Source organism: Bombyx mori, chromosome 4 (genome assembly GCF_030269925.1).
Source record: "Bombyx mori chromosome 4, ASM3026992v2".
NCBI lineage: Eukaryota > Metazoa > Arthropoda > Insecta > Lepidoptera > Bombycidae > Bombyx > Bombyx mori.
This window is the reverse complement of record NC_085110.1, coordinates 3643884-4548410: the sequence shown is the minus strand read 5'-3', so window position 1 is coordinate 4548410 and position 904527 is coordinate 3643884. Positions and strand designations below refer to the sequence as shown.

Here is a 904527-nt window from a genome sequence, read left to right as displayed (position 1 = left end):
GAAACGATTCAACAAAAAATCGAGAGGGTTCAAATATTACAATACATCACAATGTAAACCCCTAAGGTTAAGGGTTGTCAATGAACCCTTCATTAGGGCTTAAAAATCGCAAGCACGTGGACGAATAAACATTTCGTTTTTTATTATTTATATTCTGAGCTCTAAGCTTCTAGGGGTGGAGTATAAAATCCTGCGCTTCGGGGAAATAACCGATCAATGTCAAAAAGAAAAAATGTCGCATCAATTATTTCGTTTTTACAAAATGTTTTTAATTAAAAAGAAACAGGGGGGCTGATTTTTTTTTACTAGTTTATCTTTCTCTGATCTGTTTTAATTTTTAGTATTCAATTTATTTTTCCTTCAAGTCTAAAATGGAACACACCCTTACGCAGTATCCATTAAGAAATTGACATACCTATCAATTTTACATACATTTGTTTTTTAAAAGACTACTAACCTACGTAAAAATAACTATGAAGACAGTATAATGAAGGTTAAACAGTTTTTGCTACCATCTGAATAGTTAAAAGACTATTCAAGACCTATTTTAGATTAAGCACTTTAAAATTCATTATCATTAAAATTAAATGCTTACAAAATAACCCTTCGCCGTAACCATAAACAGGCATCTATCAGTACTAGTGGTCCCGCAGCAGTCGAGATTCGACTATAATTAATTGAAATTATAAATTTGAACATCATCATGGTCCTATTGTTGAAGACTATTTACTTCTATAATCACAAATTTCGCCAAAACTACACTATAGACAAATAATATTTAAGATAAACAATATTAAATTATTCTCAATTTGACCACAGACTTTAAACAATAACAAAAGTTTGACAATAAACGAAGAGTATAATTATACATATATAGGTAGGTATGTGTGTGTCAAATACATGGTAGTTGATGTGAGTAATGTTTTTTTTTGATTTAATGTATTATTAATGCATAAATTAAAAGAAAAATGCATTCCTTGCACTCCTTCTCTATATTCTATGTATATAAGTGTGGGAAATTTCATACTCCTCCGTCCGCGCAATTTTCCTAAAAAGGGGTACAAAGTTTTTGCTTCACGTATTAATATACATTGATCATTCAGTGGTACATGCGAAGTGTGTTCGCTAAGTAAGTACATCTCAGTGTAGGTGACCGATCCCAAAACCCATAGATAGCTCCTGGCTTATTTTAGTTGGTCCTTTTTTAATTCCCTCTACCTAATCCGTAGCCTAACGTACTATCTCAAATACGCGCGGACGGAAAATTCTATTTTACAACAGTCTTAGACTCCTATAAAGATCAAGGGCACTTATAAAATGCTTTGTTCGGTTCGGTTTGAACTTACCATATTTGAGGTTCCGGGCTGGCTACAGCCAGACAACAAATACAAACAATGATAATGGCAATGTGTCTACAACATCGTAACCGAGAGGTTCTCGTATCGAAATATCTTGAGCACTAGAGTTTCGCAAAATCTACTAATTACCAATTCATGTAGCTTTTCATATCTGTATGGTTTTTCTTATATTACATTTCCTTAAAATTTCCAATTTCCCTGTGATGACGAGACGTGCCCTATTTATAGATCAACATGCTAAACTGAATTCATTGCTATTTACTAAAGTAAAACTATTTGGGGTTTCATCCATTCATACATGTAGTAGAGGCTTGGATTTATCACAAAATGCTCTTAAAAATCCCACATCATAATTATTTTTATTTTTTCAAACGCATCTTGTATTAAGCTGATTTTCAACAATAACTTTATCGTCTTCATTAATAGTAGTAGTAATGCTTTCTATCCCCATATTTTAGCTCCTTGTCTATTGGCTATATTTCACAAACGAGAAACAGTTTATCGGACTCTTTATAACCTACTCGTATATCTGCGGATATCTCACGATTATCAAACTTTAGTGCGTTAGTGCTTTAACAGGAAAAGGGTTTCATTGGCCTTATTTACATCTGTATCTTGAAAATTTCTTATCGACAAGAGCGGTTTTGAGCCGCGACTTGAGAATTAATAGATAAAGCATGACCTATGCGAGCGGACGACATTTTTATCTGGATCAGCAGTTTGAAGCCCATTTGAATTTAAGGGGAGGTTTTCCAAAAAAAAAAGACGCTCTCAATATGAGATATGTAGTTTTTGAAATTGTCTACGTTACGAAATGACTAAGAACAACTAATATCCGTACTGCAGAAAATGTATATTATGAACTGTAGACAGTATATGAAAATAAAGACTAACATCGGTGCTTTGCACAGACGGACAGATAAATGGGCTCAACACCTCCCAGGTGCTAATGTCGCCACTCACGTTGAGACATGAGGTTGACGTCTCAAGTTCTTTGTATAAAGACTGTCCCGTCCCCCTCCATCGAATCGGAACACACGACTCCTGTGGCAGATTATGGGGAGAATATGATGGATTTCAGTGTCAGGTACATATCGACGGGAGAAAGCGAAAATGTCGTAACTTGCATTTTGAGTTAAATCACTTTTTACCATATTATGTTATAGATATGGTTCTGGTTTATAATGGGTTTTTCAAGTTACGATAATTCCTCTTTCTTCCGTTGAGAAATAAATACTATTTCTTTAATAAATCGATTTCTTTCTGCCGTATAAGTAGGTAGGTCAGTGGTCTTATCCAGGTCATGCTTCTTTTAAATTTGCTTTATAGATGTCAATTAATTCAATAAGAATATATGTCAATAAGGCGTCATAACTGAAATCATTACGTTCTTTATGGTGATCTAAGATTTTCAGATGGAGACTTGGGTGAGCGGGTCAATGACTCGCGATTGAGCATAGCCTAAATGTGCTGTTATTTATGTGATATCTAAAAATACAAGTACCTGTGTATTGTTATGCGCAGTCAGGGCGGCATGCAAATTCGGTGCTTTGATCTCAGCGCCCCGCGTCACCACTCCGCTGAAGTGCGCTTTCAAACATTAGTCTTTATTCGTTTGTAGCTGGATTCTTTGGCACGATAGGGATGGGTGGCTTTAATTGTCCCAATTGAATTTATTATTTGGATGTACGTATCTGATTTTCAATTCCTGTGTTGTAGCTTTTTGATCTGAAATCATGATTTATTCAGCTCTATCTCTATCTAGAAGCTATTGTTATGGATATCCATGACCATATATGCTACGCTATGTCGTCGTGGCCTAAAGGATAAGACGTCCTGGCATTCGTGTTGAGCGATGCACCGGTGTTTGAATCCCGCAGGCGGGTACCAATTTTTCTAACGAAATATGAATGAGTACTCAACAAATGTTCATGATTGACTTCCACGGTGAAGGAACAACATCGTGTAGTAAGAATTAATCCCGCAAAATTATAATTTGTGTAATTACTGGTGGTAGGACCTCTTGTGAGTCCGCATGGGTAGGTACCAGGACCTTGCCTATTTCTGCCGTGAAGCAGTAATGCATTTCGGTTTGAAGGGCGGGGTAGCTGTTGTAATAATACTGAGACCTTAGAACTTATATCTCATGGTAGGTGGTGGTATTTACGTTGTAGATGTCTATAGGTTCCGGTAACCGCTTAACACCAGGTGGGCTGCGAGCTCGTCCACATAAGCAATAAAAAAAATTTTAGAAGTACGACCACGTCCCTCTCTCTACAATTATGAATCTGTAGGGTAAGCTTAGTACAATATACAATACATACATGGTGTTTCGATTAATTCAATGCTCTATAGCAGCTTAATATTCAAATAAATAGGATAACGCGAATCTTGCAGTTTTCGGTAGCTAAATTCGTCCTAGAAAAACTAACTGACAACCCTAACTAAAAACCTAAAGTAGGTATGTGTATAAAAAACGCTGCCTGAGTCTAGACTCAAGACGAGTGCTCTTTATAATCTGTTTGATGAATGAGATACCTTGAAAATTCCAGAAACATAATTAGACGCAATGGTTCTGAATTTAATCTTGTAAACAATAACATACATATATACATACATACTATATAGGTAGGTATATAGTCGTGTCACGTATTATTTGTGTGTGCTTTAGTTGTATATTTAAATCTTTTATTTCTAGCGTTATAACGATTTAGTTTGGTAGCGATCGGACAATGTCTAATCGAAGATAGTCCAGCAAAGCGGACTGGGTTTAACTAGTAAGTTAATAAAACACAGTTCAAAAATCTAACGTACGACCCCGTATTAACAAAGGTTGAATAAATTGAATAAATCCGTGTTTAATTAGCGAGAAGAATGCATTATGATGACTCTAATGAGTGTTCGGGATATGTTAATGACAGTGTCGGAGGGTCATAAAGCATGGGTGGTCGCGAGCCTCATTGTACAACAAAATGACTATATTAATAAATATACAAGTAATAACGCGCAGTCGGTTTTCGTTTGGAGATTTTTATGATCTGTACCTTTTAAACAGTTTAGTTGGATTAGTATAGTTATAGTGATTTTGTGAAAATTTTTAAGTGTAGGAATAGTAGGTATAGAATATACCTAAATTTATTTTTTGTTGTGTCTCAATTAATAATATCAACGAACAAATGTGAAAAGTACATCCGGATTTAATGATAAATTTAGGATTTTGTTTTAATGAACCTGTGGCAAAGTGGTTAATAATTCTGACTGCTGGACTTAGGACTCGTACATTCTGTTTCCATTTGGGTCAAAGATTCGTGTGACGAGAAAATAAGTTTGCTTTATGTTTGGGTGTTTAATATCTAAATACATAGCCATTATATCATAAAAGGTCTAATAGCTTTCAACAGACAGACAGACAAATTTCTATCTTTGAAGAAGTCATTGATGACGGTTCTTGGTTTTTACGTATTGTGTTTTGTGATTGATTAGGAATCTAACAGAACGGTCATGTTATTGTCACAGTACAGTAATTACCTTATACATAATATATAGTACTAGTATATAGTACTAGTAGATAGTACTCGCATATAGTTCTAGTATATAGTACTTGTACCTAAAAATCCGTTTTTTCAAACTAATAATGGTCTTCAAACAAATACATTTTAAGTCGAATCAACCTTCGCCTTAACCTATACGTATCAAACATGTAAATGCTAATGATAATAAAATAATTTGTTTTGACAGCAACACCACAGTGTAAGTACGTTTATAGGTTGTGGCAACACCGTAATTTTATTCACGATGAGAACATAGATTATATTATTCTTATTTCTGCTGGGATGTAATAGCATGTTCCGGTTGGATGCGTGGGATATTTGCTGTTACAATAAATCTGAGGTTTTATGGTGCAATATGAATATTGCCTCATCTCTAGCTATTGACATAATCTTCGTTACCTTCGCTACTTTTTTAAATGTAGGACCTTTTATGAGTCCGCATGGGTAGGTACCACCTGCCTATTTCTGCCGTGAAGCAGTAATGCGTTTCGGTTTGAAGGGTGGGGCAGCCGTTGTAACTATACTGAGACTTTAGAACTCATATCTCAAGGTGGGGGCGGCATTTACGTTGTAGATGTCTATGGACTCCAGTAACGATTTGACACTAGGCGGGCTGTGAGCTAGTCCACCCATCTAAGCAAAAATAAATACCTTTATGGACTGGTTGCAATACACCCTGCTTTTATTGTATGTAGTTCATATATTCATCAAGGGTACAATACCGAGCACCCTATATAAGACATTACGACCTCAGATTTAGAAACTCCGCGACTGCACCGCATCCATCTTCGGGCAATTTTATACAATGATCTGTAAGTGCAGTGTAATTTTTTTTATAAAACGACGCTTTACAAAACTGATTTTTCTTCTTACCTAATAGCTAGTTGGTTAAGGGGCTATTCCAGCTACACACAGACTAGTAGATGATCTCAGGGGCTCAAGTTGAGAGAGTCTGCTAACATTGGCCCCAGCAAGAGCAATGCTTCGATAAATCCAGCGAAAATATCCACCGAGAAACTCTGTGAATTATGTCTATGGACTAGTTGAACTCTGGAGGAGGGCGACCGGTACTTGAAGAGCCAAAAAGCAGCGAAATTGGATCCGGGAGAATGGCCGACTAAGGTGTTGTTACCCTTCGACATTTGAATATTGCGTTAACCGTCGGACTAATTGTATTGTATTATTGTAAATAATATAACAGACAGTTAAAAAACGCGGGACTAAGCCGTATCAAGTAGCTTTGATTATTTCTACGACTAGCAAAGGGAACACTAAACCTTACTCCTGCTGACTCGTTTTTAAATAAAAAAATCATATATTATTATGTACATTGAATTCTAAGAGTAGCCGCATTGGTAATTACAATACTATAGAACCGATTCTAATTTGAAATTTTGGAATTTTGAAATGGATATTTTAAATGTCAATAAAAATACGAATATAATTGGGCAAATAGATATTAAGAGAAATTTGATGTTTAGTTTACAGCCGGTACGATTAGTATTGGATGTGTGTCTAACCTATAATTTAAACCTATACATTTCGTTCCGCTAAGCTGCAGAATTGTATACTGGCTTAAGCAGTGGAAAACTAAGGAAGGAGAGGAAATCGCTTTAGGCTAGTCTAAACACAAAAATAATTTTACAGTAAGCTGTTCCACGCGATGACACAACAAACAGACGTTCCATATCTAACGCCTAGCTCCGTGCTAAAATTTTCTCTTCTGTACACTTTATCTTTGACTCCGATGGATCACCTCAATGAGGCTGGACTGTAATATATTTTGTTGATTAAAAATCAGAAATACCATTTAATTGACAAGTCTATTTACAAATGTATGCGATTGACATGCAGTAGAACATTGAGACGTATAAGCCTGCACATCTTTTCGCATCAATCACAGATATGCTTGTATTTGTTCAGTGTCAATTTAATTGCTTCATCGGTGTTCAAAAGTTTATTTTTTAAAGAACAGTCTGGAATTGATATTAAACTCTGTGTATCGAAACTTTGACATTAAGACTGTGGCAACATGCTCGCAGCAGTTGTAATTTTCTATCATTACAGATTAGTCCGAGAAGGCATCGTTACCCGGTAACACAGATTAGGGTGTGCCAGGGATGTCAGATAATCACAACAGTAAGAGCGAAGTAACGACATTCTTTTGTTTTTATTTGTTTAAAGAAACGGTAGCGTTGTCTTGCCGATCTCTGACGCGAATCAGTCAAATGGGCTGGTTTTAAGCTAAAAATAGTCGTGGTAGAATCAACGACCTCATGTCTCAAGCTGGGTGACGAAATTCATGTTGTGATTTTCATGGGCTTCGATAATTTTACTACATATTATGCGTCAGATCATAGACCCAAATACGCAATTAAATTAAAAAAATATATTATTTTGTCATAATTACCAATAGCATATAGTGTGATGATACAAATATATTTCATACCATTAGAACCTTTCTTTAATACATTAGCATTAAATTAACAATAAGACGTTGAATTTCTAAAAGTCAATCAAAATATATCCGTACATAAGAAACGTATACAGATTATAAATTTTCATAGCCGTTCCGAAACTCACACAAACAAGATAGATCGTTAAATTATTTTATCATAAACATTAGCATGGTTATTATGACGTTCTGGTAATATTGTGACGGTATCTCCTCATACACGGTGAATGAGAATTCTCATAAAGCAATGCTAATTATGCTAAATATCGTGGACGTCTTTCTCGCAGGCCCAATTAGAAAATTTTAGGGCTCTATATAAAGGACTGTAAATCAGTGTATGGTCGAAAATTGTGTTAGGGTTGTCAAATGTTTTTGTCAGTATAGTATTTAATTAAATTACTTTTACGATGCAATCTCGTATTTTTATTGTCTTTATCTGTAGTCATAAAATATTATTCAGTATTTAAAATGGCGGGAACAATACAATGAAATTAAAAAATGCGAGATTAAGCAGTAAAATTAGTTTTAATTAGGTATATATAATAGGTTTTTACTGGTGGTAGGAGAGTCCGTACGGGTAGGTGCCACCTCCCTGCCTATTTCAACCGTGAAGCAGTAATGTGTTTCGGTTTGAAGGGTGAGGCAGCCGTTGTAACTATACTGAAACCTTAGAACTCATATCTCAAGGTGGGTGGCGTATTTACGTTGTAGATACCTATGGGCTCCAGTAACCACTTAACACCAGGTGGGCTGTGAGCTCGTCCACCCATGTATGTATTTAGGGAATTTTGATCAAGCGGCGACCTCCAACGGACTGTCGATTATAGTAACAAAAAAAGTGGTATCCAGTCATTCAGTTTGTAGATAGCAAAAACTTGACATTATTATTGACCTACACAACAGGTCTTCGGCCGTAAATATTATATAGAAAGTAACCTAAGTAATTTTATCATTCGAAACAAAAAAAATCATGTGTTCAACTTCAATGACAATCATACGTCGAACCATTTCGATTACAAGCGTGGCAACCACGGCACCTCGAGCTATTAATACTGCGGTCCCTTAGCCGAGGCACACACAGGCACACACAGGCACACACAGGCACGGCTCGAGATCTCGTTAGCATGTGTACGCGACATTTCACATGGGCTAATTGCGAGCATTTAGCCATCTTGATAAACTGCCCGCACTCCCGTCTGGAACGCATCGATATTTCAAAGAATAGAAACATTTAAAATAGCAAAAACTTTTTTTGATTTCGTCATTAGGCCTCTGATCTGATTTATAATATGAAACAGCTTATTAAATAAATACTTCAATCTAAGTTTATCACGTATCGAAAATAGTATACGAGAAAATGAAAATTACTTTTGGTCCGTTCCCTTTTTTTATTGTTTATATATATTAACAAACTCATGGTCCATCTGGTGTTAAGTGGTCACCGGAGCTCATAGACATCGACAACGTAAATTCCGGCACCCAGCTTGAGACATGAGTCCTAAGACTCAATTTTTACAGTACAACATCTGCCTCACCCTTTAAACGGAAACCCATAAATAAATAAGCAGTGTGGTAGACGGTAGTACCTTTTGAAGTATATGTTTAGGTAAAACTTGTTAGTAATGAATTCAACAGTACTATATATGAGTTCAGCTTCATCTACGCGAGCTCAAATACTGTAGGTGTTTACATTACAAGGAAGGTTTTTAGCGTACGATTTGCGTGATAAAATTGACGCGCGAGTCATTAAATTAATAAGGTGGGTAGTCTGGTGGTAGGACCTCTTTTGAGTCCGCACGGGTAGGTACCACCGCTCTGCTTATTTCTGCCGTGAAGCAGTAATGCGTTTCGGTTTGAAGGATGAGGTAGCCGTTGTAACTATACTGAGACCTTACAACTTATATCTCAGGGTGGGTGGCGCATTTACGTTTTATGGGCTCCAGTAACCACTTTACACTAGGTGGGCCGTGACCTCGTCCATCCATCTAAGCTATAAAAAAACAGTCACGTTTTGTGCATTACAGTGACTGGACATAGGGCGTACAGCAAGCTGGCACAGATAGGTATAGGTATTTTGCTTATTTCTGACGCGAAACATTCAAACGCTGGTATGGAGAATAGAAAAGGATGGGCTAACCGTTGTACAATTCAACTAGGACTTCGAATTCTGCTCTCGAAATGTCTAGGTTCTGGTAACTTTTTAATATGTCCAGTTGACGAGCTCACACGCATATGTAGCGCAAATAAATTACATGATTAAATACAATATGTTCGTATAAGAGCATCTAGTGTCAGGGAGAAATGTTTTCAAGTTTCTATATCGAATCTTATCATCAACTGTAGGTATTGTGGTTTTTAAATGGAATCTCTTGACAGATTACTTCAGCGCTGTGACATGTGGCTACAAAGAATCTAGTTCACTGTAGGCATAATGATTTGGCAATCGCATTCGCAATGCTATTAGGAAAAGAAAAAAAACACTTGATAATAAATTCTTTTTTATGGCATTTTATGATCTGGTAACTAAGACCTTTAAGTCAAGTCTTATTTTAATGATGAAAATGATAATATGAAGTGAAATGAAATGAAGTTGATTAATATGAAAAATGGCATGAAATGAAATGAAATGAGATGACATGATATGTAATGAAATATAATCTCAGTAAAATGGTGGTCGTTTACCATATATGTGCACTTTCACATATACTAAACAGTTAATAAACCACCGTTATTACGCATTTAAACATAAAGAAACACTAAATAGACAAAATAAAACAGATCATACAACTTCACTCCTTGCGTTCCCGCCAAAAAGTCGCCATATTAAATTCTGAACAACACTTAACCCATCTGCATTACATACTCATTCCGATCTAGTATCGCATCGATCGATTCAGTTACATTAGCATTCCGAACACTGTGCGAAGCACCACGATAATTGAAACACGCATTTAAAACATCGTACGCTTATTAAGCGAGTATTTTCCGAGTCATTTTTATTGCTCCGTATTTAGTTTGATAATCGGTGGATTTGTATTATTTATCTGTGGGCCCTTAATGCTTTATGGGCGGCAAATCATTAAGATACGGTCTTTCTTTTGGTAATTGCTTTTAGTGTCGTTCTGACTTCGATACAGCTTCTAGAATTCGAGACATTAGCAAAATTCGAATCACATCGACCATGAAAATAATGATTTTTTTTCTTAGCTCACCTTACTATCTACGCAACTATTTTACTTAAATATCAAATCACTTAAGTATCAGTTTATTCAAAGTAAACAAAATAAATAAGTTAATATTGTATTTAAAACGTGTGTTTTTATTGTAACTATTATATTAGAGACTTTATAATTATCAAATTAAAGTTTTTGCAACGAAAAACGCAAGCATGTGAAAAATTACAGTTGTAGCAAACCGACCGGTACGTCACTCTCGCGGCCGTATGCCCGCTCGCTATACATAGTTAGTATCTATGTCAATCTTGTAACAGTGTATAATCTATGTTCCGGGCGCTTCCGTTTTGAGTGGGAATAGCGTGCGCCCGCGTCTAAATGTAATTATTGTTTAAAATTGAAAATTGTTTGTGATAAAGGAAGATTAAAATTCGAAATTCGATATTGGTGACTAACCCATAGTTTTAAATACCCCTGAGATCTACCCCTCACTATATCTGGCTGCCCAACGTTTCCTAATTTTTTTCTTGCTTGGACTAACAAAATGGCGCGCACGCTTTTGTGAAAAATTTGCTAACTATTGTATGCTGTTGGTGCTTAATTGTAAAGAATGCCTTTAACTAGAAATCAAGATCGCCAGCAACGTCGCGAAGACGACGTTATTCCTGCTGCAGATGCAAATGCCAACGAAAATCACGAGGAGCATGACAGCCCCCATGATCGCCTCCACGCCGAATCACGTAGCAACAATTCTACGTTCAACTTGGATGATGTTTCAGCGTTGATGGCCTCGCTGCAACGTTCGCAGGCCGAAACATTTAAGAACATTATGTCGTACGTGATGGAACAAAGATCGTCGACTCCGGCACCTCCGCCGATGCCCCCAGTGAACGTAGATGGTACCTTGGCGCGTTGCAGAGCTTCTTTCAGCGGTGCACCTGGTGAATCTGTTGAGGCCTTTATAGATGCAATTGAAAGCTATACAGAATGCGTTCAAGTATCTGACGCTAACATCATACGAGGCCTAGCCATGCTTTTGTCTGCTGACGCAGCTACGTGGTGGCTAGGATTAAAGCATCACATCTCCACTTGGAACGAAGCCAAAGAAAATTTAATATATGCATATGGCACCCGCCTTCCACCACATAGAATATATTTGGAAATATTTGCTTCCCCGCAGGATAAAGAAAACACAGACAAGTTTGTTGCTCGTATTCGTGCGCTTATGGCAAAGCTACCGCGGGATGATATTGCTGAAAAAGTACAACTTGATATGATATACGGGTTGCTTCATAATAGAATACGCACAAGATTGCGCCGTGAAGAAATCACATCTTTCAATTCATTATTAAACCATGCTCGGAATATAGAAGATTCGATAGAGGAGACTCAATCGAGACCAGTGTCGTCCACTAGTGGTGTCCGTTCGATCCGTGCCCAGCCGGCCCCGGCTGCGAGTCGGCCTGAACCGTGCGCCGCTCGTGCGAGTGCCCCGGCGCCGCGCGCGTGCTTTCCAAACTCCGCCGCGGCCGTCGTGCCCGCCACCGCTGTGCCTGTCGCTGTCGCCCAGCCTACCGTTGCCACGCCTGCCGCTGCTGTGCCAGGTTCTGCAGAGCAATTCGTGACCACGAAGAAACAGCGTCCAGTGTGCTCCTACTGCAAACGGTTTGGACATGCACGGGAACAGTGCCGTAAGTTAAACAACCGCGGTGAGCAAAGTCAATCTAACTTTTCCGAGGGTGTGCAAAATGACAATAATGCGTTTTATAGTGTTCAGTGTAATGTTAATAATACTAACACAATTAGTTCTAATTTACCTGTTCAGAATGCAATGTATGATGTTAAGCAGCATGACAAAAATAATTTTCTGAGTAATTTTGAATGTCAAAATTTTTGTAACCGGGATGCAAATATTAATTATGCTACCATTAACAGAGGCCCTACTTCCAGAAAATCTTATTTTCATGCCTGTAATGATTCTGTGTCAAAGAATATTAACTGTAATTGCACTAGTAATAATGAGATGCCAACCTTTTGTGATTCTCATGTTTTATATAATCAGGATGTTCGGACAAAGTGTAAAAATTTAAATATTTGTTATAACCAGGGAACTAGACCTAAATGTAAGAACTCAATTTTACCTTATAATCAAATAATTGAACCAAATTGTAATAATTTAAAATTTTCAACTAACCATGACTGTGACACAAAAGGCAGTAAGTGTAATTTTGGAAAAATTAACGAATGTGTGGAAATTGATAATTGTTTGAATTTTAATTATTGTACATGTGAGGGAAGTGTTGTAGCGTCCATGTACGACCGTGAGAGTGATGATAGGTATTTGCATTTACGGCCTATTTTCAAAATTCAAGTTCTCGGTAAACAGGGTACTGCACTTATAGATACAGCAGCTAAGCATTGTATTGCTGGTCACACGCTGTATGCTCTCCTTCTGCATAAGGGTCACCCTCTTACTCCCTCCACTAGGCGAGTCAAACTTGCTGATGGGTATGTTCGGAATATGGATGTATTGACAACCATATTACCAGTGAGGTTAGAACACATAGTGATTAACATTCCATTTATAATCTTCCCTGATTCTAATGATAATGAAACTCTATTGGGTATTGATTTTATTAATGCTGCCAAAGTTATTATTGATTTTCATCGTCATGAATGGTATTTTAGTACTGATGCTAAGGTGCATTATAAATTACTTTTTGAACCTATGTCTCGTGGTGTGTGCATAGCTTCTGCTAACATGCTTCGGGATGATGAAGGCATGCACTTGCAATCAGCTGAGCGCCAAGCATTATCTGAGTTCCTTATTCGGCATGAAAGTATTTTTACAGCAGGGGGAGGTCCGACACCATTCATAGAACATTGCATAGACACCGGAGATCACCCCCCGATAGCTGTGCCGCCCTATCGCCTTAACCCTTCCAAGAAGGAGACGATGAAGAATGAAATAGAGAAGATGCTGGCAGATGACATCATTGAAGAGTGCGAATCCGCCTGGTGCTCTCCTGCATTGATGATACCGAAGTCCAATGGTAATGTAAGATTCTGCGTGGATTACAGGCGCTTAAATGAAGTAACCAAATCGGATACTTACCCACTCCCACGCATTGATGATCTTCTCCAGAGTACGAAGAAGAATTGTTACATGACCACAATAGACCTTCGTTCTTCATATTGGCAAGTTATGGTCCGAGAAGCAGACAGAGACAAAACAGCTTTTGTCTGCCCCCTAGGCACTTACCGTTTTAAAAGAATGCCGTTCGGCTTGAAGAATGCGCCGGCGACTTTCCAAAGGCTTATTGATCGTCTACGCTCCTGTGCTGCTTTGAAGGATGTTACAGTACTTGCTTATCTAGACGATTTGTTAATTATTTCAGAAGGATTCCAGCAACACCTACAAGATCTGGAAGCTGTTTTTGGACGTTTGTCTGAATTTAAACTTCACGTAAACAGAGAGAAGTGCACTTTTGCCAAAGAAAGGGTCCGTTATCTGGGCCACGTCATCACTCCAGACGGTGTGTCTCCTGACCCTGAGAAGGTCAGTGCTGTCCTTAATATGCTGGAACCATCTAACCTAAAACATTTAAGAACTTTTCTCCAAACATGCTCTTGGTTCAGGAAGTTTATTCCAAACTTTTCAAAGATAGCAGAACCGCTTACTCGACTAACCAAGAAGAATTACACATGGAGCTGGGGACCTGAACAAACACAGGCATTCAAAGAATTGAAGCGTCTGCTGACCACGGCGCCCGTACTTGTTCAAGCGAATTTTAAACAACCCTTAGTACTGCGTACTGACGCGAGCAACTATGCACTTGGCGCAGTTTTAGCTCAAGGGGAAGGCAAGGACGAAAGACCTATCGAGTATGCTAGCCGCCTACTCACCGCAGCGGAGCGCAACTACTCTACTACAGAACGGGAAGCGCTTGCTGTAGTCTGGGCCGTGGAGCGTTTCAGGCCATACCTCGACGGCCAACCAATTATTATAGGCAGTGACCACCAACCCTTGCGTTGGTTGCTTTCTTTAAAGTCTCCTGCTGGTAGGTTGGTCCGTTGGGCGCTTAAACTCCAAGAATTTGACATCAGACTCGAGTACACCCCAGGAAAAGCTAACGTTGTCGCTGACACGTTAAGTAGACCGATCTGTTCCAACGAAACACAAAATAACTGCGGCATCTGTTCTGTCATTTGCGACCTGCCCACCAAGTCACCTACCCAGTTACGTCAAGACCAGTTGACTGATCCGGAAATACAGAAGATCGTCACAGAACTGGAAGGAGTGGATGAACTTGCTGCTAAAAGATGGTCAGAAAGAGGATTTCTAATGGAACAAGGTGTTTTATATCGACTTAATCCGGATTCTGATGCCGAGGCCCCACAATTAGTCATTCCTGCCCATCAAGTGACCGACGTTCTCAAAGAGCTTCACGATGCCCCTACCGCTGGACATGCAGGAATTGACCGGACTTACCAACAAGTCTCATGTCTGTTCTACTTCACAGGAATGAGAAGAATCATAACCGACTATGTAAAGGCATGTATCCATTGTCAACGCTATAAGGCTGCTAATACCAAGCCTCCAGGTCTATTGCAGACGCCGGTGATGAACCAGCGCAACGAGGTCTTGGCAGTTGATCTTTTCGGCCCGTTACCACCTGGAAAACAGGGGGAGCGTTGGATCTTGCTAATAGAAGATACTGCTACGAGGTGGACAGAACTTTTCCCATTGAAGGAAGCTACTGCTGAGGCGTGTGCACATGTCCTCATAGAGGAGTATTTTATGAGGTTCGGTCTTCCACGCCGACTAGTTTCTGATAATGGCGTACAATTTATTTCGGCAGTCATGCGTCAATGCATGTCCATCCTGGGGATAAAGCAAAACCTTATCCCTCTCTATCACCCAGAAGCAAACCCCGCCGAACGTAAAAACAGAGATCTTAAGACTTTATTAGCACAACTCGTGGAATGTGACCACACTTCCTGGCCAAACATGTTACCAGTGATTCGATTCGCTCTTAATAACGCTAAATGTCGCACCACAGGTATGTCACCTGCTTACTTGTCATTTGGCAGAGAGATGAGGTCCCCCACAGAAGTCGCCCATGACCTTCGTGCTGTTCTAGACAAAGATAACTTTGTTCCCCAAATAACTCCCTATCTCAGGAAATTTGTTAACTCCTTTTCAGCGGTGCGCGAACGTGTAGAGACGCTTCAAGATAAAGCTAAAGGGTATGCTGATCGTTCGAGACGGCCCATTGAAACATTCAACGAAGGTGACATGGTTCTCATCAAATCACATGTCCTCAGTAAGAGCGCTAATGGCCTTACTTCTAAGTTTGTTCCAAAACGCGATGGTCCGTATCGCATCGTTAAAAAGGTCAGCCCTACTACTTACCACGTCGCGCATGTTGACAAACCTGATGAAGTTTTAGGGAAATATCATGTGAACGATCTCACTCTATACCGTGAGAATCAGAGTGATGCTCTTCCGCGGCCGGTGATGCCTAAAAAGAAACGTGGTCGTCCCCCAAATAATGTTAAAACAGATTCTCGAGTTCCAGGGCATATGACGACACGGCATGCTGAACCATGTGCTGAAGCTCCACGTCTTTCTCCCGCAGCTGGTGGTATGGTTGGTCTTGCGCCTGTCCCTCAGCCCAGTAGTAATGAGATGCTAGTCCAGGAGCGAGGGCGTCCTCCAGGACTAGAGGGGGAGTATGTAGCAAACCGACCGGTACGTCACTCTCGCGGCCGTATGCCCGCTCGCTATACATAGTTAGTATCTATGTCAATCTTGTAACAGTGTATAATCTATGTTCCGGGCGCTTCCGTTTTGAGTGGGAATAGCGTGCGCCCGCGTCTAAATGTAATTATTGTTTAAAATTGAAAATTGTTTGTGATAAAGGAAGATTAAAATTCGAAATTCGATATTGGTGACTAACCCATAGTTTTAAATACCCCTGAGATCTACCCCTCACTATACAGTTGTATAATAATTGGCTTGTAATCGATTTGTATTAACATACACTACACGGGCGTGGTTTGTATAGACTTTTTTATAGCCCTTTTAGGCAGACGAGCATACCTGATGGTGAATGGTTACCGTCGCCCATGGAAGTGAGCATTGCCAGGGGCAGAGGTAAGCTGCTGCCTACCGTTATCATTCAGTTTATATTCCGACGGGATTGTCCAAAAAAGTTTCTCTAAGGCATGACTTAGTAGAGGAATATCAATGTGTACGTTTCCTAAGATTTGCGGGATCAAATACCTATGAATATTTGACCAGTAAGCGCTTACCAGTAAACGGGATTGAATAATTTGAAAGGATTTTAAGTGAGTGCGGGCCGCGTGAGCGAACACTACACTTGCATAGGTCATGACGGGGCGTATGCAAGTTTTGTAGAGTGTCACCTTATTTCTAAGGGACATTTTACTTCGCCTGCATAACATCGGGTAGAGACGTCCTAGAATGAAGGCGGCACGGTCGCGTACCGTCTTGATGTGAGGGCGGAATGTCATCCTACTGTCGAGGGTGACGCCTAAATATTTGACCTTCGGGGCCCACGGTATGGGCTGGTCGAACATCGTAGTTTCTTGCCAATTCTTCTCAGGACGGAGGCTAGTTCTTGTGAATTGGCGGTAGTTCTTTTGACGTTCAACAAGTATGTACTTTCATTTATGTTGAATAAAATTTTTTTGATTTGATTTGATTTGATTTCTTCAACTCTATGGAGCCTCTTGGTATTTAATACCAAGGCTGATATAGTCTACATATCAAAAGTCAAGCACTTTTTTAACAATGTGCTACTATTTGATAGTATAAAAACACAATAACTTTGACCAAAAATGTTATTTTCGATTTTAAGCCGAACATTTATTCAGAAAGCAAGCCTCATAAAAATCTTTTAAACAACTACTATTACTAATGTTTAATCTATTTGATGTTAACATAGTACGTTCGAGTTTCACACGGTTAGTAAAATAAAAAGTGAAGACGCTTCGGATTCTCTTCTAGTCAATTAGTTGAAATTATTCGGAATGTTACCGAGTGACCACCGGATTCCGTGGACCTGTGATTTATTGCGTCTGCGGGAACCACGCGTGTGTTTGGACATTGTTGTTGTTACTCCGTTCTCGAGTTTTGTTCGTGACATAACAAAAACCGTTTTTGACTTTTAATTATTATCTTTAAGGCCTGTAACTTCTTTGCTTCGGCTTAGGGGTACCAAAGGTGGCTTTGAGATATTTAATTAGATAGCACTTTTAGCATTTAATTTTTATTATTAGACCATTAGCATTTAATAAATAAAAATTAGCGGTATCCAGTGGCTTGGCTCTGCCCCTGGCATTGCTGAAGTCCATGGGCGACGGTAACCACTCACCATCAGGTGGGCCGTCTGCTCGTCTGCCTACAAGGGTAATAAATTTTTTTTTATTCATTATTATAAACCTAATATGTCAATCAATATTTACAGCGTATTTTGTACGTTATTTTGTAAAAGACAACAAAGGATGTACACACATCGACTGTTTCTTACTTACTTTTGACGTTTACTATCAATTTGACATGTATCTATGTATCCACTTTTTTTTATTGCCTTTGTAGGCAGACGAGCGTACGGCCCACCTGATGGTAAGTGGTTACCGTCGCCCATGGACTTCAGCAATGCCAGGAGCAGAGCCAAGCCGCTGCCTACTGCTAAAATCGTAATGAAGTCTTTTTAAATAATGTTTTACGTTTTCGTTACAGATTTAAACTGAAAATTTAATAAGCTCTGTTGATTATTTGAACCTTGATGGAACGAAAAGGCGACACTAAAACTAGACAAACATGTATAGGTATATAATACAGGATTGCGCTTGCGAGAGAGTGAGATAGCATACTTCTAAAAGTTTCACTCGAGCTGCAAACTTTTGGTTTATTAGGTATATTATATGGATGAACCCGCATAATAAAAGCTATCCCATCCGCAAACTGAAACACAGAGCTGGTTTACGCTCGTCACTATCTTTAAATCGTCTACTTCTGATAGCTATACACTAATATTGTGTCATTGAGTTGGTCTGATCAATCTAGAACCATAGGTAAAGGACTGGCTATAAGTAAACGCATCGAAATTGGATTCAATCGTAAGCATCACATAGTTCGCGGGCTTGAATTCTCAATTACCTACCTATTTAACGCGGAAGTAACCTGGTCTGGTAAAAAGTAAAACATTCCGGTGGTAGATTCTGCAAAGCGCTGCTTTGCTAGGGCTAGTGTAAGCAAATTCTTTCAGGTTGAGCCCGTGAGCTCACCTACACGTCCGGGCGTAGCTGAAATAGCCCCTTAGGCTACCAGCGAACAGGTGTGGTAGGACCTTTTGTGAGTCCGCACGGGTAGGTAACACCACCCCGCCTATTTCTGCCGTGAAGCAGCAATGCGTTTCGGTTTGAAAGGTGGGGCAGCCGTTGTAACTATACTTGAGATCTTAGAACCTATATCTCAAGGTGGGTGGCGTATTTACGTTGAAGATGTCTATGGGCTCCAGTGACCATTTAAAACCAGGTGGGCTGTGAGCTCGTCCACCCATCTAAGCAATAAAAAAAGTTTGAGTCAATCTTCTGAGACTTACAGATACACTGCACACAATTATTCGAACTTTTGTTCAAATTCGAATAGCAATATCAACGTCAAAGAATTGAACATAATAATTAATGAATTTTACAAGCGGTCATCAAATTCTAAATCGAGCAATCGCAGATGGGACAGTAGGTGATTTGTCAGCGGCGTATCGATAATATCGATGCATTGATATATTTATCATGTTAATCGATCTAATTTCGTCAGCTCGCCCGTGAGCGATGGACGCCGCCTGTGGGAACGCCACCGCGGCTGCGCAGTCATTCTGTAACATATACCGTATAGTTCAGAACGGACAAGTCTCTCCACTAAATAAATAACATAATTTATTTAAAAACTAACATGATCAAATCGTATGTTGAAGGTTTTTAAGAAGGTGTTGAAGGCTCGTAGGAGGAAGGTTAATTCTACTATACTAACAACAGTAAAATTCTGCTTCAATAAACGACATGCGAAGTTATAGATGACAGCGATGATTCGACGGTAATCGTCCACGGCTCCTCTAATTACTCAGTTTTCTAAGTATATATGTTTTTTTTTATTGCTTAGATGGGTGGACGAGCTTACAGCCCGACAGGTGTTAAGTGGTTACTGGAGCCCATAGACATATACAGCGTAAATGCGCCACCCACCTTGGGATATAAGGTCTAAGGTCTCAGTGTAGTTACAACGGCTGCCTCACCCTTCAAACCGAAACTCATTACTACTTCACGGCAGAAATTGGCAGGGTGGTGGTACCTACCCGCGCGTACTCACAAGAGTCCTACTGGTCCTACCATCAGTATGCTATGTTACTGTATTTTTTTTTGTACAAAAAATGGAATGGTATAGTTTTTTTTGGAGTTTATTGGAGTTTACTCCTTTAGAATCGATTTACATATATAGGCCCGGGGTATGAAAATTATGGGGACCAAAATCGTACTAGCATGTCACACGAAATGCGTTATGCGCCTGATTGCGCATGTCACACGAAATGCGCGCCGGGCTGCTGCGCCGGCAGTCCGCCACAAAGCCTCGTACTGATCGCGCGTTTCTCTCATTATTGTATTTTCATATATTTGTTAGTCGTTTGTTTTGTGTCTCGTTAATTTGTTAATAATCTGTAGTGTATCGTGTTGTCGTAATATAGAATTTTTTATATCCAGTAAACTCCAGTCGTGCGTCGGAGCGGACACACACACTTTTTATTTTGTTAAAGTGAAAACGTAGTAATACGCGTTCCAATTATTCTGTGGCGCACCTTTGTCTCTGAGAAGTCAAACGTTAATAGGTAAAAAATAGTATGGACAAAAAATTTAAATTCTCTGATTTAATTTTAGTATTGCGACCACCAGCGAGAGATCCGCCTAGACATGAGAATATTTGGATTGTAGTTTAATTACCTCCCATTGTGGGTGATTCGACTCTATTGTGCTTCACCACGATGACTCTAGCTTAGAGCTTTATCTAAAACAAATTATACTCTTTAAATATCCTTATAATGACTTTTTAAAGTTCACTGACATCGATTCGTTGAATAGACCAATAGTTAATCTATTAGTGATTTCATATTTTAATTTAGGTGTGAGTCATAAAGTTTTTCCAACAAGTTCGATTGTAAATTAACTATAAAGGAAATGACTTATCGATTTCAATTAATTAAATGCTTGAGTCGTGATTCGGTAGTTTTTTTTTTGCAACACTATGTGCGTTCTTAAATTAAATATTTTGTTTTAATTGTGAATTTCAAACGAACCTAAGAAGTATTTTGAAATTCGAAAACGACACGAACAAAACAATCTTGCTCGGTTTTCAGACAAAACAATTCGCTCAAACAAAAGCCAGAGTTCTAGCTAGCTGTTGCGAAATTGTTTAGCGTCGAGAAATTTTCGAACCGGGAAGGCAGGAATTCGAAATTGAAAAAGAGGGAAACACGATGTTGAAACTTGAGAATTTTGAACAGCGGAATTTAATATTAAATTAAATATTTATTATCAATTTAATACAAGTTTATTTCGTTTCGAGAGGAATAGCTGTTTATATTAATTCCAAATGAGGTTTAAACATTAAAGTATTTGTGTGTAAAAAAGATCCTGGTACATAGTTATTTTTTTTGGAACGAAGTTCCTTATGGGACGATGCAGAGGGGTACTCTAACCGGGAAAAAACGTCCGTAACGTAAGATTTTTATTATTTATGTATAGTCTGAGTATGATGGCTATACAGTGTCTAATGTATAGACTACGTGATCTACGTCATATAGATAACTGTTTCTTTGTATATTATTATTATATATATTTTTATAAATCATTGTGAATAAAATAAAGTTGATAACTTTGTAAAGTAGTTTTAATTTATCAATAAAAAAATCATAATAAAAAATGAATAGAACATAAAATTAACATTTTTATAATAAAGATTTTCCTTCCTATCTGGTGTCCCACGACACCACACATCTTTTTTTTTTATTTATTAGGCACACAATATCAATCACAAGCCAAAAAGATACATAAAAAACACAAGTAAAAAGAAACAAAATCTGGCTTGCAACATAGGCCATGTGCGCACGACTAAGCAAGACAAAATGCTGAGTTTGTACACAATGGTTCTTACATCTATATGACAAAACAACACGATAACGAAATTTTATAAATTTTATTCACAATATACAATTAAACAACAACAACAACACAGTAAAAAGTATTTCGAAATATTACCTCGTAATTACCTCGCGTTTGATTCGCCGAAAGCCATACAGCACATTGCGGGTTTTTCTTTTACATTGGACTTTTCAAAAGACGGGAAAATGTATGGGGGGCGGGGAAGGGAGCGGGGGCGGTGGGCGTGAAAGGGCGGTGCCTCGTGTCCCTACTCTACCATCGGATACGTGTTTTATAACACTTTACAGAACATTACGCAATCGACTCGCTTATTGATTGAGAGACACTTTTGTGATTCCTGTCAACGAAATTCGATACTTGTATTCCAATTGGTCGGTAAGTTGAACATGCGAGTCGTTAATATCTGCACAGCCAAACAAAATTTCGTTCATATTAATATGTGATAATAGTTTTTTTTATTGCTTAGTTGGGTGGACGAGCTCGCAGCCCACCTGGTGTTAAGTGGTTACTGGAGCCCATAGACATCTACAACGTAAATGCGCCACCCACCTTGAGATATAAGTTCTAAGGTCTCAGTATAGTTACAAGCCGCCCTTCAAGCCGAAACGCATTACTGCTTCACGTCAGAAATAGGCAGTGCGGTGGTACCTACCCGCGCGTACTCACAAGAGGTCCTACCACCAGTATAATTCACTTCTGTAAATGTAGGTAAATCTGAACATATCGTATCAGAACAAATTATCTGTTTAATATTTCCGAGGTTAGACAAAAAAAGAAAAGTTAGACATCATTATTTCTCCTATTATTATTAAAAATATTCCTTATCTAGACTAATGGGTAATTTACATTTAACATAAACGAAAAAACAAGATATTAAATTGGAGATAAAATGAACACTAAGAATGTCAATCCCAATTTTTATTATCTATGTTAAGAGTACAGACCATAAAATATTTCATAAACATTCGCTTTTTTAAATACTTAAAAACATAGACCAATAGAGTAGTAACAACTGGCTACCGAAAAATAAGCCGTGTATTTAAAAAAAATATCTAGATTTATTGTAAATGTAATTGATGTATGCACGTGCGATGATGCGTAAAACGTAACGTACAATTTTCGATTTCAAGTCCAGCGCGTAAAAATAAATAAATAAAAAAGTATAGATTAATAAAATACGATAAAACGCGAATAATTTTCCAATAGCAGAGAGCGTCAAAATCACTTTGTCTCAAACGTCAATTTTAACTTCTAAGATGTAACTTAAGTCTTACTGATAAGTAATCGTCATTGAAACAAAATTACTCGAACCTTAATATTAACGCTTTAAGATTCAAATTCGTTTGAAAAATAACGTAAAACTAAACTGATGCAAATGAATATTATGCTTCTACAACGTCTTTACTGTTAATGCAATAAAGTTGAAGGTCTCATGAATTATTTCTTAGGTATGATTGTGTATGGGATTGACGTGTCGATCGGTACTTGAATGATTATTAATAATCATGTCAATTCAGCGCCCGTGAGAAATATTTTAAAACGAACTCTACTATTAATTTAATTGGGAATTATTTAATAGTAAGGATTCACTCACTGATCGTCAATACTAGTTTTATTCTGTGGCTTTGCTTCTGACACTTCTTTATTACGACTGTTTACTTGGATAAACTTTATATGAAATTTAAAAAAACTGTTCTAGATTTAAATAGGCAAACCAAATAATAAAAGAAAAATATATTTTCTTAATTGTTGTTTTTTTTATAACGTTAAAGCTGGTTAATGGATACTAAGTAAAATTCAAAATCGGTTGACATAGAAATTAGGTAATTAGGTAATCCTTGGTGTTCAATTTCTGAACGTCAAAGTGTCAGCGAGTGACGTGTCGGTGATTATATTAGTCGAATTTCGTAAGTATCATAAGATTTGTATGTAATTGAAGAAAAAAACATGTATTGAAATTTGAAATGGAAGTTAAATTTTTTTACAATTACAATTTTTGTGAAAAGCTTGTCTTGTCTCTAATTTTTCCGCTCTTTCTCTTCCACGGATAAGGAATAACATCGTGTCCGAAAAATAAAACCCGGTAAAAATATAATTTGCGTAAGTACTGGTGGTATGGAGTCTTGTGGGCCCCCACAAATAGGTACTACCACTGTGTTCTACTGTAAAGCTGTGAAAGAGCTCGTGTCTTAAGGTGAGTGGCGGCGCATACATTGTTGATGTCTATGGGCTTCGGCAACCGCTTAACACCGGGTGTATCATGAGCTCGTCCACCCTCCGAGCCATAAAAATAATAATAATCGTTTGATTCGTTAAGTGTCGGTTCGTTCCTTTTTATAATTAATGGAATTACATTTTTAAGGTAATGTGAGAGTGCGCTGAGTCATCGTAATATTAGCTGTCGTGGTTTTTTCTATAATTCTTGTAAGACGTAAGTGAGAATTGGTAATATTGTTGTTGTTTTTTCTTTTCATCAGTATAAGGCAAAGGGTTATAAGTGTATCAGGTAACGCCTTAACAATTCTTTGCAGGTCCATACTTCTATAATCTGTTATAATCTATATATATAATCTATAATCTGTTATAAAGCACTTTTAGCCAGTATTATTTGGAGTAACTATTTGGTATAATATTACAGCCTTTGGGATTTACTGTTTATCTTTTTTTTAGAATTGAAACTTTTTTTCCTACCTATGCTGATAGCCTTGAGAGGCTATTTCAGCTATACCCTAATGTGTAGGTGAGCTCACGGGGTTCAAGCCGGAAATATTGCTAACACTGGCCCTAGCAATAGCAGTGCTTCGCAGAATTTTCCACCGGATCGGAAACGCGACCCACTAAGAAGATCCGGCGTGAAACTCAGTGGGTTTGAAACTATACATGTTATACTTCAACTAGTAACTGTATCCGAATTTCATGTTTTAATAATCACCACTAACTAACCAACCGCGAGACCTACTATTGGTATCTCTTACTGGTGGTAGCACGTTTTGTGAGATCGCACGGGTATGTACCACTATCCTGTCTATTCCTGCCGTAGAGTAGTAATGCGTTTCGGCTTGAAGGGTGGGACAGCCGTTGTACTGTAAAAACGGAGATCTTAGAACTCATGTCTCGTGGTGGGTGGCGACATTTACGTTGTAGATGTCTATGGGCTCCGGTAACCACTTAACAAAGATGGACCGTAAAAAGTTCCTATATAGGGACAAATTAGTTACGAAACGAAGAAAAAATAATCTTTTTCCGTTCTTGGAAAAAATTGTTAAAAAACGTTCATCTAAAACTCAAGATAGAGACATTATTCTGTGATATTCTGTGCGTATTTAATAATACGTTTGTAAACACATGCCCATCACGGGTTCCGAGTGTGGCGAAGCGATCGCATTCCGATCAAATTGCTAATCAGATAACAATCTCTGGATCATTATTGCACGTGATGAAAATTTCGGAATTTATTTGTCGATTTCGGATGCGGCATATTCATGAACAATAAATTCGTGTTGTGTTTTTCAGCTTTTAGTTTTGCTTTGGGGTCGTTAATTTATATTAAAGTGTTTTTATTTTTGTCAACAACTTAAAATAAAACAATACTACTACAATAATACTAACAATAAAAAATTGACAATAACAACTGCCGGCATAGGCTGATTTATTCTTTGAACCACCACTTAAAAAAATTCACAAAATAGAATAAAAATAACAAGCATCAGTTTAATTCATTTTGCCTAGTTTTAACAATTTGATAAACACATTCAACTTCTAATTTTGCCGTTATGAATTTTGTAATTATTTCGTGACTATAATACGATTATAATAATATATATCAGCAGATACGAAATAACATGAATATATGAAATAAATGCAATATTATAAGTTTCCGATTATTATTTATACCGCGTCCATGATTTTGATTATAAGCTCCATGTAACAGAAGCGAAATTCGATCGAGAAAAATAAGGCGGCGCAAAGATTACAGGCTGCCCTCTTGTAATTTGCACCCAAAATTAATTTATTAAACTTTGTCTGCGGACCCACGGACTTGCTGCATGCAATACGTATGCATACGTAATGATTTGTTTAAAAAAAAATCAAAACCAATATTTGAGAATTTTCATTTAAATTTACCTACCCACACCTAAATAAGTAATTGAAAAATAGTAAAATATCTATGTTGTATAGCCCTTTACTGCTGAGCTTATTTTCATATGGTTGGCAGAAATTACTAAACGATTGATTGCAAAAAAGTACCTTATTAAAAAATTTAACTTTGAAAAAAATATAAAAATCAATGCTAAATTAACAGCAACAGTTCTAAATTGTTATTTAAGATTGTTATTAACTTACGTCATACGTGTGCGCCCCGTACAGGTCGATACCTAATAAGTATATTCAAACTGCGCAATAGTCGGTATTCCGATGCTCCGCACTTTATACGCGTTAATAGAGAGTTGATCTATCGACGGTTCGCGCTGAAAGGGTTAAAAGCTAAAAACCACGCTTAAATAACACACTGAACTAGCATTTAAATTCATCTTTTGTTTATCCTATTGATACTGGTCAAGATGTTAGAGCGAAGTTACGTAATTATTATTACTAGTGGTCCCCAGGTAGTCGAAATTCGACTATAATTAATTGAAAGTATAAGTTTGTACACTATTATGATTCTATTGTTAAAGGCTAATAAACTTCTATAATCATAAATTTCGCAAAGACTAGGTACCTACACTTTAGATTAGACAATATTAATAACGACAAACCATATTTAATCTATTCTCAATTTGACCACAGATTATAAGCAATAAAAAAAGTTTGACAATAAGCAAATAGTATGCATGTGTGTCAAATATATGGTAGTGTTAGTAATGTTTTTTTTTAATTGATTTAATGTATTTTTTATGCTTAATTTAAAAAAAAAAAAACATTTTGCACTCATTCTCTATAAGTGTAGGAAATTTCATACTCCTCCGTCCGCGCAACTTTCGTAAAAAGGGTTACAAAGTTTTTGCTTCACGTATTAATATATATATAGTTATGTTGGCATCTTTCCCTAGCTATTCGCTGGTAACCTATGAGGCTATTTCAGCTACGCCCTGACCGGTAAATGAGCTCAATCCGAATCCGTCAATAAAAACCAAATGTCAGATAAGGCATTTTGTCGAATGTCCATTGACTAGATATATTTATCTTTGTCCATTCATAAACATTGAGGGCAATGAACAATAACAATGAACTTAAAGATTGCAATGAGATGATGAGAATATATAAGATGAATGAGAATTGATTTTCCTGTATTTTTTATAATGGCAAACGAGTTATGTTTCCTGGCCCATTGATGACGATTTGATATTTTGAAACTTTTAAATACAGGTTGAAAGGAGAAATAAAGATTTCTAAAATTGTACCCATTAAGAGAGCTGAATTTAATATTTATTTTAGGTAAAACCATGGGTTCGTTCCATCACTAACATTATTACTTATGTGAAATTTAATAACGTGGTGACGTCAGATATGAACTTAACACTATTTTTAAGGATTTTTCATGATCGTGTAATAAAAACCAAACTCACTGTATTCATTTATTTAGTACTAGCTAACCCGGTTTGTTTTTATATAATTCCGAGATTTTTTATATTTTCTCACCTTTTAAACCTTCCCTGGACTTCCACGAATAATTCAAGACCAAAATTAGCCAAATCGGTCCAGCCGTTCTCGAGTTTTAGCGAGACTAACGAACAGCAATTCATTTTTATATATAGAGATAATCTTGTGAATCCGCACCGGTAGACTTAAGGACCTATTTCTACCGTTCGACTGTCATTACGAAAACCGTAGGCACAGAATTTAACATTACGTTATGGTATTATATTCGACCGCCTAGAAGATATAAGTAAAACCTTTGTAGCGGTTTGTGCAAAGCCGTATTCGAATTCATTAAGTCAGCTTCATTTTGGATTCACTAAATTTGAATTATTTAGCCGACGTTTACTAAGTTGTCTCCAAGCATTGTAGACAGCTACTTTTTCCTACCTATTCTAGTAACTTCGATGGGTTATTCTAGATTAGCCGAGCTAGTAGGTGAGCTCTCGGGACTCAAACTGAGACTGTTGCTAGCACTGGCCCTAGCAAGAGCAGTGCTTCGCAGAATCTACTACCGGATCGGAAACGCGACTCACTGAGCAGATCCGGCGAGAAACTCAGTGGGCTGTATCTATGGGTTAATTTACTCACCGAGCCCTTCGTCGCAAGCGGCGGGTTGGGCGAGGACGGTGACCGGTGTTTGTGGTACCTAAAAGCACCGTTAATGCATCGGGAGGTTCGGTAATGACGTCTTTAGGGCAGACAGCTATTGCAAATGTTACCTTTGATGATGTCGCGTCTGTTGCATTATCAGTTATAAATATTAGGCTTATCTCGCATACGTTTTTAGATCGCTTATCACTGCGCTATGCTCACGTAACAAGAAGACCCTTCCGCTTCGTTTTACGTCTTTAACTTATTTAATTGTATCGATTATAATTCATGCTTATCATAACGACGTCCACCGGCTATCTGCCTTCAAAATATTTGTAAGTTTTCATTCAGTTTTAATACGACCGTTAACGCCATTAAGCGTTTTTAGTTCCACGTTCAATTTTATCATTCATAAGTTGTTTTCGTAATAAATTTATAATTTTAGAGCCGCCCTAGCGATGTGGTCTAGCCTTCGTTTATAAATTTTATCATTTAACGCCTCGATCACGTGCCGCACACTCGGCACTAAACCTACACGATTTACTCTCAAAATCACATTAATGTCAGGCTGAGTTCGGAACTTCTGCTTTGTGTAAAGTGCATTGATAATAATCTGGTTCATTCTCAGGCGGGGGAAAGAGACGGGTATGCGATTCGGTAACGGCGCGACAGGGAGAGGTGACGCTGAATAGAAACATCAAAATTTTACAGCGTTTTTATTACGTAGATGTTTACGTGTTGCGTCCGGTTCGCCTGCAGTAAGTAGGCGTTTATCCGAATGCTAACGTAAAAAAAAAAAAAAAATTGTATTTCGAATGCTCGAGACTATTCCGGATATTAAATAGATACACGGGCGTTAATTATATTAACGTGTGAAAACATTTATGTAATCGAATTTTAACGTGTTTGAATTAATCTTAATATATATTTTTTTTCCGTCTGTTTTATTGATTCTTTGCGGTCGTTATGAGCGACGAAATGAATTTGTTTTATGACGTGTTATGGAAATACGTACGCTTTTGAGTGGAGTTAATTTATTGGCGCGAATTGTCTGTTTGTTCTAATAGATTGGGTGGTATGTTTTACTGATGGCGTTACAAGCTTGCAGGAGTACTTATCGCATATATTTTTGTGTCGTGATGTCCATGAGCACCATTTACGTGATGGTATTCAAGGCTTTTGGCAATAACTTAACAACAGATGGGCCGCGATCTCTTTCAATCATCTTAAAAAAAATTGGTAGCTATTTCCTTTCATTAATAATAGCGAATTACTTTTATACAAAATCTAGGAAATAACATAGAAATGATTAAATTTATATTACTTTAAGTAAGTTTTATCTTCAAATGAATTTGAAGTATATGAAGATAAAATTGCACAAGTGTCGTGGAGCACTGCTGGTGTAGTGGTATCATGCAAGATTCCCATTCTTGCGACCCGGGTTCGATTCCCGGGCAGTGCATTCTTTTTGTCATTAATTTAGAAACAACCACTTCTTAAATTACAATAATATTCAAAACCGATTTACGTAAAAACACTGAAAACCTTTTTTTTTACTAAATTGTTTTCAAGTAAATTATCAAAAGAATCTCAACGTAACGAAATTCTTTGAATTTCGGGGACAAAGCGAACGCGGTAGGTATTGGGGACATTAAGCGCCAAAATTCTCATGTGAAAATATTTCTTGGGTCCCTGGGAATGGGGCGGGTATGCGAAGCCGCTTGCTCTGAACGTTTCGGCTGAGTCACCGATGAAGTCATTCAAAGGTTTCATTTAATATAATGTAATTAAAACATGATATGTATTTGCAGCTGAGAAGCATTGAGTAGAACTCAAATTTACGTTGCAAGCTACGTGATAGTGAATCTTTCTCTGTAGGAAGGTATGGCTCAAATAATGATCAGTAGCTACCGTCGCTTCCGGTCATCGTTCTCGTCGAACCCGTCGCTCGCGACGAAGGGCTCGGCGAGTAAATTAACCCTCAGACACAGCCCACTGAGTTTCTCGCCGGATCTTCTCAGTGGGTCGCGTGTCCGATCCGGTGGTAGATTCTGCGAAGCACGGCTCTTGCTACGGTTCGTGTTAGCAACGTCATCAGGCTTGAGCCCCATGAGCTCACCTACTAATTCGGCGAATCGAGAATAACCCCTCGAGATTACTAGAATAGGTATCAGAAAACGTTGCTAGTGGAACTCGCGAGGCCACGGGGAACAAATAAGCCCTTTTGTTTATGAGGAGTTGATCCGTTACATCATCATACAAATCTGAATCTTATTTTGTATATTCATTGTTACATAATTCAAATACTTAAAATAATACATACCTACTTGTTTCTGTGAAGCACTTTTTAACCTACAATCAAAGGTTACAATGAAAATGATTCAGACGCTTACTTTTTGTAAAGTGATTCACCGGAACGAATAGTGTATCCGGGAAAACCGGGACCAAGCATTCAGAATCCAAGTTGAGTTAAATGAATAATGCTGTTCTGATAAATTCGAGATGTGACTCATAAATGAATGATAAACTCACTCGTCTCAATTAAAAGTACTCCAAGAATTGTCCTTTATCACGAAGAAAATTCGAGATAAAGAGAAGAGAAGAGAGAAGAGAGAAGAGAAGAGAGAAGAGAGAAGAGAGAAGAGAGAAGAGAGAAGAGAGAAGAGAGAAGAGAGAAGAGAGAAGAGAGAAGAGAGAAGAGAGAAGAGAGAAGAGAGAAGAGAGAAGAGAGAAGAGAGAAGAGAGAAGAGAGAAGAGAGAAGAGAGAAGAGAGAAGAGAGAAGAGAGAAGAGAAAGAGAAAGAGAAAGAGAAATTCGGAAATTTTATTGTGAATACATTAATGAAAACGAAAACGAAAATGGCAACTCGTCACGAATTTAGCAAATAATTTTAATTTACATTTTTTTTTTATTGCTTAGATGGGTGCACGAGCTCACAGCCCACCTGGTGTTAAGCGGTTACTGGAGCCCATAGACATCTACAACGTAAATGCGCCACCTACCTTGAGATATCAGTTCTAAGATCTCAGTTTAGTTGCAGTTTAGTTTAGTTAGTAACACGAATGCACCGGACGTCTTATCCTTTAGGCCACGACGACTTCAATATGTAGTTTTTGTCTTGATTTATCAATCCTACATTCCTTCAGATAGTTCGAGTCTCCCTCCTTTGGGTCTACAGAGGGACTGCGATTCCCTCTGCGTTTTCACGGTACCTTCCACGGTGAGTGCTCTGAGAATTTATTCGAGACAATCCCTTCACTTCGTTCATCATCGAACCGCCTGCTACCGAAGCAGAGTTCATACATGCTCTCTGACGCCGCTGCATTCATAGTGCGTTTCAGTGATCGCTTCTGCCACTGGCTGAAATGAACTTATATCTAGAATGTTTGACATGTGTGTGACGACATGTTTTCTATGACATATCCTCCTTCAAACAGGGTTTGATTAGAGTCCTCAGGGTAGGGCTGCGGTTTGCCTTCCTCCTAGCATAACCAACGTCCATGAGCGACGGTAACCACTCACCATCAGGTATGCCGTATGATGATTCATCTATCAAAATTAAAAAGTCCAAATGCAAAAAAAATATTTACAAAAGCAGCTTTATGTACGTGCCTGTACTTAACAATAATTTAATGATATTGAGAACTGAAATAATATTTCAATAATATTTCAGTTTCGTTAACTCCGATGTAACGTTATTAAAAAACGTTCATTTCAATCAGTAAGAGTCTTACGAAACATCCGTGAAAATATCGGGTTGCCAATTATACAAACGTGAAATACCAATTAACAAAATGAACACCGTAATACTCAGTCTCAGTGGGTCAACAGCAACCATTGTTTAAATACAACTAATTAAGTATCTCATTTCACCGCGAAAGGGGACTAATAAAATATTATGTTATTAGGAAATTATTGTTAACTTCGTTTACTGACCTGCAGTTAAACGCGACTCGTGTTATTCACAGACGTTTGCTTAGCGTGGATATTACTTTTAAATTATTGTGAAGGATTTGAATCCTTAAAGTATATGTAAATCCCTTTGAAGATTATGAAACGAATTGAGTATGACTATACTCCTGGAAAGAAAATCGAATAGTTTAGCACGTATCAGTTTTTGTATAATATGCAAGCGTGAACTTAGGACGTATGGTGCCTACAATGGTACACTGAGTTTTTCCCCGGATCTTCTCAGTGGGTCGCGATTCCGATCCGGTTGTAGATTCTATGAAGCTCACGAAGCCTCTTGCTAGGGCTAGTGTTAGCAAATTTTCTCAGGTTGAGCCCGTAAGCACACTTACCCGTCCGCCCGTAGCTGGAATGGCCCCTTAGGCTACTAACGACTAGTTAGGGGATTAAAAACAATCAACGATGAAGGAATGAAGGAAGAATACCGTCAAGTCAAATTAGAATCTGGATAATTGATAAACTCGCGTAATCACTTGTCTGACATTTTGAGCCTCCACGCGCCGAGATGAAGCTGTCATCCAGTTTGTAGGTAGAGACTGTTGAGAGAGCCGTTATTATATTAAGTTCACTTGAGACTCCTACCTTTTTTTATTGCTTAGATGGGTGGACGAGCTCACAGCCCACCTCGTGTTAAGTGGTTACTGGAGCCCATAGATATCCACAACGTAAATTCCCCACCCACCTTGAGATATAAGTTCTAAGGTCTCAAGTATAGTTACAATGGCTACCTCACCCTTCAAACCGAAAAGAATTACTGCTTCACGATATGTCTCATGTCTCATGCGATGACATTCAAGCTTGCAGTGTACATTGTCACATCACACAGAGGGCAATGAGTCAGTCTACACATTAATTTCAATAAAATATTTTTTTTAAATTTGATTCTTGATGATAATACTATATTACAATATTTTTGTAATAACGGTAAAAGTACTTTATTACGATACCAGCATTATTACAGTGCATTGATTAGAGAATGAAAAAAAGCATATTAGGTATAAAGTAAATGGTTTAAATACTTGAACTTTTTTTTCATTAAGTTTTCAAATTAATTATTATATTAAAATTTAAATTTCTTAAAAAATTATTGAAATAATGTGTATTTTTGTAAATTAAAATTTTTAATGTGTGCCTTTATAATCCTTTCGATGCTTAAACCGCGAGGCCAAATAAATTAAAACTTAAACATATTAGTCAAAAGAACTCATAATTATTTAGTTTGGTAATACATAATATCCATGTTAAGTCCACCAGTCATAATGAAACAATATGTCGTAAATGTTTATCACGCGTTGTGAATGATCGTTTTTAAGGGGCACTAATTATTTCCACATTTCTGGTCCAACTGAACTTCACAATTGATTTGTTTTCGATTTCCATACTTTAGCTCATATTTGTGGATCGTTTAATCGTTTTTTTTTTTAAATATTATATGAATTTTGTTAATTACTTACGTTTATTTTGCGTATTAAAAGTATTCGGTAAGAATTTTGACAATAACTTAATTTTAATAGTCAGCGCGTCTTTAATTTTTTTAATGTTTGAACATGTTAAAGAATATGCAGTGAGTGAACATGGCTTGTCGCTACTAATTGATAAAATTACAATCAACATTCAGGAGCGTTAAACCAGGATTTTTTGAGAGTGACTCCATCGGGAATTAAATCCGCCCCCTATAGGTCTAGGGTCACTAACCAATAGACCAACCGGGCGTTCGAATATCGTTTCACACGCGTCATTAAAAGTCACAATTCATTAAAATCGTCAAGCTATGACTTCAATAGGGATGTCGATCTATTGCAAGACATTATCGATTATCGACATCTAAGATCACTATCGTAGATTCTTGCAGAGTCACTTGGCTCGGGTGGCATCACGTCTCTTTGTGTTACAGCCATCTAGTACGTTTAAGCGTTTAATATATGGAATTTAATTTCTAAAACGAGTTTCGAGTAAAACGTTCAAGATGTTCGCTCCTCGTGCTGGTCGTTGTGTCGTTTCGTTTTTGTGTATAGCTTATGACATTACTCGTAAGTTGAAAGCTAATCAAAATGTTTTAATCGATGACGCGATAACGTTAGTGATGTGAAATGGGGGTTTATATCGATAAAATAATATTTTTTAGGGATTACAGCTGATAGAGTCATGTTCAAAAAAAACATTTACATAGATATGTTCTTGGCCCCTGAAATATAGTAAATTTCTAGAATCAGGGTTTCGAAGATTTTACTATCCATATTTATTACAAATATTAGAACTCAGACTACCGGACTGAACAACAAGCATTGCTCAACCCAGCAATTAAAGCTTATAGGTAGCATTAACGTTTGCTTCAAAAACGTATCGACTTTATTTTTGAAACTAACTTCATTAATTTTTTTTTTATGATTTAAATATTACTGGTGGCATGAAGGCCTTTCCAGTTTCACCAGGACAGGTGGGCGAGAAAGGCTCAGCCACGAGGGGTAGGATTTGCTAACAACTTCCCGAGCGCCTCCGAAGGAGACCTAAAAACTCAAGAACAATTGCTTCGCGAATGAATCTACTACCGGATCGGAATCGCGACCCACTGAGAAGATCCGGCGAGAAACTCAGCGGGCTGATGCATGGGTTAGGTTGCACGTCGACCTCTATGTCGAGTTCGACGAGTACGGTTACCGGGATCTCTAAGCCTGCTCCTAGTATTAGAGCTGAAGGCTTTAATGCAAAGGTTATTGGATCTGATGGATCCGTAAGGACGTGGCATTAAATAATCTCGGTGAGTGAAGACCATATTCTTTTCTTCATTAAATTTAATGTAAAAATTTGGGTCAAACATTTTAACTCTGTATTTAAAAAGTCTACTTTTATTAGGACGTGTTCGTATTTATTAACGACATACACCTAGATGAATCTTCATTGAATCATAAAGTTATTTTACGCCTTGACAATACATCCATCACAAAGACTTACAAAGTATTTACAACTAAAGTTGATTTAATGCAATTCGTATAAATACGTCAGTCCACTTAACGTGATAATAAAAGTGAGAATATCGATAAAACGCATTACCCGTCCGTTACGTCACTAAAGGTGAATGAATTCCTAGCATCGCTCAATTGATTTGTTAGATATTTCTCGTTGACTGACCGATCTCTAATTGATATTCTAAAACACACTGGCACGGTTCCGGCAGGACCACCTAAATTGTATTTTATTATTTACCAAAAAAAACTAATCTCAATCCTAACCATTAAAGTTAATCATTAAAATGATTGTATCATTAAAACGTAATGGAAAGGTCAGAATATATTCACCCAAACTGAATACATGCCATAATCTTATTTTATAATGTGTGTTTTTTTCAGTTCGCTTATAAACACTTATTTGACAGTTAATGATTCCTTCACTATTTATTTTTTGCATATTTTATGATGGTGTGCTTTATATAGTTGAGAATCTCATTTAACCATGTTATATTTTATTTAAAGTAGATTTTTAATTAATCACTTTAGCTAATTGTCTACGATAATTCAAATAAACACGGTTATCTTTACTAGCATATGACGTCACTGCTTATAAATACGGTGTTTTAATACTATTGAAGCTTGGATCTTATCCGTGCAGATTTATGTCTATCATATTGTTATTTCAATGGCTCCTTAAATACATACTTACATAGGCCTTCGATAATATGTCTGCACAAAAAACAGCAAAACATCAAAACCTTAAATTATATCTTCAACTCATGAGACATTTATCATATTATTATGAAGCTTCATTGAAAGTAAAAAATAAAAGCTATAATAGAATGCAAATGTTAGTTTTACTACTCTTGGAAGTTAAGACAAAAAAGAAAGCACAAAAGCTCGAGGTCCAACAACGAAAGCGTTTTAACTGCACCACTCGAAAGCTCTTATTTGTGTTATTCTACTGAAGTGCCCCAAGTGGTCTACTCAAATACGTTCAAATCACAATATTGTTATGGAATTCTTTTGATATGATACTTTGAACGATTTTAGAGACTTAGCTAGTCTTGACTATACAATTTTTTATTGATGATACTTGACTATACAACTTTACAATGGCCACTTTAAGGAAAAAAGTCTGTTGTCCAAAAAATACTTGTATTACATGATGACGGTACAGGCTATCGTTCAATATATGCGGGAACATCCCTGGTCTCCTTAAGCCTTTTTTGCTAGTGGTAGGACGTCTTGTGAGTCCGCACGGGTAGGTACTACCATCCTGCCTATTTCTGTCGTGAAGCAGTAATGCGTTTCGGTTTGAAGGGTAGGGCAGCCGTTGTAACTATAATAAGACCTTAGAACTCATATCTCAAGGTGGGTGGCAGCATTTACGTTGTAGACGTCTATAGGCTCCGGTAACCACTTAACACCAGGTGGGCTGTGAGCTCGTCCATCCATCTATGCAGTAAAAAAAGTCGTTAAAGTTGCTTCTCCAACATCTTATTTTTTTCTTGAACATCATCTCTTCCTCCCCCTAAGTCATGATACTGAGATATACCCCATCCTATAATTCCAGATAGATGATATAATATTAAAATTTGTTTAAACTATTTGAAAATTACCCTTCGTTTTAAAAGGTTCCTGTTATATTAAAATGCATAATATGTATATTGAAAGTAATCTTCACAATTTGAAGTCGTCGTGGTCTAACGGATAAGACGTCCGGTGCATACGTGTTGAGCGATGCACCGGTGTTCGAATCTCAGGCGGGTACCAAATTTTTCTAATGAAATACGTACTCAGCAAATGTTCACGATTGACTTTAACGGTGAAGGAATAACATCGTGTACGAAAAATAAAATTCGCAAAATTATAATTTGCGTAATTACTGGTGGTAGGACCTCTTGTGATGCCGCGCAGGGTGGGTACCACCACCCTGCATATTTCTGTCGTGAAACAGTAATGCGTTTCGGTTTGAAGGGTGGGGCGTGTACGTTGTGGATGTCTATGGGCTCCAGTAACCACTTAATACCAGGTGGGCTGAGAACTCGTCCACCCATGTAAGCAATAAAAAAAATCTATCCAAACCCTTTCACCTTCGACTCTTTCACACAAAATCATTAATTCTGCGCGGCACTTTATAATTCTTTGTAAAACACTATATATATGTAGTAGATTATTTTTTATAGGAACACAATTAACGGATAATATCGGACAATATGCATGCATCTTTTAGATAAAAAAAGGTTTATGAAACAAACGTGTTGCTGGTTCAGTAGATGTACAAAAAAAGTACCTACAATACAACACATACAATGAATATAAATGCATATTAATAAATCAATTCTTCAATATCACCAAGAGTCCTGCAAGGTATCTCTCGTTGGCCTCATTACAATTTACAAAAGCACTATCCGTCCTAAAATACGAAAAAGTAACATTTTAATAAAATGCAAATAATCATTTTATCACGTCCGTCAAACAATCGTATACGCTTTTGTTGGAGCGCTTTGAAGTATCCGTGACGACCGCAGCTTTTCCTTTTGAACCTGATCTGATGCTGTAAACAGTTTAGTTGAACTAATAATAATAATTTAGGCCGGCAGTACGATAAGTGTTATTACGTTGTCAGGAGATTATGACGGAATCGTTATTTTAAAAGTACCCTCGCACGCATGGCTATTGCTATTGCTATTGCTAAGCAACTACAAGAGATATTACTTTCATTTGTTGATATGTTGCTTCTATGCCCTCTACAAATATATTACCTCCACGTGCATTTAGAACCGCGTATGTGGCCAATGTGGCAAATATGGCGTAAAATATGTAGATGCGTGAATTATATATGTACGAAAAACGAGAGAGGCAGAGTAAGAGAGAGAGATTATATTGAATTAATTGTTATCTTGTAAATATAATAGCAAAAACGTTAGTCGACCACACGGAGACCGTAGAGCTGGTGGTAAGACCTCTTGTGAGTCCGCGCGGGTAGGTACCACCACCTCGCCTATTTCTGCCGTGAAGCAGTAATGCGTTTCGGTTTGAAGGGTGGGGCAGCCGTTGTAACTATAGTGAGACCTTAGAACTTATATCTCAAGGTGGGTGGCGCATTTACGTTATAGATGTCTATGGGCTCGAGTAACCACTTAACACCAGATGAGCTGTGAGCTCGTCCATCCACCTAAGCAATAAAAAGAAAAAAAAAGCAATAGAGAAAAAAAACACTAGCCTTATCAAAAGCAGTGCTTCGCTGAATCTACTACCGGATCGGGCTCGCGACCGACTGAGAAGATCCAGCGAGAAACTCAGTGGGCTGTGTCTATTGATTAGTTCGCTCGACGAGAGAGCTCGACGACGACGGTGTCCGGTGTTTGAGAGGCCTAAAAGCAGCGAGAGTGAATCTAGGGGATCCAACATAAAATGTTTCGAGCGGCTTTGCATTGACCCGTTGCGGTAGGATAAGGGGAACTAGAGTTAGCGGACTTCATCGAAATCATAGCTTGAAGATCGATGCCTACCTTCAAATATGACGCTTAAATTGTCGAAGAAAATTGAGAAAATCAGGCCGATGTCTTTCCTATATTAATCACAATAATTGAACCAATTTTATTGTATACTAGCGACCCGCCCTCACTTCGCTTCGGGAACATTAAATTTTATTATTAATAATAGCTTCACCCCGCGGCGTCACCCGCGGTACGACAATAACCGCGCGTGACGCCGCGGGACTAGCTAGTCTAGCCTAAGCTACTCCTTATATCATCAGCTACCTATCAGTGAAAGTCCCGTCAAAATCGGTAGAGCCGTTCCAGAGATTAGCCGGAACCAGCAGACAGACAGACGGACAAATATTGTAAAAAATGTTATTTTGGTGTATGTATCGTCGTATATATATGTATTCATATGCATGTAGTAAAAAGCGGCTATTTTAATATTACAAACAGACACTCCAATTCTATTTATATGTATAAATTTCAATGCCGCAATGACATAAAACCGTCTCAATCTTTTTCCCCGTTTAAATTGGTTAATATATTCAACACAAATTTCATCGTGCACGATCACCAGAACTGAAACAAATTCAATAAAACGCTGCAAAATCCGTGTAGAGTAATAAATACAAAATTTGTTTATAATTAAGAACGCTTCTTACTTTAAAAGTGTAATAAAAGGCGCCTATTACTCTGCGATTGTTTTATTTGAGTAAACTTGTTCAATGATTTTGTATGTTTACTTTATAATGATGTATGCAGTCGGCGGTTGGTCGGCGATAAATCAGAGCGAATAAGTCGATCTAGAACTAATCGAAGTGGGCTTTACAAATAGGAGGGAGATATGAATTCAGTCTGTTTGTTGCACGTTAAAATATAATACGACTAAGAAACGAGAGATGTATATTTCTGAGCACAATAAGGTCCGGTTTTAAATGAAAATAGCTATAGTAAATGGCGTATTCAAAAAAAAAATTAAGATATTTTCGTGGTAGGCCTAAAATTGTGTCCATATAAAAAAAAAATTAATTCATTTGACGGTTTTCCTTTGTGCTAAAAATTGGTTAGTTTGTATTTAAATACACATTCATATTTAGTTTCGTTTAAAAATTATCCACTGAAATATGTAAATGTCATATCACGAAGACGTGTTGCAGCGTCAGGTGTAAGTACACGAGGCTTGTTTGTTTAACACAATTAGAGTTTCGCACGTGTAGTCTAATTATAGAATGATCCGGCGCTCCTCACTGTCCATCACTAATCAGGGAATGTCTGGTTCGTATTAGATCTGCCCTAACCAAAACTAAACAGCTTTGCATCCGGACCGATTATGCATTTCTCTTTTAAATCGTTCTATTTAAAACCCATGCGGGACCCGAGTGACACATTGACACGTATTCAATTAATTACACCGTGTAACTGGATTGTCGATTAATGAACCGCGTAGCGGCGACAATTTATCGTATCGCCCACACGTGTCTGCATATTGCCGTATCCCCACCGTTATTGTTAATCACGCGAAGCCTAATCCGCTAAAATCTTAGCCAAAATAGCGCGAAAATCGGTTTTGCGCTGCGCGTGCGGCGGGGTGGGCCCAGGTGAGCGTCAGTCCGCGCCGCGATCTCCCGCCGAAAGGGATCCGTGTACGTGACACGCCGCGAAATTTCGATAGCGTTTTGAAAATCGTCGATTCGTTTTCTTTGTAAAAAGAATTTTAAGAAAAAGAAAAAAACGAACAAAAATCGACAGGTTTCGTTGTTAAGGAAAGAAAAAAATGAGATATCTTCGCCTCGACGACTAGGAGTACGGTTATGGTTGTAGATAAAAGGCAGTGATGTCTGACAAGAGATGCGGCCTGTCGTTATCGCCGCTTGTCTGCTGCTTCTCGCGCCCATCACGGATTCCTGGTGGTAAGTTTCTTAAGATACAGCACCATCCATACTTTAGTTTCAGCATATTTAATTGACAAAGTAGGTATTGATTTACCGTTACATTACATCGTTCATTAACCGTTCCAAACTATTTTTAAATCTGAATATCAGAGATTTTAAAAGTTTTAATCGCATATGTGCACTTGAGCTAATGAAGATGAAAAATTAAAATTTGACATGTTCTCACATAAAATAAATTAAATCAGTTTACCGTACTTCGTCAATTACGAAACTTAATTGCTTTCGTCAAAGCACTACCGGCGTTTAAAATCATCTAAACGCAATGAAAAGGAAAGTGATGATGACATCATTTCGTTTCCATACTTGGGTATATACATCCATTATATATGTTTCTAAATAAAGACTGAATATAATCGTTTTATACTTTAATAACACGCTTGTTCTGTTTTCCGCTTCGAAATGTATTAAAAATATATACTTTTTAAGGAATTATATTTACTGGCCGGCTTTAAGCGGAAAGGTATGTTGAAAATTTATTACTTTCATTTTCATGGAATTTTGTGCGTTTAGAACCGCGTGCGTGGGTCAAATAGATTCATGAATAGAGGGAAAGAAGAGAGAGAGATTAAATGGATTTAATTATCTATACTAATATTATAAAGAGGAAAGTTTTGTTTGTTTGTTTGTATTGAATAGGCTCCGAAACTACTGAACTGATTTGAAAAATTCTTTCACTGTTTGGAAGCTACACTATTTCCGAGTGACAGGCTATAATCTTTATTGAAAAAAATTAGGGATCCTGACTAAAACTCCAATAATGTAACCCAAGGTGTAAAAAAATTACCTAAAATATTCTTTACATCGCGTGCCCTGTGAAAACTATTGATGATAGGATAAAATAATGTATTAGGGCTTTGTAGAACACATCATTATTTACAAAAAGTGCCGCGACAGCATATGTCTAACTGTTATAGTTATGCCGTAATAAGTATTCTTTTATTTTAATAAAATAAAACAACGTCAAATATCATTGAAATTTTTGTTAAAGACTCGAGCGGAGCCGGAGTGGGCCGCTTGTTATGTTATAAAAACACGATTCGAAAATTATTTGATCTAATTAATTTTTAATTTACACCAGATCTCTATTATTATTTTCAAAGCGGAATTCACATATTAATGTCCGGAGCTGAATCACTCAGGTGTGCCTCTCACCCATCTTAAAGCCAATAACATGGAAATTCATAATATGAAAACATTAAAAAACTTACTTAACGAACTATCATCATGTTTTCTAATAATCCAGGAGGTATTAATTTCGCGAGAATATGGGCATTTTATCTCGCTAATTAAGAGAGCTGTACAAAAAGCCTCGATAGTCTTATCTTTACTGCAAAACGCCGCTTCTCGACTCGTGTTTGTGGATTAATTGATTTTTGCATATTTCGGCTCCACGGTCGATCAAACGGCGCATAAATTAATACACATTAATAGAAACAAGTATCACGAGAGCAGATCTAATTTGATGAACAGTCGTAATTTCAATATAATTTCGACCTCAAACCGTGGCCCGCGGCATATACTATGCTTTCTCTTCTATGAATTCCGGTAAATACTCAAGAGTACATGAGACGCCCATAGTTAAAAACAATATTAAATTCGAATATAACTTAAATTTCACAACGAAGAACTGGACGGAACAGGACAGAACTTGATTTTCAAAAGTTGACTGAACGTAATTTCATTACATGTGACGTCATTTGGGGCCACAATAAACGACAAGTGTGATCGGTGGTTACAAAATGCAAGATTTTATTTGGCGATATAGAACACCAATCCCAATTGTATTATTGGTTATTTATTGTTAATTTATAAATATTTTATTGAAAAAAGCGACTGGAATTACACTTTATCTATACTAACTGCTAGCTTTAGTAGTTCAATGACAGTGGATCGAAGGGTGTTAAGGGTGGTTCGTATCTTAAGTACGGGGTGTTAAATCTTACAAGCGTGCCTACCATTGTTTTCAATTCTGCCTCGGGACCTTTACACAAGTGAAACTGTATACAAGTGTACTTGGTATTCATCATAAAACACAAGATAATTAACAGATGTCTTAATCTCGCTAACGACATTTTTAATAATAATCTGAATAAATACAAGTTACGAATTACAACATTTGAACCCTCGGTGTATCGAGCAATTACACCCGCTCTCTGGAAAATTCTTCCCTTTATCGTTACTTCAAAACAAGCAAAAAATCTTGAGCATATTTCGTAGGGTATACAATCTATTATCATCATCTCTGGTTTGCAAAATGAATTCTATCGATAATAAATCGATTTAGCACCTGTTTAAATCGCCGATTATTTCGATTGCTTCGTCTAAACGGATTATAAATGCTATTTAAACGTAACGAATAGACAATGGGTAAATCATTGCGTTGTACACAACGAGATGCCGAAACGGTTTTTCGATCGATTGGATACGCCGTATTTTACGCGAAAACCGGCAAAATTAAAGTCTTTCACGAATGAGATGCGCGGTAAACTAGATTATCTACACGGTATTATTAGCTATGCCTTTTTTTTTGTAAAAAATTTACATCCTAATCTGAATTGGTTTTTTAATTTACTTACTTGACGTGAATTCATTTTAAATGTAAATAGGCTGTAGCCTGAAAGTATGGTACAGCAAAGTAACTGTAAAAAACTATAAGATATATATATTCTTTTGTATTTTATCTTGTATATTTTTAGTATTTATTTGTATTTAATCGTATGTAAGTTTATCTTAAATGGTATTTATTTTTCACATGTGTATTTAAGTATATATTTTTATGTAAGTTTATTAAGATATAGCACTGTCCAGTTAACTTATTCCTCTCCCTGCAAGGTTGCCTGGAAGAGATCGCTTTCAGCGATAAGGCCGCCGATTTATATACCGACTTTTGTTTTATTACTTTACTGTGTACATATTAAGGTGTTAAATAAATAAAGAGTTATTATTATTATTATTATTCTTTTTTATTGCCCTTGTAGGCAGACGAGCACATGGCCCACCTGATGGTGAGTGGTTACCGTCGCCCATGGACTCCAGCAATGCCAGGGGCAGAGCCAAGCCGCTGCCTACCACTTAATACTCTCCACAAGCCTCGTTTGAAGAAGGACATGTCATAGCACTCGGGAAACACCGTGGAGGGGAGCTCATATATAGGTTGTATTGAAACAGTTGTCAAATATGACGCGTATAAGACATAGCGATATGTACATAGCGCCAGAAAGGAAGGTGACAATCTGGAAAAGCTGCTAGTAACAGGCAAGGTATGCGGAGGAAGGCCCAGAGGCAGAACTCCAATGCGCTGGTCGGACCAGATACGCTCCACTTTCAATACTTCAGTCCACGTTGCTATCCGCACAGCCGAGGATAGGCAGGAATGGCGCAGGATAATCCAGGAGAAAGTTGTTAGAGGAGGCCACGACCCTCAGCATTGAGGATTATCGACGCAAGGACGAGGAAGACGAGGACGAGAAGTGGCGTCCAGAATTAAAAAATCAATTGTATTTTGCACCCGTCGCTTGCGACGAAGGGCTCGGCAATTAAATTAACCCATAGACACAGCCCACTGAGTTTGTCGCCGGATCTTCTCAGTAGGTCGCGTTTCCGTTTCGGCGGTAGATTCTACGAAGCACTGCTTTTGTTAGGGTTAGTTTTAACAACGTCGTCAGGTTTCAGCCCTGTGAGCAAGGCTACCAGCAAAAAAATAAAGTATTTTGCAATGGCTTCTTACCTTACCTTCATTAACGTGTTGAGATATAGCACGGGAGTACCAGCCATCTACGAATTCTGAAGTCATCAATGAGAATGTATATTTTTTGTGGTATGCGTGCGATATACTTGTAGACAACCATTCTGCCTGTTTCGACGGCGAAGCAGTCATATATTGCTGTTATTTATGGGTGCCGGTAACCACTTAGTTCCAGGAAGGTTGTGAGTACATTTTACGCCCATGTTCCTACATTTCCTATTTACATAAAAGTCTTTGAGGAATTGTTTTTTGATGATCAGGTCATTTCGTTTTTACCATCTCACCGCCCTTTACCGAAGAGGATTTTATTTATACCACCCAGAGCCTTTGCGTTCATCCATAGTGCCTTACAAGATATCTTTTTCCTCACGTAGCATAAAACTACTAGGTAATGAACTTTCTCCGCGGTGATTTCAGTGACCTGACTATGCCCCTGGGATTTCTGACGGTCATTTCTGTTTTTTTTGTTTCTTTTTTCCTACCTATTCGCTGGTATTCTAATGAAGTCGTCTAGGTCGGATATGTAATTAGCAGCGGCCACAATAAAAGGGTGTCGCGCCGTTTTGTCGAGCTAGCGTTCTGACGCTACCTTATGATACTGACGTCTCGGTCCTATATTAAGATCGTCGATCATGAAGGTCGACATTCCTTATGTACCACGATGCTCTGACGGCTATCCTGCAGAAGCGGGATTGGATGATCTGGAGAGGGTCATATGGAGATGGTCAGGGACATATGTCATGATGATGTCCATGAGCGACGGTAATCGTTCTGGTGTTGGTCTAGGAAATAAAAAAGAAATATAAATACATTCGTGTATGCTATTCGACTTAAGTCAGCATTGCGTCTCTTTGCTATCTATTTGATGTTGACCAGAAATAAAATATTCGATAAGCAAAATCTTTTTTAATAATAAATACACACGTCCAGCCAACGTTTCACGCGTGCGTACCTACTCTACATTTTTTTTTATAAAACCCAATATGATAAGAATAGATTTATTGCTATGTGCAATTAAGATATCAATTTGTTGTGCCTAATCTACTTAAGTGTACATAGTTTTTGATCACGAATCAAACTCAAAATTAACATATTATCTACTACAACGGAAATTATCATTTTATTCACATTTATTATTGTAATCGCTATACCAACTTTACGAGCTGTTTCATTCTAAGCATCAGTGGAAGTTTGTTGAATTTAAAATGGTTGGATATGGTCAGCTTGGATTAGCTGTTTCGCTTAAACAGATAAGTCTAAGCATAAAAGCTATTTTACGTATATGTTTTTTATTTATTGCTTAGATGGTGGACGAGCTCACGGCTCACCTGGTGTTAAGTGGTTACCGGAGCCCATAGGCACTACAACGTAAATGCTGCTACCTACCTTGAGATATGAGTTCGAAGGTCTCAGTTTTTACAGTACAGTTTTTACGGTAGGTTACAGTAGTTTTGACGGCCTACCTCCAACTTAACGGCCGTCTGGTGTAGTGGTAAGTAACATGGTCACTACACAAGGGGGTCGCGGGTTCGAATCCTGCCAAGGGGAGATATTTGTATGATAAATATAAATGTCTTTTCCAGGGTTATGGATGTATATTAAATATTAAATATATGTATGTGTATAATAAAAATCTTACATTTATTTCCGTTATCTGGTACCTGTAACACAAGTTCTTTACGAACTTATCACGGGGCCAGTTAACGTGGCGTGATTGTTAGTAAATATTTATTGTTTATTTATTTATTATTATTAATAGTGGATAAACATTGTGCCGCAAATCGCATTTTCAAAATGACTAAGCTTATTTCTTTTTTTTTCACTTTGACAGTTGACATCTTACGATGCCATTGTTGCCAGTGTCAAATTTATTAAAAATACATATCTATGCATGCATAATCTGTTATATGAAAAGTGATATGAAGCGTGAGCTGAAATGAAATAAATTCTCCGTAAAATTGTGGTTATTTAATGAGACTTAAGTGGAATTTTTTGAGAGAATCCGAGAAAACAGGTTCGGTGACTTAGTTCCATTTTCCCAATTCATGTACTTTCACGGATGCTGAATACTCAATAAACAACTGTTATTACACATTTAAACCTGAAGAAACACTAAATTAAGAAAATAAAACGATTCATATAACCTCGCTCCGTTCCCGCCAAAATACCGTTTGTTTTTTTATTGCCTTGCTCGTGCAATAACTTGATACTTTGTATACTTGTCTCTTAGTAGTTACAACAATATAATATTAAATTTTGATGTTACTACGTATTTTCTAGAAAATTCTATTTCGAAAGCAATCCACGCGGATTCTTAATTCGAGAACAAAACGTTCATTAGCAGGACGACACGGAGACGCGCTAAAATTCACGCGCACACACAAAAAAAGCCAAAGAAGCATCTCCGGCCCGAGAGCTGAAACACAAAAAAGTAATTACCCACATAATAATAAAGCTTTCGACGTGAAAGCGTCCATAATCGTTGCGCTTTCCGACCATAATAATAAATTAGCAGTGCCGCGCATAAATCACACGAACATGAAATTCAATAAAGTCATATACGACGTGAACCTCCAGTGAGACGGCTTCAATTAACAATTAATCAAACCGGCCCTATAGGTTCGTGATCAATATTAAATTTATAATGATCCAGTTTGTATTGTCAATGAGATTTCATATATTAAACACCTATATTGGACTGATATTTTCCTTTCCCTCAACGTTAATACATGAGAAGACATGGATATACAATCCCGGCCTTCTGTTGATGCTTATAAATGTAAAATGTTAATATGTACAACGTAAATTTTATCTATATATATAAAATTCTCGTGTCACAATGTTCGTTCCCATACTACTCCGAAACCGCTTGACCGATTCTCATGAAATTTTTTATGCATATTCAGTAAGCCTGAGAATCGGCTACTATCTATTTTTCATACCCCTAATCACTTAGGGGTATGAAAAATAGATAGTAGCCGTGTCCACCCCTAACATATTTTTTTTTATTTGGACATTTTTGTTTTTTGTTTTAATGAGGTATTATGTGGTTGAATGAGGTTTTGTTATTTTTATTATATATTCCCTCATCGTTCACAGCACTACATACCTCTTTCACTAATTTACCACATCCTTACACACTTACAATAAGTTAGTTTTTTTTTCTACACTAGAAATTCCCTAGAAATCTTATATATGGCAAAACAATGTTTGCGGGGTCAGCTAGTATTCTATAAATATGTAACAGAGTTATGCTGATTTGTTGGCATACATATTGAGAGAGCTTGGTATTATCACCCGTATGAGTTCTTATCACGCATCCTTGACTTTCAGTAGTAAAAAATAAAGGTATGTATATTATTAATTTTTCATTTTCAATTTGGCGTTTTTAAGATTAGAATAGTTTAAGTTTAGTAAGCGCTTTAGCAGATTACGGTGCCAGCAAGATGTTATTTCGTAGCATTTCTATTAATACGCTTTTTTTGTACGGGACGAAATTTAAAATTGCTTTGATCAAATTTCTTGTGAGCTAGACAATTGTAAATTTGAGCACTGCTCAGGAAATGATAATATAAAAATATAAAAGAATAAGAAAGGTCATACCTTATATTGAGTTGAGCAATTGTAATAAGCAGCACACTTTTGAAAATAAAACCTTTTTGGAATATCTTGTTTATTATTCAGGTGATTTTGCGGGAAAAAAAATTGTTTCATTTAACATTTCAAACAACATCAGGGTTCGGCCTTTGTTATTAAGATTTTGGCTGCATAGGCAATTTCAATTACCGGATCAATGGACGAAACTGACTAAATGTATTTACCTAATATTTTTCACACGGTTGTAATAAAAGCCTATGACTATGAGTATATGATTATAATTTTTTGCTAATAATCTAACATATTTAGGAAGACTGACACAGAAATAGGAAGAGTGGTGGTACCCACCTTTGACGCCCTACCACCAGTAATTAAGCAAATTATATTTTTTTGCTGATTAGATTTTTATTACACGATGCTATTTTTTCGCCGTGTAACTTAATCCTGAACATTTGCTATGTACACATTTCATTACAAAAATTTGTACCTGCTCTTGGATTCGAACATCGGTACAGTCGCATCGCTCGATACGAATACACCGGCCATCGTATCCTTTAGGCCACGATGACTACAAAACTTCGATAGATACAAAAAAGCACAGTAACGAGAAATCCGTCTTCCAAACTCAAAGTAACTCGAATTAAATTTTACAATATCTGAATCAAAACTAAAGGATCAAGTTTTTAATTTTAGCTATTATACCTAAACGCTTTTTGTTGAGCGCTAAAAATGAAGCTCGATTTAAATAATTTTAGGTTGCAGTCCAAATTATAGTCATTAATGGTACAGTAATAAATTGTTTGACCTAGATTTTGATTTAAGAGTATGTATTTTTATCCAAATTTAAAATGTCCGAAAATCTTTGTTTTATTCTGGAAATATGGAGGCTTCTTACCATCAACATACTCGTACAGACGTCCATTGCTGGATGTAGGTCTGGTCTATGGTTCCCCATGATGGCAGATCCCGCACTGCGCCCGTCCAGGGGACCGCCGTGACCTTGAACAGGTCCACTTTTTATGCTATTCACCGATTAACTTGATCGAATACAGAGAGCTGCTTTAGGAGTTAAAATCGCCCGTTTTTTTTTCGAGTTTTTCGACACGAGATATTTTGAAACAAAATATTCAAAACTGGGGTTAGTGAAATTCATAGATTTCCAACCTGATGTTGATCGATGATTGATGATCAATACCCGCGAACTGGAGAGAACCTGGCAGGTATAGTGTAGTATAACTCTTGACTTCGGAAGCACAAAATGTTGTTTTTATTATTATTGTTTATTGCCCTTGTAGGCAGTCGAGCATATGGCCCAACTGATGGTAAGTGGTTACTGTCACCCATGGACTTCAGCAATGCCAGGGGCAGAGCCAAGCCGCTGCCTACCGTTTAATACTCTCCACAAGCTTCGTTTGAAGAAGGACAGGTCATAGCGCTCGGGAAACACCGTGGAGGGGAGCTCATTCCATAGCCGGATGGTTCGTGGCAAAAAAGACCTCTGGAAACGTACTGTGGATGACCGCAGTGGCTCCGAGTAATATGGATGAACCCTACTCCGGTGGCGGGCGGTTCGATGGTGAAAACGAGATGATGGTATCATCTCGAATAATTCCTCACTAGAGATAGAGCGGTTTGTCTGTCACCCTGCCTATTTTTGCCGTAAAGCGGTAATGCGTTTCGGTTTGATCACGTCTCAGGTGGGTCGCTGCATTTAAATACGTTGTTGATGTCTATGGATCCGCTAACCTTAACTTCAGCCGGTTTGTAAGCTCGTTCACTCATATAAGTAAGAAAGTTTTCTAAATATTTGCGGGCTCCGTCTTTGTACAGAACTTAAAATATGCTTTAACTAATTCGAAGCTCACCTTTAACGAAGGTCCCTCGTCTTATGCGACGGACCCCAAAAAACAGAACGTTACGTCAGCATCTATCATTATAAGACTTCTTGTTTAAAATATCTCCGATACCATGATATCTTTGGATACTGAGTACGCAATACCAGCCAGTTCCTTTCAAACGAATATATGCGAGTTTTCGAATGGAGATGAACATTAAATGTCGTCGCAGACATCAAGAATTCGCTAATTAATTAAATTAACATAATTGTATCGATGCAATAAGCCCTAAATGATTGCACGTTGATAAGAATACCGGTAAGCCGGTTTAGTAATTGGCAAAGATTAAGATCCAAAGCGTATTTTTGGGGCGAAACATTTTAACCTAACAATATCGATATGTCTCAAATGTTTTTGTGATATTCTGTATTTTAATTGCTTGTTTTTTTTAGTGATGTGCGTACATGGGTGAATGAACTTATGGCCTACTTTGTGTTAAGTGATTATCGAGAAAATAAAGCTTATATTCCTAATGCCGTGCCTCAACTTGAGGTCAAAAGTTGTATTACTAAACGTCTATGTTATCTTTCAAACCGAAATGCATGGTAGCTTCATGGCAGAGATAATATGAAGGTATATATCTATCTTTTTGTGCTTACCTTGTCCTATCATTGAAATAACCAACGTCTTTTAATAGAATTTTGGGTTGCAGTGAATTTTCTCGCAGTTTGACGGGTCATTGCTTCAGGTGTGAGTAATTTTAATTATCAATATCCTATTAGGTGCGGCGTATCTATTAAGTAAGCAAGTGGTTAACTTCGCACACGGACATCATCAAAGCCAGCACAGCCAAAATTTTGAATACTGTTGAGGACTTTACTCAAACCGCGTTTGATGAAAAGACACGTCATAGCGTTCGGGAAATATTGCGGAGGGGAGTTCATTCCATAACCGGATGGTACGTGTCAAAAAATGTCTCTGCAAACGGACTGCCGATGAACACAACGGTTCAAATGTTATGAATGACATCTGCTCCAAAAAAGGAAGTTATAGGTTCATATCGATACAATTACTGGTGATAGGACCTCATGTGAGTCCGCACGGGTAGGTACCACCACCCTGCCAATTTCTGCCGTGAAGCAGTAACGCGTTTCGGCTTGAAGGGTGGGGCAGCCGTTGTAACTATACTGAGACCTTACAACTTATATCTCAAGGTGGGTGGTGCATTTACGTTGTGGATGTCTATGGGTTCCAGTAACCTCTTAACACCGGGTGGACTGTGAGCTCGTCCAACCATCTAAGCAATAAAAAAATAAAAACGTTACACTTCTCCTGTGTGTTTGAGTGGGGATTCTCTATCCCGTTCTCGCAAATCTCCTTCATGTCAACTCTTGTATTTGTCAAAATTTTGTATCCTCTATTTATCGCGATTTTTAACCGTAAAACTCGTCGAAAATATCTATCTGCTATTCGAATGTTGTAATTTAAAAAAGAAATCATGTCGTTACATTTGACATGTTTAGGTTTTATTATAATTCCATTATATTCTGACAAAATAGTATCTCGTTAATGGATAGTTGACTTTGATTCAACATCTCGAATGATTTACGATGCAATTAATTTATTTACTTCACATTCAGTTACTGAATACATTATTTTGTTAAGCGGAAGACTCGTGCTAATATTGAATATTGTTTTTTTAAATCGTTTTCTTATTTTATGATACCATTTCCTACAACGCAAAAATTATTTTTATTAATCGGGTGGATAGACTGTGGATAGATGTAAGCTCAGTGAAATCGCAATTGTAATATATTTTATATGTATTATACATTGTTTTTTTTTTGGATTTGAGACTTTGATGGTGCTCTTTCTCGACCTGGGTCCCTAAAGAAGCTTTTGCAGATTTACCAGGACGGATAGGAAAACTCTAAGGCTCAGCTGAGGGTTGGTATCACCTCCTCCGCAATAGGCCTATTAACTCAATGACAGCTGTTTCGATTACTCTTCGATTAGTTCGACAAGCCTGAGTACTATGGCTTTGGTCAATGATCAGAATGTATATAGGACCTCACTCGTGGCTGATGTGCAATCCGGTTCAGGGAGTAAATCTTTTTGCCTCCTTATCAGGTGGGTTGTCGTGTTAATCATTGAAGTCAGTCCTGACATATAATTGTAAAAAAAAAGAACAGTCTCTTAGGACTCATATAGAGGTCATAGCCTAACCACGTTATACTTCACATATAAGAAAGCACCGGGTGTATAGCTTTGTCTAGTTAAACACAAAACTAAGAACAATACCTGAAAAAAATGTTTAGTTGTGAAATGTTTTCTTTTTTTTACATTTAGAAATATTTTTCACAGAAACTTTTTTAAAATCTTCGTGCTATTAAGAGAGATTCTCTTTCAAGAACAGATGATTGTTTGAAAAAAATAATTTGAGCGGCAAAATGTGATAATTACCGGAAAGTAAGTTATTATCACACGATTTAATTACAAACATTTCTCGTATTTAATTTTGATATGCACAATTATTATGCTAAAGCGAAAAGGTAACTGCTATGCACTAATCATCAACACTCACTTGCTGTGATTACTATCGTTCTAAATAGCTCAATAAATACATCTTCTTGTTCTTGACGAGTAGAAGAGTTCACGGGCTACTTGGTATTAACAAGACACCAGGTCACAAGAACCACAGACCAAAGAGTATTGTAATAATTTAATTTTTTAATTGTGGTAGGACCTCTTGTGAGTCCGCGCGGATAGGTACCACCACCCTGCCTATTTCTGCCGTGAAGCAGTAATGCGTTTCGGTTTGAAGGGCGGAGCAGCCGTTGTAACTATACTTGAGACCTTAGAACTTATATCTCAAGGTGGGTGGCACATTTACGTCGTAGATGTCTATAGGCTTCAGTAACCACTTAACACCAGGTGGGCTGTTAGTTCGTCCACCCATAATAATAGTAGTAAGCAGAATTTTGAGCTCACATGTCGTGGTCTTCCAACCTGTCTGTGTCTGCCACGAAGCAGTAATGGTATTTACATTGTGGTACTTAAGGACTCCAAACAGACGGATCGTGAGTCTACCTATAGATATGAAAACCTATATACCATTATGAAAATTAAGCTTTTTAATACAACAAAAAAATTACTGTTCCTTAATGAAACGACTATAGAAGAGGTAATATCCGTTTTTGTAACTGTTAGTACAATCACAACACTCGGATTCCGGTTCAGTCAATGACGACTATATAACTTGATAGATACGATTCACCACTATTAGGGATGTGCGGATATCAAGCTATTTGTTGCGCTATTTTATCCGGAATAGGAAAAGAAACAAAGTATTTTATAAGTATTAAAGACAGAGTATTAAAAAAAAAGAACGTATGCCAATTAAATTTATGAATAAATTCATTATTGGTTTTAAGTTATTAAATTAATACAAATTGGTTGTATTATTTGTAGTAGAAGACAATAGCAATTTTGAGGCAATATTAATTTAGTTGCAATCAAATACCTATTATTTAAACACGTTAAACAAAATAAAAATCACAAGAGCAACACACACACACAAATTTTCAAAATAATTACAAATAAATATATTTGATGTTTGTAATAAATATATGTAAGCTTGAGGGTAGATATTATCTTGTTGAACACCAAGTAAAACGATGTCACTATTTGATTCCTGATTTAATCAACAATATGTTATCTTAACAATTCACTTTAACACTTGTCCAACTTTAACCAGTACGTACAACAGTCACTGAATCACACAACGTAACGAGGATATAGTAAGTGCACCAGGCAAGCGCAGTCCAACGAATGTTCATTTCAAGGCACGTTCCGCCTTTTTATACTAGCCGGCGCAGCTGGCTTATGAGTCACTTCTGTTGCAGCTGTTGTTTACGAGTGGAACGACACGGCCGGCGCGCCTGGCTTGTGTGAGTCACTCCTATTGCACGTGCTATATAACATAAATATCGTTAACGCCGTCACGGCCATACTGACGTGCGCTCGTCCTCGTGCGCGCATTCTTATGGTATGTCTGTGAACAACAAACGTGTTCGTTCATCCTGACATTAACGGATGCAACTTAAAACGTGGTCTATGATATTAACAATCTAGTACGGTTCGGTTCGCATAATTCTTCAGAAAATCCTATACTGGCTATAAATAACCTTCAGACTGCTTACATACCTGGGCCAGTTCATTTAAAACTCTTCAGGTATGTAAGTATGTCCCTTTTAACTTAGACCGGAATTGTTATCCCTTCAGTTTTTCGAACTGGACCGGATAATGCTAGACCGAATCGCAATCCCTGTAGCTAATTGTTGTGGCTAATCTGGATGAAAATCCCTATAGCCAAGCCATTGGACCGGACAGACCCTTCAATGACTTCACACTTTCTTTTTTTTTTTCCTCTTTTTTTTTTGCTAGTCCGGATTAACATCTCTCTAGCCACATACAATTCTCTTTTTTTTTCTTTTTTTTTTTTTTTTTTTAATCTGCGTGTACGGTAGCGTTTGTTAAAACATTTCTTAAACCAGAACATTTATACGGAATTTCTTCAGAAATAGTGCGAGACCGACCATCGTTTTCTACATTTCCAACACCTGCACCTGAGGTGCCTGAGCTTACAGACATTGTATCACTACCCACAGACTATGTTTGCTGTATCGCTATTTGCGGACAAAAATGTCGCTTCTATTGTCAGTGATAGAGTCGTCATCATTAAGATCAGTTTCATGAACAAGATTAATTAACCCATCTGTGTACGCCGTCACGTCATCGTCACTATAATTTTCAGAAATTTCCAGTAGGCCTGACGGGCCTCGAGGTGTTTCACGTAAGTTTTCATGGGGAAATTTGTACACTCTATTAGAACTATTTACATGTCTCAATTTATACCTATCGTTTTCCAAAACTGCAGTAATGTTGAAGGGACCTTTACATTTTCGGTCAACTTACGAAAACAAAATCCCCAGCGGAAAAGAGTTTGACTTTAGCTTTGCCTCGACTAAACCAAGCTTCTGTTTGTGCCCTTTTTTATGTTTTCGCCGGTCTCCGACCGTGCTAAATCGAGATCTAATCTAGAGGGATTATCACTCTGTTGAAACTTTAGATATTTCAAGTGAACTACCCTGAACGGCAAACGTCTATTCTATTGAAGTAAACCCTGTTACTCGACAACGTGCACTATTAAGGGCGAGTTGAATATCCCCTAAGTGCTCTTGCCATCATGATTGGTCTAAGTTACTTTCAGATCAAAGAGTGACTTGTTCATGAAACCGCTTACCATTGAATAAATTACTATGACTTTGTTTTATAAGACTACATTCTGACCCTGAATGGAACATAAAGGGGAAGCCAAAACCACTTATCTGTAACACACTGAAGCTCTGGAACACACGTTGACGTCTCTGGTTGGACCTGCCACAGCACCTGGAGCAGTGTCGTTTTTCTTCTTGTAGCGCATGGAACACCCAGAAGCTACATGGCTCGCATCACCGCACACGTAACAGCCGACTTGCAGGCGAGAGCCGGGCGCCCACGGATGAGGAGGTTGTTCAGGTTTTGCAGGCTGTATTTTTGTGAGGCAAGTAGTAGCTCGAGCCTTAAGCGAATGTGTGAGAGTCAAAATTAAATCGACACCATCCAATACTTCAACTACTTTAAACGGCCCTTTAAACTTCGTATCTAATTTCGTTTGATTATGCTCTTCGTATTAATGTGTGGACGAGCTCACAGCCCACCTTGTGCTAAGTGGTTACTGGAACCCATAGACATCCACAGCGCAAACGCACCACACACCTTGAGATAGAAGTTCTAAGGTCTCAGCATAGTTACAACCGCTGCCCCACCCTTCAAACCGAAATACACCACCGCTTCACGGCAGAAATAGGCAGGGTGATGGTACCCGTGCGGTCGATGGCACTATACGGAGCACCCGTCTTGTGCCACGTCCTTACCCACGAGAACGTCGCCGCGCTGCGACGCCGGCAGCGCGCGATCGCAGTTATTCAATGATACCTCACAGTCTCCTACGAGGCGGCGCGCCCTAGCGCAAGTGCAGCCGGAGCGTGGGGGCTCCAATATCGGCAGTCCGTGCTGGAGGCGTGGTCTCGTCGTTTGGCGGACCCGTCAGCCGGCCTCCGTACCGTCGAGGCGATCTCCCGGTTCTCGCGGACTGGGTGGGCCGCGACCGCGGAAGTCTCACCTCCGGCTACCTGTGCAGACTCACAAGACATTTTACCACCATGCAAACTTCTTACCGCAACAAATCTTACCAGCCACCACGCAAACTACAATTTTACGGGTTCCACCTCTCTTACACGATGTTACTCCCACACTGAGGAAGCCAACCGCAAACACTTGTCAAGCACGCACAAGCACGCACTTCACCGGAAAAACCTGCATCCGCCAGCGGAACCCGAACACCGCCGCATCGCCAGACACGAACGCACCGGACGTCTTATCTTACAGGTCACGACGACTTCAGATGTGTCAATTTTTCTTCCCCACGGAAACTTGCTTGCTTTCTTGTTTGCTTGCTTGCTGGAGCCCGAAGTCATCGAACGTGTAGTTTTATTGGTATTGAATCGAGTAGATTCTAAAATTTCAGCGACAATTCACAGTCTCATGTCCTGGTTTACTGTACTAGTGCCATGTAACTCTAGCAGTAGTCATTGGCTTAAAAACGATTCGTGTCGGAACTACCCACTCGTCATGACAGATCCATTATTGCGATCGAAGTTTCACTTGAGATTTGCACTTGCCTTAATTTCTTGCAATAGCTTGTTACGTGTTGTATTTCCGTTAGTAAATGCCATGTGATGAAGTCGACAGTCAAACTGGGCAACATGAGCCAGAACGTAAGATGTGACGATTTCTTCGTGGCTCAGATCTTCCATCGAGGTAACAGAGACGTTATTACACGACTTACGTATGCTGCATTCACGCTCTTGTGGCGTACCACTACTAGTATTCTGATCTGCATCATGTTTTTTTTTGCTGTACTTCGAACATGTTCAAACACGTCACGCCAGTGAGAGTAGAGTCCTGATCTCACTTCTGATGTAAGCTTGAGGGTAGATATTATCTTGTTGAACACCAAGTAAAACGATGTCACTATTTGATTCCTGATTTAATCAACAATATGTTATCTTAACAATTCACTTTAACACTTGTCCAACTTTAACCAGTACGTACAACAGTCACTGAATCACACAACGTAACGAGGATATAGTAAGTGCACCAGGCAAGCGCAGTCCAACGAATGTTCATTTCAAGGCACGTTCCGCCTTTTTATACTAGCCGGCGCAGCTGGCTTATGAGTCACTTCTGTTGCAGCTGTTGTTTACGAGTGGAACGACACGGCCGGCGCGCCTGGCTTGTGTGAGTCACTCCTATTGCACGTGCTATATAACATAAATATCGTTAACGCCGTCATATATTTATGCACGTACCGTCTTAATTGATTGTATTGTATTGAGATTAATATCGATTCATTTAATTTTATTAGTGGCTGGTTTTCTAATTTGGGTGAACAGCTTAAATTTAAAAAAAAATCGTGGGCAGTAATGACTTATTTTGACATCCATTACATCGAAACAGTCTACGTTGTTTTAAAAGTGTTACAATTTTTTTTTTAATTCATGTGAGTGACTGTCATTACGTCACCATTTCGGATTTTTTTTTCATTTAAAAAAAAAATGTTTTGCGGATAATTTGTACGTTTTAAATTAAAAATATCGCCAGCCCTATTGCCCATCATTTAATTGGGAAAACACATCCGTGTACAAATAATTGGTACGAACATGAATTTCGAGATTCAACTACATCTCCGCCAAGTCGATGAAGTTGATTTGTTTATGATACCGCATGTTGGCGTTGTTAGTAGTAATAAGATTCGAACTCATTGTGAAATGTAACACTTTTTTTTTTCGAACGAAATGTTTACGATACAAGAATGAACTCTGTTGAACTTTTCTGTGCCAGACTTACCGTGAAATGTGCGGTCTGACATAAACATTACCATTAATTACTGCTAGAGCTTATTATTTCGGCTATAAGCTAAGGAGGCGAGGTGACGTGAAGCTTTGAAATGTCAAAGCATTTGTCACATCGAGAATTATAGTCGCCACTGATCTTTCGTTGTATAAAATTTAATAGATATTATAAATCATCAAGTATTTTATGTTTAATATTTATGACACTTGTTTGTTAAGCACAAAAATTTGCAGTACCTCCTCCTTATACACATTGCTCGTCCTTATAAAATTTAGATTCACTGTATTCCAATTTTAATTTTGAAAATAGCGCGTTTAAGACTTCAGAGCACTAAATAGAACATAAATAAAACCTTTTTTCTTTTCTATATTAATTTATTCTATTGTAAATCTTTACGCATAGCAACATTGATACCGTATCTCCAAAACTGGTTAGTCTATCCACGTTAAAGAGTATGACGCAGAATACACAAATTATGATGTTAAGCAGATCGAATCTCAACACGCGAGAGTTTAGTTTTAATTGGCATTTTGTTTATTATTTAACTTTCAATCACTTTCAATAACAATTGCGTGATCTCTTAGTTCAACGCGATTTTCAGACAAATCCATTGGAGCTTTTTCCAATGAACTCTCGTTACGTAATGTTTTAATTAATCTACGCCTCTGCAGGTGATACCGGAAGCTTGATTTGTTAGTATTGTATTTAAAAAAAACAGTAATGTTTTATCTCTGAAATGTATTAATAAAATCATGTTTTGCTTATAAGCGCGTAAGGTTTTATTGAACAAATTTTCAGCCCCAAAAATTACCGACTGTCACCTGTGGCTTCGCTCACGTGGTCAAGGAAATCTGTTGGTGTAGTTTTCCGTGAGAATTAGATTTTTTTTCGAGATAAATGGTAGTCATGTCATTGACTTGACCTAATACTATCACTTTAAAATCATCTCAATCCATTGTTTCGCTTCAATGTGAAAGAAGCAAAAACAAACACACTTTCACATTTAATTACTGGTGGTAGGACCTCTTGTGAGTCCGCACGGGTAGGTACCACCACCCTGCCTATTTCTGCCGTGAAGCAGTAATGCGTTTCGGTCTGAAGGGCGGGGCAGCCGTTGTAATTATACTGAGACCTTAGAACTTATATATCAGGGTGGGTGGCGCATTTACGTTGTAGATTTCTATGGGCTCCAGTAACCGCTTAACAACAAGTGGGCTGTGAGCTCGCCGACTCACAAAAGCAACAAAAAAAAATCATTTTTGGATTGGATAACCATGCCCGAAAATCTCTAAATAGGTAATTCTAATATTTTTAGCATGAAAGGCGGATTACTCCACAAGTATTGTAGTTAGTGAGTAGTGGGACACAAACTTGAATACAGCCACCCACCTTGAGACATGAGGTCAAATTCTCAATTACCAGCCGTCCTCCTGTTCATAACTGCTCTCTATATCATCAGATAATTCGTTGAAATAAAATACAGAATATCACATGATTGTTTATTATTCCATAGTGGTTTTGAGATCAATACAAGATGCATCTATAGAGTAAATAAAAATAAATATGTTTACGAGTATTGCATTATTTATTTCTCACACTAAAAGGGACTTAATAAAAACTTCTATCAGGAAATAGTTTATTACGTTTCTCGTAGATCTTATAATTTTTACATACACATATAGTATACCTATGTCATATTCACAATTCTGAAGGGTTACGTTGTTAGTACATATACATATACATATGTGTATAAATTTTATTAAATTCCCTGTAATCACTGTCGTCAGTTTTAGTTTCACATGAACGTCGTTTGGAAGTAGTAAAATTGGATGACCTTATACCACAAATGTTCAAGCCTCTAAGTGCAATTGTGTATTTTAAAACATTAATAAATATAAAAAGAAAAAACATAATTCACAGTCTTTAAATATAAAAATAGCCACCCGATATAAGTAGCTAATACATATATATAGATTTGCCTCTTAGTTTCAATGAAACATATTCATTTTGTTGCATAAACTACCAGACGAGGATAATTGCAATCAAATCACATCATATAAATAAGAACATAATACGTGTTTGCTTTAAGGCTGATATGAACAGAATGATCGTAAGTACTACCGGTTTCCAAGTTAGTAATGAATGAAGAAATATAGGTAAAGACTACTACTGTTAAGAATGGTGGAGAAATAAAAAGAAATATGTGTGTGTGTGCAAGTCACACACGGTAGAAGTGAAACTTTTAAAAAATAAGAATAATCGCAATGGAGCAGCCTCACCCTGAGGGAACCGCCTGTATGATCACGGTATTCCTACACCAGGTAAGTAGGATTTAGCAAGAGAAATACGAGAACGTCTATCAACTGTGTAACATATCGTCACCGCGATTCAGGAATTGTTGAATTTACGTGCAGTGACATCTGTTGATAACAAACTAAATAGAAATAAAAGTATCTCAGGGCGCTCCGAGAGCCACGACATCACGACGTCAAAAACACACTGAACTAGTCGGGGACGCGAGACCGTGTGGAGCGCTTCGTGATTTGTCGGCGCCGCTCAGAGCCGCTTCGGCAAGCCAATCGCGGCACACTTATTTTTTCGTTTCGTTTCAGTTCATTTCATCGAGTTTGAAAACACAACGATTCTAAAGAAGTTTCACTTCAAAAGGTATCAATCGTATACCGGGAAGACAGTAAGCGTGCAAGATCATCTAGCTCCCAATCATACAAAAATAGAATTATAATGTTTTTACGAACAAAAAAAAATGTTTAATTTGACCCGTGTGGCATAGTTCCAACCATTTAGCACCGCGCCGTGAGTAGAGCGATGCCCCGTCTCCGCGCGCGACCGCCCGCACATGTTTGCGGTGCGCTTAGCGACGCACCGCTAACTGCATGTCGCTCTGTCATAGAATATTTAATAAAATAGAACTCGACTAGTTTTACTGCCTCAATTTTGAATGTAGAATTTTCATATGGCTTCAGTGACTGTTGTAATCACTTGCAAGATAGCCGTAGGAGTATCGTGGTTCTTAAGGAATGCTTATCTCCATGATGGCCTGAACTTTGAATCAATCAGTAAGTAAATACAGTCGGCCTCAATGCGCCACTTTGAGAAATCGGCACGACACGAAAACCTTCTTGTCGTGGCCGCCGGAAATTACTTACCCTATCCTGTGGACTGAATGGTAAACAGTCAACGTCGCCCTAAACACGTCATTACGAGTCCTCCCGATTCATTAACAGTGCTTTTAGGTACCTCAAGCACCGGTCACCGTCCTTGCCAAGCCTGTCGCTTGCGATGAAGGGCTCGGCGAGTAAATTAACCCACAGACACAGCCCACTGAGTTTCTCACCGGATTTTCTCAGTGGGTCGCGTTTCCAATCCGGTAGTAGATTCTGCGAAGCACTGCTGTTGCTAGGACCAGTGTTAGCAACACCTCCGGCTCAACCCCGAGAGCTCACCTACACGCTAGGGTAACGCTGATATAACCTGTCAAGGCTATCAGCATATGTAAGAAAAAAAGTAATCACTTGCGCAATTTAACCATTTATTACTATGAGTTTGTATAAGCTCCTTGAACGACTACTTAACTTTTTAGATAAGGTGCTAAACTTTTTTAAAGTACTGTATTATTTTTATGGCCTGCACATTTTAAACGTTCAGTTTTTTTGAAAAGTAGTTTGTGACATTCACGGTGTGATGCTTAGGAGCTCTAGTACCCAGTTATAATCAGCTTGGTCTTAAGATTATCATTTGGGGCAGCAATTCCCAATCTGTGATACGTGTGCTGGTGTGGGCACGCGAGGTCCATTGGGGACACATGAAAATTATATTAATAATAGCGGAAATACTAAGTTAAAACAGTTAATGTACTAGTTGTGGTTTAAATTAACTTTATAATTAATAACTCACATAATAGTAACCAACCAAACGACAGACCTTAAAAGAAATGAGACTTTTTAGAAACAGGTATGGAGTTATTAGTGAAGGGATAAAATAGTTATAAATGAAAGAAAATTAAAAAAAGGTTGGGAAGCACTGTTAAAAGGCAATCAAAAATAAATACGAACGATTTAGGGGCAATTTATATATTTAATTTTATTCCCGAACGAAATCCTCATTACCATATTATCACTAGAGACCATGCTTATAAATCTTTCTGTATCACATTTAAAAGAGTTAAATCGCCTGTTTCCGAAATAGGACCTCCGGAAACCTTTTAAAGGTGTTTATAAAACACAATGAATTTAAGCATGAATAAAATAAGGGATCGATTTATTTATTTTTTCAAAATCTCAAATTGATCGTAAGGATCATGTCCACATTATATACTTTAAATGGAGAAGCGTTTATGCTATATACATATTCATAAAGAAAACTTACGAAGAATCCTTAATGCCATCTGATTCCACGAGTGTCACTTCTGTTTCGACATTCACTCTATGAACCAGCAACGACGCACAAACTGAACGTCATTGTATGTAGAGCTTCACCAATTATCGCATCCCGCTGCCGGAGGAAATGAAACAGTGGCGCTGAAACGATGCCAGAAAAGTCACGATTTTCACAAAATCATTACGCAAATAAAATATCATTTTCATGAAATCATCTGAACCTAGTGCTGAAGTAAAAGTCAAATGCGTCATTTTTTTTTTATTGCTTAGATGGGTGGAGGAGCTCGCTGCCTGGTGTTACGTGGTTGGTTGCCAGAGCTCATTGACATCTACAACGAAAATCACTCACCTTGAGATATAAGTTCTAAGGTCTTAACAACGGCTGCCCCACACTTCAAACCGAAACGAATTACTGCTTCACAGTAGAAATAGGCAGGGTGGTGGTACCTACCCGTGCGGACTCACAAGACGTCCTACCACCAGTACGCTTGACCAACGAATCATGAATTTTGAAACAACAATTTAATCATCGTATTTTTAAACCTATTTTATTTAGTAGCAACACGTATTGTTTTTGTCTTTGCAATAACTACGATATTAATATAAACTATAAACCTTATATAGCCTTCTCTCGGAAATAAATGCGACTAAGTACGTAATAAAACTTACATATAACAACAAAGTTCAACTACAAACTTTTCGAGTCTACAACATCAAAGCTTTTAGTACGGTGACAATAAACATTGAAAAGACGCTCAATTTATAAAACGGCCAGGGTAAACTCGGGTATACGAGCGACGAGGCTTTCGAAAGCGTAAAAACCCTTTACAATGCGTACGCGACCATTTCAGACCCAATTTTAACGAGAATGCAAACACAGTTCGGCCGCGCAGTCGCCATGAGCGACCATGATGCGCCCGCTAAAATCTTGCGACAACATACATAAACTTTTAAAAGTGTTTACTCTAATACAGTGTGACAGAGTTATCTAGTCTGAGTTGCGGACTATTGACAAAAGCCAGAACAACTTTAGTTTTACGCTATGCGTGTACCTTGTCCGATTGGAATAAAGTTTAAAATCGGTCTTTCTGTTGTCCCTTTCTTGTTAGTGGATAGGTAATGGTAATGATGTTTACAGTTAAGTCGTCATATAGTTGCTAATCGCACCGAACTCGCGCGTTAGCGCCTCGCCCGGTGTCCGCAAACATTGTCATTCATTGTCACCCTTGAATGATGAGTAGTCCTTCTTGACTATTTCGAAACATCTACAGGGATGGTATCGAAAATAATTAAGAAACAATATAAGGAGCTATTAATAGTTGATACTCTTCGAGATTGTTTTGTGTTTTTTATTAACGTAATAATAAACGTTGTTGGTTTGATAAAATATTTTTGTAATGAAATACAATAAAAAAACTAAATGAATAGTAAATTGTGAAGAGTCCAGTACTGTCTTTATAATCCAAAAATTTCATCTCTCAAAATTTTCTGATCAATTTCATCTTAATAATTAGCAAAGGAATAAGATGGAATAAGTATATAAGATGTCACTGTATCTAAGAAGGCAGGGAGAATATGCCCAAGCAGAGGGGATCTCCCCGAAGCCCAAGCCGTGCCTCGTGAGGGGGACACGAGGACCCAGCAAGTATCACCTTCTCTCTCACGCACATGATTTCCAATAGTCACGTTGTCCATAACTTTTTATTTATTGTTAAGTTATTGCCGGAACCCATAGACTTCACAGCGTGAATGTCACCATCAACCTTATGAGATAAGGTCTAGATTTCAATGGTATATGACAACGCGTGACTGCTTCGCGACAGAAACAGGCAGGCTAGTGATACACACGACGTGTTGGCTAACAAAACGCTCTACGATGAGTAACTTCGTAAACAAAGCGGGTATAGGTTTATAACAATTTATAATACTGCATTTTGCAGTCCTTTTTATTTCACGATCATTATTAACGCTATTAGATTTGAAAAGCGTCTAATTATTATTTTTTGGATATTTTTTTTCTCAAACATGTGCTTTTCGTATTTTTGGTATTTTACATTGTCTCGTTTATCTAGTGGTTTTCTGACCTTTGTTACTTTACCGACATCGCGTCGGGGTCAAATTGGGGTCGAGGTCACTTCGTTCTTAAAGATAATATTTGTTAAACGAGTTTAAAGCATACTTATTCTCTCTTCGTCGTGTTTCCGCTAAGCGAGAAGTCTTCTTCTAATTTGTTTTTTATTTTATTTTGTTTATATAAGGAATTTAATCCACTTTTTTTCTTTTTTTTTCTACCTATACTGATAGCCTTGAGAGACTATATCAGCATTACCCTAGCATATAGATGATGCCGACCGAGAGGACTGGTGGCATCGATGACTGGTGGTCGTGGCGCCGACGACCGCCAGTCCGGCGTCCCGAGGGGGAGGGTGATGGGAGAGATGTGCTCCGCACTAAACGCTTCACTTTCCCTCCTTTTCCTTTTCATGAGTTCTGTCTCATGCGAAGTTTGGATGCTGGTTGTTGAGCGACAGGAGGTTTTAGTCGGTTCAACTCCGACATACCCCGTCCTCTATCCCCAGTGGAGGGCGGAAGTTCGGCGATTTCCTCATACAAAAAAAAAAGCGTATAGATGAGCTCTCGGTTCCCAAACCGGAGGCTTTAATAAACGTCCCTATTCTGTTCCTACAAATATTAAATCAATACTTTCCCAATCCGATAATTCGTTATCAATATTTATTTAGTTTATAGTAAGCGCTAGACCTGTCGGAGCCATTTCGCATATGACGAGACATTCAGTTGCGCTCGTGCCAACTGTTGTTTCAGTTGTTGACATAGGTCATGGTTAGAGGCGGTCGTCTCTCCTTCACGGCTCTATCTAATTTAAACTAGAGTCGCGCTATAAAAATAAATCGTTAAATGAATATGCATTTGGTTCTTAAAATGCGTATTGAATGAATATTGTGGCGGTGGTACAGCGTGTTGTTTTTTGTTTATTCGTTAAATAAATATGCAGGCTGATTTAACGTCATATTACTTGATTAACTTACTGGATGCATTACTTTGAGGATTGGAACTGAAATGATCAAAGCTTGGTGCGGTCGATACTGTCTACAGAGGAGGTCATCAGCTGCTGGCTTTAGACTTTGATTTAACGAATGAACCAAATATGAACTAATTATGTATCAATATTTAGCCTACTAAATATAAACAGTATTCGGCGTATCTTGAAGTGATTATGCCATTTCTTCGTCGACCTAAAGTCGTCGTGGCCTAACGGATAAGACGTCCGGTGCATTCGTGTTGAGTGATGCACCAGTGTTCGAATCTCCGGCGGGTACCAATTTTTCTAATGACATACGTACTCAACAAATGTTCACGATTTAATTCCATGGTGAAGGAATAACATCGTGTAATAAAAATGAAACCCGCAAAATTATAATTTGCGAAATTACTGGTGGTAGGACCTCTTGTGAGTCCGCGTGGGTGGGTACCACCACCTGCCTGTTTCTGCCGTGAAGTAGCAAAGCGTTTCAGTTTGAAGGATGGGGCAGCCATTGTAATTATACTTGAGACACAAATACCAGCTTCTTCCATTTGACTCCATACAGAAGAGGGCCGTTCGGATTGTCGATAATCCCATCCTCACGGATCGTTTGGGACCTCTGGGTCTGCGGAGGGACTTCGGTTCCCTCTGTATTTTGTACCGTATGTTCCATGGAGAGTGCTCTGAGGAGTTGTTCGAGATGATACCGGCATCTCGTTTTTACCATCGCACCGCCCGCCACCGGAATAGAGTTCATCCATGCTACCTGGAGCCACTGCGGTCATCCACAGTGCGTTTCCAGAGGTCGTTTTTGCCACGTACCATCCGGCTATGGAATGAGCTCCCCTCCACGGTGTTTCCCGAGCGCTATGACATGTCCTTCTTCAAACGAGGCTTGTGGAGAGTATTAAGCGGTAGGCAGCGGCTTGGCTCTGCCCCTGGCATTGCTGAAGTCCATGGGTAAAATAACATTTCGAAATTGGTTAAATAGAAAAATATATGAAAGTCTCTATGAATATATTGCAACATATATTATTTTTTAAATAATTTGTAGTCGAGATTATTTGTTGTTTGGATATTGTGTATGTATAATAATGTGATTGTCATTAGTATTACAATTTTATTAATTTGCATGAAAGCTGTTCTTAACGGATGATCTCTTATAACATTACCATAGTGACCGACTTTAAGGAAACGTAACATATGTATCAGTCGACTGGGCTGTGAATCTACTGAGGTCTTTTAGCAATGTTAACTCAGTTAAGAAATGTGTTATCTAGGTAGCCATCGCTACGAAGTTGCAGATAACCGGCGGTAGGACCTCTCATGAGTCCGCACGGGTAGATACCACCACCCCGCCGTTATAACTATACTGAGACCTTAGAACTTTTATCTCAAGGTTACTGGTGCATTGGTTAGGTGGCGCATTTACGTTGTAGATGTCAATGGGCTCCAGTAACCAATTAACACCAGGTGGGCTGTGAGCTCGTCCACTCGTCTCAGCAAAAAGAAAGATAAACTTTTTACATTATCATTGATTACGGAGTACGATGAAAAAAAAAAAATAGAACGCGTGGGGTCATTAAAACTTGCCTTTAAAAATGTTTTTAAATATTTTCTTCTAAATGTGTTTGTAGCTGTTAAGGATATAGCCGCTGATGTGTTCAGATACAAGCCAGTCACGTAGAGAATGCCCGACAAATAAAGTCATATAGAGCTTAAGAAATCTTTTTATAAATCTGACACGTTTAGATCAGCTAGCGAATTCGCGAAACTGATCAAAATAACTAGTTTATGTAAAAGTACAACTGAACTGACTTAATAACAAAAAGTTATAATTTTTATTTAATTATCACAACATGTGTCCTAAAAACTAATTTTAATTTAATTTAAGTCTTGAAAAATATTTAATGTGAAGCACTTTTAAAGCTAACTCATACTTAATTTCAAATAAGTTAACATTTTATTAAGATGCATAGTTAAAAGGGATATTTTATTAGCTCAAGACTGATGGGACGTCGCGTCTTTGAGATGCCAGAATAAATATCAGTTATGAGTTGAATAGGATTATAATTTATCAATGTACCCTTCGTTTGGCTTTAAATACCTACAGGATATACATATTTTGTCACAAGTTTATCGATCTATAGGTATATATATAAAAATGAATTGCTGTTCGTTAGTCTCGCTAAAACTCGAGAACGGCTGGACCGATTTGGCTAATTTTGGTCTTGAATTATTTTGTGGAAGTCCAGAGAAGGTTTAAAAGGTAGATAAATATGAAAATCCTTGGAATTAAATAAAACTAACAATTTCGTTTTTCCTTTGATATGTCCCCCGTCGGACGGATTCCTTTTGTTTGTTTTAAGTTTATTTTATACAAAAGTTTAGGTCTTTTGTTTATCGATTGAGGCACTACGAAGTCTGCCGGGTCAGCTAGTATATCATAAATTACTTACCAGGCTACCGAAGTCTTACAGAGAAAACAATGTTGTTTTTAAAATGTTTTACTCCTTTTTGGGTACTCGTCTATCTATCCCATCAACCGATTCTTGCGTGCTTACAAAGTGCGCTTCTGCTTGTATTTATTCGAATTAATTAATTATAATTTTCATTTTATAGTACTGTTCTATCACTGCGGAATTCGGCTTAGGTACGAATTTACTTTTTAAAAATTGGAGCCCGATTTTGCTACGAATATAGGCAGGTACTGTGGCTTTATCCTCGCGATCCATTAACGGTGCTTTTCGGTACCTCAAGCACCGTCACCGTTCTCGCCTAACCAATCGCTTGCGATGAAGGACTCGGCGAGTAAATTAACCCACACAGCCCACTGAGTTTCGCACCGGATCTTCTCCGTGGTTCGCGTTTCCGAACCTGTAGTAGATTTTGCGAAGAACTGCTCTTGCTAGGGCCAGTGTTAGCCACACTACCGGTGTGAGCCCCGTGGGCTCACCTACTCTCCCGGTTACGCTGACATAGCCTCCCAAGACTATCGCCTTAGGTAGGAAAGGAAAAAAACTGTGGCTTTACTCGTTACAGGAATACGCCGGGCGTCCCAACTCTACAGAGGTTACGAAACTATCAATTTCACCCACTTATATTGAACATTCGTCACGTTTTCTTAGTATTCTAATCTTCATTAAAATCACTTCCTCTCACCGTTGAGCTGCGTCTCTCACACCAGATGCTGCTTTGAAGAATAATTAATTGACATACAACTTATCACGGATAATTTATACGTCTGGATACGTAGAGGTGTGTCGCCATCTTGGCAGTAGTCCACCGGAAAGCGGCCAATTCAAAAATCAACTCAAACATGACGTAATAAGATCTGTTTTTCATTAAAAGAACTTAACAGTTCGCTTCGACGGTTGGTTAGCGAGAAACACCTAAACACTGGCCAAAATAAATGTGAAACCGTTCTGTGACGTATTTCACAATATTCACCCGTTGATGTTTGACAAATACATTCGGATCGCGAATATATCGAACAAATATACTAAAATAGGCTGCGACTATAGTTAGAACGTGCTAAAATCTATGAAAAGACGTATTAATTCGTACGTACCAATCCCGCCCACGTTCGGATACCTCGAGTTTCTTTAGACTCATATTCCGTTAATTTATTGTAATGAAGTTGTAATGGTGAAATACAAATGGCTTAAACAGAAAAATAAACAAAACGGATACCATTTGCCGTGCATTCGGTGATTTATAGCTGTTTTTTTTCTAATAGGTACTATTAATATGATATTCAGTCGTCCTGTTCGTGTGTGTGAATGCTTTATGATAAAGGTCAACATTCTCGACAAAGAAAAACATAGGGGACAGAACTCGTAAAACAAACAATGTTTATAGCGTTTCCTATCATTGCGAATTCTCAGTTCATTCATAAGATTGTTTCGAGGCGGTTCTAAGGAGGCTCGGAGTCGACTCATTACAAAAGCTTACATTAGTTGAATCAATCGAGTCGCGAGTGACGGTTGAATGCGTTCGACTTGTCACCCAGCGACGTCTGTCCTCGGCGTTTGGACTTTCGACCACAATTTATGGACACGCTGGAGCATTTTCACTTGAACAAATACACATTTATCTCATTAGTTTAGTTTTTTTTTTTAAGTTATTTCACAAACGTATTCTCTTTCAGATTCTAAATTACAATCGACGATCTTTTAAATTACGAATTAAAATCACAAATGTACAATTCAGAATGTATGCTCAAAATTTTCATGGGCCATAGCAATCTAGAATGTTATGAAACGCGTTAAACGTAATGTAAACATCGCGTACCAATCTGCGGGGTTAATAAAATCATTCCGATGTTGTAAAGTTGTAATTCAGGGGAGCTGCTCCGCCGTAACTCACCCGCTCCTCGACATTAACTGTTGTATTCGAATTTTTTAACGTTGTAGTTAAAACCCGAAGGTCGTTTCGTAGTTTTAGTTTGAATACATGAATTATTTTCGTATACCTGGAGAGCTCTGTTCGGTTAGTCATGCAGGAGGCAAGTTGTTTTCTCGATCATAAAAATTGTAAAGTCGTTAAATCTTTGTTGATATCTGAAGAACAGGAACACTCAATCATCTTTTCCTCGCATCGTATTTCATTAAATTTAAAAGGTAATAGAAGCGCTCGTCCAAACACGTCTGCGCTGATCGGTCATTTGGAATACTGCTGTTTAGCTAAAAGATACTCGTTAAAATTTTGGCTGTAAAAACGTGCGCGCAAAACACACGTGAGCGACGCCTTGTTTATTAATAGGCAAATTTATCCGACGTTCAGAATTAACGTAAATAGTCCTAGATAAAAACTGCAGAATGCCGTGGGACCGTGTGAATTTAATTCGTTAATAAACATTCCCTGTAAACTAGGCTGGGTCAAACATTACAAACAAATACATTGGCAAGGGATGCGAACGAATCATTTCGACTGAATCGTCGAAGGATACAAATAATCAAAGATACGGTTTGATAAACACGGTCAATAAACAGCCTTCGATTAGACAAATGAAGATCGATCGAATCTCGAAACTGAGACACGTTCGACGTATCGTTTAACTGGAAATTAATTCAGATAATAGAGCTTTATAAATCATTTCAAAACAGTGTTGAAGTGAATCAATCGGAGAGACCCGGTTCTCGGAACGTATTCTGCAGACGCGTCTAAATCTGTTCGAACTAGCTTTGCACTCGATTGTCTGACAATGAACTCTTATCGAGTAAACAATCGATCAATCGCCGCGACCTGGCGATGTGCTGTCGACGGGCACCATGCAACACCGTAAATCGATACTTGTATAGAAGTACAACACTACTGATGTTGTGTCAGTACGACTTTATGACAGTAACATTACGAAATCTCACATGCGAATGAATCGATCTATTTCAAATTCTCAATGAAATTGATTGTTTCATACTAATATAAAAATCAGTGGTTTTACGGATGTTCCGTTATAACTACTAAACCATGCATCCGATTGACTTGAGACTTATCCATGTAGAAAATACATGTACTTAATGGATAGGCTAATATTTATATGAATGTTGGACTCCCTACACCAGTTGCGAGGGTGTTAATGATGAGAATCTTTGTGGGGCTGAGAAATAATAATGTTAATTGTAAATGCCCAGCGAAGCTGACGGGTACAGTACAGGTATTATATAAATTATTGTAAACAAAAACGAGATTAATGAAAATTAGTTTTCTATTTCATTGTCACGGATTAATTTTTGGTTAAATACTTAATGATTATTAATGAATTATTCTATTTAACGTGATTCAAGAAAACATTTGATTTGTTTTATTAAAACGCGTTTTTCATTGCAGGGCGTCCGGTAGCGCTGTGATCCTGGATCCTCGCATGGTGTGCAAGAAAAATCGTAGGACACGAGGTAGACTGGCTCAGATCTGCAGAAATGAAACCGGCTTGGTGAAGGAGATCACTAAGGGCGTAACCTTGGGAGCCACCGAGTGCGCCCATCAGTTCAGGAGCCGCCGCTGGAACTGTACTACGCAGAGGCGGAGCATGAGGAAAATATTAATGAGAGGTATTTTTTTTGCCATAAATAGGCATAGGAATGTGGACAACATGTCCTTCTTCAAATGAGGCTTGCGGAGAGTACTTAATGGTATGTAGTGGCTTGACTCTGCCCCTGACATTGGCGACGGTGACCACTTACCATCAGGTGGGCCGTATGCTCGTCTGCCTACAAAGGCAATAAAAAAAGGTATTTTTTTGCTATAAATAGGCATAAGAATGTGGGCGATATGTCCTTCTTCAAACGAGGCTTGCGGAGAATATTTAATGGTAGGCAGCGGCTTGACTCTGCCCCTGGCATTGTTGACGTCCATGAGCGACGGTGACCACTTACCATCAGGTGAGCCGTATGCTCGTCTGCCTATACAGGCAATAAAAAAAAAAGGAAAATACCACCTAGCTGAATATAAGCGTGCGTCTTAACACAATAAGCCGAAGTTCCGATTTCCTTTATTCTTTTCTTGAAGGATAATGGACACGCGATTGCTTCGCGGTAAACGTATATAGAATTATGATAAATACAGTTACACGCTTTGAACATATTAGGAAATTCAACAAATCTTCTTACTTTAGCTCCAACTAATTTGATGGCTTAGGCCAGCATCGTTATTAGAACAGGTAAATTTTAAGTTAAGCTAAGTTCTACAAGTCAACACTTAATCAAATTTCCTTGTGAAGTGTATTAAAATTGTATTTATGATAGTACATTCAAGGCTACACATTGTTACAGAGAATGGCCATTCTTCAAATCCCGGTCATATATAATTAAAACAAAAATCTAAATGCAGCAATATATCACGGGACGTCAATTAAAGCCCATTAAAACCCAACACACAATAAGTTGGGAGCGAGTTTTATTATCTGCGAACCATTAGCTCAGTGAATCACAACATTTATTGAAACGTGAATTCTATTTACGATCCTTCGACACAAGCGTTCGACAATCAATAGAAATTTTATCGAAACGACCGCGATGAGTTCATCAACATTTAAGATACAGTAAAATGCGGGATCAGGTCTGCTACCTGCCGCCTTTATTAGTTGTCGTACAAAAGAATGCAAAACGTGTTAAATCGCACAGATCGGTATCGGGACCTAATTCGATTAGACCGACAGAGTTGATTTTATGCGAGCCCTCGTTTATCTAAATGCACACGTTTAGGGATGTCTAATTTATCGATACTAATAATGTGATATTGATAAAACATCACATTATGAATATTCATTATTTGAAATTAAAAAAGGGTGCGTGTACTTATATACGCACGTAAGAAGTTATACTTAATTTTTATTAAATTTATTTCTTTTTTTTAATTTAAATTTTAATCAATTTGTAAAAAAAAACGATTAAACAACTTCCTCAAACAAGCATATTGGATATCCCTTTTCTTGACATCGTATAAATTCGGTAATTCTCGGTACGGTTCGGAAAGTTCACCTATATTCAAACTCGCCAAGTTACGTCAGCCGTATTGTAATGAGCGATTTAGTGGGCAACTTCATTCTGTTAATTTTGTGTCACGGTGCGCGCGCATCGTAAAATTTCACTCTCATAAATTTTTCATAACGCGCCTAAAGAAGGATAACTTCAAAATTTTGCTTCTATGTTACATTACATACATACATATTACATATTATATTAGTTTTATAGTAATTACTAAACAAACCTCGCGCGCATGGCTGGAATAAAAAAAAAACATTCAACGTTCGATCTCTTCATAAATATGACATTGCGTAATTAATAAATAATTAAGTGTTCATTATTATGAAGGCTATGAAATTTGATTTACGTCCGTTTTTTATTAGCCTCGATCGTGCTTATGAATGTATGAAGGTTCGAAATGAAATGCCATTACAATAATTCAACACCTACACTCGATATCGACATAGGGCCAGCACTACGAGCCGATCATTCGTCGACTCCGAGCATTCATTACGGATTCATTAGCGTAAATTAAGTGGTATTTGTCAAAATCTCGTGAGCACACAAAATATTTATGAACCGAACCACCCCGGGGTATTTGGAGCATTCCTCAATAACTCATTCGCGACCGTGCCCACACCTTTTTGGGAGCGGACTTTATAAAAATAAATAAAAAATAAACCCAAATTGTTTATTACATATATACACCTATAAAATATACTGTCGGAAATTACAAGTCAGCGTTTATTTTTATGACTAATTTTGGCATCGACAGCCGTTTTGCTAATGTAAAAATACATTAATTATGTATTTTATTAGTGGGTACGATAGCTTAATTTGAGGCTTTGTTTTGTTCTTGATCCCCATTTGGCAAAATAACATCGCATCATCGTTTTATTTCTTTAGTTTATACTTTAAGGATTACAATACATTTTCGAGATAAGTATGTCGTCTTAATACCAATTTAATTATTTAAGTTGATTGCGTGCGTAGGCGGTGGGGTCCTTCGGAAGGGAGAAGGAAAAAGAGGTACGGTCAACAAATTAGGTTAAAAGGCTATAAATTGATGCGAACGGCAGTGGGTGGCGCGGCTGAAACGTACGACGAATCTGAATTAGTCCCAGATTTTATCACTTCATGACAAGAAGTAACAAAAAGCATAGGATGTGCTTTTTTTTTTTGTAAATGAAATTAGCATTATCGTGATTAGCGTATAGAGCCTCTGAGTCTGCTAAGAGACTTAGATGTTTTGTAGCGTATGTTTCATGGGAAGTGTTCTGATTATTTCGAGATGATTCCCTCTACATCCTGTTGATCCTTTTACGATTCGGTTCTAGAATGAATTCCCATACACGGATTTTCCTGTAACGTGTCCTTCTTCAAGCAATGCTTGTGAAGAATACTCAGCGACGGCTACAAAGCCCATATAAAATATCAACTTTTTTTTTTCTCGTACTTATGCTGATAGCCTTGAGAGGCTATTTCAGCTTCATAACATGTAGGTGAACTCACGGAGCCCAAACCGAAAGTGTTGCTAACATTGACCCTAGCAAGAGCAGTACTTCGCAGAATCTATCATCGGATCGGAAACGAGACCCACTGAGAAGATCCGGCGAGAAACTCAGTGGGCTGTGTCTGTGGGTTAATTCGCTCGTCGAGCCCTTCGTCGCAAGCGACGGGTTCGACAAGGACGGTGACCGGTGCTTGTGGTACCTAAAAGCACCGTTAATGGATCGGGAGGATCCGTAATGACGTGTTAGAAATCAACATTTCCCTATAAAGTTAGTAACGATAAACTTGCATCTACAACCAAGCCACGAATTTGTATTTCGAAACCTTTGATCGAATTAACCAGTTAACAAAAAGTAAACAATATTGTCAAAATAAAAACTCTTTTTTTTTCAATAATCCAAAATTAATTACACGTATATATGTATATACCAAAAAAAATCAGCCTGTATCAATATACATATGGAAAAAAGATCATCGTTAATCGGTCCCTTTCATTAGTAAGTCGGTGCATTCTTCGCTTCGTTTTTTTTTATATGTGTCAAATCTTTATCAACAAAAAAGGACTTTATTCTTATTTAAATTTCTTTATCAGTAACCGTCCGATTACCGGTGAGCTAAATTATATTTCACTTATCCACTTAATGATTTCCATGTGATGTCCGTTCTCTGTGTAATGATTTAATGACACAGAGCGTGTGAAATTTTAATGACGACTACGTACCTCTAAAAAAAAGAACATCAATAATATTATAGTATTTATGTGAAAAAATAATGATGACGACTTCTAAAAAAAGAACATCAATTCATATAATACAATAAATACGGTATCTCTAAAAATACAGTGATTAAAAAAACTTTTATATAGATGAGTAATCATAGTAATATAATTCTTCAGTTTCAACAGTAAATTAATGTCAATGTTCAATCAAAACAAAGAGGTCCGTACGTAAACTTTAAGTGTAACGATATCAAATCGTAAATACCTCGACACCTTATCTGACTAGCGTCGACGGCTAGGTTGATTTTCACTTAAACAAAACAGCCTAATTAAGCTATAAACAAAGCCACAAACACGAACTCCCAAAATATTGGGATCCAAGGCCCTATACTAATCTCGTAGGGCCATTAACTGTCGGCGGGTCGCCGCGAGGAGTCCGCAGAGGCTCGTAAAGATTACCACACGATAACCTGACTACTGGACCCACGAGACCTCACACATGCCCCGAGAGGCGCACATAAATACCCAAGAATGGCTTCATATCGACAAAAAACTCGGCGATAAATTTGGCGCCCCTCAACACGTAAATGTTCTTAATTATAGTGTAACATCCGGGGCGCGCGTCGTATCTAATCTGTATTCTTACGGCCGATGCCCGTCCAGGCTCTGAGATTCGAGAAATCGACACTCATTTATCGATATATATGATTGACTTCGGCAACTCACTGATTCAGCTCATTAAAAAACTCTCGAAACTTGACTTAATTGCTTAATGGAAGCTCGTAGCTGACACTGTTCGAATGACGTGTCAACTGGTACCTATTGAACATCGACACGTGAATTTTAATACACTCGTGTACTGAGCAAATGTAAAGACGTATTAAAATAAAATAAAACGTGTGGCACTCGGAAACTGCCGCGGTAAAGCTATTGCATAGCATTTTTTATCAACTTATGCAATTATAATTAGACAATGATAATTTAATATTAAAACAATAATAAAACAAGACCACGCTATAATAAACATTAATAAAAGCAAAACCTTAACTGTCCCCTTCACACTCATAACCTAGACCACGCGAGAGAGAGATGGGCAGACTTTTCATGATGCGCATGACGTCACGCCACGCGCTTATTCACAAACACTACACAAGCGCAACGTGTGAATGTGTTGAACGCGAGCTACATGGTAGGCGGAGTGAGGGGTGTTAGGTTTTTTTCGTTACGGAATTTCATGATTCGGTCCTCACGCTCAAGGCCCGCGATAAAAGCTATGCAATAGCTTAATATCGTGTTAATAAATCCTTGAAATCCGCGCTTTATTTTATTATAGTCTTCACGTGTCTGACAAACGATCGCACTGCCCCGTATAAGGAAGAGTTACATATTTATAAGCGCTTTATACAGAACATGTCAGCTCTGCTTGTGTACGGTAGAATAAACAATAGCTCTTGTTATTTGAAAGTCCAAAAATCGAGCGAGTAATCGACATCTCAACCGCCAAAACGTTTTAAAGGTATCGGTATTTTTTTTTACTTTTACTCATTACACAATCTTTCTGTATTATCATACCATAATACAATAAATTTTGTTGTGACGTCACTTTTCTACGCACCGGTTTCAAAGTAAAATATTTTACTGGCACCTAATGGAGTTTTTGACTTTGTAAATGTTTCGGAACTAATCAACTTTTTTTTGTGTGTTTAATTGAGGAAAATAAAGGAAGTCGTTTTGCTCGGTATTCCACTCGCTTGACCGATTGCGGCGTGTCACATACGAAATTACCGAGCCTGGCAGCATTTTATTATATCTTCAGTTCCACGACAAGAAATACAATTTTAATTGGGTCTAGTTCGTTTCTTGGCTTGACATTAAGTCTTTCGGAATTTACTAATCTCCGTAAGTACTTATGGTATTTACTGGGATTAGGCACGTCTAAGTAACACCATCCCATTTCTGCCGCGAATTTATACGTTCAAGTCTGAAAGTAAACTAATATATTGCAATAATCGAAACTATAATAAAATAATCGAATCAATGATCCGTTGTCTCAAAATTGGTGGCTTCGCGTTCTAATAGGTACCTACCGTATATCGCTATGTACATCAGCTGGGTGGCTTTTATAACCAAAAACAAAAAAGCTATTCTTGTTTAACATACATAATATAACCCACTTCATAATTGGAATAAATTAAATTTTCTGTGGTGTCATTCTAAAGTTAATTTTGTCGTCAATGAATCGCGTAACTGTTGTAATATTTCCAAATGGACACGTAACGTTACCCTTGTCGTGGCCATCCTTCCACGTTAATTAAGCGTTAAGTAGTAAAACAAAAGCTAACTGCACGAAGAGGCCGGTAAAATTTTCCGTTGCACCGATGAATGCATTGACAGAGCTAATTATTCTCATTAAACCGGCACAATCCATTCAAATTAGCCATCGGACGTAGTTGAATAAAGTACTGAGTGAAGTATTGAATGACGCTCGGCCCCTTCCGGTGGGTGGTTGATGTCACAACACGCAAAAGCGCGTCGCGGACTCACGGCACCGCATAATGAACCGCTTACTCGCATTAGCTTAAGAAATTGACAAGTGAACAATAGCGAGCGCGAGGGAAAAACGAACGCGCTAACTACAGAAAGAGCCGGACAGTGTCGTATCGTATTACGAACGTAAAATATCCGGGGCAACGGAATGAGAAACGACCGCTTCGTTTAAATGGTGGGTACCATTTAAAAGGGGCTTGTGGAGAGTAATAAGCGGTAGGCAGCGGCTTGGCTCTGCCCCTGGCATTGCTGAAGTCCATGGGCGACGGTAACCACTCACCATCAGGTGGGCCGTATGCTCGTCTGACTACAAGGGCAATAAAAAAATAAAAAAAATATCCCTGGTACGGGTTCTCTCGGGCGAGTTCGCGTGCGCTCGGTAGCGTGAGAAAGCTCTTTATTCGGCGTCCGCTGCCCTGGGTTTCGACGTCCATAAATCAGAACCACGCTCGTATATCGGGCACGGGGTCCACAATGGCCCCGCGCTGACATCCCTGACATTGACGCAATTGCTCGCATGCGCCTGCGCTCCAAGTCGACAGCCAACGTTACCGCCACCCTCCCCTCCCCTCTCCCAGCGCACTACCTACGTCGGCCTGTATTTATAGCGCTAAATATTTAAATTAATCAGATGAGATAAAACGTTCGAGTTCGTGGACATTCCGATGCGGTCGTCTCGACATCTCGATGTATTGTCTTTTCGTTCAAGAGGTAAAACCACGTCTCTGGCTATCTTTGTAATGTACGTTATCCGATATTATTATCGGCGTATATCAATGAAATCATCTGTAAATATGTATCATATCATTGGTAATCATCAGTACTAATATAATAAAGAGGCAAGGTTTGATTGTTTGTTTGTACTGAATTGGCTCCGAAACTATTGAACCGATTTAAAAAATTATTTCACTGTTGGCAAGCTACACTATCCCCGGGTAACATAGGCTATATTTATTATATTTCCAAAAAAATTTGGTTCCTCACTAAAACTCTAATAATGTAACCCAATGTGTAAAAAAAAGTTGCAAATGTATCTGGGCTCCAGTAACCACTTAACATCAGGTGGGCCGTGAGCTCGTCCACCCATCTATGCAATAAAACAAACAAAATGCAGTGTGACGTCGCGCCACGCGCTTATTCACAAACACTACACAAGCGCAACGTGTGAATGTGTTGAACGCGAGCTACATGGTAGGCGGAGTTGGGGTGTTAGGTTTTTTTCGTTACGGAATTTCATGATTTCGGGCTCAAGGCCCGCGTTAAAATCTATGCAATAGCTTAAAAATTACCTAAAATTCTTTACATCGCGTGTGCTACTACCCAAGCGAAGCCGGGACGGGCCGCTAGTAAATAATAAATCCATAAGTATGGATTTATTATTTACTAATAATACGGATAAGTATCCGTGGCAACAAATACATAATATGTAGCAATACTAGTTTTATCGAGAGTGTTAAAAACAAAAATTCTGTCGCGTTTATAAATACGAACATCTCACTGATTGCGAACTACTTTCTCGATCCTATCAAAAGAGACGCTATCGAAATATAATTACATTGAATTTCCGGGCAATAACACTTTTATGCGTCCTTCTCGTAGTAATTATCGGGCAATCTAAGTTTTAATACGCCATCACGAGTACGATTTAATTAGTGCAATTTGACATATTAAATATCGAATGTATACGTTTATTGATATTTTAGTGGCGGAATATATACAAGAGCGGCTCCTTCTTAACGTAAGCGGTAATAAAGGCTGTTATGAGCGTTTTACGAGCGGCCCGGAGTCCCAGGACGTAGGTAGCGGGTACGACATACATGTTTACGACCCGGCCCTGTCCGACATACGATACTCGCACGAGGCAATTGTCGCGTGTTTCACTCGACATGAGCAACGAGGACGGACGGACAACGTGGAGGAATTTCGCTGGGACGTCGCGATAGCTGTTAGTTTTCTCCGTCGCGCGAAATCGGATATTTTCCGACAAATCATTCGCGGTGACTAGGATATGTAACGTTTTGATTTACGGCCCTCGTGCGGACAGAACGTCGTGCTTCTTCCGAAATCGAAAGCCGGCAGCGAAAGTTTTTCTCGATAACTTCAACTTGACAAATACGACGCGAATCCCGGACCTAACTACGTTCGAAACAAACTCTATCGCGAGAGACCGCAATGTAAAACCAACAAAAAGAAACCTACCTTCATTTTGCACGCAATGACAATCTTCGTTATGGTAATAAGTCGTTCTTTTTTAATGAGCATCGTCGATAATACAAAATCATGTGTTTATTAAGCGCACCGGCTGTGTACAGATCGGGCGAGCGCTCGCATCCATCTCAAATCTAAAATTCCTGAACAGAAGTGCGTGAACAGTTAATTTAAAGTCGCCTCAGACGACGACTCCGATCCGTATCGAGAAGCGAGTTTCAGTTTATCAGTATCTAGCGGGAACGTCCGTTCGATATGCGATGTGTTACAATTGTTAAGATGTAGCGTAATCCAAAAAGGAATAAACCATAAGTCATCTACAACTTAGCACCACTAATCAACTACTATTTTATTAATACATAATTAACATTATTTTTGTAAATAAGAAGGCCAGATAAAAACAACAACTTTCACTGGATTCTAAGACGATCGACCTCAAAAAAGAATATTATTATCGAAGGCATTTTAGAGACAAGACTTATAGCCATAAATATAATGTGACTAAGCAGAAGAATGAAAGACGTGATCATACTTGCCCATTTTCAGATATAAGGGGGGTCTGATTATTATAATACAACTGTTGACCTACTTTTGTAACTAGAGCGTGTCATAGATTCTTGACAAGAATAGGAGATTGTTCTACCAGTGCCAATATTTCCAAATGTGTGGGTGAAACCAACCCACCCATGCGGGCTTAGAAGACGTCCTAAGCTCAGTATCGCTTTAAAGCGATAATGATTTCTATTTATATAACTGTCAAAACCTACATCTTGTTTGAAAAATCTCATTTTTCTCGTGCCTTGTGCCAGTTCGTTATAAATAAAATTAAAATTGCAAAATTCTCAGCAATTTCACATATGGGCTTGAGATGATCGCGCGTCCGCCCGCGTTATCTTCTCAATTTGACGTGTCCCGAAGGCATCCTCGCGAAGGTATATCAACATAATTTATGGGATTATTACTAGTGATTAATGTTTAAACGACTACTTATAGCACTTGAATATTATACTAGTTCTACGGCCGCTAATCGATATCTCGAATGCATTTCGAAGCTAGTAAATATTGTATGTAATCGATGCGGATACTATTCTATTCATCCCTAAGCTCTTATTCAGAAGCGCAGTTCGAAAATACCAGATGTGAAGTGATGAAATGCAAACGTTTTCAATTAATCGTATTAAAAAGCTCACCAAACTATCTTTAATACTCAAATCTCATAATCAAGACAGCGAACTCAACAGGCAATAGATCAGTGCTCAATCGCTTTAACGAGCAAAAAGAATCCTATGCTGTCAGCAAACTAGACTCAAGATAATTAATTACGTATTTCCTTCCATAACTGATCGCATGGCCATCTCTTCGACATTCATATTCGTGTCGTATGCTACGTCTCAATAAAGTACAGACATTATGCTCGCGGCCGCTAATACAAAATCAGGTTCCAACTATTCACGAGAAAATCGTTGGCAGCATTTTCATGAGATGCCCACGTAGCTACCGCACGTGCGAGTGATTGACTGGAGCTGAGTGGCGGAACGACTTCCAAGTATTTTGATCTCGCAAAAACCTCGAGTTATTGAAGTCCTGCAAGTTTCAAGTGTGAATCGATTTGATTCCATCGGTTTTATTGATCGATCGACAATTTCACTGAATAATTCAAAGGACACGAATACCGAATTCCAGAAGCTCTCGTGGCATCGGACGCAAAAAAGGACAGTTCCGACGCACCAAAATATTGGCGGCGGTCGACGTCGGGCGGACTGCGAAGCTTAACATATTTTGAGGTAAATGTCCGATAAAAAAACAATATATACAAAGTTTCGGTGATGAGAACGTCATGTCCTCCGTTCCCAACGACATATTTCGAGTCGGGACCGAGTTTTGCGATAATTACAGCGCATAACACGGGTGGAGCGCTCGGAATGCGCGGCTCTGAGCTCACCGCCGCGGATTTATAATGACGAGCGAGTGTCGCGGCTGCGGTGCTCTATCGACAGCGCAACGTCGCAGAAAAACTGCGGCATGCGCAGGGCGGGCCCGTTCCCAAGCTGCAGCCGAGCCTCCCACTCCCTCGGCATTCCTCAGACCGATAGCGAAAAATCTTAAAATTGGCATTCCTTTCATAAAATCAGAGGACGAACGCTCAACAGAAATTCGACCAGAAATACCTATAAAAATTGCTCGTCGACGGGCTGTGACGAGACGTAATTACGGATCCGAATCTGGCCTGGATGGGTGTGCACTCTCGCTTTTTTGTCGCACGTCAATTATATAAATTGTTCGTGCAATAAATTTTGCTGTATCTCTTTGGACGGGTGGCGGGTTGGCGGGATGGCGGGAATGCGGCGAAGATATGCCCGTCGCAGTGCATACGGGCCCAATTAGCATGGGATCGATAGGCACGGCCGATGCCGATCTCCTGTCAACTGCTCCGCATTGCGCAAGCACACCGCTTATCTAATCTCGTACATAATGAACGTTCATCACACGTACTACCGTAGATGAACAGTATAAATCTTAAGTTAATACTTAATAGTAAAGTAGTAGTAATGATGCTCATTATATTTAAATATGTGTACCGGTTTCAAAGACCTTCACCTCATTTCTGTATCGAAAAATCTTATCACTCTTAGCCACTTGGCGATAATGTGTTTCAGTTTTAAGGGGAAGATTTTCAAGGGGGATATTTGTTCAATTCACTTGAATCTGAAGTCTTCATGTCCTAAAGGATGAAACATGTATCGAGCGACTTTTCCCAGACTCAAATCATTTGTTCACGAACAACTTCCACGATTCAAGAATAACATTCTACAGCAAAACAATTAAAGCTTCGATATTTATTATAAGACCTAATTTACTGGAGTGGGGTAGATTATGAAGTCCGCAAGAGAGATACCGCCAATGGGCCTATGTCTGTCGCGAAATAGTCATGCATTCAGTTTTGGAGACAGCCAATGCCCCCTAGGGCACCAACTATCGCATTTGTGAGCCTATATCTAGACTTCATTCATCAAAAGCCAATTCTAAAAATATTAAATGAACTGAATAATATGATACTATGTTTTGAAATGTATCAGGTCATCGACCCGCTTTAACAAAGCGTGGATGATGTCCAACGCATATTCAGCGAGAGAATGGTGCAGCAATTTTCACATTATACATGCACTGTGAATATTCATCAGACATCAGTTGACCTGCCATTAATTGTTATAGCCAGGTGCCTGTTAAGACGTGACACACTGCTCTTTGGGTTGTACAATACCTTAATATATTATGCATTGTATTAAGCAGATCAGAAACTCAATTGTGGGAACTAGTACTCAACAAGTATTTGACTCTCTTTACACGACGTGCTAGCCAACTCTCTTTAGAACTTTTCGAATTACTTAGCATCAGCTGGATGATAAGCTCGTACATTGAAAGCAATAAAATATAAAACTTGTAGAGTTCCCACATTTGGAGCTAAAGATCGAGCACGTATAATATTTTTTTTTTAAATACCATATACAGAAGATTTTTTTTTTTAGATTATACAAGGAGAGTTTACTCTTAGCCATTGTAAAATTATCGACAGTGTTATTGGATTACAGTTAAACAGCAATTGGTAGGCAGCGGCTTGGCTCTGCCCCTGGCATTGTTGAAGTCCATGGGCGACGGTAACCACTCACCATCAGGTGGGCCGTATGCTCGTCTGACTACAAGGGCAATAAAAAAAAGTTTCAATTATCAAGTTTCAATTCAAGCTTCAAAAATGGTCGAATCAACCTTTTTTTTATGGCTTAGATGGATAGACGAGCTCACAGCCCACCTGGTGTTAAGTTGTTATTGGAGCCCCTAGACTTCTACAACGTAAATGCCCCACCCACCTTGATATATAAGTTCTAAGGTCTCAGTATAGTTACAACAGCTGCCTCACCCTTCAAACCGAAACGCATTACTGCTTCACGGCAGAAATAGGCGTGGTGGTGGTACCTTACCGTGCGGACTCACAAGAGGTCCACCACCACCAGTAACCTAATCAGAACATGCTTTTACGCCAATACGTACATACATAATTACGAGCATCAGATAAAAAGATCTAGTCAGTTAAGATAATTAGGGTACTGGTACTAAAGACGATTTTCAAGAATAATCAGTAGCTGGAGGAAGCCTGGATAGCACGCTCCCGTCTTCTGATTAATAACCGAACAAACCATAAATGTTATGAAACAAAAATCAGGGGTCAACGAATTCACGGCCTATATGATCTTGACGTATCGTGTTAGATCCTTTAGCCTATACCTAAGCCTTTGGTCGCGTTGTTGCGCCACATGAGCGCCGTTCACGAAGCCCGTATTTCACATCAAAATGTTTATGGATGGGACCTTCGATTCGTGAAGCCCATAGACGTTTATTACGAGGCCCGTGTGAATATTGATTTTTAGGTCAACAGCTTCACATTGTGTTCGAGTACGTTTACGCTTTATGTTTCGTTTGGCTCGTTTCAGTTCTAAGCCCTCAGATGACCGCACCGAATCCGACGCGTCGATAAAGTCGGCGCGATGCGTGAAATAGTCTGTATTGTTTTGCGGGATGAACATTGTAAGCGTGTGTACCGTATAAGCTAATAAAATGTAGCAGTTATTCTAAATGATTATATCCCATGTATGTAACTTCATTAAATAGTTTTTCTTAATATATATTTCGTCTTTTATTTGTGAGGGCGTACGGGTCGGTTTTCGGCCACGTTTACCGCGAAGCAGTAATGCATTCGAGTTTTATGGCGATGCAGCCGTTACATAATTGAAGCTTAGCGTAGCGACCTTCACGTGATGATATCTATAAGCTTCTGTGACCAGGTGGGTCGTGAGCTTGTGTAGTAATAAAAAAAGTTCAAACTAAAGATGAATCAATCGCGTATCATGCCAATCAGCCCTTGAAAACTCTTAATAAAATATAGGCCAACTACATTAGTTGCATTTTTAAAACAGATACGAGAGAAACTGGTTTCGTGAACGCCATAACAGCGGCTGGTGTCACCTTCTCCATCACAAGAGCTTGTACTGCTGGGTCTCTTCTGGAATGCTCCTGCGAAAAGGTATTACTATCCTTCCCTATACTATCCGTATACTATAGAATACTATCCCAGTATATAGTCTGTAATACGCAAATCTCACTTTTAATATACAATTTCCTTTTATAAATTCCCGTCGCAAGTTCTGTTCCATCTCCTTTTATCTGAATTATTATAAAAACGTATATTATCACGATTGTTCATAAAAATGAAGAAACCGTCAAATGAGATTGGTAAATTTAGAATTTCACTGTAATTAAAACTTCTATAAGGGCATACCAAAACCTCGTCGTGGTCATGATCCGGTGGACCCACCGCCGACACAAGAGTCCAAGAACAAATGGCAATGGGGCGGATGCAGTGACAACGTACGGTTTGGCCTCAAGAAGTCCAGAGAATTCATGGACAGTCGCTACAGGAAACGGAGCGACATTAAAACTCTCATCAAACTACACAACCACAACGCTGGGAGGTTGGTTAGTAAATTTTTTGGTAGACGTCAACTTGTCAACCACAACCAAAATAGGTATATTTTCAGGAAGTTCTGCTGATTATTTTTCTCGATTTCTGGTCGTAACAAAATAAAAGTCGTATAAACGTAAAAAGTCTTTCATGAAGTATTTACTTGCAATCACAGAGTTTAAGTACAATGTTACAAATTATCTCTAGATGCCCTTCGGGGGATCCTCTCGACTAATAGTAAAGAAAGAGTTCTGCTCAAATTGTATTTTATGGTGAATAGATGATGACATAATCATCTCATACATAGTTTATTTCTTAAAACATCAATAATATAGGTATATATTTATACGTTACCATAGATGGTCCAAGTAATATGTAACAGCAACTATTTTCTTCGACAGGCCATTAAGAACAATATGAAGATAGAGTGTAAATGCCACGGACTTTCCGGTTCCTGTACCTTAAGGACTTGCTGGTGGAGAATGCCTACATTCAGGGAAGTAGGAGATAGACTGCGTGACAGATTTGAAGGTGCCGCTAAGGTGACTGATTAATGGAGTCTTTCCTAATTGTTTTTTTTTGTAATTCATTCGGCCTATTGACGTTTCATAATCAAGCAAAAATGGCGGAATTAGAAATAGATTAGAATGAAATATCGCACATACAATGATTATAACTGGAATAAATAAATAAGATCCTTTTACATGGACGACAACGAATATATTTGCCATAATAATTACAACGGTATGTTTATTGGTTTACTTTCTTAGTCCCGATGGATCTAAATATACCTATATGCACAATTGTAATTTATGATCTTTTATCCAGAAAATTGAAGCATGTTCTAGTTATTGCGAATACAAAATTAACACGGATGAAAGCAAGAATAACGTCTAGTATGAATTTTTCCATTATTGGTGTATTTCTCTGTAAACAGTTCAGCGGCCCTCATTATTGTTACGAGATAGGATTAATTTAGTACATATCGCTATGACATGGGCAGACGAACTCACAGGCTATCTGGTCTAAAGTGGTTACCAATTAATCATTGGAGCATTTACGGCTTAAATCATCTAACTTGTCAAACTATTTCGCTGCATATTTTTAGTAGTCTTTGTGTGATGAACGACAAATACCAAACGAATAAGCATAAAATTGAAATGAAATCGGATTTCAGTAATAAAATACATGCGTAATACATTTTTGTACTAAATATTATTTATTAGGTCTACAAATTTTTACCTCACCATTTTTACATTTTTTTTTAACTCACAATTTACTAGAAGTTAATACATCGTTTTTGTATCAGGTGATTGCCAGCAACGACGGTGACAGCTTCATGCCAGAGAGCCCGAGCATAAAGAAGCCAGGCAAGAAAGACATTATCTACTCAGAAGAGTCGCCGGACTTTTGTGCGCCAAATTTGAAGACCGGCTCTCTAGGCACCCAGGGAAGACAGTGCAATATCAGCTCTGCCGGCACCGACGGTTGTGATCAAATGTGCTGCCGACGAGGCTACGTGGAAACAACCATTAACGAAACGGAGAACTGCAACTGCCAATTCAAATGGTGCTGCGAAGTTATATGTGAAACATGCAACGTAAAACGAAACATACAAACATGCCTTTAATGTGATAGATAATTATGTATTTAATGTTTATTATTTTTATTAAACAAATTATAATCCCATTTCTTTTGGTTTACCCTCTCAATCTGATTAGCCGTGATATAACTAAAAAAATGTCATTCAATAATGATTAATATCATCATCATTACTGTGACTTTGATAATCAGAATCTTCCGATACCGGAGTATGTGTTTCGTCGGAAAAATTTATATATAGTTCTTTTTTCTTCCCTTTTTTGTTGGAATTAACTTTTTTTATAATAGGCTTAAGTTGTTTATATACTTTAACGGTTTTATTAACACTGGTAATATCATTCAAGGGCTTTTCTTGCTTATTTAATGTAGTTCCATGGAAAAAAAGCTTTCTGCATTCATCCAGGCTTGGTGTTTTCTTCGAAATGATGGAGTTGTACAACATTTTTAGTTTAAGGACATCGCCACTACTTAGACCATTATTTTCGGTACTTTGTGATTTCAAATTTTTGTCCTGAGGAAAAATGAACTGCTACTGATTTCTCGAAAACAATTAATATAAGCTGACTGAGGTGATTAATTTATTAACAAACATTACCTTAATTCGAATAGTTGCTTTTCCGTTGGCAGAATGTTTATGAGTGTCGAAGTGACTGGCACTTTCAAAATCATAATCAGCTTTATGAAATAGCCAATCCTTATCGTTAACTTTATTAAACAGGTATCTTTTATCTGAAATTTGCGAACAAGAATCTAATGAACTTAACCGTTCATAAAAATGATTATGGCATTCGGAATTTGTGCCTTGCAACGTTCGGAAACACTAATGTTCTACTCAAATTGGTTTTATGCGAGAGTCTGTTTTTGTGGAACCCTCGTCGCTGCCACAATAGAGGTTACCTCCCGATCCGATGTTACGATGTCCAACTTTTCTAATCAAACGCATGACTACGTCTAGGTACAAGTAGATAGAACAATGGTACTTCCAAAACCACAAAAGAACACATACAAGTGATATTATTATTGAAAAATTCTGCAGGCTTGATTATTGAATTCGTAGTGATCATATTTTAGGTACGTTTTTATTCAGAAAATTGGTATATACCCTCAATATCCAACCCTGTCATGTTTCAACCGTTCAAAATACACATTTCCATTACACTTAACATTACACACTACACGCGTACACTTAACATTACACATAAACTATGAATGTACTACGGACTAGGACCCTGGTGGATAGTTAGTGGTTTCCTAAAGCCTTTCACAAATTTTATTATCCTCAACTATAACGAAGAGAGTGTAATGCTTTAGTTTACCTGGATTTATATTATCAGTCACAACTTCGATATATTTATCTCGATCTGGTGCGTTATGCTGAGCTGGAACCCCAAGAATGGACAACACAGCTTCTGCTAAATCATTTTTTGTGGACAAACAGTCATATCCGAGTGTTACGTGCTGGGAAAAATTTATGAACCGTTTGAATTCACATCATGTTTTCAATTTTAATTAAGGAACATTAAATGTAAAATAGCTTACTTAGCTTAAAATAGCAATTATTTAGAGATAATTCTGGAAATGAGCTGAAGTTCCAAGGACGTGTAAGTTGTGAAGGCTATGAGCACTGTTATGCATAAGGGGATAATAATCGAATAATTCGTGTGCAAAATCTTGCGGTAAATTTGAGATTATCCTAATTTTACCAAAGTATATAAAACATTCTGACTCACTTGTACTCCTTTAGTTGTAAAATTGCTTACTGAATGATCACCACAACCCAAAAGCCCTTGTCGGTTGACGAAGAAAACCCATCTAGTGTCGTTATCAGACGGGGGACTTGGTAATTCAATAAAGTTAATCTGTGTTAGACTGTTTACGTCATTGAGGAAATTGCGTATTCGATCTCGAAGAACTTTGTCTGCGTGATTTAAAATCGGAATAAAGATTAACAACAAACACCGGACTTATTTGTGGACTGGCTAAATGGAAAACATTTCATAATCAACCATAGCTAGAGATCCACTGCTGAATATAGATACTTCACAGCGGCATACAAATTCGCATACACAATACGGTTGGAAAGAAATTGCTCTCAACGCGTTCTTAGTATATGTTCCAGAAAGATCCACTATTAAAGACAAAAGAGGTTGCAAAGGTCACAGGAACAAAAAGGAATGTCACCATGAAATTAAAATATGTACTCATAAAACTGTTCCATTAACAGGTTTGTTCAAATGGATCAGTATTTTCTGTTGATATTATTTTAGAATTGCATACTTCGGGTTTTTTTATTCTATTTTGAAGTCTGCTTCCCAAGCGATTCTGCTGACGCAACAAAAATACCTATTTGTCAAGAAAATCTAAGAATACTCTTCTGGATTTGTAACTTTTAAAAAATAGGATCATGTCACTGGTCTAATTAGGAAAATTTAAAAAAAAGTTGCTCTAGTATTTTTTATGATAAATTGAAATAAGTTTGTAAGAATTAAATGTATCCTACTTTTTTTTTAATAATTAGGTGAGCACCTCCAATTTCGGAGTTTGTTAATGAAAAGTTAGGGAATGAAAAAATACCTTTATATGAATCAACATCAATCAAATAGGGAATCACTCCCTGTGGCCAGATTTTGAATTGCTTCATCTCCGCATCTGTCAGATTCAAACCTAGTTCTTTGGAACCGATTTCTTCATCGCTATCAGGCTGATTGTCAGGCTGCTCTTGGGAAATTACAACTAATTGATTTGTCGCAGGCAAATGAAGAGGTTTTATCAATTCAATGTTTCCGAATTTCTTATCCTTAGAAGCCGCTGTAAAAGCACTTCTTCAGTAAACAAGTTATAAAACAAGAAACCTCGTCATGCCAACCCTAATAACATTCAAATACGTAACGTCAAAACTACTTCGTACTACTTCGAATGAATATAGTAGCTCTTTGAAAAATTAACACGTTATTTCGGATCCTCCCGATCCACTAACGGTGCTTTTAGGCGCCTCAAGCACCGGTCATCGTTCTCGTCGAAACCGTCGCTCGCGACGAATGGCTCGACGAGTAAATTAACCCACAGACACAGCCCACTGAGTTTCTCGCCGGATCTTCTCAGTGGGTTGCGTTTCCAATCCAGTGGTAGATTCTGCGAAGCACGGCTCTTGCTAGGGTTCGTGTTAGCAACGTCGTCCGGTTTGAGCCCCGTGAGTTAAGGTTACGCTGAAATAGCCTCTCAAGGCTATCAGCATAGGTAGGATAAAAAAAAATTAAGAAGAAGTTTACAAAACTCTGAATGTAATTTATTCGTTTACAGAACCAGAAAGTAAACGAAGTAGACTTTTCTAAACTAAGATCTCGTTTTTAAAAAGCTTTTGATTTTATAGTACTCCTATCTGGAAGTATTTGATTCTCTGACGAGTGGACGACCCAGCGGGAGTTAACTGGTTAACCGAACTTATAGACATCATAGGATCATGTCACTTGATGACTTCATGCAATCTGACCGAAGCATGTGACTGCGTCGCGGCAGAAAAAAACAGCTATAATACGGTACCAACTTATAATACGCCATATCAAAAGCAAGGCTTGTAGGTAGCGGCTTGGCTCTGCCCCTGGCATTGCTGAAGTCCATGGGCGACGGTAACCACTCACCATCAGGTGGGCCGTATGCTCGTCTGCCTACAAAGGCAATAAAAAAAATAAAAAATAAAAATGCCAATTACGGCCTGTTTGACAATACGCTTTTTAAAATGGCCTCGTTTTTCGCATGTCTCCCCGCGTCCGCATTACAAAACTTCAGATAAATTCGTAAAATTTTTCAATCACATTCCCCTAATAAAGGCAAAAGACGCTGCAAAGTTCGCAGGAACAAAGAAGGATGTCATATTCATCGTCAAAATATCTACTCATAAGATTGATGGGCTTAGATTTAGTAGAAACAGTTGACGGTTATCTGAATTGGAAAACAAAAATATTCGATCGTACAAATAAAACACTAAAACACAATTAACGTCCAAGAAACCTACCGGTTCGATAAAGTGAAATTATTGTACAGAGGCGAAACAAACGTGTCGAGTCACAAAACATTTTTTATCAAACTGAAATATGTTATAAAAATGGAATTATCATAAAAAACTAAATTACATCCAGATAACGTTTTATACCATAGAATTTCAACAAGTTTATGTTTTTGCTGGCAAATTTTTCAAACATTATTTTCAAATAGCTTGCTTCAACGTGCGGCTTCGCGCGTTTAAATGTAGAAAAAAGAATTCCGTAGTATGTTTTGTAAGTTTTATGGCGATCGGTGGATTTGTTAAGACGTGAATGCCGTTAGAAACAATTAAAATTACTTTCGCATCTCTAATGTTATTTGTATAATATGTTGAAGTCGTCGTGGCCTAAAGGATAAGACGCCCGGTGCATTCGTATTTTCAATTCAATTTTTCTAATGAAATACGTACTCAACAAATGTTCACGATTGACTTCCACGGTGAAGGAATAACATCGTGTAATAAAAATCAAACCCGCAAAAATTATAATTTGCGTAATCACTGGTGGTAGGACCTCTTGGGAGTCCGCACGGGTAGGTATCACCACTCCGCCTATTTCCGCCGTGAAGCAGTAATGCGTTTCGGTTCGAAGGGTGGGGGTAGCCGTTGTAACTATACTGAGACCTTAGAACTTATAATATATCTCGAGGTGGGTGGCGCATTTACGTTGTAGATGTCTATGGGCTCCAGTAACCACTTAACACCAGGTGGGCTGTGAGCTCGTCCATCCATCAATGCAATAAAAAAATAAAATAAAAAATAATAATAAAGCACGGATTATACATTGCATTGTACTTTGTGATACCATGAAATGTTACGACACAATCAAACGCGTGCTTTCTTTATGCGTATAATTAGGAAAGTACTGTGAGCTCGATTGGCATCGACTTACTTTTCTAGTTTATGGATATATCTAACTGGGACTATTCTTAAAAATAAAATTTGGTGAATGCCCATAGAATAAAATAATAAAAATATATTTTTTGCGCCGCACGCAATGTAACACAATTATAAAATAGCTCACGCGTGGGGTTAACGACCTCCAGAGAACACGGGGCACCTATGTTTTCGTTCCGATGCGGGTCTACGAACCTTCAACACATTAAAACCAAATAGGTAAAGCTCAGTAAATCCATACATATAAGTGCTGTAGTTAATAGCCTTTTTCGATTTCGGGGATTGTCTCCTTGCACTTCCAATAACAGCGAAAGACTGCTTCGTATCATGAGCGCGTCCACCCCCCCAAAAGACACTAAGTTTTTTTTTCCTACTTATGTTGATAGCCTTGAGAGGCTATTTCAGCTTTACCCTAGCGCGTAGATGAGCTCTCAGAGCTCAAACCGGAGTTGTTGCTAACACTGGCCCTAGTAAGAGCAGTGCTTCGCAGAATCTACCACCGGATCGGAAACGCGACACACTGAGAAGATCCGGCGGGAAACTCAGTGGGCTGAGACATTAAGGAAAAGTCTTAACTGTATTGAAATAAAGTCTATATCTACCATTACACGAAACGAAACGAAATAAAACGGTTCTTTATCTCAATCACAAGCCAAACAAACATTTCAATCAAAAAACTATATGAACTCAAAACCATAGGTATGACCAAATCGATGGGGTTTTGTACGGATGCAATTCAAACTACTTGTACTGTTAAATCTCGTGTTTTATCATCATTACATTATTTCCGACCGTTTCTAATACTACCGTCTATTTTAACACAATAATCAAATGTCGAACACTAACAAACACCTTCACTGATCGAAAACAAACACAATAAAGTATAATATTATTGTTTAATATATACTATATTGCCAGATCCCTGCATGTCTTAGATTTAAAATTGGACCCGATAGGTGGTGCTGCAATCGGGTTCTAGGAATTATTTTCAAGGCAAAGCAATGTGCAATGCGTATTGAATTCGTCAACACAAAATAATTGTGGTAATATTTTATCTAAATATTTATGTATGTGGTATGCACTGCATCAAAATAACTTCTCTTTATAAAAGGGAAACGTTTCAGGACTTCACTATAAAAATGTGCAGGACAAAGGACAAAGCAATTAAGGTGGTAGCTATCATACATACAACACAAGATATTTGACAGATGCCTGAATCTCGCTTACGACATTTTCAAGATAAGCTTGCATATATGTATACAAGTTCCGAACAACATCATTCGGACCGTCGGTCTATCGAGCAAATATCCCCCGCTCTGTGAAGAACAGTGAAGATTTTTTTATTGCCCTTGTAGACAGACGAGCACACGGCCCGCCGGATGGTGAGTGGTTACCGTTGCCCATGGACTTCAGCAAAGCCAGGAGCAGAGCCAAGACGCTGCCTACCGCAACATCTTCCCTTTGTCGTGAATCTCCCACATACTTTTTTTTTATTACAATTTTTTTATTATTAAACTACTGAAAATTTTCTCATGCATATATTAAATACAGTATAATTTTTAAACGGACCATTAAAGAGATCGTGTGTGTGAAAAATTATTCATGCTACTTCGAACTTCAGGCACGCGATTCTTATCGATTATGACACATTTCTGAGTTTATAAACATAAATTTTCCTTTGGAGCCGATATCCGTGAGAACGTAGCTCGAGGCCCATCCGACCACCAACACCGGTCGAGTTTTCACCTACATACCGTTTCCATACAATATTAAACCTTAAAACAATCAAAACAACTGCCGTTTTCCTTGTGACGCTCCTTGGAATATAAACGATGAAGACATAAAATTATATTTTTGCAATACACAGCAGGACTCTGATAGTTTTTTTTCTCTTCTTCTGAATCTATTAAGTGCAATTAAATTGTGGTCGATTATGGAAAATTGTTTTCATATACATATATATGTACTGCTATTAGATATTTTAGTACTTCTGTTTTTTTAATACACGATGTAATTTTTTTCATCTTGGATAGAATTCGCGAAAATTTATCGAGTATGTATTTCATTGGAAATATTGGTATGCTAGCCTACGAGATTCGAACACAGGTCCTCTCGTATCGCTCGTTACGACTGTGAACCGGACGTCTTAATATTTAGTCCACGACGACGAATAAATCATATCATGGCATACTTTTATTTTTATTACAACGTAATGCCACCATCTACCTACTTTGAGATACGAGTGCTAAGGTCTCAGTTTTAACCGTACAACGGCTGCCTCACCCTTCAAACCGAAACGCATTACTGCTTCACGGCAGAAATAGGCAAGGTGGTGGTGCCTACCCGTGCGAACTCACAAGACGTCCTATCACCAGTAGGACCAATACGAAGCATTTCCTCAAGCTTTGCAGAGGTCAGCGCAATGATACACTAAAGACCGCTTTGCAAGAATTTCGAGGACGTCATACCTTAAACTTTAAAGCTTAAAAGATAAAATGCCAGTTATATTCGCGTCAAGCGATAGTACTATGCTGGTATTCAAATCCTGGAGGCAGGTACTACTCTTATAAGGAAATGGTAACTACTAAGTCTTTTTTTATTGCTAAGATGGGTGGACGAGCTCACAGCCCACTGGAGCCCATAGACATCTACGACGCAAATGCGCCACCCACCTTGAGATATAAGTTCTAAGGTCTCAAGTATAGTTACAACGGCTGCCCCACCCTTCAAACCGAAACGCATTACTACTTCACGACAAATCTGAACGACAATTTGTCTGTCTGCACAAGAAGAGCCGCGGTACGTAAGGAAAGGCGACGTCTTGTGATGTTCACCATTATTCGAACTTATGACCACGACCATTCTGCCAAGAGTGCAAATGACTGAGAAGGCGACTACTTAACGCCGAGGGAGCCATTTTTTTTATTGCCCTTGTAGGCAAACGAGCATACGGTGCACCTGCTGGTGAGTGGTTACCGTCGTCCATGGATTTCAGCAATGCCAGGGGCAGAGCCAAGTCACTGCCTACCGCAACCTCCCAAGCCGTGACCTCAATCACCCATTTATCCTGTGGAAACACTGCAACTGGCCTCTGCTCTCAGCCCAATACGACTACCCAAAACCAAGGATGCTCTATTCCAGTACTGTCACAGAAATTATGGGAATGGAATTTCGGAAGGAGGATTAGAAGAGCAGAGGCTTCACACTCAAAAGACTGAATGGTGGCGACATTCACATTGTGGGCTCCGATAACCACATAATCACCAATCAAGAGCTCATTCACCTGAATATCATCACCATGATCATCTCGACTTATAGCTGTCCACTGCTGAAACTAGACCTCTCCAATCTATCTCCAATGCGTCCGGTTCGCTGTCACCTGCATCCAACGTGTCCCAGCGATTTACACTAGGTCGGCAGTTTATCTGGTGTCCGTCCCAGACTGCGCTTGCTAATACGTGGTCTCCATTCAAGGATCTTTCTGCCCCATCGGTCGTCCGACCTTCATATTCATTTCATTCTTCACCTGTTTATCCATTAAAAAATATAGATGTCGGGCGGTTTGTTCGTGTATACAGGGGATTTCAGGGGCGATAAATCGATCTAGGTTTTTTTTTATCGCTTAGATGGATGGACGTGCTCACAGGCCACCTGGTGTCAAGTGGTTACCGAAGCCCATAGACATCTACAACGTAAATGCGCCACTCACCATGAGATATAAGTTCTAAGGTCTCACGTATAGTTACAACGGCTGCCCCACCCTTCAAACCGAAACGCATTACTACTAGCTACGAGTTATTTTCAGAAAATGTTGTTTTATTCGTGTTTTCAATTACCAACTTTATCGATAATCAACTTAAACATAAACTTACTTTTTTTTATTGAAAGAAATTAACAAATAATATAATATCAATATGTAATTCGTATTTAAATATAATTTCTAAAAAATGCAATTTATCAAAAAAAAAAAATATCGAGCAAAGCTCATCCTCTCGTATAGTTATAGAAGCTAAGCTTAGAAGTAGGGAACGGCATCCTCGGAGATATTGAAATTAAAAATTAAAGCACTGAAAATGTAGGGTAGATAGAAAATTAAACGATGAGACGTTGTGTGATCAATTTTTTGTATTTTTAGTAACAACTAATCAATAATTAATTATAAATACATACACTAATGTACAACCAAAGAATTCAGTGAGGCTTTTTACATTTGAAACGACGTCACTCGACGTATTTCATTACTAAAAAGAGGTACTTACATATTTTGTTTTTCTTAAAGAACAATAGGAATTGAGATTCAGTTGAGTTCAGCTGACTTTGTTTTTATCAACTAACATTAACAATTTTTAAAAAAATCTAAAAATGACATAAATAATTTAAAAAATCAAATAATGAATATTTACACACGTAAAAATTAAGTTAAGATTTTTACAATGGCAATACTATTTTGAGTAGTGTTAAAAATGTTTACTTAAAAACTGTCACAGGTAAAAAAATGATTTCGATCGTTTAAAATGGCACCAATTAATTAATTAATTAATTAAATTATCATCGTTTAAACTTGTGTAAACGTTAAAACAATTATCACATTACAAGGCCGTTAGTTTAAAATCTCCAAAAAATGGCATCTACAAATCCAGTCATGGATATTACGTACCTACTACGAAAATTAATAAAAGTATAATTCAGTCTTTTCAATTCGACGCGGTATTAAAATTACAAGTACTTCAGTGTTGCCAATAGAATAAATAAAAAAAATATTTAAAAACCAAATTCTCATTCCGAAACTGTCAAGCGTGAAATTTTCTTAATTTATTAAGTACTCGAATACCTGCTTTTTTAAAACACCGATAGTTTAAATATCGGATTCTCGTTAAAACTAATTCGATTTACTTAAAAAAAAGCGTTCTCTTTTAAAGTAAAACAGTATAAATAATGTTTTCAATAAATATATGAATACAGACTTAACGTTAAGTACTTCCTCGCCGTGTATCATGATAGCTCAGAATTAGCCTAACTAGTAATAATACTTAAGTTCTAAATACGCTATATCACATATGAAGTATCATTCACGTTCATACGATGAACATTGTTTTCACCCTTCATTCGCAAACTGTCGAATCTGGAATGTCAAGATCACGTGAAAGTAGCTGAGCGAAGTCGGAGTGTGGCCCGAGGGCTCGCGACGAAAGGGTTAAGCATTCAGATGGTAAACATTTTTGTTATCTCCAAGTCAACAGTTTGCCATACTAATTTCCTTAGTACAATATAATAAAAATAAAAAAGCGTAGAAAAAATAACGTTACTTAAATGTAACACATGCGTTTTTATTTAAAAACTAAAATATATGCATAGTTTTGTTTTGGATGCGATACTTATAAAATGTACAAGGGCTGAAGAGGGCGAGGTCGCGTGCGTTGCTATCTCGGAATATCGAACGCAACACGCATACAATATTATACGTATAATACTGATTGTTTAATTCGCTTAATATTTAATTAAAATTCTCGAGAACGTTTATCTCGTAATGTGGGACACTTTTACGATGGCGCTACTTACTTACCGATAAGGGCCGAACGCAACCTCCGCGCGCGAACACCCAAGAAGACACTTTATGCAAATGCAATTAAGCCACATATTCCGTTAACCGTTAATATGAAATTACAATTACAAGATAATTTCGCTGTTGATTCTCAAAACAGTTAGGCGACCGGGCACTCGACACGAACGTCCATAAAAATATAAGGTATTTATAAAACTAATGTAGTTATTAGCCCTCTCTTGTATTGCAAACATAATCGTAGAAGTCAACTTTTGAACGATATCAAACAATACCATTGAAAGTTTTAGTTGGTGTACGTAGCTTAGTGTCTCGTCGGGTCGTTCAGTAATTGTCTACAAATTGTAAAGTTATCGTACTTTGTACATGTAATTAACTACCGACCGCGAGGGGAAACAAACAAGTCCAATTAGTTACCAAAGCGCCGTGATCGCTCGCCGTAAATAAATCGTACTTAAACTGGCCTCATCAATTTCCCAACGACAGTGTCCACGAAAATAACTTTATTAGATCACATGTTCGCACTTAATAGCCAAATAAATTAACCGAACGAATAGCTAGATCACTTTATTTTCACGCCGGATCAATTATCGCGTAAGAAAGAACAAAATAAACATCGGTACAGAACTATTTACATAAGTCAACATGAAATACGTATTCGACGACTCCGATGGATGAAAAAGCGAAGTGATTATGTACAGGGTCCGTTATCTGGCTTCGGATGCTGGGACGGGTCCGCGTTCGACTCGGGTCACAGTCACAAACGGCAACACTAGAGTTTGTTCCGTCGCTTCCATCTAGCGCTCACCTATAAACACGTGTGCACCACTTTTTCCGTACGACACAGTTTGCACTTGACCTCGCAACACCAATGGAACGTGCAGTTGCATCTCTCAACCACGAACATCGTGTTTGTCTTGTAGCCGCGGCCGCAGCACATCAGGTCGCAGCCGTCCACGCCGATGCTAGTGTCGTTGCAGGCGCGGCCGTGCGTGCCGGGGATGCCTAGACGCGGATTCTTTTCGCAGAATCCCGGCGACGATTCCAGGTAGACGAGGTCTTTGACCCCGGGCGACTTGTGGTCCGGATTGTGCGGCCGCAACTGGAACCGGTACCGGTCTTTGCGCGGCACCCGGTGCGGCGCCGCCTCGTTGCGCTGCGCCGGCGTCTCGAGCTCCGCCTTCGACAGCATCACGCGTGACGCGCCATCGAACCGGTCCTTCAGCGAGTCACCCACCGACCTGAAGCTCGGCAGCCTCATCCAGCAAGTCTTCACGGTGCACGAGCCTGACATGCCGTGGCACTTGCACTCCTGCTTCATCTCCGTTTGCACGTGCTGCAACAGAACTACATCTTCAGCATAGGGTCACAGCTAATTAATTCTATCGTTGACGGGGGTCTATAATGATGTCCAAATATCTTTAAATTCCTTCGATAAAAGTCGATACTGTGTGATCGATGATCTCTTAAGCGCACCCCGTCGATCGCATCTCACGATCGAGCAAATTGTTACAAATCGTGAAGAGGTGGGCCGGTCGTCACCGCACGTGGACCGATCATAAATCATGCCACAGAGACATCCATCATTCTAAGAAGGTAGATAAATGACGCGAGCATGGAAACAGTAAATATTTTCCTACGAGCGAGTCCAAGCGATTCGTAGAACCTCGCCGACGATATTTATTCATGTACATGTAGATAGGCGGCCACGCCACGGTCTAGTGTCCAAATATGTGTTAAACAATCGATGGAATGCCGTGAATATTCATCAGGTGGACACCCAGCGCGCCCGTCGTGACAGGAATTAAGCACTCGCTTTAGTGATGCGTCCGGGTGGCTCGAGGCAGCCGACATCCTTTTTTGATGAATTTAGGGAAGGAGCAAGCGTTGGATATGCAAATGTGGGTGTACGGTGGGAGGGCGAGTTGTGCGAGCGCGGCGAATGGGTGCTGGATGCGTAGTCGCCGCGCGAGGGGCCGAGCCGCCCGACGCATAATTAATATCACACTCGAACAACACGTCAACTGGTCGACGATCGATCGCCATCCGTAAACTTGACTATCGATAACAATGCAAGTCATTGGCCTGACAGAAGATCACTTTGACAGTTACAGGAATTCATCGTCTGTGTAGTAGTTTTGTTACTAACATAGACGAATGGCTAGGAGTCCGCCTGATGAAAAATAGTGGCTGGAGGCGCACGAATATATACTTTTTTTTATTATTGCTTAGATGGGTGGACGAGCTCACAGCCCACCTGGTGTTAAGTGGTTACTGGAGCTTATGAACATCTACTATGTAAATGCGCCATCCACCTTGAGATATAAGTTCTAAGGTCTCAATATAGTTACAACGGCTGCCCCGCCCTTCAAACCGAAATGCATTCACGACAGAAATAGGCAGGGCGGTGGTACCTACCCGTGCGGACTCACAAGAGGTCTTACCACCAGTAAGATAAATATACTTTAAGAAGAATGGGATTTGCGGACATATCCAGTCACACGAAGAGTTATCAAGGAAAAAGAAGAGCGGATTATCTGGCGAAGTAAACAGGAGAGAGTAACAGTAGGTACACTTACCGCTCTGCCGGCTTCGTTGTTGTGCAGGTTCATTTTCTCCCTTAGAGTCTTGCCTCGTTCTCCGGTATCAACGAACTCCCTGCTGAAGCGAAATCCGAAGCCGATGTTGTCGCTGCAGCCGCCCCACTTCCAGACGCGCACGTTGGCCGCGGCCGCCGACCGGGTTCTGTGCGGCACGCGGTCGATGTGCGAATAGTCGCACGTGCACGATTCTATGGAGCCCTCGGCGCAGGCGCGGGCCACGGAGTGGGTTACTCCGGCGCTCGTTATAGCGTAGATGAAGGCGGTCTCACGGCAACCTATCATAAAGAAAAAAACAACATTTATAGAAATTAATTTAGACATTACAAAATAAATTGTAGTGCCGTCTACAACGTTACCATTCTAAGGCACATTTCACACAATTACACTTCTTTACTTTTATTGGTTAGATGGGTGGACGAGCTCACAGCCCACCTGGTGTTAAGTGGTTACTGGAGCCCATAGACCACTTGGTGGTAGGACCTCTTGTGAGCCCGCGCGGGTAGGTACCACCGCCCTGCCTATTTCTGCCGTGAAGCAGTAATGCGTTTCGGTTTGAAGGGTGGGGCAGCCGTTGTAACTATACTGAGATCTTAGAACTTATATCTCAAGGTGGATGGCGCATTTACGTTGTAGATGTCTATGGGCTCCAGTAACCACTTAACACCAGGCGGGCTGTGAGCTCGCTCATCCATCTAAAAAATAAAAAATAAAACATCCACAACGTAAATGCGCCACCTACCTTTAGATATAAGTTCTAAAGTCTCAAGTATAATTACAACGGCTGCCCCACCATTCAAACCGAAACGCATTACTGCTTCGCACCAGAAATAGGCAGGGTGGTGGTACCTGTATTGTATTGAATTGATTGAGTGGTTTTTTGTTTTAAATCATTCATATCAGTTACGAGCCCCGGGCCGTCGCTGGTTTCTTATATTGATCAACCAAAGTCAGTTTAGTAATAACGCTATCATTAAACCAATTTATTAAGTTTGGTTATAAATATTATACTTCAGTTTGGCATGTGTGGTATTCGTATAATTAAATCGTCCCAACGACGAAGGGGTCCGTATTTTAATCACATTTTATTATTGCTCCGGGTACAAGGGATAAAAAATCTGAGCAGTTTAAAATATTTTAGGTATTGTAATTTAGAAACGCGAAACATTCGAGCTCATCAGCGAATTGAAATCGGAGGGATCGAGTTGATTTCGATTTTTTTGCATTTTTTTTTCAATCAAGAACAACAACATTATAACCCGAGATTGTTTACGTACGAAAAATATTACTTAAATCCACAGATATAAAAACAAAGTTTTTATTTTTGTATCGCGTATATGTGTGGACGAGCTCACAGTCCACCTGGTGTTATTTTGTTACTGGAGCCCATAGTTAGTATAGTTACAACGGCTGCCCCACCCTTCAAACCGAAACGCACTACTGCTTCACGGCAGAAATAGGCAGGGCGGTGGTACCTACCCGTGCGGACTAACAAGAGGTCCTACGACCAGTAATATTGGCTATTAAGCGTGGCTAGCCCCCAATCTGTGCTTATATCCTATTAGCCGAGCTTGGAGGTATTCTTTATTTTTAATATTCACTAGAAGAGCTTAACTCCTCATAAGACTCTCGAAAGCGAAAACATAAAACTTAAATGGAAATTGTACTACAACAAGAAAGTAAGTTTTTAATTGGCGACCCGAGATATCGTAGCAATCAGCGCTGGCAGTCATTCATACATCTCTCACGGACGAATACATAAATCCGGTACTCGCTTCCCGTATCGAATACTATAAATAATTAATGGTCCGGCATTAGAATCAAATACTCATAAAATACAATTAAAAGAGAGAGGGTATATCTCACAGATTGAAAATAAAAGAACTGACTCTTACCTACACGAGAGATTATAAATTCGATCATTACAATTGGGACGGCGGGCGCATCGACTTCTTCTAAATATCGATTTAATGACTTTTGTACTTCGACGATTAATATCGAGCGATTCTCTATTCAAAACAAGATCAGCGAGACTTCATAGTGAAACATAAATAGGAATCTTTCGCACAGTTGATATCGATAATTTCATCGAACCGTATACGCGCCGATAACGATTCGATCTTGGACATTGTATTTTAACGGCACACAGCTTTAATAGCTTGTTCAGTGTGTTATGATCCGGCGTGGGGGTCAAGGCAATGATTGAATTCCTCGAGCGTCATTAAGCCGTTTATGAACGCTTATAAACGATATGAAAGTAAAAAAAAAAACGAAATCGATAATCGCGTGTCACTTCTCGTACTTATGTCAGTCGTTTAAGAACGAAGTGCTTCTCGCATCCTCGGTGGGCTCCCGACCACCGCGCTTAGCCGTTTTATCGAATTCGAATTATTTTAACATACCCCGCTGTCGAATTAAAAATAATACCGGGCCGTATTTGTTGTTATTTATAATAATAATATGTGGAACGAACCCAGCGCCAGGTTTATTAAAGGACTCAATAAGCAAATGAAATCATTTTTTTATTGAGATGTCATCGTGCACTGATATAAATTACGTGCCGGTGCCGCGGACCCGCTCGCTCTCCGATTCGCTTTTTGTGCTTCCATTTGGGATGTTATACAAAAGTATTTTATTCAGCAATTACTTTAGACGTTCGACCGGGAATTTTAATGTCAATTCCGACATCATTCATTGCTCGGACTAAATTAATTCATGGTACGGATACAGGCATACTGAATCTCAGAATCCGTACATTTATCTTAAATAATTGCCTGGAAATGTTGCCTCGCATTAACCGTAGCGAATAGGCGCTGCCCAATTAAATGTGGCACGTGCTGAAAACATTCGTGAAATTAATATTCAAATATAATGTCATCGTGTGGATGTTGAAGCATTGACTTTAATATCGCAATTAAAAAGAAACGCAGTTCTTACAAGAATGGTTTCGTAATAACTAGAAAGTTATTTAACTAAAAATACAATAAAAACAATACAAAATTTGCTTTATGAATTAAAAAAAAAAACGAATCATTATTATGTTTATTCCGTTTCAATTTTGTTTGCCGATTGAAAAATCAGTCGTAGTAATGGCGTAGTAAATCCTGTCAGGCTTCACGGGTATCTGTTTTATGAGCGAGGCCGTCCTGGGGCTGACCAGGTGGTCTGTACCACGTGCTGCGTCGCCGTGCACGTCTTCATACGCACCTAACTGTCTACATGTGTCTCTTAACAAATGTCAATGAGCCCGCTGTGAATTTAACATAGCTACTTTAACTTTATCCGATCGATCTAATCTAACGGTTCTCTATGGTACGATCCATTCGATATATAAACGGGTGGATATAATTTTTAATTGGTCTGTGAAAGATGAGCTCTTGATGATTCACTACGAAACATTACCATTTACGTACGGCGTTCGATCAGTAGTGATATTGTCTCGATTAAAATAATAAAAACCATTCGATTAACTACGAATAATCGCATCGATATTTCACGGGTTCGCTCGACGCTCGATTCCCGGGACAACAAAGCCGATTGTCGCGTTATGCGGATAAATCGCGACGTAGAAAAATTATGACAGATGGAGGAGGCTTCGTCCGAGAGGGCATATTAGTCACGGCACAAAATAAAATGTGAATTCCCAACGCGGGACTAATTAAGCACGAACAACACTAATCTGACACCGACCTCTTATACAAATAACCTAAGTTTCCGACAAACAACGCCCGAGTATAATGTACATCATTAAGACCTATTATTTTATTAAGGCAATTCAATCCTATCGAATCGCAGTCAAATAAGAACAAACATGAGTAATGTGGATCTATAAAAGTAAATTATTATTATAACTGATAATAAAGTGCCGTCCGTGGATTATCTGTGCAGATAATAAACGATCACGAGTGAGTTTACAACGCGAACTCCGAACGATAATTCCATTCTGCCGGATTGGCGGTTAAGGTGAGGCGTTGTGAATTTATAAAAGTCAAAAACTCGTAAATTTCGGAGTGAACGTTCGCAAACCGAACCGAATAAGACTTAATCACTATTGACATTTGACGAACATCTGGTCCCTCCGAGAAAACCATTAAAATAATTCAAAATACTGTGTTATACTAATTAAATATGTTCTTGTCCCGCGCATTGAGTCATCACGCCCCGGACGATTTTACGAAAGATTAATTTGAAGATTTGACTTATACGAGAGCATTTCGCCTCTCTCACTTATTATTTATGAAGACTTGCATTATTCAAATTTGATGAGACGTGATTACTCAAAACAATCATAAATCACGAGTTTATATTACGACGTTTGGCCGGTTTAGGAACTGCCCTGGCTGGGCTTTATCGTTATAATAATACTATGAAGCCATTCGCGTCTTGTTATACAGATTCAAACACGTCTTTTACGAGAACGTAATGACTTTTATCTACTCGAACAAAAGCGTTTCTGTTTTTAAAACGGTCATTTAAATGGTTTTTTTTATAATTAAATAAAAAGGTAAGAGTCTAAGTACATTCGAGAGAACGAAGTTAAAGGTAATTTCGCAGTAAAAGTGCTTCAGTATCGAAGCAACGAAAGCTATAATTCATTTTCGTTATGCCATGTATGGGTGATAATTTCTCATTGGAGTCTGAGTCCCGAGGCTTCTACGACAATTCGGAATTACGTCGGTCGTATATCACTCATTGTGAGTGGCACAAAGCGCTCCTCGCTACCACCGCTACCAGCCACCGCTACGACACTCATTCACACAATGGACAGAGACATTTGTTTTCAAAACTAAACAAAAAAAAAAACACCAATAATAATCAGAATTTCGAGGCAACTTCAAACAATAAAGGACGTACTTAAAATACAGAATCTGTCAATAAATACGATCGCGAGTGGCCGACGTACGGTTTAATAGTCTCATTACAGCTTCTCGATATTGGCGTTATCTCAAAAACGAATTCGAACCCCACAAAACCCAAAACGCTTATCTAATTGAGCATTAAATATTTCGTCGAGGGCATTTTATATCGGCTTTATTTTGGGTGTCGATCGTTTTATATTTTTTATCCACCCACATCGCGGCGCAGGTTTCTTGGGGGCGCGCACGGTACGCACCTAAAACAGGAAATATTTTGAGAAAAGGTCTAATTTTATCGGGCGAGTTACCTGCCGTTAGGAGCCGTGTTAGGCGTAAACCCGGCTTCCGTGGAGCTGGTGCAGCGGTATCGCTAAACTACTCCGCAGGAGGCCTCGCCGCGGGATCTCGGACCATATATTTTTCTATTCTCGGGTCGACAATGACGCGTCGGATAATGGCCTCACTATTGTGCCGTTGTCATCGTTTGTGTTAATACGATCCTTGAGGTTTAGACCACAATGAAATGGAGTCATTTCGAGGACGTGTCAATGGTGTGTCAACGTGTAAATTAGTAATTATTCGTGTCCCATCCGGGGGGGCTTTGTGTTTCGTTCTCGTGATCACGCTTTGAGACATTCATGTTTTTTTTTTTCATTCTTTTTCAAACTGATGAGTTTCGAAATCGTATCTGCAAAGTTTTCTTTCTTTAAGCGTGTACCGTTTTGACGTCCGTGTAAAAACTGTAATCTCCGTTTTATTACGTAACAAACGTACGTAATTGCAACGTATTAAGGACGTCGATGTACGCGTGAGTGTCTGTATGTTTGTGTGCGCGCCGCATAATTCGCCCGCCCAGCGGGCCTGCCCTTAATAAAGCAATATGCTCTAAATGTACGCGCATATAACATAAATTTCGCGTTCGTGCTCTTTTTATCATGCGAAATTATTACGATGGTGGTCCGTAAGTTCCCTTGTGCTATATCTGGCTTTTAATTTAGAAAAAATGTTTCTCCGCTTTATAGTTTGTATGCACGGGTCAAATATCAATATTTATTTTTTGCTCTAGGCGTTTACTTTTACGACGGCTTCATATTTCAATGTGTGTGCGAGTTCATATTGCACTCGCACGAAGAAAAAATATGTTTGACTTACGGAAGACGATTATACGACCGGACCGGACCGTCCTGGGGCCAAATATCGGATTTGGTCATTAAAACCTATGATGTTCGAGTCGTAAATAAGCAGAATTATAATGTAAACATGCTTTTTTTTTTTTGATAATAATTATCTTGATTTCTTTATTCCGATCGCCTCGAGCTAAATGTAGATTTGCCCTCAAATGTTTTATTTACGAGAAATGATATAATGTAATGTGATGCGACTTTTTTTTTCGTGAATATTCATATAGATACGAGAGCCGCAATTAACGGATGCTCTTCCTAAGACATTCATAATTCAACAATCATAAATTCACGTCGGTCACCGAAAGAAACGAGAAATGAGTCGGTATCTTTACACAGCGATAGGCTGTCGTATATAACCCGTGGCGGACCGCAAGCATAACAGTGTGGCCGGCCTAATAGAAACGTCTTACGGAAAGGTCGCTTGCACAATTCATTAACATTGGAAACGGCCGGGGTCAATAACCGGAGCGTCGGTGAGCCAGCCACCGGCTCAGCACACAGTCCAGATATAATGCCGAATTCGAAATGAGATCGAATTAGAACAAGATACGGGAGCGAACCCTCTTAATTTCCACGATAACCCTCTAATGCATGCGTCGACCGCGCGACCTAACTAACATCCACGTGAAAGCTTTTCGTTATTTATTAAAGCGTACATCTCTATTACGTTCGTATCGTTGCAACGTTTGTTTAATATATAAACAAATGGAAGTTTAAAAAAAAAAAAACACAGAGTCGAAATGCAAAACTTTTTTTTTTTTTTTTCATTTTAATGTCATACCGTTTCTCGTTGTGAACAGATGTTCGCGAACTTATAATAAGGCGTATCGCGTACAAAGAATCGAAATCGGACACCGGAGATAGGGCGGCTCCGATTCGTATTGCAAAATTACATTTGCCATTCGAGAAGTTGATTGTTAATCAATTTCGTACCTTATTGTTGTGATTAAAACGATTAAAACTAAATTTTTTCAAAGATCAATTTAAAACCTTAAAAACATTTTAATTCGAATGCTCACCTTTGTAAGGTCTTATTTTAGTTCACAGATGTGTATGCTAATAACGCGTATTACTACCCGTAATGAATAGTACGAATCAACAAACACCCATATTTATGTTTGGTCTTTGAGAGGAACTGTTCTGATATTATATTATGTCTCGATTCTATTGAATTGATTCCGGTTAACGTATTGTGAAGCTAATGGATGTCTATTTGCAGATCGATCGCTGCTGATAACGATCTATATTCATTTAAAGCATCTAAATGGATCAGGCGTTTGCGCAAATTGATGCTTTCGTATCGCAAGTTGCCTTAGAAGCGCAATAAATAAGTGTAAGGGGTAATTTAGATTGCCCCGCACGATACAGGCCTAATTCTGTACAAAATTGAAACATTATCATTAAATTCTATTAAGATTCGTGTGGCATCTCTGGGCTGGCTTGTTTTTTCAAAGAACACTTTTAGATAATGAAAAAAAGCAAAGAGAGTCATCGATGAATCGGATCCCAAACGTCACTCGGTCGCATGTAATTGATCCAGGATGTTTTATCTTGATGAGCCCTTTTATATGTGCCCCCGACGCGCTACCCTCCTGTTCAATACAGATAAAATCTTTTAAAAAGGGTTGCCAACTAAAGATATCACTTAATTTGTAGCCACTCTTTGTGACTGGTTTTAACGATTTATACAAAATGTTCGTTTATTTTTTTTTTTTCGTCTTCCCTGACGTTCCTTTTTGCAAGGCTACCTACCCGGTAAACGTTCGATTTTTAAAAGATTAGTTCCTTTAACGTCTCGATGCTTTGTAATCTGTCGTCAGTATTTTCGGCCAGCATTATCTTTAAAAGATTTTTTTTTCCACAAATCGAATTTGGAACAAACGATTGACGCGTGCATAAACTATTATAAATGTTTAATATTTTTTTTGCTCAAAGACAATGTGTTTAGAATTTTTATGGAATTATTGAAAACTCACCTCTATCCACAATTTTTCCGAACAAGTTCTTGCCCCTTAGAAAGTTTCTCGTGGAGCAGTTCCATCTTCTATACTTGAATTGGTGTTGACACTCCGCGACCGCCATACTGGCGCCCTTGGCGACTGCGGCCAAAACTCCTGGGTTCTCTCTGGCCAATCTTCTTTGTTTTCTTCTTAGCGTAGCGTGAACCGCCGGGTCCATGAACAGTACTCCAGGTGAGACCGGTGATAGATTATTTGGTTCTCCAGCTTTGGCAATCCCCCTTGAAGCAAAAAAGGAAAAATTGCAAACAAAAATCTTAAAAAGTAAACCGAAAACGTATCTCGTATGACGCGACAAAGTTAGCTTTTGTCACTGTCTCGAAACACAATGCCTGTTAAAGGGTATCCTAAGGAAACAAATAAATAAACATATCCCGATCGCCACTTAAGGCAATGGGTGCAACTCAAAATGAAATGCTCATTTGGAAAGGCAAAGACAACAAACAGTTGACGACCGAACTGTCAATCCGCAGACGTTTAGATAAATATTTGCGTCGCGCATTAATCCTGGAGGACCGAGCGCGGACAAACACGGCCCGAGACGGATCGGGATCGCGGCCTGTTGACTCGGCGCAGCTCACTATGCCGCCTAAAATAAAAAGTTCCCGCGCACTCTCGCGGTCAGGCCCGCGTTCCGAACGCTCGACATCATATTACTTTTCTATTTGCTTTCCTTTGTGGTCGAGTGTTACGTAAATATGGACGCGTTCGTCGGAAATTTTTACTTCCTTCGTAAATTCATGGAGGATATATTGTTTTGAGAATTTCGATGTTAAACCGGTCAAACGTCGCGATACGTCAGCGGTCGTTAATACGCACAGGTGTTAGTGACAACATTATATAGATAAAAGATACGATTTAAATTGAGTTATTAATAACTATTAAAAGAAATTAAACTGATAGCGTGAATAAAATTATAAATTGCGTCATACGTGTGGGTGAAGGATCGGTGGCGTTTTTCGTCAAATAATGTCATTTATTTATAAATAGATTAGCGGAGTTATTAGCCGCTTCCATATAAGGCAACATTAAGGTGACAAGGAATTTTGAAATTAGTGTACGCGAATACAATAATCGCTATACGTTTAAGACAAGCGAATAATATCTGAATTTTGGATGTGGTTTATTAACAAAACCTGTGTGGCCAGACGATGTTTGTGTATTCTAAAGGAATAAACATAAAAAAAAACGAGATAAACCACTTCATTTGTCATTATTGCACATTATCTTTCAAGCTTTTAGTATTAATTGACTCGTTATTTGAACTATTCGTTAGGGGAAGTCATTTTATTTCAAACGACAATCTAACTCTGACAACACCGCGTAATAATTTAACATCGGCCCGGCGTTTTGATGGGCCGACTGACACATATACGCATGTTTTATTAGCGATAAATTAATTTTCAATTTAAAATCATAGTCGAGCATATTGTCCGGTTGACCCGAGTCCGTCCGTGGGTGCCACAAATTAAAAGCCCTGTCATATTAACGCCCACGAGAGCTTTGAAACAAAAACCGAGAGAGCTGTATTTGCCCGTCCACAACATAAGTTCCTTTGCACTTGTCACGTTAGTAGGAAACCAAACAATGGTTCAAGATACGAACTGCCCGAGACAAAATCCTGAATTGCCTTCGCGAGCAAACGCTATGTTTGCCCAGCGATAAACCCCGTGTGAATGTGTCAAAATAACAAATGCTCTGTTTCGGTTCTTGCGTCGTTTTATTCGTCGCTAATTAACGAACGTTTCAAGAGACTAATGGACGTTTGACACAACGAGATACTGTTTGACTGCGCTAAACCAGCCCGGCTCGATTCGGCCTCGCGGAGTTTGTTCACGGGCGAATTCGTTGGGCGTGTGCGGAATACAAAGCGGACCTTTATTTTAATTTGTTGTGAGGCGTCAAAATATCAAAGCGACTGTTCCAGTAACGTATGAGCCTCGCATTACTCGCGTTCGTATCGAACGACGTGCTATTTTAAAGTGGCGTCCGTTATCAGACAGATCGTGACGCCGGCACGCGATTTCGTCCGTAATGTAATATGGAGAACAAGTGATGAATACGAATTAGCTGAGGTGTGGCGGATTTCTTTTAGCCGGAGGCTGTATGTATGATTTTATGGCCAGGTCGTCCCACATCGTTTTTGCCCGTGGGCTCACTAGATCAGTAGGTTCCGGGTCGATTGTCAAATCGAGGTATATTTCATAATAATCTTTAGTATTCATTAAACCTTTAAATATATAGTGACATAGTTAATTGTGTTGTTGACTATTGAGCTGCCTTAGTCTAGAATACTCTAGAAAATAATAAGTAATTAAGTCTTACTATCAACTTTGTTGGGAATGTCTTGACCTTTTCCCGCGAGGAGTGCAAATCTGAACATGTGAAATAATAGAACAAGCAGTATGTAGTGGATTGGGTTTTCGAAATATTTTATTTGGACAGCATTAGGACCTTTTTCTTTTGTTTCATATAAAGGGTTGTGTGTTTTATTTAAAGGGCAATAAAACTTATTACCTAGTTCATAGATTTTGTTTGTTTCCAAGAAAACAGTTGACTCTCGTGTTACGTTAGGATCACACACAGGTGGACTAATAATAACCTCGTCGAATCTTCACTCGGACAATATAGTAATTATTTTTATAATTGAATAATGAAGACCTAAGAAAAATTGAGTGGCTCCTCTTCAGTCACAAAACTCTGCTAATCAATAAAGCGCCTACGACAACATTATCATGTTAAAAGAATTTAAAGTATTCCTATCGCAAACACATACATTTATTTTTAACATTACAAAAAATGAATCTAAATTTCGATTTGTCGTTGACAATTCTTCGACAATTTTTAAAACGCCTGTAATTGATTTCAAATAATCATGTTTATTTTAAAATAGATTGATTTGATTTAGATCTTCAGTCTCATCTACATGTGTATTGTGTCGTCAATAAATTCAATTGTTATTTGAATCTGATTTACCCTCAGTGTAGTCAATAAGTAATTTAAAATAACTAGTCTGACTTTATTATATTGAATTTAAGGCCTGTTTTAAAAAGTCTAACATTCGACTGGAAACTTTTTTACTTTGACGGCAATCAAAAGTAAACTTGTAAAAGCTAATCAACGATGATCGTTTTGAGTTAATTAAGCTTTCGATTTTTGGCATTTAAATCTAAAAACGGTTAACGTTAAAAGTTTATTAAATAAAGTTGTTTAATATTAATTGCCGATTAGCATGTTAATTCTTTTTGAAAATTGAATCTCAAGCGATAAGACACATTTGAGTGGTGTTAACCGCTTTATATTTACCGAGATCGGTAGCGTTTCGTCTTTACGAATTATTATTGGAAATAGGTGACGATGTCAAAACCGAATCGTTTTTATTTCAAAATTATGTCTTTCTCATTTCCGTTTCGTTTTGGGGTTAACTGTTGGGAATAGGGAGATAATTTCTTCTTTAGCTGTCTCTTTGAAGAGCCGTAGGCGCGATTAGAAGCACCGACATTTTAGTGTCGAGTTTATGTACAATTTGCATTTTAAACGTGAATAAAAAAAACGAGATCGAAATGCAAAAGTATATCATTTAATAGCTATTGAAGTTAGACGAGCATACCGCTCATCTGAAGGAAGCGATTACCAGCGGTCAGCGGTTTACCAGTGGTAGGACCTCTTGTGAGTCCGCACGGGTAGGTACCATCACCCTGTCTATTTTTGCCGTGAAGCAGTAATGCGTTTCGGTTTGAAGGGTGGGGCAGCCGTTGTAACTATACTTGAGACCTTAGAACTTGTATCTCAAGGTGAGTGGCGCGTCTACGTTGTAGATGTCTATGAGCTCCAGTAACTACTTAACACCAGGTGGTCTGTGAGCTCGTCCACTGATCTAAGCAAAAACAAAAACACCGATTAAGGACGTCAGCAAAAGTCAAGTATAGCAGTCAGACTAAACCTTTTTTTATATAGGATTGAGGGACTATTTGTGGCTTGGAGGACTTTCCAGTTTTATCAGCACAGGTGGGTGAGCAAAGGCTCGGCCAGGAGGGGTGGGATTTGCTAACAGCTGTCCGAGCGCCTCCAAAGGAGACCTAACAACTCAAGAGCAGCTGCTTCGCGAATGAATCTACTACCGGATCGGAATCGCGACCCGCTGAGAAGATCCGGCGAGAAACTCAGCGGGCTGATTTTTAGGTTAAGTGATATGACAAACTTTTTGCCGAGTTCGACGAGTACGGTTACCGAATATATACCAAACCTCTATGTATTGAAGAGCAAAGAATTACCTTATTTATTAGCAATTCATTAATTTATTTTATCAATGCAAATAATAATTATGCAATTTAAAGTATTAAAATTTGTATAGCAAGAATTAGTGTAGATAAATTTTAATGGATGTTTCTTCAATGTAAAGTATCAAAAATATTGGGTACAAATCGTGACCCGGTATTTTTTTTTTCAATTCTGATATTTCAATCTGTTTTAATCGTAACTAATCTGAAAAATTAAAGTATGTAAAATTAATCAATTAATTCAAAATTAAAAGTGTTTACTTGGTTGAATTCGATTAATTAATTTAATGCTATCTTACAGATACGTTGCCCGTTTAAAATACATTTTAAACAGATTTTTATTATTCATTTTGATATTTCTCCTGATGAACTTATCGTGATCTCGTTTATCTAACCCCTTGATAAGTGTTCGGATGAAATAAATATGATAATATTAATCTATATATATAAAAATGAATTGCTGTTCGTTAGTCTCGCTAAAACTCGAGAACGGCTAGACCGATTTGGCTAATTTTGGTCTTGAATTATTTGTGGAAAGTCCAGAGAAGATTTAAAAGGTAGATAAATGAATGAAAATGTTCGGAATTAAATAAAAATAACAATTTTGTTTTCCCTTTGATGTGTCCCCCGTCGGATGGATTCCTTTTGTTTGTTTTAAGTTTATTTTATACAAAAGTTTAGATCTTTTATTTATCGACTGAGGCACTACGAAGTCTGCTGGGTCAGCTAGTTTAAAATAAAATTTGTTCCTAGCTTACGTGTCCGACGGATAAGTGAAGTTCATTTTAAATCATCCTTTAGGCTTCAATAAATACAATTGTTGCTTTATAGTGCATGCAACATGTTAAGTTAATTTTATGTGGTAGCTGCTTATGGTATTTCATTTATTTTATAAATTTTACCGAAAACAAGGCGCTATTATTGTGTGCCGTCGGCAAAACCTTCACCGCGCAGACGTACGTAAATTTATTTTTAAATAATACATTCAAACACTTTCAAATTCTATTAAACACTTCGTAGAATAAAACAAAGTCGCTTTCTCTGTCCCTATATCCCTATGTATGCTTAAATTTTTTAAAACTACGCAACGGATTTTGATGCGGTTTTTTTTAATAGATAGAGTGATTGAAGAGGAAGGTTTATATGTATAATAACATCCATTAAATAGTGGAGAAATCAATAATAAATTACAGTTTCCGAAGCGAAGCGAGGGCGGGTCGCTAGTATAAAAACAAAATAAAAACAAATCATAATGATTATTAAACATCTCAAACATGATTATCTAAATGTTTTAGTGAGAACGAGCTATGTTCCGCTGTGGACTATCGTAAAATAGAATATGATAAACACATTAGATTTATTGAAATAACCAACAATTAACACGTGCTAAGGCGTTAGTAGATATTAGTATATGGCATTAGTATTTTGAAACTACTTTACTACTTACTACTATAATAATATTACTCAACAGTATAAAGGACACAAAGAGGAGAAGCTTACAGATTAGTATTTTCTTCGATATTCGCGAGGCGTACATATATAATTAAAACTGCCTTAGTCATCCGTGGCCACGAAAACTGTAAACTATTCGAAACGTCGCAAGCAATGACAGTAAAAGGATATTTTTTACTGGGGGTAGGACCTCTTGTGAGTCCGCGCGGATAGGTACCACCTCCCTGCCTATTTCTGCCGTGAAGCAGTAACGCGTTCCGGTTTGAAGGGTGGGGCAGCCGTTGTAACTATACTGAGACCTTAGAACTTATATCTCAAGGTGGGTGGCGCATTTACGTCGCAGATCGCTATGGGCTCCAGTAATCATTTAACATCGGTAGGCAGCGGCTTGGCTCTGCCCCTGGCATTGCTGAAGTCCATGGGCGACGGTAACCACTCACCATCAGGTGGGCTGTAAGCTCGTCCACCCACCTAAGCAAGAAAAAATAAAGAATTCCCGTAAATTTGGTTTTAATTACACGTACAGATTTTCAATTACAATTATTTTTTCCGCTTGTGTCTTAAACAAAAAGGCAAAATTTAAATAGCTATCAAAACTGCTAAACATACCTCAATCTCATTACGTTATAAGTGCCAACGGTTTTTTACCTTAAATTAATTAAATACGAACACATTTGAAGAGCATATTTATATAATGCAATGGGCACGCGCCTCCCCTTGTTTACAAAGATAAAGCTTTTAAATATATTTTGTTTTATTACAGCGCTACCAAAAAAAAAACACGATAATTTTAGAAGCGGATTCCCAATTTAATTCGAAATAAATTTAGTACATTTAAAATATTAAATTCAGTTATTATTTAGAAAATCAATTGGGTAATTTGTTCTCCACAAAATTCTCAAATTATAATTTGTTAAATCAAATCATTTGTTTGATTTCGTGCACGATTATATTTATACTAATTTATGAGCTGTTAAGTGAATCTTTCGGTGTTTCAAATTCTGTATAATATTATACTTTTACCGAATCCATATTGGTAGAAATAACTTTATTATAGACATTAAATTTGATTTACAAACACCGCTCTGAATTTATTTCGAATAGAATAAATTAAGAATTGAGAGACAATTTAATTAATTGGATCGGGTATTTATTTTAAATTCTTTAATCAGGTTAATTCTTAATAATTAGTTACTTGGCTTGTACGGTTGATTACTTTTAAATTGTATAAATTACGTAGTAGAGAAAAAAATGTTAATTACATCTCATTTACAATTTCTTACAATTCATTCCTAATTAATGATTATCTCGTGATCTTACCTAAGTCGTAGGTATTTATGAAGTTTTATATATTTGCATAATTCACTTGATACTATCATATACTAGTTGTGACCGCGGCTATGCTTGCTTTACTTGTAAAACAAAATCGTACGTGTGGTTTTTGCTTGGTGTTCGAACAAACAAAAATACATACGAAAAAACGGCACATATATAATTAAGAATATGTACAATACTATTGTAGATATTTCTTCCTGTGTGCATTCAACGTACAGACATATCTCTGTCATATTTTTTTTGTTATGAAGATATTTCCTATGCACACTACTTCAACATACAGACAGACAGAGATACTGATACATTTTTTCTGTTACTAATAATAAGATAACTAGGAGATAAATTACAGAAGCATTTCCGACGCTTTCCAGCTGTAATTAAGTTTATACATTAAAACTAGTGACACGAATTTGTTATGTAGACCTGTATGGTGCTATAAATAACGCCATTTGCAAGTCAATATATTGTACCGGAGCTTTTGATTTTGTATATAACGTTAAATGCAAGCTTTTAGTTTATTCGTTTAGTATGATCCCGAAAGAGCTTTCAAACAAGAACGCTATTAACTTTGTGTTTATATTTACTGGTGGTAGGACCTCTTGTGAGTCCGCGCGGGTAGGTACCACCACCCTACTTATTTCTGCCGTGAGGCAGTAATGCGTTTCGGTTTGAAGGGTGGGGCAGCCGTTGTAACTATACTTGAGAACTTAGAACTTATATCTCAAGGTGGCTGGCGTATTTACGTCGTAAATGTCTATGGGCTCCAGTAACCACTTAACAGCAGGTGGACTGTGAGCTCGTCCACCCAGCACAGCAATAAAAAAAAATTGTAGTATCGAATTTATTATAATCGAATTAATTCTAATAGATTACAAGCTCTATAGCTCAGGGATTAGGTACGTGGCATACCGGGAGCGGCGTTGCAGCTTCCGCAAATAAATATTTGAGGGCCCGTCGCTCAAACTCTGACACCAGTATAGGCAGAGAGATGTGATAACTGAACTGTTCTAGTAAGGTGACCGCGCGAGATAGCTGAGTTGATAAGTTTACATCTACATGTATCTATATATATATAAATGAATTGCTGTTCGTTAGTCTCGCTAAAACTCGAGAACGGCTGGACCGATTTGGCTAATTTTGGTCTTGAATTATTAGTGGAAGTGTAGAGAAGGTTTAAAAGGTAGATAAATATGAAAATGCTCGGAATTAAATAAAAATAGCAATTTTGTTAGCAAGTCTGCCGGGTCAGCTAGTTGAAAATAAAACTAACTCTTCATATTATGTGCATTTTTTTTAACTATTAGACCCGCAGTAGTCGAAGTTCGACTATAATTAATTGAAATTATAAGTTTGAACATTGTTATGGTTTTATTATCAAAGACTATTATACTTTTATAGTTACAGATTTCGCTAAGACTACACTATAGACAAATAATAATATAGATAAATAATAATAACTTATTCTCAATTTGACCACGGACTTTAAGCAATAACAAGTTTCACAATAAACAAAGAGTATATATGTGTGTCCGTCACATACATGGTTTTTTTTTATTGCTTAGATGGGTGGACGAGCTCATAGCCCACCTGTGTTAAATGGTTACTTGAGCCCATAGACATCTACAGCGTAAATGCGCCACCCACCTTGAGATATAAGTTCTAAGGTCTCAGTATAGGTAGTGTGTGTAATGTTTTCTTTCTTGATTTAATGTATTTTTAAAGCATAATTTAAAAAAAAAATATAACATTCTGCACTCCTTCTCTATATTCTTTATAAGTGTAGGAAATTTCATACTCCTCCGTCCGCGCGATTTTCGTAAAAAGGGGTACAAAGTTTTTGCTTCACATATTATTAAATAGATAATTGTCCTAAATTTCGAAATTCGAATTCAATTTGTGCACATAAAAATACCTAAGAATTTTTTTGTGGGAAATACATGAACACAGATTATCGATCGATTAATTGTAGAAGAAGAAGAAAAGTACTATAAGCAAATCCTTGAAAGATTTACGACTAACAATATCTACAACGGAGCTCGTAATGAGAAAGAAAATCTATCACTTTCATTAAAAATCTTAAGAGCCCTCCGATGCGTATTCAATTAAATCCTATACACAAACAGCACTCGAAGAATTTCGAACATTAACCACGAGAGCGTATTAAAGTTTAGTGCGCTATTATCGAAGGCGCACGAGATCGTTCGCGCATATCATAATAGTCCGCTAATTATCGATACAAATGTGAGAAGAACATCAAAATCTGGCCAACACTGTTGTGAGACAATGAACGTTGTTGCACGCGGAAGACGCTTATTGCGATGTCGAAGGCTCTCAAAACTGGCAATATTATATTGCTGTTAGAATTTTATGTCGGACGCTTAATGTTTTAAGTGTTGCGTTAGTTGAGAAGTACTTATGAGTTTTAACGTTGCGAATGAATACCTATTCCAATTTCAAATTTAAATTTTAGATGCAATTCAAATCGAGCTTCGAATGAAAATTCTTTATTCAAATTGTAATTCTAAATTAACTATTGTATAGTGCATTTTTTTATTAGTCTTTCGTTCGATACGACTTAATTTAAGATAAGTTTTAATAATAATGATAGTTTGTAACTAAGAATATAGCGGTTTGATACATTTTGCGCTAGTTTTGAGATATTGAAGTCACGTGTTCCGAAAAGAGGTCATGTGCTACAAATTCACTCAAATTTTATAATAGTACAAGTGTTTTAACGATACTATAAACTGGATTTGGAGAATAATTTACATGATTTTATAGTGACTAGTAGTTATGTCTGTAGGTTGTAAGGTAGTAAACACATTAGGCTAACGCTGTCGGCACTTTTTTCCCGACAAAACAACGTAATTGATGTGAACTTCGTGCAATAAACAAGTTACATTGAGACAGTTTAGTGTTTTCTTTTTTTTAAAGAGCTATAACTCACCACCACATGCTTCCTCGTCCCCTCCGAGGCTTGGTGCCAGCGGTGTCGCACCTCAAACACAAAACAGTTATCACTAACAGCCACAGACACTTCATTCTGCAATGCGATGGGCGGACCCGCGGAGGATCACATGAGCGCGACCTGGCAAGGCACGGCTACGTCTGCCGGCCAGCGGGCTCGCGTCCGAGGCGGAGTCGCCAGTGGTGGGAGGCCTACCTGCCTCAACGCCCGATTGGTCTCGCCACTTCTATTATTTTCTGTTTTTTTTTTTTTTTTTTTCCTTCGGTAATCTCTGCCGTGTTTAGGTCATTAGGTTGGAGTTACGTTCGGTGTCTGCATTAGATAATTCCGCGTTAAGCCTATCACGTTCGTCGCCAAACGTTTCGGTTGTAACGTGATAACGCTGCGGACGGATACGTTCGATGACGACTTTCACTCGGTATTTAAAAATGAATTAAATCAATTAAATGTTGCCGTTCGTTGCTAGATGTTTTCTACTAAAATGGTAGAAACCTGTACCTGCTCGTACAGGGTAAATCGATTCCATGATCATATAGTTAGGAGAAAAAAAAAACATTCAAAAGATCGGCGGCATTTTATCTTCATTAACTGCGGCCACAACACGTCATTACGGAATAAAGAAACACACGTGTCCGCTTATAAAAGGGCTTAAGTGCGCGGGTTTACGTACGACCGTGAATTTCCTAGAACGAATTGTTATAGCCTTGAGACAATACAAAGATAACAAAGTTGCGGTACACAAAATCTAGAGTGCGTTCAACTTGAGAAATAGTATTTTATTCTAAAATGGTCCGTTTATCATATAATTATCCTATCGCAATCCGATAGTATTCATTGGTTAAGTAAAGAAATGTTCCAAAGCAAAGTATGAATGAAATAATTTTTAACACACTTCATACGTAACCTGTTGAATGCTAAGTTACCGACATTTACTACAACTTCTTTATAGCTCACAGAAAATATAAGTATATCTTACTTTTATTTTTAATTAGTATCGCATTCCCAAATTAAGATAGGTATGAATGATAAAATACCAAGAAAATGTTCTATATTCAAAATTGTGAGAGTGCATGATTCAGCAAGTTCGCGGCGTGGTGGGAGGGGCGGCGGCGACCAATCAGCGCTCGGCAAGCCTGCGCCCGCGCTTCCATACACGTGCAGTACTTGCCACGCGGCCGTATCAAACGGATCAATAAAAGCTAAAATTCACTCAATACAATTCGAAAACCGAAAGCCGTTTTAATTTTAAATTTCTAAACTTCGAAGGTTTCATTCTTTATTTAAAATTAGAATTGATGTATGTCTATTATTTTACGATGTAATTTTAAGCAATAACTGTAGGTATGTGTAATCCAAAAGAAAAAACTACAAACATAAGTCTATCTCATTGAATAAACTATGAATCTAAAAATTTAATTTTCAACAAAAAAATTAACTTCTACGAAATAATTGAAAAGTTACTAATTAAAATTACGAACCAAAATAAAAATAAGTTAACAAACTGTTTCAAATAACTACAAGTGTTATGAGAATTAATATTCAAATTCGGAAACAATTATTATACAAATATGTAAAGAATCCAAACTAAGCTAAAATAAGCCGTAGGTATGTATATTAAACGTGATGTTTGAATTAACATCGGTATGAGTTTTAGAACTCTTTACAAAGACATCAACGCGAGTCATACAAGCACCAATAAGCCATAGCTGTAAGTTCCTTGCACGTAATTTAATGTGTGTAACCTAACCCATGCATCAGCCCGCTGAGTTTCTCGCCGGATCTTCTCAGCGGGTCGCGGTTCCGATCCGGTAGTAGATACATTCGTGAAGCAGTTGCTCTTGAGTTGTTAGGTCTCCTTCGGAGGCGCTCGAGCTGCTGTTAGCAAATCCCACCCCTCCTGGCTGAGCCTTTGCTCGCCCACCCATCCTGGTGAAACTGGAAAGTCCTCCAAGCCACAAATAGTCCCTCAATCCTATATAAAAAAAGGTTTATTATGACTATACTATACATTATGACTATACTGCTATACTTGGCTTTTGCTGATGTCCTTAATCGGTGTTTTTGTTTTTGCTTAGATCAGTGGACGAGCTTGTGGCCCACCAGTAAACTCTCAATCATAAAAAAACGTAATTTAATGTTCATTGCTGCTTCAGTATAAAGCTAATTTCGCTACACGCAATAAAACGCCTATTTGTCGTGACGAATCTAAATTAATATTAAAATGTGATTGTTTGGATGTTTATTATTTGGATGGTTTGGAATTTTGGATGGGGACCTAGTTAGTGGTATGTCAATTAACGCCGCGCACCGCGGTCTTCATATACTGACCAATGGGTTCGAAATCCAAATCGTCGTGGGGATCCCCATTTCTTACATACAACAATGCTCGGACAGTTGTTCTTTAAAAGCGCTCTTGTATTTTTATGGGATGTTATGTGCGTCTAGGCCGCGATACTGAAAACCACTGGTAGACCTTTTGGAAAAATACGAATCTTATAAAGGGTCACAGTGAGGCACTGCTCTTGATAGGGCTATTACTAACAATTCTAGAGATTGAGCCACATGAACTCAACTACCGAAGAATAGTAGAATAGCCCCTTAGGTTACCAGTGATTAGGTACTGATGGTAGGACGTTTTGAGAGTCCGCACGGGTAGGTTACCTGCCTATTTCGGCCGTAAAGCAGTAATACGTTTCGGTTTGAAGGGTGGGGCAGCCGTTGTAACTATACTGAGATCTTAGAAGCTATATCTCAAGGTGGGTGGCGCATTTACGCTGTAGATGTCTATAGGCTCCAGTAACCACTTAACACCAGGTGGGCTGTGAGCTCGTTCACCCATCAAAGCAATAAATAAAAAATAGGTATCACCACGCCCATTCCTGCCGTAACGTAGTAATACGTTTCGGTGAGTTTCTCGCCGGATCTTTTCAGTGGGTCGCGTTTCCGATCCGGTGGTAGATTCTGCGAAGCACGGCTCTTGCCAACAACTTGTTGCCTGCCAGTGTTAGCAACAGACCCGGTTTGAGCCCCGTGAGCTCACCACCTAGACGTCAAGGAGAAGCTAATATAGCCTCTCAAGGCTATCAGCATAGGTAGGAAAAAAAATCTAAGGGTGGGGCAGCCGTTGTTCTGTAAAACTGAGACCTTAGAACTCATATCTCAGAGTGGGTGGCAACATTTACGTTGTAGATGTCTATGGGCTCCGATAACCACGTAATACCAGGTGGACCGTAAGGTCATCCACTCTTGTACGTAAGCAATAAAAAAAGATAGTAAATACAAAACAATCCTTTCGCAAATCGGATGCACTGTCTCAAAACAATAATGTCTTTATTTATTAATTCATTTCGTAATTTCCGAAGCTTCTACTCCTTCGAGCCGCATCAGTTGTCAATAATGAAACTTTATGTATTGCCGATCGTTTTTCGATTTTCCTTTTTTTATTTATTGCTGAGATGGATGGACCAGCTCACAGCCCACCTGATGCTAAGTGGTTTACCCACCATTCAAACCGAAACCCATTACTGCTTCACGGCAGAAATAGGAAGAGTGGTGGTACCTACCAGCGCGGACTCACAAGAGGTCCTACCACCAGTAATTACGCAAATTATAATTTGATTTTTATTACACGATGTTATTCGTTCACCGTGGAGGTCAATCGTGAACATTTGTTGAGTACGTATTTCATTAGAAAAGTTGGTACCCGCCTGAGATTCGAACACCGGTGCATCGCTCAACACGAATGCACTGGACGTCCTATCCTTTAGGCCACGACGACTTCAAATACCTATAAATGTCTTCGTATCGTGTCGTTTCTAAAAGATTAGTCGTCCGGTTCACTCCGAACAATTAAGCGACCTGACCAGTGTTCGATTCTTGCGAGCACTCGAGGGGTACTTATGCAAGTTCACATCACGCTTGCAAGCCATTTTGTAGAGCATACGTTCCTAATTTGTATTCATGAATAACTGCAGCGATTAAGGAATTAACAATAACAGCGTGCAACAAAACATAACCAACAAAATTATAAATTTGCGTGGATGTTTGCTGTAGGATGTCTTATGAATTCGGACGGGTAGATATAGGTACCACCATCCAATCTTATTCTGCTTTAGAAAGAGATGAATTTAAAATGCAGCTTAGACAATACTGACTTCGCTATAAGTCTCGAGGTGGGTGGCGGCGTTCATGTTGCGTTATCTGTGGACTCTAGTACCACTTAGCACCAGATGAACCGTCATCCAACCAATTAGCGCAATAAAAAAGAAGTCAAGCTCTCAAGGGTTATGCTACAAGGAAAATCAATTTCTGAACATCTGTTTCGTACGCGGATATCCTGGTTAGTTCAACCCCATGCAACACATGCGCGGCACATGCGCAAAACGACACGTGCCCGCTTCTTGGCACTTCACTTTTAAGTGCTTGCTTGAACATTAATCTTTAAGTTTGACGTGCCGCGTTGTTTTGAACATTTTTGTTGTTCTGTAAAATTAAAAGAAAAAGTCATCATAATGGAATAAAAAAATATCTCTATTTTGCTGAATTACTGGTATGTACATGTTAAATCACATAAAATAAAATTGACGTTGTGGCCTAGAGGATAAAACACTCTGTGTACATACTCGTACCGAGCGATGCGACTCTGCCGATGTTCAAATCCAGCAGGCAGGTAACAATTTTTCTTTTGACTAAAATTTTATACGAAAATGTTTTTACTCGTTAATCTATATACCTATATAAAAATGAATTGCTGTTAGTTTGTCTCGCTAAAACCCGAGAACGGCTGGGCCGATTTGGCTAATTTTGGTCTTGAATTATTTGTGAAAGTGCAGGGAAGGCTTAAAAGTTTCGATAAGTATGAAAATGCTCGGAATTAAATATAAAAATAACAATTTTGTTTTCCCTTTGTCGGACGGATTCCTTTTTTGTTTTAAGTTTATTTTATACAAAAGTTTAGGTCTTTTATTTATCGATTGAGGCACTACGAAGTCTGCCGGGTCAGCTAGTTTAAAATAGAATTTTTGCACATAGCAGATTTTGGTTTAACAGCGACGATATGCACTTATAACGTATGTGTAACAATATCCTGAAGGCATTAACAGACCGTTATGACTGTCGGTACTTGAACCATTGTACCATGGTTCACTTGCGGACTAAATAATAATAATAATAATGGTTGGTTCGAAGTAAACATCGGTTGAATGGAATATTTGAAATGTATTCAACGGATAATTACTTTTAATAAATGTATCTTTTTTATTTGATTGGTTTTGTTAATTTTGAGTATGTTTCAATGATACTATGTACACATATGAACTTATTGTTGTCTGAAATAAAATAAATCATTCAAATCATTCATTCATCATTCGTTCAATATGCAAACGAGTTTCACTATGAACGAATAACATCGAGTATTAGTAGAAATGAAATCCAGAAAATGTATGTATAATAAACTGGTAAAGCCTACACAAGCAAATGCCGCTTTGCCTGTTCCTACCGCAAGGCAGTGGTATGTTCTGATTTGAAGGTTGGAATAGCTCCAATACAAACAATAGAGACTTTAATCTCATTAATATTTTTCATTGCCATTTGAAACCACATCTCAAGAAATTACTGGTGGTACGACCTCTTTTGAGTCCGCACGGGTAGATACCACTACCCTGTAACTATACTGAGACCTCAGAACTCATATCTCAAGGTAGGTAGCGGCATTTACGTTGTATATGTAACCACTTAACACCAGGTGGGCCGTGAGCTTGTCCACCCATCTATGCAATAAAAGAAGAACAAAATTCGATTGTGCTCAAGACAAACTATAAAGATGTCATTATTAAACATAAATCGGTCTACCAGTGCGAGATGTACATGGATAGGAAGATGTTAGATATATAGACAATTAAAAACATTTAGGTACTATTGCATCAATAAACAAACCCAGCTTGTGTTTAAGAGATCCTCCAACAAAACCCGGTAAAAAATTCCTAACAAGAAAAACATTTTAAACGCTTCTGTCTGTTAATGGTATTGTTTCACGCCAATAATTATCGCTTGATATCTGGTATTCATAGCCAATACGAAGATCTAAAAATTGAACCTGCAAGGGCTCTTCGTAGACTGAAACAGAAAAGTAAACAATGAGGCCCGTGAAATCTTTGTTGCAGTATCCTTGAACTAAATTCTATGGTTTGAATTTGAACGTACTGTCATTTTTGAAGCTCCCCAAACAAAGGCGATACTTTTAATGTCACAATTGGAAAGATTTTGCATGAATTGTGGGCTTTTATACGTTGTATTAAAACTAATTATATATCAATACATTCGTTTGAATAACACTATCTAATTCCACATTAAATGATTCAATTATTATTAACAATTAAGTATTAAGTAACTCAGTTAAGACAATATCTAATTCTGAAAATAATATTATCTACCTAATAATATCTGAAAATAATTCTCTTATATTTGCTTGTCCAAACCACTGAATCGATTTTGAGGAAATTCTGTATGGTAAATGTTGTAGGCGAAAAACTAGTGTTGAATATTTAATATATCTGTTCGTATGATCGTCTGCCTATAAAAGCAATAAAAAAAGTAACTAAAAAAAGTAATCTCCTCATATATATACATGTGATTTATAAATTATTCAGAAATTAAATTTAAAGCACATTTGAGTCACCATCATCATAACAAGCCTTGCGCCTAATTAAACCTAGGACGCAAAATTAAGCCTAGGGCGGGCCTTAGTCTGGTCCAGTAGTAAGACTACACAGTAGGACTACACAGTCCAGTCCAATAGTTCAGTCTCTCCAGTTTCCCCGTTCATGGCTTGCTGCTTCCACTTTTCGACACAAACTCCTTTGAAGTTTTACTTTACGTCATTAAACTAAATCAGAGAACATCTGAGTTTGGGCCTGCCATGACTTCTACGGACATCCAGTTCGCCTCATTGTAGTTATTTCGGCATTTTGGTCTAATTAAATGACATTATTTGATTACATGACACTAATAAATCGCTCTAACAGTATACCTACCAGTTGTGTCAATTAGGTAAGGTCTATTCATACTAAGCTGCTTAAGACGCAATGCAAACCTTCCAAATAACCTAGTTTACAACACAAACAACAACAACAACAAAAACAGGAAAACAACAGTCTACCGCTAAAAATAAACCGAACCTTATCTAAGAAACTTTGTCTCACCTTTCCATCCTTCGCTTATCTCTTAAGAAACTCAAATATAACTAAGACAATGCACAACCTACAAATAAGTTCTATAAACTGGCATGAATAATCGACCCTGAACCTTAAAACGTTTCAAGGGAACATCAGCTTTATATTAACTAAAAATAGAGCGTAAATTAATAAGTGCAGCTCGATATCCAACACCAGTACTTGCTCATTGTATCTTTATTGCTCAGAGCGAGCGTAAATATTAAGGTTTTATTGTATTTACGAATAGGCACGGCCGTATTGTAACGCGTGAGTGTGGTCGCCTCCCATAGTGTGATCAGAAAAAATCCATCCGCCCCTTAACAAAAGTTTTATGGCCACGACACTAATAAGTAGTAGCTGGTCATTTTCCTCCGGGAATTGTGAAGGCACCGCCAAATTCAACACTCTTTACGGACGGGAGCTGATGATTTATCTGTGACTGGCATCTTGCATTGTGTTGCGTTAATAAAGTGATCAGTAATGAAATATCTTGTCATGGTCATTCAATCCTTTCGTCATTTCATGCCCTGTATTCGATCTTATATACTGTTTTCGATTTAATTTTTTTTTTCAGTTTATTAATATTTCATTTCCGAGCCCTTTGAAACTGGCATATTACACATTAATTTGTCTCAAACAGTCTCATGGGGCGTTTGAAGATTATTTTTTTCTGTCATTAAAATTTCAACGTCACGGAGGTCTTCAACAATTCATCTCGGACCGTGAGACAATCCGAGCTCGCACATAAACAATCAGCGGAGATGAAGCTACGAATTCATTCCGAATCATCGGTCGGCCGACTAATGGCCAGCGAACATTGTTTTCTGCTCCGCAAAAACCACAGAAAAAAAAATTGAGACATCGAAATTCTTGTCCGCATTTAGAAGCGATAAAATCACCGCCCCCTGTTTCATAGAACTAGTGACATTTAGAAATGTTTCGTTTAAAAATATCTATCAAGCATGCTTTAAAAAATAGATGTTCCTAATAAATCTAAATACAATCTCAAAATCTACGAACCTAAGATTTAATTTGATATCTATATTTTAAATGATGTATGTGTAAAGTATGTATGTATATATTTAGCTGTTTCTATTACCAATTCCAGATATTTTTGACGTGACAACGTCTTATAATTCGATGGAGCCGGCTGCACGCACGAAATTTTCTTTTGAAAAATGAAACCATTCCATCAGTATTTTCTTATGACGTTGTCACGTTCAACTATCATCAGTAAACCGACTTTACAGACAACCGATTTTTTTTCTGCATGCCATTGAGTATTAATTATTTGCACACAACTCCTGCCATACTAATTTTTTAAAGTTTGAATATGTCAACATTACATATTAAATACGTCCGCTATAAATTCACAGAGGTTTAAGTCAATCAATTCAATTGATAAAATGCTACCTGCCGAAACAAAAAAATTAATAACAATTCATGTCCGTTTCTGTGCATTCGTAAGACTGCGCTCAAAATGATATATCGTGCGGTCATCTAGACTAATATCGTTTTAATAATCATAGGTTAGTCATTCAGAATGCTACGTTACACAAAAAAGCGTGATCCTTATTTTATGAAAATATGCAATGAAAAAATGCGTAATGATTATATTAGTATTAGATACAGACGGTTTTTCGTTTTTTTGTAACTATTAATGGTCAGATGATCTGATAACCTCATTCTCGTTTTATTAGATGCAAGATATCCAGATCTAAATACTCCTCGCAGAGTGACTATTTCTACGGCAGCCTGTATTCTCCAACAGTCGTGTCACTGCACACTTTGATGGCGGATACGAATGGTAGGACCACTTGTCAATCCGTGCGGTACCATCGCCCTGCCTATTTTTGCCGTGAAGCAGTAATGCGTTTCGGTTTTAAGGGTGGGGCAGCCGTTGTAACAATACTTGAGACCTTAGAACTTATATCTCAAGGTGGGTGGCGCATTTACGTCGTAGATGTCTATGGGTTCCAGTAACCACTTAGCACCAAGTGGGCTGTGAGCTCGTCCGCCCATCTAAGCAATAAATAAAAACATCCCACACTTTGCTCTGAAATACTTCGCTTTTATGTAACTTTTGCGATTTTGATCCGGCAATAGATTAGGCGAACACTGCTCTTGCTTGGACCAGTGTTGACAATTCTCAAAGGTTGAGTTAGTGAGTTCAGTTCACCTTTTTTTTATGATTGAAACATTACTGGTGGCCCGAAGGCCTTTCCAGTTTCACCAGGACAGGTGGGCGAGCAAATCCTCAGCCAGGAGGGGTGGGATTTGCTAACAACTGCCCGAGCGCCTCCGAAGGAGACCTAACAACTCAAGAGCAATTGCTTCGCGAATGAATCTACTACCGGATCAGAATCGCGACCCGCTTAGAAAATCCGGCGAGAAACTCAGCGGGCTACTGCTCTTGCTTGGACCAGTGTTAACAATTCTCAAAGGTTGAGTTAGTTAGTTCAGTTCACCTACCGTCCGTACCTAAGTAGGTGGAATATCCCCTAAACTACCCGCGGTTAGATAGGGAAAAAATGTAAATTTTATTTCAGAGCATTTTACACTTTATTATTTGGTTATAGATTATTAAAGAGCTTACAAAGGTAATCCACATTTAAATACGTAAAAGCAAAGCAGTTTCGCGCCTTTTTCTTTTCTATTTGTCAACCGATTTTCTTTTACTTCTATTTAAATTGGTAACAATAAATATTTCAGACACAAATTACTTCCCGCCTTAATTTCTTTTTTTTATCACAGATAACTTATTACACAAAAGGAGCTTAAACCCCAATTTTTTAGTGAAATCATATTCGAATTCGCTTTAACCATCGCCCATCTAGCTTGCTCTCTAGTAATTAGTTATGGAACATGAAAATACGGTTCAAAGCCAACTAAAGTTTCGCTTTCATTGCACGCCAGGCACGGCAAAAACCATAAACTAGTTCTAGATAATTGCCACCGAAGCGATTCAAGGTCGCGGCCTTCCACATCCAACTCGAAAACGTAGTGAGAAAGCTATTCATGGTACATTTGTAGCAAAACAGAGCTCGATAGCAGTAAATATATTGAAGTTTATTCACAAATGCTTCTTATCGACAATCCTTCGGATAAATAAATAATAACTATACGAGTTTTTTCTTAAAAAAAATCTCTTTCCCTTCAACTGCGTGTATTGATACGTAGTTTTAAAAATAATTAAAGAATAAAAACGATAATTAATTAAAACAGCCATACGCAGCTCTTCTGAGAATACTTACTCGAATACAGCATTTTAATATTTGAACGAAAACAAAGGTAATCGAATTATTAGTCAGTTAATCAAAAAATGGATTGAAGCAAAAATTTATCAGATCATATCATCATCATCATCATCATCATCATGCTTTCCTAGTACCCTCTGCTGGGGTGTAGGGCTCGAATCAAATTTTTCCATTTATATCTATTATCTCCATTATATGATTTATATCAGATCATATAATGGAGATAATAGATGATAAACGCAATGGGAAACTTTAGTAATTCATTCGTCAAGCCACCTAAAGGCAGAGGACCACACGCGCCTCCAATCGCACGCTTAGAAGTTGTTTTACTCAAACATATTATGCACAATGAACACCTGAAGCTTCTGTAATAAAATTCTCACGAGATGAAACGTCAAGGGGCGTCAAGGGAGGCGCGCCCTCAGAGGGCAAGCCACAGCAACAATAAAGTAATTGATCCGTCAAGCGCCTCGCGGCCAGACCACACCGCCGACTCCTAAACACGTTATTTTGCGATGCCCCATAACACTGCAGACCTCTGAAATTATAGACTCGCATTGGTATTTAATGAAAGAGAAACTATGGGAATCGGATGATGTTCTGTTGAAACTGCACACTAAAAAGATGTTATCACGCTTTTACGGGAAGCAAATTACGAAATCTATATATTAATACGTGAAGCAAAAACTTTGTATCCCTTTTTACGAAAATTGCGCGGACGGAGGAGTATGAAATTTTCCACACTTATAGAGAATATAGAGAAGAAGTGCACAATGCTAATATTTTTTTTAAAATAATGCATAAAAGATACATTAAATCAATAAAGAAAACATTACACACACTACATACCATGTATTTGACGCACACACGCATGCATACTATTTATTGTCAAACTTTTGTTCTTGAAGTCTGTTGTCAAATTGAGATTAAATATTGTTTGTCTTTGTTAATATTTTTATAGTGTAGTCTTGGCGAAATTTGTGATTATAAAAGTATAAAATACAATCATAATAGTGTACAAACTTACAATTCCAATTAATTATAGTCGAATTTCGACTACTGCGGGACCTCTAGTATAAGTAAATAATTGATTAAATTTGTTCAATGTGTCTCGCGAAACACGAAAGAAATGTTAATTTAAAAGCAGCCAAGACCGGATATAATTTCAGTGAAATAGAAACTTTTGAGCATATTCTAATGAGTAAATAACGTTTTCGGTACATATCTAATGGAATCGTTTATCTATGAAGCGGTCGCTCGGCAAGTCGCGGTAACAACAGAAACACATTTTAATATAATTAAGACGCGTCCGACTTCGCGCCGACCGCCTCACGAAATTTATTACACACGACCATTGAACGCGTTAAAATGTTGCCGTATTACTTTCAAATTAATATGTACATAAATATAAATCATACAAATAGGAATAATATTAATTTATTCATTTGGATCGGTCGATTTTTTTTTATCAGGGAAACAACACTGTTCTTCGTTTTATTTTAATACTTACGTTCGATTTTTTACTGTTATTGATTGATTAATATTTATTGTGAATCGATAATGTTAAGTTTTTTTTTTTTTTATTGCTTATATGGCTGGACGAGCTCACAGCCCACCTGGTGTTAAGTGGTTACTGGAGCCCATAGACATCCACGACGTAAATGCGCCACCCACCTTGAGATATAAGTTCTAAGGTCTCAAGTATAGTTACAACGGCTGCCTCACCCTTCAAACCGAAACGCATTACTGCTTCAGGGTAGAAATAGGCAAGGCGGTGGTACCTACCCGCGCGGACTCACAAGAGGTCCTACCACCAGTAATTACGCAAATTCTAATTTTGCGGGTTTCATTTTTATTACACGATGTTATTCCTTCACCGTGGAAGTCAATCGTGAATATTTGTTGAGTACGTATTTCATTAGAAAAATTGGTACTCGCCTGGGATTCGAACACCGGTGCATCGCTCAACACGAATGCACCGGACGTCTTATCCTTTAGGCCACGATGACTTCCAAAGTTGACATAATTATATCGAACGAAATATGCTTCTAACTCCTTTATCTGCAAATCTTGTAGGTTGTATAATGACATCTTTTGTTTATCACTCATAGCATATAGAAATGCTATTTTGGAATATTTTTAAGGTGATTTAGGTCCGATTTGTATTATTAAATTTTAAAGAGGAAGTAGATATCACTATACACATGTGCGTATTGTGCTGAATTTTGGTTTCTTTTTTAAACTTAAATTTATAAATTTCTCCTTTTTTTCCTTTATTCACTTATATGTGTTATATGTTATATGTGTCACTTATATCACTTCTCTACTTATATGTGATTTTGATGGTGGAAACTTGTTAGGTTATTGTTTTAGCTATTTTTTAATACATTATATGTTTGTTTTGTACTGTTGGTTTCCCAAATAAATAGATAAATACAAATCGTTGTCGTTGTGGGACTTATTACGTCTTTTTGAATGTACCCCGACTAAAACTTAATAGTCGCCCACAAAAACTAACCACAGTAATATAATCGTCAAATAAACTGATATTACGTTTCATCGCACTAATAATAGTGAGGATCAGACTTAATGAAGTCAGTCAGCATAAGTAGGAAAAAAAAAATTTAGTCAGTTAAAAAGTAGAATTTTACGCTAATAACATCGTTAAACTACTTTTTAATATTATCGTAAATTTCTTAAGTTCGCCACCCAAGCGAGTTTTGCGGTATTTCCGATTACCGAAAACCGATATAATTAAACCTTAAAATTTCGTTACAGAAATTAGCATAAATTATGATCTTATCCGCAACCGCATCCGAAATTAGGTAGGCATTAATTGCGTGTGGTCACTACTTTGCTAAATGTCTCACCCAAATCAGTAAATAATCACGTATTACATATGAATACCGAAAACAAAAAAATGGACCACCCATTATATGAAGACAAATCCATTTTAGTTAATTCGATATTCGAAACAATATTTTGTAAGTATAGATTGCATTTCTTGTTTATAACAATTATGTGACGTATCTGTGCTCAGCGATTTGTTCCAATTTTGAAATATCGAAATTGAGGCGTTATGATTTGGCGCCAAGTTGAAAAAAATCAACAGCATTAACAAAGATATCAAAACCTTCAATCGGGGCACCGCCGCCTCTCAGGAACTAATAGCCCGAGAGAGCAAAGCTTGAGAGAGCGACAATATCTCACTTTCGAGCGTGTGAATCTTTGATTTTCGGGCGGGGATTGGAAAAGAAAAAAAAAGACAAGATGGCCGCCATTGATGAAATGTATCGAAATTTTAGTGTGGGAGCCGTCGCAACTCTAAAGTAATAATATGTCGGTCTTTCATAATACCCCGCTTTATTATACGGCTCTAAACATACTTGATATTACTTAATTTGTAAATGAAATTTTACGAATGACCTCTTACAATTTTCTTGTAAAAGAAAACCGCCATTATTTTAACAAATCTACAAATTAGAACAAATCTTATCTTCTATTTAACTTGAATGATCACAACAAACAATAAACACATGCCAAATAAAATCTATTATGTATAGAAATAAAAATTTACAAATTTACTAGCGTTTACAAACACATAAACCCGTGTGCGTGGCTCTCGGTAAGTTAGAGACCGCTAATTAAATTTTTATTCGACACAAAAACAAGATGGAGGTCGTAAAACGAACGAAGGAAGGCCAACAAATCCGACAAAGCTATCTGAGTTTTGACAAACCAAATGAGGCCATATCAAGTCCCTCAATTTACTTTTACAACACGCTGTTGCCTACTGGAGGTGTCGTGTACCGCCCTCGTAAAACCGAAGTTCCATTTCGTAATTCAAAGATAATATTTAATTGAACTTCCCAGATATTAAGAATATCTCTTGAAATTTACTAAGCCTTCGAAACATAAAATAGTACATTTAAATTATTCATCCGTAGATAATGTAAAAAAGTTCATAGTCCGGTTCATATTTAGTTTCCTGTTACCAAATAAGGAAAATTGTTTACTTATTTTGGATATTTATTCTATTTCCGACTATATATGTATGTATTTGAAACATGGTTGTATTTAACATTTTTTAGCAGCAGCTTCGCTCTTAAATGAAGACCCGGTTTCATCTTTGACACAAAAAGTAGACTATATACTTTCCCCAGGTACAAACTATTTTTTGATTGAATTTAGTCACAATTTATTCAGTAATTAGGGTTTGAAGATATAAGAGTGTAAACGTAAATTCTATAAATTTTTAAATAATAGCTTTTTTCCCTTTAGTCCCTATTCTGATCCAAACGACTGTTTGTCTACCTATGAAAAATCATTTAGTAGATTGGGAAAGTGCACGAACAAACAAATTGACAGACAGAAAGTAATTCCAAAAATCACTGGTTTATGTTCTATTATTATTCTTTTTTAATAATGATCCCTTTCTATCCGTTCTTTTCATCCCATCACATCTTCTCATCCCGAAATCCATAGTGTCTCATTACGAAAGCGTTTGACCAGTGTGTGTTACCAATGATAACCTACGTCATTGTAGACAGCGGCTTGGCTCTGCCCCTGGGATTGCTGAAGTCCATGAACGACGGTAACCACTCACCATCAGGTGGGAGGTGGGGCGTGTGCTCGTCTGCCTACAAGGGCAATAAAAAACAAGTTAATGAGACGCGGTCTCTGATAATGGCCCTCAACAGAAGACTCACTCAAGGAGAAGGCTATACTCCGAATTTCCGGGCGAGGTTGAATCAGGAATGAGGAGATTTTCCCAAGAACTAAAGTAGCTAACATAGCTTCAAGGATTGTGTGCTTGTAATGGCATTCGTCAAGGTATATTGCTCGAAGAATAAATGCCCGATGGGGCCAAAAATTCTTGAGTGGCGACTGCGCACTGGAAAACGCAGCCAAAGCAGAACTCCCACGAGGTGGACTGACGACCTCCTAAAAGACGCGGAAAGCCGCTGGTCTCGGATTGTCCAGGGCCGATGTTTATGGCGAGCTTTGGGGTAAACCTGTGTCCAGCAATGGACATCTTTGGGCTGATACTGATGATGACAGCATATGGTATTAATAGACTGCTGCTAACATTACAAAGCGGTAAGTGACCAACCTCAAACCTACACCTCGAACACTCGATACAGCCAAGCCACTCTTCCTCATAAAAGTAAATGTTTATCTATATGTTATCTTAAATCCGTCGATTAGAAAAAATATATTATACTATATTTCAAAAACAAAATATTATCACTTTATAATCACTAGAATGTTTTAGTAAGAGATTCAGTCCGATCGTAAACTTATCCGTTTTATTGATGTCCTACTTATTTGTAAATGTATTTAATGTCCGCTAATAAATAGTTACGGTGTGGACATACGACTTTTTTATTACGCTATATACGTGATCTTTGTTTAATACTGCTGATTTATGTTTTCATTTCAAGACACTTTATTAATTTTATGTGATTTCTTTGAACGCTATAAAATATAACGTTTTCAATGGTGTTAAATTTTTATGGACATTTTTTTTGTAATAATATAGGTATAGGATTAAATTACTAAGGCATTAGTAATGTTATTAAAATTATGTTTATTTATATCAATCGGCTTAAATTCCACTTTAAAGCATAGGATACCGATTGTTACAATACAATTTAACTGAGCGATTTCTTTGTGATTGCTACTGAATTGCTTTTGCTATTGATTACTATTGATATTGATTGTTTGAAGGGTAGAGCAGTCGTAATATATGCACTGACGTACAAATATACCTGGAGTTAACGCATTTAGCAAAAATAGCTTTTAAATGTATTCAGAAATAAAGAGCATTAAAAAACATTTGACGGCCCAAGTCTCTTGCTATCAAAAATATACATTAATAGAAGTACAACACTCAGGCACATGAAATCTACAATACACAGGACTACATAGTCACTGTATTAAAAATTGTTCTTTTATAAACATAGGCAGCTGATCTATACCCAAAGCCTATCGGTCTTAAGTGGCTTAGACCAGTGGTGCCCAAACTAGGGTTCGCGAACCCTGTGGGGGCGGTCAGAAGATTGTTAGGGACCGCCAACATGATAAAGAATTATATTGTGAAAACCAATAAGTAATTGTATTAAAAACTAAAACACAGGTCGATAGGAGATATTGTATGTCCACACCAGATATCACCATGCTGCATCGTCTGATATAAGTGCATCATCTTTTGGTTTTTTTTTCCTACCTATTCGCTGGTGGCTTAAGAGGATATTCCAGCTAGGCCCGGATGATGGGTAGGTGGGCTCACGGGTCCAACGTTAGAGAATTGGCTAACACTAGCCCTAACAAGAGCAGTGCTTCGCAGAATTTACCACCGGATCGGAATCGCGACCCACTGAGAAGATCCGGCGAGAAACACAGTGTGCTGTGTCTTATTTTTTTTAGACCATCACTTCGTGATGACATTATCTCCAGATATGACCTACGAAATCAAGGAACAGGGTCAATGTAGATTCCCGTAGGAATTTGATATTTTTTCAAGTTAAAAAGTAGCCTGCTTGCTGACTTAGTACTATCAGTTTAAAAAAATGACAATCTCTTGGTCCGTTTCGACGTGAAAGAAGGACAAACAGACAAACGAATACAATTTCACATTTATAATATTAGTATGGATTGTTATATCTATATAAAGGGGAATGCCCACTCTCCATAGTGTGCTAGGCCCAAGGTGGACATCAAATATTACTATAAAAATGGACTGATTTAAATTCTTAAATGTATTAGATATCTAAAAAATATATTGAAATTGACGCCACTATTATAAAAAATATAATAAAAATAAAAACTCGTTTTGAGGTTAATTTTCTATATAAATACTTCAAGAACTTTTCTTTTTTTAATGTTTAAGATGTTCCTAATGTATTTTTATCCAATTGTAGTTATTAAGGTATAAAAAACACACATACTTCTTTAAATATCTATATTTTTTTCATCTTCATACACAATTAGTAAATCATCTAAAAATAGCACAGGAGAGCATATACACGGTTTTAAATCTCGGTCAGGTTAAACCCCAATTCACACAATGTTTTTCAGTCGTAGTATGAAACGTTATTGATAAAAGCAAAATAAATCGAAGAAAAATCAAAACACATCCATTTTGAACGCAAGCACAAGCAGCGAGCGAAGTGTCAGTCAGTCAGATTAAAATCAGTGTTGTCAGTATAAAGAAAAATAATTACATGAAATTCATATATCGATCATTTTTTTAAATAACCGATAATTGATTTATTTCTTAATCTTTTTTTTATGAGTACCCATTATTTTTTATTTTTTATGTTTTTGTTTTAGTTGTACATATTTAAATAACAATACAAGTTAAGTTTTTTTTTTCTTGCTTAGATGGGTGGACGGTCTCACAGCCACCCTGGTGTTAAGTGGTTACTGGAGCCCACAAACATCTACAACGTAAATGCGCCACCCACCTTGAGATATAAGTTCTAAGGTCTCAAGTATAGTAAGAAGTTAAAGTCCAATGGGTATGTCTTTAATGTTATTTTATGTGCTTATAATCGATTAAAATCGATTGATTAATGATAATACTTAAAATGATTTATTTATATGTTTTTTTTTTATATATGTACTTAAAAAGCTTACTTAATACTGGCAATATTTTTCCCGCAAAAATAAAAATCTTGTTTTTTCAACAGAGTTACTTTTTTTAAACTACTTATTATAAACTGTAGTGGCGCTTATTTGGAAGAAAGTAAATGCATATTTATTTATGACAAAATAAATACACTAAGTATTTTTTCTCTAATCTATTGTCCGCTTTGGGCCTGAAATGGGCATTCCCCTTTGGCCAACAAGTAGAAGAGTATTTATTCACAAGATTGGGCTCGAAACTGACACGCGTTATTTATATCACAGTAACATTTCTGTATTCTACGTGAAATATACAGCTGCGCGTTGTAAAAAAAATAAATAGTAAATATGCTTTTAATTTAGAAGAATTTCCTGTTTTAGGGTGTAAACTAAAAACGGTAAAATCGTACACATTTACGACGGAACCTCGAAACAATGGACCAATATTTGGTTGTTTATTACATTATTACGGCCGCAAATAGAGTAGTCTAGTAAAAAACATTTGGCGAATAATAAAATGTTTATAGCTCTACGCCTTCTGTTGTTCGAGTACTCGAAAAGGAAGGATTAAAATTCGCGGACCCAACACTTTTATTGTACAATACAAAACTTTCTATGGAAACTTGAAAAAAAAAAAAATACTGCATAAAACTTACCTTTAAAAATTACAAAAGACCTATTTTATTCATTTACACACCCAAATAGTGAAGACCAAACAAAAGATTCGTGGAAAATACATGAGATAAGGAATCATTGTTTTGTACAAACGGGAACGGGCGGTGTCTTTGTGATATGAACCGACAATGGGAAAAATTAAGTTAATCCTTTTAAAGAGCCCAAAACAAACGCCCGTGATGATTGATGCCTGCTTCGAAAGAAACGTCACATCACGTAGATCACGTAGGTAAACACTCTACAAAACTTGCATACGCCCCGTCATGACGTATGTAAGCGTAGTGTTCGCTCACGCGACCCGCACCAACTTGAAACCCCTTCAAGTTATTCAATCCCGTTTTTGCAGGATAGCCGTCAGATCACCATGGTTCCTAAGGAACGTGGATCTCCATGATGACCTGGAGCTTGTCTCAGTCAGTAAGTATCTACAGTCAGCATCATTGCGCCACTTTAAGAAGGCGGCACGACATGAGAACCCTCTTGTCGTGGCCGCTGGGAACTACATACCCGATCCTGTAGACCGAATGGTAAATAGTCGACGTTGCCCAAAACACGTCATTACGGATCCTCCCGATCCATTAACGGTGCTTTTAGGTACCACAAGCACCGGTCACCGTCCTCGTCGAACACGTCGCTTGCGAAGAAGGGCTCGACGAGCAAATTAACCCATAGACACAGCCCACTGAGCTTCTCGCCGGATATTCTCAGTGAGTCGCATTTCCGATCCGGGGGTAGATTCTGCGAAGCACTGCTCTTGCTAGGGCCAGTGTTAGCAACACTTCGGTTTGAGCCCCGTGAGCTCACCTACACGTCAAGGAGAAGCTGATATAGCCTCTCAAGGCTATTAGCATAGGTAGGAAAAAAAAGACCGCAAATAAATCAAAATTATTGTCGAAAAGCAAAACCTTTGAAGTCGGTAGCGAATTAGACGAATAATCTATTAATGTACAATGTACATACCTGTATAATTACTTTTAGGTGTACTTGGCCAGATAAACAAATATACCACGTGGTGTTCGGCGCTGTTAAAGTCTATAGTTATGACGAAGTGAAATAGTGCTTAGACCTTGACGCACAGCTTTTTATGGACAACGACCTTGCTCTTCAAATAGGAACGCATGATTTCTTTACGGCAGAAATGGCCAAGGACGTAGTCACAAAGCGGAAAATTGTATATCGAAAGGTGAAATGTTATTTGGTTTAAACGACATTTCGCTTAATGCGCGACATTTCTTTTTTTTTATTGCTTAGATGGGTGGACGAGCTCACAGCCCACCTGGTGTTAAGTGGTTACTGGAGTCCATAGACATCTACAACGTAAGTGCGTCACCCACTTTGAGATATAAGTTCTAAGGTCTCAATATAGTTACAATGGCTGCCCCACCCTTCAATCCGAAACGCATGACTGCTTCACGGCAGAAATAGGCAGAGCGGTGGTACCTACCCGCGCGGACTCACAAGAGGTCCTACCACCACTAAAAAATTTCGATTTTTTTTTTATTGCTTAGATGGGTGGACGATCTCACAGCCCACCTGGTGTTAAATGGTTACTGGAGCCCATAGACATCTACAACGTAAATGCGCCGCCCACCTTGACATATAAGTTCTAAGGTCTCAGTATAGTTACAACGGCTGCCCCACCCTTCAAACCGAAACGCATGACTGCTTCACGGCAGAAATAGGCAGGGCGGTGGTACCTACCCGCGCGGACTCACAAGAGGTCCTACCACCAGTAAAAAAATTCGATTAATACGCGATATTTCGCTTATACGCGACATTTATCTTTGTAATTAAACATGTGTTTTATTTGGTTTAGCATCAACAACTCGATGTTTTTAATTGAACTTCAATTAAGTTTACTCCGTTGAGCTGAAGAAGTTTTTTTGTTAGACATGATATTTTCTCCAAATTTAAACTTTTTAAATGGCTCTCCTGTAAAGTTGCAAAAATGTCGCTTAAACCAAACAGCCGTTCAATCCTTGTAATAATATATCTGTATATAAACAGGCAAAGACAGAAAGAAGGCTTACGTTGCATTATGTCGTTTGGTAATCAACCCATTTTCTTTCTATTTTGTATTTTGAGTTTTATACGCATACACGAGCCTTAGTGTTTAATGGCATTTTTTTTTATTGCTTAGATGGGTGGACGAGCTCAAAGCCCACCTGGTGTTAAGGGGTTACTGGAGCTCATACACATCTACAAGGTAAATGCGCCACCCATCTTGAGATATAAGTTCTAAGGTCTCAGTATAGTTACAACGGCTACCCCACCCTTCAAACTGAAACGCATTAATACTTTACGGCAGAAATAGGCAGGGTGGGGGTACCTTTTTTTTTTTTTTTTTTCGTATAGAGGCCCGAGCCTCCTACGAGGTCCCCGCGCAAAAGGGGCGCGCGGGGTATGTGAGACTCAACGATCTGCATAGTGTTGTGAGCAGACCGCGGGCCCAAGGATTTTAGGACCCACCCACTAAACGACTCCCCTGCACTCTTACACCCGACGTCCGATCCCCTCCGAGGTCAGAACCCGGATGAGGTAGGGGGGCTACCGCGGTCAACACTACAACCAGACGGCGCGGCTCACCCCAAGGACGCCCAGCCGACGGAGCCTTCGAGGCGAATCGAAGGCTCTGAAACGTCGGCCGTCTCGGTACGGCAGCCCGTCGGGCCGCCAAGGGTGGTGGTACCTACCCGTTGAAATCAGTCCAGTTTTTTTTCAATATTTTTATATTTTATAGCCTTTCTTTCACCCCTCAATATATTTTGTGTAATTGTAGGAAATTATGCTTTAATATTTTTGAGACCATGAAATGAATCGGACGTTGAAAGCCTGAATCTGTTAGCTCTTCTAAAGTTGTTTTGTTACTGAAATGTAAGGTAGTGCTATAAAAATTTTAATAGATTCGGTTACCTCGGTGGGTGTTTTACAATTCTCGAGCAACGAACAAAAGGATACCAGTCTAAACACGTACCTACGAAACAAAGATTTCTGTAAAATATTCTATCACAAATATTCTGAATTTCGAACGCTCTTTAAAATTATTTTAATAAATACGTCTTTATTTTATTCTTTATGCACGCATTATGAAGACAGCCGCCAGCGAACAATAAACATTTGAAGCATTTGAAGAAAATATATATTTGTTTTAAATAACCCACACAAGATTATCAGACTCCATAAATATCACCACGTGCATACCTACTCCTACCTTGGGCGTTGAGGTCTGTATCTTTATTATATAGAAACTATCAGCCCGCTCCGGCTCCGCTCGGTTCCTTAACAAAAATTTCAACGATATTAAAATTTTACGTTGTTTTATTTTTTATAAATAAAAGAACCCTTATTGCGGCATAACTATAATAGTCAGACATATGCTGTCGCGACACATTTTATAAATAATAATGTTTTCTACAAAGTCGTAGTACATTATTTTATTCTATCATCAATAGTTTTCGCAGGGCACGCGATGTAAAGAATATTATAGGTAATTTTTTTACACCTTGGGTTACATTATTGAAGTTTTGGTAGGGATCCCTAATTTTTTTCAAAAAAGATTATAGCCTATGTCATTCGGGAATAGTGTAGCTTCCAAACAGTGAAAGAATTTTTCAAATTGGTTCAGCAGTTTCGGAGCCTATTCAATACAAACAAACAAACAAATTTTTCCTCTTTATAATGTTATTATAATTATAAAGAGGAAAAATTAATATTATTATTATTATTATTATTATTATTATATTATAGTATAGATTACGGAAGTTACTAGCTACGAATGATTAGCCAAGGCTGACCGGAGATACGCGAGCTTCTCCATCACTGTGTAAAGTTCCTCGCAGTACACATCCATAGTAATGCTGATGCCATTTGGTAAGAAACTGTTATGAATTATAAACCGTCACTAAATTACTAAATAGTGACCGTGATTTTTTGGGGTATTTTCTTTTGAGACATTGCTTAAGTCCTGAACAAGGGTGTAACCAGACCACTTAGGACTGTCAAAAAAAAAAATTTCGTCACAAATAATAATGCGGTTCAAAATCACAAATCAAATTACGCAACACAAGGTTTAGTTCATGCGGCACTTACCTAACAATCTTATTTACCTTACGAATTTGACGTAAATGGACCAATATTGTTTTGATGTTAACGTTGAAAACTGCCACTAACTCATGGGTAGATTGGGTAACGTCAGCGTCTACTATCCGCTTTTAATTGGTCGTTGTTGATTTTACTTTTCGGGCATTTTTAGATCAAAATTTCCAGGTCGGAAGCGTGCAAACTAATTACGGAGTCCACTCCTTAGAGGTTATAGAAGATATAGGATTAATGTAGTAAGCCTTTTCTGCGACCTTGGTACCGCGACGAAACCCATATTCCGTTATTATCGTCTCGATATTGATGAAAAGGATACAAAAGTAACGAAAACAAAACAGTAATCAATAAAACAATGACTGAATTCGAACATTGAATTCTAAATTTTTTAAATTAAATTCATTTGAATTTAGAATTTATTGCCTTTAAAATGGTCAGTATTGTAAAATGGCAACTTCATAGGTAAAGACCTGTTAAAATATTACAAATAAAACTATTTTTTATTTATTTCTTAGATGGGTGGACGAGCTCACAGCCCACCTGGTGTTATGTGGTTACTGAAGCCCATAGACATCTACAACGTAAATGCGCCACCCACCTCGAGATATAAGTTCTAAGATCTCAGTATAGTTACAACGGCTGTTCCACTCTTCAAACCGAAACGCATTACTGCTTCACGGCAGAAATAGGCATGGCGGTGGTACCTACCCGCGCGGACTCACAAGAGGTCCTACCACCAGTATCTTATCACCAATCTTGTGCTAGCAGTAATTATGATCTTCGATCGTTAAAAAACCACTTATATGTATTTGCAATTTAGCATTCTAACAGAAGCGATGTCTTACCTGCCACAACAAAAAAATATCTAAATCGCGCTATCGACGATTTTAAGAAAATCTGACTCAAGTAAAGTTCCGAACAACATCTTTTGGACCCTCGGTCAAAAATCTTTTCTTTATCATCATCACCATAGCTTTTAATCTACTGCTCGATATTAACCTTTCCCAATTTACAGCAATGAGCCTCGACAACAGCTCTCCTCATTCGTATCTTTCCGGCCAACCTTTGCCAATACCGCCACATCTTAATACCTCCACGCAATTGTTTAACCAAACACTAATAGCCCTCAACTCTAAAGGGTGGTCCGTTTCCCTTCATCGCACCCGCTCCAACACCTTGATTAGTCAATGACCGCACCATTCAATTCAATCTTCATAAAAATTCCCGACGAACAAATTTAAAAGCAATTAATCGAGATAAACCCGAAACTCCGATATTATTTGAGAATAAGACTATTTGTAGACAAAAAAAAAAAAAACAATAATGTTAACAACTTAGATCACGGCCTCACGCATCAGGTAGGTATTGGAATACCAATATTAATAGAGACGTTCCTTTATTTAAATTAAAAAAAAGAAAAAAAGAACACGACTCAAATTTTACAATTAATCTTTGGAACACACGGAGAGCGTGATAATTGCCTACTCATTTTGGCGTTGTCGAGATCGGGACCCGAACAAAAAATAACACAATTTTAACAAATTAAGCGACAAAATCGCCACTTTTCGGTGTAAATTATGGTATTTACTATTATTTTGTTGAGGTTATTGATGGCTGATGGCCTTTAGGCTTTCTTAGGGAAGTTTCGAGACTACAATAGTATTATTGCTTGATTTCGATAGAAAATCGAAATGAAAGCAACATTTGGATTGAAAATAAATATAGTCCTAACATAGATATTCGATATACATCATCATCATTCATCATTATCCTGCCCTTCTCCCAGTCACCTGGGGTCGGCGCAACATGTTTTCTCCTTCCATACTCTTCTATTATATACCATTTCTTCGCTCACTCCCCTCTTACCCATATCGTCTTTCACACAATCTATCCATTTCTTCTTAGGTCTACCTCTTCATCTATATCCTTCCACATTCATAGTTAACACTCTCGTACCAACCTCATTTTCATTTCGTCTCATCACATGTCCATACCATCCCAAACGCGCATTCCTCGGCTTCTCTGTCACAGGTGCCACTTTCAGACTTCCTCTAACATATTCATTTCGTATTCTATCCATTCTCGTTACTCCACACATCCATCGCAACATTCGCATCTCTGCTGCATGCAATCGCCTTTCGCCTCTCGATATATTCGATATACGTAAACAATATATATATTTTTTATAAGAAATGACAATTTCTAGAATAATTCGATTTAATGTACCTAATATCTGGAAAGCAAAATTTATTATACTTCTATGATGCTCTTTTTGTTGGAGCATTACATATAAATACAATAATTAAAGTCTTAATCGTGTAAATAAGAATTTATTTGATTGAACCGTAGCTCTAATTTACTTATATCACAATAATCATTTGCTTCATCATTATGGGTCGCAAGAACTTTATAAGTTATCACGAGAGGTTTTAAAACACTTGATACAGCAATTACACTTTTTTTTATTTATCAAATTGCTAAAAATCTAGAATACAATTACACATATAAAAGTACATTTTGTAAACATAAACGCATATTGAAAGCAATCCGAAATAAAAACATTACCTTCCTTAAACATTCCTTAAACTTTTTTTTTCTTGTTAATGCACTGTCGATTGTACCTATAATTGAGGTGACATCTGCCATGAACTTTCGTTAATTGTTCAATGTTTTGTATCGATGATCACTTTGTTGGTGCAACTTAAGAAATAAATAAATAAACATGAATCGCTTTAAGATTTCATTCAATAACAACAAAGGCTAAGCCCATCACTACAAGACCACAATTTCTCAGATGGAAATTAGATGAGCGTTTCGAATAGGGCCGCGGGCTCGTAGGAATTCCGCCGGGAAACTATTCTTGATATCCACGTCTCGTTCTGACTGCGGTCAAAAGACAGAGACGCATCGCAAGAATGAATTTATTAAAACATCAACGTGTAGAGATATCATTACAGACGCGCCAGCCCAGATCCACTTTCACGCTGCCAGTAGATGAATAGACAATTAAAGTGAATTGTGTTATGTAAACATTTTATTGCTTCGATTGTCATTGTTATATTCAAGGCGGTAGGTATAGGTAGTGGAAAATTTGTTGAAGATAGTGTATGTAAATATCTATATATTAATACGTGAAGCAAAAACTTTGTATCCCTTTTTACGAAAATTACGCAGACGGAGGAGTATGAAATTTTACACACTTATAGAGAATATAGAGAAGAAGTCATTGGAAGAAGTAAACAATGCTAATATTTTTTTAAAATAATGCATGAAAGATACATTAAATCAATAAAGAAAACATTACACACACTACATACCATGTATTTGACGCACACACGCTTACATACTATTTATTGTCAAACTTTTGTTCTTGACGTCTGTTGTCAAATTGAGAATAGATTACATATTATTTGTCTTTGTTAATTTTTTTTATAGTGTAGTCTTGGCGAAATTTGTGATTAAAGAAGTATAAAATACAATCATAATAGTGTACAAACTTACAATTCCAATTAATTATAGTCGAATTTCGACTATTGCGGGACCTCTAGTTTAGGGAAATTCGTCAAAGCCGTTAATAATTTCTAACTATTTGGATTCCCTTGTTTGTACAATAAATGGGTGGTCTGTTAACGTCTGTTAAAGTTTTATTATAACAATAAAAAGATAAACAATATTCACAATACTTTATCTACAACATGAAAGTAAAACGAATGTAAAATACATTTTAAATATAGTTAAAAAATCAGGAAAAATTAAACTAAAACAACTTAATGCACGGATTCTCGCGAAAAACACAACAAACACCATTTAATTTTATATGTACATTAAAAAAAAAAACCTTTAAAATCGAGTGCTATTACATTGAAACATCTCATTACAAGTCATTACTCTGTCAGTCAGTTTCGGTACATCATAACAGCAATATCCTGTCCATTCATGTCAAAAATTAGGAATTTCGACAATTATGTCTCACCTCCCACGCGAGGCCGTGAAAAAAACATGCACCCGGCACATCGGAGATTTTCTCAAAGGAGCTGTAGTCTTATTTGTTATGGAGTCCAAGTCATAAGATTTAATAGTCTTTCGAGAAAATTGGGGTATTTGACCCCGGCGTGCTTAAGCTATTACTTTCCGTAATACGTATTTCTAAAACCATCCTGTAAATCTCTTATCCAGTGATTAAGGTTTCAGGCTTAAGATCACACAAGCCAGCCAGCACTAACTGCACTCAAATTGCAACGTACACGAATCATTACCGACCCATCGTCTAAGTCTGTCGCGAATCAACCGTGCGAACTTCTACTATGAATACATGAATAATGAATACATAATGTATCTAATGTAGCTATGACCCAATGTATCTAATGTCGTATTCATATAGTCCCGCCTAATGGCCCCAGTAGCCAAATAGGCTGTGAATTTTTATTTTATTTTTTATTGCTTTCGATAGGCAGACGAGCTTACGGCTCATCTGATGGGAAATGATAACCGTCGCCCATAGACATCCAAACTACATCAGTGACTCAGATGCGCTGCCTATCCTGGCCTGGATGGGCAACCTTATGTATGTTACACCGGCTATCCTGTCCTTCAGACCGGAACACAGTATTACTGTTTTGCGGCAGAAATAGACAGGACAGTGGTACCAACCCGGGCGGGCTTCTACACAGAACCCTACCACCAGATCTGCGGTCTAAAACTACCGACTTGTGTAATGTGGCATAAATTGATCAATATTGTTGATGTTTTAGGCCCTTCCAGCACCGGTCACCAGGACGGTGAACTTATCAATTACCACGCCGAGTTCGACACGCAAACTAACCCTTAGACACAGCTCACTGAGTTTCTCGTCAGATCTTCTCAGCGGGTCGCGATTCCGATCCGGTGGTAGATTCTACGAAGCACTGCTTAAGCTTAAGCTACCAGCGAATTCGTCGGTTGTATCCTTCACACATTGTAAAATCTATTTAGATACATGCACAACAACTGTTTACTCATCAATTTATCTCCAATTCAGTATATTATTATGACAATGGTCAGAATAAGGAGATAGTCGACGACGGGACGAAATGGCACAATATCGTGAAACGAGAGGCCACGACCCTCAGAAATGAGAAGCGAGACTTGAGGAGGAGTTTGATAGAACTCGAGTACACAAATTTTCAGCGGTTTTCTTAGAGTAATTAATATCAATAAAATTGAGATTAAAACAGTTCCGGAGGTTAAAATGTTCTTATATGATGCATTATTATACATAGTTGATTGAAAAATACACACAAAAACTAAAAAAACTAGCTAGGTTTTTGAGGTGAATCGAGTCACGTATGGCGACAATAGAGTTTTTCGATAGGGGTTTAGTTGTTAGGTAGGTACTTACCTTTCGGTAATTAGCTTTTCAATATCTTTAATCAGTTAGAAACCTCTGATGACTAAATTAGATTATTTAATATCCATAAACACTAAATAAAAGTCCTTTTCAATTCAACAAATTTAAATCTCACAAAGGCATTGTAACAGCCCAGATCTGTCCCTACTCTACCCCTAGTCCCTATTCCCCCAATCTAGGGTTGTTAGTGAAGATTTACAAACAAATAAAGTGGTACGGAAAATCTACACTCAAAACGCTTCTATCTCTATACTTGAGCCAAAGGTAAATTAGTAGCTTTTTTTATCATATTCCCTTTTGTTGCTTTTGTACGAAGCTAGCGCCGGCTCGAAACAGGCCGAAGGGTATTCTAAGGCGTACCCTCTAAAGGGCGTCGGTTACATTATAATATTTATTTTCGTTTTATTCATCTCCTGACACGTAAATAAATGATGTTCGGCATATTTTTGCGATTTCGCGCTTTCACGGTGGCGGCCATTGTTACTGTATGATAATAAATTTAACTTTAAGGTTACTGTGGAAAATTATGAGGAATGAAAAAGGTTTGCGTTAAAATTCGGACCCTGAGTTATCTGTTTTGAGTTAAACATTTGACGGCATATCGACAACTGTTATATTTTATATCACTAAATTGGATGTCAAAATATATTCTGAAACGATTTAATCTCAACAATTAATTATTAATAATTCATTTTATAAAGAAAACACGTGCCTTTTAACCAATAAATAAATAAAAGAAACAAAGATAATGTTTAAGTAATACCTTTTTTGTGTCAAGTATTACCCAATGTTTTAATCCTCAACATCTTACAAAATTTGATCAATTCAATTTAGAAGCATGCTCTTTTACACCGAAAGTGGATGACAAGAGATGAAAATCGGCTCAGAGGTACAAATCGAGAGATTATCCATAGACTAGTGTGGGCTGATGATGGTGAAATAATTCTTCAATGCAATCCGCCGATTTTGAAGAGGGTAAAAAGCTTCTAGTGACATATAAAATGTACTTTGAATTCTTGATATATAATAAATTTGCATTGCGGAAACAGCGAATAATGCTATGAAAATTAATTATGTAAAAATAAGATAATTATTGAAAATGAATAGAAAAGTGCATATTAATACATCGGGTAATAGAATTAAGCCTCGAAAATAATTTTCAAATTTAGCAAAAAGTTTGACCCCGACGTGATTTGAACACGCAACCTTCTGATCTGGAGTCAGACGCGCTACCGTTGCGCCACGGAGTCCCTGCTGTTAATGTGCATAAATTAGCAATCTATCTTTAATTTCACTTACTTCAACCACAATTGAATATTATTATGTAATTTCGAAAAGGGCACATCTCTGAAAATGTTAAATGTTCAGGAAATGAAAAAAACTGATTATTTTCTAAAGCAGTATAAAATTGAAAATATTAACTTTTGAATATATATTTTGGTGTTAATTAGCAATTGAAAACTACTGGAATTATTATAAAATGGGTGTAGGTAAGCCTCAAAACTACATGTATATGAAAAAATGTATTTAACAAAATATGCGACATGTGCCCTTTTCGAAATTGCATATTCAATTGAAATTGTTATCAAAAAAGTGTTGACTTAAAATGATAAGCAGCAATTTTACTGCACATCTAACATTGTTGAAGCGGCTGAGACATCCAATAACCACTTTTCATAGGGCGGGCGAAAATTTGCGTATTTTTGATGCCAAAAATAATTCTGTCAACTCTTCATTAATAATTCCTTTCGTTCTTGTTGTATATCGGTTATAAAATGGCCTATCCGTTCCTCCCTTATCTTCCCGTGGGAGAACTCTAATGCCAAATAACTGCAATGTAGCTATAGCCTGCTAGAATAGACCACGTGCGACAGTTCAGCATTACCTCCTACGACGGTTAGCCAAGGCCATTTCCATGAATGAGTCTTTCATAATAGACACTAATTCCGTTAATGGTCCAAAATGGGGTAACCTATGAATGAGTAGGTATATCGAGAACAATACTTTCTCGAGTACGTCTGCTTAGAGTTGTAGGAGCTGGCGCCAGAGTTTATTGCGCTATTTTGTTCTACAGTGGGTCAGTAATGTACCTAATTCTGAGCCGAAGCATTGTGTTAAAACAGCCGCTATTTTTTGACGGTCATTTATTTCACTTTCTCATCGGTTTTTTTTTGTTTTTTTTTCCTGCCTATTCTAGTAACCTCGATGAGTTATTCCAAATTCACCCAGCTAGCAGATGAGCTCACGGGGCTCAACCCGGGAGTGTTGCTAACACTGGCCCTAGTAAGAGCAAGGCTTCGCAGAATCTACCACTGGATCGGAAGCACGACCCACTGAGAAGATAAGGCGAGAAACTTAGTGGGCTGTGTCTGTGGGTTAATTTACTCGTAGAGCCCTTCGTCGCAAGCGACGGGTTCGGCAAGGACGTTGACCGGTGCTTGAGGTACCTAAAAGCACTGTTAATGGATCGGGAGAATCCGTATGAGGTGCTTAGGGCGACGTCGACTATTTACCATTCGGTCCACCGGATCGAGTAAGATGACGGTTTTTTTAAGTGTAAGAAAATGCAGTCCTTAATATTTTGTAAGCCACCAAAGTCAAAAGTACGACCTTCAACGAATACCTTTCGATTATCATCAACAGTCTGCTGAAGATCGCGAAAAACAGATATGGGCAGCGCAATACCGACCACTATGTGCAGAAGTAAACGTCCGTGGGCTGATGATGATGATTATGATTCAATGGGGTTTTTAAGCCATACATTAAATTAAATGCTTATGACATTTTATGCTTCGATTTTGACTTTTAAATTCGATATTTGATTTAAGCATACAGGTAATAAATACAAATTAACAACTCAATTCCAAAGGAACCATAGTCCAATTTGGGGAAGATCCGACTAATGAAAGCACTCTCAATATTAGTTTTAATGGCTTTTTCAAACTAGTCTGAAATGTTTTTACCTAAAGACCTCTCACTTCTCGAAAGTCCGGCCAAACATTATAAGCCTTAAATATATCAAATTCTTTAGCTTCCATACTTATCGCAGAATTGGAAAAATGTGGACTAAAGCCATTTTTTTTAACTTAAATTACGAGGATCGAGCAGACAACGACTTGTCATATTTCACATCAAAAAAATTTAACGGACTGTTATTCAAGATATTTAAACCGCCAAATAAAGTCGGGAGTGAAAGCTTTATCATCAGAATCGGTGTGTCAAAATGTTGTGCAAATGAAATAGCGGTCTCGGTAAAGAGTTTCGTGAAAAATTCGTCCGGACCCAGCGATGGTCGATAACTTGCGATCGAGAAGTGAAATCAACCGCATATTACAGTTGATTTACATTCAAATGTTTGATATTACGATTCGCATGGACGGAAGATAATTATTGAAGCGAGTCGTTTGTAAGACGAATACGCGTTGAAGTTAAAGAAAATCCACATAACTTATAATAGTTCATTGTGCAATTTTCTCTAAATCTTTTTTGGTCATCGATGCCGCTATTTCGGATATTTTAACCATTATTAATAATGCACGGTTGCAGGATATGTGTGATATTGCCTCGGATAAAAGTTAACTGATTTCGAAATAACTTATTTTCGATTACGATAAAGAGATCCCTTATATTTTCGATACTTTCCGCATATAAAGTAATGTGGTATTTTTTGCAAGTCATAGTTTCATACGTTTGTATGAGAAATTATTCTCCATGAACTCCAACAAGGACTTAGACTAGAGGATTTGTGGTGTCCGTATGTAATTTAATATAAAGTTATTATTTACTACTTTATGTGAAATTATATATCGTTTTTTTTTTTAATATTAGTGTATCCAACAATAGCTCTTAGATTCATCGTATATAATTTAAGCGTTAATACCTCATGTATTACTCTTACGTCTTACTTCCATGTTAATCGTAGCTGTCATCAGCAGAGCGAGCCACTTGTAATGCTATATTTTAATTTCTCAAGTGGCAACGGTAAAGCAAACAAACTGCCACAGTGGCCCGCGACGAGTATTAATGATAATATTTTAATTGGCATTAAGACTCAAGTGTTTTAAAATAAATAAAAAAGCTTAATATATTTACTTTGTTCTGTTTATATTTAGTACGGTGCGTGTGAAGTGAAGGGAATAAATAATTACGGGCTATAATTAATTAAAATTAAGTATTAGTGTTGATAGTAAAAGTATTGAATTGATATTTATAACGGACGGCGCTAGGTCGGCTGTTAGCAAACCCCCGACCTCTTGGCTGAGGCTTTGCTCGCTCACTTGTACTGGTGAATCTGAGAAGGACTCCGAGCCACCAGTAATCCTTCATTTATAACAAAAAACGCCAGTAGCTGGTTAATAAAAGATACCCTTTCCCTAATTGTAGCATAAAAAATTTGAAGTACCAATATCAGACCATTCACTAATATTATACGACAATAAAAATATCTTTAACTTAATCCCGTGATACATAGCTACAAACCGCGATAGCTGAGTAAAAAACCTTCGCACTTATTCTAACACACTTCGAATAATATAGTTAGTTATTAAAGACCAACTATTAAATATATTTAAAGAGATTAATACCGAGATAAACGTCGCGTTTCGTTAATGTAAAATAAAACACAAAACACATTCGCACGCACACTTACTTTTTATAAATGATATTGTTAATTGAAAAGATTTATCAATGTATGGGAGAAACATTAATTAAGAGATGCTTTTTACATAGATAATTTAAAGGTGTATAAAGAAGTCTGTATTCGTATTTTGTGTATATTTATCTTGTATTTATATAGTACTAGTGGACCCGGCGAACTTTGTTCCACCACACAGTTTGTTTCAAACACATCAATCGGTCAACTTCAAAATTCTACTATAATTAACCATAGAATATATTATTACGTTTAGCTGTCAGTTGCGTTTTGTTATTCCATATCAGTTGCGTTTTGTTATACCAAGTTTTATGTCACGTCCCATGGGAACGTGATAAAAAGTATCCTATGTCCTTCTCCTGGTTCTAAGCTACCTCCTCACCAATTTTCAGCCAAATCAGTTCAGCCGTTCTTGAGTTATAAATAGTGTAACTAACACGACTTTATTTTATATATATAGATTTCATAGTATTAGTTTATATTATATAGTATATATATATTATATAGTATAGTAGTTTATATATATATTATATAGTATTTGAGATAAAAGAATAAAGTGAGTGCGTTTTGTGTTTTTATCAGCGAATTTCAACCTATGTATTTCTTGTATTTGATCAGAGTTATATCTTATCACATGCCCTACGTATTTCAAACGTCTTATATAAACACAGAATACAGCTACAGCTTGAAGCGACTAGTTTCAGGATCCTTGAAAGAAGTTAAATTAGTCTTGGATCATAGGACATAATCAAAAGGGAAAATATTGGTCATTACGTTGACTTTGATTTGTATGTACCATAAAAAATACTTTAGAACTTAAACGCGATTTGCTACTTTTATATTATTAAAGTAAAGGCCGATAAACGAAGTTTTATCGCCAGTACATACCTGACATAATTATTATTACAGTAACGACTAAAGGCCGATAATTGAAAATTTGAAGTCGTCGTGGCCTAAAGGATAAGACGTCCGGTGCATTCGTATCTAGCGATGCAACGGTGTTCGAATCCCGCAGGCGGGTACCAATTTTTGTAATGAAATACGTACTTAACAAATCTTCACGTAATAAAAATCAAACCCGCAAAATTATATTATAATTTGCGTAATTACTGGTGGTAGGACCTCTTGTGAGTCCGCACGGGGGTAAGTACTACCGCTCTGCCTATTTCTGCCGTGAAGCAGTAATGCGTTTCGGCTTGAAGGGTGGGGCGGCCGTTGTAACTATGCGTTGTAGATGTCTATGAGTCCCAGTAACCACTTAACACCAAGTGGGTTGAGAGCTCGTCCACCCATATAAGCAATAAAAAAAAATTAAAAACATTAAATCGCCATTACATACCTGACATAATTATTATTACAGTAACGACAAATGAAAAAACAAAAATGTATTTGTCAATTCTCGCAACAATGCACAAGTTTATGTGACACAAAAACTAGTCAATCGACCCTCCAGTTGATTGACGAACACTGTGCCTGTATCAGTTCCTAACCCGTCCGGTGCTGTCAATCCGATCTCGTTGACAATGTGAAAAAGACCCAACACCTTGACGGTTAAGCCGGTGGTGCAATGCACAAGTGAATTGCCTCTAAAAGTTTTTTTTCTCATCGCTGTATTTGCTTCGCGAAGTTTACAAGCGACAACGTGGAATTTGCCGCCCACTTTGACAAGACATTTTGACACATGACAAGATTTTACTGGTGGTAGGACCTCCTGTGAGTCCGCGCGGGTAGGTACCACCGCCCCCTGCCTATTTCTGCCGTGAAGCAGTAATGCGTTTCGGTTTGAAGGGCGGGGCAGCCGTTGTAACTATATGGGTGGCACATTTACGTTGTAGATGTCTATGGGCTCCAGTAACCACTTAACACCAGGTGGGCTGTGAGCTCGTCCAACCATGTAAGCAATAAAAAAAAAAAGTTTTCATTTTTTTAACAAATGAATGGCTTGCCATACGAATTATATGAATTTTAAATATGGTGTAAAAGCTAATTAATGTAAATTATCTATAATAAAAATCAAATATTTACGTTAAAACGCAACTGCAAATATATTTCTACATTCCAGGGTCTCCGTTGTGATAAAAACTCACTTTACAGCCTTATTTGTTCGTTTTAATCGTATTAAATAGTCAGTTTCGTTAATTTTAAAGCTTTTTTATCTTTTTCGTGAGCAATTAAAGGGAACCTCAATAAAATCAGCATTACATTTTCCTTATTAAGACAAACACATTTCAAAAAATAGGAAAACTAATTGTCGAAACTTACCTTGTAAGATAAGTTCTAAGGCTCAGCTTTACAGAAACGCTTGACTGCTTCACGGCAGAAATAGCCATAGTTGTGGTACTTACCAGTGCAGGCTCGCGTACCTACCCTACACGTTTAATTTTTACGGAATTTGAATACCGGCACAGTCGCGTCATTCGATACGGATGCACTAGACGTCTTATCTTTTAAGCCACGACGACTTCGAAGTACATCGGCAGCTCGTTTTTCCTTACTTCAGCTTTTTTATAGCACTACTAGCTGCACCCGCGGCTTCGTCCACATCAAAACTAAATTTTATTTTAAAATGTTTAGAAGATTCAGGAAACTGACTACGTAAGATAATTTTAGGTGAACATACCTCTTCTTCTTCTTTTTCTCCACCTTATCCGACTAGGTGGGGCCTACACTTTATCTCACAGCAATTTTTTCTCTTATATCAGCCGTCATCTCAACACTCACTCCTCTCTCTCTCATATCGTCATTCACACACTCCATCCATATCTTCTTCGGTCGACCTCTTCCCCGTTCTTCGCCGATCGTTTAGGTGAACATACATATACGCATATAGTGTCCTTTGTGTATATACTTATATATATGGCACAGTAACAATATTTCGCAAATCTTTTAAAGTCAATATAGTTGATTCTGCGAAGCACTGCTCTTGATAGTGCCAGAGTTAACAAATTCTCTCAACCTGAGCCCTTGAGTTCACCTAGCCATCAGCGAGAATCTGTCCGCCTCTTAGACTCTCAGCAAATAGGTAGGGGGAAGAAACGAAAAAAAAACACCTGTAAATTAATAATAACAATGAAACTCTTTTAACGCTTGGACCACACGATCTTCTCTACGGGTGTCCTTAAGAAATGTGTCGAATGTGCAGACTGTGGGGTGTTAAATAATACATTAAATTACGTAACGTTAAGAAACATGTTCACAAAACTAAAATGTTATGATAATTAGGTGAACTACTGTTTTTTTTATTAAGCTTACAACGGTACACAAAGCTTAAACTTCAAGAAGTTAACAAAACGACTATAAATACGCATATAGTGCGTTCTGTTGAGTCATAATGTAATATAAATTATTTAATATGTTAAAATCAATAGATAAACCATATTTTTTAAATTGGCATTTGACATCTAACGTAAACTCTTTTACGAATTCTTCGTTCGAAGCTATAAAAAAAAAACTGTGAACTATAACTCAATTTGAAAATGACTCAACCGGTTGCTTCGAATGAAGAGATTAATATTATTAACAAAACGGCTGCGACCAGTCAGGCGTCATTCCCGATTATCAACGGGCATCAGCCGTGGTTCGCTTTTAATTAAATAATCAAAAATGCTGTACTGCATTCGGTGGGTGAATGTCGCGCGGACAAAGCTATGTTACAGAATTTCGAATACAGAACTTTTATTGGAAATTTCTAGAAAAAGATACATGCGTAATTTTTTACGTTTACAATATAGAATATGGAGAAAGAGTGCAGAATATTAATATTTTTTTAAATTATGCATAAAAAATACATTAAATCGATAAAAAAAACATTACATACACTAGGTACCGTGTATTTGACACACACACGCATGCATACTATTTATTTATTGTCAAACTTTTCTTATTGCTTAAAGTCTGTTGTCAAATAGAGAATTTGAGATATCTGTGATTAAATAATTATAATAGTATTTGACAATAGAACCATATTAGTGTACAAACTTATAATTTCGATTAATTATAGTCAAATTTCGACTACCGGGGGACCACTAGTTATTATTAATATAACAAATTTATCTCGGCGACTCGGTGGCGCATTAGTTAGCGGCCCTGGCTGTTGAGCCGAAGTTCGTGGGCTCGATTCCCACATCGGGCAAACATTTGTGTGATGAACATGTTTGAGAGAGAGAGAGAGGGAGAATGCTTTAATGTACACAAAAAAAAGTAAAACATTAAATGCAAAAAATAACAATTGGCGATCTTTATCGTTAAGGGCGATCTCTTCTAGAAAACCATCAGGCGGTTTGTTTGCTCTTTGTCTGTTTAATATCTACATATGTAAGTATATATTGTAGGAAGTATGTAGGCAGAGGCAAGATGACCGTATGTCAACTGTCCAAAAAAGAAAACCAAAACAATTGGACTCCGAGCTCTTATTCTACTCATATCAGAACCAGAGGACGGGGCAACGTAAAGCCGCCGTCTCCAGAAACATGTCTTGTCGGATCCTCCAATCCACTCTCGATGCTTTTAGCCTCTTCAAGCACCGATCACCATCGCCGTCGAACTGATCCATATACACAACCCAGTGAGCTTCTCTCCGATCCGGTGGTAGGTTCTGTGAAAAACTGCTCATGTTAGCAAATTCTCACAGCTTGAGCCCGTAAGCTCACCTACCCGTCCGATCGTAACTGGAATAGCCCATTAGGCTACCAACTAAGAAGTAAGGAAAATAGCACCGATCGACTTACGTAGAAATGAGAATATTGCTTCTCGAGACGTTTAAAGAAATCGAACAACATTAAAATCTATATCATAAGTATGTATTTTATTGTCAAATTGAGACATAAATAAACGAAATATCTTTAGCTACACTGAGTCAAGTTCAAACTCAAACGACCGGCTGAGTGGGCGCATCTTCTTTTGTCCGTCGATAATTACACGCATCATGGAATACATAAAAAGGGGGAATTAACTGTAAACATCTTCGCAAACAAATACTTGTGTAAAAATTGCTCCTAACACCATTGTGTAAGGATTAAGCGCGTTAATACTTATTCACGGTACAGGTAAGTGAGCTCTCGAAGCGAGGTCTTAAACATATAATTGGCAAGATTCGTTTTGGGAAGCGGCGAAACGTAATCTTTTGTAATACATACGTACCGAAAACGTATATTGATCTATTTAAAAGATTAAAGACGTGTTATACAAACGCCATGTAAGTAAAACTATTTTGCCTAAATAAAAAAATAAAAAAGTGAACAAGTATGCAGTTGATATTTTTTTTTTAAAAACATATTATTAATGATGTAACAGCATTTTACTTAAGTGAAGTTGATGAATTTAATTAATCTGATGAAATATTTGCGTATGTAGGTAAGTATTGTAAATGATAATCAATCTTATGATCAACGTTAACAAATCCAATTCCTATTGAATCCGATTCCAAAACGACATTATTATTAGTGGATCATCAATAGTAGATTATAAATCAAAATAATAGCTTTCAATGTGGTCTTAGTATGTAAATTTTCAATTTTGTCTTTTCAAGAATAGAAACATGATAGAAATTTATTATCATATTGCCTTAAAAAACATATTAAAAAGAAAGTTTTGTATTTAAAAAAAGTACTGGTAAAAGTGAAATATTTATAACGCCTTACACAATTACTGTAAGCTAATTTCGTATTTACTAAGAACTGGACCCAACCACTGCCACAGAGAAGACAAACAAATTACAAATGTTATACCTATCTCACTTTTACCGGCTTAATAATCACAAATTGTCCATGGATAATTGATTACATTATGTTCAAGGGAACTCACTTTTTACCGAAGAACGGCCCTAAAGGATTAAAATGCACTAAGTATTCATCTTTCGTATTACTAACAAAAACTCATGTTATTAGGAAGCTGGAAACCTCACACATCGTTTGGTAGAAAATGTCTTTGCAGCATTGGTCACTTTGTAAATCAACGAATCGGAAAATTGCGGACATTAACTCGTTTCATTACTTCCGTAACAATAGGCACGAAGTGGCATTTTGTATTCGTGCCTTTAAAGTTTTCAACCCTATTGTGTTTAAATATTCCACTTCTAACAATTACTTACTACCGTCCGTGTTGTTTGATCGACTTGTATAGCGTCTCCTTCTAACAACTTGTTCTATTTGAGAGATAGATGCTCTATGCTTTCAGCGTCTTTGAACTAAATTACCTAAAACACTATCAGTTTTCAACAGTCCTTCTACATATTGACAGCCAAGTATAAACAGTACTTTCTGCCACATGTCTCTCTTCACATGATGACTGCGAAGATTTTTCCGTAGGCACTAGAGAGACAATACCAGTAACAGTCAGAATAAGCTATCGAGAACAATGTCCAACGCGTGGTTCACATGCTAGTCTTCCTGTAAGGCATCAAAAATAATGTCGAATGGTTATCTATCGGGGTCCATAAGCATTACGATATGAATCGATCCGCCTGATCGTATGTCGTCATAAATGCTCCATGGTAGGTAATAAGGTCACATTGAGAGCCCGTGTAGGTAGGTACCACCAGCCTCATTGGTACTACTGCCACTAGAGAAATAAAAAACCTTTAAATGCTTTTGCCTATGGATACATCGATATGTGAATACAATGAAGGCTAGCTAAAGCATAGAGTCGTTTGGTGCGGCAGGGCCCTAAAAAAATCCTTGGGCTCGCGGTCTGCTTCCAACATTTGTAGATCGTCAAGTCCCACATATCAGGAGTGCTCCGTGCGCGTATAAGATTCGACACCAGCCCGAAAAAAAAAGAAAAGGTTAGCTAAACCATTGACTGTGCTGACATAGCCGATCCTGCGGACCAAATGGTAAACAGTCGACGTCGCCCAAAACACGTCATTTCGGATCCTCTTGATCCTCTAACGGTGCTTTTAGGTACCTCAAGCACCAGTCATCGTTCTCGTCGAACCCGTCGCTTGCGACGAAGGGCTCGGCGGGTAAATTAACCCGCAGACACAGCCCACTGAGTTTCTAGCCAGATCTTCTCAGTCGGTCGCGCTTCCGATCCGGTGGTAGATTCTGCAAAGCACGGCTCTTGCTAGGGTCAGGTATGAGCCCCGTGAGCTGACCTACATACGTTAGGGTGAAGCTGAAATAGCCTCTCAAGGCTATTAGCATAGGTAGGAAAAAAAAAAGAAATATAAAAAACCTCTGAATGCTTTTGTCTATGGACACATCGATCTATGGATACAATGAAGGTTAGCTAAAGCATGGAGTCGTTTGGTGCGGCAGAGCCTTAAAAATATCCTGGAGCCCGCGGTCTGCTCCCAACATTTGTAGATCGTCAAGTCTCACATATCTCGAGTGCTCCAAGCGCGTATAAGATTCGGCCCCAACCCGAAAAAAAAAGAAAAGGTTAGCTAAAGCATTGAATGTGCTCAACTACATAGCCGATCCTGCGGACCAAATGGTAAAGAGTCGACGTCGCCCAAAGCACGTCATTTCGGATCCTCCTGATCCTCTAACGGTGCTTTTAGGTACCTCAAGCACCAGTCATCGTTCTCGTCGAACCCGTCGCTTGCGACGAAGGGCTTGGCGGGTAAATTAACCCACAGACACAGCCCACTGAGTTTCTCGCCGGATCTTCTTAGTGGCTCGCGCTTCCGATCCGGTGGTAGATTCTGCGAAGTATGGTTCTTGCTAGGGTTCGTGTTAGCAACGTCGTCAGGTTTGAGCCTCGTAAGCTCACTTACTAGTTAAGGTTACGCTGATATGGTCTCTCTAGACCACCAGCTTAGGTAGGAAAAAAAGAAAGAATATGCTGTCTATATACCTTAGAAGCGACTTAAAAGCATTATTTCGGTCATCCGTATATGGTTTTTATGAAGTAAAAAAATCTTATACATAAATATCATACGTTTCATCATCACACGTAATGACAACATTAGAGAAAAACCAATAAAACAGATGTATGCTAATTTAACGCGTACCTACGAAAAAAACGACTTTTAATAATAGGTATCTAATGGAAGACAAATTGTCAGTTCTTTATTTTTTTTCCTCCGAAATTATGTCTTATCAGTGATCGTCGGTGATAAAGTTCTCATTTTTTTAAAAGGTAGTTGAAATCAATAAGTGATCATCGACATCACGAGACACCGGTGCTACCTGATGCGTGTGATGCGATATGCATAATTTCATGTTATTTTACATAATGAATTAAACAGACTTCTCCTTGACTGAGTAGTTTTAAAAAAAAAACATACCCAAATCATGTTCGGGTTCCGCAGACGATCAACTAAGGACTTGTCTTCTCAGGTGCTCCGTATTTATCCACAAAGTTTTTTGTTACATATTTAATTTCACCACTGAACCCCGGTATTTTTTTTTTCTTTCATACAAACTATACCCTGACCATTGCCAGCACAATTAAAAATAAACTAGCCAATTCAGTCAAGGCAATTGATTTTCATAAATATAGATGTCTACTCAAATCTTGTTGCACTCCCAAATTATATACAGGGTGTAAAGAATTCGTTGCCGTCTTTTTCTTATTTACTTTTATAAATGAATTTTAAATTAAGTTGATGACGTATTCTTTTAATTATTTAAATTATTTTTACTACAATCCTGAATAAATATTTTTGTAGGTACCTTTTTATTGCTTTATTTTATAAGGTTATTGACGGATAAACCACCTGTTTTTTACTTTTTACGGGAAGCCATACACACGAACAACGTATACACCACCACCCACTTTGAGATAGGTATGAGTCCTAAAAGCCTCAGTCCTATAGTACAACGTAATGACCTGAATCGACACACAAGATGCCTTACCACTAATAATTACGCTAATTAGAACTATTGCGGGTTTAATTTCTATCGCAATAGGTAGTGGAAATAATTCGTCAATATGTCCTACTAAGTGCTGATTTTACTGACACAGTCGTGTCGATACGAACTTACAAAGCGTCTTATCCTTTAGGCAACTATGACTTTGATACACGCAGGAAACGAAGGAAGGTATTTTATTTACATCTTTTTATTGACATTGTAGGTAGTAGAGGATACGGCTTACCTTATTGTGAGTGGTTACCGTGGCTCATGGAGGTCAGCCATGCCAGCACAGTCAAGCAGCACCCTCCAATGAGTACTAATTTTTTTTGCTTAGATAGCTGGACGATCTCACAGCCCACCTGGTGTAAAGTACCTGAGTAAAGTTATTGGAGCCCATAGACATCTACAACGTAAATGCGACACCCACCTTGAGATATAAGTTCTAAGGTCTCAGTGCAGCTACGACGGCTGTCCCACCCTTCAAACCGAAACGCATTACTGCTTCACGACAGAAATAGGCGGGGTGGTGGTACCTACCCGTGCGGACTCACAAGAGGTCCTACCACCAGTAAACCAGTAAGCTCCTCGCTTGAAGAAAGATACGTCATGGCCCTCAGAAAACACCGTGGAGGGGAGTTCATTCGGAAGCCGGATTTCTATAGTTGGTTGCGTAAAAACTGCGACATTGTACTACCGATTCAACTTAATTGTACTCAAACAGACAACAAAAATCAGAATATTTAATAGTCCGTATTAAACATGACAACACCATAGCGTTTTGTGATGTTTCAGACATTAAGCATTTACTGCACGCAGGAGCCAGTCACCGTCGTCGCCCTAGACACGTCCTTACGGATCCATCAGATCCATCAGATTAGCTCTAACGCTAGGAGTAGGCTTAGGGACCCCGATAATCGTACTAGTCTAACTCGGCAAAGAGTTCGATATGCAACCTAACAAATACATTATTCCGCTGAGTTTCTCGCCGGATCTTCCCAGCGGGTCGCGATTCCGATCCGGTGGTAGATTCATTCACGAAGCAGCTGCTTTTGAGTTTTTAGGTCTCTTTTAGCTCACTCGGGCAGCTGTTAGCAAATTCCATCCGTCTTGGCTCGCCCACCTGTCCTAGTGAAACTGGAAAAAACTTAGGGCCACCAGCAATCCGTCCTTCCCAAAAAATGCAAAAAACACTATAATATGATCTGAAACACCGCAATATACTGGGAAGTGTATTTTATTTAAGTGATCTACCAAAATCGAGGAGAACGTGTAACCCTAATACAAATAGCTAAATTAAAAAAAAAAATACGAGTGAGTACCTACTAATTTTACGTCTCCATTGACGATAGCGGCAGCTTTATCTGTCTTAAAGTAAATCTGACGTTATTCGTGTTTCATTCAAGTGATAATCGAATTCACAGGGTGTTCTGTTATTATTAATATTCAAGTTTTTTTTTCCCTACATATGCGCTGGTAGTCTAAGAGGCTATTGCAGCTACTCCCGGACGGGTAGGTGAGCTCACGGGCTCAACCTAAAAGAATTTGCTGACACTAGCCCTAGCAAGCACAGTGCTTCGCAGAATCTATCCGTAGGCAGCGACTTGGTTCTGCCCCTGGCATTGCTGAAGTCCATGGGCGACGGTAACCACTCACCATTAGGCGGGCCGTATGCTCGTCTGCCTGCTCGGGCAATAAAAAAACATTAACATATCAATGAATTAAAGAAAAAGAAAAGAATCTACCACCGGATCGGAATCGCGGCCCATTGAGAAGATCCGGCGAGAAACTCAGTGGGCTCAAATTTAAGTTTTCATTTAAGGAGCTTAGTATAAGGCTTGTTGTGTAGGCAGCAACTTCGGAACTATGAGCGAAATGTGCACCCTCAATTCTGTTTACCTTGACTTAGTTTAAGAATGTACTGGAATTCCTATTTAATTAAAATTAATTTTAAAAGGATTGGAGCAACACTGCTATAGTAAATGTCCACATTTGCCCGTTGAAATTACCAGTGCCAAGGACGCTAGTGATGGGGCGTGTTGTGATAGGAAGCAATGGGCTTAAAGGATGGGGCCGTTGCTATAGAAGGTGGCCAGAGGAAGGTGGTAATTTATGTTGCTAATCTCTATGGCCTCCGATAACAACTTATCACCAGGTGGACCATGAAATCAATTACCCGTCCACACGATTAAAAAAAAACAGGTGCTAACAATTTCTTATTTGACCAAGAGTCTTGACGCTTTCAAGAACTTCATAATTTTTTTTTTTATTTTTTTTATTTATAACTTCTTATACTAGAAAGTATAAAGGCGGACTTAATGCCATAGGCATTCTCTAACAGTCTACCTTAGGGGAGTGCAGAGATGAAGCTTGGTAGGTGTAGTGTGAAGGGGATATTACTTAAACATATATTATGTGTATATATAACATACATAATACATAGTACTTAAATAAATACATATACATAAATATATAGATATATATAAATATATACATATAAAAACATATATAAACAAATATTATCAATTAGATGACTGCTAACTCTCTGAGAAACAGTTCTCGAACCTTCGTCTTAAACGCTTCACGTGTAGTGGCCGACCTTATTTTGAGTGGGAGCGCATTCCATAGAAGAATAGACTGAATTGTGAATGAAGAATGTAAAAAGTCAGAACTATGTGGAGGACAGCGAAGAAGAAGATTGTGAGATGAACGAAGATTTCGGCTGTGGTCAGACCCTAAGTATTGAAAGGAATTAGTTAAATAAGCAGGTGGATTTGGTGAGTGCAACAAAGAGTAAAGAGTACTGAGAGCACGCAAGCTACGGCGTTGAGGAATGGGGAGCCATTTGAGTTGGGAGCGATAAGAAGATACGTGATCGTATTTCCGAAGATTATAAATAAATCGAATGCAGTTATTGAGAAGCCGGTTGAGTTTATTGAGTAGATCTGCATTCAGGTCAAAGTAGCACACATCACCATAGTCGATCATGGGGAAGACCAAAGTTTGAACGAGCATTGTCTTGGTCTCGGGCGGAAGGAAATTCTTCAGGCGGTAAAGCATACGGAGTGTAAGTGTAACTCGCTGACACACGGAAATGACCTGGGCTCGCCAACTCAGGCTGGAGTCAATAAGTAGGCCTAGGTCCTTTACAACTGAACACCAGTTGATGGTTGAGCCATCATATATAACCGATGGGACATATGCCATATCCAACCGATACAACAAGCGTTGACTTCCAACAATAATAGCCTGACATTTGGCGGGATTCACGCTTATGCCGAAACTGTCAGACCAGGATTTAATGTAGGACAGGTCGTTATTTATTTTACCAACTGCCGAAGACACACTATCGACTCCAGCCTGAGCATAAAGCTGCAAATCATCGGCATATAGATGGTACGCACATTGAAGATTATCGGTAATGAGATTAATAAAAATTGAAAATAGTAGAGGAGAAAGAATGCCGCCTTGAGGAACGCCAGAGTGCAGATCACACCAACTAGAAGAAGACTCGTCCATGTGTATCGACTGCTGACGACCTCGAAGATAGGACGAGAACCAATCCAATGCTCCAGATGAAATCCTAAAATGGGAGAGAATGGATAAGAGGATGTCGTGATTGACGTTATTAAAAGCGTTTGAGAAGTCTATCAGAACCAATACCGTAACCTTTGTGTCCTCCATACCTGCTCTAATATCGCCAATCACTTTAAGGAGTGCGGTAGTAGATTTACTACTACTAGTGGTAGTTAGTACCTCTTGTGAGTCCGCACGGGTAGTACCACCACCCTGCCTATTTCTGCCGTGAAGCAGTAATGCGTTTCGGTTTGAAGGGTGGGCCAGCCGATAAAACTATACTGACACTTCAGAAATCATAACTCAAGGTGGATAGCAGCATTTACGTCGTAGATGTCTATGGGCTCCAGCAACCACCTGTTCCAGCTTTAGAATTAAAAAAGTCTTATTAATTGCGAAAATTACAATAAAATTTTACGAAAACCACATTTATTATTTCTTGTGTAGGTTATTCCAGAGAGAAAGAAGCAAAGAAAGAGAAGATAATAAAAACAGTTTTTCTTTCATTTCCAACTTCCAATACATTATAACAATACGCTGAATGACACAGTTGACGAACACGATCCAAACATGAAAGTTTGCGTTTAAAAAAAAACCCAAAACAATGTTCAGCATTTAATTAGGATGTGAACGCGACCATTATAAATAATAAACGATAAAGAATATTGTTTTACGACTGGATATTGACTCGAATGTAACATTATTTTGATTGGTATTGTCTCTCTCGGACGATAGCCAGCCCCTACTTGCGAAACGCGATTCAAATTTTATACATTTTAAGATGATAATGCTCGTCGTTTTTTTAATCATAATTAAGTCAGCGAAAAAATAATAATTTATTATTAAACTAATACAATGTTTGGAGTACGTTAGGTATTTTTCGAAAATGTTTATATTATGTATTTACAGTACAAAAATTCTGCTTATCGGTACGGCAAAGAAATCAAACGATCCGATTAGAAAAGTTAGGATAGCCGTTTATTTATTTTTTTATTTTTTTATTGCCCTTGTAGGCAATCGAGCATACGACCCATCTGATGGTGAGTGGTTACCGTCGCTCATGGACTTCAGCAATGCCAGGGGCAGAACCAAGCCGCTGCCTACCGCTTAATACTCTCCACAAGCCTCGTTTGAAGAAGAACAGGTCATAGCGCTCTGATGAGACTTTACGCCCACACATCAAATAAGCATTCACGACTTAACCTAACCTAATCTATCTTAAGAAGGGGGGAGGGAGAGAGGAGATCAGTAATACAGGTCTTTGAACCTAGTACAGACTTCAGCTCTTTCAAAGGCTTACAAAATAAATTATAAGGTTAATTTCTATTTGTATTTGTATTTGTACTACATCTTTAAGAGAGAAATAAATAAATTAAATCATTATCGTCATAACCTATCATCTCATCCTATCTGAAATAATAGGAAAACTAAATAATCCATCGACCCCAAAAGCTTGCCAACGTATTTCTGGACTAATTATTTACTTATTCTCATTGCTTTAATAGGCATACGGGAATGGCCAACCTGGTTGTGAGTATTACCGTCAGCAATACCAATGGAATAGTCAAGTCACTGCCTAATATCAAATGCCAATCCAATCCTTAAAAAACATTTACTCCAATTTACAATCGAGTTGAAACCGATGGTAGCAAGTGGCGCGTCGTAGGGTCAATAAATAAATAAATCTCGACTGAATCGTTCTTTTTGATATTATTTTTCATTAATATCGTAATTACTTGAGTTGCCTTCGAAAACAAACCGCAATTTTGTGGTCCGCCTTAATCGTTTATGGGTCTATTATAGGCGTCATAATAACATGTATGCGGTTTTTTAAGTCCACTAATACTGTATTCGTGTGTTAGTCATTCATTAGTTAATCGTTGTTGAAGGGAAATTTTTATGAAGATATGTTTTTTTGAGCGATTCAAGAGGATTCTGTGATGAGTCACTTCTGTATCCGAGGAGATAGGGTACGGGTTTTGAAACTGCTTTAAATTGTAATCGTAGGACGTTCCTGATTGGGTTTTTGATCGCCCCTGCGGCGTTGTGGTCATTTGCCTTAACTATTGCTCCCATCCTCGAATAGCTATTGCAACCCAGAGTCTTTTTTTGTGATTGAGGGTTTACTGGTGCCCCGCAGACCTTTTAAGTTTCACAAGGACAGATGGGCGAGCAAAGGCTTAACCAGAAGGGGCAAGATTTGCTAACAGCTACCCGAGCGCCTCCAAGGGAGACATAACAACTCAAGAGTAGCTGCTACGCGAATGAATCTACTACCGATTCGCAATCGCGACCCGCTGAGGAGATCCGGCGAGAAACTCTACGGGCTGATGTTTTGGTTAGGTTGCACGTCGAACTCTTTGCCGAGTTCGACGAGTACGGTTTCCGGGGTCTCTACTCCTACTGTTAGAGCGGAAGACGTCTAATGCAAGGGTTATTGGATCTGATGGATCCGTAATGACGTGTCTACGGCGACGACGGTGACTGATTATCTGATTATCGATCTAGATTCGACCTCTGGGCTCGATTGAAAATAAGTAATTAACTAAGTTAAGGATATTCAATTCAAGTTCTTGATCAACAACTTCTTGTCAGGTACAAGGAAATCGTGAATTGGGGCTTTGAACTTTGTTGTTTTAAACTTTTTTTAGCATGTCATGAATCTATGTACATATGTAGTTCTTACAACAGAATTCTCCCAACTTGGAGACGTAAATTTAACTTGAAAATTTGCTCAAGTATCAAACACGTATGACAATACAATAAGTCTATAATACTTGGGACAGCCATTTACTTCGTAAAATCAATTGTCTACTTACGCTCATAGTTTAATTTAAACAAAGCCGATAATATTATTATGTGTGAGTGCGTATGTGTGACACTCTTTCTCTAACTTTATATTTGCTGTCCAAAATTTCTATTGCTATAAACATAAATCTCAACATTATTTGTGTATAAATAATATTTATGATGAGTTTATTAGGTGGGTACAGCACTTCACGCGTGTAATATTTCACGATCGACATGCATCGAATCGATTTTATCTTGTGCGTCTCAATCCGATGCAGAATGCTGTCGAATTAAATTTAAATGAACATCGGGAATTTCGTTTTGATGATGCCAAAAGACTTCCATCCTTTATTTTGGATACACATAAATGATCTCGGTCCAATTAATATATGACGTAGCTGTGTTTTTTAATTCGCTTTTATTAGCCTTGAACTGTATCTGACTATGTACCTAATGTAATAAATAAAATTGAACTTCATTTTCAAGAACTTCTAAACGTCCAGTAAATAAAAAAAAATGCTCACATATAGGGGACGTAATATATAAATACTATTATAACTTATATGTAACTAGCTGGAGCCCGTTGTAGTCGTCGTGGCCTAAAGGATAAGACGTCGGGTGCATTCGTATCGAACGATGCAACGGTGTTCGAATCCCGCAGGTGGGTTACCAATTTTCCTAATGAAATACGTACTTTACAAATATTCACGATTGACTTCCACGGTGAAGGAATAGCATCGTGTAATGAAAATAAAACCCACAAAATTATAATATGCGTAATTACTGGTGGTAGGACCTCTTGTGAGTCCGCACGGGTAGGTATCACCACCCTGCCTATTTCTGCCGTGAAACAATAATGCTTTTCGGTTCGGTGGGGCAGCCGTTGTAATTATACTGAGACCTTAGAAGAACTTATATCTCAAGATAGGTGGCGCATTTACGTTGTAGATGTCCATGAACTCCAGTAACCACTTAACAACATGTGGGCTGTGAGCTCGTGCACACAACTAAGCAATAAAAAAATAAAAAAAGCTTCGGTTCACCTAAAAAGCCTACGATTTTTAGTTCATTTATTAAAAAACCTTTTTTTATTCATTTAAAATCGACATATTATTATGATGGTTCTAGAGACTAAAATCATTACAACTAGCGCCACCTATCCGACATTAACGTAACTATGTTTGTCGGAGTGGTAACTTCGCCCTTTAAGTTTGTGCAAAGTTTCATATCAATTAGGTTAACGGTTCTCGAGTTTTAGGTGAACATATTATATACATACACCCATATGTCTTCTTTTATTTACATAGATTTATATTATTAACTGGGCCGGAATGACGAGGGTAAAAAACATCACTTCTAAATCGGGCTTCGGCTATTCAAATTTGTTCTTGTAGTTTTTCAAGTATATGTGTTTATTTATTGCTTCTAGACGGACCGAAAGCATAAGGCTAATTAAAAAAAAAACACTTCACGCATTCGGAGACCGAATATCAACCTTTTTCGAGAAAACACATTTAAATCGAAACAATGTCTATTCTATTCGCAATAACACATAAAAAAGCTATAAGCCTAGTAATAGCTTTACTTGGATGAAGTTTTTATTGAATACCTTTATAAGATTTCTGAAATATTCGTGGTTTCATGGAAAAGATGTTTAATGTACTCAGTTGGACAGCTACAGCACGTTTCCGTCCTTGGACACCTATAAATAGTTAACTTATTATTACTTAGAATAGTATCACCTCTTCCGTAAGTAACATACCTAAATGGTAATTTAGAGATTCACTGGAATATGTTTTTTTTTCTACCTAAGCTGATAGGCTTGAGAGGTTATGTCAGGGTAGCCCTGACAAGTAGGTGAGCTCACGGGGTTCAAACCTGACGACGTTGCTAACACTACCCTAGCAAGAATAGTGCTTCGCAAAATCTACCACCGGATCGGAAACGTTATGATACGGTTTCCAAGTCTCAACTACTTCACACCAGGTGGACGATGAGCCAGTTTACCCGTAATAAAAAAAATATTTTATTCATTATTCTAAGTAGTATTGTATCTAATCCAATAATACTTCTCAAAAATTCTATAATTTAAAAAATATTCACAAAAGTTCATAATTAAATTTTTTGTTCTACTACTAACGTCATCTATTAATTTTTTCAAGAACTAAAATCTTCAAAAACAGATTGGCGTTGATTGTTCCGTTTGAAAATCGAGATGTTTTTCAAACGACTAAGCAAATTCTATCCTCAACAACTACTAGATGGCGCTGTATTAAAAAAAATTTTATAAGCGAAGATTGATTGTGATAACATAGCATGGTTATTTATTGATTTATGCAAGTACATAATATTTATATAATTTATAAATAAAAAATCGACCGTAAAACATGTTCCACGGGATTTTGCGAAGCGAGGTAAGCCGGCGTTAAGTGCGTTAAGTTGTCAATTTTAAGACATAGGAGCTCCCACAAAACATAGGAAATGTTCATGTCCCTCCTGTTGTTAAGATGCTACCTTAGCACACAGTCGTATTACTCGATTCTAACACACCGGACATCCTTAGCGGCATCACGACCTTTTGCTAATATTGTTAAAATTGACCTTTAAATACATTGCAAAAACGGTTACCCTACATCGTGTTTGATGCACAAAAACATTACTAATTAAAATACAAATTGCTTAATTATAATACAAACTATAAAAAGCACATTTCGCAATAAAGTGAAGATGAGATCAGGACGCGCATCAGAAGCGGACCTAGGTCACAAGTCGAGGGAATGCTCTATACTCATTCTACTACGTAACACGACAGCTGGAAAACGAATCCATTGAAATCTAAAGTTACTTCCATAATTTATTTGACAATCCATTAAGCTAATTACATACATTCACCAACCTTATTTACACGTGAATATTTCCGCTTCTTTAACACAAGTATCGCACTCAACGAAACAACAATTCACCATCCTGCATTTGCACCGCGACGTCACATTCTTCTTGGTAGTCAAATAGCCCCTCCCGCAACACAGCGTGGCACAATTATGTCTGTTCTTACACGTTCTACCTTTGGTCCAAACGCACAGATTTGGAGTCTTCTGCAGATAAACCAGGTATTTCTCGTCAGATTTCATTTTCTTCTTAGCTTGCGGTGTTATAGCTCTTTTGGTCGTGTAATTCAATAGCTTCTTCTTCACGGCATGATGGTAGTGCTTCTTTAACAATCCCATGGCAGAGTTGAACGGCCCCAGTCGCTTCCAGCAAGTCTTCGTTGTGCAGGAACCGGAAAAACCGTGGCATTTACACACCTCCCTCATCTGCTCTCCGATGGAGTCAACACCAATCATCACATCTTGTTTTAATGTTTCAGCGATTTGGTCGTTGCCGGCGTGATTGAAATCCAGAAAGTTCTTCATCATTCTCTTGCCTTGCTTGAAGTCGTCGCCGCACCCGTTGACTTTCCATGTGGTGTTCTTTCTGTAGCTACCGACGCATGAGCAGCTCTTCAGCTCTCCGGAAGCGCAGGCTTTCGCGACCGCATGAGTCAACGATGCCGCCAGCAGGGCGTGAATGAAAGCGGTCTCTCTATAGATTTTGTTAAAAATTCTCTTTTTCGCCTTCCCATTGTATATTAGTGAACAGTTCCATCTGTCGTACTGGAAGCTCTCTTCGCAGGCGCTGATGGCCTGTTTCTTCGCGTTCGTCAAAATCTCGAAAAATTTCTTTTCTCTCGTACAGATTTTCGCTTGTCGTTTCGAGGCTATAAACAATTTACATGAACCCGGGTAGATTATGTTCGAGCGATCACTGAAAAGAGCTTCAATCGTCTTTTGTAGAATTGGTTGCGATCTGAAAATCGTATAAAAGCTTAAGCGGAATTCTGTAATCGGGATTGGCGGGCTTCGAGACAATCGAATGAAACATAAAATAAATTCAATTTATAAACAGATTTAGTTCTCGTTTTAAATTCACTCGGATTGTTCGTTAAGAATAAATTTTCAGAAAGGAAACAAGGTTCACATATTTCAAAGTATCTAATGAAATCGAAATTTTGAATTTTTATATAATTTTATGTAACTAAATAGTGATCATAAAATTATAGCTCACCCATTAACATTTTTCGTGGCTGGTATAGAAACGGCACACAAAATCAACAACGATAGAACATTACTACCACGCATATTTATCTATAGTATTCTTCATAATTTTTAAAACGATAACAAAGAATTTCACTTCTATACACCTAAGGTGCTCACGGCACATGCATGCAATTTGCAAATGAGCCATACTAATTGACAGCAAGGGTGCAGTCGATAGGTTATCGAGAAATAGGTGGGTCTCCGCCAAAAATGGTCACGGAAAATCTACGAATCAATGTTAACAAAGAGCTTCGTCATTTCAACAAACAACGGATAAACTGAAAATAAAACAATGCGTCTATCTGCCCGTGGAATTTGTAGATAAAAGGCAAAATATTCAATTGACTAAATAATGCCAAAAAAGACATTTAATTATGTAATTAACTATTTGATTTGCAATTTTTTTATATTGCCTTTATAGGCTGACGAGCCTGCGGCCCACTTGATGGAGTGGAGTGGTCACACTCGGGCAAGGATGTCAGCAATTTCCGAAGAATAGTCAAGCCCCTGCCAATCGCTCAGTACTTACCACAAAAATTCGCTGGAGGAAAGACAAATCTTAGCGCTCAGGAAACACAGTGAAGGAACTACAAAGCGAGTTGGTATGTGGCAAAAAAGACATTTGGAAACTCATTTTGTTCCACACAGAGGTTCCAGGTAGAGTGAATAAACCCCGCTCCGGTGGCCGGCGCTGTGATTCTAAAAACGAAATACCTAATTGGTTTCCTCTCTAACATTTCCTCGGAGTACTCCCCATAGATATAGTACAAAAAATAGGCAAATCCGAAGTCCCTCCGTGGACAAGAGGTTCCCAAAGATCTGTGATATTTGGAAATTCTAACAAGACCCAAATACTGTCTACGTCTCTAGCCTATTCTCAGCCTAGACTTGACGGTCTTATCAAATGCCAAACTAAAAAGGTTCACAGATCCAAACTAGAGTTTTCAGCTACTTTACAGATACTAAACGCATCCATACGAAACAAGCACAAATAAAACATAAACATTGAATATCAAATATCTTGAACAAAGAAAATGACTATAACCGGGAACCCCTTCAGATAAATAGCAATTAAACCAGCGAGGTGATACCTACTTGTATGTATGTACCGTATTTAAATCAAAATAAATCAAGTTAATTGAAGTTAAAATAAGTAACATTAGGAACCGCTATCCGAAAGTAAAAAAATCTATAAACTAGGACCACCGGGCTCCGAGTTCGGAATAAAGTTCCTTCCACAATGTTTCTGTTCAATGGTTATTCCTATTCAAGCCAGGTTTATGGAGAGTCCTCAGTGGTAGGCAACGGCTTGGCAGTGGTCCCTGGTATTACTGATGTCCATGAGCGCCGGTAAGTGCTCGCCATAATAAGGGCCGAATACTCGTCTGCTTACAAAGAAAAAAAAAACATTGATTTTGAACGTAAATGAATATCAGGTCTTTACCTACGAAATTTTAGGTTTTGATCACGACCCGTGGAGTTTGTTAAAAAGGCGTGTCAAGGACTATAAAAGAATGTGGATATTACATTATTTGCGTATGCCGTTATGTAAAAAGCTTAATCTAGTTAGTCCAGAACTTTATGTCATAGTCATACCTAGTGACCTAGTCCCTCACATCGACCTGCATCAAAGCGCTTTGTAGACTCACTTTCCTACCTAGACACGCCAAGTTTCGTAAGTAACGTTATTTCTGGTAAGCTATTTCCACAATCATTAACTTGAAATCTGTCTGCATAACATGACATATTGAATATTAATTTTTAAAACGCTCTAAAATAAGATAATGGATGATAAACAAATAAGTATGTAGCGCTAATGGAAATCTTTCGTGGCTCTGGAATGACTGGTTCTGCGCGGATCGATACGGAACGACGCGCCGCTCCGCAAATAGTGAAGTTTATAGCACATGTCTTTGTACATCCAGCATACAGTATTACTGTTTAGAGCATTCCTACTTTTAATTACACTCATTTGTTAAGCGAACCGACGTATTTAAATTAAAAATGGACTTAGATATTAATTAGATATTAAGTCTGGTTTTCGAGTTTTCATCTTTAATGCCTTAAATACGGTCGACCTTGCCAAGGTCATAAAAAAGGCAACTATCGTTAAGGACTCTTTTCAAAGCAGGTCTGAAGTAGGACATGTCACAACGTTCCTGAAATGCCTTGGAGCGAAATTAGTTCCACAGACGAAAGTTACGTGGCAAAAGATTTTTATTTTTTTATTGCTTAGTTGGATAGACGAGCTCACAGCCCACCTGGTGTTAAGTGGTTACTGGAGCCCATAGACATCTATAACGTAAATGCGCCACCCACCTTGAGATATAAGTTCTAAGGTCTCAGTATAGTTATAAGGGCTACCCCACCCTTCAAAACTTAACGCATTACTGCTTCACGGCAGAAATGGACGGGGAGGGTGGTACCTACCCGTGCGGACCCACAAGAGGTCCTACCACCAGTAAAAACACATATACATAGGTCCCAAATATATTAAAATCAGGTTCCAAATATATTAAAATCATAACTACCCTCCCTTAAAAACTGATGTTCCCTCACTAGTAGAGTAAGCAATAGACTACCGTAAGTAAGACTACCGTAAGTAAGACTACCGTAGTGACTGTAGCTAGTACTTTAATGACCAAATCAATTTCCACAACTAATTTAACAAATCTTATATTTTTAATAACGTTCTGTTTAATTAGTGTCTCCCTCTAATTATTCTGTTGTTGTCATAATATTTACGTTATCACTGAGTATCAAAATGTATACCTACTCAACTAAAGCACTAATTATATGCAGAACATTTTTATGCTTGAAAATAATAGTAGAGGTCCCGCAGTAGTCGAAATTCGACTATAATTAATTGAAATTGTAATTCACTATTATGATTGTATTTTATACTTCTATAATCACAAATTTTGCCAAGATTACACTATAAAAAATATTAACAGAGACAAACAATATTTAATCTATTCTAAATTTGACAACAGACGCCAAGAACAAAAGTTTGACAATAAATAGTATGCATGCGTGTGTGCGTCAAATACATGGTACGTAGTGTGTGTAATGTTTTCTTTATTGATATAATGTATCTTTTATACATTATCTAAAAAAAATATTAGCATTGTGCACTTCTTCTCTGTATTCTCTATAAGTGTGGAAAATTTCATACTTCTCCGTCCGCGCAATTTTCGTAAAAAGGGATACAAAGTTTTTGCTTAACGTATTAATATATAGATATAACTGTCTCCATTTGAAAAGTATCCGAAAACAGAACTCACATTCCCAATTCGAAAAATGACATTGTCCTAACAAAACGCCCGCACACCGCACATTCATTTCCATTCGTCTTTATTGTGTTCATTTTGTTGTTACGATACACACGTGTATAACGTGGAACATGCAACACAATGTGCACATAGCTTTACAATGGAGCTATTGTTCACACAGCGGGAGGTATTCTAATAACTTTTAATGGATGCAACTTTTGAGCTCATACCGTTGGATTAAGAAGGAAATAGATGCGAGAGAATCAGATATTAAAATCTATATATTATTTTAATTAAAGACTTTTCATATTGTGGCTGCTATGTATATGAAAGTTTAATAGAGACTATTTTAAATATTATAACGTTATGAAAAGTCCTTTACGACAAATCAGCGATTTTGTTGATTAAATTCTGACACAGAAATTTAAGTCAAGGGAACTTAGCCCACTGAGTTTCTCGCCGGATCTTCTCAGTGGTTCAAGTTTCCGATCCGGTGGAAGATTCTGCGAAGCACTGTTCTTACCAGGGCCAGTATTAGCAACATTCCCGATTTGAGCCCCGTGAGCTCACCTACACGTCAACGAGAAGCTGAAATAGCCTCTCAAGGCTATCAGCATAGGTAGGAGAAAAAAATTGGTTGACTGTAAAGTCGGTTTACTGACGATAGTATAACGTCATAAGAAAATACTGATGGAATGGTTCATTTTTCAAAAGAAAATTTTAATTTTATTTGTTTGATAGATATTTTGTATGGACAATTGACACCACATTCACTTTCCACTGAACTTCATACTTGACGAAAACATGTAAATGTATTATTGTATAGCAGCTGTCCACGCGGATGCATCGCTCACTCAAGTAGGAGAGAGACAGATGTCGAACGCTGCCGAACGCGGAGGCCGATTGTGCCTTTTTGTCGCTCGTTGCGCGCTCTCGCTTGCACTTCAAGCCTTAAATGGAACGCCTCAATAAGTCATGTTTTTTCGTGCGTGCAGCCGGCTCCATCGAATTATAAGACGTTGTCACGTCAAAAAAGGAACTTTTTATCAAATGATTATCTGATAAAACTTGTCGTCTATTATTCATTACTTCCTTTTCGAGTGATACATTCTCGTTTACTGGTGGCATGTCGTACTGAAAGCCACACTAGTAAATAGCACCGACCTTGGGTTTTCTGCGGAACAGCTATGCCTCTAGTTTTAAGAGTGGGGCAGCCGTTAGAGTTTATATCCTAATGTAGGTGGTGGCATTTACGTTATAGATGTCTATGGGCTCCGATAACGACCTAACACCAGGTGAGCCATGAGCCTAATACACCTAAACAATAAAAATAAAAAACTCATCGTTTTTTTTTACGTTCATTGCATACCGGTAACATTTTGAATTGTCTACGTCTACGAACTAGTCTCGTGCGACCTTCTTTGACCGCTGAAATGAATAGGAAAAACCTTATTCTGTCGAGAGCTATTCACGTCCGCACCTGCATTAAGCATTCCCAATGGCCAAGCGTACCCTGAAAACGTGACCTAGATTCAGAAACAGGTTTCAGCAACATCGAAATCAGTTTCTGTCAGTTAAAACGCTGAAATATATGGACCGCAGTATCGTGGATCAGTTTTTATTGATAATTATTTCGCTTTGTTAAGCTTTGTTAGTTTTAAGATTAGATTTAAAGGTTCCTGTTGACTAATTATATGTATAATATTAAAAACATTGTTTTCTGAACAATGGTATTTCTATACTAATATTATAAAGAGGAAAGATTTGTTTGTTTGTTTGTTTCGAATAGGCTCCGAAACTACTGGACCGATTTGAAAAAATATTTTTCCATTAGAAGCCGACATTGTCCCTGATGAACATAGGCTACTTTTTTTATTATTATATTTTTTTTTTTTTTTTTGTTTTCATGTGTGTTTTAATGTTTCCGAAGCGAAGCGAGAGCGGGTCGCTAGTTATCTATATATTGAATTGCTGTTCGTTAGTCTCGCTAAAACTCGAGAACGGCTGGACCGATTTGACTAATTTTGGTCTTGAAATATTTGTGGAAGTCCAGAGAAGGTAGTTAAAAGGTAGATAAATATGAAAATGCTCAGAATTAAATAAAAATAACAATTTTGTTTTTTCTTTGATGTGTATGATTTAAGTTTATTTCATACAAAACTTTAGGTCTTTTATTTATAGATTGAGGCACTACGAAGTCTGCCGGGTCAGCTAGTTTCAAATAAAAAAAATTACTTAAAAAAAAATTTCTCGTCGTTTCTCTTTCGTCTAAAATGGCGTCTGAGCTTTTTCTTTTAAATATTGAGGCGACCTCTATACCAGTCTATACTAATCAGTTCTGAATCGACCGTGTGTCTCAATGTCTTTATTGTGATATCTACGTGCTTTGGTAAAGACTTAAAAACCGGATCGGTGTGAGTTGTTAAGTAACAAGCATTTTAAACAGTCAGCGTCTTATCGATGCTTAATACAACAGATAAACATGCCGTAAATTTAAAACGTATATTGAAAATCGATTTCGATACTTATATACATTAATTTAGATTTAGATTTTAGAAATTTGGTCATTAATTTAACTTAACAACGGAATCAATCCGGAAGTATATATATATATATTATATATAGCCTGTCGAACAAAAATAAAACTAAACTAGCTCACGGACGTCGAAAATATCGATGAACATATAGCTACACAGAACCTCCTCCTTTTTTTGAATTCGGTTAAATATACTTCACAATTAGCTGTTTCGGAAATTCATCATGCGAATCTCTTAGGACGTTAAAAAGTCTAATTGGGCTACTAAGGAAACTAAGATCGATCACAACTCATAACTTATAATGAACGAGACTCGAGTATTAAGGCGGAGTCTCACAAACCCAAGGCTCGAGAAAATATTGCACGAAAGAGACCGTTATGCCAGTTCATTTTTTTTCCCTACCTATACTGAGATTATGAGAAAGTGGAGGAATTTATATACTTGGGGTCGCTGATCTCTAACAGTGGTAACTGCGAAGAAGAAATCGGACGCCGTATCGGGATGGGTAAAAGTGGCATGACTAGCCTCGATAAAATCTGGATAGACCGTAATATTCGCCGAGTAACTAAGATGCGTCTGGTTCGTACGTTGGTCTTCTCTATCTTCCTGTACGGGGTGGAGACTTGGTGTCTCAGGAAAAAGGAACGCAAAAAGATTGAGGCGTTTGAAATGTATTGCTGGAGAAAGCTGCTACGCATTCCTTGGACAGCTATGAGAACCAATGTCTCCATCCTCGAAGAGCTGAAGGTCACCAAGCGCCTGCTGACTATGTGCCAGGAAAGGATCCGGAGTTTCTTTGGGCACATAATGCGATCCTCATTGCACAGCCTAGAGAAACTCACAACTCTCGGACAAATGGAGGGGAAGCGCGCTAGAGGAAGAGCGCCAGCTAGATGGGTTGACCAACTCAAGGAGGTGACTGGAGGCCAGATATGGGGAGCGGTACATATGGCGCAGAACCGGACCGAGTGGAGAAGATTGACATACAGTCACGATCCTCAGCATTGAGGGAACGACCAGAAAGAAGAAGAATACTGATAGCCTTGAGAGACTAATACAGCTTTGCCCTAACACGTAGGTGAGCTCACGGGACTCAAGCCGGAGTGTTGCTAACACTGGCCCTAGCAAGGGCAGTGCTTTGCAGAATCTACCACCGGATCGGAAACGCGACCCACTGAGAAGATCCGGCGCGAAACTCAGCGGGCTAGAAACTCAGTGGGCTCCTCCAGTTCATGAGAGCTACTCGTAGTATAGAACGTAAACTTTACATGTATAGTTAATATGTTAGTAACCGCTCTTCTCAAGTCCCGGCCAACACAGCGTTTTATGTCTTTCAATCTATGTCTTTCAATGCAAAAGATATATGCGATATAAATCTACCAAAGGAAAAACGCTTCAATGATTGGAATATCTATCTAATCTCCTTCGGTATTTCAATGAGCCGCTCTTTTCTGCCTTTGATTAGAATAAACAAAAATCATTACGATGTTTCCAAAATGTATATAATTTGTTGTTAATTAAATTCAAGCTGAACGTTCGATTCCTTAGTCGTATCAAATTTCGAACCTTGTGTTATTACGCTTGACAAATAAATTAATGTTTTTTTTAATGATTAATATTTTCTCATTACAAATATTTTTTTTTAAATTTGACTATTAAAAACTTGACTTATAAATTAAAGACACGCTTCGCTATGACCATTGTTAAAGACGCTTAACAACCTTACATAAATTTAAATAAACCAAAACATTAGTTGAATCATAAAAACGTTTGTGTTCCTAGTACCAGAGTGTGTGAGAGCCTTAAATGAGGGAAACGAGAGGGAATTGCTCACGCAACGCTTAACTAGAATTGTTTCGAAACAAGGTTTGATTTCCTGGAAAATTTATTATTTAAATTTCTTTGTTAACGGAACCCAATATGAATAACCTAAATTTTTTTTAAAAGTTGGAACTTAAAATTGCCGCGGCAGAACTAAGCAGGTAATATTCATCCATCAGTAGAAAGTAATGGCAGTTTTAAGTAGCCTATTTGAGATTACGGACTGCTACGCCTGACTTATTCCCCGTTGGGACAAACGTACTCTTGAGTGGAGACCGGGAATTAGCAAACCTAGTTAAATACAAACAAACATGCTCACAAGGCTTTCACTGGTGGTAGGACCTCTTGTGAGTCCGCGCGGGTAGGCACCACCACCCTGCCTATTTCTGCCGTGACGCAGTAACGTGTTTCGGTTTGAAGGGTGGGACAGCCGTTGCAACTATACTTGAGACCTTAGAACTTGTATCTCAAGGTGGATGCCGCGTTTACGTTGTACATGTCCAGTAGCTGACCAAACAGCACCAGGTGGGCTGTGAGCTCGTCCACCCATCGAAGCAACAAAAAAAAGGCTAATACTCATGTAATAATAATAAAATAGCTTTTTACAGTAGGCCAACATAAGATAAGTATAATCTTCAAACAAAGTCGCACAACTGCAATGATGAGTTGCTTTATTTATTGAACGTTTGTTCTGTGAGGGTGAAAAGCGTGCCGGTGCTAAGGACATTGACCCCTGGCGCGGGACCGACTGGGCTACAAAGGTCTAAGGCTAACATTCGCTCCCCTGTAAACAAAATACTCCAAGAATACATGTTATGGTCGTAATCAGTAGTGTTGGGATTGATTGTTATTTGTGCACTAGTGAAATCCGGTAACGTTTTGCTATTACTGACGCTGATTGTACGAAAAACATCGATTTCTTCGAACCAATCGGAACTGTCGTACGTTGAGGGTATTATGATAGAAACTTTTCTTGAAATGTCTACAGCAACTGTGCTAAGTTTGTAATTATATTATTGATATATTTTGATGTGAAACATCTATAGGCGTACGTAAACTCGATTGCAGACGTGGCGACGCATTTTTTATTTATTTTTTATTTTGCTTAGATGGGCGGACGAGCTCACAGCCCACCTCATATTAAGCAGTAACTGGAGCCCATAGACATCTAAAACGTAAATGCGCCACCCACCTTGAGATATAAGTTCTAAGGTCTCAGTATAGTTACAACGTTAGTATAGTTCAAGCCGAAACGCATTACTGCTTCACGGCAGAAATAGGCGGGGTGGTGGTACCCGGTAAAAAAGACGTGGCGACGCGTCGACATGCACAAGCGACTTTTTCTTAGTATTAATATTTTATTTTTCATTTTGTCACATGAATTTCCTATCGTAAACATTATTTTTATGCATCTGTACCTGTACAAAATAATATCAATGTTTCACATCTGCCCGCCTTTACGCGCTAGCTAATATTTATTTATTTTTAATACTTATAATATTTTTATAAAAAAAAAACTAATATTTTTATATAGTTCTGCTAGACTTTAAAAATAAAATAATATTTAAACTAAAACTTTAAGCTTCATCAGTAAAAGCAAACATCTCTCGCGTCTCACTAATAACTATTAACAAATGTACTTTCTCATACTTAGTTCAGTGTTAACAAAATACATATACAATTAAATATATACAGAATCGATACACAATAATGGAACATCACATTAATAATTAAGTCACTAATAGCTTGGAGAAGGTGTTCCATTCTGCATGTCGATTCAAAGAAGTTTAAAAAATAAATAAATTTAATAAAATTTGTTCACACTTAAATGACGTTGAAACTATACAGGTAAAAACAAGATTTAAAGAAAAGGTTCGCCTACACAGCGATTGAAAATTAACACTTAACGGGCTACGACCCGACTAGACAGGCAACGCCCGACAATAAACATCCTCTTACCAAATAATAATCGTTATCAAGATGTTTCAACAAAATGTTTCGTGAGATTTTCTCTATTTTAGATTCGTTAATAACTTCGTGAAATGCTATCAAATCCATACTGCAAGTACTTACCTACTAAAATTATAAAAGTGTAAGAATGTTTGTTTGTGTGTTGGTTTATCCTTCTTTCGTGAAATTAACTCCCTTTTATCCCGAAAACATATTTCATTCCCAAGGGAAACTGTTTTATTATCTTTAGAAAAACTACATGACACTTTTCCTTGCCAACGCGGGTGAAGTCATTAATATACTCTCTCAGGCTAGCGCTCGAGAATTCGCCTACCGACCCGACAATGCTGGAATAACCCTTTTTTTGGTGAAGACGAAATCGCCGGACTTCCGCCCTCCACTAGGGATGGTGGGTAGGGTATGTCGGAGTCGAACCGACTGAAACCTCCTGTCGCTCAACAACTCACGTCGGAACCTCGCATGAGACAGAACTCATGAAAAGGCAAAGGTGGGAAAGTGAAGCGCTTAGTGGGGTAGCACATCTCTCCCTTGGGACGCCGGACCGGCGGTCGTCGGCGCCACGACCACCAGTTCTCTGATCGGCAGGCTATCCGAAACCCGCCTAAATGGCACCGGTTAAAATGGGTTATCCTACGGGATACCCTGCTGGGTCAGAACCAGCGTGGGTTGAGGATAGTCGGCCTTTCATCCCCCCGATGCTCTTGCTTAAAACGCGTGCAGAACAGCTTGCACGTCCTCTTCTTAGGCCCCCCTCGCCGGTCCCAAGACCGACATATGAGGGGGGCCTGAAACACTTATAGGGCCAGGGCTTGGGCGAGATTCGCCTCCCTGGCCCCCACTCGAAAGCGGCGGGCTTGTGCGTCTCTCACGCGCCCCGCCGCCTCCTTCTGCAAGATGGTGCACTCGTAGAAGTCGAGCATCGCCTTCCATGATTCGTCGCCGCCGAGTATCGATGCCACAGCACTCGGCAACGACAAGTCGTTTCCTATTTTTGCGACGTAGTCACGGCGCCACCCCTCCCGTGCGGGTCAGACGACGAACGTATGCTCCGTCGTGTCCAAGTCGCAACCACAATGGTGGCACTCTGCCGTCGTCTCGGCTACGATCCGGTGCAGGAACTCACCGAAGCATCCATGCCCAGAGAGAAACTGCCTATTTTTATCTCTGATTTCTCGATTTAAATAACAGTACACATGTTGGGTTTGGTATAAACGTCAATTCACCTACAAAAAATCATTAAACATGCAGTTAATAAATTTTATAAAGGATAAAATGTTAGTGATAAAATCCTCCATCCCACAATGTGGTTTGAGCCGCTTTATGAGGACACTAGACTTTGAAGTGAAGTTGAGGCTGAGTTTTCTAAGTACTCTCTGTATTATGTCGTTATAGAACCATTCTTTTTTGTTAAAGCATATCTTTTGTCTAAAGATATTTATGATCGACTAACTTGTGTATAATATAACTAGAATGTATTGATTTAGAAGTTTAATTAATATATTGAATATGTTGATCCACTTTCTGCTTTGAATCTAGCGCATATTAGTTGTAACGTGTTGAAACTAAGGTCCCAAAAGAACAGGCGTTAAAATCTAAGGGTTCTATAAAAGTATTCCTCAAGACATCATATTATATTTTTATCGAAAAAGAACCAACTAAACTTTTTACTGTTACATTAACAAAATTGACCTAAGCCAGTGATGTAAACGTTACGTTGTCTATACTAATATTATAAAGAGGAAATATTTGTTTGTTTGTTTGTATTGAATAGGCTCTGAAACTACTGAATCGATTTGAAAAATTCTTTCACTGTTTGGAAGCACCGCTATTCCCGAGTGACATAAATCTTTTTTGAAAAAAACTAGGGATCCTTACTAAAACTCCAATAAGGTAAGCCAAGGTGTAAAAAAATTGCCTAAAATATTCTTTACATTGCGTGCCCTGCGAAAACTATTGATGATAGAATAAAATAATGTATTACGACTATGTAGAACACATTATTATTTACAAAAAGTGTTGCAACAGCATATGTCTGACTATTATAGTTATACCGTAATAAGTGTTCTTTTATTTAAAAAAATAAAACAACGCCAAATATCGTTAAAATTTCTGTTAAAGACCCGAGCGGAGCCGGAGCGGGCCGCTTGTTAATTATAAAGCGTTATGGGTAATCATTAATATATGGATCGTGCGAGCTTGAGATTCGAAGACGTATCGGGATAGCAAAAAGTGCCATGTCTCAGCTTGATAGCATCTAGTCCGATAGAAACATCTCCATTAAAACCAAGCGTAAACTTGTAACAAGTCTTGTGTTTTCTGTTTTCTTATATGGGGCGGAGACATGGACTCTGAAGAAAGCTGATCGAAGTCAGATCGACGCGTTTGAGATGTGGTGCTGGAGGAAAATGCTGCCGATTCCCTGGACGGCGCATCGGACAAACGCATCAACCCTGGAAGAACTAGGCGTCTCCTTAAGACTCTCCACCATTTGCCTACGTAGGATTTTAGAGTTTTTCGGTCACGTTGCGAGGAAAAAAGGTGACAATCTCGAAAGACTTCTCATCACCGGCAAAGTGGAAGAAAAGAGGCGTAGTATAGGGGGCGTAGTCCCATGCGCTGGTCTGATCAGATTAAGACGACTTTGGAATCCAGCATCAATGTCGCTATCCACTGCGCGGAGGACAGAAGTGAATGGAGGAACATAGTCCTAACAAAAGTGCTCAGTAAAGGTCACGACCCTCAGAACTGAGGAATACGAGGCACGGAGGAGGATGGGTAATCAATACACCTTATACACGTAAGGAATGCATGTTTGCTAATTAGACGAGGAAATAGATATACACATAATAATCACTTTTAATATATTGTATTGTACAAAGTTTAATCGTTTGATCAATAGACAGACATGTACTCGTTGACGAGTAAGATGTACTTTAACAAATTTATTATTACTAGAGGTCCCGCAGTAGTCGAAATTCGACTATAATTAATTGGAATTGTAAGTTTTTACACTATTATGATTGTATTTTATACTACTATAATCACAAATTTCACCAAGGCTACACTGATTTTTTTTTTAATAAAGACAAACAATATTTAATCTGTTCTCAATTTGACAACAGACGTCAAGAACAAAAGTTTGACAATAAATAGTATGCATGCGTGTGTGCGTCAAATACAGGGTATGTAGTGTGTGTAATGTTTTCTTTATTGATTTAATGTATCTTTTATGCATTATTTAAAAAAAATATTAGCATTGTGCACTTCTTCTCTGTATTCTCTATAAGTGAAGAAAATTTCATACTCCTCCGTCCGCACAATTTTCGTAAAAAGGGATACAAAATTTTTGCTTCACGTATTAATATATAGATATTGTAAACAAATATAAGGGACACAGTTTGATTCCGTCAAATACCGTTAAATGTCTGTTTTTTTTTATTTGTACTCATTTAGCTTACGTTACGGCCCATTCAATAACAAGTTTCAATAAACGCAATGAAATTATTTGTGTGTTATATCGTGTTCTGTTACAATTTTGATATACGAGACTTTGATTTCGCTTCTAAAAGTGGATGGAATTAATGATATGATGTCTACATCCGTCGTGGTTCCGTAAAAAATGAATAACAAGTGGGCTATGAACTATTCTGGGCATTTCGAGCAAAATTGTCAAGAGCAATTCAGCTTTTGTGTAGATTCATAAACCCACAATGAGGGTAGTTGATCTAAATCCAAACCACTGAATATTTTGAGAGTCAATTTTGACTTCTGACATTCAATAAGTCTTGGAAACGGCGATAAACATTCAAGAGGTTATATTGCAAATGTTTGTTTTTTTTTTACATAAAAAATGAATATTCTCTTTCTAATTACTGTTCTTTTTCTTTTTATTGCCCTTGTAGGCAGACGAGCAAAGGACATGTCATAGCGCTCGGGAAACACCGTGGAGGGGAGCTCATTCCATAGCCGGATGGTACGTGGCAAAAAAGACCTCTGGAAACGCACTGTGGATGACCGCAGTGGCTCCAGGTAGTATGAATGAACTCTACTCCGGTGGCGGGCGGTGCGATGGTAAAAACGAGATGCCGGTATCATCTCGAACAATTCCTCAGAGCACTCCTCATGGAACATACGGTACAAAATACAGAGGGAACCGAAGTCCCGCCGCAGACCCAGAGGTTCCAAACGATCCGTGAGAATGGGATTATATGTTCTCGAAAATTACATAAAGTTAAAGAAAATGAAATGCAAAATGAACAAGAACACTCCAGTTATCTACTTATCTCTGCAATGTACCATTAATTAAAAGACGTTTCTGGTAATTTCGAAAAACTTCTAAGAAATTAAACACCAACTCGAAACATACTTATTTCGAAGCCAATAAGTTTTTCACACGACAAAAAGGACAATTCCTTTTTCAACTGCCGATTTATTTTTAAACTGTTTTTCCTCATTGGAATTACGATTTTGTTTTAGTTGACAGCTTTGTCCTTTCGCCGTTTTCTTTTTGTTTTTGTTTAGCTTAATATAATTAAAACGAGAGTAAGCCGTAAAAATAGTACTTAATTGTGTCTACGACTCGTAAACATCTAGAACAGTGATTCTCAACCACTGTGCCGCGGTACTTTTGTGTGCCGCCAAATTTAAAAAGTGTGCCGCCAAATTTTGCAAATATATAATAATGTTAATATTATTAAATTGTATCATTTAAAAAGAAAAATATTTTTAACATGAATATACCTATATATTGAAATCCACAAAAAAATAAATTATTTTATTATTTGCTTTGCAACGCGGTTTTTCTTAGTGCCAAATTGTGATGAAGCGGCGTGCATAGCAATAGGAATATGACTCAAGTCGGCGCACACTTGCCACTTCTGCGTACAAAACGTGTTGTTTTAGTGATAGTTGGGATTCACAAGGTGTTGCATAGTAGTTACTGCACATTTTCTTTCGTTAAAATTGGCAAATGTATGTAATTCGATAGTAAGTAAATAATTTTTATCTTTTTATTTGTGTACCGCCAAATTTTGAAATCGTTAAATATGTGTCGCAACAAAAAAAAGGTTGAGAATCACTGATCTAGAAAGATACGATTTTATTAAAGTTATCTGGCGTCCGTGATGTCCATTGTACTTACATCCTAGATCCTACGACATAGGATATATACCGTCATACTGACAAAAGGGATGATACAAAATTGGCGTGAAGACCTCGCTAGTCGTAACGTGGGCAGACAACCAATAAGGTGGACTGATGACCTGGTCAAAATAGCCGATAAGGACAGGATGCGAAAATCAAGAGACCGAAAAGAATTGAGTGGATATGAAGAGACTCAGACCGTGAAGAGACTCAGCATTGGGTTGAAGAAGAGAGAGATCCTATCTAAAGTACTTCGTAAATCTTTTTATTGAGTGGATCGGTGAAAGAGCGATCGACTCACTTGCTGTCTCAACGTGAATTGAGCCGTCTACTCCAAGACATGAAGTTGAAATCTCAATCATAATGCCTCATGATTGCTTCACGGCAGCAACAGACAAGACCCATACGAGCTTATAAAACGGTATTCTACCTACCCGAATGACGGTTTGTGATCGCAATATGCTCTTATTCAGAGAGTGCTACTGTTCATAGTCCGGTGAATTCCTTAATCGCCTTAGACGTTGCCCAGGGGAAAAGCCAGCTGGTCTTATTCTAAACCCCTCGTAGCGTACAACTTTCCGAATTAAAAGTACTCATAATTATTCTCTGAAAAAATTCTCTGAAACGAAAACCTTATCACACTGTCAAATAAAATAGGCATCTGACTTATAATTAAAAAAACCTAACTTATTCAAAGTCTACTTACCAATGAAACTTCCATTTATCAGGCCTGTCGTTTTAAGGATTATATAATACAGCCACCCACACCAGCCAGTGCCATTAGAATATTACCATTACATCTAATATAAAATACAAAGAAACTTTTATCCACCCACGTATTTTCGTTTCGGAGTCTCCGGATTAATTCCAGTTTTACGCAGATCATTATTTTATTTTTACAACTAGCTTTTGCCCGTGACTTCGTCCGCATGGAATAGTTATTTTGGCATAACACAAAATTTTACCCGCCTCTTCATTTACGTAGAAAGTGAAAATATTTAAAAAAAACACCTTCACAAATAATGCTTTATTTTAGAATAAATTTGGTTAGCATAAAAAACGTTATACTGAGCCAACCTTTAAATATAGACATATGCTGTCGCGGACTTTTTTTTAAGCTTTTAAAGGGGAATAATTTTGTCATACATTATTTTAGCGTAACTTTGATCGTTTTCGCAGCGCACGCAACGGAACCTGTCAAAAGGGAAATTTTGAAACATTCTTTATTGGTGCTCCGCTTGCATTGATCTTAGCGTGATATTATATAGCCTATAGCCTTTCTCAATAACTGAGCTATCTGACACCGAAAGAATTTTTCAAATCGGACCAGTAGTTCCTGAGATTAGCGCGTTCAAACAAACAAACTCTTCAGCTATATAATATTAGTATAGATAGAACAATCAGATTTTTCAATTTTTCTTCACACTTCTTACCTCAAGCTTGTCTAATATCGGTTAAAATAAACGTATAGATTATTATCTCAAAATATGTTTGACCAAAATTTTCCATGTTGAAATTGGTGTGAATACCCAATCAACGAACACTGTGTTTACAATGTCAAATTGAATATTGTGTTTTAAAGTTTGGCTCCGAGGAATAAATTCAGCGTCTTCAGTTGAAAAATGAAGGTGCTGATAACGCATGCGTGCGGAGCGCAGACTGTTTTCCAAAAGCCAGAACTGAGCCTCTAGAACAGGCAAGCGATCGCGTCCCCCGCAGTTTCTGGTTTACCAAACGAATGCTTTGTTTCTGCGTTTGGATTTAGTTAAAATTAAAATACTATCAGTTGATAATAAAGTGGAACAACATAGAATTTTGTGTGCTGTGAACTTTAGATCGCGATTTTGAAGATGCAGCCTCTTTGATCTGGTTGGTGAGTGCATTAAATACATTCTGTCACTTATTCAATACCACAAAATTTACAATTTTTAAGGATAAAAATCGTTCGAAGAACAAACCGTTCAGCTGAAGCCGTAATTCATGAACGTACAAAAATAAATATAGGAAGCATTTATTGTAAGGCCGCTTTCCTCGACCGAGAAGCCGGAGTAATTCATAGCAGAAGCCCCTGTGCGCTCTCACCTCAGTCAATAATATATTACCAACTAGGACAACATCGGAATGGAATAATCTTTTTGACGAATAAATCCGATTTAATTACATGTTATTAAACACTGATAATAAATAGTGCCGAATCTCTGAGCAACATGATATTGTATACGTATTGGCCTGCATATTCTTACCTTATATTTTTCAACTAAATTTTTGTCAACATCAGCACCTATCCCATAAAAATAGTTTGTGGTAGTCATTTACTGCACAGTGTAAATACCATCAAACCATCAGTTGAGACATCAGGTTGCAGTGTCCATTGTATAGTTTCACTGATGTTCATTACAAACTGGATGCATGAATTGTTTGAGGGAGATATAGGCAAAGCTATCCGGACCTCCCGGACTCATAGCACGCCCCGTCAACTTCAATTATGCACAGTCTATATTCGTAATGACTTCATTGTAATACACGACGTTTTAATTTTAGTGGCGGTAGGGCTTACATGAAAGCCCGTATAAGTAGGTCCCACCAGCTTGACTGCTTCTGCCGTGAAGCAATAATGCGTTTCGGTTTGAAACGTGGGTCAGATGTTGTACCTTAAACCTGAGGCCCTTGAGAGAGAAAACCGAGACTGATGTGGCGTTGTGGATGTCTCTGGCCCTTGGTAACCGTTTAACAAAAGGTTGGCCGTGAGTTAAAAAAAACTAAGTCGTTCCTTACCTTGGAAAACATTCGTGAACAAATAGATACGTATACATGTACTTAACATCAGTGCCTTCAGAGTTTGAACCTCAGTATATTCACACAACATCAAACGGACCGGACCCTTTATCAGTTAGGCCGCGATTGATATCTCGAATAACCATTTAAATCATCGTGAAACGAGTCGATATTAATCACTTGGAATATGGTTTGAAGAAAATATGATGAGACATCTTTAATTATTTAGTGAATTTACAGAGAAGATGAGCGATTAAAGTAAACTATAGTAACTTATCATTCTTATATCTCAAGGTGGGTAGCGCATTTACGTTGTAGATGTCTATGAGCTCCAGTAACCACTTAACACCAGGTGAGCTGTGAGCTCGTCTACCCATCTAAGTAATAAAAAAAGGATAACTTTGTCGGGCGTGTTATCCATGGAATTCGCAACATCTGCCTCCAACACCACATTTTAAAAGCGTCGATCTTTGCCCTCTCATTTCTTGTCGTCCAGCTTGGACGATATCGTCTATCGTTGGCTTTAACAAAATATTGTATTACTATGGGTGAAACTAGTTAAGAGCTTCATCATCTATGTCTCTCTTTATTTCATTAATAAGTAGATATAGTAAAATAATAATAATATACATGTTCTTTTTTCCCATAAGGGACATAGATGGCCAACTTAAACGAACAAACACTATGAGATATGAACCGTTTGCTTTTACTATATTTAAAATTCTTTGTCCAAGTGTAATTAGCCCACTGAGTTTTTTGCTGGATCTTCTGAGTGGGTCTCGATTCGGATCCGGTGGTAGACTCTGCGAAACTACTCTTGCTAGGGCTAGTGTTAGCAAATTCTTTCAGGCTGGGCCCATAAGCTCACCTATCCGTCCGGGCGTAGTTGGAATAGCCCCTTAGGGTTCCAGCGAATAGGTAGGCAAGAAAAAAAAAAGTGTAGCAGATCTATGGAGTACCCTGTCTATTAACTTATAGCGCAGACGAATAAATAATTAAACTTTTATTGCTGTTTTCATGTTTTTTCGAAGCAAATCGTGGAAACAGTTCGCGAAGCCGTCTTATTTATGTATTTTATTTAAAAAAATATTATTAGCTAGTGGGATTCGAACCTCGACATAATTGTACTGTTTATTTATATTATACCCACTCTCTTAAAGTCTAGGTAAGCTAGAGTTGTTTACTGCCCACAATAATATGACATGTTTTTTAAACTACATATGCTGATAGCCTTGAGAGGCTATTTTAGCTTTACCCTAAGGTCTAGGTGAGCTCACGGGGCTTAAGCCAGGAGTGTTGGTAACACTAGCCCTAGCAAGAGCAGTGCTTCGGAGAATCTACCACCAGGTCGGAAACGCGACCCACTGAGAAGATCTGGCGTCGTGACGGATAAGGCGTCCGGTGCATTCGTGTTGAGCGATGCAACGGTGTTCGAATCTCAGGCGGGTAACAATATTTCTAATGAAATAAGTACTCAACAAATGTTCACGATTGACTTCCACAGTGAAGGAATAAAATCGTGTAATAAAAATGAAACCCGCAAAATTATAATTTTTGTAATTACTGGTGGTAGGACCTCTTGTGAGTCCGCGCGAATAGGTACCAACACCCTGCCTATTTTTGCTGTCAAGCAGTAATGCGTTTCGGTTTGAAGGGTGGGGCAGCCGTTGTAACTATACTTGAGACCTTAGAACTTATATCTCAAGGTGGGTGGCGCATTTACGTTGTGGATGTCTATGGGCTCCAGTAGCTACTTAACACCAGGTGGGCCGTGAGCTCGTCCACTCATCTAAGCAATAAAAAAAGGCTGTGTCTTTGGGCTAATTTACTCGTCGAGCCCTTCGCCGCAGGCGACGGGTTTGGCGAGAACGATGACCGGGGATAATACGACATAAACTGGCGGGTCTTACACATTTAGTAAACGTCAGAATGAAGAAACAAATTATCCCGAAGCTATCATACATTATACTTTATTTTTTGGCAATTAAAATTACTGTCAAATATTTTTATGAATTTAATTATTTTCTTTATTACTATTTCAAATAGGTTAAGCGGACCTCATAATTATGAGACAGTCAGGATTTGAACAAGCCTGCCTTAGACCTCTACGGATATTCCATAAAAGGCCGTAACGATACTAAAAAGCAGTGAATGGTGTCGTTGTATTTAAAGAAGCTTTAACCTTTTTTCACTAAAAACTCCTAAAATGAACCAAAAGAGCAGCGTTTATATGTCCTGATGAATAACTTCAATAACAAACAACTCTTTAAAGTTCTCAGTTATCTATGCTTATAGTTCTGCTTGATAACCCTGTAGTTTCAAGTGTATAATCTATGCCTGTAGTATTGTTTAAAAATTCGATCTCCACTCATGTCAAAATAGTCTTTAAATGTCATTCAACGAAATACCCGTGAACACGTATACTATTCTGTTATGATAATATCAAATAAAAAACTCTGTCTCTCTCCCGAAAGAACATGAGTAAAGCTATAAGTGTACAATAATAAGAAATGTATTTTATGAAATATGTGTACATATTATTATCTTTACCTCTAAGACACGTGAGCTAATATTTTTCTATCTAGAAATATGTCATTATTTCTTCTGCTATGTCTTATATGACTTGATAAGTATAATTAATATCAATAATGGGAAAACCAGAATTTCTTTTGGAGGCATATTTATTTGGATGTCTTTAATTGATATCAAAAATGTTTATCTACTTCTTGTAACAATAAACTTAGCATTTTGATGACTATCTTCTTTTTCTTCTTCTTCTTCGTGCTCTCATCCAACACTATTTTAAAGTCTTCGTGGTCTAAAGGATAAGACGTCCGGTGCATTCGTATCTAGCGATGCACCGGCGTCCGAATCCCGCAGGCGGGTACCAATTTTTCTAATGAAATACGTAGTTAAAAATGCTCACGATTAATTTCCACGGTAAAGGAATAACATCGTGTAATAAAAATCAAACCCGCAAAATTATATTTTGCGCAATTACTAGTGGTAGGACCTCTTGTGAGTCCACACGGGTAGGTACCACCACCCTTTCTATTTCTGCCGTGAAGCAGTAATGCGTTTCGGTTTGAAGAGTGGGGTAGCCGTTGTAACTATACTGAGACCTTAAAACTTATATTTCAAGGTGGGTGGCGCATTAACGTTATAGATGTCTATGGGCTCCAGTAACCACTTAACACCAGGTGGGCTGTGAGCTCGTCCACAAAAAAATGGGGGATGGGCGCAGCATGCTCTCTTGTCATGCTGCATAGGTATTTGGCATAAGTTTTACGACCGTCCGCCTGTCTAATGTCAATCCTATATATTATTGTTATGGATTACAAGATTAGAGTATTTTCACAATTTACCTAAATAAATCGTTTTGAATGACATCCGAGATCCTAAATTTCAAGTATTTTCTATATGTAATCGATCTATTAGGATTGTTTCAAGACACTAAGAAGTTGTGATAAGGGTCGACATTGTTACGTCAAAAACGACATTGAAATTGAAGTACGAAATTCTTCAAGAAACGTTAACTATAGCCGGTCAATTAATCATTTTAATTCGTCATACTCCATGTATCGGTATTAAGCAATGCAAATAGGAACCTGTAGACAGCGTGTGTTTTGATTTAAAAGAAAACCATCATGTTGACGACCCATAGAATACGATTCCCGGTAATAGCTACTCGTATCAAGCGATGCGAGAAAATTCGACCGACTTTTACGCTGAGGGAATAACATCGTATAAAACCTACTAGCTTTAGGGCATCTTGTAAGGCCGCGCGGATAAGTTTGGATGTTGCCTATTTTTGCCGCGGAGCATTCATGTATAACATATCAGTTCGGAGGATGGTATGTCGTTATATTATACTAAAAATGTCGGGTAAAAATTACTAGCTTTAGGGCATCCTGTAAGCTCGCACGGATAAGTTAGGATGTTACCCATTTCTGCCGTGAAGCAGCCGTGGATACCATTTCGGTCCGGAGAATGGTATGCCGCTATATTCGATTCAGACTTCAACATTCGACAAAGTGGGAGAGAGAATTCATCTTTAGAGATGCTTAAAGGCTTCGATAACCAATCAATCCGGTTCTGGACAGTTAGCTCAATCTATGCAAAAAAACCTATGAGTTTTACCTTATTTTATTTTTTATGGAAGTCGTCGTGGCCTAACGGATAAGACGTCCGGTGCGTTCGTGTTGAGTGATGCACCGGTGTTCGAATCTCAGGCGGGTACCAATTTTTCTAATGAAATTCGTAGTCAACAAATGTTCACTATTGATTTCCACGGTGAAGGAATAATAACATCGTGTAATAAAAATGAAACCCGCAAAATTATAATTTGCGTAATTACTGGTGGTAGGACCTCTTGTGAGTCCGCGCGGGTGGGTACCACCACTCTGCCTATTTCTGCCGTGAAGAAGTAATGCGTTTCGGTTTGAAGGGTGGGGGAGCCGTTGTAACTATACTTGAGACCTTAGAACTTATATCTCAAGGTGGGTGGCGCATTTACGTCGTAGATGTCTATGGGCTCCAGTAACTACTTAACACCAGGTGGGCTGTGAGTTCGTCCTCCCAACTGTCCAGTCCAAAAAATTCCCTATTTCATTCGAAACTCGTTCGAGAAAAAAGATTTCTAGAGCTGTCTTTCGACCCTAAAACGTACCAGAAATCCGCTATGTCGATCTCTCTTGAAAAGCCCGCCCGACACCGAAGGTTCATGAAAATCAAATAACTGTACAGCTTTCTTCCGAGCGAGTGATTTTTTTTTGTTCATTTTACACTGCCATGTTTGTCGGGCATCTGAATTGGGACTTCAAACATTTCAATACAAACGCTAAATTTATAAAGAAAGGCCCGATCCTTAATTTTACATTGAGCAAACGGTAATTATGTTAGCAGAAAGCTAATTGAGATGTCTTATTAATTATTAAAATTTACAAATTTATTCTTGAAACATGTTCCCGTTAATTTATTATTCATGTTTCGTGACTATTTTTTTTTTTGTTGCTTGACTAACGAACGCTCGGCTTCTGTTGTTAAATGGTTACGAAAGCCTTAAATACGACTACCCATGTGAATGCTTTTTTATGATTGAAGTAATACTGGTGGCCCGAAGGCCTTTCCAGTTTCACTAGGACAGGTGAGCGAGCAATGCTTAGCCAGGAGGGGTGGGATTTACTAACAGCTGCCCGAATGCCTCCGAAGAAGACCTAACAACTCAAGAGTAGCTGCTTCGCGAATGAATCTACTACCGAATCGGAATCGCGACCCGCTGAGAAGATCCGGCGAGAAACTCAGCGGGCTGATGCACGGGTTAGGTTGCACGTCGAACTCTTTGCCGAGTTCGACGAATACGGTTACCGGGGTCTCTATTCCTAGTGTTAGAGTTGAAGGTATCTAATGCAAGAGTTACTGGATCTGATGGATTTGTAAGGACGTGTAATGTGAACGCTGACACTCATCTTGAAATATAACTGCTTTGCGCTAAAAGGGAGCGTATCTGTTCCTGACCTTATTAAAAAAAATTATGTATTCGAGTTTGATTTTTGCTACACGATCCTATTACTAGATTGTGGAAGTCGTTCGTGAACACAAATTATTAGGTACATTTGTTTTAAAAAATTGGTACATGCCTTACTACAAGTACTTGCAAAGTCGCCGTCGCCCAAATCATGTATTGTCGGACCCCTGGGATCCACTTTCGATCTAGCTACTCTTGAATTGTTAGGTCTCCCTTGGAGGCTCTCGGGGAGCTGTTAGCAAATCCTCCCCTTCTGGCTGAGCCCTTGCTCGCCCAACTGTCCTTGTGAAACTTTAAAGGCGTCCGGGCCTCACTCAATCATAAAAACAAAATCCATTTTCGGTGTTTTTAGGCTCCTCGAGCACCGGTCACTGTCCTCCTCGATCTCGTCGATTACGGCGAAGAGTTCGGAGAGCGAACTAACCCATAGACACAGCCCACTGAGTTTCTCGACGGATCTTTTCAGTGGGTCGCGATTCCGATCTGGTGGTAGATTCTGCGAAGCACTGCTATTGCTAGGCCTAGTGTAAGCAAATTCACTCAGGTTGAGCCCGTGAGCTCGCCTACCCGTCTGGGCGTAGCTGGAATAGCACATTAGACTACTAGCGAAATAGTTAGGTAAAAAAAGCACAACGGGTGCATTATTCTGTAGGCCACGAAGATTTTAATTAAGCTACGTTAAGATACGCGGTCAAAATTCCAATAACTTTTCTTTTTTTAATGACAGATTTAAATTGAAACAGAGCTAGCTATAAAGTGAGTCGATCTTCTTTCCAGATATGATGTACCTATTGAAGCTCAGCGAGCCTAGTCCAAGAAACATCATTGTGATTCAGAATTACTGCTTTTATATTGCAAATGGATTGGATATATAAGAATTGAACCATTTTTTTTAATGTATAATTTATTACTTATATTTATTTCATTACTTATTTGTATCTGAGAACTTCGTTGAACAATTAAAGTTAGGTAAGGCAAAAACGTTTCAATCTGTGTTAGACAATCTTGTGGAATCCCACAAGTAGCTTATAAAAATAAGTGAGTAGTTACGGCACTTGGCTTGTTCTAATTCTTGATGTCTGCTTTTTTTCCTATTTAATCAATTTTTACACCTTTACGGTTTAATTCCGCTTTTCGAATACTTTACAGAATTCACGATAGCGATTATACGACTTGCAAAGTTGTTTGTTTTTTGTTTCTTTTTTTTAATTTATAACTAGGACTATTAATTAAAGAAATGAAATTAAAATTAGGATGTTCGCCTAATGATCGAATTTCGATAACACTAATTGACACTTCAAGATTGAGACGTATTTTCTACGCAACATTTTCTCTTTGATTTTATTGTGATTTTGAAAAAAAAAACTGGACTGATTCCATATACATATATTGCCAGTAAACATTAAGGCTCGTGTATGCCTATCAAGCACAAAACACAAAATACAAAAAAGAAAATCTGGTGAAAACTAAATGACAAAATGGCACGTAAGCTTTGCCTCTTTATATACAGATTTATTATTACGAGGGGTGATTAGGATATTTGGCTTAAGCGACATTTTATCAATTTCACTTAAAAGACATAAAAAAATTTGAATTTGGAAAAAAAAATCATACCAAAAATACTTCTTCTGCTACTTCAATGGGGTAAAATTAATTGAAGTTCAATTATAAACATCGAATTGTTAATACTGATACCATATAAAACGGACCTTTAATTCCAAAGTTAAATGTCGTGTATTAAGCGAAATGTCGCTTTTTTTTATTGCTTTGATAGGTGGACGAGCTCACAGCCCGCCTGGTGTTAAGTGATTACTGGAGCCCATAGACATCTACGACGTAAATGCGCCACCCACCTTGAGATATAAGTTCTAAGGTCTCAGTGTAGTTACAACGGCTGCCCCACCTTTCATACCAAAACGCATTACTGCTTCACGGCAGAAATAGGCGGGGTGGTGGTACCTATCCGTGCGGACTCACAAGAGGTCCTACCACCAGTAAAGACCAATCACCAATCGATTAGTACATTTGAAGCTTTTTGATATTTGTGTCCGACAAACATATTGTAGAGCAAAGAAAATATGATATGTGTCCACTTAAGCTGAATACACCATGAATACTTTCATTAAGTGATGTTGACACATTCCCTATCCCCCTCATATTGAATTCATTAGCTAATTGAATTGCGAGCCAAAATCTGGTGAGCTCATTTATGCTAATCACCACTGATCGTTCATAGATTGTAGCACACATCAATGCCTCAGTTTCAAAGGGTAATAAGTTTAGGGTAATAAGGTAAAAATTTACAAAACGATCATTAGACTTGTCGTGCTGTTTGGATCTGAATGCTGGGCGACGAAAGTAAACCATGAAAGAGGAGTGGTGTGCGTGCGGTAGAAATTCGAATGTTGAGATGGATGTGTGAAGTGACAAGAACGGACAAGATAAAGAATGAGTATATGAGAGGAAGTGTGAAAGTAGCCCCGGTAGTCAACAAATTAAAGAGCGGACGGTTAGCGTGGTATGGACATGTGATGCGTAGAGAGAAGATGCATGTGACTAGGAGATGTATGGAAATGAGAGTGCAAGGTAGAGGAGGAAGAAGTCGACCGAAGAAGACATGTATGGAGCGTGTGATTGACGTCGTTCTCGTCGAACCCGTCTCTTGCGACGAAGGGCTCGGCGAGTAAATTAGCCCGCAGACACAACCCACTGAGTTTCTCGCCGGATCTTCTCAGTGGGTCGCGTTTCCGATCCGATGGTAGATTCTGCGAAGCACTGCTTCTGTTAGGGTTCGTGTTAGCGACGTCGTCCCCCGGTTTGAGCCCCGTGAGCTCACCTCTGACATGCAATTGAATTAGATACGTGGTGTGCGTGCCTAGAATAGCATCACCCCCTCCGGGTAATGGCTATAGCGTTATCGCCAATTATGCCTATTACTGGATTAAACAATTTACCTCCGAGAACACTGAGGCACTACTATATAAATATACACACACACACACATGCAAGTACACCCAACACCCACACACTTATCTTTGCATGTTGATTCATGTCCGTTGATTTATTTATGGGCTGAGTTCGTCCACATTGTGTGTGCGATTTTAGTTAGAGCGGAGTCTCCTGACACAGGCTGCCAATTTATTTTACAACCCAATTAAATCTTACCCCTTATGTCTCAGGGGAGTAGAACTAGAACTAAATAAGCCTATGAATCGTTGTCTTCAATAATTCTTGTCAACAAAAATGTTAAGTTGAAACAACTTTTTGCGAAGATAGCTTTTTTGTAAAGATTTCATTTTCCCATGTTGTGTACTTTCACAGATGCTCACACACACACACAGGATCACTTAATGGATCACGATTATTTTTACCTGAATTGTTATTTAAAAACTGAAGAAACTCTAAATTAAAAAAATAAGCAGTCACACAAATTAGCACCTTATTAGTCTTATTACTTTTTTTTTTAATTAGTCTTATTACTTTATTAAATACTAGAGATGTTATCCGCATAAGCTTTGTAATTCAGAAGGAATTAAGCACTTTGTAAGAGTGAGTGAGTAGCCTACGAGTATTTTTTTTCCTTTTTCTTGACTTACAGTAGCGGTATATTCAATTTGAGAAGTTGTAATCAAGGATAACCGACCTTCGATGTCGTGAAATATTTCAAAGGACCGATTTTGTTTTTCTATTAGCTCACAAAATTAAATGACATCCTGAAATGTGGCGTTTCATTAAAAAATCTATACATATATAAAAATGAATTTCGGTTCATTAGATTTGGCTAATTTTGATCTTGAATTATTTGTGGAAGTCCAGAGAAAGTTTTAAAGATAGATAAATATGAAAATGCTCGGAATTAAATAAAAATAACAATTTTGTTTTCCCTTTGATGTGTCCTCCGTCGGACGGATTCCTTTTGTTTGTTTTAAGTTTATTTTATACAAAAGTGTAGGTCTTTTATTTCTCGATTGAGGCACTACGAAATCTGCCGGGTCAACTAGTAATTCAATAAATTTATACATATAAAAAATTTACAATATAATCTAATATAATCCACTCGAAAACAGATAAATGTAAATCCTATTTACACGTAACTACCCTCAGGACATCTGGTTCGAGATCACCTACCCCCTCGTGACTAGAATCTTAGGCGTCTAGACTCTAGACATTTATCGCGAAGTCTAGACGAGCAACGCACGTGCTTTTTAGTCTGAAACTAGCATTAGGAAAAACGAACTGGTGGCTCTCAAACTTTCATTTTAAATTATCATTTATGATTATGTGAGCAGTGTTACACACAGCATGGCAGGTACAAGTGAATACGAGTAAGTACCATCGACTGACTCGAATTAATATGCAGTCAGACGTTATATTGCTTAAATCAATAAATAAATATTTAGAATATATGTTAAATTATTAAGAATTATTGCCTAACTCTGAATACTAATATACTATACTATTATAATAATTAAATTTAGAAATAAATACAAGAACAAAGAGATGTTCTCCGCAGTTACGATATTGGATCTCGAATCTTGGATCTTTCAATGAACAATTATTAATATGCGAGAATAAAGTCAACAAAATATGTAGTCGGTAAATGAACAACGTTGTCTATGAATTTGACTATTAATTAATTTCGATCTTATTTGTAAATAGCTTTTGCCCGCGACTTCGTCCGCGTGGAATAGTTCACAAATAATTTTGTATTTCAGAACAAATTTGGTTAGCATAAAAAACGTTATAGTGAGCCAACCTTAACATATAGACGTATACTGTCGCGGACTTTTTTTTAGATCTTTTAAAGGGGAACTATTCTGTCATACATTATTTAAGCGAAACTTTAACCGTTTCTGCAGCGCACGCAGCGGAAACTCTCAAGCCTATATATAGCCTTCCTCGATAAATGGGCTATCTAAAACTCAAAAGAATTTTTCAAATCGGACCAGTAGTTCCTGAGAGTAGCGCGTTCAAACAAACAAACTCTTCAGCTTTATAATATTAGTATAGATATTAATAGTTGTTAGTAAGCACAGTTATACAGAAAATTAAGTGAACAAAAGTAGAAGGAGTTAAGGGGCGACTTCGAAGTACATATCATCACAGTGCTTCCCAACACGTAACATGGAAAACTATTTAATGATGTGAAATGCTATTTCATCTGCTAATTCTTGATGTATCGTCTAATTGTTAGGAAAGGTTCTCGTAAAAAGAACACACCTTGAGTTTCCGCACAACCTTCACAATTATTGTAAAACTGTATTAAGAATCGGTGATACAGCCGAGCTTATTTTAAAGCGTATATTTCAATAAAACTTGCAGGCGTTGAGAAGCCAAGGAATAAAATATATTTTCGTGTAATTTGAACTTTCACTGGTGGTAGAACCTCTTGTGAGTCCGCACGGGTAGGTACCACCACCCCGCCTATTTCTGCCGTGAAGCAGTAATGCGTTTCGGCTTGAAGGATGGGGTAGCCATTGTAACTATACTGAGACCTCAGAACTTATATTTCAAGGTGGGTGGCGCATTTACATCGTAGATGTCTATGGGCTGGGAATGAACGAAATATATAATCTATGCATCTATAGGTATACAATAACTTTTGCAACGTTGACAATAAAACTGTAGTTGTATTATAAAATATTTATGCACATTGAAATTTTATTTACCGAGAAGATTGCCATTATTAAATGAAACTAATTATAAATCACTGATTTTCATATTTTCTCTGTGTGTGAATATATAGACGTAAGAAAGCGGAATTGTCGTAATTTGAAAAATGTAACTTTACACCAGAGCCATAAAACTAACGGGACTAGAGATAGAAAGTTGAAAATTGATAGGTGTTTATATAATCTAAAGCTTATCTAATTAAATTATATTATTATAAATATACTTCGGTTCCCTCTGTATTTGGTACCGCATGTTCCATGGGGAGTGCTCTGAGGAATTGTTCGAGGTTATACCAACGTCTCGTTTTTACCATCGCACCGCCCGCCACCGGAATAAAGTCCATCCATACTACCTGGAGCCACTGCGGTCATCCACAGTGCGTTTCCAGAGATCTTTTTTGCCACGTACCATCCGGCTATAGAATGAGCTCCCCTCCACGGTGTTTCCCGAGCGCTATGACATGTCCTTCTTCAAACGAGGCTTGTGGAGAGTATTAAGCGGTAGGCAGCGGCTTGGCTCTGCCCTTGGCATTGCTGAAGTCCATGGGCGACGGTAACCACTCACCATCAGGTGGGCCGTATGCTCGTCTGCCTACAAAGGCAATAAAAAATAAATAAATACAAATTTTCAATTTTCTATCTCTAAAAATATAATTAGAGTTGTGAATTTTTTAAATAGCTAGTGATAATCTAATGTTGGGTATGTCAAGTTTCTCTTTACACTCTTAAAACTGGTATACAAAGTGGTATTTTATAAAAACAAACATAATCAACGTAATTTTTGTAGCCTAGATGGTTACAGGGCCAGCCTAGTGCTAACACCAGGCTGGCCGTGGTAACCGGAGCCCATAGACATCTACAACGTAAATGCCGCCGCCCACCTCGAGACATGAGTTGTAAGGTTTCAGTTTTAACATCACATTTCCAAATATATCTAGAACATTTCCTACACATATAAAATTGTTAGAACGCATCCAATATTTATAATATTGTGTATATACATAAGTAATATTATGTTTTTAATATTGCTTGCCTATTATTATTTTTTTATTGCTTTGAAGTGTGGACAAGCTCACAGCCCACCTGGTGTTAAGTGGTCACTAGAGCCCATAGACATCTACGACGTAAATGCGCCACCCACCTTGAGATATTAGTTCTAAGGTCTCAATATAGTTACAACGGCTACCCCGCCCTTCAAACCGAAACACATTGGTGCTTCACGGCAGAAATAGGCGGGGTGGTGGTCCCTACCCGTGCGGACTCACAAGACGTCCTACCACTAGTAAACATAACATAAAATTTTCTGTGCAAATAAATACATACCCGGCCTGATGATACGGTCGCCAACCAGTCCTATGCGCAAAACTATCGCTATCGAAGACTATACTCACTTGTTTGAAGAATCTACATAATTTATAGCTAAATGAGGTTTTCAGTGATAAAGACGCACAAGTTCAAACGCTGCGTACACAAACTAGCCCTTCAAATTAAAGTCAGTCGTAAACGAGCTTCTGGCTACGAATGAATAGAAGAAAACCACTTTTTTTTTTATTACTTAGATGGGTGGACGAGCTCACAGCCCACCTGGTGTTAAGTGGTTACTGGAGCCCATAGACATCTACAACGTAAATGCGCCACCCACCTTGAGATATAAGTTCTAAGGTCTCAGTATAGTTACAACGGCTACCCCACCCTTCGAACCGAAACGCATTACTGCTTCACGGCGGAAATAGGCGGGGTGGTGGTACCTACCCGTGCGGACTCCCAAGAGGTCCTACCACCAGTGAAAAATTTAAGCTTTGCGTCTCTGAAATTAAGGTCAAGTGTATATAAGCATATACAGTTATTTACGACGTAATGTCTAAATGCAATCAACTTAAATGGGAATGTAACGTAAAAGCGAATATTGAGTTATTTGCGACGAATCGCCCTCAAATGGCAAATAAAACGCTTGCAAATTTAATCAGAATTTGTCAACCGCTAGCCTGTTATTGGTATTAATGGCGTATAACGCTTTTATTGCTTCATAGTCATAATGTGAACTTGTTGAAAATGTTGTGGTATTCATTTTTATATTGGAAAGTTATAGTTTAAAGAAATTTGATTTAATTCGACAGTGATATTATTATACATATTTATTATACAAACTTAAAAACATTTTTGGAACGAAGTTCCTTACGGCAGGCTTGGAGGGGATAGGGATTTTGCTGCGCGACCGAACTGAAAAAAATGTGATAGTAAAACCGTAAGAAAAAATCCGTGGAAAAAAGTGCGTCGAATAAAACCGTTAAATGAGACGTGCGCAGGCGCGACAGTCGCATACACAAGCGAGTAGTGTATAATACCTTTCTCTTTCTCCCTCTTTCTTTTCGTTCTCTCATCCATTCTCTTTCTATTTTACGTAATTTATTATTTCCTAAAATACTGAATTTCCTAAATACTTTCCTATACTTAAATAAAAACTAATCAGCAAAATTTAAGAGAAAAATCAAGAAAACCTACATAAAATTGAGCACGTTTTTTTTTTTGCAAATTGTGTCGATTCTTCATTAGCCGAAGGAACTTCGTTCCTACCTGGTGTCCCACGACACCACATTTTGTTTTTTTATTATTTATTTACGGCTATCGGTTACACGCCCTTATAGCTTATATTAAACTTAATTTTTACGTATGGAGTATGTCAAAATTACAATATTCTAATAAATGAAAGACGATATGAATTTTGATTAATTTGAGTCACTAATCAATTTGGATGAAATAAAAAGAAACGAGACGAGACGAGATGAAATAAAGTAGTCTCAATAAAATGGTGGCTAGACTGACGGCAAAACCGAAACGCATTGCTGCTTCACGGCTGAAATAAGCAGGGTGGTGTACCTACCCGTCCGTACTTACAAGAGGTCCTACCACCAGTAAAAATGTCCATGGTATAATATATAAATAAAAAGTTCTTTGAAATTGAAAGTTAATTTTTACAAACCAGGGTTCCTAAAATACTACCAGAGTACAATAATTACATCGACTCTTAGATTTTTTTATCAAAATCCTAATTGTTCGAAATCCCAAAAATGTTATTTTTATGGTTAGCGTTTTTTTTTTTTAGAGAAATTCAAATGTCGAGTTGAGTTTTTCCAGAAAACGTCTCCTCGTAAACCGTTTTCGCAATACAAGAATTACATTATTTCGTTCTTACAAGTCTATGCCAATCATGTTTGTACGATGAACGGACGCCTACACTATTATTTGTACTACAAGTCTGTATTCACAAATGTAATTTTCTAAATTTCCATTAGGGTTCACTTGTTGACTTCGAGCTGCGGATTAAATGAGCCTCATTCATGGTTCATCTAAATCAGGCTTTTGATACGCTTGATAAGATTCAAATACATCCTTTCTGGAGTAGACGGCTAAAATGGCTCACGATTCACCTTATGTTAAGTGCTTACCGAAGCCTAAGATGGTCACCTAAAAGGTGATCTTGAAATTTGAGGTTAAAATCTCAATTTTCTTGCACAACTACTGTCCGACCCTGTGAATTTTACTGGTGGTAGGACCTCTTGTGAGTCCGCGCGGTTAGGTACCACCATCCTGCCTATTTCTGCCATGTAGTAATGCGTTTCGGTTTGAAGGGTGAGGCAGCCGTTGTAACTATAAGTATACTTGAGACCTTAGAATTTATATCTCAAGGTGGGTGGCGCATTTACGTCGTAGATGTCTATGGGCTACAGTAACCACTTAACACCAGGTGGGCTGTGAGCTCGTCCACCCATCTAAGCAATAAAAAAAAAATAAAAAAATAGAAATGTCTTTATAGACAACTAGTGACCCGCCCTCGCTTCTCTTCGGAAACATTAAAACACACATGAAACCAAAAAAAAAAAAATTAAAAAAAGTAGCCTATGTTCATCAGGGACAATGTCGGCTTCTAATGGAAAAAGAATTTTTCAAATCGGTCCAGTAGTTTCGGAGCCTATTCGAAACAAACAAACAAACAAATCTTTCTTTTTTTTTTTTTTTTTTTTTTTTATGATTGAAGGATTACTGGTGGCCCGGAGGCCTTTCCAGTTTCACCAGGACAGGTGGGCGAGCAAAAGCTCAGCCAGGAGGGGTGGGATTTGCTAACAGCTACCCGAGCGCCTCCGAAGGAGACCTAACAGCTCAAGAGCAGCTGTTTCGCGAATGAATCTACTACCGGATCGGAATCGCGACCCGCTGAGAAGATCCGGCGAGAAACTCAGCGAGCTGAATCATGGGTTAGGTTGCACGGCGAACTCTTTGTCGAGTTCGACGAGTACGGTTACCGAGGTCCCTAAGCCTGCTCCTAGAGCTGAAGGCGTCTAGTGCGAAGGTTATTGGATCTGATGGATCCGTAAGGACGTGTCTAGGGCGTCGACGGTGACTGGCTCCTGCATGATCAGGATTCGGGGAGTAGTCAGCGGCGGCTACGATAAGGCGATTATCATGACGCATAGCCTTATCGAAGTACCGTTCCGACGCTGACTTCATGTATTTCTGTATAGATTCGAGGCCCAGGTCGTCGTGTAGGTCAACGTTCCTCACGAACCACGGAGCTCCGACGGCTAACCTGCAAAAGCGGGATTGTAGAGATTGAAGGGTGTCTATGTGCGTGCGGGCCGCGTGAGCGAACACCACACTCGCGTAAGTCATGACGGGCCTTATGCAAGTTTTGTAAAGTGTCACCTTGTTCCGAAGGGACATTTTACTCCGCTTACAAATCATGGGGTAGAGTCTACCGAGAATAAACGCGGCACGGTCACGGACTGATTTTATATGCGGGCGGAATGTCATCGATGCATCCAGGGTAACGCCCAGGTACTTGACCTTCCTGGCCCAGGGTATGGATTGACTAAAGAGAGTAATCGGGGGTGTGAGATTCCTCCTCCTAATACGGGAGGAAATCCGTGTGGAGCTTCCCCTCTGAAAGAGCACCGCAGTACTTTTCGCTGGGTTGATGTCTATGCGCCATTTTCGGAACCACTGTCCTAGGGCTAGGGCTGCGCTCTGAAGCTTCTTCGCGATTAGGGACTTGTTTCTACTGGAATAGTAAACAGTCGTGTCGTCGGCGAATAAAGCTAAATGGGTCGGCGGCGACCGGGGAATATCGTTAACGAATAAGCTAAATAGGAGGGGTGAGAGGACAGAGCCTTGCGGGACTCCAGCTGTGAGAGGTCGTGGGGAGGAGCGGGTTCCCTCGACTCGATATCGAAAAGAGCGGTTCGACAAGAAGTCCCGTATGATGAGCACGAGACTATCCGGCACACCCATGTTGAATAGTTTGAAAATCAAACCGTTGTGCCAGACTTTGTCGAACGCTTTTGCGACGTCGAAGAAGAGAGCTCCCGTGTATAACGGTTTTGGTCGATTAAGCCCCACAAGAATGTGCTCCGTGAGGCGGTGCACCTGTTGAACGCATGAGTGATTTGTACGGAATCCGAATTGTTCATCGATGAGAATGCCCTTGGATGAGACGAAGTCTCTGAGGCGTTTGTAGAGCAGACGCTCATACAGTTTGCCTAGAGACATGAGGAGGCTAATCGGGCGGTAGCTCGTCGGATGATTTTTTGGTTTACCGGGTTTATGTATGCCGATAACGTCCGCTTCTTTCCACACCGCGGGAAAGATACAGTTCGCCATAGCGGCATTGAAAATAGATGCCAACATCACGATGAGTTGGACGGGTAGAAGTTTAATAACGCGGTTGGATATACCGTCGGAACCGGGAGCCTTGCGAGGACGTAGGTCTTTGATCAAGTCTTTAACTTCCATCGGGGTGACGGGTGGTAACACATCAGAGGGTGGCAAGGAGGCTCTGCGTTCTACCTCACTGTCTACTAATTCTACATGCACAGGGTCCACGGATTGAGTGCTGGGCGTGCACTGGGTTTGCAATGTATCGGCCAGCAGCTCTGCTTTTTCGTCATCATCGAACGCCGTGAGTCGGCCTGAGGGGCCTACGAGGGGGGGCATAGTTACTACCGTATCCGATTTGAGAGTACGAGCTAAGCGGTAGTAAGACCTTTGGGAGGGCGCGAGTCCTTCTAAGAAATCAGACCATCTGGCATCTCGGACTTCGGCGATGCGAGACTTTACGTCGCGTTGTAGGGCACGCATTCGAATACGATTTTCCGCGGTAGGATACCTGTCGTAGGCGCGTATCGAGGCGTTCTTAGCTCTAAGGAGTTCCCTAATATCGTCGGACAATTTGAAGCGGTGAAGGAAGTCCTCCGCTACAACTTGTTTCGATGACCTATCTAATGTCGAGGTGATGTGTGACGTTAAGATGTCTATGGCTTCAGCGGTATCCTGAGGAGACGGGGTAGAGTCCGGGCTAAACGGTAGCGATGGTGGATCAGATTCAGCCAGGCTGATGCCCAGCGTGTGCCAATCCACCACAGTCCTCGTGACGGGAACGGAATCGGGAGCGCGACCGAGCTTCATAACGACGGGACGGTGGTCTGAATCTAACTCTGAAACTACTTCGATCGAGTGTAAGCGCAGAGTTACGTTTTTTAATAACGCTATGTCGAGTATATCCGGGCGATGCGCGATATTTAGCGGGTAGTGAGTCGGGATTAGCGGAGCGACGATATCGAAGGCGAGATTATCGACTAACGCGTCAAGCCGCCTGCCATTCGGGGTTGTGGTGTGTGAGTTCCACCTGATGTGTTTACAATTTAGGTCGCCCGCCAGAATGACAGAGCTCCCTATGCCGAGCAGCGCCTCGATATCACTGCTTAGAACGATCTTATCCGGTGGAAGATAAACGGACGCGATAACGATCGGCGCGTGTCCCGTCAGTGAGATTCGGCACACTGATGCTTCGATATTAGCGAGCGCGGGAGGATCGAGCGGGACGCAATGCAGGGCTCTTCTATAGTAAATGACGGTACCACCACCACGAGCAGAGAGCCTGTCGTTCCTGACCATGTTATAGTTCGCGATTTTAGGGTCACGGCGCGCGGGCTTAAGTAGGGTCTCCTGCACTAAAAAGATATCAATTTGATGGTCACGCAAAAAGTCAGAAACCTGATCACGCTGATTTGCGAGACCGTAAGCGTTAAAAAATCCTATCGTTACGGATAGGGGCTTTATTCTACTTATATACGCCATTGATTACCGGCGGAGTGAGGGGAGGACGTACGTATTTAATGACGCGTATACGTCGGCGTATTCTTGCACAACGGCGATAAAGTGTTGTGCAGTGGAGGCAGAGCGAATGGCGTCGCCCAAAGCGTTAACGCGCTCAAAGTTGATCGACTGAAAGAAGTCGATCGCTAAAGCGAGATTGTCGGACGCGGTCGGAGGGCAAGTCGCGGGAGAGGGACGAGTCGCGGGGGCGGGACGAATCGCGGAGGAGGGAGTTGTAGCCGTGTTCATGTACGGCAGCGGTTTCGCCCAGGCCGAGACACTGGGCACCGGCGCCGGAACGAACGCTGGCTTAGCCTGCGACACAGAGGGTGCCGAGGCTTTGATGTCTGGGCCGGAAGCTCGGAGGCGGTTTTGGCGGGCGACGCGGCGATTTATTTTCGGGGCTCGGGGGCATCCGCGGTAATTTGCGGGGTGACCCTGTGTTCGACACAGGACGCAGCTAGGCGGTTCTGTCGCGGTTTTTTGATCGCGAGTGCATAGGGCCGTGGCGTGATCGCCTAAGCACTTGACGCATCGGGGGCGCGCGTGACAGTTACGGGAAGAATGCCCGTATAATTGGCAGTTATGGCACTGGCTAGGTGTGCCTTTCTTGTGTGGGGTTTCGACTGCGATTCCGGAAAGGCTACAGACCGTTCGGATGTTGAATATTTGCTTACCCTCGGGGGTAGGCTGGAGGGCGACGAGAACCATATTATATGGCTCCCTTCCGCGGCCTGTGTGCATGCGGTGTACGGAGTTAACCGGTAGGCCTTGTTCGAGAAGGTCGGCCTTGACGAGCTCGGCATCCAACTCTTTAGGGATGCCACGTATAACGGCACGGAGTTCGCGCTCCTCCTGGAGCGTATATGTGTGGAAACTTATACGCTCCTTACGGAGGTAAGAAGAGAGGGCCCTATGGTCGTCGGATGTTTGAACCTTAATTTGAATGCCGTTCGCGAGGTTACGGGCATTCGTAAAATTGATATTTTTGGCCTTAAGGGCCAGGGAAACTCGTTCCCAAGCTGCCTTCTCTTGAAGGATTACCGGGGGAGGGGTCTGGGCTTTATTTTGTGCCACCGGACGCGGCGACGGAGTGGCACGGGCTGGAGGCGCAACGGGAGTCTGAGGGCGGGGGCGCGACGCGTTCGCGGCTTTGCTAATTTTAGCGGCCGCGGGAGCTCGAGACTCCGCGGCACGCTTCTTACCCTTTTGCACCAGGGTGAATCCATCCGTCGATGAGGCGGGAGCGAGGTCGACCTCCATCTCCGAGTCAGAGTCGGAGGACGAGGAGGCGGGCGCAGGTGACCTACGAGTAGGTGTTTTCGACGGCGCGACGGAGGCAGCGGATGATCGCGCTGCTGGAACGGTGACCACGGCGGACGACGCAGCAGTTTTACTCGCCAGTATAGGCGACGCGGGAACGGCAGGCACGACGGAGGCTGCGGTGCTCGATGCAGAAGCTTTGCACGCAGGTACAGGCGACGCAGGAGCAGCGAGCTCGGTGGAGTCCACGAGAGGGCTCGCAGTGTGATCGGCCTTGAAGGCCTGAAACTCGGAAGTGAGCTTTGGGTAGCGAAGCCGGAGAAATTCCGCAAATACAGCGTCCATGATGTCTACGTGCCCAGGTGGGGCTACCCTGGGTCTTAGAAAACACTCGCCTTGCGGCGAGGCCCCAACTTCTCGGACCTGAGCGGTTCTATTGAACACAGGTGGCGATGCGGCACGATTACTGCAGGACAAAGAAAAATCACAACAAAACGGAAATAGCAAAAAGAAACAAACCAATTAAACACTTCCAGGAAGACAGTTTGTCGGCAGATGTACCACGAACACAGAAATAACAAAAGGAAACAAAACAAATAAAAACTTCCAGGAAGAGCACTTAGTCGGCAGATGTACCACGAACACAGGCCGCGCGAACAATGGCCGGGCTAACAAAAGCCGGGCGAACAAAGGCCGGGCGATCGAGTGGTCGATGAGCACGTCCGCGCGTGACGGGTGCCTCTATCGGAATATCAATGGATTGACAAATCTTTCCTCTTTATAATATTAGTATAGAAAACGACAGTAGTTAACACAATTCCAAACTTGACGAATAATAACGCCCTAGTCATCCACGTGACCATGAAAACTGGACAGAAACGTCGGAAATTACATATACATATATAATAACAGTAAATAAAATCAAAATTTAACCGTAAAACTAGTTTTAATTATGTTGATATAATAATTGGCTTCTAATTACGAAAATGACAATAGGATTAGAAAATAAAATAAGAAACAGCACAGAGATTTCAGATTTTGTGAAACGTTATCAGTTACCAAATTTAATTTAAAAGTTCAAAGGGATCAACGCTGCTACAGTGTCTTAATTAATGTTCCGTGACGTAAGCGGTCCTAGATTACGTTCTGATTGACCCGAACATCAAACGATTATTTTCCTTAATATTCTCAACAATGTTTATTACAAAAAAAAAAGGAAATTTAGCAATAACGTATCCGTAATTTTATAAGTTTCTGGCGTTTGAATTTTATAATTATTATTTTTAAACTATTGCATAGCTTTTATCGCGGTCCTTGAGCGCGGCGACCGAATCATGAAATTCCGTAACGAAAAAAACCTAACACCCCTCACTCCGCCTATCATGTAGCTCGCGTTCAACGCATTCACACGTTGCGCTTGTGTAGTGTTTGTGAATAAGCGCGTGGCGTGACGTCACACTGCATGCGCATCATGAAAAGTCTGCCCATCTCTCTCTCGCGCGGTCTAGCTTATGAGTGTGAAGGGGACAGTTAATGTTTTGCTTTTATTAATGTTTAATATAGCGTGGTCTTGTTTTATTATTGTTTTAATATTAAATAATCATGGTTGTTTTTTATTTTCTTATTTTAAAAAATGGAACCCTAAAATTTTGGCGATGTTACAGTTTAATCGAAAGCTTTCTAATAAAATTGAATTCCTAATAAAACTTTGTATTTTTTTTTCTATACATGTAAAGAATTATACAAGGTTCAGCTAATTCTGTTGGAATAAATTAGGAAATTACTCGGAATTAAAGGGATTTTAAAAATATTTATTTGTGCCTCAGATCACTACTGGGTTTTTGGTGTGTAGGATATACCTAACGCTATGTATCAAATAGTGGACTGTCAATTTGGTAAGTAATAATCAGTTTTTATCTTCCTACCTAAGCCAAAATTGACGCATGAATTGAGGCAGAAATGTACAGAATGGCGGTACGTTAAAGTACGAAATTACAATATTATACGCCATAATACTAATGAATAGTAGATTAGCACAATCAACACCGCCAGTAACGAATCAGTATAAGCGTAAGGGATTATACAAGTTACTTCATAAGCAAATCTCATTTGCGGCATCACTAACCGACTTAGTAGATCCCAATTGAAACAATTATAAGATCCTGAGTCAAAAGTTCAATTATAATTTAGAAATGTTTTCGTTGACTATTTATTGACTACGTATTAACTACTGTTTTTTTTAATTTAATCATAATATTAGTTAGTAAATATATTTTTTTCTGTCCATAAGATATTCAATTTTAAATACCTACTCTTAGCCGAGCTTAAAAAATGTGATCTTCGTTAAAGTCATCGTCTATGACCTTTGTAACTTATTCAAACAGGTCGGGAATTGAAAATGTACATTAGTCAATTTTTATAACTTCTGTTCAATATTGCTTTTTTTTGAGCTATTGCATAGCTTTTATAGCGAGCTTTGAGCGCGGCGATCGAATCAAGAAATTACGTAACGAAAATAAAACCTAACACCCCCACTCCGCCTACCATATAGCTCGCGTTCAACACATTCACACGTTGCGCTTGTGTAATGTTTGTGAATAAGCGTGCGGCGTGACGTCGCACTGCATGCGCATCATGAAAACTCTGTCCATCTCTCTTTCGCGCGGTCTAGCTTATGAGTGTGAAGAGGACAGTTAATGTTTTGCTTTTGTTAATATTTATAAATACATATAGCGTGGTCTTATTTTGTGATTGTTTTAATATTAAATTATTCTTGTCTAAAATTATAATTGCATAAGTTGATAAAAAATTGTATACAATAGCTTTACAGCGGCAGTTCACGAGTGCCACACGTTTGTTTTAATTCAGATTATATTATATTGTATTTCAGAAATGATTGAACATATTCCAGGATTATTACCACAATCGAAAGCAAGCATGCAAGATAATTCCGTCCCCTCATAACACATAGCAAGCACGTTCACATCAAACTGGTACATTTCCAGCTCAGTGACGCGTGACATTTCAATCGTACTATAGGCATCATGGTTATACAGACATGCATGGTTAGACAATAAGAACAACATAATATATCAACTGTTTTCTGTATTTCAGTTCATATTAGAACGTTTTTTTTTTTTTTTTATTGCCTTTGTAGGCAGACGGGCATACGGCCCACTTGATGGTGAGTGGTTACCGTCGCCCATGGACTTCAGCAATGCCAGGGGCAGAGCCAAGCCGCTGCCTACCGCTTAATACTCTCCATAAGCCTCGTTTGAAGAAGGACATATCATAGCGTTATACCTAACGGATGTTCATATTTACTTCTATTAAAGTTGTATAGTCGGTGTTGAGAACGACTCGGTGTTGTTAATTCTAAACATATTTACTGACAGTGCTGTTTTCTAAAAAATCGATTAGTAACACTTAGACAAAACGCTATCGTGAAATTACATATCGTATAGCTTATTAATTAAATGGTTAAAATACTTACTCAAGTAGGATTTTTTTTTTTTTGTCAGTAGGAAATCGCCGACTTCCGCCCTTTTCTGGGGATACTGGGCGGGGTATGTCAGAGTCGAACTGACTAAAACCTCCTGTCGCTCAACAACCAACGTCCAAACCTCGCATGAGACAGAACTCATGACAAGGCAAAGGGGGGAAAGGGAAGCGTTTAGTGCGGAGCACATCTCTCCCATCACCCTCCCCCTCGGAACGCCGGACTGGGGGTCGTCGGCGCCACGACCACCAGCCCTCTCGGTCGGCAGACTGTCCGAAGCCCGCCTAGATGGCGCCGGTTAGAGTGGGTACTCAAGTAGGATAATCAAAAACTATTTGGTAGAAACGAGAATAGTATTTTTATGGTTAGATTTTTTTTGTATTCCAGATACCATTTGAGACATTTGTTACTGGTGGTAGGACCTCTTATGAGTCCGTCCGGGTAGGTATCACCACCCTGCCTATTTCTGCCGTGAGCAGTAATGCGTTTCGGTTTGAAGGGTGGGGCAGCCGTTGTAACTATGTATACTGAGACCTAAGAACTGATATCTCAAGATGGGTGGCGCATTTACGTCGTAGATGTCTATGGGCTCCAGTAGCCACTTAACAACAGGTGGGCTGTGAGCTCGTCCACCTAACTAAGCAATAAAAAATAAAAATAAAAAAAGACTGATCGATCAAATAAGTCACAAACTTTCCTCCTGAACAACTCCTTGGAAAAGAAAACAAATTATATTACAGCGAACGATATTTTTTTTATCCTGTTATTCGTAGAGTTCCTTACATGCGTGCGTGGTTCGTAACTTTTAAAAGGGTATTTCCTTGTTCTAGTGACGGCTATTCCAAGGTTTTAACATTTACCACATAGTGTTGGTATCCCTAATTAAAACAATACTTTTCATTTTTACTAGTTACCCGACATACGTTGGCAAGTTCAAATTTCATTATATTTGCTCGTGATCACTTTGAAAACTTGTGAATTTTGTAGTTTGGTTGTGTTCAGCTATGAATTTTTCAATTTAAAAAGACAATTCAAATATCTGTTAATTTATTTTTCTTACAAACTTTATTCGGACTACACATACATACATAAGGAATATAATAAAATAATATAATAGATACATTAAGTAGATACAGGTCACAAAAACATAAATAAAAAACAAGCCTAAACTTAGTTTTCTATTAAGTATAATTTTTTTCTCAATAAGCTTTTCATACACACACAATGCTTCTACTTATTAACTAATAGCAAAAGTACTAAGATATTTATTTGCATTCACTAAAGATTCTTGTTAGTGTTTATGTTTTTTTCTATATTATATAAGTCCGAAATAATTATTCACAAAAAAAAAACAAAATCTTGAGTATAATGTAAATTACGTTAACCACATAATTCTGCGAATTAATCTCTATTTAACCTTCGTTAACTATCAGAACCTCAATGAATAATGGAATAACCACATCTTCATTACACTTCCCGGCATTAATCAATGGGCTTATGAATAAAAGTCTTAGCTTCGGAATAATGAAGTTTTTATTACGGTAAATATAGTTAACCGGTAGGCTGGTTTTCGATCGGGCAGAAGGCCCCCTCCCGGCTTCTGCAGGGGCCAGTTGAGTATCGAGCGCCCTCGAACCCGTAGGATTAGTTAGATTCTATTGGTTTATAAGCAACATGTAAAACTAAAACTAAATACTCACGGCTTTATTCATAATAAAACACTTATCGAAAATAAGGTGTTTGTTAAAACATTATATAATTATAAAATGCGAGGACGAAAGGACGAAAAGGACGAAGCGTGTTGCGGATAATAATGTACTTTTAGGTTATTAAAATAATATTTTGTGCAAATGATTGGAAATAAATAAAATTGGAGTGGGTTTTATAAAATTGTTATAAGACTGTCAAAGAATTCATAATTGTTCAATAGAGCTATCACGCTTATTAAGCGTATTGTAAGCGTTAAATTTCAAGTTACGAGGTTTGTGGAGAGTACTTAACGGTAGGCATCGCTTTGGCTCTGCCCCTAGCATTCAAGTCCATGGGCGACGGTAACCACTCACCATCAGCTGGGCCGTACGCACGTCTGCCCACAAGAGCAATAAAAAAAAGTAAATTATATATTATAGTATATTATAGTTATTAAATTACATACAGATTTTATTATAATCTTATAATAACTCTACTTTTATAAATACCTACATAGCTGTCAATGAACTATTAATGACATTTGATGTCAATCACTCTATTGCATTTTTACTATCTGCTTGCAATTCCTGCGTGTTTTTTTGAATTTGTTTCCGAGTTTTTCAAACTATTTATATTTAATCTATAAATGTATAGATGTTTTTTCGTTGCTTAAAAAAAATTACTTTGACTAAAGTTTGTATATTTTGGCTTATCTGCAAAGTTTAAAATATTTTTAACCGTTAACGAAAAACGAGGAGGTTCTGAAATCTATAGCTAGGTCAACCGAAGCTGGTGCTTCTTGTCAGGTTCCATTTAAATTTTCTCAAAATTTAGTAGTATTTGATAACAGTTAATAATGTATTTTAATCGAGTTTCTATTGAGGTTATATTTTATATCTTACTGATCCTGATCAGCATATTAGGGGTAATTAAATTATTGTATCGTCATAGACTGATACGTGATTTTTTTTAGTTAACTAGTCGAATTTCTTAATATTGCGTTTAAAAAAATTATCTATAATATTGATCTGTGGATAGGTATACATCTACATCTATAGAAATATATATCGGTTTGCAGTCTGTAGATATACACAGGAGAAGAAAATAAAAGTGCGTTTCAAAAAATTTATCGAGTATATTCAACTCTTTAATGTCGTGATTAATTTTCATTGTTCCAACACACCATTATTTATTTTTTTCGTTTCGTCTGACTTTTGATGGACAATTGCAGCCAGGGTTGCAGCCTTTTAGAAAATAAAACTTGAAGTAGTCGTTCGGTGAGAAGACCATTCGAGTCGATTCCTAATTGACGTAAAAAATATATTTTCTTATTATTTTGTTACTAGGCAAAGGGGTATGAACAAACACAGCCTAAGCGCTTTCATCAAAATGGGATACGACTAATCGACGAATCGCCTGTCGTGCAAAGTCGTGGAGATCCATCACACTACGTAATTTTGGACTCGTCTAATACGCCTATTTCTGCCGTGAAGCAGTAATGCGTTTCGGTTTGAAGGGTGGGGCAGCCGTTGTAACTAAACCGAGACCTTAGAACTTATGTCTCAAGGTGTGTGGTGCATTTACGTTGTAGTTATATATGAGCTCCAGTAACCACTTAACACCAGATGGGCTGTGTGCTCGTCCACACATCTAAGCAATAAAAAAAAACTCAGTCTACCATAGTCCAGTGTACCCACAACGCTTCGCACCGCCAGATCTGGAAGCGCATCGCCCGGAAGGCGAAAACATTAGGAACCTAACAAATGCTACATGTACATCGTCAGCTCAACCACCACCACTTCTTGTGAACTAAGAAGAATTTCTTAAAAACCACGAACACAGTGCCGAACGTGATTGAAAGGCATAAATTATAAAATCACATGACTGATAAGTAATTCCTCGTTTTCCATGACCCAGTGCTTGCCGGTTGAACGACCCGGTTCCTAGTCACGTGAAGACCGCTTAGGACATTCGTAATTCATTAATTATTTAAAATGCAATATTTATGTTACAGTAACTAGACGACCTTGTCGCAGCCGGTTTAAAAATAGCAGAATATCCATGGAAACATTTTATGTTAATGTTGTCAGATCAAACAAAAGATATTATTAAAAATAAAAACTCTTCATTCCCTACAAATAGAAGCTTTCTCAGAAACATTAGATAATTACCTCTCTACTAATGAAAAAGGGTTATACAGTTTACTTTAAATTAAGTTCTCGAACATTCCCAGCGGTCTTAGAAAAACTCATTAATCTTCATAAAATTAGATTGTAGTAAGGGTTTTATGATTAGAGATATTTATGGATTTTTTGCCAAATCAATGCCGTGTATATAGGAAAGTATTTTTCTTTTTATTGCTTAGACGGGTGAACGAGCTCATAGCTCACCTGGTGTTAAGTGGTTACCGAAACTGGCAGACAAAACGTGAATACGAGATCGATATCTCAATCGTTTAGTAATTACGCATATTAAGACTTTTACAGATTTCGTTTTTCCTTCATATTAGAAGTAATTAGTGAAGAAGCGTTAAGTACGTATTTCATTAGAAAAATTTGTATTTGCCTGCGGGATTTGAACACTGAATTATATAAAATAAAAGGGTTTCCGTAAAGAATAGAGTCAAAGCTTAACGTCATAATCATTAACTTATAAATTATGCATTCATACTAACCAATTATAATTAAGGACAAAACTAACTTTTTACGCGACTGACATGATTTTATATTCGACACGAACAGTAGCTCCAGAGTCTTTCGCGAATATTCGTTAAGCACGGTACTGATTAGATTGACTGATTTTAATTTGCCAAACAACTGCATAATAATTAATTACTATATTCAATCTTAAAAAACAATTTTAAATATAAATGTTATTAATAAAAAATAAAAAATTGACGACTTTTTTTTTTATTTCGAATTTCTAGACTTGAGTTTTTTATATATTTTATTTGGCCAACGCAATCTCGGCATAAAGTTTCAGAAACCGCCGTCATTAAAAACAAAACATTTATCATTATTTTATTATTGTTGCGTTTTTTTGTTCTTTTGATTTGCGAATAAATAATTATTACTTAATTAAAAAACAAAAATATTTAGATTTTTGTGTTTCAGTCCGGTATAAAACTTAATATTATTGATCCATTATACCTAATAAGATGTATTATACCGACATGTAGCAAGCATTAAACACTGTCAACGATCCAGGATTAAGGAGTATAATAATTGAATTAATTGATGAATTATTCTTTTAATTTAAGTGAGTGTAATTATATAATCGATCATTAAAAAAAGGAAATAGTGATGGTGCTCAAAAGTGTGGGTTTTGATAATTATTTATACAAAAAGATATCCGAGGACCATACTCGAAACAAGTAAGTAGTAGTCGTTTATCTTTAAGTACTCTTTAATATATATTTAGATAATAGGTCCTTTCGCAAAAGAAAATAAATAATAGTTTAAAAAAACTAAAAATATTATATCCTGAATTTTATTGTAAAAAAAGCGTGAGCCCACGCTTTTATACAATAAAATCATATTTTCTTACACTATTTTTAATTCAAATATATAAAAAAATATTTTCAATTTTTTTGTTGGATTTTCTATAAAAGCGTATTTAATTTAAACAATTTTTTTTTCATTTTTTAGCTGAATTTCAATTTTTTTTTCTAATTTCAAAAAAATACCTCTGAATCAGTCGGTAACTTATCCGAGAAATAGGTGATCGGCGCGCCTGGTAGTTTCCCTTCTTGGTCTTGACGCAGACACGCCGGGTCTCAGGAAAACAAAAAATCGCTAATACTGATTATCCTAATAAGGATAACGGATCAAACTGTTTAAAATATTGAATTGTCATCGCTCCTTAATAAGTATGCGAAATTTCGAGTTAATCCGATGTTTTGAAGGGGTCAAAATCATGTTCAAAGATTCCGTTACATACTAACATACGTATGAAGCTAATAAAAGCGTATTAAAAAACGATTTAAACTCTCAATAATGATTAGATAAGTATTCGCATTCAACCGATTTCAACCTATGAATATAATTCTGGTCGTGAATTAAGACAAACGTATGTTTTTAAAAAAGATTTACTCAATATTCGCAGTAATAAATTTCGAGCAAAGTTTGAAGTTTTTAACGTGATATTATGAAATTTGAGAGTCACAGCGAACTTCTGCGATAAATCAGATTTAAATTATTTGTCACAACTGGTCACAACACTGTACATGAAGTAAAATAATTTTTCATGCTAAAAATATCATAGTAGCGTTGACGTTCGATAAAGTATTATTTCCTTCAATGATAATATCCTTCAGTTGGACTACGTCACGTCATTACGGATCCTCCCGATCAATTAACGGTGATTTTAGGTACCACAAGCACCGGTCACCGTCCTCATCGAACCCGTCGCGTCGCTTGCGACGAAGGGCTCGACGAGCGAATTAACCCATAGACACAGCCCACTGAGTTTCTCGCCGGATCTTCTTAGTGGATCGCGTTTCCGATCCGGTGGTAGATTGTGCGAAGCACTGCTCTTGCTAGGGTTCGTGTTAGCATCACTCCAGTTTGAGCCCCGTGAGCTCACCTACCCTGGTCGGATCTAGCAAGAGAAGCACTCGGTGGTAGTCTGTACCGTGCAGTCCATGCCACCCATGATCGGGCGCATTGGAAGTACATCGCATGTGGTCGCGATCCTCAGTAGTGAGGGAACGATATAGAAGAAGAAGAGCTCACCTACTGGCTAAGGTTACGCTGAAATAGCCTCTCAAGGCTAGGCTTAGGCTAAGCTTAGGTAGAAAAAAAAATGGACTACGAATCATCCAGGAAATTTGCTCAGTGCTCGGAGACTAGGTGAACCAGGATTGAGGACTCCTCCTCTCTCCTGACCGAGCGAACGCTTCAAGAAGTACCTACAGCTGAGCCGACAGCATCACTGTGGCTACGGCTTGGGTGCGTCTGTTTTTGAAGGATATATGAAATGAACATTGAAATCAGTTCTTATAACCAACGCACTCCGAAGAGTAGACTTATCTTGTTAACGTCTGGATTGTACGACTGAGATCCGTTCAACTCATCGATACGTAAAGATATTTTACAGTTTGGATTTGACAGTAGAAGACATCTATCGAAAATGCGATTTTATACAATAAAAAAGTATTTAGTAAAACTTTGTATAGTAACCCCATCACGTGACGTTAAGGTATGCTTTGTAACAATCCATTAAAACCATAGTGATTTAGGTAAATTAAATTTGGTCTTCTGGGAAAATACATAATAGGTTGATAAAAATAAAAATCATATTGAGCTAAGCAATCTATTTGATCTGTAGATTAAACGTACCATAATATCTGAGAGGCCACTGGTGTGGGGTGTGACTGCGAGAGAGGAAACAGGAGGGAGTCGAGCCCGTAGTCAAGAGACGCGGGCTGACCACCACGGACATGACCCCAATTTGTGCCACACTACGTCATCATAACTGCGAAGGAGCATAGATGAAGAGAAGATGATGGAACACCCCATCTTTTCCCATAGTTGTCGTAAACAGAAAATAAGGGATTCACCAGAGAATACATACCTTAACTATATATTTAATGAAATTACAAGAACTGCTTGTGATAAATACCTGGTGACTTTTAATTTCGCATTCGACATGAATATTTCAAATCTTCTACGGGTTCTTGAATTGTCAACGTCCTTGTTTCAAACGATTATTTAAGATTACGACTCGGTTAATGAAATGGAGATTCTAAAACTTAATTCGTGCACAGATATTTGATTAAGAAGCGGGCAGCTTTTGATCACGTTTCGCGGTTAATACTATTAGGCTTGAATATTAATTTTATTCACGCTCCGGTTCTGAAACTGCTTTTCACTGTTGTCTATTGTACGAAAACATAGTTTAATTATTATTAAGCACTGACAATAAAGTAATATCTATCTAAATATTTAAAAATGAATTGTTGTTCGTTAGTCTCACTAAAACTAGAGAACGGCTGGACCGATTTGGCTAATTTTGGTCTTGAATTATTTGTGGAAGTCCAGGGAAGGTTTAAAAGGTAGATAAATATGAAAATGCTCGAAATGGAATAAAAATAACAATTTTGTTTTTTTTCCTTTGACGTGTCCCCCGTCGGACGGATTCCTTTTGTTTGATTTAAGTTTATTTTATACCAAAGTTTATGTCTTTTATTTATCGATTGAGGCACTACGAAGTCTGCCGGGTCAGCTAGTACACAATAAATAATCTAAAGAAATAATTAAATAATGTTATGAAATTTTATTAGGTATTATTTCAATTAAACTAATCCATACGAGGAATGATAGGAACAAAAAACTGATATCTAAATAATTCCAATAGAAATCGATCATTGATATCGTTTTATGCGAGTCCCTAGTTTGTTTGTATATCGTGTTATATCCCTCTCGATTTTGTTGGAATCTCTTTTTCAACGAAAGAGAGTTTTTTAATAACATAGCCCGACGCAAACCCAACTCAATTCTCAATAGTTAGTCGGTTTTGTCAAATTTACTCTTTGCCTCAGATAAGTGATTCAATTTATGTTCACTCCAAATTACATTTCCAAGTAAACCGGAGACCGTAATTTAAACTATAAAAGTTAAATCCTTATTTTTCCAAGTAAAACTCGGATTCAATCTTTGCCGACGCCGGGAGAAGTTTCCTAGATCTGTAACTTTATTTATCGACTGAACTTTTCCATAATAATATAGCAGCGAGCTTGGTCTATTTTTGGTTTTCCTTAACTGCATCTGAAATCACATAGTGTAATCTGTAAACTTTATGGAAATGAGAAAAGATAAATCGTTTCCTAAGCAATAGATTGAGGATTGGCTTTTACCTAGTATTGAAGATGTTCATACGGACTCTATTTACCGTCCATTGGGAAGTTAACTCGTCAATCTGATCGGTTGACATCTTAATACTGTGCAGGCAATGGTTATGTTTTCCAGATGAATGTTTAATGGGCTCCTATGAGTATTCCCACACTGTAATAACACTCATATTTTAAAGTAGTGTTTGGGAATGAAAAATAAAAAATCTTCATAAAGGTTGAGATCCTTATGAAAAACAATAATTATACTTTGTATTAACAATAAAACCTCTAAAAGCATTGCATTCGTATCCAGCGATACATCAGTGTTCGAATGCCACTGGCAAGTACCAATTTTTCTAATGAAGTACGTATTTAACAAATGTTCACGATTGACTTCCACGGTGAAGGAATAACAAGATGTAGTAAAAATCAAACCCGCAAAATTATAATTTGCGCAATTGCTGGTGGTAGGACTTCTTATGAGTCCGCACGGGTAGGTACCATCACCCTGCCTATTTCTGCCGTGAAGCACTAATGTGACCTTAGTACTTATATCTCAAGGTAGGTGGCGGCATTTACGTTATATATGTGTATGGGCTCCAGTAACCGCTTAACACCAGGTGGGCCGTGAGCTCGTCCACCCAACTAATCAATAAAAAATATATGTAGAAATGATGATGAACCACTGATTGGAAAAGCAGGCATTTCATGTTTCATCAAAAAATTTCGAACTGTGGTAACGGGAGCGCAGGGAATTAATTACCAACTTTGAGATGATGCTTATTCGTAGACATAAACATATTTTTATCCACATATGTAGAGGAGTATTTTACTATACAATATAATAATTATAAATATATTGAAAGCAGCAATACATTGCAGCTGAAAGTAAGTATTGTACTTTTTGACGAAGCATGTTGCTGATAACTCTATTTCTGTAATCTGACGAAGCGTGTTGCGGATAATAACATTTCACACTGTATCGAATAATCAGATTTAAGAATTTGAATAATTATAATATATAATTTTACATTGTGATCATTTAATTTCATGTATATTTAAAATATTTTGTAGAACATCTGAAAATTTTTCCTGACATCCAATTTAACAATTTGTCCAATTGTACAAATTTCCTGTTGCCCACAGACCTTGGAACATGGAGACGAGAGCTGATGATGAGGAAGCCCCGACCGACCCAGCAGCCAGGAAACAAACGTATCACGATTACACAGAGCAAGATTTTGAAGGTAAATTTGATATGCTGGTTGGTGTTAAGAGACATTTTTTGCAGAAACCAAAGCACCTATTTTCCTCTTTATATTTTCATAGGTTTCTTCCAGTCGTGGGCTCAAGCCTGACGATGTTGCTAAAACGAACCCTACCAAGAGCCGTGCTTACGAAGAGCTCGGCGAGTAAATTAACACACAGACACAGCCCACTGAGTTTCTCGCCGGATCTTCTCAGTGGTCGCGTTTCCGATCCGGTGGTAGATTCTGCGAAACACTGCTGTTGCTAGGGTTCGTGTTAGCAACATCGTCAGGTTTGAGCCCCGTGAGCTCACCTACTAGTTAAGGTTACGCTTATATGATATCTCTAGACACTCATTTAGGTAGGGAAAAAAAGACATAATTAAAACTACTTTTGTGAATTCAGTCGTGCAATATTTTTTTATAGCTCGTATGGGTGGACGAGCTCTCAGCCCACCTGGTGCCAAGTGACCACTGGAGCTCATAGACATCTACAACGTAAATGCGCCACCCACCTTGAGATATAAGTTCCAAGGTGTCGAATATACCTAGTTAGTTACAACGGCTGCCCCACTCTTCAAACCGAAACGTATTACTGCTTATTATATATATAAAAAGTATATTATTATATATACAAAATACGTTCCTCATGCCTCATCACAAGTAAATACTTTTTTGGGTGCTTGCTTTTTATTATTCCTCCATTACTGCTACTGTGGAAGTCGCGGGAACATGTACGGAATTGATACCTTGACTGCGCATGAGGACTTAACTAGGGCATATGTCGAGTTACACCGAAAATATCACACCTAAAAAAAAACAAAAAAAAATATTTGAAATTTTCAATTTAACAATTTCCTAAGCTCCAAAGGTCCGGCTCCTATTAAGCAAGTACTCTATTAACGAAATCTTGTTTTGCATTAACATTCAGCCGACAACGTTTGGAACAATCGAAGCATTTATAAGGATTCCTTTTAAATGGAAATATAATAATATATTGTATGTACCAGCGCTGGTTTCGATGCGAGTCACGTCTTGAGGGGGGGAAATGGTTGTAGATGCTCTATACCTGTGATAATTTTTGAAGTCTAAATCTAGAGAATTAGAAGGAAAATTGCAGTTTTATAGTGAAATGTATTTTATCGGACTGTGTTTGGGCTTATTTTTTATTATCGCAACTAAACTACTTTCGTCTTTTATTTACAGTTGCAGCAATGTTTTTTAATCAACAAATCTAATAACAAGATTTATTTATAGTTCAATATTGGTTAGCGTGGTTTTTAAGGTTTGCTTACTCTTTTATTGCATAGATACGTGAACGAGCTTACATTCCACCCGATGTAAAGTGGTTATCAGAACCTACAGAGATCACATGAGAAACACAAACCCGAAGTCTCACAAGCAAACAAACTACAGTTACGTTTATAAAAGTTTCAGGGAGCTTTTTTTTTTATTGCTTAGATGGGTGGACGATCTCACAGCCCACTTGGTGGTAAGTGATTACTAGAGCCCATAGACATTTACAACGTAAATGCGCCACCCACCTTGAGATATAAGTTCTAAGGTCTCCAGTATAGTTACAACGGCTGCCCCACCCTTCAAGCCGAAACGCATTACTGCTTCACGGTAGATATAGGCAGGGTGGTGGTACCTACCCGCGCGGACTCTTAATAGATCCTACCAGTCGTCGTGGCCTAAAGGATAAGACGTCCGGTGCATTCATATGAAGCGATGCACCGATGTTCGAATCCCGCAGGCGGGTACCAATTTTTCTAATGAAATACGTACTCAACAAATGTTCGCGATTTACTTCCACGGTGAAGGAATAACATCGTGTAATAAAAATCAAACCCGCAAAATTATAATTTGCGTAATCACTGGTGGTAGGACCTCTTGGGTGTCCGCACGGGTAGGTACCACCACCCCGCCTATTTCCGCCGTGAAGCAGTAATGCGTTTCGGTTCGAAGGGTGGGGTAGCCGTTGTAACTATACTGAACCCTAAGAACTTATATCTCGAGGTGGATGACGCATTTACGTTGTAGATGTCTATGGGCTCCAGTAACCACTTAACATCAGGTGGGCTGTGAGCTCGTCCATCCATCTAACCAATAAAAAATAATTAGAGTAGTAGATCCAAGTCTGCAGTACGCTGTAGCACGTAGGCGGGCAGGATCGACCGGTGAAACACTACCCTCTCACAGAAAATCAGCGTGAAGTGGGGGCCTCCTAGAGGCCACCGCGTTTCGACTGGTGAGTGAGAGTCCCGGCGCCCTAATCCCTCTACCTCGGGGCCCAAATAGCAACTGGCACTTTCATTATACTACACGTATCGCAACAGATTTTCTAGGGACTGTTGCGTTGCGTGTGGGAATGAGTATCAGTTGGCCCCTTCCTGTCTTTTTATTCCCTGTCCCACAATTCCTCACCCTCTGTGACCTTTCTCCTTCCCTTTCCTTCCCCACCCCTTATGCTATTTTTGATTTTTGTGATGGCGACGAGTGATACAAATAAAATACCCCAGGAGAGTACCAGTCTCTTAGAGTCTGGAGAATCCCTCTCTGAGCGAGAGCGAGAGATGCTATCCTCTCGCTCTGGCTCAGGCTGCCCATCGTATTCTGGGGGGGCACATCAAGCGTCGTTTATCACAGCTGCTGGGTGCAAACTGAGCCCAATAACGAGGAAGTCCCCCTCCACTTTAGCAGTGGATTTTTCTAACATCAAGGGACTCGAACTTAAATGCCGTCCACCACCATCTCGAGACGGAGAGGCCAGATTTGCTTTTCCTGACGGAGACGCAGATTTCCTCCCCAACTGACACTTCATATCTAAAGTACCCGGCCTATAGCTTGGAGCATATTTTTGTGCCACGCGCAGGCGTGTGTGTGTACGTCAAGGAGAGAATTTGTTACCGTAGGCTCAGCAGTCTTGAAGGCAGAGACCTGTCGACCCTTTGGGTGCGCGTCGATTGTGAGGATCACATTCGCGTCTACGCGTGCCTTTACAGGTCTCATAGCGGAAATTCGGAAATTGACCGGCTCTTCGAGCACCTGCAGGTGTCCACTGACAAAATACTTGAGCAGATTCCTACCGCAGAAATTGTGGTTTTGGGCGACTTTAATGCCCACCACTCTGACTGGCTTGGGTCAACACGTACTGACCATGCGGGAAGGTCTGCTCACGATTTTGCCATTGCCAATGGTCTGACGCAGATGGTACCTTCTCCCACACGTGTGCCGGATGTGGAAGACCATTCGCCTTCCTTATTGGACCTTCTGCTGACCTCTCGCCCCGAACCCATTCGGGTATGGGTCGATGCTCCTCTCGGGTCATCGGACCATTGCCTAGTTCGGAGCGTGGTGCCTCTCACCGTCTCGTCGCAACCACTTCCATCTGGTAGACGACGTGTTTGGCACTACAGGTCGGCAGACTGGGACGGGATGCGCTCTTTCTTTGCATCCTACCCATGGGGGCAGATTTGCTTCAAGTCAGAGGATCCTAGCACCTGCGCTGACTCGGTTGTCGGCGTCGTGCTGCAGGGCATGGAATTGTTTGTTCCTAGCTCAGCGGTACCCGTCGGTGGCAGGTCTCGGCCCTGGTTTGGTGGGTCCTGCCGTGACGCACATCGTCGCAAGCGGGAATGCTACCAGGCTTGGGCTAGGGCAAAGGCCGCTAAGGATGTAAACTCTGACTCACTCAAGAAGAAGTACAACTCTGCTTCCAGGTGCTTTAAGAGGCAAATTGCATTGGCAAAATCAAATTACGTTGGGAGAATTGGCGAGAGACTGGCACGCCTGCCATCTGGCTCTCGTGCGTTCTGGTCTCTCGCCAAGGCTGTCCAGGGTAATTTCTGTCGGTCGACGCTTCCACCTTTGCGCGGGGAGGATGGTTCATTGGCCTATTCCGCAAGGGAGAAAGCCGATCTTCTTGGCTCTATCTTTGCGGAAAACTCGACTCTTGACGACAGGGGGAACACTCCTCCTACCATCCCGAGGTGTGAAACCACAATGGCGGACGTCCGCTTCACACAGTGTGCTGTGCGGAAAGCACTATTCAGACACTCTTATGTCCTCGGCGTTGTCCCACATTCATGGAAGACGGCTCTAGTACACCCGATCCCTAAAAAAGGCGATCGCTCAGATCCGTCCAACTACAGGCCTATCGCTATCACCTCCTTACTCTCCAAAATTATGGAATCCATAATCAACCGCCAGCTCATGGGCTACCTGGAAGAGCACCAGCTGATCAGCGACCGCCAATATGGCTTCCGCAAAGGCCGATCAGCTGGTGATCTTTTGGCTTTACTAACTCACCGTTGGGCGCAGGCGGTTGAGAGTAGGGGTGAGGCACTAGGCGTTAGTTTGGACATTGCGAAAGCTTTCGATCGGGTTTGGCATAAAGCCCTACTATCGAAGCTTCCTTCCTATGGGCTTCCTGAGAGACTTTGTAGGTGGATCGGCAGTTTCCTTGCGGAACGGAGAGTTAAAGTCGTCGTAGACGGCTCATGCTCGGACCCCCGGACCGTAAATGCTGGTGTTCCCCAAGGCTGCGTGTTATCCCCGACATTGTTCATTCTGCATATCAATGATTTATTGCATACCAGTGGCATTCATTGCTATGCGGATGACAGTACCGTGGATGCTCTGTATTTCGGCCGCAGCAATATCTCTCGGGATCACGTCGATGAGTGTCGGAACAAACTTGTGTCTGAAGTCGAATCATCCCTTATGAAGATTTCCGATTGGGGGGGACTAAATCTAGTCCAGTTTAACCCTTCTAAGACTCAAGTTTGCGCGTTTACCGCTAAAAAAGCCCCCTTTGTCACATCGCCACTCTTCGGAAACACTCACCTTTGTGCCAAGCCGAACATGGGCATTCTGGGCGTAGACATTTCGAGTGTTGTCCAGTTTGGCGGTCATTTGGAGAGCAAGGCTAAAATGGCCTCCAAAAAACTCGGAGTACTCAACAGGGCCAAACAGTACTTCAAGCCGGCTCACCGCCTTAAGCTGTATAAGGCGCAGGTGAGGCCTCACATGGAGTATTGTTGCCACCTTTGGGCCGGGGCTCCGGGTTATCAGCTATCTCCATTTGACCGAATCCAACGTAGGGCATCTCGGATTGTCGACGATCCTGAACTTGCCGATCGGCTAGATCCTTTGGCACTGCGTAGGGATCTATCTTCCCTATGCATACTTTACAGAATCTACAATGGGGAGTGTTCCGAGGAGTTGTTCAATTTAATAGAAGCCGCTGATTTTCGCAACCGATCGTCTCGCCAGAACTATCATCCGCACCATCTGGATGGTTGGCGTTCCACTACAATGCGTTTTAAAAACAGTTTTCTGCCACGCACAGTAAATCTCTGGAATTCGTTGCCATCAGCGGTCTTCCCCAACAACTGCGACATTGGGTTATTTAAGAAAAGAGCATATTCTTATCTGAAGGGTAGGCAACGCACTGGCGCAAACGCTGGTGACCGTGGGCGGCGGTGAATCACTTACCATCAGGTTTCCATTTCCGCCTCGATCAAACTGTCACTGAATTACCTAGCGTCGTGGAGGGAACGGTTCCAACTGCAACATAATTAGGTCAGGGGGACGGCACTAGGTTCGTTCGAGACTTATCGATATTTTAATTCTATCAATTACTCGATAAATGAGATTCGCTCGCGTCATTCAGTGCCGCTACAATTAGAACACAGAGCTGGAATTATGGTATATAAAGGCTTTTTAATTTATATTTTTAATCAATTAAGCTTTCGATATAAGTTGTCCACTACTTTCGCTATCAAATTAACAAGATATACATGATATCCAAGATGAATTGATATACAAGATTCCACACAGCTCGATTTTTATTTTTTATTGCTTAGATGGGTGGACGAGCTCACAGCCCACCTGTTGTTAAGTGGTTACTGGAGCCCATAGACATCTGCAATGTCTATGCGCCACCCACCTTGAGATATAAGTTCTAAGGTCTCAGTAAAGTTCCAACGGCTGCCCCACCCTTCAGACCGAAACGCATTACTGCTTCACGGCAGAAATAGGTAAGGCGGTGGTACCTACCCGCGCGGACTCACAAGAGGTCCTACCACCAGTCGATTGCATTCCACATTGAAGAAAAGATAGAAACATGTTATTTCTTGAGTCCATATTCACTTCGTAGTTTGAGGATTCTGGAACCATTCGGAATGGAGACGCGAAGGCATCCGAAATGCATCCACATGAAAGTCTCTAGATATAGTGGGCAGATGTTGTATACAGGGACTATCTGTATTTAGCCTTAAAAGACTGATGCATTCAATCAATTTCGAGTGGGTTGAGTGGGGTGAGAAGAGCATGCATACAAATTTTTTTTAAACAATATAAATTTAAAATTCTTCATCGAAAGATTTGACTTTTTATTTTTATGAATGAAAGATTACTGGTGGCCCGGAGGCCTTTCCAGTTTCACCATTTGACTAAGGATTGTGTTCAAAAAAAACAAAACATTATGAGACTCGACATATTTTAACATAGACTTAATTGAAAAACATATAGTAGTTTAAGGATAGCTTACTACAGGATACTTTAGTCATAATGGTTCACGTCGAAAGTCCTTTGAATGCTTTACTTAAACAGACCATTTTATGTTGTCTAAATAAACTATTAAGCGAAAGTAGTTCTTATTACATCCGGATAGCAAAGAAAAATCATTCTCAATTCATATCGCAAGATTTGACCTTGAACTAGTTCAAGGTCAAACGCGTCACTTGCCATTTTTTCGTTTGTTTGTCTATACTAATATTATAAAGAGGAAAGATTTGTTTGTTTGTTTGTTTCGAATAGGCTCCGAAACTACTGGACCGATTTGAAAAATTCTTTTTCCATTAGAAGCCGACATTGTCCCTGATGAACATAGGCTACATTTTTAAAAAAAAATTTTTTTTTTTTTTGTTTCATTTGTGTTTTAATGTTTCCGAAGCGAAGCGAGGGCGGGTCGCTAGTTTACAATAATCTTGAGCGACGGTAATTGTGTGGAGTTACTGTTAAGTGCAGGTCGTTGACAATGTCAAGAAATAATTTCAAGTGCTGTTCTTAACTCAAATAATTAAACAATTAATTTATTTAAAGATTGCAATGACTCGATTATGACATAACATCGATCGTTTTAAGTCATTCAAATGAACTAATTCGAAATAGTTCGAATCAAATTAGTGTATCAGTATGACATTATATTGTATTATTAATGTTTGATATGACGTCAGTTGTTGAGGAGAGAGAAATAATTGTATCGATATGTGGACATTTTCAAAAAACCAACCCTAATATCTCGTGAAAAAACTAGAACAGTAGATTGTTCAATATTTATATTGGAACGAGATTATTTATCATATTCATTATTTACTTAAGGTCTAACTGAGAGAATGATATCGCTAAAACACTACTATTCACAAGTGGAGTATTACCAAGTAAGAACAGGGCGTAAAAAAATAGGCTGTACTACGGTAGAATCCGCTGAAGAAAAAAAAACGTGTGGCACTCGGGAATTACCGCGATAAAGCTATTGCATAGCATTTTTTATCAACTTATGCGATTATAATTAGACAATGATAATTTAATATTAAAACAATAATAAAACAAGACCACGCTATATTAAACATTAATAAAAGCAAAACCTTAGCTGTCCCCTTCACACTCATAAGCTAGACCGCGCGAGAGAGAGATGGACAGACTTTTCATGATGCGCATGCAGTGTAACGTCACGCCACTCGCTTATTCACAAACACTACACAAGCGCAACGTGTGAATGTGTTGAACGCGAGCTACATGGTAGGCAGAGTGAGAGATGTTAGGTTTTATTCGTTACGGAATTTCATGATTCGGTCGCTGCACTCAAGGCCCGCGATAAAAGCTGTGCAATAGCTTAAAAATATATTTTTCTATACTAAGAATAGGTATAACAAAACATTGATCGTATTACATAGCAAAATGATTAAGTCATTTTACCGACAGTCGACCGTTAATATATCAGAACGTATCCTCACATCGTAAATGATGTTTAAATTTACAAGAATTCTAGACACAAAAGTAATGATCACAATATCCATCACAAAAAATCAATCAATAAATTTGAATTCACCTAAACTACGTAGCTTATAGACAATTATATAAATCAAAATTAGTTCTGAAGTCGTTGCGAAACCTCACATTTTCATCAAAAACTCATTTCGGATTTTCATAAAAACCACAACATTTGCATTTATCTATCTATGTACGAGTCACAAAGCTTTTAATTATAAAGTTTTTAATGGAACCACGAAATTAGACGGCGATATATTAATAATGCATGCTGTTAGAATCGACTTCAACATATTTATCAATATATATTTTTTGTTCTTCTGAAGGAAAATGAAAATTCGGTAAGTCTGCGTGTAAAATATTCGCCACCGGAAAATAATTTTCTTTTATTACATAAAATGTACGTTTATTGATTCCAATAGTGATATAGGGATTCACTCGTTTTTTTTTTTTGATATAGGTGGACGATCTCACAGCCCACCTGGTGTTAAGTGGTTACTGTAGCCCATAGACATCTACAACGTCAATGTGTAGTGATTAGGTAGTTTTCTGTTGAGGAAAAAAACGTATAGGTGTGTCGTTGAACAATTTTGTATCGAAGTATTCTTTAAAAATAATTTCAGTGAAACGAGACTTTGTACAGCGTTTTACGACAAAAGGGGCCACAGGCTTTTGACTTTCCTACCTGAAGGGACCAATAACAAAGTCAATAGCGCGCGTAATCTAGTTAACTATCCAACGCTTTATTTAACATTTTGCCTACAATATTCATTTTGAGTAAGAGAAGTTTTTTTAATTACTATAGTTTATTGTCAACCACTGAAGACCGATCACCGTCCGCTATGACCGATAATTATGTTATGACCGATAATTATATGAACGGTCTAGTAGGTATTTTATTCAGTTTTCGCGAAAACTAAACATTTTTAAATACTTTTACGGCTTAATCTAGCGTTTTTTATTGTCATTATTTCAGACCTTTCCAATGCTTCAGTTTTCGTGGTATTAATCGAAATTTAAATGTCGTGCTAACTAACTATTGTCACATTCCGTGCGTGCCGCCAAATTGATAAAAAGCGAGATCTTCGATTCCTTAAAACAATGAATATAAGCTTCTTGTTTTTTATTGCCCGCGTAGGCAGACGAGCATACGGCCCACCTGATCGTAAGTGGTTACCGCCGCTCATGGACTTCGGTGGTACCAGGGGCAGAGCCAAGCCGCTGCCTACCGTTAAAGCCGCTCTTAAATTTGAAGATATAAAACCGTTAAACAACACAGTCAATTTTGAATCCAAAAATGTAATATATAAAAATATCGTCTAAATATAGTAAGAATTGCCGTCTAAAACATTTGTAAAACCTACGTCTTTTATCCTCTTACGGTGGAAGCTTCTTCAAAGTCAGCTTTTAAGGTTAAGTACATACTGACCTTCTGTATACGATAGAAGCTTGCCTTGTAAATAGGCTACCGCGAAAGGGACTTGTTTTTGAAGAGCTGCGTCGGGTCATGATCAGTGAAATTTGTTTATTATACTTTAGATGTTTAATTGGGTGTGTGGTAGAACGGTACCGCATAATCTTTGAATCGATTTCAAACAAATGAGATGGACTTGAGAATCCGAGGCAGCGTTCACAGAGTAGAATACTGCGATCACCGATCAGCCATTACTGGTGGTAGGGCGTATTGTAAGCCCTCACGGGTAGGTCCAGCATTCAGCCTAAATCAACCGTGAAGCAGTAATGTGTTCTAGTTTGAATCTATCGGGTCGTCGCGTCTCCTCACGGGGGCGCGGGATGGCACTCGGGGATTCCCTTCTGCCCGGGCTTGTAACTCCCTGCCTATCGAGGCAGAGGTCATGAGCTGCAGGCTTAAGTAATGTTCTCTCTTCTCTCTTCTTCTTCTTTTGAGAAAAGGGACACCTGAAGAAAGAGCCATTCATAAGGGGCCTTCTGTGAGCTCGAACCGGTAGGTGACACCAGCCTACCTATTTCTGCCGCGAAGTAGTAATGTGTTCCAGTTCGATGGAAAGGGTGGCTGTTTAGTATAGAACTGAGACATAGAACTTATACCTTGAGACATAATTCTCAAGTGGCTGGTGGCATACACTTTGATGTCTACGGGCTCCGCTAAATACTCAGCTCGTTGGCTTTAGCATAAAATATAATATATTAATTTAAAAAAATATTCTTTTAAAAAAACTCATGTTATCAATTTAATGCTGAAGACACATTTTTTTTAGTAAGCGATAATTATCTCTTGTCTAAAGCAGCGCTTAAAATAGATAAGAAATTCGTTTCCTCTTAAAACTGAAAAGAATATTTTTTTCAGACTTACAGAGATCTGTCTCTTTTATCTCATTTATTCAAACATCATTACTTACATTCGAATAAAAAATTAAAAATCTGATTATTAATTTTTGTAAACCTAAAACATTTTTAATTAATTTAACAAATACCAACTTAAAAGTTCTTGCTATTCTCAACCATTTCATTAAACGGCTTATGAGCTTTAAAGCCCATGTTTGTGTAGTCTACAAAGGTACTAAGCTTACTCAATTTAATAGCGTAGACTCGATGTTTCAAAGGCGAACGTAAATTCCGTATGACACAGTAAACATGATAATAGAAAAAGTAATTTTAGCTCCAATTACGCGAAAGTAACATTGTCATTACCGGAATACGGCCTATATTACATTGTATTGTGGTTAGCGCATTACATTTTTTGCTTTTCTCAAGGTTTTATACAATCGTTTGTAGAATAGGTAGGTATACCAATAAATACACAAAGACAAAACAATTCGGTAGCAAATTCTGCTCTGTTTGTTAACCGATTTTTTTTTATTTTTATTAATAGCTATTGATGATTTTTAGTGCTATGAATAATTATAAAATATTCGTTTTTTTTTAAATACAAAACGCTACCAATTAACTTGCGTAAAAAGAAAAGTTATTTTTAAATAATATATAAAATGGTGTACGTAAAATGAATCCAAATCTTCAGGCGTCAGTGATTACGGTCGAATTTGAATAATTCAATGAACACTGGTAAGTAAAGAAGACTAATTTCACTTTTTTGTGCCATAGTTGGGTTCAAAATTATTTACGTTTTTGCTGTCATCAGATTAAGTTGAAATACTGTATCTATATTGCTTCTACAACTATGTAATAATTGATGAATCTAGTCGGACGGAGGAGTAAGAAGCCAGTCAGTGAGTGACCATTTAACAGTAACACTTGCCTTTTTGGGTTTGATTCATGCTTAATAATAAGGACTCACTTTAGAATTTCTCTCTTTAAAATGCTCGTCCCCGAGTACTCCACTAGAACTATAAGAGAGATAAGATAAACTAGCTGACCTGGCAGACTTCGTAGTGCCTTAATCGATAAATAAAAGACCTAAACTTTTGTATAAAATAAACTTAAAACAAATAAAAGGAATCCGACGGACTGGGGACACATCAAAGGAAAAACAAAATGGTTATTTTTATTTAATTCCGAGCATTTTCATATTTATCTAACTTTTAAACCTTTTCTGGACTTCCACAAATAATTCATAACCAAAATTAACCAAATCGGTCCAGCCGTTCTCGAGTTTTAGCGAGACTAACGAACAGCAATTCACTTTTATATATATAGATAGAAGATAGATAGTATCTTAGTATTCAGAGTTAGTCAATAATCCTTAATAATTTAGTATATATATAGATAACGTATTGTATTTTCCCTACAGATGAGCTTCAACTTGTCCAGAAAATCGCGATATTGCAAAATGCTAATTCTCTGCATATATCGACGCCATGTCGCTATTATGACCTTGTTGGGGAATATTGAAGAATATATATTCTTATGAAGTTTCTTTTTTGCTTACCCATTCCTTGGTAGCCTAAAGGGGTATTCCAGCTATCCTGGGGCTGGTAGATGAGCTCACGGAGCTCAACCTGAAGTAATTTACTAATACTGACCGAAAAGCAATACTTCCACAGTACAGTACCACCGGATCAAAATCGCGACCCATTGAGAAAATCCGGCAAGAAACTTAGTGGATTGTAGATGAATACTTTTTCTTATTCGCCAACATTATTATTCTAAGATGTTGACTAACAAGAACGGTTTTGTATTGAATTAAAATGTAATAATTCCTCAAGAAGACAGCACGGGCGAACTGTTTCTGGTGGCAGTCCCAGTTCATCGGAGCCTATAGACGTCACAACGTTAATGCCGCCAAAACTTGAGAAATGAGGTCTAAGCCGCGGATGTATGGTATAATGGCTGTCTTATATTTCAAAGCGCATTACTACTTCGCGGCAGAAATAGTTAAGCTGCTTTTCAGTACAGATAGGGAGGGTGGTGATGCCTGCCCGTGTGGCTCTACAAGACTCCCAACCACCAATTAGCATACGTTTCCGTGAAACATACAACACAAAAACACTCACAAAACCAAATTTACTACGTTGACCCAGTTTTACAAATATGTAGCAAAAACACATTTTAAAAGGACACCACACATAATCGATTACATGTAAATTTATAGCAGCGGGCGCGACCGGATCACGTGTATTCACATCTCAATATAGATGACACACCGGTCGGATCGATCCGAATTTCCTTCCTAGCGAACACTCGTTTTCAATTAAACTGGATCAACTATAATTAAGTGGCCGGATTGAAAACGTTAAAATCGATAATGTCATTAAAAATACTTTCACAGTTTCCTCTTTGTTTATTTTTCCCTACCTTTTTTTATTGCTTAGATGAGTGGACGAGCAGCCCACCTGGTGTTAGGTGGTTACTGGAGCCCATAGACATCTACGACGTAAATACGCCACCCACCTTGAAATATCAGTTCTAAGGTCTCAGTATAGTTAAAACGGCTGCCCCGCCCTTCAAACCGAAACGCATTACTTCTTCACGGCAGAAATAGGCAGGGTGGTGGTACCTACTCTATTCCTCTAACGGCCGTTTTCAATAACGTATCTGAGTTTTCGGATAGATAGCTATCTCCGAATATCAGCAAGAGCGTATCTGTCCTTAGTTTGCGTTTCACAATCACGGATAAGTGCTATCTCTCTTTAACCAACAGTAGATAGCTTCTTCCCTCCGATTTATCCGAGCCTCTTGATACGTTTCGTTCTACTACAAATACGAAACAACATCAGGATCAAGACTTATTTTATTTTATTCTAAATTATAACTATAATTTAACCAGCATATTGTAGACTATCATAAACACATTTGTTTATAACAAAAAGTAATAAAAACATATGTAGATTTTTTTAAATTGGACGTATTGCTATTTTTATCCTAGTCGAAATTATGAAACGAAACGTTTTGACAGTCCGTTTGCCAATATGCAGTGATCAGTTTCTTTTGTTTGTTTTTCTATTGTTTATCTACTATATTAGATGATGACTTACCTCCAAAACGCTTTAAAACTTTCGTTTATAATTCTAAGTGTGTTTATAATTAAAGAGCTACAGTGAAATAAAATGAATTCTGTAAGTATCTATGAACTACATTGATAATAATAATTTTACTTTGAAAACTTTGAGTTCAAGTTTAGAAAATATATCTTTTTCAGTCAAGAAAGGCAGCACCCATGACAAAAGATGAGACGATGATTCTAGCAGAACTTGTGGCGGCGAAAAAACATTTCAATAATAAGGCAACAAATGCCAGAAACAATAAATTGAAGGAACAGGCTTGGCAAACCCTTGTAAATGATTTTAATTCGTCGATTCGTCGTTTCCCACGAACTCCATCGCAGCTTCGACTAAAATGGGAAAATTTAAAGAACGCTACGGCAACATAAGAAACAACCTTAGTAAGGTTAGTATAATTAGTTGATTGTTTGTCTCTAATAACACATTGATAAACATGATTTTTTCTTCAGGTTGCCGTAGTATTTGAAATAATTATGCTCTTTGTTACAGGCTGGAGGTGGTAAGGATTGCAGATGAAATTTTGGATAAAGCATGCACATTGTTGTAGGTCACATATAATATTTTTAACACTTTTACAGCCAAGCGGAAACAAGATGGAAGAAAAGAAATGCAAGGCTAGCATAGGGACAATGCATTAGCAGAATATCTAATAGCAAAAAAGAGACTTGACTTGGAAAATAAAGAAAAGGAGATTGTTGTAGCAAAAGTTAAGTTAGATTTAGATAATTTAAAAAATTAAAAATTACTTAAAAGGAATATTAAATTTCATAAATTAAGTAGGCAATAATAATTTTATGTTAGATAGTTTTTTAAGTATATGTACAAATTCTAAATTAAATATCTTGCATGTACTAACTACCATGTAATTATCATTTTGGAAAATAAAAAATAGTCAAATTATCTTTGGAGTTTATTTTATAAATTATCTTTGGAAGCAATTATTTATAAGTACATAGTTGTATTTCAGATGTAAGTTTTGAAAATTTGTTACGAACAATTATATTATTTTCCTGTAATGTATCTGCGACTGAAATTTCTGATTCTAATTCCTCTAAATTCATACTTCTGACGATATTATGCAGCATGGCAGCTATAATAACAGCTTGCATATTTTCTAGTTTTAATCTACTTTTCAATGATGTACAGGGAGTCTTCTTTTACAAACACCAATGCATCTGAAAATTATACATTATTCGCTTAAATTATTTTACAATACAGTATAACAAGCTCTTAACTAAAAAAAAAGATTACCTCTCTATAGTATTTCTTGTTTTAATATGTGATTCATTTTAAATCGTTCCGATTGAGTATGTGGGTTAATTAATCACGTTAAAAGATAGGGTTGTGGGGATATCCTCTATCGGCAAGCAAATAGCAATTTCCAAGTCCACCTTGTTATCAATGTTCTCTTGATATGTATATAATTTATTATAATAGTGTCATATTAAATTCATATAAACACCTAAATATATAATATAAATAAATAAAAATATAATAATAATATATAATAATAATAATATAAATAAGGTAATATAAATAAGAAATACCTTTTCAATCGGAATGGTTAATTATAGTTGTATCATGAGTAGACCCAAGCAACAACATTTTGAAACATCAATGATGCATTGCACACAAATTACACATTCAAAATACTCTTTTTCTATTTCTAAATTCCTCTCCTATATTTGAATCTGTAACACAAATATAAAATGTAGAGGTATCAGTGTGTAATAAGAATGAAGGTAAATAGCCTACCAGGTTATTGTATTAGTATATGAATGTTATTTAGGGCACCATGGGAATCCAGCAGTATTATAGAATTCCTGTTGAGTGTGATTTTGTAAAACAACAAAAATTAGGTATAATTTTGCTATTGCTACAAACAAATATAAGTTGTAATAACGAGTACTTTTATGGTTAAAATTTATCTTACCTTTTTGACGTTACACTCAAATATGGTCTCATTAAATTAATCAATTCATTCACAACACCTTTGCTCAGAAATCTATAGTCAAATTCGTAATTATTGATCTTCGCCATGTAATTCAGACGATCTTTATTTTCCTAACCATATGATATCGGCCTCACTATCACTATCTGCATCACAATCCATTATCATTTGAAATAATTCCATATCACTATCATCACTGCTACAATATGCCAATATGAAGAGAAACAATTATTAAATTATAGCGATTTACTTTCGAAAGATAAACATGTAACCGGCCGATTTTGACAGATAAGCGAATGCCCATACTAGAGATAGCGCCGCCTACCGGAGAGTTACTTAAAACTCATATTGAAACGGAAGTAAGCACGATTTGTATGAGCGTTCTATCTTTAGCAGGCTATCCGTCCTCCCGACGATGGATAGATAAATCCGATAGGAACTGCTGCCCGTCGATAGGTTATTGGAACGTAAGTAAGGACAAAAATATAGATTTGTCTATCTTTAGTAACCGAAACTAGGGATAGATAGGTTATTGAAAACGGCCGTAAAACAGTGAACGGAAAACATATACATCTGGTCGGGTAGTAGCTAGGATTTTATTATAAATATGTTGATGTGTGTACGCAACGTAGACGTCTGCCGTGATCAATATAAGTTTTTAAGACTACAATAAACAACATATCAATGGCAGATCTGGTCAATTACTTTCAAAATTTTATTTTTTTAGTATTTTCAAAATTGTCTGCCACAAAGTAAACCGCGCGATAACGGTCTGCCATTCTTATTTTCCGATAATAATAATCATATATTTTCAAATTTCAAAACGGCAGACGTGGTCAAATGGATTTAAAGTCCGTCAAAAATCGATACCTGTCCTACCTGAGCGCTCGGCCCGTCGGCCACTTTGAGCTTAGTGAGTCCCCACCTCATGCATGGTAGGTATAGGGGTCTCAATGTACAAAAATTCAGGTCTGGTCAAATACATACAGGTATTCGCCCACGGGCTCTTGGGCTATTAGGTTAAGGCACTATTTGAGTTTTTCCCGGACGGGTAGGTGAGCTCACTGGCTCAGTCTGAGAGGATTTGCTAACACTAGCCACAGCAAGAGCAGTGCTTCGCAGAATTGACCACCGGAATTTCGTTATCACTAGACATTCCGATGTTTCAGATCTATACTAATATTATAGAGGAAAGATTTGTTTGTTTGTTTGTTTCGAATAGGCTCCGAAACTACTGGACCGATTTGAAAAATTCTTTTTCCATTAGAAGCCGACATTGTCCCTGATGAACATAGGCTACTTTTTTTATTTCTTTTTTTATTTTTTATTTTGGTTTCATGTGTGTTTTAATGTTTCCGAAGCGAAGCGAGGGCGGGTCGCTAGTATTTCATATTATCGGTGGTCACGCTCTCTAATAAGATTTTATTTCTCTACAACTTAAGCTGGACTTGAAACTCACTTATCGAAGTTCAAAAAGAAAAACTTCAGCGTTGCTTCTTTATTTACTTATAGTCAACGTAAGTTGCTTTAAACCAGAACAAGACGTCTAAATTGAATATCAAGAAAGCTGGCTGAATTCTTATTAATTTGTATTTATATTTATAATCCTATTTTATCTTTCTGAATATTTGATCTTTCCTATGTTTTACCTAGGTTTTACCATACAATTACGAAATGTTTTGAAGGTCATAAAAGAGCATAGGTATTATTAATCGACCATACATATTTAGGAAATGTAATGAAAATTAAAACCTTGGTTTGAACAAAAGATTGTCCATTTTATTTGGTCGGGCCTTTGAAATTCATGGATTCGTGAATAGAATGCAAATCGTGATCGACGAACTCCATTCACCCGGACGAGAGGAAGACTACAAATTTACTGCTTAATTCAGTATCAGACATGCCTTTGAAATTATTAAACTTTATCACCAAACATGAGGTACAAAAATAGGTATTGCGGGAATAGCCAATAAGGTTTTTTTATTATTTAATAGTTAGATTACGAAACTTAGATTTTTTTTATTGCTTAGATTGGTGGACGACGTCACAGCCCACCTGGTGTTAAGTGGTTACTGGAGCCCATAGACATCTACGACGTAAATGCGCCACCCACCTTGAGATAGAAGTTCTATGGTCTCAGTATAGTTACAACGGCTGCCCCACCCTTCAAACCGAAACGCATTACTGCTTCACGGCAGAAATAGTCAGGGTGGTGGTATCTACCCGTGCGGACTCACAAGAGGTCCTACCACCAATAAGATTAGATCCTTAGATAGATCCTTAGACCTATAGAGAAGAGAGAAAGAAACTTTAGAAACTTAGATCCTACCCGGTTTTTACGGAGCTCATAGACACCACAACATGACTGCCACCACCCAACTTGAGACATGAGGTTTAAGTCTGTTTTTTATAGTACAACAGCTATCGCATCCTTCAAATAGCTTTGTGGATGCTGTGCCTTTGCATTACTACTTCACGGCAGAAATAGGCAGAATGGTGGTGCCTACTCGTGTGGGTTCATAACACGCCCTACCGGCGGTCAGAGCAGCATGTCCTCTTATCACGCTACATAAGGATTTGGCGTGAGTTTTACGACCTGCCGCCTGCAGGACGACATTATATCTCCAGTAGTATTTATATATCCATCGAAGATTCATGGCTACGTGCAACAAAGAATAACTTTTTCTCTTTCTTCTATGTTTGACGTTCCTTTTACTCGATCCACTTTTAGTTCTATGATATGCGTTTTATTATAATAAACATTTATGTTACAATTTAGATTTTCAAATACCAAATTAAATCGTAACCAATCCAGTAGATAAGTTATGACTGGGTCGAAATTTGAGTGAAGACTTCCTTCAACTATCATGCACTTTCGCTGCTTTGGCCTATGTTGTTTATCGATTGTTTCTCTTCCATTTTTATATCATTTGTTTGTTTGTATACCATTTGTTTTTCCTAACGCACCATTCCAGAGCGTCGAAAATCTCCCTTTTATCGGTCAATCATGAGATATAACCGAAGCGATATATAAATATTACTGAATAAAAACTTTTTCACATCTATTCCGATGTTGCTTAGTTGAGTAGACGAGCTCACGGCCCACCTGCTGATGTTAAGCGGTTACCAGAGCCCATAGACATCTACAACGCAAATGCCGCCACCCAACTTGAGATATGATTTCTAAGTTCTCAGTTTTAACAGTACAACGGCAGCCCCACCCTTCGAACCGAAACGCATTACTGCTAGACGGCAGAAATAGTCAGGGTGGTGGTACCTACCCGTGCGGACTCACAAGAGGTCCTACCACCAGTAAAATTTCTATTAGACAAAAATGTATCTTTGTTCTCAGGCCATCGAGCCCACACAGTGTTTGTGGGTGTACACGTGCCCGCCCGCAGACACTCCCACAGGAAACACAAACACCACCACCGCAACGGGGAGAAGGAGAGCGAGAAACCAGGTAACCAAATAAATTAACGCAAATAAATAGCATACAAGCAAACGTATCTGCGACGTTATGCTCTATAAATTATATGATTTTTATTGCCCTGGTAGGCAGACGAGCATACGGCACACATGATGATGAGTGGTTACAGTCGCTCATGGACATCAGCAATGCCAGGTGTAGAGCCAAAACGCTGCCCATGCTAATTATATTAATATGATGTCATGTTAATATTAGAAGAACATGTTTGATAATTTATTTTTGAACAAACTTTTATATAAATAACTTTATGTTTGAAGAAACTGTAATTTATTTATTGAATTCACCATTAGAGAGATGTGTGATTGAGGTTTACCATTTTCGCTTTTAAGACCACGATGGTAACCGATGGTAACCGATGAAAGGCGATTGCATGCAGCAGAGATGCGAATGTTGCGATGGATGTGTGAAGTAGCGAGAATGGATAGAATACGGAATGAATATGTTAGAGGAAGTCTGAAAATGGCACCTGTGACAGAGAAGCTGAGAAGTGCGCGTTTAGGATGGTATGGATATGTGATGAGACGAAATGAAAGTGAGGTTGGTAAGAGAGTATTTTCTATGAATGTGGAAGGATATAGAGGAAGAGGTAAACCTAAGAAGAAATGGATGGATTGCGTGAAAGACGATATGGGTAAGAGGGGAGTGAGCGAAGAAATGGTATATGATAGAAGAATATGGAAGGAGAAAACATGTTTGCGCTGACCCCAGGTGACTGGGAGAAGGGCAAGATAATGAAGATGGTAACCGATGGTAAGTACCACAGCCCTGCCTATTTCTACCGCGACGGCTTGACGGGTGGAAAATTCGGTATATACTATACAATGAAGACTTGACCTAATGACTCAATATAAGTTTTTATAAAAAATAAAGAGTAAGGCAGCCTCCTGTCTATTTTTTTGAATGTCTTTTTATAAGTATTTAATCTTCATTAAGAGTGTACGATTGGTTTTGGACAACCACCGTAGATTTATTGCCAAAGGGCTGCCAACAAATTTCCCAATTTTACAAATTCATTGAATTAAATATGAGTTCTCCGTTTCCAAATTCACTGAACATCATGGATGAACTCCCACAAACACAATTGGCTTTTTGAAGAAAACAAATTTGGTATGCGGTTTCCGTTTTCCCATTACGTAATTTTTGCCTTTGATTGCGCAAAAAAAAAGAAAACATTCTATACAAATAAAAAGTTTTTCTACTTTTTTATATGCATATGAGTTTTTGTATTTTCTTTTTCGTATTCTGTATACTCGTAGTATTTGGTTGTTGAAACTTTATTGAGTAATAACGGTGATCAAATTCGTTCTTCAATGAAGGTTCTTGACGCCCTCACGGTATGACGGATAATGTAGAATTGTTTCTTTAAATAAGTAAATTATTTTATATTATGTATTTAGGGACGGTTCCAAAGCACGGCCAGCATTATCTATTATCTCTATATATAAAAATGAATTGCTGTTCGTTAGTCTCGCTAAAACTCGAGAACGGCTGGACCGATTTGGCTAATTTTGGTCTTGAATTATTTGTGAAAGTTCAGAGAAGGTTTAAAAGGTAGATAAATATGAAAATGCTCGGAATTAAATAAAAATAACAATTTTCTTTTTTTTATCGATTAAGGCACTACGAAGTCTGCCGGGTCAGCTAGTTCAGCTATAATAATTCGTAACCAAAAATATTTTGGAGAAAAATGGTTTTTCTCCTCTCATCCACTACAGAATTTTATTCTAATATGTGTTTTTCTATATGCTTCCGGGTCTTAAATACAGGGTAGGGCCAAACAGAAGCCAGTTGCCAGTTATACCAGTTTTATAGTTATTAAAAATGTACTTTGGTACTAGCTCAGTGTGGAGCACGAACGACTTCCACGCTTAACTGTCTTATAATAAAATCAAACCAAAACATAATCTAGAAATTAATTATTACTGAAATGAGCCCAAATTACCGATGTTCGAATCTCGTGCTTGTTTCTAGATCGAAGCGTAGACGGAAGGGTGGAATTACTGTTATGACAAATTTCAAAATGGCGTCTCGTGTTAAGTGACGTTTCTTGATATTCATAGATTACCTACAATTAAAAAATAAAGATCTCAAATACCATTGATATCCTTAGGGCCCCCGATAATGTCTCGCGTCAGAAGATTGAGCGTTACGGACGACGGAGAAACATGTAAGAATTAGAAAGATTAACATCAGCTGCCGTTTCTTCTAAGCCCTCTTATGCTTTAAACTGTCATTCCATTGTTATGATCTTTCAAGGATTTCGACGACTTCATTCGTGACATACGCATGTTATTCACCCTGTTTCGCTTATGATTCCATAGATGTTGCTCTAGATTTTGGTTGGAATTTACACACATTTTCTGTACTTGCATTGTTCTCCTTACGTAATGATTTTTAAAGTTTGAACCGACGATTGAATTAAACAACTCATAAACTTAATAATTCAAGATTTGACGCCGGGTAAATGTGTTATTGGTTGAATTTCTTTGCACTTTAAATTTTATAGTGTCATTTATTTCTGATATCTTCCTGAGGGTATAATTTAGAGAAAAAAAAACACTTCTGTATTCCAGTGACTCCACCAGCACAGAGAGTGCAGTTCATACTTGGCGAGGATGTCGATGATAGCACACTTGAATCTCATCCTTTATTTTCCGAAATGGAAGAATTGGTCAAAGAGGGTGACGAACTGGAATGGAAAGAGACAGCTCGATGGATCAAATTCGAAGAAGACGTCGAAGAAGGGGGCAATCGTTGGTCTAAGCCACACGTTGCCACTTTATCATTGCATTCGCTTTTCGAACTCCGCAGCCTGATCCTAAACGGCTCTGTTATACTGGATATGGAAGCTAGTTCACTAGAACAGGTAGCGGATAATGTATTGAACAGCATGGTGAACGATGGGTCGCTTGGATATGACTCTAGAGAAAAAGTTAAGGATGCACTGCTAAGACGTCACAGACATCAACACGAAAGACGAAACCATAACATGTCTAGGCTACCTCTAATTAGATCGCTGGCCGACATTGGCCGCAATCACTCCTCTTGTAAAAGTAAGTTTCTTTGATTAATAAAATAAATATGTCTTAGTTTCATTAACTTATATTTGTTTTACGATTTCTTTTTTTAAATTAATATGGAAGGTATTGTGGGGTGAACTCAGATTTTCAGGATGGTGGCTCTCGACGCTCCAGTTCGAGGAGTTGTCGAGGGTCCACCTCATCACCTCACACGGCTCTACTCCAGGCAGCCGACGAAAGAGGCTGCTACCTAGCTGTTCCAGGTTAGCTAAGCGTGAAAATGGCAAAAACTGTGTGAATATTGGCTCACTCAATTCACAGCCTCGGTTCTCACAATGATAGAAGTGCACCCACTTGGCTAATATAAATTTTGTAAATATTATAATTGTAAATATTTGTTTGAAGATGGTTTAATATAATACGTAAGATTATGTATGTTCGGACGGATTTAATTTGAAAACTTCTTGAATATTGGTCTTTATATTACAGTGGAAGAAGGCGGTACAGGAAGTGGAAATTCTCACAAAGGAGAATTCAGTCGTTTCCTAGGCATCCCTAACGCGGGTAACCGCTTATCCTCTTCGATGTTCTTTCTTTTGTATTGTTTAATTGTTTATTTTGCATTTTGCCATCCAATTCAGTACCTATCAGTTTCAGTACTGCTTTTTCTGTCTACGATTCGTGAAATTATAGGTGTAATTTCAAAATTATTTTCTTCAGTCCCAATTCAATACAATAATCCGTTATTGAAATCTGCATTACATTTGTATCGTGATATAAATATCATCATAATGCTATTGTGTACGTTTGTATGATAATTTAACAAGCTTGGTTAACATTTTTTTGCACTTTTAAGCCAGCGACTAAATGTTATGTTTCTGCTTCTGTTGCGGTTTTATGAAACTCAAGTTTATGTTTTAGGTGGTGCCAGCGACGAAGGCATGGTAAAGAGTCCAAGCAGCGTTTCAATGAATCGCCATCAGAGTACAGGCGATCTCCACTTGAACGGAGATATAAATCATAAGTGTAATTTAAATTTTATGAGAAAAATTCCACCAGGAGCGGAGGCCTCCAATATCTTAGTTGGAGAAGTCGATTTCCTTGAAAAAACATTATCAGCATTCGTAAGACTTAAAACCGGGACCATCATGGGTGATTTAACAGAAGTACCAGTCCCGACCAGGTTTATGTTCGTTCTATTAGGACCACCAAACAGCAATTCGAGTTTTCATGAAATCGGCCGTGCTATGGCCACATTGATGTCCGATGAAATATTTCACGAAGTCGCTTACCGAGCTAAAAAGAGGGATCATTTATTAGCTGGCATAGATGAATTTCTCGATGCTGTCACAGTTTTACCACCAGGTGAGTGGGACCCGGCCATCCGTATAGAACCACCAGCAGCTATACCCTCGCAAGATCCTCGGAAACGTCCTAATGATAATCCTAAAGATGAATTAGACGAAGAAGAAGAGGAGCAAAAGCAAAGAGAAGAGTCAGGATTAGCAAGAACAGGACGATTATTCGGTGGCCTAATAAATGATCTTAAAAGAAAAATGCCATGGTATTGGTCGGACTTCAAAGACGCTTTAGCTCTACAATGCATTGCCTCGTGGATATTTTTGTATTTTGCATGTCTATCACCCATAATAACTTTTGGCGGACTACTTGGCGAGGCGACTGGAAAGAATATGGCAGCAATGGAGTCTTTGGTATCGGGATTTGTCTGTGGAATGGGCTATGGTTTCTTTTCCGGACAACCGTTAACGATTTTGGGCTCGACGGGGCCCGTATTGGTTTTTGAAACGATTGTATTTGAATTTTGCAGACAAATAGGTTGGAATTATATGTCGTTTAGATTTTGCATTGGGACGTGGATCACGGTTATTTTGATCATATTGGTCGCGATCGACGCAAGTGCGCTTGTTTGTTACATAACAAGATTTACAGAGGAAAATTTTGCCACATTAATAGCCTTCATTTTCATTTATAAGGTAAATAGTCTGATAACAGATTACTGACGGGCACTTAGCTATATAGAACTTATACCTAGGCCCTGAATACCAAAGATCTGTAAATGCGCTAAAATGGCCTATCAATTACTTTTATATTATGTGTTTGACACGAAATTCATATTATCTCTTATAATATATATTAATTCTGAAAAATAAAAAAGATATTTTTGGTCTATGACTGGCTGTATTTTTAAATTTAGCTTGCTTAGGTATGAGAAACAAAAGAACAAATTGAGGATCCGAATCAAACTAGTGTGTTTTCCTTTCTCCGACGTTTTTATTCCAACTCCTCTGATAAAACAGGATAAATTATTACGCTATTAATAATAAAGACGTTTATTACAGGCAGTTGAAAACGTTATATCTATAGGAAAGAAATATCCTATGAAGACACGCGCCGACGAAGGCTTCAATTACGAGTGCTATTGTTTACCAACCAATTATTCTAGAGTACCGGAGCAATTTAATTGGTCCACTGTTGATAAGGAGTCTTGTCAGGTACATGTAGTAATTACTTATTACGCAATCCAGTACAACTTACCACAATAATAGGAAAAAATATAGAACTTGCATTAGAAAGAAAAATAGAAGAGTAGTATTATATTTTAATGTTGCTTCGTGCAGCGCATCAACATCAAGAATACAATAAAAAAATGTTTTTCAGTTAAACAATGGAACGCTAACGGGAGAAGGATGCCATACAAAGGAATATGTACCAGACGTTTTTCTGATGTCCATAATACTGTTTCTAGGAACGTTCACAATTTCAATTATATTAAAGGACTTTAAAAACTCACTATTCTTTCCATCGAAGGTACGTTTAGAGATTTACTCCAGTGTTTTTTTTTTCAAATGTATTCACTGATTAAAGCCTCATTGTTTCAGATAAGACAGGTCATAAGCGACTTTTCAGTTATTATTGCTATATTATCAATGTCATTCTTGGATTATAAAGTTGGGGTCAAAACTCCCAAACTCGAAGTACCATCCGAATTAAAGCCAACGTTGCCCACGAGAGATTGGGTTATTACACCATTCAATGGAAACCCGATATGGTCAGCCTTGGCAGCCTTACTGCCCGCTCTATTGGGCACCATACTTATTTTCATGGACCAACAAATAACTGCTGTTATCGTGAATCGTAAAGAGAACAAACTGAAGAAAGGCTGCGGCTACCATTTGGATTTATTCGTTTTGGCCATATTAATACAAATCTGTTCCGTTATGGGTTTGCCGTGGTTCGTAGCGGCCACGGTTCTTAGCATTAATCATGTGAATTCATTGAAAGTTGAATCGGAGTGTGCGGCTCCCGGAGAAAAGCCGCAATTTCTAGGAGTCAGAGAGCAAAGAGTTACCCATATACTGATTTTCTTGACCATAGGCTGCTCGGTTGTATTGACACCGGTTTTAAGGAACATTCCCATGCCGGTACTTTTTGGAGTCTTCTTGTATATGGGTGTAGCGTCACTAAAAGGCTTACAATTTTTCGATCGGATTCTGATAATGTTTATGCCTCAAAAATACCAGCCAGACCACATGTTTTTAAGACAGGTATGTTTAGCTGAAGTGATAATATGTACGCGAAAGAATATCGCATCGAAATTTACTATAAATATATGAATGTTCTAGGTGCCTATACGACGCGTCCATCTTTTTACCGCAGTACAATTAACCTGCCTCGTTTGCTTGTGGGTAATAAAATCTTTCTCTCTGACGTCGATTTTATTCCCTTTAATGTTGGTCGTTATGATTGGAATAAGAAAGTCATTAGACTGCTTCTTTACGAGGAGGGAACTGAAAATACTGGACGACGTGATGCCGGAAATGACAAAGCGAAATCAGGACGAGCTGCGAGAACTTGGCGATGCTGAGGTGGGATGGCATGCAAAACTATTACGTCTTTGCCATCGATATTAATTCCAAGCATTTCCAAAAATCATGTACTCACTTTTATTATCGCACTATCACAGTTTCGTGTTTATGTTTTTGTAGTTGTATGTAGTGATGTTTTTGTCGCAAAATAAATATCATTCGCGTATTATTACCGTTTTTTATTTTCATCCAATCGCTTATATTCCTTAATTTCAAGTTAGATTCTTAATTTTTGTCTTCATTTATCTTTAAACCATTACAAAGTAATGTCGTAAAGCTTTGCTATGATTTCAAATGTCCTATGTACTTTAAAAGTTTCTTAGGGTAATTCCTTGTAGGAATCAAATAAGAGCAATCCTCCAGCATACCAAGAAAACCTACAGATACCACTTATTAATGGAAATATTATGAACATACCGCTCACCTCTATCAATATCTCAGAGGAGGTAAACAAAACTGGTATATGGAAACAAGTTAATAGCAATAATAAGAGTCGTAACGATCATAAGAATAAATCCGGAAAGAAAAAGTAAGTATTTTTAATGTGTTTGATATTTTAAGGGGTCATAATCTTCGTCCAGTTTACTGTCGAATAAATAGGCAGAAAAGAAATAAAGTGGTAAATAAACTAATTAGTTCAGGCAACGGAACAACGCTTCCGCCCACTGATATGATACCAAGTGTCTTTCTCTCAGGAGTACACGTAACAAGCGATGTGATAGTGCCTATGTTTTATCCCGCAAGCAAATACCAATTTTGCTAATCAAATACGTACTTAGCACTCGTTCATGAATTACATCCACGTTGGAAGAATAGTGTTAAACCGGCAAGAAATTTAATTTCAGTAATTACTATACAACTGAGCTTAAGTCTCAAAATGGGCGGTGACATTCAGTAATCAAAATCTTAAGTGCATTAAGAAAATGAACGTTATCTACAAAACTAAGGACGCGAATGTCTTGCTATCTTTATAGATAGGCTGAAATACCAAACCGTACACAACAAGGTGAAGTTTCAAACCACCGCTTCACGCAACTAATATTTTGAATTATTATTTCAGTAATAAACACAAAAAAAATATGTCGAAAAATGCACAAACGGAAATCGAAAGGAGACTGTCCGTAATGGACGAAGTCGAAGAAGACGATCCATCGGTTAAGGTGTGCGTCATTGACACCAAATTTTAACGAGCATGTATAGATCTCGTCAACGACTATTATAAGGTTCCACTGCATGTTTAATAATTAGTTTAAATGAGTTTTACGCGCATGGAATTCACTTTTTAAACTGTAATATTTCATGACATACTTAATAGTGTTATGGTTTAATACTGTTATGATTTGAATAATTTTGTTTATATCAATTTGGTAATTGGTTAAAACTGTAGCTAACCTAATATTAATGCAATGTTAGACGTGTTTGTGATTTTCGCTTTTTTACACATTCTAACCTACTTAATTTAAATTGTTAATTTAAGTTAAAATTAATAATATCATAATTTTTTGTTTTATTTGTCCATAAAATCTAATGCAATATTTAATAATTAATTTAAAATTTTATTTTAGATAGATATAGTTTTAGAAGTAAGTTAATATTTGTTTATAAAAATTTAAGCGGCTAAAATTAATTTTACCACTTAGTATTTTGTTTTGGTGTAAAGACATCCGTTCGGGTGTGGTGTATTATTATTGTATTTTTACCTATCCTTAGGTTTGCATGTTAGTATGGACGTAAATACCTTGAGAATACTTGAGAAATTAAAATGACCGACATTTCTGAAGTTTTGAGCTTAGAAAAATAACTTTAACGTTTCAAATTCAATGTAAACATGGAATTTAAGACTCATTACATTGACATTAAAGGTCCAATATCAAATAATCCCAATTTTTTAATTAACCATATTAAATTGTAATCGTTTCTAGATACTTGAGCATTATCAGGAAATGATTTCTATAAATAATATCTAAAAATTTAGGTTTTGATCTGATGTAGTACAAAGAAATTAAAAACTACAGACAGGTTAATTTTGTACGAACATCTGAACCGCCAGAAATGAGTCATTTGCATGAAATTGTAAATATTAAGTTTAGCTTACATTACTAGTATCAAGAATCGTGTTAACGCATTGAAAGTTGTCCTCTTTTTTTAAATTGTCATTTATTTTGTTACTGGCAATAATAATGGGCATTGTTTAAGCAATCTCGTTTGCCCTTACAATGAAAAAAAAAAGATGTGTATTTATATTTACGTGACAATTTGAATGTATTCGTCGTCTGAACATTTCCAGAGCGATATTGTAAGGCGCAAGGACTCGTGGAGCGGTGGAATCAAAAAGAGTGAATCTGGAAAAAATAATACGTCTGCCGAAACCTCGGTGTAACACCGTTTCGAAGTCTAAAAGGTTTAGTTTTATTATGGCCAAATTTATTTCCTACCGTCTTTTATAGAATCAGATTATAATTTTTTGTGGCTTATACCGGTGGACGAGCTCACAACCCGCCTGGTGTTAAGTGGTTACTGGAGCCCATAGACATTTACGACGTAAATGCGCCACCCACCTTGAGATTTAAGTTCTAAGGTCTCAAGTATAGTTACAACGGCTGCCCCGCCCTTCAAACCGAAACGCGTTACTGCTACGCGGCAGAATTAGGCAGGGCGGTGGTACCTACCCGTGCGGACTCACAAGAGGTCCTACCACCAGTAAAGTATTTGTGTATACTTTATTTTTAAATATCGGTGTTAGTTTCAGAACATAGTTGTTAATATTTAGTATAATAGGAATATCGTAGATTATAAAAATTACTACTAAGCACCTCTGTACTGTTATAGATGTCTAGTCAGTACCAGGTCCGTCTTTTCCACTGGCCACTATGGCCCAAGACCTGAAGATCCTTGAAGGCATCTAATTATGAATGAGACCGAGGAAAAGGACCTTATGTGCCTGTGGTAGATTGTGCACTAACCCTTTTGCATTCGCATGATGTTAATTAAAAGTCATGTGTCATTAGAGACTCAATTATCTCCAAGTTCCAGCGCCTCCAATAGGTTTTAGCTATAGGTAGGTATTTTGTAATAAATGTATAACTGTATTATCTAAGTAGGAGGCCCTGTTAGTTACTCGCAAAAAAAAAGTGCCAAATATAGCAGCAGTCTCTACGTATTAGAACATAATGTGTGATGTAGGTTAGCAAAATCATAAGACGTATTGTTTGTATTCAGAAAAACGACAGTTCGTTATAAATAGGAATTATAAAAATGTGCTATTTTTTCTTATCTAAATGGAAAGCAAAACCAGACGGTCAATATGTGTGTCTTGGGTGAAGAAAAAGCATATAACAATATACCAGTCAATTAGGAATTAAAAAATTACCAATTATTTTTCGATTAAATACCTCTAAAGAAAATCTGATCTTCAAGTCAGTCAAGATTTATACGTTAAAAATTATAAATTCGACATTTTTTTTTTTATTATAGACAAGAATGTGCACAGAGTATCTACCAACGTGTATTCTATGACCGATTTGCTTCATAGATCACTTTGGTTTTTGGCGGGAACGCGAGGAGTGAAGTTGTGTGATTTATTTTATTTTGTCTGTTTAGTGTTTCTTAAGGTTTAAATGTGTAATAACGGTGGTTTATTAACTGTTTAATATCTGTGAAAGTGCACAAATGTGGGAAAATGAAACAAAGCCGCTGGACGTCACTTCTCGGGATCCTCCAAAAAGTCCAATGAAAAAGTCTCAGTAAATGACCACCATTTTACTGAGATTATATTTCACCCCATATCATCTCATCTCATTTCATTTGATTTCATCCCAGTTGATGAATGTCTCAAATTAATCATCTTCATTTCATTTCATCATTTTTCATAAAAATAAGAATATAATATAAATTAAAATAAGACATGGACTAAAGGTCTTAGTTACCAGGTCATAAAATCCCCTTTAAAAAAATCGATCGCTTTGAAATATGCAGATAGATTAATAATTGAAGAGAAAACGCACTCGACAATGAGTGTCGCAATCGTTTATAGAAATCGGTAATGTTAAGTTGTTGCCTTCCGTTGAGAAACCTCGTCAGGGGTTGTTTGATCTAATGTGATGACATCATAACACTTGTTCTATGGAAGAATGTATATTCAAAACTGAGAACGATACAGGACATAAAATAATTCTAGAAAATTGGAAAGAATTGTACTTGTGTCCAGTTTGTATGATTTTTAATAGGTAGACACATTTATTTGTATTAAATCATAGTAAGTAACTCAAAATATTGATAGTTTAAATGTATGTTTTATGGTACTGTCTTATTTGTTAATCTTTAAAAACATGTAAGTGTTTATTTTGTAACGATTTAAAATCCAAAGACAAAATTAGTTTTTAAAATTACGTTTCGATCTAAAATTTAGCCTAATAATGAATCTACGTAAACTGTCAATTTACAAAAACAAAATTAAACTTTCGATTATCTAAATAAAATTAGGTATGATTAGTTACATCTTATTTACATATAAAGCATGGCGTGTAGACGTAAGAACTGTCTTACTGTCTTATATTAGAGACATGTTGAAATAGTGTCCCGCTGTAAGTGGCAAATTACAACTCAGAAAGCCATGATATGATACGGATGTAGCAGCTATAAAGCGAGTGATGTATTAAAAAAAAAAATCTTCATTTTCAAGGCGCTATTTTTGAAATTGCACCTCTTGCTACAGTGGCGCCACCCTAATTGGTCACTTTTATAGTAGAAAGTGCTGTGTACCTCTACCCGATATACTATAAACCAAGACTAGAATTTAGTGAAGTAGTCGTAATTAAGCATTTTGAATCAATTATACCATTTATTATGTTATCATTGGTCGGTTAAAGTTAATCATCAATGTTTGTACCTGGCTGTATGTTTGTTACGGATTTGTATCGTTTTTATTGATATTAAATGTGGTGTGTTAACGAAAGTGCTTTTATTTATTTCAATTTATATATTGGTGCATTTTGACGACTGAGTCGTGAACTCGATTGATATTTCGGGCATTCCTTATGATGTACAGATATGTATTTGTCTGGGTATCTAATTCCTTTTTTTTTCGTTGATATCCTATGGGGCTATTTTAACTTCTCACGGACCGATAGGTGAGCTCACGGGCTCAAGCTGAGAGAATTTGCTACCACTAGTCCTAGCAAGACCATTGTTTAGCAGAATCTACCACCGGATCGGAATCGCAACCCACTGAGAAAATCCGGCGTGAAACTCAGTGGGCTGTGTCTGTGGGTTAGTACGCACATCGATCTTTTAGCATGTCGCACTAACAACCAACGCGGACTCATTTTTTAATGAATCATTACGGACACGTTGAATACAAATAGAGGTTTTACCTTCCATTTAACTCCAGTTAATTGCAAAAGTTTCAACCTCAAGATCACGAAAAAAACAAAAATAAAACAATAACATCGTAATTAGGTAGTTCTTGTTATAAATAAATCTTAATAATAATAATAATAATTTACAAAATCATTTTTCTACGGGCGTTAATTTTTCTTTTTCTTCTGGTCTGGTAGCAGCCCCATTTCCTCTTGGTGCTTCCTGATCAGTTGCTCCTGCACGTCCGGTAGACAAGGCGAGTACCGGCTGTACTCCATACTGAACTCTCCTTTACCTTGAGTCATTGACCTGGGTAGACGATTTGTATTAAGAGAAACAACATAAAATATGGGCATCGATTTGACTGTGACCCTGGCATTGATGACGTCCATGAGCGACGGTAACCGCTTACCATTAGTTGGGCCGTATGCTCGTCCCCATACAAAGGCAATTGAAGATACAACTTTGTGTAATAAAACTGGTGGTAGGACCTTTTGAGTCCGCACGGGTAGGTACCACCACCCTGCCTATTTCTGCCGTGAAGCAGAAATGCGTTTCGGTTTGAAGGGTAGAGCAGCCGTTGTAACTATACTGAGACCTTAGAACTTATATCTCAAGGTGGGTGGCGCATTTACGTTGTAGATGTCTATGGGCTCCAGTAACCACTTAACACCAAGTGGGCTGTGAGCTCATCCAGCCATCAAAGCAATAAAAAATAAAATAAAAAAAAACTATGCGTAATTACTTCACATGACTGCTTAGCAACAGAAATAGTCCGGATGGTGGTAGTTAGTTACTCTTGAGAGCTTGCAATAGCCCCATCACCATTAAATACGCCTTGTAAAATAATACCAGTACCAGCTCAAGTGATTCCGTTGTGTAAGGAGTGTGGCGACTCACCTATCCGCCACTACTTGGGCAACCGCCTTACAATGACGACAAAATCGCTGTTGCTTGTGATTTTAGGCCATCATACGCTATTGTCGCAAAAACACGTTCGGTTTTTTTTTATTCCTACCTAAGCTGATTGTCTTGACAGACCATTTCAGCATAGCCTTAACTAGTAGGTGAGCTCACGGGGCTCAAACCTGACGTCGTTACTAACACTAGCCCTAGCAAGAGTCGTGCTACGCAGAATCTACCACCGGATCGCAATCGCGACCCACTGAGAAGATCCGGCGAGAAACTCAGTGGGCTGTGTCTGTGGGTCGAGTTCGACGAGAACGATGACCGGTGCTTGAGGTGATCCGTAATGACGTGTTTTAGGCGACGTCGACTGTTTACCATTCAGTCCGCAAGATCAGGAACGAACCTTCGGAGATACTTCGACAGCGCATCGACAATCTTGGAAACTGCGGGCAGTACACATTTCGGTACGTCTGCCGTGCTGTGCGCTATTGCTCACCTATCATCATACTGAGTTACTTAAGTACTATACTAGTATATATATATTTTTTTTTAATGCTTATATGGGTAGACGAGCTCACGGCCCACCTGGTGTTAAGTGGTTAGCGGGGCCTATAGACATCTACAGCGTAAATACAGCCACCAGCTTTGAGATATCTAAAGTCTCAGTATAGTTACAACGGCTGCCCCGCCCTTCAAACCCCTTCCCTTTGTCATATGACGATACTTTCAACGTACCTCAGTTCTCCGGCGTATCCGAACATGTTGTTGAGAGGAACCTCGGCGTAGATGGAGGTCCAGCCCTCGGCCCCCTCGGTCCCGGTGATGATGCCGCCGCGTTTGTTGAGCTGCCCGACCACCGTGCCGTGGAACTCGTCCGGCAACGTTACTTCAACGAACATGACCGGTTCGAGTATCTGCCACGCTCCCACGTCGAAAACTGAAAGCGACAATGCAAAATTAAATGAAAAATTCCCTTTATAGTCCAGTCATTTTAGGCCAAATTAAGGGCATTTTTTTTTATTGCCTACAGCCTACCTGGTGTTAAGTGGTTACTGGAGCCCATAGACATCTACAACGTAAATGCGCCACCCACCTTGAGATATAAGTTCTAAGGTCTCAAGTATAGTTACAACGGCTGCCCTACCCTGCAAACCTACTGGTGGTACCTACCCGCGCGGACTCACAAGAGGTCCTACCACCATTAAAGGTAAGGTAAGGTGGTGAGGTATATCTCGGAAAATCTATCGATTTGGTGACCTTTGACCCCTGACTTTAAAACTTGTGACCATCTAATTATATGTGAATTTTGAGAACTGTTTTAGGATGCCAAAATACAATTTTTTATGTGGTAATAATATACTGGGTATGTCGATTTTCCGAGGTCAAGCCCCTATAATGACTGGACTATTATTTGAGAAGTCGGACGGGTTGTCAGTCGACTCGGCCAGCCGGAGCCCGTAGGCTTCAGTATGAGTTTGAAGATATAATAGCATGGATAACATCCTACGATTTGAAACGGAATGTTTTCGGTAGGCAGCGGCTTGGCTCTGCCCCTGACATTGCTGAAGTCAATGGGCGACGGCAACCACTCACCATTAGGTGGGCCGTACGCTCGCCTGCCTACAAGGGCAATAAAAAAAAACCATTGCTAGCAAAAAACTATAGAACATTTTATGTATCTCTATGGATTCTATAATGTGTCAAATATCATACGTTATCTGTGCTGACAAAAACAACAGATAATATAAAAATAAAAGAAGGTACAAAATAATTAAAATTCTTAGATATTTTTGACTAAGTTCTAGCTTCATAGTGGAAATGATAGGACATACAGGATTATAGGGTCTTAACATATATTATGAAAACTTATAGAAACCTCATGAATACTTCAGCTAGCTTCTAGCTATAAATAATCGCTGAACATACACAGCGGGATATATGTGAAAACTCTTGGGAGGCTTGAAGATAATCTAGTCGGCTTTATTTAAAAGTTGTCAACGATATCGGTCATCCTATTAAATAAAGACATCTTGGAATCATATAAATCTCTTACCATCCTTGACGGCCCCCTTAGCTGCCAAGAAGAATGCCAGCTCACTGGAGTCCACAATGTGGTGGGCTCCGTCCTGAAGCCTGAACTTCACACCGGAGACCTTGTGCCCGGACAGGTAGCCCTTCTCGCATGTATCCAGGAAACCTCTTTCAACACCCGGCACGAACTGCTTGGGAATGTTCGTACCCACAGTTTCATCAACGAATTCGAGTACTGAAACATATTTTTATTTTTTATTGCTTAGATGGGTGGACGAGCTCACGGCCCACTTGATGTTAAGTGGTTACCGGAGCCCATAGACATCTAAAACGTAAATGCCGCCACCCACCTTGAGATGTGAGTTGTAAAGGTCTTACTTTTAACAGTACAACAGCTGTTTTCTTCAAACCCACAGAAATAGGCGGGGGGGTGGTACCTACCCGTGCGGATTCACCAGACGTACTACCACCAGTTTTTAATTTTACTAAAAATATTTTATTGGTGCTAGAGCGTATTGAGACCCGGCGCGGGTAGGTACCACCACCCTGCCTATATCTGCCGTGAAGCAGTAATGCGTTCCAGTTTGTTGAAAAGCGGTAACAGTGGATATCTGGCTCTATGTCCCTAATTACGAGAGCAAATTAATGTTACTGGTCAAAGATAACGCAAGTCGGTCCATACCTGTGTTTTGGTGAGGAGGTAAAGGTTCTATGATGCCGCTGACTCGTGCGTACTGGCCAGCTCCGCCCGACTGTTTCTTATGTAAATAGTCGAAAGCGCAAGGCGAAATCAGCGTCTCCCTGCAAATTTAATTGCAAACATTAGCCAACAAATATAATAGTGGCTTGAAGATCGCTAAAATTTCATCAGGACAGATGGGAGAGCACCTGCTCTGCCGGGAGGGGTGGGATTTCCTAACAGCTGCCCGAGCGCCTTCACAGGAGACCTTACGGCTCAAGGGCAACTGCTTCGCAAATGCATTTAGTAGCGGATCGGAATCGCAACTCGGTGAAAATCCGGCGAGAAACTCAGCTCAATTATTTAAACCAGTATAAAATAAGTGAGACGAGTTTTATAAATTTAGGGAAGTGACTAGTTTTCTATTCATGACGAAAGTAAACTAGAAGTAAATAATGGTAGCATATTTGAAACCCAGGCGAGTACCAACACCCTACACACACAGATTAATATATTTACGTCTCTTAAAAAAATACTTAAATCCTAAAATGTATTTTTATTAAATATTTATTAAATACTAGCTGACCCGGCAGACTTCATAGTGCCTCAATCGATACATAAAAAACCTAAACTTTTGTATAAAATAAACTTAAATCAAACAAAAGGAATCCGTCCGACGAGGGGCACATCAATGGGAAAACAAAATTGTTATTTTTATTTAATTCCAAGTATTTTCATATTTATCTACCTTTTAAACCTTCTCTGGACTTCCACAAATAATTCAAGACCAAAATTAGCCAAATCGGTCCAGCCGTTCTCGAGTTTTAGCAAGACTAACGAACAGCAATTCATTTTTATATATATAGATAGAAGATAGATTCAGTAACACTCACCTGAAAGCAACCTTGGGTTTCCCAAGTTCGACCGGACAGTTGTATTCTCTCTCCATTCTTTGAGCATAGATCTCAAGATGGAGTTCGCCCATACCGGACACTATAGTTTCCTTATTGTCGGAGTCGTAATGAAATTGGAAAGTGGGATCTTCTTTTGTGAATCTTAAAAGAATAAAACGGTAAATTAATGTTAATGATGTTCAATCAATAGAACCAACTAATATTATTTTGAAGCACAGATAAACATCATCCGATTACCACTTTAGATCAGGCGGGCTGACCCGTAGGCAGCGGCTTGACTCTGCCCCTGGCATTTGCTGAAGTCCATGGGCAACGGTAACCAATCACCATCAGGTGGGCCGTAAGCAGACGAGCATGTCTAACTAAATTATGAATAATATGTTCCATTCAGATTAGATCAGGTTTGGGTAACGGAAATTATTCTAAGATCAAAAATATAATACTGACCTAGCAACAGCCTTAGAAAAGTTATCTCTGTCTTTATTTTGCTTCGGTTTGATGGACATGGACACGACTGGGTCAGGAACATGTATGGACTCCATTGCGAGCTGCAGTTTGGCATCGTTCACGAATGTGTCTCCCGAAGCGCAGTCCACACCGAACAACGCGAATATATCACCGGCCAGGACCTCGTTAACCTCTTCCATGTTGTTCGAGTGCATGCGGACTAAACGTGATATTTTTACCTAAAAAAATTACGTGTTTTAGGAAACATGCAACCGATCGCTTTAAAAGGAAGGATTCGCTTCATCGATCGAGTATTTTCGCACGTGGTTTGTGATGGTTTAATTGTTCGGTGTGGTTTGTGATAGTTTAATTGTTCGTTTCGGTTTGAAGGATGGAGTAGCCATTGTACTGTAAAACTGAGGCTTAGAACTCATGTCTCAAGGTGGGTGGTGGAGCCATTTACGTTTTTGGATTTGGTGGGCCATGAGATGATCCACCCATCTAAGCAATAAAAAAAAAAGTAATTTAATATTTTCAATTCAAACCTTTTTGTAAGTCCTGGCGTTGAATATATGGTCACCTCTCTTCAACATCCCTTGATAACACCTCAAGTATGTGAGTTGACCAAATTTGCTCACTTCCAACTTGAATGCCAAACCAACAAATGGTTTCTTATTATCCCTAGTCGGATCCAACACTATGGTTTGGCCTTCACCATCTTTGCTTTCATTTAACAAGGCAGTGTTTTCTACTTCTCCTGGATGCGGTAGATATGTGAGCACAGCATCCAGTAAGGGTTGAATTCCCTTATTCTTTAGAGCTGTACCCAGAAGCACTGGAGTGAATGCTCGTTTTAATGTGGAACGCCGTAATGCTTGCTTGAGATCATTGACTGTCGGAGTTTTCTCTTCTAGGAATAACTCTCCTATAAAATATTTAATCACTATTAGCACTAGATATTTAAGAGATGCAACATAAAATAAATTATATTAGCAAATGTATTTGTAGGTATATACGACAAAGGGAAGATCTTCCACCGAGCAGGTGTTATTGCTCGGTAGACCGACGGTCCGAATGGTGTTGTTCGGAACTTGTATATATGCGCTTTATCTTGAAAATGTCGTAAGCGAGATTCAGGCATCTGTCAATTATCTTGCGTTGTATGATGGCTACCCGCCACATATTGATTCAATTTAAATAATTTAGGTACTTTTTATGCAAATATATACATGATAATATTTACCCAATGTTTCATCTACATTTGAAAGATGTTCAATCAATTCATGTCTCCTTTCCTTAACTTCGGTTCTACGATCTTGTGGAATCTCATCGAGCCGCACATGCTCGCCATATTCACCATCAAAATATATAGCTTTCTCCTCAACAAGGTCCAAAATTCCTTGACACTCTTTTTCTAAGCCAATTGGTAGATGTATAAATGCAGCATTATGTTTTAATTTTGAACGCATTTGTTTCAGTACTCTGAAATTTATTTTAATCATTTATTCAAACTTATCCTACATATGCTATAGAATATGTTTTAATCTTCTATCTTATATTTAATTGAATGCTGCTATGTAATCTATGTGTTACTCATTGTCCATCTAACAGAGTGTATATATAAAGAATAGGTGCCTAAAGAGCTGAATTATAAGCATCCTAATGCTTGGTTCAGTTTCATAAATTACATTTTTGGAGACAGTCACCTTGAGTCCAACCAGGTATTAAGTCAGGTCCATACCAAATAAACAGTGTAATCTTTTTAACCTAACCAATATACTTATGCCTTATATATAAATATACATAGATGTTGTATTGTGAAAACTTCTAATACTGAGTTTGTAGGCAACATAGACTTTGAAAATCTTCGAATTAGTTTGAATAGAAAAATATAAGCGAAGTAATAACAATGATTTTTTTTTTTTTTTATTGCTTAGATGTGTGGACGAGCTCACAGCCCACCTGGTGTTAAGTGGTTAGTGGAGCCCATAGACATCTACAACGTAAATGCGCCACACACCTTGAGATATAGTTCTAAGGTCTCAGTATAGTCACAACGGCTGCCCCACCCTTCAAACCGAAACGCATTACTGCTTCACGGCAGAAATAGGCGGGGCGGTGGTACCTACCCGTACGGACTCACAAGAGGTCCTACCACCAGTAATTATGCAAATTATAGTTTTGCGGGTTTGATTTTTACTGCACTAATTTCTTAATTTCATATTGTTTTCAATAACTACATACCTTTCTGGATTAGCTCCTAATCTGTCCAGTTTATTGATAAATGCAAGACATGGTACATTATACCGTTTCATTTGTCTGTTGACTGTTAAAGTTTGGCTCTGAACACCACCTACAGAACACAACACCAATATCGCCCCATCTAAAACTCTTAATGCTCTTTCTACTTCTACTGTGAAATCTACATGTCCTGGAGTATCAATAATGTTAATGTTATGTTCCTTCCAAATAGTGTATGTTGCAGCAGACTGTATTGTAATTCCTCTTTGACGTTCCAACTCCATTGAGTCCATAACAGCACCAACATTGTCTTTACCTTTAACCTGATTAAGATTTTCAAGATAATCAATGAAATTACTTTTCGAAAATTAACACATTACATCAAAATTATGTTTTGTTAACATTTTCACTGTACTGGTTCATTCATAAAATAAAATAAATATATACAACAACATTCTGAGATCATTTGAGATACATCACGTTTTCTACAACCAGATTAAGACATTTGAGTAATCGAGTAATAATGAAATGTGAAATTAGATGTTATTGTCTCCACAGTGCGCATCAAACCGCATTATTGCACCATCAGTTCAGTCCGCTCAGCGGATTTTGCAGATGACGCGCTTGTGTGCATGTCAATTAATTTAATTAAATTAATATTAATTAACTATACTGTAACTACGCAACTAACCTCGTGCATTTGGTCTATTCGTCCAGTATAGAACAAAATACGTTCAGTGAGTGTTGTCTTTCCAGAGTCTATGTGAGCTGATATACCAATATTTCGAATATTTTCCAATGGTTTGTGTTCTGCATATTTGACATGTGATGAATATTTCTGTAACTAGATATACAATATTTTTTGGTGAATAGATAAACGGAAAATACATAGCGGAGAAAACATGTCAAAATTTCACAGAAAATAAATCAAGTTAGGATTTAGTGTTTCTTTCAGGTTTCAAGAGTCATGGGCATAATTAAAACAATAGACAATTAAAAACAAATTTTCTTACGGTCTTACTTCAACCGTCTTGCTACTACTTTCTACTTTAACACTCTGTTATTGTTATGGTGTATTTATGGCTCAAGGTATGCACTGCATTATAGTATTGCTTACATGTGCGAGATGAGGTGAAGTGAGGCAACTTTTTGGCTTTTCACTTTATTACTTATATGTTTTATCCATGAAGCAGTTTACATCTCATGCTGCTAAATAGTAATTGGAGCATCTAGACAGCACAATTAGTGCTTAAAATACAGTGCTTACTAAAATGAGCTTACTGGATCATAATATGAGCTCACATGCCGACAGATAAAACGATCGAAACATTATGCACTCATGGGAAAAAATATTTTTACAGCGACTCTAGAGAAGCTATTTCCTATGCCATATATAAGTTTGAGAAACACATGCCAAATGTATTTTTATCCAGGGTAGTTCATAGCTTAAAACAGAAACCAAAAATTACGTAAATGTGCCGGATGATATTATTTCCTATAGTATCATAAAATTAATGATTACCTCAATTTGAAATACACTCGATTTTTTTGTATTTTTAAGCGCATTTATTAAACGAAATGCATAAGAAATTGTCATTTTAAAATATTATATTATAAATAATTCTAATTTTATTATCACAGTTCAGTGGATTTTTAGGTTATACAATTCTAAAGTAATTGCACTGTAAATAAATGTCAATTGTCAATGTCACATATACATTACTGTCATTTTGTTTAATTCTTATGTTGGTGCCCATGCCTTCTGACGATAGCGTCAATTTTTTGGTCAATCAATTCTCGATTACTGGAAATAAAATTATGAATGGATTTTCTTTTTCTTGATTAAATAAATTCTAATAGTTGTTAATTAGTTAAATGTTAAATATAGTAAAAATAGTATAGCGTATATAAAAGTTTTGAAGTCGTCGCGTCGTGCCCTAAAGGTTATAACACTTGGAAATACATACATAACAAATATTCACGGTTGTCTATTAAGGCGAAGAAATGATATCATGCATTAAAAATAAAGCCTGCTAAATTATAGCTTGCGTAATAATTGGTTGTAGGGCCAAGCATTGTTTCGTTTCATTTTGGGGAAGCAACCGTTGTACTGTAAAAACTAAGACTTTAGAAATAATGTCTAAAGTAGATGGCGACATTTGCGTTGTTGATGTCTATGGGGCCCCGATAAACATTTAACACCAGGTGGGTTGGAGCTCGTCTACCTATCAAATCAATAAAAAAAAATCTAATAACATATAAAATCAAATAAAATATAGAATAAATAAAGTATATGTTCAAAATTAGACCGCTTTAATATTGAACGAATAAATCTGAAGTTGGTGCGATACAATTTGCGCTTAGCCAACTTACAGAAAAAAGAAAAAGCTGAAAACAGTTTTCTGTTTTAGTTTAAAAAGAATATGGCCGTGTTAGGGCCGTGTGTGAGTGGAAATATGAACGGGCAAAGTAATATCCATAGTCAGTTAACAAAATCATTAGAAAGAATTTTGGAAGATGCGTACCTTAGTGGTGAATTAAAATTAAGTGGACGTAAACTTAGAGATTTTCCGAAACCTGTGAAATATGACTTGAGTGATACAGTTGTTGCTGGTAAGTCGAAGTTTTATAAATAAATGCTGGTGCATTTCTGTGTTTATTAATTTATTTTGGGCCGGTTTTACGTATAGACGACGTAGAAGAGAGCTTAAGAATCATAAAAATGTTTTATTTTTGTATACCGGCATGCGTATCGGCGACGCTATCTTTATTTGTCATCAAATCGATCGGTACCTGTGATAGCCTAGCGCAGATAGGTAATAAGATTTCCGGTCTGTATACCTATTACTGACTGCATATAATGTTTCCGAGAAACATAAAATACGATATTAAGATTACGTAGTTGCGCTGATAACAGTGAGAGAATATTTTATTTACGTTTCTTTAGATGTACACATGTGTTTTTGTTTTTCGATAACTTTGAGTGGGTTTTTATTTTATTGCTTCAAACTGTACTGAAAATGTTTACATGTGAACACAATACCACCACTCTCTGTCCTAGTTAGCCAAATTAGAAAAATGTTTTATTTTCGTTTTGAACTAAGATTCGCGGATAGGACGTTGACCTTTTTGAGTCTGCTAGTTACTGTTGTTGAGAACACTTAAGAATAGGCTAAACTAGATGAAGTGTTATTTTCTTTAATAAATGATATAATTAGAAGAAAAAGACACTTGTAACTGTAGTAAACAACATCTTTGTAAGCACACACTCATCATTTTATTTCCATACTATTCTTAGGGGTCTAGTGGAGCAGAGTTCTAAATACGGTGTTTATTTGTATATAAATATCTTAACAAACTTTGATTACTTTGATTTATTCACCCACATGAATACATACAGAAGAAATAAACAAATTGAACTTACTGTTTTAACTGTGGCTCCTTGGGATTAAAATCTTAAGTGCTGTGTGGTAAACACATCTTAAAGCATGTGTTAATGAACTCATTTATAGTTTTGCCCAGTCAAGTGGTTACTGTTTGGACAATAGATGATCAATTTATAAGTCTTAATATATATATTTTTTTTATTGCTTAGATGGGTGGACGACCTCACAGCCCACCTGGTGTTAAGTGGTTACTGGAGCCCATAGACATCTACGACGTAAATGCGCCACCCACCTTGAGATATAAAATAAATAATTAATTTAAATATACAAAATTAACTTACCCCAGTCTTGGTAGTTAGAAATCATGAGGAGAGAGTAGTTTGACTGTGCCGTGAAATTGACGATGTCCATAATCAATAGTAAACACAATGAGTTAAGATTTGGATGAGAATCAAAATTAAAGGTGCACCAATTCAGACAGTATAGATTACAGAACAGATTTTAGTGAGGATAATTAAATAGGACTAACATCTCTAATCTATCTTAAGCAAATAATGCAATGAATTTAATTATTAAGTTGTTGCCAATCAATCCGAAGGCTTATAGCAATCAATATATTTGAAATATTTTCTATTTGATAAATTGCACATTAATCAGAAGATTTGTATGAGATTCAAATACTTGTTTTATTTCTACTCAGCAGACCAACAAAGGATCCACCAATATTATATTATATGAATGTTGCCACTGTTTGTATACAAGGTTGATAATTCAATCATATTGTAATACTGGCCATTCCATTTTTTATGTATTTGTTATATAATTTGTCAATCACTATTATCTGCGTCAAGCCAAGCTACTATTCTAAAATACTTACTACTTACTATTCTGAAATACCTGCTGCCTACTATTTTAAAATATCCTGGTCATACATGTTCTCAGTGATAAAACACCAAGAAAAATTTAATTTGTTTTAATTTTTAAATGGAAAGGAGCATTTTACGACTTTGGATATGGCCATGTTTGTGTAAAAAACTCACGAATTTCATCATTATTATTCCATTGATATATAAATCTTCAATGTACTTGTAAAGAAATATTACTTTCGAAGAATGACGATTAATTGATGGTTTAATAAACCATCAATCAATCGTCATTCAAATACCGGGAGTTTAAACGGTTACTACGACATAAACGCCTGTAGGTAAACAAGTAATTAGAGCCGCAATAACAGTAAAAAGAACGCCACCTGATTCCAAAGAATCGTTAACAGGTAGGTCTGTTTCTACGTTTTTAAAATTAATAAAAATTTAGCTATACCATTCGTAATATCTTTCCGTACAAACATTTTACTTTGTACTGGTGGTAGGACCTCTTGTGAGTCCGTGCGGGTAGGTACCACCACCCTGCCTATTTCTGCCGTGAAGCAGTAATGCGTTTCGGTTTGAAGGGTGGGTCAGCTGTTATAACTATACTGAAATCTTAGAACTTATATCTCAAGGTGGGTGGCGCATTTACGTTGCAGATGTCTATGGGCTCCAGTAACCACTGAACAGGCTGTGAGCTCGTCCATTCATCTAACAATAAAAATAAAAAACTAGCTTCGGTCGTCGATTCTTTAATTTGAATCTTGGTTATTTCACTTCCAAACGACGAGTGGCGCAGTCTAGTCGCAAATAGACTCAAATGACCCATTTAAATCAGTTTTCTTTATAACACGTATACGAAAGAATTATCGAAAGAATCCAATGGCCTAAAAAAATTGTAACTTAGTAACCAGACTTGGTGTTTAAGCTAGAACTATTACTAGCAAATGATAAACAGGATCCTGCGTATTCTATCACAACATGAAAGTGGTGTCGCGGTATGAGTGGTATAAATATACCGTATATAATCACAAAATCTTGTTTCTAATTTACGCTAATATAGGTAATAAAAAAATCGTAATAATTTACGCTAATTTTGCGCTGGCATATTTTACTAAATGTTCGAAAATTAAATTTACGCAAACGGAATGAATAAGGTTCGTTCCATTTGTATTTTCTAGATCTGAAGACCAATCAAGCTACGATGACGAGGCGTTGCTTAAAATCAGAAAACCATAAATTAGCAAAACATCTACAATAACAAAATGATGAACTGAAAAACCAATGTATAATTTTTGTTATAGTTTTCCTCTAATGTTACTATGACCACTCTAAAGTATTTTATATGAGAAGACATTTTATATTACCCATAGTAATAGAAGCTTAACCTATAATTATGTAATACTCTATCCCGTGGTCCAAGTTGCTTTAAACAATTTATTCCGGAAATTTCTAGACTGTACACTTATGTACGTAACTAATTGACTCTTAATGCACAACAGTACGTCGTGCCGCGGTGATGTAAAGTAAGCTCGCAAATGTATTTCCGGCTTTATCCTCGTGTGAATCTTGTACTTGTGACCTTAATAATATGAACCTTGCTAAGTAATTAATTGTTTTGTTAGCACAACACTGGTTGATGTCATAATATCCTTTTAGAGATGTATCATGTATCTGAGTAATAATAGCATTTTAATTAGATTAGTATTTAGTTTATTATTGATTTAAATGAGATTTGCGTTTTAGCTGGCTTCGACATTTGGCTTTCCTGTCCTGGTGAAACTGGAAAGGCCTTCGGGCCACCAGTAATACTTGAAGCATAAAAAAAAGTAAAAATTTGACTTTACTAATAATTGAAATTCACGCTATACCCCTTTCCTCTAAAGGAATTATAGGCATCACCAATATTTTTAGAAACGCAAATATGTACATTTAATTACTAATAGATTGTGGACTGCTTCGAACTCGCCCAGAGAGGCGTTGCAACAATACTATTTCCTCATAAATTCCATTATACCAATATGCTGATGGGTTCGCGAGACGAGTTTACGGCCTATATGATTTTAAATGGTTACCGGAGTCCGGTATACATTACAAACTGAAAGCCGCCAAATTGATTAAAAAATCATAGTAATTTTTTTTTTTAATGCTCTGAAATAATTTGTAGTCAACTTTTTAAAATCATGTAAAATCAATTTATTAAAGTTCTACTAATCATAAAAGCATTCGTCAGATGAAAAAACCCAAAAATAAAATGCCACTATCACAATACAACTTCCACACGTGACAGAGTAGACAAAAAATGAGATGATACAGTGTTAAACGACCTGTCATTTAAAAATTGTCCGTTATTCGTCGTCTATGTGTTACAATCACATGTGAAACGATGAAAGCACATTATTTTTTATCTGTTTGTGTTTATCGCACTATCTAGATTAGGATTAATCATTTAGGTCTCGCGTTCTAGTGCTGATTTCTCGATAAATATAACTTTTAGGTATTTATTGTACCATATGCGTCTGTTTATTTATTAAATTTGAATCTAGAATAATAATTCCATATTACAAGTGAGTCGACTATTATCAAAGCCGGCAATCTGACTTTTGGACAATGATTGGTAAATCAGAAAAACGAATTATTGACTTTGTATTCCATTGGCAGTCACAAAACTCTTCGGAACGACATCTTAGATAAATAACAGGTTAACTATTAACCTTTATTTAATGCAGATTTTGAACCGTATTCTTTGAAGGAGACGATTATATTCAAATCAATCTGTATTGACATATCAATAATTTTTTTTTGTCCAAATGCACAGATTGCCACCTTTGATAATAGACGACTCAAGTAATGTTTTATTTTACAGATGACCATAATAGTTTTTATAGTGCACCTTATGTTGCAAAGGACTAAATATTTATTTTCCTGTATTGCTAATAGTTAAACTATGTAGGTAGTTTCCCAGCAGTCGATGTCGCTATCGTTAGAGGCAAGCTTAAGTATGAACTATATAAATTTAATATTTTATTTGTTTGTAACGCTTGGTTATCTTGGTTATTTTTTTATTTATTTAGATGGGTGGACAAGCTCTCAGCCCACCTGCTGTTAAGTGGTTACCGGAGCCCATGAACATCTACAACGTAAATGCGCTACCTACCTTGAGATATAAGTTCTAAGGTCTCAAGTATAGTTACAACGGCTGCCCCACCTTTCAAACCGAAACGCATTACTGCTTCACGGCTGAAATAAGCGGGATGGTGGGACCTACATGTGCGAACTCACAAGAGGTCCTACCACCAGTAAAAGATCTACCATAGAACTATTTTTAGAATAAAATTTATTGAAATAACTATAAACTACAGTTCAAGGTGAAACCCCAACAAACAGTCCAAAAAAAAACACGATGTATAAAGGCGACTGATTGTTGGGGAACATAAGATCCGACTTTATGGTTTTGATTTCGAGAAATACATAGGTACGTGGCAAATGACAGGTGCACAGGTGCACAAATGTGCTCACTCGAGCGTCACTGCTCCGGATACAGGGGGGGACGATAACGCCACCAGGTAATTCCATTTCAATCGCTCCCAAAACAATTTAAAACCTTATGCCACTAAGTTTAAGGTTCAAAAAATGATGGCGCAGCAACGATAGCATTAGACACAGTGCAACGTAAAAATGCCCGTTGCCTATTCAAACGTTGACAACGATACAAGTAGAATAATTAACGTGGGCGGATGTGTTTAAAAAAAAAACAAACAAATCCGGTTATCATTTTAATTCTTATCACTTAAATAAATAAAAACAATATGTGTGTAAACGCAGTATCGTTTGACCGCATTATTACGCTCCGTGTCAACTTTATAAAATCCTCAATATAGCCTCACATTTTCCGAGTCGTTGGCTCATTAGCCTCGCCCTACTCGTGATCAATAAACATATATTTAGAACAGGTCACTCTGGATAGAATATGCATGAATAAAGTTTTATGCAGTCATATGTGGAGTCACTCCATAGTTTTGGCGAACATTGTTCTAATGCCATAAATCATTCGTATTCGAACCTCATTGTCGATTCTACGCTGTCATGCATACTAAGTATTATAACCCGACCAATGATTGAGGTATATGAAACGTTAGTACGAACGTTGAAGGTTGTAGTAACGTGGAAATGATGGGGTGCTTTGAAGCCCTATTTCACATTGTTATTCAAGTGAAGAGCTACTTCCTCTGAGTAACCAAGGTCTGTCTCAACGTGCTTCTAAAATTTACGTTGTTGTAAAAAAAATGTAGGACCATCCCGCGGTCGGTGTCTCGTTTGGAATTCCGTTGAAAATACAGCTTTATGACCTATGTTACGCGTGTTGCGAAGAGTAAATGAATTTTTAAAAACGTCCGTTACATGCATTGTTGAATAAAGGCCGAGCCGAAACGGAAACAGTTACTACGTATTCATATGAATATATTTTAACATTAAATGATTTTCGTAAATTTGGCAACATAATAAATAACATACCGGCAACAATGAGTTTTGCATTATAATAATGCGTTAATATGAATTCATCACTGTCAATTGGTTAAAGTAAAAGTAACAGACAATAAAACGGTTATCCAGTAACATAGAGATTTCTAAAATCGCGTGCAAGTGATCTCGTGGGAAGTTCATTTGATTCAGTAATAAATTTTTTCACTAAATCCGACATAATATTCGGCTTTGGCAAAGCTGAAGTTATTTTGATTAACTTGGTACAAAGCGTGGTTTATATTAGTCATCATGGTGTCGTATCTCTATGAAACTATTTTTCCTTGCTGCAGTTAAAAACAGCTTATTATTATGGGAATTTTGAGTTTTTTTTGTCTACGATTTTCTTACCAGTACCGAATTATGCTCCATTGGTACTACGATTATTTGTATTTGTATTCTTTTCAATATTCTGCTTATTACTATGACTTGTCCTAGTAATTTTGATTCGCTTCTTGTATATTCTTTCACTTATAATTATTGTGTATACAGAATCAACAAAAGCAATAAAATACTCGGCATGTATATGAAAATAACTATTAGTTTCATAATTGTAATTGTCACTTAAATAAAAGACTAAAATGAATGTATAAGTAACTCAATTAATTAATTTTTGTTAATTACCAGATAGTTGTAGTTCCATATCATTCTACCTTAATGGGTATGTCCGTCTAATTTACATTTGTTCACGAAAGTTTGCCGAAATGAAACTAAATTTCACGCACGCGTATGGAATGAATTACTGGTGGTAGGACCTCTTGTGAGTCCGCGCGGGTAGGTACCACCGCCCTGCCTATTTCTGCCGTGAAGCAGTAATGCGTTTCGGTTTGAAGGGTGGGGCAGCCGTTGTAACTATATTGAGATCATAGCACTTATATCTCAAGGTGGGTGGCGCATTTACGTTATAGATGTCTATTGGCTCCAGTAACCACTTAATACCAAGTGGGCCGTGAGCTCGTCCACCCATCTAAGCAATAAAAAAAAAAAAAAAACTGGGTAAAATTTTTTTTTCACTCATACGATTATAGCTAAGTAGATCTAACTAGAGGTTGTCATTTGGGGTCATCGAACCTTCATGGAAAAAAATTGAAATAAGGATTATACGTGTGCATGTAATGCATAATGCAAAAAGAACTATTGAATGGTAAAGTGGCATTAACTCATATCGCTGAACATCATGCGAACTAGAGATGAGTCGGATTTATTAGAACAGACCCGAGTATTAGGTATTTAACGAGATTAGGCTGCACCTAATCCCATTTTGTCAATGTGTATAATCCACCTGTTCCACCTAATCTTCTTATAACATAAAATCGGATGTTCAGCATACGCTCCCACCTGTTCCTGCGCTATCTCACTCACTTTATCACTTACACGTTACAACGTATCTCACAATTCCAAAATACCTAATCCTAATCATTCCAATAATGATCCAACGATCACATTAATCAAATCCTAGTAACAAACTCAGAACTTGAGATTAGGAATAGGCAGATTGAGATTGCTTGCTAAGTTAAGTATTGGTTGTGAAAGAGATTAGGAAGATTATGTGGATTAGGTATTTGGATTAGATATTTCTTAAGATTAGGAACAGGTGGACCTAGTATCTGATTTACCTAGTACGACCCATATCTAATGCGAACAGCATTAATTGTGGCAAAATTGAATTTGAGCAATTTAATTCTTGGGAATGGACATATGTGAGTCGACTATTATCAAAGCCGGCAATGTGACTTTTGGACAATTATTGGTAAGTCAGAAAAACGAATTATTGACTTTGTATTCCATTGGTAGTCACAAAACTCTTCTGACGACATCTTAGATAAATAACAGGTTAAGTATTAACCTTTATTTAATGCAGATTTTGAATCGTATTCTTTGAAGGAGACGATTATATTCAAATCAATCTGTATCGCCATATCAATAACATTTTTTTGTCCAAATACACAGATTGCCACCTTTGATAATAGACCACTCATGTATCCTTCCTACAATTGTGCAGTATTTACGTATACGTACGTACCCTACTTACAATTATGCAGCATTTTGCTGTATTGTAGAATCCTACTATACTAGATTTCTAATCGTGACTTCATCTACCTACCTATTTAGGCTAATAAAAAACTGATGATTTCCATCCTTAAATTTTAAATCTAGTTGTCAGCGTCATATAAAATTGCGTAGTGTATTATTTATTCTTTTACTCCAATACCTTGTGTAACCAGACGAAAATGGCGACTACGAAATAAAAACATTGAATGTAGGTTTTTCGAAGTGTTCCTTCTCTTAAATATCAATCATATAACTACACGCCGTCGTCGTTCGTACCCTATTTTAGCGACCCCCTCATCACGCCCTTTGCCTCTCACTGCATCGAATGCGGCCTCTGCACCGCCACTGACCCAAATCGTAGACGTTCATTCAATATATTATTATGTTGTATTTTCATTAGTTTATAATGAATATGTTATACAGTAGAGGAACTTAATAGGTGTGGCTATGTGACTAATTTGACCAATTTTCAGTTAAGATTGAATAAAACCAAAAGTATCTCAGCTTGGTAGGCAGCGGCTTGGCTCTGCTCCTGGCATTGCTGAAGTCCATGGGCGACGGTAACCACTTAACATCAGGTGGGCCGTACGCTCGTCTGCCTACAAAGGCAATAAAAAAAAGCTAAATTATATTAAACCGTCCACACAATAATAATATATGTACGTATTGTTTTATAAACGTTTGAACAGTTTTTGAAAACCGTTAAGTACCGTAATTTTTTATTTTTTATTTATTGCTTAGATGGTTGGACGAGCTCACAGCCCACCTGGTGTTAAGTGGTTACTTGAGCCCATAGACATCTACAACGTAAATGCGCCACCCACCTTGAGATATAAGTTCTAAGATCTCAGTATAGTTACATTGCTTTTATTTTCGTTGTTTCGCCCTGCATGAATCTGAAAATGAATAACCTAAACGAATTTAATCTAAAACTTGAAAACAAAGATAACATTAATGTCGTTATTAGACGAAATATTACATACAAAATAATAATTTAGCGAGTTGAATTTTAAATAGGTGTTAACCACACACTTTAATTTTATCTTGACGCAATCTATCAATAGCCTCGATAAGTACCTTAGAGCTGCCCGCCGCTTTCATGCTCTAGCCCTTGCGCTTACGTAATCGTGTTTTATGTTCTGCATCGCTCGAACAGCCTCTTGTGTGGCTTTCATCAACGTTAAACGCGTTGTCGATTATTAAATCAGATTAAAAAGCGGTGCTTCGCAGTTTCGTTAGCCTCAATAAAAGCTCTTGTAAATAAAAATTACTATTACATTGCTTCTTGGAATGTTTAACTTGTTAAATTTAGTAAATCAGTATACGTGGATAATAAGGAAAATAATGCAAACCAAACAGTGGCAACAATTCCCTTAAAGAATCATTTTCAGGCAGTAAACGGGGATTGCCAGCGTAGAGCAGTTATTTCGCTTGGTGACAAGCAAGAACAGATCTGCTTATTTATGGTTAAAGTATTGTATTGGGATAGCATCGTGAAGAAGAAAGGGGCTGCCGATCTAATAGTGTGGATAATGGATACCATCGCTCAGAAACATCGCATTAATAGCGGTATAGATAAATCCCTGGTAGTCAATCACCTATCATCAATGTTTTTAAAACTCAAACGAGGTTATCGTTTCTTTGAATTCATTATTTCTGTTGTATCAATTAAATTTAGGGGTCAATGTTCTCTGCAGAACGAATGAAGTTACCTGTAGTATAAATAAGTGAATCTCGACGACGCGTGTAAAGTAAAGCTAAATATGCGCAGTTATAGAACGATTCTTAGTGCATTGATGGTATTATATCGCCTCTGATATGGTAACAATAATGTTATTGTACTATGTTGCAACTCTATCGAATAAGCGCCTCACGAACGTGCAGAACAAAAGCAAACATCTCTAAATGGAACAAAGTATCTGTTTGCTTTTTTAGCTTACATCTTCCTAATCTTTAACCGATTTTGATACCGTATCAAAATCGGTTAAATCACTAGTAGAATAACCGATAAACGGTTTTCGTATATAATTTTAAAACGTTTTTGACAAAATCACTGAACTATGACACTATACTGGTGGCAGAACGTCTTGTGAGTCCTCACGGGTAGATACCACCACCCTGCCTATTTCTACCGTGAAACAGTAATGCCTTTCGGTTTGAAAGGCGGGGCAGCCGTTGTACTGTTAAAAAAAAGAGACTACGAGTACAACTCAGGTCTCAAAGTGGGTGGCGGCGTTTACATTATAGATTTCTATGAGCTCCGGTAATCACTTAACACCAAGTGGGCCATGAGCTCGTCCATCCATCTAAGCAACATAAACAATAAAATAAAAAACATAATATCAAAGAAAAATTAGACACGTACACGTACAGATTAAAACACTTAGCAAATCTGAAAAAAAAGTTGTCCACGCGGGCGTAGCTCCCGACAGAAAGCTCTAATACAAACATAACTAAATCATTTTATTTATTAAAAGAAAACAGTATGGACTTAAGATTGTTACGGTTAAATTGCCAAGTCTAAATATACAATAGAACAAAAACCGCGTATAATGTTGTTGTAGTTAATTTCAGGCTAATTTTAGAATAATGTATTCGGGTCACCAACACATTCACATTATGGGGTCACATTATGGGGGTTGATTGCTTCCCGCTTCCGTAGGTTTAACCCGCGATTCCCTACAAGTAACCCCTGGGTGGTGCAAAACGGGAGCCGAATACATAATCGGTGGTAGGACTTGTCCGACTGGCTGGCGACCACCCTCCAACTAGAGTCCGCCGCCAAATAGCCTAGCTGTGTTCCGGCGTGTGGGTTGGAGAGCCAGTGTTATTCCTACCCTTTCCTCTTCCTTGTTGGGGGTGAATCTTGGCGATACCTGGAACATGCGGAGCAGACGTGCGTGTGAGCTCGCGGGACGTGATTGTTTGACGGGGGTATAGGGAGACCCAGTGAAACGGTGTTCGCCGCCGCCCGCCGGTCAGTTGGGGACCTGAACCCGGGTGTCACTACTAAACTCCGCCCCGGGAAGCTGTCCCGCCAACCGGTGTAAAATCCTGTCGTGCGGTCGTCGTGCCGGAGTCGGAGACCGGAGTGGATCCCGGCGATCGCACGCAGGGTGGACTGGGGGCCCTTCCATGCCCTGCGTCGGTCGCTCACGCAACCCGTGGTCGAGCACGTACTGTGCTCCGTGCTTTATTCAGGTATTGTCACGATTTCGCCTCGAACATCCTACCCCGCCCAATCCCACTCTCCAAATAAAAAAAAATGAAAGTTCGAAAAAGGAAAAGGGTTTTGTCGGCGACTCCCCATTCCACATTTAATGTGGATTTCAGCAATGTAAGGGGTCTACATAGCAACCTCGACGCCGTACACCACCATCTTGAGACGGCGCAGCCTGCCCTTCTTTTTCTGACGGAGACGCAGATATCTGCTCCGGATGATACTTCGTACCTTGAATACCCCGGCTACGTATTGGAGCACAACTTCCTGCGTAAAGCCGGGGTGTGTGTATTCGTCCGGGCTGATGTCTGTTGTCGCCGTCTACGAAGTCTCGAACAACGGGACCTGTCCCTCTTGTGGCTGCGCGTAGATCACGGGGGCTGTACCCGAGTCTACGCGTGCCTGTACAGGTCCCACAGCAGTGATGCAGGTTCAGCTCTGATAGAGCATGTGCAAGAGGGGACTAACCGCGTGCTTGAGCAGTACCCATCTGCGGAGGTGGTGGTTCTTGGAGACTTTAACGCTCATCACCAAGAGTGGTTGGGGTCCAGAACCACTGACCTCCCGGGTCGGACTGCCTACGATTTCGCCTTGGCCTACGGCCTCTCCCAGCTGGTGACACAGCCCACCCGTGTCCCAGATATTGAGGGGCACGAGCCTTCTCTGTTGGACCTTCTGCTGACCACTGATCCAGCCGGATACAGTGTGGTGGTCGACGCTCCACTTGGATCGTCTGATCACTGCCTTATCCGTGCTGCCACACCACTCTCTCGTCCTAGTCGTCGAACGACGACCAGGTATCGAAGAGTTTGGCAGTATTTGTCAGCAGATTGGGATGGATTGCGTGAGTTTTACGCATCCTACCCATGGGGGCGGTTCTGCTTTTCCTCTGCTGATCCTGACGTCTGTGCGGACCGTCTTAAAGACGTGGTGCTCCAGGGGATGGAATTGTTTATTCCCTCCTCTGAAGTGCCCGTTGGGGGTCGCAGCAGACCCTGGTATAACAATGCCAGCAGGGATGCTGCACACCTCAAGCGGTCCGCATACGTTGCATGGGATGATGCTAGGAGACGTCGGCTTCGCCTCGAACTCGACTGTGGACGACGGGGGTGCCACACCACCGAACATCCTCCGGTGTGATAGTTCCCTGCCGGAGATCTGCTTTACACAGTGTGCAGTCAGGCGGGAACTCCGACTCCTGGACGTCCATAAGTCGAGCGGGCCAGACGGCATCCCTGCAGTGGTTCTGAAAACGTGCGCCCCTGAGCTGACGCCTGCGCTAACGCGTTTGTATCGCCTCTCTTATTGCGCTAACAGGGTTCCGTCTTCATGGAAGACTGCCCACGTCCACCCTATCCCCAAGAAGGGTGACCGGTCGGACCCATCGAGCTACAGGCCTATCGCGATAACTTCCTTGCTTTCCAAGGTGATGGAGCGAATAATTAATATACAACTCCTGAAGTATCTGGAGGATCGCCAGCTGATCAGTGACCGACAGTACGGTTTCCGTCACGGTCGCTCAGCTGGCGATCTTCTTGTATACCTTACTCACAGGTGGGCTGAAGCCTTGGAGAGCAAGGGCGAGGCTCTTGCTGTGAGCCTTGATATTGCGAAGGCCTTCGACAGGGTCTGGCATAGGGCACTTCTGTCGAAGCTACCATCTTACGGAATCCCCGAGGGTCTCTGCAAGTGGATCGCTAGCTTTTTGGATGGGCGGAGCATCACGGTCGTTGTAGACGGTGACTGTTCTGATACCATGACCATTAACGCTGGCGTTCCACAAGGTTCGGTGCTCTCCCCCACGCTTTTCATCCTGTATATCAATGACATGCTGTCTATTGATGGCATGCATTGCTATGCGGATGACAGCACGGGGGATGCGCGATATATCGGCCATCAGAGTCTCTCTCGGAGCGTGGTGCAAGAGAGACGATCAAAGCTTGTGTCTGAAGTGGAGAACTCTCTGGGGCGAGTCTCCAAATGGGGTGAATTGAACTTGGTTCAATTCAACCCGTTAAAGACACAAGTTTGCGCGTTCACTGCGAAGAAGGACCCCTTTGTCATGGCGCCGCAATTCCAAGGAGTATCCCTGCAACCTTCCGAGAGTATTGGGATACTTGGGGTCGACATTTCGAGCGATGTCCAGTTTCGGAGTCATTTGGAAGGCAAAGCCAAGTTGGCGTCCAAAATGCTGGGAGTCCTCAACAGAGCGAAGCGGTACTTCACGCCTGGACAAAGGCTTTTGCTTTATAAAGCACAAGTCCGGCCTCGCATGGAGTACTGCTCCCATCTCTGGGCCGGGGCTCCCAAATACCAGCTTCTTCCATTTGACTCCATACAGAGGAGGGCCGTTCGGATTGTCGATAATCCCGGTCTCACGGATCGTTTGGAACCTCTGGGTCTGCGGAGGGACTTCGGTTCCCTCTGTATTTTGTACCGTATGTTCCATGGGGAGTGCTCTGAGGAATTGTTCGAGATGATACCGGCATCTCGTTTTTACCATCGCACCGCCCGCCACCGGAGTAGAGTTCATCCATACTACCTGGAGCCACTGCGGTCATCCACAGTGCGTTTCCAGAGGTCTTTTTTGCCACGTACCATCCGGCTATGGAATGAGCTCCCCTCCACGGTGTTTCCCGAGCGCTATGACATGTCCTTCTTCAAACGAGGCTTGTGGAGAGTATTAAGCGGTAGGCAGCGGCTTGGCTCTGCCCCTGGCATTGCTGAAGTCCATGGGCGACGGTAACCACTCACCATCAGGTGGGCCGTATGCTCGTCTGCCTACAAGGGCAATAAAAAAAAAAAAAAAAAAAAAAAACATTCATGTTATGTACACACGTCAATTTGTTATGCTCCTTAGAAATGTGTCTTGCACGTGTTTTGTAAACGTTACGTACCTATGTAACGAAAAAGTAGTGTAAATTGAAAGTAATATCGCCTTTTCGCATTAAAAGTGTACAATTTCCAAAAATATTCGAAATTGACTTAATATGCGGAATCATTTGGTATCACCAGTATTCTTCTCAAAAATACTGTCAAAAGAGCCTAGTTTAGTTTTTTTTTTTTTTAATTTACCTATATTTTGATTACTATTAACAAAATTAATACATAATTTTATCTTACTTTAAAAGACAGATAATGTAACTGGTAAAAAATAAAAAATAAATGTTGCAAAGATGATTAATATTTAAAATATTATATGTTAAACCTTTAAAACGCTCTCCTGTAAAATTAGTAAGATTTGAGATTGGACAGTTTTAATGCGAGAAGACGATATGTGCATTCAAAAATATTTCAACTACTTGTGTTAGATGTCAATCTAAAAATATCAACGCAGTCGCGTGCATCTCTCGTCAGTCTTAAAGTGTTGCGCGATCGTATTCTGTATCATTAGCGGAGGGGAGTCCGCACGTGCCCCACTATGGATTCAAATTGACTCCAAACAAAACGATCACAAGGAAACACGATAAGGATGTTCTTACTTTTAATCACGCATTCAAATCACGCATGGCCAACATTTAAAGCGTATTAATATAATAAATAAACCTAGAAGAGGTCTTAAAGGTCAAAAATCGACAAATTCGGATTCGAAGCGACAGTATGAGCCTGGAACAACTGGTTCTTCGTTATATTTATCGAAATTGCTCGTGTCATGAAGCGATTTACATTTCGGCACAAAAGGCGGAGTTACTTTACAGTTGAGAATGGCGTCCCATTCGATGCCCTTGAACCACTTGTGATTCTTGAAATCCAAAACACTGTTCTTCATGACGCCGTAACGCTTAGTTATGTCTACCTGCAGGGTGTTCCGGATTAGGTCTCGCAGATCCGTACTGAAACTAGACGGACATCGGTATCTACCGGCTACGATGCTCTCGTAAGTCTTCATCGGTTCGTTTGAATAAAACGGAGGGTATCCCGCATTCATTTCGAACATTAGTACACCGAAAGACCACCAATCAACTGAAAAACCATAGCCCCTACTAAGGATTAATTCGGGTGCTAAATATTCCGGTGTTCCGCACAGAGTCCACGTTCTCCCGCGCATTACTTTGCAAAATCCGAAATCTGTTATTTTCAGATAACCATTCCTGTCGATTAATATATTTTCAGGCTTCAAATCTCTATAGACAAGATTACAGAAATGAAGATATTCTAAAGCCAAAATGACCTGGCTAGCGTAAAATTTCGCAAGTGTTTCTTCAAATTTTTTCATTCGACGCAGATGGGTAAACATTTCACCGCCTGGCACGAAAGGCATTATGAAATAGATGTAACTGTTGTCCTTGAAGCTAAACTCCATCGAGACGGTAAAAGGAAATCTAATAGCTTCAAGAACTCGCTTTTCGTAAAGTGTGTGCTCGACCTGTTTCATCTTTACAATGTTTTCTTTTTCTAGAACTTTCATTGCGTATAATCTATTATTCTTCGTGTGCTTCAACAAAAACACCCTACCGAATGCACCCGTGCCAAGAGTCTTGATGCGCTCCAACTCCGAAAATTCTATTGAGTATTTCGGTTTTTGGCACCAGCGTTCGTCAAATTCACTTTTTAATTGTTTCAAGTACGTCACATACTGCTGTTGCTGTTGTTCAGAATATCCGTCGTTTATTGATGTGGTCGTGTTCTGTGAATCTGTTCTAAGAGACAATTCCTTAGAGGCATAAGTTTTACGAGAAAACATTTTTTCCAGTTGTTTTACGAGCAAAGCCTACTAGATGTATCTATAGTTTGTTATTTTTGGTAAAAATACTTCTTTGTCACAAAAACAAGGTGCGCGCAGTGTGTAGGGGAGAAGAGGGTTTGACGAACCCGGTGAGGGTGTGTTGAAACAGCTGTGTTTTGGGGTGTACCCCGCCAGTCAGTCGCCGTACCGACTTGTGAGTATTGATCAGACAGGCACGTGTCTCTGTGTAATTTACCAATTTCGCTCCGTGGTGTAATATGTCAAGTTGTACTGAATATCTCTTAGGTTACGAATGTATTTAGCACTTAGACATAAATATTATGATGACTAGGTCGATAGGTATGCCTCGCCTGAAGTCACACCTAACCAATAAACAGTAGATGTTTCCACGAACCTGAATTGGGTTAATTTAACTATCTGACAAACAACGGATTTTATTTCTCTAATATTCTTGAAAGTTATTGTATAAATTTAATTTTAATTGAAGAATTATCTGAAAAACAATGGACTTTATTTGCTCTTATACTTTTGAAAAGCTATTGTATAAATTTAATTTTAATTTCGGCTCATTCAAATTCAACTCGAACGAATTAATTTAACAATAGTAAATACAACCCCAGAATCTTAACCTTTTGAAACTATAAAGCCTTTTGACCCTCAAATTCTCAAACCTTAGCTAAGGAACGGTTAACTCGATAAACGCTCTTATAAAACCATTAACTATTTTAGCTGAGAATTTTATCGAATACTAGCAGAACGCCCCGGCTTTGCTTGGGAAGTAGCGCACGCGATGTAAAGAATGTTAGGTAATTTTGTTACACATTGGGTTACATTATTGGAGTTTCAGTAAGGATCCCTATTTTTTTTGAAAATATAATAAATATAGCCTATATCACCCGGGGATAGCGTAGCTTTCCAACAGTCAAATATTTTTTTAAATCGGTTCAGTAGTTTCGGAGCCTATTCAATACAAAGAAAGAAACTAATCTTTCCTCTTTATAATATTAGTATAGAAAAGCCAACGCCTTTACAGCTTGTTGCCATACCGTTATCGGGGGCACTCGTACGACAGACCAATTTTATAAAATGACGCATGCATCTATGTTACGCGTTACGAATTCTTGGAATAGGATCATTTTTTACATATTTGGTTCCGTTGTTGCAATCTCTATACATACACGCTTTCCTGTTTTAATAAGCTGTTATAAGATAACGACGTGCATTCCGCCACCCACCTTGAGACCCGATTTTTTTATTTAAATTTATTACTTAGATAGATGGACGAACTGACGTCCCACTTTGAGTTAACTGGTTACCAGAGTCCATAGATATCTACAACGTAAATTATACAATCCAATATAAGACATAAGTTCTAAGTCTCAGTTTTATGGTACAACGGCTTTCCGACCCTTCAAACCCAAACGCATTACTGCTTCACTGCAGATATACAGAATGGTACCTATCAGCGCGGGCTTGCATACCTCCCTACAACCAGTAAAAATACTAGGAAATTTCAAATTGTATGTTATACTCAATTCCCTTCATTCAAACCAGAATGTATGGCTACTTCACGCAGTAATAGACTAATAATGGTGAACTACCCGTGCGGACTTAGAACACTTCCTACCACCACCACCATCATCATCATCATCAACAGCCCACAGTTGTCCACTACTGGACATAGGCCTCTCCCAATCCACACCACTGAGCCCGGTCTGCGGTTCTCCTCATCCACTTCTTGCCGGCCACCGTTCGGAGGTAATCGCACCACCTAGCCAGGGGCGTCCACCACCTAGAATTACGCAAATTTAAATCGCAATATTTTTGCGAGTTTAATTTTCGAACACGTCACCCTTAAAACGAGTACACCGGGCATTTTATTTTTTAGACTAACACTACTTCTTATTTTAAATTTATAATATAATTATTAAGAACACTATTCTTACATACGATCACGTAATTGAATTACGTCATTCTGAACGTTATTAACCAATAACCAAACCAATTTGATTATTTTAAATTAATTTCAACCATTTGATATATAAATTCTGTAATAGTTTCATTGTCAAATAAAAGAATGTCTTTAAATTTTCGTCTGCTATCTAGACAGTTACGATACTTCATTCAATAAATTAGATGATTCAGTGTGGCCAAACAATATGGACGGTTTGCAGTGAAGGTTGAGAAGATGGCTTGCGTCCTGTGTTGTAAATTATTTAGCAATCACATTGACTACATCAATGGACGTTTCTTAAATATGTAACATTTATTTCTAGCTTTCTCCGTGACCTAATCGCTCAAACTGTATCGCACGAGTCACGATACATTACGTGACGATTTTTGAATTATTGCGCTTTGAATAGTCTTGATAGGAATTTCGTTCGAGATTTATTAGCACATAAGATAAATATGTATGTTTACTGTATAGCTCAAATGCAAATTGTGGTATGTTACGACTCGTTTTTTTTTTATGATTCAAGTCAAGGTTGTGGAGGCCCGCAGTCCGCATCGCGTGTCGTCGATTTGGCAGATAACCAGAGATTATCTCTATTCGCGAATTTATATATACCATTGAAAACATTCGTCACATTGAGTTAATGAAGGGACATAGAATAAAAATATTCTACGTCTAAGTTTTACTGGTGGTAGGACGTCTTGTGAGTCCGCACGGGTAGGTACCACAACCCTGCCTATTTCTGCCGTAATGCGTTTCGGTTTGAAGAGTGGGGCAGCCGTTGTAACTATACTTGATAGGTGGGTGGCGCATTTACGTTGTAGATGTCTATGGGCTCCAGTAACCACTTAACATCAGGTGGGCCGTGAGCTCGTCCGACCATCCAAGCAATAAAAAAAGTGTAATTTTGTTGTTACGGGACATACTAATTTTTTGTTAGGAAGGTTGTCCGAAATAGGTCACTTTGGGAAGGTATGTCTTGAACGAGCTTGTTACCGACGGCTAGGCCACGTGCTACTGTGGCGGTTATTTTTCGAGGACGCTGAGCATTGTCGAAAAAAAAACTACTGAAAACCAGTTACGAACGTAAAGAGCGTCAGAGCTAGGAGCGATAAACTTTAATCACTTGCTAATTTTGTGCGTACTGAATTATATTTTGAAACTGGGAACTCGGAATAGTGAAAGTAAATTAAAATTAGTTTTTTTTGTGTGTGTGTGTGTGTTGAGAACCAAACGAATTGAGTTATTGACTGAAATAGCGTATGTTTCTGAGAAAATATCTTATCTCCAGTTACCACTTTTATTTTATATGCAAGCATATTGTGAGCATTGTATGTAGTTTTCAATGTAGTAGCTGTAAAGCCGTTAAACCTTGTTTGATAGTGAAATTTGGAAAGGAAGGTTGAGTATTTGAATATGATTTTTTGATGTTCGGTAAACCTTACAACAACACAATATGATGATGAATATGCTTGTAGAATTATAATGTAAGTATAAATAATATTTTCGGTGAACTAGGTAAACTCATTGTTAAACGCATTGTAATTTTATGTTCAACAAGCACGTGTATATTATATAATAATCTAGTGTTTTGATTAATATCAAAAACATGAGCCCTTTAACGAAAATACATAATATATGTTATACACTAAGACGTGGATAGATATATGAAGACGTGGACTTTGGCAATATCATTGGCGATTTTTATTTCGTCAGAAAGTAAATTCGGCTCACGCTACACACGAGGTTTCAGTTGCATTCGAATAATGGCTATCCGTACCCGTCAACTTTTTTTTTTATTTTTTTATTTTGTGATTGAAAGATTACTGGTGGCCCGAAGGCCTTTCCAGTTTCACCAGGACAGGTGGGCGAGCAAATGCTCAGGCAAGAGGGGTGGGATTTGCTAACAACTGCCCGAGCGCCTCCGAAGGAGACCTAACAACTCAAGAGCAATTGCTTCGCGAATGAATATACTGCCGGGTGGCGATTCCGATCCGGTAGTAGATTCATTCGCGAATGCCATTTACTACCATCTACCCTTAAACTCTGTATGAGAGACTGTTTTGCTACAGAAATAAGCAAGGTGGCGGTACCGAACCGTGCGAACTTACAACATGCCCCATGATCATAAGGAATCTATATCGTGATGTCTATAAAAATAAAATTGTTTATTGGATTGGAGCGCAACATCACTTGAAAACGGCCAGATTGATTGGAAAATTAAAAAAACCTCTCAAACATATTTATTGATATTTGGACAGGTCGATATTTATTGATATTTGGTAGGCAGCGGCTTGGCTCTGCCCCTGGCATTGCTGAAGTCCATGGGCGACGGTAACCACTCACCATCAGGTGGGCCGTATGCCCGTCTGCTTACAAAGGCAATAAAAAAAAAAAAAGGTCGTCTATGGTAATATTATGCAATAAGTATCTTAAACATCAGCCCGTTGAGTTTCTCGCCGGATTTTCTCAGCGGGTCGCGATTGCAGTCCGGTAGTAGATTCATTCGCGAAGCGGCTACTCTTGAGTTGTTAGGTCTCCCTTGGAGGCGCTCTGGTAGCTGTTTAATAATCTATTAATAAACAAATTCTACAGAATGGCAACTTGTTCAAAATTTCTCCACATAGAACAAGCAGTAGTTAGATTAAATAATTTACCATAGTCGCCGACATGCATGTTTAGAATAAATTTGGTAGGCACGTGTGATCTATAAACCTATACGCAATATTATATGGCAAAAAATAAAGGATTATCTGCAATTGTTGCATTGCTCTCAATGTAAACGTTGAAGAAAAAAAAATCATGTACAATGAAACTATAAGGGCTATTTTAATGTCTTAAAAATGGTAAGCATAGAGAATCCCGAATAAGATGAGAATTAAAATCAATAGTGTTAACCCGAAGGCTTTCATGCAAATTTACGCAGCAGACACTTATAGAAGTTATGATAGTGGTAGGCAGTGTGAGCTATTTACAGACTTTGATGTATTAACGCTTCATGGTCATTGCGCAGCGTCGAATGCCCTTTATATGACCATACCCTACCCTGGGCTATATCTACATCAACTGAAATTATCTCGCCTCACATCTAAAAGCCATTCCGATAATAACTCGCATATATTATTCAGTAAAGAAAAATGTACACGTACACTTTCGTTCACAAAATAATTGGACACTAAGACTTACTAGTCAGACGGCTAATTATAAATACTAGTGGTCCCGCAGTATGTAGTCGAAATTCGACTATAATTAATTGGAATACTCATAGTTTGAACATTATAATGGTTCCATTGTCAAAGACTATTTACTATACTTCTATAATCAAAGATTTCGCCAAAATATAGACAAATAATATTAAAGATAAAAAATATTGACCTATTCTCAATTTGACCACAGACTTTAAGCAATAACAAAAGTTTGACAGTAAATAAAGAGTATATATATGTGTGTGTGTGTGTGTGTCAAATACATGGTAGTGTGTGTAATGTTTTATTTATTGATTTAATGTATTATTAAAGCATAGTTAAAAAAAAATTAGCATTTTGCACTCCTTCACTACATTCTTTATAAGTGTGGGAAATTTCATACTCCTCCGTCCGCGCAATTTTCGTAAAAGGAGTTTTTGTTTAACGTATTAATATGTAGATTAATTCAACAAGGTTTTTTTTTAAATACCATCTGAATAACATTCAATATATTGTTGCATACAAAGAACAGAATAGAGTTAACTTTTTTTTTTTTTATTGCTTAGAAGGGTGGACGAGCTCACAGCCCACCTGGTGGTAAGTGGTTACTGGAGCCTATAGACATTTACAACGTAAATGCGCCACCCACCTTGAGATATAAGTTCTAAGATCTCAGTATAGAGTTACAACGGCTGCCCTACCCTTCAAACGAAACGCATTACTGCTTCACGGCAAAAATAGGCAGGGCGGTGGTACCTACCCGTGCGGACTCACAAGAGGTCCTACCACCAGTAATTACGCAAATTATAATTTTGCGGGTTTGATTTCTATTACACGATGTTATTCCTTCACCGTGGAAGTCAATCGTGAACATATTTTGTATCTACTACAATTATCAATATCCATGCAATTATTGGTGCCAATTTGTGACGGTCGTTCGTTTCAATTCGATTGGACAGCTCGTCTCCGCGATGACATAATTCGTAACTGCACGCTATTTTGTTCTTGAAAGTATTTTTGTTTTTCTGTGTTCAATACGATCGTGTCTATTTGGTCTACTAACCTTTGATGTGACTCGATTTGGTCGAGATGCCTACGTGATATTTTACGCATTTATTAACAACATTGCACGCTAATTACGTAAATTATATCACACGGTGTAATGCTCCGACGGGTTTAGCTCTAATGGAAAGCTTTATTATGATAAATTTATTATAATATTTACCCCAAGATGAGATATTTGCATGCATGAAAGTGACTTAGTAATGCTCGGAATTTTAACGGTTCATTATTATAATATCATGCAAGATCTTATATCGCCAGCTTTATCTTATAATTGTAATTTTTCTAAATACATATAATAAAACAGTTTCCCGTGGAACTGAGATGTTTCTTTAGTATAAAAGGGTAATATAGCCTATGTTACTCTGCTGACCTAAAACTATCCCTTTTACCCATCTACGTTAAAAAATATAGATGTGAAGCTCTTAAACGATCATCAGAATTTTTTCATCAGAATAAAAACTATACTCTAATACATTAGAAAACTATTGACCATCCCATATTTCTAAAATCTCTCTAAAAAGTAACATTCCAGAAAAACGACTGATAAGTTGCTCTGAAAATTTATCAGTTCAACCCAATTGGTATTCTTAAAAAAAACTGTTTACAAATGTAGTTGCTTATGTATTCATCGTGGATTACTGCAACGATTGAAAGGGCCACACGCTCAGCTGTGTATCAACCTTCGGTTGCTCAGGCCCTGACTCACGGCCTCGCAACCAGTATTTATGACATCCACCGGAAACTTTAAAGCCTGTAATTTAAACCGGGACTCTGTGTTGGCATTTTAAAATCAGTCTCGTCGGTATTGTGTTTTTATTTGCACAAATCGTCGCTGTCAAATCAAAATCTGCTATGTGCAAAAAGTCTATTTTGAACTAACGAGTAAAAACATTCTCTTATAAATATTTATATGAAGGTGAATTTTTAAGAACTAGGTATATCAAATGAAAGCTATAGATTAAAGCTACAGACACATAACAATTTTTTATACGGTGGATAGGGCTGTGAACTATACGAAAAGGTCAAAAAGTAAAAATCTCAAAAAGGGCACATAGCAGGTTTTGGTTTGACAACGACTAAATACACTTTTACTGATGGTAGGACCTCTTGTGAGTCCGCGCGGGTAGGTACCACTACCCTGCCTATTTCTGCCGTGAAGCAGTAATGCGTTTCGGTTTGAAGGGTGGGGCAGTCGTAGCTATACTTGAGACTTTAGAACTTGTCTCAAGGTGGGTGGCGCATTTACGTCGTAAATGTCTATGGGCTCCAGTAACCACTTTGGGATGTGAGCTCGTCCATCATCTAACCAATAAAAAAAATATACAAATTATAGTACACATTTGAATAACATTCCTGCCCGATTTTAGTTTGACTTAAACTTTCATCAAGACTTAAGTAGCTTTATTGTTGAAGAGACGACGTCGCTTTTCGTTATGTTCGGAAAAAGCCTTTTGTGTAGCCCACACTGCCACTGACATTTTCAGGAAAAACCTTTCTCGTTCACGTCTCAACTTTGATGACTATTGTTTTGCAGACTGTAGGACGCCATCTTGATATTGTTTCTATACTTCGCTAATATGAATGTAAGATGCTGTTATGTAACTTTTCTTTATTGATTATGAACTAAATGTTTGTCAACAATTTATTACTGTATTAATAATCGATTTATTAAACATTATTATATTATGTTGTAATTTTTTTTGAAGTCATGCGGCCTTCGATATATACATAAGAGTACATATATCTAAGAATCTTACTAATGTTAAAAAATAATATATGGTAGATATAGTTAAAATCATAAATCATAATATAATATAATAGAATTATGTGTCATTCCCATGGTAAGCTGCTTAAAGTGTCCTATGGATTCTTCATTTGTTTTTCTATGGTCGGGTTACATTTCAAAGAACCATTACTATGATTTAGTTATTAAATAATATTTATATGATATTAGTTAATTATTATATGTAGAAAAGATAATGTAAATGAGTAAACGAACTTCTGCAATACTTCTGGTCTTATCAACGTGACTGAAAATACAGTTTTTTTTTTTTATTGCTTAGGTGTGTGGACGAGCTCACAGCCCACCTGGTGTTAAATGGTTACTGGAGCCCATAGACATCTACATCGTAAATGCGCCACACACCTTGAGATATAGTTCTAAGGTCTCCGTATAGTTACAACGGCTGCCCTACCCTTCAAACCGAAACGCATTACTGCTTCACGGCAGAAATAGGCGGGGCGGTGGTACCTACCCGTGCGGACTCACAGGAGGTCCTACCACCAGTGTAATATATTGTGAAATTCGTCGCCCATCTTAAGACATGAGGCCTCAATTGAATTTAAATAACGGGCATACTTACGTGTCTTTCCACAACATGGCTGATCAACAGAAAGCAGTTAGGTTGATATTTCCGACGTTTTTTCACTCAGTTTATGAAATAACATTAAAACGAACTTGTCTTGATAAGTAATTGTTATGTTAATAATTTCACAATCAAACTGAGTCATAAATCACAAAAACGCCAATTGGTATTGTGAATAATTGTTTTCATGAGAATAACATTAAATAAAATACACGATGTTGTATTTATGATTAGATTAAGAAAATCAATTTAATCAACGCGTGCCTTATAAACACACAATTTAAACACAATGACGGATTATAAGCCATTGTTTCATATTCTTAACTTTAATTTTCTTTATTACATATTTTATGTAAACACGTGTTTGAATTTTTTTGTAGATTGGTTAATAATAATTAAGTATAGTCGTGATGTTTCATTCATAAGATCTTTAGAAATTTAATTGTTGGTTAAATACTTTGTTATTTCTTTTTCTTATATACTTTATTATTCTCTCTCAATATGCGTTTGGGTGGCGCCCTGGATGGCTTAGATTCACAAATCAGCCCGGCAGATGGCGCTGCTGTCGGTATCTAGGATATTTATCTATACTGCAACTAAACGGCTGGATCAATTTGAATTTTTGTATATGCATTCACTCATTCATTTCATTCATTTTGTGTATGCAGGATAACGTCTGTGGGGTCCGCTAGTGTATTATAAATTAAGTGACGTCTATTTTTTTGACCGAAATTTAATTGTGTACTGCCACACAAGCTACTAACTTATCATAGCTCTATTACACTGCAACAACGTGGTCTAAAACTCTTTAGGTGGCGAAGTTACGTACAGCAATACTCGTATTACGCGCTAAGGCAATTATCTAACAAGCGGTCAGGCCTGCTGTGCTAGTATTATTAAATAAAAAGTCCCACCGCGTTCCTCTTTTAAGGCGTGTTTCACAACGCTACTTACTTGTTCTATTTAATTCTCTATCTTTTCTAATTAATGTGTTCTATTAATGTTTAATGAATTCAATCGATTTGGATGCTTTTGTCAAAGTTCAAAATTTCAAATGTTGAATCGTATATCAAACATACATAATTATTGTGGATAGACAACTACCTTATTCTTTTAAGAGTAGGACTTATGGAAATACCTCTTTTTTGTGGCTTGTATCGTATGTTTATAAGCACACCTGAGGAAGCGCTTAAAATTATCCCGTCATATTATTCACACACTACATGAGACCATGTAGATTTAAACTTTGTATACCAAGTCGAGACGCAGGTGTCTATTTTCACACCTAGTAGCTACATTTTCAATTTGTATTATAAAATTAATTTATTGCAAAACTGTACCACCATATATTTCAAAACTGGCTCTAGATCGTATTCTGAAGTCTGTGGTCGGCTGCAACGAGGCGACTAAACCGCATTAGTAATCACATCTTAGCTGATGTCAACGAACTTCATCTTATTTGCATAGAGCCTTGCACATAAATATGCACTCTAGTGATTAGAATCCAGTTTTTCGTTTTGCTGATGCACATTTTATTTATGTTTAATGAGAACTAAGTGTAGTAAAATTGTGGTTGATGCAAAAGACGATTGTACTTATGTAGTTGAGAATTGACGTTATTGCAGAGATTGTCCTGAAGCGGAGTTTTAGATAATGCCTTAACCGACTCGTGTTCGAGTTTTAAAAATGATGAAACTATGAGGCTGCGATTATGGGATTGACTGCGTGTTCAACGTACCGTTATTAGGTTATAGTTTACGCCTGAATAAAACACATTGTGAATTTTCCGTACGAGTATACCTCTGTTAAGAGCGATAATATTTTTTAAGTAGATCGATTTATTTATCGAGTGGACGTATCTTTTAAAACAAAATGCTTTCTGTTGACATTTAAATTCAAATAATATTGATTTAAATATTTTTTAAAAATCTTTAATAATGTGAAACTAGTTGAAACAGTTTCTGTACTATTTATATTTATTACATTTTTGTGCTGAAAATGGAAGAACATTTTTAATACTTTGTCTTTGAAACTCCCTACAAATTTCAATATTCATGAAAGGTTGTACAAACTAACTACACTTGCGAGTTTAATTTTCCGATGGGATTAAATTTTTTTCCCTTCTTGTTTCAGATTTATCAAAGAATCGGTTCAGTGAAGTGCCAGATGAACTCACGACATACGTTTATTTAGAAAAGTTACTTTTATCACAAAATGTTATCAAAAGCATCCCGGATGGCGTCGGCGGCCTGCAGTCCCTTACATATTTGGATCTCAGGTAATAAAACGATTTATGATTCCCTTAATTTTATTTCATTAAATGCTATTTACAAGCAATGTATGTTTTATAGAAGACTAACCTGTATAAGTAACTAAATATGATAGACCTTCTAAAATAGTTATTAGATTAATTTATTAACAGCGGCTGCTGAATAATTGGCGTTACATAAAACTTGCATAAGTTCCATTTTAACGTTGATCTTTAGTTCTTCTCGTACCGATTTTAAATGTGGTAGTAAGGACATTAGAAACATTTTGTCTGAATCATCGTTATCGTATTTCGGCACGTCCACGTTCGCGAATGCAAATTCCTCTGTCGTTGGTTTGTTTGTTTTAGAATCTGTCCTCATTGAATTTGCTTCGGTTCCGTCATTGGAATCGTCTCTCTGGTCTTGTGGATCATTTTCACCAATTTCGACTACATCCTCATCCGACGTACGGTCTTCGTATTTGATAACTTTAATTTTCTTTCTAGGTCTCCATACTTTACTTTTTGTATCTTCTTCCGATTCGCTTGAAGCGTTTTCACTGTTTCGCTTTTTTACTTCCCTCAGCTCTTGGTTCTTTAAGAGGAACTGTAATTTTTTTGCGTAAATGTATGGCCTTCTTCCCTTGTTTGGATTCGACAAGTATTTGTGAAAACAATCCTTGATGCTCTTCCATTTCTTTTGTAGTTGAATTTCTGAAAGAAATATTGAAAAATTAGGTTATGTGATGTCGCCAACCTACTTTCAGATATAAGGTCAAAGCCTTGTATTTGTATATGTCATTGACGCATAACAGCTGCAGGGAGAAATAGGCAGGATGGTAGTACGAACCCATGCAAGCATACAATAAGACATACCACCAAGAATTAAACTCACAAGATTTATAAATTTTCGCAAACAGTTGGTTGCTAATTGAGCTATTATATTATGTACTATGTAATAATTTATATCCCATAATTCATTTCGTTGCACTAATTTAGGTATTCAGTATAAAATCTTGTCTTTGTGTTGATTTAAAAGAAAGAATAAACACATCATCAGCAAAAACATTCCGAAATACTGCACAAATAATTTAAGTACATACTGTAAGCAATATTAAAGAAATGACATTTCTCATCTGAACTAATGATAATAGGTAATAAATAATGATTTGTAAATGAACTAGTGGTCCCGCAGTAGTCGAAATTCGACTATAATTAATTGAAATTATAAGTTACAACATTATTGTGGTCCTATTGTTACAGATTTCGCCAAGATACAAATAAACAATACTAACCTATTTTCAATTTGACTACAGACTTTGAGCAATAACAAAAGTTTGACAATACTTCAGTGCAATAAACAAAGAGTATATGTGTGTGCCAAATACATGGTAGTGTGTGTAATGTTTTCTTTATTGATTTAATGTATCTTTTATGCATTATTTAAAAAAATATTAGCATTGTACACTTCTTCTCTATATTCTCTATAAGTGTGGAAAATTTCATACTCCTCGTCCGCGCAATTTTCGTAAAAAGGTATACAAAGTATTTGCTTCACGTATTAATATATAGATAAAGCAAACAAAATCTCACAGAAGCCACGTTGTGTTATGTACTCGTACTACAAATCATAAATTAGTAAGTACAGTCGCGACGTTTTTACGGGAGTTGTTTAACTGATAACATACAATAAACCCGATAACAAAATAACACTATCTTGTTGGACAGAAACGCAAGAGCAATTTAGATCCAATGTTAATAAACCTGTAAGTTTTTTTAAAATTCTAATGAGACTAAGTACAAAATTGAATTATGTTTTGAAAAAAATTGGAAATTATATCCTCAAACATTACCACTAACGTTGGGTGACAGGTTTAATAAGGTGTAGTATATATATTTTATGTAGACTATTGTATGCTTGAAGTATATGGTATATCTATAATATACACCTTGACGTTCTACCACCACGCTGGTGGTCTTGTAAGCCTGCACGGGTAGGTACCACAACCCTGCCCATTTCTGCCGTAAAGCAGTAATCGTTTCGGTTTGAAGAGTTGAGTAGCCGATGTACTGTAAAACTGAGACCTTAGAACTCATTATTGTGTTAAGATGGGTTGCGGCATTTACATCGTAAATGTCTATGGGCTCCGGTAACCACACATGCATCTCGTTTTTACCATCGCACCGCCCGCCACCGGAGTAGAGTTCATCCATACTACCTGGAGCCACTGCGGTCATCCACAGTGCGTTTCCAGAGATCTTTTTTGCCACGTACCATCCGGCTATGGAATGAGCTCCCCTCCACGGTGTTTCCTGAGCGCTATGACATGTCCTTCTTCAAACGAGGCTTGTGGAGAGTATTAAGCGGTAGGCAGCGGCTTGGCTCTGCCCCTGGCATTGCTGAAGTCCATGGGCGACGGTAACCACTCACCATCAGGTGGGCCGTATGCTCGTCTGCCTACAAGGGCAATAAAAAAAAAAAAAAAAAAAAAAACTTGTCACCAGGTGAGCAGCAAGTTCGTCCAGCCACATGAGTAGTAAAAAAAACCAGCAAAAGTAGGGGGAGGGGCGTGTTTGTCTCACATACCCCGCGCGCCCCTTTTGCGCGGGGACCTCGTAGGAGGTTCGGCCCTCTACCCGAAAAAAAGAAAAAAAAAAGGGGGGCGTGTTTGTTCGCAATCATGTAAATTACTGAGTTTGAGTATTATTTCACGTTGGTTGTCCTTTACCATAGAAATCCTGCAACTGTTTAACATCAGGTAAAACCGGGATTTTGGTATTTATAGAGATATATAATAAGTACTAATAACTTGATTATTTCGAAAATCGCTAAAAATATGTACATATCTTGCATATAAACCGAAGAAAAACAACAGAATGAATAAACAAAATGAAGAATTAAGCACTATAGAAACAAAACAGGTAGTTATAAAACATTGATACCGAGTTCGCGCATTTCCATTTTTGTTAATTTGACGTTGCATTCCATCAGTTCTTTTACAATGTCGTTCCACAATTTGTAACGTATGTTTCTTATTTTATAGTCAGCATGATCGTAATCCCAAATTCCGGGGCGTTTCTCCACTTCTTCTATGAGTTTTTCTGGATCATATTCGAATTGCATTTTGATTAGTTAAACGAACACTTATAAGACGCGGCGTGCGAACGCGGCAGTGTACACGAGCGGGCCGACGTCGGGCGACTGAAGAGCGGCGGGGGAACGCGGCGTTTAGTTTCATTATGGCCGCGTTTGTGGTGCCCAAGCTTTGAAGATTTTTTGCGATAAAATTTCACTTCTGTTAATTTGTATGAAAATATTTATGTTTTTGATACTGAAGTAAACTTAAACGGTAGAAACGTCTAAAATTTACCATTTTAAAGTCGTCTTACTTTCGGTGACATTATTAAATTAACTTTGGTATTATCACTACATAGTATAAAACAAAGTCGGTTTCTCTGTCTCTATATCCCTATGTATGCTTAAATCTTTAAAACTACATAACGGATTTTGATGCCGTTTTTTTTAATAGAGTGATTGAAGAGCAAGGTTCATATGTATAATAACATCCATTAAATAGTGGAGAAATCAATAATAAATTACAGTTTCCGAAGCGAAGCGAGGGCGGGGGGTCGCTAGTTGCTTATATATTTTTAGCTTAAGCGTAGTTTGTCGTTAATTATGATTTGCATAATTATTATTTCACGGCCTGTTTAATCTCAAGCCATTACTGGAGGGTACCGTTATAACAGAGTAGGTGTGAACTGGACACTGGTAGAAATCGATATTATCGGACGGGATAAGAGAATAGAGGAAGAATTAAATAAGAAAATTAGTTGATGATACTAGAATATTTCTACGTACTAACACAATTTCAACAATTTTTACCTATTAAATGGAGTTGAAACACACTGGTTGCACATCGGTAGCTCTAAACATTAGCTGAATATACTACATATTAACAAAATGGGATCCTGTGTGTCTAAAACAGTACTCATGTGTCGGCATGTATGTATATAAATAATCATGTTATTTTGTATCAATGAATTTTATATAATCACTTCAACTCCAAAGTGAATGTATTATATTATTTTCAAATTGAATATGACCATCGTTAGTACAAAAAAAAAAGATCATGCAGATTTTGTAAATGAATAATTATTAATTTTGTCCACGCTTTAAAGAAACGTTGTGCACCGTAATCAGACGGGCGTGTCGGGTGGTACCGGGGTTATCGAGCGGCGGCGTCGAAGCGCGCGGCCCGAGGGGGAAACGAAACGCGCCGGTTTCTGGCACATTCTGTCGGAGCACACGACACGGTCGTGTTTGAAGACGAACTTCACACGTGGAGTCACGCTTCGAGGAACGCGATTTAGTTCTGTTGTTGTTTGTTTTTTTCTTTTTTCTTTTTCTTTTTTTAATGTTGTGGCTTAATTTTTCGGTGGTGATCTTGAAACGTGAAAATTAAATATTTTTACTATTATATATTCACATAATTAAAACACTGCAATATATTCTTTATCGGATTGTTTAAATACATAATTTAGACATAGAGAACAATTTATTTGTTAAAATTTAATGAGTTGAATCCAATGACCCATCAAACATGTAACCTATTTCTCACAATTGAAATTCTTTAACGTTATCATCACATTCTTGAACTTGATGATCTGGAAAATACGGTTAAAATATGGCGTGCCATCTAAGCAAAAGGTAAATTGCTGATACTCGAGTACATATATAATATGTATGTCTATCTTCATGGCAGTTGGTAGCCAACATACTGGCGTCCTAGAATTGCTGGTGTCCATGGGCGATGATAACCATTTACTGTCGGCTGGACCGTATAGTTGCTTGCAAAGACAATAAAAAGCCACACCCGAAGCCATCGACGCTGTGGCACGTACTTATTTTCGTTGCGAAGCACACATGCGTTCCGGTTTAAAGGCGCGAACAAATTTAATGTTAAACAATAGTGACTTCGATCTCATGTCGCTAGTAAGGTGATGGCAATTAAATGGTCGTCGAGTCTATCGCATCAGTGTGCTTAGTGCGAGTTTTTTAACGTTCTCGATAAGCGATTTAGCGTAAAAGTTAACGCAACTTTGTATGGAGTTGGAACGTTTGCCGCTAGGGGCGCTGTTTCAACTGCATAGAAACTTGAGTTAACTTTTACGCTATCGAGAACGTTAAATAACTCGCACTAAGCACACCGGTGACTTCTGAACACCGCGAACCGTGAGCCCGTCCATTCATCTAATGTACAAAAAGAATACTTTGGACATAGTGTCAAAATCACAATTGGTATGATTAACTTGTAACTTTTGGAATTTATTGATTTGAGGTAGAAATACGTAGAACTGTGGTACTACTGCTTCGTGCATTCGACTGTTTAGGAAACAATATGTTATGTATATAGGTGTTTACCGTAACCCACTCTTCTCTCGCCGCCATTTTTTTTGCCTAGATGGGTGGACGAGCTCACCTGGTGTTAAGTGTTTACTGGAGCCCATAGACATCTACAACGTAAATGCGCCGACCACCTTGAGATATAAGTTCTAAAGTCTCAGTATTGTTACAACGGTTGCCCCACCCTTCAAACCGAAACGCATTACTGCTTCACGGTAGAAATAGGCAGGCCATCATAAGGTAGCTCAAGTTGAGTCTCGTGAGCTCGCCTACTGGTCCGATTAAACGAGAATAGCCCCTCCGGGCTACTGGTAAGTAGGTAGGAAAAAAAAGCAGGTCATAAACGCCGCCACAATTCATATTTTGATAAACATCACCACATTTAATAATAACAGTAAAAAAAACTGTGCTATACCTTAGAACTTGTATCTCAAGGTGGGTGGCAGGATTTATTTTGTAGATGTCTATGGGCTCCGGTAGCCACTAAACACGTGAGCTCGTCCACCCATCTAGGCAATAAAAATAAAATAAAAAATAAAAACTTAATTTTAGTAGTAAATGAAGCATTCTTTGTGAATCGTAAATGAAGTCTTTTAGCGATTTGTGGGAATCCTCCGTTGGAAAGGTCACTGTCACTCAAAACCGTCGCTCTGTAGCTTGATGAATAAAGTCATTCGGTTGTTTTGTTAATGGACGCTTTGTATACGGCCTATAAAGAAAAGTAATCGTTAAATTCCAAATTACTTTGTCGCTTGAATGACGTTCGGCAGTCGTGTAGAGACTTTTATTTTAATTACAGGCTTAAGGTTACAAAATGTTTATTAGACGAATAAATAAAAAAATCAAATAATATCGGAGCTGGTTCGGTAAATAGTAAATCTATGGCACAAGAATATTATTTTCGAACAAAATGATATGCTTATAAATGGAAAAAATAATATTTTGAAAGTTCCCAGCTGGTGAGCTCTACCCATGATTTAAATTACAGATATTGTAACAATAATAACCATGAACACATTTATCAAGAAAAAAGTAAAACTCACCTTACAATATAAGTGGAAAAAATAGAGAGAGTATATTTTAATAATTAACATTGAAAAACACTCAACAGGCAGGTATAATTGTAAAATAGGCGGTCTTATCATTTGGAAAACCTTTTTTATTTATAGGAATTCTAAAAAAGATACAGCAGGTATGTTGCGGTGTACTATTATAACCTAATATTTAGAGTGATCTATCAAAATATACCAAACAATTAATTCATTTTTCCATTTTCTATTTTTATTTCTATCACTTTCCTTTTTAATTAATCTATTTTGTTTTTAACAATATTTAATTATTTTACACCAGATAAACAAATAATGTGCCTTAAAAATGCACCACTCCAACTCTTCGCGAGATTATCGTAAAAAGCGACTAAGCATTACTGGTGGGTGGTGCGTATTGTGAACCTTTATACCTTTGTACCACAGTACTGCCAATTCCTGCTGCTTGGCAATCATGAGTTCCGTTTTGAAGATTGGTACCGCCGTTTTACTATACAATTGAGACTTCCAACTTGGATCACGAGGTGGGTGGCGATATTCGTGTTGTGACGTCTGTGAGCTCCAGTGACTAATTAAGACCGGTATATCTTTAATTCGGCCACTGATCTTATATCTGTCGCGATCGTGATCTTAGATCGATATTATAATAAAAAAATTAAAAAAACTCCTATCGTTAGTACTGGAAATATGTGGTACTGTGGTGGTACCCAACTGTGCAGCTTTAAAATTGGGGCCCATTTGCCAGTAAAATTAGTGGTTTCACAAGGAAACAAGCACCAAGCTACGACTGTTAATCTGAGGTATTTAATATGTATTTGCAATTTTGTTTTCTATATAGACATGTACATAATACCGACCAAATTTGTTCATTTGATGTCTTAAATCAAAAAATTCTTATCACAGCTGTCTAACCACACCAAAACACGTAACGCATAATATTTGTATAACCACGTTACAAGTAAAAATAAGCTCTACCATATTACTATAAGATTGATAACGAGGAAAAATGTATATTTAGGACGATATAAAGATCAGTGGGGTGGGGTGAATGAACCGAGATGTCATGGCCGCGAGGATTGGTTTCAGCAGTCGTGATACTAAACGAATACGTATAATAAAAAGAACTTTATGGGGATTTTTTTACTGGTGGTAGTGACTCATGTGAGTCCGCATGGGTAGGTACCACCGCTCTGCCTGTTTCTGCCGTGAAGCAATAATGCGTTTCGGTTTGAAGGGTGGGACAGCCATTGTAACGATACTGAGACCTTAAAACTTATATCTCATGGTGGGTGGCGCATTTACATTGTAGATGTCTATGGGCTCCAGTAACCACTTAAAACCAGGTGGGCTGTGAGCTCGTCCACCCATCTAAGCAATAAAATAAATAAAAAAGTTTCGGTTTGAAGGGTGGGGTAGCCGTTGTAACGATACTGAGACCTTAAAACTTATATCTCATGGTGGGTGGCGCATTTACGTTGTAGATGTCCAGTAACCACTTAAAACCAGGTGGGCTGTAAACTCGTTCACTCATCTAAGCAATAAATAAATAAAAAAATTGCGCTAATTCTCTGTATACTTTTTATTAAGATCTCTTAATAAAATTTAAGTTGCTTCTTTCGCTTACCGTATGGATCGTTTTCTGTTTACCTCGATCCAAAGTCGTAGATACGTTTTACTTTCTGCTTGCAGTGATACTGTGGTAAAACACGCACGTGGGTAAAGTGATAAGTGCTTGACAAAAGAACCGTTACGCGGTTTAGGAATTAGAATGCACGTATGTACTTTCAATTAGTACTGTGGTGGTGACGCTGTAAATAATCTGAATATAAATATGCAAAGACAAAAGGTTCTGTACTTTTTTACTTTTCTTTTTATCAATCGATTTTCTTTTTTTTTATATTTGGTTAGGAGTTTTAAGGTTTTCAGTAAAGTAAATCTTTAAGGATCAATAGATATGGTCGATAGTTCGACAATCGAACAAACACTGGTGATTGGTAATTGTTTTACCTACTTTAGTGTTTTACATTATAATTTATTTAGATTAGTTTTAGTTACATTTGTACTCGTCGCCGCATTAGTAAACAAATTGCACATTTATTGAGTATGTCTAAGAGAACGTAATTAACTTACAATTTGTCTTTTTTTTATTACGTTAGAACACGATCCACATCGTCTTAAATAAATATCGATCAATACCTGTACTCCACCGACAAGCTTGAAACTTTAGGCGCCAGTCTCAATATTATTGTGATAGCGGCTATCCTAATCCTGCTAATCGGAAACGCATACGCTTTATGGCACAAATAGGCCAAACGAAGGTTCCTTCACGTGCGGGTAATTCATTCAACTCGATGGAATACCCTCATTTCCGTTGGATTAGATACGAAAAACAAGCACATTTCCTACTAATATTAATTTGTTAAAAATTAATTCATTTTAACTAGTTCATGTCTATAGATTCAATCTAAAACGAAGTTGGTGAGCGGTGCACGACACCCGCGCCGCACGACCCGCCTCATGTCAGGCGTCAGTTGATTTACATTTGTACATATTTAACTACCTCTTTTTTTTTCTACCTAAGCTGATAGATAGCCTTGAGAGGCTATTTCAGCGTAACCTTAAGTAGTAGGTGAGCTCACGGGGCTCAAACCTGACGACGTTGCTAACACGAACCCTAGCAAGAGCCGTGCTTCGCAGAATCTACCGCCGGATCGGAAACGCGACCCACTGAGAAGATCCGGCGAGAAACTCGGTGGGCTGTGTCTGTGGGTTAATTTACTCGTCGAGCCCTTCGTCACAAGCGACGGGTTCGCCGAGAACGATGACCGGTGCTTGAGGTACCTAAAAGCACCGTTAGTGGATCGGGATGATCCGAAATGACGTGTTTTGGGCGACGTCGACTACTTTCCATTCTGTCCGCAGGATCGGGAATGTAGTTACCGGCGGCCACGATGAGAGGGTTCTCGTCTCGAAATGGTCTACTTTGATATTAATGTTGTGTACCATCGACACTAAAACATTTTCAAGAACGTTTTAACGTCAAAAACATTTTAATGTAAGGACCTACATTCATTATTTTTTTGTATGAATCAATAAAAATACTTCACAAAATATATTGTTAGTATATTATTTGACAAAAAACGAAAGCCTTTCGAACACCCACACACTTTTGCTTTCGAGTGTCCGATTTCATCTGCAAAGCAGTAACGCAAACGTTTGCCACGAAATCTTTCTCATATGAATATCTAACTGTGTTACATAAACATTTGAAGAATCTGTTCATTACATAGCCCAGTTATTAAAAATAATGTTTGTAAAATGGAATAGAAGAATGACTTGTCTGTATATATTTAGTTGATTAATTGTTGAGTAAGAGAAACTCTTATAATTGAGAAATAGTAATTAAAGGTTGTTGTAAGAATATGGATTAAGATAATATTTTTATTTTTAATTTTTTTTATTGCCTTTGTAGGCAGACGAGCATACGGCCCACCTGATGGTGAGTGGTTACCGTCGCCCATGGACTTCAGCAATGCCAGGGGCAGAGCCAAGCCGCTGCCTACCGCTAAATAATAGGCGGTTAGTTTGTTATACGGCTACTGAAGCTCATACACGCATAATAATATCAGCTCATATTAGGATCCGAAGATCACATGACTGGATGATGGACACAACACTAAAAACACCAGAATGGTTCGCCTTTTTGTCATTTCTCCATCATTGGTTTTAGTTAGATTAGAAGCGGTTGACTAAGTATTCGCATTTTTCAGTTGAGAAAATCAGGTCGACTATGTCATCTGACTGCTACTGTGGGTGGTTTGTGTTAATAAAAAAAAACATTTAAAGAAAACTGGCATCTGACCAGATGCAACCACGACATGGTCTATTAAAATCACCTCAATCTTGTAAAATATTCGCAAAATCGTGAACATATATGCAAGTACATAATTACTTAGAAAAATTGTTTATTCTTTCGTGAACACTTTTAAATATGGAGCTGCGATCTTCTTAATAAATAAAAAACGAATTTAAATAATAACTTTTTGGTTTTATAATAATTCATTTCAACTTATACGCTTTTACGAATAAATTATTATTATAATTATATGTATGTACCTACAAAGCGTTTCTTCACATATCGCTGTTGCTATCGGAAAGCCAACAATACTTTTACGAAATATAAATAAATAATATGAACTCATAATTTCTTTATCTTGTTGTATTATTTAAGCAGAATAACGCAATATATCTATTTGTTATGTATGTTATAATGCGTGAATCTTTAAAACTATTGCTATTGTAATATGTGTTTTTTTATAATAATTACGTGACAAAATAGACTACAGTTATTAATTCTAAATTTTAAATTTTGTAATTACATTGTTCTGTTGACAAATATATTCATAATATTTGTTTACGTTTATAAGGGCTTAGTATGATATGTTACAGGAAAAATACTATTATAAATATATTGGTAAGGTATAGTTGCTCAATTGATAAATGGCCACGTCCCAGCATGGCAGGGCCCCATCTCTTCCCGCGGGTGTCGTAAAGGACCATGGGGTCCAGCGGAGAATGGGCAGTGACATTCACTGAGTATTATTATATCAACTAACTGCGATCGCTAACTGCTAATTATTGGTAGAGGCGATGTAGTAAACCGGCACGAGTGTGTGCCGCAAGCTTGCGTTTTTTTTGTCGCGAATCAGCCATGTTTAGAATACAATTGAGACATCGACTCATTTGTCAAGGTGGGTTTTTTTATTGCTTAGGTTTGTGAACGAGCACACGGCCCACCTGGTGTTAAGTGGTTACCGGAGTCCATAGATATATAAATCGTAAAAGCCGCCACTCACCTTGAGATATGAGGTCCAAGGTCTCAGTATAGTTACAACGGCTGCCCCACTCTTCCAACCGAAACGAAATACTGCTTCACGGCAGAAATAGGCAAGGTGGTGGTGTCTACCCGTGCTGACTCACAAGAGGTTCTACCACCAGTAATTACACAAATTAAAATTTTGCGGGTTTGATTTTTATTACACGATGTTATTCCTTCACCGTGGAAGTCAATCGAGAACAATTGTTAAGTACGTATTTCATTGTTTGACGGCATTCACGCTGTGATATCTGCGTTATCTGGTGATAGAGCCATATGGGCTCTTCTTGTAACCACTTAACACCAGATAAACCGTGAACTAATTAACTTATTTTTGCAATAAAAAGTCATAGGAAGCCTTTGATTTTGCGTTATTCAATATCTTAAACAAAGGACGCAAGTATTTCATTGTTAAATGCTTTGTTTCTTCGTTCCAATAGAAAATATATGCAGGATGCATCAGATCCGTTAAGTATCCGGAGTAGGACTGAGTCAGAAACTTATAATATACTAGCGGCCCGCTCCGGCTCCGCTCGGGTCTTTAACAAAAATTTCAACGATATTTGACTTTGTTTTATTTTTAAAATAAAAGAACACTTATTGCGGCATAACTATAATAGTTAGACATATGCTGTCGCGACACTTTTTATAAATAATAATGTGTTCTACAAAGTCGTAGTACATTATTTTATTCTATCATCAATAATTTTCGCAGGGCACGCGATGTAAAGAATATTTTAGGTAATTTTTGTACACCTTGGGTTACATTATTGTAGTTTTAGTAAGAATCCCTAAATTTTTTTAAAAAAGATTATTGCCTTTGTTACTCGGGAATAGTGTAGCTTCCAAACAGTGAAAGATTTTTTTCAAATCGGTTCAGTAGTTTCGGAGCCTATTCAATACAAACAAACAAACAAATCTTTCCTCTTTATAATATTAAGTATAGACTAGTAATCAATATGCATTACCTACGTAGAACGTAAGGGATTTTTTTTAAATTCCGCTGTTAAATATTTTTGCGTTATAATATTATTTCGTTGGTTTTAAAACTTGGAGATGTATGGAAATGGTAGTGCAAGGTAGAGGGGGAAGAGGTCGACCGAAGAAGACATGGATGGAGTGTGTGAATGACGATATGAGAGAGAGGAGTGAGTGTTGAGATGACGGCAGATAGAAGAGAATGGAAGAGAAAAATTAGCTGTGCCGACCCCACCTAGTGGGATAAGGTGGAGAAAAAGAAGAAGGTTTTAAAACTTTATGGAAAGATTGTTGCATCTAAGTAGCGTCTTCGGAAAAGATGAAATGAATTAACAAGATCAAAGTCAATCCGCAGACAAGTTGATTCAAAATTTATTATTATTTGAAAACAGCAAAACTCGGATTAATTGAATATGCCCATTCTGAGTATTAATAAACATGATACCGAATGCTTACGGTGCGTACTTGAAAGACACACTTGAACTTGATACAGTAAGTACACGGTTGACCGACAGTGACATTGTGTTAGGGTTTGTACGCGTTTGTTACATAAGCATTTTTTGTAGATTTATGAAAATTATTCTTACTAAGTAACGCTGAGTAATTATTATTCAAAGGTGCATAGAACTAAGATGATCGATTAAAAGACCGTTTTAATAATAATTTGCCAAATTTCAGATTGAAAGTCGTAGGTACAAGTACATAGATAAACTATCAATTATTATTTTAATTTTATTGCCCTTGTAGGCATACGAGCATACGGCCTGATCGTGAGTGATTACCGTCGCCCATGGACTTCAGCAATGTCAGGGACAGAGCCAAACCGCTGCCTGCCATTAAGTACTCTCCACAAGCCTCGTTTGAAGAAGTACATGTCATAGCGTACGAGAAACAGCGTGGAGGGGAGCTCATTCCAAAGCAAAAGTACGTGGCGAAATAGATCTCTTCCACGTACCATCCGGCTATGGAATGAGCTCCCCTCCACGCTGTTTCCCGAGCGCTATGACATGTCCTTCTTTAAAAAAGGCTTGTGGAGAGTATTAAGCGGTAGGCAGCGGCTTGGCTCTGCCCTTGGAATTTGGGCCGTATGCTCGTCTGCCTACAAGAGCAATAAAAAAAACCCACTGTGGATGAAAGCAGTGGGTCCAGGTAGTATGGATGAACTCTACTCTTGTGGCGGGCGGTGCGTTGTTAAAAAGGAGATAATGGTATCATCTTAACCAATTCCAAAAAAAAATCAACATCAACAATGTTAGTACAATGGTAGACGCGCTTTAAGCGTCCGTCCGGCCATTCTGAGCGCACGCACCGTGACGGCTATCAACCGACGCATGCGCATGACACACGATCAGGGGGGCGACTTTCGAAAAAATGGAACGCATCACAACAATGGCGAAATTGTGCAACTCAATTGGTTGAATACGAAATCGCGTCCGCAGTCCACACATCACGATCGATTTTGTGACGAAACCACGCGTGTCGCACGAAAAAATTCCTCGATCGCGCTAATGACATTTTTGCGTTCGAATTACGAAAATGATAGTTTCCGTTAATTTTTTTTTAATCAAAATAGCTTAATGCAAAAGGAATTGAACATAAGAGCAGTTATTGAAGAAGTTGATGTAACAGAACATGCTCTAATCAAAACGCCACTGTAGTTTTAAATCAGTTTCGGTAATTACTTGCTCTAACATAGACAATGCAATTTATTTTGATCTAACACCGTCATTGATACAACTATAGACTAATATTATTAATACTTAGTAAAATAAACAATACAACGCTTAATTAATAGAAGACAGGAAAAATAAGAATTAAACAAAGGGTAGGCTCATTAAGAAATCGATAATATCCACTTAAAACCCCCCGAAGTGTGAGTAATTGACTAGAAAATTTATACACATATGGAAACATTGACGTGTGAATTAATTTGGTGTGATCATTCTTAGTACAAGGAAACAAATTACAAAATAAATTTTGTAGTAATACAGAGAAAAGCATCCATTTTTTAGTATGCTTAGTAATTCGTCCTCTATATAATTTTTATAGTTTTTACTTTAATTACAACTGTACCGAACAGATATAAAATAAATAGTGCTAAATAAAATTCGATTTGAAATAGTTTGCTCTGTAGTTAACAAAATAAGTTATTGTAATTTCACTCAATTTTAGATTTTTTGAAGTGTGCTATATTAATTTGTAACATGCCATTCTTAATGTTGCATATGCCTTCTTTACACGGATAAAATTGAAAAAGTAATGCTTACCTTTTTAACGTTATTTAGTGTATTGCTAAACTATAGGAGACTCTTAAGGATTATGTTAGGTTTTACGTAATTCCGTAGACCAGTTTTACGTCTATCCACCGGCAATGTTCATTATCCAATAAGAATATCCAATGTCTGTGACCAACTATGTCGTGTCTAGAATTGCATTAAAATAGCTAACCTACAATGAATAGTTATTTCTATAAGCTTACGACGGCAGATTACTATGCGTTGTTAATGTTGTGCGTCGCTCGTGCCATAAAAGTGCCACGTTCACTGCCAACTGAACTGAAATTACTAAACTAATATATAATACAAATTATAATATGTACGTAGGTATTAGTAGGTAATGAAATTATATGGTGCGATCGTTCAAATATGCAATCGACATTAATATCTATAGATACATTTTACGGTAAGCAGCGGCTTGGCTCTGCCCCTGGCATTGCTGAGATACATACGGCGACAGTAACCACTTACCATCAGGTGGGCCGTATGCTTACCTGCCTACAAGGACAATTAAAAAAAAACATTAATTAAGCAAGTATTACATTGGTATGAATTGGAATGGCAAATCAGAAGAAATTGTGCTAATTTAATTTATAAAAGAGGCTACAGTTTCGCATTGATAGCAGACCAAGTTATTGAAAATTATAGTTATATAGATTTATTGTCTCACAACAATAATAACTTACAGAGAATCATTCACAGTAAGCTCGCATTAGATATTTTGAGTATATATGAGTTTGTAATGGGAAAACCGGTGAGCCCTCGTCTAAAGGGGACTTACGACCCTCGACATCAATAAAATCGGGTACGCCGCGGCGCCGTATGTTGCCAGCGTGTCCAGTAATTCGACGTGGGCGTGTACACACGGTCGAGGTTACACGACGACTCAATATAAAGTTTACTGTGTTTGTCTAGGACCGAGGCTATATCGAAATTGATGTGATATAGTAAATTGCGCGGCTATTTAGGGTTCCGCACCCAAACGGCAAAAACAGACTATTGGAAAACGCCCGTACGTCACATCTATTCTTCTCTGAGACTGGAGACAACTTCAGTTGTGCTCCTCGTGTCTGAGGGCTGTGGCCATCTCCATCCATGAGAATTGTCGTCGTGATATTGAGCCTTCTCGTCCCGTATGCTTTGTGCGAGTTTTTAACTTCTCGATCACGTAAAAGTTAACTTAAATCTGTATGGAGTTGGAACAGCGTCCCAGCGGCAAACGTAGGGGAAGTTCTGTTAAACTCACACTAAGCACAAAATCCTCGGCTACTCTGAAAGCATCATAGACGGTCGCATTTGACTGCGTCCGAGTGATCTTTTGCCGTATACTTTTCCAGTAACCACCAGTTTGTGTTTTTTTTCCTACCTAATTTCTAATAACTTCGAAGGGTTATTCTAGATTCACCGAGCTAGTAGGTGAGCTCATGGGGCTCAAACCTGACAATATTGCTAACACGAACCCTAGCAAGTGCTTCGCAGAAGCCACCGGATCGGAAACGCGACCCACTGAGATGATCCGGCGAGAAACTCAGTGGTCTGTGTTTGTTTGTTAATTTACTCGCCGAGCCCTTCGCCGCAAGCGAGTTCGACGTGAACGATGACCGGTGCTTGGTGTACCAAAAGCACCGTTAGTGGATCGGGACGATCCGAGATGACGTGTTTTGGGCGACGTCAACCAGTTTGTGTAGATTATTTCCGTCTTTCCTGACAATGCGTCTCTAGTGTGCTGTCACGAAAAAAGGGTAGATAGCAGCAACATTACTTGAGACAAAAGATACCGATCTCGAACAGTTGCAACTGCAATTCCATACAAAAAATTAGCGCGATTTTAAAATAACAAAAAAACGCCTCCATTATGTAGTGATGTAACTTGTAGACTTCATTAAGTTACTGGTTGAAAATCGTCGTAGAAAGCTTATTTACATTGCACTTTGTCACTTGAGTTGCGAAATCGACACTCAACAGTCTCGACCGTTCGAGTGGTCGTTAAATTTAACGGACAAGAATCTGAAATGATGTTCGAGAATTCAATGCGGTTATTTATTGAAGCTTCAATAGTTAAAATACTTGAGAAAAACTAAAATGAAAGCGTTAGTTTTGTTTCGATCGTAACAACAAGTAAATGGCAGCGGTACCCGTCATCGTCTTTAAATGACGTCACGACACGGATACAATCCTTTTGGGAATGAGTGATAGTCACCAGGGACAAATACGGGAAGAATATGGTGGATGACCAGAGCAATGCCGATTGTATTCAGATCGAAGCCGGTACTGCGGCTTGCATTATCCAATCACGCCGAACGACGTAATTTTTCACCATCGTTATTGTTTACCCTTGAAATTCGAAATTGCTACTTGGGACTATAGTTTATTCCAAGGCGTGCAGGTCTCTCCATCTGGAGATCGAAATGATGGACCCGCGTCTTATCCATAACGTAAAGATAAACTAACTATAGGTCATACTTTAGGATACTATAGGAAAGGTCACACTTTAATTCGTAACTGTATTTTGTTTTTTTTTTCTTCAGAACGAGAATCATATCCCAATGCATCTACATAATCTAAACATATAGCCTTTAAATTATGTAACCTCTCTGAATGCTCGAAGTTTTTTTTTGTACTTTTCATCATACATAGGATTTCAAGTGATTGCCCTAAATAATTTATTATAATCAAATAAAAATAAAAATGTTGTGTGATGAAAAATACAAAATGAAAGTACCCTCGATAGGTTATACCGATATGTTTGTGCCTCATAGAACTTTTTAAACATCCTCACGCACTGGCTAAAGTAAGTAAATAAGTATGAGTTACTAGCAACAATGAGTAACCTTAATGCTTTTGATAAATTATACTAAATTTCGCAAACATCTGCGTTATGAATAATCCGCCGAGAGTGTTCTCGATCACGTTCGATGGCCTGCCGATAACGAAAGATACATCTTTAAGTGGATTCAAGGGGGTTTATATTGAATGACTACGTCAGTAATAATCTCGTGAAGCTGGTTTCGGTAAATCGCTTTGGAAATTTAGTGACGTGTTATTTTAAACTTAACGTGCAGCTGCTCACTGTTATGTACTATAAACTCATATTTGATGAAACCAGGTGTACAGTAAAAAATAATTGATCGAAATGATATTTTTTTTACTGTAGGCAGACGAGCATACGGCCCGCCTGATGGTGAGTGATTACCGTCGCTCATGGACTTCAGCAATGCCAGGGACAGAGCCAAGCCGCTGCCTACCGCTTAATACTCTCCACATGCCTCTTTTGACGAAGGACATGTCATAGCGCTCGGGAAACACCGTGGAGGGGAGCTTATTCCATAGCCGGATGGCTAAAGTGGAAACGCACTGCGGATGACCGCTCCAAGTAGTATGGATGAACTCTACTCCGGTGGCGGGCGGTGCGATGGTAAAAACGAGATGATGGTATCATCTCGAATAATTCCTCAGAGCACTCCCACACATATCCATGACCGTTTTGGTTTATTCAATAATGCTACATTATTCAAGCCCGTAATACATATGTATTTTTATACTGAAGCATGTCAATCCATTTCAACGAAAGAAAAACTGCTCTATCGAATTTAAAAAATATGTAAACCTATCTTCAGTTACCTTAGTGCATTGACCTTTATTGATTCTGCCTTGTTGTGATTGAAGCGAGTTTCAAAGGAACATGTCTAGGCGTCTAGACGGCAAAAAACGTACGTCTTACGGGAATGTAGCCGTCTGAGAGTACCTTTAGCAACGGGAGTTGTTCCAGCACTAATTAAATTAGATATTCAAACACAATGAAGGCTGGCGACTGGAAATTAATTTGGTAATTTGGTAGTCTGGAAAGTTTGAATTGTAACTCAAGCAATATTGAATTCAAATAATTCTATATTAACCTTTTTTTTTGAATACGTCTTTATGTAGCACGGTTAATAATGGGTTTAACCCTGTAGTGTCTTTAGTATTGGTTAAATTTGGCAGCTTAATTGTACTAACGACTGTCCTCGTGGCCTAAGGGATAAGACGTCCGGTGCATTCGTGTTGAGCGATGCATCAGTGTTCGAATACCGCAGTCGGGTACCAATTTTTCTAATGAAATACGTACTCAACAAATGTTCTCGATTGACTTCCACGGTGAAGGAATAACATCGTGTAATAAAAATAAACCCGCAAAATTATAATTTGCGTAATTACTGGTGATAGGACCTCTTGTGAGCCGCGCGGCTAGGGACCACCGCCCTACCTATTTCTGCCGTGAAGCAGTAATGCGTTTCGGTTTGAAGGGTGGGGCAGCCAATACTTGAGACCTTAGAACTTATATCTCAAGGTGGGTGGGGCATTTACGTCGTAGATGTCTATGCTCCAGTAACCACTTAACACCAGGTGGGCTGTGAGCTGGTCCACCCCTCTAAGTAATAAAAAAAATCAGAGGTGTCAAGGGACACCCGGATGGAACGAAGTTCCTTTCGATTAATTAGTGAAGGAATTGTAATTTTTTTTTTTAAGTTATAATAATAAATTACGGCATTATTAAGAAGAAAAAAACAATACTATGAACTAAATTACTATTGTTGAAACGCTATCTCGAGAAACTACTAATTACGCGGACCAATCGGATACGAGCAATGTCACGCGATAAGCGCATACACGTTGATTGGTCAGAATGACGGATCTAAAAAGTGTCGTGACAACTTTTCGTAAGAATTTTTTCCGTCTAGCCCCCTTTAACAATGCGCGATAAGGAACTTCGTTCAAAAAAAACGTAGATTATTATTAGACTGCTTCGCCACACCTAGCTGTATCTGCTCAAAACACGCCCTACCACCGTTAAGGAAAGATTTAAATACACATAAAAAATTACTAGTGAAATGGCACATCTTCAATGGTTCAGGAATTCATCATTCCAATTATTGACGCTCTAATTCCCCGATCATGTGGAGTGCATTCAGTGAAAACATGGACGAAAAACATTCATTCGTTCCGCCACAACGTTCACACGGCTCGGTTATACACAAACGTTACTGTTTATAAGTGTTCACTTGGCACGCGCTCTCCTACTATTAGGTTAAGCGACGAACGATTTATGTTCGCGGCGATCTAATTACACGCAATCTTCGTTCAAAGTAGGTTTCGTTACAGAAATAGTGTATAACAGTCGATCTGTTTGATACATGATGTATTTGTTTACTCGTCGGTTCGTTGACTTCTTGTACGGGATTATGTCAGCGATCATTCTAAATTTTTATTTATTGCTTAATTTTCTTTTGTTTTTTTCTTACCTAAGCTGGTGTAGCCTTGAGAGGCTATTCCAGCGTAACCTTAACTAGCAGGTGAGCTCACGGGGCTCAAACCTGACGACGTTGCTAACAGGAACCCTAGCAAGAGCCGTGCTTCGCAGAATCTACCACCGGATCGGAAACGCGACCCACTGAGAAGATCCGGAGAGAAACTCAGTGGGCTGTGTCTGAGGGTCAATTTACTCGTCGAGCCCCTCGTCGCAAGCGACGGGTTCGACGAGAACGGTGACCGGATTGCTTACTAGCGACCCGCCCTCGCTTCGCTTCGGAAACTGTAATTTATTATTGATTTCTTCACTATTTAATGGATGTTATAATACATATAAACCTTCCTATTCAATCACTCTATCTATTAAAAAAAACCGCATCACAATCCGTTGCGTAGTTTTAAAGATTTAAGCATACATAGGGATATATAGGGATTGTAGTCGTCGTGGCCTAACGGATAAGACGTCCGGTGCATTCGTGTTGAAGCGATGCACCGGTGTTCGAATCCCGCAGGCGGGTACCAATTTTTCAAATGAAATACGTACTCAACAAATGTTCACGATTGACTTCCACGGTGAAGGAATAACATCGTGTAATAAAAATGAAACCCGCAAAATTATAATTTGCGTAATTACTGGTGGTAGGACCTCTTGTAAGTCCGCGCGGGTGGGTACCACCACCCTGCCTATTTCTGCCGTGAAGCAGTAATGCGTTTCGGTTTGAAGGGTGGGGCAGCCGTCGTAACTACACTTGAGACCTTAGAACTTGTATCTCAAGGTGGGTGGCGCATTCACGTTGTGGATGTCTATGGGCTCCAGTAACCACTTAACACCAGGTGGGCTGTGAGCTCGTCCACCCATCAAAGCTATAAAAAAAAATAGGGACAGAGAAAGCGATTTTGTTTTATACTATGTAGTGATATAGTCGGACGAGCTTACGGACCTGGTGCTAAGTAGTTAGTGGAGCCCATAGACATCTACAACGTAAATGCCGCCATGCCCGTCACCCACCTTGAGATATGAGTTTTAAGGTCTCAGTATAGTTACAACGGCTGCCCCACCCTTCAAACCGAAACGAATTGCTGCTTCACGGCAGAAATAAGCAGGGTGGTGGTACCTACCGGTGTGGACTCAAAAGATGTCCTACCACCAGGAAAATTTGTAGGGTAGGTATAAAGTAACTTGGGTAGAGTAACTTATTTCATTTTCGCAAAGCAGTTATTTCTCCTCATAATCAGTCCTGTTTGGAAGACAGGATAGCCATTATACATTACGACTGAAACTTTTATAACCTTATGTCTCAAGGTGGGCCTAGGCGTTCGCTTTTTATGTGTGGGCGCCGATAACCAGCTAATACTCTGAATGGTCTAAGAAGCTGTTTGAGATTGTTCCATCTTCTCTTTTTTAACATAGTATTTTCCTGCTAAGTACCTTCCGGCTTTGGAATAAACTTCGGTGTTTTTTGAGCGATATGACATACCTTCTTCAAACGAAGCTTACGGAGAGTACTTTGCGGTAGTTGGCGGCTTCGCTGTGCCCGTGCCCGTGCCGTCTGTCGACAAGAGCAATAAAAATAGCAGCAAGTAGGCAGTGAGATCCGCCGTCTGCCTATAAATAGACCAATATATTTTAAAAGGTTTTAATGATAATCTAGGAAATGCCCAATTTTAATGTCGCTTGTGTGGATGAGGTTGAAAAACGAGAAATCTTGCATTATATAATAGAAATGAGCCTTGAATACCTTGCGATAGTTTTGGGTATAATTTAATATTATACCGGAAATTAAATGATATACGATTTCATCTTACCTTTTTGGCCTCTTTACAGTTCGAATCAACTGACAGAATTACCGCGTGAGGTGTGTCAGATGCCACTGCAAGTCCTCCTCGTGCAAGACAACTTGCTCACCACGCTTCCCAAGGAGATCGGTAAGATGACGTCACTGGCTGAACTGGACGCCTCCAGCAACAGGCTGACGCAGGTTCCGATGACCCTCGGAGATTGTTCAGGTCTGCGAGCGCTCGACCTCAGTAATAATCAGCTGGGATTGCTTCCGTTGCGTGAGTATACGTGTTTTACATTGTGAAATGTGTATTTGTAATTCTAATTACATTTGTTCGCTATGTTGCTCATCGCATCGTTGATCTAGTGGTAGGTCTAGTTTTTTTTTTTAAAGTAAGAACGAATTGAATTGATACTCAGCAGTATACTAATTGAGATACATCGTCTTAATTTAGATGAGAAGAACGTCACTAACCGAATCTTTGACTGAATTCCACTTGACCGTCTGGTTTTTTTTTTATAAATAAATATTTACTAACAATCACGCCACGTTAACTGTGTCCCGTGATAAGTTCGTAAAGAACTGTGGTACGGGCTTAATAACCTAACAGAGTTAGTATCTGTGAGAATATTTTTGGTATTCGAGAATTGCGTGTATTTATTATAAACTCATGTGTATTTCCGGTATTCATAGCATAAAAGAAAATTTTTTTTTTTAGCTTTTAAATGTGGATCGTTTTTGGAATGAGTATTTGTTTATATACACATCCTATGTTGATGTGACTTATAGAACGTAAAATGATGTCGTATAGACAAATAACTTAAAGTAATTGATTAATTTTGTGGATCTGTTAAAATGTTTGGTTTTCTATAAAGAATACATAAAAAATGTGCTGAGTTATCAGTATATGTTTTATTCACATTTAATTTATGGTCCATTAATTCGTATCGTTATTTTTTTTTGGCCCAAACTTTGTCTAACCTGGACAACCCTAATATCCTCGTAGATAGTTGTTGATAAGTTTATTAAACCACTGTAGGGGCGTACCTTAGAGTTGGTATTATCGTTTATCCAATTTTTACCAAAGTGTAGGTTCAATATTAAGAATATCCTGTAATAATCTATCTATAAATATGCATAAATATATTGCTTGTTTGGTCTCAATGCGTTTCTGAAGTAATGGATTTGACTGTGATGGAACTTGAGACAGTTGTAGTTTGCAGTATAGAGTATGTTTCTGTCACAATCTACGTATGATAGGGTGATGTGCTTGTGATTTTAAGGAATAATGGCTTTTCCATACAATTAGCACTAGTCACATCGGAGCGTGATTTAGTTTTACGTTCATATAATAACAAACAGGAATAAATTATGTATTCTAACATGATAAATAAATAGAACTGGGAAATATTGCCTTGGTTTACCACAAGTTAATGACGTAATCTATAGTCTATATAGGCTAGTCTTTTTTTTGTGTCTTTCAAACAAAACCGTCTGAAGTAATTGTATTGTATATTATAATCGTTAAAATTCTCCATATTTGTATGGCTTCGGGCTAGGAATTGCTTAGACTATAGGTATTTTTATTGCTATAAAGATCCACCTAAATCGGCTACATGAGTTGGAGTATTAAATTGTGAAGGTCGCTGGTTCTTCTTCTTCTTCTTCTTCCAGTGCCTCTTCAATCCTGAAGGTTGGCCGTTAGCTTTCTATATTCGTTTTTATCTGCAGCCAGCCGGAACAGCTGTTCGACGGAGGCCATACCGGTCCACTCCCGGATATTCCGGAGCCATGATTTCTTTCTTCGCCCAGCACGTCTCTTTCCGTCCACTTTGCCCATAATTATCAGCTGGAGCAGCATGTATCGATCGTTCCTGAGCACGTGGCCGAGATACTCTATCTTGCGCTTTTTGATAGCAGGCAGCATTTTCCGGGACATATGAACGCGCTGAAGCACGGTTTCGTTCCTGACCCTCTGCGTCCAACCAATGCGTAACATGCGACGGTAGCACCACATCTCGAATGCCTGTAGGCGTCTTGTAGTGTCCTCTTTCAGGGTCCACGTTTCGCAACCATACATGACGATAGGCCAGATAAAGCACATGAGTAGCCTGACTCGGAGCTTTATATTCAGTTGACGACAGCAAAGAACTTTCCTCATTTTATTAAAAGAGGCTCGAGCAGTTTCTATCCGGGTCTTGATTTCTTGATCAGATTCCCATGCTTCGTTTACCCAAGCCCCTAAATACTTGTACTGTCGTACCCGCTCTAGTTGTTTCCCAGCTACAGATACGCTTGAACTCAAATCCGGGTTTCTTGAGACTACCATGAACTTGGTCTTGCTTATGTTTATCGACAACCCGGCTTCTTCGCTGCACTCATTAACCTTATTCACAATTGCTTGCAAATCGGCTTCCGATGCTGCAATAAGGATAGTGTGTCCGCATAACGCAAGTTGTTAACGACCCTGCCGTTGATTCCTATTCCCACTTCAAGATTTTCAAGAGCTTTTGACATCACAGCCTCTGAGTAGATGTTAAAAAGCAACGGGGATAAGACACACCCCTGCCGGACCCCACGACAGATCTCAACTTGGTCGGTTTCCTCATTTTCGACTCTTATCGTAGCCACCTGCTTCTCGTACAGGTTGCGGATGATTCTGACGTCCTTACCATCTAGACCAATGTCACATAAAAGGCTAAAAAGTTGATGATGTTTAACTCGGTCAAATGCCTTTTCGTAGTCTATGAAGCACAAAAAGACATCAGTTTGCATGTCTCTGCATTTCTGTACGAGAACGTTGAGAGCGAAAAGAGCTTCTCTGGTGCCAACACCAGATCGAAATCCAAATTGGCTATCGCCCAGTTGTTCATCACATTTTGGCCGTATTCTGTTCTGTATGATGTTCAAGAATACTTTTAGGACATTGCTCATCAGACTAATCATACGATACTCTCCACATTTTTTGGCATTTTGCTTCTTGGGTATCGTGATGAATGTGGATTTTAGCCAGTCACTAGGAAGATTGCCTGTTTCGTAGATGTTGTTGAAGAACTGTGTGAGAACGTCCAGTTGATCTTCTTCCAGCAACTTTAGTATTTCGATCGGTATATTATCAGGACCCGGTGATTTACCTGTTTTAGCAGCTTTCAAGGCCCGCAAAACCTCAGATCGCAACATAGCTGGACCAGTCCGATCAGTGATCGGTGAAATGTTCCTCGATGAGTCCGCAAACATCTCTGCAACATAGTCACACCACACTCTCTTTTTGCCATCGGTGTCAAGAATGAGGTTCCCACCTGCATCGGTCAGAGTATTCATTGATTTCCGTCTATGACCAACCATTTCCTTGATGTGCTTGTGCGCATTGAAGCTGTCATGTTTACGAAGGAGATCTTCCAAGTGCGCGCACTTATTGCTGTAGTAATCATTTGGCTTTCGCAATCTCTTTTCGAATGGTGACATCGATTTGCTTATACATTACTGGATTTGTACCCTTAAATTGCCTCCTGTCTTCCATAAGCTGCAAAATTGAATCTGTCTGATGGCGTGGTGCTCCCTGCTAGACAACGAACGAGGCTCTGGCGACCGAGCAATGGCGGTATACCCATACTCCTGATCAGGAAACTGGTTGGAAGAGGCCTCAGCAGCCTTGAGATCTAAATAATCTCAAAAAGGTTGGTGCAGAAGGCAACGGGAAACCACTGCACTAAATTCCCTAGTAGTTAGCTTCACGGTCGCTGGTTACCTTATGATATAAGAACAAAGTCACAGGTGCCTTAATGAAATGCCGTTTGTCTACTCTTCCAACTGAAAAGCATGATTACTTCGTGGTAGCAATGGAGGCTATAACCGCGGGCTGTACACCGTGCCCATCAGTGCTTTAAGACATAAATTAGATCAGAAAATGATATGGATATACGAGTATTTGTGGTTTATTATTGATCTGACTGAATTTTATCTCGGCCCGTCTGCTTTTAACACACTTTTTCATATACATCATAATGTGAATACCATCAACAAGACATCGAAAGATAAATTTTTTGAAGTTGTTTTACTGGCGAAACTGAAACGGCATCAACTAGATATTGAAAGCTCAACTTTTTTGAAGTTGTTTTATTCGCGAAACTGAAACGAATGACCACTTCGCGGCAGAAATAAGCAGGATTGTGGAGCCTATCCTGTTGGCCTCAAAATAAATTTAACCAGTAATTACGCAAATCTGTGAATTTTTACGCCTCCCCATTTTTTATAGCATGGTGCTAGTCATCGTGGAAGTTGTTAGTGAAAATGTGCTAAAACGTATTTATTTCATAAGAAAGGAAATATTTCCAAACTAAATATTATAAGTACTTCTGATCTTACACTTTGGTCATTTAACTAAGAACTTTTTTTAATTTCTCTCATTCAGGCAGACGCGCATACGGCCAACCTGATGGTGAGTGGCTACCGTCGCCCATGGACGCCAGCAATTCCAGGGGCAGAGCCAAGCCGCTGCCTACCGTTTAACTTAAATTGGAGATCGACCTAACAGCTGCAGAAAATAGAAAAAAACTACAAATTTATCGATAAACTTATTACGATTAACTTATTACGATATACTATTATGGGGAGATTTTACAGGTATAAAAAAAATACGTGTCCTATAATTTCGTTAATACGTAATTCGTCTTTACAGAAATAACATACTTGCGTCTCGAATATTTGGACGTTAGCTGCAATTGCATATCGTCTCTGCCTCTGGAACTTCGGAACATGGACACGCTGGTCACCCTTAATCTGGAGAACAATCCTCTTGTTTCGCCACCCACCACTGTGAGTACTGTTTATCTCATACCGCCAATACTGGTTGAACTGTGTGAACGATTCTTTACGAACAATGTAAATACGAGGAATTCAGCGCATAAGGGAAACATATTTATACATCTTGCGGGTAAAACAGCGCGATTTTTTTTTTATTGCCTAGATTGGTGAACTTTTTTTTATTGATTAGATGGGTGGACGAGCTCACAGCCAATCTGGTGTTATGTGGTTATAGGAGCCTATAAACATCTACAACGTAAATGGCGCCACTTACCTTGAGATATAAGTTCTTAGGTCCCAGTATAGTTACAAAGGCTGCCCTTCAAACCGAAACGGAATTAAAAGAATACCTCAAGTAAATATGCAATTTATAATTTTCGAAGTTAGAAGAGCCGCGATTCGTGTAAACAATGATGCCTTCATACTACATAATTATAATTAGAACAAAATTAGACTGTACTTAATCCTTTTAGTGCTGAACTTATTTTCACATACTTTTCAGAAAACTACAAAGGATTTTTGAAAAAAGTACCTTTAAAAAACTTAAACTTTAAAAGTTTTTACTAAAAAACAATGTCAAATTCACAGCAAAATGAATTTAAATGGTTATTTATTGAATGTTATTTACTTATTAAAATCTTTGTACATGCGCACGCTAAGACACATATGTACGGTCGATACCTAATAAAATAATTTAACTGGGCAATAGTCGGTATTCCGACGCTCCGCACTTTCCACACATAAATAAGAGAGTCGATCTATCGACGGTTCGCGCTCTAAGAGTCGGAAATTCTTAAACTCACATTAATGTGCAGATACGCCAACCTTTGCGTGTTCCCACACTTGATTTGTTATTGTAATGACAAAAAAGAATTTTGTAAAGACGGCAGTCAAATCAATGTCACTTGAGTTTTTGTTTCAAACGAAACATTTCATAACAATGAACAAATATGATCGGAAAACAATATCTTGGTGTACCACAAGCCAGTGGCCTATCGTTACGTTTGTCGCTTACTTATCAGTCTGAAACGAATTTTATAATTAGTTTAATTTTTTAGCGGCCACCTATAATATATATAAAATATGTGTATAATATTTATTCAAAGAAGGAAATAAAAATTTAGTACATGTATGTACTCATCATTTTATTCAAATTTTTATATTATCATCGAATGAGTAAAACACGATTCTTTTTTTTTTTTTGTTATTGCTTAGATGGGTGGACGTGCTCACGGCCCACCTGATGTTAAGTGATTACCGGAGCCCATAGAGATCTACAACGTAAATGCCGCCACCCACCTTGAGACATGAGTTGTAAGGTCTCAGTTTTAACAGTACAACAGCTGCTCCGCCCTTTAAACCGAAACGCATTACTGCTTCACGCCAGAAATAGGCAGGGTGAAAAATAAACAAATGCTCACAGTTAGGTACCAACACTCTGCCTATTTTAGCCGCGAAGCACTAATGCGTTTCGGCTTGTTCGCTGGGTCAGTCGTTATATTAAACACAATTGAGATTCAGTCCTCATATCACAAGGCGGATGGCGGCCTTTACGTAGTGAGGTCCATTGGCTTCGCTAACGGTCTAACACCAGGTGTTAAAAAAAAACTGAAGCACTTTTTCGTTTTGACTATTGTGAAGTTTTTTTTTTCCTACCTGGCTGAGAGTCTTGAGAGGCTATTTCAGCGTAAGAGCTGTTTGTTAGCACTACCCGCATGCGACCTTCCGTACATTGATGGTACATATAAACCAAACCAACCTTGCTTAAAGTGTCGTTACATTCAGTGTATCTATATATTAATACGTGAAGAAAAACTTTGTATCCCTTTTTACGAAAATTGCGCGGACGGAGGAGTATGAAATTTTCCACACTTATAGAGAATATAGAGAAGAAGTGCACAATGCTAATTTTTTTTTAATAATGCATAAAAGATACATTAAATCAATAAAGAAAACATTACACACACTACATACCATGTATTTGACGCACACACGCATGCATACTATTTATTGTCAAACTTTTATTCTTGACGTCTGTTGTCAAATTGAGAATAGATTAAATATTGTTTGTCTTTGTTAATATTTTTTATAGTGTAGTCTTGGCGAAATTTGTGATTATAGAAGTATAAAATACAATTATAATAGTGTACAAACTTACAATTCCAATTAATGATAGTCGAATTTCGACTACTGCGGGACCTCTAGTTCATAGTAAATTTACTTTAGACACTTTATACGAGGATGACATCTTTTTCAACCAACTCCATCAGACGTACTATGTATGCAGAATAACTGGTTTAATTTGTTTTTAAATCGTTTGACCATTAAGGCAATTAGTTTCTCGTTATCTTTTATAAAAATAAAATAACGTTTTAAATTTGAGTCGTAAGAAATGTCAGTTTATGTTCCAAGTAAATCTTCTGTGTGGGAAGAATCATCAAATGTCACCTCCTCTGTATTGCGCAATCGCTTTAGAGAGTATCTTTTGTTTTGCTTATAGCATAGATGTTATAGATTGTGATTGTAGAATGTCTCATGACACCTGATCCGATATCAACTACATATTTTTGCAGCGAAACAGTAATGTGTTCTGTTTTGAAAGGGTCAATTGAGTAATCACTGAAGTCTTCAAACAAAGTGTTCTTCTGTCTAAGAAAATTTATGTATGATCTGATGATATTAAGTGGTTACCGGTACCCATACACATCAAAAACGTAAACGCCGCATTGCCACGTGAGTTTTAAGTCTCAGTTTTTACCGTACACCGGCTGCCCTACCCTACGAACCGAAACGCATTACTGCTTCACGGCAGAAATAGGCAGGGTGGTGGTTACCTACCCGCACGGGTTCACAAGACGCCCTACCACCAGCATTATAAAATTTTGTTAATAATTCGATTTACAGGTATGCATGCGCGGGCGCGTGCACATCTTCAAATATTTAGAGAACATGGCGAACAAAGACACGTTGCCCTCGCACAAGAGAGTCGAAGAGACCCGGTGGTCGACCAAACATAACTCGTACGTTATCAGCTCGCCCACCCAGAACGTAACGCATCAGATCACCTCCGGCAACGCTACTATAGACTGCCTCAGGCATAAGCCGCGACACGTCGTGGACAGCGGCTACTGTACAGACGGAGTTGATAAACGGTGGTCGAATGATGGTGAGTCCTTTATTCTTCTTTTTTTATTTATTGCTTTTAATGGGTGGACGAGCTCACAGCCCACCTGGTGTTAAGTGGTTAGTGGAGCCCATAGACATGTACAACGTAAATGCGTCACCCACCTTGAGATATGAGTTCTAAGGTCTCAGTATAGTTACAACGGCTGCCCCACCCTTCAAACCGAAACGCATTACTGCTTCACGGAAGAAATAGGCAGGGTAGTGGTATCTACCTGTGCGGACTCACAAGAGGTCCTACCACTGGTAATTACGCAAATTATCAAATCGTGAACATTTATTAAGTACGTATTTCATTAGAAAAATTGGTACCCGCCTGCGAGATTCGAACACCGGTGCATCGCTACATACGAATGCACCGGACGACTTATCCCTTAGGCCACGACAACTTCTAAATCTTCGACTTGTACGACTTCTTCTTCTTCTGCACTCGAATGTTCTAGGCTTATAGCGTTGATGTGTTCTTTGGTTTAAACGAATCGAAGACAGCTACACATTTGGACTGCGGATTGAGTACTTCTAACGATGCCGGAAACTACTCAACACAGCTGAACTTTAATATCGCAAACAAAGAAGTTCTTACAATAATAATCTAATTTAAAAAAGGAATAAATTTGATATTAAATTAAATTAAATAATAAATTGTTCAAAATATTACATCCTACCTTCTAGAACAGAGAAAATAGCTTTAAATGAAATCAGTTTGATTATGACACGTCACTGATATTGTTTCACTATGACGTCATTAATTGATCGTTTTCCGTGAGACTGCGGCAGTAGCCAAGCCGAAATATCTTTCGTCTGTTATTATAGCATTTAACAGAAAACACGGACTTTGTCCATACAAATGAATTCCTGTTTTCCTCCGGAAAATAAACTAACAGTTTTTTCGTTACTATTAGAAAAATTGTTATTATAAAATATTATCCACCATTTTTGACATTTTTTGTCACCCTAAACATTTGTAAGGAAACACAACATTAAAGCAAAGCCAGCATTAAACATACATGCTGGTTTTTAAATTAGCGTACAAGAGATGTTGTGATCTAAAAAGCTTTCAGGATTATCTTAAGACATCAAAACTATAATTTACAAATTCCCCCGCTTCCAATTCCCAACATGTTGTTGCTGTCCCTGAACTTAGTGTCATAAAATAAGTGATGCGATGACATTTTTATTACCGGAAACTATACGAAATTGGCACCGTTATATGAGACCGCATATTGGGTACGAATTCATTAATGACATTTTATGGGTTTGTTATAGTGTGAAACATGGCCTATTATTCGTTCGAGCCTAAAGCAGTGACTAAGTGTGCTGTTAATGGAAGTGGAAATGAGAATTAAATTTAATAGAAAAATCTAAAATTTTTCCTAATGTAGTATTGATACTGTTTTTTGTTGTAATTTCAAATGCATTCAAAAATACCGCACTTGTGACAAACTTTGAAACAATCAAACCTAAGTTTGAATATAACTTATGTTTGAATGAGTAGAGTGATTCACGTCACTTTACACGTAATTCATCGGATCCGACCGATCCACTAACGGTGCCTTTAGATACCTCAAGCACCGGTCACCGTTGTCGAACACGTCACTTGCGGCGAAGGGTTCGTCGAGTAAATTAACCCATAAACACAGCCGACTGAGCTTCTTGCCGGATCTTCTCAGTGGGTCGCGTTTCCGATCCATTGGTAGATTCTGCAAAGCAATGCTCTTGCTAGGGCTAGTGTTAACAACGTCCTCAGGTTAGAGCCCCGTGAGCTCACCAACTCGCTCGGTTAGGCTGGCACAGTCTCTAAAGCGGGGGTTCTCAAACTTATTTTGTATACTGCCCACTTTGAGAATAAATTCTTTTTAGCGCCCCCATTTTTTTTCACCTACTTAAAAACCACTATAGCCAGAGCTCAGTCGGGGTCTAAGAGTCCTCCTAGATGAATTTACAAATCGCCTCCCAAGCTTCTACACAGTGCCCCTAATTTTTTTCTGGGTCTCTTACCGCCCCCCTTTAGGCCTGCAGCGCCCACAGGGCGTTATCGCTCACTTTGGGAAAGGCTGCACTAAAGGCTACCAGCTTAGGTTGGGTAAAACAATGACTTGTTTAAATCTGATAATCTGCATTCTAATTCGGGATGTGATCGATGCTCGATAGCCGGCGGCGAGGCAGGCGGCGGATCCGGTCGCTCGACGCCGAGCACCCCATCGACGCTGTCTCCGGGGGCCGCCCTCTCTCGGGCGCAATCCCTCTCCAGCGAGACTCCTTTGGCGAACCCCTCGCCTTTGCTCTCCGGGTGAGTTCAAATGCTTAACAGGGCAACGACGGGTAATATAAGTATGCTTTAAACTTAAATGCGTTCCGAATTATTTTAGCATAACAAATGGCTTTCACACATAAACTATAGTTGACGCATTTCAGTTCGGCACACTCTTATGACGTGCTATGTAATAAATGTAAGGGTTATTGTGGTGAACTTTTTTTATTGTAGACTTGAATGCAATTTATTGCTGTAGTGTTTAAGGTTATTATTTAAAATTTAAATGTGAAAATTATGTAGTTAACTTACTCTTGAAGCTGTTGATGATTTTTAGTATTCAAAAATAGGCATGTTGACTGATTTTTAAATATCTTGTTTTTGTCTCGTGGAAATGTTAAATATAAATGGGAGCATGCAATATAATAAAAAAAAAAATGTATTGAAATAAGAAGGTCATAAGTTTTTTTAATTTTGTGTTAGACAGAGAGGACATTACAGTGACTAGTAATGACGATCTGGGAGGCGTACGACAAAGGCAAGATCTTCCACTGAGTAGGTGAAATTGCTCGGTAGATAGACGATCCCATTATTGTTATTCGTAACTTGTATAATATATAATACTAGCTGACCCGGCAAACATTGTTTTGCCATATATAAGATTTCTTTGGAATTTCTAGTGTAGAAAAAAAACCTAACTTATTGTAAGTTTGTAAGTATGTTGTAAATGAGTGAAAGAGGCATGTAGCGCTGTGAACGATGAGCGAATATATAATAAAAATAACAAAACCTCATTCAACCACATAATACCTCATTATAACAAAAAAAAAATGTCCAAATAAAAAAAATATGTTAGGGGTTGACAACCCTAATCACTTAGGGGTATGAGAAATAAATAGTAGCCGATTCTCAGGCTTACTGAATATGCATAAAAAATTTCATGAGAATCGGTCAAGCGGTTTCGGAGGAGTATGAGAACGAACATTGTGACACGAGAATTTTATATATTAGATGTACAAGCTTATCTTGAAAATGTCGTAAGCGAGATTCAGGCATCTGTGTTGTGTGATGGCTACTGCCACAAACAACATTATAACAAAAGTGTGTCCCAAAAACATTCTAATCCTAATATTCGCTTCAGGGAAAAGGACAGACCATCCGTTCTCAATAAATTTCAAATTTTGAAAAGTTTATATCTTAGAACCCAATTGACCAATGGTAGATTTATATGTACATAAGAAATCAGTCAACTGTCCTATATTTTGTTTTCTAGTTGAAAACTATTAGTTTTTATTAACTAATATCTTTATACATCCTGGAGATTAATGTTTAGATTATAATAGATATATTTTAACATGGGTTACATTAATTATTTGTAGTTGGCACTCAGTCAAAATGTAGTTACATCCCCAAACCATTATGTATGTTTAGATGAATTTAGTAATATTATGCTTATTTATTGATTTATTTTTTCTAATATTACTCTATTGGATTGGCTGAAGCAGAGGTAAAGAGATCTTCTAGATACCTTCACTATCATCACGAAATCCTTTGGTTTTATTTTATTTTTTATATCATACCCTATTTTATTAACCCGGTGTTGTCCCTTCCAGCTGTCGCATATCACCCGAAGGGAACATTTCTAACTGTGAAGATAAGAGTAAAATAGCTCATCAACAAACCTACAGGTACACCATACAAACGCACGTATCATATTCGCACACTTATACTAAATGTGTGAACATCCCAAGCCTTGGTTTTGTATACTAATTATATGTTGTTACAATTCATTGGATGATAATTGTAGAGTTTTTTTTTTTAATTCTTACTAAACCTTTGGGCTCTGGGTATATATATTTTTAGGTGTTCACTTATTCGACTTATGAATGTTATCTTAACTGAGTAAATTTAATATAAATAAGTGTCCGCATATAAATTTGTGTTCAATAAATAATTGCTCCAATCGCTTGTGTCTCTTGAGTTATATGAATATATTATAATTGATGTTTGTTCATGTAGAGGAAAATATATATGTCAACTAACTTACATGATTAGTATGCGAAATGTGGTTAATTTATTTATTTACTAACCGAAGGTACTAAGATAATCCATTGGTCTTGCACGAGTCTCATATATATGCACGTTTCATGTGTACTATTTAAAATAAATTAAATAAGAAAATGATCCATAATTTTTTTAGTTAACTATTCAACTTTTTTTTATTTTTTTTTTATTGCTTAGATGTGTGGACGAGCTCACAGCCCACCTGGTGTTAAGTGGTTACTGGAGCCCATAGACATCTACAACGTAAATGCGCCACACACCTTGAGATATAGTTCTAAGGTCTCAGTATAGTCACAACGGCTGCCCCACCCTTCAAACCGAAACGCATTACTGCTTCACGGCAGAAATAGGCGGGGCGGTGGTACCTACCCGCGCGGACTCACAAGAGGTCCTACCACCAGTAACAGTTAACTGCAGCCTTATTTTCGATTTCTTTAACGAATTGTGAGATTTAAAGTTTTTACAATATTTTATTCAAAATAAATTGAAAAGCAATCAGAAAAATGATATTTTTACTAACAGATTAATTATCTGAAACATGAATAAAACAATGAAAATTTAAAAGCTTCGTAACTCACCATCGACTTAAAACTTTCTTTTCAGACAATACAAAGAAGCCCTAAGACAGCAACGCCAGCAAGACATATACCGTCCCCGCACAGAACAGTCCTCCCCCGAGTCGGATTCCCCCCACCACCTCAGCCCCCTCCATCACAATTCCTCTCCCCATCCCCCGATAAACGGCTTTGGCAACACCTCCCCGAACCTCTACCGATCGATTTCTTCCAATTCCAGTGCTTCCCCGAACGCCTCACAAGTGCCAAACTCGCCCCTCTTGCACTCGACCCCGCGGCGGTACCAAAACGGAAGCACCGATAAACAGGAAGAGAACAAAAGGCCAGTCCAGAAGGTGGTACCCTCCAGGAACGTTGCCAAAGTGTCCGCCGTCAATGGCAATGCGGATTACAATCGCGTGAACGGTCAGCTCGAAGCTTACGTGAAACCCAGCTCGCCCACCAAGTCTCCAACGAACACTTTAGGCTACAATAGCTTAGGGAAGTCCAGTATACCGAGGCAAGTGAACGGAGACAGCGTCAAGTCGGTCACGACTTCCGTAACGCAAGTGAGAGGCATGATACCGCAGCCCGTAGGCAAGATGGCGTGGAACAAAGAGACCAGCGCTGAGAAGTTAAGTTTCACCATGAAGAGGGAGTTCGATAAGCAGAAGGAGGAGTCGGATCTGATAGAACAGTTGAGGACGGTGAGTGGATTCCACTTTCAAAATCAATATGCTTTAAGGTCATTGAACATATCCAATATTTTCCAGTTCATCTATTCCGGCTGTGCACTCATATAGAGATTGCAAAGCCAAGACCAATAAAATTAAATGTATTTTTTTATCTCAAGACTCCAGTCAGGATATTAAAGCCAAAGTAATAAAACTATTGTGTCCTCATCTTAGTTAACTAGACCTCTGGAATTTTGTGAAAATTTACGTTGAAAGGTTCCGTAACAGAAATAGATAGATAGAATTTTCTTTATTATACACCAAAAAAATAAATAAATAATGCGATACATTAAATAAAAAAAAGTACGATTGGCGGTCTTATCGCTAAGAGCGATCTCTTCCAGACAACCATCAGGTGGACAAGAATCGTTAGAAACGAATTACGCGCGTTGTACCAATTTAGTAAAATATATACACACACGCATACATGCATGCACGCACGCACGCACGCACGCACACACACACACACACAACACACATAATATTATTGATTAGATTTGATATTTACAGATAATAGAGAGCCGACTGAAGATGTCGCTACCGGAGCAGATAGCGCCAGTACTCGCGGACGGCGTCGTCCTGTGCCACCTCGCCAACCACGTGAAGCCGCGGGCCGTGGCTTCCGTGCACGTGCCTTCACCGGCACAGGTAATATAATCGAATTCTATAAAATAGTAATCGCCCAGTAGTTAGTCGAAATTCGACCATAATCAATCGAAATTATAAGCTTGAACATCATTATGGTTCTATTGTCAAAGACTACGTCTATAATCAGATTTAGCCAAGGTTACACTATAGACAAATAATATTAAAGACAAACAATATTAATCTATTCTCAATTTGACCATAGACTTAGATAGAGACTAGACCATAGACTAACAATAACAAAAGTTTGAAAACAAACAAAGAGTATACTGAGTGTTAGGAGACCGCTTCCGAAAACTAAGACAGACGATAGTACAAGTGACACTTTGATGATGGGACGGGAAAAAAACATATTTTTAAAACTTTTTATTAGCATTGTTTACGCTCCATGATGTTAGTATAGCTAAATGATGATAGTTTCATAAAAAATACATTACTTTACTTAAAAAAAAAAAAAGCAATGAAACACAAAATCAAAAACAGCTGATGCTCGGGTCAACGAACGCCCGGGCGCGGTGCTGATATCGCGCTCCCCAAAAATTTACAACTTTGTAGGTACAAAATTTGCGCAATTTTCGTAAAAAGGGGTACAAAGTTTTTGCTTCACATATTAATATGTATATAGATAGTTAAAATTAATAAACTTTATTAATGTTTCACACAACTATGGTGTCAGAGTTTGTTAAATTTCAGTTTTAACATAATGATTCTTCTTTCAGCCCAAATTGACAATGGCAAGATGTAGGAGGAACGTAGACAATTTTATCGAGGCCTGTCGGAAAATTGGCGTCGAAGAGGTATGTTATGTAGAATATAATTTTGTGCTTATGAAAATTATAAGTACGTGTTTTTCAAAGATTACACTATTTACTGTGTGTATTAACAATAAAAATCCGATATACGTTTGCATCTTTCCGTGTATGACGTCATTGGTCGATGTACCGCTACATCGATGGTAGAGTGACTTGATTTATAAGTCGCTTATAAGCTTCGTAATGATGTATCGACGGGAGTGTCCCTCCGATATTGTGTGGAAGTATTGAACTGGGGCCGTCGGGTCGGGGGGCGGGGGGAGGGCGGCAGCTAGATGACCGAGTGCGGTGTGTTGCAGACGGAGCTGTGCGACGCGCGGGACGTGTGCGCGGGGGAGGGGCTGGCGCGCCTGGCCGCCGCCGTGCGCGCGCTGCACTCGCTCGCCCCCCCGCCGCCCGACCCCCCCGCCCCCCACCACGTCGCCCCCTACGCGCGCGACGAACTCGTCCGCTACGACAGAGAAAAGATGAAGCTCGCTTTAAAGGACAACCTGAACGAACAATTCGAGCCGCTGACCGAAGATAAGGAACGATTCTATTATACTTGCCTCTGTCTAGGCACGTTTTTCGTGTCGACATTAATATTGATCTTGTATCCCCTGTAGATGTAGATTTAACGCGGACATAAATGTAGTAGCTTGATTTCTCGTAGTGTTTGTCGTTTATTTTGAAGACAAAAGCAACGTATTGTAGTACCCTGTGAAAGAAATATTTACTTATACAAAATGAGATACTTAACTTAATAAAAATTAAATTGGTTGAGGAAAACATCACGACATTCAACATAGTGAAGAAGTTTTTAAGGAAATGTATTAGGATTGAAACGACGCTGTGTTGAACGGAGCTTACAAATATTTGCCTTTGGTCGCAGTCTGACTGTGCCTTGCGGTCTGAAATGAAATTTTGAGGCCGCGCACGCGCCTTGTCTTTTGAGGCTGAATAAATGGAATTTGTTGGATGTGTACGGAACCGTCTGAATGTTGAATGAAAATGTTGCTTGCAAAAAAAAAAAAGAATTTTGAAGTTCGGAATGAACTGTGTGAAGTTTGTAGTGTTTTGTTTTTGAGATTTCGTTTAGATCATAAAAAGAAAAACGGATTTTATTCTGTAGAACACGTTCGTAATTTCAACAGTGATTACAAAAAAATCTGAAAATTAATTCGAAGATTCATTTTGTAAGAAATAATATTGATGAATGATTGTGCATTAAAACGGGGATTCCCCAAGAGTCGAACGGGATCAATTTTAATAGATAATCGAGTGAATATTAAAACGAACTTAAATGAAATGCTTAGTAAAGATCATATATTCGAACATCTGTTTTTCTTTTTCTTTTTATGAACTGATTGATACTAAAGAAACCCGCCTTGTAAATTATATCTTAGTTACCGAAAATGTATTAATTCGTCTGTTTAATTGATTCCATTGTTTTGAAGTTCATTCCTTTGTGGGTGCATTTAAAATTATTTTAGAATTTAAGTTTTAGGAGCGTTGATTATTTCCCGACAAGGTTGTACAGAACCCAGATAAGGTGAGAAGCATAAATTATGTTTTTTAAAGTCATTTTTGTCTTCTGTTTTTCGGTTCACAAGACTAATTTTAGATAACTTATTTTTAGTAATGCTATCCTAAAAATTGGCAGCATTTTATATAGTAGATTAATACCAGCTACAATATGAAATACCGAAATTATGAATATGCCGTCTTATGCCTGTAATATGTAATGTTATCACCGATAATGATCAATAATATTTAATTATTTATTAACACAAAAATAAATTTGGAATCATTGACTTAGTCATTTCGAATTCCCCTGAATGCTAAGATTTACACAATTGAAATTATGCTAATAAATTAAAATGCCTTTGGTTAATGCTAATAAATTAAAGGTTATTAAAATCGAAAACAATTTCTGCATTATCCATTTTATTATTGCTTTTTAATGGAATCCCTATACTTCAAGAGACGTATTTCTAATTTATAATATTTAATAGTGAAAGCTTAAGACAATGAAACTTTATATTAGACTAGCTGACCCGGCAGACTTCGTAGTGCCTCAATCGATAAATAAAAGACCTAAACTTTTGCATAAAATAAACTTAAAACAAACAAAAGAATCCGTCCGACGGGGGACACATCAAAGGGAAAACAAAATTGTAATTTTTATTCAATTCCAAGCATTTTCATATTTATCTATCTTCTCTGGACTTCCACAAATAATTCAAGACCAAAATTAACCAGATCGGTCCAGCCGTTCTCGAGTTTTAGCGAGACTAATGAACAGCAATTAATTTTTATATAATATATAGATAATAATGACGTTTCACAAGATGGCGGCGCGTTGTTTCCGATTTTGGTCACATTCAAAGCAACCAGTGTAATCTGTAGACCTTGTCTGGTAATGAATTTGGCTCTCTGTTCGCCACTAGGATATGATTAGTGTGGTTTTGTTGTGTTTTTGTAATAATTTGAGTTTTTTTTTATTATTATTATTATTAGTGAAGTCATAAAAATCAGTGCCTTTGCGCATTAAATTATTCCACAAATCGAAATCACAAGACTGGGTGTTGTAGCGTTTGTAAAACTTTTGAAATTCGGTGTGTACGTATATTTAATGATTGGTGTTTTGTACGTAAGTAACTTTGAACATTATCCCCTTTTTTATTCGAATATGATCTTCATATATTGCCATTAAATAAAATCACAATAATAATAGTAGGTATTTATGAGCATCAAATAAAATTTAGTATGATCAGAGGAATTATTCAAATCTCCACTAATTATTAAAAATTAAAAATAAGACATATTCTTCACTTCGAAGACATTTGAAAGACAAATTGTACTGACTTGATATTTCTTAAAATATATTACTTTGTCTTTATTAAACTCTTTCGGTTGAAACTTGTGCTGGTTTCATTTTGCCGAAGGACATTCATACTTAATTTTTGCGTAGTAAAGCTTATTATTATGTAGACGTTGGTCGTTTAGATCCTTTATTTCGTAGATCTCAGTTTTTTTTTTTGTTGCGTTTGTTTATTATTTGCTCGGATTTTTTATTTAATTTAAAACAGTAGTTGATTAGTATTTTGTTGTAAATTCTATAACATTTTTCGTAATATTTAATTTAGGGTAAGAGACACATTATAAATGTTTTTTTTAGTGCACCAGTGTAATTTAAATATATTTTATTCAACTAATAACGTACTTGAAACAAACTGATTTTTTCTTCTGATTATTATATATGGTGGTAACATTTGTAAAATAAAATTAATTATTCATAATGTTGGAAAATTTAAAAATATTTCAACTAAAATCTTTGAAGTGAAATTTTAAAGACATGGTTTTTTATTTTTGCTTGAACAGTTTTCTTTATATTTCGTTAGTTTGATATTGGTATTAGTTTACGGCTATCAACTACGTATTTAACTATACAAGGTGTGAATACGTTGACAAAGAATCTATAATTAAAAGAAATGTAATCGTTTCGACTGACAAATACGGTCGCTCATTCATATTTTAACATTTAATTAAATTTTACCAATAAATTTTAACAAAAAAAAAAAAAAAACAGCGCAGTATTGTATATGCTTGCAATATGTCAACTTATTTGCGCCTTGCTTATACGTAATATAGATGTTACGGTAAATGTTTGTACACTCTTGGGAAATATACACTTTTATCGGTAAATGTGCACATTTACCAAAAAGGTTAGGTATATGTGAACTGAATATAATGTATATGTACATTTCCTGGCAAATTTGTACTCTTGCCTTCACGTTTTGGTAAATGTATACTCTTACCTACATGTTTTAAAAAAAGTTGGATTACAAATAATTTAATAACGTAGTTGCAATAAAAAAATATTTATTTAAATAAACATAATACAAAAGGCTTTAATAACGAAAATTATTTTAGTTAAAAAATGTAAATGACAAACAAAACATACTTTTCTTTGCATAATATTTAATATGTCGTAGGTTAGGTTAGGTTGTAGTGTGTGTACGCGCATGCGCACCCCATTACTAGCATTTGAGATTTCGTATTTTGTATATGCCATGCTCACATTTACCAAAACGACATGGCCATTGTCAATTCAATGTACACTTCCCTTCTTTGAAATTGTAAATGTTAGTTGAATGCACATTACCCAAACGAGGAAGCAAATGTGCACATTTACCGGAAAATGTGTACATTTGCCGCAATATCTACTTTTACCGTAACATATACATACTGACATGACAGAATAACTGTCAATGTCAACATAAAAATCCAAAGAAAACGAAACAATAGAGATAAACTAACTGTCAACTGTGTTTTGTACATTCAATTTAAAAAAGAGATTTTTCCATTTTGTAACGTAGAAGTAAGAAAATAAACAAAAGCGACTTTAAAATTCTGCTGACATCTTCAGAACACGCACTACATGTATTCAAAGCACTATTTATAAATATAAAAACAATGATATATTGAGATAATAAAAATACTATTTTAACATAATATAATTACAAAATATATTATCTTATGAAATAAGATCTGTAATGCCTTAAACGTGACGTCATATCGTTATTGTATTACTAATACAAAAATAAAAGTGAATAAATTATGAGATCCTCTAGCAAACAATAGACAAGAATAAAATGTAACTCTATATTGAAACAAACAAAAATAAATGAACAACAATAAGCGCTTGGACAGAAGTTTATATTTTCATGTCGAAAATATAATCAAAAAATTTGGTTAATTCATCTATTTTTTTACAATTGGTTGAACATTACCAAATGTAAAAAATAGATTAATTAAATAAAATGAATATCTAATGGTGAATATTCCACTAGATATTCGTTTGATTCCTATGTCATATTGGTTTTGGTAACTATCGTAATTTTTTTAGAATTGAATACAATTTTTATTAAACTAGTAATCATTAGATTGGAGTGATATAAGTGAGTCGACTATTATCAAAGCCGGCAATGTGACTTTTGGACAATTATTGGTAAATCAGAAAAACGAATTATTGACTTTGTATTCCATTGGCAGTCACAAAACTCTTCTGAACGACATCTTAGATAAATAACAGGTTAAGTATTAACCTTTATTTAATGCAGGTTTTGAACCGTATTCTTTGAAGGAGACGATTATATTGAAATCAATCTGTATTGACATATCAATAAAAATTTTTTTTTTCCAAATGCACAGATTGCCACCTTTGATAATAGACGACTCAAGTATAGTTTTAGTAAATATACGAATACGGAGGCTTGTACGACACAAAAATACATTTGTGGCGGTCTGAGCAAAAGTAACCTAACCCACAATTTTTCATATTCGTGCTTATATGTATTGCAGATTTATTTAAAACATAAATTTTCAAAGCAAAACCGGCCTATCCCTATTTTGACACCTAGATAACGGATGGCTTGTGAACATTATTTTGCGCGTATTGTTTTTGCCTACGAAGCAGTGTAAAAGTAACTTCGAACCTCATTATCTCCATGGTAAGATTAGGCCACTTTTGCGCTGACAGCCTCATTTTTAACTTTACATTAAAACGTAGTATTCCTAAAAGAGGCCAACACATAATTATTTTATGAATATAAAGTCATATCTATGAATACAAGACTTGGATTCAAATTCTATCATAAACATATATGTATTTACATTGATATTTTTAGCATTCCAAAGATGTTTTTAAATGTAAATGATGGCTCTGTACATAATTTTAGTTATTTATTTTGCATTTTATATGTTTAATGCATTTGTCAATATACATTGCAGTGATAATCATCACGGTTCGGTTAACTGATAATTAAACATGTGTCAACTGTATTTATTAAATCTCTTATCTGAGGATGTATTGCCCGATAATTAGGATAATAAAAATATGTATATTGTCATGTAAACAGAACACATTAGTGTCGATAAACATTGATAACTCACTCACTCAAACAGTTCTTGTAGAGCTAATTGATTGCCACAAAAGATTTATGTTGCCTTCTATATTAAATACCAGACCAAATATACGATCCTTTATTTACAATGATACAGCAATTAGAATTGGCTGAAAATGTATTATAAATATTCCATTACATTTTTGTATAGTTACACACAATCCTGTTATTAGTAAACAGAATTTATTTATTAATGTAACATATATTTTTTTTACAATTAGTTTTTGGGCTTTTTTTATATACTTAACACATGTTGGGCATATCCTTAATTCACTAGAGACACACACAAAAACAATATTATTACAATCATCGTGGCATTACACTCACGATAAGAAATAGACAGGATTATTAATATTATAGTCAAATCTAGTTTCATATTCCGAACAAGCAGAATCAATTAAAGGTATATATATATAAGTTTCTTCCTCCCAGTGGAATTTATGGACATTTTTTGTGGCTAACAGGAATTTGTAAAATGCATTTTCAACATTGGAATTGTGGCAGCTGATCAATAAAAATTGTATATTGTATTGTAATTTTGTTAATAATATTTTTCAGAGCTTTTTAAGTTTAAGCTTATTCTGAGCTTTAAAGTATTGTACAATTCTAATCTAATTAACCTAGTAGTTTTATTAAATATGATTAATATATTGATTGCAGCTTATAGCGTAATATGTTTTTAGATTTGTGGTGCTTGGGTACTTATTCGTTTATAGTATTTAAAACGATTTTTTCACTTTTGTTGCAACAACATTCATTAAGGAATTAGTAATAAAATGTGTAATCAAGTTAGTTTTCAAGTGCTTTCAATTTTCGAGGCTTTTAGAGGGACTCCCCCAAACTAAGACAGTCGTGTCAGTGTTGTGTTTTTTTTTTAAATTAAAGTTTGTATTATTAACTTGAAACCAAGTTATACAGTTCTTGCCATTTTAGAAAAAAGATATGTCACAGTTTATGGTTAATTGAATAAGTAAAGTCATTTCTAAAAACTATGATTTTATGATAAAGATTTTGTTTGGGAAAGAAAATCTTAATCGTCCCACATTACATAAAATACGTACTAGTACATGTATAATTATAAAGGTTTCGTTGTTTATAAAAATAAAAATAAAATCTTATTGGCAACACTGCTGTTTTATTATCGTTTGAAGTTTGAACTAGTCACAAAATTGCGATCTACAATGGTTCGTTTTTATTTTGGTTAAATGTGTTACTTAAGTAGGTACCAAAGAAAAATATCACCAAGCTTTAGTCTCTAGAATTAAGTTTTTTTTATTTTTATTGCCCTAGTAGGCAGAAGAGCGTACAGCCCACCTGATGGTGAGTGTTTACCGTCGCCCATGGACTTCATCAATTCCAGGAGCAGAGCCAAGCCGCTGCTCTACCGTTGAGTAGGTATAAGTTTTATTGAGCTCTTTAACCTGCCTATTTCTGCCGTGAAGCAGTAATGTGTTTCGGTGTGAGGCAGCCTTTGTAACTATACTGAGATCTTAGAACTTACATCTCAAGGTGGGTGGCGCATTTACGTTGTGGATGTCTATGGGCTCCAGTAACCACTTAACACCAGGTGGACTGTGAGCTCGTGTTATTAGCAATAAAAAAAAACGGAATCCAAAAGTAGTGCCGTGACTTCATTACTGGCGCCAATTAAATGTGACTAATCATGAAAATTTTTATGTTGTCTTTACACAGAAACTGATGTGTTGCGCTGCCGACGTCTTGGAAGGTAAGGGTACCGTGCAAGTGGCCATCACGGTGTGCGAGTTGGTGCGGAGGCACGCGGCGGCTCGTGTCGCGCTGCCCACATAGCGACAGAAGCTGGCGCTCGCTCCGGAATCAGCTCTCGTGCTGTAGCGGGACCGAGGTTGCTCTAACATTGACGTGAGGACAATCATTCTTGGTTTCAATGCAAGAAAGAACCAACCCAACTAACAGTGTGCTTAGTGCGATTTTTTTAACGTTCTCGATAGCGTAAAAGTTAACCCAATTTTGTATGCAGTTGGTACAGCGCCCCTAGCGGCGAACTTAGGCAAACGATCCGGTTCCATACAAATTGGATCTAACTTTTACGCTATAGAGAACGTTAAAAACTCGCACTAAGCACACAGATCGTACAGTAAATATCGTCTTCTCGCATTTAAACTGTATAATCTCAAAGCTTGCAAAATTTTACAGGAGACTGTTTTAAAGGTTTATTATTAACATATGATATTTTTAATATTTATCATCTTTGCAACATTTATTTTTTAGTTTTTACGAGTTGCATTATCTGTCTTTTAAAAGTAAGATAAAATTATGTATTAATTTTGTTAATAGTAGTCAAAATATAGGTAAATAAAAAAAAAAACTAAAACTAAACTTCGCTCTTTTGACAGTATTTATGCGAAAAATACTGGTGATACCAAATGGTTCCGCATATTAACTCAATTTCGAATATTTTTGGAAATATGTAGTACACTTTTAATGCGAAAAGACGATATGTCGTGATCAATGATGAGAATGGAATATGGAAATGTTGAAGCGTGTTTTGTGCGTACGATTGGGTAGCTTTGAGGGTTATCATTCAAATATTTATTTCTAATGATGAATTAGTCAAAAACGATTATCCCGAAGCTGAAGTCACGATTTGAAGGACTGTTTTGATGTGGTCAACACTTTCGGCTAGTGTTGTTGATTGGATCTTTCTTGCATAACCACGACCAACGGAAAGTGTTTTTGTTTTTTTTGTTTTGTGTGATAGCGTATGTTTAAATACGCCTTATATTGGCGATTTCACTTTAAGATTTTATGAATGTAGTACTTATAGTTAATATGATAATTATTAGTTAATATAGTGTACATATATTACTATAATATATTTTGATTACTTTGGTACGTGAATATGTAGATTTCACATTAAACTCCTTTGCATTAAGGATTTGAGGTTTAGGTAGGTTTCTAATCTCTCATAGAAGAATTATAGAATTGTAATAAATTTGAAAAGAAAAAAAAAACGTTCGAAAGAGTTTTCGTACCGATTGGATAATAATTTGTTTCACTTAGAAACAAAAATCTGGTAGGATCGGTACGACAAGTTTTTTCTTTAAAATATTTTACTACTCTAGATCCATATTGATTTAGGTCGATTTTTCTGTACTAAATGATTATAGAGTCGTTGTTACCTTATCCATATTCGGTAATTTTCTCTTTCAACATTATCTTTTACGAACTATAATAGAAGTAAATGCATATGTTTAAGTCTTGCACTTTGTCAATTGTTTGCGAATGAATTTAGTGACGGGGTGACTGATATGTGTTAAAAAAAATCTAATCGATTACGTAAAAGTGTTTAAAAATATTCGCATCAAATTATAGTACGGATCATCAAATATTTATTACATCTTGTAATGGAACAGGAATTTAAACCTTAATAACCTTTATACAATGTTAAATGATTGATGATGCTTAATTTAAAAGAAATATACACAACTGACAATAATTAATTCCGGTGAGGAAGGAAAATTACCTTTTGAATTCGATTGTATCCACCCGTAACATGACCGAAGTGCCTCACTTTTCGCATAATGTTCTAACTGTTACGATTATAGACGCAAGGGCGGATCCAGCTTTGGCGCCAGGAGGGGGTCACATAGTCAAATTTAGATGCGTTCGTTCCCAAACGTTTGCCATTATACAAAGTTATTATATTATATTAAATTAATTAAATATTGAAGGTATGTAGTTACATAAAATCTGTATGGTGACAAAATATATAAATAAAATCATTATATTCAATTAGTGGTCCACCTAAGTCCTGGACCCAGCCCAGGGGGTGGTCATGACCCCCGTGACCCTCCCCCTGGATCCGCCATTGTATAGACGCAATTAGACTTTTTTCTAAATTAAATTTAACCAAGTTGATGTTGGTTGTTCTTGTGAAGCGTTGGCTCTTTGAACTTCCCGTTCTTAATATTAAAATCGGAGAATTTTTTAAGTTCAATTAATTAGTGCATAATTTAAAGTAGAAGTTTAATAGGACTTATACGAACTCAGGATTTGAAGCGTGTGAAAGGATTTGGTTGAGGTAGTTACTCATTATAGAGAAAGTATATTTTTAATAACAATTTGTTATATATACATAGGACTAGCTGATAAGAATCTTCGTACTCAAATGACAAAAGTTCATTTTGAAATATCGTAAAAAAAAAAGTAATTTTAATAATCCCTTTGTAAAATCACTAGTGAAGTCACAATCGATTATAAACGAATAAATGGAGTTAGAATAAGATGTGGAGTCGTTTTAAAATCGTCATCAATTTTTTGTCATTACAAATTTTCGACCAAATTCCTAGTACCTATACTTACAATTTATTGAAATCCACACTATTCATGTGGTGAATTTAGGGGTACCAACGTTAATGGAATGTGATTTATTGTACCATAGTTATTAGGGCTGTGCTACAAGTAAATTAATTAATAGCTGTAGGAATTATAGAGGCGGCCATGACACTTAAAAATATATAACTTCCTTAATAGAGCATGGTTATTTCCGTGTCTCAATTCTCACTACGCGAGTGAAATTAAAACAATCAATTTAATCTAAAACGTGTGCCATAGAACGAACAAATAATTTAGATTTTTTCATCTCTTTTTTTTTTCAATAATTTTGTATATTTGAATGCCAATGAAAACTATTGTTTACATGTCTATTATTATTTTCAAATATTTTTCTAAGATACATTGTATCAATACGACCGACTTATAATATAAATTAAGTGAGACTGTCTTGTCGTTTGTAATGAACTCAGCGTTTCAATGAAATTCATAATACACCTACCTACTTCTGGTACACACAAGGCTCTTTACAATTTGAACACAAACCACTGTTGATTTTATAAGAACTTGCAAAAAAGAAATTATACAATTATTAAAATCAATACGATACTATAATCTTCAATACGTGTTTTTTTATTGCGTTTCTTATTTAATTAGTTTGAAAGTGTGCGCAGTGAGCGATCTCTTCAAAATTTGTCATGAAAAATGGCATTCGCATTGTTTGTCGCGATTTTTTTTTCGATTAATGTAAATAAAATTTAGTCATTGATATCATAACCACCGAATTTCGGACTTGAAAAAAAGAAAAAAAAAATGTAATTCAATACTCATTTTTTAAGTGTTAATTAGGATGATTAATTTTCGTTCTCGTAATCTTTAAGGTGTAGTCAATTTTTTTGTAAGCTATTCTTTTAAATATCTCTATATTCTTTTAATAGTTACAAAAATAATAGGTACGTAACTGTGTGATTATTAATTTTAATTTATTTAATAATATTATTAAGGCCTCGTTTTTCAATAACGAAATTCGATTCTCTTTACTTAGTATTATGTTCGTCAATTGTTTATTTTATCAAATAGGGTGAGCAACAATAGCCTTTATTACAATGTGCGTATGGTTTTGAACTGGTAAAATTTTATCGATATTAATATTATAGAATTGTTTTGTATCGATAATATTCCAATAATCGCAATTCAAATTATTTGCAAAGCATTGTAAACGTTTATATAGTTTTATTATATTTTATAAAGTATAGTATAAATATAGTACCTAGTATAATTATACCATATGTAATTATACTAGTATATTATATATTATAATTTTATTGATTTAATGATGAATAGGGCTTGTAATATTTGTAATATTATGTTACCCTAAGTTATAGTTGCTCTATATCGTATGCTCCTCGTGTACGTACCAAGGGCATATATAAAAAAAAGTTCAAGAGGAACTTTGTTTAACATGTTATTATATGTAATTGATTTGTCATAAATATTTTTTTTTGGTTGCTGTCTCTAGGTGAGGTTTAGTAAAAATAAATACACAATTACAAAATAGTAAAAAAAGGACTGCGCAGCCAAAAAAAAAAACTAAAACGGTAAAAAATATAGTGTCATATTGGATATAATATAGGCATAACATATGACAATAGTTAATAGGCAATTTTGTCGGTTGATTTTAGTTTTTAAATTTCGTTTGATATTATTACGAGTATTTTTCAATGACATCCTTGCAAACATATTTGCGATTGGTTGATATTTAAGAACAAAAGAATCATTATTGTCGTAAAGGATGAAGTTACGTATGATCTTTAAATAATTTAAGTTTTGTTTATACATATATGTATATAAATAGTAAAAAAAAAACAAGCAATTTATTTCAGAATAAAAAATAGGTTCCTGTAAACAAAATATTATTTAGTTAATAGTTTTTCAATAAACTTTATTGATACTCGAGTTTGATCAAACTTTAATTGGTTTTGAACAATATTTTTGTTGCAATTTTCTTAGGTAAAGAAATTAGTGTATGCAGTCTTTGTCTCATTCAAAGATGTTGTGCCAAAGACTATGGGTTGAGGGGTTTTTATTATAAAAAAAAAACATATACTTAATGAATGATTATTCAAATTTATAATGCACTGGTCTCTTAATTGTAAGCGTGATGTAGCAATATCGTACACGTGTTTATATGTAGATAAATATGAAAATTATACATTTTCGAAATATCAATCTTGTTTTTAATACCCTTTATTTAATGGACGGCCTAGGTAATGGCTTGCCTGGTATTGAATGATGTTTTTCTCTGGGTTATATGGTGTAACGACTGTACCACACTTTAAATCGGAACGTATATGTAATGATGATATGATCATAATATTGCTACCCAAGTACTCGGTACACATAGGTACTACTTGTAATTCCGCGTTTGGAATTATTTGGAACTTTATATGTCGTAATATCGAATAGGTAAAAATATACGAAGTACACAAAAGTTCGTTCGATAACCAAGGTTAACTATTAACAAGAGCAGGGGACAGGATAGATTAATACTAATATACAAGAGTGAAGATCAGACTTCAAGCACCAGTCACCGCCCTGTCGCTTGCGACGAAGGGCTCGACGAGTAAATTAACCCATAGACCCGACCCACTGAGTTTCTCGCCGGATCTTCTCAGTGGGTCGCGTTTCCGATCCGGTGTTAGATTCTGTGAAGCACTACTCTTGCTAGGGCCAGTGTTAGTAACACTTCCGGCTTGAGCACCGTTAGCTCACCTACACGTCAAGGAGGAGCTGAAATAATCTCTCAAGGCTATCAGCACAGGTAGGAAAAAGAAAAAGAAAGAAGATCGGTATCTAAGCCTTAAGCTAGTGTTAGAGCTGAAGCTGAAGCTGAATGCAAGAGTCAATAGATCTGATGGATCCATAAGGTCGTGACCAGGATTCTCTGAGAGCTAGACCAAGATGCCGCGATCGCCAACTGATCTTTAGTGGTGGTAGGGCGTATTGCGAGTCCTCACGGGTAGATACCAACCACCATACTGTCCCATGTCTGCCGTAATGCAAACATGCGTTTTGATTTGAAGCATAGATCAACGGCTATAAAATGATAATTGAGATATCGACTTGATTCAGCATTCAAGTTATAATATCTATTGGTTGCTTCTGTAATCACTCAAGATCAGATGAATTATGAGATTATTGACCATTTAGCATTTTTTACATTATAAACGATTATTTATAAAAGCGTTTTAAAATAAATAAAATTATAGGATAATTACTGGCACCCTGCAAATATGTATTTATTGTAGATTAATGAATAAAAATATAAAAAAAATATTCTTAAAGTCTATCGGGAGTTCTAACGTAGGAAATATTCATTCCCGAAAATCCATATACACATTAAAAAAAGCTACGTGAAGCGGAACAACGTCAGCCCACGCGCACTCTAGTTGAGTTTTGCATTATATTTACAAAATTTGCTCTATAATTTCTAAAACAATTACGTATTATCGTCGCCTAGATTGTCAACAGATTGTCAGTTTGCTGCGTTAGAACGAGGTCTATGGTTAGAATATAACGTATCTATTTTCAATTTTGATTTGTTGAAACTTCAACACAGGATTAGGTATAACTCATGTATACATATTCTAAGTCCATAAATATATAGAGAATTAAAGACAAAAGTTTCGTACCACAATCTCCAATGCTTGTCAACTAATTTTCTTCTTTATTTCGATTATGATCGGTATTCGATCATTTGGCGAACACTAGTAATCGGAAAGAGGCGTTTCCTTGTTACAAAAATACTTCAAGCATATCAAATGTAGCAAACGCAATCGATTTTGCAGTTGGTTGCACAATTTCATCAAAACATTTTTATTCGTATCGGTTTACTTGCAAAGCATATATATATATTAATACGTGAAGCAAAAACTTTGTATCCCTTTTTACGAAAATTACGCGGACGGAGGAGTATGAAATTTTCCACACTTATAGAGAATATAGAGAAGAAGTGCACAATGCTAATATTTTTTTTAAATAATGCATAAAAGATACATTAAATCAATAAAGAAAACATTACACACACTACATACCATGTATTTGACGCACACACGCATGCATACTATTTATTGTCAAACTTTTGTTCTTGACGTCTGTTGTCAAATTGAGAATAGATTAAATATTGTTTGTCTTTGTTAATATTTTTTATAGTATAGTCTTGGCGAAATATGTGATTATAGAAGTATGAAATACAATCATAATAGAGTACAAACTTACAATTCCAATGAATTATAGTCGAATTTCGACTACTGCGGGACCTCTAGTATATTTAGATATCAAAAATAATGTACCTACGTAATTGAAAGCAGTCTTTTGACATTATACTAATAGGGCAAAACAGCTCATCGTCCGGTTATTAAATTCATTATCACACACTTTCGAAGCAGGATCTTAATAATATTGGTAAACAATTATTATCTTTTAGAGCGCACGAATGATTTGCGACAAGAAAGAGCAAGATGGCGTTTCCTATCCGTGTAGGCCGTAATTCAAAACCCGAACTTTCCCGAACCGATCTTTTTTTATTGCCTAGGTCGGTGGAAGAGCTCAGGACCTACCTTATATTATTAGGCTACCGAAGCCTTAAAGACTTTAACTATAAATGGTATATGTCATATTATTTTCGTATTAAATTCCTTCTTCAAACGAGGCTCTGAGAGTACTTAATGGTAGGTAGCACCCACTGAGTTTCTCGCCGGATCTTACGAGGGTCGTGACTACAATCCGGCGGTAGACTCTGCGAAGCACTGCGGTTGCAAGGGCTAGTATTAGCAAATTCTCTCAGGTTGAGCCCGTGAGCTCTCTTACTCGTCCGGGCGTAGCTGAAATAGACCCTTAGGCTACCAGAGAATAGATAGGGAAAAAAGGTAGGTAGCGGCTTGGCTCAGGGCCTGGCATTGCTGACGTCCATGGGCGACGGTAACCACTCACCATCAAGTGGGCCGTATGCAATTAAATCAAACCCGCAAAATTATAATTTTCGTAATTACTGGTGGTAGGACCTCTTGTGAGTCTGCGCGGGTAGGTACCACCGCCCTGTCTATTTCTGCCGTGAAGCAGTAATGCGTTTCGGTTTGAAGGGTGGGGCAGCCGTTGTAACTATACTTGAGACTTTAGAACTTAAATCTCAAGGTGGGTGGCGCATTTACGTTGTAGATGTCTATGATAAATATCGATATCTCCAGTAACCACTTAACACCAGGTGGGCTGTGAGCTCGTCCACCCATCTAAGCAATAAAAAAAATGCTCGTCTGCCTACAAGGGCAATAAAAAAAATCGGATGACGTTATATGCTGAATGGACTTGTCAAACTAATTCGGGTAGATAGATATACGAGTATTTATGCTTTATTTCCTAGTGCATCTTTTAATACTCGATGTGAATGTCGATTTTATGAGGAGCTCTCGGTACCATTAACAGCAACGCGATAGACCGTGAAAAAGTTATTACGTCTTTTAACTATTCCATTGTGTGTATTTCCTAAAATAAAACGAGCAATCATTATTCGGTAGTTATTAAAAATAAACAAAAAATATTTGACTGGTCGAAAGCGGAAATAGCCAAACAAAAGCGAGACATTAATACGTGTTTGCTGTAAAGTTGCCAGTAATGATATCGTGGCAGTGATTCAAGCAGAAGGCGTGGCGCTGTAATCGGCCGACGATGACTAGCAGGGTGCGACCACGCCCTTACACTCGGGGTGTGCCGTCGTGATACACACAACCAGACAGTTACATTGATCTATTTCTAGAATGACGGCGGCGGTTGGTAATTTATATATTCTATTTACAATCGCTTTTTTGTACCTACCAAAAATACTACGCTATTTTTAACGGATTATGCACAAACATCAAGGATATAAATCCTAGTGCTTTGGGCATATTTCGGGCAGATTAGTACAATTTTCATTTTTGTTTCTGCTTAGAAGGCATTATCCGTTTAAAGAGTAAGAAATATATATTATGTACCTCTAATGTAACGGAGGCTTCGACCTCATGACTCTGGGATCCCCATTTACATTACAATAAAAATCAATTTCAGAAGCTATATTGTAATGAGATAACCTGACTTATAATTTATTTGCTTCGTCACCAAAAAACACATTACATCACAAATCAATTGTAATTTACTTAATGAAATTATGTAGGACGATTGGCTCTATGAAAACACTTTTTCATAATTGTTTGTTACGTAGTGAAAAACACATGGAATTTTTTAATTCAAATTATTGCAATAGCACTATTCCAGCTATTCCTGTGGATGTCTTAAAAGGGGATTAAGGGATTCATTCTTCTTCGAACCCGTCGCTTCCCGCGGAGGGCTCGGCGAGTAAATAAACCCATAGACACAGCCCACTGAGTTTCTCGGGATCTTCTCAGTGGGTCTCGTTTCCGATCTCCGAACCGACACTCCGGTTTGAGGCCCGTGAGCTCACCTACACACGTTAGGGTGAAGCTGAAATAGCCTCTCAAGGCTATGAGCAAAGGTAGGAAAAAAAAGAACGGGGCTCGAACCTGACGATGTTGCTAGCACTTACCCTAGCAAGAGCAGTGCTTCGCAGAATCTACCACCGGATCGGAAACGCGACCCACTCAGAAGATCCGGCGAGAAACTCAGTGGGGGAGCCCCGTGAGCTCACCTACTTGATAGGGTTACGCTGAAATGGTCTTTCAAGACCATCAGCTTAGGTGGGAAAAAAGAAAAAAAAGGGATTCCCCGGAAAATGGACTGCATTCTTTTGAATTATTAGTATACTAGCATGCTACTGTGGCAGGCATTCACGGTGGTTGGGGCATATTATAAACTTATTGTGCCTATTTCTGCCGCGAGACAGTCCTGCGTTCCGGTATAAAAGATAGACCAGCTGTTAATACAAATTAAGACTTTGACCCTATGTTTTGTTTAATGTTGTAATTTATTAAGTTTTTGTTAATATATTCCCTTGTTGAAGTGAAACTTCCTTATCGGCGTTGGAAAAAAATTTACCGTCACATTTTTCGGTTACGCGTCACATTTTTCCGTTACGCGCCATCTTTTTCTTGCCCCTACCACGGTTGGTTCAGACGAAGAGTACTTTCACTTTCTCCAACGGAGTAGGGATAGCATTAATGTTTCACTTCTTACGTGTGTACACTAGTACACGCACACATTTTTAATATATTCCCTTGAATATTGTTTTACTGTCACTACATAGTATTATATAAAACAAAGTCGCTTTCTCTGTCCCTATATCCCTATGTATGCTTAAATCTTTAAAACTACGCAACAGATTAAGAAGCGGTTTAGAGTGATTAAAGAGGAAGGTTTATATGTATAATAACATCCATTAAATAGTGGACAAATCAATAATAAATTACAGCTTCCGAATCGATGCGAGGGCGGGTCGTTAGTAACCTATATATTTATATATGTATGTATATGTAAATATACCTATAGTGACACTTGTATATGGTATATGGTATTTACGTATTTTTGTGTATGTATTTGTATTTTAATTTATATATCAATGAACTTACCATTATTTATTATGCACCCTTTGGGTGACCGCTAGATGATTTCTTAGGCATTAAGTCCGCCAATGCAAATATTACATTAAATGTAATAAATAAGTAAAAATGTTTCAAACTGAGTGGTGGCATTCCTTAAGATATCTTAAGATATCTATAGGCTCAGGTAACAGCTTCACACGGAATGGATTATGACCTAATCCTCTCATTTATATTATAAAAAGTTTATTTTTGTCATTAAAATCTCGTTAACGATAACTGAACACGGCTATTGCTGGACAAACATTTGTTTTACCATCAAATTCACTGAACCGTTAAAATAAAGGAACCCAGTCGTTTCATCAATTCAATCAATACACTTTAACAAACAAAGTAAACCTTCCAAACAAACGGGCATTGTTGATTTTACGCCGAGTACGAATTTCCATCAATTTCTTTTCAAAGATCACCATCCTTGTTTAAAGTTAATTAATTAGACCTCAACAATGGAGCCCGGTTTTATATTGTCTGCGACCGGTAACGATGTTACAGCTTTCGTGATAATGAAGCATGCGTTTTGTTGGTAAATCGAGCGGAAAATTGCTATTCCCCCAAAGCGTGTGTTGAATGAAGAGGGTCGCTTAGTCTCGGAGGTTGGAGCTAATCGGCAGACATATTTAAATGTTTTAACGGAAAATTTACAACACGAATTATCTTTGCTCATTCTTAATTTTGAACTGGGCCGTTTTAAATCGGTGGGTATGTTGAGAGAGCTCAGTGCTCTTATTGGTTTGTGCTGGGTGATTTTATAAACAAGGTCCCAAGGTAGCTTTTGGGGTTCTGTAGCGGTTTAGCATTCTCTAACCACTAACGATCAGATGTATCATAATTTTGTCTATCATTGAGAATAATTGCCGAAGAATCTGAAAAAATCTAAAGCTCTCCCACATTCTCCTTCCAATATATGAAATTTTTAGGATATATTAATTGAAAACTTATTTTTAAGTCAATAAAATGTATGTTATTTAGGAATACTGCAGTTGTGTTTATCAATATCTTTAGATATAGGTATTTCCATTTGTAAACTTAGAAATTTTGGCGTACTAATGTGATCTTTTATAGAATAATTTAATATTCTACTGTCTACTTTTAAAATATAATTTGCCAAGTATTTTCTGAAGTTGTCCATGTCATTTCAAATCCTGTCAATTTCACTCTTAAAAATTCTAATGTTTTTATACATGTTGTAAAGACCCAGTTAAATTAATAATTTAATTAATTTTCTATAAAAGAATATTCTCAGTACCCCCAAAGTGATCAATAAGAGTAATTCTTGAAACAGTATTCATAGTTGTAGGTAAACCCAACTGTTACAAGCCGTTGCTGCTTTTAGTATCAAACAACAAAACTTTAGATTATGATAAATACAATTCATTTCACAAACGTACCGTTCTTAAATTTATATTTAAAACGACTTTGTTAACTATAGAATGTCTCACAGAGGCCGTAAATTCACAAAATTATGTACTATATTCTGAATACATTAGGGCATGATCTGAATATCTTTCGACTTTGTAGATTTGAAACGATAACAGCATGGGTGTCGCGCATAGTGTCAGTAGGTGTTGCGTAGGGTAACCATTATGTATTGGAAGAAAATTGACGAATACAAAACTCTTGTTCACCATCCAGGCGATTCGATTGTGGAATGCACTGCAGGTCGCACGTTAAACTCTTGAGTTTGACGAGAATGGTGACGATTCACAACGCCTCCAAAACACATGCATGAAATTTCCTCCAATAGAGTTTAACACTATGAATAAATATACTTAGATTAAATGAATGGAGGGATCTACTCAAACAATTCTTCACAGCACTCCCCAGGCTAAATACGATAAAAACACAGAGAGAATTAGATATTAATAGATTAATCGATTATAAAATGTGATTATAAACAAATTTATGTACATTATGGTTACAATCGCCTGCCACGCAGCATGGAGTCACACGCGTCGACTCCCGCGGTCGTCATTACCATACGTGGGCCGTCGCGACAATTGAATTAATATTACAACAATATTCATACTTGTTGATATTAAAACATAACTATAATTCATTATTTACTAAGACTTCCCGCTGGATTTCGTGTTTATATAATTTGAACAGATATTTCAGTTTTATCGAGTCACCAGATTTTTTATTTATTTTTTAAGTATGGCAATAGTCTTGCAATGATATTATTGCCAATATCGCTTTTATAAATATCTTAAACAATTAAATGTACCAGTATATTATTAATGTACTTAATATAAATAAATATAAAAAATAGATATAAGAAATGAAAAGACAAAATGAGATGCTACCTTAATTGATGAGGTGCTTGAGGTAAGTAGATGTCTCAGTTACCGCGGAGACTGACGTCGTTGGTCGTCGACTATCGCCTCGACGACCCGTCGGTCGGGCGTCCTCGGGGTGGCGCCGCGTGTCTGGTTGTAGTGTTGACCGCGGGAACTCCCCTACTCTGAACGGGTTCTGACCCCGGACGGAGATCGGACGTCGGGTGTAAGAGTGCAGGGGAGTCGTTTAGTGGGTGGGCCCTAAAATCCTTGGGCCCGCGATCTGCTCTCAACACCTGCAGATCGTTGAGTCTCACATACCCCGCGCGCCCCCTAGGCGCGGGGACCTCGTAGGAGGTTCGGCCCCCGGCCCGAGAAAAAAAAAAAAAAAAAAGTAGATGTCTCAGCTGCATTACTGTACCGTACCGTAATGTTCAAATGGTTTTTCTAAGATGGTTTCGTGGTAGAAAAGTATTTTGATGAGTACAGGATCTAACAGTTCTCAGGTTCTCATTACTTTGAGATATTTTTCATTATAGACGGGTGATAGATACCTACTTTGGTGAAAGAGCCCAAGTATTAATTTATTATTTTCAATACTTACCTACGGAAATGTTCGTAAATTTGACTAGAATCCTTGTAAGTCAAACTTTTACACATATGAGCGTTTTTTTCAACGATAGTAGACATCTACGTACAACTACGTATGTAGTACAATGTGCTTCGTGCGAGTTTTTTAACTTCTCGATCGCGTGAAAGTTAACTCAAATTTGTATGGAGTTGGAACAGCTTCCCTTTGTTTGCCGCTAGGGGCGCCGTTAACTCCATACATTTTTCCCTACTTAATCGTTGGTAGCCTAAGAGACTATTCCAATTCCCGCGGACCGGTAGGTGAGCTCACGGGCTCGACCTGAGAGAATTGCCAACACTAGCCCTAGCAAGAGCAGCGTTGAATCCACTACCGGATCGGAATCGCGACCCACTCAGAAGATCCGGCGAGAAACTTAGTGAGTAACTCCATACAACTCATACAAATTTGAGTTAACTTTTACGCGATCGAGAAGTTAAAAAACTCGTACTGAGTACACTTAGCGGCACGGACAGTAGGTGTCGCGACACAGAGGTGGGCGTTAGTTCATGCTGCGAGACACGAGACCAGTCGATACACGAGCCGCACATACCTTACCGAGTTCCTAAATAACTCAGCTTAAAGTTCGCTTGACTATGAATATATTTAACGTTACGAGTAAAGCGCAAGTGGCATTAATCTTTTTAATTTAATGTGCATGCTCGTATGATACAAAAACTTTATAAAAAGATTATTGACAATTGGGATTTAGTGACGGACTACCGTAGACACAATAATCAGGGATTTTTTTCTTCTTATTTTTTAAGTATGGCAATTGGCTTCTTGCGATGCCATTGTTGCCAGTGTCGAGATTAATATCTTTAGTGATAAAATATTCACATATATGTACGTATTCTTACTTGACCAATTATATGGAGCGAGGTGAGATGAAGTCGATTTATTTTGATACTGTAATCAATTGAGATGAGATGGGATGACATAAAATCTTAGTAAAATTGTGGTTATCTATTGAGACATAACGACTTTTTGAAAGAATTCGAGAAAGCACTCCCAGTGGCTTTGTGTTATTTTCCCACACTTGTGCACTTTCACAGCTTTGCTAAACCACCGTTATTACACATTTAAGCTTGGAGATTCACTAAATTAACAAAATAAATAGGCAGCGGCTTCGCTCCTCCCCTGGCATTGTTGAAGTCCATTAACGACGTTAACCATTCACCATCAGGTGGAAGGTATGCTCGTATAAAAAAAAAGAATGGAGACATATTCATTGCTTGCGCTGCCGCCAAAAACTCATTCCTACATTTAGTCTTTGCCGAATGTATTTTATCGTCCTAATTTATTTGTAGGCACAGGATTGCGCTCTTAACAAAACAAAATAGTTTGGTCGTATGAAAAATCTTATCAGCCCCAAATCGTTAAAATAAATAAAAAAGAAAAAAAAACACCCCATTTCACCAATCAAGACGCTACAAACGTAAAACCATAAAACAGAACATCATAATAAGCATTACATTAGTCGTATTTGCATTGAGTCAATTTAAATGTGCTTGTCTGCATGTTTGTTTTCCCTTTGCTTGAAATATGGCGGACATAAATAACGCTTGCCCGGGGCTATTCCAATTACGAATCGTGGCCATTTGAGTTCTTTGGTTACGCTCGGAAAATGTAAATAAATTACTTTTTCTAGTTATATTTCTTTTTGTGTTTAAGCTATCTATTATATTGAATGTGTTATAATAATTACCGAAGCTAATTATACCTCATAGAGGTAATTGTAAGTTTTAGTTGAGTTAAATAACAAACGGTCCGACAAGAAGATAAATTGTATCAAAAACAGCTCAGAACAATTAATTAAAAACTAATTAAAAAAATAACTAAACTATAATTATTCTATAAAACATTTTATCAAAAATAAGTATTAACAAAGTGTTTTTTTATGTATGTAAAAGAGGCAGACGCTTCAGGTTGCTTATTTTTGTTAGATTACATATGACCGAAAAATAAAATTTATACAATTTAGAATATATATAATACTTATGTATTTTTTCATTGGTCCTTAAGCGTCTACATAAAATGACGATTTTGAAATTCAATTTTGAAAAATGTTTACCGTGATGGTGAAAACGATAGTACGATAAATAGTCAGCATACAGGACATCACTAACAATATATCCTCAATATAATTTTACAATTTTAATACTAAATATGTGTACTTATGGACACACCAACGAATACGGATTCGTCGTAAACTACCGTCAAATATTTAAATCAAACGTCATTTTAACGATATCCAATATGAAACAAATAAATAAGTTTAATTAAACATTAAAATTATGCTCTAGCAAACATTCAGTATGCAATACCAATTTAGAATAATAAATTACGTTATTTATACGTTGTCGTTATATATAATAGGGAGTTGATCATTTATTTTAGCTTGTCACATTGTTACCAGTCGTAGAAATAAACAGGGTGGGATTTGGAAGTACGCTCTTGATTATTCGGTAAAATACCGTGGCTCAAAGAAATATCTTATGACAGTTTGTTGATGTCGCCCTAGACACGTCATTATGAATCCTTCTGATCCATTAACGGGTCTTTTAGGTACCTCAAGCACTGGATACCGTCCTCGCCGAACCCGTCGCTTGCGACGAAGATTCCAGCGAGTAAATTAACCCACAGACACAGCCCACTGAGTTTCTGGCCGGATCTTCTCAGTGGGTCGCGTTTCCGATCCGGTGGCATATTCTGCGAAGCGTTGCTCTTGCTAGGGCCCTACTTGCCTTGCCTACTACTGGCCCGACACACTAGAGAAGCTGAAATAGCGATAGGAAAAAAATAATGACATTTTTTCTTATTCACTGCGTTAGGCAAACGCTTTTGGCTGTAGTTCTGTATAAACCAGAGTGTAAATATGGCCGCCTATTCTGTTGTGTGTTATGACATCGTAACATTTAGGGAATTTCTCCGTTTTTTTTTTGTATATTCATCGGTTTACGCGAGTCGGACCACATGACATGATTAAAATTACTTAAAACTACTTTTGCGATTTCATCTTGCGTTTTTTATTGTTCTTACACTATTTTCGAAATTTAGAATACTTTATGACTCTGGACCGACAGCTGCCACCTTTGTTTAATTCTGCCGTAAAGCAGTTCGCATTGTGACATTTGTCGAGCGAATACTAATTGGGCCGTCTCAAATCTCAGCTAATAAAATAAAAACTAGTATTATTAGCAAGAATTTAATAATAACTGGGGACAATTATTCTAATAATGATTCTAAATTAGTATTCCCTGTAGTACGGAAGATGCTAGAAATTCGATTCAAAGATGCTAGATGGAGAAGCTAATGGTCACTGGCAAAGTGGATAAAAGAAGACCATGAGGTAGAGACCCGACATGTTGGACTGACCAGACCCGCACTACTCTCGACATCACAGTTCACGATGCTCTACACTCGGTGGCAGATAGGAGCAAATGGCGTAGAATGATCCAGAATAAACTCTTGTTGCGAGGAGGTGGTTACGACCCTCAGTATTGAGGAAACCGAAGCGAAGAAGTAGTACGGATATCAGAGACTGGTATAATGCTGGTATTGTAATTTTATTATTATTATTTGATTGCATTTCTGGTCTGTTCCGTAATGATAGCGCGTCAGTGCAGGCCGGCTCCTGACTGATAACTTACCTAATTGATTGACTGACTTATGAGTTGAACGAACAAAAAACCGAATTAACTAACTGTACACGCCCATGCTTATTAAACCCTTTTAGCGTACGTTTCAGCCTAACTAATTGAGCGTAGAGAGGTTAATTTCTTATGGACGATAATTTATTATTGTTTTATGCAAATGCACGATGGGCGCGATGGGCCGGTTTTTTGAAAATAATTAAATTCGTTTACCGCCCCGGGGTTGGATAGTTGAAATACTGTTTGTTAATGTTTTATGTGATTAGGCTGTTAGAGTTTTTTTTTTTTTAAATTAAATATTTGCCTCGAGGTCAGGTATGGAAAGTAATTTTTCTGATTTAATAATAAGATGTGTGTGTACATATTTAGTATTGCTGGTTATCTGTTGAATTTTTTATTATTTTACATTATGTCATTGTTTTTACTAATAGCAAGGGGCATTTAGAAGTATGTTGGTAGAAGAATCATGTAGGGCTATGAAAATTGTCACGTTTGTAAAGGTTCTAATAACCACTTTATATCAAGTGGGTTTTATACCATCTCTATTTATGCATAACAAAAAAAAAACATATGAAGCGATGGAAATGAAAAAGAAATTTTCGTGACGTGATATGTTAAATAAAATAAATATGTTAAATAAGTTTTACTGGTGGTAGGACCTCTTGTGAATTCGCGCGGGTGGGTACCACCGCCCTGCCTGTTTCTATCCTTGGCATTGCTGAAGTCCATTAGTGACGGTAACCACTCACCATCAGGTGGGCCGTATGCTCACTCGTCTGCCTACAAGGGCAATAAAAAAAAAATAAAAAAAAAATTAAATTGTTTAACACCAAAAGTGTATTTTTCGTATTCAACGACCATTGCCTTGTTACCGATAACTCGCTAGCGTTACTTGAGTATCATTACCCTTACAAACTCAATCATCGCATTCCCCCGGGGTCCCGCGAACCGGACACATCCTTCGCAATCAAAGGACGCACGAGGGCCGGGCGGCGCCGATGCGAAATAAATTCACACACAGATAACGAGCTGCCTCTCTTAACAATTAATTCTACAAACAAACGTAATATATTGTGGTTAAGAATCAATACTAAAACGATGGTATTGACGGCGGACTATAACTCACTTGAAATAATTCAAAATTATTTATCGTATCGCCGCGTCTAAAGTGCCTCGAGTGTGTTTGTGTTGTTCAATTAGATTTGTGATTGTTATTAATGTGTGGTCACTACACAAGGGGGTCGCGGGTTCGGATCCCGCCAAGGGAAGATATTTGTATGATAAATATAAATCTCTTTCCAGGGTTATGGGTGTAAATTAAATATATGTATGTGTATAATAAAAATATTATATTTATTTCCGTTATCTGGTACTTGTAACACAAGTTCTTTACGAACTTAGCACGGGACCAGTTAACGTGGCGTGATTGTTAGTAAATATTTATTTATTTATTAATCGTCACTATATTAGTTTTTCGACTCGTACTCCTTATGAATGTTGTAACTAAACGGTTTGCTTGATCGATACCCACAGACATAGCACACTGAGTTTCTCGCCTGATCTTCTCAGTGGGTCGCGTTTCCGATCCGGTGGTAGATTCTGCGAAGCACTGCTCTTGCTAGGGTCAGTGTTAGCAACTCTCCGGTTAGAGCCCCGTGAGCTCACCTACACATGCTAGGGTAAGCTGACATAGCCTCTCAAGGCTATCAGCATAGGTAGGAATAAAAAAAAAAAAATTGATCGATGTCGCTTATTTGGTCGTGTGATTCTTGTTTGCCTAAAAGAAAAGTATGTTCAGGTCGTATATAAGCGGGTTCGATGCCTATCTGTAATCTATCAATTCAAAATCATCCCGGTAACCGTACTCGTCGAACTCGACAAAGAGTTCGACGTGCAACCTAACCCATGCATCAGCTCGCTGAGTTTCTCGCCGGATCTTCTCAGCGGGTCGCGATTCCGATCCGGTAGTAGATTCATTCGCGAAACAGCTGCTTTTGAGTTGCTAGGTCTCCTTTGGAGGCGCTCGGGCAGCTGTTAGCAAATCCCACCCCTCTTGGCTGAGCCTTTGCTCGCCGAACTGTCCTGGTCAAACTGGAAAGGCATCTGGGCCACCAGTAATCCTTGAATCCTAAAAAAAAAGTTCACAATCACAGTGACCTTGGTCTTTCGTCTTCTGCATCATCTGCTTCCGAGCTGAAATAGCTGGAGCAGAGGGAACTCTCAGCAGACGTCTTACTCTCTGATAGGTTTTTACTAAAAGTTACAAAAAAAGGGACAACAAACAAACAAAAATTTACTGGTGGTAGGATGTCTTGTGACTCCGGGTAGGTATCACCACCCTACCTATTTCTGCCGTGAAGCAGTAATGCGATTCGGTTTGAAGGGTAGGACAGCCGTTGTACTGTTAAAAGTGAGACCTTAAAAATCATGTCTCACAGTGGGTGGCGATTTACGTTGTAGATGTCTGTGGGCTCCAGTAACCGCTAAACATTAGATGGGCTGTGAGCTCGTCCACCCATCTAAACAATAAATAAAAATAATAACAATTTTAGACATTACGCATTGTTGAATATAATTCGATTAGTGTCAGATGCAAATTAATGGATGTGCTCTTAGTTTGTGCCTTAAAGCAATTGTTCGTTCCATTTTAAAAGGATATAGATGAATATAATATGGTCGATAATGGTGACATACATTGATGTTCAAGGAGATGACATCTGCTATGTTCGTACATATTGTTACCTAATAAATTAAATTTGGATAATTATTAAAAAAAGGAATTGAGAGTAGTGGACTTTGAATGTCGGTTTATAAGACTTTTTCGATTTAATTTACTAGGAATTGTAAGTTGAAATACACAGAAAAAGTCATGTCACCATTATCGACAAGACCATCTATATAATCACATAGGAGCTATAGAGCGCTGAACAAATTTACTATAAAGAAATATAGTTTCTTTACATATATATGAGTATAATATGTGGTGCTTCAAGAGATAATTTTGAACAGTTGTTACCGCGATCGATTGCGCAGCGGGATGTGAACAATTAATAATTTATTTAATGAGGTGTCCAATGAATGGCCCGGCGCCAATCACAACCGCCTCCGGTGAAACGATATCATTATCTACGTAATAAATGAATTCTTTTTTGTTGGCGCTATCAGAATCTTTTTCTAGGGAGATTTTCTTCAAGTTTAAGTATAGAAGGTACCTATTAATAGTTGTTATGTACCCTGATTATTGTCTACCATGTTTAACGGACACGTGAAAACTGCTCTATCGATCATAGATACTAATGTGTTTAGATCATGAAACTTGAATTTTAAAATAAATTTATTTCTAATTAATTTTTTCTTAATACACAGTGTATTCAATATTTTCTCACTAGGTAAATCAAAGAACAGACGTCATTTATTTATTTTTTTATATTTTTCGTAGGACGAGCTCACAGCCCACCTAGTGTAAAGTGATTACTGGGCCCCATAGACATCTACAGCGTAAATGCGCCACCCAATATATGTTGTAAGGTCTCAGTATATTTACAACGGCTACGCGGCTGCCCCTCCCTTCAAATCGAAGCGCATTACTGCTTCACGGCTGAAATAGGCAGGGCCGATGTGGTTTATATAAACCGAACTGGCTACTTACTTAATTCTTATATACCTAGTAAATATTTCCTAAAACCAACAATATGTCCAAAAACATCATTCTGTTGTATATTTTACACTGTAATGTTCTATTAGTGAATGATTATAGAAATAAAAAAGCGTATTATAACCTTAATGGTAACCTTCATTTACAAAATTTCACTTAAATGAACCTAAGAAATTATATTAAAAAAAAACAAATCTCACGGTCCATCCAAAAGGTTTTCTAAAGAAAGAAAACATGATTGTTAATTTTCATCCGTAATAAAATAAATAATTTGTCATTTTAATTAACATAACGAATCGGAACATCAGAAATGCACATTTAAAAACAAAAGCGTTCTTCTAATTAGGCGACATAATGCGAGTTTTGGCTGATTACAAATTTAATGAGAAATTCAAAAGTTTCAAACATTGCCTTATTACGATAATTTTAAAGGCAAAAGTCGGATATCTATGTTTTTCTTATACGTAAAACGTTTTTGTTATATTTAATAGTGCGACAAGGCGGGGCACTCATTACAGCAAACAAATCAATATAATAAGGCCATAAAACCGTAGTTTGTTCCCATTGTAATGTAATTTCGTTGATTGGCCTTTATGGCTCCTTTGATAGTTACAAATTTGTTTATGGCACCGGCATGTTTATTGGAAGGATTGCCTAATTTTTTTGGAGCGACATTTCGGGTATTGAAATGCAACGTTGTTCTGTGTTATATAATTTTAATACCTTGTGTGATGTCGTGTGTATATAACGCTTTCTTCTTCATTAATTTTTTATATAGGTAACAGTATTATTATGAAGGACTAAGCAAACGTTTCAGTATATTGATGAAATATGTCCTTTTAATTAAAATTCCAATTAAAAAAAAAGAAAAAATATATAATTTGCTAAACTCAAATATATAACGATTGGTTGGTCTAATACTGGTGTGCACGTCACTCCGCAGATGCCGGATCAGCGCCGCAGTATCGATTGTTTGGTTACTGTTAAGCATTGCGGAGCCTTTTTCTTCCTATCTATGCTGATAGCCTTGAGAGGCTATTTCAGCTTCACCCTAACAAGTGTTGGTAACACTGACCCTAGCAAGAGCCGTGCTTCGCAGAATCTACCACCGGATCGGAAATGAGACCCACTGAGAAGATCTGGCGAGAAACTCAGTGGGCTGTGTCTGTGGGTTAATTCGCTCGTCGAGTCCTTCGTCGCAAGCGACGGGTTCGACGAGGACGGTGACCGGTGCTTGTGATGCCTAAAAGCACCCTTAATGGATCGGGATTGCTGAGCCGGTAACCCTTTCCAAGCCTTTCTTATTTTTATTTTATTTTTTGTACCTAATTTATGTTTGGAATAAATGTTTATTATTATTGTTACTATTATTTTAATTGCCTTACCACTTTATAAAGGAAATTGTCTTAAAATATACCAATTATCTATACTTATTCCAGCTATAATTATATATTCAGTTCTATTTATTTAATCACTTACATGCTCGATTGTAAAAGAGAATGATATTTATATATAACAATGAAATGACATTTAAATTTGAACTAGGGACTGCGTTAACGAAAAACAATATTCATTGACTAGTTTACTATCACTACATAGTATAAAACAATGTCGCTTTGTTTGTCCTTATATCTGTCTGTCCCTATGTATGCTTAAATCTTTGAAACTACGCAACGGATTTTGATGCGTTTTTTTTAATAGATAGAGTGATTGAAGAGGAAGGTTTATATGTATAATAACATCCATTTAATAGTGGAGAAATCAATAATAAATTACAGTTTCCGAAGCGGAGCGAGGGCGGGTCGCTAGTTGAACATAAATACGAGTGTCATTTGTTACTAATAGGGAACATTCTGAGTACGCATGTACTTATAGGTACCATTGTTCAGTTATTCCTGCTGCGAAACACTCATCTATACTAATATTATAAAGCTAAAGAGTTTGTTTGTTTGAACGCGCTAATCAAAGGAACTACCGGTCCGATTTGAAAAACTCGTTCAGTGTTAGATAGCTCATTTATCGAGAAAGACTATAACGTCACGCTAAGACCAATACAAACGGGTGCACCAATAAAGAATGTTGCGAAATCGGTGTTTTTTTTCTTTTAGAGAGCTTCCGCTGCGTGCGCTGCGGAGACGGTTAAAGTTTCGCTAAAATAATGTATGATAGAATTGTTCCCGCTTAAGACATCTAAAAAAAATTCATTACTTGTGGTAGGACCTCATGTGAGTCCGCACGGGTAGGTACCACCACCCCGCCTATTTCTGCCGTGAAGCGGTAATGCGTTTCGGTTTGAAGGGTGGGGCAGCCGTTGTAACTATACTGAGACCTTACAACATATCTCAAGGTGGGTGGCGCATTTACGTTGTAAATGTCTCTGGGCTCCAGTAACCACTTAACACCAGATGGGCTGTGAGCTCGTCCACAAATCTAAGCAATAAAAAAAATGCTCGTCTGCCTACAAGAGCAATAAAAAAATCGTACGTCGTTATATTCTGCATGGGCATGTCAAACTAATTCGGTTACATATACGAGCATTTATGATTTATTTCCTAGTGCATCTTATGCATTATCATATCACGAGCCCACATTGATACGCGCAATAATTCAAATGCTGACTCAGGATATCTAAAGGTTGCCGCCTAATGTCTATAAACCCACCCACACGCCATCAGATGAACCGGTGAATATAAAAGAAACAAAAAAAAAGCATTTTAAAATTATATTAAAAGAACTAATTATCAAAATGTTAACAAAACGATGCACATCATTAATTGAAGTCAGGTGATTACTTTAACGCCACATAAGAAACATTGTACAATATACGCAGACGTGACCTTTTTCGTTTCGTTCTTTCTTACTTGAACTCGCTAAAAAGAATAAAGGCGACCTCGGAAGTATTTTATATTGAGTAAAAATGTTTTCAAGCGAAGCAATTGTATAAGTTAAAATTGCTACGATGTGACTCCATAAAATTTTATTAACCAATTTAATGTGTTTATTACTTTTTTCCATTTAATTCTAGACGTAATTCAAGTGTCCCTACAGGTAATTATGAGGAGTTTTAATCAGTTAAAATTGTTTCTTAATCTTTATGTGTTTAAATAAAACGGAAGGCTGGAACAATCGTACGTAATTTTTAGTATAATTCTAAATGTATTTCTCAGAAGTTCAAAGTCTAGTTTAATATAAAAATAGCCCTTATTTTAATTCGTGCATATCTTTCTCGGCGTTTCGAAGTCTAAGCTACAATTAAACTTATAATATCTTAAATTTAGATAATTAGAAATATATTTTTCTTATATTGCAAGAATGAGCGATTGAACGCCGCGATTCACTTTGAAGCTTGAGGTCTACATTTCAATTGTTTTATAAAATGACTATCCCACTCTTCAAACCGAAACGCATGGCTGCTTGGCGGTAGAAATTGCAGGATGATGGTACCAACATAATATATTTGTATATTTATCCATATGCAGCTTATAAATTCTAAAAATTCCACTAAGGCAGTAAAAAATGTTTCTCGCCCACAAATTAATGAAATTCTCCTAACTACGAAAATGCTTAGACCACAACGTACATATTTAAAATTTTATTTTTCTAGTGTTGTTTTCTTTAGCAAAAAAAATTACTAACAATATAAAAAAATATTATACAAACTTCGACTTTTAATTGCGACCTCCATAAAAATATTAGAAATAGGAATGCTATCAGTGTTCGTAATCAATTAACTTACATCAATTAAATTTCACATGTAGACTATCAAATGATCCTGGTACGCCTCGAAGTATTAATGCGACGCAACTCCCGTGCATCCCTCGGCCAAGAATGTAATTAACGGAACACCAATAAAAATAATTGGAAACAAAAAACATACCGCTCACGGGCGCCATTTATTATTTTGATTACCCTTGTTACTGTTATGGGGTGTTCGAGTTTTCCAACAGGCAACTCAGCGTTCTGTAATTCGTATAACAGAGGGATGGTTGCGACACGGTGTCACTGTGTGTCGACTGTTAATGTGACGTTTTATTGTTCCCGTTTACGGCTCTTGTTTGTTCCCGCCGACGATGCGTGACGTGCCGAACGACGTCGGAGAGTGACGGGCGTCCGCGTGAGCGGGAATTGTTTGGAGGTGTGACGTTTAAGCCGTTGCGAAATCAGAGCCGTTTTGATTATGTAAATTATTAGATAAAAACGTATATTATTACTTATTGTTTCGATCTTTCGAATCGCGTATGGAGTAATGTTGTCTCCGATTATTTTAGTCTTTTATATACATAGTATAAACTGCCTGTTAAACATAATATTTGTTCTGATTTAGTCACGCCGCCGCGCCTTGGGGCTTCAAAAGATTTTATATGTAGCGAGCTTTGTAGTATTCAAAAGTGAATTCATAATAGCGATGACACTAGATGTACCTATACAATATTTACACTGGCGCATGTCTCGCGATAGAGTAATCTTTTTAAACCTCGTAGGGGCGGTCTTTAGTTTTATGATTTAATAACCATTTTAAATATTGAATTTAAAGAAGACGCAAAGATACCATGAATTACAGCAAATATATTTACGAACTTTTTAAACATTGTTTTATTAGCTAACCTTGCTAATCTTTGTAACGAATACTTAAAATTTTTACTAACTTCAAGATATCCCATTAACAATAATATTACGCCGGTAAAAGCAGCGCCATTATTGTCGAATAGCAGAAACAAATATTAAAAGAACTAGTAAAATCGAGAACGCTCGAGAATTGCAACGCCATCTATTATCAAATAACGGAAAAACATATCGAAGCGCCTTAGGCCTTTCCGAGAATGTTCTCAATATTTCTATTTTTTATTTTTTATTCCTACCTATTCTGATAGCCTTGAGAGGCTATTTAAGCTTCTCCTTAACGTGTAGGTGAGCTCACGGGGCTCAAACCGAGAGTGTTGCTATCACTGGCCCTAGCAAGAGCAGTGCTTCGCAGAATCTAGCACCGAATCAGAAACGCGACCCACTGAGAAGATCCGGCGAGAAACTCAGTGGGCTGTGTGTGTCTATGGATTAATTTACTCGTCGAACCCTTCATCGCAGTCGACGGGTTCGGCGAGGACGGTAACCGGTGCTTGAGGTACCTAAAAGCTCCGTTAATGGATCGGGATGATCCGTAAAGATGTGCTTAGGGCGACGTCCACTGTTTACCATTCGGTCTTCAGGATCGGGTATGTAATTCCCGGCAGCCACGACAAGAGGGTTTTCATGTCGCGCCGCCTTCGCAAAGTGGCACAATGATGCCAACTGTAGATATTTACTGATTGAGTCAAGCTCCAGGTCATCAGGGAGATCCACGTTCCTCAGGAACTTTGATAATTCTAGGGTTGTCGTATTGACTAGCATTGCAGAGATGACACGGGGGCAGTTAGTAAGAGGTTCTACTCGAAGTGAAACAGCTAACGGATCTCCAGAAGCGAAGCGGAAGAAGTGAATTACGAGATGTAAAGTGTTCTGTAAGTGTTTTAAGTGTTTTAAGTGTTTATTAAATAGAGTTTTTACTTGTACTTCGGTGGAAGTTTTAATTATCCCGAACTCCAGTGCGTAACAATACGATAATTTCAGTTCTGTGCGATAATACAAAGTAATAATCCAGGATCACCAGTAGTAAGTATAGTATAAATAAATATATCGCTTTACTAATACAGGGTGTTTTTTTAGTATTAAAAATAAATTTACAATTTAATTATTTATTAGTATGGTTATTGTGCTGAATAATGTAATGTTTTTTTCATTTTTTCACATTTTTTATTTATATACTGCAATATAATAAGAATAGAAAACACGACATCAAACCGTAAAAGTAGTTTTAATTATGTTTACGAATCGCGAAAACCGATAAAAGTACTACTATGCTTTTTTTTTGTTTTGTCTCATTTGAATCAGACTGTAATTCAAAAATAGATTCGAATTGTTTTAAGCTTTTACTACTATTTACACCGGAAACATTTCAATCTTCAGGCTATTAAATGAATCCGATCCAGTAGTAGGTTTAGTAAAAAACAAAGGTGGTAGGACCTCTTACTACTACTACTGAGCTGGCGCTATGACCCCGAACAGTTAGTACAGCCTAGCTAGCTGCCGGCTAAGTCCGATGGGCTCGCTGACCAAAGTAGGGTGTGGTCCTCCTGCATTTCGGGGGTTATGCAAGGGGCTGACAACCCCTTCATCTAAAAAAACTTTTGTTACGAAACCGACAAGAAAACAGTAGGACCTCTTGAGAGTTTTTTTTTATTGCTTCGATGGGTGGACGATCTCACAGCCTACCTGGTGCTAAGTGGCTTCCGAAGCCCATAAACATGTACGATGTAGATGTCGCCACCCACCTTGAGATATGAGTTCTAAGGTCTCAGTTTTTACAGTACAACGGCTGCCCCACCCTTCAAGCCGTAACGCACTACTGCTTCACGGCAGAATAGGCAGGGTGGTGGTACCTACCCGTGTGTGTGTCGTCGTCGTGGCCTAAAGGATAAAGACGTCCGGCGCATTCGTATTGAGCGACGCACCGGTGTTCGAAACCCAGGCGAGTGCCAATTTATAATAACTTATTATAATATTTGTAATATATTATATAACTTATATATTATAAATTATTCGCACTCTTCAATCTACCCGTGACAATAGCGATTTCAAAAGCATCGAAATAGCAAGAAACCGTAAAGTAATAATGCTTTTGGTTAAAAATATCTTTAATCATTACTCAAGGGTAGTTAAACAAATTAATAAGTACGATCACATTCACATCAATACCTGTTTGTGTACCATTTATTTTTACACGCGGTACACGCTATGTACAGCAAATATTCTTAAAATTTCCGTTATGTTTTTTTTTATTGCTTAGATGGGTGGACGAGCTCACAGTCCAGCTGGTGTTAAATGGGTACTGGAGCCCATAGACATCTACAACGTAAATGCGCTACCCACCTTGAGATATCAGTTCTAAGGTCTCAAGTATTGTTACAAAAGCTGCCTCACCCTTCGAACCGAAACGCATTACTGATTCACGGCAAAAATACGCAAGGTGGTGGTACCTACCCGCGCGGACTCACAAGAGGTCCTACCACCAGTATAGATGTGTATGATTATGATGATGTGATTATGTAGACGTTACTAATAAAAAATCAGGCACCGGTGAGATTCGAACTCACGATCTCCTGTTTACTAGACAGGCGCTTTAACGATTTAAGCCACGGCCCGACGCGGACTGTCCTTAGAATTTTCGATCAACATCTATCCAACTTTTTTCTCTTTTAATTCATTTGTGGTCGTAGCCATCACACAGCACGAAGATATTTGACAGATGCCTGAATCTCGCTTACAACATTTTCACGATAGACTTGCATAGGTATACAAGTTCCGAACAACGCCCCAATCATCGTTCCCGTCGAACCCGTCGCTGCGACGAAGGGCTATAATTGAAGTAATAATTGTTAATAGCAAGTTTGTTACTACGAGTATATCAGACTAAGATTCCATACAAAGTTTTTGATGTACTAGGATTTATTTTGTTCAAAGTAATAGAATGATGACGGAATATATAAATGTTTATATAATGATTAAATACATATTGGTAGTATCATCATCATCATTAGCCTGTATCTCTCCACTGCTGGATGTCGGCCTCTCCCATAGTCCGCCACAATGAACGATCCTCCGCCTTCTGCATCCAATCTTTCCCAGCATATCGCCGCAAGTCATCGGTCCAACGGGCAAGGGGACGCCTAACGCTGCGCTTACCGGTACGTGGTCTCTAGTCCAGAACGTCTGCTCCATCGGCCATCGGTTCTGCGACACGTATGTCCGGCCCATTGCCATTTCAGCTTGCTAATCTTTAGGACTATGTCGGTTACTTTGGTTCTTTGACGGATTTCCTTATTTCAGACACTCGATCCATCAAAGAAACTCCGAGCATACACCATTCCATAGCACGCTGAGCGACTTTGTACTTACGGACCAAACCTACTGTCAATGTCCACGTTTCAGAGCCATATCTCATGACCACCGATTTGTAGTATAATACTTATTAATAGGCCGCAGTTTTGCTGTGCCTTTGGCATTGTTGTAGTCCATGCCGAACGCTTGCTGGCCTTTAATACATAAGGAATTAAAAGAAAATATTATGGATTAATCTGACAACATGGGCATATCCCATTAAGCATAAAATTTGGATAGCTTAGATAGATAGATATTCGAGAATATAAAAAATAACTGATTTTTGACCTCATTCGGGTTTGGATCAATCACGATCTATATTAGTTATTAATTAAATCCAAACCTAATACAACATTGTACCATCGAGTCATTATAGGTTATAATAACGAATATTACAACTGCAATAATCGGTATTACAGTGTAATTGCGCTGAGCTATGATTGCTTTATTAAGAAGGCCATTAGCGACCCGCGATGATTTTTATTGATGTTATTACATACATACTCTCCAGAATGTGTTCGCTGACAAGATTGTACGTGCCCTAAGATTTATTGTTCGGCGCGAGGTTTCTGCTGATGAGTGCAAATAAAATGTTCAAATGAGTATGAAGTTGATAGCTGAAAATTGTGATGTTTTACAACTTTAAAACAAAAACGAATGAAAAATGATCTTATTAATGTAATACATCGTAGTTGAAAATAGTTAAATGTTTAGCCTAAGAAAGAACAGAAACTCTAATTGTTCTACACACTTACACGGATATTTATTTTACCTTCACACGCAAATAGTTTAATTCACAACATGCAAAAGAACTATAAAAGGAATATCTCTGCCAGTCTCGGTAATCAGATTCACAAACTTAATTTAGACAAACTTAATGACTTGTTTTCATTTGGAAATAGTATTATAAAATAATCGAAATCAAAACATTTTAATTGAAGCATTTAAAGAATTTACAACTGGTTTGGAATGCAGTTGTTTCATTATTGAAAAAAAAATCCCCAAGAATCTTAGGATTTTCTCTTTTTAGAAAAACTATCAATCTGATTGTTTTTTTTTATTGTTCAGAACCTTTTCTTTGAGTGAACCGATTTTGTTGATTCTATTATATTTTTTAAACCCGCTGCTTCTCGTGTGGTCCTATCCCAATTATTATCAAGATATACAACACGAGTAGTTTATGAATTATCATACGCTATTGAATTCATTGCTTTTGAATACATTGATGATATAATCATCTTATTTCTTCTTCAAACTCAAAAATCTTTTCGTTAAAAATTTGCATTTTCTAATATAGGTATGTACACCGACATGCGACATATAAAGTTTTTTACTATATCTACCAAATTGTACAAAAGCATGATTCAAACTGCAACAGGTGAACATTACTGAGCATTTCATAAGGATTCAGTATTGTTCCTTGAGAGTTGGAACACAATGTCAATTCTACATGATTCTCTTATTTAATTAGTCGCTAACTGCAGCGTGTGCTATTAAGGTACTTTTAATTTTAAAATTACCAAAGCTAAGGTCCAAAATGGCATGGAGATTTTGATGATATAGCTATAATAAATAATGTATGATACATCCTTGCATGGCAGCAAAGTTCATCTCTACTAATTAGATTAATTGTTCTCATCTGTAGATGCATGCACATTTACAGCGATTTTTGAGATATATATCGTGCTCAGATTATCGAAACACATGTCCATATTCAAGCAAAGATTGAAGGGATCTTTAATGGGCCGATAGTCACTTAGGATGAGATGGGGTGTATGATTTGATATTGTGCTTTTTCGGAATAAGGCGAGCAGAATCTCGCTGTGTTTCTGAAAGTGCAATGAAATTGCAACATAGTATTTATCAACATCACTAAAAAAAGCCGTGACAAATGTAAGCGTTGTAAACCAAACCAGCAATTTTGGATACAAAGTTGCGTGCTGTTTTTGACAGGTCGTTTGAAAATTCATGATTAGCTATGTTATTATGAACTAGCTCACTTTGCAGTTTTATTTGCTCTTTAAATTATACGTTGTGAATACGGCATTATAAGAAAACTAGCTGCACCCGCGGCTTCGCTGGGAACAACATACAATTTTATATTAAACACTAGCGACTCGCCCTCGCTTCGCTTCGGAAACATTAAAACACACATGAAACCAAAAAAATTGAAAACATAGGCTACATTTTTAAAAAAAAAAAAAAATTTTTTTATTTTTAATGTTAATTTCTATTTAATTATTAATTAATATCTAAAAATTTAATTGTTAATTTCGCATAAGTGATTTTTTTTTTATCAAGAATACTCTGCTTATATCAAAGCCATGGGCCAGCCATTACAAATACAATTAAGATTCGATCATGTGACTCAAGACCACTGACAGCACTCACGCGGTGAGGCCCGTGCTCCGTTAACCCCTTAGAGCTAGGTAGCAGTAAGCCGGTTTACTTATCAAAGGTCAAAAGCTGTGTTTTTTACTACTCAATACAGCCTGTAGCAATTAATTTATTTTTATGCTTCTAACGATAGAGTATACAGTTTATTTTGCTAATGCTGAAAAAAATGAATTGCTGTTCGTTAGTCTCGCTAAAACTCGAGAACGGCTGGACCGATTCGGCTAATTTTGGTCTTGAATTATTTGTGGAAGTACAAAGGTTTAAAATGTAGATAAATATGAAAATGCTCGTAATTAAATAAAAATAACAATTTTGTTTTTCCTTTGATGTGTCCCCCGTCGGACGGATTTCTTTTGTTTGTTTTAAGTTTATTTTATACAAAAGTTTAGGTCTTTTATTTATCGATTGAGGCACTACGAAGTCTGCCGGGTCAGGTCAATAGATACGAGAGCTCGATTCTAATCGCCTCGTGTTTCTGTGGAAAATCTCAATACAGTTCTAGGCGTTTATCGATACACCAATAAACATAACTCAAAACTCTAATAAAGCTATGCGATGTGATAGCGAACGCAGTAAACAAGACATCAATGGGAACACAATCTGTGGGGCGGCTTAATGTTTGTGGGCACGCGATCTGAACTTGTAGTTTCAGACCGTATGTATATGATGACAAACAGAAATGATAGTCGACGGGTGGCCTTATACCTACCTACTTAATTATTGAGAATGCGCGGACGTATTTTCGAAGTTTTGGTCTTCCCTTACCATCTAATCGAGCAGAGTTCATTGCTAACTAGAATCACTGCGATCTATATTTTGACGTGACAAAGTCTTATAATTCGATGGATCCGGCTGCACGCACGAAACATGACTCATGTGGCGTTACCTCGCTCTGACGCGTTCCATTTAAGGCTTGAAGTGCAAGCGAGAGCGCGCAACGAGCGACAAAGAGGCCTAAAAAGGAGAGCACAATCGGCCTCCGCGTTCGGCAGCGTTCGACATCTGTCTCTCTCCTACTTGAGTGAGCGATGCATCCGCGTGGGCAGCTGCTATACAATAATACATTTACATGTTTTCGTCAAGTATGAAGTTCAGTGAAAAGTGAATGTGGTGTAATATATCTATCTATCCATACAAAATATCTATCAAACAAATAAAATTAATATTTTATTTTGAAAAATGAAACCATTCCATCAGTATTTTCTTATGACGTTCAACTATCGTCAGTAAGCTGCGGCCCGCACCAACTTGAAACCCCTTCAGGTTATACAATCCCGATTCTGCAGGATAGCCGTCGGAGCACCATGGTTCCAGAGGAACGTGGACCTCCACGATGACCTGGAGCTCGACCCCGTCAGTAAGTATCTACAGTCGGCATCGCTACGCCACTTTGAGAAGACGGCACGACATGAGAACCCTCTTGTCGTGGCCGCCGGAAACTACATACCCGATCCTGTAGACCGATTGGTAAACCGTCGACGTCGCCCAAAGCACGTCATCACGGATCCTCCTGATCCATTAACGGTGCTTTTAGGCAATACAAGCACTGGTCACCGTCCTCGTCGAACCCGTCGCTTGCGACGAAGGGCTCGATGAGCGAATTAACCCACAGACACAGCCCACTGAGTTTCTCGCCGGATCTTCTCAGTGGGTCGCGCTTCCGATCCGGTGGTAGATTCTGCGAAGCACTGCTCTTGCTAGGGCGGTGTTAGCAATTCTCCGGTTTGAGCCCCGTGAGCTCACCTACACAAGCTAGGGTACGCTGAAATAGCCTCTCAAGGCTATCAGCATAGGTAGGAAAAAAAAAAAAAAAAAGTCAGTAAGCCGACTTTACAGACAACCGATTTTTTAAATGTTGGTACAGCATCTTGTGAGCCATTACGAGCATAATTACCCCTCTGTCTCATCTTGCTCGAGTTCTATCTCGGTCAGGGATCTGGTGTTGGTCAAGAGTGCAGAAGAGTCGTTTAGTGGGTGGGCATTTAACATCTTCGGTCACCGAATACCAGATATTAGGCACGCTATCTTGATGCGGGATCTCGGAAAGGTTATTTCTGTCGCGAAGGAGTCCTGCCGTGAGCTCGTTCGGCAATGAGGTAATAAATTAATAAAAAACACTGCGTTTCCAGATATACTAGGTTCAGGAATGAATTAGGATATTTCAGCTATTATCCTTAATAATGCTTGACGCCGAGGAGCAACGGTGATCCCTCAACATCAGGTAGATGGTAGGTATGCTATTTTGCAGTCGCAGGGAATAAAACTTGAACTAACTTAAATGATTATTATAATATTAAATCTATCTTAGACTAGAGCATGGATTTTGCCTTCAGCAATTAAATCTTAGAACACCCTTTAAGTGTATAATATATATCATTAATTAACTATAACATGTTCGGATTGAAACAACCAGTATTGAAAATGAAATAGTTAACTACCCGCATAAGTTTTTGAATAGTGTAAAGTAAAACGAAAGCCTTCAGATGATATTAAAGATGAAATTGTGACATTTTCAACGGAAACCTAGAATTAATAAACAATATCAGGACTTTTTGGCGGGAACGCGAGGAGTGAAGTTGTGTGATTTGTTTTATTTTGTCTATTTAGTGTTTCTTCAGGTTTAAATGTGTATTATCGGTGGTTTATTAACTGTTTAATATCTGTGAAAGTGCACAGAAGGGAAAATGAAACAAAGCCGCTGAACGTAACTTCTCGGGATCCTCCAAAAAGCCCACTGAAAAAAACTCAGTAAATGACCACCATTTTACTGAGATTATAATATTTCATCCCATATCATCCCATCTCATTTCATTTAATTTCATCACAGTTGATTAATGTCTCAAATTAATCATATTCATTTCATTTCATTCCATGTTATCATTTTTCATAAAAATAAGAATATAAATTAAAATAAGACATGACTTAAAGGTCTTAGTTACCAGCTCATAAAATCCCTTAAAAAAAACAATATCAACAATGAAGCGATTAGCTTCACAAACGACGCTTAAGAATCAGCTGTTTAACTTTCACCACCCTTTACAAACTCCGGCCTAAGTGAAAGCCGTCGTGTCTCACAATTACGCCGAATTGATTGACATGCCATTCTTTGTTTAACCGACTTTGTCCTTACACTGTTATAATTGTTGTAATTCAAAAACGAGCTGGCATTTCACGAACGCAAGTGCGAACTAGTTCAACAGCATTTTTTCCCGTTTTTGAAAAGGTCGTGTGAGACGCATGTAAGTTTAACAAAAAATCATATTAAGAGCATCATATCTTTGATGTTATCACGCGAATTCGACTCGTACCACAATGAAATAAGAATTATGCCTAAAACAATTCCGGAGTAGGTACATCTTGCGATGCGCAGAAATGATCTTCTCATAATTGCATTAACTTAATTAACACTCGCGCATGTTGCATTTAAGAGTGATAATTGTTTCGCTGGAGAAACCATTTTTCTTTTCAAATTGCCTTGTTTCTTTTCGGAAGTAGCTGACGAGCCGTGTCGAAATATCCAGCTTGTTAAATAGAATGTTTCAATTACGATGATCGTTATTTAACTTTGGAGGTATCGATAAAAGGAAGGATTTCTACCGAGCGGATAGAATTGCTCTGTACGCGATGCTCGTTAGTGGGAATCAGGAATCCGACATTCAGGAATCTTCTGTTCTTAGCTATCGTTATAAAACTGTAATGACCATTATAATTGCGAAGGAGTCTTTATAATTTGTCCTTCTTTTAGACAGCAACAAAACAACAAGTCGGCCTTTTTGGTTTATTGGATTGATTGGATTGGCCAGAGAATGATGTAGATTTCTTTTATTCGGAAAGAATACAGTTCACATATTATTACTGGTGGTAGGAACTGTTCTGAGTCCGCACGGGTAGATACCACACCACCCTACCTATTTCTGCCGTGAAGCAGTAATACGCTTCGGTTTGAAGGGCAGGGCAGCCGTTGTAACTATACTTGAGACCTTAGAACTTATATCTCAAGATGGGTGGCGCATTTACGTTGTATATGTCAATGGGCTCCAGTAACCAATACGTGGCTGTGAGCTCGTCCACCCATCTAAGCAATAAAAAAAAGTCTGGTTATAACAGAGTTATCAGCCTTCATATTGTTATTTAATTATTTTTATGTCTGAGGGATGGCTGGTGGCACGGATGTCTTTCCAGTTTCACCAGGACAAGTGGGCGAGCAAGGGCTCAGCCAGAAGAGGTGGGATTTGCTAAGAGCTACCCGAGCGCCTCCAAAGGAGACCTTATAATTCCAGAGTAGCTGCTTCGCGAATGAATCTACTACCGGATCGGACGATTTAAGTCTACGACATGAGTGTTTTGGTAGAGCAAAAAAGATTTTTTTATTGCTTTGATAGGTGGACGAGCTCACAGCCCACCTGGTGTTAAGTGGTTACTGGAGCCCATGGACATCTACAACATAAATGCGCCATCCACCTTGAGATATAAGTTCTAAGATCTCAGTATACTTACAACGGCATCCCCACCCTTCAAACCGAAACGCATTACTGCTTCATGGCAGAAATAGGCAGGGCAGTGGTACCTACCCGCGCGGACTCACAAGAAGTCCTACCACCAGTAATTTTTTTTTTAAATCAATTTGTCCAAGTGCGGTAATTCCGCTCCAAGTGACCGTGTTTCCTGGTGCCACCGGTCGTGTTTTGTGTTCGCGAGCGCGATTCACACCTCGTACCCCGCGCGCCGTGCCGAAGTGCACTCGGTTCATTTCGTGAGCAAGCTCCGTGAAACGATAGGGTTGCTAAAGCGTTCGATTTTAATACCGTTTTTTTTAATCTTCTATATCGGAATTAGCGTAAACTGCGATAAGATGGGTAGCTTCTGGGAATAATGCGAATTATCTAGTAGCAAGTGATAACTGCTGTTCAAATTCCACAGACAGGTACCAGTTTTTATAAGGAAACGCGTGAGTTCGTACTTATGTTCACGAACAAGTTTCGTGATACAGCAATAACATTGTGTAACAAAAAAAATTCTAGTTAAAATTAAATAAAAATCCGTAAAATTTGAAAAATTATAATTAAATTCTGAATAAATTTCTGATCGCAGAACGCATTATCAAACCGCAATTGTAGGTCCTTGCAACCTGCCTATTTCTGCTGCGAAGCAGTAATCCGTTCCGAGTTGAAGGGCGGGACGTTTATTCAAAATTATTGAGACTTCGATTTTATGCATGTCTCAAGACGGCTAATGACAGGCACGTTGTCTTGTCTATATTTTCTAGTATGAACTTAATACCAGGTGGGCAAGGAGTCATTATACCTATGATCGCAATAAATTAAAAAAAACTTTGCATTCAACTAATACATTTCAAAATTTTATTCGCATATTTACAGCACCGTTCTGTAAGAATGAGTTTATTTCCATTCCCGTTTCTGGGACGGGTTATAGCTTAGCCATTAGATGAGCGCATATGGTTCATTCAAATCGTGTTTTTTTTTAAATCTTCAATATGTCATCGAAAAAAAAAAAGTGAAAAATATATGTGATCGATAAAAAAAAATAAAGTCCCTGGCGACCCTAATGAAAATCGATTTATTATTGTTCTGTTTTTGTACACAATAGACACCGGTTCGCGTTCTCTAGTGCGGAAAACCGAATTATTTGGTTTCGTCTCCATTTCAGTGTCAAAACCACTTTTAGTGTAATTCACTGCTTTCATTAAAGTCACGTTGACACGAATAAAGTCTGTTCGGATCAAATTCACTCTGATATTTATTTAAATGTCACTCATGTCTGGTGGACAGGTAGTTCAAGCGCACGCGATCGTCTGATCTGTTTCGATTTGGATTGCGTTCCATAGAAAATATCGATTAGTATTTTTTTTTTATTGCTTAGATGGTTGGATGAGCTCACAGCCCACCTGGTGTTAAGTGGTTACTGGAGCCCATGTACATCCACAACGTAAATGCGCCACCCACCTCGAGATATAAGTTCTAAGGTCTGAGTATAGTTACAACGGCTGCCCCACCCTTCAAACCGAAACGCATTACTGCTTCACGGCAGAAATAGGCAGGGCGGTGATACCCACCCGCGCAGACTCACAAGAGGTCCTACCACCAGTAAACCTTGTTGTTTAAACATTATACGGATATTGAAACGCCTGTGATCTAAAGATCGAATGATGCGATGCTATGCCGATGGTCAGGAATAAATTTACCTAAATTAATTAATTAACACGTTCATAAAAGACGATTCCATGTTATATAAGCATTATATGATATAGCAAAATTGATATCCGCATAATCGTGATTTGTCATGAGCTCGCACGGGTAGACCTACTACCACCCACATAAGACCACTTCTACAAAAAACTGCACGATAATGAAAAAGATTAGGGATAATCCAAGCTGAGCCATTGTCTAGTATTAAACGCGATGTAAACAAAGGTATCTTAAGCCGCGCTTTGTCTCACTCAATTGTGTTTGGAATTTACTACCTACGTAACACAACGCTAATCTTTATTCCGCGATCAAAATTTTAATGCATAAATGAACAAAAAATCATAAACAATTGGCACATTCACAAAAAAAATAGCAACTCAATTAAAAAACAAATAAAATTCGATTGAATTTAGGAAGTAATACAATGATTGACGTTGTCCGAATTATTAAGTTTTTGTTGTCCGTGATTGCATTTACTGGTTATTTTGTGTCATTTACTTAACCTGTTATCGATCTGATACCGCTTCGATTCGATTATTATGATCCTAATTGTTGTGAAGCAGAAATAAATAAATTTCAAACGATTACGTTCTCTAAGCCTCTAACGCAAAGCTTAGAATCGATTGTTCAGGTATTTGCTATCGGAACACTTAAATTTGTAATCGATTTGTGTAATGACATTGTTATACCCAATAATCAGAATCGACTATTTGAAAGTTGAAATCGTTTATTTTTTTCGGTTTTCCTTCTGGTTCGTCATATAGATAATCGAATTCATTCAATCAAATTAGTTGCACGTATAAGTTCGATTATAATTTTGTTTTTAAAAGAAAATAAAGGAAATTAGATAATCTTTCGTGCAATTTTTTTAATAATAAACTAAAAATTGGAATAAAAAAGATGTGTGGTGTCGTGGGACACCGGATAAGAACGAAGTTCCTTATTATAAAAGTATTAATTTTAAGTTATATTCGAGGTTTAAAGAATATAATTATTCGGGTATACATTTTTTATTACGTTTTTTTATAAAAAAAAAACAAAACTACATTACAAAGTTATCAACTTTATTTTATTCACAATTATTTATAAAAAATATATAATAATAATATACAAAGAAACAGCTATTTATATGAATAATAATAATAATAACCGTCACACGTAGACTATACATTAGACACTGTAGGTATAGCCATCATATTAAGGCTATACATAAATAATAAAAATCTTACGTTACGGACGTTTTCTCCCGGTTAGGGTACCCCTCCGCATCGTCCCATAAGGAACTTCGTTCCAAAACAAAAATTTGCTATCACAGCACTTCAAAGGACTGACAAGATTTTGTGCAATTCCAAACTGAAATTGAAATTGCGAATGTACGTAATAAGAAAGCAGATACCGTCTACGTGCCGCTATTTAGAGCTAAAACGGGGCAAGCGCGAATTGGAAATCAAAACAACCATCGATACACAATCAAATCGAATCGAAACCTTAGCGTCGTGATCGATAACATACCATCCGATTATCGAAATCACGAGCATTTGTGTGTAATATTATTACACGTATTGTGCAACAGTCGAGCGCTATAGAGTCGAGAATCTATGACGAGACGAGACGATATCTGAATTTGAATCTTATTCCAAATTATTTGAATCGAAATACCGCCGATTTATCTGTCAGAATATAAAATGATACTTCAGTGTTTCCGCGCTTAAGGCGAATATACGCTGCGAATATAACTATTTCTTTGGATTATATTAAATTACGATCGAGCCGTGAAAATCGTCCCGTAATGTGTCGGTGAGATTATCGATCCGTGGGACTGAAGGAACGTATCATTTGCCTTCGATCCGGGCCCCACCTAAGTGTACATAATGGACCACAATTTTTGAATTAGCCGTTACAATATTACATTGATTCTTTTGTTTTTACAAATGAATTACGTCTGCCTTTGTTCTTAGTGTGGTCGCTTATGAGACCGAAACGAGCCTATTCGGTACGCAAGTGTTAGTTTATGATTGTTTTAATACAATTAGATTTAGTCTAATCATATTGTATAATAGATCCTTTCTTTCGTAAACGATAAATGTAGTAGAATCGTAAGTGCCTTCGTACAGATTCAAAACCAAATCGTATACCAATCCGGTGTCAATCTGGTGCCAATTAGTTAAGAAAATAAGTTTCTTATAAAACAAAAATAAGTTCTATTTGTGTTTAAAGTAAAAATACTAAAAGTCATTCGATCTTTAAATTTCCCTTTCAACACACACATTCTTAAGACTTCGATTTATAAATATTACTTATTATTTATCAACTAATAAAACTATTGAAATTGAAATTCATTAACATTTGTTAATGGTTAAGTTAACATAACTTACATTCCAACCTAACTAAACTCACAGACTAACAGCTTAAAGAGTGAGGATCAAAAATTTTTAATTCTTATCCAGATCTTTTTCTTAATGTTAGGTATGAGCTTTGAAAGGATTTTTGAAGTATTACGAAATTTCTTTTTTTATAAAAAAAAGTTAAATGTATTTTATGTATATCACAGAGCAACGTGTACAAAGGCGGGTTTTACTAATTAACGAGATGAGTTCCAGGAAACCACAGCACACGCCACGCAGTTGTAAGAAGGAAAAAGTGTAATAAACTTAGGACATTAATAAAGTACATACTATTATTGACTCATTGTCAATATACCTAATAATGTTCAGCTATATAATTATATGTATGTAGTATGTATCAACATTCATAATACACTCGGTGGTGCCGTAGTAAGCGCTACTGGTGGTAGGACCTCTTGTGAGTCCGCGCGGGTAGGTACCACCACCCTACCTATTTCTGCCGTGAAGCAGTAATGCGTTTCGGTTTGAAGGGTAGGGCAGCCGTTGTAACAATACTGAGACCTTAAAACTTTATCGCAAGGTGGGTGGCGGATTTACGTGTCTAAGCAATAAAAAAAAAATCTATTTATTAGTACAATATTAGTATTAGTATTGTAATATTAGTGTTGTCTATTATTGTCTAAGTTTAAACAAATAGTTTCCGATGTAGGTGTATAAATAGCCTAAACTCTAGTTTGTGTGAAACTAAATATAGATACCGCTAACAGCGGGTGCCATTATCATCAGTTAAAACGACATTACGGCAGGGACACGCTCACTTGCCTCACTCGACACACTAATATTATAAAGCATATGTAATTTACCTAAAAATATTCAGATATAATACTGCTTGTGGGTTCTCGATGGTAATTGTGTTCGTTTTTTGTTTTTAAATGAGAAGCTGTGGAAGCTCTTTTACTGAGCTTATTCTACGGAAATGTGGCAAAGTTAACGCTGACGCCATCTTTGAGATAATAGCCTGTAGACTAGGAATGAAAACGCGGTAGAATTAGACGGTACATAATCTATGAGTAAATATAGTTTATTATTTCGATGCTTGCTTTTTTATATGTGTTACTATTTCATCGTGAAAATCAATCTTCGGTGTTAGGTAGCTTATACCATGAAATGTTTTGTTTTTAATTTTCCTGAATATTTTCCTGTTATATGTTTTAAAGTAAAATGGCACAGAAACACGGATTTGTTAAATGTTTCTTAATTTTACTGAATTTTTTGTTATTTTGAATCATTTTTAACTGAGGGATGTTTTATGACAAACGTCTGTAAACAATTACAGTGTAATTCTAAATAATAATAATAAATAAATAAATATTTAGCAACAATCACGCCACGTTAACTGGTCCCGTGGTAAGTTCGTAAAGAACTTGTGTTACAGGTACCAGATAACGGAAATAAATGTAAGATTTTTATTATACACATACATATATTTAAGATACATCCATAACCCTTGAAAAGAAATTTATATTTATCATACAAATATCTTCCCTTGGCGGGATTCGAACCCGCGACCCCCTTGAGTAGTGACCGTGTCACTTACCACTACACCAGACGGCCGTTAATTATAATTTTATATCAAGTCAGGGGATTTTTTATGATATTTTTCTGTTTTAATTGGAAAATTTTCAGCGATTTCAGTGATGTCGAGCTAAATCTGGCTCCACAGTATCAAGTTATATAGTATCCACACACCTAACCTCTACCTAAATCTGGTCTTCTCTCGCTATTGGGGATATATACTCCTTATATGAACCGATGTGTGTTCATTTCTAACTGGTGGTAGGACCTCTTGTGAGTCCGCGCGAGTGGGTACCACCACCCTGCCTATTTCCGCCGTGAAGCAGTAATGCGTTTCGGTTAGAAGGGTGGGGCAGCCGTTTTAACTATACTTGAGACCTTAGAACTTATATCTCAAGGTGGGTGGCGCATTTACGTCGTAAATGTCTATGGGTTCCAGTAACCACTTAACGCCAGGTGGGCTGTGAGCTCGTCCACCCATCTAGCAACAAAAAAATAAAATAAAATAAAACTTATTCTATCTGTCAAAGAGACTAAATTATTCAAATGCCATTGGACTTTGATTTTACCTTTCAAGTTTCAAATTTTAGTGTACATTAATTAGCTTATCACTAACTAGATGATGAGCTTGTTTGTTCAAAATAATACAACATATTTCCATGCACATAATAAAAAGTGTAGTTACCGGCATTCTTTCAAAATTCAGCGTCTTCTCCTATTTTGATTCTCTAAAGTATTACGTTAAGATAAATGTTTAAACATTTATCAACGCGTCGCAGAACCCAAAAATATTTAGAATATAGAAAAACGTTAGTTGGCACAACTAATGTCAGTGTAATGAGGCTCTTATCTGACTAATTAAAAGTCGATTTAGCGTGCGAGTCGCTTTCTAACGGTGCACGGAGTGACACATGCAAAGTGGAATCCTTTTTACTATATGATTAATGGTTTTTGTCACAGCCCTGAATAATTAACTGCGTCGAGTTGTAGGACTGGGGTGACGTGAATTGTAGTCATTGCTCAATGTTATAAGACAAATTAATACTTGGCTGTCTAAAGTTTTTTGACATAAAAAAGCAGACGAACTTACGGACTTTAGTAGAATGTATCCGTGATAAACTAAAAATGCACCTGAATTCGTAAAACGAGAATATCACAGTCGAAATTAGACAGTAAATGTAATATTATCGACACGTGTGAACTTAAGAAAATAGTTTGAGCTCTGAACGTAAATTGCAATGGGACTTCACGATTCAAAATGCTTTGCCGCGATAAAGACAAGCGCTTAAACGCGCGAGCCCAAATAATGTCGTGGAATTTAATCAGTTTGAATCTTGAGCCCAATCTCTTGTTGCTACTAGGTCTTAATTGTGAATTATATCGATTTCATTCAATTTCAAAGCTAAATTCTTTGCACAGTGGCCAGTAACTAGAATTAGGTGACGCTATTGTTCGTACAATTATATTCTAAAGCGGTTCGTTAATGACAAGATCGTTACTTCAACTGAAAACAATAAATCTTTCCCACCGCACGCCCGTGGAACCTAATCAAAATCGTCCGTCACATAAAAAGTTTATTTTACCGAACAAACACGGTCGGAGCGAAACGGATCCGTTCGTTCGAGCCAACAGAGTTTGTTTAGTACCAGACTGAATCCGTCCAAAAAGAGGAATCGTGAATTGAATCCCTCCTTGTCCCGCTCTAGATAGCGTATCTATAAGCGATTGTATTTAATGTTTACTTTACATTGCTCTTTATTAGGATAGAGAGCATCATGAAGGCTTATCATTCCCGATCCTGCGGACAGAATGGAAAGCAGTCGACGTCGTCCCAATTACGTCATTTCGGATCCTTCCGATCTACTAACGGTGCTTTTAGGTACTTTAAGCACCGGTCATCGTTCTCGTCGAACCTGTCGGTTGCGACGAAGGGCTCGACGAGTAAATTAACCCTCAGACACAGCCCACTGAGTTTCTCGCTGGATCTTCTCAGTGGGTCGCGTGTCCGATCCGGTGGTAGATTCTGCGAAGCACGGCTCTTGCTAGTGTTCGTGTTAGCAACGTCGTCAGGCTTGAGCCCCGTGAGCTCACCTACTAGTTAAGGCGACGCTGAAATAGCCTCTAAAGGCTATCAGCTTAGGTAGGAAAAAAAAGAAGGCTTAGGAGAGGTTTCTTTGATGACTAGTGACGACAAAGTGGAAAAAGACTTCCAGACTGATGTAGTGGAAGATGCTTTTTACATTATGATGAAGTGTGCGCGGAACGATGATTTGAGACAACAATTATTTGCAAAATATACAGATTTTCGACAAGTTGGAGGTGTAAATTGCGTATTAGCCTTTCCGGAATCCGAAATGGCTAAGTCACTTTATAAAATAGTTTTGGTGGGCATTCAAAGACGATAAAAGTTTCAGATATTTTGTTACTCTATTTTGTTGCACAATGGAGTGGCATATTCACTAGGTGAATAAACTCCTTCCAGGCTGTGTCATAGGTTTAATAGACAGGTCAGATGAAAACTGTGCTAGATTACCCTAATAATGTACAAAAATAATAACTGTACTGCTAAATAATTGGGCGTGTAACGCAGAAATGTACTTAGAAATTTCAATCGCTGTGTCTCAAGCTATCAAACGAAAGAAGCAATGTATCACTATCCAATCGAACGCCACGCTACCAATAATTTCAATTGCATCGTCAGAGGATGTGAAAAACGCCGTCATCACGAGCGGTTCTCGTTCGAAAAATACCCGTGGTAATAGTGTTTGTTCGTCGATTTCGTCTGTTTTTGATTGTAACTCGATTTGCTTTTTGTTCGAGTCACACAAAAGCCTGTAAATTTCGTTAGGTACCGCCGGTCGTGGTCTGGTACGTCGCGTCGTGATACGGTTTTCGGGTGATACACGATTTCACCGTGTAACATCAATTATGACGTCATTAGAACTAATATTTAGGGTCAGGTTCGTATCGGTTCAGGCCTAACGGCAGTCTCTTTGCTTTTGTTTGTGTATTTTAATTTAATAAAACTTTTTTATTGTAGTGGACAAACTTGTGGTACGTCAATAAAAATATCTAAATGTGATTGTAGGTTTTGTATTAGGCAGCATATATACGTATAAACAGCTTTTTAATCGAAGACCCAAACTTCCTCTTACAATAAAAATGGGAAAACGAAATAATTAAACCGTTCTTTTGTTTTATAAACGAACAATAAAATCATCGATTAATTCGGACCAGACTAGCGCCAAACACGAGACAAGAAACCGAGTGAACGTCCCATGTAATTTATTTTAAATTAAGATCGTAAAAGGAGAAAAAAAAAACGGAAATCAGTGACTATAAAGTCGGGTCCGATTGTCACATCCGGAGCGAGGCGACATGACCGACGGACCTGACAAGATTGAGTATGAATAGGCTATTGAAGGTTCCGTGCAAAATCTATACCTATCTATCTCCATATAAATCTCTTATTTGTTTTAAGGTAACTTCGGTATATTTATAAAAAGTATAGATAGATATCGCTGCTAGGAACTTTTTTGTCTACCTATCTCCAGTAGCCTCAAAGGGCTATTCTGGCTTCACCCTGACTATCAGGCAAACTCGCAGAGGTCGCCCCGAAAGTTTGCTAGCGTCCGCCCTAGAAATAACAGCGCTTCGCGGAATCTACATTTGAGATATTTCATTTTTAAATTTTGGGTATCCTCATGTGTGACATTGACATGGCGGTGACATTGCTGATAAAAGAAAATTTACCGTAGCACCCAAATTAGATCTAAGAACTATTTAGTCGTTTAGTGTTTTAAAATCTCTCATGTAATTATCGCATATAATTATCGATTATTGATCGAGGGCAGAATGAACTGTTACATTTAAATCTCTTGCTCATTTGACAGAATTAGCTAATTAAATTATTATTCATTCCATGACGACGAAACAAGACCAATTTCGCAAAAGCGACATTTAAATATCCGCCTACCTCATCCTTAACAAGTCTTAAAATCCAGATATTGCCTTCAAACCAATGATAAAATAGATTTTCTTTTTAATTTTGGATCTAACGGATGATCTGACCTTTTTTTTTTTTTTTTGTTAGGAGGAAATCGCCAGACTCCCACCCTCCACTGGGGATGGAGGGTGGGGCATGTCGGAGTCGAACCGACTAAAACCTCCTGTCGCTCAACAACCAACGTCCAACCCTCGCATGAGACAGAACTCATGAAAAGGCAAGGGGAGGAGAGTGAAGCGTTTAGTGCGGAGCACATCTCTCCCATCACCCTCCCCCTCGGGACGCCGGGCCAGCGATCGTCGGCGCCACGACCACCAGCCCTCTCGGTCGGCAGGCTGTCCGAAGCCCGCCTAGATGGCGCCGGTTTGAATAGGTTATCCTACGAAATACCCCGCTGGGTCAGAACCAGCGTGGGTCGAGGATAGCCGGCCTTCCATCACCCGGATGCTCTTGCGTAAAACGCGTGCAGAGCAGCTTGCACGTCGTCTTCTTAGGCCCCCTTCGCCGGGCCCCAGACCGACATATGAGGGGGACCCGAAACACTTAGAGGGCCAGGGCTAGGGCGAGATCCGCCTCCCTGGCCCCCGCTCGACGGCGGCGGGCTTGTGCGTCTCTCACGCGCCCCGCCGCCTCCTTCTGCGAGATGGTGCACTCGCAGAAGTCGAGCATCGCCTTCCACGACTCGTCGTTGCCGAGCATCGATGCCACAACACTCGGCAACGACAAGTCGTTTCCTATTTTTGCGACAAGGACACGGCGCCACCCCTCCCATGCGGGGCAGGCAACGAGCGTGTGCTCCGCCGTGTCCAAGTCGCAACCACAATGGTAACACTCTGCCGTCGGCTCGGCTCCGATCCGGTGCAGGAACTCACCGAAGCAACCATGCCCAGTGAGCACCTGCGTGAGCCGGAAAGTGAGGCGTCCTCTGTCACGATTCACCCAATCCACAAGAACCGGGCGAATCGCCTCGACGGTCCTACGACCAGCCGAAGGATCGGCCAGCCGCCTGGACCATGACTCCAGCACGGACCGCCGAGATTGGGCCCTCCGCGCTCTGACCACACTGGGGCTGGGACGCGCCACGCCCCGGGTTCGAAGGTTAGCCCGCCACTGATAGTCAGCGGCGAGCGCCTCCGCCTCCAGGACCCAAGGCGGCGTCCCAGCCAGTACACACGCCGCCTCAAAAGAGATGGTGCGATAACCACGGATGACCCTGACCGCGATGGTGCGTTGCGGCCGTTGCAGCAACTTCGCTACCCCCACGGCCAGGGACTGGCCCCACACGGGTGCTCCGTATAGGGCCATTGACCGCACCACCCCCGTATAGAGACGGCGCGTCACCTGGTCAGGCCCCCCGATGTTGGGAAGAAGCCGGCTTAACGCGCCGGCCACCCCCAACAAACGAGGGACCAGGTGCTGAAAGTGAGCACGGAAGGTCCAACGACTGTCCAGAATGAGGCCGAGGTACTTTAACTGCACCCCGACCCCGATCCGGACGCCTCCAACCACGATATGGGCATCGACAGGTGGCACTCTCCGGGGCCTGTGGAACCACATGGCCTCGGATTTACTGAGCGCCACGTCGAGGCCCAATCTCCTGATTTTGCCGACGACATGCGCTACCCCAGCGGTGGCAAGACGAGCAGACTCAGCAAAGCTCCCTCCCCGGGCCACGACCAGCGTGTCGTCTGCGTAACATATTACGCTTAGGCCCGGGAGGAGGGCACCCCTCAGCACCCAGTCATACCCGATATTCCACAAAAGAGGGCCGAGTACCGACCCCTGTGGAACACCGCGCACGACCGGGAACCGATGTACGACCCCACCGTGTCCGGTACACGTGACCGATCTGTCCTCCAAGTAGGAGCCGACCAGCCGGCGAAGGTAGAGGGGCACTCCGTGTCTTTCCAGCGCCCCCCCTATCACGGACCAGGGCAGGGTGTTAAACGCATTGGCGATGTCGAGCGACACCGCCAAGGCCACCCCACCCCCACAGACGGCCTCCTCCGAGAGGGCCCGCACGCGAAGGATCGCGTCCACCGTTGAGCGGCCCTCTCGGAAGCCATACTGCTCCGCCGACAGATCGGGTCCCACCCCGATCAGATGCTGGATGATGCGGGCTGCCAGAATGCGTTCCAGCAGTTTGCCCACCTCATCCAACAACACGATGGGACGGTACCCGGCGGCAGTATCCGCCGGGCGCCCCTCCTTTCTCAACAGCACAAGTCTGCCCGTCCTCCACGATGAAGGAAACCGTCCCGACTCGAGGCAGGAGTTATAAAGCCTCAAGAGTCGGTCCCCTAGGGCACCAAGAGCCAAGGCCCAAACCCGGCCATGGATGCCGTCCGGGCCAGGTGCAGTGTCCTTTGCGCACATTTTGCGTACTGCCACACGGAGCTCCGCCCCTGTTATATGGGGCACCTCAGCAGGGGCGACGCCGTCGTACTCCGGCGGCGCGCCCATAGCGGGAGCGACAAATCCCCCCTGCTCCTGCGGGAACAGTGCCGAGACGATGTCCCGCAGCTGCTGAGGCTGGAGACGCTCTGTGATTGGGGGGGCCCATGGGCGCATTTTATTGCGCACCATATGATAGGGCCGCCCCCACGGATCCTCATCCAGCGTCTCCAGGAGACTCTCCATGTGTTGGTCCTTGGCTCTTCTGATGGCCAGCTGCAACGCCCTCTGTGCGACGCGAAATGCGCCGTACAGCTGGGCCTCTACCACCGCGAACGCCACCGGATCGTTGCGCCGCGGCAGGCAACGGCGGCGATGCCTCGCGCACTGGCGCCTCGCCCGAACGCACTCCACGCGGAGTTGCGCGATTTCGGGCGACCACCAGTACACTTGGCGATTGGGAGGTCGAGGGCTAATCCGGGGCATCGACACGTCACAGATGCGACGCATCGTGTCCCGGAACCACCCCGCTTCGTCCTCGACCTCAACTGGGTGTGAACGCATGGGCGCCCACGCCGCCACCGTAGAGGCTTCCATCAGGAGCTCCTTATTCAGGCGCTTCAGTGCCCACTTGGGGAATGACCGGGACGCACCACGGAGGTGGTCCACGTGGACGTCCGCGACTGCGGAGCGGGCGGAGAGATCAAACCGAATATATCGGTGATCTGACAGTGTCTCCGCCCCCTCCAAAACTCTCCAGTCGCGGATACGACGTGCGATGGCCGGGCTTGCGAACGTAACGTCCACAATAGACTCGCCCTGCCACCGCACGCACGTCGCAACCGACCCTCTATTCAACAAATAGAGGCCGGTCACGTTCGCCCACCTCTCCAACAGCCTACCACGAGCGTCCGAGCGGGGGGAGCCCCATGCGACAGACTTCGCGTTGAGGTCCCCCGCAAGAATCACTGGACGAGGAGCGAGGCGGCGAGCAATCGCCCCGATCCCGCCCAGGAAATGCCCGAACTCGACAGTAGGCCTATTCGGAGAGAAGTACGCCCCGATCACGACGGTCCCTTCCAGCTGCACCGCGACGAACCCTTGGCCCTTGGTCACCATCGCCAAGGGGGGGATCGTCGCGTCTCTTCTTATGACTATGGCCGCCAGGCCGCTATCGTCCCCGAACCAGCAATCATTTGCCGGGGGAACGAAGTACGGCTCGGCGACCACAGCCACGTCTATGGACCACTCCGCCATGCTCTGAGACAGCATGTCCTGAGCTCTGGCGGAGTGGTTCAGGTTTCCTTGGAGGAAGCGATAGGTGCGGTCCATTACTGTTGAACCACATCCATCGCCCCCTCCTCTTCACCGCTGCCCCCACCCTCCGGCACCGGCGCCGCAGTGGGGATTGCAACATTGGCCAGTGCTCCTCTGGCCAACCTTCTCTTCTGCCGGCGCCTTGATTTTCGGCGCCGGTTGCGTTCAGTATTAACACTGGACGGGAAGCAAGCCTTGCCTCCCGCCCGGTGGTTTGCCCTACGCCCGGCCGCAGCGCACAGAGCGCAGTGCGGGGCGGCCGTGCAGGACGCCGCTTTATGACCCGGTTGGCCGCAGCGGAAACATAGACCGCTGCGGTCAACTAAGCTGGTGCACTTAGCGAGACCGTGCCCGGTGCTAAAGCACCGGAGGCATCGCCAGGCACGTGGTTCTTGGAGACGCACGTGGGCCGCTATCCAGCCCACGCGCAGTCTCCCCGGATCCCCCATTGACCTTCCCGGCGGAGGAGTGGCCAAGGAAGTGGCTGCCTCCACAGGGCAGCGCGCCCACGCTGACCTAGCTCCGGAGTACCCTGAGCGAAGTTCGCCCACGGTCACGCTCTCCAAGGCACATCCACCTTGGGCGGCTATCGCAGCTGCCACCTCCTCCTTGGTGGCACAGTCGTCCAGGCCGGTGATCCTGATCTCGGCCATCCTCACCGGCCTGTGCACGCGCACCTCATTCTCCGGCAGCGCCACGCGGAGCGTCGCCACGAGTCTGTCTGCGACACCAGAACTATCCGTACCGGGACACTCCAGCAGCTTCGCTCCATTGGCGGTATGCCGGAAGCGGAGGCCTTCCTCTGCCCCAATTTCCGCTAAGTTGACGGCCGCGCGCGCCTGGGCCATCACCTCATTATAGGTGAGGCCCTTTTCGGCGGCGGCTGGCAGCAACGTCACTACGACGGCAGCCGACCGCGCTGCGCGCGTCTTCTTCTTCTTGGCGTTCTGCTTCTTGTTGGTGGCCGGTGCTCGACCCTCGCGAGGAGCAGCCACGGCCACCAGCTCTGTGCTTCGGGCTGCAGCGGTCAGCGCTCGACCCCCTCTGGGAGCTGCCGGAGCCTCTGTCTTTTGCCTACCTTTCTTGCCCCGCTTCACCACTTCCGTCCAGCCCTCGTCCATGCTTGACGGGGGAGGAGGAAGGGGACGGGGCTGGGATTTCAGGGCAGGATTCTGGGCACCCGTACCCCTGTTATTTTCATTGCGGCCTCCACGTCGTGCCAACCTTGTGGATGGGATGGGGATGGAGGTCGGCCGGGCGGCCTGGCCCCGCGGGACGGCGGCGTTTGTTGGCACCGGGACAGAGTCCCCGGAGCCAATGGAGGAGCGGAGTATCTTCTCGAGGCTGGCAAAGTGCTTGCCAACCTCAACCGCCACCGCCCGCGAAATGCAGGCCACCATTTCCTCTCTGCTTGGGAGGGAGTGGTCTACTTCTTCCGTCCCAGCAGCCATGTTGTATGGCCTCTGTGACCCCGCAGCACGCGAGGGCGAAAGAGGCGGCTCTGCAGGCCTGGGCCGCGGTAGCGCTGGCCACTCATCCACCATCCTCGCCAGTGGCGAACGGATGTCCTCAGCCCGCGCTGGCGTAGGGTTTATCTTTCCTCTACGTGCAGATGCAGGGGCGGCCGATATCCGCGGAGGTGGCGCAGGCCTTAGCTCAACCCTTCGTGAAGGGCGAGGGATCGCAGGAGTAAGCGCCAGCGGAACAGGGGCCTCGGAGGTGGGCTCTGGCATGGGTGCCACCACACTCATCGCGGACCGCAAGTGCACAGTAGTATCCATCGCCCCCGCGGGGGGCCCAGCGCGTGCCAGCGCGGGCCTCGACAACAGGGGAGTCCCTCCCCGCAAGGCCGGGGTGTCTCCCGGGATGCGACTCTCTCTGGAGTCAAACTGAGAGACGTGACCTTTGCTCTCCACCTCTCGGCTCGCTACCAAGTCATGGAGCTTGGACATGGTGGGGATCAGCCTCGTTTTAACCATAGCGGCTGCCTCCCGGAGCCTTTTCCGGTAACTGCTGCCTGGCTCGGCGCCCTTGGCAGCCACAGTCGACAGCAGCTTACCTAAATTAACAAGCGCAAGGTCGAGGTCCCGGAACGTCTCGTCCCCGCTAGCCAGGGACGCAGCCGACGTCGACATCGACTCCACCGACGTCGCCGGTGACACCGCGCCCCTCCTCCTTACTGGTGCCCACTGGGGAGCAGGCATCGCGTCTTCCGACGCAGCAGCAGACCCCGAAACCACCGGAGTCACCTCCTCGATGGCCATCGTCTTTTCCGGCACCTCAGTGCCGGAGGATGACGCGCTGCCGTCATTGGAAGTTGGCAATGGTGTTTTTCTTCGCCCCCTCTTTTTCCCCACCGATGGTCTGGTGGGGTTGATTGCACCCGAGTCGCTGGCGAGCGCAGAGCGCATCGAGCCGGCGATCGGGGAGCACCTCGGTTCGACGGGAATTCCGCTGCCCGTCGCACAGCCTCCTTCATCCTGACAATTGTTGCCCCCCCCAGAATACGTGGGGCAGCGTGCTTCCACTGAGGTGGAAGCACGGAGGGATTCTCCACCCGACTCGCGGGCGGTACCCTCCTGGGGTACTAACTTTGCACAATTGTCCATCATGTCTATGAATTCCTTTTTTATTAACCAGGGGTTTGGTCCCCTGGGATCTACGACACCCTCGGGACTGGAAACCCTCCAGCCATACATCCCATCGCCGGGTGTCGAGCTTGGGATTGGGGCATTTTTGAAGAGGTTTGCATCCTCGCGGCTTCGACCAGTAAAGGCAGAAGCCCCCGTTCCCCATGACTGGGGTTTACGGTTTGGCCGACGGTGGCCGAAGCCTGTCCATCGCCCACAACGCGGTGCGGAGCCACGCCGGCGAACCGGTACCTCCCATATCTGGAAGGCTTTCCCCTGTAGCCGAAGCCGGGGACATGGCAACCCGCAGCCGGAAGACACAAAAGTGCCGCTGGCTCATCAGGCTCCCGAGAGCCAATCCCTCATCCCCAGAATGGCACCCTTTGCCAGTGCAAAGGGCGTGGAGAGGGTCCCTCGCTCTCTCTTAAGGTAGCCCCCGCAGAATGCAGAGGCGGCCGAGGAGAGCTGGGTGCAGTTCTCTTTGTCGCGGCGTCCCACACAGATTCCTCTGCACGCGATTTTAGGGACGCACGCTTAAGCCCCACCGCCACGACAAGGCGGAACTGCATTCGGTGGGGATGATCTGACCTAATATACATGGCGACGAAGTAGTCGCTTTTTTATTTTTAGTTAAATGCGATTTCTTTTGTTTTTATTGTTACTAATTGTGTTTGCATGAGCGCTCGATTCCAACCTAAAGACAATAAATAATAATATGGAATATTCCAAAAGTGGATAAACAATAATAAAAGACTTACTTAATTGCTTTTTCTGTACAATATTAAGAAAACAACATTTAAAGCCTTTATTTTCCACATATTATTTTAGACAGTATTCTTGAATTAAATAAAAGTGAACTCGTCTTTTTTCTCAACGACAGAGAGGTTCAATCAATCTATGAAAAAAAAAACATTTTTAAAAAAAGAAACTAAAAAGGTTTTATATAAATTTTACAAAAAAAAAAAAAAACTGTTCGCTTAACGTGATATCCGATGCTTTATTCGAAATATAAAGGTGAAGTTGATACCAATGGATGTCACAAATGGTAAGCGATAGCACTGAAACAGCCAATCAATCGTGCCTTTTTCTTGGGTATTCACGTACCGATTTGGGTAGCACTAATTTGACGTTTTGGACCCTAAAGCTCATCTCGTGTTAACCGCAAACGAACGCTAATCGACATCGGAGGATCGTAACTTATAATTTCACGACTGGTTCCGCAGCACAGCCTGTCATTTGCATGTAGGAAACGGGCTATTCCTTACGATTTACAATATCACGCCAAACTATGGTATTTATCGACTATTCCAGTATAGAGGAAATTTGTTTTGACGTTTTCAAATTTGATCGAGGTAAATTGTGATTTCTTGGTGAGATTTTTTTTCTTAGTGGAAATGCTTCTTGTGCTTTTAGTGAAATAAGCTGATGGTTAATGACCATAATGATCTCCTCAGCGATCGAGGACATAGTTTTATAGAATTTCGGTATTTTTCGGTAGGCAGCGGCTTGGCTGTGCCCCTGGCATTGCTGATGTCCATGGGCGACTTTAACCACTCATCATCAGGTGGGCCGTATACCCGTATGTCTCCTCCTCCTCCTTGCGTCGATTTCCTCCTTACTGAGGGTCGTGGTCATAGCCTTGAAACAGTTTATTTTTTATAGAGCACCGCCATCTGTTCCTATCTGCAGCTGAGTGCAGAGCATTGTGCACTGTGGTATCCATGGCTGCACGAATCTGGTCCGTCCAACGGGTCGGGTTCCTGCCTCTTGGTCACTTGCCCTCGATCTTTCCAGTGACCATCAATTTCTCCAAGTTGTCACTGTCTTTCCCGTATGTCTACAAGGGCAATAAAAAGAGTGCTGTGCTTAAATCACAGTGTGAGAAAAAAAATCAGTGGACGAACAGTGAATCTTCTAACGCCATTAAATAATGTAGATTGCTTCATTCAAACCGACATCAATGAAATTCAGTCATATATACAGTTGCCGCGCAATTAAAATTTAATATTAATTGCATAAAATTGCAACGAACGCGCCCTTTTTAAAAGAATTCCTTTGAACTAATTCATAAAACATATTTGTCATTTAATTCCACAACGTTCGTGTGGTTATAATCTATCGTTTCATCATTGTAATAATAAAATCAGATCAGTTTTTATGACATCCGCATCAAAAGTCAATTACCGTTATTGCAATAACTGCGAACGGTGACCGGCGGAAGCGCGTAATTTTTCCTAACACGTCCGTTTCCTGTCGGGACAGAAATACGAAAATATTTAATTTGAGATAGGAAAAAAAAAAAAAATTTAAAAAAAAAACGTATTCCCCCTAACTGAATTTACACGAATCGGGCTACTAACGACAGTAAAATAACAATTACGACGACACAGATCTCTATCTACGTAATAAGGTGCGCGTACAAATTTCATGTTGGCACGTAATTGCGGCGGGCAGTTTTATTGTGTTATTTACACAAATAAAAACGTTTATTTTTACATTTTCCCAAAATTAAATATCGGCCAATTTCGTGTCTGGAGCAAGAATATTACGTTGTTAGTTATAATTTCGTGTGATTTCGGGCGGCAACGTAAGCGGACTGTTAATATTTTATTTTGTTAGTTAGTTTGGTATAAGTGCTCGTGTGTAATTACACGTGGGAGTTTGTTTTTCGGTAATCAGTTCTTTATAATTTGCGATCCGTTTTACGAACAAATTATTCACGTGAAGTCACCGTGATGTTTGTGTGGTCCATTAAATAGCTGAATTGGAACTTGATTTAGTTTTTTGTTTGTTTGTTAAACAGCTCCTACTATACTAGCCGGCTTTTGGGTAGCTTTGAATAGTTCAATATTATTGAGAAAATCAATGAGTACCAAAGTCCTACCTGTGTAGGTAATGAGAGTTTCATTCATCTCACCCTGAGCTGAATGTAGAACAAATTTGAAAATTTGACATATATTGTCTCAAAAGATAATGAATAGTAAGTAGCAAATAGAGGATGAAGATGTCCAATAATCAGGCTAAAGTAGGAAATTACAGTTTTACTTCATTAGATTACATCTCAGAATGAAGTAAAAGCCTAGAAATGATAATATGTATTGATGTAGGTAGATTAGTACCTACATACTCCATGAAAAAGTTAAGAGTGGTGTGTTCAAAGATCCTGTCACATAAGTATAAAAAGTTAATATGGTTGGCTCCGTTCGACTTATTCGATGTCCATATTTAATTCAAGCAACATTATTCGGTAGTATTGTTGATTTTTGGGTAATATTTTGATTAAGCTGTTTTGGCATATCAATGCGATGGTCATGCGCTTTGAATTCACCGCCCTGGGATGTCTAATCAAATTTCTCCACTTGCAAGGTTTATTCAGCACGTTCCACTGCTTTTTTTGTTTTTTAGACCAATAACCGAGCAAACGGCTTCTGATGTTGAATGGTCACTGAACCACATAAACATTATGAATCACGCGTTGAATTTAATGAATGATAATAAATAACTGGGAACAAATCACACACGGTCGTCCGGTTCTAATTTAGGATTCCCTGTCTTACAGGACTGACATAGATGGTCATTTACGTTTTTTAAATAAATAGATATATAGACCATAAGCACGCAGACCATAAAAAAAATTTTCATTACACGAATATTTATTTACCTGATATCGGAATCGAACCCACGATCATGTCGCAACGCTCAGAGGGACTTCTGCACCACCGAGTCAGTCAACTTGAAGTCTATGCTTCAAATGTATTATGATTCCAGCATATCATGATTCTGCATATGATATCAGCATATCATAATTCAATAGCATCTATCATCCACAACATATATTTGATAAATATGCGACAGGTGTATGATAGAATTTTGGAAAGGAAAAAAGTATTTGCCTACTTGTCTAAGTAGTTGGGACGCAATTATTCAGTCAAATTCGCATTAAAAATCACGGCTTGGATTATTTATGAGCTGCCTTTCTTTACACGGTAATTTTCTTTTGTATGCTCTTACGAAATTACTTTGTAAACGTTATTGTGTTTAGAACAACAATCCGTAAAGATATTTTGTATCATTATACTATTGTAATTTAGGATTCTGCGCCAAATGTTGTTTTAATGGTCTTAATTATGATACATTGGGCCCGTGAGAGTTAATTGTTTCGGTAACGGCGGATCGTTGCGTTGCGTTTTAGTTCTTTGTTATTGTCTTCAGAATTTTTAAAAAATTTATTTTTTCTATTTTTTGAAGATTTTGACGATTTTTTTATTACTGAAAATTCGAGATAATCGAGAAAATATCGAGAACTCTTCAAGACCAAACAATCGTGATAAGAATCCCTTAAGTAATAGGGTTTATAAAGCTATTGTAAATGTATTCTAGAAAAAAACCTACAGGATTTTAGAATGTTTGTTGGTGTCTGGGAAACAACATTTATTTTTCTGTAAGGGTGGTCCAAGTTCATTTTTAAAACGTGCTTAATTGAGGGATTAGAAAAGAGCAACAAATAAGAGGTACTAAAAAAAGTTAAGGACTTATTTTCAGGATACGGTAACGCGAAAGGTTATTATGGAATTACTTAAATACCAATATGCTTTGTTTGGATTTCCTTGAAAAAGTACAAGGTTTCGAGGATAAAATAATAATTGTATGTTTTATGTTTGGATTATGGCTATCAACAAACAGCACAGAAAACGGTTTGTTAAATCAGAGTTTTCTTAATTTCTAACCTAAAAAATATTATGGTAGAAATTCAATCCATTTAGTTTTACTCCATTATTTTATAATAGTCACGAATGAAATCTGAAAAATACAATTGTGGTAAGATTAATGGGAATTATGGAAAAAAATAACAAGTTATCTTTCACTGTCAGTTGAGAACACGTTTAAGATTATAATATCGTAATTGGAATCACATAAAATTTATAATCCCCTGAGTATTAATATGTCTTACAAAGCTATGCCGCTAACTAAGTTGCAGGCGGTTTGAGAGTCTAGATCGGTTTATAGCCTTAGGTGCAATTAGAGGGAAGATACCGACGATTCACAAATAAACGCTACCTCGAGGGCTAAGCTCGCAACGTTTCATAGCATTTAATTGAGGCCCTAATGTTCGTCTATAAATTATTTATTACAAGAGAAACATGCACTAGGTAAAGTTTCTAATCTATACCTATATAACTATATACAAAAATGAATTGCTGTTCGTTAGTCTAGCTAAAACTCGAGAACGGCTGGACGGATTTGGTTAATTTCGGTCTTGAATTATTTGTGGAAGTCCAAAGAAGGTTTAAAAGGTAGATAAATATGAAAACGCTCGGAATTAAATTAAAATAACAATTTTGTTTTTCCTTTGATGTGTGGGGACGTCGGACGGATTTCTTTTGTTTATTTTAAGTTTATTTTATACAAAAGTTTAGGTTTTTTATTTACCGATTGAGGCACTACGAAGTCTGCCGGGTCAGTTAGTTTTAATAATTATTTAGCTAAATTAACTTTCAACTCATAGTACATACTAGATATATTACTATTGTTAATGTTGTAGTTATAAATTTAAAAATTAGTAAAGAAAGAGATTATTGCTTTCTAGGTAAAAAGGCAAAGCCATGACCAAACTGGTCGGGGTTGGGTAATTATCGAAGTTGATAGGAAACTCAATTTCGCTGCTTTGTGACATGGGATTTAAATTTCACCTGCCTTGGTACAGTGGCTATCATATCCTTTGAGCCGAAATACATGTTTGCTTCTCGTGACTTTTCTGCCGTGAAGCAGTAATGCGTTTCGGTTTGAAGGGTGGGGCAGCCGTTGTAACTATACCTACTTGAGACCTTAGAACTGATATCTCAAGATGGGTGTTGCATTTACGTCGTAGATGTCTATGGGCTCCAGTAACCACTTAACACTAGGTGGGCTGTGAGCCAGTCCGTCCAACTAAGCAATGAAAAAAAATAAAAAAAACTAGAGGTAGGTTATTTTGACGACATCAAAGACAAAAATTTGAAATAAAAAGTACAGTTCTAAGTTGGTTTCTATCGTTATTTATGTAATAGTGGTTCTTTTCGGAACTTGTAACAATTTAATTATACAACTAATAATTATATTCCAAGATTATTATTGAAATAAATTATTTTAACTACGAATGCGTAATGTAATTTTTACTCATATTCTCAAGGCAGTATTTTCTGATTAATAGGAACTTATCGACATCATCTGAATACGATCGAAGTTGTATATTACTAAAGTCAGATCTTGAAAAACTTTTCGAAAGTCATCGGAATTGTCTAGATATTTCTGATTCCAAATAAGTATACTATTTTTTTTTTCAGGGTCTTTTAGTTTTTAGTGTTTTTTCGAATTACACGAGGAGCCGCATTTTTATTATCCTTTAAAATCCAACATTGTATCAAATCTTAGTATCCTAATCTAAGTATCCTATGATGGTACACGTACTAATTAGGATCAATTCTGTTTTTACAATCTTAATAGTACTAAATAATATATTAACTGTCTTGTCACTAGAACATTTTCTTACAAATTTGATCTTAAAAGCTTAGCATCAGATTTACAACATATTTTAACAAATTTGATCTCGCCATGACAACGGAGATAGGAGATGTACATAACTTAAAAATTAAATTTCTGGTCAAGTACAACGAATATTGTAAGGTGATGTTAACTATTAAACATAATATTATTATTAAATTGCAGAAACTATGTTAATGTTGCGGCTTGTACGGTTGATAGAGTAGTGATCTAATATTTTAATGTAATTCCTAAATCCTTTAAAGTCCACAACAATTAATGAAATGGGAAACTATATCGAGAGGTGAAAGGATATTTGTTTTAATTGACATAAGGCTTAATATGCGATTATATTTATCTTTGTACATAATTAAATGTCTGTTTTATATGGTATAAGCATCAACGTAGATGTTTTTAATTGAACTTTAATTATGTTTACCTCATTCAAATAGCTGAAGAAGTTTTTTTTGTTATGATATTTTTTTCTAGTTTCAAACTTTAATGGCTCTCCGGTAAAGCTGCAAATATGTCGCTTAACCCGTCGATACTTCACTTCTACTGCTTGATACAAAAAAATGTTACCATCTTTTTATAATACGAACGAAATAGGAAATTTGCCCACTGAGTTTTTCGCCGGATCTTCTCAGTGGGTCACGTTTCCGATCCGGTGGTAGATTCTACGAAGCACTGCTCTTGCTAGGGCCAGTATTAGCAGCACTCTGGTTTGAGCCCCGTGAGCTCACCTACACGTTAGGGCGAAGCTGAAAAAGCCTCTCAAGGCTCAGCATAGGTAGGGGAAAAAAGAAAAAAAAAAGGAAATAAAAAACGCAAGCGCTTCAATTAAAATTAAATTATGAAAATAAACTCTATAAGCTTTTAGCATACTTAATTGAAGCAGCCGCAGTCGACAGTTAGGCTTTTGACACGACAGACAAACGCATATATCGTGACTCGGGCCAGTAAAATCGGCTTGTTGATAAAGACAATTAGCGGTATCGAAGTAGGAGCCCGTGTCTCTGATTTAGGCCCACCCTCGTGCCGAGCGCCATATCGGTGCGGCGCTATTGGCCGGCCCTCCTCGGAGGTGTGGTCTGTGCCCGGTTGGTTTTTTTTGGCATATGCTTCGTAGCGTTGCGTAGGCGATCGCTCACGGCTCCAGCTTTATTCTCTATCAGCCGCTTGGAGGCGTCGGTGTGTTGTATTTTATTACGTTGTTGCATTACGGATCGTCACGGGGTATCATGTAAATTATTGTGGTCATTATTTGACGACAATTTATTCACGTGCTCACTAACTTTCGTCTCGTGTTCGTTGAGTTGAGTTTTATATTCGGTGTTTTTTTCGTTGTGAATTGTGCGAGGTAAGTTCGTTTTCAATTAACATTACGGTATGGTTTAACGTTTAATTAAATTTTCCTGATTGAGTGTTAATTAAAAATGGCGAATTTTATTTTCAAAATTGACTTTCGACTTTTAAATTTGTTAATTTGAAATTAAATTTAAATACCTTAGTTTTTATTTAGCTTCATTATTTTTTTATGATTAAAATAACAAATTTGATTTGGTCTGGTTTGATTCCGAGTAACAAACATTACAGTCCACGATTGTATCGATTATGCATAATTCTTAATTAAGTGTAATAATTTTTACTAACTACGCTTAGGCCTAAATGTCTCAGACAAAAAGTGACTACAAATAAAATGCTAGTATAAACTTTAATTGTTATTAAGAGTGAGTTAAATAAACTATTCTCTCGTGTTCGCCCACAAAAACGAATAAACAGCTCATCTACAAGTTGATGAGCTTAAATTTTTAAATAAATTACCGAACGCGATGCCTCCTGCCGACACCCTAATTATTCACAACAATTAACTATTAAAATAATGTCATTATTTTAATGAACCGAGGTACAAAATCCATTAATCAACTCCGAAAACGGTCTTATTTTGACGGGCTCCCATCATATTTTTTGGGAGTCGAAAAAAAAGCCTTAATACCTGATATTTCAAAAGGCATTTGCATAATTAGGTGAACTTTATAGCTTTATTGAATTAGGGGCGATGTCAGGCTCAAAATTGAAAACTGCGGGGTTCCTTGTGTTGTTAATTTTGTTTACAACTTTTATTATAGTAAATTTTGAATGTTACAACCCGTATCTTTGCCTCTATGAGCGTTAGACGGATAACAATAGCGTATGAATGTTATTGATCTTCGCTTTATACGATTTTAGATGGACATATATCGTTTCTTGATGGTTTTAAGCGTGAACGCACATGTTCTTTTTCATGTTTATCACCGACGTACGTTGTAAATAAGACGATTTTTTTTTTAAATTATGTTAAAGCGGTTTTATTGTCTTATTTGCATTTAGGTTTTTTTTTTTTAATAGATTCTATAATTTTTTTAAGTCGCGCGTCAGTCGGCATCGACAGCTGTTTTTGTGATTAACTTTAGTTTCTGAAAAGTAATTTGTTGAGTGTTGCTAGTAAAATTAATGATATATTTGAAAAAAAAAAAAGTATTGAAATCGATTTTTTTTTAATAGAGTACGATCAATGTAAGATTATGAAACTGTAGAGTTTTGAAAATCATTCCTCTGTCTAAGAGTACCTACTTGGCAAGAATTAATTAATCTGCAAAACGGAATTAACTTAGGCACAAGGTTACATTGTTTAATCATTATACATAGTAATATTATATAAAGTGTGTTTGTTTGTCTTTCTTTAATGTCGAAACGAAGCAACGAATTAACATGATGTTTATAAAAGTGATGGCGCCAAATCAGAAGACTGATATAGGCTATCTTTTATACCGAAAAAACCATTTCAATCCCATGTGAAATTACACTGATACTTTTCCTTGACCACATGAGCAAAGCCGCGAGTAGGAGCTAGTTATTATTTATATTATATTATATTGTTCTGTATTATATTAATATATTACCACATTCATCTAAAGCCCAGATTATAGCACGTTTACCATTATTTAGCGTGGAATAGCGTGTAATAATATTAAATAAATAGTCGGATAAATAAATTTACCCAAATGTTTTTTTATTGCTTAGATGGGTGGACGAGCTCACAGCCCATCTGGTGTTAAGTGGTTACTGGAGGCCATAGACATCTACAACATTAATGCGCCGCCCATCTCGAGATATAAGTTTTAAGCACGGAATAGTTAACTTATTTATCTATTCCGTGGTTTTAAGGTCTCAATACAGTTACAACGGCAGCCTCACCCTTCAAACCAAAACGCATTACTGCTTCAGAGGCAGGGTGCTGGTACCTACGCGCGCGAACTCACAATCCTACCACCAGTAATTACGCATTTTATAATTTTGCGGGTTTGATTTTTCTTACACGATGCTATTCCTTCACCGTGGAAGTCAATCGTGAACATTTGTTAAGTACGTATTTCATTAGGAAAATTGGTACCCGCCTGCGGGATTCGAACACCGGTGCATCGCTAAATACGAATGCACCGGACGTCTTATCCTTTAGGCCACGACGACTTCAAGTAATAGTTTAGCCATAAAAAAATTTCAGTGCAGGCTTCTTGCTGTAAGTTTCGAAACTGATTTTTTTATATTAACTTTAACAGGTGCATACGGCGCAATTGTTTTTAAATACTTATCAGCGCTCACAGACATCAGAACCTGAATACCCCTTGAATCATTAGTCATAAGACATTGACGGTCTCCAATTTTACTCTATAAATTACAAATGATTTATGTAATTGTTATCCTATTGAAAAACCACTTAAATCCTGTCTATCAGACGGATTGTGGGCTGCACTGCTTTGGCGCGCTGCGTGATACCACCATCCCACAAACGTATTTATGCCGCGAACCAAGAATGTCATAAAACACAGTATTACTTTCATCATTATTAAATTCAACTTTTGCCTAACACGTTTGCATTGAATTAAAACTAATTTGACGGCATGATCTCGTATTTATTAGTGTTATTATATTATTATTTGTTTTATTGCATATACGGATGGACGGCCTACCTAGTGGTGGTTACTGGAGCCCATAGACATCTACAATGTAAATGCCGCAACTCACCTTGAGATATGATTTCTAAGTATGTATGATACAACGGATGCCCCACCCTTTAAACCGAAACGTATTACTGCTTCACGGCATAAATATGCGGGGTGGTGGTACCTAGCCTTGCGGATTCACAAGAAGTCCTATGTTGTGTTTGTTATGTAGTAGTCCGTGACTACGGAGGTTGTAGGGTGGGGCGGGGGATGTGATCTACGTCAGATGAGTTGTTAGCTTGTCTTTCGACGCAATGAAAGCGTGGTCGTTTTAATTTTGATTAGCCACCAGTAAAACTTAATTTAAAAAATCTAAATTGCGAATCGACTAATTTTTCTAATGTATTATTTTATTTCAACCGTATAGACCGTTTATATAAAACCCAAAATATCCACATAAAATTTTGTTTCAATTACGTTCCCTCATAATTCATTAAGGGTCCGTCCAAGTCAATTTGTATACTCAACACGACAATTCCCTTTCACACTAAATTCTGATATCTTTATTACCCTTTCGTGTGATCTCACGTCCATTGCATCAATGTACATTAAATTGAGTTCTCACATCACAATAGACTTCGGAACGAGTGGTTTTAACCGATTTTTTACTAAAGGGTTGGCCGATCTCAATTCGATTAAATTCACCACCGGAATAGACCCGCGCCGATGAACTCAGCTCGGGTACTTCCTTAGAAGGTCACGGGTCTTGGTAAACCGGTCTTGCAAGCCCTTGTGATGACTTGCGGATGCCTCCGAAACGCGGGCAGCATTGTTGATTGTATTAGACTTAATTAGATCTTAATTAACATTCTGGTTTCTCATTACACGCTACTCTGGGTAGTAGCCGGGTGATAGGCAAGTCGACTTGTATCTAGTTCGTTGGTATCTTGATTGCATTTTTTTAATATTCAGACGTTGTAATTAGGGTTCATGAATATATGAATGTTAAGATAAATATCATTTGAAATAGATGAAGTAATCATGAAATATTTTTACGATGGTGCATTCACTGTATGCGAATACTGATAGAATGCGCAATACCGAAATCCGCAGAAGAACTGGTTTGACTGACATAGCCAAAGTGATTGCTCGGAAAAAGTGGAAGTGGGCCAACCACATATGCCGCACTAACAATCGATGGGACACAAAAGTACTGAAGTGGAGACCTCGTACTGGACGTCGTAACGTGGGTAGGCAGCCAACGAGGTGACCTGGTCAAAGTGGTTGGTAGAGACTGGGTGAGAAAGACAAGAAACCGAAGAGAATGGGGTGCATTCGAAGAGACCTACACTCATCATTGGGTGGACACGGGTTGAAGAAGAGAAGAGACTCGCTGTGGTATAGACACCGACAGTAGGAATTAATTTCTGTTATTTTTTTTAATCATCTAGAAGTAAGAAACATCAATTAATGTTAGAAAAACAGAAGCGTTTGCTTGTGAGCATAATGAAAAGCAAACAATGAACCGAAATAATATTTCTGGGCTACAAATAAAATTTTAATTTCACAAATATCTGTTGAATTCTGGACTTTAAAACTAAGGATTTGGGAAGGCTGATGTTATCAGGTAGCCGACAGCAATCACTCAAGGGGACGCATGAGTCAGACGCCAGTGACTCTTATCTAAAGCTTAAGCGATATAATCCGAGACACCATTAACACTTAGCTCGATGCTCTAATGGACAAAAACGCTTAATCCCTCGAATTCTCAGAGCTGATGATAAACTGCGAAACGAACAAAAATATTTTTAGGTAAAAAGAGGTTCAGACGGAAATGTTCGAAAGTACTGGTTTTTTTTTGTTTTGAATTTTTTAAACACCTTTAATACGTTTGCAGCTTATGCAGGAGTATTGAAAGATGCAGGCTTGTAGCTAAGGAGTATTCTTTCTTTCTGCACGGCATAAATGGTTCCATACATATCAAAGCCAAACATGACTCATGTGGGCTATTTAATCGTGACTTTAAAAAGAGCCCGTAGCAAATATATCACAAATTTCCAATGATATCCAAATTTGACGTCACAGTTCTTGTCTATAATTAGGTTAGCTCACGAAGTTTTTAGACAAAAGGTCCACCAATTAATAGCACAAGATTTTCATTTGTTCAATCTGCCCTATTATTTGGTAAACCATTTTGTTCTGCTGCAAGAAAAATCCTATTGTTAAACTCGTCTTTAGTAGGTAAGTCCATATAATTATCCCATTTTTATCTTAGATTAATTTCTCCGTACAGTAAAGAACTAATATATGTATATGTATGCAATTTGAATTATTTTTATTGGCGCGAATGAACTGGTTTTATTTGAAAATTCCACATTCCGCGTTGCAAGTGCTTTATTTTATATCGAGACCAAATAGGCATTGATTGGGTGTGATTTATTTTTTGTGGAGTTTCCTTGTCGCGATTATTGATGAAAAACTTCTCGTTAATAGTTAAGTAAGCGCTGCATAGAAATAATTCAAACATAAGGCGATGTGCCGCCATGGTAGTATGCTTGATCCACTAGGCGTCTCAGCGGCTCATATCGCTTCTATAATCTTCTCTCTCTCTCTCTCTCGCCCTCTCTCTCTCTTTCTCTCTTCCCAGAAATTTATCCCACATGGTGGTGGGGTCAGCTTTCCTCACTTTACTCCTCCACTTCGCTCTGTCTTCGACATCCTCATAAGCAACATTGCATTCCCTTTTGTCCTTCAGCACTACATCTATCGCTTCTATAATCTTATTAGGTATATTATAATTATCCAACGAATTACGATTAGAAACTTTTTGTTTTCATTAATCAATTTCTACGTTAATATTGGTTTTAATCATATCATACTTTAAGCATAGGTGTTACAGCTGCCCCGACCATTGCAACAGGTACATTCAGCTAAACCGAGCACTCGTCTACTTCTGATGCTACGACAACGATGACTAATAATAAGCGTAATTAAAAAAATATACCGCTTAAAACATTTCACCACTAGTTTGTAACCCGAATGCATCAAATCATTAACAGCACGGATAGCACTAGTGCTTAACATCGATTGGTTTACCATTTAGCAAAGAAATTAGCTGAGCTCAAATAAGCATTTTTTATTCAAATAACTCAATCAATCAGCCGATCGCTTCATTAAATACATGGGTATAACTCTATCGGGTCTTGTTCATCGCGTTGTTATTTAGCAGACGTTACAAGCTATGAATACGTGCGCGTTTAAATTTTTATTTGGCTTCAGTAAAACATGCACGCATCGCAGTTAAGTGAATCGGTTTTTTTTTCTGTCTCCTACCTATCCTAGTAAACTCGAGGGGTAATACTAAGTTTATCTAAAGTATAGGCGAGCTCAGGGTGCTCAGCCTGGCGAATTTGCAATTGGCAGTGCTTCGCTGAATCTACCACTGGATCGGAATCGCGACCCACATTGAAAATCCGGTGAGAAACTCAGTAGGCTGTTTCTGTAAGCTGAATCGATCGAGATCGTCCATAGAGATGACTTAGCACTTAAAACTAAATTAGCACTTGATTCGAGAGCCGTAAAAGTCAAAATCGAATATACACATCGAATATTAGCCCGACGAAGTGCCAAGCTCGTAAACAACATTAGCTATTCCATAAGCCCTTACGTTTGAAGCGGTTAAGTCTGACTTTACTACTTTTTACAGGGGGCATAACGACCTGAACTATTCAATAGCGTATTAAATTATAGCGATCTTTGCTAATATTTATGGCACGAGAATTAAATGAAACAATATATCGTACACGATCGTTCCACTTGACGTTGTCCCGATAATTGAATTATTAATTAATTCAGTTGCTTAGACTTTATTTCGAGCCGCGTTGATTGTCTGTCGAACGGCGTTGCGGAATGAAAGTTGCTTTTCTTAAATTAGTCGGTAATAGAGCAAAAACTTGAGTTTATTTAGCGGGGGCAAATGAACTCGAGACCGCTAGTTCGGAGGTAAAAAATTTGGTTCAACAATGCATCGATTACTCGGTCGGCAGAGTCGATCAATGGATAATATCCTCCAATATTCACAGTTCGATCGGCGAAGCGTTAACTCTACACCGTGATAGCTTTATTTAATTTACACGATTTTTTCTTTAATTTGCAAATAGGAAATACCAGACCGTGGCGGTGGCTAATTCGTTTTTTCCACGAAATGGTTCGAGCTCAAATTTCTCTGTATTCTGTGTTTGTTTTCAATCGCAAAAACACAAATAGTTACTACAGTTTTTATTTCAGTAACGTTTCATAACGAACTAAAATCTTAAAAATATCATGCAATTTGAACAATTCATTGATATTGAACGTTTCTAAAATAAAACAAGATTAATTAAAATTAAAATTTACAAAACTAGACAAGCTTTTATTAAAAGAATGCTAACGATTTAATTTAATTTATAAATTCTTAAAAAAAAATGTGTATTAAAATATTCCTTTCTTTTAACTCGAAGATATTGATTTAAACAGACTTAATTAACAAAAAAATATAGTTAAATTTTGCAGTATATTTTAAAACTTTGTGGTCGCAAACAATGCAGCGCTCGAGGTTGCGGAGGTCAATCGAACATTCCGCATTCATTGACAATAATTAAAATAAGCGCGAAATTAAGCCATGAAAACACTTTCAATCGTGTCTACAGCTCTTGAAAACCAACCAATTTATTTGCGTGCGGGTCAGTCGCAACAGGTACCTGCGGCTGTTCGCCTCGCGGATGGATCTGGACTGCCCAATAATGCAACACTGGACATGTGCGCATGTTGGAGCCAAACCAGCCTTTAGGTTAAGGTAGTTTTGATGCTAATTTTGAGTTTTTGTTTTATTATTATTATTACTAGATGATGACCGGTTTTTTTTTTATAACGCCATCTTATTGTGTCTTTAGAGCGGTTAGTTGCCCTCAATTAAGAAAAATAGTATTATTATTCGCCAATAGATGTCGGGAAAAGTTGATTATTTAAAACACGAATAAAACAACATTTTCTGAAAATAAATCGTAGCTAGATCGATTTATCGCCCCCGAAATCCCCTGTATACTAAATTTTATGAAAATCGTTGGAGCCGTTTCCGAGATTCAGATTATACCTATATACAAGAATTGCTCGTTTAAAGGTATAAGATTATTATTTGATTTATTGTTTTTTTATTTTATTATAATTATTATTATGAATGTAATATGGATGCAAAATCTGAAGTAAATGAAATTAAAAAAAATACAAAAATATTGTAGACCGAACAAAATGTAGTAGTACTAAACGTTTCAGTACAATTATTACCGGCGCGTGCGGCAGATGGTCTTCCGCAGGTGTTGCGGTGTCACGCTCCGTGGACCTTCGCAAACTACGGTTCTACGATCATATCTAATCGTTCGTCAACTGTAGCAGAATCGATTTATTCTTTGTTTTAGATTAGAACAATCGATTCGAAAGTCGGCTCGTAGTAATTTGGCACCTGTGAGAAATAATCAAATTTTCGCTGAGATTGTGCATACAGGATGCGGAAAAATTTTACCTTATTTTTTTTTATTGATTAGATTGGTGGACGAGCTCACAGCCCACACGATTGTTAAGTGGTTACTGGAACCCATAGACATGTATAACGTAAATGCGCCACCCACCTTGAAATATAAGTTCTAAGGTCTCAGTATAGTTACAACGGCTGCCCCACCCTTCAAACTGAAACGCATCACTGCTTCACGGCAGAAATAGGCGGGGCGGTAAACCACCAGTAAAAAAATTAATAAATTTCTCAAGGTCGGTAACAGTATTCAATTCATGATAATAAATAGTAAGGATTATCTTTTTATTAATGTTGTACACTTATATGCCATAAGATGCGCGCTGGCGAGATCCTTTTTATTTCTATCTTGCAATCGATTAGCTGTCACTCTTATCGGCAAAATTATGAATCGTTTTACAGAAACAAAAATGTCTTCTATTTAAATTAGAATTTTTTATCTTTAACCAGCTCAAATAAATAATACATGCGGTTTAAGGTAAAATCACGCTTAGGTAAATAGCAAATTGAATTGATAATTATTTTCACTTTTTTTTATCCTGTTAATACTGGTCAGGATATCGGAGCGTAGTTATAAAATTAATGTATTGACATTAATCCTTTAAATTTTCAAATAAATCAGATGTTTAAATATTCTGTAAAATAGAAACAAACATGGTATGTGGGTAGACAAGCTAAGCCAAGAATAAAAAAGAAAGATGTTTTCAATTCAGGTTTGCTCCAAACAGTCTGCTTATAAACACAAATAACTATTCACTGTCTACACAGATTGCCACAACACGGTGCAGTGTATTTCAATAGCGATATGTTCACGAAGCAACCAATTATTGTTTTCCCTTATCTATTCGCCTCCTTAGGCCTGGCCATCCTAGCTAAGCGCGGACGGATAGGTGAGCTCACGGGCTCAACCTGAGAGAATTTCCTTACATTAGCCCTAACAAGAGCAGTGCTTCGCTGAATTTACCACCGAATCGGAATCGCTACCCACTGAGAAGATCCAGTGAGGAACTCAGTGGGCTGTATCTATGGAAGACAATGATGAAACCGTATCGCCTTAGTCAATAATCTTAGGGCCTGTGCACACCACGTTTTTTAAACGCGCCGTCGACGCGCGTTTTAGAAACGCCCATCGACAGACAGAGTCGTTTGTATCGATTCAAACGCGCGACACTGATGCAACCGCTAGCGTGCGCGCCTTCCCTGCGGGCGGGGTTTCCCCCGCAACGAGGGAAGTGTGAATCTACGCTAGTATTAATCGAGCAATTTGGTGCACCGCACGTCTTTGGAACAAAAAAATGGAGTCTTTCGACGCAGAAAGCTTCATAACTGAAATTCAAAACCAGCCAATATTGTGGAATTCACGATTGCCGGATTATTCGAATAAAGTGTTAAAGAATACTTGTAATCGGTAATTTTTCTTCTTCCTTTTTTTTTAAATTAATAACAAAGCGCATGCAATCAATACTCTCGACCGACGCCATTTTGCTACTGTCGATAAGGTTCTGCTTAAAAACGCAAAATGCCAGCACGTTTTCTATCGATACACACGTGCGTCTGTATCGATTCAAACGCCTATTTGCATTTATACAGGTGTGCAAAGGTCTACGGGCTAAGTCTGACAAGCGTGCGTATCGCGTCAGTATCGCTAATAACGCGCGTCGACGGCGCCTTTAAAAAACGTGGTGTGCACAGGCCATTATTATAGTTGCGCGTCACTGCTTCAATTCGATATTGGAAACTCCAAACTTTTAGATAAGTCGCGCAAATTAGTGACTGTTTTTCTATTAGCTATTATGATTAATTAGTTTGTAATTAATTACTATCCGCTATTTTTTAGGTTTAGTTGACGGGTGTATTCGATTTTTGAATAGTGTAATAATATAGGCAGAATAAATTCCTTCTGAATTATCTAAAGTGATATTTTTTTTATTGCCCGAGCAGGCAGACGAGCATACGGCCCACCTGATGGCAAGTGGTTACCGTCGCTCATGGACGTCAGCAATGCCAGGGGCAGAGCCAAGCCGCTGCCTATCTAATTAATTAATTACAAACCTATGGATTTAAAGACGAAAACCTACTAACCACCTGTAATTTATATTGAGACAAACGATCATATTTTCCAATACTTAAAATCCACCAATGCCGTCTTTACCATAAGGGCACACGGGGCCCGTGCCCAGGGCCCTCATTCTCAGGGGGCCCCTAAGGACCGACAATTTCTCTCACACATTTATTCTCAAAACATTTTTGTCGGGCACATTACACTTTTTTCACAAATCAGTAATCTTATCAGAAGGTACTTACAAGACATATATTACGCCATTATATCGATGACTGCGCCTATTCCTACTGTACTAATTAATAATATTTCCGAACGCATCCTACCTAATTTACTAAGTATACCATCTAGCGATCGTAACCAAAAAACCAGCAGCACTAATATCATTTTGACATATTATTATTATATCATACCGTATTTGATTACCTATAATAAATGGTCATACTCAGTAAAAAAATGTTATTATAATTCGCTTTTTTTACTTTCCAAAAGGGCCTCAAATTCTTGTGTGCCCAAGGGCCCCAGCCTAATTTAAGACGTCCCTGAAATCCACAGCCACAATAAGTAGATTCAATCATAAAAACAAGGGAACTTGAATAGATGCAGTGAATGACAAATTACATCCAAACTTTATGAATGCAGTTTACTTAATGAAAACACAATAAAGAATTATTGAAGGATTAACATTTTTTTCCTTAAGAATTCGTAAAGACACTAACAAGGTATTGTTTGATTCGTCACAAAAATAGCATTCAAGACCTTTTTTAATAAACAAATAGATAAGACAGCCATCGCTTTGCTTAAAATATATTTTTAAGAGTTCTTGTTTTGTAATCTACATTGTAAATACATATACGTATATCTTGACTTTTTGGCGGGAACGTGAGGAGTGAAGTTGTGTGATTTGTTTTATTTTATCTATTTAGTGTTTCTTCGGGTTTAAATGTATAATAATGGTGGTTTATTAACTGTTTAATATCTGTGAAAGTGCACAAATGTGGGAAAATGAAACAAAGCCGCTGGACGTAACTTCTCGGGATCCTCCAAAAAGTCCATTGAAAATTTTTTAGTAAATGACCACCATTTTACTGAGATTATATTTCATCCCATTTCATTTCATTTAATTTCATCCCAGTTAATTAATGTCTCAAATTAATCATCTTCATTGCATTTCAGTCCATAATAATCATTTTTCTAAAAAAATATGGATATAAATTAAAATAAGACATGACTTAAGGGTCTCACTTACCAGGTCATAAAATCCTTTAAAAAAAAACGTATATCTTTCTGATGTACTGAAAATATATCGTCTGAAACCTTCGATTTCTTGGTTAATAAGCACATACGAATATGCGGGGTGACAATTATTTATTAGTGTGCTGATATAACAAGATTTACCGCTCTTTATACCTACGTATTTATGGTATGTGTATTCGTATTCTGTATGTTTTAAAATGTTATTTATTAGTGGCTTGTAAAGATGTTTGCCCAATGATCGATATTCTACCATAATCTTGGGACCACAAGATGTAAATTTATCTAATATATTTTCATTTTCAGTTTTTGTATTGTAAATGACAATCTAGAAAATTTTCGATTCTTTTTATTGCCAATACTAAAAGTAAATACCTACTGAGCAAAAGAAAAGGTTCACAAACAGAGTAGAAAATGGCACTCATTATTTTTTCTAGCTCATTTCTTCATTTACTGTTGGTAGGACCTCTTGTGAGTCCGCACGGGTAAGTACCACCACCCTGCCTATTTCTGCCGTGAAGCAATAATGCGTTTCGGTTTGAAGGGCGGGGGACCGTTGTAACTATACCGATACCTTAGAACTTATATCTCAAGGTGGGTGGCGCATTTACGTTGTAGATGTCTATGGGCTCTAGTAACCACTCAACACCAGGTGGGCTGTGAGTTCGTCCACACAACTAAGCAATAATAAATAAAAACATACAGATTTTAATTATTTTTCTGATATTCGTGAGTAGGTTACCCATTTGGTTTTTTCTCGCTTTTCTCAAAGCCTATAGATACCTCAAGGTTTTGAGTGTCAAAACTCTTCATTGTGTTGTTGAATGTCTTCAATCCACCCTTCAAATCTGGCGTAGGACTGTTTCGCTTCCGAAATAGGCAGGTTAGTGGTACCTATCTATGCGACGCGCCCTAATGAGTGAAATTACGAATTGGGCTTATCCTTTCAGCTGTTCTCTTGGTTATCTGGTTTTTAGCGCATACTTTGGTAATTTTTACGTGTTTTGTTGCCAATAAATCGTTTAATCAACGTGAAATTAGACCGTACACTTTTTTTTAGATTATCGAGTGCTTAGAAAAACTTACTCGCTAATATTTTGAATCGGCTTAAAGTTAAATTAATTTAAAAATAATACGCACGGAAGAGCGAGCGAGCCGTTTTAATTATATACCGTTTAATTTCCACTAAAAAGTAATTAACCACTTGTTTAATTGGATCTCTAAAGTTAATTAACTGTGCTAATTGTTTTTCGGGTAAAACTAATTGGTTTAGTTAACGGGTTTGTCAAATTAATGATAAATTTTATTTCTTAGAATGACAGGCTAGTGTTTTATTGTTTAATTAGTTTCAAGACGAATTTGAATATGATGGCGGAAACGCTGGCGTCACTCGCTTCTTATAACGTCAACATTATAAATACCACATATTTTCTTGTTGGTACAGGGGTACCAAATCTAATTGTTTATAATATTCTTGATTATCCCGATAAATGTAATAAATGAGTCAAAATCCCCATAGGGTAAAACACAGTAGAAAAAAGTTTGTTTTGAGAAAAAACTAAATATCATATTTTCTTATTCATTTGTTGTCACTGAACAAAAATAATATGAGAATGAATGCGTTTTTTATTTCTCTTTTGTACTTCACTGGCTTATTAATTATTTTCTTGTTGAGTAAACTTTATTATAAAAAAAAACGCCTGAAACGTCTACCGCTTTTCATATCTTGTTTCGTATCAAATCTAGAGTTGTAAATTGCCAGCGATATCACATAATTGCATTAAATATCTACGCAACGAATCAGCCGGCTGTGACGGAACTGTTTTTGTGTCTTTGCGAAAACATCCAAGTTTCATATATGACTTTTTGTCGTGCAAGAAGGTGTTTTAATACTTTTACTATTTAATAAGCTTTGTACTTATAAAGTGCATTGTTCGTTTTACAAATATTTAATGAGTCTTTTAATTTATTCTTATTATTGTTTGGGTATTAATAATAAAGCTATTATTGCGGTTTAACTGTTCGCAAGTGGTAATTTTAGCTAATAGGTCAGATTGAAATCAATCTTATGAAATCGTATTTAGGTAATTCCAACAAAAATGAATGAGCTATCTAAATCCGCGTAATATTTGTGTTTAGTGCGAGTTTTTTAACTTCTGCCTATCAGCAAACGAAGCAACTCTATACAATTTCGAGTTAACTTTCACGCGATCGAGAAGTTAAAAACTGAAACGGAGGTGGGAGTGAGAAGCGTCGCCCGCGTGTCACGAAGCATTGTATCCCGCGCATCTATTCCCAATCATGTTAGTTACATTGCGTGCGGTTATATGCACTAATGCAGTTTTTATAAAATAACATTTATACACACACAAAAGATGTAGTGGCGGATTTTATTGCCTAAAGTCATCTTAAACAGTCAACCAAATATGATGTTGAAAATACTTTGGTAAGCGTTTTGTTATTAATTTTTCAAATCAAATTTGAATGGATTTAGTTAAAATTTATGTAATATCAACAAATTATATTAATTTATATTAATAAATAATCTTATATATAAAATTCTCGTGGCACAATGCTAGTTACCACACTCCTCTGAAACGGTCTGACCGATTTTTATGAAATTTTATATGCATGTTCAGTAGGTCTGAGAATCGGCTACTATCTATTTTTCATACCCCTAAGTGATAAAGGTTGTCCACCCCTAACATTTATTTTTTGGGCATTTTTTTTTGTTATAATAAGGCCATTAGGTATGTGGTTGAATGAGGTTTTGTTATTTTTATATTCCCTCATCGTTCACAGCGCTACATGTCTCTTTCACTCATTTACCACATCCATACACACTTACAATAAGTTAGTTTTTTTTTGTCTACACTAGAAATTCTCTAGAAATCTTATATATAGCAAAACAACGTTTGCCGGGTCAGGTCATATTCATCAATTTATATATAACAATATATATACACATCAGTTTTAAGGCGCGTATGAAATCGCGGTCCCACCACGCTCGTGTAATATATTAATAACACAATTAAATAAGGCGGATGTTTGTTCGTTGCCATTTAGATGGGTTACCGCGATAGAAAGCTTAATTGTGCTTGACGTTTATATATACAGGACTCAGCAGAGCCGCTTTCACAATTGTTATATTAACATAAACATTATTATCAGCCATTGCTTTTTTTTTTTTAAATGTAATTCTTTAACGTTCTTTTATCTAACAATTATCTTTATTACACGGTAATCGAGAAACAAATGCAATTTTAACATTTATTTTCATTGTAATAACGTTTTTAAACAAAACAACTAACTTTATCGTAGTAATTGTAATAAATGAAATTGATACATAAACAGTGAGGAATAAAATTCTTGATTACATTTTTTTTCGTTTGATACTATTTATTTCTGTATTGACTTGTTTTTATTAATAAAAAAACCTCTATATCGCATAATAACAAATAGATTAAAATGATTGTAATCAATTATTTGGAAAAAAAAACCAAGTATTTGTTGCTAAGCTAAAATGAAACGTAAAGATTGAGTTTACCATGAATTGCTTGCTAACTTCATCGTGTCATCGTTTCTTAATTGCTTTGTGAAATATCAGATTATTCGGATGACCTTGATCATGCTATATAAATAAGTAGCCAGTTGAAGTCGTCGTGGCCTAAAGGATAAGACATCCGGTGCATTCGTGTGTAGCGATGCACCGGTGTTCGAATTCCGCAGGCGGGTACCAATTTTTCTAATGAAATACGTACTCAACAAATGTTCACGATTGACTTCCACGGTGAAGGAATAACATCGTGTAATAAAAATCAAACCCGCAGAATTATAATTTGCGTAATCACTGGTGGTAGGACCTCTTGGGAGTCCGCACGGGTAGGTACCACCACCCCGCCTATTTCCGCCGTGAAGCAGTAATGCGTTTCGGTTCGAAGGGTGGAGTAGCCGTTGTAACTATACTGAGATCTTAGAACTTATATCTCAAGGTGGGTGGCGCATTTACGTTGTAGATGTCTATGGGCTCCAGTAACCACTTAACACCAGGTGGGCTGTGAGCTCGTCCACCCATCTAAGCAATAAACAATAAAAAAAGTGTGCACTGGATTCCACAAGACGTTTTGATACTACAATCATACACACATACTCTTCATTTCGCGTGCCTCTATTCTGAGGGTCATGACACGTTCGGGGAATAATTTTCTGTTTGATGATGCTCATTAAAAGTTGAATTGACTTGAAGCGACCTTTTGATGAGATTGCGAAATTTAGTTTTTTTTTCGTTGTCAAACATATAGGTAAATCAATCAACTGCTTCAACCTCTATCTTGGCAATGGTAGCGAAAAATTCCAGTAGACTACGTATACGGATACGGATCATGGTTGAGTTTATTTTCATGCCTTATTTAAAAATATTCATAAATAGACGCATTACACCTTAATACAATAGATGTATTTATAGTTTTAAGATAACTACCATGGCAAGTTTTGCAGTAAAGCATATTATTAGTCCTTAGGAAACATTTTTTAAATAGCGAACATTAACATTTAAAAAATACAAAAAAAACCATGCCGCCTAATTTTTTTATTGGCTCGTCTCAAAAGTTTGGATCTTTTTGGATGTATGTAACAACTTTAATAGGTACATTGCGTTTAGTGCACGAATAAATATAATTTTAATACATAGCTGGGGTTATGTTCTAAAAGCATTTTAGTAAATAATCCTATTTTCTCTTCCGGCAGTGAAATAATGGGAGTATCAGAGCCCGGTTCTTCAACAACTCCCGAATTATCTTTGGACCATGAGAGGCCAGGATCAGGCAGCGGTCCTGATGATGAGGACATCCCCAGAAGGAAGCAGAGGCGATACAGGACGACATTCACTAGTTATCAATTGGATGAACTGGAGAAGGCTTTCGGAAGAACACATTATCCTGACGTCTTTACTAGGTGGGTTATTTGAGTTGAAAGTGTCTTAATAATTAATATTTATTTATTATAACGGAATTGAATTGTTTCTTAATTGATAAAATAAACTTTAGTTTTAGTCATGTCGACGCTTGAAAGGCAAACGTGACTAAGCGACAATTCGTGAACTTTACAGTAGACTAATTTAAAGTTAAATTCCTGAAAAAAAATATATTTTAAAGAATCTAGCTGTAGGATTGAATTTATTTTAATAGACCTAGGATATTTTGTTTGCGCATTGATTATGGTTATTGCCTATCATTTCTGTATAAAGCAGTTATTGTCGCTTAGTCACGTTTGCCTTTCAAGCGTCGATGTGTTAAATTACATAATTGCTATTACTTTTGTGTAACTCCATGGTTGATGCCTAGTAGACTAGTTTTCTTTGCAAATTAAATTCAACATGTAAAAGTCTAACCCTTCGCTCAGTAATCATAATTGTATTTTATCAACGATTTTCTTTTGTTACAGAGAAGAGCTAGCTCTAAAGATAGGGTTGACTGAAGCCCGAATCCAGGTAAGATATTCACTACTAACGTTGTAAACAGAATTGTATTATAACAGTATAACAAAACAAGCTTTTGTCCGTACTCATGATAAATGAAATGATCATTAATCATTCAAGAGCACATGTAGGTATTACCATTCGGCCTAGTTCTGTTGCGCACCCTGTATTCCAATTCAAAGGGTGAGCGAAACTTTGACTTCAGTTCTCAAGATAAGTAGCAACGTTCACGCTGTGATGTCTACTGTCTATAGGTTACTGAAGTTAAGTATTTACTGAACAGTGGGTGCGCCATTACTATGTATATCTACTCATGAACCGCTTCCATTGCATCTTCGGATCCCTGCCGCGCTATTTTGGCCTTAACATTTTTAACACGAGTCCGTCAAGCGTGCCAAAATCGAGCTAATGCATAGACACATTTCTCGTTTCATCCAAGATCATCATGAACTACATCTTTTTTTTTTTATTGCTTAGATGGGTGGACGAGCTTACAGCCCACCTGGGGTTCGGTAGTTACTGGAGCCCATAGACATCTACGACCTACATGCGTCGCGCACCTTGAAGTTTTAAGATATCATGTATAGTTACAACGGCTGTCCCACCCTTCCAGCCGAAACGCATTACTGCTTCACGGCAGAAATAGGCAGGGTGGTGGTACCTACCCGCGCGGACTCACAAGAGGTCCTATCACCAGTAAAATCTACATTATCCATGGTATAAGACAAAAACCGATAGCGCCGGGACTGAGTCAGTTTCGTGTTAGGCGAGGGCTTAGTGTATACTGTTGGCTTAGACACCTCTTGAAATACCAAGAATTTGGCTCAGTCACAAAGCTGCAAAGAAAGACCAAAAAAATTAACAAAAGATCACATCACAATTTGAAATAATTCCACAAATAGCACGAGTGGCATATCAAATCAAATCAAATCAAAAAAAAATTATTCAACATAAATGAAAGTACATACTTGTTGAACGTCAAAAGAACTACCGCCAATTCACAAGAACTAGCCTCCGTCCTGAGAAGAATTGGCAAGAAACTCAGCGGGCATGTTTTTTTTTTTTTAAATATGAAATTATTATTTTATTTTTAATGCATGTACTTGCAATGCATTATTTTAATGCATGTACCTACATATTTTATAAAATTATACCCAAATTATTTATAAAAGTATTCCCTGTTTTTTCATATAGGTAGCAGAATTCCGTAAATGAAACATCTTATGATGACTCGCAAATGACAGACTTTGACATTGATGGAAAAAAAAATTTGACCACACATGCACCGCTTCTGTTTATTCAATTCCTATTGAATTTTGTTGCAGATTTTTCTTGTTCGCTTTAAATCATCCATATTAAAGAACGAATATACTATTTACATGTTTACCGAAGTCTTTCGTTGAATAAATATTAAACGACTGTAAAAAGTCAAGAAGCGTCAGAAAATCGCACTTTGTGGCCCCCCGCTGTAGAAAGGTTGGGGTCGCAATGGGCGCGTATTTTAACCAGTTTAATTTATTTCGTTACTTGTTCTTGAGAATGAAAAGAGTCTTCTTCGTAATTGTAAACACGTGACAAAGCATGCGATAGATTTTAGCTGGCGTTGATGTAAGTGTCATCCATCATCAATGCTAAAATTTACTTAGGTTGAGCGAATTTTAGTCACATGCGCTGTACATTGGTTCCGACAAATAATTAAGATTTGACAAAATCCAAATACTCGATAAAAAAAAAAAAAATGTATGGTGAGCGAAATCATAGAAATAAAATAAAAAGATCCTAACCTTAATATAAGGGATGGTCAAAGCTCATCTAACAAACTGGACTCTTCTGATCTCGATAATGAAGACCCCAGTCAAACAAACAATAAGCCAGACTTCAAGATACTGTTAGCTTGTTCTGTGTGAAATAAAATGTAATCGACTGACGAAATTTTTATCGAAAAACACACTGTAATTGACAGCGATTTGACACTGTCCCTGGTATTGCTGACGTCCATTACCGACGGTAACCATTCACCAGTCGATCGTATGATCTGCCTGCAAGGGTTATTATAAAAAATCAGCACGAATATTAGTCGAATTGTAAAGTAGTCGAACCGTTGGAAGAAACATAATGACAATAAAAAGCTCAGGATCAAATCGTAAAAGAAGATTCATATACAAGTATCCAACTTGACCACGTAATACTTTACGAATACTTTCGAATCGGTGGAAATAATGTAATGACAATAAAAAATGCCGAATCAAATTGTAAAAGAAGTTTCAATTATGAAATTTAGATCGTTATCATTAAGAGAAGCTTCGTTTATAAAGTCGATTAATTGACTCGATAGCTGGCAACTTCGTTCTCTAAATCACACAGACCCTGACATGATTAATCTACAGAAATACAGTTCAATGTTTATCCAACAAACGTATTCCTGTCGTAATTTTCATGGTTATTACCATACTTCATTGTTTTAAAATTAGTGTTTATTACTACATGGCTCACGGTCATAAACAAAAAAAATATTACCCAGTGAGACAATACCAAAAATTTGTTTGCAGTGTAATTTATTAATGTTTTAATTAAAAACATTATAAAGCCAGCTTTTATGGAGTCGTCAATGTTTTTACCAAGTCCCTTCTACGTATTAATTAAAAAGAAAAAGTTATGTGACGCGATAAGTTAATTAAGCACGCCTTCGATGCAGCCAGTAAAAATAGAAACAATTTTACCTGAGAATGTTGCGCGAATTTACTTCAAATGCTTATGTTGGGCGCTTGTGTTTTTACACGTTTTTGAAGAATATTACCTATGAAATGTGTGAATGTACTGATAATTAATTTGAATCAATAACACGATAAGTTTGAAGAATTTTTGTATGGAAGTTCGATTGTTTTTATTTTGTTTTTTATGTATTAGCGGTGGTAGAGAGTATTGTGAGCCAAAATAGATGGGTCGCCACAGAGCAATCTATGCGTTCTGGTTGATCAGTGACGTGGCGTGTAACCTCTTTGACAGGACGTACGACCAACAATGACTAGACATAGACTAAGACAGAGATTTGACAGGTGTGATTTAGCGAGACCGGAAAAAACAAAGGAAAGAACACGACGGTGCTCGCCGGTCACCGTCCTCGCCGAACCCGTCGCTTGCGACGAAGAGCTCGACGAGTAAATTAACTCATAGATACAGCCCACTGAGTTTCTCGCCGGATCTTCTCAGTGAGTCGCGTTTCCAACCCGGTGATAGATTCTACGAAGCACTGCTGAAATTAACCATATGTTTTAAAACAATTTTGTTATGCAAATTTAGACTTTATGTTATAAAGTTTATAACAAAAAGTCCCTTTATTTGCTACTTTTAAGAATAAAACATCAATCCCTTAAAATTGCAGTATGCTAAAATAAAAAAAATGTACTTGAGATGCAACTACGTATGATCTGTTTCTTAGATTAAATAACGATAGAAATCTTATCCGACAATGACATTACCAAACTTAATCGAACGCATAATTATATCTTGAAAGCGATTGTAATACACTAATCAACTATTTCATAAACGCCTTCATTGCGACGCTATCCAAAATAAGTTACTTGTGTTTGTTCAGTAAAAGTATATCTCATACCGATATATTGCCTGAAAAACGGGTCACGTGAACTTCGTTCGAAAGACATAAAAGCTTTAAAAAATAATCATCTACTGATTTCGCCGATGACTTCGGTAACGAAGATTAAAACGATTAATATCCGTCATTAAGACATTAAATTATGGTCACAGAAAGCCGTTAAAATTCCGCGAAGACGGTATATGAGACGCTGCTTAAGGATGGCAATGTAATTTTTATTTTCTTTCACAAAAACAATTATATCGACGATTGAAAGGCAAACGTGACTAAGCGACAGTGCGTGAACTTTACAGTAGACCAATTTAAAGTTGAAATACCTGAAAAAAAATTCTATTTTAACGAATCTAGCTGTAGGATTGAAATGATTTTAATAGACCTAGAAATATATATTTTTTGCGGATCGAATGTGGTTATTGCCTATCATTTATGTATAAAGCAGTTATTGTCGCTTAGTCACTTTTGGATTTCAAGCGTCGATATAAAAAAAAGGAATGATGTGCTTGTGTATCGTCTTGCTAGTAGTGCGAATCATTGACTATTAATGTCCGTTAATCGACATACTATCGGATGAAACAATTAGTTCAATTGAAACAGGACATTCTTAGGGTTCCATTTCAAGTTCTTTTATTTACATATGGTAGGATGATTTGTGAGCTCACTGATACCTGTGCGACCATCTTGCGTGTTATTGGAGTTAGGTGATCCTGCCTTTCGGATTGGGTCACTTATTCTACAATACAATTAAGACTTCGTGCTCATGTCTTGTGTTAGGGGTTATTACTCACGATGTCCATATTCCTTGGTAAACATACGAACGTCGTGAGCTTGACTATCATCTAGAGTAGGGTTACGTGAATTTTTTATTTATTTATCGTATGGCATTTGTTTACACTGCGTGGTTATAATTTAAGTTTACAGTTTTTGAAATAATCGATAGCTTCCTCTGTTACATTTTTGAGATCTTCCACTTGGCCTGCGAATTTCGTTAGTTCGTGAAAATGATATTGATAATGGTTATATAGATACTGAGGGGTTAAACCAGTTACCTAAAATAAATTCAAAATATTATTATATATTATTAATTTATTTTATTAGAGTATTAATTATATTATTAATATATAAAATTTTAAATGTTGTCTCCAATAAGCGCTATAAAATTATCCTTAACTAAATCAAACTAATAACTTCCTAAGGTGCTAAACTATGCGCGTTCGGTTCGTAAAAGTAGATTCGTTTGTATACCGCTTATCTAAGTTTATGTCTGTTAAGAGAAACGAGACCTATTTTAGGAGTACATCTGGAGTTATCAGATGAATAGGTATTCATAATGAAAGAAAAAAGTTTGGGAAGCACTGATCTAGCTAGCAAACTTGTACCTAACTGCTCGATATTCAAACACATGACTAAGAACGAATCAGTCGGCGCTCATTTACATTTTGAGTTTGAGAAATGACGGGTGGGTCGCGTTTCCTATCCGGCGGTAGATTCTGCGAAGCACTGCTCTCGCTAGGGCCAGTGATAGCAACGCTTCTGGTTTGATCCCCGAGAGCTCACCTACACGCTAGGGTAAAGCTGAAATAGCCTCTCAAAGCTATCAGAAAAGGTGGGAAAAAAGCAATTTCTACTTCGTGGCAGATATAGAATCAGATAAATGATAAGTACATGAGTAGACTAAAGATGAGTAGAGGCCCTAATATTAGTAAAAATGTATTATTTATACGTCAGTGTGAATTGAATTATTTATGTCTTCGGCGAAATGCTTATATTATTTATTTTTATTTATTTTTCACGAATAATCCAATGTCAGGTGGAAAATATGTCGCCTCACAAAGGTTTCCCACGTTCACCCGCTTACAACACGGTACTTAATTAACTTTCGGAACATTAAGTATGTCAATATAACTTCGACTTAACGACAAAAGAAACGTTAATGGTCACTCAATCACTATACAAGAAGACGTTTTCATTAAACAAAAGCGAAATTGGTAAAACTGCTTCATTCCGTATATTTATTTCTTCATTCATATTTATTATTTGCTTTTAAGGTGTACGTTTTGTTTTAAAAAAAAAAAAACTTTCGTAACGATAACTGAAAGAAGTTACTGGTGGTAGGACCTCATGTGAGTCCGCACGGGTAGGTACCACCACCCCGCCTATTTCTGCCGTGAAGCAGTAATGCGTTTCGGCTTGAAGGGTGGGGCAGCCGTTGTAACTATACTGAGACCTTACAACTTATATCTCAAGGTGGGGGGCGCATTTACGTTGTAAATGTCTATGGGCTCCAGTAACCACTTAGCACCAGGTGGGCTGTGAGCTCGTCCACTCATCTACGCAATAAAAAAAAAAAGAAAAAAGAAAAAGAAGAGTCATTGTGCATACTGTAAATATATTTTTTCAAATTTTAACTGTCAACGAAGACCATTATAATTGGAACTGTTGAATTGCGATATTTAATAGGTTGATATCGATAATTATTTTAAACTATGTCAAAATGTGTTATTCAAACTAGTTAGTTGAAAGGGCTGTGTTCCTTAATTGGCCAACACAAAGCTTTAAGTGACAGATTATCGTTTTTATATTTACGATTGAACGACGTCATAGGATGTAGTTCAGTAAAACAACTGCTACATATAATTAATATTAATTAAAAACAGCAGGCAAATTTTTTTTATTACCGTAAAATTCAAAGTAAAAGTGACGCGAATAACTCGAGTCAAAGGCGTATAAAATATGTTCAGTTAAAAAGTTCATAAAATAATGTGAACTATATGTAATTTTGTTAATTAAATAACGTATTTCATAATTCAGAGGTTAATCGAAAATACTATGTCAGATTTATGTGCAACATTAACGTATCAATAAATTAAATGAATATGCAGAGGAAAGAGAGAGAAAATACAACAATATGTACAAATAAGTTCACTTACTGTTAGCAGGACCTCTTGTGGGTCCGCACGGGCGGGTGCCACCACCCCGCCTATTTCTGCCGTGAAGTAATAATGCGTTTCGGTTTGAAGGGTGGGGCAGCCATTTGTAACTACACTGAGACCTTAGAACTTGTACCTCAAGGTGGTTGGGGCATTTACGTTGTAGATGCCTATAGGCTCCAGTAACCACTTAACATCAGGTGGGCTGTGGGCTCGTCCACCTACCTAAGCAATAAAAAAAAACACTTAATGAAAATCGCATTCACTCAGGAAACTAATTTGTTGCTAAAGGTGTGGTTCCAAAATCGGCGGGCGAAATGGCGGAAACAAGAAAAGGTTGGGCCACAAGCGCATCCGTACAGCGGGTACTTGAACGGTGTGCAACCGCTGCCGACATCCGCGCCGCTGCCAACGGCACCACACCCGCTCTCACAGCTGGGATTCGGTCTTAGGAAACCATTCGACACCGCATTAGCGTCGTTCAGGTGAGTTCGACAATAACTGAATTCTATAATTCTTTAAATCGTCGCCATGTATTAACTTTATCACAGCTACGTACTTCTTGAATCTTTCACTTTATCAACGAAGGTTAACTGGATGAGAATGCCTGTGTGGCGTTCAGTTCGCTTATGTATAATATTTTTGTGCAATAAAGAATTTTCAATCAATCAATCAATTATTATTTATTCGTAGCAATCAATGCATAACAAATCTATTTTATTTTAAAACTAGCGACCCGCCCTCACTTCGCTTCGGAAACTGTAATTTATTATTGATTTCTCCACTATTTGATGGATGTGATTATACATATAAACCTTCCTCTTCAATCACTCTATCTATTAAAAAAAAACTGCATCAAAATCCGTTGCGTAGTTTTAAAGATTTAAGCATACATAGGGGTATAGGGACAGAGAAAGCGCCTTTGTTTTATACTATATAGTGATTAAAATGATATGTTTGTTCGTAATTATTGTGACCGTACTGTACATGTGACTGTATGTTTATTTTTAATGCCAATATATTTTTTGTTTTTCAACAGGTACGCTAATTCCCAACTATTCGGGACGCAATACTTGCCACCACTCTCGCGACCACTATTCGGAGCCCCCTTATACCCGACATCGCACGCACATTTTCATTCCTTATTCGTGAATCTAACAGCTCATGACTCCCTTCGTCTTTCCGAAGACAGCAGACTCTCGGCTGAACATTCTCGATCGTCGCCTGAAAATATGCGGCCCAGTGAATCGTTTCAAGCAGCGACGAGATCGAATCGTTCGCCGTCGATATCTCCCCCTATATCGCCTGGTAGTGAGTCGTTGCCTTTACAGCCCGCAATGGACGATGTAAGAAGTTCGAGTATCGCCGCGTTGAGATTGGCAGCACGGGAGCACGAATTGAGATTAGAATTGTTGAGACAAAGAGCAGATTTGATTTGCTGAATATAAAAATGGCATATTGTTTGCGAAAACATTGTGAAGTAATGTAATTAAAAAATATTACTCTAATTAAGTATAATGTGTAAGATAAATTTTAGAATTTTCATTGTCATTGTATAATTTTCATTTTAACATTAGTATCCAAATTTTGTATTATTAAGTGTATTGAGGCATCCTATTATTTGTATTTTTAGATTACATACCCGTCCAAAATAATAAATTTATTTTTAAATGTAAATATTAATGTAAATTTTTATCAATAAATATTATTGTTCAGAATACTTTGTTTCAGTTTAAAGAAATCAATTTTTTTTTTCGAATTCCGCTACGCTTTATCTGTTGTTTTAAAAATATACATAAAATTAAAATAAAGAGATTTGCAACTGTTTGTTTCAAAAATATTTAATACTGTGCTCCCTTTGATTATTGACTTTACATTATTTTGCGGCTGATTGAATATATGAATTACACCAATTATTGGTGGTAGGACCTCTTGTGAGCCCGCGCGGATAGGTACCACCACCCTGCTTATTTCTGCCGTGAAGCAGTAATTAATGCGTTTCGGTTTGAAAAGTGGGGCAGCCGTTGTAACTATACTGAGATCTTAGAACTTATATCTCAAGGTTTACAAGGTCTTTCGTTTTAAAAAGCACAGTATAAATCGATTGACAGTTAACCTATCTATTATAACTAGTGGTCCCCCAGTAGTCGAAATCCGACTATATTTGATTGAAATTATAAGTTCGAACATTATTATGGCTGTATTGTCAAAGACTATTCTTCTACGAATAATCATAAATTTCGTCAAGGCTTACTATAGAAATATCAGAATAATAATTAAAGACAAACAATATCCTTTGTCAGTTAGACTAACAAAAAACAAAAGAGTATATATGCGTGTATGTGTCATACATGGTAGTGTGTGTAATGTTTTTCTTATTGATTTTATACATTTTTAATGAATAATTAAAAAAAAATTAACATTCTGCACTCCTTCTCTATACTGGGTATTAGGAGACCGCCCCCGAAAACGAAAATAGACGATAGTACTAATGACACCTTTGATGATGGGATGGGAAAAAATACGATCCTGACTTAAAAAAAACATATTTTTAAAAATGTAATGTTTAATTTTTAAAAATAATTAGCATAATTTACGCTCCATCAGGTTAGTACAGCTAAATGAAACTATAGTTTCATAAAAAATACATTACTTTACTAAAAAAAAAAACCAGCAATGAAACACAAAATCAAAAACAGCTGATGCTCGGGTCAACGATCGCACGGGCGCGGCGCGGCGCAGACTCGCGCGATCGCACAAATACTTCTTTACAACATTTGTCTAAATAACACCATCATCAAAGGTGTCATTGGTACTATTGTCTGTCTTCGTTTTCGGTCTCCTAACACCCAGTATAAACTATAAGTTTGGGAAATTTCATACTCCTCCGTCTGCGTAATTTTCGTATAAAGGGATACAAAGTTTTTGCTTCACGTATCTATTTTTTTTTTATTGGTTAGTTGGGTGCACGAGCTCACAGCCCACCTGGTGTTAAGTGGTTACTGGAGCCCATATACATCTACAACGTAAATGCGCCACCCACCTTGAGATATAAGTTCTAAGATCTCAGTATAGTTACAACGGCTGCCCTACCCTTCACACCGAAACGCATTACTGCTTCACGGCAGAAATAGGCAGGGCAGTGGTACCTACCCGCACGGACTCACAAGAGGTCCTACCACCAGTAAAAACTATATATATTTATATGAATTGGTGTTCGTTAGTCGAGCCAAAACTCGAGAACGGCTGGACCGATTTGGCTAATTTTGGTCTTGAATTATTTGTGGAAGTCCAGAGAAGGTTTAAAAAGTAGATAAATATCAAATGCTCGGAATTAAATAAATACAAACAATTTTGTTTTTCCTTTGACGTGTCGCCCGTCGGTCGGATTCTTTTCTTTGTTTTAAGTTTATTTTATACAAAAGTTTAGGTCTTTCATTTATCGATTGAGGCACTACGAAGTCTGCCGGATCAGCTAGTTAATATATAAATTCGTTGTGTTGACACCGTACATCAGTGTTATAGACGCAAGATGAGTCACACACAATGATCGTCAGGCTTATGGCTTATGTTAGTCACCGTGCCAAGGCCGGTGAAGGGACGGTACGTGCCGCAATTATACCCTGTGACCTAGGGCCCAGCTCACCGCAGCGGTCTTATAATAAGCCTAAATTACACCTAGATTAGGATTCAAAATTATATAATTTGCTTGAATAATTGACGTTTCAATGATACGGGTTTTTAATGGTTTCTGAAGATTGATGTTCGGCTCATTTGATTGACTTCGGTGGTAGATTATCATACAGTTCTGGTGGGATGGTGGGATTGTCGCCCGTGAAGCTTAGCGATAACAGGGGTACAGCAAAACCGCGGTCAGCCATGAGGATTCCACTCAAATCGCGTCTGAATATAGACATGTCATGCAGAGGTCGTTATCTTATTCCTAAATAAAATCTAAAATGTACAATAATATTCATTTCATAATTACAAATATGTATTTAATATGTGCATTTGTAGTCGCAAAGTTGTTAAAAAATAATACACCGTAATATTTATATATGTACACAATATCTATTACCGTTTATTAAAATACACAATTTTATTTTACCGTAAAACAAAAAATAAGTGAAGTGAATTTAGCGCATATTTCTTTTTGGAAGTTGTTTCATAGAAAAAGTAAAACATTGAGCTATTTTCTTAAAGATAGCAAGCTAATAAAGGGCCTTTTTGTTTTAAAGTTTAAAATCGCATTATAAAATATTTTAATTTTTTTTTTATTACGTAAACTGGAGGTGCTCATCGACATCATGTCTTAAATTCGATCACTTATCTTTTGACATGTGACTGAAAAGTAAATTGAAATATGTGGGGTTGTCTTACCATTCAAACCAAAACTAATGATTGCTTCACGTGGTACCTACTAGTGCAGGCTTACATTATATCCTACCAACAGTAAATGCCATTTGACAGTCGCATTATGCTAGTATAATATTCAGAGGATGCTGTTGCCCATTCTCCGGTGTATCAGCCTAGTAATAGATAAGCTGGTGCTATTCTGCGCCGACAACACAAAGCCAGTCGTCGCTGCAAAAAGTAAATCAAACTCACGTCAAAAAACAAGTAACACTGTCCACAGGGTATACAAACTCATTTAAATTCAGTTACAGAAATGATTCACAACAGAGAAAGCAATCACTAAAACACCATTATCCTTTACGACAATCAAGAACGCATAAAAGGGTCCTTTTTAAAATTATATTTAATAAACATCGAAATTTTATTAGTATTTATTTGACAAACAATTACACGCATCCTTTGTGATGATAATGGCAGTTATCATAATATTTTACGAGGTACGCCGGCACGGATTTAGAGGTGTGACCACGCGACATTCAACAACTATCGATAAGTTGAATCAGAATGAAACTTCTGAATTTCTGTGCCTTTTCAAGTTTATTTACAGAAATAGTAGTAACAATAATGTATAATTAAATCTCCTCTGTGCTATTTGAGAAAAAAAGTGAACAGTAAATAAAATAGCGGGATTTTAGACGTCCTCCTTTCTTCCGCATTATTCTGTCACTCTAAGCGATGTCCAAGTTTCATCAGGAAATTTCAAATCGATAATGCACCAAGAAAGTCACTGAAAATAAATAGTAAAACACGGTAGGTGATTTTTTTGTAGAATTTAAATTTATTTCCTAGTATTATTATATAACACATGTAACAGTTTAAATTATGTACAATTTTACTTACAACAATAACGAATCATTTCTAGAACTTTGTTGAATATTTACATGTTTTTGTTTCAATGTACCTACTAAGTTCTAGTTAGTTTTAATCTAAGGTTTATTTAAATGAGAGTACACATTCCTTTGGTCCTATGGCATTTAGTTTGCCCGTGCACAATTTTTTTTTTTATCGCTTAGATGGGTGGACGAGCTCACAGCCCACCTGGTGTGAAGTGGTTACTGGAGCCCATGGACATCTACAACGTAAATGCGCCACCCACCTTGAGATATAAGCTCTAAGATCTCAGTATAGTTACAACGGCTGCCCCACCCTTCAGACCGAAACGCATTACTGCTTCACGGCAGTAATAGGCAGGGCGGTGGTACCTACCCGCGCGGATTCACAAGAGGTCCTACCACCAGTGAAAAATATATATATATAATAAATATATATATCGGATAATATTACGGTACAATAGTATCATATAAATAAATTCGATTATTGCAATCTCTAATCAAACAAAAATTTTATTGTCTCGCATGCCCGTTGGCCAGCTCGGACGCTGGCGCTTGGTTAACTTTTATTCACCGATCTTTAGGTATCCAAGTTTATGGCGTATCATAAATAACACGCACGAATAAAGACGTTTTGTGTTCTGAATGCGAAGTTAAAGTCATTCTGTTTGAATTCCTATTAACTAAAACGTCCACGCGACTCCGTTTGTTGATATTTATAATATTATATATTTACATATTCATTAGCAAATTGGTTCGAATTTTTTTCGATTTAAACTCTCCGCGTTTTGAGTATTCAATTTGAAACTGCACAACTTTTGTTGAACGGCAATAATAATATTTCATTAACTCCGTAGGACTTGAACCATTTCACAGCAAACAATATTTATATGTTGGTATCAAACTTCTATTAGACAATTAGGAAGGTACGAGGCAAACTGAAGTATTAGGTAATATTTTTACGAAATAATTTCCAGCTATACTCATAGTATATTATAATAATAATATAGCCTTTTATTCAGATCCATATTACAACTATATGACTAAATATAATATATAGAAAACTTGAATTTTATTTAAACTTTAATCTAGCCTATTATTTGAATGTTTCTTATTTTCTGCAGATCTGTTTGCCAATCGACAAAGGCCTCCTCCAACCTTTTCCACTCATGTCTTTCTTGAGCCACTCTGTTCCACGTGACGCCTGCCACTTGTCTTATGTTGTCATTTAATTCTATAAGATTTTCTTCATTCTTCAGCGTGAGTACGTTAAGAGCTGCGACGTATATTTTTGTGTCTTTGTAGTTGTTTTTTTTTGTATTGTTGGAGGGTTATGGTCTTTATCCCCCACGAGGACCAGTCGGCTTGGGCATAGTATATTATATGTTACGGTAAAAGTAGATATTGCGGCAAATGTACACATTTTTCGGTAAATGTGCACATTTGCCTCCTCGTTTGGGTAATGTGCATTCAACTAACATTTACAATTTCAAAGAAGGGAAATGTATATTGAATTCATAATTATCATGTCGTTTTGGTAAATGTGAGCATGGCATACAAAATACGAAATCGCAAGTTCTAGTAATGTGGTGCGCATGCGCAAGCGCATCGTTATACTGTAAAACAGAGATTTAGAACTCATGTCTCAAGATGGGCGGCGGTATTGACGTGAGTGATGCTTATGGATTCTGGTGACACACCAATCGAGGCGTAAGACACTTCGCCCAACTTCGCAAAAAAAATTTGTATATTAATGGTAAAAATAAGTAATTAAGTTTTATTTTCAATCGATTGAATCGGAACATGAAAACATTAGAAAAAATCGATTTTTTTAAATTTACTAATATCATTTTGTAAAAAAAAAAATCGCGCCAATTATTCGATAATCTCAAGAGCCCTGTAGAAAATATCCATTAAATCCAGCAGGGAATTTTCCTGCATTTACGACGAACAAACTGCCTAATAGAGAGATATCTCACCAAATAACATTACAGATACAACGAAGAAAGCTTATTGCAAATACACAAAAGATCGAAATTGAATTTACGTAAGATTTTATATTTGTATATTGTTAATGTTTGTTTTAATTCGAGTTCTTTTTTTTTTATTGCCTCTGTAGGCAGACGAGCGTACGGCTTTACCGTCGCCCATGGACTTCAGCAATGCCAGGAGCAGAGCCAAGCCGCTGCCTACTGTGTTGAATCACATTGGGTTGATTTAGGTGTCACGTATTAAATATATATGGGTTTACGTTCTCGATGTAATAATATATTTATGTAGTTGATTCAATTAAATCCGTGTAAAGCCACCGCAAAGACTCTGTAAAATAAGACAACTTTATTATGAACTTTAAGTACAGGCAGTAAGGCTGTACTGCGATTATAATTTATTACTAGGATTTTTTTAATTTTTTTTTTTACTTTCTCAAATTAACTTAGTAAATTTTTTTAGTCGATAAACTTTTACGTCTTCATTTATTTGAAACACGTTTGTTTGATCTATTTTGATCATGATACGATTTTAACTTTTTGTGATGAGATGCGACACGATACAGATGTATTTTCTTTAAGAGTTTGCATCCAAAACATAATTGATTAGTATACAAATACGGCAAAGACGAAAATTAATTGCAATTTTCTAAATTAAGGTCTAGGAAGCAAACTGTATACATTTGGATAGACTATATGACGTTTATCTAATTAATTAAGCTAGATTAAACTATTATAATGGTACTCAGATGTTACAGAATTATTATTATAAAATTTTTTTTATTGAACGATTTTGAAACTTAAGTTCTAAGTGATTACCAAACCCTTTAGACGTTTCAACATGAATACCATCGCACAACATAAGATATATTTTAATATACTAAGCTTGACTTATAAGTTTAACTATGAATATTTTTTTTTCTCTTGATAACATTGTTTCACAATAAATTCGAAGTCGCGGAAGTAACGTAAATTACCTAATAGAATCTTTAATTATTTTACGAACCGGTTTCTCAAACGAAGATGCCTCAAACATCGGCAAAATCCACCAGAACACGAGACGATGAAGCTATTACGTTTTTTTTTTTTTTTTTTTAAATTATAAACACTAATAATAACCAATTAAATTCAAAACTAATAGCTTTAATGCATTAACTACAATATAACTTGGTACCAATTAATCGTAAAATTATTTATAACACACACACTGACATAAATTTTTATTGCACTATACATTGATTAGTATAACGAGCCAGTCCGACTATTTGATGACCGAATTAACATTTTATAGAAATTAATCGATTCCGTATATATATATCGATTATACTATCGTGTAATAAACGTCTCGTTATGGCTAATGGTAACATATGTTCATTGTGTTCGAAACGGGAACTATACAATGTAATTTTCTATTTATTTTTAATCAGTTTTTTTTTGGGTAATGAAATGATATTGCATTTCTCGTTATGATATGGACGCGATTATCGATATTATAGTGATGCATCGATTATCCGGGATCGACGGTACGTTTCTAATTTTTTTTTCTTTTTACTTTGAGATTAAGTTCGACTGTTTATAGAATTTTGAGTGAACATCTTTCTTTCACAGATTATGCATGAATTGAAATTTATATAAAAAAAAACATTAATAAGTAATTAAAGTTCAAATGAAATTATATAGTGTTCTCTTTAAAAAGAGCTGAACGATCGATTATGAATAAATTAAGAAAACAATGCAAAACCGCCGTCGCCCCAAAACATATCTTGTCGCATCCCCCGGATCCACTCTCGATGCTTTCAGGACCCTCAAGCAAGGACAAAGAGTCCAACGAGCGAATTAACCCATCATAGCCGACAGAGTTTCTCGCCGGATCTTCTTTCTGGTCGCGATTCCGATCCGGTGGTAGATTCTGCGAAGTACTGCTCTTGCTAGGGCTTGTGTTCCTCTCAAGTTGAGTCCGTGAGCTCACTTACCTATCCGGGTGTAGCTGGAATATCCTTATAAGCTACCAGCGAATAAGTAGGGGGGGAAAAATTCAGAAATTAATTTGAGTTTATTCACAATTTTATTTAATTTGGATTGACTCCCTACCTCCCTTTTTACATGTTACATTTATGTTAATTTCAGAGACTAGAGAGACTTCACGGTTTGAATGATGCTACAGGTATTTCTGAGAGGAAGAGGACCTAAAGAGGACCTAATTAATACACACGGCTTAACCGCTTTTTAGAGCCTTAAAACCGGATAACGCGAATCGCTTCCTGAAGAAGAAACACAATATTAGTATTTAAGCCGTACTGTATCGTAATACCTAGCTGGCTAATAGATGTAACATAATTCTAATGGGTCCCCCATTTAAGATGGACAGCGTCCTGTAACATCTAGAGGCTCTGGCTACCGAATTTCAATAGCATTTTTAGAATAACCTTTTTTTTGTGGTAGGACGTCTTGTGAGTACGCACGGGTTGGTACCCCTACTCTACCTATTTCTGCCCTGAAGATGTAATGCTTTTCGGATTGAAGGGTAGAGCAGCCGTTCTACTCTAAAAACGGAGATCTTAGAACTTATGTCTTAAGGTAGAACGATCGGCATTTATGTAGTAAATGTCTATGGGCTCCGGTAACCATTTAACAGCTACTACCTAATAATACCTATTATATCTACTGCCTAATAATATCAGTACCTAAATAATACTTAAAAATCGCAACTCCTCAAAATAAATGCGTAAATTTCATAACATCGTTGTCGCGTGCAGCTTCCGCTCAATATCGTTTGCCGTCCTCAAAATTATGAATAAACAAAAAAAAAAAAAAAAAAACGATTACTCACAATCAAGCCGGAGTCAGAAAAACTTTCGGAGGGCGACGTCGGCAACTCGCGGCTCAGACGTCTTCGGCCAAATTAAAACTAATTTATGTTGATTGAATCCATAATAGAAAAACATCATACCAGAACGAAGTTCGAATTGCGTTCCCAAACAAGACTTATTAATGTTGTCTTAGAATTCCTTGGATAGCGCCCCGCGTCCGGGATATTATTTGAATTTCGAACCTCTGTCTGAGGATTTTTATGAATAATGACATTTATGATTTCCAATTTCGAAATTACTCGTGGCCACGATTTTCTTTTTTATGCGTACCTATTTTCAAACTAATTAAAAGAGGTTATTTTCAATATTCAGTTCTTATTACTGTTAAGGTTAGATAGAGTGATAGTTGTAAATCCTTTTGTAATTTAATCAGTTTTGCTTCACAAAACCAAAACCTTTCGATTCTATCTCTAATCGAAGAAAAACACTGTATATTTAACAATCGCGGCCAACATCATTTTTGTTTGGAAAGGACAAAAACTGTGTCCTTATGAGTATAGTTTGAGATTTCGTCCCAATGTGTCAAAGTGGGTGGTAGCATTCACATTGTGAACTCTACAGTAACTTAACCTTACCGGTAGCCACTAAACATCGGATGAGCCGGGTATTGGGCCAAACACCAGAAGAATCTATATTTATTTAAACTTAGTAACGCAAAATATGAGCATTGCAATTCGTTCATAAAAACTGACGATTCAAGATTAAGGTGAACCAACAGCGTAGAAGTCCTTAATTGTTTTTCCTTTGTTTATTTATGTGTGCATAGAATACTAATGCAGTAAATTTATCTTAACATAAAAATCCTAATATGTTATTTTTATCGCTACGATGCCATATTGTATTCGCACAGTAAATACCTTACCATAGTGACTATTTTGGCGGCGAAATATTCATGCGTCTCAGTTTTAATGGTACGACAATCATTTTTGTAATACGTGCGAACTTTTTTTTCTTTCGAGCAGGGAGCCAAACCTCGTACAGGGCTCCCGCGCTTAGGGGGCACGTGCGCGGTCTGCGGGCCCAAAGATTCTATTTAGGGCCATACCCACTAAATGACTCTTGCACTCTTTCGCCCGACTTCCGATCTTCGTCCGAGGTCAGAACCCAAGCAGAGTAGGGGGTTTCCCGCGTTCAACACTTTAACCAGACTAATGGCGTCATCGCGAGGACGCGCGCCCGACGGATCCTTGAGGCGATCGTCGACGACCAAGGACGCCAGTTTCCATAGAACGGCGGCCTGCCGGATCTGAATGCGGTGAACCGATGACCGACTGCTCTTCTAGAATACGTCCGGGATACGACGACGGCCTTGGCCGCAGACCGTGGTCGCTGCCGTCAGATTCTACCTCCATTTTTTTTTGCTCGAATGGGTGGACGAGCTCACAGCCCACCTGGTGTTAAATGGTTACTGGAGCCCATAGACAACTACAACGTAAATGCGCCAACCACTTTGAGATATAAGTTCTAAAGTCTCAAGTAAAGTCACAACGGCTGCCCCACCCTTCGAACCGAAACGCATTATTGCTTCACGGCAGAAATAAGCAGGGCGGTGGTACCTACCCGCGCGGACTCACAAGTGGTCCTACCACCAGTAAAAAACCAGAGCCACTAGAGTAACGTGCGCCGCAACCTCAACCCCCTGAGACTGCCTCTGATAAGACGTATAACCTAGCCCATAGACACAGCCCACTCAGTTTCTCGCTTCTCAGTGGGACGCGATTACGTAGATTCAGCGTATCACTTTCGCTTTTGCTATTGTTAGAAACTCCACCCAGGCTGAACCCCGTGAGCTCATCTACCAGTCCGCGCGTAGTTGAACAGCCCCTCAAGCTACGAACGATTAGGCAGGGAAAAAGTATTAACAATGTCATTGAATATTCGAGAAAGCGACTCAAGGTGAGCGGCGGTAGTCACAGCATGACGTCTATTCACGAAGCGTGCCATGAACTAGGCGGCCTACTAACGGGACTAAAAAAACATATTACAATCTCCTAATCTGTCACATAGAATAAATCGAACAAAACCACGATGATTTAAATATTGATTCGCGTACGTTTCATCAAAGAAATCAAATCGAAACACTTCTATCCTTTTTTCAGGAGACTTTCTGAAAATGTGATTCATATTACAGAGAACAAAATAAAATGAAACACGTCAAATAACGAACGAAAATAGTCATATCTGCCTCGTAGCATGATTCGGGATATAGTCTTTATTTGCAGCGCGATAAACTAAAAATTCCTAAAACGATATATTATTACCTCGTGATAATCGGTTGTTATTTTTTTTATTAAAATTAAATACGGTATAGCATTCCATTAGCAGTTCGAAGGCACGCTTAGAAGTAGACGACAAAACGCAAAAGCCATTAAAAAATACAATTTAAAATTTTCGAAATCGGAACGACCAGATGTTTGCAAATGGCGTCTAGACGTTCCATAACATCATTTTTCGAGCAAAAGTTTCCAACTATATGTTAACCTTTTTTTTTTATCGAGCTTCGTTTGATTCGATTGTAGGCGTTTTTATCGTTCCAATACGCGAAATCATCGAAACTTCAAACATAAAAAGCAAGCAAAATTTTTCAGTCCTATGGTTATGTGGCTGTAACCTCATTTGTTCTGACAGACTCCTGTGCGAACTAACGCCAGGTAAGCTTCAACCGTGAACTTAGAAAAATATTTCCAGCGGCCATTTACTGGTGGTAGGACGACGTCTTGTGAGTCCGCACGGGTAGGTACCACCGCCCTGCCTATTTCTGCCGTGAAGCAGTAATGAGTTTCGGTTTGTAGGGTGGGGCAGCCATTGTATCTATACTGAGACCTTTGGACGCATATTTTTTTTTGTTTTTTTTTTTGTTTTTTTTTATTGCCCTTGTAGGCAGACGAGCATACGGCCCACCTGATGGTGAATGGTTACCGTTGCCCATGGACTTCAGCAATGCCAGGGGCAGAGCCAAGCCGCTGCCTACCGCTCTCAAGGTGGGTGGCGGTATTTACGTTGCAGATGTCCACGGGCTCCGGTAACCACTTAACACCAGGTGGGCCCTGAGCTCATCTCCCCATCTAAGTAATAAAAAATAAAATAAAATATAAGAAGATCTACAAGAGTGCCTTTTGAATCATTTGTACAAACACACAGAACGAAACTGCTACATCTTATTTTACACGTAACAAAAGCAATCAAATGTCTAAGTAGAAAAGCAAACGTCTCGAGGCGATAGCACTATTGAAATCGATGGACTGATTTTATGGCAGCATCTCAATCGCAATCACCTTCATTTCAAAGAAATGAATAAAACATGACTTCATCTTCCTAGTTTTGAAGAACCTTTAGAATTAACTGGTGTTCTGAAAAATAAATCTTAAATTATCGACACGAATTGTAAATTGATTTAGTTTCACTCAATTGTATAATAAATAAAAATTTATCGGGGTGATCGTAACAGTATTCTAATGAATTACGATTGCTAAACTGTTCAACAATGGATCCGCGGATGGAAATTGGTGCGGTCGGGTGCGCGGAAGTCGCGTGCGATCGCAACCGAACCCAACCAATCATTGTCGTAACGACTGACTTACATCGAGCCGCGAATAGATTGGACATGACCGATTCTCAATCGTGTGTTGTAGGTAATTTTGTTCCTATGTCATCGATCGTACTCACCAGACCTTGCGCCTGAGATATAATATATACTTTTTTCCAAAGTTTGGAAAATTTCTTGAAAGGAAAAAGGTACACGAGAGGGAGTATAAAATGCCATTGATGAATTGGTTCACTCCCCTGCACCTGGCTTCTTCAAGAAGGGTAGGCAGGTAAAGGTAAGACATGGCGAAGCTGCTCAGGGCTTTCTTCAAAGCTATAGTGAACTTTCTAGTCTGAAGCTATTCACAAAAACTATCTCCCGAAACACAGTGAAAGAACAAACAATCCAAAAGACATGTTAATCGCTCTAACAACGATTTTATGAAACCTTTCCTAAATACAAGCTATGAGGAACAACACTGGACTGTTGGGGTATTGTTTTTGTACAGGTGTAACCCACGACATGAATATCTATGAATATAGAGCAATAACATTATGTAAATAAATAAATAAACTTCTATCGTACCAAAGTCTCCTCCGTATTATCGTAACTGAATGTACATATAAACCGCAATAGGATATTCTGTTTGTCTATCCATCCGAGACAATTACAGTTTAGATCTGTTGTTAAAGCCATTATAAATGTTAAACACCGATATTATTGCAATAGAAATCGTTATGCAAACAACATCTCGTGATTGTTTTCTAAGACAATTTTTTATTCAAAATTATCTCAATTGCGTATACAAAAATTACTGTTTAGAGTTTAACGATCAAAGTTGCAATAGAATAATGGTATTATGAAAGTCAATAACTACATTCCAAAGTTTTGTCCTTTTCTGGGTTTTGGAAAAAAGTCAAACGTCAAATGTAGGGTTGAGCGTAGCAATAATTTTTAAAAGTCTTGTATTTATTATTTTTCAATACGTTCGATTTTGCATCCATATTACATAATTTGACAACCAGTTAACAGAAAAGAGATATAAATATTCTAAATTCATCTAAAGTATATTTTTTAATGTTATATATTTTTATAAATTCACGACATCCGATTAACTTGGAAATTTTATACGTATCAATAATTCATGACAATACTTACAATAATACATTATTACATTATCCTAATATTTTTACCATCTCCCGTTTCAGGCTAAAATCACCAAGATAATAATGATTATTTGAATTTTTTTGGTTTGTTTTTCTTAGTTAAGTGTATTGTTGTTTATAAACTATGTTCATTTTGTTTAAATTAAATTGTAATAACCGAACGAATCTACCATATCGGAATTGTCGTAAAAATACGCAGTATGGCGGTACACACCTTGCGAGTTTAGTAATTACGCAAAGGGGAATGCCCACTCTCCATAGTGTGCTAGGCCCAAGGTGGACATCAAATATTACTATAAAAATGGACTGATTCAAATTCTTAAATGTATTAGATATCTAAAAAATATATTGAAATTGACGCCACTATTATAAAAAATATAATAAAAATAAAAACTCGTTTTGAGTTTAATTTTCTATACAAATACTTCAAGAACTTTTCTTTTTTTAATGTTTAAGATGTTCCTAATGTATTTTTATCCAGTTGTAGTTATTAAGGTATAAAAAACACATATACTTCTTTAAATATCTATATTTTCTTCATCTTCATACACAATTAGTAAATCATCTAAAAATAGCACAGGAGAGCATATACACGGTTTTAAATCTCGGTCAGGTTAAAACCACAATTCACACAATGTTTTTCAATCGTAGTATGAAACGTTATTGATAAAAGCAAAATAAATCGAAGAAAAATCAAAACACATCCATTTTGAACGCAAGCACAAGCAGCAAGCGAAGTGTCAGTCAGTCAGATTAAAATCAGTGTTGTCAGTATAAAGAAAAATAACTACATGAAATTCATATATCGATCATTTTTTTAAATAACGGATAATTGATTTATTTCCTTTTTTTTTTTTTACGAGTACACATTATTGTTTATTTTTTATGTTTTTGGTTTTGTTGTACATATTTAAATAACAATACAAGTGAAGTTTTTTTTTATTGCTTAGATGGGTGGACGATCTCACAGCCACCCTGGTGTTAAGTGGTTACTGGAGCCCACAAACATCTACAACGTAAATGCGCCACCCACCTTGAGATATAAGTTCTAAGGTCTTAAGTATAGTAACAAGTTAAAGTCCAATGGGTATGTCTTTGATGTTATTTTATGTGCTTAAAATCGATTAAAATCGATTGATTAATGATAATACTTAAAAATGATTTATTTATATGTTTTTTTTATATACTTAAAATGTTTACTTAATACGTAAAAGGTTTTGATGCTGGCAATATTTTTCCCGCAAAAATAAAAATCTTGTTTTTTTCAACAGTTACTTTTTTTAAACTACTTATTGTAAACTATAGTGGCGCTTATTTGGAAGAAAGTAAATGCATATTTATTTATGACAAAATTAATGCACTAAGTATTTTCTCTCTAATCTATTGTCCGCTTTGGGCCTGAAATGGGCATTCCCCTTTATGTTTCTCCTCGAATTTGATTTTACAAACGCGATGTTATTGTCATTCCATACATTAGTATGTAAAAATATACAAATATAAAAGAAAACAAAATATGTAATATAAAACTGGGTCACGTCTAAGTATAGTGAGGATAGGTACCGCCGCCACCGCGCTTATTTCTGCCGCGAAGCAGTAATGCGTTCCGTTTGAAATGGTGGAAAATCGTTGTACCCGAGACTTAGTACCCATGTCTCAAGGTGGATGGTGGAATTAACGTTGTTGATGTCTGTGGGCTCCGTTAACCACTTACCATCAGGCGGGCCGTGAGCTCGTTCATACTTTTAAGCAAAAAAAAAATGAACAGCTTATGGACAATACAGAAGTCCCAAAAGCATTTTGTGGGCCAACCAAAATGCCAAGGAGGATTGGATCTTGGATCTTGGAGGTGGCACTACGCTGTGTATGGTCTGAAAGTAAATCTGTTAGCAATCCGGAGTAAATGGCAGTTCAAGAGCTTATGACTAATTAGACTGAAGAGAGGTCCAAAATGATCAGGAAAACTCCTCGCGCTTATACTAACAAATGAGCCGCGAAATTGCTGCTCATCTAAAAAATACGTTCTGTAAAGGTGTGCCTCTATCGACACCGTTGTGTCAAGATCTGTTATATACACTCCAATGGAAAATTTACAAGTGGAATTAATGATTAAGATAAGCAGGTAAAGTTTGCGGTTGGCTCGGTTTGTCGTCTTACCATTAACCTGCGGTCAGAACTTTGAACTGTGACATGTAATTACAGATATTAGACGACCTCCGCGGTCCCCGGAATGTTTAAGATTAAAAAATACACTATGGAAATTATGATTTCGTGGTTTGACTCTGTGGGAATGTTATGTTACGTAAGTAAGAAGTAATCTGTGAAAAATAATTCTTAGTGATTACATCTCATCTGTAATTTATAGCCTCCTTAGTCTACGTAGGATTCTTTTTAGATCGGAACCGACTTAAAAACAAAAAGTTGCCGAAAATGCTATGTGATGAGAAGCCAAGAACCATTTGACTATGGTATTATAACAATACACAATCTGATAGACGTCTTGTGATCAGCGGCTTGACATCAACTATCGCCTCGTCGATCGGTCTTCCTTGGCGCTGCAAGTGTTGACCGTGGGAACCCCCCTACTCTGCTCGGGTTCTGACACCGGGTGGAGATGTCGAGTGAGAGACTGCATGGGGAGCCGTTTTGTGGGTAGTGCCCTAAAAATTCCCTGGGCTCGCAGGTGTCAAGACCCATATACCACGCGTGCTTCCTAGGTGCGTAAGCCTCATGAATGAGGTTCGGTCCCCTGCCTGAAAAAAAGGTAACTTAAGAAAAAAAAAAGCTTCCTAAATTAAGAACCCCCGTAGTGTCGAAATTTTGTTTCGAAGTGCTTTTTCAGATAATTCTAGTTCACCTTTAGAATAGCAAAGTTTTTGAATAAAATCTATCAATTTATCAATTACCCTTTAAACACCAGAAAGTAATGATTCATCCAGAAATTGTCAAAATGCATTGATAATTGGGCAATATATATGTACATAACATATTTTTATCCAATTGTCCAATTATCGTTATAAGCTTTATATTAATATTTAAATAAAATTTTGTTATACCATATGATAGCGTTGCGTGTCGTTTTTATGATTTTATACATAAGCACCAACAAATTAATGGAAAGTTTAGAGGAATGTATTCAATTTAGCATTTCGTTTCTAATGTTTTCCATAGCCGTAATCAATTTCAAAATTAACTTTTAAAATTAATTAAAGAGTACAAGGTCGGTAGCCGGGCTGGGCGTGGTCCCGACATCCGACTACATAATTACTAAATCCAACATCACTGTTCCGTTCGTCCTGTTGTTTCGCAAATCATCGTAGCTTATTAATTCAAACTAAATACCATCAACAGCACAAGTGATTTTAATATAACTTTCGTATATGATAGCCCATCGTCAACTCTTACACAACAGTCCTTTTTGCTATTACCCTGTTCGAAACATGAGATGTTAGATCACGGCGTTGGATCTGTCGTAGAAACATATTTTGTCCGCTATAGGATGTAGGGAAAAGTGGGGGAAACACGAAAGCGGGGTAATACCGAATTCAATGGTTTTAATATGTTAGAAAGAAAAGGCCATATTTTACTTGCCGCCATTTCGGAGATCACGCCACTATTAGTGCCAGTCAACAAACAACAAGGGAGACGCGGATGCACTATGTATATGGTGAATGAGAAAATCATTACTTTTACTTGTTCTGAATTTATTATCGAATCAATATTTTATATTTGGCTATTTCAAAACAGCTTAAAAAATCACGACACAATTTAACAGGCTTTTTCTTCTTAGTCGCACACTTCATTGCTGAAAGTTGTGTCATTGCAAGACCTGCGTGGCTCTTTGTACAATCATCTTCCATTTTGTTCGGCTTCCTTTAGGGCGGTTGTGACAGAGACTCCGGTGAGCGCGGTTACTTAATCTGCCCAACGGCTTGGTGACCAGCCGGGGGTCTTTTTCCTTCTACCTTGCCCATCACAATCAATTTTTCAAGGTCTGATTGCCGTCGAGCACTGAGACCAAAGTAAGTAAGATATTTCTGGAAACTGGTCGTAGACAGTCTCGTTTTTACACGTTTTAACAGACATTGCCTCAGAATGTTCGATTGCTCATAAAGTCAAATACTTTTCGTGCGGACGATACCTTTGCACAGAGCAATGTAAATTGAATTAGTGGGCGTGCAGTTACAGAGTTGTCCGTACTACACCAATCATTTGTATTAATGAACACGACTGTACGGGAACACGGGAGCGTCCTACATGATATTTGATTTTTACTATACGAACTTAAACCTCCTTTTATAATAAAAATATGATTGCCTGAAGAATTGAGGCTGTTACGTAACGTGGTTCTATCAAGTCCGGTTCGTTCGTTCTTTGTCGTATCGCTCGTGTCAGAGCGTTCGTGGTCGTCATTTGGTATCATTGGTGGTAGAACCTCTTGTGAGTCCGCACGGGTAGGTACAACACAACTCCGCCTATTTCGGCTGTGAAGCAGTAATGCGTTTCGGTTTGAAGGGCGGGGCTACCGTTGTAACTATACTGAGACCTTAGGACTCATATCTCAAGGTGGGTGGCGGCATTTACGTTGTAGATGTCTATGGGCTCCGGTAGCCCTTTAATACCAGGTCGGCTGTGAGCACGCCCTTGTTAGTAAAACGTTTATATTAATTGAATTTTGTACAACAGTCAGTTTTTCGAGGTTAAATCGTGATGGTCTACCCTCATTCTTTTGCTAAGTACGAATTGCGCCATCAGACCTTGCTAAAATATTTTGCTGATTAATAATCTCTTAACGAATCCAACCGTTGCGTTCCGGTTACCTTAACGGCGCCTTCTCACAAGCGGTCTCGTTTGAAACAAAACCGCCCTGATTGCTCAAGAATGACTTGCACCAGACTATAGATCGATGCTCGTGAAATTACACGTAGCACATTGCAGATGGTTCAGTATAATAAAGCGTTGGAAATTGACGGTATTTCGCAATTTTCGCGGTATTAAATCGATTTTGGGGATCTTTTGTAGTCTTAATTACTAGAATTTTGCTTAATAATTACTAGATTTCCTTGAAGAATATTATTGTCTTGTTTGCGGACGACTAAAATATACCCGGACGATGTTTAAATATCCTAACTACCTTCCAATAACATTTACATTTCCTTACATGCATTTGAGGCTATATTCTTACTTTTTTTTTTCCTACCTAAGCTGAGAGCCTTGAGAGGTTATTTCAGCGTAACCTTAACTAGTAGGTGAGCTCACGGGGCTCAAACCTGACGACGTTGCTAACACGAACCCTAGCAAGAGCCGTGCTTCGCAGAATCTCCCACCGGATCGGAAACGCGACCCACTGAGAAGATCCGGCGAGGTACTCAGTTATGTGTCTGAGGGTTAGATATATTCTTACAGATGTGAGGTAAGTCTATACGCTGTATAGGCTCACATCTCAAGGTGATGACGTTATATACGTTTTGAAGTCTATTGGCTTGGGTAACTATTGAACGTTAAGTATAACATTATAAGCTCATTTACTATTCAATCAAACAAATTTAAAAAAAACATGTACACAGAAAGAACTAAGTTGAAGGTCTGTTGTTTGACTTGAAGTTTCATCTTCACGATTAGTAGTCGCTTTTTATGTTTAAAATATTTTTGATTCAATTAATTTATTCAAATTTAATATTAAAAAAATATTATTTTAGTGAACGAATTCTTTAATAGAGATTATCTCTTTACTGACTAAAGTCACCAAAGCCCTTCGATAGATCAAAATGATTTGTTTTATTATTGTTTTCGCATATTTATCTATAATATAATATTTGTTTACAAAACCGCGTGGGATTGAAGTTATGCTCTATACAACAACAGTACTGAATCTTTTGTTAGTCCTTAGCAGCTTAGACCTTTTCTAGTTCTGGTATTGGTTATTCGATATACGTATACCTAATATTAATTTATCATTCTAAATACATAACTATACTATACATAACTAATTTGAAGTCGTCGTGGCCTAAAAGATAAGACGTCCGGTGCATTCGTGTTGAAGCGATGCACCGGTGTTCGAATCCCGCAGGCGGGTACCAATTTTTCTAATGAAATACGTACTTAACAAATGTTCACGATTGACTTCCACGGTAAAGGAATAACATCGTGTAATAAAAGTGAAACCCGCAAAATTATAATTTGCGTAATTACTGGTGGTAGGACCTGTTGTGAGTCCCGGTCGTGGACGAGCTTGCAGCGCGCACTCTGCGTGCTGTGGGTCTCGTCTGCGGGGGAGTTGCTGGACTTCGACCGGGCGCGTCCGTAGGTGGCGGATCACGGGCCTCTGGGCAATAGTCACAGGGGCATCGCTCCTTCTCTCTCGTTGTGTTACGGCGGGAGAGATTGAGCGACGCGGACCAAAACCAGCATCGGGGGTTACACGCTCTCCTCCCCCTTCACTTGCTGAAGGGTGGTTCTCGTGGAGATGCGAGGGCCTCCACTTTTTCCCTCTTTTCCTTGTTGTTTTATTGTTTTGTTCACACTGTCCTTTGGTTATTTTTATTTATTTATTAATTTAATTTAAGTTTCAATCTGTCTCTTTCTCTTCTTTTGTTTCCGTTCATTGTTTTATTTTACACGCTTTTCTATTCTTCTTCTCCTGTGGTTTTATTTTGATTTTATTTGGTTTTATTTTTATCTTCTTTCCTTTTATACCCAATTCTAAGCTCTGACACCCGGCGAGGGAATGAATGGCTGGTGGGCGACCAGTCGCTAGGGTGTCCCAGGGAACCGAACCCTGGGTTAAAAAATATATAAAAAAGAAATAAATGTAATGGCTAGTTTTAAAAAGATACTACCCCAGGAGGGTACCTCCCGCTCCGCGGGGGGAGAATCCCTCCGTGCGGCCGACTCGTCGGACGCACGTTGCCCCACGTACTCTGGGGGGGGCAAAAACTGCCTAGACGTCAGGTCCGGGAAGGACGGAGTTCAGAGGAAGATGTCCGAGAAGGACCTTGAAGTAAGCTCCTTAAGAGCCAATGTCGTGTCAGACGATGACATGGCCACAGTCGGTTCGGCCCAATCGTCGACCCGCTCGTCGCCGACACGACGACAGCGGAAAAGGGTCCTTAATATAAGCTCAGACGGGTTGAGCAGCAGCTCCGGTTCGGAGGCCCAGGGCCCGTCAGTTGCGAAGCCCAGAGCCGTGACGCCATCAAAGCGTGGAAGGGGACGCCCTCCGACCACGAGGCAGTGCGTTGGCATGGCTGCTGCCAGGAAGGCGTGCCTTAGGGCCCAAAGAGAGGAGAGGGAGTTCACAGAGAGCGCGCGCACCACGCGCCAGAAGAAGAGAGCGGCTGAGGGATCTGTCCCTAAGCCTGATGCCGAGCGTAGGCTCCATCAGAGTGCTGAGGTGGCTCTGACTGTGGCCGCGAAATCTAGTAGCCCGAAGGGCACGTATGTGCGTGCATTGAAGGAGTTGGCGGCCACCGTCAAGGAGGCCACGGAGGACCTTGTGGGCCGCACCGCAACTGAAGAGGCTGAAAGGCTGCGTGCGATCAACGCCAAGCAGGAGCAGGAGATCCTACAGCTTCGCAAGGAGCTTGATGAAATTAGGAGGGAGCTGGCTACGGTCTCGCAGGTGCTAGGAAATGCACCAGCCGCAGCCCCGGCCCCAAACACCGAAGAAGAAGAGGAGGAGTTGCGCCTCCAGCGCATTATGCGAGCTGTCGGCACGATGCTCGACGCTCGCTTTGCGGGGCTAGAGGGACGGCTTCTACCGGAGCCGCGAATGCGACCACCGCTAGCGGCGGACAGGCGGAAGAGCCGCGAAAAATCACCGGACCCTCCTATGGTCGTAGACGCTACACTGAATTCGGCACCATTATTGAAACCAGTGCCATCTACAACATCGGCGAAAAAGAGGATACGAGGCCCCAGAAGAAAAGCCACTGCGCAAGTGGCTCCACCTGGAACGCCCACCCTCCTCCCGGCTCCAGCTTCCTTGATCGAGAGCTGGTCAACGGTCACCCGTAGGGGCACTCGGCCGAGGGAGGGAGCAGTGAGGACGGTTCCAGTGGTAGCACCCGCTGAAGCGGGAAAGAAAAACCCGTCCTCTGCAAAGAGGAAAGAGAAGATGCTGCGTCCTCCGCGCTCTCAAGCTGTTGTGCTGAAGCTGCAGCCGGAGGCTGTAGAAAGAGGACTCACATACCGCAGCGTACTCGCCGAAGCGAGAGCCAAGGTGGACCCCGGGGCACTCGGAATCCCCATCCAGCGCATCCGGTCTGCAGTGACTGGGGCCAAGGTGTTGGTAGTGGAAGGTGCTGATCAGAGCGCCAAGGCTGATCTCCTGGCCCAAAAGCTTCGTGAGGTTCTGTCCGCGGAGGGGGTCATCGTGACCCGGCCAGTGACGACTGCAGCCATCCGCATCAGCGGGCTGGATGACTCCTTGACGCCGGAGGAAGTAGCCGCTGAGCTCGCCCGGATTGGCGAATGCACTCTTGAAGCGGTGAAGATCGGAGAGATCAAGTCTGGCCCAAGTGGGATGGGTCAGGTGTTGGTTCGGTTGCCCGTCGCTGCCGCGACGAAGGTCCTCGCCGTACCGAAATTGAGGGTCGGTTGGAGCGTGCTCCGCGCTCATCTGCTAGAGGCTAAGAAGCTACAGTGCTTCCGATGCCATGAGCTAGGGCACGTGAGCGCTCGATGTCCGTCGTCGGTCGACCGCAGCCGTGATTGTTACCGGTGCGGCCAGACCGGCCACGTAGCGTCCGGCTGCTCTCTAGCGCCACACTGTGCTGTATGTGCCTCTGCCGGCAGACCGGCGGATCACGTCTCCGGGAGCAAGGCTTGTGCCAAGTCCCCGAGACCGAGACCTAGAAGAGGAGCTTCCGCTGCGCTTGAGAATGCGCGGAGGCAGCCCGGTACGGCTATGGAGACATCGAATGACGCCCTGTTATGACAGGTGTCCTTCGATTCCTGCAGGGGAATCTCAATCACTCTGCCAGAGCTCAGGACCTTTTGTTCCAGAGCATGGCAGAGGGGTTGACCCATCTTGCGGTGGTCGCCGAGCCGTATCGGGTTCCTTCGAGCCCCGATTGGGCAGCCGATTTGGAGGGCCGAGTGGCTATCATCCGACGTTGTTGTGTAGGTGCTCCGCCCAGGTTCGACGTTGTCGAGAGAGGTTGCGGCTTTGTTGCTGTCCTCTGGGCCGAGGTATTCATATTGGGAGTGTACTTCTCCCCAAACAGGACGCTCGCCGAGTTTGAGGTTTTTCTCAGCGAGCTCAGCCGCGTCGTTGGGAGGTCGCACTCCCAACGGATACTCGTTCTCGGGGACCTCAACGCCAAGTCATTGGCTTGGGGATCCTCGAGGACGTGCCCCAGAGGTAGGGCGGTGGAGGAGTGGCTGGTCGGAAGCGGTCTTCTCGTCCTCAATCGTGGCGCAGAACTCACGTGCGTGCGACGTTTGGGCGGGTCCGTGGTTGACGTTACATTTGCCACGCCCGACGTGGCGAATCGCGTACGCGGTTGGGCCGTGATGGTCGGCGAGGAGACGCTCTCCGACCACCGCTACATTCGTTTCGGTGTCGCAGTGCCTCCGGCGGAGTCTATCCAGGGCTCTTCCTTGCTCTGCGGTGGCGGCGCGGGGGGTCCTCGTTGGGCCCAGAAGCGCCTCAACGTCGAGAGGTTGTGTGAGGCGGCTGTAGTCCAGGCATGGCGTCTTGACTCGCTTGGTGAGCCAGCAGACGTGTGCGAGGGGGTGGAGCATCTGCGCGAGGCGATGTCGCGGGTGTGCGACGCCGCTATGCCTCGCATTAGAGCCCTCGCTCCTAAACGCAGAGTCCACTGGTGGACTGAGGAGATCGCTAGCCAGCGCCGGTTGTGCGACGTCAGTCGTCGCGCATACCAACGGTATCGACGTCGAAGAACGCACCGGGACCCCGATGAGGAGGACCGACTGTACGAGGTGTACAGGATGGCCATAAGGGCCCTGCGCGTGGCTATCGGGGAGGCGAAGGAGGCTGCTTGGAACGACCTACTAGCTTCGCTCGACTGTGATCCGTGGGGGCGGCCCTACAGGCTGGCGCGCAATGTGCTCCGCCCTTGGGCCCCCCCCGCAACCAGCACCCTGCCGCCGGAGACATTGCAGCGGGTAGTCGGGGGTCTGTTTCCGGATTTTACCGGGACGGCCTTCGTCCCCCCTGTGATGACGACGATGCGGGTTGCTGATGGCGGGGAGCCTGCGGACGTTTCGCAGGCGGAGTTTGAATCGGCTGTGCAGAGGATGCGGGCGAAGCGCACGGCTCCCGGTCCCGATGGGATCTCGTCCCGAGCGTGGGCGCTCGCCTTGACGGGCGATGGTTTGGGGCCTGCCCTCCGAAGGCTGTTCAGCCGGTGCCTCCGTGAGGGCAGGTTCCCAGAGCCATGGAGGACTGGTCGGCTCGTCCTTATTCCTAAGGAGGGTCGGCCACGTGACGAACCGAACGGGTACCGCCCAATCGTCGTGCTGGACGAGGCCGGTAAGCTCTTCGAGCGCGTCATCGCTAATCGCCTTGTCCAGCACCTGGAAAACGTTGGGCCTGATTTGGCTCCTAACCAATACGGTTTCCGGAGGGGTCGCTCGACCGTGGACGCGGTCTTGCGTGTCCGCCATCTCTCCGATTGTGCGTGCTCCGAGGGGGGCGTGTTGTTGGCTGTGTCGATTGACATCGCCAACGCCTTCAACACGATCCCCTGGAGCACGATCGTGGAATCACTTCGGTTTCACCGCATCCCCAATAGTCTCCGCACCCTGATAGAGGACTACCTCTCAGGGCGGAGCGTGATTTTCCCCGAGAGAAGAGGATGGGGACGAAAAACGGTGTCGTGCGGGGTCCCACAGGGGTCGGTATTGGGACCACTCCTGTGGGACATCGGTTTCGACTGGGTCCTCCGCGGTGCTGGCCTGCGTGGCGTCGACGTGGTGTGCTATGCCGACGACACGTTGGTGACGGCTCGCGGAGCTGACTACAGGACCGCAGCGATCCTTGCAACGGCGGCGGTCTCCACCGTCGTTAGCCGCATTCGGAGACTAGGTCTTGAGGTGGCCCTCCACAAGTCTGAGGCCGTATGCTTTCACCCGGTTCGGAGAGGACCCCCTCCGGGCGCGACGCTCATAGTCGGTGGAGTATCGATCGCTGTCCAGCCGAAGCTCAAATATTTGGGCATCGTGCTGGACAGTCGATGGCGCTTCGACCACCATTTTGGTGAGTTGATTCCGAGGCTACTGGGCATGGCAGGTGCGTTAGTCCGTCTTCTGCCCAACGTTGGTGGTTGCAGCGTCGGTGTCCGACGCCTGTACCTGGGGGTCGTGCGCAGTATGGCCTTGTATGGCGCTCCCGTGTGGTCGCCCACACTCTCCGCACGCAATGCGGCGCTGCTGCTCCGAGCTCAGCGGGCGCTCGCGGTGAGGGTCATCAGGGGGTACCGTACGATCTCCCGAGAGGTCGCCTGTGCCCTCGCTGGTTCCCTTCCTTGGGATCTCGAGGCCGAGGTATTGGCTACGGTATACCGGCGCAGGACACAGTCCCTGGGTCGGGGACGGACACCCGGCCTGTCGGCTGTCAGTCGGTGGAGGCGTGCTGCGCGTCATCTGGCGTACGCTAAATGGAGGGAGCGGTTGCTGGAGGAACTTCATCAAACCTCAGCCACCCGCCGGCGCACTCTCGAGGCCCTGGTGCCCGTGCTGGAGACATGGTCAGATCGGCGACACGGCGTGCTCTCCTTCCGCCTTACGCAGGTCCTCTCGGGGCATGGCTGCTTCGGGAGGTACCTGTGGAGGGTTTGCAGGAGAGAGCCACATCCGGGTTGTCACCAGTGCGGGCATCCGGATGATGACGCTCAGCACGCACTCGAAGCGTGCCCGCGTTGGGAGCACCCGCGGCGAGATCTCATCGCGGTGCTGGGGAGGGACCTCTCCTTGCGGGCTGTCATTGCCCGCATGCTAGAGGACGAGAGTTCGTGGGGGGCCATGGCCAGATTTTGCGACCTGGTCATGGCGTTCCGCGAGGCTGAGGAGCGCGAAAGGGAGTGGAATCCCTCTTCGGCTCCTCAGCGAAGAAGGCGGGGTGGGCGACGCGGGCACGATGCTCCCGTTAATCTCCCGTAGGGACTGTTGGGTACTGGGTGCGGGGGCGCCCGGTGCTCTGCTGTCGGTTCCGTGGTGAGGCGGCGCAAGGTGGCTCCTATGCGCCACTCACGGTGTCTCCTGAGACGACGTCCTGTGGGATCTTCTCGGGGATTGGATCCCGTCCTATTGTCAGGATGGGTACCGGCGACGGCGAGCCTGCGGCGCGCATTGTGCGGTACCGTAGGTTTCGTGGAGTCGGAGTGGTGGAGCTCGATGGGGTTTAGTCGGTAGTCGGTTTTGCGGGGCGGGTCCTGCGTGGTAGACGCCGCGCAGCGCCTCGCGCGCCTTTCTCAAGGCGTAGTCTCCCGGTAGGAATTGGAAGAAGAGGAGGACTTTGGTCTTCCTCTTCTCCCTCTTCTTCTCTGGAGGCGCCGGAGTCCGACATAACCCGGTCTATTACCCCTCTCGACCGGGTATCCGTAAATGGATTCCCCAGCGTTAAAAAAAAAAAAAAAAAAAAAAAAAAAAAGGACCTGTTGTGAGTCCGCGCGAGTAGGTACCACTGCCCTGCCTATTTCTGCCGTGAAGCACCAGTAATTACGCAAAGTTATAAATTTTGTAAGTTTTTTTTTAATATACATAGATATTTAGGTCGATCATGAATATCATTCTCAACAACAACAACCACTTCAAAATTTTTTTTACACTTCATTATTGATTTCAATTTTTGTTTAGAGGTAACCGAAGCCCATGGTCAACACAACGTGAACGGCGCTAACCGTGTTGAGACGTGAGTCCGACGTCTTAAAGAATATTAATCGCATCAGCTAGCATCGGTTAGGTTGTGAACTTGTCTGTCCGCCGCACAAAAAAGGAAAAACAGCTCGTTAGCATAAAAAGTTCAAACGAAGCATCCAAAAGCTCCTGCCTACTCCCAAAAAGCTTTAATAAACATTCGATGGCGTATCAGTTGCAGAGAGATTCGAACCGCTAATCTATTTATTGATTCAATAGTAGCGCTCGGTACTTACTATTTACATTTTAGGGTTGTCTCTTGTTTTGAAAAAAATATTTATTGACTTCAGTGCAAAAAATTGGATGCATTCACTCAGAGAGGCGTTTGTTTCTTTTTTCGTTTGGTACTATTTGCTCGCTTGAGGAACTGATTATATCGAAAATTAGTATAAAAATATATTCACAGTTATTTTGATTCCTTGTTGCCATATATTAAAATTATAGGGCTCGTAACCTTGAGGCGTCTGGTTGATGCTCCAATTGATATGATATGACAGCTTTTCCACCCTCAAAACCGGGAGGAACGGCTGATTCGGGGTAGAAATACCGAGGATGTTGGTAATTACCCGAGCGCACTTACAATACGCCCCTCCATTTATAAACACTAGATCTTTACCTATTAAGTTGCCTTTTTACAATACTGGCCAATTTTAAATGTAATCGATATATGACTCGCAATAAATTCTAAATTCAAATGAATTACATCGTGAAAATATGGAATTCTAAATTTAAAATTAGTTAATTGTTTATATGATTAGTGTTTTGTTTTCACTACATTTGCATTTTTTTCATCAACATAGACACGATAAAAATAAGAGTTCCGTCGCAATATAAATGCCGCACAAACGGCTCATGATATGTACGGAGTGAACGTTAAAAACGAACGCACGACTCTGTATAGATTTAAACGCTCTTAAAAATGAACCCCGTGGTCGCCCAAAAACCAAAGTCAAGAATGACGAATTCAAGGCGATAGTGGAAGCTGACGATATTCAATCCACTGCTGAGTTAGCAGCAGCTTTGAACGTTAGCATCAAAACAATTCTTATTTGCGTCAAACATTTGCAATACGTGTGTATGCGGGTGTACTGTGAAGATGTTCGCGAATCTCCAGCAAACCATTGCTCATCCATGCTGCTTTTAAACAACAGTGCTATACCTCATACGACACAACAGACAGTATCTAAGCCACAAGAGGAAGGATTCAAAAGGAACTAGGGTTGGAAGTTTTGCATAATCCATCGTACTCATCAGAATTTGCGCCGACAGACTTTTCCAAAGTTTGGACAATATTTTGGAAGGTAAAAAATATAATACCAGAAAGGCAAAATGCTTTTGAAGAGCTTGTTGACTGCCGTCCACCCGATTTCTTCAAGAAGGGCATTGATAAATTACCACTACGCCGGCAGCATGAGTACATATTTTGTTTTATAGAAATTAAATATATTTATTAATAATGACTTTAACTTTCTGTACATTAAATGGCAATTTCGTAGGTAAAGTTCAATATATGAAACATGATAACATTTAAGGAAAGAGGAGTATAAAAAGAGGGCATCATAGCTGAAAATTTTGCGCCATTGACTTGAAGAGTTCAAATATTTTGTTTTAACAAATGAGGTCAAAGATTAAAGTCATCTAAATAATCCCAGACAATCGCAATCACCTAAATAATCTGGCTCTCAACAATCTGCTACCAGAGGATCCTCAGCTACTTCGATCACCTTGCCTGCCGACAGCCGCATAACTTAGACAAAGTTATTTTGACGGCCAAGGTGGAAGGAAAGAAACCACGCGGCCGATCACCTAGCCACTGGTATGAGCAAACAACTACACTAACTGGGCTGCAAGTCGCAACCTCCTTATGAAAAGCCGTAGACCGGACGAGGTGGAAACACCTCACGAGACAGGCCACGGTCAAGTTTCAAGGACACGACCTTCAGTAATGAAGAAAGCGACGAAGAAGAAATAATCGCCAATCTTCATTTAAAGATGATACTTGAAGAGAGAAAGAGTTTATTCAAAACCAAAAAACATGTTATTATTTCTAGAAATTTCAGTGCACAAAAATATTTGTAGTAATTAAATAGCAACCCTAGCACAATCTAACAGTAGTACAAAATGAAAACTTCCCTTTGTAGTCGTACCGCAGCATGTAACTAATGTAAACGATGACTCCACATTTTGTTCAATGGACAAATTCTTGTGCCCGCCTACTCGTGTTAGGTAAAATTGTACATTCTTCATGGTCGCTCTACAGAAGCCTCGGCACGGAGGTGTTTATTCTTGTTTTGTTGGTATGTTTGTTGTGTTGATTGAAAATTTTCGAATTTAGCTTAGGGATGCTCCATGTACCTTTTAAGTCTTCCATTCATTTATGAGGGTTTTTCGTATATCTTCATCGAATACGAGCGTATAAATAGATTACAAATATTAACTAAATATATTATGTTTAAAAAATTTAAAAACATGTTTTTAGTTCGCCGAGCTATAAAGTAGAAAACAATTTTCGAATATTAAAAATTCGTTCTATTAAGATGGTTTACTGCTATATTATAATTAAAAAAAATTTCAATTATTTACAATAAGAATAAAGTTATCAACAACATAATTAATTTGTTTGTAGTTTTATAATTCATTGGATTCGAAATCCCATCCAACACAGAAATATTTAACTTTATCAGTCTGAAACCGCGAACCGTAGCTCACACGTGAGACATTAAAATTGGTTCGAAATTTAATTTATCCAAATGATTCAAACTTGCTCGCGCATCAGATTCCGTCGCTCTGAAACCAAGCGGCCGTTTCCCGGGTATACTTTTTCAATTCCAGCCCATAAATCTAAGTTTAAAAAGGCTTGTAAAGACTCTTCCACCCTTTTTGTCTCCCGTAATGAGTGGATTACCATACAAATAGAAACGGTTCGGGCCGGTGTATAATTGAGTTCGGCGCCCCGCTGCCTCGGTCGCTTTGTGAGGGCCGCGCACGGATCGTCCGACTAGCAATTTATTTATGTACGATGATTACTTCACAAATATTGGTCGATGGTGATTAAATGCGCTGTTATTTGTTTATTATTGTCAGGCGAGAATAGTACTGGAGAGTTGGGGTGACTAGAATTAGTCGGTTCAAAATTGTGATGGTAAAATACTTTACTTTACTTTATGACCTGACTGTAATCAATTGTTATAATTAAGGCAGCGTTTTATCAACCTCCATGGGTAGCACAAGCCTAAATTTTTCTGCAGCGAAATAAGCCAGCGTTCTGGTTTAAAAGGTATCAAAATGAGAGTCACGAACTGGATTAGATTTCACATAGTCAAGCCGTATGTTATGGAATCTTTTAAAACTTCTAGATTTACGGCTTTTTGTTATGTCCCCTGTTTTGATACCTGCGACTCGTAAAGTGCTTAACAATTCTATGAATTGTTTAACATGATTCGACATCTCCTAAGCCATAGCTAAACCCGCTACTGGCGTATTTTCTGTCCTTGCTAGTATCAATGTGTTGGTCATTATTGCCATATCAGATATTGTTTTATCAACTGCCGTCCATGGTCAACGAATAGCCAATCCATTTAGGTATTTTCTCGGCATATGCCATCATATCCTTCTCAATAGCAGCTACTAAAGAGTTGTCGATGAGCTGTGATTTCTATGATATAATTCTTCTTTCTCTTGCTCTTATCCCACATTCGCTCGGCGCGGTATGTCGTCTTTTTTTTCTTATTTTAACTATCATATTATGATGCATAGGGTTTTGCATGCATTTCAATACCCTCAGACACAGCCCACTGAGTTTCTCGCCGGATCTTCTCAGTGGGTCGCGTTTCCGATCCAGTGTTATAATTCTGCGAAGCACGGCTCTTGCTAGGGTTCGTGTTAGCAACGTCGTCAGGTTTGAGCCCCGTGAGCTCACCTACTAGTTAAGGTTACGCTGAAATAGCCTCTCAAGGCTCTCTGCTTAGGTAGGAAAAAAAAAGCATTTCACGACCAGGCCGCCTGCTCGATGTTACCGCCCCTTGGCAATGCCATCGTTTGCGTAAGACGGTAGCCAGAAGAAATCAGCAACGTGAAGATATAGGTCGGTCTCATCCCAAGCTAGAAACCGCACGGCTTGTATAAATAATAGAGGTAAAAAAAAACTCTTCCACTAATAAAACGACATCAGTTAACATTGTAAGCTCTTCGCAGATTCATACCTTATTAAAACAAGCTTCATGTGAGACCTTAATAAGGACACGACTAACCGGGTAAGCTTGTGAACGCGATTTTACTTTTCTATATATGTCGTAGCGCTCGTAAATTGCGGTTAAGTTCCGATCGATGGTAAATGGTGACCGCCGCGGGCAGCAACGCGATTTATGTTATAAGCATTCGTTGAATGTTATTTATATTGTTGTTTTAATTAATATTGCGGTTCGCTTGCTTTGTAATTGAATTCACGTGTAATATTCGACTAACATCTATACGGTTCGTTGATAGAGTATCATTCTAATTATAGTTTTTATTTATTTATTCATTTAAAACCGTAATGCCTATTGGATTTTAGTATTGAGTTATCTGTTGTATTTTATTAATTACTGTATTTGGGCAAGCAATTTCATCGGATAATTAGATTATTTTAATTTTTGAAATTTCCAAACGTTTTAATGAATGTAAAATTTACTTTCACCGCTATATTATAATAAGAACTATAAAGTGAATATTTAAAAGAGCATCATTTGAGGAAGTAATATTTTTAACTTAACACCAAATTAAGGTTAGCTGCGGGTGATCCACTCGTTTATCTTCGATGAAAGAAGATTTTTTGTATTATAAGCAATCGCTTCTATTGACCAGTACGACCATTGCTTAAATAATTGATCCCAACATTGAATTTTTTGAGTCAAAATAAATACTAGGCATCACGTAAAATATTTGTGTGTCAAATAATTTAGCAGCTACAGGATTGAGTGCTGGGCGTATACATACTATCTAATACATCTTTAAATTATCTAATGCACCTACTTCTTTGTCCACATCAACTGTAGGCAACATTTATAATTCTTTAATATCTATTTGTTTGTTTAGCTCAATCAACTCTACTATCCGTTCTGTGCGATTGTGTTTTACTGAAAAATTGAAAGCCTAGATACTAAATTGAGCATTTCCGGATTAGGGTTGCACGTAGGTATTGTGTTATAATGAAAAGCTATAATAAAAAATAGAAGGTGTAAAATATAGAGAATACCTAAGTGTAATAGATGTTTTATTAATTAATTAATTCGGAAATAATTTGAATAAGCCAGTAATCTTACCATAATCATCCTTGTGATCTAAAAACAAAAATTTCAAAGACTTTCTTGACGAATGATAAATGATATAGAATGACATATTATATACAGATTAAATGATGAGAGCATTGACAGGGATTACCGCATTGTATTTTTAAATTGTTACTAATAGAGCCATCTAAACGGATATATGTAAAAGACGTGTAAAACAACTCACATTAAAAACTATAATATAATTCATTTGATAAAATAAAACAATTATAAGTAATAATACACAATTTATAACAAGTGTAAATGATTTATAATAAAACACACACCGAAACATAGATACCAAATAAATACAATTACAGAACGAAGCCGAGACTTACCCTCCAGCACAAACGTACATTCAAATTAAAAATCTAAAGCGGACACTATCTTTAAACGCAATTACAGCTCATCAATTGAAAAAATCGTATGCGTTGTGTCGGTAAAAAAGAACTTGCGATTGCAATTAGTTCGGTGATGCAGCGTGGGCGGGAGGCTCCGCCTTGGAGGCGTGAGGAGGGCCGCCGGAGTGCGCCGCACAGGAGGGAACGCGGCCAGTCGCCCTCGCAATCGCGGAGTCAACGCGCGCTGAACGTTCACATCGCGAATAAAGCGCGAATAGTCACACAAAATTCGGATACCGTTTGCCAAAAAAAAAAAAACTCACAGTTGTTTTTTGTTTCTTTTTGACACCTGTCAAATGAGTGAACGCTTTGTGACTGTATTGTGCAAGTGAGATCGAAAGTGTCTGGCGCGAGAAGAAAGCTCCGCGATACGACGATGACAATTGATTAAGCTATAATAAAATTTTGATTTTTTTGTAATCAAAATATAAAGTTCCATTATTTTGAAATGCATTCTGATTGCGATGCGTCCCGACTACTGTTCTTAGTTTAAAAATGTCAAAGGAAAACAGAAAGACATGTATGCGTTTATGTAGCGTTCTTCTGAACGTAAGTGCGTGTGAATATGGACTTGACGACTCGTCGCGGGGATATGTTGGACGGAGCCGTCCCGGAATCTATATCAATGAACGGTTCGGATCAGTGCCGAGATATTGTGAACGGACCCCAGAGCGGTAGTGACGTCACCGGTGTCACCGCCGACGTGCAGGTCCCTAGGAAGATTAACTCTTTCAGTATACGGAACTTGGTTGGCGGAGAGGACTCGAATCAGACAGCCGACGGAAACGTGACCGTAAATGATGGTAGGTACAGTCTATTTTAAAATTTTTATTCGATTTTTTTTTATTGTCCTAGTAAGCAGACGAGCACACGGCCCACCTGATGGTGAGTGGTTACCGTCGCCCATGGACTTCAGCAATGCCAGGGGCAGAGCCGAGCCGCTGCCTACCTTACTTACTGCCTGCCTTACATAAGAACGGATAATTATTTCCTTTTTTCTTACTTTTCGAATATTGCACTTATTTGTTTCACTAGCAGATGAGTCGAACGAGCTTAAGGTAGTCTAGCTAGTGGCCCTTAAGTTAACGCTGTTACTGAGCTTATAGCCATCATAACAGCGCGCGGTAAAAAACGGCTTGGTGTGCCCCTGATATTGCTGTCGTCCATGAGTGACGGTAACCAATGACTATCAGATGGGCCGTGTGCTCTTCTGTCTGTCTACAAGGGCAATAAAAATACCATAGTGTATTCCGACGCTCAACACATGATATCTAAATCTTAATTGTGTTGTATATATCCGCGCGGCTTTGCATGCTTTTTGTATCAAAATAGACAAAGAAAACAGCTAAGTACCATTTCCTCCTGTTTCTTTTGCAGCTTTCCTTTTTTTTCTGTTTTTGTTTAGTAATTAATTATTGACGAGCTTTGGTAGTTTTTTTTTTGTCAATAACAAAGCGATACAAGAAATGGGATATGTGAAATTAGTGTTCTTATATTTATTTTAAGCACAGTAGCAGTTTTATGCGTGTTTGTTTTTGAGGATCGGTCGAGCATATTCTGGATTTTTTTTTTTTTGCTTAGATTGATGGACGAGCTCACAGCCCACCTGATGTTAAGTGGTTACTGGAGCCCATAAACATCTACAACGTAAATGCGCCACCCACCTCGAGATATAAGTTCTAAGGTCTCACTATAGTTACAACGGCTACCCCACCCTTGGAACCGAAACGCATTACTGCTTTTTTTTTTTTTTTTTTTTTTTTATTGCCCTTGTAGGCAGACGAGCATACGGCCCACCTGATGGTGAGTGGTTACCGTCGCCCATGGACTTCAGCAATGCCAGGGGCAGAGCCAAGCCGCTGCCTACCGCTTAATACTCTCCACAAGCCTCGTTTGAAGAAGGACATGTCATAGCGCTCGGGAAACACCGTGGAGGGGAGCTCATTCCATAGCCGGATGGTACGTGGCAAAAAAGACCTCTGGAAACGCACTGTGGATGACCGCAGTGGCTCCAGGTAGTATGGATGAACTCTACTCCGGTGGCGGGCGGTGCGATGGTAAAAACGAGATGCCGGTATCATCTCGAACAATTCCTCAGAGCACTCCCCATGGAACATACGGTACAAAATACAGAGGGAACCGAAGTCCCTCCGCAGACCCAGAGGTTCCAAACGATCCGTGAGACCGGGATTATCGACAATCCGAACGGCCCTCCTCTGTATGGAGTCAAATGGAAGAAGCTGGTATTTGGGAGCCCCGGCCCAGAGATGGGAGCAGTACTCCACGCGAGGCCGGACTTGTGCTTTATAAAGCAAAAGCCTTTGTCCAGGCGTGAAGTACCGCTTCGCTCTGTTGAGGACTCCCAGCATTTTGGACGCCAACTTGGCTTTGCCTTCCAAATGACTCCGAAACTGGACATCCCTCGAAATGTCGACCCCAAGTATCCCAATACTCTCGGAAGGTTGCAGGGATACTCCTTGGAATTGCGGCGCCATGACAAAGGGGTCCTTCTTCGCAGTGAACGCGCAAACTTGTGTCTTTAACGGGTTGAATTGAACCAAGTTCAATTCACCCCATTTGGAGACTCGCCCCAGAGAGTTCTCCACTTCAGACACAAGTTTTGATCGTCTCTCTTGCACCACGCTCCGAGAGAGACTCTGATGGCCGATATATCGCGCATCCCCCGTGCTGTCATCCGCATAGCAATGCATGCCATCAATAGACAGCATGTCATTGATATACAGGATGAAAAGCGTGGGGGAGAGCACCGAACCTTGTGGAACGCCAGCGTTAATGGTCATGGTATCAGAACAGTCACCGTCTACAACGACCGTGATGCTCCGCCCATCCAAAAAGCTAGCGATCCACTTGCAGAGACCCTCGGGGATTCCGTAAGATGGTAGCTTCGACAGAAGTGCCCTTTTTTTTTTTTTTTTTTTTTTTTTATGATTGAAGGATTACTGGTGGCCCGAAGGCCTTTCCAGTTTCACCAGGACAGGTGGGCGAGCAAAGGCTCAGCCAGGAGGGGTGGGATTTGCTAACAACTGCCCGAGCGCCTCCGAAGGAGACCTAACAACTCAAGAGCAATTGTTTCGCGAATGAATCTACTACCGGATCGGAATCGCGACCCGCTGAGAAGATCCGGCGAGAAACTCAGCGGGCTGATGCATGGGTTAGGTTGCACGGCGAACTCTTTGTCGAGTTCGACGAGTACGGTTACCGGGGTCCCTAAGCCTGCCCCTAGTATTAGAGCTGAAGGCATCTAATGCAAAGGTTATTGGATCTGATGGATCCGTAAGGACGTGTCTAGGGCGTCGACGGTGACTGGCTCCTGCATGATCAGGATTCGGGGAGTAGTCAGCGGCGGCAACGATAAGGCGATTATCATGACGCATAGCCTTATCGAAGTATCGTTCCGACGCTGACTTCATGTATTTCCGAATTGATTCGAGGCCCAGGTCGTCGTGTAGGTCAACGTTCCTCACGAACCACGGAGCCCCGACAGCTAACCTGCAAAAGCGGGATTGTAGGGATTGGAGGGTGTCTATGTGTGTGCGGGCCGCGTGAGCGAACACCACACTCGCGTAAGTCATGACGGGCCTTATGCAAGTTTTGTAAAGTGTCACCTTGTTCCGAAGGGACATTTTACTCCGCTTACAGATCATGGGGTAGAGTCTACCGAGAATAAACGCGGCACGGTCACGGACTGATTTTATATGCGGGCGGAATGTCATCGATGCGTCCAGGGTAACGCCCAGGTACTTGACCTTCCTGGCCCAGGGTATTGATTGACTAAAGAGAGTAATCGGGGGTGTGAGATTCCTCCTCCTAATACGGGAGGAAATCCGTGTGGAGCTTCCCCTCTGAAATAGCACCGCAGTACTTTTCGCTGGGTTGATGTCTATGCGCCATTTTCGGAACCACTGTCCTAGGGCTAGGGCTGCGCTCTGAAGCTTCTTCGCGATTAGAAGTGCCCTATGCCAGACCCTGTCGAAGGCCTTCGCAATATCAAGGCTCACAGCAAGAGCCTCGCCCTTGCTCTCCAAGGCTTCAGCCCACCTGTGAGTAAGGTATACAAGAAGATCGCCAGCTGAGCGACCGTGACGGAAACCGTACTGTCGGTCACTGATCAGCTGGCGATCCTCCAGATACTTCAGGAGTTGTATATTAATTATTCGCTCCATCACCTTGGAAAGCAAGGAAGTTATCGCGATAGGCCTGTAGCTCGATGGGTCCGACCGGTCACCCTTCTTGGGGATAGGGTGGACGTGGGCAGTCTTCCATGAAGACGGAACCCTGTTAGCGCAATAAGAGAGGCGATACAAACGCGTTAGCGCAGGCGTCAGCTCAGGGGCGCACGTTTTCAGAACCACTGCAGGGATGCCGTCTGGCCCTCTCGACTTATGGACGTCCAGGAGTCGGAGTTCCCGCCTGACTGCACACTGTGTAAAGCAGATCTCCGGCAGGGAACTATCACACCGGAGGATGTTCGGTGGTGTGGCACCCCCGTCGTCCACAGTCGAGTTCGAGGCGAAGAGTTTGACCAGAAGGTCAGCCTTCTCTTTCGCACTATGGGCCAGACTGTCATCGGACTTGCGTAGTGGTGGGAGACTAGACCTGCAAAAGTTACCTTCTGCAGCTTTGGCGAGCGACCAAAAAGCACGGCTCCCAGAGGGATAGCTCTTCAGTCGCTCGCCAATTCTAGCAACGTGCTCCGATTTCGCCCTGGCAATAACCTTCTTGTAGGACCTGGAAGCGGCGTTATATTTCCGCCTTTCCTCTGAGATGTTAGGATCCCGACGTCTCCTAGCATCATCCCATGCAACGTATGCGGACCGCTTGAGGTGTGCAGCATCCCTGCTGGCATTGTTATACCAGGGTCTGCTGCGACCCCCAACGGGCACTTCAGAGGAGGGAATAAACAATTCCATCCCCTGGAGCACCACGTCTTTAAGACGGTCCGCACAGACGTCAGGATCAGCAGAGGAAAAGCAGAACCGCCCCCATGGGTAGGATGCGTAAAACTCACGCAATCCATCCCAATCTGCTGACAAATACTGCCAAACTCTTCGATACCTGGTCGTCGTTCGACGACTAGGACGAGAGAGTGGTGTGGCAGCACGGATAAGGCAGTGATCAGACGATCCAAGTGGAGCGTCGACCACCACACTGTATCCGGCTGGATCGGTGGTCAGCAGAAGGTCCAACAGAGAAGGCTCGTGCCCCTCAATATCTGGGACACGGGTGGGCTGTGTCACCAGCTGGGAGAGGCCGTAGGCCAAGGCGAAATCGTAGGCAGTCCGACCCGGGAGGTCAGTGGTTCTGGACCCCAACCACTCTTGGTGATGAGCGTTAAAGTCTCCAAGAACCACCACCTCCGCAGATGGGTACTGCTCAAGCACGCGGTTAGTCCCCTCTTGCACATGCTCTATCAGAGCTGAACCTGCATCACTGCTGTGGGACCTGTACAGGCACGCGTAGACTCGGGTACAGCCCCCGTGATCTACGCGCAGCCACAAGAGGGACAGGTCCCGTTGTTCGAGGCTTCGTAGACGGCGACAACAGACATCAGCCCGGACGAATACACACACCCCGGCTTTACGCAGGAAGTTGTGCTCCAATACGTAGCCGGGGTATTCAAGGTACGAAGTATCATCCGGAGCAGATATCTGCGTCTCCGTCAGAAAAAGAAGGGCAGGCTGCGCCGTCTCAAGATGGTGGTGTACGGCGTCGAGGTTGCTATGTAGCATTACTGCTTCACGGCGGAAATAGGCGGGGTGGTGGTACCTACCCGTGCGGACTCCCAAGAGGTCCTACCACCAGTGATTACGCAAATTATAATTATAGATAAAATAATATAATAATATAATAAGATAAAATAATAGATCGATGCTGGTGCTGACATAACACCTTCTAGTAGTATTTTTCTTTCTCTATATCTGTTAAAGTTTTTCAATGAATATCTCTATAGATGATGTTTCTTCAGTTTGAACACATTCTCGATACAAGTGAACTTTGTGTTAACGAATCTTAATCTTGAGGAATCAGTGATTAAAGTTGAATTTCGATCGTTTTGGGCGAATATCAGCCAATTTAAAACAACGTTCAAAAATTGTCAAGTTGTCACTACCGATTTTGATACCATTAAATTTTGACATATTACAGATTCCTAATATAAATGTGATATATTTGTTTGTTTTTTTTTTATTTAATTAATTTAATGTCATTAGATCAGACACATATTGCATGTAGAATTGACGAGTAGTTATAGTCTTATAAATATTTAAATACGTGTTCTGTAAATTCTCTGAGGAACAGTCTGAGGAATTAACTATTTTTCTAAAATTTTGCTCGTCCACATTAATTAATTTTAATAAAATTTTGCAAATCATATTTATATTACGAGATATGTATTCCGAAATGCAAATAAACTCTTTTCGCAGTTCGAACATTAAACTCGATTCAAATTATTATTGAAAGGAAAGGCAGCGATTGTACTATAGAATTGACACTTAGAACTCATCATGTATCAAGGCGGCATTTATTTACCTTGCCGATGTCAATGAGTTCCGATCCCTTAACACCAGCTGTGAGCTCGTTCACTAACCTACTGTCATGTGTCCTAGTTTGTAGAAAGTAATTGTAAAATAAAAATGGGACTTCGATCTTATGTATTAAAGTGGATTTGTGATCTCTACTTAATTCGTAATATTTTTTTGTGTATCTCAGGAATGTGGACAAGATAGGACTATCATAACAAATTACATTATTATTTTTGCAACGTTTCGGTCTTTTATTAGACCTTCATCAGGCATCTGAAAATTACACATATTGATAACCAACAATATAAAAAAATGTTTCCAAAATCAAAAATAGTAATTAACTAATTTAGCGGCTTTGTTGATTTGTATTAGTTTCTGATGTCTAAGGCAATTGTGCAGTGTAGGATAGTGATTGTTTAAATTCATAGTATGGTAAATATGGTAGTGTCGACAATTGTTGTTTTTTTATATTGTTGGTTATCAATATGTGTAATTTTCAGATGCCTGATGAAGGTCTAATAAAAGACCGAAACGTTGCAAAAATAATAATGTAATTTGTTATGATAGTCCTATCTTGTCCACATTCCTGAGATACACAAAAAAATATTTTATAATAATTATGGACGAAAATATTGATAATATTAATTCGTAATGGTTACCCACAAACTTAATTCAGTGGATCGCGGGGTCATCCGCCAACCTAAGCCAATAAGCCAAGCCTGAAAAAAACTGTGGATCCACCCGTCTATCAGCATACGATCGTTTTTATTGCCTTCTACTTAATTAAAAATATTAACCCAGACATTTCGTAAAATTAATAAACTTTAATTGGTTGTGTCGTAAAAAAATAACGTTTTTCAATACATTATCTTATATTAATATTAATTATAAATATTATTTATTATGAGAAAACGTTTGAAAATTTTAATTTAACATATATATTTATGTTTTAGTAGTTTTGTATGTATTAAAACAGCTAGCCACACGGCCTGCTCACTCTAACCGGCGCTATATAGGCGGGCTCCGGATAGCCTGCCGACCGAGAGGGCTGGTGGTCGTGGCGCCGACGACCGCCAGTCCGGCGTCCCGAGGGGGAGGGTGATGGGAGAGATGTGCTCCGCACTAAACACTTCGCTTTCCCCCCTTTGCCTTTTCATGAGTTCTGTCTCATGTGAGGTTTGGACGTTGGTTGTTGAGCGACAGGAGGTTTTAGTCGGTTCGACTCCGACATGCTCCGCCCGCCGTCCCCAGTGGAGGGCGGAAGTCCGGCGATTTCCTCCTGACAAAAAAAAAAAAAAAAGCCACACGGCCTGACTTCGCACGGATACATTAAGGGAGAAACTACATAGCTGATGTAATTAATCGAAGTTATAGATGAATAGTGTCACTCCCGGATCCCGGGATGGCTTTGTCCGGAACAGAGCTAGCTACCTTTCCGGGACGAAAATTCCGGATACACTACGCACACAATTCAGTTCGCCACATTCACAGTAGTATCCTCTTAAAGGCACACTGGCATCCACCAGTACACTGGTACTGATACCACTGGTACACAGGTACACTTCCATAATTGAATTATTAATCAATAAAGGATATATAAAAACTTTGCCTCTTATACAATATACAGGTAAACCAATAAGGCACCCTCATAGATGAACCTCATGTGTCAAATAATAATACTTAGATTTTAATTCGTTTTCTTCTATTAAGAAAGTTTAATTGATACATTGCTTAGAATAAAAATCGATTTTTCTCAACTTAAAAGTAATATAGCATATTTAAACTATTTAGAAGATAATATATTCAGGGAAGTCGTAAGAAAATTGATTGCGAGATCTCGAAAAACTAGCGAATGATGACGATTAGCATCAACTGTCATTAAGTATCATAGACCTTAGATTGGCCAATTAAAATAATCTACTAAATACAGGCTAATATATGAGGAACAAAAGTTATCATGAGTTGAACAGTCCTTTTTCTCTGTGTGTCCTCAGCGCGGACATCTCCTAGAAAGGGAAAGAGAAACATTGATTTTATTCCACTTCCATACGAAATACCAAAGCAAAGTCCTGATATCCTAACCCCTTGATCGCATTTACCTTTATTGTATAGTATGGACTCCGGTAACCACTTACTGGTGATAGGACCTCTTGTGAGTCCGCGCGGTTAGGTACCACCATTCTGCCTCTTTCTGCCGTGAAGCAGTAATGCGTTTCGGTTTGAAGGGTGTGGCAGCCGTTGTAACTATACTTGAGACCTTAGAACTTGTATCTCAAGGTGGGTGGCGCATTTACGTCGTAGATGTCTATGGGCTCCAGTAACCACTTAACACCAGGTGGGCTGTAAGCTCGTCCGCCCATCTAAGCATTAAAAAAAAACTTAATATCAGGGGGACCGGCTCATTCATGCATCTAAGCAATATCTAAATAAAAACCGGCATGCATTCAAAGGAAGTTTAAAAAGAAGATTCCGGAGTAAATACAATATAATAATTATTATGGATATCTAAAGGTATTGAGGTTCCGAACAAGCGAAAAGACACGACCGCCCAGCCCATTTCTGCCGCGAGGAAGTCATGCCTTCCGGTTCAAATACAATACAATTGAGATTTCGGCCGTCATGTCTGAAGATGGGTGACATCATTCATGTTCTATGCCCTCTAATGCCCACTTAAGGTAGATCGTCAGATCATATACCAATCGAGAATAATAAACTCAAATCTTCAAACGTCAATATGAAAACATAATTTAAAAAACCTTTTTTTTTCTTCCAAATTAAATTAATCGAATATTATAATCAGATTATTAATGAAGCGAACAATCAATTATTCGTATATTTCGAATTATGAATAATATCGTAATCTGACATCAACATAACTAGCATATAATTACAAGGAAATAAAAACCGGTCGTCATAATATTGATTATATAGTTTTTCGTATAAATTATATGCCATAAACAAGTATGGCGGTGTGATGACGTCATTTGCTAATTGTAAACAATGTTTCCAGGTTTCAGTTACACTTGTCGATTCAATGATGGTATTTTTTACGCTTTTATTCTTGCAATAATAATCTAATTTAAAAATTTAATAATGTTTATACAAAGAAAACAAACACAGGAAAATAAATGCGCGTGTAGTTTATCATTTATCTATTTAAATTTATTGACGTAATAATAGTATTAAAAATACATATATAAAATACTACTGTGTCAAGAAAGCCCCGGGAAAAGATTAATAATCCAAAAAATATTAGGTATTCATCCTAAATTTATTTTATGACCTTTAAAGTATGCTCCTTAAGAAACAATACACTTACGCCAAAAAACATCCTTTATATCTTCTATCGAATACTTGTAGTAATAGTAGTCTAGTAGTGGTCTATCGAACAGTCGAGGCCAGGAAGTGGTAATCTGAGTTTAGGAAAAAGAAAGATGTTGGCTGGAGTCATATCTGGCAAGAATACACCATTTAAAGGTACTGCTTATTTAAAAATGAAATATTATGCAAACCTCATAAAGGAGACCAAATTGGAGATTTGGCAGTGAACAAAAAACTTGAACAAAATTGTGACATAATAAATTCAACTAAATTTTTCCCTAAAAAGCAGTGACTAAATCTTCTACCGATTTCTCCACAGAAGATCTTTCGCCGTTCTTGCTCTGTAAATTGTCGATCTGTACGTTGTTGTTGGAAATTGATCTATATCTATAAGTATACTAATATTATAAAGCTGAAGAGTTTGTTTGTTTGAACGCGCTAATCTCAGGAACTACTGGTCCAATTTGAATAATTCTTTCAGTGTTAGATAGCCCATTTATTGAGGAAGGCTATTACATTATATAGCCTATAACATCACGCTAAGACCAATACGAATGGAGCACCAATAAAGAATGTTGCAATGTTGTTGTGAATGTTTTTTTCCTTTTGATAGCTTCCACTGCGTGCGCTGCGGTAACGGTTAAAGTTTCGCTAAAGTAATGTATGAGACAATTGTTCCCCTTTAAAAGATCTAAAAAAAGTCCGCGACAGCATATGTCTGTATGTTAAGGTTAACTCATTATAACGTTTTTTATGCTAACCAAATTTGTTTTGTGAACTATTCCACGCGGACGACGTCGCGGGCAAAAGCTAGTATTTTCTAAAAACGTATCTTGAAAATGTCGTTAACGCTTTTTTAGATTTTTGTCAAATAGGCTTTATTAACATCTAATGCTACCCCTACACAACTATTGCTTATACATTACGATTACACGTAATGATTATACAGTAGTGCGATAACTTTTATGCATCAGAAGATGTATAATTATATTTTATTTTAATTATACCGTTGAATTCGAGCTACAGCTCATTCTTTTGTCACGTTGCGTGTAGGGCTGTACACATTTTTCGGTAAAATGCACATAATTAATTGCGATTTTAAAATTTGTCGCTTAAGAATAAGTGGCACTACCACCTGTCTCCATTTTCTGAAACGATTTCATTGCAACCCTCATTACGTTTGGAACGACAGTAGTGCAACTGTAATATGGTAATGTAATACGTCTGATAATTTGTACTACCCTCAAATTTTTCTTTTTTTTATTGTATTTTATTAACGATTATCAGCCGTGTGTTATTCCTACCTATCCTTACAGGCCTTGTTTGCAACATGACGTCACACAGTTCTAGGGGAGTAAAGAACCATGCAAGGGAATCCAATTCAAAACTGGCAAGTTAAAAAAACTATAGATGACCAACCCTTTTTCAAGTCGCGTATGCCTGACATATTACGATGTTCTAACAACTTCTAAATTCTACTGCGAACCCAGTGCTCTTCTAATTTAAAAAACAAAAATGTTAAAAGGCTCTCAAAAATGATTCTGATTTTTTATTCAGGAGGATATTTTCGAATTTTCGCTTTCGCATCGGGGCAATAAGCGAGACATTTTGTAATTGAACTGACTAAGCGCGATCTCTCAACGGCCCGCGCCTTAGACCCGGGTGAAGGAGAACCCAACCGTCGTGGGCGGTATGGAAGCAAGAGAATGCCTTTCTCCCGCCACCTCACCCCGACCCAGGGAACACCGAAGTGACGCACATCAGCCACGACCACTCTGAAACCACCACCATTCCATGACCGCTATTCAAAACCCATATAGATGGGACTTCCAACTTGTACCACACAGCTACGACACTAAGCAGCCACAAGACCGAACCGATGCAATGAGGAAATGTTTCCGCTCCTAGCATTTGGGACAGACTGAGAACGTGATATAGCATGTCTAAGTAGAATCCACAGAGATGACACTGCCGTTGGATCAAAGTAGGTACTTCCTAAAGCAATCGCAGATAGCCAGTACCTGCATGCCATTCACTCAGTCCCCTAGGGCCAAGTATCGAGCCTCGAAAATTACCTGCCTTTGTTCGCATGACGCTAGAACGGGGACGCAATACGCTAAGGTCCAATGTAAGGCAGCTCATCCATGGTAATCAGCAACGTTCGCCCCTGAGAAACAAGTTGATGTCCCCGATGACACGCTTGCGGCGTCAAAGAAGATGGTGCATTAATCTCAATAGTCCTGACCGTGACAAGTTGCGGCCGCCGCAGCAGATTCGCTACTCTCACTGATAGCTTCGTATAGGGTCATCGACCGCACCACCCCATGTAGAGATGACGCGTTACTTAGTGAGACCCCCAGTGTCGGAAGAAGCTGAACTAATTCGCTGACAGTCCCAACAGCCAGGTTGATGCTAACCCTTAAAACATTAAGGATGTGTTTTAATTATTTATTGTATGTATTGAGTACAATTCGGTATACCACGCCAGCTTCTCGAGCGGCTAACCCCGCAACAATACAATTCTTAGTAAGCTCTTAATGCATATCTATTTATTTTTGACGAGTTCGTATCCTCTTTGATTCTGCACGCTTAACCCATTAAATTAGTAGGAAAAAAAAGTAAGACAAACAGAAAAAATATTTCGGAAAATTTAATTCAATCTCATCAATATTTCGACTCGCACCACTGTAAATTTATATTAATGCACTTTTACGGCGTCGGCTCTGTAAACCGTACAAAGTTGGCGACAATTAAAATAATACGCTTCTCGGTACGCCCGAGCCTATTATTAGGATTGTAATAAACCGTAATTTGTGCTCTTTCAATACCTGCATGCGCTAATTAACGTTTATTTGTGGCTTGATTGCTCCGTGATACGCAGTTTCTTGAAATGAAATTAAATAAAACAGTTTTTTGCGTGGCTTTTGTTTTAAGGGCATTTTTGACGGGCAGTTGATATGCATATGGATAGTCTTAAGATTCGCTGTAGATGATAGCAGCAACGAACTGTCGTGACAAGCGCTCACAAACTCTACCGCATTGAGATAAGGGTTATAATACTTCATACTGAATACAAAATCGGCCCGCAACATAATTAGACAAAAAGAATTTGATATAATAATGATTTTAATCTTTTAATAAATGTATCTTTTTTATTTGATCGGTTTTGTTAATTTTAAGTATGTTTCAATGATACTATGTACACATATGGACTTATTGTTGTCTGAAATAAAATAAATCATTCATTCATTCTATGACCGAATAGTATAAATTTTATGGATATGATTTGATTACACGCTCTTCACACCATCGCATATATATATTTTGTGAACATAATGCAGGCAAACATATCATTGGAAAAAATGAATAGTTATATCAGAATAAAACAATGTCATACTCGGTAAGCTTCTTACTTAATACGTAAATAATAATAATATTTATATTTGTCATTTGCTAAAATGAAAAAAAAAAAAACTGTCTGAATTTCTTATCTCTCGCATTATTTTCAATCGTAAGCTTAAGTAGCCCACGATATTGAATATCTAATAAAAAATATATAACAAGCTTTTTAGTTGAATCGCAAAAATGTGAATGTGGTCTGTTAATGCAATAAGTCATAGATAACAGAAGTGATCTTGTGAAGTGGAGCAATTATCACTCATTCGTCATTCGCCTTTACTAGATTCGTATAAGGCAGGGATGTAATTATTTCAAAAAACTAACTTCTATCCTTACACGGTTCTGTATTAATAACTAAATAAAAATAATAATAATATTGGATGGTTCGAAGTAAGTATCAGTTGAATGGAATATTTTATATGTATTCTGTAACTGATAATTATTTTTAATAAAGTATTTTTATTTGATTTGTTTTGGTAATTTTAGGTATGTTTCAATGATACTATGTACATGTCGGCGTTACGCCAGGATCACTTCGATAAAGCGGCACGACACGAGAACCCTCTCATCGTGGCCGCTGGTAACTACATTCCCGGTCCTGCGGAAAGAATGGAAAGTAGTCAACGTCGCCCCAAACACGTCATCTCGGATCCTCCCGATCCACTAACGGTGCTTTTAGGTACTTCAAGCACCGGTCACCGTTCTGGTCGAACCCGTCGCTTGCGACGAAGGGCTCGACGCGTATATTAACCCACAGACACAGCCCACTGAGTTTCTCGCCGGATCTTCTCAGTGGGTCGCGTTTCCGATCCGGTGGTAGATTCTGCGAAGCACGGCTTCGTATGTAACGTTTTTCGTATGTAACGGTGCATCGCTACATACGAATGCACCGGACGTCTTATCCTTTAGGACACGACGAATTCACATGTTCGTGATACTACATTCGATAATGTTCATTAGAAAGCCTTGATTGGTTGCACTCAATTGTAGCCCTTTACTCTATATTCGATAGATATTCACGGTCTACAAGATACTCCCCTAATAATTATAATAAATTAACAAAATTGAATTATACGTATCATTCGTTCGAAGTAAAAAAAAACCGCGAATTCAATAAAATGCGTGCTATTATATAGTGACGTGTCTGGCATAATATCGATGTTTTAATTTATCGATTATGCGATACTGGCGACCCGTTCGTGAGTGCGTTTATGGAACGCAGATGTTCAAAGAGTTTGCATTAATTTTTGCCTCTGGCAACGTTTTCCGGTACCACGTTTTTTTCATGCCCAAGTAGATGAATTTAAAAAACAAAATTAAAATTCGATTACAAAAATAACAATATTATCAATATCTTTTATCTGTCTTAATTTAAATTAATATTGATATTTGTAGGTTTCGTCACGTAAAATGCACTGCACTCACTTTATTTCTGCAACTTGAGACTTCCGAAGTAAACACTAAATGCTGAAGACAGGATATTAACTATCAACTTCGCGCACTATGCTATTTATCACAATTGTAGCACGTATCATAAAACACTATAAAGTTTGAGGTCGTCGTGGCCTAACGGATAAGACGTCCGGTGCATTCGTGTTGAGCGATGCACCGGTATTCGAATCTCAGGGGGGTACCAATTTTTCTAATGAAATACGTACTCAACAAATGTTCACGATTTACTTCCACGGTGAACGAATAACATCGTGTAATAAAAATCAAACCCGCAAAATTATAATTTGCGTAATTATTGGTGGTAGGACCTCTTGTGAGTCCGCGCGGGTGGGTACCACCAACCTGCCTATTTCTGCCGTGAAGCAGTAATGTGTTTCGGTTTGAAGGGTGGGGCAGCCGTTATAACTACACTTGAGACCATAGAACTTATTTCTCAAGGTGGGTGGCGCATTTGCGTTGTGGATGTCTATGGGCTCCAGTAACCACTTAACACCAGGTGGGCTGTGAGCTCGTCCACCCATCTAAGCAATAAAGAAAAAAGTCAATTGGGAATGCAAGAAACAGAAGCTCTCCCGATATAGTTACTGATAGCCCAATAGAGAACAAAGCAATTAATTCGAGTGTCCACCCTAAATTACCGTATCGTAATCTTTTAGCTGCATGACGCTTCAGTAGACAAGCTTCGTTTACTCTACCGTAGTTAAGAAGATGAAAAAATATAAAATTTTATAGAAGATTAATATTTATTTTATGTTATACCGAAACTTTAGTTGAGAAATTTTAATTTGGATTTTTTACTTATTTCTTCAGAAATGGTAAACTTCACAAATAAACTTTCAACTTCTAATACAAAGTGCATAAAAGTTAGGGGTAGAATTTTGGAAACGGGCCACGTACGTGTACGTATAAATAAAAGCATCTATAAGAAATTTTAAGCCCTCAGACACAGCCCACTGAGTTTCTCGCCGGACCTTCTCAATGGGTCGCGTTTCCGATCCGGTGGTAGATTCTGCGAAGCACGGCTCTTGTTCGTGTTAGCAACGTCATCAGGTTTGAGCCCCGTGAGCTCACCTACTAGTTAAGACGACGCTGATATAGCCTCTGAAGCCTATCAGTTCAGGTAGGAAAAAAAAATTAAGGTTTTCCCAAATCTAACTACAATAGCTTTACCAAACAATAGCTTAATGTTCGTTAATCAACTAAAAAAATACAGACAATCATAGTTTCGGAAAACTACTTCGAATTAATTTATTCAGAATACAAAAAAACGAGTCGCGGACATAATTAGTTTACCTTTGTCAAGAAACATAAACATATTTTTTGGTTTTTGCCATTTTAAACGCATTTTGTAAACAAGAATTTATTAAAGGTTTTGCGCATCGTAAATACTATACTAACAATTTTTATCGTAAACCGTTGATTAAATTACTTTTATAATTACTTTTTCACTTGGACATGAGAATGCAGTCGTATTTGTTTCCTGGAAACATTCTTGAATTGTTTCTGCATTTGCAACACATGCAGAAACCGTTATTAACGTATAAATATTAAAAAAAAACATTTAATGTCTTTAAAATACCTTCTAACATATATTATTGCTTTTACGAAGTTTCCAGAAATTTGGAAATTTCTCCATCCTTCCCTATTCCTGAACAAACAAAAATTTTATCCGGATTCCGAACTCGGGACCACCAAGGTCTCCGCTTAATCTCCTTTAACTACGAAACTTATGTTTTACTAACATATTTTCAAGGAATCCACACTTAAAATCCTTTTAAATTAACGCGACAATCTCTTTTAAACTTTAGCTCGTTAACTATCGCCACGTAATTTACTATCGAGCCGAAGGCACGCGAGAAATCCGAAACATTCAAATGTGAAAAATAAAAGCATGATATTCAGAAATCTTGACTCCAAATAAAGTGCTGATAACTTAACAAATGACTGATGTTTCTGGAATTTAAAACATGACTTTTGTCGCACATAAATGAAAGCTTTAAGTTCATGGACTTAGAGTTTAATTTCGTTTGCGATTCTTGTGTTTTCCTAAAGGTTGACAAGGATATAAAAGGATTTAAGAGTGAGAGTTATCACGGGGACCCATTTGGAGCGCACGCGCCGGTCCACAGACTGACAAACGAAAAAAAGGAAAGGACTCATAAAAAGAATAAGCTGTCCCTTGTGTGATGGTAGAACTTCTGTAGTGCTTACTATTAACGGTTGAAAATTTCCAATTACTATCATGTTGTAAAAATATTGGGTAAAAACTACAAAAAAACTATGAAAGTTCCAGAAGCAAGTTTAGGACCTGGGGGAGTTGAATAAAGAAATACTTCAATAAAATTGTATGGGCTGTTTGGCGAAAAGTATCTTTTTTGATTCAGGAAAACAAATACCTTTTTTTTTTTATTGCTTAGATGGATAGACGAGCTCACAGCCCACCTGATGTTAAGTGGTTACTGGAGCCCATAGACATCTACAACGTAAATGCGCCACCCACCTCGAGATATAAGTTCTAAGGTCTCAGTATAGTTACGACGGCTACTCCACCCTTCGAACCGAAACGCATTACTGCTTCACGGCGGAAATGGGCGGGGTGGTGGTACCTACCCGTGCGGACTCCCAAGAGGTACTTGGGAGTCCTCTACTTTTAGTACTATGTATGTAATATTAGTATGATTTATTAGGAAAACCCTTGCTGTTGACACACTTTCCGAAAATAATAATATTATATTAATCAAAATTACTTAGTTTTCTAAACTGAATTTGTTAATTCAGTGTTTTTTTCTAGTATAAACGAGGAAAAAGTAAATTAGCATTTACTTGTAAAAATAATTGTAGTTTCTAAATCTTATAACGACCGTGAAATATGAACGTGAATATTTCATCATCTGACTTGAAGATTGTGGTCCTTTTTATAAAACAAATTTATCTGCTTACATTTTAACATTAGGCGGGTAACGATACTGAACCTCGTAAATCAAATAAAAACATCACTTTATAATAAGTAAAGTGATTATTTATCATTAAAACCTAAATTTAACATATCGACGCTTGAAAGGCAAACGTGACTAAGCGACAATGCGTGAACTTTACAGTAGACTAATTTAAAGTTGAAATACCTGAAAACAAAATTTATTTTAACGAATCCAGCTGTAGTAGAATCTAGCTAGTAGCTGTAGGATTGAAATAATTTTAATAGATCTAGAAATATATTTTTTTTGCGCATCGAATATGATTATTATTGCCTATCATTTATGTACAAAGCAGTTATTGTCGCTTAGTCACTTTTGCCTTTCAAGCGTCGATATGCTGATCTTGCTATTAATCCTATAAAGAAACAAGATAGAGATAATATCTTCAAAGATATCTTATATTCAAAATGTGCAAGAAACGGGTGCTGCATTTCGGATCTAAGAAAATTGAGAATATTTTTATAGATTTCGATCCATCAAATCCTATACAATTAAGAATTTTCGCTGTTTTAGACATATTGCCATTTCTTGGCATCCCTTAAAGCATATTATTAAATACTAGTCACGAAGCTTTGCGGGTAATTTGCTAGATAATTACTTGCCTTATCTGTCTAATTAAAACACCATTTGGCACACATATACCGTATTGTTATTGTCACTTTGTTCTGATGTTATCTACGCGTGATACTCGGTTGCGTTTCCTAGTTTATTATTATGAGAATTAAAATCATTAAGCTTGCTCTGGATAGACATAGCTAATACTGTGCATCTATAGCGCTTAAAAATACGCAAGAGCATATGGGAGATAATGTTTGGGAAGTGGTACTTACGGTTTTGGAATAATGCGAAGTCGTCGTGGCCTAAAGGATAAAACGTCTGGTGCATTCTTGTTGAGCGATGCACTAGTGTTCGAATCTCAGGTGGGTACCAATTTTTCTAATGAAATACGTACTCAACAAACGTTCGCGATTGACTTCCACGGTGAAGGAATAACATCGTGTAATAAAAATCAAACCCGCAAAACTATTATATAATTTGCGTAATTACTGGTGGTAGGACTTCTTGTGAGTCTGCGCGGGTAGGTACCACCACCCTGCCTATTTCTGCCGTGAAGCAGTAATGCGTTTCGGTTTGAAGGATGGGGCAGGCGTTGTAACTATACTGAGACCTTATAACTTATATCTTAAAGTGGGTGGTGCATTTACGTTCTATGTCTATGGGCTCCAGTAACCACTTAACACCAGGTGGGCTGAGAGCTTGTCCACCCATCTAAGCAATAAAAATAAGAATAAAAATTACCGTTTTAGACAGATGGGCCGTTCTCCGAATCTTCGAAAATCTACGAAAATACGCGATTTTTGTGTACGCTAAAGAGTCTAGCTTCTTCTGGAAGCCTCTTTAATCTTTCGACCATCTCTGCTTCCACAGTACTAGATATGAAGCCCAGTTATTAGTCACCTACGTCTATACAAGCTCTGCTCAGAAGAATAAATAAGTGTTTATTATGTAGCCTACAACCGGTGATAGTACCAACCCTTATTATTATCTTTTGTTCTTATACTTGAAATGGTCGTTCGATTAACACTTGGTATTCCAGTGTGATCTGATACCAGCAGCTTTTTGTGTATTTTGTGTATGTGTGGCTTTTACTGCGTTTATTGTCGTGATGTTTTTACATTGTAACCAATAAATAAGCCGATTGTTTTATGCAATTAACACATTTCAATTTAACAACCTTAAGTGTTAATTTCTCGACTTTTTTTAGGTTTTCGCAAAAATGTTCTATCATACCAAGTATCACGTCATGGTATTTAAGCTTTCAGAAAAAAAAAAAATTGTAGTTTTTCTTTTTACCAGCTATTTCTCAATCATTACATACAATTAATCTATTTAGCATAATAGAACAAAATGTAACACTAAAGCAGTTCATTCATGCATACAACTTTGTTTATTATCTTGTATTTCATTTTTATACCTACTGAATAAATTGTACCTCAAGACTGAAAGTTCAGCTCTAAGTGCTGGTATTTTCCCTAATTGCTTCATTCAGCAATTTTCTTACTCTTTTAAATAAATAAATATTATTTTTCTTGTAATTCATTCACGGTTTTTTGGATCTTCCTCTAGGCCCATTCACATTTACGTTTTACACTCACATTTAGATATTTTTTACCTTGCCTCATTACCCTTGCATCAGCAAACCTCAATACATCAGTGAGATGTTATTATGATGTCCTAAATTTAGAAGCATTTGTAAAGATACCTGAAGAAAATCACAATAGTTGCCAAATGCTTCTAAAATATTTTAACTACATTTGTGAATAAAAAGAACAAGGTTTTTGCTATTGCAAACCATAAATAAGCAGAAGAATTACAAAACGCTTAATCTCCTTTGTCATTTACATAATGAACACCTAAAGTAACAATCGTTGGAGCTTCCCCTAAAGAGAAGCCATGATCCGTAGCTTACCTGCCGAAATGTAGGGTCTATAATTCAAATCAATTTATGCTGCCTCGGTAAACGCATGACACTGTCCAATTTCACCCTTTTTATGTAATTGCATGCACATTAGACCATCGGCTGTCCAACTCACACAACATTCATTTAGCCCTTCTGTCATCTGTGTATCATTATATCCAGTTCAATATGAATTACAAAAGAAGTAGAGAGTGGTATTATATTTTTCTTTCCTGCAGTAGATAAGCAGGTAAGTGCTGTACGTTGGGGTGGGTCTTTAACATCATCGGTCACCGAGTACCACATATCCCGCGCGCTTCCTGGATTAAGGAACCTGGAGGAGGTTCGGCCCTCCGCCGAAAAAAGGTAATGTATGGTGCTTTTAGTATCAAGATGTTTTCTTTCGCAGCCACGGAATGTGGTGTCTAAGTCTTCATTACTGCTATGCGACTTTCACAGCAAAAAGCAGATGTAATGCGACTTTTTATCGAATTTAATTTATTTCAATAATATTTATAGAACTAATATGTACATATATAATATGAGATTAATAAAATAACTACATACCTAAGTTGCGCTGTGCCACTTGCTTTAAAATTAGAATCCACAATTTTAGGTTAGATTAAGTTATACGGGTTTTAAAATTTTTGAAAATACTAAATTACGTATCGAGCTAGGTATCAATGAAAAAAAGAAGTATCTTCCGTTTTACGCGCTACCAAATTCTCGTGTACAAAACGATTACAATCACTAATATTATTAAGAACTACTAAAGCCACGTTACAGGAGAACAACGTCCTTTTACCCTTTCGTTAAGACACGACACGACTAATAATTAGCCTACCATTAAGCCACACGCATCGCGGTGACCAAATGGGTATATTTTTTGCCGGACTGCCAAATTGCCCGACCGGGAACCGAGCTTGTGCATATTAAAACCACATTAGTACCCGTAATACTGTAGTTAATATCGACCATTATTGACGTGTGTGAGACTTTACGACTGTTGTTTGTTATATTGACACGTTCTTAGCGAACCTACTTAGCTGAAACTTGTTAAACTGAACTCCCCTTATATCTTTGTTCTTCGAATTCTTTTCGCTGTTAAATCTTGTTTATGTTTTTTATTCTATGCAGATGTGCGTCTTTTAATCGATTCAATTGATGATGGCACTCCATGGAAAGCTTCTGGCGTCAAACTGAGAACTGACGATGGTCATACGTTTTTTATTTCAACAATCAAGAGCATTTCTAGTTCAATGTAATTCCCACTTTGGGCAAAAATATACGTATCTCTCTCTAGTTATAAGAGTAGAGAATCGCAGATTTGGGCTAGAAGATCGTGTGTGATTTGTTTCGAATTATTTATTTTATATAATATTCTACTATCACGATAATGGACACAGTAAAACTAGGAGAAGAACTCATTGGGAAAGAAAAAAAATGAGGAGTTGAAAATGCTGATTAACAGTACGTTAATATTTGTTTTAAACTTTTATCTGTTCGAATAATTTGCCTTTTCCTCGTTGCTCGCTGCTAAGCAATAGTGTGCATTATACCTATTACATATCTATAGGTATCTATGAAACATTACCTATTCTTTTATAACTGATTCTTTTGAGTACCCACCCCTATCCCAGTTCTCTATGATGTATAGTGGCGTCTTAGGTGTGTACGGCTCTTAGATTGAACTTATTTAATTGCTGATGGAACTGATTTTGAGTTTTTTTTATTTTATTTTATTGCTTAGATGGATGGACGAGCTCACAGCCCACCTGGTGTTAAGTGGTTACTGGAGCCCATAGACATCTACAACGTAAATGCGCCACCCACCTCGAGATATAAGTTCTAAGATCTCAGTATAGTTACACCGGCTACCCCACCCTTCGAACCGAAACGCATTACTGCTTCACGGCGGAAATAGGCGGGGTGGTGGTACCTACCCGTGCGGACTCCCAAGAGGTCCTACCACCAGTGGAACACCTTTTAAAAATAACGTTTAAATACTTTTATACCATAAATTTTGTAAACATACAAATATTTTTTTAAATAAAAGAATACAAATTTTATTTTATCCAAATCCATTATATTTAGTCCATAATACATTTTCGTGACATACACTCGTCAACGTGACATAAATAAATGGCTTCAAAGCGTTTCCTTACCATGAAACAACAAAACGTAACAACCTCATTAGTGCGGAATACTTTTACAATGATCACACAGTAAATATTAGATTACCACAAATTACACTAGACAATAAATGAGGCAATACAATTTGTTTAGCGTTATCTGTACGATCGACCAAAAGTAAAGGTTAGTAGAATGAATGTATTGGTACAATCGTTGACAAAATAAATGAAAAATATTTCTAATGTATTTTATTTAGTACACTCTTGGGAGAACGCCTGGCATTTTTTCATTGAATGGAAGAAAAACCTTGTTGTGTGAATTATCCTTTTGAGTGCTCTCTTGGTGCTTTTAGATATTCCAAGTACTAGTCACTGTTCTCTTCGAGCTTGTGGAGAAGTTAATTTGCACGTGGAAAGAAATCGACTTGCAATTTAACCGATAGCCACACACTCTGAGTTCCCCTTCGAATCTTCTCAGTAGGTCGCCACTCTGATCCGATTAGATTCGAGTGGATTCAGTGAAGCACTGCTCTTGCTTGAGCATATATTAGCAAATTATTTCAAGATGAGAACTTACCACTCAGAATAAAGTTATTAGAGTGAAGTATATATTAATACCCCTCGAGACTAGTGGCAGATAGGAATACTAAAAACAAATGTGTGTGTGTGTGTGTGTAGTACTTTTGATTTATCAAACGCATATAACTCTGTTAGATACTAGATACATTAAGGACCACGGCTCCTGGAACTGGACTGTAGATTTTTGTACTGAGAAATAGATATTGATTCGATATATCTAGATTAATTTTGTCAACATTTCCAGTGGTGTAAACGATGGAATAATATTCGAAGACAACAGATCCAAATACTCACTAAAAACCTAGTTTAATTCATTTATGATACGCGAACTTATTGAAAATTAAATTGTTTAATGTTTTTTGCAACATCCAATGTCATTGAGTTGTATGCGTTTTCATACTAAAAACATCCATTTTTCAATTACTTATTCTCATATTTCATCAGATTCCGATGGTTTGCACTTATCGAAAAACTGGTGGCCTAATATTGAAGACGAAACCCCAAGCCACTACAAACTGTAGTAACTCAAGATACTCATAGCCTAACAACTTCGTGAGTGAGTGTACAAAACTAATAAGGAATAGTTACCGAAAACATTTGTATTACCTGACATTATTGGATTAATGTTCGAACGAAATTGCTCAATAAAAACTCACTACTAACGTTCGTAAACTCACAATCAAATTATTGGCTACGTTGATGGATGTCTTCATACGATTCGGTAAAAACTATATCAATCATTATCGTGAAATTTCGTGTTTGTATTACGCAATTATCGAGATTAGTGAGTTTGTTTATACGTTTTTAACGTGTCAATAGTTGTGTGCTTTATAAATGCTTCGTGCTAGCCCATATAGACACAGCCCATTGAATTTTTCGCCGGCTCTTTTCAGTGGGTCACGATTCAGATCCAATAGTGGATTCAGCGAAGCACTGCTCTTGCTAGTTGGAATAGACCCTTAGGCTACCAATGATTAGGTAGGGAAAAATACTTCTTAAATATATACGTTGGATGTGTCAGCGTTTAGATATCCCAATCGAATTTAGGATTACTCTTTAATCAGTTATTTCGGTCTGAGCTAGTTCCTTTTATAATTTACCACAAGCGTCTTACTAGTGTGGTGACTGTGAAAATGTATCCTTTAATCGAATGTTGAAATAAATAAAAATGACTTGAACCGAGTCTTGAACTTAAAAAAATTCCGATCGACAAAATAAACTTTTAGAAAATGGAACATATTTTTAACTAAACTATATTCTTCTTTATGACATATTTATCTGTTTCTGTCGCTAAGCATACCTGTGGGACAATCATTGTACAATACAATTGGGATTTCTACATAATAATATGGTCCAAGATTGTAGTAACTGTCGCAGTTCCTGGAATATATTATGCCATTTCCTGTTTCTGAACGGTCTAACACCGGCCAGTCTACCAAATAAAATGCAATTGCCATCCTATTGGGGATTTATAATCTGAACTTAAGAAGAGAAAGAAGAAATATACAAATAGGCTGGATCTTATCATAAATCATATTAAATATTCTGTTAAGATCTTGAATTATCTCCAATCACGTACGGTATTAGGCCTACATCAGTGACCCTATGCACCATGCGATGTTTATGTGCTTCGCTAATCACTTCAGATCAAGGCAACTTTAGATTCTTCCACCAATTTATCTAGACGAATAAAAAATCACAAATAGCATTGTGTGAGGCCAACCAACTGACCCCTGTTTTTCGATTTTGTTCTAGATTCGAAAACGTCCCATTGAATTGTAGTTCCAGTTACCAAAGAACTTGAGAATTTGTAATTCGTTTCGCCTGTTTTATTCTGAGGATATCAATTGTATTCATAACTTTAATCATTCAAAAGAGAAATCAAGATGTCTACTAGCACTGGTAGCGTAAGGATAGTGAATTATTAATTTTTGACGTTTCAAATACTTTAAAGTTTACGTGGTCGTGGACAACTCAACGTAACATCGGAAATATTATTATAAAATAACAATAAAAACGCAAGATTAAACCGTAAAAGTATTTTTAATTATATCGACGAGTTTCGAAAGCCGAACACAAAAGAAAATAGTTGACTTAATATAAATCGATAAGTTGAATAAAATCGATATCTAATTCTATCATGCAATTCGCCATAGTTGATGTTGACAAAAACTCGATCAATAGTCTGATTCCGCGAAATAAAAATCGAGAATATTGCCAGTACCCGTCTGGTTCGTGGCTCGTGTCGCTCCTGGCCGCTTCGCTTCATTTCCTTTGCCTCAATGGTAAATTCGAATCGGCCGCAAACGACAATCTTTGTTTTTCGAGCTATTTCGTTTCCCGTTGCGACAATAATTGTTGAACTAAACGAGAGTTCAATAAACTCCCCAGTCACCGCGATCTACATTTTCAAATTTTCTCGGTGACTTGATAGTTTTAGAGACGACCAACGAAAGAAATTCACAAAAACCTTAATGAGCGCTTTTCGTTTCGCCCTAACCGCTTTTTATTGTGCCTAAAATTAAATTTTCGGCAAGTTACCGGAACCGACCCGTTAGATTAGGAAAAATTCGATCGCGTCAATTTCGTAGACAAAGATGTACAAAACAGAAACAACGCAGAACCAATTTGGTCATAACGAATTTATGAGTTAACAGATTTTCACAATAGCGCTAAATAAATCCCTTGGAAGCCGAGCGGAAACAATGAGACGCCCAATATCAGTGTAATTTCATAGTTGATCCGTCAACAATATCAGAATCTCGGGTGCTGATGAAAAAAGGTGATTCGGTGTTGTTATTAGGGTGGTGCAGCGGAGATCGGATCGGGTCGAATCGATTTGGCGTCTCGGCGTGACATTTGTTTAGTGAAACGGCAGCGATGCAGGTGAGCGGTTGCACGGACGTACTTTTGGATTTACCTTAACATCGGATTTGAAACAAGCACCTGGAAATATAAATAATTTTTATTTAGATTCTACTATTATTGCATATGGATTTGACTTCGACCAATTCAAAACATCGGAGAAGTGGCTTAGGCCGTATGACCGAGAATAATAAGACATGACAACAATAAGACAAGACATGGCTTCGGCCTTTAAAACTACCAAAATTCTCCAATTATTACCAAGAACAAGACCTGGCTGTATGGACTAAGGTCCTTTGCCTTTCCCATTAGGGATAAATTTGATATCATCATCATCAGCAGGTGAGCGGGAAAGAACACCAACGAACTAAACGTCACGCCCCAACCCATCTTACATTACATCTACGTTCCGCTGTTTTTACTGTTCTCGTAGGTAGACGAGCCGACGGCTGATGATGAATGATTAACATCATTTGTAGCCATCACCGATGCAATGGGGGCCAGCGAGGCTACTGACTTTTTATTTATTGCTTAACGAGCACGAACGAGCTCACGGGCCACCTGGTGTTAAGCGGTTACTGGAGCTCATAGACATCTACAACGTAAATGCGCCACCCACCTTGAGATATAAGTTCTAAGGTCTCAGTATAGTTACAACGGCTGCCCCACCCTTCAAACCGAAACGCATTACTGCTTCACGGCAGAAATAGGCAGGGTGGTGGTACCTGCCCATGCGGACTCACAAGAGGTCCTACCACCAGTGGAACTTTCCCGAAGGATTGGAATTTTGTTTGAAAATGAATATATATTCAAACACTCTGAAAATAACCACTTATGTTTCCAGATACGTCCTTTTGGGGCGCTTTTGCAATTTAGTTGGACGCCTTGAACTTTGCAATGTGCTTTTAATTCGTGCTTAAATTTTGGATCGAGTTTTTCTTAGTAACAATGATGAATTTAAATTGAAAATTCGAGAAACATTCACCGTTATTTTGAAATTAGATAAAAACATGATTGCATTCATGGCTTTCGCTCTGGTCGAGTAAAAAACACTCACATCCTAAGATCAAAATCTAAATAATCAAATACATCAATACGTGATGTAATCAATGTCAAGACATTTATAATAGGTCTAGAGCTGCAGTTATTTCGATATTATAAACCTTAATTTGAGATGATGACGATAAAGGTAATTACATCCTGCCTTATGATAATTCTGTTGTTTGAATTTGTTAATGTTATATGTGTGCTATAATTAAGAAAATTATTTACACCACTAATAGTTTGCGCGCGATGGACACGACTGATAGGGAAGCTACAAGAAGGTACTGTTACGGGGTGGATCCAGGAGGATTTAAAAAGATTTAAAAAAGGAAACTATGACTGACACTGAGTTAATTTTATAAAAGAAACAGTACAAACGATGTGTGTTTCCGTTACTCAAGCCAAATCTGTTCCGCCGGGCTTTAGTATATTTTTTTCCTGCCTATGCTGATAGCCTTGAGAGGCTATATCAGCTTCGTCCTAACGTGTAGGTGAGCTCATCGGGCTCAAACCGGAGCGGTGCTAGCATTGGCCCTAGAAAGAACAGTGCTTCGCAGAATCTACCACCGGATCGGAAACGCGACCCACTGAGAAGATCTGGCGAGTAATTCAGTGGGCTGTGTCTGTGGGTTAATTCGCTCGTCGAGCCCTTCGTCGCAAGCGACGTGTTCGACGAGAACGGTGACCGGTGCTTGTGGTACCTAGAAGCACCGTTAATGGATCAGGACGATCCGTAATGACGTGTTTTGGGCGACGTCGAGACGCTTTATCAATAAATCGTCTTTAAATATAGAAACGATGCATTCAATAATGCCTTCTTCTTCTTCTTCTTCTTCCAGTGCCTCTTCAATCCTGAAGGTTGGCCGTTAGCTTCCTGTATTCCTTTCTGTCAGCAGCCAGCCGGAACAGCTGTTCGACGGAGGCAATACCGGTCCACTCCCGGATATTCATAATATTCATATAACATAAATAATAATGCCTTGGTCTGCATTATTATTTATGTTGCGTTATTATTGAGGGGCATGTGTAACTGTACCTCTGTGATTTTAATGACTTTTAATGTACGAACCAATTCACATAATCCGTGTTAGGTATTCATAAAATAACATCACCTCGCCAATCATGACAAACTATTGTTGTGGTTTGAATAGATACGTATATTAATATGACGTATTAAATATATTCACAATCGAGTTGACAGTCTCGACTTCCGGACCACACCGTTCGATGGTGAGACTGTGTTATTAAGTAACAGAATCGCTGTTGTCGCCGGCACGTTTTGTCAACTCGGGAATAATTTCCAAAATTACGTATACAGTTTTGTTAGCGAAAAATGATTCTTAAAACATGACCCGTAAAGCTTAGGTCAGTTTCGACGATCGCAAACGAAATCATCTATCTTTTTCTACCTGTAATTCACGCCACAGACACGAAAAAAACGTCAAAGCTACTGGCGCCTTATCATTAGCGACTTCCTAAAAAGGGGCATATTTTTTGCAACGTTCACCGGCTCTCGCAAAGGAACAACAACCTGACAAATTGTACCAACAAACAATGCGAAACGGACACAATCCTAGACAAAGAAAATTTTGTTTAGCATAATCACGAAAACGGATTTACGTAAGCAAGTACCTAATCCTTTCTCGGTAAAAGCTTTTTTGGGATAAATATCAACAATGGCTAATACAAATCGAGGTTTAACTTCGCTTTCGTTAAGCCCGTCTTTATTTCGAATACCGGGTAATTTCTAAACGAGTGGTCCGTTGCATAGAAATTTAAATTAAATTTTGCTACTGTGGCCGCTACTTACGGTTCGGTAAACATCTATTTATCTTCTCTCTAATAACATAAGGAACGAGAAATCGTACGTACGTGAATATTAATAGTATACGATGACAAGTCATTAAAATCCTTTTAAAACTTATCGATACATTATCCAATATAAGGACCGAGTCGCACGTCACACGTCAAGGAAACCACCGAAAATAAATTAGTAAATGTGCATAAAGTAATCGCGTTCGTGACTCGATCGACATCAGACCCGGATTTGTAACAAACAACACTACGCGTTTTTATCGATGGTTTTTTTTTTTTAGATCGGTGAAGCAACTCACAGCCCACCTGGTGTCAAGTGGTTACTGGAGCCCATAGACAACTACAATGTAAATGCGCCACCCACCTTGAAATATAAGTTCTAAGGTCTCAATGCTTACAACGGCTGCCCCACCCTTCAAACCAGAAAGCATTACTGCATCACGGCAGAAATAGGCTGAGCGGTGGTACTTATCCGTGCGGACTCAAAAAAGGTCCTACCACCAATAATCGGATTCAGCTCTGCGAAATATTGACTTTAATATAAGAAATAGTTTGTAGGAATTTCCTGTTTGATACGCGCTATCGATCGATACCTAGATGCCTACTTCTGGTTAATAAGGCGCAGTCGATCACAAAATAAATTTCAATTAGTATTAGAAATCGTTCTACGTGAAGAAATTGCAAGACTAGGTGCTCGATTGGTAGATAAAAAAATGAATTTAAATAAACCGTATAGAAATTTGCGGACCACTATGTACTTGATAATGAATAACTGAATTACACATTAAAAAACTGTAGAGTCGAAATACTAAATTTTTAAATGAAAGAATTTTGTTTTTTTTTTAAAACGGGACGACATAAATTCAAATGTGTTAAATTCAAAATCAATAACGTCACAAGCATACAATGTAACATGAAATGCAATTTTCAGCTTTAAATCAAGGTCGATAAGTCGGTACCAGTTTATTATATTCAATTGCGAATGAACGGCGCGGCGCCTTAAGCTGACCACATGTGCTAAGATGCTCTTATGTACGAGACGTAAAAACCAACTTCTCAGAATTGAATGTGTTCTTGTAATTGCTTACAATGTTCCCATAATTTGCTATATCAATTAAGACATTAAAAATGGTTGTTTATCTAGCGGACCGGCTCGATTCGTGATCGCTAAGCTCACGAAAGCTATTAATTGAATATTGCTAATAATCAATCGGCACCCGTGCACAATTACACTAAATTTCGTTGCCGTACTGTACAACTGTTATAATAACATTGGTACGTATTAATCTATTTATATAAAAATGAATTGCTGTTCGTTGGTCTCGCTAAAACTCGAGAACGGCTAGACCGATTTGGCTAATTTTGATCTTGAATTATTTGTGGAAATCCAGAGAAGATTTAAAAGGTAGATAATTAAGAAAATGCTCGGAATTAAATAAAAATAACAATTTTGTTTTCCCTTTGATATGTCGCCCGTCGGACAGATTGCTTTTGTTTGTTTTAAATTGATTTTATACCTAAGTTTAGGTCTTTTCTTTATCGATTGAGGCACTGCGAAGTCTGCCGGGTCAGCTAGTTTATTGATAAAATTTAATCGGGACTAATTTAGAATTGGATAGGTGGGGTATTTGTGAGCGGCAGGCGGAGTTGTGTGACGCGCGCTTTGCCGAGGCTATTGGCCGTCGTCCCACCGGGGCGGAGTCTGGGATCCATGTTTTTATTTGAATTATGGATGAGGTATGCTTCGTCGTCTTTCGAAACCAGTTGTGAGTGCCGCAGCCTCGCACCCGCTCGCTTCTCCCCTTGTAATTAATTGATGTTTTCATTTAATAGCTTGCTCGGTAATTAGTTGTTAATATCTGAAAATGTGCACGTAAAGTTTTATCGCGCTTGGTGATATTATATGTTGTTCCTGCAGCTACCGGACTGTGAGTATCTAGTTCTAAAATTATTACATCTAGATTCCATTAGAATTATTATTATGTAGTAAATTTAATTATTGTTTCATCATAAGTTAGGTTATAATGTCGATTACAGATATATTTCATTTTTTATCCGTCTTGAACAAAAAATAATTCCTTTTTTGTTATTTGACGCATCAGTCATTGGGAACGGCCTTTTAATAATTAGAAATGGAAGATTCGTATTAAAAAATCCGTAGATAAAATTTATAAATAAGATCTGATCCAGCCATTCAATTTTATTAAGTAGAAAGTTAAAAGTATTAATAATTAATTAGATGGTTTAATTAGAACTGTTATACTCATTAGAATTTGCCGTCGGCAAAATTATGTTCGCGTTTTTTCTTTAATTTAATTAATTTCGAATAATTACTTGTACCCAATCCTCAGAACAGATTTTGTGAATATAATTACGTTATGAATAGACATTTTATTCATTTGTAATTGACTGCTTTACTAATTTAGATCTAAAATTACGTAACACAGTAATGGATAAATTAGACCAATGCAAACAAATACAGGTTTCCAATTAGAAAACTGTTTATATAAAGTTTTATTTGAAAACAAATTTGTAAGACTTGATGCTTTAAGCCAGTTTAAGCGGATGACAACGTGGTAGAAAAAGATACTGAATTTATGCGTGTGTCTTTTTTTTTATAATTTTGTATACTAAATTTAAATCGTTATTACAATAGATTTAGCCTGCTTTTATTGATAGGCTATTTATTATATTATTATATATTTTAATAGTATAACCAATATCTGGCCAAATCAGACCAAGCGTTGCTCTAAGTATTTGTAAATAAATCATTGATATATCAAATTATTTTGTTTAATTTTTTTGATACGGATCGCGTGCTATCCGATACTCTCGCCGAACCCGTCGCCTTCGACGAAGGGTTCGGCGAGTAAATTAACCCACAGACACAGCCAACTGAGTTTCTCGCCGGATCTTCTAAGTGGCTCGCGTTTCCGATCCGGTTGTAGATTCTGCGAAGCACTGCTCTTGCTAGAGCTAAGGTTAGCAACGTCACCAGGTTAGAGCCCCGTGACCTCACCTAGTCGCTTGGTGAATCTAGTATGACCCTTCGAGGTCGCTAGAATCGGTAGTAAAAAAAGCTTCCCATCGAACATTTTTTGTGGGTTTTTTTTTATTTATGTCGATATATAGCCCTATCTTATAATTTTTTCAGTGATACCAGCCTCTAGCTAACTACTCCTCATAATTCGGCTTCGACAATAAGATCCTTATAATTTACTATACCTTATACTTTGTAACTGAAATTTCTAAATTTATCTTCTATGTTCACTTTCTACACATATGTGATTTTGATTATGGAAACATATTTGGTTATTGTTTAGCTATTTTTTTTAAATATTGTATATTTGTATTGTGCTGTTTGTTTCCCAAATAAATAAATACAACTTACTAACTTAAAAAAAGTGTCTTTGGTGCTTTACTAGTAAAAAATACTACACCCAAGAATTTTTGACGTTTGGATCCAACTAACCGCTTGTGATAAATCTTTAAGGCAAATTAAGTCGCCACCCACATTTGACATGCGGTCCAATTTTCAATTTTATTTTACATTGCGTAGTGACGGCGACAGGTGATCGAGCTTACGGCCTATCTCCTGTTAAGTGGTTATCAGAGCCCATTAACATAGAAATGTGAACGCCACCTTGAGATGCAAGACAAACTTTTATTATATCTAACATAATGGTTATTTCACTCTTCAAAAACAGATCGCATTACTGCTTCACGGTAGACATAGGGCTGGTGATACCTACCCGTGTGGGCTCACACGAGGCAAACATCAGTAATCACGCAAATTATATTTTTGCGGGCTTGATTTAATTACGCAATGTCAATTATATTGTATATGAAAACCATGCCGGCATCCATATCGGAATACATCTACAGCCAAGCACTAGAAAAATCACCACATTGATACATATGTAGGCTTGAGGGTAGACATTATCTTGTTGAACACCAAGTAAAACGATGTCACTTTTTGGTTCCTGATTTAATCAACAATATGTTATCTTAACAATTCACTTTAACACTTGTCCAACTTTAACCAGTACGTACAACAGTCACTGAATCACACAACGTAACAAGGATATAGTAAGTGCACCAGGCAAGCGCAGTCCAACGAATGTTCATTTCAAGGCACGTTCCGCCTTTTTATACTAGCCGGCGCAGCTGGCTTATGAGTCACCTCTGTTGCAGCTGTTGTTTACGAGTGGAACGACACGGCCGGCGCACCTGGTTTGTGTGAGTCACTCCTATTGCACGTGCTATATAACATAAATATCGTTAACGCCGTCACGGCCATACTGACGTGCGCTCGTCCTCGTGCGCGCATCCTTATGGTATGTCTGTGAACAACAAACGTGTTCGTTCATCCTGACATTAACGGATACAACATAAAACGTGGTCTATGATATTAACAATCTAGTACGGTTCGGTTCGCATAATTCTTCAGAAAATCCTATACTGGCTATAAATAACCTTCAGACTGCTTACATACCTGGGCCAGTTCATTTGAAACTCTTCAGGTATGTAAGTATGTCCCTTTTAACTTTTTTCGAACTGGACCGGATAATGCTAGACCGAATCGCAATCCCTGTAGCTAATTCTTGTGGCTAATCTGGATGAAAATCCCTATAGCCAAGCCATTGGACCGGACAGACCCTTCAATGACTTCACACTTTCTTTTTTCTTTTTTTTCTCTTTTTTTTTTTTTGCTAGTCCGGATTAACATCTCTCTAGCCACATACAATTCTAATCTGCGTGTACGGTAGCGTTTGTTAAAACATTTCTTAAACCAGAACATTTATACGGAATTTCTTCAGAAATAGTGCGAGACCGACCATCGTTTTCTACATTACCTACACCTGCAACTGAGGTGCCTGAGCTTACAGACATTGTATCACTACCCACAGACTATGTTTGCTGTATCGCTATTTGCGGACAAAAATGTCGCTTCTATTGTCAGTGATAGAGTCGTCATCATTAAGATCAGTTTCATGACCAAGATTAATTAACCCATCTGTGTACGCCGTCACGTCATCGTCACTATAATTTTCAGAAATTTCTAGTAGGCCTGATGGGCCTCGAGGTATTTCACGTAAGTTTTCATGGGGAAATTTGTACATCTATTAGAACTATTTACATGTCTCAATTTATACCTATCGTTTTCCAAAACTGCAGTAATGTTGAAGGGACCTTTACATTTTCGGTCAACTTACGAAAACAAAATCCCCAGCGGAAAAGAGTTTGACTTTAGCTTTGCCTCGACTAAACCAAGCTTCTGTTTGTGCCTTTTTTTTTATGTTTTCGCCAGTCTTCGACCGTGCTAAATCAAGATCTAATCTAGAGGGATTACTCTGTTGAAACTTTAAGATATTTCAAGTGAACTACCCTGAACGGCAAACATCTATTCTATTGGAGTAAACCCTGTTACTAGACAACGTGCACTATTAAGGGCGAGTTGAATATCCCCTAAGTGCTCTTGCCATCAGGATTGGACTAAGTTACTTTCAGATCAATGAGTGACTTGTTCATGAAACCGCTTACCATTGAATAAATTACTATGACTTTGTTTTATAAGACTACATTCTGACCCTGAATGGAACATAAAGGGGAAGCCAAAACCACTTATCTGTAACACACTGAAGCTCTGGAACACACGTTGACGTCTCTGGTTGAACCTGCCACAGCACCTGGAGCAGTGTCGTTTTTCTTCTTGTAGCGCATGGAACACCCAGAAGCTACATGGCTCGCATCACCGCACACGTAACAGCCGACTTGCAGGCGAGAGCCGGGCGCCCACGGATGAGGAGGTTGTTCAGGTTTTGCAGGCTGTATTTTTGTGAGGCAAGTAGCAGCTCGAGCCTTAAGCGAATGTGTGAGAGTCAAAATTAAATCGACACCATCCAATACTTCAACTACTTTAAACGGCCCTTTAAACTTCGTATCTAATTTCGTTTGATTATGCTCTTCGTATTAATGTGTGGACGAGCTCACAGCCCACCTTGTGTTAAGTGGTTACTGGAACCCATAGACATCCACAGCGTAAACGCACCACACACCTTGAGATAGAAATTCTAAGGTCTCAGTATAGTTACAACCGCTGTCCCACCCTTCAAACCGAAATACACCACTGCTTCACGGCAGAAATAGGCAGGGTGATGGTACCCGTGCGGTCGATGGCACTATACGGAGCACCCGTCTGGTGCCACGTCCTTACCCACGAGAACGTCGCCGCGCTGCGACGCCGGCAGCGCGCGATCGCAGTTATTCAATGATACCTCACAGTCTCCTACGAGGCGGCGCGCCCTAGCGCAAGTGCAGCCAGAGCGTGGGGGCTCCAATATCGGCAGTCCGTGCTGGAGGCGTGGTCTCGTCGTTTGGCGGACCCGTCAGCCGGCCTCCGTACCGTCGAGGCGATCTGCCCGGTTCTCGCGGACTGGGTGGGCCGCGACCGCGGAAGTCTCACCTCCGGCTACCTGTGCAGACTCACAAGACATTTTACCACCATGCAAACTTCTTACCGCAACAAATCTTACCAGCCACCACGCAAACTACAATTTTACGGGTTCCACCTCTCTTACACGATGTTACTCCCACACTGAGGAAGCCAACCGCGAACACTTGTCAAGCACGCACAAGCACGCACAAGCACGCACTTCACCGGAAAAACCTGCATCCGCCAGCGGAACCCGAACACCGCCGCATCGCCAGACACGAACGCACCGGACGTCTTATCTTACAGGTCACGACGACTTCAGATGTGTCAATTTTTCTTCCCCACGGAAACTTGCTTGCTTGTTTGCTTGCTTGCTGGAGCCCGAAGTCATCGAACGTGTAGTGTTATTGGTATTGAATCGAGTAGATTCTAAAATTTCAGCGACAATTCACAGTCTCATGTCCTGGTTTACTGTACTAGTGCCATGTAACTCTAGCAGTAGTCATTGGCTTAAAAACGATTCGTGTCGGAACTACCCACTCGTCATGACAGATCCATTATTGCGATCGAAGTTTCACTTGAGATTTGCACTTGCCTTAATTTCTTGCAATAGCTTGTTACGTGTTGTATTTCCGTTAGTAAATGCCATGTGATAAGTCGAGAGTCAACTGGGCAACATGAGCCAGAACGTAAGATGTGACGATTTCTTCGTGGCTCAGATCTTCCATCGAGGTAACAGAGACGTTATTACACGACTTACGTATGCTGCATTGACGCTCTTGTGGCATACCACTACTAGTATTCTGATCTGCATCATGTTTTTTTGCTGTACTTCGAACATGTTCAAACACGTCACGCCAGTGAGAGTAGAGTCCTGATCTCACTTCTGATGTAGGCTTGAGGGTAGACATTATCTTGTTGAACACCAAGTAAAACGATGTCACTTTTTGGTTCCTGATTTAATCAACAATATGTTATCTTAACAATTCACTTTAACACTTGTCCAACTTTAACCAGTACGTACAACAGTCACTGAATCACACAACGTAACAAGGATATAGTAAGTGCACCAGGCAAGCGCAGTCCAACGAATGTTCATTTCAAGGCACGTTCCGCCTTTTTATACTAGCCGGCGCAGCTGGCTTATGAGTCACCTCTGTTGCAGCTGTTGTTTACGAGTGGAACGACACGGCCGGCGCACCTGGTTTGTGTGAGTCACTCCTATTGCACGTGCTATATAACATAAATATCGTTAACGCCGTCACATACATGGGTTAGTTCAATTCGGGACACAAAAAAACTGTGTGCCAAATGTTTAGGTCAACAAAAGTACTATTTCTGATCATCCGATCCTAGAACAGTCGCATTACAAGTTAACTTCTCAATAGTCAATACTTTAAGTGAACTCGACGCCATCCACCACAATAAAAAACACTTCTCAATAGGAGGCCTGGGTGCAAACATTAGTTGTGACGGCTCGTGCAAAAATGAGATGCGAAGAAGGATCGGAATGGCAAAGGGGGCCATGGCGTAAATTAATAAGATATGAAAGGATAAAAACATCTCCCTGAAAACCAAGAGCAATCTTGTACGCAGTTTAGTTTTCTCCAGATTCTTGTATAGCGCAGAGGCCTGGACCATGAAGAAAGCCGATCGCGACCGAATTGATGCATTTGAGATGTGCTGCTGGCGAAAGATGCTAGGAATTCCCTGGACAGCACGTCGCACCAACGTGTCGATCCTCCAAGAACTCCAGATAAAGACGAGGCTTTCTACCATCTTCCTACGTAGAGTTCTGGAATACTTTGGCCACATTATAAGAAATGATAACGGCAGGTTGGAGAAGCTAATGGTGACTGGCAAGGTGGACGGAAGAAGACCACGAGGTAGAGGCCCGACACGTTGGACTGACCAGATCCGCACTACCCTCGACATCACAGTTCACGATGCTCTACACTTGGCGGCAGGTAAAAGCAAATAGCGTGGAATGATCCGGAATAAACTCTTGTTGCGAGGAGGTGGTCACGACCCTCAGTATTGAGGAATCCAAAGCACGAAGAAGAAGGAGGTTCCATGGAGAGCATCGAATGTGTTCTCTGAGCGAATATATCTGCTAATGTGTATGTATATTCTTCAAAAGAACTCGTAATAAATCCTAGAGCTGGATGTCTTTAATTAAAATAAAAAGTCGCTTAATAAAATATTATAAAATTAAAATATAATTAATTAAATTTGCTACTGTATTGTATATTATACGTAACGTTATTTACAAACATTCACAAATCTTTTTTAACGTTTTGAATTAAAATTTAATCTAAGATTGTTTTTCTATTTAAATCAATGAAGTATAGACAATCAACTTAATTATTATATAACTCGAAAACATTTTAGTGCAGGGATAAATTGAAATGATTAAAACGTAAAAATATTTCACAGAAACCAATCAATTAAATGCACATTTCGTCGTCCGTTCGTTTTTGTGGACCGTCCCGAATTCAAACTATTCCTCTTTTTTATTTAATCCTTTCCGAAGAATCCTTCGTTCCGAGGAAATTGATTGGACAATTAAATAATTAGACATATTCAATTCAATAATGCGTTGTCTTTATATTAAGAATTTTTTCTTCATTATTTCTTCGTTTATTTTATTTGACTTCGGTACTATTGAATGTAGTGTATTCTTGAAACAGATTCTAATAGAAAATTAGAAAAATAAATACATAATTTTAAATGCCGTATTACTCTATTTTTATAAAGTGGACCAGTTAGTTATCTCAGCCAATATGATAATTTACTACACTCTGTTAACTATTATTAAATTAAAAATAAATACTAATTTATATATACATATATAAAAATAAATCGCTGTTCGTTAGTCTCGCTAAAACTCGAGAACGGCTGGACCGATTTGGCTAATTTTGGACTTCAATTATTTGTGGAAGTTCAGAGAAGGTTTAAAAGTTTGATAAATATGAAAATGCTCGGAATTAAATAAAAATAACAATTTTGTTTTCTCTTTGATGTGTCTCCCGTCGGACGGATTCCTTTTGTTTCTTTTAAGTTTAATTTATACATAAGTTTAGGTTTTTTATTTATCGATTGGGGCACTACGAAGTCTGCGGGGTCAGCTAGTTAACAATATTTTTTGGTAAACCCGCAATGTATGTCGAAGGTGGATGCTCCGTGGCATGTTCCGTATCGCTTGAGGCCGTTGACTTCACGCGTCAGCTAACTTCTAACTGTATTGCATTGCGTGCAACGCTTTGCTGCTACCCGCGACGGCCCATTCGGGTAGATACCACCGTCCTGTATCCAGCCAATCGAGCCGTTATAAATTACGATTGAGTTTTAAATTACAATAATTGACTTTTCAACTTCATGTCTTAACATGGGTGACGTCATACCCGTTTTTAATGTTATTGTGTCAGTCATCACGAACTGTTTTTTTAATACAAAAAAAAAAAAACATTCCACATTCAACGGGCCCAAACTATGATATATTCTGTACCTACAGGATCATACGCACGGATGTAACGGGCATGCTCTAGTACAGACAGACCCCGAATAGCAAATATCTTTCAGCTAAATTCAAGTTCCAATGTCAATAAAGATACATACTCCGATCGTGATTTTAACTCGGAGCCCATTGTACAAAATTCGGGGTCATTAACAACAAGACCAAGCAGGCCTCTTTTTGAAGGCCTAATTCCATTTTAATCATAGACAAATACGATACATACTCAATTTATTGCCGATACAAAAAATCTTCAATATCAAAAAGTTTTAAAGTAGTAAAGTTTAATTAAAAAGTTAGTTAAATTTTAAAGAATTATAAATTTGATTTTTATTCAATAAGCTGTATGTTAAATATGTCATCTGCGTCATTCAATTTTCTATTTCTAAACAACACAATATTACTTAAGTGAACAATAAAAAATATCGAAACGCTATTATGCCATGCTCCCAATCAGGAGAACAAGCATTAACAATCCCTACACAGCCCGAAAAAGGGTTAAATGCGGTTATGTGGCGCACGTAACTTGAATAATACAGATAACCTTAAAATGCGTGTAGTAGGTTAGAAAAACAATCAAAAGACGGTACCGCTTGTACACAGAATGTGGTATGTCTCTCTTCACTTTAATAACGATGGTAGTTCGACATAACGAATGTTTTTGTGACCATTTGTTACCCGTTTTTCTTCAATCGCAAATGATCGTTTGACATCTTGACTTGTTTTGTTACACGTTGTTTCTTTAATGACTAGGACTACTAATAAATTTATAGGTTTTTTTTGGTTGTTGTTTTAATTATTTTCCAAAAGCTGAACATGTGGCGTTAAATTTGAAAAGGCCTCTCTATTGCTACTCGAGTAACCCTGCACTCAGTATTATTGTATATTCTTTATTACCACAAAATTACCTAAATTATTACCGCTTGGTAAATCTTACTTCTTCTTTTACCTACTTAATTTGATTATTTACCTATTAATTTACTCATATGACAGTAAACTTTACGTAAGTTTACTTAAAGATTCCGATTGGAACATCATTAAAGCACTAAACACACCAGCACTAAAAAAAAATTGTTTTTAATAACAGGAAAACATACTGTTCTCTCTACTCGAGTATTTCAATATTTCGGAGCCCTGAATTACAACCGATAGTCCTGTTTACGTACAGAACTAAAGACAAGAAACAAAAACGGATCAGGCAAAATGAAAAGAAGCGACGAATACACGACAGACAACCTAACGTATTTGATAAGCTCGTTGACTTTTTGGGGCCGACGTAATTTGTCGAAGGCGCCTAAGATAAAAGCGGCAATTCGGTCGTATAGACCGGTGGTATTTCTGTGGAATGCCAGCCCGTGGTCAAATCAGGGTTGACACGCTAACAACGAATACCAAGTTTGTGTTACGACAATACAACAAAAAAAAAACGTCAAATTTGTAACATTGTGCAAATGTTCGACTTATTGCACTAAAGCAATTATAATTAGTAGTGTTATTTCTTTGGTTGGTATCTTGAGTTAATCGGTATCGGCTTAAGCATACAGATACGATTTTGTTTTGGGATGAAAGTGGAGCTGGGTGAAGCTATTAGACATAGTTAAATTAGGCATATGTTTTGTAAGTATAAATCTGTGGTAGAAGCATCAGCGTAGTTGAATTAGATATCATATGGGAGCCCGTACGCGCAAAACTATCCTAGTGAAACTGTTAAAGCCTTCGGTATCTTAAATTTATTTTAGAATAAAATATTGTTCATAAATTTTAATGCTCAAATTAACCCCATTGTGCAAACGCTGACGTCTATATGTAAATTTGTCAAATATCATATTTAAGAGAAGCAGTAGTATTACAACTATCTAGGCTGTTAAAAACAAAAAATACCATGAATATTTCTGTCGCAAATCATCTATGAGCTATCCATAAAGGCTGTCTTACTTTTGCAAGACTGCTGAAGAAACAAACAGCATAGTAGTAACAATAGTTGCTTTCGTGGAATATGAATCCAGACGTAGTTCTTGACGTGACAACGTCTTATAATTCGATGGGGCCGGCTGCACGCATGAAAAAACATGACTCATGCGGCGTTACCTCGCTCTGAGGCGTTCCATTTAAGGCTTGAAGTGCAAGCGAGAGCGCGCAACGAGCGACAAAGAAGTACAATCGGCCTCCGCGTTCGGCAGCGTTCGACATCTGTCTCTCTCCTACTTGAGTGAGTGATGCATCCGCGTGGACAGCTGCTGTACAATAATACATTTATATGTTTTCGTCAAGTATTAAGTTCAGTGAAAAGTGAATGTGGTGTGAATTGTTTATAGCAACGATAATTGCGATAATTGAAAAATGAAACCATTCCATCAGTATTGTCTTATGACGTTGTCACGTTCAACTATCGTCAGTAAACCGACTTTACAGATAACCGATATTTTTATGATTGAAGATTTACTGGTGGCCCTGAGGCCTTTCCAGTCTCACCAGCACAGGTTCCAGACCAAGGGACATTCCTCGATGTGATCACGCCAGGTGTCTTATTTTTTTGGGCGTTGTCGCGGATGCGTAAGCGCTATTATCACTAAAAATCGACGCTTCATTAATATTATAAATATCAAAATGTGTCTGTTTGTTTGATTTTGTTTTTCCTTTCTTTCACATTGAAGCGAAGCAACGTATTGATGTGAATTTTTTTAGAGATAGTTTAATTCCGCATAGTTATATTATTGGCTTAATAACTTATCCCGATCAAACATCGCATTCCCACGGCAAACTACACAGAAACTTTTCCTTGACCACGAACCATGGATAAAACAGCAAGTAATATATGTTATTACTATACAACTAGCCTAGACAAGAAGAAAAAATCTCTCGTCTCGATCGATTGTACTACTTGTATATCTAAACTTATAACTAAAAAAAAAATACACATTTAGAAAATATAATAAAATACGTTCAACCATGGCTATATTTTAATATGTATATAATATATTTTAAATCCAAACAAGATAATATCCGAAGGTATTTAGTCTAATCTAATATTAAACTTACACGTGTTATGGAAATATGATATCTTTATGTCATAATCCCGCTGGCTAATTCAATTTAAAATAATTTAGCAATGTAAATTTAACATAATCTAAATTGCTGATATGTGTTATTGGTGATTTTTCGTTTCCTAAACTACAAACACGCTTTAGGTAGATAGAGCAAGTCGTATCAATATCACGAATTCATCTAAAACTTGTTCTTGAAAGCTAATCGCTTTTTTTTTTCCTACCTAAGCTGGTAGCCTAGAGAGGCTATTCCAGCGTAACCGTAACTAGTAGGTGAGCTCACGGGGCTCAAACCTGACGACGATGCTAACACGAACCCTAGCAAGAGTCGTGCTTCCCAGAATCTACCACCGGATCGGAAACGCTACCCACTGAGAAGATCCGGCGAGAAACTCAGTGGGCTGTGTCTGAGAGTTAATTTACTCGACGAGCCCTTCGTCGCAAGCGACGGGTTCGACGCGGAACGGTGACCGGTGCTTGAAGTACCTAGAAGCATCGTTAGTGAATCGGGAGGATCCGAGATGACATGTTTTGGGCGACGTCGACTGCTTTCCATTCTTTCCGCAGGATCGGGAATGGCTAATCGTATTGAATCACGCAACTATTTGTTTTTTAATAACTAGTACTGATTATTAGTCTATTAAAATGGTTATAGATGAATCCCCTATGTCTTTTAACGTCGTTTCCTTTGCTATTTGCCATCAGAGAAAGTTCATCCCTATGTTCAGGAATCGCTATATTAATCCACAGCGCCTATCCTGAGACGATTTCTTGTATAATTTGGCTTTGAGAAGAACTCCTAGTCTCGAAGTTTTGGTAGCGTCATGTCCTTTACGAGTTTTGAAAAAAAGGCTTTTTTTTTATTGCTTAGATGGATGGACGAGCTCACAGCCCACCTAATGTTAAGTGGTTACTGGAGCCCAGAGACATCTACAACGTAAATGCGCCACCCACCTTGAGATATAAGTTCTAAGGTCTCAGTATAGTTACTACGGCTACCCCACCCTTCGAACCGAAACGCATTACTGCTTCACGGCGGAGATGGGCGGGGTGGTGGTACCTACCCGTGCGGACTCCCAAGAGGTCCTACCACCAGTGATTACGCAATTTATAATTTAGCGGGTTTGATTTTTATTACACGATGCTATTCCTTTACCGTAGAAGTCAATCGTGAACATTTGTTGAGTACGTATTTCATTAGAAAAATTGATACCCGCCTGCGGGATTCGAACACCGGTGCATCGGTTCATACGAATGCACCGGATGCCACGACGACTTTAGTTGTAGATAGCGATTCACAGAAACGTGAACAGATACACCCAAATACCGAGTAAAATTATTTGATCAAAATACTGACTCCCACCAAAAATATAACTAGGATCGCCTGGTATGATAATCAACGTCACTAACTAATTAGCGAAGTAAGTAAAATATTAAAATTTTACGTCAGTCTTCAAATTGATAGTCACATAGTGCTTATCTTTAAAATCTGTTTAAAACTAAATGGTTTGTGAGCTTGTCCGACATCTATACTAAATAATATATAAATCCACAGTGTTTTTTCCTTTTTTTTCCCTACCTATGCTGATAGCCTTGATAGGCTATTTCAGCTTCACCCTAACGTTTGTAGGTGAGCTCACGGGGCTCAACTGGAGAGTTGCTAACACTGACCCTAGCAAGAGCAGTGCTTCGCAGAATCTACCACCAGATCGGAAACGTGACCCACTGAGAAGATCCGGCGAGAAACTCAGTGGGCAGGTTTTTACGGATGTTCCGTTATAACTACTGAACCATGCATCCAATTGACTTGAAATCTGGTATGCATGTAGAAAATACATGTACTTAATGGATAGTCTAAGACTTATATGAGTGTTGGACTCCCTAATAATAATGACAATAAATAATAATGTTAATTTTAAATGCCCAGCGAAGCGGACGAGTACGGCTAGTTAATAATAAATATTTAATGTAGACACACTTGCATCTTCATATGATACCTATACAAAAGCATTGAAAATTATAATAGCTTGTAGGATATCTGACTTCGTATCTGATTAACGCAATCCCGTTTTTTCACTATATCACAATACTCAGGAAATATTTTACTAATCCTAAACGTGTATGTACATACCTGCTGAATTTGTCGTATGTAGACTAACTTATCGTCGCGGTCGCCGGAACCCTTTTACTGGCCGACACCGCTAATAAATCTCCAAATATCTGTCAAGACGTGCCATGTTGCGGTTTTGCTTAGAGATGAGAACAAAACTCAGACTATCGACTATATTGTCGATGTTTCTAAATTAAATTCTCGCGAATCACGACGCGACTTTTTATAAGAAGTTTTTTTTTTTTTTAATACAATCTTTACTATAAAGATTAATTAAAAAAATTTACCAGAACAGCAAACTAAAATTTAAAAATATTTATTAACTATTGTCAACCAAAACACATCCACTGCTGGATGTACACTTCCGCCAAGGATCATTATAACGACCGTTCGTTAGCTATCGATATCAAAAAACGAAATAGTATAAAAAATAATCAAAACATCGATAGTAACAGCTATCCCACATCTCTAATCGACCAAAACAAAAATCTCTTTCGTATTCATTGAGAATATTAATAACTCTGATAGTGATTTTGCATATTGAGGTTCTGACGCATTTAAACTAATGGATAGAACAGAGATAACCAACTCAAAGGACTCTTAAATGTACTTTATACGTTATAGAGGAGGATAACGACTAATTATTTTATTTTTATTTACAAATCTATTTACAGACATTTTAACACGGTTACAAAAGTGATATATTTAAAAAAAAAACTGCGTCTTCGGACGTAACAAATTATATTATTGTAAAACGTTCAATAGCAATAGCAATTTAATTCAATCAGAACTGTAAAAACTCGCAGGATCTATGTTCTCGGGAAGCCCACTGAGTTTCTCGCCGGATCTTCTCAGCGGGTCGCGTTTCCGATCCTGTGGTAGATTCTGCGAAGCACGGCTCTTACTAGGGTTCGTGTTAGCAACGTCGTCAAGTTTGAGCCCCGTGAGCTCACCTACAAGCCCGGCGAATCTAGAATAACCCCTCGAAGTTACTAGAATAGGTAAGGAAAAAAAAGTTCTCGGGAAACAGGGAATGCCGGGTATGCCCGTTATTTACAAAGACAAACCATTGCAGTACCTTTTTCGTCATTGTTGGTCAAACAATTTTTTTTGTTAAGACTCTATCAACGATCCTTGCAATATTATGAAAAAATTATAATATGGAAATACTTTTGTTCCATTTTTACAAGAGAAAAATTTAAATAACAAAAGAAAACACATAGTATGAAAAATACAATTGATAAAATTATTAATAACCACTACTTAATTTAAAATGTCATGAAAGGTGAAAATGTGTCGTTTTAAGAATAAATAAAACTAGACTATACATACATATACGAGTATAATAAAACTGTACTATAAGTAATAGCTCTTTTTCTTTGCTTTTTTTCCCTACTTATGCTGATAGCCTTGAGAGCCTATTTCGGCTTCTCCTTGACGTGTAGGCGAGCTCACGGGGCTCAAACCGGGAGTGCTGCTAACACTTGCCCTAGGAAGAGCAGTGCTTCGCAGAATCTGCCACCGGATCGGAAACGCGACCCACTGAGAAGATCCGGCGAGAAACTCAGTGGGCTGTGTCTATGGGTTAATGGGGACGGTGATTGGGATGCTACTCTAGTTTTTATGTCCTCGTTTCTCAGGCTGGTAGACTAGCAGGTTTGCATGCCCTATGCCATTAACAATACCTTTTGAATACTTTTTGAATAGATTATCATAGCTCTCGAAAATCCACAAATCCGTTATAATTTTTTTTATTATATAACGCCATTGATGTCTTATAACGTATACGACGACATTTTAATTTTTTCTCCCCAAAAATCGGATGCCTTTCATAACAGTTCAGCTGCTTCAACAAGATATTATCAAATTATGCTCACAATGAACAAAAACTTACATGTCGAAGCGCAGACGATGGCGGGCATTGTTCACGGATTTTAAAAATCATCCATAATTAAATGGAATTCGGTTTTTACGTATACTGCCATTTTGCAATGATATAAATTCCTGAATTCTAATTTAAGTTCGTTTTTTTTTTTAAAAAGAACGTATTACCACCCTGCCCGATCGATGAAGCTGTTCAATATTGAAAAGCCATAACTGTCGAAAGTAAATGAAGATCTGACAATATCTTATGGCGCTTACGATGTTCTCAAAGCGAGTTCTTTAGAGCTGTTTGAGACTGTCTGTACCCGGTAAAAAGTTGTCGGCATGAAGTACCCGGTTCTGGGAACGAGGCAGGGTGTCCGCTGACCATTGCGCAGTGAATTTCGGAATTTAAATCTAAACAAGGCATCGGCGCCATCATTGTTTTACGAAAAAGGGGAAAGATATGTTCCTTGAAAAAAACGTTGTAATTAAAAATGTTTTACGGACATAGCATATTATTTTAGAGAATTTTTCAATAAAACACCTATTAGTCTTGATGCGTGGAAATAAAAAAATTGTACTTTTTTATTGCAATTTTTGAGAAAGTTCTTACACACCTATTTGGATAAAACGTCCATCAATATTATGTAATTTACTGACGATATTGCCGTTTAGCAAACAGAAAGCTAAAGTTTTACAAACAATTTTTATTACTCTATATCAAATTATGGACCTATGGTATCGATGCATCTCTGCCAGCGCAGTGATCTATTTTCAATGCCCTTCTAGAAGAAGTCCAGTATAAGGAAGTAAAAAAAAAACTTTTTTTTTATTGCTTAGATGGTTGGACGACCTCACAATCCACCTGGTGTTAAGTGGTTACTGGAGCCCATAGACATCTACAACGTAAATGCGCCACCCACCTTGAGATATAAGTTCTAAGTTCTCAGTATAGTTACAACGGCTACCCCACCCTTCAAACCCTTCTTCGAAGGCATTTTGTACTGCATCTCGGGTATTGAATTTTTTTCTTCCAAGAAGTGGTCCAAGCTTTGGAAAAAGTACAAATCTATCGGCGCAAGGTCTAATGAGATGAGTTCGAGCGTTGTCGTGTAGGAGCAGCAAGATTAGAGATTAGCGAGCTTCTCTATCATTGTGTCCAATGCCACTCCTACTACATATTCACCAACAGATGTCTGACAGCGGCTTTAACCGACTTCAAAAAGGTCTAGCTTCTCAATTCGGCTGTACTTATTCATGATTACTACCTCAGAGCATAAGCATTTATAAAACGTGTTAGATTTTTAAATGACATAATTTCAGTTAAGATATTTCATCGGAATTAGTTCAGTATGTACATAAAGTACTTTTAAATCAATATAACTTAAAAAAAATCCAAATCCGAATAGTACTTTTAAATCAATATAAAAGAAAAAAAATGCTGAATCTATAATACATAATTCACTTTTTAATGAATTTTAGTGATGCATTTTACTGATAACCTCGGCGTTGTAATTTTAAATTATAATCGGTCAGACTTTGGGCTTATTATTGACCGTTTGGCCTTATTACCATCAAAATCTCTGTACCTTCTGACAAGAAAATCTGAGAGCTTCACAAAACATTTCAGTTGACAACAAACTTCAATCACACACAACACACACAAGGGCATAAAACAATTTATTCTCGTACTACATTTATTTTGCCCGAGCACTAATAATGATTTGATTGTGGGCCCGAGGTTTATAAGTAAAGAGAATTACCAAGAAATTGTTTATTTAATTAAGTTGAAGCAATCAACGTGCCACTGCAATGTTGTAATTACGTCTATCCATAAATAAATCTCGATTTTCTGTTTACCATTTTATTTTTGTTCGATCTTCGTACTTTTTACCCGACTGCGGCGAAGTCAATGGAAGATTGGGATTTTAGTAATGTATTTTGGTCTATTCCTTCTTTACTTTGACCATCTACTTTTAGCTCTGTTAGATCTTCAATATTGATGGTAACGTCTACTCCGATGCTTAATGTATCGACTTTTGCATTAAGCCCCTGATGTTTCTTCGTTTTATGTTTTCGTAATAGCCTCTCAATTTATTAGGTCTGTCCTATTACCTTGGGGATTATTTTAATCAGTTTTTTGTCTATGTTACCCACTGGACCAAATTTTATCCAACAATTAAGATCACTGCGAACAGCGGATCCATAATAACCAACGATTTGTTGGAAGAAAATAATTAAAAATCTTCTTGTCATAAGTAATACGTATAACGATACACGGAGGCGTTGTTGTCCCGTGGGATAATCAGCTTACATCGCCAACATCAAGGGCATTGATTTATTAATTTCGGCCTTTCTGCTAGAACTTGATGCTACACTTACTTTTGTTATTCGATAAAAGCGGACCGACACATGGGTCGGCGTCCCACACAACCGGATCCAATGAACCATATACTTACATCTTCTGACCTACCTTTCAAAGTAGCGAGTATGATTGCTTCGCAGAAAAACAAAAACAGAATCGTTGTACATAACATTTGTCAGTAAATCATTATTAAAATATTTTGCGTGTCATAGAATCTAATATAAAGTCTCGATAGTTTTAATAATTGATTCATAAACCGGCTTAATGTCAATAGGTTCTTTGCATTATTGCCAACGCAAAGTTCATCACCTTGATATTGGTAAAACCCTTGATATTGGCAGAAAGGCTATTAGTAATATAACTTTTAATAAGCTGAGAGCTTTGAGAGGCTATTTCAGCGTAACCTTAACTAGTAGGTGAGCTCACGGAGCTCAAACCTGACGACGTTGCTAACACGAACCCTAGCAAGAACCGTGCTTCGAAGAATCTACCACCGGATCGGAAACGCGACCCACTGAAAAGATCCGGCGAGAAACTCAGTGGGCTGTGTCTGTGGGTTAATTTACGCGTCGAGCCATCGGTTCGATGAGAACGATGAACGGAGTAATATAACGTTTATGCTATTTAAAATTCCAATCGCAACGCGTACAGCGGCATTATCTTTTTAATAATTCAATTAAGATGTTCATCGCGGTCATCAGTAGCTTTTCTAGATGATCCTTAACCAGATATCGATTGAATAAAAAAGTTTAATTTAAAAATAAGATAAACAATGATTCCGATGAAAGGCCAACAAGAAGTCAAAGATACCTGTTCTAATGAAGATGCGATATACGGGAGCGTTCCGATCGCGTGACAAAAAGTGGATGCTGCACGTTATCTGACCCGATCGCGGCGCGGTGACAAAAATGTTATTAGTATGTTAGATCAAGATAAACCAAATGAATATTTGTTCCGTGTTAAGTGTTAACTTGATTTGTTGGGTCTTGATTTGAGACGTAGCTCGAAGTTTAAGAGATCGCTACTGCTCTTGATAAACATTTACATACAATTGGTTTTGCCAACACAATTTCTTTTGACAAAATTAAATACCAACGCCAAGTAATTCACTACGTATACGTTACTTTTCTCGAAAACATTAGCCGATGAGATATGAATGCCCGTTTTCGACCAAAAACCTAACTCCTTTGGATCGGCGGCACGTAATGGCTGCTAAAACAAAAACGGGTCGGGCCCTTTGTATAATTAGTCCCGTTCAGGACCCGACAACGTATCGACCTACATTCCTTTAGACCTTTCAATACGGCAATTTTGTAACGTAATGTCATTTGATGACTCTATTTAGAAATGTTAATTAACTTACCTCATTGCGCATGATTGCCTTTCATATTTGTTTATTATAACCTCTATAATTATTATTATTATTATTATATCTATAATTAGTATTACTTTTACGGCTTAATCTCAAATTTATTACCGGTCACCGTCCTCGTCGAACCCGTCGCTTGCGACGAAGGGCTCGACGAGCGAATTAATCCATAGACACAGCCCACCGAGTTTCTCGCCGGATCTACACAGGATCTCTTCTCCGGATCGGAAACGCGGGCCGCGTGGTGGTAGATTCTGCGAAGCACTGCTCTAGCTAGGGTCAGTGTTAGCAACACTCCGGTTTGAGCCCCGTGAGCTCACCTACACATGTTAGGGTGAACTCTCAAGGCTATCAGTATAGGTAGGAAAAAAAAAAGTTTATTATATTCATTCTACATATTATTTTTTAACGCTTCAAATATTAACAGTAACCACCACGGACGATAATGAAAAAAATAAACTATAAACGTTTAAGTAATTACGTCTGCGACTTTCTAAACCTGAAACTACTGATTTCTGATTATTTATTGTCCCATTTTAATTTCATTAGTGTTGAATACACTGAGAGCTGTTATTCTATAATATGTTCGTTTTATACTTGTTATTTATGTACGTGAGATCGTTAATTAGGGCTATTACACACACGATTGCTATAAAGAACTACGCTACAATAAGCTTCATTAATAAATTCCTATCAATAACACATAGTTTATTACATAAATTATAAACGCATTTCAAACTCACAAAATGCAAAATCCTTACTTTTTTTAAAAAACATAAATCTCCGTATAATGAAAACATTTCCAACATTACGCAGATACTTCAAAAAATTCTAAAATTCCGTAATCCAAGTAAAGTTTGATTGGATTTTTATGTTGAACCGAATACCAACTATACGATTTCGTTCAATTGGAACTAATTGAACTCAAATTCTCGTGGTATATTCTGAGAAGACTGTCATGGCGGGTCGATACTGAACGGTGGGTAGACATGGAACTTACATGAGTTATCGTGATCCGTTAAAACGTTGGAAGTCGCGTGCTGAACTCAGAAATCGCGGTTTCGTCACAATACACAAGCGGACGCGATTAATCTAATTTAAATAAAACATCAAATCAATTGTTCATACGTTCCTAAATTCGATTTTCATTCATCATGTATTTTATGAGGCAATAGAATATTCTTCTTCTTCTTAGTCGAATACTTCATTGCTGAAGGTCGTGTCCATGAATGCCCTTCGTGGCTCTTTGTACCATCAGCTTCCATTTGCTTCGGTTTTAAAATATTAATGCAGCGTAATTCTAGCCCAATATACGTGATGCAAAGTATATTTAAAGGCAAAAATGCATAATCATTTGCCAAGCATGTGATAATAAAATTAAAGCTACTTTACCGGATTAATATTGATCTATTTTAATTTAATTTTTATTTTTTATTTTTTTTTATTGCTTAGATTGGTGGACGAGCTCACAGTCCACCTGTTGTTGAGTGGCTACTGGAACCCATAGACATCCACAACGTAAATGCGCCACCCAGCTTGAAATATAAGTTCTAAGGTCTCAGTATAGTTACTTAGCCCACTGAGTTTCTTGCCGGATTTTCTCAGTGAGTCACGTTTCCGATCCGGTGGTAGATTCTGCGAAGCACTGCTCTTGCTAGAGTCAATGTTAGCAACTCTCCGGTTGAGCCCCGCGAGCTCACCTACATACGTCAGGGTGAAGCTGAAATAGCCTCTCAAGGCTATCAGCATAGGTAGGGGAAAAAAAATAGTTACAACAGCTGCCCCACCCTTCAAACCGAAACGCATTACTGCTTCACGGCAAAAATAGGCAGGGCGGTGGTACCCACCCGCGTGGACTCACAAGAGGTCCCACCACCAGTAATTATACCATTTTTAATTTAAATTTTACCATTTCCGATGTTTCGTGTTTCGAATACTTTACAGGTTTCGTGGTCACTGGACGACTGAGTTATAAAAACAGTTTATGAGTCGCGAAAACTGAATAAAATTCTTGTACAATTGTATTTCGTGAAGGCGGCGCATTTACGTTGTAGATGTCTATGGACTCCAGTAACCACTTAACACGAGGTGGGCTGTGAGCTCGTCCATCCATCTAAGCAATAAAAAAAAAGGCTTCAACTTAATTGCTATTTCATTCTCTTATTTAAAACTAAGACAGAGCTGGTGAAGATCTTTCTACACCACACAGACCTTTAACTTTTATTGATTGTTTTTATTACCATGTGTCCAGACTTCACTATTTTTTTTTTTGAGTTTAATCATTTTTTTGTACCAAAATTAAACAACTATCGATACCTACGATTTTTCACTTTTTCTTTTCTTCTTCTTCACCGTTAGTAGATCGGGAGGATCCGAAATGACGTGTTTAGGGCGACGTCGACTGTTTATATACTTATATAATACGGTCCGCAGGATCGGGTATGTAGCTACCGGCGGCTACGACAAGAGGGTTTCCGTGTCGTGCCGCTTTCTTGAAATGGTGCATTGATGCCGACTGAAAATACTGATTGATTGAGTCAAGCTCCATGTCGTCATGGAGGTTCATGCTTTTCATAAATCATGGTACTCCAACGGCTATCCTGCAAAAACGGGATTGAATGTTTTGAAAAAGTTTCGAGTCATGACTGGGCGTATGCAAGTTTTCTGGGGTGTCAGCTTATACGAAGGGACAATTTCTTGCTAATCATCGGATAGAGGCGTGCTAATACGAACGCGGCTCAGTCGCGTACTGTCTTGATGTGGGGAGCGAAATGTCAACCCCTGTCGAGGGTGACGCCTAGGTAATTAATATTCGAGGCCCACGGTATGGACTGGTCGAAAGTGGATAGGGCGATTGGCGCGCCTGTCAGGTAGTGGATTTTCCCCCAACAACGGATTGTGGAACGCAGATGAGGAAGGAGATGTGTGGTGAATCGAGTTACTTAATTATGTTTACATATTTCAAAACAAAACCCAGAATACAATATACTGCTGCTATGTTATGAATTACATTTACATTTATTTACATTAGATTACACATTAAAAAATTTAAGAAAAATTTATGCACTCTTAAAAATAAAAATTGTTTGTGGATCGTCCCAAAACCTTTTTTTTATGATTGAAAGATTACTGGTGGCCCGGAGGCCTTTCCAACTTCACCAGGACAGGTGGGCGAGCAAAGGCTCAGCCAGGAGGGGTGGGATTTGCTAACAACTGCCCGAGCGCCTCCGAAGGAGACCTAACAACTTTTATTTTATGATTGAAGGATTACTGGTGGCCCGGAGGCCTTTCCAGTTTCACCAGGACAGGTGGGCGAGCAAAGGCTGAGCCAGGAGGGGTGGGATTTGCTAACAGCTACCCGAGCGCCTCCGAAGGAGACCTAACAGCTCAAGAGCAGCTGCTTCGCGAATGAATCTACTACCGGATCGGAATCGCGACCCGCTGAGAAGATCCGGCGAGAAACTCAGCGAGCTGATTCATAGGTTAGGTTGCACGGCGAACTCTTTGTCGAGTTCGACGAGTATGGTTACCGGGGTCCCTAAGCCTGCTTATAGTATTAGAGCTGAAGGCGTCTAATGCAAAGGTTATTGGATCTGATGGATCCGTAAGGACGTGTCTAGGGCGTCGACGGTGACTGGCTCCTGCATGATCAGGATTCGGGGAGTAGTCAGCGGCGGCTACGATAAGGCGATTACCATGACGCATAGCCTTATCGAACGTCCCAAAACCACGCGGGTATTCAATGTTTAAGTTTCCGTCACCATTTCGTTACAAGCTCTCACAGCTTGCACCACACTTTCGAGTGTACAGTCAGAGTCCGCGGAAACAAGCAATTTCCTTGTCCATTATAATTGATTGGTGTAATTGCGAACGGATTCTTTGCCGAAGCGGCTACGTAAGCCGACGACTTATTACGTGTCGAATGTAATTACGTGTTTCCACTGAACTAGGCTTTATGGAAAGAATAATGTGTGTCCTCTGTATTTAGTTTTATGGTTGGGATTGTTGTAATTCATCGTGAACAGTTAATGATTGATAATTTGCCTCGATGTGACAATTTATTATTGTTTTAAACTTATTTCTTAGCAGAGGCCTCTCATAAAACGAGTCGATGTTATAATTAAAACTACTTTTACGATTCTCGCGATCGTCCGTGAGTGACCATGCAATAGAAACTACATACTTAATAAAATGAAAAACATCACACGGGATTAAGCGGTAAAAGCAATTTTAATCATGTCTTTAGATTGACTTTGTTTAATAAAACGCTTTTATTATTTACATATTATTTAATTACTATAATTTGTTATGTTAGTTACTAATTTTTTTTATTACTTAAATGTGTGGACGAACTCACAGCCCACCTGGTGCTAAGTGGCTACTGGAGCCCATAGACATCTACAACGTAAATGCGCCACACGCCTTGAGATATAAGTTCTAAGGTCTCAGTATAGTTACAACGGCTACCCCACCCTTCAAACCGAAACGCATTACTGCTTAACGGCAGAAATAGGCGGGGCGGTGGTACCTACCCGTGCATGGTGCGGACTCACAAGAGGCCCTACCACCAGTAATTACGCAAATTATAATTTTGCGGGTTTGATTTTTATTACACGATGTTATTCCTTCACCGTGAGAGTCAATCGTGAACATTTGATAAGTACATATATTTCATTAGAAAAAATTGGTACCCGCCTGCGAGATTCGAACACCGGTGCATCGCAAGATACGAATGCACCGGACATCTTATTCTTTAGGCCACGATGACTTCCTAAGTACCTACTTCTGCGAATTTAAAAAAAATGCAGGTTCGATTGTTTTTCCAACGTCTCCGCGATTTCTCACGAGTGCGCTTACGTAATTGTGAGAGAATTTAATGGGATGCGCTCTGAGCCCCAAGCAAGTCAGCTTAATCACAATTTCATTCATATAATTAACACGCTATATCCAGCTTCTTATACAACCATTGTAGGCACAACAGAATCGTATTGATGCACGCTGACAACGAGACGTCAAAATATGCTATTGTTAATCAAGTTGAATTACATAGTTCCTAGAACATTTATTGTGGATACACCATATTTTTTCTGTCGACTATAATGGCTTGCAACGCTTGAAGAAGGAAACGGTATGGAAATACTTGAAAAGAATTTTTTGTTTTCAATTTTATAAGTCACTCAAATTCAAGAAAAATAGGTGGGCCATCTAGAAATTTCTAAAGGATCTTCTCAGCCGGTCGGAATTCCGATCCAGTAGTAAATGCATTCGCGATGCAGCTGCCCTTGAGCTGTTAGGTCTTGGGCAGCTGTTAGTAAATAGCAATAGTGTATCTATCCCACTCCCTCCTCGCTGATCCCGTGCTCGCCTACCTGACCAGTGAAACTAGAAAGCCATAAGGGCCGGTAATCTTTTTTTCCGAAGAAAAATGATGTGTGGTGTCGTGGTACACCGGATAGGAACGAAGTTCCTTATTATAAAAATACTAATTTTAAGTTCTATTTCAAGTATAAAGAAAAAAAAACTGGAGGTTTCACAACAACCCACGATCATTCGGTAACGTGCGAACTTATTGTGGTACACTTCATTCACGGTTGTTTGCATAAGAGTTAGTGTATTGCGCAAACGAACGCTCTGAGATCGTGGTCAATGAATGATAAAAAAATATGTTATTTTTTGTACGTTATTACAAAGTTATGTCATAGACTGTGTGCATTACTAATTTGTACGTTATTACAAAGTTAAGTCGTACACTGTGTGCATTACTAATAAAAATCTTACGTGACGGACGTTTTTTCCCGGTTAGGTTACCCCTCCGCACCGTCCCATTAGGAACTTCATTCCAAAAAATATTGAAATGTATACGTAATAATATTTAGTACAAATGCAATTACTAATATTTCCGAGATGTGTCAGACAATCAAAATAAACGTCAGGATATTACGCGCCGCTAGGACATTCTACTTAATGTCTTTTAATACCTTGACCTTAAAAATTGTCGGGAAAATAACGATCAAACTCCTCCACCGCTCAGGTTAGAAAGAGATGGAAAACGCAGGTACCTACGTCATACAGCAAGGCTTCAACAAAAACTTCGTAAAACCGTAATTATGGTTAGGCTCTCGTTAAAAATACAACAACAACAATGACCACGTCATTTTAACGATAACTAGAGTACTGGGTGAACAGTAGAACTAAATGGCCGGATAGGTTTGAGGTATGAAACAAGAGGGCACTTATTAATTCGATTTAAGGTTAAGATTCTTTAAAGGTCACATTCGTATTTTGGCAAATTGGACATTCAACCTTGTGGATTTGGGTACTTTTTTCTCTGAACTGGACAAAATCGCGTAATAGTAAGTGTTAGTAATATGAATGTCTTAGAAAGTATAAATAGAACAAATCACTAATAAAATCCCGCTCAAATGCAATGTTTTGTCACTTACTATAAAATTAAATACTATAATAGTATCGATTTCTATTGCAATTCAATATGACAAAGCGTATCACAGAATGTACCTACTTACAATGAGAACCATTGCTTATGATTCAATTCTAAAACCATCTTCAGAATTCCGTAGCTATATTCTAAATAGTATTTTGGTATTCTTGTCAAATGCCATATATCACATCCATTTTGCCCGTAAAATATTGGCCAAAACGAAGGTGACAAGGTCAACGAACTTGTATAATATGAGACGTCATCTGTCACCTGTCTTTGCTTCAGATTCCGTTAGCAACTTCAGCTGAACTTTGTAAAGCTTAATCTGTTACTATTTTTTCTTCTGAAAGTGTTAACTTACATCATAATATATGGGCCATACTAACATATCTGTATAAATTTTCAATTGGTTTTTTTTTTATTGCTTGGATGAGTGGATGAGCTCACAGCCCACCTGATGTTAAGTGGTTACTGGAGCCCATAGACATCTACAACGTAAATGCGCCACTCACCTTGAGATATAAGTTCTAAGGTCTCAAGTATAGTTACCACGGTTGCCCCACCCTTCAAACCGAAGCGCATTACTGCTTCACGGCAGAAATAGGCAGGGTGGTGGTACCTACCCGTGCGGACTTACAAGAGGTCCTACCACCAGTAATTACGCAAATTATAATTTTGTGGGTTTCATTTTTATTACACGATGTTATTCCTTCACCGTGGAAGTCAATCGTGAACAATTGTTGAGTACGTATTTCGTTAGAAAAATTGGTACCCGCCTGAGATTCGAACATCGGTGCATCGCCTCTACATGTATGCACCAGACGTCTTATCCATTAGGCCACGATGACTCCAATTTCGGAATTTTAGGACATTTCTCACTCTGGAATTTCGGCGATGCAGTTCGCCATGTTTTGAAGATTTAATATTAGTTTAATTTCTATTTACAGATGTTTTTGAGAAATACTATTATTTTCCTAGATTTCAAAATGTTAAATTTACCCTGATGCATAATCTGAATTTTTTATAAATCAGTTCAATAAACTGTTGATATATTCCTAATCAGTTCCATTTTCCAATAAATCGCGCGATTCGATTGCTTTTGCTTCTTCCAACAACTGCTTGTACACAGATAAAGCCAACCGCCCGCCAAAACTTTGGTCTAAATTAACTATTTTAAATTTTTAGGAAAACCCCTCATTGAGGGAAATCAGACGGATTCAATTTTGAGTTTAAACATTGAACGAGCTTAACTGAAGACACAGCTTTCCACAACTCACCATATATTTCCAGTTTTGTTTGATTGAGGTGCAAATTTAAAACACTTTCAAAGTCGGTACAACGTAAAAATGCTATATGGAACCAGTCAAAATCGAGTACAATCGGTCACATAGTGCTAAACGATTTCTTGTATTATTTTGCATAAACATGCACAAACAAGCTAACAGATTACCTCGTGTTATGGCAAGGTTTATTATATAGTTGGCATCTGAAATGTACCATAATATTCCATGGGAGTGCTATGAGAAATGGTTTGAGATAATCCGCTCATCTTATTTTTACCTGTTTTTTGGGCCGGGGTCGAACCTCCTACACGGTCCCCACGCCTAGAGGGCGCTCGCAGGCTGTGGGACTGGACAGTCCGCAGATGTCGAGAGTGGACCGCGGGCCAAAGAATGGTATTTAGAGCCATACCCACTAATGGACACCCTTGCCCAAGCCTCGCCCAAGCGTCTGAACCCCCAAGGTCAGAACCCGGATAGGGTAAAGGGGCTGCCACGGTCAACACTGCAACCAGACGCGTAACTCACCCTAAAGATGCCCGGCAGACAGAGCCTTCGACGCGAATCAAAGGCTCTGGATGTCGACCATCTCGGTACCCGCCTCGCACCGCTACTACCCAGAACTACGGCCTTCATCCACAGTGCGTCTCCCAAGATCTTCTTTGCCACTACCCAGTTTTGATTGTAATGTTCCAATGCTATCTTTTTAAATGTGCCAACATCAAAGTCAGTCTTTTAGACCTTTTGACACTGAGTAAGCGTGATTTTTTTATTCGGTTTGGAGATCTGGATTGCAACAATTACTTTTTTTCCTACCTAAGCTTGAGAGGCTATGTCAGCGTAACCGGGCGAGTAGGTGAGTTCACGGGGCTCAAACCAAGAGTGTTGCTAGCACTAGCCCTAGCAAGAGCCGTGCTTCGCAGAATCTACCACCGGATCAGAAACGCGACCCACTGAGAAGATCTGGCGAGAAACTCAGTAGACTGTGTCTATGGATTAATTTACTCGTCGAGCCCTTCGTCGCAAGCGAAGGGTTCAGCGAGGACGGTGACCGGTGCTTGAGGTACTTGAAAGTACCATTAATGGATCGGGAGGATGCGTAATGACGTGAGCAATTACTGTTAAAAAGGCACACCACCAATGAATTCGACTTTCAACTTTACATTTTTTTTTTTTTTTTTTTTATTGCCTTTGTAGGCAGACGGGCATACGGCCCACCTGATGGTGAGTGGTTACCGTCGCCCATGGACTTCAGCAATGCCAGGGGCAGAGCCAAGCCGCTGCCTACAAAGCCTACATGCCTACATGACCTACCTATATGACCTATGTACTTGACCTGCCTACATGACCTATGTACTTAGTCCGTGTTTTTTAACGTTTTCGAAAGCGATTCGAACGCTTGCCTACATTTGCCGCTAGGGGCGCTGCACCAACTCCAAATTTGAGTTAACTTTTACTAAGCACCTTGCTGAAAAATTCGATCACCATGTCACGTCTTTAATAGAAATCATTTAAAAAAATAAGTTCGCAATGAAATGCATTCTTCAAATTATTTTCCATGTGACTGTAACATAAATGATAAATTGAAAACATTTGTATGCTTGCTTGTACACAAACAAAACCACCGTTGAGTAATGTTCGTGGCTGATGCTGGCTGATGCGATTAACTTCACTCTGTATTGACAGGCGAGATTATGTGCACTTTAATAAAGGGCAGTTTACACACAATACTATAATTTAAATAAACATAATTTATTAATAATAGAATATAAAAAATATAAGCCTGCTGTCCATATGTTTACAGTGCTTTTTTTACTTGGAAATGGAAAGCAGAAAACATCGTACGTTATAAAAAAACAGTTTTTACTGGTGGTAGGACATCTTGTGAGTCCGCGCGGGTGGGTACCACCACCCTGCCTATTTCTGCCGTGAAGCAGTAATGCGTTTCGGATTGAAGGGTGGGGCAGCCGTTGTAACTTACTTGAGACCTTAGAACTTATATCTCAAGGTGGGTGGCGCATTTACGTTGTGGATGTCTATAGTCTCCAGTAACCACTTAACACCAGGTGGGCTGTGAGCTCGTCCACCTATCTAAGCAATAAAAAATAAATAAATAAAAAGTATCAAGTAAGTAGGAAATACAAACTCGTTTAATTGTTTTTTTATAAATACCTAAGACCATTTATTTGTCATTATAGGACTTATTGCGTTGTAATATTCCGCGATTAGGTTAACACTAAAAGATCACTGATTTCGTAGATGCGTCATGCAATTTTAAAATCGTAAGTGGCAAAATGATAAATATTTTCCTGGAATAAAAACACAAATCTTGATTCATTTTGTGTTAAAATTTATCAAAAAAATTTCGGAAGTAAATTACCCAAAATTAATTGTTCTGTGAATTTTGTTGATAAAATTACATGTTTTAGTTTTTATTTATTTCATTCTTATAGGTCCCCACTTGACGTATACCCGTAGGTAAGCCTATTATTATTTCTAAGTAAAGAGCAAATCGAAGTGAAACGGCTTGATAGATAGATGAGGAATAGCATCATCATCATCATCAGCCTTTAGCAGTCCACTAGTCCACTGCTAGACTCCTCTCCACTCCAACTGCACATCACTAAACACGATCCTCGGCTTCTCTCATCCAGCAATAGAACTGTTGTAAGTTGCAATACAATAAGACAAACAAACATGTCCAGCCCTAAACACGTCATTACGGATCCTCCCGATCCATTAACGGCGCTTTTAGATACCACAAGCACCGGTCACCGTCCTCGTCGAACCCGTCGCTTGCGACGAAGGACTCGGCGAGCGAATTAACCCATAGACACAGCCCACTGAGTTTCTCGCCGGATCTACTTAGTGGGTCGCGTTTCCGATCCGGTGGTAGATTCTGCGAAGCACTGCTCTTCCTAGGGCCAGTGCTAGCAACACTCCCGGTTAGAGCCCCGTGAGCTCACCTACGCGTCAAGGAGAAGCTGAAATAGCCTCTCAAGGCTATCAGCATAGGTAGAGAATTAAAATATGTCCACAAATTTCAACTTATATTTTGTTTATGACAGCAACATATACATATTTCCAAAAGTTATACTATGTATCATATAAGTAGGATGGATTTCACATATTTTAACGGTAGGTGGTTAAAATGGAAATAAACTTGAGAAACAGCTTATTTATCAGCAAAAAATACCATCGCCACCTACATACAGATCGTGAGATTTCCTTGAAATTTTAACAAAATCATTTGACGAACGATTATATTTTATCCGTCAAAATCTTTAGTTATTAACACTCGGATTATTTTGAACTAGATAATAAAACATTACTGAGTAATCACTTATCTAAACGATAATACAGTTACAGATTATTAAAACATTTTCCTAAAACTGTCCACGCCAATATGCGCGGCGCCAATTTATCGCGGCTTTCCGAGAATTCACTTCGAATGACTTCACTAATCTCTCGTTGACGCGAAATAAATTACTTCTTAATAAATCGCATTAAGATATCTATTGACTGTACAAATAGCTGGGGTAAGTCAGCCTGTCGCGAAGGCCACCCTCATAGCGACTGGCAAGGCATCCGTCCCTATCGCACTCATGTGGCTCGCTGTACGAGTGAACGTAATCACAGTAAATGGTTTTAGACTCCGCATTGGATATCCGAGTGTTATCGGGTCCTCTCAGTAAGATTTATGCGCGTCATAAGCTTGACGCATGTAGACTGATAATAGACTAAACGCATCAGGAGCATAAAAACTTCTGTCACGGACAATTGTAAATCTTACTACTAAAGTTTTATGAGCACTAGAATTTTAATTGAATATGCAATTTCGAAAAGGGCACATGTCGCATATTTTGTCGAATACGTTTTTTCATATACATGTAGTTTTGAGGCTTACCTACACTCATTTTATAATAATTCCAGTAATTTTCAATTGCTAATTAACACTAAAATATATCTCAAAAGTTAATATTTTAAATTTTACACTGCTTTACAAAATAATCTGTTTTTTTAATTTCCTGAACATTTTACATTTTCAGAAATGTGCCCTTTTCGAAATTGCATATTCAATTGAAATTGACTTTATTAACATGAACCTTGTTCAATAATCGACTAAAATTAACCGGCTACCAGACTCTATAGATTATAGCCCTACTTCCACCACCCACCTCGAGCCAGCGGCTTGGCTCGAGGTATTGCCTTGGCATTGCTGAAGTCCATGGGCGACGGTAACCACTCACCGAGATAGCCTTGAGCGGTCTCTATGAGACATAACGGACTGGAATAATAATAATTCATTCTTAAGCAGATTGTAAATATTATCAACAAAATGATATTGAAAAAATTCGTTTGATACAACCATGCACCATGAGAAATAGTGACTTTAAATTGTTAGTTCTTATTGACTAGTGCAGAATTATTATGCGTGTTCCAATATTAGAGATTAACCTTATTAAAAAATATTAAAACACAATAGTAGCCATGCTCGAATGAACAACGACTGTATTGTTACACAAAACTGCACTTACTTGTAGAGGAATGATCTCGTAATTACTGGTGTTCACGACGAAGGCGCGAAGGGCGATATTTGCTTGCAATTAGTGCCCGCACGAGAATGTACGGACGCGTAATTTATGGTTATGCGTAGGGCTGTAACTAGGAACATGCGAAAATATGCGAATTGTAAATTATGGAGATAACACGCTCGTCGCCCGTCGCTATCGTACGTTCTTCTCGTGCTTGATGTCATGCCAGACTATGTTTGTGCAAACAATGTGTTTATTTCTAAAATTTAAATATTTACGTAAGAATAAATATATACAGGCTTGATCATGGTTGAAAAGCACGCATTTTCATGACAAATGATTGGGATATTACATTTTCTTTATCTGCTCTTATTCATTCGATTTTCCTCTTAAACAATGCACTTTTATTTATTTCGCCCAATAGAGGCGTGTCGTTTTTGGGTAAATTTTACGGCATTTCCATTCTGAAAGCCATTTAAGATTTTAAATGTACTAAAATATCACTTTAACAACCCTATGTGCGGAGCAGCGAAGCAAGGTTAGCCCGCAGCTCCGTTCACTGACATTTCCGGAGTCACACGAATGCATTGTCCACACCCAGTTTGTCCGTTGAACAAAAAATGATCCCTGTGCGTTTTTACTTATAATTTATCCTTTTATTTATAGCCTCGAAATAATAAGAAGCGTTTCGTTCTTTAAAAATGTTCACCATCCATTAGAGGATGTATTTTATTTATACTCTTTTTGGTGTACGACTGTATTGGATGTATCTGACATAGACCTCACTTGTCCTATTTAGGTATATCTTTCTAATACCGCATCCAGTCATAGCGCAGCTGGAATAGCCCTTTATCCTACCAGCAAATAGACAGGGGGAAAAGATAACGCAAATTATACGTCAACGTTTAAAGGATAGTTGAATTGTTAAATCATGTTTTTAAATTCTTCCACAAACGAATAGTTTCTGCTATAGTGTAAAATTCCGGAGTTCTTTGTTACCACTGACAACTATTGGCTGGCTTTTAGCTATTACTGGCTCATTTAGTCTTAAGTGGTCGGCCTACTACTTGAGGGCACAATTGTATTTTACAAGGCATGTCCTCGTCGTCATGCCATGTCAGGCATGCATTCCTTGACTGCTTTGTGACATGGGCAGAATGATGACATCCAACATCGTGAGCTTATCGCATTGGTTGTCGTTTTTCTTCTTCTTATTCTTATCCCACATTATGTGGGGTCTTCGCAGCGTATTCTCTTATATTTAATTTTATGCTGTATAGGGATTTGCCATAAGTTTTACGGTCGGCCGCCTACCTAACATCAACTATCCATATATTAATTGCAATGAGCCGTAGGTAGAGACTTTTTCTATTTCTTCTTTTAATCTTTCTTTTATTTCATCTGTTTTTCGTTCTATAACCTGAAATTTACTATCATAAACATTTAAACTAAAATTTAGATATAAAAATATCAAATCATATCAAAAATTCGTTTTTTTGTATTTCCTAATTAGGTATTGTTTGTTACATATTGTTATTACTACTACAAACGACTTGGAAGTTCCAAATTCTCATTAAATAAGACCTTGGACGTCCGCGACTTCTAAAACTATAAAATATTCGGAATGCAAAAAAATTTAATTACCTCTGTATCTCAAAAGATATAAAAAAAATCAGAAGAATACCAGTATCCAATAGTAGAACGGAGTTTTCGATTATGGGGAACTGAGTCGTATTTTTGAATGAAAGTATCTTAATCACAATTAAAAGTAATTTTAAGATTTAAAATTGTGTTTTCTTATTCTTCGTCGTATTCGTCTCTGCCGTACTCTATTAAATTATGTCTACTACTCGGAAAACAACCATAGAAAATACTATGTTCCTTATAACATTCGGAGCTGCGAAATCCAATTCCGAAACCTGGTATCGATCACTAATCCGGATCTTTACCTATTTAATCCGCGGAGAATATCGATTGTCCGTTATTTCATTCATCCCATCCCTAGAGTATCTTACAAGGTTGGCCCGCAGCTGGCATAGACTGACATTTCCGCGCTCGCACCACATTTAAATTGCAAGTGCCCACGCCTACTTAGTCTAATGTGATAAAAATGCCATTTCATACTCACTCGAACTGTGTACGTAATGGAACATAAAATTTTATGTTGTATGAAACACATATTGATGAGTTTAAACGCACGTTTTTTTTTTCTGGTCGAGTGATTAATTTTATTTGGTTATTATCTGTTTTGTGCTTTGTTAGGTGACAGGTATAAGGTAAATAAACAGTTAATTTGCCGCTGAGACACTTAGGGCTTTATTAATAAACGCATTATCATCTCTTTTGCTTTGACATTTGGTTTCATACATTATCGAAATAGCGTAAATTAAGATTCTAAAAATTAAACTAAAATGTGGTTTCTGATTTCTGCTGGTAAAGGGAATGCGATCGCTATGGGTATTACTGTAGTATTTTCTTCGATTTTCGAGAGTCTTAAGTAATTATAACCACCTTTAAGTTAGTTTGTCTCATGTTTCTTATTTTTCACTATATTATTTGCGACGTTTTCAATAGGTACTTTACAGTTTTAACTAACCATCATTGGCTTGAAGATTAGTCATAAAAGCCCTCACCTCGGGTCTCCAAATAGTCTATTAACTCTGATAACCAGTTAACAACAGTCGAGCACATCTACGCTTCTAGAACAAAAAAGTTTTTAAAGGTAGAACCAAATCTTTTGCTACTAAAATTTTGACATGATTTTTTTTTTAATGATCCAAACAACTGAACTACGGTTAATCAAATAAAGCATCAATGATATTTATTTTAATGATTATGGAGGATTGATAATTATTAAAGAATAATTTGTTCATAAACGCGTTTAACAATATAGAGACACTGATGGTAAGAAGATCCAGTAAAAACAAATCATAAATGTGAATTTCAAATGAAAAACTGCAAACCGAAAACCGCTCACGCCCACTTGATCTCGCACCGAACTACGAATTAGTTTTAAACTAACAACGACCTTATTACCATTCTCCGGTAGTTACAATTACGTTCATGGCGTTTAAGCCTTTTTAGGATGCCCCTTCTGATGTTTTTCTTTATTGCTAAGATCGGTGGACGAGTTCACGATCCACCTGGTTGTTAAGTGGTTACTGGAGCCCATAGACATCTACAACGCAAATGCGCCACCCGCCTTGAGATATAAGTTCTAAGGTTTCAGTCTAGTTACAACGGCTGCCCCACCCTTCAAGTCGAAACGCATTACTGCTTCACGGCAGAAATACGCAGGGTGGTGGTACTTACATGTGCGGACTCACAAGAGCACCTACCACCAGTAATTATGGAAATAAAAATTTTGTGGGTTTTATTTTTATTACACGATGTTATTCCTTCACGTTGAAGTTAATCGTGAATATATAGGTATTATATTAAGTACGTATTTCATTTAAAAAATTGGTACCCGTCTGCGGGATTCGAACACCGTTACATCGCTAGATACGACGTCTTATCCTTTAGGCCACGACGACTTCACCCTATAGACATCAACCAGTTTAATGCGGCCGCCCACCGGAAGACATAAGTTCTAAGTCTCCGTTTTTACGGTACAACGGCTGCCTCACCCTTTAAGCCGAAACGCATTACTGCTTCACTGGAGAATTAGACAGGGTGGTGGTACATACCCGTACAAACTCACTGGACGCCCCATCACCAGATGCACATACTTTCATTAGTAATAAATCATAAAATATGAAATACATTTGATGCACATAGCTTTTACGGCATGAAAAACATAACAAATACGAGGCGCCTTGGATATTTCATGCGTACGATACATTTAGCGTATATTCGCCAGGAATTCGCTTGCATTGCATAGAAGGCGGAACCTTTATGTGTCCATATCAAGAGTTACAAAATGATGAAAAAACTTAAATAAAATACATTAAAACAACACCACAATTAATCATTATTAACATAACGAATAAAGATATAAAAACAATGCTATCTGCTAAAGACCTGTACAAAAAACAACAATTTATTTGACTTTACAATAAAATTCCACCCAGAGGAATTCCCGTACAAAAATAAAGTACATATACATTTTTAAAATTAACCTTTGGTGATAATAATCGGAAATATCAACATGTACCGTTTAGTAAAAATTATGGACATTCGTGATAGTTCAAAGGGGCTACCTTTTTTTTTTTTAATAATACTACACTTCTCACAATTATTTTAGCAATACAAAGAAACCCGATTATTTTTCTTATAATTGTGCTAATTACTTTTCGAAGTTTATCAGGGAGCACAATCACTTCCCTAGTGGAATGAGAATTTTTCCGAGAAGCTTTTTTTGGTCTGGAATTCTGATCTTTTAAAGACTCGTAGCTAATTGATTAGAAGGTGGAATGCAATTCTGTGCATTCGACCATGTTCGCGACATAACCAAAGATGGAAGGAACTAAGGGGTGAATAGTGATTTAGGTTTTTGGTTATTTATTGACTAAAAAAGTGAATCCAGTATTAAATAGTCACTGGAGCCCATAAATGAAGGACCAATCAGCAAAACAGTTATGCATTCATAACATTAATTTATACTTTTCCATACCAATATTAGAAATGTGAAACTTAATATTATGTTTGTTGATCTTTATATGTTTAAGTCATCGTGGCCTAAAGGATAAGACGTCCGGTACATTCGTATCTAGCGATGCACCGGTGTTCGAATCCCGCAAGCGGGTGGTACCAAATTTTCTAATTAAATACGTACTTAACAAATGTTCACGATTGACTTCCACGGTGAAGGAAGGTTTTAAATCGACTAAAATTAACCGGCTACCAGACTCTATAGATTATAGCCCTACTTCCACCACCCACCTCGAGCCAGCGGCTTGGCTCGAGGTATTGCCTTGGCATTGCTGAAGTCCATGGGCGACGGTAACCACTCACCGAGATAGCCTTGAGCGGTCTCTATGAGACATAACGGACTGGAATAATAATAATTCATTCTTAAGCAGATTGTAAATATTATCAACAAAATGATATTGAAAAAATTCGTTTGATACAACCATGCACCATGAGAAATAGTGACTTTAAATTGTTAGTTCTTATTGACTAGTGCAGAATTATTATGCGTGTTCCAATATTAGAGATTAACCTTATTAAAAAATATTAAAACACAATAGTAGCCATGCTCGAATGAACAACGACTGTATTGTTACACAAAACTGCACTTACTTGTAGAGGAATGATCTCGTAATTACTGGTGTTCACGACGAAGGCGCGAAGGGCGATATTTGCTTGCAATTAGTGCCCGCACGAGAATGTACGGACGCGTAATTTATGGTTATGCGTAGGGCTGTAACTAGGAACATGCGAAAATATGCGAATTGTAAATTATGGAGATAACACGCTCGTCGCCCGTCGCTATCGTACGTTCTTCTCGTGCTTGATGTCATGCCAGACTATGTTTGTGCAAACAATGTGTTTATTTCTAAAATTTAAATATTTACGTAAGAATAAATATATACAGGCTTGATCATGGTTGAAAAGCACGCATTTTCATGACAAATGATTGGGATATTACATTTTCTTTATCTGCTCTTATTCATTCGATTTTCCTCTTAAACAATGCACTTTTATTTATTTCGCCCAATAGAGGCGTGTCGTTTTTGGGTAAATTTTACGGCATTTCCATTCTGAAAGCCATTTAAGATTTTAAATGTACTAAAATATCACTTTAACAACCCTATGTGCGGAGCAGCGAAGCAAGGTTAGCCCGCAGCTCCGTTCACTGACATTTCCGGAGTCACACGAATGCATTGTCCACACCCAGTTTGTCCGTTGAACAAAAAATGATCCCTGTGCGTTTTTACTTATAATTTATCCTTTTATTTATAGCCTCGAAATAATAAGAAGCGTTTCGTTCTTTAAAAATGTTCACCATCCATTAGAGGATGTATTTTATTTATACTCTTTTTGGTGTACGACTGTATTGGATGTATCTGACATAGACCTCACTTGTCCTATTTAGGTATATCTTTCTAATACCGCATCCAGTCATAGCGCAGCTGGAATAGCCCTTTATCCTACCAGCAAATAGACAGGGGGAAAAGATAACGCAAATTATACGTCAACGTTTAAAGGATAGTTGAATTGTTAAATCATGTTTTTAAATTCTTCCACAAACGAATAGTTTCTGCTATAGTGTAAAATTCCGGAGTTCTTTGTTACCACTGACAACTATTGGCTGGCTTTTAGCTATTACTGGCTCATTTAGTCTTAAGTGGTCGGCCTACTACTTGAGGGCACAATTGTATTTTACAAGGCATGTCCTCGTCGTCATGCCATGTCAGGCATGCATTCCTTGACTGCTTTGTGACATGGGCAGAATGATGACATCCAACATCGTGAGCTTATCGCATTGGTTGTCGTTTTTCTTCTTCTTATTCTTATCCCACATTATGTGGGGTCTTCGCAGCGTATTCTCTTATATTTAATTTTATGCTGTATAGGGATTTGCCATAAGTTTTACGGTCGGCCGCCTACCTAACATCAACTATCCATATATTAATTGCAATGAGCCGTAGGTAGAGACTTTTTCTATTTCTTCTTTTAATCTTTCTTTTATTTCATCTGTTTTTCGTTCTATAACCTGAAATTTACTATCATAAACATTTAAACTAAAATTTAGATATAAAAATATCAAATCATATCAAAAATTCGTTTTTTTGTATTTCCTAATTAGGTATTGTTTGTTACATATTGTTATTACTACTACAAACGACTTGGAAGTTCCAAATTCTCATTAAATAAGACCTTGGACGTCCGCGACTTCTAAAACTATAAAATATTCGGAATGCAAAAAAATTTAATTACCTCTGTATCTCAAAAGATATAAAAAAAATCAGAAGAATACCAGTATCCAATAGTAGAACGGAGTTTTCGATTATGGGGAACTGAGTCGTATTTTTGAATGAAAGTATCTTAATCACAATTAAAAGTAATTTTAAGATTTAAAATTGTGTTTTCTTATTCTTCGTCGTATTCGTCTCTGCCGTACTCTATTAAATTATGTCTACTACTCGGAAAACAACCATAGAAAATACTATGTTCCTTATAACATTCGGAGCTGCGAAATCCAATTCCGAAACCTGGTATCGATCACTAATCCGGATCTTTACCTATTTAATCCGCGGAGAATATCGATTGTCCGTTATTTCATTCATCCCATCCCTAGAGTATCTTACAAGGTTGGCCCGCAGCTGGCATAGACTGACATTTCCGCGCTCGCACCACATTTAAATTGCAAGTGCCCACGCCTACTTAGTCTAATGTGATAAAAATGCCATTTCATACTCACTCGAACTGTGTACGTAATGGAACATAAAATTTTATGTTGTATGAAACACATATTGATGAGTTTAAACGCACGTTTTTTTTTTCTGGTCGAGTGATTAATTTTATTTGGTTATTATCTGTTTTGTGCTTTGTTAGGTGACAGGTATAAGGTAAATAAACAGTTAATTTGCCGCTGAGACACTTAGGGCTTTATTAATAAACGCATTATCATCTCTTTTGCTTTGACATTTGGTTTCATACATTATCGAAATAGCGTAAATTAAGATTCTAAAAATTAAACTAAAATGTGGTTTCTGATTTCTGCTGGTAAAGGGAATGCGATCGCTATGGGTATTACTGTAGTATTTTCTTCGATTTTCGAGAGTCTTAAGTAATTATAACCACCTTTAAGTTAGTTTGTCTCATGTTTCTTATTTTTCACTATATTATTTGCGACGTTTTCAATAGGTACTTTACAGTTTTAACTAACCATCATTGGCTTGAAGATTAGTCATAAAAGCCCTCACCTCGGGTCTCCAAATAGTCTATTAACTCTGATAACCAGTTAACAACAGTCGAGCACATCTACGCTTCTAGAACAAAAAAGTTTTTAAAGGTAGAACCAAATCTTTTGCTACTAAAATTTTGACATGATTTTTTTTTTAATGATCCAAACAACTGAACTACGGTTAATCAAATAAAGCATCAATGATATTTATTTTAATGATTATGGAGGATTGATAATTATTAAAGAATAATTTGTTCATAAACGCGTTTAACAATATAGAGACACTGATGGTAAGAAGATCCAGTAAAAACAAATCATAAATGTGAATTTCAAATGAAAAACTGCAAACCGAAAACCGCTCACGCCCACTTGATCTCGCACCGAACTACGAATTAGTTTTAAACTAACAACGACCTTATTACCATTCTCCGGTAGTTACAATTACGTTCATGGCGTTTAAGCCTTTTTAGGATGCCCCTTCTGATGTTTTTCTTTATTGCTAAGATCGGTGGACGAGTTCACGATCCACCTGGTTGTTAAGTGGTTACTGGAGCCCATAGACATCTACAACGCAAATGCGCCACCCGCCTTGAGATATAAGTTCTAAGGTTTCAGTCTAGTTACAACGGCTGCCCCACCCTTAAAGTCGAAACGCATTACTGCTTCACGGCAGAAATACGCAGGGTGGTGGTACTTACATGTGCGGACTCACAAGAGCACCTACCACCAGTAATTATGGAAATAAAAATTTTGTGGGTTTTATTTTTATTACACGATGTTATTCCTTCACGTTGAAGTTAATCGTGAATATATAGGTATTATATTAAGTACGTATTTCATTTAAAAAATTGGTACCCGTCTGCGGGATTCGAACACCGTTACATCGCTAGATACGACGTCTTATCCTTTAGGCCACGACGACTTCACCCTATAGACATCAACCAGTTTAATGCGGCCGCCCACCGGAAGACATAAGTTCTAAGTCTCCGTTTTTACGGTACAACGGCTGCCTCACCCTTTAAGCCGAAACGCATTACTGCTTCACTGGAGAATTAGACAGGGTGGTGGTACATACCCGTACAAACTCACTGGACGCCCCATCACCAGATGCACATACTTTCATTAGTAATAAATCATAAAATATGAAATACATTTGATGCACATAGCTTTTACGGCATGAAAAACATAACAAATACGAGGCGCCTTGGATATTTCATGCGTACGATACATTTAGCGTATATTCGCCAGGAATTCGCTTGCATTGCATAGAAGGCGGAACCTTTATGTGTCCATATCAAGAGTTACAAAATGATGAAAAAACTTAAATAAAATACATTAAAACAACACCACAATTAATCATTATTAACATAACGAATAAAGATATAAAAACAATGCTATCTGCTAAAGACCTGTACAAAAAACAACAATTTATTTGACTTTACAATAAAATTCCACCCAGAGGAATTCCCGTACAAAAATAAAGTACATATACATTTTTAAAATTAACCTTTGGTGATAATAATCGGAAATATCAACATGTACCGTTTAGTAAAAATTATGGACATTCGTGATAGTTCAAAGGGGCTACCTTTTTTTTTTTTAATAATACTACACTTCTCACAATTATTTTAGCAATACAAAGAAACCCGATTATTTTTCTTATAATTGTGCTAATTACTTTTCGAAGTTTATCAGGGAGCACAATCACTTCCCTAGTGGAATGAGAATTTTTCCGAGAAGCTTTTTTTGGTCTGGAATTCTGATCTTTTAAAGACTCGTAGCTAATTGATTAGAAGGTGGAATGCAATTCTGTGCATTCGACCATGATCGCGACATAACCAAAGATGGAAGGAACTAAGGGGTGAATAGTGATTTAGGTTTTTGGTTATTTATTGACTAAAAAAGTGAATCCAGTATTAAATAGTCACTGGAGCCCATAAATGAAGGACCAATCAGCAAAACAGTTATGCATTCATAACATTAATTTATACTTTTCCATACCAATATTAGAAATGTGAAACTTAATATTATGTTTGTTGATCTTTATATGTTTAAGTCATCGTGGCCTAAAGGATAAGACGTCCGGTACATTCGTATCTAGCGATGCACCGGTGTTCGAATCCCGCAAGCGGGTGGTACCAAATTTTCTAATTAAATACGTACTTAACAAATGTTCACGATTGACTTCCACGGTGAAGGAATAACATCGTGTAATAAAAATCAAACCCGCTAAATTATAATTTGCGCAATTACTGGTGGTAGGAATTCGCGTGAGTACGCACGGGTATGTACCTCCACCCTGCCTATTTCTGCCGTGAAGCAATAATGCGTTTCGACTTGAAGGGTGGGGCAGCCGTTGTAACTATACTAAGAACTTATATCTCAAGGTGAGTGGCGCATTTACATTGTAGATATGTCTATGGGCTCCAGTAACTACTTAACACCAGGTGGGCTATAAAAAATTAATCTCTCACAAATGATCATCAGACTTAATGCAATTGTATACACAAATAGTTTATTACCATTTCCTGTGTCGAACACGCGCACTCACGTCAAAATCGTCAATTACCACCAAGAGTTGGACGAGTGAACTAATCCACAGACACAGCTAAGTTTCTCGCCGGATGTCGTGATTCCGATCCGGTAGTAGATTCTGCGAAGCGCTGCTCTTTTTACACGCTTTATATTATCTTCACTTGTATGTAGTTTGTAACTGACTCCTTTAGACGCGATTTTGACCCACTTTAAACAGCCAGGTTGCATTCAAACGTTGTAGATTTATCGAGGTCCGATGACAATAAACTAATTTGATAAAATTATTCCATTATGCAATTTGCAAAATAAGATTTTTGCCAATTTACATAATTAAGGCTTGTATTAGCAAATTCCCTCTGATTGAGTCCGTGTGCTCACTAACCGGTCCGTACGACACTGAAATAGCCACTTAGGTGACCATTACACCTGCATAGTTTTACAGGTACGAAATACGTAGATTTTATGAATTACAATTTTGAATTTCTCATTATTATTATTTTTATTGTATATATATGGGTGGACGAGCTCACAGCCCACCTGGTGTTAAGTAGTTACTGGAGCCCATAGACATCTACAACGTAAATGCGCCACCCACCTGAGATATAAGTTCTAAGGTCTCAAGCAAGGGCGGATTCAGCTTTGGCGCCAGGAGGGGGTCACATAGTCAAAATTTCGATGCGCTCGTTCCCAAACGCTTGCCATCATACAAAGTTATTATATTATATTAAATAAATTAAATCTTGAAGGTATGTAGTTACATTAAATCTGTATAGTGACAAAATATATAAATAAAATCATTATGTTCAATTAGTGGTTCACCTAAGTCCTGGAACCAGCTCAGGGGGGGGGGGGGGGGTCATGACCCCATGACCCCCCCACTGGATCCGCCGTTGGTCTCAAGCATAGTTACAACGGCTGCCCCACCCTTCAAACCGAAACGCATTACTGATTCACGGCAGAAATAGACAGGGCGGTGGTACCTACCCGCGCGGACTCACAAGAGGTCCTACCACCAGTAAATCGAATGACATACGAATGACCTTTAAAAAATCGCCCATATCAAAAAGCAGTCATGTTTATTTCTATACAATATGTAGAACTGAAATACGCCATGCGTCATCATGATACTGAAAATGTAAAACACGCCAAAATGCAATATATTAGCGCCAATTCTTGTAATTAAATAGTCAAATACAGATATTAACGAAAAGTCACGTGGTCTAGCTAGAAGTACCAGCTTTTTTTTTTCCCTACCTAAGCTGGTAGCCTTGAGAGGCTATTCCAGCGTAACCTTAACTAGTAGGCGAGCTCACGGGGCTCAAACCTGACGACGTTGCTAACACGAACCCTAGCAAGAGCCGTGCTTCGCAGAATCTACCACCGGATAGGAAACGCGACCCACTGAGAAGATCCGGCGAGAAACTCAGTGGGCTGTGTCTGAGAAGCTCCAGCATTAACTGTGCCAATTAAAATCAATCGGACGAGTGATGGAGAAACACAGACTACAAATTGATTAGATACGCGATTTAAAAGTCGCCAAAATGCTGTCTCAAATCAGCAGTTCTCCGTAATTATGGCTTACTTTTTTATCTATCATTCAATCGGGTTACGTTTCATTTCAGACTACGTAAATTGAAGGGGCTACGACACGATTTCGCAATTTCAAAAGGGTAATCGTCAATTGTGATGAGACACGCGAATTCTGTGTTAAATTATTTTCACTTTAATAACTTTAACGTGTTACTTTCTATAATAAGCTATTTAGCTAACGTAAATAACGTGATAAGAACACTAAACAAGAAGCTCATGCCTCATAATTATCTATAACTAGCGGACCCGGCGAACTTTGTTCCGCCACGCAGTTTGTTTTAAACACGTCAACTTCAAAATTCTACTTTATTTGACCATAGAATATATTACGTTTAGCTGTCAGTTCCGTTTTGTTATTCCATATCAGTTGCGTTTTGTTATACCACGTTTTATGTCACGTCCCACGGAAATGTGATAAAAAGTATCCTATGTCCTTTTCCTGGTTCTAAGCTAACTCCTCACCAATTTTCAGCCAAATCAGTTCAGTCATTCTTGAGTTATAAATAGTGTAACTAACACGACTTTCTTTTATATATAGGTATATATAGATTACGCGATTATAATTTAAATTGATCAAAACGAAAAAATAATAATTGCATTTGTACTTTTAATCGATTAAAAAAGTCTAAGCGCGTATATTTCTCTATTCCTCTAACCTTTACAGACCATATTGAAATCGATAACATCAATTTGTACTTCTCAATAAAAGAACTTTGCACAACGATTTTATTTTTACTATATAACCTCAAAGTGAAAAGTTAATTAAGTATTAGACGATCGAATTTAAATAATAATTAAATAGAGTAGAACGTTGCCCAATACAGTTACAGGCTCCAATTTGTCGCATTAACTTATTAAAAACTAGCTTAGTTGCAAGCTTCGAACTGCTTGTAAAAAGTACACCTTTTCTTTATTTATTCGACGATTATCCTACACATTTAAGGTCAAAATTTACATACCTACGTTTGTTCTGTTGTTGTTGTTATTGTATTTATTTTTTTTACCGTCTATTGACCCTCGTAAAATTACTATGAACATACATTTGTGATTGCAACATAAATTGTGGTCAGCAATTGATTAATGTTTTTACCAACAATAGTCTTGATAAAATCGGGTTATTGCAAGCAACGGACCGCAATTAGCGTTCATTGAATTATTTTTTTTAATTTAGTGCTAGTACACACGCACCGCTCAATTCTATTTCCTTTCATTCGTACGTGTGTATTATGGTTTTAAATATTCATTAGCGTTTCTAATAACTTTTCTCGGAAATTATTTGCGGTCGATGTGTATTTTAACGTTATAATTTAACATCAGTCCGCTTTGTTTTATGGTTTTAATTGTTTTTTTTTTTCATTTCCTTCGAAATGAATCGTAAACACGCTTCCATAAAACAGCGGCAGTTAAATGATTGATGTGTATCAGAACAGAATCAATTTGGTGTTTGTATTACATTGCTTTCATTTTTATGAAATCTCGACTCGACTTCACTTAAACCAGGCTTTCCCAAAGAGGGCGATAACGCCCCCTTGTAGACGCTGCAGGCCTAAAGGGGGGCGGTAAGAGACATAAAAAAATTGAGGTGTTGTGTAGAGGCTTAGGAGGCGATTTGTAATTTCATCTAGGAAGACTCTTAGACACCGACTGAGTTCTCGCTATAGTGGTTTTTGAAGTAGGTGAAAAAATGGGGGCGTTAAAAAATAATTTATTCTCAAAGAGGACAGTAGACAAAAAAAGTTTGGGAACCACTGACTTAGACGGTCACATGAACTCAACCCACTTTTCTGAAGCCGATACCAGTACCGCCACCGTCACTGTTCGGATTTTTTGATTACATTTGAGTTTTTTGATACAATACCGTTTTATATATATTAAGCTGCGTTATCGTTTATTTCGATAACCATTACTTGCTGTGTTACATATTTAAAAGTAATTCGTCCTTAAAATATCTTAAATTTATGTCGAGTAATATGTCTTAAAGTAAGTAGTGACATCGCGATGTTGTGTCCATCGGCCAGTTTAGCTCCAGATTGGTCAAAGACAAAATATTATCGACGCTTGAAAGGCAAACGTGACTAAGCGACAATGCGTGAACTTTACAGTAGACTAATTTAAAGTTGAAATACCTGAAAATAACTCTATTTTAACGAATCTAGCTGTAGGGTTGAAATGATTTTAATAGACCTAGAAATATATTTTTTTTTGCGCATCGAATATGGTTATTGCCTATCATTTATGTATAAAGCAGTTATTGTCGCTTAGTCACGTTTGCCTTTCAAGCGTCGCTATGGAAAACTAAAACGTAGATAGAGGACTTTAAAAAAAAACTTCCATCGTGCTGATTATGGTTTTTGTTAAAATATATTCAAACCACGAAACAAAACTAATTATAGGTTCGGCTGTAATTACTTGTTAAGATCTTATTAAACCAAACTATCATACTATAATTAAAACTAAGTTTACGCTTTGAGTTCGCGACCACGAAAACTGTAAAATATTAACGCGAGATTAAACCGTAAAAACGTAAAATTTTAATTGCGACTGATGAAAACCTATAGTCTAGTGAAATAGTCTAGTAGCAAAACCTTCGCACACTCACTCTGCTTCTATTCTCTATTTTACTTATGGTAGGACCGCTTGCCAGTCCGCACGGGTAGGTACCACCCACCCTGCCTGTTTCTGTCGTGAAGCAGTAATACGTTTCGGTTTGAAGGGTGGGAAAGCCGTTGTAATTATACTGTGACCTTAGAACTATTATCTCAAGGTGGGTGGCGGCATTTACGTTGTAGACATCTATGGGCTCCGGTAACCACTTAACACTAGGTGGGCCGTGAGCTCGTTCACCCATCTAAGAAATAAAAAATAAAAATAAAATCACTCTACGAGATGAAAGAACATAATATTAATAAAAATGTCATAAAAAACTGCATTAATCCCACAATGGCGCCATTCGAACTGTCGGCACCGTAAAAGCGATCAGATTGTTCATTATCTTTGACAATGCCGCCAATAACACCTCGAATATACCTAAAAGCGGTGAACAGCAATGATGTCTAATCAGCAATCGGTTTCGGTAGCCCGTTTGTACTCGCTAATTAATGTAGGATAACATCTAATCTAGAAAATATAATTATATCGTGATTCAAGTCTATTAGATTTGTGTGAGATATACAATTCGCCTGCATTAGGTAGCTTACCCGATAATCAGTTAGTGTACACGGATATTTTGAAGTAAACTTGTTTTCTTTTTAGTTTTTGTGCCGTATTTCAAAACTGAACTGTAAGTATTAATGATTATCCTACAATTTTGCTTAATCAGGTTGTTGTTTAGATTTCACAGTCAATCCTATCTCAAAAAGAATATAAACTTGATATTTTTCAATTATCTTGACTTGAAAGAGAAGAAATGGTGCCGAAATACTGTACATATTTAGATATGATAGTGAATAAATGTATGTAAGAAGATGAAATTGCAAAAAGGAACATTTAAAAGTGTGCAAAATTCATTTCTAACTCCAAACTTCAACAACGAATCATTTTACTAATTAAATTGTCCCACTAAATTTCAAATAAACTGATTAACTTTTTAAATTGCTGCTTTATTTGGATTCTAATAAATTTCATAAAAACCTCACAATTAATACGGCCTAAGGCGCACCATGAAAATAGATATGTGATTTTCAACTCTAAGTGAATTGCAAACAGACATTGTCTTAAAGTTGGTACCTATCTATCATTCTTTCAGCCCACGTTCGTGGTCTATTAGAATGTATTTACAATTAATTAATAATTTAAAGAATTTATGTCGTATTTACGAAACCAATAAGACGAGACACGATGCGATGGTTGAAATAAATATATTTTTCATAAAAAAAATATATAATATACATATTTCAAACATCTGATGTCACAGCTGAGCCCGGTCTTGCTAAATTGGTTATTAAAAAAAAATATTTCACCTAAAATACAATTTTGTTTTTTTTTTGTATAAACTTCATGATAGTTTGTCTACAGAAAATTCTTAACTGACAGCGCTTAGAGGTCATCTATGCACTCCTAAAGGTCAGACTTGAAGATAATAGCTGCAAACCATTAACATATTTTAGATTTCGACCTGTCATATCCTAGATCGCTGTTCAAACAGGGCTACGACGGCCTTAGATGACCTTAGATGACCTTTGTGTTATTGAGTGCATATTTTTATGTCGTTTGGATAGACATGCTCACGGCTGTCTTGTGTTTGTTAAAGCCTTTTTTACCCTTAAGTTCGTGTTTGAGGTCTTACTTGTAATACATTATACTAGAAGAGCGCCGCGGTTTTACACTCATTAAAAATTTTACAATTGTAATTTAAATAAAATATATATTTGAGATGATGAAATCATATCGTTTTTACTATCACACCGCGCGCTACCAGAATAGAGTTCATCCATACTACCTAAAACCACTTCGTTTATCCACAGTGCGCTCCCAGAGATCTTTTTTGGTACATACCATTCGGCTTTGGTATGAGCTCCCCTCTACGAGCGCCATGACGAGTCTTCTTCAAACGAGGCTTCTGGAGAGTACTTAACGATAGGCAACGACTTGACTCTGCCCCTGGCATTGCTGTCGTCCATGAGCGACGGTAACCACTCACCATCAACTGGGCTGTATGCTCGTCTACCTACTATGTCAATAAAAATATACGTTGCATACCGGAGCTGTAGTTGAGTTGAGTTGCTTGTGTCATTCCCTGATTTATAAAATACAGGTCGATTAGTCTATACAAATTTGTTCCAGCAATCTGTTAATGAAAAAAAAAATTCCTACCTAAGCTGATGGTCTAGAGCAGCGGTCGGGGAACCGGGGTAAATTACCCCAAACGGGGTAAAATTAAATTTTGGGGGGTAAAAATGAAACTTTTGTGAGTAAAAAGTATATATTGAAGTGAAACTTCTTTAGAATCGTTAAATTTTTAGTTATTGTTTTCTTTTCAAAATCATCATGGTGGCTATAATATAAAAAGAAGCGATTTCGGTTTTTTTTTGTTCTTCGCCATGGGGTAATATCAACTTACACAAAAATATTTTGGGGTAATAATTAAATAAGTTCCCCGACCGCTGGTCTAGAGAGACCATATCAGCGTCACCGGACTAGTAGGTGAGCTCACGGAGCTCTAACCCGACGATGTTGCTAATAAGTGCTTCGCAGAATCTACCACCGGATCGGCCACGCGACCCACTGAGAAGATCCGGCGAGAAACTCAGTGGGCTATTGAAACAGAGTTGTTATTTTAACGAATATACCCGGCGTTTCCCTAGTTTATAACATTTACCGTATTAAAAACCTGTCCTGTCCTATTTATGAACATTTTTGCGTCATCGACCACTTTCATATAAATCTACACATAAATAAAACAATAGATTTTTTTTATTGCTTAGATGGGTGGACGAGCTCACAGTCCACCTGGTGTTAAGTGGTTATCGGAGCCAATAGACATCTACAACGTAAATGTGCCACCCACCATGAGATATAAGTTCTAAGGTCTCAGTATAATTACAACTGCTGCCCCACCCTTCAAACCGAAACGCATTACTGCTTCACGGCAGAAATAACCGGGGTGGTGGGATGTTATTCCTTCACCGTGCAAGTCAATCGTGAACATTTGATAAGTACGTATTTCATTAGAAATAATTTATACCCGCCTGCGGGATTCGAACACCGGTGCATCGCTCAACACAAATGCACCGGACGTCTTATCCTTTTGGCCACGACGACTTCAAAATCTAAATCCGATGTTTTTGCTAGTGTGTCTTCTACCTTCCCTGTAATTTCAAAAGAATAATTATCCCCGACCGTTTCATTGCCAATTTATCGAGACAGCCAGTCACATTGCGCTCTAGATATTATTTCTAGATTATAAAACAGGTTCTTAATTGTGTCCTCGAATCAATGTCGTCATTAAAAAAGTCTGATAGATACTATCTTCGTTAATCAGCAGTAACAATCACTTCGCGCAAGAAAGTCCTATGCGATGTTTTGGTCACCACCCGAATCCGTGTCGATTCAAGACAGATAGATCGCTTTTGATAACGTTTTATTGCTTTAAATTAAAAGTAGTTTTTTTTTTTATGTTTTAATTATGAAACTATTAATTCGTTCGCGTTTAAAGATATTGTGACGTTTAAATTTACAAATACCTACTCGACGAACGTATTTTATTTAAATTTAAATACCGATGCTCGCACCTGGCCTTTGCTTCGTACTCATGACAAGTAGATAATTTTTAAATGTATTAATGAAACTCATCAGCATTGTAATAGGCAGTGTATTTGTTAAGAAAATGTTTTTTTTTAAGGGATTTTATGACCTGGTAACTAAGACCTTTAGGTCAAGTCTTATTTTCATTTGTATCCTTATTTTTATGAAAAACGATAATATGGAGTGAAATGAAATGAAGATGATTAATTTGAGACATTAATCAACTGAGATGAAATTAAATGAAATGAGATGAGATGATATGGGGTGAAATATAATCTCAGTAAAATGGTGGTCATTTGGTGGTCTGAGATTTTTTCAGTGGACTTTTTGGAGGATCCCGAGAAGCTACGTCCAGCGGTTTTGTTTCATTTTCCCATATTTGTGCACTTTCACAGATAATAAACAGTTAATAAACCATCGTTATTACACATTTAAACCTGAAGAAACACTAAATAGACAAAATAAAACAAATCACACAACTTCACTCCTCACGTTCCCGCCAAAAAGTCCTTATGAAAATGCAGTTTTGTAGACACATTATACAAATAATAATAGGGGTTAAAGTTTGAAATTGCCGTTTTATTGTAATAGGTACTTCGAATCGACATCGAACCTTCATGGTCTGAGATTTTTGAGTGAAACTTGTTTCAAATGGTACATATGAGGTTCTTCTTTTAAAAAAATGTGCAACATTCGATTATCGACTTTCAACAAAAACGGACAAGAAAAACGGATACTTCGAAAATTCGAGTGATTTTTGAACACGAAAAAACACGCGGAACTAACGCTGCAGAAACAGCTCGCAATATCAATGTTGCGTTTGGAGAGGGGACTGTTAATGAACGCATCGTGCGATTTTGGTTTAAACTCTTTCTTGATGAAAATTTTGATTTGAAGGACGAACCACGTTGAAGAAGTCATGTGAATAACAATGAATTGAAACAGATAGTGGAAGCCGATTCGAGCCAAACTACCCAGGAATTAGAGGCATGGCTTAACGTAACTTTACCAACAATATTGACTCATTTGAAATCAATAAATTAAAAAAATACGAAAAATAGGTGCCTCATGATTTGACTGATCTGCAGAAAGAAAGGCATTTTGAAACTTGTGTTGCCTTATCGAATCGATCTGTATCGATTCACGAGTCGGGGCTGCTTCGCTGCAAGTTTTGCTATCCTTGTTCGGAGTTCGGCACAGTAGAAATCTGCCGGTATTGCTTGACCAAATCGGAGAAGGCTATAGTGTATAGTAATAGCACCATGTTGAGGCTGAAGCCTTTTTTTTGGTAAGCTTTGCTTTAGGACACTGTTGCGATGTTTGACCTGGGGTCAGCCATTGGATTTCTGTAAATGAAGGAGTATTGGATCGAAATTCAATTATAACTTGGACTTTGGTGGCGGCATTTACACTGTGATGTTTATTGACTCCCACAAACGCAAAACACCAGGCGATTCTTTCGGGCATCTAAACATTATAGCAAGACAAGTCAGAAATTACGTACCAAATTAGTTCAAATCGTAAAAAGGATTCGAAAACAAAAAAAGGACTTACAAAATGATTAGGCCTAATTACATTACTGACTGTAATTAACCCGCACGTATCGACCTTTGTTTTATTACGAATAAATACAAATTTACCATTACAGTTGCTATAAAGAAACCTCGCGAAAATGTACCTTAATACTTCGGTCACAAAAGCTATACGTTTCAAATGAATTAAAAATTCAATTTGGTGCAGTAGATGTCTTGGGTCGAGATAAGTCGGCATGTTATTAAGGCATACGATAGAAATAACAGCGATTTGTTAATTTTATATCCTACGCCTCTGTGCGTAGACGACGACAGTTCACTTATAAGTCGGACACGTGCAATAGATAATAAAAATTAAAACATAAATAGTTTATCTGAATACACCAGTAAGCAGCGGCTTGGCTGTGCCCGTCGCACTAGTGATGTCTGAAGTAGAGACTACTTATCACCAGTGTGCTCAACTGGCAATAAAAAATTGATCTGTGCTATTTTACACTAGCTTTTGCCCGCGACTTCGTCCGCGTGGAATAGTTACTTTGGCATAACGCTAAATTTTACCCGCCTCTTCATTTACGTAGAAAGTGAAAATATTTTTGAATAATAGAGAAGGTTAAGGAGCTATTTAAGGTGCCAAAATCACGCTTTTTAACCGACCTCAAAAGAGGAAGTTATCAATTCGACCATAATTTTTTACGTATGTATGTTCATAGATTTCTCGAGAATGCTTGAACCGATTCTGATAATTCTTTTTTCTTTTTTTTTTGTTGGAAAGGATAGACTTCCCAATGGTCTTGTAATCATCAAGATTTGATGATGGGATCCTGGAGAAATCCAGAAAAATCTATAATTGTCAAAGCCTACCTTGAAGTGATTTGGGTGTTTCAATGTTGTAATGAATAACGTTTTTATTTGGATAGGAATTAATATCATCTTTATAAAATCATCTTCAAAAATAATGTTTTATTTTAGAACAAATTTGTTTAACATAAAAACGTTATAGTGAGCCAACCTTAATATATAGACATATGCTGTCGCAGGCTTTTTTTAGATCTTTTAAAGGGAAACAATTCTTTAATACATTACTTTTGCGAAACTTTAACCGTTTCTGCAACGCACGCAGTGGAAGCTCTCAAAAGGAAAAAAAAACGATTTTGCAACATTATTTATTGGTGCTCCGTTTGTATTGGTCTTAGCGCCTTCCTCAGTAAATGGGCTATCTAACACAGGAAGATTTTTTGCAAATTGGACCAGTAGTTCCTGAGATTAGCGCGATCAAACAAACAAACTCTTCAGCTTTATAATGTTAGTATAGATGTGACGAATCCCACGTGGCAATGGTCCAAATTTTTTTTCCATCAAATTTTTACTTCCGTATCTCACTAACTATGTGATTTTAATTGGTTACCCGTGTCGATAGATATTACAACTTGATTACGAGCGAATAAACCTTGATACATGATGTTAAAGTCCTATATTATGTTGTTTAACGCCATAGCAAATAATAACTGAACGTGGTTCACAATATTGTGATCTTCCACTTCTCTTGGCCCTTATCCTATCACGTGTGGTCGGTGCGGCACTTCCAACTTCTTCCATTCAGGCCTATCATACGTCATCCCTGCACTCACATCCTTCCCTTACATATCCTCCTTCACACATATCATCCAAGTCTTTATATGACACCCCTTTCTTACATAACCGTCAACTTTCATACCCAAGGTTTTTTTGGCCACATGATCATACCCACATGCCCGTACCACGATAACCTGGCATACACTCTTTATGAATTTACACTCTTTTAACTTTATACTCTTTTTACTTCTTTTTTTTGGGTGAAACAAAAGGCTTTTAATTTTTTTTATTTATTTAACGTTATACTCTTTTCGACTTGGTGGTGCAGTAGTCACTGTTGTGCCGAGGGTCGTGGGTTCGATTCCCACATCCACATAGCGTAATGAACAGGTTCTTTTGCTTCTTTGTCTGGGTGCTTACTATTTATACATGTATATATTTAAACGTATATAAGTATGTTTGTCAGTATCTAGTACTCATAACACAGGGAGCCCTAAATTGAGGTCGGATGAACGTGTTTGATTATTTCTCAGCTATTTATTATGATTATTTACTTTCTGTGTCACCGGCGTTACTTTCAGACTTTCCTCTTATATACTAATTTCTATTCACAATATTGTGTTTTCAAATTTAAATTCTCATTAATCTTATCAGACTATTATTTAACGATAACAAGTTTTGAATTCTGTGTAAGGACATCAAATACATTGAACTGGTGGAAATACGCATCCATGACTGATGATCCATATTTCGCTACATCGTTTTTAGGATTCTATGCCTCAGAAAGAAAAAAACGCAGCCTATATACGATCCCAACCCATATCCACCTATGTGTCTCTGATGACAGTTTTAAATGAGAAAAGTAGTTTGAAAATTGAAAAAGTTGAAACACAGAATAAATATTAAGGATCAATCACAGTTCCGTGTGAAAAAATTAAAGTTTCCAATTCAAATCGATTTGCCATCTATATTAGTATTTTATCTCGCAAACTAACTCCAAACAATACCTACTTTTTTTTTTTGCTCACCTATGCAATAACCTTCCACTCCGAAACCTATAGAATACTTTCCCTTACCCAGAAATCATGAGTTTCACTAACAAACCAAAAAATTAAGAGACAAATCCATTTATAATTTTTATCATTTCGCTAATATTAAGTCTTTATCTACGAAATTGCCGTTCAGTATACCTAAAGTGATTCTTTATAAAAAAAAATCCTTTCAATCAGAATATTCGTATATAGAGTATCTCTTGGAGAAGCCGGAAGATTTACGGGAGCCAATAAATTCATCAAAGGTATTTTGTACTGTCTCTCGTATTTTTCCCAAATTTTGGAAGAAGGAGAAGCCTAACATAAAACTTCCAACCCTACCTCCTGTAGCTTATAGACTGTCTGTTTTGTCGTATGAGGTCTAGCGTTGTCTTGTAGGACCAGAAAGGACTTACTCGAATTTTATCGTATCCATATTGATGAAAAAGATATTTATGAATGTTATGAAACAACTACTCGATAAACAAATGACTGAATTCGAAAACAAGATTCCATATTTTAAAATCCAATTCATTTGAATTTTAAATTAATTGCCAGCCATACAAAAAATACGTTTCATATAGCCAGTATTGTAAACTGGCAACTTCATAGGTTCAAGACTTATTATCGCCGGTATTCGCGGACCATGATTAAAATGTTTACGGTTTATCCACGCCTTCATTTAATTAGTTTCATGATATTACTGCAAATTAAAAAAAAGGTAATTAAAATGTGATAATTATTATAAAAAACGAAATTACACCGTAATATTTTCTTCATTCATACTTTTCCTCGTCGCGTTTATTCGATGATCCATAATATTCCAGTTACAAATGAATCAAGGATGCAACCTAACAATCTAGAAATTAATAGATAACAGTTATCATTTATTCTCTTATCGCATTTGTCATCTTATCGTTCGGATCTAAACTATTATTATATTATATATATTAGATCCGATACGATTTGCTAATTTAATTTGTATATCAATTTCGAATTGAACTCACAGACTTTATCGTCCATTAGATTTTTATCGATTTTACAGTCGATATAAACGGCGGTGGTAATCGCGAAACAGTGCGAAATTGAAGATCACTATCGATTCTCCAATTATGTCGTGATCCAGATTTTTTTTAATTTTTTTTTATTGCTTTGATGTGTGGACGAGCTCACAGCCCACCTGGTGTTAAGTGGTTACTGGAGCCCATGGATATCTACAACGTAAATGCGCCACCCACCTTGAGATATAAGTTCTAAGATCTCAGTATAGTTACAACGGCTACCCCACCCTTCAAACCGGAACGCATTACTGCTTCACGGCAGAAATAGGCAGGGCGGTGGTATCTACCCGTGCGGACTCCGCATAAAGAAATAGGGTTAAATTTCGTCGCGCATTATTTCAGATCCAGTGTACTTTCGCCGCATTTAAGTCGTAATTATGAGAAAAATTCGTGCCCTGCACACAATCCCCAGTTCTATCATTTTTAATTACTTTCGTCTAAATACAATCTTACCGTTCCACTCTGAAGCGGTTGAAACCGATCGTTTTAAACCTATTTCATAATTATATTTTATATTCTGTTTTTGGTCCTTTTCAATCTGGTCTTGGAAAAGGCCATAGGACTATTACTAGGCTTCTGCAGGACACAGTTGATATCTGGGTTGGCTTAGATGGATATAAACAATATCATGGTGTGATCTTAAGTCTGACGTTATGCAAGGTGCTTTCTTTTTCATTTCTCATTTATTATTTTCAATTATTACACGCTTACTTCAACACGCTCCATATTAAACGCTTTGCCTTTCCCATACACATTTGCCCTAATGGACAAATAATTATTTTGCTCCACCTCACCGGCTCAAGTTTATGTAGCATAGAGCCCATTTTGCACTCACTCTGGTTAGGTATTTTATCATTAGATATTATATTTTAAGTTTTTAATCAGTAAAAACTGGAATACCTGTTAAATACAGAGAATACTCGATATTAAAATACCAATAGCTACATCTACTCGCCAACTTATCGTGACCCGCAATATAAATGGCGCTTTTGCGTTATGTTTGTCTGTCCATAGTTGGAAAACAGTTGTGTATTATAGATTTGACACTTCGAATTCATGTCTACATATGGGTTTTTGAGCTTTTGTGGGCTCCTGTTGTAACTTACAATTAATGAGCCGTAAGAAGTCATTTGCCCAACTAGAGTAATAAAAAAAAAGATGGTCAGTAACAAGCTGTGATGTATTAAACATTCCCATATAATCTATGTTAACCTACCTAATGCAATCGTAGTTGTAATCCTATATAAACTAAGTGTGTATCAAATAAATCAGAGTATTATTCGGACTCTCGTTGGTTTGATTACAAATAAATACCTCCGACGCAACACCTTATATGGCGACCCTGCCAGGAACTAATTGGTCTGGGCATGAATAAACCTTAACGCAGAAATCTGTTCCTAAATAAGAGTAACGTAAGGGAAAAAAAGGGTGCGTGCACTTATGTACGCGCGTAAGAAGTTATAGTATATTTTTATTAAATTTATTTCTTTTTTTTTAAATATTAAATAATTAATATTTAACGTTAATAATTTAATAATATTTAGTATGAATTATATTAAATAATAATTTTGTCAATTATATTACTGAAAAATGAATGCTAATAACACTTTTTTTACGAGTGTACATGCGCGAATGTTCACCTGCGGCTATATTCAGACTCACCAAGTTACGTCGGTCGTATTGTAAGAGCGATTTAGTGGGCAACTTCATTCTGTTAATTTTGTGTCACGGTGCGCGCGCATCGTAAAATTTCATTCTTATAAATTTTTCATAACGCGCCTAAAGAAGTATAACTTCAAAAACAGACAGTTCGTTTTTTGTAGATTTGTTTATTTTTAGATCCTAACTGCTGCCCTTCAATGATTAGGAAATATGCAAGAACCCTATTCGACCTTACTTCGAACGCCTGCCTAGGTTTGGTCTCGTTAGCATAGTTCAATATATTATTCTGACGTCTCGAAGATTATAAGCCCGCTCCCGTTCCCTCGAGATCAATGATCCCGCGCATTCGATGACTTTTAATTGCATTACATTGCGCGCGAACAAAAAAATATTAATTCGATTTAAATATCAAATGTAATATTAGTGTCACCTAGCGAGGAATCATCATAGATTCGTAAAAAGTAAAAAGCCTGGCGTGAAAATACTCCCCTGTGGTACGTCAAAAGCGAAACTGATTCTCGAGATAATAATTTGCGATGAAACTTTCTTAAAATACATTATCAGTTGTTATCGTCGATAATGGCGCCATTAATCAAATTCGCTTCTCGTCCTTGACTGTCATTACCGTTTACTTTATACCAAACAGAATTCTAGTTTTATAAATGTAAGCTTTGTGTTGACGTTGACGTTGACAGAACCATTAATATTTGGGTATGTAGGTAGGTATCAGAAAAATATTCAACCATTTTTAATAAAACTCCTTGTGAATTAGCTTAATTATAAAAGTAAAAAGGACGATTCAAATTTGAATATAAGAACAGTAAAGCATGAACATTTAATTGTCGATTCTCTGTTTTAGGTTAGTACATAGTTATTTCATTAGTTGATATTTGTTAAGTAAAAGTTTAACTGTATTTAATAAAAAAACTCTGTTTTAGATGAATCACATAGTGTTTTGTTTTAAGAAGAAAGATAATAGATAATCTTATAAATCGACAATTCATATACCTACATGTAAGAAAAAAAAATATTAACCGATAAAATGGAGAAATTAAGATTTGAATTTATTATAAAAGCCAAAACCGGATGATAATAAGACAAATATTTATGCCATAACCTCCATTACTGATACACAGAACCAAACTTTTCTCGTACCTAGAGAGTATCAATCAATGCATTTACACAAAGAAATATTAAAGCATGAAATATTTGACAAAATAAAAAAATCTCTACAGAAAAGGCACGATAAAAGACAGGTTTTGGATAACATTAACCAAGGAAATGAAATCAATATATTTAGATGATGATAACTTACAATTTGATGGGTTTTTACTTGCAAAATTAGAACAAAGTCATGAGTCATCATCAACAGAACCAACCCTATTAAAAAAAACAGAAAATAAGACAAGATTATTAGCAGAATTTTCAATAGAGAAGTTTTCAAGAAATACAACAAATGTTAAGCAATGGTTAAATACTTTTGAAAGTGAATGTGAACGTTTACAAATAGACACAGATATACAAAAAGTAGAAATTCTAAGATTACTATTGGAAGATACTTGTAAAGATTGGTACGCCTCAATGATTATTAAACATACTATAGATTCAGATTGGTGTGTATGGAAGAAAAGTTTAAGTGATACATTTGCTGATAAAGGCTGGTCTCCAATCAGGTACGCTATGAATTTTAAATACATACAAGGATCAATTTTAGAATATGCTCTTAAAAAAGAGAGACTTTTACTAGAAATAAACAAATCAATAGATACACTAACCCTGATTTATTTAATTGCCACCGGTCTACAAAACTTCATAATGGATAGAATAGACAGAGAAAGCCTTAAAGAAGTAAATGACTTATTTAACTGCATTAGAGGACTAGAAGGTTTAACAAGGAAAAATGACACAAAGAAAAACTTAAGCACTGGAAGCAAATACAATAAACAAGAAATAAAACAAACTGAAAAAAAAATCATGCAGGATTTGTGAGAATAAAGGAAAATTAAATAGATTTCATCCAGAAAATGTTTGCTGGTTTAACTATGAAAAAAACGACAATTGATGACAAAAATCATAGTTCTAATTCAATATTAAAAGTTGAACTGAGTAATGAATATTCGCTTCCTTAATTATTCAAGTAAAAATATTAAAATTAAATATCAATAAAATAAAAATTACAATACTAATTAAATGATTTTGACGCATGATTATGGAAAAATAATGAGAATACGAACGAATTAAGAGAAGAATTTTATAATCGTAAATGCATATACTTATAAAGCTCTCTGAGTGAATACGTAAATAATAAGTATGCTAGAATAGGATCGGAATAGTTTTCCTGGGAATTAAATCCCGTCGATGCGGCTTAGTAGTAGTTGATTATGTGGGGCAGGTCTTAGTAATTGGAAAAAGAGGAGGAGGATTGGAAAAAGAGGAGGAGGACCTCAATCTTTCGCTTCTTCCTCTTCTACTCAGGAGGTGCCGGATTCCGACATGACCCGGTCTGTTGCCCCACCTCAAACCGTTAAAATAGAAAGAGAAAAGAAAATCTTAATAGTTTAGTTTTTTTTCTTACCTAATAGTTGGTAGCCTTAGGGGCCATTCCAACTTCGCGAATAAATGTGAGAGAATTGCTAACACTAGCCCTAGCAAGAGCAGTGCTTCGTTGAAAATTACTACCAAATCGGAATCGCGACCCACTGAGAAGATCCGGCGAGAAACTCAGTGGGTTAATAGTTTAAATCAGTTTTAAATTCATAGTTAAAACTGAGACCTTAGAACTCATGTCTCAAGGTGGGTGGCGGCATTTACGTTGTAGATGTCTGATGTCTATGGGCTCCGGTAACCATTTAACATCAGGTGGGCCGTGAGCTCGTCCACCGTCTAAGCAATAAAATAAAAATTAAATTCAAAAGACTAATATTCGTAATGCGTGTGAATCAAAACAGCATTTCCTGTTTTAGTTTTATACATACGTACATATGTGGACAACAAAAACAAATTTAATTAATTACTCTCATTCATTATCTCAAACTTAAGTCATAACAGAAACAGTTATAGCCGAGACTATGATAAAATCATAAAATAACACATAATCATTAAAATCCTTATCGTATTTGACACAGCGTAATATCTGTGATGAATACATTTCATTCATAAAATAACCGCCATACTGGGTGCTGTGTTATCCAAGTGCTTCTAACATTCGTGCTGACTTCAAATTGTTTTCGCGAAAATGTGAGTCATATTTCGATTCGCCGTAAAGTTGTTTTTTGATTATTTTATTGGCCAGTTATATCGCTCCCATATTAACGGGGTAAGGTTGTCATATCGCGTTTCCTTGATAAAGCCAGACTTATAGAGAGTTACAGAAGATAACAGTTTGATTTACAAACAATGTAAAAAACTTGTTAGATACATATAAAAAAAATTATTAACACATTACAAGTTTTTTTATTTCAAAATTACATTAACTACTCAAACGCAGCGAAGTAAAAAAGCTCGCTTTAAGCCTGGCCTGGGTGCCAACACGCGAGTCAGCGACTCGAACCGTATGTGGTCAGCATCACCTTGGACTACGTGAAAGCTATGACCACCTCTTCCTTACCGCGTTTAGAGCTTTTATGAACAAGAACATGTCAGCAAAACAGCATTTCACAGCTAGTAACATGTGTGTGTATGTGTGTGTGTGTGTGTGTGTGTGTATTGTGGCGTGACTTCTGGACACGCACTCTAAATGATTCAGAAGGTTCCAGATAGTGTATGAACCCCAATGGTAAAACAGTACAACCTAAAGGGTTCCTCAGAGCTTATCTGACTCGTAATCTCAAAGACGCAACGGCTCCAAACCAATCAAGCTAAAACCATTACATCGAATTCTCCTTAATAGGAAGGATTATCTCTCATTTCCCTAACTCCTCTTCATACTGGGATATGAGCAACTAACTATACCCTAGACATTAATTAACCCCTCTACTAGTACAAGCGTGTCATAAAAAAATCATAATCTCCGATAATTATAATCATTTATAAACTAATTGAATTAATGAATGAAATCGATGTTAGCTAATTACATGAGAACGTAATGGCGTGACGGGTACTGTTTTAAGTGATCAGTCTGTTTAATTAACACATTCTTACGTCTTAGGGTTAATAAAGGTTATGCGCACAGTATTATTCTTCTAGACGGGTTCTAGACGAATTGAGTCCACGTGATGGATATCGGCACCCACTTTAAAATTAAAGCAAACTTTCAGTTATATTGTATGATGAGCTATTTCGCAGTACTAATATGCACGAACAGCCTCAAAATTAGTAATAATTGTGAAAAGTAACAATTATAATTAGACAACAATAATTTAATATTAAAACAATAATAACATAAGACCACGCTATATTTATAAATATTAACAAGAGCAAAACATTAACTGTTCCCTTCACACTCATAAGCTAGACAGTGCGAGAGAGAGATGGGTAGACTTCTCATGATGCGCATGCAGTGCGACGTCACGCCGCGCGTTTATTCACAAACTACAAAAGCGCAACGTGTGAATGTGTTGAACGCGAGCTACATGGTAGGCGGAGTGGGGGTGTTAGGTTTTATTTTCGTTACGGAATTTCTTGATTCGGTCGCCGCACTCAAAGCCCTAAAGATAAAAGCTATGCAATAGCTTGACAACTAACTAAATGTATTACTTAAGAGCGTTTCGTGTCAGATATCAATTATATCCATAATTATATTCTAACTGTACGTCTAATCGTTTGTCGTTTAATTAGTTAACGTAATTAAACCGTTGTGGCGTTCGTATTGTATAGGAGTAATTGTCTGCTATTATACAGCCGATTGAATAATAAATTGAATGTTGAGCAGAAGTCACGAATTTAAAACTATTCACATTTGTTTAAGATAAATTACATACAAAAACGCTACTAAAATACTTCCCCGTCTTTTTAATAATATAGAATTAATGGAACCACTGAATAAAACTATTTGTATTGAACATTTAAAGTTACTTAATTCAACATCATGGGACTTTTCTTTAAGTTTTAAATGCAACGGAATAAACTGGAGTAAAATAAGCACGACGAAATACTCATAAATGTGTACTGTTGTGTACTGATGCGTATGTACTGAAAAAATTACGAATTTTATAAACAACTTTTTAATGTTTTCTTACAGATTATTATAACGAGCAGTCTTACCAGAAGTACTCAAGCATGGGCATATCGGAGGTGCCCAAAGACGATTCCCCCCGGACCACTCCCGATCTATCTCGTACTGATCAGTCGCCTTCAGAACGACCACATCCAGGCTCCGTGGACAGCGATGATGCTGACGAATTTGCCCCGAAAAGGAAACAAAGGCGTTACAGAACCACCTTCACTAGTTTTCAACTTGAAGAGCTGGAGAAAGCGTTTTCTAGAACCCATTATCCAGATGTATTTACGAGGTAGGTAACAAATAGCAGAACTTAATATACAAGACTAATCTAGTTGTACCAAATGTAATTTGAGAATTCCCTAAAACGAATACTAGCCGATACTTGAAAGGCAAACATGACTAAGCGACAATGCGTGAACTTTACAGTAGACTAATTTAAAGTTGAAATACCTGAAAAAAATTATATTTTAACGAATCTAGTTGGAGGATTGAAATTATTTTAATTGACCTAGAAATATATTTTTTTTGCGCATCGAATATGGTTATTGCCTATCTATCATTTATGTACAAAGCAGTTATTGTCGCTTAGTCACGTTTGCCTTTCAAGCGTCGAAGTGTATTAATGATGATCCCTAACATTGGACAGTTGAAATCACAAAAAATCGTGTTCGAGAAACTAACATATTTTGCACAGCAAGTAATGTAATGCATATAAAAATAAGCTAACGTTTAGGTCATCGCTCTCGTGTTGAAGTACGTCAACGGCCTTCGTTTTTCATTGCGGGTTAATCAAATATTTACTACTTGAAATAAATGTGGATATTTACGACTAATATTTGTAGCTTTATTGTCCCATTTTAGAGATTTATTTCTTTATTTTTAGTCTTCTTACAAATTAACAGTATAACCAAAACATTTGTGAGGTATTAACAATATTAGCTTAAAGTAATTTCTAGCAACAGCTATAAATGGGTGCAGCAGTGATGGGAAGCTGTTACACTGTATTTAATGTAATTACGGGTTAAAGTACAAAGATGTCCTTTTGACCACGACATGCAACATTCAATAAAAATAATAACGGGGCAGTTTACTTACCACTTTTATCACATTCTCACCCCATCTAGACTCTGTGTTTGCGTTTACAACGTTTGTGGCACATTGAAAAATTTTATTCATAGCCCGGATATCATATTGAAACGGGCGTCCCTAAAAAAATGTTCAATAGTATTTCAATCGCAAATCCATATCATCGTATTATTTTAATTAAAAAAAGTGACTAATACGCAATCATAATATCACGTAATAAATTAAAAAAATAAGGTTATCCCTTTATTAAACTTATCTTAACGAAAAATAATTGAAACGATCACCGCAGTGAAAAGTAAATAATAAGATAAAACAATATTTTATTATCAAAGTAATAAAAATACACACTAAATAATCGTTAACGGATCATTTTGAACAATGTTTTCGCACACTACAACGCGTGTGTGCTATGACCACTCACTTATTAGAAGAAAACAGTAAGGGCGCGATCCCAAAATAATTCAAAAATCTAAATCAATTCGGTTAATAGGTACTACGACATCCAATCCATGTCTGGTCTCATAAAAAACGGCTTATTAATGAAAACAAATTAAAGTCAACTCAGACATAAGGATGTTTCATCGAGTTTAAATCACACGCCCAACGGAGCGCACAAAATTAGTAAATAATTTACGTCAATTTTAAATATAATGTGCGCAATACAAAATCTATGGCAACAACCGCTTTACAGGTCAAATCAAACGTAGGTGCTTATCTTTCTAACTAGTCGAATTAAATTATTTTAAGAGTAATGTTTAAAGAAAACAAGGGTAGAATTCTATTCATACAAATCTATACGCCTGTTTTTTCCCCGGATAGTGATGCTAGAGCCAATAGTTTATACCGTAGGGACTATTTTTTAACGTGTCACATTTCTTGGATTGGAAGCCTATTTGATGCCCACAAAACATTTTAAGAATAAAACATAATAATGGAATTTTTCAACACAATGTTCATTAACAATTTTCATGACGTCGGATTAACTTCAAAATTTGCTCACGTACCAAAAACTGATTACTGTAAAAAAAATCTTATTCATGTTATCCCAAAATTTTGACCAGGATCAGCAGAAACATAAAAAAATATGTTTTCATTTGTATTTCGATTAATTTATGATAAAGCGTCTTTGAAAACGACCTTTTTGTGACGCTTTTCGAGCGACACTTCGGTTTCAACGAAATTCAAATAATCTAAACTCTATACTAATTTTTAAATCTACAGTGGATTTTACGGATGTTCCTTTATAACTACTGAACCATGCATCCGATTGACTTGAAACTTGGTATCCATGTAGAAAATATATGTACTTAATGGATAGGTTAATATTTATATGAGTGTTGGACTCCCTACCCCAGTTACAGGGGCGTTAATGATGAGAATCTTTGTGGGGGTGAGAAATAATAATGTTAATTTTAAATGCCCAGCGAAGCGGACGGGTACAGCTAGTAACTGATAAAGAAGATACGCAATTGAAAGGGCAGTATTCAAATCGAGTTCCTCTCAAATTCAAATTCTCAATATCTCCTTACCTATCTCAGACAAAATCAGGAACTAAAACTAGTCATTCTGGTCATCGCTTTATCAACGAACGGATTACATTGATCTCTTTAATTTAATACTTTTTAATATGATGATACGGATAATGTGACGCCTTATACGATAATAGGAATTAAGTAAATTAATTGTTTCCGATGAAGGTAAGACTATGTTTATCTTTCTTTATTTATTTATTCTAAAATCCCTAACAAGATAAGCTAAGACGGATGTTCGATCGCTTTTTATTGGGCAAAAGTGATGGGCTTAGTTTAAATTCCAGCTTGATTATATTGACAGTTCTAAAATCCAGTATTCAATTATATATTAATTAATTTATTATTATTATGATATTACAAATAAAATAATCATATCCATGTTCGTTTTTTGAAATTCAAATTTAATACCGGATTTAAACGAATTACCGAATAAAATTGTCACCTACCTACAATTTGCGAGAGTTCAACAGTTCACTGACCCCAGGAATAGACGTGTTAACATGAACACCGCTGTGCACCGCGAGACCTGAGTCTTAATTGTATTGGAAAATCTTTTAAAACGAAATAGGCAATTTCTTTGCTAACAACGAAAGAAAATCAATTAAAAATGTAATATCATCAAATCGCTCAGTAAAGTTTTTTTTGTTACAGGGAGGAGTTGGCAATGAAGATAGGATTGACTGAAGCTCGAATTCAGGTAGACATATTTAAATTGACCTACAAAAAAAATATTCCACACGTTTACATTCAGTACGTCAAGCACGAAAATTCATCGAATTCGTAATCTTATACCTTTAAACGAGCAATTATTGTATACTTATATAACATGAATCTCGGAAACGGCTGCAACGATTTTTATAAAATTTAGTATTCAGGGGATTTCGGAAGCGATAAATCGATCTAGCTACGATTTATTTTCAGAAAATGTTGTTTTATTCGTGTTTTCAATAATCAACTCTTCCCGACATCTATTGGCGAATATACTATTTTTCTTAATTGGGGGCAACTAACCGCTTTAAAGACACAACAAGATGGCGTTATCAAAAAAAAAATCATCTATTGTAAATGAATCGAGTTCTCGATACGAAAACGGTTCATTACATTAGATGGTAGTACTCGATACTCGGTAGCCTTCGAGATTTACGTTATCGTTTGTCAAAACAATTTTCGTGTTATCGATTATTATGAGTATAAGTTTCGAGTTTCGAGAACTTGACGAATCAATTGCAAAACGAAAGTAATTAAATATGGCCGTAGCCATCATACAACGCCAGATGTTTGATATTTTTAACCCTTTTAGTGCTGAGCAGAGCCTCTAAGGGTTAAGATTGTTTTGTTGTATTGGAAGTCTGCACCGGTAGCTAGCTACTATCACTGAGCCTATGTCACTTCGACAAAGCGGCACGACACGAGAACCCCCTCATCGTGGCCGCCGGTAGCTACATTCCCGATCCTGCGGACAGAATGGAAAGCAGTCGACGTCACCCAAAAGTCGCTCAAGCGACGGTCATCGTTCTCGTCGAACCCGTCGCTTGCGACGAAGAGCTCGACGAGAAAATTAACCCACAGACACGGCCCACTGAGTTTCTCGTCGGATCTTCTCAGTGGGTCGCATTTCCGATCCGGTGGTAAATTCTGCAACGCTCGACTCTTACTAGGGTTCGTGTTAGCAACGTCGTCAGGTTTGAGCCCCGTGAGCTCACCTACAAGCTCGGCGAATCTAGAAAAGGCCCTCAAGGTTATTAGAATAGGTAGGAAAAAAATTAATGATTTTTAATCACCAAATAAATATTATAAATTATTATTTTCTACACATTTCACAGCGCATAATGTCATAAGTTATAAATTTTTGAGTTTTATTGCATTGTCTATGGTTAGATCTTCGCTTACTCTAGCTAATGTTTTTTTTAAAGGGTACGAACATGCACTTTAAAATTTCTCGAATATATTGCTAATACTCTTTACAAAACATAATCCGTTTAGGAATTACACGATAAACCAATTAATCATTAATTATCTTAATCAATAAATATTACTATTCATCAAATTCTTCACGAAGTATTAGAATCGCTAGTAGGTAAGTGCAAATTATCAATTAATCCTCTGTAATTTTTCGTTCTTATTTAATAAGCCTGTTAATAACAAAAATACCTATTATTAATAGAATTGAAGGCCAAACAAACAACATGACGTATGATACATCGATTACTTTTTTTTTATGAATGCGTAAGGGATTACTAGTGGCCCGGAGGCCTTTCCAGCTTCACAAGGGCAGGTGGGCTAGCAACGGCTTAGCTAGGAGGGGTAATCGATTCCGTTACATAAGACGGACATAATTTTTTTATATAGTCTCAAAACTTGTAGTCACTTTTATTTGGCGCCATTTCTGGTATAGACCTAATCGATAATGTATGAAAAAAAAGAACTTCAATATAATTTTCACACCTTCACTAACGCTATACAATTTTCATTCGGATTAATTGAATGACCCTGTTTAAGAAGTTACTAGATGATGACCGAGCTTTGCTTGGTTTTTTTTTTTTTTTGATAACGCCATCTTGTTTTGTCTTTAAAGCTGTTAGCTGCCCTCAATTACGAAAAATAGTATTATTATTCGCCAATAGATGTCGGGAAGAGTTGATTATTGAAAACACGAATAAAACAACATTTTCTGAAAATAAATCGTAGCTAGATCGATTTATCGCCCTCGAAATCCCCTGTAGGTATACTAAATTTTATGAAAATCGTTGGAGCCGTTTCCGAGATTCAAGATTATATATATAAAAGAATTGCTCGTTTAAAGGTATAAGATAAGATAAGATAGAATAAGATAGAAAATTAGCGACGGCTCCACGAGTTTTTTAAAAAAAAAATTCTTTTGGACAAATGTCGTAAAATAAACAATTAAATTTAACAGTAATTTATGTAATCACAACGATTATACTATTATGTATTTCGATTAGTGTACGTGAGAAAAAAAAAGATACTAGAAATAGCCGTGAGAATGCGTACATGAATAGAGGTTACGTCAAGGAAACAAAGGGAACGAAAAAATAGAATAAAGTTAGAATTTAAACGATATTTTGTATTAGGAAGCGGATTTAAAAAACAAAAAGTATATTACTAACAATAGGTTATTTCTATGTAAATTTTACGTTATTTTTAAACTATATTTTCAAGGAAACAACTAGGCAACCGTAATACGAGGGCTGCACTAAAAGTATCGGAAATGGAATATTTCCACTGTTCCTGTCATATTAAAATCATTTTAATTGAAAACTCCTTGGTTTTAAAAATCGAATACCATTTATTTATTTAAAAAAAGATTCTCGGTCTTGTCACGAGGTTTTGTCAAACTTGTTTAGTTGTTGAGAAAATGGAATTGACTCGAGAAAATTCAAGAGCGATGATTTATTATGACTTTCGAAGTGGTTTAACACAAAAACAGTGTGTTGACCGGATGATTTCTGCATTTGGTGATGAAGCCCCATCCAAAACCACAATTTATCGCTGGTTTGCTGAGTTTCAACGTGGACGTGTCAAGCTCAGTGATGATCACCGTCAAGGTCGTCCAAAAACTGCAGTCACCCAAGAAAACGTTGATGCTGTGCGTAAGCTGATTGAGGAAGATCGACATGTGACATACCGCGAAATTCAGGCAACTTTAGACATTGGCATGAGTCAAATACAAATAATCTTGCATGAACAATTAGGTGTAAAAAAGTTGTTTTCCCGATGGATACCGCATTCGCTCTGTGAAGAGCAAAAAGCGGCTCGCGTTACTTGGTGCGTCAGAACTCTCGAAAGATTCCACGCAGGATCCTCAAATGCTGTATCCAACATTGTATCAGGTGACGAATCCTGGATATACGCGTACGAACCCGAAACAAAAAACCAGTCACGAGTTTGGGTGTTCGAAAATGAGTTAAAGCCAACAAAAATTGTTCGTTCACGGAGTGTTGCAAAAAAAATGGTGGCCACGTTTGTCTCCAAAACCGGCCATGTTACGACTATTCCTCTTGAGAGACAAAGAACGGTTAATGCAGAATGGTATGCTAGCATTTGTTTGCCACAGGTCGTTTCTGAACTCCGTAAAGAGAACTGCAACCGCCACATCATCCTCCATCACGACAATGCGAGTTCTCACACCGCGCACAGAACAAAAGAGTTTTTAGAGCAAGAAAACATAGAATTATTAGACCATCCGCCGTACAACCCCGACCTAAGCCCTAATGATTTCTATACTTTCCCTAAAATAAAGAATAAATTGCGTGGACAGAGATTTTCATCACCTGAAGAAGCTGTTGACGCCTACAAAACGGCCATTTTGGAGACCCCAACTTCCGAATGGAATGGTTGCTTCAATGATTGGTTCCATCGTATGGAAAAATGTGTCAAATTTCGCGGAGAATACTTCGAAAAGCCATAAATACATTTTTAAATAGTAATGTTGTGTCACTTCGTTAATTCCCGAAATGTTCAGTGCCGTCTATGTACTAGGTATGCGAATTCCAGTTTAAAAGAACAGAATATGACTGATCGAACTATAAATACTTTCAATAAAAATTGTTCTCTTGTACCGCAGAAACAATTAATTATATTCCCGTGGCCCGATCTCGATGACTATACAGCTATAAAGTAGCTTAAGCTAAACGGAAAACATGATTCAATTACTAAACTGAGCATAAATATAGCATAAATATATATAGTAATACTAGCGACCCGCCCTCGCTTCGCTTCGGACACTTTAATTTATTATTGATCTTATTGAATTTTCTTTTCTTACATATTCCTAAGACTGTTTATTTCACCTATTAGCTGATTTTAATTGTATTAAATTGCGTGATGCAAAATAATATAGTGTGATCGTATTAATGTCTACTATGTTTTTTCATTGCTCTCAATTTTATTACTTACATCCTAAATAATATGTCGTATTTGCTGTTGGGATTTCTTTTTTCGAACTAGGAAAAAAAAGCAAATTCTTTAAATAGGGATGGTAATATGTCGTATTGTGATCGCACAAGGGCAGGTTTTATTGTGCTACGTCTACGTGAGCTCTAGCTCGGGGACTACCTGGTATTATTTGACTACCCTAGCCTATAAACAACACAGCGTGAATGCCGCCACTCACCTTGAAACATGAGGTCGAAGTCCTGTACGTTTTGTATAGCAGCTGACCCATTACTCAAATCGGATATGGAAAGTAAAGCTAAGGAGCATGCATGCTCTCTGTAATGAAGAAGCGTCGAAAAGCGACCAATTAGAGTGGCGCTGACATAGTAAGTGGTAACCGTATTCGTCGAACTCGACAAAGAGTTCGACGTGCAACCTCAGCTCAGTGCTCAGCTCGCTGAGTTTCTCGCCGGATTTTCTCAGTGGGTCGCGATTTCGATCCGGTAGTAGATTCATTCGCGAAGCAGCTGCTCTTGAGTTGACGCTCGGGCAGCTGTTAGAAATTCCCACCCCTCCTGGCTGAGCCTTTGCACGACCATCTGTCCTGGTGAAACTGGAAGAGCCAAAAGGGCGGTTGCCCTTCCTTCCTAAAAAAAAGTACCCTCCATAAAACCGGAATGCATGAATGCTCTGCATTAGAAGTATCCAGATTCGATCATAGTGTACCTACGCTTTACCATGACTGAGATTCCAATATCCCCCTGTGTACATTTTTTATTGTTTTATCATTCTTCTTCTTCTTTATTTTTTTCCTCCGGTTTGTGCATTAGCCAGCCTTAAATAATAAGATTTTTATAAAACGCCGTTTTAATTATTTACAGAATATGAATAATAAAAAACGAAGGAAACTAATCCCGACATTAACGTAAATGATTAAAAAGAATTAAATTTATAAAATATAATATAATCTCAGTAAAATGGTTGTCATTTACTGAGACTTTTTCAGTGTACTTTTTGGAGGATCCCGAGAAGTTACGTTCAGCGGCTTTGTTCCATTTTCCCACATTTGTGCAATTTCACAGATACTAAACAGTTAATGAAACACAGTTATTACGCATTTAAACGAGAAGAAACACTAAATAGACAAAATAAAACAAATCACACAACTTCACTCCTCGCATTCCCGCCAAAAAGCCCCATTTACTATTGTAAATAATGCGAAGTTAAATAATTTTATAAATAAGTTACATAGACTCAACGAATAGAGAAAAGCCTAAACAAAATAGTTATTAGTATTAAATTAAAAACTTAGGCAAGCAAAGGATTCTCATTCGAACGATGCGGGCCTATTTCTCAAAGGCTTGTTTATTAAATGGGTTTATTAGCAATTTTCTTGTATCATTACCGGTTCGCTCGATCAAACGATGGAGCGATAAAATCGCGCTTGTTATGCCGTTTTATTCTGAAGCGGAACTTAAATTTTATTAAACTACTTATATTAAGATCCTGCCTGCCGTTTGCGCCCGAATAATTTGCAAATTAGTTCTAGTGTACCGCGAAATTGTAAACATATCATGAACTGGATTTTTAATAGCAATTAATTGTATTTTTAGAAGCGAAGAACATTTTATTTATGATTTCATTCCAATTTTTGTAATAAAACGAAAACGAAAAAAATTATCGAATAATAATCTGAATATATTAAATTCCATGTTTTCTTCCCTCGAAAACTCTTTAAGCCGCAGACATTTATCGTCTGCCGTTCTATGCAATAAAATATATGCATATCAAACAAAACGTGGCAAAATGATTTCTTGAAATAATGTAAATATCTTTCGCAAAGGAAAAGTTTACTACAATAACGAATGGCTCAAATTTAAAAAAAAAAATCATATTAGGTTGTATGACTTTAGCGGGGTGTTCCGGGACACCAGCGGCACCGTCTGGGCGGCCTGACGGGCTGCCGTACAGGGACGGCTGACGTTTCAGAGCCTTCGATTCGTCTCGAAGGCTCCGTCTGCGCTGCGCTGTCTGGTTGCAGTGTTGACCGCAGTAACCCCCCTACCTTATCCGGGTTCTGACCTCGGAGGGGATCGGATCGAATTTGTATTGGAAACAACAGTCTAAAAAACAGGGATACATGACTCGCAGACGTCAATGTCGCGCAGTGAGCAGAATAATAAGCTTTACGAATTGATCAATGTGAAAAATAACATAATTCTAGACCTATTTAGCGTGATAAAGGGCTCTGCTAATTAAAACTTATGCTAACAGATCCGACGAGAACATGTTTAATGAAACAAAGAAATAATCCGAATAAGAATGCCTCGATTACAACTCGCTTCGTGATTTAGGACTACATTAGTCTTTGCATGTCGCAAAAACGTAAACAGAATATTCATTATCGATCCACCGTGCGTCATTTTAGCGGCCTCTAGTAGCGAGCTCGACCGCTCCAGCCATTATTCCTTAATGTAAGACTCTGTTAAGCCATTAAGCACGGCACCTTTTTTTTTTTTTTCGGGTAGAGGGCCGAACCTCCTACGAGGTCCCCGCGCCTAGGGGGCGCGCGGGGTATGTGAGACTTAACGATCTGCAGGTGTTGAGAGCAGATCGCGGGCCCAAGGATTTTAGGGCCCACCCACTAAACGACTCCCCTGCACTCTTACACCCGACGTCCGATCTCCGTCCGGGGTCAGAACCTGGACAGAGTAGGGGGGTTCCCGCGGTCAACACTACAACCAGACACGCGGCGCCACCCCGAGGACGCCCGACCGACGGGTCGTCGAGGCGATAGTCGACAACCAACGACGTCGGTCTCCGCGGTACGGCGGCCCTACCAGGCCGCCCGGGCGGTGCCGCTGGTGTTCCGGGATACCCCGCTGGGCCAGAACCAGCCTGCCAGGTCGGAACGCGATACACCGCCGACCGGGTTGCTCTTCAACAGTATGTTCGGCGACGACAGCGACGACGAAAATGCGGACCGCATCGCAGTCCGCAGCCGCCGACGCGCCGTCCCGTCCTCCTGGTGCCAGCGCGCTAGAGTGACGGTAGCGTGCGGCGCAGCCTCAACCCCCTTAGGTCGCCCCGTGACCATCACCGGGAGGAGACTGCCTCCTCATAGGGGCTGGAGCTGGACAAACGCCCTCCTCCGACCCCCGGCTCGACGGCGGCGGCACGGCGCCGAGAGGGAAGAAGAGCTCTCCCTCTCCCGTTCCGCCGCCTCCTTCTGCGAGATGGTGGACTCGCAGAAGTCGAGCATCGCCTGCCAGGACTCGTCGCTGCCGAGCATCGTAGCCACGACGGTCGGAAGCGACAAGTCCGGTCCTATTTTTGCAACGAGGACGCGGCGCTGCTCCGCGAAAGCGGTGCAGTACGCGAGCGTGTGCTCCGCCGTGTCCTCGTTGCAGCCACTGCAGTGGTGGCACTTCGGCGTCGGCTCCCTCCGGGCGACGAGGTGTAGGTAGCGACCGAAACAGCCGTGTCCCGTGAGCACCTGCGTCGCTCGGAAGGTGAGACGTCCTCGGTCGCGATTCACCCAGTCCGAGAGGACCGGGCGGATCGCCTCGACGGTCCGTCGCCCGTAGGCGGGGTTCGCCAGGCGGCGAGACCACGCCTCGAGCACGGCACGCCGAGATTGAAGCTTCCGCGCTCGAACTTCCGCCGCGCCGGGACGCGGCTCCCCCCTGGAGCGGAGATCGCATCGCCACGCGTAATCCGCAGCGAGCGCCTCCGCTTCCAGGTCCCAGGGAGGCGTCCCAGCTAGCACGCACGCCGCCTCGAACGAGACGGTACGGTATCCACGAACCGCCCTGACCGCAATCGCGCGTTGCGGACGTCGCAACGCCGCAACGTTGTCGCGGGTCAGGGCGTGGCACCACACGGGAGCCCCGTACAGTGCCATCGACCGCACCACCCCCGTGTAGAGGCGGCGCACCACCACGTCAGGCCCCCCGACGTTCGGCAACAGCCGACTCAGCGAGCCGGCGGCCGCCATCAGTCGGGGACCTAATCTTTCAAAGTGAGCGCGAAAGCTCCAACGACCGTCCAGTACGAGACCGAGGTACCGCAGCCCGGTTGCCTCGATCTCGACGCGAACGCCTCCGATCACGAGGTGGGCCCCCTGAGGCGGCGCTCTCCGGGCCCCGTGAAACAACAGGGCCTGGGATTTATCAAGCGCCACCTCCAGACCCAACCGTCGGATCCTGCCGATGACGAAGGCCACCCCCGCGCAGGAAAGACGGGCAGACTCTCGCAAGTCCCTCCCCCGGGCCACGACCAAAGTGTCGTCCGCGTAGCAAACTACGCTCAGACCCGGGAGAGGAGTGCTTAGGGTGCCACGCAAGACCCAGTCGTAGCCGATGTTCCACAAGAGAGGGCCAAGGACCGACCCCTGTGGAACACCGCGCTGGACGGGGAAGCGGAGCACCGTCCCACCGTGCCCGGTGCACACGACCGACCTATCCTCGAGGTAGGACCCGATCAGCCGACGGAGATACGCAGGGACGCCGTGATACTGCAGCGCCCCCGCGATCACCGACCAGGGCAGGGTGTTGAACGCATTGGCGATGTCCAGGGACACCGCCAGTGCAACCCCGCCCCGGCTGACAGCCTCATCAGAGAGGGCGCGCACGCGCATCACCGCGTCAATGGTCGAGCGGCCCTCCCTGAATCCGAACTGCTCCGCTGACAGATCAGGACCCACTCCCGTCAGGTGCTGGACGATGCGGGCGGCCACCACTCGCTCGAGCAGTTTTCCCGCCTCGTCCAGCAACACGATGGGACGATACCCCGCAGGTGAGTCCGCAGGGCGTCCCTCCTTCCTTAGCAGAACAAGTCTGCCCGTCTTCCACTGCTTTGGAAACCGCCCCGACTCGAGGCAGGCTTCAAAGAGCCGCACGAGCCGGTCCCCAAGGGCACCGAAGGCCAAATCCCAAACCCGACCGTGAACACCGTCAGGGCCGGGGGCCGCGTCTTTCCTCCGCATCCTCGACACGGCCGCACGCATCTCCTGCTCCGATATGCTCGGAGGGACCACCTCAGCAGGGGCATCACCGCTCGCGTCAAGGCGTGGCGGCACGCCCATGAAGGGGGGCTCAAAGTCCCTCTCCATCCGCGGGAATAGCCCGGAGACAATATCCCGCAGCTGCTGAGGCTGGAGACGCTCCGTCACCGGGAGCGCCCACGGTCGCAATTTCTTGCGTACCGTCTGGTACGGGCGCCCCCAGGGATCCTGATCGAGCGTCTCCAGGAGCGTCTTCATGCTCTGAGACTTGGCCTCGCCGATGGCCCGCCGCAGAGCCTCCTGCTTCTCACGGCAGTCGGCATGTAAGCGGGCCGCCACCTCCGCGAAATCCATACCGCGAAGACGGCGACGGCGGTGGCGGGCGTTTCGGCGGCGTGCCCGCACGCACTCCTCTCTGAGGAGTGCGATCTCGGGCGTCCACCAATACGCACCGCCACGTGGGGCGCGGCCACTGACCCGGGGCATCGCAGCATCGCAGACGCGACGCATCGTACCCCGGAACCAATCGGCCTCCGACTCCACGTCCACTAGACGCGCGGGCATCGGCGCCCACGCGGCCACTGTGGCCGCCTCCACCGCGAGCACCTTATTCAGGCGCTTCAGTGCCCATCGTGGGAATGATCGGGGAGCGCTACGCGGGAGCTCCTCCTCACCGCGGGCGTCTTCGGCCGGCGCATTCAACGAAGTGGAAACGGAGAGCTCAAATCGAACAAACCGATGGTCCGAGAGCGTCTCCGCCCCCTCGAGAACACGCCAGCCACGGACACGGCGTGCGGCGGACGGAGACGCGAACGACACGTCCACGTGTGATTCCCCGTTCCACCGCACGCAGGTCGCGACCGAACCTCTGTTCAGAAGACAGAGACCGGTCGCGAAAGCCCACTCCGACAGGAACTCGCCGCGCGAGTCCGTGCGGGGGGAGCCCCACGCTGTACATTTAGCGTTGAGGTCCCCCGCCAGTATCACCGGGCGAGACTCGAAGCGATGAACCAACGCCTCGAGCCCACCCAGGAACCGTTCGAACTCAGCGAGACTCCTGTTCGGAGAGAAGTACACCCCGATCACGACGGTTTCATTGACCCTAACTACGACGTACCCGGATCCCCTGGCCACCATTCCAAGGGGGGGTAGCGCCGCTGACTGTCGCATCACGATCGCCACGGAGCCATCAACATCTCCGGCCCAGGAATCCTCCCGGTCGGGAGGTACGAAGTATGGCTCCGCAACGATCGCGATGTCGATGAACCACTCCGCCATGGTGTGGACGAGGAGATCCTGCGCCCTGGCGGAGTGGTTCACGTTCGCTTGGAGGAAGCGATGGACGTGATCCATTATTGAGGTGTCACGTCCATCGCTCCCTCGTCTTCCGTCCCACCTTGCGGCCCGACGGCCGCGGCGGGAACTGACTGGCCGGCTGCTTTATACGCAGCCGGCTCTTCCTCTGCTATCTTCTTCTTTTTCCCGCCACGCCTCCTCTTTGTGGAGGAGGGGGCGGAAAGACAGGCCGGGCCCCCAGCCCGATGATCGGCCCGCCGCTTCGCCGCGTCGCATAGCACGCAGTGTGGCGCGGCGGCTGCGCAGGAGACCGCTTTGTGTCCGGGCTGGCCGCAGCGGAAACAAAGCCCGCTGCGGTCCACGGCCGATGGGCACCTGGCGAGGCCGTGCCCGGTGCCGAAGCACCGGAGGCATCGCCAGGGGCGGGCCTTCTGTAACTGCACGTGGGCCATCACCCAGCCCACGCGCAGCCTCCCTGGTGAGTCGGCGGGCCGACCTTGTGGAGGCGTAGCCAGGAGCGTGGCCGCCTGCATAGGGCAACGCGCCCACGCAGTGAAGGCTCCAGAGTAAGAGCTTCGCAGCTCTCCCACCCTGACCTGCGTGAGGGCGCAATTGCCCTGCGATGCAATGGCAGCGGCCACTTCCTCCTTTGTGGCGCATTCATCCAGGCCCGTCACTTTGACTTCTGCCATTTTGACGGGCCTGTCTATACGCACCACTTCTGGGTCCGGCAGGATTTCACGGAGCCGGGTTGCTAGCTTATCCGCGGCCGCACTGGTGTTGGCACCAGGACACTCCAGCAACCGGGCCCCGTTGGCGGTGTGCCGGACTCGGAGGCCACCCTCCACGCCCATAGCATCCACGTCGACGCTAGCGCGCGCCCGGGCCATGACCTCCCCATAAGTGAGGCCCTTTTCCTTGGCAGCCGGCAGCAGCTCCAATACGACAGCCGCCGACCGCGGAGCGCGCGGTTTTCTTGCCTTGCGCCCTCCCTTTCTTTTCCCTTCAGTTGCTGCTCGACCCACTACCTGGGGAGCCTTGACTGTCGGGACGGGACGGGGGTTAGGTACGTCTTGCGCCCTCCTTCGACCCCGCTTCACTACCGTCGTCCAGGCTGCGTCCATGTTGGACGGGGCGGGAGGCAATGGACGGGGCTGGGGGTGTTGCGCTGGCTGGGCGGCATTCACACACCCCTTTGGATTGTTGCGGCTTCTGCCAGGCCCCGCCTTCGCAGGCTGGGGCGGGACAGAAGCAGCAGCCTGAGGCCTCGCAGGCTGGGCGGGTATTCGTCGCCCAGCAGTCTTGGACCGTGTAGCCAGTTTGGCCGCAGTGGCGTTCGCGGGCGCCGGTGCAGCCGCGGTCTTAGGCGTTAGTGATACCTGCGCTGGCTGCTCGTGTGCCAGCGGTGGCCTCGCACGCACCACTGTAGAGGTGCGAGCCTCAAGAATGGCTAGGCGCCTCTTGAGGTCTTCGATCTCCTTATCTTTTTCCGCCACTATAGCCTCTTGCACTTGGGGCGGTGGTGGTGGGGAAACCGAACTGCCCCGCTGTCTCCTTACACCATCAATGGCCACACGCATTGCGGCCATCTCCTCCCGCAACTTTACACTCTCCGCCCGAAGCTCTGCATTCTCACTCTGAACGCAGGCGTACAAAGCCTGTAGGCTCTCCAGCTGCGACCGCAGGCCAGCTGTTTCCTCCGTGGCCGTGCGCTGGAGAAATGCCTCTAGGAGCCTACCCATGGCAGTGACCACGCAATTCAGGGCATGCACGTACGTGCCCTTTAAGGAGCCTGATTTGCTCGCCACCTTGGAGACAATATCCAGAGAGATATCGAAGATTTTGTGCAGGTCAGTGGGTTCAGTCTCCATAAGGGAGCGGCACAACCGCTCAACCTCTCCCTCCCTGCCTCGTTCGGCCTTCCCACAACGGGTTCTCCCGCCTCGCAGCGAGCCGGCTGCCAATCCGCCGCAGGTTATCCGAACATCCTGTTCTTTGGCGGACGACGCCGCAACAGTCGCCGGTCCTTCCTCGACCGCCAAAAACTTGGCGGGCGCGGGTTCAATTTCCGAGGAGTCGGAGGGAGCGGAAGTCACTGGTCGCTTGACCGTCTTCCGCTTCCTCCGAGTTTTCGCATCAGCGTTGGCTCTGCTGGCGAGCCGTCCGGTAGTATTCCGGAGCAAAAGCGGCGACTCTCGACCACTCGACGCGTAGCCCCTCGCAGAGCTTCGCGTCGAGCGCAGTGAGAGTGCACTGTCGCAACGCTCAGGGTGCACGAATAGATCGTTTTCGCGGCTCGTGCTGCCGCCTCCTTCCTCTAGGCAATTGTTGCCCCCCCCAGAATACGAGGGGCAGCGTGCCTCCGATTGCTCGGAGGCACGGAGGGATTCTCCTCCCGCTGAGCGGGAGGTACCCTCCTGGGGTAATACTGTTTCGCAATTGTCCATGTTCATTTTTTTTCCTTTCTTATTTAACCAGGGGTGAGGTCCCCTGGGATCAGGTGATGCCCTCGGGACTGGACTCCCTCCAGCCATTCATCCCTTCGCCGGGCATCGGAGCTTGGGATTGGGGTATTTTTTATAGAGGTTTACGTCCTCGCGACCCCGTGCCTTGCGGCAGCGGCCACCGCCCCCCACTCAGTGAGGATTACGGGTTGGTCGGCAGCCCACCGGGTGCACAGGGCAACTCGGCAGACCACCGCCCGACGCTCGAAACGAGCGACCACGAAGCCACGCCGGCGAACCGGTACCCCCCATATCTGGGGGGCGTTCCCCTGTAGCCAAAGCCGGGGACATAGCAACCAGCGGTCAGCAGCTGCGAAAATGCAGCGCTGACTCACTTCCACGATTACGGGGCACAGGGTGCCACCGCTCACGGCAGGCCGGCGAACCAGTGCCGTCGGAAGCTGCGATCTCCAGAAGGAGCACTCTTCACTTAGTGAAGAGTGTGGAGAGCGCAGTCCTTCCGCTCCTCCTAGTGCTGATTTTGGTCCGCGTCATCCGATCTCTTTCGTTGCAAAGCCTATCTAAGCTATCCTAAACCTAACCCTAAACCTAGGACCTTAACCTACATCTAACCTAATCATATACCTAGGACCTTAATCTACATCTAAACCTAACCCTATACCTAGGACCTAAACCTAAGAATCCTTGCAACGAAAAAGATCGGACGATACCTCTGGGAATGTCGCCCAGAGGATCCCGTTATCCGCCACCTACGGACGCGCCACGGTGGAAGTCCAGCAAAACTCCCCCACAGACGGAGCCCCCGGCCACGCAGAGTGCGCACCGGGGGGCCCGCCCAGGTCCCGGGAAATTAAGCACGGCACCTGGGCCAAGGCGGTGTCTTTTTGTCCAACATCCACCAACATGTTTGCTTCCAATTACACATTAAACATTCTGGTAGTCATATCGGTAATGACCATTGAAGGAACGAAAGAATGTTTAACAAAAAACGTTTTTACGTCGGCAGCTTTAAAGACTAAAATGGTACGCGTATTACTTATACAGAACGACATTTACAGAAACGAGCTTCGTACTTTTTACATCGATACGTTTATCATAAGTGAATTAATTTAAATTGCCATAAAATAACAGTTTACATAATGACCGGACAGTTTCGTGAGTTATATTTTTGAAGTCATAAATATTGTATTTCATAAATATTTTATGGTTTTAATATCTTGGGTTACAAATCGAGTTTTGCGAATCGAGTTAACATTGTAATGTGAATTTTTTAAATGCTTAATTAAGCTTAGTATAGTAAGCGGCACGTAAGTTGGCAAGGTTTTCGTGTAGTAGGGGGGTAATGTCGCGCATAGTGCACATTGCAACAAAAAAATGGTCACCTTTATTGCCCGCATATAATTTTATTTTATTTTATTAATTTTTTTATTTGCCATAATTTATTTTGAAGCCTGTGTGTTTAGAAGAAAGTTAAAGAAAAGAGAGGAATTCGTGAAGTGTATTAGGTGTTATAAATAAAATATAATTAAAAGTTAAGAAGTTTATTTAAAAAAATATACTTAATATTAAAAATTATGTGTCGCCGTCGTCACTATCATTTTCTCATAATGCTACCCTTGGATTAAATTTATGGTAGCACCTGAGCTAGTGGAAGGAGTTGGCTCCTCATCGTCGACATAACGAAGAGTCGCTGTCGTCACTGGCGTAAATAATAAAACGCTCAGTGACTGAATCGACTATATGGTCATTGGTATTTGGTCCTGGCATTGCAAACAACACTCGTAACAAAAACTAAATTTAAAACAATAATAACAACTTGTTACAAAAACTCAATATAAACAAAGGGTTCCTACAACTTAGTAGGCGCATGTGTAACCGGGAGCGAACGGAACGTGGACGTGGTGCGGGAGGGCAGGGTTGACTGACTCACCAATCGCGCGCTTGGAACGGTGCTACGTCTTTCCCCGCGTCCCGCTTGACAACCAAAAAGACCTAAAAAACGACTTCTGCGCATCTAGCGGCTCTTGCCAAGTTACGTGCCGGGGACTATAATATACGTAGGGATGACGTGACGTTTGAATTCAATCACCGATCTCGGAAACATACACAAGCTACAATTAAGAAATTCATTTTAAATTCAACATCAGTCAATTACCGATGCGGTTCGTTTGAAGTAATCAAAGAGAAACATAGAAAGGTTGTGTAATCTAATGCTACAAACGTATACGGATCTATATACAATTAACAACATCTTATTTCTATTTTAATGTTTATCCAAATGTTAATTCACATTCCGTCATTGTTCTTGACTACTTCAATTTTAATATTCAATGGTTTAATGTGTAATTAACCTAAAAATTATCTGAGCATGCGGCATTAACACGTAATAATCACAAGATATAAAGACAAATCTAAATATCTATTACGAAAATTGGATACCTTTGCCTTTTGTCGATTACTGTTACTGGTGGTAGGAACTCTTGTGAGTCCGCACGGGTAGGTACCACCACCCCGCCTATTTCTGCCGTAAAGCAATAATGCGTTTCGGTTTGAAGAGTGGGGTAGCCGTTATAACTATACTGAGACCTTAGAACTTATATCTCAAGGTGGGTGGTGCATTTACGTTGTAGATGTCTATGGGCTTCAGTAACCACTTAACACCGGGTAGGCTGTGAGCTCATCCATCCATCAAAGTAATAAAAAATAAAAAAAATATATTTTATTTTTTACCTATTTTTTAAGCAACGTTTTTGTTTGTAATTTTTTTTTATAACGGAACCCAATGACATAGTTATTATTAATTAACTTAAAAACTACACAACAAGACTATAAATCATTTTCTAATAAAATCACCAAGATTTTACGAGAATTTGATGACATCCGGTTCGGAAAATAAAAGTCATTGATTAATAAGACAAGACAATTCCTATTCTCCTTTATTTATGAGGTATGTGTAGTTGTTCAACAAACTATATGTGGCGACAAAAACACGAATGTTTCTAGCAAACAACAGGTGCCCACTTTATAAAGTATAATGTAAAAATGACTCTATTAACTGCATACCAATAATTTATTGATACGTTACATTAATTACTAAAATAAATTATTGCTGTATATTTTAATTGAAAACTAAACAATTCGAGAGATTGAAGATAAATGTTTAAAATAATAGATACCAATTTAAAAACAAATACGTATTTTATTATCTTAAAAAGTAATTACGTTTTGTTGTAAGTAAAGTTTTGAAATTAACACTAATTGTATAAAAACACTAGAACGATTACTGGAAAATAAATTCAATATCATTTTAAAATGTAAGGTAGCACCACTTTTAATTAAAACGGAATAAATATACATAATAATAATCAGAAACTAGAGACTGGAATTTTTTTAAGTTGACTTCTGTAGGAAATAGTCATTTTTTCTTTAGCAATGAATTAAAAGTAGATAAAGAACGTGTTTTATTAATGAAGTGGGCATCATCATCTCACTGCTGGACATAGATATATCCCAACTAACGCCACTGATCCTGGTCTACGGCTCTCCTCGTCCTTTGCTTGCCAGATGTCATTGACATTGACAAAAATATGGCATTGACAAATAAATATGTATATATATATAATTTAAATCTCCAAAACGGCTCCAACGATTTTCATAAAATTTAGTAGACAGGGGGGATATTCGGGAGCGATAAATCGATCTAGCTACGATTTATTTTCAGATAATGTTGTTTTATTCTTGTTTTCAATAATCAACTTTATCGATAATCAACTTTATGACTTTTCCCGACATCTACTGGCGAATAATAATACTATTATTCTTTATTGAGAGCAACTAACTGCTTTAAAGACACAGTAACACTAAAGCTACTTCAGCAGATAGCGTTGTTAAGCCACCCGAAGCCAATGAGCGTTTGGTTTAAGGTTAGACCAAGAAAATGACTTGTTTATTTATATTATTTATGTATTTTTAACTCACGTGTTCACTTAAGCATGCCTAAGCGATCTTGGAATATTTAATCATTTTATCATTATGTGTTAATTTGTATTTAAATATAATTTCAAAAAAACACAATTTATCAAACAAAAAAAAACCGAGCAAAGCTCGGTCATCACCTAGTAAATATCTATACATATAAATAAAATTGGTGAATCTGTTTGTAATAATAGCCGCTTTTTACTACATGCATATGAATATATATAAGGTACATACACCAAAATAACATTTTTTACAATTTTTGTCTGGCTGTGTGTGTGTTTTTTTTTTTTTTTTTGTGTGTCTGTTTGTTCCGGCTAATCTCTGGAACGGCTGGACCGATTTTGATGAAATTTGCACTGATAGGTAGCTAAAGATATAAGGAGTAACTAGACTAGCTTTGAGTCTCGCGGCGTCATCCACGGTACAATAACCGCGGATTACATCGTGGGACTCAGCTATCAATAATAAAATTTTATGTTTCCGAAGCGAAGCGAGGGCGGGTCGCTAGTAATAAATAAGACATTTTGAAATTTACTGACTTTGTGTACTTCTCTTCGCAGGTCTGGTTCCAGAATCGACGGGCGAAGTGGAGGAAACAGGAAAAAGTTGGCCCCCAGGGACACCCCTACAATCCTTACTTGAGCGCTACGGGAGCCGCCCCACCCGCCTCCGTGGTCGCCTCCATGCCGAACCCCTTCACACAACTAGGGTTTGGTTTCAGGAAGCCCTTCGATACAAACGCTTTAGCTTCGTTTAGGTGAGTAGATATGTGAATATGTATGTGAATATAAGAGTATATGATAGAGATTATATATGGATATATGTGTAAATTTTATATTATTATCATGATATAATATTGTGTACGCCGTTTATGTGATTATATATATACCGTGTATGTGTTTATATATGTATGAAGTATTATTATCAGTTTGGTTATTTTCACATTAAGTTATGCACCTACCCCAGGATTCTCTACACAACCCTTGGTTGACTGGTAGAGAATGCCTCAGGCCTTAAGTCCGCCATTGTACTTCTGTGCATTAAGTTAAATAATTAAATAAATAGATGTACAACGCATCGGCGACAATATTTATGTCTAGTTTTATAAAGTTAACAAGGCTGGGAAAGCCGTTATACAATTAAGAGTTCCACGTCTCAAAGTGGGTAGCGACATTGACGCTTCGGAGCCTGTCAGCTTCGGTAATGATTTAACCCAGATGAGACGCGGACTTGTCTATGTAGTAAGTAGATATCGTACAACGATACGATTCTTACTGGTGGTAGGGCCTGTTGTGAGCCCGCACGGGTAGGCACCAACCACCACCCCGCCTATTTCTGCCGTGAAGCAGTAATGCGTTTCGGTTTGAAGGGAGGAACAGCCGTTGTAACTATACTGAGACCTTAGAACTTATATCTGAAGGTGGGTAACGCATTTACGTTGTATATGTCTATGGGCTCCAATAACCACAACACCAGGTGGGCTGTGAAATCGTCCACCCATCTAAGCAATAAAAAAAATACCTTTCAAATTTATCAGACCGTTATGATACAGAACACATTTATTGGTTATATCAGACTACATGGCACGCCAAAGAGTTGAGAGATAATACTCCTATAATATTTAACTTTTGAAGCAGTTTGAAAACGCCCGTAAATTCGACCATGTCATTAGTTAATAATTTATAAACAAAAGTAATAGTCAACCTAAAACAAATGTGTTTCCAACAGGTATGCTGGGGGTCCAGTACTTGGAGCTCAGTATCTCGGTGCACCACTTCCACGACCACCAATGTTCAGCGCCCCACTCTATACGAGTTCCCCCCCATTTCATTCCCTCCTCGCGGGTTTAGCTCCTCCCCGACAATCTCCCGATCCGCCTCCTGTTTCTCCTCCTATATCTCCGGGCAGCGAGTCTCCTCCTAACCAGCCTCCGGTTCAAGAAGTGGAGAGAAGAAGCTCGAGCATCGCAGCCCTGAGGATGGCGGCTCGGGAGCACGAATTAAGATTAGAGATATTGAGGCAGCGACATCATAGCGACCTCATAAGTTGAGTTTGACTGTTATCCTAACATGGAAGACCAATTTTAACGAATACCCAGGTCTTAATTAGCCAGATCTGCGATTTAATATAGGAGAAGACTGTTGGTTTTGGTTTTGATTTTTAGTATTGAGAATTCTTACCGACAACGTTATGTTTCCTGTTATAATCAATAGGTAATTATTAGAACACAAATTAGGCAGACACTACTTAAGTTTTCCGTGGTTTATCAGCGAATATGATGCAAATTCAGCCGCCTTAATAAGTTCCAGCTAAGTAGACTGACCAATCACTTGGCATTCGTAATCTGTAATTGACTTAAGCACTTAACAACCAGTCAGCTTATTAATATACGTTAAAACAGTTGAAACTTGTTTTACAGATTTGTATAGTAGAAAACATACTTCGTCTTCTCGCATTAAAAGTGTATAATCTCAAAACTTACTAATTTTACAGTGTTTTGAAGGTTTAACATGTTATATTTTTAATATTAATCATATCTGCAATATTAATTTTTAAATTTTACCAGTTACATTATCTGTCTTTTAAAGGTAAGATAAAATTATGTATTAATTTTTTTAATAGTAGTCAAAACATAGGTAAATTAAAAAAAAAATTTAAAACTAAACTACGTTCTTTTGCCAGTATTTATGACAAAAACACTAGTGATACCAAATGTTTACGCATATTAACTCAAATTCGAATATTTTTGGAAATTGTACACTTTTAATGCGAAAAAGCGACTTGAGGAACTGGAAAAAAAGTTTTTTTTAATTCTTCAACCTCCTTGGGACGTGCGGTGGGTTTGTTTCTAGCTTAACCCGAGTTAACAAACTTAAGCGGCAAACTTCACTCAGAGTACACGTTTGTAACTTCACGCATTTAACTATGTCATTTAAGTTACATTACGGCCCTATTTTTTTAAATTCATAATATTAAATTAATTTGATTTTTCTTACAATTTTAAATCAAACGATAAAATCGATCAGTATTTTCACGGTTTGTCTTAAGACCACAGCATTGAGTTTTTGAAAAACGAATATATGTATATTTTTTTTCAGAAATTTTATAGGCGAAGGAATCTTTATCTAATCGGACTTATTTTGTTTTTAAACGGCTGGGATATAATAATTCGTTTTGTAATTAAATAGAAAGAAAAAAAACATCAAAATCTTTTAGCATTGAAGAAACTATCGTAAGATCATTAGATATTATCGAAAATAAAAGATATTATGAACACAAACGCCGGCGCTAATGGATTTAATAATTTTGTTATCAAGATGCCTATCGGATCGTGTTAAAACATAGAAATGGGATCGTTGAAAAATGAACTTTATTGCCACTATTCCTTTGCGATTCAACGTCCAGTGTATAAAGTCCGAGACTATAATAAAACAGACAGCATATTATTTTTCTTTGACGTAGTTTTAAGAAATTGTTTTAATTGTTTTTAATTTGTATACGTAGGAAGTGAAAACACACTTATCGTTTGAACAGTGTCTCAACAACGACATCGGGGCCTGAATTCAGGTTTGAACTAACCTTGACACGATTTTTAGTGACCAATAGTCATTTGAACGTATGTGTAAAAAAAAATCGACACTTAATTTTATACAATACTAGCTGACCTGACCCGGCAGACTTCGTAGTGCCTCAATCGATAAATAAAAGACCCAAACTTTTGTATAAAAATAAACTTAAAACAAACAAAAGGAATCCGTCCGACGGGGGGGGACATCAAAGGAAAAACAAAATTGTTATTTTTATTTAAATCCGAGCATTTTCATATTTATTTACCTTTTAAACCTTCTCTGAACTTCCACAAATAATTTAGGACCAAAATTAGTCAAATCGGACCAGCCGTTCTCGAGTTTTAGCGAGACTAACGAACAGCAATTCATTTTTATATACATAGATAGATGTCAAAATTACTTTACAAATACTCATTCGTTTTGTTAACAAAATATAAAGTTGTACGAATGTAAATATATGAACAATATATTATTATGAAAATAATACTCTCCCAAACAATTTCCGAAAAGTATGAACAGAAAGAGATTTTCAAATATATTTTCCAGAAAACGAACGAATTAATTTATGCTATTATTATTCATCAATCGATTTCCTTTGTAATTCAATTTACACATTGATATTAAGATGGTATTTGTAATAATTCATACTTAATATTCTAATAGAACAAATGGAGGAAGATTCTCAATTTACACGCTTTAACAAGAAAAAGTGGTATTCACTTCCAACGTTGCTAATTACGTTGTATATATTACTTACGAATCCGTCCAATACTACATAAATTGCCTTATTTGTTATTTATTGTAATTATAAGTCGGTAAACAAGCTATTATATTAAGTTTTTATTTTTATTTGGTAATTCTCAAGCATCATCCGGTGCCTTTGTATGTATTTAAACGTCGCATGATTTTTAAGGAATAAAGATGTTGACAATAAATATTGGTAAAGTTTCATTCAATATCTTCAAATAGACACGGGGTAAGCATGGTCTCGTACAAATTCAATAAAAATTACAGAGTTTTATATCTTCAAAAATACTTTATAAACATTCACAGTTTAAATCACATTCACTATTATTTGACAGAGTTGGCGACATTAAAACGCAGTTGCGAGCACCATGATCATAAGTACAATCTCATGGTAAGAAATGGTTAAATAACAGTAGTAGTATGTAACACAAAAACTGTACGTAAAATTCACTAATTCGTTTCACAGATCTTGAACAAGACAATTATTGCACTAGGAGCAAAATAGAAAGAGAAAAGAAAATCTTAATAGTTTAGTTCTTTTTTCCTACCTAATCGTTGGTAGACTAAGGGGCTATTCCAACTTCGCGCGTACTAGTAGATGAGCTTACGGGTTCAACCTGAGAGAAGTTGCCAACACTAACCATAGCAAGAATAGTGCTTTGCAGAATCTACCACCGGATCGGAATCGCGACCATCTGAGAAGATCCGGCGAGAAACTCAGTGGGCGGTTTGTGCAGGGATGCGCGCTGTCAATACGAGCGCGTAGAGAAAGTGTAATGGTGTAAGGATTAGAAATAATTTGTATTATGAGCTCGCTCGTTGGACCGGACATACGTGTCGCAAAACCGATGGCTGATGGAGCAGACGTATTCTGGACTAGACACCACGTACCGGTAAGCACAGCGTTGGGCGTCCCTTTACCAGTTGGGCCAATGACTTGCGGAGATTGGCTGCGAAAGGCGGAGGATCGTTTATTGTGGCGGACTACGGGGGAGGCCTACATCCAGCAGTGGAGAGATACAGGCCGATGATGATGAGCTCGCTCGGGACTACCAATACCAATCTGTCAATATCGAACGCAAATCTATCACGCGTTCCGAAACGGAGATTGGCTCTACAGTTACGCAAAAGTATTGAATTACGACAAAAGTCAGGTCTTTTTTATTTTTATTTATTGCCCTGGTAGGCAGACGAGCATACGGCCCACCTGATGGTGAGTGGTAACCATCGCTCGTGGACTAAAGCAATGCCAGGGGCAGAGCCAAGCCGCTGCCTACCGCATAATACTCTCCACAAGCCTCATTTGAAGAAGGACATGTCATAGCGCTGGGGAAACACCGTGGATGGGAGCTCATTCCAAAGCCGGATGGTACGTGGCAACGTAAGGTAAGGTAGACCTTTCATTTCGGTACATAGTAAGGGAGTCGAGGATTTTCGAGGAAGCTTTAATATAATTACACATAAAAACAATTTTCATTTTTTACCCCAAATATAATTTTAATGGGTTCTGTATATAAGGCTTCCAACTTCAGTACTTGAAAGCTTGTTAGGACATACAATTCGGCCGTGCCCTGATATCTCAAGGCAGCATACATGTTGTAACATCTATCTGCCTCTGGTAGCCATTTACCACCAGGTGGACCGTTCGTCTTTCTAGTGAAAAAAAATAAATCTAACGAAATGGAATTACCTAAAAAAAAAAAACACACACACACACACAAACACACACACATCAAAACCGACGGGCGTAATGATCGTTTCTTAATTACTTAAATTTAAACAGGAAGAAGCGAACAGCCAACGACCATCAATCAAATATTTTTATTACATCTGCTAAGCATCGTTCATCTGAACGTGGAAACATTCATTAATAATTTAATCGTATCTAATTAAAATGCTATTCAATAAACTGGTCAGGTCAGAGCGTTATTGGTCAGAAATTATGATTGAACATTAATTATTAAAAAAAATAAAAAAATAAAAAAAAATCAATTACATATTTGCTAACGAACGAACAACCGTGACTCACGATCGGGATTCGATTCTGTTACGTATTTAAATTAATAATAAATATTATAAATTGTTTTTCAATTCTAACTAACGATACCCGGTCACGTTTCGTTGTGAATATCTTATTTTTTCAAACTACATGCACAGTAATAGGTATAACCGAAACTTTCCCTTAATGTGCCTTATATTAACCGTACCGTAATTACAGGTGGTAGGGCGTATTGTGAGTCCGCACGGGTAGGTGCCATCACCCCGCCTATTTCTTCCGTGAAGCAGTAATGCGTTTCGGTTTGAAGGGTGGGGCAGTCGTTGTGACTATACTGAGACCTTAGAACACATATCTCAGGGTTAGTGGCGCATTTACGTTGTAGATGTCTATGGAGTCCGGTAACAACTTAACACTAGGTGGGCCGTGAGCATATCCACCCATCTAAGCAAAAAAAGCTTAAGATCTCAAGGTCAGCTGCTTCACGAATACGTCTACTACCGGATCGCGATCGCGACCCACTGAGAAGATTTGGTGAGAAACTCACCGGGCTGATGTATGGAAAAAATAAACTTATAACTTAAGTACAATATGCGGACTTATTGCTGAAAGCGATCTCTTCCGGTCAACCTTTGGACGGAGATAGTTTTGGAAGTAGGGGTGTTTACCGTAATCTAAGGACATAACAAAAATACTTACATAATTACAAAATCTATATAAATAAACAAATTCATATATACAAATAATTATAAACATGGCCACTAAAATACACTTATATCCAATATAATACATCTATACTAATATATAAATCTACAGTGGTTTTTACGGATGTTCCGTTATAACTACTGAACCGTGCATCCGATTGACTTAAAACTTGGTATCCATGTAGAAAATACATGTACTTAATGGATAGGCTAATATTTCTATTAGTGTTGGACTCCCTAATAATAATGACAATAAATAATAAAGTTAATGCCCAACGAAGCGAGCGAGTACGGCTAGTATTATATAATATGACAATGGCTTTGTTGTCACAGATTTTAACAAAAACAAAAACAAGGCGCATCGGTTTGCCTCAGTACAAAATTAAACCTTCACCGTGGAAGTCATTCGTAAATTGTCTTTAAACAAAAAAAAAAAAGGAATCACGTATGTTCATCAAAATAATCAGTTGATTTTTACCTTTAAAATAAATTGGTTTCATTATCAGATATTTTATTAATGAAAAATAAATACCGACCGGGTTAATTCAATTGTAATCGAATTTTTATCCTCTGAAACTCATCTGTGTGGGAACGCCCACAGCCGTCGGCCTTGTGTATGGAACAAGTTATAAGCGATATATACATACATATATGTATATTATATGAAAATTAACAAAAAGTTGCAAACAAAACAATTGAAGGCATGAAATCAATGCGAAAAACCTTATAATGATCACTAAATAACTATAAGACTGTGTGACACAAAACTCAAAAAACATCCCAACGGCTTTTTTTTTATTGTCGGAATTATATTACACGTCATGAAGTTTTAACTATATAAATCATTAAGGTTGTATATAAATTATAATATATAATTTTTATGACGAATAATCTTTGAAGATATAAATAAAAACCCACGCAGACGAATTCTTAGACACATCTAGTACATAATCTAAGATATCAAGATACGCCTAAATAACACACAATATTAGTTATCATTAATTAACAAACGCTCATCAAGAAAATATTTATATTCTTATTACTTCGACCGATTCACAAAACTTAGTTTTTAATTCGTTTATCATTTCATAGGTTGGATCTCCGCTAAATTTAATTATAAACCTCACAAAAAACCATAACACTAATAAAAGTTAATTCATATTTAAGAAATTAGCATGTTAGCGTCCAGTCTAGATAACTATAAGTCATGCAACTTTGTAAATTGAATTCCCTAAATAAAAGTTAGTTGACCGATTTTCTAAGCAAATGTGTCCTTATACTAATCTCCGTAATTGACAAGGAGCACATAATTAAATGGAATACATTAAAAAATATATCAGATTAATAACTGATTCCTGATTTAATGATGAACACTGATTCATTATACGCATCATTGAGTATATCTCCTAACTTGAATCCTCCATCCAGATTCAGATAGTTGACATTCCCACAATATCAAAGAAAACCTTTCTAAATTGTACACGAAATTGAATTAGGAAACAATTAGATTTATGCATCTAAAAACAGTTTTGACTTAATAATACTCATGTTGAATATTTTTTTTAAAACAAATTGTTCCTTGTTCCAGGCTTACTCGTATTAATTAAAAAATAAACAATAATTTAACAGAACAATTAATCAGTGAGATTGAATACTCACTAGCCGGCTGTAAAGCAGTCGAATGAGTTTTAAGCACTACACAAAGTTCTATCAAAGAGAATCTATGATTTACAGTCATTTTGCAAACAAGTAATGACATAAAACTATATGACCACTACTGTACATTGTGTTTTTTTTTATAATTTTTTATTGCTTATACGGATGGACGAGCTCATGGCCAACCTCATCTTAAATGATTACTGGAGCCCATAGACATCTACAACGTTAATTCCGCCACCCACCTTGAGATATAGGTTCTAAGGTCTCAGTGTAGTTACAACGGCTGCCTCACCCTTCAAACCGAAGCGCATTACTGCTTCACGGCAGAAATAGGTAGGGTTGTCGTACCTACCCGTGCGGACTCACAAGACATCCTACCACCAGTAAAAAATCGTAAGTATCGTAAACGGTCGCACCATTTTTATTTTTATTTTTTTTTATTGCTTAGATGTGTGGACGAGCTCACAGCCCACCTGATGTTAAGTGGTTACTGGAGCCCATAGACATCTACAACGTAAATGCGCCACCCACCTTGAGATATAAGTTGTAAGGTCTCAGTATAGTTACAAAAAGGAAGCATATAAGCACTTTCCTTACGAATTTCGATACACTGTAGAAACGCAGAACAAGAAAACCGGTCAGATTTTAGAACGACATTTTGCTGAATTTATGCTATTATTTTATTGTTAAATTTTGAGAAACAATCTTGGAATCGATATTTTCGTGGCAATTCTTATATTTGAGAATACATTGTATTTTAGTGTTATTAATGGTATTTGTGAATACATTGATTAAGTAACTCTCAATAAAAACTAGAACACAAAATATGACATTAAAATTATTTAGAAAAATAATTTCGCTGTGATATAATTATAATGTAAATATATAAAAGCACTTTCCGTGTTTTCCCACCTATATTTACGTAAACCATTGAAGTAGGTACTTCTGAACTTTCCAAAAAAATATTTTACTAAATGTGGTATATTATACAAAGAGTATAAGGCGATTTCGATATTTCCAAGACCAGGGAGCCCATAGATTCCACGCAGCTCACCTTGAAACGTGATCGAAGGCCCATTTACATCGGAATAATTGTAAATTGGAATATGATGTACTATTGATTTCTCCACTATTTAATGGATGTTATTATACATATTAATACACCTTCCTCTTTAATCACTGTATCTATTAAAAAAAACTGCATCAACATCCGTTGCGTTTTAAAGATTTAAGCATACATAGGGACAGACAGATATAGGGACAGAGAAAGCGACTTTGTTTTATACTATGTAGTGAAGCGGAATTATACAAATCTAAAAAATACAATACACTTATGAATTAAGAAATCCCGGCCTAATCGTTAATCGGGTTATTCTATCTACTCACGGACCGGTAGGTGAGCTCATGGGCTCAAGCTGACAGTATTGCTAACACTGATTCTAACAAGAACAGTGCTTCGCTGAATCTACCACCGGATCGGAATTGCGACCCACTGATAAAATCCGGAAGAAACTCAATGGACTCCTATTTACGCTGATGGTACTACTATACTGTGCATTTAAGCTCAGTTTCAAACGCTAACGCTATTATATTGGATTAAGTAAACTGCCATCGCTAGTTTTTTTTTTCCTACCTATGCTGATAGCCTTGAGAGGCTATTTCAGCTTCGCCCTAACATATGTAGGTGAGCTCACGGGGCTCAAACCGGAGTGTTGCCAACACTGACCCTAGCAAGAGCAGTGCTTCGCAGAATCTAACACCAGATCGGAAACGCGACCCAGTGAGAAGATCCGGCGATAAAAAGCGCTTGGGGACGCCGTTGCTTGGACCGCAAGAATATCTTATTTCTCAACATCAATACGTACATAATACCGTTGCTTAAAAACCAGAAGCGTACTGAACCAATGTACCAGGTCACCATCACCGCAAAGGAGGTAGAACACGAACTAATTAAACAAACTCGATAACGGGCATTCTCGTTAGCGCCGGCACGCCCACAGTTAATCAATTCTCATTTTTTATTAATCGACGAACATTATTAAATACAAACTTGGTGTCTAGACTTTGGAACATAAATTAAGTTATCATGTGTATTATTAATATATATTTATGATAAAATTGAAAATAGGCTAAAAATGATGTCTATAAAGACTATAAAAAGTAATAGACGACGAGCATACAACCCCCCTCACGGTGAGTGCCTACCGTAGCTCATGTCCGTCAGCAATGCCAGGGTCAAGACGCTGCTTAGCTTTTTTAGGGGCAGTCATTGTAACTATACTTGAGACCTTAGAGCTTACATCTCAATGTGGGTGGCGCATTTACGTTGTAGATGTTTATGGGCTCCAGTAACCACTTAACACCAGGTGGGCTGTGAGCTCGTCCACCCATCTAAGCAATAAAACAAAAGAAAAAAAGTTGAATCATACCTATTGTAAATATTTCCTGTAGTGTCTACGAACTCAGAGTCAGTGAAAACAGTTAGGTACTACACGTAAAAACGGCCCTGACCTCGTAACGAATCCTGTTTAACCTTCGTCTTTTGTCTAACTGTAGAATCCGAGCGACCAATTAACAAAAGAACTCCATCAATTAACAACGAATTAAAAACATATAAATTTAATTGTTCGCAAAACGTTTTATTGTTTTTAAAATCAATAATGGCCGTTTTGCCGATTCGTTACGTGCTATCATTACATTCGCAATGTCTTGATTCAATGATGCCCGTGGTATATGAAAATGTTTTATTAATCGAATTATCATTGTTGTTATCTGAACAGCGAGTTATGATGGATAGCTGGCTGATTGAAAATGAGAACTGAAATTAAAATTGTACGTATTTTTTTGACAGCCTTAGAAACGGCTGCCCAGCCTTCGAGTCGAAACACATTACTGCTTCACGGCAGAAATAGGCTGGGCGGTGGTACCTACCCGTGCGGACTCACAAGAGGTCCTACCACCAGTAATTACGCAAATTATAATTTTGCAGATTTGATTTTTATTACACGATGTTAGATACTCACGACCAGCTAATGTTATATTACGTAACATCCGTTACATTGTTATGCTAAATATGCTTAATATGCAAAATTATCTTGTAAATACCGTCGGCGCGATTCAGAATTTTGCCGCATGCTTTTTATTGTAAAATAACGCTACACGTTCCAATCTGAAATGTAAATTAGGTGTTATTATTTTACAGTTGACTCGTCGCCTCATGTCTCAAGGTGGTCAGCGGCTTCTCGTAGCGGAGTCTACAGGCTTTTAATCATAAAACACGTACACGAAAAATAACCGCTTGTAAAGCAGAGATTAAAAATAAATTAACCAATCTCAGCAACATTGAAACGACTGTGTTACGCGATCATACGGATACAAACGATCGATAATCCGGCCGGAGCGCTCCCGATGGATATTCATCAATCAAAGCTATTACCAATGAGGATCAAGAAGCGCCACAATGATTTATCAACTGCAGCAGCACCCACGCAATTAAGAAACGAGATCACGATTACGATTTCTTGAGAGAAAAAAAGTTTTGAGAAAAAGATTTATTGTTTTCTTTGTATGTGTGTTGCTTATGAGTATATAAATGTGAATAGTAGTTTTTATTTATTTCTTTCATAGGTGGGCGAGATCAAGACCCGCCTGGTGTTAAGTGGTTAGCACTGCACATAGACATCTACAACGTAAATGCCGCCACCCACCTTGAAAGATGAGTTCTAAGCTCTCAGTTCTAACAGTACAACGGCTGCCCCACCCTTCAAACCGAAACGCATTACCTACTGCTTCACGGCAGAAAGAGGTAGGGTGGTGGTACCTACCCATGCCGAATCACAAGACGTCCTAGCACCAATAATTACGCAAAATATAATTTTGCGGGTTTCATTCTTATTACAGGATGTTATTCCTTAACCGTGAAAGTCAATCGTAAACATGTGTTATGTACGAATTTCATTAGAAAAATTGCCTACGGGATTCGAACACCGGTGCATCGCAAGATACGAATGCACCGGACGTATTATACTTTAGGCCACGTACACTTCATACTAATTGTACTAATTGTTGTATAGATGGTACATATCCTGCCTATTTCTGACGCGAAACAGTCATACATTCAGAACTGACGTTTTTGATGGGCGTTTAAAAGTACAGTTGAGACTGGCAGCGTGTCTCAAGATGAGTGTCACTTTATTATACTTATACGCTCCGTTAATAAAAATCAAGTAGACGGTGAGTTCACATAGTGCAATACCAAACTGAAGCAAGATAAATGACAGATTCAGCTGTATTGACATGCTTCCAAATAATTCGTTGTGATCGATCCAATCGAACGAATACACAAATAATCCAATCAAAAGTAAGCTTCTGTTTTGGCGACACTGAGAATTTTTTATTTATATCTCTCTAGTACAGGCACACCGTAACCCATTGAGTTTCTGGCCGAATCTTCTCACTGGGTTGCAATTCCAATCCGGTGGTAGATTCTGCGAAGCATTACTTTTGCTAGGGCTAGTGTTAGCAAATTCTCTCGGGTTAAGCTCGTGAGTTCAACTACTGGTCAGCGAGAAGCTGAAATAGCCCTTAAGCTAGGGGAATAGCTAGGGGGAAAAAGACAAGCCGTAATTTTTTTTATATCTCCAAAGTACAGACCCTGTTAATTTTATAACAATATAGATAGAACTTTTTTAAAGTGATTTTATGACCTGGTAACGAAGACCTTTAAGTCATGTCTTATTTTAATTTATATTCTTATTTTTATGAAAAATGATAAAATGGAGTGAAATGAAATGAAAATGATTAATTTGAGACGTTAATCAACTGGTATGAAATTAAATGAAATGAGATGATATGAAATGAAATATAATCTTAGTAAAATGGTGGTCATTTACTAAGATTTTTTCAGTGGACTTTTTGGAGGACCCCGAGAAGTTGCGTCCAGCGGCTTTGTTTCATTTTCCCACATTTGTGCACTTTCACAGATATTAAACAGTTAATAAACCACCGTTATTACACATTTAAACCTGAAGAAACACTAAATAGACAAAATAAAACAAATCACACAACTTCACTCCTCGCGTTCCCGCCAAAAAGTCCTATAGATAGAACTAAATTAAAATTAACACAGATTATACGAATAAAAGTCACATGCAAAACTGAACAAGTTAAAAACAAACATGATTACCTATCGCCTACCTCCGGTCGTCCTGCAATAAATCAGAACAAAATACATTAATACTGGACCCGAAATTAAAATAATAAATTAGCCTTCATATTTCACGTTAATAAATATAGTTCGTCAGGAAACCAACACACAAAAACGTTTAGACAACACTACAAATATGTATATAAGCTAGGCGCATCCTGCGGATCCGCTCAAATTTGATTTTCGATTATATAAAAAAGATATATTTAAAACAATTGTACTCGGTTGCAAAAGTGAGATTTTATTGATCATTATTCAACTTCCTAAGGTTTAGCTATGCACCGTTGGAGCTTAATCATTAAGCTTTAATGACAACAAATCAAAATATGTCTACTAGTTTTTGCAATATATCTTAATATATAATATACCTAGTCAGGTCATAAATTCTGTCACATTTTTAATGTAAAATAATTGAAACAAGTTTATTCATTATGTAACCATTCATATACCAAAATGAACTTAACAAAACATAGATTCTTATGACACTAAAGTTTATTCAAAATGACCTCCGTGATTTTGAATACAGGCCTTCAATCTGCGCGGCCAGTCGTCTATCGCAGCACGAACGAGGTCCATGTCAATATCGGGGGCTGCCTTAATCAAGGATGTCTTGAGTGATTCCAAATTGGGATGAGGCTTTGAGCACACCTTTTCCTCCAAGTGTTGCCATATCTTGTAATCTAACGGATTCAAATCTGGACTGGAGGGCCAGTCTTCGTGCCGGATGAAGTCGATTTCACGCGCCGCCAGCCAGTCTTGTGTGCTCTTCGCTCTATGAGCTGGCGCCGAATCTTGTTGGAATACCCAGTGCCTGTTATTGAACATGGTATGAGAAACAGGTTCCAGAAGGTTCGTCAGGACTGTATTTTGATACACAACTGCATTCGTTTTTACATCTTTCTCACAAAAATGTACCTCTGTTAAGCCCCAATAAGAAACTCCCAACCATACCATGAGCGAGGATGGAAAATGACCTCGTTGGACACGCGGAATACGGTTGCTCGCTTCTTCACTACTGTGTGCGTACACCTTATCATTTTGTTTGTTGTAGCTCTCTTCTACGGTAAAAAATTTTTCATCCGAAAAAAGAATTTCCCGATATTTTTTTCCCGCGTACCGCTTCAACAAAGCGCGGCATCTCTTCAGTCTCAGGTCCATTAGACGAGCATTCAACGATGTCCTGTTTTTCTTCGATATGCCCGAAGCCCTAAGTCTTCATTTAACACCCTTTTCACCGTGGTTCTGCTTAACCCCATCTGAAGGGCCAACAGTTTCTGCTTACGTTTGGGATTTCTTTGAATTCGCGCCTTCACAGCTTTTATCACTGCTGGAGTCCTAACAGACCGAGGGCGACCCCTTCTTGACCTGTCATCTACACTAGAGTCTTCATTGTATCGTTTGATGGTACGATAAACGAATCTTTTGGTTATATTCAAATTTTTCAGTATGTTAAAAATTTGAATTGGCACGTAACCGCAACGATGCAACGCAATAACTGCAACACGGTCTTCTTTAAGCGTCCACTCCATATTTAAAAATGAGTAAAATTCTAAAAGTATACATTTTTATTTTCATGAACAATTCGAAATTCGAATTCAATAAACTTTTTTGTGGCCAGCATTCTAAAAGAAAAGTTTTTACTGTGTGACAATACTTATGACCTGACTAGTTATGTATGTGTATTTCATGTAACAAAATTATTTTTCTCCAATTATTTGGTAATATAGAGCAATTTTTATATACAGGTAACTCTCCTATAACGCGGTATTTTACAACACGATAACTATATATTTGTTTTATATTATTTAGGAAATCACACTATGCGCTATGAAGAAAAAATATATGGGAATAATCGAAATTTTACTGCTTATTTTTTATTTATAAGAGGTAAAAAAAGTACATACAGGCATAATAGTAGAGATGTTTAATTTTTTTTTCCTACCTAAGCTGATGGTCTTGAGAGACCATTTCAGCGTAGCCTTAACTAGTAGATGAGCTCAAGAGGCTCAAACCTGACGACGTTGCTAACACTAACCCTGGCAAGAGTAGTGAATCGCAGAATCTACCACCGGATCGGAAACGCGACCCACTAAGAAGATCCGGCGAGAAACTCAGTGGACACACTGACTTCTAATCTTATATGTATAACACGATTTCACACAACACGGGACTTTGTAGGAACGAATATACCGTGTTATAGTACTATTATTGATCGAAGGTGTAATAGGAAGAGTTTAACCAGTGTCTTATCTCTTCATTCTACACAGCAGAAGAAAGAATGTTATTATGCAAATAAAACACTTGTTATTCTTGCGTTAAATAACTATTACCTATATTCGGAATATAAGTCATGCAGTATTTCTAAATGCATATTATACACAGCATACATAGACTTACGTATTGCATATGTAAAGGATGGTTTTATATAAATTTGATATAAAATGAAACTTCTTCAGCAACTTTTGAGCATTATATACATTTTAAGTTACAAACAATCTGCTGCTTATCTAGAGGGAGGAATCCTTTTTTCCTGTTTTGAGGAAACATGTATTTGATCTCACAGGATCCTGGCGAGGGAAAATCATTCCAGAGCCTGGTTGTACATACGCGGCAAAAATCCTCTCAAGAGATGCACTATTGATGAACGCATTGGTTCCAAGTAATTAGGCCCCACCTATCCTGGTGGTACTGGAAAGGTTTCCGGGAAACCAGTAATCCTTCATTTCTAAAAAAGTAATGAAGACGAAGTAATTAAGATGATTCTACTGGTGGTAGGACCTCTTGTGAGCCCGCGCACCACCACCCTGCCTATTTCTGCCGTGAAGCAGTAATGCGTTTCGGTTTAAAGGGTGGGGCAGCCGTTGTACCTATACTTGAGACCTTAGAAGTTATATCTCAAGGTGGGTGGCGCATTTATGTCATAGATGTCTACGGGCTCCAGTAACCACTTAACACCAGGCGGGCTGTAAGCTCGTCCACCCAACTAAACAATAAAAAAATAAAATAAAATAAATGTTCATCGGCTGTTCATCGGCTCCGCAACTTACACATTATTTTATGCACAAACACTATCGCCGACTTTACAAATAAATGCTTTTAAGCAAGCGAAGCCACGACTTATAGCTCGTTAATGTTATATTTTTGTTTTAACATCCAATCATATGAGTTTCGAATACATTCAACCTATTCTTTCGTTCGGGGGTGAGTTTTGTGAACTAATTAATGATTTATTCCCGGACGGAATATAGGGTTGACGAAATGGAAATATATTGAAATTAAATACTTAAATATCTATCTACGGGTAAAATTATATTATTACATTATTTAACGGCCGTCTGGTGTAGTGGTAAGTGACATGATCACTACACAAGGGGGTCGCGGTTTGGAATCCCGCCAAGGGAAGGTATTTGTATGATAAATATAAAGGAATGTCTTTTCCAGGGTTATGGATGTATCTTAAATATATGTATGTGTATAATAAAAACCTTATCTTTTATTTCCGTTATCTGGTACCTGTAACACAAGTTCTTTACGAACTTATCACGGGACCAGTTAACGTGGTGTGATTGTTAGGAAATATTTATTGATTATTTATTTATTTATATTCTGCACAATACCATTTCTCATCACACTTTAACATTTTGATAAGAACGGAGTCATAGAAGCTGCGGTGAACTATGAATCTAGGAATTTTTAGGTGTCCTAACCTATTTTAATTTACAAAAAGATCATCCCTATTATATAATATCACTGACATACTTTTCGTATGGACGGAAGTTGCATTCGTTGCGGGCGGATCAAAATCCTGTGTTGGAGCTATGGAGTATGGAAGTGAGTTGAACCCAACCTAATTCGTAAATTATAATTCTCTAAACTAATTCTTTATTTGGCAGCCCTGTTTCCATCCGTCCCACAGGATCCCAGCGGGAGCCAAAACCGTTTTTCATGGCTCAACGGACCACGCCCTACAAAATAAACTCAACTTTGTATTTTTGTTAGTTTTACTGGAATATTAAGGAGCTAACAATTAGGTACTATCGTCAACGAAAAGAACTCATTTACCTGAAACATTAAATTTCATTTTCTTAGGTTATGACTAGTCGCAAACATAATTAAAACAAAATTTACAGAGGACCGCGAAAACGAAAATTGTATTGGATTCGTAAGAAATAATAAGCAAAAGATTAACCCGTAAAAATACTTTTAATTATAATCGAACGAAGTCATAAAAAATAAGTATTTTAATTGCCTACTATGATTTATTTTTTGTCTTAAGGTTATATAACGTGTGAACGCTACTCTCAATAAAACTGTTCAATTTACATTGATGTTACCAAATCTATTTAATTAATTTTATTGCAAAACAAAGTACTCTTACATAAATCAAAAACAATCGAAATTGGTAACGATATCATCGCATTATCATAAAACATGCTCACAAATGAACATAAGACTCATACTATACACACACATTACTAATATTATTATACTGGATAATTTTAAATATCCCTAAGTATATATTGAATTGTTCAGTCGTTTTCTGCATAGTGCAATCCGTAACTGGATTTTTTTCGGGACATTAATATAACTTTATTAATCACTAGCGACTCGCCCTCGCTTCGCTTCGGAAACATTAAAACACACATGAAACCAACAAAATAAAAATAAATAAAAAAATAAAAAAAGTAGCCTATGTTCATCAGGGACAATGTCGGCTTCTAATGGAAAAAGAATTTTTCAAATCGGTCCAGTAGTTTCGGAGCCTATTCGAAACAAACAAACAAACAAATCTTTCCTCTTTATAATATTAGTATAGATAACATAAATCATGGACGTTTTATCGCATCGTAAGCACTGCATAATGCTTCGCGGTCTATTGGCCATCGAGGATCTTTCAATCTTATAAAACAGGCCGTAAAACCTCGTTTACCTTAATTTTATTACCTAAACTCACTTCATATTACACAATTTCAATGTAGCGAACAATAATTAAACATGACCGCTAAGTTTTACAACTGTGTTTATTGTCCTACAAAGCACTAAACATTAATTTGCATAGGTACGCCATTTTAAATTTTAAATGCCGCTTTAATCGTCCGTTAGGATTGAAACCGACATTTTCCTTAATTTAATGCACTATAAATGTTTATTTTATTACCGAGAAAATCTGTTATTATCTAAGCATAGCGTATTTTATGCATCTCAGAATGTTTTGATCAAGACATTTCCTAATTAGACACTCAACTGATTCGATTATTCGGTATATATTTTTGTATAACCTAAATGTAAGTATGTATAACCTAACCTATCAAAGAATTAGGAAATTTAAAATGTATTCTAATTAGTATTTAAGGGAAGGATTGTTCATCGCTGCAGCGCTTAAGACAAAAAACTCCAAGGTCTAATGAGGATGATGGTATCACAACCTTTCCATCACCTTACAATTTGACACCAAAGCAAATTTCACCATTTCAGCTCGAGCCATTTATCTCTCGCTAAATACGTTTCAGAGACCACTAATTCCTGGAATCTTAAACTTCTTCGCTACAAAGAAGGGAAGTCTGACCACCATTCTAATCTATCCGTACGGCTTAACTACGCCTAATTACTATCTACCATTGAGTAGTGCAAAAGACCGTCCGCCACAGTTGCAAATTAAAATTCTACAAAGCTTAATTAACAAAAAACAAAAATACTTAACTCGTTACCCGCGACTACATATTAACTATTGGCTTATAAAATCCGATAAACGAACAAAATAGGTACCCCACACGCAAGATACATTGTAAAACCAAATAAAAATTATTTTTTTGTTCATAAGAAACGTCTAAAAACATTCAATTAACGTATATATTACACAAAATGTCATATTTCAAAATTAAAAAGGTAGAGAGATAAACGCTTAGAAAGGTTCAAACGAGAATGAGTCAACATGTCGTGGTCAGTAATAAAGGTCTGATTAGGCTGATGTCACGCCGATAAAGGCAATAAAGACGAAAATTGAAAAGGTTGCTTCATTAAAAATACTATATTTTACAATTTTTAAACGGACAGGTGAACCCTATGGTGATTTGAATGGTGACCATGCGTTTTCAGTTTAATACCAACTTTATTTTTATTTTTTTATTTCAACATAATATAACTGTTTACATGGTTTATATACGAACAATATTCCAAAACATTACATCATAAGTAATGATTATAATACCAGCTTTGAGAATTTATAAATTAAACTAAGAACTTAAACAAACACTCAATAGTACATTGTGCACCAAGAGAGAAAAGTTGGACATCGGCTCGGGTGGCAATTTTACACGCGGGAGGAAATGTCCAACTTTTCTCCCGCGGTGCACATACTATTTTTTTTCATGCCAGGCTGAAAGTTCGTGGAGGACCGAGCCGGGGTCCAGGGGCGAAGCCCTGGACGGGATAGGGGGGACGGAGCCCCCCTGTACTCATAAAAAAAACAATTTAACTGTTTTTTTAATTTTTAAATAAACTACTACTAATTGAATAAGAACTGTCTAATGAACTCATGTTTGTTTAATACTTCACTATTAAATTTTATTGCCTTTTGTTTATTTCACTTTTACACTAAACACAGTATTGCAAATTATCCGAGCACAACAATGGCGATGAATTTTAGGTGCGTGAGAGCAGACGTAGACACTAACGCGCATGCGCACTTGTACGCATGCGCGTTAGTGTCATGGAGAAAAAGTTACACTTTCTTACCTGCACAGCGGGAGGAAAAATTACACTTTCTTCCCTGTACAGCGGGTCGAAAACCGAACTTTCGGCGTAGGTAGGAGAAAAAAGTAATTCTCCTGCAAATTTTTATAATTTACACGAATATTGAATACTAACCAAAATCGAGTCCCGAAATAAATGAAATAAAAAAAAATTGATTTCGTCAACCTAACCACAATAAGACCATCGAAAATACTGGACACAAGAGTTTATCGTCGACGCCGAAGCTCCCCGCTGCGATGATCTAATGAAATAAACTGAAAATCAACACGCGGCCAGGACCGCCTCTCTTTTGTGACGCGGCCGCGCGGCCCCAATGCAATTAACGCTCGAATTTATGTAGACCTGTCCCTAAATTAATCGAACGATGCGTGGTAACGCTATTGTTTTTACGAGACGATTCGTTTATTTAACGAACGTCTGAATTTCTGTGCGGTATTTCAAAATGTCGGACGAAACTTTTGTGGGGACTCTTGCGTATGTGCATAAATCTGAATAACAGAAGGATAAGACGTTCAATGCATTCGTGTTGAGCGATGCACCGGTGTTCGAATCTCAAGCGGGTACCAATTTTTCTAATGAAATACGTACTCAACAAATGTTCACGATTGACTTCCATGGTGAAGGAATAACATCGTGTAATAAAATCAAACCCGTAAGAGTTATAATTTGCCTAACTACTGATGGTAGGACATCTTGTGAGTCCGCACTTGTAGGTACCACCAACCCCGCCTATTTCTGCCGTGAAGCATTAATGCATTTCGGTTTGAAGGGGCAGCCGTTGTAACTATACTTGAGACCTTAGAACTTGTATCTCAAGATGGGTGACGCATTTAAGTTATAGATGTCTATGGGCTCCAGTAATCACTGAACACTAGGTGGGCTGTGAGCTCGTCCACCCATCTAAGCAAAAAATAAAAAAAAGTGTTATGCGAAAAGAGCCAACGGAAGAGCGGAGTTATGTTTATATTGCCAATTAAAGTATTCCATACTAGGCATATTGTTAGAACTGATTCACATACAATTTTTAATATTTATTATTGTATTAGTTTAGTCTTTAGTAGATGATCTGCTTAGTATTTCATAACCAGACGATACAATAGTGGTGTCCTTCGAGAAAGTGCTGACTCTTGCCGTGTGACGCAGACAAGAGACTTCCTACTTTATGCTGCGTGATTATCAGAGACAACAGACCACACAAACGGACACTACAACCCATATTAAGACATCTCTCAATTATAATTTGGCGATTCAAGATGCTACCCGGACTTGCTCGTCCACATATTTCTGTACGACGTTCTTCTTTTTTCCTACCTAAGGATAGCCTTGAGAGACTATTTCAGCGTAACCCTAACTAGTAGGTGAGCTCGCGGGGCTCAAACCCGACGACGTTGCTAACACAAACCCTAGCAAGAGCCGTGCTTCGCAGAATCTACCACGGGATCGGAAACGCGACCCTCTGAGAAGATCCGGCGAGAAACTCAGTGGGCTGTGTCTGTGGGTTAATTTACTTGTCAAGCCCTTCGTCGTAAGCGACGCGTTCGACGAGAGCGGTGACTGGTGCTTGAGGTAACTAGAAGCACCGTTAGTGGATCCGGAGGATCCGAAATGACGTGTCTTGGGCGACGTCGACTGCTTTCCATTCTGTCCGCAGAATCGGGAATATAGTTAACGGCGGCCACGATGAGAGGGTTCTCGTGTCGTGCCGCTTTATCGAAGTGGTCGGGGTGCTGAAAATACAGATAGGTATTCGTTTTTGTGATGCTGTTACTTGTCATCTTAAAATTGACGTTAGTTTTTATGTTGTGGCGTGGTCTATGGACTCCAATAAACACTTAACCGTACCAACTGCGAGCTCTTCTAGCCCTATATTATGCTATAATTAAAATAATAAATCTCAAAAAACTGATAAGTCCGAAGGTTCAATCAACGTTTTTTATTGCTATGAATGATTTCATTATAATCTAATTTTCTTTTTTTTAATAATTTAAATACATATGTGCTTTTTATTAATAGACACATTTTTTATTAATTACATACTCCGAAGAAACAACCATAAGTTGTTATACAAGAATTACGATGTTCGTTGATTTAAAAAAAAGGTAACAAATCAAATTAAATGGAAGACTTATTAAAGACTAGCTGAGTCCCGCGATGCTACCCGCGCTTATTGTCGTACCGCGGGTGACGCCGCGGAGCGAAGCTATTCTAAAAAAAGTAGCCTAAGCTACTCCTGATATCATCAGTTACCTATCAGTGAAAGTACCGTCAAATTCGGTTCCAGAGATAAGCCGGAACAAACAGACAGACAGACAGACAAAAATTATAAAAAATGTTATGTTATATATATTCATATGTATGTAATAAAAAGCGGTTATTTCAATATTACAAACAGACACTCCAATTTTATTTATATGTATAGATGTATAATGTTGAGTAAACCCTATTTTCTCTCTTTTTACCATTCAGTTTCAGTTTATCTACAAATAATCGGTATCTATTAATTCGATACAAGTCGCTCGCTGCCTACAACATTCACAACCTAAACAGACAACCAGAAACAAAACACAAAACAATTCTAATTTAAATTTTAATATCGATTTAGTGATGTTAATAAGTGCTATATATCACTCGCTAGGAGCTCTCGGCTACCATACAATAGTATTCGACGATAAAGTTGATTGAATTAGTTGTATCCATCATGTAAATGGGGCTCTGACCTTTTTTGGCGCGTCTTTTCTATAATCGGATGTTTGATGAATTGTATTTCGTTCTATATTTAAATGTGATAATTTATTTTTTTATTACTACATAGTTTGGAGTAAAGGAATGAAGGGAAGATCTTCCACCGACCGCTAAATTTTGGTTGGTAAAACGACAATTCATATTTAGAACTTTTTTTTTATTGCTTTGATGCTTAGGGTAGACGAACTGACAGCCCACCTGGTGTTAAGTGGTTACTGGAGCCCATAGACATCTACGACGTAAATACGCCACCCACCTTGAGATATGAGTTCTAAGGTCTCAGTATAGTTACAACGGCTACCCCACCCTTCAAACGGAAACGCATTACTGCTTCACGGCAGAAATAGGCGGGGTGGTGGTACCTATCCGCGCGGACTCACAAGAGGTCCTGCCACCAGTAATTACGCAAATTATAATTTTGCGAGTTTGATTTTTATTACACGATGTTATTCCTTCACCGTGGAAGTCAATCGTGAACACTTGTACAAACTGAAGCAAACATTCCTAGAAAATGTCGTTAGCGCGATTCAGCTTTTTACATTCCATAACAGCCACCGCTAATTACCTAGAACTGAATTTTTTATTCAATATATTCGTATTAATTTTGTTAATATAATATGTATTTTTCTAACATACAATCCTTGTTATTATACAGAACTGTACTTTAACGACATGGTTAAACATCTTTTGAAAATATAAACAATTACCAAAAATTATTAGGTACGTTTTGGTAATGGACCAGAACTGTGCCAGAAAATATTAGTACTACAGACAGCAAAATAGCTCAATCAACTGCCTTATCGCTACTCTATAGCATTGTAATAATAACACGGGATCTTTAATTTTAATGAGTTCCCGATATTTCGATACACTATATTGCAAACGCCACGATCACGGGTAGACAGTTTGTCATTAAAACTAGAAATCGTAACCCATAGTAAATCACGGTGTTTATAATGTATATAAGCTTGAAATAGTTGTAAAATCTGTCCTTTAAATACCTAATTGACAGATACACAAATATATACCTAATCCACAGATTCACAGAGTAATTAATACTAGTAGATACCTAATCCACAGAGCATCAACACTTTAGCAATAGGGGTGCGTTTTCTCAGCGGGACTCCTATGGAACCTAAGACGAACTATAGACAAAATCGATTATGATTCGCAGGTGCAAATAATGATATTTCAACAACAACAAAAAAACGTAGCAGGTGCCTTTTATTCTGATGGTGTTATTAAATGCTTTCCTATAGAAAATTTATTTTTTAGCTTCAGTTGTAAATTTAACGGCACAAGATTCTTTATTAGGATTGGCACGAATTAAATGAAAGATGGCTGGCGTATTGTAAAATAATAATGGGAAACGAAATATTGTATGATTTATGTTCCTTATGCTTAATTTTTTTTTCGCTGTCGTCACATACTGATTGGCTACCGGAGTCAGATGGCATTGCAACGTGGAACCTCCCTCCTCATCTTGAGACATGAGTCGAAATCTCAATTGTAAAATCGGAGTTCCGCGGTAAAAAAAATGTCCTATTGAAAGACACCAACCATTACAAAAAAAACATTCTTAAATATTGAAACGCAAAAATTATAATCGAGTGATATTTAGGCAAACAAAAACAAAATCACCGATTATTGTTTATATTATTTAAGAGATCTCCGTAATAAATTTTAAATAGACGAAAATTAAAGATGAAAAATAGCTTTCGGAATGATTTTAACGTCAATATGAGCAGAAAAAACAACGCCACTGGTAGAATTAATAACAATAGCTGCAGGATTTTTAAGTTCATAATGATTTACAGCTCATATGAATTTATAAGGGTTTTTATGTTATTTCCTTTTGATTTATTGTTTTTTGTAACACTATCCGTTTCGAAGCTGTTTTACTGTCTACTTTTATAACTGATGCTAGAATAAAAAATAACATTCGTACATTTTATTACTGGTATTATATTACTGGTGGTAGGACCTCTTGTGAGTCCGCACGGGTAGGTACCACCGCCCCGCCTATTTCTGCCGTGAAGCAGTAATGCGTTTCGGATTGAAGGGTGGGGCAGCCGTTGTAACTATACTTGAGACCTTAGAATAGACCTTAGAACTTATGTCTCAAGGTGGGAGGCACATTTACGTTGTAGATGTCTATGGGCTCCAGTAACCACTTAAAACCAGGTGGGCTGTGAGGCTGCACACCCATCGAAACAATAAAAAAAAAATTCACCGTCACTTCGATTATTTTTATATTTTTTTACTTATTAAAATGCCTTTAATTTTGTTGTAAACTGTTTTTGGATGTGCATTGTACAAAAATTAAAAATTATGTTGTAGTCACTTACGTTTTGAATAAATTACAATCATAATTTGTTGATTGATTAATTATCAATCCGTAAATTTGGAATTGGTTGTTATTTGCCGTATTCAATGTTTTTTCTCGACTCTATTATAATTATTCCAATTATTATCCAATTAAAAAGAATTGGATTTTAGAAGCTAAAAATTTCCTTTTAGCTGAACAAAGTTTAAGGGATTATAGTTATGATGAATAATTTACTTTGACCTTAGGTAAGTGATAAATAAGAATTACACAAATATAACCTCAAATCTTAGCAATATTTACAGTGGGTTCAATTGTGATACAATGACTAGAATCTTCGTCGCCACACAACTAAACTGATCTGTTTTACGAGAAGCGCCTGAAGAAGTACAAATTCAACATATCACGATACGATTCTCGTTAGCGACAGTCTTCGTACAACCTCGGAGAGTACATATTTAAAAACATTCCCATTGCATTTCGTGCGAAATTGTAAATATTGCCAATCGATACGTTACTACGTGAAAACGCTCGCATTCCGCCTGTAATTGGTTCACGTCACACTCGTTTCTACATCCAAACGCGATAATTGGACGATTTGACTGTTCGAAAACGTGATGGCGAAAGACGGACGTACGACTTTAGGCCTTCTACAATCTGTCAGATTTCCACACGTGCCTCGAGCATTCTAAGCCTTTGAACAGGTATAAAACAAGATAGGAGTATAGTTACATTGTACGGTACACTTGGTATTCATTATTCATTTTTATTCCTTTTGCCTAGTAAAAAGATCATCTAATAACAATGTTTGATTGGCTCATTAAGAGTTTTGCTACATAGTAGGCTTGAACAATACAATGATCAATAATGAAAATGATTAATTAGTTTCATCCTTTGTCTAAAGTTAAAAGGTTACGTTCTTATTCAGACCAAAGCAGACCAGTAATGGCTTAAAACGAAATCGCATGTCCTACCTTAATAAAAGAGAATTCTATTATTACGGCCGCCACCACCAATACTACTAATTCTGCTACTGCTACAACTACTACTACCAGAACAATCAACACCATCACCAACATCCACTACTACAACTATTGCCGCCGCTACTGCTACTACTGCTACTACTGCTACTACTGCTACTACTGCTACTATTGCTATTACTGCTACTATTACAGATAGATGATTAATAGCAACTCCAAATTAGTTTCCTCTGATTAACAACCTGAGAACCCATAGGAGTATGGGCTCGACCCGGTCGTAGGAGTATCATGTTCTACTAAAGTTTCAATTGTACCTCTAAAGATACACTACTCACGGAGCCTACTACTAAAACTTATTTCTAGAAATCTCAGTACAATTAGTCGAACTCAGTATTAACATCTATGAGTGATAGCACGCCGTGGGCGCTCGTCTTCTAGGCCACTTCTAATGACCTCTCACCGACGCAACCAACTTAAAGCAGACTGTACTATAAGACAATTTAGACAGTTCCGAGTGTGTTGGTCGTATTAACTGGCTGCCCTATTCATTTGCGTTGTTAAAATGATTGACACATTCAATTAGCGAGGTGACCAACGGACCTCCCAACACGGCTCTTGGCTATTAACTTGCCCGTTTTTATTTGAACTCTCTAATTGCAATATTTTCCGTATTCAACCATACTTTCAAGTAAACACGAAGGTCGATTTATATTGGTTCCTGTTGAAGGGAGGGTCATCGAATTGTCTTGAGGTTTCACTGTTGTTTTCTGCAATTAGTGAAGGCATAGCGTGTCTTTGATTTAATAGGTCTTTCAGCATCGTTCAATGTTTGTAATTTTGATGGACGAGGCGTATTAATAATTAGGTTTTCAAACAAAGCCAAGGGGAACGAAATATTTTACCTTATCTAATTATAGATGTAAGAGTTTAGCTCTGTTCTGGTATAGTTTTATTACTACGTTTTTGTTACCGATAGCTTAGGGAAATACTTTGTTTTTTATTTTTTAACATGTATTATTTCCTGCCTTTTCGATAGGGAGTCGCGGTAGTTGAGCCTTAAATGTGGTTGGTATTTAACATAGATTACACAGACAATACTAGCTTCTATTTTATACATATTTTATCTATATTAACGATTTTATTACTGAAGAAACGCGGTCTCGTTCCACGAAATATGTAAGTATGGCGCCAGAAATCCGGAGATGTGGTATCCAAAAATCAAATAAAATCTAGGAAAGGTTTCTGTCTTAGTACCATCAAGTAACAAAAAATGGTGCCCGAGCAATTTCAGAAGATCGATGCTTTTCATTCGATAAATGATAATCACATCATCAAAACAAAGGTTATGTATGATACTTTTTACATAATTATGTATATTACTTTTCGGCGGGAACGCGAGAAGTGAAGTTGTGTGATTTGTTATATTTTGTCTATTTAGTGTTTCTTCATGTTTAAATGTGTAATAACGGTGGTTTATTAACTGTTTAATATCTGTGAAAATACACAAATGTAGGAAAATGAAACAAAGCCGCTGGACGTAAATTCTGGGGATCCTCTAAAAAGTCCACAGAAAAAATCTCAATAAATGATCACGATTTTACTGAGATTATATTTCGTCCCATATCATCCCATCTCATTTCATTTAATTTCATCCCAGTTGATTAATGTCTCAAATTAATCATCTTCATCTCATTTCATTTCACTCCATATTATCATTTTTCATTAAAAAAAGAAATATAAACTAAAATAAGACATGACCTAAAGGTCTTAGTTACCAATTGATAAAATCCCCAAAAAAAAAATATGCATATGCAAAATAAACGTCAGTATGGACATTGCGTGTTTGTCATTTAGCGTATGAAGTTACTCGTTGGACTATGAAAGATATTTCCAAATTACATAAATTAAAATTATACTACCTCTGGATGTCACTGTTGTCTCACCAAATTTTTTTCACGCAAAACCGACAAGTAACTAAATCTTGTAACAAATACTATATCATGTATTGACACGAAAGCTTCAATCTTCGACAAGACTCTTCAATCCACGTCTTTTATCACATAAAACCGTTACGAATTTCAAAAGCTACGTATAAACAAACTTGAATCTTCATTGAATTAAATGTAGTTCGTTTTTTACAGACGTTTCTAGGGGCACAAAGGGATCGTGCAGAGACTAATCTAAGCGACACTAATGAAGTCGTATCTCGGACTTGTCCGTGAATTCCACCGGTTTTTATACCATGCGGCAATTATACATGATAATAGCGAAGGGTAATAGCCGTCTGGCATAGATTCGTTCGACGTAGATGTCAATTACCGTGTGCTTAGTGCGAGTTTTTTAACGTTCTCGATAGCGGAAAAGTTAACTCAAATTTGTATGGAACTGGAACGTTTGCCTACGTTTGGCGCTGTACCAACTGCAAACATATTTGAGTTAACTTTTACGCTATCGAGAACGTTAAAAAACTCGCACTAAGCACACTGATCTGAAAATTTACTATCTTAAATGATTGTTAGTCTTGGTACATCTGAATTGGGTCTGATTTATGGGTGTTAGGACGTCTTGTGGGCTCATACGATTAGATATCACCAGCCTGCCTATTTCTGCCGTGAACCAGTAACGCATTCCGGGTTTGAAGAGTGAGAAAGCCGTTGAAACTGAAAAAACTGAGACTTAGAACTCAAGTCTCAAAGTGGATGGCAGCTTTTACGTTGTTAACGTCTATAGGCTGCGGTGACTTAGCATCAGACGAGCCGTAAGCTCGTCCTCTTATTTTAGCAATAAAAAAAATTAGGTAAATCATGTAACACTGTCGTTGAACGCCATCGCTTTTGTGTATTAACGAAAAATACAACAATTTGTTGAACAATTTGTCTTATTCATACACCGGAATGTATTACACAAGATAATATTTTGAATTCCTATTTAATAATGTAATATTAAAGGCAACTTACATTACCTACAATTTTAATCAAAAACTCGTCGTGGCGCAAAAAATTGTTTTGTATCTTGTAATATGTATATATGTATTATATGAAATTTTTACTGTATGCACTAGGTTTGTGTTCCTAATTCTTCTTTTCTTGTGCGGGAAGAGATTTCAACATGAAATAAGTAGTGCCCTTGTACTCTGTATCCTTATTGTCGTGTTTCTTCTAACAGCTGTGTATACAAAATATATAAAATAAAATAAATAAATTCTGGTATCCGAAACGGTCTCTCAATTAAAGTTGCACATCTATCAAGCTCTATTCTATAACTGTAATTATGAGTGAGATGTCCGATCCCTCAGCGGGAGTAGATTGTAGCAACATGACACAGCTACCACACATACCGCCTACAGAAATTCATTATTACATTTTCTATTTGAAAATATTATATAATTCTTTAATTGCTATAAACGTCAGCACTCCGATAATTGCTATAAAAGTATGACAAATTCGAGTATTTAGCTCTCTACGATAACATCTGTATTCGATTCAATAAGATGGCATCGTAATTTATTTGTAGCTTGCATTCCGTTTTTGCGTAATATAAATCGTTTACCAAGGAAAGTTCTAGACTATATAATCGACGCTATGGCTGATATTCCAAATTTAAGATGGATGAAATAAAGTAGTAGGTACCACTATGTTGTTCGAGTCATATAATAAACGATTGTTGTCTAAAAGTTATTGTTTGATTCCTCATAACTATTCTCTTTTTAAAATCAGATGATGGACAAAGATAAAAGGTTCTGAAACGGTTTAAGCATTGTAATTTAAAATAATTTTAGGACTTAATTATTTTCAATTTCAATATTAGGAATGTTTCTCGAAAAAGAACGGACGTAGACAATAATATTGTTTTTTTTTTGCATTAGACAATGAGTAGTCGGCATAAAGATCAATAGAGGAGCGGGCGTCGCGCAAATTAGTATCAAGTGAACACAGGAAGCATCCGCTAGCTACCACAAAACAATTGCGCATCGCAATACATATAACATGTGCATACACAATGAAATTGGGACTTTGATCTCATATCTCAAAATGGGGGTAGCATTGACGTCGTCATGTCTGTGGGCCTCTGTAATCAGAGCACCCGAGGGACTGAGCAGGTTTACAAAGACAAAAGATAATCGTAAAGTTATTGAATGAAGGATCGTTTTACGATTACCAAACTCGAATAAATGTTCCTCTGTCTTAGAATAACAAAGCCCATGAAAGCGTCATAAACAATCTATATATTAATATGTGAAGCAAAAACTTTGTATCCCTTTTTACGAAAATTGCGCGGACGGAGGAGTATGAAATTTTCCACACTTATAGAGAATATAGAGAAGAAGTGCACAATGCTAATATTTTTTTAAAATAATGCATAAAAGACACATTAAATCAATAAAGAAAACATTACACACACTACATATCATGTATTTGACGCACACGCGCATGCATACTATTTATTGTCAAAATTTTGTTCTTGGCGTCTGTTGTCAAATTGAGAATATGTAGATTAAATATTGTTTGTCTTTGTTAATATTTTTGGAGTTTACTCCTTTAGAATCGATTTACATATATAGGCCCGGGGTATGAAAATTATGGGGACCAAAATCGTACTAGCATGTCACACGAAATGCGTTATGCGCCTGATTGCGCATGTCACACGAAATGCGTTATCGCAGGTGACGCCGGGCTGCTGCGCCGGCAGTCCGCCACAAAGCCTCGTACTGATCGCGCGTTTCTCTCATTATTGTATTTTCATATATTTGTTAGTCGTTTGTTTTGTGTCTCGTTAATTTGTTAATAATCTGTAGTGTATCGTGTTGTCGTAATATAGAACTATTTCTCGTATTGTTTCGTTTAATTTTTTATATCCAGTAAACTCCAGTCGTGCGTCGGAGCGGACACACACACTTTTTTTTTTGGAGTTTACTCCTTTAGAATCGATTTACATATATAGGCCCGGGGTATGAAAATTATGGGGACCAAAATCGTACTAGCATGTCACACGAAATGCGTTATGCGCCTGATTGCGCATGTCACGCGAAATGCGTTATCGCAGGTGACGCCGGGCTGCTGCGCCGGCAGTCCGCCACAAAGCCTCGTACTGATCGCGCGTTTCTCTCATTATTGTATTTTCATATATTTGTTAGTCGTTTGTTTTGTGTCTCGTTAATTTGTTAATAATCTGTAGTGTATCGTGTTGTCGTAATATAGAACTATTTCTCGTATTGTTTCGTTTAATTTTTTATATCCAGTAAACTCCAGTCGTGCGTCGGAGCGGACACACACACTTTTTTTTTTAATGAGGTCCACCCGGCCTTAGGTGGTTACTGGAAACCACAAATATCAGAAAATGAAGCCCCCCATCTTGGAACGTCAGGTCTAAGTTTCAATTGTAAATAAGGGCTGTACCGACTAAACAAACCGAAACACGTGACATCTTCGCGACAGAAAAAGATATAGTGGTACTTACTACCCGCGCATGCTTACAATACCCAATACGCCTCAAGGGCGGATCCAGGGGGGGGGTCATGACCCCCCCCCCTGGATCCAGCTGGTTCCAGGACCTAGGTGGACCACATATTCAACATAATGATTTTAGGACCACGGTTATGGAATATAAATAAGCTGCCTCATTCCGGGCGTGATAGTGCTTCTCTGGATTTCTTCAAGAGAAGATGACAATATGTACGTGTATATGTACAAGTTATTATGTGTTAAGTTTTTCAAGTGTACAATAATGAATAAATATTTTTAAGTACAGTACTTACATTAATAAAATACCTACTTTTTACTTGTATCTATTGTTATCAAAATTAAATTATAAGTTCTTGACTTGATCATGACTATGTGACCCCCTCCTGGCACCAAAGCTGGATCCGCCCTTGATACGACTAGCTTTTTCTTCATGCAAATAGTGATTTTTCCTAAAACAAACGTGAATTGTAATGACACATTAATGGATAAGTAATACTCCTTGTGTATACGTATCGCGAGACGCGTTAATGTCGATCTTCAAAATCGTAACGTAACTAATGTAAATTCCTAATCGACTCACACGACGAAAGTCGTCGTGGCCTAACAGATAAGACGTCCGGTGCATACGTGTTGAGCGATGCACCGGTGTTCGAATCTCAGGCGGGTACCAAGTTTTCTAATGAAATACGTACTCAACAAATGTTCACGATTGATTTCCACGGCGAAGGAATAACATCGTGTAATAAAAATGAAACCCGCAAAATTATAATTTGCTTAATTACTGGTGGTAGGACCTCTTGTGAGTCCGCGCGGATGGGTACCGCCACCCTGCCTATTTCTGCCGTGAAGCAATAATGCGTTTCGGTTTGAAGGGTGGGGCAGCCGTTGTAACTTACTTGAGACCTTAGAACTTATATCTCAAGGTGGGTGGCGCATTTACGTTGTGGATGTCTATGGGCTCCAGTAACCACTTAACACCAGGTGGGCTGTGAGCTCGTCCACCCATCTAAGCAACAAAAAAAAAAAAAAAATATATTAAGAAATCGTAAAAAAAAATCAAACACATCGTAGGCTTCCGAATAAGGAGATCTGTTGTTGAAATATCATTCATAGTAACAATAAACAGTATTATGAACAATGTCTCTTAAACCTGTATTTGTGACTCGGATTGGAAGGATCGTACCTCACTGAAGTGTCGTATCTCGGAGATCAATGCCCCCGTCTGAGTGATTGAATGAGAAACAAAATTATAGGTTGTACGAACGGCTCATTAAGCGCCCGAGACTTTTGAGGAAACTGACATTTAAATAATTATTTACCGCGAATTAGGGTACCGGGTAACAATCAACGTTCTCGTAACATCAATGAAATGAATTTTATTATTGTCATTTTAATAGATAGAACTTCTTGGGTGAGCCAGGAATGAGAAAACTGTAATTTAAAGCGCTAGATAATAAAATGTTTTCTAATTCCAACATGTCCTTTGTTAAAGTAAGCGACAACTACAATACTAAAATTCGTTTCGGGGAAACGTAAGGAATCGTCCCAATTGTTTCTTCAAAATGCCACGGGCGGCTCTCACCAAACTCTTTTTGCACGCCGATCGCTTATTGTTTTTTTTTTAAGATTACAGCGAAAAATCGCTGGATCATAATTCTACGTGCTAGAACTGTGGTGTATATGAGTCGACTATTATCAAAGCCGGCAATGTGCCTTTTGGACAATTATTGGTAAATCAGAAAAACGAATTATTGACTTTGTATTCCATTGGCAGTCACAAAACTCTTCTGAACGACATCTTAGATAAATAACAGGTTAAGTATTAACCTTCATTTAATGCAGGTTTTGAACCGTATTCTTTGAAGGAGACGATTATATTCAAATCAATCTGTATTGACATATCAATAACATTTTTTTGTCCAAATGCACAGATTGCCACCTTTGATAATAGACGACTCATATATGAGAACTAAGCTCGAATAAAAACGCCTAGGCCGACACCCGAGCATCGGGTCCTTCACAACTTACTAATGCTTTCGCGAACTAGGCAGTTAAGTTCCGCTTCATTTCCGTTTCTTACGTCTGGATAAAAATGCGCCGTCACCGCGCCGTAGCTCCTCTGTTTTTGGATATAATCTATGGCAGCCTCGCTGTTATGGCGACGCTGTCACGTAGGTACATTTTGACTTTTTGGCGGGAACGCGAGGAGTGAACTTGTGTGATTTGTTTTATTTTGTCTATTTAGTGTTTCTTCGGGTTTAAATGTGTAATAATGGTGGTTTATTAACCGTTTAATATCTGTGAAAGTGCACAAATGTGGGAAAATGAAACAAAGCCGCTGGACGTAACTTCTCGGGATCCTCCAAAAAGTCCACTGAAAAATCTTAGTAAATGACCACCATTTTACTGAGATTAGATTTCATCTCATATCATCTCATTTAATTTCATCCTAGTTGATTAATGTCTCAAATTAATCATTTTCATTTCATTTCACTCCATAATATCATTTTTCATAAAATTAAGAATATAGATTAAAATAAGACATGACTTAAAGGTCTCAGTTACCAGGTCATAAAATCTTAAAAAAAAAAAAAAGTAGATACATTTATTAATACATTAGGTACATACATACTAGTCGCAATTTACGTAGTAACTATTATACTAATTTCTGGTCTCAATACGAGCGTAGACTATATTCAAACACTATAATATACGCATTAAGTTTATGTAGCATGATTTTTTTACCTTCATAGGCGGCCAATCTAATCTCAAGCAGTCAGAGTTCATGAATACGAATAATGTCAGGTACATAACAAAACTGCTACCTACCGCTTAGACCTTTGCTCATCGTCTGAGTACACGTGGCTTACTTTTTTTTATTGCCCATGTAGGCAGACAAGCATACGGCCCACCTAATGGTGAGTGGTTACCGTCGCCCATGGACTTCAGCAATGCCAGGGGCAGAGCCAAGCCGCTGCCTACCGTACCGTACGTTTGGGGAACAATGAAAAAAAAACTAAATTCATTAAAAATCGGATAGTTTGTATCGGAATATTTGGTGAGATTGTAGCCGCATTTAACAAAAAAAATACTGGCAATAAATAGAACGTAGATGAAATACCAAATTCAATTCGAAATTCGCGGGGCATCGCATTCCGCATACAGAACGCGCGAACACAAGTAAACGTCAAGATATGATTACAATGATGAGTGTATCACTTAAAAACAAAGATTAAAATATTACCCGTCGACGCAGCGGGTGAAAAAATTAATAAGAAAACATATTCAGTGCCAATTACAAAGTTCCAACAAACATTAACAACAAATTGAACTCCCGACTTTATAATAGCTTCAACTGGTTTAGGGCTGAACGAAATTTCGAATTCTAAGTTTAAAATCACAAAGAAAATGGCGCCAAAAAATAATAACAAGACTGCTTCATTATAGAAACAGACAAAGTATGGTACAGATGTTATTTAATCCTAAAAATGTTATTTTGGTCAGTAATGTCAGGGACAAAGCGAAGTCGCTACCTACGGAAAAAATCCGACTCACATTCCTACCACCCTCCATATTTGACGCTTTTGTGTTGATTACATCTTGCAAATATTACATTAGATGTCGAATAATGTTTAAGCAAAATGATTTTTAACTGTTATTGCGTAGTTGGTTCAATGAGGTCGTCGACCGGTGTGCTTAGTTTAAGTTTTTTAAGGATCTCTTTTTTTTTATTGCTTAGATGGATGGACGAGCTCACAGCCCACCTGGTGTTAAGTGGTTACTGAAGCCCATAGATATCTACAATGTAATTGTGCCACCGACCTTGAGATATAAGTTAGCGGTGGACAGCGACTTGGCTCTGCCCCTGGCATTGCTGAAGTCCATGGGCGACGGTAACCACTCACCATCAGGTGGGCCGTATGCTCGTCTGCCTACAAGGGCAATAAAAAAAAAAAAAAAAAAAGTTCTAAGATCTCAGTATAGTTACAACGGCTACCCCACTTTTCGAACCGAAACGCATTACTGCTTCACGGCGGAAATAGGCGGGGTGGTGGTACCTACCCGTGCGGACTCCCAAGAGGTCCTACCACCAGTGATTACGCAAATTATAATTTTGCGGGTTTGATTTTTATTACACGATGTTATTCGTTCACCGTGGAAGTCAATCGTGAACATTTGTTGAGTACGTATTTCATTAGAAAAATTGGTACCCGCCTGAGATTCGAATACCGGTGCATCGCGCTCAACACGAATGCACCGGACGTCTTATCCGTTAGGCCACGACGACACTATATAGCTCTGATGCTGATGGCGCCATGGTTCCTGCGATACTGGATAGCGTATGCGTAGCGTTTGATCGTTGTATGGAGTTGGAACGTTTGCCTACGTTTTCCGCTAAGGGCCCTGTTCTCACTGCATACAAATTTGACTTAACTTTTACGCTATCGAGAACGTTAAAAAACTCGCACTAATCACACTGGTATTAGGATTAACCAAAACCCATTAACATAGAGCTGTGAACACTACCACCAATCTTGAGTTATGAGATGGAAGTCCAATTGTATTGTATATCTATAACGACGGAACGTCACGAAATGAAACTTCACGGTAAAAATAGGCAGCAATTCGTATCCAAAATCTCATAAAAAAGCATGAAATTCATAAATTTCTTAAATAATTGACAAGTTAGATTTATGATCTTGAGTCTTTAAGTCTGGTGATTTGATTGAGTAAGAGAGATAGCGATAGGTTTCCCCTACCCACGCATTATTTATCAATGTAATGTGTGAGATATTTTCTCACACACGCATTTTTTTAAACACATAAAAATTGAATCAAAAATGTTTTTTTTTATTAGATTAATTTATGAGATTAGAGATTAGATGGGTGGATGAGATCACAGCCCACCTGGTTTAAGTGGTTACTGGAGCCCATAGACATCTACAACGTAAATGCACCACCCACCTTGAGATGTAAGCTCTAAGGTTTCAGTATAGTTATAACGGCTGCCCCGCCCTTCAAACCGAAACGCATTACAGCTTCACGGCAGAAATAGGCAGGGTGGGGTACCTACCCGCGCGGACTCACAAGAAGTCCTACCACCAGTAGAGGTCCTACCACCAAATGTTTAAAATAATTACTAAATAATTGCTAGATATTTGAGGTTGAATTATTATTTTTATATTAATGTTCGCCTAATGATTGAAATTCGACCATAATCAATGACAACTCATAATTTAGATTAGTAATATATTCGTAGATTGATTTATTATGATAAAATAGGTATATTAGTGATGTAGATTAGTTGACAGTGGTTTGGCTGGTGCCCCTGACATTGCTGACGTCCTTGAGTGACGACGGCCACTCACAATCAGATAGCCCGTATGCTTGTCTGCCTACTAGGGCAATAAAAAAGTAACAATAAAAAAAAAATAGATCCATTTTTCGTATTTAATATAACTACTATTAAGTTACGTCATTGATATTTAGGTAGAAGAAAAAAAACTGATAATTATGTTCATTGGTAACACTTCTCAGTCTTATACGTGCTTGTCAGAGTGATCGTGGTCATCATTCCGGTAACACTGAATGAACATCATTAATATTGAACATAATAACTACTGAAGTAAAAAGAGATTTTCCCTTTTTTTAGTTGACAAATGAAGATTGTACCTAACAGTTTTGAATTCGCCTATTTATAGACAGTCTTAATGATACATGACTATGGTTCGAGAATACGAAAATAATTAAGCTGCAGTCATGCTCAAAGCGACGAGAACGTCCGACGTTAACAAGACAAACGATGATGAGCTTAATCATCTCAAATTACCACAGCACACAGCGCTAAAAGCACGCGACAGTGGCAATTTCATTAATTCCATATCTTGACTTGCAAATAATAATAATTCAACGTCAGTACTACATCTAGACAGCCCTACGATCGTGTTATGAAAGGTAATTACTAGTGGGTAGCACAAAATCCGGTAGTTAATTATCCTAAATTGTATAATGACGGTGCGGCAGTTCGCGACGCGTAATTGCCGGCCCGAGGTGCTCCGGGCCTTCGCCCCCTGCCGCACCTCTCGAGAATGCGGCGTTTAAAAATAACTGCTGCAAGTACATTATCTAGAAAGTGATATTGAATAGATGTGTTTTTCTACTTTTATTAAATTTATATACTCTTTGTTTATTAATACACAAAATATTATTTTAATAACCTAAAAGTACACGCACAGTATCGGCAACACGCTTCGTCAGATTACAGAAATAGAGTTATCAGCAACATGCTTCGTCAAAAAATACAATACTTACGTTCAGCTACAAGCGTCGTCATAAGTAACATATCGGTGCGTTTCCAGAGATCTTTTTTGCCACGTACCATCCGGCTATGGAATGAGCTCCCCTCCACGGTGTTTCCCGAGCGCTATGACATGTCCTTCTTCAAACGAGGCTTATGGAGAGTATTAAGCGGTAGGCAGCGGCTTGGCTCTGCCCCTGGCATTGCTGAAGTCCATGGGCGACGGTAACCACTCACCATCAGGTGGGCCGTATGCCCGTCTGCCTACAAAGGCAATAAAAAAAAAAAAAAAAAAAAAAGGTTTATTAAATTATGTCAATTTCTTATAATGAGTACCTATACCTTCCTCTTTATATAAAAACAATAAGAAAAACCACTGCTTTTGATGACCAAAAATATTTCTGATTCTAAATGACAATAGAATATTTTAATAGCTGGTAACAGACTGTGTACAAGCTAGTTGTTGTGCATGGCGTTTTTAGATTGGACAAGTTTGCTCGGCTCACGGTCCAAGACCACATCTCAAATACCATGATTTTGGGTCTATCTCTCTTTAGTTTCGTCCAAATTCAACTGTATAGAGCAAGACTGAAAAGAACTAGCCTCACTTTTGTGTTACTAAATGTACTTTAATCTTTCCGTAGCTTCGCGAGTTTGGAGAGTAGCTAAAAATAATAAGAAGACTTAGTCATTTCGAATTCTAAACCAAACTACCAAAAGATCAAAGCCAATAACATAATCGTTATATTTCAAACGACTCGTTACGAACAGCTTATAACTCACAATTACACGATTGGCACTGATAAGATAAAATCCAGTGTGAAATGACCGACGATCTATTAAAACAATTTGCATTTAAAATTGCCACATAAACCAGTGTCGCGAGTATCGGCGACAAGTTTCAAACTAATTTATGACTTATTACGTTTGCATAAAACCATCGAGATGTCTGCATGGTTTTATTTCCAATATTTAATCCAACTTATACGATTTAAACATAGACCTTACATCTCAATTTGTCTATGGGCTCCGAATAACCACACTTAAGGCGAAGTAAGCGCTAATCCAATAAATAAATAAACATTTTTACTGTCATGCCAAACGCATTTCACTAAAATACCGGTATCCGTATGTATAATCCGTAATTCAAACATGCAAATTTCTTTCACACGCGACACATAGAATACCTTTTTGTTAGGCAAATGAGATGACCCTTGCAACCCTGGGAACATCTACAAATCGACTGTTATTATTTTTATTTATGAACCAAAGATAGATACGATCAACTATTTGTTTGGTTAAAATGTAACATGCTTCATTCTTTACATATTAAAAAAATTACGCCCATGAAACCGCAGGGCGCGTCTAGTAGGCTAAAACCCTAGCCCAGGCTAATGGAGCGGAAAAAAATCCTCACTATTACAATGAACGACACGTAATTGATCCGGCGATCGTCCGCATCGGTCAGCTATCGCCCGAAGCGTCATCTACGACATGATCTACAACAAATGCGATGTATGACGTGCGAAGTATACAATTATCTACTTATTAATAGTTCCAGTTCAGTGTATCATACCAGCTGTTATACTGTAGGTGGATACGTTTCTTGGTAATGAAAGGCTAAATGATAATAACATTATTGTATTATCGCTTATTGATCGCTTCGTTAGTCTAAAAGTTCGTAGCCCGGACTGTAACACGTCATTGAGTCGAAATCAATTCAATTGTCAAATTATTTGTTAAAGACCTTCAGATTTCTGTTTTAGTGAACTATAAAATATTAATCAATTAACACTATTGAATTTAATTACGAGCTAATTTAATTGTATCATTATTAAAGAACGGATAAATCAATAATAATTAAGTTAACAATTAAATTATCCGATTCAGTCATTGTAGAGACTAAAGTACACAAAAGCACAGACTACCGGTAGGGTTGGGTTGGTAATTGAGAAAAATATTATGCTATTCCGAACGAGTAATGAGATTTTATCCCCTGATAAATAACCCGACTTATCAGTATCGGCTTACGACCGATAATCTCTCTCTCTGACCTAAAAATTTTTCTATAAATGATGTATCTAGTATAAACGAATATAATTTAGAAAAAAAAAACTCTTTTGTCTAGTCTCTTATTTTATTACAAAAAAAAACCACTACATTTATTTCCAATCTATCAACTCGGATAGTATCTTTATAGAAAAAAGGCATTTTTAACGCCTATTACAATTACTTTATATTTAGGTATAGTCATCATTATTTTAATCGATACAGTAACGAAATTGCCCGCGTTTAACATTACCGGGCCCATAAAACCTTATTGCAAGCACTTCCATTATCCTTCATAAGCGAAAGGACCTTATAAAGAGTGGCGTAAGTTATCAGCTCCCAAGGCCTATGGTTTATGATCACTTAGCTTAAGGATTGGTTTATACTGAAAGAAGTATAATTAAAGCTATAGCCACATATCTGGAGTTAACATTAACAAAATATGTTCACGATTGACTTCCACGGTGAAGGAATAACATCGTGTAGTAATAATCAAACCCGTAAATTTATAATTTGCGTAATTATGTCTCAAGGTGGGTGGCGCATTTACGTCGTAGATGTCTATGGGATCCAGTAACCACATAACACCAGGTGGACTGTGAGCTCGTCCACCCATCTAAGCAATAAGAAAGAAAATAATATATTTATATTAGTACATATGTACATATTATTATGTCTGTTTCTGGTTCCCAGAGTACAGGGAATCCTGGTTTGAAAAAATGACCGTGCGTGAGTTTTCCCCGGCAACTATATATAGCGACTGATACAAGCCGATCATCTTTCACGATTTGAATAATGATAGTAAAACAGGTGAAATATTCTATCATAGCTTCCAATCTATCTACTATCCCTAAAAATCATTCCTTAAATTCAGCTTTGAGATTTTCTAATATCGAATACTTATCTGACAGCACAGTCTCAAATAGAAAGATTTGTTGTTGCATTAGCGTAGCGATTCACTGGATAACCACCTCCATTTGAGGTTACGCTAAGAAAACGGCACGTAATTCGAAAGCATCTAAAGCTACCGAGGCTGAATTGGCCACGCTTATGGAAACTAATAGAATTAAGTGAAGCACCATTTAACGTATGAAACCTGCAATACTTGTATTAGTACATTTTATTACTTTACACCACTTTAATAGTGAAAATACTGGTGGGTTCGTGTGATCGGGAAATGTGTCTATTTCAAGCAACAATTAGTTTAGGCTAGCTACATGTTTTGACAATATAGTCGTATTGTTTTAAAGAAATGCGCTCACACCATATTACCCTCTCATCTTTATTAATTTAAGCTTACGTACTTTGGATATTTTTCGGGATAATTGTTTTACAGTAGAATCCTAAAATACTGACGAGCTTTTTCTTTTTTCTTCCTACCTATACGCTGGTAGCTTAAGAGGCTATTCCAGCTCCACCCGTACGAGTTGGTGAGCCCGTGATCTCAACTTGTGAAAATTTACTAACTCTAGACCTAGCAAGAGCAGTGCTTCGCAGAATCTACCACCGGATCGGAATCGCGACCCACTGAGAAGTGTCGGCGAGAAACTCAGGAACCAGTGATATTACATCGCAATATCAGTGTGTTTAGTGAGAGTTTTTTAACGTTCTCGATAGCGTAAAAGTTACCTGAAATTTGTATGCAGCTGGAACAGTGCCCCTAGCGGCAAGCATAGGCAAACGTTCCAACTCCATAAAAAATTTACTTAACTTTTACGCTATCGAGAACGTTAAAAAACTCGCACTAAGCACACTGGACGTTACATTACACTTGTACATAAAATGAATAGGAGTACGTAAGGAAAAACTTGTTAAAGAAAACAAAAGAAAAACTGATATAAATTCTGCTCCAGTATCTGGATAACGTAATATGTTTATCAATTAAAACCAGCCTTACATAATGTACTTTAATATCTAGTTCAAGATGTCCATGATTTTAGTTTGTTTTTGATTCGTTTTTGTTCGATAGTATTACATAACTACATACAGCATTATATAAAAGAGCGATAATAGTTTGCGTAGTGTCATCGTCGAAATTAAAATATACCAGAACAGGTAGAACAATTGTAAAATAATAAAAATGTCGCTAGCTAATCAACGCTCTAGGGCGATGTAGAGATGTGTGAGGTGGAAGTGGCTCATTACCTATGATTTGTTTCTAAATACATATAGGTGAATCATTTTAACCGGATGTACTTTCGTAGTAATTTGTATGTAAGCCAAACTAGGATTTGTTCTGCGAATAAAAAATGGATAAGCAAAATCGTAGCAACCGAATCACACTGATTTTTGTGTCTTCCACTGAATTTTGCCATAAAAAAATTATGATGGCTTATTTAGGCGTTTGTTGTCTGTGAGTGAAATTACAGTGTACAATTACACTGAGTAATTCAATTAAAACTGTTGAATATGAGAGAATTAGGAACGGATCATGGAATGGATGGATAAATACGAAGGAGGTGGCTCTTCCAAAAAGTTAATTGAAGTCTCTAAAATTCCCGCCATTTTACTGACAAGATTATTATTACTATTTTCATGTTTTTTGGCCTGGTAACAATGCTCTATCTTTTCAGAATAAGCCATAAAGTTATTAAGAATTAGCCACAATTCAATTTCAAATACAAAATCTTCTTTTAAAAAAAAAACGGCTTCATGTGAACTTCAGTTTTATAAAATCTGTTATTGTAATTTTTGCATACTTTGATAAATGAAATAGACAGAATTAAATGCAATTTATTGCTTTATCTGTAATTTATTTTTTACTGGTGGTAGGACCTCTGTGAGTCCGCGCGGGTAGGTACCACCGCCCTGCCTATTTCTGCCGTGAAGCAGTAATGCGTTTCGGTTTGAAGGGTGGGGCAGCCGTTGTAACTATAATGAGATCTTAGAACTTATATCTCAAGGTGGGTGGCGCATTTACGTTGTTGATGTCCATGGGCTCCAGTAACCACTTTACACCAGGTGGGCTGTGAGCTCGTCCACCGACCTAAGCAACAAAAAAAAAAAAAAAAACAATTGGAATGAACCTAAATGAGATGTAATCAGTCGAAACATTTGCCTAAGTTTTCCACTAGGGACGCTGTTCCATCTGCATACAAATTTGAGTTAACTTTTACGCTATCGAGAACGTTAAAAAAAAGCACACTGGAGAGAGTTTATGTTCATGTGGGCCCGTGATCGAACACTACATTTGCGTAAGTCATGACGGGACGTATGCAAATTTTGTAGAGTGTCACCTTGTTACGAAGGGACAATTTCCTTGCGCTTGCAAATCAGGGGGTAGAGTCGACCAAGTAGGAACACGGTGTTTGGTCGCGGACTGTCCTAATACGGGGACGAAATGTCATCCCTCTGTCGATGGTGATGCCTAGGTACTTAGCTATGTATGGGCTGGCTAATACTTTTCACGCGGGAATGAAATTAGTGCGCCTTATTCGAGACGAGATACTGGTGTCGGGAGGGTGACCCCTTTTGAAGGGCACGGTTGTGCTTTTTGTGGGGTTGATGTCGATGCGCCACTTCCAGAAACACTGTCCTAAATTGATGGCCGCGATTTGGAATTCTTTGTTATGTCTGAGAGATTACTTGTGGCCCGGAGGCCTTTTCAGTTTTACCAGGACAGGTGGACGAGCAAGGGCTCAGCCGATGTGGAGCTTACTGTGGATGAACGACATCTTACTACTCGAGTAGTAGATGGTCGTGTCATCGGTGAAGATAGCTAACTGGTTCACTGGTGGTTTACAGTTTTAGCTCGCATTTATCATTATCATGCATCCGTAAACACGAAAACTGTAAAACGCCTATTCAAAAGCTCTAACTTAGCGATATCTAAAAGAGAATCAACTGTAAGATTAACTCTAATCATGTTTGTCGAAAAAACTGAAGAAAATATGTAGGGATTATGTGCTATATACTTAACCAGAAATTGATAATCCTGTATTATAAAAAACGAATTTATATAATAACTTATTATAAATTCAATAAGCGTTAGACTTAAAAGAACATTAGAAACAACTCGCTCGACAGATTACTGATCGTCGTAATTTGATTAAAAATTCCCAAAAAAAAAAAAGCAGCAACCGCCAAATTACACGTCAGCGCAACGGCAGCCTAATTTCAATTTTATTTATAGTTATTTTTTCCGCTTCACAAAATATATTCCCCGGCTACGGTCGTTTTTAGTTAGATAAAAGAGCGTCGCGTTCATATGTTTTTGAATTGGAGTAAAAAGGTTATTACCGCTTCAACTTTTCTTTGGCAAATTAGTTAATATAGTTAAAACATTGTGTTTGTTATTGTTTTGAATTTAACATTTAAATTAGTTTTTTTTTTTAAATATAAGTCTGGAAAATACTATCATTTTATAAACATTTTGAATTAGTCCAGCTATAGTGAGACCCATGTCTAGCAGCCGACGTCTGTAGATTTATAAGATGTAATATGATGGGAGATTATAGAGTGAAGCACTACTATAAAGTAACAAAGTTCTTTCTTCTTCGAACACGTAAACGAACAGACATACTCACTTTTATGCTTTGTATTAGTGTACAATTTTCGCAGAATTAACCCGACACACCCGTGATTATGGTAATACACGTTATTTTGATTAAAACTCACGAAAACCAATACTTAAGTGTTATCAAACCATTAACGATTGAAATGGATTATAAAAAAATAGTGTATATGGTATTTCAGACGGATCACTCTCTCTCATTTTGTTTCTAATTTTATAAAAAATCGTTATGGGTTACTTATTAAACTTATTTAATATTTATTTAATCTACGCTTTAAATATTAAGTATACATAAATACAGATTTGATTTTTAATATTTATTTAAAAAAACAAGTTTACGTAACGGATAGATGTTTTCTAGAAAAGTTTTTATTTATTTTTTGCTAAATACTTAAATACATTTAAATAGCCTCGTAACTCTGAAATAAATGAAGTCAATGACTATGAAGACTACACTATAGAAAAATATTAATAAAAACAAACAATATTTAATCTATTCTCAATTTGACCACAGACGTCAAGAACAAAAATTTGTCAAATACATGGTAGTGTGTGTAATGTTTTCATGTTTTCTTTATTGATTTAATATATCTTTTATGCATTATTTTAAAAAAATATTAGCATTGTGCACTGCTTCTCTATATTCTCTATAAGTGTGGAAAATTTCATACTCCTCCGTCCGCGCAATTTTCGTAAAAAGGGATAAAAAGTTTTTGCTTCGCGTATTAATATAAAGATGTAACATAAATTCACTATGTGCCTTAGTACAATTTCTCATCATGTCCACTATTCATTATGAACGTATTTAAAAATAAATAACATCTTATTGCTAAATTAAACTGCGCGTAGATTGCAAAATCTCATTTTTTGCTGTGACAATTTATCCGAGAGTTATATCTTGAGCTAGAACGTGTAATTTCAGCAATTATTGCTTCCCAAATATTTTTTAGTGCCAGATACCTCAAAATGAACTTTATCACTATAAGAATAAGAATTGATATGATCGTATATTACATTGTGGATGTTATACCAGGTAACACTTTATTATACATTTGCATAATATAATTACAAGCACTTTTCATCCCGTACAGCATACTTAAAAGATGATGGACAATTACTTAGAACACGAATCATTTAAAAATCCTTATGAGACGAAAATGATGGAGTTAGTAAAAATCAGCAAACTCATAAATAATATAAGAGATTATATTCTTGCACAACTAAAATTCGATTTTTAGAACTGGTATAAGCGAGGAGCACATAAAAGGCCTTAATAGCAGTAGTATAGTATTAAATATTGCTCAAACATGGGACTATCCCTGCTTATATGAGCAACTAAAATATATTTCTTTATCTGTGCATCTAAAATGTACATAAATTTAGAGAAAGAATATTTTTTCATATTATAAACCTACATAACTTGTTTGCTAAGTGTTTATCCTGTCTATTAATTAAATAAGTCAGGACTTTTCCGCTCTTCAAGCCTTTTTTTACCACCTAAAAGCTGGTAGTCTAATGGGCTATACCAGTTACGGAACGGTACGGACCGGACGGTAGGTGAGCTCGCGGGCTCAATCCGAGGAAGTTTGCTAACACTAGCCCTAACAAGAGGCAATGCTTCACTGAAACTACCACCGAATCGGAATGGCTCTCCAAACCAGAACGCCAATCCATAGGATCTTTTGGAGATTTTACGACGAAAGGGAAGATCTTCCACCGAGCGGGTGATATTTGCTCGGTAGACCGACGGTCCCGCCACATCTAACATGTGCTTGATCACCGCTAGAAAACTCAGAACAGTTATTAAGGAAGTACTAGCTTGAGGTGGCCTGGATTTAGCTTCATGCTTTCTAAACTCTCTCTACATACTATAAACAGTTCTTTGAGATCAAATCGTCTGTTTACTTATTTGTTAAACGGACTATTTCGATATCCTTATGGCGGCGTGCTTCTATTCCACAGTTGAACACTATGAAATTGAAGGTTTTTTTTTTTGCTTGGATGGGTGGACGAGCTCACAGCCCACCCGGAGTTAAGTGGTTACTGGAGCCCATAGACATCCACAACATAAATGCGCCACCAACCTTGAGATATAAGTTCTAAGGTCTCAAGTGTAGTTACAAGTGTAGTTCTCAAGTGAAATTAATGCTATTGAAAACTAAGAACATTAGAAGTCCTAAAAGATTGTTGAAATACAATAAAATCTAAATAACTAAAGTGGTAGGACCTCTTGTGAGTCCGCACGGGTAGATACCACCATCCCGCCTATTTCCGCCGTGAAGCAGTAATGCGTTTCGGTTTGAAGGGTGGATGGAGTAGCCGTTGTAACTATACTGAGACCTTAGAACTTATATCTCAAGGTGGGTGGCGCATTTACGTTGTAGATATCTATGGGCTCCAGTAACCACTTAACACCAGGTAGGCTGTAAGCTCGTCCAACCACATAAGCAATAAAAAAAAAAAAACAGGGATTTGTCTGGCTATAACCAAACTCTCAACAAAAATTTTCGTATGGATATTATAATTTGCGTCACGACTCCTGAGAGGGGTTTCTTTTCCTAGGTTAAAAGATAGATAGGGTCTAGGAAACACGAATTTCATATCTGCACCCCCTAAGGTAGACTGTCAGAGAATGCCTGTGGCATTAAGTCCGCCTTTATACTGTCTATTATATAAAGTTATAAATAAATAAAGAAATTTTCTAATACCATCTAATTTTTAAAGGCTATTTTCTTCCAGCAAACTCCTTGCCTTGCATATATTGACATGATGCTCAATTATCTATTAACGAGCTTTACCCACAATTAGTGGCCGTTCTTCGTAATTTAAATTTTATGACATAAAATAGTACCCGCCGTGGTTATCAACATTACATTGATGTATTCACACGTGGCAAATTTATACTCTATTGCAGGTTTCGATGCCTAGGTATATCTTTATTACTGTTGTAAAATATGTGTAGAAATACTCGTAAAAGTACGCCAGACAATGAGGATATTTGCAAAGTAAATTTTCCATTAGAAGATTAGAAAAGTTAGATTATTACGATCGCGACGGTCCCTCACTTCCACTCAAAAGATTTGGAGTGTTGTTTGTTAAGAAAGATATAAAATTCCATTGAAGGTTTTTATTAAATTGTCTATTATTTCTATTTATTTAATCGAAAGTTTACTTCTACTGCCTAGAATTTCACGGATGTTTTTCATGTAATTGCTTTGTTGGGTGAAAGCAACTTCAACGGAAACTTCTGATGAAAGCACAAGCTTAATGCCTTGTCCTTGAAACTTGAAAACCAAACACATGACTGCTTCTCGCCAAATACACACAGGCTTTTGGAACCTATCAATGCCGGCTTACAATATAGCCTCCCAATTACTGGAATTACCCATATCATTAGCGAAAAGCATAAAACGGCAATGCATTATATATTTATAAACAAATTTTTCGTAAAGGGTCAAAAGAGCAGGTATATTGATGCATATTTTTATTAACATGAGGCTAATAACTACCCTGTATGTACATACTTGCATAGGAATATTTAAGGGTCCATCATCATTTTCAAATTAACTATTTTTACAAAGGTAAATTAGCTTGTTACGATCTAATTTAATACTCCGAAGATCATGGAAGGTTCAATCAAACTACTGAGACCATCGTTGAAACATTAGCAAAACCACAAATTACCCGTAAGGGCAGTGTTGCGGGTATCCGATGAAGCAATTTGAGGCAATCAAATGACAATAGCTCTCGGGTTTATCCCAATTATAAGCACCGGTGTTCTTTAATCTATGGTATAGTTCTGCGCAGTAGCTAATTAGAACCAACGAACGTATTAAATTTCATTTACATTATATTATTAAGTAATTGCGGGCAGCTGGTGCATTCGTATTTACGTAATTATGTCGTATTGACTTGAATATTTCTGAGTAAAAGAAAAATATTGTAGCGGATGAAAAAAATAATTGCGTTAGGACTGAGGTGTTTTTTTATTATTGAAATAAGCGGTCACTCGATTTCTTGCTAGTTAATAATAATAATTACTTTCCGAGGTTGAAAACTTTTTCTGTGGGCAATTTTTAAAAACAACTTTGTTTTTTAAAGTAGCCTCCCGTCAACAACGTAGCAATTCCGGAATATTCCAACAAAATTACGAGAGTTTCAGAACTATTGGCATTGACATAGCGATGTTTAATATCGTCGTTTAGAAGATAAAGTTCAATTAAAGCTTCCAAAATATTACTAGTCGTTGAGAGATCGAAGCGGTTTACTGCCGCTCCCATCTTCTGTGTAAGATTTACTTCCATAGAACTTAAGAAAGCCAGATCATCTTGATCCCAAAAAAATCATTTGAGATCTCTAAATCGTGACGTCGGTGACGTGAGTGACGTCAGTACTTACCTACTCTGTGGAATAGGGACGATTCCTTTATTTGATTGTTTATATATTAATTGAAACGCAAAAGTAAAGACTATTTAAAAAAACACCTTTTGAAAACAGCATTCAATTAAAATTTAATTGTATATAACTAGTCAGGTCATAAGTATTGTCACATAGTAAAAACTTTTCTTTTAGAATGCTGGCCACAAAAAAGTTTATTGAATTCGAATTTCGAATTGTTCATGAAAATAAAAATGTATACTTTTAGAATTTTACTCATTTTTAAATATGGAGTGGACGCTTAAAGAAGACCGTGTTGCAGTTATTGCGTTGCATCGTTGCGGTTACGCGCCAATTCAAATTTTTAACATACTGAAAAATTTGAATATAACCAAAAGATTCGTTTATCGTACCATCAAACGAAACAATGAAGACTCTAGTGTAGATGACAGGTCAAGAAGTGGTCGCCCTCGGTCGGTTAGGACTCTAGCAGTGATAAAAGCTGTGAAGGCGCGAATTCAAAGAAATCCCAAACGTAAGCAGAAACTGTTGTCCCTTCAGATGGGGTTAAACAGAACCACGGTGAAAAGGGTGTTAAATGAAGACTTAGGGCTTCGGGCATATCGAAAAAAAACAGGACATCGTTTGAATGCTCGTCTAATGGACCTGAGACTGAAGAGATGCCGCGCTTTGTTGAAGCGGTACGCGGGAAAAAAATATCGGGAAATTCTTTTTTCGGATGAAAAATTTTTTACCGTAGAAGAGAGCTACAACAAACAAAATGATAAGGTGTACGCACACAGTAGTGAAGAAGCGAGCAACCGTATTCCGCGTGTCCAACGAGGTCATTTTCCATCCTCGCTCATGGTATGGTTGGGAGTTTCTTATTGGGGCTTAACCGAGGTACATTTTTGTGAGAAAGGTGTAAAAACGAATGCAGTTGTGTATCAAAATACAGTCCTGACGAACCTTGTGGAACCTGTTTCTCATACCATGTTCAATAACAGGCACTGGGTATTCTAATAAGATTCGGCGCCAGCTCATAGAGCGAAGAGCACACAAGACTGGCTGGCGGCGCGTGAAATCGACTTCATCCGGCACGAAGACTGGCCCTCCTCCAGTCCAGATTTGAATCCGTTAGATTACAAGATATGGTAACACTTGGAGGAAAAGGCGTGCTCAAAGCCTCATCCCAATTTGGAGTCACTCAAGACATCCTTGATTAAGGCAGCCGCCGATATTGACATGGACCTCGTTCGTGCTGCGATAGACGACTGGCCGCGCAGATTGAAGGCCTGTATTCAAAATCACGGAGGTCATTTTGAATAAACTTTAGTGTCATAAGAATCTATGTTTTGTTAAGTTCATTTTGGTATATGAATGATTACATAATGAATAAACTTGTTTCAATTATTTTACATTAAACATGTGACAGAATTTATGACCTGACTAGGTACATAGTAATACTTATTTTAATATTCAAAAATTCAATTTGTTTAAAGGACTGGTGCCCTCAATTACAATTATTGTCTGAATTGTGGTTAATCAAAATTTCACGGGACTCGGCGAGACTGCGTTTTTTTTTACCTAAGCTGATGGTCTTCGTGGTAATATATCGATGATCTTCAGAGAGCATTTCAGCATAACCGGGCGAGTAGGTGAGCTCACAGGGCCCAAACCTGATGTTGTTGCTAACGAAACCTCAGCAAGAGCCGTGCTTCGCAGAATCTACCACCGGATCGGAAACGCGACCGACTGAGAAGATCTGGCGAGAAACTCAGTGGGCTGTGTCTGTAGGTTAATTTACTTGCCGAGCCCTTTGTCTTAAGCGACGGGTTCGACGCGAACGATGACCGGTCGTTTTTGCATACCTATTTACCAGTAGCCTCGAGTGGATAATCTAGCTTCACCTTGACTAACAGGCGAGCTCGTGGGGTCAACCTTGAAGTGTTTAATAATATCTGCTCTAGCATGAGCAATGCTTCGCTGAATCTACCACTAGGTCGGAACCGCGACCCACTGAGAAGTTCCGGCGAGAAACTCAAAATTTATTCCACAGCAAGCATTCAGAGGAAAATTTATATTTATGATTGATAATTAGCTTCATTGCATTTCCCCAATACCATGATGCTAAGTAAGATTTCAGGTCTTTCGATCTTAAAAGGGTTTAGCCGTAATAAATAAGACAACGACCGCACGTTCCAAAAAAAATAGATACATTCATATTTTTTTTATTGCTCTTATAGGCAGATGAACATGCGGCCCACCTGATGATGAGTGGGTACCGTCGCCCATCGACTTCAGCAATGCCAGGGCCGGCACCAAGCCGCTGCCTACCGTTAAGTACTCTCCACAAGCCTTGTTTGAAGAAGGATGTCATACCGCTCGGGAAATACCGTGGAGGGGAGCTCATTCCAAAGCCGGATGGCACGTGGCAAAAAAGATCTCTGGAAACGCACTGTGGATGAACGTAATGGCTCCAGGTATATGGATGAACTCTACTACGATGGCGGGCGGTGCAATGGTAAAAAGGAGATGAGGGTATCATCTCAATTCCTCAGAGCACTCCCCATGGAACATATTTACAAGTAATTATGTACAAGTATTTGTTTATTTATTTTATAACTATGAGCTCCAGGAAAATTGGTGGTAGGACCTCTTGTGAGTCCGCGCGGGTGGGTACCACCACCCTGCCTATTTCTGCCGTGAAGCAGTAATGCGTTTCGGTTTGAAGGGTGGGGCAGCCGTCGTTACTATACTTGAGACCTTAGAACTTGTATCTCAATGTGGGTGGCGCATTTACGTTGTGGATGTCTATGGGCTCCAGTAATCACTTAACATCAGTTGGGCTGTGAGCTCGTCCACCCATCTAAGCAATAAAAAATAAAAAAAATAAAAAAAATTATGCTTGATTTTAAACCACTCATCAGCTTGTTAATCTAGTTGCAACTGTACAACAACCACATGTCTGGCAGGAGAATGTGAAGATTGAAGATTTGTTATGATTTTTTTTAGTTTATAGTTTTAAAGTATAGTAACATATAAATTAATTGTGAAATTAAACAACAAAACAATATGACCAAATCATTTTTAATACCATACAAAAAAACTAGTTGTTTTGTTTCGCTTCTTTCGCGTTCTGAAGAGCCTGAGTCAAATACAATTTCGCTAGACTCTGACTACAGAACTGGCTTATATGTTGGCTGTATGTGTCTATTTGTCCGGCTACGATCATAGGATTCAACCTTGGCGGGACTGGATGAGGTTTAAAGAGTTTGTTCACGTCTTCTTCTGGCAACGGGGTCTCATCTTTAGCAGCCCTAGCAGCATTTTCCTGTGCCCTCTTCACCATCCAACGATGCTTGTCTTGTTGCTGCCTGACCACCAGCTGTTGGTACCTATTGAACTTGATCGCTTCTTGATTCAGTTCATCAACACGTTCCATGAGACTGCGAAGTTGTCCTGTAATTAAATCAATTTTATTGTTATGATGATAAATACAATATTTTTAAATAAAGTGGGCCCTTAGATGCCCTTAAATTGTAAAATCAGATCAACATTAAAATTCATTAAACAAAATCAATAGTTTTACACAAAATGAAGAGAAAAATGCTATGTAATGTTTTCTACTAAATATTATAACATGAAATAATAAAGAAAAACCTCTCTGTAGATTGTTTATGATGACCAACATATAGATATGAACATTTAAGTAAAGGAAGAAACATAATCTTCAGGCTCTTAAGAGCCACCTCATATTAACATAAGGGAATCGAAGTTTTAATGACATTGGATGGATGTTTATCTGTACCCTTTAAGAGGACACTTTCTTAGTAGAATTAATAAGCAAGATGATAGTGAAAGCTCACCTGCTTAAAATTGTCTATTGCCATTCCTCCACATAGTAAAAATTACAAGTTTAATATAGCAGTTAGGAAACAACTACTGGGAAAAGTAGTAGCTTCAGATTGCAGCAAAGGAATCAACCCATAATTGATGTAGTCAGATGTAGCCTAAATCTTGAAAGCTTTTCTGATAATTGTATACCATAGTAAAATTAAACAAACCTTCGAGAACAGATGCAGTACCCAGATCCAAAAACTTGGATCCTTCCTCTTCAGGTATCATCTCGGTGAGCTCAGAGATCATTATGTTAGTTAATGGAGAGTTCCGGATAACAATTGGCACTTCAATGAATAGATTTTCATAGCCAATCTTCAGGTTACGTAGTGCTTCCGGAGTGTAATCGCCTTCCTTGTACATAGCAATAGCCTGTAAAGTAAGTATTAACCTCAATTTTACATATATTCTTATTCATACATGAACACCCAACTATACATAATGTTTTCACAATATAAATATAAAAAAAAAACAACAATAATTTACTTGCTTGTTGATGAGCATATTGTGAGTCCAAGTTACTATTATTTCTGCACGTAATAATAATGTGTTTAAGGATTGAGAACAGTCTTACATCTTAAGACATGTGTATAAGAACATACATTACCATCCTCTTTATATTTGCTGGGAATCATACATTCATTCTGGTTTAATGGTGAGACATCAAATATATTTTTTTTTATTATTTTTATTGCCTTTGTAGGCAGACGAGCATACGGCCCACCTGATGGTGAGTGGTTACCATCGCCCATGGACTTCAGCAATGCCAAGGGCAGAGCCAAGCCGCTGCCTACCGCTTAATGCACTCATGTTGTGATATCTGCAGGTTGCATGGACCACTTAGATAGTATCCCCATAAAAAACATTTAAAATATCTCAAAAATATAGATTCTGCCATTCACTTAGCATTAACAAGTGATAACTTCACTAAATATACGTAATATAAATAAATAAAATAGCTCAACTTCAGAAATTAGTTCTGTCATAAAGCTCAATTAACAACATTAGCACTTTAAAATGTGTATAGTTATGAGAGCTTAATTACCTGAGGTGTCAAACGATAGGCCTTCAAAGTCAAGAATCCTCTGGCTGATTTCTTTGTATCGTAAATCACAACAACACTCTCCTCAATAGAGGTCTGATAGTGATATTGTGACTCTAATAACGAAAGGCTTAGAAAATTGCCTACATCTGCACTCTGGTACCTGAAGAAAGATATGAGGTATAAGAAAAAAGAAAGTTCTGCTGTTCTAATTTAAAATATTGTATGACATATTTTGACATACTATAAAACAATTTTCAATATTAATTACCATCCAACATGAAAATGATCAACATTGACTCTTCGAAGCCTCCTCATCATGTCCAACTGGTATTCCTCCTCATCCATGGTGTCGTCATGCTTTGGAAATGGGAAGCAGTTGGTAATCTCCAGACGGTTCTCAACGACCAAACCAAGGAGAGCTCCCTGAGCCACCTCCATGTTGCTGCATGATTCTTCATGACAGTGTTTCACTATTTTCATCACTGCCTAAAATAAAAAGCACAAATATATTATAAAAGTGGGAGCAGATCTGTCATTTCAAATGCTTGAGTTAGTTCGATGAGGATTTGTTTGATTACCACATATTAAACTGTTTTACCACTACTTTAAGCATGTTTCAACTAAATAACTTCAGAGAGGATATTATTCAAGGCAAGTTAAAATACACTTTAATGTGTAACAAGTTTAACAAAACAAATTAATACCTACCCATCCCTAATAAATTATTGCTATATTAACTTTCTGTGTATGTGTAGGAAATCAATCAGCTTGCTATTTGCAATCAATCAGAACAAAAACTAATCTCAATCATTTACAGTTAGGAAACTATAAAATTATCAGTAAATAGTAGTATAGTATATAACAAAAAATGACTTCACATATACTATCAAGATCTAAACTTTGTAATGAAGCATAGTTTAAAACACTAATTATATAGTTCAGAGAAAATTTAATGTTTTAGATGTACAGTTAGGTGAGATCATCCTCCTATTTCAATGACCCCCGGGCTCAGGGCAAATGTCCCAAAACAGTCAATGACTCAACAACGTTTATATGTTGTAAACAGAAATAAAAAACCTTTGTAGTCTTTTATTTTCTTTTTATATCGAAAGTTTTTTGGTTCATAGAATCCTATAGAAATTAACATAACGAATTATTCAAGGTTTGGTGAATTGTCAACGTTTGCCCGATTTATTTAAAAAGAAACGAGAGCACAAAATTGAAAACATAACCTATACAATTATCTTTATTATTGCAACGGCAACCTATTTTATTGTAATCTAAGATCTCCTAAAATCATACAACACGAATCATGTTCCAGATCATAATAATCCACCTTAATTGACGATGTTTACTTCTATATATTAATTAAATGGTAAAAATACATGACGTGTCGAGGCACGAACTTTCACAAAGTTTTTAATTTAAAACCTACAGTTGACGTCCGTCTCAGAGAACCTATCTAAACTTTAATTTTAAATTTACTTACCAGTCCATCGCACTGAACATATTGGATCGTCGCTTCATTTTCAGGAGCGCGTCTAGCTGAACCAGCACGGCTCGCCATTTTTAATTCACAAGAGAACGTTTGATTTGATTACATTTTAGTGTAGCTCTCCAAATCGACTATCAATAGCTATCGATAATTGTAATCGATACCTTATTTGCAATCGACACTATACGACAGATTAGCCTTTAAAAATACTACCACGAATATCACATCTCGATTAAACTTAAACACTGTTGGAACTATATACCAGTTTTTACAAATTTCTGGGTTTTAAAAAGAGTAGGTATACGAAGACATACACACGCTAATGAGATTAATATAGTAGTTTTTATATCCCAGTTACAATGCAATAAATAAGTGCCGTAATTTTGCGTATTGTACTATGGATCACAATGATAGTTAATCCTAATGTTTACGGTATAAATGTAAAACAATTAATGCATTATGATCTTGTAAATATTCTTTAACAAATCCATTTTTAGTAATGATAAAAATTAAGGTTTAAAAGATTTTTTATTTATATGATAAATCTCAAATGTTGTTCAATCTTTTTCTATTATCCATGTATAAATTGTATTACATTCTTACAGATTTTGAATTAAAAAAAATACTATAAAGTTAAGTGATATGGCTCGAATTACACTTATAGACGTGAGGTCTCATTATTTGCTTTAATAAGGAAGTGGTATCAATTCGCGTTATCGCTGTATTTATATTTTACCGTTCGTCAATTTGTAATTAATCGTTTATTTATTAGGTTGTACCTTATGGAACATTTTGTTAACTTACGACTTTTGCTTAAGACTCTCGCTCTACAAAGCACAGGTCCGGCCTCGTGTGGAGTACTACTCCGACCTCTGGGCCGGGCTCCCAAAAACCAGCTACTTCCATTTGACTCTATACAGAAGAGAGCCGTTCGGGGGCTCCCAAATACCAGCTTCTTCCATTTGACTCCATACAGAGGAGGGCCGTTCGGATTGTCGATAATCCCATTCTCACGGATCGTTTGGAACCTCTGTGTCTGCGGAGGGACTTGGGTTCACTCTGTTATTTTGCACCGTATGTTCCATGGGGAGTGCTCTAAGGAATTGTTAGACATGAAACCATCATCTCGTTTTTACCATCACACCGCCCGCCACCGGAATAGAGTTCATCCATAATTCCTGGAACTACTGCGGTCATCCACAGGGCGTTTCCAGAGATCTTTTTGCCACGTACCGTCCGGCTTTGGAATAAGCTCCCCTCCACGGTGTTTCCCGACAACTATAACAACGCCTTCTTCAAACGAAGCTTGTGGAGAGTATAAACTGGTTGGCAGCGGCCTGGCTCTGCCCCTGGCTCTATCCATGGACGACAGTAACCACTCACCATCACATGGGCCGTGTGCTCGTCTACCTACAAGGGCAATAAAAAAAACAAAGCTTAGAACTATGTGGTGAAAAAATTTGTTCCTGTTGTGCAGAATTGATTATTTCAAAGCTTAAAACGAATCTTTTACTAATTAATTTTCTATTGTTTTGCTTGGCTCGATGAGTAAATTTTACCCTACAGACACAGCCCACTGAGTTTCTCACCGAATCTTCTCAGTGGGTCGCATTTCCGATCCGGTGGTAGATTCTGCGAAGCACGGCTCTTGCTAGGATTCATGTTAGCAACGTCGTTAGGTTTGAGCCCCTTGAGCTCACCTACTAGTTAAGGTTACGCTGATATGGTCTCACTAGAGGCTAGACCATCAGCTTAGGTAGGAAAAAAAAAGAGATCGTTTAGAGCCTAGCTACCGGGCAATTATAGCAGCTCCGCGGAAGATCTGCCCTATAACGTTACCCACAAAGATTATACAGACAGAAAATACAATAATAACAATTACAGTTTTAATACCTATTAAATGTATTATCTGTATTCACAGCAGTACACATACCTAATTTTATTCGTGAATGCAATTTTGCTTAAAGGTATCGTTACCAGGCCATAAAATCAAAAAAAAAAGGATACAATTACATATCTCAATACATAAATATATGTATGTATGTACATAGTGTAATCAAAATCGTTTTTAATTACTTTATCCATAAATGTTGTGGAAATTTTGCTTGAAGTCATTAATATCTATGATGTTGTGGCAATTCAAAATGTTTTGGCATCATAAACTTATTTTTGATTCTAAAAATACTTTGGCTCTGTGATCTGTTTCGTTCATTAAATTGAGTTTTGTTAATTAAATTAGTGTTAAACAAACACCTACTTATCAATTTAAGAAAACTTGATTAAATAATGAGTCAGCATAAGTTTTGGAAAGGAGTGACTCCCCTAAACGTGCCGACGTCTCAACAAGTACCTGATAAAGTTGTTAAATTGTGCTCATTAGATACAAATTTTATTGTGTTAGGAAACGACCATGGCATCTATTATTGCGAAAATGCAGACGATTCTTTGAATTTTAAAAGGGTGAGCGGTATTTCAGCACTGGACATATCATATCATAATGGCATACTATATATCATAGACACGCACGGGCGCCTATTTAAAACAAATTGTAGCTTTAAAAATAAAGAAGAAATTGTAGTAAAGGAAGACTCTAAATGCTGCCCCCACGGGTTCAGGAGCTCAAGTTACAAAGTCAAATTTCGGACTGTTGTAGCTAATGATTTTGGTCAACTATTTATTAGTAGTGATGGGCAGTTATGGGGCTCTGGAGCTATGCCCCAAATATCACTAGATTCTAATAGTATTAAGAAGATACCGTTCTTTGAAGGAAGAACTGTATACAGTGCCTCCATTGGTCAAAACTTTGCTGCTGTGATAGCAAGGAAAAATGTTAAACAGTCTGATAACTGCGATACAGACAGTGAAAATGATGAAGAAGAAGTGTTCGCAACTAATTGTTCACAGTGCCAGACTATCATAGGCCTTGCATCTCCTGCATCTGTGCCGTCCTTTTCTGAAACCTGTCCATTAGGTGTTCATATAAGTAAATCAAGTGAAGACTCAAGTAGTACTACTGCTCCACCTACAGATTTTCATATTGATGCTTACAGTTATACTGAAGATTCTAGTCCCTCTTCGGAGGAATCAAAAATAGCACAAAACATTATACAAACTACTGAAACATTAACTGAAAGAAAATGTGATGAATTAATTAATACAGAAAATGGTGATGGCTCAGATAAAGATAGTGATACAACTGAAGCCGATGCAGAAAAGATTAATAATATATTCATGAATGCTGATGCGGCAAGACAGTTTTTAAGTCGACAATTATCATGGGTGTCAGCTGGTGAAGATTATTTAGTGGAATATACAGAAAAACCTACAAGAATCATAAAAGAGAATGTTTCAAATCTCACTAATTTTGTCTATGAAGGTGTTAAAACTGTAGGTGATAAAGTTGCAACACTTTCGAGGCATGTCAGTGGTAGTAGCGAAAACAATGAGACAGTAGAACAACTATCAAGAAATCAGAACGAAGAAACCAAGTCCCTCATGTACAGCTGCACTTCAAACTGTAATGTAGATGATCTGCAGTTTTCCACCAGCACTATTAGTAGTGAAAAAGAGTTTGAAGAAGCCAGAAAAAAAGAGACTATTAAGAACATGTCTAAACTAGGAAGGAATATTTTAGCTACAGAATTATGGACTTGGGGTGACATAAGTTATGGACAGTTAGGAATTGGTGACACAGTCAAAAGGGTTAAACCAATGATTGTCATGAGTTTATCGGGGTTTGGGCTACAAAAAGTTTCTTGTGGGAGTTTGCATTGTTCTACGCTCACGCTCGATGGACGAATGTTTGCTTGGGGATACAATCATTACCATCAATTAAGCTTCGGTTCAAGAGAAGATAAAAGTGGACCACAACAATTTACAGAAAACTCAGAGAGCGATAGAATTAGGGATGTCATTGCTGCTGATCATCATACTCTAGTCTACACGCACAATGAGAATATATTATACATGGGCAAACACACAGATGGTTTCACAGAATCTGTTGTGAATTTAAATCCTAGTTTGTTAGAGGAAGATAGTGAGAAATCTCCAAGCATGGTGACTATAAAAATTACAGAGCCACAACACCATACAAGTAAACCCCAAAATCTGTGTTATCACTGGAGAATCTTATCTTCAGGTAATATTAGTTATTGCTCAGTAGAAAACTCAAAGAAAAATCCACAGTTCCAAGACTTATCTATTGCTCAAAGATATCTAGAAGAAATGTTACTGATTTATCAAAATCTTATTAAGGTTTTTTTGAAGAAAAGTAAAGCAATTACTGCACATTCCAATGTTTATGAAACAGTATGTGATATTTTTGGTGACATATTGAATGTCACAGCTTTAAATGTATTATCAGTTTGGCAGTATGCAGAAAAACATATAAATGAATGTGATATATCATTGATTAAAAATTTAGAAGAGTTTATTTTTTTGTATAGAAAGTATTATGTAGCTGTAAGCAATTTAATTGTTATTGGTGGTTTCACCCAAATCAATAGTGTTATTGATGTCCCAACGAGTATTTATAATTTATTTAGTGATCAACTTCCTTCGAACAAACAGAAAAATAGTAAAAAGACATCAGAAGCCATAATAGGTCTTGCCTTTGTGCAACCATTAACAAGATTAAGTTCATACAAATGTATAACTCAATCTATATTGAGACATAAAACCAAGAGAAAAAAAGGCGAAATTGTATTAAAGATTGAAGAAAGATTAAATAAAGTTGTTTCATCATTTGATTCATTAATAGAAGAGCAAGAAAAAAAACGTAAAGAAGCGGAAGTTACGAAATTATTTTGGGAAACAATTGGTAAAAGTTTGGAGCAATATAGAGCTCCAGAACGACGATTAATAAGAGAATCAAAATCTCGACCTATATATCTAGTCAATCCTGGAAGATTTTCATCACATTGGTTCATTTTATTTAATGACATATTTGTTCATGTTAGTGGTAGCTCACCTAGTGTGCACCCCCTTCAAACCCTGTGGGTCGAGTCTGTCATACATTCTGATCCATCACAATACATAATCCAACTTACTACTCCAGAAGAAGTTATATCAGTGTCAACAGTTACCGAGCAAGAGAAAACTGAATGGATACAAGCTCTGAATAATTCCATAAGAATAATTTTGAACAAAGAATCTGTATTTAAACTACCCTCAATAAGATCAGCAAGTTATACATTCTCAAGTAAAAGCACATTTTTTAAAGATTCGAAATACATTGGTAGATGGTTAGATGGTAAAGTACATGGAAACGGTAAAGTAGAATGGTCAGATGGCAAGCAGTACATTGGACAATTTCAACTAAATACTCTATGTGGCCATGGAAAAATGGAAATACCTGGTGTAGGTAAGGAATACAAATATGAATTATCAAATATTTTTTACCTACACTTTTATTACAATCTTTAAATTAATTTCAGGGATTTATGAAGGCCAGTGGAAAGATAACTTACAGAATGGCTACGGTAAAATGAAGTATTGCTCGGGTGACATATATGAGGGATATTTCAAAGACGGTCAGCCTCATGGACATGGTATTAAAAAGCAAGGAGATTTCACATCTTCATCTGCAACTATTTACACTGGAGAATGGGTTAACGGGGCAAGACAAGGCTACGGTGTCATGGACGACATTGGAAAAGGAGAAAAATATTTAGGAAATTGGAGTGACAACAAGAAACACGGATGTGGGTTGATCGTGACTTTGGACGGAATATATTACGAAGGTTTATTTACGCAAGATGTGTTGACGGTGAGTGCCTGTATATGTATTAAAATATTTAACATACAAACACAAATATTGTCTCCAGTAATACATTCTTTCACAAGGCCACAATAGTCTAAGTAAATTTGAAATTTTTTGTGATTACATTAAAATTGTTTTGTTTATTTTCTGATAATTAGTAAAACTTTTAGGGTCATGGGGTTATGGTGTTTGAAGACGGTACACATTACGAAGGCGAATTCAGATCTGCTGGTGTATTTTCTGGTAAAGGAGTTCTCACATTTTCTAGTGGGGATAAGATAGAAGGTTCATTGAGCGGGGCTTGGACTGAGGGAGTTAAAATATCGAATGCCACCATGCATATGAACGTATCGAATCCTGTGTTGCCAGCTAATCCCAAACCTAAGTATGTTATTAAAACTATTTACAACAAAATATAAATGAAAAAAAAGTATGTTACCAGTAGTTTATGAGTTATATTAAATCTTCGAGCTTTTTGCTGTTATTGCATTAAATTATTTGCTGTTCATAAATTACACATTCAAAAAAAACGTAAATAAACCTAATAGATTCTTATTATTTTCTAAATTAATTAATATTATTACGAATTGTTTTAAACTATCTTCGTTATGTACATTATAGACGAGTTTGACATTCGACTGGTTCTTATAACGAAATTCACTCTCAATGAGTTCCCGATATTTCAGGAGTTGTTGCGAGTGCCGTGATCACGGATTGATTGAAGACGGCGGCTGTCTGTCCTCTTTCCAGTCCGTTTTCGTGTTATCCGTTAAACCCTCATAGACACAACACGTTGCGTTTCTCGTCGAATCTTCTATGTTTTATATATATATATATATATAATAAATAAATAAATATTTACTAACAATCACGCCACGTTAACTGGTCCCGTGCTAAGTTCGTAAAGAACTTGTGTTGCAGGTACCAGATAACGGAAATAAATGTAAGATACTATTATACACATACATATTATGTTTAATATTTAATATACATCCATAACCCTGGAAAAGACATTTATATTTATCATAGAAATACCTTCCCTTGGCGGGATTCGAACCCGCGACCCCCTTGTGTAGTGACCATGTCACTTACCGCTACACCAGATGGCCGTTAGGGTCGCGATTCTAATCCGGCTCTCTTACTAGGGCAGATGTTGGCAAATTCTCCCGGATTCTGCCCCTTGAGCTCGCCCTCTAGTCAAGGTTAAGCCAAAATAGCCCGACGCAAATGCAAATCTAATATAGTGTTTTCTTTGCAGTTCATTCGGAAAATTAAGCGTAGCACCAAACCAGAAATGGAACGCTCTATTCCGCCAGTGCTTCCAATGCTTGGGTATATCAGACGCGGTGCTAACACCCACCGGTAATCATTTTGCCCACGGACCATCGGGTCCAACGGTGGACAACGTGAAGATATGGCAAAACGTTGCGGTAGCGATATCCTCTTCCCATAAAGAGGGAATGAAAACGAGCCTTAAAAGGAATAAAAGCACTGATCTTGAAAAATCTGTGGATTGTTTGGAAGTCATACCAAAGTTTGGACAAGATACTTTGAATTTAGACGAATATACGGAATTGAAGCAGTATTTGTACAATGTAAGTTCAATTTTGTTACACTAGATGGTTATGTCATCAGTGACTTCACCTGAGTGGCCCATTCCAATCTCATAGGAGATTTGCTGTACCCGCCCGCTTCGCTGAGCATTTAAAATTTACATTATTATTTCTCACCCCCACAAAGATTCTCATCATTAACGCCCCCGCAACTGGTGTAGGGAGTCCAACACTCATATAAATATTAGCCTATCCATTAATTACATGTATTTTCTACATGGATACCAAGTTTCAAGTCAATCGGATGCATGGTTCAGTAGTTATAACGGAACATCCGTAAAAACCACTGTAGATTTATAAATTAGTATAGATTCAGACATTGACCCAAAAGACAATTGAGACCAATGTTTTGTTGTCTATGGACTCTGGTCGTTTAAAAACATCGGAAAGTTGAAAGATCATCTGACTATCCAATCAAACTAATAAAATTTTAAATTTTATTAAAGATTGAAAGTTTCTGAATGCGTTCACTGATTAATTTTGTAATTTTGTAATACCAACAGGCTTGCGAGTCCTCTCACCATCCGCTGGGGCAGCTGGTTCTGGGCTTGACGAACGCATTCAACACGACGTACGGAGGCGTCCGTGTACATCCGCTACTTCTCAGTCATGCGGTCAAAGAACTCAAAAGTATAACCGCGAGGCTCTACCAAGTGGTGAGGCTTCTGTTCCCAGCCCTACCCTCAGAGAATGCCGATCTAGTCTTGCCGTATAAGACCCAAGAGAACGACGATGAAGTTGAAAACGATAGCAATCCTATTCACGGGTGAGTTATATTGAAGTACTTGAGACACCACATCCGGTGATTCTGTTTCCTTTACCCCACCCTCGTCAACTTTAATAGATTCCTAATGTTGAGTAAACCATTATTAGTGGAACGCACCCTGCGTTCCACTAATAATGGTTTTGAAAACGCCGCTAATTTTCTCAACGATTACTTCGACAAGAGACCACCACCTTTTTAGATGGGTCGTCGTGAGCTTCGCGTGAGCGTAAGTCATGACGTCATAAGTGACGTTTCCGCCACGACCGCGATCGTTTTGTAGAACGACTAAAGAGCATTTTGATCGTTGTTGGCGCTTAGTGGACCGCACCCATTATTGCACGTTTCAACCCAAAGAAACGATAAATTACGAAAATCGTTGTTTTTTTTTTAAGGGATTTTATGACCTGGTTACTTAATTTATATTTATTTATTTTATATATTCTTATTTTTATGAAAAATGAATGAAATGAAATGAGATGAAATGAAGATGATTAATTTGAGACATTAATCAACTGGGATGAAATTAAATGAAATGAGATTAGATGATATGGGATGAAATGTAATCTTAGTAAAATGGTGGTCATTTACTGAGATTTTTTCAGTGGACTTTTTGGAGGATTCCGAGAAGTTGCGTCCAACGGCTTTGTTTCGTTTTCCCACATTTGTGCACTTTCACAGATATTAAACAGTTAATAAACCACCGTTATTACACATTTAAGCCACTAAATAGACAAAATAAAACAAATCACACAACTTCAGTCCTCGCGTTCCTGCCAAAAAGTCTCATAAGAAAATCGAACAGGTCATATATTTGACTACCCGCGTTTCTGCGAAATTGTGTATTTATATCAGACTCCTACGTATTCCCGTAGTGAAGTGGTATCGGCAGCTGCATTGCTTCAGCCAACGTTGTTGCCTCGTGTGCACCCGGCTCTATTCGTGCTGTATGCGTTACACAACAAGAGAGAAGACGACATGTACTGGAGGAGGCTGCTGAAATGGAACAAACAGCCGGATATCACTCTGATGGCCTTCCTCGGGATCGATCAGTGAGTATCGATCTATCTGTTATTGCAGTACGTGGATGAACAATATTTTATACACAACTAGCGACCCGCCCTCGCTTCGCTTCGGAAACTGTAATTTATTATTTATTTTTCCTCTATTTAATGGGTGTTATTATACATATTATAAACCTTCCTTTTCAATCACTCTATCTATTTTTAAAAAAAAACCATCAAAATCCGTTGCGTAGTTTTAAAGATTTAAGCATACATAGGGATATAGGGACAGAGAAAGCGACTTTGTTTTATACTATGTAGTGATTTACTAACTATAAATTTAGCTAAAAAATACCTGTTTCTATTGAGCAGGACAAAAAATATGTCATGTTTCAAGATTTTGGAATCTGTTTCCAATTTAAATTAATTAGTAAGGCAAAGGAGTCAGTCACACTCTTGCAATTACAAATTTAATAAAACAACTAGACTATACCCTATATATCAAAAGACGTTAACGTTTTAATTAGTAACGTATTCAATTTGGTGCATTAAAACTATAATGATTTTAGGGTCCACTGCTGTGGTTAGGAAACACGACGTGAATACCCACACCTACTTTAAGGCATGAGGTCGACATCTCACTTGTGTGTATAGGGACCTTACAGACCTTGAAGCTTTTAGGCAGCGGCTTGGTTCTGCCCCTGGCATTGCTGAAGTCCATGGGCGCCGGTAACCACTCACCATCAGGTGGGCTGTGCGCTCGTCTGCCTACAAGGGCAATAAAGAAAAAAAAACAAAAAAAATTGAGGGGTCAATATTATTTCGCCTTCGCGGCAGAAATGGTCAAAACGGTGATACCTTCCCGTGCAGACGTTACTTTAAGCCCTACCACCAATGTTTTGATAGTGAAAATGAAAAAAACAAGCCTGAAAGTAAAAACAAATTATTAGTTTCCTAATTGAGTGAATTTTTTTCAGGAAATTCTGGGTGAGTTACTCGTCGCAAAACAATCAGTCACCTCCTTACTCTCCGATGAAGGATCAACACTTTCAAGAGGCAGTAGAAACGCTTCAGCAATTGAAGACCACTTTCTCGCCGATCGAGAAACTCCTCGTCATAAGGAATACATTTCAGAAGATGACCAGCGCCGTCCAACAAGAATTAGGTAAGGCTTAGGTCACTTGTTTGAAGGCATCAACTGAAGAACTAATGACTTAATTGATGATACGCCCGGTGTTTTCTTATATAGTGCTGTGACTCTTCTAAGTAAATACGTACCTAACACTACTTTATTAACGTGACATTTTTATTGATGGTAGGACGTGTTGTGAGTCCGCACGGGTAGGTACCACCCTGCCTATTTCTGCCGTGAAGGAGTAATGCGTTCCGGTTTGAAGGGTGGGGTAGCCGTTGTAACTATACTGAGACCTTAGAACTTATATCTCAAGGTAAGTGGCGGCATTAGCGTTGTAGATATCCATGGACTCCAGTAACAACTTAACACAAGGTGGGCAGTCAGCTCGTCCACCCATCTAAGCAATAAAAAATAAATAGCACATTTGTATAATTGTCTGGTTGTAAAGCGCATTGTGAGTCCGCGCGGGTAGGTATCACCGCCCCGTCTATTTCTGTCGTGAAGCAGTAATTCGTTTCGGTTTAATGTGTGGGGCAGTCGTTGTACTGTAAAGCTGAGACTTAGAACTCATATTTCAAGGTGGACGGCGGCATTTACATTGTAGATGTCTCTGGGCTCCGGTGACCCATACAGGCAACAATAAAAATCCCAAATGAAGCTTTTAGAAATGAAGCTTTTAGAGGCATTCAGAGAGGCATCTCATTAACTCGCAGCCTAAATCTTCTTACCCTCATTGTTATTTCATTCGAGTTTCAAATCGCACACAATCTTGCTAAAGAAGTTTTAATATCAAAATCGTATACTGGTATAGTTGTAATGTAATGTTTGTTAACCGTTTATCACCAGGAGGTTATTTGCTCTTTTCTCTACGCTGACGATACATTAGCTCGTTTCTCCACGCTGACGATATATTAGATCGTTTCCCTACGCTGACGATACATTAAGCTCGTTTCCCTACGCTGACGGTACATCATCCCCAGGTCAAAACTACCTATGGACCATGGACGAGCTGTTCCCGGTCTTCCATTTCGTGGTGGTCCGCTCCAGGATCCTGCAGCTCGGCTCCGAAATACATTTCGTTGAGGACTTCCTCGAGCCGGGCATGCAGCATGGGGAACTCGGCCTTATGTTCACCACTTTAAAGGTGAGTTTCGCTCGATTTGCTTACTCGATTCTCGTCTAATTCTAGTATTTAAAATCGGTTTGCGGGAGCCTTAGCAAATGCGACCTCGATAGATTCGTATGAGTTAGTATATTATCCGTAGAGTATATTATAGCAGTCGTGAGTCAAATATTGATGACGTATGCTGGTATCTAATGAACGTAATTGGATAATTGGATGTGTGTGCGTGCATGCGTGTGTGCGTGCATGCGTGGGTGTGCGTGCATGCATATGAATGCATATGAGTGCGTGCATGCAGGTATTTTCATCTTCATCACTGCTGTCAGCGCTCAGAGTATTATTAATTCATTTTCAATAATATTTTCTATTCTCACATCTCGTTTAAAATCTTGTAAAATTATTCTATGTTTTCTCTACGACTTTTCTTCAGTCTTCTGTAGTGACTTCCGCACACGCAGTTTGTAGCAGAGTCATCATTTTAGCAGTACTGAATGGTGGTTCAGTATTGTTCCGCGCTGCATGACCCTTTATTTGTGCCCAAATAAGCTCGATGGCGTTATACTGGCAATGGTAGGGAGGCAATCGAATAACTTCATGTCCATGATCTAGGGTCAGTTCATCGATTACATAGCGGAGCTTGGACGGCTTAGTTGCTTTTACCAGATTTAACAACTCAAATTTTAATAAAGTTGGACTTGGATCCACACCATTTCTTATCAGCCACGAGACAATTTCTCGCTTTTTATTTGCTTGAGTTGGTAGTTTATCAACTTAACTAATTTATCACCCGTTTAGTATTAAAGTTGAATGAATGAAAATATCGTGTAATAAAAATGAAACCCGCAAAATTATAATTTGCGTAATTACTGGTAGTAGGACCTCTTGTGAGTCCGCGCGGGTAGGTACCACCACACTGCCTATTTCTGCCGTGAAGCAGTAATGCGTTTCGGTTTGAAGGGCGGGGCAGCCGTTGTAACTATACTGAGACTTTAGAACTGATGGTGGCGCATTTACGTCTTAGATGTCTATGGGCTCCAGTAACCACTTAACACCAGGTGGGCTGTGAGCTCGTCCACCTACCTAAGCAACAAAAAAAAATTAAAAAAAAAATCGTGTAAAAAAAATCAAACACATCGTAGGCTTCCGAAGGAGATCGGTTGTTGAAATATCATTCATAGTAACAATAAACAGTATTATGTAAAAATTGTTCAATTTCAGGCCTGCTACTTCCAGATACTTCAAGAGAAGATGTCGATGAATTAGTAAAATATTTAGTGTTTTTTTCGGTTTTCGCGACCCGTAGACACAATTAAGACTATTCTTAAGGCTTAATCTCGCATTTATTATTTTCATTTTATCGTTTTTAAACGTAAATTAACAGTGGCAAATTTTAAGAAAATATTTTTATTCTCAAACTAGACGGTAGTCGACAATATTCAATTATCGACGAATAACACTTGAGACGAAAGATGTTTTCGCAGAACGCGAGGAGACGCGTCGTAGACGTTCCGATAATAGCTATTTGGGAACTTGTATATATTATGCAAGCTTATCTTGAAATTGTCGTTAGCGAGATTCAGTTATCTGTCAGTTATCTGTCTGTTATTTTGTGTTCTATGATGGTTACCATCACATTAGAATAGTAGGAAAACACCTCAGACGACCATGACCAAGAAAACTGTAAAGTATACTATATTATAAGTATAATATACGCGAGATTAAACCGTAAATATAGTTTTAATTATATCATAAAATATAGATTTAGATGTAGATTATGTAATCAAATGATCTCCTAGTTGGTATTGCGTTGTATGTACATAAATAATATAATTATATATTCTAATGAATTCTTTTGAATTAATATTCACAGGATAAAAAAATTAACGTCCCTATATAGACAGACGTGCTTGTTGCAAATTTAATTTAAAAAATATACATATAATTTGTGCTCTGTGACAAAAAAATGTGACATCACATCAAATCGGTAAATTTTCAATATGGTATTATTATTATTTCACATAGTCAAAAAAATCAATATATTTTTTTATGAAATTAATTTTAATAAGATAGACGGAATTTATTACTGTTATCTTTGAAGCTACTATTGAGATTAGCTTGGAAGCAAAATTTTAACATACCCCAATATATAATAATTTAATTATGTATAATGTAGCTGTGTGTTGGAACTTTGTATAGGAATATGTAGATGAACTCGCCTCACAGATAGCTTAAAATAATAAAATAAAAACTATTTATGTTTCAATATATATTTTTTATATTTCACGACATTAGGTCTATAACCATTGGCGTCTATATTTAATTTCTTTCATACGGATCCTTAAGTGTTTTCGTTTTACTGAAAATAAATATTAGATTAAATAATTAAAGGAATCTTATTGACGCATGAATAAGGCATCTATTTTTTTTTGTTACATGGACTCATGGTGCACCCGATGCTAAGTTGTTAGTGGACACTATAATTTTTTTACTGGTGCCAGGATATCTTGTGAGTCCGCGCGGGTAGGTACCACCGCCCTGCCTATGTCAGCCGTTGACGTGTAATATTTTTTTTTGTTTTTTGTTATCAAACTTATTTTGTATTATAACTCAAATGTATTCGTGGGTAATTAATTATTTATTACAATTATGAAACTAAAGTTTTTTTTAGTAATTTAAGTAGCTTTAACATTAAAACGATTGTACAAAATTCAATATCAAACGACGAAAAAACGTTTTGCTGTAGTCAAATTATAATACGTAGTTACGTTTTTTTAATAAATTAAATTTGATTATCGATTAAATAATCTTATGCTTTAACTATAATTAAGTGTTATTTATTTATATTATTGAGATGTTTATTTTTGTACCTGTAATTAATGGAATGTTATTTAATATAACTAATATATTATTGTTTATATTACATTCAAATTCATTATAGTGATATTGGTATTCTAATGTTCAAATCATTAATCCCACCTCTAAAATATTGATTCCGATTCCAATAAACTTTTTGTTTTGTTATAGTAAGCCGGCACGTAAGTTGGCAAGGTTTTGGTGTAGTGGGGGTAATGTCGCGCATAGTGCACATTGTAACAAAAAATGGTCACTTTTATTGCCCGTATATAATTTAATTTAATTAAATTAAATTTTTTATTTGCCTCAGTGACTGCATCGACTATATGGTCATTGATATTTGGTCCTGGTATTGCAAACAAATTTAAAACAATAATAACAACTCGTAACAAAAACTCAATATAAACAAAGGGTTCCTACAACTTTAGTAGGCGCATGTGTAACCGGGAGCGAACGGAACGTGGACGCGGTGCGGGAGGGGAGGGTCGACTGACTCACCAATCGCGCGCTCGGAATGGTGCTACGTCTTTCCCCGCATCCCGCTTGACAACCAAAGAGACCTAAAAAACGACTTCTGCGCATCTAACGACTCTTGCCAAGTTACGTGCCGGGGACTATATGTAGCTTTCACCTAAAGTATGCGTCTCATTCAATATGGACGATGAAGATAAATTTTCTGATTCAATTTTATATTGTAGATATTAAGTAACATGAAAAGGTTTTAATGCCAAAAAAAGATACGAGTTTATAATATTTACGCTGAGATATGCGCGATTGGCTTATGGCGTTAGTGACGTCATCGCCTCGTTTGGACGTCACAGAAAAAGTTTGTTGTTATTAGCTGATCGTGATACCTTCATCGCCAGGAGACTGCTTTTTCAGCTGCTCTAGTTATTAAGCCTAATCTCAGCTTCAAAACTTGGACTAAAATGGCGGTGTTATCGGTACCACGGATAGATTTGTTGTATTTTAAACGTATGTATTTATATGCTATCAAAAGTAATATTATGTATTTAAAAACTTTTCAAAGTTTAATAAATATTGCAAATAACGGTATCTACGTGGTTTTATTTTTTTATTCTATTATTATATGTTTTTCATTGTGTTGGTTAGCACGCTGATTTAAAAAATGGTGATCAATTGGCATTTCAAATAAAAAGGTTAGGTTTAATTAAAAAAAAAGCACTTTGAATTCATCATTATTTGTTTTATGACTAAAAAAAATTATGGGTGTTTTGTCAATCGACATATTAGAATACATGGCTTTAAACGTAAAAAGGTGAATTTGCTAAGCCAAGTAGGTATGTAATTTCGTTAATAATAGAGTGAGTTCTTTGGGCTCATCTCAAAACTGGTTTCCACTGGAACATAGTAATGTAAAAAATTACTCTCTTTTACTGGTGGTAGGATCTCTTGTGAGTCCGCACGGGTAGGTACCACCGCCCTGCCTATTTCTGCCGTGAAGCAGTAATGCGTTTCGGTTTGAAGGGCGGGGCAGCCGTTGTAACTATACTGAGACCTTAGAACATATCTCAAGATGGGTGACGCATTTACGTTGTAGATGTCTATGGGCTCCAGTAACAACTTAACGCCAGGTAGGCTGTGAGCTCGTCCACCCATCTAAGCAATAAAAAATGATTAGATTTTATTAATTAAACCAAATGTCGTGCAGTGCAAAAATTAATACAAAATAATATCATGATAATAAAAAAAGCTATTTTTTTGTCCTACCTAAGCTAGTAACCTCAAAGGGCTATCTTAGCTTCACCGGACGTGTAGGCTAGCTCATGGGACTCAGCCTGACAGTTTTGCTAACATTAGCCTTAGCAAGAAAAAAGCCAGATCAAACCAAAAAAGTAGTTTTAGTTAGGTCCACAACTCTGGAAAATCGAAGAAAATGACTTTATTTTTTATTGTATAGACGGATGGACGAGCTCACAGCCCACCTGGTATTAAGTGGTTACCGGAGCCCATAGACATCTATAACGTAAATGCGCCACCCACCTTGAGATATAAGTTCTAAGGTCTCAAGTATAGTTACAACGGCTACCCCACCCTTCAAACCGAAACGCATTACTGCTTCACGGCAGATACAGGTAGGGTGGTGGTACCGACCCGTGCGGACTCACAAGAGGTCTTTTAGGAGACAACTTTACGAAAACATGTTTTATCACCACATACAACATTTCTTGTTTATCAGAACTGCCTTTACTTGCTCTTTCGATTAGTGGAAATGTAAAAAAAACAAAACATAAATTATTAAGGCTATTTATTTTCATTCCTATAAAATAACATTACCAAATGTCTCTTTTGTACAACATGATATCAAAAATGTACACCGTTATATAAATTTTGTCATCATCAAACGTTATCCAGCTAGCTAATCTCCAATCAATCTATTTACCGTTTGTTTTAACACGAAAATACATTTATCTCATCTGTCTCTTTCTCTGTAAAAACTTATATACTTTTATTTATTTAAAACAGACCGCGTGAAAACGTATCGTAAAATCTCCAATAAAACTTTTGAACATCAGTGAATCGGCTAACATTTCAATTATCCGATTATCGTAGCCTATTACGACAATTCTTTCTTTAATACAGCATATAATATTCTTAGATATATAAATAAAAAACCACAAATTTTAATGACGTGACCATTGTTACGTAGAATATTAGTAAAAAAAGGGTGCGTGTGCGTGTATTATGTACGCGCGTAAGAAGTTATACTTTATTTTTATTAAATTAATTTCTTTTTTTTTATTTAAACTTTAATCATTTTGAAAAAAAGTTCACCTGCGGCTATATTCAGGCTCGCCAAGTTACGTCGGTCGTATTGTAATGAGCGATTTAGTGGGCAACTTCATTTCTGTTAATTTTGTGTCACGGTGCGTGCGCATCGTAAAATTCCATTCTCATCAATTTTTCATAACGCGCCTAAAGATGTATAACTTCAAAAACCCTTCCTAACACTAATAATATAAACCGTCCGGTGTACTTGTATTTCTTCACGTATGGCCTTCTGTGACGACTATGAAATATTATGTGCATATAAGTCGTCTTCCAATAAAATATATGATAACGAATGCTGAACAACAAACATATAGTAACATTTTATCCAATTATTATATGATTATGATGAATAAACGACAATTGGAAATTTTACGATACGCTTACTTAAAAATCCTGTACAATATCTACAATAGAATATTACTGTTATTATATACTAGATCTTTAAAGGAACAAACAAAATTTGTTTCTAATTTTCGAATTAAGTATTTTTCTTTGTTTATTGCACTGGGACCACATCGAAATAGAACGATAAACAAATTTCGCATTCAAAACATCAAACAATAATATAATAAATTTAATAAAAGCTACGTTATTAATTAGTTTTTCGCTTACAAAATGTCAATGACAATCACGAATTTATATAAAAAATATTAAATCGATTTTCATTATTACTATCAAATTTTCAGTTTTAAGTTTTATATATATTTATTAACATCAAATTTTATACTTAAGAGGCAAGAAAACTGTATAACCGATCCGTTTTTTTTAACAATACAAAGATATGCGCTAGGTACAGCGAAAGCACAACCCTCAAATTATTAATGCGTAATTTAATTTAGAATTAATCTGCCCCGATGTGTCTGCGTGAACATTTTGGATGGAAGTCTAATTAGACACAAAATCAGAGTATACAATTCCTTACTTGAATTTTGCTTGTATATTTTCTGTTACAAACACCTGGGATCAAACTTAATGCGATGAAACTTACTCAATACATACTATTAATTCCTTCTATTTGCAGAGAAATCTATTTAATGTTTTTGTTGATTATTTGACGGTAGTCGTCGCAATTTTTTATTGTTGAAAAGTTAACACGTTAGTCGCCCGTGAGAACCGAATAATATCCTGAAACTCGGAAATCGTAGAGAATAATTTGCCCTAGTTTAATAGTATATTTTAAAAGTGCTTTTCATTAGTATAGTCTAAGTTTTTGAAAAAGAAATCGGTAATAGAAATCGGTTATCGATATTTTTAACAAAAATTTGAGAGTTTTTAATCTCGAAAACACATTTACCAGTACAAAACAATGATTATTACTTTTTATAAAATTTTAGTGGGTAGTACGAATAACGAAAGCAACTCAGAAAATAAAGGTTTGAATGTCAACAATTATAAAATGAAAATAAGTAAACGCGAGATACTAAGCCTTATAGTAGTTCTGAAAATATGTATAATTTTTAAAAGAAGTGTAAACGCTGCCCCAAAAACTTGCTAAATATTCTTACTTTAAATTCGTGAATCTTCAAATAAAACAACTATTCACCAAAACACAAACTTCAACAAATCAAGCTTTTTTTCAAATTAGATTAGGATTCATTGGGATTATTTATTGCCTTTCAATCTCTTTCCGTCGATAGAAGTTAACATTAACATCCTTAGTCGCATATAAATACGATTTAAAATTCTATGCCAATCGTTCCACGGCAAAATTTCTATTATTTCTTTATCTAATCTACGCTGACCCCAGGCGGAACTTCGAACAACGAAATATTAAAAACACATAAAACAATGAAACGCGTATATAAAAACAAATCACCAATTAATATACATAAATGTAATATAATCTAATAATGTAAATAAGATATTACAAATTAATAGTTATTCAATAACATCGAATCAGAAAAATACTTTAGCAAAAAAAAAAACTCAAACGAACACCGCTATGTACAGTCGTATAGAAAATTCAAATTAAATAATGTTCTTTACAAAATATCGAAAAATTGACAATTATTATTGCAGGTTTTTTTTTCAAGAACTATATTCAAACATTAAAAAATAAAACGGACGATATTAATTTCATAAACAACACTTAAAAACGTGTCAGCGTTAATAATACATTAATGTAAATTATTTTCTAACATCCATTATTTAATTCAATACTTACGGACAACGCAAGAAACGTAAAAAGAACTCAACGCATATAATATTACTATAACAAACTACCTACCTAAAAAATTTTAATCTTATAAAATAAATGCACTACAGTGGGCCTATGGTGGTAAGTCGTATAATCTTAAGCTTCTGGAAGATTCGTTCATATACACACAGACGGGCGCCTTTGTCATGGCGGCCCGCATACATGGGTAGTTTTCCAATTACAGAGCATAATGCGACTCAGTGACGCACGATGCCGAATTATGCTGAAGCTTAATTGAAACGTGAATTAGTTTTCAAATGCATCAGCAGATTGCGCTAAGTTAGCACAGTTTTAATTAACATTGATTATTTCTAAGAAACTACGACGAAACGAAAGCCTTACAATTTTTTTCAACATTAAATAATATTACTAACGATAATATAAACAAAATTTCGATCAATGCCAACTTAAAGAAAAGACACTTGTCAATTTTCTGTCACTGAGTCGGTATCGATTGCGAGTATCACGCGAGAGCAGTAGTTTTGAGAGTGCTCGATTGTACGAAGCGTTGCTGTAGTTGGAACATTCAACGTTGAGCATTATGCCGCATAATGCGCTCTTGTGCTGTCATTGGAAAACTACCTGTATTACGCAAACGTTATCGCCAAGGCACCTATCTGAATTCGAACAACGGATTGAAACGCAATATGATTGTGTTAAATAATATATTTACTAACAAAATATGTTTTTTTGTTTTTGTTTTACAGTAATTTCAAGAGCAGCATGAACGAATCTTGACATCGACAAAAATATTGTTTTTCATTTAATAAATTAAAACATTTATTAACCTGATATGATCATCGTGGACTAAATGCGAGATCCGAGGACCGCGTTTTGATTTCATTCATCCTTACTACGGCGACACTTTTAAACCGCAGACAGAAAAAAACAGAGACGACACAAATTCATCGAAACAATTATGAAAATTTAATAGAAAAATCGATGAGAACAATTCAACTTTACTGGCAGGCTTGCATTTCTTATACATTTCAAAAATATTAACCTCTAAAAATCTCCAAGTTATCACCTGACACCAATCTCATTCGACGAGCCGCCATTTTTAATCGCTCGGACGTAACGACGCAATCAAACTATCGAATCTAACCTCCCGATAAAACTGCAATATTGATAATAAAAAGTTTTATCTATATATATATAAATGAATTGCTGTTCGTTAGTGTCGCTAAAACTCGAGAACGGCTGGACCGATTTGGCTAATTTTGGTCTTGAATTATTTGTGGAAGTCCAGGGAAGGTTTAAAAGGTAGATAAATATGAAAATGCTCGGAATTAAATAAAAATAACAATTTTGTTTTTCCTTTTTGTTTGTTTTAAGTTTATTTTATACAAAAGTTTAGGTATTTTATTTGTCGATTGAGGCACTACGAAGTCTGCCGGGTCAGCTAGTTTAAAAAAAAGTAATGAATATTATTTAAAGCGTCGCCGTCAACAAAATTCGGTCTAGATAACGCTGCAATCACCTAAACTAGATTCGGATGCGTTCGCAGTACGCGCACGCGACGCACTCACTATTGTGCGCGCGGAACTAGTTGGCCACGCCTTCTATGTGAGCGGCGGGACGGAGAGGCGGGGGGGGGGGGGGGCGATTTTTTAAATAGTTACCGATGCCTATGGACATCACAACCGAATCCCGTCACCGTAAGACATGAGTTTCAATTCTATTGTATAACTGTTACGGTTACGGTTACCCTTCGAACCAGTGCGGCTGACTGCTTCATCGCAGATGTAAACAGCATGGTAGTACTTATCCATGCCAGCTTTTTCCCTACCTATGCTGATAGCCTTGAGCTATTTCAGCTTCACCCAAACATGTAGGTGAGCTCGCGGGGCTCAAGCCGGAGTGTCGCTAACACTGACCCTAGCAAGAGCAGTGCTTCGCAGAATCTACCACCGGAGGGGGCGCTTGCTGTCATTACTGATATGAGATTAATTTGATACTATGATGGACGAAATCAATATAAACTTACAAGTTGATTCTGAATCAGAGTTCAGAATCAAGTAATTCCGATTACACGTCAGAGTAATTTCATATATGTTAATAAAATAATTTCATATATTATTCAAATATGTCAGAATAATTTCATATACTTAATTTGTTTTTGGTTTATTTTACTATTAATTACAATACAATTAGATAAGTGCAATATAAACTTTTAAGACTTCAATTGTTTTTTATTCATTTATTTATTTTATTTAGTCATCACTGTCTAATGTCAGGTGCGTTACGAGCAATAGGCAACCCGCCCCCTCACCCCTGTCGCCACATAAGGCGCCACCAACTAGCACCAACGCGCACAGTATGAACAACAAACACGCAAGCCGCGTAAATAATATACCTTAATGTCGATAAACTAGTGAAATCCTTTTAGAAGATTTTCATCGTATTAAGTTAATGGACAAAAAAAAACAACTTATGTACATAATCAATAATCGAAATAGATGATGTTAATTTAAGACTAAAAACATTGATTAAAATTAAAATAGTACAAAATCGATTTCGCTCAACCTCCGACCGAACACACCTGTGGTGACACAACATGGGGTGGCGCGATTTGTAAAATATCGATATTAATATTTTTTCAATTCATTGACCCTCCCTCATTACGCGGCACGTAAAACAACTGAACACGACGGAGCCTATTGTAAATGTTCATTTTATATCGATACGTATTAAACTATTTCAACTATTGAACGGGTTCTTACTACGATTTTTAAATTTATCGACCTTTCGATATTGCGAGCGCCGTGGTCACATGTAAGCCGAAGATTGCGGGCAGATTATTAAGAACAGATAAATCTGTCTACCCTCCAACTATTCAGTTTTTAAATGTTACCACTGGAACTCGATAGCTCGCCCGACAATATACCCTCATCGCTATCGATAAGTTTGCCGAATACATATCGAGAACCGTTAAAGGTCGTTAAACATCAAAATCGTAGTAAGAATGCGTTGAACGTGTTATATTGTACACTTTGTACTTTATAAATCGAATTACAATGCGTATGATTGACGGAGGGAAACTCGTAGACAAATGAGCTTTCCGCACTATGAAATAAGTATCGATTGTGTTCGTTTCAATTTTTTTGTAAAATATAGATCAAGGGATCCCGGACAGACCATAGACGTAAAAGCCACCGTCCAGCTCGAGACATAAGATCTAACTCGCGTTTGTGTCGTAACACTGTCATTTCAAACAACTTTTCATTACGACAACAACAAAAAGCGGAAAAATATATATCGCGGAATCAAAAAATATTTTAACCCAACATCAACCATTGTTACAAATTCAGTGTTTAGTAGTACTAGAACGTCATAGCCATTTAAAAAAAAAAAGATATTAAAAAAAGATATTATCAATGTGAAACGTGCACTAGTCCAATATTCTTCACAAGTAATGTTCGTCACATATAGAATTTATCAAACTGCTTAACTAATACTGAAAGCACCAATCCGTTTTATTTAATTATTATTTTTATATATTAATTCCTCATATTACATTCGTACATAAGAGCGTTATTCGTGGATCGATTTGTGTACATTGTACATTGTAGGTATTTTTTTTTATATCATATCATATTTAAATAGTAATATGTAACTTATTCGTATGCCTTTAAAATAGAATTTACGACAATCGATGTTTTAAAACTCGTTGATTACAAAAAGAAAAACAGATATAGGTTTATTAAAATATGGTACATTATATTTTATTTAATCGTGTAAAATGGCATCAAACATTACAAAGCTAGTTTTAATACTGAGTTGATAATTTATTGTATTTTTATATGTTCATATTTAAATATTTCAAAAGTGCTTTACTTTCCAAATAACGAAAAAAAAAATTAATAAATAAAAAGTTACTTGAAATCTCGTTCTCTATTACAATCACCCGTGTTTGGAATCTTAAACTTATAATTATTAATTAGTTATTAAAAAAAACAACTCATATGACACAAATGATTGACTCATTATTGTCATCAATGATTTTTACTTAAGAGAAACAATTATAATAAATTGATATTACTCAAGGTATGTACACAATAAAGCTACAATTATAATTACAAACGCATACGGATTACGTCTAGTGTGCACAAACCTTATTCGATTCAATGTTACACTGGTTTTTTTCAACTGGATTCTTAGAGCGTCTAAATCAGGTTTCTGTTTGATTTATTGTAAGCGAACAGAATTACTCATAATATCACTACTAATTAATTGGTAGATTTGTGGAAAAAAAACCATGTAACATTATCGATAAAAGCGAGCCCTACTCTATTCCCACATTAAGTGCTGTATCGATTTTCGCTTAAACAACGAATTGTAAAATCTATTTACACAATAATATATTATTTAAAAACGGTATTTTAAAATCTATACCATGATTTGTCGGCTTCCGTACATTCCTTAATTAAAATATTTACACGTTTTGTTTTCGCTATTGTTCGATATTAGTGTACAATAACAGTCGTTTCATATTTAGAATTCGTGATAGCTTTTATCGTTTCGTTCGAAATAAAACGGCGGTGTCGAGAGTTACAATTCGATAACTCACTTCTATACAATAAAAAAAAACAAATCATATTATCGATTATTGTCGAATATTGTTAATTAAAAAAAACCGCAATGAAATAAAAAAAATACGAGTCGCATTTTCTGATGACCGTCCAGCTTTCAAGAGCCTCGACAAGCAGATAGATAGCTAAGCCTTAATATTTTAAACAGCTCAATGCTCGAGGCGATTTTCCGATCAGTTATAATCTAAATCGATTGCATACAGGACGGACCGTTATCGATACATAAAAAAAAACAAAAGAGTATTTGGGTCGTACGGTTTGCTCATATCCTAACTTACTTCGTATTTGATCCCGAGCAAACTACACTGCGGTTAAACAAAACAAACAGAAAAAACCAACATCAATATAGGGATGTACCGTGAAAAACTATCGATACGTAAAAAAAAAAAACAATACGACAAAACAACATCACACATCCATCATATAGAACGCTTACGATCTAAAAAATACCTAATACGTAATATAGGTACGAATAACGTCCTCACTATCCAGAAGGCAAAATTGGCACTTAAGACGTAGTTCGCTCCCCGCTTCGCGGCGTCGAGGGCCAGGAGGAGGGCGGCGACGCGACCGCGCGGAGGCCGCGGCTATGTGCTCGGCGAGTTGTTCTGCGTCGGGTTGTACGGGTGGTTCGAGTTGCGCAAGACAGTGTACACGCTCTCCACTTTGCTCAGCTTCTCGAAGAACGGGATCAGGTCGAGCAGCTCAGAATCTGTCATGTCGTCGAACCAGGACGCGACAGGCACCTGTGACGAAACGAACATCACGTTTTAACAGTCCGCATGGGTAGATACCACCACCCTGTATAATTCTGCCGTGAAGCAGTAGCGTGTTTCGGTTTAAAGGGTGCGGTAGCCGTTGTAACTATACTGAGACCTTAGAACTTATTTCTCAAGGTGGGTGGCGGCATTTACGTAGATGTTTATGGGCTCCGGTAACCACTTAACACCAGGTGAGCTTTAAGCTCGTCTAACCATCTAAGCAACAAAAATAAAAAAAGCACACCGACGACTCGTTTATATCGACTTTCAAAAATTATTTTTAGCCGACTGAGAATTTTTGTACCCAAAATTGAACAAAGTACTCATAAAAGCGTCATCATCATTCTCCTGCCCTTCTCCCAGTCATCTGGGCTCGGCGCTAAATATTCACTCCCTTGTTATCCATCAATTTTTTCTTAGCTCTACCTCGAGTACTCATGTACTCATAAAGGCATGTGAGCATGAATACGTACAGCATTATCCGGGTGGAATATGTAAGAAGCGGGCGAGTTGTCGACGATGACGACCCGCCGCAGGTCCCGCCCGAGGCTGTTCAGGTCCTTGACGTAGTTGCCGCGGTGGAACACGCAGCTGTCGCGGAACAGCCGCGCGCGGAATACGCCCCATCTTTGAACACAAGGCACACAGCAACGATACTCAAAAGTTTTATTCCTGGAATATTTTTGAAGTAAAACTTATTTAGACTACGCGTTAAGAGTAAGATTTAACTCGCGATAGATTCGTTACGGCTAGAGAGAAAAGATACACATTAGGAAGAGCGAGAGTGAGAAAATAGACAGTGTCTCGTGAACTCGACCGTGGAGGGAGGGGATTTCCTGTATTGCACGTAATATAACACAAATACAAATAAATGGGTCAACAGTCGGAGGCATACCAACTGCGTGTTACATCGTCACTACCACGATCGAAAAATAAAATTACACACAAATCAAAAAAAACACTATACGTACGGTGCCGTATATTGTGAACCTACACAGATAGCTACCACCAATCTGCCTTTTTAGCTGCTAAACGGTCAAGCGTACGATTTTGAAAAATAGGACAATAAAATAGAGAGTTTGAACTGATATGCCTCAACGTTAGTAATGGTATTGGGAAGTATCAACAATGAGGGACGCTTCCCAAATCTATCGTTGCCGGTAGACGAGCCATCCTTGACTACTATCTTCTTCTGGGTCGTGTCTAGTTTGAAATGATGCTCACTCCATTCCATATACTTACTTACTTAACTAAACTCCATATTATTATTAGAAGAGCGCAGGGATTAAACCTAAACTTTCCTATTAGTAGACCAAGCTTCGGTGGCGTGTTAAACTTGACCTTTCACTTACTGAACGGTATTATAATTTATACGATAGGTCACGGACAAGTGATAGAAAACGGGGTAGAGGGTGAAACGGTCACTAACGTAACGCGTTTTTTATTTTTAAAATCTGGACGGCTCAACCTATATATTTATTTTACTATACTTTATGTCTAGGATATTATTGTATAGGTATCATTATAATTGTATTGAACAACACATGACGAACATTCAGTATTTTATTTGTAACTATATTTTTCTTAATACACGAAAATCGAACGCCTTCGTAATATTTTTTTAAGGGATTTTATGACCTGGTAACCTTTAGTCAAGTCTTATTTTAATTTTAATGAACACTTTTTTATATGAAAAATTATGGAATGAAATGAAGTTGATTAATATGAAACATGGCATGAAATGAAATGAGATAATATGGGATGAAATATAATCTCAGTAAAATGGTGGTCATTTACTAAGACTTTTTCAGTGTACTTTTTGGAGGATCCCGAGAAGTTACGTTCAGCGGCTCTGTTTCATTTTCCCACATTTGCCCACTTTCACAGATACTAAACAGTTAATAAATATAGTTTTTATTGCCACAGAATAAGCAACAGGCCGTAGAATTCAATAAAATAATCTATTGATAAAGTAACAACGAGATCGTGTACACAGTTTAGATGTGTCGATCGGGTCGATATTTGCACATCCCAAATGCCCCTAAAAATTTTTTTAGCAATACAATTTATTTGTGTTTATATCGTTTCGCCTTGGCACTATTGATATTTATTCAAGCACTGATGTTGATGTCGAATAGATGGGTAAACGTTGCATCACAAATAATGAATAACACAACTAGTATTCGTTTGATGTGAATGAACAATGAGTTTCCCGCAGTACCACGCGGCTCAACGTAAGCCATCGTCATGGTTTTTGCATTGCAATAATTATACTGAGCGTCGCTGTTCTTAATTACAAAACGTTACAAATTATTATTATTTTTCATGAATCAGGTTTTTTTATTGCTTAGATGGATGGACGAGCTCACAGCCCACCTGATGTTAAGTGTTTACTGGAGCCCATAGACATATACAACGTAAATGCGCCACCCATCTTGAGATATAAGTTCTAAGGTCTCAGTATAGTTACAACGGCTACCCCACCCTTCGAACCGAAACGCATTACTGCTTCACGGCGGAAATAGGCAGGGTGGTGGTACCTACCCGTGCGGACTCCCAAGAGGTCCTACCACCAGTGAAAAAGGTGACGGGAGGTCATGATAAAGAAGTCCTCTTTTGATTACCGCTAAAGCGCTCGTCTGGTATCAGTAAATCAACAGCAACATAGTAGTTAGAACAAAATGACTCTAAGCTAATATCTTTGAATCACAAAATTTTTAAAATCATGTTCATTATTTAGATTATTAAATCACTGCCATTTATGTTAAATTTGCGGTACAATGACCCGATATGTAGTAAAATTTCATCAAACTAAATACTAGACCAAGTGTGAGAACTGAATACAATACAACTGATATTTAGGTTTATATTATATTATAAGCCTATTGTTATATGTCAAAATTACGCTTTTTGAGGGAACTCTCGATTTTAATGCCCATCAAATTATTGTAGCGGGATCTTTACATGGAATCAGTTCTTACCGTTAGAAACAACAAATCTCAAAAAATTACATAAATTGGACGACAAGAAATAAACGCAATACTTACATACATTTTTCTTTAAGTTATCGTACGAACTTACGATATTTATTTTCATTTATGTATTAATAGAACAGTCATTAAAAATGAGGTTCATCGTAATTTTAATATCCCATATTTAACAAATTGATCCATTTCATAAAAATCGTAGTCTAAATCTTGTCGATTTTTTTTGCGTGTTTTTTTAAAGTGCCAATCTTCATATTAGTTTTTTGTTTTTTTGTTTTTTTTTATTGCCATTGTAGGCCGACGAGCATACGGTCTACCTGATGGTAAGTGGTCACCGTCGCTAATGGACGTCAGCAATGCCAGGGGCAGAGCCAAGCCGCTGCCTACCATTAAGTACTCTCCGCAAGCCTCGTTTGAAGATGGGCATGTCATAGCGCTTGGAAAACACCGTGGAGGGGAGTTCATTCCAAAGCCGGATGGTACGTGGCAGAAAAGATCTTTGGAAATGCACTGTCGATGAACGCAGCGGTTCCAGTTAATCCAGTTGAGTCCATTTGGAGTGATTTTTGGTTTTACATCATGACAAGGTTTGGACCTAACACTCACTGTTTTTAGAAAGTTCAGGAATATAGTTATCTCTTTCTAACTCACCGGTCCAGTAGATCGGCGACAGGATCGGCGTACTTCGCCAATGACGCGGTGAACAAAACGCACTCGTAAAGCTCGCCACACCGCCGCAGGAACTCGTCGACATGCGGCCTCTTCAGAACGTAAACTTGATGGACCGCACCGTCGATTTCTACAGGCACCACGAAATCTGCATTGTTTATAGGCTGGAAAAAAAAAAATTTTTTTTAATTAATATGAACACAGAAACGCCGAGAGGAACATGAACAATGTTCCTAGACTCACTTTAGTTCTGGCCTAGCGACGTGTTATAGGATGTGGCTGCATGAGCTTCAGACGGCCTGACGATACAGAGGACCGGTCTGTTGAATGATCCTATTGTAACGTTTGATTTTAAATAAAGAAACATATTTTAAATCATATTCTTTTTTTTTATTGCTTAGATGGGTGGACGAGCTCACAGCCCACCTGGTATTAAGTGGTTACTGGAGCCCATAGACATCTACAACGTAAATGCGCTACCCACCTTGAGATTTAAGTTCTAAGATCTCAGTATAGTTACAATAGTATAGTATAATAACAATAGTTACATTAATCGTTTTTATTTCATTATTTTTAAGAACTAATTAGTTAAATTACAGAACGATTTACGAATTATTTTAAATCTGTTAGTAGTAGTAGATAGCTTGGGGAATTCTAAGCATCATAAATGTATGAAACAAATGTTATTATCATCATCGCTGCTTCGTAATGCGTAAGTACATAGAGACTAGAGTGTGACTCACGTGACAATTATTCGAATCTTTCAAAATTATTGTGGGGAACCTTCGTAACTACCCACCATTATGGATGAAAAATCGTTCCAAACTATGTCGATCATTTAGCGTTTAGGTGACACAAATCAATGTCGATATTAAATTTAAAGTTGTTTAAGGTATATTTAACAGCCCAATACTCTTGACCTTCAAATATGACGTAACTTTTATGACTATTTACTCTGACTGCATTTTCTTATGAAAAACTTTTGAGAGGATCCGACTTAAAAATCTCAGTGTTGTGGTTATAGTTTTTTCTTCGTGCATAACTATTGGAAAACTTCTTTTTAAACGTGCGAAGGTCACTTAACTTGATTTTAATATTAGACGATAATTAAAAGCAAAAGTAAATTCTAATTTAGTTCGTCATTAATTATCGATAACAAACATTCGCATTCAATATGACCCCAAACATTTGTGAGAAATAAATATTTTGATTACATTACCATTTAATTATTATTGATAACATTAAAATTAGTTATTACAATTTTGCCAGTGATCTTTGAGAAATCGATTTAAATTCCTGAATAAAGTAAATTAATTTATTATTCAAAATAGATTTCAAAAGTCGATATAAATCGTCACTAATTTACCGTTACTTTTCGAATGTTGTTTCGATCAAGCAATACGTAAAGCAAATTTAAAAGGTCGCGTGGCTAAATATATATGACGATATCGATTTGCTTGGCGTGTTCATATCGAGTGATGCTATCTCTATCCGGGTCCAAATCTTACGACGGGTACCGATTTACCAAAGTCAACTAAGTGTCACACTTTATCGGACTTCAACGATCAACGAAAAACACGGTGGCAGAAAGACAAAACCCGCACGATTTATAACTTATGAGATGAGTAATATAAAAAAAATCTAAATTGGTGGGTATGTTTATTTTTTTCTAAATTAAAATGATTTGTGACCGTGACGTCAACACCGAACAGGTACGTGCTATCATCAACTGCCACTAAAATTGGCGTGACTCGCTGACACGAGACTTCAAAACGGGTAATGGAAACAGCTCAGGGTACACTTTCACCTGTCCAACAATGGATCGTAAAACAATGCAAGAACGCTACAACACATCCACGTTTGGACTGGTGCTATGGGAAACTAAATTCACTGGCACACGAACGACATTGCCACGAAAAGTTTCGAACGATAGAAAAGTTATAAAAAAAAAAAAAGTTTGTTTGTTCTTAGTTAATGATGTTTGCGCTTGAACATTTTTATCCGAGAAATTCTTTGTAGCTACTGGACGTATTAAGAACCCGCACGGTTGTGAACCACCTATTTCTGTCGAGAAGTTGTCATGCGTTTCAGTTTGAAGGGTGGTCCAGGTCAAGTCTCGAGAAGAATTAACGCTCTGTGGGCTCGGGTAACTATTTAGCAGGTCAGCCGTAGGGTCATTCCGCTACATAACGGTCCAACCTTAAAATCAAAACGGATAATTGCTTAGCGGCATAAATAGGCCGAACGAACTGGTCACCACTCGCGCACACGATGGCTGATGATCGCTGTTGATATAATACATAGGATACGGTAAAACGTCTTAGTCGTTTTTTAAAACACCTATAGACAGATAGTAGAGTGCTAATCTAGGGCGATGTAGCGCGTAGCCATCATAGAACACAAGATATTTGACAGATGCCTTAATCTCGCTAACGACATTTTCAAGATAAACTTGCAAGTTCCCAAACAACAACATTCGGACCGTCCGTCTACCGAGAAGTTTCACCCGCTCGATGGAAGACCTATCTACCCTTTGTCGTTAACTATCAAACCCGACACAAACACCCCCTCAATCAATAAATCGTTCAACGCATCATCGAAATTATGGACTGCAAACTCAGTTCGATTAAAACAAAAAACAAATTAGCTCTCAATTTAACTCATATAAAATAGCATTTATAAATGCTTAATATATTGCCTTCAACGTTCAGATAAAAAAGAACAAAATTACAATAGGTAGACGGAATCAAAAGCATTGTACGACTAAATATAAAAATACCTGCATAATTAATAAATTAATATTTTGCATAAGACCTTCTTATACGTAAGTGGAGGAGTTTCCAAGTTACAATTTTAATAGCACGACAATGCTATAATGTAAGTAATATTTCATCACGAATCCCCCTCAAGGAATTCGAGTAAAATAAATGACGTTATAGAAAATAATAGCGGGTACTTAAAACACAATTCTAACGCCGCAAAAACATTCACCCTTGATATTTAGGCAGTAAAAATAAATTATTCGCAAAATAAATATTTATGGAGCCTATTTTATACAACAGTCTAATTCGTACAACCTCGATGCCAACAAAAGCTCCAAGTGCCAGATACAAAGCATAATACGAACGAACGCTGATTCCCGATTGTGTATTCAAGGTCGAAGCCTTGACACATGCGAACGGCTAACCAAAAACGAGTTCACCATAATAAGTTAATAATGATAACATTCATAACATATGGCGGCAACGTGTTAATGAAATATTATTCGCAAAATCTTCAAATATTTTTTTTCTCTTCTTAGTATTCTATTTTGATTAAAATAAAATGACGTATTTCGACCGAACTACCAGAAGATTTAAGATTCTAATTGCCATTGACGAGCTTTCAGCCAATCATTGAGCAGTTCACGGAGTCCCCAAAAATTATTCTGAAAAACTAAGTGACATCCCTAAAACAGAACTCCAAAAATATTCGACATGATATTAAGAAGATTCAACAATCTGTAGTCAAAAGTAAACTGTTTCACTATATACCGTACCGATATTGATTTCTATGCTGATCTATTCGTCCATGCCATGAATCTCTGATATTAAAATTACAATAATAACGCCGTAAACAAGTATAATAAAATTATAATATAATAGTTATGTTGTCAATGCGTAAGCACACTGTCATTGTGAACGGTATTTACTATGTGTAATTATGTTATTTAATATCGGATATACTCGTATATGTAGTGAATCAGTTTTTATTTGTCGTCGAAACATTGTGACCTAGTTGTTGTGATCCACTCTACATGCAAAATTTCATAATCTCTCATCAGTGATTATTATGAAATAGTGAGACACGACCAGTCAGATTGGACTATGATAAAATATGATATATCTTAATTTGTTGAAGCTACAAGAGTTACAAGAGCACGTTGACAATACCGCGACCGAAACAATTATTTAAATACCTCCAACCGTTATCGTAAAGGCCTATCCCTAAATAAGTACAATATTTATAACTAACTCGTCTCCAAATCCTTTACTTGATTACTCGTACATCATGTTTTTGAGCGCGGTCGATGCCACTGTTTTGACTATTTCTGTTGCAAATCAGGACACTCCGTTTCAAATTGGAACAACAAACTAATCTAATCGATTTTAATCTGTTCTCGATTAATCGAGATGAAATTTTGAGAGCATGCGCCATTCAGATGACGTTACAAAACTAGACGAGGTGGTTTGGTGTTGAATTTGGAAGGTAACTTTGTGTACTTCTCGATTACCTACGAGGAACTCATTGTCCTTGGTTTTATCTGAACGAGTACCATTCATAAACCGTGTCATTAATTTTTTGAAACGCCAATTCAAATTATTACTACCAGTGATAAGGGTCTTACATAGTATTTGAAAGTAATAACAACGTTAGTCAAGTGAACGGTGATGGCGAAACGAATTCTATCTATCCAAGTACTCAGAACTAGAACGCTGGCTATAATTTACAATCTACAACTTTTCGATTACGAACCAATCTAGCGACTATAAAAAAACAAGCGTACCGTATAAATTCCAATGTATTTTTGGGTAACTATAAAAAAATCAAGATATTACTGGGAAATGACGAAAAACATTCGTAAGCTTATTCTGAAAATGCGAAAATGTCTTTTTCAATTTTTCAAAAGTACTCAATAATTTAAAGCTAACATTTTAAGTTTTAAAGTATATTATATCAAATATTCAAAGAAATTAAAAACGAAAAAGATCAACTTAGCGGACATTGCTTTTATAACATTCAAAATATCTACTATTAATTATTATCGTGATTTGTTGTCATTAACTTTTATTTGTTTCAATTAACAACATGACGTCTTTTAAGCTAGTGGAACTCCCCAGCCGCTGTTTGAGAATCAATCGATCCATGAACGGGCGCACGTTTGTTTACAATATGAGTCACGCCAGAAAAAAACCAGTTGAAGCGTAAAAACAACGAATTAGTTGAGACAAAAAAAAATGCAGGCATGTGTAAATAGTAACTAATGGTTAATATAAAACAGCTTCTTAAATGGAATGTAACATATATTTTGCATATTATTTTTAGTAATTTAGTAGATGTATCGATCGATAAGACATTGGACAGTCGATAGCCATTTAAAAATATACATCACCGTTTTTTTTAATTGATTTTATTCTTTATGCTAAAGGCAGCCTAAGGTCTACCGTAAGGGCTTCTAACGTCACTTTGTGATGTCTGCTGTGGACCAGGCCTACGTCTAATAACTTAAGTTATAAATGTTTAGTGATAGTAAAAATTTAACCACCTTTCTGTTCACAGATTTTCTTTTGTTTTGTTTAGTAGCTTAAATCCGTAAATTGAGTAGGGTTATCAACATATTGTATTAGAATATTTAAAAGAAAAACCTGTCGATTTTTCGTAGGGGTGACAAAAAATACTGTATCCTAGTACACAAACACTTATGCTCGAAGTAAAAATGTCTCGCAATAAAACATCGCAGTACACATTTGCAAGAACGTACGAAGGTTTTAAAAAGGGGAAGTAAAAATAATAATAATAAATCAAAAATCCGTCTTTATTTTTCAAAAATTAATTCTAACGTATTTATATTTATATAAGAATACAATGTATCAGACCGGGTATTTTTTTAAATCTCATTGCTTGCTACGGTTCGCTTAAATTTAATTTTGCGGCAAAAAACATATACTACAAGAAGGATACGAAAAACACTGTACGACCTTGTTGTTTAAATTTCATGTCAGTTTTCTGTGTTTTGTCTTCTCCTAATCGGAGAACACATCTCGTGTTTCCAAAATCGTTTTGTTTGCAAACACTGTATGTAACTGCTCATATCCGACCCAAGCGACTGGGCTTAATAATATCTTGTCGGATCCCCCAGATCCACTATCGGTGCTTTTAGGCTCTTCTGTTACCCATCCGAGACCCTTAGGCTACCAGCGAATAGATGACGAAAAAAAAAAAACGCGACGCACTTTCGGTCAACGTATCAATTATTAAGTGTTTTAGGCCAGCACTTAAGAAATGTAAAAAAAAAATATGAGAGACGTTAAATGACAGATATTGAAAATTCCTAATTTAAATTTCAACCGCTATTTTTTTTTGCTTTTCATTCAATTTTAATGAGAGCCACTATCTTGTTACTATTTTAAATAACTGTCAGTATATTGGTTTTTGTTATTTATCTAACCACAAATTATGTAGTTCGCGTTGGCCGATAGCGGCATATCGGAGGACAGGAAGGCATGGCAGTGTATTTAAGTGACGTAACCGCACGACACAGCGTATTTGAAAGGCTTCAACTGCATGGGACAAACTCCAAACGTTATATCGTTTCATTGCGTAAGCTTTTAAAAAATTATACGTTTTTTTATGCTTTTAAGACTACGTCATATGTGGGCTGCGACAATCATTTCGTGGTATCTACATATATGTGGGATCGTTCATGAGTAAAAGTGGGATGAATATAGCCAAATTCTTTATTTTACTTCACAATCACCTAGTACACGTCTTTCTAAAACTATTCCTTTTTTCGAACTACCCTCTCTAACCTTAAACTATTATCTCTTTCTGAACCTAATAGAATGTTGCAATTGCAACAGGCACAAAATAAATATTAAAAAAAAAAACTGAAAAAACGTAATAAAAATAACACTCCCCACATATATATTCTGTAAAGTATGAGACATGAGTTATTCTTCTTTTTCTACACCTTATCCCACTAGGTGGGGTCGGCACAACTAATTTTTCTCTTCCATTCTCTTCTATCAGCCATCATCTCAACACTCTCTCTCTCATATCGTCATTCATATCCATCCATGTCTTCTTCGGTCAACCTCTTCCCCCTCTACCTTGCACTACCATTTCCATACGTCTCCTTGTCACATGCATCTTCTGTCAAGTATGAGACATGAGTTGAAGTCACAATTGTATTGTATAAGAGCTGTCTCATACTTCAAGTCAAAATTAAAGACTGTTTCGATACATAGGCATGGGTGTACCGCCCCGTGCCAGGGGGATCGGGGTGATTTCAGTTTATGACACCTTTTTTTTATTGCTTAGATGGTTGGGCGAGCTCAAAGACCACCTGGTGTTAAGTGGTTACTGGAGCCCATAGACATCTACAAGGTAAATGAGCCACACACCTTGAGATATGTTCTAAGGACTTCGTATAGTTACAACGGCTGCCCCACGCTTTAAATCGAAACGCATTACTGCTTCACGGCAAAAATGGGCAGGGTGGTGGTGGTGGTGATGGTAGGTACCCGTGCTCACAAGAGGTCCTACCACCAGTAATTACGCAAATTTAAATTTAACGTGTTTGATTTTTATTACACGATGTTATTCCTTCACCGTGGAAGTCAATCGTGAACATTTGTTATGTATGTATTTCATTAGAAAAAATGGTACCCGCCTGCGGGATTCGAATACCGTTGCATCGAGTGCACCGGACGTCTTATCCTTTAGGCCACGACCACTCAAATTACTTCGAAAGTAATTCGAAAACACGTGTAATGTTGCAGTTGTACATGTGTCGATAAATAACCCGGCATAGACTATACACTCGAAACGATTCGGGCGTCTCTCCAGTTGGGCTACAACCGCTTCAGAACGGAACTACACAGAAGATATCGATCGGAACTTACGCGACATTTATAGCTACTCTTCTAATATCACAGAAAACAGCTTTCATTCGATATTTATAACGCTGACACGTTTTTCCACTATTAAGAGCAACCATATGAAAAGTGAACTCGAATTCCAAATACAATTGTTTTTTATTTCAAATGTAAATTGCACGAAACCGCGAATCTGTATACTGTCACTTAATAAATTTTAATTAAAAATAGTGTAAAAAAATATATGATTTTATTGTAAAAAAGCGTGGGGTGCTTTTCAGGTATCATCAAAATAACCCTTCTACTCATATCTGTTCATAAAATATTTATAACTACTGATACCATGCACCTCACGCTTTTTTTTACAGTGAAATCCTTTTTCTTACACCATTTTTAATTCAAATTAATTAAAATTTATTTTCTATTTTTTAGTTGGATTTTCTATAAAAGCGTATTTTGTTAGTTTTTTTAAACTATTATTTATTTTTCATTTTTTAGTTTCATTTCAATTTATACAATTTTTTTTTTTCAATATTTTTTAGAATTGAATTGTCGTCAGTCCTTAATAAGTATAACAAATTTCGAGTTAATCCGACGTCTTGAAGGATGTCAAAATCATGTTCAAAGATTCCGTTACAAACATACATTTGTCTGAAGCTAATAAAAGCGTATTAAAAACACATTCCACGACACGAACTATTGAAACTTTCAAATCTTTTATTATAATCGCAACTGTTACAGTTTTATTGTTAGACAGAACCCTTCGACCGGCGCCGCGGCGCCCGTTCCACGCTCCAATTCCCAAACTGAAAAGTTAATAAAGCACAGGTCTCCGTAACCGGAAAACATTTGTCGTGATCCACAATATTTAGCCAAATAATAAAGGTAACAACTATATAATATTATATATGAGGCCGTCAGCGCAAAAATGGCCTAAGCTTACCATAGTTAGTATGGAGATATCGAGGTAACACTGCTTCGTAGGCAAAAACAATACGCGCGAAAATAATGTTTACAAAGCCATCTGTTATCTATTGCTGAAACTAGGGATAGGCCGGTTTTGCGTCAAAATTTATTTTGTTTCAAATAAATTGCAATTTAGAAGCACCAATTTTGAAAAATTGTGGGTTAGGCCATTTTGGCCATCACGCTGATGGCCTCATATGAAAAACTATGTCACCTAATCTTAATCTTCTTATGTATAGGTGGTAGGAGGTATTATCACCTCGGGACGGGTAGGTACCATAATCCTGCCAGTTTCGGCAGCGGAAAACAAACATGTTTTCCTGTTTCAACGGTAGATAACGTACGTAATGTATTATTTATGATGTAATATAATATTAAACAATTGAAGCTTTCATGTCACGTGTCAAAGTGAGTGTTGGGTTCACGCTGAGATGTCTACAGGCTCCGATAACCAATTAATACATGGCGGGTCATGACCTTGTCTGCCTATCTAGAGCAATAAAAATGTTATCTATTATTTAACCAAAAATCGCTTAATCGAGAACTCTGTAGTTAACCGATTAAAAGGCTTGATTAAATAATTAATTAGATTTTTTTCTTAATTAGGCGGATTTGCCTGAATATCTCTAAAATTCCCAACGTCCATAACCGATGGTGACCACACATCTTCAGCTGAGCCGTATGCTCGTAAAAACAATGTCACGTCACAATCTCAATCGCTAATTTAGCGATATTACGGACACATTCTTTTACTATGGTAGCCGAAGAAACGGTCAGTTTTATGATTGAGTATCACGCGAATTTCGATCTTATAGCTACGACAAATTACGATTAGGCACTGATTGGCTAGTTTTGGCTTTCGCGCGCTATTAATGTTTTATTTTTACGGTCAATCTGTTGTGGCCATTAATTTTATGTGACTATCGCGACTTTCTTTATCATTCGTAACATTTCGATATTTTAATGTTTCTTGTTATGTCAGGTCCTGGGCAGACTATAGACGTATGATATATTTTTTTTCTTTTAAATTATCTATATTACCTTATGTAACAGACGCGTTATCTCCATGATACTTATAGATAAGTATCAATTTTATATTTAAACGCTACGTAGAGTGAACACAGTAAAGTTATAGTCGATGTTACGGCTAGTACATTATTGTGATTAACAACACACGGATAATTGCATGTATTATTCCAAAAGAATTCCAAGTTCAAAGACGATCGTTCCTCCGCATAACATTTTTCAATGAAAATTGCAACACGTTTCGCGTTCGTAAATCAAAACATAACATGTCATTGTCTTCAGGTAATCCACTGCATTTTCAAGGTTATTTCGATACCAATGAATTACGAACGATAAAAGATATACCTTATCTATCGTGTTAGCACAGAGCGATAAAAGAATTACGATACGAAATTCTTACATCAATATAAATTAAAAACCATTCTATATAAATACAAAAGAAGAAAACAATTGAGAGGCACTTATCAAGGCAGTCTATGAACATTTTGTTATTTGAAAAAAAAATGCAAAGCTTTTTTTTTATTACCCTTGTAGGCAGACGAGCATACGGCCCACATGATGCTGAGTGGTTACCGTCGCCCATGGACTTCAGCAATGCGAGGGGAAAACCAAGCCGCTGCCTACCGCTGGCTTAATATTGCCTTCCTCAAAGCACTGCAACTCATGTTTAAATGATTCCTAAACTAGTCTACAAAGGTTGGTAAAAAATAGATTTTGGATGAGAAATAATAATAAAAAATACCTATTGTTAACCTATTATTTAAATACTCGTATTTACGAGATACTAATTGGCTTGATATGTTAATTATATTTAGAAATTAGAGCCACATATGAATGACTTAATGCCTCAATTAAAGCTGGTGGAGCAGATCAAATAAATATATTCTAAAGTATCCTATTAATCAACTTCACTTTCTACCAAATGTCATAGTAAATATACAATCAACCAATCTCTATTATTGGAAAAGCACTTCAAGAAAATGAGAAATTATAATGACCACCTATAATACCTACCCGTGCAGACTCACAAGAGGTCCTACCACCAGTAATAAAAGTGTAGAAAGGACTTGGTGTACAACAGTAGTTTATTGCTACGAACAGTATTAGAACAACGGATGTTGCTGTACGTAAACTATTATTAGTACATTGAGCTTTAAACCTTTTGAAAACATTTATTGTAGTTTTATGTATACACACTAATGCTACTTTTATGTACTCATAGATAATTTTTTCACAAATTTATAAAAAATGAAATATGTAAATCTTGCCAAAGACATTGTTTTGCATGAGAAGTAAAAAAATACACTCAAAGCAATCCTTTGAATAACACGGGAGAAAAACTTAATATTTAACTAGTTGAATCCAAATTGAGCAACGCAATAAATTATGATGGTATTGTCTAACAGCTGACACTGAGTCATATATGAAAACTATTAAATGAGTGTTTAATTAAGACACCCTAATAAGCACAACAATGTATGGACTTCTTCCTCAATATTGAATTGTAGCCTTGGATAGTAACTAAAAACAGGACTGAGGATTGAAAAATTCATAACTTTTTTTAATTAGTGTGGTAAGTTATAAGAAGTTGGAAAGTATAAATAGAGAACATTCTGAAAGTCAAAATAACAATGAAGCCATGGGCAGACACATACTTATACCAATGAAACTGAGAACCAAAAAATTTTAATATAATTCAGTACATAAGTATCACACACATTTGCCTAACTTCCCAGGCAATAAAATTATCGACGAATGATGAGAAATGTTATTACCCATTTGACTATAAGTGATTTTATCTATAACTTTAATATTCACCTATTGGTTTTCTATGTTCCGCTAACATATAATCAATACAGAAATCTTGTTATTACAATTAATTTTATGTTATTGCCTTTGGACAGAATTTTTTATGTATCAGCTATTCAAACAAAATGTCTAAGCACTACACAAAGGTTTGATATTTAAAATTCAGATGGAATCTTAATTTCATACAAATGGCTTTCCACACTCCATAAATCGCCATCGCTGTTTAGACCAATTTGTATTACATTGATTTTTAATTTTTTTTAAAGATGAAGTACAGTTTAATACCTTTTTTTGGTAGTGATTATTCTATTTTGTATACAAATGTTGAAAAATTCAACTTGTTTTGCCACAGAGATTCTGAAAAAGTTATTAGTTTTGACTTACCTTGAATGAGCTGTGCACTAATGTTTCATCCAAATCAATAACCATACACTTTTTATGCATGTCCTGGTGTCTCACTGGCGGTAACAGAGGTCTGGGGGCATGTTCAGACATGACCAGCAAGGGCGGAGAAGCCCTGCCGTCGATACTATTGGTGCCATTGCCTCCGGGAGGTCCCTTGCCTCGGCCACCGCGCCAACAGCACAGCAACGATCGCAAGAAGCCGCCTGTCCCGCTAGATTTCTTCCCACCCAAAGGGGTCGACCCCGAAACTGGGGTGCCGTCACCCTCATTATGCTGCACACCAGGGGATGAACCTAAAACGATCATCACATATCATCACTTGAACTTGTTACTGCACAAGCCGTCGTACGATCACTTATAGATAATTGGCATTTCAGTAAAGACTCAAGGTTGCGGTAGACACAACTGCACGTTCCAATTTGTTTACTTCAAACAACACTCACGCGAAACACAAAATGTACTCGGCCAATCATCTATTCTTCCATGAAGTATAAATAAATCACGATCAATAAATATTTACGAATCCTGAAGAGAACACTTTATGCTGTAATTCTAAGCTAGTTAGTAACAGGTGTAATTCAGTTGGGATTTACCTCTATCGGGTCCATAATTGTTTAATTGTTCGTCATCCCGTGACACCTGAGTTATAATGGACGATGCGTCCATTTATACATTTGTTTTTGGCCTTAATACAAACGGCGACAGAGTTTCTGTAAAATTTTAACACCATAAAACTATTTTTTATCTCCCTTCTATTTTACAAAATGGCAGGCTCTTGGCGATGGCAAATACCAACTTCAAATGCAGCCAACGTATAAAATTACTTCGTTACTACATCTCTCTCAAACTAGTGTATTTTAAGTAATTAAAAAGAGAAAGCAAGATTTTCTCTGTTGGTACTCTAGTTGCTAGGTATTTACCTAAACTTTCAAGCGCTACAACTCTACAAAACAACTATCGAGTGTCAAATGTCAAAACGATTTTCTCAACCTTTTTACGTTCTTTTCCAAAGCTATGCTACTTGCGTGGCTGACGCACAAACCGTGCAGGCCAAGAAATGGGAGAAAAAAAATAAAAAAAAATAGCTATGCTACCTGGGCTCTCAGTAGTCTGTGGTTGAAGTTTTTGGCGGGAACACGAAGAACGAAGTTGTATTTATATTATTTTTTTTATAATTATATTTTCTAGTTAGTGAATTCTCCATCGCCATTGTGCCACAAGTAAACCTACTTTAAGGACTCTGATTCATGAGTCTCGTCCAGATTCAATATAATATATCTCTACCGGACCCATCGCTCTCATAAAAAAAAATGTGTGTATCATTGAGTGCGCGAATGTAATTAATTACTTATTTAATTATTAATACTAAGTAATTACTAATTACAAGTCCTATTATGAATCATATTATATATATATTTTTTTTTATTGCTTAGATGGGTGGACGAGCTCACAGCCCACCTGATATTAAGTGGTTACTGGAGCCCATAGACATCTACAACGTAAATGCGCCACCCACCTTGAGATATAAGTTGTAAGGTCTCAGTATAGTTACAACGGCTGCCCCACCCTTCAAACCGAAACGCATTACTGCTTCACGGCAGAAATAGGCAGGGCGGTGGTACCTACCCGCGCGGACTCCCAAGAGGTCCTACCACCAGTGATTACGCAAATTATAATTTTGCGGGTTTGATTTTTATTACACGATGTTATTCCTTCACCGTGGAAGTCAATCATGAACATTTGTTGAGTACGTATTTCATTAAAAAAAATATGGAGGGTAGAGGTAAGTAGAACCGTCTCTATGTGAAAAAGTATTCGTTAAAATCTGTTAGATAAGGGTGGCACTACATTAGCACCGAGGTAAATTTAAAAAAAGGCGCTAAAAGTTATTAGAATAAGATAGAGAAATAAGAAAGGGTGAAAGAACTGTAAGCAACACAAAATCACAAAAAGTATTTTATTTAAAGCTGCTAAGAAAATGCAATCGAAGTAACAGTAATCGACAGTAAAATTGTTAAGTTATATTATTGAAATTAGTTTGGACTACGTAAACATGTGAGGTCTTGTATATTACACTGTCACTAATTACTCTAGTCATTAAATATATTAAATTTTCAAACTCGGCATACTTCAATGAGTTAACAACTGCTCAATTCATATCATACCCTGTGCCTATGCTAGCGCCATTCTCGAGGATTTTTGAACTGTTATTTAGTGGTGAAAGTGGGACACTTTTTTGAAAGTTCTCCCATATGGATATGAGACGGTTCTCCTTACCTCTACCCTCCAGCTCAATGAATTTGGCACCCATTTTTTTTCCGATTTTTTTTATATTTAATTATTTGTTAAAGATAAAAATAAAGATATCTAGTAAGAGGGGCCCACTTAAGGGTGATCATTTGTTTAATTAATTATAAATTAATAAAAGACGAACAAACAATTTTTACAAACGACGAACAAATAATTAAAAATAAAAACAATCCGAAAATAAAAAAAAGGAGGCCAAATTCAGTGAGCCCTACCCTCCGTAGTATCATAGGTTTTAATCACTGAAGTAGGAAACCTAGGTCTATGGTTTTAATGCTTTTTTCTTGCTAGCCTGTGCTTGTCTTGTCACTGTCAACAGCACAGAATCATAGACTGACACAGGATTTAAGGTTGTCGACAACATAGATTAACATACATTTAATAAAAAAAACATTAAGCTAAAGAACACGAGAGTACTACAGATATTTGTTTATTGAATTAAAATTCAAGAAAAATTTCTGAGATTTGACTACTAGGACGATACACTGTTATTATAGTTTGTGAAGATAACTCAAAAGCAAAACGCCAGAGACACATTTTTGTATTCTTTTGGATTGTGTATAAGTTGAATCGTATTATTTAACTAGGCTTGTAGCTCTGCTGAAAATGTCGAAAAGTGATCCAGGTCCACTGCCCAGTAGGTGGTTGAATTGCCCGAGAAAGTGTACATCTTTAATAGCCCAATCGTTTTTAGCCTTTAAAACACCATTGGGCACAAAATTCAATGAAAAAGTGCCCGAAAAGTGTCGTTTTACGCCTAAAATGATTTTCGACTTCTCTAAAAGTATTAAGGTAAAAAGAGATTACTCAAGTTAATATAACAATTAAGACTAGTTAATTTTATATTTGCATAAAAATAACAATAATATCATAAATTAAATTTGAGACTCAAAAATATACGAATATATACGAGTCATTGTATCTCATAAAATTCATTTACAATTTTGTACACGCAACTTTTGAGCATGCGGTAACATTTTTCATATCGTCTAGAAAAAAAAATTGTTTTCTTTTAGAAAAAAATAGGTTTATGGATTGATCTCACAAATACAAGCAGATTTTACGATAAAGGGGAGATAGAGGAAATGGACTGTAAATATATGAAAATACAATGCAAAGGTCACGGAGAGGCACCGAGTGAAGACCAAATAAGGTTTGATGCAGTGTTATAATATTTATAATATACAATAATTATAAATTATACATTTCAGTCAATGTGAATAATAAATACAATAAGTATTCATTATGAAAAATTATAGACATTTGGTTAACAGATTGGATGTGAATTACAAAGTGAAAAATATATTTACAAGTTTGTTTGTTGTGTTTCATATAATCATTGACATATAATGGTGTTATGATGTGATGTTTAAAGAATCAAAATAACTAAATGCAAAAAAATAGATTTAAAAAAAATATCCCTGTTACTGGTTTAATGCCATGCTTCATGTAATTGGTACTTGTGTTAGAAAAGAGGAATACAGTGTGTTGATTAATAAAAATTAGTCTTATTTTGTTAGTGTTTGAAACCAGACAATGAAGTTAAAACGCCTTATTGGATTCAGGGTCTTCATACACACTGTCAAGAACTTTATGAAGAAAAAACCTCTTGAGCTCATAGCTGTTCACTGCACACATGGATTTAACAGAACCGGTTTCTTGATTGTGTCTTTCATGGTTCAAGAAATGGACTGTAGTATTGAAGCTGCCTTAAAAGAGTTTAATACAAAAAGGTAAATATATTTTATGGTCTTGCTTTCAATGAAATGTATGTGTTTTGAAAATAAAATTAATGTGTGTAAATTTTCATTAACCATTCTCAAATTACATCACAAAATTAATAGGAATAAGCTTGCATTTCCTTTGGCTCTAAATTGAGAAAATAAGAACTATGTTTTTTTTGATTGAGTAGCCTGTGAATGAGCATATGACCCACTAGGTGTTAAGTGGTTAGAAAAGCCCACAAACACCACTGCTGTTACTGCTAAGTACCTGCCCCTGGATTATTCAGTTTGCTGTGCTGTATTTATGTTTAAATCTCTTTGTTTTCAAGTAAAAATATAAAAAAAATATCATGGCCATTGAGAAGCCCGTGTGCATGTCTGCTTAAAATGATAGTAAAAAGAAATACAGCTTAAAGTTCACACAACTTGTATCAATGTAATCGTATTTAATTTTCAAGTCAGTGTCAAAGTAGTGGTATTCAGGTTATTGTTTGCTTGGGCTAAAAAAATTTGGCTTTGTTTGATTTGCAGACCTCCAGGAATATACAAGCAAGATTACCTCACTGAATTGTTCAAACTATATGGAGATGTTGAAGATACTCCAATGGCTCCTGCAAGACCTGACTGGTGCAATGGTAAGCACAAAAACAACGTAGGTGAAATAGGCCAGACAATCTCAATTAGATCAATTTCATTGTTCATGTGGTCAACACATTGTTGACTACTGCTGTATATAAAAAAATTACTAATGCTTACATTTTATTACTTCCACATCCAATTAAGAAATAATAGCCGGTGACATGATGTAAATTTTTAGGTAATATTGCTGGTCAATGATGTGTAAAGTGCTTTCAGAAAACCATAGACTGTCTCTTATGTATTGTATAATCATTGTCCCATCTATCACTAAACGCAACTGCTTCACTGTGATTGCCAATTAACAATTAGCATTGTGTCAGCCAATATGAATATATCTTATAAATTGATCCATTGTGCAATTAACCATGGAATTAATAATCTCAAATTACAGAAATAGAAGAAGAAGAATCTGATGATGACAACCCGAGTGCTACACAGGATACATCAGAGTAAGTTCTTGTTATTCCTTAGGTAAATTTTTATATTTATTAATATCTAGTCAAACCTGACCATATTCCGCTGTGATTGGTATACAAGAATAATAACTGTTTGTTAAAATTGTTCACGTCGGTCATTGGTCGTACTTGAACTTTCAGGTAGTAACTCTTGGTACGAACACATTCCATTGCCTCATAAAACTGGGTAGGGTACTTACTGCTGAAGCCAGTTACTAATAGGTCTTCTTAATTGCTATAGATGACTAATAGAGCTCACGAGCTACTTCCGTGTTATGAAGTTAGCGGTATGGTCTCACTCTTTAAACGGGACTGTATGACCACATTATCTTTGTACCTAAGCAAGCAAGCTCAATTACCAAAGCTTATGAGCACACTTTCTTAACTATGAATCGAGTTCGTTTGTGAATGAGAGCAACCCTTGAATCACCTGAGGCCTCACAGACAACACGTAGAAAACCTGTTCATACGATCACTTATTGTACAATAAAACAATTAATATATTTTCTTCCAGATGTAGCGACAGGAAACAGAAGAAAGGTAAACACAATAACATTATAAAGAAGGACTTTATGCCCGGCGTTAAGAATGTTGTTCCATTTGAGATTCAACCTCGAGTGAGTGAGATACAAAAGAAAGCACAGAAGTTCTGCCACTGGAAGAGCAAAGGCTTCCCCGGCTCGCAGCCCGTGTCGATGAACATGAACAACCTGTCGCTACTCAAGAAGCCGTACAGGGTCTCATGGAAAGCAGACGGCTTCAGGTAACTGATTGTTTGATATTGCAATAATAAAAGATAATGTAGTAGACGTGTAGACAAGATCATGGTCCTCTCTGTGTCGAGAGCAATCACTGGAGCCCATGGGTATCAACACGAGAATCTACCGTGTACCTTGAGACGTGAGGTCGAATTTTCAATTACGCAAACAAAACAGGGTGTCTGTGTACAATTTTTAACAAAAATAAATTCGCTTTACTATGGAAGATGGTAGGACGTCTTGCGAGTCTGCACACGTAGGTACCACAACCATGCCTATTTCTGCCGTGAAGCAGTAATGCGTAACTATACTAAAACCTTAAAACTCATATCTCAAGGTGGGTGTCGGCATTAGCGTTGCAGATGTCTATGGGCTCCGGTAACCACTTAACACCATTTGGGCCGTGAGCTCGTCCACCCATCTAAGCAATAATAAAAATAAAAAGTACCAAGCTCCACTTCCACATGTATTTCTCCTCAGATATATGATGTTAATAGACGGCGAAGACGAAGTGTACTTTTTGGACAGAGACAACTACGTATTCAAAGTTCACGGCCTCAAGTTTCTACATAAATCCGATCTGACGCATCACCTCAAGGACACTCTGCTCGATGGTGTGAGTAAAACATCACTTTTGTTTTTGTGATTCACATCAAAAAGTCCTGCGGTCATTGTTATGGCAATTCCAACCGAGCACTCACGATCAAAGTGACATGTGCCCAGAATGAAACCGGTAACCTCTTGATTATGTGGTATTATAATAGTTTTTTCCAATGCGTTTCGGTTTGAAGGGTGGGGCAGCCGTTGTACTGTTACAAGTGAGACCTTAGAATTCATGTCTCAAGGTTGGTGGCGGCGTTTACGTTGTAGATGCCAATGGGCTCCGGTAACCACTCAACACCAGGTGGGCCGTCAGCTTGTCCACCCATCTAAGCAATAAAAATAAAAAAATTACCTTTTTTGTGCCACGCCCCACTGTAACATTTTTCAAACTTTTATGCCCCCTAAACATATTTTTTGATATTAAAAAAATTATTTGTTCACTTGAAACATAAATGATAGGTTTTATGAAGAAATCACTATGAAATTTTTATCAGAACATAGTAAGTAATATGTATTTCAAAACATATAATAAAAAACTAAAATTCATATTCAAAATAATTTTAATACATATATTCTATATTAATTTAGTGCGATTGTCCCCCATAATTATCAAATTGCCTCTTTGTGAGGCGTGGGCCCCACGTTGGGAAACACCGCACTAGAATAAGATTTTTTTTTTTGTTAGGGGAGTTCACGGCCACCTGTTGTTAAGTGGTCACCGGAGCCCATAGACATCTACAACGTAAAGGCTGCCACCCACCTTGAGATATGAGTTCACATGATTGTTTTATAGAAATAGACAGGGGGGGCGTCTAAGCGGAGCTTTGGCGCTATGGGACCTCACTAGTTTGTTATGTCTGTCTGTCCGCATTGTATTCATAGAACATTGTCACTCTAGGAGATGGTCATAGACAAGCAGAACGGCATTGAAACGCCGAGGTACTTGTGTTATGACATCATAGCCTTCGAGAACGAAGACATCGGAAAAGCTGAATTCTACCCGACAAGACTGAACTACATAAGTGAAGAAATCATCAATCCCAGGTAGGGAGAGGGAGGGGGCGGGTCATGGCGTGCTCTTTGTGAAGAGTCGATGGACGTGGCTTCTAGAGTTCCCCCAAATCCTCAGCAGAGACATTTAAAATTCTTGTATCTTATAGTTTAGTTTGGTGGACGGGCTCACCGTCGGTAAGTGGAAAAAAAATGAAGAATACAGTTCCCATATTGATTCTTACCAAGAATATTGATAGAACCATTTTTTATTTTTATTGCCTAGATGGTTGTACGAGCTCACAGCCCACCTGGTGTTAAGTGGTTACTGGAGCCCATAGACATCTACAACGTAAATGCGCCACCCACCTTGAGACATAAGTTCTAAGGTCTCAGTATAGTTACAACGGCTGCCCCGTCCTTCAAACCGAAACGCATTACTGCTTCACGGCAGAAATAGGCGAAGTGGTGGTACCTACCCGTACGGACTCACAAGAGGTCCTACCACCGGTAATCTGCATATAATTAGATAATAGTATATAGTTTCTGTGAGAAGCGAAATTTTGGTGGACTTTCACCAACGCTTACTAGACCGTGGTGCGTAGATCAAATATTATTTCTACGTACGGAATACATAAAAAAAATGTTCTGTGAAAAATGATATGAAGCGAATTGAGACTGTGGCGGTAACCATCATACAATACAAGATATTTGACAGATGCCTGAATCTCGCTTACGACATTTTCAAGATAAGCTTGCATATATACAAGTTCCGAACAACAACATTCTACCGTCTACCGAGCAATATCACCCTCTCGGTGGAAGATCTTCCCTCCGTTGTTAGGTCTACCCAACAAGACTTTAATCAATTGAGATGAAATAAAATAAAATGAAATAAAGTTTCAGTGAAATTTTGGCTAGTTATTTACTGAGATTATTTCAGTGGATATTTCGGAAGAACCCGAGAAGTCACGTCCCAAGACTTTTATTTAATTATACTCCACTTGTACACTTTCGCAGATGTTAAAATAAACCACCTTTATTACACGTTAAAACTTTTAGAAACACTAAAATAAAAATAAATGTATACAGTGTGTATAAAAAAATAATAATATTATTGTATACATTAACAAACTAAAGTATACAATAATATTATTATTTTTTTATTTCTCAAAAAGAAATATACCTACCACAGAACTCTCTACAACACCCTTCGTTGACTGGTAGAGAATGCATCAGGCATTATGCACCTTTGTACATAAAGTTGAATAAATAAATAAATATAAAACAATTCACACAACTTGGCTTCTCGCATTCCGCCAAATAGTTTTAGAATAGGAATGCCAATCCCGTGTTGCCAATGTTTCAAAAGACACATACAAGTTCACTGTTGCAGGATACGGGCAATGACCAAAGGCTTAATAAGGAGAGAGAAGGAGCCATTCGGTGTGAGACGAAAAGAGTTTTGGGACATCACGATGTCGAGGCAACTACTCGGCGAGAAGTTCGCCAGGCAACTCCTCCACGAACCAGACGGGCTCATATTTCAGCCCTCTCTTGAGGTCTGTCAATATTATATTATTGTTGCCCTGAAGTTTTGAAGGTTGACGTATCAGCGTCGTACATTGCGCGCTGAATTGAAATGCCCTTGAAAAATTGTCATTATAATTAAAAATATTCTCCCTTAACTTACAAAAGTTAATGCAACTGAATTTTGATCTGGTTAATAATAAAATTTCATGTTTCCGAAGCGAAGCGGGGGCGGGTCGGTAGTACTAAATAAAATAAAATGTATTATTTTCTTTTCAGCCGTACATCGCTGGCACCTGCGACAAAGTGCTGAAATGGAAACCCGGTCACATGAACAGTTTAGATTTTCTGCTCAAAATCGACACTGAAAGCGGAGTGGGGTAATTATATTATATGAGACTGTAGTTTGTAGCCGGGTGAGGAGACGACCTCGGGACCGGACCCTTCGTGGCGCGAATATAGATTACACATTTTGAAGTCGTCGTGGCCTAAAGGATAACACGTCCGGTGCATTCGTGTTGAGCGATGCACCGGTGTTCGAATCCCGCAGGCGAGTATCAATTTTACGTACTTGACAGATGTTCACGATTGACTTCCACGGTGAAGGAATAACATCATGTAATAAAAATCAAACCCGCAAAATTATAATTTGCGTAATTACTGATGGTAGGACCTCTTGTGAGTGCGCACGGGTAGGTACCACCGCCCTGCCCATTTCTGCCGTGAAGCAATAATGCGTTTCGGTTTGAAAGGTGGGGCAGCCGCTGTAACTATACTGAGACCTTAGAACTTATATCTCAAGGTGGGTGACGCATTTACGTCGTAGATGTCTATGGGCTCCATTAACAACTTAACACCAGGTGGGCTGTGAGCTCGTCCACCCATCTAAGCAATAAATAAAAAAAAATATTATAATTTTTGAACCCTGCAAATTTATTATCCTAAAACTCTTCGCATTTTTTACTATAACTAAGTACCTTATACCATATAAATAAATTTAAAGATGCGAATGAATTTGGGATGAATATAAATTATTCCGAACAAAACTGTCTCCGCTTCGTTCTGTTTCCAGTGTGCTCAGTGCGAGTTTTTTAACTTCTCGAACTCCCTAAAAATTTGAGTTAACTTTTACGCGGTCGAGAACGTTAAAAAACTCTCACTAAGGACACAGTAAAACAATATGAACGTGCCTTCGAACACGTGTGCTTCTCGTATTTCAGTATCGTTAGGAAAAAAATTGGACTATTGTACGTTGGACAGTGCTCGAACCCATGGGACACAATAAAGCTGACGAAAGAATTAAAAAATTATGACAACAAGATAATAGAATGTAAGTTCGAGAATAATCAGTGGGTGTTCATGCGAGAGCGGACGGACAAGTCCTTCCCCAACAGCCAGAACACGGCCATGGGTGAGTCCACGCGCTTATCTACGAGGGCGGGATGATAAGTAACTAGCCTCTACTATTTAAAAAATGAAACTTTAAAAAATATATATGTCATTTTTAAATTCGTATCTCTGGCTACCTATGTTCTAAATTTGAATTTGGTGGTGTGAAAATTTTATTGATTTTTTGTCATTTGAAAATATATTTCGTCAAGTGTTTTCAAAATGGATAAAATTGAACAAAGAGCGGTGATAAAGTTTCTTCATATGAAGGGCATGAAGGGGAAAGATATCTATAACGAGTTAAATAATGCTTAGGGTGAATGTGCTCCTTCTTATGCCACAGTAAAAAACTGGGGGGCTGAGTTTAAACGCGGTGGTACATGTGTCCAAGATGAAGCCCGCCCCGGACGTCCAAAAAGCGTCACGACTCCGGAAATGGTCGTGAAAGTACATGATATGGTTTTAACAGATCGACGATGGAAGTTATCTGAAACAGCTGATACTACAGGTATCTCAAAAGACCGGGTACATCATATCCTAAATGAGGAATTAAATATGAAAAAGTCATCGGCCCGTTGGGTGCCGCGATTGCTTACGCACGATCAAAAGAGGATTCGGGTGCAAAAGTCAAAAGAATGTCTGGACCGTTTCAGAGTAATAATGCCGATTTTTTACGTCGATTTGTAACAACAGATGAAACATGGGTTCGTTATTATACGCCAGAATCAAAAATTCAATCAAAACAGGACACAATCGCGATGCCCGGCTCCAAAAAAGTCATGGCTGTAAAGTCGGCTGGAAAAGTGATGGCTTCCGTCTTTTGGGATGCAGATGGGATCTTGATGATAGTTTACCTTCCTAAAGGTCAAACGATTAATGGAGAATACTACGCTAATCTTCTAGATAATTTTCATCAGTGTATTCAGCAAAAACGACCAGATTTGGCGAAAAATAAATCATCTTCCGCCAAGACAGCGCTAGGGTTCACACATGTGTTAAAGCCATGGCAAAAATCAACGAATTGAAGTATGATTTGCTGTCCCACCCACCTTATTCGCCTGATATAGCGCCATCAGACTTCCACTTACTCCCTAAGCTCAAAACTTTTTTGGGCGGACAGAAATTTATCACAAATGATGAAGTCATAGCCGCTGTAGAGGAGTATTTTGCAGGCCTCGAAAGAAATCATTTTATGGAAGGCATTACTGTTTTAGAATGAAGATGGAATAAGTGCGTAGAGGTTCACGAAGACTAGGTCGAAAAATAAAATTAATTTTATCACGAAAAGTGAAGTGTTTTATTGTTAGGCTAGTTACTTATCATCCCGCCCTTGTATCTATTATTAATACGTGAAGCAAAAACTTTGTACCCCTTTTTACGAAAATTACGCGGACGGAGGAGTATGAAATTTCCCACACTTATAAAGAATATAGAAAAGGAGTGCAGAATGTTATTTTTTTTTAATTATGCACAAAAAATACGTAAAATCAATAAAAAAAACATTACACACACTATCATGTATTTCACATACACACGCATGCATACTATTTCTTTATTGTCAAACTTTTCTTATTGCTTAAGGTCTTTTTTTCTTTCAGCCGTTTGGGAATCGATCAAGAACCCCGTCACTAAAGAGATTCTGCTGCATTACATCGACAAAAAGAGATTCATTAATGACGGATCCGAATCCGGTGCGCCGCCCAGCAAAATGGCTCGCACCATGTCCGATCAATAGAAGCGCTGATCGCATTAACGAACACCAACTATAGTAGAGTTATTTGTCCGTGGAGTTTGGGTCATAAAAAATCGGAGCGGTGAAGCGAGTATTTCGCTCTCTCTTTCACTCACGAGCCTTATGGACGGGCATAGTGATGCGCATTATTGTTGTCGATAGTGTATTTAGTTTTGTCATTTTGTGGGTTAGTAATAAAAATGAAAGAAAAAACACTAATCGAACACTTACACAAGATATCGCCGCAGCAAGTTAACGAGAATGGCAGAAATGAACACTTTGTAACTTTTCGAGATCTATTCTTATTTCAATGAAAAATTTTAACACATTGTTGATAACAACACGTGCAAATATTATTTTGAATAAATTCTGCCGTTTTGATACAAAACAAAGGTGTAGCCACTGTGTCACTAAAGAAATTCAGAGAACGAATGCATAAAACACATTACTCTTCGACATAATGTACTATAATTTGCAGGTAAGTACAAATGACTCATAACATAACAATATCTCACCACCCTTCGTATACCACCCCACCGCCGTGTACCTGCCTTCGATAACTCATTCGTTTTTATTGATAACGACGTTGCGCCCGCGCAACATGGTCGCCGCCCTAGCCGGGCTATGTTTTATGACCCAAACTGCACGGACAAAATAATTATACTATAACCAACCGCTTCTAGTTTTGTTTCGCTACATAAATGAAACTACATTTTGTAAATAGCTGTAAAAAAAGAAAAAACCGATTCACTAAAACGATTAAGTGGTAAATGTTATAAATAAAAAGTTTGGGAGTTAATGTCTATGGTCTATAATCTAGACTCTAATGGCCTACACTAGATTTAAAGTCATCGTTCTCGGACTCGATAAGGGAATTATTCCGTATTCAAATAATTAAGGTGATTGACAAGTTCACGGCCTACCGAGTGTTGAGTGGTTACTGGAGCTTATAGACATCACTACGTGAGCGCCATCGGCCACCTTGAGATATGAGGTCTGAGTCTCAATGGTGTAGTATAACGGCTGTCCGACCATTTTAACCAGAACAGCAGGGCGGTGATACCTGCCTATGCGGGCCAACAAGACATCCTACCATCAGTAACTACGGAAATTATATTTTTTGCAAGTTTTATTTTAAAGATTTTATTCTTTCATTGCGGAAGACGTTCGCGAACATGAATTATATATGGTATTTCAGTGGAAATATTGAAAAATTTGTCAATGGGATTTGACCACCCGCTGGATACTATAAGACTCTGCGTCTTTTGCTTTAGGTCAGGACTAATTTCAAACATTTTATTAATTCATATTTTGTGGACCAGCAATGTATATTAAAGTTTTCGGAGGCATGACCAACGCACTTTCTAAATGTTTTCCATTGCGTGCAGTACAAAATAACTTTATAAGTTAAAAAAAATAGTGGACTTAGTTGTATCTTTTATCTTAGGTTTATCTTTTATATTTTTGTTCATAATGCTACAATGGGTCATTGAAGAGTCAGTTAAAGTAGAATTAATATCGATTTTGAGATATTTCAGAAGTGTCTTCTGACTTAATACTTTTGGTATTACCATTTTATGTTTACCTCAGTGCGTACATAATGTATAATAATGTGATTATGTATTAAAGTTAATGATGCTATTTATTTAACCGTGCTATAAATATAATATTAATCGCTTCAGTTCGGTTTGTCGCTTTAATGCTTCGTTGTCCATAGTGATTTAAATAAGATATTCATGGTTGTAATTGCGATTCAAAAAAATCATTTATCGTTACAATAACATAGTCGGAAATCTGTGTGAAACACAGTTATTTGAATTCACTACGTTAAAATCACAACGATTACGACGAACTTCGTCACTCCTAATTAATCGGTGATCTTTTAAATAATCATAAATTGTTTTGTTTGTGAAAAAATAAAATTGTTTCCTTTTTAGTGTAGCTAACTAACTTTACTAAATGTAATGAATAATGAGTGAAAAATGTTATTAAATGATTAGAAACAAGGTTATGTGAACGAAACAAAATTATAAATATAATTTTCATTTATTATAAAATAGTATAAATAAAAAATAAAATAAAATAGCTTTATAATTTTATTATTTCTACTAACTACAGCCGGCCCTGCATTCAATAAATTCAGTAAACTTTATAAATTACTAGACGTCTTTGAAATGTACTGCCATCTATTTTCACCATCGTTATTAACACACTTAACTTTGCATTCTTTAACTAATTTGGTCAAGTGGTGATTTACATTATATGCAGCTGCTGGCCACAAGTGTTCTGGTGTCTCGGTGTATATTATTTTCACTAAATCCATTTCATTTAGATTTTTATCAGAATTTGTTTTCAAAGCTTCTAATATTTGTTCTTCTCTTTGATTTCTGTGAGCTATATAATATTCAATTTTTTCAACGGGTTCCTGAAAATGTATTAAAATTTCAGTCTCATAACCTTAACCCAATATTCTTCACAACATAGTATAAAACAAAGTCGCTTTCTCTGTCCCTATATCCCTATGTATGCTTAAATCTTTAAAACTACACAACGGATTTTGATGCGGTTTTTTTAAAAGATAGAGTGATTGAAAAGGAAGGTTTATATGTATAATAACATCCATTAAATAGTGGAGAAATCAATAATAAATTACAGTTTCCGAAGCGAAGCGAGGGCGGGTCGCTAGTATAGTATGTAAGAAAAACGTATTCACGTTTTAGTAAAGAACATTACATAAATATTATTTATAAAAGGGCACAATTATACCTTTACTATATTCCCATGACCAGGGTAAATAATGTTTGGTTTTAAGTCCAATATTTTTTGCAGACTTTTCATATAGGTGTATAAGTCTTCAAACACAGCTGTCCCCTCTCCTAATATGCAATCGCCACTGAATAAAATGTTTTCTTCCAGACATGTCAACACTATGTGGTCAGTTGTGTGTCCTGGAGTATGATGCACTTTGACTGTAGCTCCTTCTACTTTAATTTCTTGTCCGTCTCTAAGCCATTCTATTGGAATAGATGCTGGTAGTTCATTATCAGCAGAATCTTCTGAACTCTTCTTGTGCTTCCATATTATGGGATTTTCTATGAAATATTCAATTAGATAGTGTGTGACATATTATTCATATTTATACCTATATTGCTTAATTACATTTGAGTTTTTTATTTTATTAAATACTGTATTAGCTATATTGTTGCTCCTGTTCACCTGCCCACCTGATGTAAAATGATCACTGGAGTCCACAGACATGACATTGAAATTGGTCTTGGTATGAGGACTGAGACAGCCAGTGCAATAATATGAAAAATCTAATTTGCGTAATTACTGATGGTAGGTCGTCTTGTGAGGTAGCATGGGCAGGTATCCTGCCTATTTAGCCTTCTACCGTGAAGCAGTAATGCATTTGGGTTTGAAGGATCAGTTAGCTGTCTACTGCAGAAACAGTCTAAAGATGGGTAGAGGGTTTTACTTTATTGATATCTACAGGCTCTAGTAAACACTTAACAATAGTTGGGTTGTGAGCTCATTCACTCATCTAATGCATAAATAATAAAAGTAAATTCATGGGAAAAGTTGTGTTCCTGAAACCACACTCATGAAACCACACTCGTCTTTGTACAATCAGCCTGAGGGTTGTGACTACTTCCATCAATGACTTTATTGTACTCACAATGAGCCATCTCATCCTGTCTTCAGCTACTCTGAGAGCATCTAGCCTCAGTGACCACTCATAAGCTGTCACAAATAGTCAATATAAATTTATATATAACTATATGAACAATTTATCTTCTTACACATCACATTGATAACGCATAATTGATTTTTTATGAGTGATATTAGAGATTAATAAGTCTTCAAATGGAATAAATTTATTTTTTAAATTTTATTGATAATATATCGTTATTTCTTCAGGATATACTCACTTGCTATAGTTTTGTATATGTTCTCGACACCACCAACATGGTCATGGTGCCAGTGAGTGAGAACAATATGTTCTATGTTAGCTTTTTCAGAGTTCACAACATCTGATAAATGTTTCTGGTACTCGGGTATATTGTTGTCTCCAGTGTCAACTAAGATTCGACTAAATATATTCATAAATAAGAGATGTGTAATTGCTAATATGTAATTAAAAAATCTCTTTAATGAGTGATGGGAAAAGAACTACTAAAATTTTATTTAGTCCACTGTTCAACTTCTAGTCTATTGTATGAAATGGTACCATACATATTCTCAACAAATTAATTAAAAGATTGACAACAATTAGATATTAGCCATAAAAATTAATTTGCAAGAATAAACGAAAATAAATACAAACTTTTTACCGGAACCAATGAGATACGTGTTTGTGCCTTGAAGAGTCATTGGACCTGGATTACAACCGAGAATCCTAATAATAGATGTGGATAATTTAGTTACTGGTGGAATAACAGCAGCCATAGTGGAAAACGGCTAAGTTCTCTACAATAAATGAAAAAAAAGTGAGTATGTACACTGTGCACTTGTTATCTAATCAATTTAGACATAGCCGTATCCGTATTAATATAATGAGTCTTTTTTCAAATTATTTAGTAAACATTACAAGTATGTTTAAATTACTGTAACGAAATTTCCTCTTCAATTGCTAGTATAATGTAAAAGTTAGTATCACATTTCAAACAAAGAGCAAAAAAAGATAACGCCTGGATAAATAAATGCTTACCTAAAACTTTAAATTTATGAAAATTTTAAATCCCCTCAGTTTCTTTGGTTGATAGAATTTAAATCATATATAATCTATGATTTAAATTTCATGGTATTATCTATGATTTAATTACAGAAATAGATATGACCTAAAGGTCTCTGTTACCAGGTCATAAAAAAAAAACCTAAACCGTATTTAATAGTGTAATATGTACCGTACTTACACACCTGCCTACCTATGTTCAAAATAAGTATTTCTTTTAATACAAATCATGGTTACATAAATTAGTGGCAAGAATATAAAGTGTACTATTATTAACTTTGTTACATAGAGCGTTGATTTGACCAATATCGCAGTGAACAGAGCGGAGTTCATACTCACCTCTACTTTATTTAATTCTATTTTCTTTCATTCCTCTATGAATATCATTTCAATAATAGATCAGACATGACAACCTGCAAAATAATTTATTTATTTCCCTTATGACTATACTTCCCTTTTCTTGACCAAACAAAGAAAAAAACTGTCAGTCTTGAGTCTTGACACAACTTGACACACTGTTGTCAATGTTGTCATTAAATTTGATTTGACTGAAGGCAAAATCTGTGTGAAACTTTTTCAGCAAGAAATATGGCTGGTGCACTGACAAGAGTGATTCAGGGCACAAAACCACATTTGGGTAAGTTGTCCATCTACTTTCAGTCATATACGTTACGTAAGTGATCAGGAAGTAATGATTAAAATTTGTAAAAATGGTGTCATTGTTGTATTGCTTTCACGTATATTAGTTTCTTACATAATTTTGACAATTTTGACATCTTATTTTAGGCATTATTGGGCCTTTGGCAATTAATGTCAACAATGTACCGGTGCGCTTCCAGCAGACCCAGGCGCCTTCAAAAGACAAGTATGGACCGCTGGCCGATAGCGATCGGGTTTTCACAAACTTGTATGGTCGACATGAATGGAGGTTGAAGGGTGCTCTCGCCCGAGGGGACTGGTATTTGACGAAGGAGATTTTACTGAAAGGAACCGACTGGATCGTTAGTGAGTGCTAAGTTATGCTATTGGATAGACCAAGGGTCGGTAACCTTTTGAGTCGGAAGAGCCAAAAATGACAATTTTCAAAATTTTTAAGCTTTTAAAGAGCCACAAAATGTTTTCTTGCCTACAATAATAACCATTCTTGCAGAAATAAAAAAAAAAGAATGTAATTATTTATAAGAAAAATATCTATTTATATATATAAGTAGTATTTTTTTTACAACAAATTAGTTTAATATATATGGTATCATTAGATAATCACTTATTATTTTAAGTAACAAATGAAAACAAACATTTACTTACAACAATGGGCTTTAACCCTTGGTAGTCGATTCAGAACAATTTTTTAAATGTTTTTTTTTTAAATAAATAATATTTGCGTATGGAACTAAAGAGCCGAATTTCTATATCCAAAGAGATGTGGCTCATGAGGCACAGGTGGCCGGTCCCTGTGATAGACTTAGGTCTTAGTGCTCGAGCTTAAGATTTTGCAGTGATTTAGTTGGTTACTATAAAAATATAACTCTTTCGTATTATATATAGCATTTCATCATATGAAATTGATTTCATTTGTGATTTTTTATAATATATCTGCAATTTATTTCATTTATGAACTTTTATAAAATGTCTTGCCTTCTTGTCGCAACTACAATCATCTGTTTTTGTTGATATATCGAGAAAAATGAATCTAAATGATAAAATGGAACCTTATGGTTTGTCTAGTTTATGTATCCATTTTTTAGAAACTTTCTTTCAGCAAGTTTAGCCTTAGTTTTGAAAAATGGGAATACTTTTGGGGTGTGTGAAATTAGATCAAATCCTTAACTTAGGCTGAACTTTAGTAAAGTTGTCAGTAAACGGTCTTAAGGATCCAAAAAAATTATTAGTATGTAACTATACAAATAATATATAATATACAAATAATATATTTCAAGGTCTACAGCAACAATGTCAGATAGGGCAACAAATTTTCATATTTAAAAATAAAGTTGAGAATCTAGTAATATTTTAACCATAAGCACTATTTTTTTTTATGATCGTATATACTTAAATGACTATAAAATTTTAGATGAAATGAAAACATCTGGCCTTCGAGGCAGGGGAGGAGCAGGTTTTCCAACAGGAATGAAGTGGTCATTCATGAACAAGCCATCAGATGGCCGTCCAAAATATCTCGTGGTGAATGCTGATGAGGGTGAACCTGGTACTTGTAAAGACAGGGAGATTATGCGTCACGACCCCCACAAACTGGTGGAAGGATGTCTAATTGCTGGCCGAGCCATGGGTGCACAAGCAGCATACATTTACATCAGAGGTGAATTCTACAATGAAGCAAGCAATTTGCAAGTTGCTATTGCTGAGGTAAATTTGGTTAACTATTTTGTTTAACACAAAAAAGTTGTTTCTATATTTTAAATACACAAAAAAATTTTTTTTTAAACCACCAATTGATTAAACTTGAAACATTTTATTTCAAAATAAAGGCTTTAACAGTAATTTAAGTTAATGATAGGTGGAGTAAACTTATGTGTGTCTGTTTAATCCTGTAACTACTGTATCAATTATGACAGAATTTGTATGGGCGAGTAGTGAATTTCTTAAATAATGGCTTAAGCTACTTTTATCCAAAAAATGTTGAAACTTCTTAGGGGTGTATGTAGTATATGTATTCACGTAACAATAAAAATATAGACCACTAACGGCTGATGATTTCACAATTCACTTTTTCCAAATGTCACACACACTGCAGCAACGTCTATCGCTAGTATAGCGCTCAGCTTGTGGTACAATTACCAGGTAGGCGGGAGAAATTTTAAACCCCAAATTAGAAAAAAAAAGATCTACCAACTTGATTGAACTATGATTTTTTTCACAACAAAATGTATTTTAAATAATACATAATATCAAGGTTAGGAAAATGCCAATACTCAATTACTCTCACTACATTCTATTCTTTATATTCCATTACAGGCTTACCAAGCCGGTCTCATTGGTAAGAACTCTTGTGGTTCTGGTTATGACTTTGATATATTCGTACACCGCGGTGCCGGCGCATACATCTGTGGTGAGGAGACAGCTCTCATTGAGTCCATTGAGGGCAAACAAGGCAAGCCGAGGCTCAAACCTCCTTTCCCCGCTGACGTGGGTTTGTTCGGTTGTCCCACCACTGTCAACAATGTAGAAACAATCGCGGTAGCGCCCGTAAGTAATAATAATAATAGTTGTAGTTTGTTTTGTTAAAATTTTTAATGACTAAGACTGCCATTCCACAGCCTGACAGCCACCAATATTTAACTTTGTTATTAAATCATTTACTAGCTGATCCGGCAGACTTCGTAGTGCCTCAATCGAGAGATAAAAGAACGAAACTTTTGTATAAAATAAACTTAAAACAAACAAAAGGAATCCGTCCTACGGGGACACATCAAAGGAAAAATAAAATTGTTATTTTTATTTAATTCCGAGCATTTTCATATTTATCTACCTTTTAAATCTTCTCTGGACTTCCACAAATAATTCAAGACCATAATTAGCCATATCGGTCCAGCCGTTCTCGAGTTTTAGCGAGACTAACGAACAGCAATTCATTTATATATATATAGATAAAGCCTTGGGGTGAAAGAGGCAAGTGTGGGAGCATTCCATTTCCCCTTTGGGAGTGTTCCGAGGAATTGTCACGGTCACTTCATCACCATTTTATCTAAGCTAAATATATGATTGCAGACGATCTGTAGGCGTGGCGGCAAGTGGTTCGCATCGTTCGGGCGCCAACGTAACTCTGGCACGAAGCTGTTCAATATATCGGGTCACGTGAACACGCCGTGCACCGTGGAGGAGGAGATGAGCATCCCGCTCAAGGAGCTCATTGAGAGGCACGCGGGCGGAGTCACCGGCGGCTGGGACAACCTGCTCGCCATCATACCAGGAGGCTCCTCGACCCCGCTCATACCCAAGAAGTGAGTGCACTTCAATACTGGTGGTAGGACCTCTTGAGTCCGCGCGGGTAGGTACCACCACCCTGACTATTTCTGCCGTGAAGTAGTAATGCGTTTCGGTTTGAAGGGTGGGGCAGCCGTTGTAACTATACTTGAGACCTTAGAACTTATATCACAAGGTGGGTGGCGCATTTACGTTGTAGATGTCTATGGGCTCCAGTAACCACTTAATACCAGGTGGGCTGTAAGCTCGTCCACCCAGCTAAGCAATTTTTTATTTTATTTTATTTTAGCATTTTTATTATTTGTAATTGTTAGGATTGTAATTTAAGATGAATTCAAATTGTTGTGTTTTTGTGATTCGTAGCGTCTGCGAGACAGTGTTGATGGACTTCGACGGTCTAGTAGCCGCGCAGACCTCCCTGGGCACGGCGGCCATCATTGTCATGGACAAGTCAACTGACATCGTGAAGGCGATCGCTCGACTCATCATGTTCTACAAGCACGAGTCCTGCGGCCAGTGCACTCCTTGCCGCGAAGGTGTCTCCTGGATGAACAAGATTATATACAGGTGGGAATTTTTTCATGAAAATATCGACTAAGTATTTATTACTAAGACTCGTAATGTCGGTTGTTCGAATTTAATTGGTGAATAATTTTTTTATGCAGATTCGTCGATGGTAATGCTTCACCGAAAGAAATCGACATGCTGTGGGAAATTTCGAAACAAATCGAAGGTACGAAATTTTTTTTTATATATTAAGAATGTTTTGCAAAAAAAGGCTGGATGGCGTCAAAAGTTCAAATTAGTTATCAATAACATTTAAAATTAATAAAATTTTACAACACGATGTATCTAATGCACATGGGTATTGTGCCTACTATTAAATGCTAGTTATGGTTTTTTTTTAAATATTGCGAAAATTAGTGTGATTTTACTATTGGTATGGTTTGAGGTCATAGAAGTTAGTTTCATCGTCCTATTTAAACCATAAAGCAATTATTCCAAAGAATTTGTAGTCTAATATCTGTGGCACATGTTACATTATCCAATACGATTGGGCATAGTTGCACAAATTTGTTGAAACAGGATTTTTTTGTATCTAATGGACGAACTCGAAAATCAAAGAATAATAACGTGTAATAAAGTGAAATCACCTCATATGTCAAGGAGGTTGGCGGTATTCACATTTTGATATAATATTTAATAAGCGAATAAAGTAAATAAACTAATCTCATATACCTGACTAGCAACCCGCCCTCGCTTCGCTTCGGAAACTGTAATTTATTATTGATTTCTCCACTATTTAATGAACGTTATTATACATATAAACCTTCCTCTTCAATCACTATCTATTAAAAAAACCGCATCAAAATCCGTTGCGTAGTTTTAAAGATTTAAGCATACATAGGGACATATGAGTCGACTATTATCAAAGCCGGCAATCTGACTTTTGGACAATGATTGGTAAATCAGAAAAACGAATTATTGACTTTGTATTCCATTGGCAGTCACAAAACTCTTCGGAACGACATCTTAGATAAATAACAGGTTAACTATTAACCTTTATTTAATGCAGGTTTTGAACCGTATTCTTTGAAGGAGACGATTATATTCAAATCAATCTGTATTGACATATCAATAAAATTTTTTTGTCCAAATGCACAGATTGCCACCTTTGATAATAGACGACTCATATATAGGGACAGACGAGCGAAAGCGACCTTGTTCTACACTATGTAGTGATAAATACATACATACTTAAATCATGTTACATAAATAATACATGTGCTGCCATCTATTATCACCATATACATTAATTAGTATGTTATGAACATTTAAATATTGTGAAATATTTACTTTTAAATAGAGCTACCAAACTTAACCTTTTAAATTACAATTAACAGTAACTTAGCTAAATTAATGACTAAAGTACATAATATTTTTAAAACTATTATAATTAGGTTGTATTATCACTCGCACGTAGGTATGTCAAACTCAAACAGTACAATTACACTATAATAATATAATTAAATGTTATTGTTTTGATTTTTTTTGTATTGCTTAGATGGGCGGACGATCTCACAGCCCACCTTGTGTTAAGTGGTTACTGGAGCCCATAGACATCTACAACGCAAATGCGCCACCCACCTTGAGATATAAGTTCTATGGTCTCAAGTATAGTTAGAACGGCTGCCAGACCCTTCAAACCACTTAAATCAGGTGGGCTGTGAGCTCGTCCACACATCTAAGCAATAAGAAAAAAGATGAGTTATTTTTATCAGTGCTTGATTTTACTGCCTATTAATTATTGAAATCGATTCTCGGGAAGGAATGTCTAAAACTCGAATTGATTAAATGTTTATTTGAGCAGGGCACACGATCTGCGCTCTGGGCGACGGAGCCGCGTGGCCGGTGCAGGGACTCATACGTCACTTCCGGCCCGAGCTCGAGCGACGCATGCAGGAGTACTCGGCCGCGCACGGGCCGAGCAAAGCCGAGCGCCTGTACTAGTAGTGCAATACGCGCCGAACGTCAACTCTTCACTTTGAGAGTATCGAAGGAACCATTGTACAGAGAAAGATGCAGCGAGATCATTTTAGTGTAATAATAAACGGCGATCTATGAATAAATCTTTTTTTTGTTAATTGTTTTATTTGTACCCTAAAAATGTCCTACGGAATTATTTAGTAATGTGTGACCTGTGAGTCCGCCCCTCAATCTGCGCCGGTAAATAATATTTCGTAATCCAGTGTGCTTAGTGAGAGTTTTAACGTTCTCGATAGCGTAAAAGTTAGCTCATATTTGTATGGAATGGAATCGTTTGCCTACGCTTGCCGTTAGGGGCGCTGTTCCGACAGCATACAAAATTGGGTTAACTTTTACGCTATCGAGAACGTTAAAAAACTCGCACTAAGCACACTGTATTACAATGGAAGATAATTATGATATTTTCTTTAGAAATATAAAATAAAAAGTTTAACATTGATAAATCTTTATAAGGTTGTTTCTGTAATCGTAAAAAAAGTATTCCAAAGCCTAGTGCATATTATAAAATATTGAAGAAATAATAATTTTATTTAACATTATGCCATCGGCGCGGCGATGTGTATTGCCAGAGCATTGCTAGACTCGAATTATCGTATTTTATATTTAAATGTACAACTTATGTCTTTCCATTTTTGACAATAAAGACTATCATCAAATGATGGATGGGATACTTTAATGAATAAAAATGGTACTTCTGTCTCTGGGCTCTAGGGAGTATTATTTTGTGGTAGCCCCGACATGGGAGAAGAGCTGTTTCTGCTTAGTGCCCTTGTCTACAGTAGCCCACTGAGTTTCTCGCTGGATCTTCTCAGTAGGTCGCGTTCCCGATCCGGTGATAGTTTCTACGAAGCACTGCTTTTGCTATAGCCAGTGTTAGCAACACCTGGTTAAAGCTCCGAGAGCTTATCTACACGCTAGGGTAACGCTGATATAGCTTCTCAAGGCTATCAGCATAGGTAGAAAAAAAAAGGCTAGAGAGTTTTTAAAAATTCGTTGCAATGGTGGTACAACGTGTTGTAAGCGGCACACGGGTAGATTCTATCAATCTACCGAAAATTAATGTTCTTCTAGATATGTAAATGAATTTTTTTATTTACAATTTGGTATTTGCACGACAACTTTTGTGTTGCACTGTATTAAAGTTTAATTTATTATTCGAATTTATCATTACATAAATATGAACAAATAATAAAAACACAGAAGTGCGTCATTTAAAAAAAGTGCTATTATCACATCGACTTTCATAAAAAACAAATAATACTATTAGAACATTTGAATGTCTAATACAAATATTAAGCACCTAACTACACTTTAGTTGCTAAAGATGTGCTGACAGGCACACAATCGTAGCTAGTATTCATCGGACCACACATGATGATGTGAATGACCTGATGACAGGAGATCGAAATGTCAAATTTATTGCAGTTTCTCGTGCCTATGAACGCATTTTGTAACTATTTTTATATAGATACTCGTTTTTATGTCACGTGATTCCATGAAAAAATAGCTTCGTTTTTTTTATTTTTTTTATTGTATTGGAGTAGAGCATCAGGAGGATACCCCCTAGGACTTATTCCATACCCCAACCGGTATTCTGAAGCTTCTCACTTATGTTTTTTTTTATAGCTTAGATGGGTGGACGAGCTCACAGCCCACCTGGTGTTAAGTGGTTACTGGAGCCCATAGACATCTATAACGTAAATGCGCCACCCACCTTCAGATATAAGTTCGAAGGTCTCAAGTATAGTTACAACGGCTGCCCCACCCTTCAAACCAAAACGCATTACTGCTTCACGGCAGAATTTTTTTTTAACTTGTCTGCGGATTTTAACTACGGAATGGTCAAATCCCTCGATACGAGTGCACTGGACATCTTATTCTTTAGGCTGCGACGACTTCACTATGAATTAGGGACAGGGTATAACGTAGGTATTCAGAATTAAAGCACTTTTGTAATATTTTTTCAATTATTTAATTCCCTCTATCATTCTTGCTTTTTTTTTTACGATTATCCTTAAATTATCTTAAGTCTATTTACAATTGGTATAAATTAGAGTAGTTAAAGTATATTTTACATCGTATCGCTACTATTGTACAGTACTTTTTCAACAAAGACTGACCGAATTTTTGAAACTGAACCCAGAGACGTAAATTAAAAAAAAAAACAAAGTAAAATGATTAAAAAAACACGAATGATGTTAACAATACAATAAAAAAAAAACGTATGAGTCCGTTAAATGATTGCAAAATAAACGTAACTGATCATGAACATAATTAACAAAGAATGAAAAAATCACAAAAAAAAAACTCAACACTAGGTACCGTGTAGAGATAATGATTTAAGATAACTAATGCCGCCATAGCGCCTTCACTATTCAAACAACAATAAATTAAGTTTATTTATTTATTTATCCATTTATTTAATTAAATACATGGCACTGACCGCTTACTGTTACCATTCTAGGTACCTGGTGATGTGTAGGTTACAATGTATACAATGATTTGCAACAGAATAATAATTTCGAACGTTGAATCGCCGATTAATCAACAACGTTTATATAAATTAAGAAAAAAAACCAAAAACATTAATATTTAATTTAAAAAAAATTATATAAACCTAAGATGATGGAAGCAACTGTAACGTTGTGAAAACAAAAGAACTAAGTATCACTTCTGCGCGCAACAACATAATGGCAATCGAGTATAATCGCTAAATAACATCGGTGGAGATCATAATTACACGACATAACTATATATAAATTACAAAATATACATAGGTAATTTACCTAATACTAGAACGACAACTTCAATGCAATATACCCATTTATATTGATGTGAAATTGTAAGGATCGCGTCGCGCTCGCGAGACCAGCGATGATGTGACGCAGGAGCCGACAGAGGGCTCCACGTGGACGGGGGGCGGCCCCTTCGCACTACCGCCGGGGGACGCGAGCCGCGGCGGTTCTCAACCATCGTTCGAGCTTCCACTTAATAAATAGAGAGGAGCAGTCGCGGGCCAGCCGCTCTGGCGCTCCATCGCGGGAGACCAGGGTCATTGTTAACAGTTCAATAAAAGGTTTATGTTTTGTAATCATCGAATAAATTAAATATCTCCCGTCAAGGTGAAAACACGAAAAGTACCCTGGTTGACCCTAATTCATAAATACAGCCCGTTCGTTTGTATCTTCACGTGGCTTGTCGGGGCGGGTCGTGGCGTGGCGTGGCGGGGCGTCACTAGAGACAGTCGGGCACGAGGCGGTCGAGCGCGGCGGCGGCGCGCGGCGGCAGCTCGTTGCGGGGGTCCCGCGCCAGCCAGGGGTGTCGCAGCACCGCCGCCGCGCTCAGCCGCTCGCCCGCCTCCCGACGGAGCAACGACCTGATCAGGCACTTGCCGCGCGACGACAAACACTCCGGCACCACGAAGAAGCCCCGCGATATCTTCGCGAACAGCGACGCGTGCTCGGAGTCGTTGAACGGATACCTGTAACGGACGAGTTTACGTTAGTTATGTTGAGAAGTATTTATTAGTTGTGTGATCGATTTAAACAAGGACAGTATCGGATATCATCGAGCGCATATAAGAGAACACTTCATACTATTATAAGTCTTCAATTTTTTTAGAAAATTGTGATAACTTCGCATAAATAGGGCGATATCTACTAGACTGCCTACTAGAATAAAGGCAATATTCGTCTTTCGAGTGCGAAACTTATAATGGATTAACTTAATTAAAAGGGCGGTCGTTAAAAAAAGATCCCCCAATTATCTTCCGCGTTTAAAAAACGATGAGATGTACGGAAAATGCTTATCTTTTACAAAAAGGAAACAACATTAACGTCGAGATTCCGGTGTCTCGCTTCGATTCGGCCCTTATCTATTTCTCTGATCACTCATGGAAGGCACATGTGCGAAAACAAAAAACCCAGGTAAGACGTAGGAACCCTTCCGGCGACAGGTGATGCCGCCGATTGGGGCCGAATCCGGACTTTCGAATGTAAATTACGGGTGCGAGTCAGAAAAAAGCAGAAAACAAAGGATCGCGAGCGGCAGGTGCGGGCGGGGTCGGCAACGTCTTCGCCACATGACCGCGGCAGGTGCGGCGAAGATTTCACGAGCCTCATTTATATGTGTGTTATATAATTGTGAGCCGTTGGCGCGTAACGGCCGACAGGTGATCCACCCCCCCGCCGACGTCGCCAACGGTCGCCGCGACCCTTCGCTTTGTGATCTCGAAAAACGGTAAGTCCCACGCTCGGCAGGTGAAGACGCCCACCCTGCACCCTTAATTATGCACGTTGGATTACACTAACCCACATATTGGTAGAGTAGGGAAATTAAATTATGCAACCTGTCTCGCTGGTGTTGGAAGGGGCGAATTCTGTTTCATAGGACACTACGCTATGATTGGTAAGATATGGATGCGTACCTTCCGACGAGCATGGTGTAGAGTATGACGCCGAGCGACCACATATCGGCGGCCTTGCCCGAATACGTTCTGTGCGCTTTGAGGATCTCGGGCGACACGTAGGCGGGACACCCTCGCTTATCTTGAAGTAAATCTTCCTCCGGATCGTCGAGGACGACCGCGTCTTCTAATGATTCTAATTTTAGAGTCGTCCTGTAACAAAAAGAAAGACAAATTAGTGTTTTTGCAGGCATTTTTTTAAATTAACAACAACATCCTGTTTCCCTGAATTCCTCATGTATAAATTAATCTGGACTTAGGAGCGTGCGTTTAAGCCGACTCTATTAAGAGTTTCATTCGGATTTTCAATCAATCGTCATCCTTAATAGTTTTTAAAGGGTGCTTGTGATTATGACATTAGGTGTTAACTAGCTTTCAAGCACGAACATTAAGATACCGCTTCACCAAAAAGGCTCTCGGGTGCATTGCGATTTTATTATGTTTACTCAAAGCAACAAAGTGCCGAGCGCGTTGCAAAACGTTATCTGCATTTGTCGCATGCGGTGTGTATGCAACAATAATGTCATGTAAATAATTACAGAACGAAACGTAAAGCTGCATCGTGATGCAATTGGTTTTTGTTTCATCATGGTGCGGGCTTTGGGCGCACCGTGCGCGACCTCGTGTTCCACAGTATGGCCGCATCGTTACGAAATTTATTTAATGCACGCTTCGAAACTGTACCACCAGCCCTGTCTTGTAACCTAACGTGATCTAAGAAAACATCGGCTACCGTTGCAGACCATGAACTACGGTGTATTGTAAGAGCAAAGAAAACCAAAAATGTTTATGTTTCTGGCTATGAATGAAAACACCGCTGAATGGACGGGTTCCGGTGACTAAAAAAAAATATAACGCTCGATATTTTTAGATCGGTCCGTGTCTTCGGGAGGTGGACGTTCTGCGTTCACAGGTGCTTCAAGTTTATTATGAGACCTAAGATAGATGTTATGAAACATGACGTGTGTGTAATGTGAGTTTCAATGCGTCCGTTTCAAAACTGAAAGCAATATTACAGGTTTCAAACAAATACTTACAACACCTACTCGTTGCGGCCTCTGCTGTTTGACAAACGGCTGTGAGTGCACGCAATAATTGACGAAGCCAAGTGCAAAGACTCCAAAACGAATTAATACGTTTATTAATTGAAATGCAATTTCGAAAAGGGCACATGTTGCATATTTTGTCAAATACGTTATTTCATGTACATGTAGTTTTGAGGCTTACCTACACCCATTTTATAATAATTCCAGTAATTTTCAATTGCTAATTAACACTAAAATATATCTCAAAAGATAATATTTTAAATTTTACACCGCTTTAGAAAATAATCAGGTTTTTTCATTTCCTGAACATTTTACATTTTCAGAGATGTGCCCTTTTCGAAATTGCATATTCAGTTACAAGATAAACAACGATAAATATATTTTACGTCGCGTCGTGACAATATGGAGCGGCTGGCTACTGCTAAAGGTTACTCTCGTTAAGACTGTCGCAACGACTTGTTAGTTATCCGACGAGAAATTTCATGCGAACGCTTTCGATACTGTTTGGAGCTTTCGATTTGTAACGCAACGACGCCGTTCGCGACTGGGCACGTGCTTCGACCGCCCACTGATCGCTTTGTGCCGCAATTAGGATTTAAATGCGAGATTTTTATGATGAATCAAAGGTCGCCATTGTCCTGGGAGCCAAGATTTTTCGTAATTAACAGTGAACGGTACCCGGCCGGTGCGTCGTCCTCGTGCCCATTTAGGTCTCGCCGCCGCGTAACTGATCCTAATTAAATCCCTACAACGACAAGGCTAAGTGCGATGCCTGCAGTTGCAATCGATTCTAATTTCGCAACGTGTAAATAAGTTATACAGTGTCGTAATTCGGTCGGAAGGTTGGCCGGATTTCCGAGCGTGTTCCGAGCGGTGGCCTCCAAGGATTCTCGGCGGTGTCTCGGACGCGAGCCACGGTTCTGGCGAAAGGACAACCGACTAATTTACGCAATGCCGCATTACGCGTGAACAGTGTGCGCTTAGTGCGAGTTTTTTAACGTTCCCGATAGCGTAAAAGTTAAATTAATTTTGTATCCAGTCGGAACAGCGCCCCTAGCGGCAAACATATGCAAACGATCCCGTTCCGTACAAATATAAGCTAACTTTTACGCTATCGAGAACGTACAAAAAAACTCGCACTAAGCACACAGGGCTCCGATTCGAGGTTCGTTTCGTCTCGATAACTCACACGCCGCGTTGGCGTTCACTCTAAGGATAAGTCTTATATCGAATTCGATCGTGAGCTCATGACGTACCAGAAATTTTAACAGTCTCTATTACTAAACTGACTCACGTTCGCAGCTTCGCAACTCGTGTTAACGAAATATTTTGACGAAATTACACGTTTCTAAGTGTGTAACGTGCGCTATAACATTTCTTGGTCAAGTTTGAATCGAGATGCTATTACAATAGTTATAATAGCGGAGAACGTTAAATCAAAATCGATTTTATTAGACATATAATGTTATTGTTTGTTAATTCGAGACATCGACCGGTAGTATCGGTCTTAGTGTGGGAGAATCGCCCACAATTAGCGGGATGCGGCCTAATTGTTTCGCAATCGCCGTCATTGCTCAACTCAACCCTGACAATTTCGTAACAAACAATGGCGGTCGCAGCGCAGATGCACCACACATGCATGCACTTCCTGCTCGACTTTATATCGGCGCGTGACGTAAATTCTTGTGCAATAGCGAGGGAAGTCTTCGCAGCGCGGATCACATACGAACCGATCTGATGTGTCAGTTCGAACGCGAATTGCGAAAGGCCGTATTTTAATAGCTATGTCAACAATGTACAATTGAATGTTTGCTGTGATATTGGTCGTTCTCGAACTCCATGGTGCGGCGGTGCGTTAGTCATAGGTTTTGTAAGCCGCATTGTAGGGACGCGTGTGATGTCGCAAGCGCACTGCTCGGTTGCCACACAACAGAGATGCCGCCGGGATACGTTGGGAAACCATCCCGACCATGTCCAATTATATGTCTGTTCGGATGGCGCAACGCCGCTCTAATATATTAAAAACGTACATTATTGTTCATAAACATGTACTCAGAGTTTTTTTTTTTGTAAATAACAAAAACTCGTCAAGGTTTTTATTTATTTATTAACGTAACATTAAAATTTTGTGCTACGTTATCGCGGAAACATATATGTTTTATACAAATAAATTGCTTTTGGATTTACGTACTTAATGCCTATAGTTAGCTAGACTGTGGCACAGTTCACTTTATCAGCGCCGCGCGATAAAGCAATTCGAGCCCAGTTTTGAAACTAGCGCCTGGGCTGCTTGCGAAAACGCTAATATGAGGCATCGATTGCGAAATTTATTTTAGTTTTAATTTCGAACACAATCGAACTTATTGCGGTGTGACGCGGCGTGCGCCTGTGACATTTGCGGCATCACGCCGATGAAGTAAGGATATCGAGTAGCGCAACCCGACTGCGGGCCGTATTTGGAAGGCGGGCGACGTCCGCACACCGGCGGCTGTGTGTCACAACGCCGTGGATTATGAGTCGCGTTGCGATATGGCGTGTTGCAAGTTCGGGCGGCGGTCCAAGCGCCGCCGAAATAATCCTGTGTTGCAACGCACAGACTGCGGAACGGGCGCCACTCCAGAGTCCGTTGCGCAAATCGCCTTCGGGCCGTGCATCGCGTCTACGTATTGCAGTCGATGGCGCGCATTGACGTTCACGAATCGTGCCCTACCGTTCGATGACCCGCGATCGAAATGCGTGAATTGCGCAATCGAAGAAAGCAAAAACCATCCGAAATCACGCTGAATTCCGATTCGAGTTGCAATTACACAGTTACGTGCGAACGCGGTAAATCTGACGAGCGGTCGACTTTCTAACGGCGGGGTCGGTGTACGCGGCCGTGTGTCGCAATAATTTCTCCGAGCGTCGCGAACGAAGAAAGCGCGATCCCGGAGGCGTTTTGCAATCGCACGCCGCTGACACTGACGCGGCAGATGGAGATGCCGGTAGAAAGCGTTCGTCGACCCGCGACACCAATCGGCCCGACCGCAATACGCCACTTACAGCAGATGCGTTAACGAGATTCCTGGATTCTCTTGAGACCGCAAAGGCACGAGTCATTACGGTAGTGTTCTGCGTGTGATTGGGCAAGTGGGCCTAGGCTTGCGCAAGCGCCGATAACCGTGTCGCATGTCACACTCGTGAAACACTTCCGTTCGTTGACTCCTTCCCGATATAAATGCGTTGTCCGTTTCGAAATACTTTCGCCGCCCGACATAACGCACGTGTGTTGCCACCGAGCCGTGTAAGACCACCCGTTCCAAACCTACCCTTCATCTTCACCGGCAAATTATTGGAAAATCTGCAGTAAATGTTGAAGTTCCGCCTCATGTCATAGCAGTTGCGTTAAACGTTATCTCATTCGTTACAAATTTTGTAAACATTTTTTTTCCTGTTAACACAACAATAAAGTTATGACCGTTGATTTTTTTTTTTGTTGTTGTAAAAGATTGCACCAGGATTCGTAACGCGACCGGCTCACCGGCATGTTTTCGTATTCACTTTCATAATTACGTTACGTTTCAGACCGACTTTCCAGAGTTTAGAAATAGCGAGTAAAAAGCTGGAGCTCCCACATCGGGGGGACGGGTAATCGCACATCACAGGCGTTACGGCACACCGTTGCGTATGGCAAAAAGTGCGATCATTACGCGACGCTCTCGCGATTGGTTGCAAACAGAACTCTTTAAATGACGACAGCGTGATTTAGTTCGCTCTTATGTAATCACGTACTGAGCTACGGCGGGCAGGGTTTATCGGGCGCATTGTGTGCAGCACCTGGCGACAGGTGTGCGGGAGCTTGTTTTGCAGACGCGACGTCGTTCGAAAAGAGCAGCTGATTTGTCGCCCAGCAGATGCGGTCTAGATCGGTCGAGAAATAAAGAGAATCAACATCCGCCACTCCCGCACAGTTTCCGCCGCCGCATACGCTCGACCGGAATAATCCACGTTTGTTTCGTTCTGCAAATGCTTGGCCCTTTTTTCTGTGCGGAAGTGCAAAGAGGGCGAGATGAATACGCTGGCTTTGTTTGAATATTTAAAGCTTCATAATTGGATTTCCTCCAACGGGATGATTGTCGTAAGGGAATGCAATAAGCGAATGTAAGTAGAACGACGATTAATCACGAAAGCTGGGCCGGTCGGTCGGTCGGATCGACGCAAGAGCTTGCGATATGTAGCTAGTTGAGTATTGCAAACCGCAGGCAAAGCAATAGCGGGCCGCATTACCGAAACGGTTGGTAAACAGTATTGAATCTTGCGAACCGATGACGCAAATATATGGAAAACAGTAATGAGACAAAGCTTTGTTTTACAGCTGATTTATATGCGCGCTGACGGGCCAAGGTATCCGAAATGACTGTGGTAATCCTTACGGCGTTTTGTAATGCCGTACGAAGGATTTGCAAAAGCGATTTGCAAATACGCCGCAGTGCATTACCGAGCGCCCCTCGTGCTCCATTTCATAATGAGATTTGCACAATTCTCGGTACTTAGATTCGCTTCATGGCCATATATTACGATTAGTTTTCATTTAACAGAACCAATGTTGTTAATCCTAGAAATAAATACATATTACTTTCTCGTGGGATCTTCTCAATGGGTCGCGATTCCGATCCGGTAGTAGATTCAGCGAAGCCCTGCTCTTGTTAGGATTAGTGTTAGCAATTCCTTCAGAGACCGTGAGCTGACTAACGGTTCGCGCGAAGTTGGAATACCAGGCTACCAACGATTAGGTAGGGACAACAAAAAAAACAAAGATATAACATCGTCGATTTGTCAACGTTTTAAACAGACAATAAGCACAATGCGCTCATACGTAAGTACAAAAGGCAGGAAAGAATGACGCGGGACAGTTTCGAGAACTCAGAATAAATGATGTTGCGATTTAGACTTACGAAATGCATTTTGCTCCGTGATTGCGCGAACGCGTGGGACGACAAAATGGGATTAATCATGTTTACGTTTCGGCTAAACTGTACCTAATGCTGATTCAGCCTTATTCTTAAAAGAAAATTTTCGCAAAAAACTTGCCAAATTTGGCAATACGTTCCGGAGATAACTATTAATGTCCTGATAAATATTTTGAATAAGCCGTAGAGCGCAGACGACAGGTAACAAGTGTTTATCGCAAAAAAAAAAAAACTGTATCAATATTTTATTTCTTATCTTATCAATGGAAAGAAGACCTGAAAAACATTCACGGTTTGTTTGTTTGAATTTTTAAGCAAATATTTTGTAACACGAAAATGAAGCTTCATATTATGGCTTGGGATCTTGCGAAAATATTCGATTTGTTAACGAACTCGCCAATATTCACATTTATACAGAACTTGTTCATTAATCACCGTATATTGTTGAGTAAGTTCTCGTATTAAAACTTGGACTTTTTAGGAAACTTAGAAACATAACATGAGACGCTAAAATTTGTTTGATTATATTGCATCGGATTATTTTTATTACTATAATACATAATATAATGGAAAGAAACAAAACAAAAAAAAATTTTAATTTGTTTACATACTATTAAATGCGATAACACAGAAAATTATAATTAGCCGATACTAAGTTATAATGCACTTCAGACTTGTATACGTGTGTACTTATATACTACGAATGATTTAATCGATAAAAAAAACGATATAGTGAAATAGCCTGTATTCTTTTAGCGAACAATAAAACCCTAACAATATGTTTAGGCTCTCAGCGTAAGTACACTTGCGTATCGCGATCATTATCGGTACACAATCGTTAGAGGAAGGAACGAAGCTGGGGTCCGTGCGATCCATTGACGTTTTACCTAGGTATGCACGATCGAAGCGATAAGACACGTATGCTGTTCACTGCGCGCTCATAAAGCAGAATTATATTCGATGACGTCACGATACATTGGCTCGTCAGCGGACACTCCGAAAGCCTGTGCCTCATTTAGGTAAACGTAATATTTTATGACATTGGAGAAAGTTGACAGCTGTCACTAGTCGCACTAGTAAGTAGCAAGGGGACCGCCTTACGAGATTCCCGCATCGCAAAAACACGCTGTAAAACGTGTTTCGAACGTAAACAGAACGAGGAAAACGTAAGTTATGCGAATAGTGTATTTTCGAAGTTTGTAAATAAACATTGTAATAAAAAAAAACAAAAATATCGGCGAGTCCTGAACTCGTTTGTACCGTTGCTTCCCTGAAACGGCTCCGAATGAGTCGAACGCAAACGAGTTCCGATCGGTATCGATTACACGGAGAAATTTACAATTTCACGTGCGCACGAATCGCCCACCGCGGCTCACGTAGTTCACGTATCGATATCAAATCGTTGTAATTGTTGCTAATCGATATCGTAAAAGTTCAGAGGCCTTTCGAATGAAGAATTTCAACCACCGTACGATTGTGTGAATCGTGAACGTGGATCGCATACGGTCCGAGCGATCGCGGTTGATAAACAAACGGGCTTCTAAGATTCGCGGACGTTGCCCTTTGTGCTTTCATCGCGCGAGGATTACACAGTCTAGATGTATGGATGGGTTGGTTACGCGAACCCACCGCTTCCAGGCTCCGCTATGTGGGACACGAAACAGTGGTGCTTTCACATCGGTTCGTATACCGTTCGGCAAAATGTTTCTAGGTCGATGAAAGTATCGTCGCTACGACGAGTGAACGCGGCAGCCACATACCAAGCCATGATGCATCAGACACCAATATTTTCTATCTGTTCATTGGCTTAACGGCTGTCAATCGTAAAGCATGCTTGCTTCGCGACTTAAATTCTCAAAGACGCTCGACTTTAGAGATGTGGAAATGTTTGGTCGATTATGCCCGACAAATGTTCTAGAACATAGTTAGATAGAGTATGTGATAAATGTAAAAATAAATGAGCTCTCAATGTTGCGAGATGACGAGGCACGTAGTAGGTGGTAATACTGTATACAACATATTAATTTTTTTGTTTGCGTTTTGACTGTGATACGATGAGATCATTAAAGGATCAATGTTCGCTGCCACAAATACCGAAGCAGTGAACAACATACCTACTCAGGAGTGCGGGTCGGCGAGGCCGTTAACCTCGCGGTGTTTTTTTTTTTGTTTTCTCTCAATAAACGAAATAACGCAATTTGGAAAGTGCGGAAATGGTATTTTCTAAACCGAATCACACGGCCAGTTATTATATCACTTTCAGGCTATCTCGTTCACGGATGCAACCAGGGGGGGAGAGGTCAGTGAACTTGCGAAACTCACCTGCCGCAGACGAGGGGAGCGCAATTAATTTTAGTGACGTAACCGAAAGAAAGCACGGAAACTGTTGAAATTAATGAATCGATATCCATCCGATCAGAAATTACAATTAGATTTTGAAATTGGAATCCGGCTCATTCTAAATTCGAATGGATGGAAGTCGGCTTGCACAACAACGGCGACGCAGCGGAAGAGAGTGCGGTCCAAACAGCACATTGCGGTGATGCAATAAAGAAAGTGCGGAACTGAAGTAGGTTTTCTAACGCGGTGAACGTACTCGGCCATTAGCATTGTATCATTCACGCTCGCAGGCTTTGATGGAGAGGCTCGGCGGACGATGACCTCAACGGTGTCAGAGGGGGCGTGCCCGTTTTTAGCGATGATCATGATACAATTTGCATCTGGTATCGTAAAGCGAGCTAAACTATGCCATGACATCAGTGGGGATGCGTTACACAGCGGTCCGGCGACGTTACATCAAACTGTTGCTGTATTGGAGAATGCAATGGGGTTAGGTAATGAGTGTTGTCACACTTGTTTGTTGCAATTACTTATTTTTACGTAATTCGTGTAGTCAAAGTAAATGTTAATAAATTTTTTTTAATTTGTGCACATAATAGTTCACAATTTAAAAACGAGTTTTTGGAGGGTACTCGTCGAATAACTCAACTTTATACAGTTAATGTTTTTTTTTATTGACACTGAAATTAAATTTGATTCGCTTAAAAAAACGTATGAATAAATTAAATTAACAAAAAGAAAAAAAAACTCGCTAATATAGATATATCAGGTTGGGTGAGTGCGGCTGCGGCACGCGGGGCTTCGCGTTGACAATGAATGGCAAAGCACCGTTGTACTTGACCCAGTATTCCGACCGTCACGACCGGCCGGTGCAATGTTGACGTTCGATTGATGGCATGCATGAGACTCTGACTGCCCCAACAATAATCACTTCTCACGTTAAAACGCTGCGTAATCATTATATTTCGTGCATAATAAAATTAGCCGGCCAGATGAACAGCGATGGTTTTGATAACTCCGACATTGACGCACTGACCTAGTTGGCTGAGCTCGGTCGATTTCTTTGCGCCAACCGAATAATGTATTAGTGTTCGGTTTACCGCCCTATCGGATTCCGTGGATCGTTATGATCTCACTCCCGAAATTCGATCGATGCGTTCATTTATAGTTCACCAATTGAATCGTTCATTAGTTCATTAGTCAAACACAAAACCACGACGAATTATTTTATCTGTACACGTTTAGGGCGCACCGCCCGTAGGTACGAGTTGATGTTGAAATGCATACAAAGTATCTCGCAAGCGTTTTCCGATACACATTTGTTAGCTGCTAGATGTTGGAGTATAATATTTGTGTCATTGCGCAAGGTCACACCTGCGGTACCACACCGGTCGTGTAGTACCGGATAGCTTTCGGACTGTATTTTTATTCTCATTTTAAATATCATTATGTATTTTTACAAAAAAAAAAGCGTAATCGAATTGTAAACAAGAAATGTTTAGTTAAAGCGGCTGCAGCGCTTGAGGCAGCGGCGACCGGCGGCCGACAAGCGCACTCGTAATCATCCAAGTGGGTTAAGGTTCTACCAAGGATTTATTGCGGCAAGTCTCCGCTCCGAAACGCCGAGCGTTGGTTACTATGAGCTAACTGCACGCCCGGTTCCGCTGCATTTATCCATTAACAAACTTTTGTAATTCGAACGTTTTAATATATTCGCTGCGCCATGTAGAGTTTAAAGCGTCTCCCTTTAAACTCTGGATTGGTGTGATTTTTTGCGTTCTTCACGATGACCATTGCATTCACTGTCAGTGACAGGTAAGATGGGCGGACAAAGCCGGCGACATCTTTTGTTTAATTAGTGCGACACAAACAAATGTAACTTGATCAGTAGGGGTGTCCCTTTGTGATCCGTCAGGCCCCAGAGAGTGCTGCGTGCGCATTCGCCGAAAACAAACGGGTAAATAGTTTCAAAACGATCCAGATGTATTTCAAAAGCGGTAACACACAAACTGTTTAGCAATTGCACGGTCGAATATTACGAAACTCGTATCGTATCGCAGCGTCCGGACCACTCGATTAATTGTTCCTATCCTATAGCGTTCGATTCTTTTGTTTTACGATACACATACGCTGTATGTAGCTGCTGAGCTCTTGAAAGTCCCCGTGAACGTTGTTTTGTTTACATCAATCGTGATTTGCATATCGATTTTCTTAACGATTATTCGAATTTTTTTTAAACAATCGTAATTATCGTTCGAGTGGTCTGACAACTTTTGGCAATATATCGTTGCTTATTTAAAACTTTGACCTCGGATTATTGGACTATTTGAATAGTGTCATGAAAACGCGGCATTCATTTATGACCGTTTTAAAAATGTGCGTTGGTGGATGTTATATTTTGCGGTGTCACGGTGTCGAATGAGCAATGTGTCCTTCCGATCCACTAACGGCGCTTTTAGGTACCTCAAGCACCGGTCATCGTTCTCGTCGAACCCGTCGCTTGCGACGAACGGCTCGGCGAGTAAACTAACCCACAGACACAGCCCACTGAGTTTCTCACCGGATCTTCTCAGTGGGTCGCGTTTCCGATCCGGCGGTAGATTCTGCGAAGCACTGCTCTTGCCAGGGTCAGTGTAAGCAATTTTGCCAATTTGAGCCCCGTGAGCTACTCGTCCGGTAACGCTGATATAACCTCTCAAGGCTATCAGTAAAGGTAGGCAAAAAAAAAGCCATATGATGGATGCGAGCACCATATGAGCTGTAGCTTGTATAGATGTGCAGGCGGCGTGGCAGATGTGCGAGCGCGCATTGTCCGCACAACAAAGGCAGGTAGGTAGAAATACTCTACACATTAACGCACCGTGTGCTCCGTGTCACTTTTTCATATCAAGATACGCGTTTTACGTAAAAATCCCCAAAAAAAAAAAACCTTTAATCCGTCCGAAGCAGATGGTCGAGCACATGTCCACACCAAAAAAAATATTAACGTATTGATTTTATACCAACAATGCGTTCGAGTTTTGGGTTCGAAACGAAACGAGAACACCACGGTGCGTAAATACAGTGAATTAATTACAATAGTTTCCATTTATTGCGAAAGAGAGAAAACGGTTTTCGATCCCAGTTATCAGAATTAATAGCGGCGTAAGTCAATTTACTCGCGTTCGCGTAACATCCTGACGCATTCGGAGCCGCGCTGAGGTTACATCGGACTGCTAACAATATAATAAAAACGGACCAACATCTGCCGCGGACGAATATAACAAAAACAAAGGCTCGCTCGTGAAAAGGCTAGGTAGGGATTACGAATGTCGAAGAAAGGAACGTTCGAAAAAAACGGCAAATATTGACCTCGCGGCAGATGTCGAAACCCAAACTACGGGCTGGCTGTGACTGCATTTGAATAAACACCGCCTCTTGATACCAACTAAACTCTGTTGACCTTACTATGTATCGAATATCAAACGATGCCAGTGTTGAGTGCATAGAGTCGTCATCAGGTGTCCAAACAGACTCTACATTATTTATGTACTACTCAAAGATATGATGTATTGAATTAAGGAAAAAAAAGACTTGTGAGAAACAAGATTAGAATAAAACTTCGAATTATAGCAGAATTGTTTTTTTTTTTTTCTATAAAATTTATGAGAGTAATGAAAAACGATTGCAACAAAAAAATATATAAAGAGGAAAGATTTGTTTTTGTATTGAATAGGCTCCGAAACTACTGAACCGATTTGAAAAATTCTTTCACTGTTTGGAAGCTACATTATTCCCGAGTGACATAGTCTATAATATTTTTTGAAAAAAATTTAGTATCCTTACTATAACTCCAGTAATGTAACCCAAGGTGTAAAAAAAATTCCTAAAATATTCTTTACATCGCATGCCCTGCGAAAACTATTCATGATAGAATAAAATAATGTACTACGACTTTATAGAACACATTACTATTCACAAATAGTGTCGCGACAGCATATGTCCAACTATTATAGTTATTCCGCAATAAGTGTTATTTTATTTTTAAAAGTAAAACAACGCTAAATATCGTTGAAATTTTTGTTAAAGACCCGAACGGAGCCGGACCGGCTGGCATACATATATACGGCGACTTTCTGAATGCACCCGGGAACACGAAAAAGTACCTTATTTTCAATTCGGAGTGCTATTATTAAAGATGACAGACAGGTCACCGGTAAGAAGTTCATTGTTCGTAATGCGAACGTCGAACACGTGCGTCCACAGGTAAAGATCTCGCATGTGCAATTCATTGTTACCAAAACCTTCTTTTTTTTCGGTACGAATGTTTGCACAATGCTCGGTATCTTCCAGCACCGACCCATCATCGATTCGGTTACTGAAGGTACGTATTATAAATCACGCGTAGGAGGGGGACGACAATGGCTGTATTTGTTTACTTGCACATCTGTTCGAGACAGGGACGGGATTGGCAACAAAAACGCTTGTATTGTCGCTGCGTCAGGTAATTGTTGAAAGATTAACCCGATACGGTGCGACAATGCAATTAGAATAGGACACCTTTGGGTTCTATCCGAACGTTTGAACTTCAAGAGAGAAGTGAGTGATACAGTATGCTTAGTGCGAGTTTTTTAACGTTCTCGATGGCGTAAAAGTTAGCCCAGTTTTGTATGCAGTTGGAACAGCGCCCCTAGCGGCAAACGTAGGCAAACGATCACATTCCATACACAAATATAAGCTAACTTTTACGCTATCGAGAACGTTAAAAAACTCGCACTAAGCACACTGTCTGTCATACAGTAACGTGCGCAGTATTGCGGCATAAGTTCGACCTTACATATCGTTATCAACGCGTGATAACGAGATTGTTTGTGACCTTTAAATGTTGATTAGACGTCTTTATTTTCGTGATAACAGACAGACCAATGACCGTTCGGGATCCCGAATTCGAAACATTATCGGTATTCAGCTCCCGTTGCGTTTCCGTGGGGAGAAATTAATTCGACATTGATGTACAATCGACCGGATGTGAAGGCCCCGGAAGTGGATCGAGAAATGGAACTGCAAAAATACACACCAGATGGCTATTGGTGCAGCGATGTGAAAGAAAAAAAATATATAATTGATTTAAAAATTATGTAAACAGACTTTGTGAACGCCATGCGGAGGACGATCGACTTCAATTTTATTAACTTAATGATTTTTTTTGTATTTGGACTACATCCTATTTTAAATTTAGCGCTTCATAATTAATTACATTCGTATTAGTAATGCATAATGTGTATAAAATTTTATTTCATCAGCACGTGTATTATTGAGCCGATTTTCCTTATACAATTTCATAAAATTTTGTTAATTCGTTTATACATCACGCATCCGATATCAGAATTTTAATATTTATAATGAACAAAGCTATTCGCGAGACCTGAATAATATTAAAATATTAATAAGCGATACGTTTTACGTTTTTAAATATCAGGCGATCGCGTTTAGTAAGAACTGATTGATGACAATGAATCAAAATTATTCCATTAAAAGAACGTGACTATTGTTTTAGTAAGAAACTGCTGCATTTCGATTTCGCTGCAATACTGATACAGAGTCACGTAGCTCTGTATGAAAATCGCGCTAAACGTCTTTTGTTCGAGCTCAGCTGTTTAGTATAAGTTAGCTATTGTTGTCGTCTGCCTTCTTCAAATATCAGACAAGGATGTCACGTGTTGTGCGTGTGTGTGTTTGTGTGTGATAAGAAACGTTGAATCAGTAATTGGAACGGTTCGTTCCTGGTTGGGCGGCGTTCGCTTGGAAGGCGGAAGACAAGCGCTTGCGCAACTGACATTGAACCGAGGCGGTCTTCGATTCGAGGCCACGGAACGCCTGAATTTAAATGTGCCTCGTTGATGATTTAATGTCAGTTAATGTTATCTGGAAAGTTTAATCGACGGTTTTCCTCATACGCCACGTTTTCGCTGCGAACGAGTGACGTAGGTACACGAGGAAGCTTCAATACGTACCAATTCAGGATGACATAAAGTGTTTCTCGAGCAAAAAGATGTGTCGTAACAATACGCGGAAGCTATAAAAGATTGTTTGAATTTAAGACGAAAACATTCGGTGTTTTTGATTTTACCATCCTGTTTGTTGTTTTTAAAATACTCTGTAGATTTTCAACATCTACACGTTTCGCAATAAATTTATTATTAACGTAAGTAATCAACCAAATGACGCTTGATTTGGATGAGGCAATGCGCTGACGTCACCCGTAAGAAAATTTGCAAGTGCCGGTGTTAATTTCAAAAGTCCACCGCAATGTCACCTCCGCCGTGTCATTCACTACTCTGAAGGTGAACAAATTCAATAACGTTTTATGTACAATTAAGTCAGCCATTATGATATTTACGAGAACGAAAGACGGGTAATGCATTTTAAGTAGTCACGGGTGGATTAGAATCGTTCGATACGTCATTTCGGATCCGCCCGATCAACTGACGGTGCTTTTAGGTACCTCAAGCACCGGTCATCGTTCTTGTCGAACCCGTCTCTTACGACGAAGGGCTCGGCGAGCAAATTAACCTACAGACACAGCCCACTGAGTTTCTCGCCGGATCTTCTCAGTGGGTCGCGTTTCCGATTCGATGGTAGATTCTGCGAAGCACGGCTCATGCTAGGGTTCGTGTTAGCAACGTCGTCAGGTTTAAGCCCCGTGAGCTCACCTAATGGTTAAGGTTACGCTGAAACAGCCTCTCAAGGCTTAAAAGCATAGGTAGGAAAAAAAATAGTTCGAAAATCGACTAGTGCGTGTCGATCGGTAATGCTTGGTGCATCGGTGTCGGCGGTGTCGTAAGTTCGGTCCGCGCGGCCTAGTCCGGTGTCCGCCCGTCCTTGGCCAAGGCACCTATCGATACAACGGTCCAGCGGAGCGGCCGCGGCGCGACCGTGCGTAACCGCTTCCGCTCACGTCACTGTTCATAAGCTTCGACTACACAGAAACTCGTACGACTTCAGCGATCGATAAATCACGGAGTCTAGTTGCGTCACGACGCGGGGGTTGTTTCCCGGGTGACGTCAGCGCTACGTAGCCCGTAGTCCGTGGTCGTAGCAACAGCGACGGACGCCGCGGGGCACGTGTATAGCCTGAAAAGCCTTTGTTATCGTCGCGTGGGAGTCGAAATACGTCAAACGCGTAGGGCCCACTTAACTGCGGCAGTGGGCGTACACGTTTCGCTAATTTTCTTCTTTCAGCGAATTGCGAATGATGTTTGGATGGTTTCGTTTTGTATTTAAATTGTTTATTAACTTTTACGGGTTTCGCTTACGTAAATTTCATAGGCACACGAACGATTTCATATTGAATTTAAAAATTACTTAAACATCATCGGTTACGTGTTTTCTTTTATAGAATTTCAAGTGCGTCTGAACTGAACGCGTACTGGATGTTGTGCTTATGTGTGTACACACTGGATTACATAATTGCGTCGCGTATATCGCGGATGGAGTTCGTTCGTACCTACTGCGCAAAATGGAAACGAAATCTGTTCAAACACAGCTCGTGTAGCGCAAAACAAGAAGCGAATACATAGTATCTTTACAATAGATATGTTATTTACATGTGGCGTCGTGTTTTAAATACATCGATGACTTCACATCTATATCTATACTGACGCAGCTGAACAACGAGCAAGCAAATGGAAATTTGCGATATACACGTTACATAAAGAACATCTATGAACGTCGATTGTTTATTAATGCAAACGTTTATATTTCAATATCACGAGTTACAGAAGAATCCGAACGGATAGGCGTTTGTTTGTGTCCGCATCGGGCTCACTTCAAATAAATTAATACCTATATATTTATTTCTCTTATAACAATAAACATGCAAATGCAGTTACGTAACAACAACAAAAATACTACATGTATTGTTTGTCGTTTTCGGATTGTGTAATCGGTGACCGCGAACTAAGGTCGGATACGTTCTCATATTTTATTATACGTATTCTTAAATCTTGCGCGCGAGGCCAGAACCACGAAAAGACTACAGTTTCGCAACAAGGCGAACGCGTTTCAATGTCATTTCGTGTTATCCCTGTCTTGTTCAGGGCTCACTTTTTTCCCTACCTATTTGTTGGTAGCTTACGTTTGGACGGGTAGGTGAGCTTACGGGCTCAACCTGAGAGAATTTGTTAACACTAGCCCTAGTAAGAGCGGTACTTCGCAGAGTCTACCACCGGATCGGAATCGCGTCCCACTGAAAAGATCCGGTGAGAAACTCAGTGTCTACGGACTAGTTCGCTCGTCGAACTCTTGGAATCCGGGGAATCCGAGAAGACACGTTTTGGGCGACGCCGCCGGTGGATTTGCGTTGCCTTGTCACGGTCAGATAAAGGGGCTAACCGTGTTTTAAACTCGCGCACGCTGTTTTATTATCGATCACTAGCCGCACCCGTGGATTCGTTCGAGAGGATTTAAGTTTTTTTTTGTGCTTCGGAGCAATCAAATGATGAAGAGTTCGAAGTGAAACAAAACCTATAATATTAGTCCGCTGAATTACTCGCCGATCCCGATTGTGAATCGGCAATAGATAAACGCATTCCCGAAGCAGCTGCCCTTGATTGCTGCTATTTACGTGGGCGCTCGGGCAGTTGTTAGCAATTCTTGACATTACCTACATGAAATGAAGATGTAGTTTTTTTTTTTATTAAAAAAAGAAAGTCTAAAATTTTTCTACGAGTAGTAGTTTTTGTGTGATGTCTGCACAACGACATACCTCTATTTGTTTATCAAAGATACCAAAAGTCTGTTTAACTTCATAACAAACAAAATTAATTTTATATTTACGACATTATTACCTAGTTTAATATTACAAAAAAATACAACGTCACACCAAGAGTTTTGTTCGTAACAAATGCGAAACCGACTTGAGAAGACGTGTTTTTGTTTACGAGCAGTTCAACACTTCTTCAAACAATTGCGCGTCAATGTCAAGAATGTCGCAAGTGCAAAGCTCTCGCCAGCCAGTCGCTAAGGGCGAGCGTACACGACTCAATCGACGTCGTCCAAAAAGTATAATTGCGAACTCAATGACGTTCCGAGTCCAAAATTTCGACATCCGAGTGATGAATGTCATATTGAAATTGGTACGAGAGTTATTAGCGTTGTTTTTTTTTATTGCTTAGATGGTTGGACGAGCTCACAGCCCACCTGATGTTAAATGGTTACTGGAGCCCATAGACATCTATAACGTAAATGCGCCACCCACCTCGAGATATAAGTTCTAAGGTCTCAGCATAGTCACAACGGCTACCCCACCCTTCAAACCGAAACGCATTACTGCTTCACGGTAGAAATAGGCAAGGTGGTGGTACCTACCCGTGCGGACTCACAAGAGGTCCTGCCACCAGTAATTACGGTACAGTACGGTACAGTACTCACGTGCAGTGTTTTGGCACGTTTGTGATGGACGGGTGTTGTAAGCCCGTTTGCAACTGTACGCCTGCGTTTGCGTCATTTCCTCTCGTCGACCGTGAACCGTGTTACGTCAGCGGCAAAATTTCCTATCAACGGTTTCTAAACGATTTTAATCTATAACAGAATCGCCCCCGCTTCCAGACCCCGCCAGAAACATTCCACGCTTGGTCAATCGATAAAGCCATTATGTTATAAGTGCGTAACAACGGTAAGTCCTGCCTGCCCGCTGAGATAAAGCATAATGACAAAGATTTAAGGAAATTCATACGTATGACATTAGGCTCACAAATAGCTCATTAGACGAACGGGTAATGACTCAATCTGAATTACTATTGTATAAATGTTTCTGAATTCTAAGGATCGTTTAGGGAAATACTATTTAAAAAAAATATTTGCCCTTCGAAGCATTTTATAATAATTGCTCATTCTCGTCTTTCGAGAAATATGAACGCGTCATGTTGAAGGAAAATAATTGTAAGGAAACTCTTGTGAGTCGAAGTTACTACGAGTAATTGTGACATAAAAGTAAGTGTGGTTGAATATATTTTATTTACTTATTGCGGTCAACGCTTTTAAAAGTAGTTCCTTCATTATAAAACGGAAGTCTTTCGGACATGTGGTACGTGCCTATTTTATTAAGATACAGACGACTGTCCAGTGCTAAATATGGTTAAAAGTTATATTGTCGTTAGGGCTATCCTTCTTTTTAATAAAAAAACATTTTAAGACGCGCAGAACGGGGTGTTCTCGACATAAAGTATTTTTAGTAGCTCACACATCCCTATCTTAAGACTGAGAGTTAATCGTTATTCCGGCCACCGACCGACCGGTTTGACTTTTCTTTTTTTAAGTCTCGACGAAAGGCGGGGAGTAAAAATGGAAATTAGCGAAGCAGCGGTTCAGGGTTGCCACGACAACGCGCTCTTTGATTAATTGAACCTCCAGGGTTACACCTACGATTTCGTCTTGTCCTTTTATTTTAAGAGAGCGTGGGTTTCGTGTTTTTCATGAAACACAAAAACGTAATTGAAGGATACATTCTTATTTTAGGATATCTAATAATTTTGTTTGTTTACCGCCTCCGCGAATATTTTGCGCACAGCACTTTCGGTGTGGGTGGAGAACCAACGAATGCATGAAATTTTTCTTGATTAATCAAACATATCGTTCGCATTCGGCTTAAGCTGTTATTTTTGGTCGAACAACTAATATGAAAAGATTTTAGATTGATAGGCAAATCTCGAGGCTGTCTCCTAAATAAAGAGTCGCCGAGCAACTAAAGTCGGTGTACGTCCAAGCAAAAGGCCAATAGCACGAAGTAGGGTTGTGTCTCTTCTCAAAAGCTTGACAAATTTCTTTCGGTAAGCTCGGGGTCAGTATACTGAATCATAAAGCGTTTAACATCGAATTGAATGAGATTTCGCTCTTCGAACCTCGAGTGTTCGCTTTCGCTCGAACATTGTTCGGTTTCTGTCGAATTGTTTCTTTTTGCGCACACAAACGTAAAACCGGTCCTGGTTTATATATATTCTTTCTTTGTTTTTCATCCGCGAATTCAATCGAGCCTTGAACGCAGTATTATCCCGCTAATTAATATATGTACGTGTTACGTAGTGTTGTTGTTGTGGTAAAGCGTAAAACAAACTTTTTTGTATAATATTTCTTTTGTTTCTCTTGTGCTACTAGTTAAGTAAATATTTTCGAACGCCCCTCGTTTATTTCTGTAACTAAAATTACCTGTGATTTACTGGTGAAGCTGCATTTTAGGGGACTTATTTAGGAATTCCATTACGTTTATTTTTAGGTACAAATAGGGCTCGATATATTTCGGTACGAGGGTTCGAGGCTAGTGACCCGATATAAATTTCCTATGATTCATCCCCGTACCCTCTCTATTGTCGCCCTATGTTTTTTGTGCCCTTACGATGACGTCACCGGTTGCACAGTCACTCCTATTGTATGCACTCTACCATCCGGGAGATGATTCATCGGTGCTCACGTTGAGTCTTATGTAAACTACTTTTTTTAAAGTAGTCAAATATTTATCACGCTACGTAATGATAACAATTGTTTTTCAAAGCGTTCAATTCGGTTAATCATACTCTTCGTCGAGTTCAATGCACTCATTTGCGTTCTGTTTTCGATAGCAGCGATAAGGGTGACTTTTTCAACGTCTTTATAAAAAAACATGTATATTTTATAACAAAGAAATCATCTTGAACGTAAGTGTAATTTGGGAACATTGAATTGTTTTAGTTTCCTTCGATAGAACTTCCATATTGATGTTTAATGTATCATTCGGTCACTGACCTTCGCAACGCGGATGCGCCTGATGGGATGCAAGTTTTCGGTTCCGTAACGACGTAAGAAACATTCTCGGAGCCGGCTCTAAAGTGCAACGCAATAAAACAGAATAAAAACAGCGACTCCGTACAAGATCAAATAACTCACGTTGCTTAGTCGAGGTTCGTTGCAAAAATATCTTTTTTTATTTTATTTTTTTATTGCTTAGATGGGTGGACGAGCTCACAGCCCACCTGATGTTAAGTGGTTACTGGAGTCCATAGACATCTACAACGTAAATGCGCCGCTCAACTTGAGATATAAGTTCTAAGGTCTCAGTATAGTTAGAACGGCTGCCCTACCATTCAAACCGAAACGCATTACTGCTTCACAAGAAGTCCTACCATCAGTAAAAATTCTAATTCTAATGAAACATTATTAATATAATGGTCATCAGTGTGTATTTTCGGTCGTCGATTCAGTCTTGGACGTGGCTCCATTTGCCGCGCGCGGTCATGTATGAAGGTACTTGAGAGGGCAGGTCATGAGGCGTGCTGAGCCCTATTTAATAGACGGCACGTGCGTTTTTTTTTCTGGCACGCCGGTGAATGCACCCGCCTCTCCGGGGGGACATGGTCGCGTGCGCTCATCTTCTGTTACGTGTTTTTGCATGTATTCGTCTTTTGTTTTCTGACGGTGGCGAGAAGGTTACGAGTATTCTCACCTCTAACGCATTCAAGTCTTCGAAGCCACGACACGGTGACTCACACGGTGATATCACGGACGAGACACCGTTGTTTTCCGTGAGCAATGGAAGGCGAACTGATTAACTTTAATCGTTGATTAAGTCGAGAATTTAATTTGGGGACGGCGACGACACGGACGCATACAAAACGAAATCGTTAAGTCGATCGATTTGCATTGACATTGACGTTTTATCGACTAATGGTTGTCCGCCGAGGATTCCTTTTGTTTGTGGTCAGAGAAGGCACCAGATCCCACGGTCCACTTGATAGCGAGTGGCTTCAGACTTGAAGTTCAGTGCAAAAGCGAAGGCTTAATATCACATATAAACTGGTAGAGAATATTTTCGTATTTCAGAATTTCGGTAACGCCATAGAAGGATTCATAGCTAAACTACCTGACATAGGTTTGGGAAATAGATTTACATCAATCGGTGGTAATATGTGATCGTTTGAAATAATTCCTAAGAGCATTGCCTAATCGGTGCAAATCAGAAAGAGAGAGAATGATTATTTATTAAAAAATATTCTTTCGTCTAGTCCGACAGATGGCGGTCATTGATGATAAATGCAAGGTCCCCTGCGATAGAGTTCTTAGAGCGAGTATTTTAACGTTCTCGATAGCGTAAAAGTTAACTCAAATTTGTATGCATTTGGATCAGCGCCCCTAGGGGCAAACTTAGGCAAACGTTTCAACTCCACTAAGCACACAGAGCAGTCTTAAACGACATTTGATTAGAAGATAATGTCAAATGATTTAAGGAGTATATTTGGTTTTGTAATAGCTACGTGTAGTTTAGTTGCGGAGATGTAGGCAAACCGAGCGTGTCACAACACGCGGGCGGCCGTATCTGCGGATAAGTGCGCCGTTACGCAAATCCGCAGATATGTCGGCGCTGCGCGGGCGCGCCGCTTGCACAAGGTTTCGCAGACCTTTGTTTTACGCAACCGGATCAATCTAATAGCTAGTAGCCGAGCGTTTTCTCAGCTGTGCGCCCGATATCGAGATACAACAATACATAATGCTTAATCTATTTCAATGCTTTTTATTGATTAGGATCAAGCAGATCTGTGTGCTTAGTGCGAGTTTTTTAACGTTTTCGATAGCGTAAAAGTTAACTCTAATTTGTATGGAGTTGGATCAGCGCCCCTAGCGGCAAACGCAGGCAAACATTCCTATTCCATACAAATTTGAGTTTACTTTTACGCTATCGAGAGCGTTAAAAAACTCGCACTAAGCACACAGGTCACGTGGGCTAGAAGTACTAGCTTTTTCCGCGGCGCCACTCGATCTAATATTAAAAAAAAAATATCGCGGCAATAGTACTTTCTTACTGGATGAAAAGTCTATGTTTTTCTCTGTACCCCTGACAATGTGCATTGAGAATTTTATGATAATCGGTTAAGTATCGGTGAGACGTTAAAGCTTAATAAACAAACGAACTAAAATTTTCATTAATAATATTAAGTATGATTTAAAGCAACTTTATTAATGTCTGGGTTTTATTTGAACTATATCATATTTTTTAATTTAATTCATGACGAGAGAAAGTAACAGACTTATAATATCGATCTGTTTTGCTGACGGTACATTGTAAAACGTCATTTTACACGCAGAGCAATGCACATCCCGACGTCCGGTAGTTGTATCCGGTGCTTTGATTTCGCTTAAAAAGGTGCGACCCTGTCTATTTATAGTCTCCATACGAAGATTCATGTTGACTCGACTACGCGAACCAATATACATATTTTTAGTGTGCATAAAATGTGTAGGCGCAAACAACGCTATACCGCTCCAGTTCAAGCAAAATTAAAAATTATAGTTGTCTGATTTTCTTTTAGTTAATGGTTTTTTTTATTGCTTAGGTGGGTGGACGAGCTCACAGCCCACCTGATGTTAAGTGGTTACTGGAGCCCATGGATATCTATAACGTACATGTGCCACCCACCTTGAGATATATAAGTTCTAAGATCTCAGTATAGTTACAACGGCTGCCCCATCCTTCAAACCGAAACGCATTACTGCTTCACGACAGAAATAGGCAGGGCGGTGGTACCTATCCGCGCGGACTCACAAAAGGTCCTACCACCAGTAAAAACTAGCAAATCACGATTTGGCTTTTCGCTACGGCATGTACACACACCGATATGAGTGAATGTATCGATCGTTGTGCAGTTGCAGCGGTGGTTCCGCACGAGCGCGAGGGCGTCGGCGGCTGCGGCGTCGGGCTCCCGCGACATTGGCACAGTTGCGCGCGACCTCAGCGCGCCGCGAGCGAGGCCGCGGACAAACGCCCCAAAACCAGAGCCCACTGCGCTTGAATTCCGGCACGTCTGAATCATACAATAAATTAGCGCTTCGTGTTCGGTCATTTCTCTGGCACGGACGACCACGCCCGCGCTAAACATCACCAGCACGTGCCAACTGCGCAGTTCAACGTAGATAATCAACGAAACAATTTCCATTACGAAAAGCAAACAATGACACGAAGTACTGCTAGTTATACAACTGGCGAGGCTGACGTACGGAGCCTTATTTTCGAGCGCCCGGTATTATGCAAATATATCGCAGTAATGTGGCAGCCTCTTGCACCATGAAACTTTAGCAACTGCGTTTCAAAACGTTTTCAAAATAGTCTACGTAGGCGCGCAGGTAAAAGCGTCAGCCGAGTTGAGTGCTATGGAGATTTAAGCGATCTCATAGCGGCATTATTATCGGCATTACTTATATGGAGCGTTGCGAGCAGGGTTCTAAATATTTATGGATATATATTGATAATGAACGTCGGCTCTTCGATCGAAGTCAAAATTGGAATGGAGCAGTCGGTGTCCGGGTCGGTATGCGACGCGGCGGCGTCTGCCGGGTAGCGAAGCATGCGTCTATCGCAGACCAATTTGGCACATCCGCCGTCGAGCGCCAACGCACTGACCACCGTAAATATCTCGTCCCGTTAATGCGGCAGACACGCGAATACCGAACGCACAACATCGAGTTACATTCGTCTCTAAACGAGTACAGAGTCGGGTTTTGCAGGAATCCACCCGACCGGTTTTCGAAAAATAAAAATCTTTCGACGACCGAGCTTAGCTAGGATCATCGTCCGCAGAGCACGATTTAAGGTCCGATGCACCGTCTGTGTCGTTGTTGTTCGCGCAAAACTGAAAATTGCATTACCGAAAACATATTTCATTGTTATTTGTTGGTAGGAATACGAGCGATTTGGCTTCTGAATGCCGACATTACGCAAAAACTGGTTTGCTTTGTTACCTGGAGCGGACCGGAGGGTTATTTTAGCGAATGGTGGGCGGGATCGGTGACGAAATGGGTTCGAACAATGCAAACACGACAGTTTCATACCTGACAAAGTTAAAAGGAATCGTATCTTCAAATGTTAAACGAGGCACCGGTGTGTCTGGTGTCTCTGATTCATAGAAAAAAAAATTTAAGATAAAATTATGTTTTAAGACCATTACTCAGAGAATGGCTAAATTTGTCGCGTGAATGTATTTCCGCTCCGTAGCCTCGCAGGATCCTGACGGCATCGCCGAAATTACGAATGCATTATTCGCACAATGATAGTTTACAGTCAAACATCCGGCTTTCTGTCATTAATTCTGTGACGTCACCGACTTCCTGATGAGTACACATTTATCGTATGTTTTGTTATCAAATATCGTGTTAATTTAACGCGGTAATCTTTGTTATGTCGTATTTTATATAGTTTTTTTTGGAACGCGTATAAATTAATCGCCTTTTTTAAATCTCTATGGGAACATGCAAACGGTTTTATCGTTTGGGTTTGACTCTCCAAGGTCCGCGGCCGGAAATGTCAAATGTGAGATTTCTCTTGACGCATCACACACTTAATACTTTTTTATCGTTCACAAAAAATACACACGACATTTAGAAAGTATTGTATATAACAGAACATCAACTATTAAAACTATTCAAGCTTCAAAAGTTGAATTTTATACAAAGGCGGAATGAGTTTATAAAAAAAATTCAGTACTTAACTAAAATCTGTTGTCATTCATTTATATAACTGTGCTACTGTATAATATAGTAGTATATTATATATGAAAATGTATAGTTGCTTTGTGAAACCGTTCAAATATTCTAGCGGGCTCAATTAAAACAGCGTGTAGCAGCAGCATAAGCGAAATCCTAGGCAAAGCATCAAGGAGATCGCGGAATCAATATCCATTTTCTCGTTGCGTTTGACGAGAGCGCGGGTTTTATCGCGCACCCCCCGCCGGATGACTCGAATTTATAATCAGAGGGTGCTTTACGTCGAGACGTGAGAACGGAGGTCGAAGGGCGGGACACTTGATCATATTGCACCTTCCCACAAACTATTCTCACGGCTGCAAACAACAGCTGTCTTAAAAAAACTGACCACTGGCGTATCCGAATAATCATTAGGATTCGTAAGGGTTGAGAGCGAGGTCAGCTGCTCCTTATGTAAATGACGAAGCACCTGAATAATCAGTTAGACGATAGCGTCTGGGAATCTTTCACGAAAGTTATGAAGGTTAGGATGAATGCGGCCGCTGGGCATCTTGACTCGACCGTCATTTCCGTCCCACGAACACGTGCCCGAACTGGAAACGCATCTGCAATTTCCTGTTCAGTTAGCTAACCGTCAACTCAGATACGACGTTGGCGAATTCGCATCCCATTTACCTAATAGCTCGGCCGTTTGCGAAGTGTCCACCGGCGGATGTCGGTAAAAACAATGCGATTTCGTATTCACAACGAAAAATTTCGTAAGTTAAATTATTTTCTTAAAATGCATTACCTACCGATTCCGTGTAGACGTTTGTTCGTAAAAGTTTAAGCTTTGACGTTTAAAAGTTTTCTGCGTTTGAAAACAAAATGTAAAACATTCCGGCTTTGAGCGGAAAGGCTTCTCGAGTGGCGGTTTTCGTGTTTGCTACTTCGCAAAGGGAATGTAAGCAAAAGTTTTTTTTTTTTTACAATTGAAGCACGGCCGCAGAGCTTCGGGTTCCGCAACGCTTTTCACAACACTCGCTTTGATGCGACGTTCAAAAGAGTATCAAATTTTACCTTCCCTCCTCCTATTCTACTCAAAGCGGACTGAATTGATAGCGTTGCAGCAACGTAGACTCAGTTTCTGTTCAAATTTCGTTATGTATTTTGTAATTTGTATTAGACAGCGGTTCAGCGAACGCTCCAAAGGCATGACGACGGGCTGAGACGTGTAATGTCACCAGGGGACGATTGGTTGATAAGGTCAATGAAACCATTACGACGGTGCGCAGGCGTACTCACTGAAAATCGTCTTTGAGACGTCAAGGATAATCTAGTGTGAGGTCGAAATTACGTTGACCCGTTCGATAAAATGAAGGTCGAATGTTCAGTGAGAGTTTAGAAAAGCAAATGTATTTTATAAATTTAGGGTTCGTCAGCGCTCAGCACAGGTGAATATGAAAATGACTTTGGATCCTAAAGGAATGTGTTTGTTGCGTGTCAGGGGTGCATAATGTGCTGGGATCACCTGATGGTGTAAGGGTGAGGCAGGTACCCGCATGGCAGGGTCATGGGGGTCGGAGAAGCTCGTGCGGGCCGGCGGACGCGGAGTCAGTGCCGCAGACCCTTGACCTGATTGCGGTGCGCACAGTATTGTACGCAGCAATGGCAGCGTTCGCCTTGAATCGCTTACATTGCCGGAGATATTCGCAACAATGGAGGCCAGATAACGTTACAAAAGTTTGAAAATCCGCCAATTCCTATCCGTCGACGTATTTAATAAAGGCGTTTTGCAACGCTTTTTGTGCGTTTCTTTGTTGATTTGTAGCATGTGTATTCGTAAAATTATTTTATACATTTTAATTAATTTGTTATAACGTTAAGGATATTCATGCATGCAGCAGAGATGCGAATTTTGCGATGGATGTGTGGAGTAACGAGAATGGATAGAATACGAAATGAATATGTCAGAGGTAGTCTGAAAGTGGCACCTGTGACAGAGAAGCTGAGAAGTGCGCGTTTGGGATGGTATGGACATGTGATGAGACGAAATGAAAATGAGGCTGGTAAGAGATTGTTAACTATGAATGTGGAAGGATATAGAGGAAGAGGTAGACCTAAGAAGAAATGGATGAATTGCGTGAAATACAATATGGGTAAGAGGGGAGTGAGCGAAGAAATGGTATATGATAGAAGAATATGGAAGGTGAATGTTGCGCCGACCCCAGATAACTGAGAGAAGGGCAGGAGAATGATGTTAAGGATATTCATGGTTGCTTGATATTCAGTTGAAAATAGAAATAAATATGTAGGTATTGAATGAAGTGTGATTAGAATGTACTCATTCGCGGCTTGAATGTATTTTATTTACTTTTACTCCGCGATATCGGTATCACGCACGAAGGAAACGCATTGCTACATCTCTAACACAAAGATCACTTCCGTTTCCTGTTCGACCTTTTTATTCGTAGATAGATATTTTCTCACGAAGCCCGGATAAGAAAAAATAGGGAAGAAATCATTGAATAGACCCGATCGACTGTTAAAGATATCAGAACCTGCGGAGTCGTTTCGTTATTTTGCACAATAAGTGATTCGTGGTTATTCGAGTTACCTGCTGTAAATAAAATAAAACGTTATATTCTAAACATCAACTGACTTACCGTTGTGGGTCTGCGAAGACGAACTTCCTTAATTTGAGATCTCTTAATACGATGCCCTGTTCGTGGCACGCCGCTACCGTTTCGGCCATTTGTCTGAAGAGTCTTCGGGCTTCGTGCTCTCTTAGCCTTTTCCTCGCCCGAACGTATGAATGTAGATCTGAATGCGACCGAGGGAAGATCAGGTACACCCTCTTATCGCCGACTAGGACTTCGTGAATAGGATTGACGTGCGGATGCCCGTCGAGACGGTAATGTGCTTGTAGTAAACTGCTGCAGTCTCGGGACACAACCTGTGGACAAATGAGTTTGAATCAAATAAACGATTTTTACTGACTTCAATAAAGGAGGAGGTTCTAAATTCGCTGTTTTTTAGGTTATTTTCTTGGTGAATCGATTTTTATTATTTAAAAGCTAATGCTCGGACCGGTAGTTTAAGAGTTACTCTTAATAATGCATATAATTCACTTCGACTATATTAATCATATTTTATTTCCTCGAAGTCGGTTTACCTTTTTGCAATAAGTTAGTAGGCATCATGACTGTATCATCGTCATGTTGATGATATGTATGAGCGAGTTTAACGGTGAGTGTAAGGCGGAAAGGTCGTATAGTACCAAGGTGACTTCCGGATATCCTTCCTTCCTCGATGCTCATCCAATGCTACCAACATTCAACCGTGTCTGATACTTAAAACATTCCATTAATTATATTTTCCTGGATTCCGTGAAAGCGCTTCGTATAAATTATGAAATGGATAACTCAAAGAGTTTATATTAGATCATCCTTTTCAAATTGGAAGCACTGTAATAAAAATTACGTCCTCGCAGTTTTAAACAGATCCAAAGGGGTCCGTATCAAAGAGACTGCGATTTAAAAGGGCTTAGTCTAATGTGAATAACGAGATTGAAACATTTTAGTGAATAGAAACGTCCGACCCTCCGCGAATCGTTTGAACACAATACTATGGTGACGACAAACTAGAAATCAAACGAAACAGACATTGCAGTAATATACTTAAGTAGTTTTCGACATTGAACAGACTAAGCTGACAGCGCTAAGCTTTCTAAAAGTTCGCCCGGGGCAGTGTCGAGGTAGATCAGATCCGAACCGTTATACGAACTGACTCGATCTGCGTACTGAAACAAAAGCGAGTCAACGACTTTGCGAACGCGGAATCCGCCTCTAATCCTCCGACTCACAAAACGGATGACGAATCACGTCGGGGCGGGCCTTCCAACATTTCTTTTCGACACGCAACTTATTAATAGCGATATATGGTTATTTTAGCGCAATCACCCCAGACTCGTTGACGCTATTTTTATTTCGTATGGGCGTTTAGACGCGCAAATAAATGTGACCCAGTTGCGTCGTTTCGGTTTGCGAAAACACGATGAGATATCGATAAGAGTTTGCCATGTTGACGGAGCACTTGATAGTGTTTAGCGTCGAACGTGGTTTACGGGAGCTAACCTACATAACGTTATCGGATATTTGTTTAATCGCAAAATGTCTGTTGCAAAATATTTAGGCAAACCTGCACTAGTTTCGTAAATAGTATACATACGTTTCACACAACCTATGTATATGATGAACATTACTATCGATATTTCATTCGAGTGTTTAACACAACATAGCACGGTTTACTTAAAATACCTAATCAATAGTAAGTGTAGCGTGAAATTAGGCCATTTTTTTTACTAAAATACGAGTTACAAATTTTATTATATTATGATAAAATATTAAAATACAAAATGATACGGTATGCGCATACGTAGTGTTCAACAAACGATTTTATTAGTTTGGTCCGGTATGGTTTACGATTTTGTTGTATTCATCGACGCTGGCGGCTGTGGTTACGCAGCAATGAATGCGAACCGAAGCGCTCGCTCCGTTATCTAGTGGGGGAACTGAAGAGAGGGGGCCCCTAGCCTCGATGTGACATTCGACGATCAGTGTTATCAACTCGTCTATTTCACAATGTCAATGAGAAGGTCACACCTATTTTCGGCGCGACCTGATGCCGACCACGTGTACTCTGACGCCACCGTCATTTTGAACAAAATCTGGACTATCCGTAAAATTCGCTCAAGAATAGAGATGAGATCGTTAATCGAGTATTAGGTATGAATACAGCCGTCGCGTCAGTCGTTCAGCGGGTGTTGTAAATACGTTTAGCAACGATCAAGTTGCCACACTTTAACCTTGCCAAGTTCTCACGAGGGAAGTGCCTATTCTGCGCCTTGACAATACGTGTGTATAGACCTTTGTTTGTGGCACTACATATCCTGCAGTGGCCTAAACCACTTTAGCTAGCTTGAATTGTTCGTAATAACGACTTTTCGGACCAGTTTCGTTGTACAATCTCGTACTCGTGATTCATTAGAATATTATCTACCTATTAGAGTTACGAATGCGAACCGCAGAGTTGTGACCGCTTTATTATTGTAGCATTTAGCGCTTAGTTACCGTTAAATAAATAGCCGTTATTGTCATCGATTGCGAAAGTCGACACATGACATTGTCAAAACGGCGATGGCTGTGGCCTACAAGTGCGATCGAGCAGCGCGCGGAGGCCATGACATATAAAGTATGACATCGGTCTGAACATGATGCTACGAACAATGCGCGCGAGATTGACTGAAAAACGCTGTTGCTACTTAATTAACCAGTAATTGAGGTGCTTTATTCGTAAATTAAAGAAACATTTTACGACGCGTTACGTGATTAAACTTGTACATTGTAGATAAAGTATTTTTGTTGTTACGTCACATAATTGTTGGATCTATTAATCAATTATTTTTAAAACATTAACAGGATAATAATGAAACGTATTTCTCCGATTGACTTTTCGAGTAGAACATTTCTTATCATTTCGCTGTTTAACAGGCGTTCAAAAGGGACACGACATGTGGGTATATTGACAATTTCGCTTATCGCGACATGGGGTCCGAATCCCGTGGGATAATCGGAACCCTTTAAACTGTTCAAAATCACAGTTTAGTGAGAAAGTCGAATGTACTGTATAGCTATAAATTAATTCGTGTAACAAGAGACAAATAGGTCGCACAGAAGAGATTACGCACTGTATCAATGAAACAAAACTGCGCAAGTGGTTTTGAAACGTCGGCATAATTTCGAAACGATACACGTTACGTATCCTAGCAGTGTCGCGAGGCTGTAATGGATCGTTCTCTTTTGTCATCCGTGGTCAAAGAATAAAAGAATGATTTTTCGAATTTGAATTTTTCGTTCGCTCTCTCTCTCTCTCTCTCTCTTTCTCTCTCGAATTACGTAATTCTAGACGTAAGTGCTTCTGTGGATGCTCTATACTGGTCTATGCACATGGAATAAAGTCAGTCAATGCCCTCCCTGTACATGAAACTAGTTTGGCGAGTACGTTCTCGTAGGCAGGGATTTTTATCGCAATATTATCTGCATTGCACTGCGAGATGCAAATATTACGGAGTCTACAAGTACACAAGTGTACATGACTTTATATAGCATGTCTAATATAGATACATGAAGAAACTTATTAGTTTTGTAATGTAATAATACTAATTTAATAATAATTTACAAAATTATTCTCTGAACCGATGTCTTTTTTTTATATTTACATACATAAAATAAGCACAAACTTGAATATTTATGTTATCGTAGTACGTTAATTGGATAAAACGTTTGTGAGCCTTTGAAACTGGTTAAAACAAGCATCATTTATTTTAACCGCACATTCTCAAAATATCTTTAAAAACTTTGCGCGTCATTGACGATTATTCGACCGAAGGCCAACAGGGGATCTAGGCTATGAATTAAATAAAAAAAAACTGGAATGTCTGGATATGCAGGTGAATGCGTTTAATAACGCTAAATTTGAAGGTACTTTAGGATTAATGATTTGTCGGGCGTCTACTAATACTCACCTTGCATACATATTCCTCTTGGGTACGCACGTCTACACACCGACATAACGAGGAACCTTCGACTTGTTCCAGCAGGAGGTACTTCTCGGCAACGAGAGCTGCTTGGAATTGATGTTGGGTTGGTGCGGGACTGGGTGGCGCCGGGCTCGGTGGCGCCGCGGACAGCCGCTCCTGCAGCCCTGGGGACTGCGCTCGGTCTTCAGCTTTACTGCTCTCTCCTGTACTGGGCACCGGCATCGTCACCGCCGGCTTGCTCAGCCGCAACGGCCATAACAACGAGGGTGATCCGGGATCCATCACAACACACAAACACTGTCACGTTCCACTCGTGTTCACAAAACACTAGCACAAACACAATACTAATAAGGAACTATGATGAGATGAACATGATCTGTAACAAACCGAAAAAGCGACATTACAACATTTGAAATGATTCCGTCTAGGGGAAATTACGAACAAACTACGAACCTTGAAATGATTCGTCCTGAGTGGATATCGTACCAAAATTTGACTGTCCGTATTGACTCGTAAGTCTCTTTTTGTTTAAGATGAATTACAAGTGATTCCCTGTAATTCAAATACGGATAGACGGGCCAATATTTTGGGCCGGTGTCCGCTCGGGTTGAAGTGAAACTAAACGAACACACGTCTTATGTTCACTAACGCCATTGCGAGACTGACAGCGACGCTTACCAAAACCCGGGACCGGCAACCGATCCAATGTCCAATGTCGACACACAGTCAGCTTGCGTAGTACGAGCAACGCCACGCATTTTATAAACGTACTGATCCTCATATAGCTATCTCTGTCTATCTTTATATGAGAAGCTTTGAAAGAAAAGGAAAGAATGAGACCATTCATTTACGTTTGGAAATGCAATGGCAAAGACGCGCGATATTTCAATATTTTTCACAAGACTAGGTAATAAATGCTTTTATTTGATTAATTTTATGTATTTTTAATTAGAACCAAGGTTATAATGGCAGTAATGTGAATACATTCACAGTTTTGCTTGCAAACTTGCAATTTTGTTTCAAACTCTGACTAATTTCAATTTATTTGTAGCTACAGGGAAATAAGCAATCTTATAAATAGAATTGCTTTTTCTTCAAGGTGACGTATAAGAATATTCGCGTGACGTGTGAGAATTTCATGTTTTTCCTAATTTGGTTTCAGTTTACATGATAACAGTCTGATCGGCTTTTAATCTGAAGATACCGATATGCTCAAGTAATTACGCTTTTATAGCCTAATATATTTTTTCTTATTATACTTTGCGAATATTATACGACCTCGGTTTCTTGGAGCTACCATTAGAAATTCCCATCTCTTCGTGGACACTAATACTGTTTCCATACCTGCAAGTCCACTTGTCCTGTCTTAATAATAATATGGCAGTGTCAAACCTACCATGACATCAGACACGTGGCCGGGCGTAAAACTGTAAATCAAACTATAGTATAAGTATGTGGTGCAATAGACAATTTACTAATGGCCATATTAACATAATGGCCAGAAACCTACAAGAATATTTGCTGAAAATTAAAATTGTACAATTCTGTACGAAAGAATTACCACAAAACGATTTCTAAAACGTTTTCTAATTAAATAGTATTTTGTTTTTCTCGTTACATAAGAGGAGTTCCTGTAATCGTACTTCTCAAACGACCTTCAGCGTGTAGTAACTTTGTTGTTAGTTTAAAATCATTGCACAACATTTAGGTTTACGAGAAGGAAATATTACAGTTGTTTCAAACCCATGATGAGAATCAAATTACAAAGTAATTAGGTAATTCGATATACTAAGTACATATTTGCTTCTTATAATAATTTGTTTTATTCTTGGCAACATTTTTAGTTCTTTTACGATACAAAGTGTTATTATCTATTATCTATCTTCTTCTTCTATCTTCTATATTATATATAAAAATGAATTGTTGTTTGTTAGTCTCGCTAAAACTCGAGAACGACTGGACCGCTTTGGCTAATTTTGGTCTTGAATTATTTGTGGAAGTCCAGAGAAGGTTTAAAAGGTAGATAAATATGAAAATGCTCGAAATTAAATAAAAATAACAATTTTGTTTTTCCTTTGATGTGTCCCCCGTCGGACGGATTCCTTTTGTTTGTTTTATGTTTATTTTATACGAAAGTTTAGATCTTTTATTTATCGATTGAGGCACTACGAAGTCTGCCGGGTCAGCTAGTGCTAAATAAAAATAAAAATATTAAAAAGATCTTAGTAAACTTAACAATAAAAACGAAACAGCATGAGCCAAGTGTGAATTTGTGTTTTGTAGACATTTAATTTCTTCACTTGCATCCGATATTTGCAATATCTCGATTGAAGTTTAATTTATGATAAAAAATAGAAGGAAACGCCATTATCAGCCGTAAACACATTCACGTTTTATCTCTATCACGTTAAAAGTTGAAGTGTGAATCGTTAGTGGTTCATTTAAGGTTCCGTACTCACTATATGGTAAATACGCTTTTTTATTATATGTTGACCGACCTCTATTTATAGATGTAACAGGATCGTCAATATAATTTTCGCCTACTTCTAATGTCCGATTTTACACACTCGGTAATTTAAATTTGTCTTTGGTATTGATTGGTCAGTTGTTTGCTAAAGAATGACCTGTTCAGTGAAGTAGGTATGGTTTCATTAAATAAAATATAAATAATGTGCTGCTGACTGCAATATTTGCGTTGTTATTACAATAACTATAAGATATTAACTGAAATTAAAAGTAGGTAAATTAATGTATTTATCGTGAACAACATTCAATGTCTGTTTAATTGAAGCTATCGATAATCGTATCGATATATTAATATGTAACGAGAGTAGACTAATTCTTCTTATACAGAAGCGGGAAATTTCTTTATAATAATAATAATATCATAAACATCAGAAATAAGTACACTTGGTTGTTTGTAACAAAATCAAGCAAACAATTCTAGAAGGATTTTGATGAAATTTCGCACAATGATAGCTTGTAATCTGAAGGTAGAACAAATTTTATCATGATTATTAAAATTATCCACGCAAATCAGATATATCCGGTATATCTTCTATTGTAGTATAAATGCGGCAATATTTTGGTCGGCTTGGGATTTTACCTAATTGATTACTCGATTACTCATTGATTCCTTGCCTCGTGCTTTTCAACATACAGACGAGTAGAGATAGAGTGACAGAGAATGACTGAAGCAACTCTTTACATCAGAAAAATTGCTACGTGCTTCTTAAGGCGGACCAAAGTTCAACATACAGACGAGTAGAGATAGAGTGACAGAGAATGACTGAAGCAACTCTTTACATCAGAAAAATTGCTACGTGCTTCTTAAGGCGGACCAAAGTGAGATACACGTCAAATATGAAATGAAAATGGCGTACGATCACGTTCTAATTACATAAGGTGACACGTAATTCGTGATGCAGCGGAACCCTGATTATAAACATCGTGATAATGTCTGGTAACATCACGTGCCGTTTTTTATCGTGGTTAAATATAAATCAATGGCTGAATTATTATAATGATATGACATTACCGCTAGAAATACATTTTTTTATTTTTTTTATTGTATATATGGGTGGACGAGCTCACAGCGCAACTGGTGTTAAGTGGTTACCGGAGCCCATAGACATCTGTGACGTAAATGCCGCCACCCACCTTGAGATTAGAGTTCTAAGGTCTCAGTATACTTACAGCGGCTGTCCCACCCTTCAAACCAAAACGCATTAGGTACTGCTTCACGGTCGAAATAGGAAGGGTGCGAAACAGCATGAGCCAAGTGTGAATTTGTGTTTTGTAGACATTTAATTTCTTCACTTGCATCCGATATTTGCAATATCTCGATTGAAGTTTAATTTATGATAAAAAATAGAAGGAAACGCCATTATCAGCCGTAAACACATTCACGTTTTATCTCTATCACGTTAAAAGTTGAAGTGTGAATCGTTAGTGGTTCATTTAAGGTTCCGTACTCACTATATGGTAAATACGCTTTTTTATTATATGTTGACCGACCTCTATTTATAGATGTAACAGGATCGTCTTTGGTATTGGTCAGTTGTTTGCTAAAGAATGGCTTGTTCAGTGAAGTAGGTATGGTTTCATTAAATTAAATAAAAACAATTTTCTGCTGACTGCAGTATTTGCATTGTCTTTATTACAATAAGATATTAACTAAAATTAAAAGTAGGTAAATTAATGTATTTATCGTGAACAACATTCAATGTCTGTTTAATTGAAGATATCGATAATCGTATCGATAAATGAATACGTAACGAGAGTAGATAATTCTTCTTATACAGAAGCGGGAAATTTCTTTATAATAATATCATAAACATCAGAAATAAGTACACTTAGGTATTTGTTACAAAATCAAGCAAACAATTCTAGAAGGATTTTGATGAAATTTCGCACAATGATAGCTTGTAATTTGAGGGTGGAACAAATCTTATCATGATTATTAAAGTTATCCACGCAAATCAGATATATCCGGTATATCTTCTATTGTATTATAAATACGGCAATATTTTGGTCGGTTTGGGATTTTACCTAATTGATTGTTCAATTACTCATTGATTACTTGCCTCGTGCTTTTCAACATACAGACGAGTAGAGATAGAGTGACAGAGAATGACTGAAGCAACTCTTTACATCAGAAAAATGCAACGTGCTTCTTAAGGCGGACCAAAGTGAGATACACGTCAAATATGAATTGAAAATGGCGTACGATCACGTTCTAATTACATAAGGTGACACGTAATTCGTGATGCAGCGGAACCCTGATTATAAACATCGTGATAATGTCTGGTAACATCACGTGCCGCTTTTTATCGTGGTTAAATATAAATCAATGGCTGAATTATTATAATGATATGGCATTACCGCTAGAAATATCTTTTTTATTTTTTTTATTGTATATATGGGTGGACGAGCTCACAGCGCAACTGGTGTTAAGTGGTTACCGGAGCAAAAATCTATGACGTAAATGCCGCCATCTACCTTGAGATATGAGTTCTAAGGTCTCAGTATACTTACAACGACTGTTCCACCCTTCAAACCAAAACGCATTAGGTACTGCTTCACGGTCGAAATAGGAAGGGTGGTGGTACCTACCTGTGCGAACTCACAAGAGGTCCTACCACTAATAATGACGCAAACTATAATTTTGCGGGTTTGAATTTTATTACACGATATTATCCCTTCACCGTGGAAGTCAATCGTGAACATTGGTTAAGTACGTATTTCATTAGGAAAATTGTTACTTGCCTGCGGGATTCGAACACCGTTGCATCGCAAGATACGAATGCACCGGACGTCTTATCCTTTAGACCACGACGACTTAATTTGTTCAGAAGCACCTGCATCATGAGAACCCTAAGAAAGAATACAGCCTGTTGGTATACAACGAGAAACTCTTCAGCGTAAGAGTCGACAGATCGCAATGGCTAACTTTACAAAACATACTTTTACTTCAGATTCCAATGCTATTTAGTTTGGTGGGGGGTCGACAGCCCTGTTCGAACGGTGGTGGAAGCTTTATTATTTGAAAGGCAGGACAGCTGCTCTGTAATATAGTTGAGACTTCGACCTATGTTCCAAGGTAACTGGTGGTGTCTGAGAAGCTTCTCTCGAACAGACGCGTTGTTATAATATCGCTTAACCTTCTAGAAAGGACTCGAAACTGCGACCCGTTATCTTCGTTCATTCATTCCGATGCTCACCAATTCGAAACGCGGACCGAGTTCATTAGATAGGTATAGAGATAGAGCGGCCGTCTGCCAGGCCATGCGGGCTTTGGTCGCGCCAATGAAACCATCACTCGATTTGCTCGAACACAAAAAAGACCCCTATCAACCAATTAAAGAACACACTTTTCTATTTATCTAATATTTAAACTTATCACTACATAATTACAATGCTCCTAAATCGACATCCAGTAGTCGAGAAGTTTAAACAAAATCATTGTTCTATGAGACGTAAATAGGAGTCCCAGATATATTTGATCTTGATAAAGCGGCGCTTTTTCAAGGAATTGAACAGAAAAGGGTCAATCTAAAATTGAAAATCATTTTTCTTTATTTCTACCTAACCTGATAGATAGCCTTGAGAGGCTATGCCAGCGTAACCGAGCGAGTAGGTGAGCTCACGAGGCTCAAACCGGGAGTGTTGTTAACACTGGCCCTAGCAAGAACAGTGCTTCGCAGAATCTATCACCGGATCGGATACGCGACCCATTGAAAAGATCCGGCGAGAAACTCAGTGAAAAACTCTGATGAAAATATTTTTTTAATTTTTTTAATGCTTAGATGGATGGACGAACTCACCTGGTGTTAAGTGGTTACTGGAGCCCATAGACATCTACAACGTAAATGCGCCACCCACCTTGAGATATAAGCTCTAAAGTCTCCGGTATAGTTACAACGGCTGCCATATCCTAAACGCATTACTGCTTCACGGCAGAAATAGGCAGGGTGGTGGTACCTATCCGCGCGGACACCTACCCGTGCGGACTTACCTACTTGTTACTGTCTTACATGTTAATGTTGCTGCTTAGCTATTAACTCGAAGATAAAGCTCTAATTTTATTTTTATAATTATTTTGTCAACAAACATTTTAGTATTTAAGTGTTTTTTTTTAAATACATTTACAAGACTCCGCATAGGACTGTCCAAAAGATTAGCTAATTGCACAATTTCTACCTTAATTATGAAAACCGTGTTCAGTAATGACTCTTAAGACAATTGGTAATGAGCTAACCGTATTTTTATATGAGTCAGGGCATTCAAAGATCCCTTGTGCGATGCGTCAGTAATGTGCTAAATTATTGTAACAAATATCTCGTTCGTCATTATCTGACGTGATTTTATTACACGGATTTTTTCTAATGTATTATAGTGGTGATATGTTTTCTCTCTTATCCTGCTCTGGGTTTTTTCTCGTTTCGATTGACTACCTAGTATTCCAAATTGCTTTTAAATTGATAATTCATGGCTTAACGAAAGAAGAAGTACGAGCCTGCGGTTTTTACGACAACTCAGCCGGCGTGAAATCGTGCATCCAAGTTTTTCAGTATCGTCATTCAAGATTGCTTTGTTTTAAGCAATCATTTCAGTTCACTTTGTATGAACCAAAGTGTCTATTCTAAACATATTCGATATAATTTGAGTCCATATTACTTAGTTATGACTGTCGATCGTTAATTGTATGAAATAAAAATCGATGCCTTGAAACTGTTTCCTTTCTATCTATGGTATTTTGATGATACAACGTTAGAAAATTTCTCTGGAGTTCTAACAACGACTGTACCAAGTTTCATAACAATCTGATGAACAACTAAGGGACGAATATAGGTTAAACATACATTTTTATTTATGTAGTCACCATTACTCGTGGTAATGCATTAGTAATGCAACAGCCAAAACGCTGACTGATTGCGATATTTTTATTCCGACCATATTAGTCATGTTTGGCAGGGTTCAGTGTGGCAACCTTGAAAAGCTCGTGTACACAGGTAAGGTTGAGTGAAAGAGGCCAAATAAACCTACTTGTTAGATGACCCAAATACACTCTACAATCCAAGGCATAAGCTCTAATGGTACATGGTACGAGAAGCTACAATTTCAGGGCAGAGGTCGCGACCCTTACTTTCTCCAGTGAGGAAACGATGCCAAAAGAAGTGGTATCGTTCATTGTAATTGCGCGACCACTTCCACCAACATTTATAAATTAAACACAATTGGTGGTAAGACCTCTTGTGAGTCCGCGCGGGTAGGTACCACCACCCTGCCTATTTCTACCGTGAAGCAGTAATGCGTTTCAGTTTGAAGGGCGGGGTAGCCGTTGTCACTATACTGAGACCTTAGAACTGACATCTAAAGGTGGGTGGCGCATTTAGGTCGTAGATATCTATGGGCTCCAGTAACTTAACACCAGGTGGGCTGTGAGATCGTCCACCTATCTAAGCAATAAAAAAAACAAAATTAAAAGACGTCTCTGTGTGTCTTCGTCAAGTGATGACCTAGAATTGAATAGTAATGTAATGCGTCAGGGAAATGATTTTTTATCGATACATAATACTGGGATCAGGGGAATAGATTCTGACAACGAAGACAACAATTCAAAATCAATTATCACGCGGTCTTCGGGTTTTCGAAGGAGCGCACCCAAGCAAGACATTGCGGATCCGCGAAATTTGTTCTCACTAAGCGAAAATGTACTTTTAACTTAAGGAATAGAGTTTTTTTTTTGTTTAAGTAAGGCATTGCCGTTTCCAATTCAGAAACGACTTCCCGCTTTCCGACATTCCCACATTCTGTTCAGTGGACTCACTTAAAAATACCTATGTTGAAACAAGGAAAAACTTTCATGAATTACAATACAGTTTCACGATTATCGCGAGAATTTAAACCGTATGTCATGATAGAATAATGTTTTTTTAAAATTGTTGCTATAGACAAACAGTATCACCCACGGCTACATTATGGATTCACTTCTCTTACTTTTATTTAGGCTATTCGCCCACTTTAAAAGTTAACCATTAGTTGCGTCTTCAGCTCAATTAAAATGTACAAGACTATTAACAACACAAAGTTGCTTATCAATTTATCAATCATTACTGTATTCTATCATCAATAGTTTTCGCAAGGCATGCGATGTAAAGAACATTTTAGGTGGTTTTTTACACCTTGGGTTACATTATTGGAGTTTTAGTAGCGGTCCCTACCTTTTTTCAAAAAATATTATAGCCTATGTCACTCGGAAATACTGTAGCTCCTAAACAGTGAAAGAATTTTTCAAATCGGTTTAGTAGTTTGGAAGCCGTTCGAAACAAACAAATCTTTCCTCGTTATAATATTAGTATAGATTCGTATTTCAGTACAAATTAAAACATGATGTTCGTAAAAGAAATGACGTTAATGCATAAAGAAGACCTCTATAAATTCCTTCTTTATCGATTCAATTAAGACTAATCAATGAAATTAGATTAATTGGGAGACCTCTGATTGCGTTCACGGAATAAAACTCACCCGAAATATTGTATAAACGAGGAAAATCAAGCACTCAATAGGACACATGAAGCGGAAACGATGCGGCCGCGAGATAACGGCGAGTACATCCAAAGAAGACAATATCGCTATTGTCCGTTCACCTACATTTAAGCGCCGGCACCAATTTATAATAGTCATATTTATTTTTCAATTACTTTATCTATGGGTTTAATTCGGTGTGTTTTACCAATAATAATGTACAGCGGTGATGTTAGCCCACTGAGTTTCTCGCTGATCTTCTTAGTGGGTCGTGATTCCGATCCGGCGGTAGATTCATCCGCGGAGCAGCTGCCCTCGAGTTGTTAGGTCTCCTTCGGAGGCGCTCGGGCAGCTCTTAGCTAATACCACCCGTCCTGGCTAAGCCTTTGCTCGCCCACCTGTCCTGGTGAAACTAGAAAGGCCTCCAGGTCACCAGTAAGCCTTCAATTATAAAAAAAAGTCAATGCGTAAAGTAGGCTTTTTTTCTTTTGTTTAGGTAGGGACCTATTCGCTGGTTGAATCTCAACGTGAGACTTAGTGCTATTGAAGAACGGTGTCAGTCGTTCACCAAACACGAATCGGAGATTTTTTCTTTTTTTTATTGGCCTTGTAGGCAGACGAGCATACGGCTCTACCTGATGGTGAGTGGTTATCGTCGCCCATGGACTTCACCAATGCCAGGGGCAAAGCCAAGCCGCTGCCTACCGCTTAATACTCTCCACAAGCCTCGTTTGAAGAAGGACATGTCACAGCGCTCGGGAAGCACCGCGGAGCTCATTCCATAGCCGGATGGTACGTGGCAAAAAATACCTCTGGAAACGCACTGTGGATGACCGTAGTGGCTCCAGATAGTACGAATGAATTCTACTCCGGTGGCGGGCGGTGCGATGGTAAAAACGAGATGATGGTATCATCTTGAATAATTCCTCAGAGTACTTACTCCCCATAGAACATACGGTACAAAATACAGAGGGAACCGAAATCCTTCCGCAGACCCAGAGGTTCTAAACGATCCGTGAGAACGAGATTAAAATCAGCTCAACAACTTCATTGATAGATCGTTTTGTTACTAATTTGCCGTTATGGAAGCTTGGTATGGAAACAAAGGCGTTTTAATTGTAAAACAGCTTTTACGGCTTAATCTCGCACTTTTTATTGTCAGTATATTATTACCACCGATGTTTCGAATATTTTACAGTTCTGACAAAGACGATTAAAAACACGATATTCAACCCTAAAGTAGTTCTAATTGTGTCTAGACTCGCGAATACCGATAAAAATACTATAAGGGCATTCTAGCTCAAAAAATCTAGCAAAACATTTGATAATAATTATGTATAATTAAGTACATTAGCATTATTGATTCACAGCAGCCGACTTAAGATTATTTGTTTTGATTTGAATTTTATTTCTCATACTAGATATTTTAATTAAATTGTAAATTAACCAATTCGAAGTCATGTTTTAGCATTCAATGTTTGAATATTGTTGAGCAATAATTGTGGTAAATTGTGAAAAATCTTTTATATTGTGTAATATTGTGATCGAGCATTGAAACTTGTTTTCAATAAAATCGATTGTATATTCGATTATATTTAAAATGTTACTATGATTTAAATTACTAAAGCTGTATTTAATGTTATATTTTTAGACCTACATTCAAGCACACTTATTTCTGAAATATCTAATTTTTTAAACGTTTCTTTCAGATTTATTGCTGTTGTATTGAGCTGAATGGCTGGCGTTTATTATTTATCTTTTTGTTACTGGTGGTAGGACAAACTCTTGTGTAGTTAGGTAGTTAAGGTAGGTACCACCACCCTGCCTAGCCTATTTCTACCGTGAAGTAGCAATGCGTTTCGGTTTGAAGAGTGGGGCAGCCGTTGTAATTGTACTGAGACCTTAAAACTTATATCTCAAAGTGGGTGGCGCATTTGCGTTGTAGATGTCTATGGACTCCAGTTACCACTTAACACCAGGTGGGCTGTGAGATCGTCCAACCAAGTTAGCAATAAAAAAAAATTATTGGTTAACAAACGGCAAATACATTATTTTTAAACAGCCTATAAAAATGAGGGTGCAAAAACTTTTAATTTATGCTGTAGTGACACTGCTACGTTCCGTGACTGTGACCAAAGTAGGTATTCATTTTAAACAAACAATTATGTTGAACCCGCGCGCTATCTATCGTACTGTGATTGTGTTGTATTACAACATGAAATATCCAACTGTACTAAGCTTAAATTCAATTGGATGATGAATGAATGCTTAAAACACGAACAAGACGTGAGATAGACTAAAATTCTTATTATTCTCTATATTACCTATTCAATTGCAAAAGTCTCATAATTGCAAAAGTTTTACTGGTGGTGGAGGAATAATATCGGCATATGTGGCACGGTGAAGGAATAATATCGTGTAATAAAATTGAAAGCTGCAAAATTATAGTTTGCGTCATTACTAGTGGTAGGACCTCTTGTGAGTCCAGACGGGTAGATACCACCGCCTTGCCCATTTCTGCCGTGAAGCAGTAATGCGTTTCGGTTTGAAGGGTGGGGCAGCCGTTGTAACTATACTTGAGACCTTAGAACTTATATCTCAAGGTGGGTGGCGCATTTACGTTGTAGATGTCTATGAGCTCCAGTAACCACTCAACATCAGGTGGGCTGTGAGCTCGTACACCCATTTAAGCAATAAAAAAAAAGGTCGAAAAATTAAAAGAGCAGTGAATTTCAATATCTTTAGTTACTAATTGAAGTTCGTAACACAGCTTTAAAAGTAAAGTTACAGCTCTAATTTTATATTTAAAAGACTGTGGGTAGCAGTCACCGACGATAATGTCAAACGCAGAAAACCCAAATTAAAATAAGGATAATGAACATTAAAGATTTTTGTTTTCATTATACAATTGAGTAATTAGGGGTCGCCTGACGTCTTCAGACCGCTGAAACCATGCGCGTCGTAGATGGTAATGACGTCATGAACGTTACCAAATCTTCGCGTGCCATAACAGGAAAATGGGACACTTTTTTCCGTTTCGTTTTCGTCATTGGTCATTTACCTTTTAAAAAAAAATGGAACGCACATTTTGTTTGCGGGTTGAGGGGCTACACCGAAAAAAGTGTGACAATGAAAACACGATACCAATGTGCTTACTGCGAGTTTTTTAACGTTCTCGATAGCGTAAAAGTTAACTCAAATTTGTGTGCAGTTGGAACAGCATCTCTAGCGGCAAACGTAGGCAAACGTTCCAACTCTATACAAATTTGAGTTAACTTTTACGATATCGAGAACTTTACAAAACTCGCACTAGGCACACAGAAAACCGACATGTTTTTGCTCAGTAATTTCATAACACTACTACTACACTAACACGGTTTAAGAATTAGCCAAATATATTTTCATGGCAAAAATGGTGGCTGCCTGCAGGATTCGAACACTGACATATTCGCATCGCTTCATATAACTACACCGGACGCCTTATTCAATTGGCCACGACGACTTCATTCGATTACCACAGTGCTGAGAACTATCAACATCATCATTCTTTCTTATTACCCTCTGCTGGGGTGTAGGGCTCGAATCAAATCCTTCCATTTACATCAGAACGAACTGAACCTGAACTATAGATTCCTAAATTTAAATATATTTGCCTCAGTTGTAGTAGATGTTTAAAGTATATTAATTTGCCGTGGATTCTACGTTTAAGGCACTACACATCCGAAGCACGTCCTAATTCTCACAGAATCCTTAAAACGAGATATCCCCGTTAAGTGATACAGTAAACAAATTTACACTTTTTACATTTGACCCTATACGTAATCTGGTGCGAAGGGTATACCTAGGAACCAGTTCAAAAGGAAGTTTGGTCAGTAGCCAAAACAAACAGACGGATTTTTTTTTGGTGTTAAATGACGTCGCAGGCATCGGAATTGGATTGTGTTAACGAGCGGAGCAACGAAATATCTTGTTTGCACTGAATTATTGTACGTACAACGATCCTTTGCGTCAATAGTTAATGCACATTACATTCAATACAGCTTAGTCATATACGTGATAATGAGTATTTGTTTGGGGTATAGATAACAGAAGAAAATCTTCCACAGAAATTGCTCGGAATTTCACCTGGAAATTGTTCGGTTTTAGCGCTATTGTTCACGTTTTTCGTTAGCTCGATTCAAACATCTGTCAAATATCTTGTGTTCTTTAATAGTCATTAAAGACTTTATGGATTTAAAGAATTGTCTATCAAATCCAGAAGTCTAGAATTTCTAGTAACATAGACTTTCCATTTTAGCAGCATAATAGTCAATAGGGTTCAATGTTAATCTCGTACTAATGTAATTTTAATTTCACAATACTGACACAACTTTGGGGTTTTTCTCAAAGTGCAAAATTTTCCATGTTTCTTTACCTAATCGACAACAGAAACCAATTGTCATGCCAGCCATTTTACTTGTGTTCCGTATTATCTCTTCTAGCAATATATTATTAAAACAATATATTTGTATATAAATCAATGCGTATGTCTGTATATTCCTTATCGAATCAAAAACGGCGGGATCGATTTCGAAAAAAATATGTCTTCAGATGGGCAGACCGTAGATATGGGATCAAAGTCATATTAAAGATCGGCCAGAAAAATGAACCTGGTTAGACTATTTGTTGGGGTCTGGGTTTGCATATAACAAACAATAAATTAATAGAAGCGGTTAAATTGCTACTTTAATTTATGTATTTCGTCAATCTTATGATTTTCGTGGTCACCTTCATTTTGTATATATACGACGGTCTGTGATTCTATTAAGATTAAGCTATCCCAATTGGCGTTTTTTGTGGCGAGCGTAGGGCGCACAAAGGCGGTTTGTTTGCATAACACCGCGGTGACTCAACACAGGACGATGGTCCCTCCACGTCAGTCAAGAGAACGTTCCCAGTTTTTTTTGTTTTGCATTATATTAGCTTCACCGAACGTGTAAGCGAGCTCATGGAGCTCAGACTGAAAGAATTTGTTAGCACTAAAACTACCTAGCAAGAGTAGTGCCTCGCTGAATCGGAATCGTCCCAGTTAATGAAACACTAGATCCAATATTTATCGGCATAATATCAAAAGATACCATTTCACTGATCTATGCTCTTTTTTATAGACGGCCGAACGAGCTCACAGCTCACGCGGTGTTAAGTGGCTACCGGAGCCCTCAGCCACCATAACGTAAATATCCTCCTCCTTGAGCCTTGAGGTCTATCTTTCAAGTGTACAGTAATATACATATGAGCACTCAAACTTCTACAAAATTTATAGATTTTTTTCATTTTCGATCACGCAAATTCTGCCCGAATCCCGGGTTGAGTTGACCCATCATCATTCACCTAACGGTGAACCTAATATTTGCCTACAAAAGCTTAAAAGATCATCATATTTTCATAAAATATAGTTAGTATGTTATATATAATTAAATATATCGCACTTTTAGCATGATAGAGATGCAATTCGAAATTTTTGGATTTCGACTTTAATTCAAAGATGAACCTAGAACGACCCTTTTCAGTGATCTTAATGATCAAATGACCAAAAGTAGCTTATAAAGGGATAAACGTATATTTCACTCCGTCTCGTTCCTCTATGCCTTTTCGGTTTGAAAATTTTAATCGAAGTTTTCCAAAAAAATTACGTACATAACATAACACGGTCCTATTAAAACACGGTAACGAGATTTTTCTTTAATATTATTAAAAAAAATACAAAGCAATATGAACACACAATATATATGGGGGAATAACCGAAATTTTACCTAGTTGTTTTTTTAAAAGTTAAAAAATACATACGGGCTTAGGTAGTTGAAATGTTTAATTTATAAAAATTACTCTTCTTTTTCTACTTGCTTCTAGTCTCATATAACACGGGTTCGCACAACACGGGACGTCGTAGGAACGCATCTACCGTGCTTAAAGGAGGGTTACCTGTACTTACTAAGTGTATTCGGTCATTACTTTAAAAATGTTTTATATTGTACACTTTTCCCCTTTGATATATTACTAGTGGGCTGCTCCGGCTCCGCTCGGGTCTTTAACAAAAATTTCAACGATATTTGACGTTATTTTATTTTTTTTAATAAAAGAACACTTATTGCGGCATAACTATAATACCTAGTTAGATAAATGAAAATGTGTTCTACAAAATCGTAGTACATTATTTTATTCTATCATCAATAGTTTTCGCAGGGCACGCGATGTAAAGAATATTTTAGGTAATTTTTTTACACCTTGGGTTACATTATTGGAGTTTTAGTAAGGATCCCAAATTTTTTTTTCAAAAAAGATTATAGCCTATGTCACCCGGGAATAGTGTAGCTTCCAAACAGTGAAAGAATTTTTCAAATCGGTTCAGTAGTTCCGGAGCCTATTCAATACAAACAAAGAAATCTTTCCTCTTTATAATATTAGTATATAAATATAGATATACATAGATTATGTTATTTTAAATGTATTCTTTTTTTTATATAGCTGTGCGCAATAAATACATGAGAAATATAAATAATTTAAAACTGAGTGGACTCCATTGTAGTCTAATTTGATTGTTTATCAGCTTAACCAAGGGAATTCCGTCATCGGTGTGCACCGCACGTATTGCTAGCAGTGTTTAAAATAAACTTAGATGTCGCCAAGCATTTCTATAGCACACCTCGTTCGTTCAAGACCACAAAAACTGTGAATTACCTATTTGAGACCTCGGAAAAAAATGCTCGCAAAATTAAACCTCAAAAGTAATTTGAATTTCGTTTTAAAATTTGGAAAAACTATATAGAATACTAGGCATTATGTACACAAATTCCTTGTTTTTGGATAATTTTGTATGAACCAAATATTAGTGATCATTGATAGACTGAAATAAAAAATATGAAATATATTATGATAATAATATGATATCGTTTGCTATTTGAAAATCTGAATTCTAATGTTAATGTTTATAATAATACAATACGAATCATAGAACTAAAAACGGATGAAGTCAAAAAGACACCTAACGAAGGAACAGAAAAAAGTCCCTTTGATATGGTACGTTGTAATGGGTAAAGTCAAGCAGGCAGCCGGTCGTAAAACTCATGTTAAATCTCATGTAGCATGATAAGAGAACGTGCTGCGTCGATTCTACGTAATGTGGGATAAAGGCACTTCTTCTTGACTGAAAGGCCTAGTCTTGGTTACGTTCCCGGTCGAAGTCATTATCTTAATTAAATACATTAAGTATCTGCGGTTTGGTAGACATTTATTTTGCCTTATACCAAATCTACCCTAGACTTCTCGAGTTAATACTACTTCTTTCATATGAATAGCACCGCCTCATTTTTCCTAAACTAACCGTGATTAAAGGATTCATCAGAGAATGAGCTGCAACTTTCTGTCAGTATCATGCACCAAATCGCATTTGATGGTTGTAGGGCATGTTCTAAGCCCGCACGGGTAGGTCTTTTTTTATTACCTAAATCTTTAGTAGTCTCGAGGGGCTATTCAGGCTTCGCTGTTGTTTTGGAAGAGAGGTTGTTAATATCTGTCCTAGCGAGTGCTTTGCTGAATCTACCACCGGATCGGAATCGCGACCCACTGAGTAGATCCGGCGAGAAACTCAATGGGCTGTGCCTGTTTGTTAAGCACGAGTAGGCACCACCATCCTGCTTGTTTGACTTGTTTCTGCCGCGAACTATCCATATATCCTGGTTTGTGGTACAGCTGCTATAAAAATAATTCAGATTTCGATCACCTGTCTCAAGGTGATTGGTGACATTCACATTGCCATGATTATAGGCTTCGGTAACAACTTGGGCCGTCAAATATCCAACTTTGTTGAGGGTCAGCCTTCTCCTGATCAGCGTTTATTGTTACCGTCTCCTGAACAAGATGTTGCCATTATATTCGACAACGTGGATATCCCACCAACTAAAGCTTATAAACGAAATCAGAGTGTCAGTCACTTGTGTCAAGAATAACATGGCTTATCCATAGTTGTGATTCAACGTTTTTACCGGAATTTTTAATAGCCCATAAGATATTTGTCAACGTGATATTCAAATTACTTCCTCATTACATAATTCATTTATCACAGTGTCATGTTTTTATTCATAATAATATGGACCGTTTGCTGGAAACTTCGGGGAATAAAAAATGAGATCATCTGATAGACCAGAATTAGGAACTACATAGTACTTAAGAAATAGACGTAGGCATGGTAAGGGAATGAGTATCCGGTAACACAGCTCACTTTTTGTAGAAGATAAGCTTAGGAAGAACTACAAATACACCGGTTTTCAAGCAGTTTAGAAACTACGAACCCTCGAATTAAACTCACGCAATATCTTAAGCCGAAAATGAGATCGTAATAATATTCTAAGGAGCCTTTCATATCTACGTGTTTATGTAACAACGACCCTTGTTTTCGTTCACTAATCTCAACTATCGTTCCGTTCAACTCATCTATTATAGTCACGTTTTCCTTATAGATTGTTTACGAATCATTCGAACCAATAATTTAAAGATAGATATTCGACGTAGAAGTAAAAAACTTTGTTCGATTTTTTGTGAAATTTTCCTGTAAACATAAAGACATGTGCATATAAATGGCCACTGCGGATTTAATCTTTTGGGGAATACTTCTAGTAATAATCGAAGTCGTCGTGGCCTAAAGGATAAGACGCCTCGTGGCATTCGTATCGAGCGATGTGTCGGTGTCGATATTGGAATATCGCAGGCACCAAGTTTCCTAATGAAATACGTCCTTAACACATGTTCACGAATCACTTCCACGATGAAGGAATAACTATTAAGTAAGGCGTCTTGTGAGCCAATGGCGGTGACATTTACGTTTGTCGATGTTTATGGGCTCCGTTAACCACTTAACACCAGGACCCTGAGATCTTTCAACTTCTTCTTCCTCTTCTTCTTTCTGGCGTTTTCACGGCTTATTGCCAGGGTTCGCTTTTCAAGTTAAACACTTCCATCTAAACTTAAACTTGCACCTATTTGAGCAATTCACCTGTGTGGTAGGACCTCTTGTGAGTCCGCACGGGTAGGTACCACCGCGCTGTCTTTTTCTGCCGTGAAGCAGTAATGCGTTTCGGCTTGAAGGGTGGGGCAGAACTTATATCTCAAGATGGGTGGCGCATTTACGTTGTAAATGTCTATGGGCTTCAGTAACCACTTAACACCAGGTGGCCTGTGAGATCGTCCACCATCCAAAAATAGTCAGTAGGATAAATATAATCAATTTGTAAATCACACAGCACAGTACTTACTTACGCTAACTCACGTGGATTCGCAGTACATACCTACCTCTTAAATTGTTTTTAATGTTATTTATTTGTACGTGACACGAAGTACGTTTGCGATTGCTCACATTGGACCCTTTTTGCAATTTAACAACAATGCTCACGCTGCACGCGTAGGCTCAATGTTATCCAATAAATTATGCATGAAGGAAATCATAATTTCATGTGGAACCTTATGTTTTAATGCGGCATTCAATTAATGAAACATCGTGTACAATTTAAATGCAGACAGTATACTAATCCGTTTTATAAATTACTAGCTGACCCGGCAAACATTGTTTTGCCTTATATAAGATTTCTACGGAATTTCTAGTGTAGAAAAAAAAACTAACTTATTTTAAGTGTGTAAGGATGTGGTAAATGAGTAAAAGAGGTATGTAGTGCTGTGAACGATGAGGGAATATATAATAAAAATAACAAAACCTTATTCAACCACATAATACCTCATTATAACAAAAATAAATGTCCAAATAAAAAAAAAATATGTTAGGGGTGGACAACCCTAATCACTTAGGGGTATGAAAAATAGATAGTAGCCGATTCTCAGGCTTACTGAATATGCATAAAAAAATTCATGAGAATCGGTCAAGCGGTTTCGGAGGAGTATGGGAACGAACATTATATATATATTATTTATATATTAGATTAAATATGTACATGGATAACGTGATTCTCGCATTGAATTGCTATACCAGCAATATGCAGTATGCACATGTCTTAAATCCGTAAAGTTCATGAGCCGTAATTGCTAACGGTAATCTGTGCTTTCTTAGAAAATCTCATTGCATTGTCAAGTAGTTTTTAATCACTTTGATTCTAGGAACGATCGCAATGAGAGATCCATGTTTTTTGTACTAAACATGAATTGGGTACAGGAAAGAAAATTTGATTTAGAACTTTTTTATTTATTTTTTATTGCTTAGTTGGGTGGACGAGCTCACAGCCCATCTGGTGTTAAGTGGTTGTTGGAGCCCATAGACATCTACGACGCAAATGCGACACCCACCTTGAGATATAAGTTCTAAGGTCTCAGTATAGTTACAACGGCTGCCCCACCCTTCGAACCGAAACGCATTACTTCTTCACGGCAGAAATAGGTGGGGCGGTGGTACCTACCCGTGCGGACTCACAAGAGGTCCTACCACCAGTAAGAACACATCAGTCTTTATCTTGTCGACGTTCCTACGATTTATGCTGCTACCTGCATTCATTCAGGAGTTTAGGGTCGCGTATTTTACGGTTCTGCTTTTGGATTAGCCGCTTTGTAATAAATGTGTAGCTACTGGAGTTAACAATCAACGAGTTATACCTACAATGAAAACGGTTCATTTAGAATTGTTATTAATATTCTCACTTAACTTTAACGGCTATTGTCCCAACACGCGGCCTTTCTCTGTAAACTACCTACCTAACAAGTCATTGTTACTTATGACAGATCATCGTCCTTAAGTTATATTATAGTTTACAAATACGCCACTCCGAATTTCGTCAGCGATGACTCAGAGCGGACGAAGAACGAGGGTGACAATGATTTTCGATTACAATTCTTTTCCATGTAATTTAATAATTTTTTATAAAGTTATTAGAGTACAAGCGTTACAAATGTGTTTTCGGATTATCTTTTTAAACATGTGAATTATTAAAAAAAAAAAAAACTTTTATTTGATACATCATAGGCTCATAGTGTGCTAGTATTACAAAGAACTGTTCTAATAAATAAAAATAAAATTATTAAATTAAAGTAAATCATATCAAGTTATTGCGTTCAAAGCATGTGGTCCGATAGATATTGGCAATGCCAATGTTCTGTACTGCTAAAAATTAAAAATGATCATTTGTTTGTTGATCTCATTTTTTAGTTTGTAGGCAGACGAGCAGACGGCCCGATAGTGAGTGTTTACTGTTGATCATAGATATCAGTAACGTCAGCGGCACAGTCAGGCCGCTGTCACTTTGTACTGTCTGCAAATCCTCGTTTGATGCAGGGTATATTATAGTGCTCAGGAAATACAGAAGAGGGAAGTTCATTCCAAGTCGGACGATACGTGGCAAAAAAGTACTTTTTAAATGCATTTTGATCTTGTCCATACTTGCACGCCTCGTCATCTTGTACGCAATCCCGAAATTGACCTTGAAAATATTAGTTATTGAAAGTAGTATGGAAGCTTTTGACAAAATACATAAATGTGCCAGCCAGATTGGTGTCGTGCCATGGATACCGATTCTGTTAAAAACCATTTTCCTAATCTCAGTCACCGCAGCCCGGTCTCTCATTGTTTAAATCTCAACAAAACTTAGTCAGCGCTCGTAAATTCCAACACTAATATTGGGATTAATTACAACATTCATTAGCTATTTTAAGGACGTCATCGCCGAGTGCCTTACAAAAGTCCTTTACGTCATCATCTCGGTTATATTACTTTTAGTAGATGGTATTTTTAAAACAAAAACATAAGTTTCAACATGTTTTGAATGCTCAACGGCGCGGCGGCGACACATAATTTATCAGGCTATATTTTTATGTGTAGAGTCTGGGCGTTTACAAATTGCTTGATCGCCCGAAACTTCGGCCTTTGAAAGTTTACATCTTAATAATTTACCATAAACACACTATATATTTATAGCATTAAAATTAGCGTGTTAGGTTTTATTAAGAATAACCTAAAGTGTCACTTATTTAATCAAAGGTATGCTAAATATATTCAATATTTGAAAAGCTTGTTGATTTTGACGAAATCTTGTATAATTTCAACCCTGGGAAAGAATATAGGCTACCTTTCAATCACGGGACTTCACACATACAAGTATATAAAGTACACGCAGGCGAAGCAGCGGGCCGAAGACTATCCTTATTCAAATGTCCTGATATAAATTTTGGTCGCCCTACATGAATCCCGCCTCATGTTCCTACTGTCTCACTTCGTATTAGTCAGATTCCCGTTCGCAAGAACTTGACTTGTTTGTACTTGATAGAAATGACACACCCTAGTATGTTTTCACCACTATTGAGTAAAATGATGTAATTATTTTTTTTTGCCGCAAACAATACCATACATGAATTCTGATTATTATTAAAAGTGGTGAAATGATGAATTAAAAAACTGGGAGTGTTGAATCATTATCGAATTGAAGTTAATTTTTTGCTGAGACATTTATAATTAGTTCAAAGACATGACAACATGAATGCCGACACTCACTGTAGGAGATTAAGCCTATATAAAATTCTATAGTATATGTATGGTATTGTTTGCGGCAAAAAAAATAATTACATCATTTTACTCAATAGTGGTGAAAACATACTAGGGTGTGTCATTTCTATCAAGTACAAACAAGTCAAGTTCTTGCGAACGCATTATTGCTTTGCGGCGTAAATAGGCAGAATGGTGGTGGTACCTATCCGTGCAGACTCACAAGACGTCCTACCAATAATAATTACAATAATTTTGCGGGTTTGATTTTTATTACACGATGCTATCATCCTTCACCGTGGAAGTCAATCATGAATATTTGTTAGTCACGTATTGCATTAGAAAATTGTAATTAAGTAAATTATGATGATTATTATTATTATTATCTATAGATTTACATTTTCTTTAATATAATTTGAGCTACATACATACATTTTAAAAGAGAACGTCTCTATTTCAATAGTTAAAAAGTTTAGCTACAAAAAATAGCTGCCAACCCTACTCACGCTACTTAAAAAAACTTTTAACACAATTAGTCCTGATACGTGTTTTTTGTTAACCTTTTTCTTTCGTCTATATTTTTCAATTTTGGGTTTCATTTAAAAGGAGACATGGCATTATCGAAACATAGAAGATAACGATATTATTATCGATTCATAATCGATAACTAAAGTGTTTTGTTTTATTGAGAGTCCGGTAAATCAATGAAGGAATCGCCTAATGAAAGCTTTGCCAATTCTGTTTACTTATTCTACAATGTTATAAAGATGATTGCCAATATAAAAACATTAATCGGTAAACGTATTGATAATTACTAATGTGAATGGTCTCTTTCGAACGGAAAATTTTATTTTTTAATTGATTACAATATTGAATGCGAGAAATTTAGGGTAATATTTCATTACACAATAGGTATAAGATCTTCTTATAACTATTTCACATCTAGTCTAGATTTCAAGACCTCAAGAAGGGACAAAAATCTTAAGCGAAAACGAACAATAACGATTTTTGTATAAACAAAATCGAGGCGTGAAAGGATATTTTTTGTTTAAGCGTCATTTTTGCAACTTTACTGGAGAGCCGCCATTTAAAATTTAAGTTTTGGAAAAAATATCATAACAGAAAAAAACTTCTTCAGCTCTATATAAACGGAGTAAACTTAATTGAAGTTCAATTAGAAAAATCGAACTGTTGATATGCTAATACCAAATAAAACGCAACTTTAATTACAAACTTAAATCACGAATTATGCTAACTGTAGCTTAAACCAAATTGCCTTTCACCGCTCGAAATAAAATTTTGAACTTTTAAATTCATTAAATAATTGAATTGATACTTTGACCCACAGATCTTTTTTTTTTTTTATTGCTTTTGTAGGCAGACGGGCATACGGTCCACCTGATGGTGAGTGGTTACCGTCGCCCATGGACTTCAGCAATGCCAGGGGCAGAGCCAAGCCGCTGCCTACCGCTTAATACTCTCCACAAGCCTCGTTTGAAGAAGGACATGTCATAGCGCACGGGAAACACCGTGGAGGGGAGCTCATTCCATAGCCGGATGGTACGTGGCAAAAAAGATCTCTGGAAACGCACTGTGGATGACCGCAGTGGCTCCAGGTAGTATGGATGAACTCTACTCCGGTAGCGGGCGGTGCGATGGTAAAAACCAGATCACCCCCAACTTTGACCCCCGCTTAAGATGCAAACACACCACGATGGGAAAAAATACAATTTTTTTTCGCGATTTTAATTAAATTTTTATTTATGCAGAAATTATACGGAAAGTACTTTTTAATTATGAATTAAAGTAAGCGAATTATTTTATACAGACACATTGATAAGCAGATACGAATATTACAAGTCATGTTATACGATATAGCGTAATGAGTGTTTATTTGAATAAATAAATAATAACTCAGGAAATGTAACTGCGCTCTAAAAATGACACAGCGAAAGTCGTGTCCAAGTAGGCGGGGCTTAAAAGCCATGTCCAACGTGACATTAGTCGGATATTCTGCTTGCAAGCGAGCACACCTCTTATCTCGATTTACCATTTTTCTGTCAATAATCATGCCAGCGTGTGTGGTGAAGTGGTGCAGGAGTCATTCAAGGCTAAATTGCCCAGGGATCACTTTTCACTAGTTAGTAGTAGCAAAATTATAATTATATTTAATGATTTGCAAATATGTTATAACTAGCGACCCGCCCTCGCTTCGCTTCGGAAACTGTAATTTATTATTGATTTCTCCACTATTTAATGGATGTTATGATACATATACCTAAACCTTCCTCTTCAATCACTCTATCTATTAAAAAAAACCGCATCAAAATCCATTGCGTAGTTTTAAAGATTAAAGGATATATAGGGACAGACAGATATAGGAACAGAGACAGCGACTTTGTTTTATACTATGTAGTGATAGCAAACAGAGATAGTTAACGCTATGCAGAATGAAGTCAGTAAATTTTTGATTGTATTTTTATCTTCTTGTTGAAATATTGAAAAATATATCGATTAAATATTTTTTATTATAAAATAGGTTTATTTATTTTGATACTTTTATAACGATAATGTATTTTGCATAATTTGTTTTCTTTTAGTTTTCCTGCTGATGCAATTCGGCAAAAGAAGTGGATAGCTGCAGTGAAGTTGGAAAGACAGGAATATGACTGGATGCCTGTGAAAACTAGCAGAGTATGCTCTATTCATTTTGATAAAAAAGATTTTTACAAATCATTAAAAGGTTATACAATGTTACACAAAACTGCAGTACCAGTTTGTACAGTTAGTACTTACTGTTTTATTATTAAAGTAATTATATTTATTATGTAATCTGAAATGAAACTGTTTTTTTTTACGCAGATGATTCGTTTTGAAGAAACGCCAACATCTTCAAGGAATAGTACCGAAAATGAAAACAACAATAATGAAAGATTACAATCGGTGTGTAATGCCGATCCGGCTTTTTAGACTTGTAGGAATTACTATAGTATTGAAAATAATAAGTTCATTGTTTAGTCGAATTAAAGAATGTTTAATTTTTTAGGTTGATGAAAATTCACTTTTTGCAAATTTTAAAGTGGGTGATTTACCTGAGCAGTTCACTAAAACAAATACTGCAGAACCTCAAGCGCATAAGGCACAAAAACTTAAATTGGTAAGGTTTGACTGTTATTTTTTACACCTAATCTTTTGGTTCGATATTTTTATTTTAACTATATATACGTATCTATTTTAAATAAAGACCATCTTTCCCAGATTTAATGTAAATTGATCATCTATGTTGTTTTCAGGAGAATAAAATCGTCACTGAATATAACGAAGGCGCTGCAGAGGAATCAAGAAAAAAAAATTTTGAAAATAATCTTGTTTCAAACGAAGTCCATACTTTTGAAGAAAGAGTTTTATGCGTTACGCCGATAAATATACCATCATCAGATATTGAATCTGAACTGAATACACCTAGAACACACATGTTAAAACATGAACTACGAAAAAAATCTTTTTTTTTTTTTTTGTGATTGAAGGATTACTCGTGGCCCGGAGGCCTTTCCAGTTTCACCAGGACAGGTGGGCGAGCAAAGGCTCAGCCAGGAGGGGTGGGATTTGCTAACAGCTGCCCGAGCGCCTCCGAAGGAGACCTAACAACTCAAGAGTAGCTGCTTCGCGAATGAATCTACTACCGGATCGGAATCGCGACCCGCTGAGAAGATCCGGCGAGAAACTCAGCGAGCTGATTCATGGGTTAGGTTGCACGGCGAACTCTTTGTCGAGTTCGACGAGTACGGTTACCGAGGTCCCTAAGCCTGCTCCTAGAGCTGAAGGCGTCTAGTGCAAAGGTTATTGGATCTGATGGATCCGTAAGGACGTGTCTAGGGCGTCGACGGTGACTGGCTCCTGCATGCTCAGGATTCGGGGAGTAGTCAGCGGCGGCTACGATAAGGCGATTATCATGACGCATAGGCTTATCGAAGTACCGTTCCGACGCTGACTTCATGTATTTCTGTATAGATTCGAGGCCCAGGTCGTCGTGTAGGTCAACGTTCCTCACGAACCACGGAGCTCCGACGGCTATCCTGCAAAAGCGGGATTGTAGAGATTGAAGGGTGTCTATGTGTGTGCGGGCCGCGTGAGCGAACACCACACTCGCGTAAGTCATGACGGGCCTTATGCAAGTTTTGTAAAGTGTCCCCTTGTTCCGAAGGGACATTTTACTCCGCTTACAGATCATGGGGTAGAGTCTACCGAGAATAAACGCGGCACGGTCACGGACTGATTTTATATGCGGGCGGAATGTCATCGATGCATCCAGGGTAACGCCCAGGTACTTGACCTTCCTGGCCCAGGGTATGGATTGACTAAAGAGAGTAATCGGGGGTGTGAGATTCCTCCTCCTAATACGAGAGGAAATCCGTGTGGAGCTTCCCCTCTGAAATAGCACCGCAGTACTTTTCGCTGGGTTGATGTCTATGCGCCATTTTCGGAACCACTGTCCTAGGCCTAGGGCTGCGCTCTGAAGCTTCTTCGCGATTAGGGACTTGTTTCTACTGGAATAGTAAACAGTCGTGTCGTCGGCGAATAAAGCTAAATGGGTCGGCGGCGACCGGGGAATATCGTTAACGAATAAGCTAAATAGGAGGGGTGAAAGGACAGAGCCTTGCGGGACTCCAGCTGTGAGAGGTCGTGGGGAGGAGCGGGTTCCCTCGACTCGATATCGAAAAGAGCGGTTCGACAAGAAGTCCCGTATGATGAGCACGAGACTATCCGGCACACCCATGTTGAATAGTTTGAAAATCAAACCGTTGTGCCAGACTTTGTCGAACGCTTTTGCGACGTCGAAGAAGAGAGCTCCCGTGTATAACGGTTTTGGTCGATTAAGCCCCACAAGAATGTGCTCCGTGAGGCGGTGCACCTGTTGAACGCATGAGTGATTTGTACGGAATCCGAATTGTTCATCGATGAGAATGCCCTTGGATGAGACGAAGTCTCTGAGGCGTTTGTAGAGCAGACGCTCATACAGTTTGCCTAGAGACATGAGGAGACTAATCGGGCGGTAGCTCGTCGGATGATTTTTTGGTTTACCGGGTTTATGTATGCCGATAACGTCCGCTTCTTTCCACACCGCGGGAAAGATACAGTTCGCCATAGCGGCATTGAAAATAGATGCCAACATCACGATGAGTTGGACGGGTAGAAGTTTAATAACGCGGTTGGATATACCGTCGGAACCGGGAGCCTTGCGAGGACGTAGGTCTTTGATCAAGTCTTTAACTTCCATCGGGGTGACGGGTGGTAACGCATCCGAGGGTGGCAAGGAGGCTCTGCGTTCTACCTCACTGTCTACTAATTCTACATGAACAGGGTCCACGGATTGAGTGCTGGGCGTGCACTGGGTTTGCAATGTATCGGCCAGCAACTCTGCTTTTTCGTCATCATCAAACGCCGCGAGTCGGCCTGAGGGGCCTACGAGGGGGGGCATAGTTACTACTGTATCCGATTTGAGAGTACGAGCTATGCGGTAGTAAGACCTTTGGGAGGGCGCGAGTCCTTCTAAGAAATCAGACCATCTGGCATCTCGGACTTCGGCGATGCGAGACTTTACGTCGCGTTGTAGGGCACGCATTCGAATACGATTTTCCGCGGTAGGATACCTGTCGTAGGCGCGTATTGAGGCGTTCTTAGCTCTAAGGAGTTCCCTAATATCATCGGACAATTTGAAGCGGTGAAGGAAGTCCTCCGCTACAACTTGTTTCGATGATCTATCTAATGTTGAGGTGATGTGTTACGTTAAGATGTCTATGGCTTCAGCGGTATCCTGAGGAGACGGGGTAGAGTCCGGGTTAAACGGGAGCGATGGTGGATCAGATTCAGCCAGGCTGATGCCCAGCGTGTGCCAATCCACCACAGTCCTCGTGACGGGAACGGAGTCGGGAGCGCGACCGAGCTTCATAACGACGGGACGGTGGTCTGAATCTAACTCTGAAACTACTTCGATCGAGTGTAAGCTCAGAGTTACGTTTTTTAATAACGCTATGTCGAGTATATCCGGGCGATGCGCGATATTTAGCGGGTAGTGAGTCGGGGTTAGCGGAGCGACGATATCGAAGGCGAGATCATCAACTAACGCGTCAAGTCGCCTGCCATTCGGGGTTGTGGTGTGTGAGTTCCACCTGATGTGTTTACAATTTAGGTCGCCCGCCAGAATGACAGAGCTTCCCATGCCGAGCAGCGCCTCGATATCACTGCTTAGAACGATCTTATCCCGTGGAAGATAAACGGACGCGAAAACGATCGGCGGTGTCCCGTCAGTGAGATTCGGCACACTGATGCTTCGATATTAGCGAGCGCGGGAGGATCGAGCGGGACGCAATGCAGGGCTCTTCTATAGTAAATGACGGTACCACCACCACGAGCAGAGAGCCTGTCGTTCCTGATCATGTTATAGTTCGCGATTTTAGGGTCACGGCGCGCGGGCTTAAGTAGGGTCTCCTGCACTTGATTTGCGAGACCGTAAGCGTTAAAAAATCCTATCGTTACGGATAGGGGCTTTATTCTACTTATATACGCCATTGATTACCGGCGGAGTGATGGGAGGACGTACGTATTTAATGACGCGTATACGTCGGCGTATTCTTGCACAACGGCGATAAAGTGTTGTGCAGTGGAGGCAGCGCGAATGGCGTCGCCCAAAGCGTTAACGCGCTCAAAGTTGATCGACTGAAAGGAGTCGATCGCTAAAGCGAGATTGTCGGACGCGGTCGGAGTAAAAAAAAAAAAAAAAACTATTTTGGCAGTGAAACGACTATCACAGATCAGAAATCTAGAACGCAGAAATAAAAGATTAGTTTTGAAGAATATTTCACTTAATATGTTATCCCAATTGAAGAAAAATGGATTTGACAATACTGCAGAAAATATTGCATTGAATGAATATTCTGATGATATCGTTTTAGCTCTACAAAGGAAAAAGTCAAAAGATGGACGAAGTATCATAAAGTTTACACCAGCCATTAAAAGATTCACTTTAACGCTAAACCATTATTCACCAGCAGGATACAAATATGTGAGACGACAGTTGCTTTCATCTCTTCCTCATCCGTCAACCTTATCTAAATGGTACCAATCCATGGATGGAAAGCCAGCATTTACCGAAGAAGCATTCGCAGCTTTCAAGTTAAAGTACTCTAGATACTAAATAGTGGGCACATTTGCAGAAACTCAAAAATGTCCAAGATAATATTGGATTGCATTTTGGGAATAAGTATAAAATCGGCATATAGAGTTCCGAAATAATATAATGAACGTGAAACTAGCGACTCAAACTTTAAGTCAAAGTGTAGCTGATGCGATTAAGTTTTGTTCGCAGCAATGGCATGTTTAATGCCCGATTTTCAAGACACACATGCAACTGTTATCTTTTCAGAAACGTTTAATAACCTCTTTGATATACTAAATGCAAGATCACTTTCTGAACACGGGTTTAAACACCCTTTTTCGGATGAACAAAAAGAAAAACTATACAATATTCTGGATCTAAGCGAAAAATATATTAAAAATCACCAAATCAATGTGCAGTCCAAAAAAACTCCAAACCGTAAATGGACAAAGAGTAACGGTATATACCAACTCTTTAAAACCATTGACGAAACTCAGTCTATAATGGATTTCTAGGTCTTCTTATTTGTATTTCAAGTTTTAAATTACTTTTTGCTCGCTTAGTAGAGGCACAAATATTGAAATTTATTTTACCTTATAAATTTAGCCAAGATCATCTTGAATATATTTTTTTTGGATTGATCCGCATTCGCGGTCGTTGCAACAATAACCCAAACGCCTGTCAATTTACGGGAATATATAAAAATAATTGAATGAACTTGAACCTCAGCTCTAAATTCACAGGCAACAGCATTATCATTGGAGGATATTCCAATTCTAAACTGCTCTTCGATAATCAATAAGACCATTCCGCTAGTTACTCTACTGCAGCAGGTGAGAGTAAAAATTGAGAGAAAAAAAGAAGAAGAAAATTGCATGGTGCAAACATGCTGGATGCTAAAATTCAATTGCCAGAAACAGTGGAGCAAATTGTAGGCTATAACATTCGGCTTTCGCAATTCGGCTTTGTAACCTGAAAACTGCAAGCAAAAATCAACTGTCCAGAATGCTTATCATTACTACCTGCTAATGAAAAATTGTATTTTCACAAGCTGATTAGCTTGAAAGATTTCGGTGGACTCTCGTATCCATCTGTGATGTTGTATAAAATATGCACACGCACAGAAACACTAATAAGAAAAATAATAAAAATACATGATAACGGAAAATCACTTACTCGAGCAAGTAATCTGTCAGTAATATCTACGCAGTGTTTTTCTAAAATAATTGGCAATGAAGATATTCTGCGCTAAAAAACAGTCACCAGACAAATAATGACCATTTCATTTTTTTTATAAAATGTGTAAGCGTTGAATTTCTCAGAATCCGTCTTCACTACATTACGAAAAAAGATTCTTTTTTAATGTCTTCCAGGCAAAAACGTAATAAATTAATTATATTTCGACGGACATAGAGTTCATTACAAAAAGAAAAACAAATATATAAACATTATACAATTATATTGTTTTATTATTAACTTTGTCTGGTCTACTTATTACATAACATTGTCCACGTTGCTATGACTCTGCTGTCATAGCTGACATTGCAGCAAGCGCATGAACCAATCCCTGCTTTCGTTTTGAATTCAAACCAAACACAACCAATGTCTATTTCTAACCTCGGTTTTGATTGGTTTTTGCTTCATACGTCATTTTGGTTTCTAGTCGGCCCACTTTTTGTGTGAAATTTGTTCCGAGTTAGACCTCCTGACTTATTGTTTATCCACAGATTCGGTAGAATCTGGCGCCAAGTTCCGTTTAAAAATCCCGTTGTAAACGGAGCGTCAGACTACCGACTGTGTTTACTGTGAGCAGAACAGTTTTTTGAAGTTGCGAAATTTTATTTAATTCTACGGTACTTCTGGTTCCTAAATTGTATATTATATCAATCACTCACAACTTTATTTTACTGATATTAACTAGTTATATCAATTACAATAATTAATCTACTTGAAATTATTAATTTTATCACCACAAACTATGGCTCGCTCAAAAATTTCGATCCTGACTTTTTTCGATGTAAAAAGTGACATGCCACAGACTATAAATATTCGAGAATGGTAATCTACGGCCGCCAGGGTGCGCTGGAATTATTCCTATTTGTAATGGATTTTATGACCTGGTAACTGAGACCTTTAAGTCATGTCTTATTTTAATTTATATTCATATTTTTATGAAAAATGATATTATGGAGTGAAATGAAATGTGATATTATGGAGTGAAATGAAATGAAGATGATTAATTTGAGACATTAATCAAAAGGGATGAAATGAAATGAGATGAGATGATATGGAATGAAATATAATCTCAGTAAAATGGTGGTGGTCATTTACTAAGATCTCAGTGGACTTTTTGGAGGAAACCGAGAAGTTACGTACAGCGGCTTTGTTTCATTTTCCCACGTTTGTGCACTTTCACAGATATTAAACAGTTAATAAACCACTATTATTACACATTTAAACCCGAAGAAACACTAAATAGACAAATTAAAACAAATCACACAACTTCACACCTCGCGTTCCCGCCAAAAAGTCATTATTCCTACATAAACTGTAGCTTCAAGGGGATAGTTTGCAGTTCTTATTGAACGGTTTATACATTAAATAACGTTATTGTTGTTACTGTTAGTATTTTAGTTTAAGTACTGCCGAAGCAAATACTGTTGTTACTGTTGGAGAAACAATTTTGTTTTGTAATGTAATACCGAAATACTTTACGAGATGGCGTTACAAAAAATCCCTTCCCAAAACTATAAAACCGTTGTGATTGTCTACGATAATAAATAATATAATAACTAATATTTATAATATTTATTATTATAGGTGATTGTTTAAGATGCTATGAATATTTCGGTTTTGATTTCATCAAAATAACTTGAACTTTACTACTGAATTCCGATGAAAATTCTAATTAAGGCTGAGTTAAGTTCAGCTTTTTATTTAAGCCTCTTACTGTAGTTTTTAAATTACATTTATGCGGATTGATGTTTCAAGGCTTTCAGATTTTAATTTTAAATTTTGAAATAATTAAGAACAGCGTCATCTACCCTTCACATTTGAAACAAAATTTAATTCGGTTTAAATTTGTAAAAGTTGATGTTGATTATTATTACACTGTAACGCAGCGTTCCGTTTCGCGGGGCAACAGCAGCCAAAGGGAATGTGACTCAGGTCCGTGCCGCGACGACCCACCCCGCGCTAACCGCGCCCGCGCATCTGTTGCATCATTCGCACCCCCAATTATGGCAATTAGTGCGCGCCAGACTTTGAAGCGGAATACACGCGTCCCCGGTCGATACCGGAACTGACAACCCGAGAGTCTCATGCCAGTCGGGCACCTAAAATTAAACTGGCAGCCCAAGCGCGGGCCCTTTAACTAGTATTTCGGAGTGAATCTACGTAATTACGACACGTACTCGTCGTCAGTCACGGCGTCAATCCGATTTTCAAGACGTTGAAGAAGAAATTGGTTCAACCGCGGGACCGACGCCAACATTTACCGCAAACACCATGGCGTCATTACAAGAAAGTCAAATGGCAGCATTCGAACGCCTACTCGACCGAGTTTTTGAGCATAAAACTCAACTCGAATCATCAGCAACACCGACGTCGGAGCCGACATCGCCGCCTTCCTCGACGCCCGCTCACCATTCTGGGAACTTCGCGTCATGCACGGCGCGGTTCAGCGGAGCGCCCGGCGACTCACTCGACGGTTTCCTTGACGCGGTCGAATCATACAAAGATTGTGCTGACGTAGGACACGCCATCGCGTTACGAGGACTCTCGATGTTACTAACCGGAAATGAAGCCGTGTGGTGGCAAGGCGTTAAAGCTAGCATCACTTCCTGGGACGACGCTTTATCATCGTTACGAAGCGCTTTCGGTGATTGCAGACCGCCCCATCGAGTCTACTTAGAGCTCTTCAAAATGTCGCAAGGACAAAGAGAGAAGACGGAGATCTTCGTTGCCAGAGCACGAGCCCTGCTAGCTCAACTCCCACCTGGTGACCTTAATGAGAAAGTTCAAATTGATATGCTTTACGGCCTTCTACACCGTCGTGTTCGTAAAAGATTAAGAAGAGACGAAATAACTTCATACGACACGTTATTAAAGAAAACGCGCCATATCGAGGACTCCATCTACGAGACCAGTCCGCCTGAATTTATTCATCATCCTCAGCGAGCGACGCCACGTTCATCGGGTAGTACCGTAGGCGAAGTTCCCGCCGGTGCTTCGACTTCGGCGCGGATGACGCCGCGGAAAATATTCAACTCGGGCGCCGCTGGCGGCCCGCCACGCGACGACAGCGCTGCGCCGAGCACCGTTCGAGTCCCCGCGCCTCGCTACACGAACACTGATAATGTATCATCTACGTCGATTGTTAAAAGACTGTTCTGTGTTTATTGCAAAAAGTACGGACATATTCGTGATGAGTGTTTAAAATTAGCGTCAAAAACGAAATTCGACAACGAAAATACGCAAGCTGTATCCTCGTGTTACGGGTGTGGTACCAAAGTTGTTACTCGGTCTCAGTGTACAAAGTGTAACGCAAGTTATTACGCCTTCGACGCTGCACGGACCCGATCAGTCACATCCGATTTACCTATTGGTAAAGTAAATACACAGCTGTCAAGTTCAGTGAACTCTATTCATCGCGACAGCTCGTTGCATACAGCTTGCACTTCAAACACCGTAAAGTCGTCCATTTATATTAATAATCGTAAACAATGTTTTGTTGATAATGAAAATAATTATTATCCTACCGATTTTAAGGCGATTCTTCCTCCGCGCTTTTTCGGTACTGATAACAAGGTTAGACTTCAAAATTATTCTAGACTTAATCATAATATAAACAATAATATTAGTTCTAGGAATAGGCCCCTGATGCGTTACTCGAGTGGTACCGAACCAAAACATAGTTATTCCGAGGTACCAAGTGGCCGCGATAGGGTGACCATGATGAACGAAAATAGGGTGACCATGGAAAACGTCGGACATTTTTCGACAATTAATTCTAATGTGAAAAGTGTTGCCCAGAGTAACTCTACTGAGCACCAGGTTAGGTTAAGACCAATTTTAAGTGTTCAAATGTTAGGTATACGAGGTAATGCTTTGTTGGATACGGGAGCTAAGAGTAGCGTTGCCGGAGCGTTGCTTTATGAATTGCTGTTAAAGCATAACCATCCGTGTGAGGAAACCAGGCGTCGGGTGAGGCTTGCAGACGGTTCCGCGCGCACCCGCCGAGTTTTGCTCACTACTCTAGAAGTAAGGATAAGTCCCGAAAGGTCAGTAACTCTTGAATTTACTGTTTTTCCAGATGCTCAAAATAATGAAACTTTGCTTGGCATGGATTTTTTGGTGGCAGCAGGTATTGTGCTTGACTTTGCTTCATCCACTTGGCATTTTTCGGGAAAACGGGTTACCTATCCAATTGAATATGAGTGCTCTAAGCCATGCATGTTTGCTTCTACTGCTAACTTCCTGCGTGATGATAAGGGTTCTATGCTTGGCTCCGATGAACGACAGCAGCTATCACATTTATTGCAGGAGAATGGAGACATCTTTAGGGTGGGGGGAGCCCCAACCCTTTACGCCGAGCACCACATTGATACCGGTGATCATCCGCCTATATCGGTACCGCCGTATAGGCTCACTCCTGTGCTTCAACAGCGAGGAGAGGTTCTCGCAATCGATTTGTTCGGGCCACTGCCAGAAGGAGAGCAGGGGGAGCGATGGGTACTCCTGGTAGAGGATGTAGCTACAAGATGGGTAGAACTCTACGCACTTGTTGATGCCACCGCCGTGGCTTGCTCCCGAGTCCTACTGGAAGAGTATTTCCTTCGTTATGGCTTGCTTATGCGTCTAGGGGTGTAACACGTAAGTTCATGCCACGACGGGATGGCCCGCATCGCGTAGTAAATATAGTTAGTCCTACAACGTACTTCATAGCAGACTTGTCAAACAATGTCATCGGCAAGTATCACACCGCAGATTTAACCCACTCTCCGTCAAATTCAAGTACGGATCCAATTATGCCAAAGAGGCAGAGAGGAAGGCCGCGTCTTCAGACTAACAGTCCCAAGTTGGACTCGGGACGCGTTCCCAACTTGGAGGGGGAGTATGTAACGCAGCGTTCCGTTTCGCGGGGCAACAGCAGCCAAAGAGAATGTGACTGAGGTCCGTGCCGCGACGACCCACCCCGCGCTACCCGCGCCCGCGCATCTGTTGCATCATTCGCACCCCCAATTATGGCAATTAGTGCGCGCCAGACTTTGAAGCGGAATACACGCGTCCCCGGTCGATACCGGAACTGACAACCCGAGAGTCTCATGCCAGTCGGGCACCTAACATTAAAACACTAATTAATTGAGCGTTTCATTAGCTTTTAAGCTGAGTGACTATTTATAATTTATTTTTATTAAGTAATAAATGAGCAAAAAATAATACTTAACAAAAAGATATGAAATCCGAACAAAAACAGTTTCACTGTAAAAAATTGCGCCAAGTCCACGTTTATAAAACTCATCTCAATAACATTTGCACTTTACAAAAAAAAGAAGACTTCAATAGCTTTCATTCTCTACAAAAATATGTGAAATACAAAAAAATACCAAGAAACCGTCATAAAGATGAAAAAATTAAAAATAAATTGTTGAAAATTTTAAAATAAAAAAATAAAAATTTTATCGTACTTGGCGCGCGTCATTGAGTACCCCAAATTTTTCAGGATAAATGAACATCCTTTCAATGTTTAGAAATTTATAAGTAGGTCAACCTATGAAATGCATAAATGTAATTAATGAATTATTATTTCATAATAAGTTTTACAAAAGTTAAGTAAAATCGACATCTCATACGTATGTTATTTGAATTTTTTTCATTTCCCACTCATCTTTTATGATTTGAACTAAACACCCTCTCGTGTTCGCTTATACAAATACAAACTACTTACGAGTCGATACGTATGTATACGTTGGCTCCAAAACATTTGAAAAAATTCTCAAAGATGTTTTTCAAAGGGTAGAAAAGAATAATAAAGTTTCAGCTGAATCTAAAGGGGTCGGACGCAAAAGTGGTCGATTTGGCATATAATAGCCCATAGGTATATAGTGAGAGCTGTTGAAAATTACCGTAGTTCTGTCTCAATTTCTCATAAAACGCTAACAAGAGCGAAAAAGACAACCTGGGTAACTTTTTCAGCTTTCACTGTATATTAAAGCAAAATGGTTTTTTTCTCGGGTTGAAATTCTTCCGAAAAATTTTGGGGTACTCAATGACGCGCGCCAAGCACGATAAAATTTTTATTTTTTTATTTTTAAATTTTCAACAATTTTTTTTTAATTTTTTCATCTTTATGACGGTTTCTTGGTATTTTTTTGTATTTCACATATTTTTGTAGAGAATGAAAGCTATTGAAGTCTTCTTTTTTTTGTAAAGTGCAAATGTTATTGAGATGAGTTTTATAAACGTGGACTTGGCGCAATTTTTTACAGTGAAACTGTTTTTGTTCGGATTCGTAGAACACACGCGTAAATTATCGTGTTCACCTTTTTATTAAAGTCAGGTTTTTGGTGAACGTCTTTCTATGAAAATTCTTGACAGCTCTAAAAACGATTTACTGATATTCACGTAGAAATTTGATTTGTCAAAAGGATTAGCAAAGACTAGAAGTCTAACAAAGACTATTAAATTTACGGAGAAGGCAAATTTTAATTATTATTTCAATTTTAAGAATAGGTTTTTTACTTGTTACATTTATTTCGCATTCATTCGTATTTTAAACTAGCGACCCGCCCTCGCTTCGCTTCGCAAACATTAAATTTTATTATTGATAGCAGAGTCCCGCGATGTTACCCGCGGTTATTGTCGTACCACGGGCAGGGACGTCTTAAACTAGGATGGGGCCCTTGGGCACACAAGAATTTGAGGCCCTTTTGGAAAGTAAAAAAAGCGAATTATAATAACATTTTTGAAGTGAAACTTCTTTATCGGCGTTGGAAAAAAATTTACCGTCACATTTTTCGGTTACGCGTCACATTTTTCCGTTACGCGCCATCTTTTTCTTCACCATTCATTGTTGCCGTACACAAGTGAAGGTGCCTCTTTACTCGGTAACAATAATTATAAAATACCGATGATTTTAAGTGGAGATTTTAATGTAAATTTTGCATCGGAAAATTCTTTGAAGCTAGTTGAATTTCTGAAAGATAAATTGAATTTATCCATGAAAAACAGTCCTCAAACGTCAACAACAAGATCTGGCACTACAATTGATGGAGTTTTTACTCGGTCACTAAATTTCGTGGAATGTAAACCATATATTTCATATTTCAGTTACCATAAGCCATTAATTACAAAAATATATAATGACAATGACAATGATAGTAATAATTCTATTACAATTAATGAAATGCTGTAATAATCTTAGTAGCAAAAAGGTAAAGTGAAATAATTGTATTATTTGTATTCATGTCTATGATAATAAAATCCTTTTGTTTAAACTTTATCTAATTTAACTTTATTTAACCAATTTCTAGAAAGTTGAATGTAGATCATTTTTCGAAAAATAAGGCCATAAACAAGTTTCACTTCTTACGTGTGTACACTAGTACACGCACACATTTTTTTTTACTGAGTATGACCATTTATTATAGGTAATCAAATACAGTATGATATAATATGTCATTAATGATATTAGAATGCTGCTGGTTTTTTGGTTACGATTTCGATAACGGTTTCATTCGGGATTTCTGTTGAGCAAAATCTTCTATTATAGGCATAGTATATGCCATGTGATTACTGATTTGTGAAAAATGTGCCGGACAAAAATGTTTTGAGAATAAACGTGTGAGAGAAATTGTCGGTCTTTCGGGGCCCCCTGAGAATGGGGGCCCTGGGCACGGGCCCCGTGTGCCCTTATGGTAAAGCCGGTATTGACCACGGGTGAAGCCGCGGGGTGAAGCTAGTCTAAAAAAAGTAGTTTAAGTTACTCCTTATATCATCAGCTGCATATCAGTGAAAGTCCCGTCAAAATCGGTCCAGCCGTTCCAGAGATTAGCCGGAACAAACAGACAGACAAAAATTGTAAAAAATGCTATTTTGGTGTATGTACCATTCATATGCATGTATTAAAAAGCGGTTATTTCAATATTACAAACAGACACTCCAATTTTATTTATATCTATAGATATATAATATTTTGCACCTTGACATACGAGGTTAGTCTTAATTATATAGTATAAGTATTCCAGCCCTCTAAGGGTGGATTCGACCAAACTTAAATTTATACTCGAGTAACTATACGAGGAATAACCTATTCCATGATTTTAATCTCGAGTAAATCCATAGTCGTTTTTCCACGTATACTTGCGCTAGGAATAACAATACGCGAATAGCAGAGTGAATGGTGAACAAAAATAAAATCCGGCAAATAAATGTTGTTGTTCAACGGCATAGTGTAAGAGCATACAAATCGTCAACTCGATTTTGCCGTATTTTAATGTGAAAAAGTAGCTGTTGTGAAAGATATCCAGCTGTCAAACGTATTATTTTTATTTGTTGTTTGTTTGAGGGAATTGTCAAGTTTTGTCGTGTGGTTTTATCTTTTTTCGTTTAAACGTTGCATTATACAATGCCAGACTATTAATAGTAATTTTGTGCATTGCGTTGACTTGAAATTAAAACAGAATAAATATTTATGAAATGACAGAAATCAGATGTTGGACTGACTGACGCCATTACTTTATTCTAGGAATAGCTCCGTTATTCCGTGCGAAAGGGCGGTATAGTAACAATTCCCGAATAGGCCCACTATTCTTAGAATTGTAGATGGTAAAACGTAAAATTGATTTACTCTCGATTAACTGACGAGTTATTCTAAGAATAAGATTTACTCTTGTTTGGTCGAATCGACCCTTAATCGTAAAGCATAACAGCTTCGCCGCAGAAACAAGCAGGGTGATGGTATTTATCCGTCCGTGCTTGCAAATACGTCCTGCTTACCAGAGAAGTGTGTCTACAAAAGCAAGTATGTATGTTTAAACGTCATGGAATCTTCTTCAATTTATTTTCCACTGAATTAACAATACTCGTTTAACAAACTCGGAAATTCCTGTAATTTTGATGATAGCACATCATTTTATATAGTTAAGATGGCACGTCTAGTTTGTGGAGTAAGTCACGAAGCGCGTTCTTTAAATTTAAAAACACAAATTTAAGGTAGTATATATAAATTTAATAGACACTATAGTAGAATTATTTCGTCCGTGCCGTTTGGGTCATAAAACATAGCCAGGCTAGGGCGGCGAGCATGTTGCACGGGCGCAACGCCATTATCGATAAAAACAAATGAGTCATCGAAGGGTGGTGAGACATTGTTATGTTGTGAGTCATTTGTTTTACCTACCTGCAAATTATAGTACAATGTTGAAGAAAAATGTGATTTTCTGCATTCCCTCTCTGAATTTTTTTTAGTGACACAATGGCTACTCCTTTGTTTTGTACCAAAACGGCAGAATTTATTCAAATATTTTGCTTTTTGGCAAAAATATACGCGCACAAGCACGCGTTATTATCAACAATGTGTTAAAATTTTTCACTGAAATGAGAATAGATTCCGAAAAGTTAAAAAGTGTTAATTTCTGCCGTTCTCGTTAACTTGCTGCGGCGATGTGGTGTAAGTGTTCGATTGGTGATTTTTTCTTTCATTTTTATCACTAACCCACAAAATGACAAACCTAAATACACTATCGATAACGCTTATCGACAACAATAATACGCATCACTATGCCTGTCCATAAGGCTCGTGAGTGGAAGAGAGAGCCAAATACTCGCTGCACCGCTCCGATTTTTTATGACCCAAACTGCACGGACAAAATAATTCTACTATAGTCGTTAAGAAAAGTTAATTTAAAAAGTTTTTATAAGAATAAGTATTGAAATTTGTTCTTAACTTAGAATATCAATACCCCATTTTTTATGCATGACAGCATTATTGACAATATCACTTTATGGTTTCTTCTTGGTTTTTTAAATTTTTTTCGAATCGTTGTATCCGCATTTATTTGATTTGTTTTATATATTTCATTTTAATCTTGCTAGAAAGGTAGTAAAAACGCAATTTCCAAATTCTAAACGCGCGGACAGAAAAATAAATAATTAGACCACACGTTGAGCAGATGTCAATCCAGATACCATTTAAGGTCTATTGCTTAAAACCTATTTAGGGCGCGCCTCGTTGGGACCGGTCGCCCTTGAGTACTGTCGCGAAGGAGTAAAAAGCAAGGTGGTGCCTTTTGCAATATGTCAATTGTAGGTGCATACGGCCATCATACGGCATACGGCTGTGTACCGTGTTTGCTTCACAACGTTTTAGGTACGTTATTTTGAGTCTAGAAGATTCTAGAATTTTCTAGATTTACGACGTATATGTCGGCGTTACACCAGGGTTTTCACACATACGGTCTTTTACAATGAAAATACAATAGAATTCTATAAAACTTTAACATTACTTGTTTACAAGAAAAAGCCATGTCTTAATTGTTCAGTGGTTCTTACACAATTAGCCATTTTGTGATGGTTGTAGTAACTACAACTTCTTTTATACAAACAAATGTATTACTGCGAAACAATTCACAAAATATGGCTTAATATTCACAATAAATATTTTAGTGATTTATACATGACTCTGACATTAATTTATTTTACATAATTAAATTATTTTTAATTATTATTTAAAAACTAACATTGTTATTAACCAGCCTAATAATAGATGGCGCCAACAACATCATTGCATAACAATTACAATAATTAATTAAATTATTACTGTTAATTATAATATAAATTATAATTATTATTAATATTTATGTTTTATTCATATTTAATTATTTATACACTCATTTGTGTTTTTAAACAATGATATACACATCAAACATATTCTGAACGTTTTCACATCAAAACAGTGTCTGCTAATTATTAGATACTAGCGACCCGCCCTCGCTTCGCTTTGGAAACATTAAAACACACATGAAACCAAAAAAAAAAAAAAATTTAAAAAAAGTATCCTATGTTCATCAGGGACAATGTCGGCTTCTAATGGAAAAAGAATTTTTCAAATCGGTCCAGTAGTTTCGGAGCCTATTCGAAACAAACAAACAAACAAATCTTTCCTCTTTATAATATTAGTATAGATGGTAGAATAACAGTTTCATCTTGCTAATAATAAATAAATATTAATATAGAATAAACTAAACTATATATTATTATGTTAGTTATTGCCAATAGTGGCGTTTGCGCCCATATACCTATATACGAGAACATTTTCTTTTTGTTTTTAACCGACCCATGAGAAGGTTCTCCGTCTATACTCTATATGTTTCGTTACTCTATTACTGTCTGTTATGTAAATGAGGAACTGACGCAAGTAGGTACGAGAAACAACTGTACGAAGTAGATAGCTGTACAAAGTAATGTCAATGTCAATTCCTTGCGCAGCAGTTTTACAATATGATAATAATATTTGTATAATATTACAAGTTATGCTCAAGGTTTCTTGCAAAATCCAAATTATGAATTGATTTACATTATATAGTAAGAACTACAATTAGTATTTACACAGAGAGTGCAAAAAAAATACATTTTACTCAACAACACAACTCAACTTTTTTTTTTAAATAGGTATGCTCAGAGAATTCATAAAAAAAAAATGTGTGCGTGTACTAGTGTACACACGTAAGAAGTGAAACTTCTTTATGGCCTTATTTTTCGAAAAATGATCTACATGCAACTTTCTAGAAATTGGTTAAATAAAGTTAAATTAGATAAAGTTTAAACAAAAGGATTTTATTATCATAGACATGAATACAAAAAAGTTAAATTAGATAAAGTTTAAACAAAAGGATTTTATTATCATAGACATGAATACAAAAAAGATGGCGCGTAACGGAAAAATGTGACGCGTAACCGAAAAATGTGACGGTAAATTTTTTTCCAACGCCGATAAAGAAGTTTCACTTCAAAAACTCTTTGCGAGTGTTCAATTTGACTATGCGTGACGTAAATGATTTCAAGGTTATTGATACATATTTTGAACAAAATCCCGAATTCCGCAAGTTTGTGGTTACGACGAGGAAAATTTGTGTATTTTTATTAGGTACTAAAAAGAATAGAAGGCAATTTATTTAGATATTTTCATTCGAAGAAAAGACTACGGAAATTATTTAGGAATGATATTCCCCTCTATGGGAAAGCATAAAATTTTGCGCCAGAGTCTCTTCTATATTGTTCCCTCACTACTGAGGATCGCGACCATATGTGACGTGGACCACTTCCACTGTGTTCGATCATGGGTGGCACGGACCGCATGGTACAGACTACCACCAAGTGCTTCTCTTACTAGACCTGACTATCTGGCTGGTGTTCTGCCCAGGGCGCGCTTGCCCTCTATACGACTAGTAGTAGTATAGTAGTATGTGGCTTAAAAAGGAATATCATATGTAAAAGGAATATCATGGTGTAATTAAAATTTAAACTCGCAAAAATAAAAATATTCAGAATTACTAGTAGTAGGGCATCGTGTCAGCCCGCACCGGTACCACCACCACCATTTCGGCCGTGAAGCAGTACTGCGTTTTATTTTGAAGGATAGGGCAATCGTAGTTCTGTAAAAACTGAGACCTTAGAGCTCATGTCCAAAGATGGGTAGTGGCATTTGCATTGTAGCTGTCTATCGGATCCGTTAACCGATTAAAACCAGGTGGGCCGTGACTTCGTCCACCCATCTAAGCAATAAATAAAATAAATAAACTATACCGATGCTTTCGAACTGAGGGCCAGGATAATTATCTCATCGGAATGTTTCGGGTATTCTCCGTATGACGATGTGAGGACCTCAAGAAAACTTAAGCCACTTTGTCTCTCGAAAGAATACTATATCAGTTCTCGTGCTCTGTAGCCCCTGGGCTACTAGCGGTCCCTCCATGAAATAGTTTCCTCATTCAATCGTATCCCACTCCTAACTCTCCATACGCATGTTCCATTTCTATTTTAAATGAATCAAAGCTTAAACTTAAAGAAAAGCTTAAATTACTTTAATTTACTGAAAAATAGTTTTAATTGAACGAATATCCTGCCAATTTCTACCACGAAGCGGTCATTATTCATTATGGCTTAAAAGGTGTAACGGTAGTTTTAGAATTATTGAGCATTCAACTTTGTGTTTTAATTTGGGTCACCGCGCTCATATTGTTTATGAATCCCGGCATCCACCTTGAGACATGACTTTTGAGTCTTAGTTCTATAGCACAATGACCGCCCCACCCTTCAAAATGGAACGTTTTACTGTTTCGCTAAACGAATAAGCAGGTTGCTGGTACCTACTCGTGCGGACTCACAAGACGCCATAATAACAGTAAGATTTTAATTATTTATAAGAACCGACGAACTATTCGAATGAGCTGCTGCCAAGTAACCGTTGCTTGTAGACATAATATAGTGAGAGTCGTCACCCGCTTTCAGATATGGGTTCGAAATCTCTATTAGGTATACGTAAGAAATCGCATTTTTATATTAAAATATAAAAGCCATAAGACAATTCACAGAACTAACTACTTAAGATAATTTTAGGTGAACATATATGTATACACACATACATTCTCTTTAATATAGGTACATATATGGATTCCATATTAAGACCAGCCCATTGAGTTTCTCGCCGGATCTTCTCAGTGGGTCGCATTTCCGATCCGGTGGCAGATTCTGCGAAGCACTGCTCTTGCTCGGGCTAGTCTTAGCAACGTCCTCAGGCATAACCTTCTAAGGTTACCAGCATATGTAAGGAAAAGAAAACAATTCGAGCGATCATTCAAAAGATAATCACTGCCACCAATGTTCGTCGGAGTGGTTATATCGCCCTTTATATGTGTGCAAAGTTTCATATCAATTAATTGGGCTAACGGTTCTCGAGTTTTATTTAGGTGAACACATATACATTCTCTTTTATATTTAAACAGATAAACGACGTGCGTTCCACTATTCATATCGGAAAGTACGTGTGCTTCTCGACGGTAATAGGCAGGAAGGTTAGGTACTTACTGCCTATAAACTCAGGGTGATAACGATCCGTCTTTGATCCGTCTTTACTGGAAATTTAATTGAACATCTTTCACGATAATCTTTTTGTTTAGGACAAATATAAACTCAAAGGATTTGTGAACACTGCTTAGAGATATCTGTGATCTTTCTTTTTGGGCATCCAATCTTTACTTTTATTATATGAAAAATAATTTGATTTGAAATTTACTTTCGGTGGACTGGAAGATATGTTCGTGGCGTACTGTTTTGACACGGCTCAGCAAACACATTGCCGTGGGGTCGAAACCAAAGCCGGCCTTAATTATGCAAATAAATCATTATGCTTATGAACCTGCTCATGAATAGGCCGTTGACTAGGTCGTGCCTTACTTACCACGATCGTCTGATTGAAGTAATTCGCTTTTGTGCCATTGACAGTAAAACACGTTTAATTATTTAATAAGTATGAAATGATTTTCTACTACCCACTTCGTTCATTAATCATCTAATTAGCAGGAAGACAATACCACAATGTACAATAGGGTTATGCAGGTATGTCATCTTTTACGGTTTATTCTGGGATTTATTATTATTTTGCTTTTGGTAGAGCGTGTCGTGAGTCTGCACCGGTAGGTACAGACTCACGACAGAGAGTCTGTATCTACCGGTACCTTACAGAGAGCAGTAATTTCGTTTTTCGGTTTGAGGGATGGGGCAACCGTTGTGCTATAAAAACTGAATTAGAACTCCCTAGTCTAGTCTAGTGTCATGGTCGGTGGCGGTATTTAAGCTGCTGATGTCTATCAACTCCTTTTTTTCCCTACCTATGCTGATAGCCTTGAGAGGCTATATCAGCTTCTTGACGTGTAGGTGAACTCATGGGGCTCAAACCGGGTGTGTTGCTGACACTGGCCCTAGCAAGAGCAGTGCTTCGCAAAATCTACCACCGGATCGGAAACACGACCCACTGAGAAGATACGGCGAGAAACTCAGTGGGCTGTGTCTATGGGTTAATTCGCTCGTCGAGCCCTGACCGGACGGTGACCGGTATCAGCTCCGGTAGCTGCTTAACACTAAGTGAGTACTAAGCTCATTTAAACTCATTTAAACAAAACCAAAATACAATTTAAAAAATATATACATATAGTCATTTACGTATATCAATATTTGTCGATAGTTAGTTAGCATTATATTCAAATGTGGATAGATAACACCTTAGGTATTTGTGGCCACGAAACCTAAATAATTCGAAACGTCAAAAAATTATAATGGCGGGATTAAAGCATAAAACATTTTTTAAAGAAATCTACGACTCGCTAAAACCGCAGAAAATACTAGATATACTATCTTTACAGGTCTCCACAAATTTCTTAGCTAGAACTTTTTTTAATTGCATTTCTATTGCACAATTACAAGAAACGCGTCAAAATGCATATCGATTTCATTTTGTTTAAAGAGTTGTGGGATGTCAGGGCTTACAGTATTAGTGTATACAGTCCGTCTCCTCAATTCATTAAACCAATAATAATATGACTTTTTCGTCAACAAAATTAATAAATTTTAAAATTGTGGGCAAGGCTTACGTTATTCTATCAATTATTTATTAATTAAGAACAAACTAAGTGCTTTTCGGAATGTCATTAGCAATTCCATCGATTTAGCTCAAGGGCCCAGTCAACTAGAAATGTTCAAAGCAACACGATCTATGCAAAAATACGAAGGCTAACTAACAGTAATTTGATGTAAATTTAAATGTATTTGTGTCGTTACTCCAAGCTAAACCTATTTCAATTAAAGTCGTCGACCTTAATTAGAGAATAAATTTTGTATCAAATAATATTGTAAAGCAATACAAAATCCAGCTGTGTGGGTGTATTATAAAAGCGTTGGTTTTTTCCTTTTGCCTGCTTTCTTTGTTGATAGTCGTGAGTATTCATGAACACGCGAGATATTGTGAACGTAATTGAAGTGCTCGAAAGAAAATCCACTATAAAAAGCACTAGTAGATAATAATTTCAAAGGTAAAAATATAACATTTTTGCCGAAAATATTATTAAATGAAGAAAGTGCCTTTTGGAAATTTACTTCTTAAGAATAACAGAATACGTTACATACCTGAAAATAATATCCAGAATTACAATGGCATCTAAAGAATGACAAAGAGAATACAGTATAGTTCTAAGCTGACACGCATAATTTTTTTTAAATTATGAATTTTTTATACACTGTTAAGACAAGATAAAGCGTGTGTCGTATTGATGCTGTACTATTTTTAGAATTATCGTTTAAACTCAATGCTTAATTATTTTCTCAGGGATGCCTAAAAGAGGAATGGAAAGGATCTTTTTTTTTTTAGAGCATCTAAGAGGCAAACGAGCAAGACAGGTCACCTGATGGTAAGTGATTCACCGCCGCCCACGGTCACCAGCAATCTGCATAAATATACCAGGATCTGCATAAATATACTAGAGAGCAATGAATCCGGGTCACTTAAAAAACTTATAAATCTCGGAAACTAAGAACGGTAGCTTAATGAAATAAATTGTGTTTAGTAGACAATTAAATACTCCTTAAATTAAAGTATTAAAACGAGGAGGAAATACAAAATATTAAAATTCAAGAAAATCATATTGTTGTACAAAAATGTCATGTTTCCTATTTTTGTTTTAAGGCGAGATCAGCAATTTTTTTTTTAGTTATATAATTTTTAATAAATAAAATGTAGTGACTTATACATTTTATTATTTTCGTTATACATATTGTTTATTAAACACCGTTTATTATATGAAGCTAGCATTCTTAGTTTCCGAGATTTATAGGTTTCTTTAGGTGATCCGAATTCATTGCTCTCGAGTATAGAAATTATTGACAATGAAAATTAATAATTAAGTGAAACTCTAATAAGACGTCAGAAACCGAAGGACTGCATTAAAGTTTGCGTCTTAATATAACAGATGTTGGTGCCACGTGTATAAGTTTTGTTGTTTATGTTCATACTAAGACAATCCTTCGGTTTTGCATATTCGAAATTTATATTTTACTAGCTGACCCGGCAAACTTCGTAGTGCCTCAATCGATAGTTAAAAGACCTAAGATTTTTGATAAAATAAACTTAAAACAAACAAAAGGAATCCGTCCGACGGGGGACACTTCAAAGGGAAAACAAAATTGTTATTTTAATTTAATTCCGAGCATTTTCATATTTATCTAGTTTTCAAACCTTCCCATGGACTTCTATAAATAATTCAAGACCAAAATTAGCCAAATCGGTCCAGCCGTTCTCGAGTTTTAGCGAGACTAACGAACAGCAATTCATTTTTATATATAGAGATAAAATAATGGAACACGTATTTCTGTTATTAGCGAGTAATTTTTCGGATCAAAAAGCACTTAAGTTTAAGTAGATCGTTAAGATCGATTAAGATCCGTCGCTTCGATGCCAGAGAGATAAACCAATAACCAAATTTTTGTATTTCTGCACACTCTAACAAATTTTATAATATGTATCCTTCTTCTTTTTTCAATTTGGCAAACGGTTTCTTGCGAAGCCGTTAATGTCAGCATTAAGTTTAAGCAAATCTTCATTTATTAGGACATACTTTGCTTTATTTAAAGTAACATGGAACAAGACGAGACGAAATGAAATGAAATAACGTCCCAGTCAAGTGATGGGAAGTGTGTCTGAACGTGCACAAAAAATATGCGATGTGATTTTTGGCGTCACTGTTTTTACGTCGCGACGCGGAGGTCTATCAATGAAATCATATCTTCTCACAAGCAAGTCAAACAGAAGGCTAGGTCTGATTTGAAGTAAGTACGTAAAACATATTATTGGATGTATTCGACGGCTCATGTTTATCTCCTAGAGTACATATAACTTTTATGCCAAATTAAGTTGCCATACATATACCCACATAAATACAGTAGTGAAGCTTATATTTTTTGAAGTTTAAGTCTGTTTGTCGTATTGCTTATTTAAATATCCGCGGTGACAGGGATCAATAGTCGAGACTCCTACGGAGTTTTGGTTGTAATCGTCAAAACTGTAACATCAGATAATAAAACTTTCACACAAAGGGATCTCTCGTCACGGTAGGCCGAACGTTACTCATCGCTGGTCGCCGGGAACCGTAAACGAACCGGAATGCGCCTGGCAACATCGGGAACGAACTGATTTAAAAATGTAATAATAATTCTTCTTTCCTTTTGCGGGCCTACTGGAAGAGATTTCAGCATGAAATAAGTAGTGCCCTTGTACTCTGTATCCTTATTGACGTGTCTTTTCTAACAGCTGTGTGTACAAAATATATTAAATAAAAAAAAAATAAAAAAAATATTGTTTATGTTGTCTGTGATAATTTCAAAGGTTCACCCTTTACATTTATTTGAAATATGAATAGCCTTTAATATTTTACGTTCAGGTATATAAACTATATATAAAATAGTTTGTTCGCTAGACAGACGTGCTACACGACCCGCTGGATCTAAAGTGGTCACTGGAGCCCTTGGACAATAACGCGAATGTTGCTGCAAACCTTGACAAATTGGATCTTAATTTTTTTTTCTGTAGCTATTGTAATCAATAAAGAACAATGTACCCATTTATAAAAACATCAATAACAAAAAAAAGTGAAATTGTTCAAGTCAATACATTATAATCTAAATCTTGATGTGCAGGTGATCGTTGTCGAATTTCGATCATTGGGCGAATAATAGTAAAAATTTATTTAAGAAGCTAATCTTACACAAACGGTGGTTTATTAACTGTTTGGCATTTGTGGCAGTGCACAAGTATAGGAAACTGAAACAAATTTACTGGACGCGACGCTTGAAAGGCAAACGTGACTAAGCGACAATGCGTGAACTTTACAGTAGACTAATTTAAAGTTGAAATACCTGAACATAAAATTTATTTTAACGAATCTAGCTGAAGTAGAATCTAGCTAGTAGCTGTAGGATTGAAATGATTTTAATAGACCTAGAAATATATTTTTTTGCGCATCGAATATGGTTATTTACCTATCATTTATGTACAAAGCAGTTATTGTCGCTTAGTCACTTTTGCCTTTCAAGCGTCGGGACGTTACTTCTCGGGCTCTTCAAAAAAGTCTTAGACAAAAATCACTATTTTATTGAGATTTTATTTCGCTCCATCTCATCTCGTTTCATTTCATTTCATCCCAATTGATTAAACTCTGAATTTACCAACTTCATCTGAATTCTTTTCATATAATTTTTCCAGAACAAAAAATAGAACATTCGTATCTATTTAATTGAAAGTTGTTTATAAACTCGACATCGGCAACAATGGCGTCACTAGAAGCCAATTTTCCAATGTAATATTTTTGTGTATTGATAATGTGACAAGTAATTAATTTTACATCAAATTTTGATGACGTCTTCACGAAAATTGTTTAAGCCTACCTATTTTTACTTTAATATCGTGTACAAAATGTGAGATAAGACGTTCCTACTTAGTTACGTTAACTCCGGAACGAATGCTCGAGAAAGTGTACCGAGATTCGAAGTACTTTTTATTAAGTTTTCGTGGCATACTTTCTATGTTTAACAAACCCCAGTCCGAGCCGAGGATTCTTACGATAGTTTTTTGTTTGATTCTTCTCATTGAAGTCGAGCCTCTTTTCGTTACAGTTATGTAATACTTTAGTCATCATTATTTATTAGAGGATTTCTTACGGATTTTTTTTATTGCATAGATGGGTGGGCGAACTCACAGCCCATCTGGGGTTAGATGATTACCGGAGCCCATAGACATCTACAACGTAAATGCCGCCACCCACCTTGAGATATGAGTTCTAAGGTCTCAGTATAGTTACAACGGCTGCCCTACCTTTCAAACCGAAACGCATTACTTCTACACGGCAGATATAGGAGAGCTTGGAATTTAGTACCTCTGAGTCTACGGAGGGACTCCGGTTCTCTTTTTTTCCTACCTATTAGTACTAGTAACTTCAAGAGGTTATGTTAGCTTCATCGAACGTGTAGGCGAGCTCGTAGGGCTCAGCCTAAGTTCCCTTTGTGTTCTGGCAAGTTCCATGGTGAGTGCCCCCAGAAATAGCTTATAACGGATTCTATCATCTCATCTAGAACCACTGCTTTCATCCACAGTGCGTTTCACACCAGGTGGGCTGTGAGCTCGTACACGCATCTAAGAAAAAAAAAAGTATTAGTAAAGATTTATGTAATTGTCTACCAAGTGAATTTTAAATACGAACACAATGTTGTTGTACCAACATAAAATTATCCGGCGCGTCCATCTTGAAAGAAGGTGTGACGACAACATTTCACGGTAGGCTGCGGTTTGACCGCACCCCTGACATTGCCAATGTCTGTGAGTAACTAGTTACCAAACATTAAATGAAATACACGGTCCGTTGCTTAGTCATCGTAGATTGAACTAAGACGTTCATCAGACGAACATTTCTTTGCGATCTACAAGATAAGTTTTTGTTCATTTTTTTTTTATTGCGTAGATCGCTGGACCAGCTCACAGCCTACCTGGTGTTAAGTGGTTACTGGAGCCCATAGACATCTACAACGTAAATGCGCCACCCATCTTGAGATATAAGTTCTAAGGTCTCAAGTTACAACGGCTGCCCCACCCTTCAAACCGAAACGCATTACTGCTTCACGGCAGAAATAGGAGGGGTGGTGGTACCTACCCGCGCGAAATCACAAGTGGTCCTATTACCAGTTCTACAATGATAAGTGCGATGACAAACTATAAGTCTTGATGCCCAAGGACATATGTATCGCAAATTAGTAACCGTGAGTATCGCGCGTTACAGAATCCTATAGCTGTCCAGTCATTCAAACAGGAAAGCATGAGTTATCAGTCTTCTTTTCTTTTTTCCTACCTTTTCTAGTAACCTCGTGGGGTTATTCTAGATTCACCGAGCTAGTAGGTGAGCTCACGGGGCTCAAACCGGGAGTGTTGTTAACACTGGCCAAACTGGGAGTGTTGTTAACACTGGCCCTAGCAAGAGCAGTGCTTCGCAGAATCTGCCACCGGATCGGAAACGCGACCACTGAGAATATCCGGCGAGAAACTATGTGTCTATGGGTTAATTTGCTCGTCGAACCCTTCGTCGCGAGCGACGGGTTCGACGAGGACGATGACCAGTGCTTGTGCACCTACCTAAAAGCACCGTTAATGGATCGGGAGGATCCGTAACGACGTCACGACGTGTAATATTTTGACATAACACACTGTTTAAATCAAAAACTGTGAAGTAGACAACAAATATACACGTGCTCTGCAGCAATCAAAGTAATTATTTGCCCGATAAATGGTATTGTTTTATTTGTTGTAAAGCTATCTCATAATATTTACTCGTGTCTGATTGTTTCTTTGTGAGCGCACGTGATAATAATCACGTATCGCCGACGTTAGCGATGTAATTCAATCGATTTTGTCCATCCATCTAAGCAATAAAGTGTCCACCCATCTAAGCAATAAAAAAAAAGAACTCCACGAGACTTATTTAAAAAAAGACTTTAGTCGTTTAAAATTAAGTACGTTCAAACCAACGGTTAAGCGGGCTTTTTCAAAACAGTCAATAATGACACCGCACAGTGAATCATAATTGAAAAAATAATAATACTTGATCAAGTATCTTGCGTACATCGAAGTCGATTGATACACCAGCTATTATTCAAGCACACGCCCGGAAGTACTTATCGAACGGAAATAGGTACTTTTACTGTCTTTTACCGTTCACGAATTGTTGGGTTGCGACACAGATGATAAGAAGTAATTAATTGTTTAATAGGTGCCCGCAATAGTCTGTATCGGAATTCTGTTGATTGTTTTGTTATCGCTTCTCGAGGAAATACCGTGGGAAATACCGCTGAACTAAATGAAGGGAATTTAAAAAAAAAAACCGTTTTTCGGCAATTACGTAGGTACCTATTTGTTTTTTATGGTTACATTTTTTTACAATGCGATTGCTTAGCATCTAGCTGGTGGAGAGCATGAGCTTGTATTCCTCAAGATCAAAACAATTTGCACACTAAAAAGTTAATATAGCTATTGAAATTGAACTCATGAACGGTACTTTGGAAAAAGCACAGATGAAAAAAAAAAATTATATGACTCTTCTACGAAATAAGCCCAGAATATTATTTATCTTATAGTCTCGTGATAATGTTGTATTCAACAGTAATTACGTTAAGTTTTAAAAGTATTTATTCAGATTAGGCCAACTAGTAGCAAAGTCACTAGTTTGATAAGAGTGAATCATTCGCTTTGACGACAACGCGTGAATAAAAGTAAAATACATTTAGTAAATTAACGATTTTTCTTTTTTTTCTGTTAAATCAGTTATACTTGTGCCTACTTCATTTTTTATTGCCTTCCGATAAACCTGACCAGACCATATTTATAGTCGTTTTAAAGAAAAAAAAAATAATTGCGATGTCTTTACTCCTTATGATCCTTTATTAGTGAAATCAACTTTAAAAACGTTTTGATTTAACTAGTGTTCATCAATTGGTCTAATTTGGTTATAAAAATATATATAAAATTTACCATTTGACGATGGTGATGATGATGATCAATAGCTTTATTTAGCTAATTTTACTTAGATAACATCAGCAATTCGTTAACAACTTAAAAATACGGCTAACAAGCCGAGGAAGAGGGATCACTGAACTAATATTTAGTCTGCCTATCTAAATGTGTGTTCGCCCAACAATGGAACTTAGAATTTAATCATTGACAATTCCAGATTTATAAAAAATGTAAACAGAAAAAGAATTGAGAAGAAAATTAGTAAAAACGATTCGGTATTTTTGAAAGAAAAAAAAAGGCGCACAATTCGTAATTATTATTTTAAGTTTGTTATTACACAAAATTTAGTCACGAGAATCCGCTGGATGCGGGATGTGCAGGACCTGAGTTCAGCAGTGGACGGCTCTGAGCTGATGATGATTATACGAAAATGTATTTTATCTATGTTGGTATCTATGGCAAACACCTAGACACAGAGCGGGTGAAATCTTATTAGTGCGTGGTGCGCCATACTAATTCTATACGGAAACTCACTTGCCCGGAAGAGACAGATATTGCTTGCTTATCTTGTTCGAAATCCTAATATATTAGGATATCTAAATATGTATATTCATAAGCCTATTTATTTTACTTTTTACATGTAGATAGTTCTAGATATTCTAGATATTTCGATCATCGTCTACCAGGTGGTCAATTTGATAGTAAAAGGAAATATTATTGTATTTTACCATTAAATTAACTACTTGAACGCCTATTTATAAAACTAACACGGAATATCCTAGGACGTATTTACCGAAAGATAAATATGAACATGAGTGTTAGTTTAAGGAAACCAAATATTTGGTTTGATATATCCGGAATCCAATTCAGTGCAATCAATTGTAACTAATTAACGAGCTATTATTTGTATTTCCTATCATCGTCCAGCATAAGCCCGGCGGGAAGATGCTATCCGTTCTAGGTTACTAGATGTGACATCAGTTTAACATCTGAATTGAGCACTCAACTTTAGATTTTAAGATTGGAGGCAACACTTACACTTAGAGTTTCTTATAGCACCATACGTGTAATGAGCTGGTTTATCCATAGACCTACCGACACAAAGAGAAAAAAACACAAATTCCAAATGTGAAATATTTTTATCAAAAAGAGACGTATCTTGCCCGAGGATCTTCGATCAACAGTTACTATTGTTGATCGAAGCCGAGGATTAAACCGAGGCAAATACAGTAAAACTTATTACTACGGGCGGAAAGTCTAAAGTTAATCACAATTAATATTTGGTTCTACCAATACACTAATAACCAAAACACTAGGTAAAAATAGTATGTACTTAAAATTCGGACGTTGGATTTTTTTGTAAGAAGATTTGGGTCCGTGTTTTTTAATGTTTTATTTTAACACCTTTTTATAAGTTTTATGTTTAAGTATTAATTTTAGTTATTATTGTTCACTCATTTGCTGTGGTAATGGTGGAAATTTGTTTTTAACCTATTTTTAATATTCTAACTGGACGCGTTGGTCTGTTAATATCCTAAATAAAAAAATAAAAATAACAATGCGTCTACTATTCACTGTCAAAGTTTACAATGAAAAATTCACCAGATCACAAAATGATTAGTTTTTGTTATTAAGTTTTTTTTTTAATACCTCTTCGAACTGATAAAATGAACAAATTTTATTTCAACGACTTCATTTGGCAATGCGTTTCAGTAACACGTTTCATAAGAGTGAAATTGATAATAGCCCGCCAGATGGCAATGCCAGGCCGACAACGGCTGTCAAGGTTGCAACCGTTCCATGCAACTCCTTAAGAGGTCAAGCTTCAGGTGCATGCAATAAAGAGCGTTCTAACTTTCAATTTATTTAAATGTAATTTTTTTTGCGTGCCTTTAATTAAAATTTTTGGCAAGCCTGCCGCAGCCTACTGTAGCAACTACATTAAATATTATTAAATATTCCAATTGTCTTTTATAACGATCACGTTTTTAAATTGCCGCCTGCAAAAATGTATATTATTGTGTAGTGTTTTTTTTTGGTAATTTGGAAATTTCATTTTGTGTTGAAAAGTCAATTTTTGTAGTAAGGTAGCTTTTCACCTCGCGAGGTCATCGCTTTTTTAGGGGTAGTTAGGGGTATTTAAGGGGTAACGACTTTTCCAATTTCACTAGGACAGGTGGACTCAGCCAGGAGGAATGGGATTTGCTAACGGCTGCCCAAGTGGCTCTAGAAGAGACCTAACAGATCAAGAGTAGCTGCTTCGCAATGCATCTACCACCGGATCGGAAGCTCACCCGGTAAGAAAAAACTGAGCAAGGTCAGGTGTATACTAGGTTAAGTTGCACGTCGAGCTCTTTGCCGAGTTCTACAGCTATTTGGTACAACTTTAACCTTTACCCTTTACATTTTACAACTTGACGAGTGAAATTTCTAAAAAAAAAAAACTTAGTACAAAGCTTAGAATACAAAATTGTGTCAATTTTTTAAGTTTGCAACCACAGCGGCTTAAGTGCACATGAATCAGTCAGTCAGGACAAGCAAAATAATATTTATGGATAAAAAATGTTGCCTTCACTTTTGCAATTTATTCCTACCCATCCCTAATTAGGGGTAAAGTATTTATAATGAAAGCATGCACGGGACCATCCTACTCGTTTGTGCTGCCAATTATTAGTGTAATTTGGTATCTGGTAAATAAGATAGTATTACAATATTATTGGATCGGGCACAAGTACGCTCATCGGCGGTGCATGTCCAGAGATCTTTTTTGGCACGTATCTTCTGACTGCGAAATGAACTCTCCTTCACCGTGCTTCACGAGCCCCATGACTTCATTCTTCAAACTAGCCTTATGGAGAGTACTTACCGGTAAGCATCGACTTGGTTGTGGTTCTGACATTGCTGATGTCCATGAGCGACGTCAATAACTGACCACCAGGTGGCCTTATGCTCGTCCGTCTGCAAAAGCCATAAAAAATGCAAAGTTTATAGGTAATGAAAACTCTGATTCCGGTGGAGAGTAATATAGCGACATCTATCGGCCATGCCGTGAAAACCGGAGGCTTTTCTGATTGTTGTGTGAGCACCGGTATTTCCGGTATTGTTTAATGAGTGTATTGTTATAAAATTATGTATACATTTGGAAAAGTGCATAAATGTTGAGAAATGAATTAAAATAGCCAAACATAGTTCCTCGAGTTTTTTCAAAAAGTTCACATAAGTCTCAGTAAATTCCTTTTACTGGAACCTTTTTATTTTTCATTTTATATCGATTCATTTCATTTAATTTTATTCAGTTTTATCCAGGCTGATGATACAATTCCAGAGAATTCAAATTCATTTCATTCCGCCCCATTTCATTTTTTATTTAGGTACCAAAATTTAAATTTTAATATAAAAATTACTTTGTGCATGTATGTATGTATTTATTAATCATTTATGATTATTATACATTGACATAAGCTCGACGCTGGGTTCATAAGGGGGATCCCATCATTGGGATCGCAAGAGGATAATGATTGATTGCCATACTGAAAAAAAGATAAGAAGTCAGGTAGTTAAAAAACCGAGATAGGGAATTTAAATTACTTCGTATTTGCATAATTATTTCTAAAGAAGATAGAAATTTAATAAGATGTAATTAAAAAAATTATATCTAAGAGCGCTCCGCGCTATCGCTATCGCGATTTATAACACCTAGACAGAAATGAAGTTTCTGTGTAAGCCCGAAAGTATTTTAAAATATTTGTGATATTAGGGGAAACGATAGTCCAAACAGCTTTCTTAGAAGAAATTATTTCATATGGGGTCCCACATGAAATAATTTGATACTTGAGAACTCCGGCCCATGGAGCCTTGCTCCACGCGAGACTGATCATATTAATTACAGAACTATATAATATCATGGACCTGTCTTTGATCATGCGTAATCTACTATTTCATACTGTTGAATATCCCTTGCATTTGAGAAACCAAGTTGGCATGGCAGCACTACTAGCAGTTAAACTAATAATTTCCTACATTAAATTTAGAACAACCACATTATTATCAAAGTAATTCACTAATAAAGTACGATACTTGGGGAAAAACTAGACACAAGCGCTGCTTCACTTTAATAATGTTTACTCATTTTTGTGCATGATTTAATACCCTTTACTATGTCACATGCCTGTCAAGATCAAAGAATAAAACAAAACTGTGTTTATGGTATTCAAATTGACAACGACATTAAAAAAATATTTGGAGTATTGTCTATGTTTTCTGACCACCATGGCGAGTACATCGAGGTCTGTTTTTCTGTGTTATTTTATTTATATTAGCTTTAAACCGAGACTTAGTTCATTTATACAAAGCCGATAAGCAATACGATAGATATTCGTGATGAGTAAGTTGGTGATAGTACTTAAGTGGTGTTTAAAATCGCGTTAAAATAGCATACGATTTCTACTTGTTAGATTGTGAACCTACTTTTGTTTGTGTTTTTAGAATTGAGGCGAATAAAGTGGTTTGCTATGCTCACCCTGATGCGCCCCTTATCGAGGATTACAGAGCGGGTGATATGATATGTTCTGAATGCGGTTTGGTGGTCGGAGACAGGTAAGTTAGTACCTTTATTTGCGAAACAAAACGTTGGAACGCGCGCGCTATTCTACTGTCATGTCGTAACAACAACTTCAATAGCGACGCATTTGATTTCTATATTTCGAGGTCGGTATATAATCAATTTGTACTGTGAATATCATTCACATTAATGTTACGGGAATTCTTTAAGAATATTATGAAGTTCACGGAGGCTAAGTGAACTTTCTGAAGTAACAGTGAACAGAATATTTAATACACAAAACGCATTTTTCGTGCTTTGAAAAATTTTGGAGTTGATACATAAAAATGACAAAAGAAACATTCTAAATTGCTACATTCTTAGTAAAAAAATTCTTACCTTGCAGAGTCATAGACGTCGGTTCGGAGTGGCGTACTTTTAGCAATGAGAAGTCTGGAGTAGATCCGTCTCGTGTTGGTGGTCCTGAAAACCCACTTTTATCTGGAGGTGATTTGTCAACTATCATTGGGCCAGGACGAGGAGATGCATCATTTGACAGCTTTGGAGTTTCCAAATATCAAAATAGAAGAAACATAAGCAGCACAGATAGAGCCTTAATCAATGCATTCCGAGAAATCAACACAATGGCGGATAGAATTAATCTTCCAAAAACTATTGTGGACAGAGCAAACAATCTTTTTAAACAGGTAAATTTAGTACTCTAGTATCCAAACATCTAAATATGTTACTCTTTTGTGCCATAAAATAGTATTATCCCATCTTTCCCATAGCTATCCTAAATCAACCAAGAGATTCAGCATTCTGTCGATATGGCATCATATTGAGATTGCCAACAGAAAAACTTGTTATTTTTTATGAATTGATCGTTTATTTTATTATTTTTATTATTTATTTATGTTATGTACTGATTCTTGCATATTAATGTATATTGGCTAAGTTAACATTTAAGTCGTTCTCTGTTGGTTGATGCAGAAAAGAAAGTATGTGCATTGATTGTTATACTATATTTACTATGTATAAACTAAGTATGTTTATTAGACAAACCTAGGATTACATAACAATATCTATATTTTAATACATACATACATAGAGTATTATAATACATAAATATGAAAATGTTTCACATCTCATTTGAGATTAAGCACTTTTGTATGTGTTCTCTCTTTTAAGCTGGTGAATTCAAATGAATAGCACCTCAAATTCTAAAGGTTTTTTTTTATTTTTCAATACAATACCTATTTGGAAGCAGAAATGTTCAAGACAATTCAATAGTCACACTAAAATTTGAAAGGATAACAAAAAAAAAACCTCTAATAAAAGTAGAATTTAATTTTCTTAGGTAAAATTCCTACTAGGTTGAATTTTAAAAATTAGATTTTTCATTGCATTGCATTCCATCATATTGCAGGTTCACGACGGTAAAAACTTGAAGGGTCGTGCCAATGATGCTATAGCTTCAGCTTGCCTCTACATTGCTTGTCGTCAAGAAGGTGTGCCACGTACATTTAAAGAGATCTGTGCCGTCAGCAAGATAAGTAAAAAAGAAATAGGAAGGTGTTTCAAATTGATTCTGAAAGCACTGGAGACTTCAGTTGATCTCATTACAACAGCAGATTTTATGTCTCGGTTTTGCTCGAATTTGGGTCTGCCAAATTCAGTGCAACGCGCAGCTACACATATCGCAAGGAAAGCTGGAGAGCTGGACATAGTGTCTGGAAGAAGTCCTATTTCAGTTGCTGCAGCTGCCATTTATATGGCTTCACAGGTATATTAATAAATTTATTACTATTCTACTATAACCTATTCTTCATCATTGTAGGCTTAAGGAATTAATGACAATAATGAAATATTTAATTCAATTTGTAATTGACATTTTAATATCCTCAATATTGAAAACATGATTGCTTCATGTCATAAATGGGCAGGATTCCTACTGTAAATATGCAAATTGACACAATTTTGTGTATTTGATTTTTATCAAGCATTGTACATCCCCTTTATTGTGGAAGTCACTCGTGACCACATGTTTATATAGATATTATATACATTTTATTACTATTTCAGGCATCAGAAGACAAACGCAGTCAGAAAGAGATCGGCGATATTGCTGGTGTTGCGGACGTTACGATCCGACAGTCTTACAAATTGATGTATCCATCCGCAGCAAGACTGTTCCCTGAAGATTTCAAATTCGCAACTCCTATTGAATTCCTACCACAGATGTAGACTACATGTTTTTGTACTATTAGAATTGCTTTAAAATGTATGTGAGCAGTCTGAAAAATCTTGTAAGTTTTCTTAATGTTATAGTTTGTTAATATGTCCTAACTGGATGACTCTTCTTGAGAAGAATTCTCATAAAGATATGCCCCCTTAAATAAGTATGTTATTCACATATTTTATACTGATCAGTTAGATCACTAATGATACTGTCATAATATGAATAATAATATGTCATACTCATCCTTGTCTACCTTCTTAATGAGGTAATTCAGTGTATTGATTACAGGAGTATATATACCGATAATGAGTGATACAAATACTATTCCAACATTGGCTGCAGAACTGCAAAGATATTTTCTAGAATTCGAGCTAATAAGAATTAATTAAATAACATTGGTGCTTTTGTACATTACAATATTTAGTTAGCAATGTCCTGACTACTGCGTTTTTACATAACTATTGATTAATTTTAAAAAGTGATATATAACTCAACTCACCATGCACTTTTGCAGCCCCCTTCATATTAGAAAACTATTATTTCTTCAATAAAATATAAGTAGTTTTTGTTTATTCTAAGGACTCAAACTCATATAGAGGGCTGAACGGCTATTTGTTTTAAGGGACATTTCGCTTAATACCCGACATTTACCTATGTAATTAAAGATCCGTTTTATTTGGTATTGGCATCATCAACAATTCGATGTTTTAGAACTTTAATTTAGTTTACTCCATTCAAATAGCCGAAGACGTTTTTTTGTTATGATATTTTTTCCAAATTTTAAACGTTAAGTGGCTCTCCTGTAAAATTGCAAATATGTCGCTTAAACCACATAGCTTTTCACCCCTCAATCGTGTTTTCAAGCTTGTAAATTCCAAGAGCATAAGGTGTCATGAAAACTTGGAAAAAAATTATCATCATAACTTACCAACTTCAAATGTTCAGTATAATCTATGAGGCGAATGTCTATAAATTTTTTGGTTTACAAATAATACCGTTGCGTTATTTCGAATTTTGGAAATCGTTTATTAGTAATTGTGAATGCAAAAATGAGCATGTGATAAGTAAAGAATAGGGTAAGCGTATATTATGTAGTGTGAATGTGGAATAGATGTAACGCCATTACCAGTTTAGGAGTTGAACTGGGTACAGATCGCACAAACATTTGATTGTACATTCTGTGGAAAATTAATACCAAGCATAGCTCAGAGAATAAGAAAATACAGATTACAATAGACCAACAAACTAAAAGTAATAACATGTGAGTGAACAATGGATGATCTTATCGCAAACTCCTTTCATGCAGTTCGCAGCCATAAAAAATGTCACAACTAAATAATAATATCATTAATAATTACTCACCCACAAAGTTGTAATTTTCGTAATTGATAATTTCTTCAAAAAATTTAAATTCAATTATAGAAAGTTTTTTTTTTTTTAAACCAACAAGTACTTAGGCAATTGTTGATTTGGCTTTAAAGTAAAGAAAAATAATGTACCGCTTTATTTTGTTCATTTAATGTACAAAATTGAGGGTAGCCAACAAAAGTTCCTTAGGATTGTATGTATGTAAGGCCAAGATTTTGGGACATGAAACGGAATAAATACTATAATACTATAATTATACATATAATATAAAGTATTCTATTAATGTAAATGTATGTATATTTTTAATCTTGTTATAATATCAAGGATGCCTGCGTATTATTATTGTTATCGATGTAAAACTAGTTTTTAAGAATATAATTTTCGATAGAAGTTTTTGAAGCGGTGTTTTTGAAGACAGCACGTTTTGTTATTCCACTTGACAGGGTTAGTTAATATTTAGCTCTGTAAATTTAATACCCGTTTCCACTATGTCAGTTTTGCCGTCTCACATGGCTGTGATCGGTTTCTGGCTGATCAATTTGAATCTGAAGTTTGGATCTAAAGAAAACAGTGCTTTGTAAGTTGATCGAATATTTTGTCACTGCAGAGCCGATCGGAATACCAGGCCGGCAATGGAACTTGAACAATTAAACACGTGTCAACGACCTCGCTGTTTATGTTGATTTCATTAACACTACATCGTTCTCACTTCACTTAGTATACCGGCATTGTCAAACCAAAATCTGCTATGTGCAGTTTTTGAGATTTTTACTTTTTGACCTTTTCGTATAGTTCACAGCCCTATCTACCGTATAAAAAAAAACTGTTATGTGTCTATAGCTTTAATATTTTTCTGTAGCTTTCATTTGATATAGTTAAAAAATCATCTTCATATAAAACTTTTACAAAATGTTTTTACTCGTTAATTCAAAATAGAGTTTTTGCACGTAGCAGATTTTGGTTTGACAGCGACGTACTTTGTAACTGCGGAAGTCATATTAAACCCTAATGGTATACTAGCGCCATTGCTTGGTCCTTTAAGCCTGATACTTTGATCTTCATTACTTACCTCAATCTTCCATACTTCGGCTTCGTTCTGTACCGAGACGTCGTACCACAATTATATTTTCAGTTATTAAAGATTAAAGTTAGAACTTAGGTAGTTAACCGACCAGCAATGGACAGGATACGGCAATGGAATAGTTTAGTGTCATGTAACAATAGTATTACATAAAATATTGATCATATTTTTTCTTCTATGGAGCTTAGAACATATTTATGTAACTTCAATTAGGGTCGCCGGGACGATCAAACAGATTCAGAAACAAAATTATTTCATTATTATGGCGTACTTATCGCTACTCAGATGGGGTCTTATCTGATTCCGCGCGAAATTTAAATTTAATCGTGTTCCAAAAAAAGATTAGTTATTTTTTTATTTCGGTGATTTTTTTTAATCAATCTTGTTAGCAATCACGAAATATACTACTGCATGTATCACAGACAATTATTTGAACTTTTTTTTTTTCATTTAGTCTTCTCCGGAATTTGTTTCATGTTTATTGACGGCTGTAACTTTGACATTTTTCGTTTCTAAGTTTACTACTTTAATGACAAATGACTTGAGGTTTAAATGATTTGAAAAAGGAAAATTTATCTGTTGACGAACGAAAAGAGGTTTGTTTCTGCTTCGTAATTTATACGAAACGTTTGCTTTTAAGGTAAAGTTTTACTTTGTGATTTTTCTTTATAGCTTAAGGCGACGACGTATTAATAAACTTAATGTAAACGTTTTTTTTTTTGTAAAAATACCAATAAAGTATGTTTAATTTAAGCATAACGTTTGTTTTATTGCCGAGATGTGTTGTACAACGAAATCGAGATCAATTTATTCGTCAATTTTTTTTGTAGATCTATAAAATTCGTATACAAGGAAAAATATATATAGTTACAAATACCTTCTTTTTTTTTAAATATCTACTAATTGATGTCAATTACACCTAGGATTTTTATAAGCTAAGTTGGTACGTGAACGGTATTAGATTAGGGAGCAATATACAATAGGCAGCACCTGTAACATTGAAGAAAGGCCATAATTGTCGTGGACGGTGTCCTGCAGTGGATTGTAGGTCATCTGCTTAATGAGGCCATAAAATGAGAGGCAGCAGCCAAGCAAGCGGCCCAACTGTGTGCTTAATTCGAGGTTTTTAACGTTCCCGATAGCGTAACAGTTAACTCAAATTTGTATGGAGTTGGAACGTTGGCAACGTTGGTGCTGGCAACGTTGGCGCTGTTCCAACTACATACTTTGAGTTAACTTTTACGCTATTGAGAACGTTCAAAAACTCGCAGCACCCTGAAGTTTAGCATTTAAATCGACGCAGCGTCACAGCTGCCATTGGATATAAGATCGAAATATCGATTGCTTTATTTGGTGTCTCCCGTAAACAACTCAATCTTATAACCGCTACCCGATAACAAGTAATTAAAACGTAAATTTCTTGAGATACCAGCTCAAGTGCCTTAGCAGAGACGTGTCTGCATTACACGTTCAATTATCGTTTACATCCACAAAGCCTTAATATCGATGTCAGAAGAAATGAGTTATGAACTATATCAATTCGTTATTTGCTTTTTATTGCTGCCAATGATCTTACATCCCATCCCACCTGATGACATGTGAGACGACACACAATTGCTTCGTAATGGAACGCCTAAATGTTATGCCCCAGAGATAAGAACATTTTAGGTACCTGTGTACGTATTTATGTAATAAATTGCTTACAAATACACAGTTGTTTACAAACACAACGGGCATCTTACTTACCAAGCCGGGGACGAATACGCTGCGATAAAGCTTAATGAGAGATATTACCAATATTTTCGAGCATAAAGAAAGTCTGTTGCCGTAACATTTTAAACGGAAGCCGCGGGGTGCATTCGCAGAGAGGTAGTTAGGATAAATATGTGGGGACTTTAATTGTTTTGTTTTATAAATGCAACTATTGCTTTCTTCCTCCTAATTAACAGGTTTTACGTTCGACATCCCTTTAGGAATACAACAGACGGTTTAAGAGGATTTAATAATAATTTAGGAGGTATACACAGGGATTACACGATTAGAGCTTCTAAAATACGGACCGGCGAGAATTTCAGGAAAGATTTACATGCGTAAACATGTTTTGCAACTTAATATCTTGTTTGTCGCTTGATTTCAAGGAGATAATCCTATAGTTTTCTTTATGTTTTCAAAATATATAGTTGTAAATCTCAGCCAAACAAAGCCTAACAACTGTATTTATTATCTGCTCATTTTTATGACGGTACTTAAGTAAGATTATCTATCTATCTCTTAGGTTTATGGCATTCCCTGAACAAAAATGAATGACAATTTAGATTAAATCGTCTAAATGACATAATAATATTATGTACATACATATAAATATATAATATATATAAATATCTATAAAATATCTATAATCTAATATAATATATATATAATATCATCGCACCTCCCGCCATCGGAGCAGAGTTCATCCATATTATCTGGAACCGCTGCGTTCATCGACAGTGCGTTTCCAAAGATCTTTTTTGCCACGTACCATCCGGCTTTGGAATGAACTCCCCTCCACGGTGTTTTCCGAGCGCTATGACATGTCCTTCTTCAAACGAGGCTTGCGGAGAGTTCTTTATGGTAGGCAGCGGCTTGGCTCTGCCCCTGGCATTGCTGACGTCCATGAGCGACGGTGACCACTTACCATCAGGTGGGCCGTATGGGCGGTGGTACCTACCCGTGCGGACTCACAAGAGGTCCTACCACCAGTAATTACGCAAATTATCATTTTGCGGATTTGTTTTTGAAGTGAAACTTCCTTATCGGCGTTGGAAAAAAATTTTATGATAATAAAATCCTTTTGTTTAAACTTTATCTAATTTAACTTTTTTGTATTCATGTCTATGATAATAAAATCCTTTTGTTTAAACTTTATCTAATTTAACTTTATTTAACCAATTTCTAGAAAGTTGCATGTAGATCATTTTTCGAAAAATAAGGCCATAAATAAGTTTCACTTCTTACGTGTGTACACTAGTACACGCACACATTTTTTTAATTACACGATGTTATTCCTTCACCGTGGAAGTCAATCGTGAACAATGTTAAGTATTTAACTCTTAATAAAGTAAAGTATTTATAAAAAACATTTTGTACCTTAAAGCCAAGAAAACAATACGTAATTTACACTAATATTTCTCAAGCAATAGATTTTACAATGGCTTCCAATTTTAATCTAAATGACATTACACCATTTTAACGTGATTTACGGGCGACAGTGACGACGAATATTTTATTACGGTTTTATTCTTTTTACCAAGTTACTGTGATGTTTGTGGAACCATCAAAGTAAGAACCGTAACACATAATTATGTTTTTTATTAACGACGACCACGACTATACACGTAATGTAACGACACGATAATGCGGGATTTACATTACGAAATTAGTGTCATGCATGTTGAGCTCAGTTTCACGAAAGTAGTTTCGATATATGCGAAAGTAATTTCGTTAAAAAAATAGTGCCGCGAAATCCACAGTATCGCAGTAACCATAGCGCCTTCAGCATCAAAGCTATAATTTGCTATATTCAATGTAGCTAAAGAAATGCTTATATATCTATAAACTTAAAAAAATACTATCAAGAAAATAGAAAGTTGGTAGATTCGAGGATGGTCAACAAGAAGGCATTTAGGTGCAATGAAGTTAGTCTCTGAATTAGCAGATGAAGATCCTGAGAGTTATAAAAACTATTTTCGAATGAGTGAAGATAATTTTGATTTTTTACTGTAGGTGTTTCGGGTCCCAGAGACACCCTTGTCGCTGATATTCATTAATTAAGATCTATATTTTTTTCTGTACTCTTCTTTTAATATAAGGATGCCTTCAACAGTGCGGTTGTTTTTGTTCGGGCTTCATGTTTACTGGTGGAAGACCTTTTCTCAGTCCGCACTGGTAGGTACCATCACCCCGCCTATTTCTGCCGTGAAGCAATAATGCGTTTCGGTTTGAAGGGCGGGGCAGCCGTTGTAACTATATTGAGACCTTAGAACTTATATCTCAAGGTAGGTTACGTTGTAGATGTACATGGGCTTCAGTAACCACTTAACACCAGGCGGGCTGTGAGCTCGTCCACCCATCTAAGCATAAAAAAAATAAAAAACAGTATTTACATTATTATCTTTCGTACTATGTACATTTTTATTTGTTTATGGCCAATGAAGAGTCTATTTTCTGGTGGTAGGGCTCATTGCGACCCGGCCGGGAACAGTCTTTCAATTTAATTACCGTTTTATTAATTGTGACTCAATCACGGAGGCTTTGAGAGACGTTGGTTTATAATTAATTGAATTAAAGACGAAGGTTTGTGTAAGGACAGTTGGCACATTGTTACAGTTTTCTCACAGACACAGCTTGCTGAGTCTCTTGCTAGATCTTCTGAGTGCGCCGCGATTCCGATTCGGTGGTAGATTCTGCGAAGCACTGCTCTTGCTAGGGCTAGTGTTAGCAAATTCTCTCAGGTTAAGCTCGTGAGCTCACTTAACAATTCGAGCGTAGCTGAAATAACCCATTAGACTACTAGCGAACAGGTAGGGAAAAACTAAAAGTTTTTGAAGTTATACTTCTTTAGGCGCGTTATGAAAAATTGATGAGAGTGAAATTTTACGATGCGCGCGCACCGTGACACAAAATTAACAGAATGAAGTTGCCCACTAAATCGCTCATTACAATACGACCGACGTAACTAGGCGAGTCTGAATACCTATAGCCGCAGGGGAACTTTCCGAACCGTACCGAGAATTACCGAATTTATACGATGTCAAGAAAAGGGATGTCCAATATGCGTGTTTGAGGATGTTGTTTAATCGATTTTTTTTCAAATTGATTCAAATTTAAATAAAAAAAGAAATAAATTTAATTAAAAATAAAGTATAGGTAACTTCTTACGCGCGTACATACATACGTACACGCACCCTTTTTTTAAATCATATACTTTAATTTTGTTGTTGTTAAAGTCAAAATGATGATTTAGATTAGTCATAAAAGAAGCTGGTTCAAAGATGTAATCAAAATGCAGTTTGAAAACTAACTAATTTATCAACAATGCTGTCTAAAATAGCTTGGTGATAAAAAAAAAATCTTATACTTTTCATAGACTTTTCATAGTCATCCGGTGCTCGCAGGGTGTCGAAACCTGTAGGAAAACCGAATACCTTACCGAATACATTATCCCGTTTCTAGACACGAAATCGAAGTCCCAAACTTTCAAACCAGAACGCTACACTAGAACTAGCCGGCTTGCTTGTATTTATCAATGTCAGCAGTAAATACTCAGAGAATTCTGTTAACCATTACTCTTAGCCATGTATTACGTCAACTATGAGATAAGTTGAAGTGGTGCTATTCCAGACGCGAGAGGCTCAAAAAGGTCTACTAAAAATATGTTGTTATAAACACGAAATATGTACTTATGTTTTTTTATATTTTTTTATTGCTTACATGGTTGGACGAGCTCACAGCCCACCTGGTGTTAAGTGGTGACTGAAGCCCATAGACATTTACAACGTATACGCCACCCACCTTGAGATATAAGTTCTAAGGTCTCAGTATAGTTACAACGGCTGCCCCACCCTTCAAGCCGAAACGCATTACTGCTTCACGGCAGAAATAGGCAGGGTGGTGGTACCTACCCGTGCGGACTCACAAGAGGTCCTACCACCAGTAATTACGCAAATTATAATTTTGCGGGTTCGATTTTTATTACACGATGTTATTATATTATATAATCCGTTTTACCTTTTTCTCTTAGATTAAAAATTAAAAACTTCAAAAATGTTGTTCTTTATTTATAGACTGCGGGCTTTACTAAAAGCACGATCAATTTGCCACGGTTTTTCCGCTACGTGCTACGAAAAAGCTACGACACTTCGAACAATACTGACAAACAATTCAAACATTACGTTCAGTATCGGTCCAACTCTCGTACGGGAGGGTTGTGTCGCTCTGCACGATCCACGCGTTTCCGTATTTACGTACGCGGCATTTCTAATTGAAATCCAATTAAAATACAATGACCCAGTGGCGTTGCGACTTGATAATAGGATAATCGTTGTTCAGTAACGTAATATGTAGTGTTTAGTTGATTGAAAATGTGTTCAGAGGATGTGAGTTCGGAATGATGTTGAGAGAATCCCGATGGCGTTTAGGATTGATGCTCCTGTGCTTTTACACAGTCGATGGATTAATTGGTAATTAATATGAATGTATAGTTAATATTAAAAAAATGTGAGACTCAATAACTCAGTCAAGCAAAAAAATGGCGATGCGGATTTGGATAAATTTTCGTACAAACATATATTTTAAATTGAGTTACCTACTTTACATATTTTTAATGTGATAAATGACACATTATTATCCCGGGCAACGCCGGCTACGTATGGCTTAATGAATACGATGCGTTGCATTATTTTTTAATTATAAATTTTACACGAGTGAATCCGTAAGGAATTCTTAGTATATCTTATTTAAATTAATTGGGAATCACTTTTGAGGTTATTGTTTGTTAAATGCATTAGTGTCTTGTATTGTCGTGCGTGCTTGTAACGACATTGGTAAGATTGAGAAGTATAGACATTAACATTGCTATAAATCGAATTAACGTGGAGGCTCTCATTATGAGTAGTCCGTTTTTTTTTCTTTCTTTATTAGAACCATACACCTATTAGGTTAAGTCGGCTAGGAGTCCGTTTAAAGTTTTATTTGAAGCTAATGAATGATCTTGATCAACTCGTTTGAGTAACGTTTTCCTGTGGCGGGAGTCTGTCTCTTCAACAAAGATGTTTGTCATTCGAGAGCTGGGTGTATTTCTCTTTGTCTGTACGTAGTACGTCTCTGGTACGTAAAAATAAGAAATAAAACGTGGTTTTGATGGTGATACGAATATTTATTAAGTTTACTGAGTTAACGAATGCTCAAGGATATTTATTCTGAAATGTATTACATAACATTAGTGACAGTTGCGTTAGTTTTAAGCCTGGGTGCATATTGTACGCTTCTCTGTCCGGCTTGTTTCCGGCGCGTGTCTGGAAACTTTCTGCGTGTGTTCTTTTTTAGAAAAGACCGCTTTGCAGATAGACTTTAAGGTTGTTTACTTATCTACGCGATTGGAAAAACAAGAGTCCTCAGCCGCAGGTTTTTTTTCCTTAGTAGGTGATCTAGTGAGACCATATCAGCGTAACCTTAAGTAGTAGGTGAGCTCACGGGGCTCAAGCCTGACGATGTTGCTAACACGAACCCTAGCAAGAGCCGTGCTTTGTAGAATCTACCACCGGATCAAAACGCGACCCACTGAGAAGATTCGGCGAGAAACCCAGTGGGCTGTGTCTGTGAGTTAATTTACTCGCCGAGCCCTTCGCCGCAAGTGACGGGTTCGACGAAAACGATAACCGGAGGTTTGGTAGTTTTTTTTTTAGCGTTGCTCACGATCGAGGAGTGTGATCACTAATCATCAGGCCCTAAGCTCCTCTCACTTCGAAGGAACAATAAAAACACATTACTAAAACTCAAGTGGCCGTCAAACCAATCTAACTTCCAGTTCGATTTCGATTCCCTAGGTGGCTAATTTTCGCAATCTACCCAAACCACACCCACACGCGACCACACATAATCACTGAATCAAATTACGCTTTCGTGTATCAATTATGCGAATGACAAAGTTATTAACCGTGACATAATAGTTAGTAGAACAAAGTTTTTCTGCGAGAAGTAGACGACATTCAAAACAACGTGGGCAATGTCTATGTCAATGTCAAAGTCTAAGCAATAAAATAATATTTAAAAAAACTCATGACATTGTATCATGTTATCTATATCTATACTAATACTTACTTAATATTATAAAGAGGAAAGATTTGTTTGTTTGTTTGTTTCGAATAGGCTCCGAAACTACTGGACCGATTTCAATAATTCTTTTTCCATTAGAAGCCGACATTATCCCTGATGAATATAGGCTACTTTTAAAAAAAAAAAAAAAAATTTATTTTTTTGGTTTCATGTGTGTTTTAATGTTTCCGAAGCGAAACGAGGGCGGGTCGCTAGTTGGTGGTATAAAAGTGTTAGAATAAATAGTTTTTCATTATTTATGTAAAATATAAATCGTTTTGGCAAAGCACGTATCGGTACTCGAAATAAGATAAGCAATTTCTCTATTATTTTAAATTCTCGGACAGTTTATCCTTACAAATGTCTCAGCAACAAAGGGCTATTTGCCCTGTCGCCTTAAAGGAATCAAGGTCGTTTGTAACTTAAAAAACATACCGAGTGATTTATATTATACTATTTGCTATTTGCTTTAGTAATCAATAATCAATATCGAACTCTCTTCGACATAGAATTATCTTTTCTTCAATTAATAAAATTGGATTAACAAAAAAAAGTCTTACCCCTGATTGCTAAATCATTTGAAATGCACGGATTTGTTTAAGCGTCTATTACAAATTGATGGTATTACTCGTATGTAAGACTGACACATTTGCTATTTATTGATGCAGTTTTCAAAATATTTCTGCTCATTTAGGAACGAATTGCTTACGTACCAATCGTACTTAAGTAATAATTCACCTGTCCGCGGGTCTGATCTGGTAAAGACGCTCACCGGCCTGCCAATAACCGGGTCTATAAAGACCGCCGAGGATAGAAAGACGTAAGGAAGTATAGTGCATCGAGTGGTGATCATTTTAAACTAAACACGACCTTCAGCAATAAAGAGACCGACTCACCGACCGACCGCAAAATTATAATTTGCGTTATTACTGGTGGTAGGACCTCTTGTGAGTCCGCGCGGGTAGGTACCACCGCCCTGCCTATTTCTGCCGTGAAGCAGTAATGCGTTTCGGTTTGAAGGGCGGGGAAGCCGTTGTAACTATACTTGAGACCTTAGAACTTATATCTCAAGATGGGTGGCGCATTTACGTTGTAGATGTCTATGGGCTGCAGGAACCATTAAACACTAGGTGGGCTGTGAGCTCGTCTACCCAGCTAAGCAATGAAAAAAAAAACAGACGGAGAAGAATAATTCTTGCCTAAACTTCGATTCCCGTCTCCTTAGCAGAAACGCATTTACATTTGACAGGCGCGGAATATTCCCGAACTCTCTTGCCTAGTTGTCGAGTTTACTCTGCTCCGAGATTAGTTGGAGAGACAGCGCGCTGACAAATTTATGTTAAACGCGTTATTGTTGGGTCGCATTTAGTACTGCGCTTAGCTATAATTAACTATAATAGTGGTCCCATGGTAGTCGAAATTCGACTATAATTAATTGAAATTATAAGTTTAACACTGTTATGAGTCTATTGTCAATTTTAGCTTCTATAATCACAGATTCCACCAAGACTACCACTTTGGACAAATATTAATAAAGACAAACAATATTCAATCTATTCTCGATTTGGCCCTAAACTTTAAGCAATAAGAAAAGTTTGACAATAACATAGAGTATATATGCGTGTGTGTGTCAAATACACGGTAGTGTGTGTAATGTTTTTATGATTGATTTAATGTATTTTTTGTGTATAGGTAATTTAAAAAAATATTAACATTCTGCATTCCTTCTCTAAGTTCTCTAAAAGTGTGAGAAATTTCATACTCCTCCGTCCGCGCAATTTTCGTAAAAAGGGGTACAAAGTTTCTGCTACACGTATTAATATATAGATTTAGATAATATCATTATAATATTGTTTGTAAATGGTTAGCGTAAGACACAAAATCTAAATGAAGATAATGCAATGATATTTAATATTCTAGTCTAGTCTGGATGCATGACCCATCGTTGTGGCGAGGCTTGGGGAGCTAACTCTATGTCCTGCAGTGGACGTCTGTGGGCTGGAAGATAAATTGTGCGGTATTTTTTTATTATTTTGTTTGCATATATGGTTGAACGATCTCACAGCCCATATACATGGGCTCCGGAAACCACTTAACAATCAAGGTGGGTCAAGGTGGGTCACTTAACAATCATTTGTTCATAAATGCGCCACCCACCTTGAGATATGAGTTCTAAGGTCTCAGTATAGTTACAACGACTGCCCCACCCTTCAAACCGAAACGTATAACTGCTTCACGGCAGAAATAGGCAGGGTGGTGGTACCTACCCGTGCGGACTCACAAGAGGTCCTACAATCAGTAATATATAAAAATACTAGCGACCCGCCCTCGCTTCGCTTCGGAAACATTAAAACACACATGAAACCATAAAAATAAAATAAAAAAAAATAAAAAAAGTAGCCTATGTTCATCAGGGACAATGTCGGCTTCTAATGGAAAAAGAATTTTTCAAATCGGTCCAGTAGTTTCGGAGCCTATTCGAAACAAACAAATCTTTCCTCTTTATAATATTATAGTATAGATTCGATATTAATGAAAAGTAAAATTTTGCAGACACTGATCACACTTCGATTGCGCAACTTTAGCATCGTTTCCTCTTGTTCGCTTAGCTGAAGCGACTTTAATGAGAACGAAAGCTAAATTAGTGAGCTTGTTTTCGGAGCACATTCGTAAAAACCGGTTTTATTTATAAAATATTAATTTTTTTCAAAGAGAATGTTGCCATTTTTTTTAAGGTGATGGTACCTACCTGTGCGGACACACAAGAGGTCCTACCACCAGTAAATTAAATTAAATGTTTTTTTTTCTGTATTCGCTTAACTCAAATGAAAATGCTTATCTGAGGCCGATCATCGTGAGGCGTTTAGAGCATCATCTGCTGTTTTTTCTTTTCTTTTTTTTAAGTAATGTATTAGAAGAGTATTGAGTTGTAAATATGTTTTTTCAGTAGATAGATTATCACACTGTCTAGTGTTAAGTGGTGATCCATAAATATTACAACGGTGCCACCACCCCCCAACCTTGAGACACGAGGTCAAATTCACAATTGTACTGGATTAGAGCGAGGACACTGTAATTCTAGTACATCTTTTTTTTTTGTAGGCTCAGGTTTTTAGGTAAACGGTTCAAATACAGTTTCCACTCATTAGATACGAGTTAAACAAATAAAATTGCACAAAATTAAAAGACAACTATTTTTAATTTAGGCCTTACGATTTAAGATTGATCCTTAACAAATAGAAAGACCTCAAGCGTACATTTACTTGGGCTCTTTTTTTCCTAGCTATTCTAGTAACCTTGAGGGATTATAATAGATTAGCCGAACAAGTAGGTGAGCTCACGGGGTTCTAAGCTGACGACGTTGCTAACACTAGCCCTAGCAAGAGTAGTGTTTCGCAGTATCTACATCGGATCGGAAACGCGACCCACTGAGAAGATCCGGCAAGAAACTCAGTGGGCTGTGTCTATGGGTTAATTTACTCGCCGAGCCCTTTGTCGTAAGAAACGTGTTCGACGAGAATGGTGACTGGACCTTACTTTACTTGGGCCATTTTGAAAGTATCATCGTAATTTCTTTTTTTTTTAATCAACCATTGACACCGGAGTAGTTTTTTAAGATGCTAGCGATTACCCCTAAAATACTTTGTATAACAGGGCACGTTGCTGTGTGACGTGACCTTTACACCAGCGTCTGCTTAAGGTCGGGAGACGACAGATCTACCTGTACCCGGAAACATAGGAGCTCTTGATTGAGATTATTTACGAGCGCACTGTCTGTTTAAAAAATTACGTTTGATTGTTCCCCTGGCGTTTGTGACGTCCATGAGCAACACTAACCGCTTAATAACATAGTGCTTAGTGCGAGTTTTTTAACGTTCTCGATAGCGTAAAAGTTAGCTTATATTTGTATAGAATGTGATCGTTTGCCTACGTTTGCCGCTAGGGGCGCTGTTCCAACTGCATACAAAAATGGGTTAACTTTTACGCTTTCGAGAACGTTATAAAACTCGCACTAAGCACACAGGTGGACTGTTCATTCGTCTGTCATCCATGGAATTAACAATAACAGAATTAAAGATATTTGAAATTCAATAGTTTGTCAGATCAAGCTCTAAAACGCCAAATTTCAAACATAATGTTGCTAGTTGTTAAAATTTTTAGATAAATAAAATAAATTAAATTACTTTTAAATTAAAATGGCGATTGCATGCAGCAGAGATGCGAATGTTGCGATGGATGTGTGGAGTAACGAGAATGGATAGAATACGGAATTAATATGTTAGAGGAAGTCTGAAAGTGACACTTGTGACAGAGAAGCTGAGAAGTGCGCGTTTGGGATGGTATGAACATGTGATGAGACGAAATGAAAATGAGGTTGGTAAGAGAGTGTTAACTATGAATGTGGACGGATATGAAGAGGAAGAGGTAGACCTAAGAAGAAATGGATGGATTGCGTGAAAGACAGGGTAAGAAGGGACTGAGCGAAGAAATGGTATATGATAGAAGAGTAGGTATGGAAGGAGAAAACATGTTGCTCCGACCCCAGGTGACTGGGAGAAGAGCAGGAGAATGATGAATGATGACTTTTAAATTATAACTTCAGTTTCTATGACAGCTGTATAACAAAGAAACATCATTATTTCATCACACCGTGATCCCATAAAAAACACAATACATAAACTTTTCTCCCTACAAACTAACTAATATACAAATCATAGGCACAGCTTTCATTTAAAAAAAAAATATCCCATTGGCTAAGCGGCCTTCTGTCGGGGTTTTATGCGAAATTATCGTGTGCGAATTTCACCCTCGGGGGATGAATGCTAAGGGTGAGACGTTCGATATGTCGCTAACTATTATGTTCCGAAATTGATTATGAGGTTGATTTATTTTGAGGTTGTAAAGTTTGTTACACAAATTCTTACAACGTTTTGGAACGAAGTTCCTCATGGGACGATGCGGAAAGGTACCCTAACTGAGAAAAAACGTCCGTAGCGTAAGATTAGTAATGCACACAATGTACGACTTAACTTTGTAATAACGTAAAAAAAAACATATTTTTTTATTATTCATTGACTACGATCTCAGAGCGTTCGTTTGCGCAATACACTAACTCTTATGCAAATAACCGTGAATGAAGTGTACCACAATATGTTCGCACGTTACTGAATGACGTATCGTGGGTTGTTGCGAAACCTCCAGTTTTATTTTCTTTATACCTCGAATAGAACTTAAAATTAATATTTTTACAATAAGAAACTTCGTCCCTATCCGGTGTCCCACGACACCACACATCTTTTTTTAAATTTCTGCTTGGGATGTGTTTATCCCAAATTATAACTACATAATATTTAAATTATGCTATGTCAAAAAATTATACTTCTATAGTTCACATAAATAATAGGAGGATCTTCTGAAAAGGTATATAATCTTTAACTATTTTCACGTATAAAATTAAAACAGGTAATTTTCATAAATTAATAAATATGTAATTAAATTAGGACTGAAGAATTTCGATATACATTTCAGTATTTTCAAGGCGATTTTTTTTTGCTTATGTGGCCGGACGAGCTCACGTCCCACCTGGTATTCAGTGGTCACCGGAGCTCATAGACATCTACAACGTAAATGCCGGCACCTATCTTGTGACATGAAGTCTCAATCTTTACAGTACAACGGCCTACCCACTCGTCAATCCGAAACGCATTACTGCTTCATGCACAATGCAAATTGCACACGTATCAAGGATCGATGCAAATACAAGTATATTATAATTTTGTCGTCATTAATAATTCCTATGATCATCAGGTTGGAAATAATGAAGATTTATTTACATTTTTTGACTTCATTATTTTTGTTTTTAAACAATATTATATATTATCTATTCCGTAAACAAAAACATTTCAAACATCTTTTGATCAAGAAACTGTTTCTTTCTACCTTTGAAATAAATGACTTTGCTTTAACTTAAAGTTCAAAATCGCTTAATTTACTTATATATATATTTTTTTTTTAATTTTTTTTTTATTGCTAGATGAGTGGACGAGCTCACAGCCCACCTGATGTTAAGTGGTTACTGGAGCCCATAGACATTTACGATGTAAATGCGCCACCCACCTTGAGATATAAGTTCTAAGGTCTCAAGTATAGTTACAACGGCTGCCCCACCCTTCAAACCGAAACGCATTACTGCTTCACGGCAGAAATAGGCAGTGTGGTGGTACCTACCCCTGCGGACTCACAAGAGGTCCTACCACCAGTATTTTTCACGGTGCGATCGTATTAATGTGAATGTTGTTTATTAAAGTTATCGAAATCTGTAATTTAATTATAATGAACTGTTTTTAATTCTTAATGCAACATTAATTTTATTTTTATAACAAACAGATTTGTGGTTTTTTGTCACTGAAAATTTAATGGGTAATTTCCTTATTGTGTTTTTTAAGTCATTTTAGAAATTCTAATAAGTTCATTCATTGACTGTCAATAATTTTTTTGTATTGTTTTACTAAATTTAATTACGTATATTCAAAAATCTATTTTATACCATACGTTTTGTATCAATTTTATTTTACAGCGTCTTATTATTTTAACAGTTTTATTGTATACGTAAATACAATTTAAGGTGACAGGCAATTTATCAGTAGCGAATAGGGTTGTCGAGGTGCGATAGAGTGCCCGTACACAAGGCAATGTTGCCAGCGGTGTAACGATTGATTAATCGTTTCACATTTCGATTTTGTACTAGAACGTTTGATAACGATTATCACCATTTACTTTTATGGGTCAACCATTAGCTTTTACGACACGTACTTAAGTTAGGAACGCGGTGCGATGAACGATTGTATAAGAAAATATTGTAAGTAAATTCACGAATACGTATTTTTTATTCGAGATATTATTGATGTAGTATTCATTATCGTTTGTGAAACTTTTCTGAAATTTCTAACCTTAAATTTCAAGTCAATTTCTTTAAATTTAAATTTGTCAAAAATATTCTCGCCTAATCACTTAAACGAGAGAACTGTAAAGTATTAATAAAATTTAAACAGATATACGGTTAGGTGATACTGAAAATCGTTCCTAAAATAAAGCTGGAACCAAAGTTTGTAAGACTGGCCTACAGCAATCATTTTGGTAAACAGAAAATAACAAACCGCTCCACGTACGAATATCCCGGTCCTATTTCTTGCCAATTATTGAATTTAATTTCCATTTCTATGTACCTAAACGTTGTTTCGTACGTGACCTGAAATATAAAGTGAAAGGTCCTCGGAAAATTAGGAAATCTGTCAAGTCCATGTTATTATAATTGAGATTTCACATCCGCCAGGGTCGCTGTTCCAACTCCATACAAATTTGAGTTATTTTTACGCGATCGAGAAGTTAAAAAACTCGCACTAAGCACACTGATATTCGGTACGTCTGTTTCAATACACACTACAAATTTCACTCCTTTACATATATGTATGTAAAAAGCGCGTGTATTTTCACGCATGATCCTTTCAATTCAGAGGCCGTGTTAGGTCAGGCAGTTAAAATAAATATTTAACGCTGGGGCTCCCGAGTGATCTCCCATGGGTCTGTAACTGGGGGACGTAAATTTGGACTTGTACTTTGAAATGCAATAATTTAACGGGTTGTAATTAATATGTAATTTAAAAGATAGGTTGTTTCTGTTGTCAAAAGAACAGTATCGCATTGAACAGTATATTCCCTCATAATTATTTATTATAAAAAATATGTGTTTGAGTACAGCGTGAGTTAGCAAGATACAATTATTGTTGTTCGCAATTTACGATCATCATTGCCATATTATAGTATTTGTTAATTCTGTAAAAGGAAGCATACTGTTCTTTCGGAAGGCAACTTGCGGGGACTGTGTATTAATGAAAAAAAAAAAGCGTTAATTAAGAAGGAAGTGGATAATCCATTATTCGCTGAAAAAATTCATAACATGTACAATTTTCAAAGGAAAAAATTATGAATAAGCAATTTCAAAGCAGCCGTTCTTATCATGGAACATCACTGGGTCAACGGCGCGTTCACTCGGATCCCGACGATCCGACATTACTACGAGTATATTACATTTAACCTTACGTAATATATTCAGTAGTCTTTTGGTAAAAATATCTCGATAACCGTAATATTAAGTGCTAATATATTCGTCTGTCAAAATTATATTAGCAAATTATGTTGGCTAATAATTTAGTGCGAAACTCTGACCAGGAGAATCAGAACAAAAAAATCTTCCCTTTTTGCGAGTCATAGACAAAATGCAGACTACTTTTACGATTGAAGCTCGCGTTTACTGTATTCATTTTATTAATTAGGACGTTTCGAACATATTAAATTTTTCATTGTCACTAAAAAGTCTAAGGTGCTATTCGTCGGTATATGAATATTGTGCTGATCTAATCTTATTTACAATTATTAATTCATCGTTTCTTGGCCGACTTCTTTCTTTTCAAGGAAAATTATGGGAAATGTCAGTAGCAAAATACGTATACGGTAGGCAGCGGCTTGGCTTTGCCTCTGGCATTGCTGAAGTCCATGGGCGACGGTAACCACTCACCTTCAGGTGGGCCGTATGCACGTCTGCCTACAAGGGCAACAAAAAAAATACTAGAAAAAACGTAATAAAAAAATGAGACGACGACATGGTTCAATATTTGTTTATGTATAATGGAAACAGATCTATCGTCCCTTCTCTAGACTAGAGTGTAAGAGGGTGGAACCCTCGACGTATTTGTACAAAGAATTGATTCGTACAGCTTCCCTGAGGTATCTACAAGTGAGTAGCTTGTGTTGACGCTTATTGTTCTCAGGAGTCCTGGCAGACGCAATACGAAATCACTGTACATACGTAGGATTTTATTTCCTGTCACTTAAGTGTATTGCAACGACAAGTGATTAAAATGCAAACTATTGATAATTCTGCGTATGTCAGTTTGAAGCAAATAGCTCACTTGGTTGAACAAAAAACGTAATTTGTGAAAGTCTCTATCGCTATGAAGAAAGAAAAATACAAATTTATATGCAGCGCCTAAAAGAAACTCTAGGCTGTATGATTAAAAAAAAAGTAATCTATCTTCTATCTATCCATATATATAAAAATGAATTGCTGTTCGTTAGTCTCGCTAAAACTATAGAACGGCTGGACCGATTTGGCTAATTTTGGTCTTGAATTATTTGTGGAAGTCCAGAGAAGGTTTAAAAGGTAAATAAATATAAAAATTCTCGGAATTTAATAAAAATAACAATTTTCTTTTTCCTTTGATGTCTCCCCGTCGGTCTTTTATTTATCGATTGAGGCACTACGAAGTCTGCCGGGTCAGCTAGTCGTAAATAAAAAAATCATAAATGTACTTGGGTATTTTTTTATTTTCGGCACTGACAACATTTCGTTTTTGAAAAAAACATTCAGTAAAGTTCTCGAATACTATCAACAAAATAAAAATATTCAACTTTACTGTTTGTGTAGTATGGAACGTAATATAAGCAACAGTGATTATTAAGTTAGTTAGCTTGTTCACATTGATTGTATTTAATTTCGTGTCATTATAAGGGTTTGTCTGAAACTATTGAAGTAATTGGACCGCTTTGCCGCTTACAAATATCTCGTAATGAGTAGAGGCAACACAGGGGCTTCGAACACTACCTAAAATTAAGAGATTCCTTTAAGTCAATCTAAAAGCGTCCTTAACACAAGGTCACAAAGTCTTTATAAATAAAAATCTGCAATATGTAGATGTCATGAAGCCACTTTTGTTTGACCTTTAATTTTCCTCGATTCTGGCCAGTCGCCAACTAAATCAAAAGGATTGGCGGATCAATAGACACTGGTGCATCCAAACAGAGTTGTTTTGAACGGTTGTCATGGCAACTGTTAATCTGTCTCGCGAATATAGGGTGTATGTGAGAGTGAAATGATTATATGTATTTCACGTGTGTTAGAAAGAGAGAGGCGCGGTGGGGTAGAATGATGCAGTGCGCATTTGCGTTCGCGCTCGGTTAAATTGGATTAGTGCGCCTTTTGGATGCATGAGCGATCGACGAAGAGAACATTCTAGCGATCTGCGATATTTGTATCAATAAAAAACAACATGATCAAAAATTTTAGTAGAAATCACAATATATAGATGTGTTTCCAGAGAGCAACTTTCCCTCATACTACTCGTCTATGGAAAGAACTCCATCGTATTTCCCGAACGCAATAACCTATCCTTCCTCAAATGAGAGAAAAGTGCTTCAACGGTTCGACTCCGCTCCTGGCAATGCTGATGTCCGCGAATAGAGTATTCGTAGTAGTAGTAGTAGAGAGAGAGTAGAAAAGAGTCTAGTATTGCTGTAAAATTCCTTTGGGCTTCGTAGCATTTCGGCTTACACTGTGCTAGTGCCACACGGTGTTCATATGTAGATTCCACATCATAAATCTTACTATCGAGAAGTTCCAATTGTATTAGAACAAGAACACACAGGAGTCTAGATGGGTATTAATATATCAATACGCGAAGCAAAAACTTTGTACCACTTTTTACGAAAATTGCGTGGACATAGGACTATAAACTTTCCCACACTTATAGAGAATATAGAGAAGAAGTGCAGAATGTTAATATTTTTTAATTGTGCATAAAAAATAAAAAATTAATATTACACACACTAGCATGTATTTGATGCAACACATATTTGTTATTGCTTTTGTTATTTTTTAAAGTCTGTGGTCAAATTGAGAATAGATAATTAATGTTTGTCTTTAATATTATTTGACTATAGTGTATGTAGTCTTGGCGAAATCTGTGATTAGAAGTATAATAAATAGCCTTTGACAATACAACCATAATAATGTTCAAACTTAAAATTTCAATTAATTACAGTCGACAATTTTTTTTTTTTCTTATCTCGTTTATGAACAAAAAGTCAAATCAAAATAATTTAACATAACTCAACCCACCCAGTAGAACAGATCTTCCAACGCGCTTGAAGGAGGCACAGTCCCCAAGATACTGGCTACGTTGCCTCGTTGGACAGCCAGACTCACTCACTGTGCAAAGTACCAGCCAGCCTTAGTATCATGTGTAGCCTCCTTCAAGCGTTTGGAAATTTCTGTTAAAAATTTCTTTGCTTCAGGGCCCCAAGGGCCCATCGTCTCAACCCTAGTTACTAATTTGTTGTTGCTAATTCTCCTAGAATCGAAACAAATCTCTCGGTTCTTTATCTCGCGTGTCTTTCTTATAAAAGAGCGTAAGTTCGAAACTAGTCACTCAAGCAGGCTTTAATCGATGAAAGTTTGAAAACAATTAACGATTTTGTCCACCAATTCGAATTAAACGTTGAGAACTTAGAAGCTATGATTTTCCCGTGTGTTATAGGTACCGGAATAAAATATTAGGCAAGACAATCTAGTATTTTATTCGGTTTTCGTCAGTGAAAATTAAACATAATTAATATTAGCTTTAAGGTTGAATGTTGCGTATTTTTATTTTCTCTAACGTTTCGAATATTTTATTTTTTGTGGCCACGTGGATGACTAATATAGTATCCGTCGATATTTGAATATTGTGCAAATTACCGTTTATTTTCATTCTGTCAAAAAAAAAGTCTGACGATTCGTACTGTCCCTATTGCGGTTGGTGCATGGTACTCTGTCTCTGACAGATAATAAGTACTGCCTTATTTGGCCGTGTACATTGCCATTCGCCGTCTACGGATTTGTCCTTGATTTAGTTATTATTCACGATGGTAATTTAATTAGTTCAGTCTCCATATTTATAGTTTACTAGCTGACCCGGCAAACGTTGTTTTGCCATATATAAGATTTCGAGGGAATTTCTAGTGCAGAAAAAAATAAAAAATAAAACCTCATTCAACAACATAATGCCTTTTTATAACAAAAAAAAATTGTCCAAAAAATAAAAAAATAATGCTAGGGGTGGACAGCCCTTATCACTTAGGGGTATGAAAAATAGATAGTAACCTATTCTCAGACCTACTGAACATGCATATAAAATTTCATAAGAATTGGTCAAACCGTTTCAGAGAAGTATGGTAACTAACATTGTGACACGAGAATTTTATGTATTCTCCTCCTCGAATCGTGTTCCTCATGTCTGAGGGTCGTGACCACCATCACCCATGAGCTTCAATCTTAAGATGTTTTTCCACTTTACCCTGTCCACGGCGTCATGTAGCGCGCTGTACACTGTACTGTCCAAAGTGGTGCGGATCTGATCGGACCAACGAGTCGGGCTGCGGCCTCTAGATCTGTTGCCTTCAACTTTATATATAAATTACTAAAAAAATCACCCATCGTAAGGTGATTTTTTTAGTAGTAATAAATTCCTGTATCCTATACTTCGGTTTCATTCCTGAGTCCTAACCACATAGAACGTCGGTCATTCATACATTTGCATTTTTTTCATTTAATCAGACGTCAATGTTACTATAAATGAACTGTGCATATTGATTGAAGTTTGTCACAATTTTGTGTCGTCTTTAAATACAAACGCTTATTTGGTTTAAACGTTAATAAATAAACGAATGAAATTTCTATATTAAAATTTTATACGAAGTTTACGTTCGCAAACACGTTTCGACTACGTAATGAAGCCGAAAAAGCAACGCGAACGAATGTAACAATGCCGCGCGCATTAACTATGCAACGTACAGGGACGGAATCGGAAAACGATAAATATAAAGCACCTACTCACTTGTTTGTTGTGACTTTTATATATTTTTTAAGGAATTTTATGACCTGGTAACTGAGACCTTTAAGTCATGTCTTATTTTAATTTATATTCATATTTTTATGAAAAATGATATTATGGAGTGAAATGAAATGAAGATGATTAATTTGAGACATTAATCAACTGTGATGAAATTAAATGAGATGATACGGGATGAAATATAATCTCAGTAAAATGGTGGTTATTTACTAAGATTTTTCAGTGGACTTTTTGGAGGATCCCGAGAAGTTACGTCCAGCGGCTTTATTTCATTTCCCCACATTTGTGCACTTTCACAGATATTAAACAGTTAATAAACCACCATTGTTACACATTTAAACCCGAAGAAACACTAAATAGACAAAATAAAACAAATCACACAACTTCACTCCTCGCGTTCCCGCCAAAAAGTCACTTTTATATTTTTCTTTTATATTTATCTTTTGCAGACAGCACGGGCTTATGTTTTAGGGGTCGACGTACTATTTCTGTCATCGGTCATCTGTAAATGAAGCGGAATATTTTAAACAAATATGTGAAGTTAAAAACATAGATAATACACATAAACTATATTTTTTTCCCTACCTATGCCTTGAGAGGCTATTTCAGCTTCTCTTTGACGTGTGGCTAAGCTCACGGGGCTCAAACCGTAGTGTTGCTAACAATGGCCCTAGCAAGAGCAGTGTTTCGCAGAATCTAGCACCGAATCGGAAACGCGTGCCACTGAGAAGTTCCGACGAGAAACTCAATGGGCTGTGTCTGTGGGTTAATTCGCTCGTCGAGCCCTTCGTACCTAAAAGCATCGTTAATGGATCGGGAGGATCCGTAATGAAACTTCATCTAGCAATCGCGAACGATAAGCTACACAAAAAACAATACAAACATGAATACAGAATACAAAAAAAGGTGAATAGCTAGATCATGGAGCTCATTAGAAAGAAATACTTTGCACAAATATAAGGGGGTCAATACAATTTAATTTGGTCCTAATTCCGTTACTAGCAAGGGCCGGCGTGTTAGAATGTAGGAGTGTTGAATTATGCAGGCTACATGAGAATGAGCATTTTACGTGTAAATCCCGCCATGTCCCTTCTCCTACCTATTATGGGTTTCCTATACCTACCTAGTATCCCGTTATTAATGGACAAATGATGGAATTATTATGATATAAAACATCACTTAAAATTTGATTAAGTTCATTATGGCTTTTTTGATAATTTCTTCTAATCCTTTCTTAAGATGGTTAATTTTTAATTTCATTTCGTTGAGGTGGAAAACTTGCTTGTTCTTACAAAAAGAAAACATCGGTTTTTGTGAAACAGACACGTAACAAAAAAAAAAAAAATGTCCTACATGTTTGAAGGATGTTTAAATTAATTATTAATAAATAATAGTTTAAAACCAAAAAAAACACGCTTTTATAGAAAATCCAACTAAAAAATAGAAAATAAATGTTAATAAATTTGAATTGAAAAATAGTGTAAGATAAAATGATTTTATTGTAAAAAAAGCGTGGGGTGCGAAAAGACTTTTTCTCCAACGTATTAAAATATCAATGATATATTCTATCCTATATAAAACAATCCTAGCAGTCAAATACCAATTAGTATTTCTGTTATCATGAACGATACAGTTTTAAAATAGCACCATATTAAATAACCTAGAAACATTTTTGAAGTATGTATATTGAAAACTCCTTTGATAGAAAATTAAAAAAAAAAAGTCGAACAATACAGAAAAAGGTTTGATGAAAAATGAGGATCCACTTATGTTCAGTAGGCGACTTAAATCATTACATAATCGCGTCACACCTAAAGTAATAATACTTATCATGAAGGTCTTTAATTAAGTCGAGCTCTCTAATAAAGCTTTAAACTTTTTCGTTCGTGAAACACGACGCGGAGAAGCTTTCAAAAAGAAATAAAGTTTGTTCGGTTGAAACAAATTTCGTATCCCAAGTTTCGTCTCTAAAAAGCTCGTACAAGTTTGATGCGAGATTGTATTGTTTTAAAGTTTTCATTTTATTTTGTATATCTTGAAGAGGAACATAACAATTTTTATTTTTCTTAGAAAAACTGATAAAAAGTCTCTTAGTTTTAATTTCCTTGAAGCATGAATATCTATGGAATAACATTATTTTTTAAAGATTTGAGGTTTTTTTTTTATGGAATACGTTGGTATACGTAGCAAAGTCACAAAAATAAGGTTATTTCTTTATAGGATAAATGAGAGCGATCTGATTCTAAGCGGTTACCGGAGTCTATTAATATTTAATGTGAGATAGAAAATTGCAGCGCATTGTGAAAACGGCTTTACCGTCATACGCGACAGTCATTGGCAAGATGGTGATAAAACAACGACACCTTGATAGGCAGTGCGTAAATAAATTGGGCTAATGAATAAAAGTGTATTTTTTTTTAATTGCCCTAGCAGGCACACGAGGACGCGGCCTACCTGATGATAAGTGGATACCGTTGCTCATGGACGTCAGCAATGCCAGGGGCAGGGCCAAGCCGCTGCCTACCGCTAAAAGTGTTTTTATTTTTTATTGCTTAGATGTGTGGGCAAGCTCACAGCCCACCTGGTGTTAAGTGGTTACTGGAGCCCATAGACATCTACAACGTAAATGCGCCACCCAGCTTGAGATATAACTTTCAAACCGAAACGCATTACTGCTTCACGGCAGAAATAGGCGGGGTGGTGGTACCTACCCGTGCGGACTCACAAGAGGTCCTACCACCAGTAAGTGTATATTAAAAATAAACAAATTCACGTGTCGTTACAGAGATCGTGGAGGAGCAACAATGTCAAGATTTTGGCTTCCGGCTGACGTGCCGCGAGCTAGACTCGCACATCGCCATCCTCGAGGCCTACTACACCGCCATGGAAGACTACGGCTGGCCCAACACGACCCGCGAGAGACTCGTTATCAGAACCGAAAACGACTCCGAGCTGGACCAAGTGCACGTGTACATTAGCCCACAGCACAACGGAGTGTACGAGCAGACGAACATTACAAGACCTCACAGGCTCGCGAATGCTACCCTCGAATTTAACGATACGTCTCTCTGGAACGATAGTCTGTTGTTATTTAATGACACCGTCGACGTATTTGGCGAGTTCGTGAACGATAGTGACAATTGCGATGCGGTTTCGTTCCGTCGGAGCTACGCCAGTTGGCGTGAAGGCGACAAACTCCGACGCGCGTCGTTCAGAAACGCATCCGTGAATCTCAGATCGCCGTTTAGTTACAGGTGAGTACTTCTAAAGCTATTTCTTTTTGACGTGACAAAGTCTTATAATTCGATGGAGCCGGCTGCACGCACGAAAAAACATGACTCATTGAGGCGTTCCATTTAAGGCTTGAAGTGGAAGCGAGAGCGCGCAACGACAAGCAGCGACAAAGAGGCACAATCGGCCTCCGCGTTCGGCAGCGTTCGACATCTGTCTCTCTCCTACTTGAGTGAGCGATGCATCCGCGTGGACAGCTGCTATACAATAATACATTTACATGTTTTCGTCAAGTATGAAGTTCAGTGAAAAGTGAATGTGGTGTCAATTGTCCATACATAATATCTATCAAACATAAAAATTAAAATTTTATTTTGAAAAATGAAACCATTCCATCAGTATTTTCTTATGACGTTGTGACGTTCAACTATCGTCAGTAAACCGACTTTACAGACAACCGATTTTTTTATTCCTACCTAAGCTGAGAGCCTTGAGAGGCTATTTCAGCGTAACCTTAACTAGTAGGTGAACTCACGGAGCTCAAGCCTGACGACGTTGCTAACACGAACCCCAGCAAGAGCCGTGCTTCACAGAATCTATCACCGAACCGCTAACGCGACCCACTGAGTAGAACCGGCGAGAAACTCAGTGGGCTGTGTCTGAGGGTTAATTTACTCGTCGAGCCCTTTCGTTGCAAGCGACGGGTTCGACGAGAACGATGATCGGTGCTTGAGGTACCTAAAAGCACCGTTAGTGGATCGGGAGGATCCGAAATGACGTGTTTGGGGCAACGTCGACTGCTTTCCATTCTGTCCGCAGGATCGGGAATGTAGTTACCGGCGGCCACGATGAGAGGCTTCTCGTGTCGTGCCGCTTTATCGAAGTGGAACTATTTCAGGAGTCGCTTCGGACATCGGAACATAGAGTATGATTCAGAAAAAAAACTGTGTCATCCACGAATATAGACTATGGATTATGCCACGGATTGTTAACAAATGTTTATGGCGTGTTTAAGTGTTTTCGATGTAAATCAAGAAGGCGTTCGTCGCTTCTATCCTCCTGTTACGGCATACACGAAATAGCTGAGACGTTTTACGTTTCAGATCTATTTTTGAGTTAAAAAATAAATAACAAATAAAACTGAAGCTTAGATGTTCAGTTTAGATGAACTCATTTTCTGAATTGACCAACTATTCGCGAAAGTTTTATTAAAACTTTGCTATGTGATTTGTGCTTTCCGTTGCTTCGTTGAGTACTTAAATAAATAAAAAAAATTAGGACCACTCAAAATGTATCTTTTTATTTTTGGAAAAAGTGTTCAACCCACAGTCTTCATTTAAGTCTTTCGACTCGCTGTTTTTAATACGCTTTTTTACATTTAAGATGTTAAGTAAAGTCCGAAATCGAAGAACACACGCTCTTGACAGGTCTTTAAATATGCCATAGACTTTCCTGCTGATATATACACTTTCCTCCTGAGCAAAAAAAAAAACGTCCACATTCATTGTTAGCGATGGTCGGCTCAACTGTGTTCCTATAAGATTCCCTCCGCATGAACGCTAGAGTACACATCAAAACTTTAATAAACTAAGTCGATATCAGAGTCAATATAGTCTGGGTACAGCCTGTCCGCGTCGAAGGAAATGAGAAGGCTGGTGAATTCACAAAAATGAGCTCTAATGAAACAGAGTTAAGAGCTGAATCACATTCATTATGAAATGGAGTAACGCCTCCGGCTTAAGAGGCACTAAAGAGTTTCTCACTGCCGGATAACCTGAACTTGATTGCCAACGCAACCTGCTAATTCTGCACGAACCTGATTCAGTCTATCGCGTATTTAACACTGTGAAACTGAGAACTCATGTCTCAAGGTGGGTGGCGTCATTAACATTGTTATTGTCTGTGGCCTATAGTAACCACTTAACACCAGTTGGGCCATGAGCTCGTCCATCTAACCAATAAAAAAAACTTTGTAAGCTTGATTGTCTAGTAGGGACAGGAATGAGCACCATGGAAAATGGTTATCCAGAAAAGATGTCTATAGGATCTTAGCTTCAAACGATATTAAAGTATTCATGCCGGTGCAGTTTGGAGATGAATAGTAGAGAGCAAGAGACATAATTATTTTTCCCAGCCCCCAATAACTTAAGATTCATCTCACATAGAACCATAAGAAAGAACAAGGTTAACTGCGTGTCTCAGAAGCCAACCGATTTTTCGACAATAAACTAACAACAACCAATCCATACAAAACGACAATTTTAACCTTTCCCACAGGAACGTATCATTAACGCGGTGTACACACGTGAGCTGGTCGTCAATACATATCTCTGGGGACCCATCGGCATACGGTAGCAACTGAATGGTTTACTAAGCCCTTGATGTAAAAATAAAACAAATTGCTTCTTAGGTGAATGTTATTGTCGTCCAGAGTAATTTTAAATTTAATACAAAACTCTTAAGTGTTTTTTATTAGGGCGTCTTGTGGGCCCGTACGGGTAGGTTTTTTTTTTTTTTTTTTTTTTTTATTGCCCTTGTAGGCAGACGAGCATACGGCCCACCTGATGGTGAGTGGTTACCGTCGCCCATGGACTTCAGCAATGCCAGGGGCAGAGCCAAGCCGCTGCCTACCGCTTAATACTCTCCACAAGCCTCGTTTGAAGAAGGACATGTCATAGCGCTCAGGAAACACCGTGGAGGGGAGCTCATTCCATAGCCGGATGGTACGTGGCAAAAAAGATCTCTGGAAACGCACTGTGGATGACCGCAGTGGCTCCAGGTAGTATGGATGAACTCTACTCCGGTGGCGGGCGGTGCGATGGTAAAAACGAGATGCCGGTATCATCTCGAACAACTCCTCAGAGCACTCCCCATGGAACATACGGTACAAAATACAGAGGGAACCGAAGTCCCTCCGCAGACCCAGAGGCTCCAAACGATCCGTGAGAATGGGATTATCGACAATCCGAACGGCCCTCCTCTGTATGGAGTCAAATGGAAGAAGCTGGTATTTGGGAGCCCCGGCCCAGAGATGGGAGCAGTACTCCACGCGAGGCCGGACTTGTGCTTTATAAAGCAAAAGCCTTTGTCCAGGCGTGAAGTACCGCTTCGCTCTGTTGAGGACTCCCAGCATTTTGGACGCCAACTTGGCTTTGCCTTCCAAATGACTCCGAAACTGGACATCGCTCGAAATGTCGACCCCAAGTATCCCAATACTCTCGGACGGTTGCAGGGATACTCCTTGGAATTGCGGCGCCATGACAAAGGGGTCCTTCTTCGCAGTGAACGCGCAAACTTGTGTCTTTATCGGGTTGAATTGAACCAAGTTCAATTCACCCCATTCGGAGACTCGCCCCAGAGAGTTCTCCACTTCAGACACAAGTTTTGATCGTCTCTCTTGCACCGCGCTCCGAGAGAGACTCTGATGGCCGATATATCGCGCATCCCCCGTGCTGTCATCCGCATAGCAATGCATGCCATCAATAGACAGCATGTTATTGATATACAGGATGAAAAGCGTGGGGGAGAGCACCGAACCTTGTGGAACGCCAGCGTTAATGGTCATGGTATCAGAACAGTCACCGTCTACAACGACCGTGATGCTCCGCCCATCCAAAAAGCTAGCGATCCACTTGCAGAGACCCTCGGGGATTCCGTAAGATGGTAGCTTCGATAGAAGTGCCCTATGCCAGACCCTGTCGAAGGCCTTCGCGATATCAAGGCTCACAGCAAGAGCCTCGCCCTTGCTCTCCAAGGCTTCAGCCCACCTGTGAGTAAGGTATACAAGAAGATCGCCAGCTGAGCGACCGTGACGGAAACCGTACTGTCGGTCACTGATCAGCTGGCGATCCTCAAGATACTTCAGGAGTTGTGTATTTATTATTCGCTCCATTACCTTGGAAAGCAAGGAAGTTATCGCGATAGGCCTATAGCTCGACGGGTCCGACCGGTCACCCTTCTTGGGGATAGGGTGGACGTGGGCGGTCTTCCATGAAGACGGAACCCTGTTAGCGCAATAAGAGAGGCGATACAAACGCGTTAGCGCAGGTGTCAGCTCAGGGGCGCACGTTTTCAAAACCACTGCGGGGATGCCGTCTGGCCCACTCGACTTATGGACGTCCAGGAGTCGGAGCTCCCGCCTAACTGCACACTGTGTGAAGCAGATATCCGGCAGGGAGCTATCACACTGGGGGATGTTCGGTGGAGTGGCACCCCCGTCGTCCACAGTCGAGTTCGAGGCGAAGAGTTTGACCAGAAGGTCAGCCTTCTCTTTCGCGCTGTGGGCCAGAGTGTCATCGGACTTGCGCAGTGGTGGGAGACTAGACCTGCAAAAGTTTCCTTCTGCAGCTTTGGCGAGCGACCAAAAAGCACGGCTCCCGGAGGGATAGCTCTTTAATCGCTCGCCAACTCTAGCAACGTGCTCCGACTTCGCCTTGGCAATTACCTTCTTGTAGGACCTGGAAGCGGCGTTATATTTCCGCCTTTCCCCTGAGATGTTAGGATCCCGACGTCTCCTGGCATTATCCCATGCCACGTATGCGGACCGCTTGAGGTGTGCAGCATCCCTACTGGCATTGTTATACCAGGGTCTGCTGCGACCCCCAACGGGCACTTCAGAGGAGGGAATAAACAATTCCATCCCCCGGAGCACCACGTCTTTAAGACGGTCCGCACAGACGTCAGGATCAGCAGAGGAAAAGCAGAACCGCCCCCATGGGTAGGATGCGTAAAATTCACGCAATCCATCCCAATCTGCTGACATATACCGCCAAACTCTACGATACCCGGTCGTCCTACGACGACCGGGACGAGAGAGTGGTACGGCAGCACGAATAAGGCAGTGATCAGACGATCCTAGCGGAGCGTCGACCACCACACTGTATCCGGCCGGATCTGTGGTCAGCAGAAGGTCCAACAAAGAAGGCTCGTGCCCCTCGATATCTGGGACACGGGTGGGCTGTGTCACCAGCTGGGAGAAGCCGTAGGCCAAGGCGAAATCGTAGGCAGTCCGACCCGGGAGGTCAGTGGTTCTGGACCCCAACCACTCTTGGTGGTGAGCGTTAAAGTCTCCAAGAACCACTACCTCCGCAGATGGGTACTGCTCAAGCACGCGGTTAGTCCCCTCTTGCACATGCTCAAACAGAGCTGAACCTGCATCACTGCTGTGGGACCTGTACAGGCACGCGTAGATTCGGATACAGCCCCCGTGATCCACGCGCAGCCACAATAGGGACAGGTCCCGTTGTTCGAGGCCCCGAAGACGGCGACAACAGACATCCGCCCGGACGAATACGCACACCCCGGCTTTACGTAGGAAGTTGTGCTCCAATACGTAGCCGGGGTATTCAAGGTATGAGGTATCGTCCGGAGCAGATATCTGCGTCTCCGTTAAAAAAAAAGCAGGGCAGGCTGCGCCATCTCAAGGTGGTGGTGTACGGCGTCAAGGTTACTATGTAGGCCCCTGACATTGCTGAAATCCACATTAAATGTGGAATGGGGAACCGCCTGTAAAACCCTTTTCTTTTTTTTCGACTTCATAAATTATATTTCTGGAGAGTAGGATTAGGAGAGGTAGGATGTTGGAGGTGAGATCGAGGCAACACCTGAATGAAGCGCGGAACATAGTACGTGCTCGACCACGGGTTGCGTGAGAGACCGACGCAGGGCATGGAAGGGCCCCCAGTCCACCCTGCGTACGATCGCCGGGATCCACTCCGGTCTCCGACTCCGGCACGACGACCGCACGACAGGATTTTACACCGGTTGGCGGGACAGCTTCCCGGGGCGGAGTTTAGTAGAGACACCCGGGTTCAGGTCCCCTACTGACCGGCGGGCGGCAGCGGATACCGTTTCACTAGGTCTCCCTATACCCCCGTCAAACAATCACGCCCCGTGATCTCGCACGCACGTCTGCTCCGCATGTTCCAGGCGTCACCAAGACTCACCCCCAGCAAGGAAGGGGAAAGGGAAGGAATAGAACTGGCTCTCCAACCTACACGCCGGAACACAGCTAGGCTATTTGGCGGCGGACTCTAGTTGGAGGGTGGTCGCCAGCCAGTCGGACAAGTCCTACCACCGATTATGTATTCGGCTCCCGTTTTGCACCACCCAGGGGTCACTTGTAGGGAATCGCGGGTTAAACCTACGGAAGCGGGAAGCACCAACCCCCAAATAATATATTCTTCATGGCAGATATAATGGTGCCACCACCATTATATCTGCCATGAAGCAGTAGTGAGTTTCGATTTGAAGGGTTGGGCAGCCGTTGTACTGAAAACTGAGTTTTAGGACTCTTGACTTATGGTGGGTCGCGGCATTGATGTTGTTGATGCTCTGATGACTATTTAACATCAGGTGGACCGTGAGATTATCTACCCATATTAGCAATAAATACAATAAAAACGCCCTTTGGGTGTTTCGTGGTTGTCGTAAAACCCATACACATTACAATGTGAATAATGCCACCCATCTTAAGACTTCTTATATGCGTCTATGGTCTTCTATGGTCCATAGTTTAGCAATTACATAGTAATTACGCAAAATTAATTTTTAAGATATTAATTTTTCTACAAGTCTCAACAAAATTATATTTATTAAAAATGTTTGAATCTAAATAGGGAATTTCCAGATTAATATCTGTATCATAATAAAAACTTACAACACCTATTAACACATGTCATTAAATATAAAACGTAATAATTTAATTAACATCAAAGCTAGTTTCGTTTAAATGGTAAATAAAGGTAATTGAATTATTTATGTTTGGTTAGCACGCTATTTCGATAATAAATGGGCTCTTATGACACGTTTTAATTGGTGGGTAAATTTTTGACATCAATTTAAAAACTGCTCTTTTAATACTGCTAGTGGTCCCTTGTTAGTCGAAATTCGACTATAATTAATTGAAATTATAAGTTTTGCCATTATTATAATTCTATTGTCAAACACTATTAATACAACATACTATTTATTAATCACAGATTTCGCCAAGACTACACTATACACAAATATTAATAAAGTCAAAACAATGTTCAATCTTTTTTTTAAGTGGTTTTATGACCTGGTAACTAAGACCTTTAAGTCATGTCTTATTTTAATTAATATTCTTAATTTTATGAATAATGTATGGAGTGAAATGAAATGAAATGAAGATGATTAATTTGAGACATTAATCAACTAATACATAATATCATTAATATAATAAAACATTAATATCATTAATAGGGAGACTGGGAATGTCAGAAACAGCAATGCTGAATCAATTTTGAAAATCAATGATAAAATAATAACTTCTCATCAAGAAGTGGCCAGTGCTTTTGAGCGCTACTTTGCTGATATCCCAGCTTCTACTACAAAATCTTTAATTTCATCTCCTACCGTCGCCGAATCATTACTGCAAGATCATGTTGATGAATGCAGTGTTAACTTTAAGTTCACAAATATTGCTATAAAGGACATAATTGATAATTTCAAGACCATTAATATTAAAAAAACTGGTGATTTATGGGGAATATCAATTAAGGTTATAAAATCCATTATTGATATAATCGCACCTTACCTTGCTACAATATTTAATGACTGTATTTATAGTGGTGTGTTTCCTGATCTAATGAAATATAGTAAAATAATACCTCTGTTTAAATCTGGTAGTACTTTTGACCCCACTAACTTTAGACCCATTTCAGTACTACCTACATTGAGTAAAATTTTTGAAAAAATTATTTTGGAACAGCTTTTGAACCATTTCTATTCCAATAACCTGCTTCATAACAAACAATATGGATTCACTAGAGGTCGTTCGACTATTGATGCAGGTGTAGATCTTATTAAAAATATTTTTCAGGCTTGGGAGGAATCGCATAATGCCCTTGGGGTATTCTGCGACTTATCTAAAGCTTTTGATTGTGTTGAGCATAATACATTGTTGAGGAAATTACACCATTATGGTATTAGGGGCGTTTCATTAGAACTTATTAAATCTTATTTATCCGGAAGAATCCAAAAGGTAGACGTTAAAGGAAAGAGATCTTCCGGTGTCTTACTTAATATGGGTGTTCCTCAGGGTTCCATATTGGGTCCCTTCTTATTTCTTGTGTATATCAATGATTTACCAAAGTTTATTGAAACCCGTCACGAGGTCGTATTATTCGCTGATGATACATCCTTATTGTTTAAAATTAAACGACAATTGGAAGATTATGACGATGTGAATGATGCTATCTCGCGCGTGGTACATTGGTTTAGTGTTAATAATCTGTTATTAAATAACAAAAAAACAAAATGTATAAAATTTACCACACCCAATGTTAGACAAGTAGACACTAATATCATTGTAAGTGGAGAGACACTGGAGCTTGTTGATTCGACAGTTTTTCTTGGTATAACAGTTGATTCCAGGCTGCAGTGGGGTCCTCACATATGCAAGTTAGCGAATAGACTTAGTTCTGCAGCGTTTGCGGTAAAAAAAATACGAACGTATACTGATGAAGATACGGCACGTCTAGTTTATTTCAGTTATTTTCATAGTGTTATGTCCTATGGCATTTTGCTGTGGGGCAATGCTGCCGATGTCGAAACGATTTTCATCCTGCAGAAGAGGGCTATTCGTGCTATTTATAATATGCACCCGAGGGAATCCTTGAGGGACAAGTTTAAGGAAATCAAAATTCTAACTTTAGCGTCCCAATACATTTTTGAAAATTTATTGTACGTGCGTAAAAACATTGTAGAATTCCCCAGAGTCTGCGATTTGCATAATGTGAACACTAGGAACAAACATAGGCTTGCGTTACCGGCGGCTCGAATTAAGAAAATAAGCAACTCTTTCAGGGGGCTGGGTGTACAACTTTTCAACAAGATCCCACAAAACGTTCAACTACTACCTGTTCATAGATTTAAGAAAACTGTCAAGGAACGTTTGTGCAACAAGGCATATTATAAAGTTAAGGATTTTTTACTAGATGGCACTACGTGGGAATGAGGCGTTCGCTCCTGGCCTTTTCATTTTTCATTATTATTATTATTTATTTGAATTGTATTTTTTTGACTTGTCTTTTTGTATACTGTAAATATGTTTTCTTGTTTAAAAAAAAAAAAAAGAAGAAAATAGTTGAGAAAATACATAAAAAAGCCCGCTGAGTTTGTTTCGCCGGTTCTTCTCAGGACTGTGGCTTTTTTGGAACCGGTGGTAAAGTTAACATTTTCTTTTACATTTTGACATTCAACAAGTGTGTTTTTGATGACATCCAAGTTGAAATAAATGATTTTGAATTTGAATTTGAATTTGAACTGGGATGAAATTAAATGAAATGAGATGAGATGATATGGGATGACATATAATCTCAGTAAAATGATGGTCGTTTACTGAGATTTTTTCAGTGGACTTTTTGGAGGATCCCGAAAAGTTACTTAGTGCACTTTCACAGTTATCAAACGGTTAATAAACCACCATTATTACACATTTAAACCTGAAGAAACATTAAATAGACAAAATAAAACAAATCACACGACTTTACTTCTCGTGTTCCCGCCAAAAAGTCATATTCAATCTGTTCTCAATTTGATCACAGACTTTATGCAATATGAAAAGTTTGACAATAAACAAATAGTATACATGTGTGTATGTAAGTCAAATACATGGTAGTGTGTGTAATGTTTTTTTATTGACTTAATGTATTTTAGAAAGCATAATTTAAAAAAATATTAACATCCTGCACTCCTTCTCTACATTCTCTATAAGTGTGAGAAATTTCATACTCTTCCATCCGCGCAATTTTCGTAAAAAGGGATACAAAGTTTTTGCTTCACGTATTAATATATAGATACGATGTTTTTAAAAATGACGTACATACATATTTAACATAATAGTGACGCGCCGGCTGGATTGCTTCTCTGATTTGGGCCATAGTTTAGGGATATTGTTAAAAATAGTGGTCATTTTTGTCACGTTTTGCCATGACCTAGTGTTCCGAAACAAAAGGAACTCAGGGACAAACAAAACGATTGCAATGTCAAAGGAGTCCAGTAAAAATATAAGGAATGATTAGTTTTTATCCAACAAATAGCTTTTGGGAAATAGCGATTTGTTGTTAAAAGTTTACAAATCTATATTAGCATTTTTTTTCAAAGAGTAAATACATTGTTACGTCGTAAATTATGTCGAGTGTGGCCTAAATAGTTTTTGGTAAATTCAGGGAGAGTTATAATTTTGAAACATCTGGATATTCAGCTTTTTATTTCGAAAATACGTGAAGTATTCTAGTTTAAGTACAGGATGTTATTTTTTTCTAACCAGCTTACTGGTTTTATTCAATCAATTGTAGACTTCAAATGGAGAATCACCTCAAAAAGAATTTAAACTTTTATAAAAAAAATACAGTCATTGCTTTTTTTAAAAGGTTTTTGGAAAAGCTAAGTTTTAAATTTTTTGTGAATATAACATCTTTTATTGATTTTTCTTTGTTTGATTTTTGTGTTTGTGTATTTATTTTTACGTATGTACGTGTAGCTTTAGGTGCCCGTATTGTTTAGAGATTCAATACGATCGCTTAAAGTTTAAAATTTGGAAAAAAAATTATGACAAAAAAATTGTTCAGCTATTTGAATGTGGTTATACATCATTGAAGTTCAATTAAAAACATCGAATTGTTGATACTAATACCAAGTAAATCGGGCCTTTAATTACAAAGATAAATGTCGCGTATTAACCGAAATATCACTCGAGGTATAAGTTCTAAGGTCTCAGTATAGTTACAACGGCTGCCCCACCCTTCAAACCGAAACGCATTACTGCTTCACGGCAGAAATAGGCGGGGTGGTGGTACCTGCCCGTGCGGCCTCACAAGAGGTCCTACCACCGGTAATCCTCAAAATATTTCACTCAACTTATATTTACGATAGAAAATAAGCAGTTAAAAATGTAATACTCACTAAATACGTAGTGGCGCAACGAAGATAACCATAAAATTGTATTTTTGACAGCTGCATAGTGAGGTCAAAGCGGTGTCTCATAAGTCACCGATTCTCATTAACGCGGAATGTTAAATATTCAAGTTTGAAAATAAACATGAGCTAAACACAATAATTCTAAGTTGTGGATCTGTCAGTCGTGACATTTGTCAAAAATGACGTCTGTCAGTGAAAGATTGGCTTTTGTTGTATTGAAAAATGAAGTTAAATTATATTTTAATGAACCAAACCCAAACCTTATTTGTTTACGTAACTAATCAAAACCATAGATATTGCAAAATAAAAAAAAATGCTTTCACTCAAAATTTACAATGATAGTGCAATTGGTTAACAATTTTACGGACAAATGCGGCTGCGATTTTATTCAATATAAGCATCCGTATGTTTTGTTCACGCATAGCGGTCTCAGAACTGTCGTTTCTAGAGCGAATACTACGAATTCTTTTAAAGAAACTCGTGTACTGAATAATAATGTATTATTTACTCGTAATAGATACCGCTCGAGAATTTATTTCACATATTTTTAGATCGACTTTGATCTAAAACGGAACGTATGAATTATCGGGATACCATATCTTTTGGAGGCGATCGAGTTATAAACTAATAAATAATGTCTTAATTTAAAACCTTTCGTTTCTTTTGTATTTAAAAATTGTAAACATTTATAATGAAGGTTCTGTGTTGTTTTATTGTTTCATTTGCTCCAAATATGATTTTAGGGTTCCGGACCTCAGAAGTAAAAAGAAAACGATTTTTCATAATACTGATTCTTGTATCGTTTGTCTGTCTCTCCGAGAGCTAATAGAGCTTTTCTTAGGAATTTCCTGAGGTATCAAGTTGAAGTACAAAGGCACACGGCGGAAGGAAGCTATAAAAAAATCAAGCTTTAAGTCAACGCAATTAAAAGATATCGACATATTTTGTCCACTCATCATATCCAAAACCTATAGAGTATTTCCTGTTAACTTAGAATATAAAAAAAATCAATGTATTATCTGATGAAGAATGCATACTTCCATTTTATGGTATCATGTAGTAGGTATTTGACTTAATATCACTGGAGTTTTATTGGTTACGGTGAACAAAATATAATAAAATCAAATCAAAACACTTCCCAAAGGTAATTAAACCCAACGGTCGCAGATAAGCATTGGCCTGCGGTCGGCAATTTAAAACGATCATAATTAAAGAACGAAAGTTTATTTTCGTTTGATTATAGCTTGAAATAGCTTTGAGATAGCCCCTTGAGTAGGTATGTAGACAGTCGATTTGACATTTCTGTTGTTTTTACTTTGGCAGCTGATGGTTAAGTTTCCGATGTTTTTAATTTGTGTTTGCAGTGTAATGTTTAGTATATGATGCACTTTTCAATATTTTATTACTGTCACAACATTTATGCTATTAATAAAATTCTTAAAGAGGTACTTATATATTACTTTTATTTATTCTAGGCACCCAAGATCGAGTCCTCGATCTTTCTCCTGCCCTTCTCCCTGGGGTCGGCGCAACATGTTTTCTCCTTCCATACTCCTCTATCATATTCCATTTCTTCTTAGGTCCACCTCTTCCTCTATATCCTTCCACATTCATAGTTAACACTCTTTTATCAACCTCATTTTCATTTCGTCTCATCACATGTCCTTCTTCCTATTCGTACACTCTTGACAGAGTGGTCGTGGTCATGCATCAGTCAGATCCTGCGATACCGATGCTCTCGCAATGCGACGCCATGTGGCACGATGTTTCGCAGAGTGAGAGCAATCATTTATGTTGGAGTGAGTCACAGATTTTATGAGGTCGGTCCATCGTGTTGGAGATCGTCCGCGAGATCTTTTGCCCTCACATGTCTATACCATCCCAAACGCGCACTTCTCAACTTCTCTGTCACAGGTGCCACTTTCAGACTTCCTCTAACGTATTCATTCGATTCTTCGATCTTTATATTTATTATCTGTATGGGATTCGTTCACCCTTTTTATTTAGGCCTCGGCTACAATACAAGAACACGATCTTTATTTATAGCCCGATTCATTTAGCAACAGTTTAATACAGAGCATGTACGTATTTCTCTATCTACATTTGTCTATGAATGTTAAATCGTAAATTCTGTCTACTTTTAAAATCAGACGTAGTTACGTAGATACTTTTATTAGTGTTATTTTAAGTGGTGATTTTATGCGTGCATCTATCGGGCCGCGCCATTATCGTTAAGTGAATCGAACTGTATGAAGGTTATAAAGTACGCGTTGCTGTTCTATGGATAAATGGAAAAATGTGTACTGCATGCTTTTTTTAATAGGCAATAGGTGTAGTTGAACTCAAAGTCTGAATCATCACAATTGAATATTGATCTGAATCCCGCTATAGCTTTGGTATCTAAGATTGAGTTCTGTCATGATCTATGGAATTGTAGAGTTCCTTCATGCGGCCCGTATGCACATAAGCTCACTCCAGGTCATCCATTCTCATTTTTGCAGGATAGCCATTGGAGCACCGTGGTGCGTTAGGAATGACGTTTTCATACTTATGTACGTATCGGTTCTAATTTTAAGTCGAACCGATATGTAAGTACGTAAAGGATGCGTCGGAACGCTACTTTGAAAAAGCGGCGTGACACTCAAAGCCGCCGTCGCTCGAATCATGTCTTGTCGGATCCTCGGATCCAACCTCGGGGGCTTTTAGGCTCTTCAAGCACCGCTCACCGTCCTCGTCAAACTTATTGTAGACTATAACCGACAGCACAACTTACTCTGGCCGGATTTTTGGAGATCCGGTGGTAGATTCTATAAAATACTGCTCTTGCTAGGGCCAGTGTTAGCACATTCTCTCAGGTTGAGCCCGATGAGTTCACCCAACGGTCACAGTGTAGCTAGATAGTCCCTTACGCTACCAGCGAATCGACAAGAAAAAAAAATTAAAATACACTACGATTTTGCTCTCGTTTTCATAATATCTTACTCGATTGCCTCATTAGGTAATTAAAACAAACGCGATACATAACAAAATCGTCTTTAAGCCTTTAATATCTAAAGTCTTAATTCAAATGGAATAGCTGACATGAACACAAACGCTTCGAATTACGAACAAATCATGTTACTGCGACACGACAATTTAATGTCGGCTCTGAGCAGAGAACACCCTGTCGAATTATTTTAATTCCATCAACCGTCGCAGGATTACTTGAGCTGCGGATGGAATTTAATCAAAGTTTGGCGTTCGAATTACAGATTTGTTATCGAAATAACCACGCTACTATATATAATTGCAAAACATTCAATTTCATACAATATATGTATTATTTGCATTGAAAAATGAACATAAAGTTAATATTTCACGGCTTATCGTGGGTTGTTTGAAGTGAAAACTTCTTTACTATCGTTGTGATTCGAAAATCGATAAAACGAAAAAGCGACAATAAGAAGACCTGGTGGTAGGACCTCTTGTGAGTCCGCACGGCAGGTACCACCACCCCCTATTTCTGTAATAATAATAAGCAGTAATATGTTTCGGTTTGAAGGATGGGACAGCCGTTGTAACTATACTGAGACCTTAGAACTCAGATCTCAAGGTGGGTGGCGGCATTTACTTTGTAGATGTCTATGAACTCTAGTAACCACTTAACACCAGGTAGGCTGTGAACTCGTCCAACCATCTAAGCAATAAAAAATAAAAAGAAGAGACAGACACATAAATTCATAAAATTTAACGTGAGAGAAAATGAGATAGGAAGCATTATACAGTGTTTCATATATTCGTGGTTCTCTTTGGACTCTGCTTCGTACCTAATATTCCAATTTAATACGTTATGAATTAATCTATTTATTAAATGTATACGAATAAAATATAAAATAATATCGAACTTTGTATCACTGTGATCATCACTTAAACCTACAATTATCCTCTTCTCGAAATTTTACATTCGTCTCATTAACTTGAAGCCAAAATTTTTGAAGGTTCCACCTCTACCACATGTGAATTGTACACATGTTTTTTTTGGGACGAAAATGGGAAACGAGTATCGGACCGTAAGTGACCGTAGGTGAGGGGTCACTGTAGCTCACGGATGACATACTATACTACTATTTTCTCGGGTATAAAAATAATGGAAATCTCTATATTGTTGGAATAACCAAGATTTAAAGTTTTGGTTGTTTGATTAAACTTTTTTTCGCCTACCCACCCTAGTAACCTTGAGGGGTTATATTAGGTTCGCCTAACATGTAGGCGAGCTCATGGGGCTCTCAGCCTGGCGAATTTACTAACACTAGCAACGTAACTAAAAACCGAACGAAACACTGTTCAAAGTTCATTGACCTTATCGTATTTCAAGAAATCTACAAGTGCGGCCGCGGAACCGTGAATCAAAAGTCACGACTTCATTATATCATTTATTTTCCCACAAAATAACCTGATTGGTATTGCCCGTGTTCGATATCGGGAACGTTTTTGGCTTCACCGACGCAGGGACGCAGTCAGTCTCTCGTTTTGGGGGGTCATAAAATGACTTTAAAAAACACACAATTTAACGATTTACTTATGTACAACTAGCTGACCCGGCAGACTTCGTATTGCCTCAATCGATAAATAAAAGACCTAAACTTTTGTATAAAATAAACTTAAAACAAACAAAAGGAATCCGTCCAACGGGGGACAAATCAAAGAGAAACAAAATTGTTATTTTTATTTAATTCCGAGCATTTTCATCTACCTTTTAAACCTTCTCTGGACTTCCACAAATAATTCAAGACCAAAATTATCCAAATCGATCCAGCCGTTCACGAATTTTAGCGAGACTAACGAACAGCAATTAATTTTTATATATTATTTTAAAGATGAAAAGAGTTCTTTGGTTTTTAACCCCTACACAATTTAAAGTCATCTGACGCGCGACATCGACCGTGTCGAGGAATTTCAGGTAACCTCCCTGTTCGCGATAAAAAAAATTTCCTACCTAAGCTGATAGCCTTGAGAGGCTATTTCAGCGTAACCTTAACTAGTACGTGAGCTCACGGGGCTCAAACCTGACTAAACATTAATATTAACTGAGGATATAATACATGTGTTTGTGTTTAAATTAGCAAAATATTATTATTTTCCATTAACCTTAAGATCCTACTTTGTGCGCGTGTTTCAATTTCGTGTTTGTTAAATATTAATGAGGTTGTCAGAAACAACGAATTCTTTGCGAGAAGATCCTTTGCTGTATTTAAGTTTAAGTAGTTAATTATCTCTAATTTTAATGCCTACATTTTCACTTATCTGATTTGATATCTAACTTATTCGTAGTACTAAATAGAACGACAGAAAATTAAAATTTCACCCGCATAAATATAAATAAGTTTAATTCCCTTTTGACCCAACCACTCCTTATTAAATTATGTTTATTGAGATCATTAAATTGATTCATTTCACTTTTTTGGGTTATTAATTGACTGTTAGTTTTTAATTATTTTTATTTATCTGGGTGGCTCTGTTCTGAGATCGCTTCGTCACGTGCGTACGGATTCCGTTACGGAAACTAATTACGATGGATCTTTAGGCATTGTCTAATCGCGATTGCAAATGAGTTTTGCACCCGATTCCCGTCTTATAGAGTTCAAAATTGCATAACATGTTTTACGGGACCCGGAATCGTATTATTTTGTGATGTTTTTGTTGTTAATGAAAACACAATACATCAAAAAAAGAAAATAATAATAATTAGAATGTCAATATTTATACTGTAGGATCTAAAATAAATATGTAATTAGTTAAAAAATATACGAGATCAGTTTTTGATATATATAAGTATCTATTTAGAACAGTTTGATAAGCATCTTCCATTACGGGATACCAATAAGATCGTATAATAATAATTATTAAGCCCGTAAGCAATATGAGCCTGCAAGAGTGTTACAATCATTCTGTAAATTTCTGCCGAAAAGCCATATCTCTGTGGATCTACGTCACGTTTTCCACGTTGAAGTTAACGATTCTCAGAGTTTTTTGGTACAATTTCATTCAGTATAATTGAATCAATCCTTACAAGTTTTACCGCAGAATTTGAGAATATTTTTTTCACACCTTTTCGCTTCCACTTTTTTGTGTACCGTGTAAGGGCACAATTAGCTGGCTTTGGGTCGACGCGGCCATGTAATACCGGGCTTACCTTATTTGGGCGAACCTAATAGAACTTAACTAAGTAAATTGTTGTAAGGGCTTTACGTGTATGTTTGATAGCCCTGAATACGATGTCAACACACTTAGTAAATGTTCACTGAAATTGTACAACGTCGGAGTTCCATGGGAACGAATCGCACTGGACTTCACCGGCCCTTTCCCGGAAAGTGATAGTGGAAACAAGTATTTCATTGTGGTAATTGATTACTGCGAACCAATCTGGTATGTTCTGGAAAAGTGATAGATATGTCGTGTCGATTACAAAAGACGCAAAGACGACATGAAGACAGTTAATGTTCAGTTCTATGGAAGCGAATTAACGAATGGATAACTTGAAGCGAAGTGGAGGGAGGAAGTGAATCGTTATGGTCAAGTCTACCTTATGTATCGTAATAATTAAATTAAGTTTTATTTTGTATTTCGGGGATAGCTACTATTTATTCCGAGTCGGAACGAAGAGAATTTTGAAATTAATAAAAAAAAGGTCGTGTATTCCCGAATGTTATTGTATTATCATTTGAATGAATACCGCTTTTGTGTTACAGGTTCAAATTATTTGTCTCAATGAAAGAACCTTTCATTGCATTCGTTTTTTTGTTGTTGTTTATTGAACAAATATTACAAATTGCAATCGAGCTTTATGTACACAGTAGGGAAACATTACATTTTATTTACGTTTAGAAATATGAGCTTTATAACGATGAGACAAGAGCTATTTGACAACTGTGGTTAAACATTTAAATGAACTGCTCCACAACAAACAGTCTTTCACACGATTTTGAATCCTATTCCCTGCTGTTTTAAGTTATATCCGTTAAAATATAAGCAGTGGATATTGCACTAACATCGAAGACGCTTTATGAGATGTGAACGAAATAAGACCAACAGAATGAAGTCTGATGAGGAAATTGTGAATGCTTGTAGCGGATCTTTTGTGTTTTGATTAGTGGTGTACTAAGAAGAAGAATGGTCAGAGGAAAAGAAAAATGGAGCAAAATAACTACACATTGGTACCCAAGGGAAGGCAAGAGGAAAAGAGGCAGGCAACAAAAAAGATGGGACGATGATATCAGGCAGGTTGCGGGCATAACATGGAGTAGAGTAGCCAGAGAGAGATCAGAATGGAGTAGGTTAGAGGAGGCCTTTGCCAACTGGCAAACGGACTTACAGAGAGTAAACAAGCACCAAATACACCAATTTTAATTTTCTAAAATACATATATATATACATATATCAGTATAAGTGCAGTAATATAAGAAACTTAATTTTATATCTGTTTTCCGAATAAAGGGCTCTATTATTATTATATAAGAAGAAGAATATAATAGGTACATGTTGGGAGTTAACAACACAGCGAAGCGGTACTTCTCTAGTGAACAAATACTTGTGTTTTACACAGCATAAGTCCGACTTCGCGTGGAGTATTGCTTTAATCTGTGGGTCAGGGCTGCTTGGGAGTTAACAGCACAGCGAAGCGGTACTTCTCTAGTGAACAAATACTTGTGTTTTACACAGCATAAGTCCGACTTCGCGTGGAGTATTTCTTTAATCTGTGGGTCAGGGCTGCTTGGGAGTTAACAGCACAGCGAAGCGGTACTTCTCTAGTGAACAAATACTTGTGTTTTACACAGCATAAGTCCGACTTCGCGTGGAGTATTGCTTTAATCTGTGGGTCAGGGCTGCTTGGGAGTTAACAGCACAGCGAAGCGGTACTTCTCTAGTGAACAAATACTTGTGTTTTACACAGCATAAGTCCGACTTCGCGTGGAGTATTGCTTTAATCTGTGGGTCAGGGCTGCTTGGGAGTTAACAGCACAGCGAAGCGGTACTTCTCTAGTGAACAAATACTTGTGTTTTACACAGCATAAGTCCGACTTCGCGTGGAGTATTGCTTTAATCTGTGGGTCAGGGCTGCTTGGGAGTTAACAGCACAGCGAAGCGGTACTTCTCTAGTGAACAAATACTTGTGTTTTACACAGCATAAGTCCGACTTCGCGTGGAGTATTGCTTTAATCTGTGGGTCAGGGCTGCTTGGGAGTTAACAGCACAGCGAAGCGGTACTTCTCTAGTGAACAAATACTTGTGTTTTACACAGCATAAGTCCGACTTCGCGTGGAGTATTGCTTTAATCTGTGGGTCAGGGCTGCTTGGGAGTTAACAGCACAGCGAAGCGGTACTTCTCTAGTGAACAAATACTTGTGTTTTACACAGCATAAGTCCGACTTCGCGTGGAGTATTGCTTTAATCTGTGGGTCAGGGCTGCTTGGGAGTTAACAGCACAGCGAAGCGGTACTTCTCTAGTGAACAAATACTTGTGTTTTACACAGCATAAGTCTGACTTCGCGTGGAGTATTTCTTTAATCTGTGGGTCAGGGCTGCTTGGGAGTTAACAGCACAGCGAAGCGGTACTTCTCTAGTGAACAAATACTTGTGTTTTACACAGCATAAGTCCGACTTCGCGTGGAGTATTGCTTTAATCTATGGGTCAGGGCTCCTTGGGAGTTAACAACACAGCGAAGCGGTACTTCTCTAGTGAACAAATACTTGAGTTTTACAAAGCCTAAGTCCGACTTCGCGTGGAGTATTGGTTTTATCTGTGGGTCAGGGCTGCTTGGGAGTTAACAGCACAGCGAAGCGGTACTTCTCTAGTGAACAAATACTTGTGTTTTACACAGCATAAGTCCGACTTCGCGTGGAGTATTGCTTTAATCTGTGGGTCAGGGCTGCTTGGGAGTTAACAGCACAGCGAAGCGGTACTTCTCTAGTGAACAAATACTTGTGTTTTACACAGCATAAGTCTGACTTCGCGTGGAGTATTTCTTTAATCTGTGGGTCAGGGCTGCTTGGGAGTTAACAGCACAGCGAAGCGGTACTTCTCTAGTGAACAAATACTTGTGTTTTACACAGCATAAGTCTGACTTCGCGTGGAGTATTTCTTTAATCTGTGGGTCAGGGCTGCTTGGGAGTTAACAGCACAGCGAAGCGGTACTTCTCTAGTGAACAAATACTTGTGTTTTACACAGCATAAGTCCGACTTCGCGTGGAGTATTGCTTTAATCTATGGGTCAGGGCTCCTTGGGAGTTAACAACACAGCGAAGCGGTACTTCTCTAGTGAACAAATACTTGAGTTTTACAAAGCCTAAGTCCGACTTCGCGTGGAGTATTGGTTTTATCTGTGGGTCAAGGCTCCCAAATATCAGTAACTTACGAACAGTTCCGTGTTCATAGTTAGTTTGGTTCTATAGATGGTCTTCGGTTCTCTCTGTCTTTTGTACCGTATGCTCTATGAAAAGTGCTCTGAGGAATTCTTTGAGATTAACCTCCTCTCATTTTTACCACCGCATTGCTCCCCACAAGAGCAGGCACTGTTAGTTTTCTTTTACAAACACATACGTTTTAAGCAAAAACTATTCTGACATATTATGTCATAATGTAATATATAGAAAACACTGTCCATTTTTTTATATCATTGATGGTTGGACCAGCTCACGGCTCACGATGTTATTCCACGATGTTATTCCTTCACCGTGGAAGTAGTGGCAGCCTGTGTACTGTAAAAACTGAGACCTTAGAACTCCATATCTCAAGGTGGGTGACAGCATTTACGTTGTAGATGTCTATGGACTCCAGTAACCACTTAAAACCAGGTGGTCGTTCTCGTCTACCCATCTATGCAATAAATTAAAAAAATAAAGTCAGTTGTAGATGCCGAAACTCTCACCTCTGTGACCTCTGTCATGAGAGACACGCTGAACTTTGATTGTATAGTTCTAAAAATGGTCGACTATGGTCAACAATATGCTCGCTCCGATCTAATATACGACGAACATACATTCGTTCCTATTCCAGAATCTTATGAAACATTTCCACCTCCAATACGATGATAGATGATAACATAGCTTTATTAATTCTTTTGAACTATTTCCAGATTTATGTTAATGCGTGTTCTATAATAACGTTATAATTACGTTATGTTGTAACATAACGTGTAGCAGAAACCGTTGATCGATATAAAGCGTTAATTTTTGAGGCAACCATTGGAATATATTAGTTTAAAAAAAAACAAAATGCTTGCGAAATTTTATGTTCCAGAAAGAAATTTTATGTATAATAGTTACTAATGCGATTCTATCGCCTTTTTTCCTCAGCACTATGTTGTATTTTGGTCATTGGGGAATGTCTGCTATCAGCATTGCCAATGTTTATAGGGATGGGCTAAGAGTGCTTGCTATCTCTATGGTAAGTGCCTAGAGGAAATGCGTAACACGTGCTTGCATGAATAACGAGTCATAGTGAGCGAAACACACAGAGAGATAATATACTTTATTGCACACTAAAACACAATTAACATTTAAAAAACAGTCAACAACCAAATATAGTTGTACAATAGGCGGTCTTATCGCTAAAAGCGATTTCTTACAGACAACCGTTTTATTTACAGAAATTCTAGAAAGATAAAGAAACATCAGGTATGTTGCGGTGTAGTATTAATAATACATTATTAAAGAAAATATATACATGCAGTAAACAGATTTATACCGCTTACATTTATAATATGAATTCACTATATAATTTATATACCAATATACTTACATACTAATATCCTTACATACACAGTAGTGCAATACAAGGAAAAGCTAGTTTTTCTACGAATTCTACTCCTATAAACGGGGACCCTAATCAAAATTTCCCAGTCTACTACAAAACCTTAACATCTTATAGGCACTGGGACAGACGAGCAGAAATATTCCTTAAACAGGAATACCATTGAAGAGTCCAAGTCATGAACGATCCCTTCACTTCATAAAGTCACTTTACGAGATGTTTCGTGGAAGCGCTTTCATTAATTGACAATAGAACGAGATAATGAAATTGCCATTACATCGGTTATCTCTAATTGACACTCCGTAGATAAATTGTTATGGCTGAGCAAATATGATTCCGGATTTGGATTGGATAATAACGAACAACTCTTAGATATGTTGCTAGTATGCTATTGGTGTCTTTGTGTTGTACCGGGATACTTACTAAAAAACTCCTCGAGCGACATGGAGATGTAAATACTTAGAAATACTGTTACAATTAAAAATAAACAAAATATTACATTTGAATTTGGAATCTGACATTTTTATATGATTGCTCATTGAGTATTCTCATTTTGGCGCCAATACATTGTACAATATTTTGCGATATTAAAATGGAGTGGGGTGATAAAGAGAACCGAATCGCTGTGATTGCATTGCACAAAGTAGGTATGGAGCCAAATGCAATTTTTAAAACTCTCCATACGCTTGGTAAAATGTTTGTGTACCGGGCTATTAATAGGTGCAATGAGACCTCCTCTGTTTGTGGCAGAAAAAGATTTGGCCGTCCACGTAGTGTTTGTACGGAAAAGGTGGTCAAAGCAGTAAGGGAAGGAATTCGAAGAAATCCTGTCCGAAAGCAAAAAAAATTATCTCGGGAGATGAAGATAGCACCTAGAACCATGTCGCGTATTTTAAAAGATGACTTAGGACTTGCAGCCTATAAGAGACGTACTGGTCATTTCTTAACTGATAATTTAAAAGAGGATAGGGTGGTAAAATCGAAACAACTACTGAAGCGGTACGCAAAGGGAGGTCATAGAAAAGTTTTGTTTACGGATGAGAAATTTTTTACAATTGAGCAACATTTTAACAAACAAAATGACCGTATTTATGTTCAAAGCTCTTCAAGCTTCCCAATTAGTCGACAGAGTGCAACGTGGGCACTATCCGACTTCAGTGATGGTTTGGTGGGGTATTAGCTATGAAGGAGTGACTAGGCCATACTTTTGTGAAAAAGGTATCAAAACATTGGCATAAGTGTATCAAGATACCATTGTTGAGAAGGTAGTGAAGCCCCTTAACATCACCATGTTCAATAATCAAGAATGGTCTTTCCAGCAAGACTCGGCGCCAGGTCATAAAGCTCGGTCTATGCAGTCTTGGTTGGAAACGAACGTTTCGGACTTCATCAGAGCTGAGGACTGGCCGTCGTCTAGTCCCGATCTTAATCCGCTGGGTTAAATTTATGGTCAGTTTTAGAGAATACGGCTTGCTCTAAACGCCATGATAATTTGGAGTCCTTAAAACAATCCGTACGATTGGCAGTGAAAATTTTTCTCATGGAATGAGTGCGTGCTTCTATTGATAACTGGCCTCAACGTTTAAAGGACTGTATTGCAGCCAATGGAGACCACTTCGAATAAGCTTTTTATACTTTAAATTGTTTTATATTTATGTATTAAACTAACACATCATCATCATCATCATCATCATCAGCCTGCGGCAGTCCACTGCTGGACATAGGCCTCCCCCAAAGCTCGCCACTGAACCCGATCTTGAACGTAGAACGTTAGGATGTTACGTAGGATGCGTAGAACCGAAGAAACTAACACACTGTAAAGCAATAAATGTTATTTGCAATAGATTTTTTTTTCCCTTTGTCTCAGTATTTATGGCAAGACTAGGTACAAGACAACCAAACCGTTGTCTTTAATTTCAAGAAACTTCATGGAACTTCAAAACTTCGAAAATCGAAATTTCAATTAAAAATAAATTAACTATAATAGGCAGTTGCCGTATTTCAAAAGGTTTCTTAATTGAATCCAAGAAAAACTATTTATAGCAGACCTTTAACAATGAAAGGTCTTTTAAAGCCCTTACAAAACAGACTCGTCTACAATTCTGACGTTACAATCCGGTATTTCACCTCGGATTTTTGCACTTGCCACAACCTCATGAAACCGGAACTATCTATCACTGATAAGTAAATAAACCGTAAAAGATTTATCTGTGTAAAGCTCGAAAGCTTGAACCGCTGCCAATTCCAGTTTTTTCGCCTTTGAGTACGAAATTTACTTGTTAATCTGTTTTTTGGGTAAACATGATAAGACTTATTATTATATCGGTGTTAAATGCTACCTTAAGATATAGTTTTATTTTTGCTTTTCTCTATTTGTATTACGTGTTAGAGTTTTATTTGAACACACCTATTTGAATTTAGCGAGATTGGATAGACCTATAAAACGAATATACAGGCAGAATTGTTTCAAACAAATAATACACAACACATAAAATGCACAACTGTATTTATTGGGCATAATCATGAGTCTAGTATCTAGTAAGACCTTAATAAGGCCTGCCGTCTTGTATGGATCAGCTTTTTGGGCGACTAAAGTGGCGGATGAAAGGCGATTGCAAGCAGTAGAGATGCGAATGTTGCGATGGATGTGTGGAGTAACGAGAATGGGTAGAATACGGAATGAATATGTTAGAGGAAGTCTGAAAGTGGCACCTGTGACAGAGAGGCTGAGAAGTGCGCATTTGGGATGGTATGGACATGTGATGAGACAAAATGAAAATGAGATTTGTAAGAGAGTGTTAGCTATGAATCTAGAAGAATATAGAGGAAGAGGTAGACCTAAGAAGAAATGGATGGATTGCGTGAAAGACGATATGTGTAAGACGGGAGTGAGCGAAGAAATGGTATATGATAGAGGAGTATGGACGGAGAAAACATCTTGCGCCGACCCCAGGTGACTGGGAGAAGGGCAGGAGAATGATGATGAGTCTAGTGGTCGGCAATCCACGGCTCTTTGATTTCTCGGCTACGGCTCTAACGCGAAATGTTAGTTCAGCCATCAAAATATATGTATACCTAAAAAAAAGGCTTCGTAACCTTTAAATATTTGGCTCTTTTGGTTGACAAGGTTGTCGACCACTAGTCCAGGCGGAACGGTACGCTGCCGTGAAGCAATACTGCATTCTGATTGGAATGGCGGTCTTTGTAATACATATATAAATCAATAAACTTGATTTTAATTAAATATAATTTCTTTTTTAAAACGTCCTCGGAGAGGAACCCTGTAACGTTTTAAAAACCTGCCACCAAAATGTAAAACTGCTGACAAGGCATAGGTATTGGAATGCATGACCGAGGGCTGTGTCATTCACTTAGGGTTCAGTAGACGGTTATAACAGAACGTCAAGTGAAAGAGTGTAAGAGTCGATTGATGGGTGGGGCCCTAAAAACATCCCTGGGCCTGCTATCCGCCTCAACATCTGCAGACCGTCATGACCCAAGTAACCCGCGTGCACCCTAGGCGCGGAAACTTCATGTATGAGGTTCGGCCCACTGTCCAAAAAAAAAAAAGGATGTGTGGTGTCGTGGGTCACCGGATTCGGAACAACTCACGGTCATTCGGTAACGTGCGAACTTATTGTGGTACACTTCATTCACGGTTGTTTGCTTAAGAGTTAGTGTATTGCGCAAAAGAACGCTCTGAGATCGTGGTCAATGAATGATAAAAAAATATGTTATTTTTTGTACGTTATTACAAAGCTAAGTCGTCCGTTGTGTGCATTACTAATAAAAATCTTACGTTACGGACGTTTTTTCCCGGTTAGGGTACCTTCGCATCGTCCCATAAGGAACTTCGTTCCAAAAACCCTTTACACAATACAATTGAGACTTCGTTCCCAGTCCATCTCAAGGTGGGTGGCGCATTCTCATTCAGAATTTCCTTAGGGAGTGAATGTTTGCGCGTTTAATTAACAAAATTAAGCTTCGTAATGTCGTTTACAATTCTATCTCGAGTGTAAGCGCAAGAATGTTTGTTCAAACTGCGATGATGTTAATGAATGAATGATTATTATTTAATTATCAAGGTTTACAGTTGTCAGTTCTTTTACTTTTTAATCTCGCGTCTATTGTTTCTGACGTTTTGAATACTGTAGAGTTTTCGTTGTTACATAAGGACTAAAGAGTTATTCGTCGATAATTGAATATTATACTAACTGCTATCTAATTTTATTTTTGATTTACTGGTGGTAGGACCTCTTGTGAGTCCGCACGGGTAGGTACCACCGCCCCGCCTATTTCTGCCGTGAAGCAGTAATGCGTTTCGGTTTGAAGGGTGGGGCAGCCGTTGTAACTATACTGAGACCTTAGATCTTATATCTCTAGGTGTGTGGCGCATTTACGTTGTAGATGTCTATGTGCTCTAGTAACCACTTAACACCGGGTGGGCTGTGAGCTCGTTCACACATCTAAGCAATAAAAAAAAAAAAGATTTATACTTTTCTTTTCACAAGGAAAGAACTAACAGTATTCTGAAGTTCAGTTTGTTGCACCTGTGTTTTCATCTTTAGAATAAGAGGTTCCCGGGAGTGAAATAACGTCGAAAATAAATAAAATGAAAACATTAAATGCGGGATTAAACCGTAAAAGTTGTTTTAATTATGTCTGCGTCTCGCGAAAGCCGAAGTAAATGGTAAAATAACAATAATATTGTATATATTTGGTTGTATTTATTGGTATAAAAAGACAAATAAGGAAGCATTCACGCGTGGTATACCTAATTGATGAATCCTTGTGAATTTTATATCATTCTCTCGCCGGTTAAATCTTATATAAGTTTCTCTTTATAATATATAAGTTTCATATATTTGTCTCTTGTTTGACTTTATTTGTTTAGTGTCGCTTTTTCGTTTTATGCGATTTCATATCACAACGGTGCTAAAAATATGTTCAATAAATATTTACTTTTCGGCTTGGTCATGCTCCTGGCATAGATAAAATACATGGGCGATCGTGATTGTTTACCATCGGGCGAGCCGTATCCTTGTGTGTAAATAAAAGCAATAGAAAAGCCGTAATTGTAGATAAGTACACGCTAGGCTGCAGCTTGACTTTGCCCCTGGCATTGCTGACGTCCACGGGCGACGGTAACCACTCACCAGCAGGTAGGCCGTATGCTCATCTACCTACAAGGGTAATAAAAAAAAAGTACATAAAAGATATTATTTGTAAAACAAAAGCCCATCACAGATTGCTTTTGTCAAAAATATATTTCCTTTCGAATCTTTCCGAATACTGAGGCCGAGTGCTTCCAACCCTTATTGCACCCTCAACGCAAGGGTTCATCTCGTAATTTAAAAGTCGTTTGCTTTCCTGATATTTCAGGACTTGAACATGTTCGGCCACTACAAAAGACATGTCAGATATTAGAATATAATAACAAATTATTTTACAAAACACCTTATAACGGTGCAACACTAAAACCTCAGTTTGTTTTTTTGTTACCGTATTCTTACGGTAATTAAAAAAAAGTAAAGAATAGAACAGTAAAAAACCTTTAATTACTGATAGAGAACTTAAACGTAGGTAAACGCTCCCTCCATACAAATTTGAGTTAACTTTTATGCTATCGAAAACGTTAAAAAACTCTCTCTAAGCACACATACTACCGTGTGTGATTTGATTCCGTTTATTTATTTATTTTTACCTATCATTCAACCACTATTTTAGCAAACTTTATTTATTTATGAGATTCAGATCATTTATTCGCAAAGCGTGACGTCATTTGTGAGTATTCGTTTTGTTTTGTTTTAATGAATCATCTGTGGTTAGCTCCTACGAATAAATAATAAGTATATTTATTCGTAGGTTAGCTCCTCGTTTGATTCGGCCCTAAAGGCGTGCTTTGTACAGGCTGGCTCCAACATTTAAAACTAAGAACTTTTTCTCTATTACGCAAAGCCATTGTCAAAAAGTAATTTACAGCAGTTTCCTATCCGCCGTCTCATCAAAATTTGAAAGAGGTTTTTTTGTTGTATCAAAAAACATACTATTTGAAACTATTCAGTTGTCAATGTTGAAAGAAAAAATATCGTAAAAATGCCAGTGGAAGAAATTCGGTGAGCTTTTTTCTAGTTTACTATTAGTTTTTCATTTCGTTATTTTTTACAACAAGTCTTTATTAATTTCTAGCGGAAGCCAATAAACTACCCACAACTGTGCTAGCAACCTTAGCAACAGTACTGTGGTCTGAAAGAAGATTTATCCTACATCATATGCAAAAAAGGAGTAGATACACTTTTTGTTTCTAAGAAAAGATGGAATATTAAGAGTGGCGCTTTGAATAATCAAAACTAGTTTCAGTGATTTACTATGGTCTTCCATAAGTCAATTTGAATTCATCATCATTCTCCTGCCCTTCTCCCAGTCACCTGGAGTCGGCGCAACATGTTTTCTCCTTCCATACTCCTCTATCATATATCATTTCTTAGCTATCTCCCCTCTTACATATATCATCTTTCGCGCAATCTATCCATTTTTTAGGTCAACCTCTTACTCTAAAGTCGCAAGCCTTCATAGTTAAAACTATCTCAACAACGACGATGACAATGAGGTCATTTTTCATAAGTCGATTTGAATTATTAGTTTACAACTTTTTTTTTAATTATTATTTATTTAGTTATAAAATGTATAAATTAGCGGAATTAGTAGAATAATGGGCAGACTTTCAGGCAACACGTGTAAGTGCAACTATTCTGCAAATTTCTATCACTTCCCTCATGCGTTTACTATATATTTATGATTCTGATACGCACTGCATACTACACCGGAGACTTTTATCTCGTGTTTAAAGTTTTTATATTCTGGTCTATAGACCCAGGCAAGTACTTAACATCGGATATCCTTTCGTCAATCCGATTAACCATTTTCAGAATCAATTAAAAATTCTATTTCACAAGTAAATTGTTATTACTAACTCGCATCATAATGATTCAATAGGAATCAATGAACTTAATACCTACTTTTCAATGGCTCCAACCAAAGTAATTTTTTCTTGCTTCACTCTTCACTCAGATTGATCGTGGAGCACTTAATAAAATAATTCCATACTTTTTACTGTCACGAAAGTAGGACAAAGTACTGCGTGCAGAGCAATAAAAAGTGTATGAATAAAAACTCTGCTTTTTTTTTCGGCTGTTACAACTTCCCGAATTTTTATGACGTACATAAGTAACTCAATCAAAATTATTTTTGTATAGTATGAAAAACAAACTGAATTATGCATTTGTATTTTCATTTACAGTTGCCTGAAAAACAATCGCATGTGCATATTACACATGCGCGTATTACTGGTAGTAGGAACTTTTTTTTTATTACTTAGGTGAGTGGACGATCTCACAGCCCACCTGGTGTGAAGGAGTTACAAGAGGTCCTACCACCAGTAAAAAAGTTGTGAGTCCGTAAGGGTGGGTACCACCACCCTGCCTATTTCTGCCGTGAAGCAGTAATGCGTTTCGGTTTGAAGGGTGGGTGGTGGGGCTGCCGTTGTAATTATACTGAGACCTAAGAACTTATATCTCAAGGTGGCGAATTTACGTTGTGGATGTCTATGGGCTCCAGTAACCACTTAACATCAGGTAGGCTGTGAGCTCGTCCACCTATCTAAGCAGTAAAAAATATAAAACACAAAAATAAAATTTTGAAAGAAAAAAATACAATTACAATATGATACAGTCGTAAAATGCTACCATTTGAAAATATTTTTATGTTACTGACAACATTTTTAAGCTCTCATTAATTCGCTCCACTCATTTTAAGATACACAAATTGCCCATTCAACATCTTTGCCGCTCGGAATGGGTAATTTCTGCTGTAAGACTGCGATAGATGTTAAAAATACAAGCTTAATTACCGGTATGTCCAATAAAGATAATTGATGGGGCTCTGTTATAGTCACTATGGTGGGGCTTATTTTTTATAGGCTTCTTTACCAACAATGTTATTGGATGAAAAAATAATTGTAAAAGTATGTATGTCTACATCAGGAAAAGGTATTAAGTTTAAGTCAAAATCGTAAAAAAAACGTTTGGCGTTTAAAACAGGTTCTAACGTACCAATGATAGATAGCCTGTAAATGAAACCCGCAAAATTATAATTTGCGTAATTACTGGTGGTAGGACCTCTTGTGAGTCCGCACGGATAGGTACCACCGCCCCGCCTATTTCTGCCGTGAAGCAGTAATGCGTTTCGGTTTAAAGGGTGGGGCAGCCGTTGTGACTATACTGAGACCTTAGAACTATATCTCAAGGTGTGTGGCGCATTTACGTTGTAGATGTCTATGGGCTCCAGTAACCACTTAACATCAGGTGGGCTGTGAGCTCGTCCACACAGCTAAGCAATAAAAAAAAAAAAAAAAAAATTATTAATTTTAAAGACATTGTCGTCATTTGCAAACTTACGTTTGCGACTAAACCAAACTACCTTTACGTAAGAAATGTATGAGTTTTTTTTTCTTTCTGACCGCAAAGTAAAGTCTGTTTTATCAAACACACAGGCTTCTTCACATTACTGTGCCAATTGCACGCGAAGCAACAAACCACCCACGAAGAAGGAGAATTGTTTTATGTATCTCCAACAGAGCCGCTGTGTGTTCGCGCCTTGTTTCTGACGATCTTTATCGGTTTTCGTTCTCGGGATGTAGAATCCGCGAAGTGAGATCTGCGATTGTGACGCTCGACGTATTCGCGTCGTAATTCGCGCGATTTAGTGGCCAATGCCGGTCCCAAGCCCGGATGAGAAAAGAGGAGGGTTAGCGTCGGTACGCCACCTACCCGGCCGTAAAAATATAACGCCGAGCAACGGGCGGCGGTCAAGTAACCCGCTTCAGTAGCCCAGAGGGACTAAATCGCCTCTGAAATTCTGCTGTGGACCGACGTGGGAACCCACCACTAGCAATTTTCCCAAGAAAACCTTTACGTATGTATTCCGTAAAGGGTACGATCCTCAGCACTGAGGAACGCGATGAACGGAAGAGGAGTGGCCTCATAATAATGCAAAGTTAAAAGTATGTAGTACTCGATAAATGTCGTTGTGGCAGTTTTAGAAACTGCGCTATGGTTACACATCGCTCACCGAGGGAACCGTTACCCGTGTCGTAAAAGTGCATCTTAATTTTTAAGAATTATTTATCACAGACAAATGATTTGGTTTTTTGTTGTTGTTCTGGTGTGTGGACGGGCGAGCCACCTGTGTTAAATAGTTACCGGAACCCATAGATATTAATAACGTAAATGCCACCACCCACCTTGAGGCGTCAGTTCTAAGGTCTCAGTTTTTACCCTGCCCACCTTCAAACCGAAACGCATTACTGCTTCACCGCAGCAATAAGCAGGGTAGCTAACCGTGTGGGCTCACTAGGAGCCCTGCCTAGTAGGAACTGATTACAATATGTATGTATTTATTAAACTCTTTGTTTTTAATTACGTTATGAATACGAAGACTGAAACCCACGGGACGTGAGTTCTTAATGAACTGTGAGAAAGAGCTTACTGCCCACCTGGTGTTAAATGACTTTTGGAACTCATGGACATCATGATGTTGAATGTGATTGAATTTTAAATGGCTATATCACTTATCCCAATCCATTGATTATTTCTACGAGCTGCTAGTAAAGGTCTAGCGTCGTTTTAGAACACTTTCCCAGTCATCCATTGGGTAAATATAGCGGTAAACTCATAAGCAAAGATATAAAACATGTTTGTCTGCAATTCAAACATTTCCTCCTAAAAATTATCGATTCAACGATTAATTTGTCGACGCTTGCAAATGCATTTACTAAGATAGCATGTTTTTATCCGAATGACGAAAAACATTACACGTTTTTTCGCTTTTTACTTAGTCTGTTAACGCTGTTAATGCTAACGGGTTTTTTCTTTCATTTAATATTTCAATTTATTTCATATTTGTCGGAGCAGTCTTACAATATTTTGTAATGCTAAATGCAATAAGTGAAGATGGAATGAATAACAGTATTCTCTTAGCAAACTCGACTTTAACCCGATTCATTTTTCCTAAACGAGTAGATATTATTTTAAAAAAGATGGCAACATTCTCTTTGAAAAATTAAATATTTAAAAAATAAATCCGGTTTTTACGGATGTGCCCCAAAAACAAGCTCACTAATTTAGCTTTCGTTCTCATTAAGGTCGCTTCAGCTAAGCGAACAAGAGGAAACGATGCAAAAGTTGCGCAATCGAAGTGTGATCAGTGTCAGTTGCCGCGTAGAATGCAAAATGCTTTTACATTCTACGCAGCAACAAATGAAATCGAATTAAAAAAAAGTCTGTTACCGCGTTTCGTATTAGAAAGCTTTTCATCCCATATCATCTTATTTCATTTAATTTCATCCCAGTTGATTAATGTCTCAAATTAATCATCTTCATTTCATTTCATTTCACTCCATATTATCATTTTTTATAAAAATAAGAATATAAATTAAAATAGGACATGACCTAAAGGTCTTAGTTACCAGATCATAAAATCCCTTAAATTTATTTATTATATTAACTTAAAATAATTTATTTATTATTATTATTATTAAAAATAAATTACTTAAATATAAAAAAAATATTTTTTTGTTATTAATATGTGTAGGACAGACATTTATGACGTAATCTTTGGAAGTTGTGGAAACTTATGTTGTTTGGAAATCCGAGTGTGAGGCATAGTTAAGCAATCGGAGTCAATGAAAGGAAATTTTATCGTGTCGGTGACCGCGTGATTACTCTCAGATCTGTTAATTAATTGGATTAGTGTTTTGGGGGCGCGTCGTTCATCGCGGATTCATGAAGGACAAACTTTGCGATTTGTAGTCTCTATACTTTATTAGTGGTCTAAATAACTTCGTTCCTCTAAACCATTCATAAGCACGTCTTCTTTTGGTTCCGTAAAGGCGAACTAGCTCACGGTCCGGCTGATGCTAAGTGAATGCCGGAACTCACGAAAGAAATCTCATTTTTATTCGAAATCTCACCCAACTATCAATTGCATATTAAACGGTTATTATAGTTTTATTAAGTTTTATCATGGTAATTGTAAATATAATCTATTGAACGTATGTATGGTATGAACGTCGTATACCGATGACACCATAGATTAAAAATATGTTTCAAAAAGTATGATCTGAGTCGTCTATTATCAAAGGTGGCAATCTGTGCATTTGGACAAAAAAATGTTATTGATATGTCAATACAGATTGATTTGAATATAATCGTCTCCTTCAAAGAATACGGTTCAAAACCTGCATTAAATAAAGTATTAGCTTAACCTGTTATTTATCTAAGATGTCGTTCAGAAGAGTTTTGTGACTGCCAATGGAATACAAAGTCAATAATTCGTTTTTCTGATTTACCAATAATTGTCCAAAACTCACATCGCCTGCCGGCTTTGATAATAGTCGACTCATCTACTCTCTCAATATCGCAATTGGTATGGTCGGAATTATAAGACGTACATATTTTTAAGCATCAATTCAATATTTTTCATGAATATAATAATCGAATACGCTAAATAGATGTTGTTCACGTTTATACAAAACGAAAGCGAACTATGTTAGCTCCTTTCACGAGAACTATACGATGCCGGTAGCGACAGCAAAACAACAAAGAATAGAAGACAAAGCGGTAAATATATCGATTTCTCGAACAATAGTAGTATTTTAACCAATGCTCACAGTTGAAAAGCCTTTGAGAATCGAGCATGAGAATGATATTTGGAAAACTGTTGCTAATGTAAAAAAAAAAAACTGTTTGTATATCAGATGTTCTTTTTATACTAATGTTCTTGTGTTATACTGTTCAGAGCGAGCATTTGTGGTATTAGTATTGTGAGGTCGCCATGCCTTTATGAAACACAATTAAGTGGTGTGGTAGTCGATCACTTTCACTGTTCCGCCATTCATCGCACGACATTCTTCGCGACTCGTGAGATCTCACACTACACCCTACAAATGTTTATGTAATTATAATGTTTTGTGGGTAGTTACTGGATTTGTTTGTATTCCGACAAATCGAATATATTCGGTTTAATTTGTTTTATCATATTTGAAACGACGGAATCAAACACGGTACGCTGTTTCGCTTAGACGAGCATCGTTGTAGGCTTTAAGGAGCTTTCGAGGTGCTTCGGTCGCCGTTTTGAATGAAAGAAGAAAAGCAAACGACGCTTAGTTGGTGCAAAATCAGCACATTTCCCCACACCGAAAATCTTCATTTGGCATATTATAGAATTAGTTAGTACAATTACTACAATAGCTATTGAAAAAAACTTCAGATAACTAAAAAGGCTTCAACGAGGTTTTAGTATGATACATTTGGGAGTTAACGACAAAGTTAAGATCCTCCACTGAGCTGGTGAAATTGCTAGGTAGACCAATCGTGCGAATATTTTTGTTCGTATACATGCAAAGTTATCTTGAAAATTACGTTAGTGATATTCAGGCATTTATTAAGTGCCTTGAGTTTTATGATAGCTACCCTGTACATATGTATATACATTTTCTAGCATATATATATATATATTAATACGTGAAGTAAAAACTTTGTATCCCTTTTTACGAAAATTGCGCGGACGGAGGAGTATGAAATTTTCCACACTTATAGAGAATATAGAGAAGAAGTGCACAATGCTAATACTTTTTTTAAATAATGCATAAAAGCTACATTAAATCAATAAAGAAAACATTACACACACTACATATCATGTATTTAACGCACACACGCATGCATACTATTTATTGTCAAACTTTTGTTCTTGCATACTATTTATTGTCAAACTTTTGTTCTTGACGTCTGTGGGTCAAATTGAGAATAGATTATATAAATATTGTTTGTCTTTATTAATATTTTTTTATAGTGTAGCCTTGGCAAAATTTGTGATTATAAAAGTATAAAATACAATCATAATAATGTACAAACTTACAATTCCAATTAATTATAGTCGAATTTCGACTACTGCGGGACCTCTAGTATACTTAAAAACAATTGAACATTGGTAATTATATAACCTCAAAATAGAACATTGAACCTTTTAAAGCCAAAATAAACCTTATACAATGTATTTACGTACGCACGCATCTAATACTAAAAAACAGTATTTAAAGAACAATTTGAAACTCTACTCGCTGCGTTGTAAGTTTTTGTGCGTGTTCAATGTCCCATTTACAACAATAGCCAGTAGTTTTGCCTCGACAATGTCCCGAATCGTCGACCGCTAATCCGTCATCTGTCACTAGGAAGTGTCGGCTTACTTTGACCAATGTGACAATTGCGACACGTCAAAGACGACGCGTCGGCTGCACATTTCTACTCAATTTTATTCCTCGTCATGACTATATTTTTAAATAGATTTAGTTTAAAGAAACTGGTTTTTACTGGTGGTAGGACCTCTTGTGTCCGCACGGGTGGGTACCACCACCCTGCCTATTTCTGCCGTGAAGCAGTATTGCGTTTCGGTTTGAAGGGTGGGGCAGCTGTTGTAACTATAGGTATCCTGAGACCTTAGAACTCATATCTCAAGGTGAGTGGCGCATTTATGTTATAGATGTCTATGGATTCCAGTAACCACATAAAAACCAGGTAGACTGTGAGCTCGTCCACGTACCTAAGCAATAAAAAAACCTGCATGTCTGTAGTAATAAAAAAACACGTACAAAGTGAATATCTAAATTTTATTTATAGCTCTGTAATAATCGAAAGGATATTGCATCCGCACGGTCCAATATTTCTCGTCCTTGATCAGTCGTGTGGGAACTCGGATATAGGCCAGGGGATAAGGGCCCGTGACACGTGTCCGTACTACGCACTATTTTTTATTGTAAGCTTGCACTTAGGGCGCGATCTATACAATCTATTATGTTAAGATTTATTCCGTGCAAGTTGTCGCGGTCCAACAGTTGGGGAACCGCTGCATACGTTTGTTTATTTGACGACTTCTAACTGTACTTTGTTGCTTTTCTTTTTGTACTTATATTGAACAGTCTGCAGTCCACTGAATGCAAGCGTTCTTTTACTGTTGAAGCCGCAACGCATGTTGGATTTCCATCAAAAACACGGACGAAGTAAACAATTTCCTTTGTTGTCTCTATCGAACATTAGTATACATTATTATTATACCTTGAAAAAGAAAGATACAGATACTCAAAATAAGGTCGGCCACTTCACGTGAAGCGTTTAAGACGAAGGTTCGAGAACTGTTTCTCAGAGAGTTAGCAGAGTCATCTAATTGATAATATTTGTTTACATATGTTTTATATGTATATATTTATGTATATCTATATATTTATGTATATGTATTTATTTAAGTACGAGTGTTTGTACCTATAAATATTATGTATGTTATATATACACATATGTTTAAGTAATATCACCTTCACACTACAAATACCAAGCTTCATCTCTGCACTCCCCTAAGGTAGACTGTAAGAGAATGCCTATGGCATTAAGTCCGCCTTTATACTTTCCAGTATAAGAAGTTATAAATAAATAAATAAATTCTCGAACTAGACTACGTAACTATAGATCTGGTCCCGGTTCTGGCTGCACAGATGGATACTTGAGGTTTGAGAACCGTCTTTTGTACAATGCACATTTATATTGCGCAATATCGATCGTATTGAATATTCGGGATCGGGATTAAAATGCGAGGGGGTTTTCTATTGTATTTCTAATGTTGATGCCGTATAGAAATGTTCGTCAAAAATAAATGACAGCTGTTATTGCTTAATAATATCATTGAGATTTTGGTATCATGTCTCAATGTGCGGAGTCTCAGTTTGCGATATTTGTGGGGTCCAGCAATTCTAGGTAGTTCATAATAAGCATGAGCAGCATGATGCCTGAACATGATGCATGGGCGTTGTGAATGAGCATGATGCATGAATATGATGCCCGAAAATGATGCATGGGCGTTGTGAATGAGCATGATGCGTGAGCTTTGTGACCGAGCATGATGCATGAGAAAGATGCGTGAACATAGTGCACGAGCATGATGAACGATCATGATGTATGAGATGATCTCATAAAAATTTATCAAACTAGATGATCAAATGCGCGTCCTACTTTAAATACTTCTTTCATTCGTTCTCATCAATATTTTTCCGTTTAGAAATTGATTTGAAATTAATCTGCTACTCATAACCATTGAATTACAATAGATTTCAATCGCTTTGAAGTTCTGCTCTTACAAATCCTTGTCTAAACATTATATTGTTGATCAAACGTATTGCAATATATTTAGGTTAACTCTGATTTTTTACGAGTAATACTTCAAAATACATCGATATTATTTTATGTGGAATGTTTAAATTCAACTTTGATCGTAAAACACAAAGTTGAGCGTAAGATTATTTATCACATCCATTTCACAGTTCAAAGAATAATAAAAACTGTTTACCGACGCCATGTTTATTTGTGATTGAATTTATTATGGATCACACAGGATTGCCAGGAAATTAAATAATTGCACGAGTTGAATTTCGGAATTATTTTGCTGTGAATGCTGTCAAGATTTATTTCCGAAACGTCTTTGCAGATTTTTTTAATTCTAATACATCTTATCATGGTCTGTATCACCGTCTGTCAAAAGGCTTTCATAAGCCTTCAGTAATCAATAAATCATACTTTATAATAAACAAAGATTTTCAAATATCGGATAGCTTACGGCTAGATCTACACAGGTGTACTACATCGTGCATTTTAATCCATAAAAAAATATTTCAAGAAACATTTGAAACTGTGAGCCAAAATAGTATCCTTTGCTGACTCTTTGGTGTATAGTTTATTTTAAAGAGCAGAGTGTACACGAGAAATCGGCTCACATGATATAATGCGGCTAAAGGAGCTATAAGCTTTATAGACATTACGACGTGCACAGCGCTATAATGAGACCTTCAAAGTCTCAGTTGCATTGAAATGCTTGGTTGTTGTGTGGGAGTAATAGTCGGAACGCTGAAACCAATCGATTGAGCTCAAAATTCGTTCTACCACCAATAATCAAGATAAAAATTCGAGAGAGCAAACGAGAAAGGCTGAGAAAATAGGGCCGTGATCCCTTAACCGAATCTTAAGATGCATAACTGAACAGACCATTACCGTATAAGATCATCTAGCTTCTTTAGATGATTTGTATTGAAAAAGACACATTTTTATACATGCCTACAAAGTGTGCAAAATTCTAATTCTGGCAACATTATATTGAACAAGCTTTAGTTTATGGGAATATCGATGATGTCGATCCAATGTCACGTACCGAAAATATAGGTAACTTGTTTATACTGTAGTTTCTATTTCGTTTGGAATAGGTGATATTAGGGTTGAAACTAAGAAAGCAAAAATGTAGGTTAACTAATCCGATCAAGTATAATATACTTCCTTCTTTCACAGATAAAGTGCTGTGTATAATTTTAAGTTTGTGTTTAACTTGTTTCTCACAGTCCACTCGTTATTCAGTAGTCACTTCATCTCATTCAAATCAAAGGTTTATTGCTGCAAACTACTTTGAGAGTCACTTCACGGAAGCTTACAGCATAACACATTTTTTTTCTCTCCGTAAGCTGAGAGCCTTAAGAGGCTATTTCAGCGTAACCTTAACTAGTAGGTGAGCTCAAGGTGCTCAAACCTGACGAAGTTGCTAACACGAACCCTAGCAAGAGACGTGCTTCGCAGAATCTACCACCGGATCGGAAACGCGACCCGCTGAGAAGATCCGGCGAGAAACTCAGTTGGCTGTGTCTGTGGGTTAATTTACTCATCGAGCCCTTCGTCGCAAGCGACTGGTTCGACGAGGACGATGACCTGTGCTTGAGGTACCGAAAAGCACCGTTAGTGGATCGAGAGGATACGAAATGACGTGTTTGGGGCGACGTCGACTGCTTTCCATTCTGTCCGTAGGATCGGGAATATAGTTACCGGCGGCCACGATGAGAGGGTTCTCGTGTCGCCGCTTTGTCGAAGTGGAATCCCCAGCAAATGTCCTAATAGCAATCGTGTTGAGTTAGCTTACCATATCCTGCAGCTCTCGTGTCCATCAACTGCAGCTGTTCTGCATGGAGGACCATCATAGAAGGGATACTGATCTCTTATCGGGGGAATCACGACTCTCAGTGATGACGGAGACGATCCTAGAAAGAGATAGAGGCAAGAGTCATTGCTAAACTAACCACAACCGCGGTAACCATTATAAAAAATCGGTTGTCTGTAAAGTCGGTTTACTGACGATAGTTGAACGTGACAACGTCATAAGAAAATACGCCTCAGAGCGAGGTAACGCCGCATGAGTCATGTTTTTTCATGCGTGCAGCCGGCTCCATCGAATTATAAGACGTTGTCACGTCAAAAATTATGTAGAGACTATGTAGAGATAATTATGTAGAGAAATTAGAATTATGTAGAGAAAACAAAATATACCGTTGTTTTGAATTAAAACGAATTACGAAAAATAAGTAAAAACACAGAGAACGATCTCCCTTACACATGTTACATCAGGCTTCAGTTCAGCCCTCGTTTAAAAGCTCGCCTTAAATGGGTCAGAGCTTTATTGTGATTAATCAACGGTTTTTAATTGAGAATTATTATACGCTGTCTTATTAAGTGTTAACTATGATGTACGATTTGTTGTACACGGATTTTGTGGATGTAACTAACCGATGGGTTGAAGGACGATGTGTTTATTTATTATTTTCTTTATTGCTTTAACCGATGAAGGAATTCAGAGCCCACCCAGTGTTAAGCGCTGACCAGAGTCCATGGACAACGTAAATGGGCCAATGAGCTTGAGACAAGAGTTCTAAGTCTTTGCTCTATAGTATATCGGCTGCCCCACTCTTCAAACACGTCATTACGGATCCTCCCGATCCATTAACGGTGATTTTAGGTACCTCAAGCACCGGCCACCGTCCTCGCCGAACACGTTGCTTGTGACGAAGGGCACGACGAATAAATTAACCTATAAACACAGCCCACTGAGTTTCTCACCGGATCTTTTCAGTGGGTCGCGTTTCCAATTCGGTGGTATATTCTGCGAAGCACTACTCTTGCTAGGGCCAGTGTTAGGAACACCTCCGTCTTGAGCCTCGAGAGCTCACCTACACGCTAGGGTAAAGCTGATATAGCCTCTCAAGGCTATTAGCATAGGAAGGAAAAAAATCTCTTCAAACCGGAAGGCATTGCTGCTTCGCGACAGAAATAGTCTACAAGTCACAAGATGTCCTACCACCAGGAAATTCCAATACATTGGAAAAACCCTTAATTACACACTTCCTATTGTAAAAACTGAGACCTTAGAACTCATATCTCAAGGTGGGTGGCGGTGTTTACCTTGTAGGGTATTAGTAATATAGCTAGTATGGGCTCCGGTAACCACTTAACACGCCGTGAGCTCGTCCACCCACAATCATTATAAAGTTAAGCAAAATACATTTTTACTGGTGGTAGGACCTCTTGTGAGTCCGCGCGGGTGGGTACCACCACCCTGCTTATTTCTGCCGTTAAGCAGTAATGCGTTTCGGTTTGAAGGGTGGGGCAGCCGTTGTAACTATACTTGAGACCTTAAAACTTCTATCTCAAGGTGGGTGGCGCATTTACGTTGTGGATGTCTATGGGCTCCAGTAACCACTTAACACCAGGTGGGCTGTGAGCTCGTCCACCCAACTAAGCAATAAAAAAAATTAAAAAACATAATTAAAATGGCAAAATTACGTTCCAATTGTAACCTTTAAAATCTATTACCAACATAGGTATTCTAAATAATAACCGAAAATGATGCCAGACATTCGCAATTAAAATTTTCATCTCGCAATTTACAGCAATTTGTGCTGCCGCTTAAAGTCCATTTCTATTTTCATAATTACATGAAATATCCAAACAGTTTCCTTCAAATTTAGGAAGGACTCTCGTCCCTAATCTTGTTACTTCGTTAAACTAATTTGACTAAAAGTGTCAAGTACTTGCTTGTCAACGAAAACTGAAGGGTTACATGTTCATTGACGGTCATAGTTCAAAGTAAATTTGAATTAAATTTAATTCAAACATCTCTGTTCCCTAAATGAAAATACTCAAAGTTACACAAATATTTTGTTTAAGCCAATTCACGTTTCAAGTTTTATATCGACTCCTAATTGTGCCTAATGAGGTCTGTGGGATCTAAATTTATCAAAATAAGATTGCACAATGGGGTATGAGTTTGATTCTCACCACAATCTCATATTAATTCAAGTATCTTTGTTAAGACATTCGCTATCCTTGTCTAATTGTGTTAGTAGTTATTACCAACAGTGTCATCCGGCCGAATTTAGAATTCCCTTTTTTTTTTTTTATTGCTTAGGTATGTGGACGAGCTCACAGCCCTCCTGGTGTTAAGTGGCTACTGGAACCCATAGACATCCACAACGCAAATGCGCCACACACCTTGAGATATAAGTTCTAAGGTCTCAGTATAGTTACAACGGCTGCCCCACCCTTCAAACCGAAACGCATTACTGCTTCACGGCAGAAATAGACAGGGCGGTGGTACCTACCCGCGCGGACTCACAAGAGGTCCTACCACCATAATCCCTGTGTTATGGGTACCAGAGACTGATAAACATACTTATATATACAAACATACTTATATACTACTGGCCCACCAAGCCTGTCCAAGTTTGAGGAAATACATGTCATAGCGCTCAGGAAACACCGTGGAGGGTAGTTTATTCCAAAGCTGGTTCTCTGAAAACTCACTTTGGATGAGCGCACTGGTTGTAAGTAATATGGATAAGCTGCCCCTATGACGGGAGGCGTGTTGCTAGTAAAAACCTCCGATCCAGAGATTGGAGCAGTACTCCAAACGATTGGATCCTTCGACCTCTTGTTTCAAGGTATAATTCCGGCGCTCATTTTGTGACTGGAGTAGTACTCCAAACAATTGGATCCTTCGATCTCTTGTTTCAAAATAGTTCTTATTCCGACGCTCATGTTGTGATGCCTACATCATATATTGCCAGGTGAGTCTGAAACCCGTTGCGAGAAAAACAAGACCGCTTAGTTTTTAGATTATATTTTTTCTGTGAACGCGAATGCTATATTAGATTTGGCTCCACGCCCGTATGCTACTTCGCATCGAACTGCCTTACATTGTTCTCCGGTAGAAATATTTACGATTTAACACTAGCACTGAATTAACTGGAAACAAACGCACTATTTTCGTGGCGAGTGCATATAAACATGTGGAATATTGACGCGGAGCTTTTATGAGTCATTGTTTAATGTTTTTTAGCTTTATATAACGCAACAGATAAACATTAATAATTAAAAAGTTATACAATTCTTTTGCGTTAGCGATTTATAAGTAAGCACCGAGTGAGCCTAATTCACCTTTTTAAACAATAAAAAAAAGTTTATTTTAGTTGATAATACGAACCAGCATATTATTATGCATTTACGTGTATTTGTTTTTATTTATTTTTTTATTGCTTAGCTGTGTGGACGAGCTCACAGCCCACCTGGTGTTAAGTGGTTACTGGAGCCCATAGACATCTACAACGTAAATGCGCCACCCACCTTGAGACATAAGTTCTAAAGGTCTCAAGTATATTGTATACTATGAGGTGACGATGCCATGAGAGCATAGCATCTTATTATACTCTATGTCATTTGAGATCATAATAGAGGCGGCCCTACCTTTCAATCCGAAATGTATGACTCATTCCCGGCAGAAACAGACAGAATATTTTTTCTGACAGAAAGTTTTTATCAAATTATGTTAGTGCTTCAACCTGGATGTCGTTCGTGAGCACTTGTTACGTGCTTATTCAAAGATATCTGCTTTCTAGTTTCACCAGGACAGATAGGCGAATAAAGGCTTAGCCAGGAGGGAGGGTATTTGCTAACAGCTGCCCGAGTGCCTTTGGATGAGACCTAACAACTCAAGGGCAGGCACTTCGCGACTGAACTAACGGGTACATTACGTGTTCAATAATATAATAATGCGTTTAGGATGATGTTTTCACTGCCGTGCTTTTGTAGTGCATCCACAATGTTTGCGACATCTCACACCGATGACTTCTTTGCAATAATGCGGAAGAGAAGTACATCGTTATTGCGTCGAGTCAGAGACAATGGCAACAGTCTTCTGAAAATCATATCGAGCAAGATCGAGGGACTGCTGATTAATAGTCTTTGCAGCAAGCACTTAGAAGGAAAAAATAAATATTTTTTTTTATGATATAAAATGTATGTAATGATTACGCGGATGAATTAAATGCGGAGACATTTAAATGGTGTTTAGTTGTAAATTTAGAGTTTATATAGTTTAAGTTCACTGTTTGTCTTCCTAATAAAATAAAATAAATAAAATAAAATAAAATAAAATAAAATAAAATAAAATAAAATAAAATAGTTAAGTGTTAGATTTGTTAAGTTACTAATATAGATTATAATTCTTACTAACAAAATGTTATGATTTAAAAAAAAAACTCAAACAAAGTATAAATAAATCAATAAATTAGGCATGGTTCAATAGATCAGAGACTCTTCAAGTGACTTTTTTTTAGTCTCTGTTGTCAGTTGTTCTACGATGGTCTATTTCCTTGTGAACACGTATTGTGTGTTGTTGTATAATATTATTTATCGTTTTCGTTAATGTTACGTTCCGAATCCACCCGTGCAGGTTAACAATATATCCAACCACTAATAAAATAAGGTCGAATATTCATGAATCCAACTTATCTAGGTATTATATTGTTTTTTTTAATTATAATACAATGCATTCACTATATGACGTTCTTGTAAACTCCCACAATGCAACAAAACGATCTATGACTCAATTTCACACTTGTTACTTTTACGCGGGAGTAAAATCCGTGAAAGAGACGAAAACAAAATAGTTTTGTTCACGAATGATAAATGCGGTAAATAATTTAAATTTTAAGTATTAGAGTAATAAAAAATTATTAAAGTAATAAAATGTATTAGATTGTTAGAGAATTTTCAAATCAATTAAGAGTTAAGTAGTATTTTCGAAGTGCCTTGACGTTCATATTCGCAGTTCAAGTAAATTGGGTAACGTGAGAGATTTTTAGGCCTACTAGTAATCGTCCTACCGCCGGTCCGGCGTCCCGAGGGGGAGGGTGATGGGAGAGATGTGCTCCGCACTAAACGCTTCACTTTCCCCCCTTTGCCTTTTCATGGGTTCTGTCTCATGCGAGGTTCGGACGCGGGTTGTTGAGCGACAGGAGGTTTTAGTCAGTTCGACTCCGACATGCCCCGCCCTTCATCCCCAGGTGAGGGTGGAAGTCCGGCGATTTCCTACTGACCAAAAAAAAAAAAACTAGTAATCATCCTAGAATCCGGTTTTTAATAAAGATGTGTTTCAGACAAAATATTTTCAGTTGTGAGAGCCTTTGATTTTGGAAAAGAAATATTCTAGAGGATTTTTGTTTTATTTTTGTTTACTGTAGCTAGAAAATTTTCTACGTATTACACCTTAATTGTCTGCGGCCACGGATAATCCTACCGTCGGAAATAGTAAATTGAAAATAACAAAAGCTAGATTAAGCCGTAAAAGGAAAAGTGAAGAAAATACTTGTTATTCTTTCTTTATTTCTCCTTCCAACTATCGTTTGTCTGTTCCTGCTTATTATTTGAGTTACGGACACTAACAACACTAGTATTTCCTGCCCGTAACATTGTCCAATCTATCCCGTTTTTAATAATACTGCACAAGTGAACAAAATACCAATAAATTATATTAACAATTCACGCGTGACAATGAACGTATTTGCGTGAAAGTAATTATCAAAATTGTCAGATCAGACCGACTCAATGGTGCGGAAGTGACATATAAAGGGTGAAACTCATTTCACGGATAATTAAATTGATAAATACGTACCGTTAAGAACGTACCTACCCGGGAACGGAACGAACGACGCGCGATATAGATTAATTGTGACGGACGTCATTTGTTTGGGATTCAATTTGGGATGCGGTGTTTTAATAATTTAATTCGAGCGATATTTTTCACAATTTTTAAAAGAAACAATTCAATAGTAGCTAATGATGAAAATACGTTAAGATTCTGTAAGTGAAGGCAATATAAGCTAATCAGAATTCAATTAGAACGTATGCACTGGAGGTTGCGGTTTGCTTAGTTTTAGACTTAGTTTAGACTTAGGCATTTAAAGTTAACATTATTAGTTAATGTCATTATTATTAGGGAGTCCAACACTCATATAAATATTAGCTTATCCATTAAGTACATGTATTTTCCACATGGATACCAAGTTTCAAGCCAATCGGATGCACGGTTCAGTAGTTATAACGGAACATCCGTAAAAGCCACTGTAGATTTATATATTAGTATAGATTCGGGCTGTTTTAAATTAAGAATGCAAATAGCATGCAAAAATAAGCATTTTGTTCGCACAAGGAACGGAGCAGTTGGTTTGACAGCTGACGTATGGTATTAATGTTGCCAAATACAAATTTAACGTAACTCGAATACAATTTTAAATACATTCAACAAAATATTTTCAGAATAACACTAATTTCTTCAATAACGGTGAAAAAAACATTTCTAAGACATCGAATGTTGGCAAAAGAATAATTTTATTACTAAGGGCGAAAGTGTAATGTTTGTTCTAAACGCAAACAAGGTCGTTTGGGGGGACATTCAAAAATAACTTTAATCGTATAGTGTGATGGTATAAAATTATTCGTAGAATCCTTGAATACATTCTTTGAATTGGTCCCAACTGGTTTTGTCTACGTATGAAAACTTCATTTTGCTGAAAAAAAAACTTAAAATGTTATACAAACACACAAAGACAAAGCTGCATCTTATGTTTGTATGTTCGTTAGTCACTTTTGTATTTTAGTAGCTTATCATACTAAAGCATTTTTTGCCTCATAGTGGATCGCATGCTGGTCTACCCACACGGCAATAAAGAAAATGCTAAGAAAGTATAATGGAAAAGAAGTGAAAATCATGGCATTTATCCATTGTTAATGTGTGTCGTGGGCGTCACAGTGTGACTGCACACTTTGATATTTAAGGACGTTAACCACTTTATACAAGATTGACTGTGAATTAACTTCTATGCAAACAAAAAAATACGGGATTTTTTATCCAAACTGAATAATAGCGTTTCGCCTTAACTTTGTTGCCTCGACCGAGTTTTGTCTCTAGTGAGGTTCAGACGCGTCTTTCCATTAACAGGAAGCTTTAGTTCGATTACCTCCAACTTACCCCGCTCACCGCCCTGAATACGTGAGAAAAAGCTCTGCGATATCATTCTATAACCTTTAAATCCCCAAATTAGATCCATAATAGCGCTATTATTTTCCAAATGTTTCTTTTGCACTAGTCGGAAATGGTGACAAAAATAAAAACTTTAATTATTATAAATATGCTATCTGTACAGTTTGTCTTGTTTTTCAATTTAGTTCCAAATTCAAAAGTTAAATGGGAGCTCTTCATTACGTGTTTAACGTGCTTCGTAGACCCGACGTATGTTATCTCATATTCTGTCCACAGGAGAACTAAGAAAAACACAATTTGAACTATATGTACTTCTACTGTACTAATGTACTGCTAAATCAAGCCGAACGTTTTGGCTTGAACTGCTGAAGCTAGCTATTCCTCTGGCCGCAGCAACAAGCCACAAATCGCCTAGAGGTCATAATGAAAGAACCTTCAAAAGTTCCCAACAAGGTTTCATTAAACATTATGTTCAAGCTAAGCTACGTTATCCGCGTAGCTCTTTGTCTTATTTTCCAGTCTAGTTGCAATTTATGAATTAATTAAAACATTCACAGAACTTGATTAAGTTCTAATGAAGACACGTTCTCCAACTACTGGCTCGCCTTTCAAAGTTTCGTGCCGTGGAAACTGCAGTGCAACTGGAGAAATTTATTGAACTAAAGTTGCCCGGATTTATTTCCTCTTATTGCCGGGTCATAAAACCCCAACGCCCCGTTTCTTATGAAATCATAATATACTTGACTGTACCAATTTGTGGATTGGGTACGACTTAGTAATTGGTTAGGCGATGAATGTTGATTGCAGTAGGTACTTGAGATTGGCCCGACGCCAAACTGGCAGTTCGGTCGTGTCAACCGCGATTACGAGGTCACATGAAACTGTTATTGTGGGTGGGCATATACAAAATAAACCATAACATTAGCTATTATGGATGTGAGTAAGGATTTAGTACGTAAGTCCGGTTGATTGTGGCAGACCTTGACTGAAAATATAACGTGTTTCATTCTGTACGACAAATTTAAAGGGGGCGAAATCGCGAGGCAAGTCTAACGCATATATAATTCATTTATTTATTTGGAAAACTAACAGTAAATACATGCAGATAGCATATTAACGATAGTTAAATAAAAACCAAACGAGTTTTCGCCATTAACACGACGCTTCAGTAAAATAATTTAAGTTATTGACTTAAAATTTACAAAAACGTAATATACCTACTATTACTGCGACGGACCTAACTAACCCAATAAATAAATTCTAAAATTACATTTCTATTTTTTGTTTATGGTCTTTTTTCTACCTCTTCGCCGGTAGCCTAAGGGACTCTATTCAAATTATCGTGAAGGTCGAATGATAAATAAAAGATAACACGGTGATTTATCGGTGCGATAACACAGCCTGCAACTGTTTTATTCATCTAATGAATATCTTCCACCTTAGGTCTGAAGAGAATTTAACCCTACATTGCATTAATGATTCTCTTTGTTTATTTACTGCTGCGGTCCTGATATTGGGTGCTTCATTGGCATAATTCCAAAATTTTTTTCGATAGCCAAACACTTATATTGTGGCGATAAGTATCGATAACTAAATGACCCATTCACCATGAAGTTTCAAAGTTATCTCCTTATAATGATTAGATAAAGGCTTTTGCATAATATTCGTCCATTTTTAACGACAGTTTGGATTATATGAAGCGATTTAAGAGAAGCTATTACGTTACTTACTGATATTTATGACGCTCGATAATATTTCCACTTACTTACTCTAGCGATAAGTACATGGATACAGTTATGAATAACAATATTTTATATCGTTTTTATGGCCTATGTAGGTAGGTAGGTAGGCAGCGGCTTGGCTCTGCCCTTGGCATTGCTGACGTCTACGAGCGACGGTGACCACTTACCATCAGGTGGGCCGTATGCTCGTCTGCCTACAAAGGCAATAAAAAAAAATACTAGGTAGCATACGGGACACAAACAGGTCTTTGTCTGCCACGGAGTATTTTAATGTGTTTTTACCTCATATATAGATGCATCGATTTTTTTGCTTTTCTTACCTATGCTGGTAGCCTTCAGAGGCTATGCCAGTGTAACCTAACGAGTAGTTGAGCTTACGGGGCTCAAACCTGACCATGTTGCTAACACTAAGCCTAGCAAGAGCAGTGCTTTGTACAATCTACCACCGGATCGGAAACGCGACCCACTGGGAAGATCAGACGAGAAACTCAGTGGACTGTGTCTATGGGTTAATTTGCTCGCCCTTCGTCGTAAGCGACGGGTTCGACGAGAATGGTGACCGGCGCTTGAAATACCTAAAAGCACCGTTACTGGATCGGGAGGATCCGAAATGACGTGATTAAGATGACGTCGACTGTTTACCATTTGGTCCGCAGGATCGGGAATGTAGCTACCGGTGGGCACGGTGAGAGGGTTCTCTGGTCGTGCCGTTTCTTCGAAATGGCGTCGATTTTAATGATTCTTTCTTTATTTGAAAGCTAGTGCTTCTTGTGTGGTCCCATTTACAATTCTGTCAAGGTCTGACCAGTGGTTTTTTAATTATCCTTGATATTAAATTATGATTTGCGTAATTACTGGTGGTAGGGCGTTTAGTGAGTCCGCACGGGTAAGTATCTATTTCTACTCTGAAGTAGTAGGTAATGCGTTTCGGATTGAAGGGTGGGGCAGCCGGTGTGCTGTAAAACTGAGACTTTAGAACTTATGTCTCAAGATGGATAGCGGTATTTACATTGTTAATGTCTATGTCTATAGGCTGCGATAACCATTTAACATGAGGAGAGTCGTGAGCTCGACCCCTCAACTAAGCAAAAAAAATGTTTATGACATTGACAGCATTGATTATATTCTCATTTCATTTTATTGAGATCGGTTTTCTTTTTTTAATTTTTTTTGTAAGTATGTTCGTGATGTACTTCCTTTGTTTTACGAGTTACATGACGCGTAATTCAAGTAGTTCACTACTTTTTGACATTCAATTTGGCGTAGTATTTTTCCCATATTGTTTTCCAGTAAACTATAAGCAAACATTTTCTATTGTATTTATTTATTCATACGAAGAATCGCATGCATTTCCGTCATTACTTAGATTCGGTCAGCAAGCTCCGAGGTCGGACTGATAAGCTGGCCACATGTCACCCGGCTACGAGCTGTTCCAACTTTTACGAGACAAGGTTTCGTGATAGCGGGAACTTTAATCGGTAGTATGCTTATTGTGATTTGTGATTGTGGTGTCTTATTGCTTATTGTGATCTCCATTTTTTTTCTATGGGGCTGAGACTTGGACCCTAAGATTTGAAATATTGCGGATCCCGTGAACTGCATATAGGACTAACGCATTAATACCCTTGAAACTCGAAATTAAAACAAGGCTTTGTAGCATTTGCCTCGAGCGAATCCTACAGTATATCGGACACATTGTCAGGAAAGATGGAGACAATTTTGAAAAACTGGTGATTATCGCAGGAGAAAGATCGTGAGGGCGCAGTCGAATTCGTTGATCTGACCGCACCTCACCCGATTCAATGGTTACGATGCTCTCAGACTAGCCGAAGACAGGACGAAATAGCACAACATCGTGACGACGGAACTCATGGATGGAGGTGGTCAAGACACTCATACATGAGAAATGCGTCTAAAGGAGTAAGCATATGTTTTTTTTATTTTTTTATTGCTTAAATGGGTGAACGAGCTCACGACCCACCTGGTGTTAAGTGGTTACTGGAGCTCATAGACATCTACAGCGCTAATGCCGACACCCACCTTGAGATATAAGTTCTAAGGTTTGGTATAGTTACAACGGCTGCCCCACACTTCAAACCGAAATGCATTACTGCTTCACGGCAGATATAGGCAGGGTGGTGGTACCTACCCGTGCGGATTCAAAAGGTCCTATCACCTTAGAACTTATTCTAAGATCTCAGTATAGTTACAATACGATATACGTATCTCAAGGTGGGTGGCGCATTTACGTAGATGTCTATGGGCTCCAGTAACCACTTAACACCAGATGGGCTGTGAGCTCGTCCACCCATCTAAGAAATTAAAAAAATCTAAAAAAAGGTGACTGTAACACAAGTTTTCTATTTCGAAAACAAAATCGCTCTCTGGAAGACTGTTGCTTTATGCAAGTGGCTTACAGCGCCGGTTTGACCCACATACGCTAAGTTATTCTGCATGGCCTTATTCCGAAAGAGAAATAATATTTGCACGATATTTCCTGAAACAGTTGTTTAATTAAAAAATATATTTTTTTACTAAGTAAATACATATTTGCTTTTTTTCTTTAATTCCTTTTTATTTCATATGAATACATAGACATGACTTAATTGCCGCTACCCACCTTGAGAATTGAGGTCTAACTCTCAATTACAATTAATACACCGGTGGTCCCACCCTTCAAGGGGAACGTATTAATACATCGCGGCATTAATAAGAGTAATAGCAAATGCCAGTGCGAATTTTTTTAAAAGTAGTTTTTTATTTAAATAAAATTCCTGTCCCTCTGGTCTCTCTAAACATAACTTGAAAAGGTGAGCTGTTTGGATTGAATACACACATACACATATACTCTACGCGTGTCATATACGATACTCTTATTTGCTGAGTAGTCCGCTGAGTTTCTCGCCGGATCTTCTCAGTGAGTCGCGATTCCGATCCGGCGGTAGATTCAGCGAAGCACTGCTCTTGCTAGAGATAGTATTAGCAATAGCCTTTTAGGCTACTAGCAAATAGGAAGAGGAAAAAACACCTCGAACACAATTCCACAGTATTCTCGCGCTGTTTGATTGCATGTGCACGGGGGTTTCATCCGTAATAAACAGACGTAAACAACTCACTGAGCATTCGTTCTATTATCATTTTTACTGATTAATGTGGGAATCTTAAAGGATAATCACTCTGTTGCGTAATAAATTTAAAATGTACATTTGAAATTATCCTTTAAATCCTCCCTTTTAAGCTCACGAGAAATTCGAGGATTAAGAAGTTAAAATAAATCTTGAAGATTATTTAACGACGGGCCGTAATCCTAAACTGAAAAAATATAGCACATTCGTGTAGTTCTGATTTTTTTTATGTTTACCATTAATACTTTTAAACAGTAGGATCCAGTGTACATTGAAAAATGCTATAAAAATAATTAGGGGTTAAATACAGAAGACTAAGAGAACATAAACTATCGTTTTTATTTTCAATGATTTCCTCCCTATGAACAGGTGTAGGTAGTTTTAGCAAATTCTCTTAGTTTGAGCCCGTGAGCTCACCTACCCGTCCGGGGGTAGCTGTAATAGCCCCCTAGGCAACCAGCGAATAGATAAGGTTAAAAACTTGACTAATCTTTAACTAGCTTTAAACTTGACTAAAACTAATACTAGTTGTAGTAGGTACAACTAGCTACACCTGTTATTTTACGTATTCCATTTGAAAAAAGTTAAAATTTTTTTCGGCTCTGTCGCGAGTTTTGTTTTATTTTTAATTTTTTTATTGCTTAGATGGGTGGACGAGCTCACAGCCCACCTGGTGTTAAGTGGTTACTGGAGCTCATAGACATCTACAAAGTATATGCGCCACACACCTTGAGCTATAAGTTCTAAGGTCTCAAATATAGTTACAATGGCCCCACCCTTCAAACCAAAACGCATTACTGCTTTACGGCAGAAATAGGCGGGGTGGTGGCACCTGTACTCATAAGTGGTTTTAACACCAGTAAAATGTGTAGGCGCTGGGTCTCCTCTATGGATCCCCAAACTGCTAGTCATAGAGGGCAATGAAATGACAACGATCGACACGATTGAGAAATGAGGTACTTTGGATGTGCGAAGGCCGGTCACGCTAGGAGCCGTCAGGAAGTGTCGAGACGTGCTGCCGGCGAGGAACCAACGCTACGTACCCAAGGCGACGTACCGGCGGCCACCTTGTCAAATACACGCCAAACAACAATGTTAATAACGACAATGACTAATAGAAGATGTTATGTGACAGTTTTTTTTTATAGATCCTCCCTATCCTCGCGTTGTTTTCCTCATTACTGAGGGTCGTGACTCCCCCGCTGAATCAGTTTCTCCCGTACGATTTCCCTCCATCTGATGATTTATAGATAAATACTCTAAAATACTGAATAGACTGACTCTAAGGATTACGGAATAACTTGAAGTCGCCTTCATTTTTTTTTTTTTTTGAATTGGAGAAACCAGCTTCGTATATTAATATATTATAATGGTTATCGGGGCCAAAGTCAGCGCTTGCAAAGTCACACAAAAGCCTTTATTAGTTTATAAATTGAAATAAATATTAGGTAAACTTTTATGCATCCATAAAATCAACGATTTATTAACATATATACCGTAAGAAATGATTAGAGAAAAAGTTCTTTTGGAATGGGGGAATAAATCTGTCAACGTTGTACAATTTCGGTTTCAATATGAAGTCGGTTCTTAATTCGTCTCCTAGAACTACGTTCATAGACACGAATGTTAGGTTACATTAAATTATTCTGATTGAATTGTCGTTTTATTAATAAACTAGCAACCCGCCCTCGCTGCGCTTCGGAAACTGTGATTTATTATTGATTTCTCCACTATTTAATGGATGTTATTTATACGTATAAACCTTCCTCTTCAATCACTTTATCTACTATTAAAAAGAAACCGCATCAAAATCCGTTGCGTAGTTTTAAAGATTTAAGCATACATAGGGATATAGGGACAGAGAAAGCGACTTTGTTTTATACTATGTAGTGATAACACAACGCAATAATAATTCAGACCTAATATTTACTTCTTTTTGTCGTATTGCGTACCTTTTTGAATCCAAATTATTACGGTATAAAGTGCAATATAGGGCGCGGAGCTCAATGCTTACGAAGTTATTACGATTTGCATAATCGATCGAGTGTGTGATCGACTTTGAATTTCCGAATGATCGAAGCCAGGTGCTGCTGTCATCGCCTGTGCGAGTCGCACGAGGGTGGGCAGATGTTATCGAAAATGTTTGTATAGTAAATTATTAGCATAGGTTTAATAACTACAATAAGTACAAAATCGTGTATCTCTGTCGTATCATAATATGAACTATGAAGATATCGGATAGTGTTGTGCTGTTTCTGTATCGATGACATAAAAAAGTTTTGGTTTGTATACATTAAAGTTTATTTATTTATTTTATTTATTTAATACATTTTGTACCCACAGATGTTAGAAGAAACACGACAATAAGGATACAGAGTACAAGGGCACTACTTATTTCATGTTGAAATCTCTTCCAGTAGGCCCGCAGATGGAAAGAAGAATTAGGAACATAAACCTAGTACATACAGTAAACATTACATATAATAATATAAACATATTACAAGATACAAAACAATACATATACACATACATATACTTAATTTATATTATAATAAATTATAGAAATATATATGCTTAATTTAATATGGTAAGGATAAATAGTGTTCATTGACAGATTTCTTGAACGCTGCTATGGTTTTGCACGCTCGTATGCTTGGAGGGAGGAAATTCCAAAGTATAACTACTTGTACAGAAAATGATTTTGCGTAAGCATGTGTTTTATGAACAGGGCATTTGAGGAGACTTTTAATGTGTGTTCTACAAGGAGCAAGAGAGGGACGGGCATAGGTAAAGCGATCACATAAATATTTCGGGTAGATAAGATTAGGATTTTTTAATTTTTACGTTTAAATTTCAATGGAATTAATTTGCGACAGTACTTAGGACACTATTATTTATGTGTCTTACATTTGACAGCCAGTGCACATGGCCGGTAACGCTAAAGCATTTGTTTGTGTAATTGGAGCAAGAAAAAAAAAGTACTTCACGGATCAAAGTCAGCCATCGCTAAGATTGATGTACTGATATATTAAAAGCCAAACCGCACTTGATCATTAATCAAAAACACTTAGAAGCCGTTCAAAAAGTCATTTCCTTATTTGGAATGATGGACGCAATGTGGCTCGTGCAATATATTGTGCGGCCATTAATCCCGATATATTTGCAGCGAAGCGTAGGTTCCCTTCACAGGACGTATTTTTAATGTTAACTTCAAAGTTTTTATTATTGGCGCAGACTGGTCGTTCGGCTTATCTAATGCTATGTAGTCTTTAGGGATCTTGGGAAATTGTAGTATTCCGCAATTCAAAACTATGTTTTCTTTAAATTGGTGGGAATTTTCGTTAAAAATTACATATTCACGATTGACTTCCACGGTCAAGGAATAACATCGTGCAATAAAAATCATACCCACGTTGCGTAATTACTGGTGGTAGAGCGCCATGTGAGCCCGCACGGGTGAGTGGTGTCACTCTGCCTATTTCCGTCATAAGGCAGTAATGCGCTTCCGTTTGAAGGGTGGGGTAGCCGTAAACAATTGAGACTTAGAACTAATATCTCAAGATGGGCGGGGACATTGACCGTTGATAAGTTCAGGTGGCCACCAGGTAGGCCGAGGGCTCGTCCAAACATCTTAGCAATAAAATAAATAAAAAGTACGCTCTGTAATTGTGCATATAAAATTGAACTGGCTCACTCAACTAAGGAAGTGTCGTTTTGTTTATTAGTGACTTTTACACGGGGCTCGGTTGATTAAGGAATTTCTTCAATAAATTAGGAAAAATATATTCAGAATATGTATGAAATAAATATACCCCATTCTCGTTAGTTTCGTGGCCACACAACAACGTTAGCATCGGTCTAAGGGCGAAGGTGGAAATTAAGCGATGCTATCTTTTATGTGGTATGTAATTTGTTTGAATATAACTTTTAACTGACGATTACCGTTTGCATCGACCACCGAGCGGACGATTCGGGCACCGTGACTTGCTTTTACGTTCAGAAATTAGTGTATTACTATTTAAAAGTATACGCAATAAAACTGTATTATCCAATCGTTTAAGAAGAGGTAACTATGATATTGTTACGCGCTGGGGTTCGGGATAAATAAAAATTCTACCGGAGTACAACAAGTTAAAAATGTATTCATTACTTAGAACACTTAAAACACTTCACAAACACTTGAAAACTCTCAATTCGCTTCTTCCGCTTCGCTTCAGGTGATCCGTTCGCTGTTTCGCTTCGAGTAGTTCAGATTACTGACTGATTGCGTGCCATCTCTGCAACGCTTTTATAGCCGATACCACATCCCTAGATTTATCGAGAACATTCCACACATTTATAGTATTGTGTTTCCGCTATCTGACAATAGATGGCGTTATACTTCTCGAGCGTTCTAGGTGCTACTAGATCCTTCGATATTCTTTCAAATATTCGGCGATAGATGGCGTTACTCTTACCGGCGTAACAGTATTTTGAAACTATAGTTTGTGCCACATGCTCACAGCTCACTTCTTTTAAGTCTTCTCGTACTCATTTGTTTGTAGTCTATTAGAGATGCTCAGTAAAGCTAATTGAGTGGGATACCGATCTCTTACGGTAGGTTTTATCACAATCGACTTCTTTATTTTAATTTTTTCATATAGCAAGATCGTGGTGCAGTCTTTCACCAGTGACATACCTAGGCCCGTTTTTTAATTAAATCTTTTCTAAAATTCAATATTAGACTTTGAAGCGGTAACTCACTATTGAATGTCATAGGCCGAAATGAACTCAATAACAATTTGGCTATACCAAACGTTCGTTTTCAACTGAAAGATGAGACTTTATATTCAGAAGGCAATTTACGTATTTACTGCTGCATAGGAACATACTAATTTTACATGTTCGATTTTTATGATTTTATTCCTTCGTCGGATGTAATTCGAGTGATGCTCTGACGTTGTATCTGCCTACGAAATTCAAACACCAGCAAAGTGGCATCGCTCGATACAAGTACGTCGGGTGTCTTATCCTTCAGAGGATAAGACTATTGACATAAAGCATACAATGAAAAACCAATTGATCCAATCGAACCAATCTAAAAGCTTCCTTGATGGAATAAGATGTTCAATAATTCTTCTTTTTCTTCTTCCCAGCGTTTTCCCGGTCTAAGTAGGATGATTTTACGTGATTTTTTCTCAGTTATTATTATTACATTTTTTTTAAGCTGGCGGCGTTCTATTTCCTACTTAAACTCCTCCACTTGTCCCGGTTTTCGGTATCCTTCTGGGTGAAGTTGTTCTCTTCCATATCGCCTTTACCTCATCAAAACCAGCGTTTTTTGCACATACCGCGGGATCTTGGACCTGTTGATCATTAATAATTTTAATTATGTATCTTATATATGTAAAAATGAATTGCTGTTCGTTAGTTTCGCTAAAACTCGAGAACGGCTGGACCGATTTGGCCAATTTTGGTCATGAATTATTCGTGGAAATCAAGAGAAGGTTTAAAAGGTGAATAAATATGAAAATTCTCGGAATTATACAAAAACAAACAATTTTGCTTTCTCCCCCGTCGGACGGATTCCTTTTGTTTTTTTAAGTTTATTTTATACAAAAGCTTAGGTTGAGGCACTACGAAGTCTGCCGGGTCAGCTAGTTATATATATTACAGCAAACCGACCTGTACGTCACTCTCGCGGCCGTATGCCCGCTCACTATGCATAGTTTTTAGTATCTATGTTCGTCTTTTGACAGAGAAGTGGATAATCTATGTTCCGGGCGCTTCCGTTTGAAGTGTGAGTAGCGTGCGCCCGCGTCTTATTGTAATTATCGTTTTAAATCGAAAATTGTTTGTGTTTAAGATAAGATTAGAATTCGAAATTCGATACTAGTGACTAGCCCATTATTGAATAAAAATACCCCTGAGATCTACCCCTCACGATAATATGTAATAAATATAATATAAAAAATATGTTCAATAATGACTTTTTTCATTCCAGGTGCACAGGCGTCAATCACTGTAACTTTTTGCTGTCGGAGGATTATCCTCCGTCCAGCAGCTGGTCTCCAGGAGTCGTCTACATCAAATACGCTTGTTTTGATGGTGAATATCAATTAGATTATAAGATATTACATTTAAAGTTTTTGACGGTAATATTTTACGTGATTGTAATTTTTTTTTCTCGCGTAGACCGATGAACGAGTTCACGGTTCACCTGGTGTTAAGTGGTTATCGGTGCCCATAAAAACTACAACGTGAATGCTACTTGCCTTGATACTTGATGTTTCAATTGGATAGTATGTACAATGGGACATTACATTAAGTGAATTATAATTTTGCGGCTTTATTTTTATTACACAATGTTATTTACACAATATTACACAATTATTATATAGATAAATATAATATTTGAGGATTTTCACAAATTCGAAACTGGCAACAATGGAATGGCAATTGCCAGATTGAAAGAACAAGAAGAAGAAGATGTAGGGTTTCTTATGATTTCGAAAGGGGTAGGTTTATCTATATTATTTCTTATTTCTGCCTTCAAGCAGTCACGCGAAGGTTTAAGTTGTGGCCGTCAGCGCAAAAGTGACCTAAGCTTACCATAGTTAGTATGGAGATAATAAAGTTCGAATTTACCTTTACAATACTTCGTAGGAAAAAAAAAACAACGCGCTAAAATGATGTTCACCAAGTCGTCTGTTATCTATGGTTTGAAACTAAGGATTTTGCATCAAAATTGCAATAATGTTTTAAATAAATTGCAATACATAAGCACGAATATGAATTGTGGGTTAGGCAGCTTTTGCGCTGACGGCCTCAATTGTGGGACAGCAGTTACAAAATATAATCCAACTAGCGACCCGCCCTCGCTTCGCTTCTCAAACAATAAAACACACATGAAACCAAAAAAAATAAATAAAAAAAAAGAAAAAAAAAGTAGCCTATGTTCATCAGGGACAATGTCGGCTTCTAATGGAAAAAGAATTTTTCAAATCGGTCCAGTAGTTTTGGAGCCTATTCGAAACAAACAAACAAACAAATCTTTCCTCTTTATAATATTAGTATAGAAGTATAGATATAGATCTCCGATGATGTCTCGCTTCGGTTGAAGATACTCGCTCCGTGGTGCCTATAGGTTCCAGTAATCAATAAACACCAGGTGGGCCGTGAGTTCGATGATCGGTCTAGCTATAGTCGTTTAAAAAATATAATAACGCCTTCATTAACCTAATCTAAAATAAATGAAGTCATCCGCTTTGAACAAATGTCGCCGTGACGTTTCAAATTGATTTGTGTGACAATAAAATATATTAGTTAGTGATAGTTAATTAATGTTGAGTCGGATTTTCCCATTTTAATAGTATTAAGAGGTATTGTAAATTAAAATTTATAAACAAATCGATGTTATGATTACGATTAAAGTAAGAAATAATTATCTGAAGTCATTTAATTGTAAATCAATTATTTCGATTTTGAAACTGATAATTTATTGTTATTAATCTAAGCTGTTGCTTTAACTTGAGTAAAATTTTCTTTATTTCTATCGATTTTGCTCCGAATCGAAATAAATTATACGGTAAGGCTACAACACACCTTCACGTGGTAATAAAAGGTAAGTACATTTCTACATATTGAACATTGAAAATGATCGGGTAGATTAGAAATAAACAGTATAATATCATTTTTAATATAAAAAAGTTTTCTTTAAAACTAAAATAAAACTTGACCTAAAGGTCTTAGTTACCAGGTCATAATATCCCTTAAAAAAAGAGGCTACTGTCATTTTGAGATCTAACTGATCAATTTTTGTTGTTGCTACCAATTTATCCGTCACGTAATCTAGTCACTGCATTTTCAGAACTTAGGTTTCTTCAATCGATAAAACTACTTCAATTACTATAATATAGTTTAAAATTACATTATAATGCTAGCAATTTCTACTTCCTATGCTTTTGGGCTGTACGAAGCTCCTCGTTGAGCCCGTCGCTTGCGACGAAGAGTTCGACGAGTGAATTAGCCCATCGACACAGCCCACTGAGTTTCTCGCCGGATTTTCTCAGTGGGTCGCGTTTCCTATCCGGTGGTAGATTCTGCGAAACACTGCTCTTGCTAGGGCCAGTGTGAGCAACACTCCCGGCTTAGGCCCCTTGAGCTCCCCTACACGTCAAGGAGAAGCTGAAATAGCCTCTCAAGGCATAGGAAGGAAAAGAAAAAAAATGTACGAATCTAATTCTTCCCCACCGCTCTGTCTAAATTCCTCTATCTCAACTATGTCGAGATTGATGTATACTCATAGTTCATTATGCCTTGTCCGTGCCGCCTCCCTTAAGAGTAAGACGTTTGTCAGTTAGTTTTTATGTTTTTGTAGGCAGAACTACTAAAAAAAACATTCGTTTGATCGGTTTGCTTTAATTAATAATGAAGGAACCAACCCTGCACGTTATTTCGATGACATTGCACAGATGCATTTCACTGATGCGAGCCGAAACTGTCATTTTTATCAAATTATAGACATTAGTCATACTCGGCGTGCTATGGATAAATAATATGATTGTATTTCACCTCTCTCTGTCTTTGTCAACTGAATTGTATATTCATATAAAATACCTTTTATACAAGGGCGGGATGATAAGTAACTAGCCTAACAATAAAACACTTAACTTGTCGTGATAAAATTTATTTTATTTTTCGACATAGTCTCCGTGAACCTCTACACACTTATTCCATCTTCGTTCTAAAGCAGTAATGCCTTCCATAAAATGATTTCTTTCGAAGCCTGCAAAATACTCCTCTACAGCGGCTATGACTTCATCATTTGTGGTAAATTTCTGTCCGCCCAAAAAAGTTTTGAGCTTAGGGAATAAGTAGAAGTCCGATGGCGCTATATCAGGCGAATAAGGTAGGTGGGACAGCAAATCATACTTCAATTCGTTGATTTTTGCCATAGCTTTAACACATGTGTGAACCCTAGCGTTGTCTTGGCGGAAGATGATCTTTGTTTCGCCAAATCTGGTCGTTCTTGCTGAATACACTGGTGAAAATTATCTAGAAGATTAGCGTAGTATTCTCCATTAATTGTTTGACCTTTAGGAAGGTAATCTATCATCAAGATCCCATCTGCATCCCAAAAGACGGAAGCCATCACTTTTACAGCCGACTTTACAGCCATGGCTTTTTTGGAGCCGGGCATCGCGATTGCGTCCACTGTTTTGATTGAATTTTTGATTCTGGCATATAATAACGAACCCATGTTTCATCTGTTGTTACAAATCGACGTAAAAAATAGGCATTATTACTCTGAAACGGTCCAGACATTCTTTTGACTTTTGCACCCGAATATTCTTTTGATCGTGCATAAGCAATCGCGGCACCCAACGGGCCGATGACTTTTTCATATTTAATTCCTCACTTAGGATATGATGTACCCGGTCTTTTGAGATACCTGTAGTATCAGCTGTATCAGATGACTTCAATCGTCGATCTGTTAAAACCATATCATGTACTTTCACGACCATTTCCGGAGTCGTGACGCTTTTTGGACGTCCGGGGCGGGCTTCATCTTGGACACATGTACGACCGCGTTTAAGCTCAGCCACCCAGTTTTTTACTATGGCATAAGAAGGAGCACATTCATCCTAAGCATTATTTAACTCGTCATAGATATCTTTCCCCTTCATATCCTTCATATGAAGAAACTTTTTCACCGCTCTTTGTTCAATTGTATCCATTTTGAAAACACTTGACGAAATATATTTTCAAATGACAAAAAATCAATAAAATTTTCACGCCACCAAATTCAAATTTAGAACACAGGTAGCCAGAGATACGAAGTTAAAAATGACATATATATTTTTTAAAGTTTAACTTTTTAAATAGTAGAGGCTAGTTACTTATCATCCCGCCCTCGTATACCGAATGATAACTAAATAAATATGAGGTTGTGTTGGCTAATTCTTATCTATGCAAAAGTGTACGGGTATGCCTTATGATTTACATTTGTGTTTGTCTTCTTTTCCCTACCTAGTTTAAAAGGCTATTGCAGCTACGCCCGGACGGGTAGGTGAGCTCACGGGCTCAATCTGAGAGAATTTGCTACTAGCCCTAGCAAGAGCAGTGCTTCGCAGAATCTACTACTGGATCGGAATCGCGTTCCACTGAGAAGATCCGGCAAGAAACTCAGGGGGCGTGTTTTGGTAAATAAATAGGCTTGCAGCCAACGTGATGGATACTATCGCCCATAGACAACGACAATGCTATGGACGCAGCCTGCCATGGTAAAATTAGGAACCCTCAATTTCCAACAATAAGTGTAAATAAAAGCTTATCAACAAAATATCACCCAAATAACGACTGCCCCGCGAATGACACGTGGCTTAATACTATTGTGTTACACAGCCAATATAAAATGACATTTCATCAGTTACGCACAAACTCGGTTCTATGGATAGCACAATGAAAATAGGGCTGTCACGGATCAAGTATCGATGGGTGTTTTTGTTGTGTCATCGACGCTTTTACTCGGAACGTGAAATTTCAGACATAAATCTAGGGATTTAATGGAGTATGGCAACACAGATTGACGACACGTGCGTGATTTTAAGGAATTTTAAATATTACGTTCCTTTGTGAGTAGCTGCGTCGGAGCAGGCTGGTGATTTTGGGAATTGTGAATTGTAAAATGCGTATCGATGCGTTGTCACGCCTTTTCGTTTGCTTTGTAATGGTTCCCGCTTTTAAATTTTGGATTCTAGATCTTATGCACAAGGCACGACTGTTCTTGTTTGGATTGACATGGACAGTTTAATTATTTTTGTCGTTAAATTATAACTTATCAGTTTTCGTGGTCATGACAGTCCGTGCAAGCTGGAGATTAAGCCATAAAAATAGTTTTAATTGTATTGATTATATTTACAGTTTGTCATCTGTGTATTTTAGTAAATGTTGAGTTCCGGTTACCATCGCCGCATCTTCTCAGTGGGTCGCGATTCCGATCTGGTGGTAGATTCAACGAAGCGCTTGCTAGGACATGTTAGCAAGCTCTATCAGGCTAAGCCCTATGAGCTCGCCAACCAAACCGTACATATCTGGACTAGCTGTACCCGCCCGCTTCGCTGGGCATTTAAAATGAACATTATTATTTCTCACCCCCACAAAGATTTCCATCATTAACGCCCCCACAACTGGTGTAGGGAGTCTAACACTCATATAAATATTAGCCTATCCATTAAGTACATGTATTTTCTACATGGTTACCAAGTTTCAAGACGATCAGATGCATGGTTCAGTAGTAATAACGGAACATCCGTAAAAACTACTGTATATTTATATATTAGTATAGACTAGCCAGTCGACGTTTCCAGAGTCTAGGTAGAAAAAAAAACCAAGACTGCGTTTTCAGTTACAATAAAACATTTGTATGTTCGATGAACTCAACATATCTCAATGGTCGGCCTATTGGAACACATTTGACGTAATTTTTATACATTTACACTGATCTAGTTAATCCAGAGGTTCTCAACCATCGTGTCGCGACACATTTGCATGTCGCAAGCCCCTGTCAGGTGTGTCATGGGAATGTCATGTCACACAAATACCTACGACATTTTGATCTTTAGCAATCCGAACGACTCAGCTCTGTGGTACATATGCGGGAAATACATGTTTACCACATTTCAACTATACAACTAAGTAGGTTTCACTTCAATATTCACTTATGTGTTTAAATCTGTATGGGTGTCAAGAATTTTAGCCGTACTCGCCCGCTTCGCTGGGTATTTAAAATTAACATTATTATTTATTGTCATTATTATTAGGGAGTCCAACATTCATATAAATATTAGCCAATCCATTAAATACATGTATTTTCTACATGTATACCAAGTTTAAAGTCAATCAGATGCATGGTTCAGTAGTTATAATGGAACATCCGTAAAAACCACTATAGATTTATAACTAGTCAGGTCATAAGTATTGTCACACAGTAAAAACTTTTCTTTTAGAATGCTGGCCACAAAAAAGTTTATTGAATTCGAATTTCGAATTGTTGATGAAAATAAAAATGTATACTTTTAGAATTTTACTCATTTTTAAATATGGAGTGGACGCTTAAAGAAGACCGTGTTGCAGTTATTGCGTTGCATCGTTGCGGTTACGCGCCAATTCAAATTTTTAACATACTGAAAAATTTGAATATAACCAAAAGATTCGTTTATCGTACCATCAAACGATACAATGAAGACTCTAGTGTAGATGACAGGTCAAGAAGTGGTCGCCCTCGGTCTGTTAGGACTCCAGCAGTGATAAAAGCTGTGAAGGCGCGAATTCAAAGAAATCCCAAACGTAAGCAGAAACTGTTGGCCCTTCAGATGGGGTTAAGCAGAACCACGGTGAAAAGGGTGTTAAATGAAGACTTAGGGCTTCGGGCATATCGAAGAAAAACAGGACATCGTTTGAATGCTCGTCTAATGGACCTGAGACTGAAGAGATGCCGCGCTTTGTTGAAGCGGTACGCGGGAATAAAATATCGGGAAATTCTTTTTTCGGATGAAAAAATTTTTACCGTAGAAGAGAGCTACAACAAACAAAATGATAAGGTGTACGCACACAGTAGTGAAGAAGCGAGCAATCGTATTCCGCGTGTCCAACGAGGTCATTTTCCATCCTCGCTCATGGTATGGTTGGGAGTTTCTTATTGGAACTTAACAGAGGTACATTTTTAGGTGTAAAAACGAATGCAGTTGTGTATCAAAATACAGTCCTGACGAACCTTGTGGAACCTGTTTCTCATACCATGTTCAATAAAAGGCACTGGGTATTCCAACAAGATTCGGCGCCAGCTCATAGAGCGAAGAGTACACAAGACTGGCTGGCGGCGCGTGAAATCGACTTCATCCGGCACGAAGACTGGCCCGCCTCCAGTCCAGATTTGAATCCGTTAGATTACAAGATATGGCAACACTTGGAGGAAAAGGCGTGCTCCAAGCCTCATCCCAATTTGAAGTCACTCAAGACATCCTTGATTAAGGCAGCCGCCGATATTGACATGGACCTCGTTCGTGCTGCGATAGACGACTGGCCGCGCAGATTGAAGGCCTGTATTCAAAATCACGGAGGTCATTTTGAATAAACTTTAGTGTCATTAGAATCTATGTTTTGTTAAGTTCATTTTGGTATATGAATGGTTACATAATGAATAAACTTGTTTCAATTATTTTACATTAAACATATGACAGAATTTATGACCTGACTAGGTATATTAGTATATGTCAATCACTGCGTTAAGTTGAGAGCCGCTGGGTTAGTCAATTAGATTTGACAGCCGCTAAACTATACGATTAGGATCTCGCGCCTCTAAGAGGCAAATAAATCGTCTTGTCATTACAATTCGTTTATGTATTAATAAATCAGGCAGACATCTAATAGGCCATAAATAGGCAAGTCCGGCCTTCGGTCAGGGATCGTTTGTGTTGAGCAAACGTGGGTGGCTCCGTCATCGAATGAGGTCAAGGCTCTTGAAGTTCATTTATGAAGTGGAGCACTGAAATTTATCACGAAATTGGATAACACGCTTTGTAATTACTCGTCTTTTGTTCTTGCTCGAATTGAGTATAGTTCAAGGCTTACATTTTTTTTATTGCTTAGATGGGTGGACGAGCTCACAGCCTGCCTGGTGTTAAGTGGTAACTGGAGTCCTTAGACATCTACAACGTAAATGCGCCACCCACCTTGAGATATAAGTTCCAAGGTCTCAGTATAGTTACAACGGCTGCCCCACCCTTTAAACTGAAACGCATTACTGCTTCACGGTAGAAATAGGCAGGGCGGTGGTGCGGACTCACAAGAGGTCCTACCACCAGTAATTACGCAAATTATTTCATGGTCGGTATCGTCATCACCCTCATCCTCGTCGTAGAATCACCTATATTTATTATAATTGGGTTATCTACGACGGCATCGATATGTGTATCTCTGTCCCAATCAGCGAAAATCTTTTTTTTTTGTTAAACCACACTTTACGCTTTCCCAATTCGCGGCGGTAACACTATCACAAGCTCATACTTTACACAAGTAAACAGTTACTTAATAGTAGGTGCAATAAAAATGTACCAAATCGAAGGTTATTTTATTAATATAGATGGAGCTCTCAAGAGGAACGTCAATCATAACGACTGCTGGTCAACTTCAGACCAAATATAGTAGTATTCATTACGTACAACATCGCCTATTTTGTCATAGTTGAACACCAGATCGATTCGCTGCAAAAATAGGCTGGACCAAAAGACCGTTCTCGGCGAGCTTAACACGTCCAACAACCAGTACTTGAGACAGTAGAAGATGGGAAAGGGGAGTTCGAAGAGATGAACTGAAGAATAAGACGTCCGGTGTACTCGTATCGATGCGACTATGCCCCTGTTTCAAATCCCATAGGCAGGGACTAATTTTTAAAATTTTTCTTTTCTTAAATACATTCGTAGCTCCCGCGTACTATAAAGATACCCTGCTAGCTTGTTCGTCTATCCACCCAAAAAGGCCGGTTTTGCAAACCCGTATATCCTAACAAATAACCAATCAGATTTTAATCTAAGTTGCGACCAGATTTACAACAAAAACATTTTTTTTTTATTCAGACCCTACTCGTATTATATTTGATATAATTCCGTTATTCTTGTTCATATTATGATAGTTAATAACTTCTTCTAAATTACGAGTGACCCTTGCGTGTTTGTTGTATTTGTTTTTTTTGTGTATTTTTTTTGTTACCCTTGTAGGCAGACGAGCATACGGCTCACCTGCTGGTGAGTGGTTACTGTCGTCCATGGACTTCAGCAATGTTAGGGGCAGAGCAAAGCCGCTGCCTACCGTTAAGTACCCTCCATAAGCTTCGTTTGAAGAAGGACATATCATAGCGCTCGGAGCTCATTCCAAAGCCGGATGGTACGTGGCAAAACAGATCTCTGGAAACGCACTGTGGATGAACGCAGTGGCTCCAGGTAATATGGATGGTAAAAACACACTCCGGTGGCCTGCGGTGCGATGGTAAAAACAATGACATACACAGTCGATCTACAGCTCAAATCTGAATAACTTGAAGTTGTTAAATCGAGAAGAGGGTCTTATTGTTGGGTGCTCAATATTGTGGTTCTACAACATCTGGCGTCGACAATCCGAGAGATTTTACCACAAATAAAAATCCCTAATGTGTCATTTCGCGTCGCAGTTCGTGTCCCTTATCTAAATACCACAATCGGAATGCCAATTTGGATTAAATAAATCTGATAGAATAAGCTGGGCAAGGGATGGTGAACCGATCGTATTAAGATAAGCCGTTGATGGGAGATAGAAGTTTGACCTTCGATATAGGCCATATGTGCTCTTTTATGGAAATATTTAGCTTTCGGTTAAATCAAATGATTTTGAGGCAAAATTGTGATTGAACCGAAACTTTGTACTAGCTTACACTCGATGTAGTTGAAAGCTTACGGTATGCCGCGATTTAGCTCTGCCCCTGGCATTGCTGACGTCCATGGGCAACGGTAATAACTCACCATTAGGTGGGCCGTATGCTCCACTGTTAACAAGGACAAGGATAAGGACAAAAAAAACAACAAAATCCTCTCTTATAGTACATATTTTCATGGGTTCTCGCGACTAGTAGGTAGAAAATTAAAACTGCTTTTACGATTAAATCTAGCATTTTTTATTGTCATTGTATTATTTTCGACGTTCCGAATTCTTTACAGTTTTAGTGGTCACGTATGACTGGGTCTTTATCCGGTGACATTTGAATAGCGTGCCAACTTCAGTCTGCGTTTTTATTCTTCTAAAAACATATATTTCCTATAGATACGCCAAAATAAAGACAATGTACAGAAAATATTGAAAATATCTAATAGTGGCGGTAGTTCTTTTGACGTTCAACAAGTATGTACTTTCATGTTGAATATTTTTTTTTTTATTTGATTTGATTTGATTTCAATATAATCTAATCTATCTATAAAATATTTTCAATATAATTTGTCGATAGTTGGAGAATTCTTTTGTCTAAAATAATGTTATTTTTAGCATAATAATAATATTTAATAATTTTAGTAGTAATGTTTTTTGTGTTAACGAGTTAGGCGTTTTGGTGCAAAACTGTAAGCCTGACTGAGTATTGAATTGAAAAAAAAAACGAATTCGAAAAATTAAACATAAAACTAAACTACAGAACTGATATCAGATTTATTTCTAAAGGCTTTCTCTTCCGTCAACCTTTAGATGGAGGTGCTGTTACAATAATACAAAACCCTGTCATATACCACTGAGACGTTTGAAAAGAACATTCACATACTAAACCAATCTAAATATCTTCTAACTATCTATCAGGCAGTAGCAAACAAGTATTCAAGCTCCATCCGGTGTTAGGTCGCGGAGCCTATTATTTTTAGCTAATATTTTAAGTTCTGATTACAACATCCTTGTTATGTAGAATGCTTGTTAAATGAAAGTAAATTCTATGCAAATAAACCTTTTTCTAAGTTGCGTAATAAATTGCGATAAACATTTAAATACTCAAAATACTGTTTCTTGCAAAGTTTAATGTTTATTATGTACGTTTTGGATACAAGCTCGTACGTCCCAAACGAAGCCTTGGATTCCTTTTAATACCCAAATCTAAAATATTCACAGACCATTCTCGACTACAAAGGAGAATGTATTTACAAATAATGTAGCAACTGTAATTTATTATTGTAGATTAGCTTTATGTTCAAGCTGTTTCGAATATACGTATTGTTATTTCGATAATTATTATATATATATATATATATATATTGTTATATAACATTTATTTTAGGTTCCGTTGTATCCATTGAATATTTAATGTACTTACTTATATACTGGATTAATTTCCAAAATAGATCAAATCTGTTTATACTATACGGTCACTGTTATGACTGGTTTTTTAATTAATTTAGTTATCGTAAGAAAATATTACGACCATTGCCCATATTCGCTTCGTTTGTCTACAAACAGCATACATACAATAATACTAAAGTAGAGGTCCTGCAGTAGTCGAAATTCGATTATAATTAATTGAAATTGTAAGTTTGTATACTATTATGATTCTATTTTCAAATACTATTATACTCATATAATCACAAATTTCGCCACTACACTACAGAAAAATATTAATAAAGACAAACAATATTTAATCTATTCTCAATTTGACCACAGACGTCAAGAACAAAAGTTTGACAATAAATAAATAGTATACATGCGTGTGTGCGTCAAATACATGGTAGTGTGTGTAATGTTTTTTTTTATTGATTTAATTTATTTTTAAGACATAATTTAAAAAAAATATTAACATTCTGCACTCCTTCTCTATATTCTCTATAAGTGTGGAAAATTTCATAATCCTCCGTCCGCGCAATTTCCGTAAAAAGGGATACAAAGTTTTTACTTCACTTATTAATATATAGATACATGTCTACATTTAAAAAAATCGAAATTCTTGTAGCCGCTTTTTTTACGATTAATTAATAACAACAAGTCGTCCCCGTTCACGAAAACTGTAAAGTATTTGGAACGTCCGAATTAAAATGTAATTTGCAAAAAAAGCGAGAATAAACTGTAAAAATAGTTTTAATTTCGTCTATGACTCGTAAAAACTGTATAAAATGTATAATATTAAAATTTTGCAGATACAATATCTCTGCATTACTGCAACCGCGAGTTGAGGATAGCTGAATGGGGAGCCGAGAGCGAGGGTTACATTCGAACCCCAGGGTACCCGCACTTCTACGTTGGCGATGAATGCCGCTGGCGGCTCATTGCCAACCCCGAACAAAGGATACGGGTCACATTCTTGGACGTTAGCTTAAGAAGTAAGTACATATCTCACATACGGTGCGATAACACTACTTATGCAAATAATGTAATTTTTCAGGAGAAACGTTGAAAAATTCAACATCTTATTATATAATTCTTATATAGTTCTGTTAAGCTATATAAATAAAATGAAGAATAAACTTCATCAGTAAAAGCAAACATCTCTATCGTCTCACTAATAACTTTTTTTATTTTTTTTTATTGCTTAGATGGGTGGGCGAGCTCACACCCCACCTGATATTAAGTGGTTACTGGAGCCCATAGACATCTACAACGTAAATGCGCTACCCACCTTGAGATATAAGTTCTAAGGTCTCAGTATAGTTACAACGGCTGCCCCACCCTTCCGTGGTACCTACCCGCGCGGACTCACAAGAGGTCCTACCACCAGTAATTATACGCAAAGTATAATTTTGCGGGTTTGATTTTTATCACACGATGTTATTCCTTCACCGTGGAAGTCAATCGTGAACAATTGTTAAGTACGTATTTCATTAGAAAAATTGGTACCCGCCTGCGGGATTCGAACATCAGTGCATCGCTACATACGAATGCACCGGACGTCTTATCCTTTAGGCCACGACGGCTAACTACTAAAAAATGTATTTTCTCATACTCAGTTCACTGTTAACAACTTGCTTATGTGACTTTATAGCACCGTATGTGCGATATATCAAATTACTTTATTAGATAAAATTAATTAAAATTACATTGAAATGTTTTTATTTATTTATTAGATGGGTGGATGAGCTCACGGCCAATTTGGTGTTGAGTGGTTACCGGAGCCCATAGACATCAACCACGTCAATGCCACCCATCTAGAGACATGGATTTTAAGTCTTAGCTTTTTAGTGTAACAACGGCTGCGCCACCCTTCAAACCGAAAGGCATTACAACTTTACGGCAACAATAGGCAGGGTGGTGGTACCTACCCGTGCGGACTCATAAGACGTCCTACCACCAGTTGTATAGTATTATTAAAGCAAAATTAGTTAGTTGCATTAGCGTTAATAAGCTTAGATATCTGTTGAATCGGTGTTCTAAAATGTAATACTTCCCACAGGTATAGGTCCGTTTGAAAACGAGTGTAAGGATTTCGTCTCGGTCCAAGATTCGAATGGCGATAACCTGTTGTACTCGTGCGAACAAGTCGATATGCCGATCAAACTCACTTCCACAACCAACACTGTGGAGGTGGCCGTGGAAGCAAGGTCTAAAGGCGCTTACCCGAAACGAGGAGTCCTGTTGCATTATAAAAGTTAGTAAAACTGCGTTGCTACAAGTACTGCCATCTAGTGAATTAATTTAGAACTAGTTCAACAGTTTGATTTTAATATTGAATGCTTTTTACATAAAATTACGTTATTCGCTACAAAATCAAATACATAATTAACATGCATATTTTTCTCTTTCATTGATTATTCCTTTTTAAATTCCTCGCAGGCATAGGCTGTGTTACTTTATCAGCGCCATCTAGTGGATATCTTGTGTATCGCAACGAAGACGTGGCACACTACATGTGCAACGTTAACTTTGTTTTCGTCGACACTCGACAGAGGGCGCGATTACTTTGGTGCTATGACGATAACAGATGGAATAATACCGTGCCTCTCTGCATTGGTAAGAACACATAAAAATTCTATAAATAATTATATATTTTTTAGAATGCATTCAAATCTTATAGAAAATAATTTGAACTCTATATTTATGTCTATGGTTTTAAAAGTCGAAACTTATTTCACAAAAAAAGTAAATAAGTACCTATGTCATTTAACGAAAAATATTTAATTCTATCTATAAACGGAAAAGTGTCAAGAATGGTCAGGGGTTAAAATTATGGATTTCTTAAATTAAAACCCAAGTGAGAACCGTAAATTTTCAATAGCGGACCGACTGTTGGAAGGTTATTTATTGAATTTTTAACATTTTTCCCTATTGTGAAAACTAATTTAAAATGTTAACTAACTAATGTATTTAATTGAACGAATTCGTCTGTTTGTTTCCGTATAAGTGTGAAGTGGGCGCTTAAGACTGTTATTTTGTCGTTTGCTAGAAATATTGTTTTGTTTATATTGTTTGGCGCCAACAAGTAAGCTGTTTTTTTATTTACACTCAAACACAAGGGAGTAAGTTCGAAAATCTCTCGCGTTCCGGCCACCAGAGCCGAGATTTTACTTGTAGTAGGACCTCTTGTGAGTCCGCGCGGGTGGGTACCACCACCCCGCCTATTTCCGCCGTGAAGCAGTAATGCGTTTCGGTTCGACGGGTGGGGTAGCCGTTGTAACTATACTGAGACCTTAGAACTTATATCTCAAGATGGGTGGCGCATTTACGTTGTAGATGTCTATGGGCTCCAGTAACCACTTAACACCAGGTGGGCTGTGAGCTCGTCCACCCATCTAAGCAATAAAAAAAAGTTTATTTTTAACGCATTTCAACTACATATTTATGGAATATACTTCCTCCTTTCGTGTTCTCGAAGCTCCATGGCATCCTTCCAATATCATTTGAAAGCTTACTTCGCGGTATAACTGGTGACAGGACGTGTTTTGTTAGTAATAGGTCGTTTTATCAGCCGTGAAGCAGTAATGCGTTTCTGTTGGAAGACACACGCCATTACGGATCCTCCCGATCCATTAAAGGTGCTTTTAGGTACCACAAGCACCAGTCACCGTCCTCGCCGAACCCGTCGCTTGCGACGAGTGGCTCGACGAGTGAATTAACCCATAGACACAGCCCACTGAGTTTCTCGCCGGATCTTCTCAGTGGGTCGCGTTTCCAATCCGGTGGTAGATTCTGCGAAGCACGGCTCTTGCTATAGGGTTCGTGTTAGCAACGTCATCAGGTTTGAGCCCCGTGAGCTCACCTACTAGTTAAGGTTACGCTGAAATAGCCTCTCAAGCTATCATAAGCTTAGGTAGGAAAAAACCCAATATCATTTGAAAGTTTACTTCGCGGTATAACTGGTGATAGGGCGTATATTGTTAGTAATAGGTCGTCTTAACAGCCGTGAGGCAGTAATGCGTTTCGGTTGGAAGGCCGTATCACAAATAAACACTCATTGGCGATTCCAATACGCTGTTATATTAGGTATACAGAGGAGGTTCCCTTCATTTTCTGGTGGATTTTGTAAGTCGCCTTACAATACCCGCGGTAAGATATTGGGTGATACTATTTTAGGCCCATACTACAAAGCAACATCGGTGAGTTGACGGTATGTAGTTACAGAAGCTGGTGGTAATCGGAGGCGCCCACCCATGTATTTTATTTAATAGTCCAACAAACTATAGATACTAGTGTAGGATCATTTTAGAGCTGAAATGGTCCTACTACATGATGGAAAACTATTACTAATGGAATAATACTACTCAATAATGATTCTACTACATATAAACTGTCTGCAAGGTGTTTGTGTTTTGCGAAAAGTTAAATGCGTCATGCGATTTTGCATCCGACACACGCAATGGAAAAGCGTTTAAAATAAATAAAATATTAAATTATTATTGTTCTTATTACTCATTAAGTACTATTGTCATCCATTCAGAGCTCTATTCGAGGTGTCTCACGTCTTTAACTCATTATGAAGTTTGTGGCAAAGTCGAAAAGTCTCACGAGAAAAGAAAATGAGTTCCTTCTGTGATAAAAAAATCTGTAATAAAAAAGGCGGCAAATTATGAGAATCGTGATCGTAGATAGAAAAACTTTTCATTCTATTTTCAAACTTCGACTACGACACTTTCTGAATGTCTGAAATAGTGAAGTAATAAAAATAACGAGAGTGCATTGAACTCACTCGCGTCGCGGACTAAACAAAAATAATTATGTCCAAACGTAACCAAAAAAACAAATCCAGTACTGTCATTTCAAGTCATTGTGAAACTAGAACGTGCCTACGAATTCTTTATAAATGGAATTTCATTTTTGAAATAATTAGAAATCGTTTTTCGAGAAATATGTAAAATCTGAGGAAGCCATCAACTTGTATATACCTCGACTGCAAGTTGCACTTTTTAAGTATTGCATCTCTTTCTAACAGGGTGGCCACGCTTTAATAAATGTGTTTTTATTACACCCACCTAAAATTATAGCGCCTAGTGCTACTATAATGTTTATTAAATTTTAGGTTATTTTATTATAATAGTAATAAAATAAAAAATCTAAAATTGTTAAAAATGTCATAACTACGCAGAAAATTTGCGGTTGCACTTTCAAAGATGCTTAATTTTTTCATAAGCGCTCCATTTTTGACAGCAAATAAAGTTAATTTGACTCAGAGTTCTCGCATTGGCGTTGATGGGACACACCTTCGATCACTCTCTAATATTCTCTCTCTCTTTACTGGTTAAAAGTGAGACCTTAGAACTTATGTCTCAAGGTGGGTGGCCGCATTTACGTTGTAGATGTCTATGGGCTCCGGTAACCACTAAACATCAGGTGGGCCGGCGCGTGTCCAACCATGTAAGAAGTAAAAAACAAATAAAAAAAACTTTATTCTTTGCGATTCATTGCCAGCATTTGTGATTTTAATACAAATGATTCATCTTTAGGATAGGGTTATTGAGCTATGTAGAATTATTTAGCTCCCTGGACTGGGTCAATTAGTAATCGGCTACGAATCATTTTGAGTTACCTGGCGTCTCGTTTTTCAATATGCCGGACACGGAATAAAATAAAATCGATAACCTTTTGATTATTTTGATGTTACATGAATTATATATGAATTCGAATAGATCGCTTACGAAAATGTAAAATTAATATACTTAATTAAAAAAATATTGTAATGCAGATTGAATTTTCGCCCGCATGACGGGTGGTATTTACATTGTGCTCTAGTCTTATTGGATTAACAACTGACCCGAACCTATTTACCGATGTTCCTATTCAACCTATATATTGAAGTCAAAATAATATCCCAAAGTTGATACAAAGAAATAGACACATTAATTCTTATAGGGAGAGTCCATTCATAAATTATTAGTAAGAGTTTCCAAGACCCTTCGGATCACGTCATAAACTGGCTCATAAAAATTCACAGTCTTCAATAGCGTAGAACTTGTCGATAATAATAAACGATGCCCATAAAAACTTCTTTCAAGCGTTTTGAGGTTATATCCACTGTTATCCAGGGGGAACAACGCACATGCGCACCGTTAATCCTGTCTTTGTCGTTCCTCGAATATTAAGCGGTGAATGACAGCGACGGCTATATTTCTCTACGGAACGCTATGATTATTTACAGTTTTTATGTGTTTTGTAATATCGACTCTAGTACTCTAGAAATAAAGTGTATATTTATAGGTGTAATCTTCATTTGGTAGTGAAAAGGGATTTTATTTTCCTACACTTCAGTTAGGTTCAGTTGCGTTTGGGTACATTCAGTGTTAGGACGTTGTAACGTTCTGGTTCGAAATACGAACGTCTGAGTTTGAGCGACACGTGTCTTGGAAAAAGTGAGTTTTCTTTGAATAAAAATTAAATTCTAAATTTAAACTTTCTGCTGGTTCGTTCCATTCTTTTTGTCTGTAATGTTTTTTTTGGATTTGAAATTTTTAAACTCGAATGCGATAAGTGTTAATCTTGGATGTTTTTAAAATTAATTTTAATGATTTACCATAGTCCAACTTATTAATTTAAAATTTCAGCCAAATATGTTTCAAGAGCATTTTATTAGAGCGAAATTTAAACGAAACAAACACGCCATCGGTTTGATTACAGTCAAATTGATACTCTAATACAATAGCAAAAAGATGAAAATAGTTTGAAATGTCGTTCCCCTTTAGTGTTCATTATTCATTTGTCATAAAGTTCCCCTACGCGCGGCTACGGCATGAGTTTTCTTTTGGCAGTTTCCTTCACAAGAGGAACTCGATTTGTAAACAATTTATAGGGTGACAACAAGTTTAGGGTGTTCTTGGTCAAGGGATCCGTCGTTTGTATTTTAATTCGGTTGACAGTCTTTCCTTGTGGACTATGATTGTTCTTTATATAATCGGTATCAGATCGTAATAAAAAGTATTATTTGTAGATAACAGAGCATACTAGTGTTTGAATATCGAATATCTCAGAATATCCGATAATAAATATACGTATATATCCGAAAGTGATGTTCGGTTTTGTTTTTTCGATTTTCTAATTAAGTTTTAAATAATCGATGGCTTAATTAGAAAAGTATCGAAGATTTCGTAGTTAAATATAATCAGCAATACATTCAGTCTGAAAAATAAAGACTTACGGATTCTTCAATTATATTGATTGCACGCATTGTTAGAATTTAAAGAACTTTTAGTATGTAGTTACTAGGCTAAATACCTTGACCGGGCCGTGATTAGTTTTAAATCATATTTTTCATTGGTAATTTAAATATTAAGGACATAATATCGAGGGGTGAGAGATAATTTGGTTTAAGCGATATAACGTTTAATACGCGACATTTATAATATCTTTATAATTAAACGTGCGTTTTATTTAGTCTCCTATTAGGGTCAACAGTGTCGATGTTTTTAATTAAACTTCAAAGTAAGTTTCCTCCATTGAAATAGCTTTTCTTCCTTATTGCTTAGGGTGGACAAGCTCACAGCCCTGGTGTTAAGTGGTTACTGGGGCCCATAGACCAGACCAGACATCTACACGTAAATGCGCCACTCACCTTGAGATATAAGTTCTAAGATCTCAGTATAGTTACATAGCTGAAGATATTTTAGTGTTATCATTTTTTTTTTCAAATTTTAAACTGTAAATGGCCCCTCCTGTAAAGTTTCTAAAGTGTATAGCCCACTGAGTTTCGCGCCGGATCTTCTCAGTGGGTCGCGTTTCCGACCCGGTGGCAGATTTTGCGAAGCACTGCTCTTGCTAGGGCTAGTGTTCGCAACATCGTCAGGTTTGAGCCCCGTGAGCTCACCTACTAGCCCGGCGACGCTGACATGGTCTCTCTAGACCATCAGCTTAGGTAGGAAAAAAAAAGCTAAAGTGTCGCTTAAATAAAAATATTTCTAGAACTGAAGTATCAATTACTAATTTATCGGTTGGAGGCTATATTGTGAGCCTGCCTGGATACGTGTAATTCTTCGCGCGCCTTCCTCAAGGCGCAGTCTCTCGGTAGGAATTGGAAGAAGAGGAGGACTTTGGTCTTTCTCTTCTCCCTCTTCTTCTCTGGAGGCGCCGGAGTCCGACATATCCCGGTTTGTTACCCCTCTCGATCGGGTATCCGTAAACGGATTCCCCGGCGTTAAAAAAAAAGGGTAAGTGTAAATGTCTTGTCTATTTCAAGCCGCGTCGCAGTCACGGCTTGAAGATTGAGACAGCCGGATTACAATTGGCTTAGACTGTCGATCCAAGGTGGGTGGCGGTAAATACACTGTAATTATCTATCACTGTAATATCTATTGGATTTCTTCGTAATAGTTCGGAAATCTCGAAACTTTAAAGGATTTTTATTGTATTAGGTAGGTAAGCAGCGGCTTGGCTCTGCCCCTGGCTTGCTGACGTCCTTGGGCGACGGTAACCACTCACCATCAGGTGGGCCGTGTGCTCGTCTGCCTACAAGAGCAATAAAAAAAGTATTATTGTATTTTCATATGGTACTATAATAAAGTGAACACACATCCATAGTACAGTACTTCACAACTTATATTAGTTTTACGACTATTATGGTACGGATAAAATATACAATTACTCATATAACATTTTTTATCCTTATCGGAAATATCCGCAGTTTATTCATACGTTTTGTTGTTGCACGTCCCTATTTAGATAAAGCGCTCTGTAGTTACCAATAACAATGACTTTATGTACTGTACTTTATCGCGTGATAACGTTGTTACTTGTTCATTTACGATTTGTATAATGAATTATTATATTTCCTAGTGGTCCCGCAGTAGTCGAAATTCGACTATAATTAATTGAAATTGTAAGTTTGAACATTATTATGGTTATGTTGTCAAAGACCATTATACTTCTATAATCACAGATTTCGTCAAAACACATTACACTATAAACAAATAATATTATTAAAGATAAACAATATTAATTTATTCTTAATTTGAGCACAGATTTTAAGCAATAACAAAAGTTTGACAGTAAACAAAAAGTGTATATATTGTGTGTGTGTGTGTGTGTCGAATACACCGTAGCGTGTGTAATGTTTTTTTATTGATTTAATGTATTATTAATGCATTATTAAAATAACATATTAACATTCTGCACTTCTCTATATTCTCTATAAGTGTGGGAAATTTCATACTGCTCCGTCCGCGTAATTTTCGTAAAAAGGGGTACAAAGTCTTTGCTTCACATATTAATATATAGATATTTAGGCGCGTTGTTAATTTTTAGTATTTCTGTAAAATATGGATCGACAGCAAAAAAAAACCACAACCAAACAGGGTTTGCAATGTCGATAAAAAAATAGTTATTGCGTTATAAAATACTGTGTTCACGCAGTAAAGACGCATCGGAGCGTTAGTTAGACAAAATATGATGCACTTATAAATAAAAACAATCTTTAATGCGAAGAATGATGCCGAGAAAACAGTACCTACTCCTCAAGTGATCGGATCCCTAATATATAAGACAATGGTATGTCCATATAATATGTCAACTTGTACGAAAGGACTTTGTTTTTCTCTGCTTCTTGCATCACACGTTCCGTCGGTGGGTTCATTAGGATTCCTTGAGATTATTCTGTTGTATTTACCGAAACAATTTCACTCACAATCCGTGTCGTAACGTAAACGTACGCTCTGGAACGTATTATTTACCTCTGCGGTATTTCAGACACTAAAAAGTGTACTATTATTTCACACACTAATGCCTTAGTTCCTAAAGTGGTGTATGAGGATCCCTACGGGAGTCTGGACGGGTTGGCGTGACAAAAAAGAAGGGGTTTCACAGTTCCTAAGCGGGGTTCCGGTTCCGGTGACAGGTTCCGGTTCCGGTGACAGAATAAGTAATATAGACGTGTACTCGTTTGCTCTTAAAATAATATCAAGTTTTACCTTAATACTCATATATATCAAGTGTAAAAAGTCACAAATCAAGATAATAGAAGATACTTTATACAAAAATAAATCAAGAAAGTTTGTGAACAGTGTTAATGTGCAATCTAACAATGAGAAATGAAGAAATAACCTCTTGAGATTATTACTTTAATATTTTTATTTTGAGGGTATTTATTATGACAAATACAGAGTGAAGTAAGTCACAGTTTAAACCACAGACAATCTAACAATTTACATTCAAGCTAGGCAACTTAAAGAAATAATATCGATACATAAGAATTTAAGTGTTGCCACTTTATGAAATCAATAAGTTACTATACAGTCGGGGTTGACAGATCTACTCTAAAATTATACCAGAATCATCTTAAAACTATTTACTAAAAACGTTAAATAAAAATTTTCACTGAAAATGGATAATCAAATGCAAAAATTATTAGAAAAAATTCAAGAGCAAATGAAACAGCAGACTATCACTATAACAGAAGCTGTAACCAAAAATGTTGTGCAACAAATTAATGAGCGATTTAAAAAGATAGATGACAAAAACAAACAACTTAAAAATTCAGTCAAAGAACTTAAGGAGAAAATTAAAGGTCTGGAAATGGCTAAAAAGAAAACTAACATACTACTCTTTGGAATAAAGGAAAACAAACAAGAAGAGTTAAGTTTGGTAAAATACATATCTGAAAAACTTAATTGTCATCTTGGATTAAACATACAAGAGCACGAAATTATGAATACCTATAGAATTGGAAAAATAAAAAATACGCCTCGACCTATTTTGATATCCCTTGTATCGTACTGGAGAAAAATGGAAATAATGAGATCGAAACATAAACTACCCCAGGGTATTTATGTGAAGGAAGATTATACTAAAGAAATATTAGAAGCACGCAAAACATTACAACCAAAACTTGAAGAGGAACGAAGGAAGGGTAACATAGCATACTTAAAATTAGATAAACTAATAATCAAGAGCCAAACGGATGCTAATCGAGAAAAAAGGAAAAGAGACCCACCTTCTCCGCCCAATATCAGCACACCACAAAAAGAAAATGAATTGTACGTAGCTCCGAAAAAAGTAAACACAACTAATGCGTACGAATACATGGCACGCGTAAAATCAAACTCATTAAGAGAGAAAACAAATGTATAGCAATCACCGTACACTCGAAACCGGAATAATAACAATCATTTTAATACAAACCTGCAAAAAACAACCAAGAAAAACACTCCCCCAAGCCGGCTGGTCCCCGTGGGGGAAAATGACCATAACCCTCCAGTAAACAAAACACTACCTCAAAAATCACTACAAATTGGAACATTTAACGTAAGATCGTTAGCATCCACAACAAGATATATAGAACTAGTATACTCACTAGAAAAAATAAAAATTGATATATTAGGCTTAGCTGAAGTTAGACGAATGGGCAGTGGCACCGAAGAGCATCAAGACTTTATATTCTGCTTCAAAGGAGAAACACCTGGCCTGCATGGAGTAGGATTTTTGATAAAAAAAGAATACAAAAACAATATATTAAGCTTCTCAGGCTTATCTGAAAGAGTTGCAATACTTCAACTTGAGTTCAACAAAAAGATAATATCAATAATTCAAGTGTATGCACCAACTGAAAAGGCTTCTAAAGAAGAAATGGAAAATTTTTACGAATCACTGCAAGAAGCGCAAGCGCAGACTAGCGGAGATGTACTGTTAATGGGAGACTTCAATGCCAAAGTAGGGATAGCTAAAACAAAAGAAGATAAGATTCTAGGTAAATTTGGTTATGGAAAAAGAAACGAAAGAGGTGAAAAGCTCATAGAATTTGCCTTCGAACACAAACTGTCGATTATGAATACGTATTTTAAAATGAGACAAATCGAAAATGGACTTGGAAATCACCAAATGGAAAAGTAAAGAATGAATTAGACTATATCCTATCAAACCAGCCCAAAAGTATAAGGAAAATAGAAGTACTGCACGGCTTAGGGTATAGTTCCGATCACAGACTGGTTAGAGCAACTTATTCTTTACAAAATACTAAAAAATGTAGGAGATCGTTCAAATCATCCCCAAATATATTCAAAACTGAAAAAGAAATAATGATGTACACTAGAAATTTGGAAAACAACATAAAAGAACTTGAACCTTTTGAAGACGACGATGTCCAGACCCTATACAACAAAATAGAACACGTCATTAAAAAAAGCATATCAACAAACGAACACAAAGAGGAACAAAGTAATTCAAACAAAATTCTTACACAATCAACAATAAAACTAATGACCAGACGCTCGACACTATTGAAAATAAAACAAAAAACTTCGGAAATGAAGGCAGAGCTAAGTATGCTATTCAAAAAAACTAATAAAGCCGTTAAACAAGACTATGCAAACTACAGAAAACAGATAATAGAAACAAACATAAAACAGTACAGGAGCACAAAAAGAGCATATAGACAATTAAATAGTCACAAAAGTTGGATACAAAATTTAAAGTCGAGGAGTACAAGACCTAACACTAGAAAAGATATTATAGATAGTGCTACAGAGTTCTACAAAGCGCTATATAATAGCAAGTATAAAACTAGTATAAGTAAAAGTAAACATTTCATAGAGTGTAAAGACGTAAAAGACGAGCCTGTAGAGATCAACACGAAGGAAGTAATACAGCATATTAAAAAATTAAAGTCAGAAAAAAGCCCAGGGCCAGACGGTATATCCAATGAAGCTTTAATATTTGGGACTACTTTATTAGCGCGTTCACTTTCATGCTTGTTTACCAAAATTCTAAGCACGGGATTAATACCAGAACAGTGGAAGAAAGCAGATATCATTTTGATATATAAAAAAGGTGACCCTCGAGATATAGGCAACTACCGACCAATTAGCCTTCTCCAGAGCATATATAAACTTTTTACCTCTATACTATTAAGCAGAATTAGTAGCAAAATTGAAAACCTACAACCAAAAGAACAAGCGGGGTTCCGGTCAGGTTTTTCAACATTAGACCATATTCATGTAATGGAGCAAATAATAGAAAAGTACAAGGAGTTCAACAGACCAATATATATAGGTTTTATCGATTACGCTAAGGCATTTGATACGATCTCACATGACGCCATCTGGGAGGCACTGGACAAATGTCAGGTCCACGACAAGTACAAAAATGTCTTGAAGAACATTTACGACAAGAGCACCAGTTGTGTGAAACTAGAGAACCGAGGTCCTGAAATACCTATTCTAAGAGGAGTGAGACAAGGAGACCCGCTTTCCCCGAAGATCTTTATAGCAGTGCTGCATAACATTTTTGAGGAGCTGAAATGGAAAAACGAAGGCCTTAAAATATGTAACCAATACTTGAGTCACCTCAGATTTGCAGATGATATAGTCCTCTTAGCTGATAACAGTAGAAAACTAGAAAAAATGATAAACCAACTAAATGTACAAAATAAAAGAGTAGGCCTATTAATGAATAAAGACAAAACAAAAGTAATGACAAACAGCGTCAAACATCCAATAAAACTTGAAGGAAAAACATTAGAATTCGCAAACAAATACATATATCTAGGAAAAGAAATATCATTTGAAGACAGAAGCGAAGAAGAAGAGGTACAACGTAGAATAAATATGAGTTGGAAAAAATATTGGTCACTCAAAGAGATAATGAAAGGAGACTATCCACTCCACCTGAAGAAAACAGTTATGGATACATGCATCTTACCAACTCTCACATATGGTTGCCAATCGTGGACTTTCAACACCACCATAAAAACAAAAATGGTTAATTGCCAGAAAGTGATGGAAAGAAGCATTCTAAAAATAAAAATAAAAGATAAAGTAAGAAGTGAATTTATACGAAAAAAGACAAAATTAATTGATGTCCTAAACTTCAGTAAAAGATTAAAGTGGCGATGGGCTGGCCACGTAGCACGCTACAGTGACAAACGATGGACAATTGAAGTGACAAAATGGAAAGGGCCTAATGGGAAAAGAAGGAAAGGACGACCTATGAAACGATGGAGTGATGATATCATAGTCACCGCTGGGAAGGAGTGGATGAGGCAGGCTGGGAACAGAGAAAATTGGATTAAGCTGGAGGAGGCCTATACCCAAATAGGGGTTCCTGTCGAGGAAAATTTAACGGCAATGTAATTGGATCTGAATGTGGGAGTTATATATGGTTGAGAATATTTACATGTAATATTTAGGTGATGGGAAATAAAAGGCTTATTATTATTATTATTATATATTATATTATTATATTATTAAGCGGGAGTCCACGAAAATTTATTTGCTATCGATACTAAATTATTTGTTGTCATGCCATCAAGTATAAGTGTGTGAGTGTTACTGCCTCGAAATGGGAAAGTGTGGTTTTACAAACAAAAAATTTGATTTTCGCTGATTGGGACAGAGACACACATATCGATGCCGTCATAGATAACCAAATCTATATATTAATACGTGAAGCAAAAACTTTGTATCCCTTTTTACGAAAATTGCGCGGACGGAGGAGTATGAAATTTTCCACACTTATAGAGAATATAGAGAAGAAGTGTACACTGCTAATTTTTTTTTTTAAATAATGCATAAATGATATATTAAATCAATAAAGAAAACATTACACACACTACATACCATGTATTTGACGCACACACGCATGCATACTATTTATTGTCAAACTTTTGTTCTTGACGTCTGTTGTCAAATTAAGATTAAATATTGTTTGTCTTTGTTAATATATTTTATAGTGTATTCGTGGCGAAATTTGTGATTATAGACGATGATGAGGGTGATGACGACGATGCCGACAATGAAATATCGATTTCGGCTAGTAATGATGAATAAGTTCCGTCTTGATAAAAATATCATGTAATATTATCTAATTGAATTTAAAAGAAAAAGTTTTATAAATTTTAATTTGATGCTAATCCTTTTTCTGTCAAAACGATTTTAATTTGTTCGTTACAGTAATCGAAGATCAATATCGTCGAGTATCAACTATAAGCAGTACTTTACTAGTAGACACTTGATTATTGACATCTGTCAAATGGGACTTCGTAATTGGAATAGAGTATAGTTAGTGGTCTATGTCTGGGAAACTCTGGTCTAAAGTGAAGACCGTGATGAGTACTCGTTAAATAATTGCGCTATCGCAATGTAGATAGCCGCGCCATTTTCAAAACCAATCGAATATGACTATACGCCCAAACGAATCTAAAGGCAGGCTACGAAGCTACCTTAAAATGATTAGTCAATGTTATTAAAATTAAGTCAATTTAACGCTACTGCCATTACAGTTCACCATTAAGCTGATGGTTATCGTTTAACGTTCGTATCTACGAGCGCACACTCGTCTGATATAATTAAACTTGTTAAGCTCCCTCGTCTATGTGACTTTACGACGGAACGGTACGTGTGCGGTATTATCGATCGTTCGATATATTATAACGTGTAAACTGAAATGAACTGATTTATTTCAATTTAATTTCACGAAATACTGATAATGAAAATGTTCGTTGTGTAATTGGACTAAAGGGTTTTGTAATGGGAAAACATAACTTTATAATCTGTTGTTTTTTTTATGTTCAATATATTGTTGGACCTTACTCTAAAACCCCACTTAACGAGTGCGTGCGCCAAGCCTTAGTTCGCAAACCATGGGGAACCTCTGTTAAGGCTTTAATAAACAAGAATTCCACATGACCACAACTGCTCTGCCAAGAGTAACTGATGATGATGATAATTGTTGGTCAATTCTCTTTTTTTCCGTACCTATGCTGATAGCCTTGAGAGCCTATTGCAGCTTCTCCTTGACATATAGACGTGTAGGTGAGCTCACGGGGCTCTAACAGAGAGTGTTGCTAACACTGGCCCTAGCAAGAGCAGTGCTTCGCAGAATCTACCACCGGATCGGAAACGCGACCCACTGAGAAGATCCGGCGAGAAACTCAGTGGGCTGTGTCTATGGGTTAATTCGCTCGTCGAGCCCTTCGTCGCAAGCGATGGGTTCGACGAGGACGGTGACCGGTGCTTGTGGTATCTAAAAGCACCGTTAATGGATCGGGAGGATCCGTAATGACGAGTCTCTTTCGACCTATTTGTGTTTTATAGGACCTAATATTCAATTATATTTTTTTTGTTCAGATAAAAGTAACAACTCAATATATATCTATATAGATATAACTAATTAATCTTGGAATTGGAATATAAATCTCATCGTCTTAGATGAAACCATACACACATAAGTCTCGTGAGAACGAAACAACCTTTTGTTAAATAGTGTATATCTAAGAAAGAGGGCGATGAATTTCGAAGATAACACAAAAAATATCTGATGTCAAATAAATAATTTTCAATTTCAGTTTAAATTTATCAACTCTACTTGTTTGATTGTAATTAAATCGTTATTATACTATAAACTACAATAACATAGAAATATCGGACAATAAAAATCAACACACAATGAATGCCATAGATCCTCGTCAATTCACCACAACTAGTCACAACTAAAGGAAATTTACACAAACTTAAAATTTGTTGAAAATTTCGTTCATTTAACTGTGTAAGTGACACATGAAGAGATTGATAAATTAGTTACCAAGTTACGGGCTTTATTCTGTCTGTAATTTATATGTCTATTGACATAATTCCTTTTGCCAGTGGAATATACACTAGCTAATCGAAAATATAGGCTAAAGTTAAATTTCAAATAGTATATCTGTAATAATATATAGTATACTTCTTTTTTTCAAATGTCGATTTATCCCGAATACGTCACTAAGTGTAAGTACTATATCGTGGGTCTTCCGTTAGAGGCCCCCTTTTCTTGAAGTCTGCTTCATCGCAAGGGCTATCGTATCTACTGAAATTAAATACATAGTAGAATATATAAAAGAATCCCACAAAATAGTTTCGTTGAAAATGTTTGTTACGAAGAAATTTTTGGACGCATTTTGTTTTCAAGTAATTGAAAGAAAAACCTTGACGGTATCATTTAATATTGATAGTTTCGGAAACAAACAGAAAATACACCCTCACGCAATAATAATATGATGGATATATCCTTAACAAGAATGGACGTTCATTGCTCATATAATATTTAACTAGATCCTACCCATGGCTACGCCCGCGTGGTCAAGGAAAAGTGCTAGTGTAGTTTCCTGTGGGAATGAGATGTTTCTTCGGGATAACAAGTAGCTTATATAATTCTCCTGACCTAAAACTATTACCATAAAAAAGGTCAATCCGTTGCTCCAATTCCGTGGCTTCAATTCGACGTGAAAGAGAGACAAACAAACACACTTTCACATTTGTAACATTAATAAGTACATATGCGCCAACCCTAGATATAACAGACTCATACGTCATACTACTAGCGGCCAAAAGGATGTGGATCCAGAGGTAGAAAGAGACAATCGATGAGCATTGACTTTGTAGAGCGCTGTCTCTCTCGCTCGTGTGACGAGATACGAACCGATTTTGGACGATGAGTATAATTTTCGACGCGAAATGTAGTAATAAACCTACCTATAGTTTATTACCTCGTGGTCATCCTGCTGCCGGGACTCATTTCGCCTGTTTACTGAGGCAATGAATTCCGTAGTGATATGTACAGGTGTAGTTTATGATTCTGTCGTTTATTGTACGTTGACGAATTGGTATGGAGTTTAAATACATATACTAAGTGGTTCTAGATCGTGTTTGTTGAGTTGGTTGTGGCTTTTGCGATACTTCTCCGTATCTTTGGTACTGTGCTTAAATTCACATAAGTTTTTTTTATTTTTTATTGCTTAGATAGGTGGACGAGCTCACAGCCCACCTGTTAAGTGGTTACTAGAGCCCATAGACATCTACAACGTAAATGCGCCACCTACCTTGAGATATAAGTTCTAAGGTTCAAGTATAGTTACAACGGCTGCCCCACCCTTCAAACCGAAACGGCACTACTACTTCACGCCAGAAATAGGCAGGGTGGTGGTACCTACTCGTGCGGACTCACAAGAGGTCCTACCACCAGTAAAAACGTGACAACTTCTTGTCTGTCGCATCTTGTGGATCGCGAGGAGGAGGACGTTGACTTCTATCCTTTCTTGTACCACTTCATTGTTCCAATGAGCCTTCGTTGCGGATTATATTACGTCTTTAAGATTCGCACTAGATCATTCGACGAAAATCATAGTTTGATGCGAAACTTTATTAGGATTAAGACGTCACTGAACAGTTCTTTTTGTCTATCATATTTTTGATGGATCGTCCGTGTTTCAGTTATTCTAAAGCTTTAAAAAAAGTGTTATGAGGCATTCTTTAAAATGATTGCTTCGTCTCTTCGCTGTTTACGATCGCACAGCCCACCACCAGAGCAGAGTTTATTGATTCAACCTAGAATCGCCGTGTTTTGTCTACATTGCGTTTTCAAAGGCCTTTTTTGTAACGTACCTTCCTTTTTTGGAATAAACTACCCTCCACAATGTTTCTTCAAAACCAGCTATGATGAGAGTCCTCAGCAGTAGCATGCTACCACAAGCACCGGTCATTGATTTCGTCGAACCCGTAGCTTGCGAGGTAGGGCTCGACGAGCGAATTAACCCATAGACACAGCCCACTGAGTTTCTCGCCGGATCTTCTCAGTGGGTCGCGTTTCCGATCCGGTGCTAGATTCTGCGAAGTACTGCTCTTGCAGTGCTCTCAGTGTTAGCAACACTCCGGTTTGAGCCCCGTGAGCTCACCTTCATGTTAGGGTGAACCTGGCATAACCTCGCAAGGCTATCAGCATAGATAGGAAAAAAAAGAGAAAAAAGTGGCATGCGACTTGGCTTTACCCTGGCATTGCTGATGCTCATGAGCAACGATGCCCAATCACCAACAGACGCGCTTCTGTTTAAAATTGAAACTGAAATTTAAAATAACGTTCACGTTAAAGAAATTATAAAATCTAAAATAATTGAGATTTTAATTTTCGGTTCTCTTTTAATAAAGTTGTTAAAATAATGTTATTCCAGTATCTGAGAAACTATTAAAAAAAAATTGAATTATGAGAAAATTGATTCACTGCATCGACTTTTCAAATTTAAGCTTATCAATGTCAATATTGTTTGTAGGCAGCAAAAAGAAAAACAAATGAAAAACGCTACTGAAAATAAAAAGGAAAACAATTCTTTTCACTCCGTTCTGTTTAGATATGCGCAAAGGTATCCATTAAAGAAAGTAACTTTTTAAAGAGCTATTTATTAGATGTTGCCGGCTCTGAAAATTCTCTAGAGGTGAGAAGCGAGATTACCTCTCGGTTCGCGTTGTAAAAAACGATTTGTATTAAATTCTAATTGAATACTTTAAGGATAAATGTGTAGTGCTGTTAAATATACGCTTTTTATGGCTGCTCTTAAAAGATGTAGCTCTTAATCTGGGTGCTTAGTTTTTTTTTTAATGTTAAAGATTTAAGTAATGGCGTGCTCCCTAGCTTTGATATTTGTGCAATTCTTTGTTTATTTAAAAGCTTTATTAGTTTTTTTTATCCATTAAAAGAAGGCATATGGCCTATTCGATCAACAATTTAAAAAGTCATTTTTTATTTAACGGTTATCATAAATGAATTTATGGTTATTATATTGAAAATCATGTATCCATAATACATATTTCCATAAAAAAATATCCATAACGCGTGGTCATATAATTTCAAAACAATTACCGAAGAATTCCGCAGTAATCTATAATTAATACGTGAAAGAAAAACTTTGTATCCTTTCTACGAAAATTGCGCAGACGGAGGAGTATGAAATTTCCCACACATATAAAGAATATAGAGAAGGAGTGCAGAATGTTAATATTTTTTAAAATGCATACTATTTTTCTTTTTGTCAAACTTTTGTTCTTGACGTCTGTGGTCTAATTGAGAATAGATTAAATATTGTTTGTCTTTATTAATATTTTTCTATAGTGTAGTCTTGGCGAAATTTGTGATTATAGAAGTATAACAGTATTTGAAAATAGAATCATGATAGTGTACAAACTTACAATTTCAATTAATTATAGTCGAATTTCGACTACTGCGGGACCACTAGTATTGTTTATAGGACATAGATATATTCTTGTTTTTTTTTTTTAAATTGAGTTCTACGTCGTTTTCACTGATGTCTCCGGGGGGAACCCTTTGCTTATCGAGATGTAAGAAAACTGATGACGTATTTTCCTTTTCTCGTTTAAAACGTATAAGAAGAGTCCTCGAAGCTGGTTTCTTGATGTCAAATGTTTATACAAAATACCATAGAAACGATTATATTATTCATTTTTAGTTGGTAGAAGTCATTTTGTACCTACTGCTGGGAGAGCGGTATTGCGCGTTGGTTCTTAAGAGATGTTGCAAGGTAGTTATCGTTTCACAGAGTTTTAATATTTTATATATTGCTTCTTTATAGATTGATGATTGATCGTGTAATAAAAACCAAACCCGCAAAATTATAATTTGCGTAATCACTGGTGGTAGAAATAGGCGGGGTGGTGGTACCTACCCGTGCGGACTCCCAAGAGGTCCTACCACCAGTGATTACGCAAATTATAATTTTGCGGGTTTGGTTTTTATTACACAATCAACTTGGGAGTCCGCACGGGTAGGTACCACCACCCCGCCTATTTCTGCCGTGAAGCAGTAATGCGTTTCGGTTTGAAAGGTGGGGTGGCCGTTGTAACTATACTGAGACCTTAGAACTCATATCGCAAGGTGGGTGGCGGCATTTACATTTAAGATGTCTATGGGCTCCAGTAACCACTTAACACCAGGCGGGCTGTGAGCTCGTCCACCCAACTAAGCAATAAAAAAATTAAGATTATGAATACCGAGACAAAGAACAAACAAATCTGTTCACCACACGAATGTTGGCTTACCACTGCATCATCGAGTCAGTCAAACATATTATGTTTATCTAAGGCAATTTATTTTTGTTTACGTATCTTTCTGTCCGATACTGTAGGTTTATTTTACATTAATTTACCACACTGTTAAAATAAATATAAAGAAAGAAAAAAAGAATTCATGTTTTATTTGCATTTAATTATGTTTTTACATCCAAGCTAGCACAGACTCGAAAATTTAATTGTGCATACAAATTCACTGGTACTAAATATATTTGTGAGTACATAATTATGTACATATTTGCTTGACACAAATAGCCCGGAGTAGTCGCGAACGATTAATTATCAAACATTAATTAATATGTATGTTCATTATTATTTGTATTATAAGTTTGAACTAGGGTATTTCATTTAATTGTTTACTGTTTTTTTAGCTAAATTGTATTGTTAAGAAGTACCTACCTATACTGTTGAGGCGTGTTTTAGTGAAGCTGTCATTCAGCCTGTATTGAAGTGACAGTGGTAAAACAATGGAGACATCGACTTCATCCTAGTTCTGTGTGCTTAGTGCGAGTTTTTTAACGTTCTCGATAGCGTAAAAGTTAACTCATATTTGTTGGCACGTTTGCTTACGTTTGCCGCTAGGGGCGCTGTTCCAACTTTAACGCTATCGAGAAAGTTAAAAAACTCGCAATAAGCACACTGACGTCATCGGTCTCCGAGAATCACTTAAAATCATGCGAACCGTGACCCCGTTCACCCGTCTAAACCATACAAACAATACACACTCCTCTACTATTTCTTACCTTTAGTTTGATTGCTTCGTTGGTTGATAGCAGTGCCATGACCTCATGATCTGTTAGGTGATCTGATGGTCTCCCGGGGTCCGCTGGTAGATTCCTGATCGCAGTTAACATCTTTCCTAAGGGTTTTTGGTTCGAAATTTGAGTTTTCAGATTTCATAAACAGAAAAAATTCCAGGAGTCTTTACTACAAAAAAAAAATTCATGATTCTATCATAAGGTGTCCACAGATGAAATATCTTGAACATTATAAGAGAGCAACGAAGCGATAAAATTTAATTGGATATGGATAATCTGTGGTGATCTTAAACTACGCATCACGTAACAAAAGCGTGACAAGATTATCCCAGCAATTGCGGTGTAATAGAATTAATTACGAAAACGCACTAAATCTCTTTGAAATCTCTGAATCAAACGAAACGGTTCAAGAAATTCATAATTAAAAACCCTTTGCATCATTCACCAAACGAACTCAAAGGCTGGGGCCATTGAATAGACCCGGCGGCCTCAAACTAGGTATTAATTAAAAAATATTTTCCCTCAGCCGAGACGGTTGTCAAAGCCGTCGGGAACGACTCTTCACGGGAGGGCATCGGCAAAGAAACAAAACTGCCGCCCCACCAAGAACCCAACATGATAGTCGGTGAGTAAAAGCTTAATTCAGTTTTCATACATCGCCCGCCACCTTTAGTACTGAAGTAGCTTAACTAAAAAAAAAATTGTTTTATACTATGCACGACTTAAAAATATGCATTCTGCCTCATTCTTCTATTACATACAAAATTAAACAGTCCTTTTTAGTCTAGATAAGGACAAAGTACTCTTTCCGTAACTTTTAAATCAAGCGCATACCTTAAAGTATGAAAATTGAATAATTAAAAAATTAAAATCCTTCAATTACATTTTTGCATTTGGATTATGCCACTTCAATTCTAAACGTGCGATAAAGCTATGATAAGCTAATAATATATATGTGTAGGTCACAAACTAAAAAAAAAGTCTAAATACCAAACCGAATTGGCGACTAATTTCATATTTAAAAAAATCCACATGATACTGGTCAGGATTTTAGAGCGAAGCTAGTTAAACAATCAGTGTATGGTCATCGGTCCATGATGCGAGTGCAAATTTTCATGTTAATCCTTGAAGTCGGTGATAATGACTTACAAAGATTCTGTAACATACAAACAAAAGTGCATAACAAGCTAATAATAGAAAATAGCTTAAAAACCTTGGTTATTGTTTAAATTATAGACTGGATTCGTGGAATGTCTAATATCAACAGTAATATACGGATTAATACATTTGGCAGTGATAGGCAGAATAGAATGATAGTATATCGGTTATTCGTATGAGCTTACCCCCGACAACCGAATTGTTATATATATATATATTTTTTTATTGCTTATATGGATGGACGAGCTCACAGCCCACCTGGTGTTAAGTGGTTATCGGAGCCTATAGACTACAACGTAAATGCCGCCACCTACCTTGAGATATGAGTTCTAAGGTCTCAGTATAGTTACAACGCCTACCCCATCCTTCAAACCGAAACGCATTACTGCTTCACGGCAGAAATAGGCAGCGTGGTGGTACCTACTCGTGTGGACTCACAAGGGGTCCTACCACCAGTCAAAATCCATCCTGTAATCCAACTTATTAATACAAGTCAGAAAGTTGATTTAGGTACTGGATGTAATTTTACATACATGTCTGCTCATCAATTATGAATTTAGAGGTCGAACTTTTCGTAAAGTTTACATGTACCTCATATTAATTAAGTTATTTAAATGTTCTCTGTGTGTGGAGCGGTTTCGGGAATCGAAACCGGAAAAGTTGAGGATGTCACTTTTAAAATACATATATCTACCCACAAATATAGGCCCATTGACCGTAATTTGATTATAACTACTGATACCGCTAGATTTCGTTTTTGTTTTTGTTTTTGTTTTTATGTATCTTTATGTAAATAATGGAAATATTTACTAAGCTTAGAAATACTTGACCGTTTATTAATAGCAGAGTTCGTGAATACGCAATGGAATGCGTAGAAATCTGGCCCACACCTTTAACGGTGGACGTGACATTCGATTCATATTTACGTTACATTGCGTGTTATTTTAAAATCATTAGTAAAGTAATGTTTCAATCGTTATTCTAGTGGTAATTTTGTTCGCCATATTTGCGTCAATTGGGAAATAATGAAAACGTTTTGATTTGATAAAAACTGCTTTTTCGTTTTAGCTTTGTGTGTTTTTGTAATCGAGCAGCGCTAAGGTTCGTTGACATTTGAATAATGCGATCACGTCTGAATTTGGTAGCGTATTTCTATTTATTAAGATTTTTCATTATTATTGATTATTTGCATACAGAAAGGCCTCACTATCTTGAGGTCTGGCAGTTTCTATGACTGGCAAATTACCATTATATAGTAACCCTGAACAATGTCTCTTGTTTCTTAGCAACGCTAAAATTTATCAAAATCATTCGATTGTATTACCTACGGTACCTTTAGTAGACGATACAAAAGCGGGCTATTCATTCCGCTAAATCAAGAACTTGCCTGTTTTGTTCTGTTGTTGATTTGTGACAGAATCGAGAAAAGATTGATTGAAATTTTGAATATGTACAGCAATTCCATTCATGTTTAATTAATTAGACTATAGTGTGGTACCGTCGTTTTGAATTTTCCTGCTGCAAAATAACTGTGGGCGTTTCGAAGGTTCTAGAGCTATGTTTTTTTTGCTCTTTACAACCAACCTAGCTTACGGTTCGTCTGGTTTTAAATGTTTACTGGTGGCCACTGAGTTCATAGCACGAATAGAGCCACCCATCTTCATATATGAGGTCGAAGTTATAGTTTTTACGGTTTTTTTTTTAATTTCCTTTGCAGGCAGACGAGCTATTATCACGTAGCAGGTATCACAGCATACAATTATATATAGTATAATTTTAGTGGCATACTCTGTGTAAGAACATTACCGTTTCTCAGTAAGCAGTAAAAAAAGATCATTATAAAACTCATTAAATTAGAATGTGAATTATTTCTACGTTCCTACATTTTGAGGTTTAACATCGCTTACGCACTTAAAGGGTACACAGGTGTTATGCCTTCCAGGATGAACTACTTTGGTGTAAACTTTTCAACGAGCTTTTCGTGCTTATTTCCATCATAATACTTTACGGCTTATATTAAGAAAAAACGATTAGCTTAAAGAGATCTCGTACTGCAAGGAGACATGTTTCGCCCACGGCTTATTATTTAAGCTTTTAATGATTCAATAAGATAAATAAAAATGCTTTTGATCTATCGTTCGTCGTCATAGCGCTCTTTTTCAAATTTCAATGAACATCACCCTTGTGGAATGCTTAACGACGGTGGGAAAGATCCTTCACCGAGCTGGTGATGTTGCTCGGTAGACCGACGGCTATTGTTGTTCGGAACTTGTATATATACGAGCATATCTTGAAAATGTCGTAAGCGAGATTCAGGCATCTGTCAAATATATTGTGTTCTGCGATGGCTACCCGCCACACGCTAATCGTGAGCAAACACCAAATACAAAGTAAGAGCAACGTCTGAATTCATAAAGTTAAAATTAAAAAAATATATACGAAATCCAATCGTTAATATGGTTGAAAGTAAGTCTTTGTTCGCGAATATCAAAAGGAATACTGATTAAATTAGATTATAAACCCCTAAAGAGAACAGCCAACTTATGATAGGCACTTGTATGTACCTTTAGGTCCCGAAAAGAATTTCACTATATACAACTATTTGATCTAGAAGTGCACTCTCACCAGCTTATTCAAGTCATACTCCTCTCTAAAAGCTTAGTAGAGTAAGCACGAAGGTCAGAGTAAACGGAATTGTCGGTTTTGTACCCGGGCGGTGAAGCGACGGAATCGAGTACAGGCCGTTCTGTGAACTGGGGCGAAGATCCGCAGGTCTAAAGGATGAAATGTCCGGGGTGCTCTCATCAAGCGACCAGCAATACCCTGGATATACAAACCGTCAATCACGAATAATCGGTATAAATCTTTTTACACCGGATGGGGATAGAGCTCTTTTCCTCTGCCGTGTCTAGAAAAAAAATATGTTTCGTTTTTCTTTTCCGGCCTCAGCTGTTACGCGCTGCGGATCGGGATAAATAAAAATTCTATCGAACTACAGATTACAACTGTATTAACATTTAGAACACTTAAAACACTTACCGAATACTTTAAAATTCTCAATTCACTTCTTCCGGCTCGCTTCAAGTGATCCGTTCGCTGTTTCGCTTCGAGTAGTTCCGACTATTAACTTACTGCGTGTCATCTCTGCAACGCTTTTATAGTCGATACAACATCCCTAGATTTATCGAGAACATTCTGGACAAGTCGAGTAGCTTCGATGTGTGTTTCCGCTATCTGACAATAGATGGCGTTGTTCTAACCGGTGTAACATTACAAATTACTATGGTAATATGTGACTAAATATTCATTACAATGAAATAATTTGTTATCTGACTATTGCTATCTGACGTTGATTGTAGCTTAATGATGTAATGTAATCACACGAGGGAAGAGATTATTATGCTTCGATAATGATAAGACGATATAATTGGAATTATTTTGGATACAAAAATTATAATAAGAATTTTTGTTGCTTAGTGAACTTAATGAATGAGCTGATGTCGTGATCAGTGTTCAGTGGTTATCGGAGACCATGAACGTCAATATGTGAAAATCACATCCAATTTGAGACAAAAGTTCGAAGAGTCTCTCCCGCCCTTGAACCCTTGAAACTGGTGGTAGGACCTCTTGTGAGTCCGCGCGGGTGGGTACCACCGCCCTACCTATTTCTGCCGTGTAGCAGTCATGCGTTTCGGTTTGAAGAGTGTGGCAGCCGTTGTAACTATACTGAGACCTTAGAACTTATATCTCAAGGTGGGTGGCGCATTTACGTTGTGGATGTCTATGGGCTCCAGTAACCACTTAACACCAGGTGGGCTGTGAGCTCGCCCACCCATCTAAGCAAGTGATGAAAGTAGGCAGAATGGTGCTCCTCACCTTTCAAGTAATCTTGCTTTCAATTCTTGTTTCTATTGCTTATAATCACAATTGATTAGTTCTGCACCGAAACGACAAAGGTGTATCGTAGGTAATGCATAATTCGACGCTTGAAAGGCAAAAGTGACTAAGCGACAATGCGTGAACTTTACAGTAGACTAATTTAAAGCTGAAATACCTGAAAACAAAATTTATTTTAACGAATCTAGCTGTAGTAGAATCTAGCTAGTAGCTGTAGGATTGAAATGATTTTAATAGACCTAGAAATATATTTTTTTGCGCATCGAATATGGTTATTGCCTATCATTTATGTACAAAGCAGTTATTGTCGTTTAGTCACGTTTGCCTTTCAAGCGTCGAATTATTGAGTTGATGGATCGATTTTTTTGGAAACGCCACACAAACCCGCCAAGTTATAATTTACGTAATTAGTGGTGGTAGGACCTCTTGTGAGTCCGCACGGGAGGTAACATCACCATGCCTATTTCTGCCGTGAAGCAGTAATGCGTTTCAGTTTGAAGGGTGGGGCAGCCGTTGTAACTATACTGAGACCTTAGAACTTATATCTTAAGTTGGGTGGCGCATTTACGTTGTAGATGTCTATGGGCTCCAGTAACCACTTTACACCTGTAGGCTGTAAGCTCGTCCACCCAAATAAACAAAAAAAAAAAAAAACGAAGCGCTTATCTGAAGGAGCTATTATTGGGAATCCGTTCTTTAATCTAAACACTGCGTATATCAGTAGGACACATTGACAATGTTTAAATCTGTTTCAGACATCGTCATCCCGTCGCTGCTGATAGCGGCCCTGTTCATCGGAAACGCGTTCATCGTACTCATCATCTATAAATACAGGAAACGGTCAGTTGTTATTGTAGTGTACGGTACTCACATTGTGTGCCCATTTCAAGTACTTCCAAACGTAGATAAGTGATGTCGCGGCTGTATACGGGAAGTGGTGTTTTAGATCCACTTGTTTACTTCGATTATGACAACAGGCTTATCGTGGCCGCCGCTGATAGTAGTCAGCTTAATTCGGCTTATTCAGGAGTCAATCATTGTCGACGCCTTAGACACGTTTTTACGGATCCAATCTTCTTCTTAATATCAGCCCACAGACGTCTACTGCTGGACATAGGCCTCCCCCAAACCTCGCCACAAAGACCGGTTTTGCGCTGCCTGCATCCAGCGGATCCCCGCGAACCTCGATAGATCGTCGGTCCATCATGTGGGAGGCCTACCCACGCTACGTTTTCCGTCGACGAGCGAATTAGCCCATAGACACAGCCCACTGAGTTTCTCGCCGGACCTTCTCAGTGGGTCGCGTTTCCGATCCGCGAAGCACTGCTCTTGCTAGGGCCAGTGTTAGCACCACTCCGGTTTGAGCCCCGTGAGCTCACCTACACGTTAAGAAGAAGCTGACATAGCCTCTCAAGGCTATCAGCATAGGTAGGAAAAAAAAGAAAAGAGAAAGAAAGGCACAGTGAAGACTCGTGTCCAGATGCTCGGACACTTGGTCTCTCCGTCTTTTTTTTGGCTCCGACCTCTGGATTGTCTTCCATCCACTTTACCCGTCACTATGAGTCTCTCCAGATATATATCAGATATATAAATGTATAATGATATACAGATCTATAAATATCAACTAAACAAGATTTAAAAGTATGATTGATTGTTTTAAACCTCCTTTATAATGTTTCACAAACTGGAACTATTAATAGGTTTTCAGCTTATAATTCAACATTAAATATTATTGATAAGTTAACATGCTTCGCGGTTGAAATAGGCAGTCGATCTGGTTGACTCATAATACCACCACAGACAGATTACAGTTATGGAAACGAATTATTATAAATTGTTTATTACGTGATATTGATAATACTATATAGTATGATACTATGATACCATACTAAGTATAAAATAATAGGTAAGGTTCTAGGGACCTTTGTTTTCACTGAGGGGAGAACGCAGCCACCTTTACCCAGAAGGTCTATGCGCGGGCTTTCAGTAAACCGAGCTTGAAATTAGAGAACCACCTCTAAATACATACATATTACTAAGTACTATTAAATTAAATATATTTTTCTTTGTTTTCAAGTATAAATCAAACCATTCCATTAACGAAACTCTTTTGTTAATGTAAAAATGTAAAAAATTGATTTGTAATTAGTTTCTGTACAAAATATGGATTTGACGCTAGTTGTTTGTAGAAAAATATGAATTGGTAATAGATTGGTCGTTTTTGATTCGATTTTTATTAGCTAGATCAGTATGTATCAGTATGCACCAATATCAAGACAATGTTTGAGAACTTACACACGTATTAAATAGCAACGACAAAACAATGACTTTGACTGAATATCCAGATAAGAGTTTAAAAAAAAATGTAACACAGTAGTCCTTTCATCATTCTATCAATGTCAGCCGTTTATTTAATAAATAATTTATATAATACTATTATTATTTCTACAATCTAAGTACAATATATCTCTGAACGTTCGGGTTATGGTTTTTTTTATTGCTTACATGGGTGGACGAGCTCACGGCCCACCTGGTGTTAAGTGGCTACATAAATGCGCCACCCACCTTGAGATATAAGTTTTAAGGTATCCGTATAGTTACAACGGCTGCCCCACCCTTCAAGCCGAAACGCACTACTGCTTCACGGCAGAAATAGGTGGGGTGGTGGTACCTACCCGTGCGGACTCATAACCGAATTGATAGATAAGTCTTAAAAGTATTCAAAATCATGGCTACCTTCATGCTTCGAGTTGAAATCATAAAAGTATTTTGAGGTTATTAATAGGATCTAAAAATGACATGACTTTTTGGCGGGAATGCGAGGAGTGAAATTGTGTGATTTGTTTTATTTTGTCTATTTCGTGTTTTTTCAGGTTTAAATGTGTAATAACGGTGGTTTATTAACTGTTTAATATCTGTGAAAGTTCACAAATGTGGGAAAATAAAACAAAGCTGCTGGACGTAACTTCTCGGGTTCCTCCAAAAAGTCCACTGAAAAAATCTCAGTAAATGACCACCATTTTACTGCGATTATATTTCATCCCATATCATCTCATTTCATTTAATTTCATCCCAGTTGATTAATGTCTGAAATTAATCATCTTCATTTCATTTCACTCCATTTTATCATTTTTCATAAAAATAAGAATATAAATTAAAATAAGACATGACTTAAAGGTCTTAGTTACCAGGTCATAAAATCCATTAAAAAAAATGACATTTGAGTTATATGTATACAGAGTATATATAAATAATGGCTGTTTGATTAAAGCCAGTGACGACGTCATCTGACAAACAAAGGTCTAACGTATTTCATTATTGATAATTACAAAATTATTGTTCATTAATAATTGCTTTTCTATAATCAGCTAGTCTTTTGCTTCAAAAGGTTTATCAATTAAAGTAAATAAAAATAATCAGTGCCCCAGTATACACGTCACTTTAAATACGATGCCAAATCATAAGTAAATAACACCAAGATTCAAAAACGAGCATCGGGGAAATGTTACTAAAACGTTCGGAATCAAATGAACTTTGCGAATTTCAATATTAAAACCGAGTCGGTACACGTAGGGAAACCTGCGTCCGATGAATAAGATACCGCGGATGTAGTCGCTCGTGATACAGTTACTGAGAAAATTAATTATGATAATTACACACCCCTGTCTGTACCATATGACAGACACCAGACGTTGAAAATATTGTAATTTTAGTTAATGTTCTTACACACATTCAAATGTTTGTTCTGCAATGCTCAAATTACGATTTATTCAACGTTTTTCGTTTTTGTTTTTTTGTAATAAATTACACTGACTTGGAAACCAAGGTCTTTTGAGCCAAATCAGTATCTCTGTTTCTTCATCACTTCATTTCACATTATTTATACTGAAGTCGTTGTGTTTTAAACGAGTTTTTATAGGGGTAGGAAGCACTTTGGGTTGTTTAATAGTTCGTCTAAGCGGCAGGAGACATTATTAGATAAAATATCGCACATATCACACGCGCAAAGTAAACGATGCATATTGAATTGGCGACAGTTGAACAATAAATGGTTTATGTCAAAAATATCATTCGAGTTGCAGTATGTTGCAGTTTTTACTGGTGGTAGGACCTCTTGTGAGTCCGCGCGGGTAGGTACCACCACCCTGCCTATTTCTGCCGTGAAGCAGTAATGCGTTTCGGTTTGAAGGGTGGGGCAGCCGTTGTAACTATACTTGAGACCTTAGAACTTGTATCTCAAGGCGGGTGGCGCATTTGCGCTGTGGATGTCTATGGGCTCCAATAACCACCTAACACCAGGTGGGCTTGTGAGCTCGCCCACCCATCTAAGCAATAAAAAAAATGTACATCTGTCATTTCCTATAATATTAAATATTGCTTTATTCTGTTTCAGTTTGATATTTTTACAGATACCTCGGTAATGCTTGTGTTATTTACATAGTGCTTACACAGTCCTAAATAATGAACTCATTCTCAGTCAGCACGTAGGTCAACTGTCTGGCTCCGAGCCGATAAGGCCCGACGCAAATCATTAAAGAGACTATCGGAGTTCTAACATTATAATTGGGACTGTGAAACGTTTGCGTCATAGATTGATTAGGTGCAAAGCGTGAATTAAGCCGACACAAACCGTTCTAGGCATTGTTTTTGCCACGTACCATACCGTTATTGAATTAAGTCCTCGGTATTTTGATTGCTATGACTGGCTGTTGTGTTTTAAATGAGGTTTGATTATAGAAAGTACTTACAGATTAACCCAAGTTGTTCCATAGTGCACGTCTCTATATCGTGGCCTCAATTAAAAAAAGAATTGCAATCGAAGAAGATTCCGCAAATACATATAATGAAATGGAGTTCTTCAGAATGAATAAATAATAAAATACTTAATTGCATTTTTTGTTATATAATAAGAAAAAAAACCATTTAAATCCCTTAATCTTTTAAAATTAATATTAAAAAAACACGTGTGACACGCGGGGACTGCCGCGGTAAAGCTATTGTATAGCGTTTTTTATCAACTTATGCAATTATAATTAGACAATAATAATTTAATATTAAAATAATAATAAAATGAGACCACGCTATATTTATAAACATTAACAAAAGCAAAACATTAACTGTCCCCTTCACACTCATGCGCTACACCACGCGAGAGAGAGATGGGCAAACTTTTCATGATGCGCATGCAGTGCGACGTCACGCCGCGCGCTTTTTCATAAACACTACACAAGCGCAACGCGTGAATGTGTTGAACGCGAGCTACATGGTAGGCGGAGTGGGGGGTGTTAGGTTTAATTTTCGTTACGGAATTTCTTGCTTCGGTCGCCGCGCTCAAAGCCCGCAATAACAGCTATGCAATAGCTTAAAATTAAACAGTAAACAGTAGTAATGAACTATACAAAACTGAACTCTCTTTTCACTAAATGTAAGACTTCACTACATAACACTAAATTACACTGAGGAAACATCCTTTTTTAAAACTAAACTTTTTTAAATAATAAAGGTTTTTCTTTACATACATTATTGATTTTATTACGGCGCGAACCGAGCAATATTGTAACAAATATCTGGCGTCTGTTAGTACCTATTGTTCGAAGCTGTCTCCGTAACAAAGTTTCACAGTAATTCAATCACGGCGTCTTTATCCCGAAATTTTGTTTATCTCGATCTTAGATAATGCTTTAACTTCGTTCATTACCCTCGTCCTTTAAGCCTAATCCGATTTAATTAACAACGAATATTCGTAGTAACTCTTTGGGTTTTATTGACTGTGTTAAACTCTCCTCGAATGTCCAGTCTCGAACAGACCCTGTCATTATTTATGTTCTAGTTTCGTTATTTGTGATGTAGTTTTCGAATTTCGGCTTCCGTTGGAAATAGTGTTTTATTTACACTAGTTAATTTAATTTAAATTGAATATAATTGAATTGAAAAGATATATAATACCATGGTAACCGACATAGCCCAAAGGATTGCGACATTGAAGTGGCAGTGGGCAGGACACATTGCTCGCAGAACGGATGGCCGTTGGGGCCAGAAAGTTCTTGAGTGGCGACCGCGTACTGGAAAACGTAGCGTGGGTAGGCCTCCCACAAGGTGGGCTGACGACCTATTGAGGTTCACGGGGATCCGCTGGATGCAGGCAGCGCAGGACCGGTCTTTGTGGCGAGGCTTGGGGGAGGCCTATGTCCAGCAGTGGACGTTCATGGGCTGATGAGAGAGAGAGAGAGAGATATCTATTCTTTTTTTTTTGTTTGTACATCTGTTAATTGGAGTGTCTGCGGTTCTTGTTTGTAACAACACTTATATCGCTCAACAAAAAATGATTTAGGGTAGACAGTAGATCAACGATCTCACTATTTGTGGATATTCAAACATACACTCTGCTGCCATGAAATAAATAGATAAAATTCTTTGGTGCACAAAACGAACACGTGTCTATAAAATTAATGATGTTTGAAAGAAGTTTATTACGCATATAAGTTGATTTATTGCCTTATATGTAATACGCTAGTCAAACAATAACTTTAGTACTTTTTATATTTATTATCATTACCATTGTCTACAGCGGCGCGTAACTTCGATCTATGTTGAATCACCAAAAGTTACTGCAATATTTATTATGTATAAATAAATTGTATTGTAGTATGCCCCAAACACGTAATTACGGATCCTCCTGACCCATTAACGATGCTTTAGGTACCTCAAGCACCGGTCACCGTCCTCGCCGAACCCGTCGCTTGGGATGAGTAAATTAACCCATAGACACAGCCCACTGAGTTTCTCGCCGGATCTTCTCAATGAGTCGTGTTTCCGATTCAGTGGTAGATTCTGCGAAACACTGCTCTTGCTAGGGCCAGTGTTAGCAACACTCCCGGTTTGAGCCCCGTGAGCTCACCTACTAGCTCGGTGAATCTAGAATAACCCTTTGAGGTTACTAGAATGGGTAGGGAAAAAAAAAGTAGTGTTATACTAAGGAAGGAAGGGATTGTAGTATTCCTTCGTAATTACCATTACCCACGTAATCGTATAAAGATTTACTTGTATTAAATATTTTAATCTTTCCAGCGGCTTAGATGTGCCCTTGGCATTGCTGATGTCCATTAGCCACCACCATTGGTAACCACTTCCCATCAGGAGGGTCGGTCGTACGCTCGTTTGCCTATAAGGAAAAATAGCACTTTATATAATTGATGTATTAATTAAAATGTCCGCTCTCTGCAATTTATTATTAATTTTTAACAGGAAAAACGACGATTTGGAAGACGAATTCAACACCATTCCATTAAACGGGAACGTGCACAGCGCGGGATATGCAGTTTAGTCTCCAGCACACCAAATAAGTTTACGGGAATCGCAAATAAACGATAACAAAAAAAAATACCTTCACTACATAGCATAAAACAAAATCGCTTTCTCGGTCCCTATACCCCTATGTATGCTTAAATCTTTAAAACTACGCAACGGATTTTGATGCGGTTTTTTTTAATAGATAGTGTGATTGAAGAGGTAGGTTTATATGTATAATAACATCCATTAAATAGTTGAGAAATCTATAATAAATTGCAGTTTTCGAAGCGAAGCGAGGGCGGGTTGCTAGTAATATACATTTAGCGTAGAACTGAAGAAATCTATCTATCTATATATATAAAAATGAATTGCTGTTCGTTAGTCTCGCTAAAACTCGAGAACGGCTGGACCGATTTGGCTAATTTTGGTCTTCAATTATTTGTAGAAGTCCAGAGAAGGTTTAAAAGGTAGCTAAATACGAAAATGCTCAGAATTAAATAAAAATAACAATTTTGTTTTTCCTTTGATGTTTAACCCGTCGGACGGGATTCCTTTTGTTTATTTTAAGTTTATTTTAAAAAGTGTTAGGTCTTTTATTTATCAATTGAGGCACTACGAAGTCTGCCTGGTCAGCTAGTCGTGAATAAAATAGATTCGCTTCTAAAATTTATAGTAGGCGTCAAACAAACGTAAGGATTTGCGATTCCCCGTCAACTGTAACTGCTGCGATTTTCCGTCACGTCGCCGGACTACCGGCGGCCTTAAGATTTTAGTTACCCTATTTATTTGTTAGATACCTCAGACGAGTCATCAACGATCAGGACTTAGTTCGTTGAACTCTGTAATCTCTAGAAATTAAGCAAGGACTGATATTAATATTGAAAATACTCCCAAAGTGTTTTAGTACTAGAGCTCTTGTTTTGTTTTTGCACCGTCTTAATTTTCAAAGTCAATTTTAGATACTTAAGTCGGCTTCGTATATCTTGTATTGTATGGTTCCGTAGATGTATCTATTTATATTAGTAATATGTTGTTGATGTTTAATTTGGAACAATTTGTATTCATTCGACGAAGTACGTGAATTCTGTATTGAATAAATGCACCTTTATCTTTCACTGTCGTTTTATTTCACGTTACCCGAAAAAATATTAAAAATAATTATGAGTAAGCAATATTTAATGTAATTGTTGAAATAAACTAGATTAGTTTACATTGATGTTTTAATTTGCTAGCTGTTTGTTTAATCCTTCTAACAGCCGTTAATGGTATATTAAATTTAGGAAAAGAGAATTTTAAATAAATATTTATCGTAACGATTAGTAACTTTATTATTTTTTTTCACGGCAGAAATAGCCAGCGTGGTGTTACCTACCCGTGCGGACTCACAAGAGGTCTTACCACCAGAAATTACGCAAATTATAATTTTTGCGGGTTTGATTTTTATTACACGATGGTATTCCTTCACCGTGGAAGTCAATCGTGAACATTTGTTGAGTACGTTTTTCATCAGAAAAATTGGTACCCGCCTGGGAT

General features: G+C 38.0%; 20 protein-coding genes, 7 long non-coding RNA genes and 2 other non-coding genes across 39 annotated transcripts; 15 read left to right on the top strand and 14 right to left on the bottom strand.

Annotated features, from left to right (window-relative positions):
• Positions 1-29403: 29403 nt before the first annotated feature.
• TRNAG-CCC (transfer RNA glycine (anticodon CCC)) lies at positions 29404-29474 on the top strand. Its single transcript has one exon. It is a non-coding gene; the product is annotated as a tRNA-Gly (tRNA).
• Positions 29475-39899: 10425 nt separating this feature from the next.
• Positions 39900-86660, top strand: LOC101741216 (protein Wnt-6). Its single transcript, XM_038010714.2, has 6 exons — positions 39900-40330; positions 70838-71058; positions 84427-84533; positions 84782-84985; positions 85373-85513; positions 86281-86660. Exons 1-6 carry the CDS (start codon positions 40269-40271, stop codon positions 86599-86601), a joined length of 1056 nt encoding a protein of 351 aa, XP_037866642.1. The 5' UTR covers positions 39900-40268; the 3' UTR covers positions 86602-86660.
• On the bottom strand, positions 53233-487750 carry LOC134198741 (uncharacterized). Its single transcript, XR_009972899.1, has 2 exons — positions 481548-487750; positions 53233-56944 (listed from the first exon to the last, which is right to left on the bottom strand). It is a non-coding gene; the product is annotated as an uncharacterized LOC134198741 (long non-coding RNA).
• On the bottom strand, positions 96830-117841 carry WNT-1 (protein Wnt-1; the record flags this gene model as incomplete). Its single annotated transcript, NM_001043850.1, is given in 8 exon segments — positions 96830-98405; positions 99649-99794; positions 99796-99833; positions 99836-99947; positions 107686-107787; positions 107789-107794; positions 107797-107948; positions 117742-117841. Coding segments are annotated over 8 exon segments (1179 nt in total).
• On the bottom strand, positions 147194-147265 carry TRNAW-CCA (transfer RNA tryptophan (anticodon CCA)). Its single transcript has one exon. It is a non-coding gene; the product is annotated as a tRNA-Trp (tRNA).
• On the bottom strand, positions 168672-170124 carry LOC101738490 (protein Wnt-4). Its single transcript, XM_012692920.4, has 2 exons — positions 169935-170124; positions 168672-169676 (listed from the first exon to the last, which is right to left on the bottom strand). Exons 1-2 carry the CDS (start codon positions 170006-170008, stop codon positions 168728-168730), a joined length of 1023 nt encoding a protein of 340 aa, XP_012548374.2. The 5' UTR covers positions 170009-170124; the 3' UTR covers positions 168672-168727.
• LOC101738350 (sodium bicarbonate cotransporter 3) lies at positions 186392-251163 on the top strand. Of its 2 annotated transcripts, none has more exons than XM_038010665.2 (14): positions 186392-186582; positions 220262-220362; positions 239165-239275; positions 241413-241469; positions 241876-242355; positions 242812-242886; positions 243244-244316; positions 244683-244835; positions 245002-245151; positions 245223-245888; positions 245967-246209; positions 246548-246738; positions 247270-247369; positions 248497-251163. In XM_038010665.2, exons 2-14 carry the CDS (start codon positions 220272-220274, stop codon positions 248587-248589), a joined length of 3483 nt encoding a protein of 1160 aa, XP_037866593.1. In that variant the 5' UTR covers positions 186392-186582; positions 220262-220271; the 3' UTR covers positions 248590-251163. The 2 variants fall into 2 exon arrangements, with proteins under 2 accessions (XP_037866593.1, XP_062524064.1); XM_062668080.1 differs by lacking the exon at positions 186392-186582 and adding an exon at positions 197201-197336.
• On the top strand, positions 233359-234761 carry LOC134198737 (uncharacterized). Its single transcript, XR_009972895.1, has 3 exons — positions 233359-233915; positions 233999-234246; positions 234351-234761. It is a non-coding gene; the product is annotated as an uncharacterized LOC134198737 (long non-coding RNA).
• Positions 234759-236361, bottom strand: LOC134198739 (uncharacterized). Its single transcript, XR_009972897.1, has 3 exons — positions 235795-236361; positions 235409-235552; positions 234759-235036 (listed from the first exon to the last, which is right to left on the bottom strand). It is a non-coding gene; the product is annotated as an uncharacterized LOC134198739 (long non-coding RNA).
• Positions 251657-260515, bottom strand: LOC101738219 (elongation factor G, mitochondrial). The gene is made up of 11 exons (XM_038010643.2): positions 260311-260515; positions 259480-259632; positions 258792-259111; positions 257791-258029; positions 257093-257472; positions 256548-256786; positions 256080-256241; positions 255190-255308; positions 254530-254742; positions 253212-253413; positions 251657-251876 (listed from the first exon to the last, which is right to left on the bottom strand). The coding sequence occupies exons 1-11, from the start codon at positions 260383-260385 to the stop codon at positions 251735-251737; spliced, it is 2244 nt and encodes a 747-aa protein (XP_037866571.1). The 5' UTR covers positions 260386-260515; the 3' UTR covers positions 251657-251734.
• Positions 261147-337525, top strand: LOC101736598 (leucine-rich repeat and calponin homology domain-containing protein). 4 transcript variants are annotated; one of them, XM_038021828.2, is made up of 11 exons: positions 261147-261401; positions 288224-288368; positions 310033-310265; positions 314667-314803; positions 317696-317957; positions 320126-320264; positions 321839-321913; positions 322893-323550; positions 324088-324225; positions 324942-325019; positions 325334-332107. In XM_038021828.2, exons 1-11 carry the CDS (start codon positions 261212-261214, stop codon positions 325637-325639), a joined length of 2361 nt encoding a protein of 786 aa, XP_037877756.2. In that variant the 5' UTR covers positions 261147-261211; the 3' UTR covers positions 325640-332107. The 4 variants fall into 4 exon arrangements, with proteins under 4 accessions (XP_037877756.2, XP_037877758.2, XP_037877757.1 ...); XM_038021829.2 differs by lacking the exon at positions 325334-332107 and adding an exon at positions 332675-337525 and having other exon boundaries at positions 261198-261401; XM_038021830.2 differs by lacking the exon at positions 321839-321913 and having other exon boundaries at positions 261149-261401.
• LOC101740078 (cAMP-dependent protein kinase catalytic subunit alpha) lies at positions 276305-277703 on the bottom strand. The gene has a single exon (XM_038021831.2). The coding sequence runs from the start codon at positions 277515-277517 to the stop codon at positions 276399-276401; it is 1119 nt and encodes a 372-aa protein (XP_037877759.1). The 5' UTR covers positions 277518-277703; the 3' UTR covers positions 276305-276398.
• On the bottom strand, positions 288381-291554 carry LOC101743906 (uncharacterized). The gene is made up of 2 exons (XM_038021832.2): positions 291282-291554; positions 288381-289052 (listed from the first exon to the last, which is right to left on the bottom strand). The coding sequence occupies exons 1-2, from the start codon at positions 291460-291462 to the stop codon at positions 288493-288495; spliced, it is 741 nt and encodes a 246-aa protein (XP_037877760.1). The 5' UTR covers positions 291463-291554; the 3' UTR covers positions 288381-288492.
• On the top strand, positions 391606-417071 carry LOC101737825 (homeobox protein aristaless). Its single transcript, XM_038010730.2, has 5 exons — positions 391606-391838; positions 408084-408290; positions 408780-408825; positions 415645-415838; positions 416393-417071. Exons 2-5 carry the CDS (start codon positions 408091-408093, stop codon positions 416793-416795), a joined length of 843 nt encoding a protein of 280 aa, XP_037866658.1. The 5' UTR covers positions 391606-391838; positions 408084-408090; the 3' UTR covers positions 416796-417071.
• Positions 448884-565279, top strand: LOC101741073 (homeobox protein aristaless). Of its 2 annotated transcripts, none has more exons than XM_004929143.5 (5): positions 448884-449538; positions 540536-540806; positions 543787-543832; positions 561336-561532; positions 562504-565279. In XM_004929143.5, the coding sequence occupies exons 1-5, from the start codon at positions 449301-449303 to the stop codon at positions 562823-562825; spliced, it is 1074 nt and encodes a 357-aa protein (XP_004929200.2). In that variant the 5' UTR covers positions 448884-449300; the 3' UTR covers positions 562826-565279. The 2 variants fall into 2 exon arrangements, with proteins under 2 accessions (XP_004929200.2, XP_037866476.1); XM_038010548.2 differs by lacking the exon at positions 448884-449538 and adding an exon at positions 478836-479245.
• Positions 565280-613230: 47951 nt separating this feature from the next.
• Positions 613231-616684, bottom strand: eIF3h (eukaryotic translation initiation factor 3 subunit H). The gene is given in 5 exon segments (NM_001043383.2): positions 613231-613618; positions 614224-614428; positions 615102-615261; positions 615370-615587; positions 616591-616684. Coding segments are annotated over 5 exon segments (1014 nt in total). The 5' UTR covers positions 616669-616684; the 3' UTR covers positions 613231-613265.
• A 1928-nt stretch (positions 616685-618612) lies between these two features.
• On the top strand, positions 618613-631904 carry LOC101740931 (alsin). Its single transcript, XM_004929142.5, has 9 exons — positions 618613-621958; positions 622032-622363; positions 622528-622742; positions 623616-623952; positions 624474-624736; positions 625609-625785; positions 626715-626902; positions 627853-628016; positions 629214-631904. The coding sequence occupies exons 1-9, from the start codon at positions 618883-618885 to the stop codon at positions 629256-629258; spliced, it is 4797 nt and encodes a 1598-aa protein (XP_004929199.2). The 5' UTR covers positions 618613-618882; the 3' UTR covers positions 629259-631904.
• Positions 631905-633100: 1196 nt separating this feature from the next.
• Positions 633101-657667, bottom strand: LOC101740688 (carboxy-terminal domain RNA polymerase II polypeptide A small phosphatase 1). Of its 2 annotated transcripts, none has more exons than XM_012693016.4 (6): positions 657487-657667; positions 657284-657400; positions 656670-656983; positions 644830-645011; positions 641665-641818; positions 633101-641176 (listed from the first exon to the last, which is right to left on the bottom strand). In XM_012693016.4, the coding sequence occupies exons 2-6, from the start codon at positions 657354-657356 to the stop codon at positions 641018-641020; spliced, it is 882 nt and encodes a 293-aa protein (XP_012548470.1). In that variant the 5' UTR covers positions 657357-657400; positions 657487-657667; the 3' UTR covers positions 633101-641017. The 2 variants fall into 2 exon arrangements, with proteins under 2 accessions (XP_012548470.1, XP_004929198.1); XM_004929141.5 differs by having other exon boundaries at positions 657611-657658.
• A 1629-nt stretch (positions 657668-659296) lies between these two features.
• Positions 659297-670904, top strand: LOC101740551 (mRNA-capping enzyme). Its single transcript, XM_021349899.3, has 12 exons — positions 659297-659789; positions 660014-660150; positions 660563-660730; positions 661253-661356; positions 661752-661809; positions 662330-662578; positions 663054-663189; positions 664075-664220; positions 665563-665728; positions 665976-666076; positions 666917-667107; positions 668684-670904. The coding sequence occupies exons 1-12, from the start codon at positions 659604-659606 to the stop codon at positions 668818-668820; spliced, it is 1779 nt and encodes a 592-aa protein (XP_021205574.2). The 5' UTR covers positions 659297-659603; the 3' UTR covers positions 668821-670904.
• Positions 670845-673637, bottom strand: LOC101739928 (beta-lactamase-like protein 2 homolog). Of its 3 annotated transcripts, XM_021349903.3 has the most exons (5): positions 673529-673637; positions 673145-673287; positions 672750-672910; positions 671584-671909; positions 670845-671242 (listed from the first exon to the last, which is right to left on the bottom strand). In XM_021349903.3, exons 2-5 carry the CDS (start codon positions 673264-673266, stop codon positions 670967-670969), a joined length of 885 nt encoding a protein of 294 aa, XP_021205578.2. In that variant the 5' UTR covers positions 673267-673287; positions 673529-673637; the 3' UTR covers positions 670845-670966. The 3 variants fall into 3 exon arrangements, with proteins under 3 accessions (XP_021205578.2, XP_037866677.1, XP_062524075.1); XM_038010749.2 differs by lacking the exon at positions 672750-672910 and having other exon boundaries at positions 673152-673287; XM_062668091.1 differs by lacking the exons at positions 672750-672910; positions 673529-673637 and having other exon boundaries at positions 673152-673418.
• A 7-nt stretch (positions 673638-673644) lies between these two features.
• Positions 673645-680139, top strand: LOC110385705 (NADH dehydrogenase [ubiquinone] flavoprotein 1, mitochondrial). Its single transcript, XM_021349900.3, has 8 exons — positions 673645-674189; positions 674339-674557; positions 675624-675916; positions 676526-676756; positions 677279-677511; positions 677858-678061; positions 678160-678227; positions 679866-680139. Exons 1-8 carry the CDS (start codon positions 674141-674143, stop codon positions 680003-680005), a joined length of 1437 nt encoding a protein of 478 aa, XP_021205575.2. The 5' UTR covers positions 673645-674140; the 3' UTR covers positions 680006-680139.
• A 1850-nt stretch (positions 680140-681989) lies between these two features.
• Positions 681990-716636, bottom strand: LOC101739790 (tribbles homolog 2). Of its 3 annotated transcripts, XM_062668090.1 has the most exons (6): positions 716357-716575; positions 715889-716279; positions 711969-712258; positions 684468-684659; positions 683443-683522; positions 681990-683312 (listed from the first exon to the last, which is right to left on the bottom strand). In XM_062668090.1, exons 2-6 carry the CDS (start codon positions 716183-716185, stop codon positions 683194-683196), a joined length of 978 nt encoding a protein of 325 aa, XP_062524074.1. In that variant the 5' UTR covers positions 716186-716279; positions 716357-716575; the 3' UTR covers positions 681990-683193. The 3 variants fall into 3 exon arrangements, with proteins under 3 accessions (XP_062524074.1, XP_004929190.1, XP_062524073.1); XM_004929133.5 differs by having other exon boundaries at positions 681990-683522; positions 716357-716636; XM_062668089.1 differs by lacking the exon at positions 716357-716575 and adding an exon at positions 716582-716603 and having other exon boundaries at positions 681990-683522.
• A 31215-nt stretch (positions 716637-747851) lies between these two features.
• Positions 747852-754306, top strand: LOC134198736 (uncharacterized). Its single transcript, XM_062668083.1, has 2 exons — positions 747852-749879; positions 750142-754306. The coding sequence occupies exons 1-2, from the start codon at positions 748105-748107 to the stop codon at positions 750341-750343; spliced, it is 1977 nt and encodes a 658-aa protein (XP_062524067.1). The 5' UTR covers positions 747852-748104; the 3' UTR covers positions 750344-754306.
• Positions 754307-756079: 1773 nt separating this feature from the next.
• LOC134198735 (uncharacterized) lies at positions 756080-771152 on the bottom strand. Its single transcript, XR_009972894.1, has 2 exons — positions 771063-771152; positions 756080-759405 (listed from the first exon to the last, which is right to left on the bottom strand). It is a non-coding gene; the product is annotated as an uncharacterized LOC134198735 (long non-coding RNA).
• A 1171-nt stretch (positions 771153-772323) lies between these two features.
• Positions 772324-778186, top strand: LOC101739506 (transcription initiation factor IIB). The gene is made up of 5 exons (XM_004929131.5): positions 772324-772482; positions 772682-772792; positions 773143-773443; positions 774166-774522; positions 774822-778186. The coding sequence occupies exons 1-5, from the start codon at positions 772400-772402 to the stop codon at positions 774981-774983; spliced, it is 1014 nt and encodes a 337-aa protein (XP_004929188.2). The 5' UTR covers positions 772324-772399; the 3' UTR covers positions 774984-778186.
• Positions 778187-783363: 5177 nt separating this feature from the next.
• Positions 783364-904107, top strand: LOC110385712 (uncharacterized). The gene is made up of 9 exons (XM_038010546.2): positions 783364-783648; positions 800792-801260; positions 858106-858209; positions 869798-869980; positions 871048-871242; positions 871428-871604; positions 891176-891274; positions 896460-896544; positions 902950-904107. Exons 1-9 carry the CDS (start codon positions 783576-783578, stop codon positions 903026-903028), a joined length of 1464 nt encoding a protein of 487 aa, XP_037866474.1. The 5' UTR covers positions 783364-783575; the 3' UTR covers positions 903029-904107.
• LOC110385718 (uncharacterized) lies at positions 794646-812393 on the bottom strand. Its single transcript, XR_002430970.3, has 2 exons — positions 812167-812393; positions 794646-794942 (listed from the first exon to the last, which is right to left on the bottom strand). It is a non-coding gene; the product is annotated as an uncharacterized LOC110385718 (long non-coding RNA).
• LOC101739415 (uncharacterized) lies at positions 828961-830143 on the top strand. Its single transcript, XR_209888.4, has 2 exons — positions 828961-829086; positions 829160-830143. It is a non-coding gene; the product is annotated as an uncharacterized LOC101739415 (long non-coding RNA).
• Positions 871723-885360, top strand: LOC134198734 (uncharacterized). Its single transcript, XR_009972893.1, has 2 exons — positions 871723-871887; positions 885128-885360. It is a non-coding gene; the product is annotated as an uncharacterized LOC134198734 (long non-coding RNA).
• Positions 904108-904527: the final 420 nt, after the last annotated feature.

Bases quoted from the DNA above. Each gene is read 5' to 3' on its own strand.
- LOC101741216 (XM_038010714.2), top strand. From the start codon at position 40,269: ATGCGGCCTGTCGTTATCGCCGCTTGTCTGCTGCTTCTCGCGCCCATC. The intron at 40,331-70,837 runs GTAAGTTTCTTA...TTTTCATTGCAG, and splicing joins CCCATCACGGATTCCTGGTG to GGCGTCCGGTAGCGCTGTGA. The intron at 71,059-84,426 runs GTATTTTTTTTG...TTTTTAAAACAG, and splicing joins GAGGAAAATATTAATGAGAG to ATACGAGAGAAACTGGTTTC.
- LOC101738490 (XM_012692920.4), bottom strand. From the start codon at position 170,008: ATGCGTGGTAGTAATGTTCTATCGTTGTTGATTTTGTGTGCCGTTTCT. The intron at 169,677-169,934 runs GTGAGCTATAAT...TACGATTTTCAG, and splicing joins GCCACGAAAAATGTTAATGG to ATCGCAACCAATTCTACAAA.
- LOC101738350 (XM_062668080.1), top strand. From the start codon at position 197,314: ATGGCAGGTACAAGTGAATACGA. The intron at 244,317-244,682 runs GTAAATAGTCTG...CGTTTATTACAG, and splicing joins CCTTCATTTTCATTTATAAG to GCAGTTGAAAACGTTATATC. The intron at 247,370-248,496 runs GTGTGCGTCATT...GAACATTTCCAG, and splicing joins AAGACGATCCATCGGTTAAG to AGCGATATTGTAAGGCGCAA.
- LOC101738219 (XM_038010643.2), bottom strand. From the start codon at position 260,385: ATGACAATTTCTTATGCATTTCGTTTAATAAATGCGCTTAAAAATACA. The intron at 258,030-258,791 runs GTATGTAGTTAT...AATAAATTTCAG, and splicing joins TTAGGAGCTAATCCAGAAAG to AGTACTGAAACAAATGCGTT. The intron at 253,414-254,529 runs GTAAGAGATTTA...TGTCGCTTTCAG, and splicing joins TAAGGGGGCCGTCAAGGATG to TTTTCGACGTGGGAGCGTGG.
- LOC101736598 (XM_038021828.2), top strand. From the start codon at position 261,212: ATGGCCGTGTTAGGGCCGTGTGTGAGTGGAAATATGAACGGGCAAAGT. The intron at 314,804-317,695 runs GTGAGTACTGTT...TTCGATTTACAG, and splicing joins TTGTTTCGCCACCCACCACT to GTATGCATGCGCGGGCGCGT. The intron at 324,226-324,941 runs GTAATATAATCG...TTCTTCTTTCAG, and splicing joins ACGTGCCTTCACCGGCACAG to CCCAAATTGACAATGGCAAG.
- LOC101740078 (XM_038021831.2), bottom strand. From the start codon at position 277,517: ATGTTTTCTCGTAAAACTTATGCCTCTAAGGAATTGTCTCTTAGAACA.
- LOC101743906 (XM_038021832.2), bottom strand. From the start codon at position 291,462: ATGCAATTCGAATATGATCCAGAAAAACTCATAGAAGAAGTGGAGAAA. The intron at 289,053-291,281 runs GTATCAATGTTT...TATTTCTTTCAG, and splicing joins AATGGAAATGCGCGAACTCG to AAATTCAACTACAAAAGAAA.
- LOC101737825 (XM_038010730.2), top strand. From the start codon at position 408,091: ATGGGAGTATCAGAGCCCGGTTCTTCAACAACTCCCGAATTATCTTTG. The intron at 408,291-408,779 runs GTGGGTTATTTG...CTTTTGTTACAG, and splicing joins TATCCTGACGTCTTTACTAG to AGAAGAGCTAGCTCTAAAGA. The intron at 415,839-416,392 runs GTGAGTTCGACA...GTTTTTCAACAG, and splicing joins ACCGCATTAGCGTCGTTCAG to GTACGCTAATTCCCAACTAT.
- LOC101741073 (XM_004929143.5), top strand. From the start codon at position 449,301: ATGGACTTGACGACTCGTCGCGGGGATATGTTGGACGGAGCCGTCCCG. The intron at 540,807-543,786 runs GTAGGTAACAAA...TTTTTGTTACAG, and splicing joins TATCCAGATGTATTTACGAG to GGAGGAGTTGGCAATGAAGA. The intron at 561,533-562,503 runs GTGAGTAGATAT...TGTTTCCAACAG, and splicing joins AACGCTTTAGCTTCGTTTAG to GTATGCTGGGGGTCCAGTAC.
- LOC101740931 (XM_004929142.5), top strand. From the start codon at position 618,883: ATGAGTCAGCATAAGTTTTGGAAAGGAGTGACTCCCCTAAACGTGCCG. The intron at 626,903-627,852 runs GTAAGGCTTAGG...CATCATCCCCAG, and splicing joins CGCCGTCCAACAAGAATTAG to GTCAAAACTACCTATGGACC. The intron at 628,017-629,213 runs GTGAGTTTCGCT...GTTCAATTTCAG, and splicing joins TTATGTTCACCACTTTAAAG to GCCTGCTACTTCCAGATACT.
- LOC101740688 (XM_012693016.4), bottom strand. From the start codon at position 657,356: ATGGACGCATCGTCCATTATAACTCAGGTGTCACGGGATGACGAACAA. The intron at 641,819-644,829 runs GTGAGTTAGAAA...TTGTGTTCAAAG, and splicing joins GTCGCCGATCTACTGGACCG to ATGGGGCGTATTCCGCGCGC. The intron at 641,177-641,664 runs GTACGTATTCAT...GTTTCGTCACAG, and splicing joins TATTCCACCCGGATAATGCT to GTGCCTGTCGCGTCCTGGTT.
- LOC101740551 (XM_021349899.3), top strand. From the start codon at position 659,604: ATGTCGAAAAGTGATCCAGGTCCACTGCCCAGTAGGTGGTTGAATTGC. The intron at 660,731-661,252 runs GTAAATATATTT...TTTGATTTGCAG, and splicing joins AAAGAGTTTAATACAAAAAG to ACCTCCAGGAATATACAAGC. The intron at 664,221-665,562 runs GTAGGGAGAGGG...TCACTGTTGCAG, and splicing joins GAAGAAATCATCAATCCCAG to GATACGGGCAATGACCAAAG.
- LOC101739928 (XM_021349903.3), bottom strand. From the start codon at position 673,266: ATGGCTGCTGTTATTCCACCAGTAACTAAATTATCCACATCTATTATT. The intron at 672,911-673,144 runs GTTTGTATTTAT...GAATATATTTAG, and splicing joins CTCATTGGTTCCGGTAAAAA to TCGAATCTTAGTTGACACTG. The intron at 671,910-672,749 runs GTGAGTATATCC...AATATTTCATAG, and splicing joins CATATACAAAACTATAGCAA to AAAATCCCATAATATGGAAG.
- LOC110385705 (XM_021349900.3), top strand. From the start codon at position 674,141: ATGGCTGGTGCACTGACAAGAGTGATTCAGGGCACAAAACCACATTTG. The intron at 674,190-674,338 runs GTAAGTTGTCCA...ATCTTATTTTAG, and splicing joins GGGCACAAAACCACATTTGG to GCATTATTGGGCCTTTGGCA. The intron at 675,917-676,525 runs GTAAATTTGGTT...ATTCCATTACAG, and splicing joins TGCAAGTTGCTATTGCTGAG to GCTTACCAAGCCGGTCTCAT.
- LOC101739790 (XM_004929133.5), bottom strand. From the start codon at position 716,185: ATGGATCCCGGATCACCCTCGTTGTTATGGCCGTTGCGGCTGAGCAAG. The intron at 684,660-711,968 runs GTAAGTCAGTTG...TTTTTGTTACAG, and splicing joins GTCTTCGCAGACCCACAACG to GACGACTCTAAAATTAGAAT. The intron at 683,523-684,467 runs GTACGCATCCAT...CGTCCGTTACAG, and splicing joins TACACCATGCTCGTCGGAAG to GTATCCGTTCAACGACTCCG.
- LOC134198736 (XM_062668083.1), top strand. From the start codon at position 748,105: ATGGCGTCATTACAAGAAAGTCAAATGGCAGCATTCGAACGCCTACTC. The intron at 749,880-750,141 runs GTCAGTAACTCT...CATTTATTGCAG, and splicing joins GTAAGGATAAGTCCCGAAAG to GAGAATGGAGACATCTTTAG.
- LOC101739506 (XM_004929131.5), top strand. From the start codon at position 772,400: ATGGTATTCAAATTGACAACGACATTAAAAAAATATTTGGAGTATTGT. The intron at 772,483-772,681 runs GTCTGTTTTTCT...TTGTGTTTTTAG, and splicing joins ACCATGGCGAGTACATCGAG to AATTGAGGCGAATAAAGTGG. The intron at 773,444-774,165 runs GTAAATTTAGTA...ATCATATTGCAG, and splicing joins CAAACAATCTTTTTAAACAG to GTTCACGACGGTAAAAACTT.
- LOC110385712 (XM_038010546.2), top strand. From the start codon at position 783,576: ATGATGTTGAGAGAATCCCGATGGCGTTTAGGATTGATGCTCCTGTGC. The intron at 783,649-800,791 runs GTAATTAATATG...GTGTCGTTACAG, and splicing joins CACAGTCGATGGATTAATTG to AGATCGTGGAGGAGCAACAA. The intron at 891,275-896,459 runs GTGAGTAAAAGC...AATCTGTTTCAG, and splicing joins AGAACCCAACATGATAGTCG to ACATCGTCATCCCGTCGCTG.